Here is a 1,153,433-nt window from a genome sequence, read left to right on the forward strand (position 1 = left end):
CCATGGCCCACTTATAAAATAATCACTCGGAAGCTTATATTAATTATAGCTGATTGGCCATTAGCTCAGGCTTATTACTGACTAGCTCTTACACTTAAATTAACCCATAATTCTTATTTATGTTTAGTCACGTGGCTTGGTAATTTTTCTCAGTTCTGCCTTGTCATCTTGCTTCCTCTGTGTCTGGCTGGTGACTCCTGACTCAGCTCTTCCCCTTCCCAGAATCCCCCTCTCTGTTTGCCCTGCTTATACTTCCTGCCTGGCTAATGACCAATGAGTGTTTTATTTATCAACCAAATCAGAGCAACATATATATTCATAGCTTTCAGAATGATATCCCACAGCAATCAGATAGGGAGAGCATGGGGACAGAGAGCACTGGAAGAGATAACTGGAATTAGGGGCCATCTCTGGGAAGAGCTAGAAACCTAGTGCAATGGAAATTCCCAGGAATCTATGAGAGTGACCCTAGCTTAGACTCCTAGAAATGAGGGTCACAGAGCCTAAACTGGCCATCTCCTGAAAACCAGGCAAGATTTCTAGTGGAGGGATTAGGATACCAACCCAGCCATAAAACCTTTGACCTACAATTTTTCCTGCCTACATGATGTGCGGGGGTAAAGGTGGTGCAGAAATTGTGGGAGTGGCCAGGTAATGACTAGTCCAGTTTGAGACCCCACACCAAGAGGAAGCCCAGCCTGACACCTCCTGGAGGGCCAGGACTCAGAGGTAGGATATCTCAGAGACCTTGGATAGAGCCAAACATGATTGGCCAAAATAAAGGTCAATGAAATGATCCTTAATGATATTCTGCTATACTCATCGATTGGTGCCTGGCCCAGTCATCATCAGAGAGGCTTCATCCAGCATCTAATGGAAACAGATGTACACCCACAGCTAAACATTAGGCAGAGCTTGGGGAATCCTGCTGAAGTGGGGGGGGGAATTGTAGGAGCCAGAGGGGTCCAGGACACCATAAAACCCCATAGAATCGACTAACTTGGGGCTATAGGGGCTCACAGAGACTGAACCGAAAACCAGGGAGCCTGTGTGGGACTGACCTAGGCCCTCTGCACATATATAACAGTTATATTACTTGGCCTTCTTGTGGGTATCCTAACAGTGGGAGCAGGGGCTGTCTCTGACTCTGTTGCCTGCTTTTGGGACCTGTTTCTCCTACGGGGTTGCCTAGTCCAGCCCTAATAGGAGAGGAGGTGCCTAGTCTCACTGCAACTTGATATAATACCATGGCTTGTTGATATCCATGAGAGCCCTGGCCTTTTCTGAAAAAAAAAAAAAAGGGAGGAGTAGAAGTGGGTGGAGGTGGGGGAGCCAAGTGTGGAGGAGGGGCTGGGAGGAGAGGAAGTAGGGAACACTGCAGTTGGGAATATAAAAACAGTAGTAAATAAGTAAGTAAGTAAGTAAATAAATAAATAAATAAATAAATAAATAAACAAATAAATGATGCACAGGAAAAATAAAAGAGGGAATATAGACTGGAGATAATGCTGAACTGTTAAGAACACTTGTTACTCTTGCAAGGGACCCAGGTCAGGTCCTAGCTCCCACATGATAGCTTACAAACACCTGTGATTCTAGCTCCAGGGGATCTGATGTTATTTTCTGACCCCTATGGGCACCAGGCACACAGGTGGTGCACAAACGCAATTGCAGTTAAAACACTCATCCATGTAAAATAAAAATAAATCTTTTCTTGAAAGAGGGAGTCTTTTATTTTTTTTTTTTAAATCTGAACACGGTTGAAGGGAGACATAGATCTATCTAGAGTACTAGGGATATATGTATGTATGTGGGGATGCTGGCTCTTAATATCAATCTTAATCATAGTAATGTCTTGATATTTTAACTATTCAAATAAAGCTTACTATTCTGATCATTAAGCCAATGCTTATCCGGATCCTAGGGCTTGTCCTACATACATCCAGTCATTTGAATTTAAGACCAGTCAGTAGAAAACAATATTTACTATTGGGCAAGTGGCATACAGTTCATTCTTGAATAAAGGTGAAGATTTTTTTATAAACCTCTGTTCAAGGATCTTTTCCCTACTTCACAGTCACCAACCCATCACGATATAAAGATGTCTCTGCAGAATGCTAGGAGGTGATTTCCAGCTCACATGGATCGCTTTGCTTGACTAGTTTCTTTGTTGACTATGGAGACCTTGCCGTTGGACAATCTACAAAGTGATTTAAGATAGAGTTGCTGGAACAAGCCAACAAGCCTGGTCAGTTTTCAACTCCCAGTGAACCTTCCATGTAGGCGTGACCAACCCAAAACCTGAAGTTTGTATGTGACCACTAATAGGCATGAATGCAGCAGCACACAAAATCATTAACTTACTTAAAACATTAAGGAAAGTTGTTGCGGTTGTTATTTTGTGTGGAGGATTTGTTTGTCTGTCTTTTTTTAAAATCTAGAATGTGTTGTCTCAGGTATGAACTATGGAGATGGCAACACTGTATTACAGTGTCAAGAGGTTGAACACCCCCAGGAAGGCTATTGGTAAACAATTTGAATAGCTCTACCTTGAGGAACTAGCGAAATTTACCACTTGTTCAGACTGTCATGTAACCTAAAGTTCTCTTCTGAGATGATTTTTCTGTTTGATATTGCCCAAAGACACATTGTTTTTATAGGATACTTTGAGGTGACTAGAAGTCAGCCTTGTGTTCAATGTGAGGTTAACCCCAGTGAAAAGCCTTAGACTTTAGATTTATGTCAACTTTCTTGATTGGTGATATTTGGTGTTGTCACATAGAATACTGTATTCCAGAAAAGGTAACACTGGCAAGCTATCACAGAGATGCTACCTTTGGACCCTCCAGATCTGCTCTGTGCATCTCTCCTGAGGTGGATCTAATCTGTACCCTTTCATTATACTAAAACTCTAACAGCAAGCACAGCATCTCCTTAGGCTCTGGGAGGGGCTCTAGAGAATTAGCAAATCTAGGGATGGTCATAAGAACTCCAAAATTTATAGACAGGTGATCTGAAGCGAGGGTGATTCCGGAGTTCCTCAAACTTGTGACTATTATCTAAAAACTAATATTTGTCAAATATTGAGAGAAGGAAGTCTTTCAGTAATTCTTGCAAGAAATATTGATTTTTGAAGTCATATTAGTTCATCATGGCAATTTGTGCTTACTTACAACAGAAATAATTAGAATATGATAATATATCAGGATGGATAAAATCTAAAAATAAACCACCATATTTGTGAGCAGTTTGAATGATTTGACCTTGGGACATTAGTTAGGCTATCTGTAACCTAGAGTCCTGAGAAGCTTTTTAGCTTGATGGTAATGGAATATTCATATTTTTTTTTTTTTTTTTAGAAAAACAGGCTTTAAGGAAAGATAGAAAAGATCAATTAAACCACAAAATTTGGCAATTTAGAAGAGTCCCTTTTAACTGGAGATAAATTGATTCAGCACACGAAATTTTCCTAGGTTTCATTGTGTTCAAAGGTTACTAGAGATTAAAAACTCAAAAAGGATGGCAAGCCCACAGAGACTTCTCTTACATGCCCCTGGGGTGACTACAGAGAAGTAGTCAGTATGAGACCAGATGAATGATCTCCCAGAAAGCCTTGCTTAATGGTTTGAGAGAGATTGTAAAAGCATTCTAAGGAAATTTTGAAGATGCTAAGTGAAGGTCTTTAAAACACCACAAAATTGGCCAAAGTATGAAGCAGGGAATTAGGAACATGAAGTGCAATTATTTCTCAGGATTCAAGTGGTAATGTCTGGGGAGAGGTAGTGGCAATTATGAGGACAGTTTGGGGCTTTCTAGAGCAGTGTTTATCTGAGCTTGACCTGCCAGCCATCTGCAGCTTCTGTTGAATTTGTTTATATTCTTAAAGTTCAACACAGTTGCTGGGGATTCATCCACACTGCAATCACAGTTAATAATTCATCCATATTTAAAAAAATTTTTTTTAAAGGACTTTACAGTTTGGGTTTTGAAGAAAACATCATTGGGAAAATTAATTATCTAAATCCATCTAATTCTACTATGAACTTTATTTGTTGTTCATTTTTATAATACTAACCATGCATGCCTTGCTATGTAATTTTTACAGCATCAGCATCTATTCTTAGAGTTAACAGATTAATAAACGCTATAATTTTTCTTATTATCTCTTTGATTCTATAACCTTTGAAACCCCTTAAGGCTTACCGTCATTTCCCAAGAAGAGTGCTGATAACAAAACCAATTTAGTAAATTGTGGCTTTCTGTCCAGTGGCAGAAGTGCGATGGTAGTTGAAAGAGTTAATGTGGTTTCGATCGGTGTCTATTTACAAGCCCGGAGTGGCAAGCATAGGGGAACAGGGCTGAGTGCATGTTTGTAGAGTCAGCAGTGGAATTTCAGAAAAATGACTTAATGCTTTGGTCGTGTGCTTCAGTTCCAAGGTTTGGGGTTATTAGAGTGAAGACAATATTCACAGTGTCTTACACCTTCTGAGTGTTCGACATAATGTTATCCTTCCAACTGTGAAATGAATTCTGGGCTGTCTTCAAATCCCAGTAAGTAACTAAACCTGCTCTAATGTAAAGTAGGAAGCAGAGCAGTAATTACTGCACACACTTAAAAATGTACCGAGCTCGTTTACTCGAGGTTTTTAAAGTGATACATAGGGTAGCCAAACTGACACTAATTCAACTCATCACCGATGCTGCAGAATGGCACAGGTAAGAATGTGCTTCCTCTAATCCTGCCTTATTTCAGGCCAGATTTCATGATAGCTTAAATACTGGCCTGGTTGGTATGCCTCTCAAATTCCCATCTTTGAACAGGGCTTGTAGGACTGTATAGTCAGAACTTAAACTTGAACACTTGGAATAACACCCCATTTGTCACCATCCCAAATGAATCATCATAAGATGATGCCTGAGACACAACCAGGACTACTCAGCCAATATTCCCTGAATGGGGTTAGGTAGTTATCTGTACAGGGCAGATTCCTGAGAGATAGCGATGATGCTTCATAGCCTGACATGGACTGAGAAAATTATGTCTAGAAATTTTAGGTGTGTGAATGTATTAAATGATCATAACACAGGTGTTACAAGCAGTTCTGCTGTTTTCTACTTTATAGCTTGTGGATGTGAGGCAGAGCAGTAAGTTAGCTGAAGTTATATACCAGAAACGCTGAGGTTCGGGATCACGCAGTCTTTCTGCTAGAATGCCATTTCATGATGATTTAGGAATTCTGATGTAATTGGCCCCTATTACCTACATATATTTATATTGCATGCCCTAGGTATATTTAAGAAGTTTCCAGACTTTATTCTGGCAAACATACTGAACTCAGAAAAATCATTTGGGGCTGGCATTCCAATCAAGTAACACCTGGTACTGTATGTGACTTCAGTATGCCTCAGAAGGGCCATCAGGTTAAGAATATCAGATATTAGATCATAATCAGATAGTGGCTGGTAGAGATGGGTGTCTTTACTTCATCTGGTGGCAACCCTCATTCTTGGAAAGCACGGCTTAAGAAGGTTATTGAGCTTCCTGAAATAATATGGTTTGTAGGTAAATTGTTCCCGTCTTCCAATTCATAAAGAATTCTATCACCCTCACAAGACAGAATACAACCTGTGTTTGGCTAATGTGTCTTACCTTTCTTCTCCCAGTTATCTCCTTGAAGATGCCCATTTTCATCTTTTCCCTTCATTCCCAGCTTCTGCTTCCAAGCACGTTACCATACAGAAGCAGGCTCCTATTTGACTAATTATGAAAGCTGGTAGTACCAGCAAATTCATTTTCTTTGGTTTACAAAAGAGCCTACCCTTGAACCACAAATGGTCTAAAGAAGGTGCTGTTTTCACGTCCCTTTTCTGAAGCCATTCACTTCACGATGCTAAGCTGCGAAGTGCCAAGCTCCCACCCCCGCGCCCCACTCCCATCAGAGATATGTAGCAATGCTGTATGTAGCAATGCTGTATGTATGCTGATATGTAGCATTGCCTGCCGGAGCCCAGCTTTCAATCTCTAGCAACTTACTATTTCTCTCACTTATGCTGACTTATGGAAATGTTCTCTTTCTCTTCTCTTTCAAGACAGATGCAAAATATACTCAAAAGTATACTGAGTAGGGAATACCCAAACAAGAGAAAGCACCATCTTGTAGTTTCTTCGATTCTTACTTAACATTCTAATTGAATTTGCTCATTAAGTCCCCCACTCATCCATTTATTCTTTATTTCATTCACTGTCCCGACATCACACTGGGTGCTAATGACATACTTTTTGCCTGGTGCATCCTTAATCCAAAGCCACCTCCTTTACTTTCTCTGAAGCACGGTCTTAGTTTAGGTTTCTAAACGAATATATTATCTGTTCTGAAGGCAGGGTAACTTTGGTGCTGCTCTGAAAGGTGCTGCTCCATTCTTTGTCCACTTCTTACTAGGTAGCTTCCAGAGAATTCCTTAATATTCTGGCTTCCTGTTAACTCATAAGCGTGTATAACAAAGACTATAGTAACACTGCGTGATTTTAATGACCAGACACTAACTACCCTGAAAACACACAGAGCTTGGAGTTACAGGGCGCAGGGGCCATTTGAAATCTCATTTCTATCTGGCTGCCTGGGTAGCAGTTTAACTCAAATTCTGTCCTCCTTATGTAATTTCCTTTGTGGTTGCCGACATCCCTGATGCCATTATCTGCTGTTTGACTTGAAAATTGAACCTGTCTCTTTGAAATATGTTACACGGTTTCAAAAGTGTAAGCAAACTTGGACATTAAAATCAACTTAAGTAGAAACAAACAAAATGAATACAGATGGGCTGCTGCTAGCTCCGCCCCTCCCCCAGCTGCCCTTTGGCGGCGATGTGCAGCATTTGACAGAGCCATAATTCAGGGCATGTTCAAAGGCTACAGATCCAGCAGCAAGCGCTTAAATGGTACTGTAAGTGATATCTTAACAACTTCAGTTAGGCTTAAAAATGAATCCTTGCAGGGACTAATACATTGAACAATTTTTTAAAAAGATGAATGGAGAAAATAGGCTGACTTTAATAGACTACTTTCCCATAATAGCACCAATTTGTGACACACCAGCAGACCCACTTCAGGGTCTCTGCAGTGGTGATATTGCTGTTTAAGGAACATTCTGCTCTCGAGGCTTCATTAATTAGAATTTATATCTAATCAACATAAAAATAATAGAATCCTGGTAAAAGAACTATTTCTGTAGCATTTCTAGCGGGGTACAGTTCTGAACAACACAAGTATACTGAATATGGCTGTAGCTACTGACCACTTTTTTTTTTTTCAAGACAGAGATTCTCTGTGTAGTTTTGGTGCCTGTCCTGGATCTTGCTCTGTAGACCAGGCTGGCCTTGAACTCACAGAGATCCGCCTGGCTCTGTCTCCCGAGTGCTGGGATTAAAGGCATGCACCACCACTGCTGGGCTGCTACTGACCACTTTAAAAACAGGCCCTGGGCTGAGTTCTTGCTATGATTGGGAAAGGAGTACAGGGCAAAGATTCCAGGATAGATAACTGACTAGGAATCTACTGAATATGATGACCTTAATTGCTTTGGGAGAAGCTTGAGACAAGGCCATGAAGAATGCACAAGAGCACAGCATTGTATCACCTGAATAATTTTTTTTATCACCTTTTTTCTTTGAAATAAACTTTGATTAGTACATGTGTATGGAAGATGCTAAACTAAGGAAGAAGGAAGGAAGGAAAAAAATCTTCTGTGTGCCCTGATCTTTGTCTAGCACCTACAGTAGTTTTTGTGGGAAACTGAGGAAGCAGGTATATTCTGAAACAATGTTAGTGCCATGTTACAGCCTTGAGGTTCTATGCAGGATGATGAAACTTTGCTCAAAGCCTGTGTTTAACCGGTATGTTTGGATAAGGGAGTAAATGAGTTTTGTGGCCTCAATGAATTCTGAAGTTTTCTTTTGTCCTGACCAGCCAGCATTTGGACAAATCTCTCTCACTAGCACCCCCCAAGTAAGCACACAGAGGCTTATATCAATTAAAATAGTTTGGCCGTGGCAGGCTTCTTGCTATCTAGTTCTTACATCTTAAATTAACCCATTCCTATAAATCTATACCTTGCCATGTGGCTCGTGGCCTACTGGCATCTTTACATCATACTTCTGAGGGCAGCGGCTGGCTCTGTCTCCTGACTCAGCCTTCCACTTCCCAGCATTCTTCTCTCTGCTTATCCTGTCTATACTTCCTGCCTGGCTACTGGCCAATCAGCACTTTATTTATCAGTCAATCAGAGAAACACATTCATAGCATACAGAAAGACATCCCAAGTGCCAAGCAGAAGCAGAAGCTGTGGGCATAGTCAACAAACGGTGCCTAATTCTCTGCCAGGTGTGGAAATGGATACAGAGTAGGAAAGGAGAGCAATGGAGGGGTATGTAGATGAAGTGAGACTTTTCTGAACTCCCAGACGATGGAAGCTAAAGACGGCACCAGCATTAGAGCACAGATAGAACAGATCTTTGAAATATTAACTAACAAAATGAGTTCTATACGCAGTTTAATCCAATGACTTCAGATCGGTGTCCTGGTAGCTAGGTGCTAATTGTAATAAGCTCAGAACTTGGCATTGTACAATAGAAAAGTATATTTTGCCTTTAGATTTGTAGCCTCCCTGTTGGGTTCACAAGAAATAACTTTTTTTATTCAACTGAGAAGTTAACAGTATGTTGTATTCATTGTGCAGAGAACGATATAGCCCCTCACTACATTTTGTCTGGGAAAACTGAGTGCTTCTGATGTTTCTTTCTAAGCAGAGACACAAGTTCAAGGTCGATAGCATCAGGGACCTCATTAGGAAGCAAGCTTGCTGATTCTGTGGTTAAGCTTTGAGGTTCCCCGGGTTGTGTCGGCTTCTTTACATTTTTTTTTTTTTTTTTGTTACTTGAATTTCTCTTCTTGGAGTTAAAGTGATAAATTGCATGTGACTGAAGCAGTCTCATTTCAGCATTGGCTTCCTCTCACCAACAAAGCCTCCAGCTCTGTAGGAGGTGTTCTTTAATATGGAGATACTCTGTCAAATTCATATCATGCTTATAATCACATGCTGGAATTCAGAGTCAAATTGTTTCTGCATAGGGCACATGGCTGTCAGGGAATACTCGTTGTTGTTGTTGTAAAAAGCTTTGGCGGATCAATGTGAATTTTCCCTTTCCTGCTCTCATCACTCTTCCTTCTAGGTCTCCCCTTACATCTTTGTTTCCTACCTAATCTTGTGCTGTAGATGAGAACATAACACATCTTCTCTCTCGGGAGAGGATGCTTATCCCTTTGATGGGTGTCTGGTATCAGCAGGAGAGTGGAGAAGAACAGTCACAACAGAATGATAATGAATAGCTTTCAAGCATGAAGAGAGAAAAAGAGCCTGCACCATACAATTTATGTGAGTCATCTACCACTCTGGCCTTTTGATGTTCAAAAGTCACAGCGGACCTGCCTTTAATCTTTGGGCATGTAGGTTTAGCTACAGTTCTTGGCAGAGCAGGAGTTCAAAGAGGAGAAACATAATAACAACAACAACAAACCCCAAGACAGGAGTAGAAGGTCTGAGCAGGCCAGGAGTGCTAAGCAGAGTTTTGTTTTTTTTAATTCCACTTATATGCACTGTATTAATATCATTTTCTCCCTTGCTCCTACTCCACCCCTGACCCCTTCTCTCTCTCTTTAATGAATGGCTTCCTTTGCCTTTAGTTATTATTTTTACACCCTCCCCCACATAATTGAATAAATATATAAATATAACCTGTTGAGTTCATTTAGTATGTACTTTTAGGGCTGACCACTTTTTCTTTAATAACCAATAGTGAGGGCGAGAAGAATTACTCCTTGTGAAAACTGATTCTCTCTCCCTCAGCAGTCATTAATTACCTGCAGCACTTTATGTAGTGTGGGACCTTGTGAGATTTCTCCCCATCCACGTTGGGATGCCAACTCATATTGCCATTTTTCAGGTCTTATTTAGGTAACCATACTGTTGATAGTTCATGGGTACAGCTTTCCTGTCACATATAGTTAACACAATCTCAGAGCAGATGTTCTGGTTCTTAATTTCTCCACCCCTACTTCCATGAAGGCCTGGATGAAGGACTTGTGTTGAAGATGTATCAGTCATCAGGGCCCAGTACTCCATGGGTTATTCACAACAGCTAAGAAATGGGAACCACCTAAATGCCCTTCAAATGATGAATGGAGCGTGGAAAAAAATGATACATGTACACAGTGAAATACTATTTAGCTCTAAAGAAAAATCAAATGCTGGTTTTGTGCTACCCGTTTCTGATTTGAAAGATTACAACGTGAAGCACTGCTGTCATTTCTAGGAAATTAACATGGTAATGTTTGATGTGAGTAATACAGATCCCACAGGTCCCCTCAGGTCTCAGCGGTTCTGAACCCCAGGCATACACACTGGTGTTCTGGAGGCCCTGGGTTTGTTTACACAGGTGTAAGATGCCTGGTTTCTGTTTATTTTGTTTTCTCAACACTACCCGGGATGCTGACATTGAACCTGGTCTTCACATGACAATCGTCCACAGCTTCAGCCTCCTCCTATCACTCCTTCATTCAGAGCCGGCAAGTCGTCAAGTGAGGCAGCAGCTGTTGCATTCATGGCTCTGGGGTTAATTTGTTCAGAAACAATTTATGGAGGTTTGAGTTATTGTTTTCCATAATAAAATTTCAAATGCTCAAATGACACTGTCAGAGCAGCAGCATTAGCTATTCTTCAGAAATTAAGAAATAATTTGCCCTTAGGTACCTTATTCCAGAAATGTTTTTCTCTAAATTAATTTGGGTGGTAGAGCAACTTGATGGAAATTAATTCCTTTGGGGGAATTGCTTATTCTCCTCTAGTGTAGGTTTAACTAAATAAAAATGCACACAATTAGGTCAATATTTTGCGTAGATTTAGAATTTGTTTGTTTTTAAGCAAAGGAAGGTTGGATTTATTGTCTTCCTCTGTGATTAAATCACCACCCTATAAGAAACATAGTTATTGATGGCTACTGACTTGGTCCCAGTCTCATTAAGTTTTAGGCAGTCACATTCCTTGAGTCTGAGGTAGATTTATTATCTGAGAAAAGTAGGAGGCTCTGTCCCCTAAAACCATGAATGAAAGAAAGGAGTGGTTTCATTTGTAAAATTACTGTGACTGTAGAGGAGGAACTAGAGACAATAGAATGGAGACTGACATGGGAAAGATGCAGCCGGAACCTTTCCCTACCCTGGCTTCATAAAGGAAACTGGATGTACTCAGTCTGAGGGCAGAAAAAGACCAGAAACCTGCAGGCTGAGAGGGGGCATAGATACTTACCTCCCTTGCCCTCCTGGTCCTGTGCTGATCCACTTATTGATGGCTCACTAGCTCCTCTTCTTGAAAGTACTTTTCCTTTCTTAATAGACAATCTCTATTTCTATTTCTAACTATGGGTCCCCGGTGTGATCCTTTGTCTGGAGACACGGATCTTGGGGTGACCTCTGAACTTAGATTTGAAACCTGGTAATAAGCATGGTTTTCCTTCCTGTTTCTTTTTCAGATATTGGCCAAAATTTAAGTATGCTTTCTCGGAAACTTGGGTTTCTAGGTGCTTCTCTGACGACTCCTTCCCTGCTTTGCACAGACGCTGAACAATGTGCATGACCAAGCTCAAAGATACGATTTTCCTTTCCTCTTCTCCATCTTCCTCCTCCTGACAGCTGCCGGGATTTGCGGCTTACTTGTCCTTTGTTCATTTCCTCGAACTCTAATAAAAATGGTCCTTAAGCTTCCTTCTGAGCATTTTTTGAAATTCTTTCATTAACAAGATTAAGAACTTATAAAAGGGAACCCTGGATTCTCTGATAACACAGTGTGCACATGATTTAGGAGTTGATTGATTTCCTTCTCTTAATGTATCTAGGTTTTCAGCTTGAATCAGATTTATTTGTATGACTCTTTTTAGCATTTCTTGTAGGCATAATATACCAAGAAGGCTATCACTAATGAGAGACAAGCCCAGACTTTGGATCAGAGTACTGAACTGGTGAGCAGCCCTGGCAAGTCATTCCTTCCCTGTCTGTGAGCCTTACTTTCCCCATGAACCAAAGGAAATTAAGAGCTTCTTTCCTACAACATCATTGTGTGAAAACTCAAGATGAAAAGCACCAGCTAAATGAAAGACATTTAGTTTGTATCCTCTTGAATTTGCTGGTTCACAAAAATGTTTTATACCGATTGATTATGTCCCACTTTAAAATTTAATCCACTGGGTATAAATCTTGAATTAGGGCATTCAAAACATGCTGTTATTAAATGAATGAGAGACAAAGGGATACAGTAAGGGAATCTAAATGATGTGCATGTCTCTACCCACTTCATTCATTGATTCTTTATTGTGTTCCCACAGTGTGTGGAGAGTACTTCAAGTATCAAGATGAATGCCTATGAATTTATGAATCTGATAAAATTCTTGCCTTTGTATAAAGGCCACATCAAAGTGAAAACTGCCTATATGATAGGTTTTACAACATGGGTTGTACAGAGTAGGTTCTTCAAACAGGAGAATGACAACACAGTGTAGGCATAGTTGGGGGAGGGCAGAAAAAAAATCATGCTAAAGAACAAACTTGTCCAAGGCTCTTGTTTCCTTGCACCCACATATATAAGTCTGGCCTTTGAAAACACAGAACAGTGAGTGGCTATCCAGAGAAGGTTGCAAGATTCACTGGGAGCAGGAAATTCCAATGGATGTCTTATTTTCTCTCTGGCTTGTGCTGAATGGCTTACATATACAAGCTCATTCTATTCCCGGAAGGAGTGTTGCCTACTGGCTCAACAGATGTATTTTTGAAAGTCCTACAAACCTGTATTTTAACCTAGTTTCTCAAACTTTGCTATTTGTATTATATAACACACTAATCTCTAAGCCTTTCTGTCTGTGTAGAAGGGATAAACAAGCTACTTAGGGAAGTCAGCATGGGGTTTCTTAGAGAGCTTCTAATGCAACCAACTATATCCAGCATGTAGTGAGTGCTCAGCAGGCACCCTGGATGTTCTTGTTGGTAGGTTGTGAGGCTGTATCATCAGTATCAAATGCCATCAAGCTCAATAAGGAGCATTCTCAATACTAGTGGTGGAAAAATCAGGATTAGAGTCCACTACAAAACCCCAAATCTTGAGCACTAAAAGAAGTTATAATCAAACTGATTTCTGAAGTGCTCAGGAATATGCCCAAAACTGAAGATAACCACTTCATTTTTGAAGTGCCTTTGAAGTCTTGGGCTGCTGTGCTGTGCCAGTTGGAGAAAGGACTCTCTCTCTCTCTCTCTCTCTCTCTCTCTCTCTCTCTCTCTCTCTCTCTCTCTCTGTGTGTGTGTGTGTGTGTGTGTGTGCAAGTATAAAGGCCAGATTGACCTTGGGTATCCTCAGTTGCTCTCCACCCAGTTTTTGAGACATAGTCTCTCACTGAACCTGGCTAGGTTTGTTGGCCAGAGAGTTCTAGGAATCCTCCTTTCTCTACTTCCTCTGTTCCATGATTATAAACAAAAATGTCATATCCATCTTTTTTTTGGGAATATATGGTTTCATTTTACAGACATTTAATTTAGAATATGATATCTAACAATCATATTTTCCTCAAGGTTGGGTGTGGTGGCATACACCTTTAATCTCAGCACCCTGGAGACAGAATCAGGCAGATGTCTGTGATTTCAAGGCCAATTTGGACTACACAGCAAGCTCCAAACCAGCCATGGCTTTATATTCAGACACTGTCAAAAACAAAAGGTGAAACTTTATTGAAGTGCTGAGCATTTCCAGGCAATTGTGAAATGATCATAATATGGTTATTTCTATGTTGTTTATTTTTCAAACTAATATTTTTATCTATTCTTCGGGATTTTCACCTCATACACCCTCATCACACTCACTTCCCAGTCCTTCCCTGTCTGTGCTCCTCCCCCATTGTGGGGTATTTGTGCACTGTGTGAAAGGTGGACTGCTGTGATTGGTGTAATAAACAGCTGAAGGGCCAATAGCTAGGCAGGAGAGACAGGGGAGACTTCTGGGCAAAGACAGAGGAAATAGGAGATGAATCAATCGAGGTGTGTGAGACACCATCCAGACATGGGATGAGAAAGAGGTAAAATCCACATGGTAGATTGTAGACTAATTAAAAAAAATATGGGTTAATTTAAGTTATAAGAGCTAGTAGGACAATCCTAATCTAAGGCCAAGATTTCAAAATTAATAATAAGTCTCTGTGTTATTATTTTTGAGCTGGTGGCCCAAAGGAAAGTCTGATTGCAGCCTCCCCTCCCCCCAAAAAAAAGAAGGAAAAAAAAAAGTTCAATTTGTGTTGTCAGTATATTTACTGGAGCATAGTTGAGCTTCCAGAGGCCTGGCCCCTAAAGAAAGTTGATCTTTCTTTCCCTAATGTACCCCCTATCAGAAGCCATTGGTTGTGGAACACTACACTTCAGCATTGTATCACAATTTTTAACAGTTCTTTGTGATGGCTTCCTTTTTAGGTTGTTACTTTTTTTCGGTGGGGAGTTGAGGCGGGTTAGGGGGGTAGGGGTAGTCTCAAAAACCTCCCATGTCCCTCCTTCTCAATTGTGTGTCTGCAGTTATCCGTATCACTGTCCAAGTAGCTTCCTTGCTCTTTATAGTCCGCTGGAGCTGGGATTATGGGCTTCCTAATGGTTTCTGGCACAGATCATGAACAAGGGCCCCAGCCAAAGTAGGACCACAGACCCAGACAAGGCCCCCAGAGGCAGTGGACTGAACAGCAGTATGGCTTCAGGTGGCAGCTCAGGCCACTCAGATTGGTATGGCCCCCAGCAGTATCAGCACTTGAGGAGAAAATGGCTTCAGGTTGCAGCGTAGACTACAGACATCTGCATAGCCTTCGGTGGCAACATAGGTCACAGACATCAACACAGACCGCTGGTGCAGTAGGACCTCAGACCTAGACATGGCCCTCAATGGCGGCAGGGACCCGGACATCACATTGGCCTCAGGTGGCAGCCCAGGAGGCTCACATCAACATGGCCTCTGGGGGCAGCATGGCCCATGGACATCAACATGGCTTCAGCTGCAGCCTAGACCATTAACATCCACATGGCCTTCAGAGGTTAACACAAACATGGACATCAACATCGACCCAGGGACCCAGGCTGCAGGAGGATCATGGACCCAGATATGGCCCCCTGCAGCCACACAGCTGACAAACATGGAGGACATTAACATGGCTTCACGCTGCAGCACAGACTACGGACATCTGCATGCCCTCTGCATGCCCTCTCGTGGCAACACAGGCCACAGATATCAACAGAGACCCAGGCTGCTGTAGGACCATGGACCTGGACATCATGATGGTCTCAGGTAGCAGTGTAGGCAGTTCATATTCATATGGCCCCCATGGGCAACACAACCCATGCTCTTTTTTAAAAGTAACTATTCTTTTGATATCCCCAAATCATTTTAGTATTTTATTTATTTGTGTTCCTGGGAATGGAACTCACAGCATTGTGAATGCTAGTCAAATGTTCTTCGACAGAGCTCTGCCCTCAGCTCCTCCCCCATATAAATGCCTATTTATGTGGATAATGAGATTGAACTCACATCCTCAGTTTTCACAAGTGTGAACCAACTGAACCCAGTAACAAGAACTCATTTTAAAGACATTTATCCACATTACTGCAAAGCACATCAAAGGTAGGAATTTGTAATTGATGGTGTGATAAACATTAGCAATGTTTGTGCTCACTGAGCAATCTCTAGTTTTTTCTTGGACAAGAGTATTACTTCCATTCATATCCCAGAAGCTGTGTCAATTGGATGCTAATCACTTGTCTGTGGCTACAACGTGCATACGTCTCAATAGCTAGCTTTCTTCCAATGGCAGTATTTTGTGAGTCCATAGTGCGTTTGCCTTACCTTAGGTTTTTGTCTTTTTGTCTTGATATGTCTCAGGCATTCTTGGAGCACATATGTCATTATTGATGGAGGTGTCATTCCCTACTCCAGTGATAATGAACTGTCAGCAACAATCCCCACTCCTGCATGCTTCAGGCTCCAAAACCTTACAGCTCAGTTTTCTTGAGCAACCCTGTTTCTTAGTAATAAGTGAAGTCCTTGTAGGGTGAACCTATGTTTTGCACTTATAATCCTATGTTTAAATCTTAGACAAGTAACTTCTGTCAGTTTCCTCAACTGTACAGGGAGATATCTATATTATTGGTTGTCATAGTAACCAATAGTAAGTAGTTGTTACCATAAATTGTAATATTCAAGAAGAATGTTTTCTCTCATGCAAGGACTGGGACCTACAAGGCTTTCTCTTTGTGCGTGTGCAGATATGGGGATGAAACCCAGGACATTGCTCATGCTACGCAGGTGTTCTACCAGGGAGCTCCATGCTCAGCACTAATCCACCTGGAGTTTGATGTGAAAACTTATTGTATTTGAGGTATCTTTAAATAACTAGATTATTTAACTTTTGACACCTTAATCATTTTCCAAAATGAGTAACAGTCTGTTAAATACGTGCCCCCTGAAGATATCAACATTCATGGAAGGTCTAGGTCTGTGACCCAGGGGACAAACTGACCTGACCTCACTTAAGAGGATCTGATGTCTCTTGCTAGGGACCAACTGCTACCATCCATATCTCTCTCCTCAGTTACAGTGACCTACCCAATGAAAGATACATTTACCTTTCCTTACATATCTCTACTCTAGCCATGTTCTCCAAGCTACACTTTGCTCCTTTGCCTTAGCTCTGCCTCCGGATGCTCATTGTCCATTTGGACTTCGTGTTGCATTTGCCCTTATTGCCAGGTTTCATCTGCTTCACTTGCTTCCTTACTTGACAGTTCAAACGGGCTGTTAGAATGGGATTTAACCCAACCTGACTAGAATTTTATAAGAGAAGGTCAGCAGAGGAGAGGCCATGTGAGGGCACAATAAGAATGCAGCCACCTGCAAGCCTTGCTTAACGTGCTCGGGAGTAACGGAACTGATGGCAACTTAATTTTACCCCTACCTTCTCCAGACATCGAGAAAATAAATTTTCTTCCGCTGTTTAAACCACTCAGTAGGTGGCACTTTGTGAAGTCAGCTCAAGCAAACCAGTGCAATAGACCTTGTAATTTTGGAGGAAAGCAATTTAGATAGACCTCAGTGCAGAAGGACATATTTCCTCCTATTTGTTCCTCAGCAAACTATGGATGAAGGAAGCTTCAGGCTCTATTATTACCTCTGTAGAACCAGCTAGCTCCAGCTCAATCCATATACAAGAGTTGAAGTCCGGTAGGGATTATACTAACTGTGCTTCATGTCCTGCAACTCTCCCCATTCAGCTAGAGAAAATTGTATGTAGACACTTTGATAACTGAATGACTCTGCATGGTGTGATTTTCTTCCCCAAACTCTTCCCATCCCTACTTTTATTTTAACGCTCCATTTTTTTTAAAGCCACTTGCAGAAAACACTCTGAAAACTGACATTTTCAGGCAGGTCTGGGGCACTATGCGGGGCACTCAGGCAACCCTACCTGAGAGCTGACCTCTGCCTTTCCATGCGCCAAGTTCTGATCACAGTGGGAGATTTGAACTCATTATGAAGTAGAATTCTGCTGCCAGAATCTGGGTACCATATGTCCTCCTTAGTGATAAGGTTGACATTTGCTTCCATTGAAAATCTGAAAGTCAAGCCATTGTGCTAATGCCCAAGGGAGGAACCTGCTGCTGATGCCTGCATCAACCCAAACTTTGACAGACAGAGCCCTGGGATCCTGTGTGCTTTCACATCAGTGCATCCTGATGGTGAGGCCATGATGTGGGGACTTTGAAGCAGACAATAGACCTAGAAGTAAAAGAAAGTGAGGATTTTTTTTGGTATTCTTTTCTTTGTCTTTTTTTATGTATTCTGTTCACTGAGGGACCACCTTTCTATTCAATTTCCATTTGGGTTTGTTTTTACAAAAAAAAAAAAAGTTTTTCTATAGCAAACTTAAAAATCCTACCTATATTCTGTTGAATTGGAAACCATTTCCTTATGTCAAGACAGAGTTGAAGAAAATGCTGGTTTCTCTTTATTCATTATATTCTGTCAATGATCTATTATGTTTTCTGGATGAATCATAATAAAATAAATAGAAACAATTACGTATATCATTCTTTTACTATTTCAACTCTGATGAGCTTTTCAAGATTTAATCATATATTAATGGCTACTATCTTACTTTTAATTGGCATTTTATGCCCTGCATATATTCAATTCTTACTGTGTTTTGTCTTTATGAAATCATCATCCTGCATCACTGTGACAATATAACAATATAAACATATAGAATGATATGTTTATCATTCTATAGTCAATAGCAATACTATGTTTGTAGTTAGTTATGCATATTGGTTATTTGGACATGTATATGACTGCTTAATATTTTACTGAGGAACAGAAAAAGCAATTTAATAAAACTTTAATTCATTATCCTTAGGTCACTTGGGTGTTGGAATGCCTAATACTTTTCTTTTAAGCACTGAAATCACATGCAAAGGTTTAGAATTTATTAGGTTAGTTTGTAATTTTTTTTTCAATACAACCAAGTTGAAGACAATCAACATATAGTGAAAAAACATAGTCCCAAGGGGTTCTGGGAAAGCAATTGGCAAGCAGTCATCAGGTGGACTCATCCTGCTTCTGCCACTAATAGTCTGTGTAAAATAAATCCATTTACATGGCCTGCCTCATTTTGCCCACCTAAAAATAGTGGTAATGAGAGGCAATTGCCTCTAAATGTTTTATGTAATGGCTAACCTTGACAACTTTACTAGACTGAAAAATACCCACATTAACAAAGAGCAGGTCAGTGAAGGAGTTAAGAGACAATTAACTAAGGGGGAGGACCCAACCTTAATGTAGGCAGCACCATCCTATAGGTTGTGGGGTAGGACGGAGTAAGAGTGGAAAATGAAGAAAGATTGATACCGATGTCCACTTCCTGATTGTGTTGTGAGGTTCAGTGCTTTACTAAAATCCTCTCCACGATGATAGAGTAACGTCTCTGAAACTATGTTATTGTTTTTGGTTGTCTTTTAGTTTCAATCGTGTGTATTTGTAAATGTCTGTGTGAGTGCATGCTCTCTCTCTCTCTCTCTCTCTCTGTGTGTGTGTGTGTGTGTGTTTGTGTGTGTGTGTGTGTGTGTGTGTGTGTGTGTGTGTGTGTGTAACTGTGTTTTCAGAGGCCATAGTCATTGGATCGGTCACAGGTGGTTGTGGGCTGCCTGACATGGGTACAAGGAATTGAACTCAGGTCCCCTATGAGAGTAATGTGTACTGTTAACCACTGAGCCATCTTGTTATCACCATATATTTATATTATTAATTGGAGGTTTACCTATTACTCAACCTAAAAGGTCAGTTAGTATAAGTGAGAAAAGACTCAAGAGAATTTTACTTCTTAGAACAGATATTAAGTTCACCTAATTAAATCTTGTATTTTAATAATATTCCTATAGATTAAAAATATTTTCACATACTCTAATTTTTTTGTGTTTGTGTTAGCCTCTGTAATACTAGGAAAGGTGTCTTGGTATGGGAGGTAATTAGTAGATGTGGTGGTTTGAATGACAATGGCCCCATAGGTTCATGGGTTTGAATGTTTGATCTCCAGTTAGTGGAACTGTTTGGGAAGCCTTGCTGAGAATAATATATCACTGGGACTGGCTTGGAGACTTAAAAAGTCCACACCATTACCACTTAGCTCTCTCTCTCTGCCTTGAGCTTGTGGATCAGGATGTAAACTCTCAGCTAATGCTTTGGTGCCATGTCTGCCTATCTTGTGCCATATTCTCCATCATAATGGTCATGGACTCACCCCTGGAACTGTAAGCCTCGATAACCTCTTTCTTCTGTAAGGTGCCTTGTCATGGTGTCTCTTTTCAGCAATAGAAATGTAGTTGAGACAGTAGCTTATATATATATCAAATGATCAAATATAAGATGTATTAATCAATCACTCAAATATGCAAATATGTACATGACATTAGATTCTCAAGATAGAAAACGAGACAACAAATAATTGCAAAATGATTTAATCCTATATTATTTAAAATAATCATTAAGTGGTTCCCAGTAATAATACACATTCAAAATAAGTTTCCCCCAATTCATTGATTTCACTTAATTCAATTATTTATGAGTATAAACTCTTTATAATTTATCAAATTATTTCCTTCTCGTTAAGAAGTTCAGTTGTAGACAAGGCTAGCCTGGTGTGTGAGACTCCCTGGACGCACAGGTGGAGAATGACAGGTTGTTGCTATGACCGAACTGCATTCAGGAAAAGACGTCACAGGGAGTATACAACACTATAAACACCAACCGGAAACTGAGTGTTTCTGTCCTGATCAGATTTCACATGTCAAAACAGAACCTTCTTCAATGTAATGGAGGATTAGGGAAATGCTCTGCCCCCTTCTCTCCCCCCTTCATCCCCTCCTTTTCTGCCACAGAATCCACAGACTCCTCCTGTTTAATTTTTTTTCCTTTCCTTTTGTTCAGCATGTTGATTCTTTGGGTTACCATTTTGTGTACTTAAAATAAAACATTTGAGCCTAAGCACTTCATAAAAACAGTTATTTAGTTCACAGTTTTGAAGACTGAAAGTCCAGGACTTGGGGGGCAGGGGGCATCTGTGGCCTCTGGCCAGTGGCTACATCACATCAGGGTAGGAGTGGATAAAAGGGAGATGTCAAAGGCGAGACAGAAAGCCAGAGACCAGACCAGTCTCCCCCTTCTCCTGTTCCTGCTCCTGTTCCTCCTTCTCCTTCTTGACAGGGTTTTGGTACTCATTTCAAACCTGATCCAAACCCCTGAGTCAACTGGACTGTAGTCATATGACACCCTGTGATTTAAAAAAAAAAGATAGTTTTGAAATTATAATTTAATTATAATGTTTCTCCTTTCTCTCTCTAAACCCTCCCATATTCCGCTCCCAGCTCCCCTTCAACTTTATGGCCTCATTTTCCATTAATTGTTACTGTATGTGTATATGTACTTGTATAGATGTATTAATTCCTAAATATATCCTGTTGAATACATACAATGTTACTTGTTTTAAGTTCTACTGTTGGGACTGTGCTCCCTTCGAGATCCAAAGATCACATAATAAAAACCATGTGCTTTTGTCATGTTGTATTCTTACCGAAAACATCTCACTCTGCAAGGCCAATAGTATCCCATTCTAAGGAAGGTGTCTTAGAATCACACAGCATCATGTGTCCTAATTAACTTGTACAAACCCCAACCTCCTGGGGTCTCACTATGTCAATACCATCACCTGGAGGACACATCTGCAACACACAGTCTTCAGAACCATACACTGACGCTCCTTTTTATTCCCTATGGATGCTTTCAGAAGGTTCTTGCTTTCTGATATTCAAAATGCTTTCCAGTTTGCTTTCTGAGGAGCCATTCCTCTATTGTAGGAGGAGACGTCACAGGGATCCTCTTGTAGACCATGTGTCTTTGATAGCTCTAAGATTTATCAATGTTTCAGAGGATATTGGCTTTAATTTTCTTCATACTTCTCTCCTTGATGACGGATCACACAGCATTATCCCCTAACTATTTGAGGATATAACCTGAGTCTATTTCACTACTGCTGTATCAAAAACTACTTATCTGCCCTTTTCACATTGACTTGGGAGGTCTTACTTGAGAGTGACTCCCTTCATGAGAGACATATTTTCCCCAGTAAACAAACAAACAAACAAACAAACAAACAAACAAACATAGATTTTTGAAAAGTAAGATACTATATAACTGAAAAAGTAAGATACTATATAGCTATATATTAGAGCTAACACTGTAATACTCAGATAGTTTACGAGAAATGTATCAGAATTGTATATATCAGATTCTTTAGCCCAAGTTCTGGGAGCTTCTATTCTATTTTCATCATAAACACTGCATTTAGAGTGTTTTCCTTAGTTTATCTCTGTAATATATCGATCATATAACTTGCATTTGTGATAGCACAGTGGTGCTACACCACAAGAAGTTTAACTTGTGTATCTCTACATAATGTCTGTATAATGGTAACTCACAGAAACTACATTTCAGGTAGGAGCTGTCCAAGATGAGCTTTATGAAGCTGAAAAAAAAGAAATGTAATAATATCTTATCCAAACCTGACTTTAGAACATTTTATGCGTATTAAATTTTATTATATCACTCATATTCTTCTGGCCATTGCTCTGTGCCACATTTGCTTATCTGACCTTTTTATTCATCTCTCTCCATATGTGCGTTAGTCACTTTCCCTGCTCACCAATGTACAGTAATCTTGATAGAATGGAGGTTCTAATTAGCTTCTTATCTTTGAAATTATGCCTTCAAATGACTTGCATTGGAGGATGATGTATTTTTCTCCAAATGTAGATATTTCCAGGGATTTTCCTTTTAACTGACTAAAAGGCCAACCGTTTCTAGCTTTGGGGCAGTTGTGCCATGACACACAATTTCAGAATAGATTTCTCAAAGCATATGTGAACAAGTCCTGTATTTAAGTGTGGGAAATACCTGTAAATATAACTCAGTGCATTGTGGAAGCCAATGCTTTGAAGAAATGAGTTAGAATGTGAGTGCTGACAAATACTTTTCACCCTGACTCTTGCGTGTTCAAGTTCTTGTTTGTGCACATATGAGTGTGCAGTGAGTGCATATTTTTCAAAAACACTGAGAATTAGACAAATCATCACTAACTCACACTGTCCCTCTTTGTGTTTTGTGAAGGTCATTCAGATTCTATGACTGTCCTTGGCTGCTCAACTGTCTCCTGAAGTCTGGCTTTACCTTCTATTAGCAATGGATTCCTCCTTCTTTGTATTTTCAGAATCCAGATAACCTAAACCACATTTCCCTCCCTGAGTTTTGATTTAAGTTTGCTTTCTCCTGAGACTGTAAATTCTTAGTGGTCAGGAAGCATGCTTTTTCCCTCATGGCATTTTAGATTAAATACTTATGACAGTTTATTAAGTCAGAAACTCTGAGGGGTTTTCATGTTACTCTTCTCACAAAACTTGAAACATGAGGCCTCTGGATCAGAATAGAAAGCTATTATTTTCAGAGTACTTTGCATCAACCGCTAAGAGCCTAGTCTTTGCAAGCAATTCATCTGTGTTTGCACCAGGAATTGTTCACCTTCAAATAGGAAATGTAAAGTTTGTATAGGATACTGGTGTATATATATGTATATATATATACACGTATATATACATACATATACATACATACGTGTGTGTGTGTGTGTGTGTGTGTGTGTGTGTGTGTGTGTGTGTGCAAGGAGGAATAAAAGGTAATTTCCAAGTTATCTTTTGGGAGAGGAAGAAGTTCCCCATCTCTTTGTGTTGGGATGGAAACAAAGGGGTGCCTGTGCCTGCCCAGAGTTTCTTCTCTTTTGAGATGCTGCTGCTCAAGTGTTCACTAGCCTGTATTTTAGTGCTATTTACTCAGAAAGCATTAGCATGCAGAGTCACGGAAATGTCCATGAATATTGTCTCCCAACATATGTAAAGAAGATGACATGTAATTTATTGTCCAAATTAGGATGCTCGAGACCAAAAGGGTGCCATTAAATATTGCCATAGTATCCTAAAAGACAAAGAAAGGCTGAGAAAATAGTTTTTGATATAAAAAAGAGCAAACAAAAACTATGCTACTTGAATTCATTGTGTGGGATGGATTGTAAAATGAATCTGAAAAATAAGTAATAAAATGTAATAAAATACTCTCTTGCTATAATTGGGAAAATTATATAATATATGTGTGTGTGTGTGTGTGTTTGTGCTATAATTAATATATATATAATATAGATGTGGTAAGTTGCTTAAATTTAATAATTTCACTAAGACATAGAGAATGTTTTTGTCTGGGGGATATATGTTAATGTTCAAAGTGAAATTTTATATAGCATCTATATATGTTGTCTATAAATCACTCAGAGAAATAGATATTAAGGTATATTTATTTCCTTTTAGTGAGCTCATCACAAAGAGGGAAAATAGGTTAACAGATGTCCAGTATGTTATATAGGAGATACTTTTATGTACCTCTGCATTTGAGTTAGTATAAATATACTTTGCTGAAACTTGAGACCTTTAAGATTAATATATGGAAGACAATTTATAACCAAGTAAGTAGTGAAGATTCTAGATTTCAGTGGTTTGCTTTTCAAGGTGGCTCATGCCTGGGATCTTGGAGCCATGTCTAAGCTGTAACTGTAGAAACACTGGGCTCACATGATACATGGGAATCCGGTGTTTTCCTATCAAAGGTTAGAGTTAGACTGTGGGCTGCCTCCTCCCAGTACATAGCCAGATTCTCTTACTAGAATAGGGGCAGAATACAATACAATACTCTGCACATATAGGACATTTGACTTGACTCCCATCACATGATCTCAGAGATAAAAACAGCAGCTGCGCAAGTGGTATGATTCAGACGAGATCTGAAATTCATGATGAAAGTTACTAAAAATAGAAATCCATTCAGTTAGAGGTCTTGTGTTCCCTAGACACAGAGAAGGGAGTGGTTACTGCCCTTTAGGATTTGGTCAGGATTCTCAAGAGTTACTAGCCCAAAATAGAAAGAAAAAAAAAAGCCCTTTTACAAGTATTTTCAATGAAGTGCATGGGAATTGGAAAACATAGAATATTGCAGTTTTTAAAAGGCCAGTGTCTTATCTGTTAGATCACAGGGTGGCATATATTCCATTGTTTAAATTCATTAAATAATACCTATTCCCTTCTTGCCTCATATGGAAGGATTATTAGAAAAAAAGACAACACAATATAAATGTCTCTGAGCAGATTTTTAGGGAGGCAGGGACACCACAGAAAGCATCCCAGTTGCAAAGCTGATCAGATCTGAGTTTAAATCTCTACCAAAGGAGCTTGAACCTGTTCATCTAGTTTCCACTTATTAAAACCGGGAAGCACATGAAGTGTTGTGTTAGGAATAGTGTGCAATCACGGACTACGTAGCTCAGCGATGACCATGCAGGCCTAGTGTGGGCAAATCTTTACTCAGACCCTCCCCTGCCCCAGCACAAAAAAGAAAACAGAAAGAAGGAATTCACGCTAAATGAGTGTTTGTCCTCCCCTTCTTTGTAATTCTGCCCCTTGCCACTTTTTAAAAGGCCACTCTATTATAAAAAGAAAGGCAATTTACAAGACATCATTTTTGCTATTTACCCATCTCTGAAAACATTTAATTCTTGAACTAGGGTTTCAGACACATCAATCCTATTTTTTTGGAACCTGAGTGCACATTGTAGACATCTACAGAGAAATTCTTTAGCAAATGGCATCAGGAGAGACCACAAGACTGGGAAGCATGTAATCTATCTTCATAAAGGACTACAGGCCATTTGCAGTATTGGCCACATTCTAAACAGCTCTTAGGCCAAGGCAAACTAATAGGAACACAAGTGTCATTCCATCATACTCATTTGTAGAATAGACATTACTGAAACTGTCTAGAAACTCCATGAACATTTTTATAATTTTTTAAAATTTATTCTTTGATTATTTATTTATATATTTATTTTTCCAAGACAGGATTTCTCTGTGTAGCCCTGGCTGTACTGAAATTTGCTCTGTAGACCAGGCTGGCATCGAACTCACAGAGATCTACCTACTTCTGCCTCTGGAATGCTGGGATTAAAGTCGTGCATCACCACCACTACCTAACTGAAAATTTCTAATATTTATATAATATATATTTTGATCAGATCTATCCACCATTATCTTCCTCCAACTACCCCTAGTGGTCTCCACCATGATGTTTTCTTCCAAATTCCCTTTGTCTTCACATTTCCTAAAGAAAAACAACTTCTCAAAAAAAAAAAAAAAAGATTTAATGGACTTCTTCAATTAAACACTCAAGGTGTGTGTCATGGATTTCAGGCTCTGACCATTTCCAAAGTTAAGACCCCTGAGTAAGGATCATCTACCTGTGGTCAAATTGATTGATTGATTGATTGATTACATAGGCTGATATATTTCTTGTTCTATTGTTTATGATGTAAACCCAGGAACAAAAATAGAGCTGAGTGTACTAATAGAGAGAAAACCAGGAGCAAGGCCAGGATGGTGGCACACACCCTTAGTCTCAGACATATCTCTGAGTTTGAGGCCAGCCTGGTCTACATCACAAGTCCCAAGGTAACCATGACTGCAAAGTGAGAGCCTGTTTTTGTTTGCTTGTTTTTCTGTTTGTTTTTAGAACAGAAAGAAGACAAATGCAAATTGTTATAAATAACTTCTTCACATAAAACTAGGCAAAACAAAAATTTATACTATTTTAGTTAGGGTTTCTAATTGCTGTGATGAATCATGATGACCAAAAACAAGTTGGGGAGGGAAGGGTTTATTTGGCTTATACTTCCACATCATAGTCCATCATTGATGGAAGTCCAGACAGAAACTCAAACAGGCCTGGAACTTGGAAGCAGGACCTGATGCAGAGGCAATGGAGGAGTGCTGCTTACTGACGTGTTCCCTATGGCTTGCTCAGCCTGCTTTCTTACAGAAGCCAGAACCACCAGCTCAGGGATGGAACCACCCACAATGGATGGGCCCTCCCTCATCAATAGCTAATTAAAAAATTGCCTTACAGCTGGAGCTGATGGAAGCATTTTCTCAATTGAGGTTTCCTTTTTTTAAATAATTTTAGTTTGTGTGTCAAGTTGACATAAGACCAGCTAGCAAGACACTAATGCAAAACCAGTTTTATTTTTCACGAACATTATACATTGAATGATTTTGCTACACATGCTGTCTCTATTTGAGATCCTGGGCTAACCAAATGGTAGGTCCTGTTTGTATGTCCTTGGATGGCAGCACTGTAGGAAAGGCTGTTTGGTCCACTCTCCAGAGCAGGAGAATTACGGGCTCACTCAGCATTATGAACAGTGATCTGTTAGTTATCATCAACCCTGAATTCTCCAAGCTGATTTCTACCATCTTTCTCCTCAGTGTCTCTCCACGAGAGACTTCTCAATTGCAGCTTAATTAAATGTGAAGAGGAAGTCTGAAACATTTGAATTAGCCTTCCCATCCACTCCAGATTTCTTTCCCTCTCACAGAGCCAAGAAATCTGTCTCGCCTTCTGTTATATCACTAACAGTATCAAGTTGGGAGAATTATCATGTTACATAAATCATATGATGGAAAGATCCTTAAATACTTGTTCTGAGCTGGAATGGGAAAATAATTCATTCACTGGATCCCTTCTTTAAAGTAAGGGTGCCTGAAAATTCTTTCTGGAGTTTTAAAGTTACCTCGTTAGGTAGTTAGTTTAAAAGGTGTCATTGCTTTTTTCTCTTTTTATCTTCTATCTCAGAATATCAGAATTGTTTGTATTTTTGTGATCAGTCTAAGTTTATCTTTTGGATAGTTATTTGATCTTTCAGTTGACATTAACTGAGGATTCACTGGATGGTTCCCACAGTCTCTACCCACAGGGAAGACACAGACCACTGAGAGAGACAAGAAAGTCAACACCCACTCACAGTGGGCTGAATTTTTTGTCTGGGGCCTGGACACAGAGTTCTGACCTGGTGGTCAAGACAGGCTTTCCAAGTAGACATTGTTTAAGTAGTTATCTGAAAGGTGAGGCAAGTTAATCCAGAGAGTGGGGTACATGCTTTAAGAAAAGCATCCAAGATGAGAGTGCCATGAGACAAAGGAAAAGGTGACAGGGCAGTGTGTGTGACAGTTATGAACTGGGGAAGATGTGACAGAGGCAGGGGTGAAAAAATGCCACAGGAGTAGGTATCCATAACCTAGGACTACTTTGTTTCACTTAGAAGCTTTCCCCACAGTATGAAGTGGCATAGACGCCTTTATCGACGACACTGCTAAAACAAAACTAAACTTTAGCTAGCTGTCAAGCTGAACTGTAATACTCAGTTAAGAACATGTTTCCATCTTGTGTTTCTGCTGTTTTCCCTGCAGTGATTCTCTTAGTAAGATATCTCAGATTTGTATTGAGTTAAGTCAAGTAACCCAACCAATCATTTCCCATTGTCAGGAGTTTTTCATTGTTTAAATTTCAAATGCATCACCTTTGCCATTATATAGTTCAATTTTAAAAATGTATTCTGATACAAATCAATATAGCTGGCACTGTGCCAGAAGATGCTCGCATGGTGAGCAGGCTTCAGTACAGTGCTTCTCTGTAGTTGGTTCTTTATTTTTTAGTCTTTTCTTTAGGGACTCACTGCCCAGCTCCCAAACAAATACATGGAGACTTACTGTTTTTTATTATGAATGCCTGAACTAAGCTTGGCTTATTTCTAGCCAGCTTTTCTTAAATTATCCTGCCTACCTTTTGCCTCTAGACTTTTACTTTTCTTTATTCTATATCTCTTTATTTCCTTCTCAGTTTGTGGCTGGATGTGTGGCTGTGTGGCTGGCCCCTGGCATTCTCCTCTCCTTCTCCTTTTCTCACTCCTCCCTTCCCTTCTCTTTTTCTCCTTCTATTTACTCTCTCTGGCTGGCAGCCCCGTCTATCCCTCTCCTGTCTACCTATTGACCACTCAGCTCTTTATTAGACCAATCGGTATTTTAGACAGGCAGAGTAACACAGCTTTACAGAGTTAAACAAATGCAACATAAAAGAATGCAAGATATCTTTGCATCACTAAACAAATATCCCACAGCATAAAGGAATGTAACTAATATTCCATAACACTTCTCTTTCTTTCTGGGGATAGTATTTTCCTTTTCTGAGAAAAATTAGCTTGATTTTATAAGCTAAACACATAGATAAGATATGAACATGATGTTTCCTCACTGAATCTTATAAACCTACACCGAGAATCAGGTCATTCTACATCAGTTTACTGCTTGCAACAATAACTGGTGTGTTATAGCTTGTCCACCTTATATCCCCATAATCTCTACTGTCTTACCTAAATTTAATGTTGTGAGCCAGTCGGTGGTGGCACATACCTTTAATCCCAGCACTTGGGAGGCAGAGGCAGGTGGATCTCTGTGAGTTTGAAGCCAGCCTGGGCTACAGAGTGAGTTCTAGGAAAGGCTCCAAAGCTACACAGAGAAATCCCATCTCATAAAACAAAACAAAACACCAAAAGAACAAAAACAAAAAAAAAAAACAAAAAAAAGTCAATGTGATGAGTTGATGAGTGAAGTTTAACTTTTTATTGTGAAAACTTTTAGTGTGTGTGTGTGTGTGTGTGTGTGTGTGTGTGTGTGTGTATGTGTGTTTGAACTTTTCAGACTTTATGTGGATGTTCGTGGCCCTGGATTTTGAACATCATATGTTGGTGGAATTTTCCTGTCCCACCTTCCTGTTTTCCCAAATACTAGGCAACTGCTTCCCAAAAAATTGATTTGATTTGGAGTCTTAATATTACTTATAAATACTCAACCAAAAGCTCATGCTCATTACTAACTAGCTCTTACAACTTAAATTAACCCATGTCTATTACTCTACATTTTGTCACCTGGCTCATGGCTTTTTCTGTCCTCCAGTATGTCCTGCTCCCTCTGTGGCTCCTGGCAACTCCTCTGACTCTGCCCTTCCTTATCCTGTCATTCCCAGTTTGGCTTTACCACCTAACTGTATCCTGGTCAGCGATTGGCCAGTTAGCTTGTTTAAGAAACCAATCACAGTGACATATATCCCACAGCATCCCATTCTGGTTCCTCTTCACATAGTTAATATAAGTAAACAACTGAATGAAATCAAACATTGGATGGATAGAACATCTAAAGGCACCTACAGATAAGCAGCTCTGCCTTCTCTGGGTATGCTTCCAAAGGTGGCATTTGTCTAATTTGGCTTCTGTCTGATGGATCCCCACAGCCTGAGCCGCTGCTCTGCTATGTTTAGGAATGCTTCCATTGCCTTTTTATCTCACCTTTTCCCTCACACAAACCTGTGCCCTGAGTGTTCAGTGGTATTCACTCACACTGCATCTAAAATGCAGACCTGTGTTCTAAGTGTTTGTCAGCATTTACACACTCTGAATCCAAAACACATCCCAAACCTTCTCACTACTTATTCTATGGTAGTCCTAAACTCTGGCCGTTTTCAAGCAAGTTCTTACTCAACTATTTATAAGACTGCTCAAAATAAAAGGATTAATTACTACAACATTCAAAGAGTTCCTATATATGTTTAAGAACTCAAACATTCTAATAGAAAATTGTCAAAATAATAAAATAACCAATTTCCAGAATATGAAAAATTGAAAAGGATTCAATATATTTTCCATGAATGAAACTAGATCAATAAAATATTTTTTAAGTTCTCATATTAGAAATGTGCCTTCTTACTAATTTTTACTAAGATGGGAAGATAGCAGATAAGACCCGTGAACAGACTAGGGGAAATACAACAAAGACAGTTGCTGAGCAGATATGAGGTGGGATAGATGGGAACATGGGAGCTCCCAAAGGCATCTTTAGAAAGTAAAACACATGGAGAAAGGATCCAGAGACCTTTCAACACAGAAAGCAAAATAGCTCTCAGGATCTTCTCTCTTCAGAAGACACAACTCAAATAGCTAGAGAAAGGAAGGCAAGGAGAGACAAAGATGGACTGTGTACAGATGTGAGCGCTGGTTCAGACAGACTGCGTCGCCACATCACTGTCTCTTTCTTCCACTTTTATATCTCCCTCATTTGTTTAACTTTATTGCTGGGTATGGACGGTGTGTGGATGTGAGTGTGGACACACACATGCCACGGCACATGTCTAGAGGTCAGGGAACAACTTCGATGGGTCATTTTGTACTTCACCAGGGACTGAACTCAGGTCTGTAGGGTTGCATGGCAATTGCTTTTACTCTCTGAGCCATTTTACTGACCCCTGTACCTGCTCTAAATAGTACCTAACTTTAAAAACATATTTCTTTTATTTTTTTAGATTATAATTACATCATTTCCTCTTTCCCTTCTTCCCTCTAAATCCTCTCATATGCTCCAACTTGTTCTCTTTAAAATCCATGACCTCTTTTTTTGTTAATTGTTATTACATAGGTGTGTGTGTGTGTGTGTGTGTGTGTTCATAAACACATAAACTTGAACAATCCGTGTAATGTTACTTGTATTTGTGTTTTGAGGGCTGACCCTTTGGTATTGGATGGCCAACAGGTGTTCTCATCCTATCCCCCCCCCCCAGCCTTCCCTAGTCGCCTATAGTTCTTTGTGTAGGGCTGGGAACAGCCTTGTCCTGTTTTCCTACCCTCCCCATCTCTTGGAGGCAGGCCCTTTCCTAGGGCACAGGTTGGCCTAGGCTCTTCATCATGGATCCATCATTGTCTGGGCTATAGTTTCTCCTGCAAAGTGTTCTGCCAAGTTGTCAGAAATAAGTAAAATCTTTTTCCTTGAGACAGATTTCAGACTTTTCCTCTTGGTATAAAATTCCTGGAGGAATGTCTGTTTCTTAGGATCTTTAATAGTCTGATAGCCAGTGTCTTTAAAATATCTCCATTCCCACCAGAAGAGTTACAGTACTGTTTTTTAATCATGGAAGCCAACATTTTATTTTTTTAACTTAAAATATACACTACAAACTGTTTCTTGCTATCCAATATGGATAAAGTATAAATGGCTATTACCATAAATGATGTTAAAAATATAAACTGATTTAACATTATTTGGGGCTATTTGTTAGTACTGAGCAAAGTTTAAAAAAATGATCGTGTTGTGTTAGTAGCCAGGCAGGAAGTATAGGTGGGACAAAGAGAGAGGAGAAGGCTGGGAGGAAGAAGGCTGAGGCAGAGAGACGCTGCCAGCCGCCATGATGAGAAGCAGATGTTAAGATACCAGTAAGCTACGAGTCAAGTGGCAAGGTATAGATTTATAGAAATAGGTTAATTTAAGATATAAGAACAGATAGCAAGAAGCCTGCCACAGCCATACAGTTTATAATAATGTAAGTCTCTGTGTGTTTACTTGAAGGACACAAGTGGGAGAGATTTGTTCCAACTGCCGGCAGGCCGGGACACAGAAAAATTTCAGCTACAATGATGTTTTAGTCTGGGATACTGATTTTAGAGTCTAATCATAAATTTACATTGTATGGTTTGTCACAAATGAACAAGAAAGAACCAAAACATTATAGGCTATAGAATGTCCTTTTGCATGAACAGTATGAAGCCTGCTTTATCTACTGCCAGGAAGGATTCCTCTCTGGAGCTAGGCTCCTCTTATTGTTAGCAATGGTCTCTGCAGTGTGTTCCAGACTCTTCAGCATTAAGAGCAAAGCAACAGTGCCAATATTGAACACACAGTCAAGAGAAGCATAGACCACCTATGCTAAGTTCCCATCGGTGTCCCACTCACAAATCTCTGTACATTTCAGCCTGGAGCAGCCACAGGAAAGCACAGCACACAGTGTTTGGAGCAGTTGGGGTTCATATCTGGTACAAGTCTGAGAGGATTCCATATACAACATCAGTTTTGACTGTTGACATGCAATGCTAAGATAATCCACTTCAGCTTCTAGGGGTCTGTTGACCCTTTGTTTATACTGAAATCAAGGAATAATGACACTGTCCTAACTGACTAAAGATAAAAAATAATCATTGCTTAAAACATGCCATTAAGATTGCTACTGAATATTTAGGTGCAGAGACTTGCTTAAATAATAGGTATATTAATAACAGATATTTTACTATGTCAATGTGTGCTGTCAGTAGTCGCTCAGTGAATGATCAATAATATTGAAGATAAATGCAGAGAACTGAAAAGAAACCCTGAGAGTATTTGGGATAACACAGCATAGATGAGATCTGAACCATGGGGCTGAACTCACTGTGGTCTTGTACAGCTGTGTGATGGACTGCACCTTGGTTTCCATAGGTACAAAAGAAAACTCCTTAAATCTAGCAGGAAGATGGGTGAAGGCATCTTATTTGTGATATGGTTCCAGAGTTCAGGTGTCAGAGAAGGAAGAAGAGCTAACAGGGAGAGTTTAGAATGTGTCCTAGACTTGCTAGGTGGGAGCAGGGACAACTACTAGACCCCATAATTGGGTGACTGAGGGCTGTTCTCGGAGTTATTATCATCCCCTACACTGTCAGCTGCCACTGTACATAACCCCACATGGATCTCAAAGCTGTGGGGCAGAACAGTGGAGCAGAGCATCTGAAATTGTCTCCCAAATCTGCAATAGAAGTCAGACATAGGTCAATAAGAGTGGGAAGTCATTTAAAGTATTTAAAGTCAGTTAGAGGCTCTTTGATCCTTCAGCAACACTTAGAAATTATTTCCCTGCCCATCATTTTAAAAATGAGAGAAGACAGTAAGAGGAGGCATTCTAGTTCATGTAAGTTCTTGAGACCATAGCCAGGTTCAGCTGTCATAGGACCCCCATTAATGTCATTCATTTTTTTTGGTAAACCCACCATAAACTTGACTTTAAGGATCAACATTGTGTAGTTAATGTCTTGTCCTCAATCACAGCTATAGTATCCTAAGAAAGTTTTATCAGCAGTGTTATGAAGTTCCAACTTATACTTTCTGAACAAGGAATAAGAAGGGTAGAGTTAGCATATTCTTGACTTTCTAAACGTGTGACAACCTTGTTACATGTTAATATTGGACAGAAAACAGACTTTAGACAACTTTGAAAACTCCATGGTTATCTTTTGAAGTAGACAGCATTGTCTTATCCCAGGATAATGGTGGAGAATCTTGGTAAAACAACAACTATTGCTACTACTACAACAAGAAACATGCTGAATTTTCTATTAGTTTTTAGAATGGTTTATTATGTTAACTGATTCAGGTTTTTCTTTTGAAACTCGCTGCTCTTGCTTTTCTTTCTTCATGGCTTCCCTCAAGCTGTTCATTTATGTCTACTTTCCAAAAACTGGTTGCAATTGCTTTCTAGCATCCTTCAGATCAAGCCACAGGCTTCCCAAGGCTCTTCTCTTCCCACTTGCATCCAATACCTAACCTGATTACCACAAACCAACAGGTAATGTCTTCCAACTCATCTCATAGGATGCTCTTTTCATCTGTCTGAGCCACATTTCAAATAATAGCAGGCAGTTACCTCTTGGCTTTCAAACAATTTATTTGTGTTAATTTGGTCCAATTCCATGAAATACAATGTGTGTGTGTGTGTGTGTGTGTGTGTGTGTGTGTGTGTGTGTGTGTGTGTGTGTGTGAAGTAAGAGGCTGGGGATGTTTTAATTCTATTGAACAAGAAAAAGATCACTACCATGATTTTTGAACTAAATTTGAAGCAAAGTTTTATTAATACTGGCCAGGATGATGGACACTGACTAGGTTCATACCTGGGATTCCCAGAGTATGGTGCTGAATTACATTAGCCAGAGGCTTATAGAGGCAAAACTCACAAGGTTATGTACCTCCTGCCTTTGTCCAATCAGGGACAAGCACACGTCCTGATATACTTCCTGCCTACTTACCTCTCACCTAAGTGTGATCAAGCACATCATGTGCAGTTGGGGCAGTTAAGCTTGTTTACAGAAGTGAAAATACATGACTTGTTATCTTGTGTGATCAACAGCCTCCATCATTCCAGGAAGTTATCTGTCCTAGGGCTTACATGTTAGAGGCATTTTTATTTTATAGATCTCTTAAGCACAGTCATTAAAACTTAAAACATAAATTTAGTTGTCACAGATGTAGCACAGTTGGTAGAGTGTGTGCTTAGTATTCAGCAGGCATGAGGCCCTGGGTTTGATCTTCAGCATGAAATAAACTGAACATAGTGGTACAAGCTTGTAATCCTAATATTCCACCTAGTATGTGGAGGCAGGAAGATCAGAAATTCAGGGTCATTCTGGTCCACATATAAAGGCTAGCCTGGGATACAGGAAACTTTAGAAGCAAAGAAAAACAGAGTAAGAGCTAGGTCAATGAGACACAGACTCTCCTTTAGTTAAATGTGATTATGTGACTATGCTCTAGTCAATGGAACTCAGGAAGAATAGTGCTTGCTGTTTCTATTCCCAGGCAAGGAGAATCAGGACAGTTCTTACTTTATATTTATCAGTGAAGCTATCCCAACGGAGCCTCTGGATGCCACCTCCAAATGCACTTTGTGCTACTGAGTAACCCTGTGGAATAGAAGATTCTTTCTGTCTTCCCCAGCATATTACAGAGCTAAATGGTATCTATTCTGTCATTTCAAAATCAATTCACATGACTTCTTCAAGAGAACTTTGCTCGCTTTAACAATTTGCTTGTTATAACAAATATCCAACCTGTATTAGCATGACTTCATCATTAAAAGCACTTTACAAAACACATTGATGTGCTTGTTCTTGCATTATAGTTTCTATGTTGTGTTTTTATGTCCACTCTTCAATCAAGGAACTGAATGGAGTGATGTCAAGGACTTTGGGTCAAGTTTAAGATAGATTACAGGACTTGAAAGATGAAACAAATAGCTGCTATCCAGGCAGGTGAGACATTGAGTGAAGACAGTAATAAGACACGGGAGTCTTCAATACATAAGAACCATGTCAGCCAGTGGACAAAAACTACAAGGCTGAGCCTGAGTCAGAGCAGAGTATTTTCTTCTGCTAACCCTCTGCAGGGCCAGCATCAGCTCTCAGCTGTCTTACTGTTCTTGCTAGGTGCCTCTAAGGAATCCTAGGTAAGCGGGACTCAGTTTCTTTCTTGTTTGTTTTTGTCAGTACTGAGGGTTGGGTCCTTTCTTTATGGCTTGGCTTCTTCTAGTTGCAGTCATTTCCACTTATTTCCTTCTAACTTGGTGCCAATCCCACAAAGCCTTCCATAATAAAGCTTTGTGATTTTTCACATCTAGGAAAACATGGTTGTCTTCTTTGTCCTACTTTGTCTAGGATGGGACTTCCTCATGACTGACAAAACCAGAATAAGTTCATAATTGACTGTAATTACATCTGGCACAAGAACATCAAAGAGGCCAGGCGATGGTGGCACACGCCATAATCCCAGCACTTGGGGGGCAGAGCCAGGTGGATTTCTGTGAGTTCAAGGTCAGCCTGATCTACAGAGTGAGATCCAGGACAGGAACCTAAAAAACTACACAGAGAAACCCTGTTTCGAAAAACAAACAAACAAACAAACAAAACAAAACACTGAAGAATGACTTTTACTCAGTGTGTAGTTTTTAATCCCTGTGAAACTATGAACATCTATGATTTTAATCAACTGTATCGTACAGTTTTATGCAAGTGCTTTTAAATGTAAGTTTTATTGAGATACAATCCACATGCCATAAAGTTCAACCCTTGAAGACATAGAATTCAGTACTTTTCAGTGTGTTTTAGTGCATCAGTACTCTTCTAACTCATAATATTCCCATCATAGTGCAAAGAAATTTCATACCCATAATTGGTCAATCCACATTCTTCCCTCCAATTCCTTATAAGAGTTAACATGCTATATGTTGTGGCTGATATATTGTGTGCCCCAATAAAACTTATCTGAGGATCAGAGAACAGAAACAGCCCCTAGATTAGAAGTAGAGACCAGACGGTGGTGGCACACATCTGGATCTCTGTGAGTCCAAGGCCACACTGGAAACAGAGCCAGGCACACGCTTGTATTCCCAGCACTTGAGATCTCATGTCTTTACTTGGGAAGGGCACATGTCTTTAATCTCAGAAAGTGATGGTAGGAAGCAGAAAGGTATATAAGGCATGAGGACCGGGAACTAGAGGCATTTTAGCAACAGTTCAACTGAGACACTCAAGAGTGAGGGCTCAGAGGCTTCCAGTCCGAGGATTGGTGGAAACAGGATCATCTGTGGAGTTGGAGAGGTGAGGTTGGTTGTGGCTTGTTCTGTTTCTCTGATCTTTCAGCTTTAACCCCAATATCTGGCTCCAGGGTTTTTCTATTAATAAGACCTTTGGGTTATAATATGTCTCTACTAATTTACATATTTTTGGATACTGCATATAAATAAAATTTTATTGTATCATCTTTAATGACAACCTTTTCCAACTAGTATAACGTCTTTCAGCAATTTTCTAGCATATGTTAGTTTTTCATTCCTTTTAAAAAAAGATTTTATTATTTTTATTTCATATGTATGACTGTTTGCCTGAACATTTGTATGTGTACCACATGGATGCAATACACGAAGAGGTTGGAAGAAGGAGACAGATTCCCTGGAATTGGAATTACAGACATTGTGAGTTGCTATGTGGGTGTTGGGAGCTAAATCTGTGTCCTCTGGAAGAGTAGCCAGTGCCCTTAACCATCTCTCCAGCCCCAGTTTTCTCTTCCTTTTTATGGCCAAATAATATTGTACAATATGACTATAGCATATTTTATGTAGCCCATTCTTTACTTAGCAGGCATTTGAGTTGTGTCTACTTTTGGCCATTGTGAGTAATGTGCCTACGAACTGTTGTGCACTAGTTTTTGCGACAATACAGATGTTTTTAATTTTTATCAGATAGAGTTCTGGGAGTCTAATTGCAGAGTCATACAACAACCTCACCTTTATTTAGCTTTTTGAACATCTCACAGTCATTTCACACCCTCACAACAGTACAGGAACTTTTCAGGTTCTCAATGTCCTTTCCAATACTCAGCAATCTCTGGTTCAAACCATACCTCTTCTGGACAGTGGGACCTGGGTTCCTCCTGTGGTCTTGATTTACATTTCCCGAGTTAGACTTGACATTGACAATTTTCCCTGTGTTCATTGGCTTTTTCAAACCTTCTTTGGAGAGACATCTTTGCCCATTTTATTTAAACTAGGTTATTTGTTTGTTGGTGCTTTTGAATTGTGAACGTTTTCTCCATGCCCTGGATGGAGTTGTTCAATATTTGTGAATTGTAAACTTTCTCTAGGTTGGTGCACCACTTTTACATCTTTGAAAGCATCTTATGAGGTTAAAAACAATGTAATTTTGGTAAAGCCTGACTATTGTTTTGGCTCTCATGGTTTTGATGAGATCTTTACCATAGTTACTGCACGGTCTGAGGTCACAAAGATTAGCTCATTTTCTTCTGAACTTTTCACTTTTCTCTCTTACACGAGGAACTGATATCTTTTGTTCTTTTTTGTTTTCATATATGATTTAAGTAAAGTATGTCTTGTCCTTTTGCAAATGGATAGCCAGTTGTTCCAGCCTAATTTATTGAATGTCTGTTCTTTTCCCCCATTGAATTATTTTGACAGCTTTGTCAGAAATTAATTCATTATACATATGTGAGGTGCTTTCTTAATTCTTAATCCTATTCTACTGACCTCTGCACTGGTCTTATGCAGATACTATGCTTTCTTAATTATTATAGACTTGCAGTGAGAATTCTCTAGCAACATTTGTACTTTCAAGACTGCTTCTAGCAGTTCTGGGTCCTTCTGTTTCCACATACATTTTAGGAGCAGTTTGAAAGTTTTGCAAAAATGGCGGTTGCAATTTGACAGGAACTGTATGGGTCCCTACAGATGTACTTGCAAGAGCCCTACCCTCCCATTTCTGAGCACTGCTTCCTTTTCTGTGTTTTACAGCTTTTCAGGGGCAGTTGAATGTCCAGCTGCTGCCCTCCTATCACTGAACTTAAGAGCACTTCACTCTTTCCTGTTTTTATCAACACAATGACTCTCTTCATTTAATTTCAAAAGATGTTGCTAATGCACTTCTTGTATATTGATCTTATTGGTGCTAACATTCATGGTGTTCTTAAAACTCCCTATGTAAAATCAGGCCATCTGAAGATGTTACTTGGTTTTCTTGGCTAATTGCTTAGTGCAGAAGCTGAGAAGTGGGTGGTCTTTGACATTAAGCATGTCGCCCTGTTAGTTGTGGGCTTTTTACATATAACCTTTTAGCAGTCTGCATCATTTCCCTTCTGTTTCTACTTGGTTGATTTTGTTTTCAAATCATAAGTTGGTTTTTTATTTTGCATGAGCATTTTCTACATCAGTTAAGATTATAAGCACTATGAGTATGTTCCATTTATGATCCCAGGTGTACTTTGGGGTTTAGCAAAATTCTCGATGGAACACCATTTCTCAATTTTTCTGTCTTTTTCTTTACTTATTTATTCTAGAGAAAGCCTTGCTATGTAGACCAGACTGCCCTGGAACTCTCAGAGATTAGCCTGCTTCTGCCAAGGAGTACTGGGATTAATGATGTGTATAACCATGGCCTGCTGGTTTTTCTTTAGAATTTTAATTAACTCTTTGGGAACTCTAAGGCATAAAGCTCTCTATGTCAACACTCTGTTCAAAAGTTGTTGAGTTTTTCCGGATGGATGACTTAGAGATTAGATTGTTTTCGCAGACACACACGCAAATGCGAAGAATGCAGCTCCTCCATGAAGGCAAGACTAGGCACTCCTGTGAGCCCGGGGAGCTTTGACTCAGTCCTTCCAGTCCCAGAAGCAGCAGGATTATTGCGTCTTCACAAGGGTGATGGTTTCCAAGGCTGCCCCTCAGGGCTGGAGGGAAGATGATACTGGGATCTTCTTGTTTCTAGAGGTTTTCCACACTGTTTCCAGGTAGTGTGTGGTGTCACCATTGCAACTCCGGCTTGTCTTCAGCAGGTATAGCTCCCACAGAGCTCATCAAGCCCATGGGGTGGTGACATTTGCCAATATTGTAACATTCCCAGGCGTTTTCTCTTTTACTGCTTCCTTGTGTCCCCTTTGTCTTCTTCCATCCACAGCTTCATGTACATTCCCACCGTGCCTCTTCAATGCTGCTCATATTTTCTGATGCCATTTAAGACTAGTTTCTATCCTTTCTCATTTCTCTGCTTCAGTCAAATTAGTTTTTCTAATTTCCTAGTCTCTGTTCAACTAACTCATTGAATGTTTTGTTTATTGCGTGTTTTAGTTCTAGAGCTTCTATTTTTAATTATTTCCAGTTTTCTTTTTAAAATCTACTTTAATTATTTAAACAAAATAATTTTAACTTTCCTAAAATTTATTTCCACTGTCATTATTTGAATTATCTCTGAGAAATAAGTTATTACATCTATTGAGTTTGGGCCATAGGCTTCATTTCCTTGTAATCCAGTTTTTGATATGTGTGACAAATTAAAAAGAGAATGTTTAAGCCTCTGGAGTGAAGACTGTGTTTGCTTTTAGCAGACACCTGGGTTGGAGCCTTCCTCAGTCCAGGATACCTTGTTCAAGGAAGCATTGGTTCAATCATAGTGGAGCTTTCATCTTTTTCTTTTCTTTTAAATTTTGCCTACATTTATTTTATGCATGCGCCTGTTCCTGTGTACATGACTGTACATGTATTGCTGGTGCCTGTGGAAGCCAGAAGAGGGCGTCAGATCCCCCAGAACAGCAGAGTTGGTTGGGAGCCTTCATGTGGGTGCTGTGAACTCTGCAAAAGCAGCAAGTACTTTTAACATCAGAGCCATCTCCAGCCCCAGTGAATTGCAATCTTTAATACACTCTTGTTCTTGATATATTGCCCTTTATCAAAGGTTTCTCTTGAAACCTTTTAATGTCTGTTGAAAACATCTGCACTAGTGTTATGTAAATTCCAGTTCTTACCTTTTCCATACTCATGAAGCTGATGGATTTTACTTCTTGTGTACTGACTGGGTACACTGCGAAGATTAGCAAGTACCTCTGAGGCAAAACAGTTCCGAATGCTTGTCTACCTCTCCCTGAACACTGAATGCTTGTCTACCTCTCTGGTCATATCACCCTTCTTTTCTGCAATGCATAAATGTTCAGGGCCTTCAAACTTGTATTTCTGTGCAATTTTTTTCTGTGATTGTTATTTTTTAAAAAAGGATCTTCCTAGTCACTTAATCTACATTTTCTAGAAAGGAAATGGTCACATCAAATTTTAAACACAGTACAAACCTTTGAAGAAATATCTTGCTTTTTTTGAAACATTTTATTTTATTTTTTAACACAATTTCTTTATTGATTTTTCAGAAATTTCACACCATGCATCCCAATTCTGCTCACCTTCCAGTCCCCCCATATCCTCATTCCTGCAGTGGGCCCCAAAAGAAAATTAACAAAAAATCAAAACAAAACAAAAAACAGCAAGCAACAAACACACAAACAAAAAACAAGAAAAAACAAAAAAAACAAAAAAACCTCTTTAATTCTTCATCTTTCCCACCTCTCTAACACCTCCTTACTTGTCCTGGTGGCATTGGGAGCAGTGTGTCATCCTTTTGTTCAATCAGGGTGTGTCACATAGTACATCCTTTCTTCCAATCAGCTTTACAAGCAAATGGTCATTGCAATGAGTCATTGGTCTGGTTCAAGGCCTCTGGTTTTTGGCTCACCATCAGCACTGGATCGTCACTGAAACTCCTCTGGAATATCTTGTGGCTGTTCTGAGTCATGGAGATCCTTCCAGTATCATTCCACAGGACCAGGCCTTTCAAGAGCTCCAGCAGGTCCTAGATGGGGTAGATGTTAGGGTGGTCCAAATCAAGGCTCAGCTGTGGGCCTGGGTGGTAGCTGAGCTGGTCAGTTTGGCCCTGCTCAAGTGAGGGGGTGGACCCAGCTCCCCTATGCCCATGCCACCAGGGTCAGTTCCCCCTTGCCTCTGGTTAGGTGTGGGCCCATCTCTCCCAAGTGCAGGGGTCAGCTCTTCTATGAGAGTCAGGGTCAGATTTCTTGCTGCAGTCCAGTCTTTCCCAGGGACAACAAAGGGCAGGCCAGATCAGCAAGTCCCTTTGATTTCATCAGGCATGGTTCCTATGGGCCCCTGACACAGGCCACAGACCCCAGCTGCAGTTGGACCAAAGATCCAGACATATCCCTTAGCAGCAGCCAAGTCTGAATGTCATGATTGCCCAAGATGGCAATGTAGGCTACTGAGATCCATATAGCCCGATAACGTTGCCCTCAGACACTAACACGGCTCCATACCTTGGCATCTGCATGGCCTTCAATGGTAGCAGGAGCCTCAGAAATATCTTGATTTTAATAATAGCCTACTTCACTGTGCTATATACAGCAGAATTTTTTTCTGAAGAAACTTTTCACATGAAATTTTGTGAAGGAAGCAGGGAGAGAGAGAGAGAGAGAGAGAGAGAGAGAGAGAGAGAGAGAGAGAGAGAGAGAGAGAGAGAGAGCAAGAGAGAGAGAGAGAGAGAGAGAGAGAGACTATGATTTTTTTTAGTCAAACTCATTTTTATGTCCTAATCCTTAATTATCCAGTTGATTTAGTAATATGAAGTAAAAACATATTGTATGATCTGGTACCCAAGAACAGTCTACCTAATAGGACTTTATGTGACGATGGAAATAGATATACAATGTGATATCTAATATGGTAGCTACTAGCCACACATAACCACTGAGCCTTTGCAATGTGGCCAATGTGAAATGTCTCATATATCTCAGACTGTCCTCTTACTCTATGTATGTACTCCTGACTCTACCTCCCAACTGCTAGGATTAAGGATATGCCTACTATGCCTGACTGAGGAATTGAAAAATTTTAATATTATCTAATCTCAATCCATTTTACTTTATTTGGATGGTTTTGTGTGGGTAGGGCTGCCATACTACCACGGTTCTAGTGAACTCAACGTTCTTCCCTGCTCAGTCAGGCTGAATCATTTGAGAGTGTCTTTCCTCTGTTAGCAGCATCCACTCTTTGCTTGTCCATTTACTTTGCTAATTTTGGTATAAGGTTATTGTATCAAAGTATACATCAGTGTTCTAGAACCCATACTCAGTGTTGTTTGAAAGCTCTGCTGTTTTCAGAATGATCAGAAATTCCCTCTCTGAGATCCAAAGCCCTGGCCTTTTACTTTAAGGGAATAAGGATAGAAAACCTTTCACCATTTTCCCATGATACACTTACACTAACAAAGAGAATGAGCTGACTCCTCAGTCATTTTAATGTGCTCTATGCAGCTCACTGGGACAAGAAAATGAAAAGTCAACAAATGAGGATAATTATTGTCCTCTCAACTCTATACTTCTGTTTATAAACACTAGTGATTTTTTTACACTAGTAGACACATGGTAAATGAGGCAAAAATGCTCAGAAATATTCTTTGAAAGCATAAAATTTGGCATTTCTGGGAACCAAATGCAAGGCACTAACTGTATAATAATTTGTAAGTTCTTTTTTACATTCTAATAACATTTCTATATGAGCAAATTTGAAGCATAGGGAGGTAGCAACATAAAGACTCAACAACGATAGCCTTGAAATGCCTCGAAATGTTCTAGTTACCATGGTAATTCTACAGTAATTATCTCATCTCCCAGTAAACATGTAAATTCAGGTTTAGTTACAGAATATTCTGATTTTATATATATATATATATATATATATATATATATATATATATATATATATATTGTTAAAATGAAAGCAGCCTACCTATGTTTTTATTAGTCAAAATGCTGTCATATGATGATTATAGCTTACCTTGGACAGTTGGTTAAACAGCTTTTGCAAATTAACCAAATGTAATTTATGTTAAATGTTGTGTATGAATTATGAATTGGAATAGGAAACAAAAAGTAAGCACTGGTGCCAATAATTCATGCTATTAAAATTATATTGTAGTGTTGGCATAAAAACACACTGTAGAGTAAATAATATAATGTTGGTATCAATTATCTTGCAGAAATGGGAAAAATCAAAAGAATCAACTTGGCTGTAAGCCTCAAAATATCATGCCTTCATCTTTTGCATCCACTCAGAATGGATATTTAGTTAAGCATATAGTTTCTGTGCCGTTAGAGATGGTGCTTCACATTATATAGATAAATACCCATGATGCAGGAAAGGTAATTGAATGGTGTATTAAAGTACAACATAATATGACTTAAATGATTTGGAATCGGTCACTAAAATGCAAGATTTTAAAGAATATTCCATATGAATAATATGTTATATATAGATGTGTTTATAGCCTATGAAAAATAGTAGACAGAGAGAACTAAGGCTAGAAACATATTTTCTCATTCTAATCTTATAGTTCATCAACATGAGTTCATAAGAAAATCATTCTGATAGCTCATTGCAGTTTACTCACTCATTAAATTGCAGTAACATCCATCATGTTTATCTTGTAACCATGAGGCAATGATCAAATTATACTATTAGAATATAGGGAATGTGCGGTGTGTTCTGATTAGATAGGCAGCCGAGGAACAGTTGGAGCATATCTTATTTCAAGACAAATGACAGACATTCCAACTCAGAGATGAATAAGGACTGCACACAATAAAGGCCATTATCATCATTGATCCATTGCACTTAGTATGTAATTCTGTATATGCCATAGTCATGCCTAGTGTAAAAATCCAGATGATTCTATTTCTGAACATAATTCCTTTCTAACAGCACACCAATACCAAATGGTCAGCCCCCAAAACATACATACAAGTAACATCATACAGACACAGCAGGCTATAATTAAGAGTATATATGGATATACATATACATACATACATGTAATAACAATTAATGAAGAAAGAAGCCAGGGATTTTAAAGAGAGCAAGGGGGCATGTGGAAAGGTTTGGAGGGAGGAAAGCAAAGGGAGCAATGTTATAATTATAATCTCAGACATTAAAAGAGTAAACGAAAGGAAAGACTATAGCATGAGAAGGAAAAATAGACAATGAAATGATGATTGCAGAACACTGAGAGAAGGGTAGCCATGGGGATGGTCTATGAGATGTCACAGTTATTATATATTTAAAACATGACAAAACATTTTCTTTATTCTACCAAAATGACAGAACAAGAGAGAAAATTGATGAAGAGCTATTAGAAAAATCAAACATGATTGCCACGAACCAATTAGAAATTAAATTAAAAAAAATAAAAGGAGAGGTTAGTTTGCATGTAACAGGAAGCTCCAAACAATGGCACACAACATAAATCCGGTGGCACACAGCACTCAGCTGCAATGGCAGCTTATTTTGTCTTTACATCACTAATTATAGTTAGTGACATCAGCTCTACAGGGCCGTATGTACAAAATAGCCACAAGCCTTTGTTCCACGGAAGCTGGTTGAAAGTTGTTCAGAAAGTCTTGGTACTATTTTGTTTTTGTTTTTGTGTTGTTGTTTTTTCCATGTTCTGTTAACCTGAATTTGTTTTAATGAAAAATTTAAAATATTAAAGAAGGGGAGAATAGCTGTGCTCGATGGGACCATTACAATTTGACTTAGAGTGGTTGGAGACTGTATATTGAGGGCTGCAGAGATGGCTCAGTTAATAAAGAGTCTGCTGCATAAGCATGAAAACTTGGATTCTATCCTAGGTACTCGTGTAAAAAGCCAAGCGTGGTGGCGGTACCCATCTGTGTTGTAGGAGTGTGTGTGTGTGTGTGTGTGTGTGTGTGCGTGCGCGCGCGCGCGCGCGCGCATGTGTGTAGGAAGGGGGTGGTCCCTGAAATCACTGTGATATGGCCTATTGGTGAGCTGGGTTCAGTGAGAAACCCTGTCTCCCAGAGCCGTTGAATAAGATAACTTAACACAACTTCTGGGCTCCACATGCACACATATGCATGCGCAAAGGAACTGCTTATGCACGTGCTACAGATAGACTCACAAAGGTATTCCAAGTGAGAGAGAATGTTCAAGTTGGCAAAATAATAGGAGTTGCTTGGAAGTATAGCTTTAAATTTTGTTATGTAAGGGAATTTTATGGGTGTATATATATTGTTTCAGAGCAAAAGACTTTACGATCTTCCTTAAGTTTTCAGTGCAAAGCAATCGAGTGAATGGAGGTTTTGAATTTGATGTTTAGGTATCTTCTTAGCCAATAAGCTCCAAAGTATGAATTGAAACAAATCCCATGAGTGTAAAACACTGCATAAAAACTAGAAAACCACAACCAAAGTAAATAAACACAAAGTAAATTCAACAATTCCTTGTTCGCCGGAAACAAGCAAAACACAGTTTGTGAGAAATGGCAATGCAAGGAGACAGTTAAAAATGTGCTTCATTTCTTCTGTGAAATTTCTCTGTAGAGATAAATTGTCTTATAGGTGATTCCCTTCAACTCAGCTGAAAGCACTTGCTGCCTCCTTGCTAGTGTGACTACCTACAGCTTCCACATGCCTTACATTGCTCTCTCAGCTCTCCTCCTCCTCCTCCTCTCTTCCTTCTCCTCCTGCTCCTGCTTCTTCTGCTTCTGCTTCTGCTTCCTCTTCCTCTTCTTCTTCTCATAGACCCAAGGAATGTCCTGCACTCTTACTGCTATCCTAATTCTTCCTTGGAAATTCATTGGCATAACTTCTAAAGGAATATAAGGAAGACCTTGGATGAATTAAAAATCAAATAAATGGCATTTTAAAAGTCAGTTGTGGCAGTTTGAATGTGAGGAACCAGAAAAGTGCCTAACTGTTGGTACAGCTCTTACACAGGACCCAAGTTAAGTTCTCAGTAACCATGGGTGACTCAGAACTGCATGCAGCTATATCTCCAGGGGTTCCAACATCTTCTTCTTGCCTCTAAGGGCACCCTAGTCCAGTGAACAAGCCCCTCACATACCTACATAATTTAAATAAAAAACAAAATAGTTCTTTATAAAGGATAAATGTTATTATGAGTTGAGTATTACCCATATTAAGTCATTTTGCTGTCTGTAATGGTTTCTCAGGTTACATGAAGGAGTATTCATATTTTGTGGGATGTTTGAAATAAGTGGTGATAGTCACTTCTAGGATTTGCTAATAATTGAGGATAGGCGGGATAAGTAAAGAAATCACTTTGATTGATAACATTAAGGATGAACACTGTAGTCACCGCAGTATAGTTGTAAGCAGCAGGACTAGTTTCAGACTTTTGACATGTGACCTGGATGAACTGTCAATGAGGTGGAGAAAGAAGCCCTTGCTTGGAAAGGGTATCAAATGGGAATGTGGAAAAGAGTTTGTCAATAGTGAGGGCTGTACAAGTAGCTGTTTGCAAAAAGGAAAATGGCAACTTTATTAGTCATTTCACATTTTAAGACCTACAATTCCAACTAATCTTATTTGTTTGTTCGTCTATTTATTTATTATTTTTTGAGACAGGGTCTCATTGTGTGGCCCTGACTGAACTGGAACTTGCTGTTTCACTATATAGACCAGTCTGGCTTTAAATAGAGATCCACCTGTCTCTGCCTCCTGAGTGCTGAGATTAAATGTATGCATAACCATACCTGGCTGAACTCATCACTTTCACAGGTGGGATGCTTTCAGGAAAAGTAAATTTTTATTTAAGCCTCAGTACCTAAAATTTATTATTAAATCTTTTTTGGAACGATTTAATTATACTGAGTACTAGTCTCTAAAAATAAAAAAAAAATGAGATCAGTAATTCCCATTATAATTCATGATTTATCTTTACATGCTAATAAATGAATAAAATGTTAAGGTGCTAATAAATTTATTTGTTATACACTGAATAAAATTACCACTTTTTTAGGTTTAAATTTGCATATCGATATCTCAGGTTGAGTCAACCCCAATAAAGTAAAAAGATGCACGGAAAATACAAAAAGAGGAGAAGCAGAAGAAGCGCACAGGACATCCACAGTTACTATGGCCAGGAAGAGCTGCTGGTGGTTTTGTTTTATTCACACTTCATTCCTTCACACTTGTTTAGTCACACGTTAATCTGTGTTGCATTTTATGACCACATAAAAATAACATTAACTATTTCAATGGACAGAGGAGCACCTTCACCGGGAGCACTCCACACAATCATGCAGAATGTTCTTTCAAAAATGTGAAGTATGAGATGTGGAACATAATGCAGCACAGGACCCTGCCGTAAGAACATGAAAGGTGATAGAAGAATGAAGCCCCGGTTCCTGAGCATCATTTTGGAAATAATAACTTGCCATTTATTTAGTGCTCTGATGGAAAAAGTAAATTAATGGAAACAATGAAATTCCATTGTCAGTAAAACTTTCTAAAACTTGTTTCTTTCCCCTTGAGCTTTATTTTATTTTCATTCTTATAGTATGAGTATTTGAATATGCACATGTCTTTTTAGGTGCCTGTGTAGGCCAAAAGTGGGAGTTAGATTCATTCCCAGGAGCTGGAAGTACAGGTTTTGTGAGCTACCTAGCACAGGGGTGCTCAGACCCTAACTCTGGTCCTCTTCAAGAGCAGCAGGAGCTCTTAACCACTGACCCATCTGTCCAGCTTCCTCCACTGAATAGTCTTAAGCTTTGATTTAGAATGGAATTATTTGGAACCTATTTGATCATATTATGGCTTTTTTTTATGGTTGTTAGGAGGTAGTGTAGTTGCCTGTGGACCAGAGCTAATAGCAAGCCATAGCAGAAGCTGGGCAGTGGTGGCACATGCCTTTAATCCCAGTACTTGGGAGGTAGAGCTAGGTGGATCTCTGTGTGTTCAAGGATACAGCCAGCATGGAGACACATACCTTTAATCTCAATACCAACCTTAGAAGACCTGGAGGTCTGTACAGACAGGCAGTGACAAGGAGGTCATGCAGTTGGGTTTACAACCAAGGAGAAGGCAGAACAGAAAGTCAATAAAAGGACAGACACACAGGAAATAGGTCTCTTTCTGAGGGGAAGGATGACATCGGCAGCTAAGGGTAAGAAAGGCAGTCTTAAGTCTCAGCTCTCAGCTACTGCTCTGACCTCTTGGGCTTTTAACTCTGCAATTGGCTCTGAGTTTCTTATTTAATAAGACTGTTCATCTACAAGACTTTTCTGTGAAGCAGGAATTTTGAAGGACTATCCCACCTTGTCTTGGCAAAGTTTGGCAGTATTTTTCCTTTGTGACCTGATTGTCCAGTTTGTACAGTATATTGTCGGCAGTCAAGGTAAGGACAGTCTTTTTTCCCAAATGGCTAGCTTTGCCACAGTGAAAGCAAACTCCATATGGAGGTTCTTTGACACCCATCATCCTTTGATGAAGTAGATTGGTGCTCATGGGAGCAGATGTGTCTCACTGTCATAAAAAGCCTTAGGTTATTAAACACCTTTAATGCCATATTCTGTAGTTTTCTGAAGCATTTGAAGATCACCTATCTATCTAAAATATATCTATTTAACCTTGAAAACATACCTAACATGACTACAAGTTTGACTGTTATAGATGAATACTAACCTGCATTGTTAATTATCCTAAACAGTTTGTAACAGTAGCTTTCAAGGACTAGAACTTCATATTACATTTTTAAATGAGCTGTGTAGGTACAATACCTTCAACAAGAGTAGAAACATATATGCCGCATAACAAAAATGACATTAAATTTCTATCAATATACAAAAATGTCTTAAACAAGAGTAGAAACATATATAGAGTATATTCTAACAAAAATAACCTTAAATTGTGTTAATATATAGAAATACCTTAAACAAGAGTAGGAACATGCAGAGTATTTTATAACAAAAATAACCTTAAATTTTTATCAGTATACAAAAATCCATACCAATATAAAATATTTGAGACTAATAATTACTTTTTAGTTTAAAGTAGATTCAAAAATCTACCCTTTTATCCTATTATTTCCATACCCCCCCTCTTTTTTTGTCAGAAAGAGGTCCTTAAATCCAACCTCCCTTGCTTAGTTTTCTTCCTTACCATGACACATAAACTTTCAAGGGTAACATGCGTATTTGCATTAACACAGATATGGCCTGTGCATTGTACACTAGCCAACCAAAGATGATTTTTTTTGTTTTATGTTTGAACAGATAAAAGACACCTGTCAACTTTATAAGTTTGTTTGGACTGTATAACCAAACCTCTATCCATGCCATATGAAAAGACAACCTATAGTAATAAGTCATGACGACCCTGTAACCAACAAGATTTGTCATGTCTCATCCAGTCTCAGAGTTGTTCCCACAACAAGGGATCAACATATACATCACCTGCCTTGCAATTTTTCTAGGTTTATTTCTTTGATTGTAGCTAAGATTTTTCTGGAGGTCTCCTCCAATCACATTTGGTTTCTATTGATTTTGAAGGAATCTACCACATTTTGTTTCTACAGGAAACAAACCTCTCCCCCAATGCAATACATTTTCTGAATTCCATTTTAAAGTTAGGACATCCCTAAAGTATCTAGGCTTCTTTAATTCAACAACTCATTTTACAACCATATGTCTTTCAGCAGCTGCCATTCGCTCATCAGCATTAAAAAAAAAAAAATTCAGAGTCCACCAAGCACCATACAGGATCCAGACTCCCCATGCATTTCTCATTTTTATGTGGCTTATTCTTTTTATGTCACTTTACTCTTTCTTTAAAGATTTTACTTAATTATTTTTAAACTATAATTTTTCCCATGACTGTCTATACCCATTTTCTTTTCTTTCATAAGCACCTACACACACTGTATGTAACTCGGTTAAAGGTTTTTTTGTTTTTCTGTCTGGACCTGTTTTATTATGCAACTGTATCATTCTCTAACCATGTGAGCCAAACCTTTAACTGCTAAAGGGCAGCTAGGCCTTCTGCTGTGAGGCACTGGCTATTGGCTCTGCACACTCCTTGTGGGGTAAAACAAGAGCTGTGTTCAACTGTGAGCAGCATTTAACTGGGAGTTGCATTTAACCACCCTGGCTCTAGGAAGTTGGTGCCCGCACTTATGGCATGCACTTTTATGTAGCTTGTTGTTTCTACTTAACATGCTGGCTGCTCAAGTGCTCGCTGTATGACAGAGCTGCCCCTCTGTACACTATGGGCACCGGGCTACTAGGAAGCATGTCTTTTTTGTTTGTTTGTTTTTCACCTTTTCCAGGCCCTATGTAGAAATATGGGCCCCATGTTGGGCACCAAGGTAGGCCTACAACTCAGTCTGGGACTAGTTATTGATGACTGCTGTATCTAGTTCTCCCTGTGTATTCCACACAATACTCCATAACACATGTAGTTCAGCTGAATTAATTAGAGATACACACAATTTCAGGCCATGTATGAGCATCAGACACTGTTGCCTCTCTGTAAGGTTCCTTTCACAGGCCTCTGACAACACTCAACTGAGTGCCTGAGGGAAGGCTCAGAATCTCCAGAACTCTGTGTGAAGCCCACTTGTGGGCTTTCCATCTCACTCCCTGGCTCAGGGATCCCATCATCCTGAACTTGGGCTCCCCTCTGTGGACCATCATCTGAGTGGCCTTCCAAGGTCCACAGCAGGAAACTTGATCTTCTCTGGTCATCTCAGGGATGTCTTTTTGTTGCCTGAAACCCATCACTTTATAAATTATGCCTCCTCCCTTCCTATGTTCAGAAGTTTGAGATATGAAGTTATATTAGTCCCAATTTTTCCATTTTGCCTGTAAGTTCATTTACCTTTTTTTTTTTTTTCCATTCAGCAGCCCTTAACACTTTCCCATAGTTACTGCCACAGTGCTTTCCTGGAAAATTTTCCCTTGTGTCATTTTATTTTCTCTTATTGATGGAACTGGAGTTTATAAACTATCTGCTTTTGTAAATTAGAAATTTTAAGCCTTTCAACCTAAAAATGTCACTGAATTCTGGAAATTATTTTTGATATTAAGTTTAAGAAGTGAAATCAGTTTGGACTGATCCAAATACTGATACTCAGGTCTCAAGCTTCATGTGTGCGGTAGAGGTCATCCATCAATCTCTTTACAGGACAAAGACAGTGCTTCCTCAGGTTCTGTTTACAAGACAGATTGCTTGGTGACTGGAAACCCAGAGATTCAGAGGTAGAGGAGCAGCTGAGAACTCCCTTAGCTCCCATAGAGGCATGTCTTATTCTGATACTTACTATATAGCTGGGTGTACTCCTATTTCTGAAGAGAAAACTCACTCCTTGCAGTATGTGCTAATGTTTACTAAATAACTGATTAAAGACTCTTGACTGTGGAGAAAGGTAACGAATAATTACCACAGGCAACTTCCCTCCCCTAGGCAGCTCATGCTTACAAGGGTACTTAGCTCTGGGAATTTCTTCTTGCAAATATATAACCTCACTATTGCAATGTGTTAGAAGTCAGCCATACCGGAATTGAAAGACATTCTGTGAAATACTTGAGATCTTAGGATTGCTGCTTCCTAAAACAGTCAAGGTCATCAAAAATAAAGAATGACTGAGAAACTGTCACGGTCCAGAGAAGCCTAAAGAGATGTGACATTTAAATGTAATCTCACATGAAATGGGTACTGTAACAGGAAATGGACATTAGAAAGAAGGTAATGAAATCTGAATGAAGTGTAGATTTTGGTTGCTAATTATGTATCTGTGTTGCTTCATTAGGCATGACAAATGGGACGTACGAGCATTAGAATTGGTACAGAGGAAACAGGACATGAGATCTAAGAACTGTGTACAGCACACTACAACAGCAACTTCCAGTAAAAACATTTCTAAAATTAAACTTTCATATATATGAATATCATCCAGGTACAGGAAGGCTGTATTACACCAGAATACCTTGAAAGGAGCAGAGGTGCCCATTTACCCTGCTCTACCACGAGGTCCAAAGCCAGGACAGGGTGGTAGACTGTGATGAGTGTTAGCAGCTGAATCCCAGGTCTCTAGACCTTTGAAAAATCCAGATAATTAGTACCAAAGCTGAATCTCTCTGTCTCTCTGTGTCTTTCTGTCTCTGTCTCTGTCTCTCTAGTGTGTGTGTATCAGTGTCTTTCTCTTGAGATAGGTTGTCTTTCTGAACCTGGAGCTCAGAGACTAGCTGGACTGGATACCCAGTGAGCCCCAGCGATCCTAGTCTCCACTTCCATCACTGGGCTTGCAGGGGTACAATGCAAAGCTTGGCTTTCATGTGGATGCTGGGGACCTGAGCTCAGGCCCCCATGTTTGTACGACCAGCATGGAGACAGCTCCCCAGCCCCTTTATAAACTACAGCCTTCATAAACCAAGACAAGCATTCTTTATCCTCAAGCAAGTCCTATAGCAGTAGTTCTCAACCTGTGGGTCATGACCCCTTCAAGGGGCGACTGACCTTTCACAGGGGTCACCTAGGACCACTGGGAAACACAGGTATTTACATTACAGTTCATAACAGTAGCAAAATTACAGTTATGGAGTGGCAATGAAAACAACTTTGTGGTTAAGGGGTCACCACAACATGAGGAACTGTATTGAAGAGCTGTAGCATTAGGAAGGTTGAGAACCACTGAGCTAGAGGGACGGAGTCTGGTGAAATAGGTTGTTAGAGGGAGAGTTAACATCCGCAGGAAGAACAATTGCTTGTCAAATTTTGGAGAAACAATAACACCATGATCATTTACCATCAGGTATGAATCTCAACACTTCAAGTAGTATCCTAAAAATGGCATGCCACTTATTTTTGTATAGACAGTCATGGCTATATTCCATCTTATATTCTAAACTCCCTCTTAAGAAACTACACCACTCATTTTAAGTCTTAAATGGAAGACACATTTCTCATTTTGATTAGGTCTTATTCAAGAGTTCATATAATTCATGCCAAGTGGACTCATTTTTTTTTTCTGAACAAATAATGTAAAAGATAGGAAAATATATATCATGTATCATATCTCTCTGATTGTTTAGTTGATTTTTTATCCTTAACAAATGAGTTAGTAGCACTTTTAATACTTTGAATAAAAATTTTCTGGTCCTCAGAAATATATAATCTATCCCTTGAAGTGACCTTCATAATGAGGTGGAGCTGATATTGTAAGGTTAATGAAGCAATCATTCTTACAGAGAACATCAGTCACAAAGGCACAGTGCCTTCCCACCTTTATTAGGCACATTAATTAAAATAATTTTCTTTGCTATTTGCATTGGTAAGTAACCATCGTGGATGGGAGGAACGCTTATGACCCCATGTCTCCTGTGCACTCTGAGGCTCTCGGATTTTTAACATAGCATTTTCTTGCATGATAGGTGCTTTTAGAGTTTCCTTGCATGGTTTTCTGTTTCTTTTCTTTTTTTCCTTTTTTTTTTTTTTTTTGCTATAAATGCAGAAGTATTGTGTGTCACTATGAAAATCAATTATATATGAAAGAACAAACTTTGAAATTGTTTCTAAAACTGACCTTGGCTATCACCTCAAAGAGGACTCATCAACCGTGGCTTTAATTATACTTTGAGTTTTCTTTCAGATTGAATTGATCTTAGGGTACAATACATGTATATTTTATTAATAAAAGAACATTCACATATGAACATTCCTAACAGAATGCAAATCTTTAATATATTTTCACTCTTCCACAGCAAATTAGTTAGCAAACCTGTAGGTACATGAATCATTAATAAACTTAACTGAGCACTATTTGAGTCCAGTGTGGTACATTCTCATAGTACACTTCAACCAAACTCAACTGCCGCATTTCAGACACATGAATGCTGAAAATGCAGACTTTCATTTTAAAAACCAACAACGTATTCACTTCGTTAGCTTAGAGGACAGACGTATGCTTCCCGAGGACCCCTTTTCTTTTGTAAAATGCTCTGTGGAGATACTAGGTTGTGAAAATCGGGACTTGGACATGACTGGAAGGGATGAGAAACAATAGAGTAAGGAAATGGGAGAGGCTCACGGCAAAAAAAGAGAGTGCCGGGAGCCAACAGAGCCAGTGTGCGACGGTGGTGGTGAAGAAGAGGGCCAGAGCATGCACTTCTAGCTTTCCCTGCCTGCCGGCAACTCCATGGTGACAGTTCCAGCAGAGGGATGTCCCTTTGAGAAGCAGGGATACAAAAGCCCTTTCTACCTCTCAAGACCCAGAGAAGAGAGTCAACAGCTTCCCTTAGGTAAGGGTCCTCGGCCTGGGTCACTGGGGCCTGAGCAAGGACCCACCCGTTTCCAAACACCAGTGACACAGGTGTCCTCACATTAAAATTTGGCGTTACTATTTCCAGCACCTCCGCACTGCCCATGTTTCATAATGCCTTAGGCACGTTGTGCACCAGATCAGTGCACTGTGGCTTTTCCAAAGTGTTTCGTAAGAATCCGTGAACACATATATACTTAGAATAGAAAGGATGTCTGCTTTTGAGAGAAGAAATACATCGGTCACATCGAGTAAACGCTCGAGCCGTCTCTCCCCTAACGTATTGCAGTGTCAGAATCAGAGACCGGCTGCCCAGGTCACACTGCTCAGCAGGAACCATGGAGGAGAAACCATAAGGGTACTGTCTAGACCTCCGGACCCGGAAGAAGCCCAGTGGGGTTCAGCTTTGGTTTTCTGTCTAAGGAAGTGCTGTAACATTGTGCTATTTCTCAAGTGATTTGGAAGTCATTATTGAACACTAATCACTTTTACAAGGTTTAAACTTTGTCTTAAGGTGGCTGACCAATAACCTAGTAGTACCATTAATTGGGCTGGTATACAGTTTATATAAATGCTTTTTTGGTATATTTTCAACACAAATGACCTCTGAAAGGGAGAAGTTATACGGATTGTGATGATCTTTATCTCTTCTTATTGGATTAGGAAAGAATAGTACATTAGCCTCTTCCAGTTAATTTCGTAATTTAGAAACTTACTTGGATAATAGCTGACTTAAAGTAGAAATGCATGGGGATTATTAAACATTCTTACTTTAGCATGAATTGCTTGTTAGATGACCTTGTACCTAACATATGTAAGACCATCCATGATGAATAATTCAGAGTGCTAACAGAGCCAGAGAAGGAAGCTTAATTCTGAGCAAGGGTCAGTGACACCAGCCTCACTGACAGTGACCTGAGGCAGGTTAGGGCCAAAGAAAGGATGAAAGTAAGATACAAAGGATCACAGTAAAATCTGTGTCCTTCTCAGTTTTCTCACAGCAACCCATACATTTATCACACTCAGCTATGGGGTAACCAGAGAGGTGTAGGACGGCCAGAGAAAATGCGTTCTTAAAGGTAATGGAACAAAGATTTTTAAATCTATTTTTAAAAAATGGTGCTGTTTCTCTGTAGTCTCTGGATGCCTGCATCTACCAACAGTAAATCAGTGGCAGCCTTACAAAACGTCACAGACACTTGGCCTCGAGGGTAGAAAGATGAGCAGAAAGCAGGGCGGAGAGCCATCAGACACCCACTTAGAAGCAGCTCACCTGTGGGGACCTGCATCGGGCGCCTTTATTTCATTCTGATGACTAGCTTTACTGTATCCTGGAGAACAGAGAACCGATTTCTAGAAGCATGCTGTTTTAGTGTAGGATTTTACACACACACACACACACACACACACACACACACTTACACACTTGTAAAAACAATTCTTTATAAAATGAGGCTCAACAAATATTTTTGGTGTGAGATTCAGGTAGGGGCATTGAACACAGAGTGGACATAGTCTGTCAGTTGAAGTATGGCTGAAAACATATCACTCTCCATAAGACTTTGGAAAGAATTGAGTGTGTGAAACAATATAAAAACACCGTAAAATCGAAAGCATATATATTGACATATTTACATTCTTAATTCTTATCATTTGCTATAGTACTGTGTTTTTGTGGTCTACCAGAATGCTCTAAGGTATAGGAAACACAATAATCTAAAAGAATTATGTAGAAATTAGGTCATAGGTCATACATGGCAGAAACCATTTTCTGCTATCAAAATGTATTAGTCATATTTGAAAAACCTAGACTGACATGTGGGCTGTCATTTAAGCCTTCTGAATTTTCAATTACCTTTGATGCCATGCCAGGGCAGAGGTGACAGGGAGTGCTGACACTATCTAATCTCTAAGGTCCTTTCAGCTTTAATATTTTATCATGTTAGAATTAGTATCCTTTCTATAATAAGAAGTGAGCCCCCGAAGTAGACAGCAGGTAGATTTCAGGGAAATGTCCTGTTTTGTTTTAAATATCTTGACATTCTTCTAGACACCCTGGCAAACTATTTTTAGTTGAATATTTTAGACACGTATATTTATTGAAGCTAAGTGTGCAATTAGCCATGGTTACACAAGGGTGGCTCAAAAAATGAAAATGCTGCCCTTGAAAACATTTCCTTGACATCCTTGTGTTCTCTGTCAGATCAGGATTCTCCAGAGGAAACAGAAACCACTCGACATAAAGGTAATTATGTGCTAATGACATTGTTGGGTGAGCTGAGGAAGTGAAGATTGCGCAGGGTGGTCATGTTTGATTCTTCAGCACCAGAGAACTGGCCTAACCCCACATCCACAGGTAACACTCCCGTGGCCAAGAAGGCTCCAGGGAACAAGAAGACAGCTCTACTGCTAGCACACCTGCCATTGCCACTACAGTACCCTCATCCCCTTGACAAGATGAAGAATTCAGCTCTTCTTGATGCTGGAGACATGGAGATGGGCCTGCAGTTCTCAGAACCATGAGCAAGCATGACTACCTGATGAAAACTGATTCAAGTCTAGATCCCTGCTGTAAGAGATCCTAACCAGAGCAGTTTTCACTTTTGGGGGCAATATCAGAAGATGATGGATCTCAAAGCCTTATCCTTGGGGTAGAAGCAACCACACATCCCTGAGAAATTGTGGGAAACATAAAATTGTAGCCTACTGGGCCATGGCCCAGTGCCTTATAATTTCAGGAGACTTGAAGCTGACTCTGATTCAGAACCTGTGTTGCAGTAAATAGGAACTATTTTAAAGGCTTTCCCCTCTCCTTTTGCAATGATTTCAGCTCCACTACATAACAACACATGGAGATAAATGTGTATAGCATGATATGAGCCACACATGATACTGTGCACCTCTAATCATGGCATGTATGTGCCTGTGAGTGCAGGTAGGTACAGTTGGCATATAGGGGTCTGTGGTCAACCACAGGTAAGGGCCTTGCTTTCCACCTTGTTTGAGATGGGGTATTTCTTTGATGCATACCTCAATCCAGCTGGCCCATGAGCTTCTTGGAGCTCTGCTGTCTCTATCTCATATCCTGCCCTAGGAGCACTGGGGTTGCAGCCTCCAGGTATCACACCTTGGCTTTGAACTCAGATCCTCATGCTTGCATGGCAAGTGCTTTGCTTCCTGAGCTGTCTTTCCATTCCTGTGTTGGCTCACTTCATTTTTGTTATCATTATGCAATTCTTTTTTGTTTTTGTTTTTTCGAGATAGGGTTTCTCTGTGTAGCTTTGTGCCTTTCCTGGATCTTGCTCTATAAATCAGGCTGGCCTCAAAATCACAGAGATCCACCTGCCTCTGCCTCTGCCTCCTGAAAGCTGGACAATTCTTTTTCTACATTACTATAGGCAGTAATAACTTACCTACCTCTTAACTCATGAGGTAGGTAAGCACTGCATTGTGTTAGTGTGTAGTCTTGAAAAAGTGTTATTTTTATGTTTCATTCCCCACATTTTAATTACAACAATAACAACATGATAGTCCCTATTTTAAGAGGTTATCTTTCAAAACCTTCCTAGAAAGACTGCCATAGAATTTGCTAATAGAAAATTCCTTGCTGAGTATACACAAACTCAGGGGTTGATCCCCAGCACTAACAAAACACAACAACAACAATAAACCCTCTCAAATCGTATTGACTATCAATAAGATTTTTTTTTATTATTTTATTTAGAGCTCAAAAATTTGTGAAAGGAGGCTAGAAGACAGATGGTTCAGTGGGCAAAGCACCTGCTGTGCAAGTGTGAGGACTTGAACTCAGCTCCTTGAGACCCTTGTGAATTTGGCCCAATAGCATGCATTTGTAGTTTTTGTGCTCCTGGGCATGGTAGGAGGTAGAGACAGGGAAAGCCCTAGAAGCTCACAGGTCAGCTAGCCTGGTGAACGAAGCCACAAATAAAAGACCGTGACCCAAACAAACAAGTTGAATGATAAGGACTGACACCCAAGGTTGTCCTCTGATTACCATATTCATCACATGGTACATGCACACTGAGACTCACACATGAGTACGCACACAAACTCACATACAAAGTCATATATATGTAAATCATGTATGTGCATATACATACAAAGATTTCTCAAAAGTACAAGAAGGACTGAGTGACACCTTCACCTCTTTCTGTTCTCCAGACCCAACCCCTCAGCCGCATCCCTAGTGCTACAACAGAAGATCAAGTACAGCCTTCCCCCACTCCCCCCAACATCTCCTGTGGATCCCACAGAACATCCCCTCCTAACTTCCCTCCCTGCCCCTGCATGTTTCTGTAACCCAGCCTCCAAATTTAGCAGGCACCCCCTGTTAAACCATAGGCTAAGCCTACCAGAAAACCAGATCAGCTACCTGCAGACATTCTCCTTTCTCTTTGTTGCCCCAGAGCCAATCCCCCATCTCATCCTCATCTCTGCAGCAGAATGCCTATGGCAGATTTCTCTGCTCCTATCTCCTGTGGATCCCACAGATCTTCCCCTCTAATTTACTTCTTCTCAACTTGTTGCTTTGACCTAGAACCCAAATCGAGCACACACCTCCTGCTAACCCAAGAATTGTTCCTCCCAGGGTATAACATGTAGGCTGAAGGCAGACCTACACCCCTCCTACTACTCCTGAGATCAATCCCCTCAGTCTCACATCCACTTCTGTAGGTGGAAACCTGCTTTGGTCTCCCTTTCCTCTCTGACCTCATCCCCCACAGATCACAAAGACCTTCTCCTCCAACCTTCCTTCCCCCAGTTCATCCCAATATCCCAGCCTTCAACACCAGCAGGCATTCCCTGTGAACACACCAGCTGAACAGGCCAGGAAAACATGCAACATACAGTTATCCCACTTTCCAAAAATCCAGAGAGGAAACAGAAACCAAGGAATGAAACATCCACCCAACAAAGACAAATTCAGAAATCAGCACCTAGAAATATAATCATCCCAAATCCAGATGTCTAGATGCCAGTATAAAACAACCAAGGCAATATGTCTTCTCTAGAGCACAACTATCCTATCACACTAGGTCCCAAATATTCCAACATAGCAGAAGTACAAGAAAAAGAGCTTGATACCAGCTATGTGAAGATGGTAGAGTTTCTTAAAGAGGAAATGAATAAACCCCTTAAGGAAATCCAGGAAAACACAAACAAAAAGTTGAAGGAAATGAATAAAACTGTTCAAGACATGAAAATGGAACATAAGCCATCGTTCTACTACATTCAAGAAATACACCTCAACATTAAGGATAGACATTACTTCTAGGGTATGAAAGAGTGTTGGAAAAAAAATATTCTAGGCAAATGGACCAAAGAAGCAAGCTGGTGTAGCCATTCTATTATCTAACAAAATAGACTTCAGAGCAAAACTAATCAAAGGAGGTGGAGAAGTAGGCTGCATACTCATTAAAGGAAAAACACAAGATGACATTTCAATTCTTAATCTATATGCCCCAAACACAAGAGCACCCAAGTTTGCAAAAGAAGCACTACTTTAGCTTTCATCACATATTGACCCTCACATACTGAGAGTGGCAGATTTCAATGCCTTACTCTGACCATGGATCTGATCTTCTGGTCAAAACTAGTTAGAGAAATAGTGGTGCTATCAGACATTATAAACTGAATGGACCAAGCAGATATTTACATAACATTTTACCCAACTACAAAACAATACACCTTCTTCTCAGCACCTCATGGAACTTTTTCTAAAGTCAATCATATTCTAGGACACAATTCAAGTCTTAACAAATACAAGACAATTGAAATAATTCTCTACATTTTATCAGACCACCACAGATTAAAGCTGGATATCAAGAACAATAGAAAACCCAGAATCTCATGGACTCTCAGCAACTCTCTACTGAAGAAAAAAAAATGGATTAAGAAAGAAATAAAAAAAGAAATTAAAGACTTCCTAGAATTCAATGACAATGAATACACAACAAACCAAACTTATGGGATACACACACACACACACACACACACACACACACACACACACACATGCACGCGCACACACACGGAAAGCAGTGCTAGGAGGAAAGTGTATAGATAGCCCTAAGTACCTATATAAAAAGTATTGGAGAGATCTCATACTAGCAACTTAACAGCACACCTGCAAGCTCTAGAACAAAAATAAATTAGGATACTCAAGAGGAGAATATAGCAAGAAACAATCAAACTGAGGGCTGAAATCAATAAAATAAAAACAAAGAAAACAATATAAAGAATCAATGAAACAAAGAGATAGTTCTTTTAGAAAATCAACAAGATAGACAAACCCTTATCCAAAGTAAATAAAAGGCAGAGAGAGAATATCCAAAATAACAAAACCAGAAACAAAAGGAGGGCCATAACAGACACAAAGAAAATCCAGTGAATCATAAGAACATACCTTAAAAATCTGTACTCCACCAAATTGTAAAAATCTAAAAGAAATGGATAATTTTCTCAATAGATACCACTTATCAAAGTTAAATCAAAATCAGATAAGCAATGTAAATAGACCTATATAACCCATATTAATATAGAAGCGGTCTTTAAAGTCCCTCTGCCAAAATAAGCCCAGAGCCAGATGGTTTTAGTGCAGAATTCCATTCAACTTCCAAATAAGAGTTTGCAACAAAGCTCCTCAAATTATTACACAAAATAGAAACAGAAGGAACACTTCCCAATTCATTTTATGAGGCCACAGTTACCCTAATACCCAAACCACCTAAAGACTCAAAGAAAGAGATTTGAAGACTGATTTCCCTTATGAACATGATGCAAAAAGATTCAATAAAATACTTTCAAACCAAACCCAAGAGCACATCAAAAAGATCATCTATCATAATGAAGTAGGCTTTATCTCAGAGATGCAGGGATGGTTCAATATACAAAAAAAAAAAAAAAATCTGTAAATGTAATCTGCCATATTAAAAAAAAAACAGGAAAAATCACCTGATCATCTCATTAGATGCAGAAAAGTCTTTGACAGAATCAAACACCCCTTCATAATAAAAGTCCTGGAGAGATTAGGGATTCAAGGGAAATACCTAAACATATTAAAGACAATTTATAGCAAGCCTAGAGCTAACAAGAAATTAAATGGATAAAAACTCAAAGGAATTCCACTAAAGTCTGGAACAAGGGAAGGTTGTCCACTCCCTCTATACCAATTTACTATAGTACTTGAAGTTTTAGCTAGAGCAATAAGACAACTGAAGGAGATCGAGGGGGTACAAATTAGAAAAGAAGTCAAAGTATCATTATTTGTAAATATTATAATGGTATACATAAGTGAACCTACAAATTTCACCTAAAGCTAATAAACACTTCCAGCAAAGTGGCTGGATACAAGATTAACTACAAAAAAATAGCATATATACAAATGACAAGTGGACTGAGAAAGAAATCAGAGATGCAACACCTTTTACAATAGCTTCAAATATTATAAAATGTCTTGAGATAACTCTAAGCCAGTGAAAGATTTATGATAAAAACTTAAGTCTGTAGCAGGAATCTTAAAAGTTCTTATTAATAAAATCAAACCTGAGGCCAGTTATTGGGGTCCATGCTGGTAGATCAGAGAGACAGAACAAGCCACAGCTATCTCACCTCGCCGGATCCTCAGCTGGTCCTGTTTCCTCAGACTGGAGGCCTCTGAGTCCTCATGAGTCTCAGCTGAATTACTGCTCAAATGCCTGAATGCTTAACCAGCCAAATGCTTAACCAGCCAAAAACTTCTAGTTTCTGGTCCTTACACCTTATATATTTTTCTGCTTTCTACCACCACTCTCTGGGATTAAAGGCTGGCTTTCTGGGATTAAAGGCGTGTGTCACCATGCCTGGCTATTTCCAATGTGGCCTTGAACTCACAGAGATCCAGAGGGATTTCTATCTCTGGAATGCTAGGATTAAAGGTGTGAGTGCCACCATTTTCTAGCCTTTGTATCTAGTGGCTGTCTGTTCTCTGACCCCAGATAAATTTATTAGAGTACACAATATTTTGGGGAACACAATACCACCACATAAGTCTTTAAAAAAAAGAAGATATCAGAAGATGGAAAGTTCTCCCATGCTCACGAATCAATAAGATTAAAATATTAAAAATGGCCATCTTACAAATTTATCTTACAAATTCAAAGCAATACTCATCAAAATCCCAACACATTCTTTACAGACCTTTAAAGGACAATTCTCAACTTCATATGGATAAACAACAGTCAGGGTAGCTAAAACAATCCTGAATAATAAAAGGACTGCTAATATTAGCACCTATCCCTGTTTTCAAGTTCTACTACAGAGCTATAGTAATAAAAAATGCATGGTATTGGCATAAAAACAGACATGTTGATAAATGAAATCAAATTCAAGATCCATACATAAATCCAAAATATATTAATACCTGATTTTTTATAAAGAAGCCAGAAATGCACTCTGAAAAAAAAATAAAACATCCTCAATAAATGGTGCTGTTCAAACTGGGTGTCTGCATGTAGAAAAATGCAAACAGATCCGTATTTAATACCCTGCATAAAACTTGAGCTTTGTAGCTGGAAGTTTTCCTATGTCCCACCTGGTCTGCAGCCACTCAGACCCAAATAAACACACAGAGGCTTATATTAATTACAAACTGTATGGCCTTTCACTCAGGCTTATTACTGACTGCTCTTACACTTAAATTAACCCATAATTCTTATCTGTGTTTAACCACATGACTTGGTACCTTTTCTCAGTTCTGCCTTGTCATCTTGCTTCCTCTGTGTCTGGCTGGTGACTCCTGACTCAGCCTTCCTCTTTCCAGAATTCTCCCTGTCTGCTTATCCCACCTATACTTCCTACCTGGCTACTGGCCAATCAGCATTTTATTTATCAACCAATCAGAGCAACACACATTCACAGCATACAGAATGACATTTCACAGCAGAGCTTAAGTGGATCAAATACCTCAACATAAAACCAGATACACTGAGCCTGACAGAAAAGAAAGCAGGGAATAGTCTTGAATGCATTGGCACAGGAGACAACTTTCTGAACACTAATAGTACAAACACTAAGATCAACAATTAATAAATGGGATTTCATGAAACTGAAAAGCAATCTTCACCATCAATCTCACAAAGTGGCAGCCTACAGAATGAGAAAAGATTTTTAACAACTTCACGTCTATTAGACTGATATGCAAAATATACAAAGAACTCAAGAAAACAAGATACCAAAAAAAAAAAAAACAACCCAAATAATTCAATTAAAATGGGCTACTGATCTAAACAGAGAATTCTCAATAGAGGAATCTCAAATGACTAAAAAAACACTTAAAGAAATGTTCAACATCCTTAGCCATCAGGAGAATGCAAATCAAAACTATTTTGAAATTCCATCTTACACTTGTCAGAAAGGCTAAGATCAATAACACTAGTGACAGCTCATGCTTGAGAGGATGTGGAGCAAGGGCAACACTCCTCTGTTGTTGGTGGGAATGCAGACTTGTAAAGCCACCATGAAAATCAATATGGTGATTCCTCAGAATTTTGGGAGTCAATCTACCTCAAGATTCAGCTATATCACTCTTGGGCATATAACCAAAGGATGCCCCATTCTACCCCAAGGATACTTATTCAATCTGTCCATTTTGGTTTTATCCATAATATTCAGAAACTGGAAACAACTTGTATGCTCTTCAAAAGAAGAATAGATAAAGAAAATGTGGTATATTTACACCATGAAATTTGCAACCAAATATATGGAACTAAAAAAAAAAAATCATACTAAGTGAGGTAACCCAGACCCAGAAAGGCAAATACTGTACTTATTCACTTTTAAGTAGATAACAGATGTTAAGTAAATGATAACCAAGCTACAATCCATAGACCCAGAAAAGTTAGGTAACGTGAAGGGCAGTAACATGGATCTTCCTGGGAAGGGAAAATAGATTAGATTTTCAGATAGACTGAGGACGCATGGGGACAGAGCAAGATGGATCAGGTGGGGGGATGATGGAGGGATAGTGTGGAGGGAGATGGCTAGAATTGGGGGGCATTTGGGGAGTGGTGTGGAAACCTAGTGCAGTGGAAGGTTCCTGAAATCTATAAAGATGATCCTCATGAGGACTCCTAGTAACAGGGGATATGGAGTCTCAATTGGCTATCTCTTGTAGCCAGACAAGGCTTCCAGAGGTGGGACTGGGTTATATTCAGCTGAGTTGTTGGCCAAGGGGTTCTCATGGAAATACCCAAACAACCCAGTCTGATGCTAAGATTAAGGGTTGTTTCTTCACAAATTGACAGTGCAGCTCTGTTGCTGAGCACAACATCCAAATAACTCATTCAACATGGAGAAGTTGAACTGGTGCCTATACGGAGCTTTCACCCTTATGTTCTAGAGTCTTTGGTGTGGAAAAGTTCTCGGCATGCTACTAAAAGAGAAACATGACCGCCAACACGGCCACAAAAATCTTTGACCTTCAGTCTGTCCTGCCTGCAAGATATCCTAGGGTAATGATGACACAGAACTTGTGGGAGTGGGCAACCAATGACTGATTTGATTAAGACCCACTCAACACTTGACACTGACTGGGTAATCAAAAACCAGAGACTACCTGGGCGGTGGTGGCACACGCCTTTAATCCCAGCACTTGGGAGGCAGAGCCAGGCAGATCTCTGTGAGTTCGAGGCCAGCCTGGGCTACCAAGTGAGTTCCAGGAAAGGTGCAAAGCTACACAGAGAAACCCTGTCTCGAAAAACCACACACACAACCCCCCTGCCCCCATAAAACAGAGACTAGACAGCCCAGAGAGACCTAGGGTGAAACAAATACTACAGATCTAACATATATATATATATATAATTAATTAATATATATATGTTTATATGTATATATGTAATATATATATATAATTAACAAAATAATTCCTAACGGTATTCTCCTATACTCATAGATCATTGTCTTATCCAGTCATCATCAGAGAGGTTTGCTCTCACAGTAGATGGGAACAGATGCAGGGACCTACAGCCAGACATTACACGAAGAGGGAGTATAAACTTGAAGTCTCCATCAAATCCCTTCTCTGAGAGCTCGGGGATCCCATGGAAGAGGAAAAGGAGCGATTATAAGAGTCAGAGGGTATGAGGACACCAGAAGAACAAGGCCCTCTGAATCACCTAAGCAAGACATATATGAGCTCTCAAAGCCTGAAGCAGTATGCACAGAGCCTACATGGGGGCTACACCAAGTTCTCTGTATATATTATAGCTATTGGCTTAGTATTTTTATGGGATGCCTGACTATGAGAATCAGTGGATCCATGACTCTTTTGCTTACTCTTGGGACTCTTTTCCTCCTGTTGAGTTGTTTGTCCAACTTTGAAATGATAATCTTTGTTTCATCTTCTTATATTTTATTTTGTCATGTTTGGTTGTTACCTCTTAGAAGCCTGTTATTTTTTAATGAGAGACAGAAAGGGAGTGGATATTGAGAGGGAGGTAGGTGGGGAGGAACTGGAAAGAGTAGAGGGAAACTATAATCAGGATATATTACATCAGAAAAGAATCTATTTTCAATAAAAGAAAAAAGAAATACACACACACGAGAGAGAGAGAGAGAGAGAGAGAGAGAGAGAGAGAGAGAGAGAGAGAGAGAGAGAGAGAGAGAGAGACTGGGCAGTAGCTCAGTTGGTAAAGTGCAGCCATGTATCATGAAGATCCATGATCAGATCTTCAGCAGACAGGCACAATGTTATGCATCTGTAATCCTAGCACTGGGGAGATAGAGACTGGGGCCATGGCCAGCCAGCCTAGCTGAATCGGTTTGCTTTAGGCTTAGTGAGAAACTCTGTCTCAAATAGTAAGGTGGTTAGTGATAAAGGAAGACGCTTGATGTCAGTCCCTTGCCTTCACACACACTTGTACATGTGCACATACACCTGCACTCATGTGTGCATGACATACACAAACCATACACAGATAAACATTTACAAGAAATTTGAGACATACTGCCTTTTTCAAGTTAAACCTATAAGTTTTCTTGAAAAGTGGGTTGATGTATTCATGCTGAGAAAGTAGAAATTAGTTTGCTGGAACATTTATGTTCTCTATACTGCAGATTTTGTTTTACTTTTTGTAAGTTAGAGCTTATTGAGTATTGAGGATATTAACTGGTTCTTAAATGTACTGAAAATACTTTCTTTGATATGCATTGATTTACATATATTTTATATATGCATAACTTATGTGTATTTTTTTTTCAATAATGAATTAGCTGCAGCCAGGCATTATAGAGCATATCTGTAATACCAGCATTTAGGAAGCAGAGGTAAGAACATCATCTCACCACAAGTTTCAGGGCAGCCCACATAGTGGGACCCTGTTTAAAGGAAAAAATAATTTTAAAACTTCAACAATTAAATTCATCAACATATTTAATGGCTTCAATCCTTGCTGTCTATCTTTTTCATATAAAGTATCCCTAATGGGTTTTTTTTTTCAATTCCATCATTTTCAGCTACTTTTAATAGTCCATACTTAATTTCGTTTTATGCATCAAGCCTTGATTATGCCAGTAACATATTTTATGTTAATATATTTCATTATACAGCCATGTAGACCGTGTCACTGGCTGGGTAACCCACATCTCTCCCAGAGCTAAAATGCCACCACTTCAGCATAAAACACTGTGGCCTGAACCTCATCTTGTAATGTGTGCTGTTCACCTTGTACTTTTTCTGTCCGTACCTTTGCATTTTGTGACCACAGTGTTTTAGTGTTAAGCTTTGTCCCTATGCAGTAACTTTTAGACTGGTGTGTTGGAAGAGCCACTTCATTCTCCTCCCAGCAGGTCTTGAAAAGTCACTTGTCTAAAATGTGCAATGAGCCTGAATTCTCTTTCTCAGCTCCTTTCTAATCACTGCTTCTTCAGAGCTCAGTATAAATATTAATTAGCCTTTAATCAGACAGAATGAAATGTCTGTACAAAATACATACTCATAAACTCTAGGAATATTTGTGAAAATATTCTTCATTTAATACTGCATGTGTATGATTTTTGCAATTTAAATGCTTATTAAAATATTTTAAAAATGTTATTTATTTTGACTTTCTGTGTATGAGTTTTTGCATGAGTTTTTTCATGCATGTGAGTATATGCACCTCATGTGTGCCTGGTGCCTTCAGGACTCAAAAAGAGGGCAGCGGGTGGTTGTAAACTTCCCTGTAAGTGCCGGGAACTGAATTCATCTCTCCAGTTCCTGAAGTCCTTTTTGCATTACTGTATAAATATTTATAGTTTGTAGTTTATTTTTTAAATAACTGATACACTGTTGGGCATTTGGGAATTAAATACTAATAGAGACAGTATGGAAACATCAAACATTGCTTATCTGAACTTACATTTTAGGAAGACTTGAGATTTAAAATGTTAAATTGTATGTATGTTTATATATGATTTATACATATATACATAATTTTAAATATAATCTATATACTAATATAATATAATACTATAATGTATTAGTACATAATAATAATACATAATGTCAGCTTTCCTTATGGTATTGGCATCCATAGTTTCAGGCCAGCTTTCCCTCAACCTTTTCCCCTTCCCCATCCCCATGTCCTTGACCATGATCCTTGCTTAATGTTTTTTGGCTGCAGTATTTCCCCATCTACTAGTATATCTCATGTGTTCAACTTTCTTCCCTTTGAAGCTTCTATTTTTCCTCTGATGAGCCTGTCTACTTGACTATCCTCTAAACCCACTCACTTCCACATACATACATGCATACATACACATACATACATACATATATACAAAAATTAAAGCTATTGCCATTATCTAATTCATACAAGAGTAAACATGTGGTGTTTGTCATCCTGAGCCCAGATTATCTTATTTAAGAGGATCATTTCCAGTTCTATCCATTTTCCTGAAAATATCCAAATTCCACTTTTCTTTGCAACTCAGTAGAATTCCAGTGTATCTATGTAGCACATTTTCATTATTGATTCACCTGTGGATGGACATTTATGCTGAGTCTACTTCCTACAAGGGATCTTTTCAAAACAAACTGGAAAAATATGCTTTTAACTGACTAAGAAAATGAAATTACTCCTGTTACATTCTGAATTGTTGTGCAGTGGTATTTATTGAGTGTCTTAGGGTTACTATTGCTGTGATGAAACACCATGACCAAAAGCAACTTGATGAGGAAAGGGTTTATACCATTCACAGTTCCATGTAACAGTTCCTCATCACAAGCAGTAAGCACAGGAACTCCAGTAGGGCTTGAGGGAGGGAAGAAGGAAGGAGGAGCTGATGCAGAGGCCTGGAGGGGTGCTGCTTGCTGGTTTGCTCCCTCTGGTTTGTTCAGCCTGCTTTCTTTTAGAACCCAGGACCACCAGTCCAAAGGTGGTCCCACTCAACATGGGCTGGGCCCTCCCATATCAATCACTAATTAAGAAAATGTCCTACAGACTTGCCCACAGCCCAGTCTTAAGAAGGTATTTCTTCAATTGAGGCTCCACCTCCTCTCTGATGACTCTAGCTTTTGTCAAGTTGACATAAAACTTGTGAGAACAAAGGGTATGCATTCATTATACCATTATCTAAAGAATTCTTTGCCTCTGAGAAAATCTGAATGATTGTACCCTAGATGCCAAGAAAGGGGTTCCAGGGATGGCAATTGGAGATTTTAGGGATGAGCATCCTTTCTTGATATTAAGATTTTTCTCCCCAGTGAAATAAAAGTCTTTCTTCTTAGATATTGTACATATTGAAATTTATAAGGAAATGTTACCTAAACTGGGTGTGGTGGCACAAGCCTTGAACCCCAGCACTTTGGAGGCAGAGGTAGGTGGATCTCTGAATTCAAGGCCAGTCTGGTCTACCACTTGAGTTCCAGTACATTCAGGGCTACACAAAGAAATCTCTCTAACTCCACAACATACACTGCCCGCCCCCCCAAAAAAAACCCCTGAAACAAACAAACAAACAAACAAACAAAAACAAACTAAAATCCCAAAGCAAAACAAAACAGAAAAAGAAATGTTATCTAAGTCTACTCATGAAGTAACAAGCATTTCATAAATACCCCTTCAGTAGACACATGGGCTAGTCATTAGTTGATTTGATTTAATTGTCATTTGTATTCAAAACTCCTGATTTCAGAACCCTCACATCTTCAGTGCACCTGACTTTTCTGGTCATTTAAAGTTGATTTCTATCTAGGATTTTGCTGCATGTTGTCACCCAGACTGACACTATCATAATTAGCAATGCTGACATTTAGGAGATGCTGACCCTTTCTGTCTTTGAAAATGCAGGAATATAAGTTAAATCATCCCCTTAACGTCTATATGTAACTGTCTCACTTTTGTGGAAGGTTTTCTAGCTTTTTGTGTAACAATTTGTCTTAAAGTACCTTTTATTACCTGTGAATCTAGAAAAATACCAAGTAGTTAAATGTTAACAAATAGGATTAAAACTATTTTTGTTATTTGCTAAACAAAATGCCTGATTCATAAACACTGATAGGTGAACAAATTTATTTCAATGATTTGTTCAATATACATAAACTTTCTTTGATTGATACGAAAATGTTAGTGTGAATATTTTTAGGTTCTGTTTTTATTTAACTGATATTTTCAGCAATTTATTTTATATAATCATATTTAGGCCCCTATTTCCATATATCTTTATTATACTTTCCACAAAGAATACAACTTCTAAAATGCTGTTTTACAAAACCAGATATTCAACTCAAGCCATGTCTCCTGAAACATCTCTAAATACAAAGAAACCTCTTTGTCAGATGCTTAAACAAGTGGTGTTTTATCCATCCTTTGACAGTATCATGAAGAAATTCTGTATTCTGTGAAAACTTTTCAATTAAAATTTTTGTTGATTCTTGGGGATCATTCCTATGCTATTGGAGTGCTTTTCAGAAATCTCTTGCTTATACACATATCTTAAAATATTTTGCCTATTTTTCTCTAGTAGTTTCAGAATTTCCTTATGTTTTAGTTGTGAGCCTAGCCTTTAATGGCTGAGTCATCTCTCCAGCCTCAGAGTTTTCTTAATGTCTTTGGTAAATTCTGAGCTGCTTTTTTTGAGCCGTACACTGTTGGAAGTATTATCTAGAGCTATTTTTTACAAGGACCCCTTGTTGAAGAGTTTTCTTTTCTGCATTGTATGGTGTTAGCATCTTTGTCAAAATTCAGGTTGCTCCTACAGTGTGAGTTTACTGATGAGTCTTCTATTCCATTGATCTTCATGCTTGTTTTAACACCAGTATCATGATGGTTCTGTTCTATGTAGTGTAATTTGAGAAAAGTTAATGTGATGCCTCCATTTCTGCTTAGGATTGTTTTGGGTACTGGGGAGTCCTTTGTGCTTTCTTAGGAGTTTTAAAATTGTGTGTTCTTCTTCTGTGATATTAGAATTTTGATGGGGATCTGTATATTACTTTTGCTAGTATGGTTATTTCTGTAATATTAATTCCACCCATCCATAAGCAGGGGAGGTCTTTCTATCTTCCATGTCTTCCTATAAGTATTTTCTTCGTTGTCTCACAGTTTTCATTATAGAGGTCTGTGGTGATTTGAAAAAGAAATGTCCCCCATAGTCTTAGATATTGGAATACTTAGTCCCCAGCTGGTAGTATTTGGAGGAGGTTTAGGTAGTGCTGCTTTGGTGGAGGAAGTATATCACCGAGGGGATTAAAGGTGTTACACTTCTTCCACATCATTCTCTTTTTGTTTTCTTCACTCTTAGGTTTGAATATGAACTCTCAGCTTCCTGCTCCTGCTGTCATGCTTGCTGCAGTATCTCCTAGCTATGACAGACTCTTCCCCTTGTAACCATAAGCCCAAGTAAACCCTTCCTCTCTAAGTTGCCTCAGTCGTGGTGTGTTCTTTTAGTAATACTTTCATTAATTCTTTGAGAATTCCATACAGTATGTTTTGAATATGTTATCCCCCACTCCCCCATGACCACCCTCTCAATCACCCTATCTCACCTCACCTAACTTTGAGTTTCTCTCCCCCCCCCACCCCCGCATCCTTTTCCTGTCAAATCCACTTGGTCACACATGCTAGATTTGAGAGTGAGGCTCCTGGTGTGTTGTCAACCCACCAGGGGTCATATCATTAAAGACAACCCTCCAAGCAGCTATCAAATGCCAGTAGCTCCTCAGCTAGTGGTGATATTTCATGTCCAACTTCTCCTCTATTTGCTGGGATTTTGTCAAGTAAGATCCGTGATGACCTTTCTGCACCAACATCCTATATAGCACCTTTGGTGGTATGAATGCTACCCAGCAGGGAAGAAAACATCCAGCTCTATTCTGGCTTGATTCTTCTGTGTCCTGCAATAGAAGTATTGGTGTACTCAGTGATAGGATCTTGCCCTCTGGTACTTGATGGGGGATGTTTGACAAAGAAAAAAGGTGTAGTTAAAGGATCACTCAGTTAACTGCTCCATTAAGTGTGAGACATGGAGAATCAAATGGTATTATAGCAGCTGGTTGGTTTGCTTTTCTGTTGCTGTGATAAAACATGCTGAACAAAAGCAACTTAGAGACAATAGGGTTTATTTCAGCTCACACTTTCAGGTAGCAATCCATCACTGAGGGAAGTCAGGACAGGATTCAAGCAAGAGCAGAGGTAGGCACATGGAAGAAGGCTGCTTATGACCTCTGACTCATGCTCAGCTCGCTTTATTTAACAACCAAGGGCCACCTGACCAGGGTGGCCCTGCCCACAGTGGGAGGGGCCTTCCAACATCAATCAACAATAAAGACAATCTCCTATGTACATGACCACAGTCCGTTCTGATCTGAGCAATCCATCAACTGAAACTCCCTCTTCCAAGGTGACTCTTGATTATGTCAAGTTAACAATAATAGAAACAACAATCATCCAAAAAATATTATACCATCTTAAATGGGAGAAAACCAAGACCTGGAGAATTCAACATCATGCAGTGAGTAGTTGGTGTGCTGTAATTTCAATACAGTTGTATCTCAACTTTGGTCTGGCTCTAATGCTATTCTATGTTGCTTCTCATATCATGCAACTGCATTTCTGTCCTAATTGCCACTCAAAGGTCCTTTAAAAACCTTGTTTATCATAGAAACATAAAGATTTATTAGATGAACAAATGAATGATGTTCTGAAGAAATGCACATATTTAAAAGCTATATGTTTATTTATATTCTAGTCTCAAAATAGGAAATTTTAATTCTTTGTTTATAGAAGATAATTGAGGTAGAACCCTTCACTTCATCTGTAAGATTTATGCTGGAGTCCTGAATTATGCTTCTTATCAAATACAGTATTTTAAAAATTTATTTACAGCTAGAAACAAAACTCCATTCATCAGAAGTAAGATATTGGATGAATCCAAAATTGTATAATAATATTTCATTTAATATTTGATTCAAGTCTAGACTTATTTGTCCTAACGTTGATCTCTCTCTCCCCATCCCATTTCCCTCCTCTGCTAAAGACTATTGAGTTATCCTGTCAATGCCTTATAACATTTTTGAGGAGCAGTGGCAGAAACTTGAAGAGGGGCAAGGGAAGGGGAGGCCAGGGTGTTTCTTGCCCTCCCCCTCTCTATTTGTATAACAGAGATCCTCTGTGACAACTGTCTCTTGACTCTGGTCCCCAAAAACATCCATTATGGTCACATCTACCAGATAACACTGGCCTTACCATACTGATAATGCTGGTCCCTCAATGTTTCCAGTTTAGAGATGGTTCTGTCTCTTTGTGGTTTCTAATCTCTGAGTTGCTCGATATCTTTGATTGGTTTCTCAGCAAGTCAACTTTGTCATCTTTTTAAAATCAATTCTGCAGCTAAATAGCTTTCATTTTAAATATTAATTGGTAGCTCTTATTTTTCTGGTTGGGTCCTGGCTGATTAAATATTGTATGAAATTATTTATTTTTATGACACATCTTTCCCCTTTGTATAATGGAAAACCACACAAACACAACAGTGCATCCTATTTTGTCTCCTTCAGAGGAGAAAAGTCAGATTTAGCATTCCAGTGCTTCCTTATAAGCAATGGTGTCTGATTCTAGGGGCGGCAAGTCAGATGTTGTGATGATTGTTGTGTGTGAGTATGGATGAAATGGAGTTAACTGGACTATCAAGAAATTAAAAGTATTGAGTTAAGTTCAGTAAAATATTTGATCCAGGAATTCGTGCTATAGCAATACACATTTGTGAATGCATGGCTGAAGGTGAACTTCACAGCTACCACATTTTTGAAATTACAGTTTAAGAGATTCTTCTGTCAGTGAAACTACCCTGTGGACTCGTCACACCATTTATCATCTTGTTGTATCCTTGCTTTTTCTCCTCTTGCTCTTAATTCACCACAACCATAAATAAACCATAAACAAGTCAGAAGAAATTCATCTAGCATTTGATTTTCTGTACAGTAGATAGTCACATTCTGAGACATGTTTAATATACTTGTTACCTTGCCACTAATTGGCAGAGCAATGAAAGAGAGATTATCCCAGTTTGTTACTTTGATATTTACCCTTTAACTTTTAACTGTCATAGAGCCCTGTAAGGTAAGGAGCTGTATATATGTATTATGTAAATATTTTTAATAGAATTGGATAGTGGATGTCAGAGGATGGAAAAGACATCCATTAAATAATAGTAAGTTTATAACTTAAATTAGGGTCAGGTGAAAAACTCAAGCTTCCAAAGAAAATGGTGGGAAGAGTATTGGATCCTAATTGCAAGATAGAGTTTGAAATCCTACTTTGTTCCTCTGCTTGTTGTAGGACTTTAAGGAAATTCTTTTTCAGCTTTTTCAGTACCCCAGTCCAATAGACTGGCCACAGATATATAGAGTAATGTAAGCAACTGTATTTTATGAACATAAAGAACAGTGTATTATTATTTTACTTCACACATTCAATGTCTCTATGATCCCCAAACATCACTAAGTTTTAGTAACAAGGGCCATGGATTGATTGTGATGTGTTGTATGGCTTTTCCTGAGGCAACAACACTCACACATCTAATCATCTCAGGGAAGGAACTCAGAACAGAGCAAAGTAGTGACTTCATCAATGTTCAACTTGGTGAATTTTTATTGGGGTTACTAACAGGAGTGTGGGTGGGCAGTTACTTAGAAGGAGCAGTGGTAAATCTAATGCAGCTACATCAGGGGAAAGCCACCCCAACATGGGTGATGACTCCTGAAAACTGTAGCCCTGGAGCTCTCTGCAAAACTTGCAAACAGCTCCATAGTTAGAATCTTGTTTTCCCTGAAGTTGAGTTGGTCAGAGACTCCACCTACAACAATTGTTTATGTCTTGTTATGCTGCTGGGGATGAGCACTCAAGACTCACCCAAGTTTCTGTCCTTCCAGTACTAGATCCTACCTTTTAAATATTGTCCCACCTCCCCAAAACACTGCAGACTTACAGCCAAACCTTTAACATAGAAACCTTTTGGATCAAGACCACCACATTGTTGGGGATGTCTTTCTGTATGCTGTGAGTGTGTTGCTCTGATTGATCGATAAATAAAACACTCATTGGCCAGTAGACAGGCAGGAAGTATAGTATAGGTGGGATAGAGAGAGAGGAGAATTCTTGGAAGGGAAGGCTGAGTCAGGAGATGCTGCCATGGGAAGCAAGATGTAAAATACCAGTAATCCACAAGCCACATGGCAATTTATAGATTAATAGAAATGGGTTAATTTAAGATATAAGAACTAGATAGTAAGAAGTCTGCCACGGACATACAGTTTGTAAGTAATATAAGTCTCTGTGTGTTTACTTGGGTCTGAGTGACTGCTATAGCTGGGTGGACACAGGAAAACTTCAGCTACCCCATATGACATGTATGTTTCTTTCTCCATGATTTTTCAACTCATCCAGAAATCACTTCCCTACTTGTTTCTTAGGGGCTGGTTGTTTAGGAATATAGGAAGATTGTGGACATCATAGCATTAGGTACAGAGTTATTGGTTACATTTCATATTTCCAATCTTGAACCCCATAGCCATGTACTGTCTTAATTTGTGTTACCATCATGAACCCTATTTATCCATCAATAATAGTGATCCTTTGGGTGATCCACCTGTGAAAGACCTTTTCTGTTCATCTTCTATGGTCTCTGGCACTGGCACCTTTGCTCTTAATGTGGTTCAGATAACAGGTCAGTCACTTGTCTCCCTGACGCAACACAATTCTTGACGAGAACAACTTAAGGATGAGTTTATTTTTGGCTTGTGGTTCCAGGGAAGGTGGTCCATTAGTGTGGAGCAGGTGAGGCAGAGGAAGAAGGTGGCTTCTGGTCACATGGTCAGGACACACTATCTCCATTTTATTCAGACCAAGCCTCCAGCCCTTGGGACAGGAAAATCTACATTTAGAGTGGGCCTTCCTACCTCAATTAACTTACCAAGATAACCTCTCACAGAAATTCCCAGAGATCGTTTCCATGGTGATTCTAAGTCCCATCAAGTTGACAATTAAGATCAGACATTGCAGATGGCCCATGGGGCAACTTTATCTTCAGACACTTGAATTTTGTCTCTTTTCATTCCTCTGCTATAGTTATCTTTTAGTTTATCTTCTCCCAATATGTTCCTGGCAGCTCAAGCCAGCTTCCCTTTTCTCATCCATGGTGAGAATTATAACTGTTTTAGTTCTTTACTCTCATTTGCAGAGGGCTCTGTGTTTGATAAGGAGAGATAAGTTTGCTATGCTCAATGGAGATCTAGTTTTACATTTACAAAACTCCAGACCAATATTGTAAAGCACAGGAAAGAAGCTATATAGTCTCAAATATGAATCATCTCAACTTTCCTCTTTAAGCTTCTCTCCTTGTTAAGGAGCATTTTAAACAATGTAGGCAGGAACCATCTTGTTTTAAATATGGCTCACTAGTTTATTCTTGCATGTTAAAAATGGCACAGCATACTAAAGTAAACTTGAAACCTATAACCACAGCCATAATTCACATTTCAAAATACTTGGTTCACTGTGGCATGCTTTTGAAGAAGCACACTTAGTTGGCAAGACGGTAAATTCTTCTTCAGAAAATAAAATAGCTCATAAAATTTCATCTCTCAATATGAAAAATCGGTGTTAAATTGTGCTAACTTACTTTTATAGCAGCATTTAGTCTCTGATGATATTATCTGGTACTCATTGAGACCTGGCTTTCTGAGCCTCGGATTTTGTTTCTTTGGTCTTATCACTTAGTACAAAGACATCTTTACAGAATTGGAGGATGACGGTAGGAGATAAAGATCAAATTACTCGTGCAAGAAAGAGAAATGGATAACTTATCATGTTTTCCCATTCTTAAGGTTTCTAGGTGAAATCTCCTCCCTGTAAATGTCAGCCAAATAAATATTAGAAGCACCTCAATTTTCTTTTTCACTGAGAATGATATTAGAGTGATTGTGATTTACTGTGCAGGTTGGACTAAATACAGAGCCCAGACTTTGCCCTACTGTCACTGTTATACACCTAGGAGTGGATTTTACTTAATTATAATGTATGAAGCAGGCCTGTGAAGGCATCAACCATGCAAATAGAGATTACAAGTTTATTTCCAGAACCTATCTTTTTATTTAGTTTTATTGTCTCAGCTTTCCCTCCATGATAAAGAAATGGCTCATGCAATTTTGTGTGATGAGTTTTAAAGCAATATTTATTTTTAAAAATGTATCTAAGTGCTATATATTGTTTTCAGACAACTTATTTAATAGCTCATGAATGTAATGGAATGTGTTCTAATAGATGAGAAATACACATACAGGAAAAGTACATCCGATTTTAAATGTAAATTATGCTTTTAAAAAATGAATTCTTGGGATGTGTCTTTTGTGTATTTAAGTATTTCCATCTCTGCCAGTAAATGCTTTGGGCTTCTGTCACAGAAGGAAATGCAGCCAATTAAAACTGAAGGAAAGCACTCTCTGTGGTTGGCTCTAGAAACACCTCACTCCAGTCTTCAGATAGCCTGGCACATGCATCGTTATAATAGGAATGGAGATGCATACCCGCATGGGCTCCGCAACAGTCCAAGTCCTTCACTGTGGGCTGACCTTGAAACTGTGGATCAAGTGCACATGGTCAATGATAAAATCTTTCGTGTTTCTGGATCTTTCACTAGTGATTCACAATCCTTTTAAAAAGACAACCTCCTTCTCTTCCTTCCTCTTCCTCCTCCTCCTCTTCTTCCTCCTCCTCTTCTGCCTCCTCCTCCTTCATCTTCTTCTCTTTTATCCTCCTCCTTCTCTTTCATTTTTCTTTTCGGTTTTTTGAGACTGGGTTTCTCTATGTAGCCCTGGCTGTCTTGGTACTCACTCTGTAGAACAGGCTGACCTCCAATTGACAGAGATCCACCCACCTCTGCCACCCAAATGCTGGGATTAAAGGTGTACACCACCATTGCCCAGCTAGGACAACTTTCTTAAAGGACCCAGAACAGGACTCCATGCAGTGGAGCAAGTTTCAAGTGTTCTCTGGATTTGCAAAGCGGACTCTGATAGCTAAATCCACATATTAAATAAGGGAGAGATCTATGGTAAGCCTTACCTGCATGTTTAAGCTAGTCATGGAAAATCAAAGTACTGACACACCTCACTAAGACCTAAAATAAATCAGGACAGGGCCACAAGGGGGTTAGACAGCAAAACTAATGAGGACCGGGCAGGCAGCCTGCAGAAAAGGATACTATACTCCCCTCCCCTTTGCATTCTCTTTTGATTAGTTTTTTATCAGGCTCTGGGGAGCAGGCTCTGCCTCATGTGTGCAGCAGGAGGAAGCTGGTACTCTGTGGACCAGTGTTACTAAAGCAGGAGCTATGGATTGTTCAGTGTGAATGGGAATAACACAAACTTTGCAAACAACATAAAAACCTTGTGGGTCTACAGAATATCAAAAATGACAGTATTGCTGGAAAAGGAGTATTTCATTATAGTCTCATAATCTGAAACCAATCTGCTGAGTGAGGTCATTTTTTTTTATTGGCATCTATCTTAAAGGACCCCAATCCATATTTTTGGGAATGCTTAATTGTAGTGTTTTGTTTAATTATTAGTGTAAACAAAGACACGAAATATTTTTAGCTTTCTTAAGGTTCTTAATGATTTCAATTTTATATCCAATCATACTAGCTTTGAATGAAAATAGTGCATCTACAGATGGTACTGAATTCAATAAAATTAATTACATGTGCAAGGTTTCAGTAATTAACTCCAGTATGGCCTGTAAAAATCCATTGTGAACAGAACTTCATGCTTCTTAACCTCCTGGTTTCCAACCTGAAGATTTCATTTGCGGTGTTGTGAAGAAATGAAAGTGACTCAGAACTGCACGGCTCACTCAGGAAATGCATTAAATGTTGGTACAAGGGAACCAAACTCAGGCTTGGAGGATCCCCATGGTTTCCAAGTGCTGCAGGTTTTCATTTATGGGGTGCTCATCTCTGTGGTGGATAAGAAGGTCATCACTGTCTGCGGGAGCTGGTGCTGTTGTCTTGCATACGCTCTCCAGCCGCTCCACACCTCGGAGACTGGCTAGCATCTAAGACCTCATCTTTTGTACTGCTGTGAGATGTTGACTTCCACAGCATTTTCTGTTGTCTTCATAGAGGAATGCTTACATCTTCCAAACATACTTCATTCAGTTGAATATTTTGAGTGAAATATTAATGTACCTTGTATAAAACAGTAACGCATCTGGTCTTGCTAAAGGGGCTCCTGTCATTGGATAACAAAGGAACAAGGGAGTTTCGGATTTTCAATTCAAACTGCTAATATTTGATTTTTGTTTCTGTTGGTTTGCTTCAGACAGAGTCTCTCTATTATACAGTCCTGATTATCCTATAATTCATTAATAGAGTAGGCTAGTCTCTAGCTCACAGAGATCCTCTTGCCTCAGCCTCCCAGGTGCTGGGATTAAAGGTATGAACCAACACTACTGACAGACTGATACTATTTTAATTTGAGAATTTGTACTAGTTATTTAGATGGCATTTTGAGTCATGGACCTTTAAAATCTTCGTGGTTGTGAATTGTGGAAACTTTTAAGCCATTTGAATTTTATCCACATGGCATAATACACTATTTATAGTAAATATGGAGCCTGTTTGAATAAAGGCATTGTATAGTTTAAACATTTACTCATGTGGATAAAGTTAGCTTCTATGATAATAGGTAAAATTAGTTTAAATATAAACTTGGAAGTCTTTCAAAAATAACCAGAGACAATGTATTACTTTTTAAGCATTATCGTCCCTGTTCATTATCTATACATATAGCCAAACTGGCTGCATTGAAATGTAACTATGAGGTTCTTCAAGATAAATTTAAGGCTAGTCTTACCCCAGACAGAGTGACTCAACTCTCATAACTGTGCATATACTCATAACTGAGCAGTTTCTCAGTTAGCATGCATTGAGACAAATATAGCTTATTTTGGGGGGAAATTACTAACTTACTTTGCTTTCTAAGGACATGATGTTCATTCTAAGTTCCTTAAGAATCTCATGTCTGAGGAAAGATTGGGATAAATTACATAAATAATTCAACAATTGAGATTTACATTCAGTTTCTGGCATTCCTAGAACTTAAAAACAAAACAATAGATTAGATGTGAAACTTATTTTGAAGAAGAAGAATTGTCTAAATTTTTTCAACACCATCCAACCGTCAAGGAGAAGACAACACCTTAGGATTTGTAAGGCAGTGTCTAAATCCTCCTTTTGACTCTGGGCAACTGTGAATAGAACAAGAATTACTACAAGTGGAAACTGAGCTGATAGGCAAATCTTTGCTGCATTGCCTCATTCCTATTTCCCGGTCCTGTTCCTCAAAGACAGAGGATGTTTATATTCCTTGCTTCCTGCTTATGTTTCAGCTACAATGTATTATACCATTTTGGACCTCTGTCACATCGTAGTTGACATCCTGGAGAGATAGGAAAGATGGAGGCCCCAATGTGAGTTTTCTCTGATACAGTTGGCACTGTCAACTTGACAGAGTTCAGGACCACCTGTGAGATGGGTGTTTGGTAGTGCCTGTGGGAGGTTGTTTTGATTACATTAATTGACATGAGAAGACTCATCATGACTTTGAGTAGAATTCTTCCCTTGGCAGGAAATCCTGGACTGTATGTGTAGAAATCAATTTTGACATTAGGACACACTGCTGTTTCTTGATTGTGGATATGATGAGATGAGTCACTTCAAGGTGTTGTATCTGTGGCTAACTCTTATCTACCATGATGGACTGTCACTTGGAACTACAAGTCAAATGAACCTTTCATCATTAGGTTGCTTTTATCATGATTTTTTTTCCACAGCAGCAGGAAAGGAAACAGAGACACCTTTGTGTCTACATGAAATGGACAAGACCCAGAAACATCCACGGGTCTGTCTTGGAAACTTGGCAGAATGGGAAGCCATACCAATTCAGAGTATTTGATAGCATGATGGGGAGATGGCAAGTAGAGAGTATCACTAAGAATCTTGCCTCAGCTGGGAGAAGCTCTGTGAGTTATCAGCTAAAGACATAAGTATTAGTGGCTAACAGGGCATTCAGTGACCAGCAGTGACGAGATACTTCTTTGGTGATGGCAATAAAGGCACCACACCCTCAGAAATCACCTAGTCAACTTCATGAGAACATGGATGTCACACTGCTTTCTCTTGATGTAACTGAACACCATTCTAGAAAAAAAAGATGAGGAAAAGAGATTAGTATGTGAGTGACTATGCTAAAATTTTACCAGGCTATGAAAGTAAGCATTAAGACTATTAAAATAACCATGTGTGCTTATTTATTTATTTATTTATTTATTTATTTATTTATTTATTTATTTATTTGCTTTGGAAGAAAATCATATTATGCTACTGACAAAGTATAGCTGGAGAGCTTCACTCTAACTAAACAAATTTAGTAAAATAGCAGCCTTAGATAATTTGCACTGGAATTTGCACTGTTATGGATTCTTATATGTTGATACAAATGTAAACTATTTTTATATTCCTGTTTAAGATAATTTGTATATTGATACAAATACAAAACTATATTTGTTATAATGTACATCTATTTCTACTCTTATTTGAAATATTTGTATATTGATGCAAATGTAAATTTATATCTGTCATACTTTATGTATGTTCTACTTCTGTTTAGGATATTCTGTATATTAATATATATTTAAGATTATTGTCATATTATGTATTGAACTATATATTCCTACCTCTGTTATTAGTATCTTGTGTATTGTCACAATTTTGAAGTCATCATTCTTTACCATACATTTGCTTATAAACTGTTTACCTTGTTTACATGAAGCCTTAGTCCTTAGGTTATTTCCGTAGATAAGACTTATAGATGTATAGTCTCTTATGCTCATCTCTATAGTTACGTTAGTTAGGTTATCCAGATTTACAAATATATAGGTTGGATGGACAGGTAATCTTCAAACACTTCATGGACCTAGAGAATATGGCATTTAAATAACTTAGAATTCTGTTGACATGAGACACATTTGCTGCTGGCAGCACCAATTTGATCCCAAGAGAATGTTGGGCTTCTAAGACATTTTCATTTGGAAGTTTGTCTTCTTGGCACAAAGTGGCCTACTGGGCAAAGAGCTGCCCTTGCCTTGACTGTTGACAGTACAAAAACAATACTGTCCTTTCTGGACAAACGGGACACAAGGAAAGCAACCACTGTACTCTGCCAAGACAGGGTAAGATAGTCTTTTAGAATTCCTGCTTCTGAAAATGGTAGCCTGTAGCCAATTTGAATGTACCAACAAAGCTGAGAAACATTATGTGACTGTCCAAGCTGCCAGCTGTCTCTGTCTACTCTTGCAAGATTCCCGAAAGTTGCTTGCATCCATCTACCATTTCTCAGGTACCATTATATTCCTTCTCAGGTCTTTGATGGGATTGAAGACTAGCAGTTATAGTTACAACATATATATATATATATATATATATATATATATATATATATATATATAATCTTAGATAAAACATGTTAAGTATTAGATTCAGGTTCTTTAGGATAAGACACCTTTTGGAATGATCTTTGTAACATGCCATTACTTTTGCTCTAGACTTCTCTGGAATTTAGTATGTGTTTCTTGCTTGATATTGTTTACATTGGTTGTAGTTACATCTTATCTAGGTCATTATCCATCATTAGTCCTGGACAATATTTGATAACTATTCCTTTGTATATAGTCCTGTATTAGGTTAGAACCTTCTTATTTAGACAAAAAGGGGGAGATGTAGTGGGTAGCCATTCCAGCTTTGATCTGGAAGTTCCAACCCCCACTGAGGCTTCGGTAACTGTCATGCCTACAAGGCGGGGCCAGGAGAGGACCCTGCGACCTGAGATTCAGATGGGCCAGCTCTCTTTGTTCCTGGACACTGGACGGTGGGGGTGGACTGAGCAGAGCTCCAGAGAAGACCGCTGGATTGCGATACACCTTCCCCAGACCCCACGACCTACCTATCCCTTCATTTGAAAGTTACCCACTAAATAAATCTTCCACTTAACTACGTGGAGTGGCCTTAATAATTTCACCAATACAAAGTTAAAGCAAAGTGTATATAAACACTGTTTTGAATATTGGATGACATAAAAAGACCATTATATGTTCCTATTTATTCTACATATTTACTTCAAATATAATTTCAAAAACATTCACTAAAGGACAGTGAGATGGCTGGGAAGAAAAAAAAAAACTGCTTAACAGGAAAACCTGATGACCTGGATTTGAGCCACAGACCCTGTGTAAAATGCTGGATTTGGTAGTACACGTGGAATCCTAGCATCCCTACAGTATGGGAGGTAAAGACAGAGAATTGTCTGGGAGTTCTAACTAGCCCTGAATATGTGGTATGGCAGAAACAGGAGAAACATTGCTTCTAAAACAAGAGAAGAGAAACTGTCACCTGAAAATTGTCCTCTGACCTACACAGGCATGCCATAGCATGTGCACACCTATATTTACACATCCACATACATAAACACACACACACACACACACACACACACACACACCATATACACACTAATGATAAATACAATTAAGAAATCTTAAAGCATAATTTAAAATTGAAAATCTTTTTGATTTGAGTTTTATTTACATGAAGTATCTCACAAAATTTGAGATTTTTGTAAGTTTTGCTAGGTGTAGTGAATAATATAACTTCATTGATGTGAAACTGAATTGCTAAATTTACTAGTCTGCTCAGCTGCAGAAAAGAATTACATTTATTCACAATTCTGGAGGTCTGGTGACAGCTCTCCCACTGACTGTGAACAGCTACCTTCTCACTGAGTTTATTTGTCCTCTGCCCTTTTCATTCTATGCGGCCACAATTTCATTAGACTAAGGGCATACCCTATGACTTTACTTATTGTATTTATTTATATATTGTGTAATATAGTATTTACACTGGGTGACAGTGTCACAATTTATTAATTTTAGAGAGAAACATTTCTCTATTGCAGTCATATAAATCATAGTATTTCAACATAGTTCTAGTCCACCATAATATATGCATATAAACACAACTTTAGGCTATGCAAGGTTCTGAGTTGGCTTCTGAAGTGTAAGCAAGGACCTAAATTATGTTGATTATATTTCTTGTGTTAAATAGCTTTTTAAACTGTATAGAGAATGTGGTGATATTTGTTGACAGCACAATAAGTTGACCATCCATTTAATCTTTTACTAATTATGAGAAAATGGAACTCATCATGTTTTGAGCTTGGACACCTATTAGAAGATGTTTGATCGTCTTTCCTTCATTTAAGTGAAAACTTTTCTAATGTACACAATAGCTAGTAAGCCATTTATTAGTCATAACTAATCAGTCAAATAAACATGCAACATTGGCACATTTTTTAAAATCACTTTAGTGTGATTTTCATTCCTTGTCCTTATAACCCATGTTCCTTGGGACCCTTCCCCACTGCAACTGTAGTGAAAGGTAGAAAATACATTTCTTACAAGGCAGTGGCCTTTATCTCAAGGCTGCCACATACAGCTACTCTGGCTGTGACATGTCTAGTCAGGTTCCACTTATATAATAGGCATTGTAGTTTGCATATATATTTTCCACAAAAATGTTCCAGTAGATGGCAGTCAAATGTCTCCTTCTAAGGAAATCAGTGTAAGATAACAATTTTTTGATAGGTAGAAATAATGATTTGTAAGAAAAGACCATTGTTTTGTAATTTACAAAAAGATGTTGAACAGGCTAGCTCATTCTGGGTGTGCCTTCTGCAGCATGTGCATGGGTTAAGCCATCTGCAGTCATTCCTGTTTTAGTCACAGACTGAATGAAGATAAGTTACTAACACTTCTTCAACAGTTTCTAGTTCTACCCACTCTCGGTATCCACAAGGGCAGATTAAGGAGCCCACACATGGATAGAAATATATTCAGGAAAGAGAGATGGCATGGAGATCTTTCTTATAGAAAAATGAATTCTTTTGACAATATTATTTTAAAACAGTGTAAGACTTAAATATTATCTACAGTGAATATTCAAGATTTGATTATATTAGCTTAGATATCAAGACTGATATATTTAATTTTTCTCATAGAATATTGGGAAGTAAGGATCAATGTTTCTTAATAATACATTACTTTTAAGGCCATTTTCCCCTTATTGTGTGCAAAATGTGTCAGCTCATGTCCTGTGATAGGAGGGTTCGAAGACAAGACTGAAGAAGGAAAGCATGTAAATCCTTCAGACTATATATAATGTAGGCCTTAAACCTGTGAAAGGAGAAACTGAAGGAAAGAATTGACAGGAATCTGAGAGAATATATCATATTTCTGTAAAAGCCTTGGTCAAACCAACATGGCCATCTAAACCAAGGCTGTCCACAGAAGTCTCATATTGGACAGGAATAGCCAGTCTATACCACTTTTCCCAAGCTGTTACTAGTTGGAAAGAGCCTAGAAGAAGTACATTCTCTGACTTATCCCAAAGGCATAGCAAGTGGAACTATCCATCTACCTTTTCCATAACACCTGAAGAAACTTTTTAATGAGATGTGAATACATTTTCTGATCTTGTGTTATGTACTTTAAAACATCATTATAACACACCTGTACCTATTCATCCCTTAATACGTGTCCTAGTGTTACATCAATATTTGCAGAATTGAAGGAAGAAGCATATAGAGCTGTAGCAGTAGTGAGACACTTCAAGTCCATATTTTCAATAATAGATGGAGCAACAGAAAAATCAATCATGATGGAGCTGACCGGGACAATGCTAATCAGATTTGGCAGGTACATGATGAACATTTTATGTGACAAGGGTAGGATATGCATTTTTTCAAGTGCTCACAGAGAATTATCAAGAATATTTTTAGATCACAAAAAATTCTAGTAAGTTCTTGTGGTGGTAATCTAATTGTACTGAAATGTGATTTTGATTGTATGTTAATAAATAAAGTTGTCCGGGGGTCAGAGCTATTAGAGCCATAGCAAGAGTGTGGTGGTGGTGGCACACGCCTTTAATCCCATAGATTTCTGTGTGTTCAGAGATACAACCAGCATTGGAGACATATACCTTTAAGACCTAGGGGGCTGTACATTCAGACAGTGACGAGGCAGTCACGTGTTTGGGTTTACAACCAATGAGAAGGCAGAACAAAATACTATAAATAGACGAACAGACAGGAAATAGCTCTCTTTCGGGAAGCTTGGACACCGCAGGCGGAAGGGTGAGATTTTAGCTCTGAGCTCTGACCTCTCGGCTTTCTCTTTTACATTGTTTCTGTGTTTCTTATTTAATAAGACGGTTAGTTACATCTATATCTGGTGCCCAACGTGACAAGAATCCATTAAAAACAGCTTGGCTTGGCGGCAGGTCCGCTTTCCCACAAGTGTGGCAGACCAGGCGGCCGGCGTCCTAGTCCGAGCGCCGGATTCCTAGTCCGAGCGGCGGCCCCCTAGTCCTTGGCCTCAGGCCGGACTAACTGAGCTGCTTGCTTAAAGCCTGCTAACTTAAAGCCGGTGCTACAAACAACTCAGACCTGCCCTGCCGAACAGGGCCCTGCCTGTAAAGCCAACACACGTGGTCAGAGCTTAAGGAAGCCAGACCCAAGCCTTGACTCAGCACAAGAGGAAACACGTGGCTGGATTTAAGCTTTAGCCGGCTACGCTTTCTTGTATGTTCTCTCTTTCCTCTCTCTCTCCCTCTCTCTCTCTCTCTCTCTCTCTCTCTCTCTGGATTTACACCTGGGACACTAGGTGGCTGCTTTGAAAATCCCCTCGGATTTCTACTGTTCTACGCAGATTTGGTAAGTCATAACATATCAGATGTTTTAAAGGAAACTATCTAAAAGAGAATTTTTTCCACATTAAAAAACAAATGGGTTTTATATGTACATTGGAAGAAAATTGGTTTTTGTTCGAAATTTTGGCAGTCTGATAATGGAACAACTATATATTAGTATTGGTGGAATTATGCAGCTTATCACTATACTAATCCACATTTTAATATATAAAAGGTTGTCAATTTAAGTGCCAGGATAACAGCTTTAGAAGAACTTGTTAAACCTGTAAAAATTCAGACAGAAGAATTTAACAGTGAAGTTGTTTCAAGTCGGGATCATAAGGTTGCAGAAAGAAAGCCTGTTTTCACACAGTCACCCTTAATTTATCCTGTAACCGTACAGCAGATGCCTGATCAAATGGCTACACAAAATATTTGGGCTCCAATTGAAATGTTGGATTTAAAAAGGTTTAAGGAGGCAATAGTATCTTATGGCATGCATTCCCCATATGTAAAGCAAATGTTAAACTCTTGGTCAACATATAATAGGATAGTACCACAGGACTGGCGGGACCTTGCACAAGGTGTTCTGGAACCCAGCCAGAGACTTCAATTTCTGACTTGGTTTAAGGAGGAGGCTAAAAACATAGAAAAACAATGGAGGGATAAAGGAATACAAGTTTGCCAGGATCAGCTTATTGGCGAAGGCCAATATGCTTCAGCACAAACACAATGTTTATATGATGTCCAAACCCTAATTTTATGTCGAACGGCAGCCTTGAATGCATGGGACAGAGTTGAGGAACCAGGAAAAAAATCTGAGTCATTTACAAAGGTGATGCAAGGCCCAAAAGAGTCTTTTACAGATTTTTTACAAAGACTGACTTCAGCAGTAAAGAGAATGGTCTCGGATTCAGAAGCTGGTAAGGCAATAATTGAATCTTTGGCCTTTGAGAATGCGAATTCAGCATGCAAAAGAATAATCAGGCCATTAAGGGCAAGATCTGCACCTATGGAAGATTGGATTAGAGAAACAATTAATGTTGAAGCTGATGAGCATGATGATACATGGGTAGGAGAAGTAATTTCAAAAGGTTTGAGGAGTGTTAGATATTTTGGATGTGGAAAGCAAGGACATTTGAAAAGGGACTGTAGACAGGTCATTCCCAGAAACAATGTTTCTTCAAGGAACAATGGCAACAGAATGCCCCTTCCTTCTGGAGTATGCAGAGGTGTGGTAAGGGAAAACACTGGACCAACGAATGTAGATCAACAAAGGACAGACAGGGTAATCCTTTGCCTCAGTCTTCGGGAAACTCCCAGAGGGGCCTCGTGCAGGCCCCAGTGCAAATCCAGTTCAAACCTTTCCTGCAGCCATAGAGGAAATCCCTGCTCTGGAGAGCAATTAAATAACCAAATGCCTATTGGAATAAATCATGCTCGTCAGGTTGATGAAACAGAGAGAATAGAAAATTCAGGAGAAAACATAAAGAAAATTTTTTGGCAAACTTCTATTAATGAACAAAGACCAAAATTAACAATAAAAATAAATGGTGTTTTGTTGTCTGGTCTGGTAGACACAGGTGCGGACGTTACCATAATTGCACCAGAATTTTGGCATCCAACTTGGCCTCTTCAGGAGGTAAACGTTCAACTGTTAGGAATTGGGACATTATCTCAGGTGAAACAGAGTGCAAGATGGCTCGAATGTATAGGTCCAGAAGGACAGAGAGGAAAATTAAAACCATATGTGGCTAACATAACTATGAACCTGTGGGGTCGAGACTTGTTGCAACAATGAAATACTCAGATTAACATCCCTCCAATCTCAGAAACAAATCATAAACTAACACATGTTACTGAGAGAAATATTAGAAGATATTATTCTAATGAGTGGTTACCAGCCATCCATATTATACAAGAACAGGGCACAATAACTGATGATCTTCCAAAGACACCAACAGCTCTACCTTTAAAATGGTTAACAGACAAGCCTGTATGGGTCCAACAATGGCCTTTAACAACAGAGAAACTCCAGGCTTTAGAAGAGCTGGTAGAAGAACAGTTAAATGCTCAGCATATTGAAGAATCAACCAGCCCTTGGAATTCTCCTGTATTTGTTATTAAAAAGAAATCTGGTAAATGGAGAATGGTAACAGACCTTAGAGCAATTAACAAAGTAATTCAGCCAATGGGCTCTCTACAATCTGGGATGCCTTTGCCTACTCTGTTACCAAAAGGATGGCCTCTCATAGTTATTAATTTAAAAGACTGTTTCTTTTCAATACCCTTACAAGAAAAAGACAAAGAAAGATTTGCTTTTACAGTACCTACTTATAATAATTCTCAACCAGTTAAAAGATTTCAATGGAGGGTCCTCCCACAGGGAATGTTGAATAGCCCAACTCTGTGCCAATACTTTGTACAACAGCCATTGGAAGTGATACGTAAAAAATTTCCTAAATCTATAATTTATCATTATATGGACGATATTTTACTAGCTGACTCAAATGCAGATACTTTAGAAATAATGTTTGAAGAAGTAAAGAAAATTTTGCCTTGCTGGGGATTACAAATTGCTCCTGAAAAGATACAAAGAGGAGATTCTATTAATTATTTAGGATATAAAATAGAGCTACAAAAAAATTAGACCCCAAAAGGTGCAAATTCGGAGAGATAGACTACAGACTCTTAATGACTTTCAAAGATTATTTGGAGATATTTCTCATCTACGAACTATTGTTGGGGTAAAAAATGATGAACTGACTAATTTGTTCAAAACCTTAGAAGGTGACAAGGACTTAAATAGTCCAAGAGAATTATCACCTGAAGCTGAGAAAGAATTGGCCTTGGTAGAAAAGAAAGTGCATGAAGGACACGTGGATCGTATTGATCCAAAGCTGGATTGCATTTTGGTTATTTTACCTTCTAGGCGTTCTCCTACTGGAATATTAGTGCAGAGGGAAGATATTATATTGGAATGGATATTTTTACCAAATAAACCAAATAAAAAATTAAAAACTTATGTGGAAAAAATCTCTGACTTGATTTACAAAGGAAAATTGAGACTTCATCAATTAGCAGGCATAGACCCAGCAGAAATTGTCGTACCATTAACTAAGGAAGACATTGAAAAATTATGGACAGAAAGTGAACCTTGGCAAAGAGCTTGCAGTAATTTTTTGGGAGAAATTAACAGCAAATATCCCAAAAGCAATAGAATTGATCTTATAAAGAGAGCTGATTGGATCTTGCCTCGAATTGTACGGCAAAAACCCATATCTGGAGTTTGTACATTTTATACAGATGCCAACAAAGAAGGAAAGGCAGGTTACAAATCAGAAAATTTAAGTAAAGTGGTTCAAAGTCCGTATAATTCAGTTCAAAAATCAGAATTGTATACTATTCTGTTGGTATTAATGGATTTTTCAGAACCTCTCAACATAGTAACTCTCAGTATGCTGAAAGAGTGGTGTTACATATTGAGACTGCAGAATTTATCCCTGATGCTTCAGAATTAACTTCACTATTTATTCAATTACAAGATACAATCAGGAAAAGGAATCATCCTTTATATATAACTCACATTCGATCCCATACTGGTCTGCCAGGCCCTCTAGCACAAGGCAATGATGAGATTGATAAATTATTGATAGGAAATGTGCTGGAAGCCTCAGAATTTCATAAAAAACATCATGTCAATAGTAAAGGCTTAAAAAAGGATTTTTCCATAACCTGGCAACAAGCCAAAGAAATAGTAAAGAAATGTCCTACTTGTTCCTTCTACAATCAAACGCCATTACCAGCAGGATGTAACCCAAAGGGTACTCAGAGAAATGAAATCTGGCAGATGGACGTGTTTCACTTTGCAGAATTTGGAAAATTGAAATATGTACACCACACTATCGATACTTATTCAGGATTTCAATGGGCAACTGCTTTGAGTTCTGAAAAAGCTGATTCTGTAATCACTCATTTGCTAGAAGTTATGGCCATCATGGGTATACCTGCACAAATCAAAACTGACAATGCTCCATCATATGTCTCTGTTAAAATGAAACAGTTTTTTTGCTTATTACAATATAAAGCATATTACAGGCATACCACATAATTCTACAGGTCAAGCAGTTATAGAAAGATCAAACAGAACTCTAAAGGATATGCTAAATAAACAGAAATGGGTAACAAAACCCCCAGAAATAGACTGCATAATGCTCTTCTAACTTTGAATTTTCTGAATGCCAATGAGAAAGGAACAACAGCTGCAGAGAGACATTGGATAATAGAAAAAACTACAGAATGAAATCAGCCTATATACTTTAAGGATGTGCTGACCTCAGAATGGAAACCAGGGTATGTATTACATTGGGGACGAGGTTTTGCTTTTGTTTCTACAGGAGAAGATAAGCTGTGGGTACCATCAAAATTGATAAAGGTTCGATTTGAACAAGAGAGACCTCTTAATTAGAGGAGGTGATAGTTCATCAACCAGCATGAACATCCAATTTAAACTAACTTGTACCAGTAACACATGCCTTTTCATTTAATCAGATAATAACTTGCCAAAAAGGAACATCCCCAAAATTAGTCTTGGGGAAAGGTTTTTGTTTTTGTCTTTTAGGAGAATGAAGGTTAAGGAATTTGAAGAACACTGGACAAATGAGACAACTGAAGAAAAGGGACAAATCATCTATCCCAAGAAACAGAGTGAAACGGTGTATGGGTATATATTATCTAAAAAATTTTATGTCTTCCTAAATGTTTGTTTCTGCTTTTCTCTAAAGATTTAACACTATTGGTTTTCTAATAGTCCCAGTTCAATTAAAATTTAAAGCTGACTTTGGAGTTGGAGAATGGCTCTCTCCTTCTTTAAAATCAAGCATGTTGTTAAAAGGAAAATGCAAACTCCCTGTATCATGCCAGAATAAAAGAGCCATCTTCTGCTATGGTACAGGACAAAAGCAAAATTAATTAAGGGACTATTCTATTACTAATCTCAGCTCTTTGATTCTATTCTGATTCTTTAAACTTTTCTCAAAGTATAAATTTTATATCAAAATTTACAAGATTAATATATATATACATTTTAAACTTTGTTAAGATTATGAATGGTCATATAGAGTACTAACTAATTCTAGAAAAAAAGGCTAGCTGCATATATATGTTTTTGTGTTCGAGTCTCTTATCAGTTTTCTGCAGGAAATCACAGCCAGGCCTAACATCAACTGAAGTCTCCAGAAAGAAGATGGGGCCCCACAACAACAACAATTCCACGTGGACAATAATAATATCATTAAGCTGACGAACATCATCCACGGATCAGCTTTGAACTACAAGGTGCTCAGAGCAATTTTGAGATGACTAGCTGAGATGATCCAGTCTCAAAGACTACTTGAATAAGGACTTGAGATAAACCCTGAACTTTGGCATTATACACAGACTAGATAATGAAGGATATAGTTACCTCTCCTAGAATTTGACAATTAACCTAAAATTTTTCTTTCAGGATAAAGAAAACTTCGCCCATACCCAGCAGGAAGCAATTTTAAGAATACGACGCCCACATTCCCAAAGAGGTGGTGTGGGGCGGGTGGTTTTTTGGTCTTTTTAATGGGTTTTGGGTCTGGGATAATTTTCAGTATTTAGGGGGGTTGGTTACAAGTTATTGTCAAGGTTAAGAAAAAGGCTAAGCAAAGGAGATTAGATTTAAGGTTCTTGTTTAAAAAAAAAGAAAAGAAAAAAAGAAAGAAAGAAAGAAAAGAAAAAGACAATTACTAATATTTTACATTGGATTGAATTGTTTTATATTGTATACAAATTTGAAACTGATATTGTTAGAAAATGCTATATGTATATTTCTAATTGTATTTATACCATTCATTTAACAATGTAATACAAATTTCTGATCCTTGAATGTTATTATTACCAACTACTAGGATATAAAGAAATGAAAGTTAGTAGTTACACATTACAATAGAACTTGTAGTCATATTAGATATGTTTTAAAAATTGAGCAGAGATGTTTTAGACAGGTCATCTTCAAACCCTTCAGAGATCTACAGAATATGGCATTTAAAGTGTTTTAATAACTTAGAAAATTTTTCTTTTTTGAGACATGTCGGCTCCTGGCAGTACCAATCTACTTCAGAGAAAATATGGGCATTGAAGAAACTGCATATGGAGTCAACTTTCATTGTGGCAAAAGTTAGCCACTGGACAACAAAGTATCCTCGAATCAACAGGACAAAATGGACAGACAGAACACGAAACAAGGGACTACTGATTCTTGCCAAAACAAGTGTGGTTATGGCTTTATCAAAAGGCATCTTCTGAGGCCAGGACAATATGGCCCCATTCCTGAAGTGGCCTTCACATCCAGAAAAGGTACGGTGCTCTTTTCTTCGAAGGCAGCTTAACAGGCAGAGGGCCGATGGCTTCTGTTGTGTAATGGAACAGCAGCTAAAAGCTCATGCCTCTCGAAAGTAGACTGGCATTTAATAGAGGGATGTGGAGAAGAAGGGATGCTGAGATGAAGCCATATATACACAGCCAAGAAGAATGGAGAGCTGAATTAAAAAAACTGTCAACAATTTCCAGAATTTAAAATCCTGAATCGTGATAGGACACTAGTAGGATTCAGGTGTTTCTGGTACATGGACTGCTCTCACCCAATGTGAGATTGAACTGTTGACCTTGTGTACATCCTACTTCACAAATGAGTCTGTCAGATACGATAAGCCTATAGGCTGAAGATGATGCCCCAACACTGCGGAGAAACCTCAGGTGACTGCCCAGGCAGCTGGCTGTTTCTGTCAACTCACAAATTTTTTGGAAGTTGCTTGCATGCACTTCTTGTTTTTATTTTTGTTAGCTAATATTATTCCCTTCTTGGGTCTCTGAGGGAGTTGAAGATTAGTTAGTTATTGTTGAAGATTAGTTAGTTATAGTTGAAAATTAATTAGGATAGAAAGTGCATTAGATACATCTTGGATTTACCAAAATAGGATAGATAATGGAATTATTTCTCTGATTTGTCAAATACCTGGTTAGGTATTTATTACTTGTATATATTGTATATAGTTATTGTACTTTTGTATATAGTTTTTCTTTTGTTAGTTATAACCTTTTGCTTTTTTTTCTTTTTATTAAAATAGAAAAGGGGAAATGTGGTGGTAATCTAATTGTACTGAAATGTGATTTTGATTGTATGTTAATAAATAAAGTTGTCCGGGGGTCAGAGCTATTAGAGCCATAGCAAGAGTGTGGCGGTGGTGGCACACACCTTTAATCCCATAGATCTCTGTGTGTTCAGAGATACAGCCAGCATTGGAGACATATACCTTTAAGACCTAGGGGGCTGTACATTCAGACAGTGACGAGGCAGTCACGTGTTTGGGTTTACAACCAATGAGAAGGCAGAACAAAATACTATAAATAGACGAACAGACAGGAAATAGGTCTCTTTCGGGAAGCTGGGACACCGCAGGCGGAAGGGTGAGATTTTAGCTCTGAGCTCTGACCTCTCGGCTTTCTCTTTTACATTGTTTCTGTGTTTCTTATTTAATAAGACGGTTAGTTACATCTATATCTAAAACATTGAAATAACATAAGTTATTTTTTTTATCACAATAGAGTGATGATAGAAATCAAGTAGGGAAGAAAAGCTGGAAAAATCCATGTAAATATGTGGAAATTAACAACATACTCTTGAACAACTAATGGTCAAAGAATGAATCAAAACAGAAACATTTAGGCAAATACAAGTAAAAACACACTATAACAATGTGAGTTGCAAAAAAAATATAGTGCTCACTGCAAAATTATGGTCTGTAAATTCTCTTTAAAATGAAGAAATATCTCCAATCAATAAGTATACTTTATAATTCATGGAAGTACAAAATGAGGATCCAATTAAGCTTAAAGTTAGCAGGAAGAAGAAAATAAAAATTGCTCCTGGGATGAAATAAAAAATAAAAAACACTCAGAAAACTATAGAGAAAATGAATGAGGCTCAGAAATTGGTTTTGGGCTAGAAGACCCATCAAACACTAAGGATAGAGACCTCCTCGCTGCTGCTTTTACAGAAGAAGAATGGAATGAAAGAGCAGAGTGTATAAAGTTGCACATCAGTAAACAGTATAACCTGGGTGAAGCAAGTAAATTCCTAGCAACACATCACCAACCAAGAGTAGATTTCGAATTGAAAATATGAATAGACTTTGTAAAGTATTGGCTCAGTAATAAAAATGTCACAAAAACAAAAGCCCAAGACCCACTAACTTTTCTATTGAATTCTACTTAAACATTCAAGGAAGAAATACCATTCTTCAAATCTTCCAACAATTCGAGGAGAAAAGAACACATCCAATCTCATTCCAAAAGGCTGACACCAAAGCTAGAGAAAGACTTAAAGAAAGAGAAACTGTACACCCTCTGCAATCTGCATGGCTTGGCTCTTGAAACTTCCATAGGGTAGAGAAGGAAGGAGAGACACCCAACAGACCTACAGAAAAGCTGGGGTCAGAGTTTGATGGAGTGGCAACAGCCACCACAACTATCCAGCTCAGTATATTTATCATGTACAGCAAGTGGGAAGAATTTAGCTCAGTGGGAGGTTTCAATAGACAAGCAGTCTCAGGCTGTAAAAGTCCTTCGAGGAAGCTGCTGTTGCTAGTTTGGGTACACACTAGTCTACTTGGACCAGAGGCAAGCTTCTCCAGTTTTAGCCTCATGGCGTGGGGGCTTTGTTTGATTCTCACGGGTCCAAGACATTGCTTCTTGACATGGCCATGCCCATGTCATCAGTACACATTCTCTGAAGACTTCATCTACTCTTTCCACACTCAGGGCTTCCTCACCTCCTCACAGGATCTATATTCTTGATGAATATTGGAGTGAAGTCCTCAGTATGATCCAGTCTACATAAATTCAACAGCATAAGATTATACATTTTAAAAAGATTTTTAGGTTTTTTTGTTTTGTTTCTCTGTGTGTGTCTCTGTGTCTCTGTCTATCTCTCTGTGTCTCTGTCTCTCTGTCTCTCTCTCTCTCTCACCATGTACATCAGTGCAAATGTCTGTGGAGGCATTAGATTCCCAAGGAGCTGAAATGAAGGGAGGCTGAGAGCCACACAGCGTGGACGCTGGAAAAGAACTGAACTCTGGTTCACTGGAAGGGCAGCAAATGTTTCTAACCACTGAGCAATCTCTCCAGCCTCAAGGTTAAACTTTATAATCAAGTAATATTTATAACTAGCATATAAGAATTTTCTCACATAAAAAATTAAGTATTGTATGCCACACAAATAAAATGAAGAAGGAACATACACAACACACACACACACACACACACACACACACACACACACACACACACACACAAACACACATACACACACTGATTAATGAAGAAAAATATCAGACAAAACTTGTTTTTATTTTCATTATAAAACCTCTCAACAGACTAGAGTTCGAAGGAAACTCTCTCAACACAATATCCATATATTCCAAAAATCCAGTTATTTTTGTATTTGGTGGTAAATGGCTGAAAGTTTTCATCCAACACAAGGGGTCAGGTTAGGGCCGATTTGTATTCTCACCCAGAGAATTGGGCAAGAACATAATACACGGAAGGATTCTGATAGCAGACTGACTTCCTTTTCCTTACTTCACTTGCTTTGCTTTGATCTCATCCTTGGCTCCCTCTCTCCTAGACTTCCACTCTAGTACCTTTTCTGCTCCTTCCTTCTTCCTCTTTTCTTCTCTCCCTGCTCCTCCCATCTCCTTGTCTCCTCTCCCCTTCATCCTTTTCATTGACATTCTAATTGCTTTTTATCTCTGTCCATCTTAGAGCAGATGAGTAAACAAAATGGCATATATGCACAGAACAGAATATATTCAATTTTAAGAAGGAAAGAAACTGAGCTAGGAATTCTCAATGGGAGAATGTTTTCTAGCATATACAGGGCCCTGTGTTTGATCCTAGCCTTATGAAAAAAATAAGGAAAGAAATTCTGACAAAACGTACTGTAAGGGTGGTCCTTGAAGACTTAGGTTAAGTGAAATAAATCAGTAATGAAAGCACAAGAACTAAATAACTTCACTTCTATGATGTACCCAAAATAGTCAAACTCACTTATCTAAGGAAGTGAAATGTCTGCTTCCATAGGCTGGGGGATTATGCTTTAATAGTGTAAAGTGTCCCTTTTAAAGATAAGGAAACTTCTGGAGATGGATGTTCATAGTGGTTATATAACAACAAAATGTATGTAACACCACCAAAATGTACATTCAAACAGGTGAATTTTATTTTATATATATCTTATTTATTTTATTATATTATATATCAATATCAATTAACATATAGAACATTAAATATGTTATATATATATTTATAACATATAATAATCTGGCAATACAAATCATGAGTAATTTAAGTAATGAAGGTCTGTGTCAAGAAAACCAGATTGGACTAAGAAATACTGATTTAGACATTAACTTATCAAGGGGAAGAATGAACATTCAAATTTCTTTAAAGTATTCTGGATATATTTGTATTTCAATATTTATTTCAGATAAAGTTAAAAACATAGACAAAACCCTCCTCTTTCTCACTAATTAGACTCCCAGTGCTCGACCCAGGGCCTAGCCGTGGGCATCCAGATTCCTCAGTCCTTGGATGGGGTTTATGGCACAACCATTAGGGTGTTTGGCCATCCCATCACCAGAGTCACCATTGCCAGCAGTCTTTTGTGGGGGTATCTTTGTGGATTTCTGTGGGCCTCTTTAGATCTTTGTTTCTTCCTTTTATAATGTGGTCTTCATTTACCATGGTCTCCTACTCCTTGTTCTCCCTCTCTTTTCTTGATCCAGTTAGGATCTACCGCTCTCTTTCCCTCGACCCTCGCCCTTCATCGCTCCCACTCATGTCCAGGCTGTTCATGTAGATCTCGAAACCAAGGTTGGATAAAGCACAGGGACAAATAACCAAATGAATGGAAACACATGAACTATGAACCAAAGGCTGAGGGGCCCCCAATTCGATCAGGCCCTCTGAATAGGTGAGACAGTTGATTGGCTTGATCTGTTTGGGAGGCATCTAGGCAGTGGTACCAGGTCCTGGGCTCGTTGCATGAGTTGGCTGTTTGAAACCTGGGACTTATGCAGGGACGCTTGGCTCAATCTGGGAGGAGGGGACTGGACCTGCCTGGACTGAGTCTATCAGGTTGATCCTAGTCCTCGGGGGAGACCTTGATCTGGAGGAGGTGGGAATGGGAGGTGGGCTGGGGGAAGGGAGGGGGGCAGGAAGGGAGAGAACAAGGGAATCTGTGGCTATTTTGTAGAACTGAATAGTATTATAAAATAAAAATAAATAAATAAATAAATAAAACAAAGACAAAAAGTTTCTAAACTCAAAATTTGGAAATGTCCCATTGGTAAACTATTCCTGACATTTCCAAGGTATTTTGGTGACAGAATAAATTTTGACCCTTTTCTAGGAAAACAATTGTTGTGGTACATGCCCACTTTAGCATGTAGCATATATAGTATTAGAGTTTTCTTGTAGTATTTATTTAGACACTTCAGTGAATTGAAGGAAATAAACACAAGCAATACCATCGTTAGGTGATTGTGTGTCTTGGTCTTTGATGAAAAATTCACCACACATCAAAAGATGTGAAATCAATATGTGGCTAAGGGAAAAACAGCGTTATTGAAATGCCACTAATCCCAGCAGTTGTCATTATTTAACAACCAAGTACATCCACGTGCCACACAACAGCATTTCATCAATGAGAGACCCCATTCCAACTGTTACTTGGCAGGATCATAATGCAGCTGAAACACTCCATCTCTGTCTTTGTTATTTTTCTACTGCTGTGAAGAAACACCATGGCCACAGCAACTTATAAAAGAAAATATTTAATTGGTGGCTTACAGTTTCAGAGGGCTACAGTCCACTATCATCATGGCAGGGAACAAGACAGCAGACAGGCAGGTGCCTGATACAGGTACAGGAAGCAGAGAGAGAGAGGCAGAGAGAGAGGGAGACAGAGACAGATGCAGAGACAGAGTGACACAGAGACAGTGAGAGAGAGGCAGAGAGATACAGAGAGACACAGAGACAGAGACAGTGAGAGAGACAGAGACAGGCAAAGAGAGAGAGAGAGCTAACAGAATGGCACCATCTTTTAAAAGTTCAAAGTTCAAAGCCTGCCCCCCAGTGACACACTTGCTCCAATAAGGCCACATCTCCTAATCCTTCCCAGACACTTTCAACAACTGGGGACCAAGTATTCACACAAACATATGAGTCTATGGGGCCATTGCCATTCAAACCACCACAAGCACTGGGTGACGCAGGGCCATTGTCATGTTATAACTTCATGTTATTCCTCTATGTCTGGTGGTACAAGTGTAAACAACCCCATAGTGTATTGTCAGTGATCGAAGTATAAAATTATATAATTATGCATTGAAATCATACTTGATAATAAAAATAGTTCCTATTTGGGTACTTACTATATTTCACTGTTAATTCCATATTCATATAATATATGTATAATTAAAATTTTAAGAGCCTCAGGAAGGTCCACCAGGAGACTTTACTGAAGAAGACATTGTTATCGTAGGAGTTGACTTCCCTAAAGACCCTCAAATGAAGCAAGAGGAAGTCATCTAAAACTTTATGTGATGATGGCTTGATCCTGAACTCAGCAATGTCCAGAAGTGAGCCTTTCAGAGGTAACTGGAAAGTGGGTGCCTGGCCTCATCAGAGCATTAACCACTTGGGGAGTCTTAGCTTAACAGAGAACTGGTGTGTGGGGACAAGTTGCAGAAAACTGGTCACAAGGGACATGCCTTTGAAAGATGAATTTATTCTCATGCCTCCCTTTCTCTTGCCTTCCCTCTGGTCCTCTGTGAAGCAAGCTGCTTTGCTCCACAATGTTCTGCCTCACCACAAGCCCAGACCCAGGAGCCAGGCACCCTGGACAAAGCCTCTGAACCATGGGCCCAGAGAAATTTCCTTCCATTTCCTTTTTTGTCTTCCTTCCTTCCTTCCTTCCTTCCTTCCTTCCTTCCTTCCTTCCTTCCTTCCTTCCTTCCTTCCTTCCTTCATTTTGATACAGGGTCTCACTCTGTGGCCTAGGCTGCCCTCAGATTAATGGAGATTCTCCTGCCTCAGTATCTTGACTTCTGGTATTACCAGTATCATTATTCTGACTTTCTCAGATACTCTTCAAACAATAATCAGCTGATAACTGGATACTGATGATGTTGCTGACTGCCAGCAGGACTAAACTAATATATGTTTCTATCTGTAGTTTTGACAAAATCTTTAAATATAAAAAAACAGAATGAAATCTATCATTTTTAAGATAGAAAATGGTTTGTATAAGACATTTAGAATTTAAATTATTTTCATACAATTATACAATGTTTGTATTTGAAGTGATGAATTGTTACAGTGTTGAAAGTTAAAAAGATTGAATAATTTACTAAGTAAATAGTTACAGTAAATTTAGGTTAATTTATTGCTGGAAAAAAGTTTTAAACTATATTTAATGAATCTGGGGAGAGAGACTCAATGGTTAAGAGTACTGCTCTTACAGAGGACTTGAGTTCTATTTCCAGCATCCAGGTCAGTCAGTTCACAGCCTGTAGCTCTGGCTCCAAGGGATCTGACATCCTCTTCTGGTCTCTGCAGGATGCAGGCAGGTGTACACACACACATTTACACACACACACACACACACACACACACACACACACACACACACACTCACACACAGACAGGCAGATAAATAAATAATAAAATACACCTATATCTACCTGTCTATGTATATATATATATATATATATATATATTATACATATATATAATATACATATCAATGTAGCACCCATGTACCAGAAGTGCAGTCTTTAAAGTCTCAGTAACTGACAGTCCAGTCCCTCATGTGCATGTCTCTCACTCACAGATCCACATGGAGTAACTTCTAAACCTGTATGCTCCATTCATAGAAAATGCTCAAACGTCCCACATGTTTCCAGTTTTATACTCTGTTTCTAATGCTACTTTTCTACCCTTAGAGGGTGTGCTTTACCATTGCATTTCAGTTGTCTGAGGTCGTCTGTGTACTGATGTGCTGGACAGGCAAACAGCCTGGGAGCAACAGGCTATGCCAGGGTGTTGCAGGTTTGTGGAAATGCTACCGTTGATGTCTGAGTAACAAAAATGGCTGACAAGGCTTTTCTAAGAATGTTTCCCTTTGATAAGTGTTCTCATTATGTTAATACTGAATAGTTTGAGAGTCTGTTAGACATGAGTTTTTTCTTTAATGTATATTATGTTCAAATCATTAGATAATTTATACAGTTCTGTCACTTCTGCAAACTTCATGTCAATAAAGGGAAAATATTCCCAAAGTGTTATTTTCTTTCAATAAATAATTATTATTTTCTGATTTAAAAGTTAGAAAATACAGGATGAATTGCATATATATACACACAAATAGGATTGATACCTCTTTGAGAAATTTCATTTAAATAATAATGACATCTCAAATTGTTTATGTAAATGAGACTACTTAATGCATTAGAATCAGAGTCAAGTTAGCTCTGTGTCTATAAACTACACATCACCTCCCAGGAAGTTAGAAAACCACAGCTGGTGAGAATGCAGGATGTTAAGGAGAATCACTCCCTCATTTGAATCAGAGGAAACCGAACAGAATCATATCCTTGTCAATCAATTGTATTGCTTGAATGTAAAATGCATGGTTGAAAGCACTTGATGTATGTACCCATGCCCAGGGTCACATAAAAACCAAGTACACATTTTTTATAATTAAAATTTCTATTTAGTTACTTCTTGATCCTGTGTCTCTCTGTGAGTTGATCACACAATATTCCTCCAGGTCCCATTTTAGATAAAATGCTCCAGCTGTACTGACCATTCTCCTATACTCTAATTCTTCTTTCTAGTAATCATAAAAATGAGGAAATAACTTGTGTTCTTCAGCCTTAGCTTCATCTAATAAAAGAGGAAAACCAGATACAGAAGTAATTTATAGGAATGTATGTAGGTATCCCTTGGGATGCACTCCCATTTAGATATAAGACTTCCACAAAGTTAAAGTTTGTGTAAAAATGTATCTATCAGAAGGGCCAGGGAGATGGTCCAGTTGGTAAAGGCAATTGTCACCTAGCCTGTTCGCTTGAGTTTGATCTCTAGGACCTACAGAGCATTGGGAGAGAATCAATTCCTATAGATTGTCTTTTGACTTCCACATATATGTTGTGGCCTGTGTGCATGTGTCCTAACAAGAATACAAAATTACATGTATTAGTTATTTATCATGGTAAACTACTCTGACAAAAGCAACTTTAAAGAGGATTTATGTGGCTCCCATTTTGAGGGTGCAGTTCACCATAGTGGAGATGTCATAGTGGCAGGAGCTGGAAGAGGCAGCTGGCCACACAGCCTTCACAGTCAGGAAGCAGAGAGAGATGGATGCTGATGCATGGCTTCCTTTTTCATCTTTATTTAGTCCAAGACCCTAGTCCATGGAATGATGCCACCTATGGTTAAGATTTATATTCCCACCTCATTTAACCTAATCTAGGTAACCCCTCATAGGCAAACCCAGAAGTCAACCTAATCTAGATAACCCCCATAGGCACACCTGGAAGCTAATCTGACCTAGATAATTTCTCACAAGTAACACAGAAGCTTGTCTTCTAAGTGGCTATGGATCACACCAAGTTGCTGTATGGTAATAAGCACTGTTATATAAAGCAGATTGGCTTGGGAAAGGAGATGGATGGTGTGTGGAGAGGAGACAAGAGTGATGTAATGATGGAGAAAAGAGAAAGAAGATCAGCAAGAGAAAGAAGTGGGGAAAAAAGAAGGGGAGAGGTAGAGAGACGGGAGGGAGAAAGGGGGAAGGAAGAAGGAAGAGAGAGACAAGTACACACACACACACAGAGAGAGAGAGAGAGAGAGAGAGAGAGAGAGAGAGAGAGAGAGAGAGAGAGAGAGAGAATGTTTCATGTAATAATCAAAGGCAGAAAGCAGATCCCTACTAAAAGAAGCAAACTTGTTGGCAGCTTGGGAGAGTTAAACTGTGGAAACATGACAACCATCACCATTTAAGTAGAACACATGCATTGAACATACTGTAAAATTTATGTTTTTCTGATATTTTTCCAAGGTTTAAGTTTCACTAATATATCCACCAAAAGTGTATTTGGAGTTGGATTTTTGAACTATGGCAGTATATAGAACTGACTCCAAAGGTCACAGAAGGAGCATCATTATGCTTAGGTTTCAATTATGTATATCTAGTTTAATGATGTGTAGGAAACTGAGAGCCAATTTTTGAAGAGTTAAAAAAAAGTACATAGTCTTTAACATTGCTTTCTCGCATACTCAGATCTAGCAATATCTCTGAACTATTTAAACCAACATAAGAATTTTCATTTTTCATTTATGTGTATTAGTGGGTTCAGTTCAGACTTAATGTCTTCATTAACCCTACTATACTACCACTCTTACTCTAATAAATCCATCCTCTCTCAGCAAACTAGGAAAGATTAAAGTCTCACAATTCTCTTCCTATATTACTAATAAAATCTTGCATATGTTTCCATAATCATGCAAATCTATAAGCAAGCCAGTTTCAAAAACATGGTTGCTTTCAGATACATATATGGGCCATCTATGAAAGACAAAAATTTAAAAAGTGTGTGAGAGTAATGGTCTTAGAGGCAGACTGAAGGCCAAGAACTATCTCTGCCACAAATTAGTTATGAGACCTTGGCTGCCCCATTTACACTCTCTGAGCTCCTGCTTTCTTATCTTTTATATGAGAAATTTTATCTCAATGACCTTTCAACCTCTTCCAACTCAAAATCTTTATGTGTGTTATAACGGTTGATTAGAAGTAAGTAGAGGTATTAATGGTTGGTGGTGATACTCAGCTGTAGAGTAAGTATCAACTGACATCAGCAATATAGCTTATTTGGCGAATTACTTTTAAGTTTCAATATACTATCACCCTCTTCGTATATTACTAAGTAGTTTTGGAAAGTTTCCCAAAATTTTTATGTTCATAAAGGTCTAAGCTTTGAAGGAAGGAGAAGAAACTCAGATTTATTTTTTCAAATTATGTTTTTTAATTATTAGCAAATATATAATCATATATGTTGTAAGAAATAGTACAGATAGATCCTATGTGCCCTTACTCGTTTTGTTACTAGATGGTAACATTGTATTGTTAACATTTACGTGTGTCAGTGTGTGTGTGTGTATGTGTGTATGTGTGTGTGTGTGATAGAGATGATAGATAGATAGATGATAGGTAGATAGATAGATAGATAGATAGATAGATAGATAGATAGATAGACAGAGCCTTGCTATGAAAAGTCCAGCTTAAAATCAATTGCATGATCTTCCTGCCTCAGCCTCCTAAATCTCCCAAGTGTTTGTTTCAGAGGTGTGCATCGTCATGGTCATCCAGGTGATATCACCTTGTAGAAAATATGGTGAAATCACAACCAGGATTTTGATACTAATATACTCAAGAAATAAGTCAATGTTGCCACATATAAATCCTTGATACTGCTTTTTATAGCCATATTAAAAGCTATAATGCCAATTGGCCTGGTAAAATGTCCCCAAATGGGCAATAGCAGCATGAATGGCATGAAAGTAACCAACTAATTTCTTATTTGACTTAAGGCCCACTCTACAAGATGTCACTCATGCCTTCTATCATTAATTGTCAAAAATCCCAACAAACATGGCTGGCTAGGTTATGGGCTCTAAGGGAGAATACTGTTATTCTTCTTAACAGATACAGTGTTAAATTTTCCCTCATTTCTTTTCTTGATACCCATAGTTTAGTGCATCCCTCCACCCTCATCAGACAAGTTTCTTTTTGCAGTAGATGGTGATTAACACAGCTGGTCAATGTGCAGAGAATAAGAGACGGTAGAACAATCTGATATAATTGAGACACCTATATCATAGTACTTCCATTTGAAGATCAGTGATTATTAAAGAAGAGGGAATGGAAAGATTATGAGCCAGAGACAATGGATATCTACAACAAATAAATATTTGTTGGGAAGACAAGACCATTGCACACATGAACCTCACAGTGGCTAGGGTTGCATAAAGATCATGCCAGCCAAAATCCCAGCATGGATAAGCAAGGAGCTCATGAAATCTTCCTCTAGCTGAGGAGTTTTGGCAGTTGATTGCTTTGGAAGGGAGAGTCTGTTTTCTTCAGGGATGGGTAAGTACTAAGGTGACTCTGTCATTTAAAAACAAAACACAAAAAGTTAGGAGGGAAAAGTAGTGGCGTGGATAAGACGTGAATTGGAGGGGAAAGACTGGAGAATGGAATGATCAAAACACATTATATTATGTATTTATGTAATGAGATTCTCAAACAATGAAAAAAGTTTGTTTGAGCCATTCTTTTTAGAGTCTGTTGATGTTAATTTCATAGTTTCCCTCAGTAAACCTTGCTTTTCCCTTCATTTATGAATAATGTTCTGTCTGGAGATAGTTTTAAAACTATTATTCCAGTGTGCATGATACCCTTGATTTCTGATGAGAAATCTCTGCTGCCATCCACTATTCAAGTAGTTTTTTTTTTCTTTAGATGTATGATTTCATGCCGTAGGACTGAGTCTGATTTAAATCTTTTGACTTGGCCAAGAGGTCACCTCCATGGTCACAAGAGCAACACAATCAGTTACTGTTAAGTCTCATCTGCACCCTCAAGGTCCTGCAGAAGCAGTAATGAGTGCCTTACCTCTCTGTATACAGAACTGGGAAGAAATGTCCTGTGTGACATCTTGGTGTGAGGCCCATGCAAAGTGAAAGGCCCTGGGGCTATGTGGAATGGGGTCCATTTTTGTCATTCTATGTGACATTACCTTCTGCCAGAGCTCCCAGAGAGAAGGAAGACTTCAACGGCATCGGAGACAACTGCCAAACACGGTGATTTAGTCATCAATGATGCCAAGAATGAAAACAAAAAACAACAAAACCAACAACACAGCCTCTTCTATACCTAAAGACAACTGTGGTCTCCAAAGTGTAAGGCTTTTGTCTTTTGTAAGGACACCAGACAGAACATCAGAAATGTCTACATACAACAACAAGGATGCTAAAAATTCTGGTCCTCCTCTGACACCACTCTAATGGGAATAAGGAAAGATGTCTGTCTCTTTAGTCAGCTGACAGTGGAAAACCAAGCTTGTTTTCTTGTTACCTGGGTGGAGGGTACAAGACCTTCAAGCACTTTCTTAGTCTTTTCTGACACTGTAAGAAGGAAGGATTAGGTGCTCCATTATAGCCATTTCAGGATTGAACATGGGCTTACCACTCATATTTGCTGCCATGGGTGAGGTGCTGGCATGTGTTTTCCCAGTATGAAAGCAGCTGTTATGTGAGAGGTTGCTGTTCTGCTGGATTTTCCATTCTCTCCTCTCAAGCCCCAAATATCAGGCTTTATTGCTGTTGCTCCATCTTCACTCAGGGGTGTTGGTGAATTTCCAGCTTTCTGTTCCCACCTGGAATATATGGGGTGGAAAACACAATAGTCCCAAGCGAAAGCCCATGGAACTCATCTCTGCATTGTCCCCCAGGTCCTGAAGTTCGACGCAGTCCGTGTTCTCTCTCATAGACTTTTCTTGTTCATTTGCTATAAAATAGCCTAGGCTTTCTGGGGGTGATAGGGAAAATGGGTCTGCTTCACTGCCCAGAAATGGAAGTCAAATGTTTTCTGCATATGATCAAAGATCTAACTTAGAACTTCAAATAGTAACTTAACAGTTAGATGTCTGTGCCCTCATTCTAAGAAAAATAAGAAGAAAGCATCTTCTTTTAAAATAATTAAGAATCTTCAATAAAATGTATTTACTATGCAGTTGTTCTAGAATCTGAGATGGGCACCACTATGTATATTGTCATTATTTTTGAAATTCCTTTAGCGTTTTCACTCCCAGATGGTAAGGCCTCACAGGGTTAATGTTTACAGAGTCTTAACTCTGTAGCCTCTCTCTCTCTCTCTCTCTCTCTCTCTCTCTCTCTCTCTCTCTCTCTCTCTCTCTGTGTGTGTGTGTGTGTGTGTGTATGTGTGTGTGTGTGTTCTGCTTCACTTATTGACTAATGCATGTTTAGTCATTGCACTCTCAAGATTGAAAAATTTTTTCCCTTATCTCTACTCGAACTAGTGTTCTTTTATATTGATTTTTTAAAGAAAATTTTGCTTAGTTGTAGAACCAATTGACTGATTAATAACAAAGCTTAAGCAATCATAAGATAAAAAAATAAGTGTTTCTGCTTTTGTTATATTTCAAACTGAGTCATTATATGGATATCAGTTGTTTCTGTTGTGTTATTTGTTTTTGTCTTCTTTTTTTCCATGTGGTTTTCCAGATGACTGGAAGATTCATAAAATGTATGTAAATTATCTCAGTTAGAACAAGGGGTACCTAATACCACCTCACTTACCTACAAATGGGAGAAGAAACTCAGAAACCTTAAGTAGATTGCTCAAGTTTATACAGTGAACACTGAATATTGCCGCTCTTCCTGAGGCTCAGGTGAGACACAAGATGAAGGAGCCAGTCCTCCACTAAGCTCCTGGGCTGGTTAGGTTATTGTTTGGTTGGTTTGATTCTGTTAACTTGGCAAACAGTGGTCATCAGGGAAGAGGGAACCTCAACTGAGAAAGTGTCCCCATCAGATCGGCCTGTAGACAAATCTCGGGTGGACATTTTCTTGACTAATGATGGATGTGGGAGAAGCCCAATCCACTAAGGGTCATGCCACCCCTGAGCAGGTGATCTTGGGTTGTATAGAAACCAAGCTGAGCGAGACCTGAGGATCAAGCCTGTAAGCAGTTTCTCTGTGGTTTCCTCTTTAGTTCCTATTTCCAGTTCCTGCCCTTGTAGTCTTTCCATTGGCTTCCCTCAGCAATAGACTGAGATTACAAAATGTAAGCCAAATAAACCCTTTCCTCCCCAATTTGCTTTTGGCCATGATCTTTATCACAGCATCAGGAAGCAAAGTAGAACAGCCACTACTGTGTCCAGAATAGAGTTCTGTGTTGTAAGTAGATATGTGCCCAGGAACATGGTAACAGCAAGCAGTACTCTTCAATGAAGGACTTTTCCCCTATTACCTGTGCATGCATGCTTTATTACTAAAACATTCTATGGACATTTCCAGATGTATAAATGGACCCAGTGCAAAATAAAAATGTGAATCCTCTCTTCAAAAACCACGGCAGGAGGTACTGAAATTTAAAAGGTTTTGTTGCTGTTGTTGTTTGCTTTTTGTCCAAAGGCTCTTAGTGTCTCTACTTTCTTTTTTTCCTGCTTTAACATTATTCTTTGTGGAGAGAAATTACACATTCAAATTGTCAATGTAAATTTCTACATTCATTCTTATATTCATGATGGCTTTAATGCAGTATGATACTTGACTATTTAGAATGGTCAAGCACACAAACATGCTCGTGTGTGGGTTGTGGGTTCTTTTACTACAGAACAGTGGCAAAGCCTGCTCAACCCTGGCACTAGGATTCACTTCAGGTATGTACTCATGCAGCCCACACATTTCTGTCTCACTGCTGAGCGTGAGGAACAGAACTGCATCTTGCTCTCTGACCCTTCTGCGGTATCATTTTTAGCTTCATTGGCTAGCTAATGCAGGGAAATAGCATGAGTGAGAGAGGATAGGATTGTGTTCCCTGAGTGTTATGTTTTCAGGACATCATTGCTTTGTTTTTGCACTTCAAGCAAATGGATTGTTAAAATGGAAAGCTGGTGCCTGCTCTCTGAACCGTTTCTGTTTGGAGATTCAAGACAGTAATTTAATCAAAATCATCATTAATAAAAAGCTATTTTCAGATTTGTTGTTTCTTTTATGTAACAAATCAAGGTTAATATTCTAGACAAAGGTTTTTAGATCAACTCTGGGTAGAACATTTTGCATATAAATTGGAGGAAACACTTTATGAGAAAGGCTATTCTCTTTTTGGCTGTCTTGCTAGTTACAGCATAAGCTTGGGAAACCTCGAGTGTGGTTGTCTCCCTTGCATCCTGTCATGCTGACCAAACACAAATGTAAGAGGCTCGAAATGTTGTTAGAGTGCTATTCTTGGTAGAAAGCATTCTGAAATTTCTGCCGAAACGGGCACTGTCTTCCCTAATGATAGGCTTTATGTTGTTTATGAAGTGTCTTTTCTACACGTGACTCAAATGATGTCACACACTGTTTACAAGAGTCATTTCTCTTTTGTTCCCTTTTGCATGTGCTCAGCAGATGCCTCTCAGGTCTGCGTATTTTCCTGCATGAGTTCTTGCCTTTTTAAGGATCAAAACTAGCTCAGGAGATTAAAGAACATAAGTTACAGCATATGTGCTATGACATCAGACCTCACTCAGAAAGCTTTTATGAGTCTCCTCATTTTAAACTGATAGACTCGTATCCATCATGGTAGAATTGGCTTGAGAGTTTTCTGTTGCAAGATTGAGAAAATGTGAATCTTCTATGATAATATATCTACTGTTCTGATAGGGCTTAAGACAACTATTGCTGGGGTAGGTAACCAGAACAAGAAAATTTTGTAAGATTAGAAAAATCCATAGATCTAATTGTAAGAACAAGCTTATAAAAACCTTTTTTAATAAGAATATATGTGAGTGAAAAAGGAACTAGAATTGGGAAGTCAGTTGGAAGGAAATAAGAAAATCTCTTCATGTCTAAATAAAGCTGAGACCTAGGAATATCTTGCTGTTAGTTTTTAAGTATTATAGTATATTTATGTTAATATAATAATAACGCCTGGCACACAGAATATGCTCATGTGCTAACAGACTCTAATACCATAGTTGTCATGATTTTTATTTGAATGGAGAAAGCTGGATAATGTTTGACAAATATGTAAATCCTAAAATGGTTTCTTGTATCTTTTTTTTTTCAGATGTGAATAGATAGTTAGTGCATGATATTCAACCTTAATGCCACTGAAGTCCATGTCCCAGGCTCCTTCATCTTCATTGGGTGTTGTAGAAGAACACATGCTCTCCTATCTACTCATGGTGAGCTCAGTGATTTGGAAGTCAAACCCTGAAGCTCCATTACCTATTCAGCTGCTGAATTGTGACACAATTTCATTAGTCATATCAGGTTGTTTGGGAAATGCATCTCATCAACCTATAAATTATGGAGCTGTTGTTATAAATTCATAACACAACTGTACAGAAGTGTGCGATTAAGTTCATAGCTCTTTGCCTGAATTAAAATATGAATGAGCTACTTTGCATCCCAGACTGTAGTTCCCTCAAAGTCTGAAGTGGGAGGACAATGCTAGAAAAAAAAAATATGAGAACACAGTGTTATTTGAAGTCTGCATCTAGGCTGTCACTTTGACAGATGCATGTTCTCGGCTTATTTTAATGCTTAGTTTGAGAGAAAAATGTAAGAATTCTAGTTCAGTTTTCTTATGGATTTTCAAATCTATAAATTTTTTTTTACTCCCACAGGAAAGAGATCATGAGCTACTTTAAAAACAGAGAGAAAGTTTTATGTCTGGTGTTGATTATCAATCCAGGAGTCTGTTTACAGTTCAGCTAGAACTTTGTGTCATTTTACCATGTTTTTAATTCACTCAAGAAAATCTGTGTACTGAGTTGTAGTTCATATACAATTAACAGGCTTAATACCCACCTTCAAAAAGCATGCAGTAAGCACAGTGGGCCACGATGCAGATACACAAAAAGAAAACAGTGGTAGAGAGTCCACTGTGTTGTTAAGAATAACACTGAGGGCAAGTGCCACCAATCTTCAGAAATCTGACCTATGCACTAAACTGCTATAGAGAATTCAGTAAAAGGGAGAGCAGTTAGTACCATTTTGCAGAGAGTTGCAGCCTGGTATCCAGCTTTGATATCATGACTAACCCGAGGTTTCTCACTGTCTCTAGAGCTAGCCCACAGTAAGATTTGCTTAGGGCACAGAAAGAAATATAAAGTGGTCCATCCATTATGGTGCCCTTAAATTCATTGTTAGATGATGTCAATTTTTATTTATTGTCCTTGTCTGTTGTGATGGTTCTTATCAGGGGCACATAATATGGGGTATGTAATCAAAGATATATAAAGTTGTTTTAATACATATGTGGCTGTCACAACTTACAAATTTTTAAAATACCACTTCAACATAAATGAACTGGACTTTCAGAGATGCACCAAACATCTATCATATTTATATCACAACCAGATCTTCTAACAATATTTAAACATACCTCCCAAGTGCTAGCCCACCCAGAAAGAGCTTTTGTTTACACTTTATACATTATTCTCTGCATGTTTTCCTTCAATCTGCATGTGTACTGAGTATCTGTATCTATTGATTGCTCTAATAGTAATACCAGGAATACAGAACTGAACAAGACATGTGAGATCCACCTCTTGCCTTCTACTTGGAAGATGGACATTGAACAAGCAGGTGTGAACTTAATAATTAGAAGTGCAGGAAGAAAAGTGAGAGTCAAACAATATACAAAGAGAAGGACTGGAGAAGAGGAGTGTGTCAGCACAGTGTCCTTCCTAGAGGTTTTTATTTGGATGAAGTGAAGAAGTAAGCCAAGATAAGGGTATAAAAAGACAAAATGTCAGGGTGGGAGGCCCGAGTGCAGCTGACCACTCAGGACAGCCCTGAGGAGCTGTTTGGGACTTTGGAGGGCCAACAGTAATACAAAAATAATTTCAGAGGGACTCAGGTTTTACTGGAAAGAACTTTTAAACTGCCAAGAAGACTTTGGTTTTGCTCTATTCAAGGTAAGAGAAGACAAGATCTGGCTTGGCTATAATAGGAAAACTCTGATGTGATGCAATCAGAACTGACAAGTCAAGCCGGAAGAAAGGAGAACCATAGAGGAAGTTCTTGTGCTAGACTGACAAGACAGGAAATGGAAGTTTGAGCAGCAGTATAGCTGTCATGTGGGAGACATGTCAAGCGACATGCATGAGAAAGGAAGACATATATGATTGGTTAATAGGTTATGAAGGAAGTGAAGGCTGATGCCAATATTCTTGGAAGCACAGGTTCCAATTTCTGTGTACATGGGCTGTTGATAAAGGGTGAGTTAAGTTTGTACTTAGAAGCCAAAAATCTTTGGATTGGGAACATTCATTTGGGGACAGCCATCAGACATAAAAGTGTCGACCTTGAGCCTAGAGTGGAAAGAGCAGAGACCTGAAATAGGACACAGAGTCTTCAGTGTGTATCTGGCATCCAGTGCACGGACCAAATAAAATCAACAGTGTCTGTGCTTGTAGAAAAGGACAGAGGTTAGAGGGCTGTCTTTGGGGTATGCCAAAATATGAAGATAAAGGAGATGGAGTAGAATTATTTATAGTCCCAGGAGAAGCAACATGTGAAGAAAATTGCAGAGATAAAATCCAACATGTTTCAGGAAGATAGAAATTTATAAGACATGTAACATGCTGCTGACAGAAGCATATGAGAATAGTTGATTGACCAAAACACTTCACAATTCAAAGATTATGTAACCTGTCTTTGAAAAATCCCTTTCCCCTACTTTTTATCTAGCTGATTACACTCACATACTTCATTTCCCAGTGGTGGGGGACAAAGGAGAGAGGAAGGGAGGGAAAGATTGTTAAGAATAACCTTTGCAGGGGGAGGAAGGATTTTATGAGTCAGAGGGGACAAGGAAACCACAAGAATACCCCCAGAAACACTAACCTGAGCTTATAAGAGCTCAGAGTCTGAATAGCCAGGGAGTCTGCATAGGACCAACCTAAGTCCTCTACATATTTGTGACAGCTGTGTAGCTTGGTCTGGTTGTGGGACTCCTAACAGTGGGAACAGGGGTTGTCCCTAAAGCTTTCACTGGCTTTTGGGAACCTATTGCCCATAGTAGGTTGCCTTGCCCAGCCTTAATACAAAGGGAGGTACTTAGTCTTAATGCAATTTGATATGCCGTGCATTGTTGATAAATATGGGAGGCCTGCCCCTTTCTGAACAGAAACAGAAGAGTGGATTGGGGAGAGGGGAGGAGGAGGGTTTGGGTGGAGGGGAGGGAGAGGAAACTGCAGTCTGGATGTAAAGTAAATATAATTTAAAAATAACTTTCACATGTCTTTTACATGTAAAACAAGCATGTATTGAGCTATAGAACAAAATCTAGGCTAATTGATGACACTGTCAGATGTTGTTCTGTTGTGTAGCTGTGCCATTGGCTCTGAACTCACTATAACAGGGCACGTACTAACCAGTGGGAAGGGTTTGACAACTACACTCCTTGCATCGTCCATTATTCTGAGGACAGAGGAGAGCCAACATTTAGACATCTGCCATTGTTTTCCTGAGGGGGAAAAAAACTGTTGATATCATTCTGTAAGGCAATTGTTTTTCATAAATGTTTGAGAGTTTCTGGAAGTACAATGCAGATGTATTTTGAATTAGGAAATAAAAATATTTGAGATGCATTATTACCTCCCTAAAATAATATTTAATAAGAAAACTAGCACTAACATGTGGGTTAAGGATAATACAGTTACCAGTGGACAGTATGACAGTCTACTTAAAAGAATCACGCAAGAGATTAAAATAAGCTTTTGGACAGATGTTTCCTTAAGTCTTTCTATTTAGGAGAGAACAGAACTGAGATTAAAATATTCTTTTTTTTTTAATTTCAATGTAAAGCTACAAACAGGTAGCTGTATCAATTATATTAGAAAACTACAGGATACAAGAAAAAGCAAGACTAACAGAACCAGATCATTTAAAAATTGTCACGTCTTAACAGCTTTACCTTTTCAGGAGCTGTTATCTGCATTTCTCCAAGTGGAGGATGCTGACTGTGCCATACCAAGAAGATTTATTTTCTCTTGTTAGTATCAGTCTAAGTTTATAGAGCTGATATGATGAATGCAAAGGTGGATAGTTTGGGTGTGATCCGATGCTTCTCAGAGTCTCATGTGCAGAGAGATTGCCAAAGTTCGTTCGAATTCTAGCTCCTTAAGGTAAGAACAAGATTATGCATTTTGAACCAAGCCCCAAGTGACGTCAGGACTGTTGACTGACATGTGAATCTTTGAATAGGGAAATACAGAGGGATTTTTCCTGGGCTGACCTGGAGTTGTGTTTGATTATATTTCAGAACTGACCCTATATACCTTATTAGCATCATTTGAATCTTCATCATTTCTTTTAGATAAAGCTCATGTTCTTGAGGGGTATTTGGGGTATGCTCTTAGAAGAAGTGATGGGTTTACAGTGTTGGTTCTTACTCATTAGGTTTATTTCTTTACTGCTAAGAGGATTGTTCTGGGCACAGGGGAATGAATGTTTTGTGGCTATCAGATAATGAAATAAGTAGACTATTATAAAATCATAAATGTGGTCTGATTAACATTATGTTCTAAAACAAAACTCTTTGCCTTTATTAAGGTGTGTGTGCATTCACATATTCGTGTGTGTGTGTGTGTGTGTGTGTGTGTGTGTGTGTGTGTGTGTGTGTGTGAGAGAGAGAGATGAGGTTAAAAATAAGGTCAAAGGCTTTTACCCTTTCCTATGACCACAGCACTGTCCTAAACCAAGCAAGTTTCTTGAAACATATGGGCCATTGTGTGAAAAGGAAGTCTATTCAGTAGATAGAAACAAATACAAGACTAACTAAAGTATAAAACAAACACTGCAATCAGTCATCTGAATGAATAACTTGTAACTTCCAACTACTCCAGCCTCTGAGGAGCAACTCCAAACTGCCTGCCCATTAACAGCATTGCACACAAACTTTGAAAAATCTAAAGCCCTGCCCATAAAACGCCTGTAATCTTTATTATATTATTATTATTATTATTATTATTATTATTATTATTATTATTATTAATTTCTGAGATGATTTGTCATTTCCCTTTCTTGTCATTTTTCAAAAAAAAATTAAAGTTATTTTATTTTATAGCTAAGGTTAAAAATAAATGCTTCGAGAGCTGGAAGAAGAGGAAATTTGTAGACATCTCTTTTTGTAGAAAAAGTGTATAAGCCACATATCAAGTTACTGAGAAATAATAAGTATTCAGAAACATTTATTTAAATGAGCTATATTTAACTATGACCAGTGGATGTTTATTTCTCTACAAAAGATACATGAGTATGAATGAAGACAGCTTTAATATTCCACATATTGATTTCTTTGCTTCATCTTTAAGATACAACTATGATTTTCACTAAATTGGTAAGCATTTCCATAGTGCCTGTCTTAGTCAATGTTTTATTGTTATAAAGAGATGCCATGAACACATCACCTCTTATAAAGGAAAGCATTTAGTTGGGACTGACTTACAGTTTCAAAGGTTTAATCTATTATCATCATGGAGGAAATCATGGAAGTGAGCAGGCCGACATGGTACTGGAGAGGTAGCTGACAATTCTGCATCTGAATCAGCGCTAGGCAGGAGAGAAAGAGAGAGAGAGAGAGAGAGAGAGAGAGAGAGAGAGAGAGAGAGAGAGAGAGAGACAGAGACAGAGACAGAGACAGAGACAGAGACAGAGAGACAGAGACAGAGAGACTGGGCTGGTCTTGAGCATTTGAAAGCCCAAGGCCCCCTCCCAGTGGCACACTTTCTCCAACAAGGCCACACCTCCTAATCCTTTCACATAGTGCCACTCCCTATGAACCAATGGGGGCCATCTTCCTTTAAACCGTACACAACAGTGTACTTACATCTCTCTATCTGGAGTTGTTAAACAAAATGGAGCTTAGACAAATTACCATATTCTTGTAATATTAATAATCAATCCTATTTCTCCTTCTTCCCTTTTTCTCTCTCCTTTTCTCTGCCCCTCTTCCTCCTCTGTCCCCTGAAGCAACTCTACATGCAGTTACTAGTCAAAATTCCCAATACATTCTCTTGCCTATTTCTCTTTGCTGAATCTGAGAGTTCCTACTCTCACATCTTCAAAGTCATAAACATGTGCCTCCTACTAATTTTCAAGGTTGTCCTGAAATGCTGTTTCATGAAGCCTCCCTTCCTTTCCTGGGTAAATTTAATTTTCCTTTCCTACATGAGACATTTAATAATGATGGAGAGATAATTATGGATTACCTTTAATAACATTCATTATCTAGCAGTCATTTATATATATTATTATTCTTCCCTTAACCTATAAGCAATTTGTAAGGTAGGACATGAAATTAGAGATTTTTTTTCATGTATAAGTATTATATATCTAATAATAATTAATCCAATAAAATTCCTTTACATCATCCCCCTCCACATTTCAAGTCATTTATTTAATAGGTGTTACTCAAATTATGATGGGGTTATCACCCAATAAACCCCTTATAAATTGAAAATATCAATAAATCAAAACTCCTTTTAATCTATTGAGCATCATAGTATAGTCATGGGTACTTAATATGTGCTTAGCAGACTTATGTGGCTTTAAGTTTGGGCAAATCATGTAACACAAGTCCTGTTTTACTCCAGTGTAGAATAGGTCAGGTAGGTGTACTCTAGACTACCATTTGCTTACCCTGCATGGCTGACTGGGAGCTGAAGTTCACTGCAGATGCCTAGAGTTCTGAGGAATCTGGTATTGAGCATCTTGCCCTGAGAGAACCTCGGAATTCAAATCTGAACAAAGAGATTACTCTTTAATACCTAAGAGTTTTTCCCCAAGGCAGAAGTAAGGAATTGTGACTAACAACAGCCTAACCAGCATCATACAGACATGTGCACGCAATGCAAACAGCGCACACAGAGTTTTTTGTTGTGTTTCATTGAACTGAAACTAATATTCAGGATTATGTGTTTGTTCTTATGCATTTTAAATTCAGAAAGATTCTCCCTGGTTTGCTTATCACATTCTAGACCATCAAGATTTTCCTCCTGTGGAAAACAGTTTGCTTTATAAGAAGCATGGACTGGTGCTCAGAAAGAATGTGACATTATTAATTTATTAAAATAGTCCATATTTTTTTTAAAAAAGTCCAGGCAAGAACTAGGTTAGGAAAAGGAGAAAGTTATGTGTGAGCTTCAACAACCTTGAGAAACAGACCTCCATACATTCTATGATACATGATGTGACCAACATTTGTCATAGGACTCTAATAGGTAAATAACAAATGACAAGACAAAACATTTCACCAGACTACAAATCTTATATTAACCACCTCCTTGTTCTTCAGATCTCGTGCTGTGGCAAAGCAGTCTAGACACCCAAGAATATAAAAAAGAATTCAGTGAATAATTCTTTCTAGGAGGTAGAGAAGAGATTAAAGAAAAGTATTTTAAGATCCTATATTGATCAAACTAGGATTCTGGTGCTGGGCTTGTGGATAAAGACTTCAGAATCCAAGACAAGTGTAAAATGCAAATTTTAAAGGTGAGTATCACTGTGGAAGGCCAGACATTTCTGAACTTCTCAGAGGAAAACAATTTCCAAATCAATGTTAGCCTTCAAAAGTAAACAGAAATGAACTGGGCTACTTTTCTGGATATATATTGCTAACGGCAGAGGAAAGAGCTCTTGAGACAGGAATGCAAACTCTTCTGGTTGTTTTCTTAAACATTGAGGTCTTCACATCTATTTATTTATTTATAGTGTGTGTGTGTGTGTGTGTGTGTGTGTGTTCTGCAGATGCACATGTGCTACAAGTGTTCAGAACTTCCAGGCATCCATTCTCTCACTCTACCTTGCTGAGGCAGCATATCTCTTGTTTCTGCTGTTCTGCACATTTCAGGCTAGCTGGTATTTGGCTTCTGCACAGTTCTTCCCTCTGGTCTTCCATATCCTCCCATCTCATTATAGGAATGTTGGGTTTATGTATACATGCTACTGCCTTTGACTCATGTTGTCAAGCTTGTTTAGCAACACCTGTTTTAATGTGTTTTGTTTTTAATTTTTGAGATTATAATGTAATTATATCATCTCCCTTTTCCTCCTTCCAAATCTTCCCATATGCTCCGCCTTGCTCTCTTTCATATCCATGTCCTCTCTTTAATTAATTTTATTGCATTCATATACATACACACACCACACACACACACACACACACACACACACACACACACACACACACACGTTCCTAAACACAATCTGCTCAATCTATATATTACTTTTATGTACAAATTTGGGGCTGACCATTTGATATTAAATAGTCAATTATTGTGCTTTGGCCTTGCCTGGGAAACTGTCCACACAAGTCTACTGTTGTTATTTGTGTTCAGTTCATGTTTAGGCAGTCATGTTGGTAAGACTCAATGGGTAGAGCTCTTGACATCAATTTAGAGATGCAGTCTTACATAAAACTCTCTAAGCTCCTGGCTCTTACAGTCTTCCCATCCCCTCTTCCTCAATGTCCCCTGAGCCGTACGTGCAGGAGTGCTTTGTAGATATATGCATTGTGACTGGGCTCCACAACTTTGCCTTTTGATTGGTGGTTATCTTCCGTAATGGTCTCTATCTGTTGCCAAGAGAAGTTTCCTTGATGAGGGGTGTGAACAAATATTTAAAATGTAGTTAGGGGTTATTTTGTTTTAGTAAAGTGGTGGTTGTAGAGTCTTAAAGACCCACAATTTCATTGACTCCAATTAGTTGGCTACATTTCCAGTACCAGGCACCATTTCACCCTTGTTGAGTGGACATATGCACCATAGCCACCACCAGTGTAACACAATAAGCCTAAGCACGCAGCAGTGGGATGCTTACCTTGACAGCAGCCCATAGCTCTCTAACTGGACTTAAAAGCTACTCAGCAGCACTTTTACCTGCAGGGCTGTCTTACCGTGGCTTTTGTCATTTCTCGCGTAGAAACAGTACCCTAAGACTTAAAACCAAACCATAAACAAATAAACAATCCAGTGCTTGGGATTTGAAGCATACTTTTGAGGAAGCTATACATTATGTAAAAGAGAAGAAAAGCTATAGGTAGCATTGTACCTAATGTTGAAATAAATACTTTTCCTAAGAATTAGAACAAGACAAGAATCTCTACTTCTAGTCTTTATTTGATATTATACTGGAAGAGCTAATGCAAGAAAGCAAGGAAAATAAATAATAGGCATCCTATTTGCCCGCTGATTTACATCAAACGTAGGATGTATCATACAGAAAAAAATGCTATTAGTAACATATGAGTTTAGAACAGTTGCAGGATTTATTATCCATGTACAGGTTTCTCAATTTCTGGTAGTGTTACATCTGGATAAATCCATTAGAAATTGAAAATATAATTAAATTGAAAATGCATTTAATATCCTCCACATTCCACTATGCTAGCTTAGCCTGAGCTCCCTTTTACATGCTTTGGAAATATTGATATTGGCTTTAGTTGTGCCAGACCATCTAAAAAGTCTGTTTCATAGTAGCATGTTGAAGAGCTCTTATAATTTCTTGAATAGCTGTATTGAAGAAGTGATAGCAAGACAGCACAAAAGAGAAATGTAACTTTTTATCTTCATGGTTATTGACTGACTGAAAGCTGAGGCTTGCTGCTACCACCCAAGAATGAAAGATAATCATACTAAAAGTATATTGTTAAGATAAGAAAAACAGTACACATAAAAAGTCAAAACATGATATCTATTGCTTGTGCATCTTTTTAAAAGTCATTATAAAGTAAAGAAATCATAAGTTCAACTATTTTAAGTTTATAATCATCTTTATAAAGAAACAAACTGCTAAACTCTATGTGGTGGTAAATTCATGCTCTCTCAATACTCATATAACCAAGGCAGGAGGATTGAGAGCTGAAGGTCAGTTTTGGTTATGTATGAGAGATTGCCTCAAAACAAATCAAATCAAATGACAATATAAATTGGATTTTTATATACTAGCAACAAACAATGGACAAGTGAAATTATAAAATATTTCCATGGGGACTGAATTATGGGCCATTATGATGAAATCTGTTATTGACAACTCTGAATATTTTCTCTAATGGACATTTTAAGGCAAGTGAAAATTTGTGTTCAGGTATGCTATTAGGTAATAGCATATCAATATTGATGTTCTGTACTTGATAACTTGGCCATGATTATGTAGAGGACTAAATTTTTTATGAAATGTACACTAAAATATTTAAATATTAAGGTTCATCTGAAATAGGCATAATGCATAATATACAAATGCATGAGAAAGAATAAAGCAAGTTCTGGCAACAAAAAAATTAGTGAATCTTGAAACATATACTAGATCTCTCCTCACTGTTTTTATATCTTCTCTATAAGTAATCCTGAAATTATTTGGAAATTAAATATTAGAAAACAGAACATGAGGAAGGCTGATTCACCTAGAGTCATGCTAAGGAGATAGGATAGTTATCTCCTAAATGAGATAGATAATGGCCATGTAGTGGTTTGAAAAAAAAAGTCTGCTGTGGGATGTTCTGTATGTTAAGTGTGTTGCTCTGATTGGTTAATAAATAAAATACTGATTGGCCAGTAGCCAGACAGGAAGTATCAGTGGGATAAGTAGAGAAGAGAATTCTGGGAACAGGAAGGCTGAGTCAGGAGTCACGAGCCAGACACAAAGGAAGCTACAAGCTACATGGCAGCTTATAGACTAATAGATATGGGTTAATTTAAGATATAAGAACTAGATAACAAGAGGCCTGATGCAGCCATACAGTTTGTAAGCAATAGAAGTCTCTGTGTGTTTACTCGGTTGGGTCCAAGTGGCTGCAGGACTGGCGGGTGAAAGAGATTTGTCCTGACTGTGGGCCAGGCAGGACTGGAGAAAACTCCAGCTACAAAAGCCCCCAAAGGGAGTGGCACTATTTGGAAATGTGACCTTGTTGGAATAGGTGTGGTCTTGTTGGAGGAAGTCTCTTTTCTCAAGCTTCACTCAGGGTGACTGTAAGTCGACTCCCTGTTGCCTGCAAGATGTAGCACTCTCAGCTCCAGCACCACATCTGCCTGCACGCTGCCATGCTCCTTGTCATGATGATAGTGGACTGAACCTCTGAAACTGTAAATGAGCCACACCAATTAAATATTTTCTTTGTTACTGTGGTCCTGATGTCTCTTCATAGCAATAAAAACCCTAACTAAGACCAGCCATCAAGCTCTTTTGCCATGGTGGAAGTAGAGAACTGACTCCTTCAACTCATCCTCTGGTCTTCATGTGTGGGTGCATGCAGACATAAAATAAATTAAATAAATAAATGTTAAAAAGAATAGAAGTGAAATGTGGTCAGTACAATAGAAAGCATTGAGTATGAACTGCTTGAGAAATTTTGCTGAGGATGAATGATAGCTGAGTGGGCAGGTCAAGATGTGAGAAAAGGTAGGCTAGTGGGACAACAGTCCAGTGCTGGGTTGTCTGGGTCTCCACAGCATGCTCCACAGAACTCACTCTTCCCCGTTTTCTCTTCTCTGTGACTCATACAGCTATGTCTGTGTAAGTTAAGTGCGTCCAGTAAATCATTCTTTTAGTTCTCATGTGTCAGACCAGAATTTTCAATGGATAGCCATATGATTTTAAATGTCAAACATTAAAAACTGTAACAGAAGAATTTTTACAAAAACTTCATAGAACTCCCAACACGAGTGAGGCAGTCAGTCGCTGTCAGACTGTATTACATGACATCACAGAATCAGAGAAAGGGGAGGAAAGAATGGATCTGTTATGAGCATGTGCTCCAACTCCATTGTAAAAACAGAGGGAGGAATGAAAGTGAAATGGAATCTCTCCTGGAAAGGACCTTGACGCTTAATAGGTGGCACTATCCTTTAAACGCTTTCAGAACATTCATGGGAACATGGACTATGGGGTCTAATATTCCTTCCTTTTGCTCTACAAGGAAGTTAATCAGAGATGTGGAGAGTGATGGCAATTTTTGCTCATGAGTACTGCAATCAAGATTTCAATTAAAGGTATATGGCTAGGAGAGATGTACTCTATATGATAATTTCCTCAATTTAAGGTAGATTATTGCCTTTCATAACACATGTTTACCTTTACTATCTTAGAATATTTCTCACTGGATGGCAGATATTTCAAGTTTTTTTCATAACAAGATTCTGGAGAATTTGTAGTTCCATCAACAGACACATCAAACAACTACTCTTTGAAGTCTTTTCCTTGTCTTCAGTGGATGAAATTCAATGATTAGTTATGATTGTATATTTCAATATTGTAGGATGACTGATGTCTAGGAAAACCTCACTATACTCCACTGCCAGAGGACTCAGAATTCATACTTGGGCTCCTATCGATGGAATAATGACAAAGTAAGATAAAATGAAAATTCTTTGTAGTTTCCACATGGGGGGGGGTTGTTGTGTGTGTTATCAGTAGGATTAGGAAATGGTTCTTAAGGCTCAAAGTAACAAGGAAATCAAACAGAATTAAAATGAGAGCTAACTAAGATGACATATCTGAAAAATAACTATCGACATTAAAGGGCATCTTGTAAATATTGGATACACTTACTACAAAACGGGAGAAAACATTTATCAATAACAGCATTGAGACTGCCAATCGTTGATGGATATTTGATCACACTGTGACTCTCCAAGACTGTTAATAAAGTTAACCTTAAATCAGGGGCCAGAGTCAGTGATTAGCTGATCAGAATTAGCCATAGAGAAATCAGGAATGTGGATAGAGAAGATGCACAGGAAACAGAAGGGAAGGGCTTGGAGATTCCATGCTCTCTTCGATCTGGGAAGTATAGAGAGAAGGTCAGCTGATCACTCCTCTGCTGCTTCTGTGATCTATCACGTTTTCACCCTAATATTTGACTCTTGAGTTTTTATTGGTAATAGGACAACTTAGAAAAACACTTGAGCCAATATTCATTTTATTCTGTATTTTTGTTTTTACAGAATGTTTATCCTGTAAAATTAGTTTAAGTTGTCTGCTTATGTTTATGTAAGTCATGTAAAACTGTGATCTGGTAAAAGATGTGTAGTGATACAAAGCAAGACAAAAATACAGGAGAGAAACCCAAACACAATGCAAGGAGTGTTAAGTTACTTGAAGGATAAAAATTTCAAAACCCTATTGGTAGGTAGTAAAGATAATCTAGATAGTGGATGCCTGTTAAAAACCAAATTAGAATGGCCCTATATAGTCAATGTGATATTAACTGAAATTTCACACTGGAAATAAGAAGGAAATATGGTTTCCTATGTTTGTCTGGTCAAACCTTTCTTAGTAAGCAGACATCTTTTGACTATACTTGTGATAGCCAGCAGCAAGAAAATTTCAGCATTTCAAACAAGCAAGCTAGAAACCAAAAAGTTTGACTTCCAGTAATAATATAGAAAAAAATTCAGTTTACAAAGCTTGGCCAAATTGAAATAACCCCAGATGAGAATCTGTAGGGTATAAAGGAAGAAGAAAAATTGTTTAGAATGTAGTAATGGGATGCAATTAGGGAAAAGAAAATGCAGGCTGAATATGAGAAGCAAGTTCCTAACAGTCTATTAGACTGTGCATTAGTGTCCTAGGGGAAGAAAGGGAAGCCTCATTGCCTCAGTCATTTAGAGCCAGACTGATCCCCAGAGGGTGTGGCAACTGAGAAGGAATGAAAAATAGAAAGTCAGGCAAATCAGTCCAAGTTAATTTTATAGCACAATAAAATTCTGCTCGAGGTGTTACAGGGGCCTGAGTCTCTGCAATAGACATATGTGATCACTTCAAAATGAAGAGTTCACACCTATCCATGTTTCCAGGCCGATTGGTTCTCTAGCACTCTGGGCTAGGACAAAACAAAACCATAACATGAGGCATTCTACAAATAAGCACCCAGAAAGAAACAACACAGACTTGGGTCACCTGGCTCCTTTCTTTCTTTTTATTTTTTAAGTTTATTTACTTATTTTACATCCAGACTGAAGTTTCCCCTCTCTCCTCTCCTCCTAGTCCCTCCCCCAACCTCCCCTCTGCCTGATCTCCTCCTCTGTTCCTACTAAGAAAAGGGCAGGCCTCCTATGGATATCAACAAAACATGGCATATCAAGTTGCAGTAAGACTAAGCACCTCTCCCTGTACTAAGGCTGGGCAAGGCAATGTAATATGAGGAATAGAATCCTCAAAACCAGTAAAAGAGTCAGAGACAGCCCCTGCTTTCACTGTTGGGAGTCACACAAGAAGACCAAGCTACACAACTGTAGCATATAAGCAGAGGGCCTAGGTCACCCCCATCTAGGCTCCCCAGTTGTCAGTTCAGTCTCTGTGAGCCCGTAGGAGCCTAGGTTAGTTGAAAAACTTGTGGATTTTCTTGTGGTATCCTTGACCCCTCCAAAAATCCTTCCTCCCTCTCTTCAGCAGGATTTCCTGAGCTCGGCCTGATGTTTGGCTGTGAATCTCTTCATCTATTTCCATCAGTTGCTGGATAAAGCCTCTCTGATGACATTTGGGCTAGGCACAAATGAGTATAACAGAATATGGTTAGGCATCATGACATTGATGTTTTTCTCTCTCCAGTCATGTTTGGTTGTATCCTCAGTCTCTGGGCCATCCAGCCTCTAGGTCCTGGAGATCCAGGCAGTTTCAGGGGTGGACTCACTCTTGTTGCATGGGCCTGAGGTTAGAACAGTCATTGGTTGGGCACTCCCATAATCTCTGCACCACCCTTAACCTAGCACATCCCATAGGCAGAATAGAGTGTTGGTAGAAAGTTCCATGGCTGAGTCGGGGTGTCCCAATCCCTCCATCTGAAGTCTTGCCTGGTCACCTGGCTCCTCTCATGTGCTGTGCTTCTGCTTGTCACAGATGTTGCTCCATAGCTCCATGAGAAGAGACCGTGTCATAGGAAATGCTGTTTCCATTTGGGACCCACTTCCCAGATAGAAAACACTTAAAAGTGCTTTCAGAACTAGTGTGTTCTGTTCACATGGACTTTTTCAGGGACTCTTAGTGTTGTTTATTTATGTATCTTCTCACCACAGAAATTAGATTTTGTGTTTTTGCCTCCCCTCTAAGACTTCTCAGATACTTCAAGATCTAACCAGCATTAACATAAAATAGACTCTAAGGGAGATTAATGCAAGACATCAGCATCATATCTCACAAAGATGAAAAATACCATGCTGACCATAAACATGTGGTGTGACAGTTAATCATTTAAAATTTTTATTTAATACTTATTTAAAGGGATTTTTCCCCCATCGTTTTTTATACATTATGCCAATGTCAGTGTGGGTTTTAAACTGGTGAAGTAAGTTACTGAACAGATCCCAAACAATTTCACCTTAACGGTATAGCTTTTCTTCCTCAAAGGAGCTGGGTGTTGGCTTAAATCTTTCCTTCCTCCTCTGAATCCTAGGTGTGTGTCTTCCTGATGGAACCTGAGGGAACCAGCCCTGGCTGACCAGGTACTTGAATAAAGGAGTCTTTATTGTCTGCCTACAGCATATAAGGCAGAGGATCTCAATTCCTGATCCTTAGGGTAGAAACATCAGCATCCCCAGGAAGTTGTAAAAAATGAACAACTTATCCATTTTAAACTCAGGGTTGTTACTATCAACATGTAGTTTTGCTACCCAATACCTTCTTCTATGCCATGTGTAGTGGTATTTGCTCCACCCATAAACTTGGGCTATAGGGCCCGAAGGATGTATGTGACCTCTTAAAAGAAAAGGGAACAGGGTCACATGGGCTTTTTTTTTTTTTTTTTTTTTTTAAATTCTGGTGTGATCAGATACCTGACAGCCTGGGAATTGAACCTGGGTCCTCTGGAAGATCAGTACTCATAACCACTGAGCCATCTCTGTTTCCTACATGATTCTTCTCTTTTTCCTTTTAAGAGGTCAAATACAAGGGCAAGAAGCACCGCCTCTTTCAGGCCCCATAGCCCAAGGTCATGGGCAGAGCAAATACTACCACGTTATTGGATTAGTTACTTTCTTGCTGCTCTGATTAAACCCCACAGCAAAGTGTGACTTACAGAAGAAAGAGTTTATTTTTGCTTACAGTTTCAGAGGGATTGGAGCCAATACGTTGGGAACTGAGTGAGCAAGTATCAAGTACAGTGGCAGGAACAGGAAGCTGGGAATCCATGTCCCTACCCCAAGCACACAGCAGAGATAGAATTATAGATGACATGAGATTTTCAATATCAAAGTCCCTCCCCAGTGACATGCTTCCCACAGTAGGACAGGACAACCTAAGCCTCCTCAAACTGTCACCAACTGCGGACCAAGTGTTCCAATATCTCTGAGCCTGTGGAGGACATTCTCCTTCAAACTGCCATAGCCATCCAAGACCATTAAGCATACAACATTGATTTCAAACATTCCTCTGGAGATGGTTGAATTTCCTCAACACTTTCTTGTCAACACTTTCTTGTTTGGCATATAATAAGCAAAAGTAAGACAATATGCATTCCCTTACCACCCTGTGGTACATGCCTTCCTGCACTGCAACAAATCACTTTGTTTCTGCTTTCCAAGTAAATATATATTTCTGTTTATGATCTTGAGGATGGGCATTTGTTTCTATATGATTTAAGCGTGTGCCCCACTCTATGACCTCTGAGGAGCCTTTTTAAAAACAGCAATTTTCATTTTAGTGCAGAATCATAATTCAGTCCTTGAAGACATTTTAAATGGCAATTAAACGTAACACAGCACAAATATAATTTAATTAAATGTCAATATAAACAGTTAGGAAACCTTGCTTGTGTGCAAATAATTGCATCTGCATTATAACTGTCACCTGGCTGATAATGACAGGGAGATGTAAAAAAAATGTATTATTGGGAAATATTTCAAATCCCTAGTTTTTATAATTTCTTCAGGCCTTGTTTACCCATATGGAAGATTTAAACTATTCCTGAGTTAAATCTAAAGTTACTGAGAAGATCACTGGGGTCTTTTGTAGAGACCTTTCTTTTCTACTCCACATGGCAAATACTCCATCTGATGAAAGGGCATGATCTTGAGGGAGAGCTTTTTTTTCTTACACTTTAGCCCAAGTTGTCTGGAATTCACTGTGTAGACCCAGATGGCCTCTGATTTCTGGTGATCTTCCAGCCTGCAGAGTGGTGGAATTACAGGCGTTAGACACAATACCTGGATGAGAAGATCTGTCTTACAGGGTGACAGGCCTTGCTTGACATCAGAACTTTTTACTGCTTCTTCTAAGAGGGGTTGTGTCTTGCTCCAATTATTTATAAAATTACTTCTTTGTATAATGACCTTTGAGTACTTTCTTCAGAGTCTTTAGGAAGTATCTTAGTTACATTTCTACTGCTGTGAAAAAAAAAAAAAAAAAAACACCATGATGAGGGCAATTTATAGAAGGAAGAGTTTATTTGGCCTTTACAATTCCAGAAAGAGAGTCCATGGCTACCACGCCAGGGAAGCAAGGCAGCTATCAGGCATGGTGGCTGGATCTGGAAGCTGAAAGCTAAATGCTCATATCTTATAACATGGAGGGAACAAACTCAAAAATGTCATTAGTCTTCTGAAACCCTCAAAGCCCACCCACAGTGACATACTTTCTTCAACAAGGACACACCTCCTAAGCCTCCCCAAAGAGCTACCAAGTGGTGACTAAATAGTCAAATACCCCAACTAAGGGGACATCTTATTCAAACCACCATAGAAGGAAAGAGCTTTCAATTCCTTCAGGTCTTCTCATGCACTTCAACAAATATCATTAACTGTAAAATGAATTCCTGTTTTAGAGATATGTATTTTACAGCTGATACAAACAATTACAGGCCACTGCACAGACTTTTTGTGTTGTTTGTTTTTCCTTGGCTAAAGCCAGGTGTGGCATGTATTCTCATAATCTATCATCATATCATGAAGCATAATCTAGGTTTCACATCCCTGTTAGGGACAATCCCCAACCTCAAGGGACTAATGCAACACACCATATGTCTAATTGGTACCATGAATCCACACTCACTCTCTCTACTTGAAAAAAACAAAAATGATTAAAATCAAGTGGTTGGAAAATAAATTTATTTGGGAAGCTAGAAAGCCAAAGAAGGTGGAGGTTATCACAAAGACTATCTAGGCTGCAGGCATAAGAGTTCAATAAGGAGCTTGGGGGAGACTCATCAGATGGGTGGGTACCATGGAAGTCACAAATCTCAGGCAATCTGCTTCTCTGATTCAAGGCTGCTGTTATTATGTATAGGTCACCAAATGCTCTGGGTTTCACAAAACTAACAAGAGTATTGATTAGAAATCCTTATAACTCATGTCCTTTTAGCTTATTCCTAAGAATAGTTAATTGTTCAGTTAATTACCAGGATACAAACTTTACCCAGAAAACAGAGGAAAAGAACAGATAACTATTTTTTTTCCAGAAGACCAGGGAGTTAGAGAAAAGTCATCTTCTCAGAGGACGCGGAGAAATATTATTTGCTGTTAGATGGCTTTAGTCCAAAGTGTTTTCTATAGCAAAACCAGTGGGAAACTAGGAATATATTACTGGATGCTATATAATGCCCAAATTAGTAACTTTTAAAGTCAATTAAAAATAAGTCTACAGATGTAGCTAAGTGTATAGCATTTGATTTTCATGCACAAAGGCCTGGGTTCAATCCTTAGCATTATCAAAAAAAGAAGTAAATAAATAAATAGATTAATTAATGAATGAAAATCCAGTGGAGCTGGAAGGTTAACTTGAGTCTTCCCTTGGTAACATGACTGTTACATCCCTTATTCCTGAGAGGCTCTTTAAGGAATACCAACATTGCTACAAAACATATGTACCTACTCCTAACCCTGTAAATCTGCGCTCCCTTTTTCCAATGAACAAGGAATTACTGAGCACGTAGCATGTATCATTTTTAGTGTCAGGCTCTAGAGAAAAAGGTGTGTTAGGTAGGTGTGGCTTCTAATCTAAGACTGAAGACTTACACAGAAGTGTCTGTCAGGGATGCTGAGGAGCTGCTGTAGAATCCAGACAGCTTGGTGTCCCAGCTGCAGGGGGCATGAACTGTGCCAAAGCAAATGGTCCGATTGTGAGCTGCATCACAATAGCTTTTGATTTGTATGTATGTTTGACCATGTTAGAGGGCATAATCACACCAGAGTTCTGTGAAGGACAGACAACTTTCAGGATAAAAAGAAAAGCACCAGGGGTTATCTGTGGTTATGTAGGAGCTCCTCTAAATTCTGTGCTAATCTTGGAAGAAGCAAATTTTAAGGTCACTGGAAGAATTTTTCAGGATTCTGCACACTTTAAAGGAATTAAATGGAGAAAATAGAATAGCTATATAAATTTACCAGAAGAGAGCTTCTAAGAGACACAAATAATCTCCTTCAAGCCATTCTAGGTTTCAAAAGGCAAGTGAATCGTTAATTGAATATTTAATTAGCATTTATTGCTTAGCATATTCGTTTGGCATGACTCACATTTACTACGACAATAGAGCCATTCTTTGCCTCCCACTTGCGCACTTTATAACATATTCAGCCCTATGTATAATCAACACACGGTTCATTTACACTCATTTTGTAATAGTGGAATATGATTTCCACTTTTCAAAGGATTATAAGAGTTTACAGTTCTATCACTACTTGCACTGGATTCACTAAGAATTTACAGAGGAAACTAAGTGTAAGGTACTTTTCAAAAGACACTGTGAGAGGCATAAAGACGAATCAAGTATCAACGTCTTAGAGAATGCGGTACTTGACAAAGAGTCTGGACAGCCGGGCGGTGGTGGTGCACTCCTTTAATCCCAGTACTCGGGAGGCAGAGGAAGGCAGATCTCTGTGAGTTCAAGGCCAACCTGGGCTACAGAGTGAGTTCCAGGGAAGGCACAAAGCTACACAGAGAAAGCCTGCCTCGGAAAAAAAAAAAAAAAAAAAAAAAGAAAAAGAAAAACAAAAAAACAAACAAACAAAAAACAAAAAAGAGTCTAGACATGATTAGCTGTCAATCTGTATCTTCTGTTGAGGTAAAGATTGGAGCTCCCAGGAGGAATAGAGATGTATTCTTCATTTTGGCAGAAAGAATTAGATTAGAAAAAAGAAAGTAGTTGCTTTTGCAAATGTGTGAGAAAATTTCTTAAAAAAAGAAAAAAAGAAAAAGTTCTTTGGGCTCATGATTTGGAGAGCTCAGTCTATGACTATTTGGCAAATGTATTTGAATGAAACATTGTAAAGATAGAAATATGTGGTTGAGGACAGTTGTTCATATCACAGCAGAAAGGGAGCAAATAGTAAGCCAGGAAGTGGCCAGGGTTAACCTTCCCATGCTCTGTTTCCATGACTTCTTCCAGCTGGATTCTACTTCCCACAGTCTCTGCAACCTCCCCAAACAGCATTACCAAATGGGGACCGAGCATTCAAACACATGACCCTGTGAGGGATATTTTTGTATTAAAACTACAACAAAATCCAGAAAACATAAGGGATATTGGAAAGGAAAAGAAGAATGTTCAAGGACCATGGTCAAAAGAGACAAGGAAAATTTGCAGAAATAGAAATGAGTTCAACATACATTTAAACATGAATATACAAGGTATGGGGAATAGGGAAAGAGGAAGGTCTAGCAGTAACTAACATCGCATGCTATGGCATATAGTGGAGAATTGTGGGTAGTTTTCAGTGGACTTTAACATGGGGATGATATGAGTATTCTTTTGTTTTAGAATAATTGTGCTGGGAAGGGAAAGAGAGAGATTTGAGGAACTTGAGCCATATTTGTCTATCTAATAATGGACATAAAAGGTGAGGACAGTGGAGAGGACTGTGAAGTCTTTTTAGTAGCTTGTGAGCCCTGTCCTCCTCTTGTACATGACCCCCTACATTTCTAGCCCAGATGTTGTCCTCGTTACTTCTCTGTATAAGTGTGTTCCAGTATTCCTTCATTATAACAACACCATCCATTCCCTCGGCCATACTTTGTAGTTCAAATCGTGGAGGAAACTGGTGCACTTAGCACATTGGTAAGTTCTCTAGCACCATATTTCAGCTACTTGTCTGGATATTCCAAATGTGGTCTGGAATTTAAAATAATCAAATACTAATCCATATGTTTGTATATTCCGACCATACTGCTAAGCAGCTGACACTCATTACATCACTAAATGGCCATGTTGAGTCACAGGTAAGTATAGTGGGGGCTACTATATCACTGTGGTAATCTAGAAACTGCTTTCTCTTAAGTTGAGACCATAGTTCATTTTCTTTACCAGCGTCAGTGGTCTCTAGTATCCAATAGTTTAACTGAACATTAATACAGTTAATCAATGTCTCTGTTGATATCCTGCAGACATTAAAATATACATAAACTCAACTGACTTTAAATAAGCAGACTAACTCTGATGGCTTGTGTGGAAATCTTTAGTTATTTAATCCCTCAAAAACAAAGATTAGGCTTTCTTGAAGGAAAAAAAAAAAAACAAAGAAGGATTATGACTCAAGATTTTAACTTAGAAATATTGCCCAAGTTTCCAGTTATACAAACTTTGAAAGGCCGACAACAGCTTTATAACTGTGTTGCCAGCCTGTGGCTCTTCTCCATAGAGTTAGCTTGCGAGCCTAGTCCCTGGGCAAATACATGAGCAGATTCTTTCAAATTAAACATCTCTCTCTCTCTCTCTCTCTCTCTCTCTCTCTCTCTCTCTCTCTCTCTCTCACACACACACACACACACACACACACACCACACACACACACACACACACACACACACACACACACACACTCACATATACAAACACTTTTTGTGAATTGTTCAGTTTCTTTAGAGAACCCTGACAGTTGCTCAGTTGTTGGCTTGGTTTTTTGTTGCTGACTAGAAGAGTAGAAATGAAAGATGGAGGAGACATTCCACCTAGTCCAAGCGAGAATGGCATGAGAGCCAAACAATGAAAACTTTAGGAATTAATTTACCTTGCCTGTGGCTCCAATTCTTTGCTGTTCCTTGGTCTTATTATTTTTGTTATGGGGCCTATCTCATGTCCTCTAATTAGACCTAACCTTTCACAGGAAATAGCAATCATTTTTTAGGTCCTAATAATGCTATTTACTGCTGGCTGTTGACTGTCATTAGCTCTATGAACAATAAAAGAACTAGCTATGGTTTAATATTAATATAAAAAAATATCTTTTTCACCTCTGGCATTCATGCTTATGTTCATGAGCCAATAAATGGTGGCTATTAATTGCTGTCATTTCCATGCAGAACATTCTTAGTATTTTATTTATAAGGGAAGATGCTCAAACCATCCTGATTCTAAAGCACAGAGGTATATTTTTCCCCTTATGATTTCCACCCAGTGCTGCTTTCAGAAACCATGGCAAATCTTTTATATTCATTGAAACATTGTGGGTAATGAACCTGAAAGTTTCTAGCCATTCCCTCTAATTAGAGCCTCCCCAGGGATTCAGTGGTGACAGTGGGAAGGAAATAAACTATTTGGGCCATGTATTGATTAATATTTCTACAATAGGAATAGATATAAAAATAAATTTTAAATTATTACATTAATTCAATGGAAACCAATGGGTTGACTAATACTTCAGCTAAAGACAACTCAATGCTGTTCTTTATAAATGACTTAGAAGAGGTTTTTGTTAAGTAGAAACTAAGACTGGGATGGTAGGAAGCAAAGACTTGCAACAAAATAGCCTAAGAAATACATACATTCAGTCTCATGGAGAGAGAACAAAAGACTGAAAAAATTGCTGGGACCCCTTGCCAGCACTTGGAGTTCACACTGGGCTGAGGGAAGTTAGTAGCTGGTCCCTAAAACTCATCTGCAGGTGGTTGTGGGAATGGTTCCAGCGAATGGTACACAGAGCAGTTGTAGGATTAACCCCAATTATTTGTAGGGATGTTGAATTTTCTCATTTGTCCCTTATCTAGCTCAGTAGACAGATGTCACAGGACTTTTCCACTTAGCAAGTATCCAAAAGAAAGATGCAGTGAAAGTGAAGAAACTATTCTTGAGTCAGCAGCCACTCTGTTTGGTTCTTTCAGTCACTATGTGGGAGTTCCAAGTTGTACAATGTATATCAGTTATAAAAAGCATAATGAGAAGTCATGGACTTTGAGTTCTATCCTGATCTTAACATGAGCAAGAACACTGATTTCACCCACATTTCAGAAAAGTATGGGGCAAACTACAATTTACAAACTTGTTAGCCACTACTACTGAGGAAGCACGAAGTCTTTGAACTGGAAGATTTTGTGATATTGGGATCAGAAGTGAGCCATGTTCTCTTACCTTGCTCACCATTTTGGGGGAAAATATAACTTTTCTTAGAAAGCTTATCTAAGTCTGCACAGACTAGAGCAGAGCTTTGTAAAATCATGTGAAGGGGTGGAGCAGCACTTGTCTGAGGCCTTAACTAGCCATCTTCATGTGGGTTAAAAATCTTTACTTCAGAAAGATTTTTTTTTAATTGAAACTCAGCATTCTATTCTCTTGTGCCATTTTTTCCTCCTAAGATTCACAAGAATTTTCTTGGGAACATTTTGGATTCGTCTGACAAATCCTTATGGTAGTGATCTTAGTCCCATGTTCTATCACTGCTTAATTTATTATGAAGTATAGTCTCTCAGTTTTCCAGCCTGCTTCAGCCTATGGCATTGATACTGAAAGAGAATAATATGGTTGTTCCTGCTTCAGTCGACTGCATAAAAACACCTCCAGCACCATTTCCAAATACTGTGTATACAGTGTGTGTATGTGCCTCCACAGTGGAAGTGGATATTGGTCACTGGCTATTGAGTGTCATTGATGTCTCTTCATGGTTTCCATACTTGGTTTTACTTACAAAAAAAGGTAAACTGTATCTCTGTATTTATATAAATGTTTAATATATTATTTTCTGTTAAACCACAAAGGTGAGGTGTGTTAGTGAGGAAGCACCACTTGATGAAGTCGCTTCAGGTCTCCCCACAGATACTGTATCCATTTCTTTCTCATAGTTGGGGCAACATACTTCACAGAGCAACTTCAGGAAAGAAGAACTTAGTTTTGTCTGATGGTTAAGAGGGGATACAGATGCTGGTCACACTGCCTCCTCAGCCAGCAGTCTCATGGATAAGAAGGGATACAGATACTGTTCATACTGCCTCTTCAGTCAGCAGGCAGGGAGAGATGAATGCTGCTCTTCAGCTGGCTTTCTTCTCCCCATCCCCCTTTTCAGTCTGGGACCCTAGCCAGTAGGACACTGTCATGCATATTCAGGGTATGTGGTCTCTGCTTAGTTAATTAATCCTTGATGGAATCTCCCTCTCAGACATACCCAAGAGGTGTGTCTCCTGGGCCATTCTAAATCCAGTCAAGTTGACAATGAAAATTAACCGCCACAGATTCCAAAATTCATGGCACCTCTTGCATGAAATAGTTGAGTATTTGTATATCACTCACATACCCTCCCCTAAACTCTAGATTATCTGTAATATCAAACACATGGTAAATGTTGTGCAAATACTGGTGCTGTATTTTTAAAGGGACAATGACAAAAGGAAGTGTGATCACGCTTGCTATGTGACAAAACATTTCCTGGGGAGATGATGCACATACCATATGTCTACACACACACCAGATAGGAACCCACAACAGACCAAAGCACAGATACACCAAAGTCCAAGTTGATGAACCATGAGTTTTATTGGGGTTACTTATAGGAATATGGGTAAGGAGTTACTTATAGGAGCAGAAATTACTCAAAAATAGCTATATCACCAAGGCCCACCGTAGCATGGGTGACAGCTCATGAAGCTGGGAATCTGGAGGACACTGCAAAGCCTGCAGGCAGCTCAATAGGTTGTAGAGGGTCTTTCCTAAGTGACTCAATTGGTCTAAACCACTTCCAGGCTGCTCAGCTGGTTTTTGCTTCTTTGAGGCAACTGGTCTGGTCTCAGAGTTGCTTTTCAGCTTAGCATGTCTGAGAGTCTTCCCTGTATCTCAACTCCACTTGTCTGAGAAAAGCTCAGCTTTTACTACTTACTCTGGCAGGGAGAGGGTCTAGTCAATCTGGTCAGTTTCAGGGACTTCCTAAAGTTGTTTTGAGTTGTTTACCTCCTTATTTAAAAAACTTCCTTGCAGGATGGAATGTTTCAATTTCAGAGGAAGCTGTTACACAACAATGTTCACAAAGGGCATATTATTTTTAAATATCTTTGATCCATAATTGGTTAAATCTCTGGAAGCTACCCAAAAAATAGATTGATCACAGAACTTTGCAAAAATAAATTTTGCTTCATAGACACTGAAAGAATCCCACACCAAATAAATAAATAAACAAACAAACACATAACCAATTGGGTAGTTCTCATTTATAAAACAAAGTTAATATTCTTATAGTACATAAATTTTTGTTAGAGGCAGGCCTTCACACCATAACCACTTAGTAACCATGTAATATCATCATTATCATAAGTGTTGTCTTTGGTATCATGTGCAGTAGATCCTGCAAATGGTTTGTCCTTTCTGTGCAGCTGACCAAAGTTAGGTCTTGCACTGAAGTCTTGCTATGTTTCTTTGGTATCTTAGGTTGTAATAATGATCTCCTTTCTTATTCCCCTAGTTTCCAAATATTTTCTTCATGGAGATGAGAGTCCTAACAGAGGATCTGTGCCAGGCCATACGATCTAAGGCAAATTTTTTAAAATAAAGTTTACTTACCTTAAAAACAGGGACAGACAGACCTGGCATAACTCCTTGCCTCTTCTGTTTCTGCCTTTGAATGTGGGTTGATGTAGTGGACATCTTTTGAAGACCTGAGGGTCAAAGTCTGAACCTTCTTGGTGGTAAACAAAGGCATAGAAAGTTCCATCACACCTAAAAACATCATTTGTCTTTGATACAAATTTTGGTGTATGTTTTTTGTCTGCAAAATAACAGAGACTGACATTGTATTTAGTAATTTGGGTTGTTCTACTAACTTAGATTCATGATTTTTAGGTATATGTCTTTCTTCTCAGTGTATAATTGAAATAGCATATAGGAAATGGGAAACAGAGTCTTAAGAGGGAAATGAATTAAGACTGGAAGAATTTATATGATTTTCCTGAAATTTTTAATAAATGTAACCCTTTAAAAATTTTAAATTCCCTGGTTATTTTGTACTTATTGCTCACTTTTTTCAACATTATTTAAAAATTTTAAGTAATTATACATTACTTTAAAAAACCTATTTTTAAACCCAGAAGGGAGTATATTTTAACTGAAGAGACTCTTGCAATTTGTAATGTCTGCAATTGTTTTAGTTACCATTCCATTGCCTTGACAAAACATCATGATCAAGGCATTTATTTGTGGCATTTATTTATTTATAGTTTCAGAGGGTGAGTCCATGTTTAACATGATGGGGAGTATGGAGGCAGGCAGGCATGGTGCTAGAGCAGTAGCTGAGAGCTCATATCTGATCCACAAGCATAAGTCAGAGAGGGGGGGGAGGGAATTGGCATGGCATAGGGAATTGAAACCTCAAAGCCCACTCCCAGTGGCACACTTCCTCCAACAAGTTCACACCTCCTAATCCTTCTCAAACATTTTTACCAACTAGGGACCAAATATTCAAACATATGAGCCTATGAGAACCATTCTCATTCCGACTTCCAGAATATTTTAAGTTGTCAAATTGAAGGAATGCTTCTTGTGTCTAGTATGTCAGGGTAAAAGATGTTTCCAAACATCTTCTAATGTAAAGGATCTAATGTAAGACACAGGATTACACCAACTCACCAAAAAATGATCAGCTCAATGTCAAGAGTGTTGAATGAATGTAAAGAATTTGGTGCCCACTGTTAGGAAACTTCTTTAAGAGGACTGAACCAATTAAGGCTGTTTATCATTAGTCATATATGATAGTCAGATTATGGTTTTGCTAAAACTAGTGCTGAAGTTCAGGTATCCTGAAAACTGGGTTTTGTGTGTGTGTTTGTTTTTTGTGTTTTTGTTTTTAAACTAGGAATGCTTTCCATGTGCAGGATTTGATTATAAAACTGCATAGAGGACAGTTGACTTACAACTATATGAAATGAAAGTCTGTGTAACAAAGCTGAGACCATCCCAAGGTTGTAACATTTCTACTCTGTTGACTAGTGATAACAGTGATTGTCATTGCTGGAAAGACTTACAAATCACTAGGAATAAAAGCTGAGTTGAATTATCATCTTTTACTGAAATAAATGCCATATAGATCAAATAGTAACATACAAAGTCTTGCCATAAACCAAAAAGTAGAGAGAGAAAAATCTCACACATTACAAGGTTATAATAACATTAGTGTAGTTTCTATAAACAATATATAAAATGAACCATGTATAAAAGTGAGCAAATGAAGTTGATAGAAAAATATAAATATGAACAATAAATATGTTGTTCAGTTCTATTCACTAATAATTCAATTGTTATTCACCAATAATAATCAAAGAAATTTAAATAAAAGACAATTTCATATATATATGAAATTATATATAATTATAAGTAATTTTAATTTTATATATAATTATATATAATTTTACCCAGGAAATTGCAGGATGCATGAATGGTGCAGGAACTGGCAGTGGGAGTACTCACACCCTGTTAGGAGGAACAGGTTCCTTTCTTCAAAGAGCACTTTATGACAGATGCGATAATTATGAAGGGTACTCAATCTTAGACAAGTAAGTACAGCCCTAGAAAATAGTCTAAAGTAACACACAGTGATTTAGAAACAAAGGTGCTCATTCTTGACTGATTCCAAAAATAGAAAAATATTCCTTTTCAGCTTTTCTAAAAACAAAATTATGGCGCAGCTTTTTAATGGGAAAATGGGTTACATTTACTATTCATTATTTTATGAGCCTAAAGTCACTGTCATAAAAGAGACTACAGTAAGGATTACATAAAATTATGCAGAGAAAAAAAATGTATTTCTTCCCCTATCTAGTACAGAATGTGACTATCAATTATATTAAGTTGATTTCCCTTTTTCCAGATTGGTAATCTTGGTCCAACAAAAGTTTTTGCCATGATTCATGGCTCATGGCCACAGCTTGAATGCTAATTTGTTTTGATTGAGATACATTTGTGCTCTGAAAGAAGGAATATAATCCCTCTTCTCTTCTTTATGAACTGCTTTTGTTATTGATATTGAATACTCATTAAACATAGACAATTTACTTTTAATTAGAATCTAGAATTCTTCAGATTAAGTAGTAGAGAAAGGGAAAAATAGACAGACTTACTTTAAAAATTAAATTGGAATCCTGCAACCTGAGCTAACATTTAACTGCAATTCTACTTTAGATGTCTTTTCATTACCATTAATTTAAGGCATATCTGTGTGCCTGCTTTATATTCATAAGAAATAATGTATTTTAATATTATCAAGTCCACTAAAACCCTTTCAGAAAAGTTTTCTTTGTGCTATTGACCCCAGGATAAGGTGTTCTTCAACAAGAAATACAGACAGGTTGCTTAGGAAAATATTTTTCTTTGCAGAGCAAGTAACACCACTTCCCTTTGCATGGTCTTAGTTAGGGTTTCTGTTGCTGTGAGAAAACACTCTGACCCAAAGCAACTTGTTGTGGGGGATAAAGGGTTTATTTTAGTTTGCAGTTGCAATCAATCACTGAGTGAGGTAAAGAACTCAAGTCAGGAACTGAAGCACAAACCACAAAAAAATGCTGCTTAATGGCTGACTTGCTTTTCCATCCTTGTTCAGTCTGCTTTCTTTTGTACACAGGACTACCTGTCCAGGGATGGCATTACCCACAATGGGATGAGACCTTCCCCATCAATCATCAGTCAAGAAAATGTCCCACAGGCTTGCCTTTAGGCTGATCTGATGGGGGAATTTTCTCAACTGAGGTTTCCTCTTCTCCAATGACTCAAGCATCTTTCGAGCTCACAGACAAACAAAAAAACAAAACAAAAACAAACAAAACAAAAACCTTACCAACACAATTGACCCCTTGCCGACTTGACACACAAATACATCATCACTGTTAAACAATACACCTCCCTCTCTTGTTTGTGGCCAAGATCTCATATTACTCTCAATATTACAATATAAAACATTTCAACTTTTAAAAGCCCCACAGTCTTCAACAATACAAACACATTAAAAATTCAGTCTCTTTAAAGTATCTAAAATCTCTTTGAAAGCTCAAAGTGTCTCAACCGTGGGCTCCTGTAAGTTAGTTACATACATTCTGACACCATGATGAAAGAGCCAGAGCTGTGATTCAAGGCGGGAACTGAAGCAGAGCACATGGAGGAACACTTCCTTCTGGGACTTGCTCCGAATGCTTTCTTATATGCCCCATGACCACCAGCTGAGGAGTGGCCCCACCCACAACAGGTTGGGCCTTCCTACATCTATCACCAATCAGAAAATGTCCTACAGGTTTGACTAAAGACCAATCTGATGGGGGGCATTTTCTTATCGAGGTTCTCTCTTCACAGATGACAGCAGATTGTCAAGTCCATGAAAGACTAACAAACCCTGCAAACTCAAGTATGGCATGGTAAGTTGAGGGTAGTGCCCAACTAGTGCCCAACCATTCCATGAAACTCAATTCCATGCCTGTTTCTTTTCTGAGGATACCTTTGTCACCAAGAAAGATTTCATTAGGGAGGGTTCGGGTTCCCAAACTTCTTGACGGCAGACATGATTTTTTTTTTTTTAAACAGATAGCCAACTGGGGGGAGGGGGGGGGACGGGGGCAGGCACTAGGATTTAATAGCTTACATAAGAAGCAAGAATGCCTAGTTCACTTTTTCTTTATCCAGTCTATTTTAGAATTTTTGAACATTAGTTCTTTCTAATTTTCATGCTACATATGACAAAGCAGAAACCTTCTCACTTTCACAGAGCCCTGAAAGTCCCTCGTTTCAGCTCACAGGTGAAACTTTAACAGTTTATGCAGATTCCTTCTTAGAATTATAAACCATCTCTTCCTTTTAAGGTGAAAAAAAAAAAAAAAAGACAAACGTGGTGTTTCTATTGTAAACAGGTATCCCCTCCTTCTAGAATTCCCGTGAAAGCAAGCTTGGGATTTATGTAGGTGGCTTTCAGATCTGTTTTCAGGCTCTGCACAACCCATCTCCTCACTCAGGATTGCCTTCTTGGCAGCAGTGGCACAGACGGGATACCGACTTCCCGGAGATTTCTCCTTCCTCTTTGAGTATGCAAGTGACATTTTCCCATTCATCCAAAGAATGAAGTAAACCTGATTGGATTTGTTCTCCATCTGGGAGCAGGAAATTAACTTTGAAAATGATTTAAATCTCTTGCCTGGGGGAGGACTTTCACCATCCAAAGTTCAATAGTTCAATTTGACAGAGGCCTCTGACAGAATTCTAATATATAGCTGTGTTTTAAAAAGGAGGACGATGTGGCTGCTTTGAATTTTATTCACTGAATATTTACATTAAGCTAAATTCTGAGACTTGTCAGATAGAAAAAGTTAAACATTTTAAGTAGACACACATTAGTTTAAAAGAAAAAGAAATGCATGCCTTTTCTATGTTGAGATGAAAATATTTAGGATTGGAACTTATCCCATGTTAATATTTTTCTTATATTGGTGATTGTTCTAGTTTTCTTTCTGTTGATAGATAAAACTGTGACCAAAAGTAACTTTGGAAGGAAAGGATTTATTTCATATGATACTTTAAGGATCATCATCTAAGTGAGCAATGGCAGGAATTCAAGGCAGAAGCATGAAGCATGGAGGAATTCTGCTTACAGGCTTGCTTTCAGGCTCATCTTCGAGATATATATATATATATATATATATATATATATATATATATATATATATATATATATAATATGTGTGTGTGTTCATATATGCTTTTATATATATGGCCCACAAAGAATGCCCACAAATGGTACTGCCCACAGTGGTCTCAGCCCTCCTACATGAATCAGAAATCAAGATAATGCCCCACAGACACACTCACATATGATCTGATGGAGGAAATTCTTCAGTTAAGGTTCCCTTTCCCAGGCATGTCAAGTTAAGACTCAAGATGAATCATCACAGCCAGAAATTAAGAAACTACATGACCAGAAATTAGGACTGGATGTTTAAATTTAGAGGACAACAAAGGGGTGGGGATGAACCTCAGGTGGTAGGGTTGGCTATCATACATGAAGCTCTGTACTGGATTCCAAGCACCACATAAACTGGACATAGTGATGGATACCATCACTCAGGAGGGAGCTGGAAACAGGAGGTCCTAGGACATTCCTAGCTAAATAGCAAGTTTGAGGCCAGCCTAGAATACTGGAGACTCTGTCTCAAAATAAAATAAAAATATGATTTATAAAGTTATTTTGAGATTCTTTTGATGTATATATACAATTTTATCGAAAGATAAGTGTCCAAGACAGCAATTTACTATACTAAATATCTTTTTGAATTTTTTATATACAAATATATAGTAGTTTTAGGAATTATTTCTTCACACTTTGTTTATCTGCATATGTCTATAGTTAACATTGGTGTTGATAATAATCTCTGTGAAGTAACATCACAGAGGCATGAACATATCATGCTTGCCTTCATATAAACTTATATTGGTATGCACCACATTTCTTATCCATATTTTCTATTTGTTTGGGATCCTTTTTCCCATGTTCCTGAATAAAATCACTATTTTTGTCTTTCATGTACTTACACTACTGTTTTCTTCTCAGATGAAAGACATCTTTAAAATCTGGCCAGCAGGTAATAGTTGCATTATGCTAATCTGGATTATGGTAGAAAATGACTCAAATCTGCCTCCCTTTCCATACACTTTTTTTTCCTGATTTATCTTTAATGGGAGTTGGCTGCCATTCTGATTTATGACATTTTCACACTGAGACATAGGTACGTGGAACAGGTACTATCTGAGGCTGTCTTAGTCATTTCCTGTTGTTAATTAACAGAATACTACAGACTGGTTTAGATGATAAAGACACAGGATTGTTCAGCCCAAGTCTCTGTTTCAAGATTGAGGGGCCACATCTGCTAATTGGCAGAGTCCTAAGACAGGACAGGGCATCTGAGGTGAAACACAGAGAGCATTAAACTCCTCTAAGATTGTCTCTGTAGCAGACCTGCCCTCCTGATAACCCAACAATTACTACTCAATCAATTGTATAAGTGGGTTAATCCATTCCTGATGGCAGATCACTAACTGCCTCTTCAAGGACCTATAGGTTAGTGCTGTAAGTATTAAATTTAAACACGAGTTTCAGAGGGAAAACATATTTAAACCACAGCAGAAATGCTACCAGATCTATGGTACAGGAAGAATGAAAGTGGAATTTTGGATGTCCCCTAAATCTTCTGTTTGTGGGTGACACATACTATTCTCCTTTATATTTAATTGTTCATACAAAATCATGTAGCCAGACTCAATGTCAGTGGAGTAGGGAATATAATTCTCCCACAAGGAATGTCTTGTCAGGTAAGAATCCCAGGTATTCCAAGTATATCAGCCTGTGACACTACGTCAATGTGCAGGGCACAATATATAAGTGTGCACCGAAACCAATCCCAGATCACTGGGGTTGCTCAGTAAAGACTTCTAGAATGAATTATTGGAAGAACATGACATGACATGGTTCGCTCGGATATCCTGATCTTTTTGTGTTCAGTTTTACTTTTGTAAACTGACTATCATTATCCAATAAATGTCAGGATCTGCAACTTTCGATTTTGCAGAATCAATCCTTGATTCTGCGTTTTTTTCAAGAATCATGAATACACATCCAATGAACATTTCTTTTCTTATGTGTTAGCACTGGTGTTAGGAAGTAATTATAACGAGATGAATTAGTCATTTAAAAAGCCCAGGGCTAATACTGTCATAGCAAATTTAATAGAAATACATGGTGATGAGAGAGGTGTGTGAACTAGTGATATTTGAAAAGGCTTCTTCAAGAAAGGGATGCTTAAGTAGGTCATGAACAATGAGGTTTTGAAACATGAGAAAGATTTGTAGAAGAAACTTCACACTAACATGGAGATTTACGGTGAGTTTGAAGCCATCTAATAGGCAGGAGGGCAGAGAGACTTTTCATAACCACAAACTACTCCCTAATTACTAGGTCAGTCAGGAATTCCTGGTCTGTGATTCTGGGCTTAAAGGGCAAGAGAAAAGAGCGTGGAGGAGTAGAAATGAGGGTGTTACTCTATAAATAGAGGAGACTTTGGGTTAACAAGTTCCATCTCACATAATTGTTAGATAAGGTTTGTCTTTGAAGTACACTGAGCTGATTTTCTCTTAAATCCTCCCATTTGAGGTTTTCCAGGTACCAATTACTTAGTTATAAAACAAATTAGCCTCAATTTCTTTATCTATACAAATAAATGCATAATAGCTACTTTGTGCACCATGTAGGAAGTACTTGGCAGCATGTAATAGAAAGGAGCTTAACTTTAATCAAGTAAGAATGGCAAAGATAAGCCACGGTTCATATGGAGATGCTGTTTAAGCCAAGGTCACTGCATTCTCATGGCTTTCCTGCATGATTGCCAGGCAATTGCTGGTCCTCTAACTCTAGCATCCATGTATCAGGATTAGACAAAAGAGAAAAGGAAAGAAGCAAGTACACAGTAGCAAACCACACTTCAGAAACAGCCAGCCAATTTTGAATTGAATTTATTATTAAAGCCGTATTATTTTTAGACAGCTATGCTTACCTTAAAAGAAGTCTGGAAGGACATTAAAAGCCAATTGTTACCTTCTTGTCTTAAATAAAATGAGAGTCATTTGTAATTTTGGAGAAGAACTGCCACATCTACATACCTCACAGATTCCTGAGGGAATTAGTAAGTTTTATACATATAACAGGTTTTGAAAAATGTCAAATAACCTCAAGTATTCTTTTGTCAAAATGAAGAAATCCTCACAATTATGCTTAACTAATTAGTTATGTCTGACATATTCCATTAACACATACAAAATACTATAAAAGCATTTTCAGGTCAGCACTTTATAAAATGAATGGTAGTGCTTAGTAAAATGAATGTTTGCTAATTCATCCATGACAATACTGAGTAGAAAACACGCTTTTTTAGTTATTTTTTTTTTCTTTTTAACTCAGAGGACTTTGGGCAAAAGCACAAGGATGACTATTATCTGTTTGTTTCCAGGGCCTTTTATGATTAGTTAGCTTGATCTAGTTTAACCCAAGCATCAACATGGTATAAAAGGTAGACAATGTCTTTTTGTGAAAACGCTTGTATATTCATGTCAATTGGAAATAGCCAGGACAGTGTCCAGGGATGCCTGACTACAATTGAGACCATTGTTATTTTGCCTGGTTATGGCAGCAGAGAGCTGTTTGCTAGACTAAGATCACAATAATATTGTGCTGGATTTATTATGATTTTCTTATAATAGTTTGTATCACAAGTCTTCATCATACTGCCTTATTTTCATCTTAGCACAAATATATAAGGTTACTGATCAGTCATGTTAGCCAATAATAATAATAATAGCAGACACAAAAACAAATGTTTGGGGGCACAGAATCCATGAATGCTTTGACTTACTTCTTCAACCTTAACGGGTTTTCAGTTCTTCCTGACATTTCTGACAAGATCAGAAGTCATACTAATAAATTGATACCACATAATGGCATGTCAATACTTTGAAATTATTTGTAATTCATTAAAACGTTTTCCTCATGACCAATAAAATGAGGTGATAATTTTTTTATGCCAGCCAATTAGCAGGTGTGTTTGCAAGAGCAGTACAAAGAGTTCTTTTCTATGTCCTGCCTGCCTCCCCCTCCTTTTTTCCACTTCTCTTCTTTTCTCTCCTCCCTCCCCATCCCCTTCCTTCTCCCCACATGCTCATTGTCCTCTTTCAGTCCTTCCCTCTTTAATCTCCTCCTCCTCCACCTCTCTCCCTCCTCCCCACTTCTGTCCCCTTTTTCATCCTCACATCTCCCATCCTCTTCCTCCTTCTCTCCTCTTTTGTCCTTCATTCTCCTTCCTCCTCCAACTCCATCCTCTTCTCCATCTCTTCTCTCCTTTTCCTTCACCCCTCCTCTTCCTCCTCCTCCATTCCTCTTCTCCTTCCTCCTTTCCTCCCTCTTATTTCTTTTCCTGTATCATCTTTCTCTTTCTTTTCCTCATCCTCTGGGCTAGAGTTTAAACACAGAGCCTCCTGGCATGCCCTCGTTCAATGAACAATACCCACAGCCCTTGCTACAGCTTCTGAAAAGGTTTACAAAGTTGATCTGGAAATACGCACCTGTCAAGTTTGGATGTACAATCAAATAAGAATATCCATAACCTTCTGAAAATACTAAACTATCCTTCCTGTTTTCAGTTACCTGTGAAGCTAGGTTTTTATCACATACTTTAATCAAAATATATAATCATAAAGTAAATATAAAAGCAATTTGGAGAACAAGTGTCTCTAAAATAAGATTTACAAAGGCAATGCAGCCTTTCACATTATATTTTGCGTTTTGGGAAATATTTTTGTTTTCAAATATGTTTTGGTATTAATAATTAATTGATTGCTATTGTTTCCAAATCATTTAATACACTAATTTAAAGAAATTGAGCCGGGCAGGCCTGGAGATACAGGTTTATAGTCCTAGGTACATGGAAAGCTAAGGCAGGAGGATTGCAAGTTCAAAACTTTTGGGATATATATATATATATATATATATATATATATATATATATATGGAGAGAGAGAGAGAGAGAGAGAGAGAGAGAGAGCCAAGGCATATCCTGGTTAACTTAGCAAGACTCTTACTCAAAATAAAAAGTAAAGGAAGGGTTGGTTATATACCATCATAACAGAGCACTTACCCAGCATTGTAAGGCCCTAGGTTCCTCCTATAGTATCACAACATAAAATTAAGTTTAAATTTGTATTTTAATTGTAATATGGTAAATAATTGATACATTCATATAAATAAATGCTTTTTAGTATCTTCAATGAATTATAAGACTATATAGGTTTCTTGAGACCTAAAATACTTGTTATTACACCATTGTTCATACAGTTGAGGCTTTCATTAATCTGTTGTTTGTACCATTTATATCCCACAGTTTTTTATTTTTTCTTCAATATATGTTTTCATCATTCAGATAAGCAGATAGCCTCCTTAAACTCCCAATGCTTTTAAAGTCTTCACAGCCTACAAGGTCAATATATTCTCACTATGCTTAAATTCATTTTCTTCAAAAGTCACATGGTGATTGATATTGCAATCACATCTACATTGCTATTGCAGTTTCCATGGGTTCGTGCAAAAGGTTAATGTGTTAAAGCCTTGGTTACTACCTATTGGTACAATTGATAGATGACTAGATCAGTAATGGGCTTTTATGAGTTGGGGTCTGGTCATAAGGAGCATGTCTTTGGAGAGTTATGTCTTTCCCAGGACCCTTTCTGTGTCTGCTTCCTGTGTACTACCTAAGGTAAGCAAAGTTGTCCCCTGACACCCTTCCAGTATGATGGACTACCTCATTATTTCTCAGAAACAACTGAGGTATATAATCAAGGAATGACACCTTTGAAACTCTGATCCAAAATAAATTATCATTCTTTAACTTGGTTTATCAGGTGTCTGTCCCAGTAACTGAAAACTGCCTAGCATAGAAAATCAGAATCAGTGAGGTAGGTCACTGGTACAGTCATTGCTAATGATGTAAAATGTTCATAACATTTGAGACTGTTTTATGAGAGGAATTTGGGGGGAAAATTTAGGATGTTGTGTGGTGATATTTTGTTGTACTCTAATAAAACTTGCCTGAAGATCAGAAGACAGAGCCAGCCACGAAGTTAGCCACAGAGGTCAGGCAGCGGTGGCACACACTTAATTCCAGTGCTTGGGATCACACATCCTAAATCTCAGTACACTAGGAAGGTTGAAACAGGAAGTGATATGGCTGGGCAGAGAAAAGAATATAAGGCAGGAGGAGACTGGAATTCACTCTCTTGCAGAAACTGTCAGGCCGCGGAGTTGGTAAGGTAAGAGGTGGCAGCTGTGGCTTGCTCTACTTCTCTGATCTTTCAGCTTTCACCCTGGGTTTTTATTATATCCATTTAGGATTTGTGCAACATCTGGTGTCCAACTTTTGGGGTACAAATTCGCAAAAAAGACGTAGGAATACAAACTGAGAATATTACATGCACCTGATTTCAGAACAGGATGAGGATGCAAATGGTATTTGGGTTAAAGCTGACTTGTGTTACATTGCAGCGAAGACCATATCTATATTTTCTTCAAACCCTAAGACTTGGAGGGAAGCTGTTTTAAAAGGAAATGGCTCAATAAATTGGCAAATGAAATTTCAAGGTATCCCATCATTCAGGCAGTCATGTGAATCTTATTGGATGCTTCTTGCCAGATTTGCAGTAAGAAATATCAGAACAAAATGATATGAAAATCTTTCAGTTTGGCCAAGAAGAAAAATGCATGTATAAAGTTGGGGATAATTGATGTGTGGTTTTAAAGAGACTGGCACCATTAAAAAAGAATTCAAGGACTTCACACTAAAAATATTAAAGATGCCCGAGTACCTCAGGAGGCAGAAAATCTACTCACTATAGGCTCAAAGGCATAAAAGTATAGACTCATTGGAGTGATTTTTCTCTTGAGAAGAAAGCATTGTTGAAGCATGCAGATCATCTAGGACCAACTAAGGGAGAATTTCCTTAGGTTTAAAGTAGTCTTTGCTGGAGGATGGTCTGTATGTCAAATTACTCTGATTGGCCAATAAATAAAACACTGATTGGCCAGTGGCTAGGCAGGAAGTATAGGTGGGACTAACAGAGAGGAGGAAAGAAAGAACAGGAAGGCAGAAGGAGTCACTGCCAGCCACCACCATGACAAGCAGCATGTGAAGACGCCAGTAAGCCACGAGCCACGTGGCAAGGTATATGTTTATGGAAATGGGTTAATTTAAGCTATAAGAACAGTTAGCAAGAAGCCTGCCACGGACATACAGTTTGTAAGCAATATAAGTCTCTGTGTTTACTTGGTTGGGTCTGAGTGGCTGTGGGACTGGCGGGTGACAGAGATTTGTCCTGACTGTGGGCCAGGCAGGAAAACTCTAGCTACAAGCCATGATCCCAGAGAATTCAACTAATATTTTAGCTGGCAGTAAACTTTGGTATTTTCCATGTGATGCTGTCTTGGTAGGTATGCAAAACATAAAAGGTATATAACTGGGGTCTTCCACCTAGATCTTTAATAAAAACTTCAAGGTTTAGGCAATGTGTGACAGGATTGTAGTCCCTGCAGGTAGCCCTTGAGAGGTCAGTGTCTGAAGCTGTGAAAATGAAGCCTACACTATAGTGGATACAAGAATATTAGATGAAGCAGAGGAATGAACATCTGCAGCATAAAGCCCCAGGCAGTGAGCAAAGCCCATTCAGGAAAGAGACACATGTGGTATGAAGCTAACAAGCTGGAATAAGGCTGAACAAGCCCTTTGGAACTCACAGAATGTCATCACACATTTCAGATGGTAGATACTCAGCTGTGGGATTATGATAGGTAATCTTGGTTGTCAATTTGACACATTTGGAAAAAGAGACCCTCAACTGAAGAATTGCCTCCATCAGATTGGCCTTTAGAATGCCTTTGAGACATTTACTTGATTGCTAAATGATGTAGGAGGGCCTGATCCACTGTGGAAAGTCCTATCCCTAGACATGTGGGCCTGGGCTCTATAAGAAAGGAAGCTGAATATGAGCCTGCGGCAAGCCAGCCATCAGTAGTCCTCCACGGTTTCTGCTGCAAGCTTTTGCCTTGAATTCCTGCCTTGGATTCCCTAGATGGTGATCTGTAAAGTGTAAGATGACATAAAGCCTTTCCTCCCCAAGTTGTTTTTGGTCATGATGCTTATCACAGCAACAGAAACCAACATAGAACAAGAATATGATTTTTTTTTTGCTTCCTCTTTGCTGTAGGAACATGTATCTTGTTCCACCACTGTGGAACATTGGAATTATTTAATTTTTCTCTTCAATGATACAAAGGCTTACAAGCAAGAGTTGACGTTAGTGTTTTGATTTATTTTCTTAAAGTCACATACCTCCCTGTCTATTCTGTAATTTATTGTATAGACTATGCTAGCCCAGAACTCACAGAGATTGACTTATATCTGCCTCCTGACTCTTGGGATTACAGGTATGTGGCCACCACACCTGGCTTCCTGGAGTCTATGAACTTGACTTTTTAAAACAGTGTTGGAACTTTGAAGACTATTAGAGATAAACTTAATACATTTTATATTATGATTCTTTCAGGGACCAAGAATAAAGCTTTACAGTTTGGATAGAAAATGTGACTCTAACATATTCATGCATTAAAGACTTTCTGCCCAGTTAGGGAAAGCAGCAATGATTACATCATGAGACCTGTGACTTAAACAATCCATTAATTCATCAATAGATCTACAGTTGAATGTATTATGATGAAGTAGTCAAATCTTTAAAAGACAGGAAATGACTGGAATAAATGCTTTAGTGGGACCATGCCTTTGGAGCCCGTATCTGTCACTGACTTCATTCTCATTCTCTCTCTGCGTCCTGGCTGCCATAAAAGGAGCAGTTGCATTACTACCTGCGAATGCTGCCCTGATGCTCTCTGTCTTACTGTGGACCCATTTTAATGGAGTCTTGTGACTGTAGATAGAAGCATTTGAAACTGTGAGACAATATGAATCTTTCCTTTGGGTTACTGTGTCAGGCAATCTGTCACTGTGATGAAAAGCTGGATAACATTCATTCTCCTGTTTTAAATCCTTACATTATCTATGGTGACAGCGCTGATACCACGGCCAAAAATTAAACTTGATTTGCATTTTAACTTTCTAATCTTCAGCCAGCTATTTATAGCCTCGGTGTGTTGTAGAGACAAAGAAATAACCAGCCTCAAATATCCTCTGCTTTTCATGGACAAAGTCACAGAATCTACTTTACGTCTTAAATTTGATTATTTTGTGAATACTTTCATCTGTGTAGATATTAAAGATGAATAGCTTGCCTTAGTAATGCTCCAACATTCATTCTTGCCCTGTAACTTCCTGTCCCCTGGGAGTTAGTTAGAAATGCAGACACTTGTGCTTCACAAATACTTAATCAAAATCTGCATTTTAACAAGTTCCCTAGGAGGCTTATGGCATCATGTTTGTAGCGATGCCATGGAGTTGTCTCAGCCCTAATGATCTCAGCATGCTGCCTTATAATTGGCAAATGGTCACTATATAAATAGAGCTCCCACCACATGTGTTATGTTTCAAGATATTAGCAAAAATATCCCATCCGTCCTGCTTCTCAGTTTCTCCTCTATGTTATTGTTCCCTAGCTAATTGAAATTACCACCTTTCAAATATTAGAATGGTTCTATGTGTTTTCAAAGTCCATTTTAAAAAAATCATTTTTTTCCTTTTATTCTTTTTTGGAACCTAAGATCCATCATTTCAGTTTCTATTAGGTTTTTTGTCTCCTTGAAAAGACTGATCTGTAAATTACATGCTCTCTGGAATGATCAGGTGGAGTTGGTACATATTTTCCCTCTCTGTCAATATGGGGACTCATTTTTATGTATTACTGAATTAGCAAAGTGTTCAAACACTGAGCCTCTGGATTCTGTGACTCATCCCCAATTCTTTGGCTATAAAGTTCAACAAAATTTACTATTGTGTAGTTCAAGAGCTTGGCAGAGTAATTGGATATTTTGGAGGAGGAAGAATAAATATAAAATGTATTAATAAATTTATAGGAATTTAAACAAGTCCTTCTAAGGCAGCTAACTCACCTTGGCTGCACTTTAAGAATTGTCTGGGAAAGGTTTAGGAAACCCAAGGATTAGGTCCTTATCAGCTCCTCCATAGACATTAGTTTCCTTAGATCAGTATTGTTTCCAAGTGTCAGTATATTTTAAAAAACACTTTGTTTTAGTCTCCTTTTTATTGCTGTGATGTGACACTGTGTCCAAGGCAACTTACAAAAGAAAATTTTTAATTAGGCTCACAGTTTCAGAGGGTTAGAGTCCATGATGGCATCATGAAGACATCATGGCAGGAACAGCCAAGAATTCACACCTTGATTGACAAGCAGGAGGCAGAGGGCACACTGGAAATGATGTGAGCCTTGTGAAACCTAAAAGCTCATCACCACAATGCACCTTCTCCAACAAGGTCCCATCTCCTGATCTTTCTGACATAATTTCAAATAGTGACCAAGTATTCATATATATGAGACTACAGGGGCATTCTCATTCCAACCACTACATACTTAGGTTTTGTTGTTGTTATGTTTTTCTTTTTCTTTTTCCATTTCCATGTGTTTGAGTGGTGCATGTGTATGCATGTGTATGCCTATCTGTATAGGTGAGGACAAGGGGGGCCCAGAGTTCATGCCAAAGATTAAGAAGCATTCTTGATATTTTTCCTCCATATCCACATAGGCAAGGTCTCTGAATCAATCACAGAGCTCACTGGTATGGCTACTTTATCTAGCTACCTTATTCTAGGATATCCCTTGTCTCTGCCTTCCCAAGTCAGAATTACAGGCTGACTGCAGTGCCACCCAGAATTTATATGGGTTCTGGAGATCTGAACTTTAGTTGTCATGATATAGCAGTATTTTAAGCACTATCTCCTCAGCCCAGAAATACTCATTTAAAATATTCACTATGGCAAGTGAGCCAAGCTAGAGATTAAGGGTCATTGTTCTTCAAAATTGTGAATCAAAAATAAACATGCCTTGACTAGCCTTGGTTCAAGCAGGGTCCTCTCCACCAAGCTCTTCCTAGGCACCAGTGTTGATAGTGTTTAATATGTCATCCACATCTATAAGGATTATTTGAATATCTGTAAGAATTAATTAAATGTTTGTTTTTAACCTTAATAAAGGTTTGTTATATCTTAATACAGATTCCAAAGATCAAGCAAACTGATGAGGTTACACTGTGAAATAAATTAAGTAAAATTAAATAAATATCGAATACAAAGTTAGACATATGTATGTATGTACGTATATATGTGTGTATGAACATATGCATGTATAAAAAGAATGCAAGCATCAAAGTGGATAACAAGTTCCCCAAACTTTAATCCTAGACAGAATATGATGCATGATCCCAATTGAGCCAAAACACAAACTGGCCTAGTATAATAACCTGCAGGAATAGGACATTTCATTTCTTTCTTAAAGTTTTATGTCATTTTGGCATCCTATCTCATAAATGTTTCATAGCACTATATTTCATATATCATAATATATATGCATTCAAGGCACCAATGTAAATCTTCAAATGCAATAGCTATTTCAAAGTTCTTACATTTAAATTTTATCAGAAAATTTCCATGAGAAGTTTCAGTTAGGTCAGAAGAATAATAGATTAAACTTTTCAGGTCAATGTCATGTATTTTCTTTGTTCTTGATGACTATTTTAGCCTTGGGGCTGAGGGCTTTTTATTTTAAAAATAATAAGAAATTTAATAAAGGATTGTGACATTCAAAAGCAGCTCAGAATTCACCTGAGAGATTGACAGACCCACAGGGACCTTAGTTGAGGTGCTAAGAGCCAACTCTATTGAAATTACTGGTTGATTTTCTGAGGAAGAAAGTGGTTTGATTTAGGCTGCACATCAACAATTTTCCATATCTGGGGTCTGAACTTTGTCTTATACATATCTTTGTGTTTGCCTCCTCGGTCTTCTTGGCAAGTAAGATAGCAGATACTTATTTTTGATGCTAAAATATTACAGCAGAATTCATGATAATCTGATGGCCACTTTGCACATCTTTGCAGAGATAATTAATATAAATGACAACAACAACAGGCCAAATGACCATGTTTTTAAAAAACTGTATTAAAAAGAAAATCTCAGGTTGAGGAAATGGCTTAGTGGGTGTCCTAGTTCACTCTCTGTTGCGGCAAGAAAGACCATGACCCAAAGCAAGTTGGAGAAGAAATGGTTTATTATATTTTACAGGTTAGAGCCCATCATGGATGGAGACCAGGGTAGAGACTTAGAGCGGGGAACTGAAGCAGAGGTGATGGAGGAATGCACTTGCTCTCTGTGGCTTGCTCAGCTTACTTTTTTATACAGCACAGGGCCACCTGATAAGGATAAAACTGCATCAGTGGGCTGGGCCCTCCGACTTCAGTCAATCAAGAAATGCTCCCATACTTACCTACTGCCAGTTTGATAGAAACATTTTCTCAATTGTAGCTCTCTCTTCTCAAACGACTCAAACTTCTGTCTAGTTGATCAAAAACTAACCAGCTCAGTGGGTAAACTTCTTACTATGCAAGTATGTGTCTCTGAGTTCAAATCTCCAGAAATCAAAATCTAGGCATGGAAGCCCAAATCTATAATCCCATTGCTCCTTCGGAAAGTTGGGAAGCCAGTAGTGGAGATTCTGTGGAAGTATGTGGGCCAAGTTGCCTGGCATAGAAACCCTTTCTCAAGCAAAGCAGAAGCCAAGGACCAACAGTTGAGGTTGTCCTCTGACCTCCATACATGTCATGTCACACACACACACACACACACACACACACACACACACACACACACACACACATTCACATGACTGAAAAATCAAATACAATATAAAATAATTTGAGACATTGCCACTCAAACAAATAGAATTCCCCTGCGGCCACCTGGTAATATATGTTTAGTTAATTTTTATGCTTGTGTTGGACATAATAATGCTAAGAACTCAAAAGTTGGGGCTGAAGACATTGTTCAGTGGTTTAAGAGCATGTACTTCACCTCTGGAAGAGCCCAAGTTCAATTCCCAGTGCTATGTCCAGTGGCTCAAAATTGCTTGTAACTCTAGCTCCAGGTCAGAGCCTCTGTGGGCATATGCACTCATGTGTATAGAGACTTACACATAACTAAAAAAAAAAAAAAAAAAAGATAAATAAAATAAAAAGGACTTAAAAGTTTCCTGTAGCCAGGCGGTGGTGGCACACGCCTTTAATCCCAGCACTCAGGAGGCAGAGACAGGCAGATCTTTCTGAGTTCAAGGTCAGCCTGGTCTAGAGAGCAAGATCCAGGAAAGGTGCAAAGCTACACAGAGAAACCCTGTCTCGAAAAACAAAAACAAAAACAACAAAAAAAGTTTACTGTGGCATGTAAGCTTATCCTTGAAATTCTAGCTCTTTGGGAGGTACAAGAATTGCCATAACGTCAAGGTCATCTTGGTCTACACAGAGAGCTCCAAGCCAAGCCAAGCCAAGGCTACATAGGAAGTCAACACACAGCAACAACCACAAGGATATAAGGAGGAGTTTGAGAAATGTGTCCAGTTATAACGAGTTTAAAATAAAACCAGGGGCTGGGCGGTGGTGGCGCACGCCTTTAATCCCAGCACTTGGGAGGCAGAGGCAGGCGGATCTCTGTGAGTTCGAGGCCAGCCTGGTCTCCAAAGCGAGTTCCAGGAAAGGCGTAAAGCTACACAGAGAAACCCTGTCTGGAAAAACAAACAAACAAACAAACAAATAAACAACAACAAAAAAAAACAGGGATTACCATAGCCTGGGAGACAAATTCAGAGAAGGAATTATCTACACAAAACCCACAAATCTTATCTGGAACACAGATTTAAGTTACCCTAAATTCCATGTTTCAATGTGGAAGTTTTATGAAGTTTTCTAGTTTTACAGAACAAAGAAAGTTATAAGTTAAGGCAAGTTTAAAGTACACTAGTGGATACATCAGAGAGGTGGTTACAGTGAAATGGGGGAAGCTTTTCTATAGGCCTCAGATGCTATTGAGCTTTGATGTTGGTGGGAGCTAGTGGTCTGCTAACTTAATAGATTTCAAAATGTCTTTATCTATTAGCCACAAGATGGTAGTAGTTAAACATAGAGGTGGACGAGGAATCACTGTGCTGGAGGGCTAGAACTAGTCTAAGATAAGGCAACCAGCCTCTGAGTTTATAGCATTGAAATCTCTCCAGGTCACTGAAATTCTGCAGACACAACTTCTTTCTGGGAGTTTCTCACTCATAGTTCTCTCTGTTGGTCAAGCATCACATTTTGTACATGTGGGGTCACATATCTTTTATTAAATATTATATTTTCTCTCAGAGGTGGGAAGGAACATCCTTAGGATATGATGTAGAGGAGGTTATGTGGTGAGAAAAACAGCAGTCTTCAAGAGAAAGAAATAATAGTTAAAGACCTGTTAATAACTGAAGAAAGAAACTCCTGGATCATGTCATAACTATTAGCTATCATAATCCAGATCTGAATTTATTACACACCCTGTATCTGACATAACATTTACATGTGGTATTTCACTTAATATGATAAGCAGTCCATCTATTTATGATTTCATTTTACTTTAGGGTTGTATAAAGCTCCATTGTGTATATAGGCCACTTTTTTCTTCTCTGAACCTCTGGATCCTTGGTCACTTCCCCAAATTGGCTATTGTGACTAGAGCAAAACCAAACATAAGTATACATCTTTATTATATGCTTTGAGTGTCACCCACTAGTGGCACAGATGAATCAAATAATAGTTCTATTTTTAGTTTTTGGAGGACCTTTATACTGATTTCTAAGTGACTCAAGTAACTTACATTCCCACTAACAGTATATGATGACACCCTTCCCACCCCCCATCCCCCCACCCTGCCTTGCAATCCTCAACAGCTTTTGTGGTTACATCTTAGTAACAGCCTTTCTAATTGAGGTGAGACTGGATCTCAATACACTTGGATTTGTGTTTCCTTGATGGCTATAAATGGTGGTATTTTTCACTTATTTATCGGCCATTTGAGCTTCTTTTGAGAAGTGTCTATTTAGACCATTTGTCCGTTCATTGTTTGTGTTATTCATTTTTTTGACATTTATTTATTTACTTTTATTCCCTACATGATTTCCACCTTAGTGCCTTGTCAGGTAAACATCTGGCAGAGATGTTCTCTCATTTTGTGTCTTCATTATGCTGTTTCTTTTGCCATGCAGAAGCTTCTTTTAATTTCATGGAGTCCCTTTTGTCAACTATTATTTTCCAAAATACTAGTGTTCTGCTTGGGAAGCTGTTTCCTATGTCTATGTCTTGAAGTGTTTTCTAGAGCAGTTTCAGTGCTCTAGAAATTTCCTAGAGCAGTTTCAATGTTTCAGGTCTGGCATTCAGGTCTTTGATCTATTCTGAATTGTCTCTCTGAAAGAGATTTTACACAGTTCTATGGGATGAGACTGAGCACACCATTATGAGTCAAAGGTCGGCAGGACCACATCTTGACCAAAACTGTTTAGATGTGCTTATCCTTTACATCCTATTTAAACTTTTATACCACTTCAGGACCCTGAAGATGGACTTGGGGTTTTTTTCTGCATCTCTCTGTCCCTGTTCTTAATGCAGCCACATTAAAAACAATCTCCTTATTTGCTTTCACTATTAAGCTGGCTCTTTTTATTGGCTTCTTAAGAACAGGGCACATGTTAAAATGCCCCAAGCTCAATAACAGATATTGAGACTGTCTTTTCTTCAGTGGTTGTTTTCATTAGTTCTATCAAAATCTCAAGGGCTGTGGCTCTGTGGGACTGCTCCCAGGTCCTAGGCTTCATGGATCTGTGTATCAGTTCCTGTGCTGGTGCCATGTTGCTTTGTCCCCATCTGTGATGTATTTGAAACTAGGAATTAGACTCTTTCCAGTGTTGCTTGTATTGGTCTGTATGGCTTGATTTACTTGATATCCTTTGTTTCCATTTAAATTTTAGTACTGCTTTTTTCTGTTTCTATAAAGAGCTGTTGTATTTTCCATGGCTATTGCACTGAATGTTTCTCACTTGTCTTAGAGCTTTTCTGGTTTACTAAGTTATTATATTTGAGTCTTCCCTATTTCTACTTTGTTTACTATTTTCTAGTGAGATTTGTTTGTTCTCAAGCTCTTGTGATTATGTGCATTTCCCTCCTCTGTGGTAGGACAGGCCCATAGGGTCAAGGAAATTGGCTCAAACCAGTTGCCAAGGCATGCACATAATGTACTTCCTTATGAGCCAACCTGGAGTCTGCCTGAAAGCCTAGCAACAGGTGCTGTCAAAGTTCCTGGTTGCTATCAGAGTTCCTGATCATGCCTAGCCAATGAGGGATGACCATGCATTGCCATCAGAATGGGACACAGCTTGGGTGCAGGGAGGAAGGTATATAAGGCTTTCCCCATTATTGAATAAATGAGTTTGCTGTTTGCCTTGAACTGGCTTCTGGTGTGTGCTGTGGATATCACTCTGTATAAATAAAATGCTGATTGGCCAGTAGCCAGGCAGGAAGTATAGGCGGGACAAGGAGAGAAGAGAATTCTGGGAACAGGAAGGCTGAGTCAAGAGATGCTGCCAGCTGCCACCATGAGAAGATGTTAAGATACCGGTAAGCCACTACCCATGTGGCAACTTATAGATTAATTAAAATAGGTTAATTTAAGATACAAGAACAGATAGCAAGAAGCCTGCCACAGCCATACAGTTTATAAGCAATATAAGTCTCTGTGTGTTTACTTGGTTGGGTCTGAGCGGCTGCGGGACTGGCGGGTGAGAGAGATTTGTCCTGACCGTGGGCCAGGCAGGACCAGGAAAACTATAGCTACAGGTGTCTGTGTCCTCAACATCTCACCTTCTTACCCCCTCCCCTGAGGGAGCCATTAGTACCCAGCAACATTGGGAGCTATTAGGATCCAGCAACACTTCTCTGTTTATAGATTCTGTATAGGTATATTCTGTGGTACTGGCTTAATGGTCATATGTTGCTTTAGTTTGTGGACGGTCTTGATTTCTTCTTTAGTTTTAAAGTGTAGCCTCAGTGGAGACAGTAACTGTGGCTTCTGTTTCTTTTCCTTTCTATTTTTTTTTATTAGTTTATAAATGTCATGCAACATGTTTTGATCAAATTCATCCCCCATCAACTCCCCCAAGATCCACCCTTATTTGCTACCTACCCAATTTGCATCTTGTTTTTTTCTTTAACCTATCAAGTCCAAATAGTACTACTTAATTTGTGCTGCCCATATATTCTTGGATGCATGGCCTTACACTGGAAGTGGAAGTATAGTCAACTTGCTAGGGGCCATTCTCAAAGAAACCTGACACTCTATCCCACTAGCTATCAATTGCCAGTAGCTCCTCCACTAGGGGTAGGCCTGTGTGCTTACCCTGACCCATTTCCTGCACTGAGATTTAGGCTGGTTTAAGCTTCCACAGATTTTATGCAAGTTACTATAACCACTGAGTTAATATGTACAACTGCTCTGCTGTGTCTTCAAAATAATCTTATTTTACTAAATGGAAATAGTATTAAGCCAACTCCCAATGACTTATCATTATATCCATTGATGATGCATCTCTTGACCTTCATCAGAGAAGCCTTTTTTTCTCCAGAAGACAGTGATTAACAAAGAGCCCTACAACTGGCCAAAGCACAGAGAATAGCAGCATGTAGAAAAGCCCTAAATGGGACACCTATTTCACATCCACTTCTCTCTAGGTTCAGGGATCATTACAGAAGATGGTGGGAAGGAGTATAAAATTCAGAGGTGCTAATGACTCCAAGTTGGTTATTTTCTCTCAGAGCTTGAAATACACAATTCCAAGTTCCTTTGGCTTTATTTTTCCTGAGAAGTCTGCTCTACTACTAATAGATTCTCTTCAAGTGACTTGATATTTCTCTTTTGTGGTTTTCATCATTCTTTCTTTGTTCTATACTTTTAGTGTATAGTATACAAAGTGAAAAGGTACTTTTGTAGTCATGTCTATGTGAGTTTATAAATCTTCCCTATATCTGGATTTCTATGTTTTCTCCATGTTGTGGGAAAGTTCTTATTATTGTCTTGCTGAATAAGTTTTCTAAGCCTTTAGTCTGAAAATTTTAAAGCTTTTGTTTTTTAAATACCAGAGATTTGTAAATATGGATTCTGACTCATAATCTAAAGGCTTTTAAAGTTGTTACATAATTTTATATTTTTCTTTATCACCATTTGAAGTAATAAATAATCAACCTTTTATCCATACACTGGTTTTCTATCCTTTGTCTGATAACATCTGTTAGTGAGAGACCTTTTTTTTTAAGTGAGCTTTAATTTTCTACATTTTTGTTTGCTCCTTTTCCTTGATTCTATCTTTGTTGAATTTCTCATCTAAATCCTATGTTGTCTTTCTTATTTTACTGGGTTATTTATATCCACTTTGAGACAGTTGATTATTTTTAAAATTAGACCAATAGACTGATATTTTCTTGGGTTTGGAATTCTGTTATTGAAACTTGTGAGAGCTTATACTAGTCACAATGCCTTCTTTCATCCTGTTTGTGTTTCTATATGTAATTTGTGTCTGTTGTGGCATTTCTTCAACTTCATATGCAGAGATTCTCTGTGAACAATATCATTTGAGGGCTTAGTACTCAATACAATTCAGGAATGAGAAGACAGTATAGTAACAATGTTGATACCTAAACAAAGCAGTTACATAAATAGAGTCAGAAGCCTTGCACTACACTCCCAATAACAATAGAAATAAAGGGGCAACAATAATGCTGAGCAAACCAAGAGGGTAAAAATTAATAAAGTTAAGAGTAGTGTTATTAGAGTGGTAATAATAAGAGGATGGGAGAGAGGAGAAAGAAAAAAGCAGAAAAAAAGAAAAGAAAAAAATATGAATGTAGATATGGAAAAAATGAAAGGACACACAATAAAAAATGTAAAACAGAACAACAAAGAAAAAATTAAATTTTTCTCTTTTCTAGGACCTAGACATATCATTTCCTTGGGCCTCTGGTTCTAGAGTACACCAGTTATGAAGGTGGAACGCAGTGACTTACCAAGTTTCAGAAACACTCAACATTTCAAAGAGACTAGGTATTATGGAGACTGTGTCCTGCCCTGCCTTGTCTGTGGATGCAAGGTGAGCCATGACAGGGTGAGGCAAGACCATGTACCCTGCTGGACTGTAGTCACTGTCAGTGAACTGTGTGTGGTCATTAGAGGTTAAACTTGAGGCTAAACTGGTACATGTCTATTCACACCTAAGGGGCCTGAGAGGGGGATGTTTAAGCACTAACAGCACATATCTTCCAAATGCATATGCACATCACTACGTGAAGAGTGTAGGAAAAAGCTCTACACCAGGGGGCTATGGTGACCCATAGTCTCTAGGGCTTTGGAGGTGGAGAGCAGACACTTCCTGTTCTACTCATTACTCTACTCCTTAGGAATCCAAACATACATGGTATGACTTTTCTCTCAGAACTCAGATCAGAGACTAAATAGAAACTCCTTCCCTTTCTTCCACAAAGCACACCATGGTTTGTACCTCATGGATTTATGTCTGTGAATGTGTGTCTAATAGTTATATGGACCTATACTGCCTGGCATAGAGAGTGAAGAGGAAATATCCTTGCAACTTGGAAATAAAAGAAAAATGCCAGTAAGCTCAGACAATAAGATCTCTTTGAAAGTATCCCCCTCATATGGTTCCTGTAATTAAGCTAAAAAAAAAACTCAGGGGACCCCATTTTTTATTATTGTGGGTCATTTTGTCCTTTAAATATCATTTTTATTTATTTTTATTTTTTTCCTTTTATTTTATTTTACAGTACCATTCAGTTCTACATATTAGCCACGGATTTCCTTGTTCTCCCCCCTCCTGCCCCCCTCCCCTTCCCCCCAGTCCATCCCCCATTCCCACCTCCTCCAGGGCAAAGCCTCCCCCGAGGACTAAGATCAACCTGGTAGACTCAGTCCAGGCAGGTCCCCATGCTCAGCTTGCCATGACAATTGCTGGACTCCCGTTTTACACTGTAATATTTACAAAGCATCTGTTTCTGTGTTTGTGGAGCCCTTTGCCTGCTATTCCAATCAGCTCTTCTCCCACCTTGCTACCAGTATTTGCTATTAGAGTTCTCTTTTTTTTCTTACAGTTCTAAAATCCAGTATTTCTGTCACCAAATGGTTGATGACTGTTGCAACCCACTGATTTCTGAAATTTATGAAGCCCCACCTCTCCCTGCAGCCACATACCTATTGTTTAGAGTCCGTCTACTGGACATACAGAAAAGTACCAGTATTTTCAGTCTCCATCTTCTTCATCACCTACGTGTTAGTTTATTGTTCATCAAATAATAAAAGAATTTTCTATCCTATTACAATTATATGCTATTACAGTTCTATCCTACTACAATCTTGTTTTGGAGATTTCGTTTTTAATTCTATTTCCCCAGCACTGATTCCTAGTAATCTTTCTCCTATAGCACCTGATGCCCAATTTGTCAGTTTCTGGTGTCCAACTATAAGTGTTTGGGGACTCTGTTGGATATAAATTTTAAAATGTAGCCTTAGAAGATTCCACTTTCTCAATTGAATTTCATTGTTCTCAACGTACCTATATCTTTACTAAAACTTTGGCAAATATAGAGTCCTTGGGACATGTCGTATCTGATAGAAATGTGTTTTACAAATGTCATCTATGTATTCCTCTCTTCTCTACATTCCTGAGAAAGGAAGTATCTTAACTCTATCCTTTGATTACAGCCTTACAGACATTTCAGCCTTAAAAGGTAAATGTTAATTGCCAATACTGAGTTGAATTTTAACTAAGGTTGGTGACCTTCCCTTTATTAATATTAATATTGATTGGTTCAATCTAATTTACTAACAATGAAGAGAAGGTGCAGACATTGTACAGAGAGTCAGTAGCATTTGGATTTACAGGAATTAGGACTTTTGATGTTAGCCTTTTCACTTTCTGAAAGGCTTTCATTTATCCATGACTTGTAGTTGTTCTTTCCAAGCAAAATATGTACAGAGGAATGTCTATTAAAAATAGATTCAAAATACATCACACAGAGCCTAAGGGGGAATGGCTTGTTGATGTGAACCTAGGCAGTTCATGGCAGCTGGTGAAAGGGTATCTGGAAGGTCATTTGCACATAAACAAAGAGTTTTCTTCACTGTGGCATGCTCAAGCTTTAGAACTGTGCAGTAGAAGAAGAATAGGAGTCTGCTACACCCTTGCCAAGTCGGTAAAATCCAGCCATTTCCTTTATTTTCAATGCAGTGATCACAGATTTACAACAAGTCAAAGGATTTTTTGTATGGTGACTGCCATGAGCTCACCAGTGTAGAGAAAAGCAGTAGCAACCTTAAGGAGCCGAGAGCTTCAAAGGTCCATGTCTAGGCCTCAGAGCGCAGATCAGTTCCTTCATGTGTCCAGCTTTACTTTATTGGGCATTTACCACAGCCCTTTGCAAAATACCCTAAATTCTGTAAAGGGAATAGAAGGTATAGTTCTTGCCCTTTAAAACTTGCAGTATTTAGTTGGAAGGAAGAAGATGTTTCTGTTGTCCCAAGTAACTTCTGTCTGTCTACAGCATTGTGTGATTCTCTCAGGAATACCTTCAGCCTCTGTGTAAAATAGAGGTCTCCTCTGAACCAAGAAGCTAAGGTTCTGAGACTGTATCCGCAGCCAAAGAAGGAAAGTTCAAGACAGGAGCAAAACCCATCGATTTAAAAAACATTTAGTGTGGGGCTCGAGAGATGGCTCAGTGGTTAAGACTACTGACTGCAGAGGTCCTAAGTCAACTCCCAGCCACCACATGGTGGTGGCTCATAACCATCTGTAACAAGAATGAATGCACTCTTCTGGTGAGCAGGTGTACATGCAGACAACGCACTCATCTACATAAAATACATAAACGACCTCTAAAAATCTCAGTGTTGTTTATTGGAGCACCATAAAGAAGACTTTATTAGGGACAGTGGTGGTAGGAATTGCATTGCAAAGGGTTCTTGAAGTGGGAGAGATGGGTGTGGCTCAGCTCTGGCCACAGACTGGGAAAGTACAGATTTATAGCTAAGGATCAGAGGATGGCAGATTACCGAGAACAAACGTCAGGAGTAGGAGGAAGTCTGCCTGTATTACCCTAACAGCATTCTTGCTGAAGACAGGGCAAAGTGATCAGTTATCACCTGGGGGATAACGGAGGACAAGTGTCCAATCATGTGTGGAGGAACTATGGGGAAGGGGAGTGTGTGTCTAAACTGACTTAGTGGGGTTTTCTTTTGCTGAAACAATTTTAAAGCACTGCACAGATGGTCTAGCAGGAGATTCAGGAACCCGACTCACATTTGGACAGGCCAACAATCTATGTCGCTGTTCATTTCTGCTTTGCTTGTGCAGTTTTATTAAGGAAAAGGGGACCGTGGGAATGGATTTAAACCTGACACACTGGGATCCAACTGTATTAAACGTTTTTAACTTTGGACGTTGCTTCTCCATGGGTCTGGCATTTCTCCCTTCTATGTTGGGGCTGCTTCCCACAGAAAACATACGGCTTCAAAAGCCGTGTTCCTTTGAGTCAACCAAACTGTCTGCAGTTTGGGGATCTGAGAGTCATAGTGGCAGTCGATGGAGGGTGTGTGTGTGTGTGTGTGTGTGTGTGTGTGTGTGTGTGCGCGCGCATTTAGCTCAAGATGAGCTAAACAAAATTAGAGAACTGGCAAGAAATGAAATGTCTAAAGGACAAACAGAATAGGCAAGAATGCTACTCTGAAGGGGAGGGATGGGAAGATTTTCAAATGCTGGGATGAGATCATGGAAAATTAGGGAAGTCCATGGAAAAACTTTAGGGTAGAGACTGGGGAATGTGACTAGACCAGATGGTAAAGTCAGACTCCCTCATATCTTCCCACAGACGGAGAGACAGGGGCCCTATCTCTTTAATAATTACTTCTCCAAAGGATGGTTCCTGGTCTGAGAGCACTATCACTGGATTATTGAAGATTTACATCTCAAAGGGACAAAGAAAATTTTTACAAATTTCTTTTACCAAGTGAATTCACTAAGGAAAGGAAGATCAAGAATTCAATGTGATGAAGGTGTCTGTATAAAGTTTAGTTAAACTAAGGATTACATGTGTAAGGATTACATTTAGCATGTGTTGGTTAGACACACAAGGGTACAATATGTTCAATGATTTGCCTGTGTGTGTGTGTGTGTGTGTGTGTGTCCCTCTTTTTCTGTTCCTATGTTTGGTTTCTCCCTCCCTTCCCTCACCTCTCTTTCATTCTTCCCATCTTTGTCTCTTTCTTTTCCATGAAACTAAGTCTTTATCTTTAAATCTGGATGACTTGACTGTGGCCATTTGATTGAAGATCAAATTATCATATTAATCATAGATTGACCAATAAATGATTAGAGTGTGGTGAAATGTACTTAGCATAACAGTAAATATAACTGAGCTTACCATTTAAAAGGTAATTAAGATGTTTTGTGGGAAGGAAGAAAGTCACTATTAGTTGCATAAATATCAAATGCCCTAACTAACTATGAATACTTTATAATATGGGTCAAAATAAAACATTGCTATATGAACTTTTCCTGGGGGAATGCTAGCAAATGTCCACTCTCCCCAGTTAGGGCATCAGCAACAGGCAAAGTAGCAATTCTACCAAAGTCCAATTGAACCAATGAATTTTATTAGGTTTTACTTACAGGAGTATGGGTGAGTGTTTACTCACATGAAAATGAGTGACATACCCCCCCCCACCCCAAGCAGCTTCATCACCAAAAAGTCTCATCCTAGCTTGGATGCTGGCAGATTCCCCGCTTCAGTCAAACTTCCACACTTGATATACTCCAGCGCTTCTCAGGACTGTAGCACCACTGGCAGTGAAGGGGGGGATTACACACAGTTGACAGGGAGATCCAGGAAGGAGAGGTTGGGATCTCAGGTGGGAGTGTGTCAGATGACCTTCCCACCCCTCTTTCTGTGATGGAATGTCAGCAAGTCCAGTCTTAGTGGCATCTAATGGAAGTGTTAATAGTTAACGTACTCAGAAGGCAGAATTCCACAACAAATATGCAAGATAGATTTTGATTATACAATGGTTGTGAAAGATAGTATATGGAAATAGTATTATTTTCCTAAATGGGATATAGAATATTTGGCATTTCCTATGTTAAGGTTAATATAAAAGACTAAAATATTTTTGAAGCATAAAAATGTGATTAAGATCCAAAGTAAAATTTGATGTTAAGTCACTATTTAAAGAAATATATTCCAAAATATTCTTAATATACCTTGACTCCATTTCACTGTTATGTTCATTGAAATCTTTGTATACAGTCTTCTAGAACATGATCTATTATGTATTTTAGTACAAGTTCCACCTACTGGTAGCATGTTGTTAGCAGATATACGAATACAAAATCTCCCAGGACCTGACAGAAAATCTGATTGTGTATGATCTCTATTCACTCCTATGGGGAAGGGTTATTGATTGCCTACTTGTAAAGCCAAACAAAGAAACTTACTTTTAAAGGCCTATACATTTAAGAAAGGATATGTTTACATATTTTAAATCAATCTCTCTCTCTCTCTCTCTCTCTCTCTCTCTCTCTCTCTCTCTCTCTCTCTCCCTCCCTCTCCCTCTTCCTCTCCCTCCCCTCCCTCTCTCCCCCTCCCCTCCCCCTTCCCCCCTCTCTGTCCCTCTCCCTCTCCCTCCCCTCCCTTTCTCCCTCTCCCTCCCCCCCTCTGTGTGTGTGTGTGTGTGTGTGTGTGTGTGTGTATTTGTACCCAAAGTGGCCAAAAAAATGCAGTGGATCACTCAGAGCTAGAGTTACAGGTAATTGTCAACCATTCAACATGGGTACTGTGAAGTACACATGAGAAAGATACTCAAAACTTTTCCACCAAATTCTATGATTTCATTTATTTATAGACCTCTATCTGAAACTCTATGGTTGTCAATGCCTGGGAATAATTCAAATTTTAAATGAAGATCTCAATTTCTTTTGACTGCTTTAAAAATTATATCTGCTATAACAATCTTCACATTTTGTTTCCTGCCTACTTTGCTTTGCTCTTTTGATGTTTTGAGTATCTTCCTTAAGTTTAGAAATCTTACTTTGCTTAAGTAAGATTATTATCTTGTGACACTATAATTTGAATCATTGTTGATTTCAATATGGATTTTCAGCCATTTGTAGGCTTTTTACTGGTATACCGGTGTCTTTTATTGACTCATATGTACTGGAAACATGGCTTATGAAGGAGATCACACCAGTTCTCTTGATGTGTTCTCACACTATGTCCCACATACATGGCTGTAGATGTTCTGAGCAACCATTCACCCAATTTTTACATTTTAATTAATTAATTTTATATGGAGGGGTTGTACACATGCCCTGATGTGCACATCAAGGTCAGAGAACAACTTCATGGAGTTCTGGGGATTGAACTGTGGTCATCAGACTTACATTGTTGGGCAGCAAGTACATTTATTAGATGAGCCATCTCACTGGCTTCTAAACATTATAAATAATCATTTTAGTGACATTCTTCCTATTAACCATGATCATACCTTTTGTAAAACTTTTTCATGTTGGCTAAACAATGACAATTACTGAAACTGAAGTAATTTGGGTCCTAGAACTAGAGTAATTTAGTTCTCTATAGTCTTCCCTTTGCTCACTGGTGCCCACTGGTGACCAGTCAGGAGAAGTGGTTTTCCATCATTTGACATTACTAGCAATGAATGGGCACCCACCAACTGATTAAAAATGGGGGAATCTCAATCTCCTTCCCATTCAACTTCCTGCGGAAATTTTAAGAATGGACCACTCCTCTGACTTGGGTCATCTCTTTAGAATCTCCGCCACATTAAGGTCTATCTATCTGTGGTCTTACTAACTCTTCTAATAAATCTATTACCCCCCCCAAAAAAAACCTCTGTCTTAATGTCCTCCTTGAATTCTGAAGCTGAAATATTATAACTGCTCATGCAGAAAATTTCAATTATTTAATAAAAGTGATATCTTTTAAGAACCTCTCCTTGGTATAATATCTAGTTCTGACAGGTAAATACTAACAGTATTATTCTACACTTTTCTACAGGTAAAGCTCCATGCCATCCTATATTGTGGCTGTGCTTGTCTTCCACACACCTGCATACACCTGTGGTAGAGGAAAATTTCTTGAACTACTAATAGCAATTCAGTCATAACTTACTCTTTCTGTTTTGGAGAATTTAATTGCCAAAAGAGAAGAAGAAGAAAGGGTCCAAGTATTAGAGACATAAAGCATACAATTTATAGTCTTCTCTTTCGATGGAATAAGAGAATAATAGAACTCTTCTTCCATCAGAAATAAGAGGAGGTGAAGTTCTTCTCCCATGTGAACTGATGTACAGTGACTGCCCTGGAGAGACAGCAGGAAGCATGCACATTAATGCATGCCGAGACTGTGCTGAAGAGAGAGCTGGGAGTCCCCACACTAATGTATGCTGTGACTTCCCTGGAGTGACAGTTGGGAGTCCTCACACTAATGTATATATTGACTGCCATAGAGAAAGAGCTCAGATCACAGGCCCTGATGCAGTGTACATGCCTCTCATTGCAAACAAGGTATCATAATAAAGAGACATGGGTAAGTCACAAAACTAAGGACATGATGGAGGAGGGTCTGACTTGATTTGTACGTATGTACATCATGCCTGGCAGTAGCTCCCTTTGGTTCAGATGCCTCCTGAGTCAGTTTTATCCATGCTGACAGGAGTGCACTGACGAGATACCTGTGGGTCATCAAATAGGCATTCATTATTGAACTGATATAATACCTCTCTTAGTAGCCTGCTGTGCTTCTCATGAAATTTTAAATTGTACACCTAATTTCTTGATAGGTCCTTGTGTGCAGAATCAGTAAATCCCAATATGGAGCCTGAAGGAGAAGGCAGGGGAGAATCATGGCAGAGCCTGTGCTTGATATGGATGGCCCCAGCCAAGCTATGCTCAATCCAAATGCACATGAACAAGGCTACATTCTGGTTGACAAATCTTAGAGCATGGGGCAGGACATTTAGGGAGATGTTATTTCCTTATTCATTTGCTTGCAGAAAAACCTGTGAGGAGTCACCATCCAATTATTTCATCATCGATTGCTCATAGCAGCTCATATTTGAAACTAGTGGTCTAGTCCTCAGCTTAAATATACCTCTCAGATTTACTGTAAGTATGATACCCCAAATAGTGGGCACACAGATATAATGGTGGCCTGCACAAGATCAAGCCAATCAACATTTCAGCATGGAGGAGAGATGGGCTCATAGGCCTCACTCCTAGATGAGAAGTTATTGATAGTTGATTGCTTCTGGGAGAGTAAGAGTCAATTTTCTGTAGTGGTGTGTGTAGTGGGTAGCCATTCCAGCTTGGATCTGGAAGTTCCAACCCCTATTGAGACTCTGGCAACTGTCACGCCTACGAGGTGGGGCGAGGGGAGGCGCCTGGGGACCCGAGAGCTGGATGGGCCAGCGCTCTCTCGGTGCGCTCTCTTGGTGCCGGGACACTGACCGGTGGAGATTGACTGTGCAGAGCTCCAGAGAACACCGCTGGACTGCGTTACACCTTCCCCAGACCCTGCGACCTACCCATTACTTAATTTGTGAGTTACGCCATTAAATAAATATCCTTTTAACTACATGGAGTGGCCAAAATAATTTCTCCAATATCTGGCACTCACGTGGGGCAAACTTCAAAGGCCTGGGCGGCTCCCGCCGTCTCCTCCCTAGCTGGCGGGTACCTAAACCCGCCTGCAAAGTTCCATATAACCAGGGAACACCTACACGGTTCCATTCCTGAAAAAGGGAGCAGCTAGTCCGATCTCAATTCCCTAGCTTAGCCCCAGACCAGTGAAAGAGGCAGGAGAGTGCTAGCTCTGATTTCTGCCATCTCCGCCATTTCCGCCATCTCCCTCCGACTCCAGCCAAGATCGCCAGCAGGCCCTGTTTCAGCGCTGTACCAACACCACCTGCTGGCTGAAAAGTGCTACTATACGCCCCCAAATCCACGAAAGGTAAGCATATTGTTTCAAGTAAAGGTACTTGATAATTTTACACCTTAAAATTGACTAACAAATTTTGAGTAATTCGTGTAATATGGCCGACAACATTACCTCACAAGAATTTAAAAACCTTTTTGCCTGTATGATGAATGACATCTTCCTGGAAATATACGACATTCCTAAGGCATATCTGGGCTATACCATTTTGGCATTCATCATAATAATTCACACAGTGTTCAAACACTGGTTTAAGAACAAAGATGAGTCATTATTGGGACTGATACAGGCTTTAAAAGATAGCAATGAAGGCTTACAGAAAAAGATTCTCTCTCTGGAATCTGCTTTAAAAGATAGCAATGAAGGCTTAGAGAAAAAGATTCTTTCTCTAGAATCTGCTAATCAGGATTTACAAAACAGGCTTGTACCCAAAATTGATTTTATTGATAATAAATATGAATATTTAATGGATAGAACACTAACTCTCCAGAGTGAAGTTGTGGCTACTCAGACAGTATATAAGGAAGAAAGATTATCGTTAATTGATAGGATAAGGTCCATGGAATCATGTGTTTCTGAGGAACATAAAAATTTCTATGATTCCATGAGAAATATGGAGTCCCTTGCAAGAGAGGAGGTTCACTCCCTAGAACAGACCCTAGGTGCTCGTTTGCAAGCCCTAGAAGAAACTCTCAGTAAACATGACAAGGGAACTAATAAGCAGAAGGTCAAGACCATAGAGGTTGTAACATCTCCAAATGGCTCTCATACAATGGCTTATCCTGTTATTGTCCATGAGAAGCCAGCAGATGACACACACCCCGAGCCATATATGACATATACATTACAACCAATTTCAACAAGGGACTTTAAAAATATAAAGGAAGCAGTAGTTACGTATGGGATACACTCCACATATGTAAAACAGATGTTAAATTTGTGGTCTACCTCACATAGAATCATTCCAGATGACTGGCATCAGTTAATTTCAGCTGTTCTAGAATATAGCCAGCAGTTACAGTGGAAAAGCCTGTTGAGAGAAGAGGCAAAAAATTTAGAACAACAAGGTAAAATCAGAGGTTTTGTGATCTCCCAAGATCAAATACTTGGTGAGGGATGTTTCGCTGACAGGAATGTACAAGCCACTTATGATGAGCATACAATATCCCTATGCCGTACAGCAGCTCTAAATGCTTGGGAAAAAATTCCAGAACCTGGAAAACCAACTGAGGTATACACAAAGATATTTCAGGGACTGCACGAACCCTTCACTGATTTTTTACAAAGACTGAACAGAGCTATAACAAGAGCTGTGTCAGACAAAGAATTAAGAAAAGTATTAACTGAGTCCTTGGCGTTCGACAATGCTAATGCAGAATGCAGAAGAATACTTACACCATTAAAGATCAGATCAGCTCCTTTGGGAGAATGGATTCAATATACTAATGGTGTTCAGTCTCTTAACTACAGTAATGAGGCTTGGATAGGAGAGACAAATCCCAGAGGTGAAAGAAGACCCCGTGTTACCAAATGTTTTAAGTGTGGTACACCAGGTCATATAAGTAAAAACTGTACATGGGGTACTCCTAGAAGCAATACTCCTTCTAGGAATAGCCTAAACAGGAGACCCCAACCACCTCCTGGATTATGTAGAAGATGTGGCAAAGGCCGACATTGGACCAGTGAGTGCAGATCAAAAATAGATATACAAGGCAACCCTTTACTGGCAGGAAACGCCTCAGGGGGCCTCTTGCAGGCCCCCAAACCAAACGTAGTACGAACATTCCCTGCCACTGTGGAAGAAATTCCTCTCCAGGACAACTGAATAAACCAATGCCTAATGTAAAAACCGATACTGCAATGGATGATAAAACAGCTTTGATAGCTGGATCACAGTTTACAAAGAACACTATAAAACAAATATTTTGGCAGACTTCCATAAATGAACAAAGACCAAAGCTTAGAATTCGAATTAATGGCCTGGTTCTGGAGGGCCTGGTAGACACAGGTGCAGATGTGACTATAATTACACCAAAATCATGGCATCCGAATTGGCCTCTTCAAGAGGTAGATGTCCAACTGTTAGGGATTGGCACCCTATCTCAGATAAAACAGAGTTCGAGATGGGTTGAATGCATAGGGCCAGAAGGACAGAGAGGAAGGCTGAAGCCTTATGTAGCAAATGTAGCAATAAATCTTTGGGGCCGAGATCTGTTACAACAGTGGAATACCCAGATTAAAATTCCTACACTTTCAGAAAAGGAATACAGACCAATGCATGTTTCTAGGAATAATATCATAACATGCTATAAAAATCAGTCACCAACCATTCAGGCTGTTCACAAACAGAGCACGACTGTTGTTGAACTCTCAGAAGTACCAACTGCCTTACCTTTAAAATGGCTAGCTAATAAACCTGTCTGGGTTGGACAATGGCCTTTGACAAAAGAGAAGCTACAAGCTTTAGAACAGCTGGTTCAAGAGCAGTTAAATGCTCAACACATTGAAGAATCTACCAGTCCTTGGAATTCTCCTGTATTTGTTATTAAAAAAAAATCTGGTAATTGGAGAATGCTGACAGATCTGAGAGCTATTAATAAAGTAATTCAGCCAAAGGGCTCCCTACAGACTGGGATGCCCTTGCCCTCTATGCTACCAAAAGAATGGCCTATAATAGTTATTGACTTAAAAGACTGTTTCTTTACCATACCCTTACAGGAAAATGATAGAGAAAAATTTGCCTTCACAGTACCTAATTATAATAATTCTCAGCCAGTCAAGAGATATCAATGGAAGGTCCTCCCACAGGGAATGTTAAACAGCCCTACTTTGTGTCAATACTTTGTGCAGAAACCAATAGAGATAATTCGTGTAAAGTTTCCACAATCCATAATTTATCACTATATGGATGATATCCTATTAGCTGATCCAAAGTTAGATACATTAGAAAGCATGTTTGAAGAAATAAAAAAAGTTTTGCCTCGCTGGGGACTGCAAATTGCTCCTGAAAAAATACAAAGAGGAGATTCTATTAATTACTTAGGATATAAGATAGAGCTACAAAAAATTAGACCCCAAAAGGTACAACTAAGAAGAGATAGATTGAAGACTCTTAATGATTTTCAAAAGTTATTAGGAAGCATTTCCAACTTACTGGGTATCATGGGAATACCCAAAGATGGACTACAAAATTTGGCTAATACTCTAGAAGGGGACAAAGAATTAAATAGTCCAAGAGAATTATCAGCCGAAGCTGAGAAGGAATTGGCTCTAATAGAAAAGACAATTCGAGAAGCACATGTGGATCGTGTGGATCCAGAACTTAAATGCATTCTTGTCATATTCCCCTCCAGACATTCCCCAACAGGTATTTTGATGCAGAGGGAAGATATTATATTGGAATGGATATTCCTACCACGTAAACCAAATAAGAAATTAAAGACTTATATAGAAAAGATCTCTGATTTGATTCAAAAGGGTAAATTAAGACTTCGCCAGTTGACAGGAATGGACCCAGCAGAAATTGTAGTACCATTAACTAATGAGAAAATTTCATCACTATGGAAAGATAATGAATACTGGCAGAGAGCCTGCAGTAACTTTTTGGGAGAGATTAACAACCACTATCCCAAAAGCAAGAGAATAAAATTCATAAAGAAGACTGAATGGGTCCTTCCTCACATTGTACGGCAAAAGCCAATTTCTGGAGTCCTCACATTCTATACTGATACAAATAAATCAGGGAAAGCAGGATATAAATCAGAAGACTTAAGTAAAGTGGTGCAAAGTCCATATAGCTCTGTACAAAAGGCAGAACTGTATGCCATTCTTATGGTACTGATGGACTTCACAGAACCCCTCAATATAGTCACTGACTCTCAATATGCAGAGAGAGTTGTTTTACATATTGAAACTGCTGAATTTATTCCTGATAATACAGAATTAACTTCATTATTCATACAATTGCAGGAAATCATCAGAAAAAGGGAACATCCTATATATATAACACATATCAGATCCCATACAGGTCTGCCAGGACCTTTAACACAAGGTAATGATGAGATTGATCAGTTATTAATAGGTAATGTGCTAGAAGCTTCAGAATGTCATAAGAAACACCATATAAATAGCAAAGGTTTGAAGAAGGATTTCTCCATCACTTGGCAACAGGCTAAGGATATTGTGAAAAAATGTCCTACTTGTTCCATCTATAACCAAACTCCATTACCTGCAGGGAGTAATCCAAAAGGTATACAAAGAAATGAAATTTGGCAGATGGATGTGTTTCATTTTGCAGAATTTGGAAGATTAAAGTATGTACATCATACCATTGACACCTATTCAGGATTTCAATGGGCAACTCCTATGAGTTCTGAAAAGGCTGATTCTGTGATTACACACCTATTAGAAGTTATGGCCATCATGGGAATACCTGTACAAATTAAGACAGACAATGCCCCAGCATATGTCTCCAATAAAATGAGACAGTTCTTTGCTTATTATAATATAAAGCATGTTACAGGTATACCACACAATCCCACAGGCCAAGCAGTCATAGAGAGATCCAATTGAACTTTAAAGGATATGCTAAATAAACAGCAACAGGTAACAATGACTCCTAGAAATAGACTGCATAGTGCTTTATTAACCTTGAATTTTCTCAATGCTAATGAGAAAGGAACAACAGCTGCGGAGAGACATTGGACGACAGACAAAACTCCTGAGCTAAACCAACCAGTTTATTTCAAGGATGTGCTGACCTCAGAATGGAAACCTGGATATGTTCTACGTTGGGGAAGGGGTTTTGCCTTTGTTTCTGCAGGAGAAGAAAAGCTATGGATACCAACAAAATTAATAAAAATTCGATTCGAACAGGAAAAAGCCCTTGATGAAGAGAAGTAAAAGATCATCCACCAATGTGACATCTCTACAAGTTGTAAGAAAAATTTAACAATCAAAGGGTGGGATAGGGTTCTGTTTTTGTCTTTCCAGGATAATGGAAATACCCATCTTCCAAAACTCATAAGGCCTTGGATATCCGGATGTTTACAGCAGAAAGGAAGAATCTATTGATACCAATCTACACATGGTAAAATCTCACTGTCTAACATCTCTCTCTCTATCAATCTAGAAAAGTTGTGGTTCCAATTCAATTATAGCCAAGCTGGCTTTGGAGATGGAATTGGCTCACTCCTTCTCTAAACCCAAGCATATTGCTAAAAGAAAAGTTTAAGAGATTCTTCAGTCCCATATCAGAAGAGCCCTCTGGTGTGAGACAGAAGGAAACCAATAAAAAGGGACCATTGTCTTCTAAATTCTAATTCTCTCCATGCTTACTCTTGATTTCTCAGAATCCTTTCTTACATGCTATGTCCTCTTTAAATCCACACCTCCCATTTTTGATAACAAATAAGTTTTTCCAATAGCAATCTCAGAAGTCACCAGAAAGAAGATGGGGCCCCAACAACAACAACTCTACCCAATCCAGAATGATGCCATGGTAATCATCATCATACTACACTTCTTGCCAGAATTTCAGACAATCTTACCCATTACTCTAAAACTTGCTGCAGAACCTACAGTTAGTCTAACTGAGATTTAACTATCTGAGCTTTCTCACAATACCCAACAGAGATAACATCACCCCCTAAACGGCAGGAAGCAATTCTAAGAAAACAACGCCCCTTCTCCCTTAGGTTTCATAATTCTCAGGGTTATGGATGACGGTTATAGGGTTGGGGGTGGAAGAAAATATTAACTCAGGATTGTAAAAAAAAAAAAAGGGGGGGTGCGGGGAAAAGAAATGGAACGGATAGGTATAAGATATGATGGTAAATCATTATATATACTAGTAAACAAACTTAGTAAAATAGCAACCTTAGATAATTTGCACTGTAATTTGTACTGTTATAGAATCTTATATGTTGATACAAATGTAAACTATTTTTATACTCCTGTTTAAGATAATTTGTATATTGATACAAATACAGAACTATATTTGTTATAATGTACATATATTTCTACTCTTATTTGAAACATTTTTATATTGATACAAATGTAAATTTATATCTGTCATACTTTATATATGTTCTACTTCTGTTTAGGATATTCGGTATATTGATATATATTTAATATTATTATCATATTGCATATCGCACTATATATTCCTACCTCTGTTATAAATATCTTGTGTATTGTCACAATTTTGAAGTCATCGTTCTTCACCATACATTTGCTTATAGACTGTTTACCTTATTTACGTGAAGCCTTAGTCCTTAGGTTATTTCGATAGATAAGATTTATAGATTTATAGTCGCCTATGCCTGTCATCTCTATAGTTACGTTAGTTAGGTTATCCAGATTTACAGATATATAGGTTGGATGGACAGGTAATCTTCAAACACTTCATAGACCTGGAGAATATGGCATTTAAATAACTTAGAATTCTGTTGACGTGAGACACAATTGCTCCTGGCTGCACCAATTGATCCCGAGAGAATGTTGGGCTTCTAAGACATTTCCATTTGGAAGTTTGTCTTTTGGCACAAAATGGCCTACTGGGCAAAGAACTGCCCTTGCCTTGATGGCTGACAGTACAAATGCAATGCTCTCCTTTCTGGACAAGCGGGACACAAGGAAAGCGACCACTGTACTCTGCCAAGACAGGGTAAGATGGTCTCTCAGAAATCCTGCTTCTGAAAATGGTCTGTCAGATACTCTAGGCCTGTAGCCAATTTGAATGCACCAACAATGCTGAGAAACATTAGGTGACTGTCCAGGCTGCCAGCTGTCTTGGTCTACTCTTGCAAGATTCCCGAAAGTTGCTTGCATCCATCTACTATTTCTCAGGTACCATTATGTTCCTTCTCAGGTCTTTGATGGGATTGAAGACTAGCAGTTATAGTTACAACTTAGTATATATATATTATCTTACATAGAACATATTAAGTATTAGATTCAGGTTCTTTAGGATAGGACACCTTTGAATGATCTTTATAACATGCTGTTTACCTATGCTCTATACTTCTCTGGATTTTAGTATGTGTTTCTTGCTTGATATTGTTTGCATTGGTTGTAGTTACATCTTATCTAGGTCATTCTCTCTCATTATTTCTGGACAATATTTGATAACCATTCCTTTGTATGTAGTCTTGTATTAGTTTAGAACCTTCTTATTTAGACAAAAAGGGGGAGATGTAGTGGGTAGCCATTCCAGCTTGGATCTGGAAGTTCCAACCCCTATTGAGACTCTGGCAACTGTCACGCCTACGAGGTGGGGCGAGGGGAGGCGCCTGGGGACCCGAGAGCTGGATGGGCCAGCGCTCTCTCGGTGCGCTCTCTTGGTGCCGGGACGCTGACCGGTGGAGATTGACTGTGCAGAGCTCCGGAGAACACCGCTGGACTGCGTTACACCTTCCCCAGACCCTGCGACCTACCCATTACTTAATTTGTGAGTTACGCCATTAAATAAATATCCTTTTAACTACGTGGAGTGGCCAAAATAATTTCTCCAATAGGTGTGGGCCAAGGGAGACAAACCTTTATCCAGTGAATGGTCACAAATTCATGTGTATAACGACAGCACACATTGGAGTCAATAGGTTATAAAACAAGCAAAGAGAGGATATAAAGTTGGGGGGTGTGTGTGCAAAAGTAAAGGATGGACCTGGAAGGAGTTAGAAGAAAGAATAGCAGGTCAATATGATCAAAATAAATTATAGGCATAGATAAAATTCTCAAAGAATTACTAAAATGTTACATAGTAAAAGAAATATCTGTTGAATGGATGAATGAATATCCAATGCATTTATACCTAAATACCCCTTTTATTTGTTTGGGTTGTCTGAGAGGGACTCAAGGTCCAGATTCAGGCTTGCCTTGCGTTTGTAATTCTCCTGACTCACCTCTCTGAGTGGTGGTATTGCAGGCTTGTCCCACCATGCCTGGTTTCTCATGTTCTGTTGAGGCCATCTTTTTGAGTGAAATTAAGTTTTACTCATTTCTATTTAAGTTGTAGACTGTAAAACAATCTGCATATGATGAAGGAGGAAAACCAGGATGCTGTGTGGCTTTGCTATTTGCCTCCCTTGCTCAGAATTTATTTTTCTGATGATATGGGCCATGTGGGTTGTTCCTATTTTCCTGCCACATTTTAAAAAAACCTGTATTTCATCAAATTAGAATACAACAAAACACCCTTGCCATTGATCTCCCAGTGTTAAATGAAACCTTTAGCAATTCTCATCTACCAATATATACAATTTATTCTTCAACAGATCTTGAGGCATCTGATATCAGTTTCTCTTATATTTATTTAAAGTCAGATTTCACAATGTTCTGGCCCAGTTGAAGGATAATGGCTTTCCCACTGATTGCCTGTTGTCCATACTTTCAAATCTGACCCTTCTTTAACTCTTATAATTCAGAGAAATAGCTCATGAGTGTTATAAAATGCTCACACCAAGTGCTACAAGCTATATTTTATTGCTTGTAAATAAAATTAAAAGCAAGAAAATAAATTTATGTATTTTCATGACTTATAAAGTATTATAGGGACATACTAATACACTTATAAAACATTATAGGAACTATTAACATGCCATGCCTGTAATTCTGCACGTTGGAAAGAATGGCTGAAAACCATATCTAGTAGTTATTATTACCATTAAAATGGCCCTGTAGTTTTAAGTGGCAAGGAAGGCAATGCCTCCTTCAAGGTAAAGGGGTAAATAAGATAAGTGCTTATTTTGGTCCTTATTGATAGATGACATTCCAGTGAGTAAAGGACAGTGGGGAGAGTAGGTTTACACAAAGCAAAGAATCTAGAGCATGTCCGACTTTACCTAAGAGAGTAAAAATACTTGGTAGAAGGATGCATTTAAATTTTGAAATTCTTTAGAATTTAATAATGAGACAGTCTGGGGCTCTGTTGACCCTTGCAACAGATTCAGCCTTCCTCCCTTACCCCATCCCTTTGTGTCAACAGCCAATACCCAGAGGCACTCTATCTGAGAACCTGCTGGCCACGACAGCTTGGAATCAGGGTGATTTTCTCTCTTCTTCTAGTCCTTCACTGCAAATCTCCTGATCTCATCCCCAACCCTCTAGGAGACTACTTGTAGGGTCCTGTCTTCTCTCTCTGTCCTCATTTCATGGGAGCTTCATTGACTCTCCCTGCAGACCCAGCTTTCCTCCTTCCTACACAACTTCTTAAATCTGAATCCAGCCCACCACCATTCCCCAATACCTAGAAACATGTTCTACTCAAAACTCCCAGTGACCACACTTGGCAGGGAATCAGAAGCTATCTACCAGGCAACCAGCAGCCACCACACTTCCCTAAGATTCAGAGAGGGCAACAGACACCAAATGATAGAACACCCACTCAACAAAGACAAGACCAGGTATCATATCTAGAATCACAATCATCTCAAGTTCAGATGCCTAGAAGACAGTGCAAAAACACAACCACTACCAGCCAGGACAATATGTCTCCACTAGAACCATCAACACTAATATAAAGAATTGTGTTGGAATTTTGATAGAGATTGTATTGAATATGTAGATTGACTTTTGGTAAGATGGCCATCTGGATGCCAGTATGGAGAAGAATACAAATAGTTCCATGTCTATCCCCATGCACAAAATTCAAGTCCAGGTGGGTCAAAGATATCAACATAAATCCAGTTACACTGAACAACTTAGATGTCCACCAACAGATGAATGGCTAAGAAAAATGTGGTACATTTAAACAATTAAATAATATTCACCTACTAAAAAAAACCAAAAGGCCGGGCAGTGGTGGCACACGCCTTTAATCCCAGCATTTGGGAGGCAAAGGCAGGCAGATCTCTGTGAGTTCGAGGCCAGCCTGGGCTACCAAGTGAGTTCCAGGAAAGGCACAGAGCTACACAGAGAAACCCTGTCTCAAAAAACCAAAAAAAAAAAAAAAAAATTATGAAATTCACAGGTAAGTGGATGGAGTTAGCAAAATAAATTTGAGTGAAGTAACCTAGACCCAGAAAGATAAAAATGGTATGTGTACACTTATATGTGGGTGTTAGCTTTCATGTCTTCAAGAAATGGTCTCCAATCCAGATAACCACAGAAGTTAGGTACAGCATAAGGGACTAGGAGAGGGAAGTATCTTCTGAGGAAGTGGAAATAGAGTAGATATCTATGGTTGGGTGGGGTTGAGGGGAGAATGGAACACTATGAGAGGGAGAGGGGGATAAGGGAAGAAGATAAACTAAGAGTCATTTGATGAGTCCTATGGAAACCCATTACAGTAGAAGCATCTTAAAATGCATACATATATGAAAGCAATCTATGTGGACTTACCAAATCACAGGGGAGACAAAGCTCCAGCTAGACATCTCTCACCACCAAATGAAATCTTCAGTTCCTGGAATGGATTGCATCTAATTGAATTGGACAATGGGGTCCCATGGAATCACACCCCTCCCTCCATCACCAAAGCTATTGGCTGTTCTCAACAAATGGGTGGTAAAGCCCTGTTGCTGGAGACAATGCATACACAACTCACTGGATTCAGAGAACTCAGGCTGGTGCCTGGCTAGGGCCTTCCCCCTATTGACTAGTGTTCATGGTACTTACTATAAAGCACTCAGCACACTACTACAGGAGAAAGGTGAACATCAATCCAGCTACAAGCTCTTCAGTGTATAATGGTGACTTCCTGGTACAATAGTCGCACAAAATTTGTGGGAGTAACTAATCAATATCTGATTGGATTTAAGACCCACTCCATGGGATAGAATCCATACCTTATGGGGTTTATTTGGCTAAGAACCTGAGACTAGATAGGCCAGAGACAAAGGGGAAAAAATTACTACTGTTCTGCTAAAGAAACATGGCAAGAAAATGGGTCCTAATGCCATTCTATTATATTCATAGTGGAATTCTACTATCCTCATGCCTTGCTCAGCCATCATCAGAGATGCTTCCTCTTGCAGCAGATGGGAACAAATACAGAGACCCAGAACTGGACACTGTGAAGAGAGTGAGAGACCTTGGAACACTCAGGCCTAAATGGGAGGTCTCCATCAAATTCTTCCTATCAGGGCTCAGGGAACTCTGTGGAAGAGGAGGCCAAGTGATTGCAAGAGCCAGTAGGGATGGGAGACACCAAGGACATAAGACCTTCTCAGCATAACAGTACTGATGTATATATGAACTCACGGAGACTGCCACATGCACAGGGCCTGCACAGGTCTGAGCCAGATGGGGTCTCAGTGTTGAGATGGGAAGTGGACCCAGTTCACATCCCTAACCCAGAAGCTATCTTCAAGTGACAACTGCTTGCAGAGAAAAGAATTAACTTTCTCCCACTGAGTCTCATTTGGCATAATAACTACACATAAGGGCAGGTCTCATGCCCAGCAGTAGATGGCCAGCACAAATTAACTTAATAGCACCCTTAGAGGTCTTTTGTCTTATAACGCTTTTTTTCTGGTTTTTTTTTTTTTTTTGTTTTTTTGTTTTTTTGTTTTTTTGTTTTTTTTTTTTTTTGTTCCTTACAGGACTTTTGCATATATGTTATGGTTTGTGGTTTTGTGTGTGTTTTTTCCCAGTGGGATTCCTGTGTGTGTGAATGTGTGTGTTTCTGTGTTTGTATGTGTTACTTGTGCTTTTCCTTTGGCTCTTTTTTTTTTTTCGTTTGTTTGCTTTGTCCTATTCTGTTTGTTTGTTCAATTTTGTTTTTAGTTTTTAGTTGACTGTTTTCTAATGAGAGAGAGAAAGAAAGGGTACATGGATTTGGGTGGGTAGTGAAGTGGAGAAGATCTAGGGGGAGATGGGTAAGGGGAACGATGATGAGAATATATTGAATAAAAAAATCTATTCAACAAAAAGCAAAATAAATAAGTTAATAATGATTTAGCCTGTTCTTTGATTTATATTAATATTCTTTTCACCTATTTTTAAAGAGATATTTTTGGGGAAATTTCATGAAACATGCTTTGATGGAGGGAAGGTGAATGTTCACCTGCACTCGGGGCAGATCTTCACACATCACTTAAGGCAATTAAGACAATTCTGCAAGTGAGCATTCCTACTCAGGTCATCCTAATTTGTGGCAAATCCCCATTAAAAACAACCAAACCAACAACTAATATGATTTTTAGTCAGTTCACGTGTATTTTTTGCTAGAAATACAATCAAGAGAAACTAAATTCCTTTAATTGAACTTTAAACTCAAATTGGAAATTTATGAAATTGATAAATTGCCATCTAAGTTTTTGTGAGCTGTTTTCTTACATTGAGACAATGGTGCACAATGCCACCAGCTTTTTCCCCCTCCTCACCAACATAATGAAACACTGGACTTCCAGAGTAGCATTGTTTTGATTTTAAAGGTACTCGCGTTTATGAACCAAGTTAAACATATTTGAATTTTTTTTTAGAACTTTGTATCCTGTTCTTTGAAAAATATGTTCATATTATTTGCCCATTTTGGGGGGTTCACCTTTCTTTCTCTTAATAGAAAGCTTTAGTAACAGTGCTTTATATTTTAAGGGAATTAGATCATGGCTGAAATAGGTTGCACTTCTAAATTTCTCTACTTTTATTATGATATCTTTGTCTAAGTTCAGAACCATTATCACTACATTTTTTATTGTTTATTTTTTAAGACAGGGTTTCATGGCCTAGGCTGGCTTTCCCCTGTGGCCAAGACTGACCTTGGAGTCTTGATTCACCTCCTGCTACCTCTCATGTGATTACTTTACCAACAAGCACCATTATATCATCCCTCAAGGTCATTATTTTTGTCTTTGTGTAATTTAATTTTGCATCAGAGAAATTAAAATGTGTTCTTTATGTTTTTTTTTGAGACATAGTTAAACTCTTCATGTAATTAGAATTTTTGACTTAAAAAAGTTTTTTGGGGGGTGTAATCAGCATAAACAAATTAAAGATATTTAGTTTTAAAGTATAACACACTGGTAACACTATTTCAGTTGACACAGTAAACAAATCCACCACCTTCAAATGTCTTCAAATAAGTATATAGGTATATACTTGCATGCACTCATTTCCTTCCTTCCTTCCTTCCTTCCTTCCTTCCTTCCTTCCTTCCTTCCTTCCTTCCTTCCTTCCTTCCTTCCTTTCTGCCTTTCTTTCCTTCTTCCTTGCTTCCTTTCTGACATTATCTTTCTATGTACTCAGACTGGCCTTGAACTTGTGACTCTTCTGCTGCTCTCTCCCAAGTGCTCCAATTCACTGTTTTCATTTGTTTAGCAGTCTTGCCAAAACTCTGGTATGTTTTGTTATTTTCATTCCATAAAAACACTTCTAACTTCATTTGTGATGGAACCTAGTCTTGCTTCCCTTCTTCCCTATGTCTTAGGGGTCAGTGTGTTTGTCCCTTATTGTAGCTAGGTTTCAGTAATCATGTCTGATTTCTAAGTGAGCATACAAATCCAACCCTGTTCCTCTATCTTGGACTGAGTCCTGTGTAATCAAACTTAATGATTTTATAATTTATGGCATATGCCATTTGTGTTCCACATAGAAAGATCTCTAACATCAAGAGGTTTTTGTTTGTTTGTTTGTTGTTGTTGTTTTTACAAGTTTTCTTCTAGTATCTTGTGTTTGTTTTTCTGTAATTTATTTTGGAGTAAAACATGAATTATAGGGATAGAATACATATCATTATCCACCTTACATACACCCTAGTTTTTTACTGAGTAAATCATTATCTACCTCACACAAACCCTACTATTTACTGACTACTGACTGGAGATATTTGCCCCAGACATATTCCAGTATGCATTCAACTGTATTTTTGTCTCCTTATTATGAAATTACCACCCATCCATGAGCCAATTCCACAGTTTAAATTTTTGACATGAAAAATTACAATAATATTGAATAGAATTTATCTGACTTTCTTGTTCTCCATTTTTTAAAAATTTCTTGTGTGTATGTATATAAATCAATATTCATGTACATATGTATGTGCTTGTGTGAGGGTGCATATTGTGTCTGTGTGTTTGCGTGTGTATGCATGTGTGTGCATGTAGGTGTGCAGGTGGAGGTCAGAGGACAGCTTTCAGAAGTTGGTTCTCATATTTCACCTTGTTGAAGCAGTGTTTCTTATTGCTTCTGCCGTGCAGTATACTCCAGGATAGCCCACTCTGAAATGGTCTGGGTGATTCTCCTGTCTCTACTTCCCATCTCTCCATAGAAGCTCTGGGATCTCAGATGCTTGCCACCACATCTGGCTTTCTACGTGTGCTTTAGGTTTCAATTCAGGTTGTCAAGTGTGCACATCAAGTGCCTTTACCCTCTGAGCCTTTTCTCCAGACTCCGCCTACTTTTATTCTTGAGGCATGGTCTATCACGGGTTAGTGAGCCCCAGAGATCCACATGTCTTCACTCTGCCCTCAGCATGAGATTGCAAGGTTGCATGACCACACCTGACTTTTTATTTCTATGGGGTTTGGGGTTTGAACTCACACTCTCATGACTGCAAAGCACACTACCAACTGAGCTATTTCTCTAGCCCAGTGATAACCTCAGTCGTACTTGTCCCTGTAGAATTTGAACAGTTTGGTTTCTGTAAGATGTTGTGCCATTTTACACGAATTACAGAAAACCTTTGCTGACTTTATTCCACTATATTTTAACTATTTTGAATTTTAATTTTTTCATATATTAAAAATTCCCAATTTTTTAAAACCATGAAATGTTGCATTACTTTTGTAAGTATAGTCTTTTTTTCTCTTGATCTTTTAAAGCAAAATTAAAAGCAAATCTTTTGTGGTTTGTTATTAAAACAAAAACTGGTTGGTGCACCTAGCACTAATTGTGTCTGTGATACCTCAGTAAAACCCCCCACTCTATCCCCTACAGACAAAGAGAAGCTTAAACCAGGATTCTTAAGTGTAGATAAGAACTTAGACCCCTTTTCCCCAGGTGGCTGTATCTGCTACAGGGACTTTGGAAAACACAGTCAGGATATTCGACCAAAAGACTAAAAAGGGAGGCGGGTTAAAATAAATTATATGGTCTGTGCCTTTAAGAACTAGCCTCACAAAGAAAGGGGAGAGCTCCTTCCAACCTTCCTGCTGTGAGTGAGAGATTTGGAAGAGCCTCCCTGGAGGCTTGTAAACTTAGAAAACACCTTACTTTTGCATTCTGTACCTAAAGTCTCCAGTGGTGGCTTTGGGGATGTGATCTAGGCACAACAAGACCCTCACTCTATTGTCTCAAAAAGGGGGCCTTGGACAAAGATATCTCAATATAGATAGACCCAGACCAGTTTCAAGTCCCCAGAAATGATGGCACCAGCCCCAGGAACAAAAGAACAGAGTCAGGATGTCTGATGGTAACCAATTAACCACAAGATGCCCCTCTCCAGAGATAACATGACCAGACCCCGGAGATGAGTTGTAAAACTCCTGACAGGGCAAACAGATAAGCTAGAATAAGATAAAGTGCAGGTCCGGGAAAAACTGGACCAATCAAGGATGGACAGGTACTAACCTCCTCCCCTCTAAGAAATTTTATGGGTTTTGCCTATAAAAACTAACTTCCCCAAGAAAGAGTAACTCTTCTCTGCCTCACTTGAGATGGCTTGAGTTGAGTTCCCTGTCATGACTTGTAACAGACAAACCTTGCTTTTGCATTCTGGTATGCTCGTCCTTGGTGATTTCTCTGGGGGTTACGATCTGGGCACAACAGTGTCATCAAACTTACCTTATCTTTATTGAGTTTTATAAAATAAGTTCTTTTTAACCTTAAATGGAGACACGAAATGAACATGCATTCATAGCAGCCAGGATGGGACCACAAGCAAAAAGGAGAGGAACTTCCAGAGATGTCTGCATACAGCTGTAGAGTCGCTATTTGGTTTTCATACTACCCTCATTCCAGACTTTTCATATTCAGAAAAGACAATAAATTGCCTAGAAGACAATGAAATATTACATATAATTAATAGGATTATTTTCAGAAATCACTTTTTGTAACATGAATCTTAAAAAGTTCTTATTAAATAGAAACACAGAGGCAGATTTAGGGGTGAAAAAGCTGAGAAATCAGAGGAATAAGAGAAGCCACAAGCCAACCTCACCTCACTGACATTTCCATCTCCAAGGAGACCTACTTCCTGTATACCCGTGCCTGTATGCCTTTCTGTTCTGCTGTCTCATTTGCTTTCCTGTCCAGCTACATCACTTCCTCTTCCTGTCCAGCTCTGTCACTTCCTGTCTGTCTGTACAGACCCCCAGGCCTCCATGATTAACCAGTGTTGGAATTTAAGGCATGTGCCACCACTGCCTGGCTCTGTTCCCAGTGTAGCCTTGAACTCACAGAGATACACACAGATCCCTGCCTCCCAAGTGATAGGATTAAAGGCATGTGCTACCATTGCCTGACTTCTATGTTTAATATAGTGGTTGGCTTTTTCCTCTGATCCACAGATAAATTTTATTGGGGAACACAGATAAAACATCACCACAACTCTTTCTAAAACTATATCTTTTATAGTATGTGTCATACAGATTAATAATACTGAGATTTGAATTATGATAACTGAAATGTTGTTCTTTATATAATAGGTATTTTGTATAGAGTTAAAGACAGCATAAAAGCCTTATTCTAGTAAAGGGTCTATTTGGGGTAACGAATTGTACTGGGACAGCCAAAATCCAGCCTTCTTTATGTTTTAATATTCCCATCATGGCAGACAGAGGAGATTTAAAAATCTTATTCAAGGTTAAGATCATTTTTCTCCCAAATTTTAATACAAATATGATTTCATAAAAAATTGACTTGGTCTAATAAAATTAGTATCATTAAATAGACAGAGATTTGGAAATTACTGGTAAGAAGTGAGTCTTTTTATAAATAAACATTCAATCAGATTATTTTACTGTACTCATATATTCATAATTAAACTTTAAGACACAAAGGCTAAAGACACAGGACTCCTGGTAGAAAAGGCTTAATATGGCCATGTGGAGATTGCTCAGCAGTTACTAGCAAAGACTGTTCTTGTAGTGGGCCTGAGTTTGATTCCTGGCACCCATATGGCAGCTCCCTACCATTTGTTACTCCAGTCCTAGGGCATCTGATGTCCTATTACGACCTCTGTGGGTACTCTTCACATATGGTGTACAGGTATCTAGGCAAGCAAAAACGTCATACACACCAAATTACTAAAAAGTTAAAAAAGGGCTTAGAATCCAGATGGGGTGGTATGGTGGAGGGGTAGTAGAGGAGTGTGAGGGTAGAGAGGTGGAGAAGTGAAGAGAGGAGAATGGCAGGTCGGGTCACAGGGGATCAGCTTATCTTTATAGCTCAAGGATGACACATTGCATCAATATTCTGCCAAATGTTTGTGTTGTTCATTGTTTATTTTCATCTAAGAGCAGGCATCTTGAAAAATGGCAGAGCCATGCTCGTGAGAGATTCCAATGACAATTGCACATCACGGTTGCCTTTGGAACTGAGAAGACATGTGGCTATAAAACCACTGACTTTTATAGAAGATATTAGTTTAGTGGGCCAGGCATTTGTTCCTCCACAGCAGTAAAGCTTTCAGTTACACAAAGCCTTCCCGATTCTGCCTTTGCTTCCTATAGTTCATCTAAATCTACTTTTATTTGATAGTGAAAAATTTGCCTTATAAAAACCAAATGGGCCGGGCGTTGGTGGCGCACGCCTTTAATCCCAGCACTCGGGAGGCAGAGGCAGGCGGATCTCTGTGAGTTCGAGGCCAGCCTGGGCTACCAAGTGAGCTCCAGGAAAGGCGCAAAGCTACACAGAGAAACCCTGTCTCGAAAAACCAAAAAAAAAAAAAAAAAAAAAAAAAAAAAAAAACCAAATGGGATTCATCATATCAGATCAGATGCATGTGAGGTCTATTGCACATAGGTCAGCATTGTGATGGTAAGATATTTTTTTAAAGTCATAAAACTACATTTTCACATGTATATCATAGTAAAATGATCATGGTTAGATGCATGGACAACGAAACTATCCTCATCAAGGTAGGTTGGTAATAACATTAACGCTATTTAAACAATCTCACAGTGTAACAATTTGTCACAAAATGTTAGCTCTATGTACCTTGAAGTAGGGATAGAGAGATACGTGGGACTCCAGGAGTAAGATCAATGAAGAATAAGGATGGCACATTGCGTGGGTCTAGAACAAGCACAAGGTGAGCAGTGGTGCTAAGAGCTGAAACTACTGACAGGCACCTTGGCCTTTGGCTCTAGGGCTCTCAGAACTTCCTCTGCAGGCTTTTAATTATACAACTGTAATCTTGGCTGAGTCCTTTGTTCGTTAGGAAGGAGAGATGATGAGGATTGGTTTTGAAATGGCCCTGTATAGTTTATATATTCAAGTCCAGATCTCCAACTGGTAGAACTATTTTAGAAAAAGGATGCATCCTTGGGAGGTAGGTCCTATATACAGGAACAAGGTCTACTGTGGACATCACTCTATATAAATAAAACACTGATGGCCAGTGACCAGGCAGGAAGTATAGTCGGGACAAAGAGAGAGGAGAATTGGGGAAACAGGAAGAAGGAGGAGAGACACCGCAGCCACGGCCAGGAGAAGCAGCATGTAAAGATGCCGGTAAGCCACCAGCCACGTGGCAAGGTATAGATTTATAAAAATGGGTTAATTTAAGATATAAGAACAGTTAGCAAGAAGCCTGCCACGGCCATACAGTTTGTATGCAATATAAGTCTCTGTATTTACTTGGTTGGGTCTGAGCGGCTGTGGAACTGGCAGGTGACAAAGATTTGTCCTGACTGTGGGCAAGGCAGGAAAACTCTAGCTACAAACGTCATTGTGTGCATGTCTTTCCATAGGTCCCCTCCTTTGTCTCATTTTTATTTATTTATTTATTTTTGCTTCCTGGCTTCAATAAGGTAAGCAGGTTTCCTCTTTTCTCTGAGATGTTTCTGTCTCGCCACAGGCTTTAAAAGCAAAGCAGTCAGCCCATCTCTGTAGACTGATACTTTTGAAACAGCTAAAATGAACCTTCTACCCCTTTGTGTCCGCTAAGTATTTGTCTCAGCTATGAAAAATTGACTAGTGCAGAAGTGTGGGTGCCTTTTTATACAAGTTTTTAGTACCAGAATAAGATGTTTAGTAAATGTGTGTGGTTAAAGTACGGAGCTACTGGGGAGTACAGAATATACGTTTCTTCTTGTTGATGGCCAGAACCTTGAGTTGTAACTGGAGAATCATAGACTGACTTTACATTCCCCATATTCTGTTCAGCAGGAACACCCACTCTGCTCAGATGGTGCATGCACTTTATAAGTCTTGCTGTGCTCTTTTTCTCATGGCTTGGCCAATGTATTGAGTCAGGTGTATGGAATGTTGGCCTTCACATTCTCATAGTTTAGTGGATCTATTCTGTGAGAAATCGTGCTGAGCTTCAATGTCATTTAAAAACCACTTTGGGAGAGGTAGACGGGCCCGGCAGTGGAGACAAGCAGACGCAGGTAGGCCCGTGGCAGCAGCCGACAGGGACATACAGGCCCGGTGGCAGCAGGCAGAGACATACAGGCCTGGCAGCGGCCCGCAGAAGCAGACAGGCCCGGCAATGGACCACAGAGGTAGACAGGCCTGGCGACGGAGACAAGCAGACACAGCTTGGAACAGGGACGCCTCTAACCCCAACACCTGGGGAAGAAGCTATCTCCGTGGGATGGAACCAGAACCAATCTGAACACTCCATCTGAGGACAACCCAGGGCCCAGCTGCTGATCCTGTGAAACCCAACAACTTGGAGGTGTTGGTGAGACTACCCCACTCAGCTGAAACCCATCTGGGAGAGGATTCAGATGCCTACAGTTTGAAGTCTAAAGAAACAAGATCAGCTGAGGAGTTGACGGATGAACAAAACGTGACCTGGGAACACAGAAGAAGGCGTTGCCCAGCCACCAAACCAGATCACCAGAATCATAAGTATATACTTCTCCAACTGAGATCAGCTGCCCCTGAAGAAATAGCCCAATAGCACCAATTTAACCAAGAACTCCTACTAAACCAAGACTAAAAATTAGAACAAGAGAGGCACTCTCAGACACAGACACCACCTGCACCACACAGAGGAAGAGATGAGTAGACGCCAGTGCAAAAATACAGGCAACAACATAAAGACCTATATGGCAACATCAGAATGTAGTGATTCTACACCTGCAAGACCTGAACATACCAAGACAGAAGAAACATAAGAAATCAACCCTAAAAATGACTTTAAGAAGATGATAGAGGCCCTTAAAGAAGAAATAAAACATTCCCTCAAAGAGGAAATAAAAACTTTCCTTAAAGAGGAAATGAAAATCTCCCTTAAAGAGGAAATAAAAACTTCCCTTAAAGAGGAAATGAAAAACTCCATTAAAGAGGAAATAAAAAACTCCCTTAAAGAAATGGAAGAAAAAAACAAACAAAAAATGGGAAGAAATCAAAGAAAGCCAAGAAAAAGCAATTAAACAGATGAAAGAAACATTCCAAGAACTGAAAAATGAATTTGAGACAATAAAGAAAACACATGCTGAGGGAATGCTGGAAATAGAAATCCTGACTAAATGAACAGGAACTACAGAAACAAGCATAACCAACCGATTGCAAGAGATGGAACAGAGAATCTCTGACACTGAAAACACAATAGATAAAATAGATGTGTCAGTCAAAGAAAACACTAAAGACAAAAAAGTCGTAACACAAAACATCCAGGAAATTTGGGACACCATGAAAAGACCAACCTAAGAATAATAGGGATAGAAGAAGGAGAAGAATACCAACTCAAAGGCACAGAAAATATATTCAACAAAATCATAGAAGAAAACTTTCCTAACCTAAAGAAAGAAATACCTATGAAGATACAAGAAGTTTACAGAACACCAAATAGGCTGGATCCAAAAAAAAGTCCCCTTGCCACATAATAATCAAAACACTAAATACACAGAACAAAGAAAAATATTAAGAGCTGCAAAGGAAAAAGACCAAGTAACATATAAAGGCAAACCCGTCAGAATAACATCACACTACTCAATAGAGACTATGAAAGCTAGAAGATCATGGACAAATCTCATGCAGACACTAAGAGACCACGGATGCCAACCCAGACTATTATACCCAGCAAAACTCTCAATCACCATAGGCGGAGTAAACAAAGTATTACAGGATAAAGCCAGATTTAATCAATACCTGTTCACAAACCCAGCCCTACAGAAAGCACTAGAAGGGAAAATCCAACCCAAAGAAGCTAAACACATCCATGAAAAATCAAGCAATAGATAATCTCACACCCACATACACCACAGAAGGACAACACAACACAACCACAAAAAAATAACAGTAATTAACAATCACTGGTCATTAATATCCATCAATATCAATGGTCTCAACTCACCTATAAAAAGACATAGGCTAAAAACCACTTTGGATTAATCTGGTTCAATCTGGTTTTGATCTCTCTAACTAACTTGAGTTTTCTTTTTTTTCTTTTTGAGACAAGATCTCACTATGCAGGCTATGTGGCCTCAGAGGTCGTTATGCAGTTAACAGACCTGGCAAATACATTATAATCTAGCCAGGATAAATTCTCCCATGGTTATGGTTCTCAGGTGACCTGCATGGTACAGGCCCTGGGATGAATTTAAGATGTGATGGTGTGGTTGCCTGTTTGTCACCTTTCTTTCTGATTCCTTCCCTTGGTTGCCATGATAACTGTTTCCAATTCTCTCTAGAACTCACTTTACGTTTTAATTCAGTGTGTTGTGCATGGGCACTACAGACTTGTGATTTTCCGTGCCTGTTTAATATACATCTTTTTAAACTCTTCATGGAATAACCTTTGGAACAATTAATTATTTTAGTTAGAATATCTTAAAAAAAATTCATGCCCACAGAAAATTTGTAAATAGTAATGTGAACTTCTACCTATTGTTCATTTACTTAGTGTTACCATTCAGCCCCATTTGCATGCTCACCCTTATTTAGTAAAATATTACAACTGGACTCAGTTTCTCATCATTGTTCTACAAATTTTCTTTCATACCTTTTTGAGTGAACGTCTGTCCCTGAGAAGTAATCATTAATCTCAGATGTAACCACTGACAATTTTTACCTATTCCAGAATCTTGTTAATCCAAATAGTCTATCTTTTATATGTCAAAATTCTTTAACAACATATTTTTAAAGTATTATTTGCATATCCTAATGGTAAGTATATGGTATGATAATTTGAAGATATGTGTAAAATATGCTGATCAAATCAATGTAAAAAGCCTTTCCATCTGTTCAAGCAATTCTATTCATTACTGACTCTCACACTTTTCTAGTTACTTTGAAACATATCATTCATTGTTGTAATCAATGTCTACCTACTAGGCTTTTCAAAACTAGAGTCACTTCTTCCTCTATAATTGTGTATTGGTATCACTTATGTAGCTTAATTTCTGTCTATCCCCCTCCTTCCTCTTCTCTCTTTTCTGTAGTGTCTACTATTTCACTTTATTCTTCCAATGAAACCTTCCAGAAACCAGTGACAGCATAATAGTATGGAGCTTCCTGCCTGTGACTTACTTTGGAAGTAATTGTTAATTCCACCAGTTGAGAATAAAACCACTATCAGAGTTTAAAGCCAAATTTGATGCAAGACTTAATTAAATACTGGCCAAGCTGACGGACTCTCTCCAGGCCCACCTCTGATTTCCCAGGAAATGGCCTTGACTCAAGTTTCGCAAGGGTTTATTAAGGCAAACTCATAATTCACTGCATTTTGCATGAGGTCTAGTTAGGGGCAAGCATACATCCTGATGTACTTCCTGCCTGCATACCTCTTTCCTATATCCAATCAGGGCAAGAATACATCCTGACATATTTCCTGCCCACATACCTCCCGCACACATGTGATCAAGCACATCCGGTGCAGATGGGTCAAATCAACTTGTTTAGGGGAGTGAAAACATGTGGCTTGTTATATCCCATAAACAACAGCCTCCAGCATTTCAGAAAGTATCTGTCCTTGGGCAAGGAGCTTGCAGATCAGAGGCATTTTTGTTTTGTGGGTCTCTTAGTAATTAAGATGTTACACATTACTTAAAATGTAACTTTGGCTCTTAGTTTATGTCCTCCAGTTCCATCCATATTGTGGCAAATGACAGGATTTCATTCTTTGTTGTGGCTGTATAGTAGTCCCAACCACAAATGTACTCTGTTTTCCTTACCCACTTCTTTACTGATGATCCCATATCTTCATCATCCTTCATGTCTGCTGTTGTTAGGAGTGCTACAGAAACACAGAAGTGCAGGTCTAAGAATTTCATTTCATTTGCATATTTATGTAGCTGTGGAACTGCTAGACTCTACTGCAGTTCTATATTTAACTTTAAAACTAATCTTAATTCCATTTTCCCTAGTGGCTGTATGAGTTTACAATACCATCAGTAGTGGACGAGTTCCCTTTCTGCATAGATCCACCTGTGCAGAAAAAAAAGTATTTATCTTTTACTTTTTTGATGATAGTTTTTCAACACAATATGCTACCTTCTTTTGGTTTTTATTTGTATCACCATGAGTTATTGCTGTTGGGAAGTTGTTTATATGAAGCTGCTGGCCATTTGTATGTCTACATTTGAGAGATGTCCCATCAAATCTTTTGCTCATTTTGAAATTAGATCTTTCTAGTGTTGAGTTCCTTAGATATTCTGAGTATTAATTTCTCGTAGGATGAATAGTTTGTATTTTCTCCCATGCTGAAGGCTGTTTTAACTGATTGGCTTACAGATACTTCTTAATTTGTTATAATTCCACATGTATCTTTACTTCTGTTGTCTGTGCTCATGGGTTGGGTATCGTCCATCCCAAATGTTTTGCTATCGATAATTTAATTCTGATTTAATGCTGTATATGTGTATCCAGTTCTGCTAGTACCATTTATTGAAGAGACTGTCATTACTCCAATATCAGCAAAGTGATTTGGAGAGTCATCTCTATTGTTGAACATGAAAGTTGTCTGTTTTCGTGGAGTCATTTCTGTTGCCAAATGGGAAAGTTGTCTGTTTTTACAGAGTCATCTCTACTGTTAAATGTGAAAGCTGTCTTTTATGACAGAGTAGTGTCCTACTTAATAAAATAGAATTAGTCTCTTGTTCCTGTGATTAACATCTGCATTATTTCAAATTTTTAGTTATTGTAAATAAATGCAAGTATTATGAACATTATGAAAGAAAAAAAGATTTTTTAAATATGACTATGTAGTTCTTTCAGTATCACTTATTTGAAATTCATCATTTCTTCCATTGAATTATTTAACTGCTTTGGTGAAAAATTCTCTGATCATGTTTGTGTGACTCTTCCTTTCTTCTCTGTTTCATCCATTGGCCTGTATGTTAATCTTTTGGCCATGCTGACTTCACTACTGTGGGTTTATTACAAGTACAATAATTCATCTGAGTTTGTTCTTTTGGCATATTAGGCTATTCTAGCTTGTCTTTTAAACATTTTTTTCAAAGCTAGACTTTACAATTATAGAACAGGTTCTACAAATATGTTAATTTAGATTGAACTAAATTTATGGATCCATTTATGGAAAATCAGCAGCTTAAGGGTATTGAATATTCTAACTCATAAACACAGTGCATCTCTCATTAATTTAAATCTTTAATTGAACTCAGAAATATTTTGTCATCCTCAACACAGATGTCTTATAAATAACATGCATTAAGTTTTTGCAGAGGTGTTTTGCTGTTTTAAATTCTATTGTAGATGGTATTCCTTATTTCTCATTCAGATTTCATTGTTAGTATGTATAAAAAGCTTTGATATTTATAACTTGGTTTTATATACCATGACAATGATATACTTTCTGCTTTGAAGGTTTTTGTGATGGATTCTTTTGGACTTTCTACTTGACATTGTCTACCTGACAATGATTAATATAGTTTTATGCCTTCTTTCCAGTCTTCATGTATGGTGGTATTTTATTTGTACTGAAATGTGATTTTATTTGTATGTTAATAAATAAAGATGCTTGGGGGTCAGAGCTGATAGCAAGCCATAGCAGAGCTGGGCATTCATGGAGCATGCCTTTAATCCTAGCACTTGGTAAAGAGCTAGGTAGATCTCTGTGTGGTCAAGGATACAGCCAGCATTGGAGACACACGCCTTTAACCTCAATACCATAGAAGACCTGGAGGGCTGTATATACAGGCAGTGATGAGGCAGTCATGTGTTTGGGTTTACAACCAATGAGAAGGCAGAACAGAAAGACAGGAAGTAGGCCCCTTTTCGGAGAGGTCTCTTGGCTAGCTGCAGCAGGCAGGTAAGGCTTTTAGCTCTGATCTCTTGGCTTTCTTCTTTGCATTGGTTCTGTGTTTCTTATTTAATAAGACAGTTGGTTACATCTACATTCATGTCTGCTGTTCCCACAGTTATGAACTGTGCTGGCTGGTGTTAGAACATGGCTACTTGAGTAGAGACAGTAATCACATCCTTGTTGACTGCAGATATCAGAAGATGCATCCATCTCATCCCATTTCATTGCTGAGTATTTTCTCTAAAACTTTATGGTTCCTTTTCATGGTTTAGAAAATTGATTTTCTTCTGGTAATTTGTGGAGAGTTTTAGATGTAAATATCTATCAAAATTATCCATATAACTAGTTTATATGACTTTTCTTTCTCAGTCTGCTAGTGCTGTGAATTGTATTGACCGATTTACATATGTTAAACTAACTTACTACTTGTAAATCTCAACTGTTTGTTTGTTTTCATATTGATGAATTTGATTTGTTAACACTTTAAGGATTTTTGGACCTATAATTTAAGGGTTATTTAGGAGAGTTGATAGTTTAGTAAACATGTTGACAGCAAGGTAAATTTTGCAGATAATTAATATATGAATATGGAAGCATGAAAGGGTATGCTTCTTGGTTGTCTGAAGTAAATAATTCCTCTTGTAGGGTTGTTAGGTGGCTTTTGGGGGACAGGAGATGGAAGAGATATTGTGAATATAGAGTGATATCAAATATCACAATATAAAAATGAATTTCCATTCCTTTTTTCAAAACTGTTAAAGTGGATTCTATAATACTGTCGAAAATTTTCTTTCCATATTTATGTTTTCAATTGGGATTTTCCTTTGTTTTGGTGAGAATTTGCTTTAAAATTATTAACTTTAAAAAATATGCTCATATTCATTTCATAGAAAAATAAAAATACATAATCAGAAAAATAAACCACATAATTACTACAGAGCAACTAGAGTGCAATGTATTCATCACATTACTCATCATTGTTACTTAAAAGCACTGGGAGCTGTTCCCTTGGCCAGTTTTCATTCAGTGAATGAAAGGATGATGGGAACATGATGCAGGAAAGGAAAGCCAGAGCAAGCATTAGCACAAGTGTCGTTTGTGAAAATCCTCAGACTATGTTAAACAGATAAACATAGCACTCCGTCATTTAAGAGACCCTGTTCATGGATGAAAACATCTACCACACAGTGTATAGTACAGGGCTGGCTGTTTCCAGGATGGTGAGCTGGAAGAGCACAGACAGTAAAATGGAAATCACAGCGTGACTCTTTGTAGCTCTAGACATCATACCACTTTTCTGACCTTGTGTGCTATTCTCAGTCATTGGCTTAGTCAACCAGGTGTGTAAGGTTTCATTCCTAAGACCACACCTGGCAACAAATAGCAGTCATCACCATGACTCTAAAGTTCCAAACATCCTGAGAAATTATGTTCTAAATGACTATTGACATGAATATCTTCTGTGTCTGTCAGCTACTCCCTTTTAGAAACAGTGGTCAGATATTGTTTATCAGGACATTCATTTTTTTTTTTCAGAGTCCATTGCATCAAGGTTGGTGCAAGGCTTAAGTTTAAAATAACTGTAGGCCCATTGCCCTGATTTCACCAATTTGTGGATATGGACCAATGTAATTGATCAGTTCAACCTTAGATCTTGTAGTTAGATATTACGGAAAGTGTACTTCTGTGCTACTGTGAATAAGAAAGCACAAAGCCCTGGGTGTGGTCAACAGCCAGCAGGTCACAAAGGAGAAGTTGATAATAGAGCCAAAGCTTAGAAGTGGAAAAGGAAGACCTGGCTCTGGGTTGCAAATGATTTGTGTGAGCTTTCCAAACAAGCTCTGCCAAAGACAACCTTCTGATATCTTTGTTTACTCAATTCTCACTACTTTGCTTTGAGTATTGGTTATCTAATCATACTAAAAGATCTTGTTGATATTAACTGGGAAATGCACTTATTTACAACATACTTCAGGGAGTATATGACTTCCTACATTACACGTCCCCTAATAATAGCTCAATCTCATTTTAATGGTGATTTCCCTAAATTTCACCATTTTCTCAATTCTTTTCTTCAGGAAATAGATGCCTTTCTCTTAAGAATGTCTTCCATGTTTTACAACTCAATTCTTCTGTGAGTAGTTTCCTCGGATAACTCCCTGAGTCTCCCTGTGTAACTCCTCCAGAATCTCTAAAGACAATGCCCCTGAATTCCATGCTAGCTCCAACCTATCAAAGATTCTAGCTTTCTCAGCAGAGTAGCTAGTACACAGTTACTCACGGCCCTCCAGAGAGGAATGACATGTCTTCTTGAAATAAGTCTTCGCATTTAGAAAGAGGAGTCGTTTCTCTGCTTGAATTTCTCAAATGCCTTCTTTCTGGTCACCTCATGGAAATACGTACAGAGAACAGAGTCAATGCAGTAAAACTGGAGAAACAGAGAGAGAGGGGAAGCTCCAAGGACAGTGGGGCTTGCAAGGCAATGTCTGAAGCCAGCTTCGTTCTTGAACTTCATTGTTCTTTTGGGTCAGTAAATCCCCTTTTGAGGTTAACTAGCATGAGTCCGTTTCTGAGTTTCTCAAATACTGACTAATAATACATTAGAAAACCTGTTCAAATTTCTCTATGCATAAAGATAACTCCTGACTAATTTAGAAGCACACCTGCTCCCTTCATGTCCTCCTTGTCATCTGCATTATTTCTCAGCATTTGATGTTCCAGCAGAGCATGGGAAACTCATGGCACATCCCCCCTCTCTACATAGTCTCTGCTGGTGATGGCTTTCCTGACAGCAAGTCTCCTAATGAGGGAGCCCCAAGGCTGGTGTTTCGAATCAGTGCCTGGGCCAAGTATCAGCTAAGCTTAACAGGCATTTCTTTAGGAGCTGCCCAACATCACAGTTTGGTTTTCATAAAAGCTGATAAAAATCTCAGCATCCTTTTGCTGACCATGTGCCTAGCAACAGTCAGCTGGAAGCAACCAAATTAGGAACAGACAAAAATGCTATAGATTGCTTTGCAAATTTTTTCATAGGTACACCCTGCCAGGAGAGCACATTCTCAGAGCAGCAAGAACACCTATTCTCAGTAGTTTCCTTGTGTAAATTTAACTCAGTGTTATATCTCAGGCTTGTTTTTGTTGCAGTTTAATGGAAACTTACACATTATGAGTAGGTATTCAAAAATGATCTAGACTCTGTATGGATGGCCCTACCTTCCTCCATCAGGAGGTTTGTCTAATACAGGGCTACACTTAATGAGCTATCACCGGAGACAAAGGCATGGCATTTTTAATTGTGACAGGTTGTTGTCCTTTTTAATATCATAATTTTAAGTTGTCTTAGTCTCCAAATATCATTGGTTACAGTGTATATCTTCATAATAAACTCCTGCTGTCTTTTCTCTGATGCCATCTTTCTCCTATTACCCTTCCTCCATGGAGGGCACAATTCTACTTTATTTGACTCCATTCTGAAGTCACTCCATTCTGAAGTTTAATATTGGTATTTACTGAGTCACTTAAAAACTAATTAGAGGCATAGTTTTCCTTCCTTCCCTCCTTCTTTCTTTCCTTTCTTCCCCTCTTTCTCTTTCATTTCTAAGTATGGAACCCAAGGCATGTGCATGCTAGGCAAGCATTCTACTATGGAGAGACATCCCAGATCTTGGTTTTCGGAGCAAAGTCAACTGAGTTTACCATGTAGAGGAAAGTTAACATTTTCTCTATATAGCCCAGGCTAGCCTGGAACTTATTATCCTTCTGTTTTATCTTCAGTGCATTCTCTGGGAATGTACCATCACGACCAGTTTGTGTTTCTCATTCTTGCATGAAAATATGTAATTATCTTACATTGCAGGTGATGGGCTGCTTCATCCTTTCCACCCATTCCTAGTTCATTAATTTGCAGGCGTTTATGAATTGCATGTTAAGAGCTCTATGGAGAATACAAACATGGCACATGCTCCCATCAAACTAGTCGATGATCTGGTGGCCCTTAATTCTATTCCTATGTGGTCAACTGTTTTCAGAATTTTTAATGTGTTGTCTCAATCATTCACAATACAATTATTATTTGAACAGTCTTTGTAAACGAGAAGGCTGTACCAGCATGTATGATTGTGTCAAAAACTCTAAGAGTATCCATAAGACAAGAAGATCATTTGTGGGTTGGGTATGATGGCCCACACCTTTAATCCCAGCACTTAAGAGGCAGAGGTAGATGGATCTCTGTTAGTTGAAGGCTAGCCTTGTCTACAGAGTGGGTTCCAGGACAGCCAGGATGTTGGGATGACATACAGAGATCCAGTCTCAAAAGAGTCCATGTTACTGCAGCTGCAATGTTTTGCAGTTGTTTTCTCTGTATTCCTTTTTTTTCCTGGGTTTCCATTTGCTCTTCTTTTGAAGTTTCACAGATTTGGGGAAATTAAAACGTCTCTATCTTAGTCACTGTAATGACAATGTTTATCCCTTTATTGCCTGAAGATGTGACAGTGATATGGCTCATATGTTTGGGTTTGAATATTCTAAAATTAAACTCAACCATAACTTAAAAAATAGATACAGAGACCTCATAGATACCTTGTTGGCTTCATGATTGCAGCTGGATGATTTAGATAATTCTAGGCTCCAACTTTTATATTCTAGAAAGAATCAGAACCACTGAGGATCTCAGGAGATACTTTGCCTTTCTGGGGACAAAACACAAATTTAATGCTGTTATTCAGAAGTAGCATATCTCTCAATAACTAAATTCTAGTACATTTTCTCATGAACAGACTTTTCTTTTTCTTTCTTCTATGTGTAATTTTCTTGGGAGACTATGACACAGCTAACTAGCTATATCATGCAAATGTATTCAAAATGATACTTCTTCACCAAATGAGATATAATTTCATAACAAACAATAAGCTGGGAAAGAAAGGACTGAAATAGCAAAAATTCCTGACCCTTGATCTTAGTGCTGTTTTGATCCTGTGTCCTCATGGCCCAAGGTATTTGGTAATGGGGAAGAAATTTGCTTGCTGAGGGGAAAGCTTGTAGTTGTTGGAAAATAATCTCTTCAGTAAAATTTGCCTGAGTATTATTTTCCCCACAGAAGACTATAAATAGCCCCTTCCACATTCTCCATGGGTGTTATAATCAGTGCTAGCTACAAGCAGATGAAGAAGGCTACCTTAAGGCAGTCTTTCAAATACCCAAATGTTCAACTGCTCAGAAATAGCCCCACCATGACAACAGAAAGGCCTACCATTGGATGTCCCTCCTTCCGGACGGTGTAAACACATTGTGTATTCAAGAAGCATCTGCTAATGAACAAAATGCCAACTGCAAGAGAGACAAATATTAGCCATGGAAATGGTTCTGTACAGTTTTGTGTCAATTTGACACGAGCTGGAGTCATCTGAGAAGAGGAAACCTCAATTAAGAAAGAGCTTCTATAAGATCCAGGTGTAGGCAAACGTGTAGGACATTTTCTTAATTAGAGATTGATGTTGGAGGGCCCAGCCCACTGTGGGTGGTGCTATCTCTGACCTAGTGGTCCTTGGTTCTATAAGAAACAGACAGAGCCAGCCGTGATGATCAAGCCAGTAAGCAGCACCCCTTTATGGACTCTGCATCAGCTCTTGTCTCTCCAGGTTCCTGCCCTTTATGAATTCCTGTTCTCACTTCCTTTGTTGATAGACAGTGACATGGAAGTGTAAATCAAATAAACCATTTCACCTCCAGTTTGCATTTTGGTCATAGTGTTTCATCACAGCAATAGAAACCCTAACTAAGACAGAAATCCTGTAGTTCAATCTGTGCATAGTTTTTAATTCCAATAACCTTTGCATTCCTGGATTTATTATTTTTGTCATAAGGCTTGGGATGCTATAATATTAAAAAATAATGTGGAGTGGTTAAAAAAGATTGTTAGAAGTATGGCACACTTGTACAGCATAGAATCTTGGCTTTGAGTATACACTTCAGAAAGCTGTAAGTCCTAAAATCTCATTAACTACCATATAATGGAGATGTCTTAGGATTTCTCTTGGATACAAAACCATCCTGTGCTCTCCCAGGAACCATCAGGGTGACATTTGCCTTAATGCATTGTGTCTTTTCCCAAAGGCTTATGTGAATAAATAAGTTACTTAAAATAACAGATTTATTGAGTCAAGTAAATGTATTGGATACATGGCACTCCACTCTAAAAGACTGTTTGTTACTGTAAGGATTCCTGCCAGAAACCATGAACTAATGAAATATGCTTAGCACTTCACACAGCACACCTCTAGTCTTTGAAGCGAGTTGTATCCTGTGGCTTTACTCTGGGACATGGGACCTCCTGTGGCTTTTCTTTCTGATGGCTAATGAAGAATGCCAAGCTACTTTCTCAGATGAGAATGCTGAGGTAAGAAGATGGTATAGTCACTAACTGGGCAGCACTGACATTCGAATTTGAGTTACTTGGTTTCCAACTCCAAATATTCTCTGCTACACATTGAAAAGTTTGAGCTTTCACCTTGAGGTTTTATAAGCGAATCTTTGTCTAAGGTTCAGAATGTTCTACCTATATTGCTGAAGGTCCATGGAAAGATTTCCAGAGGATACAGTTTTAGGCCAGAATACTTAATTTATATTATAAAAAAGAAATTGTCTTGGTGAAGATTAGAACCTTCAGAATAAATCATTTATTTATATGGGATTATTCATTGCTTCTGAAAATGTACAGGCACTTCAACCACAACATTTTGCTTCTGATTGTAAGTTACAAGGAAGATTTGCACAGGTGCACAAGTTACCTAAACAAACACTTGTTGTTATAACTTGTCTCTAATTAAAAAACAAACAAACAAACAAACAAACAAACAAACCCTAGAGCTAAATCTCTAGTCCATCCTGAGTTAATGCAGTAGTCAGGTTTAATTACTATTTCAAAATACCCGAGGTATTAATCTTAAAGGGAGAAATGTTTTTTATGGGGGGGAGCAGGGCTTTGAACATGTTGGTTCATGGTCCATTGACCTGTTACAAGGCAGTATACCATGGTGAGTGGGAAACAAAGGAGGGGGGGCAAGACTGAGACAGAGAGGCAGAGAGACAGAGGTTAGAGCCAGGATCCTAATATCCATTTCAAGGTCATATTCCCAGTGACACAACTTTCTTTCACTTGCTCCACATTTGAAGGCTCTACTACCTGTCGATGGTGTCATAGGTTGGCAACCAAAGTCTTCAACACACGAAGCTTTGAGAAGCATTCAAGATTCAAGCTTTGTTTTCTTTCTTTTAAAATAGTGTTGCTATGTAACCCTGGCTGGTCTGGTACTCTCTCTTTATACATCCCAGGCTAGCCTCTTACAGACATCCGCCTGGCTCAGTCCACTGAGTGCTGGATTTATAGATGTATATCACCATGCCTGAATCAAGATTCAAACTTTTGCAAGTAAATGTATGTTGGTTAATATTGAAGGATCTAGAGGCCATGTGGTTGAACTTTAGTTACTGAAGAGTCATGAAAGCATTGCCAGGTGTAAAGAATGGAAGATGAGAGTGTTAGGGAGAAAGGACTGAAGAATGGATACACTGTTTTCCATTGTGCTTACCTCTGGGCACGTGGTTACTTTTGAGAAAGGATTTAACAATTCTCCTGTGTATATTTTCATATCTTAAAGTAAGAATGGTTTTAAGTAGTTAAAAGTTAGCATTGTCAGAAATTTCTCGGAACTCAGAGATAACGTCTCTCTGAAAAGTGAAATAATTTTAAAGAATAATTTTTGTAGAAATGGTAAAGGTGTTTTAATACTAGTATTGATGCTTAGCCTTTCTCTCTACTGCTTTTACAAAGCTGTTTATTATACTCACAAATCCATTTCTAAGGTTGTCTTTAATGCATATAATTTTCACAGTCAAAATGATACTGTTTTAAGGCCACACATGTTTCTTGTGAGGTGGCTTCAAGGCTATCTGTGTCAAGGCGAATACTGTCCTAATGTTCACTAAAACAAGTCACTGTTTTTAGGGATGCTTTGGAGCCTCAGCAATGGAACAAAGAAAATGGTGAAGGATTAGTTGATTTTGAGTTAGCTTTGCCTATACCAGGTAGGAAACAGTGATGACATTTAAATGCCAGGAGGAAGCTGGCCATCAGTCTGGTCATGGTAGGAGAATAGCCATGTTCTAAGGTTCCTTTTCTCAGAATATGTTCTGACTCATGTCAATTTTCCAGATACTTCAAATTTTGCAAGCAAAGAGTTTAGAGAACAATGTCTATTACATTAACCTACTTAGAATTAAACAGCATTCAAAGTTCCAGTAAAATAATTCCTTTTCAGTATGGGTTTTGAAAGAGTTTTCCTCGTGGGCTTAAAATTTTCATCCTTTTATTCATTCTGATTTTTTAGAAGTTTTTATTAGTTCTTTGAGAATTTCATTCAATGTGTTTTGATCAGATGCACCCAGCTCAACTCCCCCCAGATCACTTTATTTCTCTCTCTCTCTCTCTCTCTCTCTCTCTCTCTCTCTCTCTCTCTCTCTCTCTCTCTCTCTCCCAATAAAATCTAATTTTCTTGCCCATATTTGCAGCCACCCCTAGAGTGTGGTTGACTTAGCAGGGACCACACTCTTAAAGAAAACCAACTCTTCCTCTCCTAGCTGGTATCAATTGGTAATAGCTTCTTGGTTAGAGGTAGAACTTCATGCTCATCCTGCCTTCCCACGCTGGCATTTTGTGTGGCTTGAGTTTGCAGAAGCCGGGGGTACGTGGTTATAACCTCTGTGAGTTCATATATGTACCTGTCCTGCCCTGCCTGTACTCATCCATGACCTCTGGCTCTGACACTTTCTGCTCAGTATTTTCAAAATGACTTATCACTCTCACAGTGGTGAGACCTAGGGTTTGAGAGGAAAGGAATGGGATAATTCTTAGGCCCAAGGAATATCTGAAATGAAACCTTAAATTTGCCTTTTCTCTCTCTTGTGCTTTTGAAACATGTGAATCCGGGTACAGTAAATCTTCGTTAGAAGTAGCAAACCAGTTTGCTGGTGATTTGCATACATGGGAGACTTCATTGAGTTGGTCCTACGCGTTCTCCTTTTATTCTATTTTAAAGCATTTTAAATACCATTCTCCATTCAGGAATGATTTACATCAGCTGCACAGAGAAGACCTGAAGGAATCAGATAATTTCAAATGCATGCCTATCTGTAAGTGTGCATAAAACTTAAGACATGGGAAACTGCATATGCATCCTGTCATGATCACATGCAAAGGGGGAATGACTAGAAAAAAATATAAGCAGTATCTTCAAGATTTAATTTTTTTTTTCTTGGAAAATTTGCTAGATTGAAAGCTCCTAGCAACATTCTGTCTATACAATTTCCCTCATCTGCTGCCTTCGTGAGACTCAGCAGCACATTCCTTAGGACCCTGGGATCTCCTTGATCATGTTTCAACACAGATCATGTTTCCACATTGATAATGTTTCTGCAATGACCACACAGCTCACAGGCCATCTAGTCATAAAACTGGAGTTGAGCACTAAAGCCTAAGTGCTGTCACAAGACTTTGGAAGTCACGTGGTTTATTGGAATAAATATGAGCTTTGGAGTGATTTTCCAAAATGTTCAACTACTGTCTGTGAGACCAATATTCTGTCTCTGTTTTCTCATGTATTATATGAGCACAATCATGTCCACTTGTACCACTGATACATGTGGGAAAATTAGACAGTATCTATAAATATAATAATATTTGACAAAATCAATCAACAGATAACTTATATTCATCATTTATTGAGTACTTACTTTGTCATGGGAAATATGCCACCTCCTCAAAGTATCCATAGAAACAAAAATTCACAGACAACTGGGAGACTAGAACCCAGAAAACATATCTCCAGGAGACTGTTAACACAGAGGAAAGAGCACCTTGTCCTTCTTCCATAAGGTCTCTGGATAGAGTTTGTTAATGGATGTTAGTAGATATATGAATATCTTTGATAATTACTTTTAAAAAATAAAATATGACCCCATTTGAACAATTTATACTTGTAAGAATTTTGAGCCAACTGGAATATGTAGTATGTTACAAGCCAGGAGAGCTACAGTATGAGACTATTTGAAAAACAAGCAGTAATTTAGATGCATAGAAATTGAATATAAGATAAATTCAGAAGCTTGCATATGTCATTGACCAAACAGTAAAGTAACAATACTCAGATCAGGATGTACTTGGCTGCCTAATGTTTAATATCTTTTCCAAAACTATTTATAATATTGTATTATACTCATGAAACGTGAAGTGCTTTTAATTCTGTGACACTGATACATTTTCAGATAGGTTTATGAATTATTTTCTTGAAACAGGGTCGGTCTCATCCTGTAGCCTAGATTGGTTTGGGATGTAGTTGAGGTTTGCTCAAAATTCTTACAAGTAGGAATTGTTCAAATGGGGACATATTTTATTTTTTAAATGCATTGTCAAAGTGATTAATATATCTACTACCAGATGCTAAACAAGCTCTAGCCAGAGTCCTCAGGCAAAATGGAACAGTCAACTTTTACTGTGTATTCCTCATGGTCTCTTATATAACTTCATGGATACTTTGAGTATCCAAAATAACCGAGAGAGGTAATGTAAAACAATGTCCTGCACACACAGGGGCTCAGGGATGTTATAATTTGATTGTACAAGGGGTAGATGAGGGACAGTTGAGGGGTGGGGACAGGGCTGATAAGACACTCATTATCAGTCAGTCTTACTTACATGTGCATAACGTACCCCAGGACTCTGGCTGTGGGGCTTTCTGATAGATACTCAACTACCAACTCACTACAGAGTCCAGTAATACAGTCAGTAATCAGATTCCCTCTGCTGTTAATGTACTTGCTATAATGATTAGCAGGAAAAGCCTACAATTTGTTTATTTAAAATTTATTGTTGGGATTAACAATACTTGCAGAAATTCATGAAAATTAGTGGGTTTTTTTGTCTTTGTTTTTTCTCTGTTCTTTAAATTGTTTTCATATGGTATGCTTTTCTTGGCTTTAAAATTGTGAGCTGGAGATTTTGTACCATGTTAAGGGCTCAGACTCTAAAGTTGGTGAGACCTTGGCTTACTTCAGCCTTGAGACACTGGATCTCTATGACATTTCACAAGTGAATCTCAAGGAACATAGAAATTATAGAAAAATCATTCAGATGTTTAATGTCAAGATTAAAAGAGTTACTACAGGCATTGTCCTCAAAATAGTGCCTGACTCAGTTAGTATGAAATAAATACCTGGTGAAAATTATCTTGAAAAGACGTAGCTTAACTTTTCCTGGTCTTTGCTTACGTTGGGAGTAGATGTTGTCCACAACACAGAAACAAATACGCCAAAAGAAGGAAGGAGAAGTCATGTGTGTGTTCTTTCTTTTCATACTCTACCCCTATTTGTAGATTCAAAGACCTTGTTTTTTAACCTGGGAAATTGCTAACTTGGAGATATTGATTGATAATATTTTACATGCATTTCTTGCCAGAGTCAAACATCAGAGATATAGCCCAGAGCTCCTGAGCTTTGTAATGGCAGTTGAATTCGTTCAAAGTTCACCAATTCATAAAAGTCTATGAAAAGGACATTAGGACTGCCTCAGTATATTATAAAGAAAACCAGTCATTTTTCCTTGAAATGCCACTTTTCCTTTCCAATAAGAGACTGAGTCCTGAGTTGGATAGATTATAGTACTGTCTCAAAACGGCAGTTTCTTCCTGAAAAGGACTGACTTTTCACAAATGTCTACTTTTCTTTGTCTCCTGCACTTGATGGACAGGAGGAGGGAGGATTAGAACACAAGCAAGACTTCTATTTATCCGAAAGGTGCTAAAGATACCATTAGAATGCTTTTCTGGAAGACTGGGACCTATGATTTATGATATGGTGTTGTGGTATCTCTCTGCTCCAGGATGGCTATACCTCAATGTGGAGTTGAAGGAGGAGGAATGGTGAGTGAGAGATGAGGAACAAAAAGGAATTGAATTGGTCCAACAGTAAAAACATTCTGGCAAAATTGTTGTTACAAGGTAAAATAATATTTATATGATATGCTGTTTTCCTCATTAAGATTTATTTTAGTTTTATGTGTTTTGCCTACATGTCTGCCTTGTCTGTGCAACATGTCTGTGTAATACCATGGAGGCCAGAAAAGGGCATCAGATCCTTTGGGAACCCAATTGGGGAGTTTGAATAGCAACAAGAGCTCTTAACCACAGAGCCATATCTTCACACACACACACACACACACACACACACACACACACACACACACACACACACATTGTGCTTCTTTATTTTAAGTGGAATGTTTTAAGTGGTACATAAAACATGGTATTTATACATAGTTATAGGATAGCATCTGATGGATGTTTCAATTATGCAGTATTGAGATCAGGGTAAACATATTTATTTCCTCAAACATGTATCAATCATGTTAAAACCTTTACTTAAAAGTCCCATTCATGGGGCTGGAGAGATCGCTCAGAGGGTAAGAGCACTGCTTGCTCCTCCAAAGGTCCTGAGTTCAATTCCCAGCAACCATATGGTGGCTCACAACCATCTGTAATGAGATCTGGTGCCATCTTCTGGCCTGCAGGGATATGGGCACTGTATACATATAAATAAATAAATTTTAAAGAAGTCCCATTCATGAAGTACATGGTCTGTTATCATTACGGTGACTCTCCTACATAATAGTGCACAGAACTTATCTGATTGCCTTCTTAACCAGCTATTGCATGAACTATTTTATATCATTTCCAATGTTCAAGTGACTTAATTACTTTGAATGGTTTGTTAGTATGGATCTTCTGCATTTGTTAAGGCCAAATATGAATGAGCAACTTGCAATCCTGAAATGCTGATGTCACTCAACACTGTGAAAGACATTTTTTTTTTTTTTTTTTTTTTTTTGGTTTTTCGAGACAGGGTTTCTCTGTGTAGCTTTGCGCCTTTCCTGGGACTCACTTGGTAGCCCAGGCTGGCCTCGAACTCACAGAGATCCGCCTGCCTCTGCCTCCCGAGTGCTGGGATTAAAGGCGTGTGCCACCACCGCCCGGCCTGTGAAAGACATCTTAAGTAAAATAAAGAGATACCAAGGAGTCCAGTGTCTTGCAGAGCCCATGTAGCCAGATCATTAAATCGTAGAACAGACTCAGCTTCCCCACTTTCTAGTTGAGAATTTTATTTTTCCTTAATGTCCCAGCTTAACTGAGTTTTTTTTCCTTCTTAATTATAAAAGACCAGCCTTAGCTTGGCTTCCTTCTTTCTTTCTTTCTTTCTTTCTTTCTTTCTTTCTTTCTTTCTTTCTTTCTTTCTTTCTTTCTTTCTTTCTTTCTTTCTTTCTTTCTTTCTTTTCCTTCCTTCCTTCCTTCCTTCCTTCCTTCCTTCCTTCCTTCCTTCCTTCCTTCCTTCCTTCCTTCCTTCCTTCCTTCCTTCCTTTCTTTCTTTATTTTTCCCTTTTATTTTATTTTACAATACCATTCAGTTCTACATATCAGCCATATCGGATTCCCTTGTTCTCCCCCCTCCTGCCTCCCTCCCCTTCCCCCCAGCCCACCCCCCATTCCCGCCTCCTCCAGGGCAAAGCCTCTCCCGACAACTGAGATCGACCTGGTAGACTCAGTCCAGGCAGGTCCAGTCCCCTCCTCCCAAACTGAGCCAAGCATCCCTGCATAAGCCCAGGTTTCAAACAGCTAACTCATGCAATGAGCCCAGGACCTGGTACCACTGCCTAGATGCCTCCCAAACAGATCAAGCCAATCAACTGTCTCACTTATTCAGAGGACCTGATCCAGTTGGGGGTTCCCCAGCCTTTGGTTCATAGTTCATGTGTTTCCATTCATTTGGCTATTTGTCCCTGTGCTTTATCCAACCTTGGTTTCAACAGTTCTTGCTCATATAAACCCTCCTCTTTCTGGCTAATTTGACTCCCGGAGCTCCACCCAGGGCCTAGCCGTGGATCTCTGCATCCAGATCCCTCAGTCGTTGGATGGGGTTTCTGGCACGACTATTAGGGTATTTGGCCATCCCATCTCCAGAGTAAGTCAGTTCCGGTTGTCTTTCGACCATTGCCAGCAGTATATTGTGGGGGTATCTTTGTGGATTTCTGTGGGCCTCTCTAGCACTTTGCTTCTTCCTTTTCTCGTGTGGTCTTCATTTACCATGGTCTCCTATTCCTTGTTCTCCCTCTCTGTTCTTGATCCAGCTGGGATCTCCTGCTCCCACAGGCTCTCTTTCCCTCGACCTTCACCCTTCATTACTCTCATTCATGTCCAGGTTGTTCATGTAGATCTCAGCCATTTCTCAGTCATTGGGCGATCCTTGTGTCTTTCTTGGTGTCCTGTTTTCCAGGTAGCCTCACTGGTGATGTGAGTAGCAGTCCAGTCATTGTTGTTCCACCTCTAGTATCCTCCTATGAGTGAGTACATACCATATTTGTCTTTCTGAGTCTGGGTTACCTCACTCAGGATGATTTTTTCTAGATCCATCCATTTGCCTGCAAACCTCATGATGTCATTGTTTTTCTCTGCTGAGTAGTATTCCATTGTGTATATGTGCCACAATTTATTTATCCATTCTTCAGTTGAAGGGCATCTGGGTTGTTTCCAAGTTCTGGCTATTATAAACAATGCTGATATGAACATAGCTGATCAAGTGCTCTTGTGGTATGATTGAGCATTTCTTGGGTATATGCCCAAGAGTGGTATAGCTGGATCTTGGCCATATTGATTTCCAAAGTGGTTGCACAAGCTTGCATTCCCAGCAGCAGTGGAGGAGAGTTCCCCTAGTTCCACATCCTCTCCAGCATAAGGTGCCTTCAGTGTTTTTGATCTTAGCCATTCTGACAGGCATAAGGTGGTGTCTCAGAGTTGTTTTGATTTGCATTTCCCTGATGATTAGGGATGTTGAGCAATTCCTTAAATGCCTTTCAGCCATTTGAGTTTCCTCTGTTGGGAATTCTCTGTTTAGTTCTATAGCCCATTTCTTAATTGGACTGTTGGTCGTATTGATGTCTAATTTCTTGAGTTCCTTATATATTCTGGATATCAGTCCTCTGTCAGATGTGGGGTTGGTGAAGAACTTTTCCCATTCTGTAGGCTGTGGCTTTGCCTTGTTGACCGTATCCTTTGCTCTACAAAAGCTTCTCAGTTTCAAAAGGAGATGGGCACACGTCAAGGCAGAATTTTTTTTTTTTAATTCAAGAAAAACTTTTTTTTTTCTGAGTAAGCCTATAACTGAACTTGCTAAAAGCAGAAATGTTGAGATGACTATTTTAATTCTCAGGAACAACTTATTTTATTTGAACACCTCTCTTTCTTTCTTATGTGTGCAGAAAATTGGAATGAGATCACAAGTGACACTAAGTGCCAGTTGAGACAGATTTCAAAACAAAAGAAACAAGAATGTCGATGCAGGTGAAAAGCAATTAAGCTTTTGCGGCAGAAATAATTGATCTACTGGGATTTTAAAATGCATCTAGGATATAACTGATCTGGTTTGATATGTGTACTTGCTGGATCTTAAACCTTAAATTTAGAATCATTAACTAGTTTCATAACACATTATGAACTGCATTTTCTCTACAGCTCTGTACACCTGTAGTTTAAAGACTGGTACATAACAACAGCAACAAATCCACTTCAGATTACTTAATCAAACAGCTAGCGTGGCTACCTAAATGGCATTCTATGTACTCAGTTTCATTTTGTTTTCTGCAAGGTCCGAGCCTGAAACTCATTTTATAACCCAGCCTGATATCAAATTCATGGTAACCCTCCTGCCCCTGTTTCCTGAGTGCTGGGGATTTTGACCATGAACCACCATGCCTGGCTTTGGGTATCCATTTTTGAGGACAGTCGCAAATTGATTCAGCTTACTTGTCTCCTTTTCCTAGTTATCTTGTTTTACTTATCTTCTTGCTAAAATACTACCTGTTATTAAAGCCATTACCCATGATTATTCCGTGGCGGCACTGGTGCAGCGTTCCAATTCCTGTAAGCGGTATTTATTTTGACATGTTAAGCAGCCAGAGTATGTGATTAGAACGGGATATTAAAAATACAAATTGAGAAAAATATTAATTAATTTTGCTCCAAAAGCTTATTAACTCAAGGAGGCTCTGATTTTTTTAAGACCTATTTTATGTATCTCATGTCAGTGGCACCATGCTCATAGTACACCTCATTAAATAAACCAATTAACAAAACAGTGTCCAAATGAATTCTAATAACTTTGAAGACATTAGTAAAATTGAATTTGTTGAGAAATTGTTCTTTTTTCTATGCTTAGATACGAATGCAGGAATTAATTTCCACATATGTCCAAGACATTGAGAATCTCCACATTCTTATTTTTTATAAGTTTTAATGAATATCATGAAGAAATAAATCCTATTTGGTCTCTGTTGTCAACTTTGCCAGGAAATTAGCACTATTTTACCTCAGTTTGCCATTCATTTCCAAATTCTTTTCTTCTCATAACAATTCAGATACAGTTGCTCTCCATGCTACTATACACAAATTTTGGAAATTAGGACCAAAGCAGAAAAACTACTCTTGTTAGTAATGAATTAGTGAGCAATGATAATCATTTGCCTCTTTTGTTTAGGGATAAAGTCCCACTATACATCCAAGGCTGGCCCTAAACTCTTAATGCTCCTGGGGTAGCCTCCTAAGTGCTCAAAGTCCAGTGGTGTTACTGTGATACGCAAATGATAATCATTGGAAAGACCAGTCTCTGCAGAGGCCCTAGAATTCATGCATCAATCAACAAGATGTGCTCATGCCATTTGTTAGTCACTGGTTTGAACACTCTTGTCCAGCAGGGGATATGCCTCTACTAAATGGTTCTCTTTTCTTGCTGGTCTTTTAGTTACTGACCACCATGAAATCTAAAGCCTACCAGACTATGTGGGCAATGTCTAGTATGACTGACTTTGGTAATTTGGGGAGAGATTAGTTCTTAAAAAAAAAGTTAATTCCATTTATTTATTTATTTTTGTGTGTAAATATGTGTGCATGTGTGCCTGCATGAGCACACACATGCTCATGTGTATGTATGGACATGGGCGTTGGCATGCATGTTGAGGTGAGAGGATGGTTTGCACCACTCAATTCTCTTTTTCTACCACATCAGCTCCAAGAATAGAACTCAGGTCATTGGGGGGGTGGTAGCAAGTACCTTTACCTCCCAAGCCATCTTTCTGGAGAGGACAGTTTTAAAGGACTTTTAAAAGTGCTTTAAGTTCTGCCTTGCATGTTTTAATTAATCAACTAATATTTATTTGTGCACTAACCTTTGGAGTTCTTTAAAAAGCATCTGCTGCTGTTCCTATATATGGCCTGTAAGAGCCTGTTTGGGCTCTAGCTGGGGAGTTCAGCTACTCTACCCTTGACCTAAGCCCAGTCCAGCTCTATGGAAGACGATCCTCTATGACCAAGTACACAGCTTTGGGAAGGATACACATGGCATGATGGGGAGGGAGTGGGTACTCTACTGTCCAGCAAGATCAGAGAGGGTGATCAATGGCAGACAGACATTACAGCAAGATTGGCCTCACAATCAGTATTGTCATCATAGTTTCCTTACAGATCGCTTTCAGAAGTGCTTGAACCTATCTGTTTCTACCTTATTGTTGCTTCTCTTCCTAGAATGGTGATTAAAATACTTTTTCTGTCCTTGTAGAACTTAGTTATTTTCCTGCTATGATGTAAAGAGTAAGTGAGCTAAGTTTTGTGAGATTAATGTTAAAAAAAAATCTAAGCCTTAATTAAAATCAGTCATTTTGCATTAAGAGCTCCATTCTATTTAATAGATAATTTGCTCAGTTCGAAATGAAGAGCAGAAATGTTACCATTCTGTATCAGCAAAATGCTTGCCTCATGGTAATCACTCCATTTCTATTGGTTATTTCCTACACACTTTGTATGTACTTTTTTATTTGCTTGGAGGAGTTTTAATTTTAAAGAAATTCATTATATTTGTAAAGTACACATAATAGTGATATAATTTAAAAGCTGAAACTGTAAAGTTCAGCTACCAAGAAGCATGTTCTACCTCTGCCTTTTCACTCTTTTCTTTGCACATACTTGGGTCATCATTTTTAAAAATTTCATATTTCACCTACAACCATCACTTTAAGTAAATGGACTCAAAGAGGATTATTTCTTGAGTGTTGCCTTATCAGTATTATTATTCATGATTCTTGAAACTGGTATTTTTTTTTAATATGTATATGTTATGTGTTTAAAACAATGATTATTTCCAAAGTTCATTTGCTGAGCCACTATGGCGAAGCAGTATCCTGAAAATATCTCTTACATTCTAAGAGAATGGAACTTTTCTGGAGCTCACAGCCAGCATTAATAACACATCTTGAGCTTACTTAAGACTTAACACTGCTATCCTAGTGTGTACTCAACTTGTTTGTTTAATCTGCCTTTAAGAGAACAATGTAACATCAACCTTACTTGCTATGAATTTCCCACATTTACAATCTAAACTAATGCAGAGCTCTAATCTCAAATCATCTCCTCTTTCATGTCCTTGGCCCAGATAATGCCCAGGTATTGTTTGCTGAAAGCAGAAAGTACTTTTGTATTTTGAAAGCAACTTCCTAAAAACTACCAGGAAGGTTGAAAGCAACCATAGGTCTTTGGTTGATGAACAATGGTGTTTGGTGTGTGCTATATAGTATTTTGTTTGTGTTCTGACAGATATAGCTTGCATGGAGATCAGAGGGAAGAGCTAGTCACTAGTTGAATGTAGAGGCCAGGCAGTGCTGGTACACAACTTTAATCCCAGCACTTGGGAGGAGCAAGCAGGAAGATCGGGAGTTCAAGGCCACCCTGGGCTACACGAAATTAAATCAGTCTAAAAGAGAAACAGAGTCAGGCAGTGGTGGTTCACACCTTTAATCCCAGCACTTGGGATCTCATGCCTTTAATTCAGCACTAGGGAGGTAAAGACAGGAATATAAGGTGGGTGAAGACAGGATCTCTGCCCCATTCAGTCTGAGGATTCGTAGAGACAGGATTCCCCCTTTGGTCTGAGATTTCATAGAGGTAAGAAGTTTTGGGTGACTGGCTGCTTTGCTTTGCTTGTCTTTCAGGTTTCACTCTTGATATCTGACTCTAGGTTTTTATTGTTAAGACTAATTGGATCACACTTCAGTTGTGTGGGTCAGTTGTTATCATTGGGAGTCAGTGACTGAATCCCTTGTTAAATATTATTGGAAAGGATCTCTTTTCTTACCCATACACTTTTTGTGCTGTTCAGTAAGTAGAATGAAGCTCTTTGTTAAGGCCAGAAACAGACAGACAAACAGTTATATACATATATACGTGTGTATATATCTATATCTATCTATACACACACATTATGTATTCATAAATACATAGGGACAAACAGATTCACAAAATATCCTTCAGATAAGTTCAGATTCAGACTCATACAACAGGCAGGCAGAGAGCAGAAGACACAGAGAACATGTAACAGGGAATTAAAATCTGAACTTGCTCTTGGTTCAATGACTCCAAGGGAAGTGCTTTGGTTTCTTTCCATAATGTGACATATTGGTAACTTGGATTTAAACAATAATGTTTGTAATTCATGCAAACCAGAGGGAATAATGACCTCCTGAAAAGAAGGCACAGACTTTTGAACATCTTCCAGACTCAGAACATCCTTCAGTCTCAGCTACATCTCAGGCTCAGCTTCACTCAGAAGCCACAATTATCCCAGGGCCCTGTAGCCAACAGGTGCCTGAGCTCAGAAGGGATAGTGCAGGCAAACCATTTTTGCTTTGAATTCTTCTCCTTGGTGGTTGAAACATCTCTCAGAAGCTCCTAGTCCCTAATTCTCCTTTCTTTCCACATTAATTTCACAGGTGTTATGTCTTCTCTGCAGTCTCAAAATCACATTCCTACTCCTGCACCTGAGGTACAGTCCTGATATTTATCCTAAATAAAGCTCTTATACAATTTACCTTGATGTCTGCTTCTCATAGGACTTAAAGTAATCCAGTTGCTGCAGAAGTGGTCAAAAGGCATGCAGTAAATGTAGTTTAGGGACAGCATTGCTTGTACTAGCTGTGTGGGGACACCTACTTGAGTAGAATATTCGGCATGCAGGTAGAGGACCAGTTGCTGAAGATTGTCTACTGATAGCCTAGGATAGCCATCTTAATGTGAGGAATATCCTTGCCAGTATAGTGATCCAGGCATCTGAAATATATTGAGAGAATGATGCCTGAAAGAAGGGTAGAGTTGTCCATTCATTACTAATTTGCAGCAATGTCTGCAAAGGGAAAAACTAGAAACTGAGGGAGGGTGGCAAATCATTTTTAAGTGAGGTAGGAAGCTAGTAGACACCTGTGGTGGTTTGAATAAGAATGGCCCCCATAGGCTCACATATTTGAATGCTTAGTCATCCAAGAGTGGCACTATTTGAGAAGGATTAGGAAGTGTGGCCTTATTGGAGTGTGCAACCTTGTTGGAGGAAGTATGTCACTGGCAGTAGACTTCTAAACTGTAAGCAAGCTGATAATTAAATGCTTTATCTTACAGGAGTTGCCTTGGTCCTGGTTTCTCTTCATGCAACTGAACACTGACTAAGACCTCTTTAGTGGTTTATGTGACCCTTACCTCATTTAGTGAAAGCCATCATGGCTTCAGAGCAGCTGAAGATTGGCAACTGAACATTTAGATTCTCAAGCAAGTGAGGACTGTTTTAATAAGGTCGTGATCCTGCTTAGGAAAATCTGGTGTGTTGGAACATCAGCTGTAAACCTCTAGGTGGATAATCCCAAATACTCTTTACACTTGTGATAAACAAACCATAACGTGATCCTTAAAGATCTACATTCTTGAGTAATCTCTTCTTAGCAACCAAATGGGACCTCTGACTCAGTCCTAACCATAGTAGAATGTGGTGAGAAGACTTAGGGCAGGACAGCAGTAGATTGTTTATTACCCATGAGACCCGGAGTTTAAGCACAACACACACACACACACACACACACACCAGTGGACATGAGATATCACTTCTGAGATTTTTTTTTCATTATATAATACTCCATATTAGAGGAATGAAGAGACTCTCTTGCTTCTGAGCCTGTTTATGGAGAGGGTCAAATGACATGGAATTTACATATCTCACATATCCTTTAGGACTGGAGGGAGGCTATAGCTGAGAACCAGTAAGGAGCTTGAAACCTCAGCCACACAGTCTTAAAAGTTAATTTTGACAGCTTAAATGGGTTCAAAAGTTTTGCCACGCAAGCCTCCCACTGAGAATACAGCTAACCTTGATTGTAACCTTGTGTGAGCCTAAACAGAGGATCCAGCCAAGCTAAAAGCTATGCCTTGACTTTTGACCGACAGAGACTTTGAGATAATAACTGTATGCTGCTTCAAGTTATCAAGCTTTGGGTAATTTGTTACACAACAACAACAACAAAAAACTAATATAGCTCAGTAGAAGTTTATAACATCCTTATTTCCTTGCATAGATGTCTTCCCTTCTCCACCAAGGAACACCAGTAAAATTATAAGGTCTCTGCAAGACCACAGAGTCATGACTACATTGCTTAGGAGTAGTCACACCTCCTCTAGGTAGGTTGATAACTAAGGTGAAAGCTCAGTATTGCTTGGTGGGAGATAAGCTGAGTGTGATAATGGAGAAAGAAGATTATAGCAAAAGGAGCTGCAAAAAGTCGTAAACATGAACCGATTAGATCCAAAGACACTCCCCCATGATTTGTGGGTATTTGATCAAGTAAGCCAGAATGTAAATCTGAGCAAACAAGACTTCAATAACTTAGGTGTCTTCCATTGCAGCAGAGGCCTCAACACTGTAGCAATGACCCGTGAGACAATAGGAAAAACTCAGAGTGAAAGAGCAGCAATTGGAACTCAGGAGAAAATGATGGTGTCTGCTTAACAGAGTAGAAATGTCTGAGATTCCTTTGAAGAAGTAAGAAAGGTTAGAAAAGTGAGCTTGCTGGGATGGATGGGTATATTATGTGAGACCAGAAGACCAGCCAAAGGACTATGCTACACGGAAGAACTCAGAGGACACACACTCCTCAAGACCTTCTAGAACAGCAAGTGGAAGGGGCATCATGAAATGCAGTGGTAGCTCTTCTGTTCTGTAGGTCAGACATGATGGCTGAAGTGCTCACAGCTCTGGGTTCATTAATAGTGAAGGGAATCAGGAGGCCCAAATTAATAAAAGCCATTTGGTGATGTTTGCTTGACTAATGTCATGGGATCTCAGTTACAATGGCCAGCAAGAATGGAGTAACAATCATAGAGAATTGTTTTGCATTCTGTTGAGGGTAATTATGGCATCTCTAGAGAAACTGATGATAGCCAGTAAAGGTGTTGTTTAATATCTACTCACAGAACAAGGCACATCTGGGAAATATGAACTGCAGGTAGTCATCTCTACTAAAGGTAATGATCTCTTGTTAAGCTCCTGGATCTGGATAAATTTTATTATATGAAAACTATGGACTAAGAGATGTGGGCTATAGGCAAAAGATGCTTTCACAGTGTGGCATGACCAGGCTGCCCAAATTCCCTCAGTCCTCTGGTCACCCTGCAGTGCTGAATATGTCATTTGGGGTTAATGAGGCAGAATGTAGAATTTATCATCCCTAGTGGGACAATTACAACATTGGTGCCTAGACTATTATATTCTTTCCAATAAACAGTTTCTGTTATGTTACTGACCCCTGGTAGAGACAGACTATTGCTATGGGGTAATAAGTGACCTGCAATCAGGGTGTTGCATAATAAAGTAGATTATTGGCAGGAGTAATTGATTTATAGCAAAATATAGCTAACTTTACCATGAGAAGACAGAGAGAATATGTGGATTTTAGATGAATCTCCTGGAGGCCTTACAGTAGTCTCAGAATCAGTTAGTAGTGAACAGACAAGTATTGTCGTACTGGTGTGTCATGCTTAACCAGGGCCAGGAATGAGTAAGTGCAGACAGGATTGTGATCTACTCTACTCTTTCTATTTTAAGGCTTCTCTCAAGACTAAAGGCCCATGGGAATGAGTGGCCATGTTATAAAAAAGTATAGATAAAAATTCTTGGAGACATATGGAGGGTGAGCTGCAAGAGAACCAGCTGCAGAAGTGCTTGGATAATTAATAGTCCACAGTTGCTACACGTTCGAGATATACCAAAAGTTTCCTTGAAAGGCCATGCATTCTTCCTCAGCAGTTTCCTGCCCATAACTAAACAGAACAGGACTACTAGACCCAGGTGATTTCAGTCCTATGCAATGCTCTGCTGATAGTCAAACTATTCCATAACTGTATTGCACACTGGTTCGGGACTATAGCTGTCTTCCTTCTCTTTTTCTTGTCAGAGATACCAGACTTCCCTCAGAGACAGAATCCTTGTCCTCTGGAGAACCTCTTATTTATCCTTCCTTTAAATCACTGGTGTTTTTAATTGTCTCAGAATCTGCTTCTCACAGGATACAAATTGACACATTGGATAATGATCATGAAATTCTCATAATTGTAACTAAAACCAAAATGTCTATACTTCTTAAGCCAATTTCTCAAGTATCTTAACTATGGATCTATGACTATTTTCATGGACACAGGTCCAATAACAGAGGGATATAATCACCCCTTACCAAATGATTATATTTATTAAATAGAAATGAGAAATACTCATCTATATTTTTGTAGGCAAAGAGAGCAGCTTAGTTGATCTTCTTGACTAGGTTATAGTGATCTGTGAACAAAAAGTTGAGAGAAATTGACTTTTCACTTATCAAACAAAAAAAAATGTTTGAGTTATTATTTTGTCAAATATATATATAAATTACTTTGTCCATTGATTAATCTGGTTGTAAAGGTTTCTACATTTTAGGCATCTGATTAAGAAAGAGAAAATGTAGTTTTTTAGCTTGGGGTTTTTGTGGGATTCCTAATAGTTGGAGTAGGGGTGTCTCTTACTCTTTTGCCTGCTTTTGGGATCCTTTTGCTCTTACTGGATTGTTTCCTCAAGCCTTGGTAGAGAGAAGGCTTTTGCCTAGTTGTGATGCATCTTGTTATATTTGGTTGATGTCCCTGGGAGATCTGTTCTTTTCTGAAGGGAAACAGAAGAGCAGTGGATCTGGGGGAGAAGGGGAGGTGTGTGTGTGTGTGTGTGTGTGTGTGTGTGTAAAACTGGCAGGAGAGAAGGGAGGGGAAATGCATTTGGGATATATTATGTGAGAGAATAATACATTTTTTTTAAAAAAGAAGGAAAACAATAAAAAAATTGTTTCTATTTATGGTAATGTCTACATCAGGCTAATTTTTTTTTTTTTTAATTCTTGCTATTTGTTTAGGTGCCTTTTCCCATGTATACCTTCCTGTCAATGTGCTGAGATATGCAGCCTTTGCAGAGGAGCTGTAGTAAAGCTGACATTGAACTTCTCCACCTGACTGTTCACTTTGTAGTCAACAGCACAGTTCTGGTTCTCATTTTTCTGTCTTTCAACTCTATGTTGTAGTATGCACCTGAATGGCCCTGGTTGCTGTATCAAGTTCATTCTGCTGGAAAATAAGGAATTTGGCTTGCGCTATGCTTGGTCATTTGGAGGGAATCTCTAAATCCTCTGACTTTTCAAATGATAGGATTATGTTTGATAGTCATGGTAGTCCTAGTGACCATACCAGTGTATACGAAGATTAGTCCTGCAAAGTGCCCAGACTGTTTATTCTAATGAGTCAGGATGAAGACTGGTAGTTCTAGAAAGAACATTTCTTGTGATAAGAGGTGTGTGTGTGTGTGTGTGTGTGTGTGTGTGTGTGTGTGTGTATGTGTGTGTGTTTGAAAATTTGAGTACATGCAATTCACAGTGTGAATCTGGTCACAGGACAGCCTTTAGGAGTTGATTCTCTTCTTCCACTATGTCGGTTCTGAGACTGGAACTCAGGTCATCATGATTGGTGGCAAATGCTTTTACCCACTGTGCTGATTAGTTTCAAAGGTCAACATGCCACAACTAGAACAACCTGAGAAGAGAAAGAAGCTCTGGCTGAGGATCTGTGTAGAGCAAGTTGGCCTGTGAGCATATATACAGGGGATTGTCTTGATCATTAAAAATCAACAGGAAGAGCCAGCCCATTGTGGGTAGGGCCATTCCCTGGACAAGGGTGTCCTGAACTATACAGGACAGGAGAAAGCTTCGTGAAAGCAGGGAGGAAGCATCAGTCAGGGCACATTGATCTCTTTCTGGTTTTGACTGTGGAGGTGATGTGACTGGCTGCGTGGAGACCCTGTCTTATCTTCCTCTCAATAACAGGCTGTGCTCTAGAATTATAAGCTAGTTAAAAAACCTTTCTTTACCAAGTTGCTTTTGGTCAGAATGTTTTTTATCACAGGAACACAAATGAAAACAGGACCTCCAGTGAGCCACTCTCCGGCTCAGCCAGTTTATGCTTTTGGTTGGAGTGCAGAACTTCATGTCTCACAGAATTCCTGGCCTTGCTCTCTACATTTCTTTGTCTGGTCTCATTGATTCCCTCATACAAAACTGTTAAGACTGGTGCTGTCCCAAGCTCTGGATTTATCCAGTAAATTCTCAGATCTGACTTCAGAAACTTCAGAAATTTGCCCTTCCTATAGGCAGCTGGACTGCCAACCCTTGTGCTTAGAATGTGAAGCAAAGGCTGTCTTGTATGTTTGTGCCTACAACCTACCTTTGCCCTACATGGACATTTGACCTAACTTGTTGGCTTGAGGACATCATTGCTTTCCATCCTGAAGCATTTTCCTCCATGAATCCCATCATCTTACCTTCCAAACTGTGTCTCTTTTCCTGCCTATCAGCCATTTAATCCAATTACTTCTTCCTTCCCAAACTTCACAAGTATCTCCTTCAGTCTAGCATGACATACATTAACTCTTTTTCCTGGATTGTTTTAATTCTATACAAGGTGTTTTGTCTTATTTTAACTGATAGTGCATTTCTTACTCAAATTCCTTGTACCCACCATTTAAGCTGAAATTTCATTTGCAAAGATATCTGTTTAGAGTTGATTGAAAACATTTCCTAAGCAGCAGATAACCATTGTTAAACGCAGGTCTCCATGAGCCCCACAAGCTGATTCTGCACAAATCTGCAAGAATAACTAATATAAACTTTTGCTGTGAACCAAGTTACCTTACATTATTAATATTAGTGACAAACAATATGGATCCATTCCAATTAAAGTAAGTGCAAGATAGTTGGTTTTAGAACTATTCAAGTCCAAAACTGTTTTTCTCTTTACTGGCCTAAACTCCCCTCTGGGTGTATTTGGATTTTCCCATTTCTTGGGTGTTTTTCTTTCACCTTCAAATTCTTTGTCTGTATATGTGTATATGAACGTGTGGGTGTGGGGGAAATGAACTCAGGTCCCCACACCTGCATAAGAGTTCTCTTTACCACTGAGCCATCTTCCCAGCTCAGTTACCTCTGAACTCTTGAAGCATGCATTTCGTGCATATTGTGTATGATGACAGCAGTTCTCACTGGCTGCTAGTCTAAGGCACCTAGAAATCTTACTCACTTTTTATTATTCCGTATCCCTTTGAAAACTACACCAAGGACTTTATAAATAACATAATGTTCATGATCTGAAGCATGGGTGTGTAAGATGTTCATGTGTCTTTGAGTTCTGTTGCAGTTGTTATAGTTACAGTTGTCTGTTTATCTAATTTGCACCAGCAGCCATGAGGGCTTCAGCAACAAGGAGGGAACAATAATGTAACTACTAATCCCAGAGAGTTTCTAGTTGATCCCATAATTAAATATCCTCAAAGTTTTAAGGATAGTATTGTCTATATTATGTTATTTGTAGCTACAGTTATAGATAAGTGGATATTTATAGGTCACTATTCAATTGAGTGTGTGCATGTGATTTTTCATTTATTTGTAGTAATCAAAATTTTCTCACTGGGGGCCCAAAGCCAACAAGTCTCCTATCTGTCACTGTAGAAATATGCACCTATTGATCAGGTGCATAAAGGGGTTACCCCTGCTGCTCCTGAACAGAGAAGGAGCTGTGTTCCAAGGATTATTTGAGAAATACAGCATGTTCAGATAGTGTTGTGACTCTTACCTTGGCATTGGTGCTTATATTACTCATATTTCTACAAGCAACTGAAGACTACACACGGGCATTCTTTAAGTTTCTCATTGTGGAAAGGATAAGAAAACAAGACTAGTTTCACTAATGATGGAGGGTACATAGTAACTCAGTGTTCACTCACCAGACAGCTGCCTTGGGAAGAACAGCTTTGTAGTACATGGCATCATTTTTTAAAGTATCAGCTGCTGGAGGGAGCTTCAAGGAATTTACTGATGAGCTCTTCGTGAAAATGGGTTCAGGGAAAATATATCTACATTTGTTTTAAACAGGTTTGTATGGTCTGGACTTACATGATCAATAAAAATGCTGAAAAAAACCCAGAATGTTATAAAGCTTCATTTTATCGTTCAGTATGTAATATCTGAATAAAAATAAATGCATTTGAAAATAAGGATGAAGTGAACAGTGAACATTTACTTCTGTGAAAAGCCTTATCCAATAAATCTCAAATTTCCTATGTGTCCACATCATTTTTACTTACTGTCCATGAACATACATTTATAAAGATTTGTTTTGTCAAATAAATTTTTACAATTGCTTTGTATTCCTACATCTAAGTTAGTGGTTTCTCTCAAATAGCACGTTCAATCATTTACACCTTTATGGGTCAATACACATTTTAAATTGTCCCATAGGAAAAAAATTCAAATTAATTCCTATCTATTCAAAGGAACGGTTAAACTTTGTACTCATGAAATAGTCTCTAAAATGGCTAAAGTGACTGAAAGGCTCAATGATATTTGCTTTTAAATTCTGCCTCTTGAATCAGTTATTATATTGACATTATATTATATTATTGGCTTGACAAAAAATTCAATAGTAGTAGAAATGTACACATGTATATATTTTTGGTACCTGTTTGTTTAAAAAAGTCACCAATAAGATGCAATATGGGAAGCCCATCATTCAATGAAAGTTGCGTTTGTTTGAGTCAAGGCACACCTTATTCAAATAGAAAAGATAAAGGAATGATTTGCTTTGTTATGGAAGACTCAGTTCTAATCACTGGGTGTTCCAGAAGCCCCAGGAGTGAGAAGGAATCTTTAACTTTGAATATAGCAAACCGGACACACATGGATTGAGAAACTATGTGTGGCAGAGTTCTCACAGAAAATGAAAGGTTCATGTTACACTAACTACACAGTCCATACTGTAAGGGAGGAGCACATTCTAGCACTAGTTCTGAAATGAGAAAACATGGAAAGGCTCCCAATAGGGCAATTCCATCTCTTAAGACTCCCATCCCCAGTAGGCGGGGCAGGGACAGAGTAACTAGGACACAGAAGCCTGGGTGGAGAATAGAATGTAGATTTTATTCTACCAACAAGGGGTGTGAAGTTTGGACTGTAAGTATGGGGCAGGTTATAGCCCATTAGACACTATTACGGAGTTCAGGGTGTAGGAGTAGGGCTAAGGCTGTACAAGAAAGCATGCCTGGTCAGACAATAGTGTACATTTGCCCCGTTGGCCAATCTCCAGAGTGCTCACATTGCCCAGTGCCCCTCTTCTCAGAGCCCATTACCCCAATGCCTATTCTTCTAGTTTTTAATCTCCTTAGTACCCATTTTCCCCTGTGCAAATCCTCCTCATGCTCAAGTCACCAGTTCCCACTCTTCCAAGGGTCCAATTTCCCCAGTCCGCAGTCTCACTAGAGCTCACTCTCCTCAATGGCCGTTCTCCCCAGAAACAACTCTCCACCATGATTTCTCTCCCTAGCTCCTCTTCTCCATAGTGCCCCCTCTTCCAGGTGCTCAGTCTCCCTACTACACACACAGAAGCTCAGAGACAGACAGACAGGCAGGCGGGCAGGCAGACAGACAGACATACCCAAACACTTTAGTCATAAAGAAGAATGAAATAATATGATTTTTAGTGTAATGATAATTCTAACTCAAATACAGAAAGCCAAATATGTTTTTTCTCATATAAAGAATCTAGGCTTTTCTTTTAAGTCAGGAGAGCAGAAGAATGATTATCTGGGGAAAGAAATGAGGCCAGTGATGGGCACAAGAGAGGATGACAGGGGATGAAGATGAATGAGATTTTCATAATTGTTTTGCATAATTAATATATTCTCACAAAATAAATTTAAATAGAAGATACGAACGACTGTGTGAGAGGATTGCACCAAACTTGAATGTGGCCACTAGAAATGTGTCCATTAAAACAGCTCTTTAATATATCTAAATATTATTTCCATGCTGAAAGATTTTTAGGGGAAAATAATAAGGAGGCAGGTTGAACAGTCCCGGTAAGAGAATTTCACCATCCCAGAATAATGTGTGAGCGAGGTCACAGAGTGAAAATAGAAAATAGAAAACAATCACACCAAGCATTTACATTCCAGACCCTGTGGTAGTCACTGTGTTAGAAAAATAGTAATGCCTGAGCTAGTACATGTATATATTATATTTTATCATTTGGTTGAGAAGTTCAGTAGAATGACATCAGTTTATTAATCACATAAAGTTCCAACAAAGCCCAATTTGAAAAATAAATTAGAATTCACAAAGGAAATATCCAGATAAAATTCAGCTTTTAGGTAATTAGTTGCCAATGGCGTATTCCTGAGCACACATAGCTTCTACTTTGTTTAAGTGCAGTTTGTTAATGCCTGTGGTTTAGGTTCTGGCCCTAAGAAGACAGCCATTTTACTTACACTGTAGGTAGAAGCAACTCGGTGACAGGATCATTGGCACATTTTTCTCAGTGATGAATCGCTTTAAATTCATCACTGCCACAGACAAATTAACAAAGCAAATATCCTACAGATCTCAGGTCACAACCACACTTGGAAGGACAAGCATAAATGAAAACCAACATCCCTCTTCCTTAGCTCTTCTAATTTATCTCCTAGCTATCTGTTTTGAAGTACTCATGCTTTGAGTTAAAAAAAAAAAGAAAGAAAATAGTAAAAGCCTACTTACACAAAATAAATTACCCTCTGATATCCAGTTCAGTAGCTTAGCATTTAAAACAAAAAAAAGAAAAAAAGAAGCAATGCAAAATCTGTGGTGGATTTTCTGCTTTGGTAAATAGGTCACAGTTTGTCAAATCTGGAATATATTAAGGCTTTGTGGAGTTCTGTTTTTCTCATAATTTCAGAAGTAGATAAATCATATTTAGCAACCAAAGAGAATTGCCTCTCAGCTGACTGATAGGAAAAGTAAGAGGAGAAAGAAGGGAAAATGTAGGAAAGTTGACTCAGAAAGGTGTTCCCAAGATACAAATATACAGAATTTTAAGTATTTCCTAGGAATGTCAAAATGTAGGAACCATTTGCTGAATAGATGTGAACAACCATGGTAGCTCTCCTCGGGTCTTCAAATACTGTGAACAGTTTATAGAAGCCACAAGTCATGCCTATGTTTTCTTTATAAGAAACTTCTGAGATTTGGGGTTAGAATTTTAAGCACAATAGAAGAAGAATAAGCGACATTATAAGAACTCATTCCTACTCTGCCTATGTGTTTTTCATCACAGTAGTAACATGTTTTACATGAACTTATTTAATTTCCTCTCTTTTACTAGACTAAATATAATAATGAAGGAAAAACACTGGAGCCCTTTGGCAATTCCTCATAAAAGAGAAACATAATGGCAATGTACTTCACCTTTCAAACAAAAGAATGAAGCATTTTCTAAGTTTTTACCCAAAATAAATTTGAGGCAACAGAACTCTTTAAGGTGATAGAACTATCACACAATGCATATATGTATTAAAATGTCATTGCCTCATTAACATATACAAATTTATGTGCGTATGTATTAGTAACACATAATATGTTTTTTTTTTTTTTTTTTTTTTTTTTTTTGGTTTTTTCGAGACAGGGTTTCTCTGTGTAGCTTTGCGCCTTTCCTGGGACTCACTTGGTAGTCCAGGCTGGCCTCGAACTCACAGAGATCCACCTGGCTCTGCCTCCTGAGTGCTGGGATTAAAGGCGTGCGCCACCACCGCCCAGCAACACATAATGTAGTTTTAATAAACAAAATTGGGAAATATAAATGGAAAGTGCTGATGCCTTATTGCAAGTTTCAATGTAGAATTTTTCTGCCTCAGTGCAAAGCAAACTAAAATCATACATTTACATGAGATTCAGATACCTTCCTTTACTCATGTTTACAATAAGAACAACATGGTCGGGTGGTGGTGGCACACGCCTTTAATCCCAGCACTCGGAAGGCAGAGCCAGGCAGATCTCTGAGAGTTCAAGGCCAGCCTGGTCTACAGAGCAAGATCCAGGACAGGCACCAAAACTATACAGAGAAACCCTTTCTCGAAAAAACAAAAACAAACAAAAAAAACCACAGCAATAAGAGCAACATAAACCCTGATTATACTAAAGTTTCCAAAGTCCTGCCAAAGAGTCACACAAAAGAAAATTATTTTACATAAAAATATCAATAACAAAGTTAACATAATAATACGAGTTGTATAAGATGCATTCTAAGGACTGTTATAATAAACGCTACTTCCTTAGGGCTTCCAGGCTGTGCCACTTCTAGCAACAAACTAGAACCATCCCAGAATCGTGTCATTCTCAACCACTTCTCACATCTTACTGTGATCCAGACATTAAGCCAAAATAAATAAAATTTGGACCAAAAAAAAAAAGGGGGGGGGGTTTCTGACAATCTGAGTGTTGCATCATTTTTAGGAAAAAAAATCAGTAGAGGTATAAAGTCACATAGAAGGATTTAAAATGATTTTCAAATAAGCTCCCTTCTTCACTGACAGCCACTGTGACGGCCTGATAGTTCCCTTCCACAATGTTACAGATCAAATTAAGAAAAACTGGGGATAGCTTTTGAGACCCCTGGAAATCACCTTCTACCTAAAGCCACAAAAGCAGACATGACCAATAATAGAGCCCATTTGGTCCACTTATTTCTTTTGAGCACACTCATACTCTCTGATGCTTTGCAGGGGTACTGGGATGGATTTGGTTTCCGAGACTGAAGACATGGAGCCTTTGATAAAGCTTTGAGTGGCTTGCATGGCTTCCTCCTGCCCAGCCCTCCTCCCTCAGCCGGGTGTCTTTCTGTCAGAAGCATGTGCCATTTAGACACAGACTGGTGTGTGGTGGGTCTGCTACTGTTAGCTGAATCCCCCTCGTGGTTCTTATTGTCATTAATTTTGGGAAAATTTCCCAATAATGTGGATCATCTTCAAATCTGTAAAGTGAGGTAGTGTAGGCCTAACAGCCTCAAGTAAATGTGCATCCTGAACTGGTTTAATCACCTTATTAATATTCAACAGCATCATTTCCATTTCTGTAGCCACTGCCCTAGTTCATGTAAACAAACATTCATTTGTATCTAATAAATTGCTATTAATGCTGTAGAATCTTAAATATTGCTTTTAATAAATAAACATTTAGATTATTGCAACACCCATTTAACTTCTCTCACACAACTCTATTGTATATCTAGCTGCCAGAAAGAGAAATCTCCTGATTTTATGACCATAATATGTACTTTTCCCATTTACGAAACAAGTTTATTATGTAGCAATCAAAACCACATGTGCCTCAAGTGAAATTTTTTTTTCACCAAACTCCTGTATTTTCAGTTCTACTGTCTAGATGATCTTTTCTGACTTCACCGTGTCTTTATATTTTAACAAGTACACTTTATTTTTGTGACTACCAAATAAAATACATTTATAATCTCAAAAACATAAGTTTTCAGAATTCCAACATCAGTATATACTAGTTCACAGGTAAATACAACAAAGGCTCTTGCCTTGGTGTCTTGGGCAGAATGGACGGTGTGTGTGTGTGTGTGTGTGTGTGTGTGTGTGTGTGTGTGTGTGTGTGTATGTGTGTGTGTGTTTCAAGTGCCTGAACCACTGCTTGATTTTATTTTCCTATGTTAATGCCATATCATGTGTACAGAAGAAATTGTATATCTATACAGAATATACCTCTGCTCAAAGAAAGAGAATAGTAGAGTTACTAACCAAGGGCAAATTAGTTTAACTGTATGGTTTAGTTGTTCAAGCAGGGATTCCAAGGGGTCTTCACAGCTTAGTTGTAGGGTACATAAATGGTACTGAATCATGTCTTGGCCTAATAATTCACATCGAAAATGAGAAAATGATGATAACCTTAAACTGATGCTCTCAAAACTATTGGAGAAATATGGAGCCTCAGCAATGCCTCCTTGCATGGTGAGAACCTTGACGTGTACTAATACTCATTTTAGAAGTCTTCATTGGGGCTGGGGAGATGGCTCAGGAGGTAAAGTGCTTGCTATGGAAGCATGAGGACCTGAGTTCGGATCCCCAACATCCATTCAAAGGGCCGGACATCATGGTGCACACTTGTAACCTCCTTCTGGGAGGTGGGATGGGGCATCCTTGAGGCTTGCTGGCCACCAGCCTAGCTTAATTGGTGAGCTCTGGGTTCAGTGAGATGGACTCGGCATCAACAAACTAAGGTGGAAATTCACTGAGGAAGACACCTGGCACCCACCTCTCACCTTTGAATCCACGTGTGCTCTTGCACACTTACAGTCACGCAGGAGCACAACACAGACACAGCTATACCCACGGACACACAGACAAACAGAGACACAAACACATACACAAAAAATTTCCACTAAACAGGAAAATACTGAACACTTGTTCTGTCCAAGGCTTTAAAACTTAATTTTTTTTGTTTAATGAGACTATTCAAAAGCCCAGATACATTCTTTCTGTGTCATGGTAGAGCTGTTATTTGGAATCATACATCTTTAGCCTCAATAGTCCGCAACATCAGCTGCAACTTTCCACACAGAGTCCCTGAGTGCCTGAGAAAATCTGTTGACCAGCCCTACTGTGGTGTGTTGACTCTATGAGAAATCCCAACAACTCACAAGTCAGACACAGACACAAGGTTCAGAGTTGAATACATGCTCTTTCCTCTCATCACCCACTCGGACACCTGTCCCCAGGATCTCCAATTTATTCCAGATAGATCCTTCATTGAATCACACCAAGCAGTTTCTTATATAGATTAATACCACATACACATTTCCAAAATCATGTTTTATTAAGTTCATTTGTATATTCAAATAGTATTTCTACAAAATGAAAAAGCCTTTTTATTTAAAGATCTCAACAATTTGATTGCTTTTTATAGTGCTGGAGTTTCTATTATTCCTTTATACATTTTTATTAATTATACCCCAAACACTGAAAGCTCCATGGCCCCTAAACACAACTTGTACTTAATTATGTCTTTTTCAAACTTGAGCTTAATCACCTTTTCATTATTTTGTACTCCGAAAATGCTTTATTTCAAGTTAGTTGCATCAGCCAACAAACATTATGAATTTTCCTCAGCAGTGTGTTGTCTTCATTAGCAAATTGCATTTAGAAATCTCCTAATCCAGTAGTTCAAGCTGCAAGGAATTTTATCTTCCATTCTCACTGGACTTCTGGCAGTATCTGCAAACAGGAAACAGTTTTGGTTGTCACAATTGAAGAAGTGATAGTTCTTCAGTCCTAGGAAATATTTTATCCCAAATGTCAATAGTTTTGTTAATGAGGAACCCTAACCTAAAGCAAATGATTTCTTTATTTTAATCCTTTTACTTGGTGGTGGTGATGTATGTAGTATGTGCATGCATGTATGTGTGCATGTATTTATTACTGTGGTGTGTCTGTGTGTGTGCATGAATGTGCTGTGGTGTGCATAGTTCATGTTTTGTGTATAGTGTATGATTATCTATTCTTGAATGTATAACACTAGAATACTATGATTTCTTATGTGATTTTATTATCTTCAAAGCCTGGCATAAAATCCTGACATATAGGTACTCTAAAATATTTTTAAAATGTAAAATTATATAGACTATCTCATTCATAATTTTACAAAGAATAAACATGCAGGAAGAAATTACTTACCAATAAATCTGTGTCATATTCAACATATAATTTCTTTGATGAATTTGATAACTCAGTTGCCATTTGAATATTTCAATAATGAAAATCAGTATTGTTCTGGTAAAGAAAAAAATACTATGAGTCATTTATATTTGCCATCAATGGAAAGAAAACACACACTTTAATAATAGATGAAAAGTTGATTTTGGCAGATCTGTGTTTACTAGTTTTTCCTCATGATAAATTTGTCAAGATTTTATTGTATACCAAGCTACAGCTAATTCTTGCTTGCAAAGGCTTCTGTGCTCAGCTGTAGTTGATTAAATCAGCTCCAATTTGTTTGGATTTTCTAAAAATGGAGAATCTAGCTGTTGGGCAAAATAAAACATTAAGTTTTCTTGCAAATTTGTCATAAATATTTAAAAATTATTGCTATTGGAATGTATAAACCACTTTGAAGTCCCTTGTGAAATGATGCATTTTGCCTATTAATGAAACATAAAATTTTACATAATATCCAATTGTTTCCCATATATGGAAAAATGAATGGGTCTTGTAGTCTCTTGTCCTGGAAGACCACATTCAAATTATTTTGCTTGCCATTTAATATATTCCCAAGCCAGACCTTACATATGTTTTTAGGCAAATCTTTTACATATGGTCTATACTGACTGGCATATTTTATTCAGTTTCCCTTGAGAATGTCTCTCATTTTCTCCATGTGATATTTTGTCTCTATACCCTATATTTTTTCACTTGGAGAATGAACTTGTTCTTCTGCCTACAATTTGAAATTACGCAGTGAACTTTTTCTTTTGATTTCCTCCCAACCCAACTTCCTCTTAAACTACTAATTACCTTGACCTGTCCATCTGATCTGCTATACCTTGACCTGTCCATCTGATCTGCTAAATCCCTCCTAAAGCTCAGTTCATCTCTTAGTTTACCCCTCCACCTAAAACACTGTAACATTTATCTCTTAACTAATTTATATGACCATCATTTATCCTTACCTCTGTGTATTTTAATCTTTATTTTTCCTCCAGATTCTGCAGTCCCGGAGGTGGGGACCTGATTTACAGATAGCTGTGATTATTTACATTTAGCATCCAGTATGATGTCCTGTACATGGCAATTATGACACAGCTGGATGAAGGTTAGATGAGTCACAGTTTTACCTTAGGAGTAAAAAACAGTGCAACAGTTATAAAACATGAAATAATATCACCCAACATAAAAATGTAGAAAAACAAATGGAGGGAAGCATGCTAATAATCACCAAATAAAATGACCATAGTATGTTGTATACATGATAGCCAAAAGTCAAGTGTGGATCTTGTTTGGATCTGGACTTGAACAAATTATAGAGGGTCATATTTCATATAAATGGAGAAATATGTATACAAATGTGTAAAAGAGAACATTAGAGACCTATGGTATAAGAAAGGGGTATATAATTTATCAAAAGTGGTCTTTATCAGAGGTAAACACATAATTGTTTTTAAATAACAAGATGACCTTTGCTTTAAATATTCCAATAAAAATAATGAGGGAATAAGCCAATTAGCAACTTTAGGCAAAATGTTGATCATTCCTGGCACAGTGAGGGTGGTATACTGTCCTTTGTACTGTAGTCAACACAGGTCTAAACATGTCTATCACTTTACTGACTTCTGCTGGTCTTTTTTACTTCTAAACTTTTCTCTCTTCAACATTCAGTATGGGTCACTTCCAGCTTAGACTTCCTGAAATTGAGCATCCACTATGGTCCCCTACATTCAGAAGTTTTCATTGGTTTATGACTGCCTACTAAGTAAAATCCGTTGCTTTCTTAGCATCCCAGAACTCAGGGTGGTGCCTGTAGTGTCTACATTTTGAGACTTCCTAAAAACACTATGTCAACTGAAACAACTGTATTTCCCTGAAATACTTCACATGTTTGGGTCTCTCTTCTTTGCTTTAAGATGTCCTTAACTTTTCTACGTATGATAACCTTCCATTCTGCCTTTCATCTCCTGAAGCATGAATCATTTCCTGTCTTTCAGAATGAGCTTGTTTCTCTATAAGGTGCTAACACGCCCTGTGTATGTTTTCCTTGGATAGGGATCTATCTTGTATTATGATGCAGTATAACCTTAACCTCTGGAGTTAAGTATAACCTCTCTGAAAATACGATTTACCTCGAATCTCTGACATAGATCTGTGTGTAAGATATATTTAACAAATACTTGTTAACAGGAGGGTGGAAGGTTACAAATAGTTGTAAACAATGATAGTTTGAGATCAAGAAAAGGCAGTGTTCTCATAAAAATAAAAACCATGACTTTAAAATTTAGTTTTGCAGTGATTGTCATTATTGGAAATTACCAGGCATTGGGACAAGTACAGCATTTTCACTGCTATGTTTACTCTTCTTCATTCTGTAATTTTATAGACGAGGAACAAGACTTGGCCATATTAGGTAACTTTCATGTATAAAGTTCATCTGAGTTCAAACACAAACTTCTTTTTTTTTTTTTTTTTACTGTGTTTGAGAAGCCCGAATTCTGAGGACAAAACTAAAGAACTATTCAGAAGATTAAGCAGAATGTAAACAGATGGTGTTGCCCTTCTTCTCCCTACAGCAGTAACTAGCTTCTCTCTAATTGGTTTTATGCAATGTTTAAAGTTGCTTTTTAGTTTGCCCTGAAAAAAAAAGATGTAACATCCACATTTATATTTGCCACTATTTTCCATTGTCTTTTACATAAGGACTCCATGTATTTGAATTACTTGACTGAATGCATGATAACACTCCCCCACACACATTGAAATGATCATGAATTACTTTAATCTGAAAATTAGAAATTGCAAGTACTGCCCTAACACAGGCATGTGCCCATGGGCCTATTAGTCAACATATTGTAGCACACACTCACTTCTGTAATTGCTCTCAGAACCAATTTAAAATTTCATAAGAAAATTAATGTCATTATTTGATAGTTTCAAATCCCACTTGCTTTAAATAGTCTTGTTTCTTTCCAGAAAAAAAAATCCTCCCTGGAAAGATGAGATAATTGTGAGAACACTTAAAATGTTCCTCTAAATCAACTCCAAAATTGTGTTTTTGAAATTTTTTTTGGGAAATACATGGCTCTCCAAGGTGACCATTTTAGGGAACTGCTTTGAATATGTAAACCATACTATAAATGCATGCATATATCTGCATACATTCTCCAATATGTCTATATATAAACATGTGTATGCATAGGTTGATATGTATCTATATTTCCATAGTTTATATGCTAAATATCATAAATTTACTAAATATTTGACATGTCAAAAATTTGGAAAAAAATTCTCTTGAGAAGAGTGACAGTAATATCCCTGTAAACGGTCCAGGGAGCATTGGCATAGACAGGTGGATTCCTTAAGAATATTCAGGTAAGTCATTTTAAAGCATTTCCTGGACTGCTAGATGCACAGCATGCTTCTATGCTCAGAGAAGGAGACTTATGAGGCATGACAGCCTATTAAAGCCTCAGAAACATTTGTCAAGACAAAATGTTTCATTAAGTCTCCAATACATAAGATAATGGATGACTCTTCTTTTCCTTTTTTAAAGATTTATTTTTATTTTATATGTATGGTTGTTTGTCCTGCATGTATATCTGTGCATGAAGTATGCACAGTACCTTCAGAGGCCAGAAGAGAACATCATATTGTCTGGAACTGGAGTTAGATAGTTGTTAGCTACTATGTATGTGGGTATTGGGAATAGAACAAGAGTCCTTTGCAAAGTCAACAAATGTTCTTAATCTCTGAGCTTTCTCTGCAGCCTCTGCTTTTCTCCATAACCTTTTGTGACATCCTACTGTCTAGTTTACGTGGATCCATGATAGCTAGGGTGACAGTTGGGATGTGGTGCAGATGCTGGGGTTGTGTCCCTCTTATTCCTTCCAATAAGCACACACATTTTTGTGTTTTGATTAGTTTCCAGGGCTTTTATTCAGCTTCTCTTTTTGCAAATTGTATTACTATGGCACACTTTCAAATCACTGTGAGTGTCAGCTTCTTTATGTATAAAATAGAGACGACCTCATACCTATTAATAGTTATTTGAAAAATCAGTAGTGTGCAATATGCTTAGAAATATATTTGGCTTATCACCAGTGTGGTCTTGGACAATTCCAGCAGCTCAGTGGGGAACATTAATATTCTTATAGCAATAATCTTCTTTACAGTAGTTACAGAAATGTTACATACCCGGGTTCCTGATGCTGTAAAGTGCTTTCCCAGCCATGGGCACTACATAAGGTCTGGGATTGCCAAGTATTTTAAAGTAGATGGTGTTCAGAGTCCTTGCTTCTCAGACACAGGGGTAGGTGAGTGGCCTTGGAGGAGAAGAGGAAGGTAGAGAAGGACAGTGTCTGGTAATTATGGGGAAATGTTTTAGAACATATCACCGATTTCCCTTGTTTCTGAATGTGAGCATCTGTATGTAACCTAAGTTGGCCTTGGTCTTACAAGTCTCCTCAGTGATAGGATTAAAGGTATGCTTCACCATGCAAGACTAATTCATCTACTATAAAAGACCATTATTCTGTTTTGTTTTAACTTGTAAAGTGATGAAAATACAGAGTTTTTGACCTGCCTTTTGTATGTGTTCAGAAAAGTTACTGATGTTCCATGACACACAAAGCATCATCTTCATCTGCTGGGAAAGAACTGCACCCTTGGGGCAATTTGGGAAGTTTATTACATTTTAATTTAAATTTTTTTTGCACTTCTGAGTCTAATTTTACTATTAGGAAAGAACAGCTAGAATATGAATACATATGATGTGTATTTAAGTATGCATTTATTATCTTAACTTTTAGGTTTCTAAAAGTAAATTAAGATCATTGAGAAATAACCATAAAACTATTCTATAAGTGGCAAATCATTATAAAAACACTTAGTGATAGCAAAGGCAATAATTTGTATGGGGGGAGTTTGATAATTAGGCTTCCAATTTAACTGGAGAAGAGACAGGGGGAGCAATACAGAGAAAGAGAGGCAAAAAAAAAAAACATCAATGGCAATTGAAAAGACCACAAGGAAACATTATTTTGTGCTTATTTAAAAATTAACACACACACACACACACACACACACACTAATATTAGTCTCTCTCTCTCATATATATATATATTGCTATACTGCTTGGGGTAACAATACCCCCTCACAAGTGGCATAGACTATTTAACACAAATCTCAGTGCCATAGGAAACCTCTCCTCTAGTTCTTGGTCAAAGGAATCAAAAAGACTCTGTAAATAATGCAGGCAATTTCTATTGCCCTTGCTTGTCTTCTATAAATTGAAGGTAAGAAACTAGTGCTAAAGACACATGACTTGGAGGAATCAAGCTGGAACTGACCTGGAAGCCTCCTTCCTGAAGACTAGTTCTCCTAGTATCTGAAGGTGCTATACAAGCTTCCCAGGAAAAAAAAATCACTACTCATACCTAACTGTAAAGCCCATGAGCCACAACATGAACAGCATGACACGATACCTCCAATGTTGCAATAGTAGTGCTTGTATCATGGTGACCACCAACAGCCATTTAATTGGATATAAGACCAGCTCCGTAGAAGTGAATTCATGCCTGGTGCTATAAACCTAGTCAAACTACCCATGGCTGTGGATGTCACAGACCTTTACAGATCATTACATAAATCTACAACTGGTCAATATGAAGAGAACTGACCTTGGAGTACACATCTTCAATTCATTCATCTATAACAGAAGCCTTTCACCTAAGTCTCAACTAGCATAGCAGAAGAGGGAGCAAGAAAATGTAAGAGTCAGAGAACCAGGGCTTCTATTGCGAAATTGATTTTTCTATATATTGTGACAGGGAGTTGTACCCCTAAAATCTTAACAATATGGCCACCTAAGCAAGACCTGAACAATGAAAATATCAGCTGACTTCCCAAAGTAGGTGGGAAAAAAAATCTCATAGTTCTCACTCATGGATGAAGAGCTCCAGGTGGCTTCTGGGAAATAATCAGTTTTCCACTCCAGGGATGGACCCCCTGAGAGGTTATCCAGTCCCAAGTGTGCAGCCTTAAACACATACATATATGAGCAACACTAAGTGGATTCAGCATATTGTATTTACACACACACACACACACACACACACACACACACACCTCATATAATTGAAGAAGTCATGAATTTGAGAGAGAGTTAGGGGGAAGTTGGAGGAATTGGGGGACTTAAAGGGTAACGTAGAAATGGCATAAATACAGTAGTCATGTAAGAAATTCTAAAAAGAATTAAATTGAATTGTTTTATATCTTAAACGAAGAACCAATCACAATCAGTATTCTCACAAACGTATCAATAAATCCAAAGATGTGATATATGTGTAAGTTAATGCATATTTATCTACAATTATGGATACATGTGATACTTAAAACAGAATTCTAATGTTTGATAACTGATCCTCTTTGTCCTGGAGATGAAGTTGCTTCAGTTATTAGTTGTGACACAATGGATTAGAAGATCAATTCTAAGATGCACTTAGTGAGATTTTAAAATTTAGTATTCAGCTGCTTCTCACAATGTCCAAAACTTGCTGATTTTTCCTTTTGTACTGAAAGGTTTTCATTAAATATGTAACATGTCTTATGTTCAAACTTTTGGCACAGCTAAGGAAATAGGAAGTATTGTGCTCCCATGTGTCCGGAGACCTTGCAAATAATTTTGTATTAGTTTTTTAGCCATAATGAACCTGTATCTCATTTACTTTATTATTATTGTTGCTGTTGTTTGACACAGCATCTCGATATGTAGCTCTGGCTGTTCTGGAACTCACTATGTAGACCAGACTGACCTTGAAAACACAGAGATCCTTTAGCCTCTGCCTCCCAAATTCTAGAATTAAAGGTATGTGCCACAACACGAGCTTCCTTACTTATTTTTACTATGAAGTACTATGTCATCTGAGAGGAGGGATCATCAATTGAGAAAATGTCTATATAAGATCCAGCTGTAGGCAAGCCTGTAGGGCATTTTCTTAATTAGTGATTGATGGCAGAGGGCCCAGCCCATTGTGGGTGGTGCCATCCCTGGGCCCATAGTCTTTGTTCTATATAAAAGCAGGCTGAGCAAGCCATGGGCATCAAGCTAGTAAGCAGCCCCTCTCCAATGGCCTCTGCATCAGCTCCTGCCTCCAAGCTCCTGCCCTGCTTGAGTTCCTGCCCTCACTGCTTTTGATGATGGAACTGTGAGTGAAATTAACCTGTTCCTTCATAAGTTACTTTTGGTCATGGTGTTCAGTCATAGCAATAGTTACCCTAAGACAAATGCCAAGTTGTGTATTAAGAAGAAGTGTTTTAGAAAATATAAGGAAAAATAATCTAACTCATAACATTCTGGGACTAGCTTTGCTTCCTTGATTGAAAGCCCAATGACAGCAGCACTGATATCAGAAAATGAATGGTAATTAAGACCAGAAAAGTCCCCTTAGAAGTGACTCAGATTGAGATTGCACACAACAGGAGCTACGATGTCACTGTTTCTTTATCACAAATTTCTTTCTAAAGAAGGTAAGTGAAGTTAATATAAAGTTAGAAGATGAATTATAACCTAGCCATTGGTGTTGTGATGACGGCTAGCTTTTGCAGAACTAGCTGTTTTTGTAATTAACTGAACTATTTATATATAACTCCATCATTTCTCTAGATAGTTTCTGCCATACAATATGCGTACACCCCAAGTTCTAAATGTTTATATTTCAGGTAAGAGTGAGATCTAGATTGACACTAACAATAAGATTAGAGAATACTACTGTCACCATGAAAGCTAAAGATGTCCTATCCTGCCCGAGTCACCTGTAGTCTATCAACAAAGCACCATCACTAACTTTTCATATTTTACTTTGGCCATATCGTTTATCTATTCACTCACTTGTTCATTCAATCATTTAGAAATAGATTCACTTAGGACTCTATACCAGATGTGCTAGATCTTTGAAATTTAGAGATGAACACATATTGTGCTTTCAAGGACAATTTTGGGTGAAGACAATAGTCAGATGCTTACGGTAATGTGATGAAACCACAAGAAAATTACAAGGGTGGAGAAGAAAAGAGTGTATGTGGCTATGTCATGGAGGAGGCAGAGTATGTCCTAAAGGACACCAGTGCATGGCCAGAATGACTGAAAGTAGGCAGGCACTGACCCAGTGGTTATATGCGTATGTTTCCTCTCTAAGTCCCATATTTTACAAGACACCTGATTCTCTAGGTTCCTGAAGTAACACATTGATTCTCACTTCTAATCTTTTCCAGAAAGATATCTGAGGGAAGATCTCTCCTCCCCCTTGGGCTTTTTGGGGGTTGAGGAGTTTTTGAAACTGATCAAGAACAGTGGTAAGATTTCAAGGTGGCAGTAGCTCACACAAGATTCAGTGGGCTACTTTGACAAACTCTGGTGTAGGGAAATGTCCCTTATCTGCAAGTCTTGTTCAGAGTCTGAGATATGGAAGGGTATAGGGGAGGACAAAGGAAGCCTACAAAGGAAAGCATCAGGTTGTTGGGGAAGTAGGTGCCAGAGAGGTCCAAATACATTTGAGCTAGGATTTACCAACTACCAGAGATGTGGAGTCAGGTTTGATTAGGAAACACAGAGCAGGCATATCTTTAAATGGGTTAAGATTTATGTAGCCTACTTTAAGAAAAAAATAAATGCATGTGTAACATTTTGTCTTTTTTTTTTCTCCTGGAGTCATTTTGAACTAACTGGTTTTACCCTGTAGAGAAGGAGTTAAACAACCGAGGGGCCATAGTGCAGAGGCCATTGACAGAGGAACTCCACACTAGTGTGATCCCATGGCTACTTAGCATCTCTGTTGGAATGCCAAAATCATATCATGAAAAGACCTGATCAAGACAGAAATCTTATTTCTACTGTTTTTTTTTTTTCCAAGTGGGACTGTCATCGAACACATGAAACAGACACCTCAGGCTTTTACGTGGTTCTTCCCTTTCCAATTCAGTCACTCCTAAGCATGTCTGAACTATAAGCATCTTCTCTGGCTTGCACTGTTCTGGTAGCTGTCTTCATATTTTATTTACATCTTCTTTCCCCGTGGTCTCCATAAAGCAGCCAGGAGTGTCTCTTATAATATGTATTAAGCCACAGTAGCCTGTTTAAATAACTTCTAATAGTGCCATGGTCTACATTAAGAACACTCATGTCACAAGAAGCTGCATTCTTTGATCAGCACTTGCTCCTCCATGCCCTCCTCATGGTGAGCCTCCCATGGCTTTCCATGTCCCACTAAAGATGCATGCATGCTCACTCCACACCACGACACCTGTACGGCTGTTCTTTCTGCATGCCATGGGAATCTTTCCCGGAACTTGAATGCCTGCTTCTACTCTGTCTTCAGATGATGCTTAAATGGCAGCATATTGCCCTAAGATAGCCTTCAAACTTCCCAACCTCATCATCTTATCTAATGCTTTCAACTGATTTCTGGCATACTTTCTGGCGATTTGCTGTTGAGAGCTGTAATTAGACAGAAGCTTCATGGGAGCAGACTCTATTTGTTGATGGCTGCTTGGTTTGTGGTTTAGGTTTGTTTTTATATCAGGTATCTAGTGCAGTGCTGTGTCCATAGAAGAACCTAAATAAATATATATTAAATGAACCACACATGTATTAATAAAGAATCAAAAAGGAAAGAACACAGTGTGAGAGGGTCTCTTACTTTAAGGACTAATCGTGCTATTTATAATGATGTGTGGGGAGAATGTAATTGTGCCCTTTGGGATGAAGGCAAGGGGGTCAAAGAGCCTTTGAATAAGGAAGTTTGCTAACCACCCAGTTAAGTCAGTGCAGACTCCTCAGCAATGCCAAGCTGACTGTGGAGTAGATGGTGATTAATTGTTCTCCAAATTGCTTAGACTGTGGGAGATGCTGTAAGAGTAGTGTTCATTAGGTTCTTGGCAGGTATATGAAGTCATATTTTCTACTGGGGCAAGAGTGAAAGACAGCAAACAGATAATCCTGTCTTTCTGCTGCACCTTTTCATGTTCTCCTACATCTTTTCTAATGCCGTCTTTCAATTCTTGCTATTACTTATGTGAGTTTTTCATTTCCCCCGCTTACTTAGTCTTGGTGGAAATTTAATCATCATGTATTAGCAGCAATCCTATCTTAATTTTGGGATGGCAACAGACAAAAGTAATTATAAAAAATGACAAAAATGACTGAGGAACAATTATTAAGGATGTTGGACATTATTCCAAAGGCTTTGTGTGTCCTGTTATTTACTTCTAGGATGAGGTCTTATGAATTCAATGATTTTAGGATCTCTGTGTAAGAAAGAAGGTGGAGAGAGAAGAAAAGCAGAGGTTCACAACTTGTTTGCAGTCTACCACTTAGAAAGGATTGAGGCCAGAACCTGAAACCAGATGGTCTGGTTCCCAGTATACTCTTGTGATTGTATCGCATTCTTCCTCTCTTCTAAGTAGTTTTGATTTGTGATAAGTGAACAAACACTCATATAATATGCTCTAGGTGTGTTCTGAAGACATCTAGGTTGGACCGTTTAGGAGAAGCAGAATGCTACAGCAGAATGGGCCAAAGTGTCCACTTACTTTTCCACCTCACTGGCTGGACAGCAAGGTTTTACTGACAGGTATTCTCCTGGGAGAGCTGGGGCTTCTCTATTAGTGGGCAGCCATAGCAGTGAACAGCAGAAGTTTTCCACCTTATTCTTTCTGTTTCAAGCCCAAAACAAACAGAGAGGAATGGGGGCTTTTTCCCTGAGAAGGCAGATCATAAACCCATGAAGTTTTAGAAGAGAAAAAAAAAGCAATTTTTAAGGCTCCTAGTTTTCTTCTTTCTGTACTTTTTTGCTCAAGATGACTTAAGAGCTGATATAATTAATGATTAGAAAAAGCTGTTGACTTCCACTGATTCATTCTCTCAATGAATATTTATGGATATCACTATGTGCCAGGCTTTGTGTTAGACTTGGTATTTGTTTACTGGAGACAGACACTTAGGTACAGAAAATCTATGGAGGGAAATAAAATCAAACATAAAACCCACATTTATACAAACATGCATATGGTTGTATTTTAAATACGCTACTTACACATAAACATACTTTATACTATGTATTTTATACATTTATGTTAAAAATTCTACATTTTTATATGCTTATTACAGGTACAGAGTTAAAATATGCATATAATATCGTTATGTGTTTTGAAGAAAAGGGCTAGGTTCTATGACAGAGACCTACTTATCAATGATGAAAGTACTATAAAAGTAATTGTGAGTCCCTAGGGAGGGAAATTTAAGGACACTCCTTATTGTTTATATTATTATTATTTGTTGTTAGTTGATTATTTGTTTTGAGACAGGTTCTTTCTATGTAGTGCAGACTGTCCTAGAACTTACTATGTAGACCAGGCTGTCCTCAGTCTCACTCACGTAGACCTGCCCACCTCTGCTTCCTGATTTCTGGGATTAAAGTCTTAAGCCACAAGCAGCAAAGTCCCTGTAGTCTCTGGGCTGCCAGGCCTAGCCCACAGAGTATCTGGAGAAGGGACCATTCTGACCAGTGCTCTCTATAGGCCACCAAATAGCCATTTATAGTGAATCTATGTACAGTATGAGTACACAGTATGTTTATTTGATAAAGAACTAAGACACCAGCACAGATAGCAGTAAAATCTAGAAGACATTCAATTCGTAAGCCTATGCCATGAAGAATGAAAGAAAAAAATACTGCTGTCTGTAGAGCTCCGAGTCTAATTGGGGCGAATAAACAAATGCATGAGAAATGGCACTGGAGGCAATGGACCACTGTGTGCAGAGACAGCCATTATAATTGAATAAACAGAGCACGGTTGAGCTCGTCCTCTGAAAGGAAATGAGTTAGAGACGCGGCATTTACTTAATTGATGGTGGAGGCAGCGAGGACATATTTAGATGGACATGGAAATGAGGCTTAAATTTAGGCAGACAGACTCAGAGAAAGGGTGCAACTTCTGCTGGAAGAGAATGTAGCCAAGAACAGATCTGAGAATTTTCATCTCAAGTTGCTAAAGTGCTTTCATGTCTTTCCAGTGTCACTGTTGTTCAACAAAGGTATAAGTTCCTTTATGAACAGGGAACAAATACCGGGTCTTAGAAAAGGAACCAGTGTGTTGTTGAAATACGACTTAAAACTAAGAACGGTGAAAAACAAAACACTTTCTTGCCAAGAGCTCATGGTAATTTTGACCTAGCCCATGAGACCCCAGAGCTGTCAGTGCTGTTTTAAGAGTTCAGCAAAAATGTTTTAAATGACACCTAAGTGTCAGGGAAGTTTCTGGGCAGTAGATGAAAGAAGGCAGATAGACTTTTTATTATGGAGACTCAAATCTGTCAGAAAAGGGAAACATTATACTTCAAATAATGCCCCATTGGGGCACAAACAAGAAGTTGCTTGGGATGGGGGCGGAGTTCACAGAGCCTAACTGGGGGAACTGGGAGGAAAAAGGGCCATTTGAGGAAGAGAAGCAGAGCAATAGAATGGTGTGTATGAAAGGAGTGTGGGAAATCCCCTACACAAGGCTATTTGTAGAAACTTGACATTGGTAGATGCTACAATGTTTACACCCCAAGAAAGCTTAAGAAGCTGCAAGGTTGCAGACGAACAGTTTGACACATTTGGTGTAGGACAGGTGAATAACTGTAATTTAAACCTTTTTGAACTAGACATGTTTTGTAGCCCTCACTTCTTTCATTGGAAAGAAAGCACAAGGAACAGGATTTTAGAACAGGAACTAATATACCGTATATTCTAATTCTGCTGTTTGCATAGAGGGGAGTCTAGGAACCTCATTATCCTTTGTGACTTACGAGACCAGTGGTTCTCAACCTTCCAAATGCTATGGCCCTTTAATATAGTTCCTCATGTTGTGGTGACTCCCAACCATAAAATTATTTTCATTGCTACTTCATAGCTGTAATTTTGTTACTGTTATGGATTGTAATGCCAATATCTGTGTTTCCAGATGGTCTTAGGTGACCCCTGTGAAGGGGTCATCTGACCCATAGGTTGAGAACTATTGAACTAGGAGGGGGGCACTGTCTCTTGATAGGATAAACCAGCTCCCATGACATATATGAGGAATTCTCTGTGAAAAAGAGGGGTAGGCTAGGTTTATGCTCACGGATAAAAGTTGAGTGTGTCCTGACACTACAGTTAGCAGAAACTAAGACAGTATTTCCTGTCCCCACCTCTGGGAGAGCACAGACAGAGCTCAGGTGGCATAGTCACTTAGCAAAAGAGAAAAGATGTGAAGGGAACACTGTTTGTGGGAGATCCTGACCTGAAGTATCTCTGAGGTTGGCATGACGATGACCGGAAAGATACTACAGCCAAGTCTTTCTTCCCCAGGAATTTAGTAAGAGCAGGTAGTCCAAGCCCAACCTGGAATCATCCAGCCACCAATGAGGAAATAAAGATTCACTTGGAGTATCTGCATGAGGCTGTAATGCAGGTACTAAGAGAAATAGGAAATTGATCATTACCAAAAGAGAAGCTATGGAATAGGAAAAAAAGGGGGGGGGAGGGGATGAACCAGAAATTAGTACCAGGAGTAAGTCACACCAAGATAAGACTAGCGTAGCACAGGGGAGTGACTGTCACAGCATGGGGAGCTGGTTGCTATCTGGTGGGAGCCAGAATCCAGGCACATCTGAGAGGGTTCAGTTAGGAGACGAAGCTGTGGCAGAAGTGACAAGATGAGTGAATCTCAGTGAAAACTCTGTCTTCTGCATGCTCCATCTCTAGTCTCCAGAGGCTCCACTTGGAAGAGCCAGCTGTGCCAGCTGGGATGACCCTGAGGGAAAGGAGCCCTGGAGAACAGATTGATCCTGATTGAGCCAGAGGAAGAGCAAGGGCAGGATTCAAGGGCAAAGACCTAGAAACTGCAAAACCCAGTGAAGAAGGTTGACCTGTAGAAAGCACAGAAAGGAAGCTTGCACTTCTTTTAGATTATGTGCATGAAAGGTAAGTATGTGCAAGACAAATCTCCCATCTGCTTGGCTTTGCTTGGCCAGGTCAGGAGGGAACAGCGATGTGCCCACTAACTACAAGACACAAATGTGCAACCAAACCTTGGTTTCACTTTGTCTAGAGATGCTCATCAGAAAAGACCAAGTGATTATTTTTCCTCTCTAAAAAGAAATTGCTCTTTCATCAAACTTAGAATTAAGAATTTGTGTTACTAGTATATTTTATTCATCAGTAATTCCTTGAATTTGTCAACAAAGTTTTATTTGCCTAAATTACCATGTTGCATCAAGCTAAGATAGGGGGTTTGCTTTGAGTCTTTACTGACCTGCGGCACTTTGATAAATGTTATTGCCTAGAAGGATTCAGTAGGAAGTTTGGGCACCATTGGTGTTTGCCTCTGTAGGAATAGTAACTGCCCGGAAAAAAATCTGATGCTCATTTAAAAGATGCACTATACGCAGAATCCAAGATGATCCCTTTAACGTAATTACTGCACCTTTCGTTGACACAGGTATCTCAAGCTGCTTTGATGTGCTTTTATCATGGATTTCTACAAAACTCATTCAAGTGGGGCATTGGCTTCTAGACAATGTAAAAGCTTGGCTGATACTATGCAATCTTTAGGAGACTAAAATGTTATCTAGTCTAATCCTCTGCTGATTTGCCGGAACACACTCCCCAAGCACTTTCTCCATGCCAGACACTTTCTAAAAGGGCAACATGATGGTAGCTTATTAAATAGATTGTTTCATCAGGCAAAGAATCATAAAAGAGCGTATATTTTATTCTCACTTAAGGAAGGAGAGCTAAGTCAGAGGTCTTTTCCTCACTATTAGCCGATTGCCAATGAAAGATTCATACCTAGGCAATCTAACAACAACAACAAGAAAACTATTTCTCCCATACAATGCCTTCTTTAAATAGTTAATCAGCCAGCAATATCACTAATTATAGAGACATATATTTAGCTTGCTCAGCTACGTTTTTTACACACCCCAGGCCTATCTACCTAGGGATAACACTACAGTTTGCTGGGCCCTTCTACATCAATTAGTTATCAAGAAAATGCCTCACAGACTAATCAGGTGGAGGTAATTCCTCAATTGAGATTCCAAGGAGTGTCAAGTTGACAAGTAATAATAGTCATCACATCAAGGATGTGATGGTCCATGCTTGAAGTATCCTTAATACATGGATTCATTGTATTCTCAGCTGTCTCATGTGGCCCAAGGTAAATGAAATATTTTGGGTCTGGTCTTGTTCAATCACTACTCATAATGAATTGTGCAATTATGAATTCCCTCCCAGTGTTCACTTGATGATGATCAGGCCTCTGCATGATGAGGATGAGAAGGTAGGACAGTACAGTGCCAGTCACCGAGGAAGTCAGAACAAAGCTTTGAGTGGGGCTTATTTGGCAGCCAATATAAACACTAATATTGTGCTGAGTAATTTGAAGTTGTGAGGTTTCATTCAGTTTTGTATTTCATGTGTCTGTGAGAATACAATTCCCTTGAGAGTTTACTAAATATTACTTCGGATGGGAGGTCACTTTTTAAAAGTCTTTCTATCTTAGACAGAAAGGTCAAATGAATCAAAATCAATCAATGGGGAGGGCCAGCCAGGATTTCTTAAAGTGATCTCAGGTCTAGGCCCCCAGTGACCTAGGGCTATGACAATAGCTTCTGCCCAGGCTCTTCCTTCGAGGTCCTACATGCTCTCATTTCCTAATTCTAAAAGAAGTGGCTATCTTTACTACTAAAATTGTCTCACCCTGAATGCATGTTCCATGTCTTACGAAGTGATTGACACACTGTTAGAAAAATCAAAGCTTTCTGCCATCAGCTCACCATAATATTTTCCCATCTGTCTTCTGCTTTCTTTTCATTCTTTATTCTTCCTCGTATCCTCTCCCTCTGAACATGTTTCAAAATGTCTCCTGAGATTCCACCCACAGAATATGAAAATCCAACCATTCTCCATCACAGAAACCAATGCTAATGATGTTTGATCTCACTGTGGCCAATAAGTAGCATGAGATAAAGATTCTTGGTTATCTTTCTGGCTATGACTTTAAAAACTTTCTCTATCTACCCAACCAAAACAGTGAGAAACCAACCGTCTCTTGCTAAAAGATAGGAAGCAGCAGATGGTGCTTGAGAAAACTTGGGAAGCCATGGTACTGTTGATGGATAGGCTTGGTGGCTTTGCTGCTTCCTGTGGAGGGACTGATCTGAGCGAAGAGCTGGATGGCTTTGGCGGTTTGAATGAGATATCCTCTGTAGTATCAGACATTTGATCTCTTAGTCCCCAATTGGTGGCACTGTTTGGCAGAAGTATGTCAATGGAGGTGGACTTTGAGAATGTAAGGACTCCTGCTACTTCCTGCTGTCTCTGCTTCTGGCTTACAGTTTGTGATGTGAGCTTGGATGCTCCTTCAGCACCCATGCATGCTGCCTGCTGTCTCCATACTGCCCGCACGGACTCTAATCTTCTGAAACCATAAGCTTGAATAAACTCTTTCAATCTATAAGACACCATAGTCATGGTGTTTTATCACAGCAGTAGAAAAGTAAGGAATACACCAGCTGTTCTCAGAAGAGAACCTCCTGCAGCTAACTTGTTTACAGCTCCTTTGCTGTTCTCTCTTTTCTTCTGGAAAATAAAAAGCCTTAAAAGCTTGCTTCATAAGGTTATGATAATTGTGAGAGCCTTTGGTTCCAGAACAACAACAACAAAGCAAAAACAAACAAAAGCAGCACCAAACTGCCACAGCTAAATTAATCAATCTTTACATGGAAACGACTGTAATTGGTATCATGATGGGGGGGGGAGAATAAATCAAGTGTCTGAACTGTCCCATTCACTTAATAACTATGTGATATACAAAGTCTAGATGCTAACAGCTATGTTAACAATCTAAAGATCAAAATGTGGCCAAAAGCACTTAAATCCTGCCATTGTAAGTTTGTGGTCTAAATTAGGTTTACTAGCTGTGAATAAATTTATTACAGATATTAATATGAATGTGTAATCATATATAAGATCTCAAGCATATTATAGCTCTTTTATTAACTTTAAAGATTTATTTTTATTATTTTAAAATGTGTGTGTGTGAGAGAGAGAGTCTGAGTGTCAGAGTGTGGGTATGTGCATGTATAGGATAAAGGCATTGGCTGCCCCAAAAGCTGGTGTTATGGATGGTTTTGAGCAGCCTGACATGGGTACTGAGAATTGAACTTAGGTCCTCTGAAAGAATAATATGGAGCTTTTAACCACTGAACCATCTCTCAAGCCCTAAAGACAAGATACTATTAGTTTCTGCTATAGAAGATAAAGTTTCTTTCACTTACTTTTTCTCCATATCTGATCATTCCATCCAATCTCATCTCATTTTTTATGACATTTTTTTTCAGCCCTGGGCCCAATTAACTTCTTCTTTAGTCTGTAATGACAGCACACAGTCCATATTTAGAGGGAAGGCATACATTGTATCACTAAGTGAACTGTAATCATATTGTGAGTAAGCCTGGTTGTCTTTACTTGCCTTTCTATAACACAAAGAACTTAGTGTATACTCATATGGATTTCCACTTTTTACTAGAAATAATGACTAGATATTTATAGATAATAGCATTTCTGTACTGCTATTGCATATGTTTTATATTCACATTGTTTACACAGTGGTACAAGAAAGTTGATTATGAATACATATTATTCATGTTTATTTACTATTTTTTATCAGAAATATTTCTAAATTGGAGCAATATGTAGAGATTTCAGAGACGAATATCCTGTATAGCACAGCAGAATCCAACTTTTATTGGTTCAAATACAGTTCTCTTCTTATTTGAGATATGGTAAAGAGAAAAACAAAATACAAACAGTATGTAAAGTACATGTCCTCATCAAGTATTCAGTACATGATAGTAACTATAGATATGAGAGGTTGGAGAGTTCTTCTTCCTCTAAGAATTTTCCTTTTATTCGGATTCTTTGTCCAGTATCCTGATAATAAGTTACTCCCAGGTGCCCAGGCATAGAAGTTTCAGTGGTGGGAAATCTATGGAAAAAATATAATACCTCATTCTTCATTTTTAACCTGTAAACCTATTTAGGATTAATAGCTGAAGCAATGTTTGTGTTCATGAGAGTCACATACTTTGTCTTGTAGAACTGTCTAATAAAGTTGTGGTCTAACATTGGGAAAAAATCAAAATTACAGTGCCTGGCATAAACAAACCTTTCAGCAAATCTCTTTCATTAATATAGAGACATCAGTGTCTTGAACTACTACTTAAAGATCACTTGGCTTTATAAAAACACAGTTATAAAAGCTTGGGATAGTAAAAGTAGAACAACTGATAATATTTGAGTATATTATGCAAAATAATTAATTATACAAACTGGTAATTAGGAAAAGACTATGCCATCTTCTGTTGTAGGCTGAGATCTAGGCTTGCACACTGTTAGAGCACACCATGCTGTTCTATTCTCCCTAATTCTGTTTCTTTAACTGTTATGAGGCAATAATAAAATACTTGAATCATTATTGCTTCTCCTTTTTTCAATGTTGTACATCGAAATCAGGGCTTTGTGCAAATGATCTACCACAGAGCACTATGTCCCCCGCCAATGCATTATCGGGTTATTATAAAGAATTCATTATTCATTGAAAGCATTTTAAGGTCTCTAACAATAGGCAAGCATCTAATAAATGGGTAATAAATACTGAGAGCCTTTTATTATTGTTCATAGATAAGGCTACCATACTTTCTCATGCATACTAAAACCTTGAAAATGAAAAGGTGGAACGGGTCAGATCTACAGCAGATCAACACTGTAAACTAAGACCCCTGGGCACTCTATTTACAGTGCATACATTCATTTCTCCATTTGCTTTAGAGAAAATTAGAAATACAGGAGGGAACTCATGGCCTTATTCTATCACATTCTGTTCTCTCTGCTCAAATTCATATTATTCCATGGATATTTACTGAATGCCTCCATGCTGGCTCTTTGCAACAAAATAGAACTTCCCTCTAACATAAAAAGGTGAAACTTGGAAAGATAACCACAATAATTCTTTAAACAGAAGCCCTATATATATCTATCAGGTTTCATAGATGACGTTTTTCTCCACAGTTACATTTGTTTCCTGTTCCATTTATTGTCAAAAATGGTTCAAACATTTATCATGTTCTTTCAACAAAATTCATATCCTTGTTGACTTATTTTGGTTTTCTGTTTTACTCTAGTACTCAAGAATTCATAACTTCAAATTCTGGTGATATAAGACCTAAAAGTCATGGGCAAATGAGAACCAATACATTATTGTTTTGTTACTATAGTCTGCAATAAAATCAGGAGTTTTTCACTTGCTTGACAATAATTTAATGTACCACTCAGCTTCCATCTGATACAAAGAGCAGTTTCACTTATTTAAACATTTCTGTGTGGGCTCACAATAACACTTTACACTCACCTTAAAAACAGTTCATGAATGAAATCACAAATGGATGATGAAAGGTTCACCTCACTGCTAGAAATATTGACCCTCCAAACAACCAGTGTCAGATTTATGCTGCTCTTGGGCTTTCTATTATACATCATCACTTATATTCTTCTTTTGTTGTTTTGTTTTATTTTTTCGAGACAGGGTTCCTCTGTGTTGTTTTGATGCCTGTCCTGCATCTCACTCTGTAGACCAGGCTGACCTCGAACTCACAGAGATCCACCTGGCTCTGCCTCCTAGAGTGCTGGGATTAAAGGCGTGTGCCACCACTACCCAGCTGTCACCTATATTCTTATATGAATGGAGTAACTTTGAAGTATTATGCAATCACCCAGATAGGCATCTCTTAGGGATTCACATATAGGATTTCAGTTCACCACATGGCAAATTTAACCACAAGCAGCAGTTGTCAGGCGGACTCAAAACACAATAAATTATCAATCTCACCTTTTATAGTTAAGTGCTTTTATGTTGCCTGTTGTAGGAAAACAGTTTAACATCATTCTAGCTAGGATTGGTCTTTCTTGAGCAAGTTTTTATGAGTCTGAGTGAAGATAATGACAACCTTTAATCATCGTCATTGGTAGAACACATGGCACAAACAGTGATATTTATAAGCAGCTAAGACGTGTTGGGAAGCAGATGACTCCCTCAGACTTGAGCAGGCATCTGACTTCAGCTGACTGTCATGCTAGTGAAACTGGCCTAGACTAGTACTATGCAGTGGACAAGTGTATCATGAGATGTAATTTGTCTTTCTCTACAGGGCACCAAGCTTTATGTCTCTACCAAGCCCAAGCAAGCACCCTGCTTAGTGGCTACCAAGTGATGTTCATATGCTGCTTTCATAGCCTTAGTTACCCAGGAATAAACTCTTTTAAGTCATTTGAAAATATTTGAACTTAATGAAACTTCAACAATTCTTAAAAACTCCAAGAATTCTTATAGGATCTCATTCTATCACCTAAGTGATAAGGATTGTGCATCAGTATTCAAAGTTCTTACTTTGTATAGGAATTTAAGACGAGCATGAAGAAATGGCTCTTACAAGTTGAGCTTTACTATACTCACACTGAAGATTAAAGTGGGGTTTGAACAGAGAAATGTGTCAGACAACCTCAAAAGCAAATCTTAGTTTGGAGTACCAGAATTCTCAACTTGTCTGTATGTAACCTATGATACCACTGATATTCTATGTTTATATAAAAGTTATCACATATAAAGCAATAGTTGATTTATGACATATCAACATGTTCCCTCTAGTTTGTAGAATTGCTAAAAAAAATATACATTTGCAGAAATCAGGTCAGTTTTTAAAATGGAAAAATTATTTCTGGCTTTATTGTTATTTGGACAGAACAGATTGCAGCCATTCTCTGTTTGTTCTAATATAAAATCTCTGACTAGGGCTGTTAATTAACTGACCAAGTTAGTTGAACATCCTTGTTCACTGGCGGGGGGGGGAGGGGGGCAGGACTGAAATGCACACTGAGGAAAGGAGAACACATTTCCTTTGCACACTGAGTACAGCCTCACATCACACAGAGCACGGGCAAGGACCACGACAAATGTATTTTAATAAAGCTGTGGCTCTCCGCTTCTTCTCCTCTGCCTAAACTCACCGCCAGGAGGCTCAGAAATGGTGACTGATGATTGAAGGGAAATTTAAAACCTTGCCAACTTCACACTGTGAACACAACTGAGTAATGACAAACTTGATATTCCTGATCAAAGCTGACTGCTTTGGACATTAATACAATGGGCTGTTCATTTCTTAGTTGATTTGGCATTTATTAAACACTATTGAATTAAAATATATGCAATTGAATTGATTAGAATTTGATTATTTCAGCTCTATATTTTGTTTTTTGTCATAAGTAGGAATTATTTGCCCATTGTTAACATTCTAACACAGAATCCCTATGTTTTCAACAGTTAAGGTGGTCAGTCCATATTTGTTATTGTTCCAAATGGGGTTGGCCAGCCTTACATATAGAGCATTGAAGAATGTGTTACCTGAGCAATTGGCTTATTTTTATTTACTTTACCTTAATTGTGTGTGTGTGTGTGTGTGTGTGTTAAAACAAGTCATTGTACCTCCACTGAATATACTTTGTTTAATTCTGCATATTGTTATATATTAATTCATATACAAATTGATGTGCTTATTTTTAAAGCTATTGAGCTTCCATAACAAAAAACATTGGGCATGTTCTCCTGGCATTTCACATATAAACTGATGAGAAATGTAATAATAAATCCTTAATCTTGCCTCCAGTTAAAATTAATACAACATGCTACCACAGATACTTTATAATTGTTTCTTATATATTAACAATTAAAATACAAAAGATATTTTATTAAAAACTCTGGGGATAAACTTTAAGTTTTATTTATTCTAACACAACCATAAGTTATTGTTAACTGTAGCTAGAATTGTTGGGAAATGTTCAAGTGTTTTATGTTATAGACATTCTGCTAATATGTGTACACTTTGAAATACTGTAAGTGTACTGTTTGAAATATGACACCTGGATCACCTGTAAGTAATGCTAATTCTGTAACTGAAAAGTTTGAAAAAATGGTTCAATGCTTGTTCACTATTTGGCAATTGTCTTATTTATGATAGACAACTAGTTTAGTAAATATTTTTTCTAAATTTTATTGTTTAAAGTAGAATTCTGGCTTAACAATAAAGTCAGAGTAATGTAATATAAATAATGTTTGTTTTAAATCTGTAGTAAGAATCTTATTTACTTAGGTAAGTTTTGAGAAGACCTGTATTCTTTGAATGACATAACAAAGCAATAATCTGGGCAATAAAAGACGTTGTTGGTGGTTTTTTTTTTCATTACACTTTTAATATTTTGTATGTGTGCATATGCATATAGAACAGTGTAAGTGTGGCGCTCGGGACGGCTTGTGAGAGAAGGGTCTATGTAGATGTAACCAACCGTCTTATTAAATAAGAAACACAGAACCAATGTAAAAGAGAAAGCCAAGAGGTCAGAGCTCAAAGCTAAAATCCCACCCTTCCTCCTGCAGTGGTCCTAGCTTCCTGAAAGAGACCTATTTCCTGTGTGTATGTCTTTTCATAGTCTTTTGTTCTGCCTTCTCATTGGTTGTAAACCCAAACACGTGACTGCCTCGTCACTGTCTGTATGTACAGCCACACAAATCTTAAGGGCATATGTCTCCAATGCTTGCTGTATCCCTGAACACACAGAGATCTACCTAGCTCTTCTACCAAGTGCTGGGATTAAAGGCATGTGCCACCACCGCCACACTCTCGCTATGGCTCTAATAGCTCTGACCCCCGGGCAACTTTATTTATTAACATACAATTAAAATCACATTTCAGTACAATTAGAATACCACCACAGGTCTATCTTTCCATCATGTGGGACCCTAAGATTGAATTCAGATGGTCAGGTTGGATAGCAAATGCCTTTACTCACTGAGCCATCTTGCTGGTCCTCATTAATATTTCTATCTTATGTGTATGAGTGTTTTGCTGGCATGTATGTCTGTGCACTATGTGCATGCTTAGTGCCAGTGGAGGGCAGGAGAGAGAATTATAACAACTCAAACTAGAGTTACAGATGGTGATGAGCTGACATGTGGGTGCTGAGATTGATCCCAGGTCCTCTGGAAGAATAGCCACTGCTTTAAACCACTGAGCAATCTTTCTCTCCAGCCCTAGTTTTTATTTTTAACCGTAAAAGTATTCTTTGTTTTTTGAGACAAGATTTTATTGTGTATCCATCACTGGTCCTAAAGTTAGGAATTTTCTGCCCCAGGTTCCCAGCTGCTCAGGTTATAGGTATGTGCCATAACACTCAGCTTTCTGGCTTATTGTTTTACTTTAATAATTTGACTTTAAAATTTAATTCCATCAAAACACATAAACAAATTAACAGCTTGCCTGGTCCTAAATGTCTACTTTCAAATCATGTTTTCCTATTTGTATTAGGAAGGCAATTACAAATGAATAACTATGCCTAGGAACCTCCCACCAGCTAAGTTGGACAGTTATAATTTATGTCATCTGTGGTCTTACTAAAAATAAAACCATGCTATATATACAGATTATTTGAGAAGTGAATCTGCCAATCATATTTATTGCCTGATAAGTCCATTAAATTAACTGCATTTGCAGCATAGTCTCATTACTCAGAGTTATTGAAGGAGATAAAACGCACCTTCCTAGTGGAAGAAAGTCTGATCAGATAACTAATCGGTATACTATTTTCTAATTAGACAACAATTACATAGAAAATACAAAGTGTTTGTAACACCATATTTCCAAAAATAAATCAGCCTCAGAAGAGAAGGAAATGGTGTCCGGTTAGATAGTTACTAAATGCCATTATGAAATGGTCTATCTTTCTATGTGGGTTTGTGCTCTAGACACTCTCTTACACACTCTGTATATGGTTTTTCTGCTGTGGACACTGGCAAGGTAATGAAAATCTCTCTCATTTATTCTTAGGCCCCTCTTTCCCTTGCACTGGGGGTGCAGAGAACATCATGGGACCATATCATTACGAACGCATGAATCTATGTCACCATTTTCAAGTGTCACAAAAGTACATTTTCTGACTTCCATGGTTAGCCAGAAATCTGTGAGATCCTGAGACACCAGGCCCCGAGGTATATAGCTCACCGAAGCTGTGTAAAATGAGCAAAATTCAAGAACCTGTTTCCAGTTTAGAAATGAGATTTCTCCTGGAGCCCGAGAAAGCTCAAAACTCTTACATATGCTGCTTTTTTCATTTTTATTTTTTCACAGAAAAGGAAACAAGCCATCTGCCCACAGTAATGCAGCAGACATGCTTGCAGGCAAAACACTGTCACTTACAAAAATGACAAGGTTAATTATCTTAGAGAGAAGATGTTTCACACCAAGTCCCAACATGAAGAATTCATGTGAGTTTTCTTGAACAACCCTTTTTAATTTCAAGAAATCTTATTTTCTTATTTTAACAAAGACGATTAAAAAAAAAAAAAAAGTCTTGCAGGCCAGTGCAATAGTTCAGTGGCAAAGGTACTTGTTGCCAAGTCTGATGGTCTGTGTTCTATTGCTGGACCACACATGGCAGATGGAGAAAACAGACTTCCAAAACTTGTCCTTTGTCTCCCCAAATGCATGATGTTGCATGTGCTTCCTCAAATAGATAAATGAAAAAATATATATATATATAATTTGTAAAATGTATTGCGTTCTCCATAAAAGACAATTTGCCCTTCTTGGTTGAATGTCTTTTCTTGCTTTTTACTACTGTGATAAACATCATGAGAAAGCAACTTGGGGGAAAAAGGGTTTATTTCAGGTTGTGGTTATAGTCCATCATGGAGGGAACTCATGGCAGGAATGTGGAGGCAGGAACTAAAGCAGAGGCCATGGAGGAGTGCTGCTTCTTGGTTTATTCCCCATGGCTTGTTCAGCCTGCTCTCTTATAAATGCAATGGCCACCTTCCAAGGGATGGCATTGCCCACAGAGATATGAGTCCTCCACATTAACCATTAATCAAGAAAATGCCCATAGTCTTATCTGTAGGCCATTCTGAAAGAGGCAATTCCTCAGTTGAGATTTCCTCTTCCCATATGTCTAGGTTGTTGACAAAAACCAACCAAGACACTCTGCATTATATTAGAAATATTTTAAAGTATTGAGACCTACATTTGTAAATATATTCATGCACATATAATGCCACATAGAACATCAGCACTTTACATACATATCAATATGATAATCTGCAGAAATCATAGATAATACATAAATACTATAAGACATGAATGAGTTAGAGGCAAAGTGTTACATATCTATTCAGTATTCATTTGATAACAGCCTCCCATCAGCCTAGAGTAGTATCCTGGCTTAGATTTCAAAAGTTATACTTTTTTCTAGGAGACACTGATTCTTACAATGAGGAAGGTGAAGTCTGTCTGTTCTTTCCAAATATTTCTTGGAGATATTAACAGAGATATAGCCCTTGATGCTACTCTTCAGTGTGTGGTAACTAAGGATGTAGTCAGCTTAGCAAATATTTTAGCTGTAGATTTTTATAAGACTACTCTTTAATAAGGGTCCTTCATTTAGTCACAGGCTATCAATACAGTGTTATTTGCTCTTATCTCCTGTGTTGAAACCACACAGTTACTGGTAGAAAACTATCAATTCTGTAAGTCATTTGGATATTAAGATATACAAAGAACTTAGAGTTAAGCCCTAGAGAATTGAAAGTCCCAATGCCTAGTACCAGGTTCATCAAGAAACTTTATAGCAATTAACCTGTTATCATAATAATCTAAAAAGTATATCAATAACGTAAATGCATTAAATGAGCAATGAATTCTTATTCAAACCCCCTTTAGAATCAAAGCTTCTAGTAGCACTGTACACTATAAAGTTACAGGACTCCAAAAACATAAATGGTTGGACACTGTCACTTGAAAATACCAGTGGTGTTATAAGGCAGTGTGGCAAGGTACCTGTAGAAACAGCACTCATTGATTTTGTACTTGTTTCTTAAAACCACTATTTATGTGCATGAGTGTTTTGCCTACATGATATCTGTGCACCAAGAACACCTGTTCAGTGTCTATGAAAGCTTGAAGAGGCATTAGATTCCTGAAACTGGAGTTACAGATGGTTGTGAGACACTAAGTGGGACCTGAGAATCAAACCTAGGTCCTCTGGAAGAGTAGTCAGTGCTCTTAACTGCCAAGCTCTCTCTCCAGGTCTAGATTTAAATTTTCTTTTAAATCTCTGGACCAGTCCAAAGATGTGATGTACAGTATTTGTAATTTCCTAAAATGTGAGTTTAATTACAAAAAATCGTGAGTTGTCATCAACCTGCACTGTTTACTTAATATTGTACACATAGAAAAATTCAAATTTGTAAAAGTCACATGGCAAAGTTCAATGACCTAAGAAAATGGTGATAAATAGTTGTCCTGTTCTGGGCACCATGACACACAAATGGAGACACAGCCACTTGGCAGGATTGTAAGCTTTTATGGCTAAGAGCACAAGGTCAGCTGAGGTGCCACAGGAAATTCAGATATGGTCCTTAATGAAAACCTGCATGTGGTGGAGACTGGAGCCAAAGCCTGCTCTGAGGATGTAGGATTAACCTTGTTTCTCATCCCCTTGCATTCGGAATGGACCCTTATTTTTTTCTCTCTCTGAGTCTAGTTTGCCCTTTATTTCTGTGTCCAGTTTTATTTTGGCATCTTAAGTATAACAAAAGATAATGCACATTTCAGTTGTATTGTCTGCTAGAATAAGGGATAACACCTGGAAATTGTACCATATTTTGCAAGAATATACATAGAGACTCACCAATACAAGAAAGCATGTCTTCAAGAAGAAGTGACCATGGTTGTTGTTTAATACACACAATTTCCTAGTTTACTTTCCTTTTTATTGAAGTTTTAAGTTACTTGGTTATTTATTATATCCCTATATCAAAAGGCTTATGTATTTAGCAATATATAGGTTTTCTGGCAGTCAGATGCAATAATACCTGAAATTCACAGGTTTGTGTAAAGTAAATACTTTCACCCAGGATTATCTACATCATATGTAAGGATATTGGGAAAATAAATGAAGCTGTTTTTAGGTGCTTAAACCACAATTTGTATTATGTTAGCCATCATTGCATCAGCCATTTTCTTTACATTATTAATTTAACAATTGTACCAAATTACTGCTGGAATTACCTTCATTTTGGCACATAGGACATATTTATATATCTGTATGTTCATCATTTTATAGGATTTTTGTGAATATAAGTATCTTATAATTCCCAATATTTATCTGACATATGTGGCTAAAGAATAAATATGATAATGAATATTTCATAATTGTGTTCTAAGACATTATACTACATGAATATTAGTATTAGAATTAAAATATTTTATTAAAATTAGAATATTTTAAAAAGTATATTAAATTTTTCTAGCAGAAAACTGATCTGGATTCTAAGGCTTTCTTACAGAATAAATCTTCATATGCACACTTGAAATACACTATGAAGATGTCAATATATCTAGAATTCGTTGACAAGGGAAAAGAACCAATTTGAGGGCATCACAACTAAATTTGGGAGAAAACGCAATCAATCACTGGTATCATTTTATTTCATCTCATGATGCTATGTGCTAACGCTATTATTATGACTATTTTACCTATGACAAAACTGCAGCTGAGAAATTTAAGATAATTTTGTTCACACTCCAGCTCATTCCTTGTTCCCAGCCAGTTTATACAGCCTTCATCCTCACATACACACTAACTTTGTCCCTCTAAAACAGAAAGTCATTTCATTTCTGAGAGTTGAAGTCCCATGTATTTAACCTGGTTGTGATGGTGCACAGCTGTAATCCTAGCATGTGTGATACTGAGGCAGGAGCATCATGGTTTTACAACCAGCCTAAGCCCAACAGGAATTTGAGAACAGCCCTTTCTTCATAATGTGAACTGCCACAAACAAATAAAAATATCAAACCCAACCCCCTAGAATGTTGACTGTATTTATCTATTAGCATTTTATTTCAGATAAATAAACACCACCTGAAGAAGAAAAAAATAATGAGGGTAAAGAAGATAAAGTAAAAAAAAATATTTCTAAGAAGTGGCATTATACACCTGAATTTTACAGTAGGCATTCTGTTCACCAAATTTGTTACATGTTATTTTAGCAATCATAAAATTGAATCATTTAAAGCAGTATAAAACAAAATAAAGCCCTTCTGAAAATTACCTATTCACGGTAGAATCTGCCCTTTTTGGAGACTATAATTTTCAGTGTTCACTAGAGATTTTTTTTTAATAGACAAATAGTTAACAGCTAGAAATTCAGTCAATTTATACTAAGAAGTCATCAATGATAAAAGAATCCTAGAGAAGTTTCTAAGAAAGTGTGATATATGTGTTTTAAATATTATTGCCCACAGTGGGGCAGGGCAAGGGGGGCCTGAGAGATGGTTCGGCAGTTAAAAGCATTCACTGATATTTCAGAGGACCCGAGTTCAATTTCTAGCAACCAACTTGGGTGGCTTACAGCCACCTCTAACTTCAGTTCCAGGGAGTTATGAGGCTTCAGGCTTCTGTGTGCACCTGTACTTATATGCATATGTCCACACAAACATCCACACAATATAAAGAGTAAATCAAATCTTAAATAAAACATTGTTCATACATCCGACAGGCGTACAACAAAAAGCTCACCAACACTATTTCATCAGGAAAATGCAAATGAAATTCCCAATGAACTATTACCACAACCCAGTAAGAATGATTATTATAACAAATAACTCTTGAACCCTTTTATGGAATATGAATTCATATGGCAATTATATAAAATACTATGAAAGTTGAACCCAAACTAAGAATAAAATTATGGTACAGTTCCGCAATCCTACTAGTAGTTAGAGCCAAAGGAAATGAAATGGGTATGTTGAGGAAATACCTGCATTCCTATGTTCATTGCAGCTCTATTCACAGTAGTCAAGACATGGAAATACCAGAATGGCCATCAGCCGATGAACAGATAAAGTAAATGCAGTCCATATGCATAGCAGAATACTATTCAGCCATACAAAGGAATGAAGTCCTGTCATTTGAAACAACATGGATGGAATTAGAGATTATTATGTGAAGTGAAATAAGACAGGCACAGAAAACCATGTGTAGAATGCCAAAATGTTGATCTCATAGAAGCTGAGAGCTGAAGTGATATAAGAGAGGGTTGGGGAAATTAATCAACGCGTGCTAAGTTATGTGTAGACAGGAGCAAAACGCTCTGCTGTTACAGTTCAGGGGAGTGACTACAGACACCAGCCATGCTACTGTGCATTTCTAAATGCCAGGAAAATGGTTTTTCATGTTTTCTTCACAAGGCAATATATTTGAGCTGATAGATATGTTCGACCTGATTTAAACATTATACAGTATAACATGCACCAACTCATTATAGGATATCCCATTAATATGTTTTAAAAATGTGTTTATGTTGCTGTTAGAATAAATTTAGATAGAAAAGAATAATGACAATTTGCACATGATCTCACAAACCTTTCTCCCAAGAAGAGAATGTGAGCTTCTCTCTTGTCCTTTTACTATACCATGTGTTACTAGGAACGTGATGGGGGTATTAGGAAAGGAGGTCACCATGGCCTCAGAGAACATGAAGAACATCACAAAGTCAGGCTATAAGGTTACAGGATAGGGAATGTGATATTCCCACGTGAGGCAGACAGGGTGAGATGGAGAGAGTGAATAGTCTCATCAGTTGAAGTCACCTTAAGAGACACTAAGGTGGCAGAAAACTAGTGGGGATCCTATCTTAAGGAAGATTCTGAGAAGAGGAGCCATCTGTCTCTAATCTCTCTTGTAAGTAAATAAATAATTCATCACATACCACCGTGAAGTGGAGACACGGTGGATCAGAACCATACAACATTATTGATGTGTAGCTGGCTAACCAAGTTTAAAGGGGTGTTTTCTCTCTCTCTCTTTCTCTCTCTCTCTCTCTCTCTCTCTCTCTCTCTCTCTCTCTCTCTCTCTCTCTCTCTCGTGTGTGTGTGTGTGTGTGTGTGTGTGTGTGTGTGTGTGTGTGTGTGTAAATAAGATAAACCAGAACCTCTTAAGACGTGTAGTGTGTGTGAATCAGACATCTCATTTCCTCCCAATCCTTCTCCTTACCAAGTACAAAAGACTCAGATGTAAAATGCATATTAAGTACAGTGACCTTTTCTCTCTCACAGTAAACAATCTTTCAAGAACCAATTAATATATTCTGCATAAGGAACCAGGAAATTAATCTCCAAGCTCAATGTAGAAGACTAGTGTCTGTCAGTCCAGGACACTACTGTTTGTTAAACCAGCTATTCATGGGGACACCAGAATGTCCGGACAAATGGAATGTATTATCTATCCTAGCAGCAGAGATTTTAAAAAGTGTTTCAGATGGGCTGCTTCCTTCAGCTGTGTGCCTAACACATGACTGTATGGCTGCACAGCAATATTTCTGTGTTGAAATTGACCCTATTTTTTTTTTTTTTAAATAGAGTTCTGATCTTTGATTGCAGAACAAAGGCCTGGAATTGCTTTTGTGCTCATCTAATTATGTGAGTGTTTTATCATCATGTCAAATGGAGCTTAGACTACAGATGGAATCTTTGACTCTACAAAAGGCGACAGTCATGCTTCATGACAAACGTGTGATGCTTTTACCTGTGTCTTTCAGTGACTGAGTCAGACATTTCAGAAGGATGATGTTTGGGGAGATAGCAAAGTAAAAATGCATTTCAAAGTAAAAGAAAAACACCACTGTGTGTTTTTTTAAAAAGTATTCATTTTATTGCTACAGAATAAAAGCTAGGGTAAATTTGAGGTTTTCATATTTTCAAATTTCTTCAAAATTAAGACTCTCTATATGACTATTTTTAAATTTATTTATGTTTGTGTTTGTGTGTCTATGTAAGTGAATGCCACAAATGTGCAGGTACTTATGGAGGCCAGAAAAGGGTATTGGATCCCCTGGAGCTGGACTTACAGGAGGTTGTTAAGAACCCCTACTTGGATGCCTGGAATCAAGTCCTCTGTAAAAGCAGCAAGTGTTTTTAACTGCTGAGCCATCTCACCTGCCCCTTTCCATGTAAATGTTAAAAATATAAATTCTTAAGTAATAAAAGAGTAAAAATAACAATAGCACGTGGGACAGAAAACTTTATTTTACCATATTCTTTGCTTCTTATTAGCAGTATGAAATTAATGTTTTTTTCTACAGAATGGGGATGCTTGCATTATTCCATGTGTCTTTTTTTTTTTAAAACATGACATATGTTTAATAGTAGTATTTATGTAAAACTTCTGGTCCTGTGTTTGGCATGTGTGACCAAACCCAAAAGGTTGCATCATGATTACTGTTATTATTTTTGATGTTCTGACCTATATCCCATATTAATCTATATGTAATTAATTTATAAATTGCCTTATAATTGCATATTTCCACACATTTACTGTGGTATTTTTTACAGTAAGAACTAAGCCTTCCCACGGAGTCTGCTGGAGTGGCAAACAATGGTTTCAGTAACAGGTATTGTCACACTGGAACCTGAAATTGAACACTGTGCCCACTCAGACTTCTGACCAGCGCTCTGTGTTCCCATGAGTACCAAACAGAACCAAACCCTGCGTATGTCTATGTTGCATGAACTCAGAGAGAATGCTATAAAGGGTGTCTTTCCAAGGGCATGTGTGGTTTTGAAAACACAAAGCCCAAGTCATTTTTAAATGAACCACTAAAGGAGTAAAGGCGAGAACTTAATATATTTCTAAAACATTGATTTATTTCATTGAATTTCCAAGAATATTTATATGTCATTTTATGTCGCCTTCATTTAAAAATGGTTTGCAGTTCAGTTGTTATCAAGCCAAATGGCTTTGGGTCCATTAATAAAGTAAAGGTGAATACTATCTAAATATCAAGACTTGAAATCACTGGTTAAGTTCTCAAATGCAAGCAAATTGATTCAAATCTAGCCAAGCTTGAGTATAGTAAAACTTGGACCAACACAAGCACAAAACTTTCTTAATTACCAATGTGATTATTATTTAAAGTACTTTGTTAAGGGCTCAAATTTGGTATTTCAGTGAGTTCCCAGTTGTCATGGGATTATCAGTTGACCAATAGAAACTTCATCATCTGAAGGAATCCATAGGAAGTTCACACAGAGCTTCAGAATGTATGTACACAGAGTGCACAAAGATTGATTTGAAGTGTGCTGTGCAAATCCCATCACTTGCATGAGATGGTTTCAGATATGAGAATGTTCACCATATCTAGGAGCCATCACTTAGATTTCCTGAGAGCAGATATGATGTTGGCAGTGGAACCCAGCATAGCTTTCTGCTGCTCATGGGAGAAGCATCTTGTTAAGAACACTGGATCAAAGGTTGTCATTCTAACCTAGGAGAAATTTCATTCCCCAGCTCCAGAGAATCCCATTGTATTCATTTCTAATTATTTGAAGAGTTGGTAAATTATCCAGTAAACAAATCTGCTTATGTATATATAAAATCATGTTTTCCTGTTCCTAAATTTGATTTCATATTTCTCTGCGTATTCTTCCAGGTAGGGAAAAATAACCTTAGGCGATCCAGACTAATTTAGGCCATGAATTTCTGTATAACTCAAGGGATTACTTTCCTTCTTTTCACTTGGTGGTTTGATTTTTGAGTCTTGGAGGTGGCGGGGACCAACTGTTCTCTCTTTTCCACTTGGTTGTGTCTACTGACATTTCTGCATCCAAGTTAGCACTGGTCCCTGCCTTTCTGCAGATGACTGCATGTGTGTATAACTCTCCTTGCCTTTCTGCAGAAGGCCTGCACATGACTACGGGTCTTCCAAACAGCCTCACCCTTGCTCCCTCTAATAAGCCTGGGGGAACACACCATCGCCTCTTCCACAGAGAGTGTTCTGTAGTTATCTGAACAACTTGAATTTGGAGAACCACCTTATATGAACACATGCCTATATAACTACAAATGGCTCCATGTGGCTTTGACCTTGTTTCCCTGCGGACGTTTTCTGTCTAATAACGCCCCCCTCCCGCCCCTCCTGGCTGTGCTTCTGCAAAGGTTCTCCTTAAAGATCTCCAAGGCTGTGAGTTGAAGAGACATTTCCAACAGCCTATTCCCTTCCCCAAGGGCTCTTTCCTCCCCATGGAATAATGTCTCCTCTGTTCCTTCCAGTCCCTCCAAGTTCTCGAGCTCACCCCAGGTGCTAGAATCCCTTGGAGCTTCACCCAAAGAATGAATATTTATATAGTTAAAAAAAATACAAAAACAAAGAAACAAATGACCAGAGACAGAAAGCTGGGCGTGGGGGGGTGTTAATCTTTCTTTAGACATTGTACACAGTCATTTCAGTTTTCCTTGCCTCTGGTCAGCCTGCGGCTTTCATAACTGTCTGTGTTTGGATTTCACTCAGAAGTTTATTGGCTAATATTTTCAGCTCCCTGTGTACAGAAGTTAGGCCTCAGCTTCCTCTAGTGCTTGTTACTCAATAACTATTTGCTAAATCAAATAAAATGGCGGCTGAGGAACAAGGAGTTTTTCAATCACTGGAGGACCAATTGGGAAAGGCTGGGTGGTGTTTATCTGACTGGTCAAAAGGGATGGGGGTGATGGCATAAAAATTGGACACCTTTTCTCTTCCCCTTAACCTTTCTTAAAGATTATGTTTTTCTATCTTCAGAGTACTAAAAGTTTTAATACTGTGATTGTACAATTGGGAGAATAGTTTGTAGAAGAAAAGTTCATTGCAAAGGAAAGGGCTAAATATTAACCACTACTTCTTATTTCCTTTCATGCCAGTTGACTGCCAAGCCATATCTTTATTGCAAAGATAAGTATTATTCAGCTCTTTAACAAAAATCTAAGCTTATTCAGTATACCAAAACGTGTCATATTTTGGTGAAGATTATGGCAAAGGTGACAGCCATCAGCTTACCTTTATCCTCCTTAGCCCATCACAGCTGCTACCATTTATGGTGTTCTTTGTGCATACCTGAAATAGTAAGAAAGAATAGAAAACGAAAGCATAACTGAGCAGCATTTATAAAAGGCAAATGCTTACAGTTTTAATTGATGACAGACACACACGTCATAAAACTATTAGCATGCAACTCCAGCTGCAAGAAACTAAACAGCAAAATGCCTCAGCTGATAAGCAGCGAAAAAAGTAAACCAATCACATTGACAAAAAGCCACCATAAACAAAAAAAACTATGTTAAAGGAGTAACCGTTTTGGCATCCATCCCTACTATCCAGTCTTCCACTTTCTTTTTCTCCATCAAAATTTAGCTTACGTTTGATGTTAGCAAGAGTTGCATTACTGTTATTGCTAATTTTAGTTCTGTTTATTACCTTGAGGGTTATATATTGTAAAATAATTTTGGTGCCTCTAGTTAATGTTGATTAGTTGTTTTAATAGCCTATAGACCTATTTGTTATGTTTTTGTAGGTTTACTTTTTTAACTATCAGGAACTTAATAACTGAGAATATTTAACATTACTGTTGCATAGGCAAACTTACAGTTACTATTAGTGTTACCTGTTTAACGTTTAGTCATCCTGTGAGTCCTGCGACATATTTCCTTAATAATCATCAGCCATCAAGTCTGATAGTCTCAAAAGAAATATCAGCCCTCTAAACTGCCTTCAAGGGCGGTGATATTTAGCACTGAAAATTACAAATAAAGTTTTTGAGGTTGAATAGCAACAACTAGCCATTGACACTGATGATTTGTTTGTCAAACAAACTGTTAGAAACTACGCAAATGAAGTCCACGCACTCCTTCGAGTGAAAACAATAAAGTGAATCTACGCAATGCTTACATGTTGGATGGGATATTTAATGTGCGGGGAAACTCAAAGGTTGAAGAACTAGGCATTTAGACAGTGGTAAGTGGTAATCTTACCTCTTTATACTCCATTACTCTTTCTCACGAGAGACAGGCTAGTGCAAACAAGTCAATCAGAATTTGTGTTTAGCAAGATAAAGCTTAGAGGATAGTTTAAAATCCATTTATTATTCTAAATCCATTTCTTCCATTAACATGTTATACATTAGTGTTTACTAACCATGATTCATGTAACAGTTTAGTTTGTTAACTTTTAAATTATTTAACAACCATAAGTTATTAATACATTTTAAGTATTACACAGATAGCTTAAAACAGACTTGGGTTCATTTTTGTAATTTTTAAATAGAAAACATTTTAGGCATCTCTTGAAGAAGAAATAAAGCAGGCATTTAAAGTTAGAAAACAAGTAATTCCAAATTTAGTTTTTACAAAAGCCTTCAGCTTTATTGACAAATTATGGCAAACATATTTGACAAATTGTGGTGCCTATTTAGAGAAGCTTACACATGGAACTTTATGTGTGTTTTTTCTTTTTCTTTTTTTTTAAACAAATACAGGTTAAAACACTGAACAAATTCAGTTAGCTACATACATACAGTAGCCACTTGTTTTCAACCCCATTAAAACAGCATTTAAAAATTAAATTTACAACTTAATATTGAACATCTCCATCTGACTAACAGATATTAAAAGACAGGTTAAAACATCTTATCTACAACTTTATTATCAGCTAGTTCAAAATCATATTACAGTCTTTTATCAACCCTAGACAAAGGTTATGCTAGTTGGTTGAGACTCAAAATCTGCTAACAGATTCATGCTCTTTCTTACAAAATAAAAAGGAAATGATACTAAAACAAAAAGGGGTAAGGGGTTTCACACACAACAGTTAAAAAAAAACAACCAAGAGAGTATCATCCTACTGAAAGGTTTATAAACTATGCTTGCCAATGATTTTTTTCAGTCTGTTTTGTAAAATAATACTAGTTTCAATGTCACGTCAACAGTATTGAGGGAAATACAAGAAATAAGTGGGGATAATTATGAGCATTTATCCCTAGAATAGAAAAAACAAACAAACAAAAGGACTATTACTTGTCTTGTTGCTGTTTATGTGGAGACCAGAGGCTATGAACTGTCTCTGAGGAGGTCACAGGTGAAGAGGACCTTCAATATCTACCATAGGGGTGTTCCCTGTATCCCCCTCTGGCTGACCTTGGTGGTGGTGCCTTCAGGCTGGAACGAGTTGTGGCCCATTCTTCTGGTACTATGAGTAAGAGAAAGATAGTGACATTCATGTGATTTCACAATTACAGTTAACATCATTCAAGAAACAATGGTTAACTAACACAAAAATAATAAAATGATCTCAACAGTGCAAGCTAAAAACCTTTTACTGTTTCAGAAAGTGAGACTATACCAAGGATATGTACATGCCCATGACATGATAGCCATTTAAATTAAACCTCCCTGGTGTTTTCCAAAGAAGAGAACATTTTAGTACTAAGATAAACTAACATTTGTTATGAGTTATATTTCAATGCTATAACATTGCAAGAAGGGCATAAATGTAATCTGGTCATTTAGTCTTTCAATACAAACTTCTAAAACAAAGTGCATATAATAAATCAGTAGTTCTTAGCCCCTGATTATCTTGAGAATCAAGTAAGACTCAAAGCAAAACAAAAAGAATGCCTATTCTTTGTCCCATGGACCAATTAATTGAAACACTATGTAATGCAGGATCTCTGTGTTGTATCTTTTCAGTGCCTCTCATTTGGTCCAGAGTTGAGATCTATGATAAGCTTCACTACACAAAGTGGGAGATGAGCAGGGCCCAGGACAGAGAAAGTTGAAGTAGGTGAGTAGGTACAGAAAGATTTCTCATATCCCCTCTTCCATAAGCCACTCAGAAAATAAAATGGCTCTTAAGAGACTAGGAAGAGTCGTCTGTGACATGGAACTTAGACTACCACTCCAGAACAAAAGCAAATATCAAAAGCCAGCCAAGCATGTGAGAGCTGTGGGAAATGGAGACTGTATTGGCTGTTTTCCCGAAAATGACCCGCTTCTTCCTCCCCTTTGTTTGTGGGTGGATTTATTTCAACAATCTATGTGATTATAGAAACTAGCATATCTAGGTCTTTCACTTATAATTTACTCCTTCAGAGTCAGACAGCAGACACTGGAGAAGGCAAGTACCAGGAAGAAAGACACACTTGTAAAACCAGACCAGCAGAATCAATGAAACTATCAGCTGGAGAAACCTCACTGAGGGCAACTGATGCAGGTCCTCTGGCCTGTGATGCATCTTGCAATTAGCTTTTAAAAGCTTCTAAATAGGGATAAGAACATTTTAGTTTTCAGTATAAGATAATGACCTCAATTTTATATAAAAAAATCAAACATATATCAATATTTGAAAAAGACTGCATTTAAACAGATGTTTCAGAGATGATCATGGAAACATCATTATGAAAAATGATAGTCAAGACTGAAATATTCTGTGTTCACTATTTAAGACTGCGCTGGTTTGAATGAGATGATCCCCATAGTTTCGGGCACTTAAATCCTTGATCACCAGGTGGTGGTGCTCTATGTGAAGGCTTAGATGTGGCTTTGTTGGAGAAGAGAAGTCACTGAAAGTGGCTTTGAGAATTTGAAGACTTTGTACTGCATTATCCTTAAACATTGCATTCCATTTCTCTCTCTCTCTCTTTCTCTCTCTCTCTCTCTCTCTCTCTCTCTCTCTCTCTCTCTCTCTCTCTCTCACACACACACACACACACACACACACAAGTATTCATGTGTGTGAATGAACACAATGCTTTTGTCTCCTTGCTCTAAGCTGGGAAAATGAATAATACTGTTAGCTCACAATAACTGAAACTATGAAGTTGGGCAAGCAGCAAAAAATGAATTCTTATTTAGCAAATGCAAGTGTTAGACTTTCCAAGATTCTTTGCCATTAACAGATGAAACCAAGGGTTTATGTCTCTTAATTGGGACCTTTCTTCCGTTTTCTACATTAAACCCAACCATAACAATGAATCAGGGTTTAGAGAATTGTAATTTCTTTTTGTGTCCAGATTCCTTCCTCTGTGTCTTTCCCACCATGCCCATGTTTGATGCAGTTACCATGACATTCGCCACATTGTGCAATCAGTAGCAGTACATGCATGTGCAGTACTTTGGCTTCTTAAGAGTTCCAGCTCAGTAAGTGTTTCCCATTGTCACAACTGAATATGTTTTCAAAGATTTTGTTGTTAGTGTCTCACCCCTCATCTATAATATTTGTGATCTATGATAGTTTCATTAAAATAAACGTGATTTTAAGAACTCCAAGGCCATCCTAACCTGAGTCAACTATGGAACCTTGGGGGGGGGCAAGAACAGAAACTAGAGAGTGAGAGGAAGCATCACAAGGTTGATTATGCTGGAGGTTTTGAGAAAGATAAAGGTATAAAACTTAGAAATCCATTTGGAGTTTAGCTGCTCTTTTAGGAGTCCATTTACTACACACTAAGATTTCAAAAATATTTTCAAATTAAGTACAAGGTTTGGATTCATAGTCAATTATTTTTAGTCCCATCATGCTGTTGCAAAGTCACTTAAAAATATCCTCACAGTGAAGCTTTAAACTGTCTGTCTTTTTGTAAATAACAGAGTAAACATGGTGCTCTAAGTATCTAGGGGATTGTTCTATGAGAAACATTGGCTGGACTATAAAATAAATGAATAAAAAATTACTTCTCAGAGAGGGTGCTAAGTATCTCTCTGCCACATTGAAATGACTAGACTACCACAGGATTTATAAAACATGAACTGAGTTCATATTTATTTATGAATAACAGTATCATCAGCCTTTCCCTTTATGATGCATGTCATTAGCCTATGTTCTGATTATGAGCACAGTCAAGGACAAACGCAGAGAAAAATGTGTGTCAGACTTCAAAGATTATAGCACATTTATAACCAGTCTTTTAGGAAAACCTTCAGAAAAGTGGGGAGGAGGGAACCACAAACTTTCAGCCTTTACCTGAACTTAGATCGACATCTAACATGTAGTCATCTAGATGAGGAGGCTGTTCTGAGCAAATCTACAAATTCACTGGGAACTCAGGTGGAATGGAACCTATCCCAGATCATTCCTTCTCTGAAGACTTTCCTACATTAATTATATTTTATCATCTTGCCTTAATTCTAAAGTGGTTCTTGAGACCTATAAGGAAAGGGACTTTGAATAGTGGCAGTCCCATAGTAGAACAGCATAAATGGAAAGTGCATAGAAATCAATGGTGCTACTGAACAGGGAGGAATTTTTTTTTTTCGTTTTCCAGACAGGATTTCTCTTTGTAGTTTTGATGCCTGTCTTGAATCTTGCTCTGTAGACTAGACTGGCCTCAAATTCATGGAGATCCACCTGGCTCTGCCTCCCTAGTGCTGGGATTAAAGGTGTGTACCACCACCGCCTGGCCCAAGGGAGGCATTTTTAAGCCAATTGTGCAAAAGAAATCAAGCAGAGGCATTGCTAACAATTTGATTTTTGTGTGTATATATGTGATATTTCTTTTTTCAAGTTACTCATTTTATCTTTGTGAGTGAGTAACATATTACCTCAGAAGTCAAGCTTCTCAGAATGCCTGGAGTTCATATAAATAACACAAGAAGTCAGTGTCCTTGAGAAACATTTTACTTAGGTTGGAGTGTAAATCATCCAGGTTATTCTTCGTTTGTAACAAATGTTACTCAGATGACCCACACTTTCCCTGTCTCAAATGCTCTGCTCAGCAGGTTCAGGCCGACAAAGCCTCATGTAGATCATAACCTACTCTCTGCAATGAAACTAGATACTTTTGGGAACATTCATGGTGGGAAAGAAAATTCTAGACAATTTTTAAAGTTGCAAACCTGGGCTTTTGTTCCGGGTACTTTAAACATTTAGGTTTTGGGTGTGCACAAAGCACAGGAATGAGTGACCAGTTCAAGAAAGACTGGTGTTATTAAAGTACATAGGAAAGTAAAGTTTTAATATTTGGGATCCAGGAAGTACATTTAAAACATCACATCCAGCATACATTAATTCTGAACCAGTTAAAAAAAATATGTCATAAAGATTTTTTATCATGATGGCTCAGATAATGTGTTCGTGCTTTGGTAATTCTAGATACAGTTTTGCATTTCAGAAACTCACATAAGAATCTCAGAGGGAAAAAAACAGGTTTTAAACCCACAGTAAAAAATGGCTGCACATGCTGTTCACTTGTGTCATACCGCAGATCTGTATTCAAAGCTCATAAGTAAGGGTTGTAGTTTGGACATGAAGTGTCCTCCTAAAGTCACACTGTTATAGGTGTGTTTGCAAGCTAATGATCTTCTGAGAGTTGATTGGCTCATAAGGGCTTTATCTTCATCACCAGATCAATCCATGAATATAGACAGAGCTGAATGCACTCTGGGAAGTAAGTCAGAGAGGGTACACCCTGGAAAGACAAATCCTTCCTTTGGCTTCTTCCAGTCTTTCTCTTTGCCTCCATTCCTTCTACCGTGATTGTCAACATAAGTCCAAATGTACCTTTAACTGCTTCTTCTTAGGTTTTCATGTTGATGAAGATACTAACCTAGCTGGGAACCCAAACTGACTGCCCTTGTCAAAATCTGCTTAGGGAACCAGGAATGCGGCTCACAAGAATCACATGGCTGTTCTGGCTCTGAGTCACTTCATAGAAAAGTGCCTTTCAAATATATACTTACTGGCTGTTTTCAAACTGTTCTAGAGGATAGGATAAGCTTAGAAGTTTTTCTGGTTTTGTAACTCATTATGATGCCAATTTCTTATAGTATAGATCACCAGCAAGCTTCACAATTTTCCTATGAGATAAGGATTACTATTGTCTACCTTTAATCTTTGAATAGTATAGATCAGTGGGTTTAGATGAGAGAAGAAACAGCTTTCTACTTTTGTTATTTTACTTTGGTATGGTGTAATGTTTTTAAGGAAGGATCTTATCTTGTAGTTCAGATTTGCCTGAAATTGCTACATAGCTCAAAATGCCAGTGACAATGAGTCTATTGTGACTCACCCCTGTACAGCAGAGGACCACAATATTTTAATTAAACATCTTCTTATTGTAGAGTTCAGATCTCATCTCAATAAAAGAGGAGACAAAGAAGCCAGCTGAAGAAAGAATTAGGACTATGGAAGGTAGAAAACAAAATGGTGAGTGACAACTGAATGCAATTTAGAAACTTGTCTCACTTGAATCTAAACTGTACTTTATTGTCCGTCTAGAATTCATCCACAGACTTGGAAAGTACAAGAGGACTGTATGAGAAATAACACATGGGAGAATCAATTGGTAATATCGAGTACTAAATTACAATTCCTTCCTTTTAGTTCAGTGAAGAAGGTGGGCATGATTACATTGCTTCATTGATAAGAAGCTCAACTTCTATCTATCGGCTTCCTTTACATCTCTTTTCTATTATTATATAGTGTTTGGTCCCAGAAAGACACTCAGCATGGCCATTAGTAAACAAAGAAAGAAAGAAACAAAAACCAGGCTTTAAGCTCCAGGATCATGGAGACTGTGCTCCCATGTTCCTCTGTTGATTGCTTTGGAGATACAAGTGCCCATCTTGCACCCTATTCTTAATCATCCACAGAATAGTACTATCTCATTGTGTACCCCCAAACTAGCTCGTGGTGTCCAACAAGCTTTTAAATCATCCTTAACACATGTCCTTGTCTCAAAAGATTTTTGACATAGCTGATCAAAAGTGAAAACTAGTCTTTTTTTTCTAAGCTTACCAGTGTAATTGAATTTACAATCTCTAACATAGGCAGATTCAGCAGATGCAGGTTCCCAGGTTGCCTTAAACTATTCAATTGAGAGTAGACAGTTCAAAACAAAACTGAAATCTTAAATATACGTAATGTAAAAAATACCAACTAGGTAATGAAGTAGTGAAGCTGTGGTGTGGTGTGTGTGTGTGTGTGTGTGTGTGTGTGTGTGTGTGTGTGTGTGTGCATTCATTTCTGGGTACGCAACCTATGGAGAGCTGAGATCAGCCTTTATGTGTTAGCCTTTGTCTTTCTGTTTGTTTGAGGTAGGTTCTCTTCAGTAAACCAGGCAGTTAGTCTCTGGAGAGTCTCCTGAGGCTGCTTCCCACACTCCTGGAGAAGAGACACTGGGATTATAGGCAACAGTGTGACTGCTACAGTGTCCAGCTTTCACTTGAGTTCTGAGGATCCCAACTCAGGTTGACAGGCTGGTGTGCCAGGACATTAACTCACTGAGCCACGTTCCCGCCCCCCTGCAATTGTTCAAGTTATGCTGCCTCTAGGAAAGATGATATCCATGTATTATCAGAACTCACTGTATTAGATGTCATTTAATTGCAATCTCTGAAATAATATAAGGGAAAATTAGTTTATTCTTAAATTACAAAGGAATTTTTTTTGGGGGGGTTGGTTTCAAGGCAGGGTTTCCCTGTGTAGCTTTGGTACCTGTCCTGGATCTCGCTCTGTATATGAGGCTGGCCTTGAACTCACAGAGATCTGCCTGGCTTTGCCTCCCAAGTGCTGGGATTAAAGGCATGTGCCACTGCCACCCATCTACAAAGGAATTTTTAAGATACTTTTTGAACACAATTCCCGTAGGTTGTCTTTCAGTTAAAAAAAAATAAAGTTCAAAATTTTACATTAAGATGAAATAACTCTGTGTTGTTGTGGAATATTGCTTTAACTAGGTAACGATGTGTTACATTTGTTAATGTTGTGGAATATTACTCTAACCATGTAAAGATGTGTTGCTTTGCCTGCCTAAGGCACTGAATGGCCAAGAGCTGGCAGTAGAGGGATAGGCAGGGCCGATTGGCAGAGAGAAGTAGGAGGAGGAATCTCGGCTCAAGAGAGAACAGAGAACTAGGGAGAAAAAGAGGGAGAAGTGGGGGGGGGGGCGGCGGCAGGGAGCCACCAGTCAGCCAGACACAGAAGAAACAGGAAAAGTAGGACATACAGAATGCAAGAAAGGTAAAAACGCCCTGAGGTAAAAGGTACATGAAGAGAAACAGGTTAAATTAAATTATAAGAGCTGGTGGGACAAGCATAAGCTAAAAACAGGCATTCATAACTAATAATAAGTCTCCGTGTCGTGATTTGGGAGCTGGTTGGCAGCCCAGAGAAAGCCTGCTGCACTGTGTGATATTATTCTCAGGAATACAAAAAAAAAATTTCAATATTAAATTCTAGGACAAACAAACTGTTTGCATGTATTTTATTTCCAATGGCTTTTATATTCATGGCAATTTTAGAAAACTCATCTTTTGTAAAATCAATTTCTCAAATGTGTATCTCTATTTACTGTTAAATACAGCAGGCTTTTTGTTCTTCAATCCCAGGGCTGGCATGAATGCCAGTTGGCTTCATTTTCTTTAGCTGTTTTCACAGATTAATCAATGCAGGCTTATTTTCACACTGGGATAATAATCATCAAGCTCCTCAATGAAAAATGAGGATGTTCGTGTTCTGCAATCTACTTGAAGTGCCGCACTCCGGTGCCCTGGATTGAAATACAGCCCCCAATTTCTTTTTGCTTCCATTCATTTCAAGATAGTGTATTAATATTATCCTCCTTGGTTCCACACAGCTGTCACTTAAAATGCCACTAACGAATGGATGCATAATTAGCTCTCTGGTTCATACATTAAATACATTTTAATAAACAGCTCTTTTCTCTGAGAAGATAATATTGCTGTCCATTCATAGCTGTCAATCTCAGAGAGAATGAAGAGGGTGTTTCTCATGTGAAGTCTTGCTTGGGTAAGCTGGTGCTTGGCCTGTAATTAAAATACTTCCCCATTGAATTATGAGCTATTCATACATATCCAAAATAATTTTAGTAATTCTGATTTAATTAGAAAATATTTTAGATGTGCAGAAACTGATTTTAAATTCTTACCAATCAAATATTCATTCTCTAAAAATAAATACATTCTAAAAATGTAATAAATATTAGTTTAATAAAAACAGATCTGATAACATACTAAATATTAAATGATCTTTATAATCAATACATTTAAATATTTAGTTATATTTAAATTTAGTATTATAGTGTTGCAAGGAAAGCATTTAATATTTAATGTCACCTCCAAATATATAATTTATATTTTTTACTTCAACAATGAAACATGAACCCCAGTGAGACAAAAATTCTTTTCATCTCATGATACACAAAATAAACTGTATAAAATAGAGGCCCAGACTTGGAGTCCCAGATACTTGGGAGTTTAACTGCAGAGAAGCACTTGAATCCACAGTTTGAAACTAACCTGGGCAATGTAACAAAATGTTGCATTCTTAAAATTATGGAGTAAATCAGTAAATATTCAGTAACCACATGCGTGCACACACACACACACACACACACACACACACACACACACACACACATACACACGAAAATGTGTTGTTTGTCTTTCTGAGTTTAGCTTATTTCACTTCATATAAAGATCTTCAGTTCTACCTATTCCCTGCAAATGTTATGATTTCATTTTCCTATCCAGCTCAATATTTTACTGTGTATATTTGCCATGTTCTACTTTTTCTGTTGATGTTCTTAGTTGTAGTGAATCTGGTAGCAAAATAACATCAATGTCCAAGTGTTTCTATGATAGGACTTGGAGTCCTCTGGATATGTACTTCAGGGTGATATAAACTGAGCTATTCTATTTGCAGTTTTCTGAGAATCCTCTTCATTATTTTAATAGTGGCTAAATGAATTTATGTTACCACCAGCAGCAAATAAGGGATCTTCTTACCCCACATCCTCACTAGCATCTGTTGTCATATTTTTTCCTTGATGTTATCCCCTCTGACAGGGGTGGGAGGGGATTTTAAAGTATTTTCAATTTTCATCTCTCTGATGGCTCAATACATTGATTACATTTTTCTTGTGTTTGTTGTTATTTCTATTTTTTTCTTCTGAGAACTATCTATTCATTTTGTTGGTTCATTCCCTGATTGAAGTTTTTTTCTCTTAGGACTGAATTTTTTTCATCCCTTCACAAGCCATCCTGCTGCACATCACCAAATGCAGCACTGATTCCACTGCATATGATTCCTTAAGGAGAGATGGCAGCTATTTTCCTCACACTGACATACCAAATGTAGAAAATGACGACTACAATGAAAATCTCAAGACGTTTCATGAATAATAATATGCCTCCTCATTAGAAAAGAAGGTCCAGGAGATTTTCGTCTGTAGTATTCCCACCACTGAGAGCATCACTTACATTTCATAGCCACTTAACAAGCATTTTTAAATAAATAGTGTTCTCCAACTTTGTACAGATCTATACCAATTCAGAACACTTGGTATCTGAATTCTGGGTTCTAAACTCATAAAGATTATAATCTTGTGTAATATGTATACAGCCATCTATTACTGAACAGGAAACAACAGGAGCCATAGAAAAATAATATCTACTTTGTACACCATCGTAAAGCTAGCACCTACCAACGCCTATGTGCAAAAAGAAGAATACATTTATAAAAAGCTAAGTTTGTATCTTTTCTTCATCAGATGATCATTTGCTGAAATACTCTCATGTTGCTCTTACACTAGCTGAGCTTTGACAGTACCACTGCTGATGTCATCAATGATGTCATGAGGGTGGCAGTCATCCACATTGCTGTGCACATATTGTGCAGTACCCAGGATCTCCTTAATAGTTCTGGAGAGTTCTCCGGGTAAGACTAGTCAGTCCCACATCTGTCAGACAATGTTGACAATCTCATTAAAGTGGTATTCCCATGGTTTCTAATGCTTTTCTGCTGCTTCCTGCTTCTTGGTGGCTCCATGAAGGCTTGCTGACCAGGATGAAGGCAGAAGGCACATACTTAGCCTGGGTCTGTTCTAAATGGTCAGTTTGACTATCAGTCTCAGACCTTTCTAACCACCAATTGCTTGGGCAAGGTCATCACTGACATTTGGGGGGGGACAGACCTGGGAGATGGACCTTGGAGGTTGTCATAGTTACTTCTCTATTGCTGTGATAAGAAACCATGGCAGAGGCAACTTACAAGAAAGTGTTTAATGTGGGTTTATGATTTCAGAGAGTTAGAGTCCATGATAGAGGAACAAAGGCATGGAGGCAGGAACAGCTGAGAACTCCATCTTGATGAGCAAATAGAAGACAGAGCTCACACTGGGACTAGCACGAGTCTTATGAAACCTCAAAACCTGCCCCCAGTGACACACTTTCTCCAACAAGGCCCTACCTCCTAACCCTTCCCAAAGAGTTCCACTAATTAGGGAACAGGTACTCAAGCATATGAGCCTATGGGAGACATTCTCATTCAAACTGCCACAGAGACCAAGGCAGATAAAGCACTGATCTTGCCTCTGTGTGGTAGTTTGAAAGAAAATGGCCTCCACAGGGAGTGGCACTCTTAGGAGGTGTGGCTTTGCTGGAATGGATGTGGCCTTGCTGGAGGAAGTGTGTCACTGCAAAGGTGGGCCTTGAGGTCTCCTATATGATCAAGCCACACCAAGTGTTTCGGTTTACTTCCTGTTGCTGTTAGATCAAGATGCCTAATTCTCCAGCAGCATGATTGCCTGCATGCTGCCGTACTCCCAGCTGCCATGCTTCCCCCCAAGATGACAATGGACTAGACCTCTGAAAATGTAAGCCAGCCCCAGTTAAATGTTTTTCCTTTATAAGAGTTGTCATGGTCATGGTGTCTCTTCACAGCAATAGAAACCATAACTAAGACAGTCTGATGCACCTCAGGTACATGACTTTGATCTCATTGGGTTAAAGATGAGGGGAATGGTGGAGGTGGCTGGTTGTTAGACGATCCTGGATTCAGGATGACCAACAAAAGCTACACCTCAGCACCCTCACTAATGAAAGCAGAAAAACTATGTTTGTATCTTATTCTTGTATCATCTTCAGTCACTAGCTGGACAAGGCACGTGGCTTGATTCCTGTACAAGGAGGTATAGGCTTGGAATTTGATAAGACAGCTATTTTCTTGTTGAACCCAAGGAACTGTGGATGCCACGGGTGTTCAGCCCTGTACCTCAACCTAGCTGGGCAGTGGTGACCTTACTAAGATTAAAAGTGTCAGATCTTATTGTATTTCCGCAATAATCACTGCTCCCATTTTTAGGGGAAAATATCAACCAGACACTTTGGGGTTTCATGTTAATTGTTCCACTGAGGAAAAGTCACTTAATGCTACAGCCTTAGTTCCTCATCTTGAAAAAGCAGGCAATGTGTGAGAATGTCCTCTAGAGGATGGTGATGCAGATCCTATCATAGGCTAGGATCCTATCTCTTGCTAGTGTGCTATGGCGTTCCTAAGTAATGACTGTTTCTAAGAATGACTCCATTCTTCTTTGTAAACTTTATTCTTTCCCTCCCCATATGACCATCTGTGCTGTCCTCCCACCTGACCATCTGTGATGTCCTCCCCACCTGACCATCTGTGCTGTCCTCCCACCTGACCATCTGTGATGTCCTCCCATATGACCATCTGTGCTGTCCTCCCACCTGACCATCTGTGATGTCCTCCCCACCTGACCATCTGTGATGTCCTCCCACCTGACCATCTGTGATGTCCTCCCACCTGACCATCTGTGCTGTCCTCCCACCTGACCATCTGTGATGTCCTCCCATATGACCATCTGTGCTGTCCTCCCACCTGACCATCTGTGCTGTCCTCCCACCTGACCATCTGTGATGTCCTCCCATATGACCATCTGTGCTGTCCTCCCCACCTGACCATCTGTGATGTCCTCCCCACCTGACCATCTGTGATGTCCTCCCACCTGACCATCTGTGATGTCCTCCCCACCTGACCATCTGTGATGTGCTCCTCCCACCTGACCATCTGTGATGTCCTCCCACCTGACCATCTGTGCTGTCCTCCCCACCTGACCATCTGTGATGTGCTCCTCCCACCTGACCATCTGTGCTGTCCTCCCTACATGACCATCTGTGATGTCCTCCCACCTGACCATCTGTGCTGTCCTCCCTCCTGACCATCTGTGCTGTCCTCCCTCCTGACCATCTGTGCTGTCCTCCCTCCTGACCATCTGTGATGTCCTCCCCACCTGACCATCTGTGCTGTCCTCCCTCCTGACCATTTGTGATGTCCTTCCCACCTGACCATCTGTGCTGTCCTCCCTCCTGACCATTTGTGATGTCCTCCCCACCTGACCATCTGTGCTGTCCTCCCTCCTGACCATCTGTGCTGTCCTCTCTCCTGACCATCTGTGCTGTCCTCCCTCCTGACCATCTGTGCTGTCCTCCCTCCTAACCATCTGTGCTGTCCTCCCCTCCTGACCATCTGTGCTGTCCTCCACACCTGACCATCTGTGCTGTCCTCCCTCCTGACCATTTGTGATGTCCTCCCACCTGACCATGTGTGCTGTCCTCCCTCCTGACCATCTGTGCTGTCCTCTCTCCTGACCATCTGTGCTGTCCTCCCTCCTGACCATCTGTGCTGTCCTCCCTCCTAACCATCTGTGCTGTCCTCCCCTCCTGACCATCTGTGCTGTCCTCCACACCTGACCATCTGTGCTGTCCTCCCTCCTGACCATTTGTGATGTCCTCCCCACCTGACCATCTGTGCTGTCCTCCCACCTGACCATCTGTGCTGTCCTCCCTCCTGACCATCTGTGCTGTCCTCCCTCCTGACCATCTGTGCTGTCCTCCCTCCTGACCATCTGTGATGTCCTCCCTCCTGACCATCTGTGCTGTCCTCCCTCCTGACCATTTGTGATGTCCTTCCCACCTGACCATCTGTGCTGTCCTCCCTCCTGACCATTTGTGATGTCCTTCCCACCTGACCATGTGTGCTGTCCTCCCTCCTGACCATCTGTGCTGTCCTCTCTCCTGACCATCTGTGCTGTCCTCCCTCCTGACCATCTGTGCTGTCCTCCCTCCTAACCATCTGTGCTGTCCTCCCCTCCTGACCATCTGTGCTGTCCTCCCCACCTGACCATCTGTGCTGTCCTCCCTCCTGACCATTTGTGATGTCCTCCCCACCTGACCATCTGTGCTGTCCTCCCTCCTGACCATCTGTGCTGTCCTCCCCTCCTGACCATCTGTGCTGTCCTTCCTTGACCTGGTCTTCTGCACCTTCCTCTCCCCTTTCCCACAACATTTGTTCTTTCTTCCTCCACACTGACATAGCACTACACTCTCATGACATGGAGCTCCAAACACCTAGATTACTTCATTGTCTTTTTTATTCTCCATCAGAGGAAGAGGGGGCCTTTGTATAAATTTAATGAAAATCCAAGAATATAAATGTCTAAATGTCATTTTCAAGGCCAACCTGTTAACTGAATGTTTTATAGAACCAGACCCATCAAAATGTTGTATTGTGTAAATAGATCACAGGCACAGCAAATGTTTAAATAGAATTATGGTTAATTTATAGTGATTTTTTTGATTCATTAAGGCACTTTGAAATCAACTTTATGGACTAATATTTTTTATCAAATTTTAATGCTCACAAGATTAATGTTATTTGGAATTATGAGAAACATATGATAGAGAAATAATTTGAAGATTATTATCTAATAAAAATTATCTGTACTTATAAGTCTAAAAATATTTTAAATGTAGATTTCACTGATATCTGTGTGACAAAAGGAAAGACACGATGTTGAGGTTACATCAAAGACTGGAGTAATGGGCATGCTGAAACTAGGCAGCACTACTACTGACGGCTCACCAACTCTGCAGAAATGATCTATGATTGTGATTAATTTCTTTTGAAATTTTGATCAAAATTGATCTGTTCAATTTTCTGCACTGGTTCTGTAAGTCAAATCTTACTGTGAAATTACATAAATCAATGTAGCCAGTACTTCTGTGAAAATGGGGCCGGGAGGTGGATATAGAAGTAATTTCTGACTTGTCAGTGACAGATGGTAGTTCTGATCTCATAACCATAGGAAGGAAAAGGTCTTACCGTAGCTGTCGTAGGCATCCTCATTTACTCCATGACCGTAGTCATAGTATTCAGGCACACTGCAACAGATTTAGACAGGAATCAATGATTCTGTAAGCAGAAGAATCAAAACTAGAACTTCACAAGAAATTCAAAGCCAAACGTGTGCTAAGGTAATATCCTGGTAACCTCCAGCCATAAAACACCATCCTAAAAAAAATACTCAGTGAGAAAAATAAAGGCTATTAACTAGAAGTGCTCTGATCATATCTATCACCTATCTACCTGTCTGTCTATTTATCCTATCTATCTATCTATCTATCTATCTATCTATCTATCTATCTATCTATCTATCATCTGTCTATCTATCTATCATCTGTCTATCTATCTATCATCATCATCTAACAATCATCTATCATCTACCTATCCATCTCCCTATTTAATAAATTAAATTTCCCCTCAAACACAAGTCTAAGACTTCAAAAGTTGATAAGAAGAAGGATATGGAGTCTATTTTGAAGAAAACATTGCCATACAAATTGATGATCTGATATGTGTCCTTTATTACTGGCAACATTAAAAATATACATCTTTTCTAGTCTATAGACTTGTTAAATATTTGAGCTATTTATTTCCACTCAGTATTTCCACATTGAATAGCTATGAAAGGGGCACTTGCGTTGTTTCTTTTCAAAGGATCACAGAGTCCCCCCCCCCCCCCACAATTGTTTCTTTCTTGGTTCTACAGCATCACTGCTTCCCTCTTACAGACCTCATTCCAATTAGCATCCATCTTTCGCAGTGACTAGCCCCCTCTATGTGAGCTTCCACAGCAACACTTCCTGAAGGGAAGGCTGTACTCATTCTTTCCACCCACAATCCCTTGCTTCCTTTTGATGACATCAGGCTGCTATATCTGTGGATTCACTGAAAGAATTCTTGTACAGATCCGGACATGTTCAAATATAATAAGAATTCATTGTAATTTTCCTCTAATGTCATGTGATACCATTGGCCATTTTATCCTCCTTTAAATACTCCTCTTGCTTTGAGATATTTCTAATTCATTCCTTCATTTTTCTCTACTAGTAAACTTCCCATGGCCCATCACCTACTCTCATTTATTAGAAATTTTCTCTTCTTATTCTAACTCCAAAAGCAACCTCGTCTGTGTCTGTGGTTAAACACCCACTCTCTTCTTATGGCTTCTCAATTATATCTCTACCATTGGCACCTCTCCCTTCTGCTCTCAAGTATGTGAGCCTAGTGTACATTTCTATTTGCTTGTCAAAGTGAATTTTTCCAAATTCAAAAATGAAAATGATTTTCTTCCCACCTCATACTTGTTCCTTTTACACTCTTCTGTCATTATCATTGGATACATGTTAGTGTGACTCAAATGACAATATGTGGGCTTCTCTCTTTTATCTCATGTGTAACATTTAATCCCAACAGCATGTTCTTTAATTTCTACTTGCAAATAAGTATAGAACCTGAACATGTCCCAACATTTTCACAGCTGCAGCTGGAGTGAAAGAGTTCTCCATTTCTCTCTCAAATGATTCAACATCCTGCTTATTGCTTTTTTTTTGCCCTATTTTTGTCTTTCTATTTTCTACATAGCAGTCATTGTTACAGATATGTTAAGCCGTCTTTCTCTACTCAAAGCCCTTAGATGTCTTCCCAATGTCCTTTAGAAAAAAAAAGAGAAAACGTTTATAAAAATTTGTTATTTCCGGCCCCACTCTGCCAGTTCCCCCTTCCTGACTCAATTCAAGGCACACCAATGCTACAGAATGTTCTCTGATCACGGAAGACATGCTATTGTCCCAGTGTCTTTCTATTTGTTGACCTATTATCTGAAAATTGCTTTTCCTCAGTGCTCAGCTGTCCCCATTCTTCCTGTCTTTAACTTATGTCACTCACAAGAGGTTCTCCTGATCCTTCTTCTGACTAGCACTCAGCGTGTGTCCCCTGCTGGTTCCTCTTGGCACTTGCCAATCACAGCATATTATCATGTAAACTCAAACGCACATCTGTTCATTTACTCAGCAGCTGTTTCCTACTTGTGCTTAGGCTTCCAGGTTTGAGTACTTTGTCCTCCCTTATTGACTCTCTACTACTGTCCCAGACTGATTTTCTGTAGCAGTGTTTGCCATATGATAACTTCTCAAGATTTATGGCATACAAGGTTGATTATCTATATGAGGGTAAACGGCATGTCAATGAGTGGCTGCATTCAATTTGGACATTTTAAGAATAATATGCCAAAAGTAGAAAAGCTACCATTATAATAATACTTACATTATTACTGTTACTATAGGCTCTATACACACTTACAATAACATCATATTTTGCCTTAAAAGTTGCTTGGCTTAAATTAGCTGTAATCCATTATCATCTATTTGAATATTAATTAATTAAATATCTTAGTATTACAAATTCCTTTTATTGACAACATTAGAGATTGAACCTATTAAATAAACATTCTATCAATGAGCTCCACGCATTGTGACAAGAAAGTGATTTCATACCAAATAGCAAACCAGATAAGATCTGAATATGGGTATAGGTTGAAAGAAAATACAGAAGGGGCTAAAATGATGTGTTTTGTGAATATTGTTCTTATTCTTCAAGAGTTTCTTCTAGGTATCAATAGATCAAGCATTTAAGATTTCATTAAAAGTGGTGACACAGGAAGAAAAAATTAAGTCTATGCTTTAGAAATAAAACAAGAAACAGAAAGGAATTTGGTTACATTTGTTTTCCCAGGATACAATTTATAGTGACCCAACTTTAATTTTAGTGAAAGATGCTGAAAAAAAAAGAGTGCTTAGCCCTGCCTTCACTGCTTTCAATATTCACATAAAATTCAAAATTCATAAAAACTATTTAAAATGCTGAATGATAGATTCATCTTTGCATCATAGAAGGTTAATGGCATTGATTGGTAGCTGGACATTTGTATCTTCTTTCACATACATATCTTAATAGAAATGGTGCAACCCTGGGCTGGAGCAACGACTCCACAGTTCAGAGCCAGTGTGGTCTTGCAGAAGGACATAAGTTAGGCTCTCAGCATCTAAGTCAGGTGGCTGATAACCACTTCTAACTAGAACTGCAGGTGATCTGACATTCTCTTCTGGATTCTGTGGACACCTGCATTCATCTATACATACCCCTCCAATACCTACATAAGCTAAAAATAAAAATAAACATTAAAAAATAAACAATACAAACCAATTCAGGGTCCTTATGCAGACTCAGCAAATTCCTGATAGTCATTGGGTTAATTTTCTGAGACTCACAATGTGGCAAACATGAGAAAATTATTTAATGATCAACACTTACAGGGAAAGATGCTGACATTGGTAGCAGCTTTTTGTTGAGTAAATATCTGGTTCTGTTTCCTAGAGTATACTGTATCAAGACAGTATTGCTGAACACTATCTGGTGCCATTACTATATTATATCATTGAATTGTCATCAAGATTTGTATTGATGAACACAAAGGAGAACAAGAAGCAGCCATGAGAAAGACTATGACAAAGAAAATATAATTATTGTTTTCCATGAAAAACATAATCACACCAAAAAGGAATTGTCACTTTCAGATTATAAGGGACATAATGGAGTACCATAAGAAAATGATGGCTCACTGTCATAATGAACTGTGTAGGGTCCATGTCTATGTTTACTCCGTATTATTTCCATAAAAAGGGCCATCCTTTGACAAAAAGTTCTGTAAGCAATGAATATGACCAGACACCCTGCCATCTATATGTACTTTTGTGACAAATTGAAGAAACCCAAGATGTGTGCAGATGTAATGTGGAAACCAAGGTCATTTCAAACTTAAGAACAATCTCTTTTTCTTGGATTTGTATTCCTGGACGTTCTTAGTGATGACAGAACATTGACTCTGCAAAGCCTGGGGAGTCACAGACTGTACCATGGGCAGCACCTCAGCTTCAGACTTATCATGAGAAGAAACTTTGCTCTACACGGTTGCTTATCTCACAGTTTGCTAAGAAGAATGAATATGTTTAATATTGTTTGAGGAAAAAAAAATGAAGGAATGAGGGTGAAGAACACTTTGATGAAAGAGGTTGTCTCTAGTTGGTTTATGTTAGTTCTAGAATTTAAAAGGGTTTGGAAATGTAGGCTTTATTGAGAAGAAAAGTTTTCTATATTTCAGCAAGATATAATTAATGTTGCTTTAAGACATCCTCACACTTTTCCATTGGGTTCTTCAACATTGATGATTCCCAGAACATCCCTTGCACCTCTTGACCATTCACCAGTGGGAAGGATACTATACAAATTGAAAAGCCTCCAAAAAGGGCAAATGCTACCATATTCCCTTCAGATATGCTCATGAACACATCCATTTACCAGGAGGATACATAGGAACCTTCCAGGGGAGTTGGCATGACTCCCAGAAAAGAAAATCAGAGTTGCCAGATGCACATATCAGAACTTAGTTTATTACTTTCACCTCCACTTGGCTGAATTTCATAGCTGTTATTTCCACTGAGTCTTCCCTGCCTCCTTCTGTTTTCAGGATCATAGTTTTTAGAACAGTTACTCTGTTCCTTTCTGACTCTTTTACACTGGGTCTTTTGTATGGGGAGAGGTAGAAAGCTCTGTGTGCTGATCATTTTACAAGGTATTAGACCTTGCAGAACCTCATCAAGACCTAACTGATCATGGAGATTTATACCTCTTAGAGATCCTGGATTTTAAGCTAGTTTCAGTAATTATAAGCTGCAATGTTCTACATTGTGGAGAAGGTATTTCTCTCACAGCACAAGGAAGGAAAGTCGCATTTGGTGACTCAAGGATCTAATAATAGAATAGGTCTTGTTATTGCATCTGATATGGTCAGTCCTTTCCTTCCTAAGAAACAGAGTGGCTCAATGTTTCCTAGTGCCTTATATGACTGCAGCCACATGCAGAGTGATAATACAAATTCATTGTAGTTTTTGTGAAAGTAAATTCCCTTCCAATGAATTTTCATGATACTGGCTGTGGAAATATCAGTGACTAATTCCACTTTGGGCAGCTCATGTTAGTGACAGCCTCCCACCAGCCTGAGTCCTTGAGTAGAGAGGTAGAGTAGAGTGCACCCATCATCACCTGTCAATTATGTAGGAAAACAACAAGATTTTCTCTGTGCCACCCACTCAACTGTGGGACATCTTTGCTATGGAATTTTAAAATAGTAAAAAGACAATAAAAGAAATCCCATGATGGTTAACAGGTATTTGGCAATATTTGTTGAATGGATGAATAAATGATATAATAAAAAGAAGTAAAGAAAGAGAGCATTGTATTTCAGTATCAAGGATATAGAAGCATGTTTTTCTGCAAGAGATGAGATATAGAAAAGACATCTGCTTGTGTTGACAACAATGGAACAGAAACACACACAAAAACAAATCACTCATGTCCTTTTTGATGTAAATGATTCTAGTTAAAATTTGTAACAAATGACTCTGATGAGGTTCTTGCCCCTTAAACTCCAATTATTCTCCATTTATTTTTTAAATATTTACTAATGTTGAAGTTATTTAAATATAAAAGCTACTAGCTAGATACTGTTTGAGTAAATGACAAGAAAAATTCAGATTTTGTATATGTGCCAGCTCTGAGGAAAAAATACGTCTTTTATGGCTACAACAGTAATTAAGCTCTAAATCAGCAATAATGTTCTAATTTTAATTAGCACTTCTGTAATAATAGCTGTGTTGAGAAATCTTTCTCCCTATATTTTATAAAATCTGAGATACAATAATAATCAATTGAGAACTGAGTAACCTAGTTGCATTTATGCAGAATTCACCGGTCCTCTGACTTCAACATGACAAAAGAATGGGATAAAGGAAACATAATAATACAGTAGTTTTCTGAAGTAATAAAACAAAACATTGAACACGATATTATGTTATGCTTAAGGTCACTTTAAAAATACATACATATATATAATATACAATATATAAACATATATATATATATGGAATCCAGCATAGTGTTTTTATATTTACAAATAGAAAAGTGATTGCAATAGTTATGCAAATTAGCATGTTAAAAATAATGTAATAATATGAAAATTACATGTACAGACATAGAATATTGATGCAACTACACTTGGCATTTAAGAAGTCCTTCTCAACTGTTTTCCTGCATCTACTCTGCAATCTTCATTGTTTGTATTGACAGAAATATGTGGAACAAAAATGTCAAACATAGGTGAATTTTCAGCCTAGCACCCAGCCTCAAGTTACCAGTTGGATTTTCCTTTACTTCCATGTTCATTTATAGATGCTCAATTCCCTCTGTTAAATTTCATCAGCTCTGTGAAAATCCCTGCTTACAAAGCCATAAAGATTTACTGTTCAGGTTAATGAGTACAACACACAGGGTCTATGTATCATTCAGTAGCATTTGGAATGTTAATGGATCATTACTGGCACGGAGAAAGGGGAGACTCTGTACCAAACATCTTATCATTTTTGTGTTATCCTCCTGATTCTGATGACTATTCCTAAGTGTTCTCTAATCAGAATAATCTGTTATTTCTAGTAATAAAAATGAGATTCTCCAACACAGCATTAAATTGTGTAAGCCTATACCTATTTCAAAACCTATTTGCTATTAGGGTTTAAGGTATGATTCCATGAGTCTATTCTTTGTATTTTCCCCCAGAAACAATCAGTATGTGTCCCTCCTCACTCATCTCCCTGAGTATTCTTTCATGTTCATTATCCCCAGCTGTGCAAAGTAATGACATAATGACCACAGAGTCACAATAATAGCAAAACAAAAGCCTGGCAGCTACATATAGATAAATAAATCTTGTCTATTTTGTAAAATATCATAATAAAAATCAAATAGAAGAAACTGAAAATATCCTGGTGGGAATAGCAGTGTAGCAGAAAGCCAATTAAGCAAGTATGAAATATTCTTTCCTTATGTTTCTCACTTGCTGAATACTAAAACACTAATACTGATAATACTAATAACTCAGAGTTAGTAGGCATTGCCCAGGTCAGAAGAAACAAGGGATCCATAAGAAAAATATTAGCCAAAATTCAGACAAGAGAAAGGGTGGCAACTGCTGCTGCTTCAAAGTATCCAGGGAGGTGGTACTTGGAGTAGCCATCCGTGGTCAGTCTGGAGCAAGAAACAGGGGCAGATCTTTAAGAATTTTTTCCTTGTTTGATGGTCAAGAGTCTAGACTTAATCTCAGCAGCAAGCAAAGACATCATGTGACTTAAGAAAGACAGTGATACAGATGACCAGAACTACTCTAGTTGTTTTTCTGTTTCATTGTATAGAGAACATGAGATGGGAATCTCCAACTAAAAAATTACTCAACTGTGAGGACAAAGAGTTCAGTCTCAAGGATGGCAAACAGTGAAGGCTTCATTGTCTGACTTATGTGTAGGAAATCAACATTTTTAAAAAATATCATTTTATTAGTTTAACCCACTGGCATGAGACAGAATAATTCAATGTAGAAGTTGAGAGGTGATCTTTTATGTAAATGCCATTTGGGAGCAATCATTTAATCCCTCTGTACTCCAGTGTCCACACTTTGATGGGTAATAATTTATAGCCCTCAAGTATTAAGGATATAACTTGTGATAACTCCGTTAAGTGTCTACTACAAATCAGGTGTTCAACTGCTTTCAATAACTGGTGATTCTCCCACCAATGAAGGCATAGCCACATGGCTTCACTTTTTAATATTCATAAAGGGTGACATGCCAAGGCGGATTTCATTTTGAAATATTCTGAAACATTAAAAAGCTATATATGCCTCCCTAAGTTTCACTTGATGGTAATCAGTGTTCATAGGATGAAATATAGGCTGATTATTCATGAGGTAAGTGACATATTTGTTCTGCTCATAGATTAAAGATCAAGATAGATGATCTATATAAGGCATGCAGTGTAGAATTATTATCAGCCTGGCAATGATCTCCTTGACATAAAATGGGCACTTTCAGGGTGCTGCACTGCAAGCAATAGAGAAATGCACTTCTGCAAGTCACTATTTGGGGATCTAACACTATTCAAACATTTCTACAAGTAAACTCCTATGATAGGCACGATTGCATCATTTATTCTCAATTTAGTTTATTATCTTTCGCTTGTTTTGACCCTTTATTGCGTAACTGAAGGGTGAGAAATTTATAATGAGGGCATTAATCTTCTGTTTAGTTGTGTAAAGCTATCATTAGAATGAAGCAATTATTTTCTAGAAATAAGACTATCAACTGACTGATTAATTAGGTTCTCTGGCACATGACATTGTTAAATGAACCATAACATGCCATTGGTACAAACTGATAGACATTACTGAATCCTGGTTTGGAGTGGACACAACTTAAATTGCATACACATATTTTTGTTTGAGTCATAATTCATGCGTGTCAATAGGATTTCAGTGCTGTAAACACTGGTATGATTTCTATTTATTTAAATAGAGTAGGTGTGGTATGTTGAATGTAATTGGCCCCTATAAAATCATAGGGAGTGGCACTATTAGGAAGTGTGGCTTTCTTGGAGTGGGTTTGGCCTTGTTGGAGGAAGTGTGTCACTATGGGGGTGGGCTTTGAGATTTCCTAGGCTCAGGATACCGCCCAGTGTCTCAGTTGACTTCCTGTTTTCTGCAAGATGTAGGACTTTCAGCTACTCCAGCACTACATCTGACTGCACACTGCCATGCTCCCTGTCATGATGATAATGGAATGAAGCTCTGAAAAGAACCACTGCAATTACATGTTTTCTTTATAAGAGTTGTTGTGGCCATGGTGTCTACATAAAACCCTAATTAAGACAGTAGGTAACTCTAAGGCTGTAAGCACTGATATGCTGCAGCTGTGGGGTAACTGTGATTCATATTCTTTTCCATTAAAATCACAAATGTATTCTCTCCTAAGCTACATAATGTTCTCAAACCACTTGTTTCTGTTTCAAGAACTATTTCCACACACCACATTTTGGAAGTTAAATACACATAACAGAGTCTGAGGAGGGAATGCATACATTGATAAAAATGATTCTGTTTGGACAAAATATGAGGCTATATTTATCACAGAAACAGCATGTGACAGATACCAGGCAAGCCTTCTGTTTCATGAGTAAAAGTATCATGAAACATGTTTACTGCCAAATGTTAGAAATATGAAGTGTTTTTGTTGTTGTTGTTGTTGTTTTCAAATAGGAGAAATCAGAATTCTAATTGCCTGTCTTCTGCAGCAGCATGTTTGAACTGACTTGGGGTCATGTATTTTCTTCACACCTTCCTTTTTCTAGTTCTCAGACTGAGTGACAATTCCTTAGCACAGAGCACGGTCACTAAGAATGTTTTCACCCTTCTCCTAGGATCCAGGTCAAGCGTCAGCTTCTCTCCAAGGATTGCCCACATGTTGGACAATGTACTTTCCTGCCACACCCGCTTTCTGTAGAACTGTTCTCACACTTCCACGCAGAGTGTCTCTCAGTGCATCAGAGCTCTTTAATTTTTAAAGCTTTACCTCTTCCTCTGTTGCCATAACTCTGCTGATGTCTAATATGTGTAACACAATGCTAAAATAAAGATTCAGGTTCTGAGTCAGTTGTCCTTAGCTGTGTACAGACATTTTAAATTTCATTTGCAGTGTTTCTGATGCAGAAGTCCAGGGTGATACTTCGGGAAACAACGCAAACACAACAAAACCTTATGAAAGAAAACTACACTAACCAAGTAGATAAAAACTACACGTTTGTTTCTACATATCTGGCACAAAGCAAAGCCTCTATATTGTGGCTTTATTAGCATTGTTAGAGACTTTCACCTTTGGAAATGCTGATGTGTTCTCTCCCCAGACCTTCATTTTTTTCCTTCTCATATTTCCTGCAATTCAATTTAACAGAATTCTACAACTATTTATTTGGAGTTATTCTGGAAATTTAAAATTCAGAAGCTCTGGAATTTCTCATTTTTATAAATTTCAAATGCCTAGACTTTGAAAGCAACTGCTCCTTCACAAGTTCTGGGTCAGAAATAAGCAGGCAGTCCAATCCCAAGTCAAAGTAACAAGAAGCTAGTTACACCCATTTATGATTTACTCGACCTGGTTAATGATGTGCATGCTATGATATTAGCATGTATCTTGGGCACAGATGCTGTCAAGGGCATTGTGTAAGATACAGCACATGCATTGCTCTGACTTTCTAAAATAAAGTAGAACTCTGAATTTGAATCATCTGGGTCACAGTATTGCAACTATATGATTGAAGCCTGTACTTGTTTTAATCCTTGCCTGTGATATGTATGTATGTAAGATGTGTGTATGATATGTGTATATGTGTGAATGAGTTTCTGTGATGTACTGTGAATAGATGTGGGGTATGTGTGTGTGTGTGTGTGTGTGTGTGTGTGTGTGTGTGTGTGTGTGTGATATAATATGTGTTGTTGGCAGGCTGGCAGGGGCATAGTTCAATGGCTCCCAAGTGGAGGTCAGAGGATAACGTTGGGTATTGGTTCTCTCATTCCACCTGTATGCTTACTATAGCAAATATTAGACTAGTTGATCCTTAGATTTCTCAGGATTTTTCTTCCTCTGTCTTCCATTTCACCTCAGGATATCTTCTGCAGACCATGTCCTACTGCCTCAAATGACCATCCTGAATGAATCTTCAATATCAATTTCTTGGAAGCAGTGTCTATACATTGATTTCTTTATACTCACTTTTTGTGTACAGCAAAATTTAGAAAATAGTAGGCAGAATAATTTACAGATACATTTGGTTTAATTCACAAAGTGTTTAATATGTTTCCTGATATTGCTAGCATCTAACAATACTATATTGCTAATAAATAACTGATGCACCAGGCTATATTTCCCAAAACTGGCTACAATAGGCCAGGCCATGGTGGTGCACACCTTTAATCCCAGCACTTGGAAGGCAGAGGCAGGTGGATCTCTGTGAGTTCAAGGCCAGCCTGGTTTACAAAGTGAGTTCCAGGACAGTTATGACTGGCACACAGAGAAACCCTGTCTCTAAAAGCCAAAAAAACCAAACCAAACAAAAATTGGCTACAAGAGTGTTTTCCCTCCTTGAGCCACACCAGTCATCAGTCTACCAGGGATGCCCATGCCAGCCATCAACCCACCACCCATGCTGCTGACTCTAGCTTGGCTTCTAGGTCTCATATGACTAAGGATACATCAGAAAAGGTGATGTATATTTTGCTTGTGGTTTGGAACACCCATCTGGCACAGTGGGCTGCCATACTGTGAGGAGACGTTAATGACACCAACGGTCTCTATGAGCACTCTACACAATAGTTCCATTTCTGGTGCAGACTGACAGAATCATGGAATCAGAGGCAATCTCCAGATAATTCCAGTGTCCTGCCACTGAATTATCAGTGAGACTCTCGGCCTTTGTGTCCTTCCAGGCATGGCTCCAGACACAGAGGGACAAAGCCAAGTCATGACTTGAACGTTGATGAAATTCCTAATGCACAAAATCCCTGTTTTTGTTTTTATCCCACTAATCTGTCAAGTGGTTTGTTACATAGAAATACTGGTTAAAAGCCTAGATTCCAGTTTTTATTCAGAGAAGTCAAATAGAGACTAGAACCCCTGGAGCCGTCATAAGGAGCCTACAGCTCTGGCATCCTATGTTTGAACAAAGGGTGGTTTCAATTCATTCATACTGTTTGCCACTTCTTCTTGTTTTTTTGTGATTTTATTTTTTTGTTTTTTGAGACAGGATTTCTCTGTGGCTGTCCTGAAACTTGCTTTGTATATTCCAGGTTGGCCTGGAATTCATGAAGAGTGCTGGGATTAAAGGTATATGCCACCACAGCCCGGTCTTATTTTATATTTTGTATTTTGACAATCATATATTTAGCACCATCACTGACTCCTTCTACATGGTGTTTAACTACATGTTAAATATATTTGTTTGTTTGTTTGTTTTATTTTTGGTAATACCAAACTTCTCTACTTATCACTGAAATAAGAATCTCACCCAACCTGGCCTTCACACTAGGTCCTTTGCAACACATGGAATTTTTGAGAGTTTAAGATGATTTCGTACTCCTCACTTCTGGAATTCTAATTGAGTGTGGTTTGCCTTTCTCTTTCAGGTTTCCTGATGAGTCGTGTCTCCAATTCTAAATTAATCTAGTGAGGAGAGATCTCTTTATCTCCATAAAAGGGTCAGCTAGTTTCGATAAGGAACTGGGACACCTAGGTTCCTGTGGAAGACTGACTACACGACTAAGAATAATGTGGTTTCTAACTGGTCCTGTTAGAGTGTCATGGTAATCTTATCTTTGCAAGCAGTCCAGTTATCACTGAAATTAAGTTTAAATTAATGAAAAATGAACTGTTACCATAAACAGTGAATAATTTGAGAGAATGCAGCATTTCCTTATATTTATGCTGCCTCTTTAAGGTCCATATCTGAAACAAAAGTCCATGAGGGCTTCAAGAAGCCAAGTTTCATTCTGTTGAGGCTAACTTCAAATGTTGTACAAGCTACTTTTTATTCATGCAGAGATCTGTAGATAGCATGAGCACACAACTGACTTGTGTAATAGCTGTGGGAAAACATCTCAAATCCAATAATCCTGTAGATTCAATAATATCATGGACTCCAGCATCGAGACAAGAGAATTGAGTTATAAAATCAAGGTGCACAGTTTTACAGTGAATGGCGACACCAGAAAAGAGCAAGACAAGCTGTTATCTACCTAATATTGTAACATTTATTAAATTACTGCAGATTTTCACTCCTATATTTTCATTAGAAGGATTTCTATAAACTTAGCATCAAATGCATAACTCACCTGAAACTTACAGCCTGAAACATAGTTTGATTTTTCTCATGTTCAAAAGAATTCTTCAGACCTTTTTTTTAAGCCTGAAGGTAACTGCTTGCATCCTCACTACACTGTATGCACGTTCCCTCCTGTTCTGTTCTGTTCTGTTCAGTTCTTGTTATTCTGTTCAGCTCGGTTCTGTTTGGTTCGGTTCTGTTTAGGTGTGTATTGGAAATCTGTTGAATTTATGACCCACTTCAAAGTCCCAGGCAGTATTTAGTAGTCTTTATGTCTCAGGCTGTAGACTTAACAGACACGGGTTTGAATTTACTGTTGGAATTAACTAGAATTAGAAACCAGTGCCTTGCTCACACGGTATGTCAAGGAGATAAATAAATGCCCCTGAACACAGCAGAGCAGTTAAACACTGAACTAGTGCCCTGATGAAGCACTAATGGCAAGCAGACTCTAAAGAAGAAAATGGGGGTTCCTACCCTTAGGGATATGACTACCAAAGAGCCAAGACCTTTAAAAAGGTACATTTCCTATCCAACATGCATTTCAAATGTTCACGGTACTTTCCCAAGAACAAAAGATGTTTTCATAAATAAAAAGTCATTTAAAACCATAGTGCTTGACTGTTTCCATAGCAATTTCACACCTTTGTTATAGTCTTCAGACAGCTGACATGGATCATTACAATTACTACTTACTGAAGAATATTAAAAATTATTGGATGCTGTGAGAGGTCTCTTTGACTGGTCTTCTCCATGTGCTCATCTCTTCCATCCTCTTTTCTATTGAAAGGATAACTAATGGCTGCCCCGTCTCTTGGGTCATTTATACTCTGCTTCCTAAAGGGTCAAGACAGTGGGATCCATGGGAGAGACTGTGGGGGAGACAGAGGTGTTGCAATATCTACCAGTTCTTTATATTTCCTCTTCACTCTGAAGTAGAAGTGTCAGCTCTTTTCTCATGGCTTCTCCTACTGGGCTCTCCATCTCACATTAATTTCCATTTTGGGTTATAGAACAATTCAGTCACAGGAGTATTGACCTCCCAGGGGACTAAACTCTTCCTTGTGGTACTCTGCCAGTGAAAATAGTCCATGTAAGATGAATTACTAAATGGCCTTACTAATTAAAAACAAACAAACAAACAAACAAACAAAAACAGAGCCGGGCGGTGGTGGCACACGCCTTTAATCCCAGCACTCAGGAGGCAGAGCCAGGCGGATCTCTGTGAGTTCGAGGCCAGCCTGGGCTACCAAGTGAGTTCCAGGAAAGGCGCAAAGCTGCACAGAGAAACCCTGTCTTGAAAAAAAAAAAAAAAATCCAGAGCCAGACATTGAGGTGAAAACTGAGAGATCAGAGGAATAGGAAAAGCCACCCAACCTCACCTTACTAACTCCTCAGCCTCCAGAGAGACTTCCTGTTTACGCATGGTTTGTATACCTTTCTATGCCCTGCCATCTTACTTCCTTCCTAGTGCTGGGATTAAAGGTGTGTGCCACCACACCCGGCCCTGTTTCCAGTGTGGCCTTGAACTCACAGAGATCTAGACAGATTTCTGCCTCCCAGAGTGATAGGATTAAAGGTGTGTGCAGCCATGCCTGACCTCTGTCTAATTTGGTATTGGCTGGCTCTGTACTCTGATCCCCAGATAAGTTTTATTGGGGTGCATAAATAAAATATCACCAGTCCCCTTGCTATACTTCCCTGAAATTACCTCAAGTGCCTCATCCATTCTGCACCCCACACATTGCATATGCCTGACCATTATAGATATTCAGATGGATGGATCTTTTATACTAAGAAATTATAATACCTTAGCCTTTCACATCCAAATTAAATTGCTGCTGTTAGAATCAAAATTTCAGACCTGACCTTTTAATTTTTATTTGTGACAATACCATTCATATTTAAATAAATAAGTTACTTCTCTATATCTATGATTTGTTTTGATATAGATTTTTCAATTGTGAAATGTTAGCAAAAAATCTCATGAACTTGCATGAGTTTAAAAACTTAATCTCTGATAATGTTAATGCCTCCAGGAGTAGATAAAAATGTGGCAAATGGCATAAAAGATTGTTTGGTCCAATTAAAGGTGTTAGCCACATAGTATAACTGGTTTTAAGGCAAAGGCTTCTAGAAAGCGAGTCACCCTGGAAACTTCAGTTGTAGTTCAGCAATTTGGAGGTTGCATAATAACTCTGAGATCTATTCTTTTACTTTTCCTCTTAGACGGAGATCAAAGGGGAAAGATGGAGATTCTTTATAACATTATCATCCTCAGCAGTCATTAATGTCATTCAATTATGTCGTCTCTTGAGCAGTCTTCAGCACAGAACCTTTCCTGATACATTTGAAAAATTTCAGAAGTCATGGTGCCTTACAAAACAATGAGGGATTAATTAGGCTGTTCCATCTTCTGAACTCCAGGTGACCTTTTACAGTTGTTACCTTGTGAACTCCCCTGGAACCTCTGCCAAGGATGACACAATGATTCCTGTAAGGAACCACATGGCTTCCTCTTCATAATTTCTATGACTCTGTATTCACCTACTGACTAACAATCCAACGACCATTTCATTTTGTTTCTGATAGATTACACATTTCCTATTTTGACTTCAGAATTCAATATCAGTATATCTTCTGACTTTTGGCTTTAACAAAACACATATAATTTGCATTATTTACCAAAACATTCAGATTGTTTATAAATGTTGCAGTCCTATGTTGGTATGTTTCTTTTTACTTTATTTCTTTCTCTCCTTTAATTCAAGTCTTACATTAGTTTTTCTAGTTCTATTCTGTCATATTTGTTTTGTTTTGGTAGTGCATAAAATATATTTAATAGTGAAAGCATAAACTCCATTGTGAAGGCCCACAGCTTCCATGTCGAGTGGCTGCTCTGACTAGAAGATCACTGAGTTTCACAGTCCCTGGGTGTGGTTAATTTCATATATGATGTCCTTTATTTGTAGAATTTTTCTTTTATATAATAAAGTTTTTTAAAAAAATTAAAGAAAGTCTTACATTAATAGTTTAATTAGGGAATTATCTTAGAAAAAAATCTGAACTAATTCTTGAGAAAATGAACTTCATTTCACACCTAATTTCTAACACTTTTCACCCTCTAAGTATATAAATATACACAGAGTTCCAAATGACTCCTCAAACAAATCATTAGCAGCAAATATTATATTATCATTTGAAAATTAAGTATTGTCCCTCTTGTTTCTGTGCTGTTATGTATACACATGTCTTTCACTTATTTACTAGACTTGTGGTGCTGGGATGGATTTGAGGGCCTTATGCATACTACACAGGCCCTTTATCTATATCCTCAGCTGAATTGTGAGTCATACCTTCTTCTTATATTGATACACTAATAAAAATAATGTAAGGTTAAGCATTGAATACATTTGGCAATAAATTTTCCAGTGTTCATCTGTTTATCTCTAGTTCATACTGATGTTACACTAAAATCCCCATGCAATTTTATAAACTAACACTTCTTTCATTGATGTATTTATTTACATTTATTTATTGAAAATCTCTTTATTGAAAGTCTCCAATTCCCATCTCTCTGTGTCTCTATCTCTCTGTTTCTCATCTCCTGTCTTTCTTTCTCTTGACATGGTCTCATTATGTTGCCTTGGTTGGTTTGGAACTCATTATTCAGGCCAGGGTAACCTTGAATTATGTATGAATTCTAATACAAGATTCTGTATTAAGAGTGATTGAATGATATTTGACAAAATAGAAACTTATTATTACAAATTATATGATTAGAATTATTATAATTAATTTGGGGACATCTTTATTTTAATTAGTAAAAGTACTTACATGGGCATAAACTATCCTAATTTAAGAGACTGCTTTAAGAGAAAAAGTGTCCAATGCTGGGTTTAGGTTACCACCCCTCAGATTGTTGTTAAGGAATATCTTGGAGAGACCTCAAACAATTCAGGCTATTGTATGGACCATTTCTTTTGTTGTTGTTTGTTTATTTTCAAGATAGGATTTTTCTGGTGCACAACATGAGGCACAAACCCATGACCCTGGGATTAAGAGTCTCAAGTTATTACCGTAATTAACGAGGCAATTCCATGTAATTATCTGGCTCAGTTGGTAGAGCATGGGACTCTTAATCCCAGGGTCTTGGGTTCGAGGCCCCACGTTGGGAGCCAGGCAATTCCATGTAATTAATCTGGTAATCAAGAGAGGTTTATTTCTGGGATAACTTACAGCCAATAAGAGTTGGATACAGAATCTGGGAGAGATGGGGTACCATCCAGCAGAGCACTCTGGCTTGGTGTCCCATCCAACTTACAGGACCACGAGGTATAGAGAAGGGCCAAACATGTATGTACCTCAGGTCTTAAGGGGCTCCCTCTCAGACACACCTTAGGGGCAGGTCAGCCTCAGGGGCAGGTCACAGGCAGGTGTGGCAGTTACCTGCTGTCACTCTAGGGGCAGTGCTTCAAGGTCAAAGCTGGAACAGCTACCCACTACATTTCTCTGTGTAGTTTTGGAGCCTGTCCTGGAACTTGCTCTGTAGACCAGGCTGACCTTCAAATCACAGAAGTCCACCTGCCTCTGCCTCCCTAGTGCTGGGATTAAAGGCGTGCACCACCACTTGGCTGTATGAACCATTTCTTTTGGATGTCCACTGTAATTTGATGGTAGAATTCTGCTGAAGATACCACACACTTTAGTCTTAAGACATGGAGAAATAGAGGTAAGAACCAAGGACCTTCCTCCCTGTTCTCTAGTTTTCATAGCACTGCGAAGTGCTTGCTGCTTATGCTGCTTTTGAGGAAATGTTATCAATAGTCTGACCCAGTTGTGAACACTGTGAGCTACAATAAGAGCTCAATAGGGCAACATACGCCTATGAGTACAACAGTGAATTGAATGTTCAGGGAGTAGACAAACAGTTTCTGATTAGATTTAAAGTTGGCTACATAGGAGGAATCACTTAACTAGTACTACTGTAAATCTGGCCAAGTACCCATGGTTGGAGAACTCATAGACACCAAGAATGAACAACTGCCATTTGCTAATAGGTTGACTACACTCCAGAGGATGGCCCCACACCCTACACCCATAAGTATAAGGACAACACAAACTGGACTCACCAGATAAAAATAAAAAATAAAAACTGGATTAGGAGTAAGGGTGACTCTAGAATGATTTAGAGGGATGAGTAGGAGGTGTACATTATCAAAATGCATTGCATACATCTATGGAAGTCACAAAGAATTTATAAAAAATATTGCATTAAAATGTGGAAAAAATTTAACATAGCACATTACTAAAAGACACATACAGATAAATGCAACCTTCATCAAAATACTCATGATATCTGTGCTAACTAGTTCTATGTCAACTTGGCACAAGCTAAAATAATTTGGGAAGAAGGAACATCAGTTGAGGAAATGCTCCCACCAGACTGGCCTACGGTGGGAGTTTTTGGTGCATTTTCTCAATTAGTGATTGCTGTTGAGGACCCAGTCCATTGTAGGTGGTACCGCCCCTGGGCAGTTGGTCCTGGGGTATATAAGTAAACAGGCTAATCAAGCCTCGAGGGAAAGGCTAGGAAGCAGCACTCTTCTATGGCCTCTACATAAGTTCCTGCCCTAACTTCCCTGGATTATGGACTAAATTGTTTCCTCCCCAAGTTGTTTTTCCTTATGGTGTTTCATCACAGCACTAGAAATTCTAACTAGGACAATATTCTTCATAGTACTAGAAAAAGTAATCTTATTTTAAAAGATCCATGCTAGAATCTTCACAAAAAATAACAAGATTGTAGCATACAAACGGTCACGTAGGCCAATGGAACAGGACCGAGTACCAGGAAATATATCACCACTTCTTTAACCCACCCAGTCACAGCACGAGTACTGAAAATCCATTGTGGAATAAGCTGGGGAAAGGACACCATTGGCTGCAAATGGTGTTGGGAAAGTTAGAGAAACGTGTAGAAAACTGAAACTAGACCCCCATCTCCTAACCTGTCTAAAAATTAACTCAAAATATGTTAAAGATGTTACTTAAGACGTGAAACTCACACTCTCAGAGGAAAGCAGAGAAATTCACTTCATGATCCCAGCACAGGCAATGAGTTTGACAGCATTCTGTCAAATAAGAACATTTTTTTCCCCTTTATCACATAGGGAAATAGTCCTACGAGTGCAAGAAAAAGCCTATAACATGGAAGAGTATCTTTGCTAGCTATTTATTTGACAGATAACCAATATCCAGATGAGACAGAGATCAAAATATAAACAATCCAAGGAAAATGTACAAATGATTCTAATAAACACTTCTCAAAGAAGAGCGGAAAAACACAAATGCCCAATAAATATAAGAAAAAAAATACTTCACAGTCTTAGCCATCAGAGAAATGCCAATCCGTATTACATCAGAAGCTCATTTCACAACAGTGAAAATAAAAATTATCCAAGAAAAACAAAAATAAAAACATTCTGGCAAAGTTGTAAAGCAAAGGGCATGCGTATGCATTGTTGGTAGAAATTTAACATAGTACTGAGAATTGTATAGGGACTCCTCATTTTCCAAAACAAAAACCTCCATATTTTTTAGCCACACCACACTTGGATACAACTGCAAAGAAATGAAATCATCATGGGAAAGTGGTATCCGCTCATTTTGACTGTGGCTTTATGTACAATAGCTAAATGATGGATTCTGCCTAGCTGCACATCTACAGAGGAATGGGTATGCTAGATATTGTTATGTGAACTTGATACTAGGTAAAGTCATCTGTCAGGAGGGAACCTCAAGTAGGAAAATACCTACATAAGATGGGGCTGTAGGTCATTTTCTTAATTGGTAATTGATGGGGGAGTGCCCAGTCCATTGTGGGTGGGGCCATACCTGGATAGGTGATCCTGGATTTTGTAACAAAGCATGTTGGGCAAGCCATTGGGAACCAGCCAGTAAATAGCACCCCTGCCCTACTCTGTGGCCTCTGTATGGGCTCCTACCTCCAAGCCCTTCTTGAATTCCTGTCCTGACTTCCTTCAGTGATGGACTGTAATATGGAAGTATAAGCCAAATAAGCCATTTCCTCTGTTTCATCATATCAGTAGTGCTGTGTGTGTACATATACATTGGAGTCTTATTTACTACAAAGAGGGACGAAATTCTGCTACATGCCTGGAAATGCAGATCATCATATCAAGTGGGAAAAAGCCAGACTCATAGACAAATATTGCTTATTTTCTGATAGAGGAGAAACTGTAATAACAACAAAAAGCTCCTGGAAGTGGAAGAGGGTCTATTGGGGTTTGGAAATGAACCAGGAAATGAGGAGAGAGAAGGAAGGTGGGCGAGGGCAGAAGGTAGAAACCATAAATTGACATGATAAATAAATTGGCAGGAATGCCACAGTGAATCTCATTAATTCATACAATAAATACATAATAACATTCATGTAAAAAAGATAAAAAGGCTGTTGTATTGCTTCTTTACATGGCATTGTAAAAAGGTCAAGTGTACAGCAAAAAGCCAATTCGTGGAGTCTGTAGTGTGTGAAGGAAGAGGGCAATGTTGTTTATAAAGAACCATCATTACAAAGAATGACTTTCAGGCAAATAGGATTCTCTACAGATAAGTTATCTATGAAACTGGTTACACTGTAGATGACATTTGTGAACCTCACACAAGGGTGCCCTGAATGGGTAAGTTTTATCATTTGTAAGCAATATGTTAATACATCTGACTTTCAAGTAGTACAAATTTATCAACATCACTGATTCTAGGTCAGTGTAAAGAGATATTCAACATTTTAGAGATACTGATGAGAAAGAAAAGGATTTTTTTTTATTCCAGGAGTATTTTTTTAATTGCCTATTTTCAGCTTTTCAATAACATGTCCTTGTGATTTACTTTACAAATAAAAGTTACAGATTAGCAGGCATTGAGCACGTGCCTGTTTTGTCAACTAAATTACAAGTTTATTAAACTAATTTCTATAAGCAGTAGTGCTTAGTTAAGTATAAGCTTGTTTAATGATTTCATTGGTATGATAATCTGCCTGTCTCAAGTTACATGCTATTGTTCCCTTGTTTGCAGTTACGGAGTTACCACCAGAGTAACTATATTTACCTCTTGTGGTCTAGTGAACATTTTCATAATTTAGAAAGGTAATGGATATAAACTAACAGCTTGAAACCTTCACAAAGCTATAATTCACAGATATGAAACAAAACAGAGCAGTGTAACACCTGAAAATGTGATCAGCCAGCAAACGCCTTACCTTTGTGTCGGGGTCACGTAGCTATTATCGTAAGCCTCATAGGTCTGGTCATCATATTCACCCCCATAGCCATCATCGTATCCCTGAAATATAAAGCAATACAGTAACTTTTACAAATCAGTCTGCTTGGATTGGTTTTTGTTTTCTAAGTATTTATGCCCCATAAGCTTGGGTTAATTTCCATTCTTTGTTATATTTGACTATATTTACAATTTCCACATAATAAAAATAGATTGTAGGTTATTTCTGCCCTTTTTTGCAACTTTTTTGCTTCTTTTTTTTAAGAGAAAGAAAGAATATGAAGTCAGGTGGGTAAGAAGGGGGTAGATCTGAGTGTAGTTAAGAGAGGGGAAAGAATATGAACAAAATATATTGTATAAAATTATTAAAAAATGAAATATATAAAAACATTTAATACTTGTCAAATAAACTCTCAGTATATCAAAGACACAGAAATGTCTATTTTAAAATTCATTTACAATTTTGAAATATAATAAAGAACAGTTAAGAAATTAAATGTAATCCTTCCTTTTCAAAATATTATGTTTAGGAGCTAGAGAGATAGCTCTTTTTTACTGAGGACTCTATGTTCATGTCCCAGCATCCACACTGGGCATAACTCAAGTTCTAGGGGGCTCTTCTGGCCTCAGTGGGTAACTGAGGTCATGTGCACAAACCCACACACACAAAGATACATACACGTAGACATAATCACAAATGAATAAATCTAAGAAAAATAAATTGTGAGTATCTAGTAACACGAACCTAATGGTGGAATAAAGTATTGGTAGAAATCCAACTCAAATGTACTATTTTCTTCTAATTATCATTATTTTTAAGACAGAAAACTTAAAGTATAGTATCCTTAAGCTGTGATCAGATTTCAGGGATAAAATAGTGTGGGGGGATCATTATTGCAAAAGTAAATAAATAAATTAATGAACACAGAAAAGATGAGAGATTAAAGTGATTAAAAAAGTGCTTTTAGTTTGTTGTAAACTTTATTGTTTTTAAATCTCCTGAGTAACGTTGTGTGCCAAGTCTGATTAAATTACTCCGACAAGATGACTGGAGATTTGTCATTCTCAAGTGTGCAAGCAAGCGAGCAATTACATGTTGCAGCTATCAATCACTCTGTGAGCGCTCCAGGTTTTTTTTTTCCCCTTTGTGGTCCTTTATTTTACACCCTATCCATTCATCTTCACTGCTCCCCAGGTCTGCTTCTAGATCTTTGCTGGAGCGATCTTCTCCCCGAAACACGCTTCCACCCAACCCAACCTGTTCATACCATCACTTCACTCTGGAGACTTACAAATCTCTTTTGCACCAGAAATTAAAACTGAAAGTTGCAATTGTTTTAAAACTTGCTGAACTTTCACACATCTTGATTAAATTTTTTTAAGCCAAGTAATCTGAAGGCTAGTATTTTATCACTGAAGGAAATACTTTCTTAATTTTTGAAAATTTAATTTTTTTCTTTCTTCCATCCAGTTTTCCTCCATTTGATGCTACTATTTACACATAACATATTCTGAGTCTAAAGTCCGTGTCTCTAATTACCTCATTTGTTTTGATGTCATTATATTTTTATAGTGAAATATGTGTTCTTCTATGAGATATTTAAAGTATTCAGCTATTCTTTAATTTTTTAAAATGAGATATTCAAAAGTCATCAGAGTAGTATTCATTAAACAAGTTTTGCAATTAAAAATCATTTATAATACAATAAAGGATTTATATAAGAATTATTTGAAAAACACTGAAGGATTTGTGTCAACAAGGTGGTAGGAATTATGTTTCTGGTTCTTCTCTGATGTACAATTCTCTTTCAGCCCCTTCCGATATTACTTTGTTGCCCTCTGGTTCACATAGATGGGCTGCTAGGCCTAGAAGTGCACAGGTTTTCTAATTTCTCTTTGTTGTAGCACCCACTGGCCTCATACTCATAGCAATCCCCCTGTCTCGTGACCCACCATGCCTGGCTCCTAGGACCTTTTTACCAGAGTTCCCTTATAACAGATTCATCTTTTTCTTCATTTCACCATTTTGTTGAAGATTTCCTCAGGAATTCCTACTGTGAGGGTTCTTGAGAGATTCTTTTTCATGCTCCCGTTTCTTTTTTATTCCATCTCCTCCCCAGCCTAGTTTGTTTTAGGGGCAGAAAGTGAAAATCATAATGTACAAAAAAGGTAAAATGATACCATGATAGAAACTCCCCTATCCTTTATCTGCTGATTTGCATATTGCTGGCATCTTGCCTACCTGTATTATTATATATTATATTGTATACACACACACACACACACAGTTTTAAACCATTTGCAAATCAATTTTGGAAACATAGATAGGCTATAATTTCAATAATAGTCATAATCTAATAATGGTTTTACATGATTTTGTGAGAAAAGACATAGTTTATTGTTTTTAGTAACAAATATTATTTTGGAAACATAGCATAAAATTTAAAGACATGATATTTTATTGCTTTCAAGATTATTCATGTAGTTTCTGACATACATAAAATATTATAACATTGATTCATTACTTTTTAGAATTCTTAAAGTTAATATATCATTGATGGAAGTCAGTGTGGTAGTTAAAATGAGAATGTTCCCACCACAGGCTCATAGAGTTGAATGCTTCGTCACCAGAAAGTGGCATTATTTGAAAGGAGTAGAAGGCGTGGCCTTGAAGGAAGTGTGTCACTGAGAATGGGCTTTGAGATTTCAAAAGCCCAAGGCAGGACCAGTATCTCTCATCCTGCTGTCTGCGGACCTGGATGTAGAACTCTCAGCTATTTCTCCAGCACCATGTCTGTGTGCAGGCTGCCAAGCTCCCTCCCATGATGATAATGGACTAAACCTCTGAAACCACAAGCATGCCCCAATGAAATGTTTTCCTTTATAAGAGTTGCCTTGTTCATGGTGTCTCACTGTAGCAACAGAACACTGACTAAGATAGTCAATGAAGCATGTTCTTTTGTATGCTAACAAAAAATTAAAATAAAACCATGGGAACAAGTTTAGGAAAAATAATTTTCAATTAAAATTTTGTAAGTTCTGATTTAATGCTTCCTGTTTATACCACTGCCTATTGATGTTGAGCATGTCTGCTCCTTATGTATGATAAAGATTTTATTTTCTTTCACTTTCTGGATGCTTTCCCAATTGTTGGTGGCCTTTCTCTTTGTTGTTGTCTTTTAGGTTTCAGTTAATGTGTATGAACTGCTTGTGTTACTGATACCTAGTGTGTCACTGCTCCACAGATGCCCTCGACACACAATTCAGCCTCCCGGTGTCCACTTTTCCTCAGCCTGCCTGTCTGCAAAATGTGAGTCATGACAGCACATTCAGGTAGAAATTTTTGCTTCAATATATGAGATTATATGCAGCATTTTCTTGTCCGTGCTGGCTTATTTAAGTTAATATCTTCTAATTATACCCACTTTACTGCAAATGATAGGATTTCATTCTTATGAATGATGACTCAGTAGTAGTACTCCACACACGGAGCTCTACATTTTCATCATGGTCTGCTTTTACATGCTTCCCTTCCGATGTTCTGGATACACAAATAGTTCTTTTAGTCTAGAGGCTTATATTCTTGCAGGTAAGGACCTCTTAATAAAGATATATCATAGATTAGAACTGTAATGTATCTTTTGGTCCTATGTGATTCTTCTTATTCTTATTTTTACTTGAGGAATTCTTCATATTCATTTTTCAAGTGAATCACTTCACTTGAGTTACACACACATTATTATGGGGTGTGGAGACGACTCCCACAGTGCAGCTAGTTTAAGCAGCCTATTCTTGGCCCAAGAATCATCTTTCTTCTTTGGTGCACAACATTCCCAGGCCAGATGGATTTTCCAAGAGCCATCGTAGAGCATCCCAGGGCAGGATCCATGGAATCTACCACCGTGGATAACACGAGGACTGACCTGGCCTATAACAGATTTCCAAAGACTTGAGTCATCTCTTCCCAAATCTATGTTCTTGATCCTCCACCACCCCTCTTCCCTTTTTATTCAGGATTTTTATACTGTAGCTTTGAGTAGAAAGTGGCGGTTGAAAAGAATTCTAGTATTTTTATCTGGCAGATTAAATTTGTATCCTGTGGAAGGAGCTAACTGAGTTAGGGGTCAATGTTTTTATGACTCCAGTACCCTGGGTTCCCTGTTTCTTCTATCTCTATCTGTTGAAATTCTGTTGATTCTTCAAGGTCATATTACATAACACTTCAAGGTCTTGAGGAAGTGCTTTTTGCAGTTACCAAGCATAAGGTGACCTCTGAGTTATTATGACCTGTTATTTGCTGTACCCTATACCTACAGTGTCTACACAGATGCTTTATTCATTTTTTCTAAAGTTTTGCAGGTTTTAGAATTTTGACTCCTTTAAAAAAAAAGAGTATACCACAGTTACACCTTTTTTTAGGCCTGTGGCATTTGATATAGTATATTCCACAGAGTAGTCATCTGATAAATCTATATTGAGTTGCTAATGTAGCACAGAGAATATTCTTTTACAAGGTGGCTACAGTTAGGCTACATCAAATCCAAAAACCATCAAAACCAAAGAGAAATACTTCAGGTGGTAGGACTTAGCAGTATCACCCTGCCCCCCCACCCCGCCCTTTCAAGAATACTATGAACTCCTCTGGGAGCCACCTCTGGGGAGAATACTGGATTTTATATTCACCTGTACACTTTTACTTTTGTAAAAATCTTACACAGAAAATTCTTAGAACAGAGATACAGTTTCCCTGTTAATCCACAATTTCATAAAATGTAAGGTTCAATTATTCCCATTAATTAGTTACTAATGAAGAAAAAATAAAAGTTAATATATACACATTTATTTTTGTTTTCTAATACTTGGCATATTTTTGAAAACAACTTTTAGTACCAAGGTTTTATAAGCATGAATGTTCATTAGTGTGTTTTTTTGTATGTAGATGTTTAAAATAAACAGTTATGCAAAGCAGCAAATGGTCACTAATTAGTCCTCAGTCACATAAACAGCATGTTTGCCAATATTCCATTCTAAACATTCAAAACAAAATCATAAATTATTCATAGGGAAGTCCTCTTTGCATAAACCTGGCTTTCTGAAGGAGATGGAAGAAAATAAGAGAGTGTTCTATAAACTGGACATGGAGATGTAATAGTACAACCGAAGGGGTGATCATTCCAGCTTCATCCTGCCTTCCTGTGGAAGCTCCTACTTTAATTGCCAATCAAGGTGCAGAAACACCACCATGGTTATCTCTATCCTATACCTCAGTTCCTATGTTGGTAAAATGGTATTAACTACCATATAATCTTATTACAGGAATTTAATCCCATGGAGGCTGTAAAACACACCAGACACGATACAAGATTGCTCAGGAGCTATTTACTGTCAACGTGGTAGGAGCTGGATTTGCAGAACATTTTGGATAATTTAGTGACCACGTGGAATACTCGGGGGTGGCAAGAACAGAACAAAGTTAGAAAGAATTTTATGCTAATGTTTTCTAAAATAAACTTATAACCAGAGTTGTCCATCTGCATTGTTTTCTTGGAAATTTGGATTAGGGACTAAGAGTCTAACTTGGTTTAGGTTCATTCATGTATTTACTCACTCCACTGACATTTGCTGAGCATCTACTGAATACTAGGGACTCCTCTAGGAGCTCTCCTCTAGGAGCTTTAGGTTTTTAATGAAAAAAAAATGCTGCAAAAAGTGCATTAGTGTAGGGCCACCCATTGGAGCACAGAAAACCCAACCCTAGTGGCATCACTGAAGAAAACTGATACTCCCTCCCATCAGACGTCAACTACCAAGAGCCGTCCACCTGTGGTGGGTCTTTGTGAGCTCCCCTCCATCAATGTTGGGATTTTGGCTGGCTTGATCTGAAATTTGGGAGACATGCAATGGAGGGAATGTTTGAGAGGAGTTAGAGGAGGGACTGAGATTGGATAGCATCAAAACACATTGTATACGTGCACAGGATTCTCAGAAAACATAGAAAGAAACCAGGAGAATCATATGTGAAGGCATCATCCATAAAGGCATGTAGCGGAATCGTTCAATTGGCCCTTTTAGAGGAAGAACTGTGGCTTGTTTTACTGGGCCTGCAGTGAAGAGGCAGGCAGTAAAGTCCCAGTGCAGAAGGACACACACCGAGAAGCAGAGAAAGGTGAAAGGAACTGGCTAGGTATGTGAGCTACACCAATGAAGCACACCACCAGTCAGTATGCTCCAATTAAAGTCTAGGTATGTGAGCTACACCAATGAAGCACACCACCAGTCAGTATGTTCCAATTAAAGTCTAGGTACGTGAGTTACACCAATGAAGCACACCACCAGTCAGTATGCTCCAATTAAAGTCTAGGTACGTGATTTACACCAATGAAGCACACCACCAGTCAGTTTGTTCCAATTAAAGTCATGGGCTAGAAGAGCTGCCTGCTTCATTTTTCTGTTTCCTTGAAAGAGAACACCATTCTATTCTAACGTGTGAGTACCTCATGGCTAACGACCCACTTTACGTAGATGCGGAAAACAGCACTAAAGATTCCAAAGTCTTAAAGTAGTGTTTCTGAAAACATATAGAGTATACCTGATGTCCTAGTAAGAGAAAAATGTCTGTAATAAACACCTTCTTCTGTTCATAGACACATGATCTGTCTATAAGGAGATACGACTTATTTCTTTTTGGAATATAGCAAGAAAGAATATATCTTCTAAAATAAATCTTTTCTTTCAAATTTCTTCATATTTGTGTACCTATCTGTTGTTTTGTTGTTGTTTTTCTTTAAATAAAATATAAAAGGCCTTGATAGCATCCTTAGAAAGCTCAGTTTTGGTTGTTTTCTGAACTCTTGGTAAGTCTTACACAACTCACTTTTGGTACAATAAAAAGTGTAGGTCTAAATTCAAGGCCTTAAGAAAGTGAAACTAAGTAACTTTTATAATTTCCTATGCACGATAGATAATTCATATCTCTGAGTATCGTGAAAATCAGTGTGGGAAACATTCTTTTGACTATGTAGGCATGCCACACCAGACTATTTTTGCCTGCTTCAGACAATGCAATGAACTAGGGCTGGAGAGAAGACTCAGTGGTCATGAGCACATGAGAGAACCTAGGTTTAGTTTACAGCACCCATTCAGCAGCTAACAACCATCTGTAACCCCAGTTCCAGAGTATCTCATGCTCTCTTCTGGCCTCCAGGAGCACCAGATACATGCGGTACACATACATACACTCAGGTATGCATGTTCATACACACACACACAGGCACGCACGCACATACACATGAAATAAAAAAGAAATAAATCTTTTTTTTTAAAAAAAAAGAAGAAAATGTAGTGAATTTTCCTTTCTACATCTACTAATTTTTCTTCATAAGGAGTCATTCTGACTTATACATTCATTATTGAACTATGACTTCTATACCAACATTGGGTTGTCATACTAGCTCTACACACAAGCTTCAAATGACTAAAGTATCTCACCTGACTTAGAATAATCCACTGAAATGGATTATTATTTAGACATTAAATGGTTATTATTTAGACATTAGTTATACAGGACACTAAGAAATAAAACCTGCTACCGGCAGTCCTTATTCAGTTGTGTTCTCATGGTACCTTTACATGGAGATTGTGTGAATATGTATGAATATACTCAGAAATACAATATCAAATTTGTCATTACAAAAACTATAACTTAGAAATAAACCTTGGGACTTGCTATAATCCCATTCAGATATAATTTCACTGCAACTTGTTAATTCTTGTAAAAATCCACTGTAAGTTTTATAATTATATTCTTCCATTAACATATAATAGCTCATGATACAGTCAGATGCCTGACTAATATCTAATGTAGTAAGGAGACACCCAGATTATTGATAAACATTTTGGCTCTGATCAATGTTACATGACATTTTCACTTATGTTGACAATTTAGGGGAAAGTAAAGTTTCCAATACTTCTATTAGCAAATCATGTGTGTATTATTGATATGAACAATATTGCTCTGACTTAAAGAATGGTCCTCAGATTCTAGAAGATTATTTCCTCAATTTTAAATTCTATTAAATGCAGAGGCTATAGTCAAAATAGATCCAACAATTGAATCTTCACAAACAACATTCTATCCACAGCTTCTTAGTTCCAAAAACTGTCAGTTCATCCCTGGTTTAAATACCTACATCACGTTTGCTTTCAAGTGACTGGTGTGATTGAAAATTGATGTGGGATGACATGAATGGTAGCACAACTCTATAAACCATTTCACTCAAGCAGTTACAAAGCTAGAGAGTATAAATTGTGATGAAATACATGAGTTTGTGTTTACTAGATTTCTTCTTAATGCAATTTATTTAATTTTAAACTTATGCAACATAAAGGCTGTTTAGAAACTAGTTCATTAAGTTCCTGTAATTTTCATAAGGGATGGCTAGTGGCTTACTAGAGGAGATCAGGAAATGTCTAAACAATTGAAATAGCATTTGAGGGTCATCCAGTTGGAGACACAGTAGGTACTATGGGAGCACACTGGAGGAGTGTCTAAGTCTGCCTAGGACTTGCAAAGAAATTTTCAGGGAGGATCTTGTTTGAAATGTGTGTTTGAAGGCACCTGAGCACATTTCAGGAGGATAAACAGGTAAGATGAAAGCATTCCATTTCTAGGCACAACAGAGGATAAATGTACAACATCATGATGAACTACCAAGAAAATCAGGTTCTGAGTTGTGAACTTCTAGTAGCTGCATCTGACCAAAGTTCTAAATGCCTAGTTTTGTTGATTTGTTTTTATTTTTAACACGAATTGTACATTTTCACTGAAATCTTGATTTTGTGTGCAGAAATCTGTGAAAGCTTTTTCTGATGTCATTTTCTTACCTGGAGGTTTAGGTATTTTTCTGGAAGGGAGAATATCAGAGGAGAGCCTCAGTCCATTTCTGAGTTAGTGTTTAGGCTTTGGACAAAGTGACTTGAAATTTAGAAAGTACGTACTAGAGAGATAGTGTCTGCCAGCTATCAACACACAGGTAGTAATTAAAATACCATGATGTGCACAGTGTCTATAGAGAAGAAAGACATAATTCAAGGAAAATCCTCAGCTGAAACAAACATGATCATATTGTACATAGGAAGGCTGCACCCTACAATTGTCTACAATCTGTGTGTATGGTTTTTATTGTTGCTTGTTTTTATTTTAACACAGACCTGTGAGAATTTCTTTCTTTATCCTTATTACCATTACTACCTCATAGAAAAATATTTTAAAGACATGGAAACATAAACAGTATATTAAATAGCCTTTATGGCTCAGGGAGCAATTTGGGGATAGAATGCTTGCTTATCATAAGCAAAGACCTGGGTTCAGTTCTCAACAGTGAAAATAAAATAACCATAGGAAATAGACGGGTTTTTTTCTTTCCAAAATTTGTGTGTGTGTGTGTGTGTGTGTGTGTGTGAGAGAGAGAGAGAGAGAGAGAGAGAGAGAGAGAGAGAGAGAGAGAGAGAGAGAACATATCTAGTTTTATGTGGAGGCCAGAGGACAACTCTATGGAGTCAGTTCTCTGCTTCTGCCTTCACATGGGATCTGGGGATTGAACTCAGGAAGTTACACTTCTATAGCAAGTAATTTTATCAGTTAATTCATCTCACCAAGCCAGAAATAGAATTTTTCTAATTATTACATATTTATAGAGTAATGGAGTTTGAAGCTTTCTTGTCACTTAACAAAGGGAAGTGTGAAGGATGGGGGAAACTTAGCTTAAGTTAGAGAGAAGGAAGAATTTTCCATGTGCCTCTGATGGTGAGTATAGATAACAGAAAAGAAAGCCCATTTCAAAGCAGATGGAAGAAAAAGTTCAACAGCTTTTAGCAAAAAGAAATGATGAATGTTTGAAAGAACAAACACTCACTCAAAATTGAATAATATGCAGTGATCACTGTATCAGAAACTCACATAGGACTTGGGGTACAGATCAGTGTAATGCATTGTGTAGTAGGCATGAAGCCATGGGTTTATCCCTACAAACCATAAAAGTAATATATTAGCACACAAACACACGCAATTTATGTGCCAATTAAAAAAATAAATGGTTTAAAAGGAATTCTCATAGAAAACAGCTTAAAATGACTCCTACCACGTATTTTGGAACATAGATGTCTCAAAAATTTGTCACTGATGTTGCAACAAACTTCTACATGCTGATTCTTTCTATTTCAAATGTTAAATTGAACCACAGGAAACAGCCAGTGCTGTAGGTCCAATACTCAAATGTTGGCAGTTTCTTGCAGTACAATGTAACATTATTAGTAAAATATACAGATCCAAAGTTTTTAATCTAAAGGAAAGTGAAAAATGTCTTAAAATACTAGATGTTCGTATACTATGATGGTTTAACAAAAGATCATTTGGACTTTTGTATTTATTAATTTTCATCTTATGTGTATTACATGAGTGTTAAGTACATGTATGTGGACCATGTGCATGCATGTAGGTACCTATGAAGGCCAGAAGAGGATGCTGATATATCTGGATATGAAGTTACATGTGGTCCCAAGCAGTCTGATGTGGGTGATGGGAACTAAACCCAGGTCATATGCCAGAGTGGTATGTGCTCTTAACTGCTGAGTAATCTCTCCAGATCCCTCATTGGAAAATTAATTTATATGCAATGTCATTTTGGCTTAATATCTATCTACATTTTCACTTATATTTTTAATTAGAAGAAATGTGATGATATATTTAGCACTTGGTCATTATCCTCATTTTGCATTTTACATTATGGAAAAAGTCAATGGATATTAAAACAAAACAAATAAATAAAAGGAAATGTGCCATTTCCTAAGCAAGCAAGAGAAACAGAAAATAAACTCAACAATCAATAATAATAAAGCCATAAAACATTTAGAGTTAAGCAATTTAATTATGAGGGTCAGAATCATAAACCTGTCACTAAAGATTAAAATGTTAGGCACTGAGGCAGTTTGTAAATGATGACCTTTAATATTATTGAATGTAATTAGCCAGTCAAATGGGAACTTGACATTTATTAGTTAAGTGTGGTTAATTCTTAATTCTTCTTAGCTTAAGGTTTAAACAATAAAATACACACTGACTACTTTGTGAATGAGCCCTTCTTATTATAAATACTCATGTAATAGCTCTAATTATAAGATATACATGAAATTTCAAAAAAGAAACAACATGAAACACCAATACTTTACAGTTGCTACTTCTTTAGTACATAAGCTATCAATGTTTATGACCAGTGCTCCTCAGCTGTGGGCTTACACATTGAACCATTTTTGCTTTTAAGCCTTATATATCTCTAGCTATGTTTACCACACGGTCTAGTCTTGATATTACACTGATGGGTTTGTGTAAAACAGATGTGATTGTAATGGTGTCTTCAAACGACTTTTTATATTTTACTATTTTTAAATATTCATACAATATATTTTGATCATATTCTTACAACTTTCCTTAATCATTCCTCTCTGCCCACCCAACTTCATGTTTTTCCTTTTTCTTTATCTCTTTTTATCTTTCTATTTATTCATTTTTCATACAACACTTCCCAATCACAGCCTTCCTATCTCCAAAGAGTAGCTTCCAGTCAGGACAATGTGTAGCAATGCCTGGATACTCCTCTGATGGACTAACAAAGTAAGTGTTACTTCTCACTGTGGGAAGTCATTATGTACTGAAAATCACTCCAAAACACAGGGCACATACACCAAGTGTGGAATATAGTGACACTCAGCATTCTAGCTGCTTAAATTTGTGGAGTTTTCTGGGAATTCAGTGAAGAAGGCCTTAAACAAAGTATTCTGTGATACCATTGCTTCTATGTACAGTGTATCTATGAGATAATATTCAGTGTGTGTCTGTATCCTTGATACAATGCTGCAAGGTGCATGTTACTGAAATATGCTCTCTTAGGAAACTATTCCTATGAGTCACCAGAACACCCCTGACAGCCAACATACATGACTCAGTATTCTATATTAACACACTAATCTCCAAGGAGGCTAATGCTAATTCATAATTCCACCAGATAAGATAAAATGACAAGCCCAAGAGGGACGAGACCACAGAATAGAGAAAGACAGAATGACAGACACAATGTGCTCTCACTTAAAATTGGTACTAAAATAATTGAAAATAATTTAACTCACAGAAACAGAAATAAGGGTGGGTACAGTGGGTAAGAGTGGGGATGGTGGGGAAGTAACTGTCCAACAGCACAAAATCTCAAATGGACAGAACATTGTAGCTTTTATTTCTCTTGTACAACATGGTAAAAACAGCAGAATGTCATGATTTCACAGTTCTCGAGAGCAAATTTTAAATGTTCTTACTTCAAAAATGTTAAGTATTTGAGGTGATAGCTAAGTTTATTTCAAAATTATTTTAAATTGTACTCCTGAATCATATCACTTTTTATCCTACAAATTTATTCAGAATATTCAATGTGCTGTAAAAAGCAGCATTTTATCTTCAAGTGGTTGCATAGCTTTACAAGAGTATTTCAAGAGTTCAAGTTAGGGGACTGTTACGCACTTACAAGTTAAGCACTCTGATGCCGACTTGTGGACAGTAGCACATGGCGTGAGACTCCTGGATTAGAACGTGGGACTTTACTATTCACAGCCAAGAGATCTGCCGTGAGGGTGTATGTTCATTTGGCTTAGGTCCCTACGTGTCTGTCATCCCAGAGGGAAGGCAGCTGGCCACGCTGAATGCCTTACAGGATAAAAGGAGGAAGCTAAGGAAACTTTCAAAACAAGCCCTTTTCAGGGCTGCTGCCTGCCCCTAAGTTTTGCTAGTGGTATGAATAGTCCTAGACAGCAGAACAAGCAGAGGAACCAGGGCCTGGTGTCCTTGGCATACCTGGGAAGAAAGTACCGGGACAGTCAGAGCCCAGGGCAGATTCTATCTCACAAGAATGAAGTTCTGCAACAGTGATTCAATGTTGAGAACAGGCAGATTATTTATTGTACAATTTCCATGTGTAGTATCCGAAGATTAGGTTAGTAGAGCATGGCATATACCTTCAAGTTTATTTCATAATTATAATTTAATAGATTCCTCCCTTTTCAGCCATCCTTTTGTTTCACAGATTCCTATAATACTTTACCCATTAGAGTGTTACCCTGTGATTCTTTCCCATCTATTATGAGCAATCAGCATTGTCAATCATGGCATGCTAATTCCTAAACTTACACATTTATCTTTACTGAGGCTCTTCAGTTAGTGCAGAATCTTAATCCTTTCCCTCAAAACATTAATTTCAAGCCAGCTTCCTGGTCTTGGAAAGTATGACTGAAAATTAATTTCCAAAGCTGCACGTATTCCACAGCTCACCTAATTATTTTTGTTGATCAAATTGTTTGTGACCTAGGTTTCCAAGTAGGTGATACTTAATCATTAGCTATTGTATTCATTTTTCTGTTAGTAATAAAGCTATATAATAAAAACGGCACTGCAAACACTACATTAATAAAAATAATAAAATTTGGTGCCTGGTGGAGACAGAGGAAAACTTCATTAATTAGAGAGTATTCCAAGGCTATAATTAAAATTAAATCTCCTACAACATTTTAGCTATTTTTCTCTAGTACACTTCAAGAGGATATTAACACTATGTTTTGGGTTTTGTTTTTTTTTTAAGATTCTATTCTAAGTGGGGTTTCTCTCTTCCTGTTTCATTACTGCTTTTAAGCACGTTAGAAATCCAAGAGTAGTATGTTCAGTCCAGTTGACCAACAGACAGATGACCAATAAGATGCAGATTTACAGTCCCGTGGTGCCAGGCGCTTTTCTTTTGATGTGGTCACGCTGCCTGCACTCCTTGCACTCCGTACTGTACGGCTCCTGCCTTAGAGATTAGAAGTCAGTGGCCCAAGTCTCGAAGGCCTCCCAGCTCACTGCTGCTAAAAGACAGAAAATTGCTAATGCTGTCGGCGCTAAAAGCAGGAACAAGCCTTAGAAGGCAACTCATGCTTTCCATTTGTAAGTACCGAAAGGTTAAAGATGAACGCAAGGGCAAGACACAGGAAAAGACCTCGTGATCACAGGAATGTAGGAGGCTGGCACATAGAGAAGGCAGGCTGTCGCAAAAAGAACTCTAACACCAGTTTCTTACACCGTGCTGTGAGGCTGCAGCTATGGTAGTGGCTTCTAAATATTTATTATTATTTGCAAATTGTCACGTGTACACACAGTGTTCATGGAACTGTGCTACAGAGGACATTTTCATGCAAATATATATTGTATATACTGAACAAATTACCGTCCCGCATCCCTTTTCTCCCTCTTCCCATTGTCTGTTAATTGCATGTCTCTCTGGTGTCTAGACAGCGTTGTTTCTACTTTGATACCATACATACAAACATGATTTTCTATCTCTGTACAGAACAGTACTACAAACAAAAGAAAATAAACATTTGTCATTCTGAGACTGGCTTCATTCCCTTATTATGACTATCTGGGGTTTCATTCATTTTGCAATAAATGACGTAACAGTCATTTGTATGGCTGAAAAATTCCACTGTATGTATGCTCTATTCTTTTTATTCTTTTCTCTGCTCATTGTGACTAGGTTGCCAACAAGCATTGATGTGTAAGGTACTTCGTGTCTTTTGTGTAAATACAAAGGAGCAGTACAGCTAGCCGGGTCATGAGGCAGATCTGTTTTTAAGTATTTTAGTAAACTATTTACAGATGGAGAGGTGGCTCAGCGGGTACCAGGATGGAGAGACAGTTAAGTGAGTAGAGCGCTTGATGCACACGTATAAGAGCTTGAGTTTGGATCCCAGCACTCATATAAAAAAAAAAAAAAAAAAACTGGGCGTGGCCGCGTGCCAGTGTCCTGAGACTATGATGGGAATATCCTGGGGGCTTTCTGGCTAATCAGTGTGGCCAGCTTTTGAGCTCCAGGTTAACTGACTCTGCCAGAAAAAAAAAAAAGTTCAGAGTGAGGAAGACACTCAACTTTGACCTTTGTCCTTGACACCCACATGCATGGGTATGCATACACAAGAATAACACACACACACACACACACACACACACACACACACACACACTTGAAATCAAGTATGGTGATAGTTCCACCATTATTATTTTTGCTCAAAATTGCTTTTGGCTATCTGGGTTCTTTTGTGGTGCGCGCACTTGTATGTGCAAGTCAAAGGTGGGTGTTGGTTATCTTCTTCTATCCTTCTACAACTTGACTTTTGAGACTGGATCTTTCCCTGAACTGGGAGAATGTCCATTAGCTAGGCTGATGTTTTGTGTGCTCCAGAAATCTGCCTTCCCAGTGCCTTCCCTGGCAATGGTATTGCATTCTATACTGTCACACTGCACATTTATGCATTTGTTGGAGATTGAAACTCAGGTTCTCACATCTGTGTGGCACCAACTGACACATCTCTGCAGCCCCTTGCATACAATCTCTGTATTTCTGGAAGAAAATAGCTCGGAAATTTATTGGGAATTGCATTGAAACTGTGCATTGCCTTTAGAAGTATGGGCATTTCACAATATTAATTCTTTCAATCCATAAGCACTGAATATTACATCTTCTAGTATGTTTCATATTGCTGTTTTAATCTGTCGGCTTAAAATGCTGACACCATCATAACCAATCTTATTCAAGGGGTCTAATTCAACCTGGCTAAGGCAGAGGATGAATTAGAGAGAACACAGCATAAAAACAATATCCCATAACAACCTCTGTTATGCTTAGTAATATGATATTGCTCATTAAGAAGGCAATCTTATGTCTTTTAAAACAAGAACATTCTAACGCGATGTATCTTAATATTTTTCAGTCCTCTCTAAACATTGGAGTTCAGGTCTTTAATAACATTTTTCTAATTAGAAAGCAACTGAAAAACCTATTGCTTACATTAATAAATAAAATGTTTCTTATATTTTTTTCACATAACTGTTACTTTCCAATAAATTATGTAAGCCAAATAATATAGGAATGAAATAACTAAACTAGTTTGGCACCTTCATTTTTATGAGTTTTTATTGTTGCATGAACCAGGATAGCAGATATTTTTTTATTACTCCAAGAAAGAGGCATTTGCAATTCTTCTGGGATCCTGGTGATTAAAAATACATCAAGATGTGGCAATGCCCTTTTTATTTATTTATTTATTTATTTATTTATTTATTTTATTATTTTTTTTTTCAAGACAGGGTTTCTCTATGTAGCTTTGGTACCTGTCATGGAACTTGCTCTGTAGACCAGGCTGGCCTCGAACTCATAGAGATCCACCTGGCTCTGCCTCCGGAGTGCTGGGATTAAAGGTGTGCTCCACCACCGCCCGACATGGTAAGGCCCTTGTATTTATCTTTAACCTCATGTTACTTCCTTATGAAAAGCTGAGTTGTCTTCTAAAACATGGTTCTAATCTTAGTCATGATAGCTTTATTAACCTGATTTTCTTGAATATTTTTCCTGAAGCCAGAGAGTAGATTGATACATAAAACGTTTTAAGTGTTCAAGTTAACTACAACTTCAAGAATACAATATTTTACCTTGTGTGTATAGTGACTCCAAACTGTGAAATTAAGTTCAGATCTGATCCATTCCCTTCCTTCTTAAGAAATAGGGTTTTGTTCTTTACCTAGACTGTTCACAAACTCCTCAGTTAAAGCAATTCTCCTTCCCCAGGCTCTCAAGCAGTTGGGATCACAGACATTGACCTCCATGCCCAGTGTAGTGCTGATTTTTAATAGACTGCTCTTGAAGATACTCCAGCCAGGGATCAAAAAATAATAAAGAGAGAAACAGTAAGAGCAGCCAGACAATGGGCTAGGCATTACTTGGAGCTGGAAATTCAGCAGACAGTGTGAGCTGTGAAAGTCTTCCTCTGGCACTACTGTCTGCCCAGTTCTATTGTAACTTTTACATGGGATTTCTTTGAATAATCCCATCTAAAACTATTTCAAATGCATTGTACACAACATTCTGCTTTAGTAAACATTTTTTACATGATCCTGCAACTACCACATGTAAGCTGTTTGGGCTAAAATACCCAGTGGCCACATAGAAACTCAAATTTTGATCAAGGGGCAATTTAAATCACTACATTATTTGAATTACTCATTTTTGTGAAGTGATTCATTTCTTTCCAGCTCTTTACAATGTTAATTCATAATGTTGACATGTCAACCTTATTTCATACTCAGAGAGTTTATGTATACTAATGTGCTTCCCAGTAGGTCATTTCATGATAGTGGGTTTCATACTGTGTCCTGTTCATTCTGGTAGTCAATAGCCAGATGTGGCTAAGGATCAAATTGTGGTTAGTGAAAGCTAGAAACAGAACTTTTAATTTTATCCAATGTTAATTCATTTAATTTTAGATTTAAGTAGTTCTGTGTAGATTTGTGGTACTACTTAGGTAGAGAGCACTGGGAATCAGAATTATATGACAGTATTCAACTGACCAAAATTCTGGTTAAAGTCTGTTCTCTCCTTCAGCATAAACTCAGCCACAGGCAAAAGAGACAATGACCTTTAATTTTGTAAGTACTATTATTTTTTTTTAAAAAGTCTGCCATCAATCCCTCTTTTGTCTTTAACAGTTACTTGTAGACATTTCACATGTTTTTATCTTTTAGGTTTTGAATCATCTGACTTTTCAAGTGAATGAGTGAGATGGACTTGGAACTTGGATGATATTTTCTAAAAAATTCCTCTTTTAGAGTCCTCACAAATAGAACCAAGATCAAATTAATAAAAAAGTAATCTTTGGCCGGGCAGTGGTGGCACATGCCTTTAATCCCAGCACTCGGGAGGCAGAGCCAGGCAGATCTCTGTGAGTTCGAGGCCAGCCTGGTCTACAGAGTGAATTCCAGGAAAGGCACAAAGCTACACAGAGAAACCCTGTCTCGAAAAACCAAAAAAAAAAAAAAAAAAAAAAAAAAAAAAGTAATCTTTGATAGTTCTGTGAAAATTTTAATATTCAAACATCTAAACAGCAGTCAAGGGTAATGAGCCTAGGGAAAAGGGGGAAAAAAGGATACATTTCTAAACTCTTCATTTACCATTGCTTGAGTAATTTTAAAGAATCAATAGAAGAAAGAAAAGAATAGAAGCTGTCTAAATCTTTGATAACATAAACATTGCTATTTTAAAGTAAAATATTGCTTCATCAGCTCCTCAGTATTGCTTACTGTTTCCTGGAACAATGATCTCTGGAACTTAGGCTCAAGGAAATTTTCATCCCTCAAACAGTTGATAGTAAAGAATTGTTTGTAAAAATACAGATGACTAAATGTCTGTAATTGGCTAGTCCTAGTAACATACATGTAAGTAACATTATACAGACTGAGTAAGTTGTATTCAGAAGTATATGTATATCTCTAAATATATGTATATTTGTATGTATGTGCATATTCATACGTAGACATGCATGTAACAACAATTAATGAAAAAAGGCATGGATTTGAACGAGAACAAGGAAGAGGGGTACATGAGAGGGTTTAGAAGAAGGAAAAAGAAGTGGGAACTGATATAATCATTATAATCTCAAAAAAAATAATGAAAGAATATGAAAGACAATTATATGGGAAAGGGTGGAAGACACCAGAAACATTTCCTGTATTTTTTTTAAAGGCAACACTAATGAAAACATCCATATATTCTGACCACAATTAGCAACTTCAACAGAGGAAACAAAATGGGGAGGGGGGGGGTTGCACCGTAATAGAGCAAAGGTTTTCTTTAAAGAGTAGTGATATCCTCAAAACAAAAATGAAATAAGCAGAATTATCATGATAAAGCATCTATTAAAAAAAAACTGTTGCTGTGGGAAGTGAGATGGGAACAAGCCCACTCATTGAGAGGGGTGGGGGAGCCCACACATGGGCTTCCTGGTGAAGAAGCACATTTTTTCACTTGCGCGCTCCAGTCCTGACCCCTGTGCACAGGCACAAGCTGCCATGCACACTGACCTTGCTAACTAACCCAGCACTGCTCACCATGTCTGCCTCGCTTCTTTAGAAGGCAACCAAGCAAGTGCTCTAGGAAATCTACCCCTACTCTGCTTCTTCTCTTCATTTCTTTAACCTTTATTTCTCTTTTTTAAGTTTTTTTTTTCTTTTTCTTTTTCTCATCCAGGACCAAAGTGAAACAAAACAAACAACCCCCCCCCAAAAAAAAAAATTAAAAAATAACTAGGGAACTAAAAGTTACTGTGGAATCTCTCCAAGTTTTGACATCATTGCAAAGTTGACCCCAAGGCTCCCAACTTTTGTCCTGAGGAGCAGGTCCGTGTAAATGGTATATAATGACTTCAAAAGCATGTGGCTTCGTCCAGTCACACACAGGGAGCTGCTACTTTTATCATCTCTTGTTTATAACTTTCAAAGGAAAAAAACATATACACAGAGCATTGTGCCTCATTGTGGGAGCCAAGACCTTACAATATGACACACAGAGAGGAAAAACACTCAGAGAGAAGGGGACACAGCATCAGGGAACCGAGGCAAGGCTGAACTCTGCCGTCTTGAGCCCTACATACTTTTGAGGAAGAAAAATAAGATCTAGATGTGTCTGTGGCTGGATGTCACTTGGCAACATTAGGAGTTATGGTTACAAAGATTAGCCAAATCTGCACATTTTGATTCTAAGTGTCTAAGAACATCTTTGCTTACTAGAGCTGCAACAACTATTCACCATGTGGAGTCAGCATCCAGTAAGATGTCACAAATGTGGTTTCCTCTGAGCCTCCTTTCCATGCTTTGGTAATGTGTGCCTTTCTGTTCTATGTCTACATGTCCTCTCTTGTGTGTCTTAGTCCCTTTTCATTAAAAGGACACAAATGCTATTGCATTAGGACCCTCCCTAAAGACTATATTTAACAGTTTAAGTTATATTTATTTATTGCAGGGGGTGGTATACACAATCCATGGCCCCTTCAGGAAGAATAGACTGTTAAATTTTAAATTACATTTATTTATTATGGGTATGTGTGTGTACACAAGCCACAGCTGAATGTGGAGGTCAGAGGACTTTAGGGAGTTGGTTTTCTCTGTCCACCATGTATATTCAAGATGAAACTGAGGTCATTTGGTTCAGTAGCCAGTGCCATTTCAGGGTTCAAAAACTTCAGTTTAAATCAATCGTCTCTTTAAGAGCCTTGCCATTGAATTTCATCACAGTATGATGGATAAAAAGACTTCCGCATGTGTTTACAACTGCACCTTGAGTCAAAACAACAGCAAATGTAGCAAAACAAAACAAGCAAACAACAAGAAAAAAAACAAACACACAACAACAACACAATCAAAAAAGTCAAAATGAACATTAACAACAGTTTTGAAGTAAGGCACATAAATCACAAGTGAGACTCTGAGGCAATAGAGGTCTGATAATACGGGTTAGGCCAAGACTAATAAGACTCTCATGGCTAGAACTGTCATCATTATATTTAGGTGCATACTCAGGAATAGAATTGCCTAATCTCCAAGTCAGCATCATTCCACACACTTGAAGATCTGTGTTTACAACTGCATCAAACACAATACTTAGGAAATAGAATAAGCCTACCTGTCCACCAAAGTGGATTCTTTAAAAAATGTGGTACATATAAACATGATTTTATTCAAGTGTAAAGAAAAGTGAAACCATAACATTTGTCAGGTTCCTTCCCCAACAAGGATCTACTTCCCAAGAACATGCTGAGGAGAGGGGAGGATAATTATTCTATGAATGAACTAATGCTTTGTCCCTTCCAGAAGGCCCCTCGCCCTTCGGAGATGCAGACATTTGCACATTTGCTGCTGTTTGTTGAGTCCCAGTTATCAACTCATAACTTTCCCTTTCTTTCTTTTCTATTCTTTTCTTTCAGATACCGGCCAAAGCCCAGGTGGGCTTTCCTGTACTTGGAGCTTTTTACTTGGCTTCTCTGACCCTGATCCTCCTCTGTCATGCAGCTGCTTGCCAAACCCCACTGCTGAACCTTCCTGTCCTCTTGGATCTGAACAAAAACAAGAATGGCTTTCGCTTTCTTTTCTCCATCTTGCTTCCCCAGGCAGCTGCCAAGGCTTAGAGCTTGCTTACCCTGCTACTTTCCTCTCAAACTTGAATAAAATTGTCCTCAAACTTCCTTCTGAGTCTATTTAAAATTCTTTTTAGTAACAAGATTAAGACCCCACTGAAAGGGGAATTCCAGTTTAACTGGTAATATATGGTGCCCAACATGTAGCCCCCCCAATTTTCCAATAACAATGAGCACATAATAATATACTAGTAGGGTTGCTGGCTGTTGCTCTGCCCTCTGCTTTTCTTTCTCAGGTCTTCTTCCTACTCCCTGACTCTCTTTCAGGCATCCTCTTTGTCAGGGAACACTGCCATACTGGAATTGGTCTGTAGGCATCTTGTGTGGCCACAAACTGAAGGAAAAAAAGCTTGCTCAGCCTCAGTTTTCAAACTCTGGAAAGAGGTTTGTGCTCAGCCTAGGTTGGATGTTGGGCAATAACACTTTAACTATGTATAAAGATGTGCTACATTTGTTTATGTTGTGGAATACTTAACTATGTAAAGACGTGTTACACTTATTTATGCTGCATTTAACTATGTAAAGACATGTTTCATTTGTTTATGCTACATTTGTTTAACTATGTAAAGATGTGCTGCATTTGTTTATGCTGCAGAATACTTTAATTACATAATGGAGTGCTAGGCAGCCAGACACAGAGTAGGACATACAGAATGAAAGACAGGCAAAAATCCCCAAGGCAAAATGTAGTTGAAGAGAAACAGGTTAAATCAAGTCATAAGAGCTATTGGGGCCGGGCGGTGGTGGCGCACGCCTTTAATCCCAGCACTCAGGAGGCAGAGCCAGGTGGATCTCTGTGAGTTCGAGGCCAGCCTGGGCTACCAAGTGAGTTCCAGGAAAGGTGCAAAAAAAAAAAAAAAAAAAAAGGAGCTATTGGGATATATAAGATAAGGCCAGGAATTATTCTGGACATGCAAAACTAATTAGTAAACTGGGCATAAACATCTGTAAGGAGAGAACGTTGCAATGCCAGTCAGATCAGCTGAGTTAGTGAACAGGAGCTTTTGCTCATTTGTATGTAGTGCAGGGATGTTTGCTTTCTTCTCAGGGCTGTGTGGGAAGGGCAGGAGATAGAAAGAGGGGAGATAGAAGAAATGCCCAAATCTTTGTTCTATACCCCAGAATTAGTATGTAAGATGGTGAAGTAGATTCATAATCACTCTGGGTAATATGTCCACATCTGCTCACAGGAATCCTCAAATATCACTTTATTTGGAAAAGTTTGTTCCCCCAAATGTAATTATGTTTAAAATCTTGACATGAATACTATCTAAATGTCTTCTGAGATTGACACAGGTACATTCAAAGATGACACACAGGAGTACAGGTGATGTGAAGATAAACCAGAATAGAGGTGATGCACCCAGGTCTGAAATGCTGTCACAGCCATGCAGTAGGTGCCACATGCCTTTAATCCCAGAACTCCGGAGGCAGAGGCAGGGGGATCTCTGAGTTCAAGGCCACCCTCAGCTACAGAACAAGTTCAGGTTCCAGGACAGAGCCAGGGCTACACGGAGAAATGCTGTCTTGAAAAACCAAAAAAGAAAAGAAAAGAAAGAGATGTTGTTGGCTGTTGCAAACATAAGAAACGCCTCACAAAACACACAGAGTAAACAGGGTGTGCTGACAACTTCATTTTGGATTTCTGGCCTTAGGTGCAATGGAGTTTTCCTGGTTAACGCTATGATTTGTAGTAATAGGTCACCACAAATCTGTTTAGAACAGCTTTTCATAGCTGTGGGAAAACACTGCAGGGAAAAAAAAGGGAGACAAATTTATTTCAGCTCTCGGTTTCAGGGACTCTGGCTCCCAGCCAGGTGCTTCTGTCACATTCAGTTCTGTGGGGAGGCAGGACAACAGGGTGTGACCCAGATCATGTCATGCAACCAATCTGGAAGGGGAGGGTGGGGAAGAAGGGGATGGGGGAGAGCGAACCAGATACTATTCTTCAGTGCTCACTTCCAATGACTTATCTCTACCCACTAGGTCCTAATGGCCCATTCAGCTGATCCATTGATGACGTTAGCACCCTTGTTATCCAATCACCTCTCTATGGTGTCATCAGCTAAAAGGCAAGACATCAACGCAAGAGGAAAGAAAAGCTAGGAGCGCTGTGAGAAGTCAGTAACAAACAAGCCTCTCAAAGTTACTTTCAAGGTTAGCATAACGCGATCCTCCACTAAAATAGAAAAGATGGCAGTGATCCTCAGTCCACGAGTTTGGTGGATAGAACATGTTGAATGTAAGGTTCATTGCCCAAAAGTTTTCATTAAAATTTTGATAACAATACAGAATTTATTACAGAATCTAGCAAAAGGCAATACCTGTTTGAGCTCAGATTATATACTTACCTACTTTACAACTAACAAATCACTATTTCATGAGTCAGTTTTAGGTACTTTCTTCTCCAAACAGTGATTAAGGTCTGATGACTGCACTTGCATCAGAACCAAGTTCTCTTCCCAGCACCAATGATGGACTGCTTACAACTACCTGTAACTCCAGCTCCAGGGCATTTGATGCCCTCTTCTGTCCTTTGAAGCACTCACTCATACACAAACCCACCCACAGAGACAAACACAAACGCATAATTAAAAAATCTTAAGAAAAATGTATTAGATTATCCAGTTATTAACTGGAATCAGGGCCCAGTACATACTTTCTTATAAGTAGAAGGAGCTAAAGCCACTGACCCATCACTTGCAAACTTGTACTTGTTCTGATGTCTTCATCTTTCAGTGTCATAAGCAGCATCTTAGTGGTCCCAGGATTGTTCCTAGGAATGGTGACACTTCACTATGACTATGGTCTCTCATACATCAGCAGTATTGTTGACTAGCTTTTCTCAGAGCAAGTTTATTTAATGAGCCATTTTCTAAGCCAGATATATTACTTTGAATAAGTATGGATTTATAGCTACACTAATTAATTAGTGGACCAATTATTATCAAATATTTATGTAGCGCTGATGACATGGCTATGATGTGTGAGTAGTCCTGGATATCATTCATTGTCAATAACTCAAACTTGACAATGTTGATCAGGAAATTAGCAGCTGTGTACTTTTCTGAAAGGTTATATACTCTAAAAATAATAGTATACCTTACTATGTTCTGCATAAATATTTTTAATTTTATAATTTACAAAGGTGTTGTCTTAGTCAGGGATTCTTTTGCTATGACAAAACACCATGACCAGAAGCACTTTGGGGAGCAAAGGTTGATTTCATCTTACAACTCTCAAGTCACACTCCATCTTTGTGGAAAGTCAGGGCAGAACTCATGGCAGAACCTTGGAGGTAAAAATTGAAGCAGGGGCCATGGAGGAATGCTGCTTACTGACTTGCTTGTCATATCATCTTGCTCAATCTGGTTTCTTTTCCAACTCAGGGCCACCTGCACAAGGATGGCATCACCCATGGTAGACTGAACCCTCTGTTTGAACCATTAATCAATAAAATACCTCACAGGCTTGCCTATAGGCTGATCTCATGGAGATATTGTGTCAATTGAGGATCCCTCCTAACTGATGACTATCTTGCATCAAGTGGACAAAAGCAAATAAACAAATAACCAAACAAACAACAAGAAACAACTAGCCAGCACAGGTTTGCATATGTGTTTTGAAATACCTTACCAGAATCAGTGTGGACATCTATCCATTCTGCTTCCAAATTTTCCCCTGCCACTTTGTAATTCCCTCCCTTCACTCCCCAGCTTATTGTAAGTCAACAATAGATCTGCTTTCTGTTGCTCTAATTAGTTTGTATTTTTCTCTCATTTTCTCTAAATTGAATAGCACAGAATGGTCACTTTTTAATTACTACCTTTCACTTAGCACAACTCTTTTAAGCCTCATCTCCATTTTAGGGTTCCTCAGTGGCTGTTCTTGTTTTTTTATTACTGAGTAGTAGTCCATGTTCACTGTTGTTCCACTCCATGGACATCTGAAAATAACGTGCATATGTTGCTGCCCATTGCTGGAATAGTCTATAAACTTACTTTGTCTGAGTTGGCAGTGTTCCTCAAATTACCTACATTCTTGATGATTTCCAGTTTATCTACTGACTTGCTACATTTCTTCCTATGATTGTTGACTCAAGCATTTCTCATTGAAGTTCTACTATTTTTCTATATTTGCTGAAGGCATTTGAAGACATTATTAGAAGATTAAATATTCATGACTAGCTTGCTTTTTGATATTATTGTTGTTATTATTATTGTTGTTGTTGTTGTTCTAATAATAGTTTGAACCTAAGGCCTCATTCTTGCTAAACAAGCACTATACCACTGAGGTGCAACCCGAGCTTTCTGGTTTTTTTATTTATTTTATTTTTTACTGTGAGACAGGATCTCACTAAGTTGCCCAAACTGGCTTTGTGTTCATGGGTGTCCCAGCAGGCTTGAACTTGTGATCCCCTACCACAACTTCCTTTGAGATTACAGGCCTGTTCCATAAACCTCAGCTGTAATAGTATTATTAATTGGTCCCATACAATAAAAGATTATCTTCATTGCTACTCTATGCAATGCTCTAAAACTATTTTTTTCTGATAATATAGACAATCTAATTTTCTCTAAAATTTTGAAATATGATTTAACTATCTTAATTTGATATTTAAAATACTTAAATCATCAGCCATACAACTATTCAATAATCTAGTTATAAGCATTTTCATCAATCTCCCAGAAAGCTTGTACCTATTAAGACTTCTTGCATACCTCCCTGTGCTTTCCCAATCCTATACAGAGCCTGAGTAACAGGCTTATTTATTTTTGTATTTATTTGTCTTGTATAGACATTTCTTAGTGGGACCACACAGTATGTAGCCTTTTGTCCATAGCACATTTCTGAAGAGTGTATACCATATCCATTTGTAGTATGTAGCTTTTCATTGTCAAATAATATCGTATTGTGTAAATATCTATATTGCATTTTGTTTTTTCATCCATCAGGTGGTGAGTACTTGGATTCTTCTTGCTTCTTGATTTTGTAAATGATGCTGCATTTAGTAAGAGGACAACAATTTTTGAGTGGATGTTTTCATCTATTTTAGGTGTATTTTAAGGGACAGAATTGCAAAATAATATGACTACTCCATTTTGAACATTTTTTGAAGCAATGCATTAGGGTTCTCATATTTTTCACATAAACATATTTTGACAGGTGTTAGAAAAAAAATCATTTTTTAATTATTTTTATAGGCTGAATACAATTGTGCCTTTAAATTTATTCAATGTGACAATATCTGATTTTTATTGCATATTTTGAGGGATTGATGACTTAGGGAGGTTTAAATATACCATCTCATTGTTTCTTTGGGAGATGGTTAAGGCAGGATTTTAGTATAAAGCTCAGACTCACTTTGAACTGTGTGAGACCAGAGCTGCATGGAACATGATCCTCCTGCCTCAGCCTTCCAAGTGCTGGAATAATATGCATAACCACTATTCCTAACTCATCATTTGATTTAGATGTCTAATTTTTTGTTTGTTTCATCTCTTTCTCTCAGTTCATTTTTAGTTATTTTTATTTATATTTTATTATATTTATTTATATTTCATCTTCTTTATCATCTTATTAACTATGATTTTGTTTCCTTCCATTGGTATTGTCTTTATATTTTATGTGTGTAGGTTATCACAGTCTGTGTTCTGTGGTGTTATAGTATTACAGTCAGAATCTGGGAGTCATGTTACAGTTTGCCTCCATACACTTCTTCATGGGCTGCAAGTGTATTGTGAGAATGTTTACTTTCTTCTCTCTTACACCCTGAAATATCACTATTACTTTTGCCTAAGCAATCAATTATCATAAAATGATAGTCATCCCTTTGTATCTCTAAAAGTCTTGTGGTGATAATTTATTTGTGCTCTAACAAATAAAGCTTGCCTGGGGATCAAAGGAAAAAGCCAGCCACTATATTAAACATGGGGGTGAGGCAGTGGTAGCACATTCCTTTAATCCTAGCATTCAGGAGGCAGAGATTCATCCAGATCTCTGTGAGTTCAAGGCCACACTGGGAACAGAGCCAGGTACGGTGTCACATGCCTTTAATCCCAGCACTAGTTAATCATAGAGATTTGGAGGTCTGTACAGACAGACAGGAAGTGATAGAGCTGGGCAGAAAAAGGAAGTGATGTAGCTGAGCAGAGTGGAAGTAAGATGGCAGGGCGCAGAAAGGTATATAAGACATGAGTATACAGGAAGTAGCTCTCCTGGGCTGAAGAATTCCTAGTGATAAGAACTTGTGGCTGGCTTGTTCTATTCCTCTGGTCTTTCAGCTTTCACCCCAATATTTGGCTCCAGGATTTTATTAATGAGACCATTTAGCAATTCATGTTCTAAGTTAGTTCCAGAACTGTGTATGCAGATGCTCAAGATTCATGTGTTTAATGGCATAGCATTTGCATATATTCTATACAACCCTTCAATTTAAATCATCTCTAAATTAACATATTTTATGTAACTACGTGTATTGTTTAGGGAATGGCTAGAAAAATGGCATGTCCGGTACTGACAGAACTCTTTCTGCGTGTTTTAACCTGTATTTGAGTATACAGATGTGGACTTCTTGGCTGTGGAGAGCTCCCTACGCAGATTTCCTTCCCAGTACTGCTTCCTCCTTTGTGCGGGCCCACGTTCTCATCTGGCAGACTGTGTTCCTCCTGCTTAATGAACTGTTGAAAATGTTTTTTTGTAGTTTCAGTCTGTTGCTGATGAATTATTTCAGCTTTTGATTGTCTGAATAAATGCTTGTTTCATCTTCATTTCTGAGAGACGTTTTTAAAGTTTCAGACCTTCAAGCTGCTGCTCTCTCTCTCTCTTTCTCTCAGGTTTCTTTGAAAACTTTTGAAATTGCTCCATTACCGTTGCACACATCATTTGTTAGAGAAGTCTTTATAGGCGTTATCCATTTCTTTGTAACCTTGCACAAATGCACCCTTATTTCTGACTATGTAGGAGATTTTCTATTTATTGGCAGTTGGATCCATTTAGTTCTGATGGTTTTCTTCTTGCATCTGGTGCTGAGGCTGCACTGAGCCTCTTGACACTGTAGTCTAAAGGGTTTTCATGACAACTGAAATTGTCCAGGCATCATCCTTTATAAATATTTTCTGTCTCTTTGTCTCCTCATCTATACTTTTTTCTTGAAATTGTGAAACAATTCTCTTGTATTCTGATAATTTTTCTGGCTATGCTTTATGGGGAAACAGTCTCCACCCTCCTGTTTTTTAATACACAGAAAACTCATGTTTCCTTCTATGATACCTCACCCTCTACTAAGTCAATTTAGCTTACACAGTCAAGTTTTCATCTCTAGTCTATAAATTTGGTCATTGCCTTATTTTTAATTTTACATTTTTGTTGTTTAAATTTTTGATGCAGTATATTTTGATCATATTCTTTCTCCTCTCCCATGTCCTCCCAGGTCTGTCTTTCCTCCTAACCTAACCAATATGAAAGAGCATTCTTGCTCTCTCCCAGAAACACTGAACCCTACCAGACCAAAACATAACAAAACAAAAAGCAAAGCCCCCAGACACCAGACCACACCCACAACACCGACGAAAGCATAAATGCAGTACATTTTGGGTGACCAACTAGTCCAGAGTGTGGGCCCTGGGGTGTGGTTGATAAACCCAGCGTCATTCCACTGGAGATAACTAATTTTTATGTCTCCCAGGAGGTACCAATTGAGAGCAGCTTCTTGGTTTGGAGTGGGACTCTGTTCCCTTCTCTGCGCTGTCATTGGTTTGACTTGAACTGGTGCTATCCCAGTCTGTGAGGTCCTGGGTGCGTCAGCCCTATTGTATCTGGAAGATGTTCTTTCCAAGCAGTTGACTACTACCTCTGGCTCTTAAAATTTTTCCAACCCCCTTTCTGCATAGATCCCTGAGCCTTGAGGGGAGCAGCTAGAAAAAGGTATCCCATTTAAGGCTGAGAGCTTCATCGTCTCTGTCTCCGCATTGTCCAATTGTGGATTTTTTTCTGTTAATTACCATCTATTTCAAGAAATTTCTCTGATGAGGGCTGAGTGACACATGACTGTAGCAACATGTCATTAGGAATCATCTTATTGAGATGTTCGTTTCGCAAACTAACAGCATTTGATTTTCCCCTAGGGCCCATAACCTATCTAGTGTCAGGTTCTTGGCCTCACTAACAGTGTCAGGTGTAGGTTCCACCTCATGGAGTAGGCTTAATCCAATAAAATGTTGCTTACTTCATCTATGTTGCTACTGCACTAATATATCTTGCATGTCAGTTGCTCTTGTAGGTTGCAGGGTTCATAGCTGGGTGAGATTGATGTTTTGGATTGTGTCTGGTGGCTTGTATAGTACTTTCTAGTACCACGAACACTAATCAGTAGAGAAGAAGTTTCTAGTTGGGCACTGGCTCAATTTCTTCATATTCAATGACAAGAAAGTGGTGTTTTCAGCAACAGGAGCTACTGTCAGGTTATAGAGGGTAACCAAAAGCCTTGTTAATAGCCTATATTGTGTGTGGGAGTTTATGGGATCCCTCTGGCTCACTGCTCAACAAGATGTAACCCATTCCTGGTGCTGGAGATTTTACTTGGTAGTATATGTCTAATTGAATTGTCTCCTCATGATATGGCCACTCTATTTAAAGTCCTTTATTTTATATTTTAGGAAGCCTCTGGAATAGTAAGTTTCTATAAGGCCTTTAGAGTTAGAGTCATCCCTCTACTCTCTCCTCTTACTCACCCTCCCATTCCCCTGCACATCTAACCCTCCTATTCTAGTTTCCTCTGTATACCTTTGTGATACTGTATTCTATTTCCCCTTTCTTGGAAGAGCCCCTCATTCCCATCGGTCCCTTAAGAGATACCTTACCTCTGTGGGTATCCTAGATGAAACACATCTACATAAAGTTTAAAAGTAGCATCCATTTTTAAGATGCAATATTTACCTTCCTGAGTCTGGGTTACTTGACAGAGTGATTGGTTCTAGCTTCATCTATTTACCTGCAAATTCCATAGTTTTGCTTTTCTTAACAGCTGGACAATACTCCATTGGACAAATGTACCACCTTTTCATTGTCTGTTCATCAGGTGATGGGCTTCTTTGTTCTTTACAATTTCTGACTATCGTGAGTGCAGCAACAGTGAACATGGGTGATAAAATATCTCTGTAGTAAGATAGAGAGCCCTCCATGTATACACCTAAGAATGGCATAGCTGGGGCTTGTGGTGGATCTGCTTTCTTCTCTTGGAGGGACCTCCACACTGATTTCCCATAGGGTCTGTGCCAGTCTGCATTCCCACCAGCAAGGAATAAGTGCTCCCCTTTCCCTGCACCATTGCCAGAATCTGATGCCATTTGTTTTATTAATCTTGGCTATTCTGACTAGGGTATGATGAAATCTCAAATTAGTTGTAATTTATATTTCCTTGATGTATCTCTGCACAACATTCTGAATGACTTGATAAAGATATGACAAATTTTTTAGTGTCTTTGTTTACTTATCCAACACAATGTTAATTCTGGGTCAAGTCTGATCAGTCAGTTCATCTCTTTATAGCATGTCAGGCTTTCATAGTTATTTTGCATATCTGGCATTTTTGATTGATTTATTCCAAATGAGTTTTATGTGTTGGTGGCTTGATAAATTCTGCTTTCATATAAATATTCAAGGCTTTTCTCTGGGATTTTGCCTAATTATAAAGCGGTATGTTTCTTTCTAGTCTTGCACCTAATATTCTGTAGGTGGAGGCAGAGTAATATTCAGTTTAATCCTCATTATTTCCTGTGGCTTAGTAAGTCCTTCATGTGTTCTGCTTAATGTATCGTTTTAAGTGACTTTTTCAAGTACAGCTGAGAGAGGACATTCACAGGCCTGTGTGAAAACTGGGCACTGATGTCTCCGATGGCTTCCATAGCGTGTATCCTGAGACTTGGTTATTTATTCATATATGCATGCCTATGATACCTTGTAGATTTCTGGAGTTCTCTCTGTGCCTCTCTCTCCTGCCTAGTACTCTAAGGACCTTCATCTGCACTAGTCTTCCTAGACTGGGCTATATATTTTCAATTCAAGATTCCTCTAGCTACCTGTGTTTCTTTCTCTGTGTCATGACATGAGAACTCCCTCGGGGCCACAGAATAGTTAAAATGCTCTTCTTGCCTGTTCCTTCTCTCCCAGAGATCATTCTACTTCACTGACAGATAGGCAGCATTGCATACTGTTCCACATGGTTTGTGTGCTTTGGTTGTTTGGGGTAGGTGAAAGGGCATGTTATGCCCATGTTTATTGCATTTGGCCAGAAGCATGAGTTACTTTTATTCTGGCTGGAATGACACTGGAACTCTTTCTCCTTTATCAAATATGAGTACTTGATGGATAGCTTTTTTTTTTGTATGTTTTATTCTTAAAATCTTCCACACATAGCTCCTATACTGTTTGTGTATATTATACATTCACTATTTGCTAATTTGGGGGAATTAAGAGGAAAAATATCAATGTTTGGAGTTCTTCTGTTTTGTAATGTGGAAAGTCATACTTCTTAACACCATCTAAGTTTGTATTTATATAAAACAACATACACATGATGTTTGAGAGTGCCTAATGCGGGTGGTGGTGGCGGCGCATGGCTTTAATCCTAGCACTCGGGAGGCAGAGGCAGGAGGATCTTTGTGAGTTCGAGGCCAGCTTGGGCTACAGAGCGAGATCCAGGAAAGGCACAAAGCTACACAGAGAAACCCTGTCTCAAAAAAAAAAAAAAAAAAGTATTTCCAAATAAGGTTGCTTCTGAGGTTCCCAGTACATAGGATTTTCTTGGATACTATTCCTTGGATCCTGCCATCCACCAGTGTTTGCTACAGAGAGTGCCTGATGTTTTTTCAGAAGATCCCAGTTTGGTTGCCAGTCCCTGAGTCAGTCAGCTCACAACCACCTGTAACACCATTTCCAGGAGGTCAGACATCCTCTTTTGGCCTCTGTGAGCACCCTTACATACAGGGCATATACACACAGATGCATGTACTAATAAAACGGAAAATTATTTTGTAATGCAGTTTTGTGACAATGACTATATGTGGCTTAAAATAAAAACATTTTAAAACTAACCCCACTTCATAGTTTATAAAAGAAAATCCAGCATTCCAGTTAGTTTATATGCTTCTTAACTCTTCCCTCCTAACATTAGGACACTATGTCCATTCCCTTGGTATCACAGGCTTCTAACTATATACATGAAAAGTTTAAACATTAATTCCTAACTTTCTTACATTTAGTAATTTAAAAACCATGAAAATATTAAAATCAATTTGTCACTTGTAATTCTCTTTTAAGCACGCACACGCGCGCACGCGCGCGCACACACACACACACACACACACACACACACACATTCATATTTCAGTGCTTTAATTTGCCTATTAGATTCTGATATCCTGAAAGTAAACCAAATCCACTTTAAAATGTAGCCATGGTCACTAAGCCACTTGTTCCCAGTAGGTAACTTATTCCTTAGAATTTATCAAAACATGAAATTATTGCGAAAAATATATGGAGATGTTTCATTTCCTCTATTAGCACGATTCAGCCCTGAGTTTGCATTTAGGCCCTTTGGTATAATAACAGGCCTCCCTATGGTGGGATTTTGCTAATCCAAATAAATTAGTGAACACTAGCAGCTAAAGGAACTTGAATGTATGCAATGGGTTGTTTCAGCTGTAATTAACTTTTTCTTTCCATCTAGAATATGCTATCTTCTAAGTCTTGAAAAACTTTTTTTTCAAACTTCTGAGCATCTGGGCAAGCCTTACAGGCAAACTCATCTTCCTAGTAGAGAATTCACCCTGTCTGTGCCTGTTTACCTAGACACAAGTAACCTCAAAAAGTAACATGTGCTTAAATTGTTTTTTTTCCTAATGTTAAAAACCTATCTAAACAGTCCAGCAATTTTAAATGACTGTTATTTTTAATTTGGTGATTTAATTATATATCATCATAGTTTTAAGACAATATAGGTGAGCTAATTCAATAAATGTGTATTTGTTTTTCTAAAAAGAATCTGTACTATTCCCTTACAGAAAGATTGTATACAACTATGGGAACAAAATATCAAGTCTCCAAGTTTCTTCATCTCTTTAGATCAAGCAGAGGCCCAGAGAGGGATTTCCATGTGGAAGTAATATCTTGACCAATGTGGCACAGAGAGGCCTTTGATGTAACACTGGGGTGGAGGTACAGACATATTTAAATAATAGAAAAGATACTTTCACACCGCAAGTCAAAAGAGCACAAAGTTCCTTTGAGTGAACTTGCAACCATGTTGCTTTCATGGTGTCTATGTAAGTAGCCTCCCCGAATAGGAATGAGAGAATTCTACAGTGTAGCTGGAGAATTTCTCTCCAGCTCCTGCCAAGCCTTGCCAGTCCCAGAGCCCACTTATAAAATAAACATACCGACTCTTCTATTATTTAAACTTGGCCATTAGCTCAGGCCCACCATTGTCTAGCCCTTACTCTTATACTAAGCCCATTTCTGTTACTCTATATGTCACCACATGTTCCGTGGCTTTACCTGTTGCCTCTACATGATGTTCCCTGAACGGCAGCTAGTGTCTTCTTTTTCTCTGCCTTCCTCTCCTTTTCCTCTCTCCTCTCTGCTAGTCCTGCCTATACTTCCTGCCTGGCTACTGGCCAATGTTTTATTTATACAGAGTGATATCCACAGCACTACAGAGACACTTGAGCCCATCTCTTTGACTATCAGACTATTGACAGAATGGACACAAAAACATTAAGAATTTTCCCAGGACTCTCTTGCTAGAGAAAGAAAAGGTTGAAGCCTTAAGGATAGCCTGAACAGAAGCCAGTGTCCCAGAAGAAACTTACTGTTCAGTACTCGTGAGATGGCCTTCCAGGAAAGACTTGGAGCTGGTTGGCTTGGAGAGAGGGCAGACACAGATCACTCATTTATGGATATTTCCCAGCTTCAATTTAAATTTCACCCTCATGATGTTAGCATCTTAAAGGATCTCTGCATCTCGTTGTCCATCTTTCCAATGTGGCCACATTGATAATCTTTTCCTTTTCACTGTTATTAGCTTATGGAGGACCTATGGTTGAACCTGGCTAGTTGGGGCACAGGCTGTGACCCCAAGTCTGGTAACATTTTCTGCTACACTTTAGAGGGGACTATTTTGTGTGCTAAGGGAACAGCTATTTCCACTGTCTTTTAGGTGAAGCTTTAATGCTTGGTCGATGCAGGTACAATATAAGTCTGGATGTGGAATACAGAAGGGCATTGCCAGTTGCAGGGCCTGGCCTAGGTAATTAATCAAGGCAGTTGAACCTGAAGGTTGCTGGCACCTTTGACTGTTACACATTTTAGAAAACATTTACACATCTGTAACACGAATCTTAAAAGGTTTTATTAATAAAAACAAACAGAGAGCCAGGTATTGGGGTGAATGCTGAAAGATCAGAGAAGCAGAACAAGCCACAGCTAACTTCACCTTGCCAACTTCTCAGTCAGTCCTGTTTCCTCAAATTGGAAGCCTCTGAGTCCTCACCCAAGTGTGTCTCAGCTGAACTGCTGCTAAAAAGCCTGGAAGTTTAAAAGCCTCTAGTACCTGTTCTTCATGCCTTATATACCTTACTGCTTTCTGTCATCACTTCCTGGGATTAAAGGCATGTGCTTAGCAATTCCTGTAAACATCTATTTGGTTTTATGTCAGGAACACAGTATTTGCTTAGTTTCTGTTGTAATGAGGCTCTGGTGATATCGGCTTATACAATTCTAATGGTTCATTTTAATCTAGGAGATCTTTACAAAGCAGCTAATATGTTCTTGCATATTTAGAAAATAGAATTGAACGCTATTTGTACTAAGGTATTTGGTATCATTTGTCTAGAGACTAACACTATAAATGTCAAATGGAGATCGCTTAGCTCAGGTTCATTACATTTACTGATGGAAACTCTATGAAATATGTACATGTGTACTAAATGGAACTGTCATTACTATTTGATGCTGTGAGATTTGTGGAATTTGAAACTAGATTAATGAGTACTTCAGTTTTGACTTTAACACTTTAGTATTTTGTAAAATGTAGCTACTAATGCATACAAACTAAATATGGACACCATGATTTCAGGAAATTGTACATAGTTTTTCTAAGAGTTATTGGTTCCAGTGGGAATTATGAACATTTTATAGATTATCTTTTTGGCAATAGAGTATGGACTGGAGAAAGCTACATTGAGAGTAATGTAAGGAAGCTAGTTTGCCAGAGAATGCTGGAATTCTCTCCTTCCTGGGTGCATGGAGTGTGGGGGAACCTGAGAAATACAGACCGGAGAGGCAAGGCACAGGAAAGAGCCATGCACTGCTTGCCAGATACTTGTTGGGCTCTTCCCAGCTCACTCGATTACTTCAGTTCTTGGGAGAGTTCTTGCTTTCTATTTCAAATTTCCAAACAATTTTGAAGGTTATGTTGTGTGTACATGCATGTGCGTGCATGCGTGCGTGTGTGTGTGTGTGTGTGTGTGTGTGTGTGTGTGTGTGTGTGTGTGTGTGCGCGCGCGCGCATAGAGCAGAGGGTGGCAGATCCTCTGGAACTGGAACTACAGGTGATTGTGAGCCATTTGATTTGAGTGCTGGGAACTGAATTTCAAACTTTGTAAGCAGCAAGTTCTCTTACCAGCAAGCCATTTCTCCAGCCCCTCTTTTTCTGGTCTCACTGTATAGCATGGGTTGGCCTAGAACTTTCTATTTAGGCAGGCTGGCCTTGAAATCACAGAAATCTGCCCCCTACCGCATCTCCCTAGTGCTGGAATTAAAGGTATGCACTGCCAATACTTAGCTGTATTTCCGTTTGTATGGGTTCCTGGTATAATTTTTTACCCTGAGATAAAAAGCCTGGGATGGAGTACTCTTTGAACTGGCATTCCTAAATACATTTCCTTTTATATGTCAGGCTTTCTTACTTTTTCTCCTCCATGATTAACTAAGAAGCATGGTTTTTTGTCTATCTCCCCTGCTGGGGGATGCTGGGATTTTCAGTTTTGGACTGTTGTTTTTCTTTCAAACTCTAATAGATGTATGTTTGAGCTTCTGACTGCATTTTTAATTTTTTCTACTAGGGAGGCTAAGAGCCCCCAAAAGGAACCTTCCTTTTCCCTAGTAATGCTGTTATTATTAATGTCCATGTAAGTTTAGATATTATACAAGTAGTAGAGATATTAAAGACCATGTTTTTCATGTGGTCTAATGTTCCTCTGTTAATACATGATATTTAAAATGGTTTAAGCTGGTAAAAGGATAATTTTCACTATCTAAATGTTTTCTCATTCATTCATTCTTTCTTTTATTCATTCGTTCAATCATTCATTCATTCACTCATTCTTGAGATGGTTTCTCAAATCCCTCTACCTCAGTTTCTCGAGTGGCTGAGACAATAGTGTGTTTCCTGCTCACTCATTGAGGTTCAGAGATGCCAGTGGCCATCCTAGGTGAAATCCAGGATATATATATATATATATATATATATATATATATATATATATTAATGAAGAAGAATAAAAGAAATTGGTTAATCAACTCAGAGATTCAGCTGTGGGAGGAGGGAAAAGACATATATTCATTGTCAGCTTTTTGTTTCAGAAAGAGATTTGTTGGCTTGGATATCCCAGACAAAACAAGGCTGGCTCTTATTCAGCAACACCATATTAGCAACATCATGCCATAAAGAAGAAAGCCAATGCCACAAGCTCAGAACAATTGGCACACAAAATCTCTCAATAAGGAAGCGATGAAGGCTATATCTCAGAACTGAAGGTCCTGTTCAAATCTTATATGCTTATCTCTTTTCTTAAAGTCCTCATCTTCAAACCATCAGGCCCTCAGTAAGGAGGGGGGCAGAAGCAAATGGAGGAGGGAGGAGGCCATTTCCAGGCATGCCCTCTCCTCCTATTCTCCCACTCCATGCTCCCTTCTCTTTTTCTCTCTACTCTGCTCTGCATCGTGAACTGGTCTTTCTAAAACATATTAGTGTAAGCTCTTGCCGAGAACAATTCTGCCATTGTCTGTGACATCACTAGAACAAGAGAAAGCCTAAAACCCAAGGTGGAAAAAAGCAAATCAAAGGGACCTCTAAGAATTGGAGGGAGAAAAAGTTACTGAAACTTTTCACAGCAGGTATTGGTGTTCTGTTTTGTTCTCTAGTGCATCCTGCTGCCTCTGGCACATGGAAAGGGCTCTATAAATATCACAGAATACTTGAATAAATGGCTCAACAAATATTTAACATATTTTGTGATACTGGGCAAGTGTTCTGCCATTGGCCTATATAAAAACACCTTTATATTAGCTTCTGTGTATTAATATCTTGATTTCTAATTCTGTTGTATGTTAAGCTTTTATACTGTGGGGGAAGTATATGCAGGTCATAGATTTTACTGTGAAGAATTTGAAATATTGCTCTTCAGTATAGATGGGGTAGGAGTAAAATGGAATTCCAAAATTCCCAGCAGAAGTTGTGTTGACTGCCAGAAAACATGAATTTCCAACCAAGTGAAAACCAAGGCTGGGGTGCAGAACAATGATGGAACATTTGTACCCGGAACACTTGCCCTGTATGCATGAGGTCCTTGAGTGACACCCAGTATGGCAAAGAAGACAAACATTATCCAATAATCTCAAGAAATAGAAGAAATAAATGTAAGTACATGAAAAAGAAGACAACCAAAATCACCATTAGGAGGAAAAATAAAGGATTAATAGAATCCCCCTTCCAGAACTGAAAATAGACCGAGTTTCTGTGGTCCATAATTCAAAGGTATATGATGTCTTGCCATTAAAGACATGTAGTGTCAGAGTCAAACCAGTGTGAGTGTTACAGTTTCTTCAGACTATGAGGAATGAAGATCATTTTATATTCACATGACAGAAAAAAAACTTTTATGATTGTCCTTTGAAGAGAATGATACATCATGAATTTTGGTTCACAGGTTAGATAAAAAACTGCTTTGTGGAGCCCATTCCCTATGGTGAGATACCTTGCTCAGCCTTGATGCAGGGGGGAGGGGCTTGGTCCTGCCTCAAGGTAATATGCCAGGCTTTGCTGACTCTCCATGGGAGATGGTAGGCCTTATCCTCTCTAAGGAGTGAGTGGGGGAGGGTGGGGAGGAAGTGGTAGGGATCTGGAGGAAGGGAGGGAGGAGGAACTGTGGTGGTATATAAAATAAAAAAATAAATAAAAAACAAACAACATTTTTATTGATTCACATTTCTGCCTCACATTTTAAGTATGCCTTACTGTATTAAAAAGCAAAAACAAAAATCTACATTAAGTTTTTAAAAGTCTAAATTAAATGAAATAGTCATTAGATGTAATAACTTGCAAAAGTAATTTATTAGTTGTCACCAGACAAGTGAATATGAGTGAACTCAGTAGTTTTAAGATCTGACTAAACCACCGGAGAATTTAGAAGGAGCATACATTCATTTTAGTTCAAAGCAAGCACCATGCTTATGTAACTGAAAAGATAATAATGCTGAACCCCTTGAACTTTTCACTTGTCTTCAGTATCTTTGGTTCATTTTATTGATAATGAGGATAAATGATCATGCAAGCAACATGTTTTTAAAACCCATTTTCAAAGTTTCATATATTTTAATTTAGTCTGATAGCAACTGAGGTCAGACACAAACATTTATGATTAGAACATTTTCACTTTAATCAAATATAAAACTTGAGTGTTTTATTTACTTTTATCTTTTAAAGGAATAAACTATTATGTGTGGGATGTTCATGTGCATATGCCATGATGTACTTGTGGCTTGCTAAAGTTTTTATTCCACCATGAGAGACCTGGCGGTCAAATTCAGGTCAGTGGCTTGGCATTCATTTACTTACTGCCCCCAGTGTTTTGTTTTCAGAAGAAAGTCTAAATTAAAGAGGACAAAGGAAGGAAAGAAGCAGTTCTGAAAATAAACATGGAAACAGAGTGTGCCGGTGGGCCCTGGGAAAACACATGAGAATTCTATTTTTCACCTAGTGGAGAACAAAGCAGAATTTAAGAGGGACAAGACAATGGAAGACTCTTGAGAGATACATGTATGGTGTAAAATTGCCTATGTTTTCTGGTAATGGGAACTTCAAAGGAAACATCTGCCTGTCATAATGATGATACATGTTCCAGGTTCTAGTACTCTTATTGGTACAATATAAACATCCCATAAATTTTATTTTATAACAGTTTAAAAATGTTTTCCTGTAGTTTGTCTCTGAAATAAGAGCAACTAGCAAAATACATTAATAGCAGCTTCAAGAATCACACTTAGGAGGATTTAATCTAACTCCAGAGATTCTAAGTGTGTGTGTGTGTGTGTGTGTGTGTGTGTGTGTGTGTGTGTGTGTGATTCTAAGGCATTTGAACTGGGGAGACCTTACCTGCTGTACTCATTTGTGTAAGATTGTACACATTCTTGACATCATGCCCTCACTATAACTCACCAAAATGCATACTTCTCTAAATTATTATCGAGGACTAGGGGGGTCCAGCTCCTTGATAGTCCCCTCCCAGGGTCTGGAAAGAATCTACAACCAGCAGATAATTTAATCTTTGATGAAAAGAAATGAATCTATGTACACAAAACTCCTTAGTCCATACACTTTGTTATTCTGAGTCAGTTCTCTCTCTACACAGCTTCTATTTTGCTCTTATGCCTAGCTCTTTTCTTGCCTGATTTGTCTCTACCTTCATCTGCTGTCCCCTCTAAGTTCTATCTTAATTCTCTCATCTTAGTTCTGCCCCATCTAGGTTCTCATCCATCTAGTTCCTTCCCTTCTTAGCTCCTCTCCCATCTTGTTCTTCCCCATCTAGCTCTACTTCATCTTCCACATTGTTTCTCTAGTACTCTCTTTTAGCTCTTCAGTCTAGTTCTTCCCATCTAGTCTGTTCTTCTCCAGTTCTTACCCATCTAGTTCTTCTGTTCTCTTTTCTCCTCTCTCTCCTCCTCTCTGTCTCCTTATTCTCTCTGTTCTAAGTCTCTCAGGAATTCAGTTATAAACCCAAGCAATAGCAATCCTCTCACAGAGCAAGGTCACCAGGCTTGAATTCTTATGGCGTCATAAAGGCAGGCAAGAATTTTCCTCAGGCAGTGACAACCAGGCTTTCTTTTACAACCTAGAAGGGGAATGGCAAAGGAGGAGATCAATAGAGAGCTAATGATTGGTTATTATATCAAGAAGGGAATTTATATGCTCAACCTACATTCCTAGAAGTAGTTAGGTAAAAAATTAGGAGTCTGTTAGTAAGGCTGTAAGGAAGGAGGGTCTCACCTTAAATTGCACAAGAAATAAAGCTATCTGCCTAACCTAAGAGACAGGTGTTGTTTCATTTGGCCTTGGATGCTTGATAGATATTTTAGATAAATACACTGTTAGGATTTCTTGAAGCACACATAGCATTACAAGAAAATCACTGTAGGAACCAGCTAATATGTATACAAAAGCTAAAATATCACCAAGACTTCTTAAGCCATGGCTTGACCTTTGGATAAGTCCTTGACTTTTCCAAGTAGCAGCTTTTGTGATAGTAGTTGAATTCCATTTCCTGCGGCTTTCAGCAAATTATAAGATAAGAAACTCTGAGAAAAAAGAATCCACCCAAGACCGCACACTTGCCCAAATCATAGCATAGTCTAGGATCTAACTGCAATCCAATGCAGTGTATAGTAAATGTGAAATAGAATGGGTAGTTCAAATAAAATGGTAAGTCCCAAGGGTAGACATGCCATGTGACAGCCTGACAGCAGCTGCTAAAGTCTCACTGAGTCATACATCCTCTCACAAATCCTTTATGTTAGCACGGTGTCAACTAAACACAGTTATGCCGTTTCATATTCCACAGATTCCTTGGTCCACCCTCCCACTAATGTGTATTAATGGGGCCCTTTGGGCCAGCCCCTCAGACCCCTTCAGGGTTCAGAAAAGACGCTACAGCAAGTATAGGAAACCTAAGAATCTGAGGGCAAAGAATTCAACTCACACACATCTTCTTAGCATGTCTCTTTTTTATTCTGCCTATTCATCTAATTCTTGTCCTAACTCTAAATCCTTCCTAGTTTCTTCTCCTTCTTACCTAAAAATTCTTTTTGAAGAGACTTGAAGCAATAGAAAAAAAAAAAAAAAAAAAAAAAAAAAAAAACTACAAGAGTTACCTCTCATTGGTCAAAAGCACATTCCTAGGGTAAACAATCAGGACCTGAGCCATTTACCATGGTAACACAAGGTTTCAATGTCTCAGGACCAGAGGGAGGGGTTGCAGTGCCCAGTGTGGCAAACTGTGAGACGTAGCTCTTTATCAGCACACTTGGCAAGTGAAGAACTGGCATGCTTTTCTTAGGGTGCTTTATGTGGATAACCTTGGTTGGATACCTGCAACTTTGACCTGGTGAATAATTATAAAGTTTCAAACTTATGGTCTATTTACCAAAAGTCTTTAGTCTAGTTTGAACTTACTCTGAAGTAAAGATGAGCTAATTGTGTGCAATTAGTCTGAGCAAAAGGAACAAAGCAGGCTTCTAAAGGTTTACAGTCCTCATGGAACAAGAGATCTAGCTATGAAGTATATCCCAGTATATTTTCTATATATCAATTTTATACAGCTAAATGAAAAGTCATCTTTCTGACCATCCACGGATATGTGTGCCCAATAGATGGAATATATGCATGAGGTAAACACACAAGCAGTGGAAAAATGCCAGTAGCTGTTCTTAGGAAAGAAATAAAATGGCATATGGGAGAAATTATAGACAGGAGCAACTGGTCATTAACAGTGAGTAACTCCACAGTCTTTGCCAGGTGGGGCACCACATCAGAGAGTCTAGTGGGTTTACCTGTTGAACACTAGTTGTCACCTGCTGTATACTCCCATGGCCTCTTGCTACCAGTAGCTCTCAATAGTTTATTGCGATATGTCATGCCCCAATGTCAACAGGAGTTAGATTGTATTTTCAGTATCAGTGTTCAGTGAGTTTAAAGACTAAGATGTTACACAAGATGGATTATATATTACTAAACACCAGATCCATTTGCCTTGGTTTCAACCCCTTATCAATTTGGCTCTTCTTGCTTCTGTAACTATATTTCAGTGTTTTGCCCACCAACAATCTGCTATTTACTTCCTGACTAACCCCCATTGTGTCAAACTCATCTCCACACTGACATCTCCTTTTCTTCTACCTCAGTGAAATGCACTGAAGAGTCTAAATGCTTTGAGAATAAAAAGTAGGCAGTTTGTTTACTTGACATTTGAGTATATTGGCAAGCATGTGAGTTATCCCTTCATCTTGCTGTTCATTAGAGACTACTAATGGTAATAATAGATTATTCCATATTATACATTTTAATATACAATGCAACATCTATCTTATGGGATTTTAATGATAATAAAAGCTCTCAACACATTTTTTATATAGACTTTCTTGTGTCTAGTTATTAACTACCTATATCAGATTTCTAACCCAGAATTCTTCTTCCATGTAGGCCTTACAAAATATGCCCACCATAGTTTCTATCCTGTGGGATAGTGTTACAGTGAAAATTGGACACTTGTATAAATATGGCAATGTGAAAATGTGGGTCAATATGGCTGGGTAGAATTCTTAACATTGGTCATGCTTCGTTATAGGCCCTTTATGCTACACTACAAACATGCCAGGCAAGATGTGTCTATTGGTATAACAATCACAGATATGTTGTGTAACACTTTCCTGCAACATATATCATTTAATCTTAGGTGGAAATTTAAAATATAGGATGTTCTAAAGTAACATAAAGCATTCTATCCTTCAGAGGGAAGTTTATTAAAGCTCAGGAAGTAAACACATTGACAGCTTCAGGAAGTCCCTAAAACTGAAAAAATTCAGTAGATCTTCCCTTCCTGTTGGGGGCATGGAGATCCTTGTACTCACAAAAAAGCACTAAGAGAACCAGGAATGGTAATCATGCAGGCATGTCTCCTCAATGGAAGGGGTAAGATCAATATCTGCATTCCATCCAGAAAGCTGAGAGTGGAGACTGTTAACAACCTGGTGACCTTTTTGGTATATGAAGGGATAGACTTCACCCTAGTACCCCGGAGGGATGATCCCAGACTCTTCCCTCCCTAGACCATTCGTTACCTTACCTGTCCTTCAGGTAGATGTCACAAGTACTTTGCAATCTGCTGATCTTTATGCTACCAGTCAGAGACCTAGGTTCTAGGCCTTTTAGCTATAGAACCCACCCATGCGAAAGAGTTTCCATGTAGTCACAAATCTTAAACTTTATTGTGTACTTGGAATTGGAGTGATTGGACCGTCTTTTCAAATTGTACTGTGTTTTAAACGTGTTGACAATGAACTGCCTGGCATTAGAATCCCCAAAGTCTGATCCAGGTCGATGGAGTCAGTCTGTACTGGGTTTTCATTCTTACCTCTTTGCAGTGTTTGCTTTCCTGGTTGACAATTGCAGGGACCCCTTCACCTCCCCAAGTGCACACCACACACCACACACACACACACACACACACACACACACACACACACACACACATTTATGTAGTAAGAATTTCTAAGGGATACTCTGAGACCTGCCAAGCTTCCTGGAATAGGTTCAGGCCAACTAAGCTGCCTGAATCTCCAATACATTCAGCTGTCTTTATGTTTTGCAGTTTACCCCAGGTTTCCATTTTTTATGAGTTGTCACCTACATTGAGGTGGGCTTTTGGTGATGCCACTGTCATTTAGTCATTTATGCTCCTGAAACAGTCCTTAACCCATATCCTGTAAGAAATCCCAATAATCTTACAGGTTCACTATTTTGGACTTTAGTTTATGGTAAATTCCCTGTCTGGAGTGAGTAGACCTTTGTTCATGTCTCTCAGGAATCATGTCACATAACAGCTGGGATAGATGTAACAAATTGGTTTTATGATTGGATTGAAGGCACATTATACAGAAAAGGAATCCATATTTGGTACCGTGAGCTAGGCAGAATCTTGTGGCTATCGAGGTCACAGGCCCTAGTGGAGAGATTATTCCTATTGTTTTGTAAACCCATCAAATTACTTCTAGATGTTTATAATGCAGGGTAGAAGTCTGAGGTCAGTTTAGGTTTATTAGCAGCTGAAATCAAATACAGTGCACACACGGTACAGAATGAAGCTGTGCTGCCGCCACTGATCCGGCTGCTGCCGCCTCTTTGTTCCCAAGGGGGAGATGGAGACCGAACTGAAAGTCAAGCTTCTCTATCTCCCTTTGGTCTCCCCCACTCCTCCACCCCTGTTCTCATCAGTCACATATCTCCAGAGAAGACCATGCCTATTGTACCAAGCTGCTCCAAACAACTGGCTATTGGACCCAAAGGCAGAGTTCCCACAGCACATTTATGTTTATTCTACAGATAAATACTGTTGTAGGCCTTGTTCAGGTCTCATAGCTGGGCAAAGTATTCAGAATAAATGACTCCTAGTGGCCCAATTATCAGCCAGAAATGATAGAAAATCAATACTTATAGCACCTTCTAAGGCTCAGGGAACATCATTGAATAAGGATCATAAAGAATGACCTAGGTTCTCTGCATATATGTTATGGTCATATAGCTTGGACACCTAAGAGTCAGAGTGGGTGTTGTCTCTGATTCTTGCCTGTTTTAGGAGGACCCTTTTCCTCCTACTGGGTTACCTCATCTAGCCTTAATATCAGATAAAGTGCCTAGTATTATTGCGACTTGATTTGCCATGTTTCGTTGATATCCCTGGGAGGGCTGCCCTTTTCTGAAAGGAAAGGAGGAGGAGGAGTTGGAGTTTTCCTGTGTCCTGGCCTGCCAGTGGTTGGGACAACTCTCTCCCATTCACGTCCCCCAAGTAAAAACACAGAGGCTTTTATTAATTGAAACTGCTCATCCTTTAGCTCAGGCTAACTGCTGACTAGCTCTTACACTTAAAACTCAGCCCATTTCTGTTCATCTATATGTCGTCATGTGTTCTGTGGCTTTACCTGTGTGTCATTACATGCTGCTCCCTGGACAGCAGGCTGGTGTCTCCTGACTTAGCCTTCCTCTTCCCAGAATTCTTCTTGTCTGCTTATCCTGCCTATACTTCCTGCCTGGCTACTGGCCAATCAGCATTTTATTAAACCAGTGTACAAAAGCACTATCTCTCAGCAGAATGGATCTGGGGGAGGGAAGAGGTAGGGAGAAGGACTGGAAAGAGAGGAAGGAGGGGAAACTGTGGTTGGGATGTAATATATGAGGGGGGAAAAGAATGTAAAAGCTGGAAGAAGGGGAGGAATATTCAAGCATGAATGGCCATCACCATCTTGGGATCAGAGCAGATGAGATTATACACAGCAATGGTTCTCAACCTTCCTAATGCTGAGACCCTTTAGTTCAATTCCTCAAGTTGTGGTGACATCCCAACCATATATTTTTCATTGCTATTTCATAACTGTTATTTTGCAACTGTTATATATCATAACGGAATGATAGGGGTTGGTGTTCATGTAAGATGACAAGACATCACGTGCTTTGATTCTATAAAGAGGCTTGGTTGACCCAACTGCATATGATGTGTGTGTGTGTGTGTGTGTGTGTGTGTGTGTGTGTGTGTGTGTGTGTGTGATTATATGTAGGCAGGCAGTATGTAGGCAGGAAGTATGATAAGATTGGATGAAGGTGAGAAGTATCTAGCCTTGTGGGTCTTGCCTTTTATAAACCCCTGACTAATATAATTCTGTATTATACTCTAGGTATGGACCTGGCCAGTATCCATTATCCTGGCCTGTATTTTATAACACTTCCTTCAAATTTGTCTAAAAAGTTTGTCTTATTCTCATTTGATGGGATTAGCATAAGTATATACATGTGTGCTGCTAGCCACTGTTATTCATGTAAGATGCAAGATGCTTGTATCACTGATTACTCTGGACTATTCAATGAGCATGCATATTTGACAATAAGTGTTTTATCAGAACTATCTTCATGCATGTAAGGTTTCCCTCTCATTTATGAGGCATGATGGCTTTCCTCTAAATTTCAATTTGCTTTATTACAGAAAATTATCAACTTGCAAATAATATGACCAAAATAACAGATGCACAACCCCCTGGCCAGTAATTTAAAATCAATCATCCCTCAAAAAGTGTGTTCAATCATATTTAGATTATTAACTAACAAAGACCTACTGTCTTTTCAACCTACTTCTAGACACCAAAAATACCATAAATGTTAAGATGTGTATATAAACTATTCTTCCAGTAATTCTAAACTCCATGTCCATATGGAATTATTTTTCAAAAACAAATAATAAAATAAAAACCAATAAAATATGTATAGTATTTATATTATTAATTGCATTACAATTTATTTTATATGTATTTAGATAACTTATGATAAATATAATTGTTATGTAATATATTGTAAATATTATTAAATTAAAATAGAATTAAAATTTTAGATTATTTAGAAGATTAAAAAGTATATTTTCCAGTTCAGTGGGTAGGAATCATTTACCTCATGAAGAACAGTGCAAAAAACTAAACTTCCACTTAATTACAGGTTTTGTTTAAAGCATTATGGAGCCATAAACTGTATACTCTATACATTCTATTTAAAGCAAAAAAGTCACTGATAAAAATGTAAAGGTGAATTATTTTGCAATAAAACAATAAACTTTACAAATGGACAACTTTCAAAAGTCAGTGAATCCTTTTCTATAAATTTGCTTGAATAGCCGGGCGGTGGTGGCGCACGCCTTTAATCCCAGCACTCGGGAGGCAGAGCCAGGTGGATCTCTGTGAGTTCGAGGCCAGCCGGGGCTACCAAGTGAGTTCCAGGAAAAGGCACAAAGCTACACAGAGAAACCCTGTCTCGAAAAAAACAAACAAACAAACAAAAAAAAATTTGCTTGAATAGCTCATTAGATATAGATACACACCTTCATGGTAGTCAATAATCCATTACTCAAAATAAGAGAAATTATAATAAATAAATAAAATTAATATTTCTCAATTGGAATCTTTCCATCTTCTTTGCTTTCCCCAGATCATTAGTCTGGAGATCAAATGCAGCAATTCAAGTTCCATACACAGGTGGGTGATTTCCTACACTTTTCTCACACTGACAACTTTGTCAGGAAGGAGAGACAAATGGATGATGGCCAGGAAGAACCTACCTGACCTTGAGTGTTTAAAATAACTCCTATGTGACAAATTAAACATGTTAGGAAATGTTAGGAAGGAGACGACTTTTTCTTAAAAAACAAAATAGAACGATCTCATTTCTTTCCACCACTTTTCCTTCCTCTAACTTCTCCCATTCTTTGCTTCTTCCTACCTCCCAAACTCCAGGCCTCTTTTCCACTGATTGTTAAACATTTGCATAACAAACTACTTCTGTTCTCAGCATCCTTAGTTGCCTGTTATTCTTTGTCTAGGGTTGGGACCTCCTGTGATTTCCCCTTTCTACATTAGCATATCTATTGCTAGTGTCCTTGTTTAAGTGGCCATATTGTTGCAGTATCAGGGGTGAAGCTGCCCTGCCATTTCTAGGAGACACAATCTGGAAGCAGACTTCTGGTCCTCTGGCTCTTACAGATTTTTCTGCTCCCTCTTTTGTGATGATCCCTGAGCCTTAGGGGTAGACATTACAATGTAGATGTATCATTGGGGCCCCAGGAATTCATCATCAGTTATTTCTTGTTTTAACACCTTAAGGAATACATCTCCACTTAGGAACAAGGAAGTGGGTTTTAGTTGATTTGTTTCCTGGTTTTGCTTTGAGTTGGAGTTTTATAGCTGAAAATCCAGTTTGTCATACACAAGGAAACCAGTCTGCTTGCTGTTGACTAGGCTGACTGACTGATAAGTTACCTTCTAGGCAATAAGGTGTCCATCTGTAGACTTTGTTTCTAAGGCGTAGACTTGTTGTCAAAGTGAGACAGTGGTGTGCTGGTGGGAGCTCCACCTCAGCCCCTGGCACCCTGGCATCTTTATACCCAAAGAGTCTGGAATGTTCTGGTAGAAACCCCACTTCTCTGTCCAGACCCTGCCCCTCAGAAAGTCCCACCAAACACAGCTCCTCCCCTAGAGAGGCTCAAGAGCACACCCACAGGGTATTTAAACTGCATCCCAGAAAACAAACACATGGTTTTTCTGTCTCTCTTCCCTGTCTCCTCTCTGTGGGGCCAGAGAATCATCCAGGAATGCTTTACCCATTAAAATGGGCCTTTTTCTAATTCGTTCTGATTTGGATTGTTGCATCAGTAGGGAGGCTTATGGGTGCAAAAAACTTTTCTAGTGACTGTTTTAGTTCTTGTCTTATTAGATGTGTTCTGACGTCAGGTAGAGTGGCTGTGCCAGGATATAATGTACATAGGTTGAAAATCAATCAAGTTTTAGGAGTTAGAATTTTATGCTTCTCTTAGGGGGATGAAATGCCATTTCTGAAGGGTACAAATAAAACCTGTTTGCTCTAACTCAGCAGTCTCAAGGTTCAATCTGAGCTATCTGAATAAATCTGAATTTCAAAAAAACAATTACAAATGTATTAAAATAGGATTTTCTCTTTAGAAAATATATACTGATTATGGCTATGGCAAAGTTCATGCTCAGATTATTTATTTACCATTAATGCAAAGAAAATGGACAAAAATTCCTGTATCATGTGGGAATAAATTTGTACAATTCATTTATGTGTCTAAGTTTGTATATGTTTGGACACAATCAAGTTGGGCATGCTCATTAGGTGCACTTGTCTCTCAGGCTTTTAGAATCAGATAGCTCCTCTCAGGCCTTAGTCTTTGGGCATTGGTAGAGGCAGAGTGGAAAACACACATGAGGCAAGATATCTTCACTTTATTTACACTCAACTACACTGGCTAAAGCAAGTCACATGACCAAATCTACTGCTAAAGACTAAGGAAGTATTCTGCCTACCATAGAGGCATGGCAAATATATGCATTCGGAATATGACTTCAAGGGCATGAATGAGCATAGTAGTTTCAACTACTATAGGTCAAAGAAAAGGAAAATTTCATTAACTATGAATTATTTGTTTACAAGAATAAAGTCTTTAGCCTTATTTTTTTTCCTTTATGACTAAATAATTATTATATTTTCTCTCAATGAGTTACCCTGACATTTACTTAAGTATATTGTTATACCCAGATCATGGGGACCCCCAAAGGACCACCATATATAAAAGCAAAGAGCCTTTATTCAAGCTCGGACTTGGTCTCTGTGTCCTACCACAGAGGTGAGATCAGAGAGGCTGGAGTCCAGGAAGCATAGGGTTTTTATCATAGCAGAAGTTGGGATGAAGGGATTTCAGTTCAGGACCCTGGTTGGCTGACATTTGTCTGGGGGTATCAGCAAAAAGGAGAAATAGGTGTGTGTTAGGCTCAAGGACATCTGGACATCTTATCTAACCTTATCTAATGGTTGGAATGTTTGGGATGTCAGGTACTTCCCCATCCCTGGCCCATCCCTGGATGGTGTCAGCTTATGGCTTTTCCTGGATCCAGGTGTTGCCTGCCAGTAAGCCTGTCATGGCAGCTGTGTCTGGGCCTCTAAGCCTATCATGGCAGCTGTGTGGTCAAGCTGTTTTTGGCACCCCAACACATACATCACACACAGCCATAAACAAAGGGTAAAGGAGTACCAAGACAGTGACAGTGTATTTTTACAGGAAGAGAGAGAAGGGTCTTACCTTCAGCATGAAAGACAAGCCAATCAAAACTTGACATTAACAATGATGTTGCAGTGCATTATCAAGAAATAAATGTCAGAAAAAAATTACTTACAAGAGTAAATCTTAAAAGCAGTTATTGTAGCTATTAGTATTCAAAACAGTTACTCTAGACCTATTTAGTAAGTGGAAGGTCATTGCAGAATTTTAATAAAATAAACAAATATTCTGATTTTCATCTTAGCAATGCTATTCTGGTTGCATATTCAGGATGAATTCTACTATAATAGCTTTAAGAGGCACTGACAAATGGAGTCAATGTGACCTGTCATTGAATAGTCTTCAGATCCTTGAAAACACATGCTGTGTTCCATAATGAATGCAAATACAATACTCACAGTTCTATGTACTCTAAGCATCATGGACTCTTTGGAAGGGTCTGAAACAGATTTCTTAAAGAGAGTAGAACTTTGGGCCTTCAACTTTATAAACTCATATTTATTTCCTGAGCATCTTCACAGTTGCTTCTCCTAAGATGTCTATAATTTTCTTAACCAGATGTGGTTCCACTCATCCATTATGATCAGCACACAAAGTTTCAGGAATTGCACACCCTCTGTGTCAGTTTCCACAGAGGTCGGAGTACCTTTGAATCCATTGTTTAAATGGAGCAGCTATTCACTATATACTTACTAAAGGACAGAAAGTAAATAAATAAGTAAATAAACAATGCATCATCCCTGCCATCAAATCTCATACTGTGTACTCTAAAACTACACATTTTCTCAGGTTTATAAAATATAAATTTGCATTATAAAAATAAATTAACAAAAATTAAAAAAAAATGAAGTGGAATCATATAACTGAGATTATCCATTTGAAAATTCAGTATCTTGTTTTCTTTAAAGACACTTTATATGTACTTATTCTCTAAAATGGCTTTCTCTTTTATTTTACATACATCCATAATATAAGCAGGTTGGTGAGAGATACTAGAGCCAACATATGCCAGGATTTTGCTGTTGATCATATTACAAACAACTGGACTATTATGTTTGAGGGGGAAAATGTAATTTTTCATCAATGTTTTTTTGAGAACAAACTTCACTTACTTGGCAATATTAATCATTACTCCTTTAAATCACAAAATATGAATCACTGTGATTAAATCACAACACCCAAATTTCATTAAAGAAGTATGAAAAAACAAACCTAAGAATGACTCTATTAAGTAAGTTTCTTTTTATTCAATTAAAAAAAAATAAGCCCTGAAAAACAATAAACCCTGAAATTAAATCTAGCCAAATATTCAGGCTTCTGAGCGAGGAATAATTTTTGAAAACTTGGCTATTCAGACTAGAATTACTTTGATATTTGAACACAGAGTTATATCAAGTTATATATTATTTAATTTGAAAACACATGCATATCCCTAAAGAGTTTTAGTATTTCAATAACATTAGGCTTGTGTTCTGGTGTATAGCTTCTTTTCAGACTCTGGAAAGTACTTATTACTCCAGTCATCACAGTGATGAGAAGGCTTCAGAATTACATTTATTTATTTACTCTTTGTGTATGGGCATGCTTATTGTTGCTATGCTTGTGTGCCTGGGTGTCATGGCATGGATGTGGCTGTCAGAGCACAGTCTGGGGGTGTCAGCTCTCTCCATCATGTGTTTTCCAGAGACTGAACTCAGGTTGCAGGGCTTGGTAGCAAGTGTCTTGACCTGTGGAGCCACCTTACCAGCATGGATGAGAACTTTAAGTGATCTACTTCATTTAATGATCTTTATCAAGCACTGCACTTGTCCTTCAACCCATGTACACATTCATTTCAATCATTTTGAACTGGTAAGTACATACAATTCTACAAGTGAAACACAGCCCGTGTGAGGGAACTCTAAAATTACAAGGAAGAATTTTCCCCCCAAGTATCATTCTTATAATCTAACATCTTTGCTTCATAAATCAAATTTATTTTAAAAATTAGTAATGCTTAGAATGACAAGGAATATGATCAGTACAATTAAATTAATAATAGGAACAGTACTACTGTAATAATGCTCATATAATTTTTGGTGAGAATGAGTTTAAAGAGTATAAAATTGATAATATTTACTGAAATTTTTACTCATGAAATAATAATTTCACGTGGTTCACATCAACAAAAAGTTCACTGACAGCATTATTAATCTGTGTTTCTTTACAGTAATGTCAATGTTTTCTTTTGTTCCTTCTGTTTGCTGTGTTATTTGGAGATAAGGTCATCCTGGACTTGAACTGTTTGTGTATGGGCTAGTTCCAGACTTGAAGTTCTCCTGGCTGCTTTGTGGGAATGTTACATTTTTATTTATTAATTGCATAAAGATTTCTATGTTGGGAACTGAACTTCTGTCAATGCGACAGAAGCTATAATCATCTGAGAGGCGGAAATGTCAATTGAGAAAATTCCTCCATAAGATTGGGCTGTTGGGAACCTGTAGAGCATTTTCTCAATTAGTGATCAATGGGGGAGGGCCCAGGACATTGTGGGTGGTGCCATCCATGGCCTGGTGGTCCTGCGTTCTATAAGAAAGCAGGCTAAGCAAGCTAGGAGGAGAAAGCCAGTAAGCAGCTCTCCTCCATGGCCTCTGCATCAGCTCCTGTCTTCAGAGTCCATCCCTACTTGAATTCACTTCTTGGCTTCCTTCAGTGATGAACTATGTTATGGAAGTGTAAGTCAAATAAACCCTGACCTTCCCAAATTTTTTTTGGTCATGATGTTTCATCACAGCAATAGTAACCTTAACTAAGAACTGGAACAGATTTTTTAAAAAAACAATGAACAACAATAAAAAAAAAAAAGTGTGAGATATACTATATATTATACCTGAAAGTGAAAGCATGCCAAATTTAGAACATTTTTGCCTCTCACCTCAACAACAACAACAAAAATTACAAACAGATTATTCACAGTATGGGAAAGGAATATTCTTATTCTTAATGGGAATATAATTTTCATAGCACCTTAAGTTGTACAAATCTTAGAGGTGATCAATATAATTTTTAGGACTTTATCTCACAAATACACTAAGTTGCAAATATGACTGGATCTTTCTTTTCTGGAAAAAGAAAAATATGTATCTACATTAATGCCATAAAGAATACTTAAAGACAAATCACTTTAGTGTATATAAGATTGAAAAAATAGAGATTTTTCTTTTTAAAATATATGCCATCCATAATGGAAATAGAAAGGATTGGAATTGTTTATTTTACAACCTATAATGAAAACATATCTTTCCTTTCTCATCTCTAGTCATCATCTAAAAGGAAAAAGTATCACTTTTATTATATAATAATTATAGTATGAGATATACTTCCTTTTCTCAAAATGGACTGCTATTTGTTTTTCTGTCCCATTGTTTTGTCAGCCAAAATTATTAAGGCAAATACAGCTACTAATTGCCTAGATGTGCTTTGCTACTGACAAGAGCCTTAGCTAAAAATCAAAACAAGACACACATCCACAACGATCTCAGTCTCTTCTCTCTCTCTTTCTCTCTCTCCATTTCTGATCTCTCATATAATAAATATCAAGTACAACTTTATGACATTAAGAAGTGTACGCAATGCTAGCTTTTTAAGGGCATTCATTTTAGTTCTGTGAGAGACAGTGAGAAGAAAGACTCAGAGAATAGAAAGATGAAGAATTTTAAATAATGAACCTGATATTCTTAATTAAGTTTATGTGTTGAAAACTGTTCTATTGGTTCATGTATATCATTCCCCTATGAGACAATCTTTTCATGATTAATGGTATATATATAATTTATATAATACATATATATAATTTCCTTAACAATCATTTTAAATTAAAATTATATAGAATCACTGAAAAATTATATAAAATTCTTTGAAAAATTGAATTCATACATAATCCTATAAGGAATCTGCTAAAAAGAAGACTGAGAAATTTTAAATGAGGTTCTAAGTTAAAGAAATTTGGAGCAGCAAGAATTTACATCTCAAGAACTAAATTGTTATAAACACAATGGAGTCCTGAACTAGAATACTAAATGGATAGTCTTTCAAATAGACTGTTTACTTGGTTCAATCTTAATTTCCAGAAACAAGTATCAGGGCTTGAATACTACTTCTCATTCTCAATATGGCTTAGCAAACACACATACAGGCAGACATACAGACAGACATTTATACATACAGACAATATTTACACAGACACAGTCACAAACACACACACAACTGCATACACACACATGTTGTAGGATATCATTTTAAGATGTGTTACATTTGTTTATGCTGTAGAACACTTGTTCAATGATGCAAAGATGTGTTGCATTCTTTTATGTTACATTTGTTTGACTCTGTGAAGCTGTGACACTTTCCCTGTCTAAAACACCCGATTGGTCTAATAAAGAGCTGAGAGGCCAATAGCAAGGCAGGAGAAAGGATAGGAGGGGCTGGCAGGCAGAGAGAATACATAGGAGGAGAAAAAGAGGGATGGAGGAGAAAGAAAACCAGGAGAGGGGGATGCTAGCAGCCAGTCACGGAGTAAGAGTGAAAGGAAGATACACAGAAGTAAGAAAGGAAAAAGCCCAAAGGCAAAAGGCAGATGGAATAAGTTAAGAAAAGCTGGCTAGAAATAAGCCAAGCTAATGCCATGCATTCTGAAGTAATAATAAGCCTCCATGTGTGTATTTATTTGTGAGATGGGTGGCGGGTCCCCCAAAAGAGTAAAAGAGCCAAAAGAGTAAAACAACCAACAACACATGTATACCAGAAATGTACGCTATATTGCAGACGTGTTTAATACATAGTAAATTACTGCAGTATAATTTCCTTCCACAAGACAAAACTAGTTTCAATAGAGACCCCATTATTCTTTTTATCTGAATATATTTTAATATAGTTGCTCAGAGTCTGATCTTTAAACATCTTATGTATGATAGTATCTTAATTAAGAGATTTTACATAGTCTTCAATGTGCCTAAATCTGCTCTGCTTTATGTATGGAGTTATGTACAGCTGGACAAGATGCTTGAATTCACGGTGCTACTGCTGTAGAAGACAGCACCATTGTGCAATGGTGTACTTTACCCAGTTACTTTTCTTAGACATTTAGTTTGTTTTCAACACTTGACTATTACAAATACTGCTGTAATGAACATCTGTGCACATGAATCTTTGATCTCATCTATCTTGTTACCTATTTCTAGAAATAAATTTAATTGCCAAAGGATGTGCGTCTCTATATAGTATGAAATTAGTTATGATTTTTACTGTGTTACAGTTTTTAATCTTCTTGGGATTTTGAAGAATCACACATGACAGACACCGATCCAGACTGTGAATAATTTACAGTCTTAAGACTTTTAATTTTCCATTACAGATGAACACCATGAAGTCATTCTCCTTATGGTGTGATTGTAGCCAGCACAATAGGCCTGACTGCAGTTGCTGCCTTCAATGGTTGTATACTGACCAGGCCTGGCAATATTGAATGATAGCCCAGAGAAGGGCCTAGTGGCCTTATCTCTCTCTGCTGAACTATGATCTACTGATGAATAGATAATGGGAAAGGGGGCAGACATTGTCTTCAGTTTAGATCCACTGATGAACCCACCAGGTGGCAATGAACAGGTCTACACCCATAGTCATGCAGATGGCCATGAATAAGCTCAGTAGATAGATAACAAAATTAAACAAAACCATGAATGTGGGAAAGGTACTCATGGGGGCTGGAGAAGTGGTAGAGATGGGAGAGAGTTAAGAGAGAGCAAGGGATATTGTGCTGTTGCCCAGAGTCATGGAGATCATGTTTCTATGTTTCTCCAGGTCTGGCCTTCTTGTGTTTCAGTAGTTCATAGATGGGGTAGATGTTAGGAGGGGCCAACTCAAAGCCCTGGATCTGGCTGGTAGATGAGTTGGTCAGCAAGGGCTTGTGCTGGGTTCTCATGCAACAACTCTGTGAGGGGTGGGGCTAGCTCTCATAGGCTCTGCTATATCTGAGAGGAGACTGAGCCAGAGTCCAGTATTGATGGTGTAGCAGAAGCCAGAGGTCTTGAACCAGACCGACTCAGTGAACATTTGCATGTAAAGTTGTTTGGGTAAAAGGGTACACTGCACGACACACTGCAGCTTCCAATGCCACTAAGACCCACTACAATGAATGAATGTGTGTTGGAGAGGTGGGAAAGATAGAGGATTAGAGTGGTACTTACAAGGTGAAACTGGAAACATGGCAGCTGTGACAGGTGGGAGAGAAGGCTGTGGTTAATAGCAAAACAGATCATTACCGAGAGTAGTCAAAGAGATATTTGTTTGTCTCTTTGCTTTGTTGTTATTAATTTTTTATTTTTTACTTTCTTTGGGGAGCATGGAAGGACTGGGAAATGAGTGGGATTGGGGTGCATGGTGTGAAATTCCCAAATAATCAATAAAAGATATTATGTTTGAAAAAAAAAGGGAGGGCAAGGAAGACAGTAATCAGGATGTACTGCCCATAAATTTATGAAATGCTCAAAGAACAAATCTAATAAAAAGATAAACATACAATGCAGTTGCTCAGTATAAGCCTCTCAGCTTAAAAAGAAAGGGCAAAAATTCATATTAAGCAGTTAATTTTTTCTCTAATTAAGGTCTTGCCTCTTTTTTTATTCCAATTTGTTAATTGTTTGGGGCCATGATGACTCCAAAGCACTCACAATTTTTCACAAAGGTCTGGGTCCTAAGCTGTGTAATGGCTCAATGCTAATGAGAAGTTTACCATTTCCTATTTTCTGCCATGCATTCATCTGGAAATGTTTTGTTTTGTTGCTGTTGTTTTTTTTTGTTTTTTTTTTTGTTTGTTTGTTTGGTTTTTTTTTGTTATTTTTGTTTGCCTACTTCAGAAATTTTAGTACTTGTTACTTTTCTATGTAAGATCTTTGGAGCAGACTAGATTTTAACTATTATGTTTATGGTGAGGTCAGCTCAATCCAGCAAACCTGGACAGTAAGTCTGTATACTGAACCATACGCCCAAGCAGTCCTATATGCACAGCTCTGAATCACAATGCACAGTTGCACATAAATATCGCAATCTAACATACTGAGGGGCAAGTTATGTTCCTGGAATCACACTATTGCATGTGTTAGAAACAATTTTGATCACATTTTAAGTAAAAAAATGACCAATATTTTGTATAGTTTTCTATTTACAGATAAGGGTAAAATAATTATCTAAAGTTCTTACAAGATAATATCCTCTATTAAACATTGCTGGCTAATAAAATGTTGCCAATTTCCTTTTGTGTATGAAATACTGGATTGCTTCCTACTCGGGCTTACATTATCTAAGATTAAAGAGAAATATTGGGAAACATACAAATTATTGAAAAATCCTACTACGGTTAACTGTTAGGAGAGTCTTCATTTGTGACACTGATAGGTTGGTTACCATTTTAAAGCAATAATTTTCTCAGCATCATTGTATCTTAATGAGAAGAAGAATGGATTTCTATCTGATGCCAGCTGGAGCACAAATGTAGCTTTATTTAATTACACAAAATGCTAGTCTGAAAATTTGTTAGTACACATCTAACGTTGCATTGTGAGATATGTATGCAATCTTTCACACATATTGTGACTTGGCTTTTAAAAAAATATGTATTTAGTTAAGTAAAACTAAATTTTAGTGTCATTTCAAATAAGTTGTTATTTAAAATAAAAATGCTCAGTTTTTTTGATTTATAAAATATTTAAAATTAAAAAACAATTACATCATTTTCCTCTTTCCTTTTTCTCCATCCAATCTATCACATCTCTTTCCACAACTATTGCTCTTATTATTACACACACACACACACACACACACACACACACACACACACACCCCTAAATACATGAAACACAAACTGTTCAGTCTGTATAATGTTACACATATGTATGTTTTCAGTGCTGACTATTTGCTATTGGTTAACCAATTGATGTGCTCCCACCTGAAAAAGGCTATTTCTCCAGGGCTCAGCATTCCTTGGTTGTCTATGATACCTTATAAGATCTTGCCCTTTCATCACAGCATGTTTGTTAGTGTTGCTCTTGTTCGAGCCTTGTTTAGGTAGCATGTGATCAATACTTTGTGAGTATTGCTTTCCTGACCTTCCTAGGACATGCAGTCTCATAGCAGATATGATGGTCCTCTGGCACCTACTATCCTCATGTCCTTCCACAAGGCTTCTTGAACCTTAAGGCATCGAAGTTGTGTTGTAGATGGATCAGTTGGGGCTGACTTCTGGATAATAATTTTCAGTTACAAGTTTCTCTGAGGCTGAACTGGCTGCAACTTACGGAGAATATTCCACTGCCAGGATGAGGAAGTGCCCCAGACCTTCACAACAGTTCTATATCACGATGCTCAAAATGATCACATACAGTTTGTGTTCCTTGAACACAGTTTTGTATACAAGTTTACCATAATACATTAAGAAATGGTGATAAGTTAAAGTCACATGATAGCGGTGGTAAGTACTCAGGTTTCAGATTTGGGATAATTATTAAGCACTTTGATACTTGAGTATGCTCTTAAACTCTGTTCCTTAGTGTTTTTTTTTTAACCTGTAAAATACTGAAGATGATAGTAGTTATCTTTAAATTTACAAAAACTTAATATAGTCTGGAATTTCATAAGCTTCAAAATATGAATGCCATAATAGCAGCATCTTACCGAAAAGTGGCATCCAGTCATTAGCCAAGATTTGTTGAAAACTCAATCAGTGCAGAGGAACTTGTGTAGATATTAGCAACTTGCTAAAATAAGCTGAAAACACAAACCTTGAGTATTGAAGACAGAAAAAGGTAGTAGCATGTGTACAAGGAGAAGGTGGATGATATTGGTAGAGAAACTGACAGAGAGGGTAAAGTCAAAATTATGTCAGATAATTAAATAGGAACTATAAAGAAATTTAAAAGGGAAATGTATTGCAAACACACAAATATGTAAAGATTAAAATTATAGCATTATAATTTTGATAGGTACTTAATGTTTATTTCAAATTTCTACCCATATAGGATTATCCAAAGGAAAAATTATTTGAAGACTTTATTAGTATGTTTGTTGTAGATTTTTTTTTGTGTGTATGTGACACACAAATCTAAACATTTAGAACATTTGGGCTATTTTTTTTTTATAGGAACTGGGCTTGTTTGTCATAATTTTGCCATTCTTAAATATCTTGTTGTTAGTAGAATCATTTTCAATATCTCCTTTGGTGTTCCAGTTGAAGTTTGGTTAAAAAAGGAGTTAAGATGTGTGTGTGTGTGTGTGTGTGTGTGTGTGTGTGTGTGTAACTATGGGAACCAACCTGAGTGTATGCTTCTCCCTCAGTCCTTATAAGGATTAAGTAACAAAGCATAGAAACTCTGTTTTTTCTTCACATATTTAACTATCCATACTCTTAAAATGCAACCCAAGTTATTTTAAGCATTGGATAACTTCTGTGTTTTTCCTCTGGATAACATACTATTTTAATAAAAATAAAAAGCGAAGAACAAAGAGAAAGGAAAACATAGATAATCTTAAAAACACTATTCATTTGAAACAGGTACAATACAATGAGAAAACAAGAAATGGCAGAATTCTTTTTTCAAACTGTGTACTGTCCTAAATTTAAAAATAAAAAGGATATAGCTACACAGCCAACTAAAATGGGTAGCAACTATATATTTTTATAAAACAAAATAATAAAATCTGTCCATGGTAATGAAATACAGAATCTCATGGGACTATTATAAACTTCAGTGAAATTTCTCGGGAATGATGCTTTTGAAAGATAGAATACATCTATTTACCTACTTATGTTGGGCTGGATGCTAGTGAATTAATTCAGGCAGGTAACCCCTTGTCAAAACAGTGACATTTTAAATCTGAAAGGTTATAGAAAGATCCCGACCAGAATGGCATATGCACTTTCCATTTAAGGCTGCTTCTCAAAAGATGTCTTTATGAGAAACAAAATGAATCCTTTTAAACTTAAAATGCTGGTGAGATTTCCTCAGTGGGTTGTCACCGGGCTGCTTTTACTTTGCTCTTTACTGATTTTGAAGTATTTGCCCTTTAGTTTCATCAAGATTTCTAATCCATTAGGTTTGAAAGATGCTTAAGTGTGTGCATTTGAAAGCAGCACTTGCTGGAAGAATTAATCACAGCTCTCACAATATGCCTTACTTAGGACTTTTTGGAAACAACAGTATAGGAAGACCACAGTAGACTGAACCAGCAAGAATAATTCTTCAGCAGTTCAACTTTCAAAGTTCCATGCCTGCATTTTCCACCTGATCCTCAAAATAGCTCTGAGTTAGAGGAAGATGGTAAACAATAAATTAAAGAGAGAGAAAGATGGCTCTCCCTTTTAGCCAGTTCTGGTGACAGGTTCATTTTTTGGACTTTTAAACCAAACTACCACATGCTCTTAGGATTAACCATCTGTCTAGCTTTCATTGCCAGATGCAGTTGCTAATATTTCACTTTGGATATTTTTCATCTGTGCTGAGAAGCAATCATGTTCCGTAATTTACTGTTCATGCGTGATTCATCAGCCTTTGACACCCAGCATAAATAACTTCAAACTGAACTTTTTCCTGCATTGTGGGATTGTCTGTGTAAACACCAGCATCTATTTCAGAAGTGTTTCACCTGACATGCCCCCCAAATTTTAGAGTTCAGAATTGAAATGCCTCTTCAACTGCTGCTGGATTACTCAATTTTTCCACTTTTTACATCATGGCGTCAGCATGATATAATTACATCAGCTTATTTTTCGAGAAAGCTGTTTAATCTTCATTTTTATATATGCATTGCCATGAGAGAATCTCAAATACAGTCTTGTTATTTTTATGACTATAGATTGACCTCTTTTTTTAGTGTAAATATATATGTAATAAATATATGTATATATGTATATATATTTCTTCTGTTTGCTGCTATTTAAATCAAAATGTGGTCATGTGTATTACTTTTTCTTTTTTAAGAATAATTTTTAGCCTTAAAAACTATTTTTAAAGTGATTTCTTATTTTTTCCTTTTATTGAAGTAAACTTTTTTTCTCATTAATATATCCTTGTTGTGGTTTCTCCTCCATCTACTCCTCCTAGATCCTCCTAACTCTCTCTCCTCCCATCCAGATCCACCCCTTTTCTGTCTCTCAAAACAACAAAAACAACAGCAAACAGTAAAAAAGATGCCTTTCTGTCTCTCATAGAAAACAAATAGAATAATCTTGAACATGAAACTCTTATTACTTTCTGTCATAATCCTTCATCTCATTCTTCTTTTTTTTTTGATTGTTTTCTTTCTCTTGGTTCTGAAAACACTTGTTGCATAATTAAATCTTAGCTAATTTTCTTTACTAAAATACGCTGTTTAAAGTACTGTGTTAATTAAATCCATAAATTTTATTCTGTACCATTTTCTTTGTTACTGAGCCATACATATTTTCTAGTATTTCAGCATCATTTCTTTCTTCTGGCAGTGGTCATATACACTTTGGGTTCTTTTTTTTTTTTTTGTATTATTTTATAGAGTAAATACATGGACATGAGGAAAAATGTCCAGAAGCTAACAAGATTTGTTTTCTTTTTTTTTTTTTTTTTTTGGATTTTTCGAGACAGGGTTTCTCTGTGTAGCTTTGCGCCTTTCCTGGGACTCACTTGGTAGCCCAGGCTGGCCTCGAACTCACAGAGATCCGCCTGCCTCTGCCTCCCGAGTGCTGGGATTAAAGGCGTGCGCCGCCGCCACCACCACCCGGCAAGATTTGTTTTCTTTAAAGTCTTTATGAATTAGTATTATAAATGATTTCATGTCATTGGAAACTGTGTCTGCATAGTTAGCTGTTCATAAAAGTTAAAGTAATTCTTGTTCACAGTCATGTTGATGCTTTCCTTATTATGCAGTTTGTCAGTGTCTACAGCAGGATTTTTTTTCTTCTTGTTTTTGTTTCCTCTTCTCTCATTGCTACTTTTATTTATTCTAGAGTACTTCTCAAACACTAATATAGCAAAATATATTTGTTTTAAATGTTTGGACCAATATGTTTCTTTATACCATTACAGTTACAGCTACCCTAACATTTGATGTATGGATGGATATTGAATTTTTACCATCTCTTTTCTATTTTTATTTGCCTTTTGTGAACCATGCATGATTTTCTTCTTTCTTAAATCTGTAGGATTGCTTTTCTTATTTCGGTCTTTGTTCTCTATAACATGGAATATTATACTTTAAATTTCTATTCATTTACCTTTCTAAATTACTAAACTGTTAATTTGTCATGATTGGCATACTTAATTTAAAAAAGTGTAAAGTTAACATTAGTGCATGCTTTTCAAGAAATCCTTCATACAGTCATTTTAACTCCATCCTCTGGTGCTCCTCTCTGTTACATATATTGCAGATTTAAAGGCATATTTATATTTAGACTCTGTTTTAATTTGTCTATTATTTTATCTTAAATGGTCAGGCTTTTTGTTCTTAGTGAATACTTCAACCCTATTAGCCATTCTTAAAGTTTATTATTTCTATATGGGTTCTTTTTTTTGTACATTATTTCAAATTTTGATTAATAGTTGTTATATCAATTTTTAAGTAAATATTATATTAAAATATTCATCTTGAATTTTACATGATATATTTGATGCATGCCACTATATGTTTACTTTAAACTTTGGGCATTTTGATATTATTCACATTATCAGCATCATCATAATTACTGATGAAAAGTCAGAATGACAACTTTGAAGCAGAAAATGCAAAACTCTTCTTTCCTGAAATCTAAAAGTAAGCTGGCACTGATAAACCAATCTGCTTTCATCTTGGGCTTGGAAACCATTTTATAGCAAAGTCAAATTAAGTTTATTCTTATTTATAATTAAATTCCTGTTTCTTAAGAATTGGGCTATGCCCCACCTATGACCTTAACTACAGATAATTCTGTACTGCCTTTTCCAGAAAATGGTAACCATGCCTTTGACTTAGGAAGTTGTTATGACCAACTTGTTACACTTATGTTCTGCTTCTGTAATACCACTTATTTCCCAGGCACCACCCCCCCCCCAATTTGGAAACCCCCAGCCCCTGAACTATAAAAACCTTGGCTTCCCCACAACCAGGCTGATCTCTTGAACCCTGCTTTAGAAGGAGACAGCCCATTTACATGAATAAAGCTTGCTCTAATTTGGGCAGTTGGGTTGCTGGTCTTTTACTCGTCTGGTAGGATTAGCAGCATTTGCAAATCATGAAATAATTTCATATAGAACATGTGGTGGCTTGACTGAATGCTTTGTTCCCAGTTGGTGGTGCTGTTTTGGTAGCTTTAGGAGGTGCCACCATACTGGAGGAAGTATGTCACTAAGGGCAGGCTTTAAGAGTTCAATAATGCTCACCATTCCCAATTTATTCTCTGCTTCCTGCTTGTGGCTTAAGATGTGAGCCCTTGGATTTTGCTTCAGCTCCCAAGCCTGCTGCTGCTTGTTGCCACTGTTCCATCATCATGGCTCTAAACCTCTGGAACAGTAAGTCCAGTTACGTTCTCACTTCTATGAGTTGCCTTGGTTGTGATGATATTTCACAGCAACAGAAAAGTAACTAATGCAGAACATTTTGAAGAAATATATCATGTGCCTCAATACAAAGACTCACTATCAGAAAGATGTCAATTTTCAAAATTAATCTTGTAACATAATAGAATTTTAATTGAAGTTATAATAGGCATGTAATTTGTGTATATGTGTATTAGCACCCAAAATTCACATGCAAGTATATATATTCAAGAAGTGCCAAGAAAATACTACAGAGGATTAAGACCGGTAATGTGGGTTTTTCTCTGTTCATATTTAAGGTATAAATACAATCAAGCAAAGATTTGGTGATTGCTATTTTATCTTTGTCCTTATTTGGGAATAAACAAAAGAGAAGTTCATAGTAATAGAACTTGATAATAAATGTAAGTAACTTGACAAACAGGACAATACCTATATGTTAACTTGGCATGTGACAGCAATGATGAATCCTGTATGTAATAATAGCTAAGAGAATAGGCTTATAGAGAAAAAAAAGTTGAAATCTCTCTCACAATAATTATAAGGATTTCAAATAAATACCAAATTTAAAAATATGAAATCTTGGTCTAGAAATTTAGAACGGAGGTTGATAATACATACTACTCTTTCAGAGGACTGTTGCTTGGATCCCTATATCCATGTTGTGTAGCTCACAACTGTCTATAACTTCCTTCAGGGGGTCCTACACTCTCTTCTAGCTTCTGTGGGCCCTTCACTCTCACACATGTATAAAAAAAATTAAACTAAAAATTTTTTACAACATTAAATATAAAAATGTTATCAAGTAAAGGGCAATATATGATCATGAAAGTATAGAATCAGGCTTTTCAAATAAGATATATGTTCAAATAATTAGGAAATCTTATTTTTATGAGTGTATGAAGATATGAAGATGCAGTGAAAGTATGGAAATTTAAGCAGGAACTCACCAGCATAAAAGAAAAAAAACAGATTACTTTTAAGGAATGGTGGTTAGAGGATCAGAATACAGATGTAGAAAGAAAGCCATTTTGTAGCTTGAGAGTTTTCTCTCTGGTCCTGCCAAACCCTGGCAGTCTGACAGCCCACTTATAAAATAAACACACAGACACTTATATTATTTAAACTGTTTGGCCTAATGGCTCAGGCTTCTAGCTATCTAGTTCTTACATCTTAAATTAATCAATTTCTATAAATCTATACCTTGCCACGTGGCTCATGGCTTATGGGCGTCTTTGTTGCTGGAGTGCTTCTCTCCAGGTTCCACCAAGCCCCGCAGTCCCACAATCCACGTATAAAATAATCACTCAGACGCTTATATCACTTATAAACTGTATGGCTGTGGCAGGCTTCTTGCTAACTGTTTTTATATCTTAAATTAACCCATTTCTATAAATCTATACCTTGCCACGTGGCTGGTGGCTTACTGGCGTCTTTACATGCTGCTTGTCCTGGCGGTGGCTGAAGTGTCTCTCTCTCCTTCTTCCTGTTTCCCCAATTCTCCTCTCTCTTTGTCCCGCCTATACTTCCTGCCTGGTCACTGGCCATCAGTGTTTTATTTATATAGAGTGATATCCACAGCACGTCTTCACATGCTGCTTGTCATGGCGGAGGCTGGCAGTGACTCCTCCCACTTCCTGTTCTCCTCTGTTAGTCCCGCCTATACTTCCTGCCTGGCCACTGGTCAATCAGTGTTTTATTTATTGACCAATCAGAGCATTTGACATACAGACCATCCCACAGTACCATATTTTTTCATTTCCTGAAAATGCATTGACTAAATCAAATTAGTTAAGAGTGGTTGCTGAGTCCATGAAGCTATGACACTTTTATTTGTATATCATTCGCTATATTAAAAATATCATATTTTTAAAAATAGACTTGGAAATACAAATCTTCTTGTAAAATTGCACCAAATGCCACACATGAAATCAAACAAATGCTATGAAAAGGATGCCAAATCAAAATGGTATAAGCTTTGCATATCATGAGAGCCCTGAGCATATAAAATGTGGCCATTACCACAAAGAAAATCAAAGTGCTTTTCAAAGTTTAAAATATCATTATAGTTTCAACTACATGGTTTATTTTACAACTATAAAGGCATTTTGATTACATAGAAATTTTATGTTTGATGTCTGTTTATTTTGTAAGCAGGGTTACCTGTAGTCCAAGGAGCCTCAAACTCTGTGTAGCCAAGGGTAACCGAATTTCTGATTTTGCACCTACATCCTGAATGCTGGGATGGCAGGTGTGTACCACCATGCCCACTTTATACAGTACTAAGGATCAGACTTGGCCAAGGCAAGCACTCTATCAGCTGAACTACATAACTAGCTAGCTTTGCTTAGAAAATTTTAATAAAACTGACAAATTCTTCCAAGGCTAAGAAAAATATTTAGTTTTTGCTTTAATATTTTCTGAATTATTGTCTGGTTCTATACACAGGTTTTAACAATGCACTAAGAGTTCTGAGCCCAAAGTCCTGAAAGTCACGCTATTAAGAAATGAGGGCAGGGATAGGCCAGGCATGATGGTGCATGCTGCATGCCTTTAATTACAGCTCTCTGGAGGCAGAGGCAGGATGATCTCTGAGTTCAAGGCCAGCCTGGTCTACCGAGCAAGTTCCAGGATAGGCAGGGCTACACAGTGAAAACTTGTCTCAAAACCAAACCAAACCAAACAAAATGTTGGGTGGATACCGGACTGCTCATGGTTTGTAAGTCAACAGAAATGTAACACAAAATGCTCCAAAGGGAGTTCTGTCAGTTTACCCATGATGAATCTCCTTCCTGTTGCTGTATGATCCTCAGACAACTATACGGTGGGTTCTGCATATATTTGGAGCTGTATTTATGGGACATAAGCACTTTTGCACATCTTTTTAAAGTTCTTTAGTGTAGGCAGGCTTATTAAATGTACTGCTATAAATTATATTTAAAACCAAGTTCACTGATGCAAAAAGAAAATAATGGTTTTGATGCAATTTTGGTCTGGTTTTGTTTATCTTATGTACTTCATGGCGTTCCTGTCCTTTCCATATCAGTGTGACTTATACTTTGTTCTTACCTTGAAGATCATTTTCCCATTTTCTCCTTTTCTTCCTACCATCATGTATGCATTTGAGCAACACATTATCTACAATTCCCTGGTTTGTTCATTTGGTCTACTACACCCAAGTACACCCAAGTGTTTTCTGGTTTTATCATCATCCTGCTATTACAGATTTCCTTAATTTAAGTCAGTGTGCTCAAAAGAAGTGAAAATAAATTCTAAGAACAAATGATATGGCTTAAGTAAGAGTTTCAAGACAAGATGGGATGGGAATGAGTCTTAGTTCTGTCCCTTTTAACTATGTGAACTTGAATAAATTTGTTTCCTCATATTTAAAATAAACACACTAATAAGCCTGCTCTAATATTAAATAGTACTTAAAAATTCCATTTTCTGGAAGAAAATAACTAGTTTTCATAATTTCATCTACTGAGCGTACCATAATATGAGTTTATTATTATTTCTATAGTAAATTGAATACATGAGAAATAAGCAAGCTCATTTCGAACAACGTAAATAATTGAGATCTGGCCTTCTCCACAGAGCTAATGGTTTTTAATATAAAAACATTATCTAATTAAGACCTGTACAAGATCAAGCTAGTAGAAAATTCTAGTGTGGATGGAAGAAAGCCTCTTAAGGCTCCACTGCTGGCTGAAGAGCTATAGGCAGGAGAGGATGGCTAGAGGATGAAGAATCACTTTTGTTTGGGAGTCTGGCCACTGGTTGGTCCCATACCCATGTGGATAACCTACATTTGTACATGCATGGGTAGCACTATTCAGATTCAGTGCATTAAATTATTAATTGTAAAAGGGAAGGCATGAATTTGAGAGAGAGATGTAATAAGGGAGTTTCCTGTGAGTTGTAGGGTGGATATGATAAGCATACATTTTATACACATAAGGAATTTGTAAAGAATAAAACAGATAACCTATAGCATTCATCACTACCTTTTCAGTATTTGCTTACTCAATAAATTTGAATTAAAAGCCCATTATCTGTTAAGCATGGTGTAAATGATCAATATTTGATATTTGAAACCAAATGAACATAGCTTGCACTCAGGAAGGTTACTTTTTAGTCTATTCATCTCAAATGTTACATGAAAAATTTGTAGAATTACTTTATACCAACAAATAATTGTTACTGAAAAATAATACCATACACAATAAAAATGCACACAAATGCTTTAGTGTGAGTCTAATATTGATTATATATGATTCCTTTCATATCTGAAAAGCACATTAGTTGTTTCTAGAAGGGGACATCCTGGATTTTGCCAGATTTTCGGAGGATGCAATATAATGTTACATATTGTATGCTGCAGCAGTATTGGTAAGAAAAGATGGACAAATTTGAAAATATGTTATGAGGTTTGAAGACTTGGTTTAATGAATGTTCCTCTTTACTATTTAAAATATAAACAACACACTTGAATTTCCATGTTACCTGTACCTTCTGTTTCCATGTAAAATATCTCGTTTCCTAAGTCATGTAATTGATCATGAAGAACAAATGTACAGTCTTTTTCTGGAAATCAGCACCTGTTAAATGACATCTTTAGACATTTCTTTAAGTGACTGATCGATGAATAAAGAGTTTCAGAAACCTTAATAGTGCTGGCAATACCTAAAGCTCAATGTATGGGGTTTTATTTTCCTCACACATAAAAAGGAGGAAAAATCAGGATTCTCTGTGATGCAGCGGTTAGGGGAGGTAAATACAGAAGGCTTGTTGATCATGCTGTGGCTACTATTCACAAATCCACATGTGTTTTCATCTTTCTTGATAGGATCCTAGTAGCTCATGAGGTGTAGCTGAGTCATATTTTATACTGGTTTATTATCAAAATGATCCAGGTAGTATGCATTCTTATCACTACCATTATTCCAAGGACACGTAGAATCAGAGCCTACGGAGAAGATGTGGGAGAAGCATACCAGACTACAACAGAAGTTGATAAATGATATTCAAGGTTTGATAATTTTTATTTCACAGATACTTATGAGCATTTAACAACTACTCAACCTCACTCACATGTCTGCATTTCTGGTAAATGACAGATGTCATCTTTTACATATTGGCTCAAGATACTCATCCACATGAAATTGCCTAAGGTAAGAGTCTCTGAAGTAAGAACATCAGAAAATAGCCGCACTACAACTAATACAATGTTACAGTGATGTGCTGGATAGTTTTATGTCCACTTAACACAAGCTAAAGTCATCTGAGGGGAGGAAACCTCAATTAAGAAAATGTCTCCATAAAATCTAGTTACAGGCAAGCCTATAGAGCATTTTCTAAATTAGCAATTGATACAAAAGGATCTAATTCATTTTGGCATTGTCATCCCTGTACTGGTAGTCCTTGGTTCTATAAGATAGCAAGCTGAACTAGCCAGGGGGAGCAAGCCATTAAGCAGTACTCATTCATGGCCTCTGCATCAGCTCCTGCCTTGAGGTTCCAGCCTGGTTTGACTTCTGGTCCCCACTTCCATCTATGATGAACAGTGCTGTGGAAATGTAAACCAACTAAACCCTTTCCTCCTCAAGGTGCTTTTGGTCATGGTGTTCCATCACAGCAATAGTAACCCTAACTAAGACAGGTGGTGTGTATATGTGATATACTGTACATGTGTTTATATATATATATATATATATATATATATATATGTATGTATATGAAATAACATGGAATTTCAGTGTTTTGACTCAATGGAGAAATAACTTATAATGTAAATAGTGAAACTATCTCAATGTAGAATGTTCATTTTGATCATTTTGCATATAACTAGAAATATAAATATGCATAATGCATATTTTTAATAACATCAATGTGCAGAATCCATGAGCACACTGAAGTGTGAGTTACTTTACCTTGCATGAAGGTATTTAATCTTTGTTATTGGGAAGGCAGTGAATACATACAGCATTTTTACCAGTGAGAGTTATTTAAACCCATGTAACAACATTAGAAAAGGCCTGAAAGAATAGTTAAGTAAAATGTAAAAGTTTCAGATTTGTATTTTATACTCTGCTAAAATAATCTAAAAGATTTTAAGATATTGTTTTAATTATTATATTAAAATTATTTCCAAAGAACCTTACAGTTGTTTCCTGTGGCCACTATAGTTATCATAGAAGCATATAATTATCTTTTTTATTGTTATATCCCTGTATTCAATATAAAATTACTTAGATTTCTTAATATTTAATATGTGAAATTGAAAATCATCAAGTAAACTTCTCTTTTTAAAAAAGTACGTATTTTTGTAGTTGTGAATACCATTAGTATATATAGACATATACTGATGTACACTTAAGGTTAAAAAGGTATACCATTTTTTTATTTTGTAAGTATAAAATCATAATGTTAGTCACAGATAGAGGCATGTGCTATTTAAAGTGTTTTTCTTTTCATTATTTTGAATATCTTGAGGGCTTTTAATTGTACATTCCTATTGCCCTGCTACTACAAAAATATAATTTCTGCACTTACTTTTTTCTTTAATGTAGTTCATGATTTTGATAGTAATTCACATCCTCTATGAAACAACAAAAAAGTATTACCATTTTTATGGCATTTTGAGACTTTCATACATAAATGCACTATTTACATTATGTTTATCCTTTTCTCTTTCTCTCAACATCCTCCAATGTTCCCTTCCACTTCCTCTCAAAATCCTGACCTCTAATCACTGTTACACAGAAACATGAACATATAAATGTAGCCCAATGAGTACCTTTAGTGCTGCTCCGCTGTGTGTTCAGAGCTCACCACTTGGGACTGGATACCATATCAGGAGCCTTGTCCCTGGAGAAGACTAATTCTCCCTCTCTCGGGAGTCACTGATTGCCTGTAGCTCTACATCTAGGGATGGGGCCTTGAGAGATACCCTATCCATCTTGGCATGTTGACTGGTGCCAGGTCAGTCTAGGAGACCACATTTTTGAGACTTCAAAGATTCAGCTTTCATATTATATATAGCAGGTATTCTCTTATAGCAGATGTCCTAACTCCTTGACCTTGTGATTTCTTCCCCCAATTCCACACTCTTTCATTAGCCTTGGGCATAGGGGTTGTGTTGTATATGTACTAAATGGTTCTGGGTATCACAGCTATGTTCTCTGCAGTCTGACCAGTTGTAGATTTCTGTAATGGTCTCCATCTGCTGCAAAAGGAAGCTACTCCACTTGCATGTGAGCATAAGAATAAATATTTATAATGCAGTTAGGAATTATTCATTTTTAGAAAAGTGGCAGTAAGAGCAGGCATGAATAGGTCTAAGTAGACAGCTGGTGATGACCCCCAACATGTGACACTTGGTATCCTTGGGATTATCCTGTCAGGCTGATCATTGTTGTGGTTTTCCCCCTAGTAGCTTGTACCGTGCCTTTAGATTCTATGACTTAGTCATGAGTCAAGAAGCTTTCAGGTTAGTTCTCACTGGATTCCTCTAAGTCCTGTGTTTGAAGAATGTGCTGCCTTCAGCAGGAGGATCTGCCCAGAAGTAGGGTCAAGTTCTGGAGGAAACAAAGGGCAAAGGGTTGTTCTGGGAATGTATTGGACCCCTCTGACCAATAAATTGAAATGAGTTTTTACGTGCCTGGCACTAGAGTTTTTGTTAGATAGTTTATGGCCACATCCCGAGTGGTGTAAATTAATTTAAAAATATATATGCATGTATGTATACATATACACTTATCTATGTCATTTATGTATTTTAAGTAAATATAAATGATACATTTACTTATGGCTCTTTCAAACATTACCCTCCTTCTTCTCTTTCCCAGTGTATTGCCTCCCAGTTAACATTTCTCACTTTTTCTCATTATCTCCTTAATTTTAATTAAGTATATAGATTCAAGTTTTAAATTCAAAATAAAAACCATTTAATCACACAATCACAGGTCTGCTTCTTATGGTAGACTATTTTGTAAATAATTTCCTTCCAATGTTTCTCAAATAAACCCTGTCTATGAAATAAAAACTCTCCATGAACATTAGCCCAAGCCTGCTATTCTCCACACTATCACATCCAGCCAGTGCTGGGGTGCACTAATCTATTTGGATGACAACAGAAAAATAGCTGAATTGCAGTAAAGAGATAGTTGACAAATAATGTTTAATTTAGTTATCCTTATCCTGCTTTTAAAATTATAATGATATCTTTGTCATTCATTGGGCACTCTGAAAATACTATTTACAAGTATTATTGTTGGTAAACTTATAAAATAATGTCATATATATCAATCAAAATTTAATATATGCATTATATGTATTTCAGCATAAGCATATAATTATATTAATGCGTATGTGGATACACAGACGTCTTTAAGTAAAATTATTTCTTTCATAATATACCTCTACTAACAATTACAAGAGGATTCTTTACAGCCAATTAAATTTGCAATTTTAATAACACTGCTGAGAAGAATCTTAGTGTCTGTGGAGTTCTCTAACCCTTAACCTAAGAATCAGAGTTCTTAGTAACTAATTAATTTTGATGTTCAAAACTTTGCAGTAAAAGGCAATCATTGAGAATTTAATTCTAAGTTCATACCTTTAATCTCAGCATTCAGGAGACAGAGGTAGGTAAAACCCAATGATTTCAAGGCTGATATGGTCTATATAGTGAGTTCTAGACAAGCCAAGGCTAGTGGTAAGACACTGCCTCATAAAGATGTTATTCTATACTTTTTAAATTCATATCTTGTATTGATAAGACTTCATTATGTTTGAGTTGAAAGTAAGGCAATGCTCTGAGAAAAATATTCTTCAAAAGCAGTTCTGACCATTAACAGAGTTGTATTTCATTCTTCTTTTTAAACGACATTTTATTTTAAAGTTATGTGTGTGGGGGGGGGGCGGTGCACATGAGTGCAAGTACCCATGGAGACCAGAAGAGGGCATTGTATTTCATGGAATTAGTGGGTTCTGGGAATGGATCTGGGTTCCCTGCAAGAGTAGCAAGCTCTCTTAACCACTGAACCATTTCTCCAATCCTAACACAAGGAATTCTAATGAGATGATTGTAAATGTTCTTTTCTGCATTTGTGTCTCGAGTCTCTCAAATATTTCCTCATAAGATGCCTAGGTCTCCAAAACACCGTGACCAAAATTACTTTGTCCTGCACTGGTGGTTGTAGTAATACAGGCAATGTCACATTTCTGTCCTTTAATATAACTAATAGAAGAAATATTTTTCTTGGATGCACTGGTTTTAGAATTTTGATGACTCTGAACCTAGCTGCAAATAATAATTGGATCCATGCTGCTTTTCATATACGAGGTCCATTCTATCCATAGGCAGGGAATGTATGTAGCGTTTGTGTTTCAACCACAACTTCTGGTGTAGAATTACCCATCTCATACTCCACTATGGGAGTTTATATTTTATCTTGTCCACCTTTGATGGAATTCTTCTTTTAACTCGTTACTTCCAATACTTTCTCTCTTTTGGGTTAGGATACTATCTCATTCTCATCAGTTTCTCACCCTCAGTGATACTGTGTCAAAAAAGGACTCACATCTTGGTATAGACTGCTTTCATTAATATCTCAGTATCTTCAGCTCCCAGATGCTGTGCTGCCATAACCCAATCACGTGCATGCCAACTCATCTTGAGTATACATGCTAAGCTTTCACACCAACCACATGCCTGTGTTGACATAGGATAATGAGACAAAAGTAACACTACCAGTTACTTCATGTTTTACCCATGTTACACTTAATTTACATCCTTGCATATTATCCCACATCAATTTGCTTTAATTATATATAATTCTGGGGATTACAGACATTCTTGTATATTCTTAAAGAGTCCAAACGGTCTACAAAGAATACAATATATTGGGATTAGAAGATGATAAAGGAGAACAAAAACAATTCAAAGAAGGGTAGTCTGGTTAAGCTTGGGTAGAACAAAGGAGGGAAGTGGTCAGCGAGAGCTGTTTAGGGAACATACTATCACTAAAGTGAATGAATGGTGTTTCAGATGATAGTCCATGGATTCATGTCTGCTCCATGTTTCTCCAGTAAAACTGACAATTCTTTATATTTGACAAAGACATCCTACTAATGAACAGCCTTTTGGCATTCTATAGGATAGAAACAATCTTCAGGACTTTTTGGAAGATAAAAAATACCACTTGTGGCCGGGCGGTGGTGGCGCACACCTTTAATCCCAGCACTCGGGAGGCAGAGCCAGGCGGATCTCTGTGAGTTCGAGGCCAGCTTGGGCTACCAAGTGAGTTCCAGGAAAGGCGCAAAACTATGCAGAGAAACCCTGTCTCGAAAAACAAAAAAAAAAAAAAAAAAAAAAAAAAAAAAAATACCACTTGTGTTGAAAATCAAGAAGTGAGGCTTCAGAGTCTCTCTAACAAATAATGATGTGATGTTTCTACTAGAACTTAACAATCAACATTTTTTTCTCACAATGTGGAACTGACACACTTTTTTTGTAAAGACACAGGATCCTCTCTTTTCTTAAATCTGAGCAGGGATGCCTGTAGGTCTCAGCCAGATTATAAGAGTATTTTGAACTCCTTTCTTTAGAAGATGAATAGACTCAGTTTATATAGATTTATATGGATTTATAAGCAGAAAATCATATAGCAGCTTTGAAGGATGAAGGGCGTGACTTTGCATGATCTTGGTTCTGATGAGGACTTCACGTTGCATGGCAGACGACATAATGGGAATGTATGTTAGGGAGAGAACTCATCTCAAACGGGAACAGAATGACAGTGGCTGGGAATAGGCTTGTTCTTTTTTTCCCCTTTCAAAAATTCAAGGGGTCACATCCCAACTACCTCACATGTCCCAATGCCCTCCCACCAGTCCTTACATCCTATCAGCTACCCAACCTTTAACAGACCTATGCGACCAACACTTTAATCATTAGTAATCTCAAGAGCATTTATGCCACACAACGCCATTGCATTTAGCCACCATTTCTACACTGTCACGGGGCGCTCAATTCCTTTAGAAACTACAGTAAGTAGATTATAAAACACTAAACTCTTTTTTCAAATTGACAAACACCATGCATATTTATGATATACAACATGATGTTTTCATATATGAATACACTTGAATACAAGACAACAGAGCAAGAGCAGTATTCCTCGGTGAGTTTGCTCCTGGGTAACAGTATTCCATCAACTGTGGTAACAGTGAGAGATTGGGAAAATCAAATTAAATCCATGTTCAGCTACTAAGAGAAACAACTTTTTGAGTGCACACACAGAGCACACCACCTCATTACTCAATGGGCCCCTTAGGTGAGACTGCTTGTCTCCACTAGCAAACATATACATTTCATGATTTTCATTCTGTATTCGGAACAAAATGTGGTAGGGACCATCCAATGAATACTGAAAACTAAAATCTGTAAAGGAACTCATCTTACATATGTGAGACCAGACATGCTCTCCAGGGACCGTCACTGTTTTCACATACATTCACTAAAGAGATGCAGATGTTGGTATATATATATACATATATATATGTATATATATACATACATATATGAATAAATTCATACAAATACTTAAACATTCCCTCAATCAAAATAGCAAACTTTTTTTTACATGTTGGGCTATAAATGAATCTAAGTCCAAGCTGCCATTGAGCAGTTTCCTCCCTAGAAACCAGCATCATCACAATGGCAATGAGCATCAACATAGTTTTCCAAAAATATTAACCAAAGGGAAAACACGACTTCTCTATGTCCTGATGTAGTTTCTTCTTAAATACAGCTCTAAAAATGGCACCAGAGTCCTCTTTTGGAGTGGGCCTTCATTCAGGATAAACACTGATATAACAGATACATGAGAAATGGATTCTTCCCAAGATATTTTAGGTTGGTTTGAGGTACAGTCCAAATGTTTGTATTTCAGTGATTGTAATTATAACTAAAGGGACTATTACATACTTTAGGATTTTAAATGAGTCAAGACGTTACAGGAATGTGAAAAAATGTTACATCTCTTAGGTGCTTTGAAGATTCAATTCAATTTTTTTCTCTCTTGGTATTTATACATGAAGCAACATACAAATTCATTTGCCTTAAAAATAATGCATAAAAAGTAGAAGGCTAGATGAAATTGAGTTTAATTTGACATAAACATGTATTTGGAGTAGTTTGTTAAATGAAACATGTATTTCTTCATTTCCAGGACTGAGGTAAAAACGATCTGTAAGTAATGATTTCCTGAATACAACTTTCATCTCAATTGCTGCCTGTATATTTCACTGGATGGCAGGATAAACTACGACAAGTAGCTCTGTCACCATCTAAGAACTGGCCTCCTGTCACTCTATTTGCAGAAGTCAAAATGCACTAATATCAGACAACTGCTCTGCAGTCCCTGCATGTAGATGGCGGCAGAGCCAGCATAATAAATCAATGGAACAAATTGTCAGAGCGGTAATGTGGCTTCTGTTGGTGTGCTTCTCATTAACAGCAGTGGCAATTGAAGAAAAGCTATTACTGCAACCAGAATTCTTAATGAGGTTTGCTACCAATTAGTTTACTGCCCAAGTATACGCTTTGACATTTGGTTATCTTGAAACTTGGGCAACTCTTCATCCGAGAGGATATTACTACACACAGGCTGAAATGATTAGTTTTTCTAATGTCTGAGCCAGTTATTATAATAGGTGACTGCAACATATCTTAAGGGAACATTGACCTTCAAACTCTTGCTTTCTTTTGGGGCTGATGTCAAATCAATAATACAGAAAAAAAAAAAAAAAAAAGCAACCCACAAACACTCGAAAGCCAATGTTTTATTGATATCTAAACTAATACAGTTTGCAAACACTTTTATTAAACTCTGCAAAGCAATGCTATGTTAAAGAATTGTGCCCAGAAAATGTCAGGCTGAGAAAATTATCTGACAAATGTGATGGAGCTTCTCTGATGCATTCTAATCAAGACCGAGCTGACACTCTCTTCTCCTCAATCACTCCAAAGTATGAATAAATATTGTAACTTATTTTTAGTAACTAGGATTTAAGCTGTTTAAAATAATGGGGACACCCTGGTATATCAGCCATTAAATATTTTCAGTTTTATTATTGCAAAGCAGGATTCAGAATGCAAGAAACATCTTTAAAGTATTATAGGATAAAATATATAGTGTGTGTCACAGTATCTCAATAAAATAAATGCTCCGAATAATAATAATGATGATGATAGCATATGTGAGAAATTTGGGACCTGGAAATATGGTGACTCAAAGAATAAGAAGTTTGTCTTACAAGTGTGAGGTCCTGAGACTCATCCTCACAAGCTATGTAAACAATTACCTCACCTGATGGTTTGGCATCCCAGTGCAGTGAAGCAGAGACAGGAGGATGCCCAAGGCTTGCTAAACAGCCAGCCTAGCTTAAGTGCTGGGCCCCAGGCCAAAGAGACCCATCCCATCTCATAGGAAGTTGATGGTGTCGCTGAGGATGACAGACAATGTTGTCATAGTGTCCACATGTGCATATGCATGCACGCGCGCGCACACACACACACACACACCACAAAACATACTTGGATAAATTATTAAATAGATACTGTTTATCTATTATGAAAGTCAAAGATAATATAAAGTGTTAATACTAAGGAAGAATAGATTTCCAGAACATTTAGAGAGGAAAACTAAGCTCCTTCCTAGCAGGAGTAGGCTGAATAACTCATTATACTCTACAGATCAAAGCAGGAGGACATTTGAAGGTTACTCAGGACAGAACACCTATAGCTATTTCCTGATAACCTCAGTTTCAATACAATTTGCTAAACCAAATTTCTCTGTGCTTGGATATTTGATTTATGTCTGGTTTAAGGACATTTAACATTTTCTTCCTTCTCTACATTTCTACCAGATACATATAGCCACGAAGTTGTATCTATTACTTCTATGTATTTTTGCTCAGCACATGAGCAAATCTGATATTCCCACATTTTCTCCCTGCATTTCTAATGTAATGAATCTGAAGTTTTCTAGCTTCTACGTGAAATGTCCTGAGCATCCTGTGCCTTTATGTGAATGTAAAAAATGTTGTAGTCTTCAAGTTCTATTATAAAAATCAATACAGTTTGTATCTTTGCCTTAAAGCAACTGGGAAAAAACCTTTGCACCTTCCAAGATTCATTTACGAGCATGTAAGTCATGCTGCTGTGATACTGCAAGCTGCATAATACAGTGATGCTCCGATGGTCTCTTCACAGCCACAGTGACTAATTTCACTTACTTGGAGGAGTTTCTCTTACATATTTCTAGTTATCCAGAGAAGATTGCCTTTCAGCTCTTTCTGGAATTCCCTAAAGCAGTGATTCTCAACCTTTTCTAATGTTGCAACCCTTTAATACAGTTCTTCGTGTTAGGGTGACCCCGAATCATAAAATTATTTCATTGCTACTTCATAACTGTAATTTTCTACTGTTATGAATTGTAATGTAAATATCTGATATAAGAATGTCTAGTATGTGACTCCCCAAAGGGGTCAAAATCCACAGGTTGAGAACCCCTGCCTTAAAGCAATATATATGATTTTATGTATCCCAGATAATGAAATCTTGTTCCTTTATATTTTCCCATACATTTTTGCCTCCCAGTACTAGATAAAGTGCTTAGCACATGGAACTTTATGGGTACTTTATGGTACTCAGTAAATGTATATGTGATACCTCAGATACAACATTTACTAAATTCATGATTTTCATGATTTACATAAATCATCAGATTTAATCTTTCCAGAAACCCCTGAAGAAAATGAAGGGCATAAATTTCAAGCAACTTACCCCAGATCAGCTTCATGTGATGGAAAGAGATAATAATATCCATGAATAAATTTACATATTACTTAATTGTATAGTCACTTGAATTTGTCTTTATGGAAACTAAGGTTTTTAATTTATTTTACACAAATAACTATAGTACTAAAATATAAAATAAATTAATACTTTAAAGCAGAATGAAAAATAAATGAGATGAAATAAAGTTTCCTTAAAAGGAAACCAAAATTAAAACTATTTTAATAGGAAACAAATAGTAGACATTATAGTTTGAAAGAGATGGATCTACTTTTGCATTTTATTATTATGTTAGTCCTTGAAAATTAACCATAACTTTGTGTTAATTTACCATGCTCCTATCATGTTCTCACATTTCACATTTCCTCTTACGTAGGTAATTATTCATGTATATTATGGGCATGATATTTTAAGTTACCAAGTTCCTTAAAGACACCTAATATAGCTTGTGAGAAACATGATTTCTGAGTCCCATAGAAGATTTGAATATCATATGCACATGTAAATTTGTATAATTATACAGAAAATCAAATTGCAGGAAGGAAGTAAGGGAGGGTAAAATTTATAAGGCAAATGAAAGGGTAATACAAAAATTAGAATATAAAAGACATTTGTGGATATTGTAAGCACGGCATGCAGTAAAAAAGGAAAAATAACCCAAGATAAGAAGTTGGGTTGGTTTCTGTGAACATACAGATAGAGGTTAGATGTTAGGCAATCTCTTCTGCTATCATGTGACAATACTAGGTTTAGAATTATCATCTTACAATTAATGCTCATTTACCACAATACCTAGTTGTTTTGAAGCAAAGCTAGTCTGTCGCTATCAGGTAGAAGGGAAACTAATGAATTGCCATGGACTGGTCATGTCATTTGCAAAATAGTCATAAATATCATGATTTGGTACAATCTGTTTAGCTCATCATAGTAGCATTGTGATAAGAGGTTCTGTCTCAATGTCTGGGTCCTGTTTGTAACTCACCTCCTGGAAGAACTGCTTTTACTTTATCAGTATCTGTTGAGCTGAACCTCCATATGACTTAAATAAAGCCAAAATATACTGGAATGACTTGGTTATTTAATCATAACAAAGAAATGTATGCCTGCTAGACAGGTACTAAGTACCTCACATACCTTATTACCTTTCACTTTGTCTCATTTCTCATTATAACTGTATAGAAACTAATGGAACACTTTGTCCTGATCTCACCCTCAATGCCAGTGTGAAAAGAGCTAGATACTGGGTTTAGTCTGGTGGAACTTTAAGATTTACTAGAAGAGCAAGCAATGAAGGGTAGGACTTTGAGCTGCTGTTGTCCTCTATGCTAGTATAATGTGAAAATAAAACAAGAATGAAATGAAATTGAATGAATACAATACAATTCTTAAGCTGATTAGCAATTTTCAAACTCATACATATAATGTTAATATGGCTTTGCTCTACCTACAATTTAAATTTTATGGGCTCTTTGGGTTCAGGTAACTATTGAAACATAAATAATAAATATCATTGATATTTATCATTTTGTCCAAACAATTTGAGTCAAATAATTACATACTGAATCTGACATGTAAAATACTTCTAAAAACCTTTGTCAAAAGTTGAACTCTGTACCCTAAATAATGGTTATTACTAATTCCTGTGACTATGACCTTATTTGGAAATTGGGTCTTTGTAGATGTAATCAAATTAAGAACAAATCTTTAAAGGTGATGGAGGCATCTTTATAGGAAGAGGAATTATAGGTGTACACAGACTCCCAGAGAGAACACATGCATTGATAGAGGGAGAAGTTGGAGGAACTGGCTGTGAGCGAATGCAAAGAATCAGTGATAAAATCAGGTGTCAGTGAGAGGCAAGGGAGACTTCTAGCCTCACTCTTTGGAGAAGGGGCTACTGGTGTCTTGGTTTCAGACTAATAGACTCCAGAATTGGGATTTAGCAAATACATGCCATCTAATTTGTGGTATTTTTCTTCCACAACTCTGAAAAGCATCAGTGTCATGGAATTTAAACACAATGTCTCAAAGACAGACAAGTTTATTGTTAAAGAAGGAATCTATTAAAATCTAAAATGTCATGATATTATGCAATAAAACATAATTAAATCATGCTGTTCACTTTAGGTGACATTTAGACCCCATCTGCATACAGTTTTATCCTATTATTTTTTGTGTGCAAAGCATTCCTTTTAAATGCAGGGGCTTCTTCTAAGTGTGTGTGTCTATCAGCCTATAGTTCCTAGACATTACTTAGCAGATTTCAATTTTGATGCTTCTATTTGGAACATATTACTCATTTCCAGAATGAAGAGAAGGTGGTGGCGGTAGTTAATGAAACATTAACTAGAGACATTTAGGTATAAAATCCACACTGCGGATAATATTTAGGATTCCTGAAAAAATTTCCAAAATATAACCTTTTTCTAACAAGAATGTAAATACTGCTCTCTGAATTACATTTCCCTTGTCAAGTGATATTTCTTGAGAATCACATTTGACGGTAATGAAAAAGAGCATTCCTGCTGGAAGTGTTCAAGTTAAAAATAGCCCATAGAAAATGACATGATAAAAATTACTGCTTTTAATTTCTTTGTGTTCATATAGGAGTCCAATTTAATTTCAAAACATATTAGGTTTCATCATATAGTCTCTAATTTTTCACTTATATTGTCAAAATACTACATTAAATGCCCTGGTGTACCACAGGAGCATGGCAAACAAATTAAATAAATAAGAGTAACATAGATATCCACTGATACATTTTCTTAAAGAAACATAAAAAGTAATTAATTTGAACGATAATATACAGTATTTTAAAAATGGTCTCTTTAAGTATATTTTGTTTCAGGGACATTTTAAAATATTTCATATGTTCATTTCTTGTTATGAATCACAGTGGTTTTGCTATTTATTGGTTATTTACCATATTAGTACCAAGTCAAAGCTGTGATTTGTAAATAGTGCCCTGAAATCTCACCCTAGTGACCTTTACATAGACTTGCAAGTCACTGGTGCATAATAAGCACAGTCTCCACTTAATGAAGGTAGAGTTTTATATTTTAACACTCACTTGGAAAACCAATTAACTATGGCCTTATTGAACAAATTGAACAGGAAATAAATCAAGTGTTAAAACATTGGTGATGGGCCAGACTCTGTGTAATTGGGCTGCTGATGCGCCCAAGGCTGTGCATGGGGAGTTCTGTGTTTTGATTGGCAACTTCCACAGATTAAAGGCATTAATTTATTTTAAGCACTTTGTCCTCATCTCCATCTCAAGACCCACATCTTGAATCATAGAACCCTAGAAGTCCTACACAATTTACAACAGGAAATTCACTTATTATTTCACACTCAGCTTGTCAAGATAATGCTTATTGAGTTTAAGATGCTACTCAGTTGTCCTTCATATCAGGTAACACTCAGAAATAAGTTTTACTACTCATTTAAAAAAGATCCTTCAGTTCTTAAAATCAGAACAGTGGGCAGGAGAAATACCTTGAAGTGAAAGAAAAACAATATAAAGATCAAAGGGAAGACAAAGAATAATGGGAGGGAGTTCAAGGATACCGAAGTTTCTGGAATATGGTGTTATGGCGCTAGATGATAAGGAGAAAGAATGGCTGAAAAGATCCCTGACATCTCTAGCAGTAAGATATTGGGAACAAACTTTGGCACTGCTTAGAAACCAAGGAATCGAGATCAGGTTGACAAAGGATCCTGCTCTCAGTGTGGCCACACTGGGTTTGGGCTGGGTCAAATATAATTCACGAGGATATTGTTCCACATTCATCAGACAGTTTTGACATTGAATAATGGGAATGAAAAGAAGTTCAGGAAGAGGCCTTGGGCTATGGCTCAGCAGGCAAATTGCTGACTGCACAAACCTGAGAGCCTGAGCTTTTAAGCCCAACCAAATCTCAAGTCATGGTGGTAATTGTCTGTAATCTCATCACTAAATACTAAGAGACAAAGGGATGCTTGGGCCTTGCTAGTCAGCCACAATGGCTGCTTCAACGAGCTCCAGATTCAGTGAGATCTCCTAGCTCAAAAACTAAGGTAGACAGTGATTGAAAAAGACACATGGCCTCCACATGCGTGTGTAAACACAGACAGAAACACAGAAATGCACACACAATCATGTACATATCCGTACAAAGTTGTTAGAAATGTGTGCCTCCTTTTTTACACCACTAATGTGATATTTTATTCTATTTACCAGGATTCTGAGAGCTCTAGTTACTTTAGATTATTCTAGAATCTAAAAATCGTAGTACAGAAATAATACTGGGCTTCTAGACATAAAACTGGAACAAAATGAGCAACAAAGATGATACCATAAGTCTGTTTCCCCCCAATGCTTTTATGCTTTGCTTTGCTTGTTACACTTAGTGATTTTTCCCTAAGATGTCCCAACAGACTGATTCTTAGGTGAAACAACAGCAACAAAAAAAAACCTGTCCCTAAATATGTCACTGTGAATTAGTTTATTGAATACTTGGGTAAGCACATACACTGTAGTAAGATCAGGATATAATTGACATAACTGCCTGTTCTAAGTCTCCCTCTTCTCTTCATTTTTTCCAATACCTGCTTGCTTTAATGATGTCTATTTCAGATATAATATCTTGGTGCATACCAGTACTTGAGAAACCTTTAGCCTTTTCAAAAGCAAGGCAATATTTAATTTGTGAAATATAAAATGGTTTCACTCATACAAATCATCTAAGGGAAATGAATATTTGGATGAGGTCAAAGGAGGGCATAAGAAAATAAGAAATTGAGAGGGGACGTTTCATCCAGTTTTAATAAATAATTTAAATGAAACTTTTAAAATATTAGTTTCTCATTATATTATTTCTCCCAGTTCAATATACTTTAGTGCGATAAGTGAACACCAGGGGCTCGCTATGTTCAACTGTTATTTTCTTCTTTTCCTTTATTTTCACAGACATATCCAAAATTCTAGAACTGGCGCTATATCCTCTTCTTTCAATGCTAGCTACAGATGCCTTTATTGTGAATATCAACACTGTACTTTCACCATTACATTGTATCCTACTCATTAACAAAAAGGATGCTGTTCTTTCTGAGATTAAACAAGATCCACAGACACTTGTCCTTTTTTTTTTTTTTTTTTTTCTTTCCCAAATAGGACCTCAGAGTAAATTAGAACTTATTCTCACAGCTCAGGAAGGAAATGTCTACAGTTTCCAATCCTAATGTGAATCTCTCTCTCTCTCTCTCTCTCTCTCTCTCTCTCTCTCTCTCTCTCTCTCTCTCTCTCTCTCACACACACACACACACACACACACACACACACACACGAAGATAAATGATCATGATGATTTCTGAAGTTTAGAGACATTTGTAGACTGTAGGCAGACAAGAGAAGGTTTTTCTGAATTGATGAATGAGTTTCAACTGAAATGAGATAATGTGGAGCCAAGATCTGGGAATGAGCAATTTAAGTGTGGGAAATGTCAGGGGTCCAATTCCTAAAGAATAAACACGGGCAAAATTTTCAACAAAAAGTGTGGGCTACAACCAAATATTTTATCATTGTATTCAGGTGATGCACAGGAAAACTGTTAACTTGCCTAAACTGGAAAGCAGAAAGCCAAGATGCAAGATGCCCAGGTAATGTGTTTTCACAACCTTGCTTTCTAAGCAGCACAGCACTTGGTTGTCACACTTAGAATTTATAGTGATATGCTATTGTGGTAACTAAAGGGCTTGGTTTCATACAAAGACATTTTTTTTTTAATTTGCTTTTCCAAGTTGCAATGGGAAGACATTGAATATCCAAAACATTTTATTTATATTTGAGAAAGATAAAACTTGCTGCTGGAAAAGCATGAATTATTAGATATAGGTATTTTTATATACTTATTTTCTTAGAAAGCCTTCATGCAGTTTTGGAAAGGATGATGATAATTCAAACTATGTTATATTACGCCCAGAGAGGTTCATGATGAGTTTTATATAAGCAAAAGGCTTTTCTGATGGATTTGAAATAAGCGGTTAAAAATGGAGAAACCTAGCATGTCTCCAATTTTGGCTCCAGTCAAGTGCATATAGAGATGCTATATTTGAGATTAAAAACTAATGGAGAAGGGATGTGGTTAGTCAAACTTGTGGCTGTTGAATAGAAACCTTAGGGATGTATTTTAAGCATGTAATTTGGTTTAAAAATTTGTGTCATGAGGAGATTTGATTCTAGAAAATGAACTTAGTACCGGAGAAATAGAAAGTATTTAGGGGATCACACTAATCAGTCCCTTCTGTGAGGAATAATTTTTGTCCTTAAGTATTCTCTAGTATCCCATTTCTAGCTATAGCTGCTTTAATGGGAATGTATGGATCATAAACACTGATGTGTGCTTATCTGTAAGGGATCTCCTTTACTGGCAGAATTTTATGGTCTCTTTTGCACATAGTTGTGTTCATCCACTTACTAGGACTGTGGTTGTTTTCAGTAACAGTGTTGTGGGGAAGGGATAAACAACAGAAATCACAGATGATGGGAGAACATGTTATCTGGACCACTGTGGTTGTCTTTATCTTCCTCTTTATCAGTCACAATGGCACTGACTTCGATATAGTAGTTGCGTAAAGAGAATTTTGCTCAGAATTAAGAAGTCAATATGAAATGACTATTTAAAAAGACAGATTCAGAATTTAAACTGGTCTGTTGTAATCTACTCTTGTTCTCCAAAATTAAGTATTTCTTGAGCGCTCTGCCTTATTTTACCAATTAAACTAGGCTACATCCTCGGTCCCCTGGATCACCTGCTTTGAAATAATGTGCTTTCCTTTTTCCTCTACTTCAGAAGTTCTCAAAATGTACTTTGTGGACCTTGTCTGGCATAACTGTACTATCATTTCTCTTCAGATATGTTCCATTATCTCCATGGGTAAGTAGACTTATGGGTAGGAGGATTTCATCTTATCTTTTTTGACCTATGAGACTTTGAAGTGATGAATTTATTTTAGGTGAAGTTCTCAGTAACTACAGAATGCTTCCAATACTTTGGTTATCATATTGCCACTCCCCCCTCCCCCACTGTATTGGACACGTCTTTTCTTCTCAGTGTCAGAAATACATTGGATCATAGTTAGGAAAAAATTAGATATTGTTGATAGAATAAATATGCAGTAGCTTAGTCCAGACTTTCCGGGCACTAAGAATATTCTAATCCAAAATATATCTACTTAAAACTTTCTTTATTAGTTAAAAAAAACAGAATTGGTATAAAAATTTTCCATAAACTAATAATAATGGCTTTGAATGATTTTATTTTTAAATTTGTTTCCATTTTTTATGCGGATCTGCAAGTCTTTCTCAAGAAAGTGTGTCCTCAAACTGGCTTCGTCTTCTCTCTTCTAATTCATCATTTCAGTAAATAGTGACCCTTTTTAACTACTTTCCCAAGTCTGAAAGCCAGGCATCCTTCTGGAATCTGGTGCCTTTTCTTTACACATGCTAGTGAATACAATCCAAGCAAATGTACATGGCAAGAGCTTGCCAATGTCCTAACCTCTCTACCTTCACAGATCCAAAGTCCTCCTATTACATCAACATTTTCCCCTCAGATTTTGATCAGTATTTTAACTTCCTAAAGTAGTTTCCATCCTATCAGTTCCTCTTGATTATTCTCAAAACACACAGGTCTCCTCTAAAATATTTTAACCATCTTAATGTTCTCCCATTATTTTTAGGATAAATTATAACTTCTTAAAATATTCTAAAATTTTATTCACATGTTCCTGGGCTAAGTCTTCCAGCCCTCTCTATAATTTTTCTTTTCCCATTCAGTTCTCTGAGTTTATCAATACTTGCAAACCAGTGTTGTCTTTCCCAGTCCACCTTCATCCTCTTTGCTGTGCCATGGGCTGGAATCCCAAGAAACAACACACATTTTCCCCATTCATTTACATTGAGAATATCTTCTGATCTTCAAAATGCTTCTTTGCTTTTGTCTTTTTAGTTCTCATGTAAAGAAATTTCCAGATGCCAAGTTGGGAATAGCTTACCTGAAGGCTAAAATTAATTGTTCAATGACTCAATAAATGATCTCAGAAACAGAATATACCTTCTCCAATGTTGTCCTAGCCTGGGTTGCTTAGATTGTTCCATTAATCCTTGGGGTAATTGCTTAAAAGTAGTTTCCCTGGCTTCTTTTCTTGAGCATTTTCAAAGGAAGAGCTGTTGATTCCTAGTATAATATACAGCTTGCCTCCTGAATATTTGTGTGTGTTTAAGATGATGTTGGATCAGAAGTAAAGGTTGTCAAAATTTACAGTTTTCAAAATTAGCTGACCATCACAAAACCTGAGATTACAAAATTAATTCCAAGAAACTAGGGACCAAAAAAAAAAAGATGAATGTGAGTTTCCCAATGAAGAAATGTACTCTAAATTATCAGATCTGTAACCCAAATAAAATCATTTAGAAAGGCTTAATATCAATCCTTTTTAAATTTGATGTTGCTAAATCAAACTCATTTTTAGTTTTCCCAGGTGACAGTTCCTTGCCGTTTTATCAACAGGAAAGCTGCAGGACTTTCGAGGATCAAAGAGCATTTGAAGAATATAAAGGACTTGTGTTTATCAGTGACAAAACTCTGACTTTAGTAAAGCTTATGTTACTGTTTTATTTAGCTTGTCTGCATTTATGTAACACAGAGAACTCCCTCTGTAATAGTATCAGAGCACAAGGAGATAAGGCTTATAGGATCTCTTCTTTGCAATTCCTCAAGAAATTTAATTTACTTCGTAAATTCCATTTAGTATACAGAACTGTCTCTGTAAGACTTGAAAAAAAAATTTATTTATAAGATATTAGTTCATTTGTTTATTTACTATAACAGTATAATATAACTAATATTTGGTTAATCAGTTAGTAAAAATGAAAGCCATAAAAATAAAATTTACTACATATTTTTAAAAATAAGAATCAGGATAAATCATGATGTTCAAATGACTGGTTGTCAAATAGTCAAATATTGTCTGGTTTTAAAACAAGGTAGATGTTGTGAGAGCATTAAATCTACAATTTCAGTTTTTAGCCTAGAAAAATTTCAGTCTTGTTTTTATTATATGCCTGACTTAATAATAATTTTAATATTAGTATTATTTTAGTCATTACTTAATTTATTATACCATTAACACAAAATTATCTGAAACTCTTGAGATATAGATAGAACAAGGAAAATACATAATATGGTGGTATACAAACCTCACTCTAAACCATTATTTAACTGCAACAACACAAATAACGTAACCCATTTTTTATATATTGACCTAAGATTGAGTCCTCAATCCTAAAATACCCTTTTCAGATAAACCTATTCTCCTTTACATTAAATCTAAGTGTGAATCTCACTTTATACTCCTTTAAAACACCTAATCATTTGGTTTTTACACAAGCACTACATGTTCTGTAACTCTATGAGCTAACATTGATCGTGAGGGGCAGTGAGCACTGGGTCTCATCAAAAACTCAAAGATTCAGGAAATCCAGAATCTTAGGCAAACAGAGAACTGGTTATAGGAGATGTCTCCCAGGTCTGTCTTCCCATGTCAGGCACGCATATTAATTTATTATCACCACAGAAAAGGGAGCATTTAACGTATGCACTGTTTCCATTTTATACTCACTGTTTTTTTTTTTTTTTTTTTTTTTTTTTTTTTTTTTTTTTTTAGTACCATGAATTCACAGATTAAAATACCAGTGTCTGGTGTGACAGTATTTTGGAAGTGGTACCTTTGAGATAATTGGATTTCTGTTGGTCATGAGGGAGAGCCCTTTATGTCACATTAATGTCTTTACAGGATAAGATACATAATTTGTAATTTCAGTTTCCATATGTGAAGACTGCCTAATTATGATGATTTTATGACTTCTATGAAAACAGTACATACCACTGGAAGTTGTCTAGATTACATGTATTACACAAGAAATTATGGATTTAAAATATATAGATTCTGGATGTAGTAACAATAATCTTTAACAGAGACACCCTTCCTCACACTTAATAGAAAAAATGACCTCTTCTTTATAAGCGTCATGTATCTGTTTAACTGGAAGTCTGGGAGAGCTGGGGTTTGGTTTCATCTGTTTTCTCAGCGGCAGCATTGACCTTCTGCAGGAAGTGAGTGGATCAAGTTGTTTCAATGCTTTCCTCCCAAATCTGATCACGATGATAACAGGAACCTTGTTTGTGTTGATTATCACTGTTCACTCGGTGCTTTGTACACTGCTTAGCATTAAAATTGTCAAGTAATGAATAAGACAATGAATAATTGCTATCAAAAATAACAATTTGCACTTTGTTCTAAATACACATCCTTGAAGCCCCCCAAAGTAAACTGTACTTTCAGCATATCCTGGCTAGTTTATTCTCAGCTTGACACAAGTTAGGGGAAGTCTCAGTGGAGAAAATGCCTCCATCAGATTGTCTGTAGGAATGTTTGTAGAGCATTTTCTTGATTGATGACTGATTGGGAGGGAAGAGCCCACTGTGGGTGGTGCCACCCCTGGTCAGGTGGTCTAAAGATATATAAGAAAGCAGGCAGAATAAGCCATGAGGATCAAGCCACTAATAGATCCTTCATGATCTCTGTATGAATGCCTGCCTTCAGTTCCTGCCCTAACTTTCCTCTGTGATAAACTCTAACCTGAGTGTTGTAGATAAAACAGACCCTTTCTTCCCTCAGTTCCTGTTAGTCATGGTGTTGATCACAATAACAGAAACTCTAAGAAACAGCATTTAGCAACTGGTTCAGTCACTGAACTTGCTGGTCTATATTTCCAAATGAAGTTAACAGTGTATTAAATTTTATGTGGAATTTGCCATTTCTTTGGTGAAATTATCTTCTAGTAGATTTGGGGTGATTGAAAAAAAGAAGACAAACCTTCTAGCTAGAACTCTGCTTTTCTATAACATGTATGAGACAGGTGCACTCTAAATTCTCCTGTGGTTTCTCTGGTTCATACTAGAAAATAATAAAAGTACTGTACTTTCAAGAAATTTGCTCAGGATTATGTTTAGGATTTGTAGCCAGTAGAAAATGTCTCCCTGAAGAACTTCTGAACTTCAGATGCAAATAAGTGTCTCAGGAGCAGAAAGGAAATCATTCATTGTATCATAATGACTTTGAGACATTAACATGGGTGTCTTTAGACAAAAAAGCAGCCACATTCATAACCAGTTAACGATTACCTCCTGCATGTTCCACATGGCTATCCTTACATCTACAGTGACCTTCCAGGGGCTATTAAAAAGAGCTCAGGAAGGGCTCGTTCCAAATAGAGAAGATGAAGCCATCATGATGCTAGTAAAAACAGGAAGCCCTCACAGTTCTGGGATATGGAAGCCGCTGACCTAGGAAATCCACTGTCCTGGAGGGGGGCACTTAAACCTTGGCCCAGTAGAGGAGAACCCTGTTAGTAGGAGAACTTTCTTCTTTCCAGTACCACATGTTCAGCTTCTACTACATGTTAACAGCTCAAAAAAAAAAAAAAAAAAAAAAAAACCATCTTAAGATGGTACAACCATCAGTGAGGCAAGTGGTGATGCTCCTCCTGGATTCAAATTAAATGAAACCCCAGCATATAGTTCTCGACCATTGAGCTCTGGAAGTAGTGAGAGAAACAGGTTTTAAGGGAATGAAAAGTTCACCCCAGGACAGAGGTGGTCTCAGGTATACTAGTGTGAAAAACGCCACAGTGATACTGACTTTGTACCCAGTTGCTCTCCAATAAGATATATTCCTGAAACTTGTAGAGAGAACATTTAAAAAAAAAATGTCTCAGGTAGCTCAAGATGGCCTCAAACTTGCATAGATGACTTTGAACTCTTGACCCTTCTGCCTCTGCTTTCTAATGCTTGAGATTACAGGCTTGTGTAGCCATACCCTATTTACAAACACATATTGAAAGGATATAATGTAGCTCCAGGACTCTTAAAAAGACATATTTAAAGCTACCCCTTCTCCCTTCACTTTCTTCTACCCTTCATGTGAACATTTTTCAAATGACTGTCCCAGAGGTTTCCAAGCAACAACTGGAGCTGGTAATGATGACTGCAGATGAGAGAACTAGACCAAACATCATAAACACAGATGCCGTGCTCTACATTTGTGGTAAAGATTCTAAATTGAAAATCATTATACTTTCATGTTCGGTGCCAACATCACCTTCACCTATCCTTCCATTCACCTCAGGAGTATTCTGTTTTGCTTTTTAAATCACACATATTATTTATGTGTAGATCACTAAATATTAATAACTTCAAAATGGTCCTAGGGTAGAATTAATCAAATAGACTCATTTTGAGCAGCCAGATGTATTCTACTCTTTGGAATCCAAATCCCACAAAGGGTTTTCTTCCTCAGTTTCTTCAATCCAGTTATTTAAAAACAAAATATGTGTTTAATCAGCATCTTAAATACAAGGCACAGGGAAGTGCCTAACAAAGCAAACATGTAAATGCAATCACTTAGCATCCTGAACCTAATTAGCATAGAGAGAATGAATTCTTTCACCTCTGGTAGTTTAAATTCTGGTTTAATATTCTTTATTATAATTGAGGTAAAAGTACTCTCAAAAGCTTATTCCTTTTGGTTTAAAGGCATGTTTTGTATTTACATTTATGCTTGATCCCCTGGAAGCAAATTCAGGGATGTCAATCTGTCACAGTCCTTAGCAGACAGAAATCACAGTGTCCTCTTTTGCTTGTTAATGGGGTTCACAATTCAATTTTCCCAAGAGAAAGGTTGCACCAAAATTAAACTTGATTTACAAATACTACTATATTTTAATGAAATCTTATGGTGTACTTTTTATAAAGTGAGCAATTTAGTTGAAAAGTATAATTCTAATTTTCCAACAGATTTATCAAGATTAAGGCTTGCGGATTCCTTAAAAAAGAGTATGCATTGTTGGTTGTTGAGAAGGCATCTTATGGATGTCATTTCCCCTTCCTGTCTTTTCTCCCTTCTTTCTGCTTGAAGATGAAAGTATAATGAATCCAGATTTACAGGTCTTAATATGCTTTGTTCTCAATTCTGGATTGGGGCAGCAGTCTCAATAAAGCACAGTTCTGGATTATTACATCCCAGCATACAAAGGTTATAGTTAAAGGAAGTAGATTACAGGGAGGAACAGTAGAGAGAATGACGGAGGGAGGGAGAGAGATGCAGACACCCACACAGACAGAGACCTAAGATATCCCTTCTTGTTTCTACTCTTTTCCTACTTCCTCCCTTTCTTTCTTCATTCCCACTTTCATTTTTTTTCTCACTTTTTTTTTCTTTCTAAAAATTTTCATTTCTTTCAAATTGGGAAATGGAGCACGTATTTGTCAGGAAGCCCCTGACTGGAAATCTTTTGGTCAAAATCATGCCTTGCCTGATGTTAGATTTTATTTTTTATAAAATTTTTTGTTTAGCGATTCCATTTTAAAAATGTGAAAAGCTTTGAGCTCATAGTTTGAATTTGTTAGCTTTTATTTTGACTTATCTTTTTTTAAAAGATTTATTTGTTTGTTTATTAGCTATGTGCATGCATGTGTGTGTTTCTGGGTGGGTATGTGCATGTAAATGCAGGTGTATGTGAAGGCCAGAGGGGAGTTAGATCTCTTAGAACTGTCTCGGATTACAAGTAGGGTTACAGATGGCTGTGATCTGGGAAACAAACTTGGATTTTCTCTAAGACCAGTATGTTCTCTTAACTACTGATATATCTCCCTAGCCTCGTAGCTTTTAATTCTACAGAGATACATCCAGAATTCCTGCTGATACCTCAGCTAATGCAGAGAGATGTCAAACTTAGACATCAGTTACAAAGGGTTAATAAGCAACTAAGAGCATTTGCTACTCTTGTATGACCCACTTTCAGTTCCCAACACCCATATGGCAGATCACAACCATCTTTATTTCTAGTTACAGAGAAGCTAACACCCTATTCTGACCTCTACAGACATGAGGCATACACATGGTAGAAATATAGTCATGTAGGCAAGCATCCATACACACAAAATAAAAAAAAAATCAATCTTTAAATAACTTGATTAGTAAATGGCACTATATAATTATAAGAACTTATTCTTTCAACTTAGAATTCATATAGTATGTTTATAAATGTAAGCAGTTGGGGTTATTTACTTAAGAAAAAATATTTTCTTGATGTACTACATTTGTTCTAAGAATGATGTGAAGAGAAAAAAATAAGTAGGTCAACTAAGAAAATGTTAGATCTTCTAATGAATTGGTTAATCTTTTTTCACAGATCTGGTGACCTTCATATATTTTCTCAGTGCTTCATGGACATATGAGAAATCTGATAGTAAAATGATTTCTATACTTGAAGATATTTGTCAGGATGACAAAAATATGACTAACAATAAAGTTTCCATGTTGTTTTTCTTAGTTTTTAGTTGCAAGCATGTTGTTTGAAAGTGGATAATTACAATATGCAAATTCATCTTGGCCAGGAGGAGTGGAGAGAAGACATCTTCTGGTTCCAATTTTTCTTTTATTAACTGTCATGTGATTTATTGCTCTTGTAGAAACTTAGGGGGGCATTAGTGATAATAACATAGGACATGAAATCAGAAAGAAAACAGGTGGTAGGTCCTGAGGGGAGTTGGGAGGAGTTAGTGGACAGTGGATTACATCAAACTGTGCAAACAAATTTTCAAAAAAAAATAAACATAGTATTTCAAAAAATCATCAACAAATATGGACTCATCTTAGCCATCATTTCCTTTACTGAAAAGCAGCTAATCTAAGTGGCTCTGGAATGGTCTCCTCTATGGCTGTTGTTGGCCAATGCAGAAACCTTAGTGCATGTATTTCAACAGATACTTGGTTGGTTGCTAAATGCACAGACACTTAGTAAAGAAAGAATCATATTTTCCCACATAAAACTTACCCATCTGGCAAAATTATAGTAAGATAGGATAGATGCCCTTTTTAATTTTATGAAATTTATTTTTGCCTTCTTATCTATTTACTCAGATAAAATTAAGAGGGCACAACATGCTTTCAATAAACATGTAGAATGTGCCCATGGAATGAAAACCCTCGACTACTCCATGTTATTTGAAGAGATGAATCTAATCTGTATTCGGACACTAATGTCATCACTAACTAGAGAGATAAAGGTAGTGCCTATGACCTCTCTGCAATTATCTAGTATAGACTGTCAAGTGGCTAAAAGTAATATATATTCCTAAATAGAACCTGTTGAGTCCATATAGTGTTACTTGTGTGTAGTTTTCATTTTTAAGGTGAAACTAACATCTAAAAGCTATGGCTAGCAGCAGCTACCAGCCTCATCTTTAACTTGCTCTTTTTTCAAATTAATCTCTCTTACTAGTATTTAACTATTCTAAAACCACTAAAAGAAAGTATGGACTAGGCTTTTGTTGTTGTTGGGGGAGGGGCACTGCTCTATAAACACTGTGAGGCCTTGTTGTATTCCTATAGCCATGCTTTCCACATGAAAAATGTTCTGTAAAGACCTCTTAAAAGTATTCATGCCAGAAACGAGTTTGATCCTCAAATCTCATCCTTAGTTTTAAAATAAATCAACAAAGTAGAAAAATAACATGGCTTTACAGAGATTAATGTCACCCTCTGATTTTATTAGCAAACCCATTAATTGATACTTACAGGCTTGTCATTGGTGGCACAGCACGGCCCTGGTGCTGATACTGTGGGGTGAGCTCATTTCCACGCATTTGACTAAGACGGGGATGGATTGCATCTTCCCAGATGAGTCCCACAATTACATCTTCCTCACAGCGCTATGAATCATGCACAAGAGCTAACACTGAAAAGCACAGTCATGGCAGCATTTGCCATAAAACATGCTCATCTGAAGCAGTAATTGTTCTGCTATCAGGGCACAGCCCTCCATAAAATTTCTTGAAGAGATTTCTTTTTATATGAAAATGGAACTCTAATTTGTTCAGTAACTACTAAGGGCAAGGCCCACATATCTCCTCCATTTTTCTCTTGGATGACACTACTCAGAGGCTATCATTAGCTACTGTACACGCTTATGATCGCGGCACCCAAGCTTTCAACTGAAGCAGAGTACATTGTTCCTTTTTCCATATACTGACAGATGGAGAATACACATTATTTATATTCTTCACTGCATAACAATAAACACCTTACTCTGTTTGCTATTGGCTTCTATGGCATGCAGAATTGCAACCTGATTACTTTGCTGCTGGATTTTAACTGAAAGCATGCTTTCTTTGCGGCCCAATCCAAGAGATGCCATGTTTCTTTGTAATGGTGCCTATGACAAAACAAGGTCAGAACACCAGTTTAGCAGAGCAATCTAATCATTGTTACATATGCAACATTCTGGTGATATACATCCTGAAGAACAAAACTTGTTACTGCTGTGGGGACGGGCCAGGGCTAGCTGTGGGAAACATGTTTCTGTTACTCAATGGGATACAAACATTCACGTTTGAAACATGTTTTCAATAATGACAGTCCATATCACCTTTGCCCATGTGATCCACATCTCACAGGAGAGAGGGGGAAGGGCTACTTGCTTTCCACTCCAAGGCAGAGCTGGTAGTTGTGTTGTAACTGTTTAAGGATCTGAAGAGCTTGAAAAACCCGATTGAAATGCTGCCAGACTTGCTAACAAAATGCCTATTCCCAGTGCTAGCAAGGATGTCGAGCAGTCGGGATTCTTTATACATCATTGATGGGAATATAACATGAAGCAGCGACTTTGGAAGAATACCTGGTGTTTCTATAAATAGGTAAGTGTAAGTGGGGATATCACATGGTCTATGCACACACGATTGAGACAATTACAACCAAAGAAAAAGTTGTGCACAGATGTTTATAGAAGCATTATATGTAACCACCAAAGATGAAGGGACATTAGTATCTACCAACTAATGAATACTGAAATCAAATGTGGTATATCTGTAAAATAGTGTACTGTCAAGTTCCAAAAGCCACAATGTCCTCCTGCACAAATGACATTTTGTAGGAGAGAGGCATTAAGCAAGTGAAAGCAGTCAGACACCAAAGTCATGCATTGCATTCCACTTTCCATGTATAAAATAATCAGATAGGCAATAGAGACCCATAGCAGATTAGTGCAGGTTAGAAAGTGGAGGAGTGAGCAATGGGGCTGACTATTGTTGAGAAAAAGGTTTTTTATTTCTTTTTTTTTTCCTGTGAGTAAAGCAAGTGTTCTGTGATGAGACAGTGCTGGTGGCTGCGGGTACTTTTAAAGTATCCACAAAATACCTTAAAAGGGGGAAAGTATTTGAGTTATATATAATAAAGCACTGATAGGTTATTATATTTTCACATGCATGAAGAAGCTGACTTGGAATGATATGTTTAGAATCCTATTCACATTAATCATTATTCTGCATTTTTATCAAATAGCCCAGGTTTAAAATACCATTGGTAAAGTGTAAATCGTTTGATGAATTATACCACATCTCACTTCTTTTTATTGTGACCTCAGATTTCCTTTGTTGCATTTGTTTAATGTGGACAATGCAACAATGTTTTTCTTACAGATAATAAACATTGTTTAAAATGGGCAATGCAACAATGTTGTTCTTAGAGATAATGAAAACAATAACTATTCAGTCAGTTTTAAGTCTGTATTTTAAAAAAACTTATCCTTTTGCCTTTAGGGAGATGAATAAAGAGAGGAGGCAGCCTTTAGTTTATAATTCTGATCCCAGTTGACTTCAGGAAATACAGTACTGGATCACAGGCAGAAATAAATGTATTTCAAAGGCTTCAAATTACCATCTTTTTCAAAACCCATTATTACTTTTCCCTGGGATAAAAAATGATCTGTTAACTGGCACCATCCAACCTCTCACCCCACCTCTCTAATTTATCCCTCACTTTTAATATTCAGTAAGGAAAAACCTACTATACAACAGGTTCATAAAAATATAGGCTTTTATAAGAAAAACCCTATACAGTGTTTCTCTCTTCAATACTGGTTTCATAAATCCATAATTTTCACTATGGATTATGCCTTCTCTGCCTTTTCTAGCCCATATTGCATTTCTATATTTACCTTTTATTCTAGGCCAGTTAATGCTTTCATTTTCTCATTTTCCTACACACTCCTACTGTGATCCTTGTGAAGACTGACTGGCAGGTTGATAGCATTCCAGTTATTAGCCCACCCAGTTTTTACAGCTGATTTTATTGTCAGGTAACACTAGAATAGCCTGACAGCAAGAGTCTTGGCATTCTGCATTTTAACCTCAATGAATAAAATAATTCATGTTGCAAAATAGAAATTCAACTCAGAAATAAAGTGAAATTAGTGATAAAGGATAAAGCCAATTACATCTACATAGTCTCAGCCTCTATAAAGTCTATACATTCTTCTTGTTATACCAATTTATTCCTTTCTGAAGACTTGTAAATCATGTTTTTCATTATGCTAATGTAACTTCCTCTGTAACCCTCCCCACGGGCCCCACGTTTTCTTCTTTTTTATGTTAAGGATCAAAATCAGAGCTGCATGCCTGATAGACAAGTGACCTACCACCGAGTTGCTCTCTCATCCCCACTGAACATTTTAGTTGAGTATTTATTTCCCTTGTCTCCTTCATTTAATATTTCCTAAGGGTTATAGCATGACACATTGCTCTTGGTCACTCTTTAGCCAATGTCGGCTGAATTAAATATCATTAGAATTCAATAAAGCCAGTTAAAAAAAATCACACATGCTCTGCATTTTTCTCCCTAAAGGTTAATGCATATAAGTATCAGGCTATTAGAAAGCAAAGAATTAAGTAGGGAGGGAAAGCTAGCCCTAAGGGCCATTTGAGGGGTCATAAAAACACCAAGGTTTTAGAAGCTTCTTAAAATATATACATATATGAAAGAAGTTAACAAACAAAGGTCTTTTGCTTGTATATTATAGTTTCTGGTTTTGATTTTAATATTTTATTTTAATGTGTGTATACGTGTATGTGTGTGTGTTTCTAGCACTCTTTTCTCTTTTTTTTTAATACTGTTTTGTTTGCCTGCTTGCTTTTTTTTTTTTTTGTTCATTTGTTTTTGTTTTTGTGTTTTTGAGACAGATTTTCTCTGTGTAGTTTTGGTACCATTCCGGAATCTCACTCTGTAGACCAGGCTGGCCTCGAACTCACAGAGATCTGCCTGGCTTTGTCTCCAGAGTGCTGGGATTAAAGGCGTGCGCCACCACTGCCCGGCTTGCCTGCTTGTTTTTTAAAGAGAAAGAAAGGGCATGATGTTTGGTTGGTGGGAGGTGGGGAAGGTATGGGAGGAGTTATAGAGAAAACCATGATTAGAATATATTGAATGAAAAAATGTTTTCAATAAACAAGAACTTCAGTTCATTTACGTAGTTTTAAATGTTTAGTTTTTAAAACTGTATATGTCATTGTTTATTTTCTATAGTAATTTTGGATTTGTATATAATATGCCTATTAAAGACAGTGTGACTGACAGTTTTCCCACAGAAATCAATCAAAAATGTATGGTTTTTGGAGATTATCACACATATTATATGTGCTTTACCTATCTGCTCATACTTAAGAAATATGAATAAATCCTTATAACACCTTTGAGATCAATTGATTTTTATGTAATTTTTGAACATTTTTCACTAACTGCCATGGGACATGCAGTGTTTGGGGGTGAATGCATCAAGACCAAATCTGAGAAAACATCTCCATCTGTCACTTTATGAAGGACAGAAGTGTTTCACAGAGGGTGCACTTTTGCCATTTCCTCACTGTTAGTTCAACTATCATTTCTTTGCAAGAGTAAAGGAAACAGATAAGAGACTACTTTTTTTTAAATTTAATTTAATTTTATTTTACAATATAATTTAGTTCTACATATCAGCCACAGATTCCCTTGTTCTCCCCGCTTCTGCCCCATCCCCTTTCCCCCAGCCCACCCCCATTCCCACCTCCTCCAGGGCAAAGCCTCCCCCAGGATTGAGATCAACATGGTAGACTCCATCCAGGCAGGTCCAGTGCCCTCTTCCCAGGCTGAGCCAAGTGTCCCTGCATAAGCCCCAGGTTTCAAACAGCCAACTCATGCAATGAGCACAGGACTCGGTCCCACTGCCTGGATGCCTCCCAAACAGATCAAGCCAATCAATTGTCTCACCCATTCAGAGGGCCTGATCCAGTTGGGGGCCCCTCAGCCATTGGTTCATAGTTCATAGAAATCCACAAAGATACCCCCACAATAGACTGCTGGCAATGGTCAAGAGACAGCTGGAACTGACCTACTCTGGCGATAGGATGGCCAAACACCCTAATAGTCCTGCTAGAAACCCCATCCAATGACTGAGGGAACTGGATGCAGAGATTCAGGGCTAGGCCCCAGGTGGAGCTCCGGGAGTCCAATTAGTGAGAAAGAGGAGGGTTTATATGAGCGAGAATTGTTGAGACCAAGATTGGATAAAGCACAGGGACAGTAGCCAAACGAAGAGACTACTTCTTAAGTATGATGTTTATACAAATTTACAAGAAAAATTTTCATATCCTGGAAACCTAAGCCATAGTTGGTACCTTTATTTACTCCACAGTGGCTTCAACTTCCATAGCACATGTTGCAAATCCATGATCCCGTTACTTCGGCGCCACATCCTTGAGCTAGTACATACCTGTTGTAAACCATATCACAAAATCTGTTTTGAGCTAGATTTTGCCATCACATACATACTACTTGGAATGTCTCCATCTGAAAAGCTAGATGTAAAAATAATTGTTTGCATATATCCACTAAGAACTTCTGTTAAGCCAGACTTCCCTTCTGGTCCAGAGGTGAGTACCCGGGTCCAACCCGGACCCAATCCCTGGACACCAGCCACTCCGGGAAGACCTGCCCAACTTGGCACCAGGTTCTGGCCACCGGACAGCTCCCCTTCTAGCCCCATCGGGAGGGATCCCCTTTTCCAAGCCCCCCGGCAGCCCCTGCAATCTCCGCGCCCTGCCCCCACGCCCATCTGCCCGCGACTCCAGCCACTTCCTGAGACTTAGAGACCGGCCCCCAGCTCCCAGCCTGCTCCGGATTGCCATTCTGGACCAGAGCCCGCCCCGGACTTCCCTTCTGGACCAGAGATTTGGACAAGAGAACTCCCTTTTGGACAAAAGAGAGAGTCTTCCTGAATCTGTCAGCTCTTTCTGAAACAAGTACACTGATAAGACGAAGAAAGAACCACAAGGAGATGGGCAGACGTCAAGGCAGAAGTACATACAGCAAAATGAAGAGCAATACAGCATCACCAGAACCTAGCCCGCCTCCAACATCTAGACCTGAACACCAAAAATTGGAAGAAGCAGAAGAAAGTAGCCTTATGAGTAACTTCATGAAGAAGGTAGAGGCTTGTGTAGAGGAAAAGACAAGGAAATTGGAAGAACGCTATAAACAACTAGAGGAAAGAGCAAACAAATTAGAAGAAAACAATAAAGCCCTCCAAGAAAAAAATAAATTCCTGGAAGAAAACATTAAAGTCCTGGAAGAAAACATTAAAGTCCTGGAAGAAAACAATAAAACACTGAAAGAAAATCATGAAAAAGCAATGAAACAAACAAAGGAAACAGGCCAAGAACTGAAAAAGGAAATTGAAAAAATAAAGAAGACACAAACAGAGGGAATGCTGGAAATAGAAAACCTGAGTAAAAGATCAGGAACTTCGGATGCAAGTATAACCAACAGAATGCAAGAGGTGGAAGAGAGGATTTCTGGCATTGAAGATACAGTAGAAGAAATAGTTTCATCAGTCGAAGGAAACACTAAAGCCAATAAAGTCATGAACCAAAATGTCCAAGAAATCTGGGACACCATGAAAAGACCAAACCTACGAATTATAGGGATAGAAGAAGGTGAAGAATACCAACTCAAAGGCACAGAAAATATATTCAACAAAATTATAGAAGAAAACTTTCCCAACTTAAAGAAAGAAATGCCTATGAAGATACAAGAAGCCTATAGAACACCAAACAGACTAGACCCCCAAAAAAAGTCCCCTCGACACATAATAATTAAACAACTAAATGTACAGAATAAAGAAAGAATATTAAGAGCAGCCAAGGAAAAAGGCCAAGTGACCTATAAAGGTAAACCCATCAGAATAACACCCGATTTCTCAATGGAGACTTTGAAAGCCAGAAGGACCTGGACAGATGTAATGCAGACACTAAGAAACCATGGATGTCAGCCCAGACTAATATACCCAGCAAAACTTTCAATCATCATAGACGGAAGGAACAAGACATTCGAAGACAAAGCCAGATTTAAACAATACCTATCCACAAACCCAGCCCTACAGAAAGCACTAGAAGGAAAATTCCAACCTAAGGAAGTCAGATACACACTTGAAAACACAGGCAATAGATAAAGCCACAACAGTAAACCCCAAAGAAGGGAAGTACACACACACTACCACCAAAAATGACAGGGATGAACAATCACTGGTCGTTAATATCCCTTAATATCAACGGACTTAATTCACCTATAAAAAGACATAGACTTACAGAATGGATACGAAAGCAGAACCCAACTTTCTGCTGCATACAAGAAACACATCTCAAATTCAAAGACAGACACTACCTAAGAATAAAAGGCTGGGAAAAGACTTTCCAATCAAATGGTCTTAAGAAACAAGCAGGGGTAGCCATACTGATATCCAACAAAATAGACTTCAAACTAAAATCAATCAAAAGAGATAAAGAAGGACATTACATATTCATCACAGGAAAGATCCACCAAGATGAAGTTTCAATTCTGAACATTTATGCCCCAAACACAAGGGCACCCACATATGTAAAAGAAACATTACTAAAACTTAAACCACATATAAAACCCCACACATTAATAGTGGGAGATCTCAACACCCCACTTTCACCACTGGACAGATCTCCCAAATCGAAACTTAACAGAGAAATAAAGGACTTAACTGATATCATGACCCAATTGGACCTAATTGATATCTACAGAACATTCCATCCTAACAAGAAAGAATATACATTCTTCTCAGCACCCCATGGAACTTTCTCTAAAATTGACCACATACTTGGCCACAAAGCATATCTCAACAGATACAAAACAATTAGAATAACCGCCTGTGTTCTATCAGACCACCATGGGTTAAAGTTAGATCTCAACAACAACAAAAACTACAGAAAACCTACTTTCTCATGGAAACTGAATAATGCTCAACTAAATCACCAATGGGTTAAGGAAGAAATAAAGAAAGAAATTAAAGACTTCCTAGAGATCAATGAAAATGAAGACACCACATACCCAAACTTATGGGACACAATGAAAGCAGTGCTAAGAGGGAAATTCATAGCACTAAATGCACACATAAAGAAGTTGGAGAAATCTCACACTAGTGACTTAACAGCACACCTGAAAGCTCTAGAACAAGAAGAAGCAAAGTCTCCCAGGAAGAATAGACGCCAGGAAATTATCAAAGTGAGAGGGGAAATTAATAAATTAGAAACTAAGAGAATAATACAAAAAATTAATGAAACAAAGAGTTGGTTCTTTGAGAAAATCAACAAGATAGACAAGCCCTTATCCAAACTAACCAAAAGACAGAGAGAGAGAACCCAAATCAACAAAATCAGAAATGAAAAGGGGGACATAACAACAGACATTGAGGAAATCCAGAGAATTATAAGGTCATATTTCAAAAACCTCTACTCCACAAAACTGGAAAACCTAAAAGAAATGGACATTTTTCTGGATAAGTACCACATACCTAAGTTAAATCAAGACCAGATAAACTATTTAAATAGCCCAATAACCCCTAAGGAAATAGAAACAGTCATTAAAAGTCTCCCAACCAAAAAAAGCCCAGGACCAGATGGTTTCAGCGCAGAATTCTACCAGATCTTCAAAGAAGAGTTAATACCAATACTCTCTAAATTGTTCCACATAATAGAAACAGAAGGAACATTACCAAACTCCTTTTATGAGGCTACAATTACCCTGATTCCTAAACCAAACAAGGATACAACAAAGAAAGAGAACTACAGACCGATCTCCCTCATGAACATTGATGCAAAAATACTCAATAAAATATTGGCAAACAGACTCCAAGAACACATCAGAACAATTATCCACCATGATCAAGTAGGCTTCATCCCAGGGATGCAAGGGTGGTTCAACATACGAAAGTCCATCAACGTAATACACCATATAAACAAACTCAAAGAAAAAAACCACATGATCATCTCACTAGATGCAGAAAAGGCATTTGACAAAATCCAGCACCCCTTCATGATAAAAGTCTTGGAGCGATCAGGAATACGGGGAACATACCTAAACATAATAAAGGCAATATATAGCAAACCAACAGCCAACATCAAATTAAATGGAGAGAAACTCAAAGCAATTCCACTAAAATCAGGAACGAGGCAAGGCTGTCCACTCTCCCCATACTTATTCAATATAGTACTTGAAGTTCTAGCCAGAGCAATAAGACAACATAAGGAGATTAAGGGGATACAAATTGGAAAGGAAGAAGTCAAGCTTTCCCTATTTGCAGATGACATGATAGTATACTTGAGTGACCCCAAAGATTCCACCCAGGAATTGATAAAGCTTATAAACACCTTCAGCAACATAGCAGGATACAAGATCAACTCAAAAAAATCAGTAGCCTTCCTATATACAATGGACAAAGAAGATGAGAAGGCAATTAGAGATACATCACCCTTTACAATAGCCAAAAATGACATAAAATACCTTGGGGTAACACTAACCAAGCAAGTGAAGGACCTATATGACAAGAACTTTAAATCCCTGAAAAAAGAAATTGAAGAAGATGTCAGAAAATGGAAAGATCTCCCATGCTCATGGATAGGCAGGGTTAACATAGTAAAAATGGCAATCTTACCAAAAGCAATATACAGATTCAATGCAATCCCCATCAAAATACCAACACAATTCTTCACAGACCTGGAAAGAATAATACTCAACTTCATATGGAAAAACAAAAAACCCAGAATAGCTAAAAGAAACCTGTACAATAAAACAACTTCTGGAGGCATCACAATCCCTAACTTCAAGCTCTACTATAGAGCTACAGTAATAAAAACAGCTTGGTATTGGCATAAAAACCGACATGTGGACCAATGGAATCGAATTGAAGACCCTGACATTAACCCACACACCTATGGACATATAATTTTTGACAAAGAAGCCAAAAGTGTACAATGGAAAAAAGAAAGCATCTTCAACAAATGGTGCTGGCATAACTGGATATCAACGTGTAGAAGGCTGCAAATAGATCCAGATCTGTCACCGTGCACAAAACTTAAGTCCAAGTGGATCAAAGACCTCAACATAAATCCAGCCACTCTAAACCTGCTAGAAGAGAAAGTAGGAAGTAATCTTGAACGCATTGGCATAGGAGATCACTTCCTAAATATAACACCAGTAGCGCAGACACTGAGACAAACAATCAATCAATGGGACCTCCTGAAACTGAGAAGCTTTTGTAGAGCAAAGGATACGGTCAACAAGGCAAAGCGACAGCCTACTGAATGGGAAAAGATCTTCACCAACCCCACAGGTGACAGAGGACTGATATCCAGAATATATAAGGAACTCAAGAAATTAGACATCAAAACGACCAACAGTCCAATTGAGAAATGGGCTTTAGAATTAAACAGAGAATTCTCAACAGAGGAAACCCAAATGGCTGAAAGACATTTAAGGAACTGCTCAACATCCCTAATCATCAGGGAAATGCAAATCAAAACAACTCTGAGATACCACCTTACGCCTGTCAGAATGGCTAAGATCAAAAACACTGAAGACACTTTATGCTGGAGAGGTTGTGGAGCTAGAGGAACTCTCCTCCACTGCTGGTGGGAATGCAAGCTTGTACAACCACTTTGGAAATCAATATGGCGCTTTCTTAGAAAATTGGGAATCAATCTCCCCCAAGATCCAGCTATACCACTTTTGGGCATATACCCAAGAAATGCTCAATCATACCACAAGAGCACTTGCTCAGCTATGTTCATATCAGCATTGTTTGTAATAGCCAAAACCTGGAAACAACCTAGATACCCTTCAACTGAAGAATGGATAAAGAAATTGTGGCACATATACACAATGGAATACTACTCAGCAGAGAAAAACAATGACATCATACGGTTTGCAGACAAATGGATGGATCTAGAAAAAATCATCCTGAGTGAGGTGACCCAGACTCAGAAAGACAAATATGGTATGTACCCACTCATAGGAAGATACTAGATGTGGAACAAGGATGACTGAACTGCTACTCACATCACCAGTGAGGCTACCTGGAAAATGGGACCCCAAAAAAGACATGGAGAAATGGATGAGATCTACATGAACAGCCTGGTCATGAGTGGGAACAATGAAGAGCGACGGTCGAGGGAAAGAGAGTGGGAGATCCTAGCTGGATCAAGAAAAGAGAGGGAGAACAACGAATAGGAGACCATGGTAAATGAAGACCACATGAGAAGGGGAGGAAGCAGAGAGCTAGGGAGGCCCACGGAGATCCACAAAGATACCTCCAGAAAAGACTGCTGGCAATGGACGAGAGACGGCAGGAACTGACCTACCCCGGTGATGGGATGGCCAGACACCCTGTTAGTTGTGCCATAAACCCCATCCAAGGAAGGTCTGAGGAATCTGGATGCAGACATCCATGGCTGGGCCCCTGGTGGAGCACTGGGAGTCTAATTAGTGAGAAAGAAGAGGGTTTATATGAGCGAGAATTGTTGAAGCCAGGGTTGGATAAAGCACAGGGACAAATAGCCAAACGAATGGAAGCACAGGATCTATGAACCAAAGGCTGAGGGGCCCCCAACTGCATCAGGCCCCCTGAACGGGTGAGACAGTCATTTGGCTTGATCTGTTTGGGAGGCAGCCGTGTGTTGGTGCCGGGTCCTGGGCTTGTTGCATGAGTTGGCTGTTTGAATCCTGGGACATATGCAGGGACACTTGGCTCGGTCTGGGAGGGGGACTGGTCCTGGCTGGACTGAGTCTACCAGGTCGATCCCGGTCCTCAGGGGAGACCTTGATCTGGAGGAGGTGGGAATGGGGGTGGGATGGGGGGAGGGGGAGGGGGGCGAGAGTAGGAGAACAGGGGAATCTGTGGCTATTATGTTGAACTAAATGATGTTGTAAAATAAATTTACTTAAAATAAAAAAAAAAAAAAAAAAAAAAAAAAAAAAAAAAAAGAACTTCTGTTAAAATATAGAAAATTACGATTCTAATTTCCTCATAATTTCAGGGTTTAAATCAATGGTTCTCAACCTTCCTAATGCTGTGTCCCTTTAAAATAGTTCTTCATTTTGTGGTGAACTCCAACCATAAAATTATTTTCATTGCTACTTCATAACTAATTTTCTACTGTTAGGAATCATCATGTAAATATCTGTGTTTTCCAATAGTCTTAGATGACTCTGGTGAAAGGGTCTTTTGACCCCCAGAGGAATCATGACCCACTGTTAGAGAACCACTGGTTTAAATGGTTGCATGGGTTAAGAACACCCTCAAAGAAATTATGGGTAATTTAGTGATGGTAAAATTACAAAATAATTTTAATATATATCTCACAAGCATAAGTCATTGTTGAGTAATTTGTTGTAAATAAAAACATTTTAAAATATGGATGTATATTCATTTTTACTTCAAAGCCTTTTAAAACTGAAAATTAGATGTTATTTTATTTAAATATTATGATATAGTTATTTATGTATGATAGTTTTTGGTGCTATATGGAAGGAAAGTGAATTACAATTATATATTCTTTTGATAAATGCATCTTAATTTCAAACATGAACAAAAATGTTCATTATATAAAATATTCTATGATCATTTAGCACAAACTATATGAATTGAGGTAGATGGAAAGGTGATTCAAATTTTATCTTTTGTTTAAAAAATTACACCTAGACAATGGTGTTTTAGTGTGTTGTTACTTGAAAGGAGGGTTTTGATTTACTTAGAAATAAATGGACTGGATCCTATTTGTTTGGTTCTAGAAGGTGTGAATTTCCTTTGTTAGTGAATTGATCATGCTCATATTCAGGATTAAAGTTCATTCAGTAAAACAAGGGGCTTCTTTCCCACTTCATGGACAGAATTTCTGAGTTGAGAAGTATTTTGTTTTTAATTTTATTCTCTAGCATTTTAACTCATTAAGATATGCTTGTGTGTTATTCAGTAACAATAAACATAAGTCAGCTAATTGTACTTCACAAGCTGCACTGCATTTTAAATAGAATTAGAAAGTTTTGCTTCTGTTAACTTCATTCTAAATAATCAGGGCTCTTCCATAATTTGGTATGTTAGAGACGTTAGCACTTCCCTCCTTACTGGGGTTCTTAAGGCACACTCTTGGTAAGACCACTAAACAGCTGGTCAAACACTTGTTTTGCTACCCGCTCCTATGGTTGAATAAAGCAAGTAACTGCTTCAGTATTATCATGTGCTGGGCTATAGAGGGCGGGGGCTGACAGGTGAATGTAGGATATGGCAAGAGGTCTGAGGCGTCTGCCTTTGGAACAGGCCTAAATCCAATACAGATGTCCCCTCCCTCATACTTTGTACAACAGTGTTTATGTAATCGATCCCTCTACATTTATTTGCTTCTATATCCAAAATCTGAAACCTGGGAATGCACATAGGGTTGCTTAGTAGATAGCAAGTAAAGATGCAGATAGCAATGCTCTATTTTAAGATTAACATGTATAAAACTCCCCATTTACAAATGAAGACAGAGGTACCAATTCTACATTTGAAAAGGGTGGGGACATTTTTTTTTTTACTTAATTCTATGGCTTCCATACATGTCATTCTTCAATGAGATTTGGTCCATGTTATTCACCTATAGCTTTTTCCTAGTGACCCAAACCTAAAATTCATGGCCCATTTCAAAATCCGGCTGCCATTTATTCATATCCCTCTATGTTTGTGTCATAATATTTTACATGTCTTCTTATTTCCCTCTCACACTGTTAGCAATTTGAAGATACATTTTTTTTATTTACACTTTGAACTTATGTTAAGTTGAAGAGAAGACAAGAATTATTTGCTGTATAAATTTGAGGAGTTAAGCCAATATATATTATTAGAAATTTAAATTAGAAAAAGTGCAATAATTTAAGACAAATGATGGACAGCACAATCTTCCTATAGCACACAGGAATAAGGACATCTAAAGATGTCCTATTGACAGGTTTTGTTAACCATGATGCCATTGTTGGTGAAGCCAGTCTCATAGCTTTCTTCCAGAAAGACTGAAGTAACTTGTCTAGTGAAAGATATCATCATAAATATTGATGACCTCTTAGAAATCAACCAGTTAGCATTACAAAAACGGATGATTTACATTTTATCCTAATGCTTCTTGAACAAGTTTCCTATAAATAGACTCTTAGCTTCTTAGTTTTCTTCAAATCTGATATAACATCACCAGTTCCCTCATTAATTAATGTGTTAAATTGAATCTTTTACATAGATTTGTGAAAAATTTGCCTAAGAAAAATGATTTGCCTATTTACAATTATAGTTTAACACTGATATTTTATTTATTAAAATAATTTCTGTTTTTAAGCAGTGAAATTCATTCTAATTTGAATGATGTTATTTATAAAAAAAATACAAGGTATGCAAATAAGATTCTTTTACTAATTGGAAATCTCTTTAATGAATGCTAAATAATGAATACTTTCACATTTTCTTCATATTATTAACAATAATTTGTTTTAACATTAGCCTCCTGAATAGAGAATGCATCTGTCCTTAAAACTGACTTTAGATTTCAATAGCCTGATGAGTAATATCCCTCAGGGAATTTTTTTAAGCTAAATCTTTCCCAAAGATACAGAAGGAGCTTTCAGTGAGATTCATAAAACATTATTAATGTGTATCACAGACTATGATGAAGCCTCTACAAAATTTTATAGTGGATAAAGATCTCTTTAAGATCTCCCTTGTGCTTTGAGGTTTATTAGAAATAATCTTAACCTTATGGCAGAAATGGACCAGCATGCTGTGCAGCGGATGCTGCAAGGTATCATGGCTTATTGTACATGATGGAGGTGCCAGTTTGTATTATTTAGATTAAGTCACCAGCATCTCAGCCAGCTAGAGATGTCTTCAGTTAGAGAACACAGCAACATTATATGACTAAGACCAGCACCCACAAGTACTTTCTAAAGTCTATGTTTCAGTGTGTGGTTGACTAGGCTTAACTGCCCCGAGATTTGTGTCTAATCCCAGTTCCAAACTCTCTAACTCCCCATCCCTAGATGGTCTGTTTGATCCTGAATCTCTGATAGAGTAGTGTGGAGATCTGATTCTATTTAATAGGTCCACTGGGAACATGAATAAGAAAATAAACAGAAATATCTTAAGCCTAGGAATCTTAGGCCAATTGTTCAGTGTATTACAACTAACATTTTAAATTTAGTTAACAAATAATATGTTTTCATGTGGAGTGTTTATACATACTTCAGTTTGGTGGATCCCTGCTCACTGAGTCTCCCCTCATCCCCTGTCCCACTTCTCTGTTATACCTTTTAATCTCCAATATGCCTACTCCAGTTTGTTTTTTCATCTACTACCCCTTCTGTTAAAGTTTGTTTTAATTTTTTTTCCAGTCATGTGGGCACCTTTCTGGTTTCCTGGTTTTTACTCATATTTTATCAACTTGGATGCACATGCCTAACAATTAGAAGCTTGGATCCACACATCAGAACATATGGTGTTCATCTTTTCCATTTTATTTTCCTGTAGATTTCATTTTTGTTTCTAGCTGAATAGAATTTCACTGGTAACATTTTAACAGGTCCTATTTGCACTTTCTTTTGGACCAGCTACTGTTAATCTTAATTAAATGAAATATGAGAATTGATGAAAAATATGGTCAATTATATTACAACACAGAGAAAGAGCACTTATGATTATCATCAGTAAATGATTGGTAGAATAAAAAATTAGTTTACTTAAGGTTGAAAGCTGCAGTTTGTATTTATGATTTATTATATCATGTGATGCTGAGTAAGTATGTGAGAGTATTTAAAATAATTTATCTAAACCACTCTTAATAATGGGCCTTACACACCTCTTTTTTTGATAGGCTCATCATAAAATTTTAACAAGTACCCACCAAGTTCTATTGAATAGCTCCATGCCTATGGCCACACAGATGACCCTGGTTAAACTCAGTGGGTCACAAAATGAAACCAAAAGATATGAGCATTGGAAAAGGACTTGTAGGAAGACAGTCAGGCTCATAGGGATGGGAGAGAGATAAGAAAGGGTTGAGGGAGAATTATCAGAATACCTTAAATACATATACGAATTGTCAAAGAACACACTAACAGAAAAATTATTCAAGACGCAGTCTTGTTCCCTCGTAAAAATGAATTATTCCAATTTAAGGCTCTAGGTTGATTTCTGATGGTCAGCTACCTAGTAGGAAGCTTGGGTCAATTTACCTGGATCAACTGTTTAGGTGAGACTGAGGTTGGCGTGGGGCTGACAACCAACAAGATCATAAAATCCTTTCTTTGGAAATAATACTGTCTCCAAAATAACCACTATGAGGATTGTGCCATATTCACCAGACTTGCTCATCAGAAGCTTGTAAATCACTTTCTAAGGAGTTGCAATCCTTCCTGAAGGGCATACCCATTCTCCACCATAGCATGCAGTCTCCACCACAGCAGGACCTCAGGGTGTCCCCACATCCAGTCCTCTGCAGAAGCATTCTAGGAGGTCACTCATCACCCATTTACTCTGTTCTTTGTCTCTTTTCCTTTGTGACAATATTGTGGTTAACCAATCATAATAATTATATGTATCTTTTTTTGTCTAAAATTCTGTGCTGCTACAATGAAAAAAACAAACATATAACAACAATGAAAGTCAAACAAAGCCAACTAACAACAACAGTAACAACAAAACAATCTACTTTCTACAGTGTCAACACTTGAGCAGGAATTTTGATGCCATAAGGTGGGATACTGTATAAACCAAAATTTCATGTTGATCAATTGATAGTGAAAAATCTCCTAAGATGACAGGATTTTAAAATAGGGCTTTAAAAAACAATAAGGTTCAATGAGGTCATACAGGCAGGTTGAATTTAATAAGAATGATATCATCATAAGCAGGGAAGATTAGGATCCAGACAAAATAATGAAAAGAGATAATGTATGCCCCAGAAAGAACCACTGGGAACCTAAGAAGTGAGGCCTAAGATCTTCATCTTTGCATTGTTTACAACCATCAGTCTGTAGTTTGTAGTAATTGTCACCCTACGCAAACTAATATAATTGTGATGAAAAAAGAATGTGTCCCTTGTTCCATATATGCAATTGTACCAATGAAATATGATGTAATCTGTTTTTTTTCACACACAGGATAAGAATATTAATACAGAACTTATAGAATAGCTGTAATTACCACTGAGTGGTGAAAAGGTCCATTTCATCTATTGATCAAGGAAATGTAAAACAGGATGACACTGACTTTATCACCAATTAAAAAATTTTTCTCCTTTATATATGTACACACACACATACATATAAAATTATGGTAGTAGGGAGTGATAATGCTTCTTCCATGGGGCATATTCTAGCCAACAAAAGCCAAGTTCCAAGCATGGAAAACACTCTTGGAGCTGTTGGTCTGGGCAGTCCAAGAGACTCCCAAAACAACATAAGCTTTTGCAGTTGTTCTTTGTTGCTTCCCAGTATTTGAAGGTAAATCATAACTTCCAAAGACACCACACATTTCAGTCACAGAACTTGGCAAAACTGACCTGGAACTAACTTAGGTGCCTTCTCTCTGAGGACGAGCTCTTATAGTATTGGAAAATGCTATGCAAGTTTCCAAGGAAGAAAAAGCCACCACCAGTCTTACCAAGCTGTGACATTTATTAACCACAACAGTGACCAGCGTAGCAAGGTAGTTCCCGAAGGTGAAATAGTGGCACTTATATCTTGGCAATAACCAATAGGTGCCTAATTTGACTTAACATCCATGCCATAGGAGGAAATTCATGCCTAGTACTGTAAACCTAACAAACTACTCAAGACTGCTAAGAATATGAAGCCCAAAGGAGAATCTGCTACTGCCACTTTCCTAAAGCAGTATAGTTCCCAATTCCAATCCTCTACTCATCTCTGTGTATACAGAGAAGTATAGCTTTTACTCCCCATCAAAGAAATCTCCTTGTGCAGCAGATAGAGACTATTACAGGAAGCCACAATTGTTCAGACTGTAGAGATCATCTGACTATGAGGTACCTTTACTGGCTAGTTTTATATCAACTTTATACAAATTAGAGTCATCAGAGAGGAGTATGCCTTGATTGAGAAAATGCCTCCAAAAGATCCAGCTGTAGGTATTTTCTTAATTAGTGATTAATGGGGGAGGGCCCAAGCTATTATGGGTGATTCTATCCCTGGGCTGGTGGTCCCGAGTTCTATAAGAAAGCAGGCCATGGGGAGCACACCAGTAAGAAGCACTCCTCTGTGGCTTCTGCATCAGCTCCTGTCTCAGGGTTCCTGTCCTGACTTACTTTCATGATGAACTGTGATGTGTGTAAATAACACTTTCCCTCCCCAGGACCAAACTGAGACAGTATCCAACCCCCAGTTGATACATCGATAATGCAAACCCCTACACCAAAGGTTCAGGGAACATTGAAGATTGTAAGAGCCAGAAGACCAGAATGTCTGCTGTGAGACAGTATCTTCTATATGTGACAGGGAAGCTACAACCCATGAAAACGCAGCAGATGATGGCCTGAACAGGACCTGAACAATGACAACATAATTTGACATGCCAACATGGATGGAGAAATCTCACGAGGTTCCCCCGCCCCCCGCCATGAAAAGCTACTGGCAATTAATGACAGTTGAAAATGCAAAATTAGTATTCCCCAGAGATAATCTCCAAAACTGGTTATCCAATAGCAAATACCAAGTGATCAACCTTAAAAATTTATGTATAAGAGCAACATAAAATGGCCTCAGATATATATATATATATATATATATATATACATATATATATATATACATACATATATACATATATGTATAACAATACATAGATATAAAACAATAATAATTAAAGAAAAACAGAAGACAACCCAAAGAATTGCTGGAGTTGTAAGACCATGGATGTACTGTAGCAGGGAGCAACAGAAAAGTCATTATAAAGAGTATGATGTGGATGCATTTTTCATGGAGTCTCCTAGTGTGCAGTCTATAAAGCATACATGGCAGTATCAAGAGTAGCACTGGTCCAGCTTCTATATATGCTATATTGGTTTAACATTTTATACATAACATTTTTAGAATTAAATTTCTTTTCTGAAAAAATCTTTTGGTTTTTGCTAATATTTTTTGAAGGATAATTATCATGTAGTGAGAATAGAATTTCTGGAAACAAATTATTCAATTCAAATCATAATTCTGCTTGTCACTAGCTAGGCCATCCTTGATAAAGCAGTAGTAATAATAACCATTTCATGGGAAATATATATGTGTGTGTAACAACCATTTCATACAGATCACACCTTAGTACACTTGATTTCATTTCATACCGTCAATTTTATTATCAAGCAAGTATTTGTTCTTGCTTGTTTTTCCTAAAGACTGGAAAGTATACTTCAACAACACAGATATAATTGAGAGGCCTTAGAACACTCAATGTCCTGATAGCAGAAACCCATAGAAAAAGGTCTAAGCTTCTTTTCACTCTGTAAGAAAATTTTGAGTGTCTTCCACTTGGTGTTTTAGAGTCTTCAGTAAGAAACAAGTTCTTCCCACACTAGCACCCAGGTCACCTATCACAATACTATCTTTTCCTTTCTCACTTTTAGCTCATGCTTGATTTTGTTCCTTGGAATTTCTTCTTAAATAAACTGCTGGCACTGAAACCCTTGCTTCAAGTTCTGCTTTTGCAGAATAAAAAGGCATGCAAGAACATTATATTCAGCTTGAATTATGCCTGGGTGCCTTGTCCAACTACTAATCTCACTGTCTTTTCTTTTCTGCTATTGTGTGCAGCTTTTGCACAGATTGTTTTGGCTGCTTGTAGAATGTCATTTAGGACTTCAGCTGTGCCCCCCATACCATATATATATGATATGGGGTTGCATTATTGATGTATCAACTGGGGGTTGGGTACTGTCTTAGTTTGGGTTATTAGTGCTGTGATATATATGTGAGACACACATGTATATATGACATATATATGTATATATGTACCCAGTGCCAGCTCTCAGATCCTTGTCATGTGTATTCAATTTTCATTGTCTTAGGCTATTTTATTGCATTTGTAGTCAAAGCAAAGCTTCCTTTGTTTTCCCCTACTGGCAATGGTCATTCTTTTTTTCCCCATATTTTTTGAGAGAAGATGGCTGAATCTGAAAGAAAATCCTATAAATTCTATATAAATTAGCTTAATATTTTGTTATTTAATTTACCTGAAAACAAACAAACATTTTGTATATATTCTATTTTTTTTTTAAAAAAAAAGATAGACAGGAAGTGTTTCTTTTCTTAGTTATTTAGGGAGTTTCTTTTGTTTCTTAGCTCTGGTAAGAAGAGAAAGGATTTAGAAGGTAGCTTTAGAAGGTTTCTTCTTCCCAGTTTACTGAGTTAGTACCCTGCTTTTTAAAACCATCATATTTCATCCTGTTTTTCTACAGGCATCCAAGTGTATTTTTCTGCTCAGAATCCACAGCAGTGACTTTTATGATTCTCAAGCCCTCACAGAGGTCAGGCTCATTCATGGAAGTGTTGGCTATGGAAGAGAGTCAGCAGGATAATTTAGTAGTTGTTTCAATCCTTCTACTTTGACACATAGTAATGACAGACTATCTTAAGAAAAAGCAGTTTATCTGGCCAGATCATGAGAACAGCTATAACAGACAAGAACCTATCCTTCCTCAATACTATGCTGATGAGCTCTGCATGGACAAAGAATACATCTAAAACTGTAGTATTGCTTCAGGCCATACTTAGCCTCAATCACAGTAATTCCAGTAATGATAATAGAGTCGAGGAGCGGTTAATCAAGTAGGCACCTTTCTAGAAGTTCATTTTTTTTCCTCTGTAAGACTCAAGGATTTCAGTAATTATGTGAATTACATATTTCAAAAACAAATGAAGAAATTTTACCTTTTAAAAAAATTCAACATAAAAATTCAAAGACTAATTAAACATTTCTCTGAAACTTTCAAGACTTTATTATGTATCATTTGAGGTATGTCACCCCCTTACCTATCACTACTGTTTTAAAAGTGGCTTCAAATGAACCTAGGTGACTTTAGTAAAGTTTAAAAAAAAGTTAAAATTTATCTTCCTCACTTTTAAGGAAAGGCTATGTTAGTAACACACTAATCTTGTTGCCACAGTAAATGCTGGCAGCTTATGTATGCACACAGAGATTCCCTTTGTAGCTTCTGAGATTGAACGAATTGTATGATCTCATGAACTTTATGCATAGAAATGCCAGTGAGAATGGAAATCTCCAGTGATAACTTCTTACAACATGATGAGGATTTTTTAGATAAGCAGTACCCTTCTGGGTATATGAGATACCTACTCAATAGTTGATAGGACTCTAATCAATGGTATCTTGCTGAATGTACTACTTAAAATTTATTTTACAATCATATGCCATCTTACGCAACACTGTCATAAGGTAACATTTCATGTTAGATTATGTTTTCATAACATTTCAGAAGTGCTGTAGGCAGAGTAACAGGGATTCATTGGAACAATGAATTATGAGGGACTTGTCATCATGACATAAATTTGTATTTTTCACATTGTTACAAAGTTAGACATATTTTGTTGAATTTTCTACCCCTATTCAATCAAATGAGATTTTCAAAGTGTGCATTCCTACTTTACATTTCATATCTCCTTTCCCTTTTCTTGAAACAGAGTTTTGTCACACAGCTAAGGTTTGCCTCATACAATCCTCCTCTGTTAGCATCCCAGTGGTGAAGATTACAGGTGTTCACTACCACACCCAACCCCTCTACCTCTCACAGGACGGTATCTGTGCTTTGATGACGCCAAGAATCTCTTACGTAATTTTGAAATAAAACAACGTCACTAAACATTCTTAATCCTTTATGACCCAATAGATCCTGAATATCATTGTTCCTCGATGTTATTGTCAATAGAGCAGTCAGAAACCGGCATATTGTAGGGTCCTTACATTTGAATATGGTAGAATCAATACATCTTCTTTAAGAAGGAATATTCTATGTCATTATTTTTGACAATATCACATAATATATTCTGATTACTCCTTCTACATTTTATCTCATTTCTTTTCTTATCAACTCAACTCCTCACCCCCTTTCACTCCCTATTAGCCCATTTCCAAGACTAATGACTTTGGGGGAGGGTGTTTTTTATTTTAACCAGAGACATAGATGTGATCAGTAGATTGGACCTATCCATTGGAATCTGGTAGCATTATCAATGGACACACAACTGAAGACCATGTTTTCCCTCTCCCTGAGTCTATCAGCAGTAAATAGTTCAGTAGTGAGACGTAGCAGGAGATAGCATTTCAGGATCCCTCTCTGTATCTTCCAGCCTATGTTCTCTCAAATGAAACCATTTCAAATTTTATGGAAAGGTAATATGGAACACTATTTGATCTATTGATCTATTGTTTGGCAAACAATAACTTCTTAATTTACTGTAACACCATGAAAATTGAAATTTTGCTGAGTTTTTATTGGAGCACATAGAGAAATTAAATTTTCTACTATTTTTTGCTACAGTGAAATCAGCCCACATCAAGTTTTGAGTTTAAATTTTAATACTAAAATGTATTATTTCTGAATTTTTCACTGTAGACTTTTTACATAATAGCTAGTTTCTATACAAGGGCCATATACTGGCCATATTCTCTATGAAACAATGTAAGAAATTCAAGCCATCTGCCTAAGCTCTAACTCAGTGTGTGTGTGTGTGTGTGTGTGTGTGTGTGTGTGTGTGTGCGTGTGTGTGTGTGTGTGTGTGTGTGTGTGTGTATACACAATATTGAAATTTATGGATTGATAAAGTTAAGACTATTTTCAGCTGCAGATGATTGGAAAAGCATGAAAAAACCACATGCAAGTTATTTAGAGTACTATGGGTAAGAAATATATGTACATATACATAAACAATATGTATACACACCTGGGTGAACAGACATGAAATAAAGGATATAGTGATGAACCTAATCTGATTAAAAAGTGTGATAACAGAGATGTTAACAGCACCAAGTAGCTGAAGTATCTACTCCCTGTGATGCCTAGGGGAAAGACTTACTATTAAAAGAATGACAAAAGTATTTCTTAAAAAGAAAAAAATCAGCACAAAAGGTTTCTAAGTAAGTATATTTCAAGAAGAAAGGAAAAGGAGAAACATAGTTGACTGTGGAAAAATATCATAGACTATTCAATATATACATATATATGTATATGTATATATATACATACATATATATAGAGTCAGGAATAAACTGAAAAACATAAAAAACCTAATTTGAAACAGACATTACAGTCAAAGCAATCTGAGCTCTTTGTGTTACTCAGAGGAAGGTTTAAAATATTGTTAAACTGTGTATATGTAAAGGTAGAGCAGCACATTGTAATAGCCCATATACTCTTCTGTAGCAGAAATCTTAGAATGTCTTATTAATAAAATCAAACCTGAGGCCAGTTATTGGGGTGAATGCTGGAAGATCAGAGAAGCAGAACAAGCCACAGCTACCTCACTTCGCCAGTTCCTCAGCTGATTCTGTTTCCTCAGACTGGAAGCCTCTGAGTCTTCATCCGAATGGCTCTCAGCTGAACTGCTGCTCAAAAGCCTAAAAGCTTAACCAGCTAAATGCTTCTAGTTTCTGTTCTTCACGCATTATATAACTCTCTGCTATCTGCCATCACTCCCTGGGATTAAAGGCTCACTTTCTGGGATTAAAGGCATGTTTAATCTTGCTGTTTCCAATGTGGCCTTGAACTCACAGAGATCCAGAGGGATTTCTGCCTCTGGAATGCTGGGATTAAAGGTGTGAGTGCCACCATTTTCTAGCCTCTGTATCTAGTGGCTGTCCTGTTCTCTGACCCCTGATAAGTTTATTAGGGTGCACAATATTTTGGGGAATACAATACCACCACACTCTTCAAGTTATTTCATTTATCAAAACTTTCAATTAGTGCTTTTGTGATCATGTTAATATATAGAATTTGTTTAAGTTACTATATAATAAAACAAACATTTGGAATTATTAGGTTAATCATTTAAAACACTTATCAGTTATAAAGTATTAGAGTATAAGATATATAAGCCTGAGATGTACAGACAGAAATAAATAAAACACTATTAAAGGTAATTAAAATGAACTAAGTATATAGGGTATGCATTGGGAAAGGGAACTCAATATTATCAAGTTACTAATTCTCAGGTAATTTCAATTTATACGTAAGGAAGCAAAACCACGGGATTCTAAAATAATGCAAGGAAAAAACTCAGTCAAGCTCCCTTGCATTGCTAGACATTAGTCCCCAAAGCTCAGAAAATCAAATTAGTGTCATATTGACCTTCAAAGGCTAAAATAGAGACTGGAAAACTGAGAAATGGATCCATGCATATCAGAAGTCGTGGCTTAGGAAAAAGCAAGTTTTGCACATTTGTGGAGAAACAACAGACTTTGTCAGTATGTTTCACTGATTGAATCCTGGTGGGGGTGGTGAAGCCTAAGTCTGTACAAATACCATGAATAAAGTCTTTTCATGGCAGACTAACACTGAGTGAAACAATAACATATACAATGCCTTAAAAATTCAAGATTTCATAATAGGAAATTATTTTTCATAAAAATTAAAGTCTATAAAAATGTAAAACTTAACATTTAAAATATAATTTCTACTTATCAAATATCATAAACTAATAGTGAAAAGATAAAACCATAAGTCAATGCAAGTATTTGATGAAAAATATAAGTAACAAAAATTTTGTATCTAGAATTCATAGAGGAATATCTTACAGATAACATAAAAGACAAAGAATCTCTAAGAAAAACAGGTAAAAATCAAGCAAACATTGATCACAAGAGGAGATAAACAGTCAATAAATATACAAAAGCATCACAAATGTCATTAGTAATAAAATACAAATAATTACCACAATACAAGATTTGATTTCTTACTAGATACAAGAATATAGAAAAACAAGGATTCTAGTAATATATCTGGTAACAGAGTACGCTTCAAAAAATGCAAGAACACTCTTATTTCTAATGACACAGTAAGTCCATGGTAGTGTTATTAACAAAAGCATATGTGTGTGTGAGAAAGAGAGAGAGAGAGACAGAGACAGAGACAGAGAAGAGAGACACACAGAGAGAGACAGAGAAATGGAGACAGAGCAAGAATGAGATATTATTCAAATGTTCGTATATGCAAGTTGTATTTTTAAAAATCTGTTACACACACATCAGTGAAAATGAACAAGCTGTGCTACATGTCTTGAGATAAACCCTAATTGGTGCATCAGATTTTGCCCCTCCAAAGCTCAGAAAGAACCACAGAAGAGGCAGCTGAAAGCAAGTGAGAATAAAGTGCATGGGAGGTGTGCTGTCAATAGACATCTGAATATGACAAGGATTTTCCATTCACGACCTCACTGCATAAGACCTGCGCAATGTCAGAACCATCAACATTTCAGCATGGATCATGGGGAGCTCCTGAGGCACCACCATTCCCTGAGGGATTACTGACAGATAATGCTTGTTATGGGAGGAATGTCACACTAAAAAGTATCCATGTTCCAGTACAGAAACGACACAGTCATATCTGAATGGAATGGCAGAAGTCATAAAGCCAGCACAGCTGCTTGACACTGATCCAGCAGAGCTGAGCCACATGATGGCTGCCATGCCACATTTGGTTTTCATCTCCACCTGTTGCATACTTGGGTCACTTTTAATATTTGTACAATTTGAGGATATTGGATTAATGGAAAATTTCTTATGTATCATTTATGCCTTCTCCCAGGAATGCTGCTTCTAAGCTTACCCAGGAAAGTCCTGAACATACTATTCCCCCACCACACACACTTTTTGGGAGATATCCTTATCTACTTGAAGGTCTTCCTTATGCCTTGGAGGTTGTAACACAAAAAGAATTCAGAGGTCTCTTCATGAGGCTATTAGACATTCTTGAAACATCTGTCCCTGTACTTATACAGGAACAAGATATTCAAAACAGCGTAAAATTAAAAAGATCAACAAGATTCAGTGGACTAGAGGAATTGTCCACAGTTCAGATTACAAGGCTCTTCCCACTGTACACTCAGACAATTATGTGGCATACAACTCTACCCTACATAGAGACATATTGATGAGCAAAGTATGGAGTGGAAAAATGATAAAAGTATGAGGTGTTAGGACCTCCCTCTCTTAGAAATTAGCTCATGTAGAACCACTATAATGTCATATCGCCAAGGAACAACAGAATGCTAGGATTAGACATATAGACAAATTCTATTAAGATATGTGAACATTGGTTGTATTATGCCAGAATTTGAATAATAACTGCAGCAGCTTTAGCCTGAGAATTTTTCCTGGGTACTCTGACCACTAAGAGTTAATAATACACTGCTTGTGACATGGCAAAATGCCCAGGGTGTTTGAAGATTTTGTTTTGGTTTAGTGTCCTTGAAGCAACCAAAGCAACCAGCCTGAGCACAGGCTGTCATGTGCCTCTAGATTCTCAAAAATTGGGTTATGGGGTTTATGAGTAAGAATGATAACTCTGTTTATTAATGATGTCAAAATTTGGAGGGAAATGATTGGAAATGATAACTCTGTTCTGTCATAGTTTATTAATGATGACTAAAAGATGAGCAAAAGGAAGTAAAACACATGTCCAAAACCAAAAATGATATGCTCTGTTTTAGAACATCATGAATGTATCCCTGCTAACTAAATTCTGTATAAATAAACACACATTCTGGCTGCTAGTCATTCAGGCTGCAAGATTCTCCCAACCACCATGTCCTGGCTCACTTTCTTCTCCCGATGACTCCTTACACCCTCTGCAGGACCATCCACTGCCAGAGATGGCTCCTGGCAAGAAACACCATAACATTATCAGGATTTTTGGAAAGATGTGCTGCAGCAGGAGAGGAAAGGGGAGGGGCATGAGTGAGAAGCAGGGTATTTAATAAGTAAAAGTCATTATATACAACAACAAAGACTCAACGAACAAGGCAAAGAATACCTATATTTTGAGTCTTTATTTATGAAGTTTAAAAAGACACACACTAGAGGAGAATTGTTGAGGTACATATATGTGTATATAAAGCACAATGAGTGGCAGTATGGGGAGTATTCATGCAGGATACTAGAGCCCAGGCTGAGGAGATGTGCTTGCAAAGGCTAAGTGAGACTTTTTGGAATTACAATGTGTTCTTTTTTTTTGGCTTTTTTTTTTTTTTTTTGGTTTTTTGAGACAGGGTTTCTCTGTATAGCTTTGCACCTTTCCTGGAACTCACTCTGTAGCCCAGGCTGACCTCGAACTCTCAGAGATCTGCCTGCCTCTGCCTCCTGAGTGCTGGGATTAAAGGCATGCACCACCACCGCCCGGCTACAATGTGTTCTTAATGTGAGTTTATCAGTATTTATTTTATGAACATTTTCATGTTCAATATTTATACTTTAATGATAAAACTCAATGTGTTTATAAGCTTCTCACAGGAGAATAATGGCAACAATAATGCTGAATAAATGAGGATTTTGCATTTTTTAATTTCTGGAAAATTGTCTTCGGTTACATAATATAATAAGCCAGAACAGTGAATTCATTAGTATGACTGTTTCTTTCTTTCTTTTTTTTTTTCAGAATAAAGGCTATTAAGTAGTATTCAGTATACATAGTGACAAAAATACCTTTTATGGCAATAAATTTGAGAGCTAATTTTTTGAAAAGATCTAATATTTATCATCCTCTGCCAGGTAACCACATAAGAATTCACACTGATTAAACAGATTATCTTGCATACAATATATAACAATAGTGTCTAATATAGGTCAGGATCTAAGTAATATTATTTCAGTCTCTCTCAAATGGGTATACTTCTTACACAAATACCAATCTAACTAATTGGCATTAGTGAAAATTTTCTTTGTGCTTCTTTGCTCTTTAGGTCTCCATACATATGTTGATTGTCATAGAGAAAGAAATGTTACAGGCTTACAGAGCTCCACATGAGAGAGAAGGCAGGTGCTCCATCTCAGTATTTAAGATCTTAGTGATGAGACTGAAACAACTCTGTTTCTAGCATCAAGATCTGAGCAGCCCCGACCTGTGGGTCTGGTCTAGCTGTACACTGCCAAGTATGTCACCTCCACCTCAGCACCAACCCTGGAGTCGAGGCGGAAGTGATGCTATGACTTAACAGCCCCTGGGATGTCTAAAGACCTCCAGATCTGTGGAAGAGGATAGGCATTTTGTTTCAGTCATTTGTTTAGACTAATAAAACCATTGATTTATTATTTCTCACTCATCACTCACCTACAACACAATAAAGATAATTAAGAAAAAGGTATACACATTGCTCCCCAGAGCTCACATGGTAGTGGAACAGATAGGTAAATGTATATATAGGTAACGTCATTCAATGCCATCTGACCTAGGCATTTCTTTTCAGGAGTTAGCTCAGGAAGAGAAGTGACCATTCTAATGTGAGATGACAAGGGCAGATCCTACTATCTGTAAATGTGTGTGTGTGTGTGTAGGCTAAAAAGTGAAATCAGGTAGGCATGGAATAGCACTGTAAACAGGTTTTGATGCAGCAGGTTGTTTGGTTTTCTCTTTTAGAGTTATGGCGCGGTGACAGGAAGATGGTACAGGGAGTGAGCTACCCATGAAAAGTCAATATCAAAGAGAACAAATAAACTTGCGCTATGAAGAAATTACAGGGAAGCCGGGTGGTGGTGGCGCACGCCTTTAATCCCAGCACTCGGGAGGCAGAGCCAGGCGGATCTCTGTGAGTTCGAGGCCAGCCTGGGCTACCAAGTGAGCTCCAGGAAAGGCACAAAGCTACGCAGAGAAACCCTGTCTCGAAAAACAAAACAAAAAAATTAAAAAAAAAAAAAAAGAAATTACAGGGGGCAGTAAATGCTGCCTTTTGGTCTGTTTCACCCAGAATCCACATCTGTGTGAAGGTGCTCCTGCTGGACCTGCTCAGTCTTCACTCTGAGCATTCAGTCACAATCAAGTACCCATAAATATGCCCTTACTAGGTGAGGGGATCCTTGAAGATGCTCTCCATATTTCCACCAAATATTGAATTTATTCTTCTATTAAGTTGTAGCTTGCCTATAACATGTCATTAAAATCAACCATCCCACAGTGAGCAAACACAAATAAGGATTTTTACCTTTTCTTGATAACGCAATAAGTATTTTGATTCTCAGTTTCTGTAATAGTTAATTTTATATGACTTTTTAAATACACTATCACATTAGATTTTTAAATCTCCAATTTTCAGAGTAATGTTTGTCTTATTATTAGTTAATTATCAATAATAAACAATGTATCAATTATTTATTAAACAATTTCTTAAATGTTTATTAAATCATTGTATTTCGAAAATTATTTGGTACATGTTTTTTTATATTTCACTGCTGGTCTTCTATAGAGTAAGGACAATCAAGTTCCAATTTTAAAGAAGTGCCAGAGAGGGCAGTGTCATTTACTCATCTGTGATGTGGAGTGTCCTGATAGTCGAGTTGACAAATGAATGGCTGACTTGAAAGACTGGGTTTTGCAATGACTTCCATCCCTCACTGTGGGACCTCCAAACCATCGCCTTGAAATTCATTTGTTGCTTCCCTGCCTTACTGATGTGGAAGCCTCTAAGTGGCCTTAACGTCAAATCTAAGGTACTAAATTTTACAGCAAGATCAATTTCCACAGGGTTTTTACTGCCGAATACATTTTTTTTAAAGGATGCATTAAATTTTGAGTCTGTCTAAAGGATGATTGCTAACAGGTTGTTTCGGGAGAAAACAAGGGATGCACTCGTGTGAATACTTGTCTGACAGTGCCTTGCTGTACTAGATTATTACAGATGGCAGGAAGAAAGCACTACCAGTGATGTGACATGGGAGAATTTATCATCAGAAGTAGGTGGTTTCATAGAGTGTCAGCATTACTGTACCTACTGTCTTGTAAAAAAAATGAGGATACTAGTTCATTTATCATTAAACAAGGCATTCACCTGCGCACTACCTTCAGAAGTTCTGTTCAACATTTGCTCATCTTCCTTCCTCTGCTGTTAGTGTAGTGGACAACTTAGCAGTGGATTGCTGTATGGCATATGCACATTTAAATGAAAAGGGGGAAAGGCACATGAAAAGAAAATAATCCCGTGTAGACTCCCCTCTCTGAAAACTGATGAGCAAAACTAACACAGTTTTATGTGCTGTTTTGTCTTTCTTATTTGCATGCAGTCTGTAAAGAAAGTATTTGCCTCAGATAATTCACCCAATGAATGTATCCTAGGGACCAATTGGTTGGTTTGAAACCCCAGCTCTGGGACTCGTTCTTTGCACAATTGCGTTGATTTCTCATGCTCTCCTTGCACACAAGCGTCCATATCTAAGACTTAACTCATCCAGGCACTAAAGGCAAAACTTAAGTCTTCACATGGGCATCACTCAGACAGGCACCCTCTCTGTGCTTAGTGCCATTGGGTTATGGCCTAAAAGCCATCAGCTCTGCCACCGAAATCTGACATGAAGTTTGGCTCTGATGCTTATGGGCTAGGTAGCTTTTCGTCATATTACTAAACCTTTTATGCCTCCATTTCTTCAATTTTAGAATGGCAATAACAGGAATAAAATCAAGTTGTTATGAAACTAAACACTGAAGTTACAAACTTTGTAGAGCATATAGATCACAGCAAACATGAGGTTAGATTAGTTCCCTTTGTTATGGAAACACCATTAAGAGTCCTGTTCTGTTTGTTTGCTATTTTATTGTTAGAAGCTACATCTGATGATTTTTGTCTCCCAGTTTCCTATAATTGCACTGAATAGTTATTCAGTTTGACCTTCCAGAGTGAAAAAACAAAAACAAAAACTAAAAAACACTGCAGATGTTTAGGTAAATAGAGTTTCTAATTGGTGCTATAACTACTTTCCCATAGCAGACAAGGTATATCAAGGAAATATTTGCTACTATCATACTGTTTGGAATTTGGCTCTCACATCTTCTCAGTCCTGTACCCATGAGATCTGCTGTAGGAGTCCTATCAGCTGCCCTTTAAGGCCACGGCCTTTGCCTGTCATATATTCATGGGGAATAAGGTGTTTGCTATGTAGACAGACCTACCTGGCTGTTTCTAGACATGCATTCAGCATATTAGTCTAATATTTTTAATCCTAGAACTCCTTAATGCAAACAAGGAGCTCTACTTTCTGCTTTCATTGTGGTTTGAGAATATGAACATAAAAGCTTTAAGGGAAAATAGAGGTAATGAGGTTGACTGCAGTTTTCCATCCTTTACTGACTTGGCCTTTGGGAATTACTCTATATAAAATGAGTGTCGGGTAAATAATAAGTTGAATTCCACAGAACGACTCTATATTGGGATATATGAAGAATGATAAAATTGCTGCTCACTCCTTACAGTACAGGCTGGGAATTTGCCCTCTTTTGGGATCATCTACTTCATTTCTACTCTTGGTCAAAATCAAATGAAAGTGAAGGTACTAGTTGACAGTAAGGAAGCTTTTAGCTTAAAGTACTTACTACAGTCATTGTACTTTTATGTTCATTATATTAAGTTATACTCATGCAAAACAAAAAAGTTGGGAATTCATCCTTTAGGCAATGGGAAGTTGTTTATTAAGAAAAAAGTGACACAGTGAATTGAGTATTTAGGAAAACCAACCAAAATTTAATATTTGAAGTAGAAAAAGCACTGAGAAAATGGAATGACAACTTGCAGATTTTTATCTGAATAAAAGAAACCAAGCCAGGAGAAAACTAGGTAGGCTTCCTACAGACCTTCTCCTCTCGCTGTTCCCCCAGATGCAAACCCCAGTCTCCTCCCTAGCACTGTAAGGAACATCAGCTGCAGCCTTCCCTAACCCATGCCCACCTCTCCTGTGAATCCCACAAACCACCCTCTCCTAACAGCCCTCCGCAACTTGTTGCTTTGGCCCAGACCCCAGCTCCAGCAGATTCCCTCTGCTAATCCAAGGGTTGCTCCTCCCAGGGTAACAAGTTGGCTGAAGGCAAACCCAGACCTCTCCATCTGCTCCTGAGATCCAATCCCCGGCTCTGGAAAAATGCTGTGCTTTCTATTTCCTCTCTGACCCCATCCCCAATGGATCACAAAGATCTTCTCTACCCATCCTTCCCTGAACTCATCCCAGTATACCAGCCTACAACACCAGCAGACATTCCCTGTGAACACAACACCTGAACAGGACAGAAAAACAGGCAACACAGAAAGGATGTAAAAACAGGATCCATCCTTCTGCTGCATCCAAGAAACACACCTCAACTCAAAGATAAACATTACCTCAGTCAGGGTAAAAGGGTAGAAGTAGATATTCAAAATAAATGGACATAAAAAGCAAGCTGATGTAGCCATTTTAGTAGCTAACAAAATAGACTTCAAACTAAAACTAATCAAAAGAGATAGGGATGGATACTACATACTCACCAAAGGAAAAATCCACCAAGATGACATTTCAATTCTTAAAATTTATACACCAAACTTAAGGGCACCCAAGTTTTGAAAAGAAACACTACCGTGGCTGCTTAAATCACATATTGAACCTCACACTGTACAGCCACTATGGAAATCAATGTGGTAGTTCCTCAGAAAGTTGGGTATTGATCTACCTCAAAACCTAGCTATATTATTCTTGGTCATATACTCAAGGGAAGCTGTATACTACTGCAAGGACACTTACTCAAGCATGTTCACTGTAGCTTTTTCAACTAGTATCCAGGAACTAGAAACAACTTAGATAAACCTTAACAGAAGAATAAAGAAAATGTGGTACATTCATACAATGGAGTATTACTCAGCTGTTAAAAATAATAACATCATGAAATTTGCAGGCAAATGGAAGGAACTAGAAAAAATCACCCTGAGTGAGGTACCCCAGAATGAAGAACACAAATATGGTTATGTATTAACTTATAAGAGGATACTGACTTAAGTAAGTGATAACCAAGTTAAGATACATAGGGCCAAAGAAGTTAGGTAAAGAGTGAAGTCTAAGGGGGATACATGGATCTTTCTGGGAGAGTTAAATAGAATAGATTATATGGGTGGACTGTGTGGGAGTGGGGAAGGGAGTTGGGGGACCGGGTGAGGGGGAGGAGGGATAGAGGGCAAGAGTATTGGGGGAGACAGCTGGAATTGGGGAGGCATTGTGGGGTGGTGTGGAAACCTAGTACAGTGGAAACTTCCTGGAATCTGTGAAGGTGATCCTAATGAGGACTCCTAGTAATGAGTAGTAAGGAATCTCAACTATCCATTTCTTGGTAGCCAAGTGAGTCTTCCAGTGGTGGGACTACATTGCATTCAACTGAGCTGTAGTTCCATGGAAACCCCAAAACCACCCAGGCTGATGCTCAGACAAAAGTTTTCTCTCTGCAAACTGACATTGCAAGGACAATACCCACACAAATCATTGACCATGGAGAAGTTGAGCTGGTGCCTACACAGAACCCTCACCTCTACATTCTAGTCTTCTGTGTAGGAAAGTACTCTGCAGGTTACCAGAAAGAGACATGTGGACACCAACTTGTCCACAAAAACCTTTGACCTACAATCTGTCCTGCCCACAAAATATGATGGGGCAATATGGTGGCACAGAACTTGTAGAGTAGCCAACCAATGCTTGATTTAACCTAAGACTCACTTCACGAGACGGAACTCATACCTGACTCTGCTTGGGTAACCAAGAACCAGAAACGAGATAGACGGGTAAAACCAAACACTACTAGTCTAAAAAAAAAATCAATAAAATGATTCCCAATGATATTCTGCTGTACTCAGGTCAGTGCCTCATCCAGTCATCATCAGAGAGGCTTCCTCTGGCAGCAGAGGGAACAGATTCAGAGACAAGAAAAAATCAGATGTATCCTAAGTTGGGACCTGTTTGATGAGATCCAGTCAGATACATAGGTGTAGGAGAAGGGGGGCATTTTAAACAGAAGGGTCCCCAAATAATGATAGTCTCAAAAACATAGGTCAAAAACCAAAAAAAAAAAAAAAAAAAAAAGCCGGGTGGTGGTGGCGCAAGCCTTTAATCCCAGCACTCAGGAGGCAGAGGCAGGCGGATCTCTGAGTTCGAGGCCAGCCTGGGCTACCAAGTGAGTTCCAGGAAAAGCGCAAAGCTACACAGAGAAACCCTGTCTCGAAAAACCAAAAAAACAAACAAAAAACAAAAAAAAACCAAAATAACAACAACAAAAAACATAGGTCAGTAGACTCAGAAAGCATTTTATGTAGTTTTAGAGATTGAAGCTGAAAATGTGTCATGATAGCCTATGCAAAGCCTAGGACAGAAAAGAACGGAGAGAGGGGGTCTGTGGCCATGTTAGTGTCTGAGGAACTCGCTGCCACAGGGACCATGCCAATCCTAGTGGCCCATGGAGCCATCCTGGGCTGCTACAGTGGGCCATGTCTGGGTCTGTGGCCCAACAGCAGTCACAGTCTGGGCTCATGTCAATGGCTCTTGTTACCACAGGGAAGTCATAGGAACCATGTGTGTTGAAATCCTAGGGGCCCTGCAGAGCCCCCTGTCTCTCATGGGCCCCAGGGACAGCTGGCCCTGCCCTTTGCTGGACACTGCAGCAGGACAGCTGGTGCCCCAACCCCCATGGGAGAACTGACCAGAATAGCATGGGCTTCTGAGAGCTGGTTCTGACTTTTGCCTGAGGTGGGCAGTCCCAGTGGCCCTGACTGACCAGCTCAGCTATCACCCAGACCCACATCCTTGGGTCCTACGTCGGCCCGCCCTAGCAGCTGCCCTATCGATGACCTGCTTGAGGGTGTGAGGGGACTGGTCCTATGGAACAATGATAGCAGTATCTCCACGACTCTGAGCAACAACGGGATATCTGAGGCTTTTGAACCAGACCAATGACTCACTGCAATGAACATTTTACGGGTGGGACTGATTGAACAAAAGGGGTATGCTGTGTGACACACTGCAGCTCCCCAGGCCACTGTGGTGAATGAAGAGTTGTAGGAAAGATGGAGGCTCGAGGCGAGTTTTTGCTCGTTTTGTTTTTAGTTAATTTTGGGGAAGACATACTGCAGGGGTGAAGGACAGATATGGAGAGACTGGGGGTGAGCAGAATTGGGGTACATGATGTGACATTCCCAAAGAATCAATAAAAAACTATGTTTAAAAATCAAACAAACAAACCAATGCATAAACAAACAAACAAAAAACAAGGGGGTGGGGAAGAATGGCTGGATGACACTTGTTACTGTGGAAAGAATTTCAATGGAGGCAATCTTGAGGAAAGGGGAAGATTTGGTGATTTATTTTAGGGCGATACTTGCTGCATTAAATTATGAAAACTATCAGATGCCATCATCTACATCTGAAAAATATATGTTCAATGCAAAAGAAAATAACAGGCAGCATCCAGATGTGAAGTGCTTTTTGTCATCATATTTAGAGTGCTATTTGTGTGACTCTGGCCTATAGCAGATATTGTGCTTAAAAGGTTTTCACGTACATTTGTCATGCAAACAGAAGAGATTTCTTGGATAAACAACAGAAATTAAACACAAAGCCTTTTCCTTTTTAAAGTGGAAAGGACTATTTGTTGTTCTTTCTATCAAGTTTGTCCCCAAAAAGCTGTTTTAAAAGCAAGTTTTCCTATCTCTGCTCTGCCTTCCACTTCTCACAGCAGTATTCTCAGGCATGCAGACCTCCTTTCATAAGGGAACAGTCTTAAAAAGGGAGTCATCGAATGTATGGGGATATAACAATCCTTTCTTTAAAAAAGATTTATTTATGTATGTGTACACATGTGATGTTTATTTGTGGTTAGTGCATGCATTTATGTGGGTGCCCACAGAGGCCAGAAGAGGGCACTGGATTCTCTAGAGCTAGAGTTACAGGTGGTTGTGAGCTTGTCCTCTGCAGAAAGAATACAAGCTCTTAACCCCAGGGCTGTCTCTCCAGCCTGAGCAAAGATATTTTCACATGGTTTCGATAAACCATGCTTTCAGGAAGGAGCTACTCTTATAAGCAAAGATGATAAATAGTTGTCTCTTTAGTAGTGCCAATAACTAGAAACAAATAGAGAACGTGTGTGTGTGTGTGTGTGTGTGTGTGTGTGTGTGTGTGTGTATGTGTGTGTGTGTGTGTGTGTGTGTGTGTGTGTGTGCACATATGCACACATTTATCTTTTAGAGAGCCATCAGGATTATATGGGAGGGACATGTGCAAATGAGAGACATTTGGGTTACATCACTGATATATCTGTTGTCAGGGAGAACTCAAACAATCCTGTATGCCATGCTCCCAGTGTATAGTATCTAAATTTAGACAGGCTTGGAACACAGGTCTTTGTGGGAACCATATAACTGACCTAATGACTTGGAGGGAGAAATTTGGAGAGCCTTTTGATAATCTCTAAAATACCATTAGCAAAAGTATTTGAATTGTTACCAAATAGTACCCTCAGAGCGCTAGTGAACTCACAGCAGCTGTGGCTGGCTGAATAAGACCAACACAAGATCAATCCAATCATCATTCTAGCATAGATGGAAAGATTCACAAAGCCTTGTATGTGTGTGTGTGTGTGTGTGTGTGTGTGTGTGTGTGTTATACATTGTCACCATTTTGATATAACACTTGAGAAAAGTATGTGTGTGGGGGGGCATATATTATATTTTAGTCCCCATCATGGTGTGGGGGAAGTCATGGTGGTTGGATCAGCTCAGATCTTAGTGGGGGAGCCTGTCACAGTGCTGTACACATGACAGAGACCAGGAGGCAGGGATCTCAGAGCTAGTCCCACAGGCTGGCACAACCTTCGAAGGCCTGCCCTAGTGACCTACTTCCTTTAGGCAACCTCTCCCCCTGAAGGCTCCACAGCCTTCAAAATAGTACTAAACAAACTGAACCTATGAGGATATTTTGGGTTTAAGCCATAGCTCGATATAATTTTCAGCTTTGCAATGAAGCATGCAAAAATGTGTGCATATTACTTGCAACAAGCAGAACCTTTGAGAACACACCTTTGGAACTAGCTCAAAGCAATACACGTTCACTTATTTTTAATTCTTAGGCCATGTGTATGGACCAAAGATAAAAATGATACTGCCTCAAATACATTAATATTGTCAATGTAATATATCAATCACAGTAGTATATTTAATTTTCTAAACTAATGTTAAACCTCCCAAACTCCAGATTTCAGCCTGGTGTTCTCACCACTGTCCTCCTCTCCTTGTCCACAGCAGGCAGACAGACAGACACACTAAATAAATAAATAAATAAATAAATAAATAAATAAATAAATAAAGCTTTTCTTCCAATAACATAGCCTAGAGGAAACTTTAATAATATGTTTGTATGAACATAATATTGCCCAGTAGCTAGCAGATACTGCAAAGAAGAACAAAGAGAGAAAACTCATTTTTGTCACTGTGTTATAAGAGACATTTGTCATCTTCATAATTTTTAGGTAGAGGTTTAGACTCAATCTTGAGTGTTGTTGCAAACAGAAGAATCCTTCTTTATTCTAAAGTGACTTGAAATCTAACACATTAGAAAGATGGCACATTCAGACTTCAACTACAGGGAAAGAATGTCGGTGGATTTAAAGGACGGCTGTTCTATTATTTGTGGATGTAATTTATTATGTAGTTGTGCCTAAATACCACTCACTTTCTCTGAACTCAGAACCACAGTAATATAATGCCCAGCCCATAGCTTCGCAACACATTCCATTAACCTCGCATGTTTCAGCTATTTTAAATATTAGTTCCATTTCAACAAACAAAATCCTGCAATGCATTCTGGTAAATTAGTCTCTAATATGAAGAGACTAGAGCATGAAACTCCAACAAGAATGTTTAATGGAATACAAATATCCAATCTAGAGGCTCTAATAAAAGTCTCCTCTCTTTGGGTGAAGGCCCTTGGCTATTACACAAAAACCATCATACGTGGCTGCCCTCAAAATGCATTATAGATCAGACTCATAATCTTTCCTTCTACAAATGGCACAAGAATTGATTTCAATTATCATTTAATACTGATTTCCTTCTCCTGTCAAAAAGTTCTCTGTACACATGAAACTGGAGGTTGTCAGCTTGAGCTCATTTACGGAACTCTTAAGGACCATTGATTTGTCGGCGAAATGTCTAGTTCTCTCATAGTTACTGGAAGGATACCTCGGAGGCTGAATTAGATGACAGGATGGGCTAGAATGCCGATAGGCTTAGTGAAGACTGATGAAAAGAGAAACTCAGATTTGTCAGAATGCATTCTGTAAATTAGGTTAACATGATTGATTATACTAAGCCAAAATTTCTCATGTAGCATTGGCCTGAATTTTAATTGTCTCTTTTCTTGCTGCTTGGTTTTGTGCATTGGTACATGCCTTTGATGTCTGCACATTAACCTTTGGAGAAAATATGAAGTGGTTTAAAAATAAATTGAACTTATGACTTTGGCAACTGGGAGTTGTTTTGTGCCCCTATGGAGACTTGTTTTATTTCTTTCAACTCCATCAGCATATGAGTTACCACAGAGTATTTATATAAGCACATATGTAAGGCCAATATTTTTGTAGGATTTTATGTTCTTACAGGCACTTAAAGAACCCAAGGGCCTTTATCTTCACCTTAATTTTCTCACAATCCTTGTAAAAAAGACAGCTTTTCACAAGTGATGTCTTTTCAAGAGCACTGACATCATTCTGAGGAAATGCAGATGCATCTTGCAGGCACAGTCTGTGTTTCCTTTAAACAATTTCTCCCTGCCCTGTCTCCCACATGCATTTTTCTATAAACGTACAGATTTATCTCTATAGAAACAGACCTAGACTTTCTGTGGCTTTAAAAGATGCAAGTTTGCATTCTATCAGAAAAAAAAGATCACAAAATCATGGATATAAAAATCAACTTGAGAGTGAGTGTTTTGCTTGACAAATCATGACCAACACAAATTTTTAGAAGCTTAAAACCTAGAAACATTACAAAGTCCACAAAACATATCCTGTGTGTGTGTGTGTGTGTGTGTGAGAGAGAGAGAGAGAGAGAGAGAGAGAGAGAGAGAGAGAGAGAGAGAGAGAGAGAGAGAGAGAGAGAGAGAGAAGAGAGAGAGGAAAAAGACAATTTGGGTTATGGGCTTTTGCCTTACACCTTGCTACCAGCCTGGGGTCTCTAGCAGCCTCCAGGGATTCTCTTGTGTATGCCTGTATGCCTATCTTTCTATGAAGTACTAGAATTGGACGTGTTTGCCTATGTGTTCAGCTTTATGTCTTTATGTAGGATCTGGGGGTCCAAACTCTGGTTCTCACACTTAAGCAGTAAGCATCCTACCACTGGGCTATCATCCTAGATCCTTCCCCTTTTGTTAAAAGTATAGTCTCTGATTGACTTATAAAATAAATGTGATTTTATATAAAAAAAATCTATAGAGGAGGAAAAAAAACCAAGATTTTTTTTCTCTATCTTCAATGATAGAAAAACATTTATTATTGATGTTTTGTTGTTGATGTTTCACAACACATTGCTGGCTATGTGACAGATTCTTTGCACCTCTCTTCTTTCAGGGCTGTGGTGAGTGATATGAAGAGATTCCACAGAAGAGATTCTGATTAATACAGTCAAATCTTGTATTCCCTTTGCCAAACACGTGCTTCCTGGGCCAGCACTGCAGCTCAGTCAATTAGCAGGACGACCTCTGCACATGAATACCATGTCGGGACACCAGGTGGAGTGCTAGAGCAATACTGGATTTTCTACATCAGAACAAGAGCAATACCCAACTCCCACAAATAAAGTATCTCAGGCAGCCCAAACTGAATGAACTTCAAATAGTGCTCCACTCAGCATGCTCTCGCAAACAGCCACGCCCACCGATTCTCCTCACACCTAGGGTGTACATAGTGAGAATGCCTTCATTTTCTCACCCACACATATGTGCTGAATCTCAGGCCCCATATGGTCACTCTTATCTTTCTTTTGCCCTTGTTAACTACATCCCACTCTAAACTCACAGGACCATGTATACACATCACATGACCTTACACGCATCCCACCATAACCTAACAGTCCAGGGCACATCTCAGCCAACTGCGCCCCACCGTAACCTCACAGTCCAGGCGATATCACAGGAGGCACCCCTAAATCTTCTTTCCTTGTTCTCTTTTCCATTTTTCCTAAAACAACTGAAAAATCATAATTTTCTCCCAAACCCTAGTGTATCTTCTCAGAAACCCGAAGGTAGCCTTTTATCCTGACTCTGTTTCCATTCTCCTGTGCCGTTTCCACACTCCTGCTCTGTCTAATGGACTGTTTTACTAACTTTTCTCCCAGATTCTCTATATCTGTGATGAAGATACCTTTCCTGGCTTCGCCCTTACCATTCTCTTTGCATGGCAACTCTCCTCCCAAGGCTTCTCAAAGATTTGCCTATGATCTCTATCATAGAAACTTTGTAAAACATCCATAGCCCTGAAAGGCAATTCCTTCTACTGGAACTTGGGCACTATGGTAGTTTGAATGTCATTGGCTCCCATGAGCTCATAAGGATTGGCACTATTGGGAAGTGTGGCCTTGTTAAAGTAGATATGCTCTTGTTGAAGGAATTGTGTCCCTGTGGGGCAGGCTTTGGGGTCTCTTTTGCTTAAGCTTTGCTCAGGGTCACAGTCTACTTCCTGTTGCCCTCTGTTCAAGATGTAGCTAGTACCATGTCTGCCTGCATGCCACCATGTGCCCAACCATGATGATAATGGACTGAACCTAGGAAACTGTAAGCAAGCCACCCCAATTAAATTTTTCCCTTCTAAGAGTTGTCATGGTCATAATGTCTCTTTACAGCAATAGCAACCCTAACTAAGATAGGCAGTATTAATTAGATATGCAATTTATGCTATTCTGTATTCTCATTTAACATTAACATAATATACATATGTGCTATAGTATATACATATGTATAATATTTCTAAAAATATAATACGTAGGTCAATTCTATTGTTGCTACCAAGCAGTTTACATAGAACTGGATAGACAAATTTACGAAATATTTTCTGCCTTTGGGATATGTGAAAACTTGTAAATGGGAAAAGATTAGGTAAAATGACTTCTAATAAATGAGAGGGTAAGACAAGAACCTGACATAGCAAATCTATACGTTATGGTGGTTATTGGACTTACTTATTCTCCCCAGATTGGTATGATTTTCAGAGTCTTTCCAAGCTCTGTAGATGGCCATATTTCTGCTGCCTGATTTCTGGAGGTATTCAGTTTTCTGTGGTTGGAGGTATTCATGAAGGGATGACTTGAACCTTCAGTCACTGCCCGGATGAAGATGAAGTGCAGGTAGTCAGCCTGGGAAGAAGGTGTTTACTCCCCATGAGCCAACACCAAGGAGCATTGGGATGTGCTCTTTACTGAGAGAAAGAACAGTGTTGCAAAGATTGCAGAGCCTCTGCAGACCAAGAACAGGGCACAACCAGCCCTAAGCTTCTGGTTCCTCCTCTACTAACACAGTGAAGTTGAGAGCTCATGGGTAGCACCAGCATCAGCCCAAGTGACAAAAAAATCATGGAGCCAGCTGTGCCTTCAAAAGTGTCATTTCACTTCTAGCCTTTGGTAGATTTGATGTGATTACTAGTTCATCCTATGTGAGCTTTTGTTAAAATCCAATTTTCAATTTTTCCAATTTTCCTCAGTTATGATGATGGCTCTATAAATTGTGAATGTATATTCCACTCCGAAGAAGTTTAACAAAAAGAAACTTTCAAAAATTTAAAGTCAGGATAAGAAACCCCAAATCCATATATATATATATATATATATATATATATATATTCATATGTATCCATATCCACATATATATCCATATGTATCCATATCCACATACACACACACAGACACACACACACACACACACACACACACTTATGTATATATGCACACATGATTCAGCTAACACTAATGATGACCTTAAAACAGCAGTCTCAATCACTGTAAGCGGTTTCTTGTCAGGACAGCTGCAAGGAGTGGATTTGATTACCTCTATGCATTCTGTGTGGCCGGAAACTTAATGCTGAGACTCAGCAGGAGACAGCGTGCAAAGAGGGAATTGACTCACACTGTGATTTGTAATAAAGGGAACCTTTTTCTGCGAAATTTTATCTGAGAGTTAAGAACTCCTGTGAGATTTTTCACTATCAACTCAGCATGGTGCTATTATTTTGTTATTGAGACACTTAAATTTTTGTTTTTCTTACCTCTTACAGAGGAATCAATAGTCTGAAAGTTCAGCAGAAAGCAGCAGTCCCTACCTCTAGTCCAGTTTGGTACTACAGAGATTGCCACCAGCAATTTAGCAGACTCACCTGAAACTTTGTATGCACCCACTGATTTATTTTTAACAGGATATAATTATAAAATATGGTCAGTGATAGGTTTTCCTATGATTAAAGAGATTAACAAGAAAAGCTGTAAGTACCCAGCCTTTCCTGTTGTCCATGCTCTGTTACTGTAGTGATATTGTGATGCCTGACAACCAGATGCTTTTTCTCTACAAACCAGTGTTTCCCCATAGAAAACACAAGCAATTTGGGTGTGGTGGTGGTGGGGAAAGTGTTTTCTTAATTGATTTTCTACCATCTCAAATGATTCTAGCTTGTATCAAGTTGATGTAAACTCACCAGCAAAATATTTGTGTGAAGTTTTATGAGTGCGAAGAATTATAGTTCTGTCTGAACTTTACAAAAATGATGAGCAGATCTTAATAAAAATGAATCATTTTTGCACATTATGGAATATTATCTTTATTAAATGGATAATTAGTATGTAGCTTGAGAATCTGTACAGAGAGGTTGAAAGTTTTGACTTAGAGTAGAACCAAAGATTAACAAAGTAAGTACATGAATTATATAATTATTTATTAAGTAAAAATCAATAAAATATTCGATAAACTTCAAGCAGCATAAAAAGTGCATATATTCTCAAATATTTGAAGTGGCATTACCTGACAATACTCTGTCGTTATTTGGAAGTATTCATTGAACAACACCTTGAATAGTGTTAACTGTTATATACATTTTAAATGAGTACCATGGAGTGCAACACTAAGGATATAAAAGAGAAGTTTGAAAAAAAAGACAGAAAAGAAAAAAAGAAAAAGACTACAAAGAAGACATGGAGCAAAGATTCCTGGCAGATTCCTAGCTCCTTGGTCCAAGCATTCCTCAGGATCTAATAACATACTGTTATTGGACTCTTGAACTTCCACACACAACATTCCCACAACGCTAAGTTTATATTTCAATAACATAAGGTCAAATGTTTATTAGCTATTTAAAATCGATAATGCCTAATTAGTTTCAAAAACAATAAACATCTATGAATTAAATACATCCATAGTCGAAAGATATTAAGGAAAACACAATGTCATTTTATATTGTACTTAGCTTTTATTCAATACTTACAGTATTATAAGCACTTATGGATGCCTATAAGTGTTTAGGAGTATTTATGGTCATAGTGAACACAGTATCTATGCAGCAATGCCATGGTTCCTGCAGGTTGAAAGCCTTGGCTCAGCATGATCCCAAACTGAACTCTCACCTTTCCTCTCCCACCCGGGTTCTCATTTTAATATACATTCCCCTTAGTTTAACCCAATTCTTTTATTCCCAAAATATCATTTCATGAAAATTTTACAAAAATAACCAAAAAGGAAAATGACCCTTTACTGCATCCACCCACACCCATCTCATCACCAACTGTGGAAAGATCCCTTTTTCAGGGAATTTGCACCTTATGCATCCTCTCCAAGCCATCATTTTGTCAAAGTGGGGTATTATAAGATGTCACAGGGTTTCTGCATAACTTGTTTACATATCTCAGATCTCATGTTCTGGTCTCCATGAAATAGGAAGAATCAACAGTATAAAAACAAATCCAATCTGATCACATTTCCTTTCTCTTCAAAACCTTCTACTTGGTACCATGAGTAAGCCTGTCCTTGCCTGGCGAATTTCTTTACTGTTCTCCTCACACATTCTGTTCCAGCTCTCATCTTACTGATCCCCCACCACCACAAAAAAATTCAACTTCATAATGAATGCAATTGCTGATTCTCCTACTTGGGATGCTGTTTATCAATTATCCCTTTAGCGCACACAGCATTTCCCTGAGTCAGCCACTATACTCAAATCCAAGAGACTTTCCCTAACTGCCCATCCTGTGGTACTCAACCACCCCCATCTCTATCCAGAGCTTTACCTTGCTTTCCTTCACTTACCTATGTGCGTTTGTTTCTTAAGACCTCCTAGTAAAATGCCAGCTTTATGAAATAGCTATTGATCATGTTCATTCACACATCTATTCCCAGGATCTCAGAAAAGAACTTAAAATAACGGAGGTCCAGTAAGTAAAGGTGTGAGACAGTAACATGGCTTCACTATTTTAGTCTTCCTGAAGGCTGCACCTTTCTGGGTTTGTCCCATTCAGAATGTTGTGCTTATTTCCACAAACCCCTTGTGCTTCCACAGTTTCCTCTTACCTCATACTCAAAGCTTAATTCACCATAAACAGAAACACACATGAAGAACCACAATTCTCTTGGCCCATTTTCTTCTCTTCCAAAGTGCTACATATACCATAGAAGATTTCAATTAATGACAATGAAATTTTCCCTCTTAATTTAGTGTTTTTGGTCTATGTGTGTGTGTGTGTGTGTGTGTGTGTGTGTGTGTGTGTGTGTGTGTGTTTTATATGCATGCATGTGTGGGATCACTCATCCTTGCATGAACATGTAGAGAACAGAAGTTGACTCCTGGGGTCTTCCTCTATGATTCTCCATGTTAATTTTGAGGCAGGGTCTCTCACTAAATCTGGAACTTAACTCTTTTACCGAGATTGGCTGGTCAGCAAGCCCCAGCAGCTGCCAGGCTCTACCTCTGAGCTTTTCAGTTAAAGATGTGCACCACATTCACACAAGATTTTATATGGATACCTGAGAGGTACACACAGCTTAGACAGCAATGTTTTACTCACCAAAGAATCTACTCATCCCTCATTTTAAATATTTGAATGATCTGACTGAATAAATATACAGTAGTGACAATGCACATAACAATTGTGGGCCTCCAAACTTTTTTAAACATGAAAAGTTATCCCATCTTCCACCATGTTTTTAATTTACCACGCAGTAAGGACTTATTTTGTAAATAATATGTCTCAGGTAAAAGGTGTCAGATTCCTGATAAACTTTGTGTCAGCTTAATTACAAGCTGAGTTTTGTTTTCTGACTTTGCATTAATGTCTAAGTTTGTAGATAAACTTTGTGTCAGCTTAATTACAAGTTGAGTTATGTTTTCTGACTTTGCATTAATGTCTAAGTTTGTAAACATCAGTGTCTTTTATATGAAAGATATTTCAGATGAATGTATTTTGTCAGTTCTATTAGGATTTCCATATTTAATCTTCCTTCAGTACTTAAGATATTTGTCAGTGTTTTATGTTAAAGCAGTAACATCATAGTTAAAATGTACTCAGCATTAAGGATTTGTATCTTGAATGGAACCTATCAACTATGATCACTTTATTTTGGGATCAAATCTTGACTATTAATTAGCCAGTGTATAATGATTTATATGATTTTAGTGCCCAGAACATGATAGCAATTATTACTGAAGGGTTTAAATTTAATGAGCAATGATTTGCAGAAGGCATTTAAGAGGAGGGCATTTGTTGGTAAAATGAAATAAATGCTTAGATTACAGGATGAGCATACTAGAGAGATTAAAGACACACTAATGCTTTTTGTAGTGTGTTTCTAAATGTATTTATTTATTCTTATGTGAGTGAATGTTTGTCTGCATGAATGTATAGGCACCACATACATACTTGGTGCCCTTGGAGACCAGAAGAGAATATCAGATCCCCATGGAACCAAAATTACAGAGGCTTGTAAACTGTCATATGGATTCAAGGAATCCATCCCAGGCCCTCTTAACTAGTGAGTCATCTCACCAGTCCCAACAATAATTCTTTCTTATCTGATAATGGCCTGACTTGTGTCATTTCAGTTTAAAATTAATAGTAGAGTATTATGATTACAAAATCTTGGGACACAAGTAAGAAATTCCCGTTCCAAGCTTCATAATACAGCAGAAGCAGACAGACATGGAGGGTACAACAATGTGACTACTGGACTAGTGATTTTTTCAAAGCAAGGTCAGAGGATCCTAAAAGATACAAGATGATCTGGACCTACAGAGGGTTCATGCCTCATAGCCTTATCCCCTGGGCAGATTAACTGCTGTCTTCATAAGACCAGTTATGTCTGCTTATACAAAGACTGCCACAGATGAGCCAGTTGAGTGCTGACGTTCTCTCATAATGGGAAGGGCTGTTGGAAGCTCACCTGAATATCCAGTCACCCCTCCAAGCCAATTGTATGCAATTTTGCTCTAATTGCATGTGGGTTTCAGGTTGGGGGATGGGCTGGATTACACAGCCTGGAAAGGACTTGGTGAAGGAAACTCTACTTAAGAAGCTACAGGAAAGCCATCATCTAAGCTGGATGAAGACTTTCCGGTATGGCTGCTCTGGGGTCACCCATGTTCCTGTTAGTAATACCTCATCATGTCCTATAAGTAAGCCCAATAGACTCATGAGTGCCTCAGGAGGAACTTTAGTGGGATGGAACTTTTGTTTGTCCCTGGGACCTTTCAAATAGGTGGAGGAGTGGACACTGCTGGGTTCTCCCCCAAGGAGAAAATTCTGGAGAAAGGAAAATGGGAGGAGGGTACTTAAAGACACTACATTTCCTGTTTACGCTATACATTTCAATTCTGGATGGCAATCACATATCTTTCAAATGGTCAGCGAAAGGGTAAGCCATAGAAATGGGAGGATATCCATCTGTGTATACAGTGTCTACATTGATGCTTCTATTTATCAGTTTTCCCCTAATGTTTATTAGGTTCCAAGCAAATCCTATAGCCATATATTATTCATATCATGCTTATAATAATTTATCATTATTTCCAATTTGAAAGCTGATCAAACTCTATAAAGATGGGATCAACTCAGCAGAGTTGATTCTTGAAACACAAGGTATTGATGTCACATACACTGCAATGATGGCATCTATGAAGTGAAAACTTTTTTTTCCCCCTTAGTGTTCACACGTAAATCCATGGCTTGACTTCTGTTGAAAATGACATTTGTATGCTGCAACTAATATTACCTTCTACTTTCATGGAATGGAGTCTACCTTCTGAACCAGTAAATTTAGCTCTTCCTCACTACAGAATTCTTGGGGGTACTTACGTATTCTTCATAAGCCTCGTGGGCTGGAGGTGGGGGTGCTCTGTACCCAGGTACTGCTGCAGTCCCACGAGCACGAGGTGTAGGGACACCTCTCGCTATTGGGGGCACTGGGAGAGCTCCACGGGTCACAGTGGTCCCCCGAGGGGTAAGAACACCTCGTCCAGGTGGTGGTGGTGGAGGAATAGCACCCCCACGGCCCCTACAAGAAATAAGTGACATGCAGATGAAGGAAAAGAAAGACAGGAAAGTAAGTGCCCAGCTCACTGGCTCCACACAAACTGGTAACCAGAGTGATGTCACTATGTGGTTACAATAGCTTGAGTTTCACATCACTGATTTATTACCATGCCGTCACTTCCAGAGATGGTGAAGTCACTTCCAGAGATGGTGAAGTCACTGACATATTTTCAAATGGTCTTCAGGGCTGCTGAACTAATGCCCAGCAATGAGAAGGTTGAAAGCATGCCCTGGACCACAGACTTAACACAAAAGCGATCTGAACAAAAAACATGAGATCAAAGGAGGCAGCCATTTTTATGACATTCTGAAACATTCAGAAAGGATGTTTATCTGAAATCTTTGGATAAATACATGGTTATTTCACTTTTTATTATGTCTGAAAGTTGACCTCTAGCAAGCACCGCTATCAGCAGGAACACTTAAAGCTTTGAGGAAAATGATGGTCTTTGAAACGCCAACAATCATAGTGTTCAGCTGTAGCATCACAAGGGAAAGTGGGGTTACCCTTTCTGCTCTGAATAGCCATCAACTTGCTCTTTTGTCCTGGAAGAAAGTGAGTTTTGGAAGTGAAGAGTAAGAATGCTGGTAGAGCTTTTAAAATTCTTGGCTTACCCAGCCTATGAGTAGAGAATATACAAAACAGTTTTTCTAGAGTGGAGGACATAAAGGGCCCAAAGCTGCAGTGCCAGCTTCAAGTATAATGGCCGGGAGGATGAGCTAATGTCATCATTCAGAAAAACATCTGTGCAGTGCAATTCCCTCAGCTTCTGAGTTGTTCGCATGTGACATGTATGAACTCATGGGGTCCAGCTCTTAATGATGATTTGGGGGGCTGTAGAATCTCTAGAATGAAGAGCCTTACTGGAGGAATTAGTTAACAGTGGACAGGGCTATAGGCCAGTCCTGTCCACTCTTTGCTTTCTGCTCTGATGAGAGACACAGGAGCAAAGCTCTCCCAGGCACTGGTTCCCATCACGATAAGCCATCTTTCACGGTACCTTTCCAAATATGATGGACTGCATCCCCTTTCCACTGTGAGTCAGAATAAACCTTTTTTTTCTCCATTAAGTTGCTTCTTGCTGGGTGAGTATTTGCTCAAAACAACAAGACAAGTCACTAATACAGCCTCCAAGTGCCTGTTCCTCACCAGTAACATATTTCCAGGTCTGACAACTAGTGTAATAATTCCTGCTCAGTTTAGCATTTTAATACTATCAAAATGTCGATGTGTTGATAATAAACTACATGTGCTGGCTATATCAATGAATAATGGTGGGTAAACATTTTAATTACCTATACCTGAAATAATATTTTTTCCTAATGAGTGGTATCTAGATTTCTAAATCTATATAATGTTTCTGCTCTGCAATTATGTCATGCTCATATTGATTCTGGTTTTTCTTTACATTTCTTCTTCAACTGACTCTTAGCCCCAGCTGCAGCAAAACCTCATCCAGAGTCTGTCTCATTCTCACTTATATGTTTTGTCATTTTCTGGCAGTATTAACACCATTGCCTTCTCCTATTCAACCTAAAACATGCATCATCTATTTTAGGATACTGTCCAAGGCTAAATCCCTGGTGCAGTATTCTTTTAGTTTCTGACTTCTTCAAAGAGCATTTTCTGCATTTAATCTTCACTTCATGTTCATTTCTGAACCAAATGTCATCTCTTCAGGTCTTGTTTTCAGCACTCTGGGAAGACACTCGTCTGAGCCCCGCCAAGCCCCCAGCCTACCAATTTCCTCTTATAGCTCCCATGACCCTGTGCCTCCTGAGTTATATTTAAGACTTCTCCAAACTATTATCTGGAAACTGTTTCTTCAGACTTTTATTCTTTTTTCTACTCTGCCTCTCTGTATTTCATGTGCTATTCATTTCTGCCAGCCTTGGGTCACGGGTTTGTCTCCATTGTCTCCCCAGTCATGATTCAGTCTCTTTCGACACTTCCTACCCCCAAACCCAGCTAATTGCTTATCATCACATCAATTACTGAGATCCTTTCTAGAAACAGATATGGATACCCTTGTCTTTCAAAACTCCATAAGTTTTACATGTTAGTTCTTAATGTTGTCCACAAAAATCATTCAAAATCTGCCCTTAATGATAATAGTGTTTCATTATTTATTTGATTAAAAAACAAATTGAAACTTTAGAGTAAAGATTACCAAAGTCAAGGTCCATTCAAATTTGGCTACTCTGAGCCAAAAGAAACATTTTCCCCCTAAGGTTCCATCAAGCACATGATTCCCTGTTAATAACAGAACAGAATCTATTGCTATGATGCTTTTAAGATTCCACAATAAGAAAGGTGAATTATTTTAAGTAGTTAGACTCTCAAAGAATACAGAAGAAATGTGTGTTTGGTATCCCAAATATTTAGTTAAGGTATACCTGGCAATCTGCTGGAACTGTTAAAAATGACATTTCTGAACCAAAAAAAACATGCTGAGGCTCTATTAAGATTACTTGCAAGGATGCTACTTCAGAATCCAACAAAATGAGGCTAGAAATGCAAACATTTTATAAAGACTGGCATCATATGAAGTGTTGGATCGTGTCAGATTGACACGTATCAATAAGCAAATGACCCAGCCAGTTGTTACAATGATTACTTTTTAGTTTTTAGGATGAAATATGAAAACAAGTGCTGGAATTTTTTTCTGGTCTTTTCCTTCAGGTAGATTTAATTCTCCCAGAATGTCTACATTGATCCATATATATAATTAACTGCTGAGTATTCCACTTGGGAATTCTTATTTTTTTTTCTGATAAATGAGCATGGCTTTACAATATTAAATGCAAAAACAGTGGTGTATTCATAATGATTGAAATGTTTGGGGCATTAATTAAAGTTACAGAATTCTTTAGCACATCTTAAGATACTTCTATTGTGACAGATGAGTTTTTTTTAGGGTACGTCCTTTACAAATATGAGTCAACTATACAGAAAAGGAAGTAAATGGATTACACAGCCTGTGTGTGAGTGGCGTGTGTGTGTGTGTGTGTGTGTGTGTGTGTGTGTGTGTGTGTGTGTGTGTGATATAACTTTTAAACAGAAAAATGTTTATTTTGGCTCCTGTTTCTACAAGTTCCGGGCCATAACTGGGAAGACTCTCTGCTTTAAGGCCTCTGATAAAAGGCCAGACAGAGTGTAGGGGCACCCAGAATAGATAGGGGGCAGCAAGGTGGGCAAAGCAGTTGAGCTTGTGGGGACGCATGACAAAAGAAAACCCAAGATACACTAACAGTTACAGCATCCTTGGAAGGCATTGGATTCTATGACCCCAGACTTCCCACTGTGCCTTATGTTTTGATGTTTCTATTCTGCCTATGGAGTAGATGCTCAGGAATGTTAATCTAAGTTCTCTTTTTTTTCTGTTTTGTCTCTGACTTTGGTACTAGAGTATACATAAATCTTTGCCTTTTTGCAAATCAATGTTTTCTGTTAAAAACTTACAAAATTCAGAACCCTACAAAACCAAAAGACTATTATCATCATCAAGGATTTTGCAACGCCAAATATTATGTATGGACTTTGTATAACCATGGTGATAGTCACACCAAAGTGAGTTTCTGGATTTTCTTAAGTGATAGAGATATCTAATTCATTTATTAGTCAACTTGACAATATTATATTCTTTCAAGAACTGTATATGGCATGGATAAAATATATAGTTTTATGTCATAGAAAGACTTTCTTGTTTTAAAAAAGCAAAGGGCTATGTCATCTCTGTATTTTAATCCTGGAAACAGAACAGGGAAATAAAGACTCTCAGGTTCCCACCTTATTTTTTAAGAATAGTTGTTAAGTGCTTAAATTCATGAATTCTGGAGTAAGAATGTATCTATTATTTTAGGTAACATTTTAATATTCTACCCAACTTTTGCTGTTGTTTTGTTTTTGAAACTATTTCCACAGCTGGCCTGAAATACACCATGTAAATCACTGAACTCACAGAGATCCCCTTTCCTTAGCCTCTTGAATTCTGGGATCAAAGGCATGGGCTACCATACTTGGCCCACACAACTTTTGTTCCTCAGTTCTTCACTTATAAAAAGTAGTTATCTCAAGTTCAAAAAGATGTAATGAGTTAATGTGTATAATCTCTTATGTGCTAGTTGACCCTCCATGTCTACTGTTTTGCTGTGAGTGTTGATGAGACTATTGTCATATGTGCTATTTAAGCATCCAGTCTTACTGTCTTATTATGGTGTGAGTGTTGTTGAGATTGTTTAGCTCTGTTTAGAATCATGACACAAAGCAGAACAGCAAAGGCCTGCAGTCATCATTTGCTGTTAATACACTAAGAGAGAGAACTCAGGTACCTTGAAGGAGCTATGGGAGTTATTCTGATTCCTCTGCCTCTAAGACCTCGGCCACGGACAGACTCTTCTGAGCCATTTAAGTAAGACAACTCTCGGAGTTGTTCTTGACGAATTTCATCATTGTAGTCCTAGAAGAAAAAAAAAACAGAATATGATGAATTACTATGAGACATTTGGGTTCTTAGCCCTGAAACACATTCCCCAAACAATAAGAAAAAGGCTGAGGATACAGCTCAGTGATAGAACATTTGTCTAGCATGTGAGGGACCCTAAGTTCTGTTGCCAGCATTTCCAAACAGAAGAAAATCAAACAAGGTAACAATGCTGTGTGGCCAGAGCTGAGTCTAGCTCCATACCTTGCCTCAAAGCTCTGATCCTGGTACTCAAGAGCCTGAAGTAAGAAAGGATGCTCCCAGAGAGTTCCGGGACGGCCTGAGAACATCCTGAATTCTAGGTCAATCTTGGTTAATGTGTAACAAAACAGCTTTGTCTGTTTCCTTAATCATTATATACAAAACCCCTCAAAAGATATTAAAGAAGGTGTAAATCTCTTCAAGCCTCTTATTCCAGAAAGAAAATGAGGATGCTTCTTTGATCAAGAAAGTACTCTTCATGACACTGGATTCAATTCTCTTAACTATCACTTTAGGCTTTATCTGAAGAGGGTAGGTAGCAGGGTAGTATCAGTACATGGAAGGTACCTCATCTACAACTGTCAACATCAATGTGATGGAAGATGAAGTGCACTTGGGTGAATATGTGCAGATTATGAGTGCATGCTATTCAAACAGTTCCAGAGTCACAGTGCAAAAGGGAACAGTCCCAAGACCCAGAGCAAGTGAGATTGTCTTAGATTCATTAAAACAATGTGCATCCACAGGCTCTGTGGAAATCTGTGGAATCTCACTGAAAAACCTGGCTTGTAACATTTTCAAATCAAGGAACTTCCTTATGTGCCTTATCCATGGAAAGTGGGAGTCACACATAAATCAAATTTCACAGTCACAACCAGAGACTTGGGTGAAGCACGTGTCACCCCTCAGTCATTTATTTAGAATGACTGAAGTCATTTAAAAAGATAGAAAGTAGATGTGAGTCATTATAGATGGATTTAACTTTTAATAAAAGTGCCCTAATTATTTCATCAAATACACATATACACATATACAGGCACACAAACACTCAGTCATAGACACAGATGCACACACAGACACAGACAGATAGAGAGACAGACATACATAAACACACCTTTGTGGAACAATATAAAATGGAGCAGTTGTTTATTTGCGCTAAATTGCCAATATGATCTTTTTCTCTAACACATATTGATGTGATATCCACCTCTGCTATTATCTGACATTGGAGGAGAATTTATATTCTAGAACATAAAACTTTTGTAGCAGCTGAGCCAACAGAAATGACATATGAGATGGAAGTCTAGTGTATCAGCAAACAATGCCCATTTAGCTTATTATAAAATTAATCTATGTGTTAAGTGAATTGAAATAAAGAAGCCACAGTCAGCCACACACTTCTACTGTGCAAGGTCTGCGGAATTCTTAATGCACAGCTTTACCTCATGCTTCAGAAACTGACTTGATTACAACCAAAGCGCTAGTCATGCCAAAGTACTTATTTTCTTATTTTCAATATGTTACTTTCATGTTTATCCTCTTCAACACCTGATTATAGTGATGATGGGTTTATCACAGAGGATAGAAGAGCTAGACAGTGAAAACTGCAGTTTCTAAAAAGTCATATATTATTCAATTTCTGCTTCCTAATTTTCATCTTCATGCCCCAACTAAACTGGAGAACAAAACACACATTTCTATTATTTTACTTGGATCAGGAATGCAGAACATTGCCACTGCTGCTGGAGTCGATCAGCCAGCCATCAAAGTGGAACATGAATCCCATAAACTTCACAGGTAACATTGCTGATTATAATGCTGTATCTGAAGCTCCTTCTCTGAGGTAAATCCATATTTTTAGTTCTTATGGATTAAAAAAAGATAGACTGGCATTATTCTATAGAAGACAGATAGGATAGAACAGCCCCTAGTTCGTTCAGAACTTCCTGGATCCATGCCTTTGAAAGTTGTAGTAACCTTGACCTGGCACTGGCTGTGTGAAACTTTTCAGCTAAGTACAAAAGGTAACCAAAGTGACTGGAAAGTACCTGTGTACTGGAACTTGAGCTTTGTGCCATTGGAAACTGTTATATCACAAGGTGGGGGAAGTCTGGCTCAGCTTTCTGGAAGGTATGAGAACAAGTGGATAGATTCTAGTCACTCTGTCCCTTCTGCTATCCTTTCTGAGATACAAGAGAGGCCATTCAGAGCTCTGGTCAAACCGGTAGAGACTAGAAAGAAACCTCACTTGAAGATCTCAGAAATCTACTTTGTCCCAGGATAAAGGATAATAACCTGGTAATCAAAGCCATTAGGACTATATTGTTTGGATTTGATGTAAGGGTTCCAAGAACAGCGATGATTTGTCAGTACAGGACGTGAGCATTGTGCGTCAGAGGCCTGCTTAAACAGCCATTCTCCACATATCTGGATGAGAGTTTTGGACCTACATGTTATCATTTACTTCTTGGGTCAGGTACCACCTCAGATGGAATTTGATGTAGCTGAATAAAAAAAACTAGGTATCATAATAGTTGGAGACATTTACCGAATCTCTTTGTTTAATGTGTGAGTGCACTAACTCGATGGCACGGCTATTTCGCTGCTCTGGAAAATTCTATTAACCAGTAAAGATTTGCCAATCTTGGTTAGATGAATATTTCACAATGAAGAATAATTCTTAATGTAAGTAAAGCCACTATTGACAATATACACCTGGATTCCTTATGGGTTTAGCTGGAAATGTTCCCTCTAAGAGATTAATTACTTTCTAGGTTTATGGTGGCCAAGTGAATGGAGACAAGTAATTACAAGTGTAACTGACCATGAACTGCAGCTGCTACCTTCTGAAATACTACTTCCTCAAGGCCATGTTACTGAGAGCTCCTGATGCTAAAATAAGTCTAAAATCCAGAGGAAACACTGGATTCCTGTATTTTAAGGACTCCCTTATGGTATTGCTGAACTCTGTTTTTACTTCAGCACATCAGAGAAGTCCAGAAACTCACACTTCTCTTTCCATGATTTCAGACACTGTGTGGAAGAGCCCTCCTTATTTTCCATAACGTTTTGATTTTGTCACAAGAGCACTTTCTCTAATAAAATCCCTTCATGTTTAATCCACTTTTAGCATTCAGTTTTTCAAGAACTCAAGTGGAAATGTAGTATTCTGACAAAATCAAGTTCCTAAAAATCCCAGCGCTGAGAGCTATGGCAAACTCAGTTGTGTTCATGCTGATGGAAGCTATTTCATTCACCATGCCCTGTACTGTGACTGAATCAGTGTGACTGCCATTACCCTACTTTAAAATGGCTACAGATAGGGTGAATATTAGACTCACTAGCAATAACCGGAAAGTGTAATACTTTGGATTTAAAGAAAAAAAAATATAACTTGTTTAATACATTACTTAATAAGAAACTAGGAAAGACTCAGGGAGGTTGGCAAACATGAGAACTATTTTGAGGCAGAGAATAGAAGAATTTCATTAGTACAGAAGAACTATGGTGGCAACGAACAAGCTGCTTTTTGCATGAGTGTGATGAGATGTGAGAAAAAGAATAGGACATCTAATAGAATAAGGGTGTTTGGGTAGAAAGTAACACACTTCTACTTTTTTTTTTTTTGTCATTTCTAAAATGTTTCGACTTTTTTAAGTACCACAATTGGTTTTAGAAATATATTACTTGAAATAATGACATGTACACTCACAATACTTTTCATATGTTCCGTTCCCTGAATGAGATCAAATTTACTCTATGAAAGAGTTTCCATGAGATGTACGAGTGTTCCCTTTCGCCTCTCAGATAAGGCCCTCCCACTGTGCTGGCATATGGTGAAAACAGTATACACAAGAAGAGCTGAGAGCAGAAGGATGTTTGGATGTTCCTAGAAAGGAATAAATGTGCACAGTCCGCAACATTAAACGTATATGCATACTTTCCAGTTACATACAGTCTTGTCCATCTGCTGTGGTGGCATTTTGCCAAACTACAAATTGGGAAGATTATTTAACTTACATTTAGATGGCAGGTAATCGCAGGTGTTAATAGGCAACCTGGGGGTTCAGTCGGGGACCACTTTCCTGCCAAATCCTCTCCATTAAGACTCAGCAGGCACTGGTGCCACACATTTAAAACTGTGGCCAGGGACTGAGGACTTGCCTCAGTGGATAAAGGGTACTTGCTGTCAAGCCTGACAATCTGAGTGATCCTGGAAATCTACATGGCGGAAGGAGAGAACTGACACCTGCGAGCTGTCCTCGCCCTCCACACAGTTGTCACACTGTATGTCAGCTAGATACAGTGTGTGCCCAGTGCATACACATTTATACACACACTCTCATAAATAAGTACATGAATGTAAACAAAAAATGAAGTGAAGATGTTAATCCTCTTGGGTTATAACAAAGAGAGCTGAAGAATTATCAGCCTCTACAAATCATAGCAATAAACAAGAAATTGAAATTGGATGTGGTTGCACAAGCCTGAAATTCTAGTACCTTGGAAGCCAAGACAGAGGATTATGAGTTAAAGGCCACCCTGTGTTACAAAAGTAAAAACTAAATAAAAAGAAAATGTGGGTGCTGAGCCAATATCATACTTATAACTGAGCTGGAATGGATAGGAAATTTTAAAAAGTATTAGTAGAGATTATATAATAAAACAAAAGATTAGGTAGCTTTACTGAACCAATACAAAATGAGCTTTACTCAGCTCACACTAGAAATCAGAAAATCCATTTGCAAAATACAGTCAATGAAGAGTAAGTTAAGATTTATTAAGAATCTGCCCAATGGATGATTCTGTATAAAGTTCATATAAAAGCATTTTAATAGTATTGTTGGAGAAAACAATATCAGAAATTCAAAATGTCTTTGATTCTGAACCTTAAACTTTTATTGATGGCAACTTCTGATTCCAAATGTCTTTTCCTTATTTCCTTGTTATCAAAACCTCATTATAAGCTATTCCAAAGTCATGACCAATTGTGATGATAACAAAACAGATTGAATGCATATACTATGTATGATTATTAGAATGTCTTATTTTCTCTTTCATTTTTTTTTTAACAAAACATTGGCTACTGACATAGGAGGACTCCCTGTAAAGATCTGTGACATGAACAACAAAGAACTCAAAGATTTGTTGTAAGATTTTTAACTTAAGCTTGTCTCGTAAATCAGCTACCATCTCAAGAGAGATTTAGGATACTAGAAAAATATTCATAAAACTACAGGTGTCAGATTTGAGCTGCTACAAATACCAAGTTCCATTTATCAAAATAAAGTCAAAATGACTCTGAGCTTGTTCATTAAATGTTCTTAGCAAATACAGACAGAATTCCAGCATGGAGGAGGGGAAGCAGGCACACAGTCCACTCCTAGCTAAGGAGCTATTGGCATTTGATTGCTGCAGGAAAAGAGAGAGGCCTGTTTTCTTCAGTGGAGTGACAGGTATATCACCCACATTTTAAGGCAGGCCCCATCCACAGGTGTAGCTTGTCAACACAAACAAGACTGCCCTTTTTTTAAAGAGAGAGAGAGAGAGAGAGAGAGAGAGAGAGAGAGAGAGAGAGAGAGAGAGAGCTAGAGCTAGAGATGTGGGAGAGGGAGGATTGGGAGAGAATCTCAGCGAAGGAGGTGAATATAATAAAATATATGAAATTCTCAAAGAATAAACGAGAATATTATTTAACTTTTTTTTGGTAAGTTGTCAAGCACATGGCATGGGAACCATATGGAGTTTTAAATAAAAATAGGCATTAATTTAATCCTTTAACATATTATGGTAACTTTTATTTATAAGGCAAACGCTTTAAAACACTTTTTACAATAATAATCTCCTCAAATGGGCCTCAAAGCTTCTTAAATGAAAAATCATGGTGGAAAGCATAATGTGAGAAAAATGTGTAACAATTCTGTTCATAAACAGGGTTGATGTGGGTGTTTGCTATCAATAGCTCTACAACTTCAGGCCTCTTTGTAGACAAGGGAAATTACAAATTGAATTTTCCTGAATGTCTGCAATTTTGATGTTTTGAAGCTTACAATTCAGTTTCAAAATTTATAGGTATTTATAAAATGTTGTTGGCTAACTAACCAATCTGATTGCACTTGCAGTCTGCTCCACAGGAGGGAATTTCCTTCTGATGAGGTAAAAACCTATGGCTGTGAGGTAACAGGCCCTGGGGGTGTGGTGAACAGTTACACTTACTGTTTTGCTAAAAGATCACATTAGCAAAGTTCTTTCTAAATATTAGGTTTGTACTCATGGGTCTACGGGGCTCTCAGCTTTAGCCAGAAAAGATTCATTTTTTTAATAGGTGAGACTCATTCATGTTTATAATTAAATCTGTTTCTCAAGAACTGGACTGGTAACCTTAACAACAAATGGTTCTGTAACACCTCTTCTAGGAAATGGCAAACATGTCTTCATTTCGAAAAGTTGTTTATAATCAAATCTTGCAACCCTACCTTTGTTTCCAAAGGTTGTTAAGACTACCTTGCTATAACTACTTTGTTATGACCACTTGCAATCAAGTGTTCATTTCAGGAGGTTGTTATGACTAACATAGTTATGATCTCTGTTCCTATAAACCTGCCTATTTTGCCCTTCAAATCCCCTCTTTGGAAACCCCCTACCTCTGAGTTATAAAAGCTTTGTCTTCCTCACATCCAGTGCTTAGGGAGAGGCAACCCCTGCACACAAATACAAAAGCTTGCTTAAATGAATTGCTTGCTTTAATTATATTGGCCATGATGATTTTGTTTAGACTTTCTCTTCCTATCTTTGGGGTTAGCAAGTACTCTGAAAAACTATCTCATCCACATGGCACAGCTACAGTAGGAATGAACTTACATTAGCTGTGGATATCAACTAAAAAGCCTTTGCAAAATTTCAACATGAAAGGAGACTAGCTCATGAAACCCAACCCATAGCTGAGGAGTTATACGGATGATGGCTGCCTGAGGAGGGAGAACAATTTTCTTTGATCAGAGGTCATTGGTAGGTTGCCTACACTTCCATAGATGGCCCCACTATCATACATAAACAAGCAACACTGTGGTGGTACTGTGTTTCCCAAAATATTGTGCACCCTAATAAACTTATCTGGGGTCAGAGAACAGAACAGCCACAATATTAAACATGAGGACAGTCAGTGGTAGCACAAGCCTTTAATCCTAGCATTCCAGAGGCAGAAATCCATGTGTTCAAGGCCACATTGGAGAAGGCCAGGCATGGTGATACACACTTTTAATCCCAGAAAGCAAGCCTTTAATCCCAGGGAGTGGTGGTAGAAATCAGAAAGGTATATAAGGCATGAGGACCAGAAACTAGAAGCATTTGGCCTGGTTAAGCATTTGGCTTGGTTAAGCATTCAGGCTTTTTAGCAGCAATTCAGCTGAGACCCATTTTGGATGAGGACTGAGATGCCTCCAGTCTGAGGAAGCAAGACCAGCTGAGGATCCCACGAGGTGAGGTAGCTGTGGCTTGTTCTGGTTCTCTGACCTTCCAACATTAACCCCAATACTTGGCTCCAGGTTTGATTTTATTAATAAGAACTGTTAAGATTTCTGATACACAACACTAGTTAGACTCAGTGGTATATTACATATATACATATATATACACATATCTTTTTTTTTTTTTTGAGACAAGATCTATGTTTTACAGGCTGGCTTCAAATTCACTATCTAGCCCAGGGAGATAGAGAATTTCTGATCTTTCTTTCTCTATCTACCTAGTGCTGAGCTTAAGTGTGTGCCACCATGTGTGGCTTGTAATATGCTGGGGGAATCGTTGCATGCTAAGCAAGCACTTTATCAACTCACCTAGATACTACCGATTTTATTTTTAAAATTATTAAAAATTTTAATAGTTGAAGTTATGTCTCTGAAGACAGAGAACTAGCTAACAAAAATTATTTGTTATTCCTCTGAATATTTTGGAAAGTAGTTTTAGAAATCTAGCAAACTTTCAATATAATCCAATGAATTATATCCCTATTTAGAATATGGATATAATATATTTAATCATAAACCAATATTAATTATAAAGCTCTTATATTTATATATAACTAAACACAACAAAAGAATTTATTTGCATCATAATTATTAATGCAAACAGTGATTTGATTATTACAAGCAGTTTGAAAATTAATGCAGACTAAAGGAAAGAACCCATCATGATTTCAAAAGAATGAGAGGAAAAGATACATACCAGGAAAAAATTAATTAAAACATATCTGATAGAGAACTGTTTTGTTTAAGACCCAAGGAACACTTAAAAATCAATGAGAAAAAAACAAGCAGTTAGGAAATGTGTAGAAGGTTGGATATGGCACTTCCCCAAAGCAGATGTATACAAGTGGGAAATAAGCCTCTGAAAAGATGTTTGACAACATGTACTGCCAGGCAGCTGCACATTGAAGCAATAATGTGCCTGTGTATTCTTATAAAAATTTGGAAAATCCAAAAGTCTTCTAACACCAGACAAAGGAACCACAGGAAATGTCTGTTCCTAGTGGGGATTTGGAACAGCACGAACATTTTGCATTACTATTTAATGGTTTGTGACAAAATTGAACATATTCTACACTTACAGTGGAGAAATTATGCCTTTTTTCTTTCCCAAAGTAAGTCAGAGACTTATGGTCACACATTAACCTGCACAAGGATGTTTGAAAGTGCCTTTATTCATGAGCACTAGGACTTTTAAACAACTAAGATTTCATCTACGGGGAATGAGAAAACTGGTATATGTGGACAATGGAATGTTCACAGTAATATAAAATTGAATGACCAAGACATGGAAAGACAGGGTGGTGGAGTTAGTCTACATAGAATACAAACAGAACCAGCTGCATGTATGTTCATATATGCAGAAACCTGGTGCTAGCTAGATATTTTTTAGCTAATTATCATAGACAAGGCACTAATAAAGCCGCCTTCGCAGAAACCACTGACTTTCAAGCAATCCAAAGTACAATGTGAGTAAAACCAAATACATCTTTACAATTGCACCTTGATGAAGGATAAGGGATTGATACCCACATTTATGGCATCAGGAGTTAAATGAGGAATGCTAGGCAAATCACAAGCAGGGGAAAGTATTTTAAATGCCTTACATTTCCCATCAGTAGTCTGTTATTCATTTTTTATTTCATTCTTGTTCTACTATCCTGACATCTTCTGTGCTTGTAGGTAGCACACCTTTGGGTACCTCATAACTTACAATTAGAAAGAAAATGAAGACCGCAGGCACTGGCCACGCTAGCAGAAACGTTGAATGCACAGACTGGAGTTAATGGGAAATGAACGGACAATATGTTTTCAAAACCAAAAGACATGGTTAGGAGTCAGAAAAGGTCTAGCAAGAGAAACAAAAATGTGAGGAAAGGCATGAGAGAAATGGGCTAGAGTAGCTCAAATTACAGCAGAATGAGCAATAAATGACAGTTTAGTAATTTGTGGGCAGGTTGGAAATCGACTGTGCAGAGCTTGATGAGATCGAAACTCACAGTGTTATTAGATAAAACTGTGATGTCAGAATCGTTCCAGTAAACGAGCTGGCTCATAAAAGCCATTTTTTTTCTTTCAACTTGAATGCACTGGGTAACTTTTTAATGTAAAGAAATAGCGAGGAATGAGGATATACGACAAGGAAAAGAGACAAACAACAGCAAACCCCAGCGAGTTGAAACTGTCCCAGAACTGACACAAAATGCTGGCTTTAGATATAAGGCAACTGAAACAGCAATTATAAGCTGTGGTGACACATTGTGAACCCCAATAAAGCTTGCCAGAGGACCAGAGGACAGAGCCAGCCACTAGATTAGACATAGGAGCCAGGCAGTGGAGGTACACACCTTTAATCCTAGGGAGTGATGTCTGGGCAGAGAAGGTATATAAGGCATGAGGAAACAGGAACTCACTCTCTTTAGACTGAAGATTTCCTAGGGGTAAGAACTTGTTCTGCTTCTCTGATCTTTCAGCTTTCACCCCAATATCTGGCTCCAGGTTTTCTACTAATAAGACCTTTTAAGATTCGTGTTACAATAAGCTGTATTTCATATAAAAAAACCATTAACTAACTAGATATAGGAGAAAAAAATGAGCAGATTGAAAGTCTACAGATTAAAGGCATAGAATGTAGATTTGCAAAATACAAGATGAAACTGTAGTAGAATAGACAATCCAGGATACAGGGCAATAAAATTGAGGCCATAGAGACAGAAATTATTTAAAATGAATGCTGAAGATAAGAAATACACAAAATAAATAGAAGACAGGGATTCTAATATGTGAAATATAAGATATTCTATCATCAGTTTCTACAGATTAAAATGTCACATAGGAAGATTATGAGCAAATTTATGCTAAACTAAAAATTTAGATGAAGTATCTGAACTACTTATAAAACAAAACTAACAAAATCGTTGAAGAATATCTTAAGAATAGATGATGAAAATAATTCATGCCCAGAAAATATGTCACAATTATTATATTATTTAAAGAGCTTTCCAACCAGATAAACATATAATGTCACTTGTCTTAATTAGTGAAGTTACAAAGAAAAATTATAAATCCCAGAAAACTGGATTACTTGCTAGAGGAGTGATCACTAAAAATGGCAAAATAAATAGCTTAAGAGACTCACTGTTTGACAGGTATGCATTAGTCACTATTTAATCCACGTTGTTATATGTTCAATATATATATTCAAAGAAAGAAAGATGATTCAGATTATTGCTATGGTAGTGTGAAAGAATAGCAATTCATAAAGTTTTATTGAACAAATACAGTGTGCCAGTAAACAACAGCTCTCTCAAAGTTACATTGATAAAACTATACTTTTGTTAAGAAATTTGTATTCTATGGGGGGGAGAGAGATGCCTAAGCAGGTAAAAGCACTTGCTCTTGCAGAAGCTCTGGGTTCAATTCCCAGCACCCATGTGGCAGTACACACCTATCTATAACTCTAGTTTCACAGGCTCTTACTACCTCTTCTGACCTCTGTAGGTATCAGGCATGCAAATAGTACATGTATATGCACACAAACACAACAGTCATACAAGAAATTAAATTAATAAATCTAACAAATTTTTAAATGGAATTTGCAGGGTTATGATGTAATCACATTTTATTTATATGCAGTGACATCACATGCAACATTTATAAAATATTTACTGTATGGGAGGTGTTCTTTTTCATATGTGCTATACATTCAATCCCCACATATCCACAAATCAGGTAGTAACTACGGACCTTTGGAGAATGAAAAGCTGAAACTGAGATTAAATGCACGCTTACAACCAATTACACTTGGAATGTATCATTTGTGAGCTCAGTTAATCTTTTAGTGGTCCAAGAGAAACTTAAGACCACATTCATACTTTGAAAACACAGTTGATTCAATTCACAATGACAAAATCAAAGCATGCTCTAATTCTTATCCTCTGAAATTTTCATCAACAATTTATATTGGGAAATTTATATTTATACACTAGTATGCAGATACATGCAATAACAATTGATGAAAAAGAGGCTATGAATTTTAAGAAGGGTGGGGAGAGGTATATAGGAAGGTTTGTAGGGAGTAAAGGAATGGAGAAATGTTGTAACTAAAATACGTTCTCAAAATCAACAAAGAAGTGAGAAAACATTTGGATGAGATATTTGTTTCAAATTTTACAGCTGAATTTTTCCATCAGTCTTGAGATTGCAGCTTGCCATAGTTCTGTACCTACAAGTAGAGAGCTGTTGGCTCCATAGGCCAATGTAGAGAGCAATGCATTATCTTCCTGAGCTCTGCCTGTTCTTGACCCCTGTCTGCAAGTGTATTCACTGTCACTGGGGTCACAGATAAGGCTATCTAAGTTCAACCTGTGTGCTTTGGTGAGTGAATGCTTAACTCATTACATAAAATGCTATAACTACCATAGAACAAATAGAATTTTCCCTGTAGAAAACAACGTGACTGAAAACAAGTCACATTTTGATTGCCTATTCAAATCAACTTGCAATAAAGCCATTCTATTTTCAATCATATTTTTACTTTCATAGTGAACTTAGTTCCTGGAATTTAAACATACATAGATAGGCACATACACCACACATAAATACAATATGCTACTTGATATTTTAAACAGGAATGTAAGCAGTATTTGCTAAAGTCATTTTAAGAAGCTTTCGTAAGACAAGTTAATGACTAATTTAATCAAAATATGTATACTCAATAAAGTATTTTAATGTGTTTGTAGTGGTATCATATACTAAAATTTAATAAAAAAAACATAAGAGCATTTATTTAGTACTAAAAAACAGTTTCATGCTCACAAGAGCACTGTAGACTAGTCAATTCTTTAGTCTAACAAAAAGAGAAATATCACTTGGGCACAAGACATTATCACTGATAAATACAATTTTAGAGTACATGCCTTGTACAGTCTCTTTCCTAGATTACACAGGAGATTTTCCTAGATTACACAATGAGAGCTATCTAACTGAAGATGGAATTTCTTTTCAGTAAAAATTGTGCAGCCCCACGTGTATGCATCTTTTGTCGAAATGTGAACTTAACTTTACCAGGTTTTCTTGATTAAGAGAAACTTGGCTAAGGATGTTATAATGTATATTAAACTAAAAGAAATCGAGGTTCAAATTGAAAAAGGTTGTGTCATCATTATCAATGACTAGAAAATGCCCTTGGATAATCGTGCTGAAGTGAGAAGAATGTAGAATCCAAGAATTTCCTCAGACATATCATGGCAAAAAGAAGATTATTGAGGTTAGCAGTGATGTAACAGCAGATGTGTGGGAGGCGGAGGACATCATAGAGAGATAAATGGGCTCAAGGCCTCTCGAGGGAAACTGAAGAGAGATCTTGAAGTCCATCATTGCTACACACTGTCGTTCTAACAGCAGCTCTCTTTCTGTCTCTCATGGTATTCAAATTTCTTTCATTCTGTTCCTAGAGAATCAGCCCCACCCGGAGGTACTTTCAAAATTTAGCAGCAATGAAAAGGAGTAAGGCTTGTCATTCTTTATGACACTTCTTTTTATTCTAAAGACTATACATACTTTTTCATTAAGAGAACTTAGAATTTTGACTTCTGAGGGCCTGCATTGTGGCACAGATATTGAAAGAGGAGGAAGGGGAAAAGTAATTTTTTTTTTTTTTCGAGACAGGCTTTCTCTGTGTAGCTTTGCGTCTTTTCCTGGAACTCACTTGGTAGCCCAGGCTGGCCTCGTACTCACAGAGATCCCCCGCCTCTGCCTCCCGAGTGCTGGGATTAAAGGCGTGCGCCACCACCGCCCGGCTAAAAGTAAATTTGTTTTAAATATTTACTTTGGTTTGATAATTTCATACATGAATGGGATATTTATGTCATTTCCACTCCTCTGTTCTCTCCCTATAACTCCTCCTGTATCTCTCCTAACATTCTCTCAAACTCACGGCTTCTTATTCTTCTACTATAGTTATATATAATACACACATATACACATGCACATATACATATGCAAACAATACACACACACACACACACACACACATCTTGTATCTGTTTAATGTTGCATGTATGGATGTGTGTTTAGGGCTGACCACTTAAGGCTGAATAATCTATCAGGGATCTCACTCCTGAAGCAAACTGATTCTTCTTTGTGTGTTCATTAATTCCCTGAAGCTCTTCAGCTAGCAATGGGGATTTGTGAAACTTCTCCCACATTGGTATGCCAACTGGTGTTGTCATTATGCAGTCTTATTCAGGCAACTGTACTGTTGAGATTTCAAGGGTGCAGCTTTCCTGTCATATCTAGAAGACACTAACTTGAAACAGGTTCCCTGGTCCTGTCGCTCTGAGAACCTTCCTGCTCACTCTTCCTTGATGTTCCCTGAGCCTTAGTGTAGGGGTGTCTTTGCAGATGTACCAACAGAGGTGAGGCACACCACCCTCAGTTGTTTTCAGCATTTTGGCAAGTTGAGAATTTCTGTAATGGTCTTTGGTCGATGGAAAAATAAGGTTCTTTTTAATACATATATTTTTAAATATTTCTTTTTGCATACCAACCCCTGTTCCCCCTCTCTCTTCTTCTCCTGCTCCCCCCCACCACCATTTCCATCCCCTCCTCATGGAGGGTAAGGCCTCCCTTGGGTAGTCAACCCAGGCTGTCATACCATGTTGGGGACTGACCTAGCCCCTCTCCCAGCATCAAGGCTGAGTAAGGCATTGCACCATAGGGAATGAGATCTAAAAAGACAGTTCATGTACCTGGGATAAGTCCTGGTCGCATTGCCAGGGGACCCACAACACATTAAGCAATACAACTTTCACCCACATTCAAAGGGCCTAGTTTGGTCCCATGCAGGCTCCCCAGCTGTCAGTCCAGAGTCCATGAGCTCCCACCAGTTTGGGTCAGCTATTTCTGTGATTTTTTTCCCATCAGACAGAAACTTAACAGAGAAATAAGGGAACTAACAGATGTTATGACTCAAATGGACCTAACAGACATCTATAGAACATTTCACCCAAACACAAAAGAATATGCATTCTTTTTTTTTTTTTTTCGGTTTTTCGAGACAGGGTTTCCCTGTGTAGCTTTGCGCCTTTCCTGGAACTCACTTGGTAGCCCAGGCTGGCCTCGAACTCACAGAGATCCACCTGCTTCTGCCTCCCAAGTGCTGGGATTAAAGGCGTGCGCCACCACTGCCCAGCAAATATGCATTCTTTTCAGCAATCCATGGAACCTTCTCTAAGAATAAGATTCTTTAATGAAGTCTTTGAACTAAACTTATATGTGGGCATAAATATTTAGAAAATATGAATTATATTGGCTAAGAAAATGCCAATAGGATGTTCTCATCTCAGATCTATGGTGTCTCCAGAATGGATAGTTTACAAGTTTTAGAGTACCAGACATGAATCCTCTTCTATTGATTACAACTTAAGTCCAACTAGACAACTGTCCCCATGGTAAAATGCCACAATTTCACCATTGTAAAAATTTTGTCATTTTGGTAATTGTGATTATAGGCTTTACAGTTGGACAGAACTATTGATTGCTTTTCTTCCCTGGCAGCTTGCACAGCACTTCTGGATACTATGAGAGCTAGTCCTCAGGAAAGAATCCTCCAAGTAGTTTACGTCAATTCTTCCAAGTCCTGTGGCCAAAATTCATCATGTCTTCAGCTATAAGGTCTCATTTTCAAGTTCTGAGAAGCAACCAAAGGCAGTGTCGATATCCTATATTAGGGGCAGAGAGTCTCTTGGGCCACCCTGACCAAAACTCAAAGGGAGGCTTCCCAAGCCTGGCATTCATATTTTTGTTAGTCTCTCAAGAAGCATTATAATCCTGTTAAGCACAACTCCATTTAAGCTATATATGTGTGTGTGTACACACACATTTTTAAGTTTATGAAGTAATGGTTTTTTATGGCCTTTTCAAACATCCTTAATGATATACATCTCTTCCTCCTTCTACCTATGTGTTACCCTTCCTTTTCCAATCCCCAGTTAAAGCCTTATCTAGTTTTTCAATTTGGTCTTTATAATACTTGTGTCCCGCTTTCCTCTCTAGAGTTTCTTTTATCTCCCACCTTGGTCCCTTTCTATTTTACTGGATTCTATATTATTTAAAGTTATAAATGTAAAGATTTTAGTTAGGATCCATAAATAAGGGAAAATGTTTATTTGCCTTTGTGGGTATGGATGACCTCAGTCAGTATACTATTTCCTAGTTCCATTCATTTACTTGCAAATTTCAATGTTCTTTACATTTGAATATGATTTCATTGTGTATATGTACCACATTTTCACCAACCAGTCTTCAGTTAAATGATACTTAGGCTGTTTTCATTTCCTAGATGCTGTGAATAGAGCAAAAATTAACATGGCTAAGCAAGTATCTCTGTGATAGTGTTGAGTCCCTTGGGTATATGCTAAGGAAATTATATCTGGGTCATATGGTAGACCTATTTGCTTTTAGCTCTTTTGAAGAGTTTCTACATTGACTGCCTGAGTGGCTGTACCTGTTGGCAATCACCCCAACAGTGTATGAGGGGTCCTCTTTCCCCATATCTTTGCCAGCACTTGTTGCCATACATTTTCTTGATTTTAGACATTCTGGTTAAGATGAAACCACAAAATAGTTTTAGTTAGCATTTCCCAACTGAGCTGTTTAGATCTCTGTTCAGTACATTTTTTTAATTGGGTCACTCATTTTCTTGGTTCTTTGTTTATTGAGATGAAATAGCTGGCAGTGATTCTCACCCACTCTGTTGGCTTCCTCTTCATATAACTGTTTCCATTGCTGTACAGAAACATTTAAGAAGTCCTGTTTATCAATTGTTGCCCCTCTTCATTGGCAGATAGAGCCCTATTCAGAAAACCCTTTCCTGTACCTAAATCCTTTGGGTTGCTGCTTTTTTATTTTTATTTTTCTGAGAATTTCACACATGAATACTGAATTTATACCATTTCCCTCTCCCTATTCCACTCCTACCATGTCACCTACAACCTTTCAAATCCATGATCACTTCTAATTACTATTGTTTTATAGGTATATAGTAGTACAACCCAACATGTCCGTTTGGTGTTGTTTATCTGTATGTGTGTTTAGGGGTGACAGCTTGACACTGAATAGTCATCATGGGGCTTTTCTTTGTCTCTTCTCATCTCAGCAGCAATAAATTGACTATAGTCATTCATCTGGCATAAACTTCACCTTAGTCTTGCATAGCAATCGCTATATCTTCTTCTAGGAGTTTTAGCATTCTAGATTGCACATTAAGTAAGGTTTTTTGTCCATTTGGAATTAAGTTTTGGGCAAAGTGGTAGATACAGATCTATTTTTTTTTCAGATCTATTTTCTAACACCCTTTTTAAAGAAGGTGGTGTTTTTCAGTCAGGTTTTTTTTTTTTTTGTCAAATACAGATGGCTGTAATCATATGTACTCATGTTTGGGTCTTCTGTTTTGTTTCATTGATATTAATGTCTGTTTCTGAGCCAGCACAATGCTGTTTTGATAAATATGTAAGGTTCATATGATCTGTTTTTCCATTTTGGCACTATTTCTGTTCTGGACTAGGAACTTTGTTTTGGATGAGCAATAGATAAAATAAAATAAAGCTATAGTGACTGAGGGATATCAAAGTAGCATAGCGATGGATCAGTTGGTTTAGAAAGGCTATAGTCAAGCCCAGACATTCCTGTGTGCTATACTGCATGCTGGGGTTCAGAATAGGCATGGGTACTTGGGATCTTACTACCTAGGAAACTACAGACATATCACCTGAGTTTCACAGTATATAATAAGTTATGTGTGTTGTTCTGCAAATAGGAAACAAATGCCTCTGTTTTTCTTGATTCTACTAAATCCGTCGTACTTTCTCTATGTTATATTCTCTGCAATGTATTAGTGTTCAATGAGCCTTGTAAGCAACACAGTGAAACCTACTCATAATTAATTTTTAAATCAAATTTTGGAACCAGTGAGTTTAAAAGCACTTTCCTTAAGGTTAAGATGCAACTAGGATGCATGGTTTCTCACTCTATATTTTTCCAACAATATTTAATGAAAAGAACTTAAAATGCTAGTCTTGTAACATTGATTTCAGGATTATTTACATAATACTGATAATGCAGAAACTTTCAGCTTCCCCATTTCCATCTTTATGTTTCTTTTCCAGAAGTAAGTTGGTAAGGGTCCCTTCTAATTCCTGTTTTTAAAATTTGAATGCATCGATATTCTTGCATATTTATTCATCCATTACAAAGAAATCCTATAGACTTTTAATAATCTTTCCATAATCTGCCTTCAGTTCGCATCACTTCATAAGATCTATCTGCATTGACACATGATTATATTATGTAAATAAATTTTACCCATTATATATTCCTTCTTCCTACTCTCTTACTTTTGTCTTCTATGATACAGACATGTTTTCTGTTCCTTTCTCCCTACTTCTCTCCCTCTTTCTCTCTTTCTTTTGCTTTATTCTCCTTGGTATAACTAAGAAATCACATATTCTATTATATAATGTCAACAAGCAAACTGACTTGAAGGTACTCCCACATTGGTATCTGTAAGCTTCTCTCTCCAGGAGACTACTTTGCTACTCTAACTCTTACAGCGATCCATATTTTACTCTCAATTGAGGCCCCATTTTTATTTTTTTCATCTCAGTGCCATGCCATACCTTCCTCTAGAGGGTTTAAAGTATCCTTCTATCTAGTCTTTGATTATCAATTTTATAATCACTTAGCTCTGACCATTGTGTCTTCCTTGCACCCCCCCCACACACCATGGCTAACACTCAGGGTGTCGTGCATTCCATTCTGTAATTTTCTTTTGGGTTGAAACACACTTGTCATAGTTTTGTTCAGTGATGATCTACGGCTGGTAAATTTCCTATTTGTAGGTATAAGATATTTATTTATGTCTAAATTTAATTTTATGTTGATTTGAAAGCTGACTTTCATTTCTGTTGGTTCTGGAGAAGGCAATCTCTCTCTACCTTCTTTACCTGGTGACACTTCCGTGAGCCCAGTGACTTTTTTCTCCCAATATTTAACAATGTTGTTTTTCTTTCATGGCCCATACTATAACAAACTTAATTACTTCTCAGTTTTGAAGGCTCTTATTGAGATGGATTTTCACATCATGAAGCTGCCTCATTTTCTCAGTTTCCTCCTTGAAGTTCAGACACACACTCGAGAGTTTCTTGTTCTCTCCCAGGATTTTCTCCTTTATGAGAGACAGCATGCCAAGTGCAGCCTAGGGATTGTAACATTCTCCCCAGCTCTGTTCCAGCAGGATTGCTTACTTAGTTTACTAGATTTTTTGTTTTCTGAATTTAATATTTGAATCTTTTATGGCATATTTTTCATCTTATTAATCACATTTCTTCTTTTTATTTCCTTGGGCTTGGGCAATTTCAAAAATTCATGTTTTAAAGTCTCTTTTAGATTTTATAAAATCCTCGCTCTTCCTTTCTAGTCCTGAGTGAGGCATAGTGTTACTGGGTTTCTTTTTTATTCATGTGTCTTATTATTTCCTGCTGACTTCTCTTTGGTCTGCTGTGCCTTGAACTTACTGGTTGACTTATCAATGTGATGTTTGGGAGTTCCTTCTGTATATATAGCATAAAAATTTAAGGCCCATGCCTGGTTATATAATGTGCTGGAAATCACAGATTCTCCTCTTGTGTTATGCCAACAGATAGCCTCTTCCACTGGGACTTCCTTTCTTCTGAAGCTAGATTTATTAATGAATCCCTGGCCAAGCAAATCATAAATACAAGAACACTTTTACATTTATTGTGACCTCCAAAGAGAATCAAATCCCACCCTTCAAATCTTATAGCTACCACATTATTCCCATGGTCTCCCTGGTACTGCTAAGTATTGCCAAAAGCCCCTCTGCATGCTATATCAGTGAGCCACACCTCCGGCACTATCTTAATTTTTCAAAAGCATATTTCTAAGAAGAATACATTCCATGAACATAATACAAGATCACCTTGTTTGCAAAGCTGTTACTATTTTTATAAACTTAGAAGCTATGAATTTAGTTTGTAGGTAGAATGTGTGCTTTGTGTATGTAAGATGTGAGGTTTGAAATAAACATGTCCAGATATTTAACACACTAAATCTGTGCCAAGCATTTCCAGGAAGCAGACACTATTACTTTCTCAACCCCATCATCTTCAACATTCATAATCTTTACTTAAAACTTCATCTGCATTTTTGACTGAATTCAGTGTCAGAGTAAACACAAATATATCAAGAGGTCAAGTTTCATTTATTTTAGAACGATTTTTGCTGCAATATGATTTCTGTTATTCTGGAATGAACTTTAATGAATTTATGTATATTTTCCTTGATTTTAACTATAATAGTTTTTCATAATAACAGCTACATTGCTATCCTAGCAATGTCTCAGTTGCAAAAAATACAATTGAGATAATCAAGCAGGAATCATAAATATGTGTTAGAATACTCATAATAACTATGTAAAAACAAGCATATCATGGCTACTTAAGAGCAAATATTATTCATAAAATACTGTTTTGAAAAATGTAGCAAATACAAATAGGGTGCCATAGTCCAAGTAAATAAAGTATTAATAAATAAGTCCTCATAAACTAAATTCATATTTTAGTTGTATGTATGCTTATGCAAACAAAAACACAAAGAGGGAGAAACAGAGAGACAGGCAAAGGAGAGATAATAGGAGCACTGTCTCTTTTACACAAATGGATCCTCTTCCACACAGGTATCCAGAAAGAAACTGGAGAGAAGTAAGAGGCCATTCAGAATTTTATTTACAAATTATAGAATCAATGCCACTCACCATGTTTAAATGACTGTACATTACATGGTTGCCGCCTTAGTATCTCTTGTTAGGACTTGGGTTGACAATGAATCTGATTTGATTGATAACTAGTGTTAGATTCTCTAGTAATATATTGGAGACAATAGCAGGTATAACAATGTACTATGACATCTCCACCATCTCCTGCCTCCATTCTCATTAAGGTTTAGGATAAAATGATAAGAAGGAACTGTTAAAAACATTTTTTCCAGGTTGCTTTGTTGGTTGACACAGAACTGTATATAGGACAGTGGTCTTTCTTTCAAGTAGTGCAGAAGGTTTTCTTAAGTAGAACACTTTCTCATAGGTTTAGATACTCAGACAGTTTCTATGAACACATTTGAATGAAGGAACCATTGAGAAGGGTGCTGCAAGCAAATCGAGGCTGACAGGGATGAGAGAGGGGTTGCAAACCAGCAGGTCTTGAATCTGAACTGTCCAGTACATGCTTTTCTTTCTCCTTCCACCCCTCAGTTACTTTCTTTCATCTGGCCACAGCCAGGCTGCACAGATGCCAACAGCTGTGCAGTAAGGGCTTAAAGACTCAGACATAAACCTTTTTGATCTTATAACACAAAAGAGAGTGAAGGAAAATAAGAAAAGCTCAACAAACATACAATCTTTCAAACTAAATGTTTTCCTTCTAGAATTATATGTTAAGGCAAGTTAAAGAATCAGTAAGTAAGATGAAAGATTTGGCCGTATCTTATCTTATTCTACGTCAATTTTAACTTTAATACTTAATGCGTTTGTACTCAACAGCTGATAATCATGTGTTTCTCACCAGTAATTGTGACCTACTATATGGCATGTGCACCACACAAGCAAGTTATAAGCCAGTCAGTAAGAGCTGGCAAAGGAAAATCTTAACAGAGAACACCTCACCCCCTCTGCAAAGTTATAATTCATGAAAGGGAGCACAATGTAGTCCAATTTTCTTACTGAAGAAGTGCCTGACATTCTAGGGCACAGGCATTGGGGTAAATTTTGATAGATCTGCTCCCTGCCATACTTTCCCTCATCCCAATGAAAAAGTTCAGCAAACACCTGTTCAGATCTATAGAATGGATGAAGATTGTTAGTGCATATTACTTTGTAGTACAATTGTTAAGGGAATGCTTGGTACCTCTTCTTTCCTTTCCTTTCCTTTTTGCATTTACACATAAGTAGACTGAATCACAGCATGAAGAACATATGTTATCAAAATTCTCAATTCAGTCTTTTTGGAAACTACCAGTACACAACAACAAGGCAGTTACCATTTAGATTCCAACGTGCGATTAAAAAACAAAACATCACCACCAACAAACAATGGCTGGAGAGAGAGGCCGCAGTAGTTAAGAGCTTTTGTTGTTCTTACAAAGAACATGTTCAGTTCCTGGCACCCACCTGAGGGCTCACAGCCACCTATTCTCTCACAATTCCAATTCTGGGGCATCTGTCCCCCTCTTCTGACTACTGTGGATACTGGGCATAGATGTTCATGATGCACACACATGCACCCGGGTAAAACACTCATACACATAAAATAAGTAAGTCTAAAATTTTTAAAGTTACGACAAAAACAAAACAAAGTAACAACAACCCATAAGAAAATGGGGTCCAGGGTAGCTTATATACAAACAGTGTGCAAAGAACATTAATAATTCATCAAAGAGCAACATTAATAGAAGACAAATGGCTATAAGAAATGCAAATTATACAAACAAATAAGAACCAAGCATCAGGACTTCATACAGAACAATGATTTTGTGTGTATCTGAGTGTATGGCTCTTGGGTCACTCACTTTTAATATTTTTTCATTATTTTATCTGTGTGTCTTGCATATCTGTGGTTTGAAACCAGTAACAATTATATTTAAAAGGAAATAAAATCTAGACTCCTTACTTTTTCTCTATATAAAGTCAATATATTTTTAGCTATTTATTTTACTTACACTGTTAGCCTAGAAATTCAAGGATAAAAACTATAAATCTGGCATATATAAGTATCCACATTGCAGAGAAAATTACCTAAAGTCTTTCTTGGGGTTTCCTTTTTTACAAACACAGGAGTTTCTTGTGCTCAAGTACTAGTGAGGATTAAGTTAGGAAGAAGGAACAGTAGGCAGCGTGGCCTCACACATCCCAGCGTTTACAAGTCACTGGTGTTGGTAGTTGTCACCTTAAGATTCACTAAGCCTGAACAATCTCTTGTTCAGGTTTAGTAGAAAGACTTCCATCAAAGATGCCTGGCGTCTCCATCCACAGACTGCAGCAACTGAGCTGCTCTTGGGAAGGAGCCAGCATATTTGGCTGAGCGCTGTCCCCCTTCCTTCCAGAGCCATCCTGTTCTAATAGTTCACCCTCACTTCCTCCATGTGATGATATCATCAAGCAGATATGTCCCTAGAAGAGGCTAGTGACACGTGCCTGCTCCACCGAAGAAATAGTTCTTCTTTCAAATGCTTTTGGATAAATATTGAGAGCTACTCAGTTTGATTTCATATAAAGTCGATGGTATTTTGCTTTTTGACTCGTTGGTCTGTTTTAATGCAGGGGGAAAAAAAGGCAGGTTTGCTAACTTCCTATGTTGTTAAGTCATAAGACTTAATGTTTTTGTACTCTTTTTACTAGTAGGCAGTGTGCTTATTATTATCATTATTATTGTTATTGGATATGTGTGAAGTATATATGGGCAAATGTGTTCCAAGCATGTGTGTCACAGTTGTGGGAAAACTCTGTGGAGTGTCTTTTGTCCTTCCAAACTCAAGTCTTTAGACATCACAGCAAGGGCTTTTCCTGCCGAGCCATCATTCTGGCCTCATATCTGTAAGTTTTTAAACAGGAAGAAACATAATGCTTTACTTCCTTAGAAGGACTTATATTAAATAGGAATGCTACGATCAATCTGATTGAAACTATATGAGGTATTTCACAGGGATGTAGGTTATATGCCCTCTGTTTCTGTTTATACAACCACTCTATCATATTAAAGCACAACATATTTCAAAAGAAATTGTATTTTTAAAATTCCTGTTTATAAGGTTACATGTTGTCTATGCTTAAATAGCACACACACACACACACACACACACACACACACACACACACACATGCACTATGCCTAAATTTGTGTAAAACTTTGTCATCACTTGTAATTTTGTTTATATATTTTTGCCCATAGATGACATAGTTTTGCACATTTATTAGAAATTAAGTATATAAAGCTAATATTTAATTTATTTTCTCAGGTATAAGTATTTTCCAGGTTTAAACATAACTCCCTAAAAGGAAAAATAAAAACAAACAACGTAAACAATTCACACATGAATGCTTTTTTGTTGTTGTTGTTGTTGTTTTGTTTGTTTGTTTGTTTTTTGTTTTTTCGAGACAGGGTTTCTCTGCGTAGCTTTGCGCCTTTCCTGGAGCTCACTTGGTAGCCCAGGCTGGCCTTGAACTCACAGAGTTCTGCCTGGCTCTGCCTCCCGAGTGCCGGGATTAAAGGTGTGCGCCACCACCGCCCGGCCAATGAATGCTTTTATCAAGCATTCTATTAACACGTTTTAAACATGTACAGACATCAGAACTGTAACTTACAGCAGTGTGTTAAGAAATAATACTAATTCTTTCAGTCAGTGAGAACGTTTATGAACATGACATTCAAAAACAAAGGGAACATTCCATTATATTTGAAAATTCTTAAAACCTGTAGTTAGTATCCTTCAAGAAAGCATCAACAGAAAGTTAATACTTATGTGACCACACAGTATTCCTCTCTGTGGGAAAATGACAGTTTTGGCAAGCTTATTAGGTGACAGCTGATGTGCTGGGAAGACTGTGATAATGCTACTTTGTTGCATCTGAATTCTCTTCTCCTGGATACAGTACAGCTCTCTGATTTGAATGTCTTCCTATTTAACAGCAAGTGCTGATGCTGAAAAATCCAATGTATTATTGTGGTGCAAATGGTCTCTAGAAATCAGTGCTGAGATCACCAACTTCTATCTGCAGCAGATGCTAGGAAACTCATTCCCCGCATTGAGGTGGTAGAGAGCAAGTTAAGATCCCATATGTTCCCACACTCTCCATTATGCAGCCCCCCCTCCCCAGAGCGGGAGCTACCTTCCATTTCTTTGACCAGGGATATTGATATGACTCTGCATTGTGTGTTAAGTATGTTTCATACCAAGAGATGGAAGATGTGTATTTTATATGTCATTCTTTTAACTTTAAATACTTATTTCAACTCTAATGCTTTTCAGTTACTGGTCCTCCCTAGAGAAACATTATTTGTCTTTACAAGACTGAGCATGTGTAAGACAAGCCATCCCTTGAGAATTTTAAGTGGCATTTTCCTTGAAGTGAGGCTGAATGTCAAAAAGAAACAGTTGCCTGGCCCTCTGTTTTTTCCTCGTGTCTATAATTCTTTTTTATACAAATAAATAAACTTAAATATGCAATGTACCCGAATTAATTCTAGGAATGTCTATAATAATGAAAAGTCTTATCCTTGTGGTTCAGAACTACTTACCAGGCACAATATCTATTCTGTTGAAAGAATTTGCAACTATCACAGAAATATACAAATGGAGAGATACACAGATATAATGGGTATCCCGTATTTTGGATTTCTCTTCTATGGGAGCGAAACAGACAAGGAGGCATGGGAATTGCTTACCAATGACTTGTTACATCGCCTCAGTTTCATTTCTCTGAACTTACATGAGCATTTTTGAGAAGTCAGCAACAATGAGAAAGAGAGAAACTATGACACTAATCAACCTGTATGGGGAGGGATTATTTTACCAAGAAAATTTCTATGGACAAAGCATTTTAATATAAAAAAAAAGGGAGAGACCTGAAATTAATACAGGGCATCAGGATACCTTGGATACACTGGAGTTGAGAAAGTGAACTGCATAGTTTGTATCTACCCACCTACTTCTAATTGACATTAAATGATGCATTCTAGTTTCTAAGAGTCACATATTTTTCTGTACTAGTATTTTTGCTACCTTGCTTACCACAGATATTTCCTAGGAAGGCTCACATTCTTCCTCCTGACATTGTGGTCAAGAATATGGGATATGTGTCCTACTGTAACATCTGTATAATAATCACTTCTGCTCACTCGTTCAGCCAGTTCTTTAATCTGTGTTAGTTTAACAGTAAAAAACATTCAAAGCTGGGATGAGAAAAGTCATCACATGGAGTAAATTACTAAGCACTTTGTAAGATACACTAATCATGGATTACTAGCCACAAAGTGACCTTGAAATTTTTTTTTTATAGCATTGATTAAAAAAGTGTGAATAAAAGGTATTTATCACACCTATTTCTGAATAATTGATCCCTCTCTCATAGGGGGCTATTTATTTATTTATTTATTTATTTATTTCATGCTGCCAAAAAGTTCAAAAAGCACATTAGGAATAATCTTTAATTACAAGAATACAGTCCACAGAATCAACTAAGCAGGGCTCATGATGGATCAAAGAGACAGAAGCAACAGTGTGCTAGATCCTATGCACATATGTTATCTTTGTGTAGCTCTGTGTTCTTGTGCAATTCCCGACAGTGGGAGGGGGTTGTCTCTGACTCTTTTGCCTGCTCTTGGGACCCCCTTTCCTCCTACTGGGCTACCTCATCCAGGCTTGATATGAGCATTTGTGCCTAGTCTTATTGCATCTTGTTATGACGTGTTTGGTTTGGAGGCCTGGGAGGTCTGGTTTTTGGGGGGTGGGTGGGTGGAGGAAGAGTGGATCTGAGGGAAAGGAGACTGGGAGGAGTTGAGGGAGGATAAATTGTGGTTGAGATGTAATGTATGAGAAGTGAATAAAAAAATTAAAAATGTATAGTTTCAATAGCCTCACCAAAGTAGAATCAAATATTAACTGTACAATAAAGAAAATCTTCCCTTAGACTAAGAGGCAAACCATTTACTAAAATTCTGTAATTATATCAGGCTTATATCATTAGAAAATAATGATGTACTTCTTGCAGTGATAATATATATATGTATATGTATATATATATATATATTATGAATCAAACAAATTCATAATATTCCATGCAGTGCCTCTTATCATTTTTATTTATGACTAAGAATGCATTTTGTTCAACTTTTTCCTTTTCCTTTTGGGTCCTTGGGGATTAAACTCAGTTCCTCTGCATTCTAGGCAAGTGCTATAAGTACAATTTTGAGCAGTGATTTAAAAGAAATATTTTTTAAATTATTTATTTTATTTTTTTATTTTTTAATTACATAATTTTCCTTTCCCTTTCTTCCCTCTTAACTGTCCAACATACTACTTGTTCTCTTCCAGATTCATGTGTCCCATGATGGCGTTTGAAACTAAAATGCTAAAACATAGGTCCCAAAACAGACACCATTGTGCAAAAGGACTTGGAGAGAAGTGGGAGTTGGAGTGTTGAGAGCAGGGGAGGGAAAAAAGTGAGGATCAGGACAAGAGTAACCAGAATGCATTCTACACACATATGGAATTGTCAAAGAACAAATTAATTTTTATAAAGTCCATATTGAAAAGCACACTTGTTGTTACATAGGTCAGAAACATTTTTATAGAGGGCCTTGACTGGGGGCAGTCACTTAAGAGCCAATACAGTAATGACTAGCTATGAATATGGTAATCAAAATGTTTCCTATCCCAGCTAACATTATTGCTGCAAAGACAACATCATTATGTCCTCTTTGTCTCAACTCTGGCTTTCAGGACAATTTACTGAGTGACTTAAATATAAATTCAAAACCAACAGATATCACAGAGAAATTTTTATAAGCTCATGGATTATCTGAGGATTCACATCTACCCACTTGCTCTGGTGACAACTCCTTCAGTCACGTGCTTTTCCTCTTGGATATCAAGAGCACACTAAGCAAAGTTTGAATATTCTTAATGTTGACTCAATGTTAAAATGACTCAGAGTTTAAGAGAAACTTCTTTTTCTTTCTTTTTTTTTGTTTTTTTGTTTTTGTGTTTTTTTGAGACAGGGTTTCTCTATGCAGTTTTGGTGCCTGTCCTAGATCTCGCTCTGTAGACCAGGCTGGCCTTGAACTCACAGAGATCTGCCTTGCTCTGCCTCCCAAAGGCTGGGATTAAAGGTGTGTGCCACCACCACCCAGCAAAAGAGAAAGTTCTTATATTTAAAAAATGACCCCCAAACACACACTCCATTAAAAATTAAACATTATAATTACCTATGATTTTCAAAGCAGCTTCATATACTATAGGTAACTGGAGAGTCTTAACCACCCAGTGAAAAGTAGAGAAGCCCCTGTTGTTATTTTAAATATTAAAATGCATAGTTAAATACTGACAATTCAGTAATATATAGTCTTGATTCAAAAAGATTAATTTGACTTTTAAAGATTTTTTTATCTACAATAAATCAGTTCTTGGTATAGATGTATAAATGGACAGACAGACATATTGATGATAGACAGATATGAGAAAAGTAAGAATTTTTTTGCCATTGCTCCTGTCTCTACTTTATACATGCACCAAAATCTATGCTAACTTACAAATATCATAAAGAAGAAAGGTAATCTGACATTTATCAACATTATAACAATTCTTAAGATTCTTATAAAAGCCTGGATTATGCCAGCTCAACTTTGACAGACATGCAGAATTCCAATTCCTATCACTAGCTGCTTTCCTGTGTGACAACAATGTATTTCAGTTGCCAACTAAAAATTCTGGTTTCTACAGCAATTAGGAACACTCTCGGCTACGAAATTGTGCAAATGAAGCACCTGCTCATTGTCATGGCGGTCACTCCCACGAAGGAAACAAAGTGACCCATGTGTGCTCCAGAAATCAGGACTATTCACCAATTTCATGGCAGATAGAGCGGCCACGGCCTCTCTACCCACTCATGTGGCTTGAGACAATACATTTAGAGGCTGACTCCAAAAGAGCATGAGCCAGAAGCAAATAAAACCCAGACGAGACATCATGGGTAACTCTGCAGCTAATGGAAAGAAAAGTCGTGAGCAATTTAAAGGAGTTGTAAGATGGCTTTCGGGCTGAGAAATACAGAGTCAGGAAAAGAAACAGATGGCGATAGAAACAGCAAAAGTTAACAGGACACAAGGACAATGCTGCCACCCAGGCAAGCTCCATCAAACAGTAACAGAAATATTCTGGCAGATTTCCCAGGCATCTTAGGGAGCCACAGTACAACACAGGAAACATACTTCCATGGTGTGCACTTTTTCTGGAAATACCTGGCGAGTTGCTTGGTTACATTTAGGGAGGAGTGTGAAGTGTGTGTGTGTGTGTGTGTGTGTGTGTGTGTGTGTGTGTGTGTGTGTATACAGCTACACTTGGTTATATCTTATGCTTGTGGGTATGTAAGATAATTTTAGTGGCAAGGCAGTGTGGCTTAGGCCTTTAATTCCAGCACCTGAGAGCAAAAAACCAGTGGATCTCTGAGTTTGAGGCCAGCCTGGCCTATAAAGTAAGTTCCAGGCCAGCTAGAACTACACAAAGCAAAAAAAAAAAAAAAAAAAAAAAAAAAAAAAAAAAAAAAAAAAAAAAAAGATCATTTTAGTAAAACCAGTAGCATTTACTAATTATTTTAAGCAGCGGTGAATAGCTAAATTTTGAGAAGCATTCCATGAACTCCCTATTCCAATCATCTTATTATCTATATCTTACCTATTTACAGATAAGAGTGCTGGGGCACAGAGCAGGAGACTCACCCAGTCATAATAACTAAACAAAGAAACAAAGCAGATTGGTTGTAGGTCCTATGCCTTTATAAACCTTCATTAGATGTCCAAAGCACACAATTCTAGTAAATATAATTTCTTTGCTGTTAATGATTTTGATTCCCATGATCCAATTTTATTGTCTTTTATTTTTGTCTTATCAACATATACATTCAGGTAAATTCATAGGTTATAAACAGATATCTAGTTTAAAATTTGTTGACAAAATTATAGTAGAAAGTGTATCTCTCTTTTCATGTCCTTGATTTCATAGTGAAGTGGTGAAGTTGAACTTGCAATAGTGAAGGTCTCATTTTGTCACACCTACCGCCTTGAGCTCATATGTCTTGTTAGTCTTCAGGCTGCTCTCTGCTATGGTCACGATTAGAGTCATAGCGGAAGCCTTTGAATAAATACTATGAATCCTACCAAACCCCGTAACCTATCCTCTTCAGTACACACAGAAGTTCTGGGAAGTCATGAGGCTAGGATCACCAAAGAGGAAAGACTCTTGGGACTAGGCTAATTAACTATCTTCTACACAGCCCTGAATTCTTAGTCACTAGACAACGGTCACTAGACCACTGGACTTCATCAACTTTTCTGGCTTCTGCAAATGGCTGCTGTGTAGCTAGAGTTTTCCTGCCTTGCCCACAGTCAGGACAAATCTTTGTCACCCGCCAGTCCCACAGCCGCTCAGACCCAACCAAGTAAACACAGAGACTTATATTGCTTACAAACTGTATGGCCATGGCAGGCTTCTTGCTAACTGTTCTTATAGCTTAAATTAATCCATTTCCATACATCTATACCTTGCCACATGGCTGGTGGCTTACCGGCGTCTTCACATGCTGCTGGTCATGGCTGCGGCTGGCAGTGTCTCTCTGCCTCAGCCTTCTGCTTCCCAGAATTCTCCTCTCTCCTTGTCCCACCTACTTCCTGCCTGGCCACTGGCCAACCAGTGTTTTTTTTTTTATTGACCAATCAGAGCAATTTGACATATAGACCGTCCCACAGCACTTCCCCTTTCTTTTTTTTTAAAAGGAAGGTTTTAACTTTTATACATCTCCAAAGTCAGCTTGGTATATTTGGGAATTTGGGCGTAGCTTCTCTTACTACTTCCTGCTGGAGGGGGGCGCTGTATCTATGGGGACACAAAGAAAATTTTAGGATCATGGAGCAGTCCGTGAGGCTGTATCGCCTGAGCCAGTTGCCTTGAAACAATTCTGGATGTTGGATCATCTGGGCCATGGTGTCATTGGAGATCTTTCAGGTGGTCTTGGTTGGTCAAACCTGATGTATCTTAATCTGGAACAAATCCATAGCCTCTGGCTTTCTGTAGAAACAAAAGCAGAGCCTCTTTTCCAAAGCAACATATCCTTATAGTCAAATTTTGAAGTCAAGGTACCTTTAAAATATACATTTTGGCATAACTCAACAGCTTTTGTAATCAAATGTTTTTCTTCAGTTACGAATATCAAAGAGAACATAATCCAGATTCTCTGTGTGGGAGCCATCTTTATGCAGCTTATGTTTTATATTACCTTGAGCCTATTGCTTTAAACTGCAGCCTTCTGAGCTTGAAACGGCACTGTGGCTGCTGGCTCCGCCCACTTCAGCTTCCCAAAATGGCGGTGGTATGTTTTCCACCAGCTCTGGGAGCCATCCTGGGTCTATGCTTTTATCAAAGCAGTGTGTAGCCCAGAAACCTCTTTTTGTTTTGTACTAGCAAAGGCTAAATCCACCATGCAGCTTAATGTGCCACTTGCAGAGGCCTCATTCCCGCCATACTGCAGATCAAGCGCACACGCCAGGAACCCGCCAGTAACTCAAACCAGCAGCTGCTGCTCATTTGAGAGAGACAATTAGGAAGCTGTTTTTAGCTCCGTTTTAGAATCTTTTCTCAGGTTTTAGGTGGAAACTCTTGCCCTCTCGTTGGGCGCCATTTGTTGCTGGAGGGCTTCTCTCCAGGTTCCCCAAGCACCACAGTCCCACAATCCACGTATAAAATAATCACTCAGACGCTTATATCACTTATAAATTGTATGGCCATGACAGGCTTCTTGCTAACTGTTCTTTTATCTTAAATTAACCCATTTTTATAAATCTATACCTTGCCACGTGGCTGGTGGCTTACCGGCGTCTTCACATGCTGCTGGTCATGGCTGCGGCTGGCAGTGTCTCTCTGCCTCAGCCTTCTGCTTCCCAGAATTCTCCTCTCTCCTTGTCCCACCTACTTCCTGCCTGGCCACTGGCTAACCAGTGTTTTTTTTTATTGACCAATCAGAGCAATTTGACATATAGACCATCCCACAGCACTGCTGTGTGCCAGTCTCCAAAACTCTGAGCTTCTCCACTCACTATATATGCATGTGGTACCTGGACATATGTGGAGGCAAAACATTCATACACATGAAATAAAAATAAGTAATTACAAGAGACAGTTAACCCTACCTTAAGCTGTTGTCTGTAAGCTGCTCAGTGACTTGTGCTTATGATTTCAATCTTGGTATGTTCCAGCAAGCTATTCATCACTATCACCATTTTCCTATCTCTCACGAGCTGCTATTCTGAGTGATTGCCATCTTAATGGTCCTATCCTTGATTTGCATTGATTGTAATTGCTTCCTTTTCTCAATGCTCCATTTAAGTACCATGAGTTTTGCACATAGCTTTGTTTTAAGCCAATCTTAAATACGTCCACAGCACTTGATCTCAAAAAAAAAGAACCAACAATCTTTCATCCATCTTCTTTTCCTTGCATCCTTCTTGTCATCCATCTTTATTGTCTATTCTATTGAGCATTGCCCTATGATCTATAATTCACATGATGTTCTTGATAATGCCTTTAATCCTCTTGTCTCCTTGCCCTGACCTGACAGAAACCCAATTCTGGATCTCTGCATGTGAGCATCTCTATTAGTTATTTTTCATGGCACTCTAACAAAATACTTAACAAAAACAACTTACGAAGGGATTTATTCAGAGAACACTGCTCATGATGGTGGGGATGGTATGGTAATGGGATCAGGTTATGTCTGTGGCAGCAGGAGGCTGCCTGCTCACCTCTGAACAGATCGTGAAATGTCAAAAAAATTTTTTTTTCCTTTTCTATTCCTCCCATGACTATGTTCAGAGCAGACCTTTCCCCATCTGTTAACCGTCTCTGGCAAAGCCCTCAAAAATACAAGTAAAGGTGTGCTTCCTTAATATTCTAGGCTTTTATGAATCCAGTTAAGGCGGCAAATAATTAACCATTACAATGATCTTATTTAGCTTCCTGCTGACAGCTAGCGGGGCAGATCGAACGCTACATTTACTTCTCCAATTCCAACCCCTGATCCTACAAATGTGGGTCTGCCTAGGTTCTCCGAGTGCCCACATCCTGTGTGCCCTTCATATCTCTCGTCTCTTCTACCTTCACACTTGCCTGCTAACACGGCCTTCTCCTTCACAGGGACTTACCAGAAAAGACAATTAAGAATGTAAAATATTGATTCGGGTTTAAAAAAAAAAAAGCATACGCCTAGTTACCACATGCTGTCTGTTGAAAGGAATATTTTAAACTACATTTAAAACTATCAATAGTTCTTTTAAAAGTTTGATCTTAGATGTCATGAAATCTCAGCTAATAATACAGGCAGGAAACAATGACTTGTAAAGCTTCTTGAATTTATATGTTTAGGGCTATAATATACACAAGTAAATCAAGTTTGGTAGCTCTTACCAAAGTCAAAGAATAAATTAAATTGAAAACACACACACACACACACACACACACACACACACACACACACACACACACACTTCAGCCAGATTTCCTTTGGCATTAACAAGCAGTAAAATGATCTACCACATACTGCCAATCTGCAGAGTTCTATAGACGGAGTCTGAAATGCAGTACGTAGTTTGTAGCAACCATCTGCTGAAATTGCTTTATTTCCTGTCATTCAGTTCACATGAAATTAAAATATCGATAGAAACAATTTCTGCATGGAAATGGGAAAAGTTAATAGGAGAGTCAATTAAGTGTTTCAGCGGATTATACAGTCTAGATACTCCCACTGTTCTTAATTATATAACAGGATGGAGAGTAAAACACCAAATGCAGGAGACAGTAGACTTTGTCAAGTAAAAGCGAAACTATGAAGACAGTTATGGGGTAGGCAAGATGCAAGAGAAGATTCAGTTCACCACAAAAGCTGTCTGGATGCAATGGCAGCCTCATGAGCAGAAGTCCAAACACATAGCAAATCTTAGTCCCAGAAGAAAATGCTAACTGTTTAAATGCCACTGTGGTAATGTCTTGGCCTGTCTCTGTTCGCTCATATTCCAAACTAGCTGCATGCTTTTCCTCTTCAAAAGACTTGAGATGTGCTTCCAATTTCATTTTTTTAAAAATATGCAAATAAAACATCCTTTCTTAGAAAACACTATGTCATTGTCAAGACCAGTCTGTGGAACAGATAGGTTAAACCATGTGCTCGATTTCCTCACCTCTGCTGCCCAGTAATGTCAGGCATCTTCCAGGCTTGCTTTCTTGGATCTCTGAGCTTACCCTCAGGCCCCACATGAACCCTCTTTTTATCAAGTATTTTCCCTTTGAGCTAACACCCTGCAGGCTTAGAGCTGCTTCTTTACCTAAGCTTATAGAGTCTTTTTTTTTTTCCCTCTTGTATTCTAATAATCTTCCCTGGACACAGATGGCCCTTAGTTCTGTAATCCCTGGATATTCTTTAGTCCCTTGGCCATTTATCTCTATGCAATCATCTTCTACGGAGAGAGAGAGAATAGGAAAGAGCTACTCAGTTCTAAAAAAGAATCATGGTGCCCTCACCTAACAACCATTGAAAAGGTGCAGGATAATCAACAGATACCAGAGAAATTAGAGGCCATGGACAGACAGTTCATGACTGAGAATCATATTTTCATTCATTTGTAAGATTATTTTAAGTTGTTTCTTTGTATTATCATCAAATTGATTCAACAACATACTTTATTTTTTTTTTGAATCACAGAGAGAATGTAGTACTCTGTCAACATTTTCATATATGTGAACCATGTGTGAAACACAAACAACCATATAAAATTTCAGGTAAATGATACATGGGTGTCACTAATGACATGAACCATTTCTGACTCAGTTGAGTCACTATTTTGTGAAGCAAATATCAACTAGTAAATAAAGTATATGTGGACAAATAAACTTGGCATATCATTTTGGACAGAATTATTTGAAATATAAATAATTCTGAAAATAGTCTATTAATTATAAAATAAATTCACAGTCAAGGATAACATGAATAAACTAATAGATGTCTGTTTTAGAAAGAAGAAATTTAAGAACACATTTGCTAAAAATAAAACCAAAAAAATGATATATTTGTAATTTTGTTTCCTATGATAAAAACATTGCAGAAGATGTACTGTGATCATTTATTTTTATGCCATGGAAGAAAATATACAAAGATAAAAGGTAGGCCCTTCAGAAATTAGTTTTGGATTGCTGTCACACACACAAAAGAAATCAAAAATTCAGATCTTAAAGTATGATATTAGAAAGAAAATAAACATTCTTCCCCTTCTGCTGGTCTTTGGAACAATTATAAATATGAATGTTCAGATGTTTTCCTAATGTAAAGTAACAGAAAAAAATCTTCTCTGAATTCTTTTACTGAACTAACCAACTGTTAACAGTCACAATTACAAAAAGCTTGATAATTTGATAAGCTTGAAAATAGAAGGATCAAATAAAGTCATATATTTCAGAAACAAGAGAAACATTGGGTTTCAGATCAATGAAAACACGATGAGCTTACATTGATTAGTTTCAGAAAATAAACAGAGTTATATTACTACATTACAACAAGAAACACGTTTCCAAGTCTAAAATGTAAAATTCACTAAAAGACAAACTATTATGAATATCATAATAAATTTGCTGCAGAAAAATGAATGATTTTCCTCCTTCTACACAAATTTCTTTTGACAGGAATTAAATATATTACAATGAGATACACTGAGATATACCAACTGAGGGTAGCAGGAAATAAACACACTCTACATTGTTGCTCACACAGAACGCAAGGAGCAGGCACTGGGAAACTTGGCAAAGGAATCACACCACATGGATTCAGGGTAAAGGCCTGTTTGGAATAACACTGGATTGAGTGGAAGACAAATTCAGTTTTTCCTTCAGTAATTCTTAGGCTAGAACTCAGAATTCTTGGAAGTGAGCATCAATGGGGAACTTCCCCTGTGATCTCTTCCACGGTGAACATTACATTATGCCATGATAAGAGTCCAACAATAGACCTTCCTGCAGTTAATCATCCAATCAATAGCGTGTTCACTCACTGATTCATGCACAGTTATTTACAGAGTGCTTGCCACAGCCAGACCTTTAACTGATTGCCGGTGGTAGTCAATGAATAAAGCAGAGACCACTGGATTGCACCTTCTAAAGGGAAGCAGACAATAAGTCACAGAACTAATTTTAGAAAAGGGTTATCTAAGAGATATAAGTGATTTATAAAAAAGATAAAATATGAGCTAGGAGTGCTGGCAGGATGATGCTGAAACTTGATGTTTTTTGGGGGGAAGGATTCATTGTGGAAAAGTGACATCTGAATTTAGTTTGGGAAAAGATGAAGTCTACAGACCTGAATCAAGAGGAGGAAAAGTGGAGGATATATGGCCAGAGAGAAAATCAGGGGTGGGAGAATCATATATGGCTTCTCAGCATGAAATCAAACGGAAAGCCACTGCAGGGTTTTGGGTCCATGATTGCTATGATCTCCATGACAGTTCACAAAGGATGATTCTGGCAGCTGTTTGGAAAATAGGCTATGTGGAGACATATAGTCTATGTTTTTAATTGCAAACATGCTGGTTTATTCAAACTGAGTCAAACAGGTCAATGGGAACCTGATCCCTGCTGAGGGGCCTCCCTCAAGGCCTTGCCTGCCACATGCCTGGGGCCCAGGTATACACAATAACATGTTTCATAGGCCTAGGTTATAAAAACAATGTGCATATTGCAGTATAATCACATAAAGACTTCTCTGTGTGGCTATGGGGTGGTGTATGTGTGTGTGTGTGTGTGTGTGTGTGTGTGTGTGTGTGTAGGTGTCTATATGTATATATGAGTGTGTATGTATGTACATGCACAGATGGATGTGCTTGTGTTGTATATTTTGGGTAAAGCCCATATGTCTGTGTGTATGTCTATGTATGATGCACTTGTGTATTTGTATATGTGTATATGTGTATTCATAAGAGAATGTACAATGTATTTATGGTTCACGTGTCTGTGTGTGTGAACATCATATGTGTATAAATATGATTGTGTGTATGTGTGTGTATATTTGTGTGTGTATCTGTGTGTATGTATACACATGTGTATTTGTTCTTTTCATACCACTCAGTGGTGACTTGTGTTCCATGAGAAATGTCCCAGCAAATAAAATTCACAGATTCATTCATATTCTGAAGGCTAGTATATTGTACAAGCAATTTTCAGTAAGTATGTCTCACAAACAAGCTTTGATAGGAACTGGCTAAGCATTTGCATTTCTAATCTCTGACAGGATTTGAAGGACGGGTTCGTCATGTTGAAAATCAAAACTATAATCATATGCTTTGAAAGTTTACTGTCTTGTCAATAAAGGCAATCTTTTACTCACTGATACAAGGCTAGTTTGGGTACCACAGATTTAAAGAAGTGTTATTGATGATGAATGGTGGTACAATAAACAAGGGATCTTCCTAGGATACCTGTCCTGACAGGAGGAAGCATGGTCATTGCTCTCAATCAGCTTGTGAAGGACAAAGAACTATAATGAGAAACAGGCGCTCTAGCACAGAGACAATATAGCCCCCATCACTCAAATCTGCCTCCACTGTGGTGGTTTCCACTTCAAAACCTGAATACCACAAGAGTCACATGCACACAAGGGAACATGTGTATGAGGCAAATAGTCTGCAAAGGTGTTAATTTTTTTCATGTAAAATGTATTTTTCAACAGACTGAAGCCTATGATTGCTACACAGTAGAAGTCAAATAATATTTTCTACATTAAGCATGCTTAAATTAAAGAATGATTATAATCAGTGAACTATGATGAATACATTTGGGAGATGTATGTTAAAATAATAATTTTCATCATGGACTTTCATACTAGCATACTGCTAAACATTAGATAGAAATCTAAGCTAGGTAACTTGTAACATATAACAATAGAATATGACATTTTATATAAACCACACAATGAATGTATATTCCACCAGCCCTCCATGTGAAATGTTGGTTCTGGAGGGTAGAATTCAGATGTCGAATATGGCATATTATGTCTTTTCTCAGAGGCTACTGTGATTAGCAAGAAATCACCCTTAATATTAAGGCCAGTTGACCGTTCAATTTTTATTTTGCAAAATGGTTACAACAGACTTGTGAGTTATCAGTTGCCAGTATTTGGTGACTTTTTGGTACCATGGCAAAAAATACATGTGCAGACAGCCCCGGTGCAGGCCTTGATATACGTGAAGCAGACAGTAGTCTACATTGATTGGTCTGCCAGGGCAATGCTCTGAGTATGGAATGCAGCCATTCTTTAAGGCAATTACAACTTAGAGCACTCAGTGTGCTGGAATATGTTATAATATTATGAACAAACACAATTTAGTAATCTGAGAACATAGATACTTTGTGATGAAGTAAATAACATGGATTCTAAAAACTTCTTCAAACCTGAACTATTCCTGTGATACTAGTTTCTCTAAAATATGTTGAGAAGCAATGAAGAAACCTTCTGTACAAAAAGATACTTGGCCAAATGAATGCTGAAAATTATTTTGAAATATTTTCATCAGTTCTTTGAGAACTTCATACAATGCTTTTTTATCATATTCACTGTGCATCTTCCAAGTGCATCTCCCAATGCACTTTCCCTACTCAACTTTTTGTCCTTATTTTTTTGTTGCTGTTTTTTTCCCCTCCCCCAACCTATTCAGGCCCATTTGAGATGCTCCACCCATCTACACAAAGGGTGTTGAGCAATCTGTGGGTGTGTCCCACCCTTATCAAAACCTGACTGACTCTTCTCCTAGCAGCTGTCAATTGCCAATACCTCTTCCACAAGGAGTGGGATTTGTGCACACCTCACTCCATACTGGAGTTTTGACTGGCTTGAACTTGCCCAGGTCCTAAGCAGTCTATCATGGCTATTATTAGTTCATTAATAAGTGTCCAGAAACACTTTTTTCCCCCTGTCATCCACCATTTCTGTTTCTGGCCTTTACCATCTTTTTGTCCCCATGTTCACAATGATCCCTGATTCTTGGGAGTTCACAATGATCCCTGACTCTTGGGAGGAGGAGCCGGGTCATGGAGGAGAAAGCAAAAGGTGGATTTTAAATGTTAGTACAGGTGCTGTGTTTGTGGCTCCATCTTGCAGCATTTGCGTAGCATAAGCAAGGCCCTGGGTTCAATTTTCAGCACTGAAATAAAATAACTAAATAAAATGGGAAGCAGTTTATTTGTGAGAGTTCACTAAGAGACTGTAATGATACAGCTTGATATATGTTATGACTGGAGGCCATGTTTCTAACCGTCATTGCGTACATTGCCACTTTTCCTTTTTCCACACTGTGGAGTGAATTGTCCACAAAATACCCACTATTGCCATGCTCTACATTAAGGAAATTATTCCTATTATGTCATGTCGGGGTACATGTCTTTTCATCCTCCGTGCTGGTTCTAAAGACTATATAAGGACTCAGAAATCCAGGTGAAAAGATCTTTCTTGATAACAAGAGAAGAGAACTCCTACAGTCTGCATTAGAATGATTTCCAAACTATTTTTTAAATACGGGTGAGGGGAAGACTTTATTTTTCCTTAACATCTAGCTATTCATGCTTTTTGCACTAAAGAAAGGACAACTGTTAAGATTCTAGTTGTGTCCCTTGGATGGCCCATTCCAACTCTGTTTCCTGCTGACTTTGTGCCCTGTCGTTAGATTCAAGGTGGACTCTGGGCTCCGGTCTCTACTCCTTCCCCCTATAGCATACTGCAATATGAAGTATTTAACTACCTTGACCTGCAGTTCAAGGGTGAAGCTGAATAATACTTAACAAGACAGCGTTGCTGTCTTCAAACTCATAACGTACTCTATAAATTATGGAAGATATTCTGGAAAACATGAAAATTCAGGTGAACATCCTTTGGCTGTTCTCACTCACTGTAAGCATCTGTTTCTTTGAGTCAGAAGTCATGGACTGAGGGTGCAGGCAGAGGTTTGAGCCGGCAATGGTGCTTGTAGACTATAATCCAAACATACTTCGAACTTCATGAAGTTAGAGTACAGACTCTGGGCAAGCTGCATAGCCCCATCATCAATGCACACACTCACCAGCACATCCATTTTACACTAGTGCATCAATGACTCTGTCTTCTTGAATTCGGAAAGCAGATGTTTGTGAAAAACAAACAAACAAACGAATGCCTTGAAACCCACAGTCTATTATTACTTGCTGTGACTGTTTTTTTTTGAATATTTTAAAGTAACTTCTGATGAACTTAATTAGCTAATGTGATTTACAGACATAGAGCTATCAGGAAATAAATTAAGGAATCATTGTTTTGGTCTAGCTTTCAAGTGATTCTGACATCCCAGTCATAACATAAATATCAGATGAGTGAGCCAAGCAGCAGTGGCAGAAGCCTGTTTCAAAGAAAAACCACCTAAACAGATTTCTACACAGGTGTTTAGGCAAAAATAGTCTGCCATCAAGATAAAAACTGTCTTTAGAAAAGTATCTGTACATTTTGTTTCTGTGTGTGGTAAAACATCTGGATGTTTAGAAATAGTGAGATGTCTTAATGTTTCACTCTCTATTGTATTTACATGTAACTCATGAGTACCAATCCATGTTTTGCAGAATTTATTAATCACTGCCCTTGGATCAGGGTATACTAAGTTTTGTTAGTGTTCATAAAAGGTTAATTTGATATTGTCTTCCTAGTCTAGAGACAGAAAAAAAAAACATAGAAAGGGATGCTGAACTCAAAATGAAAACCAAAAGAGGGTCTCACTGCATTCTTGGGTTTAGGGTTTACAGTGTGTCAGAGCGTCAGTGTCCTCAGAACAAATGATGCCAAGTCAGTAATCAGTGCTCTAGGTTTGGAACCATGAGAGTCTTGAAGAGAAAAGAGGGCCAGTATCTAGATGACTGGATACAACCTAGAGCTTGGACTGGGAGGAAGTGGGAGATACATTAAATACCTCTACTCTTCTACCATCTAAATGTTTACAACAGACAATAAAAAACCAACTGGCGCAAGGAGAGATGTCTAGTTTTCAGGTCACCATTACTTCCTGCAGTGACCTTCTTCCCCTAAAAATCCCACAGTTAATCAGGCAAAGTGTGTGTAAGGAACATGGGGGACTAACATTTTCCAGACTGGATAGATATGGGCTAGAAGCAAATTTGATATTATAAAAGCATGTGCTCTCGTTACTAAGCCATGGCAGCCTTTTTCCATTGTCATATCTAATAATTATCTATTATTTTCCAAGGGTCAAAAATAAGTAAGTATAATTTATCAATATGGAAACTCTGGACCATTGAAAATGTTCATTTTTAAAGAAAAAGAATGCATTTATTATAGAAGAAATTAGAAAACAATTGGGCTACTAAAATTACCTATAGCTATATCTATATTTTTTTATTTTAGAGATTACAACATAATCACATCATTTCCCCTCCCACTCCCAAGCCTTTCATATACCTTGCTTGCTTTCTTTTTTTCATTAACTGTTGTCACATGCATATGTATATATACATATACTCCTACATATAACCTGCACAGTCTGAATAATGTTATTTGTATGTATGATTTAGGGATGATTACTCGGTATTGGATAACAAATTATGTGTGCTTGCCTAGGGAAAGGCTCACTGCCATGACTGCCTAAACATGAGCTACTGATATTTTGATAGATGTTTTAAAATCCATCTCAATAGGAGGTGTAATTTTGAGCTAGTTTAATAAATTAAAATATAAACTTTATAGTCAAATTTATTTACTTTACTCTATACTTTTAAAATTAGCCATACATAATATTTTATTATTTAAATAAGAAGTTTAGGGTTACTTAGAAACAGACATTAAATAAATTATCATATTTATTAAGGGTCACACACTTTTTTCTCTCACATATCAGACCAAGTGGTATGATTTATAGTAAGATAAACCAAATCTCTAGATGAGATATGTCCTAAATGTACTATAGTTTATACTGCATTTATATCATGTTTAAAATAAAAATTGGAAGGAGAATCTGCTGTAAGATAATTGTAAAATTACATCCTGAGATAAAATATTCATTTAGTTAGCCATGTCACTGTGAGCAAATCTACTTTTCTATTGTAACTGTCTTCAGGCAGTTTGAGGCAAAATGACCTATCTTTTTCAATATAGGACATTTAATTCAAAATACAGGATAAATTTAGAATCTTAAAGTAGTTTTAGTCATGAATTTTTATATTTTCTTCTTGCCTGCTACAATTTTGATAATCCCTAGTCTTGGATCCATGAATGTGAATTCACTGGATTTTTGTGTAAATACTCTAAACCACTTTTTAACCCTCCAATTCTATTTTAAATTATGTTTTCCAATTTGCTTATGAAGTAGTAGGTTTCAATGTGGCTCCTCAATTCCTTAGTTTTGGTTATCTGTCATCCTTTCCCACTCTTCTCCACTATCTCGCACTCCCATCCCTGCTAAAACAGTTCACCCCCTTTATTTCTTCCTTCTGTATAATCAAATGTACCCTACCATCTCCCATATGGTCTCTCTTCTTCTACTTCCCACATACACTTCTAAGTTAATTTTTTTTAAAAAAATCTAAATTTTAAATGTGTATGAGGTATAATGCGCAGAAATTTACTTAACTGATTTTAAATAGATCTGAAGCCAGCTCCAGAGAAGTCCAAGTCTGGCACCTCAGACATGGCTGAAGGCATGGTTGCAGAAGTCCCAGGCATTAGGAATGAATGGACTGCTTCTGTTTTGCTGAATGGACACTTTGTCAAACTGTCTCCTAAATATTTATGTTTATATCCATAGACTGGTACTGTCTACAGCCTTAATCAAGAAAATTTTCTCTCTAGAATGACTACAGTTTATAGAGAAACCCGGGGGGTGGGGGAGACTAGGTGCTGAGAATAGGTGACAGTTCAGTGCTCAGTGTCAAACAGGACACCCACATCACCCACTCCAAAGCCCAGGAATACTGGGGAAGAGGAGTGGAGAAAATGTAAGACCTGGTTGATGGAATGGTAGCTATCTTGATGACATGGCGGGACACTGACATTCCTGAGCTCACAGAAGCTCTGGGCCCCCAAACATACAGTCATTGATGGGGGGGTGGGCTTATAGGATTGGCAGTAAAGACATGCTGAGGAGAGGGAAGCATTGTCCTCAGGGGCATAATGACTATGCCCCAGCGCATACCCATGTTCCTTCTGCAGCCCTGGTTAAGCCCAGTGGGGCACCAAGAGTAGTGGTTTGAATGACAGTGGTTCCCATAGGCTCACATATTTGAATGCTTAGTCATCGGTTGGTAGACTGGTTCAGAAAGAATGGACTTGTTGGAGTAGGTGTGTCACAGGGAGTGGGCTTTGAGGTCTCAAAAGCCCAAGCCAAGCCTAATGTTGCTCTGCCTTCTTTCCTGTGAATCAGGATGCAAAGCTCTCAGCTACTGCCCTGGCACCATACTCACTGTCATGATGACCAACTGACCCTCTGAAACTGTCTTTAATGAGAGTTGCCTTGCTCACGGTGTCTCTTCACAGCAATAGAACAGTGACTCAGACACCAAGTAAAAACAACAACAAAAATAAAGACACCTAAGCTGGGATGGGGACTCGGTGGAATGAGAGGGGTTTGGTATTATTGAGAAAGGGTACAGTATGAGAGGGTGAGACAAGCTATAATCCACAGTTCCAGAAAGGCTGGTAACAAGGAGGACCCTAAGAGGGATGCATGGCTGTCCCTAGGAAGGGGTAATATAAGAGATCTCCTGGGTAAACTGAATTGGGGGAAGGGAGCATGATGGATCAAGTTAGGTAGGTTAGGGCAGGGCAGAGGGGGAGAGAAATGAAAGAGATGTCTTGGTGAAGGGGGTCATTTCGGAGTTAGGGGAGAAACCTGGTGCCAGGGAAACTTCCAGAAATCCACAAGGATGACACCAGCTAAGACTCCTAGCAATGGTGGAGAGGGTGCCTAAACTGGGCATCTCCTGTAATCAATTGGTGAATACCCTAACTGTCATCCTTACAGAGCCTTCATCCAGTAAACTGATGGAAGCAGATGCAGAGATCTACACCCAAGCCAGGGCTGAGCTCCTGGAATCCTATTGAAGAGAGGGAGAAGGGATTGTACTATCAAGGAGGGTCAAGGTCATGATGGGGGAACCCACAGAGACAGCTGACCTAAGCTTGTGGGAGTTAAAGGACTCTGAACTAATAGCTAGAGAGCCTGCATGTGACTGATCTAGGCCCTCAGCATGTATGTAACAGACAGTTGTGTAGCTTGGTCTGTTTGTGGAACTCCTAGCAGCGGGATCAGAACCTGTCCCTGGCACTTGAGCTGGATGTTGGGAACCTATTTCCTATACTGGGTTGCCTAGTCCAGCCTTGATGAGGGTAGGAGCTTGGTCCTGCCTCAACTTGATGTGCCATGCTTTGTTGACTCCCATGGGAGGCCTGCCCATTTCTGAAAGGAGACAGAGGAGGAATGGGGGCAGGGGGTAGGGGGATAGGCAGGAGGAGAGGAGGAAGGGGAAACTGTGGTTGGGTTGTAAAATAAATAAAAAAGATTAATTAGTAAATAAAAAAGATAAAGAGAAAAAACTAGTCAGAAAACGAGAGAGAGGGGATAGAAAAATGAGTGTAGTCAGAATATAGAATACACATGTGTGAAATAAACTAAAATATGAATAAATAGAAATATAACTCAAAAAAACCTAACCCATCATGCATCTCTAAATAATACCATAGTGAGAAATATTCATTCCTTCACATGTCCATAAATTCTATAAACGAGCAAATTTAATCAGTATTGGAAATATACTAGAACAGTGCATTAAGTAATTCCTAAACTGTATTTATTAAATACATGGGATAGTGCCATAAAATAAGGCCTATCAAAGTTATATCTTAATTATGATATTTTTAAAGAAAATAATATTTGTTACATTCCTTTAACATTTCTTTAAAATATATTTGGATCATTTGCCCATTTTTTATCATATCTGTATAATTTTAAATGCAAAAGAACAGCACAATTTTTTTCATTTAAAATATATTCCAATTAGATAGACATATAATTTACTAAAAAGAAACTAAAATATCCTGTTTAGTTAAAGTTATACAAATACAGCACAACATAGTTGGTTAACACTTGAGATACTGGACTTGGGCAGAATTTCTTTCCTCTATGTTTATAAGAAAGAGACAAAAAACAGCCATCAACAAAAGTCATTGAAATTTAAAAAAAAAGAAAAGGAAAGATGAAAGAGAGAGGACAGAAGGCAAAACATATATTGCATCTAAAGAGTGAGTCATAGTGTGTCTGTGAATCAGGAAGCAGAAATAGATTCATGTGAAAGTACTTTAAAATTAAATGCAACATTCCAAGATGTATAGCTTGAATCAAAATTCCAGACAAACACAAGCTTGAGTACAAGAAGCAATGGTGATATTTAGAGATTAAGAGGGAGAAAGCAGAGTAAACTCATGACAATGACTCAGACTCAAGAAGCTACAATCTGATTGAGGAGCTGCTGTGAACGGAAGTAAAGACAGAACATAGATGAGGAAGCCACTTAGGGAGAACCTGAGATGTGAACATGCTTACAGAGATGTAGCTGAAGTTTTCCTGTGTCCTTCCCTGCCCACACTCAGGACAAATCTCTCTTACCGCTGGTACCAAGTAAACACACAGAGGCTTATATTAATTACAAACTGTATGGCCATCAGCTCAAGTTTATTACTGACTAGCTCTTATACTTAAATTAACCCATAATTCTTATCTATGTTTAGCCTGTGACTTGGTACCTTTTCTCAGTTCTGCGTTGTCATCTTGCTTCCTCTGTGTCTGGCTGGTGAGTCTTGACTCAGCCTTCCTCTTCCCAGAATTCTCCTTGTCTGCTTATCCTGCCTATACGTCCTGCCTGGCTACTGGCCAATCAGCATTTTATTTATCAACAATTCAGAGCAACACATTCATAGCATACAGAATGACATCACCCATCATACAGAGAAGGCTGAAATCCTTCCACACAGTGCACTTCCTGTACTCTTCCCTGGACATACAGCACAGTCTTCTATGGAGGCCTATGTTACTCTTCCTTCTCACTCAGAAGATTCCAGATGCTATTTCTGTCTTTCCCTCAGTATCTCTGCCTCTTTTTCTCCCTCCCTCTGCCTGCCATACACATATATACACAGGAACACATGAAAAGTAGGCAAGGTTGGTCCCTTCTTCCTGCCCTTCCACAGGTGTCAAAACTAGTTAAATTGATAATCTTATTATCAATGTAAGAGAATATAAAAGCTCTAGAATAGTCATTTCCCATACACAGAGTAGTTTTACTATCAAGAACAATGGAATAATCAAAGATTTATTAATTTTGCTGCACCACTCTCTTTTTCTTAGCTTTCTTTTTCTAGCTTAGTTTCTATTACATTTTAATGAAATACAATATTAATAACTGTTACTACTAACCAAGACTGACTACACATTGGCAAGCTTCCAGAAGTAAGTCAGGAAACATAAATTCAACAAATATCAGTTTCACACTTCCACATCACAGAGGCTCTGCTGCACACCACTTCTCTATCTTTTAAACAACTGCAAAGTACTACCGCTATATTGTAAGTGTATGTGTACATGAAAACAAGAGGCCACCAGACAGAAAATATGTGAAAGTATCCTTGAATGAATGAGCACCTAAAAAAGTACAGGGGAAAAAGTTACCTGCTTTAGCATTGGAAGAAATACTGGCAAATATTAATGAATGACAGTAAGCCCAGATGCATCGGCTTTGACAAGAATATAGACATATGGTGCTCTAAATATAGAGGAACTTTACAGTAACTATAGAGCCCATGTCATGATCATATGACCTCTATGGTAAGGAGGAGTTCTATCTGTCTCTGTTGCTGCCTGCCTTTGAAAATGTCAGGACAGGCAACGTTCAAGGAAAGGGAACCTCCCAGTATCATTAACTTGTACACTTACAGAAAATCATACAACCTAATACTTCTGTGCAATTCTGTAGAGAAGTGTGTTTCTTACACTGTGGATCACTTGTGCATTTTAAATTGTGTGTAGGATACAATGATGTCTGCTCTCTACAAGGGAATGATTTTTAGCTGAAATATTATCCTTAGGGCAGCAGGTCTATTCTTGAGTTTAAGAAGAGTTTTTACAAATATTTTATTAGTGGGCAGTTTTTCTTTAATTTTAAAAAACATCACTCTGTTTATAATTTATACACTTGTATGTAAATTGTTTTTGGAATATTCTCAACTTCCTCAAGTAAGACTAGAAATCAGAAGGAAGGGGCAGAAAGGGGGAAAAATGTAACTCATTTTGGGAAAATGTGCTAATAGCAGATGGTGTTTTCTTCCCTTCTGTGTGCCCCGGGTTACACAAAGGACCTGTGGGACTGGGCAAGATTATTAAAAGGATCTGTGAGCTTAAAATTTATTGTGACTGAAACAAATGTTCAACAATGGCTGGAAAATGTTAAATCCCAGATGAGAGATGTGGTTTCAAGAAACCAATTAGAAACTCTCAAAATTATAAAATCTTACTAGTTTTGTTACAGGACAACAGCTGGGATATCTATTTATAGAATGCAAGCCTTAAAATTCTAAACTTAAGAAGAAAGAAAGTGAACAAACAACATTTTATATGTGGTAGCTAAAAAAAAAAAGCAGATTCTAATTACCCATTCCCTTGCATACACTGCACCATGTGCACTGTATGCTCTAGGATCCACACTATAGCATCACTCAGTAGGGACTTACACTACTCCCCTCCATGTGACTTCATTATTGGAGGAAAAGTTTCTTGTTTGAAGAAACACAGGAAGAAGTCAGTTTTCAAATAATTCCATCTTTGTGTGTATTTCATAAGATCCTAAACTGTTCTTAATGTTACACACAACAGTGATTTATTCCTGGTTTCCTCAGGTGATTTTTTTATCGTTTTTTTTTTTTTTTTTTTTTTTTTTTTTTTTTTTCTGTTTTGACACTCTAGGTACCCAGATATATTCTCAAATCTTATATATTTTAGTTAATTCTTAAAGTGCTTAACCTTTCCTTACGTGCTTTTGTCATTTTATACAAACAAGCAAATCAACTAAGAGTAGTTGTAATGAGTGATGAAGGCAGGATCCGTGGAGGCCACCTTTGCATGCCATGACATAAAGAAAGACTAAAATGTTCTCTGCAATGCCAGCAACCTTATAGGAGCGAACAATTTTCCCCTAGTCATTTCTACCCACATTGATCTCAGATTAGTATTCATTGACAACAAAAATACAAAGACCAAATATGCAGACATAGTAGTCCTGTATTTCATCTGAAGCTAGTTAATATACATAGGGGCTTTGATATTAAGTACAGATGTCTAACTGAACCAATACTAACAGTGTTGTTCTTCTGCTACCGAACATGGAAAATTCTGTCCCTATAAATAAACTGCCGGGTTCATGCATATAAAAGCCAGGCACACCAAGCTGCGCTATGGACTTAAGCCACTTATGGCCTTATTCACTCTTGGTCCTTGCAGCCTCCTCATTTATGTAATGAACATTGCTCATTCTTCTCAGCATGTGTTAACCTGACAACTGAAATCAGTATAAAGCATATGGACATATTTCTGTAATTAAATTTTAGGAAGGCCAGTATCCACAGGACACAATTTCTCATGCAATTTTGTAGTTTTAAAATAGATAATTTCTAATTCATTACAAAATAAAATATTATTTTAGCAGTCTCACATGATATAAAAAAAGTCACTGTAATTTAAAGTTTGGAGTCAATAGAAAGTTGCTTTGGATGGTTTCTCTCCTGAAGAAAGCTCAGTAAATTAAATGTGGAAGACCTTAGCACATCTGGGAAGAGAATAGGCAGAATGTGGCTCCCTTCCTTAAAACATCAGTATATTAGCATCCTTTGTGTACAAAAGAGGATGACTCTTCAGAAGCTGTGTGTAAGTCAGGCCCAAGGGCCTCTTCAAGTCTCAGTCAGTGGACAGCTTGTTAGAGTCATTTTTTACCTATAAAACAGGACGAATATCTTTGCTAGAAAAAAAAAAAGTTCAGAACAGTGGTGAAGAATATTTGAGAAAGAGTTTGGCTTGTAAAAAGCTATTCTTTGCTTATGAGCAAATGTGACACAGACTCACTTTATTCTATGTTCCCTGGCCAGCAAGAAAACCAGATGATTACCTGAGTGAGTAGACTATCAAATGCAGGATTGCTGCAGAGATTGGAGAAATGGACACACATTTTAAGAATTCTCGGATTCAGTTTGCAAGTATTTTTGTTGACTATTTTTACATCTATGTTTATAAGGGAAAATATCTGCAATAGTCTTTTTCTTTGTTGAGTCTTTGTGTGGTTTGGATATGAGGTTAACTGTAAGCACACAAAATGAATTGATCAATGTTTTTTTGTTTGTTTGTTTGTTTGTTTCTACTTTGTGCACTGGTGTTAACCTCTTTTTGAAAGTCTAATAGAATTCTGCTCTAAAACCATCTAGCCCTGGGCTTCTCTTGGTTGGGAGACTTTTAATGACTGCTTTTATATCACTGGGGCTATAGGTCTATTTAAATTGTTTATCTGATCATTCACGATGATCAAATAGGCTTCATTCAAGAAATGCAGGTATGGTTCAATCTATGAAAATCAGTAAATATAATCTATCATATAAATAAACTGAAAGAAAAAAAGCAGACATGATCATCTCATTAGATGCAGAATAGGCCTTTGACAAAATGCAACACTCATTTATATAAAAGTCCTGGATGATTAGGGACACAAAGGACATATTTAATTATAATAAAGGCAATTTGCAGCAAGCCTATAGTCAACATCAAATTAAATGGAGAGAAATTCAAAGCAATTCCACTAAAATCAGGAACAAGAAAAAGTTGTACACTCTTTCCATATCTATTCAGTATAGTACTTGAAGTCTTAACTAGAGCAATAAGAAAACTGAAGGACATCAAGGGGATACAAATTGGAAAGGAAGAAGTCAAAATATCTTTATTTGCACGAGATATGATAGAATACATAAGTGAACCTAAAAATCCCACTGGGCAACTCCTTCAGCTGATAAACACATTCAACAAAGTACCTGAATACAAGATTAACTCCAAAAAATGAGTAGTATTCTTATGTACAAATGACAACTGGACTGAGAAAGGAATTAGGGAAATACCACCTTTTACAATAGTCTCAAATAATGAAAAATATTTGGTCATAATTCTAACAAAGCATGTGAAAGAATTATATGATCAAAACTTCAAGTCTTTGAAGAAAGAAATTGAAAAAGATATCAGAAGATGGAAAGATCTCTCATACCCATGGATTGGTAGGATTCATATAATAAAAATGACCAAAAGAAATCTACAGATTTGATACAGTCTCCACCAAAATCCCAACAAAAATTTTTTACAGACCTTAAAAGGAAAATTCTCAACTTCATATGAAAAACAAAAATCCCAGGATAGCTAAAACAATCCTAAACAATAAAAGAATTGCTAGAGGTCTCATTATTCCCAATTTCAAGTTGTACTACAGAGCAATTTTTTATAAAATCCACATTATATTGGCATAAAAACATGCATTTTAATCAATGGAATCGAACTGATGGCCCAGACATAAATTGACATACATATAGATACCTGATTTTTTACAAAGAAGCCAGAAATACATATTAGAAAAAAAATAAAAGTTAGCATCTTCAACAAATAGTGCTGGTCAAACTGGATGCTTGCAGAAGAATGGAAATGAATCCATATTTATCACCCTGCATAAAACTCAAGTCTAAGTGGATAAAAGACCTTATAATAAAACCAGTGTCTTAGTTAGTATTTACTACTGCTGTGAGGAGACACCATAACCATGGCAACTCTTATAAAGAAAATATTTAAATGAGAATGGCTGGCTTATAGTTTCAGAGATTCAGTCCATTATGATCATGAAGAGGAGCATGGCAGCATGCAGGCAAACATGGTGCTGGACCTGAGAGTGTTATATCTTTCAGGCAACAGAAAGTCAACTAACTGTCACACTGAATAAACCTTAAGAAAAAGAGAACTCAAAGCCCACCCCCACAGTGACACACTTCTTCCACCAAGGCCACACCTCCTAATAGTGCCATTCCCTTTGGGGGCCATTTTCTTTTAAACTAGCACAACCAGATACATTGAACCTGATAGAAGATAAAATGGGGAATAGCCTTGAACATATTGACACAAGATATGACTTTCTGAACAAAGCATGGATAGCACAGATACTACAATCAATAATAAATGAGACTTCATGAAATGGAAAAACTTCTGTAAGGCAAAGGATACCATCAATCACAAAAAGCAGCAGCCTACAGAATAGTTAAAGATTTTTTACCAACTCCATACCCAATAGAGGACTAATATCCAAAATACATAAAGACTCAAGAAACTATATATCAAAAAAATCAAATAATTCAATTAAAATGTGGAATAGATCTAAACACAGAATTTTCAATATCGGACTTTCAAATGACTGAGAAACATTTAAAAACACGTCAACATATTTAGCCATCAGGGAAATGCAAATCAAAACTACTTTGAGATTCCATCTTAAACCTGTCAGAATGGGTAGGATCAGTAACATAAGTGACAACTCATGCTGGTAAGGATATGGAGCAAAGGGAACACTCCTCCATTTCTTGTGGGAGTGCAAACTCATATAGTTACTATGGAAATCAATGGGGCTGTTACTCAGGAAGATGGGAATCAGTCTACCTCAAGATCCAGCTGTACTACTAGTGTGCATGTACCAAAAGGATGCCCCATCCTACCACAAGGATACTTCTTCAATCATGGTCTTTGTAACTTTATTCATAACAGCCTGAAACTGGACAAAAGCTAGATGTTCCTCAACATCAGAATGGATAAAGAAAATGTGGTACATACACAATGGATTATTACTCAGCAGTTAAAAAATACCATCATAAAACTTGAAGGCAAATGGATGGAATTAGAAAAAAAAATTAGTAAGGTAATCCAGACCCAGAAAGATAACTCTAGTATATATTCACTTATAAAAAGATATTAGCCATTACATAAATGATAACCAAGCTACAATATGTAGACCCAGAGACGTTAATTAAAGAGGAAGGATCTGGGGAGGGGAAGCATGGATCTACCTGGGAGGGGGGAAAATAGAACAGATTTTATCGGTGGAATGGGGGCTGTTCAGGATAGCATCTGGGGGATTATGGGGAAGAAGTGTAGAGGAAGAGATTGTGGGAGAGAATGCTGGGATTGGTGGGCATTTGGGGGTGGTGTGGAAACCTAGTGCAGTGTAAACTTCCTGGAACCTATGAAGGTGGTCCTAATGAATACTCTTAGTAATGGGAGATATGTAGTCTCAACTGGCCATCTCTAGTAGTCAGGCAAGACTTCCAGTGGAGGGACAGGGTTGAATTCAATTGAGTTGTTGGCCAAGGGGGTCCCATGGAAATACCCAAACAACCAAGACTGTTGCTAAGTAAAAGGGTTGCCCTCTGAAAACTAACAGCAGGGCCTCATTGCAGAGGACAACACCCATATAATTCATTGAACATGGAGAAGTTCAGCTAGTGCCTACATGGAGCCTTCATCCCTACATTCTTGTCTCTTTTTTGTGGGAAGGTACTCTGCAAAAGAAAAGGTAGAAAGATTGTAAGATCCAGAGGCTAATAGAGAACACCAGGAGAACAAGGCCCTTGGAATCAACCAAGAAAGGTCCATTTGAGCTTACAGAGTCTGAAGCAGTAAGCACAGGTCCTACATGGATCTTCACCAGGTCCTCCATATATATATCCCAGAGAAGAGCACACCAATAGGTTATCCAATATCAAATGAACAGATCTGAAAACATACTTACAAGTAATATATAGACTGAGCAAGTTGTATTTATCTATATCTATCTATCTATCTATCTATCTATCTATCTATCTATATATATATATATATATATATATATACACATGCACACACATATATGCATGTAACAACAATTAATGAAGAAAGACACCACTGATTGAAAACGTGCAAACAAGGAGTACCTGAGAGGGTTTAGAGAGAGGAAAGGGAAGGCAGAAATGGTGTAATTATATTATAGTGTGAAAAAAAGTATTCTCACCAACTTGCCAATGGCCTTCTTAGTTCTTTATTTTTCACTTGTGGGAGAAGACTTCTTCACATTGAAAGGTATTTGGAGTCTAGGAGTTTGGGCCATGGGTTAGTGGTAGAATACTTTTCTAGTAGGTGCCCTACTACATGAGCAATCATTATTCTGGTGTGTAGCTTATGTATGCAATTCTAACATTTAGTACATTTAGGAAACGGAGCTAGTAGGGTTTTGAGCACACACACATACACACACGAAATGAAAAAAAAAAAAACATTCTGGACATCTAAAAAAAATAGGAACTCTTAAAGTTTGACCTTGCAGAGGAAGGATTGTAGGAGCCAAAGGGGTCAAAGACACCCCAAGAAAACCCACAGAATCAACTAACCTGGGCTCATAGGAGCTCACAGAGATTGAACCAACAACTACGGGTTCTGCATGGACTGATGTAGCCACTCTGCATATATGTTACAGTTGTTTAGACTGGTTCTCTAGAGGGACTCCTAACAGCAGGAATAGGGGCTGCTCCAACTCTTTTACAGCCCTTTGGGGCCCTACTCCTCATTCTGGATGACTTTTTTCAGCATTAAAACATGGGGATGTGCTTAGTCTTACTGCAACTTGATATGCCATGTTTTTTTGATACTCATGGGAGATCTGCCTCTTCCTAAACAGGAAAGGAGGAGGAGTGGATTGGGAGGTGGGCACAGAAGAGGGATGGGAAGAGGGACTGGGGGGAGAAGAGGGAAGGAAAATTGCAGCCAGTATATAAAATAAATTTATAAATACATTAATTTTAAAGATGAAAAAGGAGAAAAACATTGGCCTTGGAAACTTCAAGATTCTAGGCTGTCACAAGTGAAAGCAGATATATCTAGTGATGTAGTGTGCATTCAAAGTCTATATTTGTAAATTACCATTACTTCAAAGTGAGCACTTGATTATTTGGACACTGTTTTCCTGTTTGTGAGAAAAACTATCTCATTCTAATAGTTATTTGCTGCTTCTTTTTTTCTGCATTCCAGGCTATATCAATCAACTGGCTATGCTAAAGTCGTCTTCATTTTTAGCAATAATAAAACATACCGCTAACATAACTCCTCTCAGAACTAATAATGATTTTTAGCTATATTCAATGTCATAGGTCTGTTATTTTATGATTATTTAGAGAATAAGAAATACTAGTATTAGACGATAAATTTCTCAAATAAACCAAAAATAGGATCACAGTACCATAGCAACAGAGGAAGCATCGCTCAGCAGGTAACAATTAAACCAATTCCTGCAGCTCTTTGCTTACTTCTCTTAACTCCCACATGGTTATATTACGATTACTTACATGAAAAGGGAATGCTTTTCATAACAGCAGTCTGAGGAAATTCTGAGTAACATTTACCAACCACAGCACTGAAGGACTGCTGCCAGCTTATGGGTTGTGCTTTCCTTAGTGCACAGACAGAATATTACGTCATATTCTGGAGTTGATGATGCTCTTGTTTGCAGGCTGAGGCTGCAGTCAAATGCTCATCTCCTCCCACAGCAAGCGCAAAGGCATCTGCTACCTCCCACTATGTCTTCCCACCTTGGAACATCACTTGTGTTTGCTTGTGGGTTCTTGTTTAATACATTATTTCTCCTACATGTTCATCTGCATAAAACACTGATGAAACTTCCGTTTAAAATAAAAATATAGCATGGATCTCATGGTAATACTACTTACGCATCTATTATATAAGTAAATGTATTTGCATAAGACATTTATGGGCAATGTTTTACATTCTTTATGCTTTAAAATATTATTAAAAAGTTTTTGTGCATGAAAATCCAGATTTTTCTCCCTCTCCATACTGAAAGCACCTTCATCTTTTTCTAGCTTTTCTACATCTGCTTACACTCCTGTGTGACAGTGTCCTATTCTAATTTCAGGGCAGGATGATCCTCTTATAAACAAAATGAGAGGCCCTCTACTTGTTTTTGTCATAAGGAAAAAAAAAAACCTTTACTTTTATTCTACAGTCAAATTCTCTATAAGTTTTCAATATGGCTTTCCAATATCTCGAACTGAAATTAGTACCTTTAAATGCTCCATTTTTTTTTTTGATATATATTTTTTATTTTACAATACCATTCAGTTCTACATATCAGCCATGGGTTCCCCTATTCTCCCCCCTCCCACGCCCTCCCCTTACCCCCAGCCCACCCTCCATTCCCACCTCCTCCAGGACAAGTCCTCCCCCGAGGACTGTGATCATCTTGGTAGACTCAGTCCAGGGAGGTCCAGTCCCTTCCTCCCAGACTAAGCCAAGTGTCCCTGCATAAGTTCCTGGTTTCAAACAGCCAATTCATGCATTGAGCACAGGACTTGGTCCCACGGCCTAGATGCCTCCCAAACTGATCTAGCCAATCAACTGTCTCACCTATTCAGAGGGCCTGATCCAGCTGGGAGCCCCTCAGCCTTTGGTTCATATTTCATGTGTTTCTATTCATTTGGCTATTTTTTTCAATAATTGAGTAAAACTGAAATTTATTATATGCCACAGTCGTCCTATGGACCTCCATGCTATATATATATATATAGCCTTTATGGTTCTATGGGTTGTGGTCTGATTGTTCATTTTATATCTAGAATCCACCAATGAGTGAGTACATACCATAACTGTCTTTCTGGGTTTGGGTTACCTCACTCAGGATGATTTTTTCTAGTTCCATCCATTTGCCTGCAAATTTCATGCTTTCATTGTTTTTCTCTGCTGAGTAGTACTCCATTGTGTATATGTACCACATTTTTTTCATCCATTCTTCCGTTGATGGGCATCTAGGCTGTTTCCAGGTTCTGGCTATTACAAATAGTGCTGCTATGAACATAGCTGAGCATGTATCTTTATGGTATGTATCAGCATTCTTTGGGTATATGCCCAAGAGTGGTATGGCTGGGTCTTGAGGTAGTTCGATTCCTAATTTTCTGAGAAACCGCCATACTGATTTCCACAGTGGTTGTACAAGTTTACATTCCCACCAACAGTGGAGGAGTGTTCCCTTTGCTCCACATCCTCTCCAACATTGGTTGTCATTGGTGTTTTTGATCTTAGCCATTCTAACAGGTGTAAGGTGGTATCTCAGAGTCGTTTTGATTTGCATTTCTCTGATGATTAAGGATGTTGAGCATTTCTTTAAATGTCTTTCAGCCATTTGTAGTTCTTGTTTTGTGAATTCTCTGTTTAGCTCTTTAGCCCATTTTTTAATTGGACTGTTCAGTGCTTTGATGTCTAGTTTCTTGAGTTCTTTATATATTGTGGAGATCAATCCTCTGTCAGATGTGGGATTGGTGAAGATCTTTTCCCAATCTGTTGGCTGTCTTTTTGTCTTATTGACTGTGTCTTTTGCCCTGCAAAAGCTTCTCAGTTTTGAGAGGTCCCATTTATTAATGGTTGTGCTCAGGGTCTGTGCTGTCGGTGTTTTATTTAGGAAATGGTCTCCGGTGCCAATGCGTTCAAGAGTGCTTCCTATTTTCTTTTCTATTAAGTTTAGTGTAACTGGATTTATGTTTAGGTCTTTGATCCACTTGGACTTGAGTTTTGTGCATGGTGACAGATATGGATCTATTTGTAATCTTTTACATATTGACATCCAGTTATGCCAGCACCATTTGTTGAAGATACTTTCTTTGTTCCATTGTATAGTTTTGGCTCCTTTGTCAAAAACCAGGTGTTCATATGTGCATGGATTAATGTCAGGGTCTTCAATTCGATTCCATTGGTCCGTATGTCTGTTTTTATACCAGTACCAAGCTGTTTTTATTACTATAGCTCTATAGTAGAGTTTGAGGTCCGGGATGGTGATGCCTCCAAGGGTTGCTTTATCATATAGGATTCTTTTAGCTATCCTGGGTCTTTTGTTTTTCCATATAAAGTTGAGTATTTTTCTTTCCAAGTCTGTGAAGAATTGTGTTGGGATTTTGATGGGGATTGCATTGAATCTGTAGATTGCTTTTGGTAAGATTGCCATTTTTAATATGTTAATCCTACCTACCCATGAGCATGGGAGATCCTTCCATTTTCTGATATCTTCTTCAATTTCTTTCTTTAGAGATTTAAAGTTCTTATCAAAAAGGTCTTTCACTTGTTTAGTTAGTGTTATCCCTAGGTATTTTATATTATTTGTGGCTATTGTAAAGGGTGATGTTTCTCTGACTTCTTTCTCGGCCCTTTTATCATTTGTGTATAGGAGGGCTACTGATTTTTTTGAGTTGATCTTGTATCCTGCCACTTTACTGAAGGAGTTTATCAGCTATAGTAGTTCCCCGGTAGAGTTTTTGGGGTCACTTATGTATACTATCATATCATCTGCAAATAGTGAAAGTTTGACTTCTTCCTTGCCAATTTGTATCCCTTTGATCTCCTTTTGTTGTCTTATTGCTCTAGCTAGAACTTCTAGTACTATATTGAATAAATATGGGGAGAGTGGACAGCCTTGTCTTGTTCCTGAATTTAGTGGTATCGCTTTGAGTTTCTCTCCATTTAATTTGATGTTTGCTGTTGGCTTGCTATAAATTGCTTTTATTATGTTTAGAAATGTTCCTTGTATTCCTATTCTTTCTAAGACCTTTATCATGAAGGGGTGTTGGATTTTGTCAAAGGCTTTTTCAGCATCTAGGGAGATGATCATGTGGTTTTTTTCTTTCAGTTTGTTTATATGGTGTATTACATTGACTGATTTCCGTATGTTGAACCATCCTTGCATCCCTGGGATGAATCCTACTTGGTCGTGATGGATGATTGTTTTGATGTATTCTTGTATTCGGTTTGCCAATATTTTGTTGAGTATTTTTGCATCAATGTTCATGAGGGAGATTGGTCTGTAGTTCTCTTTCTTTGTTGCATCTTTGTGTGGTTTGGGTATCAGGGTAATTGTGGCCTCATAAAAAGAGTTTGGTAGTGTTCCTTCTGTTTCTATTGTGTGGAACACTTTGAAGAGGATTGGTATTAGTTCTACTTGGAAAGTCTGGTAGAATTCTGCACTGAAACCATCTGGTCCTGGGCTTTTTTTAGTTGGGAGACTTTTGATGACTGTTTCTATTTCTTTAGGGGTTATTGGTCTATTTAAATGGTTTATCTGGTCTTGATTTAATTTTGGTATTTGGTATTTATCCAGAAAATTGTCCATTTCTTCCTGGTTTTCCATTTTTGTGGAGTACAGGTTTTTGAAGTATGATCTGATGATTCTCTGGATTTCCTCATTGTCTGTTGTTATGTCTCCCTTTTCATTTCTGATTTTGTGAATTTGGGTGCTCTCTCTTTGCCTTTTGGTTAATTTGGCTAGTGGTTTGTCTATCTTGTTGATTTTTTCAAAGAACCAACTCTTTGTTTCATTGATTTTTTGTATTGTTCGCTTGTTTTCTATTTCGTTGATTTCAGCCCTCAATTTGATTATTTCCTGGCGTCTATTTCTCCTGGGTGAGTTTGTTTCTTTTTGTTCTAGAGCTTTCAGTTGTGCTGTTAATTCATTGGTATGGGATTGCTCCATCTTCTTTATGTGTGCATTTAGAGCTATGAATTTTCCTCTTAGCACTGCTTTCATAGTGTCCCATAAGTTTGGGTATGTTGTACTTTCATTTTCATTGAATTCTAGGAACTCTTTAATTTCTGTCTTTATTTCTTCCTTGACCCATTGATGTTTCAGGTGGGCATTATTCAGTTTCCATGAGTTTGTGGGTTTTCTATAATTTTTGTTGTTATTGAGTTCTAACTTTAAGGCATGGTGGTCTGATAAGATACAGGAGGTTATTCCAATTTTTTTGTATCTGTTGAGATTTGTTTTGTGTCCAAGCATGTGGTCAATTTTTGAGAAGGTTCCATGGGGTGCTGAGAAGAAGGTATATTCTTTTGTGTTAGGATGGAATATTCTGTAGATATCTATTAGGTCCATTTGAGTCATAACATCTGTTAGGTCCTTTATTTCTTTGTTAAGTTTCAGTCTGGTAGATCTATCTTTTGGTGAGAGTGGTGTGTTAAAATCTCCCACTACTAATGTGTGGGGTTTGATGTGGGTTTTAAACTTTAGTAGTGTTTCTTTTATGAATGTGGGTGCTTTTGTATTTGGAGCATAAATGTTTAGAATCGAGACTTCATCTTGGTGGATTTTTCCCATGATGAATATGTAATGTCCATCCTGGTCTCTTTTGATTGATTTTAGTTTGAAGTCTATTTTATTAGATATTAGGATAGCTACACCAGCTTGTTTCTTAGGTCCATTTGCTTGGAAAACCTTTTCCCAGCCCTTTACTCGGAGGTAGTGTCTGTCTTTGGAGTTAAGGTGTGTTTCTTGTATGCAGCATATGGATGGGTCCTGTTTTCTTATCCATTCTGTTAGCCTGTGTCTTTTTATAGGTGAGTTGAGACCATTGATATTGATGGATATTAATGACCAGTGATTGTTAATTCCTGTTATTTTTTTGGTTGTGTTGTGTTGTCCTTCTGTGGTGTATGTTGGTGTAGGATTATCTATCGCTTGATTTTTCATGGATGTGTTTAGCTTCTTTGGGTTGGATTTTCCCTTCTAGTGCTTTCTGTAGGGCTGGGTTTGTGGACAGGTATTGATTAAATCTGGTTTTATCCTGGAATATTTTGTTTACTCCACCTATGGTGATTGAGAGTTTTGCTGGGTATAATAGTCTGGGTTGGCATCCGTGGTCTCTTAGTGTCTGCATGAGGTTTGTCCATGATCTTCTAGCTTTCATAGTCTCTATTGAGTAGTCTGGTGTTATTCTGATGGGTTTGCCTTTATATGTTACTTGGTCCTTTTCCTTTGCAGCTCTTAATATTTTTTCTTTATTCTGTGTGTTTAGTGTTTTGATTATTATGTGGCGAGGGGACTTTTTTTTTGGATCCAGCCTATTCGGTGTTCTGTAAGCTTCTTGTATCTTCATAGGTATTTCTTTCTTTAGGTTAGGAAAGTTTTCTTCTATGATTTTGTTGAATATATTTTCTGTGCCTTTGAGTTGGTATTCTTCTCCTTCTTCTATCCCTATTATTCTTAGGTTTGGTCTTTTCATGGTGTCCCAAATTTCCTGGACGTTTTGTGTTAGGACTTTTTTGTCTTTATTGTTTTCTTTGACTGACGAATCTATTTTCTCTATCATGTCTTCAGCGTCAGAGATTCTCTGTTCCATTTCTTGCAATCGGTTGGTTATGCTTGTTTCTGTAGTTCCTGTTCGTTTTGTCAGGGTTTCTATTTCCAGCATTCCCTTAGCATGTGTTTTCTTTATTGTCTCAAATTCATTTTTCAGATCTTGGAATGTTTCTTTCATCTGTTTAATTGCATTTTCTTGGCTTTCTTTGATTTCTTCCCATTTTTTGTTCGTTTTTTCTTCCATTTCTTTAAGGAGTTTTTTATTTCCTCTTTAATGGAGTTTTTCATTTCCTCTTTAAGGGAAGTTTTTATTTCCTCTTTAAGGGAGTTTTTTATTTCCTCTTTAAGGAAAGTTTTTATTTCCTCTTTAAGGTAGTTTTTCAATTCCTCTTTAAGGAAAGTTTTTATTTCCTCATTGAGGGAATGTTTTATTTCTTCTTTAAGGGTCTCTATCATCTTCTTAATGTCATTTTTAGGGTTGGTTTCTTCTGTTTCTTCTGTCATGGTATGTTTAGGTCTTGCAGGTGTAGAATCACTAGGTTCTGATGTTGCCATATAGGTCTTTATGTTGTTGCCTGTATTTTTGCACTGGCGTCTACTCATCTCTTCCTCTGTGCGGTGCAGGTGGTGTCTGTGTCTGAGAGTGCCTCTCTTGTTCTAATTTTTAGTCTTGGTTTAGTAGTGGTTCTTGGTTAAATTGGTGCTATTGGGCTATTTCTTCAGGGGCAGCTGATTTCGATCGGTGAATTATATACTTATGATTCTGGTGATCTGGTTTGGTGTCTGGGTAGCGCCTTCTTCTGTGTTCCCAGGTCACGTTTTGTTCATTTGTCAACTCCTCAGCTGATCTTGTTTCCTCAGACTTTAAACTGTAGGTATCTGAATCCTCTCCCAGATGGGTTTCAGCTGAGCAGGGTAGTCTCACCAACACCTCCAAATTGTTGGGTTTCACAGGATCAGCAGCTGGGCACTGGGTTGTCCTCAGACGGAGTGTTCAGATTCGTTCTGGTCCTGACCCACCGAGATAGCTTCTTCCCCAGATGTTGGGGTTAGGGGCGTCCCTGTTCCAAGCTGCGTCTGCTTGTCTCCGTCGTCCCTGGGCCTGTTTACCTCTGCAGTCCGCCGCCGGGCCTGTATGTCCCTGTCAGCTGCCACTGGGTCTGTCTGCCTCTGGGGGCCGCCACCGGGCCTGAATGTCTCTGCAGGCTGCAGCCGGGACTGAATGTCCCTGTCGGCTGCTGCCGCTGGGCCCGTTTACCTCAGCGGGCCGCTGCTGGGCCCGTCTACCTCCACAGGCCCCCGCCGCAGGCCTACCTGCGTCTGCTTGTCTCTACCACCGGGCCTGTCTACCCCTGTGGGCCGCCGCTGGGCCTGAATGTCTCTGCCGGTTGCCGCCGGGCCTGAATGTCCCTGTCGGCCGCTGCCGCTGGGTCCGTTTACCTCAGCAGGCCGCCGCTGGGCCCGTCTACCTCTGTGGGCTGCCGCTGGGCCTGAATGTCTCTGCCGGCTGCCGCCGGGTCTGAGTATCCCTGTCGGCTGCCACCGCTGGGCCCGTCTACCTCCACGGGCCCCCGCCGCAGGCCTACCTGCGTCTGCTTGTCTCTGCCACCGGGCCTGTCTACCCCTGTGGGCCGCCGCCGGGCCTGAATGTCCCTGTCGGCCGCTGCCGCTGGGTCCGTTTACCTCAGCAGGCCGCCGCTGGGCCCGTCTACCTCTGTGGGCTGCCGCTGGGCCTGAATGTCTCTGCCGGCTGCCGCCCGGGTCTGAGTATCCCTGTCGGCTGCCACCGCTGGGCCCGTCTACCTCCACGGGCCCCCGCCGCAGGCCTACCTGCTAAATGCTCCATTTTAAGAAGGATGACTATCAGCAAGATACATGTCTAATATAATGGAAGAAAGAGAGAATCTGGAATGGTCCATGCATATATGTATATATATTACAGTTCAACTTTCTACCAAATAGTAAACTTCATGTGTTAACTATAGTCTATATAACTATATAACTATAACTATATATATATATAGCGTATATGTATAACTAAAGTGTATAAATAGCGAGAAACAACAATATAGCAATTTTATTTAACATTTTTCTTGATAAATTCCAAAACCATAATTATTAAAGAACATATAAATATCCGGTAATTTAGATTATATTACTAGGCATTCTTTTCCAACTTTTTCCACTGTTCTTTTTTATTACTACTTATTTGAGAAATTAATAAAACTTGTTTTGATCATATTCAAAATGTACTATTATTCTGCTAAATGTACATAGTATTAAACTAACCCTAATGAATTATCCTTATATCCATAGATTCATGCATCTCTCAGCCCTCACCTGAGAAGCTTCTATATACAATAGATGATTAATGTAGGGACCCACAAAGGTGCGGAGACTAAGAGACTTGCAAGATGCTCAGTCCTAAATGAGACACTGATCACCCCCCTCCCCCAAGGCTAAATGATCATTGTATAATAGAAGACAGAAAGAGTGTAAGGGCCAGAAGCAGTGGATGACTACAAGAAACATTGCTTTCCACACAAGGCAGAGCAACTACAGATATGAACTCGCAGTGTCTTAGTTAGGGTTTCTATTGTTGTGAAGAGATATCATGACCATGGCAACTCTAATAAAGGGAAACACTTAAATGGGGAGGGGGTTTGCTTACAGTTCAGAAGTTCAGTCCAGTATCATCATGGTGGGATATGGTGTGTGGTGTGTGGGCAGACATGGTGCTGGAGAAGTAGCTAAGAGTCCTACATCTTGCAGGCAACAGGAAATGATCTGAGACACTGGGTGTGGCTTGAGCATATGTGAGATTATTCAGTCTACTTATTTTATTAAGTTTGCAGTGTCTGAACAGGGACCAGTAGGCTAGAAATTCCACCTGAGACAATAGTAATTACTTCTTCTTTAGCAACTAATTTAATTACAGAAATTGAGTTGATTTTCAACATCCTAAAGCATTCAGACATTTCATTACTGGTTACTCATTGTCATACTGGTAGTTTTGATAACTGTAGAGCATGGGGGCAGGTGTATTACTAATTATGCCTCACAGAACAAGGGGAAGATCAAAAGTTCCTATGGTGAAAGACACAGTCTTACAGAGAAATAAGATGTCAAGATGTCCGTGGAGTGTTGGAGTCCTAGTCTACATTAGTCTTCTGTATTGTTCTAGAATTCATCTTACTGATCTGAATTCTTACTTTTGATCTTTATAAATAATAAATGTCCAGTTATGTTATATGTTATCATCACCTGAACTGTAAAATCAAATATCAGAAGTAATGTAGACAACTGAGAGGATATATATATATATATATATATATATATATATATATATATATCAGTTTGTATTAGCTCTTTGTGGTTCTTGTGATAGTTAAAGTAGACAGATACTGTCCTTTGCCTGGGGCTAAGCAAGGCAAGAAGGAAAACAGTATCAGTCAGAATGGCTGTCACAGATGGTATAGCATATAAACAGCATTGGGAAAGAGGTCCACAGTCACAGCCCTCAGGACATTCATGTTCAAACAGGTAAACAAAGCATAAAGAACACTGCCTGTCTATCTATCTATCTATCTATCTATCTATCTATCTATCTATCTATCTATCTATCTATCCATCCATCCATCCATCCATCCATCCATCTACCTACCTATTCATCTCTCTATGTACAATATAAATGTAATAAATACCTATGAGAGAAATAAATTAGGTAAGGACAATGAATCAATATGTTGAATAGAATGATCAGTGATGTCATGAACCTGTCACAACAGCATTGCATGACAAAAGGCAACAGAGCAAGTTACTTCAGATTTGTAGTTGAACAAGTTCCTGTATATGTAGGTTTGAGAAGATGCTAAAGGAAAAGGGAATAGCCATTTAATATTTTCAAGAAGAGTCTTCAGTGCTCCAGAGTTATCAGTGAGCTTGCATGTTGCATAAACAAAAAACAAAACATTTAAGAAGACAATGATGAGACAACTGCATGAAAGAGGAAATCACAGAAATGGCAGGGGCGAGGGGGAGCCCACAGTTACATGGTCCATACAGATCACAAATGTGGCCAGATTGCATTTGTATTACATGTTTTCCTGCTGAATTTGGTCAGCCATTTCAACAGTTAGACTATAATAAGACAAACACTATCAAACAAGGTGTTAAATTCCCAACTGGGTCTAGTATATATATTTCAGTGGATAAAGTAGAAATAAAGTGATCAAAAGGTAGAATATATGAGAAAGTGATGCATGTCATTGGTATTTACTATAAGGAGGTTAACTTAGCCTGTAGTCTATGTCTCATATATATATATATATATATATATATATATATTATATGTATATCAATAACATATTACAAGTAACATTATATGGACTGAGAAGGTTATACTTAGGAATATATATGTAAAGATATATGTAGGAATATATATGCATAAAATAACAATTAGTAAAAAAAAGATTCCATGAATTTGAAGAAGAGCAGGGAGGAGTACATGGGAGGGTTTGAAGAGAGAAAGGAAAGGAAGAAATTTGTAATTATATCATAATCTCATATATATGTATACATACATACATACATACATACATACATATACACATATATATACACACACATTATATATAAAACCCCAAACAAAAAAAATGACATATTACTTTGTCTAACACATTTTACCTCATACTCTGGTGTGGGACAGAGAAAAACCAATATTTTCATTTAAAACATTTAAATTTCATTATAAATGCGATCTCTTTCTAAAAAAAGAGGGGGGATATGATACAGATATATAGGATATAGAGATGATAGGATAAAAGGGTAGATAAATGAACCTACTTTTAAAGAACAACAACTTGTTTAAAATGTTTGACATTGGTATAGATTTTAGTTTATGTTTAAAATGTTTTACATTGATATAAATTTTAGTTTATTGATACAAACTTAAAGTTAATTTTGTTATACTGTGTGTATATTTCTACTCTTGTTTAAGGTGTTATGTTTGTACAGCTCATTTAAAATTGTAATGGATAATTAAAAAGATTAATAATTAGTCATCTATGATAATCATACTCATAGCCATGTTAGTTAAGTCTTCTAGGTATACATAGATATATTTCAGATAGATAGTTAATCTTCAAATACTTCAAAGACCTACAAAATATGGCATTTAAAATATTTTAAAAATTTAGACTTTCTGGACAGTGAGACATGTCTGCTTCTGGCAGCATCGATTTACTTCAGAGAGGAGAATGGGCATTGAAGACATTCTGTATGGAGTTTATCTTTACCTTGACAAAAATAGCCATTTGGGCAAGAAACTGTTCTTGCCTGGACTGCTTGATCAACTGGACATACAAGACCCATAAAAAGGTGACCACTAAACTTTGCTTGACAAAATGGTCCTTCAGGTTCCTGCTTCACAGAGGAAACTGCCAGACATTCTACAGGACACTAAAAAAAGTGACTGAGAGACTCTAGGCCTGTGGGCTAAAGACAGATGCCTCAACTTTACAAGAGAATTTTAGATGACTGTCCAGGCTGCCAGCTGTCTCTGTCTACCCTACAAGACTCCTAAAAGTTGCTTATATCCTTTTCCCATTTCTCAGGTAATAGTATATCCTTCTGAGGTCTTTGATGTAGTTAAAGCTAGATAGTTACAATTTTCCTTAATTATGATAAGAGATAAGTTAGATATAAAACCTTAGACTCATAAATATAAAATAGATAAGATATCTTCTTTAATTTTGCCAAATAAACTAGTTATTATAAATAGACTAGATATTATAACTGTAATTCTTGCTTGATAATTGTTTTTTTAATCTGTAATTTCACTGTGTAAAAGTTAAAACCTTCCTTTTTGAAAAAAAAAAAGAAGAAAAGGGCAAGTGCTATGGATATTGTTCTGTATAAATAAAACACTGATTGGCCAGTGGCCAGGCAGGCAGTATGGGCGGGACAAGGAGAGAGGAGAAATCTGGGAAGTGAAAGGCTGAGTGAGAGAGACACTGCCAGCCGCCGCCATGACAAGCAGCATGTGAAGATGACGGTATGCCATGAGCCATGTGGCAAGTTATAGATTTATAGAAATTGGTTAATTTAAGATATAAGAACAGTTAGCAAGAAGCCTGCCACGGCCATACAGTTTGTAAATAATATAAGCGTCTGTGTGTTTATTTTATAAATGGGCTGTTGGACTGCCGGGGCTCGACAGGACCCGGAGAGAAGCTCTCCAGCTACAAACAGATTTAACAAATCAATTTTTCCAGTGTTTTCTTATTTTTAAACCCTTTGTGTATATTATCCTGTTTAATATTTATAGTAATTGTGAAGTGAGCAAATTATGATTATATTCATTTGAAAGATCCAAAAACTGATGCTCTAAACATTTAAGTAGATTATCTAAAGCCATACAATGAGATTGTGAACAGACCTAGCCTCATTACACATATGTTTATCTGGCCTGTTCCTAAGTAACTAGACTAAAATGCTTTACTCAGCCTAGCACTAAATATTTCCTTGTAAAACCAAAGGAAGAAAGACTATAGCATCATCAATCTTGAGAATGAGATCTATTTAGGAAGGTTTCTAGATGAGACTCAAGTAGTAATTGTGCACATGCAATTAAGAAATACTCAACTTAGTATGACATATTCTATAATTGTGTCTTGACAAAGATTCATGTTGGGATTGGACATGTAATTAGAAAATGTGAAGAGAACTTAATGCTTGTACACTTAGGGAATTCTCTGATATTTTTCCTTTCCAGTTTTCAATACCACTACTAATCAGGAGATCTTATCTGCCAGCCACCTTCTCTGAGGTTTTTATCGAGTATACAAATCTCCGGTTTCTTCAGTTGCAGATTAATCTCAGCTATCTACACTCTGGGCTGAGGATCTTTCCAAGATCTTCCAGGGAGCTTTACTGAGCATTCTCTCAATTTCTCACTATTAGTCTCAAGCCTCTTGGCAAGATTTCTACTTAAGCACTTGTTTCTAGAATGCTCAACTGTCAACCTTAAGACTTCATGCATTTATGTTCGTCTGTTTCTTAGGAAACCAGTAGGGAACTCTACTCAATTTGTAGCTGAATTTGTCAACATACTAAATGAGCATCCTCTATTATTCTCACATTGCATGGTGAGTTTATATTTCCATCTATCTATGTTAACATTTATCTGACTCTATTAATATTATGTGCCTCTATTAATATTAATACTATATGTTCTATCAGCCAGAACCTGACATATTACCACATAAAAGGCATTTGTTATTTTAAAATACTATCATTGCCTTACTATAAATAATACATATTCAATCTCATCTTTTCTTAACTATATTTTCCTACTAATTATAAATTATCAAAATACATATTAAGGGCTTAAAAGAGGGAAAGGCGAAATAAATCATGCATTTTTGCTTGCATGATTTTCTTATTAGTGTTTCTGGTTGTGGACTGGTGTATACTATGCAAAGGGCTGGTGATGAATACTTATGTCAGACAAGTAGAAAGAGCCAACATGCCAGGTTTTATAAAACCTGTCTTGTGTGCCCTATTTATTTAAAATTTGTATCCAATCTACATATAGATAATTAATGTGCAGTGTGAATTCCCTTCCAAAACGTCAGTAGAGATCAAAGATACAATTTAAAATAGGAACTGATAAGAAACAGTTTGTAAAATCAAAAATCACTTACAGGTACCAGGAATTTTTTAATCTCTTCCAAGGCATGACTCATCCGTGAATAAGCTTCCCCAGGTGGAGCAAACACTTCAATTAATACATGCAGTTCATCACTCAGGTGTGCATACTTGGCCTCTCCGCTCTTCCTCAGCTCTTCTTCCTGTGAAAAGGTTATTTTTAGAAAAACGGATCCACTCATTTTGCACATTCTGCATTGATTTAACATTTCCTGAGATTATGACAAAGGGCCACAATCTAAGTAAATTTTCCAAAAGTAAAAAAGCAGCTCTTGGAAAAATAAAAATCTGCTGCAAAACAGTTGACAATTTCCAAATAATTCTTCTGGGTTGGAATCATCCACCACAGATTTAAATCAGCTAGGTGAAAGGGAGACACCTAAGTGCTGTTAATCCTTGCACATACATTGCTACATTTCTGAAGGACAAGGTTCTTTTGTGTATAGTATACAGTAGTACTTTGTATGCAGTATATAGTACTTACTGGCATTGCTGCTCTGGCAAAGAATAAAAGTTGGGTTCTCAGAACACATGTTGGGCAGATTACATTCACCTGAATTCACCTGTAAATCTAGCTCTTCTGTTCTCCACACACAACCCACCCCCACCCCCGCCTCCCTGCAAGAGCAAAGCTAAAAAAAACTGCATCCATGCTGCCTGTTTGCTGGCTTAGCTACCCTTCTTCACTCTTATACAGTTCATGGCATAGCCTAGGGAATCATGCCACTTACAGTGGGCTGAGTCAATAGACAATCAAGACAATCTCTCTTATGGATACACCCACAGGCCTATCTTAAGATAATTCCTCAGGGGAGACTCTCTTCCCAGGTGATTCTTCACTGTAGCAAGTTGGCATTTAAAATCAGGCACATGCCTTAATTTACTGAAGATCCTTTAATAGAAGTTCAGCTGTACCTTAAAGGAGATCACTGTCTGACCTGAAGAAGGAATATTGCTGTATGGGCTCAAGTGGTCTGAGCAATGCACATCAGGGGTCATCTCCAGCAGAGGGAGAGTCTTCTCCCATCTACTGAATTTCATGTGCTCAACTTGATCTATTAGAAAATCATGAGCAGGAGATATTTTCCTTGAAGTTGAACAAACTAAAACAATATACATTAGACAAGAGGATGACTAGAATTTCTTCTAAAGTTAAAATTTTGTAACTCACCTATGGCTTGCATTCAGTTCTGGTACGTAAAACCTAAGTGTTTGAAAACAGCGTTTCCCAAACAATTTGTCCTATGTGATGTATTTCCAGGACAAAGTTTTTGAAAAGAGCAGAGTAGGAAAATGGAAAGGATTTTGGAGACTGCAGTCTAGATGTGAATTAATAGTCACGGTATTTTCTATATGTGGAATGTGAGCCTAGATACTTAATTCTCTGAGCTTTCTAGCATTTCATCTGGAAAACAAGATAAGCTAAGTTGCTGTGGTGACACATGCCTGTGTGGCCCTGCTACACTGGAGCTAAAGAAAGAGAAGCGAGTGTTCAAGATCCAAATGAGTGAAAGCATGAGCTCTTATCCCACCTTACACGGATACAAAGACAAATGATAACCCATTAAGCCAGCTTTAGATTTCCATGCAAAAATGACACTTGGTAAAGCAGATAACTTTCAGATAAATACCATACTGTTAATACTAGAGAAATTTAAGATTTTTATTTCTTCTGGGAAGGAGCAAATTGTTGTTGTTGTTGTTGTTGTTTTAACCATTTGGCTTTTGGGGGGGCCCACCCCCCAGCTCCCAAATAAATCATATGGAGGCTTATTCTTTCTTATGAATGCCCAGCCTTAGCTTGGCTTATTTCTACCCAGTTTTTCTTAACTTTAATGATCCCATCTACCTTTTCTCTCTGGGCGTTTATCTTTCTCCTATATACCTTCCTTTATTTCTTACTCCGTGGCTTGTTGTGTAGCTGGGTGGCTGGACCCTGGAGTCCTCCTCCGATTGCTCTTAGATCTTTCTTGCTCTCTTTTTCTCCTATTTATTCTCTCTGCCTGCCAGTCCCACCGCTTTTCTCCTGCCATGTCATTGGTTGTTCAGCACTATTAGACCAATCAGGTATTTTGGACAGGCAAAGTAACACAGCTTCACAGAGCTAAACAAATGCAACATAAAAGAATGCAACACATTTTTGCATCATTAAAACAAATGTTCCACACCATAAATAGATGTACCACATCTCAAAATAGTATTCCACAACAGCAAATCACTTGATTATGTTTTTCTTTTTATGACTTTTAAAATTAAATTTTTTAAAATGTTATTTCACTTTTAATGATTCTTTGTGGATTTCACATCATGCACTCCAGTCCCACTTATCTCCCTTTCCCCTCACATCTGCCTTCTGCCCATGGAACCTCTCCCCTAAAACAAAACAATATTTAAACAAAAAACAAACCAAACCAACAAACCACCCTGTCCCCTAAAAGAAGAACCTTGTCATGGAAGCTATAGTATGGCCCATTGAGTTACACAGTTTACTCTTTAGTCCATTGATCTTTACTCCTACGCATTCATTTCTACGAGTTATTGTTCTGGTTTGAGGCCTCTGGCTTCTGCTGCACTATGAATAATGGGTTCTCTCTGGGGTTCCTATTGGATAGCCTGTTGTTGTCCTGTGTCCTGGAAACCCTGCAATTTTGGATCTATAGGTTTCTCCCCTTGACATGCTCTAACAGTCCATAGATGAGGTGGATTAGGGAATGGGCTAACTCATAGCCCTGGTTCTGGGTCTGGGTGATAGCTGGGTTGATCAGTCTGCAAGCTTTCTCTCATCATCACTACCCAGAATAGCTCTCTAACATTGCCTCACCTAGCTTACCCAATGCAGCCTACTGCAAGGGGAGGGGCCATTTCTCCTGTTCTCGGGTCCTCAGATCAGGCTCACCTGCGCTCAAACCACCAGGGCCAGCTCTACTGTTATGCCCAGGTGAGGTGCAGGGCCCTCTCTTCTGATTGCTGCAGGGGATCATAGCATACAGGGGCGGGTTGCAGGATCAGCTCTCCTACTCTCACACCCTCAGGCCAGGCTCACCTGTCCCGAACAACAAGTTCAGCTCTAGTACTGTCCAGGTGGGGTGCAGGGCCCACTCTCCTGTGTGCTGCAGTTGGTGAGGGGCAGGGCTTGTTCTCTCACTCTTGTAATCCTAGGGCCAGATCTCTTGACCGTTGCAGGTAGCAGGAGGCAGAGGGCGGAGGACATCCATCCTTCCCTCACCCATGTTACCACAGGCAGAGGAAGGGGTGGGCAGGTCAGCCTCTGTTGCTTGCATACTGTCAGGGCTGGCTCGCCTGCATACCAGACAATAGGGTCAGCTTCAGTGTGCTGCCCAGGTGAGTTGCACACCTGTGATGAGGGTTGGGGCCAGTTCTCCTCCAGCTTGGGGCAGGGCCAGCTATCCCAGAACCAGTGAAGGGCAGAGCAGACTTGGATCTCCACACTTGATCCTGTGATCTCTTGTGCTAACACGGGCCATGGACATCATCACAAACCCCAGCTGCAGCAGGACCACAGACCCACACACCCACACATGGCCCTTGGCAGCAGCTTAGGCCTAGATGTCACCATGGCCCTGGAGGCAGCACAGGTCACTCAGATCAGTATGGTCCTGGTGGCAGCATGGCCCTTGGATAGCAACATGGTCTCAGATGGCTGACTGGACCCTGGGCATCTGCAGAGCCCTTTGTGGTAACAGGAGTCATGGACATCACTCCAGATCCTGGCCACTGCAGGGCCATGGACCCAGATAGGCAGCATTCCAGGCCAAGATGTCTCCATGGCCCTAGGTGGCAGCACAGGCTACCCAGCTCAGTATGGCCCAGCAACAAAATGGTCCTTGGACACTGAGATCGTATCAGGTGGATGACTAGACACTGGTAATTCCCAAGGCCCTTAGTGGTAACAGGGGCTGTGGACATAAACTTAAAGCCTGGCTGCTGTAGGGCCATAGACCCAGACATGTCCTTGGCAGCAGCCCCAGCCCCAGCATGGACAACAACATGGACCCGGGTGAGAGGACAGGCCACTCGAATCATCATGGCTCTGGCAAGGTTTTCTTTTATGATTGAAGTTTTCTGTTAAGAATGCTTTGAATTCTAGAATGTGATATGTGTGACTCCAAAGTCACATTTTTAGGTCAACTGTATATTTTTAACATTTAATTCACTTGAGAGAATATCATCTCAAAAGTTACAAATAAAATGTTGCTGTGATAAAAGGAGGAGTATGAGTTGGATGCTAATTTAGGTGTTAAATCGATTCAACAAATGGCAACGTTAAGGGGTTATATTCTTGAATACTATTTTAAACTCAAAAGTTCAAATATTTTGGAAAAATTGTCATCATTTTGTGTGTTAGATTCTTCAGCATGAAACAGTGAAATGCCATAGGCTGGGTGGCTCACATGCCGCACTGCTGATTCTGTTGTCAGGGTGGTCTGCCAGGCTTGTAGACAGCCGCCCTCTGTATCTTCATGGGGGTCCAGAGAAGGCTCTGGTTTCTTCTTTGCTAATAAGGACACTGCTCCATAAAATTCCTATGCATCCTCTTCATATCCTTTAACCTCAACAATCATTCTAGAGATCCATGCTTTCAGTTCGGGAAAGCACACATGCAGACATTTTACCCACTGTGCTGAGTGCACGGTCTAAGCTGGCAATGTCTCAGTAACTTGTAAGGCTATCATCTACAGTATGTTGGAACTTGGCCACGTTATGCTGAAAGAAGAAATAGTGTGGCCGTTGACCCATCTAGTTTGTTTTATGGTAACCAGTGTGAATAATCCCAGTTTCTCCACATGTTCACATATAAATCGGCCAAACGTTGACTTCACTGTTTGGGATGTCTAACTGCTTACCCACAAAAGGCTGAGAAGTGGTGAGAATAATCACAGAGCAGGAAGTAACCACACATCACTATTGCTAAGTATTCTCATCATACTTATCTCATGTTCAAAACAATGAATCAAATTATATATGAACAAAGGAGTTCAGGTCTTCTAAGATCCGAATTAATTTTCCACAAGTAGCTTGACCAGTGACACAAACAAACTAAATAATAGAAATGTTGAAAATGTATTGTGTACAGTATATGTAGTTTTATACTTTGGTTTTTTACTTTAGCAATCATTATTGTCATATTTTTATGCTAAAAGTTATAATTTACCAAAGTGCTTTTTGCAGGCTTTCTCTTTTTAATGCCCCAGGGATATTTCTTCTAACATAAATCCTCTTCAGAAATAAATAAGTCTATTGTCTGCAGGACTTTCACCATCAAGAAGTTCAAATAAACACACATTTATTATTCATATTGTGGCCTGAGTGAGATGTGTGTAAATCCCCAGTTTAAAAGCATTTTTAAATAGGCATATGTAGAAAAAACTTAAGTTTGTATAAATAAGTAGTACAAATTGTATACACACAAAGTAGATACACACAGGTAGATAGTACAGAATGAATCACTAGATTCTAAGTAATATATCAACCCTGGTTTCTGTACTTCCAAATATGTGGTCTCTTTGTACTGCTTCTGGTAGGAATTCTCCTAGACTAAAGACTTTCACATTCCAAGTGATCATCTCTATAAAGGGAATCTTTTCAAGGTTACCCATTTCATACTCAGTAGGTGTGCAAAAGGTACAGTTTTGGAAGATGGTGAAGGGAGGCACAGCTGTTTTAGTAAGGGTTTAGTAAGGGTTTTCCCTTGTTTTGATGAAACATCATGATAAAAAAGCAAGTTGGGAGGAAAAGGTTTATTATGCTTACATTTCCATATTGCTGTTCATCATCAAAGGAAGTCAGGACAGGAACACAAACAGGGCAGAACCTAAAGGCAGGAGCTGATGCAGAGGCCATGGAAGGATGCTGTTTACTGGCTTGCTCCCCATGGCTTGCTCAGCCTGATTTCTTATAGAATCCAGACCTCCAGCCCAGGGATAGCACCACCCACAATGGGCTGGGCCCTCCTCTAGAAATCACTAATTAAAAAAAATGCAGTTTAATCCTGCCCACAACCTGATTTTATGGAGGCATTTTTTAATTGAGGTCCCCTCCTCTCAAATAACTCTGGCTTGTGTCAAGTTGACATAAAACTATCCACCACACAGGTCTAAGTAACTAAATCTTGAACCCTTTATCACTGGATAAGATGTCTTCTTTCTTAACCACTCCTCTTGAAGAACTTTGAAGACCAGAACTAATCAGACTAGTAGACAGGCATTTTTATGAAAATGGACTTAAACTACCTCCCACCAATGGATAACCTGAAATTCCAACTATACTCAAGTCAGGGCAATTATTCTGAAGCAGGTGCAATCTCAGAAAATCTAGTTTGGTTCCCTTAAGAAAGGATAATGTTAACAACATCAATCATGATATCTTGGGGCCTAACTTGAAGAACCAAAACTGAGACAATTGTCAACTAGACCACACCTTGGTCAGGAATACTTAATACTCAGACTTCGTGGTAGGACAGGGATACTTAATACTCCGATTTCATGGCAGGACAGGGATACTTAATGCTCAAACTTCATGCCCTCTTGCCTCACTCTTCTGCTTTAATCCAAAGCACATGTCAGTGCCCAGGAGTCAAAGTTTGAGTCACTAGACCCTCCATCTGCTCTGTTTGTCATCATTCAAGCTATTCACTCTCCATCTTTACAAGGCACTGATTGCATCTCCTGCCTGTGTTTTTTACCATTATGTGGCACTGACTGGCCTATTGGGATAGTTGTATAAGTCTTGATTGTGGGGAACACAAGAGCTAGACTGTTGCCACGGTTGTGATCAGTGGAACCAAGGATGCCATTAAAAAAAAGTCTAGGATTTTGACATAGATAAATCTATGTTGCAATACTAAAGGTTATCATGAAATTAGAGATTGTAGCTTTCCTAGACAATATCAGCCTAGATCGGGGAATATCAACTCATACGTTGTAGGTTCCAGTAAGGCTACTGTCAATTCCCAAAGTATAAAGTGGTGTTGTCTGAAATCATGTCCTCATAAAATGAAAAGGTCCTGTTAGCTCTTCAAGGAAAGCAAGGGAAAAGTCTTGACCAAAGGGAATCGACTGGATAGTTTTTGGACACTCTGTCATTCAGTCCTCCTCCAGAATTATACTTCTGTTGATATAGCACATCTGAAAGCCAGGTACTTTGTAAGCGTATTCACAAATACTCATTTTGTGGGAACAAGGTAATTTAAAGACTTTATTATTTACTTCCATCATTGTTGTTACAAAAGCAACTCAAGAAAGGATGGATTTATTTTGGCTCACACCTTGAAGGGGCAATCCATCAGAGTAGACTACATGGAATCAGGAATGTCAGGCAGCTGGTCACAGCCTTCCTGTATCAAGTAACCCAATGAAAAAACTCCCTCAAATACACACCTAGAAATGTGTCTCTAGGCACCTCTAGGCTCAACCCAATTAACTAGATAGTAAGCCTCACAGGGACACAGTCATTTAAAAGAGTGACTCTAATCTCTTTTATTCCCACTAGATCATAATGAATGCCAGTAGTCAGAAGAGGCAAATCACACTGAATATCTGCAAAAATGCCATTTGAGAAACAGGAGGAAAATACAAATACTTGGAAAAAAAAAAAACAGTTTCTAGAAGCAAAGGGGGAAACAAAATGCTGTTACAAAGAAATGATCCAGCCCCTGCTGTCTCAATACTTCTGGCCAAGATCTGGTTGTATAGCTCCTGTACACGACCTTAAAGAGATCCCTAGAACTAGGCCTGCCCCTGACATCTCCACACACCTAGGCCAGTTTCAAATACATGGCTTGTATGCTGGCTCTTCTTGGTGAATTCCCCAGAACCATCCTTCTACTCCTGGGTCAGCTCTGGTAGTAGCACCAGCATCCCATTTCCATAGTGAGATATGAACCAAGGGCATGTACTAGCCCAGGACCAAGCCCTCCTCTGCCATCTCCACACTCTCAGACATAGCTCTGGTCACTCAGGTCTTACAGCCCTTGTCCAGGTAAAAGACTTCTCCAAAGCAAAGTTTAAATCTCAGAAGAGATTGGAGGAGGACACTATGAGACAAAATGCTTTCTTATGCTCATAAAATCATAGGATTAATACTATGAAAATGACCATTCTATATATAGCAATTTAGAATTAATATAATTCCAATGAAAATCCCTGTGACATTCTTCACCCAAATAGAAAAGTACATCCTAAAGTTCATATGGAACTACATAAGATCCTAGATGACTAAAGCAAAGTTGAACAAAAAGAACAATACTAGAGGGGTTACTATGCCAGATTTCAAGCTATATTATAGAGCTATAGTAATAAAAACAGCATAGTACTGCCACTAGAAAAGACAAGAAGATTAATAGAATAAAACAGAAAACCCAAACATAAGTGCATATAACTACAGACATCTGACATTTGACAAAGATACCAAAAATACACACTGGAGGAAATATAGAATCTTTAACAAATGTTGCTAGGGAAACTGGATGCCCACATGGAGAAAATTTAAATTAGAACTCCGTTTATCACCTTAAACAAAAATCAACTCCAAAAGGATCAAAAAACCTCAATGTGAAACCTGAAGCACTGAAACTTCTAGAAGAAAATATAAGTAGTTCCTTGCATGGTAGTGAATATAGATCCATTTGCTAAGTAATTAAGGCCAATAATTGACAATTGTTTCTCCAAAAATGAAACTATTAATTGAATGAAATAGAAGCCCAAAGAGTGGGAGAGGATCTTTGCCAGCTATACATTTGACAGGTCATTAATATCTAGCATATATAAATAGTTTTCAAAATGTCAGGAAAACAAATGACCCAATTAAAAAGTGGGCTGTATATCAGAAAATTTGTTTCCTGAAAGAAGAAATTAAAATGGATAAGAAATATCTTTAAAATGTTCAATAGTGCCTGGGAATATAACTTAGCAGTTGAGAAGACTTATACTCTTTCTGAGAACCTGTGTTTGGTTTCCAACACTCACATGAGGCAGATAACAACCTCTATTAATAGCAGCTCCACAGGATTCAATGCCTTCCTCTGGACTTCATGGGTACCTGCATGCATGTGATGCACATAAATTCATGCATGCACACAGGCATACACATAAATAAAAAATAAATATATTTTGAAACAATGTATTGAATATCCTTAATAATTAGAGAGAGACATGTTCTGTATCTGACAGGAAAGCTGCTTTCATGGAATCTCAACATTCTGAATGTCTAAATAAGACCTGCACAGTGAGAACAGCTGCTGACAGGAGACTGTGACTAGAGGAAATTTCACAAGGTCCTACTCCAGAATGAAGAATTATGGGCGAGCAATGATGATCAAAGAGAGAGAATCCAGCATCTCTGGGTACAAGCTCCCCCCTTTTATTACTCTTTTGTTTCTTTGACCTTTTGGGGGATCTGCCACCTAGCTCCTAAATAAACACATGGAATCTTATTATTACTTATGATTGTCCAGCCTTAGTTTGGCTTGTTTCTTGCCAGCTTTTCTTAAATCATCCCATCCACCTTTTGCTTCTGGGCTTTTACCTTTCTCTATTTCTGTATATCTTTTCTTTTCCTCTTATTCCATATCTGGCTGTGTAGTTGGGTGGCTGGATCCTGATGTCCTCCTCTCCTTTTCTCACTCCATTACCTCTCCTCCCAGATTTCTTCTCCTATTTATTCTCTCAGGTGCCAGCCCTGCCTATCTGTGGTGGTATTTTATTTGTGCATTAATAAATAAAGCTTGCCTGGAGATCAGTGGGAAAAGGCCAGCCATTTTAAGTAAACAAAGAAGTTAGGCAGCACATGCCCTTAATCCCTTAGCAGGCAGGATTCCTGTGTCTTCAGGGTCACACTAGAAAACAGAGCCACGCACGGTGACACACACCTTTAATCTCAGTACCAACCATAGACAACTGGAGGTCTGTACAGACAGACAGACAGTGACAGAGCTATATAAAAAGAAGAAGTGAGGAAGCTGGGCTAAAAGCCAATGAGAGGGCAGAAAAGCAAGGCATACAAGCCTGGGTGGATAGGAAGTTGCTGCTATTTGGAAGCTGCAGGGTTGGTGAGGTGAGGTTAGCTGGAGGCCTTCCGTATTTCCCTGATCCCTCTAAGGCTTTCACCCAAATTTCTGGCTCTGTGTTTTTTATTTAATACTACCATTTAGAAATTTGGCTACACCTGTCCTTTCTCCTGCTTAGCTATTGGCCAGTCAGCTCTTTATTAGACCAATCATGTGTTTTAGACAGGCAAAGCAATACAGCTTCACAGAGTTAAACAGATGCAACATAAAAGATGTATCTTTGCATCATTAGAACAAATGTTCCACAGCATAAACAAATGTAACACATCTTAAAATAATATTCCCCAACACTCCTGATAGGTTATCCAACTCCAAGTAGTTAGTTAGCCCTGAAAGCATACACAGAGAGCTACACCAAATGGACTCAACAGACTGTTTTTAAATGTACACACACACACACACACACACACACACACACACACACACACACGTAAATACATGTAAGAATAAGTGAGAAAGTGGTAATGAATTTGAGGCATTCAAGAGGAACTGAATGGGGAAGATGAAGGTATAACTGCTTCAGTGTAGTGCTCATATATGAAATTCTCAAAAATTAAACAAAAAAGTGAATCTTACCACAGTGCCTTTTCTGAGAGGACTTAAGCTGATACCATTCAGCAAATTAAATTAAGAAAACAATGACTGGAATCAGGCAGACCTCCAAGAAAATTAAATGTGACAGAAATTATGTAAATAAACAAAAATAACAGAGGAAACAGAGATGTGAAGATGGAACAAAGAATGCTAATATCCACAGTAAGAGCAAATTGTGGATTGTGGGAGAATAAGAATAACTCCTTCAGATTTTAAAAATTCATTTCATTCAGTGGTAATGGAAATGGGGGACTACACTATGGACTCTCAATGAAACCTCTGAAGTAATTTTATTTTTCCTTTATTTATAATTTGAGACAGGGTCTGTCTAGGTAACTTAGATTGGCTTGGAACCCACTATATGTAGCCCAGGCTGGTCTCTAATGCATGGTTATCTCATCTTAGCCACCATGAATATTAGCATTTAATGATACGCTACACAATGCTTGGCTTAAAATGTCTGAATAAAGAAAATCAAACAAAACTTTATGGGAGATTTTAGAAACACTCCTTCAGGGGGAACAGCCTAGGTGGTATGGGACTTCTAAATTAAGTTGAATTTTGAAAGACACATAATGAAACACCTACCAGATTATGCAGTATATTGAATTTTATGTACTATTCAAGAAATACCACCCAACATTTGATGACCCCTTTTGAGCACTGAGAATTTTACTTTAGTTAATTAATTAATTAATGTAAATGAGTGTTTGTGCACCATGTGTGTGGATTGCCTATAGAAACCAGAAGAGGGAGTTGGATGCCCTAGAACTAGAGTTATAGAAGGTTGTGAGCCAGTATGTGCATGCTGAAAATCAAACTCAGGTACTCTGGATGAGCAGCCAGTGTTCCTGGCCACTGAGCAGTCTCCCAAGCCTCTAGAATTTATTTGATTTTATAACTGATATATTGTTGTGCATGTACATCTGTCCCAAAACACAGGTGTGCCAGGGTGTATATGTGAAGGTAAGAGGACAACTTTTGGGATGCAGACCTCTCCTTCCACCAAATACAGAATCTGTGCATAAGCAAAATAAATGCTGCTTACTAAGAACAAGGGTAAATTTGGAAAGAACTGCTGACTCCTAGAGAATCTGCGTTTGTTTTCCATTCCAAGAAGAGATATCCTCAAGGAAGGAGAGGCTAAAGGAGGTCTCAGACTGGCATTTTGTAAACTGGAATATGGCCCAGGATGAAAGGTATTCTAAAAAGAAGACTATGAACCAATTAAGTGAATATAGCTGGCCAGATGGTGAGGGGATCTCAGCAGAGCATCTGTAACCTGATAGGCATGGCCAGAGCCTTTCCTTATCTCAGGATGCTGACAGAGCAAGTCATCACTGCCAACCAAGGGAAAAGCAAATACTGTGAGTCCCAGATGTCAGGGAGCAACAGGCCAACCCCTGCTTCTCAAAGACATTTTGGAGGCAGGATGTCAATTTGGAAAAAGCAAAACAAAACAGAAAAAAAAAAAGTCTTGTTCAAACAGACATATTTGTGCAGGAGACAGAAGTTGGCTACAAAATGAGATGTGACCCTCTGTGCTCAAGTGCAGGAACTGAGACAGAGAGGGGGAAATAATAGCAAGACACCCTAACATTCCACAGAGTTGTTAAGTTGTTCCCCCACAGGGAAAGCGATAGCTGCAGACAGATCAATTTGGCTCTTGACAATGTAATGTGGAGTGCTGCACTTTGATCAAATACATTATGCTGTTTATCAGACAACCAGACTGAGAAGCAGACACCATTAGGACCTAGAAAGTGGCTAACCACTGACTAGAATATCCCTGGCATCGTGTGAAAGGGCATGCACATTATAGCATGGACTCAAGGTCAGTCAATGACAGAGCAGAAGAATATGTACTGCCACTTCTAGCTTAGGGAAAATCATGGTTGATCGTATGTATCCTACATAAAGCCTCCACTGACACCTCATTTACTTGAAGTTCAACAATTTTAACATGGAATTCACCTCTTTATCATCTGACACCGACTTAGTTTGCCAGTTTTACCTTCTGTCATCCCTTTTGCAGACACCATTTTCAATAGCAAGACAATCCTCACTGATTTCGGAAGTAATTATCCTTTTTTAAGTTCATATTGACCTATGTTCCTGCAAGGTTCAAATCAAATCTATTTATCTGGACTCCGGGGAACCAGCAGTGCTGAAATGATTGTACCTCAAGGTCCTAAGTAGACCATTTCCTAAAATGATATTATGCTATAAATGTTTGGTAATGTCTTACCACTATCAGTTACTGGGGGGGGGGGAATGGGATCCAAATACAGAGCTGGGAACTCAAGTGTCAGGGGAAGGAGCCAGGGGTGGTAGGCTGTGTCTGACAGCCTGCCACCAGGATGGATTGGATGGTCTCAGCTGTCAGAGAAGCAGCAGCCTGGAAGGAAATGTGAAAACCACAGCTGGACAGACACTGACAGGAAAAGCCCTGAGTACCATCTGGGCAGGGAACAGGCTGAAGCCTAAAGGTACCCTAAAGATGGGCTGCCATGACAACAGCAAGACAACTCAGGATGGAAACCACAGCAGCCATTCTAGAGGAGGGAGATCATATCAGAATGTCCCACAGTAACTGGAAACCAACAGAAACTCTTACATGCCTTTTCCACGGCTAAGTACCTGCTTCCCTACCTATCCTAAGAATCTGATTGGAAACATTCTTACATGATTCAGCTGTCTTCCCTTTTCTGTCCAAGACTAACAGCTCTTAGCTGACTGGCCCATTTTTATTCCTCATTCATCCAATCGGGACCAAACTGTCTTTATATAAGAAAGTGTGCACACTGAACAGAATAACTCATGGTTTTCATCCCGAGGAAGAAAAGAAGGAATGTTGTCTTCAAGACACTCAATGTGGACTTTCTGAGCCTGAAACTTCTGCCTCTTTCAGGGAACTTAGTGGAGGCCCCAGGGCTTTAGATATCTTTGATATCTGGGGTTTCAATTTCAAAGGACTCATTCATGTTTAAATATGTGGTCTCTACCTGGGGGAACTGATGAGTCATGGAAACTTAAGGAGGTGGAGCCTTGCTAGAGAAAATATAGCACTTGGGGCAGACTTCGAGGTTTTATGGTCTGTCCTCACTTCCTGTTCTTTTTCTCTTTGCTTCTTGTATGTGCTTCCTGACTTCCAGGCTGACCTCATGCTACTGCTGCTACATATATTATCCCAGCCATGGTGACCTCTGCCCCACACAGAACAGTAAGCCAGAATGAATCATTTTTTTTTCCTAAATTGTTTTTTGTCAGGGTATTTCATCACATGAAAAGAAAAATAACTAATACTGAAACTGGAGGTGAAACTATGGTTGTTGCTCTGAGAAGCCTGACCACATTGTTTGCGGAAGGGACTTGGAAGATAAGGAATTTGGAGTTAGAAAATCCTTAGAGTGCTCTAAGCAGCACATAACTGTCCATTCTTCCAAGCTTGGAAGAAAGATGTGCTGAGAGTGATGTGGACAGTGGACCACCAGCTCATGAGATTTTTCATGCACTGATAATTTATGTGAGGCTGAACTGAAAGAAAACTAATGGATCATTTTCTTTGGTGGAGGAAATTCCAGGGCAGTATAATATTATGTCTATGGAATGGTTATGACTGATTAAGGAACTCATAGATTCTTCATCTTAGGTTTAGAGAGCATCTAAGGCCAGGGAATGCATGGCAGTGTGGGATTCCCTAACAGGGAGCCTTGGGAGGCTGCTGAGTAAGGCTGTGAAGATTAAGTTTGAGACTTGATGGGAATCCCACAATGGTGGGGATAAAAGAGTTGGTGGACATCTGCAAAGGAGTTGGCATATAGGGAGAGAATACAGTGAGAGAGAGAGAGAGAGAGAGAGAGAGAGAGAGAGAGAGAGAGAGAGAGAGAGAGAGAGAGAGAGAGAGAGAAAGAGATACATTATAGGCACCAAAACTGGAGGAGCAGGGCCACATAAGCCCTTTGAAACTGAAGCCCCAGATACCAGACTTAGAGCTACAGAATTGGATGTTCACCTGCTGGGTTTTGGTCTTACTTTGGTCTATTTTTCCTCATTATGCTGTTATTTTGTCCTTCTGGAATGGAGATATGTATGCTGTGCTACTGTATATTGGAAGGATGTACTTTGTACCCGATTTTGCAAGAAAGAGGGAATAATTTGAATCTCAGAAGACATTTTGGACTTCTTTTGGACCATGCTGGGACTATCAAAGGTGATGAGGACTCAGAATGTTGCAGTAAATGCATTTTTGTGTGGTGAGGTGGCCATCAGAGTAGAGAGACAGGGAAGGAATGCTGTAGATTGACTAAGAAATGTCCCCCCATAGGCTCAAGTGTTTTCATTTGATCTCCAGTGGTTCTGTTTGGGAAAATGATGGAACCTTTAGGAGGTAAAGCTTTGCTGGAAGATGTATGTCATGGTTTAGAAGGCAGTTTGGAGTTTTATACCCAGCCCTACTTACTGTTTTCTGTCTCTTTGCTTCCTGTGTATGGATAGAACATGATTAGTTGGCTTCCTGATTGACATTCCTTTTCTATCATGATGGACTACATCCCTTCTGTTAACTACTAGCCAATGTAAACCAGTTTCCCCTAATTTCTTTGTGTTAGGGTATTTTGTCACAACAATGGGAACTGGATACTACCATATTTTGTTATATATGTATAAAAGTTTCAAAAATATTACAATAAAATAAAAAATACTTTGACCTTTGAAATACAGTCTTACTACATGAATTCCCCATTTCTACCCTGAGCCTTCCTTTAACAAAAGTACCTGTGAATTTTTTAGTGGAAAGTGGGTTTTTGTTTTTTTATTTTGTTTTGTTTTTGGGGATTATTGTTTGTTTGTTTGTTTGTTTGTTTTGCAAGACAGGGTTTTTCTGTGTAGTTTTGGTGTCTGTCCTGGATCTCGCTCTGTAGCCCAGGCTAGCCTCGAACTCACAGAGATCCACCTGGCTCTGCCGCCCAAGTGCTGGGATTCAAGGTGTGTGCCACCGCTGCCCAGCGGAAAGTGTTTTTATGCAAGTGGAAAAAGGGGAATGTAAGAATGCATGCATTTTCATGTATATCAATAACATGCAGGAGAATACACTTGCATCGGTGGCTGATAATCCTACTGGTATATTATTTTTCTGGTATGTTCATCTCTGCTCCTTCTTATGAACGTTCCACAGATGCTGTTGTATGCACACAAGGCTCCGGAGAGATTGCTGAGAGTACCAGAGCTCAAACACATGGCGGGAATACTTGTGATGCCTGAATGAAAGCTTCAAGGGTCACAGCTTGCTAGGAGGCAGAACATAAGCATGACACTCAACCAGATTACAAAAGTTCTGCCATGACTGAAAAATGTGTTTCAACAACAACAACAAGTCTTTAAAATTATTTTACTTTGGAAAAAGTATAAGGTAGTGTGTGAGAAGTCAGACATACATGTAGGTTCCTCAGGATACTTCACACTTCCTGGATGTCTTATGTCTTGCTACACACAACCCAGCAATGTCTTTTTTTTTTTTTAAAGGGTGGGGGGGGGCAACAGTTCCCTCATAGGCTGTGCCAGGTTTTATTTATTCATTCTGTTATCTTAGGAAGTGAGCATCTGAAGATAGAATGTGAATGGAATGGAAAAGAAGGAATTAAAACAGTTTAAAGTTTTAGATGTCTATTACATAGGACTGATAATTAAAAATTAGATGCCAAAATATTAATTGTTAGCCAAATCTATTACACACACCTACCCCTGCCTCTACTAGACATTTACTTGTCCCTGACTCTACTAAACCCCACAGAAGAGTGTGCATATTCAGGTGATTAATAAATACAGAAAGTGGAGGTGCGGGACAAGAAGATACAACTTTCTCCAACTAATTTATCTGTGTAAAACCATAGATAGGATTTTCTGTGTATGTGTGTGTGTGTGTGTGTGTGTGTGAGAGAGAGAGAGAGAGAGAGAGAGAGAGAGAGAGAGAGAGAGAGAGAAAGAGAGAGAAGGAGGGAGAGAGAAGGAGAGGAGGGGGAGGAGGCTCATGTATTCAACTGATTGCTCCTGGTAGTATTGACATTCTAGTTCAAACTTTGAGTATGAATGAACACATCTTGGTTGTCCAGAATCTACTAGAACCAAACCATATAATTTCATGTGATCTTACTTAAAACTCATATTATGTTAATATTATCTGTCTTTTTATTATTAAAGAAATAATATGACTTGTGAATGAGCCAGGCAGAATTCTAAGAAATAGATTGACTCAAGTGTTTTACCAAAGATAACTGACAATTCCCAAACTGATACTTGTATCACAAGAATAGAACATTGAGTCAAGCTGGAGGCTGGATTCTGATTTTAATGGTGTTTTGTTATTTACCTTCTCATCTGCTATACAAGGAAGTAATTATCAGGATTATTCTGTACAAGGAACCTTCCTTAGTGATATAGCTATAATGCACCAGGTGAATTACAAGACCCTGTTATGAATGTTCACAGAAATTCCAACAAATTGTTGGTTTTAAGGGAAGGTATAAGCCACTTCACTCTTAAAGTCCTCAGTTGGAATGAGAATAGCATCACGATAAAACTCACATCTAAAGGCACATCTTTCAGGTCAGCACAAACTGTCATTGTAGGACTTCTATTTCAGAGGCTAACTCTGGACAGAGGGAATTTAACTGCTTATTTAAAGATCCTCTCTCATTCATTTCTCTCTTGATACAATCTGGGTCTGCTTGGAAAATAAGCATGTAGGTAGTCCACAAAACAGCTCTGCTCTGGTCAATAACTTCACATGAATATATTCAACATGTGAAGACAGTATGTTATGGGTTTCAGGATAGACTCTGACCTGAAAAAACTCATTATTTATGTGGAAACCTAAATTATCTATTTATAAGGAGATCTGCTCTGTGAAACAGCCTGGAAGAAAGACTATAGAAGCTTACTAATTGATATCATGTACTCATTCAGCAATTTACATGGGTCCACAATGGCTTATTTTGGGATAGAGTAGCAACTAATTTTCTGTCTCCTGAGTTACCACTTTTGTGGAAGAAGATAAAAATAGATACAAAATATTTATTAACTAAGCAACTAAAGTTTCAAAGTAGAGGGGTAGGATAATGTATCATTCCTGGAAAGTGTGGTCTGGAAGCAATTTAGTGCTGAGTAGGTGAATGCAGAGCTCTGCTGGATGGGTAGGTCCTATGGCAAGAAATAAAAAGAATGAGATAGTATATTAAGAAGGAAGACAAAAATTACTATGTCTGAGAATCAGTGATAATAGATGCCGTTTGAGCATAGAGAAGTAGAGGCAAAAGTGAGATAGAACGAGACGTAGAAGCAAGAGACATAGTCCAGAAATCTGGGCTCCGTGGCCACACTAAGAAAGTCAGAAAGACAAAAGCTGTTTCTTATCGTGAATGTGCACACTTGGGGAGGGCACCCTTTGTTTCTTAATTTTGGAAAATTCAACAGATATATTGCCAAAAATTCAATTGTTAGTGATAACTTGTTTAGTTTTAGAGTGACAGATTGCTAAAATAATGTTGTAAGACATGTAAAAATAATACTCTTGAATAGAAGTGATTATTATTGTTTTACTTTTCTACGTGATTAATGTCTACTTTCCTAATCATAAGAAGTATGCAGATGAGGTACCAGTTCAGCTGTGCCTTGAAGAAAGCCAAGCATTTGAATACAAGGAAGGGGACTATTAAGTAGAAATAGCATTAATGTGATCTCAGAGAGTTTCGGAGAGGCCCGTTTAAACCAACTTCTTTCCCCTGTAAATAAACGGTACCTTCTCCCATTATTGGAAGTGTTCAGGTTTAACAAGAGATGACTTGTCCTAATCACAAGCAAAGGTCTGCAGGCAGGAAAGCATACCATTTGGTCAAAAATCAACAAAAGTTTTCTTTTTTTTTTTCTTCCCCCCCTGAAAGCTGCAAAGTAAGTAGTCTAATGGGATGGCAGGGGAAATGTCAGGAAAGTCTGACAACAGAGGCCCTGCAGGCATAAGGGGGAACTGCACTTTCATTATTTAAACTTGAAGTTGCTGTGTTTGCACTTTTTGATCTGGCTCTTAGCTTGTCCCTAGAGGTTGATATACTTTAAATCTCTTCCCCCCCCCTATTATTGAGAAGTGATGGTTCAGAGAGGCTTCATCCAGCAACCAAGGGAAACGAATGCAGAGACCCACAGCCAAACATTAGGAGGAGCTCAGGGAATCCAGCTGAAGAGGGAGGAAGGAGAGCAGGAGCCAGAAAGGTGAAAGACATCACACACACACACACACACAAAAAAAAAAAAAAAAAAAAAAAAAAAAACCACAAAATCAACTAACTTGGCTCATAGGAACTCAAAGACACTGACCCAAACCAGGGAGCCTGCATGGGACTGACCTAGGCCCTCTGCATATATGTTACAGTTTTATAGCTCAGTCTTCTTGTGGGACTCCTAACTATGGGAAAGGGGCTGTCTCTGGCTCTTTTGCTGGCTTTTGGGACCCTACTCCTCATACTGGGTCACATTTCCCAGCCTTAATTACAAGAAGAGGTGCTTAGTTGTACTGTAACTTGATATGCCATGTTTTGTTGATATCCATGGGAGGTGTGATCTTTTCTGAATAGAACAGGAGGAGTGGATTGGGGAGGGGGATGCAGAGTGAGGATGGTCAAGAGGGACTGGTAGGAGAAAATGCAGGGGAAACTGCAGACAGGATTTAAAATAAATTATTAACTAAAAAAAAGAGTCAGTGACAGTGGAAGGTTCCTGGGTCTGTGTAGCAACACTAGGGGAAAGGATTCCATGGTTCTTGTATGATAAGTTATCGCTTGAAAGACTAGTTTGACATAAAGCAAGCCATCCCATGTACTTGGTCCCTTTCTGACTCCTTTCCACTTTTCAACATTGTTGTGAGTTAGCCAATGTAGCCCAGAGTGGTACAGAAATGATACTGTTTATAATTTATCAACCACATTGTAAGACTAACCTATTTTCTTGGTTAAGAATCCTGTCTCAGACACTTTTGTACAGTAACACAGATTGAACTAAGTCAGGAAGGTATTTTAGATACTTAAGACGGAAAATGTTAATTAACACCGTGTTTAAAGAAAAAGAAAAAGAAAAAAGGAAAGCAGCCAGCAGTTTATGACACATTGTATCTGCGGAAGTTTAAGCTGACTGTCTAGTCTTTCTCCTATGAAGTTTCTGTCTGTAAATAGAGAGATGTCTTACAAACATCCCTTTGAGTTTCATATTACAAACAAATTCACCAGTCTCTGGACTTAAAAAGAAAATACTATTTCTGACTGGAATGCTATTCTATGAAATATTTCTCACGATGCATCTACAGATTAACTGACAGCATTGGTCAGAAACAAAGAGGTCAATAAATTGAACATAAGAGTAATTAACTGTTGAGATGTAAACTGCAATTAACTCTATGTATGCACACACACACACATACACACACACACACACATAATATAAATATATAAAGATAACATTCATAAGCAACACTACTATGTTTCCTCTGTTTACAGGGCAAATGTAGAAAGAGTTTTAGTACTGAATAAAGGAGTACCTGGGCCATGCAGTGAAATTCCCAGTTGAAGTAGTAATGTGTTTCATAATTTGGATACGAAGAAGACCCTGCTGGAGCCTATGTGCAGAAGACTTGGGAGAGAAGGTGACTCCAACTACTGAGAGGGTCTGATTTGTCTGTGAGGGCCATGCCTTCATCAGCTGAGTAGAGCATTAGTGTGTCTGTCAAGCTCTCCAGAGTTGGTAGAGAGTAGAAAGCACTTTAGTTGGAGGAATTAGGTCTCTAGAGACGTGCCTTGGAAAGACATGGTCTAGCACTTCCCTGCTTCTCCCTTCTCTTTCCCTTCTCCCTCGACCCCTTTTCTTTCCGATGTAACAGCAAAGTGAGAAACTTCACTGCACCATAGTCTTCATCAAAGATACTCTGCCGGCCCCCCAAGCCCAGAAACAATGAAGGCAGCCAGTTATGGATTAAAAAGTCTGAAATGGAGGCCCAGCATATATTGCTTTTCTGTTTTCCTTGAATGTCTGTTACAGTGAAAATTAACACATGGTATCACAAATGATAAACTGGAAATGCAAACACCATGCAAACAGAAGCATTTTCATGACCCAAAGTCTTGCTAAGTGAGAACTGCTGTCGAGACATTGACAAATACAATAAACATATGAGTTGAATAGAAAAAGAAAACATTAAATATATATCTCTACCTAATGTAGTTAATACTACAAGTAGAGTTTGGAAAAGATACCTATGTTCCTTAATGTCTTCATAATCAAATGTGCCAAGTGCTTTATCTCAGCTTTATCATTAGGATAAGGTTTTCATTTCATGATCTGGATTGGATCAAGAAATGGTAGGTTAATAATTGAAAAATGAAAATGCTTCACCTGCAAGGGGAAAAAAAAACCTATTCCAATTCAGAACACTCCAATTTTCTTGTGGAATTCTCTAAACCGAGATAATGGTTAGAGCTTTTTCCTTCTGCTGTTGTTACTTTTGTTACCTTGAGTCACACAGAAGCATGGCCTTTTAAAGGCAAAACGGACAAGCACGGGCATGCATTTCACATTCCTCAGCAACTCAGCCTGATGTGTTTCCTGACTAGGTCATACTTTGTATTTGTCACTGAACTTATGAAGCCCAGCTTGATAATTCTCTTAAAAATTACCCACAATTTTAAGGTACTTTTACTTACAACCAAGAGAAAAATTAGTATCACTTCGTTGTTTCTGAGTGTAAAAGTACACGGATGAGCATTTTGAGGGTGCAATGATTTAAAAATCTCCCTGTCATCATTCAGGCTCTTTAGACATCATTTATTATTGCCTCTGAACTTAGAAGAACGGTCTCTAATGGTTCCTCCAAATACCTGCCAGAGTCATATGTCCCTGTCCCAGGGTCTAATTGCAGCTTATGTACCCTGTGTAAAGAATGACATCATAAAATTTGCTGGCAAATGGATGGAACTAGAAAAGATCATCCTGAGTGAGGTAACCCAGGCCAGAAAGACAAACATGGTATGTACTCACTTATAGGGGGATATTAGCCATAAAGGAAAGGAGAACCATGCTACAACCCACAGAACCAAAGAAGCTAAGTAAGAAGGAAGACTCAAGGAGGGACACATGAATCTCACTGTGAAGGGGAAATAGAATAGACATTATGGGTGGACAGAGGGAGAGGTCTGGATGGGACGGTGAACATGGGAACAGGAGGAATCAGGTGAGGGGGAGATGGAGGGAGAAAGTACTGAAAAAGACAACTGGAATCAGGGGGAATCTCTGAAATGTTTAGAAACCTAGTGCAATGGAAACTCCTAGGAATCTATGAGGGTGACCCTAGCTAAGACTCCTAGCAATGGGAGATATGGAGTCTGAACCAACCAACTCCTGTAACCAGGCAAGACTTACAATGGAGGGATTGGAACCCCAATCCACATAAACTCCATCCCACAATTTGCCCTGCCTAAAGATGTCGTGGGACAAAGGTGATGCAGAGATTATGGGAGTGGGCAACCAATGACTGGTCCAGATTGAGACACATATTTTGAGAGGGAGCCCAACCCTTACAATGGCTAAAGGGCCAGGCCCCAGTGGATGGACAGCCCAGGGACCTAGGATAGAACCAAATATGACCTTCACAAAAGAAAAAAAAAGTTAATTAAATGATTCCTAATGATATTGTGCTGTACTCGTAGATCGTAGCCTATCCCCATTGACATCAGAGAGGCTTCACCCAGCAACTGATGAAAATAGATGCGGAGACCCACAAACCGAACATTAGGTGAACCTTGGGAAATCCTGTGGAAGAGGGGCAGGGAGGATTATGTGAGCCAGAGGGGCCTAGGACACCATGGGGAAACACAAGGTCAGCTGACTTGGGCTCATGGGGGCTCAAGGAGACTGAACCACCAGCCAGAGATCTTGAATGGGGCTGATCTGGGCCCTCTGCACACTTGTTGCAGTTATGTGGATTGATCTTCTTATGGGACTCTTGGCAGAGACAGTAGGGGCTGTCTCTGACTCTGTCGCCTGCTCTTGGGACCCTTCCCTCCTGCTGGGTTGCCTGCTGGATTGCCTTGTCCAATCTTTTTTTTTTCCTTTTAAGATTTATTTATTTATTATGTATGAAGTGTTCTGCCTGCATGTATGCCTGCACTCCAGAAGAGAGCACCAGATCTCACTAAGGATGTTTGTTTGCCACCATGTGAATGCTGGAAATTGAACTCAGGACCTTTGGAAGAGCATCTCTCCAGCAGAACCATCTCTCCAGCCTGCCTTTTCCAATCTTAATAGGAGAGGAGGTGCCTAGTCTTGCTGCAACTTGATATGCCATGGCTGGCTGATACACATGGAAGGTCTGTACTTTTCTTAAGGAAAGGGAGAAAGAGTGGATGGGTGGGAGGTTTGGGGGAAAGACTGGGAGGAGAAAAAGAAGGGAGGGGTAACTGGGGCCAGGCTTCAAAAAATTAATTGATTGATTAATTTTTAAAAAGTAATAGGACTATTTTGGAGACAATTATCACATTCAGAATACATCAGACTTTTTAAGTCTCATCTAAGAAAAATGCTTTAGGCAAATTTGGGTTCTAATACCAGGTGGAATTAAAAGATTAGTATTCTGCTCATCAAAGTAACTCAATCTGATGATGCTCCAGTCATTTTACAATGAAATTATAGATATAAGCATTAGTGTAATCACTGTGCTTACAGAAGTACTAGAAATGAAATATGTTTACATTTCAATATATTTACATTCAAACCAGAACTAATGAATTTCTTTAAAATTTCAAAGCATTCTAGAGAGCATTAATGAAATCTTTAAAAGTCATAAAAGCAGTTTTGTTTTTTTTTTAAATAAGGTTTCTCTGTATAACAGCACTGGATGTCCTATAACTTTGTAGAACAGACTGGCCTCAAACTCACAAAGATCTGCCTGCCTTTGCCTCCTGAGCGCTGGGATTAAAGGCCCGTGCCACCAAGTCCCGGCTAGTTTAAACAATTTTAAGAAAAGAGAATCATCTAGACTAATTCATTGCACAACCATTTAAACAGAACATTTATAAACATACCTCATTGACGAAATTTTATCCAAAATACATTCAGTTGTTATTTCCTACACTATGAAAAAATTCCGGTCAAAGTTACTGGAAGATAGCAAGTTCCCTCTAATGAAGTGAGTCATTTTGTCATAAGATTCTCCTTTCTTTATAGGTCATTGTCTAGCCAACAATCTCCATTGTTTATAGTCTTCAGATCCTGGTTTAATTCTAAATACATAGATAGCAATATCAGAATGGATTGTCTTAATGTTGCTTTCAGACATATTTTTGATATCCAGATTGTCCATTTGTGGACCTTTGAAGTTGGGCTAAATGCATTTTGCATTATAGTATTGCCATGAGCCTAAGGGGGTCTGGAAGTGAAACATGGTAGTATGAATGAGAATGGCACGTATAGGCTCATATATTAGAATAACAGTGAGTGGAAGTGTTTGGGAAGGATTAGGAGGTGGGACCTTCTTGGAGGAGGGGTGTCACTGGGGTCAGGCTTTTGAGTTTCAAAAGACTGGAGCTATTTCTACAGTCTCTCTCATTGCCTCCCACTTGTGGATCATGATGTGAGCTCTCAGCTAGCTGTTCCTCCTGCCAAACCTTTGCTCCACCATCATGAACTTTAGTCCTTTGTAACCATAAGCCCAAATTAAACCTTTCCTTCTATAAGTTGTCTTGGTTATGGTGTCTTATCACACCAGTGGAAAAGAAATTAAGACAATATGAATTTGATAATAATAAGAACAAAAGAGGCCATCAATTTGAGAGTGGGGGACGTAGGAGGGAGGGTACCTAGGAGGAGCTGAATGGAGGAAAAGGGAAAGTGGTGCCATTCAATTTCAATTAAAAATGTACTTTAAAATCCAGGAAAAAAATAAAATTAAGAATGAAATTCAAAAAAAAGGAAACAATCCCCTTCCTTCTTAAGTGATTGACTCACATTGGTCACAGCTACATACCTACAAAATAAACAAATAAACAAACAACAACAACAAAACGAAAAATCACAAAACAAACATAAAGAAAAAACCCAAACACGTCTAAAGCTCAGCAGGGTTGTGTTCCCTCTGGAAACTGTAGGGTACCAGCTTTCTTCCTCTTTCCACTTTCTAGAAGCATTCCTTGATTTGTGGGTCCTCTCTCAACTTCCAAAGTTTAACAGTACAGACACTGATTCTGTCTGACACCTTGATTGTGTTGATTGGACAGACTGTGCTATCACAGACAGGGTGGGCAGTATGCTGAACATTTAAAGTGAAGGAAGCCCTGTGTCCCTTTCATCCCTGAAGCATGCCATAAAGCAGCTCTCTTCTCCCTGAAGGGCCTCCTGTGCCAGGTACCTTCTTACTTAATGAGTCTTGTGTTACTATGTTTTCAGTGTCTCTCATCATGCTAGGTGATGCCTGCAGGTTCTGATGGTCCCTGGGAGAGCACTCTCTAGTACATCACAACTATGTAGGCAGGTTTCTTCATGTGCCATAATTATGTGGTCATAATGCTCTGTGTTCTAGTTTTCAGCAAAGGAGGAAACTGTGATGTAGATCCAGTGACTGTAAGAGATTCATGGGCTGTGCTATATAGTTCTACAGTCCCAAAGCTGCTGGGACAAACACAAAGTGATCTCAGTTTAGCAGATGTTATACTCTAATGTAAACTCAGAGTCCTCCACACAAAGTCACCAAAATATTAGTTGATTAGAGGGAGAATTTAGTAGAAGGCTTTTTATTGCCCCTCCCAAATCCACTTTCAATAGAATAAGCAAAATGGGTTGAGAATGAACTGAACTATTTATTACAAACTTGATATTTCTCCATAGGAGGATGACAAAGGTTATTACATCCCACACTTTATAGGCTTGTATGCATGTTTAAACCAGTGGTCTTGCATTCAGGCACAGTTCAATTTTTTTTCAAAAATTATTCATAATTTGAAAAGTATGGCCTTTCAGGAGCAAAAAATAAACCTGGCTAGGGAAAAGTGGGTACTGTGAAATAGTCTCAAATATAGCAGGAACATGGGAATTGATACATAAAAGTCAAACAAAGGAAACCTTAAGACTGGCTGGAATGCAGGCTGCCAAGCAGGCCATTATGATTTTTTGTTTTGTTTTGTTTTATTTTGTTTCTTTGTTTGTTTGTTTCACTTTTTCATATCATTGCAGCAACACACTGTTCTTTGGTCACTTCAGGAAAAACAAATTAAATGATGGGTAAAATAGAAGAAGAGATGACATGCTTCAGAGCAAAGTCCTCAAATAACATGTAAATTAGGTTTCACCTCAATTAGTGAGTTAATGGGTCAGAAATCTGGCTAAGGCTTAAAGGTCATTAGTATGCCCAGAGTCTGTGGCATTATTCTTTGTGAATAGAAGATTTGTAGGGGAAACTATTTTGCAACACGATGAGATAAAATTGAAGGTCTTATAATTGTGTATAGTTTTATACACAGGGGCTCTAACAGTGGCACTATGTTATAAACTCTGAATATCTCAGAAAAATATTTAAAAGTTCAAAATAAGAGATACTTGTGGGATCAATATGGGGAGATGCTTTACTAGAAACTGTTCAGGATATAAAAACATAAGATCCCAGAAAACCAAGATCTGTAGACTGAGAAGCAATTTGGAATGATGGAGCCTAGACTTAATAAGATCAAACTGTTAAGTTGGATAATATATATATATATATATATATATATATATATATATAATGAAAATTCCTACCATATATACATATCAAAATATAGATGCTCCTTGGGATCAACATAATATATTATCAATCAAAATTATGGACACAGAATTATTATTAAGTCAAAAACAGGCTTGGGAAATGGCTTGGCTGGTAAAGCTTGTTGCCAACCCTGAAGACCCATGTTTGATCACTGGGACCTGCATAGTCAGAAGAAGACCTGCCCCTGGGGTTGTTCTCTGCCCTCTTGCTCTTCCCATCACACAAAAAATAAATTAACCACCTTCTGACTGGATTAAGGCTCAGTCTGCAAGATAGAACTCAAACTTGACACTGTTAAATAGGCCTAGAATCTATGGATAAATAGGTAATAAGCCATAGGAGAAAAACTTATTGTTATTATTCTGTTAAATGTACATAGAGTTAAAGAATTCCTCAGTGACTTATTGTTGTACCCATTGTGGTGGTAAGAATGAGAATGGCCCCCGAAGGCTTATATGTTTGAGTGCTTGGTCCCTAGTTGGTGGAACTATTTAATAAGGACTAGGAATTGTGGCCTTATTGGAGGAGGTGTGCCAATAGGGATGGGGGTTGATATTTGAAGCCCACACCATTCCCAGTTAGCTCTTAGTCTTTGCTGCCTACTTGAAGATACAATGTTAAGTACTCAGCTACTGCTTTAGTACCATGCATGCTTGCTACCTGTGCTAGCTGCCATGACAGTTATGGACTTACCTTCTGAGACTGTAACCAAGTACCTAATTAAGTGCTTTCTTTTATAAATTGTCTTGATCACAGTGCCTCTTCACAGCAATAGACAATTAACTAAGGCACCCATAGATCTGATCATCTCTCAACTCTCATCAGACCACATTCTCCTGGCAATAGATGCCATGTAACACAGAGATCCTCAACTAGTCGAGAGAGAGAGAGAGAGAGAGAGAGAGAGAGAGAGAGAGAGAGAGAGAGAGAGAGAGAGAGAGAGCTCAGCCCTAAATGGGACATATATATCTCACCTCTCTGCCCCAACTCTCAGGGATCTTTGTGAAAGAAGAAGCAGAGAGATGGCAAGAACCAGAAGGGGTGGATAATATTAACGAAACTATTTTCTGGACACAACAGAACAGACAGACAGAACTCAGCCAGACAGAATCCCAGCATGAGGCACAGTGAACATGTTATCCCACCTCTAGCTAAGGAGTATTTGAGAGCTGCTGGGAGGAGAACCAGTCATAGGATGGTGTGATCACTGGGATATGGGCTACAATCCAGGGCGAACCCCAGACCCAAGAGCAGCCAGCCGACACAAGCTGGACTAGATTATCAGAGAGGAGGGGGAAGAGAGAGAGAGAAGACTACAGAGGAGGGGGAAGTAGAGAGGTGGGGGAGGTCTGGGCGGAGTCCAGGATGGTGTGAATGCTTACCAATCTACAATGTATGAAATTCCCAAAGAATTAAAACATTTTTTAAAATGACATTAAATTTAAAAAAAAAATAAGGCCCTACTTTTTTCTAAAGAGAAATGGAGGAGCAGTGGATCTACAAAAGAAGGGAAGTGAGAAGGGAGACTGGGATGAAGGGAGTATGGGAAGGCTATGGTCAGGGTCAGGATATATTGTATGAACAAGTAAAGAAAAAAATATAAAAAACAATAAGGTTCAAAGTAGAGCGATTTACAGCTCAATAAAACTCATGCCACATAGGTGGATTCTATATTATACAAAAGAAAAAATTAATTTATTCATTAAAATGACCCAAGTGTATATAATCCTTCAAGCTCATGACTGATAATTGTGGCACTTTCTGTAATTTAAACAGAGGCAAACCCAGTCATTTTGATGTCAACTTAAGGAATTTGCCAATTTTATTATAATTCCCTCATGTTCTTGGCATATAAAATCTGACGTCAACAGTCATTACTCAGCAGGGCCGCAGTTGCAAATAGACTAAGTGGCTTTCAGGATTCCTCTTTCTAATCAAGGAAGTAGTATTTGGAAAAGGGCTACTTAAATGAGAGAATCAGTTATGCATAGAAACATAATTATGTGATAATTCTTAAACTTCTTATTTTTATAATAACTACTACCAGTAGCATTATTATTGTGAATCCTCTACAATACTGCTAATTACTAAAAAGAAAATATTGTCATTTGTAATACAAAAATCAAAATAAATTATCTAAGTGTGCTTTACCAGTTATACACGATTACATAAATTTATCTCCTAAAATATAAAATGCCCTTGTTGACAAAACAGCATATGTAATTTTTAATAAAATTACAGAAACATTACAAACAAAATAAAATATTTAGGGACAGAAAAATCAAATGAAATTAAATATTAACAACATTTAGAAATGAACTTTTGCAAATGTAATGTTTTTTTTTTTAATAAATGACATATATAGCAGTCCTTAGATCTTGAAACTGTCAGTAGTAAAGAATATGGAATAATCACGGGCTTATAAAATTCTAAGTGAAAGAGAAGGTTGAAGGGGCTGGAGAGATGGCTCAGAGATTAGGAGCACTGGCTGCTCTTCCAGGGGGACCTGGGTTCAATTCCCAAAACCCACATAGCAGCTCATAGCTGTCTGTAACTCCAATCCCAGGGGATCACATGCCTTCACACTGACATACATAAAGGCAAAACACTAATGCACATAAAATTTTAAAAAATAATAATTCAAACCAAGAAAGAAAATTAAAAGGTTGGAGATAAGAAACATAACATGGAATGAAAATAATGTCAAAGCACAGTTAGAATGTTTAGAAATTAAAAAAAATAAAATTGGTGAAAGAAAGTTACAATTTGATAGATGGATCAATCTAGAGATGTTAAACATTTTATGAGATAGATACACTGAGGAAATTACCACAAATACAATGTAGAATCAAAGAACATGAAAATTTTGAAAATGGAATTAAAAAAATGGAGTTTCAAATAAGATTCTCTAGTACATTTGAGCCTCCAAAAACAATATAGAATAAAGAAGGAAAAATATTCTAAAGACTGAGATTAATAAATAATTCAGAATAAGAACAAATAACATATAAGATTCATGAATCTATCTTAGATGCCCAGGAATGTAGCTGACCAGTGATGAGGAATTACAGAACCAACTGCAGAACTTTGGCTAAGTAGGTCATAGGCCCAAGGGGAGAACCTAATATTGTTTTGTTTAATGGACACAGCATTATAAAGATTCTCAATGATTTATTATTATACCCATAGATTAAAGTATCTCTCAACCCTCATCAGACAATCTCTTCTCTTGAGGCACATGCAAGATGAGGACCTTTGATCAGATCCCTAAAACCAATATACAAAATCTGGTGCAGTAGCAAGTGCCTATAATCCCAGTACCTAGGAGGTGGAGATAGAAGTATTCCTTGGCCTCCCTGGCAGTCGGACCAGGACTTATCCATAAAATGACTTTTTGGAACATAATCTCTAGGTTGGGATACCTTGCTCAGTCTTCATGGGGGCAAGGGGAGGGGGGCGCCTTGGTCCTGCCTCTAGTATGCCAGACTTTGTTGACTCCCGACAGGAGGCCTTACCTTCTCTGAGGAGTGGGTAGGGGGTGGGATTGGGGGAGGTGAGGAGTGCAGGAGAAGGGGAGGGAGGGAAACCTAGGATTGGTATGTAAAATGGAAAAAAATAAACTTAAAAAAATAAAATTTAAAAAATACATGTATTAAAAAAAAAAGAAGAAAAAGAATCCCTGGGGCTCACTGGCTGGCCAGTCAAGTTGTATCAATGAGCTTTGGGTTCAGTGAAAGACTTTACCTTATAAAATAGAGAGCCTTTGACAAAGAAACTTGAAGCCCACTACTGGCATCCACACACACATCTACATATGAGCATACATACATAACACATACATACATACACAAATATAGAATATCTAAATGGTAGGAACTGTTGCATTTATTCTTTTAATCCACCTTTATTTTATTTATCATATGAAATATAAAGTCAGATTTAACAGAAATTCCCAACGTGCCCCCACGGTTGGGCATGGTCCCACATGCCTGGTGGGACACTTAGTCATTTCCACCTAGTCATTTCTGGGTCAAAGGTTTTGTGTGACCCATGACCCTGTGGTCATGTGGTTGCGTAAAGCCTGCAGCACAACCATGTGATCTATGTGCATGCATGGAATAGCCACGTGGGCCTGTGTGCATAAGCACAGCTCAACCTTTATAAGATGGTGCCATGTTCCCCGGCCCCCTTCACACACTTGTCTTTCCACAAGCCTGATCACATCTATGTAGATGTAATTCTAAACGATTTTATTAAATAAGAAACACAGAGCCAAATGCAGAATTAAAAGCCCAGAGATCAGAGAGCAGTAGCCAAAAGCTGAGACTACCTTCTTACCACCCGCTACCACTGTTGTCCTTCCCCTGAGAAAGAGACCTGCTTCCTGTGTGTGTTTTTATTGACTTTTTGTTCTGCCTTCTCATTGGTTGTAAACCCAACCACATGACCTCCTTGTCACTGCCTGTCTATACAGACCTCCAGGTCACTATGGTTGGTATTTTGATTAAAGGCGTGTGTCTCCACGCTGGCTGTATCCTTGAACACACAGAGATCTGCCTGTCATGTGATTGGGATTAAGGGCGTGTGCTACCCCTGTCAGACTTCTACTAAATGGCTTGCTATTAGCTCTGACCCCCAGGCAACTTTATTTATTAACATACAAATAAAATCACATTTCAGCACAAATAAAATATTACCATATTTCCCCTTTCTATTCTAATATAAAGAAAAAAGTTATAACTAATATAAAAAACTATATACAAAAAGTACAATAACTATATACAATATAAACAAGCAATAAATACCTAAACAATGTCTAGTCCATTTGCATTTGACAAACTCAGAGAAAATAATTCCATTATTTATCCTATTTTGGTAAGTCCAAAATGTACCTGATTCACTTTCTATCCTAACTCATATTACTAACAGAACTATCTTATAATATCTTTCAAATTTATACACTTACACCTCTTTAGTGGGTTTCTTTTCTAAAATTCTTAACAAGGAAAACTATAACTATTTAAACTTTAACTAACTATAACTATCTAATCTTCAACTCCCTTAGAGACCCAAGAAGGAAATAATATTACCTAAAAAAGTAAAATCAGGAAGTGCATGCAAGCGGCTTCCAAAAAAATGTGAATTGACAGAAACAGCCAGCTGCCTGGACAGTCACTTGAGGTTTCTCCGCAGTATTGGGGCATCATCTTCAGCCTATAGGCTTAGCGTATCTGACAGAATCATTTGTGAAGTAGGATGTACACAAGGTCAACAGTTCAACCTCACGTTTGGTGAGAGCAGTCCATGTACCAGAAACACCTGAGTTCTACTAGTGTCATATCATGATTCAGGATTTTAAATTCTAGAAATTGTTGATTTTTTTTTTTAATTCAGCTGTCTATTCTTCTTGGCTTATGTGCTGTGTCTTCATCTTGGCATCCTGTTCTTCTCTGCATCCCTCTATTAAATGCCAGTCTACCATTGAGAGGTTAGACTCTGTCAGCTTAGTTGCTCTTTCAAGAATAACTGTTACAGCTGCTGTTCCACTGCACATCAGAAGTCATCGGTCCACTGCCTGTTCAGCTGCCTTAGAAAAAGAGGTCACTGTACCTTTTCCAGATTGCAAAGGCCACTTCAGGGATGGTGTCATATTGTCCTGGTCTCATAGGATGCCTGTTGTTAAAGCCACAACCACAATTGTCTTGGCAAGAATCAGTAGTCCTTTGTTTTGTGTCCTGTCTGTCCATTTTGTCTTGTTTGTCAGTAGTCAATTCAAGGATATTTTGTTGTCCAGTGGCTAACTTTTGCCACAATGAAAGTTAACTCCATATGCAGTTTCTTCAATGCCCATATTTTCTCTGAAGTAGATTAGTGCTGCTGTGGGATGTCCTGTATGTTGTAAATATCTGTTGCTATGATTGATTGATAAATAAAACACTGATTGGCCAGTAGCCAGGCAGGAAATATAGGATAGATGGGACAAACAGAGAAGAGAGGCTGGAAGGTGGAAGCAGGGAGGAGGTGCCAGCCTGCTGTCCAGGGAGCAACATGTAAAAGCAACATGCAAAGCAACAGAACATGTGGCGACATATAGATTAACAGAGATGGGCTGTGTTAAGTGTAAGAGCCTGAGTCAGTGGTAGGCCTGAGCTAATGGCCCAGCAGTTTAATTAATATAAGTTTCTGAGTGATTATTTTATAAGTGGGCTGCGGGACAGACGGGGCTTGGCAGGAGCTGGAGAGAAACTCTCCAGCTACACATCTAGCCCTCTCTCCTCATCTTAATAAAACTCTTGTTAGTGAATTCTATCATGTTTCATGACTTTTCCTTACAGGGTAAGAGTGCCACAAAAAAACAACAAGATTAATATTGAATGTCAAAATAAATGGGAAAGTGAATGACCAGCAGTATTAACTAAACTATAACTCAGTGTCCCTATGTATGTAAGGGGTGGAGTGGACACACCTCCCCTAAATGGGATGCTTACTTTAGTCACCACAAGGGTGGGAAGACTTTATCCAAACAGAATTTTGCACATGCAAAGCCTTTCAGTCCACTCACAGGACTGACTCTTCCACCCTCTGATAGATAGGTACCCTCTGTTTGATACTTTCTAGCACCCATAAGCGTGTACTACATTTCAAACTTGTCCAAATTTTATAAGTGAGTTTTTTTGAAGGCCACCTCACTCTGCCTCCATCACTCAATATGCATAGGAAGATTAGGTTTAAAACTCTTATATTTACCTAAAGTAAACCCACTGTACCTGTTTCTTCAACATTGTGTGAATTTAATTCCTTCCTATCCCATTGATGTATCAAACTGATGACTTAGACCATATTTTATTTATGATTGATTCTTAGGAAATAATTAATTATTAGCTCTTGAAAATAAAATGTGAAACAAAGTATAATTAGCCTGTTGAATAAAATCATTAAAATATGCATGTTTATTAATCAGAATCAAGGGTGAAGCACACCTCTGCTCTCTAGGGAATGCCAACTATATTCCACAAGTTGACTGACTGGAATGTAGTTGATTCAAACCTTTAATAGTTTAAGCTATATATGAACATACATATATACACATACATACACATACATATATATACACATACATACACATACATGTATATATAAAATCAAATCTGTTGTGTTATCTTTATAATTATGTCATATGCTCTAAGGCATATTGGATTCTTCCAGAACAACAAAATTAGCACATATATAGGCTGTCTCTACTATCAGAGGACAGAATCCTGTACTGAGGACTCGTGAAAGAGAAAAGAATAACAGGTACAATGAATTCCTATCTTCTGACATGAAAAAAAAAATGTAAGGGCCAGGGTCAGACACTGGACTCCTTCCATGAAACAGCAGCAAAAATGTAACACATTCTTGGTAGAGATGTCACACAGATTTAATGTTTGTATCATCATAAAAGTTCTAAATAACATTCAGAGTCACTTAAAGAAAATCAACACAAATTTGCCCCAGTGGGAAGTGTGCATCCAGTATATCAGGTGTTTTCATTTGTAAAAAATTTTGTATTTCCTGATCAAAAAATATCTCAAAATGCTGTCTTCTCCCAAATGACATTTTAAGGTACCTCTCATATATTGTATACTGATTTCCTCATTGTTGCCATTCCGCAACAGTTTCGTGAAGAGCTTGAACACATGGTAAGCATTTACTGACAATAATTAAACATGACAACTATAATTAGCTTTATTATGACTATCAATTTTTACCTTAAATCAATACAAAGAGAAAACATTTAAAATTTGGAGACAGAATCACCAAATGTTGACTCACTAAGGTTGAAATTGGTGCAAAAAATATATACTTGATGGAGAAATTTACTGAAAATCCCTTTCCTTCACATTTAGAAGTATATAAACGACATGCCCTGAAACAAAAAAAAATGCACACAGGTAGGCCTGTGATCCCAGCCCCATGGAAAGGAGAAGATTGAAGGTTCAGGGCCTTCCTGGACAACAGAGTAAGTTCAAGCTATCCAGGCAGCTTTGTGAGAGACTGTATTGAGAAAAAGAAAAGGACACTAGGGAATATAGCTCTGTGACAGTGTTTATAAGGCCCCAGGTCTCAAGTCCCAGGTCTAAGAGCCATAGCTGAAAATCAACTGATATAAAAGAAAGCAGGAGGTCGCAGAACACTTGACTATTTAAATTCACTAACTTAAAGTAACTATTGCTACAGTGACCTGTGGCCGTTTGGACCAGAAAGGAGGGCTCTGTGGGCCAAGACATAGTGAGTCACAGCACCGGGGCTGGGCATTGCACTCCTCTGAACACAGGAGCTCTGGGTCTGCAAAGAAGCAGTAAGTGACTCTGAACAAGTTCCTTAACATTTTAAAAGCCTCAGATAATTCCCCAGCAATGATTCTGACTATCACCCTTCCCATGATGGGTGGCCTACACAGTCACATGAGGTAGTTTCTTGAGCACAGTAAGCATGAAAATAGCAGGAGCCTCTTTTTAGAATCTTTCTTATTATCAACACTAGAAACCAGAAAGATGGAAGGTAACAGCAGGGTTACAGACTAATGACTCCTGACTCCATGACATAATCCTGGAATCCTTCTGCAGTCCTTCCCACACTTTGGTCACCTACAAGCTCATAGCCTTACTTTTTAAATAATACAAAGCAACTGAACACCAAAGTAAGTGGGTTAACAAGGGAAATTCTAAGCATCAGTGCTGATCAGTGTATATGGGCCATGACATTTAAAGTAGATAGAATTTTGGATAAAGCTTATGAGGTGTTGAGAACTATAGTGCTCTAGGAAAATAGAGTGGAGTGAGGTGGGAGAGAGACATTAATTATGAAGACTGTTCACTAGATCTGTGAGTGTGGCCATACAAAGCATGTCCTCATGAGTAAGAATACACAAGGACATTAAATTTCCATATGATTAATTGTATATGAGAGCTATCAATCCCTAGACTTCATATGCAAAAACAATATGAGCTATTCTTAAAAATTAAAGCATTATTTGTAATAAAGCTGATTGAATGTTTATGGCCAATGAAAAATATTCTATAGAATAGAAAATATATTTGCTCAAGATTTGATTATTTGATGCATAGGAAGGTGTAACGAGTAATTTCACTAGTTTTCTATATGCTAACATATGAGTATTTACTTAACTGTTATTATACAGCACATTTCTAAGCTAGTGGCACTTTGGAAGTTCATCTTTTAACAAAGAAATATGCAGACAAAGAAATTTGAGGCAGTAATCATCTACCTCTCAGATTCCAAAATTGAACATGGCTGTGCATCTTGTTCCATTTTTCTCCTCTGCCATGCTCTTTAAATTCTCCATGTGAGTCTCTTTGTGATTTCTAACCAAGAGCTCGTTATTAAATAATGAGCAGGCAGAAAATGACAATAACATTTTGATAACTTACATGTGCCTCTGAAACAGTACAACCAGGGCGATGTGGATGAAGTTATTAGAAGAAATTCTTACAGAATTCTGCCATCTGTTCTGAACTACACACATTAAACTCAAGGGTTTCCCAGCATTCAAAGTGAGCCAGAGAAAAGTGTGCCATGTAACTCTTCTATCAATGTTGGCAAACCCTGTCATGAAATAAGAGTCATACTGCTTACAAACAGGAACATTAATCAGAGTCAACAGAACGGTTTCAGATAGATCTGTAGAGGGCACAGATTACAGAAAGCACTAGGAACCAAAACTGTTAAGTATCCAGGTTTTTTTCTTCAAAGGAAGGAAATGATACCTGTTCACCCGGAAGGCTGGAGTGGATGTTGTTTAACAACCTGATGATCTTTTGCTCATCTGTGGAGCCAGTCTTCACCTGAATCTCTCCAAATGTTGAGCAATCCTCTCAGTCAAGAGAACTTATCTTTATACTTATTACAAATCATTCCTCTCTAGAGCTTTATCCTGTAGTGGGTAGCCATTCGAAAGCTTTGATCTGGAAGTTCCAAACCCCAATGAGGCATCCGTAACTATCACGCCTACAAGGCGGGGCCAAGGGAGGGCTCTGAAGACTCAAGATCGGAATGCACCGACTCTCTTCCTATTTGGACCCAGGACTCTAGAGGGAGACCAAGGAGAGTTCTCCAGAGAACACCGCCGGACTGCGCTACGTCTTTCCCAGAACCCGCAACTTACCGATCCCTTCATTTGTTAAGTTATGCCATTAAATAAATCTCCCTTTTAACTAAGTGGAGTGGCCTTAATAATTTCACCAATGTTATCCTGAATACTCCTTCTCTGTCAATAAAATCTACTCTTATGATAAAGGTCACAGGAGTGATCTATTATGGTAAAGGTACTTTGCTAAAGAGGTGTATTTTGCAAAGGATTTTGATGTAGCAATGCCCAAAGCTTTGTTATGATAATTGTCATTTGGAACCAAAGTTTTACTATCTTTAAATGTGTAAAAACAAACAAACGAACAAACAAATAAATAAACTGCTTGGTCTGACTAAGAAATTTTGACCCAGCACTGGCTAAATTGTACTGACCCAAGCTTCATTTTCACCTTATGCAGATCTTTTCCCTGCAGGGCATCGTGCTTGCAGGACCCCACAGCTATCTGACATTTTACAGACAAAGTGGATTTACTTGGATTGTTATCGCATCCACATAGTTGAAAATATTTGATAAATAACAGTATTTAAATAATGAAAATAAATTTCTCAACCAACTAGCCAAATCTAGTTTTTACACCATCATGCTAGGAAACTGGTACTATGATACATCAACACTACAGTTCATTCCTACACATAATAAAGGGCACTGTCTAGGAGGGCACATTAACGAATTAATTAGTAATGATTTTGTTCTATGATACAGATTAGACAAATATTTATTGCACTAATAATTTGAAAGTCACAGGACTAATTCTGATCATTTCATTAGTAGATGTGATGTGGCTCCTGAATTTAGGGAAAGAAATGGACATGGCCATGTCACAATCATTTACTTACATGTAATATAAGGCACATGAAACTTACTTAGACTTAACAGAACACTGAAAGAAACAAAGTTCTGCAAGTTTTAACTACAAAACATCACCTTCTTATTATTCACCATTTTTATTTTGTACCAGTGAGAAAGGTCTTTCAGATTCTTTGGGAAGATTTTAAAGTTATAGATCTCATAAATATATAAAGTTGAGTGACAGGCAGAGCATGAAACGTATGGACCATTTTAACCCATAGTTACAGGTGTTTCCTTTATTCCATAGTATCAGGGGGTTTGTTTGTTGGTTTGATTATTGTTTGTTTGTTTTTAATCAGGTGATAAACTGCTCATAGTGCTTTTGTACATGCATATGTAGCCAGGTGGAGTTTGCCACATGGCTTTGCTGACATTCTCATTTACTGACATGTTTGGTAGCTGCTTGGCTGTTGGATGATGAGGCTGGTTTGGGCCATATGTCTTCATTCAGTGTCTTATCTTTCAGAAAGCTGATAGACATCAGGTTGGTGCTGTGACAGTCAAGAGAAGAAGGCCCTGATATCATATCTACTAATTCCTCATTGGTCTAATTCAGGACTCGGGGCCAAGATTTGGTGCAGACCAACACACCTGTGGAGTATGGTGTAAAGTCACCCTGTAACTTTTCTGCGTCCACTCACTTTTCAATGAATGGTGAAATGGACTGCCCACAGTTGAGTTTGGAATCTGAAGAAAGATTAGGCAATGATCCAATGAACAATATTTAAGACTGTGTGAGGGGGAGGCATTTGCACAAAAGAAGTAAATGAAAAATGGCATCTGGTATATGGCTGTTGATCTGAATCCACAAACTGAGTTCTGCTGTTCCTTGTACATTCTTGAGGACATCAGCAAGGCTTCCTGAATGAAACGTTATCATAACAGTGCCACTTCAATGATATAACTCCAGAGAGCAAGGAGAAAACCCTACCAAGGACAAATACAGGCCAAATGATTTCTACTGAGTTTGAAGTGAATGTATCACACTGTTCTTAATTTAGAATTTACTGAAAAAAAAAAGATGTTATTTGTACTATGCAAATATTACACCCTAAATCTATAAAGTATAATTCATGGATCCAACTTAAACAAAATCAAAATGGAAACAGAATTTTATTTTACTCTCCCACATTTGAATCTGCTTATTACACCTAAAAGCACTTTAAAATGAATTTTCTCTAAATCACTACCGCCATTGCTGCATTATCATTATAAAAAGAGGCATTATAGGATAAAGGTCCTCTAGCACATTGCCGAGATTCATGTGTCTACTGTATTCTATGCAGAGGCCACCATTACATTTTTTTTCCTTTTAATAGGATCGTTCTATGTTTACCTTTATAGGATAAAGGTCCTTTACCATTCTGCCAAGATTCCTTTGTCTACTGTTTTCTAGGCAGAGGCCACCATTAGCTTTTTTCCCTTTTAATAGGATCTTTCTATTGCAGGTGTTGATACCACTCCAGGCTACTGTCATTGTCTTAACTTTACCATAACTTTTCCAAGTGTAGAAGGAGCCTGCACCCAGGACTATGGATATTAAACTAGATTCTCTACACCAATGAATTAGTGTGCTATGTAATATACGATAAGCACACAACATACAATAGTAACTATTACTCATGCATTGCTGAATGAATAGTATAATTTTATACCATGACATATCAGTATAACTTTGGGAGGATTTAACAGAAAGGTAAAACTAAAACAGTTAATGAGTATCATTAATAATATAGACAAACAGGAAATAGAGAGATAGCCAAAAATTTCACAAATATGCATTGGAATGAGAATTTTAAGTGGGGCACTTAAGCTCGGAAACATGCTATGAAGCAACAAGACAAAGAAAATTACAGGATATAATATTTAATATTTTAAAAATTTATCATTTTTATTTAAATTTAAATATATACTTGTTAGTTTTGAGGTTAGGTAATTACTTAAGTATCAGCATAATTTAAAACTATAAACAACTTGATTCCTTAATAGAAATATTTTAAAAATTGACATAACCAAACATTCAAAAGCTGAAAGAACTTTATGTGCATGTGCACCTGTGTGCAACTGAGGATGGTATCCAGGGCCATGTAGCATGCTGGGAAACTACACTACTAGAGCCTAGAACTCCATCCGCAGTCCGTAGCTTGTAAGAAAGAATCACACTGTGGCTAACCTTGAACTCAAGTTTTCAGTCAATATGGATTATAGATGGAGTTCTGGGACTGTCTAGGCTACACAACTTTGCTATATCTGAAGAAAACAAACAAACAAATAAAAACCCACAAGTAATAGGTGTTATTATACTTCAACTAACTGATTACTTGATTTATACTGGAATTAAACATGAATTTGGTTGAACATTAGCTCTATTATGTACATTTTAATTTTAAATAGTCAAAACTGCCATATCTATACCCAATAGAAAAGACCGATAAACAGATGAAAATGACATAAATTTCCTTATCAGAGTCCCACCAGGCTTATTGACTGAGAGATTCATGTGAGTTTATAGGGTAAATAAACAATTCTCTATACTGGTTGGGGAACTTTGGGGAAATTGCCCTTGCATTTCACCATTAGACCTGGATCCCTCTTAAAAAGTTGTGCTGGTCCATATTATCACCCCAGTGTCTCTGACATTCACCTTGCATGCGCACAGCTACCTTCACTCAGGACTCTGTGGTGTGTTAGGGGAAACTTGAACTGCACAGCAGTTGGACAAAAAGCTAAAATCCCAATTGCCTACACGTACAAGTTTATTCTAACTAAAATTCTTCCAGTTAAATCACTCTTTCCCTTCGCCATCAAAAAACTGAGACATTCAAATACATCCTATTTCTAAAGTATTCCTTCTACTGATTAAACTTTCGGGCCAAGGAGCTTTCACCTGACTTCCAGTGCTGAAATTTATCAGGATTTTAACTACATAATAGCAGTGACATACATTTGCTGTGAGCTAATCCCTACCCACACACTCTTACATACTCATGTCAACTTTATTTCAGCAAGGTGTTAGTGTATCACTGTCTTTGTGCTTTTTGTTAGTAGAACACCGTGTAGCCCTATGCACCATCCATGCTGTATAACATACTGTTAATATTTATATATCTGTGAATAAAAGCATATAAATACTTCTCCAAGCTCACTTATATAGCAAGTGTCCGAGAACTGTTTCATAACTAGTAAGGTCAATGAGGTGTTAATGATGTACAAGCATTTCCCACTCTCTGATTCTACCAGTGCTCGTTTCTTAGGTTATAAGGTTGTAATGTGTGCCTGAAACATGAGCCATGAGCAATACTAATGATTACCATTCCTGAGAAAAGAGTTTTAAAACATGGGAAGAAAGACGGATTGTATATGTTGATCCCCAACACTTTATCTAGTTCTAAGGTGGGATATCTACTCTACAAGAGTTGCTGTATTTTTTTCTTTACAATCTTTGGTGTATAATATTTAATTAAGTTTGATAAAAACCAGTTATATCTGTTTTCATTCTTATAGTTTCTGATAAAAACTGGAACAATATATTGGATCATCATGCTTTTTGCACTCCTAAGGAAAGATTTAATTTATTAATTTTTCAACCTGATACTATAATTGAAGTTTTAGTTTTTTGTCAAAGAAGACACATATTCATCCCAAGTGAAAGTACCAAACAGTTGTGTGAATCAGTTAGTGGGAAATGTTCCCCAGAAGTTTAGACAAAGTAAATTGTCCCATCTGATTCCTCTTGAACAATACATATAATTACTGGCTTCAGTATGAGTAACACAGAATAAAATCAAAACCAATTACATAAATTGTATGTGAAAGATTTTCAGTTATGCTTTGAGCAATACAGATTTTAAAAATTCATTAGCATAGACAGTAATTGAGTAATTTCTCATTCTTAAGTTATATACTTAATTTGGTTTTAAAATCATTCACTTTCGGAATTGAAATAACCTGTTTTATTTCTGTCTAGTCATAAAATAAAAGAAACATTCACACATAGGTACAATTATTATTAACTTTCCTACAAAACTGCCATATGCTCTGTAAATTGTATAAATCACATTATAACAAAAATAGTAAGAATCCAGTTTCATTTAAGAAGTTATTTTATAGATATATCTGCAAAGTCTACTCTCCTTTACCAACTTTCAATTGTCATTATGTTTTTTTCCAAGATAAAAGCACATCTCAGAGAAGGCAAAATATTGTTCATGATGATACATTTTAACAATTTAATCATTTTAGGGTTGGACTAATTTGGGGAACAGAAAAATCTGAACAGATGCATAGTAATCAGTGATGCTGAAGCAGTAAGAAGTCTTTTGTCAAAGAGAAACCGATGGACAGAATGCTGCACAGCTAAGTTCTCATGAACAACTTCAATACTAGTAGAAATTCCTAAGATTTTTGAAAGAATTTGCAAGGACAGAATTTTTCTAAACTCATTTTACTAAGGCCAGAATGATATGATTCTAAAGTCACATTAGGACACACCAAGAAAGACAGCTGTAAGTCCATATACTTGAACACAGATGCAAAAGTTTTTCACCAAATAATAGAAAGTTGAATCCATTAACACACTGAAATATTTACAATGACACAGTGGCTCTCATTTCTGGGATTCAAGGATGGCTCAGTATGACTCACCTTCAAATATGGGGAACAAGATGAGCATGCCCACTCTTCTAGTTTTGTTTCTGTCCTTGTCATAAAACAGTGACCAGTACTAACCTGAAGAGCAAGAGTTAATTACATCTTTCAGGTTATTTGTCCATCATCAAGGAAGCCAGAACAGGAGCTAAAGCAGGAACCTGGAGCAGAAACAGGCCGAGAGACCCTGGAGGAGGATGCTTACTGGCTTGCAGTTTCATTTTCTTACATATCTCAGGACCACCTGACTGTGGGTGGTACTGTACCATGGGCTGGGCTGTTCCACATCTCCTATCCCTCAGGAAAATGCCACACAAATATGTCTTATGACATTAGATGGAGGCAACCTCTCAACTGATGTTTTTTTTCTTTCCAAAGGACTTTCCCTTATGTCAAGTTGACTATAAAAATAACCAGAACAGCTATTTTATATAACACACTACTGGACACACTTTTCAGAGCAATCTGGCAGCATGATAGTTAAGTAACATCTAAATCTTTTACAAATTTTTTTTCAAAAGCTCTACCAAAAATATTATGGCTAAATAATTAATAAAAGTAGCAAAATGTTACTAATATAAAGTATCAATATGGTTGCTATACAACAATTCTAAATTATATGAAATAGATGACAATAAAGCAATCACATTTGCACTTTTTAATGAAAATACCTAGGAATAAACCTAATGAGAGCAAAAACACCTCTACAACAAAATTAGAAAGCATTCATGAAATAGAGGCATGTACCAAGTAAAGGTCATATATTACAAGTTCATAGATCATTTAAGAGGGCCATGCTCTTGAAAACTATCTATAGAGTTAATAAAATCCTCATCAAAATGCAGAGGATATTTTCCACAGTATTAGAAAAATTAACCATAAAATTTATATCCAATAGTTTTCAGTAAGAAAAGTGAAGCTGTAGGCTAAGGCGATGGCCTCGTTTGTAAAGTCCTCGTCACATTACCTAAAGGAGTTGTGTTTATTTACCTGAGTATGTTCCTCAGTACCCACGCTAGGGAGACATTGAAAAGAAGATCACTGGGGCTCAACCCTCAATTTGTTTAGATTGTTAGGTGAGTTACAAACCACTAGCAGACATCTTGGAAAGAAATAGATAAAGGAAGGAAAGAAGGAAGGAAGGAAGGAAGGAAGGAAGGAAGGAAGGAAGGAAGGAAGGAAGGAAGGAAGGAAGGAAGGAAGGAAGGAAGGTGAGAGGATGGCTCTTGAGATATAACTCCTGATGAAGGTGGTCCACTGTCCTTGACATGCCCCCTCCCAAGTAGAAACCTGGAATTATCAGTTATTAAATTTTATGGTAAAACTGTCTTACAAAACAAACCCTACTCTATAAAAGCAGACTGGTGGAAGAATGGGATGAATGGAGACTGCAGAAGCTGATACACACCTAAAGCCAATGGACTTCCAGCAAACAGGCTAATGACATGGTTAGGAAAAAGGAATGTCTGTTCAGCAAACATAGAAAATTATATGTATACAAGTGAAAGGATGAGGTGGGACCTCTCTCACTTGTTACAAACACCAACTCAAGAGTGAATGAAACACTTACAGGTGAAACCTGCTACATACCACTGTGGGAAGAAAAAACAGAAAAATGCTTCAGGATATTGGAACAGGCAAGAATCATTTGGAAAAGACCTCAGAGGTATAGAGAACATAAACAAAAAATCAGAAAAGTTTCTACACTGCTAGCAAACATTGTTTTTCCTATCGCCAAAACAATGAGGTAAGGTTTCTCGGCACAGCGGAGAACACACTCTACGAAGTGGTGAGACACCTCTACAAAGCAGGAGAAATAGTTTTCAATGGTCCTTCTCATAACGAATTAAGATATAAACTATATTAGGAAATTTGAACACTGTATAACAAAGAAAATCAAATATCTGGTTAAAAATGCATAGCAGACACAGATGAACATTCTCCAAAGAAGCCTTACAAGTGGCAGGAAAAATGTATGGACAGATGCTCAACCTCCTTAATAGTTAGAGAAATTAAAGTAAAAACCATGGGGTGTCACTTCATTCCAGGGTGTAAAAAAAAAAAGATTTAGTATCAACAAGGCATGAAGTAAACAACTGCTGGGGGAATGTGGAGAAAAGGAGCAGAATCAGTAGTGTTAGGATAAATTTAAATCAGTGTGGCCATAATGGAAAACAGTATGGGAGGTGTTCAAATGCATGAGGAATATAATTATAATACAGCTGAACAATTCCTTTAATGAGTCTGTATGCAGAGGGTATGAAGTCAGCATGTTGGAGACACATAACAACACATGCTCATTGTAGAGTTGCTTGCAAAGGCTAAGGAATGGGAAAAATCTTAAGCGCCTCTCAACTGGTGGATGGAAAGAAAATATATATATTGAAAAGGAAACACTATTCAACCCTAAAGAACACAGATGTAGAAATTTTCAATAAAATCCAAGAATGCATCAAAAATACAATTCACCATGATCAAGTTGGCTTCATTTCAAAGAAGAAGGTGTGGTCCAGGATATGTAAATCAATAAATGTAACCCACCATATAAATAAACTGAGAGACAAAAATCTCATGATTATCTCATTAGATGTAGAAAAAGCGTTTGACAAAATCTAACACCCTTCATGATAAAATTCCTGGAGAGCAGAGTTAAAAGTGACATACTTCAACATAATATAGGCAGTTTACAGCAAGACCATAGCAAACATCAATTTAAATAGAGAAACAAAGCAATTTCACTAAAATCAGGAACAAGAAAAGGTTGTCCACTCTCTCCACACCTGTTCATCATAGTACTTGAAGACTTAGCTAGAGAAATAAGTCAACTGAAGGAGATCAAATGGCTACAAATTGGAAAGGGAGAAGTCAAAGTATCTTTATTGGCAGATGATATGCTAGTATGTATAGAATGAATCAAAAATTTCACCCAGAAACTACAACTGCTAAATGTTTTCAGCAAAGTAGCTGGATATAAATAAAATTAACTCGCAAAAATCAGTGTCCTTCCTATATACAAAAGGCAGACTGAGAAAGAAATCATAAAAATAACATTTTTCATAAAAGTCTCAAAAATTTAAAATATCTTGGGGTAATAAAGTAGTACACTTCTGTCAGGACTGCCAGCCAACAAATAATGCTCATGATGCTGGAGAGATGGCACAGCACATGACACAGAGACTTACTAATCATGAAAGTTTGGCCTTAGTGTAGGCTTGTTACTAACTAGTTCTTATATTTTAAATTAACTCATGTTTTTAAATCTATGTTCTTCCATGTGGCTCATTACCTCAACTCTGCCCATCTTGTTTTCACTGGGTCTGGCTGGTAACTCTGCCTTTCTCCTTCCCAGAGTTCTCTCTTTCCCTGAAGCCCTGCCTATTCTCTCCTGCCCAGTTATTGGCCATTCAGGTTTTATTACACCAATCATAGCAATATATTTTCTTACGGTGTACAAACATCCCACAACAGGGTAACTCTAACCAAGCAAGTGAAAGACTTGTATGCTAAAACACTGAAGACATTGAAGAGAGAAACTGAAGAAGTTATAAGAAGGAGAGAGTTCATGATGCTGGAGAGATGGCACAGCACATGCCTGATGGCTCACACCATATATAATTTCGGGTTCAGGGGATCCAATATCCTTGGGTGACCTCTGCCAGCACCACACATGTAGGTGGTGCAAATAAGGGTAGAACAGTCATACACACAAAAATTTAAAATAAAACTTTTAAAAACAAAGGATCTTAACACATTATTGATTATCTAGTAAGTGTTAAGTAAACATATGATAACATATGACTTTTATATGGCCTAGAAAAAGAAAATATATACATTGTATGCAAATATATACTATAAACATGTACATTTATGTGTGTAAATACATTTATATAAATATACTTGTACTATAAATATATTTACAATATAGAACATTCATGCACATGTAAAATTGATATTTACATATTTACTGCATATTTATGTTTATTTACATATGAGCACATATATAAAAAGATCTTATTGATACTTGTGGTATATATAATGGGTAATGACTAGAAGATAACAATGTTTACAGTATTCAAGAGCTGGTAATAATGAATCAATGATAACCACTGAGCAAAGCAAAGAGATGACCTCAAGGGCAGCCATTGGTGTATTTCTTAGTAAATGAGGCCTTCTTGGCAATCCTAACCTGTGAAGTGGACAGAGAGCATGCTCTACCCTTGTTCAAGTTTTCTCTTTGAAGGATAAAGTCCTAGTGAGAAATATTCAGCTAATCACAACAGTAATCAAATGGAACAAATGCATCTGCTTTTTATATGAAGTAAATTTTTCTTTCTTTCATCTGTTTTCACTTTCTCCTCACTAGAAACTTAACAATAGGAGCAAACGTGAGCAAGAGTCACTATTCTCACTCCCTAACCTGCCTGGAAGCTTTGCTCAGAGGAACCTGTCAATGGTGATGTCCACTAGTCCTCTAGATTCATTGCAGGTCACTAAAAACTGCTTTGGGCAGACAAGGAAAAAATTCTAACATGGGCTAATTGAACTTTCCACCAAATCATGACAACATGCTCTAACAAGGGCATTAATCCATGGGAAAGAGAAATAAATTCATGATTCAAATGTAAACTGAAGACAAAACCATACATTTCCTTAAATGTAACCATGAAATTTAAAATCAATTGAGATGAGAAAAAATATACTATTCTGATCAAAACGTATCTTTGTCTAATAACTTGAGTTACTGAGTTGATACTTTTAAATTCTACTTTACTAAAAGGAAAGTCCAAAAAGTCAACACTGGAGTTTGCCTCGTTTATAGCAGTGTTGAAAAATTTTGAGATGAATTTCTTTAAAGTTAATTTAAAATGCTAAATTTAGATACTAATTTACATTGTAATATCTTTTCTTCTAAAAGGTAAATAAGTAATGAAATAACAACACTTTCCAAGTGTGAGCATGTTCAGAACTGAACTTCATTTGGATTGTGAAATTATACAGGGCAAGGCCATAGCTATTTTAATACATCAATTTGTTCCCTATATTTGTGATATAAAACTTCATTCCTAATGCAAGTTACTGAAGGAACATAATTTTATTCCATTGTTTATTAAACCTAAAATGGAATGGACTAAAACTCTAACACTTGGTCACAGTACAAACACTTACCCTAAAAGAAAATTACCATCTTCAGTGAATCAAAATGTGGATGGCTATGGCTGTCCCTCTGTCAAACACTAATTTAGTATGTCTTCATCAGAAATTGATGGCATTAGAGATGAAACAATTTTTCCATTTTTAGAACAGAGCTTATTTGTAATAACTTAGTCACAACAGAAATATAAACCACATGCTGTCAACAATTGTAACTGTCCATCTTTAGGAGTACAATATTTTAACAAGTGCGTTGTGTTCTTGGCATGTGCTCCTCAAAATGAAAATACGGAAATGAGAAAAAGTATTTTAAGAAGGAGAGGGTTTTAAAACTGTCTGATGCTAGCAATTGATTCTTCTCTATTATTTACTTTGAAAGGATTTGGCTTCCTTCTTGCTAAATTTAAAATAATAGTGCTGTGGATGACTGATTGATAAATAAACTGCCAATTGGCCAGTAGCCAGGCAGGAAGTATAGGTGGGACAAGGAGAGAAGAGAATTCTGGGAAGTAGAAGGCTGAGCAAGGAGATGCTGCTAGCCGCTACCATTACAAGCAACATGTAAGATACTGGTAAGCCACAAGCCACATGGCAAGGTGTAGATTTATAGAAATGGGTTATTTTAAGTTATAAGAACTAGATAGCAAGAAGCCTGCACAGCCATACAGTTTATAAGTAATATAAGCGTCTGAGTAATTATTTTATAAGTAGGCTGTAGGACTGTGGGGGCTTGGCGGAACCAGGAGAGAAACTCCCCAGCTACATAATAGTGATTAAAGTTTAAAGAAAATAAGATCTAAATCTTACATAAATGATTCTTCGGCCAAGTAGTATTACAAACATTTTATTAAAGTGGATTTAGTTATGGTTTCAACGGCCCTCTAATGTTAATATCATTATTAGAGGCATTTTGTATGTTGAGAAACAGGTAAAAGCCTTAGATTTTGAATAGAATGGTGTTATGTTGATCAATTTATGGACAATACTGAGCTTTAACAATATCATCTCTCCCTATTTATATTTTGCTTTAATTGTATTTATTTGGTGGTATTTTATGATTATCTGTGTATTGTTAGTTATTTTTGGTGGGACTTATCCCTAAATGCATTTCTCATATTATGCAATTGAAAATAGTATGTTTCCCCATTTAAATATCTAGAATTTTAATAAAATATTCAGAAGCTAAAATTATCGGTTGGTAGTTTATCTTGAAATCTTGATAATTAAAATAATCTTGGAAGCACGACAGCATGAAAGTACAGGAACAAAAGTGACCTTTTAAACACCACCACCCCTTACAATACAGACTTGTTTTAAAGCAGTTGATTTGGCCACACATTGCATGCATCGAGGTTGAAAGATGAGTCAGAAGCAGCACTAGTTAATGAAGCACCGACACAAAGCTGAGATGAAGACATTGCCCATCTCCAGGTGGTTAAGATGCTTCTGCAGGATGCTGTACTGCCAGCCATATTAGCAACATGGCTATGTGGGCTAATTTTATATCAACTTGACATAGCCTGGAGTCATCTGAGAGGAATATTGGGCTGTAGGCAAAAATATAGAGCATTTCCTTAATTAATTATAGATGTGGGAGGGCCCAGCCTATTGTGGGTGGTGCAATCCCTGGGCTGGTGGTCCTGGGGTCTATAAGTAAGCAGGCTGAGCCAGCCATGGAGAGCAAGTGAGTAAGCTGCACTCCTCTATGGCCACTGCATCAGCTTCTGCCTCCAGGTTCTTGCCCTGTTTGAGTTTTGCCCTGGTTTTCCTGCGTGATGGACTGTGACTGGAAGTATAAGGTGAAATATAACTTTTCCTCCCCAAGTTGCTTTGTTCATGTTATTTTTATTACAGCAGTAGTAACCCTAAGTAGAAAACTGATGGACCTACAGTCTAGATTGTGAACCATGTCACAGCCAATCAGTTGCAGTCGGTGAATGTTCCATATCACACAATACCTCAAGGCGTGTCCAGTCCATGATGGGACAAGACATTCTTCCTGCTTTCCTGAACATGAATAAAACCACGTAATGCTCCGAAATATAGTGAACACAAATATTATTACAGATATTATTTTCTTAGTTATTCATTTGTATTTATTTTAATTAAATTTCATAATGTATAGTTAAGGACATATGTTTGAAATACATATAGTCAAACAACACTTCTACACAGCCAATAATGTTATCTTCAGTAAAGGTTTTACTTCTTTTCAATTCAGTATGTATATGTACACACACACACACACACACACACACACACACACACACACACACACTACAATATACAAGAATCTAGGCAGGTTATAAAATAGTCCAGTTCCATATGACATTCTAAAACATCCTTTGGAAGTTATTGCTCCACAACCTCTTCTTCTGATTTAACTCTCATCTATTCCCACTAAAGTTACTGCTCCACAACCTTTTCTTCTGATTTAACTCTCATCTTTCTTCCCACTAAAGTTACTCCAGGATATGTACTCATATCTGAAGACTTAGAGCTAGGAAAGATGAGAGAGAATATGTGACTTTTGTTTTGCTTGGACTGGGTTATATCACTCAATATGATCTTTTCTAGTTTGATCCATTTACCTGAAAATTTCATAAAAGTATTTCCTTTCCAGGATACACTAAAATTATGTCGTGTAGATGTACTACATTTTTGTTTTGTTTTTGTTTTTTTTGGAGGGGGGGCATTTAGGCTGTTCCCATTTCTTAGCTATTATGAATAAAGCAGCAATGAACATGGCCAAGCAAATATCTGTAGAGTACAATAGCAAGTCCTTTGGGTGCATGCCAAAGAGTGGTATTGTTGGGTCATATTTATTTTTAATTTACTTTTAGCATAATTTATTTTTAGCTTTCTGAGAGCTCTCCACATTGATCTTCAAAGAGGCTATGCCAGTCTATAATCCCATCAACAGTGAATGAGGCTTCCCTTTTCCTTGTATCAACTTTAGCATTTGTTGTGGGCTGTTTTGTTGATATTTGCCCTTCTGGCTAGCATAATATGAAATCTCAAATTTGGTTTGATTTCTAATTCCCTAACGGATAGGGACTATGAACATCTCTGTGATATAGTTCTCAGCCATTTGTTTTTTTCTTTGAAAATTCTGTTCTTGTCCCAGGCCCATCTTTTTATTCTTCCTTCCCCTCTCCCCCCCCCCGACCACCCTGTGAATTCTTTATATATTTTAGAGATTAATCCTCCTTCCAATACACAGCTGGCAAAGATTCTCTCCTATTATTCTCCTTTTTGTCTTCAAATAACCTGCATCTTCTACATTCTTTATTTGAAATATAACTTATACAATATCCACAAAACCATTTCAGCTTCCTTGAGATTAGCATTATTCACACACATTTTTCATGTTCTACTAACCACTTGTGTATCATGTCAAGTTTGTTTCTTTTACGTTTCATATCATTTGATCTTACATGCTAACCCAATTGATAATATCTGCCTTTTTGTGGTCTTTCATAGCATTTACAGGTAATTTAAATATTAAAGGGATCCAGTCTCATTCTTCCATTTTGATGGTTTTATATTTATCTCATTGTTTTTGTTCTCCTTTCTTCCTACATTTCAATGATTTGAATATTTGTGTGTTAGTCTTCCTTAGCTCTTTCATTTCTTTATTCAACTGACCTAAGCCAATTTTGCTTGTCTAATATATTTATAAATAATGAATATGCCCTACTACTTTTAATCCTGTTTTGTTGGTTAAATCCTGTTTTGTTGGTTAAATCACATGTGCTGTCTAATCATTACATCAAAGCAAAATCCATGAAAATATTTTGAAATTGCATTTAGTGTCAATTCAATTCCCAAATGTTTTACTAGGGCTGACATGGGGCCAGTGCACACACTAAGGAGAAAAATTTTAGATGTAAAAATGGAAAAATGATACAGTGGTGGATTAAGGAGTATACTGTATTTTACCCTGGCAAAAATCTCACTCTTATTTCTTCATAAAAGCTAATCATTAGCCTGCAATACTTTGCTGAAGGCAACTATCCAACTATAGATGTATTTAACTTTTAGATATGTTTTAGCAGTGCATAGACACTTATCAATGTGCAGACTCTGTCACTTTAAGTAAAGATAAACTTTTTACACAGCATATGTTTGAAAGTATAGTACACGGTTTGGATAACTGCAGATATGAGGTTCAATTCATTTTTGTTGGAGCCAAATTCCACAGTTACTCATTGTGTAAGTAGTCACTCTTGTCTTTCTGCTCCATATATCAGTCTCCATGCTTATGTTCTTTTGTCTATCAGAGGCTGTGTATAAATGACTCAGTACAATCAACTTTATATCCTTACTGGAAAGTAGAGAAAGCCATAGTTACTGCTTTATGTTAGTGACTAATGTAGAAAACTTCTCATAGTTGCCAACACAGCCATTTGCTTGTATCACCGGTCCATTCTTAATTATATGTCTAAGGTGAAATTTGTGCATTATGATTTATCAAGGATAATGAAAAATCATTCTACAGTATTTCCAACTTTGAATTTCTGAATAAAACCAGGTGAATAATACAGTATAAGTTCTCACTTTTATTTGCTTTATATATAAGAAAATAATATATATTTAAAAATATATTTTAAAAAATATATTTAAATACATATATTTAAGAAAATTCAATATCTTCCTTCTATTTAGAAAGAGTCTAAAGGTTCTCTCTCTTATGAAAAGTCATTGCAGAAAACAAGGGATCTAAAAATAGACAAGACTCAATTTACAGCAATTTAAAAATTATCTAATTTGAAAATTAACATTGCAATTTGCAACGCCTGAATAAGAACCAAAGTCTCCTTTGTATAATTTGTATTTAGACAAGAAAACTAGTACTAAAGGATTATGATTTACACTGTGAACAGAGAATGTGTGAGGTTTGTTATCTTTTGAGATTGCAAGGTTCCCTCTGATTAACGGCACTTACCTACTTCCTACTACCCAGCACAGCTACATTTCTACTGGTCACCCAAATGATGTGTTGTTGTTTGATTTTGCTCTTCTGGGGGGCCTGCCACCCAGCTCCCAAGTGAATCACACATGGAGGCTTATTCTTAATTATAAATGCCCAGCCTTAGTTTGGTTTGTTTCTAACCAGCTTTCCTTAACTTAAATTTTCTCATCTACCTTTTGCCTCTGGACTTTTTCCTTTTCCTTCTGTAATCTTACTTTTACTCTTACTTCATGACTAGCTGTGTGGCTGGGTGGTTGGCCCCTAGTATCCTCCTCTCCTTGATCTCTTGCTCTTTCTTCTTTTTTTTCCCAGGATTTGTCTTTCTATTTATTTTTTCTGCCTTCCAGCCCTGCCTATCCTTTCTCCTGCCTCACTATTGGCTGTTCAGCTCTTTATTAGACCATCATGTGTTTTAGACAGGCACAGTAACACAGCTTCAAGGAATTAAATAAATGCAACATAAAAGAATGCAACAAATTTCTGCATCATTAAGCAAATGATCCACAGCACAAACAAATATAACACATCCTTAAATAATATGCTACAATGATGTCACCATAAATATACTGATATACCACATTTGTTTTTTGTAGTTCGAAAAGAAGATGTAAGCAAGTGAAACTATAAAACAGATGAAAACCATGTATCATATGAATCCTTGAAACATTTCAGTTAGACAAGAATTTACTACTGTGTAGCTGGAGAACTCTCAGGGTCCTGCCATACCCTGGCAGTCCTGCAGCCTACTTATAAAATAAACACATAGACGCTTATATTATTTAAACTGTTTGACCTAATGACTCAGGCTTCTTGCTAGCTGCTCTTATATCTTAAATTAACCCATTTCTATAAATCTATATCTCGCCACATGGCTCGTAGCTTACCAGTATCTTACATGTTGGTACTCATAGCGGTGGCTGGCAGCGTCTCCTGATTCAGCCTTCCTGTTCCCAGAATTCTCTTCTCTCCTTGTCCTGCCTGTATTTCCTGCCTGGCTACTGGCCAATCAGCATTTTATTTATACAGAGTGATATTCACAGCACTACTGACTACATAAAAACAAAATAATACATGGTAGTAAAAATAAGTATTTGAAGAAACAAAAGGAAAAGATAAAGCTATTTTCCTTTTGAAGGGGACTGGTCCTTGAGGGAAAGAGCTGAATGGCACTTGGAATACAGATGTATGCTCTGTGTAGGAGTTTTCCTTCCTTCCTTCCTTCCTTCCTTCCTTCCTTCCTTCCTTCCTTCCTTCCTTCCTTCCTTCCTTCCTTCCTTCTTTCCTTCCTTCCTTCTTTATCCCTGTGTTGAAACAGGTATACAAGAGCTTGCTCACTTGTCAGAGAATTAACTTAAAAGTCGATTGCATATTGTAGTTGCCAAATAAATTTCATTTAAAGTCAAATGTCTAAGGAATAAATGCAGTGAAGATTTACCATATTTTGAAGGATCCTGGGGTTTGCCAAAGGCCCCAAAACTCTGAGTTTTCAACCTCTCTGAAATACAATGGCAAATGTCAAGAATGCATTTTTGTCTGTTCAGTCTTTTTAGTAACTACAAAGTGAAACACTGTGTTATTTTACTGAACTAAGAAATTCTTGGGGAATTAATTATAGATATCTTTAAAATATTTATGGAGACAATCAAGACAGCTTTATGTGGTGCTCTTTCTGTTTTCATTTTCCATACTTGACAAATATTTTACTTCCTATTGTTCGTTTTGTTTTGATGAAATGTACATCACTGTCTTTAGTTTATTATGTAAATATCTCATTTCCCCCCCATTTTAAGCCAACACCTAAACTTCAACAGAAAGACTACATAAAAATATTTTAGATTTTTATTTCACCAATGAAATGCATACACTGTATGTATGTATATCTATGTATATATACATATATATGTATATATATATATACCTACTAGTTCATATTTTATTAATTATAGAATTCAAGTTATATACATATTTTTGTTCTGGTATTTGGCAAAAAAAATGATTACTGAGGAAATTGACAATATCTTTAGAATTGTAGCATGAAGGCTTTGTCAAAATTAAGGAAAAAGACATTAAACCATTCAAAGCCTGAATGAAATGGTAGGTTTGTAAGGTCAGGGAAATACTGAAGGAATTTTAGTTTAGGATGTCTAAAAGAAAAACATGTAACATCACAGGCTTATGAGGTACCATTAAAAACATATATATATATATATATATATATATATATATATATATATATTTCCTTCTCTAAGAAATACCTGTTAATACTCAAATTAATAAAGTATATCTAAATTGTCAAATATTAATTTCCTAGCAACTTGCATAGTCTAAGAATCAGCCCAGGCATGAGACTAGGTATGCTTGTGAACTACACCACAATAGTAAGAAAGGCAGGCTGAGGGTGAGGCATGCTCTGGCCCTCCCACACATCTGAATGACTTAGGTGAATGCGTTGGCTTTCTCATTTCACTGCCGATACTAATAAAATTCTTTTGCTTATTGTTCAACTAAAAAATGTCACTCAAAACAAAACTTTATTTGGTAAAATATATTTTTATTTAAAAATGATTAGCAATATAACTAGTCTTTTTTCAAATGATGGTATAAATAAGAAATTATGTAATCATTTCCACTGGTGTTTCTAGGGATTAAAGGTAAATTTACATGTAAGTCATGGCAAATTGGTCACACTTTATGTTGTTTATAACATATTGTACCATGTTATGTAATAAATATTTAATCAACAATGCATTTATAATGTATGGGAAATTTGAATTAGTTAGGAAAGATTTAAGAATATTTGATGCAATTATGTTTTAAAAAATTATTACATATGTAAAATTCCACTTTGTAGGTATTAGCATCTCAAATGTACTACATCATTGGCAATTTGACCACCAATTAAACCAAAATAATACTCTGAGCACTGTTACCCCAATATAATAAAACATTGTAAAATTTATGTTCATAATGCCAATCAATATTTTAGTAAAATTTAAAATCTATTAACAATGGGTATTCTCTCATCGACATTAGCATGTCTATTTTTGTAGTCCCTGTTCTGTTCAGGCAATCATGTTGGTGAGACTTTATAGGTGTAGCTTCTAACATTATTAAGAGATAATATATCAAAGTAAACTCCCTGTTCCTTAGGCTCTTATAATCTTCCTGCCTCCTCTTCCACAATGTTCCCTGAGCCTTAGGGGTGGGAGTTGTTTTGTAGATGTATCCATGGAGACTTGGCTTTACAACTCTGCATTTTGATTGGTTGCCCTTGAAGAAGGGCAGGCAACTAAGGAATGCTGAGAGCAAAAAAATAGTCTTACCCATGGATGATCACCCTGACTCATACAACAATTAATGAAAAGTAGAAATCATGCATTTGAAAAGGAGCGAAGAAGGGTTATATGGGAGGATTTGGAGGGAGAAAGGGGAAGAGAGAAATGATGTAATTATATTATACTCTCAAAAGCAAAGTAAAATAAAATAATATTAACAGAATTTTTAATATTTATTTTCCTTTCCACCAATTAATAATCTCTTGTGTCTCACAAGGTCTGTAGACCTAACTGAACATTACTGCAATAAATGAGTAGTGACCTGTGGTGGTAATATACAAAAACATAATGTGGAGATGAGACTAAACAAGAAATGAATATTATGTAATAATTTATTTTCACTACCCCTAACAATTATTATTTGGGAAATATACATTTCAGGATTTTTCTGGAAAGACTACTTCATATTACTTCGATTTTCATTACCAGGTGAAATAACTCAAATAGACTATAACATGCAAGTGTATAGAGCACATAGTTGAAGCTATCCTTGGCCTCCTGGGCTTCCTTATGTCACAATTCCAAGCCATCAAGTATATTTTAGGAAAACATAAATTACCAAAATGTTTCATATCTGACCTATTTAAAGTCATAACTTTAAAATTAAAATCATTCACCATAGATTCATATTGAATGACAAAATGTTTTATAACAGCTATTTATCAAGATAAGATAATTTGCATGTTAATCAGTCTTTCTAAATGGGAGATCATTAATCTTTGATGGTGATATTATAAACAAAATGACTTTGTTTAGTTATCTAAATTTTGTTTATCATCTTCCTGAGCTGTTAATCAAAGAATCTAATTTCTCTGGGCTCTAAAGTATTGGTGCTTTGGGCCTTTATTATTTCTTCATTCTATTTAATTGTAATCCTGTAACTTAATTTAATGTAATGTAAATACTCCCTGTGTTGTGGCAGTGCAAAATTTCTTGAAACAGTAACCCATTAAAGTATATTAAAAGTATTTATCATGAGCCTCATGAGTACCAATAACACAGCGAATGAAAATGTGGGATATGTAATTGGAAGAAATAATTCAGAAAAATGTCTCACAATTTGTCTGTGTAAAACAACCAGAACAATCACCATTAAAATGAAAACTTACTTTTTTTCGAAAGTAAAATCCTAAAATTAGTCATTTATATCTATATCTAAAAATTAGTAGTAATTAAGTTGAATGGATTTTTTTCAAAGATTTATATTGTCAGTATCACATATCTAATGAAACAAATTTAATTTTGATAGATGCTTATCCCAGTTTCTTATCCAGCAAGACATTCAATAATGTCAATCAGTTCTTTTTAAAGAGCCTGTGCTATTGATGAATTACAATTTACTTAGAAAACCAATTTTCAATTTTGTGTGCCACTCCCAACCATTATTTTCTCAAGCAATATTGTCATTTGTTTCCTAAATGCATATTCTTAAGTTATATAAGCCCATGAAATCAACTTTAAGGAAATTGTTATCTTTCTATCTATGGAGGGATCACTTATTATCACCTTAATTGATTTTATTACATTTTACATTTTATTTATTTATTATTACATTACATATTACATTTTATTTATTTATTTTGTGTATACATACACAGAAGTCAGAGGACAACTACAAAGAGTTGGTTCACCCCTTCCACCATGTAGGTTCCAGATAACTAACAGGTGTGTCAGGTTTGGTGGTAAAACACATTCACTGCTGGGTCATCTCACCGACCCTAGAAACTGAACCAGTAGTGTCTTAATCTCAACAAATATTAGTAGTATCAATTTCTCTAGTTACTTTTTTATACTTCTTATTAGTAACAAGATCAAGAGTAGATTCAGGCTTAGTTATTGGTTCACAGTTCCTAAGAATCTTTCCCCCTTTATACATTTATTTTATTTTATTTTATTTGGGTATTTCAAGACAGGGTTTCTCTGTGTAGCTTTGGAGCCTGTCTTGGATCTCTCTCTATAGACCAGGCTGGCCTCGAATTCACAGAGATTTCGCCTAGCTCTGCCCTCTAAGTGCTGGGATTAAAGGTGTGCGCCACCACTGCCCGGCATGTTTATTATTTTTAAAAGTTTATAGTGTTGGGTTCGAGTGAAACACAGCATGCATGTTGAGGTCAGAGAATAGTTTGTGAGAGTTGGTTCTCTCCTTCCACAGAGTGAACTCAGGTCAGCAAGCTTGGCAGCTACACTCTTAACTGCTGGGCTATCTTGCCAGCTCTGAGGATCTTTTATGAATTGTGTGGGGGCCCTTGGGCTAATACTTTCTCACATTTTTTTCTCTTAATTTATAATTATGCACTTCCCCTGTTATACTGTTCTAATCCGTCACAGCTACATGGTTCATCATGTTTTTTTCTTACCCTTTTTCCCTAGAAAAATGTACTGCATTCTAAAATCTTAACAGAAAAGTCAGATTTCAATTTATCAAGTATTTTTCACTGCTGATATTTCATGTTCCTATTTTGGAGTTTAAAATAGTTGATATTAATTATTGCCCTTACTGATGACCAAGTTGTCAAAAATGGAAAGGCTATTTCAAGTTGTATCCTCTAGACAGCTCACTCCAAAACAAATAGATTTCTTAACTTACGATGACAAGGTGTTTCAAGCTCCAAGTGTCATTTGGTTCTCTTTTCTTTATCAAGTGATACTTTCCTCACTTACTGACATGTCTGTCATGGAGATGACTCAATAATCTCACGACATTTTGTCTTTGTGGTAAACTATGCAGGAAGGACTCAAGAGACCCATCTTTCTTAAGTGTCCATGTTACCAACTGTATAAAGCAGTAGTTCTCAACCTTCCTTATGCTTCAGCTTTTTAATACAGTTCCTCATGCCATGGTGACCCCAACCATAAAATTACTCCATTGATAATTCATAACTGTAATTTTGCTCCTGTTATGAATTGTAATGTAAATATCTGGTCTTCAAAGGGGTCATGACCCACAGGTTGAGAACCACTGGTATAGAGGCTTTCACGTATAATGGTTAGTAAGGATAAATTAAACATTCCTGGCTTGCATGATTGTAAGCAACCTGCCAGTCTTTATGAAATCTAAGTTTTATTAGGATATTAGGGTGTGTCTAAAACTTAGGTAAATTTTGCTAGGTACATGATGTGCTCTTTATATGTACTGTTAAAGCTTGAGTTTTTGTTCCAGGATAATTTTTTTTCATTAGAAAATTCATTGTTTTTCCTTATTCTGTATCTATGCTTTTTATAATTTTTATTTGGTAGATGGTGTTTTCTTGTAGTTTATATTCACTTATGGAGTTTAAGAAATGGCTACTCACCTTAAAAATAAGCAGTCAGCTAAATACATTTTTTTCTATTGCAATTAAAAGTGTGAGAGATCAATGCTGGATGGCAGTTGTTGCTATAGTGATAATTTATTGAGGAACTTTATCACAATAAAATTTGTAAAATCATACAAAACACGTAATACCTAGTTTTTATGACAATTGAGTTCAACAATTAAATTGATTATTTAATTAATAAACTAAAAGCAAATGTGTAATGGGAAAACAAACACGTTTTATTTTGATAGCAAGCCCCTATCATCTACACTAAAGACATATTATTCAGAAAAATATGAAGGATGGACAACTAGTGATCAGAAGGATCTACCATGTGACTAGAGGATTGGAACAATAAGCTATACTCTCCCAATCTCCAGACGGGTGTTTCAAGAGGCTGAAAATTGACATAACCATCAATGGCCAATATGTTCATAAAACTTCATGATGAAATAATATCCAGGTAACCCTAGGGGTGAAGCCTGGGAGAATTGTTAAGTTGAACACATTGGGATACAAGCAGGTGGCATGGCAGGAGATGCTCCATGACACCTTCTGATTTTCCTTCATTTGGATGTTTGTAATTGACTACACTTTACAGAAAACTAGTAATGGATTAAACAGTGTCTCCCTGGGTCTGCAGGCTACTCTAGACAATCCTTCAACCTGATGAAGTAATTGTAAGGACTATAATTTGTAGCTATGTCAGAGAACAGTTATTGGTCACATAGGGAGATAGCACTTCTGACTGACACCCAAAATATGGGATGGTCTTGTGGTTCTGAGCATTTAGACTATAGGGACTGTGTTGATTATGGGCAGTTAGTACCAGAACGGAGTCAAACTATACTTTAACCAGTTTGTGTCAGAGAATTAGGGGGTGGGGTTGGTTGTCACATATCAGGAATCACAGAAAAGATTGAGACTAACAGTATGAAAGAAATAAGACCTCTGCATTTTAATATAAAAATAGTTTACTTTTCACTTATATTATTATATCATTTACTTTAAAAAAACATTGTGAAAAAACCAACAAACAAAAAACACCAACTAGATTAAAAGAATATTGACCTTAGCGGGGTAAAATATGGGTAGGACTTAAGTCTATTACTAGCATTTTTTTGTATTGTGCATTGCAATGAAAATATTTAAGCATGAAATGAGACCATCTACATATAAGCTGTTTGCAATTGACTCTATGTTGATTAACTGGTAAGCTGAAAATGCACTATTATTTTCTGTGGTGATGGGATATTATAAAAATATTTCTTACATTCTAAGACACTGGAAGTTAATAATACACTTTGAGGTCACTTAAGACTGCTATCTTACTATGCATTCAGCTTGTTGTTTAACCTGCTTTTAAGGGAATAACATAACAATCAACATTAGTTGCCTTGAATTTCCTATCTAATCAAGTTTTACCATCTAAGCTATTGTATATCGCTAACCATAAGTTATGTACTCTTCCATGCCCTTGACTAAGAACAATGCATCTGTATCATTTTCTTAAAGCAACAAACTTTTTAAAATCTACCATGAAGATCAAAAGCATCCAGTTATGGATGTTGGTTGATACACAAAGACGTTCATAGTACTGTTTGTTGTCTGGGTCTTTTGGGATCAGTGGAAGCCAATAACTTAATCCCTTATAAAACTCCTTTTAACATTTCTGTATAGTATCCCATTCCTTCCATATGTGATACTTCCTGTGCAGTTCAAGAAAAGAGAGACCAGAGCCCTTTGTTAGGGTCAGGCACTCACCCCCACCCTCACACACCCAAGGACCTCACAGACACACAAAGACAACCTTCTTTAGACTGACACAATATCAGACTCATGTAATTAACATACAAGGGATAGAAGACATAGAGAGCATGAAAGAGCTTTTAAATCTGGACTTACTGTTGATTAAAATGATTCAAAGAGAAGTACTTTTATTTCTTTCCTTAATGTGACACGGATGCAATATTGGTAACTCAGAGTTAATCACTAATATGTTTAATCCATACATGACTCTTGGTTCTTACACAAGAGCAAATGAAAGATGCTGCTGGCTGCTGTTAGAGCAGTTACATGATAGAATCTAAACTTACTTCAATTTCTATGCTTTCTTTCAGTCTCATTGTGTCTTTAAACCTTCTGCTTCAATATTTATATTTGTTTTATTTTGAAGAATTATGTGTGATCGTGTAGATACATGTGCAGTATCTCAAACTAGTAATGGCACTATACTGGAAATTGTTGGTGCAAATGACCTGCTTAATAAATTAGTGCTCAACTTTCAACTTATCTATTTGGTAGAGTGTGTAATTTTGTCAATAACTGGGATAATTCATGAGATCCTATTCTTGGTGTCTAAGTAGCATATCTTGAAAGAACAAAGATGGAGAAGTAATGATGTAAGTTTTGCTATTTTTTTCCTGTATCTTTAATTTTCTTTCTTCAACATACAGCTGTTCGATTATTTAGGCAAGTGGATCTGGAAAATCAAATTCTTACACCACTGAGTTACACAGGCCTTGAAAATGAACTGATCGCAAATTACCTTATAATCTTCTTAAGTATGGGAATAGTTCTCATGTTTTATAGCTTTTGCATACTAAGTAGGCAATCATAATTCTTATAGAATGCTTTGTAATATTAAATTAGCCAAAGATTATAAGCAAAATTTAAGCAGTTGCTCCAATAAAATACTATGGCTATGCCCAGAAAAATGATTTTTGAACAAAAGCGCTGACTAGTGGCAATTACTGCTTTTCAGTAATCTTTCAAATAATTTTAGGGCATTCTCTACTCGCCTATCATCCTTTGATGTAACCGTTTCAAATGTATTTTATCCGTATAAATTAAATCCATCATGAGTTACAAAGTCCAAGATAGTTTCGAGTCAATGGTGTTGTAAGGAACCAGGTTTAGAAGTTAATTTTTAATTCCCATCCAACAGGTCATAGAAGACAAGTGTTCTCTATATTAATTATCTAAGCATGCCCTGAATAGCCAAGTGGCTCATTAGCATTCAGACCCACTAACCCGGCACAAAGAAAAAGATCAGAAGCCTAGGCTGCAAAGATAAGGCAAAAGTGAAGGTGGCATATTAACAGACTCCTGGGTTGTTGTACTAAAGCCATCACCAAGATTTCCACATGAAAAGCAATTGCCTGAGAAGCAAATCTCATGGATTATATCAACATAGATAAAATTCTATTAATATTATATGGAGATATTGCATTTTCCTTATTGAAGTGAATATTCATGTGTAGATATAATCACCTTACAAAGAAGTAAGTTTGAGTGACAGAAAAAAAAAGATATTCTCCTCTGAAACATGTCCTATAACTTCCCCTGGTAATAAAAGCTAAAATTAGAAACCCAACAGAGGACGCATGGGAAATCTCATGAAAACAGTTCAATTTCACAGTAGAAGAGAAGAGAAAGCAGAATGTTTTCTTGGAGCAGCCACAAACGATCATAACACTGAGCTGTCAGAGCTTAGTAGTAGGAAACCTGATTCAGTTTAGGATGCAAGGGAAGAAATGAAGATTTCCACCATCCCCTCTCCACTGCCCTAGTAAGGAGACAGGGATCTTGCAGCATCTGTACAGCGTCTGATGGAATTCTTTGGTACTATTCCCTAGAGCAGTGCAATTTTCTATACTATTAACTCTATAGTGTGATTCTTCAGAGAAGGTAAACTCTCCTCTTGGTTATAGAATTTGAAAATGCCACCTCTAATTATAGGAAAATATTAGACACTTCAGGATCCAATTTGATATTCTATCCAATTGATGAATGATCGCTTTATTTATCTAACAAATCTGCTCCTTCTGACAAGGGCATTAACACCATGAGTGTACCTCAGGGTGTGGGTCTTCTTACTCAGGGAATTGCTGAGAAAGTGCTCTCTCAAAACCTTGTTTAAAAATGATTACTCATAGATAACATATGAATTTATAATCTCCCCTAGAAACAATACATACTAATATGCTATACCATAAATCGGATTCCAAATATGTAACCAATACCTCAGGAGTGCTTGCTAAAGTTTTCAGAAATTATACTTATAATAAAGATAATAATATAAACATGAGATACATGTCCTTATGTTTTAACTTTGGATGAATAATTCTTAAATTCTCTACTGTGAAAACCTCACACTAGGATATGCCTAAATCTTTACAGCAATCTTAATTATAGTTTCCTGAACTAGAAAGTAAATTGCTATCTAAAGAAGAATACATAAGAATGTTGTGTTGTAGCTATACAATGGAGTTGGTTCCTTGATCTAAAAGAACTATTGCTACACAGAAGAGCACAGGGAACCCAATGGAGAAACACAGGAATAAGTTTGTTGTGTGCACTATTGAAATTAGGATATTATAAAAGAAGGGTAGAGGGACAGTAACAGAAAGAAGTTAACTACTTACGAGGGGCCCTCAGTAGAGGGAGACAGAAAGGAAGTATTTGAGATCAAAACAAAAGCTTTAATCATGATTGTGATAAAACAAACTATGGTTGTATGTATTAAAATTTTTCAAATGATCAATCTTAGTGGTTGTAAGATGTAAACTATCCATAGAGAGGGAATGGATAGAATAATCCTGTAATGTAGTAAAATAAACCTTGAAAATTAACCTTTTGAGGCTGAGGAGATGCCTCAATGAGTAAAGTGTTTACTGCATAATCATGCAGACTTGAGTTCAGAACCCCAGGACCTAGAAGCTGACACACATTCAGTATTCCAGCACTGGGTGAGCAGACAAATGGATTCCCAGAGTCACTTAGTCTAGCCAAAATAACAAGCTCCAGCTTTAGTGAGGGATCCTGTCTTAAAAATATATGGTGGAGAATGATGGAAGAAAAAAACAGGCATGCCTCTATAGCCTCACACACATAGGCTTGCACATCCTCATGTGCGCACGCACGCAAGCGCGCGCACACACACTCACACACACACACACACACACACACACACACACACACACACATATCTAAACAAAGGTAACAGCTTTGGTTTGCAATTTGAACAATATTTATAGCCATGTGTAACAATTCCTCACTATATGTATACTGCAATATGTTTTAATCAGTTTTCTAACTTGTAAATTACTATAGTAAGAAAAACTCTTCTCCTAGAAAGTCAACTCTTATCTCTAGCAGCAGGAGGATTTCCTGAAGAGCCAGCAGCTGACAGAGGGATGAACAGGAAGTGCTCTTTTCCACAAGTACAGCATCAGGTGCAGATAATGCCACGCCCTGGTTTCAGGCTTTGGGCTCCAGCACCCCAGAAACTAAGTGTCCAGCTCCTCTTTTCCAAAGTACACACTGTCTGTAACCAACGGAGAGAGGGTAGATTGTGGTATTCTCAGAAATAAATCACATCTAAACTTTCAGTTCATAGCAGCAAGACATGACAGGGAACAGCAGTCTCTTCAATTTCATGTCTTCCAGGAAATTTAAATTATTTCAGATTATTTAATTTAAATAATTTAGATATGAATTACATTTAAATTGATTTGAATTAATTTTTAGTTATCTATTTTAGGTTTCATATTTTAAGAAATGTCAAGAGGAAACACTACAGCTTATTTCCCCTTCTATTTTGATACCTTAATCTACTAAGCAAAAACAAATTTATATTATAAAACAGGTCTCCAAGTTTTGGGGACCCTACAGTTACACATCCCCTCAGTTTCTCAGTTAATCAGGTGTCTCAGGCAATTGCATATATAGAACACCTCCACACAAAGAATGAATTTTGACTTCATGTTTTCTAAATTTTTGATTGGAAAGATGTATGCTGAATGTGTGATGATGTACTGACAGAGCAGATAAATGGCAACTAACCACCAGCAGCCACCCTGCTACTATTGTGAAGTAAAACTTGGTTGACCAATTTCAACTTTCATGTCCCAGGATATATTAAAACTAGAAACAGGTGCTAGTGAGATGCAGCAAGGTATGTCTTATTCACACTATGAAATCATCCAGTATTAATAGTTATGATGAAAATTTTCTCCGAATTTTATTTGAGATTAGCATTGAATATAATCTTCATAAAATATTTTAGGAAAAATTCATATGACTAGATAACATAACTATTACCTCCTCCCAGGGAGGACCTATCTGCTCAGTGTACAGCCAGCCACATTATTTGGCATCCTGTATTCTCCCCTTCACTGATTCGAGCAACTATATACTTCGAAGAACTTGACTGAAGTAATCATGATATTGGCAATATCACCAAAGAATGGAGCATCTCTCAATCATTTGAGAAAATAAGGATTTTGGATATTATCACTGTTTGAAACAGGAAAATAATCTTGACTTTTTTGTGTATATGTATATAGTATATGAAACTTAACTTTCCTTTGTTATTCACATAGAACTTTATGTTTTTCATGCATGCTTAGCATTTTGTTTCAAACTTGAAAACACCAACTTTAAATTTCTTTTTGGAATTTAAAAATGGCATTTATTTTTTTCATATTTACTTTTAAAAATTTATACAATACAAAACAACTGTACACTACTCTTTCAGTATTCTGCCTGTTGACTTACCCAGATAAGGAATCTGATATTAGACTCGAGGGATAGAATTGTTAATGTAAAACAATTAATCTTTACTATAGGTTTTATAGTGTGCATAAAAAGGGGAGGCACCGAAAAACTGAATAACATTTTTAAACTAAATAAGGTCACAAGGAATCCTAATGGGAGCAAAAAATTCAAGTGTATTTATCCCATTGGTATTTGGATTGCTTATCTTTGCAGCAAGTTGAGAGACCACATTGGACAGTGTCATTTATGTGGAGGGTTTTGTGAACAGGAATTCTGCCAGTGCACAAAATACAGCTGGGCTGCAAAAGTCAAGTACAGCCCTGCCATGTTGGCAGCAAATTAAATAAATGTCCACATATGTCCTCCACTGCACTTTTTTTGGACTGTCTAACTTCCTTTCTTTGAACCTAGACACATGAACAAGTATTAAAAGTGATGTTGCTAATCCATTCAATCGATGATATGGTTATTTCTCTTTCATTGCCTGGGCTCTATGTAGCATTGCTAGCCAGAGCAAGTAAACAGAGGTCTCTATTTTCTGAGCCAAAGTTACCAAGAACCCAAAGACATTGTCCAATTCTTTATGATGGCCCTACTCAGCTAAGGAGTCTAATTTTTAAGTATTCATGACAGATGGAATAAGTACTATTCAATTTGTGATTGACCCGTGAAGCAAAAATAATGAGATAGCAAAATAGTGAGTCAAACACACATCCCTGCAACTAAGTCTAACACACACCCCTGCAACTAAGTCAAATACACATCCCTGCAACTAAGTGAAATACACATCACTGCAGCTAAGTCAAATGCATACCCTTTCAACTAAGTCAAATGCACATCACTGCAGCTAAGTCAAATATATCACTGCAAGCAGAGGTGAGTTTGAGCAGATGGCCGCCTATGTTGAGTACAGCATTTAGCTCCAGAGCATTTCCACTCTGAGCCTATTATCCTGTTAATTGAACATCTAAATGCCCCATGTTGGCTAGAACAAATTTTGCAAAGTTCTCTTCAAAGAGCTTGGCTTATGCTGGGGTCAAGTTTCAACTCTTAAAAAAAAGTGTTTAATGGCATCCTCCTGAAAATCTACAAATAACAATAAACTTTGCACCATAGGATTTTCAAAGGGATTGATTAGTGGAAAGTTGAAAGGGGAGGGTCAGGAAGGGGAGGGAAGGAGTGAGGGAGGGAGAAGAGCACTTATCCAAATAGAAGGCTGAGCTCTTGTGTTCCACAGTGCAGTGTGAGAGCTGTGTTCTATTATACTATGCTATGAGGAGATAAAAGAAAGGAGCTTGAAGCCTGTTTACTAAAGTCGACAACGAGAAGGCAGCATCAGTGCAAATTAACATACTTGCTTATAATATCAATTGTATCCACCATATCAATATGTGCAAGCAGTCTGCATTTTAAAAAAGTTAAATTAAGAAGATAGGAAGATTAACCACCCTAGTTTTATAGTTGTTGGTTGCACATAGATATTGAGTCATAAAATAAATTACAGAAACATATTCATTAAAATAGTGATTAATTTAAAAATCACCTTAAATATATGCTAATATTAATTAACTTTTATGTGTGTATGTGTGTCTGTGTATGCATATGTATGAATGCCTAATATGAGAGGAGAGAACATCAATTAAGAAAACACCTTCTTAAGATCAGGCTGAAGGCAGCAATGTAGGGAATTTTCTTAATTAGTGATTGATCTGGAACCCAGTTTATTGTGGGGAGTGCCACCCCTGAGATGGTGGTCCTGAATTATACAAGAAAGCAGGTTGAGCAAGCCATAGGGAACAATCCAGTAAGCAACACTCATCCATGGCTTCTGCATCAGCTCTGGCCTCCAGGTTCCTGCTCTGCTTGAGTTCCTGTCCTGACTTCCTTCAATGATGAGTAGTGATTCAGAACTGTAAGTCAAAATAAACCCTTTCTTTCCAAGTTGCTTTGGTCATGGTGTTTCCTCTCAGCAATAATAACCCTAAGACGGGCCCCGCAGCAATGACAGGCAGAGGTAGGTAGGCCCGCGGCGGCAGCTGGCAGAGACATACAGGCCCAGTGGCAGCTGGAAGAGACATACAGGCCAGGCGGCAGCTGACTGGGACAGGCAGGTCCGGAGGCGGACCGCAGAGGTGGACAGGCCCGGGGACGGAGACGGGCGGACGCATCTTGGAACAGGGACGCCTCTAGCCCCAACACCTGGGGAAGAAGCTATCTCTGTGGAACGGAACCATCTGAACACTCCGTCTGAGGACAACCCAGGGCCCAGTTGCTGATCCTGTGAAACCCAACAACTTGGAGGTGTTGGGGAGACTACCCCGCTCAGCTAAAACCCATCTGGGAGAGGATTCAGATGCCTACAGTTTGAAGTCTGAAGAAACAAGATCAGCTGAGAAGTTGACGAATGAACAAAATGTGACCTGGGAACACAGAAGAAGGCGCTGCCCAGCCACCAAACCAGATCACCAGAATCATAAGTATATACTTCACCGACTGAAATCAGCTGCCCCTGAAGAAATAGCCCAATAGGACCAATTTAACCAAGAACCCCTACTAAACTAAGACTTAAAATTAGAACAAGAGAGGCACTCTCAGACACAGACACCATCTGCACCACACAGAGGAAAAGATGAGTAGACGCCAGTGCAAAAATACAGGCAACAACATAAAGACCTATATGGCAACATCAGAACTTAGTGATTCTACACCTGCAAGACCTGAACATACCAAGACAGAAGAAACAGAAGAAATCAACCCTAAAAATGACTTTAAGAAGATGATAGAGGCCCTTAAAGAAGAAATAAAACATTCCCTCAAAGAGGAAATAAAAACTTCCCTTAAAGAGGAAATGAAAAACTCCATTAAAGAGGAAATAAAACTTCCCTTAAAGAGGAAATGAAAAAGTCCATTAAAGAGGAAATAAAAAACTCCCTTAAAGAAATGGAAGAAAAAATGAACAAAAAATGGGAAGAAATCAAATCAAGCCAAGAAAAAGCAATTAAACAGATGAAAGAAACATTCCAAGATCTGAAAAATGAATTTGAGACAATAAAGAAAACACATGCTGAGGGAATGCTGGAAATAGAAATCCTGACTAAACGAACAGGAACTACAGAAACAAGCATAACCAACCAATTGCAAGAGATGGAACAGAGAATCTCTGACACTGAAAACACGATAGAGAAAATAGATGCGTCAGTCAAAGAAAACATTAAAGATAAAAAAGTCATAACACAAAACGTCCAGGAAATTTGGGACACCATGAAAAGACCAAACCTAAGAATAATAGGGATAGAAGAAGGAGAATACCAACTCAAAGGCACAGAAAATATATTCAACAAAATCATAGAAGAAAACTTTCCTAAGCTAAAGAAAGAAATACCTATGAAGATACAAGAAGCTTACAGAACACCAAATAGGCTGGATCCAAAAAAAAAAAAAAGTCCCCTCGCCACATAAAAATCAAAACACTAAACACACAGAACAAAGAAAAAATATTAGGAGCCGCAAAGGAAAAAAAAATAATAATAACCCTAACTAGAACAAGTATAAAGTATTAAAGTCTGCTAATATTACTAATAACATATAACATATACTGACTATGTATGTTATAAATGTAATAAATGTATATCAATAACATATAAGTGATATTTGAGCATACACCACTGAGTTGAATTGCCTTAGATTCTGTTTGGATACTCTTCCCTAAATTAAAAAAGTAGAAAGAAGAAACACTTATGTGTACAATGAGTACATGCATTAAAGGTATTTATTTGATGGTCTGCATCTTGTATGATGATCTTTTTCTAGCTTTAACTTGTGTAAGGAATGGAACATTAAATAGCAAAATCAGTTATAATTCTTAACACACAAACACATATTAAACAAAAAAACACCAGATGAATAATTTCTGAGCCAGAACAAATCCTGAAAAGTTTCATCTTTATCAAAATGAAGAACTAATGAACAACAACAAAACAGTGCTCCCATTCAGAATGGAGGCAATACCCTCAGTATGGTAAGGTGCACTTCCCCTACTGACCCCATCGAGCATTCTGGGAAAATATTGCAGCACTTGCTTTTCCAAGTTATAATAAAGTTGAGAAGCCTGACAGAGAAATTGGAAGCACCTTCCCCCATTAGCCTTACAAAGAAAATAAAAAGGCTTATGACAGCTTTATAACCTTTTAAAACTTTTAACTGGAGCCTTTTTAATACTTTTAATTGTTGTGGTGCCCTGTCTCTCATAAACTGTTTACTATGTAGAAACCTTAAGATGACTCTTGGTGGAGACATTTCCCTGGCTGGAAAGTTTGATGTGACACTTTCCCATGTGCTATAGTCATTTGGCTACAGTGTCAAATTCAAGGTAATTTGCACATGAAAATAAAACAAAGTGAAACAAAAATAAAACTACCCAACACTCTCCACTCCCACTGACACCCCCACATGCACCTCAACACACACAAACACACACACACACAAACACGCACACACAACTTACATGTTTATGGTAATTGCCAGTAGGTAACAGCAGTAACATGAGAAGAAAATAAATCTAGGATTTTGAAATCCCTAACACTGTTGGGAGTTTTGAATCTTAAAAATAAAAGTAGTGATTAGTGGCCCCTTTGTGTATTGTTGCATAATCAACCATGTAGAACTCACTAGTTTATAATAATCACCTTTATTATTATTATTATTATTATTATTATTATTATTATTATATACATAGATTCTGTCGGTTAGGAATTTAGATGGGGGAAAAAGGATATAACCTTTGTTTCACAGTTTATGGTGCCAGAGCTAGGGCCAGAATCAGCTAGAGAACTCTGGTCATGTGTGTGAAACCTGAACTGTGATTATATAGACTGGACTCTCTCTGTATTTATGTAGTTTAAGCTGGCCTCCCAGGAGGCAGCCTCAGACTTTTCAGAGTCCTCACCAGGCAGTATTGGAATCCATGATGCGTAGACCTTGCAACTGAGGGAAAGGCAGCATAGCATTTTCCCTATCACTCCATTCTCCATTGGTTGCAAGCAAACCACTGAAATTACTCAGATTTAGAGGTAATATAGGCCAACTTCACTTTTCTCTAAATGAAATAGTAAAGAACATGCAGCCAATTCCAAAAGTGTCCACAAATTAAGTTTTAAGATGTTCCAAGGTATAGTTGGTTCTAATGTAGTTTTTTGTTTGTTTGTTTGTTTTTATTATAGTACTTTGAGACAGACAACAAAGCACTTGATTAAAAGAAAAAAAATGCCTTCATCAGTAGTATAAGAAATGTACTATTATAGTTCTGCTTTGTAATTGCTAAATTTCTCGTGGCTATATTTCTAGATAGTTTCATAAATAAAACCATACTGCGATAAGAGGAAAGAGATTCTGCAATTTCCCCATTTCCCTTTGACTGGAACACAAGAGTAAAGTCCAAATATTGAGTGACAAGTGGTTTACAGATACATATTAAATTCCTGAAAATGTTCTAAAGGCTCTTTGTTGGGTAGTGATGTCCTCCAACAGAAACGTTCCTTCTTGGAGTGAGGAGGAAAGATCGTAAGAATTAAAAAAACAAATCAAAGTCTCAAAAAACTGAAACTTACAAGACTTCCAATTTTCCTCCCTGGGATTATGCCAGCAGTAAATAATTGTTGGGGGAAAAGATTCTCTGACTGCCAAGGTCACCTGGGAGTCATGCAGGCAGCATCAAGGATGCAGCTGTCTTGACTTACCTTCCATACTAGGGTGAACTTTTCAAGTCAGTTGTGCTTTGAGTCAGCTCAGCTCTTGTCAATGACCCCCAACCCTCCTTGGTTCACTAGTGAGGCTTGTGTGGAATCAATGACCCCAATTCTCCCTGGTTCACTAGTAAGACTTGGGTGGAGTCAATGACCTCAATTCTCCCTGGTTAACTAGTGAGACTCGGGTGGAATCAATGACTCCCAACCCTTCATGGGTCACTAGTGAGACTTGGGTGGAATCAGTGACCCCTAATCTTTCCTGGTTCACTAATTGAGGCTTGAGTGGAATCCTTACTTGGATTTTCCTTGGGTACCACGTCTCAGGGGAGTGTATATTTGTTTTTGTTGCCACAGAAAAATTAAACAAACAAATTAAAATTATTTAATTAAATAACAATTAAACAGAATTGTTCTAGCATTTAATAAAATCAAAATACAGGGACTTAGTAATTTAACAAAAAAATGTTCTCAACTCACTACATAAAAAAGGGATACCTCATATTTATTTTCTCATTGAAGCTTGTTAAAAAAAAACTAAGGCTGGATAGATTTATGTTTCTTTTTTCTTTTTCATTTTAAGGTCATGGTATACTACAGTGAATGACAAATTGCTCATACATAAAAAAGAAAAGACACTAATAGGAAAATCATATTTCTCAAATATGATGATATATTTTAGCTTCAACTAAAACCCAGTCCCTGTAATTACTTGATCACTAGAGTCTAAATATATCATATTTTGAAATAATATATTGGTTCAACACTGAAAGACATATTTCATTTTGTCCTCATAAAATATGTGTTCATAATTCAGCACCTCGTACTCTATGTACTGCTTAGGTGGGACCTGCCAAGCTGCCACTTTAACTCTTTAGAGTGGAGATAGAGATATAGAAGAATTCGATGAAGAAATTGAGAATAAAAATGGAGCCATCTATAATTTATAATATTTTCTTGACATTCATAAGCCCAGAAGATGTGTAATCCAATAAAGATGCATATTCCACATCTCTGCTGGAAGTCGTGATGAGCAAGGAATGCTTGTCTATAGGAAGGAAACTGAAGAAAGAAATATTGTTGATTTCCTGCCCACTATGCAGCCATAGCTAAGGTAGAAGCTGGGGTGTCTGAGCTCTTGAGTCTGTAGGGTTGCAAATTGTTACATACATTAAAGGACTCAAACAAGTGTCTATGTAACCAACCACAGCATGACTGACAATCGATGAGTATGGCTTTGCCACTTCAGGGTCTGAGAAATCATGAGCCTGATTGATGTCAAACAGAGCCCAGGATAATGGGGTGGGGTTTACCCCAGCATTGCCCACCAGGCAGCCGCCACTTCTCTTTGAAGATTTTTTAGCTGATTTTATTGTTGATGAAAACTAGTCTTGCCATGAAATCAGAAAGGATTTACTAAAGCAGCCATCACCAAATACAGAAAAATGTATTATTGAACAGAATACACTAATGTTATTAGCACATCAAAGAATTAAAGTTTGCCTTGAGAGTTACTATATTTTCATGTAAAACTCATCCCAAAGCCCCTTTCTTTCAGCATATACTCTAGCATGTTGTAAGAATATATTCCCAAAGTTTTGCCAACCTTCTTATTAGAAATGCCAAAATGATTTTCATTACTATGTCATTCCTTTGCAAATGGCCGTTTGCAATTTTCATCTAAAGACAACAGGTAGTTCCACAAGGAAGGTACTTCCATGGGCTACTGTTTCTGTAGTCTTCTCTGGGTGTGTGTACCCACTGCGGTGGCCAACCTAAACACTCTAACCAGGTTCTCTAACCTCTCTGACCATGTTGCACACTGTCCAAAGATGAGCTCGTACAACCACTGCCCCCTCAGTTCCCCTTCACAAATTCACCCTCCATTCCACTAAAAAATAGCAGCGTAGGGCGAAGATAAGCAGACAGAGGTGGACGGGCCCGGCGGCGGCAGCCGACAGAGACATTCAGGCCCGGCGGCGGCGGCCCACAGAAGTAGATAGGCCACGGGGCTGAGACGGGCAGACGCAGGCGGCGACTCGCGGAGGTGGAAGGGCCCGGTGGCAGCGGCCGACAGGGACATACAGGCCCAGCAGCAACCGGCAGAGACATACAGGCCCGGTGGCAGCCCGCAGAGGTGGATGGGCCCGGCAGCAGTGACAAGCAGAGGTAGGTAGGCCCGCGGTGGCAGCCGGCAGAGATATACAGGCCCGTTGGCTGCCCGCAGAGGCAGACAGACCCAGCAGCAGCTGACAGGGACATACAGGCCCGGCGGCAGAGACAAGTGGACGCAGGAGCGCCTGTGGCGGTGGGCCACAGGGGTGGACAGGCCCGGGGACGGAGAGGGGTGGACGCAGCTTGGAACGGGGACGCCCCTAGCCCCAACACCTGAGGAAGAGGCTATCTCCATGGGTCAGAACCAGGGCGAGTCTGGACACTCCATCTGGGGACAACCCAGGGCCCAACTGTTGATCCTGTGAAACCCAACAACTTGGAGGTGTTGGTGAGACTACCCTGCTCAGCTGAAACCCATCTGGGAGAGGATTCAGATGCCTACAGTTGGAAGTCTGAAGAAACAGAATCAGCTGAGGAGTTGACAAATGAACAAAACGTGACCTGGGAACACAGAAGAAGGCGCTACCCAGCCACTAACCCAGATCACCAGAATCATAAGTGTATAATTCACCGACTGAAATCAGCTGTCCCTGAAGAAACAGCCCAATAGCACCAATTTAACCAAGAACCCCTACTAAACCAAGACTAAAAATTAGAACAAGAGAGGCACTCTCAGACACAGACACCACCTGCACCGCACAGAGGAAAAGATGAGTAGACGCCAGTGCAAAAATACAGGCAACAACATAAAGACCTATATGGCAACATCAGAACCTAGTGATTCTACACCTGCAAGACCTAAACATACCATGACAGAAGAAACAGAAGAGATCAACCATAAAAATGACTTTAAGAAGATGATAGAGGCCCTTAAAGAAGAAATAAAACATTCCCTCAATGAGGAAATAAAAACTTTCCTTAGAGAGGAAATGAAAAACTATCTTAAAGAGGAAATAAAAACTTTCCTTAAAGAGGAAATGAAAAACTCTCTTAAAGAGGAAATAAAAACTTCCCTTAAAGAGGAAATGAAAAACTCCATTAAAGAGGATATAAAAAACTCCCTTAAAGAAATGGAAGAAAAAACGAACAAAAAATGGGAAGAAATCAAATCAAGCCAAGAAAAAGCAATTAAATAGATGAAAGAAACATTCCAAGATCTGAAAAATGAATTTGAGACATTAAAGAAAACACATGCTGAGGGAATGCTGGAAATAGAAATCCTGACTAAACGAACAGAAACTACAGAAACAAGCATAACCAACCGATTGCAAGAGATGGAACAGAGAATCTCTGACACTGAAGACACGATAGAGAAAATAGATTCGTCAGTCAAAGAAAATACTAAAGACAAAAAAGTCGTAACACAAAACATCCAGGAAATTTGGGAAACCATGAAAAGACCAAACCTAAGAATAATAGGGATAGAAGAAGGAGAAGAATACCAACTCAAAGGCACAGAAAATATATTCAACAAAATCATAGAAGAAAACTTTCCTAACCTAAAGAAAGAAATACCTATGAAGATACAAGAAGCTTACAGAACACCGAATAGGCTAGATCCAAAAAAAAAGTCCCCTCGCCACATAATAATCAAAACACTAAACACACAGAACAAAGAAAAAATATTAAGAGCCGCAAAGGTAAAAGACCAAGTAACATATAAAGATAAACCCATCAGAATAACACCAAACTACTCAATAGAGACTATGAAAGCGAGAAGATCATGGACAAATCTCATGCAGACACTAAGAGACCACGGATGCCAACCCAGACTATTATACCCAGCAAAACTCTTAATCACCATAGGCGGAGTAAACAAAATATTCCAGGATAAAACCAGATTTAATCAATACCTCTCTACAAACCAAGCCCTACAGAAAGCACTAGAAGGGAAAATTCAACCCAAAGAAGCTAACTACATCCATGAAAAATCAAGCAATAGATAATCCCACACCAACATACACCACAGAAGAAACAAGCTGGTGTAGCTATCCTAATATCTAGAGAAAAAGGATGTTTCAAAAGAGAAGAAGTCTTGTGGCAATGCCTCAGTGGTCGAGGTAACTACCAGAACTCGGAAAAGTTGGTTGAACTTGGGATTGACTGGGAGGCCAAAGATTTAAAAAGCAGAAGATTCTCTCAAGACACAAGTTGTGTGATAATAGTGTGTTTTGTGTGTGTGTGAATGAGAATTTGTAAATGTTGAATTCTAGGCTTTGACAATCATTGTCAGTGCAGATTAAGCTGCAAGTATTTATGTTCTAAAACTTAAATTATAAAGCTAGTTACGTCTTTCTAACAACTAGTTTTAATGTTTATGAGCATATTTTACCTACATGACCTTTTCAGGATGTTGAGAAAGATGCATCACAAGCACAGGCTGGAGGCTGGGGGCTAGATGGTTTTGAGGAAGAGGTCTTGGTGGACTCTTTCATAGAGCAAAGGGAAGCAATGCCTTCTGGGAAATGAGCTAAGTTTTAATCTAGTCTTTAAGATTAGAAGTCAAAAACAAAAATATTAAGGAAAGGCAAACCTAATTGATCTTTGAAGTATTGCTATGTGGAATTGAGTGGGACTTTTGAAGCCTTTCTTCCAGAAAACAAGGACTTGGTTGTCAGGCCTATATTAGGCCTAAACCTTGGTGCCATGTAGTTGTACTTAAATCATTTCAATGGAAAGTGTCTTAGTGATTGGATCTTCTAGTGCAGTTTGGAGTTCTTCCATTTGAAAAATGTGATATTTGCATGGGATTGTTTGAATCTTGTTTTCTAGTTCCTCCCCATCACCACCCTCATAGTCTGAAGGTAGATTTTTCTCTTGATAAAAGAACAAAAAAGGTGAACATCTTGTTTGTAAATAGGTATCTAGTAACTAGTGGTAAACTTGAAATGGTAGAATTCTTTAAAGCCTAATTCTAGGTAGCCTTAAGAAAATGTATCTTAATTATTTTTGAACCCGTATTCACCTTGTTTTTTTCAAATATCTTAAGTTATATTTTCTTTTTCAGAGCTGCTTCTTATTTGGGGCTACTTTTTTTTTTTTTAATTGAGGCGTAATTCATAAAAGGGTATATTGTTTTGATGAGACTTTTTACAACTATGGCTGGATGTCTTTCTTTAGTCTTCCAAGAAAGGCCATTTACTTTTTTAGAGTTACTTTTTAAAGTCATGAGGTCAACAACTTGGACTACTATGCATGTAAGTGCTAATGCAAATTAAAGCCCAAGTTGACCTCCAGCAGCAGTTCATTCTATGTTGACAGTGAGAGAACACTTTGCCTGTTAGGATACTGTTACTCGTGGACTGAAATGCTGAAGAAACCCCTCCCCCTATTTTGTTTTTTGCAAAAATCAAGGTATATTCTAGGGTTTCCTGGTTGACCTCAACAGATAAACTGAGATGATAGTTTTAGTTCAGAAATGATCTGAATGTAGATTTACAGTCTACGTGTACACCTGGCTAAGTGAGATCGCTTTCACAGTTCTGCATGTATCCCATCGGCTCCCCATTAGTCACTGAACTCTTAAAACTGGTATTGTAACATTATCACAATGTTTTGCGCCAATTTTATAAACTTTACAGTACAATATGTGTTCCTTTTCTGAGGCAAACCAAAGGTATATTTCTCAAGGTTCTGGTGCTATCAGCAGCGTTGATGGAGAATTTTTTATACATTTGTAATAGATAGAAATAAACCAGAAAAAAAGAAGAAAAAAAAAGTGGTGGAGGAAAAGGTGAACACTGCAAGAATACTCAAAAGGGCTGAGAGTTGCAAACGCCAAGAATGGCTTTGCATAGTAAATGGAATAGAAGAGCTCTGAACTATAGCTTACTTTTCATGGTTTGGTCTGACAGAATGATTGAATGCTTTTGTACAAAAATCAGAGCCTTAAAAACAAGGATTTGGTGAGATTGTAAAATGGTGTGCCACTTTGGCAAAACAGTTTGGTGGTTGGTCAAAATGCAAAACATTGTTACTCTGTTACTCAACAATTCTACCCTTAGGAATATATCCTCAAACTATTGAAAATGTACACCTATGAAACATGTACATGAAGGTTTACAGCAGTGTGTTGCTAATAGTAAAAAAGTTAAAACAGCCGGGCGTTGGTGGCGCACGCCTTTAATCCCAGCACTCGGGAGGCAGAGCCAGGTGGATCTCTGTGAGTTCGAGGCCAGCCTGGGCTACCAAGTGAGCTCCAGGAAAGGCGCAAAGCTACACAGAGAAACCCTGTCTCAAAAAACCAAAAAAAAAAAAAAAAAAAAAAAAAGTTAAAACAACTCAAATAGCTATCAAATACTGGAGAGAAATAAAATGTGGCTTATTCATACAATAGAATATTATTAAGACATAAAAATGAATGAGAAACTGACAGATTACATGACTTTGGTGAACCTTCATAATTTCATTTGTAGATCTTTCCATTTCTAATTTATAAATACATTTGGGGTTATAAATTATAAATGTACTGCCTCCTGTCAATATTGTATACTTCTATTTGATGATTTCTGTGTCAAACATTATATGGAAATGTTTCCAAATATTTTCTGTATTAAGTGTGAATGAATAGAACAAAATAAATTGCCTGTGATGGAAAAAAAAATAGCAGCCTGTTACAAATAGCTGCAGTAAGTGACCCCAAAGACTATGTAAGCAACTGTCAGTTAAACCTGCAGCTGTGTGGTTGCCCAGAACTGCCCATATGGTTTATGAACAACTTTGACTTTCAAGAACGTTCTAAACTGTCAGCTAATTTTCTTGAGTTGTTTTGATACAAAGCTAATAATATTGCCGATTTTATTTCTTGGGTTTCCCCAAAAATACAACTGTCCTAGTCATTTCCAGTGTGCTGTTTGTCCCCAAATGCCTCCAATATTGTTTCTGTATAGGGTATACTTCAGATATTCTGGGATTTGACCACTGTGGGAAAAAAAGTTGTGGCTAGAAAGGGGTTCATGCTATGGATACTAGCCTGGGTCTTCATGATTTATTTTTTATTTGTTTTGTTGTTTGCTTGTTTTATTTCTTTGCTTAAAGGTTATTAAAATTTAATGATGTACAAAGCAACATTTTTTTTATCACCACTAACAACAAAATAAAACTAAAATATATAACTTGTTGAACCTTCTGACATACTTTTAGAACTGTTTGCTACATTACACAATTAACTTTATAATGATTCTGGAATAAATCTTAAAAATCTAACTTTTGAACCAAAAGGGTTAAAGGTACTGCACAATCTCTGCAAACAAATCTAAGACAACTTGCTATTCTATCTTTCTGCTATCCAAGAAACCCTTTCTTCATTGTTTTTAAGGGAAATGGTAAACAGGTCAGGCTGTATAATTAAGTAACAAGCTTTGTAAAAGCTCGTATTGTTTTTAATATTTTATAAAATGCAATCTTGAATTTACCCTTGAGAACATAGTTATAATAGAATAAATATTTGTGACTTATTCACTTCTTTGTTGATTTAGATAATTAAATATCTCATTTTTTCATAAAATGACATTCAAGTTTAAGATATACATTGAGCATTCTATCAACAGCATATTCAATGCAGAAATACAGTTTGCATGACAATTTCTGTGCAAAGGTAAAGTAGGTGGTTAATTTAAATAATATTCAGTGAAATCACCATATAGGACAAGCATAGAAAGGATACTGAATAAAAAGCTCTGTCTATAAGTACAAAAGGGATGTTCTGTTATACTTCAGTTATTCTTTTAATTAAAAAAAAGCAATTGTGTACTGGTTAATATTTGGTTAACTTGACACAAGTTAAAATCATGCAGAAGAGGGAACTTCAGTTGAGAAAATGTCCCTACCAGACTGGTCTGTGGGAAAGCATTTTCTTGATTAGTGATTAATGTGGGGTAGGAGGGCCTAGCTCACTGTGGGTGGCACCACTCCAGGGCAGGGAGTCATTATTCATAAAAGAAAAGGCAAGCCATGGAAAACAAGTGAGTAAGCAGCATTTCTCTATGCGTTCTGCTTCAGTTCCTGCCTCCAGGTTCCTGTCTTGAGTTCTATAAGAAAGCTGGTTAAGCAAGCAAGGGGTACAAGCCATCAAGCATCTCTCCTATATGGCCTCCACATCAGCTCCTGCCTCCTGTTCCTGTCCTGTTTGAGTTCCTGTCTAGACTTACTTTAATGAAGAACAGTGCTTTAGAACTCAGCAATGTGAAGCAAAATAAACTCTTTACTCATGAAAGTCGCTCTTGGTCATCAAAATCAATCCAAAACAATGTGAAAAACCAGATTTGTAGTTGAATGTTTTTCCTTAGTGACAATAGCATCAAAGCAATACTGATTTTGAAATATATAATGAAGCCTAATTGAGCAAGAGTCAAAAGTAAGTTGACTAAAGTCTGGTTGATCTTTGTTTATCTGTGCACCTGCATACACAAACACCCTCCTCAACACACACACACACACACACACACACACACACACACACACACACAGTTAGTTGCACACACATTGCGCATATGCACACACACTATATCTCAGTTTACAAAATCTCTAAACTTTATAGCAAAGGGGACTAGACAGTCAACAATAACGCTTATATTGAGAAACATGTAGATAATAAAGTAAGTGAAGGGAAGAAGGGAACCTAAAAACCAATCACATGCCCTGGGAGTCATCAAATGAGGAGGAACACACATCCACAGAGACTGGGGTACTGTGAGGAACACAGGAGACACAAGTGCAAAGCAGTTTGCAGTAAGTTTTACAATGTCTGTGGGCTAACAATCTGATGCTACCCAACGCAGAATAAATTCACTAAAATGTGGTTAGCAAACAATGCTACAGTTATGTTCACCGCTACAGTTATTAGAAGGTTAACGATGACAGTACACATTCCCCTTGCTTGGTCTTCTCTTTCTCAATTCTACGTGTTTCACGATTGGTTCTCTGTTCTCCAGCAATCATCTTGATCCATATGTCAAAATACTGTTTTAACTATTACTAGTTTCTTCTCTTTTCCTGTTTTATCTTTATTCTTAAAAGTTTCAAAGTATTGCAGTTCAAACTGCATTCACGTATACATTGTTTGCCCTTTCATCAGAATATAAATTATAAGAGGAAACATTTTTTTAATCTATAAGTTGACCATAATGTGTTTACTAAATATTATTGAAATTAATGCATATATTTAAGCCTGTAAAATGTATACACACAGCTATATATATAGTCATTGGAAAAGTAGATGAGTTTTACTTACACATTTTAAAAAAATCAAATGAAATCAGGTCATGTTACAAGAAGGAAAAATAGTAACAGAGTCTTCAATAACTTCTTGAGAATTTATCTTGATTTTAATCAAATATTTACTGAAGATAAAAGTTTTCAAATCCGTGTCTGTGGTTGTGTTTCATTAGTGTGTCTATTACACTGAAGGTTAAGGCCTAGATTTGAGAAAATGTGTTGTATGATGTAATATTATTATTAAGCACTTTGTTTTATTTAATTTTTTAATTTAATTTTGTAATGAAAACTGAAAACATTACAAACAAAGCCAACTATGTTGAGTCACCAAAAAATTAATTAGAAACAGAATGTTAAGTAATAAGTGACTTTAGTAAGTGAAACCAAATGAAAATTTAATGGAAGCAAATATGTTTCCTATTGCATTTTCAGAGAATTTTGCTGGTACCTAACATTATCCATTGTAGTGCTTCATGAACAAAAAATGCTCAAATATATAGAGATTAAAAATAGGCATCTATCTATTTTAAAAGGCAGGAAGAAATAATATGGAAGTCCCTAATGCACAAAGGCTAATTAGGCCATTTCCATCCTGGAAGAGTTAAGACTTCAATGAGATATACAAATAAATGAGCCAGCCGAGTTGTGAGTGTAAAAGAGATATCAAGATACTGCAGAGTTCAGGAAACTTTCCAAGGGATATATGATGCTTAATCTAATCCTTAATTTTGAAAAGTACACAGTTTATATTATAAAAATTTGACACAGTTAGGGAAAATAGCAAATTCACATATTATGTTCTATATTAAATAATTAAATATTCAATATTAAAGAATATTTGAAAATGAATTGAAATGTATCAACTTCATCTTGTTTTTGAAGAAAATGAAAATTGAATGTGACAAGGGGCAAGTGATTATTTTATAGCTACCTGCTCTCAAATGTTTACCTGGTTTCTTCTAAATGCAGTCAGAGTGACAAGAATGGGAAGCGCTGGCAACAATTTATTCATTTCTGAAATTTTACACAATCATGAGTGTCCAAAATTAATGATCAGTAAAATCGTTAATATTGTAATTTAGAGACATGACTAGTGCACCATTGTAAAAAGTGCCCATTTAGGTGACTTACTCGATATCTAACTACTTACTACAAAAATTATAAAATAATTTATGAGTGATAAATTATTGATCAGTTTAGTGATACTTTTTTTCATTTTAAAATCATTCATTTAAGATCTTACCTTAATAGTTTAAAGATAAAACCTATACACGATTTTCCAAGCATTCTCATGGTTATTTCCCATAGTAGTATAATATATGAAATGATAAAAACATAGTCTGGTCAAACAATGCAACTGTACACATCCCACTGCTTACAAAATAATTTTTCAGGATTCCTTATGAATACATCTCTGTAAATACTGAATTCAAACGCTGGAAAGATGATAGCACTTTATGAATTGGGAAGTTAAGTTGCTCAGATGTGAAATAAAAAACTAACTACTACAAACTTGATGTTTCTTAGCTTATTCCTTGTCTTCGACTCAGGTATTGTGTGATAATATCACTGAAATCTTTTAAGACATAGGAAGGATTTTATTACGTTTTCAGATAAATGTATTAGTTAAGTGGATCAAAGTGAACTAGAGGAGAGAATAAAATCAGAGAACGGATGGGACTAGGGGATAGAAGGAAAAGTGTCTAACTAGGGAATTAGAAACCCTGAGTACTAATCTATAGAAACGTCCCACAGAGGCTTTAAGAAGGGCAGCAACCTGACAACAGCCTACAAAGAGAACTACAAAAGGCAATACAGGAAGTATGTCCTGAGGAGGAGGCAGAGACAATGACTGAAGAAGAGAGAGACATCAGCATGGGTAGCTGTGTGGTCCAGGAAAGCAAAAGACACAGGGAATGGAGAAAGTCATCTCTGTGTACTGTAAACAGCTCCCCCAGTATTTCAGGAGCCTCCCCAGTGTGTTAAGAAGCAACCTCAAAGCTCTGTACCTTTGCTTTATCTCGCATGGATCCTTTGCCCAGGATAGACATCTTAGCACCTGCTTCTTCCTGTAGCCTCTTCAAGGAGTTTCCTCTTGGTCCAAGCAATTTCCCCACAAAATTGAACTAGAAAACAAAACCAACAGAATGTCTGAATTAAGGGAGAGGAAAAGTGTAATTTCTATCAAGTATAACTAATGATTATGGGCGTTTAAACTTTACCATTAAGAAGTAATGAGGCGTACACCCATACATAAGTATATACTTGCACATATGTACACAAAAAACAACTGAAACTACTTCAGATCTGTAATTCAGGAGTGCTTTTAAAAGAATACTGCGTTCTAAAAGAGAGCCAAGATCAATAGTAAGATGAAAATACTATTTGTTCAAATAACCAAATATGTCACTTACATAGAAAAAGAGTGAGAGGATTATACAGGCCTAAAAATGTCTAAATGCTCTTTCTCTTCAGATTATTAAAATAAAAAAACTCCAACAAATCCAAGGACCTTCAAAACTGAAAAGATATTTCAACAGTAACTCCATAACTCCAGCATCATATTTTCAACAAGCATTCCTTAATTGAGTCTTGCTGCATGTTTTACCTATCAATTCAATGTTGTTCTCCTATATATTTGCTACTTCTTAGCATCATCTATTACATGTGCTTATTACATTATCCTGTATATGCAGTTTCAATTCAGTTTTCCTTCATTAAGGGAGTGTTGCACAGCACTATCTTTAGCCCAACAACTGCCATCTTCATATGGTTAGTTGTTCCTACTTACACTAGTTTTGTTAACTGTCGATGCTCCTTCAGAAAAGGTGTATGGAGGGTAAATGGGCAATTGCCTAAGGATCCAGCCTTCCTCCTACTCAGTGGTATTCAAGTCTGCCCTAATCACATGTGGCCTCATGATGTTGGGGAGAAGCTAAAGTACATTGTAAGGAGAAGACTAGAGAGTGGTAGGAGTCCACTTAGCAAGCTATAGGAAAGCTGTTATCCTGGGTGGAGACTTTCAAGCATTACTGCTATGGGGTACCCACACTCCTATCCATAACCCCTTATGCATGGTCAGTGTGTAAGTCCAATAAACTCATCGGTCTCCTAGGGTGAACTCAGGTGAAAGGACAATTCTTACAGCTATTTTAAAATCAATAAATGTACACCATATGATGTGTTCTCACTAACAAAAATTGATCTCTATGCTTGTAGATGATAATAGCCAAAGCTTCTCTATTAGCTGAAGCTTTTGGAGCCAATACTGAGGAATTGTTCAGAGGACTTCCTTTCACAATGAAGGAGCGTTTGAAATTTAAAATGTCAGAAATAATTATGTAATTAGCTACATATGTATTGATGTGCTTCACTTTTGGAAATTTATTTAAAGATATATTCTGAAAATAGTCTATATGAAAGTTCTTTCAATATGACTCTTTCTCGGCTTTCTTATTTATCCAGTTTTTTAAAACAGCAATTGACATTTATCCTATCATGGAAGGCAAACTGTTTCATGGATGTACTTTTTTCTTCATCTTTTCCTTAAGGAAATAATTTACACATAAAAATTAAACCAATCCAACTCAACAGTGTCTTTCATATTAAAACATCGTTTAATATTCTTAGCAATTGAGGTTTTTTTAATATATAAAATAGTGAACAGAACTGTAGTTTCAACATATTAAATATCTTCAAATGTATGTCAAATATTTTGAAGTCACTGAATAATTTCTTTATTCCAGTATCTTGTGATCAATATTATCACATTTTAAATTTTAGAAAAACTATCAAATTATTACATGGAAAATATCTCCAATTCCCACATTTTACTTCATTTGGAAAGCAATAAAACATTATCAATGACAAAAATAACTGCTTATCATGAATCCAGTGCCACATTAAGAAAAAAATATTTTTGAGACTTTTTAACAAAGTAAGCCAAAGCATAATTCACAGTTACGTGAAAATAATGATTGACATTCATACTTGTACATTAGCCAGTTTATCCTCTGAGCTTAAAGTATCCAAGAACACCCTATTTGAGACTTCTAATTTTTTTTTCCTCATGGCTAATGAATAAATATAAGCTGTTCATCAATATTCATGTGAAATAACCCTTTTTAAAAATGTCACATTTACACATGAATTCCGGTAGTGATCTATCCCTTCTCATTCACTGAAGGCACAGGTTCTGGTTCTAGCTGCCTGAGAGGACAGTGTTCTTCAGCAGCACCAGCTGGGAAGCATTCCTAGATTGCAGTCTCTGCTGGACTTCTGCCTTTCTCCTTTGATGTGACACAGCTATGCAGTAGCCATGATTCCTGGTCCTTCCAAACTCCAGTCCTCATACTTGGTAAAGCTTGAACTCTTTTAATGTTTAACCTAGTCCTGGTGTGAAGGTGGATCCCTTACTAGTGAGTAGAAATCCAGAGACCTACTCTTCTATGCTTTGGGAACACAGCACCAAGACAGGCTTTAGCACTCTAACTTTCATTTGTTAGCATTAAAACAAAGCAGTAGAAATAGGGGCGTATATAGCTGGAGTTTTCCTGTGTCTACCTGGCTCCTGCAGCCACTCAGATCCAAGTAAACACACAGAGACTTATATTACTTATAAACTGTATGGCTGTTTCAGGCTTCTTGCTATCTAGTTATTATATCTTAAATTAACCCATTTCTATTAATCTGTAAGTTGCCACGTGGCTTGCGGCTTACTGATACTTTTATATCTTGCTTCCTTTGTGTCTGGCTAGCGACTCCTGACTCAGTCTTCCTGTTCCCAGAATTCTCCTCTCTCTTTGTCCCACCTATACTTCCTGCCTGGCTACTGACCAATCAGCACTTTATTTATTAACCAATCATAGCAACACATTCTCAGCATACAGAGTGATATCCACAGCAGGCCTATGAACAGAGAAAGTGCAAAAATACTATTTCTGTGTCAGTAGAGCTGAAATGACAATTCTAAAATATTGATCTCATCATCTCCAGAGAGTATGGATGAGGAAGAGAAGAAATTAATTTGAATACAGTAGAAGAGTTTAATTGCACAGCATTTAGATGAAGTATTTGTTACATTTCTTTTAGAAACAGACGCTGTGTAGAGCACTGAGGCACAGGTATATGGTCCAGCATCTGGGAAGCTGAAGCTGTAGGATCTCAAGGTAGAGATCACCCTGGGCTCATGAGGGACACCCAATATCAAAATTAATACATGAGTCTTAACGACAATAGCAAAAAGAAAAGGTGGTAAATGAACGAGAATATTTTAGGATTAGCTATTAAATTGCAGAACACTATATTGTCATAAACTAAGTTTTACTCAGTATATGTATTTCTATAAAATCAAAGGTGGAACATGAAACAGTTGCTTATCCCCCTCAATTCGGGAAATGTAGAATAAAAATGGAACTTGCATTTCTAAACATTTCCAGAAACTTACAACTTCACTGAGGGACTGGGGCCTTACACATAAAGTGCTACATAATTAGACCAAATGTGGTCATTGCTATGAAATGAGTACAGATAAAGGCCTGGGAGGAGCCAAAGAAAGAACTGTTTTGACTAAGGGGAAACACTTCCTTCTTTCCTTCCTTTCATTTTCTTATTGAGCAAGGTAAAGGGAGTGATACTAAAAAAAAAAAAAATTAATGGAAAAAGTTTGAGTAATATGCTGTAGAATTTGAGGTCCTGAAAATGTTAGTGCCCAATACAAAATGTTTAGTGTAACTTGCTGAGCAATAACAAGCATGCAAACAGTAGAGTGCCCAATGTGGGATGGAGGGCACAGGAAGAGATATGCAAAGGTGTTGGCAATAAGGCATAGCCAACTACAAGTCTGGGGTGATCTGGTAAGTAGAGGCCTTCATACATTATGTTTGAACAATATAAACATAATAAAATATATTCAGAGCAGACACGAAAGAGTAATTTACTATTAGCAAAATACTTGAATATAGAACTAAGTAGTTGAGGACATTTTTAAAGATGGTTGCACTGAAAACAGAAATCTAGGAGTCCTAGTAGCCATGCACATTGAGAAATGTAAGATGTTTAGTAATATATGCCCGTTCCTAGGTAGAAGGACAATTTAACTTACTTAACACAAACAGAAAGGAGTAAAGAAGTGAGTCTTGGAGAGAGCTTAGAGAAACACTAATATTTAGAAAGAAAAAATAAGGAGGAAAGGCAAGAGAGTGATGTTTTTGTTGTTCCTTTGTTTTTCTCTTGGAAGAATAACATTGGGAAAACAAAAGGAACATCTTTGACACATTGATTACATTACAACTATTGATCAGGTGTAAGGCTTGTGAGCTCCTGGAATATGTGACTGGAACCACCAGGAGGCCCTGGGGACAGAAAGATTCCTGCTGAGCTGTGACTGCTTCAAAGTCACACCAGGGGTGGGAGAGGAAGGTGTCAGAAGATGCTCTGGGGCTAAGTGCTGCTTCAGGAGCAACTCTGTGTTGTTTCTCCTGTGTTGCAACATCAAGACATCAAAGCCTTCTCCTGGGTAGTCTTTGCTTATACATTTTCAGTGATGTATATTGAGTTCAGAAGACAAAGGCAGAAGCTGCAGAGAAAAGAGGTGGAACAGAGGGAGAGCAGGACTAGGTCTGGGGGTGTGGGGTGTCTCTGCTTAACAGCTGAATAAGTGTGACTGTCTGAGAGCTGAAAAACACCAGATCCCTGTCCCTGTGCACCCAAGCAGACCTGCTTGCCCTTGATACTTGGTTTATTCTCTGGGTCTGGCTTCCAAGAGCAGTGAGGACAACCACTCCCTGACAGCCAAATGTCCTACAGTAGACAGCTTGCATGCTGCTGATCTTGTCTGCCTGCTGGGATCTGTAGGCAGCAGAGAACTGAGCTCCAATGATGCTGGCCACCTCTAGTACTTTAGATGCTGACAGGCACAGCAGGTGCTGTAGCTGATGCCCTGACTATATATTACAGTCCAGATACAGGCAGGTACCCTGAGTCATCTTGAAGCATTCAGTGAACTGTGTAAGAGGTCAGCCACCTGACAACAAAAGATTCAGCTGCATAGTTTCAGGGCTTGCAGGCAGGCCGAAGCAGAAGTAGTCAAGAGAAAGCAAAGAGTTGATAAAAGGCTGAAATAACTCAGCAAGAGAACAGGCAAATTCTGGTCACTAGAGTTCCGGAATGTTTTCTTCAGCACCAAGTGCCTCAGGACCCAGGCTGACACCAAAGCCATGCACAAGGTCTAGCTACTGGCTACTGTTGAACAGTAAGGGAAAGATGAGCTGCTGGAGACTAGCCTTTGAATAAGTTCTCCTTGCCTACCCTTCAGACAGTAAGTTCTGTTCAAATAAAAAAAAAATTAAGGTTGTTATTGATAAACTAAAAGTGACCCAGAGGAGAATGTAAGAGTCTTTTAAAACACTATCTTCCTAACATGGCATTGCTATGGACTCATGAACTCCTGTGTTTACATGCATAAGACAGGAACAAGCTGTACATATGCAAGAACACATGCAGGTGTGCAAGCATGCATGGGGAGGCTAAAGGTTCGCATCAGGTATCTTTTTCAACTATTCTTGACAATTCAGTGAGATGAATCTTTCACTAAATCTGGAGTTCACCAAATTAGTTAGGTTGGCTAACCAACAAACTCCATGTGTCTTCCTGCCTGCCTCCTAGGCACTATGATTATAGATGCACAAAGTCATACCTGCTGTTGTCAGGATGCTGGGGATCAACGCAGGTCTTCACACTTGCACAGTGAACAATGTACTGACTGAGTGTCATTACATGGTGCTGGAATAGTTTTTGAACATCTAGTAAAGCTCAACAGACAGGTAACCAGCGTCGGAGAATTTTCAATGTTGTTGTAGTCTTGTAATTAAAACTTGTACCTGTGCCTGTTATGCATACTTTCAGGTGTTTTATTTCTTTTTTAGTCCATTGTGAGAACCTGTGCCCTTTTCACAATCTTCCCCTTGCATCTTAGGTACTTGATTTGTGAGCAGACAGGTGCACACAATAGTACATTATAATATTTTAATAAGATTGGAAATGATGCCTCCATGTATGTTACGAAGTTCAGTCATCTCATCTCCTTTTATTCATAGTCTAAGAACTTTCCAGGTTTGATGAACTTTGTAAAGAACCAGTTTTGACTTTGAGTTTTTTCATAATGATTTATTATTTTATTTTCCAGTTTTTAACAGAACTTTACTTTAGTTGTTTTAATTTGCCCTCCTAGGTCACACATTAATAATTTGAAGCATTCTTCTTTTCTAAAGCATAGAAGGTACCCATCACAGAAAGGCATGTCTGACCTGTTACTTCCCATCTATTGACCTTCTGGTGCTGTCCTGTTTTACTGCAAGCATGTATCTATCAGGTTTTCTTAGCTGTTCTCTAACAATATCTCCATTATTTTTAAATATTACTAGTCATGTGCTTACCTATCCCAATAACATTTATATATGCTAGATCGAGCTAAGTTCTATGTGAAGTGGTCAGGACATTTGGTTTTCTGCCTACATGTATGAGATCAAAGTCCTTAAAAATGAGACCTACAGGAGCACACTCATCCTGTAGACCACGTAAGGACAAAACAAGGTTCTATCTATTAAGTATATGGCAAGCCCTCACTAGACATCAAGGTGATGATATCTTGATCTTGGAGTCCCATGAAACTAGACCTGTGAAAAAATAAATTCAGTGGTGTTTACAACCACCTTCTCTACAATACTGTTGTAGAGACACTTAAATAGAATAAGATATCCTTGGACACCATATGGGAATGGGAATGCAGACTTTGCTAGCAGTTGAGGGCAGAGGAAGTCAACACATATGAGTGAAATCATTCTTTACTTTTTTTTTTTTTGAGTTTTATAGGTAACATACAGAATAGTAAGATTTTGGCACTCTCATGTAAGGAGCAGCAGGGCAGTGGTCTCTAGATTTTGCTAGATCAGTGACCCTGTTGTGGGATGTGCAGAATGGTCTTGATGAAGGTGTTCCCTGAGATATCATTTTGGCTAAAAGGTCAGTTTTAGATGACACAATTAAGTGATTTGACACCATTGAGTAAGTATGAGGGATTTTTAAAATATGTAATGAAGACTTAGATTTAGTACATTCAAAACTGCATTCCCAAGGCTTCATGTAGTCACCAGGAAAATCAGAAGAGTAGAGACTCCACAATATTTCAAATGGACAAATAAACAATACAACTTTAGCAAAAAAAAACAACTGCTACAAATTTTCAGGAATTAGAAGTTATAGAATTCATCACAACAGCATACAATTTTATTTTGTAACCAGCTTATTTGGAAAAAAGAAAAAAAAGGAAACATCCTGAAGAGCAGGAACTCTAGAGGTCAAAATGCTATCTATCGATCATACTGGTCTAACCAAGGGTAAATATATACATACACACACACACACACACACACATATATGTATATATTATATTAGACATATAATATATATTTAGAAATATATATTTATTTATAAATAATATATATGTAAATTGCCTGTCAGGACCTAGAGAGGAAAGTTACTGTTCTCTCACCAGGCTTGGGGCAGTTTTCAGGAAAAAATTGAAGTCAGGAGCTCCTGGCTAGCTGGACTTATGTGCATATCTGTAACCTTGTTCCAGTCACCAGTGCACACAACTCTTGTTCTTCTGAATGAGGTAAATTTCCCAGTTTTGAATCGATGATTGTCATTCTTCACCCTCCCCTTCTGTCATGTATCTCTACTATCACTCAGCCCCCAAAGGCAGCCTCCTTACATAGGGTCTTCCCCGTAGCCAGACCATTCTCCCAATCCGGGCTAAGTCTACCTGACATTTGCTTGCTGCTGGTCCTTGGAAGACAATAGTCAAAGGCATCTTTTGTTGCTTAATTGCACTGCTAATGGACATGAATAACGGTTTAACTTGTTAACTTCAATCTCATCCTGTCCTAATTAACACCATCCATATCTAGAAACTGGTATCACTCTATAATCAAAATGAAATAAGGAGTGAACTAATGAATGAATGGAATAGGAGAAGTGTCATATCACCCGGAGTATGAGATAGTGGAACAAGGAGAATTTATCAGAACTATATGGTGTCAATAGGCATATTGTCACCTCTGAAGAGAAGGTTATGAAATACATAGAGACTGGCAGTACTATCTTCCTAAGCACTTCATCAAGGAAACGAGAGGTATGCAAGCATTCATTTGCACATGCATAAGTAGCATTATTGCATGGAATTTATATTTCCAGCAATGGCTCAATAAATACCACCCACTAAGAACACTTGCATGGCACCCTGCTTATAAAATCAGTTTCAACTTTACCAAGATTATGTTAAATTTTAATGAGTATGAATGGCCAAAATGTGGATTTTTTATGACTAAAAAAACTTTGCAATTTCTAACTGTACTTTAGAATCCTTTGATTATCACATGTAAATAATGTTGACATTATAAAAGAAATTTTATGTGTATGATTTCTTTTGTTTTATCAAGTTCTTAGAAATTTATCATAAGTATACAGTTTTATTAGGGAATTACATTACTATTAAATATGCAAAGCAGAATTATTTAAATTATCACATTCATAATGTATATGAATTGCTTTTTTTCTTCTAGGTAGATAAAGAATAGTTATGCCCATTTCCTCCAAAATGTATATAAAATTGCTAAGTATTTGACATCTAAAAGAAAATATCTTAATTTATACTTTACTCTGTATTAGAAGAACAAAGAAAAAGACTACTTTGCAATTATGCCTAGAAACCATGACAGGCATTGAAGGAAAAACTTAATTCATGAAAGTGTGCATAAAATGCAGTCATTATTCTACACCTAAGATCAAATATTCTTAAGAAATTGTGCCACAGAAAGTACATTTAAAGTACTTTAGTTTCAACTTCTGTGGTGTTAAAAGGTTTTAAAGTGCTTTAATGCAAAATGGCAAATGACATGCTTTAGAGAAAAATCAATATTTTTTGCATTTGGTACTAAAAGGGAACACTTCTGTGTGTCATTGTTGGGAGATTTGCTGTTACAGAGGAAACTAACTATATTTTTAAACAATTTCTTCAAAGTTTTAATCATAATCATACTTCACCATAGGCAAACTGCATCCTAAGTAACTGGTAAAGAATGATATTAGTACAAAGCCTTCCTTTTAGTATAACATCCAATATCTAAAATATTCCTTTAAGTTATAAACAAACATGAGTTCACCATGATCCTTAATTGTCTGTCCACTGTTTTTCAAGTAGGTCTTGAGTTTCTCAGTTCATTCATTTCATCATGTTTTGAATAACATATTATGACATCTTATTTCTCTTACTTTAAGAAAACAGCACCTTTTCCCCAGGTGGATACACTGTTATTTGTAGATTAATACATGTACCATGATTTTCCAATACAGCTCCTAAAAATGGTTGGTTTTATTTAAATTTATATTACAAAATGTGAACCAGAAGACATGTGGGGCAACACCTACATATCTAGTCTTGATGTTTAGACTGAGGTCATAGATCAGCATCTGTCAAACTGAGGAAATTTTCTGCTGCACAAACTTCTAAGACATTGAATTCTATATACAAAGTTCGTAGGGACAAAAACTACAACATACGAGGGTCTTAATGGTATTGTATTTAAGTAGTGAAGAGCAAACAAAAGAAAAGGTAATTTTACTAACCAAATGTGTAAATATAATCCAATTTATTTCAAATATCTGTTACTATTTATTCTCATCCTGTGCACATTCATTTTAGTTTGTTTTCTATTGCTGTGATAAAACACTGCAAAAAAAAAAAAAGAGTATATCCAGGCTTACAGTTCCAGGAAGTTAAAGTCCATGATGCCAGTGCAACGTAGCTGAAAGAGCAAGCTGAACGCTCACATCTTGAACCTAAACTAGGAAGCCTAGATAGTGAGCTTAGAATGGAGTGAAGCCTTGATTCCTCATAGCCCACTGACAGTGGTGTATTTCCTCAAGCAAGGTCACATCTTCCAAGTCTTCAAATCGCACCCCAACTGTGGACCAAATCTTCAAATAGCATCCACAACTGAGGACCAAATCTTCAAAGAGCACCCACCACTGGAACTGTCTTCAAAGCACCCCCAAATCGCATCCCCAACAGAGGACCAACTGCTCAAACATCACCCCCAATGGGGCACCAAGTCTTCAAATGCCTGTGATGGTGGAGTACATCTCATTCAAAGCACACCCCAGGGAACTTCAAAAAAACCAGAATTAGCATCACAAAAATAATTATGATAAATCCATATTGACCCCATAATATCTATGCAAGAAAAGATGAGGTAGAAAAAAAATTACTGCAAATTATCACATATACGAAACCCACATATCAGGAAGATGTTCATAACTAAATGCTAATAATACAAAACTTTGAAAAGATACTACTGAGAATGAAACTCCACAATATAGATTAAAATTATTGTTTATGGACACATGAATATGGTGGTTCTGGCAGAGTTTCTGAGATATGAGCCCATTTCACTAAGATCATTCTTGTGAGCAAATCTAAATGAGAGGCAATGTATTATAAAGTACACAAGATTAGAATGGGAAGTGTGTATTTTAAAATAAAATGAGCATTGGGATATAAGAGAACTTGAAATGAATTTCTAATAGCTATTTAAATAAGGATTTTCAACTATTGTAGTAACATGTTGGAAGCAACATTTTATAAAGCAGCCATCTTCAAAATAAGCCAATATACTTGACATGGGATAGAGGTATATAATGTACCAAGAACAACACTTCATGTTTCATATTCATTGCCCCCTTGATAGCCCAAACTACCAAGAACATACTATCTTGTTGACATGGAGGAGAAGCTAACCAATATGTTCTAGGTATAGCATGAATTCTAATTGGTCTTAATAATAAAAACCTTGAGTCAGATATTGGGGTAAATGCTGAAAAATCAGAGAAGCAAAGGAGCAGCCAATGTTACCTCTTACCTCCATGACTCCTTAGACCAAAAAGGGACTGAGTTCCTGTCTCTGCCTGCCTTATGTTTGTTTCTCCACCCAGGCATAGCACTTCCTGTCTCCTGTCTGTACAGACTTCCAGACCTCTATGGTTAACTTATAGCTAGTTCCACTAGCTCTGATCTTCAGGCAAGCTTTATTTGTTAGAGGACAAACAAAATATCACCGCATTTCCCCGTTTTTGTCTAAAATAAAAAAGGTTATAACTAATATAAGAAAAACTATATATAATAATTACAATAACTGCATACAATATATACAGGCAATAAAAACATCAATAATGTTCTGGTCCATAAACATTTGACAAATTCAGAGAAAATACTCCATTAATTTTACATATTTTACATTAGTGTGGATTTTGGTTTATTGACACAAATTTAAAGTTAATTTTATTACACTGTATGTATATTTCTACTCTTGTTTAGTATATTATGTTTATGCAGCTCATTTAAAAATGTAATATATATTTAAGAAGTATAGGTTAATAGTCATCTATAATAGTTAAACTTATTATCATGCTACATTTTCAAGATAGTACAGAGATATATTTCAGATAGATAAGCAATCTTCATGTAGATCTCAGCCATTTCTCCATCATTGGGTGATCCTCGTGTCTTTCTTGGGGTCCTGTTTTCCAGGTAGCCTCCCTGGTGATGTGAGTAGCAGTCCAATCATCCTTGTCCCACCTCTAGTATCCTCCTATGAGTGAGTACATACCATATTTGTCTTTCTGAGTCTGGGTTACCTCACTCAGGATGATTTTTTCCAGATCTACCCATTTGCCTGCAAACCTCACAATGTCATTGTTTTTCTCTGCTGAGTAGTATTCCATTGTGTATATGTGCCATAATTTATTTATCCATTCTTCAGTTGAAGGGAATCTAGGTTGTTTCCAGGTTTTGGCTATTACAAACAATGCTGATATGAACATAGCTGAGCAAGTGCTCTTGTGGTATGATTGAGCATTTCTTGGGTATATGCCCAAGAGTGGTATAGCTGGATCTTGGGGGAGATTGATTCCCAATTTTCTAAGAAAGCGCCATATTGATTTCCAAAGTGGTTGTACAAGCTTGCATTCCCACCAGCAGTGGAGGAGAGTTCCCCTAGTTCCACATCCTCTCCAGCATAAAGTGTCTTCAGTGTTTTTGATCTTAGCCATTCTGACAGGCATAAGGTGGTATCTCAGAGTTGTTTTGATTTGCATTTCCCTGATGATTAGGGATGTTGAGCAATCCCTTAAATGTCTTTCAGCCATTTGAGTTTCCTCTGTTGAGAATTCTCTGTTTAGTTCTATAGCCCATTTCTTAATTGGACTGTTGGTCATTTTGATGTCTAATTTCTTGAGTTCCTTATATATTCTGTATATCAGTCCTCTGTCAGATGTGGGGTTGGTGAAGATCTTTTCCCATTCTCTAGGGTGTCGCTTTGCCTTGTTGACCATATCCTTTGCTCTACAAAAGCTTCTCAGTTTCAAGAGGTGCCATTGATTGGTTGTTTCTCTCACTGTCTGTGCTACTGGTGTTATATTTAGGAAGTGATTTCCTATGCCAATGCGTTCAAGACTATTTCCTACTTCCTCTTCTAGCAGGTTCAGAGTAGCTGGATTTATGTTGAGGTCCTTGATCCACTTGGACTTAAGTTTTGTGCACTGTGACAGATATGGATCTATTTGCAGCCTTCTAACACAGCAAAGACCTATAGAATATGACATTTAAAATGTTGTAAGAACTTAGACTTTTCTCAACAGTGAGACACATTTGCTCCTGGCATCACCAATTACTTCAAAGAGGAGGATGGGCATCAAAGGAACTTCATATGGAGTTTGTTTTCTTTATGGCAAAAGATAGCTATGTTGGCAAAAAAGTGTCCTTGCCTCAATTGCTAACAGTATGCTGTCCAAATTGGAAAAGCAGGACACAAAAGAAAAGTGACTGTAGAACTTTGCCAAGAAAAAGTGAGACAGTCCTTCAAATATTCTGCTTCACAGATAAGTCTGTCAGATATGCTAGGCTTATAGGATGAAGATGGATGCCCCAGTGTTGCACAGAAACTTTGGATGACTGTAGAGACAGCTTGAGGTCCCTGTCATTAGATAGCTTTTCACCTTTCTGGGGTCTTTGATAGAGTTGAAGACTAGACAATTATAGTTTTCTTTAGTTATAATAAAAGATAAACTAGACACAAAACTTTAGACTTACCAAGATAAGATAGATAATTATTTTCTCTAATTTTGCAAAATGCAGATGGATTACATACTGTTACTATGATTCTTACTTAATTACTATTTTTGTTATATATAGTTTTATTATGTTAAAGTTTAAAATCTTCCTTTTTAATTAGACAAAAAGGGGGAATGCTATGGAATAATACTCTTATGCACTGTAAAGATTTGTCACTTCAATTGGTTTGATAAAATGCTGATTGGCTGATAGCTGGATGAGAAAGCCAAACAGAATGATGAGGAGAGAAAGGGTGGGGTCAGAGAGTCACTAGCCAGAAGCTCAGAAAGCAAGATGAGAATGTCGTATTGAGAAAAGGCACCAAGCCATGTGGCTAAACATAGATAAGAATTATAAGCCTGAGCTACTGGCTGAGGCTTTATAAGTAATATTAAGCCTCTGAGTCATTATTCAGGAACTGGCAGGTGGGAGAGAACCATCTGTCTACACCTATGTTTGTTGCAATAATAACAAATATAGTTCAAAAGCAGATATTCTACTAGGCATATGTGCTCAGGAAAATATTGCCCCTTTCATTCTGGGGATTAACTTATAGATAACACGCAAAATTTATTAATGCATAAGTGAACACTAAAGTCCTGTAATGCAGCATCCAGAGTTTTGTATTTTTGTGTGTTTTTTCCAATCAATACATGAAAGAGGTAGAGAGTAATATAAAGGATTGAAGACATGCTTTGTAGAAACAAACTAAATTGAAGATTTAGTTTATGGTTTGGGATACTCTTTGCCTATTCAGTTTCCCATGACCACCTTTCTCTATCCTGCCTAAGTACTCAAGCTTATTTATGGATGGGTATGATTTTAACTTCTCTCTGATCATTCCTTTGGCTTTGTTTTGGTTTCAGCTAACCCCAGCAATTACAGAGGACAGAGAAACTAAAACTAAAATTTTTACATTATTTTGAGAGAGCAAAGAATATGACTTTAAAAAGCTCATCAAGGAAGAAAAGAGCCATTTCAAATTAGTGAACTGATTAAATGATCGTTGTTAATAAAGCTGGGACATTTTCTGCAGAAATGTGCTCACTAATGTGATGGTTCGTATTGATTGTGACCTCAACAGCATATGGAATCATCCAGTAGTTAAGGCACAGATGTGAGTAGATTATTTTAAGTTAGCTTTTCCTCATTCCTATGAGGGATTATCCTGACAAGGTTAATTGATGGTAAACAATCCACTCTAAATGTGGGTGGCAGCACAAACATGGTTGGGATCCTAGATAGACTAAAAAGAAGAAATATAGTTGAGGATAAGCATGTATTCATTGGTTTTATTTCCCGACTGCATATACATGCGAACAGACCGCCTGCTGCCAGGATTGGTTCACCAGGATAGACAGTATGCACATAAACTCTTCCTCAAGTTGCTTTTATTAGCACTTCTTTGTTTTAATCACAACAAGAGGTAAGGTGAGTAATAAAACTAATAACAGTATGAAGTGTTTCAAATAAAATTACAGAATGTTAAATAAAAAGGGGAATTCCTTTGAACATCTGGGGGAGTGCCTTACAAAAGGGAGGAAATGAGATCATCATTGGTCTGTATATCATATAGAAGCATTTCAAAACTATTTGACATACTCGGGGATCAAAACAATCATGACTACCAAAATATTGATGATAAAGACCAAAAGTTTGATTTGTAAGAACTCAGGAAGTACTGAGCTTAGAACATTCTGGATGAATTTGTCTACCTATAGGTACCTTTATCTAACCAAACATCGAACATGTCATTGAAGAAAGAAGGGAGTGTCAGACAAATAGCTAAATATGGAATTTTATAGAATTTCTAAGGTAGAAAATTCACCTTTGATGACAACAGAGATACATGATCAGGGCCATTAGTTTTTATCTTAATTTATTTTTAATAATTATCTCCTTTATTTTTGAGCTTATATTACATTAATTACCCATTCTCTTTCCTTTCTTCAAATTCTTCCATACACCCCTCCTTGCTTTTTTTTTAAACACTCATGGCCTTGTTGTTCACTAATTGCTATTCTGTGCACTTATCTATAGCAGGGCCACTAGGTGCTAAATATAACAATAGCAAGGAACTCATATCATCCTTTCTCCCTCTCTTTCTATTCTCTCCCTGCTTTTTCCTTCTATTCTTCTCCTAACTTACAGTAATTCTACTATCCTCTTAGCATTATTATCCTAAGAAGACTCTTATGTATGACATTTGTGATAAAGCACATGAATAACTGATGTGCTTCATTTTCTATTGCTGCATAACAAACCACCATGGATATACTTTGTTTAAAATGTACATTTATGCGTTTGCATTTTCTATGTATCAGAAATCCATACATGGTCCACTGTGTATACTTGTTCTCACCAAAATTTGAGAAGTCCAGGGCTAATTTATACAGAAAGATGTCTTAGGAGGTTGTCTCTTTCACTAATAAGGTTATTGACATCATTCTTTTCACTGTAGCTTTCAAACTAGCATCCTTTACTCTTCCCGTTTTGAGTACTAATTGGTCATCTAGTGCAGAAAACATATGTATAAATAACATTATACAATCTGAGTAGGATATATTTAGGAACATATATGTATGTATGCACACACACACACATACACACACACAAACACACACATACACACACAAAAAATTAGCGAAAAATGAGGCCCTGGATTTGAAAGAAAGTGGGAAGGGGCATATCAGATGATTTTGACAGAGGAAAAGGAAGGGGGAAATGCAATTATATTAAATTATATTGTAATCTCAAAAATAAAATTAAACATAAGTTTTCCAATTTTGGCATTTAGTTCATTATCTTCAAAGACATTTATAAACAGAATAAAACAGCCACTTTCCATCTTGAAGAGTATTTCTTTATACATTCTAAAAGAAAAGCAATAATAATAGATTTGATGAATCAACAATTTATACCTTAACAATGACTTAAGAGCCCCAAGCACTGGGTATGGTGTACTACAGAATTCTCACAAATGGAGATCCACAGAACAGAACTGTACCTGCTGTACAGTCCAGGTAACAAACAAACAATGGAGGCCTCAGAAGGATATGTGCAAGACTAAACACAAGCTTAGACCCAACAGAATGAGCTTCTTAAGAACAGTACATGTTGAGTGGCCAAAGTATAGGAAAATAACATGGATACAAACGTTACTAAAGAAAATTAGTATTTAGGCAAATTTTAAGAATTAGTATTTGAATGGTGACAAACAATTTCAGAAATAATTAAAATTAATAAAAATTACTATAAAAGCCCCCTGGAGTATGTAGTTAATTTAAGGAGTAGACCACTTTTCTACTCCTTGTACATTGACTTGTACATAAGGAGATAGTCTACAAAGTTAGGCTTTGTGTTGTAAGTGCCAGGTTTTCTGTCTCACAACAATTCATTAAGCTATGTGTTTGTCTGATTGTTTTACAATTTAGACAATTATGCTTTTCCCAGCACTCTTGTTGTATAATGCACTTAGAAAGGTTAAACAATATATGGAATATTCTAGATTTAGGAAAAGTCTACAGGGTGTTACAAACACATAGGGATTCAGAGGTCAAGTAAATTACAGTGGCTGTGAAGCTTTGAAGTCTATTCCCTGTTTGGGAATCCATGTGGATGAATGGTTCCCAGGCAATAGGAAAAGAAAATTTTCAAACAGAAAAGGACCAGAAAATGCTGCCCAAATTTGGAAGGGGGATGATAACTAGTGGAGATGTGCAGAATGGAAGTAATGAATATACGATAAGAAAAACAAGAATAAAGTTTCTCCTTGTAAATAATATGGGAATGATGTGAGTATCTGTAAAGATTCAAGAAAATAGTTCCATTTTATTTTGAGAAACTCAACTTCGAATGGGTTAAGAATGTTTATTAGATCCATATATTTTTACTCACAGTTGCTAGTCTTAATAGCCCCAAGCATAGCTGATTCTAAAAATAGCCATTGTTTATGTACCCCAAGAAAGAAATTGAAATTAACATCCATTATCAGCTAATATGTATTAATCAACAGCTGTGTGCTTGGCAGTGTAAGAGCATGCATTGGCACATAATTTAGTGGCAAAGATAATCCCTTTCTAGTGTATAAATGGAATAATGGAGCAAGGCTGTATCTGCCAGAAACTCTAGTGGCTACAGAAAAATGTCAGTTTAGTTATTTATTGAGCACCAGCCATGCATGATGCTCCAAAGAGAAGTGAATGTGGAAATGTACCAGAAAAAACAGAGGTATTTCATTAGCCAAAAGTCTCATCATAAAAGAAACAGAATTTTCTAAGGTGAAATGCACATTAGCAATGTTTCCTTCGGTTGAATGAACTTATCCAAAGGATTCATCATTCTAGGTTGCAAGCATTAAATGAAATCCTCCTACATTTTGAGGTAGATTTAAGAGCATACATTTTGCAACCGGGCGGTGGTGGCGAACGCCTTTAATCCCAGCACTCGGGAGGCAGAGCCAGGCGGATCTCTGTGAGTTCGAGGCCAGCCTGGGCTACCAAGTGAGTCCCAGGAAAGGCGCAAAGCTACGCAGAGAAACCCTGTCTCGAAAAAAAAAAAAAAAAAAAAAAAAAAAAAAAAGAGCATACATTTTGCAAATCTAAAAAGAGATCATAACCAACAAGCATTAAGTTCCATTCATCAAGGTTAAGATGATGTGAACTTCTACAAAACCTAATATTCTACAGTTAGAGTATTGTCTCCATACCTGAGCAAATACAAAACTAGGAAAAGCAAAACCTGCCTTAGCACTCGTGGTGCCCAACTGCTGGTCCACCACAAGGTCAGAGGTGCTGAGGCATCCGTAAGGTGACTGGAGGACACAGTACTGGCGCACTCCTTACCTCAGAGGACCCTACTTACAAATTATCCTGTCTGGATAGAAACACCAAAGGGATGGCCACAGAATTTCACACCTAAAATAAGCAGTGAAGACTCAGTATCTTTCTAGGGCTCAGTATCCTTCTGATAGTTAAGTGATCACAGCACTCTGCATTTAGATAGTTTGTGTAACAAGCACACGGTCTGCAAGTTTCTAATAACTCATTATAACCTATCAATGTCTATTTATCTTCCCCAATGCTACTTACAAGGAAAGTCAAGATAATGGACAGTTGCTTAAATTTATAATTTCCTAGGCATTTAATAGGAAGTTCTCATATTAATTTACTTAACTAAGGGATTCATTTCACGTCGGAAGAGTTTGATAATAGAGTCTCTTCTCTTTTCTGTAAAAGACATTTTCTACAAATCTTTAAAAGCCGATAGGGCCCAACCCTTGATTGCAAATTGGTTACCTTAGATGCTGTAGGCCTTGTGGAAAAGACATGAGATTATGAATGGACAATTCAGCCACTTCATTTCTCTTGAAGAAAAGAAATTATATTATTTCGTAGCTAAGTGGATGAGAATGAATTAAGGAACATCTGTAGCTCCTCCTTCAAGTTAGCTATTATATTTAGATGAAACACCCAGGAAGCATTTGCAGAGAGATTAACTTTGAAAATGCTCACAGCAAGATTTTGAGTGTTTTATTGAGTAGTTTATCCAATATTCTAAGTCGATGGCACAGAAGTCATTTTATACTACCTATATTTCTGCAAGCATATGTTTATACATCTGTTTGTCATTTTGGAGCATGAATATTTGGGAAGTGAAGTCTACCATCACATAGTAACTTTCAGTGATACATAACAACACAGTATAAAGTTAGAGATTGTCCTGTTGTCAGGTAACAGAAAGAGAAAGAATAAAGGAAACACACAACTCAGGTAGCTTTAAAAACCTCAAAGGCAAGAGTTCCCACGGGAATAAGTGAGCTTCCAGTAGTCCTCTATAATTGTTCATTCCAGCTGGATGTTAGTGTAGCCTGAGCATCACAAGTACAAGGTCATATCATTTGAGAAAGCATTTGGAATGCAGATAGTATAGGTTGGTGATTAATATCAGAGCAATATTTTAAACAGGGATAAACAGGTAAGAATGGCATTGCCTTATTAGAAAGGAAAATGATGCATAAATTCCCTTGCAGAAAGTACATCTGAAGAGATGACCATTTCATACCACATGGAAGGAAATTCATACAGTCCTCAATGTTGCAAACCCTATTATAACACTAACAGGCTAAGTTTAAGGTCATATAAAGATTTCTCTAGCTACCAACTATTTGCATGTTTGAGATGGAGAGATGTGTGTATATGTGACTCTTCTCGTTAGGAAAAAAATGATTTAGTTGATCCATCCTTGATACAGGACCTTGATAAAATTATACAAAAATGAAACATCAAATGTGTAAAAAGGACAATGAGAAAATGCATGTAAACCCTCTATAGGAAGTATACAGTGAATGGAAGAGACAGGTAGTTTTTCTGCTCATTAGAAATGAGGGTCATTATTTCCTGCCCTTTTGATTAACAGCATTTGTAAAATGTAGCCAATAATTAAAATTCAAAGGAGTTGCTACAACATAGCTTGGTTTGTCTATTTGAAACTCTAATTTAATCTTTAACAACCATCCCCATTTTCCTACACCAAAAATTCTCAAAATGTTTTACACCTTGACCCTGACAGAAATGCTTCACAGTCTAAAAAAATACACAATTGTGATTTGTTTACCAACAGCACACTTCTTCTCTATATTTTATGATGCAAGAAAAGTCAGTTAATGATCACAAACATAAGACACTTTGTCTTAAAATAATACTCTCTACGATAATTATGACTGCCACATAAACCAATTACAGAATGGATTTGCCCAGAGTTCCTTGGTCCCTCACACAGATATTACAGTGAATGACAAGATTTACAGATTATTGAAAGGAAATTGAAATCCATCTTTCTTTAATCATTAGTTGCAGTCATTTAAGTCAGTAATTTTAGTTAGTAAAAAATTTTGGTCATCCAAAATTTAAATATTTACCAACTATCTACTTTATACTTTATACATAAATTTCCGCCTGTCAATGGTCATCATCAGCTTTCTTCTCCGAGGTTCTTAGGTCTGCAAAGCTAAACTAGAATCCTCAGTCAGATTTCTGAGCTTCTTCCAAAACCCCCTAGAGTTAACCATATTTACAGGGCAACTCACAAATGACCAAATTTCCATATAGTTAAGAACTTATATGTCATTTTTTAAACCCTCCATCTCCCTCTCCCCATATACATATGTACATTATTACTGTCTCTGTCACCGACAACAATGCAAAGTAGCTGGGGGCATAAATGTTTAATTTTCAAACTCAGATATAGCCATATCAAGGAAAAAATATGGTAAGTGCTTAGGCCAGAGTGTCATCCATAGTAATGTAGTATGACTCTAGAATTGCAATCTATAGGGAGGTAGTAAAGGTTATTAAGTAAATAGTAATTGAAATTGTCTTGTCTGAGGACATAGAAGAACTAAAAGTGAGAAAATTTGAAGATGGTAGGAAATTAGCCATTCAGTTTTGGACATATTAACTGTAGGATGTTTAAAAGCTCAGCATCCACTTTGTAAAATACAGTGAAAAAAAAACAAATAAACAAAAAAACCACATAATTTTCCTTGTTTGACATTGTTCACTCATCTATAAAACATTAAAGACAAATATATTAGGATGCCTCCCCATGCTGTTTACAGGTGCAAACTGGCAGTATATCTTGACTGTGCAGCCTGCTTACATTTGTGAAACACTCTCCCTAAGTTGTAAGAATTAAACACCAGTTATGTGATTGTTTTAGATATCAGAAGCATTATGTGATTATTAGACCACACATTCTATTAATGTGTTATGAAATAGCCATTTTGTATACTGTGAAGATGTGTTGCTCTCTTTGGTTTAATAAAGAGCTAATGGCCAATTGCTAGGAAGGAAGAAGTTAGGTGGGAATTGACAGGAAAACAAAAAAAGAGAGAACATGGGGATGGGGAAAGGCAGAATCTCCAAGAGAAGCAGAGAAAGTAGAAGATGAACTTGCTGTACTGACAAAAAAAAATGCACTGCCACATGGTAGAGCATAGATAAGAAACATGGGTTAAGTTGTAACACCTAGTTAGTATGAAGTCTAAGTTTTCGGCCAAGCATTTATAATTAATAATAAATTTCTGTGTCATTTATTAGGGAGCCAGCATTCTTGAAGAAAAAGTCTGCCTACACTCACACTTATATTTCCATTATTTTACATAATAATAGCAAATAATAGGAATAAACTGCACTTTAATAGAAATTATTTAGTATATTGTGATACTTTGGATTAGTTAACTTATTACTAGTATATAAAATTTTATATACTAACTATATTTATATATTTAAATAAAGTTTTATAGTATTTGTATTAGGCTTTGAACAGTTAATATGAAATATAATTTATTACTTTTATTTTAGAATTCTATCAATAAACTTTTTACCAAAAAAAATTAATTTTAACTCACTTCTGAAACAAGCAAAAGTCACCAGAGAAAGATAATTATTTACTCAAATATTAGAGGATAGATATCAGTTAACTTAATAGCCCCCTCTAATGGTACAGACAATATAAATGCTAAATAATATTTGCTCACTGTATCTAAACTTACCCAGGAAAACATTTAAATCCTCTCCCACAATGTGAAGTGACACACAGAGATGGACTAGAAAGATTTTGGTTTTAACTAGCACAAATGAAACTCCCATGTATTTACCAATGAAAAAATCTAATTCTGACATATGCCACTTTAAATGTTAACATTGGAAAAATTTGCATAATTGAATACCATAAAATACATAAAATAGGTATGAAGGCACATAGATTTCTTTATATCTTAAATATGAGTGAACAAAATAATATTAAAGAGGAAAAACTAGTGAAAAACAGAAGCAAGCAGAGAAAAAACACAAAAGTTAAATATATATATACACATACACACACACACACACACACACACACACATATATATATACAAACCCGTCAAGGTAATGGGTATGAGAAAATGCAGAACAGTTCCCTGTGAAACAGGAAACAAGTGAGGCGAACCTGAAGTGACCTCTGTTTACTACTTGATGCAGGGTTTCTACACAGTGGGCAGGTAAGTGGGTCCAGGCAGAAAACAATGTTCCCCCTGATTGCAAGGGACAACGGAAGAGGCGAGGGAGGGCCATTAAAGTGAAATTCACATCATTGCATTGGAGAACAAAATGCTGTGTTTAAGAGAAATCTGAAGACTATCAGAACGTTAATATTGATTGGAACATAATTTTTAGTCATATGAATCTGTCACCAAATGATTCCAAGTGACAGTAGGATGATATTTTATTTGTACTGAAATGTGACTTTATTTGTTTGTTAAAAAGTTGCCTGGAGATCAGAGCTAAGAGCAAGCCATTTAGCAGAAGTCTGATGGTGGTGGCACTTGCCCTTAATCCCATCACATGGCAGGCAGAATCTCTATGTGTTCAAGGACACAGCCAAACAGTGACCTGAACCTTTAATCTCAGTATGAACCATAGAGACCTGGAGGTCTGCATAGACAGGCAGTGACGAGGAAGACATGTGGTTGGGTTTAGAGCCAATGAGAAGGCAGAACAGAAAGGCAATAAAAAGGCAGGACACAGGAAGAAGGTCTCTCTCTTAGGGGAAGGACAGCAGCGAATGATAAGATAAGGTGGTCTTAGCTCTTGTCTACTGCTCCATCTCTGGGCTTTTAACTCTTTATTTGGCTCTGTGTTTCTTACTTAATAAGACCATTTAGAATTACATCTACATGTCAGAATTTTCAAAATTGGATATAAGGCCATATATGCCACTGTCTTCCAAAAGTTAAAAAAATCCATCTATAAAAGGCATTTTTAAAAAACTAAATAATTTCTATAGATAACAGCTAGAATAATTTACAAATAAGATACAATAGCAATCAATTTTCTCAATCCTTGAAAACCACAAGCACAAAGATGCATGCCATAGCACCCATCAAGCACTAGGAACAAGAAGAAACCTAGAGCCCAGTACACATTGCAAAATAATCCAATCCTCTGTGTGGGTGAGGAAGATGAAAATGTAAATGCTTCCAGAGAATAGAGACACTTCAGAAGGAACTGTGAGCTTCACAACACATTTCTCATCGGGAACAATTCAGAGGCAAAGATGAAGCCAAACTCTTAAAGCATCATACGAAATAAAACTGTCAACGTAGAATTCTTCGCATAGCAAAAAGAAAAATTCCTTAAAATGCAGACAAAACGTAGAGTTCTTTTTTATATAAAAGCTGAACATATTCACCCGACCATATGACAAGAAAGGTAAAGGCTAATCTTCAGGTAAATGAAAAATTATATCAGCGGGGAATGCAGTTCTATATAAAGATTCAAAGAACACTGGATATGTTAACTATATGGAGATATGTTTGATGTTTTGATCATTTAAATCACTTTAAAAGAAAATACTTTCTTCAAAATACTACTTTTGAACTGGGCAAGGTATTAGAAGACTTGAACAAAATTAGCTATCACGTTGACAATATTAACATTTTTTCAACACGATCCAGAAACAGTGTACATACAGCTCTCCCATGTATATCTAAAACATGTACAAAAATGAACAAGATTTGAATTTCAAGTAGGTATCTTGAATTTAAAGTTATACAAGTCATTAAAAATGCATTTTATAATTATAATTGAGTTACATTGTGTATTAGTAATAGAAAAACATCTCGATTATTTCCAAATATTTGGAAAGAAGGCACTAGACTTGTCAGTAACACGTAGGTCAATATATAATCAAAAAGGAAATAATTATGCATTCTAATGTGAAGGAAAAGCACAAGAAATCTCCAGAATACAAAGAATGTGTAGGGGGAGGGACAATTCCATAGGTCTCAGGCAGTGATCCCAGGATTCCACCCCTCAGGAAAAGGGAATACATGAAATTTTAAGTGAGTGAAGAAAAAACCATAGTCCAAACAAATGACATCAGAAATAAGCAATGATAGAAGAAAAAAATCACTGAAAGAAAGTGGCTTTTCAAGGACAGCAACAAAATTAACAAACTTTCATCCAGATTGGTTAGGGGAAAAACAAGACAAAAAATCAAATAATAGGAATGAATTGCTATCATCACTCTCTAGAGATCCTTAAAGGAAATAGGAGACAATCTTTAAGTGTCCAAACAATATGGAAGAAATAAAACATTTGAAAACCCAAACCTGTAACCTGCATCAGAAACAAGTTATTTCTATAGCTCTTCAGCACTGAAGAAAGTTTTTATTTTGGAATATTTTGTTACACAGGAAGGACAACTTCACTATCGATCTCCATCAAATATTTAAGTAAAATAATATTTATTACACAACAACCAAATGAAGAAATGCTAAAAGGTGGCTCAACTCAAACAGGCCAACACCAATGTGACACCATAATCAGGAAGCTTGTATAGATGTGCCTGACCTACGTCTTCTGCATATACGTTATGCTTGTGTAGCTTGTTCCTGTTGGACCCCTAACAGTGAGAGTGGGGCTGTCTCTGATCATTTTGCCTGCTTTTGGTACCCTTTCACTCCTGCTGGGTTGCCTCATTCAGCCCTAATAGGAGGGTATGTGCCTTGTCTTATTGTAACTTGTTATACTAGGCTTGGTTGATATCTCTGGGAGGCCTGCTCTTTTCTGAAGGAAAAGGAGGAAGAGTGGATCTGTAGGAGATGAGAGGTGGGTGGGGACCAAGAGGGAAGAAGGGAGGTGAAATTGCAGTTGAGATGTAATATAGGAGAGAAGAGTAGTAAAAAAGAAGAAAAAAGAAAAAGAGGTTGATGTGTATTGATCAATGTCTTTCATGAACTTAAATTTAAAAATTATAAACAAATCTTGAGTGATTAGGAATGGAGGATATATAACAAAGGATGAACAGGAACTTTTTATGACTAGATACATAGGTTTTCTTGTAACCTCTCAACATTAGTTCACATTTTTCACCATGTTAACAATGTAAAGCAACAGCATTAACATGAAGGATATTGGTTTGTATTTTCCTTTCTAGAGTTGTCTAGAAAACACAGCACACATTCCTTAGTAATGAAGTGTGAGAACATGCTTGATAAATTAAGACTGGAAAATTACTTCATTTTTAAAAGGCATCTTTCAGAATTCCATAGCTAATATGAAAGATCAAGAGACATTAGATGTGAAGGATAGGGGTTCACCACTTACAAACAGCACTGTGCTGGACAATCCAGGTAGTGAAATCAGACAGTTAAAAAAAAAATAAAAAAAAGGCCTTGAAGGAGAAAAAAGGAAATCAATGCCTTTATGTACAGAAGTATGTAGAAAATCCAATAGAACACTCAAAAATTATGATTAGGTGAATTTGGGATGATTGTTGAATTATGATAAAAAAACATATTGATAGTGAACAGGAGAAATTAAAATAGCATTTGCAACACTATATAAAATGTAAACACATTTGATTTTGAATTAATATGTAGAGAACAATAAAATATTAGTGAGAGAAAATTAAAGCAAGTTTAAATATATAGTCATGTTCAACAACCAGAAGGTGCAATGTTGTAAAGACAGCCTTTCTTCCAAAATCTTCTTTGGAAATTTAAAAAAATAAATAAATAAATCAAAACATTCTTACAAATATTCAAGGGAACCTAATATGCAAATAATCTTTGACAGCAAAGAATAAAGTTGGAAGGCTAATATTACTTATTTTGAAATATACTATAAAAATTCTGTGAACATTGAGAAATCAATAAGGCAGAGCAGAGTGCATCTATACACGTTTACAACTACTTTTCAACAGAAGTTCAATCTCTATCAGAGAAAGAATAGCTTAGTTTTTTCTTCCAAAAATGCTTCTGTAAATATCTTATATACATATTTAGAAGGGAGAGAAAGAAAAGAGGAAGATACCAGAGAAGGAATGAAGAAAAAGAAAAGTGTCTCGAGAACTCACTTCATATATCAAAATTAAGATAGATCACGTATCTCATCTGAAACCTGTGCTGTGGGACTTAAAACAGTACAAAAAAGCATTGGCTTTGAATATAACACATGTTCTATATGAGACCATAAGCAAAACTCATAACAGAAAATATTGATACATTCATTGTGGGGCATTTACCTACCAACCCCACAGTTCCCCAGAGTTTTCTTGAGTGTGAGCAGTAGGAAATATTAGATAGAAGGATTTATATTGCGGAGAATATTGCAGAGATAAACAGATAGAAAATAATGAATAACATCGAGAGGGCCTAGAACCTTTTCCAACCCGCCCCCACTGTCTCTGCCACAGGGTATTTATAGAGACACCAAGGGGTAGAGCAAAAGATCTCCCCCCAGCACAGCCAAGTGCAGACCATCTCAGACACCTGCACTCAGGCCCATGGTCCTATTCATCCTCTCTATGTGGACCTGCTGGGTAAAGCCATGAGGAACCTGAAAACGGACTCCCACAATTCATAAACTGGATCATAAACTAAAATTAAAATTTCTGTTCTTCAAAAGAAAAGCACAGGCACAGGGGGATAAACTATTTCAACGCACATGCCTATTTGAGGACTTCTATCCAGAAACAGGGTAAGAACTCAAGATGCAGTAGTGAGAAAGGAAACACACGCCCCAGATGCTTGCCATAAAGATCTGCAGATGGTTTGGAAGCATGTGAGAATATGCTCTGCTCTGTCAGTAATTTATCAGTGTTACTCAAGAAAAAGCACATTGAAGTCTTGAAGTACTATTGAAGCTTAGGTAGTGGGAAGGCTCAAATTAAAAATAAGGAACATATCAAGTATCAGTGATGAAAAGGAGATACTTTATATGCTGTCGATGGAAATACTAAAAAGCACAACTACTTTAGAAATTTTACAAGTTTGGTAGTTTTTTCAGATATGATCCACACATTCAAATTAAAGTTCATTATTTTAGATAAATGAATGTCTTTGTCTTTACAAAGACTTTCACACTGTTGGTTACAGAATTTTTATATGGATTAGCAAGATTTAAAACAAAACAAACAAACAAAAACAAATGGTTCATCAATAAATCCATGAGTAAAGCCTCACTGCCTCAGGCTTGCTGAGGAAGGCCACACACAGGAGAAAGGAACTTCCTGTTTCTGTGATAGAAGTTGGAGGCATCTTCAAATATGTACATGAAGTGATTTGCCAGACTTCTCTCAAAACACAGTACAAGCTGCAGAATCTTATTTATGTAAAACTTGAGGATATGCAAATCATACATAATTACAAAAAGAGAATGGTAATTTCATGGGGATCTAGGTCAGCTAGACACATAGGAGTTAAAGATAACAAAAAATCATTTAAACAGAGAAGAAGCTGAGGTTGGAGAATTTGTTCATTTTCATAATTATACTGATAGTTTCAATGGTATACAGTTAAAAGCCTGAAATTACAACAATATATATATGTGCAAATTACTTCAACAAAGCTGTTAAAATTAAGACAGTATTACAACCAACCAAGTTAATATGTATGTGTTAAAATTTTGAAATTCAGTCACCTCAGGTCTAACATTGAATTTATCTTTGTTAAATTTGAATTACTCCCATAATTCTGAAGCTACAGTTATACCAGTGTGAAGTAGAATATATTGTAGATGAAAAAGGGGAGGGGGAGGTGACCAAGCCAAATACAGATTTCTCCTCAGGAGATGTGAGTTGGGACTCAGGTATCTTCAATGTAGTTCTACATGAAGTTTGTTCTTTAGTTTTGGATCTATTATTTGTAATGTTGATATATGAGAAGAACCTCTTCATTAGTAATTAAGAATAGAGCTTTGTTATGCTGAGGATTCCACTCACTGGATAAAGATGTTGTGGTATAAGAGTGAGGATTTGATTTCCCATCCCTAGAACCCACACATATACAGCCTAATGACAAGTGTCTGTAATCCCAGTGTTCCTGTAGGGAGATGGGGGTGAGGTGGAAGAATTGTCAGAAGCTAAAAGTCTGGCTAGCCTGCCAAACAAACTAGTGACTAACAAGAAGCCACATCTCAAACAAGGTGGCAAGTGAATCCCAACAGTCAAATTGTCCTCTGATATCCACACTCATGTAATAGCATATATTCATCTGCATTTACACAATAAATATAAGAATACAGCCAGAAATTATTTTATTTCTTTTTTAATGCAGCTTACACATACCAAATTGTGGTGGTATTGTGTTCCCCAAAATATTGTGCACACTAGTAAACTTCTCTGGGGTCAGAGAACAGGACCGCTACAATATTAAACATAGAGGATAGGCAGTGGTAGCACACGCCTTTGATTCTAACATTCCAGAGGCAGAAATCCCTCTGGATTTCTGTGAGTTCAAGGCCAGGCATGGTGACACACGCTTTTAATCCCAAGAAGTGAGCCTTTAATCCTAGGGAGTGGAGCAGAAAACAGAAAGATATATAAGGCGTGAAGAACAGAAACAAGAAGCATTTGGCTGGTTAAGCTTTTAGGCTCTGAGCAGCACAGTTCAGCTGAGATTCATTCTGAATGAAGACTGAGAGGCTTCAAGTCTGAGGAAACAGGATCAGCTGAGGAACTGGCAAGGTGAGGTTGCTATGGCTTGTTCTGCTTCTCTGATCTTCCTGCGTTCATCCCAATAACTGGCCCCAGGTTTGGTTTTATTAGTAAGTACCTTTAAGATTCCTGCTACACCAAATATTAAAGTCAAGGCGCATCAATAACAAAGAAAAAATAGCATCTAGTAATAGCCATTTCTTTATTTTGAACCTCACCTCAGAAATCTTGATTACAAATGTGAAAGTCTGTAGTTAACTAAGCCAGGGCCCCTCAAGCTGGCATTCGCACCTGCAAAATTTCTTTCAAAAGATGGAAGAAACATTTATATAATCCTAAAACCTGACTTTTTCCCTCAGGTAATGGAGAACCAAGTAAACACAGCTTTAATGGGGCAAATGACTGCATTAAGCAATTTTGTGGCTTGAGTCATCTGTATCTCTGCTAAGAACATTAAAAATATCACAGTGAAGCAACAACATCAGAAGAAAACCTCTGGTCACAGAAGATTCAGGGAACACTGAATAAATAGGGCATCTCCACAGGGATTTATATACTGAGCTCCCATGAGAAGCATACAATAGAAGGCTGGGACTTAGTGAAAGGTAATAAAACAAACTTCACACCTCGTATGATGATTCGTTGTATAAATGAGAACAGTTATATAATCACAGGGAAATACAAAACTTAATAAAATGCTAAATTATATTGCATTTTCCCTGATTTTTTAATCTGCATGTATGTGCATGTGTTTTTGCATTGTGTGTGTACAAATGCAGGTGTGTATATATATGTGTGTGTGTGTGTGTGTGTGTGTGTGTGTGTGTGTGGTAAGCATGTTTAGACCATAGAACAACTTTTTAGATGCTGTTCTTTCTTCTTATCTTCTTTTGAGGCAAGTTCTTAATGTTTCTGTTGTCCTGTCATGTAGTCCTGGCTAGCTTCTGGGTGAGCCTCATGTCTTATCTCCCATGCTTGCCATGGGAGTGCTGGGAAGACTTGTGTGTTTTGTCTTGGTTTTTGGGAATCAAATTCCTGTCATAAGTTTTACACAGCAAGTGCTTTTACCCAGTGAGTATTCTCCCACAACATCTGGTACTATTTTTAATAATATGCTTTTGTGTGATAATTGTATGACATTTTAGTATCACTGAAATAGGTTAGGTAGGAACTATTAGAAACTCTGTCTGCTTAAGAGTTCAATAGTGTCCATGCCATTAACAAAATAATTAAATACAAGTATTATTAGAACAATGGGGAAATTAATACATCATAACTAGCTTTAATTAGAAGCCTTACCAGGAATTATATAAAGTAGAAATATTTTACAGAAATACAAATATCAGCCAAAGTTATGATAGTTCTATTTACCGTTTGAGATGTAAACCAAGTGGATCTTGGCACTATGAAAGTAGAACACTAAGTATGGAGGCCTGAGGGAATTCTCTCTTATTTTTGGTTTGTTTGTATTCATTTTTTAAAAGAAAGAGAGAGAAAAATAACACAAAGTTGGGTGGGTAGGGAGGTAGGAAACATCAGGAAGGAGATGGGAGAGAAGAATATATATGATCAAAATATATTGTGTGAACTTTTTCAGTAAAAGTCGATTAATATTGAACAAACAAAAAGAATAAAAGTTAACTAAGACTGAAGTGCGTGCCTGTAGTCTAAGCACTTAGGAAAGCTCTATTAGTATATTAACTACTACATAGCAGTAATTCTACAAACAACAAGTAATCATGCACATTAAACTCATACATGTAGGTCTCAGTCTAAATTCTCAGCTACTTCAATGTTTTTAAACCTTGAAAAAACAGAAACACTAAAACTTACAATCTGAATTATGCAATGGTATTAGCTTTGTGAAAATGACATTAAAATTGCAGAAAAACATACTTTCACTAATGAGAAAGCACACTATTAAATATTTAGTAAGTAATTTTCAAATTATTTTTTCATTAGCATAACTATTTCATAGTAGAAATAAACTAGAAGTCAGTTGTCATTCTCTTTGGAGTCAGGCAACTTGAGATTCCTTCAGCTGGATTAAAATTATCCTGAATTTTTTTAAATGATTTTATTTATTTTAAGTATATGGGTGCCCGTCTAAGCATATTTATGTGCATTATTATGTGTTCAGGTGCCCATAGAGGACAAAGATGGCGTTAGATCTCCTGAAACTGGATTTACTGATGGTTGTAAGCCACCATATGGGTGCTGAGGAGTCCCTCTCAAGGATAGCCAGTGTTCTTGACCACTGAGTTACTTTCCAGATCCCACCAGAATTTTAAAAACAAAAACAAGAAAATTATCCTGACAAAATTAATGTTCTGTTTGCTGTCTGATGTTAGTTTTGCCTCTAAAGGGAATGAGTTTGTGTTTTAAAGCATCATTACTTTTGTAGGAAGGGCTTCACAGCATGAGCCCATGGTGAGCAGTTTTATTTTGTGCAGGACATTGTATACTAATGGCAAAGCTCACCCTAGGCAGGCCACTTTTGAGGTTAGCATTAGAATTGACTTTTTTTGGTATGTGCCATCATTGCTATACTTTTACAGAGACAGTTTCATTGAAGCTTAGAGAGGCCACAAAGCCAAATAACAAAAGTAGGATGAAAGAGAAGTTCCAAGCTCTAGGGCAAAACTTGAAAACCTTAATCTCTAAATTGTGAAACAGTCTTTCGCTAAAGTAGAAGGCAGGCAGGATGATAAGAGTATATCATATATATATATATATATATATATATATATATATATATATATATATTGTGTGTGTGTGTGTGTGTGTGTGTGTGTGTGTGTGTGTGTTTATTTTGCATTGGATGACTGATAAAAGTACAAGTTTAAAAATTGATAAAAATATTTAAATTAGGTAAAATATCATTTTGTGAAGATGTCCAGGCTACTATAATGGAACATTCTGTAATTACTCTTCCTTCTAATGTCTTCTTTTAAATCCAGTATCCACGTAATGGAAAGACTAGTTTCATCATCATTATAATCAAAATATTTGTGGTGAACTGCAAATACATCTTTTGAATGCAAGCATGGTATAGACTCAACCTTAAATCCTGACTACTGTTTTTCAGTAGTGTAAGTTGATCATCAATCCCACAAACACGTTAATATCATATTTTATATGACACTTTATATTGTTACTTTATGGGGCTACATCAACCATAAATAAAGTGACAGGTAAACTTTTGTGAGACACACTGAGTCTTCATGTTTAGGCATTTGCAGCCTACGAACACTTATGAATATTACTCTTTCCATTATTTGTATGTTCTGTCTTAGTGAAAGATTTGCATTTGTCAATGAAAATACAAACAAATGTCATATGTTCCTTGTAGATCAAGTGCCCTTTTAAGCCCTGAGAGCATGCACAGCACACAAAACAGCATCACCTCCTCTCATTGATTTCCTCCCCCTTTGTGTCTGCCCTTTTCATTGTATATGTTTAAGCGGCACTGGCAAAGGTTAAGAATGACTTCAAAATTGCTAAAATTGATGGACATTTTTCTGTTCCTATCTTACTTGACTGCTCTGTAAAGATTTGAACTCTAAATATCAGTATCCTTTTGATTCTGAGTGTGACCTTCTCTTTTTGTAAGTGACCTTGTTCATCTGGTTGGCTTCTAGTGCCACATAATAAATGTCTATTGGAACCTCGTTCCTGAGCACCAAACTCAAGCTATTTATAACTTCCTGCAAGACATTGTAAAAGTCCATACTTCTTAGTGGCGTGATTCTCATCTATCATGTTCTGAAGCATTACTTTCATCTGATACTGCTATCAATGAAGAGATACAGTCCCACAGATCTCTTAGAGTCTATGATCCAAGCCTGTTTTATCTCCTCGTGTATATCTCTTCCTTCTGGAATTCTCTGTTCTTTAATAGGAATTTGTTAAATTTAAAACATTGGACTTTTTATGCAAACTGTTCTGAATTCTCCTCATCCACTCTCTGGGGGACATTTACCAGTCACAAACTGGAATACACATCTAAGTTTACAACTATGTCACCTCCTTCTAAACCACCAATCATGAATGCCCAGACAAATGCTTGGGGAATTTTTTAAAGTTTCTTTTTTTTTTTTTTTTTTGTTTTTTTTTGTTTTTCGAGACAGGGTTTCTCTGTGTAGCTTTGCGCCTTTTCCTGGAACTCACTTGGTAGCCCAGGCTGGCCTCGAACTCACAGAGATCCGCCTGCCTCTGCCTCCCAAGTGCTGGGATTAAAGGCGTGCGCCACCACTGCCCGGCTAAAGTTTCTTTTAGTAAGTAGTTTATCATTACATGTAGATATCCAGTACTTTTAAAGTGTTTACTGCGTTTAATATTAACACTGATATTGGAGTCTTATAAGTAATTATATACATACAAATGATGTCATTTGTAAAGTATTTGGTTTCATTACAAAAGGGTAATATGTAAGACTAGTCTGTTACAAACACATTTTCTTTTATAGATTCTTTTACAGTTGTACTTCTCTTTGATGTATAAACCTCATTTTTGGAGTTTAAAAGTGTTTATTATTGTCCTCCTATTAATAGAAACCATCTAAGGGACTTGCATTTCTTTGCAGATATATGGCAAATTTGAGCTGTTTCCTGGGAAGCATTCATCTTCTATATATGCTGAAGTTTTCAATTCTTCACACAGTGTTAGAGATTTCTCTCACCTGCTATTTTCTTACTAGGCGTTTATGGAGGTAAAGAGATCTGGAGGTAAAGATAATGGGTCGTCATTCAAGAAGAAAACTTTCTAATTTTAGCTTTAGAACCATGGCTTTTTTTCCCAGAGATACAAAACCTGGCATCAACAGCAACTTACATTCGGCCTCCCATCTTTAAAAGGTCAATTAGAGAGACAAGTAACAGTGAAAAGCAGAGGGAGTAGATTTATTAAACATGACTACATTGTGTGTGTGTGTGGGGGGGTTGAACTCAGTGACACCCAAGTCTATCTCTACAGTCAAGTCTATATTTAGAGTCTTAACATGAAGGTGTAGATTTGAAACAGTGAAGAGGTATGCATAGCTAAGCAGTCCTGGTCAAGATATGGTCTAGCCCATCACTGTGTCTGTTCTGGTTTGTCCTTCAATGTGGTCTGTTAAGTCAGAATTGTTTGAAATCTTTTCCTGGCAGACAAATTGCTACTCTGGCTGACATCGTGATCCGTCCTATTCTTCAGCATGAGATTCCTTGGGAAGTTGCAGTTCCTCAGAGTCCATTATCTTAATACTCTAAACCAAGAAGGTGGCCACAGAGGTTTCTCTTAGAACACATTCACTGTATTCATTACAGTGTCTTTAATTTTCAATCCATGTTTTTTGAGGAGTCAGTCAAAGAACAGAGCTTTCTGCATTGCTGAGTGAGTGGAGAATGAGACACAACTATGATCTCAATTACAATTAGGTAAGGTTAACAGCTGATTTTTACAAAATAATTACTCCAACTCCTACTCAGGAGTGTTTTACTCAATGCAATTTAGATTAGGAGAATGGTATTCAGGAGTCTCCTTTCTATGAAACAATTTTGGATTCTAAACCTAAGAGATTCACATTTAATAAAAATATTTGAGTGATAACCATATATTTTCTGGATGTATTTTTAAAGCAGAGGAAAGAATCCTATGTTTGAAAAGCACTGGACCTACTTACCTGGCAGGGGAGATACCATGATTGGAAATGTCCTATCACTTTAAGGGCTGAAATATATTTAGGAGAAAGTACTTCCAAAAAAGGGAAACATTGCCTACATTATTAAACAATTTATGGTAAAATTAAAGCTATCTTTGTCTTTCAGGAGTCACAATTTTAGTTTCCATATATTTCAAGCTTCAGCAGCATTCTGGGTCTGTTTTCTGTAAAGTCTGTCAGTTACTGATCTATGAGATCATTTGTTGATTAATTCATTCATTCAACCATGCAGACATTTCATGCTCAATGTCTTCCAGAAGCCAAGGTTCCATGCTAGAAGGCTCTTGATTGACACTAGTAAAACATTAACACTAAAATGTGACTCTTTTATCACCCATTCTTTATAGAATTCAAAACTTTTTCTTTTATTCTTTTATGAAAACCTTTGTGAGTCTAACACTGCACCAGTACTGCCTACATTTCAGTAGTTCATAGCTAAGCTTTACTGCTGGTGTCCTCTCCTAGGGCAGAGACTCTCATGGGTTTACAGAAGTCCTTGTTCTGCCTCTTATTCTCTGTATTTCTTTAGGGAGACAGCTCTGTGTGTATGTCTCCACCTCTGATATGGAGGTACTACAAACTGATGAAGTATGCATTACTCAGAGAATTACTGTGACTGATTTCTTCAGTCTACATCCATCGACCTTAGAGTTTGTAAAAGACAGCTAGGACTTGGAAGAAGGACCAGTCTTGATATTCACTGTGTAGTCTTTCTTTTGAAGCTATGTGTTAATGGGATTTATGTGCATAGGAACTAGATGCCAATTAAACTTAAAACTCCAAACATAATCTTTGTCTTTTCCCCTTTCTTTTCCATACATATGTGTGTGCACACGCAAGCGCGCGCGTGCGCGCGCGCGCACACACACACACACACACACACACACACACTTTGTTCTGTTTTCCTTCTCTATACCTTTCCATTAAAAAGATAAGTTCCTGATATGTAGCCACCAGGCTATTCTAAAATTCAAAATTCTCTTGCTCAAGCTCTCTGAATGTGGGCGTGGGAGCATGCATACCTAAGCTAAGAATAATATCATATTTAATTTAAAAAATGTTCCAATAAGTTTCTTAGGAGACTAGCACAATGGTCAAGTAAGCCATGGTATGAATTCAAGTTTCTTCAAATTGATAAATTTAAGATTTATAGGTTTTAAGTATATCTTTAACACAGATATTTAATACAATGACAGAGCTATAACTTCTTCCAGGTGAAAACAATTTTTGATACATCAAATATATCAACATTTTAAAACCACATACCAGCCAATATACATATTCCTATAAGATTAAAGATGAACTTGAAATAACTATATTCTGTGCATATGCTTAACATTAATATAATTGCTTCATATTCTATAATCTCCATGTAGTAACATAACACAGTTCCAGGAGATAACTTACTCCTTTACAGACATGATAAATATGATGTGTATGACTATCACCATATGATAAATGGCATCTTTTTTATTCATGAAGTTGGATGCCAGGCCCAGCTGAAAAATGGGTATCATATTCAATGTATTTATTCCAAGCCTTAAAATTACCCCATTTGCTGCAGATGGATAAAATAACAACCACTTCCCTATATTTTATGGGTTAAAACAGCATGAAATAATGGCTTTAAATTTTCTATGCTTACTGGTTTATTAAAAAACACAACAAGCTATATACTTGATTAAAGATTTATGGAAGATACATTGGACTATATTCTAGGTAAATGCCATGATTTCATGGGAGACTGCTCACACGCTGGAAATTTTCTGACAACATCCATCATGTGCAGAAGGGTAAGTTCTAGGTAGAAAAAAACCTACAGCCTTGAAAAATTATAGCACAGGAGAAGAAAGAGTGTGACAATAGGTCCAGAATACACAAGTGCAACTAAATTTTTGCTACACTGGGTGCAATTAAAATACCCATACAAATGGAGCAAATAATGGGCTAAAAATTTAAGGTCTGAAATATATTAGCTACTTCCAAGTCCAAAAGAACAAAACCAGATTTCAAATACTATTCAGGTTTGTCAAACAGAATTAGTGACAAAATAATACCATGCAACCTGCTTTCCAGATGATGTTGGCGATAAGATGGCCCCTTGTCACAAGAAATTACATAACTTTAAAACATGAAAATAAAATGTGTTTACATTCGCTCTCTTCAGGTGCTCAGTAGTCATGTGAGTATTGACAGCTGTGTTAATGCTGTGAGAACATTTCTTTCCGTTCAAAAGTGGCTGGCAGATAGTGATAAACATAAAGAATCAACATCATACAATTAAATTGTGATTATCACCTGAATAAAAGGTTTATTAGACAACCAAAATAATTTTCCTTCCAAAACTAAGAAAAATTAGCTTAAATAACATGTGCATTTTCTGGTTTAATACGTAGCCAACTTGGGGTCCATTGTTTATTTTATACTTATTGTTATTAATAAATATCAAAAGACATAACTTTATAAAATGAATATAGAAATAAATCAGTTAATACCATGAATTTAACATTCCTAGGAGTAGTTATGGTGTGATCATTCCATCTGAAGGGTTATTAGAGGCTTGTGATGATGTCAGCTAGGTCACCAAGGAAGAGCCCATGACAGCTGCATGGTGAAGCATCTCCTTGTTTTTTATCACTCAGTAAGTACTTAGGCTTATAATTCTCAAGGAAGGAATCCAAAATGGACTGGCCTCTCCATTAGTCCTACTAAACCTGAACGTCTGAGGTGAAGTCTCTATTAAAGCTCGGAGTAATTCTGACCAGCTTAAGCTTGAGAGGGACATCCTTAAAAACCTGTGCAACCTGTAGTTGGCCACCCCAGCACAACTGGAGTGTTTAGAGGGAACTACACTACAGATTAGCATTTTCCATTGTTTTAACCTGATTGAATCATGAATTTGATGCGACTGTACAATGTGGGCAATTGTTGCTGTTTCTGGGAATACGCTTACTCTAACCATATGCTCTTACTACATCACTTCATAATATTTTAACAGTATCTGATGCCCTTTTCTCTTCCTCTTTGATGACATTTGGAGAAGTCAGTATAAAGACTAGAAATCATGTATCATGATACAAGTCCAAACAGTTTTAAGCCAGGTAAACATGGCTTAGTCTGCTGGAATATACTAGAGAATATTAGATTAGGAATGAACGCATACATCTGCAAGAATTTTCTATGATGGGCCAAATGGTTCATATTTTAGGCTTTGAAACTATGTGGTCTTTAGAATTATTTAACTGTGACATAACATAGAGCACCCATGACAGTACATTACAGACAGAGTCAGTTATATTCCAATAAAGATGACTATTGTGGAAAGATCAGACATAAAAGTGTTACCTTTTATTACGTAGAGAAAAGGAAAGCGATGTACACTTCCAATGGAAATGGAAGTCAGTATGGCCATTGTGAGGAAAGAGAGGAAAGGAATGAATGTATACCTTCAATGGAAATATAAGTCAGTGTGGCCATTCTTAAGAAAACTCTACAATGATTTTCAAAGAAATTAAAGCTGAAACTGTCACTTGATGCAGCAACCCCTACCCTTGATACACAACAGGAAGGGGAAACAGGTATTCCTGGATGGGCTAGAAGAACTAGAATAAGAGGATGAAATGGGAAGAAGGGCAAGAGAGTGAACAGGAGTGACAGCTAAAACAAGGGGCCATTTGAGGGGTGTATGGAAACCTAATAGAGTAGACGTTTTCTAAAGTACATAAATGAAAGCAATCTAAATGAAGTCACCCAAAAATGGGGTGGGGGGGAAGAGCCCCATCTCACATTGCCAAAGGAGACTTCAAGTTCTGGGAGTGGGTTATAGCTAAAAGAGCTGTTGGTGAAAGCAGCCCCATGGAACCCCTCAAACAAGCCAGCTGTTGCTGAGGCTATTGTTTTTGTTTTTGTCTCCACAAACTGACGGTAAGGCTCTTTTTTTTTTCAGATTTGGCACATCACTTTATTCAAAAGTATTTATTTCCACAAATTTTTATCCACAGCTGAATAATTACATAAGCACTTTTCTATAACAAAGCTGTAGTTTACAGACTTGTCCAAAGTGAAAAAATATTTTTCAGTAGTTATTTCTTCTGCAACGTTAGATTTACCCCTGAATATTTTGTGAACTCTTAGAGCAGTAAGGCTCTTTTGATGAAGACAACACCTAGACAACTCACTGAAAACAGAGAAGCAGAGCTGGTGCCCATCTAGAGCCTTCACCCATACTGACTAGTGTTCATGGTTCTGGAAAGCACACTTCACAGTACCAAGGAAGAAAGGTAAACACCAAACCCCTGTAGACACTTTGATCTACAGTGATGATCTGCCTGAAAGACAGTCTTGTACAATGGTGGCATAAATCTTGTAGGACTTACCAACCAATATCTGATTGGATTTAAGGTCCAATTCATGAGATAGAACCCATCTCTGACACTGTTCTGTGGGCCAAGAACTTGAAATTAGATAAGCCATGGACCAAGGGGAAAATATACACTAGTATTCTGCAAAAGGGATAAAATGACTCCTAATGACATGCTGCTATACTCACAGACCAGTACCATGCTCAGTCATCATCAGAGAAGCTAGATCTTACAGTAGATGGGGTCAAATACAGAGACTCACAGCTGGACAATGTGCCAAGATGGAGAGACCTTGAAACACTGAATCCTAAATGGGATGCCTTCATTAAATTCTTCCCCCGCAAGGCTCAGGGAACTCTGTGAAAGAGGATATGGAAAGATATAAGGGCAACAAGGGAAGAACACCAAGGAAGCAAGGCCTTTTAAACACATTAGGATCTATGCACCTATAAACTCACAGAGACTGGTAGCATGCACAGGATCTGCCATGCAGATCGAAGCCAGATGGGGTCTCAGCTGAGAGGAAAAGTGGACACAATCTCTGATCCCTACCCTAGAAGATATTGCCAATTAATAACCACTCACAAAAGAAAAATTAGTTTTCTTCAAGGGAGTCTCACTGGGAATCAAACTATTCTTAAGGGTAGGTCTTATGCCCAGCATTAGATGGTCAACACAAAACAAACTCAATGGCATCTTTCAAAGTTCTTTCAAAGTATCATGCTTTGTAACTTTCAAATCCTTGTTTGTATATACTGGGAAGTTACTGTCACAGAGTGCTCTGTGAGGGCTTTTAAAATTTTTTTTTTTTAACCTTACTGGTTGTTTTGTACATATTCTGGCTTCTCGGTTTAGGTTGTTATAAGATTCCTGTGTGTACAAACATGTGTCTATATGCCTTGCTATTGAATATTTTTCTTATGTGTGTTTGTCTTTTTCTATTTTAGTTTGTTCCTTTCCATTTTATTGTATTATTATTCTTTGGATTCTTTTATATTTTCTAAGGGGAGAGAGGCAGAGAGAGATAGAGAAAGGCAGAGAGAGACAAGGAGATAGAGACACACACAGAAAATCAGAGACAGAGAGAGAAAGAGAGATGCAGTGAGGGAGGGGGAGAGAGAAAAAGAGAGAGTGGGAGGGGGGCTGTGGATTAGGATAGGAGGGGAGGTGGGGAAGATAATAGAGGAGCATAGGGAAACTCTAACCAGAATACATTGCATTGTCAATAAAAGACATAAAAACAATAAAATGAAAACAGCTGTTCACAAAATTACTTCCTCTCTCATCTCCACTGAAGCTTTACCCACAACAGTGGGATTGCAAAGAAAACAACCTAATATCCACCAATATTAGAAGAAACTGTGATAAAGAAATTGTGATTGCATAATAAAAATAGGTCCTGCCATTTATAACAGTGCAGATGACCCTAGAAAACATTATCATTAATGACAAAATACAGGCATAGACAGAAATACTGCATAATCCCATATGTAGAACCAAATGAGAAGAGATGAACTATATAGAAACCTGAAATGTGATTACACAGAAGAGTGTCGGGAAGCCATGTTAAGTCCCAAAGATGTAACTATCTCAGTTGTAAGTCTATTGTGGGCTATAATTAAAAATTTCATATGTAATGAGAAAACTGCAGAAAATGAGGAAAGAAGGCAACTCTTTAATAAAACCCCCTTGTGTATGCCTAAAGCCTAAGTGTTTCTCCTAAAACTATGTCTATTAAAACAAAAAAGCTTTTTAATAAACTCCAACTCCGCCTCACAAAATAAGGAAAAGTAGTTATAGGAGATGACAGCTGTGTTTAATGTGCTTAATTTAGTGTGCATTATAGTATTGTATATATTATACATACAATATCTATAGATTATGTTATATATAATAAATATGCATATGTGTGTGTGTGTGTGTGTATGTGTGTGTGTGTGTGTGTGTCAGAAAACTCTCAGTGCATGCTTAAAGAACTTTACTTACTATAACAAGTCATGGAAAATGGTCCACAGATGACCGTTCATCAATACTTGATATAAATGATCATTTTTTCTAATGACTGTACTTCACATAAGAAAAGTTGAACCAAATCATGTGAGGGCATTTGTCCAAATAAAACAACTTAATAAGAGACAGTTTCTTTTTTTTCAATTTTATTTATTTATTTATTTTTCTATTATCAGCTTGATACAGTATAAATTCTTATCCTAATAGTGATAGTGAAATGTTTCATTGAGGCTTGCCCAGTAATTGAGTAAAACTAAAATTTATAAGCCACAGTCATCCTAGTGTCCCTCCTGCAATATAGCCTCTCTGGTATTGTGGGTTGCAGTCTGATTGTTCTTTGCTTTATATCTAGTATCCACTTATGAGTGAGTACATACCATGTTTGTCCTTCTGGATTTGGATTACGTCACTCAGGATGATATTTTCTAGTTCCATCCATTTGCCTGCAAATTTCATGCTGTCATTGTTTTTCTCTGCTGAGTAGTACTCCACTGTGTATATGTACCACATTTTCTTAACCCATTCTTCAGTTGATGGGCATCTAGGTTGTTTTCAGGTTCTGGCTATTACGAATAATGTTGCTATGAACATAGTTGAATATGTATCTTTGTGGTATGATTGAGCATTCCTTGGGCATAAGCCCAAGAGTGGTATGGCTGGGTCTTGAGGTAGATCAATTCCTAATTTTCTGAGAAACCACCATACTGATTTCCACAGTGGTTGTACAAGTTCGCATTCCCACCAACAGTGGAATAGTGTCCCCTTTGCTCCGCATCCTCTCCAACATAGAATGTCATTAGTGTTTTTCATCATGGCCATTCTGACTGGTGTAAGGTGGTATCTCAGAGTCACTTTGATTTGCATTTTTTGATGATTAAGGATGTTGAGCATTTCTTTAAATGTCTTTCAGCCATTTATGATTCTTCCTTTGAGAATTCTCTGTTTAGCTCTTAGACAGTTTCACTTCATGATAACCAACCAGGTGAAATGCTGCATTAAATATAAGCAACTAGTTCTAACTAAAATTTCTAGCTAAAACTAATGATTATATTACCCTTTGATTTCATTCATTATAACTTAGTCAAGATTATATTGATATTGTATAACTGTGGTATCAAGACCTGTGATGGCTTTTGCTTAGGCAACAGTTTGGGGTTTTCTTTCTTTCTTTCTTTCTTTCTTTCTTTCTTTCTTTCTTTCTTTCTTTCTTTCTTTCTTTCTTTCTTTCTTTCTTTCTCTCTCTCTCTCTCTCTCTCTCTCTCTCTCTCTCTCTCTCTCTCTCTTTCTTTCTTTATTTTTAAACTAGGCTTTATAATGTTAAGACTTTGTAGTCTGATAATAAAGCCATTTTATGAAGGAAACACAATGTAAGGGCATCACTAACATTAGTGAGTGGTTCCTATCAGAGGGAGCAGTCACAGTCATGTGACCTTTCTGACATCCTGTGGCAAAATTCGATTGACTTTGGTGGTTTTTGTTTTTCCTTAAATCAATGGAATTTTCAACTGATTTTTTTCCCTTTAGATGTCTGGCATTTAAAGTAGCCACTTTGAGGTGAATTTGTTTCAGAATTATAATTTCAAATCATATTTGTTTATATCAGCATTGTGGGCTCATGGCCCTTAGAAGCAATGTAGGATATAATCATAAATATAAAAGCCAAATATAAATTAAAAGCATGACTTTCGCTGAAAATAAAAGTCAGTCCAACCAATCTAAAGAGTCTAAATCCAGACAGGTGGTTAATAACCTTATTCTATAAATGTGTAATGTCCCATTTCCCCCCCGATTTTCTCAAACCATTTTTCCCATCATTCTTGATTTTTAAGTACTGTAATGGTTAAACATACACCACAGGAGCTGCCACTTTATGAATTTACCTTTAAGGTTTAAAAGTCTTTTTAGTGCCTGAGCATACATACTGATATTGCTCTAGTTAAATGAACTTTTTTTCTATTATGTCATTTTATTACTCTCCAAGGTTTACCTGAAATCTTGGTATCAGCACAGAAGCCTGATAAGCTGTGTTGTTCTGTATAACTCTTTTGCTGCACCATTCACTTGGTCCATGACTGACTTGTATGCTGAGCCTACCACATTGCAGAGGCATGGCTGTGTCTGACTCCTATGTTCTGCATGACATTTGGAGACTAAACAATAGCATGCAAAGGCCCTCAATAACCGGTATTTCTGAATCCAAATTGTGCATGGATAAACATTATCATCCACTTCTTTTCAGCTAACAGGTTATCTGGACAGGTTTCGATTACACTATAGTTGCCACCAATTTTCAGCAGTTGTGTCCTTGGAATGCATTGTCTCTTTTGACTAATCAGATAGATTTAAGAGTCATTGTCATAACTGTGATACAAACAATATCACTGAGTCATTTGGCATATTTCTCAGAATCTATATTTCAAGGGAAATCCATACTATCAAATGTTATTGATGTTGAAATTCTTGTTATTTTTAAAAGAATGAGAACTCCAAACTTCTCCTAACAAAAAATTTTACCAAAAATTCTTTTAGTACTGTGACTAGTTCAGAAGCAGATAAAAAAGTGACTCTATAGTGAGTGCTTATATTGAATTTTCACTTAATCTTAAAATAGCAGTCTTTTGCCAAACAATAGAAATAACAGAATAACTGAAGCTTGTCAAGGGTATCTAGGAGGCTGATTGAACCTAGAAATGGTTCTGTGTGAAATTGACTGTGAACTAGAATTTATGAACCCATTATATTCCACAGATACAACTTCTATAGATTACTCCCTTGAGAAAAATGTATGAATTAAAAGATATGTCATGAAAACATGTATGTGTTGCTCTTATAATAAAGATTTAATAGAAACAAGGTTAAATGTGCATCTTTAATGTTTTGTCTTATCAAACTGCCTGCAACCTTTTCTGGAGAGAGTGTAAAACTGGTTATTTAAAATTATTGCAGTGTATGAAATGGCCACTGGTAAGTCCTAAGTGACTGTGGGCAATACACTTTCCATTTGCAAACACAATGTTATTCTTTTTTACCCTGAAATAAATAATGCTGGAAATAAATTGCTTGATAGTTTTAGTATGGAAAAGAATTTGAGAACACTGTATTTTTAAGCCCTTTAGATCCAGATTTTATCACTTTTTTTCAAAAACAAAGTGACAAGAATTAGCAGAAAAATTTAAGTTTCACCAAATGCCAGTGGAAAGGACAGTGCAGAAACATATAGGAATTTATAAAAATGACTTTATTATATCGAGTCAATGTGTCTTTTATCATTTATATAGGACGCATCTGGGGTGAATACAAAGATTACTGCTTCCTGCCCCATCTCCTAAATATTGATTCAGCCCACACTGTTCTCATCATACAGTACCCTACTCAGCAATGCATACACTGCGTCAAAGCTCACCACTGCTGATCAGTACATGACAAGGTCATTGACTTTTGAGCCATTATAGTAACGTGAGGTAAATCAAACCATTCATTAAATGATAATCAAGCACACTGCTGCTTAGCAGTGGGCAATTAATCCATCTCTGAAGGAAGGCTGTACTCTGCTGCTGCCCCCTAACACCCATTCCTCCTCTTGACTTTGTCAAGTGAGATTTCACCTTGCAATTGCTTTCCATCTACAGTCCAATTTACTATGCAAAATGCATTTAGACTATGTTAAATCTCTGGATGTAAATAAAAAAGAGCCCAAACCCCAAAGCTGCTTAACCTTAATTCATAAATATAAAAATCTAAATTATCCAAAGAACATCCCCTTTAATAGACCTTGCTTTTTACATTTCTTGAAAACTGTAGGGTTTTGTAGTTTCTACTAAGAACCATTTCTAACTTTAAGTGACTTTCTAGATGTGAGATTTGGAGACAAGAATGATGAAGTAATAAATACACTAACTTGACCACTGTTTGAAGTCTATGGAAAGCATTTATATACAGAAGTTGACATGAGTGTGCCAGGAGAGACAAGTGGGAAATAAATGATGAGAAGCAGCTCACAAAATATTGCATGCGATATATTTTGCAATAGGATTGCCACATTAGATGATAATCCTGGCAATACTATGGACAATATTCTTGTCGGGGCAGGGGCAATATTAGAGGTTTGAATGCTTGGAAACTATAATGGTAGACATGGGATGAATTGAAAAAAAAATGAGGTTATTTAAATTAACCCAATTAAGGGTAAATAATCAGGATTTCTTACAGAAAAATCTCATTAGTCAGGTATGTTGCAATGCTCACATCTGTAATTCCAAGCATTTGGGAGTCTGAGGAAAGAGAATTACCATTAGTTTGATACCAGCCTGTGCTATACCAAATAACTTCTAAGATAGCCTGGACTGGTATGAGAACCTATGTCAAAAATTTTCAAGTTTACAATTAATTTTATGATATATATTTTGATCTTACACAAATGTATAATAAATTTATCATAAATCAAACATTTTAAATGTCATATTTAGCATACATTAATAATTTCCATAACTCATTGTATATCCTCACATGGGTACACATCATACACAATTAGAGTTCTTGATAAAATTCAGTTAGTACTCTGTAGAGAATCTATGCTTTCTAAAATACACAAATAATTTCCTATGCTTGGATGGTATACACGTCATGACCCAATCATGCCCCTTTTGCAGCAGAATGCCTATACCAGTCAACAAAGTCTCTGAGAAATGTACCCAAACAAATAATGACAACAAAAAGCACCACAATGAAAAAAAAAAACCCAAAATTAGTAAAAGTCAATAGTGTTGATTACATCATGCAGTAGATTAGGAATGCATTAATATATGAGAAGTAGATCAAGGTTAAGGGTAAAGAGAAAAAATATGAGGAGAAAACTGAATAAATAGAAAGTTTTGAAAGACAGTATGGGATTAATCATGGGCAATGTAGCATGGAAGTCTTGAATTGAAATAAAAAATTGGTATTTCCAAAGTTGATACTGTTGTTTTGATAGGGCCTCACTCAGTAGGCCAGGCAGGTCTCAGTGATAGCCCATTTGCAACAGCTTACCAAATGCTTACACTTGCAGACAGTTGACCTATACCTGCTGTGGATATCGTTCTTTATAAATAAAACACTGATTGGCCAGTGGCCAGGCAGGAAGTATAAGCAGGAGAAGGAGAGAGGAGAATTCTGGGAAGTGGAAGGCAGAGGAATGAGACACTGCCAGCTGCCACCATGACAAGCAGCATGTGAAGATGCCAGTAAGCCACGAGCCACGTGGCAAGGTACAGATTTATAAAAAATTGATTAATTTAAGCTATAAGAACAGTTAGCAAGAAGCCTGCCACGGCCATACAGTTTGTAAGCAATATAAGTCTCTGTGTTTAGTTGGTTGAGTCTGAGCGGCTGTGGGACTGGCAGGTGACAGATTTGTCCTGATTGTGGGCCAGGCAGGAAAACTCTAGCTACAAATACCCATATAAGACACTTACAAGTAGAATGCTATTGGGGTCCTGAAAGAGAATATGACCTAAAAGAGCAATTGATTACCCTCAAGGATAATTCCTTCCCACTAAGTACATATATGAAAATATATGCACGAAAGCCAAAATGAAATAGACTTAGCAGTAGGGAATTGAACATGATGAGAACAAAATATATATTTGAAAAGGTAAAATGAGAAAGTGAGAACAGAGGCATAGACAGGGACTAGATGTGTATTTTCTTTAAACAACTGGTAAAGTTTTTATTTTGATTACATGAAAAAAACATGTAGACAAAGTGATATTGATAAACAATATTGGTAAATCAAAACTCTGGACTGGCATGGTGGAGTACATGAGATTCAGAAGAATATGAAGATTTGACATTTGGTTGTAGGGAAAACCTTCATCCTCAATTATCAAGGCAGATATTAAGGTTTAGAGGTGGCTGCTGATAAGAGATCTGGCTGGTTACTATAGTTTTACCAATAAAATATGTCTGGGAGCCAGCAACATAGGGGATTTTTCATTTTCTTGTATTTTGTACAATAAGCTACCTTCAAAATATTCTTTCATTATAAATGAAAAATAAAACATCCCAATTTCTGCCATTTGGAGAGTCATAAACTATTTATATATTATAAAGTTTTTTTGTTTGTCTTTATGTCTGTATGTGTATATGCCATGTGAGTGCAGGTACCCAGAAGACCAGAAGAGTGTTTGATCACCTGGTGCTATTACAGTTGGCCATGAGCCACCTCATGTGCTGGCAATCAAATTTGGGTCCTTGGAAAGGGCAGTATGTGCTCTTATGCACCAAACCATCTCTCTAGCTCTAACAAAAATGCCTTTATAGTAACTTTTCTATAAGTGTCGAGTTCATCCAAAAATTGCATCCTCTTTTTTAGCGTGTATTCTATCACAGTACATGTTGGCCCTCACCAGTGTCTAAAGTAAGTGTATTTCTTCTGATGCCAATTATGTGAAGCATGCTAACATGATTCTGTCTTCAGTTGTTTTTTTTTTTTTTTTTTTGAGGAAGTCTGAGGGCACATTTTTTTTATTCTTTTCATTTTTACTAAGAAATTTTTTATTCATTTTACATACCAACCGTAGATTCCCCTCTCATTTCTCCTCCTCCAAAGCCTTCCCCCCCCAGCCCACTCCAGCCCTTCCTCTGAAAAGGTATGGCTTCCTACAGGGAGTCAGCAAAACCTGGTACATTTAGTTGAGGCAGGTCCAAGTCCCTCCCCCTGCATCAGGGCTGTGTAAGGTGTCCCATTGTAGGTAAAGGGCTCCAAAGAGCCAGTTTATGCACCAAGGATAGATTCTATGCCCAATGCCAGGGGCCCCTTAAACAGTCCAAGCTACACAACTGTCTTCCTTATGCAGAGGGCCTAGTCCTCTCCCATGGAGGCTCCACAGCTGTTGGTCTAAAGTTCCTAAGTTCTCACTAGCTTGGTTTGGTTGTCTCTGTAAGTTTCCCCATCATGATCTTGATGCCCCTTGCTCATAGAATCCCTCTTCCCTCTCTTCAACTGGACTTCTGAAGCTCAGCCTGGTGCTTGGCTGTGATCTCTGCGTCTATTTCCATCAGTTAGTGCATGAAGGCTCTATGATGACAGCTAGGGATTCAAGAAAATGAGTATAAAAGTAGATCTGCTCACTGCTCGGTCAAATTTACTTCTTCTAAGGCATATTTTCTATGATTACTTTTACTAGGCCTAAAGCCATGTAGTTCTAAAGTTTTATCAAGCATTATACACAGAAGAAATATTCCAAATAATTTAAATAATTCATCAAACTTAACTCTTTGAATGAAGACAAAGTCCTGATAATCATCAGTTCTAGTAGTTGTTACAACCAAACAACTTTCTCTCTAGTCATACCTCTGGATTATCTCATCTCACTGAAAATTCTAGAAATTATAGGACAAAGAGTATTATTATTGTTATCAGTGGCAGTAGTAGCAAACAAAAAGCTAACCTGCCCAGAGACTGTAAAGTGAACAACCTGAGCTGGGTGTTTGCTTATCAAGTTCACAGGATGTGTCAGTTCATGTACATTTTCAACTCAACAGGATCTGTAATCACCTAGAAGACAAGCCACTGGCTGTGCCTCTGAGAACATTTGCAGACAGGCATAGCTCCCTGACCCTACATGTGGTACTACCATCCAAAGAACTGCAGTCTGAACTGATTCAAAGAATGAAGAGGAGAAAGGACTGGACCATAAGCACTCATTCCTGTTTCTGCTTCCAACTACGGACACAGGGTAACCGTTGCCCATCAGCTGTGGTGCCTCCACGCCTTCTCATGTGATGAGGAATGTGGATAGAAGTAAGCCCTTTCTCTCTTAATTGCTTTTGCCATTGCAAAGAGAAAATTAACTAATAAACAAGTCTAGGCAAAAAGGGGAGAACATTAAATAATACGAAATACTTTGCCTTCTTAATAACTTGCTGTTTCACATTTATTTTTTAATGTATTTTTAGTCTGAAAGTCTATTCATTAATATTCCCTGAAGACACAACTGTGCGGCTTTCCATCTCCAAAGAAACTCTTCCACAGATTTCAGTAAGACCCTTTCAATGCCCATAAACATGATTAGCTCTTGTAAACACCTGAACAGTGTTTTACATGTAAATATACTTATTTTCCACATAAAACTGCAATTAATATAATTATCCTTAAGTAAACAACAGCAGTGCCATTTCTAGATACAATGGAGTAATCAACATGAATATGTGAACATTTTTGATAATGAGAAAATAGGTCCATTCCAAATGAAGATAAATTCTGTCTTTGTACTTTGAAGAACTGCATGAGTCCTGAAGCTATTGGTTATATGGTTATAATTCTGGGAAAAAATATGTACTGAAGTGCTATTATTCAATATATGCAAATTGAAAGTAAGAATCTGGTGAGATATATGTAGACACACATTATATATTCCATAGCTTAATGACAGAGCTAACACAAACAGATAATATATCATACATATGACTTCAAATATTTCATATCTTTATATCGTAAATAATTGAGGCAATTAGTCTCATGCTTTTATTATTATTAACAACAAATTGATTCTGCTTCATCACATCAAAATAAATGTGGATTTATACAATATATATTATACATATATGTAAACACACACAGAGAGACATATTTCCGTAGTGATACAACAAAAGCTTTGTCAATGTTACTATACACATTTGTTGTTGCCGCATTTTAAAACTACAACTGAATGACACAATTATGGCACAGACTTATTATAACAAGCTGTTATAACTAATAGTATATAGTGTAACTACATGCAAACAAGTATCACCTGCAATTCATGTTCTCACTGCACAAAAAGATTCCCTTTTCTGAATTCATATTTTGATCTATGTTGAATCCATAAATGGTCATTAGTTTTTACATTATGGTAGGAAAGCTCTTTTATCATGAGTTTAGAGTAATTTTAATGTATGTGTTTAATAATTATCCAAGGACTGGATATGTATTTCAGTTGTAGAAGTCTTCCTTAGTGTGTATAAGGCCTTGAGGTCACTTCCCAGCATACACACAATTGTCATTATTTCTGTGAATTTGAATTTGGCTGGATGGCTTCTGTATATTCCCCACACCTTAGAAGAAGATACATCTTATGGACCTTACAAACTCCGTGTGCTACATTGCCAAGGAGCATTCTCAAGTCTGAAGATTCCTCTCTTCCACTCTCCTTTCATCCCCTCACATCTCCTCTCTTCCCTCTCTCTTATTCCTCTCTTCTCCTCTCCCCCTCTCCTTGATGAGATCTCATTACTTAGGGCAGAGCAACAACTCCTGAGTAAGAGAACTTGCTGTGCAAGCCCGAAGATCTGAATCTCTGGAAACCATAACAGAAGGAGATAAAGAATTCTCGAGGCTTTTCCACATGGACAACAAACATGGCATGTGCCCAGCTACAAAGACAACACACACACACACACACACACACACACACACACACACACACACACACACACACAATGATACTAAATTTAATTTAATTTAAAAAGATGTCATTATGTGGCCCAAAATAACCCTGAACTCAAAACCTTCCTGCCCTGTCTCCTGAGAGGATTACAGACAGGTGCCCAAAGGCCTGGCTCAGGAGTACTACATTTCTTTCTATTCAGCTGGAATGTTCTCTTTTTAAAGGCAAATTCCAGTGCTTACATTGTTCCCAGGAGATTATTCTGAGAAACTCTGTAATCACAGTTTATATGGTTATTCTCTGCTGATTAGCTTCAGTGTATTATTTCCCCCTATTTTAGAGTGTCAGACTTAAAAAGAAGACAGTATTTAAGAGTCTGAGTAAGCAGGGCAGTGGTGGCGCACACCTTTAATCCCAGCACTCGGGAAGCAGAGCCAGGAGGATCTCTGTGAGTTCGAGGCCAGCCTGGGCTACCAAGCGAGCTCCGGGAAAGGCGCAAAGCTACGCAGAGAAACCCTGTCTCGAAAAACCAAAAAAAAAAAAAAAAAAAAAAAAGAGTCTAAGTAGTGTAGGGGGGATATGAACTTGCTTACATGAAGACTGGACCTGCTATGCCAGTCTTAAAGCTGTCCCAGATCCCGGATTCAAATTGACAGTGGTCAGACTTCATTGTTGGGAAGAAGTGACAACCTCTTCAGTTTATTTCTTTGAAATACACAAACCACATCTAATTCAATCAAGATACAATAACAATCCTTTGCAGCTTGAAACAGCAAAGTATGATGGGATAGCGTACAGTGCCTCATGCAGGCCAGGAAGCAAATAACGCACCTATTTCCGTAAGCCACCAACAGTGTCTGAAATAGAAATTTTTGGGTATGATCCTATAGCTATTATTGTCATAGCTACTTTGTACCCAAGTCCTGTTTTTTTTTTTAACTATACTGTCAGAATTGGGAAGGGGCACGAAGTAAAAACAACCAACATTCAACCTTATCAAAACGAGATTTCTTGAATAAAAAAATTAATTTTGACATGATCTATTTTTAGAACCCCTGGCTATTATTTTTAATCACACATTGCTTTTTTTTTCTATTTTAAATTTGAACAAAACATGTCCTCTTGAAATTCTTTCTATGCTAATTATGTTTAGAACTGATGCCCAGTCGGTAGTTTTTAACTCAGCTCAGTTTATCAAAATTAGGCATCCAGTTGCCATGCCGAATCCCTGCAAAGCATGCCTAAATACTCACATTTCTTTTCATTACCAAACATAAGGAATGGCTTGATAATGTTGTCTACAATGTTCTTTAATGCCTAGTTATGCAACTATTATGTATTAAGGTTCTGGAATTATTATAAACCAGCTGTATACGTTTATGAATTTACCATTTTGATTTCACATCTATCTTACCAAATAACATTTAACTCTGATTGATTGGTGGGTACTATCTGCTTTTTATTTGATAACCTATGACTTCTCAGAGGTGCACTATCTTCCCATGTAGAATAAATCCAATTAAATTCCTTTTTAAATGTATTTTAATATTTAATATTTAGGAAACTTGTAAAATTAGGGGTTTCTGCATTGCCTTTCAACAGTTCTTCCCTGAAAATTAAATGTAAAGTTGTTTTTACCCATACAAATACCAAAAAAAAAGAAACTATCAAGACACATCTCCTGACATAATCTCAATTATGAGAAATCACACATTTCTTCCTTCCTTATACCATCCAAATCAGTGGTAATCAGAATTAGTTGTAGCAACTTCTATGTCAGCTCTTTTTGTATTGTTGCTGCTGAAGAGAACAATGTTCACAGAGCATCCTCAAACATGCCAGATAAGCCTTCTCCCGCTCATCCTGTTCTAGCCTTGTTTTTATTTATTTATTTTAATTTTGAGATAACATCTAAATTGAAATCACTCTGCAACCCAGAATTTTCAGTCTTCTTGCCTCAGCCTCCAGAGTGTTAGGAATTACATGCCTGATCCACCAGGCCCACCTCAAAATTTTTACCTATTAAATAAAACAAGAATGAACATTCCTTTAATGGTTACATAATTTTATATGAATAAATACGAACTGTTTGGTCTTAAGTATAATGTCCACTTCTCCCCAAATGATGTTATGAAAGTATGTTAATGTATTATAATATTTTTTCATTTATATGTACAATTCAATGAACTGTTGTGTATTTGTACCTGTGTTATTGATACTGGCCTGTCACTCTTTCCTAGGCTTTCACCTCCAAGGTGGGGCGATTGGTGCATCCCACTTTCCCCCTTTCTCTTTATCCCATATTCTACTTCACATTCTCCTAATTAGGATTTGACTCTTTTCAAGGACAATTACTTCATGAAGGACAGATTTATTAGTTTGTTGGGCAATATAACAAAGAGCACAGGTGAGGAGCATTCTTCAACAAAATGCATTTTCCAGTAGGTCCAAAGACTAGAAGTTCTAGAACAATTCCATTCTACTCTAGGAATAAACAAAGATTTATTTCTTTTTATTAATAGTATTCTTACCATTGAAGTATTTGCTAAGTTAAAGTTTGGTTAGGGCACTGATGAGGATCACAATCCAGTAAATAAATGCTGGGCCATTGCTCAAGACTTTGCATGTTATTCCTCCATCACTCCAAGGGTAAAGTGATAAGTGCAGAAGCACCCAAAATGGCTGGATAGGCAGGTTCATAAATGTCATGTTACATTCCAACAGCGATTAAAAGCAAACATGTCTTTAACTTCAATAATTATTGGGGTTATGAACAACGATATTACAATGTATTCTAGGATATTTAAGATTTGGATGAAATGAAAGTAGTTTGTGTAATGACAAGATTAGGTCAACTAAAGGGAAAAATATCAATGTCATAAAAGTAACTGGGAAGGGGAATTAGCGATAGTAGGTCCACAGAGATTAAAGATCACTAAAGCTAAGGAAGGCTATGCTTAAGAAGTAAATAGAGAAAATAGGAGCAAGAAAGAGGAAGTGAGGACTGAGAGGGAAAGTCCATGGGTTGTACAGAAGGAAGAAGAGTGAAATATACAATGGAACAGGCAGAGAAACACACAGAGAAGTCACAAAATAATTATGAAATACTTACAGGCATGAACACTAGAAAATATAAAAGCAAAATTTAACAGTAATAAAAAGACAAAGAATGAACATAAATTATATTAAAGCATTTTGCATAATTCAGTAATTCTTCCAAACCAATGAGTTTGAATTATCTTCTTCCTATGATGTTCCATGGAAGAAAATGTACTTATAGGGGAGATGAACCAGATTCATGTATTTATCACCCCAGGCGTTAGACAAATTACCTTTTGGATTATGTTTCTGGCACAACTTAGTTGATTTGAGCAATGTAACTCTGAGTTGCAAAAATTTGTAGCTAACAACAGTAAAATTTTAAAATGAAAAATGCGAAGAATAAAAATTTCCACTCATGATTTTCACGATGAAACTGTGACTGGTACATAAATTCTAACATACCTAATCCCACCATTATAGTTGCTACAATGGTACTTTTCATTCTGTCACTATCGATTACACATAGGACAATAAAATTACTTTAAAAGAAAACTGTGTCACATGACACATAATTCTATTTATGTCCTATTCTTTGCAAAAATAAAGAAAGCTCCTTCATAAACCATATTTATTTTATTATTTTTGTTTTCCAAACTGATTATCATATTTAAACCAGAGACCAATCACAACTCTCCAATATCAAACAGTCAAGAGTTATTTCTTCCACTCCAGTTCCTAAGTTAAAGTAGGAAAGACACAAATCCATAAATGTATAACAATGTTGACTTATAAAAACGTTTCAAATTTGTGTATGTATGTATAGTATATGTAGTGTGTGAAGGGGTGCCCAGTACAGGCATGCATGAGGAAGTGAGAGATCAACACTGGGTGTCTTCTTTGATTCTGTTCCACAGCATATTTGAGAGAGGGTCTTCATTGACCCTATAACTCACTGGTAGACAGGCAGACTAGCCTATGACCTACTGGGGTCAACCCCTCCCATCCCCAGCTCTAGGGTTACAGATATGTGGCATGACACGTGGCTTTCTACAAAGGTATTGGGGACCCAAGTGTGGGCCTTCATGCTTGTAATAGTACAAACTGAGCCATCTCCTAAGCCTCCCAGAAATAGCATTAAAATATCACAAGGTACAATCACATGCACATGGAAAATAAAATATGTTTGAAAAATGTTATCCTCACAGGTTCCTCCACCTTGTCAGAGGAGCCCTGAGTTTCACTCAATGAATGTGTCAAGATCAGCTCCCATTATAAGATTTTGCTTTTTTTGTCAAGGCCACACTTACAGGAAACATGTTTGCATTTAATTATTTGGATCTCTTACCTTTAATAATGCTTACAATCTAAGATAAACAAAATAATTATCACATGCCCGTACGTACTTTTATTCAAGCCCTCTGATTGCATTACATTCAGAAACTGTATTTGAGTATCTACTAGTTAATCTGTATATGAAGCAGCCAAAGCAAGGAGTTTGGAAATTTGTAGAATACAGCCTAAATTCCTGACAATGATCAATCTTAAAAACTAAAAAACTGGAGACCATCCAAACTGAAGCAAGCAAAAGTTTCCTTGCTACCTCTTCTCACAAATGTCATACTAAGCAGAAGATCTACCTTAAATCTGCCAAATACTAGTAAAAATGTTCAGTAAGCTAGTATTATGAATGACATTATAGAATAACTTGGAAAAAGAGAGAGAATGATTCATAAGTCATTGGACATTGGTCTGATGTTGCTTAATTTTGTCTTGTTCCATTCCCTCAGGATATTTTACAAGTTGCTGCTGTGACATTTTATAGATGCCACATGAGAAGCCATGAAAGAATGCTCATTAGTGACAGCATGTCATAAAAGGGATGTGGTATCATGAAGAATTCAAGGTAGTTCTAAAAAGAGCTTTTTTGGCATGCTCAGGAATAACGTGGAGATACAGTGTCTGCAGAGGATGATGAATGCCATTATTAGACTACTCACAGTTCCCTAGAAAGACTGTATGTGTACAGATACTGATAACATTATCTTTTCTTTCCACCAATGGTTTCATCTGCTTCCCCAGCATCAGTTTCAGAGGAGGTCAGAGGCCAGCGACTAAGTCATTTATTTCAGCACTAAGCAGTTTGCATATGCAAGGATGATGAACACAAAGCTCTCAGTCCTCATCCACTTTGAACTAGGAACAAACACACAAGGATAGATATTATCCACAGGTCACAGAAATGCAAGACCCTCTATGGTACACAAGGAGGAAGGATAAATGCTAATCATGAAAAATCGGTTCAGACACATTTTTATGTTAATGTTTACAGAATAGATTGACTTCCTGAATTGACTCTAGAAATTAATAAATACTTGGGATAACTGCATTGTCTTTGGTCCTATTTTGATTACAGCGAATAGACAAAGTAAAAGTCATGCTGACATTTCTTTTTAATGCTGTCTTTTTCTAACCATAAGGTAACGCTAATTTTCAGTATTCATCAATAAAGAGTGCGGGGGTCTCTTGGCCTGTTGGGCACCAGTTTGAAGGGGCAAAGGGGCAGAAGGGGTGACAAAATCTTTGTACATGACCCATGAGCACGGATGGAGACAGCCCTCTGGGAGACTGATTTCAGTGAAACAATTCAACTTATTCCAGAGTATAAGGAATATACAGGATTGGGGAGCCTGGGGACAAACCCTGATTTGCATTAAGTGGCATACTTCTATCACAAGGCTTTGTATGTGGCAGGAGGTTCCTATAGCAGAGCTCCTAGCACAAATCTTCTAGCAGGAATCTATGCCAAGGATCAAGCTGAAGATAAATCAGCATCCTGCTTAGATACAGCTTTCAGATAAGGTCAGTCCTCCAGGACCAGGGACATTCTCCAGAAAAGGGCAGCCAGAGGCAGGAAGTTCTGCTGCAGAGGGAATGAGTTTCCATGTTGCTGAGATTTTGAGAAAAAGCTGCCAGGCCATGAGAGACTACAACCTCCATCGGCCAGCAATGCCTTCCAACAAAAGAGAATGAAGCATTATGTATATATTAATTAGCTGATTACCTAGGCACTTGTTCACTAACCTTTCTGAGCATGGAACTGTACTCCACGCTAAGAATATGGTGATTAAAAAATCCATCTTAAATTCAAGAGGCCCATGAGTCTTGGTGACAACCTCAATGCGTTAATACAGGACATTATGGTGAGAGCATAGAGGAGGCCAACACAGTATCCATGACAACCACTGAAATAAGACCAAGAAGGAAGAGAAATGGAAAAAGAAAAAAGAAACACAGGGATTTCTGGGTTAGGTGTTAGAGTGAGTTCTGGAGCACAGAGGCCTCTTGGTACGTATAGAATTCTCTTCTGCTGGTGCTAGTTGCCCCCCTATTTTATAGACTTTCAGTGATGGTTCACATAGGAGGGTAACACTTTGCATCTATCTCTGTAACTTAACAGTAGCAGTTTTGTTATAGCAGCAGGAAGGGATATAGAAATATTTATGGAGTCAAGTCCTCAAATTCTGCTTTAGACAGCCTAGTGAAACAATGGTAAGGTGTGTAAGACATTTTCCTACAACTTTAGGCGTGTTTACTTAAGATTCATTTAAACAGAAATTAGCCTTAAATATTTTTTTATACACTCTAACTTAGGTACAAGAACTTATATGCTAGGATTTACTTCTTGTTATGTTGTCAGCAGACATTAATCTTCTAATCTTTTGCCGGCATAGAAAAATGTTGGATTGACAAACTGTCCTTTTTCATGCTTCATAATCACTGAGGCAAATTACTCCACTTCTGAAATGTTTCTTTTAAAATGTATTAAATACAGAGTCCATGTTCTATTTAAGATTTTCTGGTTCACTGACAAATAGGACTTGCTTTTGAAATTAATTTTAAGTAAACATGCCTAAAGTTGTAGGAAAGTAGAATGTAATCTAATCTTCTCCAGGACTATACCACATAAAAAAGACAATATAACTTAACAGTTACAGATTAACTAAAAACATGGGAGGAAGAGGCAGCACAGGACTAATTGTTGGACCATTCATTAAAGTCCCTGATAACACCAGAATAAGAATATAATAAGTGCACATACACATGTCACTCCAAGCAGGTCTGGCCTTGACATAAAAATGGACATGTAGAGCACTGTAATATAGTGTAGAAGATGAGATAATCTCATATATCAAGAGTCATCGGACTAGATAATGGTTCCAAAACACATGCCACATAAGCAATGACCTCTTTAAAAAGTAATGCTGTAAAATGGCATATTTTCATGCAGAAGAATGAGTTCAAATTCCCATTTCTCACATGTTGGAAAATCATCTATACATGAATTCAAACTCTTGCTACAAGAGCTGAAACTTTGGACATACTAGAGAGAAACAAAGCAGAAATATACATTGGCATAGGCAAAATTTCCCAATCAGGGGTACAAAGCTCAGGAAACAATAGCAAGAATTCATAAATGAGAATGTATCAAGTTAAAACGCTTATGGGACAGCAAATGGAGCAAGAGACTGAATGCACAGACTATTCAGTGTTTTGTTTTTTTTTTTACTAGCTGTTCATCAAGAAAACGACTAACATCTAGACAATAAAAACTTGAAAATATTAATAGTAAAAGTAGCCAAACTGATAAATGAGCATCTGATCAAAAAACTCTCCAGATACTTCTCAAAGAAGAAGGACAAATGACTAACAACTGAATAAAGAAATGCCAAACATCCTTAGTCAACAGGGAGATGTAAATCAAAATCACACTGAGATTCCATCTCACACCAGCCAAAATGACTTTCATCAATGAGCAGGAAAAAAAAAAAAACTGTTTAGGCTATGCGAAAAGGAAACTAAACATTATTTTTGGAAATGAAAATTAGTCTAGGAACTAAAGAAATCAATACTGGGGCCCCACAAAATATTAAAAAGAGGGCATCCATACGATCTGGCAACATCTTGTTTATGTATGTAACTGAAGGAACCCAAGCCAGCCTACTATAGATACAACATTTTTGTGTTTGCAGAGGTACTATTTACATTTGTCAAGATATGGTATCAGTCCAGGTGTTTATCCATTGATGAATAGATGTAGTATATGCACATAATGGAATATTGCCCAACCATAAAGAACAATATTATGCTGTTCGTGGAAAAGTGCGTGGATACAGAGGTTACCCAGTTTATCAAAATAAGGCTGACTTGCAGCATGGCTTCTCTCATACATGAAACCTAGAGGAAAGATAAGTAAGTATAGCAGGAAAGTAGAAGAGGGTTGATTATAGGCAAGAAGAAGGCTAAGGGAGACAAATATTATACCAATGAATATGGTGAAAGTAGATCTTATGAATGTATAAAATTTTAATGGGACCTATTATGCTCTACAACAAATATATACTAAGCATTTATTTAAAAAATGTGAAGAGGTAGAATTTTAACTGAAAATTCTAAAATGTTACTAGCAATGATGATTAGAAATTCAGATTCAAATCTTAGCCTGACTACATTCTTTCTCTACGGCTCACTTAACGCCTTTACCACCTGCTTGCTTCATGGAGATGACTGGCATAGATTGGTACAGGCTGCACTGTAGCTGTCACTCACAAAGTTATGACTCCTCAGGAGTGACTGAGTTGTAATGTGTGCATGACAAGCATCCCCAGGGGACATAACTCAGACCCAAAATAAACAGATTAATATCTCTAGCCTGTTACTAGCACTTTCAGATGCATACATTTGGATTCCATGAACACAGCAGGGCAAAGGCAGATCTTGGACCAACTGGTGGCATTGAGGCTTTGGCAAAGGCGAAGCTTACTGCTGATTATGCATGCAAATCGGGGTTTGAGGGGAAACCTGGACTGTGAAACATTATTCCATAGCTTGCTCAAAGGATGAATATTAAACTCCGCAATTTAAGCCCATATCTCAAGGATTAGTTTCTTTCTCTTCCAAAACTTAAGTTCATTACCATGAACTATGAATGAATTGAACATCAGGGAAATAACCTGCTATAAACTGCTTCATTTAAATGGAACATGCTGCAGAGTCAGATTCCAAATCCAGATTTTCTTGTATAATACTAAGCCTGAGTAAATAAGGAAATTCCTCAACATTTATTATAAACTAAAATTGGTTAGTAATACAAAATAGAATGCATTCTTGGAGGTTCATACATGCTTCATCACAGGTATGAAATGGTTCCTTCATTTTCCATTTCACTCTGATCAATGCTAAATAAAAGTAAGGAAATGCATGCTCTTAAAAAATCAGGTCTCAGCTCCATATCACATTTTTAAAGCACAGAAAAACAAATAAGCAGTGTTTCAACCTTAAAAGGAGATTAAATGTTGTTACCCTATAATGGAGGGATGTTCTCCTACACACCATAGGCTACCTATGAAAAGCCCACTGCTGGGTATATTTTTTTTTCTTTTCGACTTGTTGCTCAGTTGGATCACATAGACCCTCCCCAAACAATATATACTATTTGGCATTGCACTTGGCCATCCTCTGGAATTTGATGGCATGGCTGTTAAGGCTGAAGACACCATTGACTTGAATAATAGAATATGGGGAAATCAATCTGGTATAGATCTGGAAGCTTCATCCTTACTGGCTAGCTTTCGTAGTTCCTGATGGTTCTATCTAAGCTTCCAAGGAAGAAAAGTCTTTAAAATCTTGCCCAGCTATGAAGCCTGAAAGCTACAAAAGAGGCCTAGTTATATAGGAAAACTAGTGTAATAGCTCAAATATTATAGTGGTGACCAATCATTTTCTGTGTGAGTTTAATGCCTTCTCCACTACATAGAACCCATGACTGGTACCACAAACTGGGCTCAAAACAGTATCTATCTAGGTCCTATGCCCAAGGGGAGAAATTCATATTATTATTTGGCTAAATTGACACATTATTAAATTCCCTCCTCACTTCTTATCCTCCTACCACTGAAGAGTGCACCTCTCAAATGAGAAATTTCTTTTCTTGGTAAATGGAAATTAATACAAAGACCTACAATTAGTAAATGTTCACAGAATAAGAGACTGTGACTTATCTCTAAGTGGAACATTTACATCACATTCTTTCCCTCTAAGCATCAGTGATCATCATGAAAGAGGGAACAGGAATATTACAAGAGCCAGAAGTAGTGAACATTTGACATAAAACATCATTTGGTAGACATGATAAGGCCATTGTATACATGAACACACAGCAATCATGACTACACACACAAGACCAGTGAAAAAAATCAAGGCAACCAAAATCCTAAGATGGACTTGGTAAAGGCTCATGAAACCCCACTCATGGTTGAGAAGCTACTGGCAACTGATAACTTCTGGGTGAGGAAAAGTAAGTTTTGTTCAAGAATGTGGACTCGGAAAGGCTTCCTGTGGTACAGTAGATGTTTTTACACCCAAGCACATACAGGAAGTGCTAAGTAGACTCAAGAGGGTTAACAAAAGAAAACAAAATCAATGAAGTTTTCAGAATAATGTGGTAATGGAGATAGGAAGTGGCTGTAGGGGAAGAATGGGGGTTAGGACTGAGCAAATATGTCATAAGTGACCGAACAGTATATGCATAGTCAGTTCTCAAACAATAAAAAAAACAGTGATATAAATACTGATTTAGATGCTTGTGTTTCTGATTTTTGCCAAAGTATATGGAGAGAATGATAAATCTTTTCAATGATTTCTCTTGGAGGCCTCAGGATGTCACCTGGAACTGAGCAGGGACCTGAATACAGCTGCTGTCATGAGCAGCACATACTTGCTTATTGAAAAATGGCTAGTGTAAAGCATGTTCAATTCTGTTAAATCATGAATACAGTCCAACGAGTGTTCTTTGCTGCCCCTTCCCCAGCCCTCACTCCACATGTTACCTGAAGTCCCATGGTGTGATTTTAAAGGCAGCACTCAGTTACTCCTACTGACTTCATTCTATGACACCCCTGTTGGTTCCCAGAAATCACAAAACATGTCTTTCCTGCAGTATTTGGCTACAGGAGTTATTGGTAATTGGTTTACTTTTTCATTTATTCTGGTTTTAAAACAATCTTTGGGATCATCACCTTATCATAAAAGATGACAATGGTACCTCTAAGAGGGAACAAAGCATTGGAATCTGTGAAGGAGGATCCTGAAGGATCCCAGTGACAAGTTGTGTGTGAAGCTATAGAGGAGTCTTTATAGAGGGTGCTGTCTCAGGAAGAGCTAGGCCAGGGGAGCGAGCAGAGAGCCAGGAAGGGGGTTTAATCTCTGCAGCTCCAGGAGCAGTAAGCACATTCAAATGAGGATGTCAACCAAGCTAAGTTAGTCACTACACAAAAATAGAGGTAAGAGAGAGGACTGGCTGGAAATACAAGTTAGGAAACAATCAGCAAATCCTCACACTGACAATCATGACAGGAAGTGATACTGTCACTGTCATGAGTCAGTGCAATGTGAGGGACCCAGGCCCAAGTCACAAGGCCCCTGTTTTTCCCCTTGTAAGGATGTTAAGACAAACGCTTTGGCTCTGTGTGACACTGCCAGGACACAGAGAAGGATGGGTCATTTGATTCCACCCCACACAGAAACTACGGCTTCCTTTAATGCATTAACACTATTCAGATGATGAAAAATTATTTTCCTCAATTAGTTCTTTAAAAATGCACAGTACACATTATTCCCAGGTCTGCCTTTCATTAATTACAAAAATACAGAAGCTCAAATAAGTCATTAGCAAGAAGGGTGAAAATGAGATCAAAATAAAGGAAGAGAGCTCCATAATCTTTCCATTTTCCCGCACACTGGAGTACTCTATCCTGTAGGGCTGTGAGGAAACAAATCCCTTCAGTACCTAATGGGCTGATTCTTCCCCACACATATGAAATAGGATTACAGAATTTGCCTGTCTTGTTAAGAAAGTATTCTGTTTGGCAGAATTTCGAATGTTAATTTAATGCATTTCCCATACAGTTCCCAAAGAGCAGTAAAAACAATCGTAGATATTCTAAAAAAATTAAAGGATCCTGGCAATGTTGCAGATCTAATTACAACTGACTGCTCAGTGCAGAATAAGTGTGTGTGTACAAATGTTCTGATAACTTCAAGCCATCTGTGATACACAGGTAAAAAGCATTGAACCTGTGGAATGTAACAAACTATGTACTTTTATTTTTATCATCTGATGACTTATTTTGATTAGTCTGTAGTACACTTGATTTAACTGTGTCTTCTTCACAAAGGCATGCTGATTTGTTCCAAATCAGGCCACTGCCCTCTAACATCACCTCCTCCCAGTTCCTGCTGGCTGCTACCCTCTCCCCAATGCACTCTATTCTGCTTTCCCATCTGTTATACCTGCAATTAATATTTTACTTAGTAAGCAAAATAATGCGTTTCATTATGATATTTTCATACACATATGTATTCAATACCCATTACCCAATCTTACCCTTTCTTCTCCTTCACCATTTCCTCCAACAGGGAACAATCTAATATCAGGATATGTACATGTATGTGGATACAGAGACAGGTAGGTTAAGTTCTGCACATGAGAGAAAATAGATATTTGTTATATTTCCTACTTATTCTCTCTTATTACTCCTGCCTTTCCTTCCCTTCCTTAATGTCTCTCTCTTCTCCATCATCCTATCCCTTCTATTTTCATCTCTCTTCATACTGATAAATTTATAGAATATCTATCTATCTATCTATCTGTCTGTCTGTCTTTCTGTCTCTCTGTTTTAATCTATCACCATTGAGTCACTCTTATAAAAATTAATTTTGTAGCTTTTCATAATCCAACAAAAATTATAAAAGATTCAATGTTTGTTAGATAATTCTGTGTCATTTAAATATCCAGATGACTGTATAGTGTGAAGACTTCACCCCTGTCTATATAGTACTAATAATAATAAAAAAAAAAACAAAACAAGTTTCTGGGAAATTAGGCACTAGCCGCCACAAGAGCATCTCAAAGACAGGTGTCAGACAGGAATGTAAGAAGTCAGCAATATATTCATCAGGGATATGTATTCATATATCATAAGATAAGATATAATTGACATGTCAGAAGTTTACACGTAAGGCACAATAAGGTTTATAGCAACTTCTGTGAATTTCAGTACATGGAGATTATTCAACTTCTAATATGTGTTTTCAAAGATCTCGATCTCTACTTCAACAAAGTTGAGATGTAAAGAGTAAAATTTTACAGTTGCATTCAGGAAACACATCGCTGGTCCCCTTTAATGATAGTACAGCTGAAACTGGCACAGGCATCTGTAATTCAAAGTTTGATCATCTTCTCCTTATACTATGTCTTCCTCACCCCTCTTTACCTTTTACGTATGACTTGAAGACTTTTTTAGACAGAAAGTTAGACAGAAAGAATCTGCATGAAATAGACCACAGCTAAAAATGTATCAGGTTACAAAGACACATGTAGGAATAAATGTTTCTTTACTGAGAAGACCTGACAGTAAGAAATGCATCATGCCAGCTGAACTCACTCTTTCTCTCTACCTTGCATGCCAAACATTAATATATTACTGTTCATTCTCAGTCTCTGGGTCTCTCTCTCCCTTGCTCTCCCTGTGCTCTCTCTCCACCCCTGTACCTCCCTCTCCTTTTCTTTTTCTCTCTGACTGTCAAATAATGACCTTATTTAATATTCTTATTTCTTTTTCATAACTTAGCTCTATATTTTAAGGAATATTGTTTTAAAATTGGCTTAAGTTTTTTATATGAGTTAACACAGTCCCCAGCTTTTATGTATCCATCATAAAGTAGGATACATTAGGAAGGTTGTTTAATATTCTGCAGAATTCCATCTTTTTCACATTCAGAGTTATGAGATGAATGCCAAATGTCTAATGTAGATCCAATAAATATCTCTCAAATGACTGAATGAATTAATTGAAATTAATATTCTGAAGGATGATGTACAGGCTATGAAAGCTCTTTTGTAAAAGGTCAAATAATGTTCAATATACTGTACTTAGTAAAAATGGGTGATTAGGTAATAAAACCATAATACAATATTCAATGATGAGTTGAAAGTGATTCCTAAGTTAACCTTTTAACTTAATTTTAAATAGGAAATTTGGTTAGGTAACATAATTGATTAGGTGGGCATGAGAGTCAAGTAAATTTTCCACTAGAATTATTTTACTCTTGTAGCCAGACTCTGCGGCAAGATTAGAGAAGCAGTGAGGTTACAATAGCATCAGCTGTGCTGATCCCTTTCTGAGTGTGCGTGGGGACTGCTACCTGGACAGGATTTGCAGAAATTCTGTAAGACGAGGGATGGTCGGGGGGATCCATATTCTAGCCTTGTTTCATAGAAAATGTGTCTATACCAGCAAGAATAGCCCAGGACAGACTTTCTTATGTGTAGTCAGCAAATATTTAGTGCTTAGGCACTTATACATAACTGAAATAAAAGAGTGACTGAGCAAGACACCAGCATGCCATCTTGCTCCATATGTAATGGGGAGGGGAGTGCCTTCATGCAGTGAATAAGAAAAGTACAAAATGTGTTGAAAGGTGATGCACACTGTGGAAAAAGAAAAGGGAGAGGCAGTGGTTATTGTGAGTATCAAGATGGAGGCGCTGGAGCTCTTCTACATGTTCTTAATATGGAAAGGAAGGGCAACATCTGACCCATATCTTACAGATGGAGCTTTCGAGTCTGCTAAGAAGACAATGTAAGAGGCTACTGTAGAAATAAGAACAGTTCAGAGAAATTTATGACAGAGGACAGGGTAATGGAGGCTGCTGGTTCTGTTTCTCCAAATCACTGAACTTTATGAAGGTGCACATGAAAATTACATTTATTCATGTCTATAATTCATGGAATCAAATGCATTTATAATGGTACGAAATTGTCAGTGATTGGTTCTATCATGCTGTTCTGTACGGATGAAATTTTATCCATTAGACAACAGCTCTCCCCCACTGCCCAAGTATCTCAGATTAAATTAAGTAGAAAAGAGAGTAACAACTCTTACAATTATATTTGTCTTACACCTTGTTTTTTTTTATCATTATTGGAAACATAACCCAATCCTTCATAGATCTAAAAGTTATTGTCTACTAGATTTTCTCAACATTCTTACAGAGTACTCTAATGGTGAAAATCTCCATCTGTGTTTGTTTATCAGAGAATGCCTTAATTTTAGCCACCATTTTTGGAGTAGAAGTCTACTTACTGTAACATCTGCAGGATTCTTGGCTGGCTCTGGTTGTTGTTGTTTTATATTTGTAGTGTTTTGTTTTAAGACTTTGAAGATAGAAGAGCACAGAATCCTAGTATTTACAATGTCAGATGAAAAAGCAGCAGGGTGTCTGATTGGGTACACTAGGATGTGACAAGTTGCTTCTCCCTTACTGCTGATTATTTTTTGTCTGCCTTGTTAAAAGTTTTCACAGAAGTGTCTGTAGGTGGGTCTCTTTGGGGTTCATCTTCCCTAAAGTTCTAATTTCTTTTTCGACATCTATTATTTGCCTTTTGTCAATTTTGAAAGTTTTCCATTATTATCACATCACATATTCCCTTATTGTCCCCTTGTTTCTTTGTCTGCTTTATGATTTGCCCTAAATCTCTTAGGTTCACCTTACTTTTTTTCCCTTTGTGCCAGAAAGACTCAATAATTTCTATAGTCCTATCTTTGCATTTGTTTCTTCTGTTTATATACATACATTTGGATTCATCTTAATAATTTTCAAAAATTTTGTACTTTTCTGCTGTAGAATTCCAGATTGTGCTTGGTTTAGGGCTGTTACTGATACCTCCAATGATTCACACATTGTCTTTATTTCCTCATGTCTTGCTTTAGTTCTTTAAGGCAGCTATTTTAAATCCTTTGGCTAGAGGACCAGTAACTAGAACATTTTCATGGACACTTTCTACTGATTTCTATATTTTCCTTTGAATAGGTAATGACTTATTTTCTTTTCTTCCTTCCACACACACACACACACGGGGGGGGGGGGATTTTAAACACGTATAAAATTCTTTGTATCTTTTTGTTTTGAAACTTGTCTTTGATGGTATCAACATGAGAATTCTAGAAATCTGACTCCCTTTCCTAAGATTTGTATTTCCATGCTGTTTTTTGTTTGTTTGTTTTTAATTGCAGGCTACTTGTGTGCCAAGCATCAGTACAAGATGTAAAATAAAAGTACTTCTCAAGTACTTTTCAGAATCTTGCTTATTTTCCTGAGCCCACATGATCAATTTCTAATTTTCTGCTATACAATTGTTTGTTCATTTTTTTAATCTTTAATGGTTTGTTTTCCTCCAAAAAGAATAAATAAAAATAGAAATGGTAATAAAATAATTTCTAGTCCCTTCAATATCCTGGGAGTCAGTTTGTCTGATGAGGGAGAGACCTATAAAGATGGAAAAACTTTCAAATACACAATTGCTTCCTGCATCATTTGTCAGCATGTGTGTAGTCAGGTCTGTCATCTCTATGGCAGAATTCCTTCTGTCTACCCTGACTTGCAAAAGTTGTGCACAAAAAAACAAAATGAAATACCTAGCTTCTCAGTTTGGTTGTTTCTAAGGCAATGGGTAGCAGCTCAAAGCAGAAATAAACTGAAATTGATAGTCATTTATGATGCAAGTCTTTCCCCAGAAACTGCGATTCCCTCACCAGAGTACACTGCACAAGAGTTCCATCAGAAAGAGTCTATCCCTGCAGTTCTCTCTAAGAGGACAAGAGAGTCGTCAGATTCCTCAATATTCCCTACACACTCCTCTGATACTTGATTCTGCTTGAAGAAAAGGCTACTCAATTAGATGGTTGGACATACTGTAAGGAGAAAGAAAGGAAACAAGAGAGGTTTAGTTTGTGGCCTAACAAATTAATCTAATTATGTTGTCACAGAGTAGAAAGATTAAAGATGACCAAAGTGTACAGTGAGACAATTATTTGACTGTGACCTGCTATACCTAGATAACCATGTGATGTGATCAAGTTGACTACTCTCCAGAGAGAGCAGTCACAAGAGGACCATCAGCTGGTGCAACATTAAAAAAACAAAACAAAACAAAAAAACTTATGCAGTAACCAAGAGAGAGTGAAAGAAGATAGAGGTATTAATTGAGAACAATTTCTTAGTAATTCCAGCAATACGAAGTTATAGGCAAAAAATATAATTCAGCAGACTAGTCTGAGAAGCATAACTATATCTAAGAGACAATAAAATTGTGTTGTTCCAGAAACCAAAAGAAAACAATGCATGTAAGATAGACTAAATGAGAAGTTATTTTCATTAAGATACTTATTGGAGCAGAAGAAAAAAATAACAAGTACAACAGAGTCTTCTAGAATAAGAACATTTTGGGGATAAAAAAGAAAACATGAACAATAGCCTCTACATGTCATTAGATCAAGTTGATTTATAATGCAGTGGATGTTCTTTCTAATCACCATAAAAATTCACAAACACTGTTATACCTGTAGAAGTCATTCCTTAATTCAGTAGAATATCCAACCAAAGACCCATGAGAAACTCTTCTACTAGACTTTATTATTTCAATACATTTGAATACTAGAGGACTAAGGCAGCTGCTTTTGTAACCAGGAGCTTGGCAAACTTAGCAGTCCATGTCCTGATCTATCTTTTTATCTAAATTGTTGAGATTTTTTAGAACATATATGTAAAATACTTCCCGATAGGTTTTCAAACATCCTGAGTGTTATCACTTACCTTCTGACCCTCCCCAGCTTATCCCCTCTCATTTTCTCCTTTGTCCCATCATAGCACCCATGTCTTACCCTCTGTCCCTACTACTTTCCCACCTACAGTAGTTACCCCAGGCTATTCACTCAAATCCAGAGCTAGAAAACATAAATAAGAGAAGACATGCTGTGTTTGTCTTTCTGGCTCAAAGTTACTACACTAAGATTAGTAATTGCAGTTCTTTCTATTTATCTGCAAAATTATTCTAATGCCTCTTTGTAATAGAGGACCATGAAGAAATATATATTAGTTTAATGTCAAGGAGATGTTTTCCTGAAAAGACTTATGGAATCAATTGTAAGCAGTATCACCAGTACATTTTGAATCTTAAGGAAAGCTTGGTTTTAGAATTTGATCTCTTCTTCAGTTCTCTATAGACTAAGAGAACGAAAACAGCACTCAATGTGGCTTGTGTATTATGTGACTTACAGTGAATGTTCACACAAGCGGTAATGTTCTAGGGAAGAGGCTCCAACTTTAAGCAATTCTGTTTATGTTTGATGTGTGTTTATTTTTTCACTTAAAGTGGATGTTTTAAAGTTTGTTGTCCCCTAACTGATAAAGTCTTCATTTCTACATTACATCAACACATGAAAAACAGAAAATGCATTAGTTTTTCCATTTGACAAAATCTTCATTACTTTCCCCAATTTTTAAACTTATTTGATGAGTTTTTCCTTCATGTTTGGCGTCAAATTTCTCGGTATAACATGACAGTATGTGCTAAAATTATAGTAAAAGAACCTCCCAAGTCTAAACAGTTACCCACCACAGGCATAGAAATGTTGTGGTTTAAATGAATGTGTCACCAAATGTGTTTGAAAATTGGTCAGTCCCAGGTTGATGGAAATGTTTGGGAAGGATTAAGATGCATTCCTTGGTCATGGTGTTTTATCACAGCAACAGATAAGTTACTAAGACATTCTAGGTCTTTCAGTTTACCTACCATGGGAAGAAGCTCCAGGTTTAATGAGTTACCCGCACATAGACATATGAGATATCACCCCCTAATGACAGATTTAGCAAGACAGTTCTTCTGAGACTCAGTTTATTCATCTATCAAAATGGAAGGATAGCATTATTAAGATAATTTTAACAATAAATAAAAGCTATGAGATACTAGACCTACAAAAAAACCCCACTTAATTCTTAGTGTTTATTACTTTTTCACCTGCCTTAAGAAAAATATCTCATATCTCTGATTTTTCTATTTTAATTGGTTTTATCCTAATCTACTTTTATTCTTGTTATTAGGAAAATAACATGTAAATAGTAACAGAAACAGCACAAAGTCCTGTATGGGCTCCAATGTTCATATTTACTTATCTATCATTTACATGTCTGCAGATACACAAGTTTACACCCTCATCACATGTTTATACTCAAAGGCTTTCCATGTGGAGGGCATGGAGGTATCACCATACCATGAAAATAATTGGCTAAAATGGAGTAAAGGTATTTACAAAGCAAGAAAGACTGGTAAAATACCAGGACATAAAAGGACATGGTTGTGAGGGTGGCTAAGCCCATGAAAAGGAATATTGAAAGATGTACTCGGAATTCAGAATTAAGAATCTGTTGTCAAGCAAGGCTCCATTGCTGAAGACAACACCTACACAACTCCTTGAACATGAAGAAGTCAAGCTGGTGCCTAAACAGAGCCTTCACTCCTACATTCCAGCAACTTTGGCACGGGAGAGTAATAGGAACCAAAAGATAAAAGCAAGCACCAAGACAGACACAAACCCTTTGATCTGCAATGTTGTCTTATCTGCAAGATATGCTAGGGCAATGGTGGCACAAAGCTTATGGGAGTAACCACCCAGTATCTGATTTGATGTAAGATCCACCCTACCAGCTGGAATCCATACCCAATACTGCTTGAGTGAGCAAGAACCAGAGAATAGATAGCTAAGGACCAATGGTAAAACCAAATACTACGGAGCAAATAAATGAATAAATAAATAAGTTAATGGGGGACTCCTCTCTAGTTAGAATGTCCCACCTAACCTATTATTCTGCCTCACCATTGGCCAAACAGCTTTATTTATCAACCAATCAGAGCAACATATTTTCACAGCATACAAAAAGACATTCCCCCATCAATAAGTAAAAGTTGAAAGAAAATGACTCCTAATGGCATTCTTCCCTACTCATAGATCAGTGTTTTGCTCAGCCATCATTAGAGAAGCTTCCTCCTTCAGTAGATAGGGACAAATACAGAGATCCACAGTCATACATTACAGAGACTGAGAAGCCTTCAAACATTCAGTCCTAAATGAGTCCAACAAATCTCTCCCCTCAGGGTTCAGAACCCTGTGAAAAAGAAGGAAAAAGAGTATAAGATCCAAAGGGATGGAGGAAACAAGGTCCTCTGAGTCAAGATGATCAAAGCTCATATGAACTCACAGAGACAGCATGCTCAGTCAGCATGAGTCTGCAACAGGTCCTCTCTGTCATATATTATGGCTTTCAGTTTTGTGTTTTTATGGGATTCCTGAATGTGTGAACAAGTGGGACTCTGATTCTTGTGTCTTTTCTTGGGCTCTTTTTTTTTCTGTTTGATTATCTTGTCCAACTCTAATGTAATAATATTTGTTTTATCTTAATATATTTTATTTTATCCCCTAGAAGCCCGTTCTTTTCTAATGACAGACATAAATGGAGTAGATCAGGGGTGAGGGGACTGAGAGGAGTAGAGGGAGGGGACACTGTAATCAAGATATAGTATGTGAGAAAATAATCTATCTTCAATAAAAGTGGAAAAATATTTTCTTAAAGAAAAAGAATTCATTATCAATATAAGATGGTGAGAATGAATACAATCACAAAATGAGAAAGCAATAGCATTTAAAGGGCATTAACTAAGAGAAAAGGGCATCAGAAAAGTGGAGCAGTATGGTGATATTTTATTTGTACTGAAATGTGATTTTAATTTTATGTTAATAAATAAATTTGCCCTGGGGTCAGAGCTATTAGAGCAATAGCAAGAGTGTGGTGGTTAGAAGAGCTAGGTAGATTTCTGTGTGTTCAGGGATACAGCCAGTATTGGAGACATACACCTTTAAGACCTGGAGGGCGGTACTTACAGGCAGTGACGAGGCAGTCATATGGTTGGGTTTACAACCAATGAGAAGGCAGAACAGAAAGACTATTTAAAGACAGACAAACAGGAAGAAGCTCTCTCTCTGGGAAGCTAGGAGCACTGCAGGAAGTAAGATTTTAGCTCTGAGCTCTGACCTGTCGGCTTTCTCTTTTACATTGGCTCTGTGTTTCTTATTTTAATAAGATGATTGGTTACATCTACAGAGCAGTAAATATTGTACCATTGCACATATCTAAATTATGTTGGAAATGGGATCAATTAAAGAATATAAAGCAGCTCCAAAGCATATTGGAATAAGTTTCCTCATGTAAAATTTGAATCAAGGTTGCACATTATTTTCTCAACTGATATTCAAACAAAAAGGTGGCAGACTAGGAAACTGATGTGAATGAAAACGGAAATTGTAAAATCTTGTCAAATATGTTCTTTATTTCAAGAAGTAAAATAGAAAAGAGTCAATGCTACACAGTGCTCTCCCTGCAGGGTTAACTAGTTCTCCAGTCATTTTAAAATATACACAGAGGTGTTACCAAACTCACACTTAATTCTGTTTGGTTTTTGAATGTGGTGGTCAGTTTACACATGTCTATAATGATGGGACCCAATCATTACTTGTTAAATTAGGATAACATTCATGGAAAATTTGCAGTATTTCATCTTCTCGAACACAAAGCTGACAAGCTGAGAGGGGACAGGGAAGTTGCACCTGGAGTCGAGAACATCTCCAGTCAGAACTGCTGGCAGCACTGAGAGACAACCACAAGGCAAGGGGACTGCTTTGAAACATATTCTGATACTCTGTTTTTCCACATTGATCTATATAAGGAATCTATTTGATAAACAAGGAAGGAATGCTGCTGTATTTTATGTTACAAGGGGCTAACTGTGAGAATATGAGGCATATTTACACTCTTGGAGATTATATACATACATGCATAAATACATACATAAACACACACATACATACATGTATATGTATATATATATATATATATATGTATATATGTGTGTGTGTGTTGCTTTTAAAAGATGATAACAGTCAATTTGATAAATAAAATGTGATTATTGGAACAAATTTACTTGAAAAAAAGGTCTAATGCATTTTTGAAGGGTACTAAATATACCAAGAAAGGAGATTTTAAAGTCACTGAGAGGATGAATTGCTCAGGTATACAAAAAGGTGCACTGGAAACAAGCAAATGTCCTCTCCCAATGGAAGCCATTCATGTCTGATTTTCTAACATTTCTCAAATTTACTCAGATTCTTGGAAACTTTCACATGAAAATGATCAATCACACAGAACAAAGCTTATATCTTGGGTTCTTAAGTCCTATCAGATAATTCTTGGTTGTGTTTCAAAATTATGTAATATTTCAGTCTTCCAAAATTAATAATATGCTTCGTTGAGATTCGAACTCCAAACTACTCCCATTATTTCTTGTCCATTTAATAGCTCTTTGTGTCAGCACTGACTCTGGGATTTCCTTGGAGACATGCCAAACTGCCACTAACTGAAAGAAAAAAGTGTAACAAACAACTCAGAGTAAAAAGACAGGCACAACCAAAAAGATGAACTCAACGGTATTTTTGTAGACATATTTTGTCTCATATTGCTAACTTGGGCATTATCTTTCAGGTCTTTGCTTGTATATTATGATTTCTCTTTTTGCATGTGTATGTGTATGTTTGAGTGTTTCTTAAGCTTTTCTTTGTTTTTTTAATTATGATTTTATTTACTTGTCTTCATCTGAATGGATCAAAGCTGCTGCTAAAAGCCTAAAAGCTTAACTGCCAAAAGCCTCTAGTTCCTGGTCCTCAAGCCTTATATATCTTTCTGCTTCCTGCTGTCACTTCCTGGGATTAAAGGCATGTGCCTTTCCCAAGCAAGACACCAGATCTCAAATCCTGGGATTAAAATTGTGTGCCACCATGCCTGGCTCTGTTTCCAGTATGGCCTTGAAGTCATAGAGATCAGGATGGCTCTCTGCTTCTCAAGTGATAGGATTAAAGGTGTGTGTGTGTGTGCCACCATTTTCTGGCCTCTGTGTCTATCTAGTGGCTGTTCTGTTCTCCGACCCCAGATAAGCTTATTATGGTGCACAATATATTGGGGAACACGATATCACCACATGTGTTGAACTGTGACATACAGCACAGATGGATTTCAGGATGAGAAGCTAATGTTAAGGATGGTGTCTTAGAGTTTTTATTGCTGTGAAGAGACACCATGACCACAGCAACACTTATGAAAACAAAAACAAACAAAAAACATTTCACTGAGGCTGGCTTACAGTTTCAGAGGTTTAGTCCATTATTGTCACTGCAGGAAGCAAGGCAGCATACAGGTAGACATGCTGCTGGGGAGATAGCTGAGAATTCTGCATCCTAATCCACAGGCAACAGGAAGTACCACACCGAGCATAGCCTGAACAAAGGAGACCTCAAAGCCCATCCCCACAGTGACATGCTTCCTCCAACTAGGCCACATCATCCAGCAGTGCCACTTACTATGAACCTATGTGAGCCAATTACATTCAAATGACCACATGAGGCATCTTTTCCATGGGAAGACATTGATTCATGAGGCCAAAATACCAAAAAATAATTGCTGACTCTCCTTGTAAGGGCAAAGATATATACAATGCTTATTTCAAAATGGTGGTTGGCCCCTGACGAATGACACCCTGGTTTTTCCTGACCTCCCCAAGCATGTACACATGTGCATCCTCCAACACACACATGTGCATGCACACACACACACACACACACATACATACACACACACACACACACACACACACACACACACACACGGTGGGGGAAGAGAGGGAGAAAGAGAAATCTCATTCATATTTTAAATAAGTTCTCTGATGTTATTGAAAACATATAGACAGTAAGTAGTTATTACAGTGGGGGCTGGATAGGTAGCTCAGAGGTTAAGAGCACTGGCTGTTCTTCCAGAGGACCTGGATTCAATTCTCAGCACCCACATAGCAGTTCACAACCATCTGTTACTCCAGTTCCAGGGAATCTGACACCTTCACATAAACGCATATAAAATAAAGTTAAATAAATTATTTTTAAAAGGAAGTTATTACAGTGAACCAAATTAACACCTGACAATTAACCATTCTTGTGGGAAATGCAGCAAAAATGCAATCTCCTTTCTTTAAGCAAGATTCCTGAATACACCTATATAAATCTTGCCACGAAAATATTAAAAACTGTCCATTAAAATGATCTGATAACATGGCCTATTTTCCCTAAATTAAATCAATAAAAATAAAATGCTATGGTTAGATAAGTCATTATTAAAATGCTTCAACAGCATTCTTACAGTTTCAATAATTTAAGATACTAAACTTTCAATTCCTTGAAGTATTCAACTAAGTCAGCAAATTAGCCAGAAGTTGGAGACTAATTGAAACAAAATCTATCTGAAAAAGGTCATGTAGTAAAGTTGTGATAAGGTCATTTCCCCCAAGACTTCCCACAGTTCTTTATTGCCCTTTGTTTGAAAGGACCATGTCATCAACACCTTCATCACTGGTGCAGACAAACAGCAGGCATCAAGGGGAGAGAAGAGTCTCAGAGAGCTGTAAATAAAGCAGGTCATTCTGGAGAGCCCATCCACAAAGGATAAATCACATTTTAATATCTAAGATTCAATTTTATATCCAAGTCACTGCTCAGTGTTTCACAGTATTACAACACTTAGTTATCATGATCACTGAGCTCATGAATGTATATCAGCTAAAGTTCGATGGTCAAAATGCAATTTTTTCTGACATTCTGTGAGAAGTGGCAATAAGTACTCATAGAAAATCAATACATTGTAATAAATATAGTGAGCTTTGAAAAGATTATGGAAATGATGAGACAGGGTGTGTTTTGGAAATCTGATTTTATTGTTTTATTATAAAATCCAAATAGACTACCGTTGATAGGCAGCTAAACAGGATAGAGTTAGGTAGGTAGTTAGGTAGCCTCTTTCATGGTATTCTCTCAAAGGGATCTAGAGTTCATACCTGTGTGGTCAATAAATGGAATAGATATTGACTGAAAACATTAAAAGGGCTGGCAGGTTACTCAGCAATTAAAAAGATCAAGGATTTTCTGAAGCATGAGTTGTCACAAGACTACTTTATACTTGATTATCATTAGTGCTATCATCTTTCAAATTCTTCCACACTTTACATGAGAACTAACACAAACACATAAGCATGATCAGTCAAATTAAAAATATAACTATCTAGAAAAAAGGAACAAATATGTACTAAAACCTCCATCAGTAACAAAAATAGTGTTTTAAAAACCCACAATATTCCAGTTTCTGTAGCATAAATGTCACATATTCTGTGGCATTCCAACATTAGCCCTAGCTTAAGCATTCTGATTCCAAAACATCTAAGTAAAAACAATTTCCAAACTTTTGTGTTTGAAGATCTTCAAATTAACTAGGAAAATATACCACACATAAAGATGTGATGCTACATAATATCCCTGTTTTAATAGTTGCCATTATGAATTAATTACAGACTCATATTCAGCATTATCAATACACACAATTAACAATATATACGTTCAGGTCTCTTAATGACTTCCATGTTGTCAATGACGTTGGGCCAGAGGCTACAGAGAAGCAGTTCATTGTCATGGTTTCACAAACCAGACTGATGTGTTATCCCAAAGGACAGTATGAAGTCATGCCGTATTTAGCTTTAGATTAAGAAAAAAAAAAACCCCTATTTGAAAATGTAGTTGGTTAATAAAACTATTAATTCCTTCTTCATAGTCCAACACATTGCTATCATACTTGCTAAGCAACAAAACACTTCATGCACTTTTATATGGTGGTCCAATTTGATATTCACAAAAATCAAATAACACTTATGACAAAAACATATTTCTACTGACCATGCATTGCTTGCAACAGACTAAGTCTGTTTTTAATAAAATAAAACCAAAACTTTTGTGCCTTAAAAATATCATCTGAAAGCTAAATTAAATGGTTTGTTGATATAATAGCTATTTCCGTATTTTAGGTGATTGTAAACAAAGCATTTGACTTAATTATATTTACTCCAGTTTATCACATTAAAAGGTAATTGGTAAACTATAGCATTCACTTCTGTAATCTTTATTTATTAAGATAATTACATGGTCCTTGCTTCAAATTCACTCATTAGAAAGAATATTATCAGCTTGATTTATCTGAACTATTTTTAGGTTTTTTTCATTTATTTGCCAAAATAGAAACCTTTCATCCACTGAAATTAATTAATATTGCCCATGAAACCTTGTCAATGATTTCTATATTATATTATAATCAACCACTTATGAGTACAAGAATATTTAGAGATGTAGTACACTGGAAACAATACCATAATTAGTTTTAAAATTGACTATAAATGACAAGAACGTAAAAACCAAGAGACCAGTAACACACCGTTTCCTGGATATAACAATACTCTAGTGATTGATTAGCTAATGTTATATATTTTCTATTCTCTTTTAAAATAAGAATATATATATATATATATATATATATATATATATATATATATATATATAAAATCAAAAAGAAAACTTAATAATGTAGTGTGCATAACTGGACAAATTCACTGCCATGCTGAATAAATGACTAAAATGTAATTATGCTTTCCATGTACAAAATAAAATTTCACTAGGATTCAGTTGAAAATGATCCTTATCACTGTACTTTCAGTTTTTCTGACTGTACCAGTACCAAGAATTTGCATATATCCATACAACAAACCTTTACATGTTTATCGCATAAGAGTCAGTGAAAACCAAGACATTTACTATTTTTGCCCAAACACAGTGAGAACAAAGTGCATGCTGCGTGCAGTACCTTTGGGTATTGCTTAACAGGAATCAATACTCTTTCAGAAAGCTTTATGTTTTTGTTGCTGATGACATCAAGATATTTCTTTTCTTCGTCTTCCTTTTTTCCATCTGAACCTTGAAATTTCTCAATTTCTGAAAAAAAAATCACAAAACTAGAATAAGTGAAATGAAAAATAAGCCGTCATAGTCTGGTGATTGTTCTTCTTACGCCATATAAAATTTAGATACTTTTGATAAAGGCTGAAACTGCACTGTGCACACAGCTATGTGAATACTGCTATGAGGTGATCTCTGCTCATGGTACCTAAAAGGTGATAATGCAACATGACTGCAGCCACTGTGCACAAAACGATGCACTCACAGTTGTATGTAGCTTCGAATAAAATACAAGAAAACTATGTCCTCTGACTACTTTAAACATCTACACAAACAGCTGTCCTGGGAACAGGGACTAGAGCAAAGCATATTTTAAGTTTAATATTATTTTTATTTTATTTAGAATTATTCCTAGGAAATTAAAATATTTAAAAATAGTTACCATCCAGTTCTCTAAAATACAGCAAAAATAAATTATATATTTTTATATTACAAACAATCTTAAGATCATCTTTAAAGGGTCATACAAAATATAAAGATTATAATTAGTAAATATTAAGGAAAATGATTGTATTGCCCTTTAAGAGTGTTCCAAAGTGTCTATTCTAAATATAATTATACAATTTATTCATTCTCTCATTTTAATATATACATTGAAAATGTGAATCTCTACTATGCTTACCAGGGAGAGAATAGAAACAGAAAGGGCCCTGGTTTCATAGAGTGTATATCCTAATGATGAGAACAAGCATATGTGTAAATATGTAGGAGGAGAAAATACACCATGAAACTTCTAAAAGAAACAATGAGAGTTGAGTCAGGGGATGCAGCCTGTGCTTAAGTCTTGTTAGAGTGAGTCAGTCCAGGCCCTGAATGTCAAAGAAGAGCAAGCCATGAGGAGACAGACAAGAAAGACTAGCCGCTGAGCAAAGAGCAAACTTGACTGGCTGAAGAAGAGTGAACACGCAAAGGAGTTTGATGGGAGGGTATAGGGCATTGAAATATATGTTAATCATTTTTAATATCTGGCTACTCACAGGTATAAAATATATGCTAGATTTATTATACAAAGGTCTCAAATGAATACTGATCCTTTTAACTTACATATTTACTAAAATGACTTCCAAAAGGTTACAGAAATATTACTACCACTAACATACCCCAGTCATAGATCTACTGACTTCCATCTTGTTCTGTGTGCAGCTTTAGCAATCTTTTCATAGTTTTACATTGCTTACATAGACACTGCCTGGATCGAAGCTATGTGGAAGAGTTGGAATATGTGTATTGACTTCATTATTTATACACTAAAATTTACTTAAGCCAAGTGTCTTACTGAAGAGAACTATTTAAACATAAGTTTAGATGGGTACTGGTTTCCTACTTAGCATGTTGGGATCAGGTTTCTATTGTCCTACTTCAGGATTAGTGTCTTCAGTATACTAAAGGCTGACTTTAAATTGACGACTTTATAAAGCCCAAGAGGTGTTTTCTTCAGATCTTTCCCTATCTTATATCTTTTTAACAACCAGAACACTGGTAATATCCAGTAAATGCTCTTTATTATGTACTCTGTGATGACAATGAACTTCTGATCAATGTCCTTGGTACTTGCACCTTCCCAGCGAGGGAACTGTAACGTGAAACACACTGAAGCTCAAGCTAGTCCCAATCTGTGACATGAATGGCTTCTTTGTCATTCTGTCACAATAAGAAACTGAATTTGTCTCACATTCTTTGCCTCCCAAAAAACTCCAAGGTAGGCTTTTTTAGACACTTCCAATCTGATCATTCTATGATTAATTCTAATAATGTTCCTCTCAAGAAGCAGAGCTAAATGAAATCCCATTTCGCTGCTCTTTCTGTTCAATTCTGCAATTTCCCTTTGAAACTCTTGCTATTTCTTTTAGCCCCATGACAGATTCACACAGTCATCTTTTCTTCCCTGACATATCTGCGTAAGCAATAGCTCAATAAGTACCTGTCAACTGCAGTGCCACAGAATGGTATAACCAAACCTTGCCTGGTTTCAAATCCAGAGAATTCAAATTTAGGCAGCACTTTTCCTATTTTAATTTTCGTTCTCAAGGTATTTACTTTCATATATTTAAAATAATTGTTTGAGTTTTTACTCTTTAGTTAGGTAGTTAATAAGTTACTTATGGTACTATGGATTGAATCAGGCCTCATGCACAATACTAGGCAAATGCTCTACCACTCAGGTATAACCCCAGTCCTCTTTGTTCATTTACTTTTACTTTAAAGTATGATCTTTAAGAGTCCACAGTGTTCTGAACTCACTCTCTATTATACAGTGGCCCTAACATAAGGTAGTCCAGCCCCAGCCTCCCGCAGAGCTTAGTACACAGGCTTGCATCAGCAAGACCAACTTAACATAATCCTTTATTTTATTTGGTGATTAAGGGATATGCTTTGTAACATTTAGAGAATACAGTTACTCATAAAAGTTCAAGTGTGAGCTAATTAGAGAGTACTGCATAGTAAAATCGAAACACTTCACATTTCTACATAGTATCTATTTAACTCCAATCAGTACATTATGGGATATGCTATTTAATGTATTAGAGGTGATGGTTTTAAATGTTGAAGTGTCACAATTTTAAAAATCTTATGTTCTCCTGCTTCAGTGTGCCAGTGAATATATTCATTTAAGAATTTCTAATGCTAACCCTGTAGAACCTGGGTGACATGGAGGTGAACAGGCGCATTCCTTCATCACGTCTCCATCTACTTAAGGACTGGCTGGCATCACAAGGCTATAGAAGGAAATAATGCAAAGGACATTTTCACTTCTGGTCTTTTACTACTTCAATTCATTGGCTGCCATATAAATTCCTTAGATATGATTTCCTCAGGCATTAATTATATTTTATAGATAAGTATAGTTGTGTTTTAATTTTTTTTATATTTTAATGAAAAATGTTAACATCTGAGGTTATGTACACAGAATAATTGTGTTTAGAATTTCAGAAATTGCATTCTCATTCTCTAAACTTTGTTAACATCATTTTATAGGAATGAAGAGAGGCAGATATTTTCTTTTTATGTCCATATTATTTTCTTTTAAGATGTATTTTATCTGTTAATTGTACATTTAGAAATCAAGTAGAGGCTTCTTGGTAATTAAAGTTTACATGACTCATTAATGTTTCATGAAAATTATATGTATTCTCTGTTATTAGAGTCAACTGTAGGATGGAAATGTATGAGATAACACACACACACACACATGCACAGAACACATATTTGAATATAAAGGGAATGCGAATATTACTTTGGAAAATGCACTCAACAGTATAATTTAATTAGCAATATAAATTAAGTACATAGTTAAAACAACTAAAATAATCTCTACTGTTTGGGTCTAGGAAATATTATGGGCCCATTCTAATAAAGTATGAATGTTTCAATTACTACTAACACCTCAAATAGGGTTTTTGAATTTCTTATAGAAAGGAAAACAGAATAAAAATGGTGTGAGTTGAGACTAAACTTTGAAGATAGGCTTACAGTCCAATAACAAGGTATAAGGAGAATATATTGATTATTTTTAAATCTAGGAGCAAAGGTGACATTGCAGGTTATATAATGAGAAACTGTGAGAAAATTTGGAAGAAAAAAGGTATTTGCTAATAATATCAAGAATCCTAAAACATAGATATCTCAAAACTGATCTAAAAGAACAATGCTTGCGGCAACACTATACATGATCTCAGGTTCTATGACAGAAACAAAGTAACAAAAACAACATAGTCAGACACAAAAACAGGTATGGAAAAGAGAATGCAGGACATAAGTATGAGAACACACAGTTACATCCCTGATTTTTAAACAAAGATATAAAAAAATACTTCAAGAAAAGAAAAGAGTCTCTGTAACCAATGGTGCTGGGATGACTAGATACAACATGCAAAAGAGTGAAAATGATCCCTACTTCAATCTACAAAAAAAAAAAGTTAGCTCAAAATGGGTCACATGTCTCTGTGTAAGACCTATAACTCTGAAATTGTTAGAGGACAAAAAAGAGCAAAGAGAAAAAAAATGTTAAAGAAAAAAATGCCGTTTGGCTTCAAGTTATTAGCTTAGGCTAGGATGTTCTGGGATAGACTTCAGTAGTTCAGAAAATAATATCAAGAATCTATTCGCTAAATTTCATGAAATTTAGAGTGCTGGGAAAGTAACACACCTGCTAAACAAACATGAGGTCCTGAGTTTGGATCTCCAACATTGTAGAAATGCTGGGTGTGTTGGTCTATGACTGTAACCCCAGCAATGGGAGATGGGAGAAAAACGGGCAGGTGTTGGGGGTTTATTTGCCAGCCAGGGTAGCCAAAACAGTGAAGTAAATGTTTAGTGAGAGATGCTGTCTCAAAAATAACCAGAAGAAGCAACTGAGGCAGGTGTCTCAACAATCTCTGGCCTCTGTATGCACCCTTATGTGCAAGCTCGCCCACATATATGCATAATATACCATGTATTACAGAGAGAGGGGGAAGGAGACAGAAGGCAGGGAAGGGAGAGAGAGAGACAGAGACAGAGAGAGACAGAGACAGAAACAGAGACAGAAACAGAGGGAGGGAGAGGGAGGGAGGAATGGAGAGAAAGAGAGTATATTAAATGTTCTGAGTTTGGATTGCTTGTTGCTATTAAGGAGACTAAAAGCTCTTAGTGTGGAGGAGCTTGATTTGGTTCCTAGCACTCACAATTTTTCACAATCATCTGGACTTCCAGTACTAGGGAATTCAACGTCTACTTTGGAACTATGTTAGTAATAGTCATGCACGTGGTACAGACTTGCAAAACATTCATACATATAAAAATCAGCATTTAAAGAAGTTCTGCATAGAAAATGAAACAAGCACCTAGACAACCCACAAAACTGCAGATTATCTTTGCTAGTCCTATATTTATTAATGGACTAATATCTAAAATATATGAAAAAAATGAATAAATTAAATATTAGAAACCAAACAGCCTAATTAAATAAATGGACTAATGAAATGAGCAGACAGTTCTCAAAAGATGAGTGGCAAATGATCCATAAACACATGAAAAAATAGGCAGCATCCCTACTCATCTGAGACATGCAAATTGAAGCCACAAGTATATCCCACCTCACTGCAATCAGAATGGTTATCTTTGAGAAAATAACATGCTAGAGATAATGCAGGGAAAAGGAAACCATTATACACTGTTAGTAAGAACGTTAATTAGTGTAGAGAGGATGGAGCTTCCTCAGAAAACTAAAAATGGAAGTACTACATGGCCTAGCAATATCTGGCTGGTATGGCTCTAAGTCAGCACACACAGGTTTATCATAGTGCTACTAGGAAGAATGATGTTACAGAATCAGGCATGGTTTCTATCTATAGATGAAAGAATAAAGGAAATGTGATATGCACACAGACTGGGTTTTATTCACCTATAAAAAATGGTAGCTGGAGAGAGGACATAATAAAATGCTTGGCAGAAAAGCATGAGAACCTGAGTGCAGGTCCCCAAAACACGCATAAGATGGTGTGCACATTTGATAATATTATAGTTGAGTCAGCAAGCCTGAAAATATGAATCAGTGTGCCATAGCTTCAGGGACACATCTCGTTTCATGAAACAAGACTGAGATTAAAGAAGACACCCCAACTGTAAACTCGGGACATCACCTGCATATGTACACGAGTGAAATGCACCTGCAGGCATATTTGTGCATACACAGGGACACACACAGAGTTCTGTCACATTGTGTTTTTTGACATCTTTGTCATATATAAGTAGCTGTACTACTTATATATGATAACTCGTGTTTGAGTCCATTTCTGTGCTAACATCATAGTTTTAATACAATAGCTCTGCAATATAGTTTGAAATCTGGCATGGTAATCCACTCAACGCTGTTTATTTTTTCACTCTGTATTGATTATGGTCATTTGTTCTTCCAAATGAATTTTAAAGTATTTCTATTCATGTGAAGAATGTCATGGTGGTTTTGATTGCAACTACATTGAATCTGCAAATTGCTTTTGGTAGTATGTTCATTTTCACAATATTAATTCTACCAATTCACGAGCATGGCAGTTCTTTCTATCTTAACCTGCCTCCTTCAGACAGCATCACTGACAGACTATGCTGGGAAACTTGAATGCTCATATGGAGAATTATGAAATTAAACCCCACATGGATCAGTGACCTCAAGACGAAACGTGAAACAAAGAAGTGGCTAGGAATAAACAGAGGCAACAGCCCACAAGATAGAGTCACCGGAAAGGACTTTCTGAATAGGACTTTATTCACTTAGGAGTTAAGGTGGGAACAGTTGACAAGTGGGAACTCACAGAACTTAAAAGCATGTGCCCAGAAAAGACAACAATCAAGTGAAGAGAAATCCTAGACAGTGGAAGAGTCTTTGCCAGATACATCTATAATAAAGGATTAATATCTAGAATATCCAAAGAATTCAAGAATAAAGAATAAAAAAAAACAATGAAAACATGGGATATGGATCTCAAGTGACATCTCAAAAGAAGAAGTAAAAGTGGTTAAGAGATGTAGCTAAAAGGGGTTTGGCATCCTTAGCAATTAGGGAAATATAAATTAAAGTTACTGTGAGGTGTCATCATTTCATACCTCCATCCTAATAGCTAAAATCAAGAAAGTAAGTGACGGCAAATACTTGCAAAATACCTGGGAACAGGAAACTTTCACTCACTCTTGGTATGATAGGAAAAGCCGCTTTTGAAATCAATGCAGAAATTTTACAAAAAGTTAAAAATATGGAATTTTTATATAAAATTCCATTATATAAAAAATAATATATTTCAGCCTGGCGGTGGTGGCGCACGCCTTTAATCCCAGCCCTTGGGAAGCAGAGCCAGGTGGATCTCCATGAGTTCGAGGCCAGCCTGGTCTACAGAGCAAGAGCCAGGACAGGTATCAAAACTACACAGAGAAACCCTGTCTCAAAACCAAAAACAAAACAACAACAAAAATAATATATTTCATAAATATATATATATATATATCATTAAATACATGAAATAATTTTTCATAGGGCTTTCAGGCACCCTTAGTGTCATTTATCTGTTCTTCCTTCATTCCCTGTATTACCCTCATGTCCTCCCCATGTAACACACCATGGTTTCGTCTTTTTATCTCTTTACGTCATCTGTATCCCATTATCCCTCTCCTCACTATTCCTTCCTGTTCTACAATGGTCCTTTTCTATTTTCCTGGATTCTGTTGTTATTTCAGATTATACATTCAAATCTAAAGATTTGGAGCAGAGATATACAAATATGAGAAAGCTTGCAGTATTTCACTTTCTGAATCTGGGTTACCTAACTCAGAATACTATTTTTCAATTCCATTCATTTACCTGTAAATTTAATGATCTAATTTTTCTTTATGGATGAATAGAATCCTATTGTGTACATGTATCACATTCTCATTATAAAATCATTGGTTAAAAGACATCTATACAGTTTCCATTCCTAGTTATCATGAATAGAGCAACAATGAATATGGCTAAGTAATCTGTAGCAAGCTATCACTTCTTTAAGGTTTATGCAAGGAACAGTATAACTGGGACATTATAGAACATTCTGGTGAACTAAAACACCAAAAGAGAAATAATGCCAACTTTCTTTAATCCATCTAAAAAATACGAAGTGATACTTTGAATTTCCATTTGCTAAGGTCATGATACGCAGACACCAAGGCCAAAGAAAAACAGAAAAAGAAAAATAAACTTCAGGTTAATAATCCTTGAACATAGGTGTAAAATTCTTCAAAAAGATATTAGCACAATGAATTCCATAGTAGACAAAGATGATGACAGTAAGACCCATGGTTTCATCTCTGGGATATAAAGACTATGGGTATACACAATCAAGCATGATGTGTACTATACTCATAAAATGATATACTAAAAATTACAAGATCACTTCTACTAGCATTGAAAAGCATTTTACAAAGACCAGCATCCATACATAATAAAGATTCTAAAAATTGGAGTAGACAAAATTGTCTCAATATAATAAATACCAGATATGAGTACATCATATCTAATATTATATGCAGTATTGCAAAACTGAAAGCCTTTCCTCAAAGATTCAGTATAAGGTAAGAATGCTCACTCTGGTCATGTTTACTCAAGATGCTAATGTGTTAGGTCAACTAAGCAAGTAGAGAGAGAGAGAGAGAGAGAGAGAGAGAGAGAGAGAGAGAGAGAGAGAGAGAGAGAGGCAGAGAGGGGGGACACAGAGAGGCACAGAGACACATACAAAGAGACACACACAGAGAGACAGACAGGCAGGCAGACAGAGGCTGAGACAGAGAGAGATCGCAAAATAGAATGGAAAAAGGTAAAATTCTCTCCATTTATACTTGACATACATATGCAGAAAGATAAAAAGCCCAAGTAAATGTTATTAGAACTTGTGGATTCAGTACATTCACAGGGTATAAGATACACAGAGAATAAACCACGCAAAATATAAACCTAAAAACTTTAAATATTGATAAAGTAGTGACACACTAAATGAAATAGAAATTCGGTATCAACTTAGTGGAAAAATTAAGATTTCCCGAATATGCACATTACACTGGCAATGTAGGGCCTCAAAACAAGCCCTAAAATTATTAAGGAAAAATTTTACTGAAGAACAAATCACAAAATTCTAAAATTCACAGTGAACAACAAAAAATATCAAATAGTTAAAGGAAAATGTGAGAGAAAACAAAACTGGAGGCATCCTTACTTTAAACATATGACAGGCTACAGTAACAAACCAGTACTGCAATTCCACAGAAACAAACATAGAGAGCAAGGCTCCAAAAACAAAGGCCCTCACACAGTACATGAGGAGGTGTCCGCATCCACTAAGGCTGCAGGAGACACCAGTCAAAAATCACAACAAAGCCAGGCTGGTGTCAGCAAACAGTCAGAAGGCTGAGAAAGGAGAACTGAGAGTTGGCTGCCAGCTCAGGCTGCATAAGGAGACTTTGTCAAACCAAAAATGACAAATGATACATGAAACAAAAACAGTGAAGACAGAAAACATTGGGAAGAATGACACTGGTGGCAGATATGCAAGCTGGTACAGAGATGATGGGAAGATGTATGAAAACAGATGGAAATTTACTAGGGTGCCAGTATCAGTGAAGGGGCCGGTGATTGGGAGAGAAAATGTGAGTAAAGGACAGGACAGAGTACTAGGAGGAAGAATTTGATCAAAACACACGTACATTTGCAAATTACAAAGAGAAGCTCAGTAATCTGTACAATTAACATGAATTAACATAAATAGAACTACCATAGAACCCAATAGCTATCATCAGAATGCTAGGATAATCTCAAAATTCATCTGTTCAAATGTTAATACTCGAAGTGAGGAATTATAATGGGAGATTGAACTGTTGATTGAAGATTGACTTGTGAACACTCTACGCAAATGAGTGAAATTAAGATTCTTATAACAAGGGGTCTGAGGGCAACTGCCCCAGCTAGAAAGCACTATAGAATGTGGGCTTCACCAGACACTGTATCAGCCACTACCATGATCTTGGTCTTCTATTTTTTTTTTTTTTTTTTTTTTTCGAGACAGGGTTTCTCTGTGTAGCTTTGCACCTTTCCTGGGACTCACTTGGTAGCCCAGGCTGGCCTCGAACTCACAGAGATCCTCCTGGCTCTGCCTCCCGAGTGCTGGGATTCCCTATTTCTCCCCCCTCCTGCCCCTCCCTTCCCCCAAGCCCACCCCCCATTCTCACCTCCTCCAGGGCAAAGCCTCCTCCTGAGGACTGAGATCCACCTGGTAGACCCAGTCCAGGCAGGTCCAGTCCCCTCCTCCCAGACTGAGCCAAGCGTCCCTGCATAAGCCCCAGGTTTCAAACAGCCACCTCATGCAATGAGCATAGGACCTGGTACCACTGCCTAGATGTCTCCCAAACAGATCAAGCCAATCAACTGTCTCACCTATTCAGAGGGCCTGATCCAGTTGGGGGCCCCTCAGCCTTTTGGTTCATAGTTCGTGTATTTCCATTCGTTTGGCTATTTGTCCCTGTGCTTTATCCAACCTTGGTTTCAACAATTCTCGCTCATATAAACCCTCCTCTTTCTCACTAATTAGACTCTTGGAGCTCCACCCGGGGCCTAGATGTGGATCTCTGCATCCAGATTCCTCAGTCCTTGGATGGGGTTTCTGGCACGACTATTAGGGTGTTTGGCTATCCCATCACCAGAGTAGGTCAGTTCCGGCTGTCTCTCGACCATTGCCAGCAGTCTATTGTGGGGGTATCTTTGTGGATTTCTGTGGGCCTCTCTAGCACTTTGTTTCTTCCTTTTCTCATGTGGTCTTCATTTACCATGGTCCTTGTTCTCCCTCTCTGTTCTTGATCCATCTGGGATCTCCCGCTCCCACAGGCTCTCTTTCCCTCAACCCTCACCCTTCATTACTCCCACTCATGTCCAGGTTGTTCATATAGATATCAACCACTTCTCCATCATTGGGCAATCCTCATGTCTTTCTTGGGGTCCTGTTTTCCAGGTAGCCTCCCTGGTGTTGTGAGTAGCAGTCCAGTCACTTTTGTTCCACCTCTAATATCCTCCTATGAGTGAGTACATACCATATTTGTCTTTCTGAGTCTGGGTTACCTCACTCAGGATGATTTTTTCTAGATCCATCCATTTGCCTGCAAACCTCATAATGTCCTTGTTTTTCTCTGCTGAGTAGTACAACCACTTTGGATCTTGGTTTTCTTAATCCCCATAACTACTAAGGGAAAGTTTATATGTTTGTATGGGCATGCATCAAACAGAACTGGAATTAGAATCCTTAAAAAAGTAGTGTATAAATATATGTATTGCATTGAAATGAAGTTTTTTTTTTTTTTTTTTTTTTTAGGCTGACAAGGATATTTCTTCGAGCCAACAATCATCTAACAAAAACCCCAACACCTGACATGAGAAGATCTCTTTTGAGTTGTTGGTCAAGGTGGTCAAAGGGACTCCCAACACATAAAGGCTATTGTTATCACCCTCAGTTGCTCCCTGCCCCCAGAAGTACATGGAAAGTCCCTATTGGTGATGTTTAGACACAGGCTCTAGAGCTGCAATTGATCTGAAGCCTTCCTGCCTGAGGATTAGCTTTCATGGTAAGAGAGATCACCCTAAAACTCTTAATGAAGGGAAGCAACAGTCCTACCCAAATGTGATACCTATGAACCACAACAATGAGTAGCATCGAACAATAAAACTAAGGGTGCAGTAGTAGCATGCACACTTTGGATATAATCACAGTTTTCTACTTGGACTTAAAACCTGCTCAACAAGATGGAAATCGTGCCTGGAATGGGAATCCTAGCCAACTATGCAGGATAGTGAAGTCATGGATCTTGAAGGAGAACCTACAACCACAAATTTACTAAACAAGCATAATCTACATTCTGTATATGTGTCTTTATACCCTGTGGTGATTTGAAAGAAAATGGTCACCAAAGGGAGTGACACTATTATGAGCTGTAGCCTTGTTGGGGAAGGTGTGGTCTTATTGAAGGAAATGTGTCACACCCAGTAAGACTGACCAGTTCTGGTTGCCTATAAGTTAAAATGTAAGAACTCCCAGCTCCTTTTCTAGCACCTGCATGCTGCCTTGCTTCCAACCATGATGATAATGGAATATACCTCTGACTGTAAGTGAGCCACCATAATTAAATGTTTTCCTTTACAAGAGTTACCATGGTCATGGTATCTCTTCAGAGCAATAGCAACCCCTAACTCTATCCCCAAGACATATTCACAGATACAATTCATATAGTTCTCACCCCTCATCAAAGAAACTTCTCGTTCAAACAATGGAGACCATTACAGAAGATGATGATGAATTAAAGCACAGAGTTGTGGATCCGAGTCTCAGTGGAAACATCTACAAAACAACTCCTGCAGGTGAGACTGAGGGAACATTTCAGAAGATGGGGTAGAAAGATTGCAAAAGCCAGATGATCTGAGAGTTTTTGGTGAGACTATGTCTCCCAGGAATATCAGAATCTAAACCCACAAAGTGTCACCTACATGACTGCCTAAGCATGAGCTGAATGAAAACAATAGAAACAGACATGTCAAAGTAGATGGGGAAAAGTCCATAAGGCCTCAACCCTAAACAAAGAACCACAGGCAACCAAAGGATGCTAAGCAGAAGAAATAGTCTGCTTTAGGGAAGAGCACAACACCTGGTTATCCAATACCAAATGGTCAGCCCTGAAAACACACATACATGCAACATTATGCCACCTGAGCAGTGATATTTAGAAATATGTATTATATACATATGTGTATATAGCAACCATAAATGGAAGAAGAGACCATGAATTTGAAAGAGAACATGGAGGGATATATGGGAAGGTAGGGGGGAAGGAAAGGAAAGAAGAAATGATGTAATTATATTATAATCTCAAAAATTGAAAAAAAAATTGTCCTTCGTGGCACATGTCAGATATACTATTCTAAGCAGAGGGAGTCATAATTTTATCATTCCATTATTTCAATAAATACTAATGAATAATAGTAGTAGCTTATGTGATGCGTGAAAGGCTGATTATAGAAAGACAAGAGCAAAACCCGGAGAACAATGGGTGACATTTGGCCTCTGTGACATGAGTTGAAGGGTCACAAATAATGGTATTTGTGATGAACATTGCAGAGAAGAAAGCTCACCCCAACTGTGTAAAGGAAGGTAATATGGGGCAAAGGAAAGAGGATGGCTCCTGGGTCAGTGGTCCTAGAAGCAAGGATTGAGTATGGGGAAATGGGGTTAGGGTGTGTAAACAAGGGGCAAATGAGGAAAGTCTGGAATATTCATATGAAAGTATTTTCCTTATGTGACAATTTTGCTTTTGAAATTATTTTTGTTTTTCTCATTCTTGTTATCCTAACTGCATTGTAGCTCTTCTCTATATAGTAATTCAATAAATAGCATACTCAATATTATTAAAAGTCTTCAGATTACACTGTTATATTTAGGAATATATATAAATTCCTATATATATAAGTATATATATATATATATACACATAAACATATACTAAAATGTAGTATCTATACTACAATTTCATACATATGCTAACATACAGTGTATGTTGGCACATATATACCATATGTTACTATATACTAACATATGGTATATATGTGCTAATATACACTGTATGTTAGTATATGTATGCATATATACACATACATATACATTAATGAAGTAATAACTAGTGAAAAAGAGGGTATAAATTTAAAGGAGAGTGGGAATGTTTATATAAGAGGGTTTGGAGGGTGGAAAGAAAAAGGAGAAATGTTGTATTTGTATTTTAATCTAAAAATACTTCATATGAAAAGATATTGAATGTGTTTTTGTGGTTAACTTATGTAGACTCTTTGTGTCCAGTTTCTTCATGGATGGCTGAATGCATACTTTGCCAGGTACTCATAGTTCTTATTTTCAAACAGAAAAGGAGCAAACTTAAATATATGTGACTTTCTAGGCATTTTTTTTTTTTTTTGATTTTTTCGAGACAGGGTTTCTCTGTGTAGCTTTGCGCCTTTCCTGGAACTCACTTGGTAGCCCAGGCTGGTCTCGAACTCACAGAGATCCGCCTGCCTCTGCCTCCCGAGTGCTGGGATTAAAGGCGTGCGCCACCACCGCCCGGCTGGCATTTTTTTTAAAAAAATCAAGATAAACTTAATAGCCAAACAGATTTCAAAATAACAATGCAATTTTTAAAACCTATTTAAATGAAAGCTATAATGCTTTATTTTGGCAAAAGCTGTGGGATTATTCTGGGGAGAAAGTAGGTTTTTTTTAAACAGAATATATATATATATATATATATATATATTCATATATATATACACATATATATGAATGCTGTCATTATCAATGTTTTTGAAATTTACGCTCAGGGAAAATCAAAATTCAAAATAAATGTTTAAAAGTTGTAACTTTATAGAAACATCAAAAAGCAATGTTTGACTATCATAAAAAGAATGTTTAGTTAACAATTAGAGTTTTTATTATAAACTAACTAAAATAAACTATTTACAGAGGTAATGCTGTTTGTTCCATCTTCAATTACACCAATTTAGCTTACTAAATGTGTTACCCTCAACATATTTGCCCTCACAACCCACTCGTGTGTCAAGACAGTGAGAAGCACAGACAATGTCTATACTTCAGAACCTCCATGTGAAATTCCCAGGGTCAGCATCACGGACAGGCACCCCAGAATCTAAACTCACAATAAAGGAATAAGTGCACTGTATCCATTTTAAGTGGAAACCTAACATCAATAAAGCAACATGAAGAAATCATTCACTATCAATTGTACTTCATTGTGGTTGATGAGAAAGATGTGCATTTTAACATTTTTTTATTATTTATTTTATTCAAAATAGATGTTTCATACAGTATTGTCTGATCACAGTTTCCCATACAACAACTCCTCCCAGAGGCTTCTCACTTTCTCACCCACCCAAATCCATACCTTTCTTTCCTCTTTCTCGTAAGATAAAGGAAAAGACATTGGTACTAATTCTGTATGTCCTATCTTTTTGTCAAACTTCTATAGGTCAGGATCAACTACACCATTTTCCAAACACAGAGGCTTGAGGGAGCTGGTGCAACATTAGACACATAGGAAGAAAGCAATAGTAAAAGTTTATCAAATCTTATTTAAAATTTTAAAATATTTTCATTTTGATCACATTATTCCCCTGTCCCCACCTCCTCCCAGGTGCTCCAAAACTTCTCTACTTCTATACCTACCCAACTTCATGTTCCCCCACAACTCCCTAAATACAGAAGCACCCAAAACCAAACTAAAAACACAAAAATTAGACAAACTTAAAAAAATCCAAAATAAATCAAAAAACACTACAACAAAACAAAACCAAGCAACCAAACAAAGAAAACATGGACCTTATTTTATTTTGGCCAACTATTTCTGGCCCAGGGGTCTGCTATGGAGTGTGGTTGATGTAGCAAGTGACATTTCATGAGAAAAGGGACAAAGTGATTTTTCCCTTTCCAAGCAAGTATCAATGACAAACAGCTTTATGGTTAGGGGTGATATTCTTTGTGCATTTCTCCTTCTTCTTATTGGGATTTTGTCTAGTTTGAACCTGTGTAAGTACTGTGTATTGTCTCAGAGTATCTGTGAGTTTATGTGGGTATCAGTCCTGCTGTGTCTGGAAGATGTTGTGTTCTTGGAATCATTCATCACTTCTGACTCTTACAATTTTCTGCCTTCTCTTCTACATAGGTCCCTGAACCTTAAAGGGAAAGGTTTGATTAAAACATCCCATTTAGGACTAAGTACTCCAAATTTTCTTCCTTTCTGCACATTGACCATTTGTGGACCTCTGTGTAAAATGCCATCTATTATAAGATGTTTTTCTGATTAAGTTTGAGGAATGCACAGATCTATGGGTACAGCAATATGTCATTAGGAATCATTTTATTTCTATATGCTTTTCATTTTATTGCTATGTACCTTTAGTAGAATAATAGTAGTAGGCTTCCTCCTGAGGCCATGATCTATCTAGTTTTAGGTTCTTGGCCACTTTAGCAGTGTTAGCTATGGGTTCTATCTCATGGTGTGGGTTGTAAATCCAACCAAAAAGTAATTGGATATCCCTATAACATTTGTGCTGCTATTGTAGCAGTATATCTTGCGGGCAAGTCTCTGTTGTAGGTCACAAAGTTGGTAGCTGGGTAAAACTGATGATTACTTTCCTCATCTGGTATCATGTAACATATCACCATGGGTGTTAGTCAGTAAAACTATAGCTTCTAGCTGGACAACAGAACAAAGTATTTTAAATATACAGAGAGAGACAATCTATCTGGGTTTGCACTGGTGATGTGAACAAACAATTACACTTGGAAAGCAGCCAGATTTTGCTTGAAACCCACTCAGAAATTTGCCCTCACATAAAATGCTTTCCAGGAGGAACAGTTAAGGTCTAGATCACAAGTCAATTGACTCACAGCTGCCAGAAACTCCAGCTCTACAGAGAATCCAAAAACCTGTGGCCTCCATGGACATCTACACTCACATGCATATACCCCTGCACACTACATGTAATAAATAACAAGTAAAAAGAATTAAAATAAACATCTCTTGCTCTCCCTTTAATCACCATCTGTACAATGTTGGGGGAAGATTTGGTGTGTGTGTGTGTGTGTGTGTGTGTGTGTGTGCTTGCTTGCTTATTTTATCCTGCAATAGAATTTTATACTTATTTTGTAAACTCATCTATTAAAAGCTGGTTCAAACCCATCTCAGAATTAGTGATAAAATGTTAGTTTCCATTTCTTTAAAATTATTTAATTTACATTAGAAATATTACTCCAATAATCCTAACCAATGTAAAATTTCTTTAGTTTCTATTTGTCATTTATAGAATTAAATCTGAGGGAAAAAACAGCTTTGCTACCTTGTCGAAACTTGATCTCAAGAGAGATCAGGTTCCTTGTATTTTAGAGAAAGCAAAGCTATCAAATAATGGCACTGCAAGGGTTAACTAGACAAAATTTACACAGACTTGATTCTGTAGCAACTCAAACATGTCTCCTTCTACTTTGAAATGTCTCAACAAATATTTCATTTTACTTTTATGTATAACCTCTTTCCCAAGCCCAGTGATTACCAAGAAAGAAGAAAAAAACTAGGCTAATGTTGCTTTCCAACACTGAAAATTGAAATGAGTAGTTACTTTTAAAAATCATATCTCAATACTAAGATCGTTATTGTTTGTGTAAATAGCGCTAGCAAAAATACTATTATACAGTAACTGCTCTTTCATATCTATGGTCACCTAATACCGAAAGTACTTAATGGTTGGAAGATTGATTGTGATGATGAAATAAAATTGATCGCTTTTGGAAACCATGCAGATGTCCTACCTGTGAATAGTGACACTGAACTATTTATAAATAATATTTTATAGTGCATGGATAATTTTTCTTGGATGACTGGAAGAGGGAGATGAACTGCTATATTTGATTTGAGGTGTGGAAGTGTGGAGGACCCCTGGGGAAAGTAGGGGGTCAGTAAGAGAGGAGAAAAAGCAAAGAGGTTGGGGGCAAATAAGAACAAAGTATAGTGATACAAATGCATGCTGCTGTCACAGAAAAACCCAACACATTGTATGCTAATGAAAAATTATTTTATAACAACACCAGGAGCAGGGAGATGGCTGAGCAGATAAATGTTCTTGCCATCAGGCCTGAGAACCTGAGTTCAATGGGGAAAGGAGAGAAGAGACTCCTGCAAGTTGTCCTCTGGCCTCCACACCTGTCTTGCACGTGTACTTGTGCACAAAGAGGAAGACGTAAGTGAGAAAAGGAATGCAAGTACTATGTTTCAATGTGCCTTCATCACACTAATCTCATTCCACATATAATATTATGCAAATTACCTTAAAATGGGAAAGAATAAAATAGAATGAGAAAAATTACGCCACAATGACGATAAAGAGGAGATGATGTACACTAAATTCGTGAAATCTACCTTTAAACATTCATAAATTCTTTGAATAGGATTGTCACATTATACAAACATAACACAGTCATACTTCACCAAATGCAGAACAAATTTTGCTGTTTTCCAATTGGTATATACTAGCCACAAATTTCTAAGTTGAAAATTCAACATTTTAATTTTGAATAAACAGAGTCTTGTACTGACCCGTGTTCTTTGAACAGCTTGGGTACCTCTCTTTGCATGTATTCTAGTTTTGTTCTGCTCTCCTGGAGATCAAAGAGATGTTACGTTTAAACCCTGTCTATTATACTCTGTGTATGCTATGTTTATACCCGACCTACACAAAGTACTCAAGAGTGTCAGCGCTCAAGAATATATCTGACTCTTACTGTCTGAAGGTTAAATTCTTAACTTTCATGTTCCTGTTTAACCAAGCATGACAGTCTTATCCAGGCCACATTATACTTCTGGTTCCTGGCATCCTAAGAAAGAAAGACTGAATTAGGTCCACGCACCCTCGGTAAACCACAGCACCAGGGATGAAGCTGCTTTGCCCTTTGCTCAGCTCTGCTAGCCCACCCTAAACACTCACTTCACAGGGTTTTCCCCACCTCTGGTCTTCTACAGTATTTTGTTTTATAAATAGAGTGCTTTGATCATAGTACAATGTTTTTTTTTTTTTTTTTTCCTTTCCCAACACTCAAAACAAAGTGAATGACTTCAGGGGTGAACTTACAATCAAGTCTACCCATCAACCTGTCTTTTGAAGAAGGGATCTAGAATAGTATCCTTTAGTTTACATTACTAAAACTTTGGAAATGTGATCCTCCAAGTAATGATCTTTAGGTTGTATTTAGCATGGACATATCTGCATTTCCACAAGACCAGAAGAACCATTTTTTAAAACGTGGATTAGTTTCATCACATACATGTGTTAGAAACATAAAGAAGGGAATAACTATGAGAGGTGATACACACTCAAAAAGAACCTGCCAACAAGCACAGTATTTAATGATCATAAATTGCTGATTTAAACAAAACCCTTTGGCATAATCTCATTGCTGATTTATTAATGTTTATGTATAATGATTTTACTTAAAGAAACTACCTGAAGGTTTTTTTTCATCATGACTTTCAAGTTTTTTTTTAATTTAATTTAATTTTTTTTTATTTTACAATGCTATTCAGTTCTACATAATAGCCACAGATTCCCTTGTTCCTGGGTGGAGCTCTGGGAGTCTAATTAGTGAGAAAGAGGAGGGTTTATATCTGAAGGTTTTGAATTAAAAGATTATCCAAGGACACATCTTACTCAAAAATATTTTATACTAAAAGTGAGTTTTGGGGCAAGGTGTGCTGGTGTACACTTGTAATACAAAGGGGATGTAGACAGATTAGAAGTTCAGGGCCATCTCTGGTGACACAGTGAATTTGAGACAAGTCTATGCTACAAGAGACCCTTTCTGAAAATGATTACGAAAATAATAAGTGAACTAATATTAAGTGGAAACCACCTATCTTCATTTCTATTATGTATGATTTTATCACAACATGTTGATTGTGTTTATATATATAAAATTGTTTATATATATAAATTGTTTATATTTATAAATTGTGTTTATATAAAATTGTTTATATATATAAATTGTTGATTGTGTTTATATATATAAAATATAACATGCTGGATAGAAAATTAAGTCTGTTGCCAAAAATATCTTTAAATACATAATAGTAATAAAACCAAATCATCCTACTGACAATCAGCCACTTTGATTTTCTTGGTTTGCATAAAATTAAAAGACTGCTTTTCTGAGCCATAATTGTGATAATTATGTAAAATAACATTTATTCACAATTTAGACTAAGTTTATAGAAAGTTACACCCAGATGTTCATGAATTTATATTCATTTATGTTTAAGAAATTCAAAAGACTAATTATATTAGGTATTCCTTGGGTATAAAAATAAATTCTCCTGAACTGCCTAAAGTATGTTGTCATTTATCAGAAAAAAAAAACAATTTCCACATTTTCTACTATATCTACATGACTATTATTTAAACATGGATGCATATGGCATGCTTCATATTCACCACACTCCAGGGCACAACTGTTCATGTAACACCTTTATACATTCAGCATGCACAACTCTTGAGACCTCAGTGTGAATAATTACAGGAGGAAGATGCAGCATCATTTGACCTTCAGTGTTCCAGTGACATATTTTATATATACATATATATGTACATATATATATATATATATATACACACACACACACATATGTACATGTGTACATGTGAATGACAACAAGGGATTATTAATCCAACTTTTAACAAGAATACTAAAGCTGCATATAAGTATAAATAATATCAAATTATGTTCTAAGCACAGAAATGGAGTGAAGAGTCCATTACAATAAATATATACACATGTTTACAGGCTGTCTTGGAGATATAATTTCCAAAGGAAAAATATTTTATCTGTTATCAGTTCTCTATTAAATTGTAAGCTTATCTGGCTTATGCAGAGTGCCTAGTCCAGTCCTGTGGAGGCTCCACGGGTGTTGGTCTAAATTTCATGAGTTCCCACTCATTTGGTTTGGTTGTCTCTGTAGGTTTCCCCATCATGATCTTGATGCCCCTTGCTCATAGACTCCCTCCTGGAGCTCGGCCTGGTGTTTGGCTGTGAATCTCTGCATCTGCTTCTAGCAGTTACTGGAGAAAGGCTCTATGATGGCAAGGTATTCACTGATCTGATTACTAGGGTAGCCAGTTCAGGCACCCTCTCCACTATTGCTAGTAATCTAAAATGGGGTCATTCTTGTGGATTCCTGAGAACTTTCCTAGCACCTGGCTTCTCCCCATCCCCATGATGTCTCCCTCCATCATAGTATCTCTTTCATTGCTCTTCCACTCCATCCCTGTTCCAGCTCAACCATCCTGTTGCATGTTCTCATCTCCCACCCCCTATCCTCCATTGCCCTCTCTCATGCCCAGTTTACTCAGGGAGGTCTCATCTATTTCCCCTTCTCAGGGCCATCTATGTTTCCCTCGTCAGGTCCTCCTAGGCCCTCAGTATAAGCAAGACAGTTGTATAGCTTGATCTGCTTAAGGGGCCCCCTGGCAGTAGGATCAGGATCCATCCCTGGTGCATGAGGTGGCTTTTTGGAGCCCACTACCTATGGTGGGACACCACCCACAGCCTTGAGGAAGGGGGAGGGTCTTGGACCTGCCTATACTGAACATACCAGGCTCTGCTGACTCCCCATGGGAGGCCTTACCTTCTTGTAGGAGGGAATGGGGGGGAAAGGGGAAGGCTGGAGTGGCAGGAAAAGGGAAGGGGGATCTGTGATTGATACATAAAATGAATAAAAATTTTTTTGATTAAAAAAAAAGAAAGAAAATGTAAGCTTATCTGAAATCTTAGATTTGTTTTTTTGTTTGTTTGGTACAAGTGCAAAAATCACCATTTGGACCCAATTCTGTTCTATAAATAAAGAAGAACAACCATTGCTTTTGAAGCCAACCTGATCTAATGCTTCCTAATCTCAAAACTGTAAACGAGTCTTGTGTACAATTGAAAAAAAATAACATCCAAACTCCAATCTTGATCATTTTGAAAATTAGACATGATCTAAGTTCAGGATTTGCTGTTTCTGGTGACTTTCAATCTTGAGTAATGCTTACCAAACCTTCCTCTTCAAGTCTTGTCTCTCTCTCTCTCTCTCTCTCTCTCTCTCTCTCTCTCTCCTTTGGTTTTTCGAGACAGGGTTTCTCTGTGTAGCTTTGCGCCTTTCTTGGATCTCGCTCTATAGACCAGGCCTCGAACTCACAAAGATCCACCTGCCTCTGCCTCCCAAGTGCTGGAATTAAAGGCGTGTGCCACCACCGCCCGGCTTGTCTCTCTTACAGATCTCTGGAATGTTCCTCTATTCCATTAAGTTATGCAGGGTGGGGCCTGCTGGGGCACAATGTGTGAGGTTTCATTTCCCTTTCCTTAGCACTTCTCTCTGTGTCAGCTGACTTCGGTGGTGATGGGCCTCTGAGGAGTGGTTCCATAACTGTCTTCAATAACTGATGGTGCTGAATACATTAAGATGCCATTCATGGTACCTGGCAAACTTCCAACTAAAAGAAACATGCTCAGGCCAACTGTCAGCTCATAACTGTATTACGTTATTACTGTGTTACTGAATCATGAAAGTTCTTTAGACTGACACAAATCCTTCACTGGGTTAAGAGTTTAGAGATATTTTATATGAATACAGTTTTTCATATCATTAGCATCATTTTCAGCACAGAAATTTTAATTATGATTTAGTGTAACTATATGTCGTACATATATATATGTTATATATATATATACATATATATAATATATATATTTGTTTGGTGTGCATCTTTTATATCACACCAAATGAATATTGATTGCCTAATCTGTGGTCACAGGGAGATGTTCTTCATTTGCTTGTTTTTTCTGAGATCTTTAAGTAATTTCACGTCTTACATGTCACTCTTTGGTTTCATCTGGAGGGACTGCTGTGACATGAGAGAGAGCTCCCATATCAACCAGTATAAAAAAAGGTAAGGAAATCGAATTTTTTTCCTGGATATCCAAACTTCCGTTACCATGGGCTGCCACTGTTTTTTTCCTTATCAGAAAGAATGCCAAGAATACAGATAAAAGAGAACCTTACACAGTTTGTGAGAAGTTTAACTCGGTTGTGAGTAATTTAACTCAGTCATCATGGTAAACAGAAGGAGATGCCTCAATATATTACAGTAGCACACCTACTCGGCACAATAATGGCAACACTGGGCAGATACCCTAAGGAAGTGAAATCATTTTGTGGAAGAGACTTCTGTGCCACAGTGTTCAGTGAAGCACTGCCTGCCTTAGCTAAATGAAGCCAATAGATAGATGTAAATGAATAAAGGAAGTCAGTATATTTGTACAATGGAAGACCATCCAGTCATTAAAAGACATGAAATGCTGTCACTTGTGATGGCATGGATGGAAATGATAGTCATGTTGAGTGAAATAGACCAGGGACAGAAAGACAACTACTGCATGAACTCCATTCATGTGGGGAACAAAAAAAAAAAAAAAAAAAAAAAAAAAAAAAAAAAAAAAAACAGGTCTCATAGAAGGTAGAGAGTAGTGTGGTGAGTTCCAGAGGGAGAGAAAAGGCGCGAGGGGACAGAAAAAGCTCTGCAGAGGGTCACACGTTTCAGTTAGAAAGAAGCTCTGCTAGGCTAGTGCACAGCTGGGCAGCCACAGAGGCAGAAATGGAATAATAATCCAGCAAGCTAGAAAAAGGAAATGAAACTTCTCAATGTTAGTGATGAAAATGTAAAAAACACAGACATGGTCTCCCAATTTAAACACTGCACAATGGATGCATGCATGGAGACACACGTCACCCAGTTAACATGTACTATTTGAATGTGCCTACAAGATTAAAAGGCATGGCGGAACAAACAGGGAAAAGCCTCAGAGGACTGAATTCTACCCAAAGAATGACAGACAACTAAAGAGCAAGAGAAATAGTCTTCCCCTGGGAAGAGAACACCAACCGGCTCTCCAGCACCAAATGGTCGCCCTGGAAATGGGCATGCAAGTTACATTATGCAGACAGAGCAGGTTATAGTTATTTATTTAGGCATACATATACATACACATATGCACATATGAATACAACAGCCATTAATGAAAAAAAGAGGTCATTAACTGGAAAGGAGTGCTCTATGTGCTGATTTGGGAGGGAGGAAAGGGAAAAGAGAAATGATGTAATTACATTATAATCTTAAAAAAACAATTAATTGAAAACAAAAATGTACAAAACATAACATAAAAAAAAATCAATTGACCTCAGATGCTAACAGCATGGTGCCCTGTTTACTGTACCTTTGCCCTGTGTTTTGACATTAAGAACTGTAGATTGGCCAGGTTGTTTTTTCTTTGTCACAAGTCTTTGATCAGCTTAGGCCTCGTGGAGTCCACATGAATGTACACATTACTTCCTCAATTCATATAAAACACAACAAGATTCGGGAGGTATTGTACTGGGTCTAGGGTATCCCCACCTGAACAGCACTTTTTCAAGCTGTGGAAACGGGCTATACTTCCATGTTTGCATGTGTTCCGTGTGGCATTCCTACTGTGCCCTGTAGCTCTCAGCATACAGGCCTCCCAACGCCTCTCTTCTCCCTGATTGGCTGCTGTCACTCTGCAGCCTTCAGTAGGATGGAGAGCAGCATCTGATGCAGTAATAAAAATTATTCTTAAAATTTCATTTTTTGGATACTGTGTTACTGATGTGCAGAAATGACACAAATCCTACTGCTCTGGAACGTCTTTCTGTATGCTCTGAATATTTGTTTGCTATGATTGGTTAATATAGAACCTGCTCTGGCCTATGGCAAGTCAGGTTATAGCCAGGAAGGAAATCCAAGAGAGAGAGACAGGAAGGAGAAAGGAGAGTGGGGGAAGACACCAGCTGGCTGCTGAAAAAGCAACAAGATGCCAGCAGCCCAGTAATGCCAAGGCCTCGTGGCAACATATAGATTAATAGGAATAGGTTAATTTAAGATGAAACAGCTAGCTAGCAAGAAGCTGAAGCCATAGGCCATACAGTTTGTAATTTTATAAGTCTCTATGTCACTGAAGTTTTCCTGTGTCCCGGCCTGCCGACAGTCGGGACAAATCTCTCCCACTCACTTCCCTCAAGTAAACACACAGAGACTTATATTACTTACAAAATGTATGGCCATGACAGGTTTCTTGCCATCTGTTCTTATATCTTAAATTAACCCATTTCTATAAATCTGTACCTTGCCACGTGGCTCGTGGCGTACCAGTATCTTACACCATGCTTCTCCCCGTGGAGACTGGCAGCTTCTCTCTGCCTCAGCTTTCCATCTCCCAGAATTCTCCTTGTCCCACCTACACTATCCTTCCTGCCTGGCTACTGGCCAATCAGCGTTTTATTTATTAATCAATCATATCAACACATATTTACAGCATACAGGACATCCCACAGCACCTCTGACTAATTATTTTATAAGTGACTGTGGACTATGGGTGGGAGAGATCCTTCTTGATCATGGGGCCAGGCAGGACAGGAGAAACTTCCAGCAACATCCTACAACCTTGCAGGATCTGTTCATCATTTCCAACATTTGTGTGTTGAGTCTATGGGACATTCTGCAGCATTTACATTCTGACTCTTGCATTCTCTCAACAATAGTTCTCTCAATCTTTCTTATGTCACAGCATAAATATTTAGAAGATAAAAGCATATTAAATTTTCTCCCAAATCAACTAATATTTTAAGGACATAAATTCAGTCAGGAAGTAATGCTTAAAAAATGTTCATATTCATTAAGAAAAAAAAATCCCTTCCTTAGAAAAAGAATATTTGTTATACAACACAACTTAATGCTTTCTTTATTCTAAAAGAATGGAAAGTAATACTGGAAATAGTAACAGCACTTGTCAAATCTTTTCTAAGCTAAAGAATGGATCAAAAGCCCTTGGGAACGCAGCACTCAGTAAATCTTCAGTGAATGAATGTAAAAATGAATGACATATGTAATAATACATCCACTGTGGCGAGTTCAGCTAAGAACACTCAGTAGATTTCCACCCTCACTAAGAAATATCAGTACAGAACAGAGAGCTGGCCCACATTTTGGAATAAGCTGTACTGAGATTACTCACAATTTTACCTTACTAGATGGAGAAAAAGTAATGAAGATTACACATGAGAAACTAAGTTCTATTAGTATTGATCACCTGGTCTCAACTGATCTTCCTGCCACCATCTCTAAAGCATCTCAGACCACAAACAAGTACAAGACACCAATACCTGAAAAGAAATGGACTTAATACCTGCTTAACAGGAAGGGAATCATGCCTGGGACTGGAAACCTAGTCAACCATCCAGAGCTAGTGAGGTCATGGATCTTAAAGGAAGATCTACTACCACCACTTTTATATACCTGCATAATTCCCAACTGTATTCTAAAACATATCCTTATGCCTACAGATAAGTGTAGCTCTCATCCCTCATTAAAGAAGCTTCTCTTTGCAGTAAACAGAGACAATTTTGGAAAAACACAACTGGCCATAAAGATCATAGAGATGAACCTATCATGAGTTGCCCAAACTGAACAGATATGTATCTACCACAACTCCTGCACTTAAGGTTTAGGGAATGTTGGGGAAGAGGAGGCAGAAAGATTGTAAGAGGCAGAAGACCAGGAAGTCTGCTGAGATTGTCTCCTAGAAATGATAGGGCAGCTTTACCCATAATACTTTTAACAATATGGCTGGCTAAACAAGACCCAAGTAACAATACCAATAGGCATGCTAACATATAAGGAGGACATCTCATGAGGTTCCATCTTTAGACAAAGAACTACAGGTAATTAGCAACTGATGAGAGAGGAAGAATTAGTCTCTCCCAAGGATGAGCCTCTTGTGTGGTTATACAATACAGAGTGGTCAGCCAATAAATCATATAGATAGATCCACAAGCAACACTAATTGGATTAAGCAGGTAGTATTTATATAATGTAAAAATTATATAAGTAAAAGAGGCCATCAATTTTAGAGGGAAAGAAAAAGGACATGGAGAGGTTTGGGGGATGGGAAGGGCAGAGGAAGAAAAGGGAAGAAGTGATATAAATTATGTTTTAATTAAAATAAAAAAATAAAAAAGAAAATAGATCTTAAAATGTAAATAAAAAAAAACAGAAAACATTGCTTAGTGGGGTATTGTTTCCTGCGTATAAAATACTAAGACATAAACCAAATAAGTATTTGCTACAGATTTTAAAAACTGATCTCTCCATTATAAGTGAGCAAGTATCATCAATAGATTCTAATTTCCTTACTTCTATGAAATAGTCCAATTACCATGTTAGACACAGAATAAACAAGTTTAAGTAACCATTTGTATATCCATCACTTTAACATCTACAGAGGCTGGGGTAGTAGAACATATGGAAGCTCTACTGCCATAAAGGTACATGGTTACATGTCACATTAACAAACTGTTATATGAATTCAATTCTCCTATCATGAGGAGTAGATGATCCATATTGATATTGGTACTGGTAATAATAGCTTTTCAATATCTGTATCTCCAAGTAGGTAACAATCTGACAGGATTTTAATTTTTAGAATTCCTTGGAATATGTGCTAGAATAGAAAGCCTAAAGATATCTAGGCTCACCTAATCTCTATGCAGTACCGTAGGAGGCCAAGCCCACATGCATGTGAATACTCACTCCACACCACAAATGTCCCTGCACAGAGTCAGGCCTTGGAATTTGATTAGCCTGGAGTGTGCACACCCATGATGTAGCTCATGTCTGGGAAGGTATATAACCAGCCCACTCTGCCAAGCTTTAATTATTCCTTTCCTTGGAATTCTTCAGGATGTGCTTTCAGACAGTGTGATCATAAGCCCAAAGCCCTTAACTTGGGGATTCAGTGTGACCACGCACTGTTGCACAAAGGCACAACTTAGTTCTACAAGAGTTCATGTTGCAGAAGAAAACAAAAGCTCCAGAAGATAATGGGAACTCTCACAAGCTGAAGAGCTCAGGAGAAGCCCACCACCACTTTTGTAGGTCTGTGAAGAACATTACTGTGTCTACTTGGTTCTCTACTACTACACTGAAAAAAAAAAAAACAAAAAACACTGAATAGCTAAGGCAACTATTTGTACTTGTAATTTCATGAAAATATGGAAAACATGAAACCTTCCTTTCAAAAGTGCAACATCAGGTTATAATAAATTAACTGATCATATACAGTAATTTCAAGTCCCTTAGGATGTGTAACTAAATTTAAGTTTCACACTGTCCTTAAAATTCCATCACAACCTGAGGCCATCATGATAAAGCAATGTACCAAGATATCAAGTTAAAAGTTGCAAACTCAATTTATAACAAAGACCAAACAGTGCTTTTGTCAAGCTGTATTTTACTGAGAAAAAGCTGTGGTTACAATTTAATCAGCATGAATTCTAACTGGTATCATGCAATACATCACCCAACATTTAAGGGGAAAACACTCGCTGAGATTCCCCTGAGAACACGCCTGCTAGGGATAATGGGTCCTAAAGGAGTTTACCCTTCTCATAACACTTGCATTGCCAACTCAAATATTGATCACACCAAGCACTAAAACTGTGCTTTTGTGAGGCAGGTCTTTCAGACTAATAAACGTGAAAGCCTTCTACTATGTACAGCAGATGAGGCCCATGAATTTATAAACACATATTTCAGGGCACTGATAAGAATGTCTGATGCTTGCACAAACAGATGAAGAATATTCACATAAGCATGGAAGAAGAAGGCATAATGAATGTGCAGCGGCTGTGACAGGTCTCTGAAAGACAGCTTCAAAGTAAAAAGTATTGTTAATTTTTAAACATGCTGAGAACAACACTATGCTGATATATTGTGTACCCTAGTAAATTTGCCTGAAGATCAGAGAAGCAGAGCAAGCCATAGACACTACCTCTTACCTCACCAACTCCTCAGCCTGAAAAACCCTCTAGTTCCTGTCTCCTCAGACCTTGTATACCTTTCTCCACCCAGCCATCACTTCCTAGGATTAAAGATAGGTGTGCTTCCCAAGCAAAGGTATAAGATCTCAAGTGTTGGGATTAAAGGCCTGTGACTCCCAAGTATTGGGATTAAAGGTGTGTGCCCCCACTGCCTGGCTTTTTCTCTCCTAGACTGAGTCAATCTCATGTAGTTCAGTCTGGCTTTGAACTCACAAAAATCCACACGGATCTCTGCCTCCAGAGTGCTAAGATAAAAATGTGTGCCACCACTGCCTGGCCTCTATGTTTAATCTAGTGGCTTATTCTGTTCTCTGATCTTTAGGCAAAGTTTATTAGGGTACACAGTATATCACCACACAACACTGTGCAGCTCACATGGTTACTTTAAGGTACCATGTCAGTGAAATCTACTAGTTTACAAATAACAGCAGCCCATGAGTTACACATTGGAAAAACATGCTTCAAACAAAGTAACTGAGTCTAAAAACCACATTTCTCATTAGCTTTGGACAAATGGATTAGAAGGATAAAATGTTCCATCCCACAAATTTGAGTATAATAAAACAGTTTAAGTAATTCATATATTAAAACCTTAATGTAGTAGTAGGGGAAAATATTTCAATTAAAACTAACATTCAGCCCTATCAATGTTTATAAATTTTAAATATTTCCATTAAAGTAAGACATTAATGTTTAATGATATTCAGATCTTTAAAATTTCAGAAATGTATTTCATGTGTATATCAGAACAACATATTTAAATGATCTTTAGAGTCAAATTTAAAAATTACTTAAATGCCTATGCAATAAAAATTTATGTTTTAAAAGATACAATTTCCTGAACAACATGAAAAATCAATCATTATAGTGGTGAAATTGGAAGTAGTTATGACCTATTTTGTTTCAATTATACACCACAAAATAAAAATTTATCTTATAAAGATAACTTTATAACCGATTATAATAACATATATATAAAATGAACATGAATATTGCCATTCATTAATTAAGAACCATGTTCTTGGCTACCTACATCAATCAAGAACAATTTATCTTTCAAGTCATTGACTTTTGCTAACCCTCAAACATAAAAGCTTATGACTCTTCAGGTCTCTATTGTATTGTTAGAGTTACATATCTAAGATATCGATTTTTCTGGTATCCTAATTCTTTTTAATTTCATAAATCTTATTATAAAAAATATTGCAAACAAAATAAGCATCAAAGCCAAAACCAAGCAGACACTGAGAATGGCAGTTCTGAAACTGTGGAACTTCACATTAGATTTTATACTTTTGCTATCAAATATATTTTAAGCACTTATCCACAACAAAACAAAGAAAATCCATGACAGAATTACAACTAGAAAAGCCATTAATTAATTTATAACCTCTTTCACAACAAATATTTCACAAGATATATTTAGTACTTACTTTTATTATTTTAAATTATAGATTGGTGTGTCAGTATGTGAGTGAGTATAGAAGAGTACAGAAGACTACATGCCCAGGACCCCCAGGAGCTAGAGTTATAGCAGGTTATGAACCACTCAGTGTGGATGCTAGGAGCTGAACTTGGATCCTCTGCAAGAACAGTAAGCACCCTTACCTGCTTAGCCATCTCTTGCTCCCTATGTTTTTTAAATTTCTTGAGAATTTTGTAGATGACTACTGTACTAACATCACCTCCACCCCTCCTTTTCCCTGTTCCAATTCTGCCCATGTTCACCCACTCCCTCCCAAATCATGATCTCTCCTTTCATTTCATCATGCATCACAGCACAGCATACCATTGCTAAAAATAGGGAAGTGGCCATCACTTCCTGCAAAGCCCAGCTTCAGGAATGAGACATAGGAGAGAGGTGACACAGACACTCCCAAGGCATTTGTTGTAACATGATTCTTTCATTTTCCTTCAGGTCTTGTGAAGACAGCACTGAAGTCCTTATTTGTGACTAGCACTTCATAGATATTTCCGTACCCATAAGCTCAGAAAATAGCAATACTATTTCCCTCTAGGGCATATGCACTTAATAGTAAAAGTCATATTTATTTGTGGTGAAAATTCAGCCATCTACTTCCCAGAGTAAAAGACCCCATTTTCCTAACTTTGGTGTGTCCTGCCTGCAACACAAGCTTCTGTCTCTGTAGTCATGACCCGGTCCACTCTCATCTACCCCATGGGAACTGGGAGCCAAAGTATCAACCAATGTGGACACTTTGGCCATGGCTCCTGCTCTGTAGGATATAAACTGATTAATGGCTGTAGGTCTTCTGTTAGTGTCCAAGAAAACATGACAAGATAACTTGTCCGTAAGCTACGATAACTTGCCAGGATTAGATCTAAGTCACTTAGGGTGTTCAATGCTTTTAGGGTGAGCAACAAAAATACCTGAACCTATCTTTGCCCACCAGCAGTGGATCCAATATGTCTTAAGATGCATGAATGAAGCTGGGTGCTTTTTCCACTATTGGGTTTATTTGGCTCAAGTGACTACAGAGACATCTCTTGAACTGGGAAGCAATCACTTTCACAGATACATCCAGATTTAAGTATTATATTACAGTATCTACTATTAATTTCTGGACAAATTGTGATGATATTAGCTGGGATAGAAAACATAAAAGTACTATCAGGTATGATGGAACAGGAAGAATGACTGAACTTTGTGACTCTTTCATTGGTTATTACGCTGATTTATTCAGAGAAGGAAAACTAATTAACCTAGGAATATTTGTGTCTAGAGATCAAGAAGAACCTAAATAAAGAAGTTGGAGAAATAACACATATAAGTGAACATTTAACACACATAGCAAAAGCATAGACCAGTCTACAGTAAGAAATTTGGAAATGATGGCTAATTATTAAATCACAGTAAGTATCTGGGACAACAATTTATTGAAGAGAATTAAGAAGAATTGATCAGAAGAATAAACTAAAAATCTAGGAGCCAGGAAGTGAGGTGAACTCCAAAAGGAATGGTATTGAGATAGTCTAATGACTCATAGACCAGCTATGGGAGCTTGAGTGGAGATAACAATGGTCTAGCATAAAAAGACTCACTGAGAGAGTCTATAAGACATACCCTAGCATGCTTACTGGGCAATAACAAGGGGGCTTACATATGACAAATAATCACCTATTAGTATTGTCTAAGGCATTGTTTAGACAGGAACAGTTCAAGAGTGATGGGACCACTTCAGAATAGTACCTTTATTAAAAATCAACATTCTATTTCATGAAATTATACTCAAATTTAGGAAACTTTTAATAATGACGCTAGCAAAAGCCATTGAGTACATCTTGAGTTGCATTTTTCAACCTACATTATTAGGCAGGAACACAAATGTATATCTAGCAGTGTTCACAAAGAACAGCTAGCTGAAGGCAGTTTCCTGTGTGCTCGCAGAAAACAAAACTCAGACAAACATATATTGATTGGGCCATATATTGATTGTAAATGGAAGGCATTCTCAGATGATTTTCTCAGTAGAAGCCACTGCACTTAAAAATCTGAAACACTAACATTATGTGGATCCCTATTTCTGACAAAACACGGTAGTATAGTTCAGTTTATTGATTTAAGTAGCTAATTACTTTCAGTAAAATTGGGAAATAGATTCATCTGTTCATTCCTGATAAGTATACAAATAAACAATGAGCATTTATGATGAGGAATGTTTGTGTGAACATTTACAAAATTAATTACTGTTTATGAGGTTATTTCATTTTGTCCCACGATTGTTTTCCTGTCTCGAATTTCTTTTGTTTCCTTATATGTCACACATACATATGTGCCAATGAAGATGAACCTGGAGAGTATGTGAGGACAAAAATGAGTGGGAATTGGCAGGAATGTTCTTCTTAATTTTACTAATGAAGAATTAAATGTGATTATCAGCCTGTTAGTTTGCATTAATTTGCAATTTTAAGTCTAGAGTCAATTCTTAAGAATAAAAATTAAAATGATGGTATCCTAAATCCTCAGGGCAAATTTTCACATGGTACTTTTGCTCCTGTATCTGTGTAAATGTATATATACAACACCACTGTGGTAGTTTGAATAAGAATTGTTTATGTATTTGAATATGTAGGCCTTCTTTGTTAGAAATCTTTGGGAAGGATGAGGAGGTATGGCCTTGTTGGAGCAGGTATGTTACCAGGCTTTGAGTTTTTAAAAGGCTTATGTATGTCTCATGGTTGTGAATCAAAATTTCAGCTGTCAGCTCTTCCTTTACTCCACGAGCATGGAATCTAAACTTTGGAAACTATAAGCCAAACTAAATGCATTCTTTTGTAAGTTGTCTTGATCATGGTGTCTTATCATAGCAATAGAAAAGTAAACTAGACGACAACCACCTCTCTCTCTCTCTCTCTCTCTCTCTCTCTCTCTCTCTCTCTCACACACACACACACACACACACACACACACACACACACACCCCAGCATAATGCATGAGAGAAGCAATAGGCTTTAATCTTTTATTCTCTAACTTTGTAGGCTTAAGTTATCCATCTGTACTGCTCTATTTCATCTCATTGAGCCATTTTTAAAAATAAAACATGGTGCATATACATATGAAATTATATTTAGCTGTAAATAAATTAGGAATAATGAAATTTTCAGATAAATGGGTGCAACTGGAAAATATTATTCTGATAGAGGTAACTCAGATTCAGAAAGACAAGCATGATGTGTTCTCTATGATCTGTCTTTGGCTCCTAACTCAGAACGTGTAGTACTGACTATATAGGAATTTCTGTGGATGTTAGAAAAGTAGATGGAGATGAATGGGGGATTTGGAGGGAAAATCTAGAGGAGGTGATAGTGGGCACAAGTGCTTTGAAAAAGAAATGGAGGACTAGGGGTGGGCAAACCTTATTGTGAAGTAGATAGGGATGGTAATGTAGAGGTAGAGGTTGGAAATAAATAAATGACAGGGGGCCGGAGAGATGGCTCAGACGCTAAGAACACTGGCTGTTCTTCCAGAGGTCATGAGTTCAATTCCCAGCACCCATATGGTGGCTCACAACCATCTGTAATGAGATCTGGTGCCCTCTTCTGGCCTGCAGGGATACGTGCAGACAGAACAATGTATACATAATAAATAAATAAATCTTTTTAAAAAAGAGAATATTTGAAAAGCTATAGAGAAACCTGTTATTCTTAATGACACATATGTGTATGCACAATCAGGTGTGTGTGTGTGTGTGTGTAAGAGAGAGAGAGAGAGAGAGAGAGAGAGAGAGAGAGAGAGAGAGAGAGAGAGAGAGAGAGAGAGAGAAGAGTAGTTAATCAGGATTACACATAGAGGGATAATGCTCCTCCCAAGTACCATAGACTATCTCATAACAAGCTCAGTATGAGACAGTGGATTTCTCCCTTTGAGTTTTGTCACAGAGGTCCAAGAAACTCACAAAACAATCTAAGCTATTGTTGTTCTTCTGTGTTGGTTGCTAGAACCTGAAAGGTAAAACTTTGCTGTTGAAAACATTACACAGTCTGGTCACAGGAAATGGAAGAATGAAGCTGGCACTGACCTGGAGGATCCTTCCCTGATGGCTAGCTTTCACCGTACTGGAAGGTGAAACGAAGGATGATGGAAAGTAAAGTCAACAAGTCATACCTAGCAATGAACCTACCAAGCTACAATAACTATCAGCCTAGCAAGACAGGCCCAATGCTGCCAAAGTGGCACGAATCTTGAGGCTAATCAACAGCTATCTGACTGAACTAAAAATTCACTCAATAGCTGCAAGGGAACTCGTGCCTGTTAGTATAAATACAGACAAGATCTCATGGTTTAGAGAGGCTTCGGACACTAGAAGAGAACTTACTACTACTAGTTTACAAAATTAAATTAAATCCCACCCTCACCCTTCACAAAGGAACTTATTTTTGCATCATGTGCAGGCTATTAAAGAAATACACTACGGGTTAAAGTGCAGATAATAAGTGACCCTAGAATGCCTGTAGGGCCATAACATAATCTCCACCCCAAAAGCTCAGGGAAAATTAAAGGAAAGGGAAAGGAAAGATCCTAAGAGCCAGAGGACCAGGAGGACTGTTGTGAGATAGTTTCTTTTGGAGATGACAGGAATGATACACCCATGAACTCTCAACAATATGGTTGCCTGTACAAGACCACACCAGTTGATATAGCAAAGTGGATGGGCAGGGCATATTAACAAGGTCTTACATTTAGGTGAAGAACTACAAGTCTTCAATGGCTACTGGGAGGAGGGGGATTTGGTTTTCTTCATGGTTCAGCCCCAACAGGCTACCTGAGCCTAAGTAGTCAGCCATAAATCTGTGTACACATATGCAACACTAACTAGTCTCTGTAAGGTGTGTGTGTGTGTGTGTGTGTGTGTGTGTGTGTGTGTGTGTGTGTGTGTTGAAAAGACATGAATCTGAGAGTGAGATGTGATGGGGAGGGGACATGGGGGGGAGTTGTAGATGGAAGAAGGGGTGAGAATGATATAAACATAGTCAGTGTACTCATGTATAACATTATAAAAATAACTGTTCCATGACCAAAAATGGTAGAAAGTGCTTCCAAAATAGTGTATCTTATTCTACATCAAATTCTATAAGCTGTAAAACCAAATCATATCTACAATAGAAAAACCAATTGAAAATGCATTAAAGATTTTTGAGAAATCTTTAATTTAATTTAATGAGAAACATTAGTTAAAAACAGGGATATCACATATGTGCACATGAAATTCACAAATAACTGCGGATTTATTTCTTTTAAAGGATCAGTTTTCCCATGATATACTCTGTTATGCATTGCCAGTATTTATTTTATCCCCAAATATCAAGGCCAGTGTGTTTATATGTTTAACAAGAGTCCTGGCTCTGTCAGCTTAAGCTTAGTAAGGATGAAAGCAGTCAAATACAAAATCGTGACACCCATTCCTCCCTGAAGGCCAAAGAGAAAACCCTCATGAACTTTACAGTCAAAAGCTTTGCAACAAATGAAATATGCACACAAGAAAAATAAACGAGGCTGTAAGTGGAATGCACCAAGCTCCTTTGTGTTGTGCAACATTATTCTTAGACTCTTTTTGCATCTATTCTCCTCAGTGCTGTCACTTATTCAAGCACAATGCCCTCTTAGGAACAATATATGCAGAAGTTATTTTAAAAGAATAAATTCTTCTATATAGTTGAGGTTTAAAATGTTATGACACAAATTTAAATTTCAAAACAGCCACTGCAGGGAAACAGATTAACAGATTGAATTTCTCCACAATTCCTATTATTGTAATAAGAGCAAATAAAATCCACAAACCTAAGAAACACTCACCACATAGCTATTCTTAACTATAGTCCTCATGTTGTACATTAGATATTCAGACTTGTTACACATTCGCTGCTTTATATATTTCAACTTCAGCCAATGCCTTCCCCTCCAAATACAAGGTGTCCAATCTTTGGTTCTCTGTGTACATCATTGCCTTTTTTTTTCAAAATATTACTCCTGTGAGATAGCACAATATTTCTCTTTTGCATCTAGTTTGTTTCACTTAACAAAATGCCCTCCAAGTCAGCCACATGGTGAAATATTATAGATTTTATTTTGCTAATTAAACACTAAATTGTATAGATCCCACATTTTCTTTATCTAGTTTTCTATTAAGGTTGTTCCCATACATTGCCTATTGTGAGGACTACTACTTGAATCTGTATTATGTCTGCTGTCACACACACGTACACACACACCCTCACTGCCACCATAAATTCCAAAAACCATTGGATGCTATATACCCAAAGCCAGAAAAAAAATGTGCTTTTATGGTTCTCCTGAGGAAATTGATGATCTCAATCTATTTTCTTACTAAAAAGGTAGCAAACTTGAAGGTTCTTTTAAGAATTCTCCTGTTGAATACTCAGATAACATTTTCTTCTACCCCTTGAGGGTCTTTCTATTTATATGTTCACATCCATCCTTAAGTCTTTGCATGTCCAAGTTTGTTTACAATAGGGATTCAATTCACATTGATGAAAGTGCATCCATGACCCCATGTCCTGTGCACACATGTTTCTGTGAGACTGCTAATATTCTTTATTTTTATCTACCACATGTAAAAGATAAAGGATTACCTATCCAATTAAACCTTTCAAATCATGAGTATATAAATCCATGTATGTATGAAAAATTGAAACATTATAAATTTTAAAAAAGTAAGTTTATGTTCCTAGAAGGTTACAATTTCCTAAATATAGTAACATACATGAGCTGCACACCTTCATAAAAGTTATCTGTTGGTAAAAGTTATCCTCATAAGACTATTTTTCCTTAGATGTCAACAGAAAACTCTAGGGGTACTTAAGAAAAACAGCCTGCTGAAAGCATTGTTAGAACAGTAGACCTGAGAAGGTGAATGAAGACCCTTTTTACTCTCATCTTTGTTCATAATTCATTCACAATGTTTCTGATATTCTAGATGATAAGACTCTCTCTATATATATACACACAACTGCCAATTACACACAGAAAGTAAATAACAAACTGAAAATGGTATTAGTCTTATGCCACTAAATACAGATCTGACACAGTCACACTGCACAACTGTATACACACACACACACACACACACACACAAAGAGAGACAGAGAGAGAGAGACTTGAAATTTACAGAAATCAGAATTTCAAATACACCTGAAATCTAATGACTTCTATTGCTATGAACACACACCATGACAAAGGGAATTATGGGGGCTTACTTACATTTCAGAGGGTTAGTCTATGACCATCATGCTGGGGAGCATGGCAGTAGGCAGGCAGATATTCTCTCTAGAAACTGCTGAGAGCTTACATCTATCTGATCCACACATGGGAGGCAGAGAGAGAGAGAGACTGGGCATGGTGTGGTCTTCTGAAATCCCAAAGCCCACTCCCAGTGACACACCTACTCCAACAATGCCACACCTCCTAATCTTTGTTAAACAGTCCACCAATTAGAGACCAAATATTAAAATATTTGAGCCTATGGGGGTCATTCTCATTCAAACCACCGCACCATGTACTCTATAACACATCATAAATTACTTAAATACATGCATATAGCCAAATAAGCATATTTAAACCTTCCCGTGCTAGGTTTTCTTATTGTTGACTATCACGATATCCTTACAAAGTTTCTTTTTTGTGTGTCTGTTTGTTTTAATGTATTAGAAGGTGAACCCAGGCCCCCTATCAGACTGCCAGGCAACCCCCACTGCTGTCCCTGAGCTCACCCTCAACCCATTTACCTTGTTTTTTGTTTGTTTGAAGGATTTGCTATTTTGATCAGACTGGTCTGGACCTCAGTCCTCAGCTCAGGAAGGCCTTGATTTTGTGATCCTCTTGCCCTACCTGGGTAGCTAGGATCACTGCCCCAAAGGCTCAGCTCCTGCAGTTGGTGTAAATGCTAATTTAAAAAAAAAATAACAAAATTGAAATGGCCTCCAACCAGGAAACTTATTATCTGATATATTTAGAAGTCCAGAATTAAAGCAGGCCATTAGGGACCTAAAGGTCTCCAACAACCTATAACTAGGTCGCAGTGAATTTATCTCTCTGCTCTGTCCCCCATTTACCATCTCAGATCCTTGTCTCGGCTGCCATGAGAAGCTTGGAAGAGAAAGACTGTCCAAGACCCTGTCTGGATCCCACTTTTCCATTTATTATCTGGGTGACCTTCAGCGGGTCTTCCCATTCTCCCTGGTTAACGTGCATATTTATTGCTACTTTCAGCATCCTTTTTGGTGTAAAGATATACATACAAGGGAGACTGAGTAATTTATCCAGTATTCACTGAGTACTAACAAACATAGGCATGACAAAAAGTGATGAGAATATAGCCTCTGTGAAAGTTGGCTCTGCATGCAGAATATTATGAGCAAGTTTGATGAACATAGGCATTGGTGTCATCAGGGCCCAGTACTCCCTTGCTGAGTGTCCCACTACCCTGATTTGAACAGTGAGCTGTGGTGATTTGGGGGACTACTTGAAAGGAACATCCCACAAGGTTTCTGCCACCACCACACAATCGCCACCTAGTATCATCTCTGATAGTTGACAGATTTGTCAAATATCTTTAAAATGTGAACATAGCAATCACTAAATGACATGACTGATGATTAATTGGTGATTATCAACGCCTAATAAGAGATCTCCAATACTACTCTATTAAAGCCTAGAACAACTTATATTATAAATGGAGATATTTCTATTTACCATATTCTATTCTTATGAGGATTTCATACATGCATACAATGAAACAGGATCATATTCACCCCCTCCAACTCCAACCACATCAAGATAAGAAAACACTGTCTTAGCACTGACATGACTCATTTTTATTTTAGGTTCTCAGTTAAAGATGACCACAGTTGACATGCTGGGCTGTAAAATACTCAAGAAATGTTGCTGTGTCCAACTTCCAACCTTACACATCTCTGGTTTGTTTTTATTTATGTCTCCATTGTTTCTCGCCATTCTTACATTGCTCAGTTCTTAACACTTAGCCATTTCAGATGTCCCCAGAGCCTCACTTCTGTTAACACCACAGGCTAGTTTTATAAGCCCACCTATTTACAAAGCTGCATTCTGTCTTCATCTAGCAACCTTGGAAGTTTGTTTTTAGTTCTGTCTACTGTTCCTAGAATCATATTTATTTCCCGGACATCAGAGACTATGTGGGCTTGTCTTGTGTTTTCTCTTACTGATTCTGTGCGTGGTTCAGGAAGTTGCCTTGAAAACTAGAGGAATGTTTCAGTAGCAGTTTTTAAAAAGATACATTCTAAGCAAATTTAAAATCGCTGCTGGGGAAGGGAAGGGTCTGTTTTCTACAGGCATGCAGCCCTGAGAGGCTATGCTAGCTCCAAGGGGGTCATACTCCACCAAAGAACATACTGGTAACCTGAAGAGGACTCAGAAGGACTTTTAAAAAATGTATGTGTGGGGCGGGGGAGATACATGAACTGAGAGAGGAAATTACAAAATGATTTTTATAGGAAGATAATAAATATTAGTTACTATGTTAGCCTTACATTACCTTTTGATTTCCCTATTTCTTTCATTTTCCCTACTGTGTGGATATAACAGTATCTATTCAAAAAGAATTATACTTAAAATTGATTTTAAAAAGTTAATAATATAAAATGCTTAAAATTTCCCCCAAAGAAAAGCATCAATGGCTTGTAGATAACACAGTCTGATGCTCAGTATGTGACCAAAAGATAGGACAGTTGCAATTGAACTCTGTGTTAACTGTAAATGAACAAACTGACCTGTTAGAAATTCTTGAGAAATCAATAACTCAGAATGTTGTTTTATAAGAAATAATACATCAAAATGATTCTGATCTACAGAGAGGGAATGCATTATTTCATCATTCACTACCCATCTCAGAATGACGCTGAGCCCAGGGCTTACACACAATCACTTCCTTCCTCACCAAAACATCACTTTCTTCATTTTTTTTTTGTTTCCAATAGATTGTCATTGCTTTAAATGTTCTGCTTTTTACATGCAAGAAACTCTATAAGGTTATACAAGCTTTTTTAAAGTGAGTTGTAAAGGAAGTCTCTGAGGGTTAGCCTTTTGTTGATTTTAAAATTCTTTGCACTAAGAATCAGAGATGGCTATAGTGAATTAACAGGCACACATTTAGTTATAGACATGGAGATTTGATGCCAAGGTCATCTATTATTACATTTGAGTTACACAATTTAAGAAGTATAAAAAGTCAAAGACGGTTTAAGATTTAAAACAATTAATTATTTAAAATTCCTGAAGTCTTATTTTATCACTATCCACAGGGATAACTATATTTAGAGGTTTCAAAGAGATTTTGAGGGAGCATTTCATTTGTTCAGTAGCATGCAAGAGAAGAGATGTCATAGTAGGAAAGTGATACATGATACATTTACTCTAATACTAAATTAACAAGCATGAGAAAATTATAAAATATTTTATAATAGAAATAAACCAATAAAGAAATAAGGAAATGCAGTCAAAGGAACATATGGAGAGGCTAAGATAGTGTCATCATTGCTCGATCTCACACAAACAAGAAAGGTGTTATACTTTCTTAAACACAAGTTTTACTTTTTATACATTGATAAATATCCATTGCACCCACCTACTCAGTTACACACTACTTTGCACCTTAATGCATTAAGCCCCATGCAAAGAAACACACTTTTCTGTGTAGCAGTGTGTCGGTAATGTTCCTGGAGCCCTTGGGAGCAGACAGAGAGTGATTGCTCTGTTATGACTCCAAGTAACTGCTATGTCTTACATCAGTGTAGTTCGGGATTCCAAACTTTCCAGATAAATTTTGGAAGCTTAATGGCCTTATTCACTTGACTCCTTTCTTATATGATGACCAAAACTTATCAGGATTAATTTCCTACCCTTCTCTACATCTGAGAAAATAAAATAAAAATGAGTTTGGGAGACAAAGGAAAGTCAAACATCCAAGAAAGAATTTATTCTGGAAATGGACATCAGTGGATGCTAGAGCCATTGGGTCAATGCTCCTTGATCTTGGCAAAGGTACATACAGGCAGCCTCAAACCATGACCTCAAAGATAAGTTATCAATGATCACAGGAGACGTAATTTGCAACTTGATACTATTTACGACACCATAAGCACAAGTGCAAATCTTGTACAGGCAGCAGTGGAAGATGCTGGAATTGTGGTCTCTTGATTTTTACACATGAGAATGTCACAGTTTATGCACTCATTGTCATAAAATGTTTTGCCTGATTTTAATTAGAAAAATAAATCTGAAGTAATTTCAAGATGTTATAAAATGTTTTAATTTTTCAAGTAATAGTAAATAAAATAAAGAACTCTGGAGAATACAGGGGAACAGATAGGACAACCAAAAGTATTATGTGAATTTTGATGTAATTTCTGATTTCTTAATACATTTTATTTTCTAGAGGTTTCATTCATTCTTTTATCAAATGTATATTGGTTAGATACATTCATCACTGCCTCTCTCCTACTCTCTTGATATTGGCCACCTCATGCCCTCTCAAATTCAAGTTCTTTTTATTACTAATCACAATTACTGCTTTCCAAATGCCACAGGGCATGAGTAACTTGCCAATGGTCACATTTCCCAAAGAAAGTGACTCTCTCCCTAAGCATCCATAAATTGTTCAGAGCTCCTTTGATAGGCATGGGGCACAGGGGTACCTCCTCAATTCATGCTTGAATTTTGCTGTCTTGGTCATTTGTGGGTCTTGTGTGGGTAACCCCAGCTTCTGTGAGTTACCGGGCACACCAGCCACGTACTGTCCACAAGTTAGCATTTTATACATCTCCTTTCCTTCCACTGGGTCTCATGTTTTTTGTTCCCTCTCTTTTGTGAACTTCCTTGAACCTTGGATAGAGGTTGATACAGATGACTCATCCATAGATGAGCACTCCATGTTATTTATACTCAGCACTGTGACAAGTTATTAGTATCTACAACTATCTGCTAAATAATGAAGCTTCCCAAACCTAAGTGGAGTTATATTCACAAATACCTGTGTAAGCATAAATATTATGATTGCACTTTGACTGTAAGACAATGTAGCAAAACAGGAAAAGTAGGCTTTCTCCTCCCATGTTCTATGATTACCCCAGTAATAGATATTTGACCAGGTTTACAGTACTAGGCATAAAATTCTTCCTGTGTGGCAGGCCTTATGCACAGTTAAGAAACCCCATGGTTACCCCATAACCAGCATGTCTCTACTGCATGAGTGGGCACAGCCAGCAGGTTAGGATCTAAGATGCAAGGTTCACTGCTGTATAAGAGAAATGATGGTTTTCATCTCCAGCAGCCTGCATGGAAACTTGTTAAAGTTCTTGATTATGGCAACAGTGGTAAGCATGGAGGCTGCCTTCATTGTACAGGAGTAAATGCTAAAACGTTAGGATAAGAAAGAAATATCTGATAGTCTGTAAGTTATGTGTAAGTAGTTAACAAAAGTCCACATGTTAAAGTGTAAATATGCTCATGACAAAAAAAAAAGTCATACCAATAGCAGGTACATTTTAAACAATGTAACCATTTCAATCCAGAACGTATTAAGTACAGAAGCCTCTACATACTATTTTCACTACTATCAACATCTAACAGTGCATGGTACATTTGTCACAATAAATGAACCAACACTGATACTTTATTGTGAACTGAACTCCACACTTGATTCAGACTGCCTAAGTTTTTGCTTGGTGTCCTTTCTGTGTTTCAGGACATCATGTAGGAGAGTCATTAAACTTAAAAGTCAATCTCCTTAGGCTTTTAAAAAATGTAATTTATTTATTTTATATACTGACTGCAGTTTCCCTTCCTTTCTCTCCTCCAAGTCCCTCCTCCACTTCCCCTCTCCCCCCCACCCCCGCCATCCTCTCCTCCTCTATTTCAAAAAAGGACAGGCCTCCCATGGATATCAACAAAACATGGCATTGCAGTAAGACTAAGCATCTCCCCTTGTATTAACGCTGGACAAGGCAACCCAATAAAGGGAATAGGGTACCTTGGTACAAGCAAAAGAGTCAAAGACAGCCCAGGAGTCCACTGTTAGGAGTCCCATAAGACCAAGCTACACAACTTTCATATATACGCAGAGGGCCTAGATCCGTCCCCAGCAGGCTTCCTGGCTGTCAGTACAGTCTCTGTGAGCTCCTATGAGCCCAGGTTAGTTAATTCTGTGGGTTTTCATGATATGTCCTTGACACCCCTAGCTTTTACAATCCTTCCTCCCTTTCTTCACTAGGACTCTCTGAGCTCAACCTAGTATTTGGCTGTGGGTCTCTGCATCTGTTTCCATTAGTTGCTGGATGAAGCCTCTCCGATGACAAATATTTTGTCACAGTAATGAAAACCTGAGTAATGCATTTTACATTTTTTTTTTCTGAAACTACTTCAGATTTGCTATTGGGGGTTTACTTAATGGTGTCTTGTGTTCTTTTAACACATCCTTTGTCACTGTGGGTATTTCATTTTGAGAAATTCATTGCTGTTTAACATTATAAGTTGATCAGGCTCATGTCTATATTACCGTCCACCTCTACTGTGAAACATTGTTTAAAGGACCTTCTCTTTTATTGACATTTTAAGGAAATTTTAAGGTATGGGTGCTGTATATGCCCATGGCATTGGTCCTAGGCAGGCTGAGATAACAGAGCAAGGAGACATGGATATTTAATAGTTATGTACATGTATCTGACATCTTCTAATATCCCCCATATTTGCATGAACATGCAGAGAAACTGAAAAGACTGAACATGCTTCTCCACACTTTTAACTCAAATCCCCGGGACCTTTCTTCCCAAGTGAGAAATGAAGCTTCTGCATTCATCACATCCTAACACCTCTGCTTATTGCCAGGGCACACATCCTTTAATATCACAACTGTTCCACACCTCCCCATGGGACAGGACTTCGTGGGTAGGATATAGTGCTGACGTGTAGCTGCATAGATCTTTGGTCTTACAGACTGTGCTCATTTCCATAGTGACTAGATCAGCGGCCTTCATGCAGACACTTCCGTTGTCACTGTTATTGCTTTCCTGCAGGCATGAAAGTTTTTAATATTTAAAAATGTAAAACAAAGAAGGTAAAGAAGCATCTTATTTTGGAGATTTGGCAACATAACAAAACTATAGAAACGTGTTCGTGACTGCAGGCTCTCATAGTGTATCTGAGGAGGACATGGTGGAAGGGTCCCTAGAGCATCCTTAACTTATTAAGTTCTTGGTGGGGACATGGTAGCTTTGTGAGATTTGGAGGCAGATAAGAATTCAGAAGAAGGTGCTCAGCAAGAAGCAGCAGAGAAAAAAAAAATCACACACATAAAGTCCAGGATATACTTTAGTGAACTGTTGAAAGCATCGAATCGTTCATTTGGAAATGGGGAAGAAAAGTAAAATCAATGGAGTATTAAGCAAAACCCTGAGGTTGGAAACTGAGCAAACCCTAGCTGGTGCCCTCAACGCCACGTGATTTCCCCCAGTGAAGCTTACATGCACTCTGAGAAAGACGATGAGAGAGCAGTGACATCATGAGCAACAACTCAGATGGAGAACCGGGCTCCATAGTGAACTTAGAGTGGAAGTCCGAATGAACTGCAGAAGGAATGTATACATAATTTCTCGCTCAAACAGTGTTTATCATCATCATAGCATCTGGCATATGATTACTGATCAAAAATATAATACCCAATATCATGAGTATTCAAGAACTCAGCTCCAATACAGCAGACAAGCCACTGAGTCCTGTGTGACCATTTATAGCCTGTCTCTGAAAACACAGCTGTACTCTAGTTGTCTCCTGTAATCAGGTTCTTTTGTTGGAAGAGGGTCAGGGAATATCTCCCAAAGGTTTACTCATAAAAGTTCAACATCAGTGATACCAGCTTGGCCTATCTTAGAGATTTTGTTGTAAGAATTGAAGACTGATTTGTAACTTTCAGTTAATGACTTTATATTCTTTGCTACCAACAAGAAAATACATTTCAATCATCCTATCCATAAAATTTAGGCAGAAGATACTGATTCAAGAGAAAGACAACAAAAAAATGGATGTAGACTTTAGAATCTACTTCAAATCCATCAGCCATTCTCATCAAGTCTATGAGCTTTATAACTTCTACACATACTAGATGCTAAAACAGTATATGCACAAAATAGAGCTGTGGGAGTTTATCTGATGGCTCTTTTTCTCCCACTTCCCAAGCATTAAAGTAAAGATATGTTTAAACATCATTTATCAACTACAGATACTTTGGTTGTGGGGCCTATCCTGTGCATCATGGGATAGTTAGTAGCATGCCCGATATTTACCCAGAAACCAGTAGCACTCTCTGCTATAACAAGAATCAGAAGTCTCCCACAAACAGATGCTCCCAGATGTACATCTCAAGTTGAGAAATAATATTTCGGAGGAATAGCACTTGCTGAAGCAGGACAGAAGAGCCTCTAATAATGAAATAATAAAAAAAAAACACAAAGAGCTTTCTGCTAAGAGTTAACTAACTCTTATTGCAAAGCATACTGAACCTCAGCAGCACTGAAGAAATGAGTGTTTTCTCTTACATTACATCCTCAGCAGTAGAGAGCTGTGCAGTGTAATTTTCTTCAGAACCAACACCTTTGCTTGTTTCTCTGAAGACATCTGCCCTTCCGGCACTGACACAATTTAAAATCCAATCCAAAGCCAGTCTTCGTGTTACAGCTGCAGGACATGGCTTTTTATTTTTATATACCTTGTCAGGTCCCACGAGCAAACACTTACAGACGACAGGAGCTCTGAAAGAAGGAGGGTGTGCGCTCAGGTCATTCCCTTCAGAAACCCCTCTCTTCCGTGAGTCTGGCACCAGGTTAGCCTGAATCTGACATTAACAGGAAGTGACATAGAAGCTAAATCTCAAACTCGGGGCTGTCTGGGCACAGTGTGAGGTATGACCGCAAAGCAACAGGTAAACAGTAAATGCACATTTGAAAGGAAAGTGCTGGACTGTCAACGGCAGGAACAATGGTTTTTACACAGAACTCCTGGATCGAGCTTGGCACGGTGCACTTAAATGGTTAGGTGGCTCAATTTCAAATTTTATAAAACAAATACTTCTACACTACAGTGGATCCACCCAGACTCAGAAGCCCAAAACAAAAATATAAAACAAAAATTTTCGCACTATCAGTCAAGTTTGTAAGTCTGTCACAGATGTGCAAACTGTTAAGACGCCCAACATCAAGGATATTGTCTGTGGTTTTCATTTGTTTAGAAATGTGATGGGGAAAACACAGCCTTTGGCAGGAAATGATGCATAGTAATTATTTGGAAAGAATATGCCATCATTTTAAGGAGACAAAGCGTAAGCATATACTTGGTAATAAGGAATAAGCAGGAAATGCAGATTTTGGAGGCAGACACTGTAAGGCGAAACCACAGCTCTCAGTTCATAATTCCTTGAGTCTATATCAGTGAGTGCTGATGGCATTGTCAAACATGCGGAGCTGCTGAGGGAGAGGTGAGGTGGCATCATAGATGCCAGGCACAGACCAAGGCAGAACAGAACCTCAGCATCCACCCCCTAGACATGGTACAGAAAAAGCCACAGGAATCTTGCAAGGCCTTATCACAGTTGTCAAGGGAACCACGTATCTTCCTTTCTCTTTACTCAATTAGTGTGATTAATTGTGTGAATCATATTCCAATTATTGAACCATGATGCATTTCTCACAGGAAAGTGAAATACTGCCTGCTCCCATCATCTACTACTCTTATATACGTTACTATGTATATTAATAAATTACTTAAGGCTCAGTATCTAAACATAAACATGAAATTATTTTATGTGCTCATCCCCTCATTCTGTTGAGGTTTTGTTATCTGTCGTTAATATCATGTGAAATATCTCAGTTTGTTTTGTGTTATTTTATTCTTAAAAGGCAAGGTCCCTATTGCCTATGATAGCATTTGAACCCATGGGATCAACCTGGACTCCAGCCTCTGGTGTACAAGTGCCTCCGATTATGCCATGCTTTGTTGACTCCCATGGGAGGCTTGCCCCTTTCTGAATGGAAGAGGAGTGGAGGGGTGGGGTAGATGAGAGGTGGGGGCAGGGAACGGGAAGAGAGGAGGGAGAGGATATTGTGGTTGGTATGTAAAATAGATGAAAATTTAAAAAAAGAAGAAGAAGAGAAAAGAAGAAGAAGAAGAAGAAGAAGAAGAAGAAGAAGAAGAAGAAGAAGAAGAAGAAGAAGAAGAAGAAGAAGAAGCAGCCAAAAAAATTCAATTCACCATGCTTGGTTATTCCCCAAATCTTCTGTTCACCATAAGCACTTACCTACCTATCTTATATACCATAGTGAACTGACTGGCTTTGTGTGTCAAACTGACAAACGTTAGAGTCATCAGAGAGGGAGGAGTCTCAGATGAGGAAATGCATCCATGAGCTCCAGTTGCAAGGCATTTTCTTAATTAGTGATCAATATGAGAGGGCCCAGCCCATGGCGGGTGGTATCACCCCTGGACTGGTTGTACTGGGGTCTATAAGAAAGCAGGTAGAACAAGTCAAGTGAAGCAAGCCAGTCAGTAGCACCCGTCCATGACATCTGCATCAGCTCCTGCCTCCAGGTTCCTGCCCTGTTTGAGTTCCTGTCCTGACTTCCTTCAGTAATGAATAGCAATGTGGAAGTGTAAGTCAAATAAACTCTTTCCCTCATAACTTTTTTTTGCCATAGTGTTTCTTTGTGGCAACAGAAACCCTAACTAAGACACATACATTTTGTTTTTGTTTTTGTTTTTAACACTAGATACTGGATTTGTCCTGACTATTTTTTAAATATTCTTCTTATCATTAAAAAATTACCTTTTAATAACAGAACTTAAAGGATGTTTGGGAGAGTATGTGCCTGTGAATTCTCTTCACGGTCCCAGTCTGCCTTAGGAAACAAAGAAGGAAGAGAAAGCCAAAGGAAGAGTGGCATGTGTCCCCATTATGAGGAAATAGTAAAAGCCCATGGACACTGTCTAGTACAAACTAGAGTAAATTGAAAATAAAAGACAGACAAGCAGGCTAGATCTCCAGGAAGCTCAGATCCCATACCAGGGAGGATTGGTTTTCAATTTATTCCACGTTCTTCCCTGTGTAGGTAGATGAGGTGAAACAGCATGGTATCAATTCAGTGATCTATTACAGATGGATAAATATAAATGGAGATCACATGTAATTTGCTTCTGAAGATCTTCACCACAGGTCTCTGAACTGGTAATTCGTTTTACAGCCAAATATCGAGTCTCTAGAAGGCCACCTCAACATTCCAGCACTGGCTCAACAGCACTTTGTAATATTAAGTGGAAGAATGGACAGAGCAGTCAGACAAACTCCCACGACCTCATAACTCAGGGTTGCGTTCTCCTGAGCCACAGGGTGGCAGGTTCCACCTTTGCCTATATCAAGAAGGCGAGGGTGACTTTCTGTTCAGAAGGAGATGGAATTACAGAATTTTATGATTTCAACAGCTTATTCCCAAGGTCCCTGTGTAATAGAAAACTGCAAATGAAGGCAGCATTCCCACACTGCTGGAAGGGCTTCAGACTGGTAACTATGCAGATATAAGGAGAAAGGTGCAATTCAGAAGTCCTTCCTGTTAATGCTCACAAGCAATTTTGCCTTCTCTTCATTAAAGTCGTTTACGTCCTAATTGTTTTCCTGCTATTTTCATCTGAAAATTGTCATCTCTGTTGCCAGATACTTAAAAGGAAACTTCTAACTGAATGATTAACCCAATGGAAGAGGAGGCAGAAAGACTGTAAGAGTCGAAGGGGATGGAGGACACAGGGAGAACACGGCCCTCTGAATCAACTAAGCAAGACACATATGACCTCAGAGACTGAAGCAGCAAGCACAGGGCCTATGCTGATCTTCACCAAGTCCTATGCTAATATATATATATATATATATGTATATATATATATATATACATATATATATATATATATGCTTAGCTTAGTCTTTTTATGGGATTCCTGAAAGTGAGAACGAGTGGGTCTCTGATTTAATGCCTGCTCTTGGGACACATCCTCCTGTTGGGTTGCTATGTCCAACTTCAATACAATAGTTTTTGCTTAATATTATTATATTTCTTTCGTCATATTTGGTTGTTCTCTCTTAGAAACCTGTTCTTTTCTAATGACAGACAGAACGACAGAACGCGAGTAGATCTAGAAGGGAGGGGATGTGAGGAGGAACTGGAAGGAGTAGAGGAAGAGGAAACTATAATCAAGATATATTGTATGAGAAAAGAATCTATTTTTCAATAAAAGGAAAAATAAATAATAATAACAATAATAATAGAAATACCTTGTTGGCAAGAATCAGTCAAAATTGTGTTTATGCATATCTTTCTAATATTCCATCTATGTTTCCAACAGAAAATGAAAATTACGTGCCAATGCTTACATCTCTAAGAAATTTTCTAGGAATATGATATTTATATGCATACGCACATACATACACATATTCATAGGCTCTTGGGAGTTTTTAAGCCTTAATGAAACTATTTGATATGTCAAATATATTAAAATTATCCTGTAAGCTAAGATTATCCTTATATGATCCATGAAACACTTGTATAAACAGGGGGGATACACATTAAAGTGTGGGGTTCTTGACATGCTAAGCTCTTACCAAGTAAATAGTCAAGAAAGGGTGAGGGGCAGAGAACTAGGGACAGATGCAGACAGAGGAAGGAGCTCCATGGCAAGCACAAGAATTTGGGGAATTACTCAGCAAGTTTCATGTGCTAGCCAGAGTTAAAGACTGCTGTATCTTAGAAAATGCATTTTCTCAGCTACCTTTATACCTGACATATTTCTATTATAAATGCCTTTGGGAAAACCACAGAGATAGCTGACCTCACCTAGTGGAAGCTCATGGACTCTGGACTGACAGCTGGGGAACCTGCATGGGACGAAACTGGGCCCTCTGAATGTGGGTGACAGTTGTAAGGCTTGATCTGTTTGTGGAACCCTTGGCAGAGGAACCAGGACTCACACCAGGTGCATGAGCTGGCTTTTGGGAGCCCATTGCCTATGGTGGGATACCTTGCTCAGCCTTGATGCAGTGGCGTGGGGCTTGGTCCTGCCTCAACTTGGTATGTCAGACTTTGTTGACTACCAAAGGGAGGCCTTACCCTCTCTGATGAGTGGATAGATGGTAGGATGTGAGGGGCAGAAGGGAAGGGAGGGGGAACTGGGGATGGTATGCAAAATGAAAAAATTTAAATAAAACAAGCAAGCAAACAAACAAAAACACCTTTGCCCTCTGGCTATATGCTGCTAACAGATCATTGTTCATGTATAGTTTCCTATCATTGCTTACAGGATGGTATGAAACTCTGTCCTTGCTCTTTGCCATCTTTAGTATATCAACTTCAAGCAACCTGCTTCCCAAAATAAAAGGTAAAAGAAACTTTTCAGTGCAGAGAACACAGGACACTTAATCTGTTTTCAAGAAGGCAGATGCGGAGCCATGCCAAATGCTGACAAAGTAGGAAAAGAAAAATGAACCCTCATGTATCTTTAATGAAGCTTTCAGGGAAATATATCTGTATCTATATAGACATATCGCTCAGTGATTGCTGTTTTTAACGGATGTTTTCTAATTTGGTAAATCAAATGATTACTCCATCATAACCATCCCAGTTTATTTGGATTTTGGGCAAATGCTGTATAATGATCAAATTTAAGCTAATATATTTTTATAAAACCAGGTGAAATTCCTGAAGAGTAGCAACATGAAGATCAGGCACTGAAGAATGTCTGATATGGAATTACACTGCATTTTACTGAGGAAATTGGCAGAACACTGGGTCCTAAGTCAAAAGCTGCAGTTTCAAGACTTTTATCAATGATTCATTACTAGTGGTGAAGGATCAATACCCAAATCCATCCACAGAAACTGTCACCTGGGAGGAAAAGGAGAAGGATTGGCAGGAAAACTTAGGGAAATCACACTGGTCTTTACTCTGAATTTCTGTGGTGACCAACAGTCAGGCTCATGTTTTGCTGGGTATTTAAATCTAAGTATTTGAGCTAAACTCTACTATAGACAAGATCTGTTTTCACTATAATATTATAGTACAAGCTACACCAAACAAACTACAATGCTTAGGTGAAGATATTTAAGAAGAACAAAAAAAAAAAACAGAGAAAAATATCAATATTGGAAAAGACTAAGGAATTTTTCAGAACTGTGCACCTTTAATAAAACTACATCTTTATTACTTTTTATAAATGCATGGCATATAGCAGACTGAGGACCTTGTTCTAGATCTTGATGTTCTCTTTATTTCCTCAGTTTCTCTTGGTTTTCCTGTTAAGCCTCATAGTCTTTATTTGTAAAAAGAGCAAAGGATAACTTTGACTTCAAAAAGAAATCGTGATTATGAAAAAAAAAAACAAACAATAACAACAAGGAAGTCCCACTGGGTAGAGTTAACTTCATAAAGCTGGTGATTTCAGTTCTATCCCAGAACCTACACAAAGGTGGGTTGAGAAAACTGGAAGGTGACTCCACTAAGTCACAGAGAGAGGGGGCGGGGAGAAAGGGAGAAAGACAGAGTTTCAATACTAAATCAAATCTTACAATTACCATTAAAAATGTGTCTTTTTAATTTTTTTCCATGTGAGACGAATCATGAGTAATTAGAAAACCAAGATCACTATGAGTCCATCCTCCTCTACTATCAGTCCTCCTCCCTGCAAAGTGGCTGCAGGCCAACTGCTTTCTCCAAGAAAAGGAAACCACAGTCAGCATCCACACTGTTTAAATCTACTGGAAGGAGATACAAGTTTGAAATATACCACCTCAAACTTACTCCTGAAAATATTTTTAGCCAGATATATAACTCATAAAGTAATACCCCTCAGGTTTTTAACTCACACTAGAGTTTTTAGCTCTGTTTTCTATGGTCTGCTGTCGTAAAATAAATTCAAGGAGATCAGCATAAACCATAGTTGTGTCTGTGCTAACTTCCCTGAATTTTGTACAACAAGGAGAGAAGTTATGAAGATCATAATTAGATAAAATTACTAATTTTATGGAAAGACAGCTGTATGTGTTTAAACTTTTTACACCACAAAATATTTCTTCCAGTTTCATTTTTGTTGATGATACCCTCTCCTCAATTTTGAAACTTGGTGCAGAACTCAACTGAATCAGTTGACTCTCTGCTTAGAGGAAATCCACCAGGGTATAGGACATTGTAAATAATGAGTGAATCTATAACAGATTTCCATAACAATACCATTCCTCAAATGGCTAAGATAAAGTAAAGGAAGCATTTTTAAAAGGGAGCCCCTGGGTGTTCAGGAGTTCCACTTACCTCCATGCTGCCTCTTAATGATCCTTGTTTTAGCTGTAGTATTCTGTTCTGGAATTAAGTTAGAGAAAAATGCTCCTGAGTTACTTACTTAGGATGATAAATGGAAACAGATTTAGGGTAATGATCTGCCAGCAAAATTAAAAAAAAAAAATCTTCAAAAATCAACCTTGGGAATACAAAATCCATTGCTGACACTCCTGCCAAGTAGATAAAGGTTCACTTTAAAAAGATGAACTATATCTTCAACATTACCTACAGTTAATGAAAATACTATAAATACAAATCATTGTCTAGTTATGTACGTAATACTGTCTCTCATTGATATTGTAAATAATGCCATACGATACATAACTATATAACACAAAACTAGCTAGGACTGTTTTAAATTTCAGTAATGAGGCAAGTGCCTTGGAAGCCCAATGACACCCATCTGTATCAGCTCGCTGGTTCTTAGGTAACTTCCAATCAAAAGGTTTGCAACATAAATACAGACTCTGATTTCAAATTAAGATAGATCTACTTTAAAAAGAAAGTTGTTAAGGGAGGAATAGAGAGGGAGATGCCGAATTGGGGAAAAGGGTACCTCTGACTTTCAACAAAATAGGGTTGACTGGTGCACATGGAGAAAACGCTAGAGTGGAAACCCATAATGTTTTAACCATCTCAATGAAAGCTAGATTAAGCATAAATATCAAATGTGCATGCGCTTGAAATGTCTTATCACACATTCATCAGTTACAACAGAGAAAAAATAAGAAAGGATTAATAAAAATGAATCTTATGTTTTAAAGTCCCAATTTGAACAAATATTCCATAAAATTTTCTAGTTTCTCTTCTTGTCTTGTTTATTGATTAACTAAACTTGAACTACAGATTCACATTCAGAACACTAAGTAAAAACTGCAAAAATAAAGTATATAAAATGTGATCATGACCATGAAAAAGAATTTTTTTTTTTTTTTTTGCAAAGCGAATAGAATGACACAAAATAAGAGATTTCCAGCAAGAGCTGAGCGCCCAATTGTGTAACTCTTCATTGTTCTGGGCCTTTCTCCCAAAACCATACTTAAAGAGCATATCTAACAACACTATCTTTGAAGAGACAGAATGAGATTGACAACTGACATTTGTTTTATGCCTCCAAAATTCCAAAGGGATTTTTGAAGCAATAGGTTAGATTTCAATTTCTTATCACCAATGCCGTTTCTTGACCTGTGTTTGCCAAAAACGATGGCTGTTACCTATTAACACTGTCTCCACCATTAAGCCAGGGAGACTTTTTTTTGCCATATATATTTAATTATACATGTACATAATTTATGCACATTTTCATATAATTATACAGCTCCATGAGCATTAACCTTGTTCTTTATCTGGTCCTTCTGGAGAAAAACAGCTTGAGCCAAGACTATGTTAATGAGATACCTCTCTGTGAATGCTTTATATAAGAATCATAAAATTAATTAAAACTATTCAAATTCCTTCTCCCTCAAAAAAATATTGAAATGTCTCTCCCCCTCTATCTCTCTCTTCTCCCCCCTCTCTCCTGCTCTGTCCAGTCTGTCCTTCCACTTGTTACCCTTCTTCTTGACTAAATCTTCAAAGATGTACCACTTAAAAGCTGTTTGACATCCAGAAACCCTTTCCTTTAAAATATATTATCAAACATATGAACAAAAGTAACAGACAGAGGTAGAATAAAGAAGAAGACACAGGGAAAGAAAATAACCCAATGTATTTGTAAAATATGCACAATAAGTTTTATAAGTAATATATTTCCTAAGAACTATTATAGTGATACTTGGGGTTCCAGGAGTCTAAATCTTTGCAGCTCATGAAACCCAAATGCCTTGCCCACCTTGATTTAAAGATTTTATTTATTTTAAAAGTATGCTTATGATGCCGGGCAGTGGTGGCGTACGCCTTTAATCCCAGCACTCGGGAGGCAGAGGCAGGCGGATCTCTGTGAGTTCGAGGCCAGCCTGGGCTACCAAGTGAGCTCCAGGAAAGGCGCAAAACTATGCAGAGAAACCCTGTCTCGAAAAACCAAAAAAAAAAAAAAAAAAAAAAAAAAAAAAGTATGCTTATGTTTTCCTGACTGTAGTTTAGGGCACATGAGTGCAATGTCCACAGAGGCAAGAAGAGAGCATCAGATACCAGGGTTGTAAGTGACCAGACATGGGTGCTGGGAAATGAGCCCAGAGATCCTCTGCAAGAGCTAGTACATACTCTTAACAGCTGAGTTGTCTCCCCAGCCACCTAAGTGATCTTTTAATGACTACAACATTTGATCTGTAGCCTAGTGCAATTAGCAAAATCATTCTAAAATAACAAAACATTGCCATTTCTGGTATAACTAGAGGAATTTCTGCCAGCTCTCACACAGCCTCACACACTAGAGTTCTTTCTTTGGAGGAATCTTCTGTCAGCAGCCCTACAGAAGAGTACAGCAAGAATTCTAACTGACCCAAAACATCACTGCTGACAGAGACCCAAAACAAGTCAAAAGGAAAGATGCAGTAAGAACTAAAACAGGCCTTTCTTCCTTGTAGAAGGGTTGACAAAAATAAAGCAAATGTTGAAAAGCTATCATATCATAATTTATTTTGTAGCTGGCTTTCAAAGGCTGTTCCTACATTGTATTGTCTCTGTCACTTCAGCTAAGAAGTTCTGCATTTCTATATTACAGTGTCATTCTCTAGACAAGGGAGACATTCTGTAACCTTTGCAGACACATTCTGTAGCCTTTCTAAAATATACCCATTCATTTCTTCAACAAATATCTGAGTACTTCATACATGCCACGTGCTTTTCCAGAAACAAAGAAGCAGGGGGACAAAAGATCCTGCTGTCATAAAATATGCACAATGATCAAAGGGAGAAGGGCAGGGAGGATTTGTAGAGGTTAACATATCAAGGTTAGCAACATCTTCAATAGAGGAAAGGTGATGATGAAGCAAAGGAAGGTATGGTTACTCTTAAGTCGCTCACAGAGGGTCACTTAGCTGAGGCAAGACAGACAAGTTGCTATCGGTAACACAAAGATCTGATGCTGATGTTTTTTCAGAAGAATAAACAACTGGCATGGGCAGGAGATGGCCAGAAGAGAAAGGACATCAGCACTCCTGGGACAAAATGCGCAGTGGAACAAGCACAGCAGAAAATCAGGTCAAAAAGACAGACGGTGGCCAACAGGGAAGCAGAGCTGACCATGACCTAGACATTACACTGCATTCTAATTGCAGTGGGCAGTTAGGGTTTGCAATCAGCTGAAGGAATAAATTAAGGCAGTTCACAAGAGGATAATGATAACTACCATGCAATTATTATACATTAACTTGACAATATATGTCAAGTATTAATAGGGAACCCAACATACCATATGTCCAAACTTATGGAGTACCCAGGGTCCAGGGGCTCAGCTAAGTCCAGCATGGGATCTGACGGAAAAAAAAAATCTACATACACTATATTCTTATGTCTATTAACTTTATTCCTCTAAGACAAAATTCTATCAATTCAGCTATAGCTCCTCCAGGCATTCAAGACAGGAACAACTCTAGACATACCAAGCTCTATATCCGTCTACTTTATTTCTCTGGGATGAAATACTGTCTCCATAACTACAGTTCAGTCCAGTTCCCCAGCTCATAGTCTTGCTAACGACTAAACTATGCTTTAAGCCTCATCTTCATCCTCTGTATCCTCTTTCTCCATCTCTGCTACTCTCTACTTCTGGCACTCAGAAAAACTCTACTCAAGATCTGCTTACCCTCTAAGGAACCTCTGTCATCCTCTCTTCTCTCTAGCCAAACTGTTCTGTCCTTCTCTACAGAAAATGCTTGCCCTTTCTTTCCCTGGGCAGGAGGTTCCCTGCATCCTCAGGACATTTGTTTTACCTCTCACCTTGATATGTGAAAACCTCTTTTGTTCTCAGTTAAAATGCTCTGGAGAAGCACTAAGCCTCTTCAAATAGAGGGGGATGGTCTGAGCTTCATTAGCACAAGAAACAAAGCTAGGCATTTCCAGTCAGTTTATCCCCTAAACTCAGCAGGGCAGTTAGTAACTTAGTAGGTTCAACAGGTCTGGGGAGCTGAACTGTTTGGTCTGAGCACACAGGGATTTCATAGCAGAAGACAGCTGGAATATTAAAGGCTGGGTAACACCAAATATTCATAATAAATGGCTTTACCTTTTGACAGACCCTTGGCTGGTCAAAGTTCAGCTTTAATACACAGCTGAATCTCTATGATATATTCTTGCAGCTGGCAAGACAAACTAATGCTTAGTGATAAATACTGTTATTTGTCCCATGAGTCCTGAAAACAAGAGCTGTTCCTCAATCAGTTATCCTGAGAATCAACCTAAGTTAAAATTTCAAGTCATGCCAAGTTATCATTGCAAAGGGAAAGAACTTTGTAACCTGTGTGTGTTGGGGCGGCGGCGGCGGGGGCGGGGGGGGGCAGTATAAGAGCTTTCCCACTATGTTGGATACTTTTCTGTTGCTGTGATAAGATACCATAAGCAATGCAACTTAGAAAGAGTTTATTTGGGGATTACAGTTTCAGAGGGTTAGAGTCCATGATGACAGCAGAGGTTTTAGGAAGCAAGTTTCTGAAGCAGTGCCTGGGAGCTCATGTGAATCACAAGCAGGAAGCAGACAGCACAGGAGGAATGGTGTGAGTCTTCTGAAACCTCAAAGTTTTCCCAGTGACACACTATCTCCAAAAAGGCCACACCTCCTAATCCTTCCCAAACAGTTCCACCAATGAAGGACCAGCTATAAACATATGAGCCTCTGGAGGCCATTCTCATTCAAACCTTGGTACCCACCTACAAATGGACCATCTTCCAAAACACATTTCAGCGTAGAAGCAATGAATGTCAGTTGACTCACCAGAAAAGCCTGGAAAGCTCCATTTTATCCATTACACTGACACCTATTTCATTTAAATACCAGGAAGCAGAGTTTAACAACCAGCCCATGTATTCAGTAGCTGCAGAGCAGTTATGCCAAACATCAATATTTTAAATCCTCTGAACACTCATGCAATACTATATTCATTACCATTCTTCATCCTTTCACACACACATACAAACACACTAGAATCTTCTATTATTTTCCTGTGGACCCTTACTAAAATTTTTATGGAATTTTATTCCAATAATCTTATCATATACCTTGGAGTACCAGGTAACCTACTTAAAATAAAAGCAACCAGCCAGGCGGTGGTGGCGCATGCCTTTAATCCCAGCACTCCGGAAGCAGAGCCAGGCGGACCTCTGTGAGTTGGAGGCCAGCCTGAGCTACCAAGTGAGCTCCAGAAAAGGCGCAAAGCTACGCAGAGAAACCCTGTCTCGAAAAACCAAAAAAAAAAAAAAAAGCAACCAACATGTTATAAGACAGTAAAATAAATCTTGAACAACAAAGCCAGAACAGTAAACTTCATCTCAGGGATAAGGGCAAATTGTAGGTTTTAAACCTTAAGCACATAGGCCATCTCTGCCCAGATATCAGGCCCCCAGCTGATGATATGAGAGAGCCTGTTACTGTTTTACCCAATGACTTGGATGTACTTTTGAAGAATTTAACTTGCTCTTCTCAGGAACTGCCAGAATGTTGGCAATGGTGATGGACCAGAGACACTAGCAGTTCCTCAGATCTGCTCAAACTGGTGCTCAACCTGTGGGTCACAACTCCTTTGACAAACTTATTTCTTCAAAAATATTTACATTATGATTCATAACAGTAGCAACACTACTGTTATGAAGTAGCAATGAAGGTAACTGTATTGTTGGGGGGTCACCACAACATGAGAAACTATATTAAATGGTTGCAGCATTAGGAAGGAAGGTTGAGAACCACTGCTCTGATCCATCCCTAGAAAAGACACAGGAATAAAAACAATATGAACTGTGAGGACAGAGACTCCTGCACTTTTATAAACCATGTGGCTGTTACCTGTGCTCTTCAGTCCTCGGTATCGTTACCTCTATAAGGCTGAAGCAGGATGGCTTAAGACATGCATAAGGTAATGGGAAAGGAAAAGCCACAGTGCTTTCTCTTCGTGACTTCATGTCACCTGCTTCCTAGTCATCAGCCTTCAATACTACCTTGCTGTGGGATGTCTTTCTGTATGTCGTAAAATAATTTGTTCTCATTGTTTAATGAATAAGCTGTTTTGGCCTATGGCAAGGCAGCTTAGAGGCAGGTGGGAAATCCAAGCAGAGATACAGAAAAGAGACAGGTGGGAAGAGGAAACGCCAACCTGCCACCCAAGGAGCAACAAGATGCCAGCAGACTGATAACACCACCGGCACGTGGCAACATATAGATTAATAGAAATGGGCTGAGTTAAGATGAAAGAGCTAGGTAGCAAGAAGCCTAAGACATAGGCCATACAGTCTGTAATTAATATAAGCCTCTGTGTGTTTACTTGGGACCGAGTAGCTGTGGGATCTGGCGGGACACAGGAAAACATCCAACTACACTACCTCCCATGAAGTTAAATGTGATATTCATCTTTTGGAAACACAAATTGAAGTGTGTCAGATGACAAGCACTATTCCTTAGGTAACTCAGAGTCCTGCGATTTGAATGTTGGCTGCCTCTACTCTAAGTCATAATCAGAACCAGGATTCTGTACATTCTCCTAAAAATGCAGTTAATGACAAAATGAATTGCTATGGGGTTGACCCATCCTTGATAGCAATGTTATTAACTGGCTATTACATAAATTTAAGAAAATACAAAGTACTTGAACAATGAGTAGCAAAATTCCAATATTCCATATTAGAATATACCCTATGCCCCCTTCTTCTTTTCTATAAATTGTTAATGATATTTAATCTTATTAAAACTATCACACATGAGAACACTTGAAATAAAAAACAAGCCTGTTCTTTATAGAATGAAATATTTCACTATACATATTTCAATCTTTTATCACTGATTCATATTCCTTAATATTTCAAATATGTTGAACAGTCACTATGGATGTTAAAATGAATACCAAAAAGCCTTCAAGTGACTTGTGTTCCTCAGCTCTGGGCTTATTTCTTCCATTAATTAAGAGAACATCTTTAGTGTTCTTGCTTAGCTGTGGCTTTCCCTATTTCCCTGATCTCTCAGGTTTTCACCCCTATATCTGGCTCTGTGTTTTTGTTTTTTTTTTTTTTAATTTAATAAGACCATTTTTAGCAATGGTCTTATTTGGCATCCAATGTGGGGCAGGAATTCACAAAAAAGCCACTTGCCTGTGGCCTTGCAGTCCCTAGCTCACGCCCGAGGTGCAGGCAGCCAGTTGTGGTGGCACACGCCAGCAGGATTTGCTGAAGGAAGTAGAGGCAGGAGGATCACGAGTTTGAGGCCAGCCTGGGAGGCTTGCTAAGAAGAAGCTGTGGTCAGGCCAGGCCAGGCCACAAACAGTGGTGGCAGGACCATGGAGGTTGTGGCTTCTGCTCTGAGCTACAAGCTGCTTCTCATGGTGTTGGTGGTAGCAGCTACGCTGCTACCAGGGACAAAGGGTTTACCACTGCTTGTTCAGAGAACAATTGCCAGGACCATCATGTTATAAGAAAGCATTGGCAAAGGTCGGTTTCAAGAAGTATGGCAAGGCAAGTGGCAAGGAGAAGTCGCTGTGAAGATATTCTCTTCTAGGAAGGAACGTTCATGGCTCCAAGAGGCAAAGACTTTTCAGATTGTGATGTTAGACCATGAAAACATTCTAGCATTTATAGCAGCAGATCACAAAGACAATGGCACATGGACTCAGCTGTGGCTGATGTCGGATTACTATGAGCATGGCTCTCTCTCTTTTTTTTTTTTTTTTTGGTTTTTCGAGACAGGGTTTCTCTGTGTAGCTTTGCGCCTTTTCCTGGAACTCACTTGGTAGCCCAGGCTGGCCTCGAACTCACAGAGATCCGCCTGGCTCTGCCTCCCGAGTGCTGGGATTAAAGGTGTGCGCCACCACCGCCCGTCAAGCATGGCTCTCTTTTTGATTTTGCTCTGTCCATGGCAAGCAGTCTTGCCCATATTCACATGGAGATTGTTGGTACCCAAGGAAAGCCAGCTATTGCTCACATAGATTTGAAATCAAAGAATATCTTGGTGAAGAAGAATGGAACCTGTTGTATTGCAAACTTGGGATTGGCTGTGAGGCACGATTCTGCCACAGATACATGTGCATTGCTCCAAACAACAGAGGAGGCACACACACACACACAAAAAAAAATTTCTACAGTGAATCATGACCACACCTAACAGTGACTTTGAAATCTCCAAACAGATCATGGGATCCCACTATGATAATTCCACACAGACTATGATAAAGCCATTAAGCTGATTAATATCACCCAAAGATCAGCTTTGGACTACAAACTGCTCAGGAAAATTTTGAGATAGCTAGCTGAGATGATCCAGCTTCACAGACTACTCGAGCAAGAAATTGAGACAAGCCCTGTACTTTCTCATTATGCAGAGACTGGATAAATGATACAGCTAACTCTCCCAGGACTTGACAATTAACCCCCAATTTTTCTTTTCAGGATCTCCTAAAGATGCCTTCACCCCCAAACAGCAGGAAGTAATCTTAAGAACATGACACCCACATTCCCAAGAGGTGGGGCAGGTGGTCTTTGGTCCTTTGAGTTATGGATATTGTCATTGTTTACAATGGTTGGTTACAAGCTGCTAATTGTTAATGGTCAGGAAAAGAAGATTAGATTCAGGGTTCTTGTTTAAAAAAAAGAAAAAGTTAAAAAAGAAGGTATGGATAAGAGGTAGATTATTGGATCTACTCTGAAAAAAAGATACAGAAGTAATAAGATAAAAGGATAAATTATTGAATCTACTCTGCAAAGAAAAAAGGGAAGATATAAAAATGATAAGATAAAAGGTAGATTATTGAATCTACTATGAAAAGAAAAAATAGAGAATATGGATATGATAAGATAAACAGGTAGATTATTGAATCTACTTTAAAAAAGGAACTGCTTGTTTTAGATATTTTACATTGGATTGAATTTTTGTATATTGTATACAATTTTGGATTGGACTCACCAATATAGGATAAAGAATGAATTTTTTTTGTCTGAATTTGCCAAACGTTAATGAACTGGACATTGTTAATATATAGAATGGAGTTTTTTGTCTGAATCTGTCAAATGTTAATGGACTAGACACTGCTAATATAATTCTTGACTATATATATTGTATATACTTATTGGATATAATTTTTCTTAAATTAGTTATAAGCTTCCTTTATTATTTTAGACAAAAAAGGGGATATCGTTTCCCTCAATATGTTGTGTGCCCTAATAAACTTACCTGGGGTCAGAGAACAGCACAGCCACTAGATAGACATAGAGGCCAGACAATGGTGGCACACACAACTTTAATCCTATCACTTGGGAGGCAGAGATCCACCAGGATCTCTGTGAGTTCAAGGCCACACTGGAAACAGCCAGGCATGGTAACACAACTTTAATCCCAGGAAGTGATGGAAGAAAGCAGAAAGGTATGTAAGGCATGAGGACTAGGAACTAGAGGCTTTTAAACTTTTAGGCTTTTAGCAGCAGTTCAGCTGAGATCCATTTGAGTAAGTACTCAAAAGTTTTCATCTGAGGAAACAAGATCAGCTGAGGAGTTGGCCAGGTGAGGCTGGCTGTGGCTTGCTCTGCGTCTCTGATCTTTCAGCATTCAGACCAGTATTTGGCTCTGAGTTGTTTTTTTTTTTTTTTAAATTAATAAGATCATTTAGCAATTTGTGTTACACAGCTGCCTTAAGTTATGCATCCCCCTTTCCTCAGCTACTTTAAGATTTTTCATGCTCCTCAGCCAACTGGCTTCTGAACAAGGCTTTTTTCATGTACCACAAATGCGGTGAGGTCCATAAAGCACCAGCTTGCACCCATCTTCTCTTTCACTCACTTATGGGATGCACTTTTTACTCCACTCCCTAGGATTACTAGTCTGTCCTCAAGCACGAAGAGGGAAGAACTACTTAGCAATGCATGAAACAACCACACCCTCTGCTGTGCCTTGGTAGGCGACTGGCACTCTGGCCTTGTTCCCAACACTGTGGCCTCTTAGACAAGACAAAATTTTGAAAAGTGCCCCATGTGCCATAAAAAACACTTTGTGTGAGCACAGGTGATGCCCTGATTCAGAAAACAAAATGGTGAAAAGAAAACTTGATAGTTTTTTCAGTGCCTCAATTACCAAATCCCAACCCAGAAGACAAGCTAATCCCACGCTCAAATGAATGAGGCGGTATGTAAAGTGTACTCAATAGACAAAATCTCTGCCTTCTGTGTGAGAAAGTTCCAAGAGCAATGTTTTTCTTCCTATAATATTTTCTCTAGTTTTAAATGAAACTTATCATCATTGCTAAAATTTAGATATTAACAAAAATATAACAAAAATTATTATGGAAAAAACTAAGAATTCAGAAATTTTAGCATATATCCCATTTTCATAGTACATATATAATTTTGTTATTTTACTTAGCCCTTACGTGTGATCCAAGTAATATATTTTTATGTACATAAAGTATCTCATTAAAGCCGTGTTGCTATCAAATAGCTACTGACTGAGCACTTAGATTTACAGTGTTTCTTGGCTCAGTCCTGAGGACTGAACTCAGGGCTCACATATCACCAGCTCACTTTGTACATTTAAGTTGGGGACAAGGTCTCACTAAGTTTCCCAGTTTGGCCTTGAACTCACTCTGGAGTCCAGGGAAGATCTTTAACTGGCTATCATCATTTAAGCTTTGTTATCCTATCATTAAATTACAATTTATCATTTGCCACTGCATTCTGAGCTGCTATGGTGAGCAAGCATGTAAAAGGCAGGGTCCCTTAGTGGTTTTTTATTTTTTTTCCCAAATATGATTAGAGATCACAAGGGAAGTTTGGAATGTTTAAAATGAAAATTAGATATTGAGAGGCTTCTTGACTCAAAATGATAAACTCTTGTTCTGATAAGTTGATTAAATAAGCAGCTTGATGTTCTGTGATAAATTTGTGATATTAAGTCCTACAATGCGAAAAGATTAAAGCTGCCTTAAGGCAGCCTTCCACTCACTGTGCTCCCTCTAACAAATTCATCAAGTTCTAATCAAAGCGAGCCCTTAAAACCTCCCCTTTAGTCTAGCGTAGGAGCAGAACATTCAGTATTCTTACACAGTTATGCATTCTGTGAGTCTAATTTTCCAGGTGGAGTCACACAGGTTGGAATTCGTCATATGTCAGAGTGCTGTCCAGAGTGTGCAGAAAGGCCAGCAGATGCTGGACTCTGCTGTCAGTAAGATTTGTATGTCAAGTCAAGCCTGGCCATTTTCTAGATGCATGGGCCCTGGTAGCAGTTACCACGTGAATGATACTCTATGTGTTAGCACTGTGTGAGGCCCAAACAAACTAGTTGTTACTTCATTCTACCGAGTCTTAAAAATTATATTGTGCTTCTGCATGAAAGGACAGAATGACAACCCTATCATTTACAATCCTTCCTCCTATTGTCAAAACTCTGGTGGTCAGGGATGTCTGAGCTGAACTGTATGTTTAGAATAAGGGAAACAGGGTGATGGCTACCACCCAATTCTTCCTAAACCAGAATCAGTCAGACTTTTTGTTTCATTTTTTTATTAAGAAATTTTCTACTCACTGTACATACCACCCACAGATACCACCTCCTCCCTCCTCCCATCTCCCAGCCCTCCCCCACAAGCCACCCCACATCCCTACATCCCCCAAATCAAGGTCTCTCATGGGGAAGCAGCAGAGCCCAGCACACTGAGCCTGGGCAGGTCCAATCCCCTTCTCACTGCACCAAGGCTGTGCAAGGCATCACACTGCAGGCATTGGGGTCCCAAAAGGCTGCCTATGCACCAGGGTGGATCCCGATCCCCCTGCCTGGGTGCCCCCCAAACAGTTCAAGCCAAACAACCGTCTTCTGTATCCAGAAGGCCTAGTCCAGTCGCATGGGAGTTCCACAGCCACTAGTTTACAATTCATGGGCTTCCACTAATGTGGCCGGACATCTCTACACATCTTCCCATACTTTTAAAGAAAATAAAAATTCTACAATATTTCCAAGAAGATAGCCACCAAACCTTGATCTCCATTTCCTCCCCTATCCAGGGAAAAGCCACATTACATACAGATGTGAACCTCCCATTGGTAAGGCAGACAGAATTTACAAGGGAAAAAATGAGAATTTATTAGCCTGGCCATTATACCTGGAATGCCTAATGACTTCTTTTGAGACTGACATTTGTAGCATTTATGTGTATGCTTGTGTATGCATATATATACATATATATATCAACATATCTGTATCTACATCTATATATCTGTATCTATATCTATCTATAGCTACACACACACACAAACACATGCACACACACACATATCCATGGATACATTTTATTTTAAAATCAGGCTCTTTTACCAACTCAAGTCCCCATGTACAATAGGCAAGCATTAAGCTATATACTGCACACCACTAGGCTATACTGCCAGTCCCCAGACTGTTTCAATCTCTATGTGGCAGGTATAAGGAAAACTTACTGTGGGCAGAATTTTCCTCACGTTTCACTTCTGAGTTTCTCCAGATCTATTTAATTAAAATGAGTATAGCACAAAAAGGAAAAAAAAATGAAAGCTAGATAAAATTACAAAATATGTTTTATGAAGAAAAATAATTAGCTTAGCCTTGTTTTCCACTACATTTTCTTTCCTCAATCCAGGATTCTCTCTTGAAATGTAGCCACTGGCAATATATCTAATTCAATACTAAAAGACAAATGTATTTGCTTTTGTTAATTTATCATGATAGCTTTAATTGGGAAAACAGACAAGATCCCAAATGAGCATGCTAAAGTTGTTCAGCTAATTATATTAAGTAAATATAATTTTACTTCTTTATTTTAATTGTTCCTTATTATCCAAAATAACAGCACTAAGCCTACTGGGCTACAGATTTCTTCATGATCTTATACTAATCAAGTCCCACAGTGGCAAGCTTCCATGTGTGCCCATCCTCCTGCTCAATGGAACTACACAAGACTTCCTACTCTATCCATAGGATAGAAAGTATATAGTAAGTACCCATAATTGACAGTCATCATGGGCAGTATTTCTAACTTGACAGGAGTCACCTACCCCAATGCATAGCAGCAAGTGAGAATTCTCTGCTTTATAGCATGAGAACTGCCTCCCTGTCTGCTTAGTAACATCCCCCGTCATTATGAATAATACCCGATCACTAGAAAGATGTGTACATGGCCTTTACCATCCAGTGAATACAATGTAAAAGTGAGAAAACATCTGATTTTGAGAGATAGGAGCCATTTCTCATTAGCAGTACTGTACTCCAGCTAACACTGCTGAAACTAGATGTGAAAATGTCTTTCATTGCCATTTTAGGAAAATCAGAGCTAACACTTATGTAAACCTTATGCTAAAACTTGGCATTTCAACATTGTACATAACTTATCTGCTCCACATTCTAATGAAAGTATGTAGTATCTGTGTAACTTATTAACTGCATATCAATAAATATGATTTCTGAAACTCATGTTGAATTCAGCTTATCTTCACTCCAAGGTCCCCATAAACATCATGTGTCATTGGTACATAGGTATGCACTAGGGTGATTTTTGGCTTTGATTTTAAATTTTTTGAAACTTTGCTATATTTATGTTTAAAACTGGTAAATTTGGTGAAAGTCATGTACAACTCTTAACACTGTAAGAAAATCATGAAAAGGGTTATGAAAGTATTTCCTGGATTTAGGCCAATGTAGAATATGCATATTTGGTGCATTAAAAACCCGCACTGAACAGGTCTTCTTCATCCATATTTCACTCATTGCCACATTCATTTTGATCATCTTATCAAGAAGAGGCAGGATGTACACCCCACTATTGAGATTCGCCTGTCTAACTACCTGACAAAATAAAACACAATCTCATTGCTTGACCTTAAAAAATGAGGATTATGAAGTCTGTTGTGCATTTCTAGCATCTAGCCTCAGAATCCACAGTCGAAAATGATTCTAGATTTGTACAAACAGGTGCAAGTAAATTCAAATAAAATCATATTAAAAAAAAAAAAAAAAAGCTGAGCAACAGTAGCACATGCCTTTAATCCCAGCAGAGGCAGAGCCAGGCGAATCTCTGTGAGTTCAAGGCCCACCTGGTCTACAGAGCAAGATCCAGAAGAGGCACTAAAACAACACAGAGAAACCCTGTCTCGAAATACCAAAAAAAAATTTTTCTGCCAAAATAACTATTTAAAGTTATGTTAGAATTAATCATGTCAGTTACTCCCAGAAAAATGAAGCATTTTTATATTAGTCTACATCTCAAAGCAATAAAAGCAGAAGTAATGTTAAGTATTTAACAAGATTTTGAAATGCAGGATTTGACATGTCAACATTTATTTAAATTTATTTTAAGATTTATTACATTTAGGTTATAGAATCTAACCTCATATAATCTGAAATTAGAAAAAAATGTCTTGCAGGGTGAGAGGTTATTTTTAGCAATTATTGCCTTATTAATTTGTTTCCTATCATTGATCAGAGTTCCTGATGCACTGTGAGACCCAGTTAAATTACCAGAACATGTTTAAACACAAAAACGTCTACAAGTGTATGTGCAGCATTTTCAAGAATACAAGAAACAAAGTTTCACAGAAAAATAACCTGGAAATAAAGAGGAAACCTGTTCTGTGCTTTTCCTTTGGTAAACAAATATTACCTCTAAAAATATATGTAGAATTTTATAGCTGTGATCAGTATTAGCAATACTATAGACATCCAAGCATGCCTGTATTAAAGCATATAATTAGGCAGACACAGGGAGACAGAGAAAGAGAGAGAGAACATGGTCAGACTATGTACTTAAACGTAAGAATTATATTAAATGAGTCTGATATTCAGGCACTGCCATATATTTTATTCACCAAGAAATTATAAAGAAACACCGAATGGTATTTGAAGTTTTTAAATGAACTGTGTGCTGTGGAGTTGTATTATGCCAAGTCTGTGTGACAGACTAGTTGTTTATCACACTGTGCTTTGCAAGTGCCAATCTGGAGTGCCTCCATTTTCTTAACACAGACTTTCCTTGTGTTTTCCACATTATTTGCGTTAAGCCTCCTCGATTCAATCGCATTTGCAAAAGCACATTTCAATTCTATGAAACTTTCATTAAAAATCCTATTTTGTTTTCTACAATGTCCTCACAAAAATTACTTCTTATGAATTTATACTTAAGTAAAAGAAATGGATTGTTCTCTTCTTAAAAACTCAGCAGCTCTTTTTTAGGATCTATCTAGTAGCAGTTGGAGCACAAGTTCTTTCCAGTAATTAAATTACCAGCTAGGTTTGAAGAGAAAATATTTTAAAATCAAAATTAGTACAGATTATCTCTGTCAAGTGTTATTTACTCTTTAATAAGGTTCATCACAATGTTTAGCAAGTTAGTTTGTTGTGTATAATGATGACATAATATAGACGATATATCATTAGAATTAATATCAATTGTTTTCTATTAATTCAAATTATTTTATCTTTTAATCCATTCAAATATATAAATATTTTTTTCAACTACACTCTATACAGAATGAAAACATGTGACTCTCTTTACAGATGAATAAAAAGATAAAATCATCTGCTGATAAAATCATGTATCTAGAAATACTGAAGTCAAATTCCTAAGTTATCTAACTATTCCACATGCAGGGACTTAGAAAAACTTGATCAAGAATTGAGGTGAGACACCTTTACTAAATGGTCTGATATTCTTTTCTATAAAATAATATTTCAACTACTTTATGCAAGACAGAAACTTCCCTGTATTTTGTGCAAGTCAGAAAATGCTAAATTTCAGAGCCAACACATTACATCAGTGCTTCTCAGCCTTTCTAATGCTGTGACCATTTAATACAGTTCTTCATGCCTGGTGATTCCCAACCATAAAATTATTTCATTGCAACACCACAACTATAATTGTGCTATTATTATGAATCATGTTGTAAATATATAGTTATTCACAGAATGAAATCAGAATCACCAACACGATACCACCTCTCATTTAAAGTCAACCTTCCTTAATACAACTATTCAGCCCAAAAGATTTACACAAACTTAAACACACATTTTAGTACCACCTCAAATTAGCATAAGTCAATAAATATTAACTTGAGTCATATCACTTTTAGCAAGAAGAATTTGGCCAATCACCTTACTGTAACTTCTTTATGTTTCATAAAAACAATAATTATCAATGTTTCAAGGGCCTATAAATGGGTTCTACTGGTAGTAAGCTGACATACTGCTACATATTTCTGTGTCCTTCATCAAAACTTCGAAACCTCTAATGCACAGAAAAATATATTAATAACCTTTTGGATTCTGTACCTGGACCCACTGTTGCATTTTCTTAAAAAAAAAAAAAAAAATAGAAAGACAGCTCACTAGTTCTCATACTGACTTTCAGATTCAATATGATGGCCTGTTTCCCCTGCATGGAGCAAATGCTAACTATCCCTCTTTTCCTTCACCAGCCTCTCTTCTTCCTATAAGGCTTTGATTGTGCAACAAGTCACACAGAACAATTAACAGTTTCAAATTATCTTCCTTATGGGGTAAAAAATGAATTTGCTTTTCTGCAATTGTGATATACAGTGACATAATCACTGAATCCTCTCTTCAATAATTGTCCATCATTCCCTTTCTAATCATATACTTCCATCCTTATTTTCTTAATTAATCAGTTCATTAAGTTTATCTTTTTCCTTCTCCTTCCTAAAATCATTTAGTCAAAAAGTTGGAAAAGAGATAAAATATCAGCACATTAACAACTGTCCTATCTTCCAATGACCTGTATAACTATAACACAAAAACAGCTGCATACCCACTGTTGACTTTTGTGTTCTTATCACTCCCAAGTAAGTCTCAACAGGTTAACAATTCCAACTTTCTGATATGAAGATAAACTCTTAAATGCAAAAGATCCTGACAAACACTATCAGGGACTATTTGGTTACTGTATCTCAGTGGCAAAGTACTTGTCTTACATCCTGATAACTGGGTCAGTGGAAAGATGGGGTGTGGGGGGCAGGGGCAGGGTCTAGAACATATTAGGTGGAAAGACAGGGGCGGGCATTCAGGTCTAGAATATACCAGGAACACAACAAACAAACACCAATTGAGATGTGGGCTATGGAACTGAACGTGTTTCTCAGAAGAAATGCAAATGGCTAAATACTTTTAAAAATTCCATCATCCTTAGCCATAAAGGAAATGCAAATTAAAACTTCTTTTAAGAGGGGGCTCACATTCACTATTGGCCAGAGTGCAAATCAGTGCAGTAAATAATGGGAAGTGACTCAGAAACAGATCTACTATATGACCCAGCTATTCCACTCAGGGTGTACACCCAATGGAGATGATTCCCTACTAAAGGGACACTGTTCATCCATGTCCATCAGCTGCTGTATTCACAATAGCTAGGACATAAACTCCGCATCTATCAACTCATCAATGGATAAGGAGATATGTATTCAATGTCATTTTATTCCACTGTAAAGAAACATAAAATTAAAACAAAATCATAGACAAACAGGTGGTGCGGGGAAACAATATGTTTCCATACCCGGAAAGACAAATGTCACATGTTCTCAATTGTTTTGTGGATCTTTTCATCAGTCTTAAGATTTGTGTATTGACTTGAAATACCTGTAGAATCTGACAAAAATATTTTAAAAGTTAAGTTCATAAACTCTCAGAGAATTACCAAGTTAAATTTTTTACTTAAGCTGGGGCCCCTGGAAATACTGGTGGTGAAAGTCACCCTAAGATTTCAAGGACATCTAGAGCTACATAGTGAGACCTTATATCAAAATAATAATAATAATAAGAAAGATGTAAAGATATATCAAAATTGTATTTAGAAAATGAAATGTCTTAATGTTGTTCAAATCAGAAATTAAATGATAGGAGGGAAGGATAAACCTGATCACACAGAGAATGTCCTCCTGAATTCCCACCTGACAAAAACCAGCTATCTATTCTGAGTTACAAACTGGAATCGCTAATTAGCATCTGCACTGATGACATAAATAAATGTTTGAGACCCATCGTATTTTGTATGGATGAGTGTCCATGTTTGAGAACAGCTAGGTGAATTAAATGGACTTTTCTAGGCTTAACATAGGGAAAAAATGGGATTGGAAAAAAAAAAAAAACTGATTTTAAGATTAAGGAGGTGAGTCAGCTAAATATTGTATTTTCAATTAGATTTAGCTTGACCAATACGAAAGTATGTAAATATTACAATAAGAAAATGAGAAACATTGTGACTATTTCACAAAATTTCTTTTCTTACTTTCTCAATTAGAAATATCTTCTATTCACCTATTCACTGCAGGCTTTCAGCTTCCAGCAGCCCCGAGAAAGGCATAGCACGGCAATAGGGCTTTTGAAACCCAAAGAAAGGACTGTCACTCCCAAACTACCAGCTATTTCCCTCTGAATACAAACATACTATTGGAAGTAATTCATTTAGCTTTTTCTAAAGGCGCCTTGTGTAACCTTGCAAGTGCTGATTTGTAACATGGCAGGCTGTTATCAGGCAGCTAAAATATTTTACCTCAGCTCAATAAAGAGCAGCATTATTCTAAGGTTCATCCATCCAGAAACATTTCATGGGAGGCACACTCCAATCCCAGTTCTTGTGTATCCATTTGTTGATGAAGGGGAGCAGGGAGGCTGCACAGATAACTACCTTCCACCGTCTCTAACTTGGTTCTTTCATGTATAAGCAACCTCACATGTTTCATCTGTACTATAAGGCAAAGAGGACTAAAGATTACCTGCCACTACAGCAGACCACGAGTTACAGGCCTGTGTTTAACTACCTTTGCTCACCCTTTAGAAGGCAGCATGTCTACCCAGCTTCAGAGACCCAGGTTGTCTGCATTGCTTCCCTGAGGACAGTGCATACCTCATGGAGTCTGAGTTGTTTGCTGTTGTTGTTGTTGTTGTTGTTGTGGACTTGTGGGAGTTGTTTAGTTAAATATGGGGTATTTTGTTGGTGGTGTTTTTATTTTTGCTCATTTTCGGGGAGGGGTTCTTTTGTGGTGATAAGCAGGGACTGCCAGGGAAGTCACACTCTCTAGAAGCTTTCCACCTAGTGATAACAAAATGTTCTAAGTCCTTCAACTCTCAATCTGTGTATTTTACCCTCTTTCCAAATTTCTGCAGGATGACTAAGCACCGGTTTCCTATAGTGATACCTTGCTTGAAATCAAACTCTTTGGGTCTACATTTCCTTTCCTTGTAGCTTCCTCATCCTGAGAACACTTCAAAACACTTAACACCTTTTTTTTGAGGACCAGATGTCTGTCAATGCGTGGGTTTAATTCTGAATCTTCTATCTTAAGGCTGGAGTATAGGTGTCTGTCTCAACAGAATAAAAAGACCATCTGTGGAATGAGAGAAAATCTTTAACATCTTCTTCTTCTAAAAATTAAAGTAATTTTTTTTTTCAAACTCAGAAAATATCAACAGAAGAACAAATAAACCAATCAATAAATAGGCAAATGGTCTGGATGCTTCACTGAAGAAACAGCACAAATTGACAACAGATAAAGAAAAATGCTCAGCATCTTCACTTATAAGAAATGAAAGTTATAGATACATTTGAATCCCACCTTACCACAAGCAAAATGGCTATTAACAACAACAATAAAAATGTGAGTTAGGACATGTAGGATACGGGACCTTTGCACACTATTGACTAGTAGATACAATATAGAAAAAAAATTGGAACTTCTTTACATGTCTAAAACAGAATTAACACATCAGCCAAATACACCAATGCTGGGTTTATACTCAAAACAAAATAAAGTTAGCATTTAAGAGAGATCAACAAACACCATGTTTATTGGAGAAAACATCACAATATGCAAGGCCCTGGATGATTCTACACATCTGCCACTAGGTGAATGAAGAGAGAAAACATGGCGCACACAAGGGAGCCTTTTCAGTTGTCAGGGAGAATGAAGTCATGCTATTTGAAGAAAATGGATGGAAATACAAATTAATCATCTTCACTGAAGTAAGCCAAACACAGAAAGACAAGTATCTCATGTATTTTCTCACATATGGGAAGAGGAAAATCGTCACCAGCAAATAGAGGAGGAACTAAAGAAAGGCTGTGAAGGAAGAGAAGTATGGTAAGCAAAGAACAGGGAAGAGTCAAGAGAGGGTTGTGGGTAGCCGTATACAATCAGCACAATACACAGAGAGAGACAGAGACAGAGAAATGTCATGGTAATACCCAGTAATTTGTACAAATAAATGAGTTTTTTAATAATTAAAATAATAATAAAAATAAATCATTTACCCTTCAAAGAACTTCTCTCAAGGGCTACTTCTGGAGCACATTGTAAGACACTGTGTCTCTTTTACTAAAGAGTGTGCCAAAATGAACAGAGGGAAATCTGAGATAGATATTGATTCTAATAAGCCAGCAAGTAGAAAGATGGTAACAAAATAACTGTATGCTTTACATACTTCCATTGCTAAGGATAGAGGATTTTGAAAAAAAAATACTTAAATAATGTGTCATTTTAAATTACACATAATTAGACTTACATTCAAACAAAGAAAAATAGCTCTTTAGATTAATAAAGTCTATCAAGAATTTTCATTAGTGTTATAGCTGTGAATTAGTAATAACATAAACCCTACATGAAGCTTCTCATCACAGTGTCTGCTTGTAGGAAACCACATCCTAACAGATAGCTGTTGTCTTTTCATTTGTTCTACTTTCCCTTAGTAAAAGGGAAATTTCACTTATTTTTTTTGCAAATGCAACTAATGATAACAATCTTAAATAATAATAATTAGATCTACTCTATTGCAAGAGAATATAGTTAATAATGGTGCATGGCATTCTTGAAAATGTGAAAGCAAATGAATATCAATATTTTCCATGCCCCAAAAAGGGAAAAAGATAATGGTGTATTAGCTAACTGGTAACCAGAATAATATACTTTTACCATTCTCCTTGATTACCCACCAGAAGCAGCTGTTAAGACCCTATTGCTTTAGGACACTACACATCTTGATTATATGATATAGAGAAATCAAACTGAATGTGAGCTGGTAGCCTCTACCCTGATGACTATCTTTCATAATGTAAGAAGATGCTACATAGTCAACTGAAGAGGCATCAATGGTCATATCTAGCTGTGAATAGCATGAACCTGAAAAGCAAAGTGTGCATAGTGGTACACACTGGTATGACTATTAAAAGGATAAACAACTGTTCTCTGATTGGTTCAAGGCCTACTGCTCTACAAGAGAGAATCTATGCTTACTAATATAAACCTGGTCAAAATCCATGACTGAGGAGGAGGAGATCTTAAGCCCTAGGAACAAATTTAATATTGTTGTTTAAAACTGCCACAATGCCAAGCACTCTTCTAAATATTTATATTTACACCCATAGACAAATGCTACTCCCAACTCTCTCTATGATTAGCAGTAGTAAGGGCTATACAAAGTGCTGGGGAAAATAACGGTTGAGTGCTTAGCTCTAAAGAACACATCTCTACTACTCTCACTAAGGCTCAGAAAACATGATAGAAAAGGAAGGAGAAAGACCATAAGAGTTGGAAGATAGGGAAAAGGGACATGACGTGTTGTCTTCTAGGCATGGTATAGACAATACTGTCAAAAAGTCACAACAGCTGTTGCTGCCTGAAAGGCTGTGCCTCCTGTCAACAGTCAGTCATTGATGAGGGAAGAGCTTATGGTGTCCTACCCATCCTGATGAACTACCAGCTACTGATGGATTCTGAGGGAGGGGTGATGCATGTGTTATAAACCCAATGAGAAACCCAACATGCTCCAATGGATAATTTTAGACACAGAAGGATAACACTCAATGGGTTTAAATCCAAGCACTCAAAATAATAAAAATAAAAATAATACTTAAAGAGCTATGAATGTGGAAAGGAGACTAGCAGGGAGGAGAGGGAATAATGAGTCGTCAGGGGGATTAGACAGTGGGGTGGTTATAACAAAATGAATTCACATTATACATGTATAAATTGTCAAATATCCAACTCAGTGAAAGTTCCATAAAATGATAATGGTATGTTAGTTAATTAGTTAAACTTAACCACTTACAATGCATATGCATTTCAAAACACCATGTGGCAAATGATTAATAATAAACACCATATCAACTGTCACTATAAAATAAAGATATTGAGCGTGACAACTGAAACCAAACTGAAAAGGACATGAGAAAAGAAAATGAAACAAGTAAGGAGAGGAAAAAAGGAGAGAGAAATAGAGAAGACAAGATAAAACAGGGCAAATTTTGAAAAAGTAATAATTCTCATTTCTGCAGCTGGCTAGATCTTTAGAAGGCCAGAAAAAAACAAAGGAGTACTCTCACCTCTCCCTCACTGTCCATACCTATTTTGTTATGTCTGAACAGGGCCCGTAAGCTCCTGAATATTTGCTGTCTGCACGAGAAATCAGCCGAAAAAGTTCTGCTCGCTCTTGGGTTTCATGTTGAGCTGCCTTCAGAAGGAGGAAGGCTGTGGTTGACCTGATCTAACAGCAGAATCTGGGGGGAAAGGACTGTAACACCAGCACACAAAGAAGGGGAGGAGGAATCAGAAGGGTCCAAACAAACTCAGGGCCTACTAGAATTCCTCCGACACAGTGATATCATTTTAGTTATTTGAGAGTAGAAAAGAACCACATCTAGGAAATGCATATTTACTTTTCATTTATAACTGGAAATACCCAAATATTAACAACAAACCTAAGAATCCCCAGTGGATTTATAATCTGTATTTTATCAGACCACCACTGATAAATTTTTCTTCTTTCCTGGCAACTAAAGGAAGAATTTTCTAATACAACAAAAGTGCAAACATGCAAGATAAAAATGGATGTTCACTGGTCATCTGAACAAAGCTTCCCTTTCCAAGAATGTTTCTACATATAACCTTTGAATAATGCAAAACCGTTTCCATTTTTCATGATTTTGTATAGGGTATTTTAACTACTCTGACAGGAACATATTTCAGTATGTGTGTGTACGTGTCAACTTTCATAATTTAAATCCATTTCCTTCTGTCTAAATATACACACGCATCTCTCTCTCTCTCTTTCTCTCTCTCTCTTTCTTTCTCTCTCTCTCTCTCTCTCTCTCTCTCTCTCTCTCTCTCTCTCTCTCTCTCTCTCTCACACACACACACACACACACACACACACACACCACTAAACACCTCTAAATGCCATGCATAAACTTACTTTCCTTCAGGGGCTATAGCCCTCTTACCTGCAAATAAATATACTTGTGTCAGAATTATCTTGTCAGATGCTAGCACTGATGTTTTCTGCCAGTCTGGATCACTGTCAACTCTTCTTTGGGTTCTCAGTGTTGTTGTGATGAGTGAGGACATGTTTCCTGACTGACTGTGCTTTGGTACATGAGCTTTTAGGATAAGCACTAAGTCACTAGTTATGCCCTTAAGTAACCTCAGAAAATGTATGTTACATTCTAGGCAACAGTGAATTTGTCAGTTAACATGGCCAATGAAGATCAAGAGATAAAGATGGACAGTTACTACGAGCACAGACATAGGCTTCTGTTCATGGTCTATAAGTGTATTGACTTTATTAAGGATAAGGATCAAGTTTGCTACTATCTAGCATATTTTTTTTTTCTGGGAAAATTGGAAAGGTCATATAGTTCATGACTAAGTGCTTGGGGCTGTGTACTGGAAACACCCATGTCTCCCCTGCTAGTTTTTTCTCATTATGGCAACTGCTCCCTCAATAAATATGTCACTTCTTCATTGATACAACAATGTACTCAAAGAGCCAGGCCTCTTAGATGGCTCCTCATATTTTCAGTTATGATAGGCAGAATATATTCAAGTTTCCTACAGTGATTATGTCCTAAAATTAGAAGAAAATAAAAGAAAAATGTCACACAGTTGAATGTAGGTTTAAAGACATCTGGTTAATGATTGCTACCAGCTTTAGGTCTGAGGCAGTTATATATGGAGGCCACTATGAAAGGTTATACATCTATTATTAAACATTACAAGTTTTTCTATTTTTATTTCTAAAGATACACCTCTTTGTCTGTGTACACAGTTTTGAACCCTAAAAGTAACACTAATCAAAGAAAGCATTCAGAAAATGATGCTGAAAAACCTACATATTAGAACCTTAAGCAAAAGAGTATTGCCCTCCCTCACTTAATACCAAACACAATAAAAAAATCTGCATGGGATATAAACATATACTTAAAGGTTAAACACAAGCTTCAAAACACATGAGGACAACTTTTTGACCTTAAAAAAGGCAAAGGTTTCCTAAGAATGACCACCATTACAAAAGATAAAGGAAAAAATGTTAAAGTAGACCAACAAAATTAATAACTTTTCTTCTGAAGGCTTTTCTGAAAATGAAAATTTAAGATGTATACTGGGGTGAGATGTTTATAATTCATATGGTTAATAAAAGATACAAATCCAGAACACATAAATAACTCCCATAACAGTAAAAGACCAACAATCCAATTTAAAATATGTCAACCTCTAAGCAATCACTTCGATGGGAATATGTGTAAGTGGCAAAAAGCATATAAAATATGTTTAGCATCATTATTTATCAAGAGGATGCAAATAAAAGCCACAGTATTTTAACCCTTCAAACAAATAGAACATCTCATATTAAAAAGACTGAGAACTTCAAATGGCGGCCCAAAAGGATGACCACCAGAATTTTCACACATTGCTGGAGAGATGGTGACAGAGCCTTGAGGACTTTAGAGAACTGGCCATACGTCTCACTTAAGATCAAAGAAAACTCTGCTTTAAAAGCTGCTAACTCTACTCCACACAAAGAAACACTGTCCACACCCAGTGTGCTGATGTATGACTGTACTCTCACTACCTAAGTGAGAGACCAAGGCAGCAAATACTAACTTCCAAGCCAGATTGGGATACATCAAGAATTCCAGGACAGCTGACACCACATTGACACCACAGATGAGAGAAAGGGGAAATGAACATTGGTAACAACTTATCCATATAATAATTTACTGCTGAAGACTTCCCACATGTCCACCCAGAAGAGACAGAGTAAACTGTGACACTTTATACAATGGAATAGATAGTCAGCAATAAAGGAAATAAGCTACTGAGAAATTCGACACCACAGACGACTGCTGAAGATATAGAGAACTTTAAAGACATATGATTGAATGCAATATTAAGACATCTACAGGAAATTGGGGAAGAGAATAAGAACAGTACTTGTTAGAGGATATGAGGATCGTGGGAAGAGGTGAAGGCAGTATCTGAGCTGATAGGAATACTGTCTGTGTTGTCTAGGGTATTTCTCACACAGGTTATATAATTAACATATCTCATCGAGTGCTCCATTTAAAGCTCCATTTCTATTTACAAATTGCACCTCATTCTTTTTTTAAAGTAAGATAATCACATGCATTGAAGCAGATAAAGAAAATAGCTATTGTTAATATCTGCACTGGATAAGTACTGCATACAAACCTCCAAAGAATTTATCAGGGAATTTACAGATCAAAGAAACTGTATTTTCACAAAGGCCAATGTAAATCGAGCAGATTTCCCAGAGTTAGGAAGCAACCATTTAGCAGATCTGGAATTTGGTTTTTGACTTGATCTACCAAGTTCTTTTTGCTAGAACAGTAGCTTCCAAATAATTTTTCCACTTTCCAGGTTACGAAATAAATTTTACTTAACAACGCAGTAATTTCACAAGTAAATCTCCCATACAAGTCATAATAAATACTTCACGAAGTGACGTTTAATCCAAACATATATTTAAGTGACACAGAAGCACCTCCTTTTTCTTATGACCTCGCAGTCTTCATTTCTTCCGCAATGTAACAGCTCTGTATTGCTTGCCATATGGAAAGATAACATGCATGTGTGTGTTCATGAGTGCTTATCTAAAAAGGCATATATGTGTCTTTTCACTCAGTCACACTACACTAAAAGAAATATTGAGGTTGACAGCATAGCAATGTGCCACCCTGCCCCCATCTCCCATCTTTGTAGATCATTATTCCACTGGCCAAAATGAAAGCAGTACATTTTTAACCAGAGTGTGTAACCACAGAATTTAAGGAGAAAGAGCATAAGGAAGGTAGCAATGGTTCTAAGGTCACACATTCCAACAAGTCAATACAAACCAGCAATGAAAAAGGAGGTGTAAACAAAGGACGTGGGAGAGAGGAAGCCTCAAAACACCAAGGACAGGCCTCAGAAAAGATCCAAGGCTGAATGGCATGATCTTATCATATACAATATAGTTCTTTTAAAGCATGTTCCTGTCACACGGATAAACAGGCAAGGTAGAAGCAGTGGAGTAGAGAATGGGCATGGAGGGACAAAGAATATGACGTGTGCTATTTACAGCTACCAAAATAATAATAATAACAAGAACAACAACTTAGCACCACCATCATTTTCTTAGTTTAGAACTGTTCGCACTTTACACATAAAGACAAAGGAGCACATTAAGCTTTAAAAATATCCACTCAAAATCAAGGCTTTCATTTACAGGAACAGAAAATAGACATAAGGACTATAACTACAATATTAGTGATTTAACCTACTCTCCAATACCTCTTTCCTTCTACCACTCCCCTCTGTGTTAAAGCACACAAATTCACTATTTGTGTAGGTTGAAATGATAAATGTTATCAATTTCAGACATTTCAATATAATTCCCTGTGAAGTCAATGCTCACTTTCTCATGACCTAGGCTCCTATTTGTTCCTCAAGTGCACATGGATTTTTTTCACATTTCTGTTTTCCTTTCTTTCCTTTTCTGTCTCTAAATCAATTAGACAGTATTTGTGGTTGTTCCCCTTTCTTTTGGATTTATTGTGACTTTCATTGCTGCTGATGGTGATGGTAGACTTGAGGACAAAGTAAAAGCACGCAGTGAAGGTTGACCTTAAACTCAGAGTCTCCTGCCTTCATGTCTTCAGTGCTGTGGTTACCAGTGTATATTCTCAAACCCAGTTACTCCATGAGAGCACACAAAAATTTCTTCATACTCACTTCTTTACTTCTGTACCTGAATTTGTATTAAACTCTCTACTGGTCCTTCAGTGCATAGCCTCCTGACCTTGATTTCCCTTTTCAGTGACATCTCAGCAGCTGACAGTGAGTTTAACCCTATTAGCAAGGAGCACCTCTGACAGCAGCTGTTAGTCCTTTTATTTATTATCTTCCCTAACCAAACCAAGTTATTACACCGTGTTTGTAAACTTTCAACAGACCTTTCCACTTTGGCCTCTCTGCACTGTGTGATTTGAACTCAGTTCTTCAGAGCTTCTTAACCAGTTGTCTGTTTCAGCCACCTCACATCCTGCCCACATCTAAGACATACCGAGGCCATTTCCAAAGAGTGCAGCCATATCATGGGTCAACAAAAGGATGATCCATTTGCTACTATTTAGCATGAATGCATGATGAGACACTTCCATTCTTTTTAGATTCTGATCTTCATTTCTGTCCTTTTTAAGCAAAGTTGGGGTTCGTTAAGAAGGGTTGTAAGCGTATCTAAGCATGGTCATTCAGAAAAGAGGAGAGAAATGCGAGAGGACAGTGGTAGATGTCTTAGAGACAGAACAGGCTTCCTGACAGACTCACCAAGACCACTTCTCTCGAAACGTTTACCACTTTTCCTGTCTCCAGACACACTACTTCACTCGTATTTCTTGGGATAGATAGTCTCTCTCTTGCCAGGTTTTGGGAATGTTGCTTGCTACGTGTCTAATTTGAGATCATAGCTCTGTCTTCAGTGGATTCTGTCCAGAGTCTACTTATTTATAAAATTTCAATTATTCCCATGTCCCTCCTATGAAAGGTCCCCAAGATTTCTGGAGACGCTCTCAGATGTCCTGCCCGGCACTCCTACAGCATCATCTACTTCCTTTATTGTTGTGCTTAACCCACACTACGGAAGTTGCTGATGTAGTTGCCTGCACACACTGCCACCTCCTCCCTAATGTATCTGTGACACAGTGATAGCAGAGAGTGAGAACCACTTTGAACAAGTCTTCAGTGTTGCTCCATAAATCCCCGTGTCTAATACTTGACTAGCACACATATGATGTATTGTGTGCGTGTGCGTGCGTGCGTGTGTGTGTGTGTGTGTGTGTGTGTGTGTGTGTGTGTGTGTTGTTCTATGGATTTTACACAGAGAGACACCATTCGGTTTACTGCAACTTATTCCAAATACTTATCACTTCTTCCATTTCCATTAAACTGCTTTTAATTATCATAATGTTTTATTCTACCATCCTGTGGATATGATATACTTTCCAGTCTTGCACTAATTTCAGTATACCAGTTTAACTCATATCCATCTATCTTTTTGTAAGTCCATTTCAAAGCAATATCACACCATAAAACGCCATCTGCCTCAGCACACCAAATGTTCTTTTGACTTAACACAACTTAAAGGGCCCTCCTTCACCAGGTCCAGGAGAAGAAACATAAACTCAAATCTAAGTCTTTCTATATGTAGATGATCCTTAGTCTAGTTCTACATTTAATTAAAATTTTCAGTTTATAACATTTACATGCTTAAGCATAGTAAATGCATTTTACTCCCATTGCTTTCGTTTTATAGGAAATTGATACACTACTGTGTATAAATCGAATTTCTTAATTTCTTAGAGAAACTTTTTGTTTTTATTTTGTTTTGTTTTTTGAGACAGGGTTTCTCCTTGTAGTTTTGGTGCCTGTCCTAGATCTCTCTCTCTGTAGACCAGGCTGGCCTTGAACTCAAAGAGATCCACCTGGCTCTACCTCCCGAATGCTGGGATTAAAGGCATGTGCTACCGCCACCCAGAGAAAGTTATTTTAAATGAAACAGTAAACTTTATAGCAGCAAATATTTTTAAGTCTTTTTACAGTTAAAGTGGGATTTTTATATTCCCTGAAACAAGTGTGTGTGTGTGTGTGTGTGTGTGTTTTAAGCATGTCAATGTTTAGTAACATCTTTTGACGCTTTTTCAAACTTCTGTCAAACATTTGCCAATGGTCCTACCTCTAAATGAAGAGCACAGGTGATCAATGGCTGCTGAGAGAAGGAGAGTAATTTTCCTTCAGGGTTGAGCTCCTGCATAGATGGTCCAATATCAAATAGTCAGTCCAGGCACATGAATATATAAGCAATGCTAATTGGACTAAATAGACTCAGTAAGCTGGACATGCATCTGTTCATATCTATATGTATATATATATATATATATATATATATATATATATATGTATACATACAGCTGTATATACATGAAACAATAATAATTTTAAAAGAGGTCGCAAGTTTAGTTGGGAGGGCTGATATTGGAGGACATGGAGGCCATAGGAAAGAGTGATAAAGATGCTCATGTATGAAGTTCTTAAAAAATGTATATTGATGCTGCTATCACCTAACGTGTCTCTTTGTATTTTCTCATAAAATTGGAGCAATATTCCTTACTTTTCATGACATATTCTAAATACTTGTAAAAGAAACCATGTTAAATGAATGTCTCATCACTTAATCACCCTATTATACTCCTTAAGTAATTTCTTTCATTACTCTTGCCACTGAATCTGCCTCTTCTGAGCTGCTCTCAGGACCTGACATTATCCAGCATACAACCACAAACCTACTAAAAAGCACTCTGGGGAAAACGCATGGATTATGATTTTTTTTTATAAGTAGAGTGAAATCTAATCGCTAATATTTTAAAGGAAATGGTCATTGATTATGTCATCTCTGATAACAGGACAGTAGTAACACCAACCAATATGTTTACAAACATATTAAATCCTAAGAGTTCAGAACCTATGGATAACATTTAAATCAAGGCACCTGTTTCTGACCAAATGTGCAATCTGCTTGCTTTCAAATGTTAAACAAAACCATCACTGCTCAAGAGAAAACAATGAAGCCACAGTTGTTCTTGGTTGGAGAGAAGAATTCAACAAATGTAAGGGGTTCTCCTTTAAAAGAAACTAGAAAAAAAAATGCCTTGGAAAATCACACAACTTCTCCAGTAGTTTTCTTGGTCATTAAAAAAAAATAATGAAATGTTCACTTATGTCTCTTTTGAACATTACTAAGCATTCTCAATGGCATCCTTATATATAAGACATTTGGGGTTCCTCAACCTGACTATATAATTACCTACTTGGTAAATGCCCACACCACAAATTCCTTGACCTTTTACTTACTGTATTTATCTTATAGCATTGTAAATTAATTCATGTAATACTTGTATTGAGGAGTAATATGAGCAGTTAATTGATAAATAAATATTAAATCTCTGACATGAACTTTACATTAATATCTGACCTTCCTTCAAAGCATAAATAATTTTTGCCTCTTCTCCAAGAAGCAATATATTTTAGTGGCTATGGAGGGTGTCTGGGTGGAAAAATCTGGGTTTTATTTAGATCAGCATTTCTTTTCTGTATGACTTGTGCTAAATAATAAGCATTAACACTTTATAAGAATGATGCCAGTAACAATCTAATGTGATTGGTGGGCGAACTCATGGTAAGCCATGAAAACATCCCATGCAGTTTCTGATATGAGTCAATAGTAAGTATGATGACTCTGAATCCCTGTGATCTTCAAAATAACTGCTCCTCTAAACTCACATGAAATCTAGCAGACCATCCATGAACTATTGATATCATGAAAATGTATGTGTACTTATGTACATTTCACACACCCATACATGAATGTATTAAATCCCCTACAGCTGGTAAACTTCACAAATTAAACATGTGATGCCTCTATGTATAGCAATAGCATATAGTTGTTATAGAAAGATGTCACCAACCAACATTAAAGGACAAGTGTGATTGTGTGATTAAATGTAACAGAGTCCTAGTCAATTAGACTCTGTTGCCCAAACTATAGCCAAATTAGGAATAGGTATAGAAAAGAACCTAAAGCAACTCAGTTGTTATTAAATGGTTAATTATTTCTCTACTGAGAATCAGTGAGCTTAGGAATGGAAATGAGCCACAAATAGATCACTTCAAGGAAAAATTAGTAATGCAGCAAAGGGATATGTGGGCCATGACTCCTCAAAAGCTGGATGAGTGAAATGAGCTATTACAAGACTTTTCACTCAAGAAAACGAAGGGTCCTATAAAATGAGTATTCGATTACTCTAATTTGAGAAATCAACTACTAACCATGCTTCTTAAAAATATTTCTAGGTCATTCATATTTTATTGAAAATTACCAGTTTTATTAAAAAGTATAATTTTTCAATCTATGAATATATTTAAAACATACACTATTTGTAGCATTTAAAAACTATGGAAGTGTCAGAATGTAATTTTAATTAAGATGTATTTCTTATAATATATACAGGCCCAAAGAAGAGATGTGAAATTTATTGTTTAAGCGATCACAGTCAAATGAAATGATGAAGGCACTATATGGTTATACCTAAGGTTTTCTAAACCCTGTAAACACATTTCTTTACTTTACAGTTACTACAGGAACAAAAAGTTTCACCCAGACTATTTAAAGAGAAACTGAAAACAAGGGCCAAATTTGTTCCCCTTTATTTTACATACCATTAAAAAAAATGAATATATCTTGATCATGCCCACACATACATAACTAGTTCATAAAACATTGATGTTTAAATCCAAACATGTATTTATATGAAAAGATTATAAGAAAATATAAATTCAAAAGAATAGGTGCTGGTTATTATATGTAAAAATGAAGAGATATTCCAAAAGGCATAAGGAATGAGGTAGGCCAGCTGGTTATCATAACCCACAGATCTGAACCCAGAAATAACATATCAGTGATTTCCTCTGCTGGGAATCTAGAAAAATCAACAGAGACAACACACATATGCATACACACTCACATATTCACAAAGACACATATGCTTGTTCTTTTTATAGTCAACATACTAGATTAAGAGCAGCTTAAGAAAACATAATTTTGAAATACAAAATGTCCTTCTCAGTTAAATGAACTATTAAAAAAACTATGTTCACTCCTTTTAAGAAAAATTGAGTAGAGCTGAGTATGGTGGCACAAGCTTGTAATTCAAGCATAAGGCTGAGATGGGATCATGCAGCCTGGAATAGAGAATAAGTTCCAGGTCCAAAAGAGAAAAATAGACTGCTACAAAAAGAAAGATTAAGAAGGGAGCCTAAGGCCGCAGCACCCGACTGGACTAAGAGAGCCTTTGTCCAGTGACTGATGGAGGCAGATGCAGAGATGCACATGGCCAGGCTCCAGGCTAAGCTCCGGGAATCCAATCGATGAGAGAGAGGAGGGATTCTACAGGTGGGGAACGTTGAGATCATGAGGGGAAGAAGTGCAGAGATGACTGGCCACACTATTGGAGGCCTATGAACTGTAGACTAGTGGCTGTGAAGCCCCCACAGGACTAGACTAGGCCCTCTGGATACGGAAGATGGTTGTTTGGCTTGAACTGTGGGGGAGGGGGGGCACCCAGGCAGGAGGATCGGGATCCATCCCTGGTGCATGGGCAGGCTTTTGGGAATCCGGTGCCTGTGGTGTGGCGCCTTGTGCAGCCTTGGTGAAGTGGGAAGGGGCTTGGACCTGCCCAGGCTCAGTGTGCTGAGCTCTGCTGATTCCCCATGGGAGACCTTGATTTGGGGGATGTGGGGTGGCTTGGGAGGGAGGGCTGGGAGATGGGAGGAAGGAGGAGGTGGGATCTGTGAGTGGTATGTACAGTGAGTAGAAAATTGCTTAATAAAGAAAAAAAAAAAAGGAAGGGAGCATATACTTTTAATGTCACTCAATGATAACCAGGCACTATTCCCCTCTGAATGCTATCAAAGAAGACTTAATTGTAAGTCAAGACTTCATTTCTACCTACCTCACACAATGTCCACAGAGGTCATACGAAGGTCTTGAATTGGTACCTTCACATATAATGAATAGGCTCCCGTGTCCAAGCAAGGAGGTATCATAGAGGCTCTATGCCTTCTGAATACTGCTGGAAATTTCACCATGACCCAATAGGAATGAGGCCTCCCCATCCTTCTTGACATTAGCAGAAATGTGCAGGAAGCAGTGAGGGGACATCCCCTACCTCCCAGACAGAGTAGGTTCAAAGATGCCAGTGAGTGGAACAAGGCTTTTCACTGCTGCCTGGAATGCTGAAGGTGACTCCATGTCTATAGGAAGAGTGTCATAAGTTTGTTCTAAATTTTTTTTTAAAAAAAATCCATACTATCATAACACAACACTGAACATATCCAGGGTACAGTTTAAAAAGCATTGCCTCATGGCAAAAAACGAGGAAAAACCATTTGAATGAGGAAAGGCAATCAACAGGTACCCACTCACATTAAGTTCTGTCATCGTCTTAGCCAATAAACAGAAGATCTGAAACATTACACGTTTACAATTTGAATACACAGTAACTACAATTTTAAAATTCTTCTCTGGGACAGACTCAACAGTAGCAGTTATAGAGTAGTGGCAAGAATAAAAGCAGATTCAAAGAAATTAATCAGTCTTAACAACAAAGAAACCCAAGGGCAGAATCACAAAGGACCCAACAAAGTAAGGGAAAAAGTGTATACTCCTTGTCATGAAATCCAAGAAGGAAAAAAAAAAAAAAAAAAAAAAAGAAAGGCAGGGCTGAAAAGCACCTGGATTGACAGAAAACAACAGTCAGGAGCAGAGTGAGTGAGGAGTAACCTAGACTTTCAAGGAGGAAGGTCTTTGTGGTGTGGTAGTCAAGCATCTCAGCAGTGGTAATCACACAAACCTATATAGGGCCACACAACAAAGCTGTGCCCATGTAATGTATCAATGTCATCCTCTCCATTTAGATATCATAGACTAAACTAGCCTCTGGTTTCATAGTTACCTGCCAATGTAAAGCTATTGCAAAGTAAGTTTCTTAGTGAATAAATGCTCTTAAAATGAGTATTTTTAGTGTAATTTGAATGAAGGGTTGATAAAATATGGCTGAATTAAACAGTGAAGAAATTTCTGGAATTTTGCTTCTGGAGATGTCTTCTAGGTAGGAGAAAGGTAATATGTAAGTTTGGCCTCATCCACTTAGTAATCATGTACCACACACAGAAAATGAAGGCAGGCATTAAGGATTCAGAGACCCAAGTCACAAATCCAACCTCTCAGCTTAGAGGGCAGAAAGACAAGATCAAACAGAACTGGTATGTTGCAATGTAGCAATGGAAAGGTCAAAAACAAGACAGGCAGGTTCACCTAATCCATAATAAATAAGATAAGGGCACTATTATGGAAGGCTTCCTAGATGAATGGGTAGTCAGACCCAATTTGTTAAATGAGTAATAGTTACAACAAGAGAGAAAAATTAGTAAGGTCATTCCAGAAAAGTCACAGAACATAGAACCCTTAGATTCAGGATGGGGAAAAGAGGCAGGAAGTTGTACATCATACCAGATGACGTATCAGAGAGGCCCCCAGGGGCAGATTCTGAAGCCTGATGAGGAAAAGTTTTCCACAAATGGTGCTGAGCTGCACCATATGTGAAGCTCTCATGATGGATACTGTTGATGCAATGCTGAGTGAGACTTAGTTCTGCTTAGTGAGTTCAGTCTAGTGAGACAGACCAGTACAACCTAGGAATGACGAAACGGTCATAGGGTGGACAGGGATCTCAAGAAGTAAGAAAAAGAACAAAGCCACCACAGTGTGGACAGGTAAGGGTGAGGAGAGCACATGCAGAGACGTGAATAAGTTGTTACAGCTCAGATAAATTAAGCAGAAAGGATCAAGAGATAAGGCTGGCAAAGGAGATGTATAGTAAGAAAGCCGAAGAACGTGAACGACATGTTGCGGGAAACAGAGATGATTAAAAAGCACCAGCTGGTCAGAATTTCATTTTGAATGAATCCTTATGAAAATACAGTGTGTAGTGGTGGTGGGAATGGAAGAGTACTGAAAAGCCTGGAAGGGTCAGAAAATTAGGGAAACCCAGCAACGGCCAGTGGAGAAGCCCAGGGAGGAGAAAGGCCCTGCAAGGGTAGCAAGAGGGCAAACCACAGGCCCGCCTGGGGGAAGAACGCCTTTCATAGATGAGGCAGGTAGGGGGTGATTCTGTCACTAGAGTGACTTTCAGGGCAGTGGTGAAAGACAGAGGGTAGATTGAAGAGTTTTAAAGAGGTGAAGTAAGAAAAATGAGAGAACCAGGCACAGATTAATGGTATCAGACATTTGAAAGACACAAGAGAGGATAAGTGTCAAGGAAGATTAATTTTATTACTTTTGCAAGTGAAATGCATTCTTTTGTCTTCAGTTATTCATGTTGACAAGGCTGCTACAAGAAAAGAACAAACAGAAGTGGTGGGGGGACCTGAGGAAAGGATGTATCTCTAGAACGAGGTAAGACCACGTGGGAAGCACTAGTGTGCAGGATATGGGTCAACCTGGAAAAGAATGTTAGTCTTTTATTAATAAGAGAATGTGAGGTTGGGCATGGAGTATGGGAGGATGAGCACGGAGTCCGTACGGGTGGATAGGCAGGAAGTTTCTATGTGAGGTAGGGCATGGAGTCTGCATGTATCAGGAAGTAAGGAACACAACAGAACATATACCCAGAGACCAGAGAAGCTGAAATCACTTGCTAAGAAGGGAGTATTGTAGGCTGAAGAAGAAGGTTGATGAGGTCTGGGTTTATCATTGAAAGAAAAAGAACTAGTGTTGACCAGGCCAAGGTAGGCTGACAAGTAACCATTGATGCAGGGGGCATTTAAAAACCCCTCTCTGCAATCATATTTTACAAGAGAATATGTTTTCTAATTTGACTTGGGAGTTAAAATTTCATTCAGCAGTAATTCAAATAGTAAAACAGGAATTATTTTTCCTTTCCTTATAAAATCTAGTCTCAAATTGAAGTTCACCGGACAATGGCATAAAAATGCCAATGAAAATGTGTTTCTTGTGTTTACATAAAATTCTGCCCTTATTACTACTACAAGCAGAAATGTTTATCCCAAAATATCTGTCTGATAAATGTTGCATTTCCTGATTTACAGATGAAAATAACTCAGTATCATACAGGAAAGCAAATGGCATCTTCACTGTATCACAGTCAAGTTTGGAAGTGCCAATACTCAGTATCAAGCATATGACACTGAGATAGATTGGGTTTTTTTTTTTCCCATGTCATTAATTGGTTTGAATGCTGATTGAAGATATCAAGATTTAAATCTATACCTGTGTTTGTTTTGCATTTAAGAAATGTAAATAAGAATATACTGAATCTATGGTAACAAAAAAGACATTCTCTTCATCAAGAAAAAAAATCAACTGAAGGAACTGTGTAAATACTATTTTTTTTAATCACAAGATGATTTTAGGCACACTATTAGTAAGTTTTGGAAAACATTTAGGGAATATGATCTAAATTTCAAAGTGATCCTTACTGAGAATTTGACTCTGATTCAGTTTTGACACATTACCATTTGTGACAAATAAAAATGTCTGTTGTCATCCCGTTTTTAAAAATCCATATAGATCTGCAAACATAAAGGTTAACTGGAGCTGACAGGTCAAGTCTTCACCAGACTCTGAGAGGAGTATCTGGAGTAGCTCAGAAACGATTTTATTTGGTCATCTTTGGTTTCACAACACCACAAGTTAGCTAAAACAGTGGCTAACCCATCAATATTTGTGAAGAACACAGGCAAGGAAGTCTTGCCTAAGTCACTTTCATTTGAACGCAATAATACTTCTGAAAGCATAAAATGTCACAATAGAATCAAAAAATGTGAATCTGTCACACAGCACATTCAAATGAAAACAAGCATATGTTCACACACATATTATACACAGGAGACCCGAGCCTTCAAAGTAATTCAATAGACTTAAGAACATGAATCTTTCTCCACTGTCCAATATAATATATATGCCTCAAATTGCACTATAGTGCAGTAAATATGTTATTAATCATTAAACTAGGAAGGAATGAAAAAGTTTCAAAATTTTCAGCTATTGATTTTCCTGTTCTGCATATTTAAACATCACCACTTCGCATCAGCAAACATCTGGGAGTAAATACGAATTGCAGAAATATACAGGTCTCCTAGTCTCACTGTTGAATTTGAGATAAGAAAACTGGGCCCAGGGAGGGAAAGTTTACAAAATTCAGGTTAAATAAACATGGAATTAAATGGAGGTAGCAGAGCTATAAATAGCCTCATGTAACTCCAATGCTCAAGCAAAATCGGACCTGGGCCAGAACTTTAAGAATCATGCTGAGTTTGTTCTATTATCACATTTAGAAAACATCTTTCATAACAAATGAGTAATTACATAAAAATTGTAATTACAGGAGGGAAGTTATTTTAATTAAATACATTATGTAAACACCTTAACCCATATTATTCAAAATCTGCTATGACTAGTAGTCAGATTCATAAATTATTTGCTTTTAATGTTTTTTTTTTTTTAGAATCACACCTACCAAACACAAAACAGAAGCAAACAAAATAAAATACAATGAAGATACGAAAACAACCAAAACTTAAAGTAATTTGAAGCCCATGGCCTTCCATCCTAAATGAAGCAGGCACATGTGAGCTTAGGCTTGTGTCTACCAATAATCGCAGAGCAAAATAAGTCATTGTGAGAGCTCACTGCTTTATTTCACTGCTTCTAGAGACTCATTCCAAAGAATGGAATCATCTGGATCATTTTTATTGCCCCCCTCAGTCTCAAGACTGTCTGCACAGCACTGCTGGAATGTACTCGGTCTGCACCTTCCTTCCGTCTGACTCTCTGTGTCAGGTTTATTTATAGCCGATGTCTTCAAACAGAGCATTTCCAGGTACGAGAAATAAAATCTCTACCGTGATCCTAGAAACCTTCACAAATAGCCTTTTGAAAAGACAATGGAAAAAAATCTATAATGCAACATGTGCATTATGATTCACTGAGCATCCACAGCACACTCACCTTACACTCTAGTAAGCATTTGTAAAGACCCCGGGTAGAGTTACAGAAGTGATGTGCGCCCTGTGGTTCTTTTTATGTAACTATCTGGCTACTCTCGGATTACTGTCGCTGCTTTCTTATTTCTCTTTTCTCATTAAGAATTCTCTGAAATTTAGGCACCCTCTTTTGTTTCTTACTGAGATGCCTTTCTAGTTTGGAGCTTTTTTCCTAATCCATTACAAAAGCAGGCCATGCTTCCCCCTGCTGGGAAAAAATTAAATTACAAGGTGCATTAGAACAATTTCCTAAGTCTCTAGAAATTTAGTGCTTGGGAAAGAAAAATGCCAGGAAGCTGGGTACTTAGTGTTCTCTTAACTGTTTCACTAGTCAGGAATATCCGTGTACCTCATTCTGTTAAGACCTTCACCCATATCTCTTAGTTTTGTAAGTTTTGAAAGCACAATTAATACACATTCATAACTGATGAATCAATGATTAAGTCATCCATCCCAAAGAGAGCTCCGGTTATCAGGTCAGAGAAGATCATGAATTTGTATTCTTTTCCCATTGTACACTGAATGGAAACACTTCTAAAGAATAGACTGATGTGAACAATTGAAGAAGACATTTTTAATCTGTTAATGCTTACTAAGTCATTCCTTTTCAATACTCCTATAATGATTATACAGTTGCCCTTTAACAGTAGAGGAGAGTATAGTTCTTGACTTTGGCTTTTCACTTTCATTTGTTATAATTTGATTTTTAGTTAAGTGGTAAACATGACTGCATTTCACTCCCCAAGTACTCTACAAAGCCAGCCTTTCCCTTGAAAAACAGTTTAGATATTTCGAATCTTCCATATTCGGATTATAAATTTCTCCCCGGCAGTCTTTCATGAAATTCTTTGTTATTATAGGTCATAATAAATAATAACCCAGTAAAAATGTCAAATAAATCTAATGTCTCTGAATCATATGAGGAGCAATTTTTTTTCTACGATGCAAAACGAACTCCCAAATCTATTTTAATGCTGAGCAGCTGGACAAGGGGAAGATGTCACTGACTCATTTAGTGGGTAAGACCTCCAGCTAGGAAGCTACACTGTACCTAGCCAGTTAGAAGATGAAGCAGTTCATTATTAATGAAACATTCATCCAAAAATTCTGCCATTGTGTTAAATAGGCTTGTGCAGATTACTGGATATCTGGGGTGTCTTTGGTAGCTAGAATTGTTCCACATAAATGGAATAGTTGGGGTTAATATTTCTGACAGAGAAGTTTTCATGTGTGCCTCTTCTCAAACGACCTTTCAAAGCAATGCAAAAGGCAAGACATAGATGCCCCTCTGGGAACCAAATCTCCGCTAACATCACAGGTATACAAAAGAAAACGCACACCTGGTTTAAAAAAACAAAAAACAGTTGATCAATTATGGAGCGTTCCTAGGGACCAATATCTCGCAGAGTACCCAATCATCACGTTTCAAATACGTTTATAAGCACTTTAGCCTCTGCTTACCACGCTCACGTAAATACACGAACATGCATACTTTAATGCTGATTAATTCTAAGACTTTCCAGCGGGGAAAGACTGATTAAAGGGTATCAAAATCACTTCGAAACGCCAAAGGAAAATATATATATATAAAATAAATAACGCTGATCTGTAACCAAGACGTTCTCAGAACACTCCATGGATCGATCGCATTTACTCCTGAACTGATTTCCCTGGCTTCTGTGAAGTGAAAATGTCCCGGTGGACCACCTGACACTTGCTGGTTTCCTTGTCCAGGACCCTAACAGGTCGCATCACCCTGCCATTAGACCTCAGGGCTTCTGTCTTTAGCAATTGAGCCTCGGAGGAGCCCGGGCTGCCAGCGCTGCGCTCCTGCCTTCAGAAGCGGCTCCGGGAGACAGTTTCTGCCCAGCAGAGCACCCGCCCTCCCCAACTTCGCCCTGCCCGGGCTGGCGGGCGCCGGGGGCCGGTCCTACCTTCCGCCAGAAGGCGCGACGCGTGCACAAAAGATGGATCCAGGCTATCCTTCTCTGCCATCAGCTCAGGCAAGTATTTCTCTTCTCCCATAGCGCGGACTTCGGACCGTGCCGGGCCAGGCGCCAATCCCGCCCGCTCGGACGCCGCGGTCCCTGGCTCCCGCGGGGACCGTCCTTCCGGCAGGCAGTGAGCGCAGCTCTCGCGCCTGGGGCTGCGCAGCCCGCGCTGGTACCTGCTTCTCCCGCGCCCCTGCCCGGCTCCAGCCGCGGCCTCAGCTGGAGAGGCTGCCCGCGCGGCCCGCCCCCGCCGGCCTCCCATTGGAAGCGGGGTCCGGGGGCGGGGCGCCCGCGGAGACGGCGGGCCATCATTGGGCGGGGCCGCACGTCGAGTCGCCTGAGTGACAGGAGGCTGCTGCGGAGGGGAGAGGGTGTGCGAAGTGCAAGCGCTCATCTGGCGGGGTTCTCCGGCCTGCCTTGTGCCAAGGGGCCAGTGAGGACCGCCTGGCGACCGATCAGGATGCTGAGAGTGGGAGAATGTGCGCGCCATGCGCGGGGAGGTGACGCACGTCACCTGTGTCCCCGAGGCACAGGTGTCTCTCCCCTCGCGGATCTCAGCTCTGGGGCAGGGTAGGAAATCCAAGACCAAACCTACATACATTTTGGGACGGGGGATGTCCACTGATGAACAAATGAATAGGTTATTAGGAGACTTTTGTGGTACAGCAAAACGCTTCCAGTGTGCATCATCGGGATACGGAATTAGTTCGAGGGATCCACCCATCCCCACGGAGAATTTACTCACCATATAAACTTAGTAGGGACAATCGTGAATGAAAGAAGGCAGATGATACCCAACTCCAGTCGCTCTGATATTCTCATAGTTTAGAGGTGATGGTCTCTCTCACTGTCATGGAGAATGTTACTGAACTACTTTATATCTGCCCAACCTTTATTCAAATGAGCATTTAACCCTCGAGAATCACCAACGAAGGAGGGGGAAATACACATCCTTCCCTAACAGATGGAGCTCTGAAATACACCTTGCCTACTTCAAATGGAATGAGTCTTTCCTTTACTTCGTTGTTGTCTTTTCACAATTCCTTTTCAGTTCTCCTTCTAAAGTGATGACCAGACAAACTTTTCCTGCACATAAAATCTGCTGGACATTTTCTAAGTTCTCTTATTTCCCCAAAGCTTTCCCTCTTTATTTATTTTAGATGAAGTTGGGGTATTTGTGTGACTTTTTACAAAGTTAACATGCCTCGAGTTATCCACAAGATAACTCACTCCATCTCACAAAAACACTGAAAAACGTGGGCCCAAAGATAGCGGGTTTTGTTTATGTAGTTGGGAGAATAAGTCTCTTAGCTGTGATAAAGCTGAGGCTAAAATCCAAGTATAAGTAATGCCTAAGCTTCAGATGGCACGGCTTACCCTACTCTCCTGTATGCTAGATATTTAAAGTATATGTATCCATCTAATTAGTGTTTATGGGTACTGAAAGGGGTCTAGGGACTGGATTTGAAATTAGAGGATCATTGCCAGACAAGACAGACACATTGCATTTCCTCTCATGGTGGGGGTAGAGATGCTTTCTAATGAGTGATGACAAAAGGAACCAGGAACCCCTGACAAATCATCAGAAATAATAGAAAATTAGCATAAATCCCAATCTTTAGGATAGTTTGTGAATTTAGTACATGGTGGATATCATAAAATCAAAACAAATAAGCTACATTGACCCTTAGAAACCAGTTTGCTTATTGTTCACTTCCAAACAGTATGAGTCACCAAAGACAAACCCAAAATGCCCTGCCCAGGTGTCCTCATCCACATTTAGATCCACATGCTCCCAGTAGGTGACTCCACATCACTATGTGTTGTCCCCTGACTCACATATAGTTATTTTGTGGCCACCAAAATTGTGTATTAAATATTTTAAGAGCAACCTTAGGATTGAGAACATCTTATAAATACAAATGTAAATAAATTGATAACCCATAAATAAATTATTGTTGAATAGAGTATTTGTGGCTATACATAAATAAATTATAACTGCATGTATACTTCCCTCTTCTGATGCTAGGAAAAATCAAGTCATTGCTTAATTGATTTTCAACCTGAGTTCTAGTCCTGGAAGACTTTTTAAAATACGATTTTGCTTATTGTACCATTATTTCAAAAGTGGTTTGTTATGAGAAACGTCCCAAGTCATTTAGTATCCGGAGGATGAAAAAGGCACACACTATATAGAATATGTTCTGTGATGAATGGGCAAGCTGTGTGTTCAGTCCCTTCACATAACCTGTGAGAAAGGCCAGTATCAAAGACATTTAATCGGTCTAATCACACTAGTAAAATCTACACATTGTGAAATTTTCAATAAGATACAGCATTTTTATTTCTTTCATTGTTTTTTTTTTTTTAATCAACTCTTTGGATACACACTAGCAGAGCACTAACTCACAATAACATTCTGGAGAGATGGATCAGCCATCAAGTAGGCTTGATCCACTTACAAAGACTGGAGCTCTTGCACCCTCATCTCAAGCTTAGTGTCCCCAAAATGCCTGTAACCCATCTCTAAGGAGGGCAGAGACAGGAAGATTCCTAAGTTTAACTACCTTCTGGTCTAGCTGAGATGGTATGAACCATGTCTTCAGGGAGAAACAGTCACTCAAAGGAATAGGGCCTCTGAGCATCTGCAGGAGCATAACCTCACATAGATGCATATGAAGAAACAAAGAATGACAGATTAACAAAACTGCCAAGGATTAGTAATTTGTACATGATATGGAATCTGCTGTCCCCCATTCATGTGTATAATATTTGTTTAGCCTTCTAATGAGTAGGCACAAGACCTCATGTGATCTTGAACTGAAATACTGATTTGCTTTCATTTGCTGAAGAGTCTGGTGGCTTCTCATTAGTGAAACGCTTCTGTTTTGATGTTCAGGGTCTTTGAATTTCATTAAATTCACAATTCATTTATCAGTTCATTTTTCTAATAACTTGCACAATATACTTTAGGGTTATAAAAGGGAATGGGGAAGGCAGGCAAAGGTCTCAACAGGCAGGCAAAGGTCTCAACAGGTACAGGCATTTGCTACTCACGAACAGTATCAACATGCCCTCCCCACTTTCAATAAAAACATAAAACAAAGTACTTTTTGGATTTTTTATTTTTTTGTTTTTTGTTTTTGTTTTTGAGACAGGGATTCTCTATGTAGCCCTGGTTGTCCTGAAACCCACTCTGTAGAGATCTGCCTGCCACTGCCTCCAGAGAGTGCAGGGATTAAAGGCCTCTGCCACCATCACCCAGCTTAAAGTATTTTTTAAAGGGAATGAAGAATGATATTGTGGCCATACTGACTATCAATAGCAATGATAATATATACTGCAAAAGATCTCTGTTTTCAAGTCATTTGCTAGCTAGGAGAAGTTAAGAGAAGTTGGGGCAAATATGACCAAAATATATTGTGTTAAAGTTTCAAAGAATTAATAAAATATTTATTAAAATAATGACATTGTAATATTGCTGTTCTGAATACTCACAATTTTAGCAAAAAGGCCAAAAAATAAGCTGCCCTCACAACCCAAGTAATACATACATTTCTGGTGTTGAAATCATTTATTTTAAATGAATCTCTGGGCAGTTACCCCCTCTACCTCTTGACACGTTGGTGGTGGTGCTGATAGCAGATTCCTTATGAATGAAGAGAATGTAGTTGTCATTATCACTCCAAGGCAAAGTTATTGACTGTCTTCTTAATATTAAATCTGATAACTGTTGACTTGTTGATCGAGTATTGATTGTTTTTCAAGATCAAAATATTAAAGGAAGGGATTACAGCATTAAGATATATTTTCTGTACACAGCAAATAAAGATCTGATCTCCATTGCATTTGGTAAAAATTAAGGAGACAAAGGCTACAAGCAGATTCAATTAAAAAAAAACTTCAGATATACTAAAACATTTTATAAACAATGTATTATGACTAATACAAGGGAAGAAAGATTAGGTTAGGTTTTAATTTTAATTTAGGAATTACTTATGAACATTCCTGGAAGAATTGCCTAAGAGTCTCTTAAGAGAATACCACCTCACTCAAGATTTTAAATCACTGCAAGTAATCGGCTGGAGTATGTTTTCTCATTCTTGACCTGTGTGTTAGGATACTGCTACACGCGATACAATCATTGTGATGTTTTGCTGCATAGAATAAACATACAGTGTTATATAAAATAATTTTATGAATTAGGTACCAAATGTAGAAGTAAATATTTCAGAGACAAAAATTAGAACGATGTGGTCAGGGCTAGGTAGAAGTGAAGAGAAGGACAGTTGTTTAATGTGTACAGAGTTGAAGTTTGCTGAGACAAACAAGTTCTGAACATGCCTTGTGCAAATTCCTGGATCTGCTTAAAATAACTACAGTGTACATTCAAAGTGGTTCATACAGCAAACTTTGAATACAACCTGACACAGTGTCAGGCATTTCAAAAGAACAATGAAATTTAAAAATGGCCTTTGTCTGGTACTTCACACAGCAGTCCCAACACTCAAGAGCTGAGGGGGATAGCCTTGAATTCAAGAGCAGCCTTGGCTACATAGAAAGGCATATCAAGAAAAAAATATCCAAATTAAAGAACTCACCCATTCTACATAAAAAAGGGAGACAGGAAGAATTAAATATGGGATTCGGAACAATGTCATGGGTCCGTTTCTGTGGGGACAGGAACTTAAGAACATCCAACTAGTCTAAAGCTGATGATTATGCTGAAAATCATCTCAGTGTGCAACAAACAATTCAATACTGAGTTAGAACCTGGGACAAATTTTGCTTCTATTTTTTTTCTTAAAAATACTGACAGTGTAACTGACAAAACATGAATAATATCTATGATTCTGGTTTCCTGCTTCTCCTCATTGTACAATGATTGTATAAATGATTGCCTCTGCTTTAGGGGAAGCAGATAAGGTATCTGAGGAGTGAAGGGCCATCATATTTGATTCTATTCTCAAATAAGAAATGAAATTGTCTATACACAGGAGCAGAGATGGAGAAAATGGCACAAGGCTGTAGTGAGCGGGGTAGAATATTAACACGTGGGGACAGCTGGCTAAGGCTCATTTCCATGGTTTGGCCACTTTTCTATGTGGTATAACTTCAGAATAAGAAAACAAATAAGTGCTAATAAAAATAACCACAATGGATCTAGCTCACAAATCATTTGAAGTGTCACATAACAGACCTGCAATTTTACCATACAGTGTCCATTATAGTGTGCACTGAATTCACAAATCTACTGAGAAGTTAGTAATATTTTGAAAATACATAACTTTACAAAATCTTAAGTATACCAAATAAATAAATAAGTGAATTATCTATGTGTCTCTAAATTCCAAGCAATAACATAAATCATTTTGTTTTGGTTTTAATATTCTTTAAAATTATGTTGCCATACATTTATTAAAATAACTTATTGAAAACTACAGTGGCACATACCTGATCCTAGTACTCCAGAGACTGAAGTGGATATCATGACTTTCGGGCGACCCTGAGATATATATTGAAACTCTGTCTCAAAAAAATTACATATATTTGATTGGAATAGAAAATAGAAATAACAACTGTGTTACTGATTGGTGTATATAGACATGGACTGAAGCCCAGAGGGAACCCATAGGCATTTCAAGATTCTCAAGTTCCAGAAGGAATTGGACCAGGGCCTAACAGATAGTGCTATAAATGGAGAGATTTTATTGAAGGGGAAAATGTTTTTTGAGAATTAGGATGGGCCTGAGCTGAAGAAAGATAGAAGGCATGGAAGTCTCAAACTCCTGTGGGTCATGCTCATATGACCTCCCTCCACATGTGTAGTTTGTAGGATTTCCTATGCATGGTCTGGGTTTCCAGTCATTATCACTGTCTTTAATTTCTTCCATATGTTAATCTTGACACCTCTTTACCTCTCTACCATACTCACCTACCACAATTCTCACTTAAGAACTATGGTACAAATTATTGACCAGTCTTTGATAACCCCCACCACATTGATGGTCAATATAGTCCCTGAATAGGAGAAATGCCAAACTTTTCCTATTTTATCCATAGGATGAAGATGGTGCTTTGGATTCCTGCAGTTTGAGTTGCCAGAATCCCTGGATTACAGAAAATTTACCTCCAATCTCTCTGATCTTAGAAGACATAAACTTCACAGAATTCAAACTATAAGGCCTAAGTAAAAGTAGCATAATTATGCCAAACAATATCCAAAGAAAGAGCAAGAGCCAAGAAAGCTGCCACATGTTTTTCCTAGGAGAGCCATCCTGAGTGAGTAGTTTGTTCTCTGGATTGTGATCTCATGGACTATCAAAAACAAAACAAAGTAAAACTGATGATTATATTTTGAGAATGTGGTACTAAGAGTGATAAGTGAATAAAAATTAAGAAAACCCAAATATAAAGGAAGGTTACAGCTACTTATACATATGTAGATAAAGCTTGTCTTTGTATTTCTTAATTGAAGATTAATTTTTAAGTATTTTTAGCACTTTAGACTTTTTTATTAATTTTAAAATTTATCTATTCTATGTATTTTTCCCATCCTGTGTCTTGATCCCACTCATTCCCTATCCTTTCGAATATGCCCTCTGTCCCTACACACACACACCCAAGTAAAACAAAATTTAAGAGAAAAAAAGAAGAAAATAAAAATGAGAAAAAATTTAAAAGGGAAAGGAATTAAAGATCTCACTATGGAAGCTTCAGTACAACCCAACAAGTCACACTATATACCCCTTGATCCACACACCTCTACTTGCAAGTGTTCATTGCAAAGAGTCATTAGTCTTGTTCATGGCCCCTGGTTGGTGGTAAATGTTCTGTAATACAGGAATTCTAGCAACTCACACATCAGGGCAAAATGATGAAGGCAGGGACCAATGCTGACGCGGTGGAGGGACTGGCTTGCTTCCATGGCTTTGCTCAGCCTGCTTCTTATAGAAACCAGGAACACAAGGAAGGCACTACTGACTGTGGACATACGCAGTATTACATGGGTATCTCTTTTTCAATGCCCACCCAAGAATTATACATTTAGTATTCTCTCTTCAGCTCAGGGTTTTTCTGAAGGGAAAGTTGTTTTCTGTGTGACAATATATTATTTCCAGAGGTAAGGTTATCATTTGATTTTTTTTTTAAGTATGTCTGTAACAATTTCCTTGTGCTTTTTGGACACTCTCTGTTTTTGTCTTGGTTGTTGAGAGTCCCAGAAGCCAAATTGCAAAGTTAAACAGAGTGTCTGGGATCCCATTGCCTCCTTTTGCAGTTTCCACCTAATGTTTGAAGCATATTGATAAAATAAGAATCTGGAACTATGTGATATTAGGAAAAAATGAATTAGCTTTTAATTATATCGAGCTTATCATATACTTGCCATCACTAAATTTTATTTCATTAATCTTTTGGGGACTTAGAATTTCTACTACGTGTTTAAGCTGTTTGGTTTTGTTCTCTCCCTCCCTTCCCATCCATTTCCACTTTGGAACAATGCTTACATTCTACAAAACTGTTAACCAAAAGTATTTATCCTCTGGAAGCATTTTTCTTTTTCTAAAAACTTAGTGTGTGTGTGTGTGTGCGCGCGCGCGCTTGTTATCTTTTCTTACTTGATAGTTTCTATTTTATTCTTTACAAAATTTGACATTTTGTTAATAATAAAAATAACTACTTTCCAGTGAAAATGCAAGAAGCTGAAACACAGCAAAATATGTTAACTGTCTTAATGGCCATTTTTGTTTACTACTAATAAATTTAAATTAACCAATTTGTGGGAAACTGAATACCTGCTGTCAAAGACATTTTAAAAACTGCCTTTTTTTAAAAAAGATAGCCATTTCATCTGGGTCTACAAGATAGTTAAAAAACAATGAAATTTAGGTATTTTTGTCTCTTCCATGTTTTGGGCTCATTTATGTTTTTATAACTTGCTTACCAATATAGAGAAATATATTAAATCACAGAGGTAAGTCATTGTTTTAAAACTGTTGACATCTAGGATTCCAGTATATGCAAAATCTCCCAGGGTAGATCATCCTCCAAGTGAGGGTAATTATCCAGGAGGGGAAGGTTGTATCATGGAGCAGTAATCTGGGCTGAGAATCAGTTTTCCTGGGAAACAAATATGACTTATTTGTATTACACTACTTCAGAAAGAACACAGCCATCCTAGTGCATCTCAGCCTCTGACCTTTAGTGCATAAAATAGTAAAAGTGTTATTCAGAACTACTATAGCAGAAAGAAAACTCAGAGAGCACAATCTTCACATTGCCACAGGTTACTTGGATTAGAATGTGAGTATTGTAGTAGTGGGCATTTAGTTCACCATAACATCCATATTTTCACTTAAATAAATTCTGAAGTGTGCATATTCATAATTATGTTAACCAATAAAGAACGTTCCTTCACTTAAATGAAATATATATATATATATAAAATGACCACTTATATATATATATATATATATATATATATATATATATATATATATATGATGACCACCATATTAAAAATGTATTTGCCTGCTAGAGGCAAGGTAATGGCTTTCATAAGCGTTTAAAAAAGCTTTTTCCTTATAACTTTTTTTCTGAGAAACTTAACATAACAAAAATTATCTATACAAAGGTATCAAATGGAAATATGACTAAGAAAAAATACTAATTTCATCCCATGAACGTTAATACATGACTTCTATTAAAAATAAAGCATAGCTTAGATAAAAGTATTGCCAACACACAACTTCACCTGCTCATGAAATTTTCTTTGGAGAAACTAAAGAAGATACTAGTTTCAAAGATGGCTTCTAGGAAATTTATATTTCCTCTAAAGCAAACAAAAAGAAGTAATGAAATGATGAAAGACAAATCCAAATGTGCTATCAGCAGCAATTTCAAAATTCCTTTCTCTTTGTATGTGTGGAATATGTATGTGTTTATATGGGTCTGAACATCTGTAGGTGGCTGTCTAGAGGTCAACATTTGCCTTTTTCAAAGACTTTCCAAATCAATGTTTGAGACAGGGTATATCACAGAATCTGGAGTTCACCAATCTGTACCAGCTGGCTGGCTGAGGAATTAGCTCTTTTCTATTACTCAGTGGTGGAGTTAGAAGTGTGTTTCCATGCCAGACTTTTTACATGAGAGCAAGGGATCAAAACTCGGGTTTTTATGCATGCACAGCCAGCACATTACCAACTGAACCCTCTTCCCACCCCTCTGTCATTTTTTTTAAGTAAATAAAGTACAGATTTAGTTGGTTAAGTACTGTGAGAATAAAATGTAATACAGTTGTGGTAAGTTTTCGTTTGGGCTTCAGTTTTGATAAGCATTATCAAAGGTACATCTATCATCCAGAAAAAAAAAAAAAAAAAAAAAAAAAAAAAAAAACCAAAAAACCAAAGCAATGTATTTGTATTGAAACACAATCACATTTACAAGTTATACTTAGGATTGACAAAACTGTCCAAAGTTAGATAGGGACATAATATAGTTAGAATAATTTGTAGGGGATATTATGCTCTTGGTATACTTCCATACTCATTACTGAACAGGCAGAAGGAATTATAGAGTATTTTACTTTCCCATGAATAAGTACAAAAGCAAAGTGCTTTTTAAAACACCACTTATGCAGATGAAATTTCTACATTTTCATCCCCGACTTGCTAAGATGCATGCAAGATTTTTTTAATAAAGGCCTGTCTGGATATGTATACATCATTCCAAAACTCATTAAAGACATTTTCTTAGCAGGCAATGTGGAAATGATTTAAAACCTTTGGATTCACTGTTGTTTTCATTAGGGGATTAGATCCAATGGATACAAAGCTTATAATGTTGTTTCTAAAGAGAGTTTACAATCAATGATAATTGTTTTTACACTTACGGTCAAATTACTCACTCTGTTGATGTTGTTGAATTACATATGTAGTTTTCAAACTATGACTGCGAGGTAAAAAAAAAAAAAATTGAAAAATATTCAACCAGAAAGAGAAAGTCAAACCATCAATCATTTCATAAAATATATTGTATCTCCAGAATTTGAAAAGACTATTTTTATAACATTTATTCTTGCCCTCCCTCTCCTCTCTTTCCTCCCTTCTTTCTTTCTTTGGTTTTCCTTCTTTCTTTTGTTTTCCTCTGATACTTTATTAGCATTTTCTATGAACACACTCTTTCTGGTTAAAAAAAAAATGTATCTTCCCTCACAGAATTTTTAAGAATGTAGGTGAGCTAGATAGAAATCAATTACAAGAAAAAAATAGTACATGACATCATCAATTAGAGTCCTAAAAGGAATATTGGGCTCCAAGATAGAGAAACAGAGAGGTAGTGACTTTATTGGATTCTCAGGGAAGATCTATTTAGAGAAGTTTTATTAACCTAAACTTGAAAGATGAGGAGTGGTTGTCTGGGGTATGAATGGAGCTAAACAAATCAATCAGGTAGGTATGTGCAAATGCTGCAAATTGGAAAGAAGCTTAACACATGCTTGAATGGCAGCACAGAGGGATAATAAGATGACACCGCAACATCATGTAGAAAGTCAGGCAAGAGCCTGTTGAAAACAGAAGCCAGGTTTCCAGGTATATACACTGCCTGAAAGGTGACATAGTGCTCCATGGATCTTGGATGATCTCTGTAACAGTACAGAACACACTCTTCTGTCCTTCCTCCACACTATTGCACATGGTACCTGAAGCTCTTGCGGTCGATGTGCACTATGGAGTGAGCCTCAGAGTCGTTTTTCTTGTCATGAGCTGAATAGAACCTGGTTCTGAGCTTTAGAAACCACCATGACAAGATCTAGATTACTTCACTCTTTGTTTATTTCCTATAAGAAAGAAACGACTACATTTGTGAAGCAATGGCTATTAAGGTGTTTTTTTTTTTTGGTCATTACATGTAATAACCAGAGGATTGATATAATAGTTAAATGAAGTGTATAGTAATAGTGATTATGGGGAAGAGGAATGATTTTAGAAATTTTTTTGAGGTATAGTATTTAAGAATATTTGATAGAATGGGCATGGGAGGGTGGAAAATGTAGCAATGTTTAAAAGTAATTCAAGGTTTGCTGATAGAATCATCATGAGGGATAATGCTGTGATAACTGATTGAGGAAAGATAGCACAAGTGTGTGGTGATATTTTATTTGTGCTGAAATGTGGTGATATTTTATTTGTGCTTTAATAAATAAAGCTTGCTTGGAGATCAGAGGAAAAAACCGAGCCATTATAAATAAACAAAGAAGTCAGGCAGTGGTAGCACATGCCCTTAATCCTATCACTTGGCAGGCAGGATCTCTGTGTGTTCAAGGCCACGCTGGAAACAGAGCATCTATGGTGGCACACACCTTAAATTCCAAAACTAATTAACCATGGCGGTCTGGAGGTCTGTACAGGCAGACAGGAAGTGACAGAGCTGGGTAGAAAGAGGAAATGATGTAGCTGAACAGAGAGAGCAAACCAGATGGCAGAACAGTAAGGCATATACGCATGGGTAAAGAGGAAGTCGCAGCATTTGGAAGCTGCAGAGTTGGTGAGGTAAGGTTGGCTGGTGCCTCTTTCCCTATTTCCCTGATCTTCCTAAGACTTTCACCCCTATATTTGGCTCCGTGTTTTTTATTTAATAAGACAATTTAGGAATTCGTCTACAATTGATGCCCACTGTGGGGCTCAAAACCACGACTCTGAGATTAAGAGTCTCATGAGCTAGCCAGGCACTTATAATTAATATAAGCTTCTGAATGATTATTTTATAAGCAACTGCAGGACTGTGGGTGAGAGATTTGCCTTGACCATGCGCGGCCGGGTGGGACACTGGAAAACTTCCAGCTACACAAGTGCGTGTCTGAGAGTGAAGAAAGGTTTCACTTCTGGAAATTCTTCAATAATTCATTGCTATTCACCCTTCACATTTAGTTTCAATATGTGCTCCATCCATCAGGCATCAGATAGGAAATGCTAACTTCATTAAAAACTTCATAGTGATACTTTGTAAAGACATCAATAACTAATAGAGGAATTCTTCATGCCACTATTTTTTACTTTGTTACCCAAAAGCAGATTCAGTTTCTGTGAAAACATGCAATTTTACTTGGTTGTGAAGTATTCCAGGCAAAACTCACCTGTGCCCATCACATATATCTTCTCTCATTTTTCTGAAGGGAAGACCAACGTGTCCAAAGGCTCTCGACTACACTAGTTATTTACAGGGTCCTTGTATTTTGACCTGAGTTGTAAGACTTGTCATCATTTTCCAGATGGAAAACTCAGAGAAGTTAAATAGTGTCACCAAAGTTACATAACTGTAAAATTGCAGGCCACGGATATATATCTAGTCAGGCACGGTGGTAAACTGAAGGAGGCGTATCAAGAGTTCAAGATCAGCCTGGCTAAGCAATGATGAAGTAAGTGTTAGATGGTCACAGCTCTTTTGTCAAACCAAGGCCCATGCCCCTTTATTCTTTAGTGCTCATCCTATAAATAAGTGTCATCCTAAAGATAATTTAGTTGAAACATTAAAATACTTGTTGACATACTTACATAATTATACATGCATATTCATATATTTACAATCTGAAACTTTTGCAATTAAAAAAAAGACAATACAGCAGGAGTTCAACTAGAGTAAAACTTTCTGTGAGAAAATCTATATCTCTGAGCAGCCTCTGGCGCTGACTAAATTGAAGTTTGAAAAAAATTATAATTCAGTTCCATCTTCAGACAGTCCATTATCAAAGCATAATGCCTTTTAAATGAGTTGGAAGAAGAAAGCCCATAGGCAGTAAAAAGTAGTAAAATCAAGAATGATAGTCTAATGCATAATATTTAAATGAGAAGGAAGGGAAGTAAATAAAGGGCAGCCACTGCCCTCCAGGAGAGAATACAGTGTGGCCACTCAAGAATAGACTGAACATATTTTTATAGAAAAGCGGTAATTTAGTGATGCAGTGTTCTTTAACCTTGATTCTATCTTCTGAAGTGCTCTTCTTGTCCTGGGTATATATTATTACACAACGTCCTAAGGGTCAGTTCCTAGCCATGTATGTAGAGTCACCAGGATAACCTTTTGCCCCTGATTTTAGTTACAAATGTAAACAAGTTACCTAAAAACACAAACTATAGCATGATTAGACTCGTGGAGAACTGTGCGTGTGGAAGGATTTCTTCTAGGTGATTGGCTATAAAAGAGAAATGAATAGCTTCTCCCCAATGAGCTTTCATTCAGCTAAAGCAACGCACAAATAACCAAATCACTATGAAGGCTGTCATTATGATAAGCTACATTTTAGGTCCATAAAAAAAACGAGCCTTGCCACTCATGGACTTTCTTACTATGTGGTCTATTGCTAATGAATACATTAGGGGTAAATAATAATTTAACTCATAAATAAATTATGCCTTCATGAATGACCTTAAATTTATCCTCAATTGGCATATTCAAGCACAGAATATTGACAACCTGGTGATTTTAAACTCCAAACTAACACTTTGCCACTGAATATTGAGAAAAATCAGTTGTCCCCTTCATGCCATTCTGTTTTGGCTCGTTTGCCTTTTTTCTCCTCAGTGAGTTGTCTTAAACTGCGTCTATGAACCCTCCTGCTGCACCACTCTGTAGTTTAGAAAGAAATCTTTGCTTTCGGTACTGTGGGCATGCTTACGACACCCTCAGATGTTTTGATGTTCATGAACCTCTTGAAAGTCAAGTTCCTGGCTGGGTTGCTCAGCACCCTCGGGTTAATTTAACCCTACATGAATTAAGTCAGCATTTGTTGCCTTCTCTGGAAATGAAGCCAACACCCCTAGATGCTATGGATATTGCTCTATATAAATAAAACACTGATGGCCAGTGACCAGGCAGGAAGTAGGTTGCCAGGCAGGAAGTAGGTGGGACAAGGAGAGAGGAGAATTCTGGGAAGCGGAAGGCTGAGGGGGGAGACACTGCAGCTACCGCCAGGAGAAGCAGCATGTAAAGACGCCGGTAAGCCACCAGCCACGTGGCAAGGTATAGATTTATAGAAATGGGTTAATTTAAGATATAAGAACAGTTAGCAAGAAGCCTGCCATGGCCACACAGTTTGTAAGCAATATAAGTGTCTGTGTTTACTTGGCTGGGTCTGAGCGGCTGTGGGACTGGCGGGAGACAGAGATTTGTCCTGACTGTGGGCAAGGCAGGAAAACTCTAGCTACACTTAGATGTCCTAATCGTTTTGAATATTGAGCTATTGTGTGTATTTCTTATTTGAGTGTATCTTTCCATTAAAGTGTAACAGCACTAAGAATGCTTTGCCACAGGCAGAAGCTCTCTTCTTCTTATTTCACTCCCTTCATTTCATTAGCATCTTGGTACAGAGAAGCACACGTAACCAAACTTACTCTTTTCATGAAAACCCATTCCATTTTCTAAAGTAAATACAGTAAAGTCACTGCTTGAGAAGTTTCTAATATATTTTGATACATTGCAAACAGAAATTAAGTTTAGGAGACATTTGTAAAAACTGAAAATTGATGGATGGATAAAGATTTTATGCCTGATAGCTCTTTAATTTTGATAGATGTTTTCAAAGGAAATGTCTAAATTCTCTGAAAGCATGTGTTTCCAGTCCAGTGTTCAAATAAATAAAATCAAATAAAAATATAGGTAATCTTTAATTATTTAATCAGAAGCAATCCCAAATTTTATGTTCATATTTATAGCTAAAAAGTCAAAATTTTTATACAGAAGACTAACAGTAAGATATCTTTGTGTGTTTCTTATATTAAGCACAAGGAGAAGACATTCTTGGAGGCTCTATGTATGAACAGTCATGGTTGCTATATGATGAGTGAAAGGTTCACTTTTTCATTGTTCATCTCACTTGTTTTAATTTTGAGGTGAAATGGAAATACATTCTCTTCTTTATTTCTGAAAGCTATGGGTGAGATGGGTGAGACATTTTGTGTGTGTGTGTGTGTGTGTGTGTCTATGTCTGTGGGGGGGTGAGTGTCTATGTGTGTGATATTAAGTAATGATAGCTAGCATATCTATCTCCTTAAACTCAAAAGGCCACTGATATATAGTAATCACACATATTTATGCATCACAGTGTCATGTTCCATGCATGTATATACCATTTTTTACTAACTCAGCATAATGAATGTTTGCATCTTATTATTACTTTGTCCCCAAACCTTTTGGGATTCTCATTTTTGCTATTCATAAATGTTATAGCAAGTTATTGTGTATTGTAGTCTCCCACTGTTCGATAATACAGTGGAACTTGTTATGCAGTGGGATATGATTAAGTCATAAAAAAGAATCACATCTTTCCACTTACAGGAAAATTGATGCAACTATAGAATATCACAGTAAGTAAAAGAAGTCAGTCACAGAAGAACAGCTACTACATGGGGACTCGTGCACACAGAATCAGAATTCTGGAATGTATAATAGCTTTAATGATTGGAATGTATAATAGCTTTAAGTTTCTTAAGTGTGATATTTAGGTCTCTCATATACATGCCAATAAGTGAAGGCCAAATCACAAATAAGGTAGAAATTATTTTTGCAGGAGAAACTTGCAGGCTATTGGAGAAGCATGAAGAAAAATCAAAGGAATCACAAGAACACTGCCCTACAGCCTTGTTCTGCACAGGGGTTTCCACTGAAAGTTCCCAGATCAGCTGCCTTCATGTTGTACACTGGTGTCTCAGAGTAAGAAACAATACATTAAAAGAAGAATAAAAAAAGAGATTGTGAAGTTGGAAGAATAGGGAGGTGGGTCTGGGAGGGTCTGCGGGTGAGTATGATCAAAATACATTATGAGGAATTCTCAAAGAATTAATAAAAATACTAAATAAGAGCAACAAGGACTTGCCAACATTTTACAGAGTGGACAGCTAAGCATCAAAGCAAATGAAAACTTAAAAAAAATGAGTTAGAAGTGTAAGCAAATATGTTCAGAAATATAATATAATACTCCTTATCATTGAAAGTGGGTGATTTTTCAGGAATGCAAAAGTCATTGAACAGTAGAATATTTAGATATGTTTTTAAGGGAGGGTTTGAAGACCAACTCGGTTTGTGAAGTTGGTAAAACTCATTATTTCTCACTTTTTTTTTCATTCACACTCTTAGGCTAATAGAACTAAATCACACAAGTGTTGTGAAAGTAGGCTACTTAATACTTTTTAAACCCTTCAGACACTGTGAAGCATGCTGTAAATATTCAATAGATGCTAGTTACTAGTAGAGTATTATTAATTATTGAATTAATTATATTATTGGGAATAAGATTAATAGTGATCCAAATATTAATATATCATTAGAGAACATTAAAAATAAAATGTTGACTAGACAGACATCACAGTAAGTATAGTGGTAATTAATCAAACTTAAAATGATAGGTAACTAAATTTATTAAAATTGGGAAAAGATATACAGCTAAAATAATTCATGCATGTATTATTATTACAATATTATAGCTGCTCTTATTCCTTCATATTCTCTCATCAAAATTTTTCCTAGAGATATGATGCATTAGTTATCTGTAGTCAATGGGTGGAGGATTGTGTGGTTTAGAGGTCATATCATCATTCCATACACATTCACATGGTCTGCAGAAATGGGCCACATGGTCTCTCTAATTGGAAGAAAATTGAGTACTGTGTCGCTTGGAGGACTCAAATGATGTTGTTACGTACTAAGAGGGTTTGGGTCATGCACCCACTGAAACATATTTAGAATGCCACTATGTTTGTTAATATAAGTAAGAGTGAGAAACTATGTCATATTTTTGTATTTCTATGTACATATCTAAAAAATGTCCACAAGCTGAGAACATTGAATTTCTAAATATTGAGAGATATTTCTAGACTAGCTGCCTCTCATTTTTAATAATTTACTGTCCTATCAATAATGTATCCTTTTCCTTCATATTTTTGGGCTTTTGGATCTCTGCTAATCTTATGTGTAGGTGAAATGTATTTTATGAATTATATCCATCTCTGCATTTCGCATGTCATACAATGAGCAACGTTTTGTTTACACCCCAATAAAGCTTGTTCATTTCTATAACTGTTAGTCAGGTGATTTTGATGGTGATTTTTCCCCTGTGTTTTCATTCACAGATGCACTTTATAAATTAGGGAAAATGTTCCTCATATCAAGCAATATAAGATATTTCCCAGTTGTTAAAGATTGGTTCTATTTTAAATTTTATGGATGTACAATTTTTACAGGAAAATCTATACAAATATTAGTATAAAGTCAAAATAATTTCAAACTGATCATATCCATTAAGCCAGAAGTTAAGTCAATAATTACAGGGAGAACAAAATCCTATTACTGATCCCCCTTTTTCTTAATTTTTGATGCTCTACTAACCTTCCTAAGATAAATATTTTATGATTTTTTAACATTGACTCATCTTGGATGGTTTTCAAATTTATAATATTTGAGTCATATATTGTATTAATTTTCCTGCTGTTAGTTATTCAATATTATGAGAAAATACCTGGAGAAAGCAACTTAAACCCTGGAGGACATACTTCTTTTTCCTCACACTTTCAAGGGCATTCAGTCTGATGCCTGATGAACATTAAGCAAGGCAGAATTGCTTTGGGCCTGAGGTAGAGCAGAAAGCCACTGGGGTAGGAGCATGTGGTAGAGGTACAGCTCAACTCAGGGGAGCCACTAATAAGATAGACTCATCAAAGAAACATCATCAGTTACCACTTCCCCCAACCAGGCCCCTCCTCCCATACCTATACCACATTGCAAAAGTGCAATCTCAATTCCATCAGTGAATTAGCTCATAAATTATGGGTTAATATGAGAGATCGCATAGTTCAACCACTTCCAGGAAGCCCAATCCCTGAATTCTGCAGTGAAGATCAACGCTTCACCATAGAAATCTTTGGGGGAGCATCACTTAATCACGCCACGAAAGTATCATTTGTATAGTATAGTATTTATTGTATTTCACCTGTGATGTTGTGATTTTAGGATCTTTGGGCCGTTTTATATATCCTTTGATAATTATCACTGTTGTATAATATTCATTATGTAAACACATAGTTTTTTTTAAGTTTTATTTATTCATTTTTACTCTTTATACTTTCGATGTATGTTTGTACTGCTGCCCATGAACAGAAATAAGAAGATATTAAATATGAGATATCTTCTTCTATAACTACACACCTTATATTTTGAGACAGAGTCTCTCTTTGAGCCTGGATCTTACTATATCAGCTAGGTAGGTTGGCTAATCAGCCGCAGCATCTACCTATCTCCGTCTACCATTCCTGGGTTGCAGCCCTATGTCATTGTGTCTGTCTGTTACATTGGTGCTGGGGATCTGAGCTTAAGCCCACATGTTGGTGCTGCCCGCACTTACACACTAAGCTACTCCCCAGACCTTTTATTTTTTGTTATTCATTGATTTATTTTTTATTTAAAGTTCTTGAATGTTTGAGGAATTTTCAGACTGGAGCTATTAAAAGTATTGTTGCTATGATTGTTTAAATTTATATAATACATTGCTGAGAAGTTCTTCAAAATAGTTGTACAAACATATTATGATTTATTATGCACAGTGTTTCAGTTAAGGTAAATTTAAAAATTTGCATTGCCTGAATTTTAATTTTAAACTGGAAGGATAAAATAAATGCCATAATAAGATAATATGTCCATGACCACATGGAAAAACAATGCATTTCTTCAGGAAGGTAAAAAAGACAGAGAACATAAATGTAAAGGAGAAATAGATAAATTGACCATAATGATATTCAGAACAACTGCTCCTTTAAAGGCACAAAGCTGTGTGTTGTGGAGCAGATTTCTAATCTAGAGAGCCTCAGCACAGAAGTCATGAGTTCCAAGCCCGCCCATGTTTGTTTGTTTGACTGATTGATTGTTTTAAGTGATTAAGGTGAAAATTCAACTGAAAATGATACAGAAAACATTTGTTGGGAATATATTAAACCAAAGACTCATTTACAGAATTTTGAAACACTTCAGGGAAGTCCATTGGAAAAATAAGGCCATCATACAGAAAAACAGTAAAAGAATCTAAACATGAGAAGTTAAATGACAACCTCCCAAAGAATAGTGAGTATACAGAGATGTTCAATATCATTAAACTCAGATAACTCAAATTTCTATGATACACATATTTAACAAAACAACTAAAATCCAGTTTAAATTTGTGGTTCATCTGGGCTGGACATTTTATGAGTGAAATCAGCTAAGGTATATTTCTAATATGTAATTTGTTAAGTGCCCCAGCACTTTTCATCAGAAAGACTCCCCTAATGACATTTTCTCTCTCAAATTAATCTCATCTATAGTATACTAGTATCACATGGATCTGTAACATGTACACACAAATCACAATGTAAATGAATCATAGCATTGTAAGTTCTAATAGAGTCTCTCCATTCTTCATTGTTACATGATTAAAGATAACCACACTTTCCTTGTCCCTTTACTCTGTACACAAATACAGTTTTCAGTTGGCTATTGATTAGGCATTAATGAGATTATATCGCTAGAAATCCACAGAGTCTGCTTAATGGGCAAAGGAATTTATTTGGGAAAGAAAACTCACAAGACAAAATAGAAGAATTTGTTGCAGGATACTGGAAGGGTGAGGCACGGTCCAACACTGTTCTCTGGCGAGATCTGCCCTGGTCCATCCCAGCATCCAAAACCATGAGGTAGTGAAGAGTGAGCCACATACATGCATCCCAGGTCTTAAGGGTCCTGAGCAGTCATGCCACAGAGGCATGTACTTCAAAGTCATAGGCAGGTGTAACAGTTACCTGCTACCCCACTAGGGGTGGTGCTTCAGGGCATGGCGAGAACAGCTACCCACTACAAGTTATCCACTGAAATTACTTGATGTGCTTACCAATTCTAATACTTGTCTGTGGCGATATTTTGTGTATGCTCTAACAAAAAAAAAAGCTTGCCTGAAGATCAGAGGGCAAACCCAGCCACTAGTTAGCCATAGAGGCCAGGTAGTTGTGGCACACACCTTTAATCTCAGCACTTGGGATCTCATGACTTTGCTCCCAGTACTTGGGAGGCACATAGGCCTTTAACCCCAGCACTAGGGAGGTTGAGACAGAAAGTGATATGACTGGGCAGAGAGAGAGAGAGAGAGAATATAAGGAGGGAGGAGAGAGGAGCTCAGTCTTTTCCGCTGAGGCATTAGTGAGGTGAGAGATGGTTGTGACTAGTTCCTGTGTCTCTCTGATCTTTCAGCATTTACCCTGATATCTGGCTCTGGGTTTTTATTCAGACCAGTTAGGATCCGTGCTACACTTGCCTTAAAATTCTTTTGGATTTCCTTAATATGCATGTTATTAGTGTCACATGACAACCTGTGCTACTTGCTGTTTCTTCTTATTTAATTCCCTTCTTGCCTTCTTACATTGGTTTGTATTTCTAGTACTATACTAAATAGAAGTAGATATAGTGGACTTCATGCTTTTCTCATGGGAAGTTTCCTGATTTTTAATTGCTCTCTATATTTGCTGTAGGCATTCTGTAGAATGTCTAACCAGTTAAAAATACTTAATTCTATTCTATTCTTGGTTACTATGAATTTTTCCTATAAAATGTATAAAAAGTCTGCTGCTGTCTAGCAAAGGATCTGTTGTATATGTTCATTCCCATTGTAATGTAGTGTATTACAGTAAATGAATTTCAGATATTAAAACCTTTTCCATGATATATTGACCAATCCAGCTATGTGTCATTTTAATTGGTTGCTTTGATGCCCTATCATATGGCTTTTGGTGTACATTTTTACTTTTATTATTCTTTCACCTTATTCTTATAATTTTCTTCTACATTTCAAGTTTATCACTTAGATAATTGATTTTCACTTTTTATCTGCACCTCACAGCTGTAGGTTTAATATTTAGTTCAAAACTTATTTTTTAAATTAAACTTTCCTCAAATTTGAACCATACATTGTATAGAAGAGTACTGCTTAATTTACAATACTGACTTACCAGATATTTCTATCAAATTCTAGCTTAACTCCATAATGTAAGAAAATGGACTCTGCATTAAATTGATCTTGTAAAATTTATTTAGATTTTCTTTATTGTTTATGGTTAGCTATGGCAAAAATCTTCTGCAGTGTTGAAAAGTTTGTGAAAGCTCATCGCTGGCTTTAGTGTGCTATGTACAACGTTATGTCAACATAATTCAAATCAAATGTTTATTTGTCTAATTATGTTTGTGTTTTCATTGTATGGTTTGAATCTGCCTCATTACAGGATAAAAACTAAAGATTAGGGTGCTGCTGTAGAGAAGGCTCACTTATTGATGCTTTTCCAGAGGACCTCAGTTCTATTTCCAGCCCCCATGTTGGGTAGTTCACAACTTACTGTAATTCTAGCTCCAGTGTCTCTCTTACTTTCTTTCAATCTCCCTGAGCACTGGAAACAATATTTGACATACAAGACAGAGACATACACTTGTACATATAGGTGAAAATAAAAATAAATCTTAAAAATGAAGATGATTATATCCTTCAGTTTGGTTGACTACATCATATCCCTCACTTACTGAAACAGTTTATCATTTTCTTGCAATATTTTGTCAGAGATCCATTTAATGTAGATCGTCTGTGTCTATTTGTTTGACTCTGTATCTACTGACCTTATTCCTATAAAAGATATTTTCAGTAAACACACTGCTCTCTGGTGGCAAGGTTTTATTTATTTTTCTTTTTTAGCTCTTCACTTCAAATCTCACTTCAATAAATTCATTTTACTTGATTGTTAGTTATATGCAATTTATTTATTTATTTATTCATTTTGTAGGCAAAGTTTGAAGACTTTTTGCTTGGTTTGACCTGGTTTTGTTATAGAGCCTTCCTCTATAGTCCAGGCTGGCCTAGAACTCATAATGTGTCAGGCTGGCCTTGAACTTCTGACAAACCTCCCACCTGAGAGAAAATATACAGTTGTGAATGACCAGTGCAGCTAGTCAGATGAATTCAGTGTCAGCTACAGCAGTCATGCTCTAGGATATATCCACCACTACAAACATTTCCTTGACTTTCCATCAAAATCACTCATTTTTATAGGGTTGCAGAGATGGCTCAGTGGTTAGGAGCACTGGCTGCTCTTCCAAAGGACATAGTTTGAGTCTCAGCACCATATAGAGGCTAATAACTTTCTGTAAATCCTGTTGCAAGGGACCCAAAGCCATCTCCAGGCCTCAGAAGACATTGCATGCATGTATTGTGTAGACACAAATGCAGGCAAAACACCTATACACATAAAATAAAAACAATTTTAAAAATCTTTTAAAAAAGCATTCCTTCCTCAGGATCTGGGAAATATAGCTCAGTGATAGAGCACTCGTCTAATATGCACAAGGTCCCAAGTTTAACACTCAGAATCAACCCCCTCTCCAAAAATATCATCCACACCTCCATCCTTGTCCTCAGCTATGACTGTTCAATAATATCTGCCCTTTATATTGGTTTTGATTTTTCTAGAGCAATATGTAGTACACTGAATCATGCATAACAAGGCTCATTGTTTTTTATTCCTTTTATTGAGATGAGCTTCTGGTACTCTTCCTTAAGGCTTCAAGCTAATTATCAGTAGTTTACCTTAATTATAACATCCCAGAAATGTCATTTACCTGTTGTTGGATGCTTGGATTACCCTCCATATTTTATTCTCATGTATAAAGCCATCATGACATATACGTTCATTGCTTTATATAAACACACATTTTTATGTGTATGAAGTTTTGGGGAGAAATTTTAAGTGTGGTAGGCAAATATTTAATTTGTAAGAAACAGAAAATATCCATAAACTAATATTTATGCTTCAGATTTTCATTTGCTTCAAATCCTTATCAAAGCCCCACTTTGTCATGCTAGCTAATTTTGAAGATTTTCACTTAATGTAGTGGTTTTTCCTTGCGTTTAAACTCCCATTGCTTAATGACATAGACATTTAAATATCTCTTAGTATGGACTGGCTGCTTGTGAACCTTCACATAAGGTATGTATGTTCTTCAAATTTTATCCATTTTTATTGATTTTTAAATTTTCTAAAATAATGTCTTTAGAGAAGTGCAGTATCTTTCACTGTAATCCAAGCACTTAATAGACTGAGGCAATAGGATTGAGACACATTTGAGGCCATCCAGGGCTACATGGTAAGGTTCAGTACAGCCTAGGCTACATGGTTAGTCCCTATCTCTAGTGAATAATTATTAAATATAAAGTTTTAGCATAAGTATTATAATATTCACGCCATTGAACAATGTTGTGTGTTACTGAAGTGTAAATTCTGTGTTGCAGTTTTTATATAATCCCAGCCGTTTGTAATTTGCTTTAAAATTCTTCCCCTGCTTATCAGCATTATCATCATTTATATTTTAATAAGTACCTGAATATTTTTATTGATTTTGAATTTAATTATTTTATGGTATAGAACAACTTATACAAATCCTTTTTAGCACTTTTTATCTTCAGTACAAAATTTATCTCTGTTAATTATCTTTCAGTTATCACATGGAGTACGAAAGGGGATATCTCTAGAATACTTACTCAAAAATGATTCTTTTCTTTTAGTCTATCAGTTGATAGGAGTATCTAAATCACAAGATTTTTAAAAATTTGTATATATATATAAATTTGTATATATGTGAATATTGAACCTCAACTTTTCAGTGCTAGTGCATTTAACATCTTTGTAGTTCCCTGAAAAGTTGACTTTTCTATTGTTATCAAATGGTCACCTGAATTCTGTAGTAGTCTTCAGTTTCAGATAGTTATTACCACCATAGAGTTCTTATGGTTAAGGCTTTTACTGTTTGTTACCGTCTGACCTTATACTTTTAGACCACTATATATTTATCCAACATTTAAGAATTTTGCTGCTGGGTGGCGGTGGTGCAACCTTTAATCTCAGCACTTGGCAGGCAGAGGCAGGCGGATCTCTGTGAGTTTGAAGCCAGCCTGGTCTACAGACCGAGATTCAGGACTGTAGATGAAATTCTAAACAATCTTAGTAAATATGAAACACAGAGCCAAATACATAGTTAAAAGCCCAAGAGATCAGAGCACTAGTGAAGATCCAAGACCACCCTATCTTACCACCTGGCCACTGTTACTTTCTGAGAGAGAGAGAGAGAGAGAGAGAGAGAGAGAGAGAGAGAGAGAGAGAGAGAGAGAGAGAGAGAGAGAGAGACCTTCCTGTGTGACTTGTCTTTTTATTGCCTTTCTGTTCTGCATTCTCATTGGCTCTAAACACAACCACATGACTTCCTCGTCACTGGCTGTCCATACAGACCTCCAGGTCTTTATGGTTCATACTGGGATTAAAGATTCGGGTCACCATGCTTGGCTGTGTCCTTGACCACACAGAGACTCTGCCTGCCATGTGATTGGATTAAGGGCATGTGCCACCATTGTTGGACTTCTGTTTAATGGCTTGCTTTTACCTCTGATCTCCAGGCAACTTTATTTATTAACATACAAATAAAATCACATTTCAGCACAATTAAAATATCACCACACAGGACAGAAACCTAAACTACATGGAGAAACCCTGTCTTGAAAAAACAAAAACAGAGAGAGAGAGAGAGAGAGAGAGAGAGAGAGAGAGAGAGAGAGAGAGAGAGAGAGAAAAGAATTTTGCCTTATCTTTTTCTTGTCTTTTTATTCTTTCTGAAAATAAGATCTACATTTCATTTAATCTTCTCTAAACTTTGATTTTAATCTACATGGTTTTACTTTTGTTTGCTTGTATTTTTAAAAATTCTCTTCCTGTCTTATTTTATAAATGTCTTGTCAAGTGATTCTGGGCCATTGCTTAATTTTAGGCTGACTTCTTTCCTCAGGAGGACAATGTGGTGATATATTGTGTCCCCCAACATATTGTGCATTCTAATAAACTTATCTGGAGTCAGAGGACAGAAGAGCCACTAGACAGATTTAGAGGCCAGAAAATGGTGGCACACATGCCTTTAATCCTATCACTTGGGAGGCAGACATCCATCTGGATCTCTGTGAATTCAAAGCCACACTAGAAACATCCAGGAATGGTGACTCATGCCTTTAATCCCAGGAGGTGATGGCAGAAAGCAGAAAGGTATATAAGACATGAAAACCAGGAACTAGAGCTGTTTAAACATTTAGGCTTTTGAGCAACACAGTTCAGATGAGATCCATTTGGATGAGGACTCAAAGACTTGCAGTCTGAGAAAAAAGGACCAGCTGAGGAATTGGCAAGGTGAGGTGGCTGTGGCTTGTTCTGCTTCTCTGATTTTCCGTCATTCACCCCAGTACAAGTCCCTGGGTTTGTTTTTATTAATAAGATCTTTTAAGATTCATGTTACAGGGCAAGGCTTCCTGCATAGTGCTCTCTGTGTCCTGCAGGATGAGTTTTCAGTTTGTTTGGAACAGATAGAGTGCCCTCGGTTCTTCTAGATGGTTCTTTCCCTAGCTCTGGATAGTCTTGTTGGATCCACATAATAATGATCTCTTTTCTCAGTACTTGGGAATCTTCTGCAGACTTCTGGGCTTCTATTTATGGAGCACTCTTATTGTGAGGCTCTTGTGAACCCAAGCTTTCTTCATCTCCACTCACTCTCCCTCCCATCTCTATTTTGGCTTTCCTGCATAGAGTTTGGATTAGACTTCTCATAGTAGTCAAAAGGATGGAGTGAATGAAGAGTTTTTTTTTTTAATGCTTGTTCCTTGGAATTCAATTTCTTTATGAACTGGTGTGGATTTCTTTTAATTAGTTCAATTAAGAAGGTAAATCTAGCATCACTTTTTATCTTGTTGGAAAGTTGAAATATATGAATACATTTAAAAGGAAAAAGCCACTAAGCATCCTGATTTCAGCTATGGTCTGAACAGAAGGTGAATTGCACACCTAAATTATAACATTTAAATGGAGTTTATTAACAACAGCATGTATTTACAGAGGATTGCTGTAGTGGGTAGCCATTCCAGCTTGGTTCTGGAAGTTCCAACCCCCATTGAGACTCTGGCAACTGTCACGCCTATGAGGCGGGGCGAGGGGAGGCGCTGGGGGACCCGAGAGCTGGATGGGTCAGCGCTCTCGCTGGGTGCTCTCGGTGCCGGGACGCTGACCGGTGCAGATTGACTGTGCAGAGCTCCAGAGAACACCGCTGGACTGCATTACACCTTCCCCAGACCCTGCGACTTACCCATTACTTAATTTGTGAGTTATGCCATTAAATAAATATCCTTTTAACTACGTGGAGTGGCCAAAATAATTTCTCCAATTAGATAGAACATATTAAGTATTAGATTCAGGTTCTTTAGGATAGGACACCTTTGAATGATCTTTATAACATGCTGTTTACCTATGCTCTATACTTCTCTGGATTTTAGTATGTGTTTCTTGCTTGATATTGTTTGCATTGGTTGTAGTTACATCTTATCTAGGTCATTATCTCTCATTATTTCTGGACAATATTTGATAACCATTCCTTTGTATATAGTCTTGTATTAGTTTAGAACCTTCTTATTTAGACAAAAAGGGGGAGATGTAGTGGGTAGCCATTCCAGCTTGGTTCTGGAAGTTCCAACCCCCATTGAGACTCTGGCAACTGTCACGCCTATGAGGCGGGGCGAGGGGAGGCGCTGGGGGACCTGAGAGCTGGATGGGTCAGCGCTCTCGCTGGGCGCTCTCAGTGCCGGGACGCTGACCGGTGCAGATTGACTGTGCAGAGCTCCGGAGAACACCGCTGGACTGCATTACACCTTCCCCAGACCCTGCGACTTACCCATTACTTAATTTGTGTGTTACGCCATTAAATAAATATCCTTTTAACTACGTGGAGTGGCCAAAATAATTTCTCCAATAGATTGCTGTGCATTTTGAAACCACAATAGGCATTGGGATAATCTCAAGTTTTAGCAGCAGACTTGTTACTAACTGTAGGTCCTTTGGGTATAATACTAATGGTGATTAATACTTATTATCTTATGTATTTATTCTTTTTTCTCCAATTTTATTACTACTTGTGCTTATTATCACCTTTTCTTTTAATTCGTGATATCCTTTTAAATGTTTTGACATGATCCATCATGATGGGGAGGTGTGCCACTAAGATTGTGACTGGTATACTCAAGTTTTCATCTCCAGCATTTCAATGATCCATGGCCTCTAATGAAAATGACATGGAAGAATTAACAGATGACCAGAATTCAAAGAGTGTTTCTGTAGTCAAAGAGCTCAAAAAAGAAAAAGGTGAAGATGAAGACAATGAGATGAAAGGAATAAGGAAGTAAATCTGAGATATGAAAGAAGTGTTTTCATTAGATACCATTACTAAGGGATTTGTATTTTTTAGAATGATCTCTCTCTCTCTCTCTCTCTCTCTCTCTCTCTCTCTCTCTCTCTCTCTCTCTCTCTCTCTCTCTCCCCGTGTGTGTGTGTGTGTGTGTGTGTGTGTGTGTGTGTGTGTGTGTATGTGTGTGTGTAATTTTTGTATTGAAATTTTCATATCTGGAGGAGTTAGTTTGTAGGGTGACTTTTCCATTCCTTATGTTCAACCCACCTTTCTTCTTTTAGCAGAGGTATTTATAATACTCAAGATGAGGCTAACTCATAGGAGGGATGGAATTTCACTTTCCTCTATTTGCCTGGTACTTGTGGGTACAGTCTCTGTCTAGGTCTTCTTTTTCTTTACTACATTCTTGTGCCTTCAACAGTTTGGTCAAGAAGCCTGGAATAAGTTTTCCATTTCAGTGTGGACTGCTCCTAGGTCTTGAGGCCAGATAGGGCAACTGGAAGGTTACAGTAGGGCAACTGACAGAACCCCAGGACTCTGGGTCTTGCATGATGGCTAGAGAGTTTCTTGTGGGGATTGTGCTGGGAAAAAATCATGACAAGGGGAGATTGTGCCCTTGCTGGTCAAGTAGCATGGGGCTTGGACAACCCAAATGAATGGTGACAGGATGGGAACATACTGGTGACCTATCTGAGTCTGCTTCATGTGTCTTGACTACTTACAGCTTAGTTCAAAATCTCTGCCTTTCCCAAACTGCTATCATATATAACTCTACCACCCAACCCACCCAACTTCAAGTTCTCTTATTTTTCTTTTAAATCTATTGCATCTAGTTTGTGTTGCCTGTCTCTTGTCAACCTACCAGGACTAATATTATAAAAACAAACAAACAAACAAACAAAAACCCAGGCTCTCCTTGTCCTAACAGCTAGCAAATGCTAATAGCTCCTTAGTTAGAGGTGAACTTCATTCCAGCCCTGCCTGGCTTTTGCCTTATTTGAGCTTGCACAGGTTTCCTGCATGCATTCACAATTGTTGTGAATTTATATGTTCAACTTTCTAGTTGTATGCAGAAAACATAGCTTTTTCTGAAGCCATTTACCATCTTTGGCTCTTATAATTTCTCTGCCACTTCTTAGTCATCTTAGTCAGATGACCTTGTTGGTGTTATTGCTCCCTGTCAGTGTTCATCACTTCAGGGAGCTCACTCCCACAGTTGCTTAGTTTCCTGATCATGCTCTCTTGCTTGCCACCACCTCCTTCTCACTGACATGTAAGCGTCTGAAGAGTTCTTCCACTGAAATCATGCCCCCTCTGCATGACTCAGGCCATCATTTCCCTTCTGTTCTTTCCATGCCTTCTTTGTTCATCCTGTTTACTCTACTTCCTGCTTTATTTTCCCACATGACATTTATGATCACACCAGGTGTTGCTATATACCTTGCTCTTTCTCATTCCTTCCATTTCAAATAAATTCAATAGTAAAAATGTCTTATGTCATTGAAAATATTTCACTACAGTACACCACTGTCTGGTATGCAGTAACTATTTGGATAATATTAATTGAAATTAGAAATGTTAAAATAAATTTACAAATGTATGTTTAAAATTTTTATTTAAAATAAATCAAGTATTAAAGCCCCCCCCTTCACCATTTTCCCATTTCTCCCTTCATGAGAGGGTGGGAGAAGAGAAATAAATCCAAGCTTATTTGATAAAGCCTCAAGGAATCATATTAATTTATATTTACCTAAAATTATATAATTTTATTATATATTATAATGTACGTAATATATATCATACAAAATTATGCACAATATAATTTTAACATATAAATGAAGTTATGCTATTTGGAGTGACAGTGTTTCCTCAGAGAGCTATAGACTCTCTAACAAAACCCCAGTGCCAGGTACCAGCTATTCTAGATGTTGATGAGAATAGTACAAGCTTCTGCTATTGCCCTTGGTAGCCTATCACAAGTTGAAAGTGAACCACTATTGGTGAAGACAACATTCACTTCAGACACAAGACTGAGATGATTCTTATTAGATCTAACCTGAAAGACTGGTGTTTTGCAAACTTCCAACAGAGGGAGGCAATCATTAATCTTACCCAGCTATGATGTCTATGAATCACAACTATGACCAGTGTGGCAAGATACCTACCTCTAAATATACAATAGTAACACTCTAGTTGGACTTAAGGCTGACCCAACAGGAGGTTAATTATGTTTGGTGCTAGAAACCTAATGATTACTCCATTAACAAATCTTAGTGGAGATCCTCTTACTACTACTTAACTAGACCAGCATAATTCCTTAGCAGACTCTAAAACTTACTCTCATACTCACAAGTAAGTGTAAATCTCACCTTCATTAAATAAGCTTCTCTCTGCATCAAGTGGAGACCATTACAGAAAAGTAAAAGTCACAATATAGAGATCAACTGATGGTGTCAAGCCCCAATGGATACACCTACAATACAGCTCCTCTACTTAAAGCTCAGGAAACATTGCAAAGGAAGGGGTGGAATGATTGTGAGGTCCAGAGGACCGGGAAGTCAAACAGGTGCTGTGGGATATTTAGTATGCTCTGAATGTGTTGCTCTGATTGGTTAATAAATAAAGTGCTGATTGGCCAGTAGCCAGGAAGGAAAGAATAGGTGGGACAAAGAGAGAGGAGAAGGCAGGGAAGTGGAAGGCTGGGTCAGGAGACCCTGCCAGCCTCTACAAGGAAAAGCATGATGAAAGATACCAGTAAGCCACGAGCCACATGGCAACTTATAGATTAATAAAAATGGGTTAATTTAAGATATAAGAACAGATAGCAAGAAGTCGGCCACAGCCATGCAGCTTATAAGTAATATAAGTCTCTGTGTGTTTACTTGGAGGATGTGAGTGGGAGAGATTTGTCCCGACTGCCGGCAGGTGGGGACACAGGAAAACTTCAGCTACAAACAGGAGACTGTGTCTCTTAGAAATGACAGGGAATCAGGGTAACTGTAGCCTCATCGAGGGACTTTGGCAGTGTTCCTTCTCATTCAAATGTTTGGAACAACTTGAGGAGTATTGGTATTAGCTCTTCTTTGAAATTCTGGTAGAATTCCATGCTGAAGCCATCTGGTCCTGGGATTTTTTGGTTGAGAGACTTTTAATGACTGCTTCTATTTTGTCAGGGGTTATAGATCTATTTAAATTGTTCATCTGGTCTTGATTTAATTTTGGTATATGGTACTTATTCAGAAAATTGTCAATTTCTTTGAAATTTTCTAGTTTTGTGGAGTACAAGTTTTTGAGGTATGTCCTAATGATTCTCTGGATTTGCTCAATATCTGTTGTTATGTTACCCTTTTGATTTCTAATTTTGTTAATTTGGATGCTCTCTCTGCCTTTTGGTTAATTTGAATAAGAGTTTGTCTATCTTGTTGATTTTCTCAAAGAACCAACTCTTTGTTTCATTGATTTTTGTATCATTCTCTTTGTTTCTATTTTATTGATTTTCACCCTCAATTTGATTATTTCCTGGTGTCTACTCTCCTGGTTGAGTTTGCTTCTTTTTGTTCTAGAGCTTTCAGGTGTGCTGTTAAGACCCTAGTGTAGGATTTCTCCAAATTTTTATGTGGGCATTTAGTGTTATGAACTTTCCCCTTAGCACTGCTTTCATCGTGTCCTGTAAGTTTAGGTATGTTGTACATTCATTTTCATTGAATTCTAGGAAGTCTTTATTTTTTTCTTTATTTCCTCCTTGACCCAGTGGTGATTCAGTTGAGCATTATTCAGTTTCCATGAGTTTGTAGGCTTCCTGTAATATGTATTGTTGAATTCTAACTTTAGGCCATGGTGATCTGCTAAGATACAGGGAGTTATTCCATTTTTTTTTTTGTATCTGTTGAGATTTGCTTTGTGACTAAGTATGTGGTCAATTTTAGAGAAGGTTTCATGAGGTGCTGAAAAGAAGATACATTCTTTTGTGTTTGGGTGGAATGTTCTATAGATGGCTGTTAAGTCCATTTGAGTCATAACATCTGTTAGATATCTTATTTCTCTGTTAAGTTTCTGTCTGGCAGACCTATCCATTGGGAAGAGTGGGGTATTGATGTGTGTGTTTGGGTGGGAGCTCCACCTCAAGCCCTGGCACCCTGGCATTCCTATACCCAAAGAGTTTGGAATGTTTGGAAGGAGTCTGATGGAAGATGCACCTTGGCTCCATTCCCCATCTCTTTCCCTAAACCTGCCCCTTCAAAGCCTGCCAAACACAGCTTCTCCCCAAGAAAGTCTCAGGACGACTCCCACAGATATATAAGTAGCATCCCAGAAAACAGACTAGTGGTTTTTCCTGTCTTGCATCCCAGTCTCTGCTGGGCTGGGGAATCACCTAGGAGTGCTTTACCCACTAAACCTGGGCTTTTCCTGATTCGGTTTGTTGTAACAGTGGAGAGGCCTTTAGGAGACCTAAAACTTATCAGTGTGACTTGAGCTTCAATATATTTTTTTTTACATATGTGGGTGCCCTTTTGTTTGGGGCATAAACGTTCAGAATTGAGACTTCAATTCTTCAATTCTTGGTGTATTTTTCCTGTGATGAATATGAAATGTCCTTCTTGATCTCCTTTGATTAATATTAGTTTGAAATCTATCGTGTTAGCTATTAAGAAAGCTACACCAGCTTGCTTCTTAGGTCCATTTGATTGGAAAGTGTTTTCCCAATGCTTTACTCTGAGATGATGTCTGTTTGAATTTGAGGTGTGTTTCTTTTTTTGCAGCAAAAGGTTGGCCCCTGTTTTTGTATTCATTCTGTTACCCTAAGTTTTTTTATTGGCAAATTGAGTCCACCTTGCCTGCTGGCTGGCTAGTGGGGCTATGAGAGGTGAGGGAAGAGCCTAGGGGGGCTATCCAGATAGGAGAAGATGTAGAGTAAGGGGAACACTCCTCCACAGCTGGTGAAAGTGCAATCTTGTTCAGCCACTTTGGAAATCAGTATGGTGGTTTCTCAGAAAATTGGGTATCAGTTTCCCTTAAGACCCAATACTACCACTCGGGCATATATCAAAAGGATGCTCAGTTATACCACAAGGAAACTTGCTCAACTGTGTTCATAGCAGTGTTATTTGTAATATCCAGAACCTGGAAAGAACTGAGATGCCCCTCAACTGAATAATGGATAAAGAAAATGTGGTACATTTATACAATGGAGTATTACTCAGCTGTAAAAAACAAAGACATCACGAAATTTGCAGACAAATGGTTGGAACTAGAAAAAAAATCATCCTGAGTGAGGTAACCCAGACTCTGAAAGACATACACAGTATGTATCCATTCATAAGTGGATACTAGACATAAAATAAAGTTTAACCAGACCACAATCCACAACTCCAGAGAAGCTAGGTAACAAAGGAGGACCCTAATAGGGATGCATGGATCACCCTGGGAAGGGGATAGAGATGAGATCTTCTAAGTAAACTGGGAGTGGGGGAGGAATAAAGGGGAGGGGATAGGGGATGAGAACATGAGTGAATGGGATGGTTGAGCTGGGGGAGGGATGGAGTGGGAGAGCAATGAAAGAGGGGGGATTTTTATGGGGCTAGGGAGAAACCTAATGCTAGGGAAATTCCCAGGATTCCACAAGGATGACCCCAGCTAAGACCCCAAGCAGTAGTCGAGAGGGTACCTGAATTGGCCTTCCCTTGTAATCGGATTGGTAACTACCCTCACTGTCATCATAGAACCTTTTGTCCAGTAACTGATGGAAGCAGATACAGAGACCCACACCCAAGCACTATGCAAAGCTAAGGGAGTCCAGTCACAGAGAGGGAAGGATTATAGAAGCAAAGGGGATCAAGACCGTAATGGGGAAACCCACAGAGACAGATGACCCGATTTTTTTTTGTGGGGCCCCTGGCAGTGGGACCAGGATCTATCCCTGGTGCATGAGCTGGCTTTTGGATGCCCATTCCACATGATGGGATGCCTTGCCCAGCTTTGATGCAGGGGTAGAGGTGAGGGGCGGGGAGGGGCTTGGTCCTGCCTCAGGTGAACTTGCTGTGCCAGGCCTTGTTGACCTCTCATGGGAGGAGTGGGTAGGGATAGTTTGGGGGAGGGTAGGGAGGAGGAACTGTGGTTGGTATGTAAAATGAATAAAAAAATAAATTAATTAAAAAAAATGACAAGGAAGCTATTCCTACAATACTTCAACAGTATGGCTATCTAAACAGGACCTGAACAACACCAAAGGACATGCTAACACGGATGTCACAAAGAATCATAACACTAGACAAAGAACTAAAATGCACCTAATTACTGCTGAGAGAGGGAAACTTTGTCTCTCTTATGGATGAAAGTGATCAGTCCTAAAATCATATGCACACAGCAATACTAAACAGACTCAGTAAGTTGTATCTAAATATTTATGCCTATGTTTGTCTGTGTAACAATAATCAAAGAAAAAGAGGCATAAGGTTGAAAGGGACTTGGGGGCATGTGAGAGGCAAAAGGGAGGAAACCAAAGGGGAGGAGTCATGTAATTATATTTTAACTAAAAGAATAAAGAAAACAAGTTAATGGAGGGGCTATGAAGAACGATTTGTGGTTAACAGTGCCTACCACTCTTTGCAGAGAATCTGAGTTCAGTTCCCACCCACATCAAGCAGCTCACAACTGCCTATAACTCTAGGTCCAACAGATCTGATGCCTTATTCTGGCCTTCGTGGACACCTGGACTCACCTGCACGTAACCATAGGCAGACACACACATGCATATAATTTAAACAATGAAAGTAAATCTTAAAAAAGAAAACCCCACAGAATACATTTATTCATCAACCATGATGCAATTTAGAATTATAACATACACTGAAAAGTAAGCAACCTTCCCAGTGTTTTCAAATTCCTGGCATGATACTCTTTATCGTCTAGTGACAATGAATCAGTATTCATTGGCATTCTGAGTTTTCCTCTTTACAGTAAATAGAGCCACAACAAATGTGAATGTGAGCACATCTATGGTGGTATGTGGAACTTTCTGGGTATATGCCCAGAAATGAAATTACTGGGTCATATGGTAGTTCTTGTTTGAATTTTTTTGAGGGGCCTCCAAACTGATTTCCATAATGTCTACATTATTTTGTATTAAATTGTGTCTTCAAATTTATATATTGGTGTCCTAATGAAGCACATCACAATAATATGAAACCCAGAAACAGGTGCAGTAAAGAAATGTTTAAGTTAAAATGAGGCTGTAGGTGTGTGCCTTAATGTATTTTATAAAATCTACTTTGAATAAGCAAATGAGAGCTGAGAAGATGTGTGTGAGGAGACAGCATGAAGTAATTAGGACATTGCACAACGCTTCCTTTGTCTGACCTCCCCAATGCTTTCACCCACAGTGTGAAGCCTCCTGAAATGCAAGGCCATGAAATTTTATTGTTTAAGACACCCGTTGAATGATGGTTATGAAACATACAGGGAATCAGCACTGTGTCTTAGCCCTTGATGTGGACGCCAAGGGCAGAACTCTTGTGAGGACTGTAAAAGAGCAAGATACAAGTCCAGAAAGATGGGGAAAAAAATCTCTATTCTTTTATAGTCATACCTATCCACTGATAGAACCATCCGACATTTAAAAAAATGAGAACTTTTGAATGTGTGTTATAAAGTCAGAGCTGTCCTAATCAGAACAGATGAAAATGCAAGATAGGTATATTTCAAACTCTGTTGTGAAAGTGTTTTACCACTTCAATTAATTTTTAAACTGCACTAAAATCACCACTATTTCTTCCTTACATTATTTCAAATATTTTAGATTTTTCTTCCTTTACTAACTCTTGATATCTTACAGTCCACTTCCTACAAAATAAAAAGTCAAAAGTCAAGATCAAACTTCCCATGGTTGCCTATTATGATGAGAAAGGAGCATACTCCTTGCCACAGGCTTGAGTCTTTAATTTGCTCTCATAAATATCCCTGGATTCTTTCAGAGGGTATATGAGGCTGCTCTCTTCTCTTGAACAAAAACCAGTTTCTTCTCTGTGGAGCATTTGTCCTCTGACTGGAACACTAGAACCTACATCTTCTTTCTCTGTTATTGTATCTCACATCTTAATCTCAATTAGCCATCATATCCAAAGAAAACATACAACTATCTGAAATTATTTTCTTCATTTTACTTTGTATCTAATATATTTCATAATTAAGAAAACTAGTTAGCTTCTAATTACGCCCCTTTGAACCAGAATAAATAAACTAGACATTAAAATTGTATGTCCAAGATACATAAAAGAATAAGGGAGAAAGAGGAGAGAAGTATAGCATGAATCTTACAAGTTCTTATTAATAAAAATAAACCCAGAGCCAGGTATTGGAGTGAATAGTGGAAGATCAGAGAAGCAGAACAAGCAACAGCCACCTCCTTTTGCCAGTTCCTCACTCAGCTGATTCTCTTTCCTCAGACTGGATGCCTCTCAGCTGAACTAGCCGTTCAAAAGCCTAAAAACCAGGCTTATATCCTGGTTTTCATGCCTTATATACCTTTCTGCTTTCTGCCATTACATCCTGGGATTAAAGGATCACTTCCTGGGATTAAAAGCTCTTGTTACCACTCCTGACTGTTTCCAGTGTGGCCTTGAACTCACAGAGATCCAGAGGGATCTCTGCCTCTGGAATGCTAGTATTAAAGGTTTGTGTGCCACCATATCTGGCCTCTATGTCTGGCTAGTGGCTGTTCTGTTCTCTGACCCCAGATAAATTTATTAGTATGCACAATATATTGGGGAACATAATATATCACTATAAAGAAGTAAGAGAAGGGAGGTATGGAGGTATGGATATAGATGGATTATTCCCCAAAGGATGTGTGTTTGTTGGGCATAGAAGTTGTACTAAGGCACACTTTTTTTATTCGTATTCCATTAACCTGGAATTTTTTCCCCCAAGGATAACAGCTTATTTATTCATTTATGTGCATGTTATAATTGAGAGATAGTGACTGCATAAATCAAAGACAAAAATGAATTTACTTGGGGTTTATCATTTTTAAAAAGGAAAAGAAAAATAACAATTGTCAAGTTCCTTCTTTTGTAACGTCTATTTCCTTGCTTAAAAATAATTTAAGATGTTAAAAAATGAAATCTGTAGACAAATGGATGGAACTAGAAAAAATAATCTTGAGAGAGGTATCCCAGACACCTGGAGAATATGGTCCACCAAATCAACTAAGCAGGGTTCATATGGGCTCAGAGAGACTAGACTGGCAAGCACAGGGCCTTCATGGGTCGGTATGAGGTGCTCTAGATCTACATTACGGGTGTTACCTCAGTACTTTTGTCGGACTCTGATCAGTGACTCATTTGCCTGCTCTTGGGACTCTTTTCCTCCTCTTGGGTTGCCTTGTCCAGTATGAGGGCTTTTGCCTCATCTTATTATATTTTTTTGTCATGGTTGGCTGTTGTCCCTTAGAGGCCTGCTCTTTTCTGAAGAGGAGACTGAGAGAGAATAGATCTGGGAGAGAGGGAGGGTGTGGGGAAATCTGAGAAGAGTGGAATGAGGGGAAACTATGGCTGGGAGGTATTGCATGAGAGAAAAATCTTTTTTCAACAAAAAAAAATCAGAAAAAAATTGAGAATATCAATTTTGAGGAAGTAAGATGTGATGTGTAAAGATAGCTCTAAAATACGATGCTTCAGTTAGAGAAATGCTGAGGCTCTAAGGCAGCGTTAGTAGGGAGATGCTATGAAGAAGTCAGTTGGATGTCACAAGTACACATTAACAACGAGTATTCTATCAAGGACTCTTCAGCATGCCATACAAGTTGGGACAGTGTGTGTAAGATATTCATATGCTTAACTGCAAATATCATGGTTATTCAAGTCTAGTTCAAGTGATTTGATAGAGGCAATAGGTTTATTATATCAAGTCTCATCTTCAGCCCTAGAAGTTCTGGGTGAGGGTTTATTTTCATCTTTTATTTCTCATGCTCATTTCAGTGGCTATTAAAATAAATACAACAATAAGTACTCATTGATCAAAGGATTGAAAAACATTGATAGACAATATGGAATTTATCAAAAGTAATGGAATGAACAGTTAATTAGTGGACTTTGGGTCCTAGTTCAGACCATGATAGTATTTTTTTTTTGTTGTTTTTTTTTTTTTTTTTCGAGACAGGGTTTCTCTTGTGTAGATTTGCGCTTTTCCTGGAACTCACTTGGTAGCCCAGGCTGGCCTCGAACTCACAGAGATCCGCCTGCCTCTGCCTCCCGAGTGCTGGGATTAAAAGCATGCGCCACCACCGCCTGGCGATAGTATATTTTATGATGAATCACTAAGATCCAAAATTAGATACCATGTTACCCCATGTGCTTAAGGAAAGGTTGGGTCAGGACAGTGCCATACCCATTTATAGCTATGATGAAGAAAGAAGGGCTGAGGACCTAGGAGCTCACCCCAAATGTATATCTATTCATGTTTATATGGAAAGAGGAGAACTCACTAGCATGATAAATACTTGCTATTGCCTGAAAGTGTTCTAGTTAGTAAAAGAGCTAGAACTATGAATATTAGAATACATTTTAAGAAGAAAAGTAAAGCAAATGTTATTCATTACACTTAAAGATGGAAATGCTCAAGGAGGAGAAGAAAGGACCCATTTTGAGATGAAAATTATTATCATTAAGATAACTTTTAATATGGAAAATCATAACATTTTATTTAAATACTTTCTAGACAAATACATTTAGTTTTATTAAACTCAGTTGTATTTGAGTATTAGCACAAAGAGAATTTAGAAATTTTGTCATGGGGCTAGAGAGATGGCTCAGCAGCAGAAGGGTGCTTGCGGCATTCTGAGAGGATCTGAGTTTGGTTTCCAGCCTTCCTGTCTGGAGTTTCACCTTTAACTCCAGCTCCAGGAGGTCTGATGACATTTTCTGGACTCCATGGACACAGGCACACACAGATATAGACACATAATTAAATGTGAGATAAATATTTTTTAAAAAAGTTGAGGAAATTGTCATTTTATTAATCACTTTCTTCTGGAGGCTTTATTTGACATTTAATTAGTATATGTATATTTATACATTGGGCTTAATTAAAACACATAATTGAAGGTCAATATGAGTTTAAATAATATATATATATAGACATCTATATTCATTATCTCTATGAAATACACTGTGTCTTAGAACCCAGAATTACTCGGTGCAGCAGAAAAAAGTCATAAAACAAAAACACTCCAACTTACCCACGCTACCACACATTTGCAGCCCATTACTAGGAATGTGGCTGAAGGAAGAAGTAGTTATTGTGGGAAGCATGGGATATCCAACAGTCAGCACCAGCCAGAAACACATGAGATCCAAGAATACAGAGATTGAAATTTGTAAAAGAAGCAACAGACACTATCCACCCTGTGCGGGGCGAACAAACAGGGAAGGAAGAAAATCCTGCCACAAAGGGCTGGAAACATAACAGCAGAGGAAAGCCACAGCCAGCAGCAAGACCACAGTCCCAACATCCTGTGAAAGTGCAGCTGAAGATGAGAGACGTGTGAGCAGTGTGGCCAACAGATGCCAGGGAAGTCCTCCTAGCTAGCTCAGTGGTCCTCAGCAATAAAAGAAACTAAGACTCTCAAAAAAGAATTGGCAAGATATTGCCAACTCATCAGAATTATATTAGGAAACCTAGATGAAACACCCAAATGGATGCTGCATTCCACACAATGAGAGTAAATAACAGTTAACCAAACTTATGACATCCAACAAAACTGTCCTAAAAAAAAAAAAAGAAAAAAAAAGAAAAACAAAGACAGTAATTCATGACCAACAAACAAGAGTCCATGAAGGTCCTTGAAAGAGTCTTACTCACAGGTGATGAGGGAAGACATGCACAACCATGATAACTCAAGAAAAACTGAATTTCAAAAGAGAAGTGCAAGAACATGAGAATTGTGAAGAATCACAAATAATCAGCTAGTTAATCAGCAAAGTCTAATATGTCAATAAAAATAAAACAAAAGGAAAACCAACAAAATTACAAAATGAGCACATTAGCAAATTCCTCTCCATAATAGACCCAAATGTAAATGGAATTAACCTTACAGCCGAAAGATTCAGACTTTTAGACCACATTAAAAACAAGATCCAAATATTTGTTGTCTGTAAAAACTATGTCTTACTGACAGAGATATGTAGACACAGAACATGCAAGGATGGAAATTGATATACACACAAGTGAGAGCTGAAATTGGGATTAGTAAATGGTTCTGTTAGCTGGTGTTCTGGGTGAATTACTGGTTTTTCTCTCTCTATCCTCACCAGTGAGAATTAGAAGTTTGCTGGATTGTTGTAGTAGACATGATCAGTTCCTTCCCGCTCTTCTTGTTTTTCCTGTTCTTCTTAAGGATGAAACATTCCTCCTCTGTGAATAAATATCCTCAGAAGACTTTCTCCAGTGCTGTCCTAGCTGTAAGGAATTGCATGAATTTGGGTTTATCTTGAAATATATGTTTTTCCATCAATTTTAAGTAGTAAACTTACTGGAAAAAGAAATCTTGTTTAAAAGTAATTTACTTTCAGGACTTAAAATATATCAATACATGGATTCCTGGATTTTAGTTAATGATCAAAATGTGATATGTTTATGGTATTTCTGCTTTTATGAGTGAATTGGCATTTTCCCTTACAGTTTTAACTATTACTTCTTTAATTTTTATTTTTTGACATACTTTGGGGAGACAGACACTTGTCTAAAGCAGAAACACAAATGGCCAATAATTTTTTAAAGGCTTTAATATCCTCAGCCACCAGGAAAATGCAAATTAAAAGTACTTTTAAGTGTATCTCACCCAATCAGATTTGCTATCATCAGGAAATGAAGTTTTATGACATGCTGATAAGGGTGTGGGGAAAGAGAAATACTTACTGCCAATGGGAGTGTAAACTGGTACAGTTATTATGGAAATCAATGTAGTGATTTCTAAAAATCTTATAAATAGAACTATTATATGACCCACAACATAAGATTATACCCAAGGGACTCTACATCCTACCACAAGGCATATATATATATATATATATATATATATATATATATATATATATATATATATATAATGTATGTGTGTGTGTGTGTGTGTGTGTGTGTGTGTGTGTGTGTGTGTATTACTGTTATAGTTACAAGAGTAGGGAAATAGAGTCAGCCTAGATGTCCATCTACTGGTAATGGATAATGAAAATGTGGTATATGTACACAATGGACTTTTAAACAGCTGTAAGAGCTCCGGGAGTCTAATTAGCGAGAAAGAAGAGGGTTTATATGAGCGAGAATTGTTGAAACCAAGGTTGGATAAAGCACAGGGACAAATAGCCAAACGAATGGAAACACACGAACTGTGAACCAAAGGCTAAGGGGCCCCCAACTGGATCAGGCCCTCTGAATAGGTGAGACAGCTGATTGGCTTGATCTGTTTGGGAGGCATCTAGGCAGTGGTACCGGGTCCTGTGCTTATTGCATGAGTTGGCTGTTTGAAAACCCGGGGCTTATGCAGGGACACTTGGTTCAGTCTGGGAGGAGGGGACTGGACCTGCTTGGACTGAGTCTACCAGGTTGATCTCAGTCCTTGGGGGAAGCTTTGCCCTGGAGGAGGTGGGAATGGGGGGTGGGCTGAGGGGAAGGGGAGGGGGCAAGATGGGGGAGAACAAGGGAATTCATGGCTGATATGTAGAACTGAATGGTATTGTAAAATAAAATAAAAGGGAAAAATAAAAGAAAAAGAAAGAAAAATTCCCCATCCTATTTACAAATTTTTCTAGTTTAGTCTTTTGAAGTCCTTATCCAATTTGATTTTTAAATGATAAAAGTTTCACTGAAGACTTATGGCTACACAATAAAATTGGATTTACTTAAAAAAAAAAGAAAAATTAAAGCAAAGACTTTGAAGAAAAGTGGATTGATTTGGAAATTATTAAGCAAGGTAATCCAGACTCAGAAATACAAAATACGTCATGCTCTTTTTTTAAATATACACTTCCCATTTTCATTATATGTATATATGTATGTGTGTGAGGAAGATGATAAAATTAGAATGGGGACCATGAAAGGCAGGGTATACTGGAGTGGTGCGCTACAAGGGCTCAAGGTGAAGGGGAGAAGAGGTGGAGATGAGAATCACTACATTTTTACAAACGATTCTGGGAAGTATAAACATGACCAGAGTAGCTGAGGGAATCATGGGAATGACCTTATGTATGGAGACTTGACATGAATTGGGGATTACTGAATACACTGGTTGATGTTCTAATTGTACTTAATACTCTGTGCCGAGTGAGGGAAGGCTTAGTACAGCTACTCAGATGAGCATGTTCAAGACAAATAGTGAAGAGCACACTTAATTAAATTATATTAATTTGCTCATGTGAAGTATTTAGTTCTCCTGTAAGATATAGAAAACACAATCAAAATACTTAAACTTGAATAGTACAGGAGAATAAAGTGAACCAAAATCTTACACAGATAGTATTTTCCTAATGGAAATAAAAACAGATGTGTAACTTTCCCTTTTAAAAAATCCTATAAAAACATATTATTTGGTATTAGCTTTTAAAAATGAATATATAAAATTTGAATGTAATAATAAAATAAAATATGAAAATAAGAAATAGCAGATGGAATCACTTTTAAAAGGTTCTGAACAGCAAAATGTAGAAATCCACAGACTAAAGAGACAGCATACACAGTGGGAGAAAATCCTTACCAGTTCTTTATCTTACAACTGGTTAATTTCCAGAACATAGAAAAAAACCCTAAAGTAAACACCAAAGGAGCAAATAATCTAACCAGTAAAAGCACAAATGAACTGAATTTGACATTCCTTTTTGAATTATTTATTGTTTTGATCTGTATATATTTGTGTGTACAAGGGTCTATGTGGACCACATGTGTACAGAGACCTGTGGAAGCCAGAAGATGTCAGATCCCCTGGAGATGGAGTAATAGTCAATTGTGAGCCACCATGTGAGTGACACTGAAAGAGCACTAGGCAACCATATCTGTCCCCTGAATTAGATATTTTAAAACAAAGTACAAATAACCAATAGATATGAAAAACAAGAGACCATCTTTAGACAACAGAGAAATTAAAATTATATTAACGCCTTCTCTCTAGTCAAATAGCTGTAATTAAAATAAAGCAATTTGTTTCCTAAGATTCAGGGAAATTGCACCCGTTTATAAGTTTTGTAGGAACGTAAGTTACTTTACCCCATCTACTGCAATACGCAACAGGAAAGTTCCTTAAAATGTTGAGGATACACTTGACATCCGTGATTATTTCTGTATTATACAATGGCTAAAAACTAAATATGTATGTTTAAACACCACTCTTAGAAAAGTACTTCAACAGAGCAAAACTACTGGAATTGTTAAATCCCCATATGCTAGGAAGGACATGGAGAGCTGACATTCCTACATTGTTTGTGGGGAAGAAAAATGGAATGACCACATTGGAAAAGAGTTTGGCAGTTTCTTAAAACTAAATCTAGCTTCATCATATGATACTAGCAACACTTTTCTTAGCATTTACACAAATGTGTTGAACATACATCCACACAAAATCATGTGCATCAATGTCTATCATAATTTTGTTTGTATTTGTCAAGAATTGGAAGAAACTATGATTTCCTCTGCTAAAAATGGATAATGAAATTGACATACAACTGTAAAATATAAGATTACTGTAAATATTTGAGCTATCAAGCTATGAAAAGGTATGTAGGAATATTAATGCATATTATAGGTGGAAAAATTGAACTGAAAGTCTAAAGTGTGTATGATTCCTTTTAGGGAAGGTCAATGGTTGGTGAGGAGTCTGAAAAGAGAAGGAGAAATGGTCAGGTAGAGCAATAAGGGTGTTTTGGACAGTGAAATCCTTCTGGGAATCACTTACTATTAAGCAGTTGTTGACATTCACAGAGGACAGACTGCCAAGGGTGGGTCAAATGTAAAATATGCTCTTCAGAGAGAACCATGTGTCAGTATGTAGGATTGCCATTGTAGCAAATGCACCACTCTACTGCTCTAATATAGAATATTGAGTGGTATAAGCTATAGATGCATGTATGGGAACTTGGCATTTCCTGCTCAATTTTGCTATGTAGCTAAAACTGTTCTTAGTTGTCATATATATGTATATATATATATATATACATATATATGACATACATTCAGTGCTTTCAAACAAATAATTTTTATGCTGCTATCTGATGAAATGAATTTAATTAATTGGCTGTGTAGGATCTCTAGATAAAATAAGAAAATCATGTTCCCTGTGGGCACTAGAATGCCTGCTATGTCTCTTCAGCTAGAGTTATATTGTTGCAGACACATTTTCATCTGTTTTGTTGTCTCTTTTTCTTCCAAATAGAAACCATTCTTCAAAGACATTGTTCACATTCAGTCATCAGCACACTTTTTCTTCTTCAACCCAGGAAGATGGCTTTGTGACTGGTTCATTTATGAAAACTAGGCCATCCAATATAAATGCCTCATATGCTCCCTACAACTGCGGTTGTCCTAACAGTTTCTCTATCTCTACAAAATCATCTAGATTTTTACCCATTATGTCCAAATTTTCTCTAGCTTATGTTTTATTTTGCTAATGACTCTTTTCAGGTTGGGCCACATCTCTGATTCACTCATACTTGTTTGGCATCTATAAACTCTTACAACTTTTTAGACAGTTCATTCATCAATCCCTTAAAAATAGGGATGAATAATGGAGCCATGTCCCAATGTTAGGGGAAGTTACCCTCTAATAAGTTAATTGTCATATGAAATTAACTAGCATGAGAATGTGTTATAAATTTTAGGTTATACCAAGCAAAATGTTATAATGAACAGCTACAAATGTTTGCTCGGGGATATACTGATCATTAAGATTTAAGTAATAGTTAAAGACCATGTAGGAAATAAACTAGGTAATGCCAAGGTAGAAGGACCTAGAGAAGATATAGAAAACTTGCAGAGATTATTCTGCAACTGAGAGAAATAAAACAAAATAAAGTGAGAGCTACAGGTTTGGACTAGGACTTGGGGGACTGGAATTTTACCCAGCTGCAAAGGCGACAGAAGGCCATTGGGAGTTTTATAATGGGCTGATATAATTGCAGGTTTGCATTACCACAAAAGCTTTCTGACAGCAAGGTTCATGATAAGCCTGTGTTGAGAATGATTGTCAGGTGAAGGGCAGGTTTCCAATAGGCATCTATTTAAATTGTTCTTTTATGAAGTAGCAATATCTCAGTGAAAGACCAGAGGCTAGTTCTGAGCTCTACACTGTTGTTGGTCGGCTCCTGAGTCCCATGATTAATGACTAGATTACTAAATACAGCTTTACCTCCCTTTCAATCTCTTGTGGAAATTATATAAAGTATGGCATGAAAGCTACTTACTATGTGGGTGCATAATAGGTACTAATCAAATAAGTCACACTATTGCCACCTTCAACAGCATTAACTGTATGGTTATACAAGAGTGAAAACAGAGTATGGAACATAGAAGCAAAAGGTACATGACTATTTGATAAATTACTAGGTATGTGGTAATAATTCAGAATTTCAATTTTGAATGAATCAGGTATTATAAATGCTATTAATTAAAACAGGCAAATCAATAGGAATTGCTGTTTTTTCGAACTCAAGTATTAAGTTTGAGTTTTTTTTGTCTTTACTTTCAAGAGCAAATAGGTCATCCAGGCCCTGAAAAATATATTTCGCTAATTAGAAATAGCACTATAAATCCTAGAGTTTCATTGACACACTGAACAGCTAAAGATGCAATGAAATGTTTAACAAAATAATAGTTGCAGAAATGAAAGACTGCCACACTTTACCTGCTCGGAGACTTCTTTATGACCCACATTCTCAAGTCTCAGAAGTGAAAACTCTTAACTTTCTTGTAATCGTGTGACCCTGTTCAGGCACACACAGCTCAGTACGTTTATCCACATATGTTTTTGTTTTTCTTAAGGTCAAAACCAGCTATCCTTCTCTGAATAGCTATGTTTACACAAAGCAGTTGAAGGATGTGCAGAAATTGTTTACTTCAGGCCTTGATGATCTATGTCAGTGTGACAGGTCTTTTGTGGTTTAGTGACCCTTACATGGACCAAGTTAGAAAGGGCCTAGAAAATTAGACATACACCAGTCACTGTGATGCATTTAGAAAATGTTTTATTATGGTGACTATTCTCCCAAGGGAATGTTTAGTCCAAATTCTAGTTTGTTTTAGAGATATTTTTGTGTGTGCATGTGTAGGCTTGAGTGTATGCATGTGCATCATGTGTCAGGGCCTGAGGAGGTCTGATGGATGTGTTGGATCCCTGGAAACTGGACAGACTGGCAGTTGTGAGCTACTTGATGTGGGTTCTAGGAACTGAACCATGATCCTCTGCAAGAACAGGAAACAACTTTATACATTCAACTATCACCCTAGCTCTGACACTCCAATTCTTAATTCATTGATTTACATAGCTTTTCTGGGTAGAATTTTCTCACTAGTCTGTGTTTCTTATTGTTTTGTCTTCTTTAGATATAAACCCCTACTGTGCTTTCCAGGTGGGGGGATCCACATCTTAGCTGTGCAGGTATAAATATTTCTCTTTTGTGGTCCCCTAATTTAGCCTCAAGATTCCTGACTATCTGACACTCTAATTACTCCTTCTTACCACTTTGGAATAAGAGTGATTACTTAAATTTATGTTGAAGGAAATTATCCCTCCTGCTCTATCTATTAGCAACACTGGGAGATTGAGAAGCTAGCTACCTGGAGATCACTGAAAAAAAAACGTGAACAAAAGTCAAAAACAGCAAAATGAGGCCAAACCCCTTAAAAACCAATTAAATAAGTAAAATGATAGTAGGTGTGAAGTGTTTGAGAAACTGTCCTTTTAATAGGTTTACTTAAATATTTTAAATTGAATCCACCTGAAACTTTGGGATCTGAAAGCTTTGTTAACACCTGTTGGCTTTAGAGATTAAAAACTTATCAGCCTAGAACATGTTCTACATAGCCTTAAAAATGACACATTGAATCAATGGCAGTGTGGGGTAACCTCCTGCACTGAACACTGTTGATGTGCCTGAGATAGAGTTCATCCCCAACAAATCTAACTTTTCACATGGGCTTGTAATGAGGCTGCAGCCCCTCTAACTCCAGAATCAACTCAAAAACACTAAGGGAGACACGAATCATCCGCTGGCAATTATCTTTCTTTGGTTCCCATCAAAAAGTGTGATTCTGTCTCTAGTGTAATGTTTTGTGCACTCCAGTTGCTCATCTTGAGATTTGAGGGAAGGGAGAGGAAGGGAGACAAATTCCAAGATCCTGATAAAGAGTGCCCTGGAATACCTGAGTGGCCAATAACAGCCTGTGACTATGTAAGTGAAGCCCTCTGAATGTGGGTGACAGCTATGTGTCTAGATCTGTTTGGGGAGCCCCTGGTAGTGGGGCCAGGACTTATCCAAGGTTCATGAAATGGCTTTTTGGAACACATTCCCTAGCCTGGGATACTTTGCTCAGCCTAGACACAGGGGGAAAGGGCTTGGTCCTGCCTCAACTTAGTATGCCAGGCTTTGTTGACTCCCCAAGGGGGGCCTTACTCTATCTGAGAAGTGTATTGAGGGTGGGATAGAAGGAGATGGAGGGAGGCAGGAGAAGGAAAGGGAGGGGGAACTAGGATTAGTATGTAAAACAAAAAAAAACTTTTTTAAATAAAAAAGTAGATAAAGGCAAATAATCCATTTAAATTATGTTTAAGACATAACATTTATCAATCCAAATGAGACTGTTAGATAATTTTGTATTTCTTATTTTAACTTCATTATAAAACATTTCATTTTGTACTCAAGCATGTATTTTAATGTCATATATATTGGAATTCAGCAGATATAATATTCTGACTCTTTCTTGATACATATCATCATATGGATTTTTAAAAACTGTCAGCTAGTATGACTATGTTCATTATTTGGGCAGTCAAAAATACTATTATCTATCTTAGGCAATTATATATAGATACCTGATATAATGTCAAAATAATATAAATGTCTGGGTTTTTTAGTGTTATCCCTTAATTGACACATTTCTTCCTATAGGAAGGAAGAAGGTTCATAAGACTCAGGAAGTAAACAACTTAACAAGTTTCAGGAAACTCCTGAAATTTACAAGGTTTACAGACTCCCCTCCCGAAGACTTTATAAGAAGTAACCATTTCTGGGAGAGCAGACTCTCCAGTGGAACAGTCTATAAATGGTGATTAAGCTCTAGGGAGCCAGTTTTATGAGCCATTACTCATGCTGTGCAAAGATTTTTGACAATGCAACTGGCTTTGAGTCATGCATGGTTATTTGAGTCCTATAAATAACCACTCATTGATGCTGACTAAGGAACTCTAATGAATTCATTAGGTCACCAAGTTGGACTTCAGTAGAGTTGTTACTTTAGTCTTTTTTTGGTGCCTTTCTGTGATGAATACACCTTTGTTCACATCTTCCCAAGAAAAGTCACTAAACAATCCTCATACCTTTGGAATTATAATCAAATAGGCAATTCATGTACGTGAGCATTTATTATATAGAATGGTTTTTAAGTGAGGTAGCTTTTGCTATGGAAACATAGTGCATAGAACTACAAACTTTACTTACAGACCAATAACAAATTTCAGAAGAGGAAGATATATTTATCTTGATTTAAATATAACATACTGCATGGAACAAATCATCACAATGTATGTTTTTTATTTTAATTTTTTTCTTTCCTTTTACATACCAACCTCTGTTCCCCCTCCCTTCTATTCTCCAACTCTTCCCCACCCCCACCTATCCCCATCCCACTTCCATCCCTCCTCATGGAGGGTAGAGCCTCCCTTGAGTAGTCAACACAGGCTGACATACCAAATTGGGGCATCAAGGCTAAGTAAGGCATTGCACCATAGGAAATTGGCTCTATAAAGCCAGTTCATGTACCCAGGATAAGTCCTGGTCTCATTGCCAAGGGAACCACAAACACATCAAGCCACACAACTTTCACCCACATTCAGGGGGCTTAGTTTGGTCCCATGCAGGCTCCACAGCTGTCAGTCCAGAGTGCATGAGCTCCCACTATCTTGGGTCAGCTATCTCTGTGGTTTTTCTCATCATGATTCTGACCCCCCTTGCTCTTACAACCCTTCCTCAATCTCTTCAATTGAACTGCAGGGTCTTGGCCAAGTGCTTGACCAAGGGTCTCTGCATCTGCTTACATCAGTCACTGGATGTAGGTTATATGATGACAATTAGGGTAAACACCAATCTGAGCGAAGGGAAAGACTAGTTCAAGCACCCTCTCCACCATTGCTATGAGTCTTAGCTGGGGACAATCTTGTGAGTACCTGGGGTTTTGTCTAGCAGCAGATTTTTCCCCATCCCCTTAATGGTACACTCTGTCAAGATAACTCTTTCATTCCTCTCCTTCCCTGGCTTTTCCCCAGGTCCCCCTATTAGATATAAAACTTTAGACTCACAAATATAGGATAGATGGAATATTTTCTTTAATTTTGCCAAATACAAATAGACTAGAAATTATGACTGTAATTCTTGCTAGATAACTGTTTTGTTATATGTAATTTTACTATGTTGAAGTTGAAACCTTCCTTTTAAATAGAAAGAAAAGGAGAAATTCTAGGTGATGTTGCTTTGTATGCTGTGAATATGTTGCTCTGATTGGTTGATAAATAAAATGCTAATTGGCCAGTAGCCAGGCAGGAAGTACAGGTGGGATAAGCAGAAAAGGAGAATTCTGGGAAGATAAAGTCAGGTGACGCCAGCCTACTGTACAGGAAGCAGCATGTAACAACACACAGGTAAAGCTATGGAACAGGTGACAATATATAGATTAATAGAAATGGGTTGAGTTTAAATGTAAGACCTAGTCAGTGGTAGGCCGGACTAATGGCCAAGCAATTTTAATTAATATAAGCTTCTGAGTGATTATTTTATAAGTAGCTGCAGGGTCAGTGGGGCTGGGCAGGACCAGAGAAAACTCCATTTACAGATTATAGCCTGGTTAAACTTTGCTTTGCATCTAATACTCACCTATGAGTGAGTACATACTCTGTTTGTCTTTCTGGGTCTGGGTTACCTCATTCAAGATGATTTTTTCTAGTTACATCCATTTGCCTACAAATTTCATGATGACATTGTTTTTTTTACCACTGTATAATACTCCATTATGTAAATGTACCACATTTTCTTTATCTATTCTTTGGTAAAGGAAATCTAGGTTGTTTCCAGGTTCTGGCTATTATGAATAATGCTTCTATGAATATAGTTGAGCAAATGTCTTTGTGGTGTGATTTGCATCTTTTGGTATATGCCCAGGAGTGGTATTGGTGGGTCTTGAGGTAGATTGATTCTCAGTTTTCTGAGATACTGCCATACTGATTTCCTGAGTGGCTGTACAAGATTGCATTCTCACCAGCAGTGGAGGAGTGTTCCCCTTTCCCTACATCCTCTCCATCATAAGCTGTCACCTGTGTTTTTGATCTTAGCCATTCTGACAGGCATAAGATGGTCTCTCAGAATCATTTTGATTCGAATTTCCCTCATGGCTAAGGATGTTCAACATTTCTTTAAATTTCTTTCAGCCATTTGAGATTCTTCTAATGAGAATTCTCTATTTAGCTCTGTAGCTCATTTTCTTGTTTGTTTTTCCAAGACAGGCTTTCCCTGTGTTGTTTTGGTGCCTGTCCTGGATCTCACTCTGTAGACCAGGCTGGCCTTGAACTCACAGAGATCTGCTTGGCTCTGTCTCCCGAGTGTTGGGATTAAAGGCGTGCACTACCAACGCCTGGCTGTCTATAGCCCATTTTTTTTTTAAATTGGATTATTTGATATTTTACTGTTTAGTTCTTGAGTTCTTTATGTATTTTGGAGATCAGCCCTCTATTAGATGTGGGGTGGGTAAATCTCCTTTCCCATTCTATAGGCTGCTTTTTTGTCTTATTGACAGTGTCTTTCACCTTACAGAAGCATCTCAGTTTCAGGAGGTCCCATTTATTAATTGCTGCTCTCACTGTCTGTGCTACTGGTGTTATATTTAGGAAGTGGTCTCCTGTGTCAATTCATTCAAGATTACTTCCCAATTTCTCTTCTATTAGGTTCAGTGTAACTGGATTTATGTTGAGGTCTTCGATCCATTTGGACTTGAGTTTTGTTCATGGCAATATATATGGGTTTATTTTCAATCTTCTATATATTGACATCAACTTATGCTAGCACCATTTGTTAAAGATGCTCTCTGTTTTCCACTGTATAATTTTAGCTTGTCAAAAAAATCAGGTGTTTATAGGTGTGTGGATTAACATCAGGGTCTTTGATTTGAATCCATTGATCAACATGTCTGTCTTTATGCCAATACCAAATTGTCTTTATTATTATAGCTCTACAGTAGGGCTTGAAGTCAGGGATGGTGATGCCTCTGGAAGTTCCTTTATTGTATAGGATTGTTTTTGACTATCTTTTATTTCTTCTATTTCAATTTTCAAGTGTTGAACTGTTTCCTTCACCTATTTGATTTTTTCTTGGGTTTCTTGATTTTCTTTAAGAGATTTCTTGATTTCCTCCATTTTTTGTTTGTCTTTTTCTCTATTTCTTTAAGGAATTTTTTCATTTCTTCTTTTAAGATCTCTATCATCTTCATAAAGTTCTTTTTAAGGTCTTTTTCTTCTGGATCATCTGCTTTGGGATGTTCATGTCTTGCTGTTGTAGGATCACTAGGTTCTAGTGGTGCTGTATTGCTCTTTATGTTGTTTAATGTGTTCTTACCCTGTGTCTACCCATTTCTTTCTTTAATCCAAACAGGTGGAGTTCCGAATAGCTCTTCTTTCAATTGGTGCAGGTGGGGCCTCTGGCTCCTGTGGTTGTTCTTCTTCCCAATCAGTCCAGGAAGGAGAGTATGGCTCCTGAGGTTGCTGGTGCCTCAGGGAATGATTGGTGATGGGGTGGGGATGGGAGGAGACTGCTGCTCAATCTCTGGGGCTGCACTGGTTCTTGGGGAGTGGCATGGAATGTGCCCCCGGGGCCTAGGAGCTAGAGAACTGGACTGATCAGTGGGAGATTTTTTTCTTACCTGTTCCTGATCATGCAGGGTGGGCATGAGGCTCCCCACGACATGGTATCTTGTAAATTATAATTTTATGTTTTTATGTGTCCATTAAATCTTTAACTTTAGATACTTAAAAGCTTTAAAAAATAAAAGTAGATTGCAAGCTGTAGAAAATAATACTTAATGAAAATAAAATGAAAGGTAGTTTTTTTTAACCATTATCAACATTATCAACAAAAAAAGTAGAATTTTACTATTATCAACATGTTCTACAAATTATGATGTAAAAGAAAAAATTTCACAGTTATGTAGGTATCCATTGTGGTTCATTACTGATGGCAGTCACTAATACAGTTTCCACTGTTAGTATTATCTGGAGTGCTATAACATTTAACAATCTGTACTTATACCTCTCACCTCTGGAATGTGACAAGCCATGCTCTTCAGCTCAATTGACTTTTTCTTTCAATGCCCATGAATGTGCCAACAGTTGCTTTCACAGCTGAGACTAAAAATATGTCAAAGATAAGGGTGGCAAGTGGAATTGACTACCTAACATGTACATAGCTTTGTGAATATCTTTATTACAATCTTGATTTCAAAAATAGATATTTGGCTTATACTAAAACATAATGCTAAAATACAGCTTTAGTTTGAAATGTGCAATGATCCAGAAAATAATAAATTCATCTTTTGTTCATTGCAATAATACTTGAGGGCAAAGAAAAAAGTACATACAGAAGAAAGCTATGAGGACACAATGATGAAATTGATTTAACTATTTTAGTAATCTTTAGGAAAGTACCATAGCACCTGTATATTGACATCTACATATTGATTATAAGCCAACTATTAATGAAGTTTGGGATTGGGTGCTGAAAATTTCAATTCTATTAAATTAAGAAAAAGTAGAAGCTAAAAATCATAGGTTTTTTTTTTTTTTTTTTTTTTTTTTTTTTTTTTTTTTTTTTAATTTTCCCAAGCTGAGGACCGAACCCAGGGCCTTGTGCTTGCTAGGCAAGCACTTTACCACTGAGCTAAATCCCCAACCCCTTTCATAGGTTTGTTTAACTAATGACTTGGGATATCTTATGATATTTCCCAATTTCCATAGACCTTGGCCTATTCAGTAAGTCTTTTCAAGTTACATACAGTGAGCCCAATATCAACACTGGGTTTGCTCATCAGGACAGTTATTTGAAGATGCCTTACCTTGGGGAATTTTATTGCTTTTGCAAATTTCTAACAGCACCTGTGGTGAGTTCATGGTGCATTAGGGCACTATTCCTTAGGTTATATTGCTGTAATACTATTCTAAATTGCAAAAACAGAAGACTCCTGCTGTTGTGAAGCTGGGGACTTCCAGCCCTATGAGGGAGGCAGTACTCCACCGCCATCTATTCTTGGTAGCCTACAACAGAGAACAGCTGTGATGTAATAGAAATAGTACCAGTGTTGTACTAAGTATATATATTATATCACACACACACACACACACACACACACACACACACACACACACACACACTCTATATATATATATATATATATATATATATATATATGTATGTATATATATATATAATCTTGATTGTTAAAATGTTTTAAAACTATACAGTACATAGCCAAAGTTATCAGTGACTGGAAAGGTTTCATGACTTCAGCTATGAGGTTGAATCTGGTCATTACCAATTTATGCTATCTCCATTTTCAATACATACTGAACACGAAGTTAACAGAGACATTTTATCCACAAATGTTTGCATTAGTAAACTTATTTCTACTCTCACAAGGACGCACAGTATATATTGAGAAAATGAGAGAGCCTACATGCCGAGCTATCTTATTTATTTTTAATTTTTATTTATTTTATTTGTTTTTAATTTTTATTTCTTATTTATTTAGTGTTATATATTACATTCTGACTGCAGTTTCCCCTCCCTCCTCTCCTCCTATCCTCCCCGACTCCCTCAGATCAAATTCTTCTCCTTTCCCTTCAGAAAAGGGCAGGTCTCATGGAGATATCCACCAAACGTGGCATATCAAGCTATAATAAGACTAGGCACATCCCCTATCATTAATGCTGGACTAGGCAGTCCAGTAGGAGGAAAAGGGTCCCAAAAGCTGACAAAGGAGTCAGAGATAGTCCCTGCTCCCACTGTTAGGAGTTCCAAAGAACACCAAGCTTCATAATCATAACATATATGCAGAGGACCTAGGTCAGACCCATACAGGCTCCCTGATTGCCAGAGCAATCTTGGTGAGCCTCTGTGAGTCCTGGTTATTTGATTCTGTGGTTTTTCTTATGTTGTCCTTGACCCCTCTGGTTCCTACAATACTGCTTCCTTGTTTCCTTTTCTGCAGGATTCCCCAAGTTCTGTCTAATGTTTGGCTTTGGGTATCTGCATCTGCTCCAATAATTTCTGGATGAAGCCTCTCTGAAGATGATTATGCTAGGCTCTGGTCTACAAGTATAGCAGAATATCATTAGTAGTCATTTCATTGACTTATTTTTCGCCAGTCATATTTGCTTCTCAACAGGGTCTCTGGAGTATTCAGCCTTTGTTTCTTGGCAGTTTCAGGATTGGGCTCCCTCTTGTGGCATGAGTCTCAAGTTAGATTAGTCATTGGTTGGCCACTCCCACAAGTTCTAGGCCACCTTTACCCTAGCACATCTTGCAGGCAAGACAAGGTTTGTAGGCTGAAGTTTTGTGGCTGAGATGGTGTCCCAATCCCTTTAATGGAAGGTTTGCTGATAACAGAAGATGACTGGTTCAGTCTCTCTATCCCCCATTACTGGAGTCTTTAATAGGTCACTCTTGTGGAGGCATGGGAGTTTCCATTGTACTAAGTTTCCATCACTTCCAAAATGCCCTCAAATTCCAATTGTCTCTCCCAGTACTCTCTTCCCAACCTAATCCCTTCTATTGTCATCCCCATCTGCCCCTAGTATAACCCAAAATCTTCTATTTCCCCTTCCCAGAGATATCTATGAATCTTCCCTTGAGTCCTTATTTTTATTTTTTATTTATTCTTTTCTCATACAATATATCCTTCCTTCCCCCCATTCCTCCAAATTACTCCCACCTTCCCTCTCCCCCAGATTCACTGATCTCCCATTTCCCTTCAGAAAAATATCAGGCCTCCCAAGATATCAACAAATATTTGTGCAATAATAATAAGCACAAACCCTCATATCAAGGCTGGACCAGGCAACCAAGTAGGAGGAAAAGGGCACTAAGAGCAGGCAAATGAGTCAGAGATATCTATATATTAACATGTATACAAGACTCTTCAGGGATGAAATTGTCTGTAAGTTAATGTGACATTATGATGTATTCTTGGTGGAAGTGTAACAAATGCCCTTTAAGAACAATATTTCCTTGGGACAGGCAGATGGCTCAGTGTCTATGACCTTTTATTGTTTTACAGAGAACCAGAGTTCTGTTCCCAGAAGCTGTTGCATGGCTCAAAACTAGTTATAAATTCAGTTCAATGACCTCTTTTGGACTACTTGGGCACATGTGCATATGATTATCATAGATGACTAATTATTAATCTATTTCTTAATTATCCATTACAATTTTAAATGAGTTACATAAGCATAATACCTCAAACAAGAATAGAAATATATATGCAGGATAACAAAATTAACTTTAAGTTTGTATCAATAAACTAAAATTTATACCAATGTAAAACATTTTAAACATAAACTAAAATCTATACCAATGTAAAACATTTTAAACAAGTTATTGTTCTTTAAAAGTAGGTTCATTAATCTACCCTTTTTCTTATCATCTCTATATCCTATATATCTATATCATATCCCCTTTTCTTTTTTAGAAAGAGATCACATTTATAATCAACCTATTTTAAGTAAAAATATTGGTTTTTCTCTGTGTCATACCAGAGGGCTCTTCTGATTTGGGACACAAGAATCTCTTAACCATTTTTTTTAAAAAAAAAAAAAATATGTCTGGGTTTAGAGGGGGAGTGAGCCAATTCCACCTCTAAAGCCAGCTTGGTATATTTGGGGATTTGGGCATAGCATCTCTTACTACTTCCTGCTGGCAGGGGGCAATTTTAGGCCTATGGGGTAGTCCGTGAGGCTGTATTGTGTGAGCCAGTTGCCTTGAAACCGCTCTGGATGTTAGATTATCTGGGCCATGGTGTCATCAGAGACCTTTCAGGGGGTCTTGGCTGGTGAAACCTGATGTATCTTAATCTGGAACAAATCCATAGCCTCTGGCTTTCTGTGGAAACAAAAGCAGAACCTCTTTTCCAAAGCAACATATCCTTACATCCAAATTTTGAAGTCAAGGTACCTTTAAAATATACATATTGGTAAAAAATATATATACATATTGGTTTAATTTAACATCTTTTTCGATCAAATGTTTTTTTGCAGTTAAAAATCCCAAAGACAACACAATCCAGATTCTCTGTGTAATATTCATCTTTATGTGGCTTTTTTATATTAACTTATCTTTTTTGTCTCTTTCAAGCCTATGTATATTTTACACACATTGTAAACGATTTTATCTGAATCAGTCTTATTGTGAGCCTATTGCTTTAAACTGTGGCATTCTAAGACTGAAACAGCAGCTGTGGCTGCTGGCTCTGCCCACTTTAGCTTCCCAACATGGCGTTTTCTGCCAGTTCTGTGAGCCATTAAGTCTCATGTATAAATAGTGGGTCTATGCTTTTATCAAAGCAGCGTGTAGCCCAGAAACCTTTTTTTTTCTAATACTAGTAAAGACTAAATCTACCGCACAGCGTAATGTGCCACTGGCAGACACCTCACTACCGCCATACTGCTGGTCAAACATGTACGAAAGGAACCCGCTAGTAGTTCAAACCCACGTTTTGCAGTGTCTAGCTGCCCATATGAGACATGAAGCAGGAACCTGGTTTTGGCTCTGTTTAGAATTGGTTATTAAATATTTTCAGGTTTAAGGTGTTAACTTGAGCTGTTGGGTGCCATTTGTTGCTGGAGGGCTTCTCTCCTGGTCCCACCAATCACTCAGACGCTTATATTACTTATAAACTGTATGGCTGTGGCAGGCTTCTTGAAAACTGTTCTTATATCTTAAATTAACCCATTTCTATAAATCTATACCTTGCCTCTTAGCTTGTGGCTTACCGGCATCTTTACATGTTGCTTGTCCTGGAGGTGGCTTGCAGTGTCTCCCTCCCCTTTTTCCTGTTTCCCCAAATCTCCTCTCTCCTTGTCCCTCCTATACTTCCTGTCTGGTCACTGGCCATCAGTGTTTTATTTATATAAAGCGATATCCACAGCAAAAAGGTTTAACACTTTTAGTTACACATTAAAGATCAATGGTTTGCAATATTCAGAATGAACAGTAACAAAACTAAAAGTAAGTATACATATTCAAAAATGTAGTTGGCTATTTCAACCCATTTCAAAATAATTATTTTATTTGTTTTGAGTTTTTTTTTGTGTGTGTGCATGTTTGTGTATGTGTTTAGCTTGTTGGATTTAAGTTTACAGTGTGCTATATGTAGGAGCCTGAGGAGGCCAGAAAAGGCCATCAAATATCCTGAAGCTGGAGTTAAAGATAGTAGTGTGCTGTCAAACTAATATTTAGAACCAAACATGGGCCCTCTACAAAAATGGCAGGTTCTCTTAACCACTGAACCATCTCTCCAGCCCCAAATTTGTTCTTTTCTTTTTAGAACTGCTAAGGATAGAACCCAGGACCTTGCACTTTCTGGCAAAGCACTATGCCATTGATCTTTATTCCCTGCATCAGAAATCCTTTTAATAATACTAATTTGAAGCATGCAGGGGAGATACAGAGGAATCTCTTTCTTTTCCTCTTGATCTCCTAGACTCAACCTGCCTTCTCTCAAAAAGTAAAAGAAAAGGGAGAGTCAAAAGATATCAGATAATAATGAGGCCCCAAGGTATATAGAGGGTTCTTAATATAGAAGAAACAGTACCCTTAGGGGGAAAATATCCCACTGTGCCATAAGAACACTCAAAAAGAATAGAGTGCTTAGTAAGGAGGCATGAGTTCACATGTACCAAATATAAGGTCATGTCCCTTTGATCTGACTTCTCAGTTTACAAAGTGTGAGAAATAAACACCTGGATTAAGGCATCTTTGTCAAAGAACTGCATCTCATTATATGTAAAGTGGTACTTAATTGTGGACTAGATTTACATTTCTTTGATTCTTAATACTTCTCATTATCCTTTTATATTAATCAGTTAGATATTATCTTTGGAGAAATTGGGTAAGTCCTTTGTTGATCTAACATCTATCTAGCTATGTATCTACCTATCTATTATCTATCTATCTATCTATCTATCTATCTATCTATCTATCTATCTATCTAGTGCTTTGTCAAGTTTCCCCAGATGGCTTCACACTCATGATTATCTTGCCTCAACTCTCTTAGTAGATAGATTTATAGGTGTACTTCCTTTAGGCATTTTAAGTGGTGTTATTTGTCTTTTCGTTATTCAGTTTTTAATAATTTATATTTTTTATGGAAATGTCTTATGGATATATGCCCCAAATATTTGCTCCAATTCGTCTTTTAATTCTCTTGATAGTGTCTTTTGTAGTGAAATTGACTGTAGTTTTGATGAGGTTAGACATTATCTCTTTTTTAGTTAGCTTATCTTGACTGTGTTTCTGGTATTGTTTAGGAATCTTTTGTCAAATTCAAGGTTATGATAATTGATAGGTTGCTCATATTCCAGTAAACAACCTTCTAACCAGACTCTTGTAAGCAGCTATAATTAAGCCCAGCAGCACATACACAAATAGGCACAAGATTAGCATTTCATTCTTCTGGTTCTTCCTCAGAAATGGGATCTTCATTACTATCTATTTCCTCTTCCTAGGGTGATCAAATCTTCCCACTCTCCTTGTACTTATCTTCTTTGGTTATGTTGATTTTAGCTTGCTTATGAAAGACATTAAGAGCCAGCATCCATAAATAAGTGAATACATCTATATTTCTCTTTCTGGGTTTGGGTTACTTTACTAGGGATGATTTCTCTAGCTACATTCATTTCTTCAGAAAATTTCATGATTTCACTTTTTTTCTCAAACAACTTAGTAATAATCCATTATGTGAATGTATCACATTTTCTTTATTCATTCATCCATTGATAGGCATCTAGTCTTTTTCCAATGTCTGGGTATTATGAAATCAGCAGCATTAAACATTGTTGAGCGAGTAGGTTGTAGATTTCTTTGGGTATATGCCCAAGAGTGATATAGCTGAAATATTGAGGTAGATCAATTCCTATCCTTCTGAGAAACCACTATACTGATTTTTATAGTGGCTATAGAGTTTGCACTCTGATCAGCAGTGGATGAGTGTTCTTTTTACTCTGCATCCATGCCAACATGACCTGTCACATGTTTTATTGATCCTAGCCATTCTGACTGGTATAAGATTAAATCATACAGTAGGTTTGATTTGCATTTCCCTGATGACTAAAAATGTTGAATATTACTTTAACTTTTTCGCATTCTCAGCCATTTGCGTTTCCTTTTTTTGAGAATACTCTGTTTAGATTTGTAGCCCATTTTTAACTGGGTTATTTGTTTTCTTGATGTTCAGTTTCTCTAGTTTTTTTTTATACATTTTGGAAATTAACCCTCAATTGAATGTGTAGTTGGTAAAAATCTTTTTTCTATATGTAGGCTGATGCTTTGTCCAAATGATGCTGTCCTTTGCCATACAGAAACTTTTTGCCAATGTGTCTGTCTCTGTGGGTATGTGTTATTTGTGCTTTTACTTTGGCTCTTTGTTTTTCTGTTCATTTGTTTTGTCCTATTCTGATTTTTTTAAATCTTATTTTATTCTTTCTTTCTTTTCTTTTTAAAAGATGCCTGTTTGTTTTCTAATGAGATAGAGCAATATGATATGTGAATTAGGGTGTGTGGGAAGATGAGCAACAGGGAGGGATTGGGGGAGAGGAGACCTAATCAGAATATATTGTATGAAGAATTTATTTTAAATAAAAAATGTTATCTTGAGAAAAACTGTTGTCTAATGAAATTTCATGAATTTTTGATTTGCCTTTTGAAATATTTTTTCCTGCCACAATATTATAATAATTCCATTCAAAACAACTTTCACAGTAAAAATTATTTTTATTTGTACATTTCCTTGCTTGCTGTTGGATCCACCTACTAGACTAGAATGTCCAGAAGTGTTGGGTTCCTGTTGGTTCCCAATGCCTGGGACTTGCCAGATTCTCAGTAAACACACACTAATAAATGGTGAATGATAGAAACACAATCCTCTACAGGCATGAAGGTCAAGGATAAGAGGGCAAATGCAATTTGTGGCTTGAGTTGTCTAGTCTTGTGCAAATCAGATATTTAAAAGAGTTGAATTCTGCCTTTATTCAGTGGTCAAAGTAAGACAATGGGGTTAGCATAAAAAAAAAGGTTCATGAAAGGCAAAATATGTATGTAAGAGAATTCAAGTTGCAGGATTTCATTTTACTAATTTCTTATGGAATTAAAAAAAAGAAGAGTTGATCAGGAAGGAAAAACTTGATACCTAGAAAATAAGGCTGGTATTTAAATATCACCTTGAAATTGTTGATGTATTTATGAAAGGTCAACTATTTGAGTAGAGAAATAATTTACACAAATTAACTGCATGTCAAATGCATATTATACTGAAATAATTCCACTTGATAGTATATATGCTCACAGAATGTTAATTTAAAAGCCATATGGAACTCTATATCTTATTTGTTTGTTTTTGAAAGTGTTGGATAGCTACTACAGTGTCTCAGACTCTATCACTAAGATATAACCCCAACATTGAATTCTGTTCCTCAAAAAACAAGTATTTTATTTTCAGTAGTAAGGTGAGATATTTTGGACTTTTCAGGAATGTGGTTATACAAAAGCCTTCTTTCATAATACTGTGCCAGACCATAAAGACCATTAATTTTTGGTCTATTATGACCTAAGTTTAGATTTATTTTTCTATGCATTTTGACCATTCACTTTGCTGTTCATGACGGATTTAGGATTATGTTTTCTTGTTTTTTTAACTACAGTGCTTTTCAGTCATCTTTGGCTTGATTTCAGCTCTTAGCCTGGGCCATGAAGCTGTTGGAGTCCTATGTAGTGTAAATTGTAATTCATCTTAATAATAAAATCGTGGAGTCAGATATCAGGGTAAATGCTGAAAGATTGGAGAAGTAAAGGAGCTAGCCGCTATAGAGACTTCTTTCCTCTACCGAACCCTCAGACGGAAAGTGGTAAGCTACTGTCTCCTCTTGCCTTGTATTCTTGTCTCCACCTCCCTAATGCTGAGATTAAAGGTGTGTACCTCCCAAGTACTGGGATCAAAGGCATGAGATCCCAAGTGCTGGGGTCAAAGGTAAGAGCTACCACAGCCTGGACTGTGTTTCTCTTTTAGACAGGTTCAATTTTGTGTAGCCCAGAGTGGCCTTGAACTCCTGGTCTTCCTGCTTCCTCCTCCCAAGTGCTAGGATTAAAGATGTGTGCCACCACTGTCTGGCCTCTATGGCTAACTAGTGGCTAACTCTGTATTTCACTCTCATCTTCAGGCAAGCTTTATTTGTTAGAGCACAAGCAAAATATCACCACAGTCCTACCTGACTCCCCTGGCATTCTTTCCCCCTCTTTTCCTCTGCATTTCCCCCCTCAGTTTTGCCTGAGATTTCTTTTCAAAACACTATTTTCTTAACCCCACAATAATGACTTAACAAAGCATAAGTATATCTTTATTTACATCGAATCCTTCTTGGACTAGAATGAGGAGGCTTTAGTGAATTAGATCCAATCTGTTCTTTTCTGCTAATAAAGGCACTTGTCTCTACTGGCCTTGGAATTCGGAATTTGTCAGAACAACTTTATGGTCATTCTTCCCTTGAAGTCTAGACTATCTGTGTCCTTCTTCCATCTATTAATATAAACCCCAATTTATTTTATAGCTTTTTACAATAAGATCTTACTTTCCCAGCTTCAGTTCCTACTATATCTACACATCTGGGATTGCAAAAAATATTAATTTGTAGGCTCAACTTTTTTCCATACTAACCCAGTTATTTAAAAGAAAAAATAATCTTCTAAGGGAACACTATCAGTTTCAAAATCACATAAAAAGCAACCAAGGTGCATTTAAGCGGGATTTTATAGAGAACTGAGGCAAGAGCAGCAGGGCGTGGGGTTCTGGTAAGTTTAGAGACCAGATTAAGACATATTCAACATAAAGTGTGTGAGAAGAGACAGAGGCAGTATATAATGGTGACTAGCATTTAGTGATGGTAGAGTCAGAAAACACACAGTATAGAGAAGGGAGACCATGTGTCGAGAATAGGGGCAATGTGGTCACGGTGTTAAAGAAAGTTGCAGAAATTCTAGAGATGCTAAACTGATCAGAATATCTGATAGGAAAACCTCACAAAAGGTTGAATGGAAACAGTAATAGAAGCTAGGCTAGATTTAAACTTACCCTCTGTGTTTGTGTGGAGGCAGCCTCTGCTGGCTTTCTGAAATTAGGTTTGTTACACTGACTGTGGAGATGCACACGTTCATTTATTCTTACTCTTGGGTTGGCGGTCCTTTCTAAGCCAGGTCAGGGTACAGCTGTCACGTCATGGTGGTAATGAAGTCGTTTGGAGAATGGCTGGAAGTAGTGTGTGACACATTTAGCTCAATGTGAGCACACAACAGATGTCTGTCTCTTCTAACCAGGGGACTACATAAAATACTGGCCAATACCTGAAACTGGACAGCTATTTTAATAAGATCAAAGAAAATTTGCAAACACAGTTAAAAAATATCGACAGGGGAATATACCATCTGGGCAGAGATCATCAAATGGAGAGAACCTTTTGGTCAACTTTGCTGTGATGTTTAAATTTCATTTGGTACTAGTGTTACTAATCTCCACCCACAATTGCTGTGTATTCGGAAGCACTTTATTTTTAGTTTTATCTGTGTGAGAAAAATATTTATTGTTGAAATTCCAAACTTCTCAAGTTAAAAAGAAAGTGATATATTTGCAGCTAATTGTTCGTCCTTAAAACACCAAACCAAGAAAGAGGAGTGAATTTTAAAGAAAATGGTTATAAAATTTTCACCATGTTGAAATGTTGTAATTCAGTTTCCATGGGAGTTTGCAACAAAGACATCAGAAAAAAATATAAAATTGCTAGCTTTTGTCTCAAGAAGAGGGATGCTGCTTACAGAAAAAGATCTGGAAGTTATCCAAATGCTAAAAGCAAATGTGCAGTATTCAGATTATTTCTGTTACTAGAACATTGCAGTAAGAGGCATCAGTTGCTTAAATGGAATAGAATAAAAAAAGCTATTTTCAGACCAAATAATGAGTAGGTATCTGATGAAAGACAGCAGAGTGTCAGGATCCTCAGTCAGAAAGCCATGTTACACATTAAGAAATCCTCCAATGTTCATTGTCTTTCAACGTTTGAAAAAAAAAAAAAAAACCCACATCATCCCAGCCGTTCTAGTTCTATGAACCACCCCAGTAAATAAAGAAGTTAATATTTGCTTTGTGTAAATTAAATACTTCCAGAGCTGTGCATTTCTGACAATGAACTAGATAGAGATTGAGGTTAATGTTATTGGGCATGATCATACAATTTAGCCACATGTCTTGACACCTCTTATGTCTACCTTCACACTTCACAAGCTGCCTGTAACCTACACATGTGACATTCCAGGCTTGACTTGTTTCTTGAGAAAGCTCAGAATCCTTCTCCATCCTGCAACCTGCAGCTAAGACCATCACCCTCCACACTAGCCTACAACCTGCAGCTAAGATCAGCATCCCCCACTACCCAACAACCTGCAGCTAAGACCATCACCCTCCACTACCCTAAAACTTGCAGCTAAGATCAGCATTCTCCACTACCCTACAACTTGCAGCTAAGACCAGCTTCCTTTATCCTACAACCTTCAGTTAAGACCAGCTTTATCCACTATCTAACCTACTTAGGTTCTCTCAGTTCCTTCCTATCTTCTAGAAGCCCAGTGCCATACTCTTATACAACTGTCAGGTCTCACAAGAAAGAAGACAATTTCAAATAACTTAGCTCTTTGGGAAATGGAAAAAAAATTCTGAGCTTACTTTATATGATGCTTCAAAAGAGAAGTATCTTTGAATGTAGCACTGGCCATTTCAAGAGACACATTTCTATTCTCACTAATTTTTCTGTGTGCTTGCATTTCCTTCTTGTATCGTAGGCTTACATTTCAAAATAAATTACCCACAAGCCTCCATCACAAGCTCTGTGTAGGGAAACTCGGGCTAAACCTTTGAATGAATTTTCTATTCAAAATAAAGAATTATCTGTAACTGACAGAAATTTGTATCTTGTTTTCTTAGTTGTAAATGGGGCTAAAACATACTAGTGGTTTATGCTTTTTGCTTATCAGTTTTCTTTTTTGATTATTTCTTTTTGTAAGAAAATTACAGTTAGTTTTCCAATGTAGTCACATTGTATTTTGTTAGTCTGTTTATTTCTTTGAAAAGGGAAATGTCAGGAAACAAACTTAAGGTTATTTGGAGACAAAGCAAAAACTTAGGTTAGTACTAGGTCTTGTTGTGACAGAAATAATTTAATCTACAGCTCTTGAGTTTTGTTTATGAGTCTGTCTGATTAGTTTAGAGTACTTTGCTATATGACTAAACACAAACCTTAGTGTCGTTGATGAGACAGTATTCGTTTTATGTGTATGTATGTGTGTGTGCACAAATATATTCTTGTGTGTATGTGTGTTTATACACACCCATGCACATGCACCACCTGATTTCAGGTGCCTGAGGACACCAAAGAGGCAATGAGATCACTTAGAAGTAGAGTTCTGGATAGCAATGAGCCACCTGAAATAGGGGCTGAGAGCCAAACCCCAGTTCTCTGCAAGAAAAGCAAGTCCTCTTGACTGCTGCTCCATCTTTCCGACCTATGTAAAGGTACTTAAAGGTGAGTCCAATCTTCAGTGAACGGGCCATCTCCTCATCCCAGTCTGCTGATCTTAATTAAGGTCTTCAATCATCATCTTCAATGATGCAAGTGAACTTGAATGTCATTTAAAGTCTTTAAAAGCAAAAGCAGTAATTCACACATAAGGATAAATTACACCTCACAGGTGCATGGTCAACTCCTTTCTGTGATCCTACAGGACCTGCTGGTTCCTTGATCCAGTTACTAGATTCCACAGTAGCTAGTACCTTGCAGCTTTTGTCTACAATAGATGAAATGTAAAAATACATTAATACAAACAGGTTTGCATGGAAGTTCTATTTTTATGTTTTATGGGGTACCCTGATTGGTATACTGTGTTGTATCTTGAAGTAATGTTGTAAATGCATCATATAATCTAAATGTAATGATGCCTTCCAAAGAGTAGAGTTTGGAAAGGGACACATAGCAACTTTTCAGTTGAAAAACTAAAGATACCAAACACTCAAATGATGATACTTAGCATCTTCATTGCTACAGTCTGGTATATTGGGTGCATGCAATGTGGACATTATGTTAATAACTTTGATACTTTTCTGTAAGTTTAAAATTATTTCAAATATTAAGATACTGAAGAAGATAAAATATTCCTATTGATAAAATCACTTTAAGATTTATAAACTTTGAAATAATTTTGAACACAATGCTTTTGAAAATTTTTGATAATTAAATGTTTCACTTAATGAAAATACTAATAAATTAATAACTGTAAATATATGTTACATATATAAAAAGAAAAATCTTTACATAAAAGCTAAATATGACAGCTGAGTGATAATGTGTCAACTTTAGGAAAATCTAAAGACATTAAAATCAAGACAATATGATTTGTCATATATCATGACTTTTCTCCCCATTTTATCTGAATCCACACTGGAGAATTGAAAATTTTATAGCTCATAATATAAATCCTGTTGTATTATTCATAACACAAAATGATCTATAAACAGACTTCTAATAGTTTTGATGTATTGTTCTAAATTTTAGTTACAAAATATTGGCAATAAATCTCTCCTGATACCAAAAGCAGGCTATTTGAAATAAACTGAAGAAAACATAAAATTTAATAAGATGTGTCTACATTTGCATAGCTATTTCACCACACATTGGCAAAGCATTGTGTTCACAAGGGAAATAAAAACATTATTCAAAACATTTTTCTTTTATTTCCTTATGACAATGAGAAAAATAATAATATTTTATCAAACTCAGTCCTTTTCACATTTGACTTGCATTATTATATAATAAATGATAATATGAAAAATGTTCTAATTAGCTTTCTCTAAACTCAATGCTGAGACCAGGTTTGATATCTGTTCACCTTTTCTTGTAATGCCTGTTGCTTGTACGCTATTTTGTACCTGTCTTCTAGCTTTAAGAGACAATGAAAGCTTTGGGCACCCCTGCAGGTGGTGGCGATTCGAAACTTTCCTGTGTGCAACAAAATGAAGGAGTGTGGACTGAGAGGGTATGTCAGAGAGCACACAATTGGACTAAAGAAAAGTCTAAGCTATTGTGTACTCCTTACTCTGTACTCACTGTCCTCATCATCTGTCATATCCTGGGTGTGAATTCGTCATCCTGCAATCACTAAGTTATAGTGCACATGTGCTACAGAGCAGAAAAGCAATCCTTACTAGTCCATAGTTTTTGCTTATTCAGTTTTATCAGCTTTAAGCAGTCTATTTGCATGTAACTGCTATGTATAGTCAAAACTGTTCCAATGTTTTGATGTATGAAAATGGCATCTCTAAATTATCTTGGGATTCTATTATCTGGTTCAGCTTCCCTCTAATTTTCTTCTATCTGGGTTATTTATCTTTATTGGTACTGTCTTCTAGGTTGGTTATTCCCCCCTTTTATCTGATGTTAGTTATGGTCTGTGATTATGAAATCCAGGTTGTTTTCTTCTGTGTTTCTGACAACTGGGCTACTTATCCAGTATGATTTTGTCCTCTAGGCTGGTTGTGCACTGTTTTTCTCTCCTCTAGGTTACTTGTATTCTATATTTCTTTTGAGTTATTGCACAATAGAGTGATTATAGTTTGTGGTAATGCACAAGGAGAAAAGATTTTGAATTCTTTGTCCCTAAAGTAATGATAAATGAGTTGGATGTAATGTTACATGCCTGCAATCTTATCTAACTCAGGAACCTAGCGATGAGGATAGTTTGGGGCCAACCTAGTTTATAAAGCAAACTCCAACTGAAAATATGCACGTGTGCACACACACACACACACCCCAAAACAAAGAAAAACAAAGGAATGAAAAATGGAATTATAAATGATTGACAATAAAACTATGCTTGATTTTATTTAAAATTTAAAAGTGTGTATAGTACCTGTGGAGTAGGATGTCAAGTCATTTGGGCATATGCCAAGGACTGGTATAGATGCGTCATATGATAGATTTATTTTTAGCTTTTGAGCTCTCTTTATACTGATTTCTACAGTGACATCACCAATTTGCACACCCACAAACAGGGCATTTGCAGCTATTTTGTATACCTTAGTCATTATGACCTTATCAAGGAGAAATCTCAAAGTTGCTTGATTCACATCTCCTAACTACTGAGAACAAGGAACACATTTTGAGATATTATTTACCCATTCTTATTTCTTCTGTGTAGAACTCTGTTTAGAACCCTTGCACATTTTTAATTGATGTAATTTTACATGCCTGCAATCTTATCTAACTCAAGATAGTTTAATTTATGTTTTGGTTTCTTTGTATATTTTTTATGTTAATCCTCTCTCTCTCAATATATATATATATATGTATATATATATATACATATATATATATATATATATACACATACACACACACACACAATGTGTATGTGTGTGTGTGTGTGTGTGTGTGTGTGTGTGTGTGTGTGTGGTTGGCAAAGATTCTCTTCCATTCTGTAGGATTCATCTTCACTCCATTTATTCATTTATCTATCTATCTATCTATCTATCTATCTATCTATCTATCTATCTGTTTGTTTTTACTCTGAAGAAATTTTTTAGGTTCATGAGGTCCCACTTGTCAATTTTTTGCCTTAATTCCCAGGCAAATGGAGTACTGTAGAAAATTCATTTCATATACCTATATCATGTAGTGCACTGCCTATATTTTCTTCTAGTGTTTTAGCTTCAGATGGAGGTCTTTGATCCAAATTAACCTAATTTTTGCACAGAGTGATAGATACTGGGTCTAATTTTTTCCCTCTGAATGTGAATACTCTGTTTCCCTAGCACTATTTGTTGAAGACTCTGACTTTACTCTAGTGTATATTTTTGTCTGTTTCTTAAATATCAAATGGCTGTAGTTAAAAGTACTCATATTTGGGTCTTAGTTCATTCCTTTGGCCTACATGTCTTTTTTATACCAGCACCATATTGGTTTTATTACTGTAGATCTATAATATATCTTGAAGTCTGGAATCCCAATCCATTTTTTTATTACTCTTTTCTATAAGAATTGCTTTGGCTATCCAGGGTCCATTCTATTTCATATAAAATTTGTTTTTTTTCTATTTTCATGAAAAAATTTGTGGATATTTTGATTATGATTTCATTGAATTTGTTAATTGTTTTTGGCAAGACAGTCATTTTCACAATATTAATTCTATAATATCCGTGAACATGGGACTCTTCCATTTTCTAGTATCTTTATCAGTCTCTTCTTGGAGAAATTGGAAGTTTTCATTGTAGAGTTCTTTTACCTCCTTGGCTAGGTTTATTCCAAGATATTTTATTGTCTTTGATACATGTGTTAATGGGGAGTATGCCCATTATCTTTTCTTCAATGTGTTCATTGTTGGTATACAGAAAGGATACTGTTTTTTTTTTTAAATAAGATTATTTTATATTCTGGACTGTTCTGAAATTGTTGATTGCTTATAGCCATTTTCTGGTGTAATTTTTGGGTATCTCTTATGTAAAATATATAATTGCAAATAGGGATAATTTGACTTCTCTTCTTTTCTTACTTATATCTCTTTAATTTCCTTCTCTTGCCTTCTACCCCAGCCAGTGCTTACAGTGAGTGGAGACAGTGGACAGTCTGGCCTTATTCCTCATTTAAATGGGATTGCTTCCAGTTTTCTTTTCTTTTTCCATTTAGGCTAATTTTGGCTGTTGGGTTTTGATATATAGCTCATATTATGTTGAAATATGTTCCTTCTAGTCCTCCTTTCTCTAGAATTTTTTTCATAAAAGCATATTGGATTTGGTCAGTTTTTCTACATATATTGAGATAAAGGTGTCATTTTTGTCTTTAATTAATTTGTATGATTTATTTTATTTATTGACATATATATATGATATTCAGTATATTGATATATATTTAAGATTATTGTCATACTACATATCACACTATATATTCCTACCTCTGTTATAAATATCTTGTGTATTGTCACAATTTTAAAGTCATCGTTCTTCACCATACATTCGTTTATAGACTGTTTACCTTGTTTACATGAAGCCTTAGTCCTTAGGTTATTTCAGTAGATAAGACTTATAGATTTATAGTCACCTATGACTGTCATCTCTATAGTTACATTAGTTAGGTTATCCAGATTTACAGATACATAGGTCAGATGGACAGGTAATCTTCAAACACTTCATAGACCTAGAGAATATGGCATTTAAATAACTTATAATTCTGTTGACATGAGACACAATTGCTCCTGGCTGTGCCAATTTGATCCCGAGAGAATGTTGGGCTTCTAAGACATTTCCATTTGGAAGTTTGTCTTCTTGGCACAAAATGGCCTATTGGGCAAAGAACTGCCCTTGCCTTGACGGCTGACAGTACGAATGCAATTCTGTCCTTCCTGGACAAGCGGGACACAAGGAAAGCAATCACTCTACTCTGCCAAGACAGGGTAAGATGGTCTTTCAGAATTCCTGCTTCTGAAAATGGTCTGTCAGATACTCTAGGCCTGTAGCCAATTTAAATGCACCAACAATGCTGAAAAACATTAGGTAACTGTCCAGGCTGCCAGCTGTCTGCTCTTGCAAGACTCCTGAAAGTTGCTTGAATCCATCTTCCATTTCTCAGGTACCATTATGCTCCTTCTCAGGTCTTTGATGGGATTGAAGACTAGCAGTTATAGTTACAACTTACTATATATAATATCTTAGATATAACATATTAAGTATTAGATTAAGGTTCTTCAGGATAGGACACCTTTTGGAATGATCTTTATAACATGCCATTTACCTATGCTCTTTACTTCTCTGGATTTTAGTATGTGTTTCTTGCTTGATATTGTTTCAATTGCTTGTAGTTCCATCTTATCTAGGTCATTATCCCTCATTATTTCTGGACAATATTTCATAACCATTCCTTTGTATATAGTCTTGTACTAGTTTAGAACCTTCTTATTTAGACAAAAAGGGGGAGATGTAGTGGGTAGCCATTCCAGCTTGGATCTGGAAGTTCCAACCCCTATTGAGACTCTGGCAACTGTCACGCCTATGAGGCGGGTCCAAGGGAGGCATCTGGAGACCCGAGACCTGGATGGGCTAGCGCTCTCTTTGTTCCTGGACCCTAGACGGTGGAGGTTGACTGAGCAGAGCTCCAGAGAATACTGCTGGACTGCGATACACCTTCCCCAGACCCCCACAATCTACCAATTTCTTCATTTGTAAGTCACCCACTAAATAAATCTTCCTTTTAACTACGTGGAGTGGCCTTAATAATTTCACATATATATATATATATATATATATATATATATATATATATATATATTGAATTGGCCCTGTATTTCCAGGATAAAGCCAACTTGATCATAGTTGATCGTCTTCTCGATACATGCTTGTACCCAGTTTGCTGATTTGCTAATATTTATTGAGGATTTTTGCATCTGTGTCCATCAGGGATAGTGGTCTGTAGTTTTTTTTTTCCTATTTTTTTTGTGTGTATTTACATGATTTGAGTACTAGAATAATACTTGCTCCATAGGACAAGTGTTGGAGTATTCTTTTTGGTTCTTTTGTTGTTTGTTTATTTTTGTAAGAACTTAAGATGGATTATTTGCAATTTTTCTTTGAAAGCCTGTTCAAATCCTGCAATCATTCCATCTAAAACTGGACAATTTAGTCAGAAGGCTTTTCAATACTATTTCAATTTCCTCCATAGTTATTGGTCAATTAGGTTGGTGGTCTCTTCTTAGTTTAACTTTGGTAATTCAAATGAATCAAGAAGTTAATCATTTTACCCCCAGTTTTTCTAACTTAATGGAATACAGATTATTAAAGTTTTTCTGAATTTCTTTGATGATTCTTGTAATGCTTTCCTGTTCACTTCTGATTCTGTTAATTTGGATCATCTCTTTTTTTCTTTTGGTTAGTTAGGTCAAGGGTCTGTTAATCTTGTTTATCTTCCCAAAGAGCCAGCTCTTAGATTCATTGATTCTTTTATACTTTTTTTTTTCTATTTCATGAAGTTCTGTTTTGATTTTATCATTTTTTTCTGTCTTTTGGGTTTGGGCTGCCCTATTCACAACAGCCAATTTCCAAAGAGGAAATGGAAACAATGTTAATGTTTTTCAAAAGATAAATGTTTAAAGAAAATATGGTAGATTTCCACAATGGAATACTATTCACTTGTAAAAAAATAAAATAATAAATGTTGTAAGTAAATGGATCAACCTAGAAAAGATTATATTGAGTGAGGTAACCTAGACCCAGAATTAAAATACCACAGGTTCTCTTTCATCTGCAGTTTCCAGCTCCAACGCTTCCATTGTGAGTATACAACACGACATAAACACAGAAGCTAGGGAAGCTAAATAGACCACAGAGGAAGAGGGACTTCTGAGGGGGAATCGCAGGATATAGGTTATATGAAGTAGGATGCAGAAAAATGGGGGATAGGCTCCATCTGGTGTTGAGGGAGGTTGGTCAGTACAGGAGGTAAAGAGAAAAAGGACAAATGAAAAATAACTTCTAGATTTAGAATCAAATTGTACTTATCTATCGAAAACTGTACTATGTATTTTATATACAAGCATACACACACACACACACACACACACACACACACACACACACACACACACACAGGCTGGGGGGCCATTATACCATGCTCCTCACATGAACTATAGCCTAATAGAAACCATCCTAGTACAAGACATGAGAAATCTCCCATAAAGTGGTTGGCCCCCATAGTCTAAGTGACTCCACAAACAATATGGACAATTTGATGTGTTTAAAATGGAACGAAAGCAAGAAGGAGAACTAGAAGAAATTATGAAACAGAGATCTATAGGATATATTAGCTACTAAAATCATACAGTATATTAGCTGCTGTAATTCCACAATCATCACTCTCACATATGCCACAGAAATGCATTTTACAACTTAATTGGAATTCAAATTTGGACAAACATGGCATGTACTCACTCATAAGTGGATACTAGAGGTAAAGCAGAGGATAACCAGACTACACCCCACAGCTCCAGAGAGGCTAGCTAACAAGGAGAACCCCAAGATGGATGCATGGGTCGCTCTTGGAAGGGGAAATGGATAAGATCTCCATGATTAGACTGGGGGTGAGGGGTGGGTAATGGAGGACAGGGGATGGGGAATGAAAGCATAAGGGGATGGGATGGTGGAGCTGTAACAGGGACAGAGTGGAAGAGCAATGAAAGAGATACCATGATAGAGGGAGACATCATGGATATAGGGATAAACCAGGTGCTAGGGAAGTTCCCAGGAATCCACAAGGGTGACCCCACTTAGACACTAGTGTAGACAAAATTCTAAACAGTCTTATTAAATAAGAAACACAGAGCCAAATACAGAGTTAAAAGTCCAAGAGATCAGAGTACTAGCGAAGAGCCAAGACTACCTTATCTTACCACTTGCTCCTGTCCTTCCCCTGAGAGAGAGAGACCTTCTTCCTGTGTGACTTGTCTTTTTATTGCCTTTCTGTTCTGCTTTCTCATCAGCTCTAAACCCAACCATATGACTTCCTCATCACTGCCTGTCTATACAGACCTCCAGGATTCTATGGTTGGTACTGGGATTACAGGTTAGGGTCACCACGCTTGGCTGTGTCCTTGACTACACAGAGAGTCTGCCTGTCATGTGATCAGATTAATGGCATGTGCCACCACCGCTGGACTTCTGCTTAATGCCTTGCTTTTACCTCTGATCTCCAGGCAACTTTATTTATTAACATAGAAATAAAATCACATTTCAGCACAAATAAAATATTACTATACTAGCAATAATGGAGAGGGTGCCTGAACTTGCCTAAGCAGGTAATCAGATTAATGAACATACTAACTGTCATTATAAAGCCTTCATCCAGTAGCTGATGGAAGCAGATACAGAGATCCATGGCCAAGCACCAGGCTAAGCTCCAAGAGTCCAGTCGAAAAGAGAGAAGAGGGATTCTATGAGCAAGGGACATCAAGATCACGATGGGGAAATGTACAGAGGCAACCAAACCAAACTAGTGGGAACTCATGAACTGTGAACCAATACCTGTGGAGCCTCCATGGGACTGGACTAGGCCCTCTGCATAGGTGAGACAGTTATGTAGCTTGATCTGCTTGTGAGGTCCCCTGGCAATGGGATCAGAATCCATCCCTAGGACATGAGTGATTTTTTTTGGAGCCAACTGCCTATGGTAGGACAGCTTACACAGCCTTAGTGCAGGGAGAGGGCCTTGGACCTGCCTCAGGTGAGTGTATCAGGCTCTGCTGACTCTCCACAGAAGGCCTTGCCTTGGAGGAGGTGGGAATGGGGGGTGGAATGGGAATGGGAGGGAAGGTTGGAGAGTGGGAAGAGGGAGGGGAGGGGAATCTGTGGTTGGTATGTAAAATGAATAGAAAATTTCTTAATAATAAAAAGAGTAAAAACAAAGAATTCAAATTTGGAAAAATTTTGCAAAATATGCTAAGCAGTTTAGGAAACTGTGTAAGTGAAGATTCTCTTTAAGAACATAAAGTAAGCTAAGATACCTTTTAAAGAGCAGAAGCATCGTTTAATGATGAAAATGAATCCATCAATGCACAGAATCTATTTGTTCATGCACAAAATGATTAAACTTTAAGGAAGTTCTTTTCTCATCTACTTGTTCTTCTTTAGTAAATGATAGCACTTATTCATGATATGAATTCAAACTCTTAACTTTAGAAATAAAAATAGATTTTTTAGAAACTACGAGTACTTTAGTCCACACACATTATTGATAGATTGAGTATTGTGGGTATAAATTTGAATAAAATACTTAGAATTTAGACTCAAATAATATAAACTTTCACAGAGCTATTTTACTCTACTCTAGAATTCTGGAAAGACATCCAAGAAAATTGCAGTTATCAAGTTAAATATTCTTAAAATCAAAGATTATTCTGTTTTTGCAAATTATAGAAATACAGAAATTATACCACCACTGAATGATTAATTTAACTACTCTTTCTTAATATTTAATGAAACTCCTTGTCCTTTTCCATCTTATACATCTTTTCTACTGTGTCCATTATTTTTATTAATTTGTTGTGTTCTGGGTGCTGAATGCATGGCATTATGTAAGTGATGAAAATACTTCACACTCATTCCCTGGGAACTCACAAGCAGCCAGAGAAGCTGATACGCTAACTGCAGATCTTCATCTCTCCCTCCTATCCTTCAAATCCATTCCCCTGGTCTCACTCCTCGCTCAGTAGCAGACCACCTGCAACAGTCTCCTCTCCTTCCTGCCCCCAGCCTTCTTCATCCCACACTCACTACTTGATCCTGGTCTCCAACTCCAGGGAGCCTTACCTGGGAGCCCACAGGTCATCGACACCCTGGAAGTAGATAGCCTGAGGATCACCACCTCTTCTTCCTCTCCACCAAATCTAATCCCCCTGTCTCACCCTCAACTCTGTGACAGAACTTTTGCTGCAGCCTCTGTCTCCTTTCTGTCAGAGGATCACCCAAATCTTTTCCTCCTTACTCATTTTGTAATCCTAACCCCCAACTCCTGCAGTTATTCCTTACTAAACCTGCCAGAGAAGCAAGTAGGCCAGTGATACAGGTAGGCAGGCTTCAGAGTTCCACTCCCCACACCCCCTTTCCTCCAAATCCAGTCCCAAATCTTATATGCAGCTATGTTGCAGACAACCTGTTGTGACATATATCTATCCTCACTGTTCCAACCCAGCCTCAGAGGAATAAGCAGATCCTAGTGGAACACACTGTTTTCCTCTCTCCTATAGAACCCCTCAGCCCCTGCCCTTCTGACCATGACTATTCCTACCAGTCAGCTCCCAGTACCTAGGAAAACATTTTATGGAAACACATTTTACCCAATGGCCACCCCTAGCAGGATCCCAGAAGAATTTCCTACAAGGCAATACACAGCCACAATAACTTCCTAAGTATCAGAGAAGGAAAACAAACAAACAAAAAGGGACAAAACACCCACCCAACAAAAATAAGATCAGATATTTACATGTAGAGTTGCAATCATGCCAAACCCAGATGCATAGACACCAGTGTAAAAATACAATCAATGACAGCCAAGACAATATGTCTTTATCAAGTTTACTAAAATAGGCAATGAGAAAGGCTACATAGTTGAAGCACATGACAGGGACTTTAAAATACATTTATGAATAAAATAGAGTTCCTCAACTAGGAAAGGAATAAATCCCTTAAAGAAATATATGAAAACAAACAACAACAACAAAAATGCAGTGGAAGGAAATAAACAAAACATTCCAAGACCTGAAAGTGGAAATTGAACCAATAAAAAAAAATGTAGGGGAAATCTGGAAATGAAAATTGTAGGAACTTGAGCCTCAGAGTTAAGCCTCGCCAATAGAATATAAAAGATGAAAGAGAGAATCTCAGACATTAAAGATACTATACAAGACATAGATATCTTGGTCAAAGAAAATATTAGGTGTAAAAAAATCCTGGCACAAGACATCCAGGGAATATAGGGCACTATGAAAAGAACAAATATAAGAAAAATAGGAATAGAAGAGGGAGAAGAAATCCAGGTCAAAAGTACAGAAAATATTTTCAACAAAATCAAGGAAGAAAATTTCCCTATCATAAAGAAGAAGATGCCTATCAAGGTCCAAGAGGTGTAAAGAACATCATATAGACTAGAACAGAAAGAAAGTCCCCTCAACACATAATAATCAAAACACTAAATGTATGGAGCAAAGCAAGAATATTAAGAGCTGCAAGGGAAAAAGGCCAAGTAGATTATAAAGGCAGACCTCCTAGAGTAACACCTGTCTTCTCAATGGAGATTCTAAAAGCCAGAATGGCCAGGACAGATATTCTGCAAAATCAAAGAGACCACAGATGCCAGCCCACATTACTATACCCATCAAAGTTTTCAAACACAATAGATGTAGAAAATAAGAAATTCCATAATAAAAACAAATTTAACCGATATCTGTCCACAAATCCAGCCCTAAGAAAGGCAGGAGAAGAAAAACTCCAAGCACACCCAAGAAAACACAGAAACACAGGAAATAAAAATCCCAAATGAACAGATCAAAAGAGGAACCCCCCCCCACACACACACACACCCTCACACCACCACCACCACCACCACCACCACCACCACCACCACCACCACCAGAATAACAGGAATCAACAAACATTGCTCAATGATGCTGTGGGATGTTGTTCTGCATGCTGTGAATATGTGTTGCTCTGATTGGTTGATAAATAAAACACTGATTTGCCAGTAGCCAGGCAGGAAGTATTGATGGGGCGAGCAGATGAGCAGAGTTCTGGGAAGAGGAAGGACTGAGTCAGGAGTCACCAGTCAGACACAGAAGAAGCAAGATGACAAGGCAGAATTTAGAAAAGGTACCAAGCTACATGGTTGAACATAGATAAGAATTCTGGGTTAATTTAAGTGTAGGAACTAGTAGGTAATAAGCCTGAGCTAATGACCAAGCAGTTATAATTAATATAAGCCTCTGTGTGTTTACTTGGGGGATGAGAGTGGGAAAGACTCATCCTGACCACTGGCTGGGCAGGACAGGAAAACTTCCAAATACACATTGATATCTCTCAGCATCAATGGTCTCAATTCCTCAGTAAAAAGACACTGTTAGGTCCACTCAGTTGACTTCATATATCTCCCACAGTTTTTTGTTTAGATTTTGTTGGAAAGATTGGTCTATTTGTCAGAGTGAGTTATTAAGTCTCCCACTATCAGTGTGTGAGGTAGTGGCACATGCCTTTAATCCCAGCACTCAGGAGGCAGAGGCAGGTGGATCTCTATGAGTTCGAGGCCAGTCTGGGCTACAGAGTGAGTTCCAGGAAAGGCTCCAAAGCTACACAGAGAAACCTTGTCTTGAAAAACGAGAGAGAGAGAGAGAGAGAGAGAGAGAGAGAGAGAGAGAGAGAGAGGATAGATGTAGAAAGGATGTGACAACAGGATCCACCCTTCTGTTGCATCCAAGAAACCACCTTAACATCAAGGATAGATGTTATCTTAGGGTAAAAGGACAGAGAAAGACATTCCAAGCAAATGGACGTAAGAAGCAAGCTGGTATAGCCATTTCAGTATCTGACAAAATAGACTTCAAACTACAGTTAATCAGAAGAGATAAAGGCTTAAGGACATTACACACACCTCAAAGGAAAAATCCACCAAGAGTACATTGCAAGTCTTAACTTCTACGCACCAAACACAAAGACGTTCATGAAAGAAACACTACTACAGCTTAAATTATATAGTGACCCTCACACACTGATAGTGGGAGACTTAATAACTCACTCTGACAAATAGACCAATCTTTCCAACAAAATCTAAACAATGTGGGAGATGTATGAAGTTAACTGAGTGGACCTAACAGATATTAAGTGAACATTTTACTCAACACAACAGAATACAGCTATTGCTAGACACCTCATGGAGCTTTCTCCAAAATTGACCACATATTCAGGCATAAAGCAAGTATAAACGGATAAAAGAAAATTAAAATAATTTCCTAAATGCTATCTGACAGCCAGCTACTAATGGTAGATATGCTTACAAACTTATGGGAACTGAACAACTCACTACTGATGAAAAATGGGTCAAAACTGAAACTAGGAAAGAAATTAAAAACTTTATAGACATGAATGAAAATGAAAACACAATGGAACTAAACTTATGGGACACAATGAAGGCTGTTCTAAGAGACAGGTTCATTGCACTAAGTGCCTACATTAAAAAAAAAATGGAGAGATCATATATGAGTAACTTAACAGCACACCTAAAAGCTCTAGAATAAAACTAAGAAATCACACCCAAAAGGAAAAGATGGCAAGAAATAATTAAACCCAGGACTGAAATCAACAGAATAGAAACAAATAAACAAGCAAAAAACAACAAAACAATAAAAACAAAATTGAAAACAAAATATAAAATACAATGAATTAATGAAACAAAGAGTTGGTTCCTTGAGAAAATAAAGAACATAGACCTTAACCAAATTAACTAAAATACAGAGAGAAAAGATCCATATTAACAAAATTAGGGATGAAAATGACTACATAACAACAGACACTAAGGAAATACAGAGAATTATAACAACATACTTTAAAAATCTATACTCCATCAAATTAGAAAATTGAAAAAAAGGGATAATTTTCTAGATACATAACACTTACCAAAGTTAACTCAAGATCAGACAAACAATTTAAACAAGACTGTAACCCCTGCTGAAATAAAAAAAAACAAAACAGTAATTAAAAATCTTCTAACATCAACAACAACACAAGGCAGTTCTGGAGAGCCCTCTCAGGTAGTTAGAATATGGGAAAGCTGGCAGGCTGACCAACTCAGCTACCACCCAGGCCCAGAACTATCTATGAGCTATCTATGAGCTAGCCCATGCAACAATCCACCACATCTCTGAACTATTAGAGTACAAGAAGGTGACAATTCTACAGATTCCAAACTGCAGGATCTCCATGATACTGGACAACAACAAGTTATCCAAGAGGAGTCCCATATAACTCATTATTTGATAGTATAGCAGAAGCCAGAGGCATGGAACCAGATTCATAGGAATAAGTGTTTACATGTAAAGATGAATGGACTAAAGGGTAAACTGTGTGGTTCAAGATGCTAAACTATAGCTTCCAGGATTAGATTCTTCTCTTTTTTGGGTGGTTTGTTTTTTCTTTTAAGTTTTGTTTTGTTTGGGTCGGGGAGGTTACATGGGCAGAGGACAGAAGTGATGGGGATGGGAGATAAGTGGGATTGGATGTATGTTGTGGAATCCACAAAGAATCAATAAAAGATAAAAAAAAATGGAAGCTCATGCTGGTGAGAATGTGGAGTAAGGTGAACATTCATTCATTGCTGGTTGGAGTGGAAACTTGTACAGTCACTATGGAAATCTCTCTGGTAGTGTATCAGGAAGACAGGAATTGATCTACCTCAAGATCTAACTGTCCATCCTTGAGAATATATCTAAAGGATGCTTCATCCTACTATAGAGACACTTGCACAAACATTTTCCTTGCTGCTCTATTCATAATAGCAATAATTCAGAAAGAGAGTATATGTTTGCCAACAGATTAATGGATGAAGAAAATGTGGTATATTTACATGATAGAATATTACTCAGCCTTAAAAATGAATTCATATTTGCAAATGAATGGAACTAGGAAAAAACCATCTTGAATGAGGTTTCCCAGATCCAGGAGACAAATACAGTACTTACTCACATTCATGTGGATATTAGTTGTTAATTAAGTCAGTAATTAAGTAAAGCTAAAACATCTGTAGAACCACCGATGTTATGTATAGAGTAGAGGAGTGGGGGAACAGATACATTTCCCTATAAAAGGGAAATAGAATAGTTAAGGATGAATGGGGGTGCTGGAATGGAAGGATCAACTAAGGAGAGGAGGAAAGGGAGGTAAAGGAGGGACTGTGGGGAGAGACAGGTAAAATTAAGGGCCATTTGAGGGGTCTTATGGAAACCTAATAGAGTAGAAGCTTCCAAAACCATATACATATTTGAAGGTGATCAAAATGAAATTGCCATATATAATGGGTGAGACAGATCCTCAACTGGAATTTTTCTTTGTCACCAAATGAAGCTTTCAGTAGCAATGTTGGGTTATAGATTATTGAGTTGCTGGCCAAAGGTGTCCCATGGGAAACCACAAACAACCCAGGCTGTTGCCGAGACTGTGATGTGTTCTTCACAAATTGAGGGTAAGGCCACATTCTAAAGACAACAATTACACAATTCATTGAATATGGAGAAGCCAAGCTGGTGCCAACACAGACCTTTACTCATAAGGGCTAAGGGCTAGAGTTATGTCTCCACATGGTACTCACTGTTTTTGTTTTTTAAGGAAAATATGTGTAGTATAGAAAATAAAAGTTTGTTTTAAGTTCCCTTTCAAATCTGAGTTACTTTACTTCTTCAGATTTAATGTTCAAAGGCTCCTCTGTAATCCTCAAAACACATCATAATTGCTCTCTAGACCTTTTCCTCAAGGTTTAGATGATTTCCTTTTTTTTTTTTTTTTTTGGCTTTTCGAGACAGGGTTTCTCTGTGTAGTTTGTGTAGTTTTGCGCCTTTCCTGGAACTCACTTGGTAGCCCAGGCTGGCCTCGAACTCACAGCTATCTGCCTGACTCTGCCTCCCGAGTGAGTGCTGGGATTAAAGGCGTGCACCACCACCGCCCAGCTTAGATGATTTCCTTTATTTGTCTTCTTTATGCCAATACATCCTATTTGTCTACTGTAGATGAGAACGGTTGGGGCTTTAGCTGGGATAATGGTGAGTAGAAGATGTCACAATGAATGTGTAGAGTACAGCAACCCTGGATCAAATGGCTACTTGCTTTTTTCCCCCTCTTGGTCTGCAGTTGACTCTGCCAGCCATGGCATGAGCTGTACAGTTCTGGAGTGGCTGGCTTGCTTTCCTGAAAAGTCAGTAGCTACAGGAGAACCACCTATAGCTCTTCTGGACTCTTTTATTGCCTATTCAAGAACATGTGAAGGCTTACTGTTCACTGTAAGAATATATTGTATGTTTTACCTATTTGTGCCCTTTCCTTTTTATTCTAATCTTATCTTCTTCCTGTTTATGTCAAGGTTATGACAAGAAATCATTCTTCTGCTATTCTGAGTCACTTAAGACAAAGTCAAAGGCACATTTGGAGAAACCTAAGAGTGAACTCTCTCAGGGAGAACAAGAAGTGCTGTAAGTACTAACGTCATAATTATGGTGTGGTGGTTAATATTCATCAACAACTTGTCTAGATTTCTAATTACCATGGAAACACATGAATGGATGTGTCTAGAGAGAGTTTACAGGAAGAGTTAATTGAAGAGGTAACACCTACCCTGAATGAGGGTGGCAGCACTCTGTTGACTTGGGTCTTGGATTGAATAAAAAGGAGAAACTAAGTTCAGCAAGTCGTTCAACTCTCTCTGCTTTCTGACTGCACATGCAATGGGATCAACTGTCACTTGCATCTTTTGCCATGTCTTCCTCTCTGTGAAGGACTGGACCTCCAAATGAATGGTCACTTGAATTGCTTTTGCAAGCCATTTTGTCATAGCAACAAGAAAAACAATTAACACAGAGAGAAGTGATTACTTTTAAAATGAAAAGCATAAAATTCCCTGTCACTCAATACTTGTGTGAATATGCTGATATGTTTCTATATGGCCAATGGAGATCTTTAGTTACATCAATGTATTTCTTACACTTCTTAAAAAAAGAAAAAGAAAAGAACTTTCCCACATCTATATGTTCCTCCAAAAATATGGTTTACTTGTTTTGCTGTCTTTTACTGGACTCTACCACAGATATATGAGTTTTCTTTGCATAGGGTGAATGCTAACTTTTTTTTTTTTTTTTTGGTTTTGTTTTTTTGAGAAACATATTCCCAGTTGAAAGATTCTTAGGAACCTTCAACATTAAGACCAACTCATGGAATCTAGAGCTTTAAAGTGAAAGAGGATATATACATCCTTTTAAATTATAGAGTTTCACAACTAGAGAACTTATAGAAGACCCAAAATACAGTTACTTTATACTCATGAACTGATAAAATGAAACACTCATGGATATAAATAATCTGCTTTACTCCTAAGCATAAAATTATAGAGCAAAGAAGGGTTCAAGGACCAGATGGAACAATGTTCCTTATTTTTTAATGATCTGTATGGTGGTTTTAATTGACATGACTGTGAAGATGCCAGTAAGCCACTAGCCACATGGCAAGGTATAGATTTATGGAAATGGATTAATTTAAGCTATAAGAACAGTTAGCAAGAAGCCTGCCACGGCCATACAGTTTGTAAGCAATATAAGTCTCTGTGTTTACTTGGTTGGGTCTGAGCGGCTGTGGGACTGGCGGGTGACAAAGATTTGTCCTGACTGTGGGCAAGGCAGGAAAACTCTAGCTACAAATGGCGCCCAACATGTTGGCAAAAATTTCCACCTAAAACCTGAGAAAAAAGATTCTAAAACGGAGCTAAAAACAGTTCCTAGTTGTTTCTTTCAAGTTAGTGGCAGCCTGTGTGTTTGAGCTACTATGGTGGGTTTCTGGTGTGTGCACTTGACCTGCAGTTTGGCGGAAATGGGGCCTCTGCAAGTGGCACATTAAGCTGTGTCATGGATTTAGCCTTTGCTAGTACAAAACAAAAAAAGAAGTTTCTGGGCTACACGCTGCTTTGATAGAAGCATAGACCCACTATTTCTGAGAGTTGATGGCTCCCAGAGCCATGTTTGGAAGCTGAAGTGGGCAGAGCCAGTAGCCACAGTGCCATTTCAGTCTTGGAATGCTGCAGTTTAAAGTAATAGGCTCAAGGTAATATAAAAAATAAGCCACATAAAGATGGCTACCACACAGAGAATCTGGATTATGTTCTCTTTGATATTTGTAACTGAAGAAAAACATCTGATTGCAAAAGCTGTTGAGTTATGCCAAAATGTATATTTTAACGGTACCTTGACTTCAAAATTTGGATGTAAGGATATGCTGCTTTGGAAAGGAGGCTCTTCTTTTGTTTCCACAGAAAGCCAGAGGCTATGGATTTGTTTCAGATTAAGATACATCAGGTTTGACCAGCCAAGACCCCCTAAAAGGTCTCCTATGACACCAAGACCCAGATGATCCAACATCCAGAACCATTTCAAGGCAATTGGCTCAGACGATACACCCTCATGGACTACTCCATAACCCTTAAATTTTCTTTGTGTCCCCATAAGATACAGCACCCCCCTCCAGCAGGAAGTAGTAAGAGAAGCTAAGCCCAAATTCCCAAATATACCAAGCTGGCTTTGGAGATGTGTAAAAGTTAAAACCTTCCTCTTAAAAAAAAAAAAAAAGAAAAGAAAAGAAAAGAAAAGGGGAAGTGCTGTGGGATGGTCTGTATGTCAAATTGCTCTGATAGGCCAATGGCTAGGCAGGAAGTATAGGCGGGACTAACAGAGAGGAGAAAAGAAAGAACAGGAAGGCCGAAGGAGTCACTGCCAGCCGCCTCCATGACAAGCAGCATGTAAAGATGCTGGTAAGCCACTAGCCACGTGGCAAGGTATAAATTTATGGAAATGGATTAATTTAAGCTATAAGAACAGTTAGCAAGAAGCCTGCCATGGCCATATAGTTTGTATGCAATATAAGTCTCTGTGTTTACTTGGTTGGGTCTGAGCGGCTGTGGGACTTGCGGGTGACAAGGATTTGTCCTGACTGTGGGCAAGGCAGGAAAACTCTAGCTACACATGACCCCACAGGCTCATAGATTGGAATGGTTGGTCTCCAGGGAGTGGCATTCTTAGGAGCTATGGCCTTGTTGGAGTGGATGTGGTCTTGTTGGAGGAAGTGTGCCACTGGAAGTGGACTTTTGGGTTTTAAACACTCAAGTCAGGGCCAGTAACTCCCTCTCTTCCTATTGATTTCTGATCTTGATGTAGAATTCTCAGCTACCTCTCTATAGGCATGTTTGCCTGCTTGCTGCTGTTCTTCCTGACATGACAATAATGGACTAAACATCTGAGTGTAAGCAAGCCTCAGTCAAATGCTTTCTTTTATAAGAGTCACCAAGGTCATGGTGTCTCTTCACAAGAATAGAACATTGACTAGGATAATCTGTTTTCAAGGGTAACTCAAGCTACACAACAAAGTCATCTTCAAAAATAAGGATTCTTAAGTTAAAAAATAAAATAAAATAAGTTTCAAATTGGCAAATATAGATTTTATATAGTTGTAACATACAATATTGATCTAAGCGAATAAAAAAGTACATATTTCCAAGTTATCAATGGCTTAAATTTTTTTAAGTATTGTGATCTGTTGGAAATAACAGCATCATATTTTTCATTATCTGATTTTCTTTAACTAAAGTGCTATCTGGTTTGTGGACAAATGATTCTTTGATCAAGAAATCTGTTACACAGACATAAATTCTCACAGCTATGGAAACCTGATTTCTGATAAAGAAGCCAGAAATACACACTGGAAAATGGTATTGGTAAAACTGATGACTACATGTGGAAGAATATAAATAGATTTATACTTATCATGCTTCACAAAACTCAGTTCCAAATTAATCAAGGACCTCAACATAAGGCCAGATACACTAACTCTGATACAAGAAAAAGTGGATAATATCTTTGAACTCATTGGTACAGGAAAAGATTTTCTAAAGAGAACACTGTTACTGCAGACACTAAGATTGACAATTAATTAATGGGACCTCATGAAACTGAAATTCTTCTGTAAGGCAAAGGATACTGTCAATAGGACAAAATGGCAGCCTACAGAATGGGAAAAGATTTTACCAACTCTACATCTGATGCATAGAGGACTAATATGCAAAATATATAAAGAACCCCCTAAGAACCCTGGAAATTTAGGAACAATAATCTAATTACAATGGGATGTGTGTGTGTGTGTGTGTGTGTGTGTATATATATATATATATATATATATATATATATATATATATATATATCAGAGAAATTTCAAAATAGGATACTGAAGTGATTGAGAAGCCACATCGGGGGAATAAATATCAAATTTTTCTCTGAGATTACATCTGGCACCTGTCAGAATGGCTAAGATTAAAAATAAATGACAGCTCATGCTGGTGAGGATATAGTGAAGGGAACATTTATCTTCTACTGGTGGGAGTGCAAATTTGTAGTCACTACAGAAATCAGTGTGACTTTTCCTCAGGAAACTGAGAATTGATCCAGCTATTCTGCATTTGAGCATATACCCAGAGGATGCTCCATCCTACTACAGAGACACTTCTTGCTTAATCATTTTCATTGCTGCTGTATTCACACTAGCCAGAAATTGAAAAAAAAAGACCAAATATCTGCTAATGGATGAATGGATATGGAAAATGTAATGCATTTACATCATGGAATATTCCTCAGCAGTTAAAAAATGAGATTGTGAAATTTGTAGGTGAATGGATGTAGCTAGAAAAAAATCATGCAGACCCAGTAAGATGTATGGTATGCAAATGCTTACATGTGGATGTTAGCTGTTTAGCAGGCTACAATCCACATAACCACAGAAGTTAGGTATAGAGTAAGGGCCAGGGAGTGACAGTTGGATTATCCTAGGAAAGGGCCTTAGAATAGATATGGATAGGTGAGGGGGACCAGATGAGATGATCAAAAGGAAAGGAAAAGGGGAGAGAATATAGGGAGGTACAATTAAAACTAAGGGTTATTTGAGGGAACATATGCAAACCTAATACAGCAGAATATTCCATATATATATATATATATATATATATATATATATATATATTATATATGAAAATAATCTAAATGAAACTGCCAAATAACAGGGAGACAGAGTTCCAACTGGATATATTTTGTCACCAAAAGAAGTCTGTAAGTCTGAAAGTATGTTATGTCTCATCTCATCTAGTTGTTGGCCAAAGCTCCCCATGGAAACCGCCAAACAACTCAAGCTATGGCTAGGGGATTGTTTGCTCTCCACAAATTGATGATAAGCCCCTATTACTGAAAATAACACCTACACAACTCACTGTACATGCAGAAGCTGGGCTGGTGTCAACCTAGACCCTCACCCCATGGGCTATATAGTTCATGGTACTGGAAGTACTCTGCACAGTCCCAAAGGAGAAATATAAATATCAACCTGCTACAAACTCTTCAGTCTACAATGTGACCTTCCTGCAAGAGTCATGAGAGTGCAATAGTGGCACTAGCTTTTGGGACTAACTAACCTACTCATCAGGTGGTCAAGAACTGAGGGAAAATCAAATACTGTTGCTTGAAATCTAAAATGGTCTTATAATAAAAAACCCCGGAACCAGATATTGGGGTAAATGCCGAAAGATCAGAGAGACAAAGGAGCAAGTCTCAGCCACCTCTTACTTCTAGAACTCCTCAGCCTGAAAAGGCCTCTAGCTGAAAGGGGTTCCTCAACTGAAAAAGCTCTAGTTCCTGTCTCCTCATGCCTTATACACTTTTCTCTGCCCAGCCATCACTTCCTGAGATTAAAGGCATATGTGCTTCCCAGTACTGGGATTAAAGGTGTGTGCCACCACTGCCTGGATCTATTTTCTCTCCTAGACTGAGTCAATCTCATGTAGTCCAGGGTGGCTTTGAACTCACAGAGATCCAGACAGATCTCTGCCTCCCAAGTGCTAGGATTAAAGGTGTGTGCCACTGCTGTCTGGCCTCTATGTTTAATTTAGTGGCTTGTTCTGTTCTCTGATCTTCAGGCAAATTTTATTAGGGTACACAGTATATCACCACAAAATGCTAACTGTTCTGTTACAGGAATGCAGCAATAAAATGATGTCTAAAGACATGCTTCTAGATCCACAGGTCAGCTTCTCAGCCATTATCGGAGAAGTTTAATCCAGTAGTGGATGGGAACTACTACAGAAATCCAACACCTGGACAATATACAAATAGTGAGAAGCCTTAGAACACTCATTCATTCCTAAATGGGACATCAAATCTCTTCCCTTGGGGCTCAGGGAACCCGGTGGAAGAGGAGACAGAAAGAGTGTAAGAGCCAGAGTGTGGAGAACACCACAGAATCAATGCCTTCTAGACTCTACTTGTGCATATATGAATTCACAGAGACTATGCCACCATGCACAGGGCCTGCATGGGTCTAAGCCCTTGGATGGAGTACCAGCACTTGGGGGAAGTGAACACAAGCCCACACCCCTAATCCAGAAGCTATCTCTGCCTGAAAACTGCTTGCAAATGAAAAATTAGTATTTTCCAAGGGAGTCTCAGTGGACATACTCTTTAGGCTAATCCTCATGCTCGGCAGTAGATGATCAACACAATATGAATTCAGTGCCGTTTTGGCAATTTCTTTGGCTCATAATGCTTTGTCAAGGTTTTATTTTATTTTTCCTTCTTCCTTACAGGTCCTTTATATATATTACAGTCTCAGGTCTTGTGTTTTAATGGGATTTCTATGTGTATGAATGTGTATGTTTATGTGTCTATATGTGTTTCTTGAGCCTTTTCTTTGGCTCTTTTTTCTTCTGTTTTTTTCTTATTCTTGTTATTTTTTTCTTATTTTATCTTTATTGTTGTTTTTTTATATTCCTGTGTGTATCCTAATGAAAGAGAAAAAGGAGGAGTATGGATTTGGGTTGTAAGGAAGTAGGAAGGATCTGGGAAGAGGTGGGATAGGAGAAACTGTAATCACAATGTATTGTACTAAAAAAAACTATTTAAAATAAATTATAAGAAAATAATTTTTACAATATAATAGAAAATGCTTTTGTATGACTTCAAGTTAAATTATTGAAATATTTTTTCAATTATACTATAAATTTATTTTGAATTGTTAAGCAAATTGAACAATAATGATTACTTAATACAAAATTTATGGAGATTGAATTTATTACAGAGTACAAAAATGTAAATATAGAAATACACTTACTTAGTCACAGTGAGATGAAAGCCACCATTCATAGGTCAGGTTATTTGGGATAAAATGTAAATGCTGAATTATTTTGGAAGATAACTTTTCTTAACATCTTTCAGGCACATTTTAAAAATTTTCTTGTATACACATGCATACAAACACAGCTTATGTATCAATGCTCACTGAGAAAATAACATTGTTCTGACATGTATAACTTGTTGAAAATGAACTCACAGAGACTGTGGCGGCATGTGCTAGGTTTGCATGGGGTCTAAACCAGATAGGGTCCTAGCACTGAGAGGGGAGGAAGTGGACACAAGCCCATACCCCAGTTAGGAGTACCTAATTTGAATTTTATCAAACTCAATGACAATGATAGCAGATAAACTAGATGCTAGTAATATTTATAATTTTGCATTTGAAAAATTATATTACAATAGTTCAGATTAATCAGCATCGTTCTTTGTATTACCATATGCTTAAATTTAGTTCTAAACTTTGCTGTAACTTCATTTTGTTTCTACAAATATTTATTTTTGCAAATAGCCACAGTATTCTACCCATGGAAACTGTGAATAATTTTAAGTGTCTTTGAAGTTATCTGGTATTTTATTTGGACATTTTTTTATATTTGTACCTAAATTAGCTTAGTCATTTTGCAGCTAATTTTTTGACATCACTTTTTTCAGTCATACGAATTCACATCTCTCGTTTAGAAGAAGACAGTATGCTCTTGGTTGGCATTTGCCCTCTCCTTAGCATGGTGCAAGAGCTGGAGTGATATACTTAGCTCCTTCCTGGCAGCAGAGGACTGCCTGCTGTTCTTCTTACTCTCAGACTTCTCTTCATCCATGGTCCCCTCTTCTCTTGACTTCTCTGTCTTTGACAGTGCACCAGTCTTGATGTAGAGAGGAAACTTCTTTGCCTGACAAAGGTGATGTGCGCAGGCTTGACCTTTATCATCTCACACTTAAAGAAAGGGCACTCTGCAAACTGAGGCCATTCTCTCCTTTATCTTCTCTGATGGGGTTTTGTACACACAGTAGAATCAGAACTGCCTTTCTTGCCAATTTTAGTGATTTCATCTCACTCTTCAGCTTCTCAAGTCCTCTGACTTATGCTGTAAACAAGCCTGTCAACACTCCCACCACAGGCAGAACAGCCTCTGACTTAGGTTTGTCCTGCCATGTTGCATATCAGCTATGTGCTCAGGTTTGGTATTGGCTAAAGAATACAATTAAAAAAATAAAAAAATTAGATTCTTCAAATGTTCCTCTTTATGGAACTATATTAACACTAGAAGTAACATGGGTTTTACTCCTAAACTATGTTTTGTAGTTAGCTTCTCATCTTTCAAAATCATCATTGTTGAGGAATCATACTGAATATTTGGAAGGCCTAGAATTGTCAAGTTATAAAAAAGGTACATAAAAAGAGGATATGATGAGATGTGTGCTAAGAAAACATGGTGGGGAATTCACAATGATTTACAACAGGCTAACCTGAAAAGGAAAAGATTGTCATTTTACAGTGAAATAACTTCCAGATGGGTCAGCAATTGGAGTGCAGGAGCAGGCAGAGGCTGGTAAAGCCAGTTCTGGGTATTTTCTGTGATAATTTGAGTGGTGCTAAACAAAATCAGAAAAAAAATTATGAGATGAATAAAAAAATTATTCACAAGTTCCCTTAGTTTCCAAGGAATTCATTTCAGTAAGTTACCCTTACCATGAAGAAAATTAGAAGGAAAGAGATAGAAATAAATATGATATAAGAAAAATACAAACAGAAATGATGAATGAATACACATAAAAATATCCAGCCTTTATTTATAGCTAAGAGAATTAAGGCACTAATTTCTGCCAGTTATAAATAATACTTGATAATGGAAAAGATATTTTGATGAGGGATATTTTGTGATGATGTAGAAGTATAAATCAACACAACAGTTAACACAAGATGTTTTTTTGTTATTATATGTTTGTTTTTGTTTTTTAAGACATCTCTAGTAGTTTTAGCTTGAATAGTTACTCATGTACCAAAAAATCCCTTCACAAGTGCTAAGGTAGCCAGATAAAAGATCATAGTATCTGGTTTTAATTTGGGGGCTCGAGAGATGGCTCAGAGGTTAAGAGCCCTGGCTGTTCTTCCAGAGGTCCTGATTTCAGTTCCCAGCAACCACATGGTGGGTGGCTCACAGCCATCTATAATAAGATCTGATGCTCTCTTCTGGCCTGCAGATATACATGCAGAGCACTTATACATAAAATATGAAAAGAACATGAATTGAAAACTGTAAGAAGGATGAGTTCTTATTATCATCCCAATCACAAATCCAGGTAGCCCAGTGTAGAGCCAGACACTTCCCACTTGGGGGAGGGAGACCCAGCCAAGCCCAGGTCTCACTTTTGATACCCAATACTAAGTACCCTTCATTATTCTGAACCTATATGTTGACAGCTGTCCAGAGCCTCTATCTTCAGACCAATGCCATGATAAGAGCACCTGCAACTAAAACATGCAGTTAAAACTTCCAATAACTGGACCTCAAATTTAGGAAGCCGTGGTAGGAGTGAGACTAAACAAGTTGTGGAACAGAGCACAATGTGTAGCACAAGACCTTATGACCCAACTAAGCCAGAAATCATAGGTCCCCTACCTACACTTCTATAATTGCAAGAGCTGCAATATACAGCCTGGAGTCAAATGAAGAATTGTAAACTGAAATGACAGATTCAAGTTTATATATGCTATTTTGTTAGCCTTGGAATGCACTTCTCCACCCAGATTGTGCAGATTCTTGCTTATTTGAAACACAGGCATGGCTTATCTTAGGACCATTCTTGGTGACCAGACAATGGACCACCTGCATCAACCATACTTGAATCTTGAGTAACTTAGAATAAGTCACTTGACTAAAGTTTGGACAGGGTAGTAAGCACACGACTTTGCCTTGATCTCAGTGCTGGACTGGAGAAGGCTAGCAATAGAAATGTTCATATTCCCATTTCAGGCTTCTGCCCATGGATGGAGGATCTGGAGCAATCCCTTCCCCATACAGAGACATGTGGAACCAGTCTTTCAGACTTGTAATTGGACAAGCAACATATGTAGCTGCTTACAGCACTTCTAGAACTTCTAGTACCAGTGTACATCTCAGTCATAAGTAGCTCAATGAATTGGTGTTGGTATTGGTCTGATGCTGTGCTGGTCTTATAATTTGGCACAGATTTCTGGTGTTGGTGGTCATAAATAAAAGTATGGACTGGCCTATTCCTGGTGATTCTGAGCTTACTGAGACCTATAATGGTGATCACAGATCAGTGATTATGGATGAGGCATCTTGGCCGCTCAAACCCCAGGGTGGAACTTGGGGAAAGGAATTCCCATTTTTCTCAGTGATATGGACCAAACTTATGCTTGCCTTGTCCTCTAGTGTTGGGGTAGTGATAAGTAAAAATAGCATATTTGCAACAAGACATAAGGCTCCCTCTAGAGACTGGGTTACAAATAACTGTAGGCTCAGAGAAAATGAGCGGTGTCCTTAGAGTTTGCAAAGGACACACACACAAAGAAAGACAGTGGAGGAAGGCAGGGATAAGTATTTGATCCTTCAGTGCCAAAGAACATGACATGCCGAAATGAATCAAGAGATTTCATGAATCTATCACTAACCTGATATTCAGATTACATGCCAGCAACTAAATAATGGACTCTTTTGAAAAATGGTGAAATAATTCAAAGCAGCTTTTCTTTTTCTTTTTTCTTTTTTTTCCCCTTTTTTTTGGGGGGGAGGTTCAAGACAGGTTTTCTCTGTGTAGCTTTGTGCTTTTCTTGGAACTCACTTGGTAGCCCAAGCTGGCCTCAAACTCACAGAGATCCACCTGGCTCTGCCTCCCAAGTGCTTGGATTAAAGGCATGCACCACCACCGCCTGGCTCAAAGCAGGTTTTTAAGGAAATTCAAGTTTCAATAAAAACAGGGAGACTCAAAACTCTAAACAAGAAACTAAACAGTGATGAAAGCAGTACAAAAAAGCAGAACTATTGAGTGAAAAATATACAATTTAACTGAAATTAAGAATTGGCAGAGGTACTGGAGAGATTATTCAGAGGTTAAGAGCTCTTTTTGCTCTTGCAGACAATCAGAGTTTATTTCTCAGAACCTATGTCAGGGAAACCATACTGCATGATACATATATTGCCTTCATAAGGTTTGGAACAACAACAACAACAATAACACCACCACCACCACACACACACACACACACACACACACACACACACACACACACACTTTAAAAATGAGATGGCTAGCCCTACATTGTATGATTCAGATCATTATCCTCATTCTTCAACATATCGAAAATAATAAGTACCATACACCAAATCAATACAAGGAAAAACTATATAGCCATTTAAATAGATAAACAAAAGGTATTTATAAAATTAGGTACCATTTTCTGTTAGGAACTCTGAACAAATTAGGAGCAAATTAGATGTACTTCAACATATAAAACTGAGATATGATAAGTCATTAGCTAACACTATTTTGATAGGGAAACATTCTAGGTTTGAGAAATCTGGAGTAAGATATGATTCTTAATTTCATCTTGTCTGAAGACATACTACTGTATTTCCACTTTTGTTTCCCATTCAGTGTAGTATTGGAAGCCCCATCTAGAGCAATTATCAAGAGAAATAAATAAAGAACATTCAAATTTGTAAAAAAGTGTAACTGATACCTTTTTCATATGGCATTTTCAAAAACCTCCTGGGGATGGAGAGATGGGTCAGAAGTTAACACACTTGCTGCTCTTCTGGTGGAACTGTGTTTGATTCTTTCTTTCTTTTTTTTTTTTTTTGCACATGGGCCTCTTATTTTTATTCAGCATTAAAAGCCTAAATTAATATTTTTCTCTGAACAGAGCCTTTTAAGACATTTTCATTGAAGTGTCTTTATTTTAATTTTTTTGAATATAAGAGATTTTCTAGTCATTTTATATATCAGCCACGGATTCCCCTGTCCTCCCTCCTCCCACCCTCACTGTGTTTGATTCTTATCACCTATATGGTGGCTCACAACTATCTGTAACTCCAGTTTTAGAGAATCTTAATGCACTTTTCTGGGCTCTGCAGACACTAGGCATGCATGAGATGAACATATATACAGGAAGCTAAAACACTCATACACCTAAAATAAAATAAATAAATTGGAGCTGGGCGGTGGTGGCACATGCCTTTAATCCAAGCACTTGGGAAGCAGAGGCAGGCAGATCTCTGTGAGTTTGAGGCCAGCCTGGTCTCCAAAGCGAGTTCCAGGAAAGGCACAAAGCTACACAGAGAAACCCTGTCTCGAAAAACAAAAATAAATAAATAAATAAATAAATTGGAAAAGAAAACTACAAAGACTGATGAATGAATTTAGCAAAGTTGCAAGATATAAAAATCAGTATACAGAAAACGGTAGCTTTGCTGTATATCTATGATGATTTATTTAAAATAGAATCAAAACTACCTAAAGTGATCTGCAGATTCATATGCAATAAAATCCCCATCAAAATGTCAGTGATTTTCAAAAAGATAGAAAAACTAATACAAAATTCATATGGAAACAAAAGTTCCTAAAGGTAAGGCTAAGATAGTCTTATCAACAGTTGTTGTAACACCTGACTTCAAAATGCAGCACTAAACTATAAGCACAATATATTGGTATAATAAATGGATATATAAAATCCAAAGGGATATGATAGACATGCTATATTAACCCCACACACCTCCATCTCACTGAGGGGTTTGTGCAAAAGTGCTATGAACATTTGATAGATTAAAAAGTCTACTAAATAAATGGTTCTACTAAACTGGAGACATTCATGCAGAAAAATAAAACCAGACCTCTATTTTAATCATGAATTATAAAAAAAAAAGCTCAAAAGGAATTAAAGACTTGAAAGTATGACTTGAAAATGTGAAATAATTAGAAACAATGTAGTTCAGGAAGATGGACCAGCCATATTTTGTTTGTTGTTTATGAGAAAACCATGAATGTAACAATCATTATGCTACCCAACTAAAATGTTTCACAGAAATGTAAGAAATAGAAAATATTTGGAAACTACACAATGAGATTAATATCCAGACTATATAAATATCTCGATGTTAATAAGCAGAAATAGTTAATAAGCAGGAAATGAACCACTTGATTTAAAGTGGACATCTTTCCTGAATAAATATTTCTCAAAAAAAAAAAAAAAAAAAAAAAAAAAAACCAGCTTAAGATTGGTTAATAGGTCTTGGCCAGTAGTGCAACATCACCAGTCAGTCATCAAGCAAAAACATTGAAATCACAATGAGACATGAATGGAGGCATGTGCCTACCATCTAAACTCTTAGGAATTCGGGTAAGAGCATCACACATTCAAGGTCATTCTCTCAGGCACATGTTGAGTTTGAGGCTAACCTGGATTACAGGAGGTCCTGCTTAAAAAAACAAACAAACAAACAAACAAAACAAGCAAACCTCAATGATCTGTCATTTTACTCAAGAAAGAATACCTATCATCAGACAAAAAGACAAAACAGAGCAAGTATTGTTGAGAATGTTGGGGAAAGGGAACAGAAATATTAGGTGATTTAAAGTATGTCTGTGCTTTAATATGGATAGTGTCAGAATTATAAGCTCATGATATTAAATATCCGAATGCCGTTAAATATCTAAACAGCCACTATGGTTTTTTGTTTTTTTTTTTTGGTTTTTTCGAGACAGGGTTTCTCTGTGTAGCTTTGCGCCTTTCCTGGAGCTCACTTGGTAGCCCAGGCTGGCCTTGAACTCACAGAGATCCGCCTGGCTCTGCCTCCTGAGTGCTGGGATTAAAGGCGTGCGCCACCACGCCCGGCATAAACAGCCACTATGGTAAACAGAATTGGAATTCTTCAAAAACTTAAACAACAGCAAAAACAAGAAAAAAAGTACTACTCTATGGCCCAGCCATTCTGATTCTGATTTTATTTTTAAGGAAAACTTGCCTCATTATCACTGAAGCTCTAGTCACAGCAGCCAAAACCCCTAAATAATCCTTGCCTTTCAAATGATACGTAAACAGAAAGCATGGTACACATCAATATATAACAAATAGTTTTTTTTTTTTTTTTCCATAAGGGAACGGAATTCTGTAACTTTCCTAGCATAGGTGGAAGGGAAGACCATCATGTTAACTGAAAGAAGTCAGGGAGAGAAAGATGATCCTTGATGATCTCACTCATTTGTGGATGTTTAAAAGTTGATCTCATAGCAGTAGAAAATATAATTTGCAGATCCAGAGGCTGTGGAGATGAGGTGATAGAAGTATGAGAAAAGGCACCCAGTGGTTGTTAAATCATCTTTGGATAAATTGAGAAGTGATGTGTTATTTCTCAGTAGGATGGTGACAGGCTGGATATCTCAAAAAGTCAGAAGAAAGATTCTCAATGTTTTAATAAAAAAAACAAACAACACAAAAACAACAAAACCCTTTCATTCACTGTTGGTGGGATTGAAAACTGGGGCAGTTGCTATGGAAATCCTGTGGAGAATTCTCAAGAAAGGCAAAAGTAGATCTACCATATTCTACTCCTTGACATATTCCCAGAGGACTCCATATCCTACTAGTCATTTATGTTCATTAATACTCTATTCACAGCAGTTGGAAAATGGAAAACAACCTAAATATCCTTCAACAGATAAAGGGTATAATGAAAATGTGGTACACAACAGAATTCTATTCAGCTGTAAAAGAAAATGAAATCATGAAAATTGCAGGTGAATGGAGTAGAAAATACTGTAAAGTAACCATGGCATCAAACGTCAAATACTGTAGTCCCTATCTCCAAATACTAGGCATGGTTCTATATGCTAGAGTAACCATAGCAGTCAGGAAATTAGAAAGTGACCACGGAGAGTGCAGGAGAGCTCTAGAGGAGGGTAATAGAAGACAGGTGCTATGAAAAAGAAAAGGGGGAAAATGGGGAAAGATATTAGCCAGGGAGTAGGTAGGAAGGAAGGGAGGGATAAATAACACTAAGGATGTTTGAAAAGGCCACCGTTTCCCTGCCTATGGCAACCAAAGGGACACGTGTGCATATGTTTGTGTGTGTGTGTGTGTGTGTGTGTGTGTGTGTGTGTGTGTATGTATGCATATTCCAAGCTTTAATTTCATTTTATTTAATTTACTAGAAAATAAAAAATGTATACAATACAGAATGATTTTTATATTATTAAAATTTTTACTTTTTAAATGAAATGACAATTTTAAAACTTAATTGATATATACTAGAATACATAAATAACTTTCTTTAAATTGTATTATAATCAATTATAGTTTTAGTTATAGAAAATTACATAATATTCTGATAAATGCTATCATTTCTTCATTGCAGTTGTGTGTGAGTTTAAGACACATTTGTGTGTACATCTGGAAATGAATGGCTGTTATACATAATGACGGAATACTACAGACATGCTGGTTATCTTCCCTTCTTTTCTGGAATGCTATCTGATAGATAATCTCTTCTGAAAAACTCAGGGTAAGAGCACCAGACAGCTTAGTGAGCTTGGTGATTTTGCCAGGTATCAGAAAGATGTGGCGATGTATTGTGTACCTCAACAAAGCTTATCTGAGGATCAGAGGACAGAGCCAGCCACTAAATTAGACATAGAGGTCAGATAGTGGTGGCACACACCTTTAATCTTATCACTTGGGAGGCAGATATCTGTCTGGATCTCTGTGAGTTCAAGGCTGCACTAGACTACATGAGAGAAACAGAACCAGGTAGTTGTGACACATGCCTTTAATCTTAGGAAGTAATATGGCAGGACACAGAAAGGTATATAAGGTGTGAGGAAACAGGAACTTGCTCTCTTAAGGCTAAGGATTTTGTAGAGATCATCTAATATTTGAACAACAGAAAGATTTATTACATGCAAATTTACAGCAATTCTAATAGGACTTATTTCATATATATAATGAGATATATAGTATATATGATGTATATTCCATATACATGATTTATATTTTGAAGATATAAACTAAAAATTGTTTTTATATTGTCCAATTTGAATCTTTTTTTTGCATACAAAATTCTCAGTAAATGTAGAAGAATAAATATTGACACTGTTGGTATTTAAAAATTATACATGAAATTGTGTTTTCACTTATAATTGATCAATTTTAATGAGAGTTTTAATTATGAAAATATGTTCCTGGCACTTTTCTCACTTGGCCCAGTGAAGACTAATTTCAATAGTAGGCTGATATGCTAGCATTATTAATCATAATACATAGCGATGCCAAATATAATGGAGGGTTTGTGTTTTGTTTTGTTTTGCTCTCTGAATTTTGAGTAGATGTAAGAATCATACTTTTATCAGAAACTTCAAGGTACTGAAATGGATAGATTTGGGGAAGTAAATACTTTCACTCTTTTTCTCAAGAAGCATGTGACTTGGTTGTCCTTTCTCACTTCCTCAGTATTGTCACTCATCCTGGCAATGACTTTCCTCCTTCCAGTCAATAAGAGCACTGGGTGTTATCACTTACAGAGAGACAGAATGTGCAAACCACTGACTAGGAAGAGTCACTTCAGCTACTTCGGAGTTAAAATCCTGAAACTCAAAGGGAGGACATCAAGAGTTCATGAGTATTGACAGCTGGTGTGGCATAATGGATGTCTGTCAGTAAGACTGACCATGCCCGAGGCTCAATAATGTTACCCAAGGCAAGGGAGAATGAGGAGAGTTAAATCATTACCTGTCCCTGAACACACTGTTTTCACCTTATGTCTCTGTGTAGCAGGAATCTTAAAAGTTCTTATTAATAAAATCAAACCCGAGGCCAGTTATTGGGGTCAATGCTGGTAGATCAGAGAGACAGAACAAGCCACAGCTATCTCACCTTGCCGGATCCTCAGCTGGTCTTGTCTCCTCAGACTGGAGGCCTCTGAGTCCTCATCCGGAATGAATCTCAGCTGAACTGAACCAGCCAAATGCTTAACCAGCCAAAAGCCTCTAGTTTCTGGTCCTCACGCCTTATATATCTTTCAGTTTTCTACCACCACTCCCTGGGATTAAAGGCTGGCTTTCTGGGATTAAAGGCGTGTGTCACCATGCTTGGCTATTTCCAATGTGGCCTTCAACTCATAGAGATCCAGAGGGATTTCTATCTCTGGAATGCTAGGATTAAAGGTGTGAGTGCCACCATTTTCTAGCCTTTGTATCTAGTGGCTGTCTGTTCTCTGACCCCAGATAAATTTATTAGAGTACACAATATTTTGGGGAACACAATACCACCACATCTCTGTCTGGGTTTGGGTCACTTCCTGTTTAGGCCCTTCCTACAACACTCGGGGAGCATGGCTTCTCAGAGGATGGATAGAATCAGACCTGAAATAATAAAACATACCTCCTGGGATTTATTTGCACAATATGATGAAATTTTGAAAGGTTTGCTGAAAGGAAGCTCAGAACTACAATACAGAAGGAGAGCTCAAACAGCACCACACGGGACCATTGAACTGACTCAAGCCAAAGATCAAGTATAAAAGCGAATTTCTCAGAAAGAATCAAAAGAAAAACAAGAGTAAGGATAAAGTCCGATAAGGGCAGGTGACTCCGCTCTGAGTCCCGACACCGTCACACTGCAGCCTGTGGCACCTGTGACACAACAGCCTTGTAAGGGTAGGGTTCTTCCGTTTTCTCCCAGTGTCACGTGAATGGTAGAAAACTTGTGGTGTCTTGTGGGAGAAACAAAGAAAACTGTGCATTCCTGAAGACTTTGGATTCTCTCTCTATAAATAGTGCAAAGCAAAGAAACAAATTTATAGTTGGCATGACAAATTGAGCCTGATGGTAATTTGGAGTCATAAATCAATTAGTATGTAGAGACATTGTGTCATTTACCGTTCATTTATTAACGTTCGTATTATAAGAAGCAAAGCAAAACAAAATAAAACATTTAAAAAACACCCAGTCTGGGCTGGAGAGATGGCTCAGAGGTTAAGCGCACTGACTGTCTTCCAGAGGTCCTGAGTTCAATTCCCAGCACCTACATGGCGGCTCCCAACCATCTGTAATGAGATCTGGTGCCCTCTTCTGGCCTGCCAGGATACATGCAAACAGAACACTATACAAAATAAATAAATAAATCTTAAAACAAACAAACAAACAAAAAAAAAACACCCAGTCTATAACACACATAATTTCAGTCTACCAAGAATTGTGCTATCAAAACAGAAGTGAAGTTCAATTTTTTGTTATAAATGGCTAGGATCTAGCAAGAGATAAAGATAAGAATATCTTTCTTGTACTTACATAAATTTATAGTTCTTTAAATCTACCTTGTCTAATGGATTTTCCCTGATAAAATAATAGCTTGATTGGAAAGCTCATCCTAGAATCCTAATAGTGACTAGCTGAAGCATCCTGGAAGAGGCTGAATAAGTTTGAGTTATGAATCACTTGGCTTCATCATAATTTTTATATTCTGCAATTTTATGAAAATAGAAATCTGGAAAATGAGGTTGAGTTGTTAGACTATTCAACATAGCACATAAATTTATAATTAAGGAGTGTTTAAGCACACATCTGAAGATTACTGATTTTGAAGATATATTACTATTTTATATTTTTATAAACACTATATTATTCTGTTATTATATTATTTTGGCTCACAGATGAGAACTTCTTCCCACTTGGATAATTTCTGCGAGTACTTTGAACTCAGAAATGAACAAATCTCTAGAAATTTTGTTTACACAATGGTGTAGTTCCAAGAGTAGAGCTTTGTGGAGGAGTCTATATGCAGCCCTTGTCCCTGAGCAAATTAGCAAAGGGGCATTTCAGAAAAACAAAAACAAAAACAAAAAGCAAAACAAAACCAAAACATTTATTCTCACCAACAGCTACTTCCACCCTTTAATAAAATAATCTTGAGTAATAGTTCACAGTGCCTACCATTTTTGCATATAAAAATACATATGCAAGGATAAGTAAATATAAATTTAGCACTATAGATGCAGGTCATTATCTCTGGTCAGGAGTTGGTATAGCACGCAGACATGGTTCTTTGCAAGATTTCTATTCTGGGACTAGCATATGTAATTTAACTGTGTTTCAGGAAATATTTACTAAAAGTCAAAGAAGGAACTTTAGGGATGAAGGAAAAAAATGAAATAATATATGTGCAACCAGAGAAACAATTTGTGGCTGTCAGCAACAAAGATTAAAATGACCATTAACAATTTAAATATACTCCCAGTGTTGGCTTGATGATATAAGACATATTTAAATATTTTATCCATATTTGCATTTGCATCTTAATGGTGGATATGATTAAATTCTTATTAGAAATAATATCATTCAATTAAAAATATTTCTGAGTGTATTTTCTAGATATGGTGTTGGGCATATAAAAATGAATCCTTGAAAAACATCTTATATAAGGGTGAAGTAGAAAAACCTTCTCTACCACAGAATGATTTGTTGTGTATACATAAATTAAAATACAAAGGCTGGAGATGAATAGAAAACCAGAAACTTTAAGAGGTCAGGGGACAGGAAAGATATGGCATAGTGAAATATGATGGCCCAGATTAAAGTGTGCTATTTAACTGGACACACATGATTTCTCTCCCATGGAAAATGTTTCTCTTGTTGACATCTTTTAGACTCCTTTTGAGCTTTGTTACTCCTGTACACCATCTAAATGTAGGAGACTTCAAGGATGAATTGAAAAGTGTCTCTTTCTTCACTTCACATTCTTGATTTTAATTGCCATCTGATGACTGCTGAAATTTTAGGCTGTTTCTATCCATCTCTTGTTTAGTCCATGCCTATGCACTGTAGTGTATAATTGGTGTCTTCAAATAGTAATTTTGTCTTCATAAATAAAGAATATCAATTTCTTCAGACTACCACTTATTACTTATATAGAAGTCTCAATCAACAATATTAGCCTTTGCCATTGATTCAAACTCAATATGTAGGAGCAAATTTGTAGGGTCTCTTTTTGTCTCCCATCCTTTATACTCAAGCTTTTATCAAATTTTGTCATCTGTTCACCTGATAGCATGTCTACTCATTAAAAAAATTATTTCTAGGGTCAAGATCCAATGCAAATTCATGTTAATATATTGGCTAATTGTTAAAAATTAAGGTAATTAATAGTCTATTTGAGTCAAATAGGTATTACCAAAATAAATCTGTGAAACAATCAATTCATTGATTTGCTAGTTTATTGAGTTTGCCAAATTAAAAACAAATTAATAAAATATATGTTTTAAAATATACTTATCCAACAAATGAATATAAAGAATTTATGTAGTTTAGTATATTAATATATATGAATGACTTAAAAAATTTTGAAATAAATCATAAAAGAGTAGTTTCAATAGTGTCCAAATGTTACTTTTGATGTTTGACAGTGAAGCTTTTTGAGTAGTTCATTTAAAGATCATGTAAGAGTGACTCACAGTTTATACCATAAGAAATCCTCAAGCAAATTGAATTTAATGGTGAATATATTACTGAAAAATTCATTGGCAAATAAAAGTACTGTCTTTTAAGCCCGAGCACTGGGAATATGCCCCAAATGTGCCATTGAAAGTGCAGAAGATATTTTTTTTCTCAAACCTGTGAATATTGGAACTACCAGTAATGTAATGATTTTGCTTTCCATTGTGAAATACATAATAAATAAAAATCAACTGAATATAAATGTTAACACTGAAATACAAGTTATTTATTGCATATTTAAACTTTTAAAATCTCTATCAATACAGCAATAATCCTTAAAGTGCTAAATACAGCAAGTAGATCATCTGGCACATATGTAATTTATTTTAAGAGATTCTTAAATTGATATATGTTTTATCTCGTACAAGTATAGTGGCAATTGTTTAATTTTTATGAAGTTAGAATGATTCTAAACTATGTTTTCTTTTTGTTCTTGACCAATTAGTTTTCCCTCTACTTGTCAGTCAAAAAAATAATAATAACCTCATGAGATGCTGTGGAGATCACATCACTGCTTAATTATAGTCTAATAGTAGAGTTCAAAGTTACACAAAAGGGCATAAACTCATTGCTGATGTATTCAGGTCTCCTGTGATTTCATCTCTGGCTGTACCACTAGCACCGCTTTCTGTGTTACCTTACAGTTGCCTTGCTCAAAGTCCTGCCCAACAGAAAATAAAGTTTGTGCTGTCCTAGGTCTTGATTATGTGTTTTCTGCCAGAAATGCAGTTGTCTGCTTTCTTACCTCGCTGGATCTCTTTAAATTAAAATAGAACTCTATTTGATTAACAATTGCTATTTTTTCATTCGAACCTGCCACTAATTATACCCAATCTCAGTAATCTGTTCTATTCTCCAGTATACCTACTTCTTTCAAGGATTCCTTTATTTGCATATTGTGATATATTATGGTCTATCTCTCATCCCATAATATAAATTTCATGAGGACATATTCTGCTCTATTCTACTTCCTAAATAGTAACAAACTAAGCGTCCGAGTGAGGAGGTTATGAGGATCTGGTAGGAGATGAGGGAGAGGAAACCATAACCAAACCATCTCATTGTATGAAAAAATATTTTCAATAAAAAGACTCTTTTATGTTCAAGTTCATATTCATTTTGTTTATCTTTGTACAAATTATATTCTAGAGGGAGAAAGAATATTAGTTAGACTTTCACTTACAGAAAATTAATATTGTCCAGTTATACAGGTTGACTTTGTTAGAACTGAACTGAATTAATTTATTACCAAATATGCTATGAAATTTGGACCTTAGAAATGTGTTTTAAAAGTATAGGAGCTTTGACACAGTTTCCCATAACAAATATTTTAATAAATGTCATTTCTTGATAGTAACATCCTTTAGAGGTAATAGTCTTTAAATCACACATCAACACTTCCTACAGTATTAGTACTAGCATTTTCATCAGTCCAGTGAATATCTTTGCCATGATTGACAGAGTCTTCTGCCTTAGCATTTCTCACATGGATTAAAAGAGTGAAAGAGTTAGCTTATAGAATCTCCTGTTGAATTACCCATGGCAGATACTTACCATTCCTTCCCAGGGCTTTGGTTAGTCAGTAATGGAATTACATTATCTAGCCATAGCTAAATTTAAGGGAATAAGGATTGCATACTTGTCTCCTCACATTAAAAATTAGTCCTGTGAATTTAATGGAAAAAATGTCCCTTCCTTGTCATTGAGCATGCATTGCACATAAAAATAATTGAGATAAAAATGAAATATCTTAGTTCTCATACCTCAGATTTCAAAATGAATATGTATGTGTAAAGTATGACTTTGGTACATCATAGCTTTAATTAGCTTATGCAGATTAATCAAATATTTTCCTCTGTACCCTTGTTTGATTTTATATTTTTATTTTCTATTATTGACAAGAATTTAAAAATTAAAATCATTTAAAAAAGTGTAATTCAAATAAGTAAATTAATTTGAATAAAAAATTTAAATCAAATAAATTAAATCGTGGAGTATGCTTATAATTCCATCTCTCAGGAGGCTAAGATGGCAATATCCTGACAGTTTGAGGCTATCTGTGCTACAGAATAAATTTGAGCACAGCCTGAATTGAGATACAGAACAGGACAATATCTCAAAAAACAGGCAAAGAAAATTAAGATTTTCCTATTAATTTTGTATTTCTTTTTTCAGGGAAAGATACTTTAATGAAAATTTATTGATTATTACTCACTGAGACACATGATGATAAGTCTAACATCTACAGAGGTAAAAGGCTACATGGTAGCAGAAGAACATAATTTTATACTGGAGATGAAAAATAAAATTGAACATTGAATTGTATTATTTTGGCAAAATATCATTACACAGCATGTTGTCAAGGAAATAGAGAACAAAATAAAGAAAATCAGCATGTTCTCAGAAAGGCTAGCTAGTAAAATATGACACCAGCAGAGCAAAATGCTCCTATCCAAGCTAATAGTCCATGGGATGGTGTTAGTGTGTGATTTATAGTTTGACTGCGAGCCACAGATTTAGATGTTACTCTAAATGTCAGCACTTCCAACATGTCATAGTGGACAAAGGTAACCCCCTTAGGTGCAACTGACAGCTGTGTCACCATTGAATCTCTCCTTGGGTAACCAGTGTGTCCTAGATTCAGAGTGGCATGAAAACAGATTCCGGGATCCTGGCATTTGTTCAACTCCAAGCAGTAGCAATATTGCAATAGGTTCCGCCTAACATGACAAGACTCCATAAATTTTGAACCAACAAAATTTTGAGAACACATTCAATTCTGCTGCAGTCAAATAAACTTACTTTAAAAAAAAATGGATTACAATGGCTTACTGAATAACTGCTTTATGCAAACCAAAATCACAGTAGAAAAATGAAATTCTATAAGGACATGCCGAAGCATAATTTCAAGCAACAAGGCATATCCAATGACTGCTGGGAAACCATAGCAACAGGCTGACCAAGCCGGCATGTTAGTAATCTCACACAGGATGGTTCCTATAAAGGAGGAAGCTAGAAGCTGGAAGCAGGATCAAGCTGTAACAGCAAATATTCATGCTTCCCTATGAAATGAATGCCATTTGTTAGTTACAAGATTCAGACTGATACAACAGCAGCACCAGCATTAAAGAAGAATCTGAGTGATGCCATCCATAAGGGTGGGATCCATTTGTTTATAAAAACATAATTCAGGAAGTTAGTACACTCCCGTATGACTGAATGTTCATACAGGAGCATGAACATGTCAAGGACCTTCAATGTCTCAGACTCATGGGAATGGCAAGGCTCTCCTTGATCTGATTCAGGAGGATGGCAAGGCCTTCACCTAGTCAGGCATGAATGTTGAGAAACGATTGACCTTTAGTTTAAAAAAAAATGTCCTTGCAAAAATACTGACTGTAGTTTACTTATCCTGGATGACTGAATGATACTTCCCTGAGACTGCTTCCCTACAAAGACCTCTCACTGAGATAAGCTAACCTATGTCCTCAATAATCTTTAATAACAGACATGCTGGGCTGTTAGTACACCTCCATTTGAGTGCTCAGCCTACATTATCTCTGTTCTACATAACTTGTATCTGTCTTTCTTAATCTTCTGTCACTCTCTGCCCAGGTTTCCAAAACCCAGTTGCACTGTCTGTAGCAAACAATGAAGTCAACTAGAACAAACATTTAATTTTGTACTATTTAATTTAAATTCCAGGTCATTTTGTTTGATAATGCAAATTTAGTAATGGATGATGTATCAAAAGTGCTGTAAATCATATCTCTATCAACAATGCAAGATTCAAAGTAGAACCAATTTATCTGTCTTGAGGCGACTAGGCCATCATGATAGCATGCAGTTCCTCAAAACAACTTTCTATGCGGCAATCACTCATTTGGTTAATTGAAACAGCTAGAGAGAGATAGAGGATGCAATACACAAGACTGTTGCCAATGTAACAAACCATGTCATAAACTTAATTTTGAAAATAGGACTACATTCTATTGTAATAATTAAACAGGTAGTAAAGCAAATACACAACTGTACATTTTGTCACCACTATCAAGTAAGATGCACTGTGTATAACTCTGAATACTACAATTTCATATGACTATAGCACATGTCCGCTCATATCGGCATCACCACAAACAGGTGTGTAATGCATTGACCTCTATAATTACAATAGCAATAACATTACTAGGAGATAAATGTTTTTCCGCTCCCTTGTAATCTTATTGGACTTCCTTCTTACACAGTCTGTCAATCAAAATGTCATTTTACAGAGCACGACTGTATTTAAACAAGCCTTACTTTACCACAATAGAATATGAAATTTCTTCCATATGAATCATGAGAGAATGAAGAGTATATAAATATATAAACTTGGGATAATAGAGTTCCTTTCATATAGTGAAGACAGTTTTTTTTTAAAAAAAATATCTAATTATACAACTATTTAAGAAATAAATGGCTGAAAATTACAAATCCAATGGGAATTCTGAATTTACATATTTGGGGTACCTGATCATCCTTGCAGTGGAAGGTGATCAACTTCTAGCTTCTCTGCGTTCCACAAGGCTGTATAGTACTCGGGTACATTCAGAAACTTTGTAGAATAGAAAATGTATAGAAGAACCTGATACAGACTTTTCCTTCCAAGTGGAAGGAGGTCTTTGACGCCATTTTGTTTTTAACTGATGAAATCATTTGATTTTAGCTTATATTCACTAGTTTTAACTTTCCCTGAGACTCATTGTGGAAATACTCTATAATCAGTGCTGAATTTTTAGTTATTATGATAAAAGACCTTTATAAGAGTGTATTTTTTATTTGAGACAGTTCTTATAATTTCAAAATTAATTTTATAGGATTCCCAAAATAATTTTGCAAGAAGTTAACAGAAGCTTTCCAAAAGGGGTAGATTTTATACTCACAAGAATTAGTGGAACTATCTTAGACTAAGGAAGCAAAAGCTTTAATTTTGTGAACTGATTTCTTTTAAGGTGCTATTCATTTATTGGCCATTCCAAAGGACTGAAGATGATAAACACAATAAAAGTTTTGTATAATAGGCCAAATGTAGTGGGTAGCCATTCCAGCATTGATCTGGAAAATCCAACCCCCCATTGAGGCTTCCTTAACTGTCACGCCTACAAAGTGGGGCCAAGGGAGGCACCGGGAGACCGAGATCTGGACGAGCCAGCTTGCTTTCTGTTCCTGGACCCTAGACGTTGGAGGCTGACTGAGCAGAGCTCCAGAGAACACCTCTGGACTTCGATACACCTTCCACAGACCCCACAACCTACCTTTCCCTTTTTTGTAAGTTACCCACTAAATAAATCTTCCTTTTAACTATGTGGAGTGGCCATAATAATTTCACCAATAGCCAAATTATTAAATAATTTTAAATATTTGTATATTATAGAAGTTTTATAATTATTATATAATTTACGAAGAAAATGTCAAAGTAGGAAAAATTTCTTTTCAAATTTAAATTAAAATTTTTAATTTCATTATTTCTCCCTTTCCTCTTCCTCTATCTAACTCTTCTCATGTATTCTTCACTTAATACTTTTAGTAAAATTTCTTCTACAATTAAGGCATTGACTATCCAGCAAATGAAGGCTTTACTCCAATGAAAAATCATAATGCCTAATATTTAGATGAAATCTAATCATCACAGAATCTTAAGTAGTCTATTTAGTAGAAGGATAAAATGTAGACTTTTTTTTTTTGGTTTAGCTTTTTTAAGTGAGTATTTTATAACTGCAACTAAGGTCAGAACCATATTTAAAAATGCCTTGTTACTGTAAACAAAGAGTCAGTTCTGCATCCTGACAATGGATTTTTGAACTTAGAAAATCTAATAACTTTTTATTATATGTAAGCAATTATACCCATGCCATGTTCCTTTAAATTTAAATTCTTTAAATCTCTTAGCCATCCAGCTTTGGAGCCTAGCCATCCAGGCATTGTTGGGCATCGTCTTCCTCTTGTGGAGTGGGGCTGTCTCTGACTCTTTTGCCTGCTCTTGGGATCCTTTTCCTCCTACTGGGTTGGCTCATTTAGCCTTGATATGAGGCTTTATGCCTAGTCTTATTGCATCTTGCTATGCCATGCTCAGTCACCATCCCTGAAAGGCCTCTTCTTTTCTGAAGGGAAGTGGAGGAGAAGTGGATCTTGGGGTGAAGGGTCGAGTTGGGAGGAGGAGGGGAGGGAAGGCTAAGGTCAGGATGTACTCTATGGGAGAATAAAGAAAAAGGAAAAAATGAAAAAGCTCCCCCACACATGATTTTATTTTAATTCTCATAACTTTTATTCTCCTGGTCTCTTCCCTATTTATTTTATTGGAATAATCTTTGGCCTTGGTTAAAAATCTCCTTTCAAAATTCTTTCTCATCTAAAACCATTTCCCTTTATTTTCTTTCTTTTAAGTTCCAGATTTTTGAAACCGTATAGCTGGGTGAGATAAGGTCCTCAAACATTTTTTAAAGAAGCAGTAGCATTTAAATATCAGCCAAAGATGTTTATATTTATATAAGTTGTGCATAAACACACACAACTATATTAGGCATTCCAGGAATGGTAACCTTATGATGTAGTCATTCAGTTAGTAGAATTTTAGAGACCGATTGAATTTCACCCCTTGTAAAAATATTTACATAACCTCTTGTTTTATTGCCTATAACATTGTTATGCATGCAAAAAATCCACTCAGGATCAAATATTTCTCATTGAGGAAGTCATAAAACCAGTTTATCTTCAACTATATTTTTCACTTTTTAATACTTGCAAGATGCATAAACAATTATTAGCTATAGGGCCAACTGGAGTACTAAATGGTAGATTTTTCTCTAAATATTTCTTTCTTCTCGAGTTTTATTGAGAAGTGACAGTCTGAGTGCCAGTAAACTGATGAATTAAATATTCCTAAAACCCATAAAAATAGAGAGAATAAACAAAATATTAAGCTCTAGGTCTGTAGACCAAACCACAAAAGGTGTGAGCAACACAGAATTCATTGACATCAACCTAAGAAGACAGTGCTAGCGGGTTGTGTACTAGGGGTCTATGCTAGCACCTAGTACTGATTCAGATGATTCCTCTGGCGAAAGTGGATTGTCCTTTAGGCTTCATGTGGAAAACTGTTGATGCAAGCAGAAGATGAGAAAGTTCATTCTGGAGCCAACTGTGAATGATAGATGGTGCTTTGTAACACAGACTCAGATTACCGATAACTCCATGTTATCATTTCATCAAGTACTTTCTATTAGAAGTAGAACAAATTAAGTTTACAAATGAAAACATTTTTAACACATTGATGGGAGCATGAGGTGGATAACCAAACAAGGAAATCCATGCTGCAGGCCTCAGATCCTATCTGTGCAAGTTCTTAGTTTTGCAGTTTAAAAGGCAAGGCATTTAAAAGAACAGCAAGGGAGCTGTTATGAGGGAATTATGTGTGCATCATGTACAAATGTCAGGAGCAGAGTTGGTATTCCTTTTTTTCTGGGTAGCTTTGACTCCTTGGTGAGTGGAAGGACTTTGGTAGAGACCATGAAACCCTGATCATAAGAAATTTAAATTCAGTATTTTTTTTTTAAAGATCCAACCAGAGAGTGATTTTGTAGTTGAGGCCACTATGTGGGTACTATTTCTTTCCACCCCCAGATTATATTGCATTGTGATATTAAAATATGATACTCATTTTCTAAGATTATATGGGACAAAGTTTTTCCAGTGATTAATTATACACCTAAGAAATGATTCTGGGAAAATAGAAAGGGAGTTTTCATGTTACTCTATAATGAACAGGAAATTTAAAAAGGAATTGCTGGTTTTATTACCCCCAGAAAAGCATTCCAGTAAGGAGGCATGGTAGGTGTGTTAGAATAGTCAAGACTCATATCTTTTTGGAATCTCTCCTTAAGATTCCTTGGCCTTATCCCTTATGTGGTTATCATGAAGTCTTTTTAATTTTTCTTTTGGTTTAGAAATGACATATGTCTACTTTCCATGGGGTGTACTCCTGGGTACAGACAGGATATTCATTAACTGGAAAATCTGATTTCCTCCCAATGAGATTATTAGAAAGACACTGGCACACATGCTGAGTTATTGTTTGAATCAGAGTTGTGGGAAAGTTTGAATCTATGGTTAAGAGTGATGGCTCATAATAGTCATAATAATGGAGTCATTAAAGGACACACACACACACACACACACACACACACACACACACATATATATATATATATATATATATATATATAGAGAGAGAGAGAGAGAGAGAGAGAGTAAGTTGAAGTGTCAAGATCTAATAGTGTCTTCATTCTCATGTTTATGTTAGAAATTTAGAAATGAGAAAGGAACAATTCAAAAGTTGCTTTATAAGGTTGGTCTAATAAAGAGGAGATTTTTCTCCCTAACTAAAGTGGAGGGATTATGCCAGCTTCTGTAATAGAAGATAAAGAATCCCTGGGTCCTTTATCTAGAGGTTATTACTTTGGGAAAGTGAGGTTTTCCAAAGTTCAATAGTGAAGTATTTGTAGCATCATTGAAAAACCAACACAGGAAAAGGACAGTAGAATTTATGTAATAATTTTATAAAAAATAACTTAGTACATGCATGAGTTCATTCATTTCTTTTCCTGTGAATTGCCTGTTTGCCTCTACAGGCATGCATTAAGTACCCAAGCAAAGTTAAAATCACAGGAATACATCATGGTCTCCGTTCTTGAATTCCAAGAATAGCAGGGACTACCACAACCCTTTCTCAAAGAGGAGGGAAATTATGAAGGATGTTCTACTATGTTGGTCAGCTCTGGTCATAATGCAATATATTTTCCCCATAATCTTATGAAGAAGTGAATGAAAAAGATGAAGGACAAAAGAAAGGGAGCAAAGGAGGTGGAAAGCTTTTGAAATTTAAGTGTTTGTAGTTTGGTTCTCCTCTGGAGATCAGGACTAATATTGCAAAGGGACAGAAGAATTTTCTTGGTAGCAGGAATTTTTGCTTAGGCCCTTAAATGCACTTGGCTTGCTGAGAGTTTATGCCCAGCCTTGGTTAAGAAGGCACAATATGGCCCTGTTGCCCCTCTTCTCCTCCTCACTGTAAGAGAGTTCTCATACACACATACATGCCTATGTCTGTTTAATCCCTTCAAAACTGAAAATAAGACCAGAAATCCCCTATTATCATGTCAAACTGTACAAGAGCCATAAAAATCCATATTTGCTTATACTAGATTTCACTCTTCTGAAAATAATGTCTGAAGCAAATGCAAGTCATCATTTGGTAGCTAACCTTAGGAAGTATGTGAATAGGACCAAGAGAAACTAAGGAATAGGAAGAGGAAATGTGACAATGAATTAGCAAGATACGTTGATAAACAGGATGTTCTATCACCAGGAATTATAAGATGCATATAAATATTTCTCAGGAGTGTCCACTGACAAGGCACAGCTCACAGTATTTAGCCAGTTTGCATGACTCTTAGGAGAGGATTGTACCCTGAAGTACATCCTTGCTGAATATCTGAATTGCATGCTGAGTGATCTGTTCATTTCAGAGAAGCCTTGGTGTGTAATGTTGCAAAATTCTCCACACTAGCCATGAGACATGATGGGCAAAGAGAATTTGAGGTTGTTCTGAATTTCCTCTGAAATTGTAATGCTAAGTCAGTTAGACTGAGGACGTGCAATGTATTTCTAAAATATAGCTGTTCAGTCTTTGGGTTAAATCATTCAGTTTAAAAGAATACTCATATGTTGGATAGAAAAGAAAGAGACTATTAGAAATTGAGAACTTAATTAGAATAAAAGCAGGAAAAGAAATAAATGAAAACACTAAGTATTAATGAAGGGAAGAATGACAGGGTGAATCTGGTTAAATATTAAATTTTGCAAGGTACTCAGGAATGGTGTGCTTAAAATTCTATTGAATTAGGTTAATGAGAGAAGATAATTGACTTTAGTAAGAAGAAATTCTTGGATAAATTAAGCCTGACAGTCACATTAAAATCCATAAATACTGTCTCATTTTGCATTTATAAGTTAATCCCTCTCTTAAAGAATCCTCCTGACGCCGGGCGTTGGTGGCGCACGCCTTTAATCCCAGCACTCGGGAGGCAGAGCCAGGCGGATCTCTGTGAGTTCGAGGCCAGCCTGGGCTACCAAGTGAGCTCCAGGAAAGGCGCAAAGCTACGCAGAGAAACCCTGTCTCGAAAAACCAAAAAAAAAAAAAAAAAAGAATCCTCCTGACCAGACCCAATGTGGGAGCGAGGACACACACGAATCTCTCTGAGAAAGGGAAATACAAGAGATCTCCTTGGGGGACTTGGGGTGAGTGGAGTAGGAACTTGAGGGATCAGGTTGGGGGATGAACGGAGGGGAGACTACTGAAAGATGTGACTGGAAAGTGGGGGTGGGGGTAGGAAGTGGGGGAGCATTTCCAGGTCAGAGAGAAACCTGATGCAAGAGAAACTTCCATGAATCAGCAAAGAAGATTCCAGCTAAGACTCCTAGCAATAGTGGATATGTTGGATATGTAGCCTGAACTGGTCATCCCCTGTGATCAGATTGGTGACTACCCCAACTGTCATCAGAGAGCCTTTCATGCAGTCACTGATGGAAACAGATGCAGAGACTCTAGGAAAACCTTCAGCAGAGCTTGGGGAGTACTGCTGAAGAAAGGGAGGGAAGATATAGAAGTCAGAGGGGTCAAGGACATCACAAGAAAACACACAGAATCAACTAACCCAGACACATAAGAACTTACAGAGTCTGAACCAACAATCAGGGAGCCTGCATGGGACCAACCTAGGCCCTCTACATGTATGTGACAGTTGTGTAGCTTGGTCTACTTGTGGGAGTCCTAACAGTGGGAGCAGAGGCTATCCCTAATGCTTTGGCTTGCTCTTGGGAACCTATTCTTCATACTGGATTGCCTTGCCCAGGCTTAATACAAGGTGGGGGTGCTTAGTCTTACTGCAACTTGATATGACATGTTTTGTTGATATCCATGGGAGTCCTGCTCCTTTCTGAACAGAGGAGGAATGGATTGGGGGTGGCAGAAAGGGGGTAATGATGGGATTGGGAGGAAAATAGAGAGGGAAACTGCAGAGGGGATGCAAAATAAATTAATTAGTTAAATAAAAATATATTTTAAAAAACTCTCCTGACAGAATACCTTTATATTTTTATGAGAATTAATTGTCACTATAACTAAAGTTCTTATAACTTATTGCTGGTGCATTGTAAACTTATTCTTATAATGAATATTGAGACTATTATAAAACACTATGATGTGTGTACTAAAAAACAGAGACCAATTTTATGATTGTTGAAAATAGTAGATTTTGTTTCAAGTCATAGAAGATGATTCTATAATTATCTTAAGAAAGTTGGGAGCTCAAACGAAGAGAATGAAGTGATGGAGGTGGAGAGATTCAGATTTCAGGGACAGGAGAAGCCAAGGAGGCCAGGAAACAGCTCAGAATTCCAACAATGGAGACAACAATGAGTGATCACAACTGGTGAAAGAACATACATGCAGTAAACTAAGTAAACTAAGTTGTGAAACCATGAAAATTGTTTTCAGAGAATAATTTTCTGATTAGAGATATTGAAATTTAATTTTAGCATCCATAGGTGTAAAGCTAGACCCAAGCTTTCTGATGTCTGAGGTGCAGTATCTATGTCAAAATCAATCAATATAATGATAAGAAAAAGTTATATCATTGAGCTTGCCACTTCTCAAAGTTTATATGTGTGTGTGTGCGTGCATGCACATGTGTGTTTGTGTGCTTGTAAAATATACTATATGCTTGAGGATATTTATTCCCTAAATAAGCAAGAAACTAATGTTTTGGAAATATAATTAGATTAGACATTTCACTTTTTTGGTTTTTTGAGACAGGGTTTCACTGTGTAGTTTTGGTGCCTGTCCTGGAACTCACAGAGGTTCACCTGGCTCTGCCTCCCGAGTGCTGGAATTAAAGACGTGTGCCACTGCCACCAGGCTTCACTTAATATTTTATTGACAAGTACACTGATTGCTCCTTTAATCTTTCATTCTAATTAATGTGATAGAAAATGATTTACAGATACTATTTTTTTATTAAAATTATTTTAGTGAAATGGTTTTCAGATTGCCTTATGGAGTAAAAATTATGAAGCACACAGATGTCCATGACCAACAGACTTCAGTTAGTACATGATATTAGTCAGTTTCCTCATTACTGTGACAAAATACCCAAAAGAAAAACCTTCCATGGGTAGGGTTTATCTTGGCTCCTGTTTTCAGAGGGTTCACTTTGCCTTCTTGGTTTCATGAACTTGGAAACTTGTTGCTGGGGATACTCTTCACCTGTGTCAGCTAGGAAGCACAGGAAGAACGTGAGCGAGCCATTCAGTTCTCCATCTGTTCTCCCCTCTTTCCTCTGTTTAGGATGTCCACCCTCCAGTGCTGCCTCCTCAGTTAATCTTTTCTTCAAAGGCTGGAGCAGACAATCCCACAGCTGTGCCTCTTTAATCATGTAGGTGATGCTAAATGCAGGCTAGTTGATAAGACAACCAATCACACACCTCTTTAAAGTTAGTCTAATTCTCTTCCCTCTCTGTTAGTGTGTAATGATGAATTTTTAGTTTTAAATGTATCTTACATGTAAACATATTTGCTTGGCACTTTCTTTTTTTTCTTTATTAAGAAATTTTTTTATTCATTTTACATACTAACCACAGGTCCCCTGCTTTGCACTCTCAAGAAACAAATTCTAGCTTGTTTCTTTTTTTCTTTCTTTCTTTTTTTTTTTTTTAAATTTATTATGTGTACAGTGTTCTGCCTGCATGTGTCCCTTCAGGCCAGAAGACGGAACTAGATCTCATTACAGATGGTTGTGAGCCACCATGTGGTTGCTGGGAATTGAACTCAGGACCTCTAGAAGAACAGCCAGTGCTCTTAACCGCTGAGCCATCTCTCCAGCCCCCTCTAGCTTGTTTCTATCTACACAATTTTTATCTTTGCAGAAGCATTTTTACTTTCAACGTCGGCTTACTTAAGGCACACTGCATAGTTTTTTTCTTTTGTTTTGTTTTGTTTTTGTTTTTTTTTCAGATCAGTGGACAAATATCCAAATGTAGAAGATGTCTCTAATTTTACTACCTAGAATAATTTTCAGGCTCACACATTAGTCACTTACCTTTGTCGTTAGTACAGTACACGACACTCAAAGACATATTCACCTTAATGCCTTCCAGTTTTCACAAAAGATTAACTCGAAGTGTAATTGTTTGACACAGAAGATTGAGTGCTTGTATGCCACCCTGGTAGTGATGGTTTTAAACTGATGTGAATATGATCTCACTCTCCAGGCAGGAAGGAGTCTTATATTCCCATGTGTTGTAGCAATCTCAGCTGAATCTTCTGTGTGAAGCATTACCTCAAGTGACCGTGTAGCCCCCTTCAAATTAATATATGAATTACTTAGTTACAATCTTCTTCTGATGCAGGATTTCATGGAGATATCTCATCTGTGAACTTAGATCATAAACTACCAAAACGGAAAACAGAAAAATCATCTACTTGAGATCGCTAGAAAAAGGAGAAAATGAATTCGTTTTTATCGTAAAGTGACATTTTTAGCTAAGTGTTTTCAAATCCATTTTGGAAATGTATTGGATTTAACCATTTGTCTTGTGAAATACACAACAAAATAAGAAATGATGCAACACAATGCCTTTACAATGTCTTATATGAAAGGATTTAACATTCACTTTCTGCCAGAGTTGCAATTTGATTTCAGTGTTATTACTATTAGTACAAGGTCCTGATCTAAACATAAATAAATGTGTCTTAATTCATGTCTTCAACAGAAACATTCTCTTTATATCACAGCCAAGTTCAGTACGTTCAAAGAATTTAAATGCCTACAAAAGGTACTTAATCCAACCAACTAGCTGTTCCAATTAACTTTCTGTTACATGTGAATAATGCTTTGCTTCCAACATACTGTGTTAAGATGGTGACAACTCATCCATTTGTTCATCACTCAATGGATATCAAATGAACACCATTTATAGAGAGTATCTCTAACCTTGGAGTCAAAGCAACAAAACTTTTAGGTTATAATAAATACTGAATTTTTTAAAATTTATTTATTAAATTTAATTTTACATATCAGCCATGGATTCCCTTGTTCTCCCCCCCTCCCACTCCCGCACTCCCGTCTTCTCCCCAGCCCACCCCCCATTCCCATCTCCTCCAGAGCAAAGACTCCCCTGAGGATTGAGTTCAACCAGGGAGATTCAGTCCAGGCAGGTCCAGTCCCCTCCTCCCAGGCTGAGCCAAGTGTCCCTGTATAAGTCCCAGGTTCCAAACAGCCTGTTCATGCACTGAGGACAAGACCTGGACCCACTGTCTGGATGCCTCCCAAGCAGATCAAGATAATCAACTGTCTTATTTATCCAGAGGGCTTGATCCAGTTGGGGCTCCTCAGCTAATGGTTCATAGTTTATGTGTTTCTATTTGTTTGGCTATTTGTCCCTGTGCTTTTTCCAACCTTGGTCTCAACAATTCTTGCTTATACAAACCTTCCTCTTTCCCACCAATTGGACTCCTGGAGCTCCACCTGGGGCCTAGATGTGGATCTCTGCATCTTGTTCCCTCAGTCATTGGATGGAGTTTCTAGCACGACAATTAGGATGTTTGGTCATCCTATCATCAGAGTAGGTCAGTTCTGGTTGTCTCTTGACCATTGCCAGCAGTCTATTGTGGGGGTATCATTGTAGATTTCTGTGGGCCTCTCTAACACTTTGCTTCTTCCTATTCTCATGTGGTCTTCCTTTATCATGGTCTTTTATTCCTTGTTCTCCCTCTCTGTTCTTTTTTTTTTTTTTTTTTTTTTTTTTTTCGAGACAGGGTTTCTCTTGTGTAGCTTTGCGCCTTTCCTGGAACTCACTTGGTAGCCCAGGCTGGCCTCGAACTCACAGAGATTCGCCTGCCTCTGCCTCCCGAGTGCTGGGATTAAAGGCGTGCGCCACCACCGCCCGGCTACCTCTCTGTTCTTGATCCAGCTGGAATCTCCCGCTTCCCTAAGCTCTCATTCCCTCGAACCTTGCCCTTCCTTACTCCCCCTCATGTACATGTTGTTCATGTAGATCTCATTCATTTCTCTGTCACTGGACAATCCCTGTGTCTTTCTTGGGGTTCTGTTTTCTAGGTAGCCTCCCTGGAGTTGTGAGTAGCAGTCTAGTCATCTTTGTTTTACATCTAGTATCCTCCTAGGAGTGAGTACATACCATGTTTGTCTTTCTGAGTCTGGGTTATCTCACTCAGAATGATTTTTTCTAGATCCATCCATTTGCCTGCAAACTTCATGATGTCATTGATTTTCTCTGCTGAGTAGTATTCCATTGTGTATATGTACCACATTTTATTTATCCATTCTTCAGTAGAAGGGCATCTAGGTTGTTTCCAGGTTCTGGCTATTACAAACAATGCTGATATGAACATAGCTGAGCAAGTGCCCTTGTAGTATGATTGAGCATTCCTTGGGTATATGCCCAAGAGTGGTATAGCTGGATCTTGGGCGAGATTGATTCCCAATTTTCTAAGAAAGCACCATATTGAATTTTAAAAGTGATTGCAATTCAAGTATAAGGACATGAATTCAAGCCCACAAATTTATGTAAAATGTTGGGTTTGTTGATGCATGTTTATTTTCCTAGGGACAGGAAGGCAAAAAACTTTCACATCTCTGGGACTCACAGGCTAGCCAGGCTAACTTAATTATCAAGATCCATGCCAGTGTGAAGAATTGACTCAACAAAACAAGGTGAAGATGGCATGTGAGGACAACATTCAAGGTTGACTGCTGATATCCACATTCACATACACATGTGCAACTACAGTTTCCACATTGTACCCTCCCTAATCATAAAAAGGAAATGTTCCTGAAATAATATACATAAAGTCAAGTAAAAAACAGAGGGCATATATAACTGTCTGTAATAAAATAAAATCAATGTCAAATTTATTATTAAATTTCAAAATTTAAAAGCAATTTAATTTCTAATGATTTCTTGCCATGATAATCGTGACAATACCCTTTAATATGTCACTGATTTTGCAAGTTTAGCTTGTTTTGTGAGAGTATCCTCTCCATAAATATGGTGGTAATGTTACTGATAATGGTTATTAATACTATGAGTGGGATCAAGATGCTGATATATGTCAACGTGTAAATCTTCTACCTCTTTAATGAAGTGCATGATGAGATGCCCTCATATACAACCTAAAGACAGGAAACCTGAGTGACATGGTAATGATGTAATCTGTCCTAGTTACACTGCTGGTATAGAGAGATCAAGAATAAAATTAGACTACATGGCTCTAGAGTGTGAACTGTCAACCAACCCACACTACCGTCTCTCAAGTCATCTTGGCATGTGACATAAGTCAACATGGAAATTCCTTAGCAGACAATTCATTTAGAAGTTTATTTTGACAATAGAATTTGACAAATTTTTTTAATTAAGAAATTTTTTATTCATTTTACATACTAACATGAGCTGGCTTTTGGGGGCCCACTACCTATGGTGGACACCTTGCACAGTCTTGATGTCTGATCATATTTTATTTACAAAGTAGACAATAGTTTGTATTTGGTCCATGAACTTAAAGTTGCATATAAAAATCAAATAAGATAGGTGGAGTAGAAGGGAGAGTTGGGAGGATAGGGAATTTTAAGGTAATTAAGGTGATCCTAAGCTACACAGAAATTTTAAAAACAGCCATCTCAAAGCAAGTATACACAAACAAAATATTAAATAATAAAATATGGCAGTGGTTGGAATAAGTGATTTGATGCATTTTGATGCTCCTATTTCAAATGCAGTGTGGCCCTAGAAAAATTAAGGTTTAAAGAATTTAGGAACTCTCTCAATCTATGAAATGGTTCTAATGTTGAAAATATCCTTCCTAAATTTCTTGAGATTCTTAGGTTCCAAAAGATTTTTATTAAATTAACATTATACCTTAAATTGGAAGCTTCCCAAATTGGCATCATATTCATGGTATCAATGTGAAACACAGTTTAAGAACGTAAAGCATGAACTCTGGGGAATTTTTTCACAAATTAAATACCAACATATTCCTAGAATTAAGACATAAAATATTTTCTTTCACTTCATAAAATTACTTTTTGCTTCCCCTAATTGCATCTTCTGCCTCCAGGACTGGACAATGACTGATTGTGCTCTTTACAGGTATCTTAGGTATTTTCTTAGTTTTTGTACACACACACACACACACACACACACACACACACACACACACAAAATGAACAACATATATATGAACTGAATAACACATATATATGAATGCACATTCTCTTGTTTCTGAATCGTTTTAAGGTTCATTTTATTTCAAATACAAATTATTTTTTCAGGAAATAAAATAAATAAATTATATGACTATAAAAGCTTGTTTATTAATTCCATTTTAAGATGAAAATTGGACTAGTCTTAGGTGTGAATTTTATAAGTAAAAGTGGTATTAATATTCACACATAGATTGTTATGTGAACATACATTTCATCCCCTTAGGCTAAAACAAAATAACAAGAAATGACTGATGTTAAAAGTAATTTCAAAACTCTTGTGTGTGTGATACTTCTTCCCCTTCATTTTAATTAATTCTTTGAGAATTTTATGCAATGCATTTTAACATTCACCCACTTCTCTCAACCGCTTCCGGAACTGCCTTTCCATACCTACCCTAGTAGTATCCTCTGTAGAAAACTACATTGCATACTGTGTGTGCTCGACATTTTCTGTTAGATACATGACCTTCCACTGGAACATGGTCAGTCACATCCTAAAAGAAAAATGACATTCCCTCTCTTAGCAACCATCAATTGCCAATATATCCTCAGGTAGAAGAGGGACTTTGTGCTCATGTCCACTGTCTGTGGCAGTATTTTGTTCTTGCTTCAGCTTGCACAGGTTTTATGCAGACTCTCTCAGGCACCATTAGTTCATATGACCAACTGCTCTTTGTGTCTGGAAAATGCTGTTTCACTGAAGACTTTTTTTTTTCTTTGAGTGAGGGTTTCTCTGTGTAACAGCACTGTCAGTCCTGGAATTCACTCTGTAAACCAGAGATCCACCTGTCTTTGCCTCCCAGGTGCTGGGATTAAAGGTATACTCCACCACTACCCTGCTACACTGTCAGCCCTCGTATCTTATTATTGAGTATGTGGTGTTATCTTACCTTGACTTTAACTTATTCTCAACTCATTTTTCCATTTGAATATTTGTCATTTACCAATCTAAATATCCTTTCAAACATTTCTCTACTTTAAAAGTTAGCCAGGCGGTGGTGGTGCACGCCTTTAATCCCAGCACTCGGGAGGCAGAGGCAGGCGGATCTCTGTGAGTTCGAGGCCAGCCTGGGCTACCAAGTGAGTTCCAGGAAAGGCACAAAGCTACACAGAGAAACCCTGTCTCGAAAAACCAAAAAAAAAAAAAAAAGTTAGCTCTTATAATACAATTGAGTTCTTAGAAGTCATCTATGCTCACCCCAGACCATCTCCATGTTTGCTTATACGGATCTTAGTTCTAATGTGCTAATAATGAATTATCTTAGCATGTGATTTATTGAAGAGACTCTTTTTTAAAAAAAAAAAAAAAAAGTATTATCCCTGAGCAGATAATTCTTGGTAGAAATTAGTTTCCCTTTCTATGAGATGCCACCTCAGCTTCTTCCTGCTTGTGTGGTTTTTCCCGAAAGCCTTTTGTATCTGTGACCTTTGTTTATCTGTATGCTGTATTTTATAACTCACCTTCTTTTCTTTCCTTCTGTCTGATTTTAAGACTTTGTTTTTTACATTTATTTTTAACTATTCAACTATGTCAAGGCTTTGGTGGGAAAGTGTACGTGTGTGTTTGTGTGTATGGGTGGGTACATGGTGATGGTAGTGGTCATGGTGCTTGTGTGCATGTGTGTGCGCATGCATAAGCACATATGGAAATGTGTATATTTGTTCTCATTAAGTTTAGAATTCTGTCATATTTGATCAAGACATCTGATGTGTTTCATTGTTTGTATGAATTCTTGGCTTTTATAATTTCAAATATTAAAATATTTTTTCTTTTCTTCTATGTCTCTTTCTCTCTGTGTGTCTGTCTCTGTCTCCCTTCCTTCTCCATTTTCTTTGTTTCTACTTGGGTGATGCGCACTAATCTTAGAATATCCCCCTTCTTTTTATCCAAACCTTTATCACTTCTGCTGATTAAACTACAAATGTCATCCACAGCCTCTGCTAACATGCTTCCCCAGCATTTATTTCAAGTCATCTCTTTCTCGTAATTTTCTTCTCCTATTTGATGTTACTTCTCTGCCCTTGGATGTTCTATATCTTCTCTATTAGTGCCTTAGGAATACAAATCTTATTGATCTTAAAGTGTGTGAATGATGGCCCCAACATATGAGATAATTGTGACATTGTGCATACCTCTGTATCCTTCTGATGGTCTCTGTATTTCCGTATTATGCATATCATGCTTTCTATTCAATTACAGATATTGTATTTATGAAAATGATGAACGGAAGTGGTTAATTATTTTCTGACCAAGAAAGATACACCTCTTTATTTTTAAAATTTCATTAAAATGTTTATAAATATTTTGCCTGCATGTATGTCTGTGTATTATATACATGTCTGGTGCCCACAGAGTCTAAAAGAGGGCATTAGATCCCCTGGAACTGGACTTATGGATAGTTGTGAGTTGCTATATTGAAGCTGAAAATCAAATTTGGGTCCCCTGAAAGAGCAGAAAGCCACTAACCACTGAGCAATTTCCCCAGCTCCTATACCTCTTTCTATACTTGGCACTAAGGGTAACTTGGGGTGCCATTATAGCCACAAAATATGGGCTTGGGTTTTGTTGTTTTCCTCCAGCTTCACCTTACTCTTGCCTTGCAGTTAGAGTCAGAACTTGTTTGTCAAGGGTTCTTGCTGCTCTTCTACTCCCAGTGCCTTGTGACCTGTCTCCGAGTTCTTGCTCTTTCCCAGCAATAGACAGATTCTGATAGTTTTAATTGTCAACTTGACACAATAGCGAATCACCTAGGAAGAGAGTATCCATGAGAAATTGTCTAGAATAGTGTATCTCTGGGGGATTGTCTTAATAACATTAATTGATATGCGAAACCTGCTAGGGTAGGTGGAGCTATTCACTAGGTTTGAGTCCAACACAAAAGAAAAAAGGAGAGAGCAAGCTTATCACAAGAATGCAGTATTCATTTTTCTCCTGCCCTTGTCTGTGGAATAATGAGTACATGCTTCAAATTTTGCTGCCTTGACTTCCCCTCAGTGACGGTCTGTAACATGGACATAGGAGCTACAGTAAACCTTTTATTCCCTAAGTTTCCTTTGTAAGGCTATTTTCTAATAGCAACATACATGAAATTACCACACAGGCAATGCTAATTCCTTGGTGCTTGCCAGGCTCCTTATGCAAAGCAAGTGAGGGGCTCTGGTATAGACACAGCCTCAGTCCTAAAACAACCTTTTGTCTTGGAAGGTTTCAAATTATATTGGATATTCAACAGCCTTCTGTTACATGGTGATGATGGAAGTGAGAAATTACAAGGACTAAAATGGGGTACAGATAAGTATTTTTTATATAAGTAAATTTATACAAATGTGAAAAGTAAGGAAACAGCTATATGACTATTAGTAGTCTTTGGCAGAGTGTAAGAGTCAGGAAATGAAAAAACTTTGAAAAGCACTTTTTCATATAATGATATTTCTTTTGTGGAGATTTTGCTAGAAATTAAATACCATATATTTTAAAAAAGGTTGTGCTCTTAAAATCATATGTATTTAAATGTAGCTGCTAGTACCGTTCATCTATAAAACAATAAAAGGAGACATATAATTAAAATAAATGATTATGACCTTATTGTGAGATTAATAGGGACTTTCACATCTATAACTATATATTTTGTTGTTGACACATTTTGAGATCGGGTCTTGCTATGCAGCCCACGCTTGCCCTTAACTTGAATAAATTAAGTTCACATGAAACTCATGATCCTTCTGCCTGAGTCCTAAGCACTAGAAATGCTAAGATATATCACTATGTTCAGCTTAATTTGAAAATATTTTATTTTTAAGTGTGTGTGTGTGTGTGTGTGTGTGTGTGTGTGTGTGTGTGTGTGTGTGTTTGCATGTACATGCATGCTCACACAGGTATACTCACATGCTGGTCAGAGGACAACTTTCAGGAGTCTGTTCTCTTCTTCCACTGTGAAATGTGGAGTTTCAGATGGTATTAATGTTAGACTTGGCACTTCAAAAGCTCCTAATTTTTAAAACATTTCCCTGTGAGCTACTCATTTCTTCATTACCATAAAAAGTATGTATGGTTTCATTTCTACTCTACATATAATGTCTTCTGCCATGTTTGGCTATGTGACAAGGTAGTTATAACATGAGTCAGAAATGTTTCAAATTTAAAAGAAATAGCATGGTATCTTTGAGAAATTTACAGACATCTGGTCAGCTTGTAACTATATGTGCAAAAACAGTAGGACACTTCCTTTTTCTTCCATATCACAGGGGGACAGTGAAACTCCTTGTCTTATATATGGAGCAATTTATACCCTAAATAAATATAGAATGTTTCTCTTTAGCGTCTGCAATGAAGTGTGTCATCATCTTTCTTCTTTGAAAATTGATAAGAGCATCTATAGGCAATTCAACTCATCCAAGGTTTCCAGAATAGCTGTGAAACAATAGTTCCATCATGTTAGTGGGCAAAATAAAAACCTGTCCTATTTTCACAGTGTAGTAATATTTTAATAGCACAGTTTTCTCACAAATTATACAAAAGTCTAGACCTACAATTTTCATAATCTCATAAACCAATAAAATATAAAGTATTATCAAATGAATAGGTTCTGGCACTGCTCATTGAATGTTTCATGCATGCAACAAAATGACATGCACAGTATTCACCATATCACAGACTTTATGGTCTTCATGTCAGTGCGCTTCTCTAGAACAAGATGTTATGAATTCTTACGTCACATTTAATTTAATGTTGATACAGAATTCTAGCCCTTAATAATGATCTTAAATATAAATGCAGCAAAATGGCTGTTTGTAATTCCAAAGCTATAGAATCATATTCAAATATCCATCTATTTATTAGACCACTTCTTTAATAACCTAAACTATGACCATCATTGAGAAATTTTCACAAGTTTTACACTTGCCCCTCCTACTCAGAGATAAACCTGTGCATAGAGAGGTGGCTTAATGATAGAAATGGCTTGCATCACCATTCAGTGGCTCATATTTCAGAGAACAATGAAGGCTATGTCTCTAGGATAACCAGAAAATTTGGCTCAAAATGAGTTTTCTCATCTCCAGTTGCTATGCAAACTAGCCCTGTCTTTGCACTGCTGTTAGTTTTAAGTACTCATTTGCTTTGAATGGACTTCCTTTTGCCATTTGCTCTTGTCTTTGCCTGGTGGGCTGATGGGTAATGTGAATGAGGCAAACTCAAAGGATTTGTGAACATGTGTTAAGTGTCAGAATGTTGACTACCTCCTAGTATAACATTATTTCCGAAGATTACTCTTGCATTCTGTAGTGAGTATACTATCTAGGGTCACTGGCAAATTATGTTTAGATAACCATATGGCTTTACTATCAAAGTAAGGACTTACACATTAATTAGACGATACTCTCAACATTTATGCAATAAAAATAAAATGTCTATAAAAATCCCATATGCAAACCTGTTACTTTGTAAGCTTTTTTAAACTATATAGGTTGTGGGTCTGAAAAGAATGGCCAAGCAGAGTTTTTTTTTTTCCCTCTGACACTAATAATCGTATTTTAGTCATTTAAAAGTCTGTCTTCTATTTTAGTCACATAATGGGAAAGGGACATTTAAGGAATGGATGTGATTCATGATCACAAAGATGGTATTTCTTGGTCTGATATTATGTCGTCAGTGTTCATCTAAAGGCATAAGCCACTCTCTGTGTCTAAATCAGAATCAGCTTCCTGTGTTGTTTCCATCGCTGCCCTCTCCCTAATCAGCAGAGTTCTGAAAGTACCACCCAGGCAGTAAATCAAATAATAACGTCCTTTTCTGATTTGTGTGCTTAGACTGCTAACGTCTAAAAGCCTCATTTTTTTCGTGTTCTATATATAACTCAACTTACTTATTGAATCAAAGAAAAGAATTGACGAGTCTGCAAGTAGCATGCATGCCTCTTGAATTCTGTTTTTGATTTTTTTTCCCCCTCTGAGACATAATCACATTCTCTCTTGACCACAAGTAGTAGCAACAAAACAGAATCAATTGGTGGTCTTTCAGAAATAACCACACATAGGACAATTGACTTTGATCAGGTTCCCATGTCAGCTATTGCTTTATTAAACCAGAAGTTGTGGGAAGGGAAGTAAGGGACAAATATGCATTTCAATGTATACTTGTATGAAAGTTTTAAGAATAAATAAATCAATCTTATTAAGTATTTCTTATATTTGCATATTTGTCTTTCTGTTTTGTTTTGGTTTTTGAGTCAAGGATACCAGCAAACTCATGGTGATCCTGTCTCAACCTTTCAAATACCGGAACATAAGACACGTGCCATCATTCAGGGACTTTGCCCCCCCCCACTCTGTGTGTGTGTGTATGTGTGTGTATGTGTATGTGTGTGTATATGTATGTGTGTGTATGTGTGTATATGTGTGTGTGTGTATGTATGTGTTGATGTAACCAACCGTCTTATTAAATAAGAAACACAGAAACAATGTAAAAGAGAAAGTCAAGAGGTCAGAGCTCAGAGCTAAAATCTCACCCTTCCTCCTGCTGTGTCCCAGCTTCCCGAAAGAGAGCTATTTCCTTGTGTGTCAGTCATTTCAAAGTCATTCTGCCTTCTCATTGGTTGTAAACCCAAACATGTGACTGCCTCGTCACTGTCTGTATGTACAGCCCTCTAGGTCTTAAAGGCGTGTGTCTCTAATGCTGGCTGTATCCCTGAACACACAGAGATCTATGGGATTAAAGGTGTATGCCACCACCGCCATGCTCTTTCTATGGCTCTAATAGCTCTGACCCCCGGGCAACTTTATTTATTAACATACAATCAAAATCACATTTCAGTACTATTAGAATACTACCACATGTATGTGTGTGTATATGTGTGTGTGTATGTGTGTGTATGTGTGTGTGTGTGTGTGTGTGTGTGTGTGTGTGTACTACACACATGTGTGAAAGTGCATGGAATGGAGAGCAGAAGTTGAAATCTTGCATCTTCCTCCATTGCTCTCCATCTCATTTTTGGAGGCAGAGTCTCTCATTTCAAGCCAGGACTTGTCAATACAGCTCTACTGGACAGTTCTTTGTCAACTTGACACAAGCTAGAGTTAACTGAAAGGAAGAGGTAGACTAATTTAAGAAAATGCCCAAGAATGGTGTTGGTGAGACACTTTGTGCAGCCTTGGTGCAGGGAGGAAGGGCTTGGATTTGCCTCAACTGAATGTACCAGGCTCTGCTGACTCCCCATGGGAGACCTTGCCTTGGAAGAGGTGGGAATGGGGGTGGGTTGGGAGAAATCCTGGGGGGCAGAATGAGGGAGGACAGGGGAATCTGTGGTTGATATGTAAAATGAATAGAAAATCTCTTAATAAAAAAAAGAAAATGCCTACAAAAAATCAAGTTGTAAAGGCATTTTCTTAGTGACTGATGGTGGAAGGCCCACCCTATTGAGGGTGGTAGCACCTCTGGTCTGGTGGTCTTGGGTTTTACAAAAAAACAGATTGAGCAAGCCATGTATAATAAACCCATAAACATCACCACTCCATAACTTTTGCATCAGTTTCTGCCTCCAGTTTCCTGCCCTGTTTGAGTTTCTGATCTGACTTCCTTCAATGATATAAATATAAACCAAATAAATCCTTTCCTCCCCAAATTGTTTTTGGGCATGGTGTTTCATTACAACAATTGAACCCCTAACTAAGACAAGTTAACACAGGATGGTAGGGAATTATTATGACAGACATGAACATGCTGATATTGGGAGGAGTGTGGAAGGACTTTGGAAGTCAGGGGAAGAAAAGCCAATGAGTGTTCGATGCTTGGAGAACTGGTCTATAGATCTTGGAAGATAAAAATGTTGAGGGTTGAGCATGGAGTCCCACCATAGGGAATGGGCTCCAAAAAGCCAGCTCATGCACCAGAGATAGAACCTGATCCCACTGCCAGGGGCCCTTCAAACAGACCAAGCTACACAACTGTCTCCCATATGCAGAGAGCCTAGTCCGGTCCTATGCAGGCTCCACAGCTGTTGGTTCATGAGTTCCCATGAACTTGGTTCAGTTGTCTCTGTAGGGCCTTGATCCTGCCTCAACTGAAATTATACCAGGCTTTGCTGACTCCCCATGGGAGGCTTTAACCTTTCAAAGGAGGATATGAGGGGTGGATTGGGGAGGCTGGGGAAAGCGGGGTGAGATATGAGAGGGAGATTTGTGGTTGATGTGTAAAATGAATAAAAAATTTCTTAAATTTGAAGGCAATGCAGCAAGTGGATCTCAGAGGGAAGTTTAAAGACTTCATCAGATCCAACTTTTATTTTGAGTTCAGAATATATGGTTCTAGTTAGCTGGGACTGATGAGTCAGCTATGATTAACAAGATACCAGAACTACTAAAGTGAAACCTTTGCTTTGCTGGCATATTCAATGTAGGCTGGCTGAAGCTGAGACATTAGAGATGATTAAGAAGAGACCAATATCACTGTAGTGAAATCTTCTGGGAAGTGTTTCCTAAGATCACAAATAAGCTGTGTTCCAGAGGTGGCTAAGGTTGAACCTCATCCTGGAGGCTGAAATTGGTAGTGTAGGAGTCACCAGGTGGTACTGGTTTTGAAGGTGTTAAAATGTCATGGAGAGCAGTTGAGGATTGGCACCATGAAGAGAGCCTATGGGAGGCTATTGGTTGAAAGTGCAGCCCAGTTGCAGCAGAAGACCCCAGCTTTTGTAGTACCATGGGATGTCACCAGGTACAGCAGCAGCAGTGAGATGGAGCCAGCAGGAGCCTAAAAGACAAGCTGTGTGTGTTGCAGAGAGAGGAGTTGGAGAAGTGGATCAAGCTCCTTGGAGGAACCCAGAAGATCTTGAGTGAATTCTGATATTAGCCATTGAGTTTACACTTCTGAGGTTTGTTTTTTCTTTATTCTGATTATGACTGTGCCCTTGTTCTTACTTCTTGAAGTAAGAAAGTACTTAATTTATTACTATTATTATTATTACTTTATTTTATTTTACACAGCCCATAGTTGAGAGACTTTAAACTTTAAAGAAAAGATATTTAGGAGTTTAACAGAATTTAGATTTTTAAAATAAACTGGATATTTTTAAAGAGACAACTTTTAAAGTCTTTGAGTTTGTAAGGCTGTGGGACTTTTTAAGTTTGTAAAATGTTCTATATTGTGATGGGTTTATTAATGTGTATTCTTGGGGATGAACAAGAAAAGAAAGGTTGTGGCTTGATAGTAATGTGTTTGTGTGTGGGGTTGACAAGGGATTACTTGTGCTGGGTAGTTTTATGTCAACTTGACATAAGCTAGAGTCATCTGAAAGTAGGTGAACTCAGTTAAGTAAATGCCATCATAAGATACCACTGTAGAGTCTTTTCTTAATTAGTGATTGATGACAGAGGGCCCAGACTATTATGGTTGCTACCTTTACTGGGCTGGTAGTCCTGTGTTCTATAAGAAAGCAGGTTGAGCAAGTCATGTGGAGCAAGCCCATAAGCAATACCCCACCATGGCCTCTACAACAGTTCCTGCCTCCAGGTTCCTGCCTTGCTTGAGTTCCTGACTGACTTCCTTTGGTCATGAACAGTGATATGGAAATGCCAGCTAAATAAGGCCTTTTCTGCCCAAGTTTCTTTCGGGTCATGATGTTTCATCACAGCAATAGTAAACCTAACTAATACAGTAGCTATCTCATCTAGACAGCTTCCTCATGTAATCCCTTTTTCAGGTTCATGTGTGCTGGTATTATAGGCAGACCTCATTGGTCACCAGGAATTCACCTGGGTTCTAAAAATCGTAATTAATATCTGGAATTGTATGATGTGATGGTTGGTCATATCTTCATTTTGATGTAACCCAAAATATGCCGGGAAGAGAATCTCCATAAGAGATTGTGTATATTTGGATTGGCCTGTGGCAATGTCTGTGGAAGACTGTCATTATTTCCTTAATTGATGTGTGAGAATCCACCCTAAATCTGGGCTTCCCCTTCTGGTAGCAACCTAGATAAAAAGAACATGGAAAATGGAAAGTTTTTTTTTCTTTTCTTTTTTTTTTTTTTTGTCTCTTGCTAGCTAGTTCTCCTACTACCCACAGGTTTCTGGTGATTCCTTTGTTGATATTGTAATCATCGTCTCAATCTTCTAACATACAATGAAGGCCAGGGGTTCTCCAGACGTTTCTGAAGCCTTGGGTGCTGAATTGGGACAGTTGAGACATCCAGACTCATGGACTGAGCATCTATTGGCTTCTCAGTCTTCCCCATGTGAGACAGTCATTATTAATTGTTCCAACCATATATTATAAAGCCAATTTAATAAACTCCTTTTATATATATTTATTTTATTGATACTGTTCCTCTAAAAGTGGTTAATGTAATGATCAAGTATGCTACCAACTGAGCTATCTCCCAGCTCTTATTTTGTTTTTGATGATGAATAGTTAGTTCATATGTGTACCTCCTTAATGCTACCAGAACATGCATTTCAACGTTCTAAAAAACATCTGTTCAATCCAATATCATGCATGCTTTTGAGATTTCAATTCCTATATCTGAGTGGGATTAGAGCATTAATATGTCCTTGCATCCTATCAGATTTTTTTCCCTGTCATGCTATCGAGATGACTGGAATGTTGGAAAAGGCGCTATACTGGTTAGTTTTCGTCAACTTGCCATAAACTAGAGTCATGTGGGACAAAGGAATTTCCATTGAAGAATCTCCTCCTTCAGAGTGGCCTGGGAGCATGTCTATGGGAGAATTTTCTTGATCAATAGTGTATGTGGGAGGGTCCAGCCCACTGTGAGCAGTGGCATCCCTGTATAGGCCTGTGCTGTATGAGAAAGATAGCTGAACAAGCAATAGCAAGCCAGTAAGCAGCATTTCTCCATGGCCTCTGCTTCAGTTTCTCCCTCCAGGTTCCTGCTTTGAACTTCTTCCTTGGTTCTGCTTTTCACTGTGGACTATGGTATGTAAGTGTAAGATAAATCCTTCCCTTCACAAGTTGATTTTTGTCATCGTGGTATAGAATAAAATGACTAGTGCAAATGAATCTTAATCCTTTTACTGTCAAATGCAAACTATCCACATCTCATGGCTATTTGGAAGACAGAGTAATGAAGAACAATATAGTTTGAAATAGGTTATCTATTACTTATATGTAAGGAGTATTAAAGTGGGATTCAATTTACAAATAGTCTCATTATAAAGGATTTTAACTATAGCCATAAGAGTTTGACTGATCATGCAGCTTATATTATCTATGATTGTATATTTTCTTTGGAATCAAAGAACTATAAAATATTCTCAGTACCCAGATATATCTGCCTTATTGTTTGTATTTGTTTTACAGATGCTGATGATTCATGGATGAACACACCAGCTGCTCACTGCTAATAAAGAACCACTCCTTCATCAGGGGAGGACCATCTGATCCACTTCCAGCTTCACTTCTCCACAGTAAGCCATCAGCTCAGGAAGTGTTGCTGACAGTAATTTAAGATGGTGTCACTTTTCCGATGCCATTTCTTAGAAAATTATAAGATGTTATGTTCCACCGGTGTCAAGTGATGGCATAGATGTTAGTGTTGCCACCAGAAAGCAAGTTTTCTGCCATGTGACAATGAGAAAGCCAGCCATGCTCCTCAAGGGTGTTTGTGTAGCAGTGACAATACGTCAATCTAAAATGTTAAGAAAATATCTGAAAGCTAAAAATGGTGCATTTTCCTCACTTTGATTCGACCTTTGAAAGACTTTTCCTTTGCTTAACTCATGGCGTGGTTCTTTTTAAAGACTCACCTTAGATAAAGTAAACTTTTAAATTTACTACCACTAAGTATTTCTAATTAGATAGTTACAACCACTAAAATATTCACACAGAGAGCAATCATTTAAGAGTCTTCACGGGAAGCAACTTGTACAATGTCTATATTTTCTGTAATTATACAGCTCATTCCTTTTCTTTCTCAGGAGATTTTTGTATGAGATATTAACTTTAGAAAATGATATTAATATACCTAATGCTAGAGTTCTTACCAATCTTAATTCACACCTTTCCTGCTAGTTTGAATGTTTTATTTATGCTTAAATGTCAATTATGCAACTGAAAATGTGCTCAAGGTGGTATTAGCTACCCATCTCTTTGGATAGAATCTCAAAATATCACTGATTATATTAAGTGTGCAAATAGATAGGCTTGCATTCATTTTTTGCTTGTGGATGGTTACAAAAGCAAAAATCCCACAGATAGTTGCTCCTTCATATAGCTCAGAAAGAAAATTACTCTTGTAAAAGTGCATGTAAGATGGTAAGGCTGAGAGCTGGGCTGTGGTGGCACAGGCCCTTAATGCCAGCACTCGGGAGGCAGAGGCAGGCGGATCTTTGTAAGTTCGAGGCCATCCTGGTCTAAGGAGTGAGATCCAGGGGGTAAAACAAAGATTGTAAGATTGCTCAGTAGGTAAAGGCATTTGCTAGGCATACATGACCATTAACTTCCTGAGTCTGAGTCTTAGAATCTACAGTAGAAGAAGATAATGAACGCCACAAAGCTGTTATCTGACTTCCACATGTGTGCCACGGCATAGGCACATCTACACACACACACACACACACACACACACACACACACACACACACACACTTGTAAATGCTAAATGTTTTGTACTCGATAACTAATTTAAATGTTGTTATGATTAAAAATAAGATATATGAGGGAGAAAAATAAGATGTACTTCAAGAGGTCTATTTATTCAAGGAGATAGTGTTCCAGGATGATCAGAGCCTTTGGAGAGCCAGCAACTGAATTACATAGAGCAAGATATCATTAAAAAAATAACTGAATCATAATAGATAAAGAAATAATAGCACCTAGAAGCATTCAGAAATCTTTACAATCCTTGATGGTAGACTATGTGATTCTGAGTCTGTCCTGTCCCAGGAGACCTAGAGCCAAATCCACAAATAAAAGTCTCTGACCACTTTCCCTGGTTCCCCAAGATGAGAATCAGAGTCTGGGGATGCTCATGACATAGATAGAGGAGTATCTTATGAGCAGTGCACATTGCTGAAGATTCTAGCCCAATACTTCCAGGAACACAGAAAAGCAGTATTTGGGGTCAAATGTGGAAATGAAGAATTTAAATGAACAAGACCTGTTGGGAGTTATGTAGTTTAGATTCAGATCAGCATATGAATGCTTGACCAACAGGTCTCTTTGAGGCAAAGCCTTGGAGATGGTCTCTCACTCTGTAAAAAATCAGTGGTTCTCAGGACAGCTTAGAATTCTACTGGGACTGGGTGGCCTGTGTATTCTCTTCTCCCTTATAATATTGGTAATTCTTTTGGTGATTTTTAGTTGCATTTTGTCAGTCACACATGGGACAGATGTGATCATTCCTGGGAACTCCAAATTTTTGAAATTTTTTGGGAACTGATGCTTCTCAGATTTCTTATCTGGAAATACCAGCTGTTACTCCAGACTCTAGGAACTTTTCTGATTCAGTGCTGACAGAATCAGAGGCAATAAAAATTAATGGGCACATATAAGGAAGCAATCCAGGGGACATTAATGACATCTCCTAATTCTGGGGGAAAGTTACGATGGAAAAAGAGTGCCTTATCAAAGTTCGTCCTTTATAGATAGGCTTAGGCATGCAGTAGCCTTTTGTAGGACAAGGAAAAAATGGGAGAAATAAAAACTACCTGTGTGTATGCAGTTTATGGCAAATCACTCCTATTTCTATAAATATGCTTTGTTAACTTTTGAACAATATTTTTGTTCTTAGAATGTGTACCTCTATCTATCACCTTTTAGCTTTGTAAGGACAGGATGTCCCTAGCTCGATATTTTGCACAACAAAATGCTGAGCATTGTTTTTGGTTTAAGAGTCATTTTGCTGTAAAAAGTTGAGGAAAATGTATTTCTTTTTTCCAATAAATGCTGGAGGGTGGGAAAAATATGCTTGTTTTTGATGTTTAAATAAAGATGGCTCAAGCTATTCAGGCCGGTCATTTGTGTGAAATTCTTCTGGTAGTTGTACACTTTTTCTTTGCCTTGCGCCAACATCCATTCCCCATCTCAGTTCCTGAACTCAGCTGTGGCAGGACCACGCCAAAGACCAACTTTTAATTGCTGAACTGAGACTCTTAATAATTCAAATAAATAAGATTTTATGAATCAGCCTAAGATACCACTAAGATACATGCCAATCTCAGGAAAAGCAGTTACAGGATGGTCATTGATAATACTGACAGGATCAATATAATATTGTTGACAATTATTTGAAATTGTTAGGTTTAAATGTTAGTAATAAGAATGTTGAAGGATTTTATAAGAAAAAGACCAAACTTGTCAATATATTTCATTTATAAACCATTTGAAATTATTTTTTATATTTAACCTGTCCACAAGACATTTTAATGAACCTTATTCATGTAAAAATGAACACTAATATAATGTAATGAGAGAAAGAATAAAATAATTGGTGTTTTAATCCATGTATGTTAGAGGTACTTTGCAAAATAACATTATATTGGAATGCTGTTTTCGTCTGTTGCATATGCTACAAACTCCAAGGCTCTTCCTTGGTCTGACAGAAGAGATGACAATTGAGTCTAGTTATTTCTCAATTCAAATTGAGGTTGGGGTGAGCCAACTGTGCTCAATTCCATGCTTCTACCACCTTGCCCTTATGTAGCACTGGTGTTAACACATGTGCACATTAGGGCAACAATGGAGACACTACTATTCAGTCCTCAGACCTCTAAGAGCCAAGTGGCATGAGAATGGAAAGGACTGTGCAACTTCTTTGTCTGCCTCTTACTCCCAAGTGCTGGGATTAAAGGCATGTGCCACAACTGCCTGGCTCATTCCCAAATTTTTATAATTTTGCCAGACTGAGATTTTAAGAAAATCAATATTTTTCCTGATATTTAAAGTTATACAATTAATTTTGATGTTTCTCTTTGCCTGGTCTATTCTCTAATATGAAGACTTCAGTATATGTTTTCTGAGTGTTTTTTTAAGCATATGTATACAGCTCAGCTGTAAAATATTTGCTTTTACTTGTAAGTCTCCCCTGTACAGTATTTGATTTGTTCTGTGTCACATATTTTATTTGAACCTTCCTCTATTTTCACTCTTGAGATTTTTGGGATCAATTGAGTATATTTTACCCTCTGTTTTTCTTCTGCCATTTGTTTAGAACTGATGCTCTGACTATACTTTTATTGATTATGTCCTACAAAAGAATATGTAACTCACCAAATGCTAGAATTAACCATTGTATCAATTATTTCGCTATAGATATTATTTTAGTTTTTACTATTCAGTCCCAAGACACATATCGACATTTGTATAACACTGCTCTTGCTTGTTAGTTTGAATGCTATGGATATTATAAAGGGGTTTTTGCATAGTCAAAGCAGATTTGACTTGGCAACAAACATCATATTTTGCTAATTTTATTACATCAGCTCCCTGTCTTTCATTGCAATATATTGTAAGATGCTGAATGGATATTAGGTACAGTATATGTTTTTAATATATACATGCTGAGGTTAAACTTTAATTTAATTTAATTTTAATTAAACACAGCTATGAATCAATAACTAACAATAAATGTCAACAATTATAATAATATATTATTATACAAATTATGTGAATTTGGCTTTCTCAAAGGATATTTTATTATCCTGTGCTCATACTTCTTGTGATAATGTGAGATTACACAATTCCTACACAATGTGTTGAAATAAAGTGAATAAAATAAACACTGTGATGTAGCATCATGTTCCTACTACAGATAATTACTAATATAGCAAACCATTTGATCTGATAAATGAGCAAAACTACTGTATGACTGATTGGTGGATAACATACTTAGTATGGATATAATGGGCAAAAATATTATTTGTATCTTTGGCAAGATAGATGGGATGATGTGACACTTCATTACATATCTCTGAATTGTACACAATTCAAACTTATGATTATTTACTTATGGATTTGAACTGAGTATTTTCAGAGCAAGCATGATCATGGGTAAATGAAATAGTGTAAGAGAAACTTAAGATAAAGAAGGGAACCTCTGTACTTTTATCATAACAGTTCCAAAAGAGAATACTTTTTTTATGGGTAATATAAAATTGCTTTGGTTGAGAACTGGCTAATACATACTCTCATTTTTTATTTTTAAGTTAATATTAATTTAATCTCATTTTCAATATTTGCTGTTTGTCTATTACTTATGAACAATTGTTTTAGTCATAGTTTTTGAACATTTTGTTATGATATATAAAAATGTATACATACTGAATACTGCCATCCAGTTTTTATTCACACTTTCTTATAGATAATATTACTTGAGGTAATAGGACTATAGATTTTCTAATTTTGTGGGATTTCAAGATATTCTGAGGACCATGAGGAAGCTCCTCAAATATGAAATTCTAATAGTTTTGAAAGTGTGGACCACCCTAATGGAATGAAGTGAGATTACTATAACCCCTAGTAAGGGAACTCAAGTAGATAGAATTGGCAGATTAATTGATTAAAGCTAAATGGTTTCATTTAAATTTATAATCCAAATAAACAGTAATATTTTGGGATGATCATGTTTCAAATTTCACATAGAAACATCCAGAAATTAGTCAATGTTTATCAGAAAATAAAATTTGAATGGCATCTTATATTTTATTGGAAACCCACTGGCAATATGAACTAAGAAAAGATTGATCATTAAGAATGGAGTTTTTAAAAAATTCTTGATGCCATATAATATCCTAAGATAATTTTAGTCTCTATAGGCTTATAATTTACTGATGATAAAAGAGAACAAATGCTAGCATTGATCATTCCTTCAAAGATTTAGATTAACTGCACAATATGCCTAATACCAACACTGATTTATGTTTCTACTACTGATTCCTGATGTGTAAATCAATAAGAGAATTTGCACATGTGATTACTTCATAACATTAATTAAAGTTTTTATATCTCACAAAATTTCTCATAGTCTCTAAAATTATCTAAATAAAAGCTTCTTTGACCTAACTGATGATGTAATGCTGCGGGTCACACTGTATTGATGCTCGTGTCTGTGCCTGTGAGACAAATGCAAAAAATTCCGTGTTGGGTTTAAAATAATGCATACTTTATCTGAGCTTTTAGAAAAGCACTGGTGTATTGAAAACCATATAGTGAAACTGTAGTGTACTCTACATTTATTTATTAAAATCAACAAGCAGAAACAAGAAATAATTGTTACATGACTTCTGGTAGTGTAAATTAGTTATCATTGTGAATCAATAGTCATAAACAAGAACCATGTTCCAAGCTGAATCATGAATTATAAGTTGAAACAATGGTTTTCCTCTACATATTTACTGACTTGAAACTTAAAAACATGTCATTGATTAAACAAGTATTCTACTGTATGTGATGATGAGAAAGCTAAAATGGCCGAAACAATAAAAAAATAATCTTAGCAAGAAGTATTAGTGGGGAAATCTATTTCTCACTTTTTCAACCAGTCCAATTACTGAAGCTCTTTCTTTCTACCATGACTTCTAGAGATTTGGGGGAAACAGAAATAGCCTTAAGAGCATAGCACGAACTGTAATTTCATCCATTTGCCTTGTGAAAGTTGTAACCTGAGCACTGCTTGAAAATTGTCTTGATAAATACTCTGTGAGAAGCATAGCTTTGCATTGTTTTTACCCTCTGTACCCACACCATTTCCTCATTCTTTCATTTATGTACTATTCAAAAATGAGCTGAATTTTAATACAATACCACAAAGCATGTTGTCTTCTGACTATTTGGAGATGAATACATAATAGTAGCTTCTTTCAATGAACCTATAAGCTATTACAGAGAAAATGATAAGGAAATAAATTATGGGAACAATACATAAATGTTGCTAAAATTAGAGAAATGCACAGTAAGAACAGAAGATGATAATTTTTCTCAGATGGTGGATTAGGGAAAGGAATGTATATCACAAACATTGCTATATAGATGCCCAAGAGTCAAACAAACACCGTATATTCTTCGTGAAAAACATCTCCCCACATGTATAATGTAGAAGGGAACATGAATATATAAATCTGAACCTGGGAGGAATCAAAAGGCTGGAAACAACAGAAAGCATATGCATATTAGTTACCTTCTGATGCTGTGATAAAACACAACAACCATAACCAACTTATAGAGGAAGGAGTTTACTTTGTCTCGTGGTTACAAAGGCCTAAGAGTCCATCACGGTGGGGGAACATGGCCACAAATGGCAGACATGACATCAGGAACAGAGAGCTTAGAGATCACATCCTCAAGAGAATAATCTGTGTGATACAAGACAGTAAACTCTCAAGGCCTTTCCCCCTGGATGGACTTCCTCCAGCAAGGCTACATCATCTAAACCTTCCCAAACAACAATGACAACCAAGGACCAAGTGTTCAAATATTGTAACCAATGGAGTACATTCTTGCTGAATCACTGTATTAGATTCTAGGCTTTCCACTAAAAGCTCAAGCATGTTGTATTGTAAAAGCAAATCTAGATGTAAGGTAAATCAGGAAGTGAAATAAGCAAGGTGATGTATAATGGATGTGAATTCTTAAGCGTTCGGATCCCAGATGAAAAAGGTAGAAACCAGTCCTTGTCAAATTCATCTCATAGTTTGCACTGCATACTGTTTTTCATTTACTCATTTGAAAACTCAAATAAAAGCTAAGTAGGGACCATTTTCAATAAAACAGTCTCCAACCAGGTATTAATATTTTTCATTCTGAGACAGGGCCTCATGATGGATTCTAAAGTAGTTGAGAGACCATGATTCTCCTGTCTACACCCTCTAAGCACCAGAATTAGAGGCACAACAGCTACCTGACTTAATTTTTATTTAGCAAACTCTTCATCTTCATTTCAAAATATGATCTGAAGGAAGATACACAAAATATGGACACTGTCATCTCAGAGACCATTGGGGATCCATTAATGAATGGTTGGTGTTATTTCATTGAATTGAAGGGTCTTGGATATTTTTTAGGTAAACAGAGAAATAATGGTTCTGATAACAATTAAATTTAATGATAACTAATAAGATTCCAACTGGAACACATCCATTTTCCTATTTTTTTATGTAGAGAAATTGGAAGTTTCAAAAATGTTGACCAATATCTTGTATATAAACATAACATAGCAGCTTGAAAAAGGGCTGATAGCATATTGAGTTTTTGGGTGCCACTTTTCACAAGTTAATGTTACATTATATAATTTTGACTTGATCTTACCCACAATCTTACATTATTTGAACAAATTAAAAGGCACAGTGCTTAATTAATATAGTATGATACTTATTCAATTAAAAATACAGGTTCCCTCTAAAAATAAAAGTAAAAGGGATTGATCACTCCATTAAGTAATATAACTTACAGTCATCAATTTCTTATCATTTATGCAATGTTTAAAAATATTTTAAATTTAAAAAGTTCACCTTTGAATATTTATGTTGCGCAAAAGGCAAAGTAGATTTGAAAGGTGAATATTTTGGAAGTTTAATAGTTCATCCCTTGGAAATGGAATGAGGACTATTATATGTACTTTTCTTAAAGCTAATGCTGTGTAATGAATATTCATTTGTTACAAAAATATAAACTTGAAAGAAGAATTAGAACTGCAGTTATTTATGCGCATTATTTCTGCTTTCTCAATTAACAAGTGGCTGTGGACATAGTGATATGAAGAGATTTTTTTTCTGTCTAAATAGAAGATTTGTAGCTGTTGAAATGCCTCCATATCTGTCAGAAAAAATTCTCAAAACAGAGTAAAGTTAAAGTGAAATCCACAAAAGAAATTAATAAAAAGCAACACTAGATACAAGAAGTGATTATTAACAATAGTATCTGTGTGATCCCATGCATCCTTAACTTTTTTTGTAAAAGTTAATTTTAATTATATGAGTTATTATTCACTTTAGTGACCTATTGTTAAAACAAAACAAATTTAAAGATAAAAATTCTGAATAGTTGATACAAGACTCGTTTTTATAAAGCACCTTATTCCTGTACCTATAATGAACCCCATCTTGAAGAGACTGCTTACTAAATACATTCGGTATAGATGACCCTTGTATGTAAGCTCTTGTTGTGCTTAAACACTACAAGAAACAACTCACCAATTAGGAGACAACTAGCGTCAATTTCTGTTTATACTCCAGCTGCATCGGCCTCTGTGATGGAAATGGCCTCTCCCTGAGCCTAAGGAAGCCTTCCCACCCTGTTGAGAGTATATAGAAATCGCCGAAAGTACTTCTTCTGTCCCTGGGATGTCTCTAATCTGATTTATTCTTTTATCTTCATATATGGTTCTAATAGTCCCTTAAAAATGAAGGGATATTCAGAACCACAGAAATTGTAATAGTCTTTTGTGATTCAAATATGAAATGCACATCATAGGCTCTTGTGTTCAAATACATTGTCTCTAAATGATGACCTATTTTGGGAGGCTGTAAAACCTTTAGCCATTCTTCTAAGGGCTGGATGGTGAAAGTGGAGCAGTAGGGACTGGTTTTGGAAGCTTCTATAGCCATCACTATTTGTCCTCTGGTTCATCCCTCAAGATTTGAAATAATTGTGATATAAGTTCCGACTGCCACAATCCATGCCTTCCCTGCCCAGAGGGATGGTACCTACTGATACCAGGATCCAAAATAAAGGCCACACCCATCCTAGAGTTACATCTGTTGGGTATTCACCAAGGCAATAAGGGGTGTTTTAAGGCTTACCTGTAGAATGCTCAATTTCTAGCACTTGGAATATTTTTCCTAGGTGAATAATTAAATAGTAAGTCAAGTTTATCCCTCTTACAGCACTAAGGATTATCCCTACATGCACATGACAAAATATTGCCCCAAGTATTTTAGTTCTTACTGAAAACTAATTATCTTTCTGACATCTCCATGGACTACAGAGTAACAGAGCTTTTATTAACCTTATTTCTTTATGGATTTTTATGGTCACATACAGAATATATCAGCATAACAGTCTTATTTATCCTATAATGAAAAAATATTTGTTGATATCCTCATACCTTGCCTTTATGGTTGAATCATTCTTTTTAAAAATGTTTTTACTTACTTTTTGAGAATTCCATACATTTTTGATCATATTCTTTTCCTCCCCAAACTCTTCTCAGATACTCTTTTCTCCCGCCCCACTCAACTTCATGTTATTTCTTTCTAAAGCACATGTGTACGCATGCACATGCACACGCATACACACGCATGCACGCATGCACGCATGCACACACACACACATACACACATGTAGATGAATGAAACTGATAATAACTTTTCTTTTCTGGGCCATATTTATCACCTTCCAGTACTAGGAACATTAGTGCATAGGGGTGAAACTTCTAGTTGATTACCAGCTCTCTTTCTCCGTGTTTTATGACATAAGTATGTGGTGTCTTCAGCAACAAGATCTAACTGCCAGGTTTTGGAAGGTAAATAATAGCTTTGGAAATAGCTGCAGTATTGGGAGTTGTGCTATGGGACTCCTTTGGTGGCTGAAACTTTCCATGATGGGTAAAATATTTATCTCTACACATTGGCTCTCACATTATTCCTATAAAATGAATCAGGTGGGTGTGTTAAAATCCCTAAATTTTGATCAATTATATATTATATATATATGTATATATATATAATATATATTTTAGTTTATATATATGTAGTTATATCTAGAATTCATTGCATAACCCATTGGTATAGTTCAGTCCTAGATGAAAGGTCAGAGAATGAAAGGACTACAATGGTTTAGTCTGAGGTTGATGACCACCGAGCAGCCTTGAGAGATCATTGATACAGGTTTCAATATCAAAATGCCTAAAATTTAACCAAACAACAAACAATAAACCCATCAAAAACAGGAGTTCTGATGTCTAAGAGCAGGACAGTAAGCACACCCAACTCCAGAAGAGACAGATTTTTTTCCTTTCTCTATTTATGTATTCCATCTGGAACCACAGACAACTGGATTATTACTATCTATACTGAGGTGTGTTATCCACTCTATCATTGCCATAGGCCAGACATTTTTCTTTTATTCACTCTCACAAGCTACCCTTTAACAGAGCCTTACACCCTTGTAGGCTTCCATCTATGCATTCAAGTTGACACTTAGTACTGACTGTCTCATGGAAGTAGACCCACAATTAAAAAAAAACCCAGCATATTGTTCAGCTCATATTTCCATTATTATGAAACTAGACACAGAATTCCATTTCAGTCTAGCAATTACTTGGTACATGTAACTTTATCCTTTAGGAGAGTCCATACCAGTTCTGTAGCTGTCAGCAAGATGGGTGAGTAGAAGCTCTGGTACATGCCTTTGCTCCTGCCTTCAGAAAGTGAACAGTGGCCAACAGCTAAATATCCCTGAGATCATAGTTTTAGACCTGGAATATAGTAAACCACACCAAGGCAGTGGAGGACAAAACCTGCAGATATCTTTAGAGAAAGGTGTAGCTAGAGTTTTCCAGTCCTGCCTGGCCCATGGTCAGGACAAATCTTTCTCACCTGCCAGTCCCACAGCCGCTCAGACCCAACTGAGTAAACACACAGAGACTTATATTGCTTATAAACTGTATGGCCTCAGCAGGCTTCTTGTTATCTAGTTCTTATATCTTAAATTAACCCATTTCTATTAATCTATAAGTTGCTACATGGCTTGTGGCTTACCAGTATCTTTTACATGTTGCTTGTCATGGCGGCTGGCAGCATCTCCTGACTCACCCTTCCACTTCCCAGAATTCTCCTCTCTCCTTGTCCTGCCTATACTGCCTGCCTGGCTACTGGCCAATCAGTGTTTTATTAACCAATCAGAGCAACACATTTAACATACAGAACATCCCACAGCAGAAAGAGGTCATGAAAATTTGACCAGTGACACCCCAAGCCCAAGGCACACATATGTCAGAGTTAAGAAGAACAATAGGCTTTGTAGGGGAAAGGAATACTCCAGCACTTTTAGTTAACAAAGAACCTGTCAGTCTTCATTTTTGCCACATATCACCATACATCATACCCCTGAGGACCTAAAAGGACTTCAGTAATGTAAACCTGTAATGCCACAGCTACCTTGTAGCCAGCACCAACACACCTTACTCTATGAGCTCCAGCCCTGTATGTCATCCATTTCAAACCTGGTAATGCAGTGTTCCCTCTATATCTCATGTCCCTGAAGGTCTCCCAGGTGACATATGGCCCATCATGCCTCCTCATGTCTACTTTGAGGTGAAGACTTTTGCCGGCTGAGATACAGTTTATAAAGGATGGAAGAGGAGAGTTATTTTCAAGTGTGCAATGATATTCTGCTATCAAATACAAATACATGTCATTATAGAGAGATGAAGAAATGACTCAATAGATAAGGAAGTTTGCTGCTCTTCCAGAGTACCTAACTTCAGTTCCGGCACCCATGGTATGTAATTCATAACTTCCTGTAACTCTAGCCACAGGGGAATCAGAAGCCTGTGACCTCTGAGAGCATGTGCACTCACGTGCATACACCCACTAGCATATGTATGAATGCACACACAATTACAAACCAGAAATCTTTAAAGTGACAATAGCAGTCCAAATAGTCATAAAGAAGCACAAGTCTCAGTGGAGATTCAGCATGAGACCACGATAAAAAATTAGAAGTTTGGTGAAGAGATTTATATTACTAAAAAAAAAGTGGTTATAATTTTAATACATAAAATATATAATAATTTACGTATGTAAGTATATTTCACCAATTATTACCTATCCTTCAAGGAGGAAGTGAATCTTCTGATTTATGACAATCTGAATTAGTGATTCTCAACCTGAGGGTTGTGACTACTTTGGCAAACCTCTGTCTCCAAAAATATTTACATTACAATTCACAACAATAGCAAAATTACAGTTATGAAGTACCAATAAAAATAATGTTATGTTTAGGGGTCACTACAGCATGAAGAACTATATTAAAGGGTCACAGCATCAGGAAGGTTGAAAACCACTAAATTCTGGGTGAACTGGAGCACCATATAGAATGAATAAATCACTCATGAAATGAGCAATACTGCATGAGCTAATTCAGAGCCCATTTATTTGTGGACTGACAAAACTCACAGAAACAAATGATAGAATAGTACTTGTCAAGTGAGACAGAGAGATGGAGAAATGTTGGGAAAAGTGCAATTTGTTATAAAAGATAGATAAATCATGGATATTTAATGTGTAACTCAGTGCTCAGTTAACAATACTGTGTTTTATACCTGAAATTTTCTTAGACTGAATGTTTTGAATATCTTCACCACCAGCAAGGTAAAAGAAACCGATGAGAATACTGTAGGCTAATTAACTTGACTTAAGTAATCATCACACAATCTAAGTGTATACCAAAATGTGAAAGTTTGCACCTTAAACATACAATTTTATTTATTTATTTATTTTGGTTTTTCGAGACAGGGTTTCTCTGTGTAGCTTTGCGCCTTTCCTGGGACTCACTTGGTAGCCCAGGCTGGCCTCTAACTCACAGAGATCTGCCTGTCTCTGCCTCCCAAGTGCTGGGATTAAAGGTGTGCGCCACCACCGCCCGGCATAATTTTAAATAATAAATTATACTGAGTTGAAGTAAAAAAAAGTTAATGTCTACACTGAGAGTTGATGAAGTCATGATGATTTTCATTTGAACCACCTAACCTTGAAATGCACTTTTCATAGATTTAACTCATATTATCAAATAGAACACAGAGAGATAGATGCTTTCTCTCATGATTTTCCCCACATCATTCCTGTTGCTTAGAGACTTACCTATTTTGTTAACTGGGAAGTAGTTTCTCTTTAAATTGAAGAAGTCCTTTGCAGAGTTCCTTTCTCTCCACTCCCCCTTCTTTCCTTCCTTTTACAACTTTTATCAGGTATGTGATTTGTGCACAAAATGCCCTAGCTCTATAAACGTGTCACTACTTGATAAATATATTACATACTTGAAAGCTATTTTTGTTCATGCTGCTTCTTTTTATTTTTTTACAGTCTTCACATTTTATACCAGTGAAAATTCCTGCTACCCTCTGTTTATTTCTTTAAATTGAGAATTTCGTATATGCATATAGTATGTTTTGATCAAATCCATCATTCATTCCCTCTCCTCCAGTTCCTCCCCTATGAACTGTACCACTTTCCCTTCCAATTTCATATGCTTTATCTGTTTGTTCATCTTAAAACCCCACTAAATCCATTTAGTGATAGGTAGTATAGGATGCTAGTATAGGACCATCTGTGGAACATATGTAATCTTTCAGTGACCTCATCCCTGAAGAAAACTTAATTTCCTTCCCTGAGCATCAACTGGCCACAGCTTCTCAACTAGTAGTGGGACTTTTTGAGCCCACTCACCATCCATGCTGAGAGTGTGGGTTGGCTTGATCTTGTGCAGGTCTTGTATATGTGTTCATGTGTTCAATGGCCTATCATGTCCAACAAACAATGTTTCACATCAGATATCCACTACCTCTACTTGTAATCTTTCTGTTTCCATTCTCTTCAATATTCCTGGAGAGAATGGGATGTGATATAGATGCCCCACTTAGGTCTGAGCATGCCATAGTTTATTCTGGTGACACTGATATTGACTAGCTGTGGGTCCTTATATTAATCATAACGTATTGAAAAAAGAATCTTCTCTGATGAGGGATGGAATGGTCTACTATGTGGGTATAAAGATTAGAATTTGGGGGCAGTTTAATAGTCTGTCCAGAACAAAAGTATTAGGTTTATCTCTGATCTAGCTAACTGCTGCTACAATTAACTGTACTAGGCACGAGTTTAATCCTGTTCAGCAGCCCCAGGTAACTTTCTTTTGCTACTTTTTAAAGCTAAATTCTGTTACATTATTTTCTATGAAAGTATATGGAAACTCTTCCCAGAGATAGTCTTCTTTTATAGGCATCTCTCTACGCCTATGTGCTATCTCATATAAATTTTATTATTTAGACTATTTTATTACTGACTGAATAACTGTTCAAAATGTGGTAAGTAGCTCTGTCAGTCTAAAATTTAAATGGTATTATTTTTATTCTTTGTAAAGTTGACATGCATTCACTTTTGATTAATAAAAGTCTCCCAAGTAATGGTTTTTGCCTAGATTATACTAAAAGGAAAAAGATTGCATTTTCTCTAAAATCAAGAGTGAGAAAAGTGTGTTTACTCTCTCCACTCTTATCCATTATAGTGCTTTAAGACTTAGCTACAGTAATAAAGCCGGAGAGAGTCATGAGATTATGAGTATGAGAAATAACATTAAAATATCTATGTCATACATTATATAGACATTTTCAGCAAAGTAGAAGAATTCAGAATTAACCTACAAAATTAACTGAGAATGAAATAAAATAAAATGTTTTCTTTTTCAACAGGTTAGGAAAAAGAACAACTAGAAATAAACCTAAGTAGGAGGGAAAAACTCACTGAAGGCTTTAAAGTCCAAGAGCAACAGGTTGAAGAAAACACAAGAACATGGAAATAAGTTCCATGCCCAAGGGTTTACAATAAATACTGGGCAAATGGCTGTATTAGTGAAAGTGGCAGTAAATTCAATGAATTTCACATTGAAATCCAATGATGTTCTTCATATAGCTAGAAAAATAAATTCTAATGTTCTTATGGCTGTGGAAATGATCTCAATAAGCAAAGAAATCCTAAACACATACAATAATGTGAGAAGTATCATAGTACTTGATCTCAAATTATAATGCAGAGTTGTATGAATGAGAACAGCTTTGTGGTGGCACAAAGACACTGTGACCAATGGGCTAGAAAACTGGACTGAGAAATAAACCGAGACACTTTGTTCTAGTTTGCTCTCTTACTGTGACAAAAGACCATGACCAAAGGCAACTTGGGGAGGAAAGGGTTGATGTGGATTATGGGTTATAATCATGAGAGGAGACTAATGCAGCAACTCCAGGTAAGAACGTGGAGGCATGAATGAAGCAAAGGCCATTGAGCAAAGCTGCTCACTGACTTGCTCCCTATTACTTGCTCAGCCTGTTTTCTTATATAACCTCTGACTACCTGTCCAGGGTTAGTGCCACCTACAGTGGGCTGGACCCACCCATATCAATCATCAATAAAAACCTTGTACCACAGCCTTCCTCAAAGGTGATCTTTCTTCTCTTTTCTTTTCTTTTTTTTTGTTTTGTTTTGTTTGTTTGCTTTTTGAGACAGGGTTTCTCTGTGTAGCTTTGCCCCTTTCCTGGAATTCACTCTGTAGTCCAGACTGGCCTTGAACTCACAAAGATCTACCTGGCTCTGCCTCCCAAGTGCTGGGAATAAAGGCGTGTGCCACCACTGCCCGGCGTAATCTTTTTTTTTTTTTTTTAATTAAGAAATTTTTATTCATTTTACATGCCATTCGCAGATCTTCCTCTCTTCCCTCCTCCCACCCACCTCCAGCCTTCCCACCCCCAACCCAACCCCCAGGCCTCCCATGGGGAGTCAGCAAAGCCTGGTATATACTGTTGAGGCAGGTCCAAGCCCCTCCCCCTGCATCAAGACTGTGCAAGGTGTCCTACCATAGGTAATGAGCTCCAAAAAGTCACCTCATGCACCAGGGATGGATCCTGATCCTACTTCCATGGAACCCCTTAAGCAGATCAAGCTACACAAGTCTTGCTTATGCGGTGGACCTGGTCCAGTCCCATAGAGGCTCCACAGCTGTTGGTCTAAAGTTCATGAGTTCCCACTAGCTTGGTTTGGTTGTCTCTGTAAGTTTCTCCATCATAATCTTGATGCCCTTGCTCATATAATCCCTCTTCCCTCTCTTCAACTGGTTGTGATTGTATGGAGGTATTCTCTTTATTTAGGTTCAGTCTTCCCAGACAATTCTAGTTTCTGTTACTCTGAAAATGAGGTTAAATGAAAATGTGATGCTGTTGGGGTGGAGATGTGGAACAACTTCTTTATTTACAGATTTCAAAATGATATTCTGCTTTCTATCCAATTTCCTATTCCCATTCTTAACTATAATCATCTGCCCACAGTTTCAAAACCCTAGGATTTTCTTTCAAGTAAAATGGCAGATTGGTTATGAGAAAGGCTAGCTGTTTTCATAATGATGCTCTAAATCACTGGTAGAAGTTATTTTCTCTGGAACAAAGAATGCCACAGGCTTGTAGATAGTTCCCACAGATGCAAGCTATTCTATTTACATTGGCATGTTTGGCATATGAATTCTGTCTATGAAGCCCAGGAAGTTCTTCTGATTGTTTCTTATTGCCAATGTAAAAGGCAAAGATTAGCTAAAGAACAGCTGTCTTATTTTTTAAAATGTGACCTAAAACTTTACATATAATTTTCTGAGAACATTTCACTGATATGAAATTAGTCGCAAGGATGACCTTAAACACAAGAGGCTATCATCCTTCCTTGACAGATATATTCCTTACTAATGATAGGAAGCTGGATGCCAGGGTGTTATAAGTGCTAAACAGGATGATAGGGGGAATAGATGAGGGTAGCAGTTTCTACTACAAAGAGTTCTTCTTCAGGATGATCTCTTGTATATAAGATTCAGCAAGACTATTTTTTTCTACTATAATTTGTCAATGCTTTTCTATAGCATTTGTCTGGAAGTTTTCTAGAAATCTCTTTTGATAATAATATAACCCTTATTACTCCTGGTATTTGTTTATACTTCAAAAATACGTTGTTATTTTAGTGAGAGGAAATGCTTAGTACTAGTTTTAAGTCTGGCTTGTTAAATCTGTAGGTGTTTAACATCATAGTCTAGATGGCTTCTGTAAACTCACCTTAAAGAAATTTTTTTAGAATTATTCACATACAGTAAAGGACTTCTATTAATGATTGGAATCTGAGCTATTAAAGCACATTCTAATACATTGTGTGTGACTTTGAGGGACACGTGACATCTACCTAGGCACGTGAAGTAGGATACTAGTGGCAGAGCAAAGAAGTAATTCCACACATCTATCCTGGTGAACTAATGATCTTATTGGCTTACTTACAGAAGCATGGGCGAAAAATTACAGGAACATGGGTGATTCATGGGTAATTGCATCATCAAAGAGCCCCTCTCAGTGTGAGTGATGACTCAGAAAAGCTGCAACTCTGGAGCTTCCTGCCAAAACTGCTGTAGCATTATCTCTGCCACAGTGTGCAATAACAGTGCACATGTATGTGTATATAGTTTCTTCTCTTGCATTCTCTCTCTCTCTCTCTCTCTCTCTCTCTCTCTCTCTCTCTCTCTCTCTCTCTCTCTCTTTCTGTGCGTGTGTATGTGTATGTGTGTGTGTGTGCATGTGTGTGTATGTGCATGTGTGTGTATGTGTGACTTTTCTCTGTGTAAATTACTCTGTTTTCAAGCCTCTGATTTGTGCCCAGGCTAGAAGGCCATGGTCAAATATTTAGAGTCAGTGTGACTTCCAATCCTTGTCCCTTAAATTGTGTGTGTGCTGCAAAATGTACTATTTTATCCTTTGCCTCACAATTTCAGATTGTCTTATAGATAGTCTGTTTAGTAGGTCAAGGCTTAGTGGGGAGTTTATGATGCCTGCTTTTTCTGATTTCCCTCAATTCCAGGGTCCTTTTGATAAAGTTCTTTACAAATGTACCATTTGCCTAAACCGGGACTAAGCCTTTTGTCTGTCAATCTGGCTTTCTTTTTCCATTTTTCTTCCATGCTCCTGTTTTGAATCCACCTATTTTAGTTTGTAAGACAAATGTTATCACTACCCAGAAACAAATCAATACTTATTGTAGTAAAGTTGCTGCTTTTCACAGAAAACCTCACATGCCTCTGGTGAAACTAGGTTTTTACCTGGTGAGTAACAGGGGAATGGAAGGCAAAGAGACCAGTGACTCATGCCCATTATCACTGTACCCTGTGCTAGCTTAAGGAAATGCATTTCCCTTGCTTTGCTGCCACTGAGCTCTGATTCATTCCTTGAAATAGTTGCTTTTGACAACATTGTTTATTTTCAGGCTTTTCTTCGGTAGTAGAAAATTGTTCAATTTTCTCGGGACTCCATTCATAGACGTATGTTATCCTTCACATATTTATGTTAGTTTCTCTATATATGAGTTTACATAGTGAGAAAATGATATTAAAATGCTGTAGCCAGAAGAGGGAGAGGCTGACTGGGAAATATTTAGGAAAAGGCCCAAAGAAATGAAAGTGGCTCTCTACGTGTTATACAATGTCTAAACATTTTAAATGTAATAACTAAGACTTATAGGCCACATTATACAAAGCAGATAAATTTGTCTCTTGCCAAAGAGGCTTACCCTTTGTTCCTGGCTCCTGGAAGGCCATGTCTAAACTCTTAGGCTATTCTAAAGGCTGGAAATATTTTGCTATTCATAATGAAGACTTGGATCACAGGTGTACAATGCGGTAATTAATCACATACTCAAAATGTAATATCAATAGAGTCTTGGACATTGAAGTTGTTGTAAATCTCTTCCAATGACAGTGTTCTATTCATATTGAATATCCATGTTGGGGTGTGCAGCACTCTCTGAAGACACAGGGAGTTTGCATTGCTCACAGATGCTGCCTTCGACTGGTTAAATGTATCTTTTTTTTTTTCCCGTTGTAAGTCATAACTTTGACTGTAATTGTCTGGTGAGTGCTATGATTCTAACAGCAAAATATTGAGCTTGACCATGATTTGTAGATCCTTGCATTCATTTATCTGAGTTTTACCTACAAAGTACTGTAAAGTTGCATACTATTTCATTTCAAGTTTAGAGTGTAAATGGAATTATAAATAATGTGATAGTGTCAAGCAGTCTTGTTTTCATTGAAGTTCAATAGTAGGAATTGAATGTATGTTTTCCTGTATATGAAATTTATATTTGTTATTTTGTGTCATCATTCGAAAAAATCATTAGTTCTTGAGAATTTCATATATTTTTTGGTCATATTGACTCTGCTTCCCCAACTCTTCCCAGATCTATCCTTCCTTCCCTACTCAATAAACATTATAACTTTATTTTTATTATGAAATTTTTTATTCATTTTACATACCAATCCAAAGTCTCCTTGTTCCCCCATTCTACCCTATCTAGCCTCCCCCTCAACCCTCCCATTCCCTCCTATAAACTACAGCTCCAGAGAAGTTATCTAATGAGGAGGACCTGAAGAGTGATGCATACATCACCCTGGAAAAGGGAAATAGATGAAATCTCCATGAGTAAACGGGGGATGAGGGGTGAACAATGGAGGATAGGGGGTGGGGGATGAAATTTTTTTTAAAAGTCCTATCAAATACAAATCCAATTTGTGCTGTCCATACACTATGGCCAACTTACCATGTGCCACATCCTTAAAGAAAACTGACTTCCTCTCTCCCTGAAGCTATTGATTGCAATTAACTCCTTTGCTGGGGATGAGGCCTTATGTCCACATCCTCTCACAATGCTGAGAATTTTGCCTGATTTGAGCTCACGCAGGTCTTCTTATTGCTACTCTGAATTCATTTGTGCAACTACCCTGCTGTGTCTAGGGTAGTTGTCATAATCTTCAGAAATGATCCCAGGGCCTTGGGAGAAGCATGTAACATAAATCAAGTTATGCATAATGCGGAAACAGTACTCCCATTAGACAATATAAGATAATGCATAAAAGGCTCAGTGTCAGAACTGGCATTATTGGCCTCAATGCTGAACAGTGAGGACCCAGAGACCCACTAAGTGCTCTGTATTACTTCCAGTACCCTTGTTTTTCCTGTGGAATGTGACCATAAGACTTATTGTTGAAGATACCACATACTTGAGTCACAGAATATGGAGAAATCAAGTTGGTACTTACCACCTCTTCATTCCTACTGATTAGTTTTTATGTTGTTGTAAGTTGCTATGCATGTTACCAGAGGAGAAAGATAACTATCAGGCTCTCCCTGCTGGGACTCCTGCAAGCTATAAAAATGACTAATCTAGTAAGACATATCAACTTGTGGAATGGTGGAACTAACATCTTTGGAATAATCAACCACTTTCTGATCGAATTTAATTCTTAGTTTGCAAAATGAAACCCATGTCTTGTACCATTATGGGGCAAAGAATCTGGGGCTACACAAGTCATAGTACCTAGGGGAGAATCAACTACTATTTATTCTGTTAAATGGGCACTGTATTAAATCAGTCCCTAGAGACTTTTGCCTGTAGATAAATGCATCTCTAAGTCCTCATCAGAGAAGCTTCTTTCTTCAGCAGATGGTGATTAACATACCAACCCACTGTTGATAAAAGTACAGAGAATAAGAGAATGTCAGTGACAAACCTAAGTGAAAAAACATTCTTTATAGTTTATTTGCCCTACAGATTAGAAGATCCAAATGATACTGGCTGTCTAGTAGGATCCTTTTCTCTGCCTGCTAAAGCGTGTAAAGATAAGAAAACAACTCAATGCCCAGTTAAAGTTTATTGGCAAGCATTTCAGACATCTAGGGTAGAGAGGGACCTCTCAGAACTAGAGAGTCAAAGAAAACACTAAAGCAAACAAAGTCATAACACAAAACATCCAGCAAATTTGTAACAACATGAAAAGACCAAACCTAAGAATAATAGGGATAGAAGAAGGAGAAGAATACCAACTCAAAGGCACAGAAAATATATTCAACAAAATCATAGAAGAAAACTTTCCCAACCTAAAGAAGGAAATGCCTATGAAGATACAAGAAGTTTATAGAACACTAAATAGACTGGATCCAAAAAAAAGTCCCCTCGCCACATAAGGTGATCCTTATGTGGTGAAAAGTTGTGTTTCTTGTATGCAGCAGAAGGATGGAAAACAGGATCCATCCTTCTGCTGCATACAAGAAACACACCTTAACTTTAAAGATAGACCCTACCTCAGAGAAAAGACTGGAAAAAAACTTTCCAACCAAATGAACTTAAGAAGCAAGCTTGTATAGCTACCCTAATATCTAATAAAATAGATATTCAAACTAAAATCAATCAAAAGAGTTAGGGAAGGAAACTCCATATTTATCGCTGGGAAAAAAATCCACCAATATGAAGTCTCAATTCTGAACATTTATACCCCAAATACAAGGACACCTACATTTGTAAAAGAAACATTACTAAAGCTTAAATCACATATCAAAGCCCATACACTAGTATTGAGAGACTTTAACACCCGACTCTCAACAAATGGACAGGTTTGCCAGACAGAAACTTAACAGAGAAATAAGGGATATAACAGACTTACAGAGGTCTTATGCATGCTATCACAAGTTCTGTCAGTCCATATGTGAAGCTTTCCTCCCGTTTCTAGAAGGCATTGTTTCCTTGTAGCCATCCAACACCCCTGACTTTTACTATCTTTCTGCCTCCTCTTCACGACCCTTGGATACGGGGTTGTGGTATATATGTTTCAGTTATAGCTGAGCATTCTGCAACTTCTCATTCTCTGATCCTTGGTCAGCTGTTGTCTGTCTCAATCATCATCTATTTCAAACAGAAATTTCCTTGATGAGGATTGAGAGATACATTAATCTACTGGTATAACAATAAATCATTATACTTAATAATTTATTCATTTAGCAAATATGCAATGTTTATTCATAGTTGTGGATTTTAACTTTGAATCTTCAGATGCATGGTTTTGTTTTGGAATACCAATAAAGGTCAAAAAACTACTAAATGGCTATGTGTAGTAGGAATCTTAGAAGGGCTTATTAATAAATCAAACTTGTAGCCAGGTATTGGAGTGAAGCTGGAAGATCAGAGAGACAGAACAAGCCACAGCTTCCTCACCTGGCCAATTCCTCAGGTGATCCTGTTTCCTCAGACTGGAAGCTTCTGTGTCCTCAAATCAGAATGGCTCTTTGCTGAGCTGCTGCTAGAAGCCTGAAAGCTTAACCAGCCAAATGCTTCTAGTTTCTGGTCCTCATGCCTTATATACCTTTCTGCTTTCTACCACCACTCCCTGGGATTAAAGGCATGAGTTACCATGTTTGGCTATATCCTTGAACAGATGGATTTCTGCCTCTGGAATGCTAGGATTAAAGGTGTGAGTGCCACCATTTTCTAGCCTTTGTATCTAGTGGCTCTTCTGTCTCTGACCCCAGATAAATTTATTTGGGTGCACAATATTTTGGGGAACACAATACCACCACAGCTATGGGGAGGTTTTCAAGGGAGAATAGTTAGAATGTGTTGTTATAAAGGATTAAAAGGGAATAGGGAAGATTAAATTAGAATGGGAGAGGGAGATCAGGGTAGAAAAGGAAATACAGAGAGGGATAAATAACATTGAAGAGCTTTCAAAAGTATCATATGAAAATCTACAATAAAAACTTCATATATATATATATATATATATATATATATATATATATATATATGGTCAGGGACAAGGACAGAATCTCTAGTTAGTGGAAAAATACAGACCTTCCCCCATAAGACATGGAACTAAATTTGCACCCTGATCAGAATCTAGACTTGGTGTGTTTTCCTTTGTATCTCCTGTCCCTACATTCCCTCCTTAGGGTGGTCGAGAGAACCCGTTGTAGCCCTGCAGGTGGGGCAATATATACATATATACATATATGTATGTATGTATGTATGTATGTATATATTATAAAGAGTTCAACTTGAGTTACTCTATAATGAGGAAAACAATGGCTTTATTAGGCACTGAAGGCTAACACATAAAAAGCTCAGAGGCAGGAATGCATTATTGCTTTTGAGCTGTTGGTCAGTGAGCTCCCATAGTTAAAGACCGTTGCCCATGTTCTTGATTACTCCCCAGAATTTTACATAAGAACTTATTGCTGGTGACATAACAAACCTGAGTAATAGAATATATATAAACCAAGCTCAGACAAACCTAAAAGGTTCATCACTAATGACTAGTTTTTGTAATGTCACACATGTCAGTGCAGGAGACAACTAATTATCAATCATGCACAGCTGTAACTTGAATAATGATAATAACTGGCCTGGAACAACATGCCTACTATTACTTAGTCTCTACTTTGCATCAACAGCTTTTATACCCAACAATTCTAACAAAACTTTTGATCAAAATGATTGCTATCACTTAAATACATGCTACAAAAAGACACATGTATTGAGGTCTGGTAGCCAGGTCAGTGACATTAAAAGGTAATGAATCATTTTTAAGGTGGTGCGTAGTTAGTGATCCCCATGTCTTCACAGATACCATGGGACATTGGTCTCTTCCTATTTCTTTTTGCTCTCTGGCTATGAGAGGAGTAGTTTGCTCTCCCATGCATTCCCTAAAAATCACTATCTGGAAGTCTACTCATCTACATTGAAGGACTAATAGTATTGGGTGTGCCTGATTATGAACTAGGCCCTCCAAAAAGTTAGTCAAGTAAAACTTTGTCTTTGTAGTTTAATTACAGCAGAGGCTAGGAATGCAACTCAGTTGTTAGAGTGCTTACATAGAATGCAAGGAGCTCCACCTTCATCCACCAGCACCACATAAACTGGGCATGGTGGGACATGCCTGCAATCACAGCACTTGAATGATAGAGGCAAGAAGACCATTAATTTACTGTCATCTTCAGCTGTATTAGAAGTTTGAGGCTAGCTTCAGATACATGAGACTGTTGTTCTTAAAAAGCAAAATAAGATGATTAAAGCAGTCATTTTTATATAGGCATTAACAGAAAGCTTCCTAGTACAGAAACTTGGTGGTAAAATATGGGGCAGTTGGTCATAGCTATACTTAGAACTTGATGAAGAAGTTTTTAGAATTGACTCATGAGAGGTGTTTGGAAGATGCTGGAAGAGCAGGCAAAATAAGTACTAGCATGCTAAACCGAGTTGTCTCGGACAATTCTCCAGGGAGCTGGGAATGCAGACCTCAAAGACAATGTTTATGATACTTCAGATGGACCTGATACTCCACTGAGAACTGAAATATTGTTGCCCTTTTTTACCATAGGGAAAAGGGTGGGGGCACAGAATGGGAGAAAGGAGCATAATACACCCATTTTTGAACAGTCCTTTGCACATAGGCCCCCAGTAATAAGCCTCACATATCTATCTCCTTGTGTTGTTTTTTTTTTCTCCAAAAGAAAGTTTTCACTTTCTCCAAATTTTTAGGCCGTCTCCCTTCACGTGCTGTTGAGTTTTCTCTGTATCAGCTACAGCAAACAGAACAGATGGGGCTGTGGTGCCTACACCTATCCCAGCCAATCAGCAATGCAGTAAAGTGATTTCTATGCTTTTGGAAAGAGACAGAGACCCAGCCTGCTACAGAAAGGATGACAGGCACATTTAGGCCTGTGGAAAACAGGAGAGGGGAGAATCATTAAGTGGAAAACCATAATCCCAAGTGAATTCCCCTAAGTGTTGGTGAGTTAGTCAGTCTTTCCAGTTCTGAGTCCCTTCTCTACCTGAGAAGTATTTAACAACTCCTAAGAAACCTTAACTTTTCCACGAATTGCTTTCCTGTCTTTAGTTCCTTCACTAATGGAGAAAAAGACCCCACCTGCCAGCTGGTATCACTGAAACATTTTAGGAGACAGATACAATAGGTGGTGGATTAATTTACCTGGAAAACTATTTCTCAGGGCAACAAAACATTAAGGTGATGGCATGTATATGTTTCACTGCCCGCTTTTGAGCATACCTATAGGAACAGTCATGAGCAAAAGAGACTTGGCAGAAGATTGGGGAGGGGGAGTGTAGCCTGTTTAACACCAGAATCAAATAAAGGTGCTGTGGAAGATTCAGTTTTTCAGAGTGATCCTAAATAGAACCTAGGAAGGTTCAATAACATAGCAGGAAAAAATTCTCATGGTATTTCAACAACCAGCAAGGCCTCCACCATTACAGCCTCAGAAACTGAGAAATGCAAATTTGTAAGATTTTTCCAGGACAGAATCATTTCAGTAAAGATTCCCAGCCCACCCTGAAGAGGCAGGACTGTCTAGGGAATCCAGAATAATGTACAGTATATAACTTTGGACAGTATATAACTATATAACTGATCATTACAGGATCTCTGAGGAAGCAAATCAATGGGAAAATGCAGGAGAGAAGGGACGGAGAGTGACGATGATACCTTTATTTGTAGAAGAATGATATGCATGTAATCAAAGAAAGTTTGAAGAAGAAGGAATAATCGTGCATATGTTTTGATAGTAAGAATCTTTAAACAAATGCAAATTTAAAGAAAATAATGTAATGACGATGAGGGTTTCCTTGCCAAACTGACCATGTTTTTTAAATACAATCTTTTTTTTTTTTTTCCAAGACAGGGTTTCTCTGTGTAGTTTTGGAGCCTGTCCTGGATCTTGTTCTGTAGACCAGACTGGCCTTGAACTCAGAGAGATCTGCCTGGCTCTGCTTCTCGAGTTCTGGGATTAAAGGTGTAAGCCACCACCACTCGGCAAATACAATCTTTTTAAAAATATATTTTTACTTTCACTTCAAAGAGGAGGAAATTTGAGTTGTTACTTTTTTTCTTATTTCATAATCAGTTTCTTTTGCTAAATAGTTATAATATCATTATTTGTATAGAATAAAATAAACACTTAATATAATTTCTATTCATTTTCTCTAATTGTGTCACAGATGTTCAGTTTGTTAAGCTGGTATCTATAAGAGATCAGTAACAGCTCAGGACCCAAGAACAAGTTCTCAGCACAAAGGAGATTTATTTGCCTCAGAGGAACAGAGGGCTGACAATAAGAGATAAAGACAGGAGATAGCAGATGACGAGGAGAAGGGAACAAGGGAGGGGGGAAGGAATATTTTTCCCTGGGGGAAGACAAAGGACTGTCTGGATAGAGAGGAGACAGACAGGGCACATAGGCAAATGGTGGTTTATAAAGATAAAATGGGAAACCCCGTGTTAGGATGACGTGTTTAATTTTAATTGGACATGGTATTTAGGGGAGCCAAAGAGGGCTTTTGATTGCTGGACTTCAATACTTTAGTAGTCAGCCTCAGGAGGAGGAAATGGCCAAATAAGGGAACAGACCTTCGTGGCTAGCTTTAGGAATATAATCTGATGGTTTTTAGCGAGGCAAAGGGAATCAGGGAGAAGGGCAAAGTCTGCCAGAATGATGCTTGCCATACTTGAGCTGGCCAGAGTGCTTTCAGTATCCATAACAACTTGTATGTTGTGATGGAGAATAAGTTAGTATGCTTCTAAACTATTGTCATATAATAGTATCTTTAATTTAAAAATTAATTACATATTACTGTTTGCTCATTAATTGCTTTGGCTAAAATCTTTAATTTTAAATGTTAGATACTGTCTTAGTTTCAGTTCCAATTGCTGTGGTGAAAAACCATGACCAAAGCAACTTAGGGAGGAAAGGGCTTATACAGTTACATTTCTACACCACAGCTCATTATTAAAGGAAGTCAGAGCAGGAATTAAAGGGGACAGGAACCGGAAGGAAGGAACTGACGCAGAGGACATTGAGGAGTGCTGCTTATTGGCTTGATCCCCATGACTTACTAACTCATCCTACTTCCTTAAAGAACTCAGAACCCTCAGCCTAGAGATGGCACCAACAACAATGTTCTGAGCCCTCTCCCTTTATCACTAATCAAGAAAATGCCCTACAGGCTTGCCTACACTTTTCTTAACTGAGGTTCAATCTTCTCAGAAGACTTTAGCTTGTGTCAAGTTGATATAAAGCTATCTAGAACAAATGCATTTTTTTCTTTTAGCTGAAAAGTTTCTGGTATTTCTCCACTAAATATTGTCCTGGCCTCTGGTCTGAGATACACATGATATTAGGGTATTCATACATGCCCATTTTATGCATGTTTTATATAAAAGAATATTGAGTTTTTTCAGTTGTCTTTTGTTATATTTATGAAGATAATAATATGTATTAGTCCCTTTAAATTACTCTATAAATTCAAAATACTTCTCATTAGAATTTAAAAAACTATGAAACTTGACAAATGAAATTGACATGAAAAATTAATATATGGAAATGGTCACTTGAACTGCTAAGGGAACTAGAATCTTATAAGATCAAAGGAGGCTGAAATATATTAAAAAGAAAAATACTTAAAGATGTATTTTACTGAAAGGACCAGAGAAGTCAATTGGATAAATCAAATGTACTTGTAATGTCACCAAAATGACCATTTGCTAAAAGCTTTGCCCTTAGCTTGGCCCTATTGGGAGCTGTAAGAAATTTAATAAATGGGGTTTAAAGGAGTTCTTCCAGATACTTTTGAGGAATCCATGGGTTCCAAGTGTCTTCCTTTCTCTCTTTTACATATTCTGTACATGTATAGCTTTTCTCCACTGTATTCTGCTACAGTCACAAACATGCTGTCTGATAAGCCTACAGAATGCTTCTAACAGTCTGTCAACTGAACAATCATTTATGTATTTGTTGGGAAGTGAATTGTTTTATTAAGTGATATCCATAAAGTGAGCTCTGGAAAATAAAATTTAGATGAGTTTCTCTAATATTTTTAAGTTTTCTAGACATCTGTTTGATAGTACTAATTATTATGGTATCATGGCATAACAAATCTAGCTTCTGATACTGGACTTGAGTACTTATTTTAAAATTCAAAATTATAAGATAAAATCTTTGCAAATGTTGAAAGTAGTTATTTATTTGACAACAAGTTAGAACTTTATTTATTTATTTATTTATTTATAGACAACAAGTTATGAGCACATCCTTTAACTTCAGTTGATTGAGGAGAAAGTCAATGTGTCAACAATAATGAGGAAGAGCATATCCCTTGCTTTTCATTCTAAATGTCAGTATCTCAATGAAAGAATAGATTTTACAAAGCTTAGGACCCCTCTTTGATAAAATATGAGCTAATAACAATGAAAGAATTAAAATTTTCAAAATTGTCAGGAGATTATTTTTAGTATGTCTACCCTATTAACTGATTATAGTAATTTTAATTAGTCATGTTTGTTCTTAGTTTATTTTTTAAACTTTTCACATTTATAGCATATTGTACAATACATTGACAGATATACATGGTACATAATGCTTAAAATCATCGTGAGCACACATCTAATCTAACCTAATGCAGGTAAAGCCTATAAAATACTTTAATTTCTCCACAAAGTAATCAGATGGAGGGATATATTGACCATTAGAAGAAATAAAGGTGGTTGAAGTATTTTGTGGTGGGAAGGATGAGGTGAGTTATACCATAGAGATTTTAATAGCTAGAAATATGCACTAAGTGAATCAGAGTTACTACTAAATCTCTTTCTCTCTTACACACACACACACACACACACACACACACACACACACACATACACCCCTATATATATTATATAATATTATCTATATTATGGGGATGTGAATCACCTCACCTGATATATACAAAGTGCCAAAATAATGTCTTACACTCTCTGGTGTTTATAAGCAGTGCAACCCAGGCCATATTCTGTCTTTAACTTGACCAAGGTAACAGTTCTTACTGGAATCCACACTGCTCTAGCAATGTGGTTGCTCCAGGAGGAATACCCATTTAACTCTCCAGCTTAACCCTTTCCATTCTTCCCATAAGTTCAGCTCCTTCATGTCTACTAGACTGCTAAGAAAAAGAATAACTGGAGACACTCCTGTGGTGAGGAAAAGAAAAACCTTAATGAGTTCAATTTTTATAACTTTGTATTAAATTTAAGCAGAGAAACTATGTTTCTAGGTTACATGCCACCATAAATTTCTTTATCTGATTGTCATCCAAAAATAAACAGTATCAAAAGTAGGCATTTTTGGACAAATGAGAGACTTCATATTTTAAGAAACACAGTGAAATGCTTACAAGTCCTAATTAACATGATCAAAAGAAACCTAATTTAGATGTACTCCACAAAAATTCATCACATATTTGCATACTATTCATAAACAAATTAAGGCTTAGTATTTTCAATTTACATTGGTAAGTTCAGAGTTTTAAATATTTACTCTTCACTGTATCAAGTGTACAAAAGAATATTTATAATGGTTTAAGAATCATTCTAGGTGAGTAAATTCCACCACAAATTGCTTCACGATTATCTAACTTCCCATACAGCATTCATTTTGTATATATGATGTTGTTTAAATGCATTTTGATCCATAGGCACATTTTAAACTATTGGTAAATGGCTATACATTACTAATATTACTTGGGTTCAATAAATCTAAATCTGCATAAAGTAAGGTAACAACAATAAGAATATTAAGAAAATGACTAGGAAATATGCTGTAAATTATGTATAAAAGCCATAAGTATTGGCATATAAAATTTTATATTATTAGTTTTTGTACCACTGTTCTTTTACACATTCAACAAAGCTTTTTGGTAAAGGACCACAGAGTAACTATTTTGGTATCTTGAACTATATATTTTAAAGCTATTCAAGAAAGTTTACATTTATTTATTTATTGTGTGTGTGCATATGCACATGTACAAAAATGTATGCAGCCACAATGATGTGTGTGCGGAGGTCAGTGAACAACTCCTGTACATGGAACTCTCCTTTATGTCTTGTTACTTAGGTCCTTGAGCCAGGCAAATATGCTTTCTTATGTGCTGGTGCTGAGCCTTCTGTTTTGGTCTATTCAACTTTTTAATAACATGAAATCAACTGTAAACAATACCTAAAAGAGTGGATACAATGATGTTCCAGTTCCCATCGGAATTTAGTGCACCTCAAGTTTACAAGTAATCTGGGGCCCGCGTAGGCGAGGCCAGCTTAAGATCTTTCTTCAGAATATAAGAGGGGCCTGTTACAACTGATTTTCAGTGGAGAAAAACACTATATTCTTTCCCAGATTTTACCAGTTAAACATTTTAGGGCTGGAGATGTGGCTCAGAGGTTAAGGGCACTGGCTGCTCTTCTAAAGGTCCTGAATTCGATTCCCAGCAACCATATGGTGGCTCACTGACATCTGTAATGAGATCTGGCACTCTCTTCTGGCCAGCAGGCAGAACACTGTATACATAATAAATAAATAAATAAATCTTTCCAAAAAAAAAAAAAAGAAAGAAAGAAAGACTTGCCAGGTGGTAGTGGTGCATGCCTTTAATCCCAGCACTCAGGAGGCAGAGCCTGGGGGATCTTTGTGAGTTCGAGGCCAGCCTGGTCTACAGAGTGAGATCCAGGAAAGGCTCAAAGCTACACAGAGAAATCCTGTCTTGAAAAAGAAAACAACAAAAAAACAAACAAACAAACAAAAAAATTTTAACAACCTTAGCTGGTTTTTGAGTACTGTTAAATATTTTATTGTTAATTGGGGAAGAAAAAGAAAAGTGTTCAATTAATTATCCCTTATATTCCTATTTTTTTCTATAAGAATTCATTCTTTAAACTTAGTATCTAGTCTTAATAATATCTTCAAGGCAAAGTAGCAATATTGATCAAAGGCATGAAGCCTCAGGCTACACAATCTGCTCTTGGTTATTAAACAAATTAGGGATGAAGTTCAAACAGAAATTTGCTTGCCCCCAAATACTTACCTTGCATCACTGTTGAGTAATTACTCTGTAAAAATATGTGCATTGACGGAATATGAGATGCAAGAATCTTAGGGAAGATACCATGGCCTTCCCGGCCTGTCTCCCTTCACTGCCCATTTCCTAGTTCCTGATGGTTTTTCCTTCCTGTTTACCCTGCTGTGTCTTTTGGCATATGGTTTAATTTTTTATCATTTTGTTTTCACTGTAGTCTGTCTTCTCAGCACATAAATCTTTACATATCTAACTCCTCTTCTGAGTTTTTTCACATAACTTGCCATCACTCTCTTCTTTCTGCCTGTTTTAAATTTTCTGTAATGTAGATCCCTCAAAGTTATATTTCATGTTCATACGTTGTTATTATTTATGGTCTTCATGAGTACATTCTAGTAACTTCTAAGGACCAGGAACTTTGTGTTCATTCTTTCATTTTTGGATTATAGTAAATACTCATTGAGTACTCATGGTAAGCACTCATTCATTAATACTTCTAGGCATTTGCCAAATGAATGAATAGATTGCTCAGTTAAGTTATATTCAAGAGACATAACATTTACAGACAAGCTGTAAAATGAGATAAAATAATTACAATAATATTCTCATTACACTTATTTTTTAAAAGTTCTGTAGGATCCCAAATAAGTAACCGTTCACTAAAATTCAGTAGTAATAATTTCAAAGCATTCAAAATGTAGCAGTCTTGCATTAATGAAAAAAATTAATGGAATAGTTTGACCAAGGGCAAGTCAAGATTTGAATTATCTACTGTCTGTTTCTTCTGTAGTTTATGGCTTCTGCTTTGTCTATTATCTGATCTGTCCCTGTCTGACATCTAAGTATCTTGTCTTGTCCCTAACAGATGGATTTTTACTCTATATTTATTGACTAACACAGAAAACACCATATGGGGAAGCAATAAGGGATGCTTTACAGAAATCTTTAGCAGAGTTTTAAGAGGGATCAAGTCACTTACTTCAATTGATCCCAACTGGCCCAGATAACTAACATAACAGAAAACATATCATTAACAAGTAACAGCCTTATTCTGTTCCCAGCATTGGTGGAGGATATTTGTTGTATAAAGTTGGTTTCAATTTATTTGCTGTTTTCCTCCTTTATTACAATAACATACATACATACACATATGTATTATGAGTCAGGGACATGGGACATATGTAAGATTGTAACTATATGCTTACCTGAGGTTGTAAAAGTTGATTATATGAGAAATCCAAGGCAAATATGATTGGTTGTTCCAACCATTCCTCTCTTAAAGGCAGGTTATACTAACAGGCTGAGCACACAGTAGGATAGCAGCCTTAATACCTCAAGATGCATTATTAACTCTGACTGTAAGGTCCAGAAATAGTTCCAGTATCTTTGAATGCAAAATATTTTCTTATAATAATGTATTACCACACAATTGTTTTTAATCTGAGGTTTACAGAAGCACTATAAGTGAACTGAACATCGAGTTGTCTTGAAAAAGAAGGGTTTCAAAAGAAAAGACCATGCTGACTACAGATGCAGGCAGGAATGAGCTTTCAGGTATGTACAAAGAAGTCTTGTGGGAAATGAGGATAAAATGATGTATTTGCCTGCAGTATCCTGTAAGTCTAACTAGACCATTGGCCATTGAGAAGTCAGATGTTAAAAAAAAAAAACTGAAAAGCATAAATTTTATTTCAGAAGCCCACACTACTTTCTATATATTAAATTGCAAAGATTAAAAAAATCTAATATGAGTTTTATTGAGGATCTCCCGAATGCATCTTGCTCACCAAATGACTCTACCTTTTGCTATGTGTGGGGCCTTGATATAGAACAACAGAAATGAGCACTTCATGATTCTGATTTCTTTATTCATTTAAATTAGATCAAAATACTAGTTCTTGGTGATATCTGAAAAAGCTTACTTCAATTAATTTTAAAATAAGTAATTCTAGAAGCTGAGCTGAGGTGTTCTTCCAATTAAAATATTGTAGAATTGGTTGCAGTATAAAATTATTGCACATGGATATTTTATAAATTCTAGTATTATGCCACAAGAAGGAAAACTGGTGAAACAATTTGCCCTTGGTAAGAATATCTGAAGGAGAGTAAAATATTAATTAACAACATAATAAATTAAATGAACTCTGTGCTGTGATTTACTTTGTTTAAAGTGAAAATATCATTATTCTAAGACTCCAATTAACAAGAGGGAAATAAGGTGCTTCATATAAACTATTACTCAAATTAAGTATAAGTGAACAATTCAGGTAATTTATTGCAAATATCTAAGTACATGGTTGTACATGGTTGGTTTCCTTAATGTTAACTAAGAAATAAAATTATGTAGCCATATGTTTTAAGTGATGAATATTCACATTTATCTTATTTTAAAGCTATTTAGTAGACATTCCACTCACAGAAAAGAATAAAGCATTGCTTGATTCTCCAAAAAGATTGCAGGAAAAAATGCTATGGATAGTCAACTGACATTTAAAACTCAAACTAGCAAAATATTCAAGAAAGAAAGATTGTTTTAAAATGCATTAATATAATGAATATATATATAAACTAGACAATCTGTGTATTACCAGAAAAATACTCAAAGTCCATTTCCAGAATCATCTACATTCTTCATGAATAAAACTTAATAAAAATTTCATGGAGTTGTATATGTATAAAAGGATAAGACATATATATATATATATATATATATATATATATATACATACATACATACATACATACATACATATAATGGCAAGATAGTAGAATTAAAACCAGTTTTTACTACCTTTATCTCTGTTTTTTCTATACATCTTCTGTAATTAGCCCAATAAAGGCTTATAAATGTGAATTGGTAGGCAGATACCTGTAGTTAATGGTTTAAATGATTCTTTGGATTTCTTTATTAAGTATGGACCTAAGTCCCTGAGATGTATCAGATTTACTGCTTTTATCAGTAATAGAAGGTGGCATGAGCAGGGACAGGCTTGGATGGATACTTGCAGCACTCTAGTGGCTATTCTGTTTCAGTGCAGTGGTGCCTATTAGCAAAATAAATCACAAGTGGCACAGATGGTCTACAAGTGACAGCACACACTCATGTACTGTATTATTCATACACTATAAATAATTGAAGTGAAGTGCATTTATTTTGTTAATTTCTCTTTTTTTTAATCATTGCTGCACATTTTGAAGGACAATGCTTGAGGTTTAGAAGACAAAGTTAAGAAGCAAAGGTTGAAGACTTTACTCCAAGACACAGACAACTTTACTGGAAAGATTAATTTGAGGGGATATACTGATTGGTACAGTGAAAGTCAGATTAATAGTGCTTAGTGCTGGAGTTCAATGAACTTTGTGCTTATAACAAACACATCTACTTAGAGGCAGAACTTTTTGATGTATAAGAAGAGTCAATGGAAGGGATACCTCATACTGCTTACTGAAGATTTTGCTTCACAACATGTAATTAGTATAAAAATGGGTAATGGGATAGGGAGTTTAGAGGGGCTGTATAAGTTGTGTGAGGGCTGGATTAATGAGATATACTAAGTGTCATGTCATGTGGCCTTTCCATTTTTCATGTGACCTGACAAATGTCTACTTGCACCACAGAGGACAGTGATGGTTGACGAAAGACATTTTTCCACCCAGATGCAACTTAGTGAACCAATGATTTTATTTGTGTTACTACCAGGATTATACGTGACTCAAAGGCAGATATAGCTTAGAAAAACTCATCCTGGTGTGAGGGATGACTCTAAGGCCACATCTCTGGAGCTCCGTATACAAATTGAAGACCCCTGGATCAGTGGGGGGAAAATTCTTCCCCAGCTACAGTTTACACAAGCTTAGGGAGGTCCTTGTGAATCTTTTTCTTTACTTCCAGAGTCCTGTGAACTCCCCCTCTTCCTCTGAGGTCAGGAACATTTCTGCTAGGGGGAATAGTTACACAAGAAAAAGAAAATAAATTTTGGAAATAATTCAGAAATAACACGCAGATGACAGTCCAGCTACAAAATAAATGGAGATTAAAGCCTGAGCAAAAACCAAACTTTTGATTATTTGTAACAGTTTCTTTTCATTTCATTAATGATTGGATTTAAATTATGGAAATACAAAGAATCGTCAAAAGTGCATTTTAAACAGCTCATCAACTAAAGAGTTACAATGCTGTTCTTGCATTTTGATAAACATTCTGTCAATAATATATAGCTGTCACCGGACAGTGGTGGCGCACGCCTTTAGTTCCAGTACTCGGGAGGCAGAGACAGGCAGATCTCTGTGAGTTCGAGGCCAGCCTGGGCTACAGAGTGAGTTCCAGGAAAGGTGCAAAGCTACACAGAGAAACCCTGTCTCAAAAAACCAAAACAACAACAACAACAACGGAAAACAAAAACAACAACAAAAAACCCCACAGCTGTCAATAATGTGAATGATGTGATGTTTGTAAAGTGTGTGGACTTCCTTCCTTCCTTCTTTCCTTCCTTCCTTCCTTCCTTCCTTCCTTCCTTCCTTCCTTCCTTCCTTCCTTCCTTCCTTCCTTCCTTTCTTCCTTTTTTTTCAGCTTGGCACAAAGAGAATCACCTATGAAGAAGGAAACTCCATTGGGAAATTTCAGATTGTCAGGAGGGTAAGTCTGTGTGGATTTTCTTGACTATTGATTGAAGTGGGAGGGTTCACCCTACTATGCATAATATCAGCCCTGGGCAGGCAGTGCCAGCTTGTGTAAGAAAGCAAATTGAGAAAGCCAGAGGACCAATACTGTAAGAAGCATTCCTCCCCGTCTTTGTTTCCTGCTTCACTTCCCTTTATAGTCTATATGATAGACTGTAACCTGTAGACTGAAATAAATCCTTTCCTCTTCAAGTTGTTTTTTGATTAGTGTTTTGTCAAAGCAATATAAAGCAAGCAAAGGTAGAAATTCGTACCAGAGAGTGAGATACTGTTGTGCGTTACTTGATTTTTTTTCTTTTTAGGCGGAAGACAAAGGGGAAGAAGGATTGTGGAAGAATTTTGGAGCTTTGATTTGGAAAGGGTGACTGGGTGCTCAGAGCTTAATGAGCTATTACAAAGGCTTGAAAACTAGGAATTTTTAGAGAATTACAGACAATGGAGGTCGGATGTGAAGTTCTGGTGAGTTAAACAATGACTCTATCTTGGAACTTCCTGCTGTTCTTGTGGCTCGCTTTGGGTTGTTCTTGTGATATTTTGGATTATTAAACTATGGAAGTGGAACCTTTGGTTTACTAAAACAATTTATACTGGTCATCTGGAGCTTAAGAATTAGTTGTGATCAATAAGAGACCACTATCACTGAAGTGGAAGCATTTTCTCAGGGTCAATACACAGAAACTCTGGTCCAGATGAGGCCTTGGCCACATCTCATGCTGGCAGCTGAAGATAGGAATGTGTAAGAGTTTTCCATGTGGTACTGGTTTTGAAGGCAATGGAAACGGACATGGAAAACACCTGAGGGTTGGCACTATGAATGAACAAGAGAGTCCACTGGTAAACGTGCAGCCTGAGTTGCTGTAGAAGCTCCAGGACTGAAGAAGTCCTGGAGAGAAGATGAGGCTTGGCATCATGTGGCAGAGCTAGATTCCCTGAAGAGAAGAGGCCTGGAGGGGCTTTTGGTCAGAATGCAGCCTCAACTGCAGTGAAGACCCAGCATATTAGAGATGCTGACATCATGTGATATCCACCAAGGCCATTGGCAGGTGTTGGGTAGAGCTAGCTTGAGCCTATAAGAGAAGCTGCATGTGTTGTGGATGGCAGAACTGGAGGTGTCCTACCCAAGCCCTTTGGAGACCAATCATGAGTGAGTCCCAGACACTGCACACTGAAAATTTTATACTGTTGGACTTTGGTTGCTTTCTTTGATTTTATTGCATTTATGCCTTGGTTCTTCCATATTGAAATTAGAAAATGTGCAACTTGTTTTGGATTTTATAGGAACCCATAGATAAGAGACTTATTCAAGTTTTTAATGAGAAATTAAACTTTTAGAGTGTTTGAAATTTTTTAAAGAGTGTTGGACTTTGAAAGCTATGTTATGCTTTATGTATCATATTAACTTGAGATCTTAGAGATAAACAAAAAAGAATGGTATAGTTTAATACTAATGTATTTGTGTGTTAAATTTACAAGGAGCCAATTGTGCTGGATAGGTTTATAATTTAATTTTTTTATTTTTTGTCAACTTAACTCAAACTAGAGTTACCTGGGAAAAGGTAACCTCTATAGGAGAATCTTCATCAGATTGTCCTGTGGAAATGTCTGTTGGGGCATTTATCTTGGCTAATAATTGATATGAAATGACCCAGTCTATTGTGGGTGTTGCCATTATTGAGTGGTTGGGCTGTTTGTGAAAGCAAGCTGAGCAAACCATGGAAAGCAAGCCAATCACCACCATGTTCCTCTGTGGTCTCTACTTCAGTTCCTGACTCCAGGTCCCTGCCTTGGAATCTCTCAAAGATGGGATGGCTTATAGCCTGTAAGGTGAAATGAACCCTTTCTTCATAATGTGCTTTTGGTCAACAGAGAAGAGAATTAGGAAAATGGGCTTATCTGTTTTCATCTGTGGAATTATGTGTTTTAAAGTGGTGTTTCTCCTCAAAATGTTACATAGTTTCTCAAAAAAAATTTCACCTATCCCTACAAGATATAAAAATTAAAGAATAGCAATGCGTTCAAGACTACTTCCTACTTTCTCTTCTAGCAGGTTCAGAGTAGCTGGATTTATGTTGAGGTCCTTAATCCACTTGGACTTAAGTTTTGTGCAAGGGAATCTGTGGTTGTTATGTAGAACTGAATGGTATTGTAAAATAAAATTAAATTAAATTAAAAAAATAATTTGTAGCAAGAAGAAAGAGAGGAAGGGAGGAAGGGAGGAAGCAAGGGAAAAAAGAATGAGTAAGTGAGGGAGAGAACAAAAGAGCAAGGGAGAGAGTGGAAGGGAGGGAAGGAGGAAGCGATGAAGGGAAAGAGTAAGGAAGAGAGGGAGAGAGCAAGGAAGATATTCAGACTTGAAACATGGAAGCCTCCTCTCCCTTTGCAATTCATCTTATACATAATGTGCAGTCAAATCATACCTGAAGATTCTGCTCATCTCAAAGACTCTTCGTTTATTTTTGTATAATTTCTTTGTCACCACCTGTGTCTTGTCTTGTTCAGGATCTCATTCTGCCTGCTAAGCCACTGAAACAGTGCTATTAAAACTCTTATTCCTTATTTCTGAAAAAAAAATTAAAGAATAGCATTTTGCTATAAATTTTCCAGTATAAATGCCAAGAATATAAATATAAGCATTTGTATCGTTAGTAATGCCACAATAGACTTGTGAATTCGTGTGCATGAATGTGTCAGTATTCAGGGGGTAACTCTAGTACCAATGAATTTTAGTGTTTCAATCAATGTTCATCATACACATGCAAGCATAATTCTGATGACACATAGACTGGCATGATGTCATATCTAAAATGTTTCCAAGGCAGCATTTTATATGAGAAAAAAAAACCCTAAAATGAAAGTATTCACACACAGAAATCCAATTCTTTTTGAAAAATGCATTTACAGCATTATACTCCAGTCTTCCTCATTTTCATAACAAGAGTCAGGAGCAGTTGACTATTAGGGACAGTATGAAATGATACTTTTCCACTTGCTTTCTTCACAATGAGGATGATTTAATATTAAAATGAGAAAATTTAAAATCATGAAAAATTCTCATCTTGATCATACTTTAATATTAATATTTTAAGAATTAACATTGTTGCATTGAAATTTACATTGAAGACTGATTTGTAAAGGAGAAAATTCACAAGATCTCTGTGAGTTTGAGGCCAGCCTGGTCTAAAGAGAGAGATTCAGGACAGGCACCAAAACTACAGAGAGAAACACTGTCTCAAAAAACAAAACCAAACAAACAAACAACAAACAAAAAGAATTATATTTACAGTAAGTTTTTATTTTTATCACATATTTCTTAGTTGTGCAATAACATTGATTATATATAAATGCCTTCTGAAGAATTTTAGGGAGACTTACCTAATAGATATGAATAAAATTTGATGAAAAGAACAGTATGATGTGTAATATCACAGTTTTACAAGAAAAGCGTACATTTCTATTGTACTAACCCCCATATAAGTTTTTCTGCTTCATATCTTGCTTTTCTCAGTTTATCTAACCATGTTCTAGACAGTCGGACCTTACTTTCTTCCCACTAACAACTCCTTTTGATACTACATACACACACACACACACACACACACACACACACACACACACACACAAAACAAACACACACAGCTGTGCCTTTCTAGATAGCTCTTTCCAATTTTATTCATGTAGTTAATCTTACTAATTCATTAAATTCAAGAAAGACAAGTATGGTATGTATTTGTTGATATGTGAATATTAATTGTTAAATTAATGACAACCAAACTGCAATACATAGACCCTCACAGGGTAGATATAGATTAAGGGACTAAAAGGTACAGGTAAAACTCATTAAGAAAGGGAAATGGAATGGATATTTATGGATGGATGATGGGGGGAGGCTGGAATAGAAAGATCAAATAGAGGGAGGAAGGGGGGGGGAGCCTAAGGAGAGAATACAGGGAGAGAATATGGGGAGAGGCAGATAAAATTAAGGAGGCATTTGAGGGGTAGTATGGAAACCTAATACAGCAGAAGCTTTGGGAAATATATAAATATATGTTGGTCATCTAAATGAAATTGCCAAATAATAAGGGCCATTGCTTGTCGCCAAATGAAGCTTCTAAAGACCACTGAGAGGATTGGATTACATGTGATTGAGTTGTTGACCAAAGGGTCCCATGGGAATCCCCAAATAATACAAGCTGTTACCAAGACAATAAGTTGCTCTCTGCAAACTGACAGCAAGGTCCCCTTGCTGAGGACAACACCTACACAACTTCCTGAGCATAGAGAAGCTGAACTGGTTCCCAAGTAGAGCCTTCACTCCTTGTTTTAGAGTCTTTGGTACAAGAAGGTACTCTGCACAGTATCCAAAGAGAAATGTAAACACCAAACCAGCCACAAACACTTTGACCTACAATGAGGTACTACCTGCAAGATATGCTAAGGCAATGGTGGCACAGAGCTTGTGGGAGTAACCAACCAATAGCTGGTCTGACTTAGGGCTCAGACCACTAGGTGGAACCCATACCCAACACTGGTAGGGTGACCAAAGAACCAGAGACTAGATATCCTAGGGACCTAGTGTAAAACTGAATACTATAGGCCTTAAACAAGCAACCAAACTGCCTCAGACCAGAGAAAATTCAGAGACCCACAGCCAGACATTACACAGAATGTGAGAGATTTTAGAACACTCAGCACTCAATGGGGTGTCTCCATCAAATTGCTCCCCTCAGAGCTCAAGGATCCTGAAGAAAAGGAGGTAGAAAGACTATAGAAAAGGAGGTAGAAGGAGTCAAAGGGGATGGAGGACACCAAGAAGTTCTCTGGTGACAGCTGAACAAGACACCGATCTATGAGTACAGCAGGATGTTTTGAGGAATCCTTGTCTTCTTATTCTACTTTAGCCAAACAACCCAGCTATTGCCAAAGTGATTGGCTGTTCTCTATAACAGTGTTTTCAAATTTTATTTAGATGATAATATATTTCTCATTTTTTCAAACCTAAACTTTACACTCCTGAGATTTTTGTGGTGGTTAGTTTTTAACTCAACTTTCAATACACGACTAAGAGTTTGCTACACATCTGTATTACATGTACTGGCAAAAATGGCTTCTTTGACATTTTTTTAAAAAAGTAAATTTAGCTATCTCTCCCATTAACCTTTCTACTAATTTCATCAGTAATTAATGTAGTATTCATTTTAATTACAAACAGCTTAAATACACCTATAATCAGGAACAAAATTGAAGCAGTCATTAAAAGTTTCCACATAGAGAAAATCCTGGAAGTAGATGGATCCTTCTGCTGCCTGGGGGCCAGCAGCACAGAGCTCAAAGGAAATCCATGGAGTCAGTGCATGCTGTGACCTTTTCCTCTGAAGGGGTTAAGGGAAAAGACACTCACACCTTCTTTTGATGGTTTCCTTCTATATCCTTCTTATGTATTCTGATTTGTTTCCTTTGCAGCTTGTATACCCCCGTGAAATCTTTCTGGCAATACAGAAATTATAATGTGGTTACATTGTGTTTTTCAGATGAACGATTACAGTGAATGCAGATGGAAAACAGTATATCCCTTACACGACTAAATATTCTATGTAGTACAGGTGAAACACAGGTTGTCCCAAGAACCCACATACATTGATGTCCAAGCAACTTGTTATAGATTAACAGAGTGTCAACAAGTAAGGTATTTTCCCCAGCCAGTTCTTTTATTGGCCGGCTGCATTTTGTGGTTACAAAGAAAGGACCAATCACTTTATAACTCATCTTGAAAGGTAATCTTCTAAAAAATCTTAAAGTAATCATAAAATTTTGTGCATGAAAAAAGACCAGTCAGCTCTACTTTAAATCTTTAGGGTGCATACCCATTAATCACTAGTTTTTTGTTTGTTTGTTTGTTTGTTTTGTTTTTTAAGACAGGGTTTCTCTGTGTAGCTTTGTGCCTTTCCTGGAACTCACTTTGTAGACCAGGCTGGCCTCGAACTCACAGAAATCCGGCTGCCTCTGCCTCCCAAGTGCTGGGATTAAAGGTGTGTGCCACCACAGCCTGGCTTAGTACTTTATTATATCAGGAGGTTGAGGGCAGAAATTGATATAAGGACTTAATCATCTTTGATCACCAATTAATCCTTGCAAAGAAAGTACATCAGCTAGTAATAATTGGACTTCTTTGTTTTTGTTCCCTGACCTTAACGAGTTCCTCAGCTATGTGTCTTTCTAAAACTTTGGATTGTCTTCCTGTTTGTTGTTGTTGTTGTTGTTTTTTCTCATAGCTATTTAACAAAAAACATCTTAATCTAACCTGAAGTCATTTTAAGGCTTTGTTTTAGTTATGATGCACATTTTTTTTCAGCTATGATGCACTCCAAAATCTGTGAACACAACTCCCAAAATTAAGATTGTGTCTGAGGTATTGTGACTCAGTTGTTTTTCTTAATCATTCACCTAAGCCACAGTCTTTATGGCTCCTCAATAGAACTCACGTGTCCTAGCTTTGTGACATTTCCTTGTTTTATTTTTATCCTTGGCAGCCTATGCTTTATCAGAGGGAGGGACAACGTTTTATCCTACTTTTACCTATGTTAATTTTTTCCATTGAACTAACCTCTATCACAATACCTTACTATATTTATTAAAAACCCTCAGTCTTCAAAATCTTATGTAAACTAACATTATCATCGTATAAAATCATTGCTTCAGTTAAGCAGTACAGCTTGGGAGGAAATCATCATCATTAATCTATAGGTAAAAATGCCCAGTAGAACAGGATATTTCCATGAGATAAAGACACTACATGACAGGCAGTGGGGAACTCCCTTCACCCATTCACACCATGCCAGATGCCAGAGAAAGAGGGTAACAGCAAACATGTAAAGGCACAGCAGAAGCAAAAGAAGTTCTGGAGTCTGTAATCTTGGGACCTTTCCTATCTGAGATTTACCCATCAGGGATTTTTCACTCAGTGAATTGATACCTCAAACTTCAATTACCACCTGCTAATCCTCTGACATGGCCAGCAGCAGGATTCATTGGTAAATTCTGCCAAATTTGTAATGACAATTTAATACTAGTGAATTTTCAAACAGCTCCATAAAATATAAAAATTAAGAATAGTTTCAAACTCATTTTACAAGGCCAATATTATCCTGATACAGGTAAGGGCACAGCTTAAAAAGAAAACTACGAAACAGATTTCCTGATAAATAGATGTAAAAACTCTTAATAAATTATTTTTAATTGGAACTCAGTAACACATTAAGTTCACAGATCACAACTACATTGAATTTATATAAGGGATGCAAGATTGGTTCAACATAGACAAATTAATAAATGTAATACAAAATATAGACTTAAGACAGAAACCACATGATCATCTCAACAGAGAAAAGGCAATTTTTAAAATTTCAATATCCCCTTCATGATTTAAATCCTGAAGAAATTAAGAATAAAGGGGATATATCAGAACATATAAAACTATAGTTAACATTAAATAAGGTAGAACCAAAAGCGTTTCTTCTAATGTCTGGCCTGATGTGAGGGTGTCCACTCTCAGCACTTATTTCATATAAAGTTTAAAGTCCTAGTTAGATCAATAAGACAAAAGAAATAAATTAAATAAAAATAAATAGAAAAGAAATAAGAAAAATTATCCTTTATTGTAAAAGAAGTGATACTAGCCGGGCGGTGGTGGCGCACACCTTTAATCCCAGCACTCGGGAGGCAGAGGCAGGCAGATCTCTGTGAGTTCGAGGCCAGCCTGGGCTACCAAGTGAGTTCCAGGAAAGGTGCAAAGCTACACAGAGAAACCCTGTCTCGAAAAACCAAAAAAAAAAAAAAAAAAAAAAAAAGAAGAAGAAGAAGAAGTGATACTATAGACACTAAACCAGAAAACTCTTAGATATACACTTTTTTTTAATTAATAGAATGCAAAAAATCTGAGGAGCTATTAACAATTGATAATTGTATGGGGAGGCTGCTCAAGCTTCAGTAGGTCATTCGTGCTCATGCCAGTAACACTAAATGGATTCAATGGCTTTTTAAAAAAGTAGTCCATGAAATGGGGATTGGGTTAAGAAAATACAGTAGGAATAGAATAAGAAATGGAAAGCAGATCTGATTAAAATTGCATGCATATATGAAATTCTGAAATAGCAGAAAAGAGATTAAATTTTAAAATGGGAAAATAATTAGCAATTCTCACATGTTCTAATGATGATTTTGGCACAAAAGTTTAGGAAAAAATATTCCAATAGCAATGACATCAAAGGAATTAAATACACGTAGGAATAACACAAACTAAGGTGGTAGAATATTTGTATAATGAAAACTTCAAGACACTAATGTAACTAAAGACACTAGACAATGCAAAGGTTTCCAGTACTTGGGTTTGCAGGATAAAAATGTGGATGTGTCTATATATTAATAGCATTCTTTATAAAGCTATCAAAAACCTTGAAATTCATGTAGAATCACAAAGAGTCCCAAAGAATCAGATACAGTGACTCACAGTTGGTTGATGTACAGAGAATAAGAGACCTTGCAACACCAATTCTTAAATGGGATGTTTCCATCAAGTCTCTCCCCTCAGAGCTCAGGGAACTCTGTAGAAGCGGAGGTGGAAATAAGAGTGAACAGGATGAAGGACACCAAGGAAACAAATCCTCCTAGATACAACTGGACTGACACACATATGAACTCATAGAAATAGTGGCGACATGCACAGGGCCTGTATAGGTCTAAGCCAGAAGGGTCCTACTACTGAGATGAGAAGTGCATTCAAATCCCCATCCCTGCCTCCTTAAATTGATAACCAATCACAAAGGGAAAAAAATAACTTTCTTCAATGGAGTCTCACTGTGTATAATACTTAGGAAATTACTCAAAATATAGGTGTGAAAATATTTATTACAAATGTTAAAATAAGAACACATGAATTGCTTTGTTCGATAGAACTGGATAAACAAATTGTTGCATGGTCTTAAGAATGGAAAGCTCCCTTGGTGTCATGGCTTATTAGGTAAAGGTTCCTGTCACTAAGCCTGATGGCAATTTAATCCCTGGGGTCCACATAGTGGAAGAAGAGAACCAACTTCTGTAAGCTATCCTCTGGTCTTCACATGCTCTCCATGGTAAGCTTGCACACATGCGTGTGCATGTGGACACACACAAGCACACACTCACACAAAGTAAACAGTCTTTTAAAAAACATGCAACAGAAATGGAAGGCTCTTCAACCATTTAAAATAATATTTTACCAAAAAATTTAAGCCAAATGTCGATATATACGGACAGGTTATAGAAGTGAGCTATGACCAATTCAAGCCATTCCACAATGTGTTGTAGTAATATTAATAATGAAAGTGAAAAATTGTCAGCTCTGCTTTTTCCTTTTTGGGGTTGTTGGTTGCATTGGTCCACGAAGGTGGAGGGAGCAGAAGTGGAAACAGGGTTAGAACAGCTGTGGGTACATCAGAGACAGCACTCTGGGAGATAGATTTCTGTGAACAGCTCAACTTTATTCCAGAGTATAAGGAATATAAGACATTGGGAGCCAGGGGACAAAACCTAATTTGCATTAAGTTGCAACCTCCTATCACAAGGTTTAATATGGGATAATAGGGTCCTATATCAGACTCCTAGCATGAGTCTTCTAGCAGGAGGTTCAAAGTAAAGATAAATCAGGCATCTAGTTTAGAGACAGCTTTCAGATAGTGCCAGTCCTCTAGGCCCAAGGACATTCTCCACACAAGGGCAGGCTGAGGCAGAAAGTTTTTCTGGGGAGGGAATGAGTTTCCATGTTGTTGAATTTTTGGGAAATGCTAGCAGGCCATGAGACACTACAACCTCGACCAGCCAGCAAGGCCTTCCAACAAAAACTAATTTTAAGAAATAAATTGTTTCAACCATTTTATTATGCCTTAAGATTTTGGTTTAAGCCAAATTGAAATATACCAGAAACACTGATATGCCACACCTATTGATTTCAATTATGTTGACTGTTTAATAAAGGCAAACGATGAAACTGTGTCTACAAAGTTCACACAGTTTTATTTTTTGAAAATCAAAGCTATAAAAATATGCATGTGTGTATATATACCTTTATGGACAAAATCTGGAAGACCTCTGATACTGACTGGAAATTATATATAAGGTTCCTATATATATGGTATGAGGCTTGCATTTTATGTTTAGTAAGTATTTTAAAGCTAGACATTCACTGTCTTAGTTACTTTTCTGTTGCTGTGATAAAACACCATGACCAAATATGGCTTATGGAAGAATTTTGTCTTACAGTTCCAGCTGGATAGGAATTCATCATAGCAGGAAGCAATCATACAGCAGGATTGGTAGAAGGAGCAGGAAGACTAGAGAGTATATCTCAACCACAAGCAGGAAGATGAAGGAACACACCTCAACCACAAGCAGGAGGATGGAGAAGCACATCTCAACCACAAGCAGGAAGATGAAGTAGCACACCTCTACCATAAGCATGAAGATGAGGGAGCACACCACAACCATAAGCAAGAAGATGAGGGAGCACACCACAACCACAAGCAGGAGGATGGAGGAGCACATCTCAACCACAAGCAGGAAGAGGAAGGAGCATATCTCAAACACAAGCAGGATGATGAGGGAGCACACCACAACCACAAACAGGAAGATGAAGTAGCACATTCAACCATAAGCAAAAAGATGAGGGAGCACACCACAACCACAAGCAGGAAGATGAAGTAGCACACCTCTACCACAAGCAGGAAGATGGAGGAGCGCATCTCAAACATAGGCACAAAGCAGAGAGAGAGAACAAACAGAATGTTGGGTGAGATTAATAATCTTTAAGTGTGCCCCAAGTTACATACTTCCTCCAGCAAGCCTGCACTACCTAAAACTTCTCAAATAGCACTGCCAACTGGGAACAAAGTGTTCAAATACCCAAACCCATTAGAGAAATTTCTCATTAAAACTATCATAATCAAAGATGAACATCTCATCCTGTTCCACTTGATTTCATGTTTTCTCTCTATGAACAAATTTATTTTTGATAATTATTTTTAGCTTGTTTTGTTTTTGAATTTTTTAACCATGAAAAAATGTTTTTATAGAGTACTCTACATGAGTACCACTTTCCAAAATAAACATAACACGGAAATAGGAATGCTACAGCTGTGAAGTAATATTTTCTTCAACCATAAAGGCAATTGTTTTACTCTCACTAAACTTCAATAATCTCGTAGAGAGCTATACTCTGAGTCCCAGATGAAGAAGCACTGTGTACCTTGGATTTATTCCATGAAAGCACAACAGTGTGATAATTGCCTTCGCTTTTTGATTCAAATCATTTTAGTTTTGATGCTGTTCGCATCCTACAGGATAAATAATCCTTCCTGTGTTTGCATAACTGATTGTTTAGGAAGAAAGAACAAATATGGTTGATGTAGACTCTGAGATCTTTTAGCTTTCTTGGGGATTTCTGTGTCAGGTCGTATATATCCAACTGTCTAAACCAAATTAAACTATAATCCCCACCAAATCTTTAAAATCTCCCCTAGGAAGAGAAAAAGGGAAGGTATAACTCTAAGGAGTAGCTAACTGCTGTACTCAATTCCAATCAGCTTGAAATTAAATTACATTTTTGATTATTTGATAAATAGCTGCCATTCTCACTATATATTTAGCAATGTGAGAGAGCAAAAAGTATATGCTTTTTGTTTACTACTGTTTCCCCACATCAAGGGATCACAAGCTAAAGAAAATGCAGAGAACAGAAAAGTGAAGTGAACGTGGGCTTCAGAATTGAGAATCAGATATTTCTGGATCCCACCTGTGGGAGTAGTGGAGGATAGGTGTGATTAGAATGCATTGTGTACATGTAGGAAGCTGTCAAAGAATAAGTTAATCAAAGTTAAAACATAAAGAACATAAATGTTAAACAGTTGTAATTATTTTACTTAGCCATATTACATACATTATTACATAGCCATACACTAACATAGGTGCCAAAGACATATTAGGTGGTCAATAAATATATATTGAAAAAAATGAAAAATATGATTAACTATAATAACATCAAAAAGTAAAATAATATAGATTTGTCTATCTAAAAGCCACTTCCTAATTATAATCTGTAAGCCATCCTTTGGGATCTTCTCAGTGCCTACTACATATCCACATATTGTAGATACTTCAGTCAGCAGTTTGGGCCCAGAATTAGATCTATAGAGAAAATTTTGTTCATTAATGCTAATTGGTCAATAAATATTTTGCAAAGTAATTTTGCATAGTGAATGTGGTAAATAGTGTGTGATATGAATAGAGTAGCTTTGTTCCAGTGTGCCCTTCTGCCACGATTTGCGCCAACATAGGACCTGAAAGTAATCTACCTAACCAACTATGGATCAAATTCTCCAATACTATCAACCAACGTATCTTTCCTCCTCTTAAGATATTTTTGATATTTCTTTCATCATAGTGTGAACAAACCCCCAGATGACAGAGACAGCCACTAAATTAGACATAGAAGTCAAGCAATGGTAGCACATGCCTTCAATCCTAGCATTCAGGAAACAGAGATTCATCCGGATCTCTGTGAGTTCAAGGCCACACTGGCAACAGAACCAGGTGTGGTGGCATATGCCTTTAATTCCAGCACTAGTTAACCATACTGGTCTGGAGGTCTGTACAGACAGATCGGAAGTGATAGAGCTGGGGGGAAAGAGGAAGTGATGTAGCTGGGTAGAGAGAGGAAGTAAGATGACAGGGCATAGAAAGGTATATAAGTAAGAGTATACAAAAACCAGCTTTCTCTTGAGCTGAGGATTTCCTAGCAGCAGTAAGGACTTGCTGCTGTGGCTTGTTCTATCCCTCTGACCTTTCGGCTTTCACCCCAATACCTGGCTCCAGGGTTTTTATTAATAAGACCATTCAGCAATTCATGTTACAAGACACAGCAACCAAAGCAGCAATATATATGCATAGGAAAACAACTGTATCTGTGTGTAAGTGTAAAGGACTTTACTCCTTGCTTTAATTTAAAGACAGTTCTTCTATAGGTTAGATTACTATCTTGTGATATTAGCTTACTGAGCATTTTATGAAATAATATTTCTTTAAATATTTCATTATTTTGTAAGTGTGTGTGCACGCACATGGGTGTGCATATGCATGTGTGCACAAAGGCAGGCTGATGGATGATGACAAGTGTTTTCCTCTATTGCTTTCCACCTTGCTTCTGAATCAGTCTCTCACTGCCTGGAACTCACTGATAGGCTAGACTGGCTTGCCAACCAGCTCTGGTAATCCATTCCTGTTCCTAATCCTAAGATCCAAAATATTTTATAATATTTAAGTTACCAAATAATTAAAAAAAACCTAGCACTTAAAATGAAAGGCCATATTCCATTATATTTTTCAAGTCAAATGCAAATATGTAATTGTAACTGGGTAATCAAAGACTAATTATTATCCTATTATTCTTTATTTAATTAGATAAACAAAATGTACAAGCATATCATGCATACTAAATACTTACTAGCTTTTAATTGCAAAAAAATCTGAATGTCTTTCTTGCCATCAATTAATATATACAGATACTAGAAAATTGAACCAAACTGACCTAGAAGTAAAATATAAGCAGACTGTCTCTATGGTATTGAGAAGACAATTCACTTCAGTGTTCCCCTTGAGTTTTGGAACCCCAATGTCATAGTTTTCACAAGTCATTGATTTTCTGACAATAAAGTGACAGGATGACTTTCTGTCAGAAGTTTTATAACAATAAATAACATTTGACAGCCAAACATACTGATAGAAAAAGGTAGCAAGCCTTAAGACAAGCTCTGTAGTCAGCTGTTCTGTGGACAGTATAAGAATCTATAGTATCATAGCTCCAATCTTCAAAGAGCGCTTCTACTGACTAAATACATGAGACATGATGAACCTCATGTTCCCTGTGAACATGCCATGGGGGTCAACCTAAATTGAAACTCAATATATAAAAATAAAAGCTAGGATGGTGGACTCTTATAGAAGGATGCATGAGTTCTGGTAGGTCATGAATATGTAGATAAAAAGGTAAATGCTAGTCATGCATGGATACTTCCGAACTTTATATACTGAGGTCCTTTCAGGGAAAGTGTGATCACTTAGAACACAGAAAAGACAGTAGTTGCCTGTGTGAAAAATTATTCTGTGGCTGTTCTTCATGGTGACCTGGGAAACTCCTGAGGAAGAGTTATGTTGTACTGATCTTGGGTGGGAATTGAACCTAACAAATAATCTGTTGACAATCCACTGAGACACTGCATATCCAAACATCAGGTCTAACAATTTTCAACTGGAGACAAAAGAAGCTGCTCTGTAACCAGAAAAGATAATCCCATAAGGCAACTCAGTGGGGAAAGGATCTATCATTCCTACTCTACAAAAGGTTGAGATAGTAATGGATGATACAATATTCTTCATTTTATGCCTGTTTCAGTTTTTCTTTTCTTCTGTTATATTTTTTATCTTTGGTTCTTTCCATAGCTCAATTACGTTTTATGGAGCTTCTGTTGTCTTTTGCACATATTCTATTTTGCCTCGCACTGTTCTGCTTATCTCCAACCTATATATTTCCCATCTCAATACTTATTTTCTTTTTTTCCATTCCAATTTTGTTAGTTCTTGATTATTATAATGTTATATAGCATTACTATCATTAAAATGTTTATTTTAACAACATATTTTCTTTTTCTCTGACCTTACTGGTGCTGTAATAAATATTCCCAATTGAGTTTTATTACATTTGAGTATCAAAATTTCTCAAAGTATTTTTTCTTGTTGCCTGGTGTAAAAAGAAAGACTCCCAGCAGGAAAATCCACATAAAATAAAGCAAACAGAATGAGTAGGAAGAAAGATAGATAGATGTATTTAAATAAATCTACAAATCACAACATAGGAACACACAAAAATATGAAAAGCAAAGCCAATTTGGCACCCCAAAATCTCACAATGCCTCAATAACTGAAATAAGTGATAATAAAATAGCTGAAATGCAAGAAAAATATATCAGCTACCTGTATTTAAGAATGCTCAACAACTTCAAAGAGAATTTACATGAGAAGACAAATGAAGGAACAATAACAACAACAAACAACAAAAAAATTTAATTCAGGACCCAAATAAGAAAGTAAGCAATATAAATGTGATTCCTGGAAAAATGAATGAGAAATTCAACACAGAGGAAGAATGCAACAAGAACTTTTTGACAATGCAAAAGACATAGGTAGAACTGCTGGACATGAGACAACCCATCAAATATGAAGCACCATCGAGAGTCATAGTAAAACAGAAGAAAGTAATAGAAACTATGGTCGAAGAACTATGACATTGGTACAACATTAAAAGAAAAAAGTGAGTGCGACATTCTAAGAATTCGAGGAAACAATGAAGAAATGAAGCTCACTTATCCACAGTATCAAGGAAAGTACTGCGATAAAAATAAAGGTGTAGAAATATTTAATGTGGAAATTTCCTAAATCCAAGGAATTATATAGCCAGTAGCTGTCTCAACAAGCATGACCAGAAAAGACATACTATTACAATATTAAAGCAGATCAAAGAAAGAATAGCAAAAGGAGGAAGAGAAAATATACAACCTACCTATAAAGCCAAAGCCTTTGGAATAAGACCCCAAAAAACCCCTCAAAACTTAAACCATTGAATTTTATGTTTCAAGCCCTGAAAGTAAATTACTGTCATCCATGATTATTACATTTAGCAAAGATATCGCTGAAATTGATGGAGAAATTGAAATAGAAAAAACAGGGTGTCCTTAAGAGCAATGGGGATTTCTTTCCTCGGGTGTGCATGGATTGGAGAACGAAAGTGCTGAATATTCAACAGCCACCAGATACCCCAAGGCAATGACTTCTGGGACCATTGTCTCATCAATTCTTGAAATGAATTTTATGGACTACAGTGGAGGTTATATTTAGAAAGGAATTTATTATAAGTTCTGAGGTAAGAGCTTAAGAAAGAGAAACAAGGCAATGCTTTTCTATGGCAGGAGCAGATGTGAGAAACACAGGGTACAAAGACGGAGCTGTTGTCAAGATCACAGACATTTCTCCATCTGCTACTTTTGAGGTTTCTGTCTTAAAACTGTATCATTATTTTTTTTATTTTTATATTCTAATAAAATTAATGGCTGTATGATAGGTGCAAATTAAAGCTGTTCATGACTATCTATCTAACATTACAGAAGATACTCAAATACTCCAGATAAAAGAGAACTTCATTCACAATGATGAGCATAGTAAATAATAAACCCCATGAGTTAGAGTTATAAAAGTATCAAAATCAGTAAATCATTATGTTCCTGAGGCATGTAAGGGAGAAGGTAATGAACAAGCAGTATAAAAATTAACCAAGAGAAGAATCAACAAAATTACAGAAATAAACAAATATCTCTCCTAAATAATAATCCTGAATGCTAGTAGCCTCAATTTACCAAATACAAAATCCAATCATTTATTGTTTGACTGGTAAACACTCAGACTGATAGAAAAAGGATGAATATTCTACACAAAGTTAACAGAAACATGGAACAACAGGAGTAATCCCCCTTTATATCCAACAAAATATATTTCAAGCCAAAAATTTAGACAAAAGACTTAATACAGAATTGTAGCTGGAGTTTTCTTTCTGGGTCCCACCAAACCCCAGTAATCCAACAGCCCACTTATAAAATAAGCTCACAGATGCTTATGTTATTTAAACTGTTTGGTCTAATGGCTCAGACTTCTTGCTAGCTGTCCTTATATCTTAAATTAACCCATTTCTATTAGTCTATAAGTTGGACGTGGCTCATAGCTTACCGGTACCTTATATCTTGCTTGTCATGGCAGCGTCTGGCAGTCTCTCTGCCTCAGCCTTCCACCTCCCAGAATTCTTCTCCTCCTTGTCCCACCTACCCTATTCTTCCTGCCTGGCTACTGGCCAATCAGCATTTTATTTATACAGAGTGATATCCACAGAACAGAATATTTTACACAACAGCTGCAGAATATTTATTTCATTGAATTTTCTCCCAGGTAGAAAACATATTAAACTATAAGTCAACCCTTAGCAAATTCAAAGAATCCAAATAATCACCTCATTCTTACCTTACTATGATAATGAAATAAAACTAAAAGCCAATAACAAAAGATACTATAGAAACTAAAACTGTGCATGGAAATTAAGTAATGTACACATAAATGACCATTGGCTCACTGAAGAAAGTGAGAAATTTTTTAAATGTCTAGAATAAAATTGAATTTAAATGAAAACTAACACTACATACCAACAATTTACCAGAATCTATAGGATAGAATAAAAGTAGTTATAGAAGGGAAGTTCATGAACATGAATGCTTTAGCATGAAAGAGATGAGATAAATCTGAGAATATATCCTAATATCTCTGGATTGTTATTTTCTTCAAAGTTCTAATGATATTCCTCACAAAACTAGTGGGTGGGCATAGACTGAATTCCATATGGAAAATATGAAACCCAAATAGCAAAGACAATTCTTAGCAAAAAAATGTTGGAAACATTACAGTGTCTAATTTCTTGTTATCTTATAGAGATACCATTATAAAAATAATAATATACTCTCTTTGGTGGCAGGGCAAGGCACAGATCCCTACTGTCATCCTTAGCATCTTGACCAGTACTCCGAGACTTTAAGGGACTTTAAGTCATCTTAAGTTAGGAATTTTGGCTTTTATAATGAGAAAGAATTTCAGAATCAGCCTTTATAAAGCATAATTGAAAATTTTATTAAGCATATTTTAATATAAGCTTAAGTATGAGGGTTAAGAGAAAGAGAACATTGTTCAGAAATAAAGTCAGATCCAAAGCATAGATGAGGTCTTCTCTAACAAGATATACAAAGAGCAAGTTACCCTCAAATGTGGGTATGTGCTCCCCAAGGGAGAGTCTCAATTATTTTTCTTAGCTAAGAAACTTTTTATTTCTTTTTTTCTCTTTTGAATTGAAAAATAGTGATATGGCTCTGGTGCTACCTTGGATAGAATTACAATCTGATAAGGTGAAATCAGGAGCCACTATTGTAGGTTAAAAGAGCCAGTCAAAGAAACACACTTTGACCCTGAAAACAGAGCCACTGAGAGAAACACACTCTGGCCCTGAAACCAGAGCCAAAAGGTTAGAAAGGGCCAGTGAAAGAAACACACTGTGGCCTTGAAATCAGAGCCAAAATACATACTCTGCCCCCGACCAACTCAGTACAAAAACCAACCAATCCCTGGGCAGGTTAAACAACCAATCACTGAGCAAGAAATCCAGCCAATCTCTGAGCTTGTCCAAGCTCAGGTATTGAAACCTGACCAATGCCCACCCTGAAAATCTCCACCCTGGAAAAACCCCACCCCAAAGAAGCCCTCTCTAAGTCCTGTGCCTGTTCAGTTTGCTGCTGCCTTTTTCCACTCTGGCAGAAGCAGTCAGCCTCCTGGATTCTTCCTTCCCAATAAATCTCTGAATGAAGTTTTGGTGAGACCTCATTTCTCTGGAATAGAGATGAGCAGAGAAGTAACTTATTTCACCGGAGCCTAAGCAGAGCAGAGCAGAACTGCAACACTCTCCCTGGAGAAACCTTTCCTTAGTGGAGCAGAGTTGTTACATTGGGGAAACCTTTCCCTGGAGCAGGGCTGTAAGCTGCTGCTATGCTTAAAGTGACTTTGTGATACTGCTTAGCTCCCAACTGTCAGGATCCCTTTCTATCTGAGCTGCAGTGCTTATAACTACAGCTGCAGAAAGAGCTCAGTATGTATTCATTCCCCATAAGAGGACTGAGTTTCCTAGATAATTGGAGTTTAGCTGGGAAGGATGAAAATCTTTGATCAGTTAATTGTGCTAGAATCATTGCTTCTTTGTGGCCAAGAAACTTCAACTAGATCCTAGGGTAAAGAGCTCCTGACCCTTGTCATGCACTCAAGGTTTTCCCTGCCACTAAGTCTCAGAACTGGTACAAAAAAATAACACATAGATCAATGGAATGTGGTAGAGAACACAGAATAAAATCCATTCAGCTTCAGCTACATAATATTTTGACAAGGATCTAAAAACAAACAAACAAACAAAACAAACAAAAAAACCCAACTACATAACACAATAACACACTGGAGAAAAGACAGCCTCATCAGCAAATGGTCCTGGGAATACTGGATAACTACATGTGGAAGAATGAAAATTGACTCTTATCTATCACTCTAAGGAAAAAAATATATGTAAAATGCATCAGATCTGAATGTCAGACATGAAACATTAAAAATGTTTGAAAAAGACACGGGAGAAAATATTTCAAGATATAAAGACCATTGGAGACTGTTTATAAATGGCAAACAGGGCAAGAAGTATTTCTAAGAACTTTCAAATGATGTTGCATAAAAGTAGAAAGCTTCTGTACAGCAAAGAAAACAATGGAGGGAAGAGACAGGGATCAAAGAAAAAGTTTATGAGCTACACATCTTACAGGAGTTTAACATTTACAGTTTATAACACAAACAAACACACATGCATGAACATGTGTGTGCGCGCGCACGCGCGCGCGCACACACACACACACACACACACACACACTCCAATGAACAAGTTGGCAAATACAATGAACAGACACTTAAAAAAAGAAGTATAAGATAGCTGCATATTCTTACTCCTCCAAAAAAAAATCACCAAATTTATACTGAGATTCTTCCAGTCCTGGTGAAATTCAGTGATCTCTTCCAAATTCATTGCCCTTTTATCACTCATGGGTGTTACATGCATGAAAGAAAGCAAGTAGGGATATGTGGGTGGGTTTAGAATGAGGAAAGGGAAAGGAGAAACTTTGTAATTATATTATAACCTCAAAAATAAAAGAAAAATATGTCAAAGAATGGTACAATTGTCTGAAGTGTACCTCTTTTCACTATCATGCATGACAATTAAATGCTAAAACACTCTTGTGAGAGGGAGTTAGGAAAATTGAATCCCACCATTTTCTTCCAATGAATAAGAGATTAATGATAAGACCTACAAAAAGGATTTGTAATTGCTTTTATTTGTGGTTGTAAGAAAGAGGTATTTAGAGAATTGAAATGGTCAAAACCATGTACCTATGTTCTTGGCCAGACTTAGCACTTCTCAGACATCCTACTACTGACCCTGACCTCCCTTTTAACCTACGACTCACAGTTCTTGATATCCTAAACCCAGAGGTGGATCCCCACTATTTTCTTAGAGTGCCATTAAGGTAATACATTGTAAATGAAAAGTGTGGGAGCAAACTGGGGGTTAATGTTTTAAGAATGGATGGGAGAGAGAAGTGAGTAGGGGGTAGATTAACTAAAACTAATGATGGAAATCTATTAGTTATATAATTTTAAAATGTAATTAGTTTAAAAGAAAGAAATTTTAATATAGGTACTCGATGAATGGATGGATGGATGGATGGATGGATGGATGGACAATTCTGTTCCCAGAAACATGATTATTAAATGAAAATCACAGTTCCAGGCATATGTACTACTACATGATTTATTGGTCAGTGAGGCTCTATATGTTTCCCAAATAACACATGATATTTCTCTCTCTCTCTCTCTCTCTCTCTCTCTCTCTCTCTCTCTCTCTCTCTCTCGTTTACCTTTCTGAAAATATCACATAATTTGGTTGCAGGAAATATAGAAATCTACCATGAACTGATTAGACAGCTCTCTCCCTGCTCACTACCTTCATAGTGCCAAAAGATACTATGTAGGTCAATGGGGTAGAGAGACATTAATGGTCTTAAGCAGCTTTGGAATATGCAGCCTACAGTACGAACCTGCCAGACAAGATAAGCCCATTGGTGCAATAGTAGCATGTCTGTTATGGAATAACCAACAATTTTCTGATTGGATTGAGCCTTTTCCATAGGAGAGATTTCTTGCTTGGTAATATAGACCTGGTCAAAATCCCATGGCAGAGGAGTTTACAGAATCTAGAGTAGAACCTATTTGAATAACTAAGATTCTCTAAAGGAACAGAATCAACTGGATTTAGTAAATAAGCTTTACATTTAAATAGTATCAATAGCTGAATTATACACATGTAGTGGTATTTGCTCTGTCCATGACCTTGGGCTATATGGCCCAAAGGAGCCAGTACTTCCTGCCTTTGTGTGCGACTTCCTATAAGGAGTTGGAGAAGGGTTACATGACCTTTCCCCTGCTCCTGCCTGCGAGGCGATTCGCTCTAGGTTCTAAGTACTCAGATGATTCTAATTTGTGGCAAGTTGACATTAAAACCAACCATAATGTTATATTATTATTTTGCTAAATGGTCATGCTGTCCTATTTTCTTATAAATATTTATGCTTATACTCGACTCAGGATGCTTTCAGCCTTGGTCAAAAAAACTTGTTTTTGCCATGGACAATAGTCAGTTCAGAGACTCATAACTGGCCAAAGTGCTGAGAGTAGTTGTCTGAGTACTTGTCCCTAAAAGTGACATCCTTTCCAAGGCTGAGGGAACATCACAAAACAGGAGGAGAAATAATGTAAATGGCAGAGGATGAGGAGGAGTGCTGTGAAATGCTATCTTCCAAACATGACATGTTCTTGTGTTCATGAACTCATAGCATCTGTGGTTGACCACAAAAGACTAGCCAAAATTCCAGCATGGATAGGAGATGAGCTCACCAAGCAATGCTCCTAATTGAAGGGATATTGATAGTTGTAAGCTGCTGGAGGAGAGAAAAATCATTCTTGGTTGTTGTAGACACAGGTTGGATGTCCTTGCTCCTGTTGAGGATGACAATCATGCACATATGTGATATATTTAATAATAAATACATTAGTAAAGAATAAAAAGAGGAAATGCAATTGGAAGGGATATATGTTTTAGGAGGGACCTGGCGGCAATGAGGGATGGATATGATCATATAACACTGTGTAAATGTAAGGAAATCTCAAAGAATAAATTAAAAGAGAAAATAAAGAAATGGAATTCATATTTATATGCATGTTTTTCTAAAGTACAAAATAATTAGATATTATTGCTTGCACATAAATGTTTACATGTATTTAAATAAACATTATCTACTTGTTATATTATTAAACTATATATGTATTAACTAATAAATTGATACTAAATCTCAAGTTAATTGTTGTCAAAAAGTTAAGATAATTTAAGAAAACTTAAAAAATGTAATTCTAAATGATTTCTCTTCGCCTCTGGAAAGTAGATTCTTTATAAAGGATCTTGCTAGTTTTCTGACCTACAGCTGTGTTTCTCAAGAGAGCAGCAACTATTGGACAGGTCATTAACAAGGAAGACAGTCTTTATCCCTCACATCTCTGGAATATCTCTGTTGACCTTTGTCCCAGTTTTTAATCTGTCTCTTGTTTTGCAATCTGAAGAAAGTTCATCTCTCTTGTTAAGGTCAATTAGTAAATACAGCTGCTCTACCACCCCTCCCCACCAATGATAGCTGATAGGACTCTTGCAATCTATGTTGAGTGGAAGAAACACTGCCTTCTCATCTCCCTCTTTGGTGACATGATATCCAGTAAAGCCCTCCCCACTTTCCTAACTTTCTCACTCTATTTTTTTGCTTTGAGTTGAAGAAGCAACTCGTAGAGGCAAAACTCAAGAGATAAAGGAGATAGTGGAACAGACTTTCTAAGTAGATCTGATAAAGAATATGTAGAGAGATCACTGTTAGCCTGGAGAATAGCTACATAGTCTTCCACACAGCATGAGACTGAAGTGAGCTTGTTTTCTCCTTAGCAGTACAGATGGCTTTCTTATTATTTGACAAGAATACAATATTTGGCATCTCTATTAGTTATCTACAATTAATCAATTGTACCTGTGGGCATTTGATAAAATTTCAATCACATTTTTGCTGTCACCCTAAATCCCTTCACAGCTTTTAAACCAATATTTCAGGGCAAACACTGCTTTGTGTCACTGTACTTTTTCCTTCAATCTAAGATCAATTATTCATTCAAGATCTCCAGCATGTTTTTCCATGTGCATGACTGGTATTTATTTCATTGAACTTATTTTTTGCTTTTAGAGAAAACACCATAAAATATCAACACTATTAGCTCTCACAGCAGAAAGGAAAATTACTAATTAAATTCAGGTTCTAATCTGTGTTCTTTAGTTTTTTTTTTTTTTTTTTTGGTTTTTCGAGACAGGGTTTCTCTGTGTAGCTTTTCGCTTTGGAGACCAGGCTGGCCTCGAACTCACAGAGATCCGCCTGGCTCTGCCTCCCGAGTGCTGGGATTAAAGGCGTGCGCCACCACCACCCGGCGTAGTTTTTAATAATCAGATTGATGACTACCTTCATTGTCATTATAAGAGCTTTCATCTAGTGACTGATGTAAGCAGATGCAGAGATCCATGGCTAGGCACTGGGCTGAGCACATCAAGTCTAGTTGAAGAGAGGAAGATGGGATTTCATGAGCAGGGGGTTCAAGATCATGATGGGGAATCCCACAGAGACAGCTGACCCGAGCTCCTGAGAGCTCAGGGACTCTGGACTGACAGCTGGAGAAAGTGCACAGGATCAAATTAGGCCCTCTGAATGTGGGTTACAGTTGTGTGGCCTCATCTGTTTGTGGGGTCCCTGGCAGTGGGATCAGGATTTATCGCTGGTGCATGAACTGGCTTTTTGAAGCCCATTCCCTATGGTGGGATGCCTTGCTCAATCTTGATACAGGTGAGAGGGACTTGGGTCTGCCTCAACCTGACACACCAGACCTTGTTGACTCTCCATGGGAGGCTTTACCCTCTCTGAGAAGTGGATTAGCAGGGGTGGGGGCAGGTGGGGTATCCCACCATAGGGTGGGGAGGGGGAACTGTGGTTGATATGTAAAATAAAAAAAAATGAAAGAACTATTTGTTTAGATATTTCTACCTTCCAAAAAAGAGATTTTCAACAGTTACAATTTCTAGCAACAAGGTGAATTGATTTTTACTAAATTTTAATAAAATTACAACCCTGGGAAATATTCATGCATCAAGGGAAAGATTAAAATATGAGAGAGAAGGGCATAATGACAGGAGTCTAAAATCCTACCACTCAGAAGCAGAAGAATCACAAATGTGAATCTGAGGCTAGACTGAACTGCTTGCTATGAATATCTCAAAAAGCCAAAAGCTGAGAATTTGCCTCAGTTATGGACCACTTGTCTAGCATGCACAAGTTCCTCCAAATACTCATTTTTAGATAAATTTACTTATTTATTCTACATCCTGGATACATCCTCCCCTCTTTCCTTAAAGTCCTGCTTCCCTTTGCCAATCCATTCCTCCTCCTTTTCTGTTCAGGAAAGGGCAGGCCTCCCATGAACATCTATATGCCATGACCCACGCAGCTGGAGCAGGAAATCTGGTGAGGGACGCTGTGGTTAAACAGCACTCTAGACACCCAGTTTCAGTTCGTTAGGGAAGCAGCTCTCTTTATTCGTACCAACATGGGCTTATATACCCCTCTAACAGCAGGAGTCAAGGAATGGTCACTCTGTATCTGGAGGGGAGCCGGACACTGTTTTCAAAATAGGAAAAACCACAGGAGAACTGATCCCCAGCAACCTCCGGAACCCAACTGCACATTTTTCACACAAACAACTTAACTGGGACAGGACAAAAAAGGGCATTTAAAATTAAGGCAGCAAACTTACTGCTGCCGACATCTATAAAACGTGGAATATACCAAATACCCATTTTTAATCTAATTTAAAATGCTTATGTCTATTTATCCATGTGTGTGTGAGAGAGGCCAGAGGAAGGCTTCAGATGATCTGGAACTAGAGTTTCAGGAGTTCGTTTGCCACTCAGTGTGGGTGCTGGTAACCAAGTTCAAGTTCTTTGAAAGAGTAGAAAGTATTCTTAAAGTTTGAGCCATTTCTCCAGCTACGCAACATCAATTTAGACGGGCCACCTTAGCAGTTTTCACATCTGTTGTAGAATAGATATACAGTGTCAGAGAAATAATTTAAGAATGTGATGCATTTAATACTAATGGAAAGTAAATCAGCATCCGTTGTTTTCTCCTGACAGAACTGCACATTCATAATTCAAAGACACGGCTGGGAAATTCAATTAATTAGATATTGTGGTGTGTTTTGAAAGTAAAAATCCAAGTATAATTATTGGAGCTTACGAACGTATTATTGTTTTTGTAAGCTTTTATTACCTCCTTCAGGGAACATTTCCGCTACAACAAATGTGAATCTTGTGCCTGTAATCATGCTCACCTTTTGCCTCTAATGCACCCTGATTGGCACACATGAGATTATAGAAATATAAACTGATGACAACTTTGAGAACTCCACTTTCATTACCCTTCCCGCCCCCCCCCCCGTCATTAAAAAAAGAAGTTGTGAATAAGTGCTTGATGTGGTTAAAAACGAGCATGGTGCTACTTTTGTAAGGTAGGCAGCATGGCTAGGATATTATTTAACATGATTGCCTTAGAACTTTGATTGGCACAGGGAAGAGATGACTCGGTGAGTAACATCCTCATTGTGAAAGAGCCAGAGCCTGTGTTCAAACCTGCAGAACCCACATAAAAGCTGGGAATGGGAGTACACTCCTATTATCTCCATGCTGTTATGGTAAAAATGGAAGTAAAGATAGAAGCTTCCAGACCACATAGCATGCTGTGCAAGCATCGCAGCAGGTATCAAGAGACCCAGATTCAAACAGGGTGGAAGGTGAGGATTAGTGTCAAAGGTGATCCTCTGACTACCACAGGTGTGCCACAGCACATGTACATCTGTGCATACACATTGTATACATGCATTTATGCACATACAAAGCACACAAAATTTTTCTTTGACACCAATGTGTTTAGAATGATAACTTTTTCTGAATCCTTGACTTGCTATGAGATCATTTTTTTTTTATTTAAAAAGAGATATATTTCAATGTATTTGAACTTGAAAATATAAAAGGCCAATTGTTTTGGATTTTGACAAGATATATTGTAGGCAGAATGTCAAAGAAAGAGGAAAGGTGCCTGTTGACCAACACTGTGCAAGGAAATGCTTGATTCTTTCAGAAAAGGAAACATGCAAAGTAATCAAAGTTTGGTTACTTTGTAGCATACAACAGTACTATAGCCTCCAAATGGAGACTAGGTATTTCAATTTTCTCTTCCTTCTGAAGCTCTAGAACTGGTATGATAATTTGGAGATGAAAATAATCATAAGAATTCTGATGATGGGAAGATGTGCAGAGATGACACTAGTGGAAGCCCATGAACTGTAGACTAGTGGCTGTGAAGCCCCCATGGGACTGGACTAGGACCTCTGGATACAGAAGATGGTTGTTTGACTCCAACTGTTTTGGGGGCACCCAGACAGGGGGATAGGGATACATCTCTGGTGCGTAGGTGGGCTTTTAGGAGCCCAGTGCCGGTGGTGTGATGCCTTGTGTGGCCTTGGTGCAGTGGGGGAGGGGCTTGGACCTGCCTAGACTCAGTGTGCCGGGCTCTGCTGATTCCCCATGGGAGACCTCGATTTGGGAGATGTGGGGATGTAGGGTGGCTTGGGAGGGAGGGGTGGGGGGATGGGAGGAGGGAGGAGATGGGATCTGTGGATGGTATGTAGAGTGAGTAGAAAATTTCTTGATAAAGAAAAAAAAGAATTCTAAGTTACCTTTGATGAATAAATTATGTCAAACTAGATTCACTTAAATACCTCTAATGTGGCCCTTCATAAGTCATGTATGAATATAAACACTTTCATTTTTCCATTTCTCTCACAAAGCATTCAGTAGATGTGGCTATGCACATAGTAAATTCAGCAATGATGTTATCCTCAATTCTCTCCATACACTTTGATGAAGGTGGTAGGATGAGTCTCCTGTCACAAGATAAAAGTTGATGTGTTTGTTTGTTTATGGTGCTGATGTCTGAACCAAGAAAGCACCTTGGCTAATATTAACTTTGTTGAATAAATTCTAGAGTAGTTTTCCAAATTAGCAAAGGAAAGAAATGAGACTTTATATTGAAAAAATTTTATTAATAAAAATTGGATACTAGAGGAGATAAGATTGAAGTCTTCACATCTTGCATGGACATGTTACCCACATCCTTGTTCTTTATCTTTCTTCATAGATTTTATAGATGTGTGTGTGTGTGTGTGTGTGTGTGTGTGTGTGTGTGTGTATACACACATATACATGGTGCTTTTTATTCCTCATTAGTATCATTTCATAATTTGTAATTAATTATTTGATCATTACTACTTATATAGCTCAGCTATATGCAAAACTGAGAAACTAAAAATCTTTTAAAGCTAAAATAACTCATCCTGATATCATAAAGAGTTACTTTTTCTTTTATTGCTGTAATATTACTATCTTCATTTTATTTCTATAGTATTATTAATTGGCTTGGCTACATATTTTCTTGTAGATTATTAGCAAATATATGTTCTAAATCTTAGTTTATTCTGCATTTAAATGCATAATTGAATCATTTTGTGTGTGCCTAATCATTTCAAAATTTTTATTATGTTAAATTATATAACTGATCTCTAAATTATATAATCTGTTTCTAAACTATCCTGTTTTCTATTTACAAAGGAGGGGACCAATAAGGGATATAGAACAGAATGCAAACTAAGATGTCATATATAAAATTTTTTGAAACATGTTTTAATGAAGGCAAAAAATTCAATCCAATTCACTTTGTAAATTGTCTCATGAGCTTTGTAAGAGTCATTTCATATTAGTTTAGAGAGAAAAAGAGTACTATGTAAAGGCTCTTGGATATGCAAATTAACAAGTATTAATTAGCTGCAGCAGTCATATATTTTAAGTTTAAGTGTTAGAACTTAGCAAAGGCAATAAGACCAAATCAGGTCTCGGTAATTTGCATTTTTATAGTTCTTCTTAAAGCAATCTAGAATTGACTCTTATTTCCAAGAGAGGGCAACAACTAGTTTGTTAAATGCACTTTACAGTAGGCTGCACATTTAAATATGATCACTCACTGATTCTCAAGATTTCTGCTTAAAGTTCTAATGTTTTTTAATAAAACACACTCTTTTTAATATTGAACTATGTTAAATAGACTCTCTAAAATCAATTGACATTGAAAAGATGACATGAGTATTTTGTTTTCTTTAAACTCTGTTTCTCTGCTGTTTTCTTTTTTGTTCCCATAGTGTCCCAAGCCACATACCTATCTCCTTTAAGAGCATTCCACTCATTCCCAATATTAAAACATAAAAGGACCATGATTAAAATGGACTTAAATGTGTTCCTCTATTGGTTTTCTAGCCATAATGTTGGGAGCTTCATAATTAGATGCAGTCACTTCTGATGCCACAGCGGAGAGAACTTACTGAAAATATTTTACTAAATATTCTGGGTATTTCAAGGACTTAGGGAAGATCTATTTGAAGAAAGGACAAATTCAGAAAGGACAAATACTACATGACTGTAGAATGCATGTCTCCTTAGAGAATCCTGTTGATAAAACAAAGACAATTATTACTTTAATGCCTTGACTATAGGGGATAGTGTTCAGCAGTCACACTGTTATGTTCTAGCCAGACTATGACCAAGGACATAAGTACCTAGTGGAGACTGCAAAGGTTGGAGTAGCTAAGATTCTGTAGTGAGAATACATACTGCATCTCACTTTATTTTTTATTGAAATTTATAAAGCAGACTCCTTCCATATGGGACCCCTGAGTAAAGCATCATTTTCCAGTATGGAATTCAGTTCATTACTATATATTGACACTGAGATTACAATTTTAACTGTAAGTAAATGTAATAATGGATTTTGTTTAATCTTTAAAACTATATTTCACACTGATAAATTATTAGTTTTGTTAAATCTCCTAAAGTTATTTTAGACTTTTAGGCAATATGGAAAAATAGATGCCACATCAAATTTTAGTTAGGAAAACAAAAGGAACAGCTATGTTTTATCACATCATAAACTTCTTTTTCAGTCTTCAATTGACTTAAGCAACATTTGAAAAATAAACTCTACTAACACCAGACCAATGAATTTATGCTACCTTCAGACTAGACTAGCTATTGCCACTAAAACCAAGGCAATCACTGTCATAGCTACAAATTTCAGGAGACTCTGGTAAGCTGAAGATTCCTACAGGAAATCTACAAAAGTTGTGCTGGTAGGGATTTTATTGGAGAGGTTCCCAGTGACTATTGTTAATACTACCATCAGTGTTCCAGAGGAGAAACACAGAGCCATCCATAGTGTGGTAGTTTGAAAGGAAATGTCTCCCATAGTCAGTATCAATATTAGGAGGTATGGCTTTGTTGGAGTAGGTATGGCCTTGTTGGAGAAAGTGTGTCTCTGTAGGGATGGGCTTTGAGGTCTCCTATGCCCAAGCTTCATCCAATGATATAATTTGCTTCCTGTTGCTTGAAGATCAAGATGTAGAACTCTCAGTTCTTTCCTTAGCACCATGTCTGCCTGCATGCTGTCATGTCCTGCCATGGTGATAATGGACTAAACATCTGAAAGCCACCCAAATTAAGTATTTTCCTTTATAAGAGTTGTCATGGTCATGATGTCTATTCAAAAAAATAAAAACACTAAGAGAGAAGCTGCTACCGGGGACTAGGGTGTTGCTGTGATAGGCCTTACTATGTTTTTGTTTGAAGGAATTTGAACTTTGGTATTTTGAGTTAGGAAAGTAGTGGAATGCTTTAAGCACTACTTACTGGACCATACTGGCATGGAAAATTTGAAATGTGGGGGCCTGGCTCAAGAGTTTTCAGGAGGAGAAGAATTTTAGTATGTTGCCTAGAGATCATTCTTGTGATATTTTGATCAAGAATGTGGCTGATTTTTGTCCTTGCCTGAAAAGTCTGCCTGTGGTTAAAGAGATTTGTATTAATTTTGTTGGCAGAGGAAATATCAAAATAACCTAATACAGAACCTGTCATGTGGTTATTAGTGGCTGTGGGATATTGTTCTGTATGCTGTGAATGTGTGTTGCTCTGATTGGTTGATAAACAAAATGCTGATTGGTCAGTAGTCAGGCAGGAAGTATAGGTGGGATAAGCAGACAAGGAGAATTCTGGGAAGAGGAAGGCTGGTCAGGAGTTGCCAGCAAGACACAGAGGAAGCAATATAACAGGGCAGAACTGAGAAAAGGTACAAAGACGTGTGGCTAAACATAAATAAGAATTCAGGGTTAATTTGAGTGTAAGAGCTAGTAAGTAATAAGCCTGAGCAAATGGCAGAGCAGTTATAATTAATAGAAGCTTCTGAGTAATTATTTTATAAGCAGTCCATGGGACTTTGCAGGCTTGGAGGGACCAGCAAAACATTTCTACTACAATTAGTATTAATTCTAATTAGGATATATAATGAAAAGGGGCAATTGAGAAAGGAAAAATACAAAATGTACAATTTGAGAAGAAAAGGAGCACCAGGTAGTAGAATAGAGCTAAATTCTGTGTTCAAGGAGATAAACAGTTGAAGAAGTAGAATAAAGGGATTGGTGACCTCAAGGCAAGATCCCACCCAGATAAATTTTCAAGTTGTGAAAGGAATTAAATAAAAGGTTAGAGCCAGGTGAGTGGTGTATACCTTTAATGCTAGCATTCTAGAGGTAGAGACAGGCAGATCTCAGACTTTGAGGTCAGCCTGGTCTCCAGATCCAGTTTCAAAACAACCAAGCTTAGGCAGTGAAGAAAACCATTGAAAAAAGAAAACTGGCGAAGATGTAATTGAACAAGGGAGCCATGTTCCAGACCAGCAAGCAGCAGAACTTGACAGCTTCAGCCATATAATTCTGGCTTTTGAGTCAAGGATAGTAGAAAAGGGTTATTGAATCTTCCTTCTCGACTAAGAAAAGATGTTGAATCCAGACATGGGTGTCCTTGAATGGCGATCTAGAGAGGCCATTGCAAGAAGCTGTAAAGTTGAAACCCTGATTACCTTGGAGACCTCAAGATGTTGGAGATGTCAGAGTCATGTGATGCTTGTTAAGGAAAGCTGCTAACAGGAAGTAGAACTAGTCCAAGAGAAAGTATGTTTCAGTCATCAAAGCTGAAAGGAGTTGGAGATCTGAAGAGCATTTCACTATCAGACATGGAGATGCAGAGTTTGGAGTTTGCCTAGATGATTTTAGGTCTTGGTTTGGTTAAGTATTTCCTCACTATGCTCCCTTCCCTACAGTTTGGAATGGTAATATATATCCTGTGACATTATATGTTAGAAGTATGGGATCTGCTTTTTTATTTTGGTTTCACAGGAGATTGCAGTTAAGAGATTGCATGAACTTCAGAAGAGACTTGGAGCTTTAGACTTTTAAATAAGTTTGAGACTGTTACAGACTATGGGGACTTTTGAAATTAGACTGAATGCATTTTTGCATTATGGTATTCCTACAATCCTATGGGGGTCAGGGAGTGGAATGTGGTGGTTTGAAAGAAAATGACCCTAATAGGCAGTGACTCTATTTGGAGATGTGGCTTTGTTGGAGGAGTGCATCACAGTGAAGGTGACCTTTAAAGTCTCCTATTCTCATATTATGCCTGGTGACACAGTTTTCTTATTGTTGCCTACATATCTAGATGTAGAACTAACAACTCCTTCTCCTGCACCATGTCTGCCTGCATGCTACCATGTCCTACCTTGGTGATAACAGAACAAACTTCATAAACTGTTAGCCACCCCAATGAAATGTTTCCTTTTAGAAGAGTTGTTAGGGGCTGGAGAGATAGCTTAGCGGTTAAGAGCACTGGCTGCTCTTCCAGAGGTCCTGAGTTCAATTCTCAGCAACCACATGGTGGCTCACAACTGTCCATAATAGGATCTGATGCCCTTTTCTGGTGTGCAGGTATACATTCAGAGCATTCATACATAAACTATAAATAAATAAAATAAAATAAAAGAAAAGAAAATAAAAGAAAGCTAGGTGATGTTTATTATGGGGGCTGGAGAGATGGCTCAGAGATTAAGAGCACTGCTTGCTCTTCCTAAAAAAGAGTTGTCATGGTCATGGTGTCTCTTCCCAGCAATAGAAACAATAACTAAGATGCATGGGAACTAAGGGATACTCTAAATCAGAATATGAATAACTCACAGTTACTAATGTTGTCCCATTAGAAACCACAGATAAACAAACACAATGCCCAGTGCTAGAATGATGTTGACCAGTAGATTCCCATAAACCCCAAAATATTACAGGGTATCACCAATGATCTATACCTTGAGGTAAAATCCTATTTCTAAAAAATTTCAAACTTGAGTCATAAAACATGGAGAAATAAATCTGGTATTTACCTCTAGTGTAAGGAAACTGTTTTCATGAAATAGTAGGGCAGTTGAGCGTATAGTATGAGAACAGTTCAGATAATGTGAACAAGACCTGCACAAGTTCACACGAGACAAAATTCTAGCATTGAGAGGGGAGGTGGGTATAAATACCTAACCCTTCCTGATACTCTGTTGGCAACTCATGAGGGTGGGAGACAGAGAATCAATTTTCTTTAAGGGTTCAGCCACTAGTGGGTTGACTACTTTTCATAGGAAAGCTATATATTCAGGAACATTTGGGCAGCACCAACTCTAATTGATAGGTTTTGAAAAAAGAGTACATAAAACTAGGTAGGGAAGGGGTGTATTTAAATCTTGGAGGGATGAGGAAAGCTGATGAATATGGTTAAAATACATTACATGCAAGAAGCAAACAGAACACCAGATAGATAGGACCAAAAGACTCCCTACTCTATATCATTGTTTAAAAAAAAAAAAACAACACTGAGTGTACACAAAGACAATATACTGAGAGCTGCACAAAAGAAAGAACGAATATCAAATAAAGGCAGTTCCAGGAGGATAACTGCTGACTTTTCAGACCAAACAATAAAACCAAGGAGGGCTTGGACTGATGCAATTTAAACTCTGAAAGCTACCACCGACAACCCAGTCTAATATACTTTACAAAACTATCTGTCATAATTGATGGTGAAATAGAAACATTCTATGCTGAAAGTGGCTAAAAATCATGACTACCAAGCCAGCCCTACAGAGGATATTGGAAATGATTCTTCACTCTAAAGATTAAGATAAACACAACACAAGAAGGGAAAAATTAAGCAGTGCTAATAGCCATTGGACAAATGAAAACCAAAATTTCCCAAACACTGTAAAAATCAGCAAAAAGACAGGGAACAATATAAGCCTTTTGACAGTAATCCTGCATGTTAATGATGTCAACTCTCAAATCAAAAGACACAGACTAGTAGAATTGGTGTAGAAAACATAAACTGTCTTTGTACTGTTTCAAAGAAACCTTGCCATCAAAAGTAAACACTACCTTCATGTAAAAGGATGAAAATAAGCATTCCAAGCCAATGGAAGCAGAAATCAGACAAGTGTTGTGATTCTATTTAATAAAAGAGGCTTTGAACCAAATCTTGCCAGATGATATAAAGACAGGTGCTACTTACTGATCAATGGAAAAATCCAGAAAAAGGAAATCATAATTATAAATATATGTACTGATCAAATGTATGTATAACCAATATGTATTTTCATAAAGCAAGCAATCTATATATATAAATCAAAGAATGATATAATGGTGATATTTTATTTGTATTAAAATGTTATTTGTATGTTCATAAATAAAGTTGCCTGGGAAAAGTTACCATAGGAAAGCAGGGCAGTGGTGGCGTATGCTTGTAATCCTAGCACTTGGTAGGCAGAACTAGGTAAGTCTCTGTGTGTTCAGGGATACAGCCAGAATTGGATACACATGCCTTTAATCTCAATACCAACCATAGAAAACCTGGAGGTCTATACAGACAGGCTGTAAAGAGGCAGTCATGTGGTTGGGTTTACAATCAATGAGAAGGCAGAATAGAAACTCTATATAAAGTCTTTAACACAGGAAGTAGCTCTGGTTCGGAGAGGTAGGACCACCGCAGGAGGAAGGGTAAGGTTTTAGCTCTTAGCTCTGACCTCTTGGCTTTCTTCTTTGCATTGCTTCTGTGTTTCTTATTTAATAAGATGGTTGGTTACATCTACATCTTTGTACTGTTTCAAAGAAACCTTGCCATCAAAAGTAAACACTACCTTCATGTAAAGGGATGAAAATAAGCATTCCAAGCAAATGGAAGCAGAAATTAAACAAGTGTTGTGATTCTATTTAATAAAATAGGCTTCGAACCAATTCTTGCCAGATGATATAAAGACAGGTACTACTTACTGACCAATGGAAAAATCCAGAAAAAGGAAATCATAATTATAAATATATGTACTGATCAAATGTATGCATAACCAATATGTATTTTCATAAAGCAAGCAATCTATATATAAGATCAAATAATCCCAGCACAGTAATATTGGTGGATTTCATACCCTACTCACACCCTTATAGAGACAAATTGTAGGGAAAAATAAGCAAAAATACAATGGAAATAAATGAAATCGATCAAATGGATCTAGTAGATTTCTACAGAGCATTCTTTGACAACAGCAAGAATAGAATTATTTTCTCAACATCATTGGAAACCTATTGTAAAATAAACCACATTTTAGGACACAAAGCAAGTCTCAAAAAATGGGGGAACATTTTAAACACCAGCCCTTATTCTATCTGACCATAGTGGCAAAATCAAGATCAATACCAATAAAAAGTACAGAATGAATCCAAACTCATGGAGGTTAAAGAACAGACCATTGAATGATGAAGGGGAAATTGAATAAATTAAGAAGGATATAAAAAAAATTCCCCAAATTAAATGAAATTGAAAAGTACAACATATGAAAATACATGGGATACAAGGAAGAAAGGTTTAAGATGAAGTGTATCACTGTATGTACCTACATTGAAAAATCAGAGAGTTCTCAAATAAATAACCTGTTGATGAAATTTAAGGCTTTGGAAAAACAAAAATACACTAATACACAAGGCAGTAGCTAGAGAGAAATTAATGAAATAGAAATGAAAAAAATCAACAAAAAAAGAACTAGTTCTTTGAAAAGATAAAGAAAATTTATAAACCCTTAGTTAAATTAACTAAATTAGACAGAGTCCCAAATCAATAAAATTAGGATGAAATAAGAGGACCTTATAAAAGATAGTGAAGAAACTCAGAGGATCTTGAGGACATATTTTAAAATTTCATATGCCATTAAACTTAAAAGCATAAAAGAAGCAAATGAATTTCTGGATGCATTTGACTTACCTAAGTTTAACCAATAAATAAATAATTTAAAGTGCTCTCCAGCAAACCATGGAAATCTCCCACTTACAAAGAATTCAAAGCAAGATGGGTCCATCATAAAATCTCAAACCTTCAAAGAAGAGCTAATACAATACTCCTTAAATTATTTTATAAAATAAAAGTAAAAGAATATTCCAAAACATTTTTTGAGACCAGTATTAACCTGATACCAAAACCTATTTAATATTTAACAACAAAAAGGAAAATTTTAGAGCAACTTTCCTGATAAACACAGACACAAAAATTCTCAAAAAAATACAAAACAATAAAATGCAACATAAATTCAAGAATATGCATGAAAATTATCATTAAACTATGATGAAGTTCACATAAATGGAAGCAAAGGCAGGAATCCCGTGGATATTTCAAATGCTGCTGAAAAAGCCTTTGTCAAAATCCAACATCATTTAATGATAAAAAACAAGCAAAAAAAAACCTATAAGAGACTAGGAATGGACAGACTATATCTCAACATTTTAATAAATATGTGTATAATAAACTTGCAGTCATTATCGTGTTAATGGCGAAAATTCACACATTCCCACTAACATCAGGAACAAAAGAAGTGTGTCTCCTTTCTCTTTCCTATTTCATATAGTGCTTGAAGTGTTAGAGCAGTAAGGTATGAAAGGGAAATGAAAGGACTAAATATGGGTGAGAAAAAAAAAAAGTTTAGCAATGACAGGACCCTGTGGGTGAGAGATTGCCAAGGTTCCATTGGGAAACTGTGAGGCCTGACAAACACCTTCAGTAAGTGGCAGGATGCAAAATTACCACTCCAGAGTCAGTAGCCATCACACAAACACTGAGAACAGAAGCAGGGAAACATTGCTGTTCATCATAGAATCAAAACCAAGAAACAAACAAACACAAACTCCCAACAGAAGCCTAAATACAGAAGTAAAATAGCTTTACAGTATAAACTCTAAGACAATGAAGAAACAGTAGAGGACACCAGAAGATGGAAATTCCTCTACAATTATTGATTGGTAGGATGAATTTTATGCAAGAACAGTCCTACCTTTTCCTGTGCAGGAGCTTTCTAATCTGATGTGATGGCATTTATTAGATTTTGGTTCTTTCCTGTGCTTTTGATTTCTTAACCTTCTCCCACCAAATTTTCTGATATTGGTGTCTTAAAACAATTTACTTATATATTTTTATGGTAATTTCCAATTCCACTTAGATTATTGTTCTAAATTAAGCACATTTTTTGTAGAGGGTGATAGATTGGAATCAAGGTTTAATCTGCTTGTAAACAGCCTGTATTCAATTGGCCTATGTCAAACTCTCTATCTCCATGTGCTAAATTCCACTTGATTATAATGAATAATCTTCTAAATGTGCTATTTGATTTGTATTTGTTCAGATTTTACTGAGATGTTTTGTCTTTGTGTGGTTTTAGTAACAGGGAAATGACTGTTCGAGAATGAGTTAAGAAGAATTATCTTTAAGTTTGAAATGGTTTGAGAAGTACTAGTAATATATCCTTAACCATTTGGTGGTAAGGCAGCCACTCCAGGAGCTGTATCTGTGGGAGACTTTATTATTGACTGTATGCCATGACTCATTATTGTTCCATTTGGGTTGTCTGCCTCATGGCTTTCTTTCGTAGGTCATATATGTTTTGTCTTTTCTTCTAGGTTTTGCAGTGTCCTGTATATAAATATTTTAGTCTGAAGTGATCTTTTGCATTCCTGTTGTTTTAGTTGTGAGGTGTCCTTTTATTTCCGGCTTTGAGTCTTCTCTATTGCTTTAAAATATAAAATAAAGCCTTTTGTTTTATTGCATCCTTGCTTATTTATTTATTTACTATCTGTTGCACCACATGGGTCTCAGGACTTGCACTCAGGTCATCGGGTTTGGTAGCAAGCCCCCTTAACCCACTGTGCCACCTCACCAGCATTCTTTGTTTCTTTAGTTGATAGCTTTAGCTATTTTCTATAACGCTTTAAGAACCAACCTCTCATTTCACAAGAGAAATAGTTTTGAGAAAAAGCACAAGGACAATGGACTATATCACAAAAATTAGCAGTGAGAGGATGCACGTGAATAATTGAGATATGTCATATGTACACATCCATCTAAGGTAATGCATGTATCAGCATTATTGCTGCATAATTTTACTATTCTGTTTTCATACTACTATCTTACATTAATAAATTGCTTATAATTTATATCAATTCATCATATATTGACATGGTAATGTCTTCTTGAAAATATGGTTGCCTAAATTAGAGGAAATTATTATCACTTGAAAGGTTCAATTTTTCTTAATATAGTCTCAGAAAATTAGTCCTCTAGAGAACATCGTTTTTCTATGTCAGAACAACATGAGCTTTCTGTTTAACTGCCCTACAGTTTCCTTTGTGTAGATGGGTAAGAGGGCATGACTCTGCATAAGCCACAAACTTCAAGAAGAACAAAGGACTCTGCTTAGTAATATCCTTAAGCATCATGACCCAAATTCAGACCATTAGCCTACTTTGAAATTAACAGAACTCCCAGGAACAGGCTGCTTTATATTTGGACAAAGAAGGGCTTTAGGCCATTGACACACTGAAACTGTATTTACTTAATGTATGATCACTCAGTTATTTGACTTACAAATTAATTAGCTAATGCAATTAATTTTTCAGAATCTATTTTAAGACTTAATTAAGTCTTTGCCTTTGTTTTTGATAGGACTGTGCCTTTGGAAATAAAGTTATGGAAAGATTGGACTAAAGTATTATCATGAATGTGACTAACTAGTTTTGCTATCATTCATTATATGCATATTACAGTTTTCCTTAATTGGAATTTTAACTATCGCTGTAAATGCTCTTCTTATAAATGTGTCTTATTAAAAATAGTCCCAGAGTCTTAGCATTTGTATAGGTGAATCAAATGTTTAAAAGATCCTTTAGTTTAAAAATGAAAAGTAGCATGGAAATTCTCTTAAAAACTTTTTTTGGTTCTTGTCGTTTTTGCATAACTTCAAACTTAAGTAAAGATGATTGCATAGAATACTAAATTACTCTAAGTCAGTTTGGTCAGTTGTTTACTTTGTGTGCCATTTTGTTTTCTTTCATCCCTTCAATCTCTCTCCTCACCTTTCTGTCTCAGTTTTGGGTTTCATTGTTGACAATCACTCTTTCTTTCATCCAAGTTCATTGCCCTTGTAAATGACATATACAGTGTGCTGTTTTACTTGGGGGGGAAGGTCAGGTTTCCTAGTTAATGTGAATACTATGCTGCAGAGACTCTTAGTTCTGTTTATTCTTCTGGACAGTGTTGGCTTTATTCTCTGAAGCTTCTCATTTGCCTGGACTTTAATATCTGGCTCCTCTTTAGTGAGGATTGAGTTCAAATCTCTGCTCAACTCTTTAACCTTCCATCCTTTGTTGTTTTAAATGCAATGTCATAATGCCCCAATGGGAGAATGAGGAATATAGATAAAGCTTATGCATAAATGCTGGAACTGTCCTATGTCTTCACTCCAGCACACCCTCTTGGTATTTTACTTTTGCCCTAGTAACATTTATTCAGGCCAGTTTTTCAGAAAAGTTGGACACTATTGGTTCAGGCTACCACAATCTTTATTGAAAGAAAAAATACATAAATTCAAATATCACACAATGGAGACTTTCAGAGACCATTTACTGTCTTACTTTGACTGATTTATTTTGTTTTTTTCTTTCTGTCATTGTTTTAATTTTTTAAGTATTCTGGCTCCCCACCATAGTTTTAACTGCCATCTAGGAGAGGATCAGTCTTACACCAATTTTTGATAATTTGTCACTAGTCATTCTTTCAATTCTTCTTGTACACATGTTTCCATTTGAGACACTGAAGACTAGCCCCACAAACACATTGCAAAGTTATTCTGGAGCCATAAACCAAAATACACCCCTCTTTCATAAATCACTGTTGTTCATGGTATTGTATCACAACAGCAGAAGAGTAACTGCTACAGCTTACATTCAAAATAATTAAAATTAATCTTTAGATCTTTGTATCTTTCAAAAATAAAATATAAGTTAAGACAAAGGTAATGATTACACATTGTTATCTTCTCTATTTTAGAACATTAATAAGAATCACATGAACTGTGTACTAGTATCTTAATGATGTGCCATTAAGAGTCAAGAGTTTGCTACTTTTCCCAAGGTCACAAAATTTCTAGATCCTGTACAAAAAGAATTATTCAGAAATTCAAAGCACCTTAAACATTTAAAATTTACTAAAAGGTAAATAAATATTTCTTTTTAAAATGTAACTACATTCCTTTCTATTTTTTAACTTTTATTTTTTCTGTTTTTGAGACTATATTTATATCATTTATCTCATCCATTTCCCAACTATATTTATTTTAATCAAACTATACCACAAAATTAAAACCTCATGTAAATTCCTCCAAAAATACCCATAATTCATGGGTAATGAATAAGGAAGAGCACAAGTTTCATGGGAATACCATGGAGGTCATGGCATGCAAATGGATGACCAAAAGTGCACTATCTTATGGGATAAAAGCCTTAATTCTTCTGAATTCAGCTTAAGCAGCCTGCAATTTAAGCCATCCTTTTTTTCTTTTAATATTAGTATTAAAAAGAATATATCAATGAGGCAATGTATCATCATGCATTTTTTAGGCCAATTTTGATAAACAATTTTAGAATTCATTATGGTTTATTTGATAAAGAAGTTTCTTTCTTTGGATTTTCATAATGAATTACTTTGGATCAGCAAATGTAAGATATTAAAAACATCACTATGGTTAGCGAGATGGCTCAGTTGTTCTAAGGCTTGTCATGCAAGTGTGTTAGTGTGAGAACGATAGGCAGGGTGCCCAGAATGTTTATAAATGCTGGGCAGGCACAAGTGCCTCTAGACTCAGAACTTTGGAGGAGGATACAAGGGCTCCCAGGAGCAAGCTGTAGTGTTGAGTAGCAGAAGTGGTGAGCTCCGGGCTCAGATGAGAGACCCTGCCTCAATGTGTGACATGGAAAGTGATCAGTGCAGAGTCCTTACATGGCTCCATAGACAGCCCTGATAGAGATGTGGATGGAATGAAGAACAGGCACACAGAGACAAAAAGAAAATTAAAAAAAAAAAAGTTGGTGTCAGAAGGACTGACCTTTCTGGTGGAGAAATTGCAGCACCCTGGAAGTTCAGCATGTGTATTACATAGAGTTGAATGGAAAGGCAAGGGTGTTGCATACAACTGGACAAGAAGGAAGGATTATTACATACAGATAAACAGTGAGGCAGAGTTATTGTATGCAGCTGAAAAAGGAAACAGACAAAGCTAACTTCATTAGGGAAATTGGTTTTAGGCCATAAACATGCATGGGCAGAAAGCTATGGTGGACATTTTCTGTACACAGTACCAACATCTCTACAGACTCTAAGAAGGATCTGTCACCCTTCTGAGCCTCACTTCAGGTGTAAAGCTTTGCCATTTTCCCATGGGTTTGAGATTCTTGGCATGGACACTCATGTCAACAACATACACTCACTTAGTACTACATTCACTCAGAGCTTCACACATGCAAGTATCCATATACTCACAAAAGATGACCAATGTCAATCTCTGGACTCTATTCATATGCCCATCTGCACACATGAGAATTTGTATACCCCCTCCACAATAAGAATCAACATCATTCCATAGTTTTATTTCACATGAAAATGTCCTGTTTAGACAATGACAGCTGAAACTCACTGATATACTATGAGAAAGTCAGATTACTACCTATCTTAAACTATCTTGTCAATCAAAATAGTTTCTCAATTGGAAGAGTTGAAAAATGAGTTGGACCAGCCTTGGGATCTATTATTATGATATGTTAGAAAGAAAGACTAAGTAGGCCGGGCAGTGGTGGCGCACGCCTTTAATCCTAGCACTCGGGAGGCAGAGCCAGGTGGATCTCTGTGAGTTCAAGGCCAGCCTGGGCTACCAAGTGAGTTCCAGGAAAGGCGCAAAGCTACACAGAGAAACCCTGTCTCAAAAAACCAAAAAAAAAAAAAAAAAAAATACTAAGTAAAGGGATTATCTGTTGTATCCCTTTTCTGTCTTGTATTTCTTTCAGCATACACATGAAGACATTATAAACATATCACATATAACATATTTCATTCTAATAAGTATATGAAGTTGTAGACTGGAAGGTTTTGCTAGCTTGTCAAGAAAAGGTCATTTGTTGTATGGGGAAGGAACAATGTGAAAAAAGGCAGGGAGTTATCAGTAAACTGTGTGAATTGAGAGCTGTGAATTCTCATTGAATACAGAGTATATTGGGCTTCATAACAGGCCTTGAAGACTACCTGAAGATACTAAGAAGAGTTCAAAACCAATGGAGAACATATCAGCATGGTGCTGTTAGTTTGTTTTGTTTTGTTGGGAGGGAACAGACAAAAAAGTTTTATAGCTGTTATTGATTGATCTATTTTGGGTTAATAAGCAAAATATTTACCATGAACTATATCCAAGGATTCAATGTTTTCTGTACTCCCACTAGACAGTAAAATATACCCACCTTTTTGGTGTGCATACCTTCCAATCAGGTTGGAACTCATTTTCTAGAACACAACATGATTTCACCAACCCTTTCAGAACTAATTATGTCACAGGTTTGCAGACACTTGGTAAAAGATTCTGAGGAAACAAATCTCTTTACTATTTCCATGTACTAGTTCAGCATTCATGAATCACATGTGATACATAATTTTGAAAATAGTTATGCAGATAATAGGACACAGGTAATAAAGCTTCCCTTTGAACACATACTATTGCATATTACAAGAATTGCAATATGACCATTCAAATAATAAAAAAGATTATACAGTTTCTTAGTAAAACATGTCCCTAAGTAAAGGAAACAATGATCACATGGATTATGCATTTCTGTTTGCCTAACAACTTATTTGTTGTGTTACAATATAAACAAAGCATACTGTTTCTAATTTTATAGTTTTTAGTTTTCTGAACAGTTCAGCAAATATGACTATTTTGTGGACACTTACAAACTACAATCTGTATGCTCAATTAAGTTTTTAAAATTAGATTACTACAAGCAATAAAGTTTTTGATATCATAGTCCTTTTCTATTTTGAGTAAAGCATTCCATGGTGATGCATTTTTATTTTACATTATTTTTATATAATTGTATTTAGAATCTGACTATAAAATTTGCAAGTCACAGTTATTTTTGCAACACAGTCCTTAATTTTGTATTTAATTTTGTAAGCCAACTGTGGTGGTTTGAATAGGTATGACCCTCCATAGACTCATGCTTTTAAATAATTGGCCCATAAGGAGTCACACTATTAGGAGGCATGTCCTTGCTGGAGTCAGTGTGGCCTTTTTGGAGGAGGTGTCTCACTGTGGAGGCAGGCTTTGCTGTCTTATATGCTCAGAGTATGCCCAGTGTGATACAGTTCACTTCCTGTTGCTTGTGGATCATGATGTAAAACTCCCTTCTCCAGCACCATGTCTTCTTGCATGCCATCATGTGCCACAATGATGATAATGGACTAGGACTAATCCTCTGAAGCTTTAAGCCAGCTCCACTTCATTTGTTTTCTTTTATAAGAGTTTCTGTGACCATGGTGTCTCTTCACAGCAATAGAAATCCTAACTAAGTCATCAAAGTTACATATTATATTACACTCATTACTAGCCTCAGAATTTTAACTCAGTTTTCGTCTACTTTTGTCTACCTACTTACTTTCAAATTTTCTAAGTCACTTAAAAATGCCAATTTCTTCAACACAATATACAATTGGGTTTCACTGAATTTCAACACAGGAATCTTTCTCTTTTTTAATATATAAATCAATATAATATATATTTATGGGATGAAAGTAAGGCTTGCTTTATTTTTTCCATCTTATGTTGTTTTGAGCATTCATCTTTTGCTTATTTTTCTTCTTGGTAAGATTTGAGTTTCCTTTATTGTATGTGCTTAATTTTGATAACATAAAAGTGTATACTCTTTTGAAGTGTTTGTAGATGTTTATAACTGTAATTTATTCAGTTTACTTGTCTACCATTGCCCATTGATTTTCTCTGCATGAAAAGTAAAATTATCACGCATATTTTTTCCTCCACTGTAATCCCCATTATGCACACTGTGTTGCTGATTGCATAATTCTTGTTTCTTCTTCAGCATCTCCTTTTGACATTTAATCATGCACATAACCTTTACTTCATCTTCAAGATGTAAACAATAAATCTTTAGCCTGGATACATATTTTTTCTTGCCTGAAACATGCGTCTCGCCAAAGCTTTACTTCACCCTGGCATGCAGTTGTAGAGATGGCAAGTTCTTACAGCTGCTTCTGTTTCCTTCTTCATGTCCAAAATGAAATGATCTTGAAAAATGTTTGGGTAGCAATCTTACCATCTAAATCAATGTGTTTTTCTAAAAGAGATCAGATATTGTCCCTCAATGTAGTCCTCTAGCTTTAAGAGGTAGTGTCTTAGCGTCTCTGCCTGAAAGTTGTTCCAGTAGGCATGTACTTTGAGAATTAATTCTCACCTGTGTTTTACTTTTACTACAATGGGAAGTGAATTTGTACTCATCTGTATCATTTTCTTTTTTTGTTTTCAAGAATGGTTTCCACTTATTGTACCATTTGTATCCTGTGATCCATTGACAAAGATGAAAAATTGATTTTGTTTCATGCTTCAACTGGAAATTCCATTCAAGGTTAAAAGTCAACATAATTTTCATGGTGTTTTAGAGAGACAAATTCAGTGATATAAAACCATTACAAAACATACATAGTCTATTGTTATTTTTGTTTATTACACACCTTATTTATATACTTAAATTATTTTAATTTTTACGTACATAGTGATTTGCCTGCATATATATGTGAGCCCCATTTGTATTCATGGTGTCCTCAAAGGCCAGAATAGGATATCAGTTTCCTGGAAATGAAGTCAAAGACAGTTGTAACCTTCCATGTAAGTGCTGGTAATCAAACCCATGCCTTCTGGAAGACCAGACAGTGCTGTTAACTAATAAGTCATCACTCCAATCCCTGTTTATATACTTCTGAAAATGCTCAAATATTACAGACACCATTTGATTGACCTAAATAATTTTGTTCCTTGGCACCTAATGACTCGCACTCTCATTAGTCAGCTTTGTGCTGAAGAGGATGCATCATGTCCTGAGAGTCCTTATGCTCATAAAATCACTTTCACTGTTGTTAATATCTGAATTTGTACTCAGAGATATTCGCAAGCTATGTTATACCTTGTGTCTCCTTTAACCTACAAAACAACTCCTAACACTTATTAGTAATAATAGTAAGAGTAGGAATGCAACTCTCATATCTTATAGTTTTACAAGAATATTGGAGTTATTTTGAGAGGGAATGGAGTCAAGCTAGAGAAGACATTGCTTCTGAGAATGAAGTATACATTCTGCAAGGAGCAGCTTAACTGAAAATTGCCAGCAATGATGATATGGATAAATTAATTTAGCATCAGAACAATGTGGAATAAACTGTGTATATGACATAACATTTCACAAATGTCACATCTTGTCTTAAGAAAACAATGACACATACATGGCCCTTCTACATTATAAAAAGTTGAGGATAGAATGGTGATTACCAGAGACTGCAGAGTGTGGTGATGCTTGAGGAAGGTTTATCAATAGGAATTATACAACACTATAATGAGTGAGTTGTTCTGGCATCCTGTTGCATAACAGCGTGGCTCTTGATAAGCAAGATGCAATGATACTGTGGATGTTTCCCCATCATCAGAGCCATACCTATGGAAGTAAGGAGCTTGCCTTTGATGCTTAGGAATAGGTGATATCTTCCTTTTCATATCAATTACATTTTACAGGACCTATAACTCAGTCTCCTCATACTATTTCCTAGAAATCTATTCTTGGCCACTAGTATAACCTTTTGTTCTAGTTTTATTTTTGTTGCTGTGATAAAGTATCCAAAAAAAAATTAAAATTACAGGAGAAGGTGTTCATTTCAGTCACAATTCCAGTTTATGGTCCATTACCACAGGGAAATCAAAACAGCAGGAGCTTGAGATATCTTCTCACATTATATTTCACCAACAGGAGCAAATAGAAACAAATTCATGCATGCTGCCTGCTTGTTTGCATGTGCTCAGCTTGATTTTTTTTCATTCTAATGTCTAGGGAATGGTGCCTCCCACAGTGGGCTGGGTCTTCCCACATCAATTACCTTATTTAAGACAACTCCCCACACTTACGTCCACAGGTCAATCCAGTGCAGTCAATTCATCATTGAGACTTTCTTCCAAGGTGATTCTAAGTTTTAGCACACTGACAATTAAAAGTAAACCATTACAAAGTGCTCCAATAAATATTCTATTTGGTTCTTTTCACCCTTTTCATTTGTTGTTATAAACCTTTCTTAGTTTCAATAGAAATAGAAAAAAATAGTGACTTATTTATGGTCACTGTTCAGTATTTACCCTATTAATAGATAAGTACTTACTGGTATAGTAACTTTATAGTAAAAGCAGTGATTTTTGTATCCCAGGAAGAGACAGGAGGGAAGGGATACAAGGGAATATGCAGAAATTTTGGTGATCTGATAAGTATACTCATTACCTTGAATTAGAGAATTTTGCTAATGTAGACATGTCTGAAATTTTCTAATTGCACACATAAAATATGAACAGTTTATTGCATATAAATTATATTCAATGAAATAAAATATACATTTTCATTAATTACAGCTATTCATATCAAATGAAATGAAATTTCTATTCCTTCCTCATATGGATGTCATCTTTCTGTGATTAACTGGATTTCATGATCAACATCCATGCTTGGTCTTCTTCTGCCTACCTGTTGATTTCAGGAGCTGAAAGTTACTTTAAATGCTGTCAAGGAATCAACTTGAATTTCATACTTTTAAAAACTCTTTCCTTAATACATCTTTTTCTATCATTTTTCTTTTTTAGCAATTCATAGCAATAGTCACCCTAATTTGCAAACTTATGATAGATATTTTCTCCAGAACTCCTAAATGCTAGCAACTTTAATTTCTTATTTGTGGTGTTGATTTGGATTAGAAATGACTCTGCAGTGTTGTTCCTGTCTTGAGACAGAGTGCTAGTCAAAGTCTGGTTATAGAATGTCCTAGCCGATGAGGAAACAACTTCCAATTGAAGTTTTTTGTTTGTTTTTGTTTTTACCTTCAATTGGAGGTAAAAAGTACCATTTTACAATTATGAGAAAATATATGATCTATTAGGGACAAATGTTCATAGTAGCATGTAACACAAAATGCTAAATGGTCTTAATAATAATAATAAATAATAATAATAATAATAATAATAATAATAATAATAATAATAATAAAACCAAGAACCTGGAGCCAGATATTGGGATGAAAGCTGAGACATCAGAGAAGCAGTAAAAGCCACAACCAACCTCACTTTGCCAACTCCTCAGCAGATCCTGTTTCCATGAATCCTCAGACTGAAAGCCTCTGAGTCTTCACCCCTGAGGGTCTCAGTTGAACTGCTGCTCAATTCTTGTCTCTTCATGTCTTATATACCATTCTCCACCCAGCCATGTCACTTCCTGGGATTAAAGGCGTGTGTTCTTTCCAAGCAAAGGCATGAGATCTCAAGTGCTGGGATTAAAGGCATGTGCCACCACTGCCTGACACTGTTCCCAGTGTGGCCTTGAACTCACAGAGATGCCAATGGATCTCTGCCTCCCAAGTGATAGAATTAAGGGTGTGTGCCACCACTTTCTGGCCTCTATGTCTAATCTAGTGGCTGGCTCTGTCCTTTGATCCCCAGATAAGTTTATTAGGGTACACAATATATTGAGATACACAATATATCACCACAGCAGCACAGGGCCCATGAAGAGCCATGGCCTCATTAAGGAGAACCAAGCTGGTCACTGCTGTGGGATGTTCTGTATGGCAAATGTGTTGCTCTGATTGGTTAGTAAATAAAACACTGATTGGCCAGTAGTCAGGCAGGAGGAAGTATAGACGGGACAAGAAGGAGAAGAATTCTGGGAAGTGGAAGGCTGAGTCAGAGTCACTGCCAGCCATGACAAACAGCACGTAAAGATGCTGATAAGCCACAAGCCATGTGGCAAGGTATAGATTTATAGAAATGGATTAATTTAAGACATAAGAACCGTTAGCAAGAAGCCTGGTACGGCCATACAGTTTGTAAGCAATACAAGTCTCTGTGTTTACTTGGTTGGGTCTGAGCGCCTGTGGGACTGGCGGGTGACAAAGATTTGTCCTGACTGTGGGCTGACTACAGGTCACCAACAGCACAGATCTCTTTAGTCTTGCTATAGTGTAACTAGTTTCATTAACATTTTCTAAGAAATATATTTTGGTTTTATCGACTATTTTTCATTGTGTATTTGATTTGTGTTGCATAGCTCTGATTTTAACTAAAACCTTAAGTGAAAAAATAAAATTTTAGAAGATTAATTTCAAAGTTTTAGAACCTTTTTTTCTTTTCTTTATTTTATTTTACAATACTATTCAGTTCTACATAACAGCCACAGATTCCCTTGTTCTCCCCCTTCCTGTGCCCTCCCTTTCCCACCAACCCACTCCCCATTCCCACCTCCTCCAGAGCAAGGCCTCCCCCGAAGACTGAGATCGACCTGATAGACTCAATCCAGGCAGGTCCAGTCCCCTCCTCCCAGATTGAGCCAAGCGTCCCTTCATAAGTCCCAGGTTTCAAACAGCTAACTCATGTAATGAGCCCAGGACCTGGTACCACTGCCTAGATGCCTCCCAAACTGATCAAGCCAATCAACTGTCTCACCTATTCAGAGGGTCTGATCCAGTTGGGGGCCGCTCAGCCTTTGGTTCATAGTTCATGTATTTCCATTTGTTTGGCTATTTGTCCCTGTGCTTTATCCAACCTTGGTTTCAACAATTTTTGCTCATATAAACCCTCCTCTTCCTCGCTAATTAGACTCCAAGTGCTCCACCCGGGGCCTAGCTGTGGATGTCTGCATCCAGATTCCTCAGTACTTGGATGCAGTTTCTGGCACAACTATTAGGGTGTTTGGCTATCCCATCACCAGAGTAGGTCAGTCCCGGCTGTCTCTCGACCATTGCCAGCAGTCTTTTGTGGGGGTATCTTTGTGGATTTCTGTGGGCCTCTTTAGCACTTTGTTTCTTCCTTTTCTCATGTGGTCTTCATTTACCATGGTCTCCTATTCCTTGTTCTCCCTCTCTGTTCTTGATCCAGGTGGGATCTCCCGCTTTCTTTCCCTCGACCCTCACCGTTCATTGCTCCCACTCATGTCCAGGCTGTTCATGTAGATCTCATCCATTTCTCAGTCATTGGGTAATCCCCGTGTCTTTCTTGGGATCCTGTTTTCCGGGTAGCCTCACTGGTGATGTGAGTAGCAGTCCAGTCATCCTTGTTCCAAGAGCACTTGCTCAGCTATATTTATATCAGCATTGTTTGTAATAGCCAAAACCTGATAACCCAGACTCAGAAAGACAAATATGGTATGTACTCACTCATAGGAGGATACTAGATGTGGAACAAGGATGACTGGACTGCTACTCATATCACCAGTGAGGCTATCTGGAAAACAGGACCCCTAGAACCTTTTAAGATGGCTAATTAGGTCATTAATTTGTAAAACTTTAAAATACATGTTCAAAATGTAAAAAGTTCATAAACATTTGAGGTGATATGTTTTCCCCATTTTAGACATTATACATTGTATTGATGTATCAAATCATTATATGTGCAATATTATGTCTTTACATATCACTCAAAGATAAACTTAACAAATAGATATATTTAGATGCTTTAAAGATTTAGAGACAAAGTATCTTTCTGGTAAAATGAATGGGGTTCTGGGAGTCTTAAGGACACTGGAAATATGAAAATCTGAGTAGGCTTAAGAATATGAAAATGAACCTACTGAAACATGTTTGTGTGTGTTTGTCAGAACTGAGAAGAACAGTAATAGAAAATCAGTTTAATGAGGTAAGCCTTACTGGGGAATGCACCCAATTCTTGTGAATAGAAATCACAGGGGCTCAAATGCTGGCGTCTGGGTGCACAGACCCTTTTACAGACGGGGTACTTTCCCTGTTTTACCTGCGTGCTCTACATGCGGTACATCTGTGTACTTAGGTAGTATAGTTCAAAGGAGACTGGCCTTAATACTGTCTGTTCTCAAAATTTCTTCAAATACTCTGGATTTGCTAGAACTGCAGCCCTAAGCTAGTCATTTCAGCTAAGCATTTGAAATACTTTGACTGACTCATCTTGGTTCAAATACTTTCCTTTCATCTTACATTCAAGGTATAAATGTCTGAGGAATAAAAATTGGGGCATGTTGAGGATCTAAAATGGCTACTTCTACATTTTAGCCTAGGATAAACTAGAAGACACACCTTTGCATACAGAGATACACAAATTTCTTTTACACAAAAGAAATTACAAATATGTCCTTAATTAGTTTTTGTTGCCCTTCAAACCAAAAGTGATCATTGTTTTCCAAATGCAGGCTGTGAAGGGTTAAATTCAGGCACACATCTTTTTGTAAATTCTGATTTCACTTCCCCTATAGCAGACCTGGGTGTAGCTACTTACAGTTCTTCAAATGTGGCCTGAGAAAAGTTTAAACAAGTAGAATTTTCTTCATCTCTCCTCTGTTCCTGTCTACATTTTCACTCATTTCTTTAGGTCTTATCTCTATGGGCAGGGAATGTGGTTAGAGGCCATTAAAATTGCAACTAATTTTCCCACAATACCAACAACAACTTAGAAACCTGTGCTATACGATGTGCTATGAAAACCGCCAGGGTGGAATGACTTTCTGGTTGTTCTCTCAATCTCAGATGGTCACTCTGTCTGGGACTGACAGAGAATGCAGGCAATTGTGGTGGCCTGACCCGTGTTAACCTGGGAGGAGTCTATTACCAGGAAGCAGGCCCAAGAATATATTGAAGAGACAATAATGACAACAATAGCATGAATTACAACAGAATTCAGACAACCCATAACAATTTTAACATGAATTTCCTTCTGATTAAATAACAGAATAAGGTGCTGATATTTATAGAAAAGTGATAGATTTGAGAAATATTTGCAAAAAGGAAATGAGAGACAAGATTCTCTGGTAACGTGGTTCTTCTATGAGTCTGAGATGCTAAAAATGATTCAGACTATTTGATTTTGTCTTAAATGGTGCTGAACAATGCATGGATTTAATTTTCTTTCAGAAGCCAGTCTTCTTTTCAAAATTAAAGCCATGGAATGCAAGCTGAAGAGAAGCGGTACGAATGCTCCATAGTATGTTTGTCTTTTCACTTTACAACCCAATGGGACAGGCTCAGTGGCCACCCTCATTATGCCAACAAATTTTACTACAAAAATTCCTCAAAACTTCAGACATCCTTCTATTTGCATTTAGTACTGTTTTGGGTTCTCAGTCTGTCATTCGTATTAGCTTCATAGAACTATCATAATAACAAATATGATCTAACATTCTGCAGAGATACAGGTTCTAAGTAAAAACAAAATTTTAAAAAATTAGACTGAAGTATATCTAATGTTCCTATTTTCTTCAGGAGAACAAGGATTTTTCTAGCTTATTTCTGGCATAAAATAAGTTTAAGGCAGTATTAGAGTTTTATTGGAGTTTTCAAAAGTCAAATGACCATAACAGTGTAAAAAATTGTAGGACTAGCAGGATGGCTCAGGGGCAACCTGAGTGCAATCCCCCTAAACTTCCATGGTAGAAAAAGGGAACCTACCTCACGAAGTTGTCCTCAGACCTCCTCACATCTGCTGTGGTTTGTGTGCATTCTCCTGTACCCACAGCAACACATAATAAATAGAAGTAAGAAAAGATTAAAGAATTTTTCCTTCTCTTGTGTATATCTAAATGCAAAAGTAAGTCTATTAATTCAGAAACAAATACATTATGCTTTAGGGAAAAACACATCAACACCATAATTTTATAAAACTATAAAATTACATTGTGAAATATTGCACCCAGAAATATCATGGGATGATCAATGCTAACTATGTTTGGCTTTAAGATTTATCTGGGTTTTGTTGTTGTTTTGTTTTGTCTTTCACTTAACTTGGTTTAGTTTCATTTTATGCAGGTGGGTTTTACTTTTGCAGTTAAATTTTGGTGTTTCCTTTTTGATCTTGAACTATGTGATGAAAGTTATTATTTGAGAGTTATTTATAACCTATTTTGGAAAAAATCCCAAGAAAACTTGGAGAATTTTTTTTTTTAAATTTCATATATATATATATATATATATATATATATATATATATTCATTTTTATTGGACTTAAATGTAACAAAATAGTAGAGGATTCAAAATTTTCTGGCAAAGAAAATGGACACCACTAATTTCCATCCAAGTATTTCCCTATGAAATAACAGCTAGTGTACAGTATTTGTAAAAGTAATGAACAGTATCTCTTTGAATTTTGGACAGCATACCCAATGTTAGTCAAGAAAGAAAGTTTTCTAAAATATTTTGTATGACCAAGAATATATTATCTAAAATAGGAAATAATCCTTCAGAATCTTTTCCTGGGCTGAAAGGTTTGACTATTTCTTGACTATCTCTCTCTCTGTGTATATAAAGAGCATTGACACTAAGAAAAAAGGAGCACAAGTCAGAATGACCAAGATCAATAAAAAATCAACAGCTCATGCTAGCAAGGTTGTAGAATAAGGGGAACACTCATCCATTGCTGGTGGGAGTGCAAACTTGGACAGCACTTAGAAATAATTTTGGTGGTTGCTCAGAAAAATGGGAATTGATTTACCTCAAAATCTAGTTATAACCACAAATGACTCTTCAGCCTGCTACAGAGATATTTCCTCAATTATGTTTATTACAATTCTATTTATAATATCTAGCAATTGAAAACTACCTAGATATACATCAATGGATGAATGGATATAATAAAGAAAGTATTGTATATTTACACAATGAAATATTACCCAGCCATTAGAAATGAAATTAACTGGTGAATGAATGGTATTAGAAATTATTTTGAGTGAGGTAAGCTAGAAACAAAAAAGACAAATATGGTATCTATTCACTTATATGTAGATGTCAGCTATTAAGTTGTTGATAGGCAAGCTACAATCCCTATAATCATCGAGTTTAGAGAGTAAGGGATTAGTGGGGGGGGATGCATGTCCCTAGGAAGAAGATATAGAATAAATAGTTATTGATGTATGAGGTGGGGAGAGACTGGAAAGGGGGATAAAACTGGGAGAGAAAAGATGAAGTTGAGGGATGAAATATGGTGAGGGACAGCTTTGGCATGGTAAGGGCCATTTGAGGGGTAGTATTGAAAGCTAACAGTAGAAGCTTCCAAAAATGTATACATGTGAAGGCAATCTAAATGAAGTCACCAAATAATGGGGGCAGAGAGAGAGAGTCCCAACTGGACTTCTCTTGTCACCAAATGAAGCTTCTAATGTCAGGAGGGAATAGTTACATCTAATGAGTTGTTGGCCATAAGGTTTCCATGGTAACCAACAAACAACCCAGGGGTTGCTCTTCACAAACTAACAGTAAGGTCCTATTGCTGAACATAGCATTTATACAACTCATTGAACACAGAGAAGTAGAACTGGTGCCTACATAGAACCTTCACCTCTATGGTGAAGCATGCATTCATGGTACTGGAAGGTATTCTGCATGCTACCAAAGGAAAAAAGTAAACACCCACCCACCTACAACCTTTGATATACAATGGTGACCAACCTGCAAGATATGTTGATGCAATCATGTCACAAAGCTTGTAAGAGGGACGAACCAACATCTGGTAACGATTAAAGCTACTTCCACGAAATAGAACCCATACAGGTCCCTATTTGGGTGACAAAGAATCTGAGACTATACAGGCCACGGATGTAGGAGAAAACCAAATACTACTGTTCTGCTAAAGAGATATAAAAACGAAATGACTCCTAACTGCATTCTACTATACTCATACATCAGTACCTTGCTCAGCCATTATCAGAGAAGCTTCCTCCTGCAGCACATAGGAACAAATACAGAGACCCACAGCCAGACAATATGCAGAAAGTGAGAGCCCTTGGAACACTCGGCCTTAAATGTGATGTCTCCACCTAATTCTTTCCCTCAGAGCTCAGGGAACTGTGCACTAGAAGAGGTGGAAAGAATGTAAGAGCCGAAGGGGATGGAGGACACCAAGGAAACAAGATATTCTAACCACAGTACTACCGACACACCTAGAGTCACAGACATTGTGGCAGCAAGGACAAGGCCTGTATGAGTCTGAACCAGATGAAGTCCTAGAGCTGAAAGAGGTGGACAAACACCTCTATCCCTAGCCCAGATGATATCTCCAATTGATATCCATTTGCAAATGAAAAATTAGTTTTCTCCAAAGGAAAGAAACTCCTCTTAAGGGTAGGCTTTGTGCCCAATAGATAGCAAAAACGGAAGAAAATATCATTACCTTTTGGAGGTTTTTTGGTATCATAATGTTATCAAGTAATTCTTTTTTTTTATTACAGGTCCTTTGGGTATATATTATGGCTTCCAGTTTTATGTTTTATGGCAGTCCTGTGTGTGTGTGTGTGAATGTGTGTTTGCATCTTTGTGTGTTTCTTGTGCTTTTCCTTTGTTTTTTTTTTTCTTCTGATTGCTTTTTTTTCCCTATCCCAATTTGTTTGCTTTTCTTTTCCTTTCCCTTAGATTCCGGTTTGCTTTCTAAGGAGAGACAGAAAAGGTATAGATCCAAATGGAAGACAGGAAGGGTATGGATCCAGTTGGAAGAAGAGGTGGAGAAGAACTGGGAGGATTACAGAGAGGGAAAACCATAACCAAAATATGAAAGGGATCTATTTCCAATAAAATAAAAATGAAAAACGAGGACATAGTGCTGAAGAGTGATAGGATGTTTAACATAGAATTAAAAAAAATCATTTTCTTAAAGCTTTCTTGTCACTAGGATACCATATTATTTTCCTAATAATGGTTCCCTTTAACCTACTACCATTGATCTTTATTGCCTTCAAATTCTACAGCGTTTGCTAAATAAATATCTAGCACTAATTCCCGTTCTTACATCTTCCCTGTGTTTACCCCAGTGGTTTGCCACTACTACATAGGCTTTCTGTCATGAGCACCCATTTGTTCTTGGGCCTGAATAGTTCTACTAGAATAGAAAAAAAGTTTCACCCAATAATTTAGTTTCTTGTGAATATTTCAATAAATTATAACAACCTTAATGTCTTACTTAACACCACACAAGTCTATTCTCAAATAGTGATGGTAGTGAGATGTTTGAGATAGGGTTTTTAGATGTAACATGATACTGTCAGCATGGTTCCCATCTATCCCTTCTGATTTTTAATGAGAATGATCTTGTCCATTTTCAGAGTTGTATTCTTTGTATTCCTTGGTCCATGATCATTTTCTCCATCTTCAAAACCATCACTGTAGTTGGTTTTCTTGTTTGTTTTGTTTTGTTTTTGGTGGTTAAGTTTTGTTTTTGTTTTTTTATTAAACTGACATATGCTAGATAGCTCTAAACATTTGGTATGAAGAACCCCAATTGAGGAGTTATCTCTATTAAATTGTCGAAAAGTCTGTGAGACATTTTCTTTTTATTGTTGTTGTTTTTATTTTATAATTTAATTTAATTTTACATATCAGCCACGGATTCCCTTGTCCTACCCCCCTCCCGCCCCCTCTCCTGCCTTCCCCCCCTCCCCGCCTACCCCCCCTTCCCATCTCCTCCCTCTGGATAAGTGAGAAATTTTCTTAATTAATGATTGCTATGGGAATACCTACCATATTGCGAGTGGTGACAACCCTGAGCAGGTGGTCCTGAACGGTCTAAGATCAAACTGAGGAACCATGGCAGCAAGACAGTAAACAGCATTCCACCATGATTCTTATCTCTGCTCCTACTTGAGTTTCTTTCCTGTCTTCCCTCAATGGGGAACTGTAACATTGGAGTTGTAAGCTGCCATAAACCCTTTCCTTCCCCAAGTTCCTTTTGACTATAGTATTTTGTCACAGCAACAGAAAATGTAATAAAACACATCTAAAATTTGTATTTGCTTGTATATTCACATCAGTTCCTTTCCATATTGTGAGACCAAAATTAGCCATCTTAGAAATAAGACCAAAATGCTTTCACCCAAAAACTAAGGCCTAAGATTTCTCCTTCTAGGAATAGGCCAATAGTTACTGAAACAAGTCAGTTCAGATTCCAGAAACCAGGAAGTGTTAAAGCACAGAGTCACAAGTTAGTCACGAGGTAATGACTGCCAGACTATAGAATCTTCCAACCCTGGTTTCCTGGGTAACTGACCATAAAAATGTCCCCACCTGAGGGCAGCCAATGAGCAATGGTGGCAGGCAAGCACCCCCTTAGAAGTAAGATTAAGCCATGATTTCTAGAAAGCACCTAGAAGCAAGCCAATCAGAATTGTACCCTTACTAGCACCCCTAAATGATGTAACCTTGTGATTTTTCCCTTTAAAAACTGAGCTTGCAGATAGGTGGGCACTTCCTCCAGCCTCCACTGCGTTGGATGTATTGGACGAAGTCCCTGCCTAGGCTTGTATTGCTTTTGGATATCCAAAATTAAACCTTGCTTTTGCATTCCGGCATGCTCATCTTTGGTGGTCTCTCTGGGAGTCACGATCTGGGCACAACACATATGACTTGTGTTTTTTTCTTGGAGGAGGATCTGTGATTGTACCAGGTCTATCACATTATCCACAACAGTACCATATCTCACTACCTTATTCTCACCCTCTTACTAAGATAAAATTCATAGGTCCTGGACATCTTGGAAGGTCATTATTCAGTCCATTACATTAGATTGCATTTTTATGTTGTGGATAAAACTAATAAAATTTTTAGAAAATGTATTTTTATAGAGTAGGCTTTGAAAACATAAATATAGCTTTGAAATAAACAAATCCATGATGCATTCATTTCCTTACAAATCAATTATTCAGAAAACCAACTTGATGTAAAACATCAATAGTTTGATTTGCCATTGATATATCTCAATTTTAAAAGAATTTTCTTCATTGATTTTAGAGCTATTGTAGTTGATATTATCAGAATTATTATGTTACTGTGTGACATCCTCAAGTAGAGTTGATGATGATAGGGAATGAGGTATTCAGGAGATCACAGGCCTTGTGGATGGGGTCAAAGCTATTAGAAAGATCACTGAGAAACTCTTTACCCCTGTTCTGTCAGGACAAAAGTAGGAAGAGCCATGTCTGTGGAGAGGCCTTCAGGTGATATTAAGTCAAATGATGCCTTAATTTCCAGGATATAAATCTTTGTCAAGTGTTACTTTCATATTTTTTTAGACACAGAATAGAATATTTCATTATAGCAACATGAGCAAAACAAATCACTGGTAGAGATCTAAATAAGTTAGAAATATATTTTTAATGCAATACTTAAAATGTTTATGGAATCGATGTCTAATTTTTGTTTTTAAGCAATGCACTGATTCAGACTGAAGTGAGTTTCCCTGTATCTATGCTTGGTTAGCTATTTCCAGTTCCTCTTTCCACACACTGTTAGACATGAAGCCTACAGCATGGAGAAACATGCTGATTTCTGGCCAAAATTCATACCTCTGTTGCAAAACCTGAAATAGGTAAAATAAGAGGGACTAGGAAGGAAGTTTCTGGAGAGTCACCAGTGTCTGGAACATTGAGTTCTTCACTTCCATTTCCTAAATGTCTTGATGAAGAAGAACAGTTAATATACAGGTATTGTATTAAAGAATATGCCATAAATTTCTGGTTAAAGTTATTATAAAATGTAAGAATTGTCACAAAAATTAATTCTACCCATTGAATCATTCCATGTATGCAGCTGAATTAGCATACTTTTCATCTGTGCTGATGTAGGCTTTCCGTTAGGCTCTTACAATGTAAAAGTGACATTTTTACCTATTTTAATCCACAAAGTATTTAGTAATTCTCATCTGTTCATACCCTATCTAGTTTCCAGTTTCTTCTGTTTTGTCTGTACTCCAAGCTCCATGGCATGCCTCTCCAGTGGAACTCATCTCTTAACATGGGTTTCCAGACACGACTCTGAGTTTTATGAATTAACCTGGCTCTAAGCAGGGTTAAAGGAAAATACAAAAATAAAAACTGCCTTGGAAATGTAGAAGATAAACTGAGCTATGCCCTGTCTCTCAATGGGATGGCAAATTGTTGATCTGATATGCTGGCACTTAGTGTACACAAAAAGACTTTTCTTTCCAATCACAAATTAAAGTTCTAACCAAAACTTATGTTTCCAGTATACATAAAGAAATGTATTCTGGTAGGAAGTCTACTTCTCTTAAAATTCTGGTTCAATTTTTTCATAGATAATGAGACCTCACACCTAACAAAATATCCTTCTTTGTTCTGAGTCTAGAAGCACCCCATAAGAAGTCATGCCTCAGTTTTAGCAACCACTTTGCCCCTTAAATCTGCTCCTTCTTTTCTGATTCATGTTTTTTTTGGCACTGATACTTATTTTGTTTTTAAAGGCTCCTTGAATCCTTTGTGGCTTGACTTGGGATTAAAAATAAGCAGCTTTCTAAATCTCCTGTCAGTGCATCCCTTGTCCAGTCTGTAAACCACAGACATTGTGGAGATGGAGGCATTCAAGTGTAAACTGGAGGAGCAAGGCAGAGTGAGTGAAATTAGACAAGAGGGTCATTCCAGATTGCTGCAAAACTACTATTAGAAAGAGGAGAGGCCAAGATGGCTGGGATGGTTAAAGAATATGCTTGAGCTTAGACAGAAGGCTCAATCAATGAGGAAAGTGCTTGCTTGTGCAGTCAAGACAACAGGAGTTCAGATCCCCAGAATCGTGTGAAGCTGGACAAGTAGCACTCATCTGAAATCCCATTGCTGCTAGCTATTGAGAGATGGGAGGAGAAGACAGGAGTCTCGAGGGGGAGGCAGCGGCCTGGCCTGGCCTGGCCTGTCAGGGCGCTGGCAGCGGCGGTCCAGCACCATGTCCCTGCAGTATGGGGCAGAGGAGACTCCCCTAGTTGGCAGTTACGGAGCAGCCGACTTGTTCCCCAAGGACTTCGGCTACGGTGTGGAGGAGAAGGAAGAAGAGGCAGCAGTGGTCGGCGGTGGTGGCACGGGGGCCGGCGGTGGCTGCGGCCCGGGCAGCGCTGACAGCTCCAAACCAAGGATCCTACTCATGGGACAGCAGCACAGCTGCGAGTCCTCCATCCAGTAGTGTTTCCTAAGATGTCACCCAATGAGACTCTCTTTTTGGAAGGTACAAACAAGATTTATAAAGATGATATTTCCAATAGCTCCTTTGTCAACTTCCAGATTTGGGATTTTCCTAGACAGATGGACTTCTTTGACCCAACCTTTGACTACGAAATGATCTTCAGGGGGACAGGAGCATTGATATATGTCATTGATGCACAGGATGACTACATGGAGGCTTTAACACGACTTCACATTACTGCCTACAAAGTTAACCCAGACATGAATTTTGAGGTTTTTATTCACAAAGTTGATGGTCTGTCTGATAATCATAAAATAGAAACACAGAGGGACATTCATCAAAGGGCCAAAGATGACCTTGCAGATGCTGGGCTAGAAAAGCTCCATCTTAGCTTCTATCTGACCAGCATCTATGACCACTCAATATTTGAAGCCTTCAGTAAGGTGGTCCAGAAACTCATTCCACAACTGCCAACTTTGGAAAACTTACTAAATATCTTTATGTCACAAAATCTACATTGCAACAGAATATATCTTCTTCTTAGCACCCCATGGAACCTTCTCAAAAATTGACCACATGCTTGGACACAAAACAAATCTCAACAGATACAAAAAAATTGGAAAAATTGGGATAACCTCCTGTATATTATCAGACCACCAGGCCTTAAAGTTAGACCTCAACAACAACAAAAATTATAGAAACCCACAAACTCATGGAAACTGAATAATGCCCACCTGAAACATCAATGGGTCAAGGAAGAAATAAAGAAAGAAATTAAAGATTTCCTAGAATTCAATGAAAATGAAAGTACAACATACCCAAACTTATGGGACACTATGAAAGCAGTGCTAAGAGGAAAATTCATAGCTCTAAATGCACACATAAAGAAGATGGAGCAATCCCATACCATTGAATTAACAGCACAACTGAAAGCTCTAGAACAAAAAGAAACAAACTCACCCAGGAGAAATAGATGCCAGGAAATAATCAAATTGAGGGCTAAAATCAACAAAATAGAAAACAAGAGAACAATACAAAAAAATCAATGAAACAAAGAGTTGGTTCTTTGAAAAATTCAACAAGATAGACAAATCCATAGCCAAATTAACCAAAAGGCAAAGAGAGAGCACCCAAATTTACAAAATCAGAAATGAAAAGAAGACATAACAACACACAATGAGGAAATCCAGAGAATCATCAGATCATACTTCAAAAACCTGTACTCCACAAAAATGGAAAACCAGGAAGGAATGGACAATTTTCTGGATAAATACCACATACCAAAATTAAATCAAGACCAGATAAACCATTTAAATAGACCAATAACCCCTAAAGAAATAGAAACAGTCATCAAAAGTCTCCCAACCAAAAAAAGCCCAGGACCAGATGGTTTCAGTGCAGAATTCTACCAGACTTTCAAAGAACTAATACCAATACTCTTCAAAGTGTTCCACACAATAGAAACAGAAGGAACACTACCAAACTCTTTTTATGAGGCTACAATTACCCTGATACCCAAACTACACAAAGATGCAACAAAGAAAGAGAACTACAGATCAATCTCCCTCATGAAAACTGATGCAAAAATACTCAACAAAATATTGGCAAACCGAATCCAAGAATACATCAAAACAGTTATCCATCACGACCAAGTAGGATTCATCCCAGGGATGCAAGGATGGTTCAACATATGAAAATCAGTCAATGTAATACACCATGTAAACAAACTGAAAGAAAAAAACCACATGATCATCTCCTTAGATGCTGAAAAAGCCTTTGACAAAATCCAACACCCCTTCATGATAAAGGTCTTAGAAAGATCAGGAATACAAGGAACATTTCTAAACATAATAAAAGCAATTTATAGCAAGCCAACAGCAAACATCAAATTAAATGGAGAGAAGCTCAAAGCGATACCACTAAATTCAGGAACAAGACAAGGCTGTCCACTCTCCCCATATTTATTCAATATAGTACTAGAAGTTCTAGCTAGAGCAATAAGAAAACAAAAGGAGATCAAAGGGGTACAAATTGGCAAGGAAGAAGTCAAACTTTCACTATTTGTAGATGATATGATAGTATACATAAGTGACCCCAAAAACTCTACCAGGGAACTCCTACAGCTGATAAACTCTTTCAGTAAAGTGGCAGGATACAAGATCAACTCAAAAAAAAAAATCAGTAGCCCTCCTATACACAAATGATAAAAGGGCTGAGAAAGAAGTCAGAGAAACATCACCCTTTACAATAGCCACAAATAATATAAAATACCTTGGGATAACACTAACTAAACAAGTGAAGGACCTTTTTGATAAGAACTTTAAATCTCTAAAGAAAGAAATTGAAGAAGATATCAGAAAATGGAAGGATCTCCCATGCTTATGGATAGGTAGGATTAACATAGTAAAAATGGCAATCTTACCAAAAGCAATCTACCGATTCAATGCAATCCCCATCAAAATCCCAACACAATTCTTCAGAGACTTGGAAAGAAAAATACTCAACTTCATATGGAAAAACAAAAGACCCAGGATAGCTAAAAGAATCCTATACGATAAAACAACATTTGGAGGCATCACCATCCCTAACCTCAAACTCTACTATAGAGCTATAGTAATAAAAACAGCTTGGTACTGGTATAAAAACCGACATACGGACCAATGGAATCGAAGTGAAGACCCTGACATTAATCCATGCACATATGAACACCTGGTTTTTGACAAAGGAGCCAAAACTATACAATGGAAAAAAGAAAGTATCTTCAACAAATGGTGCTGGCATAACTGGATGTCAATATGTAAAAGATTACAAATAGATCCATATCTGTCACCATGCACAAAACTCAAGTCCAAGTGGATCAAAGACCTGAACATAAATCCAGTTACACTAAACTTAATAGAAAAAAAGTAGGAAGCACTCTTGAACGCATTGGCACTGGAGACCATTTCCTAAATAAAACACAAACAGCACAGACCCTGAGCACAATTAACAAATGGGACCTCTCAAAATTGAGAAGCTTTTGCAGGGCAAAAGACACAGTCAATAAGACAAAATGACAGCCAACAGAATGGGAAAAGATCTTCACCAACCCCACATCTGACAAAGGATTGATCTCCACAGTATATAAAGAACTCAAGAAACTAGACATCAAAATACTGAACAGTCCAATTAAAAAATGGGCTAAAGAGCTAAACAGAGAATTCATAAAACAAGAATCACAAATGGCTGAAAGGCATTTAAAGAAATGCTCAACATCCTTAATCATCAGAGAAATGCAAATCAAAATGACTCTGAGATACCACCTTACACCTGTCAGAATGGCTACGATCAAAAACACCAATGACAGTCCATGTTGGAGAGGATGTGGAGCAAAGGGAACACTCCTCCACTGTTGGTGGGAATGTAAGCTTGTACAACCACTGTGGAAATCAGTATGGCAGTTTCTCAGAAAATTAGGAATGAACTACCTCAAGACCCAGCCATCCCACTCTTGGGCATATACCCAAGGAATGCTGATTCATACCATAAAGATACATGCTCAGTTATGTTCATAGCAGCACTATTTGTAATAGCCAGAACCTGGAAACAACCTAGATGCCCATCAATGGAAGAATGGATAAAAAAATTGTGGTACATATACACAATGGAGTTCTACTCAGCAGAGAAAAACAATGAAAGCATGAAATTTGCAGGCAAATGGATGGAACTAGAAAAAATCATCCTGAGTGAGGTAACCCAAACCCAGAAAGACAGTCATGGTATGTACTCACTCATAAGTGGATTCTATTTATAAAATAAAGAACAATCAGACCACAACCCATAGAACCCATACAGCATGGAGGTCCCTAGGACAACTGTGGCTTATAATAAATTTCGGTTTTACTCAATTATTGAAAAAAATAGCCAAATGAATAGAAACACATGAACTATGAACCAAAGGCTGAGGGGCCCCCAGCTGGATCAGGCCCTCTGAATAGGTGAGACAGTTGATTGGCTTAATCTGTTTGGGAGGCAACTAGGCAGTGGGATCAAGTCCTGTGCTCATTGCATGAGTTGGCTGTTTGAACCTGGGGCTTATGCAGGGACGCTTGGCTCAATCTGGGAGGAGGGGACTGGACCTGCCTGGACTGAGTCTACCAGGTTGATCTCAGTCCTCGGGGGAGACCTTGATCTGGAGGAGGTGGGAATGGGGGGTGGGCTGGGGGTAAGAGGAGGGTGTGGGAGGGGGAGAATAGGGGAACCCATGGCTGATATGTAGAACTGAATGGTATTGTAAAATAAAATTAAAAAAAATAGAATAAATAAATAAATAAATAAATAAATAAATAAATAAATGAGACAAAAAAAAAAAAAAAAAAAAGGCAGGAGTCTCTGGAAGCCCGAAGGCCAGTTAACATATACAGAGGAGAAAAACAAAGGGACCTTGTGTCAAACAAGGTGGGAGATGAAAACTGCTGTAGTGATATTTTAATTGTGCTGAAATGTGATTTTATTTGTATGTTAATAAGTAAAGTTTGCTTGGAGATCAGAGGTCATTAGCAAGCCAGGAATAGCAGTCAGGTGGTGGTAGCCCACACCCTTAATCTGATCACATGGCAAGCAGAGTCTCTGTGTGTTCAAGGACACAGCCAAGCATGGTGACACGAACCTTTAATCCCAGTACCAACCATAGAGACCTGGAGGTCTGTATAGACAGGCAGTGACAAGGAAATCATGTGGTTGGTTTTAGAGCTAATGAGAAGGCAGAACAGAAAGGCATTAAAAAGACAAGTCACACAGGAAGAAGGTCTCTCGGGGGAAGGATGGCAGCGAGTGGTAAGCTAAGGTGGTCTTGGCTCTTCCCTAGTGCTCGGATCTCTTGGGCTTTCAACTCTGTATTTGGCTCTGTGTTTCTTATTTAATAAGACCGTTTAGAAATTCGTCTACAATTGTCTACAAACTGCCACCTGAAATTGTTTTCTGTCCTTCATACATTTACCATGGAGCTTCACACATGCTGACATACATACACACATACACAATATTCACACTCACTCAAAGTTTTAAAAATAAATTTTCTTTAATTCTTGTTAACAAATTATTAACTGTTTTTGTTGTTGTTGTTGTTGTTGCTTGTTTTTGTTTTTTTGACTTTATTTATTTATTTTTTTTTTTGAGGCAGGGTTTCTCAGTGTAGTTTTGGTGCCTGTTCTGGATCTTGCTCTGTAGACCAGGCTGGCCTCAAACTCACAGAGATCCACCTGCCTCCTCCTCTTGAGTGCTGAGTTCTGGGATTAAAGTTGCACCACTGCCACCTGGATAAATTATTAATTCTTAAAATGTTATAGAACAGAATATATTCTGTAACTTTTCTCTTCATCCAAATTTGTCATTCACACATAGATCTCTCTCTCTCTCTCTCTCTCTCTCTCTCTCTCTCTCTCTCTCTCTCTCAGTGTGTGTGTAGGTGTAGGTGTACAGGTATATCTCTAGACATTATTTGAAAATTAAAAGATAAAACGACAGTAATTATTGTTAATGTTAAGACAAGAATAAAATGGATCTTATTTTCTATCAGTGTTTTCCTGGCTATTACTTTATAAATGTTTTATGGTAAAGTAGTAATGTCATTGTCAGAATGGAAAGTATAAATAATAACTTAATAATAGAACTAGAAAAATTTAATCTTTAAACAGCTCTCTCTTTTGTTCCAGGCTTTCTTCTTCCTGATTTCATTACCTAATGACACTATCATCATGCTATACATGCTCAGGTTACATTTGTAAAAATTCATTTTTAAAACAAAACTTCTGAATTTCACCATTTAATTTCTCAAGTAATGTTCCAAATAGTTTATAGTATGCTACCTATCCTTGTATTTAAATATAATATAAATGCTGATGTGGCAAATGGATTATATTAATGAACTATGACAGTAAACTTAAATATGATTGGTAATATTAATTATTCATTAATTATCATTCAGAAAAGGCTACCTGAAGCATCTCCACTACTCAGTGTATTAAAAATATTGCTAGCACTTTTTTCATTGCAAAATGACTACATTTGCAAAGCAGTCCTACATTTATTTCAATTTACATGTCATTTACTATGTGAAAAGTGAAAAGTATTTTAAAAACATTTTTCATTTTTTAAACTTTAAAATATATGTGTGTGTGACAGAGAGAGAGAGAGAGAGAGAGAGAGAGAGAGAGAGAGAGAGAGAAAGAGAGAGAAAGAGAGAGATGTTGGGAGGGAGATGTGTTGTGGGTGCTTAGGAGAAGTTGGAGTGGAGAAGTGGGATTTATATATGGAGTTTAACCAGTGTTGCCTATATACACTTGGGTGTGAGCATATTCTATGGGGCTTGGTTCTATTTTTGATAATCCTTTAGCCAGAAATTACTATTGTTTCCTCCTGGACAGTGAATTATTGTGGCCTTGTTATTTCTCTTATTGTAATTGTTATAATAGAAACTGATTATGTTATTTCCACATTCTCCTTTACTGTAGTTGATGAAGAAAGGAGATATAAAACTCCTAGACAGTTTAGTGGAAAGAGTACAGAATGCCATTATTGTCCTTGGCTAGAAGCAGGAAGAGTCTTTGTTTCTGGTTCCTGAGCTCACATCTAACATCTGCCTGAAAGTTCTACTGGGGGTGTGGTAGAAACTCCTGTCAAGACACTAATTCCTTCTGATGAACAACTTTTGGAAATATATCCCTCAGTTTCGCAGAGGAAATGGAATATATCTATTCAATAATTTCAGCCTATCTCTTAAATGATGTTAAAGTTCCTTTCTCAGAAAGAATAATACTGTATTAGCTCTCAAGAATGTCTGGGCTTAATTGGAGGCTTTTTTAAAAAATAAAATTACTTTATTCTAATTAATTCACAAATTAAAATATCACACAGTTGGTTTAATAAACTACTCAAACACGTGTCTGTTACCAAACTCCATGCAACTAAGTGAACAGCCATTCAGAAGCAGTAGAGCTCCATTTAGTGTGTTGAGGATTAATGGGGCAAAGCAATTTCCTCCTGGAAGAGAAAAAGAATATAACTTCTATCTCCCTAAAACATGAGTGAATCCTGAGAATGAAGATGAGTAGATCTCTGTGTCTATATCTGCCTCCTGTACTTTTGTTATTGGGTACTTGAAGATTAAAAAACAAAACAAAAACCTAATAGGCCTAAATACATTGAATGGAATATTTATTTATCATCAGTAGGACTGTCTCAAGCATATTAGTGGAAAAAGCTGTGGCTTCCAGTTGGTTAAGTTTTTAAGAGCAAAGTTTGTTTTTGATTTATACAGAAAGGCAGCTCTGAACATCTAAAGCAAAGCAGGCATTGCTCACAGAAGCAAAGAGATAACAGTTAAATGTTTAGGCAGTTAACCTTAGCTTGGGGTCACACTGTATAGGAATTTAGGGCAGATCTAGGGACATGTGTGCTTCAGTAATTTATGGTTTCTCTAAGAGACCAGAGGCCAGTTTTACCCAAGATAGTTTTATCACTTAGAGTATTCTTAGGAATACTTTAATGAGATGGCATAACTATAGATCAATAGCCTGCTATACCTTTTACTGGGCTTTTTTTTTCTTTTTGTTTACTTTTTATAATCCATCATGTTAGTTTTCATTTTATCTTTATATTATATTGTACTATATTATATTAATTATATTATTTTATACTATATTTGACTGTTATCCCTTAGGAGCCTGCTTGTTTTCTAATGAGACACAGAAATGGGGCAGATCCAGATAGGAAGGGAGGTGAGAAGGAATTGAGAGGAACAGTATGAGGGGAAACTGTAATCAGAATATAATATATGAGCAAAAAAAATCTTTTTTTAATAAAAGGGAAAAAGTGAGAGGAATTTACTAGTTATATATATATATATATATATATATATATATATATATATAACTATTTTTAAAATACTATGTTTGCAATATTTTCAAATTATCACTTCCAATATGAATGTTGAACTGTGAAAAATGAGTAAGAGTAAAACTAAATTATATTAGAATAAATATGATTTTGCTGTTTACCTAGAAAGAAACAGAGGACTTAATCCAGCTAGGAATGTCAGTCTTATGGCTGAAAGATTATGTCTTGGAAAGGCCAATTCACCATAAACCATGTTAATGCCATGGGAGAAATAATTATCCCTTTAAAGGGATAATGCATTTTTTTCTTTCTTAGAAACACCATTCTCAGGACAATTACTTATGAACCATGATAATGCTGCTTTGCTGAGGTTAGCCTACTTTTCTGAATTATCGAGAAAAGTAATTTTTTTTCTTTTCCTTCTTTCTATATCTTTTAGATACTGGTCAAAGCTTTTGTCTTTTGTCTTCCTCTGAGCCTCCCCTCTGACCTTACTGTGTGGCTGTTTATAAATGGAGTGACTTGGTTTGTTCTTCTCCATCTTCATCATTTTGGCAACTGCTGAAATTTCTGCCTTGCCTGTCCTATTATTTTACCTTTAATTTCTAGTAAAATTGTCCTTGAATTTTCTAATGAGTCAGTTCTTAAATTATTTTATTAACAGACTAAGATCCCTTAGAGAGAACTTCAAATTTCCTGGTAAAATGTCACACCCCAAGTGCAGTGCCCCCAAATTTCTTGTAACAGTGTGAGTACCTAAAAATGAAAAAAAAAAAAAAAAAAAAAAAAGATGATGCAGTTTTTAAAGTCAAAGCAAGATGTCAAAAGATTTCTCAAGCTGTCTTTGGTCTAAAGAAAAAAAAAACAAAAACCGAGAAGAATAACTGTAATCCTACAGTGAAAGTTGTTATATTTGTTTTTCTCTGACTATTCCTATCTTTTTATAGATTTGTATGTAGTGCACACACAAAATATTTTTTTGAAAATTTCTGTTGCTTGAATCTTAGGTGGTCTTTTAATAAAATCTTGAGCCAGATATTGGGGGTGAAAGCTGAAAGATAAGAGAAGCAAAGCAAGCCACAGCCAACCTTACCTTGCCAACTAGTCAGCCAATCCAGTTTCCATGAATCCTCAGACTGGAAGTCTTCTGAGTCCTCACTCAAAAGGGTCTCAGCTGAACTGCTTTAGTTTCTGCTTCTTCATACCTGATACAAGGAATAGGAGACCATGGTAAATGAAGACCACATGTGAATAGGAAGAAGCAAAGTGCTAGAGAGGCCCACAGAAATCCACAAAGATACCCCCACAATAGACTGCTGGCAATGGTCGAGAGACAGTCTGAACTGACCTACTCTGGTGATGGAATGGCCAAACACCCTAATTGTTGTGCTAGAAACCCTGTCCAATGACTGAGGGAATTGTATGCAGAGATCCATGACTAGGCTCCGGGTAGAGCTCCGGGAGTCCAATTAGCGAGAAAGAAGAGGGTTTATGTGAGCAAGAATTGTTGAGACCAAGGTTGAATAAAGCATAGGGACAAATAGCCAAATGAATGAAAACACATGAACTATGAACCAATGGCTGAGGGGCCCCCAACTGGATCAGGCCCTCTGAATGGGTGAGACAGTCGATTGGCTTGATCTGTTTGGAAGGCATCCAGGCAGTGGGACCGGGTCCTGTGCTCATTGCATGAGTTGGCTGTTTGAAACCTGGGGCTTATGCAGGTTAGCTTGGCTCGGCCTGGGAGGAGTGGACTCAACCTGCCTGGACTGAGTCTACCAGGTTGATCTCAGTCCTTGGGAGAGGCTTTGCCTTGGAGGAGGTGGGAATAGGGGGTGGGCTGGAAGAAAGGGGAGGGGGTGGGAGAGGGGAGAACAAGGGAATCTGTGGCTGATATGTAGAACTGAATTCTATTGTAAAATAAAATTAAATTAAATTTAAAAAAAGTGTGTGCCACCACTGACTGGCCTCTATGTTTAATCTAGTGGCTGGCTCTGTCCTCCTGATCCCCAGTCATGTTTATTAGGATACATAATATATCATCACAGATTTCCACTTTAATTCTTAAAATATCTTTTTTTTTTAAATTTACATTCTGATTTTTAAATAAATGACACTTGTACCTAAAACATGTACTAAGTGTGCCTCCTTCACCATGTCTCATTTCTGTAAAGGCCCTTAAGCTCACTGCGGATAGAATCATGTTATTTTAATCAAGCTTCTAACATTAAAATTTAAGCTGTTTATAATGCAGTGTTTTGAAGACGTCTGAAGCAAAATAAAAGGATTCTTCTAGAGAATAAGGTGAAAGCTGAGGCTGTCCTTCCTGGGATGTGGCACATGTCCTGTACTCCACTTCTGGGTCTGGCTGGCCTTGCTGCCATGGGCAGCTAGTGTCTACTCTGAGGAAGCTGAGATCAACTTCACTTCTCCTCCTTCACCAAGCATCACAAGACCCAACATATTTTTTTTGTCCCACTCTGGAAATTTATTTTTATTTTCAGTCTTAAGAAATTTTCTGTTCATTATACATGCCAACCACAGATGCTCCTCTCCTCCCTTCTCCTCCTCCCAGCCTCCCCCCCACCCCCTCGCCCCATTCCCACTTCCTCCTAGGCAAGGACTCCCATGGGGAGTCAGCAGCACGTCTTTTAAAATTAAGTCAAGGTTGGATTTATCAAGATCATGGTCATTTAAGTCATACACAGAATGCTACCTCCATTTTCTAGCTAATGTCAAATCGTAGAAGAGGAGCATCTCTTGTCCTTAGCTTTTCCTGCACACGAGGTAGCAAACGACACTCCCTTTCAAATGAACCACCAGACTCTTGATTAATAAATCTCTGGGGCAAAAACCTACAAATTACTTTATTCCAATGTTAGCAGTGTGGAATCAATTCAAAATATTTAAGGTAATTGGTTATTGAAGGCATTTTGTGTGTCTGAGCCTTAATAAGAAATGGAGGGGCTCATTTGTCTACATAAGAGTATCCTCCAGGGGCTCAGAAGGTGGCTTTACCAGTAAACTATTTGCTGCACAAGTATAAGGATCTGAGTCTGGTTTCCCAGCACCCACATAAAATCTGAGTTTGGGGATATGCACTTATAATACCATCACTGGGAAGTCAGCAACAGAAGGATCACTGTGGCCTGCTGACCACCCCACCTAGCTGAATCAATGAGCTCCAGGTTCAGTGAGAGACCTTGCCTCAAATAGAAGACAGAGAACAAAAAAGACACACTAACCTCTGGCCTCTAAACTCAAGTACACACACACACACACACATCTGCATACACATGTGTATACACATACAAACATGTATATGTACCACATGAAGAAGCAGAGAGAGACAGGGAGGGGAGGGAGGGAAGGAGAGAGAGAGAGAGAGAGAGAGAGAGAGAGAGAGAGAGAGAGAGAGAGAGAGAGAGAGAGAATATCATTCAACCTCTTTCCTCAAGGAACTGGATGTTTCATGCAACAGGTATGTTGGCTGTGTTGATGCCACACATCCACAGGCCACACACCCACAGGCCACACACATCCACAGGGATGCACAACCAAGAAGCAACTGAGAAAAGTTACATAATTAGGAACCAGAGCTATGGAGGTTAACTTTATACAATTCTGAACGTAGTTGTCCTGTCCTGTTTGGCCATTTACCATTGAGATAGCTACAGGAAAGTAACCTTACATGTGCGTCATTAAGTAAATTTTAAAATATATCTGTAAATGGCTTCTGCTTGTAAATCCAATTTATACAAATGCTGAGCTTTCATTCAGAAAGAACAATGGCTTGAGTGTCTCTTCGTGCAGAAATTTGTAGTTGATGGTAGTGCCCAGATACCAAATAAAAGAAGGGTACATTAGTATTGCAGTCCATCATCAAAAGTGATGAGCAAATCTGAAAGGTTAGCAAAGGATAAAGCAGTGACTCTGTCCCCTGGACTGTTCAGGTGGAGAGAAAAGCAAAGTGTTCTGTAACAGCCAAACTGATGTTAGGGAATGTTCTGAAGTTGGTGCTTTTAAGTCTATTTTTAATAGTTTTTGCTCTTTCCCTCTACCTGCTTGTGAGTTAATGGTAAAAGACGCCCTCCCTACACATACAAACACACATAGGCACACACACGTGATATTGGTGAAATTATTAAGGCCACTCCACGTAGTTGAAAGGAAGGTTTATTTAGTGGCGTAACTTACAAATGAAGGGATAGGTAGTTTGCAGGGTCTAGGAAAGGCGTGCGCAGTCCAGCGGTGTTCTCTGTAGAACTCTACTCGGTCTACCTCCAGTGTCCAGGGTCCAGGAACCAAGAGAGCTGGCTCATCTGGATCTCAGTTCTTCAGAGTCCTCTCTTCACCACGCCTTGTAGGCGTGACAGTTACTGAAGCCTCAATGGGGCTTGGAACTTCCAGATCAAGGTTGGAATGGCTACCCACTACAACACAGAACCAGGGTTCCCAGCTGAGCTCAGAGTTCCAGGAAGCCAGCTGCTTGCAGATTGTAGGAGGAGAGCGTCTAACCCTGATGCCACACACCTGGAGGTTACAAGAGAGACCACAGGCTGCAGTTTCAAAATGAGCTTGTTTAGTGTAATCAGCTAACCTCTCCACTCTGCCTTTAATGAAACCCCTCTTCATTTTTCTCTTCTTAGCTACAAACACCCCAGCTTAAAACATGTGATCTGTGTATATGTAATTCTAAACAGTCTTATTAAATAAGAAACATAGAGCCAAATGCAGAGTTAAAAGCCCAGCAATCAGAGAGCAGTAGCCAAGAACTGAGACCACCTTCTTACCACCTGCTGCCACTGCTGTCTTTCCCCTGAGAAAGAGACCTGCTTCCTGTGTCCTGTCTTTTTATTGACTTTCTGTTCTGCCTTCTCATTGGTTCTAAACCCAACCACATGATTTCCTTGTCACTGCCTGTCTATACAGACATCCGGGTCTTTATGGTTGGTACTTGTATTAAAGGTGTGTGTCACCATGCTGGCTGTGTCCTTGAGCACACAGTCTCTGCATGCCATGTGATCAGATTAAGGGCATGTGCTACCACTGCCAGACTTCTGCTTAATGGCTATGACCTCTGATCCCCAGACAACTTTATTCATTAACATACAAATAAAATCACATTTCAGCACAAATAAAATATCACCATAGATCTGCATTCTCTGGAACTCTGGTCACTGTGTTGCTGGATCTCCTACCCTGATTTCATTATAGCTGGACGTCTCAGGCTAAATAAAGCCTGCTCCAGCTGTCCAGGCTACTTTAAATATTCATTCTTCATTTCTTCTTACAAATAGAATTCTTCCAGGTATGGCATAGACTCGTGCATTTGAACACTTGGTCACCTGCTGGTGTTGCTGTTTGGGCAGTTTATGAAACTCTGGGGAGGTGGAGCCTTGCCAGGAGGAGTTCGTCACGGAGGGTGAACTTTGATAGTTCTTAGCCCTACCCCACTTCTCTTCTCTCCCTTTGCTTCCCATGTGTGGATGAAATATGATCTCTATGCTGCCTCACTGCCATGGGGACTTCATATTCCTGTTTCCATACCTTCACCATGATTATGGACTCTACCTCTCTCTGGGATCATGAATCAAAATAAATCTTTCCTTCTTGTTTAAGTTATTTTGTTGTAGCATCAAAAATGTAACTAATATACTGTTCAGCCTCAGCCTTTTCTTACAATAAACATCCAAGGTATGTGCTTTGGCATCATCAATGTTATTACTAGTTTTATATGCTGTCCTCTGGTGGGGAAAAAACAGCACTTTCTGTGTATTTTCTTTTTCAGTGGTGTGTCTAATAATAAGCTAGATAAATAGACCTAATTTTAGGTGAAAAATATAAAGAGAAGAAATAATTTCATTTGAGTATGAATATTTTCACTATGAATTATTAATAGTTTTAAACACGAATTCCAGTCATACCAATAACACACACTTATTTACAGCATACTCATTTGCATCTGTTTTGAGAACAACAATATGGTCTCACAAATGATTAACACCCATTACCTCCTCGTACACTATTTTTTTCAAGCTCCTTTTTTCTGTCAATATTGATTTATGAATATAATTTGATTTGGTTGCTATTATCCAGTATGTAAATTATGTCATAGGCAAATATTATAATTATTTTTCTTAGCAGTAGACATTTTAAAAATCAATTCATTATTTTATGCTGCCTTCAATGGTCTTTGGCATCACATAAAAACAGAGTCCTAATTTAGTATAATTACTGTATACTAAAATTTAGTTTTAATATTCTTACTTGTTCTTTAAATTACATCTTTTTCTTCGTGTACATAGTGGTTTTTTTTCTCCTTAAATCCATTACTTCTATAGTCTTTGCAAGACTCATGTCCCCAATTATTAGCTGGACCATTATTATTTTTCTAGGCTAAATTATTTGGAAGCAAGAGACCTAATGTGTTCTAGAAATAAGGAGGCTGGATGGACTCAAGAGTTTAGAGCAATTCGTCAATGTTCAGAAGAAAACATCTCAACTTGACATTAGACCTTAACAAAAGGGGTTTGGTAAACTTCTCTGTCCTCATTAACTCTGTGGGTCAGCAAGTAATGTGGGAGAACACAAAAACAGCTGACGAGCATACTTTTCACCTTGCCTCTTTATACTAAATTAGTGAGTAGTATTTGTTACTGTTTCTAAGCCCCATGTGTCTATTGGACCATTACAGATAAACAATAAACCTAATGTTTCAAGAAACATTTAACCCAGAAAACCACCATCCTAGCTGTTACAAAGTGGGAAAGTTAATTCTCAAGTAAGTTTTGCCTGTACAAATTTTGTCATCTGTGAGAAATCACTGGTTTCTCTAACCTTTAGCATATTTTCCTGTGAAATGATGAGAACAAATTAGAGGGCAGCCCTACCTTAATGTTTTTGTTTTTTTTTTTTTTAAATATAGGATCTGAATTAAATGTATGTAAAGAGACACTAATGCACACTAATAAATGTGAAAGTAACTGTAGAAACAGTCATGCACCTGCCTGACAGGAAGATAGTTCCCTTCAGAATCATCCTTTCCACAGTGAAGCTTCATAATTGGGCGGGCTTCATGTTAACTGCACTGTCATGGTTGTAGGGAGAGGCCATGTCTCAAGAGATCACTGTGTTTGCACTAAAAGGAAGAGATGGGCACATGCTCAAAAAGTACCCACCTCTTGACCATGTTGGCAAGGACAGAAATATCAATCTATTTCCCAAGGAAGTCCCTAAAAGGATGAATACTAAAATTACCCAAGATATCTGAAATACGGTATAGGCAAACCACACCCCAGAACAAGGAACTCTGAGTCTCTGATGCTAAGGCAAAGGCAGAAGTGGGTTTTCAGTGATGGCGGGTACTTTTGGTGCAGACACATGACTGAAAACAGTTCATCTTGATTGAAGTTGAAATATTTTACTTCATTTCTATTGCTTACCAAATCCATCAGTTAAGGCAGAAGGGGAAGAGAGACCTGTAAATCAGTGAGGTTTCTGAAATCACAGCTGCATTCAGCAAGAAGAGGGCCTGTGGTCAGTCAGTGATGGATGCACAAGCAGCCAGGCCAGGGTAAGCTCTACCAGCAGCAGAGTACTAGGGTAGCAGAAGGGCTTCTTGCTGGAGTGATTTGTCTATTTGCTTGCTTGTTTACTGCCTCTTTACTACAACACGATGCTTCGAGGGACTGGTCTCTACTTTCCCAAGGTGGTTTCTTTTATATTTTCTTTTCATGAGTGCTTTGAAATCCAGGTTCTTTTTATCTATTATACATAACTGGATTTTGTTTCTAAGTAGTGTAGCAGAGATTACATGTGTTTTATGTCTAGACACTTCCTCGAAATAGCCAAATAGTTGAAAATCAATGGAAAGAGCACAAGTTCATAGTAACAATAAAACACTTCTGTGCTGTATCATCTCTTTGTAGATACTGGTGCATCAAGTCTCAGAAGACACTTAACTATAAGTTAGGCTCATTTTGAAAGGTGAAAAATCAATGATCGCAATATAAGTAACTTTACAGCTGTGTTTAAAATCACCTTTCGTCTGGAGGCCTGCAGTATGCATTTATCTTTGCAGTACTAAAACAAACAAAACATGATTTGAATTTGCCATTGGACTTGGTTTTTACTTCTCTTTTGTATTTTCATAGTTATTTTTCAGAAGAAGTTACATACACTCTTATCCCTCTATTATCTCTATATTATTAGTGATAACTTCTTTGGACTCTTAAAGCTAACCTCTGGCTACTTTGTTATATAACATAAGCTAGTCATTTAGTATTTTGATATATAAATAGTAAGTTATACCTGTTCACAAGATTCTTCTCTTTCACTTAATGACCACAGATATTTTCAGCCTGAAATCCATTAGTATCATGAATTTTAACTTTATGCCATACCCCTGAGGATGTGATCACCAAGAAATGAACTGGAAAGTTCTGGATTAATGTTGTTCTTAGAATGCCTGTGACCTAACCCCAAAGTCTGTGCCCTGACTAAGTGAACTGCCATACTCTGAATTTGTAAATAATCAAGATTAATGGTTCGGACTCCTGATTAAGGAAACAGAGTTGGAAAGGGAGAAATGCCATAAAGGGGGAGAGTAAAGAAGTAAAAACAGCTACTATAGGAAGTCTTGTGAACAGGTGGAAATTTAAAATGACAGGAAAAAGCCTGCTGGTACCCTTGACAAACTGGCAGAGTCAACAGAATCCACACATCTCCTCTTGATGATCTCTGTACCCTCTCTTCTGAGGGGTGCCTAGCACAATAAGGAGAAAACTGTTTCAGAACAAGTGAGGAATATGGGATTATCACGGAAGTCATCTTAACCTGGGTAGAAATGCTGAAATTTAACAAGAATAGATTCAGAAGAGGGATGATAGGTTTTGCAAAATCTATCATGAATTTTCCTCCTCTAAGAAGAGAAATAAGAAGCAAAAGTAAAAAGAAGAAACATAGCACTGATCTAGTGGAGGATATTCAGAGATGAAGGTGGCTCCAGATTTTCTTTTCTTTTAGAAAAGCTAAAAAAAAAAACAACAACGTAAAACAAAAAATCCTCAACACCAGAGATGAAAATCTGACAACAAGGTAACTCCATGTTTGCCGTTGTTCTAGAATTTCAGAAGGAAGCAAATAATCACACTTGTACATTAGCCATTTAAAAGTTCAGGAGACAAAAATGGAATTGTTTAATCCCAGGGTCCCACATGGTGTTGATTCCCTATGGAGTTGTTCCTCTATGGAACTCTTCCCCAAAGGCCTTGTTCCCTTTCAGGAAAATCAGCTTGCCCACCAACTCTCTGAAGGACTCTGCCATCACTTCTGCCCCTCTCCTCATGTCTGTCTCATCATGATATTTTCTTCACTGCTGTCACAAAACTTAGGGTGGTAATCCAATACAATCAATGCTGTTTAGTTTCCTGAAACAAAACTTCAACCCTGAAAAGAAGGCAATAACTAAAACCAAATAAATACAGTAATACAAGGACTGGTCAATACATAGGAAATCCATGCTTAATAAGATAAAACTAGAAATCAAATATCAAAAGAAATGAGTAAACGACGGTTAGCAATCAGCATAAAAAAAAGCAGGTCCTGGTCTACGGGGTGGTGGGGACCTGGCAGGCCCTGGTCTGTGAGTTGGTAAGGTCCTGGTAGACTCTGGTCTGTGAAAAGATGATGTCCTGGCAGGTGCTGGCCTGTGAGATAGTGGAAATTCGGCAGGCCCTGGACAGTGAAGTGATGAAGACAGCGGCAGGCCAAAGTGCTGTCCGTGGTCCTGACAGTCTTGACAATGTGGACAGCAGCCTCAAGGGATTCCTGGATCAGAAACTGCCAGTAGAGCTTAGAACATCCGTATGTTTGAAAGAGTTTTTAGCTAAACAAGGAGGAAGAAAGATGTCATGAAAACTGCCTCTGTGCATCAAGCGGGAAGCAAAGGTGTGCTTGAGATCTCTGCCAAGCAGAAGGCAATAAGATTCTTGTGATAAAAAGAGAAGACAGGAAAAAGATGATGGTAAAAAGGGGATAAAGAAAGCAACACAAAAGAAAAAAATGAAAGTAGAGAAAGAACTAAAGAAAGGAGATTAAAAATAAAAACAAGGGAGAAAAGAGATGCCAGGAAAGGTAAAGATGCAGCAATCGAAGAAGTGCTCAAATGCATGGGAGGCTCTGAAAATGTGGACTTAGAGTCACCAGCCTGAGAAAAACAACACAGGGAAGATCAGAAACTTGGAATTTCAATGAGGCCTCTGCTGTTTTACAGCTTTTGGTTTCAGTCTTATTGCTTAAAGACAAAGGTATTGTTACCACAAAAAGTTTAACAAAAGTGATTCCAGGGATAAATTTTAGAGGAAATGAGAAACAACGAGAAAAAAAAAAAAACAAAAAAAACCCCAACTAACAGTAAGTATGCAATGATTGGTCAAAAAAGATAGATTTTGTAAAGAAAAGTTAGTGGGGAGTTTGGAATTAGTTGACAAAGTGTTTGTATTCACAGATCTCAGATTCTTCCTCCAGCATTCTCTCCCTCTCTCTCTCTCTCTCTCTCTCTCTCTCTCTCTCTCTCTCTCTCTCTCTCTCTCTTTCTCTCCATCCTTGTCTCCCCCTTCTTCCCTTTTCTCCCCCATCTCACACATAGCTGTGGTTTGCCAGTGAAATGTTCTGTATAAGCTCATGTGTTGGAACTCTTGGTGACACTATCAGAAATGTTGTGGAGCCTTTAGGAGGCAGAGCTTTGCTGAAGAAAATGAGCCAGCCTCCAGGCATTAATCGGAGGCTCCACTCTCTGCTCACTCTCTGCTTCCTGGAGTGTGGATGCAGTGTGACCAGCTGCCTCTTGGTCCTGCCAAGATGCATTCCCTGCCTGATGCCATTATTTCTGTAATGATGGACAGAACCCCTATAGAACTGTAAGCCAAAATCAAGGCTCTCTCCTCTAAATTGCCCCTTTGTTTCAAGAGAGAAACACACACACACACATATACATACACAAACACTGAGTTATAGACACTTGTTCACTAGTTTTCTAATAGAAACATTAGATTCAGTGAATGACAGAGTAATGTGAAATGTAGCATTAGACAATGGTAATTGATAAATATATCTCAGAGCTGACACATTGGAAGGGGACGTTTACAAGAGAAAGTTATTAATTGCAGCATGAAGAATTCACATGAGCATTTGGTAAGTCATAAACTTCACTCAGATTGATTGCCAAGGCAAGTGTAAGCTCATGAGAACTTTGACTGTATGACATTATTTCAAGGCTAGAACAAGCCAGCTCTTTGTGAGGAAGAGTATTTGAGAATGATGTGCAATATTATGAATAGAATGACTACAAGTGAGTAGTCAACCTTGATCACTCCCCTCCCTTTTTTCCCAATAACATGTGCTGATTGCCTGCATTAGTAGTGTTCACTATGACATTTCCACACAGGAATATGTTGTGTTTTCGTCATGTCTACCCTCTCTTCTGTCTTTTCAACTCTTCCCCAGCTTCTTCTCTGTCTCTGAGGTTCTTTTTCTCTCAGGTTGTGTTTGTCTTATTTTCTTCCTCTTATTGAAGGCTCCACATTTGGAAGAAAACATGCAACATCTGTGCTTTTTTATGTCTGGCTTGTTTCACCTGGCATGATGTCCTCTAGCACTATCCATTGTTTGGGAGACAAGACGATTTTATTCTTCACAATTAAGTAGTCCTCTATTGAGTACATACATTTTACTTATTTACATATACAGTTCTATATCTTAGCTGTTGTATATAATGATATAATGTATATGGGTATACTTACAAAATAAAATCTAAAAATGTTACAATTTAGATAGGAATACTATAGAGGCATGAATCTCTCCTGCCTTCCTGTTCCCCAATAACCAGTTAGAGGCCTAATATTAATTACAAACTGTTTGGCCTAGAGATCAGGCTTATTACTAGCTATTTCTTACATCTTAAATTTTTTAAAGCAGTTTCTTTTCTTTTTTTAAAAAAAGATTTATTTATTTATTTATTATGTATACAGTGTTCTGCCTGCATGTATGTCTGCAGGCCAGAAGAGGGCACCAGATCTCATTACAGATGGTTGTGAGCCACCATGTGGTTGCTGGGAATTGGACTCAGGACCTCTGAAGAGCAGTTAGAAGAGCTCTTAACCTCTAAGCCATCTCTCCAGCCCAGTTCTTACATCTTAAATTAACACATTTCTATTAATCTATGTATCACCACATAGCCAGTGGCTTGCTGGTACTTTTCACATCTTGCCTCTTGGGCAGCTTGCTGGTGTCTCCCCTGACTCTGCCTTTCCTCTCCCTGCATCTCTCCTGGACTTCCCACCTGGCTATATCCTGTGTTGTCATAGGCCAAATGAGCTTCTTTATTAACCAATAGTAGCAACACATATTCACAGCATACAGAAAGATCATCCCACAGCAGAATACTTCTTCAAAAGTTTGTATATTGGAATTTTTGTATATTGATGCAAATCATGTTCACATTGATGATATCATTGGGATGTGATGGTAGGGAATGGGGGGGGGGGTCAGTTCCTAAGAGCCTGCCTAGGAGGGATGGGTCTCATCTCTGGCCTGTGTATCCTTTTGTTGCTGTCATTGGGTGAGTAGCTTTCCTGTACTGTGCTCTTTCTCCATTTTTTTTTTTTGAGATTTCTAGCATGACAGTTAGGGTGTTTGGCCATCCAATCACCAGAGTAGGTCAGTTCGGACTTTCTCTCAACCATTGCCAGTAGTCTATTGTGGAGTATCTTTGTGGATTTCTGGGGACCTCTCTAGCACTTTGCTTCTTCCTATTCCCATGGGGGTCTTCATTTATCATGGTCTCTTTTTCCTTGTTCTCCCTCTCTGTTCTTGATCCAGCTGGGATCTCCTGCTCCCCTAAGTTCTCTTTCCCCCTACCCTTGCTTTTCATTACCTCCCCCCCACACATTCCTTTCTTAGGGTCCTGTTTGCTAGGTAACCTCCCTGGAGTTGTGAGTAGCAGTCTAGACATCCTTTGTTTTATATCTAGTATCCTTCTATGAGTGAGTACATACCATGTTTGTCTTTCTGAGTCCGGGTTACCTCACTCAGGATGATTTTTTCTAGATCCATCCATTTGCCTGCAAACCTCATGATGTCATTATTTTTCTCTGCTGAGCAGTACTTCATTGTGTATATGTACCACATTTTATTTATCCATTCTTCAGTTGAAGGGCATCTAGGTTGTTTCCAGGTTCTGGCTATTACAAACAATGCTGATATGAACATAGCTGAGCATGTGTCCTTGTGGTATGATTGAACATTCCTTGGGTATATGCACAAGAGTGGTATAGCTGGGTCTTGGGGGAGATTGGTTTTCAATTTTCTAAGAAAGTGCCATATTGATTTCCAAAGTGGCTGTACAAGCTTGCATTCCCACCTGCAGTGGAGGAGAGTTCCCCTAGTTCCACACCCTCTCCAGCATAAGCTGTCTTCAGTGTTTTTGATCTTAGCCATTCTGACGGGTGTAAGGTGGTATCTCAGAGTCGTTTTGATTTGCATTTCCCTGATGATTAGGGATGTTGAGCAATTCCTTAAATGTCTTTCTTTCTCCATTCTTCTGTCTTGCAACAGTTCTAAAACTAGTGGATCAAATCATGGGCTGCAGTCTTCTCATCTGTTTTTGCCACAGTGGCTAAAACAAACCAAGAAAATAAAATAAAGAAACAAAAAAGCTATAGGAGAGGAATAAAGTGAAAGGAAAATAGACCAGAAAAATGAAATTGCAAAGTTGACATGAAATACTAAACCGAAATGATAATCTAAAGGTAGTCACTGAGCAAGCTAAGGAGTCAGCTAAGAATGAAAAGGAGATGCAGAACCACAAAACCAGACAGTATTTAAGAAACTATGGGATTAGTAATGCTCAGCTCTGTCTGAATGTATTTGAAGACATACTGGAAGTAGGCCACTTCCTGTGGATATAGTACCCAAAACCAGTGAGAATTTCAGTAAATGGATTTTGATGTACTGATATTTGCTGGATAGGGAGAAATAAAATACTTAGCAAATGATCCTTTTTCTATAATTGGTATGAGAACGCCAATGCAGTTGTTCACTCTACAGAGCCATCCTCTGTCATGTTATCAATATCCTAAAAAAGAAATTGAAACACAGCTACTAAACAACATGATTTCAGCTGGGTGGTGGTGGCACATGCCTATAATCCCAGCATTTGGGAGGCAGAGATAAGGCAGATCTCTGTGAGTTCGAGGCCAGCCTGGTCTACAGAGTGAGATCCAGGAAAGGCACAAAGCTACACAGAGAAACCCTGACACGAAAAACAAAACAAAACAAAATAAAAACATTATTTCAAATAATGCTTATGTAAAAGTTGACTCCTTTGTACAGCCAAAGTCTTCATGGACAAACAAAGAGAGATTCTTCTCTCCTGCCCAATGTTAGCTCAGTTATTTTAGTAATATAATTCTGTTAAAGCTTCAAAGATCAGATATATCTAAAGTTTTATAAATTATTCCCAAGAATTACTAATGCTTTAGACTTTGTAATGATTTTGTCAAGAAAGTATAAGATCAGGAACTAAATTTGGAAAAAAAATTAGAAATGTTTTTGTTTTATTAATGCAAAAATACAAGATAAATTATTAGAAAGCTAAGGCTAATGCAAAAATACAAGATAAATTATTAGAAAGCTAAGGCCAATAGCACATCACATGGGCTGACTTTTTGGAGCCTGGGGCCTATGCTCAGACACTTTGCTCAGCCTTGGTATAGGGAGGAGGGGACTGGACCTGCTTTGGCTGAGTCTGCCAGGCTGGGCTGACTCCCCAGGGGAGACCTTGCCTTGGAGGAGGTGAGAGTGGTGGTGGGGGGTCGGGGGTAGGGCTGGGGATGGGAGGAGGGAGGACGGGAAATCTGTGGCTGATATGTGAAATTAAGTTAATTATAAAATAAAAATACTATAAAAAAAGAAAATATTACAAACGGGTTCAAGTGTAATTTACTGGCAGAATGTTTGCCTAACATGACAAGGTCATGGGTAGAGGGCAGAAGTGATACAAATCATCCAGTTATCAGATATAACATATTCAAAGCAAAAGAGAGATATTTTCATGGAGGCCAACAAAACAAAACAAAACAAGTTTTTGGAAATTTAACACTTCTGGTTAAAGGAATTTAAAGATTTTTTAGTATTAATATTGATGTCTTTTAGAATAAAAATATTAATGTAATATTAATAAAAGAGGAACAAGAAAAAGATAACTACTGTCCTCACTTCTGTTCCACTATACATATGTGTCTGTGGGGACTATGGAAGCACTTCAGCAACAGACTGCTCACGCAGAATAAACCTTAACATTTTAGGTTTAATCCAGAGCACTTCAAATATCCCTATATGTTAGCCAGAGAAGAGGGGACTCTTTTATCTCCATTTTATATATATATATGTGTGTGTGTGTGTGTGTGTGTGTGTGTGTGTGTGTGTGTATGGGTGTCTGCAAGGAACTTAAAAAAGGTAAATTAAGCAAAATATTTAGTAAAGAATTAAAATGCCCATTTTCATATGACATGATAGGAAAATTTGGGATTCTAAGAGCATCATCCATTAAACTAGCAATTAAATGCTAATAACATAATAATGAAAAACAATGAAACAATTCAGTAGGAACTATAAAACTAACATGAAAAAATCAATAACTTCCTTTTACACAGGCAATAGCCAGCAAAAGAATAACATAGAAAAAAATCTCATTTGCAAGAGCAAAAAAGAAAACACTAAAAAATGTAAAAGCAATAAGCAAAAGCTTTATGAGAAAGAAACCTTAAGTATTCCTGAAAGTTACTGAGGGCTTTTAGATGAGAGATGTCATCAGCTGATGAACAGTATGGTCTAAAGCTGTAACCTGTCAACTCTCCTGGGGGTAATCTATAAAACCAGGTAATCCAAATAAAAGAATCAGGAAACTCACAAATAGAGTTACACAAGCTGAGACTGGAATCCACACACAGCAAAGCTAAATCCTTGAGTGTAGCCAGGAAAACTTTACAAAGAAAAAGGCCGTCAGAGGGCATGCCTACTTTCAGACTTTTATGCTTATTTTAAAGTTCTACATTATAACCATATTGTGCTGACACATGTAAGTAGACAAATAGACCAGAAGGCTGAGAAGTAAACCAAAAACAGATGGAAAATTAATATACAACAAAAGCATCTGAAATCACTGGAGCAATACAGACTGAAATGAAAGATGGTGAGACAAATCAGTAGCCATATGTAAAATGACAAAATTAGACCTCACTTCATAACTCATGCAAGAATAAACTCGAATGGATTAGGCCACACAGATTAAAAATGAATCAGTATAAAGTTTAGAAGAAAACACTTTTACCTCTAAATTCGAAAAATGCATAAACAGAGGGATTAATCTCTGTGATTAAGAAAGATCACAGACGATCAATTGTCTTTTATGTAAAGAGGTGATAGAAAAATTTACATATCTGTGCAAAAAAAAAAACACTAAACAAAAATATAATCCAGAACTTAATGGGATTAGTCATTAATCAGTGATGGAGGGAGAATAATCAGACAGAAAGAGGAAGGATGAAATAGCCCTAAGCAGAAATATGTATTGGTCTACGTGTGCACGTACGCTGCACACATCAAGCAATTGCTTTGTTAGCGTGTGTTAATTGTACGAACTAATGCTTCAATATGTCATATGCATAAAACATATTAAGAGCCTATTAACCACAATACCATTCTTATTCTTTTCCCTAGTCACTTCTTGTTCACATCCCTAGTCACCTCATTTATTTTTATAATAATTCTCTCTAAGTTCCACATTAGAGAAATACTCATGGCTTTACTCACATGTGGTCTTCAATTCCATTGACTTTCCTGAAAACAGCACGATTTTCATTTTTTGTGGCTTATGAAAGTTCCATTGTGCAAATACATTGCATTTGCTTTAGGTCATTAATTATATTTTTGCATAACCTGTTTGTTAATTTACACAGTACCTGGACTATTTATTGCACATTCCCATCAACACCCCAATATTTCCGAACCTTGAATTCTCAGGGAGAAACATAATGCCAGTAGTAAGCAATGTACCTAGAACCCAAATCTTAGATTCTTTATAGGATTTGTCATAAACAGAAAGCCAATTTTCTTTGCAGAAGAGTTGACTACATATATATTGTGTATATATTTTCAGTAGCAAGATGTTGATAAGCTTAGGCAATAAGGTAAATAGCAATACAAATATAGTTCATATAACCATGAAATTGTTCTTGAATTCATTTTCATGTAAATAAGAGTAGAAGCTGTTGCTGATGAGACAATTTTAATCAATAAATGAAGAAAATATTATGGTCACATTATATTAACATTTGAGAAATAACACAGTAGTAAATTATTCAGGAAAGAAAGATGAGCAGACTTAAAGCTTTAGAGGCACATATTTGTATAAGCTAAATAAATTTTTCAGGAGATACATATTGATAAAAAATAGTAACTACATTAATCAATGAAGCAAACAAATTCCCTCTAAGTTATTTCTTTATGAGATCTGAATTGTAAATCTCATAGTCATTGCTTGCCATAGGATCACTGGAGGATTCCATAAATAGCAGTTTAGCAAGTTTAGGTGATATTCTTTTGATTGTGGCATGCTACACACACACACACACACACACACACACACACACACACACACACATACACTCACACACTCACACACACACCACACACACCACACACCACACACACACACACACACACACACACACACATACACACGCACACACACACACACACACACACACCACCACCACCACCACCACCACCATACACACATGCTTACTTAAAATCACCTGCAGCAAGACATGTTGGTCTTTGGGTTGCTGAGGTGTGTATGTTTCTGCATTGTGCAGAGGTCAGCAGCATCTACCGACTTTCAGGGGATTTTTCTACATGTGCTGCTTTCTCAAGTCCTACCATGGGCAGAGCTCCAAAAATCCCTCTAGGGTGACTTTGCAGCAATCCTTACCTTATGTAACCTCTCAGCAGTCTTGGAATTCCAGAGTGTGTTTTCCAAAGTGTTCTATCAACACAGCCCTAAGCAATGTTAGTAAGTCATGACAAGAGGGACCTGATCTGAGTCTCAGCCATGGAGAAAATCCTTTCCCAAACATATTCCTTCTCTAAATGCCCTGTAACATCTCTAAGAGCAGAGCCACACATATTTTTCCATAAGGTATGTGTAAAAAGGCCCCTGGTTGATTCCTGAGTCTATAGATAGGACTGAGATATATATGTGTGTTCATGTATATGTATTATATGTATATACATAAGCATATGTATGTATGTGTGTCTATATATATGTATACCAAAGCTAGAGCTTATTTTTATAAATTAGGCACAGTAAAGATATTAGCAATAATAAATATTTAATGTAATATAATAATATAATATTTAATATAATATAATAAGAAATAAATAAAGGTTTTCATAATAAACCTTCCATCAGATGACTATTTACTTTTAAATTTCTAATAGGACCTTGACTAACCTACCACCTACAACAATCAATGAAATATATAATGACCAGTAATAAAATGTGGCTCATATGAAGTCTGTTTCTTCTTGGAGCATAATTTCACCACTCTTTAACATTCTTGCCAAAAAAATAAATAACTTGAACTTCCTTATTAGGAAATGATCCCAAGTAGGATACTTTAAAAAAATGACTATCAATGTTCTTAGGAAGTCTGGGTATTGAGAAAGATAATAAAGAGAAGATTAATTGTGCCTTATAAGTATGTAGACATATTTGTCAAAATTTGCAGTCCTTATCCTTGTATACAAAGCCCTGTAGAGTGTGGCCTCTTCTCTCTGACCTCATCGCCTAGCATTCTTCCCTTCTGCAGTATATCCTAGTTGCCTGGATTTATGTAGGTTCATGTCTTCTCTCTAGTCCTTCACTCTCGGTCTTAGAACTATATGGTTTTCATAAGTAGTTCCACAGTTGCTCACTGAGAGCCACCCCTGCAGAATGCAAGTCCCAAGAAAGACCTCTGTCCTTGTTTGTATTCTCCCTCTGGCTAGTGCACTGCTTGGCACATTCTAAGTCCTACACAATATTTTCTAATATTCATTGGCTTTCATGGTCTTAACTGGCAAAATCATGTGATATTTAACAAGTAAGGCACATATTTGCACTTCTCTCTGTGGAAAACATCGAACTTACTTGAGATGTTGTCTATCTTGTTCTTTGTGGTACTATCTTCAATTTTTCTTTTATAACCCAAGCCTTTTTTCCCCATCAATAGGCTTTTTTTTAACCATGTCTTGTACATAAATGCTTTCTGCAAAGTTTTGTTACCCTTGAATTATAGATAATAAGGGGAAACTAATAGACAAGTATAATACATGCCCAAACTCAACAAATCTCAAACTGTAACACGTTCAAATTTATTAAAATGTTTCTGGTGGTTTAAGAGATATTGTAGTAGTTAAGAGTAACAGTTGTCCTTGCAGAGGATCTGAGTTTGGGTCCCACAGGGTAACTCACAACCATCTACAACTTCAGTTCCAGGAGATTTGATGCCTTTTTCTGGCCTCTGAGGGCAATGCACTCACATGGTGTGCTACATACATTCAGGAAAAACATTCATACACATAAAAAATATTTTTTAAAAATCCTCTAAATGCCCTCCATCTCTAGTAGTCTCACCTGGTACTCTCTCCCTTCATCCATCCCTCTGCCCCCTACACCAGATCCCTTCCACCTTTCCATTCTCTACTTTCCCTCAGTCTACTTGCAGAATCTATTCTATTTCCCCTTCCCAGGGAGATCCATACTTTTCTCCTATAGCCCTCCTCTTTACCTAACCTCTCTGGGTCAGGTTATTGCAGCTTGATTATCATTTACTTGACAGCTAGTATCCACTTTTAAGTTAATACAGACCACATATTCTTTCTAGGTTCAGATTACCTCACTTGGGTTGATGTTTTCTTCTAGTTGCATCCATTTGCCTGAAAATTACATCTGAGTAATACTCCATTGTGTAAATATACCACATTTTCTTTAATCATCCCTCAGTTGAGGGACATTTAGATTGTTCCTGGCTATTATGAATAAAGCAGCAATGGATATAGTTGAACAAGAGTCCTTGTGGTAGGATGGAACATCTTTGGGGTATATGCCCAAGAGTGATATATCTGGGTCTTGGGGTTAGATCAATTCCCAATTTTCTGAGGAACCACCATATTTGTAGAAATCTATTGCAGTGGAAACTTCCTGGAATCTATGAAGGCGACCATAATGAGAACTCCTAGAGAATGAGGAGTCTAACTGGCCAACTGTAGCCTGGCAAGAATTGCAGTGGTGGAACTTTGTTACATTTGGTTGAGTTGGTAGTGAGGTAAGTCCCTTGGTGATCCTTAAAACAACTCAGGCTTATATTAAGACAAAATATTTCTCTCTAAAAACTGACAATGGGGCCCCATTACTGAGGATGATTTCCACATAGCTCATCAAACAAAGAGTGTAGTGGGTAGCTGTTCCAGCTTTGACCTAGAAATACTACCCTCATTGAAGCCTCCGATAACTGCCATGCCTACGAGGTGAAGCTGAGACAGGAGCCCTTAAGACCCAAGATCCGGATGTGCTGGCTCTCTTGGTTCCTGGATCTGGGATGCTGGATGTAGAGCGAGCAGAGTTCTCCAGAGAACACTGCTGGACTGCACTTCATCCCTGTAACCTATCCCTTTACTTGTAAGTTACCCCACAAAATAAATCTCCATTTTTTTCAGAGCTGAGGACCGAACCCAGGGCCTTGCACTTACTAGGCAAGTGCTACCACTGAGCTAAATCTTCAACCCAAAACCTCCCTTTTAACTTCCTGGCATTGCCTTAATATTTCCACCAATAAAAGAGAGGTCAAACAGTTGCAGGCTTAGAGCCTTCATTCTACATTTTAGTCTCTTTGGTGCAATAAGGTACTCTGCAGGTTATAGAAAGGGAAACCTAAACAAAATCCTTCACCTATAATCACTCCTGCCTGCAAGATATGCTTGGGCAATGGTGGCACAGAACTTGTGGGAGTGGCCAACCAATGTTTGGTTTAACTTGAAGCCCATGGCATGAGAGGGAGCTCTTGCCCTGCACAGCCTGGATAGCCCGGAACCAGAAACTGAGTAGTTCAGAGACCTAGGGTAGAACCAAACATGACTAGAGAAAAGAAAAGAAATGAAATGATTCCTAATGACATTCTGCTATACTCATAGATTAGTTGTATCCAGTAGTCATTAGAGAGGCTTCCTCCAGCAGCAGATGGGAGCAGACCCACAGCCAGTCATTATGAGGAGAGAGAGTCTAAACTGGAGCTCTCCCTTGGGTCACTCCCCTCAGAGATCGGGGAACCCTGAAGAAGAAGGGGACGAAAGACCATAGGAGTCAGCAGGGATAGAGAACACCAGAGGAATATGGCCCACCAAATCAACCAAGCAGGTCTCATCTGGGCTCACAAGGACTGAGACAGCAAACGTGGGACCAGCATTGGTCTGCACTAGGTCCTCTGAACATGTTATGGCTGTTAGGGTTGGTACTTTTGTGAGACTCCTAACAGTGAGAGGAGGTGTGTTTGACTCCTTTGCCTGCTCTCAGAACACTTTCTCCTGTTGGGTTATCTTGTCCAGCCTTGATATGAGGGCTTTTGCCTTGTCTTGTATTTTGTTTTGTCCTGCCTGGCTGTTGTCTCTTGGAGGTCTGCTCTTTTCTGAAGAGGAAACTGAAGGGGAATGGATCTGGGGGAGAGGTGAGGTGGGGAGGAGCTAGGAGGAGTAAAGGGAGGGAAAACTGTAGTTGGGATGTATTTTATGAGAGAACAGTATATTTTCAGTAAAACCCTCTGATTGTAGCACACATATGGAACACTTAAATGCTAGCACACACACATATAAAAATATATAATACCTTTGGGTCTGTGTTACCTCACTCAGGACAAATCTCATAATTTTATTTTCTTAACAGCTGAATAATATCCTATTATATAAATGTGCCAAATTTCATTATCCATTCATCTATTTGTGGCCCCCTAGGCTGTTTCCAATTACTGGCTATTATAAGTAGCATGACAATGAACATGGATAAACAAGTATCTCTTTGCAGTAAAATGTTAAAACCCTTTGGATGTATGCCCAAGTGTGATCTCTTAGCTACTTTTTTTTATTGCTGTGAAAAGACATCATTACCAAGGTAACTTATGAAGGAAGCCATTTAATTGGTGATTTACTTACAGTTTTAGAAGGTGAGTCCATGACCATCACAGCAGGGGCCGTGGCTATTGTAGAATATTATTTTAAGGTGTGTCACTTTTGTTTATGTTGCATTCGTTTAACTCTGTGAAGCTGTATTACTGTGCCTGTCTAAAACACCCGATGGTCCAATAAAGAACTGAATGGCCAATAATGAGGCAGGAGAGAGAAATAGGACTGGCAGGTAGAAAGAGCATATAGAGGGAGAAATCTGGAAGAGAAAGAAGGAAGAAGGAATAAAAGGGAAGAAGAAAACGCTAGGGGCCAGCTACCCAGCCACCCAACCAGCCATGGAGTAAGAGTGAAAGTAAAATTGCAGAAGTAAGAGAAGCAAAAAGCCCAGAGGCAAAAAGGTAGATGGGATCTTTAAAGTTAAGAAAAGCTGGCAAGAAACAAGCCAAGCTAAGGCCTGGCATTCATAAGTACTAATAAGATTCTGTGACTGTTTATTTGGGAACTGGGTGGTGGGCCCCACAAGGAACACAGAGCCCAAAGAGCTAAGGAGCAAAATCAATAATGACAGTAGGCAGGTGGGCATGGTGCTGGAGCAGTTCTTCATACCTTACATGTTATCTACAAATTGCAAAGAGTGACAGAGAGAGAGAGAGAGACAGAAAGACAGACAGACAGAAAGATACACACACATGCAGAGAGAGAGAGAGAGAGAGAGAGAGAGAGACAGACAGACAGACAGACAGACAGACAGACAGAGACAAAGTCTAGTGTGGGTTTTTGAAACCTCAAAATCGACCCCCTAGTGACACACCTCCTCCAACAGGGCCACCCCTCCTTATCCTTTTCAAACTAGTTCCACGAACTAGGAACCCAGCATTCAAATATGTGAGCTTATGAGGGTCATTCTCATTCAAACCACCACAAGTATTATTGCTGGATCTTGGGGTGGATCTATTCCCACCTTCTTGAAGAGCTGTCATAGTGGCTGTGTGAGTTTGCACTCCCACCAGCAGTGAATAATTATTTTTTCTTCCCCAGTATCCTCACCAGCATGGACTCTCATTTGCTTTATTGATCTTGGCCATTCTGACCAGGGTGAAATGAAATCTCAAAGAAGTTTTGATTTACACTTCCCTGATGGCTAAGATGTTAAGCATTTCATTAAGTGTTTCTGAGCCATTTGTATTTCACCATTTGAGGATTCTCTCCCTAGTTCTGTACCCCGATTTTTGTATTGGGTTACTTGTTTTCTTTATATTCAGTTCATTTTAGTTCTTTGTATATTCTAGGAATTAACCATTTATCAGATGTATAATTATTAGTAAAGATCTTTTCCCAATCTATAGGCTTCTGCTTTGTCCAGTGATGGTGTCCTTTGCTGTGTAGAAAAAAAGATTTTCAGCTTTATGAGGTCCCAGTTATTAATTGTTGGTCATAGTGCCTGTGCTATTGGTGTTCTGAACAGAAAGTCTTTTCCTGTGCAATGAGTTCACTTTATCTCCCATTTTTTCTTCTGTCAGATTCAAAGTATCTGGTCTTTTGTTGAGATCCTTGATTTATTTGGAGTTGAGTTGTGTACAGGATGATATACATGAATCTGTTCACACTTCTATAGCAGCCATCCAATTTGACTAGTTCCATTTTTCAACTTGATTGTCTATTTTTATGGTAATACCATGGTTTTTTTATTACTATAGTTTAGTAATGCAACCTGAAATCTGAGTTGATGATAGCTATCATAGTTCTCTTATTTATTTTTATTTTATATATTTTAATAATTAAATGTATTTATTTATTTTATATCCTGACCACAATTTTCCCTCTCCTCCCATTTCCTCCCACAACCTCCTCTCTGCCCCTGCCCAGTCTACTCCTCTTGTTTCTGTTTAGAAAGGGGCTGGCCTCTGATGAGTATCAACAAAGCATGACATACCAAGTTATGATAGGACTAAGCTCCTCCTCTTGCATCAAGGCTGGGCAAGGCAACATAGTATGAGAAATAGGTTCCCAAATGCCAGTCAAAACATTAGGAATAGCCCGTAGTAGTACTCCTACTGTTAGGAACCCTGCAAGTAGACCAAGCTCCACAACTGTCACATATATGTAGAGGGTCTAGATTGGTTCCATGTAGACTCCCTGGTTGGTTCAGACTCTGCAAGATCCTATGAGCCCATGTTAGTTGTTTCTATGGGTTTTCTTGTGGTGTCCTTAACCCCTGTGGTTTGTACAATCCCTCATCCCTCTCTTTAGCAGAATTTCCTGAACTCAGCCCAATGTTTGGCTGTGGATCTCTGCTAAGACTCCTGGCAATGGCGGATATGGGGCCTGAACTGGCCATCTCCTATGACCAGGCAAGACTTCCAGGAGAGGGATTGGAAAACCAACCCAGCCACATAATCTTTGGCCTATAGTCTGTCCTACCTATGGGATATGGGGGATGGGGTGGAGTGGAGATTTAAAGGTGGCACAGAGATTGTGGGAGTGGCCACCAATGACTATTCCTCCTCAGACCCACACCACCAAAGCAGCCCACCCCTGACACTGCCTAGAGTGCCAGGACCCAGAGGCTGCATGGTCCAGAGACCTAGGATAGCACCAAACATGATTGGAGAAAAAAAGCATCAACATAATGATGTCTAATTATCTGCTAAACTCATAGATGATGATGGTGATGATTCAAATTGTCATCAGAGAGCCTTCATCCAGTAACTGATGGAAACATTCCTTTTATTATAAATTTTTTTTAGCTATCCTGAGGTTGTACTGTTTTTGTATGAAGTTGAAGATTATTTTGTCAGTTTCTGTGAAGACTTTCATTGGCATTTTTATGGGGATACATTGAATCTGTAGATAGCTTTTGGTAGGATGGTCATTTTTACAATATTAATCATATGAACCCATGAGCATGGGAGGTATTTTTCTATATTCTAATATTCTTATAGAGATTTTGTTACTTATTTTATTTCCTTTGACACTTTTTTGTCTTCTTAATCTTTTGTATATTTGCCTTGATTTTTTTGGTAGGGAGGTTGTTTCTTGCTTTTTTCATTATTATTCTTTGGGAGAACAGAGAGAGAGAGAGAGAGAGAGAGAGAGAGAGAGAGAGAGAGAGAGAGAGAGAGAGAGAGAGAGAATGAAGTTTGTTAGGTAAAGAGGTGATGTAGTTGACCTTTTCCTGGTTCCACCTAGCTCCCATTGTCCCACAGTCCCACAGCCACTCAGATGCAAATGAACACACAGAGGCTTATATTAATTACAAACTGTATGGCCTAATGGCTCAGGCTTCTCACTAGCTAGCTCTTACATCTTAAATTAACCCATTTCTATATATACTTTGCACATGACTCATGGCTTACCAGTATCTTTACATCTTACTTCCCATGGTGGCAGCTGGCAGTGTCTCCCTATCTCTCTATCTTTCTCCTTCCTCTCTCTCTTTTTAGAATGTCCTGCCTAACCTTACCATTGGCAAAACAGCTTTATTTATCAACCAATCACAGCAACACATATTTATAGCATACAGAACAACATCATACATCATTAAAACCTTCCTTTATAACTAAACAAAAAAAGGGGAAATGCTGTGAGATAATACTATTGTACACTGGTTTAATAAAATGCTGATTGGCCAGTAGCCAGGCAGGAAATATAGGCAGGGTGAGTAGACAAGAGAATTCTGGGAAGAGGAAGGACAGAGTCAGGAGTCTCCAGCCAGACACAGAGGAAGCAAGATGACAAGGCAGAACTGAGAAAAGGTACCAAGCCATGTGGCTAAACATAGATAAGAATTTTGGGTTAATTTAAGTGTAAGAGCTAGTCAGTATTTATCACCATCCTATGCATTGTTTCAAGTCATGATTAGAATAATAGTATCTAAATTTTCATTATTTTAACTGTTAATAGAATTTTTCATGTTCATGTTGCTGTCTGCATGCATATACATTTCTTATCGAGGTTCTAACTTCTTACTTCATTTGGCATACATTTATGCACAGTTGATGGATGGAGACATAGTACCTACAATGGAGAACTTACATGCCTGGCTTGTGTTCCATGTCGTTTCATTTGGCATTTGATAGCATTGACTTACACGGTCAAACTCAGAGTATGGGAAAGACAATCTCATTTGGGGCCCAGGGAGAAGTAAACATGGGCTTCATAGACAGAAAGCACTCTATATATACAGTATATGGAAAGCTGGAGAAGTTGGTAAGGGAAACATCACCAGCTGGTAGTATAACTGACATAAGAGGAAAGGCTGAAAGATAAAGAGCATGAGCACATGCAAGTTCTTAGGGAAACTGTGATAAGAAGGGGATGAACTGGATGGAGATGCTTGGCTTTTCTTTAATTGCCCATTTCCTCAAATAGCACATATAATTTATTCTCCAAATTTCAGAGTAGCAAGAGACATCCCTGGGGAATGGCAGTTTATATATCACATGCCGCCCTTTGTTTAGAAACAATTACGATATGGGGCTCTCCCAAATTCAAGTGAGCCTGTACATGTCCCATCACTCACTCTTTTCAGCTGATACTGTAGAGCTGTTGTTTAGGGTCAAAATATAAGTAATATATCTTGATAGACAAACTTTTGTCTTCTTAACAAATATGTTCTAGCTTTCATGACACAAAGTGATAGCCAGAGACTTGAGATTTATATGACTATTTATAGCCATTTTCTGGATATTGTAACTTGGGTATTGTGATTATTGTTAAAGATTAACATTCCGAAATATTCTCACCTTATATTCCTGACCTGTCATTGAGTAGTTGTATGAACATAAGGAACATATATAGTCACTCAGGTTCTCATAGTTCTTCTAAAAATATAATAAATGGAGATATGTTGAGAAGTTTTGTGGCCATTGTTAAGATCATCCAATAGTTATAAAACCTGTAGATAATATTTTCTTTTGTATTTCTTATTCTAATTAAATGGAAGGAATATAGACTAAATTGTTCAAGTGAGATTTGATTGTTACCCTGAACACCTTCTCTGTCATACTTCATATCTAATTAGTTGTCAAGATCTATTAATTTTACCCTTGTGATGGAGACTGCTGGCTGTTCAGGAAAATTGATTACTCTACAATCTGAACACCTGGCTAGACTCCATTCCCAGGGTGATTTTATATTTAGTAAGGTCCTAAGAATGAGCTTTAATGAGGGCAATGTAGGTTGGAGTTTTGTTATATGATACTTCCATGGTTAACTCAGAAAGAGTTTAAAATTTTATTAAACTTATGTTCTTTTGTCCTTTAGGTTTGGACTCTCAAGGATGACACTTGCCATATGAGTTGAAGACAACAGAACTTGCCTGACTCTGGAACCTCACTTCCCTTTGTCTAACAATAGTTACTTCAGACCTGTCTCCATGCATTTAGACTACTCAGTTGAGCAATACATGGATTCATATTGTCTCTGGTCCATCAAATATTGTAGTCACTATTGTTATAGACATTTGTCTAGTTAAAAATTCTAAAAATAATTTTTGGTACCTACAAGGTACTTGTATGTTATATGGTTTTATCCTTTCTATTGTGTACCTCCATAGACTTCTCTACATTGCTTTTAAATTATTTTCTATTTTTAAAAGATTTGTTTTATTTTAGTTATATGTGTGTGTGTGTGAGAGAGAGAGAGAGAGAGAGAGACAGAGACAGAGACAGAGACAGAGAGATAGACAGAGACAGACAGAGAGATAGGGCATATGTATGGATGAGTGGAGATGCCTGCAGAATCCAGAAGAGGATATCAGGTTATTTTGATGTGTCATGCTTTTTATTAATGTTTATGAAATTTAAAAAAAAAGAAGTTTGGGGAGGGAATCCCTGTGCCCAGAGCTCATACAGGCTCACAGGAAAAATGTTTCAAGGCACTAAGAGGCCACTGAAGCTATGGCCCAGGGAAGCCTGGTACTGCTCTAGATGGTTGCAACAGCTGTCAATTGCCAACAACTTCTTGATTGTCAAGACATCCACAGCTGATTCTGCCCACTTCCTTCTACCCCCACTACTGCCATTTTGTTTCCCTTGACCTCACACAGGTCATGTACATGTCATTAAACACACTGTGAGCTGATACATGCAGCTGCCCTACTGGATCAGGAAGATGCTGTTTGCTTGTAGTTACCTATCACCTCTGGCTCTGTCTTCAGAAATGATTCCCTACCTGTTAGAAGAAAGAGTATGATATAGATGTAATGCTTGGACTGAGCACTCCAAAATCTATTATTCTCTGCTCCTTGGCCAATTGTAGGTCTCTGTGTTAGTCACCATCTGCTGCAAATAGAAGTTTCTCTGTTGAAGGTTGCAAAGTACATAATCTATTGATACAATAATAATTCATCAGGAGTTGGTTTAACATTATGTACATCATCAGAATAGCAGTGGGTTCTCCTAGGACCTAGGACCTGTCTATTAATAGGTTTTTGGCCATATAGGGATTTCATCTTGTAGAGAAGAACTTAAATTCAAGAAGAAAGTGGTTGATAACTCTCTGATGATGTTCATGTTTCTCCAGCACCAGTGACTACATCTTGCTCAACCAGTCATTATTGTAACTCAAGGGTTCATAGCCAAATACAACTGATGATTACTTTTGTTTGCCAGTAGTGTGCACAGCACCTCCAAGCAGCTAACAGGTAGGAATGAAGCTTCCAGGACAGTAAGCACCAGCTTGATTTCTCAATCTTACTAATAAAGATGATGGTATTATTAAAATTTTAATATTTATATTATAATATATTAACATTGACATTATCTACCAAGTTTGTGAGAAGAGGTATTTTTAAATTAAGTAGCCTTTAAAACACGGAAGCTATGGAATAATTAGTGTATATAAAATGTTTTGGTTTATTGTGTTTGAGAGAAGTAAAATTTTCTGGGTAAGGATTTTATCAGGATATCTTGGGGATAGGACTTGAGTCTAAAGATGAAATTCTTGTATGCCTCATACATATTGTGATGGTTCATCTTCCTACCACTTGCTAGGATTTAGACTCTCCATGGAAATGAAGCTCTGGGAATGCCTGTGAAGAAGTTTCTAGATTAGGTTAATCGATGAAGATTAACCCTAAATGTGAGTGTACCAATCCTGGATTGTATAAAAAGATAAAAGCAAGCTGAGTACCAACATTCATAGCACCCTGCTTCTTCACAGAGGATACTATGTGACTAGTTGCCTCTGGTCCCTACTTTCATGACTCCCTGAACATGTTGTACCGTATCTTTGAACTATGAACCCATATAAAATGTACATGGGGTTACTTTTACCACATATTTAGTCTCAGGAAAATGGCAAGTTACGACCATAGATTCCTTGTTTCCTTGTCTTAATAGTAATTTTAACAGTCTTTTTTTTAATGAAGCAGTGATTGTGTGTCACATCTGAATGAGCTGCCCCCACCCCTTTCTTCTGTTGGAAACAATGATGAAATAATGCCCCTGCTCCATGGCCTCTGCATGAGCTCCTGACTCCAGGTTCCTATCCTGCTTGAGTTTTGTCCTTGATTCTCCTAGCAATGAAGTATGACCTGAGTTGTAAGCTGAAATAAACCTTCCCTACCCAAAGGTGTTTATGGCCATGATGTTTTATACAGCAATAGAAACCTCAACTAAGAATGTGTACATCTTAGCTGTGATGTTGTCAACAATCTCAGGGGAGGACATGTACCATAAATAGAGCAGGGTTGTGCAACATGGTAAGCAAAAAGTGTGTGTCTTTCCCCTTTTATATCAGGAGCTAATAGAGCTCTCATTATAAGCCATTATGTGTTCCCAAAATATTAGAGAGGTATTATCCACATATTACCTACTTTGTGAATGTAGTTTTGGAATAAGGCTGCCAAATTGACTATACAATCAACAACAAGAGAAGCAATTAAGAACCCAGTGAAATAAGTCAGAAAGTAAGTATCTGCACCAAGCCGGACTTGTTACCAGCTATGAATAAAAGTGAACCAGTAAGCTGTTATAAGGACTGTAGTATGAAAATTCAGAACTAAACTCCTAAATAATATTTACTTAGCCTCCCAGAGAAGCAGCATTTACCTGTATCATAATGAGTATAAGAGGTGGTGGGGTCTGCAATTATGCAGCCAGGCTCATCCAGACACCACTGTAGCCATGTTTCAGTGATCAGAATGCATCTGACAGTGTTCTTACTTCTCCACAGCTTGAAGCTAGTGACTGGAGCATGCAGGAGCATTCCATGCCATCATGACAAGTTAGCTAGCAGTAATAGCAGAAGCTTCTTCACTTATGTCTCCAGATCTCTTTGGAGTGCATTGAATATGCTGACCCTAATTTGCATGTAACTCTGGCTCCTGGAGTCTGAAGAGTAGGGTTTTTTCATACCTTTTGCATTTTAGAAAGTCAGGTAGAGAAGGTTAGAACAGCTAACGGTTGCCATTCTCGATCATCTCTTGAAGATGCTTAAGATTACCAAGCAGGGAGCAGTCAAGAGTAACACTCTGACTAAATGTCCCTGTCCATTCTCCCAAGACTGTATTGGAACCAATAGCAGCCATCACAACTTGTTTATTTGCACAAAAGAAACATAATTGATATGGAAAGCCAATGTGAATGTAACAGCAGTTTTACACTTAAAAAATTTCAAAGAGCAATTCTTGAATGCAAGCTTCCAGGTCTCCCAAACAAAACTTCACTATAATCTCTTGTAATCTATCATAATTCCTGACTAAAAGAGTCCTGTAAAATGGAAGCTCATATCTAAACGTTAGGGAAATTATTGCTAAATAATGAAAACTATTTTTTGGAAAGTTTATTGCAAGCTAGTATTAAAACTATATGATACAATTTGCTGACTTATGATACTGTGGCATAAACAAGAGAAGTTTGGATTCCTGGCCAGTCTGGGATTTCTTAGACAGGCAGTTGAGACCCAGTGAGGCTGATCTCTCTTGTTTTGGTTGAATGTCTCAGAATTACAGCCAAAAGTTATACTCCCAAAGTGTGTAGCTGTGTTGGTAGGATAAAAAGGAGTTGACAAATATATGTGTTCTTTAAATAAGAATATAACTCTTACAATACTTACACTGTTATTTTACTCCTGTTGAGAAGACTAAGAACTAAAAATTCTCCAATTATATTCAATTATGCTGTTATATCTAGTCAGAGCATTAAAATGAATAAATTATTCTTGAAATTGTCATAGCATACATAAATGAGACCAATTACTGATGACTTTGGTGTTATCTTCAAGGGTATAAATAAATCTATAACACCTTTATAAAAAGCTCTACTTTAGAGTTTAAAGTATCTCTTTACATTGTTCAAGTTTGTATTAACACTTTCCCTCTGATCCTCTTTCCACTGAATCTAGACCTTTATTACTTTCAATTGTCTTGGTTATGAAATGTATGAAGGTATGTATCAGTGTTTCAATGTATGATGACATAAATATGTGGATATATTTGTGTGTGTGTGTGTGTGTGTGTGTGTGTGTGTGTGTGTGTGTGTAGCTCTCAGGAAGATGTCTGGAATCTTGATCACTCTTCACCTCATCCTGTTTGAGACAAGATGTCTCAGTCAGCCCCAGAGCTCATCAGTGTGGCTAGTTGTGCTATTCAGCTTGTTTCAAGGATGTCTGTTTCTCACTTCTAAGGCTGGAATTTCAGGCGTTTATCACTCCAAACCAGACTCAAGGTAGGTTCTGGGAATCCAAACTTTGATCTTCTTGCTTGCACAGTACATGCCTTTAAACAGGGAGCCAAGCCTCTAGCCTTTGGTTGCATTCTAAGCATTTCTTTATTGCAGTACGAACTGCCTTGAGTTTTAACATTTGGTGTGGTTTTAATTTTCATTCTATAATTACTGCCCAAAAACATAAACTATTTTTCTCAAGTTAAAAGTGTTAATCTTCTATAAGTCTCAGGGATGAGTATAGGAAATACAATTAGAGTGTTCTCTAAAATACTTCTGCCATGTTTTGGTGAAGCTATGCTTCCGGAATTATGTATCATACCTAACTAACATCCAGACAAGGGTAAGGTTATTTCCAACAGAAACAACTCCTTTTCTGACACCTAAGGAACATTAGTCCATCATTAAAAGCCAAAGAATGAAAAATAGGAAACAACTTAGAAGTCACAAGGTAGGACACATGGTTGAAAAAAGCTGGGACATCAACAACAACATAATTATCATACTTCACCCTATGATAGTACTTTTCATGATAAGAAGTAGATTTTTTTCTTATTTGACATTTAGATGTTTTACTAAAGTAAAAGCTAATAACAAATCTTCATGAATTTGATGATCATTTCATCTTCCCACCGCATCATATAACTTTAAAAGAGTATTGAGAAACAATTGTAATGGATCCATCAATAACTACATATTACATAAATTAAATAATGTTGATATGTTCTTCATTGGATAATGAATTTCAGATATAAAATTCTCTAAAAAATTAATGTTACTCTAATATCAAAACCCCTGAGGGAGTGGATCTGGAGTAAATGAGTAAAAACTTAAAATTTGAAGAAAAAGCAATAACCAAAAGCTAAACAAAAATAAAAATTTCCAAACTATAGGCCAATATCTCTGATGAACATAAATTGAAAAAAATCCTCAATAAAATACCTGCAAAACATATATAGGAAAATAGCATATAGAAAATCTGCCATAATCAAATTAGCTTTATCTTGGAGATGCAAGGGTGGTTCAACTTGCATAAGACATCGAATGTAATAAATCATACAAATATACTTAAACACAAAGATCACATTCCCTTCTCAATAGATGCAGAAAAGACCTTTGAAAAAATCCAATATGTCTTCATGATAAAAGCTCTAGAAAAAAAATATTATTGTAGGAAACCATACCTCAACATAATAAAGGCTACATATGACAAATACACAGTCAACATCATCCTAAATGGAGAAAATTCGAGGAAAGCCCAATATAATCAAGAATGTGGCAGGACTGTTCCTCATTCCTACTTAATTTAAGTATAGTGCTCTACCAAGAGCAATTATTAAAAAAAAGAAAAGAAAATTAAGAAGTACTAATTAAAAATGAATTCAAACTATTCCTACTTGCTGATGATATTGCATGCAAGTGATCTCCAAAATTCCACCAGTGAACTTCTATAAATGACCCATATTAGTTTTTTGAGATAAGAGTCTCCTACTGAATGTGGAGTTCAACCAGCTCTAGGGATTCTCCTGCCTCTGCTTCCACACTTCTGTGATTACAGATACATACCCCGTACTTTTCATATTTGTGCTGGAGCTTTGAACTCAGGTCCTTACTCTTGTACTTCACCTATGGAGACATCTCTCTAGTCCTTAAAGACTAATCTCATACAATATTAAGATCTAATTCAATCACTGATTGAATTGCATGTAATATTTATGAGTTTGAACAGGTCCATTCCCTAATTGATAATTAGAGGGATTTAGTTGCAAAAACGCTAAGAAGATATGTAGTGGGTAGCCATTCCAGCTTGGATCTGAAAGTTCCAACCCCCATTGAGACTCTGGTAACTGTCACGCCTACGAGGCGGGGCGAGGGGAGGCGCCAGGGGACCCGAGAGCTGGATGGGCCAGCGCTCTCTCTGGGCGCTCTCTCGGTGCCCGGAAGCTGACCGGTGCAGTTTGACTGTGCAGAGCTCCAGAGAACACCGCTGGACTGCGTTACACCTTCCCCAGACCCTGCGACCTACCCATTACTTAATTTGTGAGTTACGCCATTAAGTAAATATCCTTTTAACTACGTGGAGTGGCCAAAATAATTTCTCCAATATCTGGCGCCCAACGTGGGGCCCGAACCCACGACCCTGAGATTAAGAGTCTCATGCTCTACCGACTGAGCTAGCCGGGCTGGTTTATAATTTCTCCAATAAAGATACTTCACTCTTTGGCAATCTCTAGATTCTGAAGAAAAGGTGAAAATATTGGACAGGAAATTCCCCTGAGAAATGCTGTATCTTCATTTTCAAAGAATATTAAAACTATATTTATCTGTTTTTCAGATACTAGTGACACTAAGATATTCAAATACACAGAAATTCCTTATTCTTTCGATGTCAGAGGCTCTATGAGTCATCTAACTTGCCATGCAAAAGAGTTTCCCTAATAAGCAAGCTTGGAGTGAACTAGAGAAAATATAATGTCTTTATAGATATATTTAAATTATTGTGAATTATTTTGAGTAGATATTTTTAGTTCCTTTAGTTTTATATTATCTAAGAAGAAAAATAAACAATGTTACAAGGATTAGGTAGTATTCAGGAACAATATCCCATGCTCTCTAAAATTTCCAACAGAAATTACTATCACTTTTAAAAATAGAATTTGCTGGTTTTCATAGTATGTAAAAATTTGCTTTCCTTTCTCAGATCTGTTGAAAGTTTTCTTATTATTGGGTAGACTGATTTTTTTTATGTTCTTGAGTATATTGCTTATCTTTTTTCTTGTTAGGAAAATAATAAATAAGCATAATAGAAATACAAAGAACTGATTAACTTCCAGTGTTTGAGAAGCTTGTGAAAACTGTGGGATAAGGTAGTCTTCTGCTTATGTGCCCCTTTCTAGTGTTGGCCCATATTTTTCAAATTCTTAATCTCTTAAAAAAATGATTCTGTACAAGTTTGTAAGTCTCCAATTAATAGCTCTCTCTTAGCATTTATGCCTCTATATCCATCTATATAACTATTAATGCCATGAATATATATGCAATCATATCTAGAAAAGAATATAATGAAACGTATATATATTTCATATTCATGATTTTAATATACATTACATGTTTGCATTTATTGTATTCATTGATCATTTGATTTTTATTTACTCTTTCCTGTTTCTTACTCTTTTCTTTCAGGGATATTAGTAGTTAGGAATGTAATTCAGCATTGCACAAGTTAGCATTACAATTATAATTTTCTTGAATGCACACTATTGAGTAGTTGTATGGAAACTTTGGTAGATGGTGAGTGAAGCTAAAAAGTTAAAATCATCCTGAAATGAATATGAAAACTAATTTGTACAAAAAAAGTGCTTTCTAAGGTGAAAGTATGAATGTTTTTTGTGTATTATGTGACAAAGATTAACATAGGTAGAGTGACAAGATTAGGTCCACAAGAGCCATGGAGAGAGACCATTGTTAGTAGTAGGTGTCAGCACTCAGATTTATTCACACCCTTCCATGTTTTTTCCTGAAAAAAAAAATAATCTAGGAGCTGGAAGCCAGAAAATGGAGAACTGTTTGGCAACCGACTTTTAGCTTGGCTCTGCTAATGGGGAGACCTGGTGTGAATACAAAAGTTATGAAAACAATAATGATGTTTTCCAGTCCTTCTAGGGTGCTTTTGTATCAGCCTCAATCGTGTGCAATGTGGGTTTCTGGGTTAATTTCAAGCAACTGTGGTAACAGTCCTAGCAACTGCAGAAGTACAGTGTTTATGGGCTCTGGTTCTGACTGAGGCTATTGTGGACACACTGATGGATTTTGTGTAGGCTGCAGGTGGAATCACGTCCCCCAGAGAGCCACAAAATGATAGAGTACTGTCAACTTGAATTTAAACTTGCAACTTCACAATCTTGGTTAAAATAATTCTCCTATTTTGTGTTTAAGTGATCACAAAAGAAAGTTTGTACAACTGAAACAGTACCATAAAGCTAATGCACATTTTCATGAATACAGGAAACAATTAAAAATTAACCACTATTGTGACCTAATTGAGAATGGAGTTCAGAAGAATGCTTCAAGTGCAGATATCAGCATGGTTTGCTTGAAAATCCACATCTACAAAGCAGAACCATATAATACATCATGATTCAGGAAGAAGAATAACTGAAAATTAATTTAAAATGAACAAAATTCTAGTTGTAATGGTGATTTATCTGACAATAGTAGTTTGTGTCAAGTCCAGCACCAGCTCAACTTTCTTTGTGTGTGTGTGTGCTGCCATAATGACAGGGTCTGCACATTGTTTCTTTGTTTGTTTTTGTTGTTTTTAATTTTTGCAGCTACACCTAGACCTAAATATCTTGTAAGAACTCAAGGTCAGTAGTGATAAAATATTGGTGCTCTGAGAAAACTGTGATTGAGTCATTTATGAAAATCTAATACAGGTAAACTGATGGAGATGATATGTATTTGAGATATATTTTATAAAATTTATAAATAACCTTGTGTGATTTTGCAATTTTTCCCATCCTCTACATATGCCTTTGGGTAATCTTTTATGGTTTTTTTTAAGAATTTCAAATATGGGTGTTGCATGAATCCATGAATTGGTCTTATAATAAAAACCCAGAGCCAGATATCAGGGTGAAAGCTAAAAGATCAGAGGAAACAAGCCATAGCCACTTCTCACCTTGCCAACTCCTCAGTCAAAAAGGAAAAGAGAGGATTCTGTCTCCACCAATCCTCAGACTGAATGTCTCTGAGTCTTCAGCTGAAAAGGCCTCATTCCTGTCTCCTCCCACCTTATATTTCTTTCTCTGCCTAGTCATATCACTTCCTGTCCCAACCTTCCTAGTGCTGGGATTAAAGGTGTGTGATCCCAAGTGCTGGAATTAAAGGTGTATGCTACCACTGCCTGGCTCTGTTTCTCTTTTAAACTGAATTAATCTCATGTAGTCACATGTGTAATTTCATGAACTCACAGAGATCCAGACGGATCTCTACCTCCCAGGTACTAGGATTAAAGTTGTGTGCCACCATTGCCTGACCTCTGTCTATAACTCTGTGGCTGGCTCTGTCCTCTGATCTTCAGGCAATTTTATTAGAGTACAACAAAATATCACCACATGTTGGTACTGTATTTATATAATTTCCACTCCTCATTCTCCCCCTCAAACTCTTGCCTTGTCTCTACCACTCTCTCCTAAATTTATTACCTCTTTTTCTTTGTTATTGGCACACACACACACACACACACACACACACACACACACACTTACATGCATATACGCACACACCAAATATATTCATACACACTATAGAGATTGACAGAGATACATATCTATCCATCTCTGTCTAACTCTATCTCTATCTGAGTCATCAATTAAGAGACTTATACTAGAAAAAAGTAATTCTCCCTTTCTCATTAGCCATTAATTATTTGTAGCACTTCACCTAGGTTTATTGTCTTTTGATATTTTCTCCATCCATGTTGCATGTCACTGATGCTGCCCTTGTGCAGGTCTTGTTTAGGCAACCATATTATTGATATTTCATGAGTTCAGCTCCCCTGTTATATTTAGAAGACACTATATCACAGAAGATGTCCAGGTCCTCTGGCTCTGATAATATATCTGCAACTTTTTAGCAGTGTTCCCTGATTCCTAAGTGTAAGGATTATGTTGTAGATGGACACATTCAGGGTTGGACACAACATAGCCAGTTGCGCTTTATAATTTGGCCAGTTGTGGATGCCTGTAATGGTCTCAACCTGTTGCAAAAAAAAAAAAAAAAAAAAAAAAAAAAAAAAAAAAAAAAAAAAAAAGAGTTTCTTCAATGAGGAGTATGGTGATATTTTATTTGTACTGAAATGTGATTTTATTTGTATGTTAATAAATAAAGTTGCCTGGGGGTCAGAGCTAATAGTAAGCCATAGTGGAGCTGGGCATTTGTGGTGTACTTGTGGTGTACACCTTTAATCCCAGCACTTGGTAGGCAGAGCTAGGTAGATCTCTGTGTGGTCAAGAATACAGCCACCATTGGAGACACATGCCTTTAATCTCAATACCAACCATAGAAGACCTGGAGGTCTGTACAGACAGGCAATGACGAGGCAGTCATGTGGTTTGGTTTACAACCAATGAGAAGGCAGAACAGAAAGTGTATATAAAGACAAACACATAGGAAGTAGGTCTATCTTGGCTGAAGAGGATCACTGAAGCAGGAAGGGTAAGGCTCTTAGCTCTGACCTTTTGGGCTTTTATCTTTACATTGTCTCTGTGTTTCTTATTTAATAAGACAGTTACTTCTGCAAAGGAGTGAGAACTACATTATCTATATCTGTTTGAAATGCAGTCATAAATTATTTTGGTTTAGGGAAGTGGAAGTAGTAGGTTTCCTTTTGACTCTATGGCTTCTCCAGCAATGGGTGGTTAGCTAGGTTTGCAATACTAGGCATGAGTTCTCTCCTATTGAATGGGCCTTGACTCTGACCCCTATGATATTAGTGGCAGCATTGCATCCTTAAGGACATCTTGCCATGCTTGTCGTTCATAGGCTTCTTAGCCATTGATGACTTTGGATTGCTTTTGTCCCTTGGCAGCTTGCATAGCAACTTCAGCTACTAGGAGAGCTAATTCTCAGGGAAGAAGCCTCCAAGTCAGTTTCTAGTGAATTCTTCTAGTCCTGTGTCTGAAGTGTGTGGGGTCTTCAGCAATAGGGACTTACCTTCAAGTTGCATCCATCGTCTAGGGCTATACCATGTTGTATTTTATGAATTTAATCTTTTTAGATCATAAATCACTAATTTCATATGGTTCAACCTAATAAAAAGAGTTGGTATAACCATTTGATGCTTGTGATTTGAGGCAAAATTAAGATACATGAAAATTTTCAGTGATCAAGGAGTGTTTGCTAGCCTTATGGTGGTTAGGATTCACTCTTTAAGTTCCTGTAGACCTCTCTATTTTCCCCAAGGATGTCTAGTACTCACCTTATCCCAGCATGAGGTGATGAGCGGTGCCTTCACAGATTACATGAAGCATTCTTATTTGAAATCAACATCATGGAGAATTCCTTATAAGGAAATCAGGGGAATCTTAGGTTGCCATTGGCTCTCTAAAGCCCACTTGGGCTTTGTAGATTTGTGTAAACTATGGTTTGAGGGCTGAACAAAGACTGTTGTTTTGGTAATCTCTGAGATGGATCCCAGTGAACTGGAACCAACAGCACAGTTCACATTCGACAAATGCTACAATTTGGACTGTTGAGGTATCTTAGCAGGGAAAGCACTTGCCGTGAAAGCCTGACAACCCAGCCCATGTGATCATTAGTACTCACCAAAGCTCAGTGCAGTGGTCCACGTCTGTAATCTCAGAGATCCAATGTCGAAATGGGAGGTGTAGTCAGTATCACTTGGAAGCTTATAGACAAGATAGCCTGGAATATACAGAGCAGCATAACATGCAGTTAAATAAGAGACTTTCCCCCCCAACTTTTTCTCTGACCTCCAGATGCACAATCCAGCATGCTCACACGTGGATGCCTACACACAATTACAATAATCAATAAAATGCAAAAAGAAAGTATGATTTATGTAACCTCCTATATATCAAATATGTGGTTGTATAAAACAGAACTGTAAAGAAAATATCAATTTTCACCAAGCTCAGTTTTTTCTCCCTTTCCCTTGAATTGAAAGAAGAACTCTTCATCATAGATAATGTTTGACTATACAAGTCACTGAGACTGCTTGCAAGGCAGACTGGTCAGAGTGACTGGGGAAGGAGATTGTCTACTGAGATATATCATTGGAGATCAAGATACAGATGGCTGTGTTCCTTACAGTTCAGTCTAAACGGCAAGCATGAATCCATGCAGTAGATAAATCTGTAGTTAGACAGTCCATTAAAAAAGGCATTAACAATTTTAAATGCACCATTGAACATTTTATTACCTTTACCTATCAGCCAGAAAACTCAATAAGTAGGAAGAAAAATATCCAAATTAATATACATTTCTATTTTGCAATGTATGTGTATTGATTTAGTTTTAAACCAATTAATAAATATTTTTAAATGCCAGGGTCAGCAGTATAGAATGAGAATTAGGTAACTCTAACAATAATCATGATCATGGAATGCAATTCCTTGCTCTTTTTGAACTCACCTTTCAGTAACTGAATATTCAGGTGATTAAAAAAAAGCTGTGGATCTTTCAGACTATGTTCCCAGGATGGTCGTTATTTTGGTTCATAGGCATTAGAGCTAGATTTGGACTGTTGATTGCTTTGCTTTTTTGGCAGACTGCATAGCTCCTTCTGATACCATGAGAGCTAGTCCTCAGGAAGGAGCCTTCCTAGTCAGATGAAGATCTCTGTGGGAGACCGGCTCCCACATTTCCCCACCAGGGTACTTTTTTGTTTTGTTTTGTTTTTTGTTTTTCGATACAGGGTTTCTCTGTGTAGTTTTTCACCTTTCCTGGACCTTGCTCTGTAGACCAGGCTGGCCTCAAACTCACAAAGATCCACCTGCCTCTGCCTCCTGAGTGCTGGGATTAAAAGCGTGAGCCACCACCACCTGGCCTCGACCCCAGGGTACTCCTGAGAAGGGTGAAGTGAAAAATATTTAGGTAGAAGGATAGAGGGGAGAGAAACAGATAGGGACACAGGATAGCCTTGGGAGGGCCTGGATCCTTATCCACCGGCCCCTTCTGTCTCTTCTAAAGGGCTATTTGTAGGAATGCCAAGTATAGACCCTTCCAATCACTTAGTAACCATGCACATGGTCAAGCAAACCTCTAATGAGCCCTGCTGGGTAAAGCAAGCTCAGATCTCACTAGGAAACCTTTGCAGGCCTCCACAGTTCTCCAAGTCCTGTATCCTAAGTGTGTGATGACTTCAGCAATATGATCTCACATGCCTTCTATGAGAGGCACCAAGAACAACAATTATAGTCTATATTGTTTGAGAGTCTCTTGACAACAGTGGTGCCTATATCCTTGGAGAAACTAACAGCCACTTAATTAGATTTAAGGCAGAACCAATAGAAAGAAATTTGTGCCTGGCATTGAAAACTTAGCCAACGCTTCTTCATGGCTGGTGAGGCCATGGACCCTCGAGGAGAACTTCTCCTGCCGTTTTCCTACACCAGTGATTTCTAACTGTATTCTAAACAATCATCCTTACACCCACAGATAAGTGTAACACTCACACCTCATCAAAGAAGCTTACTTTGGGGCATCAGGCTGAGATCTTTACAGAAATTCACAAGTGGTAAAAATGCAGAGATCCAAAGAAGATGGAGTGCCCAATGCCAACTGACGCACCTACAATACTACCCTTATACCTAACACTCAGGGAACATTATGGAAATGGGGGCAGATATATTGTAAGAGAAACAAGACACCTGCTATTAAATAGTCTGTTCTTATACATTGAAATTGGAAAGAAGACAGGAAGTGACACTTGGGCAGGAAGGTGATGGATATGAAAGGAGTAGGGGGAGTAGGAGAGAGTGAATATGATCAAGATACACTGTATTAAATTCTCAAAGAATTAGTCAAAAGATATTATTTTGTTTTAAAAAGCATTGACTGCTCTTCCAGAGTTTTTTTATTCAATTCTCAGCATGCACATAGCGGCACACAACCATCAATAACTCCATTTCCAAGGGATATGCCCTCCTCTTTTAATGTCTGTGGGCACCAGACATATATTTCATGAACAGATATACATGTAAGAAAAACACAAATATGCAGAAGATAATTAATTGTTTAGATATTAGTATAATTATATAATTTCCACATTTTCCTTTTCTCCTTCCAAAACCTTCCATGTATATATACTCCTTACTCTCTTTCAAATTCATGGGCTTCTTTTTCTTTGTTTCTATTGTGTGTGTGTGTGTGTGTGTGTGTGTGTGTTCCTAAATATATAAATACAACACAACATGCTTAGTACATGTTATTTGTACATATGTGGTTTCAGGCTGACCATTTGATATTGGATAATCAATTGATGAACTCATCCTTAGGGAAGACTATTTCTCCTGTTCTTAGCATTCCTTAGTTGCCTGTAGTTCTTTGACAAGGCTTGAGGCCTCCTAAGCTTTCCCCTGTCCATGTTAGTTAGTGTATCTATTAGTATCTTCCCAAGCCAAGAATCTAAAGAGTGAGCACCGTTTGAATCCATCTGTTAACAGAATAGCAAAGGATAATCACCTCTAGTGCAAAGGGAACACTGGGTGAACCCCTGGAGACATGGAAACCAGACATCTGACTATAACCTCGATACTTTCCTGGTGCTGCCCACAAATTACTGGGACTATAGACAAACAAACCCACAAAGGGCTACAAGTTAATACTGAAGGGACAAAAAGATAAAGAGAGTGTGGAGGAAGAGAAATAGGGGAGGGTCTGACTTTTCCCAAGGTCCTAGTGGTGTTATTCATGGGCTGACTTAGTGTCACTTGAAAGTGAAGTGTGGGAGGTATGTCGGAGCCCTGCAAATGTGTGAGAGATCCTCTGATGAGCAAATATAAGAAAGTGGCTTCCGTTGCTTTGCTGCTGAATCTAATTTGTATTCTCAGCACATTTCTAGAGAGTAGGGGCATTAATACAGTCCTATTGCTTCACAGTATGTTTCTTTTTAGCAAGTAATTGCACCCTGAAGGCCTCTCCACCAACCTAGTCAATATTGTCCAATGTTTCACTGTACTTCGACACTCTTTCTGCTCAACCCCTCTTTTTTCTTCCTTCTATTTCAGAGGGGGCATACAGCTGCTCCCTGTAGTCACCCCTGTTGCTTGTTCTTGCAATTCTTCTTCACAGCATTGTCTCTTGAGACATCTCAAGATATTTGCCTTTGGAAGCTTACCGAAATCTTTTGCAGTGGACTGGCTGATTCAGCTCAGCAGGACGACTGAGGTTCTGACAGTGAATCACCAAGCTCCAGTGGCATTGAAAAACTCAGTCCAAGATGTCTCGTGTTGTGGTCACATCCAGTTTAAGGGTACACTGGACAGGGAAGCAGGTAGGTTAACTGATGATATTTAACCTCTCTCTCTCCTCTTCCTCCAAATCTAATCCCTTAGTCTCACTAGCAGTTCTGCAGAAGGACAACTGATGAGGCTTCTGTTTTTCTCCTCTCACAATTTCCAGTGAACCACACTGATCTTCCCCTTGTAACTTCCCTCCCTGTACTCACTGCTTTTGTTTCAGCCCCCCAACTCCAGCAGGTACAGCCTGGAAACCAGCAGGCCACTACAGCTAGAGAAACAAATAGTCTAACTGCAACTCCTCATTCTCCCTCCACTGCTCCAAATCCAACCTTCAGTATCATCCTTGGCTCTGTAGCAGATCACCTGCCGTAGACTCTCCTCACACTCTGTCCCCATTTCCAGGGGACTAAGCAGATCCTGATAGAACAACCTACTTCTCTCTATTCTGTGGACCACTTCAGCAACTTCCTCCAATCGTATCTCCATTCCTAAGTGTCAGCTCCCAATACTTAGAAACACAGTTTACACCTATGGCCACCTATCTCCAGGGCCCACCATTGTCAAGATCCCAGAAAAATTTCCTACCAGGCAACATAGACTCATTACAATCTCCCAGGAACCAAAACAGGCAACAGAAACAAACCAAGAAACAAAACATAGAAAACAAAGACAAGACCAGATATTATCACCTAGAATTAAAATCTTTCCAAAGCCAGGTATCTAGACTTAAGTGTAAAAACACAATCAATGACATCCAGGATAATATGTCTCCACTAGAGCCCAGCAACCCTACCACAGCAGGCCAGGAGAACTGCAACATAGCTGAAGCACAAGAAAATACTTTTGAAAAGCCTTTATAAACATGGTAGAGGCCTTTAAACAGGAAATGAACAAATCCCTTAAAGAAGTCTGTGAAAACACAAGCAGTGGAAGGAAATGGAAAAAAAATTTCACAACCACTTGAAGGTAGAAATAGAATTAGTTAAGAAGACCCAAACTGAGGGAAAATGGGAAATGAAACTCAGGAATTTGAACCCAATTGTCAGAGACAAGTCTCACCAAGAGAATATGAGAAAAGAAAGAGAGAAACTCAGTCATTGAAGACACAATAGAAGAAATGGATACATTGGTCAAAGAAACTATTAATATGTAAAAATTCTGGCACAAAACATCCACAAGGTTTGAGACACAATGAAAATACCAAATCTAATAGTAATAGGAATTGAAGAAGGAGGAGAAATCCAGGTCAAACACAAACATATATACATATTTTCAAAAAAATCAAAAATGCAGATTTCCCTAACCTAAGGAAGGACATGCCTACAAAGGTACAAGAAGCATACAGACCTCACAACACATAATAATGAAAACATAAAATGTACAGAAAAATATCTATCTAAAAAAATACATCCTTACGGAAGGTAGGAAAAACTCCAACCTAAAAAGATTAACCATACCTAAGAAAACACAGCATTAAATAATCCCAGACTAGCAAAGCAGAAGAATGGATACACACACACACACACACACACACACATATACCTAACACCACAATAACTAAATAACAAAAATTAAAAAGCACTGCTCATTGATATATTTTAATATCAATGGTTTCAGTTCCCCAGTAAAAAGACAGACTGACAGAATGGATGGGAAAATAGAATCAATCCTTCTGCTGCATTCAAGAAACAAACCTTTATATCAAGGATAGACATTACCTCAGGGTAAAGAGATGGGAAAAGGTATTACAAGCAAATGAACATAAGAATAAAACTGGTCTAGCCATTTTAATATCTGACAAAATACACTTCAAGTTAAAACTAATCAGAAGAGGTATGGAAGAACACTACATACTCATCAAATGAAAAATTCGCCAGGAGGACATTGTAATTCAAAATATCTATACACTAAACACAAGGGCAACCAAGTTTTGGAAACAAAACAAACCCTACTACAACTTAAATCACATATTGACCATCTTACATTGATAGTGTGAGACTTCAATATTCTACTGCTGGAAATAGACAGATCATTCATACTAAAAATAAACAGAGAAATACTGTAGCTAAATGACATTATAATAAACCAAATGAACCTGACAGGTATTTGTAGAACATTCACTCAAGTGCATGTAAATATACTTACTCAAGTGAATATATCTTCTTCTCAGCACCTTGTGAAAGCTTCTCCCAAACTGAGGACATCCTTGACATGAAGCAAGTCTTAGTAGATACAAGAAAATTCAGATAACTTTGTGCATCCTATCCAAATAATACAGATTAAAACTGGATATAAAAAACAATAGCAATAACAGAACCTCTTACAAAATTATGGAAACTGAATACTGAATAAAAAATGCGTTAAGACAGCCTCTGCTTGTCGCCACTGCCATGTCTGTCTACCTCTGCAGGCCTCGGGGGAGGCTTTGCCCTGGAGGAGGTGGAAGTGGGGGATGGGCTGGGGGGAAGGAGATGGGGGCAGGAGGGGGGAGAACAAGGGAATCTGTGGCTGATATGTAGAACTGAATGGTATTGTAACATAAAAGAAAAAAAGACATCAAAATTCAAAAAAGAAAAAAAGTGAACTACAGACAAATTTCCCTTGTGAATACAGATGCATAAATTATCAATAAAATACTTGCAAACAGAATACAAAAATATTTTTAAAAATCCACCATTATGAAGCAGGTTTTATCCTAGAGAGATGCACAGATGGTTTAACATACATAAATGGATAAATATAATAAACTGTATAAACAAACTGAAACACGAAAACCACATGATCATCTCATTAGATTCAGAAAAGGCCTGTGACCAAATCCAACATCCCTTCAGAATGAAATTCCTCATTCCTCGAGATATTAGGGATACAAGGGACATACCTAAGCATAATAAAGTTAATTTACAGCAAATCTATTGCCAATGTCAACTTATATGGCAATAAAGTCAAAGTAATTCCTCTAAAATCAGGAATAAGATATACTTATTCAATACAGTACTTGACACCTTAGCTATAGAAATAAGACATATCAAGGAGATGAGAATATGAATTGGAAGGAAGAAAACAAAGTCACTTTCCTTTCAGATGATATGATAGTGTATGTAAGTGAAACTCCCCAATAAAATCCACCAGGAAACTCCTATAGCTGATCAACACTTTCAGCAAAGTAGCTAGATACAAAACTAACCAACAAAAATCAGTAGCTCTTCTATGTAAAACTCACAAAGGGACTGAATTAGAAATCAGTCAAAAAATACCTTTCACAATAGCCTAAGACAATACAAAGTATCTTGTAACTCTAACCATGTAAATAAAATGCTTACATGATAAATAGCTTATGACACTGAAGAAAGAAATTGGAGAAGATGCCAGAAGATGGAAAGATCTTTCATGATCATGGATCGATAGGATTAGCATGGTAAAATAAAAAAAAAATATGGCCATCCTATCAAAAGCAACCTACAGATTCAATGCAACACCTATCAATATTGCAACATAATTCTTTACAGATCTTGAAAGGACAATCTTCTGCTTCATACACTACAAAGAATCATGCGGTTGACTAGGTCTAGGTGACCTGAAAGGGATGTGTCATAGCTGTTCAGGTTTTAGTCTGTACCTCTTGGTGTACTGTGTTGTCTTTCTTTCCTGAGAAATAGAGGCATTCCCTCAGGCAGTGAAGCATTCAGACCACCTGGATTTCTCTGTGCTCCTTAGAAATGAATGAAGCATATGCAAGTTTGGCAGAGCAATTAGTCCTAGACATTAATCTTATATGTCATTTCCGGTTTCCTGGCACCTGCCATTGTCTTATTTCTGATAACTGTACAGAAAGTCTGATTACTTCAAATAAACTTGTTTTAGTCTCAGTCTTGCTGAAACCCCTCCAACCTGGCCTGGCTTTCATTCCTAGCAACCACACCAAGAGCCCCCAGTTCAGTAAATAAATTCTTGCACTTATTTAATATGGAAATAAAAAAATCAGAATAGCTAAAACAATTCGCAATAATTAAAGAACTGCCAAAATTGTCACCATCCCAGATTTCAATCTGTACTACCAAGCTTTACTAATAAAAACAGCATGATATTGGTACAAAAACAGACATGTTTATCACTGAAATCTAATCAAAGACTCAGATATAAATCCATATGTCTATAAAAAGCTTTTGTTTTTTAAATAAAAAAGTCGTAAATACACGCAGGAAATAAGATAGTATCTTTAACAAAAGTTGTACTCCTCAATTTCTTCTGCATATAAAAGAATCCACATAGACTCATACTGCACAAAACTCAAGTCCATATGGATCAAAGACCTCTACATAAAAGCATATAAACTGAGAAGCTTCTGTACAACAAAGGACATCATCATTTGGACATAGCAGCAGCATACAGAATGGGAAAAGATTTTTACCAGCTGCACATTTGATAGAGAGCTAATATACAAAATATATAAAGAACTCAAGAAAATAGATATCAAAAACCCATATAATATAATTTAAAATGGGGTACATGTATAAACAGTGAATGCTCAGTAGAGAAAACTCAAATGGTTGAGAGACACTTAAAGAAATGTTCAACATCCTTAGCCATCATGGATCTGCAAATCAGAACTACTTTGAGATTTCATCTTATACCTGTCAGAAGAGCTCAGATCAATAACACAAGTGACAGCTCATGCTGGTAAGGATGTGCAGTAAGAGGAACACTCACCTATTGTTAGTGGGAGTGCAAACTTGTACAACCACTATGAAAATCAATATGGTGGTTCTTCAGAAAATTAGGAATCTATCTACCTCAAGAACCAGATATATCACTCTTTGGTATATTCCCAAAGGATGTTCCATCCTACGACAAGTGCACTTGTTCAGCCATGTCCATTGAAGTTTTTTCTCATAATAGCCAGAAATTCGATACACCCTACAGAGAATGAGAATTAAATATCAACAGAAGAATGGACAACAAAATATGGTACATTTGCACAATGGAGTATTACTCAGTTGTTAAAAACATAAAGTCATGAAATTTGCAGATGGATGGAAATGGATGGATCTAGAAAATTATCATCATGAGTGCAGTATCCCAGGCCCAGATAGAAAAACACGATCAGTAATTTGCTTAGCCATCATCAGAGAACTTTCTGTCTATAGAAGACTATAGAACACATATAGAGACTAACAGCTAGACATCATATAAAGATTAAAAGAACATGGCACACTCAGCCCTAAAAGGGATGTTTCCATCAAATCCTGATACTCAGGGCTCAGGGAGTCCTGTACAAGTGGAGACAGAGTGTATGAGCCAGAGAAGATGGAGGACACAAGAAAACCAGACACTCTAAATCAACATGTTCAAACTCATATAAACTTACAGCGAGAGACTGAGGCAGCATGCACAAGGCCTTCATGGGTTTGCTCCAGAACATGATGTGCTAAGCTCACTTACCTTGGCACGTCCATACAGGAGAAGAATGAAGCAGTTTTACAGCCATACATATCATATCTGGCCTTAAGGTCTAGTTTTTCTGGATATATGATAAAAGATGTTGATCATACAGCTGTAACACTCCACCTACTAGTTGTCTTGTAAAAAAGTCCACATGAGGAGGCTTTCTGACTCCTACTCTCTCGGACTTTCTAATGTCTTCACATGACCTAAAGGAAATATTTGTGTTCCTTTGCAAGGCAAATCCTTTACATTTGTTTTCAAGTTCTCATTAATCAATATATTAACCAACAATAAATAAATGAATGAAGTCACAGGATGATTTTAAAAAAAGGAATGGAAATCAGGGATGAGGCTGGAGAGTTTCCTCAGTAGTAAGAGCACTGTCTCTTCTTGCTGAGGACCCAGTCTCTTACCCAGCACCCACATGGCCTCTCAAAACCATCTGCAACTCCAGAAACTGTAATCCCACTTCCAGGGAAACTGACTCCTTCTTCAGTCCTCTGAGGGTACCAGGAATGCACATAGTACTCAAACATACTTTCAGACAAACATCCACATATGCAAAATAAGTAAATAAAGTTTAAAAAAAAAAGAAATTCAGGGACAATGAATCACCTTGAGATGAATGCCCTTGGGCATACTCACCACAGATCTCCTTGACACTAAAGTTGTAATGGACCAAGAGCTGCCATTTCCCACCAAGCCTGTGCCTTTCAATCTTACATGTGTCTCCTTTTAGTAGTGGTCTCTACTCTTTCTCCTGTATTACAGGTGTGTGTTTTTTTTAAATATCAATGTAAACTTGCTAAGGGGATGCTGACTTACTATAGAAGAAAATCAAGTGTCTAACATGTACTGTTATAAACCAGAAGAGAATTTGAGGATATTTGATCAAGGGATGAGGCTAAATATTCATTCACTTGGAGCTATGACTTGGGATACATGGTGTATTACTCTGGTGTGTATAGTTCCTGAGTTGGACTAGAGCATCCACAGAAGTCCATCCTTTGGATTTCCTAACGTGACGGTATAATTGAGACCTTAGCTGCTGTTCTCCTATGTCTATCACTTCTGTGATTCCTGTCAATGGCAGGGATGATAAAAAAGATTCATGACTGCAAGCTTGAAATTACTTGAAAACAACTTTGCCTCAAGGACTTCATATCATTCTTATGAAGTCTCTCTCCTACAACCTCTTATTGCAGACATCAAATGGGCAGTTTGTTATGAAGGCTCCTTTCCTGTTTCTCAGCTCACTCTCCTTTGTCCTTCATGGGTGCTTCTCACAGTGTCTCAGGTATGCCTTCAACATTTTTGACAGCTCCTTATCAAACAATCTGAAATAAGACATTTCTGCAATCCAAACCATGGTGGTAAAGGGCAGACATGGCTCAGGTTGGCAAATATTCAAGTTTCTGTGAAATATTTGAGAAAGCATTTAAATATGTAGCAAGAAGCTTTCCTGTGTCCTGGCTGGCCGGTGGTTGGGACGAATCTCTCCCACTTGTGTCCCCCAAGTAAATACACAGAGGCTTATATTAATTATAACTGCTTGACCATTAGTTCAGGCTTAGTATTGACCAGCTCTTACACTTAACCTCGCCCATTTCTGTTAATCTACATGTTGCCACATTTTCCATGGCTTTACCTGTATGCCATTACATGCTGCTCTCTGGATGGTGGGCTGGTGTCTCCTGACTCAGCCTTCTGCTTCCCAGAATTCTCTTTGTATACTTATCCTACCTATACTTCCTGCCTGGCTACTGGTCAACCAGTATTTTATTAAACCGGTGTACAAAAGCATTATTCTATGGCATTTCCCCTTTTCTGTTTAGTTAAAAAGGAAAGTTTTAATTTTAGCATAGTAAAATTATATATAACAAAACAGTTATCAAGCAAGAATTACAGTTACAATATCTAGTCTATTTGTATGTGGCAAAATTAAAGAAAATATTTTATCTATCTTATATTTGTGAGTATAAAGTTTCCTATCTAATTTATCTTTTTTATCATAACCAAGGAAAATTATAACTATCTAGTCTTCAACTACATCAAAGGCCTCAGAAGGATATAATATTACCTAAGTAGACAGTAATTGCATTATAAGCAACTTTCAAAAATCTAAAATGGCAGAGACAGCTGCCTGCCTGGACAGTCACCCAAAGTTCCTCTGCAACTTCTCTGCATCCTTCTTCAGCCCATAGGCCTAGTGTCTCCCAGTCACTTCTCTCTGTGTCCTGTAGAATGTCTGGCAGTTTCTTCTGAAAAGCAGGAACCTGAAGGACCATCTCGTCTTACAAAGTTCAGTGGTCACCTTCCTATGGGTCCTGCATGACCGGTCAATACAACATTTTGTCAAATAGTCCAGGCAAGAACAGTTTCTTGCCCGAGTGGATAACTTTTGTCATGAAGAAAGTAAACTCTATATGGAGTGTCTTCAATGCCCATCTTTCTCTGAAGTAAATCGGTGCTGCCAGGAACAGATCTGTCTCACTGTCCAGAAAGTCTAGTTTTTAAAACATTTTAAATGCCATATTCTATAGGTCTTTGAAGAGTTTGAAGATTACCTATCTGAAATATATCTATGTATACCTAGAAAACGTAATATGACTATAAGTTTGGCTATCATAGAAGAATAATTATTAATCTATATTTCTTAAATATCCATTACAATTTAAATGAGTTGCATAAACATAATACCTTAAACAAGAATAGAAATATATATTCAGTATAACAAAATTAACCTTAAATTTGTAATAAACTAATGTAAAACATTTTGTACAAGTTCTTGTTCTTTAAAAGTAGATTCAATAACCTACTCTTTTATCCTATCATATCTAAATCCCATTCCCCTTATTTTTTTTAGAAATATATTGACTATGACCAATAACAATTTGTTACCAACAACCTTAATAAAGACAAACATCCATAAACCATTTTTTGGGAGTGTGGCCATAGTGTTCTAGGCTACTTCCTGCTGATAGGGGACACTGGTAGTCTGACAAGGATCCTGAGAAAATTAAGAATTATGGTCAAGTCCTGACTGGAGTAGTCTGTAGACTATATTCTCTGAGCCAGTTGCCTTGAAGTTGAATTTGATGTTGGATGATCTGGGCCATGGTGTCATGGGAGACCTTTCAGGGGGTCTTGGCTGGTCAAACTGTATTAGCCTAGAAGCAATGCACAGGTTCTCATCTTCTGTGGAAACAAAAGCAGAACCTCTTTTCCAAAGCTATGTATACTTAGATAATAAATTTTGAAATCAAGATATCTTTAAAATACATATGTAGATTTAACTAAGCAGTCTTTACATCAAATGTCTTTCTGCAGTTCAAAATCCCAAAGACAATATAATCCAGACTCTCTGTGTGATTTCCATCTTTACATGGCTGACTTTTTATATTACTTTTACTGTCTCTTTAAAGACTTTATTTTTCAAAACTATTTCTTTATATAACTGTCTATATTTATTTTCTTCTTTCTTCCAAGCCTAGATACATTTTTACACACATTGTAAATCGTTTAGAGGCTTATTCCATCTGAATCTGTTTTATTGTGAATCTGTTGCTTTAAACTGCAGCATTACTAGGACTGAAATGGCAGCTTTGGCTGCTGACTCCACCCACCTCAGTTTTTCAACATGGCGGTGGTATATTTACTGCCAGCTCTGGCTCTGAGAGCCATGAGTATCACCAACTCTCAGAAGCACTGGGTCTATGCCTCCATTAAAGCAGCATGAAGCCCAGAAACCTTTTTTTTTTTTTTTTTTTTTTTTTTTTTAAATAGCAAAGCCTAAATCTACCATGCATCACACTGTGCAGCTTGGAGATGCCTCTGTGTATTGTGGCAGGAATCCTCCATGGTTCAGGTCATGCCCATACACTGTGAACCCACCATACTGTAGCTCAAGTCCACAGGCTGCAATGTCTCTGTATTACAGCTTTCTTGAGAGACACAACTAGGAAGCTGCTCTTGGCTCCATTTTCAATCTTTTTTCTTTTTAAAGCTTTCTCAGGTTTTAGGTGGAAACTCTTGCCCCATATTTGTTACCAGGAGTTTTCCTGTGTCCTGGCTGTCCAGCAGTGGGGACAAATTTCTACCACTCATGTCCCCCAAGTAAGCATGCAGAGGTTTGCATTAATTACAACTGATTGACCATTACTTTAGGCTTAGTATTGACCAGCTCTTACACTTAACCTCGCCCATTTCTGTTAATCTATATGTCGCCACATTTTCTGTGGCTTTACCTACTTGTGTGACATTACATGCTGCTCTTTGGACAGCAGGCTGGCATCTCCTGACTCAGCCTTCCTCTTCCCAGAATTCTCCTTATCTGCTCATCCCACCTATACTTCCTGCATGGCTACTGGCCAATCAATGTTTTATTAAACCAGTGTAAGAAAGCATTATTTCACAACATAGATATATTTCAAAATCCATCATTTTATGTATGCCTATAATTTATTTTTATTTTTCCATTTTCCTCAAGAAATAAAATGTACCTTTATCACATAAAATATTGATTTTTATTCTCATTCTGATAATTTATATATTATCTCATCTGCTATGTTTTATTTACATTGATACTTCAACCTTTTTCATTAATAAGAAATTCTTTAATTTTTTTCTCTAGTATTCTTACATCATTATGAGTCCTTTGTAAAATATGCATGGCCAGTAATTCAATTTATTTATGTATTGTGTCTTAAATTGCTAAATAATAAAAAGAATCTGTCACATAAAAATTCTGCTATCAACCACTATGATTTGTGCTTTAAATCAGATGTCTGGAAATGACATTGACATCTATTATGAAATGAAATACTGAATCAATACATACTCCATACATATAATGAATAACAATAATAAAAATGAACAAATGGCTCACAATAATGTAAATGAAGCATACATGTAATATTGTATAAGAAATGACAGATGTGAAAGAATACATGTATTCCTTTCATTTATGATGAAACATAGAGATATTTAGACTGTTTACTACCTGCTTAATGGGGGGTGGGGTGGGAACATACGCAGAATGAGGACAAGAAGGAAGCTTGGGGTTTCAGGACAATTTGCTTCTTCATCAAATATGTAAGAATGGCCCCTCTGTCAATATGAATCCTGTTGTTTTTGACTTGTGTACTTTTATTTATATGTTATCATATTTGAATAAACACATTAAAAGTATGCAAGTAAATGTCAGCTTTGCAAAGATTCTAAAATTGTGTGATGTAAGCATTATTTACCTTAATCAGTGAAAGAATGTGTCCCTTAGACGTACCTCCCACAGATATATCTTAATGTATCTCCTGAAGGTTGACCCACTGTCATTTAACATATTTTTATCTTAGAGGCTTTGAAAGACATATTATTGCAACTGGTGATAGTTAAAACTTTTATCACATCCTATGAATCTGTCATCCTCTGGAGCCCCAGCCAGTCTTGCATCCTTTTCTACCTTGCTTTGTATTCTGGATAAACAACTTAGGTCTCCTATATTTGTCAAGATTTCCTCATCACAGGATTCTGGTTTCTGTTCCACATCCATGCTACAGTCTTTCTTCTTCTCTCTACTCAGTGTTAAGTCTCAGTCAACATGTTGGCTTCCATAAGGCTAACATCTCAGTTGTGTAGCTGGTATCTGCTTCCACAAGGATTTTGGTGTTCAGTGTTGGGCTTCAAAGAGCTGAGGACTTGTTCCATATAATTTCATGATTGTTTAACTCTTCCTTCATTTTGTGTACTTTGCCAGCTGTGAGAAGAACCACATGTCAATCTGATTTTGTTTATAATACTTTTTAATAGTATACCTCCCAAGCAAGTGCACATCTACAGATAGTGCTCAAGCAGCTTCCCAGGAATATACCTTTGAAGATGGCTGGCCATAGCACAATATCAAAATAAGAAATTAATACTGTGTCTTTATGGTATGAATCAGCATTCCTTGGGTATATGCCCAAGAGTGGAATGGCTGGGTCTTGAGGTAGTTCGATTCCTAATTTTCTGAGAAACTGCCATACTGATTTCCACAGTGGTTGTACAAGCTTACATTCCCACCAACAGTAGAGGAGCGTTCCCTTTGCTCCACATCCTCTCCAACATTGACTGTCATTGGTGTTTTTGATCTTACCCATTCTGATAGGTGTAAGGTGGTATCTCAGAGTCGTTTTGATTTGCATTTCTCTGATGATTAAGGATGTTGAGCATTTCTTTAAATGTCTTTCAGCCATTTGTGATTCTTGTTTTGTGAATTCTCTGTTTAGCTCTTTAGCCCATTTTTTAATTGGACTGTTCAGTATTTTGATGTCTAGTTTCTTGAGTTCTTTATATACTGTGGAGATCAATCCTCTGTCAGATGTGGGGTTGGTGAAGATCTTTTCCCATTCTGTTGGCTGTCTTTTTGTCTTATTGACTGTGTCTTTTGTCCTGCAAAAGCCTCTCAATTTCAAGAGGTCCCATTTATTAATTGTTGTGCTCAGGGTCTGTGCTTTTGGTGTTTTATTTAGGAAATGGTCTCCAGTGCCAATGCGTTCAAGAGTGCTTCCTACTATTAAGTTTAGTGTAACTGGATTTATGTTCAGGTCTTTGATCCACTTGGACTTGAGTTTTGTGCATGGTGACAGATATGGATTAGGGTTAGATAGGACCTCTGTTGATCTTTTCTGTATCGAACACACAGATTGCAAGCCCAGTGCCACTTTGAGATCTTTGGCAGCAATTAACCATGCAGCTCACACACGATTGAGCCAGTATGATAGTGAGTATTCAGAGACGGGAAATACCTGGGGGGCACTCACCAACCTAAGACAGAGCACCTGTGTGGCCTGGGCAGGTGTCTCCATGATGGGTAAGGTGACCTTCTGACGTCCCACACAACCCAAGTCAGAAGCTCAATTTTTAATAAAAGGGGGACCTGCATGGCCCTGGCCCCCCGTTTTGGGTAACTGTTGCCTTGCTTGCAGACTTTGACCTTGATATCCTCCCAATGCTAATTCCCTGCCAGGTTCCACCCTCCTGAATGCTTAAGGGAAGTTCCTTGTCTGTGTATCCTGAATAATAGGCGTTAACACCTTAGATGCAAGATTGTAAAACATCAGTAGCGAACTTCTGCCCTCCAGGGTCCTCCCATTCTGCTGTAAGCCTGTAATTAAGACCTCCTACCCCCTTCAAGAAATGACATTCGACATTTAAAATTAAATATATACATATATATATAATTGGATGAATAATGCGAATGTATCCTATGAATACCACAAATGTGATTAATATCATGAGTGTAATTTAAAAAAGAAAGAAAGAAAGAAAGAAATTAATACTGATAAAATACTATCACCTTAAATACAGCTTATGAATTTTATTATCATTTATTTATTTATTTATTTATTTATTTATTTATTTATTTTTGATTTTTCGAGACAGGGTTTCTCTGTGTAGCTTTGTACCTTTCCTGGAACTCGCTTTGGAGACCAGGCTGGCCTCGAACTTACAGAGATTAGCCTGCCTCTGCCTCCCGAATGCTGGGATTAAAGGTGTGTGCCACCAACACCCGGCTTTATTATCTTTTATATCATTCTTTTTAAGTATAACATTTAATATGTATTTCATATACAGAAATATTTTAAATGAATACTAGATGATAATGATAATAAAAATCTCATTGTCCTCTAAATTTATTCATGTATTAGAGAGTTGGTAGTTTACAGAAGGGCTCAACTTCCAAGTTCTCTGAAATTGAAGTTTTCTTACTCTTTTTTCCAAAAATAATGTATGCAGATTTTGTTCTTCAAAATTATGATAAATTTGCTTGATTTATTCTCAGTTTTTCCTAACCAATACTAACTTGGCAGCATAAAAGTGTATATTTGATTTCTAGAAACTTCTCCATTAGAGAAAGGAATTTACATATATTAACTTTCTACTTAATAAAGCAGAGTTAATCATTGCTATGTGCAATTTGTGCTTATCTCCAGAAAAAAAGGGGAATATTCAATGTTACCATTGTATGAAGAAACAAAAATGTCTAAGACTGTTTAATTCTTTATTTGCTTAGGACATAGGGTAAGCCTGTCTGGGCATGTCAGACAATTTTATAAGAATGTGGAGGGGATTTTTGTCTCTTATACTGATTCTTTTACATTTCTTGTCCTTATCACTGTAACAATTTTCAATATATCTGTGATTTGCTCTGTCTCCCAAGTAAACACAGACTTTCTAGAAGTTAAATTTTAATATTGAGGTACTCTGAAGTGGTAGCCTGAACAGATAAACTGCCAATGATACCCTGTAGCTAATTTCTTAAAGAACTTAGCTTTTGTTTTGTTCAATAGCCTTGTTTATTCATTAGTACTTTGAACCTCCCTTTTCAGTCCTTCTTTGAAATACAACCCTCTTGTAGGCTATTTTAGGGGAATAAAGAATTGGGCACCTGTTTTACTTACTCCTCTGTATACTTACCTGGTTCTTTTCTAGTTCTAGCTTAATACTAATAGTGTTGATTTCATACTTTTTAAAATTTGATCACAAATGACACATATCTGCACATTGTACACAGATACACACACACACACACACACACACACACACACACACACACACACACACAAATCAAGCCTTGTTTTAGCTAGTCCTCTTTAAGAGAAGATATGTCACCCCTCTACTGAAGACTAGATAATATCTATGTGGTGAATTTCTGTGGGTTAATTGTTAAAGGAGTCCTCTAGGCACTATGCTTACTCACATTATTATGATTACTTAGTCTGGAAAAATCCTAAAATTTAGCCTGATGTACTTATACTTACTTCCTTAGAGATGGTCCTCTATCTACTGCCTGAAGGTGGTCTTTAATGCTGAATTATCACCCTTCTTTTTTTTTCTCAGGATGTGAAAATTTGGAATAATAATTTCTCAAACTCCCTATGCCTGCTCTGTGTCACAGAAAAAAAAAACACTTTATGCAATAAAAATGTGCCATTAATTATATTTTATTAAGAAAATATTAATTACTCAAAAGTAGTTAATTTAAGTAATAATTTCAATGGACAGCCAAGGAAAAGTATATTTAGCTCTAAATTTTATTAAATCACCTTTGTATGTCTCCCAGCATGAGTATGTTCATCATTGACTCTAAAAGTGACTGAGGCAATTATCAGGAAAATTTTTTTATTTGATTACTAGAAAAAGCATCTTTTAAATGATTAAGTTCTTCAGGCAAATGTAACACCTATAATTATGCATTTAAAAACAAGGCAGCATTTGACAGCCATTAAAATATCTCTTCCCTGAAGGAACTTGGCAACACCACTGTTATTCAGATTGTAAACAACAGTAGAGACTGGATGCAAAGGACGTCAGAGCTGAGTACTTACAAAAGGAATTTAGTACATTCAGTCAGAGTGTGGTCTGGATGTTTGATCAAGAATCCTAAATGTATAAATTAATAGACATGCACATAGCTATATAGAGACAAAGCATTTTGAATTATCCATGAAATAACATGCGAAACCTATTTTTTTTGAGTTACGTAATCCAAGAGGCATTCTACATGAGGAGTAGTCTAAGAATTGAACACTGTGTTAGCTTTTAACACTTGCCATTCTGTGTGTCATATATGTAGCTATTTCCAACATGGGTAGATGATGCAGCATTCTAGGAATGTTTTATATATATATATATATATATATATATATATATATATATATATGAATATGATATATTATATATATGATATATATGAATGTTTTATATTCGTTTATATTTTATATTCATATATATATATGAATGTTTTATCTGCTTGTATGTCTATCAATCATGTGCATGCCTGGTTCCTACAGAGGCCAGAAAAAGGATTTGGATCCACTGGGATATGATAGTTGTGAGTCACCTTGTGGGTGCTGGGAACAAAACCCAGGTCCCCTGGAAAAGGAGTCAGTGTTTTTAACTGCTAAGTCAACTCTCCAGCCTCCCTGCAACCTTTTTGTATTTCTTGTTGAAACTCTGGTAGCTTCAAAAAAGGAAGTGAGATTGTTTTCATTAATGTGACCTATAAAATACCAACTAAACTTTCATAAACATCTTCACAAGAAATTTTATATGTATATCTGGGGTATGTTTTATTACCCTCATTTATACTGACCCATTTACTTAGGTTTTATTATTAAAATTTAAGAATCCAAAATGTTGTGTAACACCTATAAAAGTATAATTAAGGGCAAATGTAGTAGATGAAATTCAGAAAAGTGATGCATTTTTCTAATACATTTGAAAAGGGCTAATGTTTAAAGCTTTTAAACCCAAAGAAGAGGCCAGGGCCAATTTACAACTGAGTGTTGAATTTCTAAGGAAGCTCTCAATAACCAATCTTGTTTCATATATACTATATAAATGATTTTTAAATCTAAAGCACTTGATTTGAGTAAAGACATTTCATATTGTCAAAACTGAAAGTATTTAAATCTTTATTCTTACAAATAGCCTATATTGAAAGAGATGAAAAATTTTATTTTATATTCAGAAAGAGGTGTTTGTAATCTGCAAACTGTGAAGTAAAGGTCTCCTTTTTATTAGAAAATCTCATCAGCTACTTTTAAATTGTTTTATAAAAAAAGAGCAAAATGCTAGTTCCATTTCTTTTTTATTATATGCTTTATTAGGTTTTAATGTAGAAGAACTAGCTCATCCTCAGATTACAACATTTCTGTGTGAGATAATTCAGAATCTTATCTAAAATAGTATAGCTAAATGTAGAAATTATTTGTGGATAGGAGAAGAGAGAATAATGACAGTCACATAGAAATAAATTGTGATTTCTTAAACACACATATCTGAACTGTGGAGTTTCCTAAGAGAGGTGCTATATTGAATATAATATTTTGGGAAAAATTCATGAATTTACAATATGTGGTGATGACTTAATTCTTTAAGTTGCTAACAGCTCCATTATTTTGTAATGTACCAACTGGTATTACATGCTAGCAAAGTGAACTTATAGTACTAGATTCATCAAGCTGGAATCACACAGACTTCAGATTCATTTATATTTAAATATGTGTTTGTAGCAGCCCAAAGTTATAAAGAAAATACATTATCTCCTGTGACTCTGTTGCCTTAGTTACAAAGTAGAGGCAAAAATTATCCATTTCATAAACTTATAAAAATTAAGATAATTAGTGTTTGAATAAAAAGTCCATTTTCTAGATCTCTGTTACAAAGTGTGTTATATATAGTTACACATGACATGTTTATTAGACTTTCAGATGCCAGTACATACTGGTTTTTGGAATGAGGAGATTTACCATACAATAAAGACATATTGAAGAAGGAGTGCCAATGATGACTATGGGAAATTCTTCTATCTAAATGTTTTTCACTGACACTTAACTGAAAGTATTATTAGCAAGTATGCCTTGGTTCTCACTACTCAAGTTTCTGGGAAAATGAGGGACCTGTAACATGCCCATGGCAGACCAGTTACAAAATGTTGAAAGTTTTCATTTCCTTTTTTAAAAATCATATTGATTGATTTTTAATGATTATGTTTCAGAAACTATGAGAAATATTAAGTATATGTGAAATTTACATAACCTGATTTACTCATGTTATCTTATGTTTATATATACATATGTATATATATGTGTATATACATGCATAACAACAAGGACTACAATATACATTTTATAGCCAATGTGACATGTCAAAAATTTGACTGAATACCTAGGTTGAAGGAATTTTAACATACTTATTCTCAGACAATTTGGAAATAATAAAGTCAAATATCTGGCAGATATATGGAGACTATTACCAAGTAAACATAAATACAACCACAGTTGCAAATATGTGGTCTAGATGAGTTTAGAGTGAGAAGGTAGCTAGAGCAAGATCCACTTTGTCTAAATGACCATCTAAATTTACATAAGGAAGAATTGATATTTAGTAGAATCTGATTTGGGAGAAATGGGAAAGGTGGATAAAACTGAGGCCACAGATCAAAAGACTTCACCACCGTACAAAAGTTCTAAAACCAAAGCTACTGTGGAATTGATATAACACATTCTATAATTTGATACAAATGTGCCCACGAGCTGTTCTGGACTCTCTGATGCCAAATTTGACAGGTCAAATTTTTCCTTTAAGTATTCTCAACTGTTTAAAAATGGGCCTTCACAAATAATTGAGAAATTTCGTAGTGTTGACTCTCTGTAAACAATAATCCTACTTACAAAATAGTTTAATAATACCACCTAATTAGTGATTGAGTGGATCATGTGGGACTATGGCCTTGAAGTTGACAGTTATCATTATTATTATTGCAGGCTCTAGCTACCAAAAAATACATATTTTCTTAATTGAATTAATCTTTTCCTGCTAATAAGAAAAATGGGCAGTGGTTTAGTTGTATGTTAAGAAGAACATGTGTGCTATTAAATATATCTAAGGTATCATGCACAACCTCATAAAATTAAAAAAATAAGGTTGATATACTCTACAAATCAAAAGCTCAATCAAAACATTCTAAAAATGTGTCCATAAATTCTCAGGGTGGTTTTAATATAAATTAGGCTTTCTCTACACTTCTCTACACACAATAACAACAAAATCTTAACCATAGTATATCTAAAATATTCTGAAAAATACCTTTTACTGCTTATAGAGTAGTGTAGTTCTCCCCCAAATATCAAGTAAGAAAATACAAATCAATAATTATTAGCAAAATCACCTCAGAAATAAATCACCTCCACTAGTCACAGGGCCTTTAACTCACCAAAAAGATAAATTGGATATATTTCAGACTAAATGTTGCATTGTGTTATTAAGTTTAACAATGTAAAAAATATCATGTATAGTAACATATTAATCTTTTGTAAGATTTAAAATAATAAAATTTCTATTTATACTTCCTCCTATGTTTAGTGGCACACAGCAGTAACATAACTGAGTAGTTACAAGGCAAGACCATCATGATATTAAATTCTGTAAAGTTATTTTTCTTGATATCAGGTTTTGTGGAAAGAAAAGTGAGAGTCCAAGGTATCGAATTATGACACGGCAGGTCCACCAACATTCTGTTATAACCTTCACTGTCAGGCCATTGGCAATGAAATGGATTTACAGGTTTCTTTCTCAGTGTTTATTTTGTTCCCAAAACTCTGATCTTCAGCATCAGAAAAAAAAATCTTACCTTGAGGGTTGCTATTATTCCACACTTGTACATAAAGGATATTATAAGCATTTGGCCTTTGGTTCCCAGCCATATAACACATCTCGCTTTTATGACTCCAGGGCTGTATTGCAAATCTCGAGGAGCCCAGTGCCATACAATGTGATTAACTGGAAAGCAAGTAATATCTGCCTCTGTACTTTTTTATAGGTCATTTGACAAAATGGGGAAATACTGTATATAACAAGTAAAAATGCTATCTCGGCCATGTAATTTTCAGAATAGTGTGATGTTGTAAGTATATTTCTGCCTTCCAGACTCTCTCAGAAAGAACTTCAAACTATTATCAAGATGATTGTGGCACCATGGTGTGTACTGTGGGAAGAAGCATTTACAAGAATCAGTGACAATAGAGACTCTGCGTTGACTGAAGCCAACACTTTAAAATTCAGAGCGATGAGCTGTGCTCAGTGTTAAAGAATAGCTGGATTCCAGTCCACGGTTCAGGGTGTGAACATATCATATGTCTAAAAGAAGAGGTCCTGAGACACTCTGACAAATTTCAATGTGTCTTTAAACATTAGTTATGAAAAACATATTTAACAAAATCATCTTCTCTAAGATTTATGGGACAGATAAATCAAGGGAATAGTTTAGATTTTCAGGAGAACAGAATTGCAATAAACTATTTTTCTTCCAAGTCTATGATACTCATTGTCATAATTTCTGGCATGCTTTGAATTTCTTGTAGTAATTATATATGAAGGAAAAGGGAATGAATGGGAACATAAGAAATGTAAAAATATTTTTTCAGCTTGAACAGTAAGCATTTGAAATGTTGTTTCCCCTCAATGTATGTGTATTAATCAAATGGAAGAAGATGAGAATAGTAGTTGTAAAAGATGCATTATAAAAAATGACAGTATTTTGTGGTATAACTTGAAATCAGGTACTCTGATAACTCAGGCAACACTCTTTTTGTTTAGGATTGGTGTGGTACTCCTTGTTCTTTTATGCTGTTATACAAATTTTGATAGTTTTTTTTCTATGTCTATGAAGAAAGGTTCTTGAAATTCAATTGGGATTGCATTGTATCTGTAGATTGCTTTTGGTAGGATGGCCACTTTCACAATAATAATCCTAAAACTTCATGAGCATGGTGGCTCTCTCCAACATCTACTGTTATTTTTCTCAAATTCTCTCTTCGGTATCTTAATGTTTTCATTGTAGAGGTCTTCCATTTCATTGGTTTTATTCTGACATATTTGTGGGTATGTGAGGGGGTGGGGTGGTATGTCTTCTCTATTTAGCGGTTGTGGTATTGCCCTTGCTATGGCTTATATGAGATACAACTGAGACTGCTGTCTCTGACTGCAGACATTCTAAGGTTGGAAATACCAGCTATTGTTACTGGAAGGTACTCTGCGTGCTACCAGAGGAGAGAACAGCTACAAGCTCTTCAATCTACAATGGTGACCACCTGTAAGATATGCTGGTGCAAGAATAATACAAAAGCTGTGGCAAAAGAGTCAGAGACACACCCGCTCCCACTGTTAAGAGTCTCACAAAATACCAATCTGCTGACAGCCATGACACATACATAGAGGACCTGGTACAGATCCCTGCAGGCCCCGTGCTTGCTGCTTCAGTCTCTGTGAGGCCATCTGAGCCCTACTTAATCGGTTCAGTGGGGCATGTTCTCCTGGTGGCATCCATCCCCTGGGATGTCTGTGATCTTTCCTCCCCTTCTTCCATGGGGTTCCCTGATCTCCAAGGGGGAAGTGATGAAGACCTCCAATTTAAACTTCCTGTGCATAATATCTGGCTGTAGGTCTCTTTACCTGCTACCATCTGCTGCTGAAGGAAACCTCGCTGAAGATGACTTGACAAGGCACCAATAGATGAGTATCATTAGGACTCATTTCATTTATTTTATTATTTATTTATTTATTTATTTATTTATTTATTTATTTATTTATTTATTTATTTATTTGCCTTTAGTGTTTGGTTCTACTCTAGGTCACTGGGCTTTCCAGTCTCTGGTTTCTAGCCACCCAGACATTGTAGGGCATGGACTCCCTCTAGAGGCATGGGCCTCAGCTTAAACCAGACATTGGTTGGTGTCTCTTGGAGGCCTGCTCTTTTCTGAAGGAAATGGAGGGGTAGTGGATCTGGGACAGAGGAGAGGTGTGGAGGGACATGGACGAGTGGAAGGAGGGAAATTGTGGTTAAGATGTATTGTCTGAGAGAAGAATCTACTTTCAATTTTTACAAAATGCTGTGGGAGTAACCACTCACTGTCTGGTTGCATTTAAAGCCCACTCCATGAAGCAGAATCCATGCCTGACACTGCTTGGGTGGCTAAGAACCTGAGACTGGACAGGCTGGGGACCCAGTGTATTACCAAATACTACTGTTCTGCTAAAAGAATGCAACAATGAAATGACTCCTAAAGACATTCTACCATATTCTATAACCATATGTCTTAGGGGTTATTATCACTGTGATGAAACAAATAAATTAATAAATACATACATACACACATAAAAGCTTGGGGAGGAAAGAGTTTATTTGGCTTACCCTTCCACATCACAGTCTACCACTGAAGAAAGTCAGAAACTCTGCAGACATGGCAGATACCTGGAGGCAGGAGTTGTGCTTGTTCTACATGGCTTGCTTAACCTGCTTTCTTGTTGAACTCAGGGCCACCCACATAGCGGTGGCCCCACCCATATGAGATGGACTCTCACATTTCAGTCACTAATTAAGGTTTGCCTGCGGGCAAATCTTAGGGAGGCATTTTCTTAATTCAGGTCTCCTCCTCTCCAGTGACCCCACCCTGCCTCAAGTTGATATAAAACAAGCCAGCACAATGACCCCTTGTCAACTTGACACACAAACATACCACTGTTAAGCCACAACCTTTCCATTTTTGTTCATCTCCAAGATCATACATTAATAAAGACATCACCAATAAAATATTTTTACAAACTTAAAAAAACTCTCACAGCCTTTAGAAATTCAAGCACTTAAAAATTCAGTCTCTATGATACAGTTTCTTTGAAAGTCTAGTCTTTTAAAATCTAATGTCTCTCAACTGTAGATTCCTATAGAATCAAAAATAAGGTAAATAATTTCTTAATTCAAAAGAGAAGAACGAGAACACAATCACAATGAAAGCAAAGAAAAATCATACTCCAACTGTGTAAATGACTCCATTTCCAATGTCTGGGATCCACTCCGGGTTTGGGTGAGTTTTCTGTCTCTACCCTCTGCAGTACATGCAGATTGTATTTGAGGCTCTGGCTGACTCCACTCCATGGCTGCTGATCTAGGTGGTCATTCCGCAGTACTAGCATCCCCACAATGCTGGATGGGGTCTCTTGCTGCAACTGGACTGTACTTTCACCAAATATCTCATGGGATCTCTGCAGGGATTCCAGCCCTGCTTCACAGTGCCAAACCTCAGTTGCTCTTTATAACCTTTTCACATGTTCAAAACTGATATGATACCACATGGGTGACTCTTAGACTACCAAGTTAGGCTGCCATTGAGAGGTACAACATTGACTTCCTCTAGAACACAGATTCTATGTGCTGACTCTGAGAAAACACTGCCCAGAAGATTTCACTTCAATGATGCTGATCTTTTCTTCATCACTGCTAATTTCTCAGCTCCAGGTAACCAGCATCAGTTGTCTGCACAATGCAAATGTTTTGCTCTAATGGTTCTGGTCATTTGTTAATCATGGCTGACACTTCAAGCCCAGTTGTCCAGAATCACAGATTTTTAATTCAAAATATATGATGGCCCCAATAGGGTGTTTAAGTAACTCTCAAACATCCCTCTAGAATTTCAGAAGTCAGGATTCCACCAGCTGCATTTCTTTGAACATTCTTATTTTCCACATTCCTACAGAATACCACACCAGAGTTTGAATGCACAATGACTCTTCCAGCCGTTTCTAAAGTCCTTTCACAATTCTCCAAAAAAATATGCAGTCAAATCTGTCACAGAAATACTTCATAATTTTGATACCAGTTTCTCTCTTTGTTAGGCTTACAATGGTTGTTGATGAAACACCATGACAAAAAAAAATACCCAAAACTAACCCCAAAAAACCAAAAACAAACAAACAAACAAACAAAACAACCTTGAGGAGGAAAGGACTGTAACAACAGACACAGGGCCTACACAGGTCTGTGCCAGATGTGACCCCTGCACTGAGAGGGGAAGTGGACACAGGACTCCATCCCTAACCCAGAAGTTATTTCCAATTGATAATCAAGTACAAACGAACAGTTAGTTTTCTCCAATGGAGTCTCATTGCCTATACAAACCACACTGTGGCCAGACCCCATGTCCAGAAGTTTATGTCCAACACAAAATAAACTTACATAGTAAACTCAATGTTTTTTGAGTTTTTTTTTTCCCTTACAGGTCTTTTGCTTACATATTATGGTTTCTTCCAGTTTTGTGTTTTTATGGGATTTCGTGTGTGTTTGTTCATCTATGTGTTTCTTTTGCTTTTTTTTTTGTTAGTTTGTTTTTGGTCATTTTTTTCTGTTTGTTTTTTCCTATCCCTTTTTAACTTTATCTTACCATATTTTATTATTATTGTATGTTTTGTTTTTAGATGGAGAGGTGGGGAGGGATCTGGGAATAGTTAAAGGAGGGGAAACTGTAATCAGAATATATAGTATGAAAATTTTGTCTATTTTCAAAGGAAAAAAGAAGAAAAAGAAAATACTAGATATTATTACAATAGAAAAAGTTCTTAGGCATGAGAATAAAATCTCTGGCCTTGTTGTGAGATCTAACATGCCAGTTGGGCTTACTCAATCATTTTAGTTAAGGGACCACCCCTAAGAAGGTAGATTCACCTTAAGCCATCCTAAAGAGATAGGCAGAGAATTAGTTCTTTGGTGTACTTTTCCTTTTTTGTAATCCTTGTCTCTAGTACAGAAGCTTACAGAGTGCAACCACGTAGGGTTGTCAGACTGCCAACTTTTTTGAACTATTTAGAAAAGCATATCTTTCCTTTTACTTCTTTTTATTTCATTTCTAAGCATCTTTTCCTTAACACTCTGGCTCAATGACCCAATATTTGCAGCTTCCTCATTTCCATCCTGTGGCTGCTTTTTCCCTTCCATACCACCATAAAAGCCTGACATTTCCCTTTTCTGTCCTCCACTGGCCTCCTCCAAGAAGTTGTTGAGGTCTAACAGTATGCCTGCCTTGATTTTTACTTTTAAAGTATAATAAAATTATCCTTGTACTTCCATTCGAGTTTCTTCTTAAAAATTATATTATTAATGAGAGTATGACCTCCAAAGGGGATCTCAGTTAGGTTTTCCCTATCACAATATAAGATGGCTTCATTAGGCAGGTAAGGAATCAATTGTATGGCCTTTTGTGGGTCATAATTTATACAAATGAAGCTCATTTTGTGAATTTGTCTTCAAATGAGAACAATTTTAAGATAAGACGTGTAGATGCCATCCTCTGCATTAACCTCTGAAATGACAAGAAAAGCAGAAAAAAAGGAGAGTGTAATGGAGTGTTGACATACTTTCTTACAACTCTTTGGGCTACATAATGGAAAGAAATTCAAATTATATCTATTCTAATTATTGTCTCCTAGGATCCAAAATGTCAGAACTATGCCTGATGGTTAATATTCATGGTCACCATGACATTGGGTGACATACCCTTCACATCTCCTTGAGACAAAGGCTGAATGATTCAATGTAGAACCTGCTCAGACATACATTTTTTGTAATGTCAATTACTAGGTACAAAGTGGTCCCCCACAATGTCAGTGCTGGTGACAATGTCCTGAATATAAGCATATTGACCAGTTGAACAGAAGAGTTGATTATTGGATAAACAGAAGCCTAAAGTTAAGTTTCTGTTTATCAGAAACTACTGCCTCACTTAATCTGCCCCCCAAAGATTACTAACTGAGGGAGTCCAGAGTCTATATCATCTTGAAGACCTCCAATCTGATAACTACCATGTAAAATCCACTTGCTTCTATGTCACTTTGCTTCTCTTTGCACACATCCCTCAGAGATAACACTGACAGTTCATTCCCAATAAACCTTTCTTTCTACACACAGAGTAGTCTAGTTTGGTGATTTCATTGTGCCCTCACTTACATCAATGATGAAACTTGTAGATTTGGACAATTTAAAGTAGGAAAGTCACATAGTAAATAATGGCAAACACCTTTCTAAGGTTTGGATTCCTGTGCTGAATAAGGAGAAAGCAAGCCAAGGGTCAGAATTCATTTCTACTTCCTGGTTCCATATGCAACATGACTAACTGTTCTGGCCACAAGCACTTGTATGTTATGATGGACCTTCACAGTGGGAACCAAGGTAAATACTTCCTTAATTTGCTTTCATCAGGAATATTAGTGCACCAATAAGAAAACAATGAATACAGAAGACTGATACCAAGGACTGTGCCCATTTATGTGATAAACCTGAACATATTGTCCTTAAGCCATAGAATCAATTTGCTAAAGCAATATAGATGACTTTATAATTTTGGGCTTTGAAAGCCACAGAATGTTGTAATGCAAGATTAATGGACCATGCCAGCAAGGATTTGGACATCTAGAGTGCTGAGATAAAAAAGGAAGAGAGACAGAAAGAGGTGGACAATCTCATGGAATTTCAGAAGGGAAATAAAGATTTTGTTAGAAAATAGGTTCAGGCTATTTGAGTAATATTCAGACAAACATCCTGGCTTCTCTATGCCTAGGTCTTGAGAAACTGATTGATATCAAAGTGGAAAACATTAGGCTAATGTGTTTGATAGAAAACATCAAGACAAGGTGGTATTCAGGCATGACATGGCACTTGCTCAGTTCTCTCATTTGTATCTGCTACAGGGAGAAAGATCTGACATCTATAAATGACCAGGTTTGAAAGGAAAAAGAGTGTGGACAAGTTTAAAAAGTCAATCAAGGCAGTTGCTGAGAAAACATCTGTAACTGGTAAAGAGATTAATATTATTAAAAAGAAATATCCTGTTTATCATTGAGACAGAAGAAAGGTGGCCTGAGATCATAACTCCACCATTAATGAATACAACTTGTGAAAATGCAAATTCGTTTGAAAGGAGAGAACTGGAATTAAACATTCCTGTGAAGGGATTCCCTGTTTGGAAACAAATGCTCAGAGAAATGTTTCCCTGGATCTGAACACAGAGGCAAAAAGCATCTGTGGTTGAAAGATCCAAGCTACATCTAAAACTGACAGCATAAGGAGGGAGTATCATTTACATGTTAGTAGTTTTATATGCATCATAGCTAAAAAACAAAACAAAACAAACAAACAAACAAAAACCCAATACATTTATGAAGGTTTGTGCCAGGTTTCAGAATAACTCTGAGCCAGGGCAGTGTATGTCAAGGTCAGATTACTTTCAAAGGATTCTAAGAGAACACTGAATGAAGACATAGAACTAAAACCTGAGTTGAAATGAACACCCTGGGATGCTGAAGATTCGAGAACCATAGAACATCCTGCAAAGAAAGCTGCATGCTTGTAGAGATGACCTAAATGAGAGACTATGTATGCTGAACTCCACAGAGCTTCAGGACAGCTCAAACCCTCTGTTTCCCAGATGATTCCATCTCAAACCCCGATTGCCTCACATGGAGCTTCAGAATTTAGTGTTTGCTCTGCTGGATATTGGTCTTGCTTTGGTTTGATATTTCCATGCTATGCTTTATCTTTCCCTTTTGGAATGGATATGTTTATACTGTATCATACTGTATTAAAAATATGTACCTGGTATTTTAGATATTATGGGAGCTATTTAACTAAGAGATTATGAATATCAGAGAGACTTTGGGCTTTGGGCCTTTGAAGAGTATTGAAATAATTAATGGGGCTATGGAGCTTTTGGAATTTGGACTGAATACATTTTCAGTTTTGAGATGGTCACAACCCTTTGAAGAAAAAAGGTGGATGATTTTGGTCTAAAGGATATATTTGGGTATTAAATTGATAAGTGATTGGCTTGTAAAAGTTAACATTGACTGTAAACTTGATGGGGTCTAGAATCACCTAGTAGTCTCAAAGCTCCAAGAATGTCAGTAAGAGAGTTGCTAGGTTGGCATCACTGAGGGGGTAAGATCTATACTAAATGTGGGCAGCACCATCCTATGTGCCAGGTTCCTAGACTGAAGTTTAATTAGAAAGAGAACTGAGCACCAATAGCCATTGCTCACTGCTTTCTGGATATGAATGCAATGTGTGCAGATGCTCCAGACTGTAGACAGAAGGTTCCTCCAGTCCTGCCTGGCCCATGGTCCCTCAGCCACTTATAAAATAATCATTCAAAGGTTTAATATTAATTACCAATTGCATGGCCTATAGTAGGGGTTTTTTTTTTTTGTTTGTTTGTTTTTTGAGACAGAGTTTCTCTTTGTAGCTTTGGTACCTGTCCTGGATCTTGCTCTGTAGACCAGGCTGGCCTCCAACTCACAGAGATCTGCCTGATTCTGCCTCCCGAGTGCTGGGATTAAAGGCATGTGCCACCACTGCCCAGCTATGGCAGGCTTTTAGCTAGCTAGCTCTTATAAATTAACCCATTTTTATTAATCTGTATGTACCAGCTTACCAGTACTTTTACATCTTGCTTCTCCTGGCAGCAGCTGGCATCTCTCTCTCCTCCCCTTTCTCCTTTCGCTATCTCTCTTGGATCTTCCCTCCTGGCTCGATCCTGCCTCGCCATAGGCCAATGCAGCTTTATTTACCAACCAATCAGAGCAACATATATTCACAGCTTACAGAAAGACATCCCACAACAATCCCCCATTTATATATAATCAAAAAGGAAGGTTTTAACTTCAACATAGTAAAATTACATATAATAGAACAGTTATCAAGGAAGAATTACAGTTATAATATCTAGTCTTTGTATTTGGCAAAATTAAAGAAAATATTCTATCTATCATGTCATGATGAATGACACCCTCCAACTGTGAGGTAGAAGCAACCCTTCTTAACTTTAGTTGTGCTTTTATACTATGTACTTTATCATAACAATGAAAAAGTAAGTACTACACTTTTAAAAGAATTTCACAGTGAAGAGGAAAGCAGAAATGATAGAAGTACTTCTTAATTCTGAGTTTTAATACAACAAAGTGAAAAATCCATGATCCAGCATATACATATTATATTTGTGCTGAAATGTGATATTTTATTCGTATGTTAATACAGTTTGCCTGGAGATCAGAGGTCACAGCCAAAAACAGAAGTCAGGCAGTGGTAGCACATGCCCTTAATCCTATCACATGGCAGGCAGAATCTCTGTGTGGTCAAGGACACAGCCAAGTGTGATGACACACACCTTTAATCCCCATAACAACCATAGAGACCTGGGGGTCTGTATAGACAGGCAGTGATGAGGAAGTGATGTGGTTGGGCTTAGAGCCAGTGAGAAGGCAGAAGAAGAAGGCAATAAAATTACAGATTATATAGGAAGAAGCACTCTTGGAGGAAGCTACTGCATGGTAGTAAGATAAGGCTAGTCATGGCTAGTTCTGTGATCTCTTCGGCTATTCTGTATTTGGCTCTTTGTTTCTTATTTAATAAGACTGTTTAGAAATTCATCTATACATAGGAGACATAATAATCTCCATCTGCAAAAAAATTCTGATAATCAGGTAATATTCTCTATCTAAACTGCTTGAACTTGGAAAGCTTTTGAATAAGAGGGGAAAGAGTCTCTGACAACATTGCTTATGTGGTTATAGGACAGGAATATATAGGATAGCTGTATGGAGTAAAGACCTGGATGAGTGAAGTCCTAAGTTCATTGTTGATATCAGCACAGCCATGATAAGGACCAAGGCCTCTGGCCCATGAGAAAATGGGTAAACCATTCTCCATATGGGCCAGGCTCAATATAAGCAAAGCCTTCATCCTCTGGTCCAAGTGTGAGTGGTTGAACTCAGCATGCATAGAAACTAGCAACTGCAGCTTCCTCCCCCTGGATGCTACAGTGTGAGACCTACAGGAACCTCCTACAAAAGCTTAACTAATCCCTTCTCCTGTGCTATACATAAGAAACACCCTGATGTTCTGGGTTTTGGTGGTAGTAGGTATCCCTCCATTAGAGTGTCTGCACCTGACATGACCCAGCTTTCCTGTACATATGTCTATGCCATCCTTTCTTTATCCCCCATGACCCTAGTCAGGGTTCCAGGACAAAATCCTATGGGTTGTGGTAGATTCTATCAGTCTGAGCATTATGAAAGTGTTACCATGGGGTTTCCAGAGTCAGACATGACTCCTGTTTCTTATCAAAGAATTAAAATAAAAGAAAATCATACAGAGTAATACCAGGTAGCAAAATATTTTATTCGAAGGGGAAAGAAAATGTATCAGGCAATTATGCTGCAATAGAGAAGTAGGCATGAGCCAGACAGCTCCAGAGCCCACAATTCTCTTCTGGAGTACTGTTTTAGGTTTGTCGTGTTCCTTCTCTTATGAGCATGTTAGGAGAGGGGAGGAGATAACCCTCAAAAGCAAGAATTAGATGAAACCTTATTCTTATAGTTGAGGTGTTATAGAACTTTGTATGATTTTTTTACATGTACAGGATAATTTTAATATGTATATCCATTCATGAATATGCATGAGAGAGTAAATAGGGTTTTTACATCAAGTTGCTTCAAGAAAGTCTGGTCTTCTTTGTGTTTGTGGGCCAAAAGCTGTCTTAAGCTGGCCTTTTTAAACCTCTTCTTCTACGACAAGTGCCTGATGACAGATTCTTCATAAGTGGAAGATGCTAAGTTTTGCTCTACTATGAAAGATGAAATATTCATTCAGGATTTCATTGTTCCTGCCCTTTCCTACATCAGCAGTGTGGTGTTATTCAGGCCTTTGGGTCATATTACTTTCTGCCTCTGTTGAAACAACATTGGAGAAAGAGATTGGTAGAGGAGATAGTTTTATTCTAGGATAGGCCATTGAAAATTGGGTAGATACCTTGGACCTCACAGAAAGGCATTTGCCAATTTAAGAAGGGAAATAGGCTTAGGGATTATACTGGACAATAGGTGGGAAATTTCCAAGTTTTGGGAGAGTTCTTTGATCTCCTGTAAGCCCTTTGAAAGGCTAAGGATTGCTTTAGATTCCTCCTTGATATTCTCCTTCAGGCCTGATCTCGGCTGTCCCTGTTAACACACTAAATTTGTAAGTGAAACACGTTTATAGGCAAAAGGAGAAGGAAGCTTACCAAATGGCTCTGGAACATTGAGTATCATGTGTCACAGAGAAGCTGTAACATGACATTATGCAAAAGTAACTGCAACTTTTAATCCGTCCTGTTACAGAGACAGAGATGCTGGGTGATATAACATTCAACTCTCCTTGAGACGAAGGCTGAATGACTCTAATGCACTGGTTCATAAAAATTACTAAGGACCTTTGATTTTCAAGTGCTATGATCCCCATAAATATCAGAGACTAGAAGACAATAGATAAGATATGGGCATTATTGAAGAACAAGACGTGTGAAATATAGTGAATTTCAATTCATTGGACATACAATATGACTATGTTCATGGGAGACTTTAAAAAAGAATTTACTTCAGCAAGGATCTCAGGATTGATAGGCTGATTTTGTGACTTTGGTGAGCCCTGTGGTTGGTCATGGTCTTTATAAGAGTGTACTAGCTGGTTTTGTGTATCCAATTGGCACAAGTTAGAGTCATCAGAGGAAGGAGTCTCAGTTTAGGAACTGTCTCTATGAGATCCAGATATGAGGCATTTTCTCATTTAGTGATAAATGAGAAAGGGCCCAGCCCATGGTGAGTGGTGCCTTCCCTGGGTTGCTGGTTCCAAGTTCTACAAGAAGGTGGGCTGAGCAAGTCATGGACAGCAAGCCAATAAGCAGCTCCCCTCCATGGTCTCCATGTCAGCTCATGCCTCCAGGATCCTGCCTTGTTTGAGCTCCTGTCCTGACTTCCTTCTATGATGAATAGTGATGTGGAAGTATATGCCAAATAAACCCTTCATCCTCAAACTTGCTTTTGGATCATGATGTTTTATTGCAACATCAGATAACCTAACTAAGACAAAGGCTCTGCTTATTCGAATGATTTAAACTGATATAGAAAGTGGGTTTGTAAAGTTTAAAAGCACTCAAGATGGGATGGAAAATGGCAAAAGTAGATAAAGGGGGAATATTTGGGTCACAAAAAAATGTGTGAGATTTGTGTGGAACCAGAGTCAACAGAGGAAGACTGACTGTGAGCCAAATTGAAGGTTTGTGAGTTCCTGAATGGCTTTAAAGCATAAACAATAGTTTACCAAATACTTTCAAGGAAGAAGAAATAGATATGTACAGGGTATCACCACTATATCCCCAATATGATGAAAAGTGATATCCTAAGGTACAAATAGCCTCCTCTGAGGAACTAGCATGGCCAAGGTTACTTGCAAGAGAAATTCTGTGTTGCACTGAGAACATATTGGTGGCTAGTAATGTGGAAAACACTTGGACTGTAGTGGAACCCTGGAGCTGAATAATTTAATTCATCACAACCCCCAAAGGAACCAGGAGCAAAGGGCAGCAGCATATGGATGAGAAAGTAGAATAGTGAGGGTAGAGAAGATTAATATTGTCCTAGGCATTGGCTGCTGCCTCCTCCCACCTCCATACTACCATACTATGCCCAGTTTTCTCTCACTCAGGAGTAGAGAATTCTCATCTAGCTTGAGGCATTTTCAATAACATTAATTCATAAGTGCACTCGTTGTACATACTGTGTTATGCCATAGCTGAGCAATAGAGTTCCCAGTAGTATGTCAGTTGCTTATTTGTATGATCTTTTGGCTCCAGTTCCCTGGCTTGCCTGGCATTAGAAGAGAGTTTCTCACAGTATATCAGTAAGCCTGCTTGTCAGGTGTGGAGAGAGGTACAGCAGCGCCACTGCAGTGGCACAAGAAGGAGAAAGTGGACAGTTCATGGAGAGTGATAATGGAATAGAGAGAGCTATATAAAATAGTGGCTCCCACCCAGGCCACTTTACCAAAATGTTACTGTTTGAGGGTGTAACGCCAGTGAAGGTGTCTTCTCATAATGTTTGGGACCTAGTTATATTTTATGTCTAGTATTTACTTAACTAATTAGTCTTAAAATCATTTGGCATATGCCGTGGTCAGTGATGGGCCTTTAGAGACCCTGCACACTCTTTGTAAAAAGGTTTTATTGTATGAGGCTAATCTCTGAAGGTCTTACAGATTTGGAAAAGATTGAACAATATATATGCATATCTAAATGATTGGTATGTGGGAGTGGTCCATATAGGACAAATGCAACAAACTGTAAAATTCTTTTAAATATTGTGTACTTAAGAGCTAGGATCCCTGAAGAGGTTATTGAGGAAAATTCTACACCAGCCTGTGGGCGTGAATATAGAACAGATATTGGGGGCTCTTAATGTACTATATATTTCATATCCTACTTTGCAAATTTCCTGTTCCTTGTATAACCTGACCAAAAAATCAACAATGTGGGATTATTACCAAAAATATCAAGAGACTTGAACAAGCTAATATTTTTTTTTGTAGAACAACAACAAAAACAGTAACATGTCACAATAGTACGGTGTCCCTTTTGTTGGTAGTTAAGTAGAAGATTAGTAGACAGAAGTGGAGAGATGTGGTATAAAACAACCCAAGTAATCTTCCTGATAATTGTTTGGTCCCAACAATAGAGAGGCTAGAAGTTCACTACAAAGTTCTAGAACAGCAAATGTTAGCTGCCCATAAAACATTGCAACTTGTGGAACATGTCTTTGCCTTAACTTCAGTAACGAAGCAGCTTCTGCAGATAATGGCTGGATTGAAGGTCTTTTGGCCAAACCTCTTTTTGATGGTGGCATACAATTAGACTCCACAAAAGTCCACTAATGCCATGCATGTTGTGTGTGTAGAGGATAAAATGCAGAGCATCCTTGGGAATTTAATCAATAACTAAACCAGCCAACACACTGGAAAGACTGCTTTCCATTATTATGGGTGCTGGTATATAAGAATAAGGGCAGAGGAACAAACAGCTGAAGGAATACAGATGAACACAAATATGTAGCCAGAGAGATAAGAAGAGAAATAGTATTCAGTGACCTGATTTAAGAACGTTATGGATAGTATAAAGTGATGGGAACTGATTGTGATGATCTATACTCACAGTTGAGGGCTGACTATGAAAACAGAACTGGTGGGTACTAGGTCAATGATTGCAAGAAAAAGAGATGTGGATAGAAATATATACTAGAGTTCAGCAGGAATTAGAGCCCCTGGTAATTTTTCTATGTGGTAGATCATTGCCCAATGAGTCATTCTGAATAATCAAGAGGCATATGTCCTTACTAAGATAGAGTACATCTGCCCTCAAGTTCCTATGGGCCCTGCTTACTGCTATCATATAAAGTCTGACCTCAGAAGAGGTTCCTTCGTTCGTTCGTTCGTTCATTCGTTCATTCGTTCGTTCGTTCGTTCCTTCCTTCCTTCCTTTTCTTTTTTGGTTTTGGTTTTTCAAGACAAGGTTTCTCTCTGTAGACCAGGCTTCCTGGAACTCAAATATCTGCCTGCCTCTGCCTCAAGAGAGCTGGGATTAAAGGCATGAATCTTACTCAATGAATTTCATTAGGGAGTAAAAGTTTATTAACAGGACTATGGGCATGTTATCAGTGCCTAGACTGATACAGAAAAGAAATCTCTCCCTCTCCCATCAACCATTAGCTATACATAAACCTTCAGAAAGGAGTTGGTAAGATAATTCAATGGGTAAAGTACTTGCCATACATCCTGATTACCTAAGTTTGATCTCTGTATCCCACAATAGAAGATGTAAACCAGTTCTCAAAGCTGACCTTTGGCCTCCATACACATGCCCTGGCATTTGTATGCCCATGCTCATAAACATATTTATCCAAAAAAACACATTCACAGTGGATTTTTGAAAATCTTCAGGGAGAGGTGGGAACCCATGGGTTGAGGTATTGGTTTGGCTGCTAGATTAGTGTTCAGAGCACCATGCTCAGGCCCTAGCAACCTTCTGAAAGCAGAGGAGAGTATTGTTCACAAGTGACGTAACCATGATCCAAAGCTAATCCTACTGTGAATGTCAGTCCAAAGTCAGTAACAAACCACCACCCATTAATTTCCAGTTGTTTTAGGATATAATGGTGTGCACTAAGACATTAGCTACTGTGGGTATGAGCAGAAAGAAAACATCATGGTAAGAATCGTGATTAGTATTGTGCTGATAGGAAAAAAAAGGTAACAGAGGGGAAAGTAAATAATGAGAAACATGAACAACTAGGAGGATGTGAGGCAGTTTTGGCTAAGAGAAGAGTGAAAAGAGATGTACAGAAATGGAATGTTGAAACTTTTTTTTTTTTTTTTTTTTTGGTTTTTTGAGACAGGGTTTTTCCTGTGTAGCTTTGCACCTTTCCTGGAACTCACTCTGTGGCCACCAAGCTGTTTTCAGCAAGGTTTTCCTTATGGTGGTGCTTAGCCCATTGTTCTGATGGCTGCTGAGAGGGGGCAGTTTTCTTGGTACCTTGGTCTTCCCTCTAACTACCATGCTGCAATCAATGTCTGTCTCTTTTCTACTTTTTGTTTCCTTTGGTTTGTTTTGAATCTCTGAAACTAAGAGAACTGTGTTTATTTTTCTGAAGTTCTCTCTCTTAAACTTGTTTCAAGTCACTCCCTCTCACAAGGAGCCAGGAATTCTCTAGATTTTGCCAACCCCTGTGGGATAGCCTCTGTATTTTTCCTGTTCTGTTTTCTTGTCTTACTTTATTATATTATACTAGAGATTTTCAGTTTTCACTCACATCTGTTATCCAGCTTTTCCCTGTTTAATATCTGTATTTCATAGCAGCTCCTTTTTCATCAACCATCTTAGATCTTTTTGTAACAGTTTGTAAAAGAACTCTCTGTGGCTAACAACCTATAAAATATATATGAAAGACAGAAATGAGCAACTCTTGATTATGTAAATTAGAGTATGGATGAACATGAAACAGGCTTCTTAGTTTAGATATTTAAGTTCCAGTCCTTTGACTTGTATGAACAATTAGGTTTTTATAGAATTATGAACCCCATAAAATTTTCTGTAATAAAATGTTACAGAGATCACCTGCCAGATGTTGAAAGATATTGGGTATTTTTTTTCAGTTAGAACTTTTGGTCCTAAATAGTGCCTGAACATACTTTATAGTTTGGAAACTACTGACCCGAGCAAATGGCACCTAAGATATTCCATTCTTTAATATTAAGAACAAAGTCTTCTTAATACATTGAGTGTTATTGACAGTGCTGTGGTGGGGTAGGTGGAGGAGAAATATAAAGTTTGAACATCTATTATACAGCCAATGTTTTCTGTCAGTAAGACTAAGACTGTAGGTGCTGACCATTAGAAAAACTATTCCCCTAACCCCTTTTCACAAGTTATATTCAACTGGGAAAATATTCTTCACTTTCTTTTTTAGTGGTGTGATGAAGGCATCTTGACTGGTCTGAGGCAAGTTTGACCCTGGCTAAGCACAGAGGTAGTGATACTGCAACTTCAGGGTTGTTGGAAGACAGGATTCTAGGTAAGATGAAAACTTAGTGGTAACATTTTTTTTCCTTTAGGGTGTATCTTTGTGGTCCACAAACACAATCTTTCTTCTAAGAAAAAGAGAAAGTTGACATGGTAAAGCAAGTGTCTACTTTTTTAGTCTGAAAATAAATTCTTCTAATTCAGCACATGGAGAATATATGCTTGTTTTGGATAAAAATTGCTACTTCCAAGATACTAACAGGAGCAGTTCCAGATGTTTGTGAGATAGAGGTTCACAAGTCTTCAATTAGTCAATCTTCAGCATATGGTATGTTCATAAAAAGGTAGTCTTCTATTTTTCTGGATTTTCTCTCAAAAAAATATACCATTGTGTTTAATATTTTTATTTATGTTTTGAGTGTCTCATTTTCCTGCTTTTTGACTAACCCAGTATGGAATACTGACAGTTCTCAATGGTGTGTTGAGAAGACATGAGCAATAACTATAATGCCTATGGAGAGCTACAAGGCTGTAGGGACTATGAAAGAAAGTAAAGAAAGCATGAGTAAGTAGACAAATGAACCAGGCGGTGGAGAACAAAGGCTAATGCATTCACCTAATTCTTCCCTTAAAATTGATGATCTCATTTAATTTAAGCCTTTCCCTTGGAAAAAACAAAGAAATTTTTCCATTACAAAAGACTTAAACACTCATAGCATGTAATTAACTTTCACTATTGCTGAATCATTTTTGAGACACATGGAGAAGATGGAGTAAAGTTATTTGATATCTTGTTTTAAAACTTTTACGAATTTGACTAGACTATTGGTACCATTTATAACACAGTGAATAATTGTTCTTTGTTTTGCTCATCTGCACAGACACTTGAAATTTAATAAATTTTTGGCCACTTAAAAAAATAAGTACAAAGTAGACTCCATTCTCTAAAAATACTACCTGGCGAAATGTACTCAAATAAACTTATAAACAACTTTCTTTATTCACAATTAATTTTTAATAGTTTACTTTGGGAAGAAATTTATTTGTTATAGTACTATTGATGACTCTATTGATTATCAGGCAACTAATGGATATCCTCCATAAATTATACTGATCTATTGCAGAATCTTCTCTTATTTTGATTAAACATATAACACAGCTGGGTATGGTGGTGCATGGTGTAGTTCTAGTACCCTAGAGACTAAGGTAGGAAGATAGTGAGTTAAAGGCCAGCCTGGGCTAAACAGACCTGCCTCATAACAACAACTAGGCAACAAAAGCAAAATTACATGGAAGTATGTCCTTTATGAAAAACAATGTGGTTCTTCTTTGAAAATAGTGTCACAATGAACATGGATGTGCAGTGGTCTCTTTATAGTAGGGTGACTTGGATTACTTAAAAAATACACTGAGGCATGGTTTATCTTAGTTTTACATTTTTTGAGGAACCATTATACGTATTTTCTCGGTGGCTGCAATAATCTACATTTCTATAGCAGTATCTAAGGGTACTTTTACCCCAGCATGTTTATCAGAATTTTCTTGCTGATAGACATTATGACAGAATAAGATGAAAACTCAATGTAATTCTCATTTATATTTCCATGTTTTCATAAATACTCAAGATTTTCCATTCATCTATTTGCCATTACCATTAAATTATATTTCATTTTGTCATAATGAAGAAAATGGTTGTGCTATTTGTAGTTAAAAAAATGTTGTCCCAGGAGATCATCTTGGTAAGTGAAATCAACCAGATTCAGAAAGATAAACATAGTTTTTCTTTCATATGTAGAATAGAGATTTATATTATATAATTTTTTTGTGTGTGTATGTGTGTGTGTGTGTGTGTGTGTGTGTGTGTGTGTGTGTGTGTGTGTGACTTGAAGTAGAAGGGAGGCTATGTGGGCAGAAGATTAGAAATAATGGGAATGTGGGAAAGAGTATGATAGATGATGTGAATTTGAGAAAGCTACAATGATATCTATGTATGACAATGTCACAATGAGGCCCAATATTTTGAACATTAGCTGCAAATTTAACAAAACAAATAATAAATAAAAAGCTATCATATGATTCAGCAATCCTAAACTCAGCATTATTGAAAGCAAATTAGAGCACCATGTCAAGGAGCTATCAACACAGCTATGTTCGTTTCAAGATATTCACACTAGCCAAATAATGGAAACATTTACCATATACAAACATTTAACATGTTATTGTGCTAATACACATTATTTCTTTGCCTTTATGTAACATTTATAAATAAGAAAATTAGAAAGATACATTGAAATACATTTATTAGTTCTCATTAGAAGAGCATATATGTATATAGTACCAATATTTTTCACAAATAAATTTCAAATTAAGATAATATTTCTTGTTTTATCTCTATACCTATACTTTAAAGATGCTCCTAGAAATTCATGCATTTCATACCACATTTAAAAACATGAGACTTTTCATGCTGAAAAAGTATTTAATAGAGAAAAGTTTTGAAGATAGAAAAATGCATCTAACAGTGTACCCTGCAGCCTACAATATAATTGCTTTAAAAGCCAGGGAATGGAAAACAGTTAAAGTGTTACATACCCATGCATCTTGCAGGGGATCAGAAGTGATCATTTTTCATACTTGTCCAGGGCAGTTTGTTTCAGTGTGGCACTCTGCCTTACTGTGATGCATCTGGCTGCAGAATCATGCCGAAGTGGGATAATACCCTGTCCTGATTTGGACTTCCCCTAAAGGCAGACCTAGTTGCTATAATAACCGTGATAAATTGTGTGGCACTCTGTTAAAAAGTAAAAGACTCCCCTAAGCTTTATAGTGTTTGAAGAAGTATGTTTTGGTTCTTTTCAGTTTTCCATTTACATTTTCAAAAACAAATCAAACAAACCAAAGCCAAAAACTAGTATGAGAACTTCAATTTGTTAATTCTCGTAACAGAAACATTTTATTTTATGGCCTTTAAAAGTTCTTGCCAAAATTTATTGAGCTTTAAAGGATGGTTCAGTTAAGATAAGATGTAATTTATTTTCTTATTTTAGTAGAAATTTGGCCTCAAAATGCATCTATTTCCTTGGTTTCAGACAAATAACAAGATTTCCATGTTGAGTGCCTCCTGTGTTTCAGGTAATGGACTGTTGGAGAAGCTAAGTGAGCAAGTCACATACCTAGCTGTTAGGAGTTCTGATACCTGAGAAATCAATATGACATGTCCACCCATTTCACTTCACTTAGTATTGATGTTCGTTGATGAATTACAACCTTGTAAAATTTTTCTACTGTGTCTTAAATGGTCTCATATTTTTACATGATTGTCAAAACAATGGGACACTAAAGGTCAATTTTCATATCTAAATATGAAAAAAAATAGAAAGTATGTGAAAAATAATCAGTACCTTCTGGTGAGAAAACTATGCATTCAGTAATCTGGTTTTTATCCTGAAAATTCATTTAAAGAAACTCAGGTGAATCATATAAAATTAACACTTTTTTTTTTTGGCTTTTCAAGACAGGGTTTCTCTGTGTAGTTTTTGTACCTGTCCTGGATCTTGCTCTGTAGACCAGGCTGGCCTCGAACTCACGGAAATTCACCTGACTCTGCCTCCCCAGTACTGGGATTAAAGACATGCACCACCACTGCCCGGCTAATTAACATTTCTTTAAGACCTGATTATCTGCAGAGAGAATGATATCACACTACAGAGGAGAAATCCTTTTCCTACACATGAAGAGGAAGATACCTAGTACTCTACAGATAACACTCCAGAGAAATATATAAGTTCATGGAGGTCTGCACTGATATGAGTTTTCCATCCAACGGTCATTTTGTGACAGACTTTAGCCTGTCACAGGTAATGTGTCCAGGCCAGAAGCACCCAAAAGAATAATCTTAGAGAAACTCTGCCTTTTTCTTACTTAATACTCCCTCTGTTGCAAATGTTAACATGCTGTGGGATGGTCTGTATATCAAATCTGTTGTTCTGATTGGTAAATAAATAAAACACTGAATGGCCAGTGGCCAGGCAGGAAGTAGGTGGGACAAGGAGAGAGGAGAATTCTGGGAAGCGGAAAGCTGAGGCAGAGAGACACTGCCAGCTGCCGCCATGACCAGCAGCATGTGAAGTTGCCGGTAAGCCACCAGCCACGTGGCAAGGTATAGATTTATAGAAATGGATTAATTTAAGCTATAAGAACAGTTAGCAAGAAGCCTGCCATGGCCATACAGTTTGTAAGCAATATAAGTCTCTGTGTTTACTTGGTTGGGTCTGAGCGGCTGTGGGACTGGCGGGTGACAAAGATTTGTCCTGACTGTGGGCAAGGCAGGAAAACTCTAGCTACATTAACATATACTGAGTTTTTAGTGATCATTCCTAGGTGTACACATAGAATCATCTTTCTGAAGAACGTTTAGAAAATGAAGATTTTTACCTAGATTGTCAGCACTTTAAATTCATAAGTCAGAAACTGAATTCATTGTTTCCCCCTCTCTTTTACATAACACCAGTCACTCTAATGACTCAAATTCTCAAATCCACTAAATTTGTGTCAGACACAGCATTACTCAACCCAGAAGCACATCAGTTTCATTATTGTCACAAAGAACATTTTAAAATACTCAAATGGTGCCATAAATTATGGGAGAAAAGAGAAGAAAATACTTTGGAAAAGCATTTTTCTTTCATGTGGTGTTTGAAGTCAAAGACAGAACAATTTTTAATGGGCATAAAGTAATAAAAAAGAAAAAGAGGAGTCTGGTATTATGTGTGATGAACTCTAGCACTTCCCGGGTAGAAGAAAATGAATTTGCAAAGATCTTACAGAGAAACCAGAGCAAATAATATGACTCCTGAGGCATGAAGTCAAGCTAAGAGAACATTTCAAGAAGAGACTAAAAGTGTAATTATTACCTAGAAATGCTGTAAGAGCAAGATAAAGATCATGTTAAATTTAGATTGACAGCCATGATCACTGCGATAGATGGAAACAAAAACCTGCTACACATCCCTCACTTTCCAATTTCTCTTCTAGGAACCCAAACTTCCAATTATTTCTTATGCTTCTACAAAGCCAAGATCAATGTTTACAAGTGTCCTAGTTACTTTTTTTATTGCTGAAATAAGACACTATGTACAAAAAAAACTAATAAAGGAAAGTGTTTAACTTAGGCTTATTTTTTCAGAGGGTTAAAGTCCATGATGGCATAGCAAAGGAATATCAGCAGGAAGAGCTGCAAGCTTACCTGTTGATCCACAAGTAGGAAGTAGAGGGATATAACACTGGGAATCACATAAATCTTTTGAAACCTCAAAGCCGGTGATAACTTCATCCAACAAGTTCACCCATCTTAACACTTTCCAAACAGTTCCACCAACTGGACACCAAGTATTCAGGTATAGGAGCTTATAGGGTTCATTCTCATTCAAAACACTACAGTTCTCTCAATGCAGTTACATAGGATAATGTCGTTATTGATATATTGATAATATAACAGAATATACTAATCATGTATTTTCCTTTCCCATGTCTAGTAATTGGAATGTGGACATGATAGCCAACTACCCTTGATCATAGAGGTGTGGATCAAAGCTGTCATTGCATCTTCCATTTTTATGGAGAGACAGAGACAGAGACAGAGACACAGAGACAGAGACACACAGAGAGAGAACTTATTTTAGAGCTCTATTTACCTATTTTTCAGTAGCAGCAGGGTTTGTGTCCTCACTAACACATAGAAAATGATGTAAACAAGAACACATTGAAATAATTGAGGTAGCATTATAGAAAAGTTACAATACTGGCTGGCCAAAATCAAGATAAAATCCCAGAGAAATAGGAGAAGGAAAATAAAGGTGACCACACCGATGTGTTTTTTTTCCAATTGTTTAAATGTATTTAAAAACCAATAAGAAAAGTACAGTTGACAGACACAGCTTGGAAATAAAAAAAAATGCAATGTAAACAATTTGTGATTAATGAATATATCAATATACATATCAGATTTATATTGTTTTAAAAAGGACATCATCAAAAAAAGCTAGTGTGTTTAAAGACACTTTTATGCTACATTGAAAATTTTTCTGTGTTATTTTCTGTCCACTTCTCATAAAGAAAAACCCGACAGATCAAAGAAATGCCTAAAATTTGGGAAGATTATAAATATTCAGTGTATACATAAGTATACAATGCCACTTATGAGGGTAAGTTGTTGGGAAAGTCAAGAACCAAATTATCAACTCGATAGTAGTTTAAAATTATTTATTATGAATTTTTATATGATCCTGTTGTATTTTAATTTTAATGATAATGTTTACTTAGGCACATGTATAGGAAAACTAGCTAGTGGGGTTATTCAACAATATTCACATTAATATGAACGAAAGAAAAAATGGAGGAGGTTATGGTAGTTCCAAATATCACCTTCAGATAGTACAGTGGGTTTAGGCTATAATGATTCCCTTGACCTAGGAGTTAGCACAACAAAGCATGTTTACTCCAGGCAAGATTGAAAGCAAAAGCTATATTCACATTTCCCTACTGTGTATGTAGAATAATTGGTACCACTATTTTGTGGGTTATCTTAATCAATTCATATAAAATAATAAGTACTCAATGTCTATTTTGAATGAATAAGTTAATATAAACTTGTCTTAGGCTGTCTGCAACTAGACCTGAATGCTATGTGGCACAAACCATGACTGGCAGATTTAAGAAGGGAGGAGAAGCCTTCCATTAGGGATTTCAACTGTCTTTCTGGTCCATTTGGTTAGACTGTGGTAATAACCATCCTTGTGAGTCTTCATCTACCCAGGCTTAGCACAGGCTGATATGGTGGCTATATTTCTTATGCTTCACTCAATGTAATTATATTCGGGTAGTTTACATGCAATGTTGTGAGGCTTTTTCCTTCAAATTTTAAGTCAGGATTCCATTTTACCATAATGGGGTAAAGATTTGGTCTGCACGTCTCTGCTAACTTGCATTTCCATATCTGTACTGTATCTATCCCTGGGAATTTCCATCACATATGCTATTTGTTTTGCAATGATTCTCTCCTGCAATTTGCCTGCATAAGTTTATGTTTTCCTAGTAAGTAACATAGAAAAAAAAGACACATGTTCAATGCAGTCTCTATATGCCACTCAAAACTATAGATTTTCTATTCTTACAGGTTTTCACCCCAAAACAACAAAATTTCCTATAACAACTTGGGTTTTAAAGCTTGTTTCCTAAAATTTTAAGGGAGTATAGCATTTATTTTAGAAAATCTAAAATATGGAAGTATTTGAAAAATGTGTTTAAACTATATCTACATACAGTTATATAAATTCCTTGAGTATTTGTCAGGAAATAAATTTAATTAGCCAGCTTCTTCAAGTGTTAAAAGCTTTGTTAGTGGTTAGCTGTTTCAAATTCACCTAGAGATTACTGACCATGTAGACATTTTTGAACCAATAATGAGGAAGCAATGATTTTAAATAAGTTATATATATATATATATATATATATATATATATTCATATGACTTTTTCATATCCCCTTCACTTTGGTTAACCTCCATCATCTCAACTCCCCTATTCCCATACCCGCATTTTATTTATTTCTTTAAATCCCCAGTATTCCTCATACCTGCTGTCATATTAACTAAATTTACTAATCCCTCCTCCCTTAAGACATTCTCCTCCCAATGGCTAGTTTCCTAGTTTCTACAGAAACTCCAACTTGAAGACACAAAATTAGGGGTTCAAATCATCATATTATATTTGATATCCATGTAAACATGGATACTTTAACTTCTTCTTTTCCCAATTATATGCTTTTGATTTCCTTTTCTTGTGTTATTCTTCTAGTTGCCCATGAAAGAACCTAAAGATTCCATCAGAAAACTCCCAGAATTAACCAACATTTTATTCAGACTGACAGTATACACAATTGTGGTGATATTTTATTTGTGCTGAAAGGTGGTAATATTTTATTTGTGCTTTAATAAACTTTGCCTGGAGATCAGAAGAAATAGCAAACCCTTTTAAGTAAACATAGAAGTCAGGCAGTGATAGCACATGCCCTTAATCCGATCACTTGGCAGGCAGGGTCTCTGTGTTCAAGGCCATACTAGGCAACATAGCCAAGCGTGGTGACACACGCCTTTAATCCCAGTACCAACCATAGAGATCTGGAGGTCTGTACAGACAGGCAGTGACAAGGAAGTGAGGTAGCTGGGCTAAGAGCCAATGGGAGGGGAGAACAGTAAGGCAATAAAGGTGAGGGTAAGACAGGAAATAGCTCAAATTTGGAAGCTGCAGAGCTGGTGAGGTAAGGTTGGCTGGTGGCTATTCCCATTTCCCTGATCTCTAAGGCTTTCACCCCTATATTTGGCTCCATATTTTTTTAATTTAATAAGACCATTTAGAAATTTGTCTATACATAATTAACAAACAAAAACAGGCATGGGTGCAACACAAAAACAGACACATAGGAAAATGGAATAGAATAAAAGACCTGGATTTTAAGTCCATATAATCATAGCCCCCTGATTTTGACAAAGATGCCAAAAATAGACACTGGAGAAAAGACAGTATCTTCAAGAAATGCTGCAGGGGAACCTCGATTTCCATGTGTAAATAATGAAATTGGAACCATACCTATCACTCTGCACACAATTTAACTACAAATGGAGTAAAGAACTCAGCATGCAATCCAAAATGGCTAGAAGAGAAGTAAGAGCTATGCTACATCATATAGGAACAGATAAGGACATTCTAAATAGGATTCTATTTGCTTCAGGAATAAGAACAAGAACTGACAAGTGGGATCTTGTGAAACTAAAAAGCTTATTTATAGCCAAGGACAAAGCTTACCATGTGAAAAGGCAGACCACAGAAAAAGCAAATGTTGGCCAGCTACACATCTGAGAGGAGATTAATATACAAAATACACAAAGAACTCAAATATCTAAACATCAGGAAAACAAACCAATTTAAAAAATACATTGTAGATCTGAATAAAAAATTCTCCATAGAAGAAATATGAGTGGCTAATGAATAACAGTCAAGCTTGGATGGGCGAGGAGATCAGCAAACCCCTCTCCCTCACTGCTAAATAGTTTGCCTATAATGGATTCAAGGAGATGGGAATCAATGCCCTCACCTGTGGAACCACTGTGACCCCACCAGGCTCTAATGAATAGTCTCAATCCAGTGGTGGTGCAGACATCTCTGGATAAGCTAAATGGGTCATAAACCATACCCAAAATTCATGAATCTGAGAGAGGTACTTTTAGGGTACAGTGTGGGTTGATATTGATGAAAGTGATATTATAATAGGTGAAGGAAAGAGTGATCAAAACTGCATTGTATACATGTATAATGTCATCAAAGGAGAAAATTAGTAAAGTCGTTACTTTAGAACTAGTCATTATTCAGTTGTAACTAAAAATTAAATGTGAAAAATCAGTAACATCCCTATATATCAATGTGAATTGCATGAAGCCATCATAAAGCAAGACTAGTTATGATAGCTACACAATTAAATTATAATATATTTCACCAGTGTTTAGTATAAAAAATTGTAAAACATTGAAATGTATGCACAAGTACACACACACACACACACACACACACACACACACACACACACACACACGCTCCCCTCAAGTTCATTAAGTAGAAGAATCATTGCCATCAAAATATCTATATGATACAAGACATTCTGTTTTCAGTAAAATCCACATACCAATACAAATGATATTCTTTATCAAACTAGAAAGATGTCTGTTGGAATTTCATGAAATTACAGCAAGAACTGAATAGCTAAAATCATCTTAACTAAAGGAACAAAGAAGGTATCATATTAATGGACTTCATAATACATTACAATTGTATGTTTCTCAGAATATTACCCTCCAGAATTCCAAACCAGACTAACAGAACACAGTAAAGAGTCTAGAATAAAATAAGGTGCCAGGAATTAACACTGGAGAATGCACACTTTTCTCAGTAGCCCTGGAAAAGTATATTCATATTTAGAGAAATGAAATTAGACTACATCTTCTACCAGTTGCTAAATCAATTTACAATGATTAAAGACATAGAGAAAGTTCTATTTTATAAAATTTCTTAAACTATATAGTATACAGTTTAATTGGAGTTACCCTACATGGGAGGATGATGCTTTTCTCAGGAGTCAAACTCACATAAAACCCCACATCCTTCAAGAGAGATGAGCATGAGGCAACTCCCTTTGAGTTGTTGCAAGGGGTGTGGGCCCTACGAGCCTCTCAAAACAGTATAGGCTATTGCATCATTCCTGATGCCTGCCAGAATTTTAGGTTAAGGCTGTATTGTAAAGACACCACACACTTCAGACTCAGAAAACCACAGCTAAAACAGACAAATTGGATTATATGAAACTTGAAAGCTTTTTCTCAGCAAAGGGAACTATCATTGTTCAGAAACAGCCTGAAGTATAGAAAAGAATATTTGCAATACATATATTTAACAAGAGGTTCATCTTCAGAATGTATAAGCAACTCCAAATACTTGAAACAAATTAGTATTAATGATCCATTAAAATAGGCATTAGACCTAATTGGAATATTTCTCTGAAATAGATATACAAATGGCCAACAGGCATATGAAACACCATCAGTACCACTAACCACTGAAGAAATGCCGATCACCTCATGTTAGAACTCATGTTAGAAAGAATGGCCAGTAGCAAAACAATTAAGTAGCAAGCAACACTGGCAGCGATCTGGAGGAAAGGAAAGACTTGCACCCTAAGGATGGGATGTGAATGACTAAAGACATAATGGAAAACAGCATGGAGGCTCCTCAAAGAACCAGAAATAGAACTACCATATGACCTGGCAATCCCAGTATTGTTTATCTGCCTCTGAGAATGAAGTGACTATCTCAAAGAGCCCTCCTTGATTATGTGTGGTTTACAACACGGTCACAGAAGCCAGGAATAAAAACAACCTGTACCCCACAATAGATCAAAGGATAAAGAAAATCGGTTACAATACGTAGGAGAATGTCATTAAGTCACATAAAAGAATGTGTCTCATGGGACAGCATGATTGGAATTGGACATTATTATGTTAAAAGACACAGCAAGGCATAATTAGAAGGTTGCATCATGGTCTCACTCATAGATAGAATCTAAAAGGCTGACCTGATAGAAACTGAGATTGTTGATTCCTAGACCCTTAGCAACAAGTGGAGTAAGGGATTGGGAAAGATTCAGTAATGGCTACTAAGTTACAACAGGGTAAGAGCAAAATCTTCTGAGCTGCTATTGTTTGGTGGTATGAAGACAGAAAACATCAAGGACTATGCACTTCCATGTCATGGAGGAAAAGATTCTAAGTGCTGTAGCCAAAAAGAACTGGCTAGTTCTGAAAACAGGAAATGTTTAACACTATTTAAATATTAAACTACATATGGATTGAAATATCAAATTGCCTCATTTGTATATATAAATTTAACATTTTTATGTGATTAAAAATAAATTTAATTAAATTAATAATGGAGCGGTATAGAAAGGTAGCTAATAAGATGAATGTAAGGTGTCATCTATGAAGGACAATCCCTTTTGTCTTTATACCTTGACTCATGTAGTCTCAGATTCTTGGCCATTTGATAGTGTCAAATATGGGTTCCATGTCATTTAATAGACCTTTACTCCAACCAAAAAGTAGCTGGTTACCCCCACTATATTTGTGACAGGATTGTGCCAGTATATCTTGCAGGCAGGTCACTGCTGTAGGTTGCGGTTGCAAGGTTTGTAGTTCGGTGATATTGATGATTACTTATGGTCACTGTTCCCAGGTTTATTTGGTTTCCTCTAAGTAGCTCATTCATATATGGTGATTATCAAATCACATACTGGAACTGATACAAAATCACTGCTTTTAATGCCTCTGTATTAATCTTGGTAATGGATCCTATTTTAATAAGCAAAATCCAGACTCTGACATTTGGAGAAACTAAAGTTACTCTTTCATACTAATGATACACTTAAAAGTGGTAACAGCAGTAAACCTGAAAATTTTAAGGTAGTGTGAAGCATAAGGAAAAGAAAAATTGATGTAGCAAAATTAAATGAACTGAGACATGATATTTGCACATTTAGACAGTTAGATAATATCATCTCAGGGTTATCAAATACTCTTCTTTTTAGCCAACTTGGGTTTCTATCTATCAGTTGTGCCAATCTTGGAATAAGGTCTAATGTTGAGCACATGTAGATGTGCTTGGAATGAACACCTTGAAAATATTTATACATTAAAAATGTGGGTGCATGTTACTCATACAGATATACATATGTATGTACTTTACATACATGTAAATTGTGGTGCATAATTTAGTTACATGAGTAAACTCGCATAAGTTTAAGACTGATGATTAAAAAGGAACAACAACATGCACATTAATTTCCTTAAAATAATTGTTAAATCTCCTTCAGGATATTGTATTTTCAAAATAATTTAGGTTCATTTCTAACATTTGGCCTAAGTTTCTCTACAATTTGGTTGACCTATTTTATATATATATAAAAATATTCTTAGAGTTTTCTCTCTAATAAATTATTGGGGTAGCTATAAATGCCCAGTCTCATTGTTTTTGTTTGTCCTGAATATAAAAAACACAGCAAGTTGTTGCATTTCATTCCATAAAAAATGTATTGCTAAGTTCAGTTTATAAAACTCCATTGTAACTTGTATGATGATTATACAGTGGATTCAGTTGGTATTGTCTGCAAGACCAATTCTCTGTTTTAAAAATCTCAGTGAAGAATATGAGAAAAGGTATCCTCAAAATAAACACAATTTTTTAAAAATAAAAGTTAAATAAAAAAAAGTTAAAATATAAAGAGTCACATTTACTTTTCTTTTTTCTTTAATTTTTTTCATACAATATATTTTGATTATGTATTTCTCCTTCCTGAACTCCTCTCAGATCCTCATTATCTTCCTTCCCCTCAACTATATGGTCTCTCTCTCTCTCTCAAGAAAAGAAATTCACAAAAATAAAAGTAAAAGCAAACAAAAAAAAAGCAATAAGACATAAAATCATGAAAACAAAACAAACTGAAGCCCAAAACCCACAAAACCAACCAAACAAACAAACAACATAGAATTCATTTTGTGTTGACTAACTACTCGTAGATATGGAGCAGGACCTGGAATGTGCTTGATAAACCCAGTGACATCCCACTAGAGAAAACTTATCTTCCATTTCCCGGCAGTATCACTTACAAGTAGCTTCTTGGCTAGGGGTAGGACATCATGTTACCTTCACCACTTAGTGCAGGGGCCCCACCTGGCTTGAACCCAGGCAGGTCTTGTGCATGCTGCCAGTCTCTGTGAGCTCATTTGTATATCAGTCCTGTTGTGACTGGAAGACACTGTTTCTTTGGAGTCATGTATCACATCTGACTCTTACTATATTTCTTCCTCCTCTTCCACATAGATCCCATAGCCTTGAGGTTCGGGTGATAAAGATATTGCATTTAGGACTGAAGTCTATGAAGTCTCTCACTCTGCACAATGTTCAGTTGTATCTCCCTGTGTTAATTCCTATCTAATGCAATAAGAAGCTTCCCTGGTGAGGGTTGAGAAAGATTCTGTTCTATGGGTATAACAATCTGTCATTAGGAATAATTTTATTGCTATGTTCTTTAGCAGAATAAATAGTAGTAATGATAAATAAGTAAATAGTAGAGTTTCCCATAGTCAAGTGACCTATGCAGTCTCAGATTCTTCACTATTTTAGCAGTGTCTGTTATGGGTTCCATCTCATGGAGCTGGCCTTAAATACAATCTTTTTAAAGTAAGATAGTCCCATAACATTTGTGCCATTATTGCATCAGTATATCTTGCAGGCAGGTCACTGATGTAGGTCACAGAGTTTGCAGCTGAGAGATATTGATGATTTTCATGCTCTTATGGTAGTTTTCAGAGTATAATCCCACATCATAAATGTTAGCAAGTAGGACTAAAGTTTCTAATTGTGTACCAGCTCAACTTTTCTTTGTTATATGACATAAAAAAGTGTTATCTTCAGCAATAAAGCCTTACTATCAGGTTGTGGAGAATAATCAATAGCTTTGACAATTGCCTGTGATATTTTGGGGTTCATGATACTCCTTTAGCCCAATGACTCAACAAGATCTAATGAATTCCTGGCACTGGAGATTTTACTTGGTGGCATTAAATGTCTAGTTGGGGAATTGTTTCCACCATTATATGGTAACTCCATTTAGAATTGTTTCATATACATGTATGTTCTAAGAAGTTTCTCCATGAAGTGGAACTCATACCCGCCACTGCTAATATAATCATGAAACATAAAATCATGAAAACAAAACAAGAATGGCTGAGAATCTGAAACTACATAGGTCATTGGCCTAAGGGAAAACCTACTAGTATTATACCGCTAAAGGAACAGCATTATAGTGATAGTACATCACTCCACCTTCATCAGAGAAACTATTTTTTTTCAGGAGATGGGAAAGAGCACAGAGGCCCATACACGGACAATGTGCAGAAAGTGAGAATGAGAACACTTAGTCTTAAAAGAGATGTGTTCATCAAACATTTCCCCTCATAGTTTATGGATCTGTGTGGAAGATGATGCAGAATCGTTGTAAGAGTCATAGATGAAGTGATAGATAACTCCAAAGAAACAGCATCTTCCCAACCCAATAAGGATAATACATATAAAAACTCACAGAAACTTTAGTAGCTTGCACATAAACTGCACAGGATCATACCAGAAAAAAATCTAGTACTGAGAAGGTAGATGTAGACAGAAAGTCCTACCCCTAACCAAGAAGCTTCTTGGAAAAAAATAAGTTTTCTCCAGGGAGTGTCATTGTATATATCAATCACCTTCCAAGGGAGGTCCTATGCCTAGAAGTAGGTGGCCAACACTAAAATGGACTCTATATTTGTTTGTTTGGTCTTGGGAGGGGGGCTTTTGTTTACCTTTGGGATTTTTAGTATTTTTTGTCTTGTTAATTTTTTGATTTCTTTTGACTTTCATTTTCAGAAAGAGAGAAAAAGAGAGAGTGAAGTTCAGTGAGTTCAATAAATTACAAGGTGGGAATTAAATGGAGAGGGGGGAAACATTATAAAAATGCAAAAATAAAAAGAAAACAAATGTTGATAAATGATGTAATGGAAGTTGGGGAAGGGGAGTCAAAATTGATATAGCTACTATGGAAACCAGTGTGGAAGTTTCTCAAAAGGCTGGAAATGTATCTTCCATGTGATACAGCTATTCCACTCTCTGTCATATCTCCAAATGACTCTATATCTTACTATAAGGATACTTCCTCATCTGTATTCATTGCTGGTTTATTTATAATATGCAGAGCATAGAAACAACTGAGTTGTCCATCAATTGATGAATTATAATGAAACTGTGGTACATTCACACAATGGAAACTTATTCAGCTGTTAAGGAAACATGAAAATTTGAAATTTGTAGGCAAATGGATGGATATGGAAGTAATCATTTTGAATGTGGTAACTTACACACAGAAAGACACATATTCTATATTTTGTGTGGATTCTGATTTTCAACATTTGGAGACATGTATCTATATTACTGTACTCAGGGATATCAAGATACTGGAACATAACCACTGAGACAGGCTTTCAAGAAAGGGGAGATAGAGCACAGTTGGTGTAAACGGAGATGGAGAACAACAAATCAGGAAGAGCTGAGTGGAGAAGGCAATGGTAAGACAGGGTAGAGGGAGGAGTATTGAGAGGGATAACTAACTCTAAAGATCTTGAGAAAGTCACAAGGAAATTACTACTGTAGAAGCACACACACACACAACACACACACACAGAGAGAGAGAGAGAGAGAGAGAGAGAGAGAGAGAGAGAGAGAGAGAGAGGGAGAGAGAGAGAGAGAGAGATTAAAAGGACTTATCCTATAATAGCGATATGGGGATAAAACCTATTTTAGAGACCATAGGCTACCAAACAAAAAGCCTAGTGTCAGAAATATTTTTCCTCTTTTAGAGTTTTGGTCAGTGGGGTACCATAGGTCCCAAGTCATTACTTTTGATTACACTTCAGAAATTGATAGTGAAACCCTATTGCTTAAACCATCGTATTTCTGAGCCATTAGACACAGAGAAATCAAACTTTTATTCATCAGGAAGCTTCACCCCTGTTAGCTGTCTTTCAAAGTACTAGAAAATACTATGCAATTACTAAAAAAGAAAATTAATCATTAATCTTGCTAAGCTGCAAAGTACAATGTTGCTGGAGAGCTTTTCTCCAGGTCCCACCAAGCCCCGCAGTCCCACAACCCACGTATAAAATAATCATTCAGACGCTTATATTACTTATAAACTGTATGGCCGTGGCAGGTTTCTTGCTAACTGTTCTTATATCTTAAATTAACCAATTTCTATAAATCTATACCTTGCCACATGGCTCGTGGCTTACCGGCATCTTTACATGTTGCTTGTCCTGGCAGTGGCTGACAGTGTCTCCCCCTCCGTCTTCCTATTCTCTCAATTCTCCTCTCTCCTTATCCTGCCTATACTTCCTGCCTGGTCACTGGCCAATCAGTGTTTTATTTATATAGAATGATATCCACAGCACTTCCCCTCTTCTTTTTTTAAAAAAAGAAGGTTTTAACTTTAACATAGTAAAATCACATATAACAAAATTATCAAGCAAGAATTACAGTTACAATATTATAGAAGATATTCTATCTATCTTATATTTTTGAGTTTAAGGTTTTATATCTAACTTATCTTTTATCATAACTGAGGAAATTACAACTATCTAGTCTTCAACCACATCAAAGACCTCAGAAGGATGTAATATTACTTGAGAAATGGGAGAAGGATGTAACAATTTTCGGGAGTCTTGCAGGGTAGACAGAGACAGCTGACAGCCTGGACAGTCACCTAATGTTCCTTTGTAAAGTTGGGGCATCTGTCTTCAGCTCACAGGGCTAGAGTCTCTCTGTCATTTTTTTTCAGTGTCCTGTAGAATGTCTGACAGTTTTCTCTGAGAAGCAGGAACCTGAAGGACCATCTTGTCAAGCAAAGTTCAGTGGTCATCCTTCCATGAGTCTTGCACGTCCTGTTGATCAAGCAGTCCAGGCAAGAACAGTTTCTTGCCCAAATGGCTATCTTTGCCAAGGTGAAGATAAACTCCATATGGACTGCCTTCAATGCTCATCCTCCTCTTCGAAGTAAATCCAGTGCTGCCAGGAGCAGACATGTCTCATTGTCCAGATCATCTAAATTTTTAAAACATTTTAAATGCCATATTCTGTAGGTCTTTGAAGTGTTTGAAGATTACCTATCTATCTGAAATAAATCTATGCATAAGTAGAAGACTTAACTAACATGGCTAAGATTATCATAGATGACTAATTATTAATCTATTTCTTAATTATCCATTACAATTTTAAATGAGTTACATAAACATAATACCTCAAACAAGAATAGAAATCTATATACAGTATAACAAAATTAACTTTAAGTTTATATCACTAAACTAAAATTTATACCAATGTAAAACATTTTAAACATAAACTAAAATCTATACCAATGTAAAACATTTTAAACATTTAAACAAGTTGTTGTTCTTTAAAAGTAGGTTCATTAATCTAACCTTCATTTATCTTATCATCTCTATATTCTATATATCTATATCATATCCCCTTTTATTTTTTAGAAAGAGATCGCATTTATAATCAACCTATTTTAAATAAAAATATTGTTTTTTTTTCTGTCCCACACCAGAGTGCTCTTCTGATTTGGGACATAAGAATCTCTTAACCATTTTTTTTAAGCAATATGTCTGGGTTTAGAGGGGGAGTGAACCAATTCCACCTCTAAAGCCAGCTTGGTATATTTGGGAATTTGGGCTTAGCATCTCTTACTACTTCCTGCTGGAGGGGGGCGCTGTATCTTATGGGGACGCAAAGAAAATTTTAGGCTTATGGGGTAGTCCGTGAGGGTCTATTGTGTGAGCCAGTTGCCTTGAAACCGCTCTGGATGTTAGATTATCTAGGTCATGGTGTCATCGGAGACCTTTTGGTGGGGGGGAGGCCTTGGCTGGTCAAACCTGATGTATCTTAATCTGGAACAAATTTACAGCTTCTGGCTTTCTGTGCAAACAAAAGCAGAACCTCTTTTCCAAAGCAACATATCCTTACATCCACATTTTGAAATCAAGTTACCTTTAAAATACACATATTGGTTTAATTTAACATCTTTTTCGATCAAAATTTTTTTGCACTTAAAAATCCCAAAGAGAACACAATCCAGATTCTCTGTGTAATATTCATCTTTACATGGCTTTTTCATATTAATTTACCATTTTTGTCTCTTTTAAGCCTACATATATTTTACACACATTGTAAACTATTTCATCTGAATCAGTCATATTGTGAACCTGTTGCTTTAAACTGCAACATTCTAAGACTGAACCAGCTGTGGCTGCTGGCTCCGCCCACTTCAGCTTCCCAACATGGCGGTGGTACGTTTTCTCCAGCTCTGGGAGTCAAGTCTCAGAAATAGTGGGTCTAAGCTTTTATCAAAGTAGCATGTAGCCCAGAACCTCTTTTTTTCTCTTTTTATTACTAGTAAAGATTAAATCCACTCCACAGCGTAATGTACCACTGGCAAACGCCTCATTCCCTCCATACTGCTGGTCAAACACACACATCAGGAACCCGCCAGTAGTTCAAATCCCCATTTTGCAGTGTCTAGCTGCCCTTATGAGACATGAAGCAGGAACCTGGTTTTGGCTCTATTCAGAATTGTTTATTAAATTTTCTCAGGTTTAAGGTGGAAACGAGCCATTGGGTGCCATTTGTTGCTGGAGAACTTCTCTCCAGGTCCCACCAAGCCCCGCAGTCCCACAACCCACATATAAAATAATCACTTAGATGCTTTTATTACTTATAAACTTTATGGCCATGGCAGGCTTCTTGCTAACTGTTCTTATATCTTAAGTTAACCCATTTCTATAAATCTATACCTTGCCACGTAGCTCGTGGCTTACCGGCATCTTTACATGTTGCTTGTCCTGGAGGTGGCTGCAGTGTCTCCTCCTCCTTCTTCCTGTTCCCTCAGTTCTCCTCTCTCCTTGTCCTGCCTATACTTCCTGCCTGGTCACTGGCCAATCAGTGTTTTATTTATATAGAGTGATATCCACAGCAGTACAACAACCATGCTGGCAAGATATGCTCAGTAGTAGAATAGTGGCAAGAATGTCATGGGGTAACCATCCATTTTCTTTTTGGATTTAGAGCATGCTCCAAAAGATTATACTCATGCCTGGCACTATTATTGGGGCCCAGAACCAGTGACTAGATTTTTCATAGTCCCCAGGGCAAAATCAATTACTTTTTTTTTTTGTTGTTGTTGTTGTTAGGTCATCATAGTATTAAATAAATTCATCAAAGAAACTTCTTTTAATAGCATATAACAATTAAAATGGAAATTCACAACTGGTCAAGGTGAAATGAATAAGATAGCAGTGTATGTTCAGCTCTAGATAAGACTACATCTTGTGTCCCTTTCCTAAGTTTCAGAGATAATCAAAGAGGAAGGGGTAAAAGATTGTAAAAACAGAGGCAGTACATAACTACAGCAAAGCAATATTTTCAGGATACACCAGGGACGCTGCACATATTAATTTACAGTGATTATAACAGCATGCACAAGACCAGCACAGAAACAGGCCAGAACAAACCCAGCCAGGAGGGGAGAGGTGGTCACAAAGTCCCACCCATAGCTGAAGACCAAGACCTGTAGGGCAATTGATGGACACTTGGAGAAGGAGAGTCAGTTTTCTTCAAGGCATATATGCCTGAGAGGGAGGCTATCTATACTCCAGTAGATGACCTTATACATACTGGCAATGCTGAGTAGATTCAGTGGGTTAAAAACAAAATAAAACCAAAAGAACATATGAGGTTGGGAAGGAATCATAGTGGAGATGATAGAGAAGAGTTAGAAGGGAGGGATTGGGAAGTACACTAATAAAATCACACATTGTGTCTATCAGTAAAAAAAAATGGAAAACAGTAAAATTCTAACAGTGGAATAAACATTTACAAATTTGTCTTATTGAGATTTCTTGTGTGAAATAAGCATGCCCAATTCTCAACATTCTTCACAAGTAATATATTTTCATATTCAGGGTTTGCTTTAAAGACAGATTCTTAGATTGATTCTCACTGATTTTTTTTTTTTAAGTTCACTTCTATTGCCGAAATTCCTACATCTGAGTTCTTTTCTTTGAACAAGGTTTCAAATCTTCATAGTGAGGATGGCTTGACAGAAAGAGGTAGAATCAGTGTCAGGAACTATAACTGCTAATGTAATACAGCACTGACCACCATGTCCCATCATCCAACATGTGCATCCAGGAGTCAAAACAAGGCACTCTATGGAGTTCCTGTGAGAGAGGAGAGTCCCTATGAATATAATGTTCTTTCTTTGGATGGTGACATCCTGTAAGTTAAGAGCAGGAGTTGCAAATGCATTTGTATTTAATACATACCACTTTGAACTCTTTACTCTTGGCAGGTTTCAAGCAGTCAATGCATTTAAAAACCAAAGAAGGAAAATAGGGGTAATCTGTTGAAGCAAAGGCAGCAATGGAAAAAGAAGAGCAATAAGAAGTGCAGAGGATCTGGGCGGTGGTGGCGCATGCCTTTAATCCCAGCACTCGGGAGGCAGAGACAGGCGGATCTCTGTGAGTTCGAGGCCAGCCTGGGCTACCAAGTGAATTCCAGGAAAGGCGCAAAGCTACACAGAGAAACCCTGTCTCGAAAAACCAAAAAAAAAAAAAAAAAAAAAAAAAAAAGTAATAAAAAAAAGAAGTGCAGAGAAGGGGAGCAGGGGATTTACTAGAAGAAGCCATGTATCAAAGCATCAGAAAGGGAGATCTAAGACAGTCGTACTTGAAAAGCAGAATACATTTTGAAATTTATTTTGTTAGTATCCTATCTTTTCCTTAAAAATTAAAGGTGGTGTTTTAGAGATACAAGTGTATGATGGAGAATACAGAGCAGGTGCAAACAGACTTCTCACATGTAATGTACTGGCACAGTTTTTCTGTGAGCCTCCATCAAAATTTCCTCCCATAGCAATCCTTTATTTTCACAGGTAAGTTTGGAATGAGACACTGTCTCACAAAATTCCTTATAACTTCAGTTTTTAGAATCCTTTACATAACCAAGTATCAATGCCTGTCCTGGGATCCATTGTAAAATATATCTCCTAAAAATTTAATGTGATCAAAATTGTACATTAAATTATTTATTTATGAATTCCTACTAATATATACTAACTAAGCCTCATGCAAGCTATTCTATATCATAAAGGTAAAATTAGGGACACAATTTTATTTAATAGAAAAACGAAATAGGAGTTGGGATACGTAACTTTACACCTTTTGAAATTGCGCATGCTGTTTTTTGAGTCACTTTTCTGTGAAATCATAGATAGATTTAGTTATTACAACTGAATATGCTTCATTCATTAATATTTCATTTACAGTCATACTGACAATGAAGTTTCACTATAGGCTTTTAAACTAACCGAGTCATGAAACTGCATCATGCTCAAAAAAGATGAAACCGTGGCCCTATCAAGAGAAACCTGTTAAGTGTCGTCTCTGGCTTGCAAACCCTATAATTCTCCTTGAATATCCAGTAGTCCGCCTCCATTTCTTAGCAGCAAATCATTATCTGGGAACTGGGGTGAGACCCATTATCACCCACACTAAACTGCTTTCACAGACTATGTTAGAGGAAGTTTAGAAGCCTATCCTGAAGCATTGTCAAACACACGGTAGTGAGTACATTTGTCAAGTGTGTCCTGTGATGTGGTCACCTGCATTTGTCATTATGCTTGCTGGCCTGTTCACTAATTCACTAATTGGTACGTCTCTAACATTTTTGGAAATTGGGCCTGTTCCTCTGTAACTATTGCCTGCATCAAGCTTAGAAGTTTGTGGATGTTTTCAACTTTAAAACATAAATGTAAGCAAGTTTTTGTTTGCGGATCCATCTCTTTAACTTTTACTTAATAGAATACTTTAGTAGAAGACATTTTTTTTTTAAGGGAAACAAGCTGTTTATAGTTATCTTCCAAGTTAGATTATATAAAATTAAATCCTTCTAAATAAAATAAATATGATAAAACAAAGGCAAATAGCAACTTGAGATAATTAAAAAAGTTAGTTATCTAAATTAATTGGGATTAAAAACTCAATATGCAAATGAGCAGGGGAATTACAAAGTGAAAATGGACAGTGGACTTGAAAGATCATAATCATATTATAAACCAAACAATTAAAAATAACAATAGTGCATTATCAATCATCTGAGCTACATCTTAAGTTATGCTCAGATAGAGCAAGTATGGAACTATCACTTTGCATATCACTAATGAAAGTATTAAAACATAAACAATTGAGACAAATGAAAAATAAGTTCAAACTGCTTTATCAGAATTAAGGCAAATCTCTATACATGTAATTCACTAATGTAAAAGAACATTTGTGATTTTGTTTGATTTCCTTTATATAATAATAGAAATAATGTTTAAATATCACTTCACTATATTTTGGTTCTTTTGATAAATGTAGATACTGATAATCTAGTATTATAATATTAAAGAGGAACAAAATTAATAAAATTAAATTCTAAATGAAACCATATATCTATATGTTTCCAACAGAAATCTTACTCCATAGGCATCTGTGACTCTAGCATGCATGCTAATATAGGTTACTTTAGAGTCAAATAAACCTGGAATTCTATTTTAGAAAGATAGAGAAAAGGCAGAAAATTAGTTTTTTTGAGTTTTTTATTTATTGCAGTTCAATGTAATTTAAAATTATCATGTGTATAACTATGAGCTTCTGGTTTCCTATACAGGTGGCACTTAACATGAGAAATACCTTTTAATCTATGTTTTCCAGTTCAATGTTAAAAGCAGACAAATAGCGGTGGTGGTGCATGCCTTTAATCCCAGTACTAGGGAGACAGAGCCAGGCAGATCTCTTCTCTGTGAGTTTGAGGCCAGCCTGGACTACAGAGTGAGTTTCAGGAAAGACACAAAGCTACACAGAGAAACCCTGTCTCGAAAAACCAAAAAAAAAAAAAAAATGTAGACAAATAATAATGGACTATTTCCATCTATAGTTCCCTAAGCATTTTACCTGACCTATTTTAATACTTAAAAACATAAAATATGGGCAGGCCATGCACCCAAAACTCAAAATGTTGTCAATTCCTAGCCACAATGAGTGAAATGATGCTAAGAATACTGTCAAGTCAGCTCATCCTTTGTAGGGATGTTCTCAACCTGTGTGCATAACAGGAGAACCAAATTCTCATAACCTCAAACAACTCATGTGGGATCACCAGGCATGATCAGGGTTATTATCTCAAAATGTAATTAGATCTAATTACACCTCAGATTATTGTCCCTAAATTTCCACTCTCCCAGTTCTTATGCATATTGATTATACCACACAATCATAGGCTCACTGATTTGTTGCCTTTTAATCGGTCTCTAGTGTTTCTGTGATGTATATTAATCTTCCCAATATCATTGAGGGGCTTTTAAAAACACCACCTTAACCATATTCCTTAGTGCTATTGACAATCAGGAAATGTTTCTTTAATGCACACATGATGAAGCAGAAACAGTTCAACATGGACTATTAAATCACTTAATTGTGCAAGAGCTATTCTGTGCCAAAGATGGAATCAGACATCCATAGGATCCAGTTTTTAAAAAAAAGTTAAATAACAGCTTCATGGGTAAAGATGAAGCAAGAAATCTAGGTTCAATGAATTAAACAGGAAGCAAGAAATGATCATAATCAAATAATTTGGAATAAAATTTATACGTCTAGTCATGGAGGAGTAAGGACAGTTGTTCACATATTGCATTTTTTAAATGGTGTGTTTGGGCCTTTATGTGTTTGTATGTGCAAATCCATGAGCACCACTGTTGTGGAGGTCAGAAGACAAGATTAGGAATTGATTCTCTCCTTCTACTTTGTGAGATCAAGGGATCAAACTCAGGTCATCAAGCTTCTAGGCCAACACTTCCATCCAGTGAGGTATCTTGCCAGCCTACATATTTCATCTAAAATATACTATGTATGCCGGGCGGTGGTGGTGCATGCCTTTAATCCCAGCACTCGGGAGGCAGAGGCAGGAGGATCTCTGTGAGTTCGAGGCCAGCCTGGGCTACCAAGTGAGTCCCAGGAAAGGCACAAAGCTACACAGAGAAACCCTGTCTCGAAAAACCAAATATATTATGTATATTACCTTTTTGAGACTTTTATACATGCATAATCTATATTTTGATCATATTCACTGTCACTCCACCCCCAAATCCCTTCCAGATTAATCTCATAATCTCTGACTTCACATCCTACTTTAAAATTTTTCTTTATTACTGTTACATGTATACATGCATATAAATATGCAAATACAACCTGATGAATCTATTTAATGTTGTTCTGATGTCTATGCTTTTAGGGATGATGACTTGGTACTGGATAACCAATTAGGGAGCTCATCCCTGAAGAAGACTGATTCTTGCTCTCAGGAGTCATTCATTGCCTGTAGTTCTTCGTCTAGGGGTGGTACCTGGTGATATTTCTCCAGTCTGTGCAGACATGCAGACATGTATTTTCTTTGTCCAAATCCTGTTTAGCCTACCATATGTTTAAGACTTCATGGATGCCGCTTCCCTGTCCTGAATGGAAGACACAGCATTTCAGCAGGCATACTGCTCTTCTGGCTCTTCCAGTCTTTAGACACCTTCTTTTGCAGTGTTCCTTCCCTGAGATTTGCAGGCTTTATGCAGCAGACATATCATTGGAGGCTATGTACCCCAGAATCTGTCATTCTTTCATTTTGACTAGCTGTGGCTTTATGTAATGGTCTCCATTTTTAAACTCTGTGCTTTTGTGACTTATAGCAATTGAACACAAAAACATTGTTATACTGTCTAACTGAAAAATGGTTTTATAAAATTCAGTTTCTCTGTAACTTTTATGTGTGTTTTCTTATCATTTTTAAATTTCAAATATAATAGGGATATATTTTCTAATTTACAGTGACAGCAAATATATGGATAATCCCACATTATGGCATTGCATAATAATAATATAGTGGAACTTAATTACAAGTACAATCATATGTACATCGCAAGCATTGTGATGACACCATTACCCAGTTGGAAATAGTATTATTTCTAAACCAAATTTATTCAATCCTGCTATTAGCACTTTTCCACATTGGGAATTATTTCTATGCCAAGGTTAAAATTTTAAGTCTATACATCAGTTACAATACATCATTAAAACATCCAAAAGCTTTAGGAACATTCACTGACAAGACATATTTTGTTTAAATACACCATCAAATTACTTTTAATTATTATAGTTGCATTATGTTTCTTTCCATGTGAAATTGGTAACAAAAAACAACTGAATTTTTTTTTCTGAAATTTAAGTTGAAAATGTATTCCCTTTGTCTGTGAATTCTGTCATAGTTATTTTTCTGTTGCTATGGAAAAAATTACTCTGATAAAAAGCACTTTGCGAAAGAAAGACTTTATTCTGCTTTAGAGTTCCGGAAGGATCAAGCGCAAGGAGTCGCTGCAGCAGAAAGGAAAAGCGTGCCGGAAAGAACCGGAAGATGATGGACCACATTCTATCGGCACACAGGAAGATGAAGAGGAGAGCAGGAAGCAGAACTGGGGCTAGGCTAACAGTTCTCAAATCCCATACTAAATGACACACTTCCTCCAGCAAGGCTCCATCTCCTAACGTTTCCATAATTCCCCTAAACAGCACTATAAATGAGGACCAACTGTTCAAATAATGAGCGAATGAGGGACCTTTCATATTCAAAGCAAAACAATCACTGAGTTTTTTTTAAAAAAAAATCTGAGGAAAAGAAATAGTATTTATGAATCAAGCTATTTATTTTTGTAGAGACAACACATCTTTGGGTCTCATATCTAATAAACTGTTATACAGTATTTTCTAAATCTCAGGATATATGGGTACATAATAATTGTTAGCTTTTTTAATTTTTCATAAAACCTTGCAATATAGCTATTACTATAATTCCTGTAATACAGGTAATTATAGTATAGGTAGAAGGTAGTAAGTTTATTCAGCAGTCATACTAAGAAGAGATTAGTGATATTCTCTTGAGACTCCAGTTCTCATGAAACTGTATTGATTCAAAGAGAATTGCAAAAATTCAATACCAACACGGCAAATATTATACTCAATGAATAGGTTAATGAACTTAATAAACTGTTCTCAAAAGAAGAAACACAAATGACCAGTAAGTATTCATCAAAATGTTGAACATCCTTAGCAATGAATAAAATGCTTATTTAGAAGATGAAAATGCAGTACATTCACACAATGGAATATTATTCAGCATTCAACCATCCCCAAGGATGAGCCCCCAAGTTGATTATCCAATTCTAAGTGACCATCCCTGAAATAAAATACATACAAGTAAAACTAAGTGGAGTAAGCACACTGTGTTTATGTAGCTATACATATATGTACTACTAATAATTATTTTATTAAAAAAGATCATGAATTTGAAAAGGAATGAGTAGAGGGGACCATGAAAGTGGTTGAAGGGGAAAAAGGAAGGGGGCTAATTTAATTATATTTTCATTAAAAAATAAAATTATATGTTACAAAAGAAAAGTGAAATCATGAAATTTGCAAGTAAATGGATGGAACTATAAACTGTCTGAGTGAGATAACTCAGGCACAAGAAAGATAAATATCACATATTTTCTTTTTTCTGTAGAAGGTCATTTTAAATCTAAAGTTTGTGTGTTTCATTGGAGTTCCTATCCATATAGGCTGGGAATTTAGTAAGGTTTAATGGGGACATACCAGTGAGTGTAGATAGAATGCAGAGATCTAAAGGGTTAATGGGTGATAATGGAGTAGGCTATTGCCAGTACTCTTGGCTATCCTCCAGAACTCTATGCTAAGACTTTATTGCTAAAGACATCCCACACTTGAGGCATAGAATATGAAGAAATAAAACTGGGTACTCATCCAAAAACTTCCTCTTTACAGGCTAGCTTTCACAGTGCTGAAAGGTGCATATGCATGCTAGTAGAGGAGAAAAGAAATTTTCAATCTCATCAGGCGGTCAACCATGGAAGTACAACAATGACTGACCTGGCAAGATATGTCCACTAGTATAGAAGTGACATGAACATTACAGGAATATTCAATCACATTATGACTGGATATAAGGTCACTCTATTATGGAATCCATGTCTAGTAATGTAAATGAACCAAGAACTTGTAGCTAGGTAGGTCATAGGCCCTATATATCTTACTATTCTACTAAGTGGCTGAGAGGCTCTGTGTATCTTATTATTCTACTAAATGGCTGAGAGAAGATTATCGGTCTGACCTACAGGTAGGGTGGAGGCAAGACCAGTCCAGCCTGTTGCTCCCTGGGGCTGAGAGGGATGGTGAGTGTCAAGGGTCCAGACGCCCCATTCCACCAGAGAGAAGCACACCGGGCTGGGAATCTTGTCAAAGCAGGAACTCACTTTATTGCATCAGGAGTGAACTTATATAGGTTGGGGGTGGGGTGGGGTGAGGATAGCGGGCCAATGAGATGATGCCATCTCAGCAGTTACTAGGCAGTTAGTAGACAGATTCTAGGTCAGGTAGAGCTGAGTCACTCCTATGTGGAAGCCATGTCCCAGGACAGGTCGCCAGACTTGAGCTAGGCTCAGGAAGTTACACTGGACCTCATGGGGCCCAACAGAAGATGGACACACAATCCCACCACTAGCTGAGGAGCTATTGGAATTTGAGAGCTTCTGGGAGGAATAAAGGTAATTTTCTTTAATGATATGAAAAGTGGTGGGTTGACTATATTCCAGGGCAGGCACCATTTTCAATGATAGTTGGGAAACACAATGTTGACTGAAAGATTAAAAAAAAAAAAGAAGGAAACTCTACGTTGGGTTGATAGTAAGGGAAGGGCATAAAAAGTGGTTATAGATGGAATTGGGGCAGGTAGAGAGAATATGTTCAAAATACATTGCAGGGCATTATCAAAGAATTAATAAAATATTTTATTGATGGGTTTGCTTTTGAGACAGGGTTTCTCTGTGTAGCCCTGGTGGTCCTGGAACTCACTCTGTAGACCAGGATGTCCTCAAACTCAGAGATCCACTTGCTTTTTCCTCTTGAATGCTGAGATTAAAGGCAGTCTCCACAAGGGCCTGGTGAAATCAAATATTTTTAAAAAGAAAAAATATTAACAATAAAAAACTTTGAGACACTATCTCACCCCAGTCATGAAACAATTAATGGTGCCCTAGCACTCTCTGCTGAATCATCGATTATTGATGCATGTTGAGGGAGAGGGAGTCATTGTCTTGAGCTGTCTACCTACTGACATCTTACCAGGCTCCTTATGATTCTATATCTATGGTCACTCAGATGGTCCTGGCTAAACTCATTGGGTCACAAAACACAATGAAAAACAAATGAAAAAAGGTCCAGAAACCTACAAAGAGAAGGAGAGATTGACACGGGTCAGAGGGAGATAAGAGGATGGGTAATAGGAGTTAGAACATATCATATACTTTTATGAAATTATCAAAAGACAAATATAATTAATAGAAACTGTAACAACAACCAGTGTTGGTAGGGATGTGTAGAAAGAAGAATCCTCACACACTGTTGATGGCAATGCAAAGTGGTATAACTTTGATGGATTAAAACTACAACATAACCAAGCTCTATAACTCGTGGACATGTCCCCAAAGGACTCAAATTCTACTACAGACATATTTGCATAGTTAATTTTTGCACTGATCTCAATAGTTAAAACATGGATAATGCCTAGATAGCCATCAACAAATAAAATAAATGTATATTCAATAAGAAATTAACAGCAATTAATAATAATGATAATAAAAATGAGTTGTATATTTCAATGAAATTTAATTCATCCATAAAGAAAACTGAAATTATGGCATTTAGACAGTAATGGATAGAACTAGAAATCATTATAATTTGTAAGTGAAATAAGCTAAACTCAAAAGAACAAAAATATGTCATTCATATGCAAATCCAATATTTTAATCTCTGTGTGTGTTTGAGTGATGTGTGTGGTAGGTGTTTATATTTTGTGTGTGTGTGTGTGTGTGTTGGTCACGAGACTGGGAAGATTAGAAAGAATAGATTATAAGTGGGGCAGATAATAGAATGCATATTACACGAAAACAGAAGAGGATTATTAGAGGTGAAATAAAGAACAATAGGAGAGGAAATGGGATGAAAAAGGAAGGATTTGGGGGAGGCAGATCCATAGGAACAAAGTATGTATGAAAAGGTTGTAATGAAACCATTGCATTGCATGCTAATTAGAAAATAACTAAAGAAAAAAGCATGTTTTAATAATTGAATTTTTAGACAGAAATTTATACTCAACAGTTAGGGAATATACCTGGTTTGAGATTGAAAGGGAGCATTCCCATACAGTTCATATACATGAATGTCTTACACTGTTTCAGTCTGAAAACACAAAGCACTAGAAATAAAGCAATGGACCCTATTTTTGAATTCTGAATTCAAGCAATTGAAACAAGGATTTTCTTTTAACCTCTTAAAAGAAAGATAACGTGTAATGGAATAATGATTGCATTAAAAAATAATTTTACACTGACTTTTTTTTTCTTTTTTTTTTTTTAAGATTTATTTATTTATTATGTACACAGTGTTCTGTCTGCAGGCCAGAAGAGGGCACCAGATCTCATTACAGATGGTTGTGAGCCACCATATGGTTGCTGGGAATTGAACTCAGGACATGTGGAAGAACAGTCCGTGCTCTTAACCTCTGAGCCATCTCTCCAGCCTGACATTTTTTTCTTGAATCAGTTTGTTCCTATGTAACCCCTGTTGGCCTGGAATTCATTATATAAGCCAGGCTGGACTCTTGATTCTTCTGCTTCAGCCTTCTGAGTAGCAGGACTATAAACACGCACTCCCAAGCCCAGTTCTATATTGATATTTCTTTAGTAAACAATAAATAATAATTTCTTTTTAAGAATAACAGTAGACACACAAGAAAACATTAGGTGGTGTTGAATTTGTTACTTTCACTGTAGTGATAGAGTCAGAAAAAAATTACATATGTCCAGACACATCAAGCAGTACATATATATATATATATATATATATATATATATACATATATATATATATATGTATATATATATATATCTTTGTATATCAGTTATTTCTCAATAATGCTGTTTTTAATGAAAAAATATTGATCAATACAGAGAAATAAAAGTAGCATTGAATCACATGACAGTTCTTGAATGGCTGTAATTTCCATTGTGTGTTTCTGGTCACACACCCTGGGATTGACTGGCTAACAGTTATTTATAACATCATAGTTTCCTCTATATTACCTGCAGTATGAAAGAGATATGGTGAGAACTAACACCTATGCTCCACACTTGGGTTAGATACAGGTCTGATGAAGGTTAGAAATGAAGATCTAAGCCGAGCGATGGTGGCACATGCCTTTAATCCCAGCACTCGGGAGGAAGAGAAAGGCGGATCTCTGTGAGTTCAAGGCCAGCTTGGTCTACAATTCAGGACAGGCACCAAAACTATACAGAGAAACCCTGTTTCTAAAAGCCAAAAAGAAAGAAATGAAGTTATGGTCAGTTCAGTGAAGTCTTTGAAGATGTAGTCTTGAGGATGATGTTAAATTTTGCATCTCTCGTGCTCGCTTCGGCAGCACATATACTAAAATTGGAACGATACAGAGAAGATTAGCATGGCCCCTGCGCAAGGATGACACGCAAATTCGTGAAGCGTTCCATATTTTTTAAGACAAAGCCAGATTTAAACAATACCTATCCACAAACCCAGCCCTACAGAAAGCACTAGAAGGAAAATTCCAACCGAAAGAAGTCAGATACACACTCGAAAACACAGGAAATAGATAAAGCCACAACAGTAAACCCCAAAGAAGGGAAGTACACACACACTACCACCAAAAATAACAGGGATGAACAATCACTGGTCGTCAATATCCCTTAATATCAACGGACTTAATTCACCTATAAAAAGACATAGACTTACAGAATGGATACGAAAGCAGAACCCAACTTTCTGCTGCATACAAGAAACACATCTCAAATTCAAAGACAGACACTACCTAAGAATAAAAGGCTGGGAAAAGACTTTCCAATCAAATGGTCTTAAGAAACAAGCAGGGGTAGCCATCCTGATATCCAACAAAATAGACTTCAAACTAAAATCAATCAAAAGAGATAAAGAAGGACATTACATATTCATCACAGGAAAGATCCACCAAGATGAAGTTTCAATTCTGAACATTTATGCCCCAAACACAAGGGCACCCACATATGTAAAAGAAACATTACTAAAGCTTAAACCACATATAAAACCCCACACAATAATAGTGGGAGATATCAACACCCCACTTTCACCACTGGACAGATCTCCCAAATCGAAACTTAACAGAGAAATAAAGGACTTAACTGATGTCATGACCCAATTGGACCTAATAGATATCTACAGAACATTCCATCCTAACAAGGAAGAATATACATTCTTCTCAGCACCCCATGGAACTTTCTCTAAAATCGACCACATACTTGGCCACAAAGCAAATCTCAACAGATACAAAACAATTAGAATAACCTCCTTTGTTCTATCAGACCACCATGGGTTAAAGTTAGATCTCAACAACAACAAAAACTACAGAAAACCTACAATCTCATGGAAACTGAATAATGCTCAACTGAATCACAAATGGGTTAAGGAAGAAATAAAGAAAGAAATTAAAGACTTCCTAGAGATCAATGAAAATGAAGACACCACATACCCAAACTTATGGGACACTATGAAAGCAGTGTTAAGAGGGAAATTCATAGCACTAAATGCCCACATAAAGAAGTTGAAGAAATCTCACACTAGTGTTTTAACAGCACACCTGAAAGCTCTAGAACAAGAAGAAGCAAAGTCTCCCAGGAAGAATAGACGCCAGGAAATTATCAAAGTGAGAGGTGAAATTAATAAATTAGAAACTAAGAGAATAATACAAAAAATTAATGAAACAAAGAGTTGGTTCTTTGAGAAAATCAACAAGATAGACAAGCCCTTATCCAAACTAACCAAAAGACAGAGAGAGAGTATCCAAATCAACAAAATCAGAAATGAAAAGGGGGACATAACAACAGACATTGAGGAAATCCAGAGAATTATAAGGTCATATTTCAAAAACCTCTACTCCACAAAACTGGAAAACCTAAAAGAAATGGACATTTTTCTGGATAAGTACCACATACCTAAGCTAAATCAAGACCAGATAAACTATTTAAATAGCCCAATAGCCCCTAAGGAAATAGAAACAGTCATTAAAAGTCTCCCAACCAAAAAAAGCCCAGGACCAGATGGTTTCAGCGCAGAATTCTACCAGATCTTCAAAGAAGAGTTAATACCAATACTCTCTAAATTGTTCCACATAATAGAAACAGAAGGAACATTACCAAACTCCTTTTATGAGGCTACAATTACCCTGATTCCTAAACCAAACAAGGATACAACAAAGAAAGAGAACTACAGACCGATCTCCCTCATGAACATTGATGCAAAAATACTCAATAAAATATTGGCAAACAGACTCCAAGAACACATCAGAACAATTATCCACCATGATCAAGTAGGCTTCATCCCAGGGATGCAAGGGTGGTTCAACATACGAAAGTCCATCAACGTAATACACCATATAAACAAACTCAAAGTAAAAAACCACATGATCATCTCACTAGATGCAGAAAAGGCATTTGACAAAATCCAGCACCCCTTCATGATAAAAGTCTTGGAGCGATCAGGAATACGGGGAACATACCTAAACATAATAAAGGCAATATATAGCAAACCAACAGCCAACATCAAATTAAATGGAGAGAAACTCAAAGCAATTCCACTAAACTCAGGAAGGAGGCAAGGCTGTCCACTCTCCCCATACTTATTCAATATAGTACTTGAAGTTCTAGCCAGAGCAATAAGACAACATAAGGAGATTAAGGGGATACAAATTGGAAAGGAAGAAGTCAAGCTTTCCCTATTTGCAGATGACATGATAGTATACTTGAGTGACCCCAAAGATTCCACCCAGGAATTGATAAAGCTTATAAACACCTTCAGCAACATAGCAGGATACAAGATCAACTCAAAAAAATCAGTAGCCTTCCTATATACAATGGACAAAGAAGATGAGAAGACAATTAGAGATACATCACCCTTTACAATAGCCAAAAATGACATAAAATACCTTGGGGTAACACTAACCAAGCAAGTGAAGGACCTATATGACAAGAACTTTAAGTCCCTGAAAAAAGAAATTGAAGAAGATGTCAGAAAATGGAAAGATCTCCCATGCTCATGGATAGGCAGGGTTAACATAGTAAAAATGGCAATCTTACCAAAAGCAATCCACAGATTCAATGCAATCTCCATCAAAATACCAACACAATTCTTCACAGACCTGGAAAGAATAATACTCAACTTCATATGGAAAAACAAAAAACCCAGAATAGCTAAAAGAAACCTGTACAATAAAACAACTTCTGGAGGCATCACAATCCCTAACTTCAAGCTCTACTATAGAGCTACAGTAATAAAAACAGCTTGGTATTGGCATAAAAACCGACATGTGCACCAATGGAATCGAATTGAAGACCCTGACATTAACCCACACACCTATGGACATATAATTTTTGACAAAGAAGCCAAAAGTGTACAATGGAATAAAGAAAGCATCTTCAACAAATGGTGCTGGCATAACTGGATATCAACATGTAGAAGGCTACAAATAGATCCATATCTGTCACCGTGCACAAAACTTAAGTCCAAGTGGATCAAAGACCTCAACATAAATCCAGCTACTCTAAACCTGCTAGAAGAGTAAGTAGGAAGTAATCTTGAACGCATGGGCATAGGAGATCACTTCCTAAATATAACACCAGTAGCGCAGACACTGACACAAACAATCAATCAATGGGACCTCCTGAAACTGAGAAGCTTTTGTAGAGCAAAGGATATGGTCAACAAGGCAAAGCGACAGCCTACAGAATGGGAAAAGATCTTCACCAACCCCACAGGTGACAGAGGACTGATATCCAGAATATATAAGGAACTCAAGAAATTAGACATCAAAACGACCAACAGTCCAATTGAGAAATGGGCTTTAGAATTAAACAGAGAATTCTCAACAGAGGAAACCCAAATGGCTGAAAGACATTTAAGGAATTGCTCAACATCCCTAATCATCAGGGAAATGCAAATCAAAACAACTCTGAGATACCACCTTACACCTGTCAGAATGGCTAAGATCAAAAACACTGAAGGCACTTTATGCTGGAGAGGTTGTGGAGCTAGAGGAACTCTCCTCCACTGCTGGTGGGAATGCAAGCTTGTACAACCACTTTGGAAATCAATATGGCGCTTTCTTAGAAAATTGGGAATCAATCTCCCCCAAGATCCAGCTATACCACTTTTGGGCATATACCCAAGAAATGCTCAATCATACCACAAGAGCACTTGCTCAGCTATGTTCATATCAGCATTGTTTGTAATAGCCAAATCCTGGAAACAACCTAGATGCCCTTCAACTGAAGAATGGATAAATAAATTGTGGCACATATACACAAAGGAATACTACTCAGCAGAGAAAAACAATGACATCATACGGTTTGCAGACAAATGGATCGATCTAGAAAAATTCATCCTGAGTGAGGTGACCCAGACTCAGAAAGACAAATATGGTATGTACTCACTCATAGGAAGATGCTAGATGTGGAACAAGGATGACTGGACTGCTACTCACATCACCAGTGAGGCTCCCTGGAAAACGGGACCCCAAAAAAAGACACGGAGAAATGGATGAGATCTACATGAACAGCCTGGTCATGAGTGGGAACAATGAAGAGAGACGATCGAGGGAAAGGGAGTGGGAGATCCTAGCTGGATCAAGAAAAGAGAGGGAGAACAACGAATAGGAGACCATGGTAAATGAAGACCACATGAGAAGGGGAGGAAGCAGAGAGCTAGGGAGGCCCACGGAGATCCACAAAGATACCCCCACAAAAGACTGCTGGCAATGGTCGAGAGACAGCAGGAACTGACCTACTCCGGTGATGGGATGGCCAGACACCCTGTTAGTTGTGCCATAAACCCCATCCAAGGAAGGTCTGAGGAATCTGGATGCAGACATCCACGGCTGGGCCCCTGGTGGAGCTCTGGGAGTCTAATTAGTGAGAAAGAAGAGGGTTTATATGAGCGAGAATTGTTGAAGCCAGGGTTGGATAAAGCACAGGGACAAATAACCAAATGAATGGAAGCACAGGATCTATGAACCAAAGGCTGAGGGGCCCCCAACTGGATCAGGCCCCCTGAACAGGTGAGACAGTCATTTGGCTTGATCTGTTTGGGAGGCAGCTGTGTGTTGGTGCCGGGTCCTGGGCTTGCTGCATGAGTTGGCTGTTTGAATCCTGGGACCTATGCAGGGACACTTGGCTTGGTCTGGGAGGGGGGGACTGGTCCTGGCTGGACTGAGTCTACCAGGTCGATCCCGGTCCTCGGGGGAGACCTTGATCTGGAGGAGGTGGGAATGGGGGGTGGGGTCGGGGGAGGGGGAGGGGGTGCGAGAGTGGGAGAACAGGGGATTCTGTGACTATTATGTTGAACTAAATGATGTTGTAAAATAAATTTACTTAAAAAAAATAAGACAAAAAAAAGGGTAGATTATTGAATCTACTTTTAAACTAGAAAAGCAACTACTAGTCTTAAATATATTACATTGGTATGGATTTTTGTATATTGATATAAACTTGAGGTTACTCTTATTATATGGTACATATGTTTCTACTTGTTTATTTTTGTGTAATGATACAAATTTAAGAATAATTTTATTAAAAACCTACTGTACATAATTCTCAAAAAAAAATTTTTGCATCTCTCCCACTAAGAAATTCAGAATTTGATGTAGATCTTTGAATTTAGATATTACAGTTGAACATTCTATTGCTATCTGCCTTTATCAACATGCTCAGTAGCTGCCCAGGTTTTCACTGAGCTCAGAGCAAGAGCTGTCCAGCAAGTCTGCAAGGCATGACTTTACTCTGGCTCTGTGAGGCAGGAGGGCTAACGATGGTAGAGCAATCAAATGAGAATCAAAATGAAGTATCAGATTTAAGGAAATTCTTAATAAGATAATATTGGTGTAGATCACTAAGATGCTGTAGATATCCCATGTTGCCTATTTGAAAAACACACCTGGTTGAATAAAAAAAAAAAAGTATAGTGTGATTCTGGGGAAGACACACAATATGCCTAGATCTGCAGTGTTGCTTGCAAAAGTAAAAGAAATTTGTATTCATCCATAGGTGTCATACAGAGGGAATGGTCCAATCATTTAGATAGTATGACTTGTCTAGTGAATTTCAGCCAGCTCTCTGAGTACATTCCTGTAAGGATAACCAAAAAAGTCTCTTAAACTGCAGTTTTCACTTGATCATTTTTGGTTGATTATAGCTGTGCCAAAAGAATACAGATATTATATTCAGATAATCATGAGGAAGTAACATTGCTTATAGACATCAGTAGGAGTATCATAGAAAACACAGAATTTACTGGAAATTTTGTTCCCAGTAATTAAGGGGAATAGGCACAGCCTGGAAATATCATGAATATTAAGGACTCACACTAAGTAAAGTACTGGCTACTGATGGGGAAATAAAAGTAAAGCTGTAGATAAATAGGGAATTTGAATAGACTTGTGTCCTTAGGCCTTTCTGAAGTAATGGAAATTGAACCTTATTTCACAAGGATAGTATATGAAATTTTGGCAGAGACTGCAGGTAGCTATCCTCTTGAAACAGATTTACTGCTTGCTAGTAGTGAGAATGCAAGTCGTTTAAATGGCAGATTCTATTCACATCTCCATGCACATAGATTCTATTAGTCTAACGAATAGTCATTTTTGAAAATGAGCTTCACATGAATATTCTAATAGTCATTTTTGGAAATGAGTATTACATTAATATTCTAATAATCTTTTATTGGGGGGAAATGAGTATTACATGAATGTTTTTTCTGGGTTGATGTGGTTATAATATGGGCCCCTGTAGCCCTGGTTTTACTTCTGTCCTATATTTCACTCTCTAGCTGCTGATCCCGAGACACACGGGTGATTTTACAGTGTGGTACATTTTCAAGACAAGTTCACAATCTGGGACATCAATCCTAGTAGAAGCAGACGCCCATATTTGAGGATGAGACACTGATATCAAATGCTTTGGTCTAGCAATAAATATTATGCACATTTGCAAATACGCGGCTTGTTTGCAGGTTGACTCTTGGTCTTTGGTCTTGGTCTTTGCTTCAGTCTTTTTTCTGTAGCAATTTGAATGACAAGTCTTAATAAACTTCTGCATTAACCATGCTTTAGGTTTCTATTTACCAGATACGTGGATAGGCAAGAATGTTAATTGTCTTAAGTATTTTTAATGGTAAGAGAAATTAGAAACAAACTGAAATCTGAATGAAATTCATTGTTTTATTACAGAATATTTTTAAATTAATTAATATTTGAATTACATATTCTTAGATGTGAAAGTTAAACTATATATGAGAAACAGATTAATATGAGTCTTTTAGTACTAAAAGGAAAACACAGCATATACATATGTGTATGGAAGTGCAAAGGTATAAGACTGTGGAGGACACAAATAGGAAGTTCACACAATGGATTTTAAACATAAGAATTAGAGTTATTAAGCTTTGTGTTACTACCTTTGGTATACATGTGTTTGTTGTAAAATAAGTAAGAAAAATTTAAATAATAAGAGAAATAATTGTGGCATGGTGCTGATCATTCTGTAATTTAGACAGTCATTGGAAGGCTTGTTTTAGATAGAGACAAAGCCATGATGAGAATAGACTGAAACAAAAAGGAGAGATTAGAAATTATAAGAATTTTTGCTATAAAGTTCAGTTGAAATAGAGAAATAAGAGGACAGAAGGAAAGAGGGAGAGATGAGGAAAGGGAGAGAAAGAGGGAGGTATGAAGGGAGAAGGAGAGAGACAGAGAGACAGAGACTGGGGGCCTGGGCTTTTAAAACCACAAAGCCCACCCTCAGTGACACACTTCCTCAACAAGGTTACACATCTTAATCCTCCTAAGCCTATCAAAGAGTTTTACCCACTGATCTCTAAGCATTCAATTATATGACGCTATGGAGGCCATTCTTATTCAAAACACCACAGAATGTAAAATAAGACTTGAAGTTTTGTGGTATGGCAAGGACATGAGAATATAGTAGAGAGAGTTGACTTTCAGGGGGAGGATTACAGATTTCATTGACTGGTGATTTAATGTGAGTCATAAGAGTCAGCATGGGTTTGTTTATCCAGCTATGGTCATCTGTGCAGGTCTAGACCAAGAGAAGAAGTAGGAGGAGGAAGAGGAGGAGCAGGAGGAGGAGGAGGAGAAGGAGGAAGCTGCTAAAGTATAGGCTTTTACACTCAGTTACAGAGTTGAAAACCCACATTTCTCCTGAGTTATTGAGGATGCTCCTTATTTCTGTCAGAGCAATCTACACATAGCAGAAATGATGAGTGCTGCTTCTGTACAGCAACAATTGCCAAGTGCCTGTGAATTCTCTGTCTAAAAATACTATATGTGATGCTTGGGGTGCTCCATGGGTCTGTAGGTCTGGAATAAACAAGTATCTCTATAGTTTTACTTCGCTGGAAGTCTGGACTTCATAATGTAAGAACCCTACTTTAAAACAAATTTCTCATAACAAAACTCATGCTGTGAAATTACCTTTTGTAATTTGTTCAGTTGAATAGTATAAAGTGGTTTATTTCATCATTGCTATATATAGTTTGAACTAATATAACATTGAATTAGCAGCACTTTAGGAATCACAAGTGTAAACACATGCTTATTAATATGAACTGGTGTCATATACAATGGATAAAGTTTTTAAATAAAATGCTTGACAACAGAGACAAATATTAAAAAAAAAACATTAGGATAAGATTCTAGCACTAGGGACTGGAAAGATGGCTCAGTGGTTAAGAGTATTAAATGCTCTTCTAGCTCAATTCCCAGCACCCACACAGCAGCTCACAATCATCTGTCACTCCAGGGGATCTAACAGCCTCTTATGGCCTGTTCAGGTACCAGGCATGCATGTGGTACACAGATAAACACTCAGGCAAAATAATATATATATATATATATATATATATATATATATATATATATATATATATGATGAAAGGCTTTAGCATCACTATTAAAATTTTGCAGCCTTCTCAAGGTGAATACAAAATAAATTGAGCTGGAACAGGGACAGAGTGGGAGAGTAATGAAAAAGATACCTTGATAGAGGGAAACATCGGAATCTTTGTATCTGCACCTATACAATATCTTCAGAATTTTTGTTAAGCATGGACACTCATAATAGCAAACCTCACCCATGTTGTGGCACATTGTGCTTTGGGAACTTGAGCAGCTTTCAGCCCTGGACATCTGTACTTGATCCTCAGCCACAATGCTGTTCTCTCACGGCCTCACAGATCAGTTCCTAGCCAGCATTCAGAGCACAACTCTAGTATCACCTTTCAGGGAAGTTGCATTGCTCTCTTTATATGTAACAACATTCTATTCCTTACCTAGTCAAGCACAACTATTTTGCTCTACATCAGTGAATACAAAATTTCACCATGTTTTCTTTGTTTTTATTTGGGCTCATCTCTTCTCAATTTAAAGTGAGTGTGGACTCTACAAAGAGCCTTATTCATCTTGTCCATGAAGGTTTTACAACATGGGTTAGCACAGTAATCTCCTTCATCTATGGGAGGATTTCACCTATGCTGTCTAGTGGACGAAGGATACCAAATTAATATGTGTGTGTGTGTGTATATGTGTGTGTGTGTGTGTATATGTGTGTGTGTGTGTATATGTGTGTGTGTGTGTGTGTGTGTGTGTGTTAAAAGTCTCTAGCACTGTTACAATTTTGCAGCCTTCCCAAGTTGAATACAAAATAAGTTAAATTCTAATAAACAAATCAGATTTTCTTGAAGTATATGTATACAGTGGATTTCATTTTTATTCATTTCTATAAAATCACATGTGTATACTAAATAAGATTTTACTATAAGTTGGGCTTAAATATGTTATATGTGTGGAATTTTTACTATTATGGTCATTTATAGTGCCAGAAACTTGAGGGGAAAGTTTCTGTCACATTCTCTTCCTTGTCTTCAAAGTCCCTGTAACAATAGCTTTTGTTTGAATATAATACAGTTATAGAACTTATGAAATATTCTGCATAATCACAAAAAATATATTTTAAAAATTTCTTTATCTGAGAATTACATATTGAGTTTCTCTCATTTTCTCTTTCTATAATTTCTATCATTATGTAGATATATATGTATATGTGTGTGCATAAATTTTCTTGTACATATATCTATAAGATAATTTAGATACATTGAGATTAAAAACAACAAAGTACAACAGTTATAATAATACATTGTAATAAAATGTATGTGAATATGAGTTTTCTCTTTCATATGCTCTCTTTACAGATTTTTCCTTTAAAAATAAAATAGTATTTTAAAAATAGTTGTAGATGGTGGCTGACCCTGGGTAAATGAAACAATAGAGAGTGTTGGCATGACTGAATCCCTTTCCTCTGCTGCATTGCAGCAGGAATGTATATTTAAGGAATAAATTAAGTGGAGTTATATTAATAAAAGTATACATTTTTTTCAAATTATTGAAGTTAAATGAATGTTTCATTAACTAAAAAATCAAATGAGGAACTTTAAAACATGGAACAATTTTGTTATCTTTTTAAGAGCATTTGTAGCCTGCTCCCTAGTCTTAAGGAAAATATGTCATCTGCATCTTGTCCTTCCTAAATCTCAGAGACAAGGCAAAGTGTTTGTGCCCTCTGCTTTCCTTAAGACCTCATGCTCCGAGGAAATTTGTTTTCATCAATGATAATAAGAAAAATGTTTTGTCAATTCCTAAGCTATTTTATTGTTTGAAACAGGGTTTCACTCTGTAGCCAGTCTGGCCTGGAACTCAATACTCAGCCCAGGCTACCCTTGAACTTTCATTAATTGTCTTATTTCCAAGTTCTGGGGTTCTGATCAGGAACCACCATTCTGGTCAACATTTAGGGGACACATTTATTTTGTCAATATTGAGCTCCTTGGCTCAGAGCACTCAGCAGTAAATTAGCCTCCACTGAAGACCAGCATGAGGCATCAATGAGGCATGAATACTGTGTTGCTACTTTACAAAGCCACTGGACATTATTTTAAACATTACTGGGAAACGTTATAATTTGAGAATATTAAACATTAATTTATCATCTATTTTCAGAGTCTTTTAGAAAACCTATACATATATTAAGTATTATCTTTTTCAGAATGGCTAATGAAGGCTCCTGCTTTTACTGTATATCACAACATATCCACTTAAGGGCAAACTGTGGCAGTATCATCTGTTTCACATCCTTTGACAATATTAGGATCCTTTTCAACTTCTTGTTAAGAAACAACCCTCTAGGTTCTTCTTCTGTTTTTCTTCTTGAAAGCACTCTTGTTTTAGCAGAATGATACATTGCAAACTATCCCTCCAATCTTAGAGTGCTAAATACCAGAGTGATTATTGGACAATAGAGTGTTTCCATTACTTCTTGTCTTTCGGACAGTTTCTTGTGTCATTAATTTTTTAGTGCAGACAGACTATGGCAGTATTCTAAAGTGCAACCTCTTTCTCAATGAATCTCATAAATCTCATAGTTGCTATGGTATAACAGGGGTGTTATAATTACAGGGACATCTGGCCCCAAGACAAGGAGGTTTATAAGATTTGTTTTAGTTGCTGTGTTCACAAACATGGAGGGACTTTTGGAGCAATAATATGACATAGCATGAGGGACTCTGGGTAAGCATTTGCTGTCTGGCCTTTGTACTGAAGCTGGGTGGTTGGCTCACCATGTGAAGATGGAAATATTTTTTTCAGCAGAAATTCACATTCAGGTGGACTGTTGTCATCTGATGAATGCAGTAATTCACTGCGATGTTCCAGGAATGACCATGTGAATTCTATGAAAACTCGTCTCAAACAAATTTGGCATTTCTACCTCAAGTTAATACAAGCTGATTTTGTTCTCTAGGGACTGATTTGTCTGGAAAGAAGCTCAGGTAATTACAATGTATTTTGAGTCAGGGTCATTAATTGAAGGTACTCACCTGATAACAATTTGGATGTTAGCATGGGAACCAATAGTGTGAGGTTCCCTAGAGATTGAGAGAAAATCATTTTCAGCATCAAAGCAAAGATTCTCCAAATGACAATCAATGCCATCTAAAAGATTATTTAAAAAGCATTGTTCAGGAAGATCTATAGATGGTTAATAATAGTAGCATTGCATTGCTGAATGATCATTTCAAAAGCTACCAGCTGCCGACTTTTCAGCAAAGACATGAACCCTAATCCATTTTCAATGCTTTATTAATTTTCTTTTAAGATGGGATCTAACTATTTAGCCCAGCTGGCCTGAAACTCATACTGTAGATCAGGTTGGCCTTGAACTTATAGATATCCACCTGTCTCTACCTCTCAAGTGCTACTATTAAAATCACGTACCAACTTGCCCCATACTTTTTCCAATTTTTAAAATGACCTCTCTCTATTTCTGTGTGTAATGAGGCATCACTGGGCTATGGCTCATGCTTGGAGGACAGGAGACAACTGGTGTGAGTTAGTTCTCTTCTTCTACCATGTGAGTTCTAGGCATGGAATGCAAATTGTCAGCCTTGGTGTTAAGTTCCTTTACTGGCTTAGCCATCTCACCTCAACACCTTTATGAACTTGTCAGTACTCAGGTAGGCTGTATAGAAGAAGGCAACATTTGTAACTATTTTTTTTTCTTCTTTTATTAGAATTTTTAACTCAAACATGTTTGATACTTACCTACATAAGTATTTTTCACATTATTTCTACCCATCTCCCTCCACACAAACTCCCCCCTGTGCCTTCCCCAGTTCCTCTCAAATTTATGAACTTTTATTTTTAATTGTTATGGTTATACATACATCAGCTAAGTCCATTCAGTGTTATTCATACATATCTGCCTTATCTGCATTTACAGCTGACTACTTGGAATTGAATATCCCATGAGTGAGTCTGTCGCTGCACAAAACTAATTCTCCCTCTCCCTCTCCCTCTCCCTCTCCCTCTCCCTCTCCCTCTCCCTCTCCCTCTCTCTCAGCAGTTATTGATTGCCTATAATTCTTCTAGGGTTGGAGTTCCTGTGAAATTTCTCCCATCCACGTTGGCCTGCCAACTGTTTATTATGAAGATCTTATTTAGGCAATCAATCATAGTTTTGAGATTTAATGAGTGCATCTTCCATGTCATACATAAAATACACTATCTCACAGCAGTCACTGTGGTCCCCAGCTCTTACATCTTTCCAACCCTTCTTCTATAATGTTCCTGAGCCTTAGGTGTTTGGATTATGCTGTAGATACATCCATTGGGGCTGGACACTCCATAGTCAGTTGTTTTCTGCATTTTGACCAGTTAGTATTTTCTGTAATGGTCTCCATCCACTAGGAAAAGAAGCTACTTTGATGATGGATGGGTGCTATGTTTATGTGTGCTATAAGTGTAAGTATTTAAAATGGAGTTAGCAATTAAACTGGCTTAGGAAAGTTACAGTAGCAGGTTTTCCTCTAGAGTTCATGTGTCACCAGCCACAGTAGTTGGCAAGGTTTACATTACCAGACATGAATTCCCTCCTATTGAACAGGTCTTAAGTCCAATTAGACATCCATTAGTTATCCCCAACAGAAAGGTGTCACTATTGCGTAATAGGGGGCATTAAATCCACAAATACTTTCTCATCCATGTAAATTTGCTTTATATTAACAATAGCTAGGAAGTTAAAACAACCTAAATCTCCTTCTACTGAAGAGTAGATAATAAAAATATGGTCTAAATACATAACAGAATTCTATTTAGTTATAAAGAAAAAGAGAATTTACAGGTAAATTGATAGAACTATGAAATATTATTCCAAGAAATGTAATTCAGACCCAGAAAGACAAGCACCACATGTTTTGTCTAATTTGTGGATCCTAGCTCTGAAATTTTGCATGTGACTATAATCTAGAGTAACTGAAGATACTAAGAAAAGATCATGGTGGTGTGGAGAGGGGGCTGTAGAGGACCAAGGGAGAGGGAAAGAAGCAATAAATGACAATAAGTATGTTTGACAGAGCCATTGGAAACAGTTTTATTTTATTTAAATTACATAGGTAATTTAAATGAATGCATGCATCTGACAAGGAATTAATAGTCAAACTATCATAATCTCTAATAACTCAATGAAAAATAAAGAATTAAAAGGTGAGGAGAAGGCATAACTCCTGAATATTTTTCAAAGTTAGACAAATTTACAAACGGCCAACATGTGAATAAACCAATGCTCAACAATACTAATCATCATGACTATTAATTAAAGCACATTGATTTTTTTTCCAGAGCTGAGGACTGAACCCAGGGCTTTGTGCTTGCTAGGTAAGCACTCTACCACTGAGCTAAATCCTCAACCCCAAAGCACATTGATTTATGAGAGCAATCAAATCAATGTATATGAATACATATAGGAATGGCATATATATATATATATATATATATATATATATATATATATATATCCTGTGAGAATGGCTATTATTCAAAAAGACTATTTTATGGCATATTTTGCTTAACATGATGATTTCCCATTCTATATACTTTTCTGCAAATGACATAATTTCATCCTCTTCATAAAAGAACAGTACTTCAATGAATACTTTCAGTACCTACACAGAATAGGAATGGATTAATCATTGTGTAGCTACATATTAAGAAATTTTTAGCAAGACTTAGAAAGTATCACCTTTTGTCATATTTGTAGGATGAAAAAATAGACATGAAGGGGATAAATAGGAAAAGCAGACTCAGCATCATCCTAAGTGGAGAAACATGTGAAGCAATCCTACTGAAGTTGGGATGAGATGAAGATATCCACTATCCTAACTTCTTTTCATAGTGCACTCAAAACTCTAGATGGAGCAATAAGCTAGAAAAGGAAATTAAAAGGAGAAAAGAGAAAAAGGAGTCAAACTATTCCTATTTTCAGATGACAGGATACTATACATGACAGACTCCAAAAGTTCTACAAGATAACTTCCAGGAATGATAAACAATATCAGCGATGTGGTATCTATAGAATAAACTTGCACAAATCAGTAGCTTTTCCATATACCAACAACAAGCATATGAAGAAGGTGCTCATGGGCCTGCTCCCATTCACAACAGCTTTCTAAAATAATATCAAACATAAATTTAACTAAGGGATTTAAGATACCTTTACTGTGTATTAGTACAATTAACATTGTGAAAATGAGCATTTTACCAAAAGCTATTAGCTCATTCATCATAGAAATATGGAAAATATCCTAAAATTCCTATGGAACCACAAAAGACACCAGAAAATCCAAACAATCTTGAGCAAAAAGAACAACACTGGAGAGATTACCATTTCAGACCATAGCTTAGCTACTACAGAAATAGTATGGAGGTTTCCCAAAATACTTAAAATGGAATAATATGACTCAACTTTCCCATTTCTGGGTGGATTCGCTAAGAATTATATGTCAACATACCAGAGCTACTTGTCTATTTGGGTTTATCGCAGGATTAATCACAATACCAAAACTTTGTGATCAGACTAGGTGTCCACCAATAGGTGAAAGGCATATATATATATATATATATATATATATATATATATATATATATATATATATATATATAGAGAGAGAGAGAGAGAGAGAGAGAAAGAGAGAGAGAGCTCTCTTCCTTCTCCTCTCTCTCTCTCTCTCTCTCTCTCTCTCTCTCTCTCTCTCTCTCTCTCTCTCTTCCCATGTCTTCCACAGGCCTGGTCGCTCTCTTCTGTCCCCTCCATCCTCCTAATAAAGCTCTGATACTGGGGGAAAAAAGGAGTAGAATGATGTTGTTCACACGAAAATGGTTGGAGTTAAAGATAATCATATTAAGGGATATGAGCCAAATTTAAAGACAAATACCACATATGTGTGTTCATTTGTAATTTAGAAGTGTAATAAAGAGACATAAAATGATATTTGTGCGTATATGTGTATAGCATGAAACTAGATGATAAACTATAAAATGAGGGGCATAGCAGGAAGGGGAGAAGAGAGGTGAGGAAGGAAAGTGAGTAAGTGATCAAAGAATATGGCGTGCTTATGTGCTTATGTGAAAATGTAGTTAGGAAATCAATCACTATATACAATGAATGTCCACCAAAAAATATCATTCTTAAAAACAAATTGGATCAAATCATTTTCCTACTTAAAAGCTCCCATGAATATTTGGAAATCACGAAGCAGGTCAGTTTAATATATTTTCAAAACTCTCCTTTTCTCCATCTTCCAGGCATACCTAGATTTCTTCTGCTCCGGCATCATCACATGTATTGTCCTTGCGCCTAGAATTCTACTATTCAAACTTCTTAACATTTAATTTCGTTCTCAGTTTGACCTCTCCAGAGAGACAGCAACCGCTGTGCGTTCTTATATTAGACACAGCCTTCTCCATGACCTTCTCTGTGTTTCACACAACTCACTGCCTGGAATCCAGTTGTTGTCAAGTTAGCATTGGCTGACTGAGTTAATAAAGATTTTAAATGTTATTTATTTATTTATTTATTTGACTATACAGTGGTAGAGGGCAAATGGGCTGGGCCGTAGGTAGTGTACCACCTGTGGGTCAAGAGGAAGGGATGTCTTTCTTCCTATGCTGGGGTCTTAGTAAGGGTTTCTATTGCTGTGAAGAGGCATCATGACCACAGCAACTTTTATAAAGGAAAACATTGAATGGGATGGCTTATAGTTTTAGAGGTTCAGTCCATTATCATTATAGTGGGACATGGCAGCGTGCAAGGCAGACTTTGTGCTGGAGCTGAGAGTCCTCCATCTTAAACAAAAGGCCACAGGAATTGAACTGAGATACTGGATGTGGCTTGAGAATGCATATAGGAGACTTCAAAGCCCACTTACACCGTGACACACTCCCTCAAACAAGGCCACACCTACTCCAACAAAGCCACACCTCTCAATAGTGCCTGTTCCCTATGAGCTTATGGAGGCCAATTACATTCACGCTATCACAGCTGGGATGATGAAGTTTCTTCTTTTGTATATGGAATTCATGTCCTGGGAAGAAGGGTAATCAGTACAGATAGGCTGGCATATAGTCCCAGAGCTTTAGCATGAAGAACACACCTTCTAAGAAGAACAGGCTGGCCTCTAAGAAGCCGAGTACTGGGGTTAAAATTTTAAATATTATCTCTCAGAAGGTATTTGTAATGTATTCAAATTGATGAATAAGCAGATGTTTGGACACTTTAAATCTATCATTGTGATCTTCAAATTAGGAAAGGAAATGTGGCATCATTATCAAAAGGGATTTTTACATTATAGTAGGATGTGAGCAGGCCATGAGAGGTACCTCAATTAGCATTTATAAGTCATTTCCTAAGCTTTCCTGCTAAACTATCTAAGGAAATGGCGCTTGCATCTTCTATGAGTTTCATTTTCTAATTTGCATTGCTTTTCAAATGGGATTTTACTTATTAATAGATGATTTATTTTTAATTCATTGAGTTGTAGTAAAAATATCACATGAAGGGAGCAGTTTACAACACCAAAACAAAAGTTAATTTAGAAATATTTGCATCTCCTTTATTGTAAACTTACTTGAAATATACACTGCCAGACATGGAAGTTGCAAACAGTTAATCATGAATTATAGAGTTATAATTTCACTGATGAATTTTCAAGGCACAAAACCATGGGTCATATTTTATAGATTTTAATATGGAACTCTTAACAGGGAGTTCCACTTGAAACTTGAGATGACTAGTTGTGAATTAATAGTCATAAAAGGCACTGTTCTATGAACTCCATATTGAATTAATAAAAGAAATATGAGCCAGGCTACTGAGAGCTGAAGGTATGTTTTCTGGTTAGTGAAAGAATATACCAGCAACACCATTTTAGAAATAGAAATTAAATCTGTGACTTTTTTCTGGCTGAATGAACTACTTTACAGAAAAAAAATCTTAATCGATTGATTAAAAATCACACTCAGATAAAATACTGGTGTTGGAAATTCCAGGAAGTAAGATGTTAATAAGGAAAGGTAGAAATTCAATTGTCCTGATTTACTCATGGGCTAAGGTCACACATAGATGATTGAAAGAAAACTCTCAGTGTCCCTTAGTGAGATTTGCAAAGGGACAGGAGCTGAAGGATTTTCTGGCCCAAACTCCTTATTTCACATAGGAGGAAACTGAGCTTTAAATACACTGTGAGACAGGGGAAGGCACTGGGATTTGGAAGTAGGCTTCTAAGAACATCAGTTATGACACTTACAAGTGGAGTATACTCTGGTGAATTATTTAAATCCTAATTTTTTTCCTTGCTTGTAAACAGGATGATATCTACTTTGTACATTGTTTAAAAATGTATGGTATGTATTTTAAAGAATGAAATATTCTTCTTACCTATCTACTGAACAATAACTATTGTCAGTGGGCAGCATGGAACAGAATAAGGTGACTCTTACCTTGCAATGATTCATTCTACTTTGTAATAGTGTCTTTCTCTCATTTAAGATTAAATTTTGTTTGCTTTTTGGTTCTCAATTTCTTCTAATTCTCTTCCTTTGAGGCAAATGATTCAACTATATTTTATCTAGCAAAGAAGCTCATATCTAATCATTAAACTAGCAACAATCAACAACCTTAAAACTAAGAAGGTTGTAGAGAGAATCCTCTCACACAGTTGGTAGGAAAGTATGTAGTGGAAGACACTGTGTAAAATATAGAGAATCTTCAAAAATTAAAATTACAACTATGGCATGATTCAATAATTATGCTACTGGTAAAATTAAAAAAATAAACCGAAATCTGTATGCTGAAGAGACATCTATATTTTCATGTTTATTACAGAACTATTTGCAATAACCATGAAACACAGTCTAAATGATAAATGGATGCAATGTGTGTGTGTGTGTGTGTGTGTGTGTGTGTGTGTATACTAGAATACAGTTTACCCATAAAAACAGCTCTGTCATTTGTGATGACACAGAGGAAGAGGTCACTTAATTAAGTGAAATAAGCCAGGTGCAGAAGTCCAGATTCCTCTTTCTCTCATTGATTTGTGAAATCCAAAACTGTTGATCTCTTAGAGCTTAATGTGGCAGTTATTGGAGGCAGGGGAATGTGGTTGAGACAGCAAGAAGCCTGTGAAATATCTCCCATAGGCACATTTTTAACAGCTGGACTTAGCTTGTGATGCTTATGGGACTTTTGGGGTTATGGCCTACTTCAAAAAGTCAATAAGGATCACAGGGATAGGCCTTGAGTGGTTTCTGCTTCTATGGGTCCAGCCATATTTCCCTGCTTCCTGATCAGCATGATGTGAACAAGCTACACTGTTAGCTCCCACCACCATAATCCATGACTCTACCATTGCCATGCTGGTTGATCCGTGATGGACTACAATTCTGGAGCTGAAAGCCAGAATCTACTATTATACCTCAGGGATTTTGCGACAGGAGAGAGAAAAATAACCTATACAGTTGTCAAGTTATAATTATATGTGAAAACTAAATCTTATTCTTTGCCCAATAGAATAATGATAAATAGCAATAATTAAGTATGTATTTGAAGAACTGAAAAAAAAAAGGTTTTGCATGTCATCATTATAAAGACATGGTAATAACACATGTTTGGAAGACAGAAATACTGAATGTGATTTAAACATGTATGTACACATCTGTGCACACTTCAAACAAGTGTTACATGTAAGTTTGAAAGAGGATGCCAAAAAGTTCTCCCTTGCCCCATCAGCCACCTGCAGCATAGGTAGAAAGTGACAAACATGAAGGCAAAGAGGAAATTGCATCATCTGCTGTCTCCTTGAACTTGGACTTCCATAAATGTGTGTAAATTTTTCTTGTGTATGAACTTAAAAACCATGGCCATAACTAAACTAAGTAGATATATTTCTGATTTTTAAATTGTTTTTGTGGCATATCTTATATGTAAGGGTAACAATTAATTTAACTAGAAAATTTTGTTGTTTTTAATTTATCTTTATTTTATTATTTTACATTATGGCTGTTTTGTCTGCATATATGTTTGTGCACACTATGCATGCCTAGTGCCTGGTCCCTCTGGAGACCAGAAAGGGAACTGGATATACAGGAACTGGTGTTGCAGACAGTCATGAGCTATCATATGGGTGCTGGGAATAGAACTAGGGTCCACTGGAAGATACGTCAATGCTCCTGACCACTGAAACATCTGTACATCACTCTAGGAAATATTTGAATGTTATTTTGAAAACCAAAGTGCAGTGAGGACTGGGGTTAGCCTCATGGTTTTCTTGTCTTGCATTGAAGAGGCCTTTTCTCTGATCCCCCTCATCAAAAGAAAAAAGAACAACAACAACAAAAAAAAAAAAACTTCCACATTTTTCCTTAAGTAATTTGCCTCAAATCAGTGTCAGTCATCTTTGCCAAGACTCATTAATATTCACATTGAACACTGAAAAAAATCATGCCTTATTAGATGACTATATGATATGTTTAAGGTTGGTTTTCAACTCAATATCTACTGCAATTTTTAAAGTTAAAAGTAAATTTTTGTCTGCTTTTTAAATCACTCTCCCATATTCTTTTACTGCTCTGAAAATCTCATACATTCGTACAATGTATCATGATCATATACAGTCCACCCTCTCTGCCCAAATCCCCTAGGATCTCCTTCAACACAGAGTCCTTGCAACTTTATGTACTCTGCTTTAACAAAAAAAAGTACACGTCCAATTAGTGATGCATAGGGACAGGGTGTGGGATTTCAAAACTCCCCATAATTGTTACAGCAAATAGCCAGAGTAGAGAGGTTAAGCTAACATTATGAGCCAGTTAGACAAGAAAACGGTCAATAGAAACATTTATTTCTTAATTAATTTTAAATTAAAATATATTTATATCATTTCACTATTTGTTCTCCTTCCTCCAACCCTTTCCATGTGCACTCCATCCAACCCTGCTAACGTCCCTTACTCTTTACACCATCATGGCCCATTTTCCCTTTTTCTTCCTACTGAATCCACTACTGTTGCTCATATTGCTCACTTATATATAATTTCAGGGCTGACTACTTGGAATTGGTTAACTAACTAGGGGTATCATCCCTTGGGAAGACTAATTCCACCTCTCTCAGTAGTCATTAGTTGCCTGTAGTTCTTTGTCTAAAGGTAGGGATCCATAAGATGAGGCCTTCCATGTTAGCATGGTTTTTATTATTGCTCAAGTTTTGTTCAGGCAGCTATGTTGAGATTTCATGGGTGTAGCTTCCCTGTCATTTCTAGGAATCCAAATTTCATCATACATTTTCTGATCCCCTGGATCTTACAATTTTTCTACCCCCTCTTCTGTGACGTTTCCTGAGCCTCAGGGGCAGGAGTTGTTTTTGAGATGTATCTATGGTGGGCTTGTCACTATATCATTTCTGGTTCTCTGAATTCTGGTCACTTTTGTTTTTACAGACTTGTATCTGTCTGCTGTAAAAATCAGTATGGAGAATTCTCAGAAAGCTAAAATAAATCTGCTGTATGACCCAGCTATACCACTCCTTGGCATTACTCAAAGGAATATACATGATACTTCACAGACAGTTGCTCAGCAGTCTGCATTGCCACTCTGATCACAACAACAAGGAAATGGAAACAATCTAAATGTCCTTTAATGAACGAATGCATAATGAAAACATGGTTCATTTTACAATGGAAAGCTATTCAGTTGTGAATAAAAATGGGTGGAACTAGAAGTTATTCTGAGTGAGGTGTTGGAGGCCAGCTGGGAGACGGGCTCCCACATTTTGCCCCAGAGTACTCTTGGGGAGAGAGGGGTAAGAGATTAGAAGGATAGAAGGGAGAGAAACAGACAGAAACACAGGATAGCTTTAGGAGGGCCTGGATCCTTATCCACTGGCCCCTCCTGTCTCGTCTAAAGGGCTATTTATAGGAATGCCAAGGTGTGGAACAAAAGACCTCCCCCTAGCTCAGGCAAGTATAGACCCCTCCAACCACCTAGAAATCATGCACATGGTCTGGCAATCCTCTAATGCAGCTCTGCTGGGTAAAGCAAGCTCAGATCTCACTAGGAAACCTTACTGTGGGACTCCACAGTAAGGTACCTCTGACCTAGAAAGACAAATGCCACACATTCTTATTAATTAATAATGCCACATTATTCTTATTGGTTTCTAGCTACAAATATGCAGAGTTTAGTCTATAAGTTGGAGTAACTACAGGAACTAAGTGTGTTGGCTAGCTTTATGTCAACTTGACAAAAGATAAAGACATTTGGGAATAAGGAAACTAAATGGAGAAAATGCCTCTACAAGATTGTCCTGTAGTACATTTTCTTACTTAGTGATCGTGCTGGATAGTTTTATGTCAATTTGACGCTAGCTAGAGTCATCTGAGAGGAGGGAATCTCAATTGAAAAAAAGAATGTCTCTGTAAGACTGGGCTGTAGAAAACCCTGTAAGGTATTTTCTTAATTAGTGACTGAAGGGTAAGCCCTTTGAGAATAACACCATCCCTGGACTAGAGGCCCTGGGCTCTATAAAAAGCAGGTTGCACAAACTATGAGGAGTAAGCCAGTAAGCAACATCCCTCCATGACCTCTGAATCAGCTTCTGCCTCCAGGTTCCTCCTCTGAGTTCCTATCCTGACTTCCTTCTATGATGAACAGTAATTTAGAATCATGAGTGAAGTAAACTGTTGTGTGATATTTTGTTTGTGTTCTGACAAATAAAGCTTGCCTAGAGATCAGAGGGCAGAGCTAGCCACTAATTTATCACAGAGGCTAGGCAGTGGTGACTCACACCTTTGATCCCAGTACTTGGGAGGCTCACACCTTTTATCCTAGCACAATCAGGAGGTTGAGACAGGAATATAAGGAGAGTAGAGACAGGATCTTGGAAGGTAAGAAGTCACTGGTGGTTGCTCCATTGCTTCTCTGATCTTTTTGGTTATTACCCTGATATTTGACTCCTGGTTTGTTTTTTATAAGACTAATTAGCTTTGTGCTTCAATAAACACTTTCCTCCCCAACATACTATTGGTCATGGTGTAATACCAAAGCAATGGAAACCCTAACTAATAGAGTGATGGATGCAGCATGGCCCAGCCCATTGAGAGTGGTGCAACCCCTGAGCAGGTAGTCCTTGAGTACATAAGAAATGAGACTGAGAAAGCTATGAGAAGCAAGACAGTAAGCAGCACTTCTCAATGGCCTCTTCATCAGCTCATGACTCCAAGTTCCTTCCCTGAGTTCCTTCTATGATAGACTATGATGTGGAATTATAAATTAAATAAACCCTTTCTTCTCCAAGCTTCTTATGGCAATGGCATTTTATCACAGCAATAGAAACCCTATCTAAAATACCAGGGAAGTAAAAACATATAAGTGGAGCCTAAAGAAAATTAGGACACAAGAGATATGAAGGATAAAATGGGAAAAGGGGGATGATGGCTTTAACTGCAAAGGAGTGACAGAAGGAAACAGTGAAGAAGGAAATGATACTAAGGACATTTGCATAAGCCTTGAGCAATCATATTATTTTACATTTACCATATTTATGGTAAATACACATACAAATATTTACTATATATATATATATATATCAGGTGGCATAACTTCATTTAAGAGATATATTTTAAATTATAGATTTAAAATTATATATATGTATACATATACATATACATATATATAAAATGAAGTTATGCCAATTCGTGTGATAATACTCCTACCTCAAGAGCCACAGACTATCTAACAAAACATCAGTACTAGGAATATAAAAATCTCATTTTGAGTCATTGATCAGGGAGTCCAAGAGATTCCCCAAACAATATAGGCTATTGCTATTACCCTTTCTTTCCTCTCAGAAGTTTAAAGTAAGTCTTTATTGCTGAAGACCCCATATATTGTGAACACAGGGCTCAGGAGATGGCAGCTGGATCTGACCTGAAAGCCTCTTCCCTGAGGATTGTTTTCATAGTACCACGAGGTGCTATGGAGGCTTCCAAAGGAAACAAAATTCAAGCAATAGTTCTACCTGGCTATGATGCCTATGAACTGCAATGACCAATACTACAAAATATTCCTAAAGGTGTCATAGAGGTACTCATATTTTGGAAGCAACCAACACCTCTTTAATTGGACTTAAGATCTACTCAACAAGAGGGTAATCATGCCTGATACTGGAAACCTATCCAACTACCCTGGGCTAATGAAGTCATGGATCTTAGAGTAGAATATACGATTACTATTTTACTAGAGCAGCATAATTCTCAACTGCATTCTAAATAGTTATTCTTATACCTACAAATAAGGGTAGTTCTCACCTCTCATCAAAGGACCATTTCATTTTAAGTCAGATTTTTTTATTTTCTCTCTATATCATGACAGAAACTATCCATCAGATTTTTCCTATTGTTTTACATACATAGATTTAGTTAACTGAGATAACTCTGTAATTTCACACTTGTCATATCATTTACTAATGTTTTTTGTCTTGTGTTATAAAATATAAGACAAGTTTTTGTTTTATATTATAAAATGCAACATTCTCAACAAGTACACATTGATAAGGAACTTCTCAAGAACATGGGTTAATGTCAGGAACTTGTAGCTGGAAGTTTTCCTGTGTCCCGCCCGGGCCCTGAGGTCAGGATGAATCTCTCCCACCCACATCCCATAGCACTTGGTCCCAAATAAACACACAAAAGCTTATATTATTTTCAAACTATATGGCCCAATGGCTCAGGCTTAAAGGTTCGCTAGCTGGCTCTTACATCTTAATTAACCTATTTCTATAAACCTATACTTTGCCATGTGACTTGTGACTTACTGGTACTTTTACATCTTGCTTCTTCTGGGGGTGTCTAGCAACATCTGCCCCACTCCCCTTTCTTCTCTATTTCTCTTGGATTTTCCTACCTGGGTTCATCCTGCCTTACCATAGGTCAATGCAGCTTTATTTATCAACCAATCAGAGCAACACATATTCACAGCATACAGAAAGACATCCCACAGCAGGAACTGGAGAGTAATCCTAGGAAATGTAAAATATGGTCTTTGTTTTCAGAACCTGGATGTCAGTGCTGGAAAACTGGACTATAACTGCACAAATAAGTAGTAAGAATTCATGATGCCTCTTGCAGGATAAAGGGGCTGAGTCAAAGCTTGGATTTCTGTCCACACTGTAGAAAAATACAATCTATTTCCTTCACAGAAAGAGAAGTAAGTCTGAATTCCTATCTAGTGTGCCAGTTAAAGTAATATCTGATCTATATATGTAGCAATATCTTGGTGAGTTCCTGTCCATGTTCACTCTTTTTTCAAAAGTGTTTATCAGTGATTATAAGGACATTCGACTAGGGAAGCTTATGTGGAAGAATGAAATAATGAGCAATTTGATAAGCATAAATAATGAGGAGATACCTCAGTGGGGAAATTTCTTGCTGTACAATTGTATGCAGATGTGAAGTCAGATCTCTAGCACCCATGTCAAAAGCCAGGTCTGGGAGTTTTTGCCTATAATTCCAGACAGGGAATTCACTGGAGCTAGTCAGTTAGCCACTTTAGCTTATTCATGAGTCCCTGGTTCAGTGAGAGACCCTGTCTCAAAACAATAGCTTGGGGAAAAAAAAACTGAACAACAATGTATGTGCAAGTGCACCTGAATACACACGTCTACACCAAACCATGTGGAGTGACTGTCGACTAAGGGATGCTGAGAAATAACCTTTCCCAGGGAAGATTTCTGCCCCCAACTGGGAATCTATACCACATAGTTATCCTCAAACCACATCCATATAGCAACATTACACAGACTGAAAAGGTTTTGCTTATATATTTAGGAATATCTAGCTGGGTAACAACATTTAAAGAAAAGGAGGCCAAGAATCTGAGAGCAAGGGGCTTGGGCACATGATGGAGGTTGGAGAGGAAAAATAGAAGGGGGAATTTTTCAATTTTTTAAAATTTAGAAATGGAAAATAAAGCATACCGTTTCCCACTCCCACCCCCCAAAATATAAGATAACCAGATTTTTAATGATTGTAAGTGGCTTGGATCCTTTGTTCTTGTTTATTTTCATTTTTTCCTATTGTTTTTTTTCTTATTGTGAATCTATCTGCTATTTTATTTAAAAGAAATTTTCTTTATAGTATGTATCATGTTACCATTCTCTACTGTATGGTAACATCTTTAGAAGCGATGAACTTTGTATGAACTCTTGTCTTTACTTTATTCTCAGAAGATATGACATGCATAAGAAACCTGTTGACACCATCAAGAAAGGTAACGCATATATTTTAAATTGTAAGCATCACTTTAATTTCTTCACATGAGAAACTATGTTAGAAATTAAACTCATTTAAAAAGATCTATTTACAGTGAGAATATGAACATTAATAATTAAAGATAAAACAACAATATAGTACAGGTAAGTCTCACATTAAAAATTACAAAATATTAGTGAGGAAAAGTAAAGAAATAGAATATGGGGAATATAGTATCTTTATAGGCATACAGGTCTACTCTTCCTAAAATGCCACTTTCCACAAAATTGATCTCTTGAGTCAATGAAATCCAAACTGAAACCCAAGTACAATTTTAACAAAACTGACAAGTTTATTCTAAACTTCATATAGTAACATAAAATAGTTATCAAAATTACCTTAAAATACAATAGAAACAATGAAAAATTTTGGAAAATGGTCTATTCACCATAAAACTTATATTCAACATAGGAAACTGACCTAAAAATAGACAGAAGTAACAGAATGCAAGTACAATTTATTTCCTACAAAACAAATATGTAAAGGCATCTTAGTAGGATTAAGGAGTCCTTTCAACAAGTGATTCTGCATTTACCCATATGGGAGCAAAAATGGATTTGAGTCTACACTATTCTGTTCACAATATATTTAATATGTACTTGAAAAAATTTTAAGTATAAAGTTTTTTTTTTCCTTTTTTTCTTTTCGGTTTTTCAAGACAGGGTTTCTCTGTGTAGCTTTGGCACCTTTCCTGGAACTCACTATGTAGCCCAGGCTGGACTCGAACTCACAGAATTCCTCCTGTCTCTGCCTCCCAAGTACTGGGATTAAAGGTGTGCACCACTACCACCCAGCTCTTAAGTATAAAGTTTTAAGCTAACATTTTTTAAGCTAACATTTATAAGAAAATCTCTGTGGCGATTTAGTAGTTAAAATGTCTTAGCATTGTGTAAAAATCCTTACAATTCCTAAAAAAAGAATTCATAAATTGATATATAAACCTAAACTCGGCTCTTTGTTCTTCTATGATGAAAATGCAAAGGCAAGTGATAGATTTGAAAATATTAGTACAATATAAGTCTGAAGGAAGAACTTGGTCCAGAAAACTACATAAATGGATGGCCATTATGCCAAAAAAAGATATTTAACATCTTTAGAAATTAAGGAAATGCAAATTGAAACTATAGTGTGATATTGCTTCGTCCATTCTGGAAGGTGTGCGACAGTATAAGCCAATCAGGAAGTGAAGAGACAGGAACACTTACCAACGGCTGTGGAAACCTAAGCTAGCACAATTCTCTTGGGTTAAAAGTTTCTCAATTTCTTAAAAGATGAGCATTCTCATGCCACATAGTTCAGTCATTTTATCCCTAGATAGTTAAACAAGTATGGAAGTATGTGTCTATACTCAAACTGAAAACAACCTAAGTATTCATCAATTCACTAATATATAAACAAATTATTAGAGCTAAATATAATACTCAGCAACTAAATGTTTAAACTGTTAATATATCAGTATGAACAAATTACAAAATAATTCTACTGAATGAAAGAAGCTAGACAAAGATAATATGTACTTTAATATACACATATAAGATTCCAAAATAGTTGCAAAAAGCATGGTTAACTCAGTGATTTGGACCCTAGAAGGTGAGAAAGTATTAGACAAAAGGAAATCTCAGGTGTTGTTTCTACATTCAGTTTACTTAATTTACTTTATTTTGCAAACAGATATGCCAAAACACCAAACTATACAGTTTGTTATTTACTATATGTATAATATAGGTATTAATGAGGTATAATGTACCCCAATAAAGGAATTGAAATGCAACTTGAAAGTAAATATAAAGAACACATGAAATAAAATTTAAGAGTGAAAATAAAATTTTAGGTAATATATACTATGTATTTCGATATTATATATTAGACTACTATATACTTAAGTATATATACATATATATATATATACATATATGTGTGTATATACTTAATGTTATAATATTTAGTGTTCCAACAGGAACTAGTATGTGAGAATTCTTACCGCTATTAATAGCCCTACTAATTATTTATTTTATCACTCAATAAAAAAAACGTATTTTAGTAATCATCATGAAAAGAAATAATTCTTTCACAAAACTATTTTCACTTTATTTTTATTTCTACCCAATGGCAAATTTCTGTATTTTTAGCAGCCTGAATTATTTATTCCACTTTTCTTCAGAGCCATCTGAACATGAATATGAATGTGAAGGAGGCTATCATATCCCTGAAGTCATCTGTTCTGTGATGAAAAATACAGAACACTTAATTCAGTCCACTTTTTTAGGCATAGTATTGTGTTTACTCGTCTTATTCAGTATCCTTTGAGTTTATTAGCGTCACTCTTAAAGTATGGGATCCCAAAGTGGAAAGGATAATCAAGATTTAATATTATCCACCCAGAACACGGGAGACTGTGATCAGCTGAGGCACACTAGTGTAAGGTCGGGTTCCATTCTCAGTGGCAGTGTAACGCTGTCCATTCTTACTGAACTTGAAACTAAACAAAAACTTTATGTTTTCCTCCTTCTCTGGAGAACGGCTATAAATCCTGTTTTCTATTTTTTATTTATATAAAACCAACTCTTTAAACCTAAATATAGGACTTTCTATCTGATCCTGTTAAATTACGCCATGTTTTATGCTTCTTGTTTCTGCCTATTTAGATCATGTTGAATCAAGCCTTTTCCATCCACTATATTTATAGTGCTCTTTGCTTCAGGTAATTCATAAATCTCAGACGTAACATTTTATTTCGTGTGCTTTCCTTTCAGCTTTCTGTGCTCCTCCAGCTACCAATTTACCTTTCACCTCCATTTCACAATTACAGTAAAGCTCTACTGTTTGCCCTCCAACATAACTTTCTTTAAAAACTCATTTCTTTTCTTGGAATTGGCGGTCATAGCAAACCACCCCCCTGAACAATAGTAATAACTGAAATGTGCTCTGTGCTAGAAAATTTGCATCTGCTATTTCTAGGCCTGCAGTTTGCTGAAATTGAGCATTTTCTACTCTGAACCAACCAGAGTCCTCTGCAACAGCTGGAAATCAAATCAACTTTCAAATTTACAAACCAAGGAAGGTACTTTATTCTCACTGACATTGAGAATGATGTAAAGAACAGACCATGCAGTGCCCATCTCCAGTGGATCCATCTGCAACCCCCAGATTGAGGAAGAAACAGAGAGTCCTTTGTTTTTACTAGCCTGGTCCCATTTACTGAATTCACTGAGCTCTGCCCTTCCTGGGCAGTACCACATAGGATCCTGAGAGCTCCTCCTCTAAGGTGAGCATGGGCAAACACTGGCCTATCCAGAGGATGAGATGGGGCTTAGGAGAGCTAAAGGACAGTTAAGCTGGTAAGTGTTGGACCTGGGATCCTCTTCCTGAATGTGTTAGCCCTTGTCAGCGTCTACATAATTGAGAAGCTGAAATATCCTATAAAAATGAACAGTTTTTGACCACTTCTCTCTTCATTCACTCAGAGAACATGACAGAAGATGTGCTAGAAAGACTGGAAGAGCCAGAAGGACCAAGGTATCTGCAGAGAGATGGTGTCTTCCTTATGTGACAGGTTGCACAAATTGCACCCATGAAATCTCAACAATATGCCTGCCCACACCGGATATGAACAAATGTCAGCAGTTGACATGTAAATGTGTGTGGGGGGGTAGTTACACTTAGGATTCTATCCCTAAATGAAGAGCTGTAGGCAATTAAAAACTACTGCAAGAGGGAAATTTAATCAATCCATCACAAAGTTTACGGCGCTAAAATCATAAACATATGAGTAACACTAAATGAGATCAATAGATTATATTATGTATTTATTCATACAAACACACACTTGCACACACATTTATAAAGAAGAGGCCATCAATTTGAGAGGGAGGTGTGCTGGGCATTGGGAGAAGTTGTAAGGAAGAGAGGAGATGGTGTAAATGCACTACATATCCCAGCTGGATCAAGAACAGAGAGGGAGAACAAGGAATAGGAGACCATGGTAAGAATAGTGGAAGAAGCAAAGTGCTAGAGAGGCCCATAGAAATCCACAAAGATGCCCCCACAATAGACTGCTAACGATGGTCCAGAGACAGCCCAAACTGACCTACTCTGGTGATTGGATGGCCAGACACCCTAATTGTCGTGCTAGAAACACCATCCAATGACTGAGGGAACCGGATGCAAAGATAAATGGCCAGGCCCCAGGTGGAGCTCCGGGAGTCCAATTGGCGAGAAAGAGGGGGGCTTATATGAGTGAGAATTGTTGAAATCAAGGTTGGATGGAGCACGGGGACAAACAGCCAGATGAATGGAGACACATGAACTATGAACCAATGGCTGAGGGGCCCCCAACTAGATCAGACCCTCTGAATAAGTGAGACAGTTGATTGGCCCTATCTGTTTGGGAGGCATCCAGACAGTGGGACCGGGTCCTGTGCTCAGTGCAGGAGTTGGCTGTTTGAAACCTGGGGCTTATGCAGGGATGCTTGGCTCAGCCTGGGAGGAGGGGACTGGACCTGCCTGGACTGAGTCTACCATGTTGATCTCAATCCTCGGGGGAGGCTTTGCCCTGGAGGAGATGGGAATGGGGGGTGGGCTGAGGGGACGGCGTGGGGGGGGGCAGGAGGGGGGAGAGCAAGGGAATCCGTGGCTGATGTGTAAAATTGAATTATATTGTAAAAAAAAAAAAAAGTAAATTTGATAAAAAAGCAAGATGAAAACTTGTTGATATTTGGATAGCACAAAATAAACTCTGTCAGATAATTTGATAAGTTGTGATAACCTCTGGCTCACACTAAGCTAAAGCAGGCCTTTACGTTCCTGTTAGGCCTTTCACTAATTCAGATTTTACACATACCAATTTGCCTTAGGTAATAGGCATCTTTTCCCTTGTTACTCCTAATTATACTTTATTGGAGAAAATTTACAGACTATATCCAAAAAAATAATATCTATATAAAATATACTATGATTCAGACATTGGCCCTAGATAAACAATTATGTCTTCCATAACTGTGGAGAGTCAATGGATTTGTCCTGTAGTATATACAATTCTACTTCTTTCTTTTATTCTAGAATGCTAGAATTGTTTTCCACAAATTCACTACTATAGGCAGAATATACCTTGTTTGCTAAACATGACTCCAGAAGTGGCTTGGATTTTTTTTTTTCAGGGAGAGAGATAGATCTTGAGATAAAGACATAAATTTAATATACATACTGAAGTTAACATTTTACAATATTGTGTGTGGTGTGTATGTGCTAGGTGTGTGTGTATGTGTATGTTTGGATGCACATGCATGTGAGGACCAGAAGTCAACACTGGATTTCTAACCCTATCATTTTTCCTTTTATTATTTTTGAGACAGGGTCTTTCACTGAATATGTTGCTAACTGCCTCCTCTTACTGCACAATCTCTCCAGGAGGGAGGGAGAGGCTTAGAAGACTCAGGAGGTAAACAAAAGGTCACAATTCTGGGAAGGTGGAAACCTGAAAGATTCTCAAAGACCTCTTCCCTGCTTATCAGAAGGAGTAAACAACTATTCGGTGGAGACTGAGAGATCTTGGACTGTAAAGCTACCTGCAAGATGTGCTCTAGGGTTGCAGCTTTCCTGAGTCCACCTGTGACTGAGTGGACTTTCCAGGGATACAACTGCTTTTGAGTCATCCTTGTTCTGGTAAACAACCCCCATCCACATCCCTGAGAATAACTTCAATAAAAGCCCATTTGTTTACCGTGTTAGACTTTAACAAAATCCTTACTTGGGTCTGTCATGGGTTCCCTTTATGGGGTGAGATGATGGACATGCTGCATCTCCCTGGCTAGAGTCTCACGACAACAGGCTGAGCAATGATCCTATAGATCAGCCTTTCTCTATTGCCCAGCCCCGTGCTGTGGTTGTGATGCCTTTCTCCACCATGCCTGGCTGTAAGCGGAGATGGGGCTGGGAACATAATTCAGGTCCTCATGCTCATGAGGTGGGCTCCATTCTAGCTGAGCCATCTCCTCAGCTCTTAGCCATCATCTTTAATATGCCTGCATTTTCCAGCACAACTAGTGACACAAAATCAAACGCAGAATTCTCCACTTACAGCACCACGTTAGTGCTCAAAATGTTTCAGTCTTTAAAATGAAATTTGAGATACACTCAACCCTGATTGTATTTTTTTGTAATTAGATACACGATTCACCTTTTTTCTAATTCTCAAAAGCAAATAATAAATACTAATTTTTTAATCATATCATATCATTATGTAACTATTTTCACTGCTTTTGAGGTGGTTGTTATGAGCATAATGGGCATCTGTGCAACGAGACTAGTTCAGCCTTTTGTGCCTCTTTTCCCACTCTCAGTGACATGACAACAGATGGCACCAGCCCATCATGGGGACATATACAGCACCCCCCCCCACTGGCAAACCTTACAAGTCAAGCCTTTTTACCCACCTAGCTCCTAATAATTTATCAGCACACTGAGTGTTACAGCAACATGAACAGACAGTGTGCATGTTGATGCACAACACCTGACCTTTTAAATGTGCTAGGCCACTTAGTTCATACTGTAACACCATTAGTTAAGAACTCTCTCTGTCCTCACTTTACACATGAAACAAATGACAAACAGTCCTCTAAAATCAATCATTGGATTGCAAACTGACCTAGTTTAAAAACAAAAAACAAAATCTTTGCTCTACTTTTTAACATTATACAATGACATTGAGAACTTCCAAATAAAGGGCAGTGTTTTGTATTTTATGGTGTTGGGCAAAGGTTTCTCCACTTTAGATATCTAAGATACTTTGCAGATCCTACTGTGCATTCTGAAAAGGCTTCTTCCTCTTGCTTTTTCTAGTCTGCTCTTAGAGAAAGAAGGTAACAAGCAAATGATCTCTGGGGAATTATATTTGGATTCTAAAAATATAATCCTGTAACAATTTAAGGTTTCTATAGCACTGAAATTCTCAGCATATCATCACTTTACTTATTACTGAGCATAATTGTGTTATCCAATGATCACTTCAAAATCACATTTTATTATTTGGGTACTTTATGGGGCTAATTGTCTGAAAACAATGTTTGTTTGCATATTTTTTATTTCCATTTATATATCAATGATATTATTCAAAATTATAAAGTCAGGTTTTTTTTTAAATTTTTTTGTCATGAAACTAATTGTACCAGTAGGTCAAAGCTTCCTGTGCTAAAATATTAACATTCTATTTGCTAAAGTCTTCATCCTGCATGGAACTGTAGTCCAATATTCAGTTGCATGAGTTTTGCTGATATTTAGAGGGCATTACTTTCTTTTTGTGGGTAGATGTAACTTGTATAAAATCCCTATTTTTTTTATTTAAAATGTATGTAACTAATTTAGATCAACTTGCTTTTTTCATAGTAAAATTTCCTACAATATTAATAATATCACAAAAATCTCTGCCATTTAAAACTTCAAATTTTGTTGGCAAGATCTCCCTCCTATCTTTTCCTCATCACCTAGCAGAAATTTTTGCATTAATGATCATCAATGTTTTGTGTAACTGTTATAGAATGTGATTTCACTGAAATCTTAATTCAAACATTACACAACAATGAGAAACATGAAATGCACCATTTTTAATCCTCCATTAGAGTTAACTACTTTTGTGTTTTCAAATTTCTTTGATATTTTAATTTTTTACATTTGTTTTGTTTTTGATAATTCAACCCATAAGTGCTGTAATTATATCAGTTCCACCTATCCCTTTACCCTTCAAGCTCCCACATCCACACTCCCTTATTTTTCCCTGTGATTTTACTTAATTTAGATACCAACTCATAAATACTTAAATACTAGATGTCTGAAAATGATGAGTAAATCAGCCATAAATTTTAGTATGGTTAAACTTCAGCAAATTAGCTTGTTTTTGTTGTTGTTTGTTTTGTTTTGTTTTTACAGGACAAATTAATAAACATTACATTAAGCAGCATGTATTATTCTAGCAATGTCTCTCTTATAGATAGAACTAATAGGAAGTGATTGGCATAAAGCTTGTTGCATAGTAAGTGCTTGGAAAAATAGACTTATATACTCATGTACTATTTAGATATCTTAACTTGAAATATGCTTTAAGTTTTATGAAGAAAATGGTATGGCTATCAGGTAGGCATTTTTCTCTCTCAGTTAAAGAATTAAAAGACAGGATAAAAGCTTAGGTCAAAATGAAAATAATCTTTATTGGCTAGAGCTGCAGACTTCTCCAGTAGAGAGGGACCTCCCTAGAGCCGGGGAAGTCTCTAAGGGAGTTTGGGTCTTTAATTTGGTTTAGACTATCCCACCTGGTGATCCTCTCTCCCCTTTTCTATGGCTCTAAAGCTGTCTATGTGTTCCTTTACAGAGCAGATTGGGTCTCTGTCTCTCTGCTCAAGCACACAATAATTGATTGGGTGATTATCTGGGCATAACTAATGGTATCAGTGAGAGACTTCCTTTAGAGACCCCCCCTCTCTGTCTCTTCCTGTCTCTCTCTCTCTGTCTCTCAGTCTGTCTGTATGTCTGTCTGATTCTCTCTTTCTCTCTCATATACACACATACCTCTGAAAGAGAACCTCAAAGTTACAAGTATGACTTAGCCTAAACCTGGAGCTGCGAACAAAAAGACAACACCCCAAAATAGCAATCCTGGAGCTCAGCTTGATGTCTCAGAGACAAAGCTTCAACAATTCCTTAATTAATCAGAAGCAACAGCAATGAAGCCAACCCACCAGTTAGCTGCCTCCTCAACTCTTATTTTGAAATAGAATCTTCTCTCTGTAGCTTTGTGATCAGAGTCTCTTACAGCGGTAGTTTACTGCTTCTGTAATTCTGGAGAGAAAACCTTGTGAATCTTGCAGACCTAAGACATTTGCTGACTTCTTGAGTCTCTTGAGCCTTCATTCAGGAGATACTGTTGTACAATATATAGAAGGAAGTAGAGAAAGTATTTATTATCTTGGGTAGCTACTTAACTTCAGGGGAAAAATGCCTTTCTATTAGCTCTATTCCAAAATATTATAATGCAAATGGCTTTAAACAGGTTTGCTTATAAAACAGTAACTAAGTGTAGTCAGCAATGAGAAGAGATATCATCTCTTTAAAGGATAAATACAAGTAAATTGACCCAGTAGCTGTTCAAGCTTTGTGCATTAATGATTGGGCATTCTGAACTAGGCTTAAGCTGCAAAATTAATTCACTGTACTTACTACAATTCCAACTCCTCCCATTACTCTTAATGACATTTTTAGGTTGCTAAATTACCAGTGAACTCAGGACTTGAAATATAAACATCCTTTCAAAATGCTAAATTTTCTCTTTAAGAATGGAAATACTATTATATGAAGAGATCATTAGCCTGGTCTGAAAGACCCATGGCCCAAAGCCCAAACCTGACATTTATTCAATATATTTGGTAAATTATCTCATTTTTATGAGTTAGAGTTCCTGTTCCTAAAATTGTGGGAAATTCTTCTTCAGAAAGGAGATAATAAAGGTTAAAGTGCTTTAGGGCTAGAAAGTGAGATTTAACAAAAACTACTATCATGATTATTCCTCACCAAAAAGTAGTTGAACTTAATGTTTAGCTGAAATGCTCTTGAAATAAATTCAAAAATCATTTGTGGAAAAGAGTTTATTCCTAATAGACTTCAGTTTCTGAGTCCATATTTTGGTGATAATAACCAATTTTGATTTTTTTATTGCAAATGCCCACCAAGCTGTTAGTAGAGAGAAATCTGCTACCCAAGAAATCAGGTCAGAGTGGAGAAACTGATATGCAGATGTGCCACTGCCCTTAAAAAGCCTTAAGAATTTCATGTGGTATATTGTAAGTCCCTGATATTTCATCTTGCTTGCTTTTCAAATTTCTGTTAAGTATTTATGTTTATGACATTTTTAATAAGTATTACCCACCCTCATTTATCTAGTCATGATAGATTTGAGGGGCCATATGTACAAGACGGATATCATCCATTTTCTCCACAAAACAATGAGGTTCAGGAGCACTGGGAAGGGGGACATAGCTCTTCAGATGCTCTGTGGAAAATGGCAAAGATTACAGTCTTATAAATTCTAGCTCAAGGGCAGCAGGCTGCAGGTGAAGGGGGTCTTGATAAAGTACTTTGGAGTTAGTACATATTGATAGAATCTGGATACCATAAAAAAAATGAAGTTAAAATAATGCAAAAATTTACTCTTCAGAAATTCCTTATTTAAACTATAACAATGAAGTCCAGCCCAGTGGTTACCACTTCATCTGTACTTTGAAATAACACTAGCCATTATTTTAAGTAACAAATTCTGAATTCTACAGATAATTCAAAATGAAGGCAGTCATCAAGAGAAAGAAATGTTTAGTAAATTTTGACATATAGATATGGAAGCAATTTATTAAAAAATGCAGTTTCACAATATTCACATTCCTGTTTCACAGTGTTGACATGTCCTAGTTCCTCCACAGGCTTAGATGAGACATATGATTTCACAGCCATTTTATCTGATTGCCATGTTCTCACTTTGTCTCCTCATATCTCTTGCCTCATCATAGTTCATTATTGCTTACTTTGACATAGTTACTAATCTATGATGTAATGATGTCCTTAGGAGTCAGCTTAATATTGTGTCCATCAAGCAGAGTACTTGTAGTAGTTATACCCTACTGCCAATGAAATATCTAGGTACAGGTTCTTGGCCCTTATATTGGTAACCAATGTGGGTTTCAACTTGCAGAGTAAGCTTATACTCAACCATAATGGTTTTGCTTACTCCCATGACATTCGTGACACTATTGCAGTAGCAGGCATGTCTTGCCAGCTACTCATTGTTACCCCTCACAGGATTCTCAGTTGAGCAAGACTGATGGCTATTTTCCTCCTCTAGTAGTTTGCATAGCACCTTCCAGCAATTTGAAAAGCTGGCAAAAAGCAATGAAGCTTCAACATCTGTATCAGCTTGATTCCTCCATATTATTTTACTCAAGTATGTGGTATCATGCTACTTTATCACAATAAGTGGATATCCTAACTAAAATAAATGGTATGGCTCAATTATTTGATAGATCTATTTATAAATTTTTGAGGAATCTCCCTTCTGATTTCCACAACTACTATACAAGTTTGCACTCTAAATAGCAGTGAAGCAGTGAATAAGTGTTTTTCTCTTTCTCCACATATACAATAGCAATTTTTGTTATTTTATTTTTATTTTGTATTATGTTGGTTATTCCAACTGGAGTGAGAAGAAGACTCAAAGTAGTTATAAGTTTTATTCCATTGATAGCTAATGATGCTGAACACTAAAAAAAAAAAATGTTTCTGAGCCATCTGTGTTTCCTCTGTTTAGTTCTGTGACTCATTTTTAATTGGGTTACTTGTTCCTTTGATATTTAGTTTTTTGAGTACTGTGTAAATTCTAGATACTAATCTACCAAATACTAATACTGTCAATATATTCTAGTTCCTACCCTAGTAATGAATTATTTTCTTATTCTCTAGGTTGCCTCTTCATATCAATGATGGCATCCTTTTAGTACAGAGGTTTTAATTTCATTATTTTAGTTTATTAATTGTTGATCATAATGCTTGAACTATTGAAATCCTGTTAAGATCTTGTTTAATATGATGCTGTGTATTTTTAGTATGCTATTCTATTTTGTTTACACCACGTAGGTTACATGAAACATCCACAATTATTTTAAAAATGTTTTTTTCTAGTTACATGTCGATATAAAGACAAAATTTCAGAATAGCATATTGCTTTATAGTGAGTAGAGAAAGAAACAAGTAAGAAAATACAACTGGTTTATGTCGAATCAGATTTGGTTGATGTGTAAATATGTAAAGAAATGATATTTTAAAATAAAATAGTGATTTCATCAAAACTAAAATAAAAAATGCAAAATAAAACATATCAAATATACTATTATTATAATAATTATTGCTTATTATAGTTCTTAACTTATAGGATACTTACCACCATTTTAAAATAGATATGTCATGTACATATACTACCAACATTGAATTACATATTTAAAATTTAATATAGTAAATTTTGCTATTCTACTACAATTTTGCATATCTTATCAATATTAGAAAAAAGTAATGAATACATCAACATGTCTCTTGTTTTTCTTTTTTTAATAATCTAAATGTCAGTAGTGGAATCCATACAAGCAAAGGGACTTTGAAATGTTCACTGTTGTCTGAGTGTGTAAAACTGTTCTAAGATCAACAAGATTGATAATGCTGTATCTTTTATCCCATGATTAATTACAATTAAAATCTACTGCAAAAACTGAAAAAGGCACAGCTCTGTCAGAAGAATTTAAGTGTCTTGCAACAAATGAGAACTGACTTCTTTATTATTCATCAGTTCAGTTTTTAAACAAAGATTTCAAAAACTGTAGATGCAAATAACTAGCACTTTTTATCAAAGTAGGTTAGAGTTTTCGTTTTCCATTGAAGAATAAAAGTTGTTTTTTTTTGTTGTTGTTGTTTTTGTTTTGGAATGCTAAGCTATGGCTTTGTCCACTGAATTTTCAAATGAGATTGAAGAAATGGAAGACTCTTCTCAGAGGGAAGATGTTCACCTCAGTAAACACAACAAATCTGTCATTAAGAGATGGGAGTGTGTGTGTCATGTAATAGACGTGAATTTCTCCTCTGTTTTACGTTTACACTGTGATCCTGAGAAGTGGCAATTTTCTCTTATATAGCTACAAAACAGCACTGCTGCTATTATAATAAAAGAGGCCGAGGATGAGAAAATGAGGAAAGCCTATTTCTCACCGCTGTGGTAAAGAAACATGATTGTTAACAATTGTGTGTCATATTACATGCTTGGCGTGTTTGCATCAGTTTACTGTTTGAAAATAACTGCCTTTCCTTAGGGCAACCAAAAAGAAATATTGCTGCACAATTTGGGAAAATCTCTTGCATTATATTTTGAAAAATAAATAAAGCGTGGGTAATGTGGGGGTTCAAATCCGAAGTAGGCAGTGGCATTCAGAGACTGTCATGTACCCCAAAAGTGAAGTTTCGACAGTGAGGTAACTGTACAAGATCACACCTGAGAGAGGAACAAAGCTGATATTCAGACCCCCAGAGTCCACTGCCTGCCCCTCACTGAGACAGAAGCTAGGATGCTGGCATTTGGGGGCTGATTTTAGTACACACAGTGGTCCATTGGCCATTTGTTGTCCCAAGCAATTTGGTCACTCCTCACTTCTCCCACTGGTTTGCTCTTCTGAAGAAAGTCCTTGGGTGTGACCCTGTCCTGTTTGGGGCCATGTTAACACCTGAAAGCATCCCAACTTCATTACATTTCACCCTGCAGAACTGTAGGGGAAAAGGTTGTCCCTAAGAACACAGGAGGCGACAACCCCACCTCTGGTGCTCCTGAGGTGGGGCAAAATCTTGGACAGTGGACAATGCCTATCCTTAGACCTTGGTGCCAGGTTTCAGAAATGTGGGACCTGAGACAACGGAGTATCTGGCCTTTCTGGTGAAATAGGAATGCTACCAGCCACAGTGTCTACCTCTTTACTTTGATTCTTGTCATCAAATTTGTCACACTGTCTTATGGTAGCATGGCCCTCATGGCTGGTGCTTCTCTTACAATAAGGATTGACTTTGCCACTGAGCATATCAACCATACTCCGGGGTAGAGTAGTTTGACATCACAAAGCAACTGTTTAGTTGTTTGTTGTGGCCTTTTTTCTTTATTATTTTTGTTCGTTTGTTCTGATGATTTTTTTTGTTTTTGTTTCTTATTATTTTTTATTGTTTTCTTGTTTTGAGAGAGAGAGGGAGGGAGGGAGGGAGGGAGGGAGGGAGGGAGAGAGAGAGAGAGAGAGGGAGGGAGGGAGGGAGGGAGAGAGAAGAGAGAGAGAGAGAGAGAGAGAGAGAGAGAGAGAGAGAGAGAGAGAGAGAGAGAGAGAGCAGGATACTTGGGATAGGTAGGAAGTGGGGAGGATCTGGGAAGATCTGGAAGAATGGAAAACAATCAAAATATCTGAAAACTTTTTGAAAATTAAAACACAAAAAAAGTAAGACCACTTATTACACACAGGTGTTTTTGTATACCAGACATTCTCTGTAACACAAGCTTTGTAACCGATGGTTGTAAGAGCCACAGATAATGCGCGCGCGCGCGCGTGCGCGCGCGCACACACACACACACACACACACACACACACACACACACACACGTGTGCTGCTTACATTTTATGAAACTTCATTGACTAAAAGCAGCTTGAAAAGCATGGATTTGGTCCATGTGCTGCATCTGAGGAGCTCAGCTTTCTAGACTGCTCCCCATTCTCTACACCTAAGTAACCACATATATGACAAAATGAAATGGTTGCAGTTTTCATGTGGGTTGTCTCATTTAGATGTCATTAAGTTCATTAAAGATCCTTCATCTCTAAGTATTTGTTAAACATGCCTGACATTGTATCGTTAATTTTTCACAAGATTCTCTCGTGATTCCTTCAGAATTTGGAGTCAGAAAGAGGCAACTTCCATGTTTTACAAATTTAGGATTTGTGAGTTTATCCCTGTACTGAGAACTACACCCAGTGCTCTGCTAATGGGTCAGGTTTGGAAAGAATCTTTCTCCCAGCTTCTACACTTGCTAAAGGTCATACACAGAAAAGGGAATTTCACAGATCTCAGACACTTTATAGTGTATCCTGTAGTAAGCACTCCCCCACAGCTATAAGCACTGCTCTGGTGTTGCCATTTACAAATTTACTGCATTTCACAGTCCAGTGGCTCTCTACTGCAATTTTTATTTTTATTTCTTGTGCCAACCTGTGTGAAAATTGTCCCGTCATTGAGGCAGTAAGAGGCAAATATTAAAGTGATTCTGCTCCACTTTTGCAAAAAGAGACTGCAAGCATAGTCACCTCAAAATGTTGATAATGGGAAAGACAGTAAGAGGTGACCTACAGAGCAGGATAGTACAGGACAATAGATATGAGCATCCATTGGCTATTCTTTTTATTTTTTAACTATTTAAATTTTGAGAATGTCATACCTGAGTACTATATATCATTTCCCCTTCCCTTTCCTCCCTCTAACTCCTCCTGTGTGTCTCTGACTCCTTAAATTTTTGGCCTCTTTTCTTAAGTGTTATTGTTTCATATATATACATACATATATGTATGTAAACATGTATGTATATGTATGTACATGCAGATATATGCACATATACATGTACATTCATAAACACCACCTGATGAGTTCATTTAGTGTTGCTTCTGTACACATGTTTAGGACTGACCATATGGACTAGATAAGATATCATGGTTAGACTCTGGAGATGACTGATTTTCCCTTTCTCCGAAGCCATTAGTTGCCTAAAGCTCTTCTTCTAGGGATGGGGCCTTGTGAGATTTACTTACACAAACTGGTGATGTTGTCTTTCAGATCTTGTTTAGGTAATAATATTGGTGAGATTTCACAGGTACAACTGCCTGTCATACATAGAAGAAACCTCCTCTCAGCAGAAGGCCTGCTCCTTGTTTTACCCGTCCAGCCTTAGCTGTGGGACGGTGTTGCAGATATATCATTTGGGGCTGGACACCCATGGTCAGTTTTCTGCATTTTGACCAGTTATGTATTTCTGTAATGGTCTTCCCTACAAAAAGAAGCTTCTTTGATGAGGGGTGAGCTATAAGGATGGGTATTTAGAATGCAGTTTTACCCTGTTTTTATGATCCTTTCTGTCCTCTCCATGATACTAACCTGTCCCTATTAGATTGTTAGGAGACAACCTAGGCTTCATGCTTCATCTGTGTTTCCTAAACATCTGGAAAGGTTCCGAGTACATAGACGTGTAGACATTTGTTGCTTTTAACACACTGATATGAGAAATTCTATATTTACTAAAATATGTTAATAACATTGCTTCTCTAAGTAAGTTTTCAGAAATCTCTAATTTCCAGGTTTGTCATAGGAATTAAAAAAAAGTTTTCTCACTACTGTTTCTTTTGCTAATATAGTATCCTTATTTAACACTGATTATGATAGTCAAGTATATTGTTTATTTTTCAAATTGCTTTGATGAAATATTTGACAAAAGCAACTTTAGGATGGCTTCATTTGACTCATAGTTGGAGGGTGCAGTCCAGCATTGTAGGGAGCAGAGAGAGAGGGGCAGAAGGCAGCTGGTCACATTGTATCCACCTCAGGAAGTACAGAACAATGCACACTCTATTTCACTCACTAGTTCCTTTTTATGAGTCATGCACCCCAGCCCAGAGAATAGGGCTGTTCACACCAGTGGGGTTTTCCTTATCAGTTAAGCTTCTCTGGAGATGCTGTCCTACACACACCCAGGTATATCTCCAAGTAGTTCAATCTTATCCAGTTGGCAGTTAAGATTAACCATCACACAGAATATACTAAAAATCCAAGGAAGATGAAGGTAAGCAAGTCAACAGGAAACTGAGGGATGATTTGGGAGAGCTCCCACATCTTTATACCACAAAAGTCAATCAATTTATCAATCAGTCAGTCAATCAATCAATTGATCAATCAATCGATCAATGTGATTAATTTATCCATAATGAAAATAGCTTCATGCAATTTTAAATAAGATAGTCTCTTACCAATTTCTGAAAATGCTGTTTCAAACTATTATTCTAAACAAATTAGATGTTGTTTTTGTTAGTATTTTTTCTCACAGAAAATCTCATATTACTCACAGTAGCTTTGATTAAGCAGTTAGAAGCAACTATGGCTTATATACCATATAACAAACTATTTAAGCTTGAGCAATAATGATTAAATCACTACCTCCAGAAATTATAAATATATGGGTGTATACTTGCCAGGCTTCTTCTGAGAAATTTTGGATTATTTACAGTCTAATTGTTAAGATCATTTTGTTCTCAGATACTTGTGTTGTGTGTGAGGGCCTACCTCAATGACCTCAACTGAATCAGCTAACAGAGGAAACTTGGCTGTTTGCCAAGCCGCCCTCTCACACAGTCAGTTTTGAGGTCTGAGGTGGGGTACAACTGTTCTGATGATGTGTTTTTTCCTTTAAAGAATAATGCTCTCAATCTATAGGTTAAACAAAATAGCACAGGAATTTGGTTAACCATTAGAATTCCTATGAAAAGAAGTGAACTTCAGAACTTAAGAGAAGGGTTCTTTAAAAAAAGAAGTTTAAACATCTGCATGCTTTCTCTCTCTCTCTCTCTCTCTCTCTCTCTCTCTCTCTCTCTCTCTCTCTCTCTCCCCTTCTCTCTCATACAAACACACACACACACATGCACACGCACGTGTGTGCTTACTCATGTGCCCAAAATCAACTGCCCTCTCACCATGTTTAATTGTAGCAAACTGGATAAACTCACACTCCTCTGTGTGATAATAATCTTCAGACTCTCCACCGTTTAGACATCACCTCCTGTCTGAGTCCTTTCCAGTTTTCTAACTCCAATTCCCCATCAATTTACTGTTACCTGTATTTCAGAGTTACTTTTTTCCTGCTTGGCTCACTTTCCTGAAATAATGCTCAGTCACTTTTGCATTCCCAAACTCTTGTCATTTTATGGCGCCTGACTGCCAAAGACACATGTGAATCAACCCCCACAGTCCTTTTCTTTACATGTGTTGGAGGAGCTGCCAAAAATAAACAAGCAACCAGGTAGATACATGGCACCAAAAATAATTTTTTTCATGCCCAGATAGTGCTTGACATTTACTAAATTATAGACTTGCTTGTCTTCATTTATTGCCTCCATTTCAGTGATGAGAATTCTTCCAGCCTTCTTGTGCCCTTAGTCCTAGGAATTTAGTTCTATTTCAAGTTAAAAGCTAAAGTAATTAGGAGTGGGGATGCTCTAATATCTAGCCTTATTTAAATATCCCTGTCTCTAGCTCCTAAACCTTTTTTAATTCTAATGTTATTTAATGTTAATTGTTTCATCGTCATTGGGTCAAAGAGATTCACTTTTCTTCAAGACAATCCATCCTTCTCCCATTGTTCCCTAACCTTCCATTCTAGAAACTTATCCTTTTCAGACTCTTTGCTACTCCTTAGCATCTAAGCATTTCCATGGCACAGCTCTATTATGTAAACTATTCCACATGTACGTCTCACATCTTTTCTTTTCTCTTGATTCTTTAGTTCATTGAGACTACTTTTGTCTTTCATAAGTTTCACTCTCTGGCAATTATTCTAGATAGCTCTGAAATCTATATTCGATACCAGAATTCACTCAGACTTGTTCATGCATTTCCCTTGGCTCATGTGACCTGCTCTGTCTTTTGAATTCCAGTTCATGCTGGTCTCACTGAACCACCCACAACCCCAAATGCTTTGCCTCCCTTGCAGCTTTTCCTTCCTCGGGCTACTTCACTAATCATGAAGTCCCTCGCCTTTCCAACACCAGCCAGCTTCTTAGTGCAAACTGCTCCACCTTACTGCCACCTTCACTCATTTGTCAACTCTGGTGTGGCATCTACTAAATTCTTACAACAAGAAACATATAACTATCTTTATCAGAAAAATTATAATCGCCTTAATGGCAGATATCTGATGGTATTTATCATGGTTTACTGTGTAACACCTTGAATATAAGCCATACTCTATAAATGATTTAAAATGGACATTACACATAGTCTGATGGGCTTAGGCTACATTTTTCAAGGGCAAGGTTGTGCTTAAAATGATCAAGAAACAGTACTCATATCACATTTCATTGCTATTTTTAGATACCCTCAAGGATGTTCCAAAGTTACCTGGTAGTAAAATTTATTTCTAACAGAAAATCATCTTCCACTACACTCACAAATTTCATGCATATATTCACTAAAATTATAGAACTATAAAATCCATGAATTCACTTGTTTTTTAAAAGAAATTATTTTACAAACCACAAACTTTTAGAAACCTATTTGTCCATTAAGCACTCAGGAAGAAACCTCTCACATCTTGCCATGTATTTATGAAAAGGAAAGAAATCTGTGACAAAATGTCAAAAAAAAAATAGTCACAGTTTTCCACCCTGCAGGACACATCAAATAGTCAAAGCACTCCACAGCCACCACACTCCACTCAGGATCATGGTACATCTCACTGTGTGCATACCTGTAGTCAGGAAACAAATACAGTTCTGACTGAAGGAATTCTCAAAAAAGGAAATCTCCTAACAGGAAGCATTTGTAACTTTGAGTTGGAATTATTGTGAGCAAATTTCTACCTGCTTCTCTTTAGTCTTCAAACTGTTACTAGTTAAATAATATGCCTGAGATTTGTGCAAATTAGGATAATAAACCCATTTTCTTCCTAAAAGGTATTTGTTAGGATTAAATAAGATGAAGTTCTGGGAAGTATTTGAAAATGCAATGCTCAATATTTCTAATTTAGAATTTATTTCCTTGAGTTACCTTTCCATTTAGCTTTCAAAATCACACTCTTCAATCCATTTAGCTGGTTTTAAAATGCATTATACAGTGATCAGGATGACCATGTTAATATTCTATGTATCATGTCTGATATTTCTCCTTAGGAACAGCTCAATGGACGTTAACCTTTCCTGTCTGAAATACACGATGTTGCTCATCTGACAGATCTATTCTTCATGCTGTTTGTATACCTTTTACCTCACTGCTGGAAAACATATATTGGAAACCATTCCTTTTATTTTTAATTTTCTTTTATATGTGGGTATTACATGTCTGTGCACCACATGAGTACAGTGACCAAGGAAGCCAGAAGAGGGCGATAGATCACCTTGAGCTTCAGTGTATGAGCTGGAATCAAATCCCTGTCCTCTGGAAGAGCAGCAGGAAATCTTAACTGCTGAAAAATTTCTCCAGCCCATCAGTGAACATTCTTACAGATCAACTTAAAAAACCTTAACCACTGATGCTGAACACATCAGTAGGAGAAATTAAGTTGGTGATGTAATGAAATTTGAGGCCTTTACCTTACTTTCTTTGAGTAGTAACAAGCACTGCATTCATGTTTAGCTAAATTACATGGTCTTAGTTTTGGACAAGTACAGTTTTATTCACTTAAATTAACATCACTTTTAGTGATTTCTATGCTCTAATGGCCTCAAATAGAGTTTTTTTCAATGTAAATGACTTCTTTGCAGAAAATCCATAGTTATGATAGTCTATCAGAGTAGTAGTCAGTTTCAATTTAGAAATAAAGATGTTTTATATACATTTAAGAAAATTAAGAAACTATTATTAAATTTAGGATTATTGGTGTTAGTGTTCTTCCTATTGTTGATGATGATTTGATAAATAATACTTTTTCTAATAGTTAAGTCCCAAAAAGTTATTTAGCAGTAAGGTCCTCCCTCCTCCAGGATCCCAAGAAACACTCATTTTCTGGAATAGGCCTCTTCTTTAACATGCCTAAAGTATTCTAGGCAATTCTCTGTACTTGTATCTTATAAGTATTCTGAATTTACTATTTATCCCTTATTTATTTATTTATTACTTGCTTACTTACTTATATTTTTAGCTAGCTAGCTAGTTAGTGTCTATGTGTGTGTGATTTGTATGTGGATGTGTGTATGCAGGTATGTGTACCCATGTACACACAGGTGAAAGTCTGAGGAACATTGGTGTTTTCTTCTTTGGCTCTCTATTTGACACAGCATCTCTCTACAAACATGAAGTGACATTTCTGCTGGATGGCTGGCCAGCAAGCTCCAGGACACATCTGCCCCTTCCGCACAAGGTTTGGGTACAGGCACACACATTAATAGCTCGCTTTTATGTGAGTGTTGGGGGTTTCAGCTCAGGCCTCCCTGCTCTCAGCGCATGTTGCCTTATGTTCCTAGCAGCCTCACCGCCATTCCATCCTTTGTAGACAAGCTCTTTTAAGTGGAAGACCTCTTTCTTCACCTTCAGAACTTCTGTACCTAGCTTTATGATCAGATACACATTTTTTACAGAGAAAAACTGAAAACAGATTCAGTGGTTAAATTAATAATCTATAATCTGCTGTATAAAGCAAAGGCAGCATTATTGCTATTGATTGTGGCTCATTCTTATGTTCTCATTCATGCCATTTATCATAATTCTAAGTGAGAATGTCATTGCAATATTGTATAGGTCTAAATAAAACACATTTGAACATTTATTAGAAACTTCTTAGTCATAATTTGTATCTACTGGTATGCTCATAAATCTCTAAGAGCTAGCTCTCTAGAGGAACACAGAAAAATGAAAGTATAGTGGTCTTATTTGTTGTGTTGCTGACTTCTGTGGTATAATATTTTCAACGTGGCCAATTTTAAGCTACTAATAATCATAATAATCATGTGTCTTACAAAAAGTAGGGAAAGTATTAGCACAAGTGGATTCTGAGTTCCCCAGACACTGCTGACTACTCCTACCATGGCTCGCAGAATACATTTCAGCTGGCTTTGTTGAATAATATTCTAAGGTTTTCAGTTGTTCCTTGACAGACTTCTATGCATAGAAGTAATAAATCAAGGGCATTAAAGTAGAAGGTTGCCAGATTCTTTAACAATGTTGTCCTTCAGCAAAACCATTAAGATCACCAAGAACTTTTTTAGGAAACACTTCTTAAAATTCATATAAAATATTGAAAGCCTGGGGGAATACCTTTGGAATCAACTGTGATTATCATA

The 1,153,433-nt window shown here is 37.4% G+C and overlaps 2 protein-coding genes, 3 long non-coding RNA genes and 2 other non-coding genes across 7 annotated transcripts; 4 read left to right on the forward strand and 3 right to left on the reverse strand.

The window, feature by feature from the left end:
• Positions 1-225,967: 225,967 nt before the first annotated feature.
• LOC119086794 lies at positions 225,968-240,366 on the reverse strand. Its single transcript, XR_005090150.1, has 4 exons — positions 239,853-240,366; positions 230,228-230,392; positions 229,236-229,331; positions 225,968-228,776 (listed from the first exon to the last, which is right to left on the reverse strand). It is a non-coding gene; the product is annotated as an uncharacterized LOC119086794 (long non-coding RNA).
• Positions 240,367-246,627: 6,261 nt separating this feature from the next.
• Positions 246,628-765,330, reverse strand: Khdrbs2 (KH RNA binding domain containing, signal transduction associated 2). The gene is made up of 12 exons (XM_037200029.1): positions 765,051-765,330; positions 672,874-673,001; positions 595,926-596,042; positions 513,371-513,517; positions 445,838-445,965; positions 441,269-441,467; positions 300,340-300,422; positions 279,231-279,289; positions 265,331-265,502; positions 263,319-263,375; positions 258,270-258,413; positions 246,628-246,719 (listed from the first exon to the last, which is right to left on the reverse strand). The coding sequence occupies exons 1-9, from the start codon at positions 765,139-765,141 to the stop codon at positions 265,405-265,407; spliced, it is 1,050 nt and encodes a 349-aa protein (XP_037055924.1). The 5' UTR covers positions 765,142-765,330; the 3' UTR covers positions 246,628-246,719; positions 258,270-258,413; positions 263,319-263,375; positions 265,331-265,404.
• On the forward strand, positions 395,014-433,770 carry LOC119086795. Its single transcript, XR_005090151.1, has 2 exons — positions 395,014-395,412; positions 433,522-433,770. It is a non-coding gene; the product is annotated as an uncharacterized LOC119086795 (long non-coding RNA).
• On the forward strand, positions 427,749-428,238 carry LOC114690542. The gene is made up of 2 exons (XR_003734094.1): positions 427,749-427,959; positions 428,192-428,238. It is a non-coding gene; the product is annotated as an uncharacterized LOC114690542 (long non-coding RNA).
• Positions 765,331-988,802: 223,472 nt separating the features above from the next.
• Positions 988,803-989,623, forward strand: LOC114690559 (ras-related GTP-binding protein C-like). Its single transcript, XM_037199927.1, is given in 2 exon segments — positions 988,803-989,031; positions 989,034-989,623. Coding segments are annotated over 2 exon segments (804 nt in total). The 3' UTR covers positions 989,609-989,623.
• A 41,348-nt stretch (positions 989,624-1,030,971) lies between these two features.
• On the reverse strand, positions 1,030,972-1,031,044 carry Trnak-cuu. The gene has a single exon. It is a non-coding gene; the product is annotated as a tRNA-Lys (tRNA).
• A 74,849-nt stretch (positions 1,031,045-1,105,893) lies between these two features.
• LOC114690589 lies at positions 1,105,894-1,106,000 on the forward strand. The gene has a single exon (XR_003734101.1). It is a non-coding gene; the product is annotated as a U6 spliceosomal RNA (small nuclear RNA).
• Positions 1,106,001-1,153,433: the final 47,433 nt, after the last annotated feature.

The sequence above is a fragment of the Peromyscus leucopus genome, chromosome 16_21 (genome assembly GCF_004664715.2).
Source record: "Peromyscus leucopus breed LL Stock chromosome 16_21, UCI_PerLeu_2.1, whole genome shotgun sequence".
Lineage (NCBI taxonomy): Eukaryota > Metazoa > Chordata > Mammalia > Rodentia > Cricetidae > Peromyscus > Peromyscus leucopus.

Excerpts from the sequence above, each read along its gene's own strand:
- Khdrbs2 (XM_037200029.1), bottom strand. The coding sequence starts at position 765,141 with ATGGGAGAAGAGAAATACTTGCCTGAGCTGATGGCAGAGAAGGATAGC. Across the intron at positions 596,043-672,873 it reads CTGTTAAGCAATACCCAAAG|TTCAATTTTGTGGGGAAATT; the intron begins GTACTGCACGCA and ends TTTGTTTTCTAG. Across the intron at positions 300,423-441,268 it reads ACGAGGCTTATGAAGAATAC|GGATACGATGATGGCTATGG; the intron begins GTAAGTACCCCC and ends TTTATATTTCAG.